Consider the following 1,108,921-nt stretch of genomic DNA (forward strand, 5'->3'; position numbering starts at 1 on the left):
AAAATTCATTTCTATATACTTAGAAGGTGTTCAGTTAATATTTGGTCAATAGAGGACAGTATGGTACTAGCACAAAAACAGACACTAAAATCAATGGAACAGAATAGAGAACCCAGAAATGGACCCACAAACACATGGCCAACTAATCTTTGACGAAGCAGGAAAGAATATCCAATGGAATAAAGACAGTCTCTTCAGCAAATGGTGCTGGGAAAACTGGACAGCAACATGCAGAAAAATGAACCTGGACCACTTTCTTACACCAGACACAAAAATAAACTCAAAATGGATGAAAGACCTAAATGTAAGACAGGAAGCCATCAAAATCCTTGAGGAGAAAGCAGGCAAAAACCTGTTTGATCCTGACCACAGCAACTTCTTACTCAACACGTCTCTGAAGGCAAGGGAAACAAAAGCAAAAACGAACTACTGGGACCTCATCAAAATAAAAATCTTCTGCACAGTGAAGGAAACAATCAGCAAAACTAAAAGGCAACCAACAGAATGGGAGAAGATATTTGCAAATGACATATCAGGTAAAGGGTTAGTATCCAAAAATCTATAAAGAACTTATCAAACTCAACACCCAAAAAACAAATAATCCAGTGAAGATATGGGCAAAAGACATGAATAGACACTTCTCCAAAGAAGACATCCAGATGGCCAACTGACACATGAAAAAATGCTCCACATCACTCAGCATCAGGGAAATACAAATCAAAACCACAATGAGATACCACCTTACACCTGTCAGAATGGCTAAAATGGACAACTCAGGAAACAACAGATGTTGGCAAGAATGTGGAGAAAGAGGATCTCTTTTGCACTGCTGGTGGGAATGAAAACTGGTGCAGCCACTCTGGAAAACAGTATGGAGGTTCCTCCAAAAGTTAAAAATAGAAGTACCCTACAACCCAGCAATTGCACTACTAGGTATTTATCCAAGGGATACAGGTATGCTGTTTTGAAGGGACACATGCACCCAATGTTTATAGCAGCACTATCAATAATAGTCAAAATATGGAAAGAGCCCAAATGTCCATCAACGGATGATGAATGGATAAAGAAGATATGGTATATATGCAATGGAGTATTACTCAGCAATCAAAAAGAACGAAATCTTGCCATTTGCAACTACATGGATGGAACTAGAGGGTATTATGCTAAGCAAAATTAGGCAGTCAGATAACAAATATCACATGACTTCACTCATATGAGGACTTTAAGATACAAAACAGATTAACATAAAGAAAGCAAAAATAATATAAAAACAGGGAGGGGGTCAAAACATAAGAGACTCTTAAATATGGAGAACAGAGGGTTACTGGAGGGGGGATTGGAGGGGGGATGGGCTAAATGGTAAGGGGCATTAAGGAATCTACTCCTGAAACCATTGTTGCACTATATGCTAACTAACTTGGATGTAAATTTAAAAAAAGGGGGCGCCTGGGTGGCTCAGTCGGTTAAGCGTCCGACTTCAGCTCAGGTCACGATCTCACGGTCCGTGAGTTCGAGCCCCGCGTCGGGCTCTGTGCTGACAGCTCAGAGCCTGGAGCCTGTTTCGGATTCTGTGTCTCCCTCTCTCTCTGACCCTCCCCCATTCATGCTCTGTCTCTCTCTGTCTCAAAACTAAATAAATGTTTTAAAAAAATTAAAAAAAATAATAAATTAAATAAAGTGGTAAAAAAAAAGTTTTGGTCAATAGACTGAAGTGCTTGATAAGTGCTTTGAATTCTTTGGAAGAGCTAAAAGAACCCATCCTGTCAAATGAAAAGATTACATCTTGAGTTCTTTCCCCCTAATGTGTACTAGGCATAAAGACACTACAAATAACTAGTAGAACCAGGAATGTCTCTAAAACACATTCCAATTTCATGAGCAACTTTTCATCTCCATCACCACCTTTGTTGAGTTCATCACCATCTATCTGAGAGACTTATTGCATTAGACTCCTGTGCCATCTCCGTGTTGCCTCTCTTGCTCCTTTCCAACCCATTCTTCTCATAATAGGAAAAAGACTCTTCTTAAAATACAAATCTAATCATGTCATTCCTCTGCTTGAAATGCTTCAGTGACTTCATATTTTCCTTAGAGTAAAATCCAACCTACTACCCTGGTCTACAAAACTCAGTGTGACCTGACCTCAACTGATCTCTTCAATCTCATTTTTCAAGTCATTCTCCCCTTGCTGGCTGTGCTCTGAGTGTCCAGTCTTCTTTCAGTTCCTCGGGTACATCAAGATCTTTCTCTCCTCGGGACCTTTGCACATGCTATTTATTACCTCTGTCAGGAGGACTGCAACCCCTACAACATTGCTTCTCCTTACAGGTCTCAGCTTGAATGTCACCATCTTTTTTTGACCTGATTCTTCCTGAATACCCTAAGATCATTTTCCTCTGCTCTTTTCTATTTTAGCCTTATGTTTATTTCCTTCAAAGAACGTTTACAACTCACAACTGTTTTATATTTCTCCTTACAGTTTTTGGGGTCTGTCTTCCTCTTTATATTATAAACTGCATGAGTATTTAGGAACTGTGTTGGGTTTCCCCCCTTCTCTATTGTATCTTCAACATCTTCCACAGTGCGTGGCATATAGTAACTGCTCGAAATGTATTTGTTGATTTTTATAAACAAATGAGAAATAAGATAAAATAGAAATTAAGATGCTAATTTTCCAGTAGTTTCACGTGGTTCCAGTACTTTCTAGTTGTTCTATGATGGATTAGAAGGAAAACTTCCATGGTTGATACTATGTCATTTTAAGCAAATCATTTCATCTTTCTGCTCTTTAGTCTTCCCATACATAAATAAAATATAATCATACCCTATATGTTTATGGAAACATCAAGGCAATTTGGGAGTGATGGTGAGTGACCATACTACTAATTACGCATGTAAATTATGTATGTATGTGTGTGTCTAAGAAAATTAGAAGTGTTATCACCTGAATTTCTTTTCCCTGAAAACCTGGACATTTGTCTATACAAACTAATAGAAGTTTATCTGGCAATAGGTATGATTACATTAGAAAAGATCTTTTAGTAAATCCCCATGAATCAATTTGTATTTCTTCTTCAATGAGGGTGGGCGTGGAAAAGGGGCTTGCAAAATATGAAGGAGCTGGGAGGAAGTGTTTTCAAATTGTGACTGTAGAATTCTGTTTTTAACTCTGGACGATTAAGATGTACAGTACTGTTAGAAGTTTCCAAAGCTAATCTTCATAGGCCTGGGATCACAGTTTCTGGAACTTCTTTTTCTAATAGTTTGATTTTTTTATACTTTTATACTTTCTTTTATATTTTTTTACTTTATTAGTATCTTACAAACTTTATTATATTTATGACACTTTGCAACGCATTTTCACATTCATAATCATGGGAGAAATTATCACTATTTTAGAGGTATGGAAACAGAGATTAAGTAATTTGCCCCCCGGCCACTTACTTGGCGGAAGGCATTGGGTGGGAGATGGAGGTAAGGTGGGGAGGTGGACAGGTGCTCTCAAAGCCTTTGGACTTCTTATGCCCTACGCCATTTCTCTCAGAAGTGCTAGGTCTGCTAAACTGACATTTCCTGGTGGCCCTAATAGAGATCTGCAAGTAAGTAATGGAGGTGAGTTTATAAATGGTACCACTCAAAAAAAATCTATAATTGGGCAAGCATCTGGAGTATTGATCTTAGTGATCTTGCCAATATTCATATATAAAACCTCTTTTCTTTGGTTTATGACTTATTCCGTTTTTGGAACACTTGATACGCTTTTTAAAATCATGACTACACAGTTCTGAAAGATCGGTCTATTAACTATTTTGCCACCTAAGTTCAAAACGATCTTGATGTCCTAGTGCCCTCTACTGAAATAGCCATAGTATAACAACTAATTTCTTCTAAGATACAGTATTAAAAGTTCTAAGGATACCAAAACGCCTCTAATTTGGTAGTGACTCTTCAACAAATTCCTAATTTCTAAGTATATTATATTATATTATATTATATTTATTATATTATTATACAAAGAAATTATACTGCCAGTACCTAGCTCAGTGAAACTCAGAGGTTACAATAGTGTTTGGTGAATTAATTTATGTGTACTTTGGTTTATTCTAGCAGCTTTCATATGACCATCTACTGTGGGATTTTTCTACAAAGTAATACCATTCTTTTGCAGTTTCAATAGGTCCTCATAATTTTCTCTTCTGTTCCTATAGCATTGCCTTGAGACTTGGCAGCCAGAGTGATAGCTAATCTTTTCCCCTCGCACCCCAAAGATTGCCATTTTTGGTTTTGCCAAAAATACAGTAGAAGTTTACAAGAACGTGGGCTCTTGAGTAAGACAGATCTGAGTTTAAATCCAGACTGCCACTTCCTCAAGCAAGTTTCTCACCCTTTTAAAGGTCTTCCCATATGTAGAATGGGGAAACAGTCAGACCCAACTCTGAGGATGATTGTGAGGATGCAAATCATATGATGCAAATAAAGGGCTTGGTACAATGCTTGTCACTTGGCAACTGCTCAGTTATTTTTAGCTTTTATTATTTATTATTTTTGTTTTTAGCTTAGGCAGGTTTGGTCTTGAATACTGAATTCACTGGCAGAGTGAATGCATGGGGAAGACCCTCTGATTGTTGCTATACTTGACAGCCTTTGCAGAATGTATCTGTTCAATAAAAATCTATCTACAGCAAGAAAATTTCTGAAGACCCCTGCCTTCTAGAATTCTTTTTCGTATCTCATGTTCTAAAAATTTTCAGCCAAAAAGACTTGTCGTAGATTCCTATCCTTTGGGGCTTGTTTATACATATCAATCATTTTTATTAGCTCTTCCTCATTCTTTGTGAATTATCTTCATTTAATAACATGTGAGGGACCTGGAACACAGAGAGGAGGAAACTTGGAAATCATGGAACTGGAAGAAGATAGAAGCAAAGTTTTATTTCTTTCACCATACTAATGTAAAGGAGTTGGTTATATTTTAATTTTGTTTTATTTTAATGAAGGAAAAATCTTAAGTTTGTTGAGATTTTTAATTTAAATTTTTATCACATTCATGCATGTACATTGTTTAAAAGGCCAAATAGTATTATAAGGTTTATAACGAAAAATGCAGGGGCATCTGGGTGGTTCAATCGGTTAAGCATCTGGCTCTTGATTTCCGCTCAGGTCATGATCTCACCATTCATGAGTTCAGTCCCCACATCAGGCTCTGTATTGACAGCACGGAGCTTGCTTGGGATTCTCTGTCTCTCTGTCTCTGTCTCTGTCTCTCTCTCTGCCCCTTCTTGCACAAATGCACACACCCACACTTTCTCTCTCAAAGTAAATAAATAAACTTTAAAAAAAAGAAAAAGAAGAATGCAATCCTTGGTCCCATCTCTCCCCCCAAATGGCCCCCTCCCTCCATCTCCTAGCAGTCACTGCTTTCAAGCCTTGCAGCTGGCTGCTCTGGGATTAAGCTCATATTTCTAAGTAACATGCCTGTAGAGCATTTCTTAATATTTCCACCCCCACATTCATAGGCACATATACACTTCTACTTCCCTTCTCTCCATCCCCCCTCATCTAGTCATGTTGTTAGATGAATACTTAGTATTTGTTATTATGACTTTTATATACACACTACTCACAGTTCAACTAAGTATGAGGACTCTTCTTTTTCTTTCTTTCTTTTTTTTTTTTTTTAATTTATTTATTTTGAGAGAGACAGAGAGAGCACAAGCCGGGGAGGAACAGAGAGAGGGCGAGAGGGAAAGAGAGAGAGAGAGAATCTCAAGCAGGCTCCACACTGTTGGTGCAGAGCCTGATGGGGGGCTCGAACTCACGAAGCCTGAGATCATGACCTGAGCCGAAATCAAGAGTTGGACGCTTAACTGACTGAGCCACCCAGGCGCCCCTTATTTTTCCTTTTTGGTGCTAGTTTTTATTTTCCCTCAGTTAATAGTTGCCTGGTGCCTTCACTTAGTTTGCTACATGATTATGACAAGTTTTCCTCCCAACTCTTGGGAAGAATTTAAATATCCTCTCAGAGCATTATATGTATCAGGAAAGCCACTGGTTTCTTTAAATCTTAAGATAATCATCCTGTAATTCTCCAAGGTCTTGTTCCAATCTGGGTTCTGCCTTATAGTAGTCATCCAAGGTGACTGTTTGCTCCATCTAGTTGAGAAATCTCTTTGCCTGGGTGCTTTACTGGACTCTGTTTCCTGGGTCCTCTATCTCCCTCTGTCCTGGATATAGTTCTGTTGCCCCTTTTTCCTCCTTAACTCCTGTACTCTTTTCTCCACTCTGCTGTGTGCCTTCCCTGAGATGCTGACATGATTCTTTTTGGCCTTTGATTGGGTTTGGTCAGTGGGAGACACAACATTAAGTCTGAGGGAGGGAAGAAAGTGAAGACGAGGTATTTATTCTCCTGACTCCTGCCCTATGTTTAGAGCCACAGCTCTTGACAGGTGGCCCTCTTCATAGGCATTGTCTCGAGATTCCAGTAACCCCACTCTCATTTTGCCCCTTTAGGACTAACGGTGTTAATAGGCTCAGAGTGCTGCACTACCCCTTATTGCTTTCCCAAAACCCTGTCCACACCCTCTAAAATGGTCCCTTTATTAAACTCTCTTCAGTTTGAGTGTGCCATTTAGTTCATCCTTTCTTTTTGGTGACACATCCTCTAGCATCTTCTTGAGAAAGGGTGCATCAGAAGTGATTTTTTTTTAATTTTTTTTTAACGTTTATTTATTTTTGAGACAGAGAGAGACAGAGCATGAACAGGGGAGGGGCAGAGAGGGAGGGAGACACAGAACCTGGAACAGGCTCCAGGCTCTGAGCTGTCAGCACAGACCCCAACGTGGGGCTCGAACTCACGGACCGTGAGATCGTGACCTGAGCTGAAGTCGGACGCTCAACCGACCAAGCCACCCAGGTGCCCCCAGAAGTGATTTTTTTTTAATACCTCATCTAAAAATGTCTTAATTTTACCCTTACACATGACTGATTATTTGGTGGGGATTGAATTCTAGGTTATAAATCATATTCTCTCATATTGTTGCTTTTGCTTTATGTTTTCTTTGATTATTGCTGTTGAAAAGTCTGAAAATTTTCACCCTTTGCATGTGAGTCTTTCTTTCTTTCTTTCTTTCTTTCTTTCTTTCTTTCTTTCTTCTTTCTTTCTTTCTTTCTTTTTTCCTTTTATTTTAGGGAGAGAGAGTGCAAGCAGGGGACAGGGGCAGCAGGAGAAAGAGAGAGAGAAAGAGAGAGAGAGAGAGAGAGAGAGAGAGAGAGAGAGAGAGAATCTAAAGCAGGCTCCATGCTCAACTCAGAGCCTGATGTAGGGCTCAATCTCATGACCATGAGATAATGACCTGAGCCAAAATCTAGAGTTGGATACTCAACCAACTGAGCCACCCAGGTGCCCCATTATTATTTTCTTTCTAAGAACTCTCACAATCTTTTTTTTTTAAGATTTTTTTTTTAACGTTTATTTATTTTTTGATACAGAGAGAGACAGAGCATGAATGGGGGAGGGTCAGAGAGAGAGGGAGACACAGAGTCCGGAGCAGGCTCCAGGCTCTGAGCTGTCAGCACAGAGCCCGACGCGGGGCTGGAACTCATGGAGTGCGAGATCATGACCGAAGTCGGATGCTCAACCGACTGAGCCACCCAGGCGCCCCAGAACTCTCACAATCTTTTAAAAAAATTTTTTTTTATTTTTTAAAGTTTATTTATTTATTTTTTTGGGGGGAGGGGCAGAGAGAGAGGAGATAGAGAGTCCCAAGCAGGCTCTGAGCTGTCAGCACAGAGCCTGAAGAGGGAATAAAAATATTTTTAAGTCACTATATTCAGAACAGAGCCCCCCCCAAATTGTAACAATGGGGTGCCTGGGTGGCTCAGTCACTTGAGTGTCCAACTTTGGCTCAGGTCATGATCTCAATGGTTCGTGGGTACGAGTCCCACATCGGGCTCTGTGCTGACAGCTCAGAGCCTGGAGCCTGCTTCAGATTCTGTGTCTCCCTCTCTCTCTGCCCCTATCTGACTCATGTTCTGTCTCTCTCTGTCTTTCAAAAATGAATAAACGTTAACAAAAATTAAAAATAAAAAAATAAATAAAACAATCTTCTGTATATATGCGCAGATTAAAAAAACAAAAAGACTGTAAAAGAACAGAGAGTCAGCTGTGAGACAATATTAAACAGTCTAGGATATCTGTAATTGGAATACCTGAAGGAGATTTCACTTCAAATATAAATAAGCAGCTGAGAATCATCAGACACTTGAGAAAAGTTTTTAACATGGAAGAGACCAATAGAAATAATCCAAAGGAACTTGGAGAAAACTGAGACAAATAGGTAACAGAAAAAAAAATCCTACTAAAAAATGTAATTTAACATAAGTGTATAGGAAATGACTGAAGAAGTAATACACGAAATTTCCTATAGCTGAAAGACAAGTTTTAGGACTGAATGAAACTCATTTTGTACTCAGCACAACAAATTTTAAAAACCCACATCAAGGCACATCATTGTTGAATTTCAGACCTGAGATTAGGAAAAGATTATGAGAGAGGCACCGGGGTGGCTCTGTCAGTTGAGCGTCCAGCTCTTGATTCAGCTCAGGTCATGTCCCTGGGTAGTGGGACCGAGCCCCACATTTGGCTCTGTGCTGTCAGCCAAAAGCCTGCTTGGGATTCTGTCTCCACTCTCTCTGTCCCTCTCCCCCTTCTCAAAATAAAGAAACTTAAAAAAATATTTGTATCCTTTTAAAGCTTGCTTTTAATTTTGTTAAGTGAGACCAGAGTAATCTTTAATACAGAGCTAATTTTTATCCCACTGCTGGGGCAATGCCCCATGAATTATAATTTTTCCCCTTTGTGAAGATGGCGGAACAGCATGGAAGTTTTTTGTGTGTCTCGCGTCCATGAAATACAGCCAGACCAACATTAAACCATCCTGCACACCTAGGAAACTGATTGGAGGATTAACACAACAATCTGCACAACCTGAACCACAGAACTCAGCAGGTACGTGGCACGGAGAGGTGAATTTGGGGAGCGAGAAGCCGCGGAAGCTAGGGAACTGCTTTTGAAGGTGGAGAGAGGACAGAGACTGGGGAGGGAGGGAGAATACGGGAAAAGCACCCCTCCCCAAAAGCAGCTGGAGAGAAAGTGGAAAACTGGAAACAGCTGCAGGGACTAAATTAAGAAGGGAGAAAGGAGAAAGGAAAGGATTTAAATTCCATTAAGACTGTAAACAAGGGGAGCGCAAAGGCTGCAACTCCACAGCTCCTTACCTGGCGGTGCTCTGGTGGGAAGGGCGAATCCCCAGGAACAGAGTGGGGTCCGGGAGGTTCTTGGGCCACACGGGGAAAAGAGGTTCCACTGCTGGAAGGACATTTGGTAGAGACTGTTGAAGCCACCTGGTCCCAGCAGACCCCGGAAGGCAGCCACATTCGCTGGTGCTGGGGCAAGGTCATTAAGGGTGAAGCCTGGTGCCAGATGTGTGTTGTGATTTTCCATAATCCCTAAAACGCTGCTGCTCACTGTCTTGCAAACTTTCTCGGGGTGGGGGGGTGGGGGTGGGGCTGGCACGTGGCTGCAGTCTCAGGGCACCGGCAGCAGCAGGGTCCAGCAAGCGTTCCTGGGTGCAGCCGGCATTCGGGGTTGCTCGGTGAGACCCTCCCACAGAGGGGCAGAACAGGTCAAAGCCGCAGTCCTTCAGAAGTAAGGGGCTGGGGAAAACAGCCGCACCTGAGAAAAAACTCGGGAGAGAGGTACTGCCTGGGGCCTGGCCACAGACAGTGAAAAAGCAGGGAGTGGGCGAGAGCTGAAATCAGAGGATGGGTGCATGATTGCTGATCCGGGAGAACAGAGTTCCGATACTAGAGACTGGGTAGCTGGGTGACACCATTTTCACCGCTCCCGCGCATGTGCATACGCACCTACGAGCGCCACAATGCTCCACCCCAGTAGGCTAGCAGCGCCATCTAGTGGAGAATGGAGCCATTACACTGACCCCACCCAACTGGGCCAACCTTGCTCTTCAAGAACCCATGTCTCACCGCTGGCTTAGTTTATGGACTATAAAGCACTTCATAGTCTGACTTGTAGGGGAAAACAAAGTAATTTCAGTCCTATTTCAATCTGTTAGCAGGCCCATCTATTCAATTTTCTTTCTTTTTTTTTCTTTTTCCCTTCTTTTCTTTTTCTTGAATACAGGAAGAGAAAAACATTTTTATTTTCAATTTCTATTAAAATATTTTTATTTAATTTTCTTACTATATTTTTTACTTTTGTTTAAATGTTTTCAAATTCTATTTTACTTCCATCATTTTATTTTAGTCTACTTCAGTGTATTCACTTTTCAAATTTTCAAATGATTTCCTTTTTTTTTTTCTTCTTTCTCTTTTTTGTTTCTTTTCTTTTTCTTGCTATATACTTTCCTCTTATGACCACCTCTGCTGTGTCCCAGAGGTTTTGGGTTGTGGTGCTATCATTTTCATGGACTTCCATATACTTTTTAATTTCCTCTTTAACTGCTTGGTTAGCCCATTCATTCTTTAGTAGGATGTTAGGTGGGAGGGTAAATCAGGTCTCTTTGCTCCATCTTGGCTGAAAATGGAAGTCCTTTTAAGTCTTAAAAAAAAATAACACATTCACACACACACGTGTGTGTGTGTGTGTGTGTGTGTGTGTGTGTATTTAATAGGATCTGAATAATATTGTGCATACCATTTTGTGCCCTGCCTTTTTCAGTAATTGTGTATAGTGATCATCTTTGAATATTTTAAACTATTTTAGAAGTATAAATTCAAAATTCAAAATGTAAAATCCTTAAAACTCTTAATACTGCATGTATTAATACATCACATTTTAGTGAAATGTTTATAAATGTATACTTTTAAATGATGGCATAAATGCCACTTTGAAGATCTACAATTTTTGTCAAGCAAAGCTTTGAGTAATTGCCCATGTATTTTATTCTCAGGAATCTTGTAATTATTGATTACTACCACAAATGTCTTGTGTTAAAAAGAATTAACACTTCCTCTCTGCAGCTTAATATGGTGATTGTATCTATCTGGTCTCCAATGGTTAAATGCTGCCATTTGAGCTCCTCCATTCACCTCCCCTGCTATCTTACTATTCTATGGAAATCAAAAATTCCCAAGTTCATGGCAACATTTCCTACAATCAACATCGCCTGCCAATGCAACAATACAGGGTTTTTCAAGGATAATGAAGATCCTATCACCAAGGCATTTATTGACTGATTAAATCTTTCATATTTAATAATTTACTAATGCTTTGGTGAAAGGAATGCTACCTAGGTGCCCAGGAGGTTAGTGTGTGACTGAGAATCTCTGCCTTAATATATCCATTTCCCTAAACCTTAGGTTTAATTTTTATGATATACCAATTCAGTCTTGCATTTCAGTTTCACTTACTATGGGCTGCCATTGAAGCCAGGCCCACTACCAACCAAGCAAAACGTTAGAGTCGCACCCAGGGACTGAACAAACATATTAAATCTCCAATCCTATATTAATCCTATATAGCACCTGTATTAATGACTTTGGCCAGACCCAACCTTATTGTTTTTCCTTTGGATGACCTCTAGAATATACTCTATGCTTCACAGATTTTTGACAAAACAAGTTGTCCTTTAACTGTTAGCTTTACTGTGTATTTCCTCACCTTCAATAGATACTGCAATTTTTCTTCTGAGCTATATGGGAAATTAGTTATTGTCGTGGCTGAAGCTTTGGTAGGATACTTGATGTGGATCTTGAGGAGGTAGGTGTGTTCAAATTTTGGGCATTGTCCACATATAAATTATATTTAAGCCATAAGATTGGATGTGGCCACTTACCAAAAAAGTGAGTACAGGTAGGGAAGAAAAGAGGTGCAAGGGCTAAACCCAACTTTTAGAGATCTGGTTGAGGAAGATGAACCAGCAAAGAAGGAATGACCAAGAGGTAAGGGGAAACCTGATTCCTACATGCAAGCGAAGAGTGTGTTTCAAGGAGAAAAGAGAGATCAATGAACTGAGAATTAACCATTGGCTTTGGCCACATAAAGTTTATTGCTGATCTTGACAGGCAGTTTGAATTAAATGATGGCAGAATACTGTGATTGGAGTAAGTTTAAGAAAAGACGTGGAAAGAACTTGTAAACAGAATGTAGGCAATGCTTCTGAAGAGCTTTGTTATAACAAGAGGAGAAGAATGAAGTGGGAGCCAAAGGAAGATTCTCTCTGTCACTCAGGATAGGATGTTTCACAGCATGTTTCTGTGCTCATGTGAATGATCCAGTTGAGATGGAAGAATTGATGTGCAAGAGGGTGAGGGGACAATTACTAATGTCCTTGATGAAGTATGATGAGCTACAATGTCATCCAGCGCTCAAATGGAGGGGTTGCCTTTAGGAGCCCAGACAGTTCATTTTTAGGAACAGGAAGAAAGACAGTCTCTGGGCACAGATGTAGGGTGGGCAGATATGGTAATGTTAGGAACTTGTAGAAATTCTCTTCTGAGTGTTTTCATTTTCTCAGCAAATTAGAAATGTCAATTTGAAAAGAATTACTTTTGAAAATTTCACTAAAATTTTATGGAGATTTTACACAACTTATTTTTCAAATTAATTTTATTGAGGCATAATTTACATACAGTAAGATGTACAGATCATATGTTTGTAACTTGATCAGTTAAGACAAATGTACATTTCCATGTAAAAAACACTCCAGTCAAGACAAACACAAGATGATTCTATCAACGCAGCAAGTTCACTCCAGCCACTTTCTGTTTAAGCCCCTCATCCCTCTCCCCTACTCCCCTTGCTGTCCAGAAATCCCAGGCAATGATTGTTCTGATTTTTATCACTATAGATTAGTTTTACATATTCTTTTTTTTTTTTTTAATTTTTTTAACATTTATTTTTGAGACAGCGAGAGACAGAGCACAAGCTGGGGGGTGGGCAGAGAGAGAGGGAGACACAGAATCTGAAGAAGGCTCCAGGCTCTGAGCCATCAGCACAGAGCCCAACGTGGCACTCAAACTCAAGAGTTGTGAGATCATGATCTGAGCCGAAGTTGGACACCCAACAAACTGAGCCACCCAGGCACCCCAGTTTTACATATTCTTAATCTTCGTATGGATGGAATAACAAAGTATGTAGTGTTTTGTGTCTGGCTTCATTTGAAATAATCCATTTCATTATGTATATCAGCAGTTCATTATTTGTTAATGCTGCATCGTATTCCATATAGGAACACACCACTATGAGTGCATTCATTCTCCTCGGGATGAATATTTGGGTTGTTTCAAGTTTGGGGCTATTATGAATAAAGCTACAATAAACATTCTTGTGCTAATCTTTTTGACAACTGTTTTTCAACTCCAAAATGTGAACATTGGGACAGAACTTTTCCCTTAGCTACAGGTTCATGCATCCTGTTCCCTACATGAAACACCACTTGAATGATTCCTAGATTCCTTAAACTTAAAATGTCCCAAACTGAACTTTCCCCCAAAACTAATCCTCCAGTATCTCCACTCTCAGAAACAGAATCACCCAGTAACCCCTGCTAGAAACTAGTAATCACTCTTAACTCTCCTCTCCCTCACCTGCAGTGTCCAATCATTCTGGTGATTCTTTCTCCTAAATATCTGTCAAACCCCTTCATTTATCTACACTACAGTCCAATCCTTTATCTACACAGAAAAAAAAAAAATGTCTGACCCTCAAAGCTGATCATCTTTTTCCTGTTAAACTCTTCCATAATATCCCTTGACTTACCTTTAGGATAAAAACCAAACCCCTTAGCAAAGCTTATAGTCATGATCTAGCCCCTGACCACCTCTGTAGCCTGATCTCTAATCTCCAGCCACAGTGAACATGTTTGTATTCTGTAAAATGTCCCTTATTGCTTCTTATAAGAGCTCTTCACTTTGTCTAAAACATTCCCTCCCCTCTTTTTGTTTGCCTGGCTAATTCCCAGCAACCTTTTAGGTTTCAGCTAAAATTTCACTTCCCTTGGTCTGTCATCTCTGATCCCTAAAATTAAGGCCAATTCCCCTTACTTCCATGCCTTATAGCACACACTTGATTATAGTTACTTGTTGAGTTTCTTTATTTCCCCGTAGGTCCAAGACAAGTCTTGTTGTTCACTGCTGCATTCCCAATGCTTAGCAAATAAATAGCAAGTCAATAAATATCTGTGAATTGAATGAATGAATAAATAATGTTTAATGGGCTTTAATGTCCATTGCCCATATTTTACAGCACAACTTCCTCATCTGGAACTTTTATTTTGATTTCATTATTAGTTGAATATATACTCAAGATTTCTTTAAGGGAGAGAATATGAACGTTGTTCTATTCTGAAGCCTCTCATGTTTTTCTCTTGCCATCACTCCTAAACACGTTGCTTCACACTTGGTTCACACTTAAACAATAGCTTGGATTTCAAATTTTATCCCTCCAAACACTGTTACAAACTCTGTTATGGTGGAAGCTCTAAATGAAGACTACCTGATGTTTGGTCATTTATAAATGATCTGTCTTAGTCTGTCTGAATGCTTATAAAATTATTTTCATCTCATTCCCGTCTCCCACCAGATATGTCTAGAAGTGGTAGCTTTCCCCATTTATTTTGTAATGTTTCTATTTTATTTTACTAATATTTATTATTTTTTTAATGTTTATTTATTTTCGAGAGAGAGACAGAGTGCCAGTGGGGAAGGGGGGCACAGAGAGAGGGAGACACAGAATCTGAAGCAGGCTCCAGGTTCTGAGCTGTCAGCACAGAGCCTGACCTGGGGCTCGGGCTCACGAACTATGAGATCATGACCTGAGCCCAAGTTGGATGCTTAACCAACTGAGCCACCCAGGTGCCACTGTTTTTCTCTATTTTAAAATCTTCTTTTAGGTCCAAACATTTTTTTATCAGTTTGTCTTTGATTTACTATTACTTTGTCCAAATTCTTTTGGGTTACTCCTCAGACATACTTGTAATACTCAGTTTGGGTTTTTTTTTTTTAAAACTTTTAATGTTTTATTTATTTTTGAGAGAGAGAGAGAGACAGAGTGTGAGCAGGGGAGGGGCAGAGAGAGAGGGAGAGGCAGAATCCGAAGCAGGATCCAGGCTCTGAGCTGCCAGCACAGAGCCTGAAGCGGAGCTCGAACCCATGAACCGTGAGATCATGACCTGAGCCGAAGTCGGACACTTAACCGACTGAGCCACCCAGGCACCCCTCTCAGTTTGGGTTTTATCTCATCTTCTCTTCTTTTGTTCCTTCTGATTCTCTTTTGTACAGGCCATAACTTCTCGCTTTCTTATTTAGGATGTCAAACAGATTTCTAAATGAAAATCACTTTCAGAGGTAGGTAAATCTTCTGGATTATGTTACTTCTCCCTTATCTATATTATTTTACATATCTTTCTTGGGCAAGAAGAGGGTTTGGGTGCCCAATGTGGATCAGGATTGGGGGCAGGTTGTGTGCCTGTAGGCAGAACTGGCCAACAGTTGTGGGGAGGGAGCAAAGGGGAGCCCTGTCTACGAGCCTTGTTAGGGAGCCTTGAGAAACAATAATCTGAAACATGAAATCTGTGGGGGAAAATGAACTCAAGAACTGGATCTTTTTCAAGTATTTTCAGGCAAGACTGACCTTAGCTAGTAGGTTCTGGAGACAGAGCCAGGGATGTTAACGGGAAGAAATTAAACACACAAGCATGTGATAGCTTTTCATAGTGCTAGATTTGGAGGGAATTAAGACCTTAGGTTAGTTTGGGTAGTTTTCCCACTTTATATTCCCACCTATATCCAACATATCTGTCATACACCCAGGCAGGAAATATGGATTTCCTTTCGTTCTACTCTTAGATCTCTAACTAGAGGCCAGATGAATACACCCATGTCCACAGTAATTCCCGGTGATTTTTGTCTTCCATGGCCTTGCTATACTGTGATAGGACATTGTGGCCTTGCTATACTGTGATAGGACATTGTGGTCCAAATGTCACTACCTGAGATACAGGAACTAGCTGGTTCTCTGACAAACCAAACCAATGGAATTCCTGATCTATCATCAGCCCTGCGAGCATGTGACCAACACTCTGCCTATAGATTTTGTTAGGCAAAAATTTGTATAGGGACAAATCTGCCAGGACAGATGAACTAGCACCTGCTCTCCATCCCCATCCCATCCTTCCCTACAAACTTTTGGAAGTTGCAGTCTCCAGATGCATGCAGGAAGATGATAGCCTCCAACATTACCATAACCAAAAAGATATGGCTCCACAGAAGGACCAGCTGCTCAGTCAATCTGCAGCTCTGCATGGACCCTGACTTTCTGAGTCAGCAAGCTGACAGCAGGGGAAGGATGCTCAGACTCCCTGTCTTCTTTCAGGTGGGTAGATCTGCTCTGTGTAATGATGCAGAGCATGAATGGGCCACCGATTGTTTTTCTGAATCCAACTTCATCAGCCTTATAAGATGGAGTCTTCCTCCTGGCAGCAAGAGGCTTGTCATTTTTTTGTGATCTGCATTGGTATGACTTTTATAATTTCTCTTTGTCTTTTTATGTGTTTCAGGCAGCAGTCGGGAGAGGCTGAATCAGGGGCTGCTAGCCAAGTACCATTTAAAGCTAGAAATGCTTCATTGATTTTTATCGATACCGCATCAGCCTGTTCTCCACTCCTCCAGCCTCCAACTGCAGGATTTCCCAAGGCACAGGTTTTGGTTGGCTGCTCATTCTTCAGTCTAGATTAATGTACTCTTACACCTTCACATCCGGTACCTGATGAGTCTCAAACTGCTGTCTCCAGTCCTGTTTTCTCATCTGAATTGTGATCCTGCTTAAAAGACATTTCTACCTGTCTACTCCACAAAGTTATTGTGTCCTTGATGGATGTACTTTTACCTTATTTATTCAAATTGCTAAACTAATAGAGCCCCAAGTCATCAGGACAGGAAATAAAACACTTTGTGCACGGGCCATTTGGTTAATCTGTGGGAGGCATAACCCCATTTTCATTCCTTTGTTTCTTGGAGAGGAGAAAGTGTACCATATATTTGCCAAGGGTATAGAGCATTTACTTCATCAGGCAGGACCACACCCCTGCTTCCCATCTCAATATAGCATGATCCCCTAGCTGGCAGTGTAACTGAGTTTTCAATAGCCATGTCACTGTTCTTTAGGGTTTGCACCAACTGCTTCTGGGTGGGAGGGTGCAAGACAAGATCTGTAAATTGAATGAGTGTCAAACTGTTGACTCACAGAATTCATTAGCCTAAAATAATGTTGTATGGAAAATTCATATCATGTAGGATATTTTCAGTTGCAAGAAACAGAATACCCACTGACTTATAGTTCTTGAAATTTTTCCCACGAGGATATCTCTTTTGCACTGTCCTTCAGCATTCGCCTAAATGGAGTTGAATGTCACAGAAGTTCATTTAGAGTGAGAGCTACCATACTGTGCAGAGCTTTCTATAAATTTGGTTGGATTTTTTTTTTCTCCTGAGGCAAGTGATCTTAAGGAAGTATCCATGAGGTCACAGAAGTAGGATGTGGGAGGTCTGATAGCGAAGTCAGAAAAAAGGCATGTGGAGTGTAAGCCACTGCATGTATAACTTCTTTGTGACTTTGGCACCTGTTTGGGTGTAGTCTTGTTTACATTGTTTCCACTTGATGATGGTGTGCTGATGCTTGGCTTTATGTCTGGCTAGATGATACTAAGTTCATGATGAAAACCAGGTATCTCCGGGGCATGCATTGAGTGTCTCTCAGGGATCAATAGTAAGCCACAGGCTGTTACCAAATAAATATACATATGTATTATATATATGTAAATTTTTACTGTATTTTATATAATATATTATGTAATTTTATTTTATCTTTTGAGAGAGACACAGACAGAGACAGAGGGAGAGAGGGAGAGAGAATTCCAAGCAGGCTCCACACCCAGCATGGAGCTCGAATTGGGGCTCAGTCCCACGACTGTGAGGTCATGACCTGAGCCAAAACCAACAGTTGGATGCTTAAACAACTGAGCCACTCAGGTGCCAGTATATTACATAATTTTACATAAGGGGTCGTAGCTTTGTTTTGCATCAAAGTCCTGTTGTGGTTCTTCTAACATACTTTATTCTTTCAACAACATTATAATCTAGCACACTTTGGGCACAACTGGCTCAGAGCTACTTGCACTTCAGCCTGGATAAGTTGGGATTTTCTCTCTAGAATGAAGATCAGGTTGCCACTTGCTCTAGCACTAAGAAAGAGACACAAGACAGTTGACCCTTGAACAACACGAGTTTGAACTGCCTTGGTCCACTTATAAATGGATTGTTTTCAGTTAGTATAGTCCAGTATTGTTAATGTATTTTCTCTTCCTTTTAATTTTCTTCAAAAAATTTTTTTGAATTTTTTTTAAACATTTATTCGTTTTTTGAAAGAGAGAGAGACAGAGTGCAAATGGGGGAGGGGCAGAGAGAGAGGGTGACACAGAATTGGAAGCAGGCTCCAGGCTCTGAGCCGTCAGCCCAGAGCCCAATGCAGGGCTTGAACTCATGAACCATGAGATCGTGACCTAAGTTATAGTCAGATGCCCAACCGAATGAGCCACCCATGCACCCCTAAAAAATTTTTTTTAACATTTATTTATTTTTGAGAGACAGAGCGCTAGCGAGGTTGGGACAGAGAGAGAAGGAGACGCAGAATCTGAAGCAGGCTCCAGGCTCTGACCTGTCAGCACAGAGCCCAATGTGGGGCTTGAATCCACGAACCGCGAGACCATGATCTGAGCCGAAGTCGGACGCTTAACTGGCTGAGCCACCCAGGAGCCCTTCTTCCTTATAATTTTCTTAATTTTTTCTCTTCTCTAGCTTACTTTATTATAAGACTACCATATATAATACAAAATATGTGTCAATAGACTGTTTATGTTATTGGTAAGGCTTCCAGTCAACAGTAGGGTAATAATTAAGTTTGGGGGGAGTCAAAAGTCATACAAAGATTTTTGACTCTGTGGGGGCTTGGCACCCCTAGGTCCCCTGTTGTTCAAGAAACAACTGTCCTTGGTGAACCCCCTTGGATTTGGGAAGTAATGTGTATCACATGGATATGCTGCTCTGACCTATTTTCAGGTTAACACAAAAGTTTCTCAGCTTTAAGAGGGACCCAGAAAAAGAAGTTTCTCTAGCTGAACAGTTAAGGTTACTGGCAATGTTGAAAGTGTTAAAAACCAGTGTGAAAGGCTCCATACTGTATAATGTGAGCAACATGACACTGTAGAAAAGGCAAAACTATTGACACAGTAAAAAACTCAGTGGGTGCCAGTGATTTGGGGAGAGGGAAAGAGGATTGAATAGGTAGAGCAAAGGGGATTTTTATGGTGGTGAAACTATTCTGTATTATACTGCAATGTTGGATACATGATAATGTTGGATACATGCAGTTTTCAAAACCCAAAACATTGTTTAACACAAAGAAGAAACCTTAAAGGAAACCATGGACTTTAGTAGTATATCAATATTGGTTTGTAAATTGTAACAATGTATCCTACTAATGCAAGATGTTAATAATAGGAGAAACTATGTGGGGGAAAATAAGGGCTATTTGGAACTCTCTGTACTTTTTGTACAATTTTTCTATAAACTTAAAACTGCTCTAAAAATAAGTATATTAATAAAAAAGCAGGTACAAATTTTTACTAAGAGCGCAGTCTAAATTAATATTGCGGAAGAAAAGATTTCATTGATTAGTAGTATGCTTTAGCCTACCCGTATTTTAATAGGCCTCCATTTTTGTACTCCATTTTTGGAGTAATATGCCATTTTTTTCCTTTTCATTGGGGCCTGCTGGAACAAGAGGAGAGCTATGTTAGTTTTTGATAGCTTCTCTATGATGGCTCTGGTTTTGATTAAATTCCTTTGATTCACTAGTCTCTCGGTAAAAAAATAAATTGGGGGTTCTCAGTAAAAGGAAACACATGCATCTAATTTTCCTCCCTTCAGAAATTCCACTAAAACTTAGTTAAAAAAAATTTAAGGCCATAAACTGACAAGCTAGTTAAACATGAGAATAAACAACATCAAAGACATTTCATAGGCTATGAAGCAGACAGGTTGGTGGTTACTCAGAGGAGTCCAGAGAAAGTCGGCTCTTAACCTACTAGGGGAAATAAACTGATTTCTATCGCAGAAATGCTTAAAATGCCAGGGGTTATCAGGACCAGGCACCTCTGGAAATGGAAATAAAAGTTGGAGAATGTTAAAAACAGAAGATTAGTTGAAAGCTAATGATGGAACAGATAGCTAAATCTTGTTTCTTACTCCACACTGCTGGTTATCTATTCCCAGCCCCAACCATAGACTAGAGACTCCTTCTTTGGGGAGGGTAAAACTGAGAGTGTCTGGTCTGAGGGTCATCAGTCATAGTGGAACGTGGGGTAACACACCAGACATGTGGGAATGAGAGTGTATCTGAATGCTGAGTTCTCTTACCTTGTCTGACGCCGACATTGGCAGTCAGATTGGAAGATCCTTCTCTGAGGATCAGACCAGCCCATGAAGAAAGCTAAAGGTATCAGTTTGGGGGTTCCTCAACAAACAGCCCAGCCCTAAAGCTCCGAGCTGACACATACTTAAAGGTTTCTATTTAAAAAGTTTTTAATTTAATTTTAAGTGTTTTATTGGTTTCAGGTGTACAATACAGTGATTCAACACTTCCATACATCACCATTGAGTGGTGTCATGACATGTGCATTCCTTAATCCCCATCACCTACTTCACCCATCCCTGCACCCACCTTCCCTCCAGTAACCACCAGTTTCTTCTTCATAGTTAAGAGTCTATTTTTTTAAATTTAATTTTTAATGTTTATTTATTTTTGAGAGAGGGAGAGAGAGAGAGAGAGCATGAGAGGGGGAGGGGCAGAGAGAGAAGTGGGGGGAGACACAGAATCTAAAGCAGGCTCCAGGCTCTGAGCTGTCAGCACAGAGCCCGATGTGGGGCTCAAACCCACGAACCATGAGATCATGACCTGAGCCGAAGTCTGACACTTACCCGACTGAGCCACCCAGGTGCCCTGTTAACAGTTGATTTCTTGTTTTGCCTTTCTCTCTCCCCGTTTTTCCCCCTTTCTTTCTTAAATTCCACACATGAGTCAAGTCATATGGTATTTGTCTTTCTCTGACTGACTTATGTCACTTAGCATGATACTCTCTAGTTCCACCCAGATACTTAAAGCTTTCAATTAGTTTTTAGTGTCATACTCTTAAATATGAGCAAACAATTAACAGAAAGTTGAGGAAAACTTATAAAGAAAGATACAATCCCAAATAAATAAATACAAAGAAGAATGTTTGAGGAAATAGCAATGAGGCAAGGAGAGAAAAAACTTAAATACAAGATATTACATTCATGAAACAAGATGCTACGTAAAAACAATATTCAGATTGCAAAAATTATTATTTGGAATTAAAGTTATGGTAGCATAAATGACAATCTCGACAGAAGAGTTGGAAGATCCAGTTGAGGAATCATCCAGAGGGTAGAGCAAAAACACCAAGGGCTAGGAAATAAGAGAAGAAAAAAATCCAGAGAACAAGGTCAAGAGGTCCAATATCTGAATAATAGGAGTTTCAGACAGAGAGAAATAAGAAAACAATTGGGGAGGCATTAAGAAGATAATTTACAAAAATTTCCCGGAACTGAACCTCATGAGTTTTTAGATTGAAAGATCTCACTCAGTGTATATGCGCCACCAGGGATGAAAAAAGACCCACACCCAGACACATTACTATGAAATTTAAGAACACAAGAGATGAAGAGAAGAGACTACAAACTTCCAAAAAGGAAAAAAGAGGTCTCATACAAAGGATCAAGAATCAGAACGTCTTTTGAGTCCTCAGTAGTAATACCGGAAAGCAGAAAGCAATGGTGAAATTGTCTCAAAATTCCCAGGGAAAATTACTTCTATATTCTATATCTCTGTATATTTATGTATTAGTTCTATATCCAGTATGCATGTAGAGGGAAAGAAGACATTTTCAGACATGCAAGATCTCAAAAAATTTACTTCCCAGGTGTCCTTTCTCATGAACTTACTGAAGGTTGGGTTCCATCAAAACAAAAGACCTACCCTAGGAGAAAAGAGAAAGGAACCTCCAAGATGTTTGCAAAGGGAGATCCTAGGACAACAGCTATGCCACAAGTCAAAGTTGGAGTAGGTCAGAGGCCCTGGGATGGAAATATTTAGCAAGATAAAACTGATAGAATATTTATCAACCAGAAGAGAGACTGACTGAATTAGTGGTTAGAAAATTAAGCAAACATACACATGAAAATTATTAACTCCAGGGAAAGCAAAACATTTGCAGGAAAAAAAAATGACGATAGTTGACTCTGTTCTGAAATCATCATTGAAATGCCTTAAAAGCATAAAGTTGAACAAAAATCAAAATGGCTGCACTAATGCTTCGAGAAGCATTATTTTAAACTAAGTAACCTTTTCCTTCTCTTCTGCAAACCTTGCCTTCTCCCTTCTTAGCCTTTTGTTTTAGGAACCCAGTCCTACCCTGAAGACACGACTAAGGAGGCTGGCAGTACACAATTCCTATCAAGACCAGCTAGATCCTGTATTTCCCTATAAAGCCCCCTCCCCACTTCCTCCAGTGGGCTTGCAGTTTTGAAGGCTTTAGCCTGCTTCAACCTCCTTTGCCTGGCAAAGCAATAAAGCTACTTTTCCTCTTCATCCCAAACTCTGTCTTTGCATTATATTTTGGTTCCAAAGCATGGAGGTCAGTTTTTATCAACATATATATACATCTAATAATATAAACACCATCTATTTATCTAATCACTATACTATGATGATGAGGAATGGGACACTGACTGTATATGTATGTGTTTAATTGTGGTGGGGTGAGGAAAACCAATAGAGAATGCCTACTAAAAGAACGTGGTGTAGCAATAGAAGCGTGGTATTTAGAGTATAGAGGTGCGTGGGAGGAACGTCATCTAGAGTTGAAAGTAATTGTCTTTGATATGAGAGGAATGATGGGTAGGACTGAGGACTCTTCTTTGTTTTAATATATCTTGTTAAATTTGTTCACTTTAAAAAAAAATGAAGATAAGGGGTGCCTGGTGGCTCAAGTCATGATCTCGTGGTTCCTAAGTTCGAACCCCACATCTGCCAGCAGAGAGCCTGCTTCGGATCATCTGTCCCCCCTCTCTGTCTGCCCCTCCCCTGCTCATGCTTTCTCTCTCAACAATAAATAAATCATTAAAAACTTTAAAAAATGAAGACAAGGGTTCATTGGTAATCACAATATTTAAAAGACATTATTTAGGACACTGCAATAATTATTATTTTTCTACCATGTCTTGTACACGGTGAGTACTCTCAGTTGTTTTCTCAATTGAACCCTTTAAAATGTGTCAGCAGTTGTAGCAAGTCATTACTGGCCTGTAAGATCCTTGAGATCAAGGATAATTTCTTCTACATCTTTATAGTTTCTTTGGGGCATAGTGTGGCATCATTTGCATTTTACTTGTATTAATGTGTAGGAGTTTTCATGGTTAAGTCCCACGAAGACCCGAGTCAAATTCCTTTATATTCTTAGTTAACATATTAAGTGATACTGAGTTGAACATTTAACTTCACAAATAAGTCCTGCCTCTCAGTGAAGAAGTCAGCCGACAAAATTGTTTTGAGTGGGCAAGACAGATCACATAGTTCTTTATTAACTATATTACATTCCCTAGGAAAAGAATCTGAGAGATTTTCCCAAGGTCGCCCAGAGAAGCAGGCAGCACCTCCTCTTCTAAATCAGATCATTCGCCAAATTTTTGTGATAAATACATTTAGAGTAGGTGTGAGGAAAAAGTCATAAGGGTTTATCCCACTTGAGATTAACAGGCAGTGTAATTGGTCTTTGACCAGAGTGCTGATGGATAAAAGACAAAAACTGGTGTACAGATTCAGCTTTCACTTTGTTGAAAGGGTATTAAAAATAGAAAGGAATTCTATTTAGGTTTAGACATGAAGGTTGAGATATAATAAGAACTTTTGTAAAGGAGTGGGCTTGAGCTCTTTTTTTCTTACTAAAGAGTCCAAATTATGAAGCTGCCAGAATAATCATCCTGCCTGCTTGCTTGTATTTCTGGTGCCCTGATTAATCACACGGCTGTCCTAAATCAGCAGTTTTTAATCTATAAATTCACAGCTCCAGAGAGTTCACGTGAGATTATCCAGACACTATTTAAAGGACCAGAGAGCAAGGAAACAAAGGAGGCTCTTCGTAGGGGGTGTGCAAGTACTTTCCTAATCCCATGGCACTTGGTAATTTTACAAAGTAGATATGGCATCTTTGTCAAGCAAACCTCTTCTAACAGATTCTTCTCTCCATTTGTTCCCTCTCATTATAAACAAAATTTATGTTTTATACCTCCAATACGGGGCAGTTATTTAAGTTGAACAATTCTACTATCTTCTCTTTGCTGCAGTAATAGCTGCCTCCTGTATGGAATCTTATCTTGGACATCTTAGATTTTAAAAAAACAAAAAACAAAATACAAAAAACCTCAGAAGAGCATCCCAGGACTTCAGGGAATACAAATACAATTCAGAAAACTTTTGAGAGATTGGAGTCTAGGAAACAGCAAGTGAAAGGAAACTGCATTAATAATTACTATTTAAAAATCTGCCACAGAGAAGTAACCACAAACTTAAAAGGGCTTGTCTATTAGCTTCTATAATTTTGGATTGATTTTCAGAGATATATTTTCTAGGTAAAATCAAAGGAAGCACTCTGCATTTTTGGCATTAATTCAATACTAATACTTTGCATTCACTGTTCCATACTTTCGAAAATGCTGTTCCATCTGTATTTTGAAGTAGATAATGCAGGCATTATTATCATTTATACATTGAGGAAACTGAGACGTGAGAACTTAAGTGACATGGCCAAGACCTCACAACTACAACATGAAAAGCAGGACCAGAATTCTTGTTCTATTGTTTTATTCGTTACCATCTGTCAGTAAATGTTGAATCTTTGATTAATTACAGGTGTTCCCACTTTATAGTTTGGTATATAAAGACAAAACCAAAAAATTTAAGGGGTTTGTGCAAGGTCATTCTGTAAGAGAAATGAATAGCTAAGAAAAATACATGAGCGCTGACTTGAAATCCTTTGCTCAAATCACTTGACCACAACAAATGTAAGAGTGAAAGCTAAATAGCTATGTAGAACACACTGTCCATTACTGTTCTTAAGGTTTGTCCTAGATAAAAGGTTTCCATTAAAGTCCATCTCTTCTTGGCAAACACTGTAGCCTTTGGGTAACTATTTGTCTCCTCTAGATGTATTAGAAATGATAGAGAAGCAACAATTTTTTTCCCCTGGGTAAATAATGGAAACAAACCAATCCTTTGTGATGCACAAAAGTCAGAAAGATTAAATTGTTTACAACTCAAATACAGAATTATGTTCATCATATAGATTAAGGTTTATAACAGGCATTGTGTGGCCAAATAATTAAGATAATATTACAGTAACATTCTGTTAATCTGACTTTTAAAACTCAATTTTAAGTCAAAGAAACCACTATACACCAGATGAATGATTGCTTTTGCGTTCTTAGATTTTTTTTTTTTCAACGTTTTTTATTTATTTTTGGGACAGAGAGAGACAGAGCATGAACGGGGGAGGGGCAGAGAGAGAGGGAGACACAGAGTCGGAAACAGGCTCCAGGCTCCGAGCCATCAGCCCAGAGCCTGACGCGGGGCTCGAACTCACGGACCGCGAGATCGTGACCTGGCTGAAGTCGGACGCTTAACCGACTGCGCCATCCAGGCGCCCCGCGTTCTTAGATTTTTTAAAAAAATGGATACTGTAGTGGAAATTGGTCATTATTTGGGCCACCCGACCTGCTTCCCTATATTTAGAGAATTCTTCACCTTGTAAATCTTGGTGACATGCAAAGATTTCTCCCATAATGGAAATAGAAGATCTGAGATACTTTCTTTGCCTCTCTTGCTGCTAAGGTGCAAACATGTATTTAATCACACATCTACGCTCGACCTTTGATTCCAAGTTAAAGATACAAGTTGTTTCTTTCTCTCTTTCTCCTTGTCACTGTCTTTCCTAGTGTCAGTACAGTTACTATAAAGCAACAGTTTCTAACAGCCAAAGTGCATCAAGTACTCCATGTCTGTGGCACCAGCTCTAGGGTGACCACCTTGTCACAATTTGCCTAGCACTTTTTCAGTTTTTGCTTGGACAGCTCTGAATCCCTGAAAACCTTTCAGTCCCAGGAAAACCACAACGGGAAGTTCATCTTTGCTGTTTAGCTTGAAGCCTGGTTGTCTAGCCCTTCCAGCAATTCTGTGAGCCACCCAATATCCTTTCTTTTACAAAAAAATTATGGAGGTGTAGCCCTATATTATTTTAATTAACGATTGTTCGTTCTGCTTAAATCAGTGATAGTTGGTCTCTGTTACTGCTGCGGTGAACCTTCACTGAAACAGACACCTTTGTGTGGAGGCAGTTTGGAAACCAACGTTTCACCATGACCCGATGGTTAATTCAGCTGCTTGGGTTACTACAAACCCTATGTGATGTTAGTGAAGTCTTTTAATGTTTTAAAAGTGTAGCAAAAGCATCGATAATGATTATTCTTACCATATTGTTAAATCCTGAGATATTTCTCATGGTTGAGACTGTTGTGAATCATTTTCCCCTGGTGGTGAGATAAACAAACATTGACAGAATGTACAATCACTTAGAAGTAAAGCTGATGGCAGGAAGTCTTTGAATTTCCCCATCCCATCCCATCCCATACCCCACCTTCCCCCAAATTTATGAACGCTTGTTTCTCCAAGAAAAAAAATTTTTAAGTCAAAAAAATAGAAGGAAGTGGTGACTTAAACATTTTTTTTCAACGTTTTTTTTAAATTTATTTTTGGGACAGAGAGAGACAGAGCATGAATGGGGGAGGGGCAGAGAGAGAGGGAGACACAGAATCGGAAACAGGCTCCAGGCTCCGAGCCGTCAGCCCAGAGCCTGACGCGGGGCTCGAACTCACAGACCGCGAGATCGTGACCTGGCTGAAGTCGGACGCTTAACCGACTGCGCCACCCAGGCACCCCAAGGAAGTGGTGACTTAAAAAAAGCCACTCAACTATTCATCTTTGGAGCATATGTAAAGTTCTTCGTCATTTCTCCTGATAGTTAGACCATCCCTCTCTCATTCGGTTTCTCCTTCATGACATCCTCACACTCCTGTGCTTGGATTGTTTTGTCCTTTGGAGATAAAACCTTCAGTGAGGATACTCACTGTTCCTCAAATGATTCTTAAAATGTTATTACAGGGGTGTCTGGGTGACTCAGTTGGTTAAGCGTCCGACTTCGGCTCAGGTCATGATCTCATGGTTCATGAGTTCAAGCTCCATGTGGGGCTTTCTGCTGTCAGCATGGAGCCCAGTTTGGATCCACTGTCCTTTTCCCTCTCTGCCTCTCCCCTGCTTATGCATGCTCTCTCTCTCAAAAACAGACATTTAAGAAAATGTTATTGCATAAATAGTACCTCTCTATTAAAGAAAAATAGAAAGCAGAAGAAGATGACTAGAAATAAGCATCCATGATTCTGCCACTGCCATTTTGGTATTCTTTTTATGTAATTTTTAAAATTTGGGGTCAAGGGTGCCTGAGTGGCTCAGCTGGTTGAGTGTCTGACCCTTGATTTCAGCTCAGGTCATGATCTTACTGTTGGTGGGATAGAGCCCCACATTAGGCTCTGTGTTGACAACACGGAGCCTGCTTGGGATTCTCTCTCCCTCTCTCTCTGCCCCTTCCCCCACTTTTGCACACGTGCACATGAGTACTCTCTCTTTCTCTCTCAAAATAAATAAATAAACATTAAAACAATTGGGGGCCAAACTGTTTACACTATTTCAAAGCCTGCTTTATTATCAGTACTGTGAATTTTTTTCCGTGTATATGTACACCGATATTTTAAATGATTGAATACTTTACGATGTATGGAAGTATCATAACATGTCATCAATGAACTCTTGGACACTTTTAGTTTTTATCAACAAGACTATTAAAAATTATATAATCTTGGGGTGCCTGGGTGGCTCAGTTGGTTAAGCATCCAAATCTTGATTTCGGCTCAGGTCATGATCTCATGTTTTGTTGAGTTCAAACCCCGTGTGGGGCTCCACACTGTCAGAGGTTTTTTTTAAAATAAACTTTAAAAACACAACACTATTCTTTAAAAAAAGTTATATAATCTGGGGCGCCTGGGTGGCTCAATAGGTTAAGTGTCCAGCTCTTGATCTCAGCTCAGGTCTTGATCTCAGGGTTCAAGCCCTATGTTGGGCTGCACAATGAGTGCGAAACCCACTTTAAAAAATAAAATTAAATAATCTATCCCTGAAGGTTTATTTTCCCAAAATAAATATTGGAATTTTTACATCAGAATTTTTGTGCTCAATTTTGAGAACAAAATTTTTGAGAATTTTTGAGAATTTTTGAGAATTTTCTTATATTTCGCCAAAGTACTTGCCAGAAAATTTACCTTATTATGCTCCCATTATTCATCTCTGGGATGTCTACCCTCAATAGCACTGATATTATTGTTCTTTTTAACCTTTGTAGTTTGATAAACGGATATCTCGTTTTACTGGTTAGTAGGGAGGCTAAACATTTTAATATATTTTTTGGCCTTGTATTCCCTCTTTTTTGAATTATTTGCTCCTATCAAGTGCCCATTTTCTTCAAGGTGGATGTTTGAGATTAACCACTTAGTTCTGAAATGCAAAAAAGTATGCTCAAGTTCTGAAAATTATCAACCCCTCCAAAAAATTGTCATTGTCTGCTTTGCCATCACTACCTAGTTATTTAATTTTTACAAATTTCTTCCTCCCTGAAATAGGTTTCTGGTTGATTTTCACTCTTATTCCCTTCTCAAGAAGTCCTCAGATTTTCAAAATTTATTTTCTCTTATCCCATGAAGTGCCATATTAATATTATGCTAAGTATATTAAATTTTAATTTCACTTATTTATTTTGAGAAAGAGAGAGAGTGAGAGAGGGGTTTAAAAATGTTGTCTCACTTGAAAATAAAAGTACATCTTGAGTCTTATATTTGAGGAGTATATTAAATAAGCTTGAGGAACATATTAAACTATTGAATAAAACAGTTGCAATGCTGGTATTTGTCTCAAGGTGGGAGTTCAGAGGAAGTGGAGTCAGTATCTCTATAGCAGTATTTGCTGCCTGTTTCCCAACTATTTTGCTGCTTTTTGCTGGCCCTCATGTATCTTATTACCTTAAAATCCATCATTACCCAGTTCTAAAGCCCACCTGCTGGACATTGGTGGAGGCTGTTAGTATCAATCACACCAGAGAGAGAAGAGTGGGCAGGAAACTCATCAGGGGATCTTGGTTGGCCTCTATATCTTAGCTCTATTTTTAACTCTCTGCAATCAACGTTGATGACATTAGACATTTGCTTAATCTCAGTGCCTTCGGTCACTCTTTCTTTGGCTCATTCCTCTCACACCTTAGACCCTTTTCCCAAGCTACACCCTATGCTTAGAGTGACCATATGCTCTCTTTTTCTCGAGTCCCAATTTCAAATATTCTGTCCTATTGCCAAATCAGATGTCAGACCATATGCTTCATATTTTCTTTGGGGAAATATATTCACTTACCTGTGCTTCAGTTCCCTAAATTCTGCTCATCAAGATTTCTATTAGTTTTGCAAAACAGTTTATGAAAAATGTCATTAATCCAAAATACAACTCAGATATTCTCTCTTACGGGAAGCATTCCTGCATAGCCTGCCTTCCTTCAGTGCGGCTCATAAGTGCTCCCAGAGCTCTCTATGCCTCCTTCCGCAGGGCACAACCCAAGCCTTAGATTTCCCTCACCCACGCATTAGAATCGCCATCCTTGGCATATCTGGAAAAAGTGAAAGCTGAGGAGGGTTGCTCTACATCTATTATGGATTCACCCACCTGCACTTTGCTGCTCAGGAAGGTATTCTCTGTCCAGTTAGAGAATACCCTTCATTTTTCTACTGCTAATGGTTTGGATCATACACTCTAGTCCACATTCTCTTTCTTCTGCCTGGTAGCCTATTGATCTGAGTATTCCCCAGCAGTACATGTCCCCATCTTGGTTGTTTCAGTCTAGAATAATACCATGGGTGAGGGGTGGGCTTTCCCCTCTAAATCTAGTTGTACAGTCTAGAATCCAGAAAGAGATTCAGTATTCTAAGGATCTAGGAGACAATTATCAGATCATGCACATATACACACATTGATTTCTCAAGGACAAACGTCAATTTTCAGAGCAGTACCAATAAAGAGGAAAAGAACCCTTGTCCTAATTTTTTTTTATATAACACAGCCCTGGTACACAATGGAGATAGGAATTTGCATTATAATGCAGAATAGCATTAATTTTTGTATTCATCTTTCCTTTCTCTTCTGCTTTTAAACAGGGAGCTCCAGGCTAACAAGAAATAAGAAAATGGACCAACTGCTGAGTCTAATTTCCTCCTAATGGATGAGAATATGTTATAAGCTGTGGCCCATGTCTTCAGAAAAACATACAGCTAGCCAATGCATGAAGAATTTTACATAGTTTCAGGGCGCCCATGGATCTGTCTAAAAGATTTCTGCATCTCAGGATAAGAATTCCTGTCATATTTATATGTGTGTTAGGCACTGGAGAAGCAGATATTAATCAAAGAATCATATAGACAAATGTAAATTACCACTGTAATTTTAGGTGCATAACAGGTTGGTTGTCCTAGGCAGAGAGGTCCCAGAAGGCTTTCCTGGCAAAGTGATGATTGCGGTAAAGTCAAACAGAAGGGTAGAGAGAGTCCAGATAGAGGAAATTGCCTGAAAAAAAGTTCTGTGGCCAGGAGGCATAGGCATATTTAGGGAATGGAAAGGCTAGTGTGGCTGATGGACAGAGAATGAGGGAGAGGAAAGCTTCAGAAAGAGGCCAGTTATGAAGGGCCTCATAGACCAGTTAGGGAACTTAGTCTTTATTCTAGGAGCATTGGGAACTGTTCGTGGTAGAAGGGTGATACCTGGTTTTGGTTATGAATCAAAACTCTGGCTATTATGCGGGAATGAATTAGAGGGAAGCAGGAGTGGATGGGGAGAGATCAGTTTGGACACTATGACTCTAGTCCAAGGGAAGATGGTAATCTCAAGTACAGAGCTGACTGTGGAGGGAAAGAGAAATGGCTGGGTTCAAGGACTAGCCAGAAGTGAAATGATAGAACTGAGAGATGAGTTGGAAAACAGGAGAACAGGTGAGAGAGAGGGAAATGTTAAGAAGAGCATCCGGGTTTTGGGTTCCATGATAGATTAAATGGTGGTTCGGGGTGCCTGGGTGGCTCAGTTGCTTGAGCGACCGACTTCGGCTCAGGTCATGATCTTACGGTTTGTGAGTTCGAGCCCTGTGTCGGGCTCTATGCTGACAGCTCAGAGCCTGGAGCCTGCTTCGGATTCTGTGTCTCCCTCTCTCTCTGCCCCTCTCCCGGTCATGCTCTGTCTCTCTCTGTCTCAGAAATAAATAAACATTAAAAAAAAATGGTGGTGCCATTCAGAGAGATCATACAATGCTAATAGAGGACCAAATTTTGGTGAGGGAAGATACTGGGTTCATTTTGCACCAGTTGGAACTGAGAAGTCATTAATCTTTTCACTTGAAGCATGTATTAGTCTGCTTAGGTTGCCATAGCAAAATACCACAGACAGGGTGGCCTAAACAACAGACATTTTCTCACAGTTCTGGAAGCTGGGAGTCCAATATCAAAGTGCTAGGAGGGCTAGTCTCTGGTGAGACCTCTTTTTCTGGCTTGCAGTGGTCATCTTCTCACTGTATCTTCACATGGCCTTTCTTCCTGTGCAGAGAGAGAGAGAGAGAGAGAGGAAATGCTGGTGTCTCTTCCTCTTCTTCTTTTTTTTAAAGTAGGTTTCATGTCTAGCATGGAGCTCAATGCCGAGCTTGTACTCATGACCTTGAGGTCAAGACTTCAACTGAGATCAAGAGTCGGACGCTTAACCAACTGATCCACCAAGGTGCCCCTCTTCCTCTTCTTATTAGGACATCAATTCTATTGGATTAAGGCCCCACATTTACGATCTCATTTAATCCTAGTTACCTCCTTAAAGGCCCTATCTCCAATATAGTCACATTGAAGGTTAGAATTTCAACATAAACATTGGGGTGGGGTGGGGCACAATTCAGTCCATAACAAAGCATACTTAGCTACATTGTAGATAAAATCACAGACTTTCAAGTAAAACAAAACTGAGTTTAAAAATCTGACTCCTATAGCCCAAAAAGACCATCACTAGGTGCATGGATAAATAAATTGTGATATACCCATACAATGGATTATTACTGGGCAATAATTTTTATATATATATATATATATATATATATATATATATATATATATATATAATATTGATACACACAACATAGATGAACCTCAAAATAAGTATACCAAATGAAAGAAGCCAGACAAAAAAAGGATGTGTGATTTATTTAAATACAATTCTAGAAAATGCAAACTAGTCTATAGTGACTGAAAGCAAATCAGTGGTTGCCTGGGTCAGAGAGAGACAGCAGGGAGTGACTACAAAGGAGCATGAGAAAACTTGGACAATGGACAAGTTCATTATTTTGATTGTGGCAGTAGTTTCACAGGTATATACATACAAGAGGTGTCAAATTATATAAATGCAATATGTACAATTAATTCCACATCATTTAAATCTTTTATTTTATTTTTATTTTTTTAAATTTACATCCAAATTAGTTAGCATATAGTGCAACAATGATTTCAGGAGTAGATTCCTTAATGCCCCTTACCCATTTAGCCCATCTCCCCTCCCACAACCCCTCTAGTAAACCTCAGTTTGTTCTCCATATTTATGAGTCTCTTCTGTTTTGTCTCCCTCCCTGTTTTTATTTTTGTTTCCCTTCCCTTATGTTCATCTGTTTTTTCTTTTAAAGTCTTCATATGAGTGAAGTCATATGATTTTTGTCTTTCTCTGACTAATTTCACTTAACATCATACCTTCCAGTTCCATCCATGTAGTTGCAAATGGCAAGATTTCATTCTTTTTTTTTTTTTTTTTAATGTTTATTTATTTTTGACAGAGAGAGAGAGACAGAGTATGAGCCGGGGAGGGGCAGAGAGAGAGGGAGACACAGAATCAAAAGCAGGCTCCAGGCTCTGAGCTGTCAGCACAGAGCCCGACATGGGGCTCGAACTTAAAGACTGGGAGATCATGACCTGAGCCAAAGTCAGACGCTCAACCAACTGAGCCACCCAGGTGCCCCAAGATTTCACTATTTTTGATTGCCAAGTAATACTCCATTGTATATATATACCACATTTTCTTTATCCATTCATCCATCGGTGGACATTTGGGCTCTTTCCATACTTTGGCTATTGTTGATAGTGCTGCTATAAACATTGGGTGCATGTGTCCCTTCAAAATAGCATACCTGTATCCCTTGGATAAATACCTAGTAGTGCAATTCCTGGGTCATAGGGTAGTTCTATCTTTAATTTTTTGAGGAACCTCCATACTGTTTTCCAGAGTGGCTGCACCAGCTTGCCTTCCCACCAACAATGCAAAAGAGATCCTCTTTCTCCACATCCTCGCCAACATCTGTTGTTCCTTGAGTTGTTAATGTTAGCCATTCTGACAGGTGTGAGGTGGTATCTCATTGTGGTTTTGATTTATTTCCCTGATGATGAGTGATGTGGAGCATTTTTTCATGTGTGAGTTGGCCATCTGGATGTCTTCTTTGGAGAAGTGTCTATTCATGTCTTTTGCCCATTTCTTCACTGGATTATTTGTTTTGTGGGTGTTGAGTTTGATAAGTTCTTTATAGATTTTGGATACTAACCCTTTATCTGATTTGTCATTTGCAAATGTCTTCTCCCATTCCGTTGGTTGCCTTTTAGTTTTGCTGATTGTTCCCTTCACCGTGCAGAAGCTTTTTATTTTGATGAGGTCCTAGTAGTTAATTTTTGCTTTTGTTTCCCTTGACTCTGGAGACGTGTTGAGTAAGAAGTTGCTGTAGCCAAGATCAAAGAGGTTTTTGCCTGCTTTCTCCTTGAGGATTTTGATGTTTCCTGTCTTACGTTTAGGTTTTTCATCCATTTTGAGTTTATTTTTGTGTGTGGTGTAAGAAAGTGGTCCAGGTTCATTCTTCTGCGTGTCGCTGCCCAGTTTTCCCAGCACCACTTGCTGAAGAGACTGTCTTTATTCCATTGGATATTCTTTCCTGCTTTGTCAAAGATTAGGTGGCCATACGTTTGTCCATTTCTGGGGTCTCTATTCTGTTCCACTGATCTGAGTGTCTGTTCTTGTGCCAGTACCATACTGTCTTGATGATTACAGCTTTGTAGTATAGCTTGAAGTCTGGGATTGTGATGCCTCCTGCTTTGGTTTTCTTTTTCAAGATCGCTTTGGCTATTTTGTGTCTTTTCTGGTTCCATACAAATTTTAGGATTATTTGTTCTATCTCTGTGAAGAATGCTGGTGTTACTTTGTATAGGGATTGTATTGAATATATAGATTGCTTTGGGTAGTATCGACATTTTAACAGTATTTGTTCTTTCTATCCAGGAGCATGGAATCTTTTTCCACTTTTTTGTGTCTTCTTCAATTTCATTCATAAGCTTTCTATAGTTTTCAGTGTATAAATTTTTCACCTCTTTGGTTAGATTTATTCTTATGTATTTTATGGTTTTTTGTGCAACTGTAAATGGGATCGATTCCTTGATTTCTCTTTCTGTCGCTTCATTGTTGGTGGACAGGAATGCAACCGATTTCTTTGCATTGATTTTATATCCTGCAACTTTGCTGAATTCATGAATCAATTCTAGCAGTTTTTTGGTGGAATCTTTTGAGTTTTCCATATAGAGTATCATGTCATCTGTGAAGGGTGAAAGTTTGACCTCCTTCTAGCCAACTTGGATGCCTTTTATTTCTTTGTGTTGTCTGATTGCAGAGGCTAAGACTTCTACTACTATGTTGAATAACAGTGGCTAGAGTGGACATCCCTGTCTTGTTCCTGACCTTAGGGGGAAGCTCTCAGTTTTTCCCCATTGAGGATGATATTAGCATTGAGTTGTTCATATATGGCTTTTATGATCTCAAGGTATGCTCCTTCTATCCCTACTTTCTTGAGGGTTTTTATCAAGAAAGGATGCTGTATTTTGTCAAATGCTTTCTCTGCATCTATTGAGAGGATCATATGGTTCTTGTCCTTTCTTTTATTGATGTAGTGAATCACATGTTTTGCAGATATTGAACCAGCTCTGCATCCCAGGTAGAAATCCCACTTGGTCGTGGGGAATAATTTTTTTAATGTATTGTTGGATCCGGTTGGCTAATATCTTGTTGAGGATTTTTTGCATCCATGTTCATCAGGGAAATTGGTCTATAGTTCTCCTTTTTAGTGAGGTCTCTGTCTGGTTTTGGAATCAAGGTAATGCTGGCTTCATAGAAAGTGTTTGGAAGTTTTCCTTCCATTTCTATTTTTTGGAACAGTTTCAAGAGAATAGGTGTTTGGTAGAATTCCCCTGGAAAGCCATCTGGCTCTGGACTCTTGTTTATTGGGAGATTTTGATTACTAATTCGATTTCCTTACTGGTTATGGGTCTGTTTAAATTTTCTATTTCTTCCTGTTTCAGTTTTGATAGTGTATATGTTTGGTAGAATTCCCCTGGAAAACCATCTGGCTCTGGACTCTTGTTTTTTGGGAGATTTTTGATTACTAATTCGATTTCCTTACTGGTTATGTGTCTGTTCAAATTTTCTACTTCTTCCTGTTTCAGTTTTGGTAGCGTATATGTTTCTAGGAATTTGTCCATTTCTTCCAGGTTACCCATTTTATTGGCATATAATTGCTCATAATATTCTCTTATTATTGTTTTTATTTCTGCTGTGTTGGTTGTGATCTCTCCTTTTTCATTCTTGATTTTATTTATTTGGCTCCTTTCCTTTTTCTTTTTGATCAAGCTGGCTAGTGGTTTATCGATTTTGTTGATCCTTTCAAAGAACCAGCTTCTGGTTTCATTGATCTGTTCTACTGTGTTTTTTTTTTTTTTTTGGTTTCAATAGCATTAATTTCTGCTCTAATCTTTATTATTTCCTGTCTTCTGCTGGTTTTGGGTTTTATTTGCTGTTCTTTTTCCAGCTCCTTAAGGCATAAAGTTAGGTTGTGTATCTGAGATCTTCCTTCTTTAGGAAGGCCTGGATTACTATATATTTTCCTCTTATGACCACCTTTGCTGCATCCCAGAGGTTTTGGGTTGTGGTGTTATCATTTTCACTGACTTCAATATGCTTTTTAATTTTGTCTTTAACTGCTTGGTTAGCCCATTCATTCTTTAGTAGGATGTTCTTCAGTCTCCAAGTATTTGTTACCTTTCCAAATTTTTTCTTGTGGTTGATTTCGAGTTTCATAGCATTGTGGTCTGAAAATATGCACGGTATGATCTCGATCTTTTTGTACTTACTTAGGGCTGATTTGTGTCCCAGTATATGGTCTATTCTGGAGAACGTTCCATGTGCACTGGAGAAGAATGTATATTCTGCTGCTTTAGGATGAAATGTTCTGAATATATCTGTTAAGTCCATCTGGTCCAGTGTGTCATTCAAAGCCATTGTTTCCTTGTTGATTTTTTGATTAGATGATCTGTCCATTGCCGTGAGTGGGGTGTTGAAGTCTCCTACTATTATGGTATTACTATTGATGAGTTTCTTTATGTTTGTGATTAATTGATTTATATATTTGGGTTCTCCCACATTTGGTGCATAAGTGTTTACAATTGTTAGGTCTTCTTGGTGGATAGACCCCTTATGATATAATGCCCCCTGCATCTCTTGATAAAGTCTTTATTTTAAAGTCTAGATTGTCTGATATAAGTATGGCTACTCTGGCTTTCGTTTTTTGACCATTAGCATGATAGATGGTTCTCCATCCCCTTATTTTTAATCTGAAGGTGTCTTTAGGTCTAAAGTGGGTCTCTTGTAAAAAGCATATAGATGAATCTTGTTTTCTTATCCATTCTGTTACCCTATGTCTTTTGATTGGAGCATTGAGTCCATTGACATTTAGAGTGAGTACTGAAAGATACGAATTTATTGCCATTATGATGCTTGTAGAAATGGAGTTTCTGGTGGTGTTCTCTGGTCCTTTCTAATCTTTGTTGCTTTTGGTATTTCCTTCTATCTATCTATCTATCTATCTATCTATCTATCTATCTATCTATCTTCATCTTTCCTCCCCTCAGAAAGTCCCCCTTAAAATTTCTTGCAGGGCTGGTTTAGTGGTCACAAACTCCTTTAATTTTTGTTTGGCTGGGAAACTTTTGATCTCTCCTTCTATTTTGAATGACAGTCTTGGTGGATAAAGAATTCTTGGCTGCATATTTTTCTGATTCAGCACATTGAATATATCCTGCCACTCCTTTCTGGCCTGCCAAGTTTCTATGGATAGGTCTGCTGCAAACCTGATCTGTCTTCCCTTGTAGGTTATGGACTTTTTTTCCCTTGCTGCTTTCATGATTCTCTCCTTGCCTGAGTATTTTTGAATTTGAGTATGAGATGCCTTGTTGATGGTTGGTTTTTGTTGAATCTACTGGGGGTCCTCTGTGCTTCCTGGATTTTGATGTCTGTGTCTTTCCCCAGGTAAGGAAAGTTTTCTGCTATGATTTGTTCACATAACCCTTCTACCCCTATTTCTTTCTCTTCCTCTTCTGGGACCCCTATGATTCTGATGTTGTTCCTTTTTAGTGAGTCACTGATTTCTTTAATTCTTAAATCGTGCTCTTTTGCCTTAATCTCTCTCTTTTTTTCTGCTTCATTATTCTCTATAAGTTTGTCCTCTATATCACTGATTCTCTGTTCTGCTTCATCCATCCTTGGCGCTGCTGCATCCATCCATGATTGCAGCTCAATTGTAGCATTTTTAATATCATTCTGGCTATTTTTTACTTCTTTTATCTCTGCACAAAGGAATTCTAATCTATTTTCCACTCCAGCTAGCATTCTTATTATCGTGATTCTAAATTCTGGTTCAGACATCTTGCTTGTATCTGTGTTGGTTAAATCCCTGCCTGTTGTTCCTTCGTGCTCTTTCTTTTGGGGTGAATTCCTTCGTTTTGTCATCTTGAAGGGAGAAAAGGGATTAATGAAGTAGAAAATTTGAAATTAAAAAAATTAAAATTAAAAAATATTAAAATTAAAAATTAAAAACACACCCACACACAAAAATCGAATAGATGATGCTAGATCCTAGGTGTGTTTTGGTTTGGGTGTTGAAAGTGGTTTGACAGATTAGAGGAAAAAAAAGGGGGGGGAAGAAAAAAAAGGAAATCGTTTGAGAATTTGAAAAAATGAATACACTGAAGTAGACTAAAATGAGATGATGGGGGTAAAATAGAATTTGAAAAAATATACAGAAAAGTAATGAATATAGTAGAAAAAAATTAAAGAAAATATTTTTAATAAAAAAATAAGTATGAAGTTTTTATTTTTATATATTTAAGAATAAAGAAAAGAAATGAAAAAAATAAAAGAGGTAAAAAAAGAAAAGATAAAAGAAATCATTTGAAAATTTGAAAAAGTGAGTACACTGTAGTAGATTAAAATAAAATGATGGAAGTAAAATAGAATTTGAAAAAATTTACATAAAAACAAAAAATATAGTAAAAAATTAAATAAAAATATTTTTAATATAAATTGAAAGTAAAAATGAAGTGTTTATCTTTCTGCACTCAAGAAAAAGAAAAGAAGAAAAAAGAAAAAAAAGAAAGAAAGAAAAAAAGGAAATTGTTTGAAAATTTGAAAAGGTGAATACACTGAAGTAGACTAAAATAAAATGATGGAAGTAAAATAGAATTTGAAAAAATTTACATAAAAAATATAGTAAAAAATTAAATAAAAATATTTTTAATATAAATTGAAAGGAAAAATGAAGTATTTATCTTTCTGCATTCAAGAAAAAGAAAAGAAGAAAAAAAGAGAAAAAAAAGAAAGAAAAAAAGGAAATTGTTTGAAAATTTGAAAAGGTGAATACACTGAAGTAGAATAAAATAAAATGATGGAAGTAAAAGAGAATTTGAAAAAATTTACACAAAAGTAAAAAATATAGTAATAAAAATTAAAGAAAAATATTTTTAAAAAATTGAAAATAAAAATGAATTTTTTTATCTTTCTGTATTCAAGAAAAAGAAGTGTAAAAGAGAAAAAGAAAAAAAAAGAAAAAAGAAAATTGAATAGATGAACCTGCTAACAGACTGAAGTAGGACTGAAATTGCTTCATTTTCCCCCTAGAAGTCAGTCTATGTAGTGCTTTATGGTCCATAAACTAAGCTAGCGGTGAGACTTGTGTTCTTGAAGAGTGAAGTTGGCCCAGTTGGGTGGGGCTCAGTGTAACAGCTCTGCTCTCCACTAGATGGCGCTGCTAGCCTACTGGGGTGGAGCATTGTGGCGCTCGTAGGTGTGTATGCACATGTGCGGGAGTGGTGAAAATGGCGTCACCCAGCTACCCAGTCTCTAATATTGGAACTCTGTTCTCCCAGATCAGGAATCATGCACCCATCCTCTGATTTCAGCTCTCGCCCACTCCCTGCTTTTTCACTGTCTGTGGCCAGGTCCCAGCAGTACCTCTCTCTGGAGTTTTGTCTCAGGTGCGCCTGTTTTCCCCAGCCCCTTACTTCTGAAGGACTGCGGCTTTGACCTGTTCTGCCCCTCTGTGGGAGGGTCTCACCGAGCAACCCCGAATGCTGGCTGTACCCAGGAACGCTTGCTGGACCCTGCTGCTGCCGGTGCCCCGAGACTGCGGCCAGGTGCCAGCCTGCCCCAGAAAAAGTTTGCGAGACAGTGAGCAGCAGCATTTTAGGGATTATGGAAAATCACAACACACATCTGGCACCAGGCTTCACCCTTAATGACCTTGCCCCAGCACCAGCGAATGTGGCCGCCTTCCAGGGTCTGCTGGGACCAGGTGGCTTCAACAGTCTCTACCAAATGTCCTTCCAGCAGTGGAACCTCTTTTCCCTGTGTGGCCCGAGAACCTCCTGGACCCCACTCTGTTCCTGGGGATTCACCCTTCCCACCAGAGCACCGCCAGGTACAGAGCTGCGGAGTTGCAGCTTTTGCACTCCCCTTGTTTACAGTCTTAATGGGATTTAAACTGTCTCCTTTCTCCTTTCTCCCTTTTAGTTTAGTCCCTGCAGCTGTTTCCAGTTTTCCACTTTCTCTCCAGCTGCTTTTGGGGAGGGGTGCTTTTCCCGTATTCTCCCTCCCTCCCCAGTCTCTGTCCTCTCTCCACCTTCAAAAGCAGTTCCCTAGCTTCCGCGGCTTCTCGCTCCCCAAATTCACCTCTCCGTGCCACATACTTGCTGAGTTCTGTGGTTCAGGTTGTGCAGATTGTTGTGTTAATCCTCCAATCAGTTTCCTAGGTGTGCAGGATGGTTTAATGTTGGTCTGGCTGTATTTCATGGACGCGAGACACACAAAAAACTTCCATGCTGTTCTGCCATTGCGGCTCCTCTGCCACATCATTTAAATCTTAATAAAACTGTTAAATTTGGGGAGAAAGAGTCAAAGGAGACTGTTTTCATGCCCTCACAAAGGCTTAAAAGTCTCTTCACCCATAAGTGAGGAACACGTGGCTTTCAATTCAGGTGACTGTGTCTGGCCTGGCCTCTGCTGATGCTCTGGATCTCTCTGGAGGAGCTTTTTTGGGGCCAGCTGAGCTTCTCCACTGTGACCCTCAGTGGGACTGCTGTTGGCCCCACCTTCCTGGTCCCTCAGTTGCTATTCTGAAGCCATAGTTGAGAAAGGATGGTTTACGTTTCTTGGCCCCCAGCAGGTGAGAAATAACATGTACCAATTGATTGCATTGAATGGAGTCTGTATACTTTCAGACTGAAGGTTTTCTTGGGGCACCTGGGTGGCTCAGTTGGTTGAGTGTCCAACTCTTGAGCTCGGCTCAGGTCATGATCCCACAGTTTGTGAGTCTGAGCGCCACATCGGGCTCTGCGCTGATGGCATGGAAACTGCCTGGGATTCTGTCTCTCCCTTTCTCTGCTCCTCCCCAGTTTGTGCTCTCTCTCTCTTTCAAAATGAATAGACTTTTTTTTTAAAGAAAATTTTTCTTTTCATTTGTTTGATAAGTATTTACTGAGCACCAGCTAAATGCAAGATGTTGTGGACATATTTCTGAGCAATTTCCCCACACCTTGAATATGGGCCTTGTGACTTACTTTGGCCAACACAATGTGGTAGGAATGACATTGTGTGACAGCTCTTAGCCCAGACGTTGCATGTTTTCACTTTTACTCTTACAACCCTGACTCCATGAGGCTAAGCTTAGGCTGGTCTGCTGGACGATGAGAGACATGTGGGTTGTTCACCCCCCATTTCCCCAGCTGACTATTGACTGAAAACATATGAATGAGTCCAACTGGACCAAAGGAGCTTCTCATGTAAGCGCAACCCCAACTGTTGACCCATAAAACAATGAGTTAAATAAATAGCTGTTTTAAGTCACACAAACATGCACATACATACACACACCTGGTTCCTTCACTTACTGCTAGTGCCTAAGTGACTTGGTCAAATTATTTAAACTGCCTGTGCCTCAGTTTCCTCATTAAAAAAAAGATTCTAAAAATACCTGGCACATGCGTCTGTTAGTACTAAATGAGGTAGTATGTATAAAGTGATTTACACAGTGCTGGACACCTAGTTATGTATTCAGAATATAGTAGCAATGGTTATTTTTCAAGTCAGGACCCATATCTTATTCATCTTTGTTCCCCAACAATTAGCACACGGTCTTTCTTTTTCATAAAAGGCCCTCAATAAATGCGACTATTTTGAAACGTAGCAAACTCAATGAATGGTCTGATTATGATCTCCTTGAAGATAGTGCCATATATTCATCTAGAAACCATCATCTCTATTGTTGTCACTTTAAAAGTCAACAAGTCTTTGTAACCTTCATTTTCTTGAAACTTGGGACCGGTATTGGAATACTTACTGTTTATCTTCTTGACCCTATCAGCAGCATTCAATACCAGCTGTTAATTCCTTTCTTCTTGAAACACTGCCTTGCTCTGGCTCCCTGTACACCACACTTAACCTGATTTCCCTTCTATTTCACAAACCACTTGTCTGAGTTTCCTTTGAGAGTTCATCCTCTTCTCCTCAGCCTCCAATTGTTGAACTGCTCCGGGGCTTTAGGCTTGTTCCTTTTCTTTTGTCTCCCTTCCCTGCCTTGGTGATCTCATTCTCATGTTTTTGTTGTTGTTTTGTTTTTTTTAAGTTTATTTATTAATTTATTTTTAGTAATTTCTACACCCACTGTGGGGCTTGAACTCATGAACCCAAGATCAAGAATTGCATGCTCTTCCAACTGAGCCAGCCAGGTGCCCCTCATTCTCATAGTTGTAAATATCATCCCTATATACTGGCAATCCCAAATTTCCATCTCTGGCTCAGACTTCTCACCCGATTGAACTCTAATCTCATAAATATAACTTCATATATATATATACGTATATATATATACACATACATATGTGTGTGTATATATATATATATATATATATATACGTGTATATATATATACACATACATATGTATATATATATATGGTTATATATTTGGTTATTTAATAAGCATCTAAAATGATGCATCCAAAACTTAATTCCTGATTCCTCAAACCTCATTCCTTTGACCTCAAACCTAGTCCTGAAATTTTCCCTATCTTAGTACATAACAACTCCATCTTTCTAATTCCCTGTACTGGTAAAAGAACCTAAAATTCAAGGTGCAATCCTCTTGGAATATTTCCCAACGTTCTGCTTCAGATGACACACAGCAGCCAGGGGTGAAGGGTGGGAGATGAGTCATGTCAGTACAACAATTCTCGGGAGTTGTCCATCTCAGCTTGAAGCCATTTGTGATTTCTTGCCTCTGCAGCAAAACTATCCTGCCCACGTTGCTTTTCCTTCTCGTCATTCTAGTGATAGGACAGATAGTCTGATGAATTGATTAGTTTTAAAGTGATATTTTTTTTCAACAAGGTTTGTGTCCCTAAAAATCTCCCTGCCTATCAGCAGGTTCCTCTGCTTCTATCTTATAACAAGCTACTTATTCCAAGATAATATATGTATTTAATGGAAACCTTCAGCGTCTTTAATTCAAAAGAGTAAACATTAGCCACCATAGCATGACCAGTGGAATATATTGTGGGGCAAGATCATCTTTTGGTACCCATCAAAATGATCATACTTGGCCATCTACTTACACTTCTCATGAACAAATTCCCCCATCCCTAGAGGCTAATTCTGGCTCAGAAGTATTATTTTAACATTTTTTAAAAGTCTTCTTTTCTTCAGATGAGTTTCCTATGCAAGGAGCTCAATTCTCTTTCCAGAAGTGTATTTCTGAATGAAATGTAGTCTCTTTCCTTTTTCATAAACTTTATCCAGAGTCTGAAGGAGTTAATTTGCATGGGATGGCTCATATTGCATAAAATTTCAAAATTACTTTCACATCCACTTACTTAATTCCATTACTGTCTTAATTCTAATACTATTCTATCCTAATTCTATTACTACTATTACTATTGTACAGTTACCTCTGCTGCCTTTCATCCCTGCAATGAACTGGTACCACACCCTTACAAACTGATTATTTGTAGAGCTTCCTACCAGATTCTCTGACTCCATATTCTTTGCTCAAGTTCAGCATGTATTCCACTATTAAAAAACAACCCTGATTTATCAAATCTGGACTACTTGTTCTTTCTTTAATCCTTTTGCCCTTTGGTTTTGTATAGGGCTTTACAATTTCCAGGGTGTTTTCATATTTATTTTATTTATTAAATTGCTTAATTCTTGTAAAGCATGATTAATCCTCCTTTAACAGATGAGGCAGCAGCATGTACGGGGAGGAACTATTAGCTAAGAAAATCACATAGTTAATAGTTTTAGATTTGTGATTCAAACCCAGATCTTTGTATTTCCACTTGAGTATTTTTGAAACAGAGATGCCTCTATCCCTCTGCCTAGCCTCCTTCTTAACAAACTGCACATTATCCTTGGCCCCTTATGTAAAATAGGTCTAGTTTCCATGTTAGTACCATATAACCTCATACTCCCGAACAGTAGCTGGGTGGATATTGATCCAAATGGTGCTATTCAAATTATCCATTCCAGGAAATTGGAAATGAATCACAGAGACTTGGATATGTTGTTCGGAACTAGTGCTAGGGTTTTTTTTTTTTTTTTAATTCTACATGCATATCTTGGCATTTACTTCTTGGGGCCCCAAACTGATGAGAGAGAGAGAGAGAGAGAGAGAGAGAGAGAGAGAGAGAGAGAAGTAGAGGACAATGAAATTTCTATAAATAGAAATGAAGGAAAGCTTAATCTTGGCTCTTAACTTTCCAGGTTCTGTGTACACACATTTGTGGGGCCCAGATAAACTTCCTGCTCATTCTTAAATCTGTGAGAAATTCTTTTTAAATAGATCCTACTTTATTTAAACTCTACCGAGTATATTTTTGGTCTTTCCATCAAATGTTATTCTTTCAACACATTTTTTCCTCTTTACTGGACACAGTTGTGCTTATGCCGCTCCTTATGCCTAGAATGCTTTCTTGTTCTATTCTCTCCCTTTCAAAATTCTGCCTTGCTTCAAGTCCCCTTCAAACACCATGTCTTCCTTAATGCCTTCTTTGTTCTGAACAATCACTCTGTATAACTATAGCATTTGATTGGTATCAACAATATAACACTCATCACAAACTGCTTTATAGAATTCTTTGTGTGCGTGTCTCATCTGGCCTGGTGTCGAGAAAACTTCTTGAGGGTAGAAAGCATAGCATATTAATTTTTATATCCCCCCCCAATCCCGCAACACAAGACAGTTGTTCAGTTAATAGTGAGGGAGTGAATGAACATACATACAGAGACCTTGACTCACCCAGTTCTGAAAGGGACTGAGGCCTGAGGCACATCTGGATATCAGAAATGGAGCCATGTGTCATATACATGTAACTATTCTCCCATAGTACCAATGGGTTTCCTTATTGGCTTAGTTACGCTATCTTTGGAATGAGATAATAAAACTACCGAGCTAATAGCTATTTGAACTCTTGGCGCTTCAGGACAGAACAGAGGTGAAGTGGACCAAAACATTTAAGTTAATTGCCTCCTGGATCCAAAGGGAAAAGTTTGGCTCAGTATTTCTTAAACTGCGTTCAGTTCTGAGATAAGGACCAATAGCCATTTATTATAGAGCCATAGTTGTATAGTGACAATATTGATGATGACAATGATATCGATTTCTGAATTTATTATTTGTAATTCCTGTACACATGAACGATATTGTCTCCAAATGTGATTGGCACTTATAGTTAAGAGGATAATATTTTAGGGGCGCCTTGGTGGCTCAGTCAGTTAGGCGTCCAACTTCAGCTCAGGTCACGATCTCACGGTCTGTGAGTTCAGGTCCCACCTTGGACTCTGTGCTGACAGCTTGAGCCTGGAGCCTGCTTCAGATTCTGTGTGTCTCCCTCTCTCTCTGCCTCTTCCCCACTCTCTGTCTCTCTCTCCTTCAAAAATAAACAAAAAAGATAATATTTTATTTATATTTTTATGTTATGTATATATACACACACATTACTATGGTGAAATTACTTTATAATTATTTTTTTTTTATTAAAATGCATTTTAAACATTATGTGGATACTATTTTATAAACTCTTTCATGAGATGATTTGTACTGTGAGCAGTCATAGCTCATGCCCTCAACACCCTCACCCTTCTCACCATTAGTACTTGCTTGGCAAAACTCCTGGTGTAATACAACTTCCCACCTACTCAATCTTTTTTTTTTTTTTTTTTTGCAGTTTATTTATTTTGAGAGAGAGAGAAAGAGAGAACCAGTGGGGGATGGGCAGAGGGAGCCAGGGACAGAGGATTGGAAGCGGGCTCTGTGTTGACTGACAGCAGAGAGCCTGATGCGGATCATGACCCTGAGATCATGATCTGAGCTGAAGTTGGATGCTTCACCAACTGAGCCACCCAGGGTCCCCTCCCACCTAGTCAATTGAATCACCTAGAGAGAAAAAAATATCATGCTGACTGGACTCACTTTAAAATTGTGACCTCAAGTTTCAAGTGGGTTCTCAATGTTGTCCAGCCATTCTATTTCCCTAGTCATTTGACTCTCCCACTCTTCCCGATAATGCCATTCCCCTCCAGTCTCTTCCTCTCTTTTCCATCTTAACTGATGACTTTGCTTTTTATTTCACTGAGGTAAAATAGGCAGTCAGAAGAGAACTTTCATAACTTCTCACCACTAATTATAACCACTCCCTGTATCTTACCTTTCCTTCTGTTAGGAAGGCTGAACTATTTCTGTTGCCATCTGAATCCAACCCCTTTTTCTGTGCTCTGAGACCTATTCCCTTTTGCCCATTCAAGAACTTCACTTCTAGAGGCACCTAGGTGGCTTAGTTGGGTAAGTGTCAGACTCTGGATTTTGGTTCAAGGCATGGTCTCATGGTTTGTGAAACTGAGCCCTGAGGGCTCTGCTCTGACAGTTTGGAGCTTGCTTGGGATTCTCTCTTCCTCTCTCTCATCCTCTCCTGGGCTTGCACACGCTCTCTCTCAAAATAAATAAACATTAAAAAAAACACTTCACTTCTAAAATTATCCTCTTCCTTGTATCAATTTTCCTCTTTCTGTGGGATCATTAATACTAACACAGACATATTATTTAATATCTCTAATTTAATAAAAGGAACCCTCTCTTGATCTCTCATCCCTCTTTAGCCACTGCCTCATTTCTTTAATCTTCTTTACAGGATTACACTCAAAAGAAAATTTTGTAAATGTGCTGTTCCCATGTAATCATCTTTCATTCTGTCTTGAATTCACTGCAATAAGGCTTTTTGCCCTCCTCATTCCACTGCTAATACTCTCATCAAGTCTACCATTGCCCTTCATATCATTAAATTCAGTGCTGAGTTGTCAGTCTTCAAAGGCTTCCAAGAAACTTCCCTCTTCTGGTTTTCCCCTATCTCTTTGGCTCCTTCTTCACAGTCTACTTTGTTGGTTCCTCTTCATTTCTTTGACAAATAAGTGCCAAAGTTGGGGTTCCCCAAGGCTCAGTTCTCCTTTATTTGTCCTTATTCCCTAAGAGATCCAAGCCAGTTTCATGGCTTTGCAAACCCACATATATGACTTTCTCTTTTCCTTTCCTTTCATTCAGTTCCTTTCCCTTCCCTGTAATCTTGAAGAGTAGCAAGGTCATGAAAATCAAGGTAAGACTAAGAAATTGTTCCAGCATGAAAAAGACTAAAGAAATGATTCCGAACTGAATCCTTTTGATATAAAGGTCATTAGGATTAGATGGTGGTAATACGGTCACCTTAATTTCTGGATTTCAATGGTTTTATTGTGGTTATGTAGGAAAACACCCTTATTTTTAGGAAGAACACACTAAAGTATTTGGGAGTGATGGGGTATTGGGGCAGCATTTTCACTGGGTCAGTATTAAGTCAACATTGACTCAAATGACTAAGGAAAGAAATTGTGCTGTACTTGCAAGTTTTCTGTAAGTTTGAGATTGTTTGTTTTAAAGAAAACCTTACGTTGACGAGAGTCTCAAATGTCTGTCTCTTGATTGTACCCAAGATCATATAGCTAATTTTAAGGTTGAAATCTTCACCTAGGTGGCTAATTGTTGTCAGACTTAAAATGTACAACTGAACTTTAGATTATGTACAGCCTTTCAATCCCATTTGTCCCTTCCTCAGTGTTCTCACCATTTATCTAGTTGCTTGAATCAAACTCTTAAAACCAGTCCTAACTGCTTTTTAACTCTCAGGGCATCAGCAAATCCTGTTAGTTCTATCTCCAAAATATATCCAGAATCTAGTCGCCTCTTCCCACCTCTCCCAATACCTCTCTATTTCAAGCTACTGGCAACTTTATCTGGTCTTCTAAACTACTTTTCCTTTTTTTCTTTTTTAAAGTTTATTTAAAGAGAGAGAGGGAGAGAGAGAATCCCGGGCAGGCTCCATGCTCAATGTGGAACCTGATGCAGGACTCAATCTCACTACCCTAAGATAATGCCCTGAGCAGAAATGTTTTTAGCCTACTGAGCCACCCCAGTGCCCCCAGATTGATATTTTTAAAGCATGAACTGATCTTGTCACTCCTCTACTCAAAATGGCTTTCCACCAACATAGAAAGAAATCTAAGTTGTACATACTAAAAGTGGGTCATGGTCTACAAAGGTCTTCTATCATCTTGGCCACTAGCTTACCCCTCCCACTCCCCCAATCTCATCTCCTATCACTTTCCTTTTAATCACTGGCTCCAGTCATGCTGGCTTCTCTTCTGTTCTTAGAGCACACCAAGGACTCTGCCACCTCAGGCCATTTGTATCAACTGACCCTAACATTATAGATTTTCTAACACTTCCTCACAAAGGCCTTTCTTGACTGCCTTATCTAAAATGGCACTTCCTGTTCCTTTACAATGTTTTACTTAAAACTTTTTTATTTTTGGGGCGCCTGGGTGGCTCAGTCGGTTGAGTGTCTGACTTTGGCTCAGGTCATGATCTCACTGTTGGTGAGTTCAAGCCTTGCATCGGGCTCTGTGCTGACAGCTCAGAGCCTGCAGCCTGCTTTGGATTCTGTGTCTCCCTCTCTCTCTGCTCCTCCCCTGCTTGCTCTCTCTCTCTCTCAAAAAATAAAAAATAAAAAAAATTTATATTTTTAAATTTTTTTAAATTTTTAAAGTTTTTATTTTGATCTAAATTGCTTAACATACAATGTTATATTAGTTTCAAGTGTACAATATAGTGACTTAACACAATTTTATTTTTCTTAATTTCATTTATCAGCACATTATATTATACTACCATTATATTATACTATTTTTTTTTTAAACTGGGCGTGTGTTCTACAAGTACCTACAAGTTATCCTGGACTTCTGTCTCATGTTTATTGTTATATCTAAGCACCTAGAGTAGTGCCTTCTACTTAAGAAGTACTCAATAAATATTTGTTTAATGAATGAATGGACATATTTACTATTAAAGTGACCAAATGAAAATGATATAGACATCTTTGACCAATGGGGTGCCTGGCTGGCTCAGTCCCTTAAGCCTTGGGCTCTTGATTTTAGCTCAGGTCATGATTCCTTGGTCATGAGATTGAGTCCCACATTGGGCTGTGCACTAACAGCGTGGAGCCTGCTTGGAATTCTCTCTCTCTCTCTCTCTCTCTCTCTCTCTCTCTCTCTCAAAAATAACTAAATAAACATTAAAAAAAAAGAAAAGAAAGCTTTGGCCGAGAGGGAAGTAGAAGGTTTTGAAGTAATATCCCTCTAAAGGCAGAGTTTTGGGAGTAAGGAAATGTCATATATTATTCTGATTAGGAAAAAAGGTAATCAAGGAATCATGCCAGGGACACAAATCTACTATGTGCCTACATATTCCCTTTTCTTCTTTCTGTTTATCCATCCAGAAGGAGAGTTTTTGGGGGTGCCTGGGTGGCTCAGTCGGTTAAGTGTCCAACTTCAGCTCAGGTCATGATCTCACAGTTTATGAGTTTGAGCCCTGCATCAGGCTCTGTGCTGACAGCTCAGAGCCTGGAGACTGCTTTGGATTCTGTGTCTCCCTCTCTCTCTGCCCCTCCCCCGTTCACACTCTGTCTCTTGCTCCTTCAAAAATAAATAAACATTTAAAAAAAAAAAGGAAGGAAAATTTTTGGATAAGAGAAAGTTAAAATATGTAGAAATGTAATTCAGTACCAAGCTGTGTAATATAGTCAGTCATTGGAATTATCCTACAAACTGAAGTAGGTACACATATATCTCGGAGGGCTTTTGATTTTTAAAGATGTGTTTGACTTTTTGAAACAGTGTTTTAGTGTTTTTTATGTTTATTTATTTTTGAGAGAGAGAGAGAGAGAGAGACAGAGACAGACAGAACACAAGCAGGGTAGGGCCACAGAGGGAAGGAGACACAGAATCCAAAGCAGGTTCCAGGCTCTGAGCTGTCAGCACAGAGCCTGGTATGGGGCTTAAACCCATGAGTGGTGTCATCATGACCTGAGCAGAAGTCAGGCTCTCAACGACTGAGCCACCCAGGCGCCCCAAGATGTGTTTGGCTTTAAAGAGAGCAGCCAAATATGTATTCCAAAGGATTTTTTTTAACTCTGAGATGAAGAATTCAGGGTTTGTTAAAGGAAGGTTTCTTAGGTCTGAAAGTATTCGTGGTGGAGTGGGGAAGAGGATGTAGGCATTCAAATAAACTATCGATAAAAGTTACTCAGAAAAATACCAACTTTTACTTTGCATATATATAAGTGACTACTTTGTGATTATTTTTTAAAATCATTTTTTATTCCTGTTATTCTAATAAAGATTTTATTTTTTAAAGCATAATTTATTGGACAACTGCTGGTTCTCTCAGTTAAACATGTCCCGGAAAAGACTGGCTATTTGTATCCTGAAGCTGTAAGAAAGGTAACAGGAAGTTGCATAGAAAATTTGAAAGAAGCATTCCAATACGACAGGTGGGATTTTTCACAGTGAAGTACCAGACCACCTAACAGAAAATTTCAAAACAAATTTCCACTGGTTAGATGGCTCTTAAAAACCACAAGAGTCACGCAGTGGAAAGTGAGATTGCATTTGTTAAGTGATATTCTTCAGAGAAAGCAATGTTGTACATCCTATACCCCTCTCACTAAAGTAGAGAAGAGGAGAATGCCTTCTCTTTTACCTCTGGCCTAGTGAGTGAGGATTCTTATAGGATTATTCAGAGAACTATGGTGGGAAGGATGGGGACTAAAGGACTGATACCTGACTCCCCACCCTAGGAAAATCTAGGGGGTCGGAAAGTGATGGCTTGGCAGGTTCTTTGTTATTGGAGAGGATATGCCCAATTGCATTGGGACCAGTGAGCTCTCTCAGTATTTCTCAGGACAAATGATGCATAAAGCTTCTCACAGACTAGATGTGGGCCACACAGGAGAGAAAGAGCCAGTCCAGAGATCTTTTTTTTAAATTAAAGTTTGTTTATTTATTTATTTTGAGAGACAGAGCATGATCAGGAGAAGGGCAGAGAGAAAGGGAGAGAAAGAATCCCAAGCAGACTCCGCACTGTCAGTGCAGAGCCTGATTCGGGGCGTGAACTCACGATCCGTGAGATCATGAGCTGAGCTGAAATCAAGAGTCAGATGCTTAACCGACTGAACCACCCAGGCGTCCCCAGAGATCTTTTTTGACTCTTACCCAAGAGAATTGCCTGATATGTCAATTGGGCTATAACAGAATGAACAGTATGTTGTGGATATCCAAAAAAACCTGCGACTAAGGAAGGAGCAGCCCCAAGAGTAATAGAATATGTGCCCAGATGTTGTTGCAGGAGTTAGAGCTTGACTGATCAAGCATAAGTCTCTGAGGAACTCACAGAGGTTCCCACAAGACAAAGAATCAGTTTTAAACATCTGCCAATCCCAGCAAGTACAAAGTCATCTCACTGTAGTTCTAGCCAAATAAGACCTTTCTGCTCTCTTTTCCCTGTTCCCTCTCTGCACAATAACTCAGGGATTCCATCACAGTAACTACTGCATAGGGAAGAAAGTAAATAGGAAAAGGAGAAAGGGCTGACCACATTCCTTTTCTCTAAGACTTTCCTTTATAAATGTCAAACTGAGGCTCAATTTTGTGATTTAAAGTGATTATAAGTTAAGGGAGCAGAAAAGTCATGAGACTTGCTGCAATTTTCACCTTGGTGGCAGGGGGGAAGACTTCCCCCCTGAATTTATTTCAAGAGAACAGTTATGTTTTGACTAGATCTCACAAGTCACATTAGCCCAAGGTAACACATACACAGATTTTCCACTGTACAGTTAGTGGAAATATTTCAGAACATGCAGGAACAAGTCTTAGGAGGAAGTACACATCACAAGCCCAAATTTATAAAATAAAAATTTCATAATTTTGGTATTAGTTTTGTTCACCAATTACTACAGTAGAATCCTGAAATAAAGGAATGTAGAAAAAAGCTCTATGGAAGAAATAAATGTAAAATTTGAATGAAAATAATTCAGTTTTCCTAAAGTAGGGAAAAAAAATGCAGTGTACTTTCAGTGAAATTACCAAACCAAAATGTATTCAAAATACACCTTTTAGGGGTGCCTGGCTGGCTCAGTTGGTAGCGCATGAAGACTGCTGACCTTGGGGTTATAAGTTCAAGCCTCATATTGGGTGTAGAGATTACTTAAAAAACAAGTATAAAGTATACCTTTTAGCCATGGTTATTAAGAAAATAATTGTTGGGGCACCTGGCTGGCTCAGCTGGTTGAGCATCTGACTTTGGCTCAGGTCATGATCTCATGGCTTGTGGGTTCAAGTCCTGCTTCGGGCTCTGTGCTGATGCTCGGAGCCTGGAGCCTGCTTTGGATTCTGTGTCTCCCTTGCTCTCTGCCCCTCTCCCGCTCACACTCCATCTCCCTCTGTCAAAAATAAATAAACATTTAAAAAAATAAAAAAAGAAAAGAGAACAATTGCTAAAATTCTCATCCAAGCTCTCTGTATCTGCCATCCTTTTAGATATGATAGATCCAAATAAACAACATCAATTTTAAAGGAATTACATTATTATGAAACTACTTTGACTCTCTATTCTAAAATCAAGGGAATCAATTAAGGAGTATGAATGTAAAATAAGGTTTAAGGGTAAGTACACTAGTTAGATCCAACTGCAGTGAATAAGACCAAAAATAACAAATAATAATGCATTATATAGGTTTTCATTCTCTATAAGTTTTGGAAGTTGGCATTTCAGAGGGTTGGACCTTCTACAAAGTCATAAGGGACCTAAATCCTTTTAGTTCATCACCCCTCCATTCCTATGGTATGCTCTTGTATTCTGGTTCAAGATGGTTGCTAGATTTAACCATCGTATCTATGTTCCAGGTAGCAGGAGGGAGGAAAGAAGAGCCCATTCCTCATCTTTGAAGAAAATGTCTCAGCTCTCTTTGTCAGACAGAATACGTGGCTGCAAGCGAAGTCAGGAATTGTAGTCTTTTAACTATGCACATTCTAGTCTTGAATAAATTTGGGGTTTTGTTACTAAGGTGGAACGAGAAAATGGATGTTACAGCAAGCATTCAGGAATCACCAGCATAGAGACTCAAAATATATTTCTTCTAAGAAAAGTGCTAGGTCAAACCTTGGTTACTAACAAGTAGAATTACTGATAAAGATCCTTACATGTACTATACGTATGACTTCCTTTAAATGCTTGCTTTCCCTATGAAGAATGAAAAACCCAAGAAAACCTACAACTAAAGAAAAACTACAATTAGTAGGAAACTCAGTAACTTGTTATATTATTTAAGCTCTCTGTTTTACTGAGAAGAGAAACATCTCAATAATTTCTGAAACAAATTTCGGAATATGTTCAATCATGCTATTACTCATACAATAAACACTGAATGTCTAGGGACCAGGGGAAGAAAAAGACATGATTTTAGTCTTCAAAGATCTAAAATCTAGTGGAGATAGTCATGAAAAGATTTAAATGTATGGAAGTGTTATATGTGCTGTAAGAAAGTATGTACCAGCTGTTGTGGGAGCACAGAAAAGAAAGATATTAATTCCATAAAAGAGATAGAAGGTTATGTATCCAAAGTAAGGCAGAAAGTGATGTGAAATTAAATGAAAAATTATTATGCAATTTATAATATACCAAAAAGCATAGAAAATAACATAATTTACATCCATTTATAAGCCATCCTGAACTCAGATATTAGGAATATAATCACAGGACATACTTTTTGTTACAAATAATCCCCAAACCTGGATTTTGGTATAAAGTTTGAACTTACTAGCATTGATGTATAGAGGTAAAAACATTATAAACCAATGATCTTCCACAAGGGGTTGTGATTGTAATCAAATCAAAGAGTTAAAGAGTAGTAAGAATGTTTCTGAAATTCGAGAAATGCTAGAGAAAGTGGTAGGGATCTTTCAATACATTCTAAAGCAATAGTGTTTATCATTTAATAATTCTCCATTAGTTTTAGGTTAGGTAGACTCTAATAGAACTTAGACATAATTTTTTTTTTCTTTCAAATTTGAAGCTTATTTTGTATGTAGCAATGGGAAAAGGGACTAAAAACTGTCTTGGGGGGAGGGGTGGGAGGTGGTAGAGAGGGTGTGGGTTTCTCTTGACTCAGAAGAGGAAAGTGGTAATTTTCCTCCCTTTACCATGAAAGTATTTGTAATTTTTGAAGTTGCTTTTCTGAAAAACATATGTATTTAAGGAATATTTCTGATATGGCCAAAGTCTAAATTCTAGGCCTGTGGCAAGTACTTCAAGGGAACTTGGGGTCACTGCCAGAGCTATGTTTGTGTGCCTCTTGTAGGGAATGCATCAGGGAACAAGAAGTCTGCTAAAATGGCTGACACAACATCAATACAGAGGCAGGCTCCCTCTTTGACTATGTAGTTTCTTTCCGTTATTAAAACATAGAGTTCCTTTTCAATTTTCTTCACATTGTTAAAAAAGAAGTTACTTTTTAACCATTTTTCTACATTGTTAAGAAAAAGTAATCCAATCTAGAATGCTAGATAATAACCTAAAAATTTGAGGAAAATATATATTGCCAATTTCAATATTTTAAAAGCTGGGGGTTGCCTGGGTGGCTCAGTTGGTTGCCGACTTTGGCTCAGGTCATGATCATGGTTCATGAGTTCGAGCCCCACGTCAGGCTCTGTGCTAACAGCTCAGAGCTTGGAGCTTGCTTTGGATTCTGTCTCCCTCTCTCTCTGCCCCTCCCCCACTCACACTCTGTCTCTCTCTCTCTCAAAAATAAATAACCATTAAAAAAAAATTTTAAAGCAAGACAGGAAATTCCCAGGTTCTAGAAAAAGGAAAACAGAAAACCAGAGCATTAGGGGGAGCTGAAGCCAAGTACATGCTGAAGCCCAATTGGAATAGGGAACATGCTATGAGACTGGAAGACTAAAAGACAATGACTGCTGATACATGCAGCAACGTGGATGAATCTCAGAATAAGTATGCCAGGTGAAAGAAGCAACACAAAACAGAATGCATATTGTACAATTCCATTTATAGAAAAGTCTAAAAAATGCAAACTTATCTATAGTGACAGCAGATCAGTGGTTACATGAGGATGGGAGAGAGAGTGGGAGAGAGAAATTACAAAGAGGCCCAAGGAAAGTGTTTTGGGTAATGGATATGTTCACTATTTTGACTGTGGTGATGATTTCATAGGTGCATACGTATCTCAAAACTTGTCAAATTGAATACTCTAAATATGTGTAGAAATACGTGTAGACACATTCAAAAGAATGAAACTGGACCACTTTTTCACACCATACACAAAAATAAACTCAGCATGGATTAAAGACGTAACTGTGAGACTTGAAACCATAAAAATCCTAGAAGAGAGCACAGGCATTAATGTCTCTGACATCAGTCACAGCAATACTTTTCTAGATATGTCTCTTGAGGCAAGGGAAATAAAAGCAAAAATAAACTATTGGGACTACATCAGAATAAAAAGTCTCTGCGCAGTGAAGGAAATGATGAACAAACCAAAGGGCAACCTACTGAATGGGAGAAGATATTTGCAAATAACATATCCAATAAAGGGTTAGTATCCAAAATATATAAAGAACTTATACAACTCAAGACACCAAAATCAAGTAATCCAATTTAACAATGGGGAGAAGACATGAGCAGACATTTCTCCAAAGAAGACACACAGATGGCCAAGAGCACATGAAAGGATGCTCAACGACACTCATCATCAGGGAAATGCAAATCAAAACTACAGTGAGATATCACCTCACAACTGTTAGAATGGCCAAAATTAACAACACAGGAAACAACAGTTATTGGTGAGGATGCAGAGAAAGGGAAGCCCTCTTACACTGTTGGTGGGAATGCAAATTAGTGCAGCCACTGGGGAAAAAAGTATGGAGGTTCTTCCAAACATTTAATGTAGAATTACCCTATGATCCAAGAATTGCACTACTGGGTATTTATTGCCAAAATACAAAAACACTAATTCAAAGGGATACATGTACCCCTATGTTTATAATGGCATTATTTACAATAGCCAAATTATGGGGGCAGCCCAATAGATGAATGAAAAAAGAAGGTGTGGTATACAAATACATTGAAATATTACTCAGCCATAAAAAATAAAATGCTCTTATTTGCAATGACATGGATAGAGCCAGAGAGTATAATGCTAAGCTAAATAAGTCAGTCAGAGAAAGACAAATACCACATGATTTCACTCAGATGCGGAATTTAAGAAACAAAACAAATGAACAAAGGAAAAAAAGAGAGGCAAACCAAGAGACAGACTCTTAACTATAGAGAACAAACTGATGGTTACCATAGGGAAGGTGTGAAGGGGGATGGGTTAAATACGTGATGGGGATTAAGGAGTGCACTTGTGATCAGCAATGGTGATGTATGGAATTGTTAAATCACTATATTGTGTACCTGAAACTAATATAACACTGTATGTAAACTATATTGGAAGGAAATAAATAAATACATACATACATACATAAATAAATTGCAGTCTATCACATGTCATTTATATGTGTCATTTATGTCACATGAAGCTGTTAAAAACAAAATCAAGCAAGTTCAAGACATCCTTCTTTCTGTTTTTGTTTATGTAATTTATTTGTTGAAGGAATTTGGTGGTTGGCCCTGTAGAGTTTCCCACATTCTGGATTTTCTTGATTGCAAAAAAAAAAAAAAATTCTTATCTTTTAGAACTATGTAATGAAGAATTTATGGGTGAAATCCACATGAGGAGTGGGGAAGAGGAGATTGGGCATATATTGATCATTTTCCAAGCTGAGTAGCACCTGAAGACTGATACTGTTCTCTCTACTTTTTATGTGCTTAAACATTTTTGTAATAAAGAGTTAAAATAAAAGAAGTCCTGGGTCCCCTAAATCTCTTAGAGGTTGAACATAGAGGTCTACATTTTCTAACAATAAACTCCCAGAGTGATTTTGTTATATGTTAAAGAGAATCACTGGCCTAGATCAAAGTAGAGGACTCTGATGGTGAGATGGATGTTGGATACTTGCCACAGAGTATGGGAAAAACAGTTTCTGGTATGTGTACTTTCTATTTCTTATCAAATTACAAAAATTGACATTTATTCTTTTTCAGAGAGATTTATGGCTCTGCCTACTTCCTCCACTGCTGAGAAAATTTTCTGATCCCTACATATATACTGATTTTGTTCTTTTTAAAAATGTTTATTTCTGAGAGAGTGAGCAAGCAGGGGAAAGGCAGAGAGAGAGAGAGAGAGAGAGAGAGAGAGAGAGAATCCTAGGCAGTTGCTGTGCCACGAGCACAGAGCCTGATGCGGAGCTCAAACCCATGACACATACTCATGACTTGAGCCAAAATCAAAAGTCGAACACTTAACCGACTGAGCTACCCAGGTGCCCCTAATTTTGTTCCTATTTAATTTTAAAAGTGTGATTTTAATATAGGTTTGCTTTATCATTTGGGCTTAGTATGATTTGCCTGAATTACTCTGAGTTTCAGCCCTACATAAAACTGAAACATAAAAGTTTGTTTTCTGTATCTATAGTCTCCTCTATGACACCTTTGATCTCTCAGATTCTTAGTGTCTCTTTTTTAATCTTCCCACTAGTAAAAAACCACTCAAAAACCATATGATAAACTCATTTATACAAGATTACTGATTAGAGTCATGAAGTCCTCTTCTCAGGGAAAGTAGATTTAAAGAGGGCACAGGATTTAAGTTGTTAAAAAGAAAGTATAGTGATGAATTCTCGGGCATCAAGTAACCTAGTCAGAGAGTTTTGGGGGGTGGTTACCTTCAAGACCCTTTACACTTTTACCAAGCAGGTTGTTACCTATTGATCCATTGAAAATGTATCCTTAGAAGAACTGGATAATGCCTTTTTTTTGTAACTTGCATGGAAAACTTAACTTTGGTTGCAAGCAATAAAATGCCAGGTTTGAAAATTTTTTAATGTTTATTTATTTTGAGAGAGAGAGAGAGCGTGTGAGAAGTGGAAGGGCAGAGAGAGAGGAGAGAGAGAATCCTAAGCAGGCTCTGAGCTATTCATAGGGAGCCCTGATGCCTGGCTTGATTTCATGAACCATGAGATCATGACCTGAGCCAAAATCAATAGTCAGATGCTTAACTGAGCCACCCAGGTGCCCCAGATTTGAACTTTTTAAACAGTCCAGAAAGTTTATTGGCCCAGGAAACTTAGTAAATCTGGAAAGGGGTAGGCTTCAAGCTGGGTTTGAGTTTTTCTATTATATGTCAGCTTTATCCTCAGGCTGGCTTCCCTCATGGTAGCAAAGTGGCCACAGTAATTATAGGACTTAGATTCATCTATCACACTACCCAGAGTAGGAAACAGGGCACTTTCCTTCTCCCAATAAACATGAGATCTGGCCTTCCTTATGATTGGACCACTTTAGATCTGCATTAGTGTCTATCCTTGACAGAGTTAGGTGGAGACCAGATTAGGCTAGTTATGGAATCAATTAGGGCCCACACCTGGAGCTGGAGCCGGAGCTTTTCCCATTCAAATCATTAGCTGCCTCACAATTGCAGAGGGGTAGAAATGCATGCTGGGGAGTCAACCAACAATGCCCAATATAAAAGATATACATTTCCCGCCATTAAATACCATGATTTAAATTCTTCCAGGGGTGCCTGGGTGGCTCAGTCAGTTGAGCGTCTGACTTTGGCTCAGGTCATGATCTCAAGGCTCCTGAGTTGGAGCCCTACGTTGAGCTCTATTGACAGCTCAGAGCCTGGAGCCTGCTTCAGATTCTGTATCTCCCTCTCTCTCTCAGAAATAAACATTAAAAAATTAAAAATAAATAAATTCTTCCATTTTGTTCAATATGTAACTTATTTCTTGTTTTTGATATTATAAAATTTTATAATTTTTAAAAGTTTTTTCTTAATGTTTATTTATTTTTGAGAGAGCACAAGTGAAGTTGGGGCAGAGAGAGGGAGATACAGAATCTGAAGCAGGCTCCAGGCTCTGAGCTGTCAGCTCAGCCCGACATGGGGCTTGAACCCGCGAACCATGAGATCATGACCTGAGCCAAAGTCAGGCACTTAACCAACTGAGCCACCCAGGCACCCCTAAATTTTATAATTTTTTAAAAAGTTTATTTATTTATTTATTTATTTTGAGAGAGAACATGAGTGAGGGAGGAGCAGAGAGACAAAGAGAATCCCAAGCAGGCTCTGTGCTGTCATGCAGGGCTCTAACTCACGAACCTTGAGATCGTGACCTGAGCTGAAATCAAGAGTCAGATGCTTGACTGAGCCACCCAGGTGCCCAATATTATCAAATTGGGAATTGCAGGCCCACCTGAAAGAAACAGGGTAAAATAATGTACACTAGGGAATACAGAGACTTTGAGGAGAGAACACATGTCCTGTAGCCAGCCGATTGTCACTATGTAGGTCCGCTGCTTCCAAATCTTTGTTTTTTTAAATTTTTTTTCAACGTTTTTTATTTATTTTTGGGACAGAGAGAGACAGAGCATGAACGGGGGAGGGGCAGAGAGAGAGGGAGACACAGAATCGGAAACAGGCTCCAGGCTCCGAGCCATCAGCCCAGAGCCTGATGCGGGGCTCGAACTCACGGACCGCGAGATCATGACCTGGCTGAAGTTGGACGCTTAACCGACTGCGCCACCCAGGCGCCCCAAATCTTTGTTTTTTTAAAAGAGAATGCCTGTGAAATCTTCTGGCTTTTAACATTAACTTTGGCTAGTTTAAGTACTGTGTAGGCCAAAAAACAAAACAAAACAAAACCCAACATGTTTGTGCATTAGATCTGGACCTAGGCTACTAGTTTCTGTCATATTATGAGCCATGCTCATAATACCCTCCTCCAAAGTGAGAGCTTTAGCCCTTTCAAGGACTAGGGCTGCTAGCATTTGCTAATGGCAAAGGAAGCCATAGCGGGGAGAGAAGTGAACAGCACACAGTATATGAAGGATGCTGTTATTAATTCTTTGGCATGTACTTAAAATTGTTTTCTTGGTGGTGAGGATGAGTTTACACCGAATCACCCTCACTGTCTCTTATTTAGGTTCTGTTGTGACTTGTCTCTTATCTAGGTTCTCTTATGGCATCTCTTATCTAAGTTCCATTGTGAAGAACAGTTCAGTTTTGCACAATGACCCCTGGTGATCAGAGGTGTAACATGTGGCCATAGGTCAGAGTTTGCCCTTTTTGTCAAAAAGCTTCTGTCCAGTGAGAGGCTGTCAGAAGGTAGAAACTATGTCTTTCGTCTGTTGACTTCCTCATGGTCCCCAGTGTAAATTTACGTGTACTTTATTTAGTAGAGGTTTGGTACTTATCAGGTTATTTACTAATAGGTACTTGTTTATTAATAGATACAGATGATTTGAGTTGTTCTAAACCTAATTTTATTAAATATCAAACTTCCAGCATTTACTGAGTCAGGGCCAGAGCTAGGTAGACTCTTGGAATACAGAGGTTAAAGGACCTTCTGGGAAGGAGCCCAGAAGGTAGCGGAAACAGAGAATAGTTGCAATACTCTTGATATGTCCTAGTATCTCTAGACATTTAAATCAGGAAAAGTTAAAAAAAAAAAAAAAAGAGAGAGAGGGACCTTTGGACAAATGTCATACGTCTCAGAGCAGTTTTCGGATCTAATTGGGGAAATGAGAGCAGGGGAATTGAAGGGGGACGGGGGGAGTATTTTAAACAATTCATTCTAGAGCTCAAATCATTGGACATACACTGAAGGCTTGCTGCACCAAAGGGCACTTATTCATACAATTGCATTTATGGAGTACTTCCTGTGAGTCAGGCACTCTGGTAGGCATTGTGTAAGATAGAAAAATGAATGAAGCAGGTCCTCAAGGATTCTCTAGAGGGATAAAATATTGCACAGATTTACCTAGATAAGGTTGAATATATGCGGTGCCACAAACCGATAGAAACAAAGTGCTATGGAAATTAGGAAAGTTTACAGTTCATTTCTGGCTGCAGGATCTAGGAAGGAGGATACCTACACTTGAAGGCTCAGTACACAATACTTGTAGAAGAGAAAGAGTTGGTTTCTTTTCTCTCTACTATGTCTATCTACTCCCAAGAATAAAATGAGGGCCAGTTTTCTACATATAAGTACACAGCAGGTATTTTCCCTCTTCTATCTCCCGAGTCCCACACGACGAACCAGGAAGGGAGTGCTTCGCAAGCACACAAGACACCTTGAGAAAGGCACAGAAGAGAAACTGGCGAGAAAAAGTTATTGTTTAAGGTGACTTCCCTGAGGATTACTGTGCATTAAGAGTGAAGACACGTAAACCAGGTTCCTGAGCAGGAACACAATCGCCCCAAACTTAGAATTATCTAAGAACTGGCTAAGCACTGGGCAGGGCCGTCACCTACCCTGACCGGGGCCCGGGGACGCCCCTCAACGCGCTCGAACCGGCTGGCCCCAAGGGCGCGGTTACCTCCCCGGAGGGTTCTAACGCCAGGCGAGGGCCTCCCGCCCTTTTCCGGGTCCCTATTCTTACTGCCCAGGTTCTATCAGGTCTTCGCTCCCCCGCCCCCAGCCCAACCTCCGCCAGGCAGGGACGTGTACGCGCGTGCGCGCCGCCCCCGAGGGCAGAGAAGGCGCCTCCGCCCTCAGGAGCGCGCACGCCGCGCCGAGGGGCCCTGACGCGCGCGCTCCCGTCCCGCCTCCTCCTCGGCCCGCCCCCTCCCTCGCCTCTTCCTGCCGGGCGGTCCCCCTCTCCCCCCCTCTTCGCTCCCTCCGCCTTGCTCCCTCCGCCCTCCCAGGGCTCTGGCGGCCGCGGAGTGAACGGGACGGGCCCGGCCGCAGAGCGCGGAGCGGCGGGTGGGACGTGGGCGCCTGGCAGAGTTGTTCCGGCCCTGCCCGCGGAGACGTGAGGAGGTGAGGCGAGGGCGGCCTCCTAGGGGCGGGTTGGCGGCCGGGCGGCAAGGAGCCGCGGGCCGGGCCGGGGGTGTTGGCGCCGGGGCTGAGCCGTGGGAGGGTCGGTGTGGGGGCCGGGCCGAGCACGGGATGCGAGAGGACTGCGTGGAGGAGGGCACCGGGGCTCCGGGACTGTCGGTCGCTTCCTGGACGCCACAGCTCTGCCTGCTGGTCGCTTCTCCCGGCCCGGGAGGAGTCGGGGCGCCCCTCACCTGGGGGCGGGGTGGGGACTTGGGCGCTCGCCCCCAGCTGTGCCCTCCTGACAGTGCCGCCGCCTCCGTCGCTGCGCCTTGCCTGCCGCCTGGCTCGAGGTCCCTGCAGCCCCGCGTCCGGGGGGCGTGTGGTTGGGGTATTTGCTTACCCACACAGGCTTCTGTTCGTGACCGCTTTCGCCCTCGCGCTCCCCCTGCCTCCGCCCGGCACTTTGCTCCGCTCTTGCTGTTGATGCTTGTGGTTTTGCAGTCTGGGAGGGGCTGCGTCCTGGGCAGATCTCTACCTGCAAGGAATGCCCCGCTTCAGAGTTGACCTCCTGGCCGCGAAAGTCCTCCGTCCAGGTGTGGGTGCTTAGTGTCCTGATAACTGAGTCAAAGTTTCTGAGACTGGTCTAGTACTTTGCACGGGTCGCCAACGGTGCAGGGCTGGGCAGTGCGTCAGCATGTGGAAAGGGGCTACCAGCCAGCAGAAGGTGGCCGAGTGCTAGAGGACTGGACTGACAGGGTTTGTTTCTGACCCTGGGGCAGTGCGTCCAGGTGCTTGTGTATTCTTCTTGTAGCTCTCACGATTATCTTAGAAAATGTACCAAAACGTAGGTGGTCACTTGCAGAGTTGAGGGTTTCCTGCAAGTGAGGAGAAGAGCCAACCTCATTATGCTAATTAGTGGTAAGGAGAACTTTTGCTTGCTGGAGAGATTTCAGCGGTGACTGGAAACTGATTTCAAGGCCTGCATTTTAGTACTGGAAGGTTTAGGGATTTTTAATACACTTAAATTTTTTTGTACTTGGTGGGAGGTAGGTGGTTGCTTGTTACAGTTCTGAAAACACCATTTCAAGAAAACATTCTGACTTTTCTTATAGCAGTGTTTACATATGGCTTCTGTACTGTAGAATAGCCAATACTATGATGTCAGAAAATACAAAAATGAAGTTTGCTTGTGGTCAAATTGGAAGTGGATTTTGTCCATGGAAAATATTGGTCCACCAGCTGCTAGCACTGGAAAACTGACCTATGATTCATTATCTCAAGAAAGAGCCCCATGTGAAACACAATGAAATTGCAAAGGAGCAAGACCAGATGAATTTCATCCGTTTGTATTTAAATGCTCACCTGTTTGGTGAGTTAGTTGAGACTGTGAGTTAGACTGGTGTGTATATTAATTCAAAATGTGCTCTGATATTATGTATTAATAAGTCATCTTGGGAGAAGTGGATGTAGTTGGGCAATGCTGATATGAGAACATGTTATGTAGCCTACATTATATTCTAGAAAGCTGGAAACAAGGTAGTAGATCCCAGTACTATTGGGACATGTGGTGAATAAACCACCCAGCATAAAAAGGTGTGACAATACATGTGTGAAGTTGTTGTTGTTGTTTTTTGGCTTGAGTTATTTGGTAGGAACTTTAATATACAGTATTATGGTTCTGCTATTCTGAGAGTTTTTGTTCCTTTTGTTACTGTTTCATGATTTAGATAGTTTTCTTTTCACTCTAGTAATTATTATACTATTTTTTGAATGAAACAATTTTATAAGGCATATGAAAAAAGTTTTCATGTTTATCAGCTTACCAGCGTAAAATTTGTGACTTGTAAAAAGTTGTAATTAAAAAATTTTTCTTTGCTTTAACCCAGATTTCAACTCAATTCTATATTTATTTTAACTCAGATGATACAGAATTAAAGCCGAAAGTCCTTTTATCCATTCTTAAGGGAATAGTTAAAGAAGGAATTCTGTTGTGCCAAGCAAAAATATTATGAGTGGGAGACAGCCAAGCTTCAAGAGATTAACTTTGAAGACAGTAGTAGCTAACTAGCAAAAATTTCTTGCGTTGAGGGTATAGAACTGGATCTGTGTTCCATCCTACCATTGTCTTGAAGAGGTGTGGGGATGATTATGGCTAGAAAGAGGGTGTTTAGAGAATAAAGTAGAAACTGTAGTCTGTGGGATTCCCAGGCACAGAGCGTTTTTTGTTTTGTTTTTGTTTTTGCTATGTCTCACAAGTTTTAATGAGTTAGTGCACATATATAGCTCTTGCCTTGTAGGAATAGGTCGGCCACCGGGTCTGAGTCTGACCAGCAGAAAAAGCTGTTCCAGCCTCTGGTACTGCAAAAGTAGCTCAGGAACTTCTTATGAAGATAGTCTTATGAGCATTTGCCATGACTAACAAAGGAGGCAGAGAAAGTACTGACTTGAGCCTGAGTTATGGTAAAACATACTCACATTTTGGAGGAGAGATTTAATACTGTGAACATGGAAGAAGGCCTTTCTTGACTTGTGCCTTTTCAGAGTGGTGAATAATTTTCACTTTGCTCAGTATTTGAGATTGGGTATAAATACATGAACGTCAGTGAACCCCTAATAAGGAAGAGTTCATGGAATTTAGCAGAACTTGTATCTCAACATTCAACTTTTCATATTTCATTTACTTTCCATATTCACTCATTCAACAGGTAGGATGCCATAATTGTTTGAGGATAGCACGTTTGTGCTCATGCTGACTCCTTTTTGTCACATTTTGGTACTTTTTGGTGTAATTTTTGGGGATTTTCCATGGAAGCATCTAGGCATATAGTTGATGTGGAGTTAGATTTGGGCTACGATTATTTGAAATTCTGAGCCTTCTTGTTTTCTAAATAGCTTTAAAAATAGAAAACACAATTCTTTATAAACACTCATGAAAAATCTGGTTACAGACTGTGTTGTCTAGAACAGCCAAGAATATATTCAAGAAACTTCCCCTCTCCTTACCTAGTTTAGTAAGCTTAAATAAGATATAAAGTTTTTTTTTTTTCAATAAAAGCCTAATTTTCCCAGAGTATCAAGTCTAACAACTGTTGGATGTTCTGTTTTTTTTTTTTTTTCCCCTCCTTGCCTGTTCTAAATTCAATAAGTACATGTCTTTAGTCCATGGCAAAAACTTAATTCTAGTAGGGAATTCTCAGAAATGGGAGGTCTTGTTTGGGGTGCAAGCTTGTGCTGGAGAATTTGGCTGGAAAACATCAGATATAGAAATTAACTTTTTTATAGCACTGTTTTTTTCTGTACCTAGGGTTTTTTTCTGTACCTAGTGGAGTGGGGGCATGGGCACAAATGTCACAATTACTTGGATTTTTTTTTTCATATTATGTATTTTCTCTTCCTCTCCTCCTCTCTCCCCTAACTCTTTGCTAAATGAACCACCGTTACTAGTAGGAGTGTGTTTCGTCCCTAAGGTGTGTGGGGCTGAACAAAGGCTGAGAACCTTGGCCCTTTGCTGATACTTCCTAAGCCAAATTTCCACTCCCTGTAAGTTGCCTTCTGTTGATATCAATAGGGATCTCTGTAACTCTCATTTCTGAGGAGAAATACATTTTGGTGGTAAAGAGATTATGTATATAACCAAACTCAGAGTAAGATTTATTGCATTGTGGAGGACACATGGAAGACACTAGGAGGTTGTTCAGCTGCACATTTATGAAACTGTTTTGACTGGGACTTACAATAAGAAACACGTTTTATACCTTAACTCAACACTCCCCCACCCACCCCATGTGCCTGTGTACAAAGTTGAAAATTTGGCAAAACTATATTTATCTTTTCAGGACCTTGCTGGAACTGGCTCATTGTACTGGCTTGTAGAAGCAGTGTGCCTTTGTCTTCCTCCCTTGCTCCATGTTCAGTGACATGAGCTTGAAATTGGCCGTGGTGTGAGAGCATGTAGAAGTATATAGTTCAGGGCCTTTTTCTCCGCTTCGTATAGCCAGTTGTTAAACATTTTCTGCGCACTACTGCCTACAACACACTTTGATATTTTCTATTACACTTCATTTATTTAAAAAAATGCTGGGTTTGGACTCCCAAATTGATTTTATAGCCAGCTAATGATAGATAACAGTCTATATTTAAAAACTGGTTTGGTCCACCCTCTCCTCTTTGCAGGTGAACATACCAAAATGTTGAAGTTCAAGGTCAGATGGCTAGTTACTAGTAAAGCTGGGTCTCCAGAATCCTAGTAATCTGGCCTTGTTTCTAGTGGACTTCTCTACTAACCCAAGCCATTTATGTAGCTCAGTTGAAGTGCTTACTATGTGCAAGACGTTGGTTAAGCAGTTGGAATAGAGTTTGAATAAGGCATGGACTTTGACCCTAAGGCCTTTATGTTTATGTAGGGATTAGATATGGAAACAAAGCTACTATAAGGCAGAAAGTAATGTGTGGTAAAGAAATAAAGATAAGGCACTCTAAGAATTTAGAGACAGGAGGGGGAGATTACTTTTGGTTGTAAGGTTAAGGGAAGAGGTGACATTTTAACCATGCTTTGAAGAATAGGTAGGATTTGGACATGTGGAAATAGGACAAATAGTATGTAAAGAAAGGCCTTTCTATACCAGGGGCCAAGGGTGATCAAAGATCAAGAGGGAAAGGACTAAGCAAGAAAGAGCATCAGATGGTAAAGAGCCTTGAATGCCAGTTTTCCTTTCTGCTTTTCAGTTTATCTTTTTCCTTTTTGACTCTGGAGTCATCTAGTAGTACTTCTTAGCCTTAGGCTTTATATATATGCCTTGCTCCTGATTAGAATATGACCCAGAGAACACTTGAGTATTCTTACAGTAAAAGCTGAAGGGAAAAATTATTAGTGTTAAGGAAGCAACCTTGTGTTTTCCAATCCTAAAACTATTGGAAAGTAAGGGAAAATATTTTCTTTGTGAGGAGTTACTATTATTTTTTGTTTTGCCAGATAGCATCAAATTGGCTGTAGTAGAGGAGGGAGCAGTTTTGAAAGTATTTTCAAAGTGCCTTTAAAATGTGATTTCAGAATGGATGGATCTTAGTTTTCGGAGGCAGATCTGGTTTAGGGAGAAAGGTAGTCTTTACAGATCCATGACTGGGCTGACTAGCTTTCAGAATTTAGGGCATCAAGGCAAAGTATTTTATATGACATCCAGATGTGAGGGATTGATAGATTTTTATTTTTATTTATTTATTTTTTTACTCAGAGAATTTCAGCATTTATGCTTTTTGACAGGCTGTATGACTGAGGATGTTTTGAAGTCCTGGATGGACCTTGCCTTGTTCCACAGGTGAATTAGATGGCTAGAAATGAACATAAGTGACAGTAAGGTATGTCTGTTAATCAGATTGACTGGTGATAGCTCTCAAGCTTTTCTGTCTTCAGATGATTTCACACTTTACTGCTTCTAAGTAAGATGATGCACAATTTGAAGAAGCTTTAGTTCTTTTTGACCTCCCAGTTCTGTAAAGGTAAAAGCCCTTTTAGAGTGTTGCCCAGGTAACAACAAATACACAGACTGGTAGAAGCATGTGGAAAATTTTGGTAATCTTGGTGATGAAGTTGCTACAGTAAATAACTGCTTAGTTGGTAGAAGCTGGGCTACTTCTGGATGGTTGACGAAGAATTTTTAGGATGAGCTTTTGTTCCAAAATAAATATGAATTGTGTCTTTGCCATTCTGTTTTCCTCATTTATTTAAGCTTCTGATACGTAAAGTTTGTCCTGTCATTTCAGAAGGTTTCAGCAGTTTCATATGAACTGCTTCACAGGATAGCACACCCCAAATAGCGTGATAAGAGTTCAGATGCAGCATGCCTCAGATACCTCACACCAGTTGAATGGAGTAGCTAATCGTGTCAGCACAGGGTTTTTTTTTTTTTTTTTTTTAATTAATTTTTTTTGAGATGTGTTAGGCTTCACAAATAGAGTTTATATGATATTGATGTCTTTAAGCTGTGTGTTTTCTACAGATATTCACATATGCAAAAATGTGTATTATGTATGTATACAGACATGCACACCACCCACTAATTGTTGGTATTTGTAGTGAGAGTATGGTCTACCTGGCAAATGCCTAAGAACAAGTGGTCATACTCTTTGAAGGCTATCATGTGAAACAGTGACAAATATGACTGTAATGCAAACCCAAAGGGACTTTTTGCATGCCAAATTTCCAGGAAAGGAGCACATTTAAAAAGGCAAGTGTAGGACACATTCATGTATCAGTGAAGGATTTCTCAACTTTTCCTCTACCCCACATATACACCCATATTCTGTCCTATTTTTTAGTAGTAAGCAAAATCGCAAGACTTCAAAATCAGACTTCTACCACAGGGGATGCAAAGAACAAACACTATTTTTAGAAAAACTACAGACCTGTGGTTTTCACTTTTGCAGATTTAAGAGATATATAATACTAGTTTTTGATAAACCATACAGAATATTTATTCTGTGCTTCAAGATGTATTCATTTTGAGGTCCTATGCTAACAGCATTGAACAAATGCAAATCGCTAGTGGTTAATCAGGAATTTCCTTGAGTAGTTTCTCTGTGTAGTAAATTTATCTTGGTATGACATTTTAAATAGATATATTTTAATTTAGTGAAAAGTCAACCACTGAAGGGAACCTATATATATACTGGCAGACAATATGGTTTCTTAGGTTTTTGTTTTTTTCCTTAGGGTGTTTTATAGTAATTTTGTTACTTTGGCTTCTGAGGCCATCAGACCTCATTCATTTATTATTTCCACCAAGCTCTTCCCTCATGAACTGTATTCTTTCATGTTATTTAAAAAAAAAATTTTTTTTAAACGTTTATTTATTTTTGAGACAGAGAGAGACAGAGCATGAACAGGGGAGGGGCAGAGAGGGAGGGAGACACAGAATCTGAAACAGGCTCCGGGCTCTGAGCTGTCAGCACAGAGCCTGACGCGGGGCTCGAACTCACAGACTGTGAGATCATGACCTGAGCCGAAGTCGGACGCTTAACCGACTGAGCCACCCAGGCGCCCCTTAAAAAATTTTTAAGTTTATTTACTTATTTATTTTGAGAGAGAGAGGGCAGGTGGGAGTTGCAGACACAGACGGGAAGAGAGAATCCCAAGCAGGCTCTGCACTGTCAGCTCAGTGGGGCTTGAATTCATGAGCTGTGAGATCATGATCTGAGCCAAAGTTGGGACACTTAACCGACTGAGTTACCCAGGCACCCCCCTGTATTATTTCATTTTAAATCTTTGTCTGATATGTGCCCTACTGTTAAGGAGTGTATGTTTGGACTAATGTTTTGATTTGCCTTTGTCCTAGTCTTTGTGTAAAGATAAATTACTGCCTATCAAGTTGGTACTGAATTTTTTTTTTTTTTAATCTTTATTTATTTTTGGGAGAGAGAGATAGAGTGTGAGCACGGGGGGAACAAAGAGGGAGGGAGACACAGAATCCAAAGCAGGCTCCAGGGTCTGAGCTGTCAGAACAGAACCCGATGTGGGGCTCGAACTCGTGAACTGTGAGATCATGACCTGAGCCAAAGTTGGACGCTTAACCGACTGAGCCACCCAGGTGCCCCAAGTTGGTACTGAATTGCAATTCAGTTAATGTCTCGTTTCCTCTATCCATTTTTTCCCTCAGTATTCTAGAATATTATTATTCTTCTTCAAATCCTAGGACTGTCTGTTTACCTATACTAGCAAACCATAACATTTTTATGCATGAGTTATGTTACTTAATTTTTCGTGAATGAGTCTAGGCCTCAAGTTTTTTTTTCTTTTTAATTCTGAAATGCATTTTATATTGTCTACATTGTGAGTAGTTTTGATGGATGAAACAGGTTTCTACAGTTGGTTTCACAAACAGTAAAATAGCAATCTCTACCATTTGAAGATACCAGATACAGTTTTTAAAAGGTAATTTAACAATAGGTTAGAGAAACCAGTTTGTTTAGCAATTAATGTGATACTTGCCATTTTGCATAAAAATTTCATTGTTTGCATGCTAATCATAGTGAAACTTTATTACACAGAGGAGAATTTACTTTTTTTAAAAATTTTTTTTAACGTTTTATTTATTTTTGAGACAGAGAGAGACAGAGCATGAATGGGGGAGGGGCAGAGAGAGAGGGAGACACAGAATCCGAAGCAGGCTCCAGGCTCTGAGCCATCAGCCCAGAGCCTGACGCGGGGCTCGAACTCATGGACCGCGAGATTGTGACCTGAGCTGAAGTCGGACGCTTAACCAACTGAGCCATCCAGGCGGCCCGAGAATTTACTTTTTAAAATAGAGGGCTTTAGTGATTTTTGTGTTTTGGAGAATTTCATTTGGAAGAGGATAATAATAGATTTTAAAAATTTTGGTTGGGCTGGGGTATGAATATGGGCAAAAATAATCATTAAACTGCAAATAGCTAAAATCATTTTTTGATTTTATGGAAGACAAGGTATGTAGAACACATGACCTTAATTCTTGATCTACTGCTATTGTGAAATTCAGAGAGAAAAAGTTATTTACCAAAAAAGTGATTTGAGTAATAATGAACTAACATTGAGGGTTTAATGGATTACTTATATAAGATACTGTGCATTCTCTAGTTAATCTTGACAGTAACAGTGTGGGGTAGGAGTTAGTATAATATTATTCCCAGTTTGTGGATGAGGAAATGGTGAAGGTCAGTAACTTGCTTAAAATCATCCTTCTCACAAGTGGATGATTGCTCCTAAATCTGCCTCATTGTGACGCTCAACTAGTATCGATGATTCTTTAAATGGGGGTGATGATACTTATCTTGCCTATTTCATAGGGTGGTTATGAGAATAAAAATAAGGTTTACAAAAGAACACCTGTAAATATGCCTGGTGTTTTCATCTTACTGGATAATTAGTAAAAAATGCTTGCTTATTTTGAGAGAGAGGGGTGCAGAGAGAGCAGTGAGAGAATCCCAAGCAGGCTCTGCACTGTCAGCGTAGAGCCTGATGTGGGGCTCGAACTCATGAGCGCATGAGGTAATGACTTGAGCTGAAATGAAGAGTCAGATGCTTAACTGACCTAGCCACCCAGGTGCCCCATTTACTTTTGAGGAGCCAAAGAAATCTTGGAAATAGATAAACACTTAAATTACTTTCTGATTACTAAAATGAGTTGAACCATAAAATAAGTTGAACACATGAATATTTGAAAGGCTGTTTGCACAGAAGACCTATTTTGTGTGGGTCCACAGGATCAGTGAATGAAAGATGAAGGAAAAAATATAGGGGTTTATTGAATAACAAGTGGATTAGATGATCTTTAGCAAATTGAATTTTTTCTGCAATGAGGAGGAGTGTATTAAATAACATGAGGTAACTTCTAAGACCCTTCCAACATTAAGAATATATGAGTCCTGTAATGGGTGACTTTTATTCTTTATTCTTCTAACAACTTGAAGTAGCTAGATACAGCCAAGATAACTTTTAGCTTGGATAATCAACAGTCACCATTCTTTAATGTCAATTTTTTGCACTTAGGTTGAGCAGAAGTATGTAGTTGCCTGGGAAAAATGTAGTTATGTATTTTTGTCTTTTTCCCTCTAAGATAAAAAGGTATTTTTCATGGTGAGGTGGTAAAAGAGTTTAATAGTATATTGTCACATGCTTGTATTTAATACTTTTCATATTACTTTCCCTTAAATTTAGATTTCCCGAATGTGTATTTGGGAGAAGAAAGGTAATGTCATCATAGGTATGAAAGGTCATTTTTATTATATGGAATGTTATGGCTTTATGGCCATAAATTCAGTTTCATTCTCTGACATTGTTTTATTCAACAGCATTTATAAGGCAGAGTATGAGTTCTGTGCATAAAAAGCACAGGTAAGAGACTGTTAAGCTGACAGTCATATTGGAGAAACATCAAAACAGTGGAGTTTAACGAGGACGGGGCAGCATAGGATGTGTCTTACAGGAAAGCTTCAGAGTGTTATGTACCCTGGCCTAGGATTTCAGGTAAGGCTGCCTGAAATATCTGAGTTGAGCTTGAAAGAAGGCATGACTTATTTTATTTATTCATTCATTCATTCATTTTTTTAAATGAGAGAGATCTTTTATTTTTTTAAAGTTTATTTATTTAAAGAAAGAGCATGTGCGGTGGAGGGGCAGAGAGAGAGGGAGAGAGAGAATCCCAAGCAGGCTCTTTTCTGTCAGTGTGGAGCCTGATGCAGGGCTTGAACTCACAAATTGTGAGATCATGACCTGAGCCAAAACCAAGAGTCAGTTGCTTAACTGACTGAGCCATCCAGGCGCACTGAGAGAGACATTTTAGATAGAGGTATGAAGATTTGAAATCGTAACTCTTTACCTATGTAGACCCTGTGTAGGCAGCTCCTCATTTCTCTGAATTTTGCAAAAACCCCAGAGTAGATGTCATTTTTATAATTAATTCTTTATAAATCTTTTTATTTATCACTGATAACTTATTTTTTATGTTAAATATGCTTGTTTCTAAGGTAGCAGATTAGAAGGAGGAATAATTTAGAAGAGGTGAGATGTTGTCATAAGCATACATACTGATAACAGGACAGTGAGATTGCTGACATGATAGCAGTGCAGAATAGAAAAACTATATACAAAAAAAACGAATCTAAAAACTGTAGATAGTTGCGCTCTCTTTCTCTCTCTTAAAAATAAACATTAAAAAAATTAAACAAAAATAAAGGGGTGCCTGAGTGGCTCAGTCAGTTAAGTGTTCGACTTCGGCTCAGGTCATGATCTCACTGCTCGTGAGTTCAAGCCCCGCATTGGGCTGTGTGCTGACAGCTCAGAGCCTGGAGCTTGCTTCAGATTCTGTGTCTCCCTCTCTTTCTGCCCGTCCCCTGCTTGTGCTCTTTCTCTCTTTCTCTCTTTCAAAAATAAACAAACATTAAAAAAAAATTTTAAAAACTATAGATAGTATAAGGAAAACAGCCTTGCACAACCTAATTAGCTTTAAGGTATCCATTGTATTTCTAATAGTATAGAGTAATAATCAAAATTTGTCAGGTTCTCACTTACCAAGAGATGGTTAACTATATGGTCTGTATAGTACATTTATGAAGGCATTAAGGTATTTATCATAGGAAGGTGTTTTATATGGAATATAGTTGAGTGTTGAACAATGTGGTTTTGAGTTGCACAGGTCTACTTATAGCAGATTTTTTACTGTAAGTGTAAATGCTGTAAATGTATTTTCTCTTACGATTTTCCTTCTTTTTTATTTTTAATATTTTATTTTTGAGAGAGAAAGAGTGTAAGTCGGGGAGGGGCAGAGAGAGGAAAGACAGAGGATCCGAAGCTCTGTGCTCTGTGCTAAGTAGTGAGCCTGATGTGGAGCTTGAACTCAGGAACCCTGAGATCATGACCTGAGCTGAAGTTGGACTGAGCCACCCAGGCGCGCCCTCCCCACCTCCGCCTTATGATTTTTTTAATAACATTTTCTTTTCTCTAGCTTACTTTATTGTAAAAATACAGTATATAATACATATGACATGTCAAATATGTGTTGATTACATTATCAGTAAGGCTTCTAGTCAACAATAGGCTATTTGTTTTTCATTTTAAACAACTTTTATTTAAAGTTGTCAATTGTTGGGGCACCTGGGTGGCTCAGTCGGTTAAGCGTCCGACTTCGGCTCAGGTCATGATCTTGCAGTTCGTGGGTTCAAGCCCTGCGTCAGGCTCTGTGCTGACAGCTCAGAGCCTGGAGCCTGCTTCGGATTCTGTGTCTCTCTCTCTCTGACCCTCCCCCATTCATGCTCTGTCTCTCTCTGTCTCAAAAATAAATAAACACTTAAAGAAAAATTAAAAAAAAAATAAAGTTGTCAATTGTTTTTTCCTTCTTTTTTTATTTTTAACAATAGGCTATTAAAGTTTTGGTGGGAGTCAAAAGTCATATGTGAATTTTTGACTGCAAGGGGGTCAGTGCCCTTAACCCTTCCCTTGTTCAAAGGTCAACTGTACTGTGAAAACCAGAGGGTTGGGGCACCTGGGTGGCTCAGTAGGTTAAGTGTTGGACTTGGGCTCAGGTCATGATCTCACACTTTGTGAGTTCAAGCCCTGCATTGGGCTCTGTGCAGATAGTGTGGAGCCTGCTTCGGATTTTGTGTCTCCCTCTCTCTCTGCCCCTCCCTTGCTTGCTCTCTCTCTCTCTCTCACTCAAAATAAATAAACATTAAAAAAAATTTAAAAAAAGGAAACCAGAGGGTAAACTCTTCAGTTATCAAATTGCTGATCCAGAATGATTGATTTCCAAAGGGCTTTGAATAACCGTGGAGTTTTCTTCTTATATATGACACACAGAGACCTGCAGAGTTTACAAAATACTAGACAAAGTTCAGCAAAGTATTTGCCATGTAACATTGGTTAGAAATTATTTGCTTATAAGGTATCAGAGTTAGGCTTCTTGACCATTTGAGTACCAGGTGTTTTTAAAGAGTGTGGGTTAGATCTCTTTTCTCTTCTGGATGGCTTGTAGTTGTGGTCTTAGCATAGATACCATGATCTGGAAAGCCTTCACTGAAACCGTAGACTATTATACGTGTTTTCAGAGCATTCTGTTTTCTTCCCTGTTGTGATACTAACACATTGTATTGTAACTTACCTGTTTCTGCATTAGACTATGGTATAGGCTTAAAGAAAACATTTTTTTAAACGTTTATTTATTTTTGAGAGAAAGAGACAGGGCATGAGCAGGAGAGGGGCAGAGAGACAGAAACACAGAATCCCAAGCAGGCTCCAGACTCTGAGCTGTCAGCATAGAGCCCCACACTGGTCTCGAATCCACGAACTGTGAGATCATGACCTGAGCTGAAGTTGGATGCTTAACCACCCCTCAGTAACACTTTTTAAGTGAATTTGTAAACTATGTTAAAACTGAACTGGGTCTGTCATTAACCTTATTAAATGAAAATCTCTCCAAATGAATAATAACTAGTTTATAAAAATACAGCCTTTGAGCTAGATGGCAGTAAATTATTTAGTTTCCAAATTGGATTACCAACCAGAAAAACTTTAGCCCTTGTCAAGATTGTAATTGTTATGATGTCTGTGTGTTTAAAGTAGATGGAAAAGATTGTAGAGTTTCTTTTCCTGGACTTGCTGCTTTCTGACCTTGTTCATTTGTGTTGGTGGTTATGCCTCATATCGCCATCATCTTACTTTATGATGGGATTGTTATTGATCTCTTGGGGAATAAAGGATCCTGAATCTGACAGACTTACTAGCTGGATAAATAACCTTACTTCTGGGTTTATGTATCTGTAAAATGAAAGTAATAATAGCTCATGATTCTATGAAATTTAAGAAATAAAATAGGTGTATAGAGAGTGTATAGAGCGCCTGGTGTATAGAAAGTGCTCTATACATGATAGGTATTATTGGCTCTGTTACCGAGCCAGAATCCTCAGTATGCCTTACTTTTAGTAACTTTAATTGACAACAGCAAACCAAAAAATAGGGGGAGTGAGGTGCACCTGGATGGCTCAGTTGGTAGAGCATGCAACTCTTGATCTCAGGGTTGTGAGTTTGAACCCCATGTTGGGCATAGAGATCATTTAAAAAATGAATGAAGATTAAAAAATAGGGGGAGGGATACTTGGATGATCTGGGGAATGAGAGAAGAAATTTTATCCCAGTGATCTTGACCTCACACAGAAAACATGGATGGGGAGGGCCTGTGGCTTTATGTGAAGGCTTAGGGTAGAACCAGATTGATCAGATGTGGCATAACATTTATATTCTGGCTTAAAATCTCATAAAGCAGATGAGTGGCTTTTTGTTTGTTTTTATTTATTAAAAATGCTTATGATACTAAACTACTTACTTTATTAGGTAATTATTTTTCATTGAGCTGAGCCCAGTTTATTGAAGGCTTATGGATTGTTGAATTGTTCCTTTGTGATATTATGTTAAGATAATCCAAGAATGATATATTTTTTTCCCCATCTTTTTCTCTTTTAATGCCATAAGCTGTTGAGATCTATACTGCTGCTACTGCCCTGGTTGGGGGGCGGGGGGGAGACGGGGGGCGGGGCTGCCATTTCCTTATATCTCTTCTGTTTGCAGGGCCCTGTGGTGGTGTGGTGGTGTGGTGGTGCTGTGGGGAAATGTATAGAAGCACGAGGCGTAAACCATGTCTTTTAGGAACTTGACTGTAGTGGGGAAAGTAATATATACATGTATTAAAAATAACTGATTTTTAAAAAGATCAGAATTATTGGCTGAAACAACCATCTTATTCTCTGACCCCAATATCCCTAGCATCATTTAAGATCTATAGTTTTGCTGGAAAAAAGTCCTAAGGTGTTATATATGCTGGTGTCAAAAAGTAATAGGAAAGTTGAAAATGGAAGTTTCTGATTAATGTTAATTTTTAAATCTTGTTTCAAAATCTTCATTAGAATTATCTTGTCCTAATTCTTTCACTAATATCTTCTAAGGATTTAAAAAATTACCAATAAATCTTAAAATGTGCTTACTTTGTCACCTTCAAATGTGATCATTGAAATGTTGGTTAATTACTCTAAGTAGATGAAGTGAAATCATCATTAAGATATTTTCCTGTGGGGCGCCTGGGTGGCGCAGTCGGTTAAGTGTCCGACTTCAGCCAGGTCACGATCTCGCGGTCCGTGAGTTCGAGCCCCACGTCAGGCTCTGGGCTGATGGCTCAGAGCCTGGAGCCTGTTTCCGATTCTGTGTCTCCCTCTCTCTCTGCCCCTCCCCCGTTCATGCTCTGTCTCTCTCTGTCCCAAAAATAAATAAAAAACGTTGAAAAAAAAATTAAAAAAAAAAAGATATTTTCCTGTGATAATATTTTATCTCGAATGTGTATCACTTGAAAAACAAGTTTGTGCCATATTTATTATTGAATCTTTTTGTAATATCCTTTTTACTTAAATGGTCCATGTTGTGATAAAAAAAAAAAGAAAAGCATTGCCAGGGTGGCTGGCTGGCTCAGTTGGTGGTGCGTGTGATTCTTGATCTCAGGGTTGTGAGTGTGAGCACCACATTGGGTGTGGGGATTAATTAAAAATAAAATCTTAAAGAAACAAAATGGAAAACATTGGTGCCTCCCCCATCTTTACTCCTTGGTGTACCTCAAGAAATGCTTGGATATAAGAGAATCTCTGATCAGAATATTCTCTCCTTCTCTTTTTCTGTTCCTGTTTTCTTGTCATTCAGATCTCTGCTTTTAATTTTCTCCAAGCCTTTTCCAAACCACCCAATCTGAAGTGGTCCCTTGATCTAGGCATGCTCTGCCACGTTGTCCTCAAAATACTTATCCCTGTCATAGAAATGTCCTTCCTTCTTTCCTACCTTCCTTCCTTCCCACCCCTTCGTAGCATGCAAGCTTTTTGAGAGCAAGGACTTAACTTTTTCCTACTTTTGGTATCTCTCGAGCTTCGAATAAAGCACTCAATAAAATTTGGTGATTGCAGAATGAAGCAGATATTCTTGCCCTTAACTAACTTTCAGACTTTCTTGAAAGTTGTTTGACTTCATTTTGCCTTGGTTTCTTCCTTTGCAAAATGGGTGGCGGGTGGGGGAGGAAAGATAAATTAGGTTATCTCAAAAATCCCTGACATTTAAAGTCCTCCTCTTAGCTTTTGAGCTTTGAGTTCTGTTTTAATGGTATAGATGAATTTGTGCTGAGTTACTTAATTACTTTCTTACCCTGTCTTCTATTGAAACCAGTCGTGCATATTTATATTTACAGGATTACTGATAGTATTGGAAAATCAACTCTGATTGCAGAATCAAGTTCCTTCGTGTATCTGGATTATTAAAGAGATTAGATCTGCACCATGATTTCTGTTTTTATAATCAAATTAAATAAGATAAGATTCTTTGGCATATCCAAGTATTGGGTTGAACTGATCTTTTCGGTATTTAAATCGGGAAATTTGAGTCAATTCAGCTTCTTAATTATTTTTAATCATGAAAGTTATTTACATGAAACTTGAGATAATATATGTATATACAATGAGAGTATATAACAAATGTTTGTACTAATTTCTGGAAGATGAGGATTGAAGAAATAAACTAATTTTTTGTTTGGTCCATGTGACTAGAATTTTAGACAGTTGACCCTTTCATTCTTCACTTGGGAAAGCTTTATTATTGTAAAGAACAAAAACATTTTTTGAAATGGGTAAAGGAAATGAGCAGTTGATAGCAGAGGAAATATAAGCAACTGGTGGAAGAATGTTAGATCTTATCAGTAACCAAAGAAAGGCTTATTAAAACAAAATGAAAGGCTATTTTATACCTATTTCAATTTTTTAAAGAACAGTAAAGGCTGTATGGAAGGCTGGTTAGATTTTAGTAAAGTGGGCATATTCAAATATTGCTAGTGAGTTGTAATTTAGCAGTATGTATCTAGAATTGTTAGAGTGCTCATAACCTTTTACTAAACCTTTGATTTAGTAATTTCACTTCTGAGAATATTCTAAAGAAATAACTACAGAAAAAGAGGAAAGAGATAAAAAACAGGTGTTTGTAGGAGCACTTGGGTGGCTCAGTCAGTTAAGTATCCAACTTCAGCTCAGGTCATGATCTCAGGTCAGGTGTTCGTTGGTTCAAGCCCCACATTGGGCTCTGTGCTGACAGCTCGGAGCCTGGAGTGTGCTTTGGATTCTGTCTGTCTGTCTGTCTCTCTCTCTCTCTCTCTCTCTCTGTCTCTGTCTCTCTCTCTCTGCCCCTTCCCCACTTGCATTCTCTCTCTCTCTCTCTCTCTCTCAAAAATAAACAAACAAACAAACAAAAAAAAAAGCAAAAAAAAAAAAAAAAACCACCCCAGGTGTTTGCAGAACATTCAGAGCAGCATTATTTATAGTAACAGCATACTGGAAGCAACTTAAAGTCTTCTATTGTAGGAAATTTATCATCCATCTATTCTGAGAACCATTATATAGCATGAAAATAATTACACTGACTGTTAACATAAGGAAATGCCTGTCTTTTAAGGAAGGGCGAGTATAAAATTTAATTAAGAAAAAGAGAATGCACTAAAATGCTAATTGTGTTAGTGTGATTGGATTATGGGATTTTTTTTCCGTAAATGTAAGTAAACTTTATAATGAAAAAAGTATAAATAAGTCAGAGTTTGTCAGCTGTGATAATTTTGTTAGTATAACTAGGGTTGCCAGATTTAGCAAATAAAAATACATGTGATATTTGGGACATATTTATACTAAAAGTTAATGTTTATCTGAAATTCAAATTTTAATTGAGTGTCCTGTGTTTTATCTGACAACCCTAAGTGTAACATATTTTGGTGATAGTTGAATGTTATAAAGAAGTGTTGGGACCCTATGCTTCCCAAGTAATTATAACTATTGTTTTTAATTCATGTAACTTTTGTTTTCTAAACTAGCTGGGAGAATTACTCCTATGGGCTAGTTTTATTTCAGGACCAGCTTTTGAGTGATGCTTGAAGGAAATATGCTTCAGTATGTGGAAAAAGTGATTTAAAAATCTTGTTTAACAAAGACAGGTGATATTGGATGTTGTCTGTTTACCGTAGGTAGAATGAATTTGGAGAGAAGTAAGGTTGGAGATAGGGCCATTTAGAAAATGATTACAGTAATCCAGGTAAGTGATCTAGTGTGGAAGTAGTGAAGTTGGAGAGGAATAAGCAGGTTTAAGTTTTTGTGAAGTAAGATCAATAAGACTTTGAGATATATTAAATTTAGGGGTTAGAGAAGGAATCATTGGTTTTTGGGCCCCTATCAGGAGAGATTAAAGGAGGAACAGAGTTTTGGGGAAAGAAAATATGAGCTCAAGTTTTGATGTCTATGCAGTAAATATTATAGATATCTATAGGCAGTATGACATATGGTTATAAAACTTGAGAGAGATGTTTGAGTTTGAAATGTGCTAATTGAGACTAAGTAGAATAGAAGAGACCCAGAATAGAATTTTGAGGAACTCCTTTTTAGAGATGGAAGAGAAATTTGGTAAAAAAAAAAAAAAAAAAAAAGATTGTTTCTAAAAACTTACATATTTTTATATGTAATTTATATATTTATATAATTAAATATTTATTAAATTAAATATTTAATTTATAATTTTATAATTTATTAGACAGATTAGACAGATTAGACAGGACCACGTCTCTTTTGTTTACCTCCCTGTATATAGTACTTGGCACATACTAGGCACTCAACAAATAGTTGTTGAGTGTATAATTAAAGTTTTGTGTATCTTTGTATTCCTTTTGTTCCTCATTTTAACGTCTTTTAGTTGGGAATCATTCTATTGTATGATCAGTTTTTCTCCATAAGTCAGTTTCATACAGATAAGTTTTTAACTTTTCATTATAGAAAGTTTCAAATTTATAAGAAAGAGTAGTTTACTTAATATTCATGTAATCATCTACATTGAACAGTTTTTATTTGCCATCTTCATCTCTTTTTTTTTGGTAGGTCACTGCAAATTACAGAAGTTGATTTATTTTATACCTAAATATTTAAATGCATCTTTAAAAAAATTAACATTTTCTGGGGCACCGGGAGGGCTCAGTCTGTTAAGCGTCCGACTTCAGCTCAGGTCAAGATCTCACGGTTTGTGGGTTTGACCCCCGCTTTGGGCTCTGTGCTGACAGGTAGGAGCCTGGAGCCTGCTTCAGATTCTGTCCCTGTCTCTCTGCTCCTCCCCCACTCATACTCTGTCTCTCTCTCAAATAAACATTAAAAAAAACCCATTTTCTTACATAACTATAATCACATTCTCACATTCTCACACCTAACTAACAATTCCTTAGATCGTAAAAAGCCAAGCCCGTATCAACATTTTGCTACCTGTACCTGAAATGTCTGTATTAGTTTACTAGGGCTGCTATGACAAAAAACCAACAGACTGGCAGCTTAAACAGCAGAAAATTTTTTTCACAGATCTGGAAACTGTAAGTCCAAGATCAAGGTGTTGGCAGATTTTATTTCATCTGAGGACTCTCTCCTTCCTTGGCTTATTGATGACTACCTTCTCTCTGTGTCCTCACATGTTCTTTCCTTTGTGTGTACATCCCTGGTGTCTCTGTGTCTTCCTAGAAGGACACTAGTCAAAATGGATTAGGGCCCACCCTAATCGCCTCATTTTAACTTAATCGCCTCTTTAAAGGTCCTACCTCCAAATATAGTCACATTCTGAGGTATTGGTGGTTAGGGCTTCAAGATATGAGAGAGACAGATGCGGGGCTTGAACCCACCAACTGTGAGATCATGACCTGAGCTGAAGTCGGACACTTAACCAACTGAGCCACCCAGGTGCTCCTAAAAATATGTATTTTTAAGTGTATTTATTTTTGAGAGAGCAAGAGAGACAGAAACAGGGGAGGAGCAGAGACAGAAGAAGAGAGAGAATCCCAAGCAAGCTCCATGCTGTCAGCGCAGAGCCCCCAATGAGGGGCTCGAACTCAGGAACCGTGAGGTCATGACCTGAGGTGAAATCGAGAGTCAGTTGCTTAGCTGACTGAACCACCCAGTCACCCCTGAAAGTTTGTTTAAATTAAAGCATTTTGGGCACCAGTATTTATAGTTGTTGGTGTGTAGATCATAATACATTATATTTGGAGGCACATGTCTGATTGTCCTCGTCTTAGTGATGCTGAGATTGATCACTGGGTAAAGTGGTGATAATCTCTAATTGTTCTGTTATAAAGCTCATTTTTTACCGTATAACCAACAAATTATTTGTGGTGTAATATTTTGACTCTAAATTTTATAGGTTTTTTTCCTTTTTTCTTTTTTTTTTTTTTTTTTAAGTAGGCTCCATGCCCAACATGGGCTTGAATGCATGACCCTGAGGTCAAGAGTCTCAAGTTCACTGACAGAGCACTGGTGTTGTTATGAATAGTGAATATTTGTCTTTTTTTTTTTTTTCTTTTCAGCATTTGAACTCCTTCCTTGTGTTTGGGATATTCTCCCAATTTATGAGTCAGAGCTTTCACTAAAAGCTAAAAATGCTGGATGCTTTATTCCCAGCCCCCCCCCCCCCTTTAAAGTTTATTTATTTTGAGAGGGAGGGAGGGGCAGAGAGAGAGAGGGGAGAGTGAGAATCCCAGGCAGGTTTTGCACTGTGCAGAGCCCAATGTGGGGCTTAAACTCATGAACCATGAGTTCATTGTCAGATGCTTAACCCACTGAGCCATCCACGTGTGTCCGCCCCCCCCACCCCCCCGCCTTTTCATCTAGGGCATGGATACATACCTAGGTTCCATCAGTCAGATACATGTATATCTAAAATTGGAGGACCTCTTAGGGCTCATAGACTTCATTGAAATGTGATTTTAGTGAGAGGAGGGATTTGTTAATGCTCCCCTTTGTCCTGTGTTTGATGCCAGGGTCTGGGGAGTGTGGAGAAATCTGGAGATGCCTTAATCATTTAAGTCTAACTTCAGAGTCTACTGGTTAGGGACTATTCAGGAGGTAAATACTCCACTTGAGATGGAGAAAATTGTATGCACCTTGCTTTGAGAATGACAGAAGTAAAGTACTTTGGAGGATAATTTTAAATTTTATTTCTTTTAGGTTTTACTTAAAATGACGTTTTTGTTTTATTTCAAGGAATGTAAAATTATACCTTCAAATAATTATTTCTCAAAGTTTTCTGCCTTTATTTTAAAATCCTGGGTAGCACATTGTAATACATTTAAAGTAAAAGTGAAATTCTACTTTCCCCCTATATTGTTTAATAAACACACACATTAAAAAAAAAAAAAAGAGGGGCGCCTGGGTGGCTTGGTCGGTTAAGCTTCCGACTTCGGCTCAGGTCATGATCTCACGGTCTGTGAGATCGAGCCCCGTGTCCGGCTCTGTGCTGACAGCTCGGAGCCTGGAGCCTGTTTCAGATTCTGTGTCTCCCTCTCTCTCTGCCCCTCCCGTGTTCATGCTCTGTCTCTCTCTGTCTCAAAAAATAAATAAATGTTAAAAAAAAAAAATTAAAAAAAAAAAAAGAAATGAACTTATAATAGACATAGTATATTTTGAATACCTTACTGTGACAATTCTGTGCCAGCTTAATACCGTGGAACTTGTTGAACTATTTTCTTTTAAATTTTTTTTTTAACGTTTATTTATTTTTGAGACAGAGACAGAGCATGAGCAGGGGAGGGGCAGAGAGAGAGGGAGACACAGAATCTGAAACGGGCTCCAGGCTCTGAGCTGTCAGCACAGAGCCCGACTCTGGGCTCGAACTCACAGACCACAAGATCATGACCTGAGCTGAAGTCGGACGCTTAACCGACTGAGCCACCCAGGCGCCCCCCAGAACTATTTTCTTATTAGATATTTAGATTGCCTGCCCCTTCACCCTCCCCCCCCCCCAGGCCCCCGGGGCCAGTTGAAAACAATGCTAATATGTGTGCCTTTGTATTTTCACATATTATTGGGTATTTATTTGTGACAGATTTTTGTGGATGGATCACTGGATTGTTATGTACATTTTCTTTAAAATTTGGCTTAAAATTAAAAAATTCTGATAGAGTTAAATGTTGGCTTCTAGCCTTTTTTGGACATTAATGTTCGGACTCATTTGGTAGAGATGAAAGGTGTTCCATTGAACAGTGGAATAAATATTGTAGGTTGAAACTTCCAAGGACATTCTCAGCATACTTGAGTTTCAGGTAGAAGATGAAGACACAAAAATTGTTAATCTCACAAAATAAGAGCTAATCCTCACTTTTTCATTTTGATGAAAAATTAAGTAGAAATAATATTTGAAAGATTTGGTGATGTTTTGGTAAGTAGTTATATGATTTTAAAAGCTTTCCAGTGAGAAATGTAATTATAGTCCATGTTTTGATTTAAAAAATAATGTAAGTGATAAAAATTTAAACAGTTCAGAATGTCTGTATCTTCTGCATAGACCTGTGTTCTCATTTCATTCCAACCTGTAGAAGAGCTAGTCAGCTCAGTTATTCAGAAGTTAATTTTCCAGTTTGTCATTTTCCATGTACTTTTTACTTTTATTCTCTATTTTTTTATTTGACCATTTTACTGTTCTAGTATGGACATAGAAAGGGAAAGGGAGGAGAGTGTGATCATGTCTGGTAGGTGATGGGTTAGTTAAAAAAAAGTTGATTAAACTAGGGAATCATGAAAAACCTAACGTATACACCTTAAACATGTTAACTTGAAATCTATGTGTACCTTACCAAGATTTTAAATTTATTTTTATTTTATTTTTTAAAGTTCATTTAGTTAGAGAGAGGGAGGGGGAGAGAGAGAGGGAGACAGAGAATCCCAAACAGGCTCTGAGCCTGATGTGAGGTTCGAACTCACAAACCCGTGAGATCATGACCTGAGCCAAAATCAAGAGTCAGACACTTAACCAAGTGAGGCACCCAGGTGCCTCTTTTTATTTTAGAGAGAGAGTGAGCGGGTGAGGGGCAGAGGGGGAGAGAGGGACTCTTATGCAAGCTCCATGCTCCGTGTGGAGCCTGACAAGGACTCAATCACAGGACCTTGGGATCATGACCTGAGCTGAAATCAAGAGTTGGACACTCAGGTGACTGAACCACCCAGACACTCCCCCCCACTTTTTTTAAAAAATTATTTTCCTTTCCAAGCTTTTGATGTAGGACCAAGGACTTCTGACATTCTAAATCTTGGTTTTTCTTACACACACCTCATCTATAATGCTTTATTTTAGTTTTTTTGGTGCACTTAGAATAAATCTTTAAGTTTTAACATGTGGGAGCGCCTGGTTGGCTCAGTCTGTTAAGCATCTGACTCTGTTTTCAGTTCCGGTAATGATCTCACAGTTCGTGGGATTGAGCCCTTGCGTGGGACTTTGCTAACAGTGTGGAGCCTGCTTGGGATTCTCTGTCTCCCCCCCCCCCCCCCCGCCCCCCTTCTGTCGTTCCCCTGCTTGTGCACGCACGCTTTCTCTCTCTGTAAATAAATAAATAAACTTAAAAAAAAATCTTTAACATGTGCTACAAAACTACATGTCTCCTTGCCAGTTTCTAAGAAATGTATTCTTTTTCTGGTTTTCTGTGATCAAGTTGTATTGACTTTTCAATATCTGAAACTTAGGGCCTTTCCACATACTGTTCCCATAACCTGGAATGATCTTGTCTCCACATCTTTGGATGGAGAATCTTCTTTCAAATGCCCAGATTCAGAGACGCATCTTTAAGTAGTCCAAAGTAGGATACCCCACCCCCTGCTAATACAACCTTGTTTGTTTTGTTTCATTCTACTTGCCATATTTGAGAAGTACATATTTGTGTGTTTGCTTATTTTCTGCCTTCTTCACAAAATTGAAGGCTGCATGAAGACAAAGTCCATTATCTGTTAGGTTTACCATGCCTGTGCTTAGAGCAGTGTCTGGCATGAAAGCTAAAATATTTGTGGACCTAATTAATCAAATGTTTATTAATTGCATACAATGTGTTAGACACTGTGGGAGCATTAATAATATGTATATATAAACATATAAAAAATACAACATTTTTAAGTGGAAATGTGTACATCAAAGTATGTATCTATTCAGTAAAATATAGGACATTTAAATTTTTTAGATGATAATACTAGAACATTCAAATTTTACACTAAAATAAATAGAATACTTTTTAGAATGTAGGCAGAAATGTTGCTTTTAAAAATAGTTATCCATTTTTGATTGACACTACCTTGAGAATTCTGATCAGATGGAAAGCTTTGCAAAGATATGAAGATTATAGTCACTATTTTTTAATAATTATAGCTTCCCCCCGCCCCCCAAAGTAATTAAGGTTTTCCTTTTGACTCTGCATAAAGTAGAGACACTTGCCCTCTGGAGAACCAAATAGGTTTAAAGTGTAGAATTAGAAGTAGAACATAGGTAATTAAAGCTAAACTAATATACTGTAATTGAGATTTGTTATGTCTTGAGATCTCTTGCCCTTAATGAGATGTGCTGAGATAAACAGAATGGCAGCATCATCTGTAAAGGTTTTCCATTTTAATCACAGTTTTGTTTTTGCATCACCAGAAATTCTCTGATCTGAAAGGACATACTTTATGTAAAGAACTGTGTGTGGTTAGTGTTTTGCTTTTCCTTTATATTAAATCTGAAGGTGGTTTCCTGATTATGGGTAACTGAATTAGTTTTTCAAATCCCATTATAGTTGTAAAGTGGATTTGGGTTTGGTATTTGTATGGGTTGTCTGATGCAATTAAAATATTAAAAAAATTCTTTTTGTTGTGATCTTGCTAGAAAGAAATTATTATTCTTTGAAATGTTTAAGTTTAACCCATTCATTCATTTATTTAACAAGTGTGATATTGTCAGATGGGATGCTGTGTTCCTGACACTTTCCTAGGAGCTGGAAATACAAAGTTGAATAAAGGGTACTTGCTGTCCGAGAGGAACTAGTTGTAATTGATGAGATAGACACGTAAGTAATTATGTGGTATGATAAATGCTAGAGTAGGAATATAAATTAATGTAAAATTTTGTAGAAGCACTATTGAGGCAGTGGTTGACTCTTTTTGGGGGGGTTGGAGAAAGTTTCTAGGTTTGTTAATCCAGACAAATCCAGTTGTTAGGATTTTACCCCCCCTCCCACATTTGTGTAAAATAGGGCTTTTTAAACTATCTGCAAAGAACTCCAAAGGCAAAGAGAGTAAGACTGCCCCTTGGAAGTTCAGGATATACCTGGGGTAGCTTGAAAATTTCTTAAATTATCTGTTTTATCTTAAGAATTCATATGAAAATTGCATTTATTTGCATACTGATTCTATAAATATAGAAATGTTTTAATTACTAGCAGGAAAAAAAACACTACTGGCCTATTAATTTTGGAATACTGGAGTGAATGAAGAGTGCTAACGCTGTGTGCCAGTTTTAGCATTCACCTTCATTTTTGTAGTATGTTCCCAGCATGTCTCAGTTTACGCCTTGGGATGCAAGTGTACTGGTTTGAGAAAAAGCAGATTGGTCAGTCAGAATGTGGAACATCACATTCTTCCTCCTTTGCCTCCCACATTCTTGCTGTGTTCTTTCTCCTTGGTTTTATTTTACGACTGCTTGGTATGCCATGATCAGCTTGCTTACTGCCCTACTAGTTTTTATCAGCCAGTGAACAGAGAACAATACTAGAAGATTCTTGGGGCATAACCAAGGAACTTTCTGGAATAACAGAAAACTTGAGTTAGGAGCACTCAGTACATGAGGAAACCATCAGATTTGGCTCAGCAAAGTAAGTAAAGGTCTAGGAGGGCTCCTATATTAATAAAGGGAAGATGGGCCAGACTGATAAGGCTTGGGGTTAGAATTTGGGGCTAAGTGCACTGGTAGAGTCCAATTTTTGCAACAAAAAAGCTGCTGGTGGTAATTTTTTCAAAGTGGCCAGACCAAATGGTCTGAAAATTTCATAGATTGAAGTAAGTGCATGTTAAAAAATAGATTATCTCTGAAACCATATAGTTAAACATAAAAAAGTTATGTTACTGACTTACTTTGTAAATGCTAATAGCCTTCCCTGTGGTTCACCTGATGTTGTTAGTATGTTTCATTAATGATAGCTGCTTGATCTCAAACCCCTCTATTTCTCTAACTCTATTGCACATGTCAGTAGGAGATTTAAGAGGGTCTAATTGAGTCACTTCTGCATCTCTCCAGGTTCTTAACTAATTGGGAACGGAAACATAGGCTCCGAATGTGTGACAAAATGAAGTATTGGGCTTTATTATTGGTAAAGGGAGGTTGGAAAAGTGGTGAGGATTCCAGTATTGTACTCTTCCTAGCAAGAAGTGAAAGCCCCACATAGAAGTAGGAGAACAGAAGAATCTATTTTCTTTTCAGTGCAATGAGTCATGACACCTGCCATAGCCACAGTCCCTTCAGATGGAAACTTTAGTCAGGGAACTAGGCAAACATGTTTTACACCATTTAACCGGGTCTCCCCACCTCCTAACCCACCCCACCCGCCCATGCCTACGAGGCTTGAGATGGGCATCTGGCCTATGAGCAGTCATTGTAGGAGACAGATCATTGCAAAGTGGTATTGGTTTGGTTGCTTCAAATCTGGACTCTGTATTTTAACTAGGTGTATTAACTAGAACAAATTATTTAATCTTTTGAATGTAGTCCTTCATTTGTAAGGTGGGAATGCAATTAGTTCAGTGATTGTTGTGAATATAAACAAAAAGGTAACTAAAATGTCCAGCACTGTTTCATTCATAGTAAGCATTTAATAAATAATACTATACAGTGATAACTATTATTTGTGAATTATAGTAATCTCAACAAACTAGACTTAGTTTATTTAAATCTTTAAAAATTACAACTGCCACATAAAACACATAGTATGTGATACTTGTTACATTCCTAAATTGTATTGTTAATAGAAAATGGGTATCCCTTCAGATTCATATTATTTCTTTGACTTACTCATTTCCTGAAAGCAAGAGGCTATCTTTGTATGCTGATGTATCCTATATCGCAGACTTGGCCATATGAATGTTATCCATATAGGATTTCATTTTCATGTCAGAATAAAATCTCAATAATGTTCTCTATATTTTTGGGGAGGGGTTGCATATGGATCAACTGTGCATTAGTTAATATTTTTTGAGGGTCGTAAGTGTCATTTGAAATAGCTTTAGTTTATTACTATTTTGAAAAAGAGGTGTTATTTATATAAGTGTGTATAGCAAAACCCAGAAAAGTCATTGACTTGCCTTAAAATTTATGTGAATGTTTTGCACATAATTATTAGTACATATTTCTTGAGTGGTCTCTTGCTGTACATTCTTTTAATTGGATGAGTTAAGGGAGATCCTAAGACATTAAGATTTAAATATGTGTAACATGATAGATAAATAGTCCCTTTATCTATAGAATGAAGTAAGGTTAAAACATAAGTTTAGTTGTATATAGCCTGTTTGATGCTAGAAATTGTAACAAGAGCTAGGATTCCTGGTACTAAATTGTATTGTTCTTTGGGGACAGAATTCTGGAACTCTTCTTGAACCAGTTACTATTTTTTTTTTTTTTAATTTTTTTTTTTTTTTTCAACGTTTATTTTATTTTTGGGACAGAGAGAGACAGAGCATGAACGGGGGAGGGACAGAGAGAGAGGGAGACACAGAATCGGAAACAGGCTCCAGGCTCTGAGCCATCAGCCCAGAGCCTGACGCGGGGCTCGAACTCACGGACCGTGAGATCGTGACCTGGCTGAAGTCGGACGCTTAACCGACTGCGCCACCCAGGCGCCCCAGAACCAGTTACTATTTACTGATTTGGTTTTAAAAATGTGCTTGAAATGCTTTAAAACACGGTTTTGCTGAGTTTTCTAAGTTGTTTGCATTAGGCCTGTCTCTTCTTCCCTCCCTCGTTTTTCTCTTTCCCCTCTCTTTATCTGTCACTAGTTAAGACATTTTATTTAAAAAAAAAATTATTTTGCAGAAGTTAGCTCTGCCTTATGAAGTATGCTAATCTAAAATTTGAACTTTGAAGGGTAGAAAATACCTCATAGTGGAACTGAGTTGAAAGGACAGTAGTTCCTGTAGGGGATTTTGATCCATAACTGGTTAGAAACCAGAAAGTGAGGAGATACGAACTAGAAGTTAGTATTTAGACTGCTGGAAAATGCCTTTAACTGTAGTTAAGTGGAGATATTTTCATAGAACCCAGACTTGGTCCATTATGATGCTCTTGGATGTCCTCATTGTCCTGACAGCCTCACTTTCTGACCGCTCCTTTTCTTATTTTTAGGGCACATAGGAATCTTCTACAATGTGTATAAGTACATCTTTTTGTGACCTGGGATTTGGGATACTGTTGTACTCTTGTGAAGCAAGAAGGATATTGAGAATTCCACGCCCCTCCCCCCCCCCCCCAAGTACAATGTATAGTTACTGGGTAGCTATATCTAAAACAGATTAGAATATACTTCAGATTGTAGTACTTGAGTTTTATTTCAGGATATGTCAAATATGAATTTCATTTCTGTGTTTCTCCCAAGTGTTTATTTTCATCATTTTTTTTTTGATAGGACACGTTGAAATATGTTCTTTACTCACAGAAGTTTGACATATTTTGACAAAACTATGACAAATTGTAAAAGGCTTCATCTTTTCTTTTTTAAACTTTTTTTTGTTTTTAATGTTTATTCGTTTTTGAGAGAGAGAGACAGACAGCGCGAGCCAGGAAGGGGCAGAGAGAGAGGGAGACACAGAGTCTGAAGCAAGCTCCAAGCTTTGAGTTGTCAGCACAGAGCCTGAAGTTGGGTGTGAACCCATGAACTGGGAGATCATGACCTGAGCCAAAGTCGGACACTTAACTGATTGGGCCACCCAGGTGCCCCTCATTTTTAAACTTTTATCTCCTACTAATGGCTTGTCATAACATCAGGTGTAATTGGAGTGTGCGGGGACTATATGAAAGGCCAATAATATTTAGCATATTAGGTACAAATGACTTAAATGACATACATAAATAAAGAAGTCAGAATTGAAGGTAGAGATTGGCTCTGACAGGAGGGAGGAAAATTATTTGCTAATATTTGAAAAAAAGTGAAGTTCAGATGTGGAGTTAATTACTCTGGCTTCTGTGCTGATTTTCTTGGAAATAATTTTCCATTTGTAAGACTTGATTTAAAGATGGTAATTTTGATGTAAAATATTTGAGTTTTTATCCGAATTCCTTTGTTCAGAAGCAGGAGAGAATTTCTGCCTCATTTTTGCCCTTAGGAAGAAAATACAACAAATAACATTTAGCTGTGTGTTAAGATAAGCTGGAAAGTTGAAGTGGAAAAAGAAAACTCTTTGACTTCTTACTTTGTGCTTGGGTTTTGTTTATAACTGGTAAATTCCCAAGTGTAAACTTTGGGAATCAAGAAGGGATTGCTTGTATAAAGTAGCGTTACTATGTTTATGGCTATTTATTTAATATCTGGGCCTATTCATACCCATTTAGAGCAGTTAGTTTTTTATTTTGTATTTATAACTAATGCTCTGTTTTTTATGGTAGAAATACTTATTTTACTGTCATCTCAGCTGTAACTTAAGTAGATTAAAATAAAATACCTTTGGTTAAGCAATATAGTCATGTGAAAATGTCTTGGGAAAACCAGAATTTATCTTCCTGTGTTGGAAGATAAGTCTCATGTTGGGGCATCTCTACCAGTTTTTTTAGCTTATTAATTGATAGGATTAGACTGAACATGTTGGCATACTTCTTATATTTGAAGTTTAGTTTTAACTCTGGCTTTAAAATGTAACAGTAGTTAGACTTGTGAGCCAGTGAAGTCACTTTACTCACTTCTATGTTAATCTCAGTTAACAAGTTAATTAACATATATAAAGCTCTTGGCAGAGCAAATGACAAAAAGCAAAATAGTAAATGCTAGTAATAACTACCAGCTTCTGACTATGTTTACTAAAGGGAAAGCAGAGTTAATCATGCAAGATTAGCACATGATGATTAAGGAAGATCATACGATTGGTAAAATTGTGGCAGTATAAATTTCTATTTTTGAGCTATTATGGACTCCATTTGTCTTCTGGGTCTAGGCTTTTTTTAATGTTTACTTATTTGGGGGGTGGGGGAGGGAGAGAGAGAGCAAGCACAGTTGGGAGAGGGGCAGGGCAGAGAAAGGGAGAATCCCAAGCAGGCCCCTGAGGGGCTCAAACTTAGGAACCATGAGAGCAAGTCTGAGCTGAAATCAGGAGTTGGATGTCTAACTGATTGAGCCACGCAGGTGGCCCAAGTTGCTGAATTTTTAAAAATGTCGAGTTTTGTTTCCTTGTTCTTAGAGGGATTATATGAGAAAGAAAAGTATGTAGCACAGTGTCTGCTTCATGACAAGCTTAATGAGTGGTTGTAAGTGTGTGTGGTGAAGTATATGGCCTCTCTGGTCAGGCTGCCATGTTAGTTTTGGGACCTTGGATAATTCATTTAGTATTTGTTGTTTCTTCATTTATAAAAATGGATTAATATTAGATCGCCATCTATTGTGAGGGCAATTGAGATGGAAAGTAAAGTGCATAGTACAAAAGCACTCAGTTAATGGTAGGTATTACTACTATATGCATTTTCTTTTAAGAGGCATTATTCCATAGTGGAAAAAGCAGGATTTTTGGAGTCTTGTTGAGTTGCTTCTGAGTTTTGTCTCAGCTATATACTAACACTGTGACCTTGGGCAAATTACTTAACTATTCTTTTCCTGTTTTCATGTCTCTAAAATGAGGATAATAGCTACCTTGTAGAGTTTTTAGAAGTATTATAAATACATAGATACTCAGTAAATGGTAATTATTTTTGGCACGATACCTGTAATTCAGGTCAATAGTATTTTCTTGGCAATGTGAGCCAGCTAGCTAGATTTTTTTCCATGACACTGATGGCTGTCTGAATTGAGGACTTAGTCTACAGTCAAGTCAATTATGCTCTTTCTATGAAAATAAAACTTTATAATAACAGCTTAACATTTACTTAATAATATTTCCTTTTATTTAATCTATTTTTAAAATGTTTTTTTATTTATTTATTGAGTGAGAGAGAGAGAGGAAAGAGGGAGACAGAGGATCCTCAACAGGTTCTGTGCTGACAGCAGAGAGCCCGATGTGGAGCTCCAACTCACGAGCTGTGAGATCATGACCTGAGCTGGAGTCAGACCCTTAACCGACTGAGCCACCCAGGAATCCCCTATAATATTTTCATGTGAAATGCAAATTAATTTATATTAGGGTATACTTTTTTCTATTGTCTTATTGATTTTTGTAGAACAAAGGCAAATGCAGTGTCTATTTGGGTTTGAGACAAGGAGATGCTATTCTCACTTCCCCTGGATGCTTCCTATCCTCTGTATCCTGGAAGAGAGAAATCCTCACATGGGATTGTTTCTAGGATGTAAAGGCTTTGTAGAGAAGTGACAGTCATCTGCCTATTTGGGGTAGACAGCTTAGAACTTGTCTTGCCTAGAAAACAGAGAACTCCTGATCAAAAGTGTTAGGTGAATGTTGTTACATTCTTTATTGTATGACGAAAGCTGTCAGTGGGACCAGGCAACTCAGTTTCCAGCCCAGGTCTGCAAAGGCATAAGCAGTTTTCCCATGGGAGGATCCAGCTGTTAGAATTTACTGAACACCAGTGACCACTCTGAAAAGAACAGATAATCAGCCACTCTGAACTGAAACTACAACGGGCTTTCACAAATTTGCGGATGTAGAGACTGTTTATGGAGGATGTTACCAAGGGGTCTGCATGTCCATTCAGATACTCAAATCCCATGGCTTATTAGGGTGACAGTGTATATACCTGGATCCCCCCGCACCCCCCTCCCACTTTTTGTTTTGAGAAAAGAAATCTTGGAACATACAGAAACTACAGCTTAATAATAGATTCTTGGTAAACACAAAACTTGTGATGAATAAGTCATTTTATATATAATTTTCCTTTTTGGAAGGTTTTGCATGTAAATGTCAGTTACATGGATTTTTTTTTTTTTCTGAGATCTAATTCACATACCATAAAATTCTCCATTTTAAAGTATACAGTTGGATGGTTTTTAGTATGTTCACAAGATTGTATACCACTAATTCCAGGTAGAGTATACATTTTTAAGAAAGGCATATCTTTTACCACATTTAGATGAACTTATCTCTGATTTTCTTTTCTGCTTTAAGAAACCCTATTTTGTCAGGGGCCCCTGGGTGGCTCAGTTGGTTAAGCATCTGACTTTCGGCTCAGGTCATGACCTCATGGTTAATGGGTTCAAGGCTCTGTGCTGACAGCTTGGAGCCTGGAGCCTGCTTCGGATTCTGTGTCTCCTTCTCTCTCTACCCCTCCCACGCTCATGCTCTGTCTCTGTCTCTCAAAAGTAACTAAATGTAAAAAGAGAAAAAAAGAAACCCTATTTTTGTCTTTGGGCTTATCTCTGCCTTTTATTAAGTCATTTGGAGTGTTGGCTGTAGTCTCGGTTTAGAGTGCTTGGTGGAGCCAATGGGTTTTCACAGTAGTCACTGGTTGGTACTCAGTAAACTCCAACACCTGGATTTTCTCTTTTTTTTAATTTAATAAAAAAAGTTTTTTTTTAGTTTAGAGAGAGAACACGAGCAGGGGAGAGGGGCAAAGGGAGACAGAGAGAGAGAGAGAGAGAGAGAGAGAGAATATGAATCTTAAGCAGGCTCCACACTCAGCTCAGAGCCTGACTTGGGGCTTAATCTCCTGACCTGAGGTGAAAATCCAGAGACACTCAACTGACTGAGCTGCCCAGGCACCCTTATCTCTCTCTTTTTTAGAAGTTTATTTCTTTATTTAAGTAGTTTCTACCCCCAGTGTGGGGCTCAGATTTCACAACCCTGAGATCAATAGTGACCTGCTTTTCCGACTGAGCCAGCCAGGCACCCCAGCTTGAGGGAGAACTTTCACCAGTTTCAAGAAGTCCTCAAACACCTATCTCTGCACTAATTTCATTTTTATTCTATTTCAGAATAAGAGAAGATAGAAAATAATATCATTTTGGATGACTTTGCCATAAGGCTGAATGATGGTTATTCTTTGACAGTGGAGCGTTTGTTTGATAACTTAATTATTCACTTCTTCCTCTTGCATGAATAATTAAGTTTTACCATAAAAGTTATTTTTTTAGACCAGATAAAGATGTTTTTCCTTAGCAACTCATGATACTGTCATGCATGCATTTTTATAAATTGTTATAGTTCTCTTAAATAATTCCCTTCATTTTTAGAGAAGCTTTATTTACCATTCCATCTGAACATTTTTTCTTAATATTTTTATTATTTTTGAGACAGAGAGAGACAGGGCATGAGCAGGGGAGGGGCAGAGAGAGAGGGAGACACAGAATCCCAAGCAGGCTCCAGGCTCTGAGCTGTCAGCACAAAGCCTGATGCGGGGCTCGAACTCACGAACCGTGAGATTATGACCTTGGCCGAAGTCGGACACTTACCCAACTGAGCCACCCAGGCGCCACCCATCTGAACATTTTCAATGAGATTTGTACAGGGCATTATAATTTTCCAACACATTTACTTTCCTTGGGCAATGAAAATATATTTGTTTTTACATCTGAGAGAGATCAACAATAGTTACAGAATTTAGCTTTGTCTATTTTGTCTACCCTATTATGTCTCAAAATTAAAAAAAATTTAAAAAAATGTTTTTTTTTGAGAGAGGGGGAGTGAGTGACTGGGGGAGGGGCAGAGAGAGAGGGAGACACAGAATCCAAAGCAGGTTCCAGGCTCTGAGCTGTCAGCACAGAGCCTAATGTGGGGCTGGAACCCACGAACCTGAGGTCATGACCTGAACCGAAGTCGGAACCTTAACTGAATGTGCCATCCAGGCACACCTACCCTATTATATGTCTTAATAGCAGGTTCTCTGAAAAACAATTTAGGTGTTATATTCCAGTTTACTGTTATTTTTGACTTAAACTAAAATGTAATTCTCATTAACTGCAAAGCATATCTCCTCAAGTTCTTTAACTTTAATGAAGTCAAAACTTTTTTCCTTTCCTTTCCTTTCCTTTCCTTCCTTTCCTTTCCTTTCCTTTCCTTTCCTTTCCTTTCCTTTCCTTTCCTTTCCTTTCTTTCCTTTCCTTTCCTTTCCTTTCCTTTCCTTCCTTTCCTTTCCTTTCCTTGTTTCAAGAAGAATTCTTTACCCTTTCTCTGACACCTGCAATCTCTTACAGACCTTCTATCTCTATGCCATATTGTCCAGAGGGAGGACAGCTTCTCTCTCCTCTCTACTACATTCTCTTTGTGGGTTTAATCTGATGAGACAGTTTAGTTCTTAAATTCTTTCTGTACTGTTCAAAGGAAAATGCCATGTTAATTGGCTTAAAGCTCCTTTTGGAACAAAGTGTTACAGTAAAAGGTATTAAGTTAATTGGCTTAGATTCAATTAGAGGCCTGCCCCTTCTCTTCCTCCTGCATCCTTATCCCCACCACCAGATGCTCTGGGGCTGCTGTACAACTGAGGGAGAGAGAGAATGGAAACTAGAAAATACATAATATGGATGTTGGTCATTTGTATTTTTATGTTCTTTAGTTCATTTCTATTGGAGTACTCATCTTTTTTTTTTCTTTCCGTAACAACTTGTTATAATACCATTTGTCATGTTCCAAACTTTTGCCTTTATTTATCTTATTAAAATTTTTTTTTAATGTTTATTTATTTTTGAGAGAGGGGAGCAGACAGAGGGAGACAGAGGTTCTGAAACAGGCTCCACACTGACAGCAGAGAGCCCAATGAAAGGCTCGAACTCAAAAATTGTGAGATCATGACTTGAGTGAGTCATCACTGAGCCACCTAGGCAACCCAACCCAAACTCTAGCCTTTAAATGTTGCTCTTATTATATAATATGCAGAAGTCTTAAAATTTTATCAAGTTACATTTATCAGTCTTTTTATTCATGATTTCTTCCTTTGCGTTATGCTTATTTCTTTCCTACCCTGATAACAGAAATCGTTGTAGTTTTTTTCTTAGTCATTTAACAAAAAATCAAAATCCTTTTGATGTTTGTTTTGAGTTTGGTTTCTGGTAGGTGCCACTTTGAATTTTTTCCCTAATAGCCATTTGTCCCACCACCTTCTTATTGAATAATCCCTCCTTTCAGTAATGTTTTGAATGAACCTGTCCTTTCACAAATGCTTTGTAATTTGACACTTTTATTGGATACCAAAATCTCATGCTGGGAAGCTCTTGAATTCTCTATTCTGTTTCTTTGATTTGCCTGCAATTTCTTTTATCACTCTTAAGTAATTTCAGTTAATCTTTCTATCTGGTGATTATGCCTTCTTTCCCTTTCCCCCATATTTTCTTGATTGTTTTCCCCCATGTTTTCTTCCAGATGTTGACACTACTTTATACATATTTACTGAGTACGTGATATATGTCAAATTTTTTTTTTTCACATGTGTTAGCATGTTCAGTCCTCATAACAAGCCAATGATGTTGGTGTTATGTCACAATTTTACAGATGAAGAAATTGAGATACAGATGGGTTTAATACTTAGTTTAAGAGCACATTAAAGCTGAGGAACTAGTAATCAAGCGCTGGTAGTCTGACTATAGAGCTCACGTCCTTAACCACTATCCCAAAGGTTAGATCATTGTGTGAATTTTCAAGTAACTTTTTTTTTTTTTTTAAAGTAATCTCTATACCCAACATGGGGCTGAAATCAAGAGTTGCATGCTCTACTGACTGAGCCAAGCAGACACTCCCACAAGAACTGCCTTTTAAAGTTTTGATGGAATTAGATTGAACCTGTAAATCATCTGGCATCTTTACAATATATAGTTATATAATAGTCTGTTTTCTGAATTCTGCTATCCTGGAAAATTATATGTATCTGTGTTTATTGGAGATTTTAAGTACTTAGGTAGAATTAACTAGTATTTTTTGTACGTACTCTCTGTATAAGAAGTTTATTCTTACTGGCTTTCTGAATGGGTTCCTCTCACCCTCTTTTTGGTGTAATGAGATACTATTGGCCTAAAAGAAAGCTATTGAATTTGTGTATTTTGTATCTGGTAGGCTTGCTTAAAAATAAAAACACATGGGCGCCTTGATGGCTCAGTCGGTTAAGCGGCTGACTTTGGCTCAGGTCATGATCTCACGGTTGGTGAGTTCAATCCCTGAGTCGGGCTGTGTGCTGACAGCTTGAAGCCTGGACTCTGCTTCAAATTCTGTCTCCCTCTGTCTCTGCCCCTCTCCTGTTCACCCTCTGTCTCTCTTTTTCAAAGTAAACATTAATATGAATAAATAAAAACAATACTGATCATCTATTTTCATAGAGAATATATTTCAGAAAATGTTTAAAAAAATAAATCTCTAATAATCTGATAGATTTACGTGTGTGTGTAGGGGGGGTGGATGTATTCTATTTATAGGTAGCTAAGAAAATGTGAAAACTCTAGATAATAGTTAGATACTGCTTTTAGGTTGGTTGAGATTCTTTCCAGGGATCCACGGTCCCTGGGGAGGGAGGCCCAGTTACTTTCTTACTGTACTGTTGGCCAGGAAACTTTTGCATGGGATTACACCCCTGTCCATGGTAGCGGTGAAGATAGGCATTTTACTTGATGGGCATTGCTGCAGAGGAGATCTGGCCTTTTTCCTCAGGGGCTGATGATGTTATCACAGAAGAGCAGGAAATAATTTTTGTCCTGTGGATGTAAATTGCTGCCTTTGGCATGAGAAAGGCAGAGAGTGTCATTATATAAAGTACAAAACTATCAAATGTGTGAAAGAGAAACATTTGTAATAATAACAACCAGCACTGTTTTGTGTACTTCATGTGCTCTAAGAACGGTTATTTTTCTGAAATCTTTTATTAGTTGGAATAGATTTTCAGTTGATGCTTTCAGATTGTGTAGTTTATATAATAATATTACTATAAAGGTATGCTGGAACAAAACCAGAAATATTTTGACATGTAGTATTCTCATTTTTACATTTTAAACAGTCTATGATTGTAGCTTTGAAGTCCCTATTGTCCTGAGTATTTAGTGCTTTTTAATTTCATTCAGTACATATTTATACAGTGTTTACCATGCGTTAGACATTCTTTTAGGTGTTGGGGAAGCATCAGTGCACCAGACAGATCATCTGTTTTAGTCAGGGTTGGGGAATGTTTGTCAATAAATGAGCAATTAGGATCCCCTCTACTTGACATAAACTCTTACTGATACTCAGTTTTACTGTATTTTTGTCAGAGAAGTATCCTAAACAATCTCTACTCTAAAAATTTGAGTGTGTGTGTGTATGTGGTGTGTGAGAAAATGAACCTTTATGTTTGGCCAGAATGATAGAGTGTTTATGTACATATCTATTAATGAACCATACCAATTAAACTTCATGTCTGTATCCTCATTTCTTAGAAGGCACTTGATTTGTTAACAGCTAATTGTCTTCTGCTTGAATTGTCTGTCAGTTTTTCATTGTATTTTGAACAGTTTTTGCTCTATGGATTTGATATTACACTATTTGGTGTATATAGGCTTTTGACTAGGAGATTTTTCAGTGTGACTTGTACTGCTTATCAATATAAAAATACCTCATTTGTCCTATTTAATGCTTTTAGGCCAAATTATACTCTGATATTGAATCTGCCTATCTCAGTATCTTTTTTATTTTAATTTACCTGATATGATTTGTCCTTTTCCCCCCAACTTTCCATGTACTTTTAAGTATGTCTCTTTGAAGTATATGTTAGCTTGAATCACATGAAATTACCATTTCTATAGGTCAAAAAAAGTCATGTATTTGTGATTTCATATGGTCCAACCATGGTTAGCCATCAGCTTTTTTTAAATTTATTTTAGTACTCATCATATTTTGACCCCATTTAAGAATCTTTTTAAAAAAAATTTAAAAAAAATTTAATTTTAGAGAGTGCAATCAGGGGAGAGGGGCAGAGGGAGAAAGAGAATGAGAGTGTTAAGTGGGCTTCATGCCCAGCATGGAGCCTGATGTGGGGCTCCATCCCATGACCATGGATGGATGGGATCATGACCTGAGCTGAAATCAAGAGTTGGACATTCAACTGACTGAGCCACCTAGGTGCCCCAAGAATCGTATTTTATTGACTTATCAACGTTTATTCATATTTAAAAAAATTTTTTTTAACGTTTATTCACTTTTGAGAGACAGAGCATGAGCGGGGAAGGGGCAGAGAGAAGGAAACACTGAATCTGAAACAGGCTCCAGGCTCTGAGCTGTCAGCACAGAGCCCGACGCGGGGCTTGAACTCACGACTATGAGGTCATGACCTGAGCTGAAGTCAGACGCTCAACTGACTGAGCCACCCAGGTGCCCCCGTTTATTCATCTTTTGAGAGACAGAGACAGAGCATGAGTGGGGCGGGGGGAGGGCAGAGAGAGAGAGGGAGACACAGAATCCGAAGCAGGCTCCGGGCTCCGAGCTGTCAGTGCAGAGCCCAATGCAGGGCTTGAACCCGTGAACCGTGAGATCATGACCTGAGCTGAAGTCAGCCTCTCAACCAGCTGAGCCACCCAGTTGCCCCAAATCTCTTACTTTTTTTAATTCTTTAAATTTTTAAAAATGTTTTTATTTATTTTTGAGAGAGAGAGAGTGTGTGTGTGAGTTAGTGAGTGGGTTAGAGGCAGAGAGAGAAGGGGACAGAGGAACTGAAGTGGGCCTGATGCGGGGCTCAAACTCATAAACTGTGAGATCGTGACCTGAGCCATAGTTGGCCACTTAACCAACTGAGCCACCCAGGCACCTTTCAGGAATCTTTTAACAGATAGATAATATAGATACCAACAATAAGTAGCATTCATTAAGTTCTTAAATGTATTGTTTGTTCTAAGCACATTACTTATGCTAGCTCGTTTTATATTTACAACAGTTCTGGGGGGGGGGTAACATGATCCTCCCTATTTTATAGCTTAAAAAAAATTAAGACATGGGGAGATTAAGTAATTTGCTCAAAGTCATAAAACTTGTCAGGGTAGAGGTTGTGATTCAAAACCAGTTATTCTCAGCTGTCAACGCTGACCACCTTGGCTTTGGCACCTATTAAGTTGAACTCTGAATGAGCATTCAGTTGGTAGTAACCATTTTGTTCTCCCAGGTGTGATGGTGATGGTGGTGAATAAATCTGCATGAACAGGCTTCAGTTAATTATAAATGCCTGGTTCTTTCAGTAGGATTATACACCTCAGGGACTGATTCTAGGAAATTGACCTGTTGGTTCTGTGCTGTTCCGGGGGAAAAGTGCTGAGATTGTTATCACTTACCTAGCAGCTGGAGGGAGGCATGCACTAGATAGTCTTTTGAATAGTCAGGAAAGGCTAGAAAGTTATAAAAACAATAAGCAATGTGAAGAGATAGCAGATTAGAGGTTGCTGGGGATAAGGAGGAATGGGGAGCGACTGCAAGTGGGTAAAGAGTTTCTTTTTGGAGTGATAAAAATGTTTTGAAATTAGACTGTGGTGATAGTTGTACAACCTTGTGAATGTACTAAAACCCACTGAATTGTTTTTATTAAAAATTTTTTTTAATGTTTATTTTTGAGAGAGAGTGCACGTGTGCGCACACACATACACACGAGTTGGGGGGGGTGGAGAGAGAGGGGGACAGAGGATCCCAAGCAGGCTCTGCACTGACAGCAGTGAGCCCGATGTGGGATTCAAACTCAGGAACCATGAGATCGTGAATGGAACCAAAGTCTGATACTTAATTGACTGAACCACCCAGGTGCCCCTCACTGAATTGTTTTTAGAAAGAAGAAAAAAGAGCAATGTGAGCTTTTTGGCAAATGCTGCAGCCCTTTGGGTGGGGACTGAAGGCCAGGGGAGCTTGCCCCTCTTATGGGGAGGATGTATCTGACTTACTACTTTATTTTTAAAAATAAGCTTTATGTTTTAGAGCAGTTTTAGGCTCACAGCAAAAGTGAGCGGAAGACAGATTTTTGTATATACCCTCTGCCTTCACACATGCGTAACCTCCATTATCAACATTTCTCATAGGATGATGGTACATTTGTTTAGAATGGACGAATCTGCATTGTTACCGCTCAAAGTCCATAGTTTACATTAGGGTTCACTTTTCCTATGAATTTGGACAAATATATAATGACATATATCAACTATTTTAGTGTCATACAGAGTGTTCTCATTGCCCTAAAAATCCTCTTTTTTGTTCTTTGCTTCCTCAGCTCTTGTCAACCATTGATCTTTTTACTATCTACATAATTTTGTCTTTTCTAGAATGTTATATAGTTGGACTCCTACAGTGTGCAGCTTTTTCACACTGGCTTATTTCACTTAGTAATGTACATTTAAGTTTCCTACATGTCTTTTCATGACTTGATAGTTTATTTCTTTTTAGCTCTGAATAATGTTTCATTGTCTAGATGTACTACAGTTTATCCATTTGCCTACTGAAGGGCTGTAGGACAGAAGGACTTTGTTGCTTCCAGGGTTTGGTAATTATCAGTAAGGCTGCTCTAAATATCCATGTGTGGGTTTTTGTGTGGACATTATCATATTTTCAACTCCTTTTGGTAAATACCAAGGAGTGCTGGATTGTATGGTCAGAGTATGTTTCATTTTGTAAGAAACTGCCAAACTGTTCTCCACAGCGGATGTCCACTTTTCATTCCCTCCAGTAATGAACGGGAATTCCTGTCACTCCGTATTCTTACCAGCATCTGGTCTTGTTACTATTCAGGATTTCAGCCCTTGTAATAGGTATGTAGTGGGATTTCATTGTTTTAATTTGCATTTTCCTGATGACATATGGAGCTTCATCTTATTTCATAGGCTTCGTTTTCATACGATTATTTGCCATGTTTGTATCTTTGATGAGGTAGGTGTCTGTTAAGATCTTTGTCCATTTTAAAAATCAGGTTATTTTCTTACTGAGTTTTGAGAATTGTTTATTTTGGATAAGTTTCCTTTGTCAGATATCACTATTGCAAATATTTTCTCTTAGTTTGTGGCTTGTCTTTTCACTCTCTTGACAGTATCTTTGCAGAGTGGAAAATTTTAATTTTAATGAAGTCCATCTTATCAGTTTCTTTAATGGCTCATGCCTTTAGTGTTGTATCTTAAAGTCATCACCAGTCCAAAAGTCATCTAGATTTGCTTCTGTGTTATCTTTTATAAGTTTTATAGTTTTGATTTTACATTTAGGTCTGTGATCTATTTTGAGTAATTTTTAAAAAATGTTTATTTTTGAGAGAGAGAGAGAGAGAATGAGAGAGAGAATGAGAGGGGGAGGGGCAAACAGAGAGGGAGACACAGAACCTGAAGCAGGCTCCAGGCTCTCAGCTGTCAGCACAGAGCCCCACTCGGGGCTCAAACTCAGGAGCTGTGAGATCATGACCTGAGCTGAAGTTGGATGCTCAACTGACTAAGCCGCCCAGGTGCTCTAATTTTGAGTAAGGGAATTACTCAATTTTTGGGAAAGGAGTAAGGTCTGTGTCTGTATTCCTTATATTCTGGCATGTCCAGTGTTTCTGTACCAATTGTTAAAAAGGTTGTCTTTTCTCCATTGTATTGCTTTTGCTCCTTTGTCAAAGATTGTCCGACTATATATGTATGAGTCTATTTCTGTGCTCTGTATTTTGTTCTGTTCATCTATTTATCTGTTCTTTTGCCAATAACACACTATCTTGATTACTTTCTCTTTATAGTAAGTCAGGTAGTGTCAGTCCCCAGATTTTGTTCTTCAGTATTGTATCAATTGTTCTGGGTCTTTTGCCTCTTTCTGTAAGCTTTAGAATTAGTTTTCGACGTCCATAGGGCATCTTTCTGGGATTTGGATTGGGATTGCATTGAATCTATAGATCAAGTTGGGAGGAACTGACAGCAATATTGAGTCTTCCTATACACAAACATGGAATATCTTTCCGTTTCTTTAGTTCTTCTTTGATATCTTACATCACAGTTTCCTAGCTTTTCCTCATATACGTCTTGTATATAATTTTTTAGATTTATACCCAAATATATAATTTTTGGAGTCCTATTGTAAATGGTATTGTGTTTTTAATTTCACTTGTTCATTGCTGGCATATAGGAAAGTGATTGATTTTTATGTTAACCCCGTAGCCTGCCACTTTGCTGTAATTGCTTGTTCTAGTAATTTTTTGGTCAGTTCTTTCAGATTTTCTACATAAACAATTATGTCATCTATGAACATATTCTTTATCAAGTTGAGGAAGTTCCCTTAATTCCTAGTGTACTAAGAGTTTTTATTATGAGAGTGTTAGATTTTGTGAAATGCTTTTCTCCATCTACTGGTATAATCATGTGATTTGTCTTTTGTAGCCAGTTGATGTGATTTTTGATTGTTGGATCAGTTTTGCATACCAGTTTTTGCAACTGTCACCCAGAAAACATCTCCAGATTGCCTGGTCTGGTGGCTAGCAGGGCTTATCCTTGTGGTCCCACAAGACTGTCTATATTTATGTACTTGAAAACCTGCTGCCTGAGGGTCTGGCTTCTAATCAACCTGAATCTAGGTGCTGACTAATATTCCCTCCTGCTCCCCATTTTGGGACACAGACAGGTCTCAGCATATCCTCAACAACTGGGAGCTATTAAAAATAAAATAGGCTGAGGTACCTGGGTGGCTCAGTTGGTTAAGTGTCTGACTCTTGGTTTCGGCGTAGGTCATGATCTCAGGGTTTGTGAGTTCCAGCTCCCCGTTGGGCTTGGTGCTGACAGCACGGAGTCTGGGATTCTTTTTCTCCCACTCTCTGCCCCTCCCCTGCTTGTGTGTACCCTCTCTTTCCCTAAATAAATAAATAAATAAATAAATAAAGTGCATGCCCTCTCTCACCCCAAACAAACAAACTAAAAGAAAAATAGGCTGCTTGGACAATCACAAAGGTTCAAGAGACAACCAGTATGATTGAATGATAAGGTTCATCTCTTACATGAGACCACTCTTTCAAGAGTGGGAGATGTGGCAGTTTTATCTAAAACAGGAATAAACATAGAAAGTCAAAATGAGGAAAAAGAAGAGTAGGTTCCAAATGAATAAGATAAAACCTCAGAAAAATGGCTTAATGAAACGGAGATAAATAATTTACATGATAAAGAGTTCAAAGTAATAATCATAAAGATGCTTACTGAACTTAGGAGAAGAATGGTGAACACAGTAAGAACTTAAAGAGTTAGAAAATATAAAGAAGTACCAAATAGAAGTCACAGAACTGAAGAATACTAGGAGAAGAATGGTGAACACAGTAAGAACTTAAAGAGTTAGAAAATATAAAGAAGTACCAAATAGAAGTCACAGAACTGAAGAATACAATAACTGGTCTGCAAAATATAATGGAGGAGTTCAACAGCAGGCTAGATGAAGCAGGAGAAAGGATCAGTGAACTCAAAGATAGGGTAGTGGAACTCATTCAATCAGAGCAGGAAAATGAAAAGAGAATGAAAAAAAGTGAAGCTAGCTTAAGGGACCTATGGGACAACATCAGGTGGTCTAACATTCATATTATAGGGGTCCCAGAAGGAGAAGAGAGAGAAATGGGCAGACTTATTTGAAGAAATGGTGGCTGAAAACTTTCCTAACCTAGAGAAGGCAATGGGCAATTAGATCAGGAAGTCTAGAAAGTTCCAAAAAAGATGAACCTAGAGAGACCCACACCAAGACACATTATATAATAAAATGTCAAAAGTTAAAGAGAGAATCTTAAAAGCAACAACAGGAAAACAACTTGTTACATGCCAAGGAACTCCTATAAGATTATCATATTTTTTTAGCAAAAACTTTGCAGGCTTGAAGGGAGAGGCATGATATATTCAAAGTGCTGAAGGAAAGAAACTTCCACCTGGCAAAGTTATTCAGAATTGAAGGATATGAGATAAAGAGTTTTCCAGACAAAAGTAAAGGAGTTCATCATCACTAAATCAGCCTTACAAGAAATGTTAAAGGAACTTCTTTAAGCTGAAGACGAAGTTCCCAAGGTTGTAACAAGAAAACATATAAAAGTATAAATCTCACTGGTAAACATAACTATATAGTAAGGTAGTTGACTAATCACTGACAAAGTTAGTTTGAAGGTTAAAAGACAAAAGTAGTAAAAATAACTATAACTACAATAATTAGTTAAGGGCTATACAAGATAAGATGTAAAAGGTGCCACCAAAAACATAAAAGGCAGAGTACAGGAGGATAAAATATAGAGCTTTAGAATGCATTCAAATTTAAATTGTTATCAACTTAAAATAGATTGTTACAGGTTGTTATATATAAGCCTCATGGTAACCACAAAGCAAAAATATATAGTGGATACACAGAAGATAATGAGAAGGAAATCTAAGCATACCACTAAAAAAAACCCTCATCAAATCACAAAGGGAAAGAGCAAGAGAAGAGAGGAATTACAAAGCCTTCAGAAAACAATAAAATGACAGTAAGTATGGATCTATCAGTAATTACTTTAAATGTAAATGGACTAATTTTCCAATCAAAAAGCATAGGGTGCTGAATGGATTAAAAAAAAAAAGATCTATTTATATGCTGCCTACCAAAGACTCACTTCAGATGTGAGGACACAAACACACTGAAAGTGAAGGGATTGAAAAAAATGTTCCATGCAAATGGAAACCTCTCAGACTTGCCCACACTGAGCCTCAATTACAGTTTAAGTTTTCCTACCTCAGCACTGATTCCCGTGGAAGTTTCTGCTCCAGTGGGTAATGATTCTCTATATTTACCTGACAGTCTGTTCAGTTTTGGGGGCAACAGTTTGTCTTGTCACTTCACCTATCTTTTGGAGCTAAGAACAGTTGTTGATTTTTTAATTTGTATAGCTTTTTACTGGTTATTAGCATGAAGTGGCTGTTTCTGAGCTTCTTAATATGTAGAACTGGAAACCAGAAATCCAGCTTTATTTTTGTGTTCTTACATTTTAGGAAATTTGTGTTTTTTTGCCTCTGTTTGTTAATTGTTTTCGGTCACGATTAGTATAGTGCAGAATCCTTTCACTTTCATGTGACAGGCTTTTGGTTTTCCTTTCACATCCATCTGGCTTTATGTTCTTAAAATTTTATGTGTTTTTGCTGTTGCCTTATTTCTGCTATCTCTTTTTGTGTGAGTAGATTATGGTTCTTAATTCTTTATCCAAGTAATAGAGAAGATGATACACGGTTTCTTTTTATTCTACTACTGGTTACATATGTGTTCTGTGAAAACATTTGCAACAAACTGTTTCTTTAATTTTCAATATGGAGATTCAAGATATAGTTGATTTTCTTTATTTGTGGTAGTTATGTTCTTACACAGCTACTACAAACACTGAATTAGCAAATACTAAAGTAGTTCCTAGGGGACATGTACAATTAGGTTCCTGTGAGCTTCTAGTCACAACGTTTTTATCAACCGATGAACACATTACCTTGTTTTATGTATACTTCTGTTTAAAGTGATTTCTGGGGCGCCTGGGTGGCACAGTCGGTTAAGCGTCCGGCTTCAGCCAGGTCACGATCTCGCGGTCCGTGAGTTCGAGCCCCGCGTCAGGCTCTGGGCTGATGGCTCGGAGCCTGGAGCCTGTTTCCAATTCTGTGTCTCCCTCTCTCTCTGCCCCTCCCCCGTTCATGCTCTGTCTCTCTCTGTCCCAAAAATAAATAAAAAACGTTGAAAAAAAAATAAAGTGATTTCCTTTAATATATGTTTAATATGTAGATTTAACTCATGGCTGAAGGAAGCTTATCTAATGCAGTTTTTTCATATGTCACATCATCATGTTCTGTGCTTAGGAACACCAGACAGCCTTTCAGCACTATAGTTGGGGACATTTGAAATAGTAAAATGTAAAAACATGACAATAAATAGACTGTGAAAAGGACACTTGTTTAGAGTTTGAGAGCTGAAACAAGAAGGAAGAGCATTGCCTTGTTCACCTTCAGCTGGAAGCATGTGTATTGGGCGACTCAAATTTTTTTGCCACATTGTGCATGTCTGCAAATAACTTCTAAAATGCTGTAAATATTGATTTTGGGATTACAGGTAAGTTTTAGTAAGTGAATTTACAAATACAAAATCTGTGAATAGTAAGGATCAACCATATCTGTTAACTCTGAAGGTAAAAAATCTTATGTATGTAAATGTATATCTATTTTTGTCTTTCTTGTTAGGGTTTTGTTGATAACTCTGTTATTTTGACCCAAAGTGTTATTTTTCAGTGTGTAAAATCAGTTTTTTCAGGAATTTTTTACATTTAATGTCTTATGACTCATCAACAGTAGTTGTTTAGTCTTAGTACTGTGTAATCGATTTTATTCACACTTTGTTCTTTGTAGACTAGCTTCCATGTCTTTTTAAATTTTGTTTCTTGTTAGGCCTGAAATATATAGTTTGGGTAATTATCTTCATGAAGAGTTTATCATATGAGTGTTCTCTTTTCTGAATTTTTGTCCAGTTGAGAAGCAGTTGGTCTTGTATGTGTATAGGTATGGGGTTCTTGGGTTTTGATCTTTCTGTTTCACTCTGCAAATTTAAGGATTGCTTCATTATAATTTGTGTTGTACTTTCCCAGAGGAAAGGGTTAAGTCTGAGATTAATAGAAGTCTGTTCTCCCTGGTCCTCATTCTCCTCCCCTCTTCTTTTCGTAGATAATTCTTTATCACTCCTTGTTTTTCTGTAGGATTTCTAAAAAACATTTTTACTAGGCTGTATCTAGGTTTTAGCATGTTTTAATTATTTTTTCCTCGTGTACTCAAAATCTTTAGATGTCCCATTTCAGGTTTTCCTTCAATTAGAAACATTAGAAACATTTCATATATATATACATATACATACGTACATACACACACACATATGAAACAGAACATGCTTTATTTAGCAAAAACTGGTGAGTGCGTATGTGGGAAGGCATGGCAGTAGTGTGCAGGGGCTGAAGGTGAGAGGGTCAGGGTGCATAGCATGGCTGAGATGTGACTCAGGGTAGAGGAGCTAGAGGTCAGAAGACTGAGTTGGGCATTCTCTGGTAACTTATCACCTGGTCTTCTAAAGGCTATCTGAGGCTCAAAGCCCCTGGGGTTTCTAGAGGCCTGACCAGTAAGGAGGGACTTCAGGGATGGTCTGAACAGCAGGCAGCCTTCACAGTGGTCCACAGCTCCAGGTTGGCCTCCAAGATGGGGATGTCCAGGGTGGAGAAAGATCCAGAACCTGAAGCATCACATCCTTGGCTCCATCATTCAAAGGTGAGAAATACCAGCAGCAGAGCCCAGGAGAGTGTCTGAATTTCTTGGTTAGGTTATCAGATTAGAAGTATACTCCCTCCCCCCACAAAAGTGTGCGCACACGCGTGCGCACACACACAGATAAAAACAACCACAAGCTGTCTGGATCACTATCTTGATGGCTCCAGCTCAGGGGATTAGGCTGTATTGTCAAGGGAGTCCCCACTACCCTACTGGAATTAGACATAATTCTTAATGGGATATTTGGAGGGACCCCAAGAGGTGACATGTGTGGCAGACACCAAGTATCAGGCCATATAATGGTATCCACTGTCCCCCTCCCGCCCCCCCTTCCCCCCCAGAAGGGCAGGTGTGGCACAGTAGCCCCTCGCTCAGCAACAAGAGGCGAAGAGTTGCTCTACCTAGAAGGAGGAGGCCCCCACCTCCGGCTTTTGGGCCTTGAGCACCCATGGGCTGTTGAAGTCCTGGATGATGGTGTGGGCTGTCTAGCAGATGGGGATCAGGGTCAGGACTTCTGAGATGACAAAGATGATCCTAGAGAAAAGCATCAGACAGGCCTTGGACTCCTTGTCTTCCATGCAGGTGGTACCCTTGGCTCTAGTGAGGTGGACCAACGGACCAAGGAGAGCCAACAGGAGGGTGATGACGCAAAGGGCTCAGACAGTCTGCAGGTCCTGGGGCAGCATTAGCAGTGGGTTGTACGCTTTGTACTGCATCTGGCCTGTGCTCTGCACCATGCAGGACATCCACGGCCCCTCCCATGCCACCTGGGCCACCATGGTGATGTTACTGATGAAGGCAGTCACCATCCACAAGGGACAGGGCACAGAATGCAGGAGCATTCATCCAGCCAAGCAGGGTTAGGATGATCTGCAGGATCTGCAGACCACCGGAAGCCACAGCAAGTTTAAAGTTGAGAGGAGCTGCAAAGGAGCCCACAGGGATTTGTAGGAGCCGCCGATATTATATATTTTACAGAGACATTATATGGTGGTTAAGACTATAAACTGAGGAGCCAGATTGCTTGGTTTCCAATTCCTGCCATGATACTAGTGTCTTTGGGCAAGGTTCTTAACATTTTGTGCCCTAGTTTACACATCTGTAAAATGGAGATAATAACAGACTTACTTTAAGGTAGAATTAAAAGAGTTTATGTAAAGTGCTAAGAATAGTAACTGGTATAGTTAGGAATTGTTTTTATTATAGGCTTTATTGCTATTCTCTCTTCAGCTTCCTCCCCCCGCCCCGGAATTGTTATTTTTTTAAATTTATGATTGCCTGTTTGGGATCTGATCTCCATATTTCTCTTACCTCAGTGTTTGTATTTCTTAATTTTTTTGTCGAATCTAGGATAAATGTTTGATTTTTTTGGTCTTGTTTCTTTACTAATTTGTTCTGGTGGAATATCTAATCCAGACCTGGTGTGGTTTTGCCTTTGTTAATCATTTTATTTTGTCTCTGTCCAATTTCTCCTAATCTTCCTTCTTCATAACTTCCTGCTCTAGTTTCACATATATAATTTTGTTTTGAGCGTCAGTTAGAAATTTTATAAACATGTTTTCCTGTATCTTATAGTAAATATATTTCTGAAGAAATTTGGTTTATTTAGTCAAATGTCCATAATTTGAATTGTAGTATCTTTTTGGATGTGAGGTTTTTTTCTTCTTCATTTTTATAGTGGAAAATCTCTGTTAGCCCAATATGGGTCATAACATAAGATAGAATTTGAGATGTATTATAAGAGATGGATCAAACTAAATCTTTAAATAGGTTGAAGGTAAGTGATACTGCTAAGACTCCTGTAATAACTGAGCCAGGGTTCACAGTATCATAAAAACAATAAATGATAGTCACTAATATGTATTCAACTTTTTTTTTTTTAAAGTGCCAGGAAGTATGCTCAGTGCTTTTACATGCATAATATCATTTAATTTTACCCCAATAGCTCTTAGGTGGATTATTGTTTTTGCTGTTTTACACTTGATGAAGTTGAAGGTTAGAGAGATTTACTTAAGGTCATACAATTTGTAAATGGTGGAGGCAGGATTAAACTCAGTTGTGTGTATGCCGACTCTATTGGTTGAGGGCTTAACAGGCTTTAAGGCCTTAATTATCAATATTTATTAGGGCTTGAACTCTTATAAGTAGGTTTAGTCCCAAACTCAGACACTGCCCCATCTCACCCATGGTGGATGGTGGGAGCTGTGTTTAGATTCTTCTTGGTGAAAGAATTCCTCAATGATCCACTTAATATACTTTGAAAAACCATGGAATTTGTTCACTTCTTAATTTGGGTTATTCATAAATAACTCCTCTGATGCACACAGGTAATCCTTCTCATTGCTGTACTACTTTATTACTTGTTTCTTAAGCAGAACACAGTACTGCTGATGTCTTGCTTTTAAAAAATCTGTTGTGGTCTATATAGATATTCTTGGAGTTCTGGGCATATGGTTGGCACCTTTTCCTGGAGAGCAGAGAACCCCAGTTTGTATGAATGTATTTTCTGTTTTTTTTTTTTTTTTTAACAATTTTAAGATGGTTTTATTAATTTAAATTTTGAGAGAGACATGGTACGATTGGGAGAGGGGCAGAGAGAGAGGAAGACACAGAATCTGAAGCAGGCTCCAGGCTCTGAGCTGTCAGCACAGAGCCCGAAGTGGGAATCCAACCCACAAGCTGTGAGATCATGATCTGAGCTAAAGATGGACATTTAACTGACTGAGCCACCCCAGGCTCCCCTATATGAATGTATTTTCATTGTTTGCCATATTCCCTGTCACTTAATAATTGTTAGTTGAATGAGTACTGTATAAATTAAATTAGATAAGGAGATTCCAATAGTGTAAGTCCTTCAGGATGGGCATATTTAATGCGGTTGAATATGCATATCACAATCAGCTAGGAACTTTTTTCACAATACAGATTTTTTTTTTTTTTTAAGTTTATTTACTTAGAACAAGCTCGGGAGGGGCAGAGAGAGAGAGAGAAAGAGAAAGAGAGAATCCCAAGCAGGCTCTACCCTGCCAGCACGGAGCCCAATGCGGGGTTCAAACTCACAATCTGTGAGGTCATGACCTGAGCTGAAATCTAGAATTGGATGTTTGACTGAGCAGGCACTGCTTCACAATGCAGATTCCTATTATGACTAGTCCTTTTTCCTTTTCCTATCCATGATATTTGGGATTCAGGAAAAGAATGGTTCTAAGGGGTCGAGTACATTTGGAGACTGTAAAATGATTGAATGTTTGTTTGTTGTTGTTGTTTTTTTAACGTAGGCTCCATATCCAGCACAGAGCCCAACGTAGGGTTTGAACTCATGACTCTGATAACAGACCTGAACTGATGCTTAACTGAACCACCCAGGCGCTCCATTTGAATATTTCTTTTCTTCTTCTTGTTTTAAAGTTCATTTGAGATGGAGAAAACATGAGTGGGGTCAGGGTGGAGAGAGGGAGAGAGAATTCCAAGCAGGATCTGTGCTGACACAGCTCAGAGCCTGACATGGGGCTCGAACTCATGAACATGATCTGAGCTGAAATTAAGAGTCAAATGCTTAACCAGCTGAGCCATCCAGGTGCCTCTGAATAGTTCATGATGAATAATTGCTGCTTTTTTTTTTTTTTTTAATATTTAGGTGTTCGTGCTGTAATGATTAAAATGTGTATACGGTTTAGACCTTGTTTATAATAACTTTTAAGGGTTTCATGAAGTAATAACACATTATTGTCTAGTTCATTATGGAGTTATTTACTGTATTAAACCAGTCCTATAATGACTTTGCAGATTGTGATATTACTTTTGTCTTTTAGAACAGGAGAGACATAAGTAATCCCTAGGTTGAAGGACTTGACTTAACGAGAGCAAATTTACGATAGGTGAATTTTTAACTCTTTGAAATGTGGTATAGTATTTTGGTTAATTAAGATGATTGTTTAGGTTACATGAAAACAAATCTTTATAAAATGAAAGTATTTGCAGTAATTAAAAAGGAATGAGATTATTTTGATCAGCAACAGGGTGCATTGTACTGTACTAGGAATTAATGGCATAAAAATATTTCTGGTACCTATTTCAGTTTGTTTTTATTAAGAATTTGAGATTTTGTGGCAAATAAGAGTAGAGGCAAGAGAAAAATCAAACTAAAATAGGTACTCGAGATGTTTTTATATAAGCTCTTATGTAGGTGGTAGCTAAAAATCTGGTATTCCTAGAATGTGAAACACATATATCACATCTTACTCTTTGGCACATTAGCAGGATAAGCTGGCATAAATAACAGCTTCTTTTCCTGATGGGAAAATTTTATGCCTTTTTGTACTTTTAGTCCATTAGATTTTTATCTCTACTTGAATGTGAATTTAAAGAAACCCAAACATTTATCTGTACACAAGCTAGATGGGTGGCTCTAAAAAAATTGTTTTAATTGTATAACCCCATAGGCTAATATCATTGGACTAGAGCAGACTTAATTAGTTGGGGAGATTGTTGAAACTGGTTCTAGAGGTGATAGAAATTATGTTTTGAAGGATTCAAGTTTTGTATATCTAGTTTATACTACCTTAGCATTTCTAAGATTTGAGTTTTCTGTGCCTTAAAAATTTTTTTATTTACTTGACCTTTTCTGGGATTGAGATAGTGTTTGTTTCCTGCTGTATTTGTTTTCTAGTCAAATTGGTTCTTTATATTTTTATTACTATTCCTTCTAATTATGTTTCAGTGTTATTTGGTACATAAAATTTCAGCCACATTTTCTTGTCCCTTTTGATTATATTTTGCATTTATATGAATGACCTTTGTAGAATAAAGTATGGTGCCTTTTATCTTGTTGAAAGATGAAAAGCCTTTTGAGGTGGTCCCCTTTCTGTTCCAGTCATTCAAATCTGAGATCACTGTGCTATCACATTGCAGGCCATTTTTCCTTGACACTGAAGGAGGGCCTCACTTTGGTCATTTTCTTTTGTTTTAATTTGCTGTTGTCATTATGGAAGTTTCTAGGAACTATTCTTTAATTTTGACATGTACTTTATTTTTTTCATCATATATTTGGGTGTCACGTGCTAGATGCTAAAGGAAATATAGGCTTTGTTTTTGTGGGTTTTTTTTAAACTTACTTTCCATACTGTTATTTATTTTTTTCTTCTATTTTGGCACATTTTAAGCATATAAAATACAAATTTCAAGCATAAAAAATTAGGGCGAATGATATAATATATAATCCTGTAACCTCTTATCAACTTTAGCAGTTATCAAATGATGACCAATCTAGTTTCCTCTGGGCCCACCCAGATTTTATGAAGCAAATCTCAGACATCATGTTATTTAATTTGTAAATATTCACTATGCGTTTCCAGAAGACAAGGATTCTTTCATAACAATACCACCATTTTCATACTCTCAGAAATATTAACAGTCATTTTTTAATATCATTGATTTGTCACTGTTCTCATTTTCCTTGCATAAATGGGAAATTTGGTGTGGAGGTCTCTAACATTTTAGTTTACTGTCTTATTTATTTTTTATTTTTTAAATATATATTTTTAATGTTTATTTTTGAGAGAGAGATAGAGAGAGAGAGACACACACACAGCGAGAGCGAGAGTGAGCCTCTGAAGCAGGCTCCAGGCTCTGAACTGTCAGCATAGAGCCTGTCCTGGGGCTTGAACTCAGGGACTGTGAGATGATGACCTGAGCTGAAGTTGGAGGCCTAACTGAAGTTGGATGCCTACCTGATTGAGCCACCCAGGTGCCCCTACTGTTTTTTTTTAAAAGTTACCTCAGGGGTACTTGGGTGCCTCACTTGGTTAAGCATCTGACTCTTGATTTTGGCTCACGTCAAGCTCTCTTGGTTGGTGAGATGGAGCCTCATCCACATCTGGCTCTGAACTGACAGTGTGGAGCCTGCTTGGAATTCTCTCTCTGTTCTTCCCCAACTCGTGTGCATTTGTGTGCGCTCTCTCTTCCAAAATAAATAATCCTTTTTTTTTTTTCTTTTTAAGGTTAATTTATTTTTGAGAGAGGGAGTGTGAGCGGGGGCGGGACAGAGGATACAAAATGGACTCCGTGTTGACAGCAGTGAGCCTGATGGGAAGCTCGAACTCACGAACTCTGAGATTGTGACCTGAGCTGAAGTCGGGTGCTTAACCGACCGAGCCACCCACATACCCTTAAAATAAATAAATAAACTTAAAAAAAGTTACCTCATTATATCTTAAACCTGTGGAAATTCTATATAATGACAAGTGTATGCTGGTTATTTACCCAGCGAAAGAAACTGTCAATGCTGTTATCATCCTTTAGAGCTAAAGTTCTGATGAGGCTGTGGGGTATTAGATGGCTCTTTGGGTTTTAGGAACTTTGAATTTACTCACCTTGGGTAATCTAATTCATTTATTCTGCAAATATTTTACTGTCTGCTATATGCCAGACATTCTTCTAGGTGAATAAAACAAATATCCTTGCCTTTGAAGATGCTACATCCTAGTTGGAGAAACAGACAGTAAACAGTAAATATAATACAAAAGTAAATCAGATTGTATGTTAGAAAATAAGTGTTCTGGGAAAGAAAGAGTAAGCAGATCAGGATAAATGGGGGTTGGAAATTGGTGGTGGGGAAGCAGTATGAGATAAGACAATCAGGGCAGGTCTTTCAAGAGGATGAAATTTGAGTAAAGATGTGAACAGGGAAGTAAACATGTTAGATATCTGGTTGAAGAGTGTTCTGTTTTGCAACAGCCAGAGCAAGCATGTCAAGTGGTTTAAGAGAAAGCAAGGAGCTTGTTTTAGATGGAATTGAGACTACAGGGGGGAGAATTGTAGGAGATAAGTCACAAAGATAAGGTAAGATGGGGTGGGGGAAGTGGTGAGGAGGGGTGACTTTATAGTGCAGACATTGAAGGTCACTTGGCTTTTATTATGAATAAGATGGGGGAGCCATTGGAGAGTTGTTTTGATCAGGGGACTGGAAAGAACTAAATTAGAAGGATCATTCTGGTTGCTTTTGAAAATTGACCATAGGGGAGCAAGTAAAGAAGCAGAGAGAGTAGTTTTGAAGGCTTTTAGAATAATATAGGTAAGAGATGATAGTAGGTGGGGCTGGGGCTTGGTGGTAGCAGTGGTAGTGGTGAGAAATGGATGATTTCTGGATGTAATTTGGAGGTAGAACCAAAGTAATTTTCAGATGTTGTAGATGTAAGGTGAGGGAGTGGAGAGAGAGAGAGTTAGTTTGGGGAAGGAGAAAAAGAGAACAAGAGGAGTAGCATGACTGATAATTTTGTCCAGAGTAACTAGAAGGGTGGAGTTGCCATCAACTGAGATGAGAAAATCTGCAGGAGGGTGGTGTGGAGTGAGGATAGGTGGGTTAGGGGCAAGGTTGGAAGTATGGTTTCTGAGTATGTTGAATTTGAAATGTCTCTTAGATATCCATTTGGAGGAGACTACTATGTAACTATGCTTGCCAAATAATGTGTTGAACATCAGCAACAACAGTGAATGCTTGTTAAAAAATTAACTGGAAGAATCTAGTTAATGGAGTGGCATTAGAACCTGGGCTCTAATATTCCTATCTCTGCCCTCAGTGTGCAGCAAGTGTACTGTGGCTTGTGATCCAAGATTCAAAGGCATGACAACTACCAAGATGGACATCAACATGCACATTCAACAACATGAGAAACTGTCAGATACTGGATTTCTGAGGACTTATTTTTTTTTATCACACCTTGCCTATTTAAAACCTCAGAACACATTTAAAAACATCTGCTAGTAGGTGGGATAGTCAATAGAAATGGTTATGGAGTCATTGAATAACTTGTTCTTCTAATTATATAAAGTATCTTCGGGTTTTGTTTGCCTCGTGAGAGTGCAAATTTGTAAAGTAGAAAAATCTAGTACTAGAACACTTTTTACTTTGAATTATTTTTCCAATGAACAGGGACTTAGTTTATAGTTTATAGTTTCAATTTAGCAAGGACCCGCTTCCCTTTTGCTTTTGTAGATGCATGACGTTATATAATAGAAACTCTTACGAAATGTTAGGTACATGTCAAAATATTTCCTAAATATTAAACTTCTTCAGATTATTCTGTGCCTTTGTGTTTGTTTTATTTGTGCAACACAATTTGGAAGTCCTTTTTTTAGGATTTCAAACTTTTTTTCATACTACTTAACTTTCCTCATAAGCACCCCATTGAATCATTTTACTGAAAAGATTAGAAAGTAGTCTGAAGTATAGTACCTATTCTTTGTTATAAATTTACCAAATCAAGGAAAAAAATGCCTCTTCCTGAAACCTAGTTAACTTGAGGGATTTTCAAGAACTCTAATTCTTTTATGTGGCTCACTAATTCTTGCAGAACTAGACAGAGATAAATGCGTAAAACATACAAACGTTCACACTGTATGCCAAGAAGCATTTGGGTTTTATGTATTTAAATTTCTTCTGAGGGTTAAAAGGTGTTAAGTCAGGCATATCTCAGAAACATTCAGTGTTATACTAAACCCAGAGGGCTCTGTGCTTCAAAGACAGAGATCAGATCTTTGTCTGTAGACTTAATAGGAAAAGAAAAACAATTAAAAAATATCACTTGACTTCTTTTCTTTAGTTGTGTTGGTGCAATGACTGAGGTGTCCTTCACTGCTGATCTTGTGTGGATCAAATCTCTTAGTCTTTCTCTTAACTGTAGGAACCAGGTCTGGTTGCCAAGTTCACGAAGTTTTGGTTGCTACCTTGATTCTCTCTGCTATACCCAACAAATTGGTAATTAGCATTTCCTCTGTTAGTGCCAGTTATTGTGGCGAAACACAGTAAACATGAATTCGCTTCTTTTTCCTCTTAATTCTGCTTGGTGTTATATTTTGGTATACTTTGATAGACTGTGTTATGTGAGAGCAGAAGAGACAATTGATTGGAATCAAATGTTTGTAATAGTGTAATAATTACCAGTCTTTGGGAAGGTAATATGCTAGTAAATAGATTTCTCAGTTGAGGATTTCTACGTTTTGTTTCAGGCTCTGTAACTTGTTAGATTATTTAATTTCTCTGTGCTGTAGCTTTTTAAAGAAATATTTGTTCTTCAAATATTCAGAAGATAAATGATGTGTAGAAGCTAGAGCTTAGAGATCTTGGAGATTAACTAGTCCAATACCTTATTTTCAGATAAAGAAAACAAGTGTGTTCATAGAAGTGAGATGCCTTTTCTCATGGATACATTGGGCCAGAAAGAACTGTGATATGTGCTTTATGCAGTATCATACAAGATACCAAGTGTTAGATGGTGACCCACATATCACAAAACTTCGGTTTTATTATATCAAGGGGGGATATAAGTATACAGTGGATACTTTAGTGATGAACTCTTCTGTCTTGTGATGATTTTTTTTCCCCCCTTGACCATATGCCTGTATCTGCTGGGCACAAAACTGATTAGTCTTAAGCCAAGTTTATGGGACTCTGAATTGTACAGACCTTGGTTTTCCAGGAAGTAAGTGACTATATAATTTTATCAACCTTACTCTTGAATAGATGGTATATATAATAATGGCAGAAAAGCCAAGAGAAAAATATAAAGTCAAATGCCATTAAAATTTTTGAGTATATTTTCAAAATATTTTTCATTTAGGGGCACCTGGGTGGCTCAGTCGGTTAAGCATCTGACTCTTGGTTTCAGCTCAGGTCATGATCTCATGGTTCGTGAGTTTGAGCCCTGTGCCGGGCTCTGCACTGACTGTGCAGAGCCTTCTTGGGATTCTTAACTTTTCCCTCTCTCTCTACCCCTCCCCCACTCATATTTGTGTTCTCTCTCTCTCTCTCTCTCTTTCTCAAAAATAAATAAATAAACTTAAAAAAAAATTGGGTGCCCGATGGCTCAGTTGGTTAAGCATCTGACTTCAGGGCAGGTCAAGATCTCATGGGCTGTGAGTTCAAGTCCCATGTTGGGCTCTGTGCTGACAGCTCAACACCTGGATCCTGCTTCAGATTCCATGTCTCCCTCTATCTGCCCCTCCTCTGCTCTCTCTGTCTCTTAAAATAAATAAACTTAAAAAAACATTTTTTAAGGGGGTACCTGGGTGGCTCAGTTGGTTGGGCATCCGACTTTGGCTCAGGTCATGATCCAGTGGTTTGTGGGTTCAGACCCCACATTGGGCTCTGTGCTGAGGGCTCAGAGCCTTGAGCCTGCTTCGGATTCTGTCTCCTTCTCTCTCTGTCCTTCCCTGGCTTGCACTCTTCCAACTAAGCCAGCCAGACACCCCTTTAAGTGAAGGCATTTAAAAACAGGTCAATGAATTAGTCAACCATTGCTGTGGCAATGCTACATAACAATGCTGAAATGTTTGCTGGCTTACAAAACAAATATTTAGGTTTTTAACTCATGGTTCTGTGGGTCTGGAGGGAGACTCTACCTCTTTCTGTGTATTGGATTCGGGTCTTTTTCACAAGTTGCATTTTGAGTCTTTTGGCTTCTTGGTCCACTATCATCATCAACATCTTCTTCCTTTTTTTTTTTTTATTAAAAAAATTTTTTTTTAAAGTTTGTTTATTTTGAGAGAGAGAGAGCACAGTCAGGGGAGGGCAGAGACAGAGGAAGAGAGAGAATCCCAAGCAGGCTGTGTGCCGCCAGCACAGAGCCCGATGTGGGGCTCGAGCCCACGAAACTGTGAGATCATGACCTGAGTCAAAATCAGGAGTCAGATGCCCAATTGACTGAGCCACCCAGGTGCCCCTCTATTGCCTTTTAAACCATCCTTTGTAAGTACCACTTGTATTCTTCTTTTCCTCTGGTAATTATTTCAAGTAAGTCATTTCTCCCCTTTTTTTCTTTCATCAGATCAAGTATACTGTTTATCTGGGGAATTGTCAACTTTTTATATACTATCTTCTTCATTCACCTAGATTTTTGTCCTTATATTTACTATATGAAACTTATTAAAATATATCTTTTATGTCTTTTTGCTTGCATATAATTATATTAGGACTTATTAGGTTTCATGTGACAGAAACTCAACTTAAACTAACTTATGGGGCACCTGGGTGGCTCAGTTGGTGAAGTTTCTGACTTCGGCTCAGGTCATGATCTCACAGTTTGTGAGTTCAAGCCCCGTGTCGGGCTCTGTGCTGACATCTCGGAGCCTGGAGCCTGCTTTGGATTCTGTGTCTCCTTCTCTCTCTGCCCTTCTTTGACTTATGCTCTGTCTCTCTCAAAAATAAATAAACAAAAAAAATTTAACTTATGCAGGGGTGCCTGGGTGGCTCAGTTGGTTAAGTGTCCGACTTCAGCTCAGGTCTAGATCTCTTGGTTTGTGAGTTTGAGCCCTGTGTCAGGCTCTGTGCTGACCGCTCAGAGCCTGGAGCCTGCTTCAGATTCTGTGTCTTCCCCTCTCTCTGCCACTCCCCGATTCACACTCTGTCTCTCAAAAATGAATAAATATTAAAAAAAAAAATTATTAAACTAACTGATGGAAAAAGAATTTATTGAAAGGGATATTTCATAGAATTAAAGGAATAGTGGATTTACCAAGACTGAGGTTTGGAACAGATAGAGCTATACCTCAGGATTGTCTCAAACAAAATGGTAGGGACTCGACTAAGACTCTCCTGCTTGTCTGTCTTTAGGATATACTTATCTCTTTCATTGCATATTGACCTTCTTCATATGGGGGAAAACATGGCTACTAACAATTCTTAGTTTATCTAAAAAATTTCTTCTCTAAGACAGACAACTGTCATGATGAAGTCTTTGGTCACCAGTCCAAAAATCTTAGGAATTGGGTTAATTGGTCTAAGTAGTTTGGATTCAGTGCCCATCTTTGGAACTGTTTGGCCATGGTGTTGAGGTTTCTATAAAAAACATGAGATTTGAACAGAGGGAAGGCTTATTTTCAGAAAAAAAGGTCTTGAGATTATTGCTGGACAAAAAAAAAAAAAAAAAGGTATCCACTAAAGTAATGTGAATTACTAAGGCCCTTTTGTGCCCCTTTGTGCAGGAGTATACTTGCATACATCTATTCATGTTGGTGTGGCTCTTGCCTGAGAACTGGAATAATGGATGGACTGTTTAGTAAATAGGAACTATGGTAGTTTTTTTTTTTTTTCCCTCAAGACTGGATGGTTTTTTTTTAAAGCACAGAATAATTATAGTTGGTAAATGTTGTTCCAGATTATTCATGTCTGTTTTCTTATTGTAAATTAAGACTATTTCGTGTTTTCAGTGTTGTAACAGGCCTACTATAGTCATTTGAATTCTCATGCCTAATAGAACTTGCATCTTATCTTGTCCAATTTTGACTCACACTCATATATTCAGGGTTCTATTTTAGTTCAAGAGCTACTTGAAAATGAATAGGTGCAAACACATAATCTAAAAGCAAGAAGCTGGCTAACCACATTTGGCACAAAAAGAAATTGGACCATGTGCACCACGATTTTATACTTTTGAATGTGTTCAGTTATTTTGGGAAGAAGATAGCTTCCAGTTAGACTCTGCTAAATGTTGCTACACTGTTTCTAGTGTATATGTGAAAATTGTAGTTTTAGGCATCCAAGTGAGGTGTTAATTTAAAATATATTGCTCATTTCACAAAAATGATGTGGACTTAAAGTGAGAATTGAAAGCCATTTCACTGGGTAGAATTGGTAGAATTGCTATCGGTGTGGGGATAAGCGTGTGTTTAAGTGATTCAGTCAATCAAAAATATTTATTGAACTCCTTTGAGAAGGGAAAAAGGGGATGAATAGAAAAAACATACATCAGATTTTCTGTAGGACTGATAAGTTTCCTGTCCCTTATTCTCTTGTACCTTTAAAATGCCTAAAGAATAACAATGGTATGCCAACACTGTAGTTCCCAGTATTTTTTTTTTTTTTTTTTTAATATCTGAAGAGACATAACATTTTTTTTGGTCAGATTTTACAGTCTAACTTTTGGATTATAATAGGGTAGCCTTTTAACCAAATGCCTTTAAAAGTCGTTTTGCTTTTGTGCACTGTTCTGTTTTACATGCTGAGTTGAAATGGATGTATTAGTCTTGAGTTCATAGAACAGTGAGCTCCATATTATTTAAAAGACCCCTGCAAGTTTTCCAGCTGCTCTTTATTTTGACTGGAAGAAATAATAGTAGATTGCCATAAAGAGAAAGTAACATTAGCATATTAGCATATTGCTTCATAGTAGTAGATTTAATAAATTATGTTTTGAATTGACTCGTGAAATGGAATTCTTCAGCACATCACATGGAATGAGAATCTTAAGATTAAGTGACTTTAGAATTCATTCAGTCCAACTTCCTATCTGATGCGGGAGTCCATTCTGCTACATCCAAGATAATTGACTTGTTTATTAAGCAGATATTTTTTGAGCCCATGTTATCTGTACTGGCACTGTGCTGGGGATGTGTTGGTGAGTAAAATGAAGATAGACATGGTCCCTGCATGTCCCCTAACAACTTGTAGTTGAGTGCTCAGTTGATCATTCAGTCTTAGCAGGTAGGGAAAAATTGACATGTTGACAATATTGAGCTTCTAATCCATGAACATTGAGTATCTCTTAATTTATTTAGATCTTTTAAATTTCTTTCATCAGTGTTTTATAGATTTATTACTTATAGATCTTATATGTATCTTGTTAAGTTTATACCTAAGTATTTCATCTTTTTGTGATATGGTAAATGGTACTGCTTTTTTAAAACTTCAGTTCCAATTGTTCATTGTATGTAGGGAAGAAATCGACATTTGTTTACCTGGTATCCTGTGACCTTCCTGTACTTATTTGTTGTAGGAAGTTGTTTTTGTTCTTGTAGATTCTTTGGGATTTTCTACATAGATAATTATGTAATCTGTGAATAGAGACTGTTTCATTCTTCCTTTATGATCTCTATACTTTTGTTTCTTATGGTGTTGAATCAGAGTGGTGAGAGAGGGCATCCTTGTGTTGTTCCAAGTCTTAAGGGGAAAGTGCCCAGTTTCATAATTAAGTATGTTAGCTGTAGGTTTTTTGTAGATACTCTTAGTCAAGTTGAGGAAGTTTCATCAATCGCTAGGTTGCTGAGAGTTTTTATTTTGATCATGAATGAGTGTTGGATTTTGTCAAATGCATTTTGTGTGTAACTGACATGATCATGTTTTTTCTTTAGCTTATTTTGATATGTTTTATTATGTTGATTAATTTTTGAATGTTGTCAGTCTTACCTTGGGTGTAATTCTTTTTACATATTGTTGAATATAATTTTATAATATTTTGTGGGGCAGAGAGGGTGACACAGAATCCGAAGCAGGCTTCAGGCTCTGAGTTGTCAGCACAGAGCCTGATGCCAGGCTTGAACTCAAGAACTGTGAGGTTATGACCTGAGCTGAAGTTGGACACTTAACCCACTGAGCCATCCAGGTACTCCTGAAATATTTTAAAGTGTTGGCTTTGCATTCTCAGATTTTTGTATTTGTGTGCAAGTGTGCAAATTTAGTAAACATCTGCATTGAGGTTCAAAGAAATGGAAATGTTCAACCAAATAAAGTAGCATTGGGCAAACTTCTAAAAGTATTCTTAAGGCCCTTGGAGGCAGGGTTTTATGCTTGTAATGAGAGCTGACTTAATTCTGAGGAACATGAGAAATTCTGGGCTGTTTTGAAGAGATCACAAAATTACTTTTGGTAAACTAATAGTTTTCTTGTTAGCCTGGCAGAATATCTAACATTTTCTTGGGCTAAAGAAAACCTCTTAAAAATGGACATCTTATTTGAATTGTATAGCCATTAGTATTCATTAACATGCTGATTTATTTATTTATTAAAAATTTTTTTTAAATGTTTTATTTTTGAGAGAGAGGGAGAGAGAGAGCGCGAGCATTAGTGGGGGAGGGGCAGAGAGAGAAGGAGACACAGAATCCAAAGCAGGCTCCAGGTTCTGATCTGTCAGCACAGAGCCTGACACGGGGTTTGAACTTGCAGACTGTGAGATCATGATCAGAGCCAAAGTCAGCTGCTTAGCTCACTGAGCCACCCAGGCGCCCTTAGCATGCTGATTTAGAGTTAATGGCCAGGGTAGATATTTATCATTTACACAAGAAGAAATTTTTTCTTTCTTTCTTTTTTTTTTTTTTTTTTGAGAGAGCGCACGTGTGCGTGTTAGTAGGGTAAAGGGGCAGAGGTAGAGAATCTCAAGCAGGCTCCATGCTCACCATGGAGCCCAGCACGGGGCCAGACCCCACCACCCTGGGATCATGACCTAAGCTGACTGAAATCGAGAGTCGGACACTCAACTGAGTGAGCCACCCAGATGCCCCAAAGAAGAATGTCTTGGGAGAAGATATAACTTTTGATGGAGAGAGGAGAGGTGTGGAGAAGGTTCATTGTTATGTAGTGACAGATACCAACCCTCAGTCTCTAGGAATAGGTGAGGAAACTTCAAGAGACAGTATAATGTAGTGGTTCAGAGCATGTTCTTTGAAGTCTGAATACCTGGTTTGAATCTTGGCTCTGCATTTGTTTTTTGTGAGAACTTTAGCCTGATTGGTGCTTTTAACAACAAATTGTTCGACGCATTTATTGAATATCTACTATGTACTAGCTGCTACACTAGGCATATGATATTCTCAGGTAAATGAAAGAGTTGGAATTTGGGTTTATTTAGATAGCCTTAGCATCAGGGGGGTGGCCTCAGGCTTCCCCGCCTTCTTTTCTATATCTCATCTTATCCTGCTCTCACCCATGCTCACTGTGATCTAGCTATTATGGCCTCCTTTCTCATAAGCCTTTTCTCATATCTGGGCTTTTTGTATTTGTTGTTTCTTCTACTTGAAGTTCTTTTCCCCTAGGTCTTGCCATGGCTTACTCATTCTTATTAAGCCCAAACGTCAACTGGGTCCATATTGCCTCCTGTCTTCTCATTACCTTTCATAGTATATATTCCAGTACGTGATCTTGATTTATTTTTTTCTATGTTATTTCTTTCTTCCATAAGAATGTTAGCTGTAGGAAGACTGGAACTAAATTGGTCTTATCATTTAGTCTCCAGGTCCCATGATTGTTTCTAGTGCATCGTAGAGACTCATTAAATATTTGTTGAATGGATGAATGAAAGCTGATACCTTAGGAGTCAGCCATATGAAAGGAGGCAAGAGCTAAGACCCTATAGTGTAAAAGAACTTTCGGTAATTAAAGAGCTGTAATGGTAAAGTGACAGAAGGAAAGGTGTGTTGGGCTTTGTAAGTCCTGGCATAATTTGGATTTTATTTGAATTTTAGTGAAAAGATTAAAAAAATTTTTTTTTAAGTTTATTCATTTTGTGAGAGGGTTAGAGACAGCGTGAGTGGGGGAGGGGCAGAGAGAGAGGGAGGGAGAGAATCCCAAGCAGGCTCTGCGCTGCCAGTGCAGAGCCCAATGTGAGGCTGGAACCCATGAGACCGAGAGATCATGACCTGAGTGGAAACCAGGCTTAACTGACTGGGCCACTTAGGCGCCTCAGTGAAAACATTTTAGAGTAGAGTTCTAATGTAATCTAATTTATTTTCTGAAAGATTTCTTTGGCATCTCTGTGAAGAATAGATTAGGGGAAGAGAGGACTGGAAGTAGGACTTGGGTTAGGAGACTTTTTTAGTAGATGAGAACATTGCCTGGATTAGGTTGATAAAAATGTCCATGAAGAAATGGGATAGATGTGGGATTTATTTTGGAAGTGGGGCTAACATGACATGCTTATGGGAGGAATGAAGAAGTAGAGATGAATTAAGAATGATATCCAAATTACTTATTTGAGCAACTTGGTAGAAAGTGGTGTTATTAACTGAAATGGGAAATCTGAATGAGAAATTTGGAGGAGAAGTTAGGAATTACATTTGGGTCACATTTAAGTTATTGATAAGAATTCCACATGGAAATATAAAGTAGAAAGTTGGGGGGCGCTTGGGTGGGTCAGTCGGTTAAGCATCTGACTTTGGCTCAGGTCATGATCTCACAGTTTGTGAGTTCAAGCCCCACGTCCGGCTCTGTGCTGACAGCTCAGAGCCTGGAGCCTGCTTCGGATTCTGTTTCTCTCTCTCTCTCTGCCCCTTCCTTGCTTATTCTCTCTCTCTCTCTCTCAAAAAAAAAAAAAAAAAAAAAAAAAAAAAAAAGTTGGATTCCAAATGAAGAATTTAGAGGACATTTGGGTTGGTAGAGAAATTTGGGAGACTATTAGGTATAGATGGTATTTAAATACATGGCAATGAGAGATACTGCTTGGAGAGATGTGTGTGGCAAGGAGTCACAAGTTCAGAACTTGAACTTGGGGAATTTCCAGCATTTAGATGTTGAGGAGTGGCAGCTTGGGCTTGAAGAAGGATTGGCCACAGAAAGAATATCTGGAATGTGTAGCGTCTTGGTAATCAAAGATTCTTGGGGCAGCCTGGAAGGGCAAAGACGTGGCCTCTAACACATACTGTTTTCAGAAACATTTACTTGCAAAATGAAAAATCTTTAGAGGACAGAAAAATGTGCTTGAAGGATTTAACATTTAAAAGGAAGGATATTCACATGTCCAACAGAATGAAATGATGGCTAGCTAATTACACTATCCTAGGATAGTTACTCTTTATTTTAAAGTTACTGGGAATTTTGAGTTTCGATGAAGATGGAAGTAATTATTAAAGTGTAACTTGAAGCTGAGAGTAAATCTTTTTTTTTTTCCTCTTTTTTTTGCCAAGAATAATGGTGTTAGTGTCACCTAAAGGCAAAATGAGATATTGCAGCCATATTTATGTGGGGCAGAGAACAGAGTAACTTAATTGGAACGAGAAAAAGAACAATTCTGGGCAATTTTAAGGCATGCATCAGCAGACTTAGAGAGTCCTGTGTTCTTTAGCCCCAGTTTACTTGTTCTACCCCTCTATCACATTACCCCTTTGGTCACTGAGCAGATTAATATACCGTTCTCTTTTGTCTTTTTTTTTTTTTTTTTTTTTCTTTCCAACGTTTTTTATTTATTTTTGGGACAGAGAGAGACAGAGCATGAACGGGGGAGGGGCAGAGAGAGAGGGAGACACAGAATCGGAAACAGGCTCCAGGCTCCGAGCCATCAGCCCAGAGCCTGACGTGGGGCTGGAACTCACGGACCGCGAGATCGTGACCTGGCTGAAGTCGGACGCTTAACCGACTGCGCCACCCAGGCGCCCCTCTTTTGTCTTTTACATTTCAGCTCAGATATTTCCCTGAGTTCTTTCCTACCACCTTACTTAAAGTTGTCCCTATGCTTTTTGTAGCTAGTCATTGTTACAATAACATATTTTATCTTCTTCATAGCCTTTAGAGTGATTTGGAATTACATTTGCTTACTTGCTTGATTTCTTACTAGATGTAAGCTCCAGGAGAGCAGGCAACTTGTCTGCCTTAGTCACTCCTATAACCCTAATGCTGAGTACTGTGTTACGTAGCACACAGGTTCAGTTAAATTAGCAGTGTGAATATTTGAACTTCTGGAAGTGATAGACATTGTTGAGTTTCTGTGGTGTACAGATCTATCCAGAAAGCAGAATTACACTGTATTTACACTGTTTGTCATATGAATGCAATGTGAAAGCCTTGGCCTTTTCCCCACCCACTTGTGCTGATAAGTGGTAGTGTGTCTGGAAAAGAAAAGATACATGGCTTAGTGTATTGAATTCTTTTTTTTTTTAATTTTTCTTTATTTTTGGGAGAGCGCAAGTAGGGGAGGGGCAGAGAGAGGAGGACCAAGGATCTGAAGTGGGCTCTGCACTGGCAGGCTGATAGCAGCAAGCCGAGCCCATACAGGCTTGATACCACAATTGCGAAATCATGAGCCTGAGCTGAAGTCAGATGTTCAACTGACTGAGCCACCCAGGTGCCCCTGGGTGTTGAATTCTTATTAATTAGTCAACTTACGTGACACAAAGATATTTTAAGGTACAATACTTTTAGGAGATACGTTTTTGTAAACATTTGGATTTAATTATAAAGTAATTTCAGTGACTTTGTGTATGAATTTGGTTTCTAGTATCATGCTTAATTATTTCCTCTATTAAAAAAGAACAAAAATAGTATTTCTAGGAGAAATGAATCAAGCAGTGGTAAATCTGTTTAGTTGAGATATGGGCGGGTTTGTGTTGTTTTTCAGGGCACAATATGGTTCTTTTAGTCTGGGAATTCAGGGTGAAGGGAGTACATTTGCATTATGTGGCCCAGTCCAAGAAGGTAGCCTCCCTAGTTTTGAGATAATTATCTAGCCAACAGAATTCTTTTTCATGTGAACCATTTTTAAAGGCTGAGTATTGATCATGTTCTTATTCATGCTGTTTGTTTTGTTTTGTTTTTTTGTTTTTAAATCTCTGTAGTTTTGACCAGGTGGATGTGGGAAGAGAAGTTTGTAGAATTGAAATGGAGGTCAGAGCTTCATTACAGAAGGTTAGTGGGTCATCAGATTCTGTGGCTACACTGAACAGTGAAGAATTTGTTTTGGTTTCTCAGCATGCAGATGATACGTCTACAAAAGATGATGAAAAACCTGAACTGAAGGTATTTCTTTCTTTCTTGCTTTTGTTTATTTACAGATGATACTATTTTAAATTATTATTTTTTTAATGAGGTGAGACTGATCTTGAGAGATGTGTAAAATACGAAGGTTTTTCTCAAATACTGACCTTGAATAACATCAGTCTTTGATTTATGCAGAAGCTAATTATTTGGTTTGTGTATTTTTAAAGTTTTTTGCTTTTGGTTTTTTATTTTTTAATTCGTAATTTTAGGAAGAAGGAATAGAAAGGAAAATAGAAAGAAAAGGATAATTGGGGAATTTGCCTTAAATTTATATAAGATTTAACCATTATCTGGATATTTTTGTCTCTCTTGCTGCTGGATTTTTAAAGTTAATTACATAAATAGTTATGTTTTATTTGTACTTAAGAAACAACTGTATGGTTTTTATGTTTTAAATCAGCTGGTAGCATTCTAGTATATGATTGAATAGGTGGCTTGTCTGAATTAAAAAAAAAATTAATGTTTATTTTTGAGAGAGAGTGAGAGTGGGGGAGGGGACAGAGAGAGGGGGAGACAGGATCTGAAGCTTGGGGCTGACAGGAGGGAGCCCGATGAGGGGTTTGAGATCATGACCCGAGCTGAAGTTGGATGCTTAACTGACTGAGCTACCCAAGTGCCCCTTGCCTGAATATTTTTAAAGTATATGTCTTACATTTTTAGCAATTGAGTTTTTATTTGACTGTGATCCGTTTTCAAATTTTTGTTGTCTTTCCTAACTCAAAGAAAAAGAATCAAACAAACCCAGGTATATGTGCATGAGAATTGCATAAACACCCTCTAGAAACAGGAGTAGAGAAATTAGTCTGATATGCTACATATTGTTTGACTTTTATTTAGTATTAACTATGGCATCAAAAGTATATATGAATCTAATAAAATTTTATAGAAATTATAGTATTAAATACCCATTTTACATTATGCTGAGTATATATAGTTTTATAAGTGTTTTAGAATAGTGGTTTTATTTAAATTTAAGTAATATGTATTTAAATAAATGGCTTTAAATGTATTTAAATATTTGCATTGAAAAATAAATATCTGCATTTTACTTAGTGTGTTTAATTTAAGACCTTTATTAGGCTTTTGATCTCACCTGCTTTTAAGAGAAGGATGAGTCAACTTAAATGTAAAAAAAATTACCAAGCAAGCAAAATTCGTAAAGAAATCACAAATACGTTTATGCTATGATAACAAGAAATATGGCCTTTTGAATAACAGTCACAGTAGACAGTGTCCACTTAAACTTACCTGTTTTTCCCTTTAAAACACATAAATTTAAGATTACCTGGTTTTTAGAATGTGTTCTTTTTTTTTTTTTTTTTTTTTAAATTTTTTTTTTTCAACGTGTTTTATTTATTTTTGGGACAGAGAGAGACAGAGCATGAACGGGGGAGGGGCAGAGAGAGAGGGAGACAGAATCGGAAACAGGCTCCAGGCTCTGAGCCATCAGCCCAGAGCCTGACGCGGGGCTCGAACTCACTGACCGCGAGATCGTGACCTGGCTGAAGTCGGACGCTTAACCGACTGCGCCACCCAGGCGCCCCTAGAATGTGTTCTTAAGGAAAAGAAGAAAAAGAAAGAAAAATCTCTGTAAATTAGATCTTAGATCAGATACAGTTAGGTACAAGTGTATAAATTCTTGGTAATCAGTAACTTAGATTTAAATTTAAAATTTCAATTGTTTTAATTTCTTCTAGAAACAAAATATTAGAAATAGAAATAAAAGATTAGAAACCTTGAAAAGTCCAGAACCATAATATGATTGAAACAGAATCATCTTGCTTTGTCTATAGATTGTTTCTAATGGTGATGAACAGTTGGAAAAAGCCATGGAAGAGATTCTGAGAGATTCTGAGAAAGGGCAAAGCAGTCCTCTTGCTGATTGTCAGAGTTCCAGTGAGAGTTCAGACCATTCATTTGGAGATGTTTCAGCCAGCCAAACAAATAAGCCATCTCTTCAGTTAATTTTGGATCCATCGAATACAGGTACTGCATTGAACTTTTAGACATCATAAAAGAAATGAGATAAAGTGATCCTGAAAATTTTAAGATGAAAATTAAAAAAAATCCTATTAGCTTTGTTTTCTAAGATCAGGGCCACCAAGTTTTTGGTTCTGCTTAAGAGTTCCCACTTTGGTTCTTAATGGTTTTTTTTGTTTCTCTACCTGTAAAATCAATGTCAATGTTATTTGAGAACAGGCACTATGTCTGAGTCTTCATTTTACTCCTAGTACTTGGCACATAGTAGGCACTCAGTAAATACTTGGGTATCAGGAAATAGTGTAATGGGCACAGTGTTTCATATAATGTGCCTTTTTACTCAGTTTGGTTATTTAAAATTATCATTTGTGAAAATTCTAAGTAAAATAGCATATCAATTACATCAGTGTATTTGATAAGTGTATTGGGGTGCATGTGCTTCTTTGAATCAGCATTTTGTATCCTTTGGATAAATACCTAGTAGTGCAATTAAGCAATAGCCAAATTATGGAAGCACCCCAAATGCCCATTGACTGATGAATGGATAAAGAAGATGTGGTATATATACATAATGGAATACTATTAGGTGATGTAAAAGAATGAAATCTTGCCATTTGCAACAACATGGATGGAACTAGAGTATACTATGGTAAGTGAAATAAGTCAGAAAGATAAATATCATATGATTTTACTCATGGAATTTGAGAGACACAATAGGTGAACATAGGGAAAGGGAAGGAAAAATAAGATAAAAACAGAGACAGAGGCAAACATAAGAGACTCTTAAATACAGAGAACAAAATGAGGGTTGCTGTAAAGGAAGTGAGTACGGGGAGGGGCATGAAGGAGGGCACTTTTTGGGATGAGCACTGGGTGTCATGTGTAAGAGATGAATCACAGAGTTCTACCCCTGGAGCCAAGACTGTACTGTATGTTAACTAACTTGAATTTAAATAAAAAAAATACACCGTGATAAAAATATAAATGCATCCATGATTGGGTAGGATTTGTAGTAGAAATATCAGCTTATAATGCAAAATGGTTTTGGATACAAGAAAAGCCGAACAAAAACCAAAGCCACTTTCTATAGCTGGTTTAAATACTAGAGGCTCTAATTGTGTTTTTTTTGTAAACTTCTCAGCTTTTATCATCTCTTTTGTCACCTTTCTCTCCAACTGGCTTCCTTTATGGTCATAAAGTAGTTAGCAGAGGGGCACCTGGGTGGCTCAGTCGGCTAAGCGTCCAACTTCAGCTCAGGTCACAATCTCGCAGTTCGTGGGTTCGAGCCCCGCGTCGGGCTCTGGGCTGACGGCTCAGAGCCTGGAGCCTGCTTCCGATTCTGTGTCTCCCTCTCTCTCTGCCCCTCCCCCGTTCATGCTCTGTCTCTCTCTGTCTCAAAAATAAATAAACATTAAAAAAAAATTAAAAAAAAAAAAAGTAGTTAGCAGAAATTGGTAAGTAAGGCCAGGCAATTTGTTGATGGCTGGTGGCAGAGACAAAGGCTCTCTTCTTTACCTATTGAACAAAAGTTTGTGAGTTTCACTCAGTTGAACCATTTTATAGTAGTTAGGGAATCACATGAACTAGTAGGCCTTGGTTACATTCAAATCCCTCAATAAGTCACACTGACAGTCAAGATGAGATTATCTTGATTGGCTTAGAACCAGTGATCCATTTCTGAATGTTGGTGTGGTGTAAGTATAGATACAGGCCAGAGTGGTACACAGTGTGGCTATGATGGCCCTAAATTACATTGTACACAAAATTTATTCCTAGTGAATCAAATATTGAAATGTGAAAAATAAACCTATAAGAAGAAAATATTGGAGACTATTTTGTGATTGGGTAGGAAAAGCCATGTCATAAAATATAGTTTTATTTTAATACACAAAAACCTAAATCTTCTGAAAGAGAATGGTACCATAATAAATGGTTTTTTTTTTTTTTTTTTGCTTTGACCTGCAGTAACTAAATTGTTAGATAACACATTTTAACACTAAAAAAGAAAGATACTCATATATCATAATCATGGGGTTTCCTCCAAATGGACCATTAATGTTAGGCACCCCAAATTGCAAGTTTTTGTGTTTTTTTTTTTTTTTTTTAACCTGTCCCACTGATACATCCTCAACCATTTTATATAATACATACAGCTTAATGACAGGGTAGGAGAAGATATTTATAATGTGTCGGGGGTCTTTAATAAAACCCTCTGATTTGGTGACTCACTATGAATACTTCTAGGTCTCAACATATAGTCATACAGCTAGAAGTAAGAACAAGAGAATTTAAGGTAAACATTTATGTATTTTAATTAAAAATGTAGGATTGGAAATAAACCTTAAAAAGCATTAATTTTTATTCTTGATGAAGGGAACATGAAAGATGATACTACTTATTATGCTTTGCTTTGCTTTACCTTTTGAATTTCTTAAATCTCTCTACCCCTTCCAAAAAACCTAAAGCATACTGATATCACATTTATATAATTATTTTTTGGTTAATATATTAATCAAAAGGAAGGAATATCTGCTAATGTAGCTGTGATGGGTTGTTGGAATTTTAATTATTCTTTACAGTGGCTTATGATTCTTAGTTCTGAGTATATTTGATAGGGACCATGTATCGTGTGCTCTTTTTGTGTTCTCAACACCCCTTACACTAAATACATTTTTAGAAAGATCTCAGTGGATAAGAAGAAATTTCCTTTGCTTTACAAGTAAGTTTTTAGTATTCTTTTCTAGTTACATATTTTTAGTTTTTATTTTCAATAAAGAAACATGTTATGCTCTGAATGTTCTTCTCCTCAGAATCCATGTTGAAATTCTAACCCTCAAGGCGATGATATTAGGAGGTAGGGAAGTGATTAGGGTCATGACAGTGGAACCCTCATGATTGGGCTTAGTGCCCTTATGAAAGAGACCCCAGAAAGCTAGCTTGTCCCTTCCGCCTCTGAGGACACAGTGAAAAGATGCTGTCTGTGACCCAGAAAGTGGGCTCCCACCAGATGCCAAGTCTGCCAGTACCTTGATCCTGGTCCTCCTGGCATCTAGAACTGTGAGAAGTAAATGTCTACTGTTTATAAACCACCCAGTCTGTGGTAGTTTGTTATAGCAGCCTGAACAGGCTAAGATGAGACATTTCAGCTGCCTTTTCCTAGCTGCAGTCAACACAGTTTTTGCTTACAGAATTACTGTGGTTGGTTTAAAATGACATATAACTTCAGTGGCAAGGAACTGTATCTAGAAAGTATCTAGATTTAAATGGCCTAGAGGGAATATTAAAGGTATGTTGTTTTTCAGTTATAAAACCAGATAGATGAAAGCTTTTGTTTCAATATCATGATAACTTGTTGGTTTTTGTCATGTGATGATCTTATATACTGGCTGCTTGGATGCAAACCTAATAGGAAATCTTTGCTAGTTAAAATTTTTTTTAATGTTTTATTTTTGAGAGAGGGAGAGAGAGAGCGTGAGCATGAGTGGGGGAGGGGCAGAGAGAGAGGGAGACAAAGAATCTGAAGCAGGCTCCAGGTTCTGAGCTCTCAGCACAGAGCCTGATGTGGGGCTCGAACCCATGAACAGTGTGATCATGATCTGTGCGAAGTTGGCTGCTTAAACCAACTGACCACCCAGGTGCCCCAACAGGTCTAGGTTTTAATGATATACCACTTCTTGTATACTGTGAAGATCTTCCATTTCTTTTCTTGCAGACTTTATGCTTTTGTTGTCATTCATTTTGCTTGCACATGTTATAAATTCTACAAAATGCTAATTTTTACACCCCCCCCCCCCTTTTTTTTTTTTTAACACAAGGGAGGCTTACTGAATACATCTCAAGGGAGCAGCAGGCAGGACAGTGAAGGGAGAGTATCTAATTTTTACTTTGAATAATCTGTTATATTTTAAAGAAGTTAAAAAGCAAAGAAGTCTTGCCCTCATGTTTTTAACTTCTGAGGCTCTTCAGTTTTCCTCTAGTATCATTATTCTTTATCCCAAGGAACTTCTTTAATATTTTTTTCTTCTGTAATTTAGAATCTGCTGTTATAGCCACCCAGGGAATATTTCATTTCAGATCTTGCATTTTTTAGCTTTAGAATTCCTTTTGGTCTTTTGTCTTTCATTTTTCTATTTTGTTAGGTGTTTTTCTTTACATCCTGTATCATATTTATAATAGTTATTTAAAGACCTTGTCTGCTTATTTTGCCTTTTTTATTGGATCAATTTCTGTACTGTTTTTCTCTACTTGGGGTTTACACAGTTATATGAATCTGAATTATACAGATTAGTACAATATTTTTTTCAGAAAGCTTTCTGTCCCTTTTTTTGTTTTTTGTTTTTTGTTTTTTTTTGGTATGACTCCCACTATACGTAAGTTAGACCATATGAACTACTTTATCTGTCATGTTCATCAGTTACTGGAATATGATTTAATCATAGGATCTTGCAAATAATTGTTTCATGAGTGCTTGCTAAACTAACAAAAAATTCACAGAATAATAAGTCTAGTAAACATATTAGCATCCAGCTTTAACATGTGTTTGTGTTTTTTTATTTATCCCTTTTGAAATACAGCACATTGAACTGATTCAAAAGGGGGAAAAACATGTTTCAGTGATTGAAGAACATGGTAGATGAAATAAATCATTTTGAATGGCTTTAGTTTCTCAATAGAAGAAAAGTAGGCAATGAGGTTGCATGTTTCAGTATATTTGGGAGCTGGAGTGGGGAGGTTGGGAATGGCTTTTGTGAATTATTTATTAAAGTCCTATAGGTGGAATTCTGGTAATGAGGATTTGAGCATGGTGCAAAGATCTAGTTTGGGTGAGACAGGCATGCTTAATTTTGTGTAAAATGGATATGGGTAACGGGAAAAAGTAGAGACTAGCTGAATATGGGTTTTAGGTGTGGATGGAAAGAGTGGCAGTTTAATAGTTTAAGAGGTTTAAGTTTAAGAGGGAGTTTAATAGTGTCTGATACATGCAGATACTCTGACCACAGTTGGGCCTTTGCTGCAAGCTGTGCTTAGAATTGAAGAGAACGACTTTATTTTATTTACTTTTTTAAGAAACTCATCAATGGGGAGGGGAGAATTGAGGGAAGCAATCATAGGATCATTATTTTGATGAAGCAGTTTCCATTGGAATACTTGCATAGTTCATAGAAGCCAGCAAGCTAGGAAGGGTTAAACATGGGGCTTGCTTTGTTATTGGTATGAGATGTGTCCTCTTAATATTGCTTACCTTTGCTTTGGAAGTTAGGCTTCTTAATAAATTGGGTGCCATGCAGGACCATTACAGCCAAGACAAACTTATAACTGATTTTAGCTTTATTTAATCCTCATTAGTTTTAGGCTACTTCACACTGCCTTTAGTGTAGTTTTTTTTTTTCTTTCTTGTTCTATATCATTTGAAATCTGCTTTTGATTTTTTAAAATAAAAATTTTAAATTTCTTTCTTTTTCTCTAAAAAAAGTTGTAGCTAAGTAAGTTAATACTTTGAGAGACTTGAAAGTACAAAAATTCCATAACTCTGATTTCAGATGTAGGATAAACATCAAAAGAAGTGAAAACACAGACCTAAATTTTGTTTGCAGTTTTTCATTTGTTTGTGGGCAGTAGGTGAAATTATACTGTGAAGTTTTTCATTAACCTTTTGAGTGTGTGTGTGTGTGTGTGTGTGTGTGTGTTTTCTTCAGAAATTTCTACACCCAGACCATCTTCTCTAAGTGGATTACCTGAAGAAGATAGTGTTTTATTTAACAAACTGACCTACTTGGGATGTATGAAGGTTTCTTCCCCACGTAATGAAGTGGAGGCTTTACGGGCAATGGCAACTATGAAATCTTCGAGTCAGCACCCCTTTCCTGTTACTCTTTATGTGCCAAATGTTCCAGAAGGTTCTGTGAGGTAAGCTCTAGTCTTTTTTAAATTCCCCTAGACATGCATGAAATTTTTTGTGTGGTAGTGATGATGTTAACGTCATAAATCAGGCCTAGGCCTTACTGTGAATTTACTTTTACTCTGTAGACATGAAAAGTAAATATGTTTAGGATTACACCATGTTGCTTGTTTACAAGAGGCTTTTACAAAATTATGCTTAGAGTATTATGAATGGAAATAGAACTTTAAAAATACCTATAATTTGTGTTTCTTTATTCGGAAGGAATGTAAAAACCTGCCTTCGTCTTGTCATGTAACTGTGGTTCAAAAACCACAGAGTTTTTGTGAAGCCGCATTTCTTATACTTTTTACATCAGACTAGGAAGAAGCAAAATGGCTTTTTCTCTTATGCTTAAGTAGGAATAAGGATTAAATATAAATCAGATAATGTTGTTCTACACTCAGTGGCCTCCAGTCACACTTGTGATTATATTCAAAATCCTTACCATGTCTGGCCATTGATAAACTATTGCTTTGACCTGGTTTTTTACCTCTCTCATCTCTCCTTACCTCCTTTCTCTTTTGCTTTCTCACTGTGTTGACTCATTACATTCTGGTCATGGTAGCTTCTTTGTTCTTTCTCAAACACTGTCATGATTCCTACCTCAGGACTTTTGCATATTCTCTTTCCTTTGCCTAAACAATCTTTTCTTGGTTTCCCAAGTGGCTTTTTTTTTTTTAAACTTCTTTACAGTTTCATCTCAAACATCTTATCAAAAGAAGCCGTCTTTGCCGTCTTTGATTGGATTATGTAACTATTCGTCTTTTCCCCCTTATTGGGCCTTTTTTTTTTTTTTTTTTTTTTTCTCTCCTTCATAGCACTTTCTCCGACTTGGTATTGTACATACATTTGTTTCTTGATTTATCATCTGACTTCCTCACTGGAATATAAGGTCCATACAAGGAGATTACTTGTATTTTTCTCTGCTTTAACTTTGGTGTCTCGAGCAGTATCTGGTTCATAGCAGGTTTTCAGGAAATGTTTGCTGAATAAACAAATAAAATGAAAGTCTTAGGAATTAGGTTGAATGTATCATGAACCTGTAATATTCTCAGAAATCCAATTTAATCTTTTTTCAAACTCTTCCTGAAATGCCTCATTCTTTTAAGGTTTAGAATGTGAAAAAGTGAAGGGGCGCCTGGGTGGTTCAGTTGGTTGAGTGTCCGACTTCGGCTCAGGTCATGATCTCACGGTCCGTGAGTTCGAGCCCCACGTCAGGCTCTGTGCTGTCAGTTCAGAGCCTGGAGCTTGCTTCGGATTCTGTGTCTCCCTCTCTCTCCCCCTCCCCCACTCACACTCTGTCAATCTCTGCCTGTCAAAAATGAATAAATGTTAAAAAAAAAAAAAAAAAGAAATACGCAAATGGTTGCATTTAACAACAAAAACAAATTTTTAGAAGTCAGTATTATAATTTGGACATTAGCTTTAAGACATACACTATGCAGAACTAACAGAAAATTGAATCATTAAGGAAATGAAAAGGAAAAGAGGGGTGCCTGGGGGCTCAGTTGATCAAGCATCCAACTCTTGGTTTCAGCTCAGGTCAGGATCGCGCGGGTTCGTGAGTTTGAGTCCTGCACTGGGCTCTGCACTGACAGTGCAGAGCCTGCTTGGGATTCTCTCCCTCTCTCTCTGCCTCTCCCCCACTCATGCTCTCTCTCTATCCAAAAATGAATAAACGTTAAACAAAAAAAATTAAATGCATAGGGGCACTTGTACCCCAATGTTTATAGCAGCACTCTCAACAATAGCCAAATTATGGAAAGAGCCTAAATGTCCATCAACTGACAAATGGATAAAGAAATTGTGGTTTATATACACAATGGAATACTATGTAGCAATGAGAAAGAATGAAATGTGGCCTTTTGTAGCAACGTGGATGGAACTGGAGAATGTTATGCTAAGTGAAATAAGTCATACAGAGAAAGACAGATACCGTATGTTTTCACTCTTATGTGGATCCTGAGAAACTTAACAGAAGACCATGGGGGAGGGGAAGGAAAAAAAAAAAGGGAGAGAGCCAAACCATAACAGACTCTTAAAAACTGAGAATAAACTGAGGGTTGATGGGGGTGGAAGGGAGCAGGGGGGATGGGTGATGGGCATTGAGGAGGGCACCTGTTGGGATGAGCACTGGGTGTTGTATGGAAACCAGTTTGACAGTAAATTTCATATTAAAATAAATAAATAAATAAATAAAATAAAAAATAAAAAATAAAAATTATTTCTTTAATTTCTGTTGTTTTAATTAAATGATCCCTTTAAACTGGGACATGTTCACAGAAGAAAACAGATCAAAGAGAAATAAAATTCAGGTAGAACAAAAAAAAATTAAAATAATAAAAAAAGAATGAAAAAGTGTTAGCTTAGTTCTAAGTACTAAAATAATAGCAATATAAATTTATAATGTTTGGTAAAAATGCTTTGAATTTTTCAGGAAAGGGTTTTGTAGATATATTATTTGTATGATATATCTTAGAAAATGGCAGACTGCCTTTTAAAGTTATATTTTCATTTTTCAAAGTGCCAAACACACCTTGACAAAAGACTTAGTGTTTTGACTTGCCTCTGTCTTCCTATTGGGTACCCTTTGGTTTCACAATTGGGGAGATTTTGATGTGGTCTTGAGATTTTAGATCAATCTAGGGCTAAGGGTTTATATAGGGAAAGTCAGAGAATTATTTTCTTCTAAATCCCACAAACTGCTTTTACTTTCTTAAATTCTTTTATTAAGTTCAACTTTGTAACCACTCTGACCTTTTATGCTTTGGGGTAAGAGGGGTCCTGGTCTAGCAATGACGTAGGTGTTGGATAAACTTACTGTTGTAAATAGAAACTTTGTAGGTCTGGTCTGTGCTATTGTGTAGTAGCATTCTTTTTGACATAGAAACCATTTGGGGATGGCTAGAAAAGGCTAGCATTTGGGGATGAGTGACGGATTTGATCAGGCAGTATATATTGGCTTTGGGAGTAAATGAGTTGGATCACAGAAAATATAGAAATGAGGTAATTGTCAAAAGAAGGTGAGGAATTTGTGTATGTGCGTGTATATACATAGTTACATATAGCAAAATATGGTATTTGTATTATAACCAGGTTATTTTTATGATTTTAAGATGATTATGTTTATGTTATTAGTATAGTAAAACTGCTTGCCTTTGCTTTGTTCTTTGCTAGTTAATATGTTATCTTATTTTTCGTCACTGTTCTGTAGAATTATAGACCAATCCAGCAATGTGGAGATAGCTTCTTTTCCAATCTACAAGGTGTTATTCTGTGCACGTGGACATGATGGGACAACAGAGAGCAATTGTGTTGCATTTACAGAGAGTTCCCATGGTTCAGAAGAATTTCAGATACATGTTTTCTCCTGTGAAATTAAAGAGGCAGTAAGTATAATATATTGTAGCAATTTGCTATCAAGATGAATTAGGGTAATATTTTTGAACCCTACTCTCACTGTCCTATAAGTTAGTATGTATCACCATATGCTCTATTATGTAAATTTGGAGTAGATTTCTAAAGAGAACATTAGTATTTGTAATGGCATAGGGGCGCCTGGGTGGCTCTGTTGGTTGAGCGTCCGACTCTTGATTTGGGCTCAGGTCATGATCTCATGGTTCATCAGTTCGAGCCCCACATCAGGCTCCACGCTGACAGTGTGGAGCCTGCTTGGGACTCTCTCTCTCTCAACCCCTCTCTGCTCCTTCCCTGCTCTCTCTCTATCTTAAAATAAGTAAACATTAAAAAAAAAAAATGTAATGGCTGAGAACTCAATACGGAAAGCTTAACCTGATAACTGTGCATTAAAGTGGTGTTTAATAACTGGCCTAATTAAAAATACAAATCTTGCATACAGCAGGAATATCAACCTGTAGTTCTTTGAAGATACTAGTTAACTTTCCTTTAGTAATTATTAACTGGTGGTTTATTCTGAGACTGGAGAAGTAGTTCAGAATCAAATGGTTGTCAAATACATGGAGAAATTGCCTTCTTTTCTGTATTTGTTGGATTCTCCCCAAATTAAAAATAGGTTGCACTTAAAAAAATTCCAGTATAGTTAACATACAGTGTTATATAAGTTTCAGGTGTAATTAGGTTGTACTTTTAGAACTTTACTGCTTACAACCATTTTAAAGGCATTGATAAATGGGTTTGGATGGGCAAATCTCAGCTGTGTTTGTTTTTGGAAATAAAAATTGTCAGCAGGAAATGCTAAAAGCAGCTACTCTATTTTCTGTTTGCCATGAAACATAAATAAACCATTGTATTAATGGGACTTCTGAGAGTTTATTTCTGACCACAACATGGCAGAGGTGTATTTCTGTGTGTTTGATACTAATCATGAGGAATATCTCAGTTCTCTTTTTAAATACATTTTATTTACACTAAAATGAACATGCATAGACACACATAATTTAGATTGTAGCCATACAAGTTCTGTGCCAGAACCCATGGCCTGTATAAGAAATTCCAAGTTTGTTTTTTAAAAAGTATTTCTGAATCTGTTTCATGCCCACATTTCTGTATTTATGTGTATACTGACTGCTTGGTCAAAGGTGTGATGGAGTGAGTGAGTACAGGTGTGTCTGGCACTTAGGAGGCAGGGAACATAAATATGTTGACAGAATATGAATGTGTTTGTGAAGGAAGGGGCCTATTTCTAACCTTACAACTCCACTAAAGGAGTGGTGGGGAAGCAGTGGGCAGAGTCCTGGCATTTCATCCTGGCGGCATTTAACACACCTGTGTGATTTCTGGGTGATTGGCACTCAACAGCGAGGAAATGAACTTGGAGAACCTGTTGCTTGGAGAGGTGGAAACACTGCTGCAGAAGGGAATTGAAAGGGACCTGGCTTGCAAACATTTTTCATAATTGTGACGGTATGAAACTCTCTTTTTGGATTGTGGCATCTTGTTTATGGGTGGGGGAACAGTGTGTCATTTTTGAGAGCTTTAACAGTGGATAAGCAGCGGACAAAGCTGCGGGGAATTCTCAACCCGACCATTTTGGATATGGTATTAAATAGTATGAATTGAGAGGGTATTTGGTACATTGCAGGTTGTGGGAAAGTGATGTCCACGTATTATTTAATTTTTTTTAAGAGTACATTTTTGCAAGTGTTCCATTATGAGACATTGGTGGTAAAATTCATTCTCTGAAGGAGAAATACATGACAGTTGTCATTAAACTTTATTATGAGAACTATTGCTAAATGAAAACTAACCCAGAATAAATGTGGAGGTTATGCAAGGAACTGTGCTAATAAGCCTTTTCTTGATACTCTAAAATCTCCATGATATAGATAGTATTTTATTTTGACTAGTGGTCTTGTGCTCCTCTTTGCCTGGAACAGTTCTAGTTTATGTCTGTTGTCCAGGTATGTTATTAATAGCACTCCATCTTATTCTCAGAAGACTTCTGGTTTGATTAATGAATTGTAGGGTTACCACTTATTTATCCAAGGCTAAGAGAACAGACAACAGAGCTGGGTTTTAAATGGAAGTCTCTGACCCTGAAACACCCATATTATTTTCAGTGACAACTTTCCTGTTGCTTAAATATTGTAAAAAGCAAGTGTGGATTTTTCTTTTCCTTATGCTTTATAAAGGTATCTGTTGCTCATATAGCTCACATTCCAGCCACCTTTGAGTTTTACCCATGCCTTTTACAGAAGATGTCCAACATCTTCCTCTTTCCCTTCAAAAATAATTACCTATTTTAATGAATCTCAGGTCTTTAGTTGCATTTACTCATCTGGTTATCTGGTTCCCAGGTTTCGTGTTCTGTGGTGAAGGCACAACTTCAGCCCTTACTTTTTGGGACCTTGTTAATGGGCACAAACAGTTGGCAAAGATAGTTCAGGAACAAGTCACAGATATTCTTATTGGCTAAATATGTGCCGTGCAGCAGTGTCACTAACTTGCTTGTTTTCCGTGGTTTGCAGAATCCTGGATGAGATCTGAAGTGGTTTGTCAGTTAAAGGCAAGAAGACGGCATCTTCTCAAGCAGGAGTAGTGACATGGCTGCCACTACCAACTGTCCCTGTGATGCTCTTATTTCGCTATAAAATCCCATAAGCAGCAGGCACCAATAGTGTTAGGGGGAATCCAGTGAAGGTCACAGCTCTGTTGGACCTGTGACATAAGGATTAGGTGTTCCCACAGGAGGGGTAGGTTACATTTGACTCGATGACCCTGGATATTGGTCTGTACCACTCTGCTGGAGTGCATCTTGATAACCTGTGGCAAAAGAGTTGGGGAATCTGACCAGAGATATATTGATGCCACTGATTTTGTGTAGGGAAAATGATGTGCTATGTTTCTGCTTAAGAATTACAGACAAAACAAAATATCTGAAAACATAGTGGAAAAAAGCCAGGGAGGCACATATCCTTGTTGCATCTTTATGGATACATTGTATAAAACTTTTAAAATATATTTTTAAAAGGCTTAGTTGACTCTCTTTAAGAATTTATTATGTCATTCTCGGGGCGCCTGGGTGGCGCAGTCGGTTAAGCGTCCGACTTCAGCCAGGTCACGATCTCGCGGTCCGTGAGTTCGAGCCCCGCGTTGGGCTCTGGGCTGATGGCTCGGAGCCTGGAGCCTGTTTCCGATTCTGTGTCTCCCTCTCTCTCTGCCCTTCCCCCGTTCATGCTCTGTCTCTCTCTGTCCCAAAAATAAATAAAACGTTGAAAAAGTTGTAATTTAAAAAAAAAAAAAAAAAAGAATTTATTATGTCATTCTCACAATTTTTCTCAAAGCAGATTTGATGTTTGTATGTTTTTTTGTTTTTTTTTTTTAATTTTTTTTTTTCAACGTTTTTTATTGATTTTTGGGACAGAGAGAGACAGAGCATGAACGGGGGAGGGGCAGAGAGAGAGGGAGACACAGAATTGGAAACAGGCTCCAGGCTCTGAGCCATCAGCCCAGAGCCCAACGCGGGGCTCGAACTCACGGACCGCGAGATCGTGACCTGGCTGAAGTCGGACGCTTAACCGACTGCGCCACCCAGGCGCCCCGATGTTTGTATGTTTTAAAATGCTTAACACTGTTACTAGCAATTCTCAGTGTTACATTTTAGAAGCATGGTTATTATCTGGCATTAAAGGCATTTAGAGGTATTTCATGGTAAATACGAAGGGTATGATTGGGAAAATCTTCATTCTTTTTTTTTTTTTTTTCCTAAGCTTTCTCAGGATTTTATTTTTTTAATTTTATTTTTAAAAGTTTATTTTTGAGTGGGGGAGGGTCACAGAGAGAGGGGAGAGAGAGAATCACAAGCAGGCTCCTAACTGCTAGCACAGAGCCTGATGTGGGGCTGGAACTCACAAAACTGTGAGACCATGACCTGAGCTGAAACCACCAGTTGGATGCTCAACCAGCTGAGCCACCCAGGCACCCCAGGATCTTCATTCATAATGCATTTAAAAAAAATATTTGCTTATTTAAGTAATCTCTACACCCAGTGTGGGGCTTGAACTCATGACCCTGAGACCGAGAGTTGCACGCTCTCCTGACTGAGCCAGCCAGGTGCCCCTGCACTGTTTTTTGTTGTTGGGGGTGGGGGTGGGGGCGTGGTTGCTCAAATGCCACTCTATTAAGGAAACCTTATTCCATGTATGGGAAATTATTTCTAAACATGTATTTATTGAGATGGCATTTTAGCAAAATGCCTTAATTTGGAAATTAATCTTGAAATTGTTACTAGTGTTTTCCATTAATAAATTTCTATACTTTTTAAAAAGTTTCTTGTTTGATATGCTTCTTATTTTAGCTCCTTTCAGTGAGTAATATATTTGAATAATTTCTTTTTAAAAATTTAACACGTTTCTCTCAGGGTGTCTTATAGAATGATTTTTCTTACATCTATTTCTTGGGTGAACATTTTCTTAACATATGGTATTTTTAACAGAGTCCACTCTCTTTCCCCAATGTTAATGAAAAGGCTTTATCTTGGAAAAAGTGGCTGTGTCATTTAAGTAAATACCTTTTTGTTTAATAGCAATTTTTTTGGAGTATTCACATGTAATACATATTTGAGAATTTGGAAAATACTGAAATAAAGAAGAAAATAGAAGTTACTCAAAATTCCACCAGAGTTAAGATTTTGCTATATCTCCTTTCCACATCCACATGTGCTCTCCTCCCACCTCTTCATAATCAGCAACCACAGCAGACCCTTTTGTGTTTAATTAGTACTTTCTATGGGTATAGCCTTCTGGGAAAAAATTAAACTGTATTATTTGTCAATAAGCCTTTGCCTCCTGCAAAGAATACACCTATTCTAGATTATTTGTGTGTATGTTAAATAGTGTGACATGTATAGAAATGTTTGCCATGGTGTATGTTTTTAGTATTGTTATTTTGTTTATTTTTGAGAGAGAGCATGAGCAAGGGAGGGGCAGAGAGAGAGAGGGAGACACAGAATCTGAAGCAGGCTGACAGCTCAGAGCCTGACATGGGGCTCGAACCCACAAACTATTAGATCATTACCTGAACCGAAGTTGGATGCTTAACCAACTGAGCCACCCAAGTGCCCCTTTAATATTCTTTTCATGATGTTATTGGTTACTCAATTTGTCTCAATAACTGTAGATCTTGATAACCATTGTTCCTGAAGATACTGTACCTCAGCAGTCCTTGGATCACCATTCCAGCTTATTCACAGACTCTAGAATTCACAAATGATTTTAACCTTGTTGTTGGAAGTAGCAACTTGTAAGACACGGACAAGATGTAATGTGGTTTGATCGCTGTCAGTGTACTGCTATGTCCTTCTCCAAAAAGAGAAGAGTGTAGTCTTATTTTTTCCTCCCATAATTCTCTACTACGTTGGCTCAGTCCCATATATTTAATAACCTTTTTTTTAAGTTTATTTATTTATTTTGAGAGAGAGAGTATGGGAGAGAGAGAGAGAGAGAGAATGAGAATGAGAATCCCAAGCAGGCTCTGCAATCAGTGTGGAGCTTGATGCGGGGTTCAGACTCATGAACCATGAGATCATGACCTGAGCAGAGATCAAGAGTCAGATGCTTAACTGACTGAACCACCCAGGCACCTCTTAATAACCTTTTTAAAGAGAAATTCCTGAACCTTGCCATCTACTTGAGAATTTGCCAAGTTTCCTTGACATTTTTGGTGCGGCCAAAGATTAAGACATGAAATAGAAGAAGATATGAGAGAGGAGAAAAAAGAATAAATATGGTTGGGATTTGACTCAACTGATGTATCAATAATTATCTATAGGCATTCCCCTATATTTACATATAATGCTTTCTTAAAAATGTGCTGAAGTTGAATGTGTAAAAAGTAAACAATAGACTTCACATTTTATTTGAGGTTAGGATGTGGGGAGTACTCAACTAAAAGTAGTTTAGAGTTTCTGTTTACAGTTTGCCTTGAGACATATTCTTCAGTGACTTATTTCTAAGGGTGTTGTTTGATTCTGTTTTCTTCTTTAACACTTAAGTTATTGAGCTAAATCAAGTAAGTATCCACTTGAGGCTAAATATTTCTGCTTTTGGCTTACCGAATGATTCTCACCCACCCTAAGCACATTCAGCTTACACGTGCTGGACTGTAAGCACCATGTTCAGTGCCGTATTCTCCAGCACCTAGAATAATATAAAGTCTACAGAGGGCACCCCCAAAATATTTATTGAACGAATGTGTGAATTCATCATCTTAATTGTATAAAATTTGAGGCCTACAGTTCTTATTTATATCAGTCCTTTGTTTTGTTGTTTTTACTCATTTACGTAAAATTATAATGGGATAACATATTAAGATATTTAAATATTTTTGTTAAGTACTGTGGTACAAACGTGATACTACTGCTGGATGTGAACTTTAAAAGTGTGGAAGTCAGTTAATTTAAGAAACTTAATTTGGCAATGGAAAGGCAGTTTAGGATGTAATTATTGGTTCATAGGTCTAAGTGTGGCAGTTGCAAGTTTGAGAACCACTTATTTTTGAGTGTGATAGACTATGAGAAAAGGTAGAATACATGGATACAACAAAAATAGAAAAATGAGGAAAGACCCCATACTTCTAAGAAATGCTATTGGTGGAAGTGCTCTCATTTCAAGCAAATAACAAAATATTAAGAGTTTTAAGCTAACATAATTCAGTGAATAATTTGAATTCCCTTTATCTAAAGGGAAGGATTTGTTCATGTTTGGAGAAGTCTCTTGTATCTCTCAGTGTGAGGTTATGACCTTTGTTAAACTCTTCATCGTGGTTTCATTGTTCAACCTCTGGTGGCCTGAGAGATTTGGAAGTTCTTTTGTGCTTCAAGTTTACAATTTTGAGATGGTGTGATGCTACTTTTGGAACCAAGGAAGAGAATAGCTTCTGAAAGTGTGGGATTTAGAGGACTTCTCCACTTTAGGGAAAGAGTATAAGCCATTGACATATATTTTTTATAGTATTCACCAGGGTGGCTTAATGCTAATAAATCATTTCAACTGGGAATCCTGCAATGCATTTATAACACAGCATCACTGTGATAACACTCGAAACTCTCTTAATCATGTTACCATGTTTGCTTATTGCTAAAACCAGTATTTATTTCATTTTTAAAATATTTTTTTTAATGTTTATTTTTGAGAGAGAGGGCAGGAGTGGGGGAAGGAGCAGAGAGAGAATGAGACACAGAATCTGAAGCAGACCAGGCTCTGAGCTGTCAGCCCAGAGCCCGATGCAGAGCTCAAACTCATGAACCATGAGATCATGACCTGAGTCAAAGTTGGACGTTTAACTGACTGAGCCACCCAGGAACGCCAGTATTTACTTCATTTTGTGCTTCAGTGTCTAACCCACTGAAGCCAAGGGAAGTGAGAAGAGAAATTGCACTTAGAGAACTTAGACTAAAACCTTGTTTGTGTGTGTTAATTGGGAATATTTAGATGCCAGCACCATTCTTAGGATTACCTTAGGGTTCACTTGTTGCAATATAGTATATTTTGAGGCCTAGAAACATCTATAAATAAATAGAGCTCCTTTTGTGAACTTCAGTTAATTAAACATCTTTATTACCAGGTTTAAATGCTAAAGTTGAAGAAACAAACTATATTTGTAAATTAAATATTATATATTACGTATAATATATAAACACATAAATACAAGCTTATATAAATATAAGCAAACTATATAAAATGTTTTGTATTATGTATAATACATATAAACATATTTGCATGTATGTGTATATATATATATGCTTAGACTATATCTGCTAAAGTAAATTGTGACCATGGAAAGGAATAGATTCAAAAATTAGGAGAGAGGGGTATCAGAATGCAGTTAAAGCTTTTGCCTAATGGTATCTCCATTTTTATTCTTTTAGGTAAGCAGAATTTTATATAGTTTCTGTACAGCATTCAAACGTTCTTCCAGACAAGTGTCTGATGTTAAAGACTCAGTTATTCCTACCCCTGACAGTGATGTGTTTACCTTCAGTGTCTCCTTGGAGGTAAAAGAAGATGATGGAAAAGGAAACTTTAGGTGAGGTTATTTGGGAAGAATAAAAGTTGGTATTGTGCCTGAAATATAGTATTGGCTAACATAAAGCTTCCAGAGGCTATACAATGTTGATATAAAGTTTTAAAATGATAAAAAAAAAATATTTGGCAGGTAAATGAATGTTTCATTATTCTCATGCTTTCAGATACTTTATGTAAAATATTTTCTCCGTATTTGTGAATAATGATATTATAGAAAATTGTAAAATAATAAAAAGAATAAAAAGCTATACTTTTGTCAACCACAATCACTTTTAATACTTGATTTATTCCCTTTGTTTATTTCTAAGGGGTATTTTTATACAGTTGTATATACACAGGTTTTTTTTCTTTTAACTTTATTATGTAAGAATTTTTCCATTAAAATGTTCTTAATTAAAATCATTTTTAATAGTACCAATAATATATTGGGTGGTTTGATCATCATTTAACCATTTTCTTCTGTTGTATATTTAGAATGTTTTTCTCCTGTTCACAAATAGACAGGTGATAGGATATAGTTATGCTCTTTAACAGCCACTTATGTGCCTTTAATTCTTTAAAAAAAATTTTTTTTTTAACATTTATTTATTTTTGAGACAGAGAGAGACAGAGCATGAACAGGGGAGGGGCAGAGAGAGAGGGAGACACAGAATCTGAAACAGGCTCCAGGCTTTGAGCTGTCAGCACAGAGCCCGACGCGGGGCTTGAACTCACGGACCATGAGATCATGACCTGAGCTGAAGTCGGACGCTTGACCGGCCCAGGCGCCCCTATGTGCCTTTAATTCTAATAAGAATTGTTAGGTAGTTTTTTTGTCCTTTTTTTTTTTTTTATAGATATAGAAATTGAGTCTTAGATAAATTGCTCAAGGTATTTTTTCTTTTCAGATAAGATTATGTTTCTATATCTGTCTCCCCCCCCCCCCCTGTGTATGTGTGTGTGTGTGTGTGTTTGTATTTAAGTTCAAGTTAGTTAACATACATTGTAGTATTGGTTTCAGGAGTAGAATTCAGTGATTCATCTCTTACATACAACACCCAGTGCTCATCCCAACAAATGCCCTCCTTAATGCCAATCACCCATTTAGCCCATCCACCCCCCCCCCCCCCCAGCAACCCTCAGTTTGTTCTCTATAGTTAGAGAGTCTCTTTTGGTTTGTATCTGTTTGTATCTTATTTTTCCTTCCCATCACCCATCTAGCCCATCCCTCACCCAACTCCCTCCATCAACCCTCAGTCTGTTCTCTATCCTTAAGGCTCTTATAGTTTGCTTCCCTCTCTCTCTTTTTGCCCTTCCCATATGTTCATCTGTTTTGTTTCTTAAATTCCACATATGAGTGAAATCGTGATATTTAAGATAATCTATATTTTAGACACTTAGATTGTCTTAATGAATTAATTCTTAAGAATAGTCAGTCTGGTATAGATGCTGGAGAGGATGTGGAGAAATGGGAGCCCTCTTGCACTGTCGGTGGGAATGCACACTGGTGCAGCCACTCTGGAAAACCGTGTGGAGGTTCCTCAAAAAATTAAAAATAGAACTACCCTACGACCTAGCAGTGGTACTGCTAGGAGTTTACCCAAGGGATACAGGAGTGCTGATGCATAGGGGCACATGTTTATAGCAGCACTTTGAACAATAGCCAAATTATGGGAAGAGCCTAAATGTCCATCAACTGACGAATGGATAAAGAAGATGTGGTTTATATATACAATGGAATACTACTTGTCAATGAGAAAGAATGGAATCTGGCCATTTGCAGCAACGTGGATGGAACTGGAGGGTATTATGCTAAGTGAAATAAGTTAGGCAGAGAAAGACAGACATCATATGTTTTCACTCATATGTGGATCCTGAGAAACTTAACAGAAGACCATGGGGGAGGAGAAGGGGAAAAAAAGAAAGTTATAGAGAGGGAGGGAGGCAAACCATAAGAGACTCTTAAATACTGAGAACAAATTGAGGGTTGGTGGGGGGTGGGGGAGAGGGGAAAGTGGGTGATGGGCATTGAGGAAGGCACCTGTTGGGATGAGCACTGGGTATTGTATGGAAACTAATATATCTATATCTATCTATCTGTATATATATATATATATATATATATATATATATATATATATATATAGAATAGTCAGTATGGCTGAGGGTAGAATTTAAGTTGCTCCTGATCCATAACTCTTTTTCCATCTCTTATTTATATTTACTTGAGTTTGTATGTTACAGTTATCAAATTATAGATGTTTTAAAGTAAGCTCTTCTCACTTTGTTTTGCCTTGGGTTTCAGTGTGTTAAAGGCTCTTACAACCACACAACCGGCTAAACCAGAATAGTGAGTCTTAAAAAATAATTAAATAAGCTATATTCCTAAATTTGTTAAATTTAGAAACTAAAATTGAAATGATGCCATTTAAAGAATCTTGGATTTTAACCTTTGTTAAGTAAAATATAAGGCTCTTATAAATCCAATTTAGAAATTAATTAGTGACTTTGTTTTGCTGACTATAACATTGGTAGTTAGCTACTCAGGCAAGATGAGTTTAGCACACCTTAAGAATAAGGGTGCTGGAATTCTAAACTTGCAGTAGATTATTTTATTGTGGTGTTGTACTGATACTTCTGTTCTTTTTGCATATTTCAGTCCTGTGCCTAAGGATAGAGAGAAATTTTATTTCAAGTTAAAACAAGGAATAGAGAAGAAGGTGGTAATTACAGTGCAGCAACTTTCTAACAAAGAATTAGCTATTGAAAGGTAAGCAGCTTGCTCCTAAATGCTACCAAAAACTTGTATTGACATTGCTGTTGTGTTTCAAGAGACATACTGTTGAATCTCTCAGCTTTATTACTTGCTGTGTCTTTTCACCATTCTTCAGTTTCTCCGTGTAAAAATGAGAATGAGAGTCATAATGCTTTACCCACTTAAATAAGTTAAATGTAACTGGTTTATTGAAAGTCTCAGTTGATGGGAGTGCCTGGGTGGCTTAGTTGGTTAAGCTTCCGACTTTGGCTCAGGTCATGATCTCATGGTTTATGGATTTGAGCCCTGCATCGGGCTCTCTGCTGTCAGCTGAGAGCCTGCTTCAGATCCTCTGTCTCCCTCTCTCTCTGCTCTTTCCCCTTTCTCATTCTCTCTCTCTCAAAATAAATAAACATTTAAAAGATGGTTAAAATGGTAAATTAAAAAAAAAATCGCAGTTGATGGGGGAAATAAACATGATTCCCCCTCCCCCCCCTCCCCCATGCCAGTAATAACTACTTCAGCTCTGTTTGGTCATATCCCTTTTTCCTGCTGTCCCTTATTTACATGTAGGACAAATACCTTAAATTCTCAATCATGTCTGATAATTAAAAAGTACATTTAGTTACTGGACTTTCAGGGGCTTAAGAAAAATAGATACATATCTTTTAAATATATAAGTATACACACAGACACACACATATACACACACAAATGTGTGTGTGTGCATTTATATATTTTATGTATATATTTGAACATGTAAAAACAAAACAAAATCTTGTAGGACAAAAGGTCCTATAAACAAAGAATAACAAATGATAGTTGTAGAAAAAGTATTTGTACTGTAGATGACAGATGAAGGCTAATGTCTATAATATACATAAATTTCTTAACAATTTGTAAAAAAAAAAACCAATAAAGAGCAAGAATGAACAAATCACAGGAAAGCTATTCACATGGCTAACAAACATATGTATGTAAAGATGTCCCAATTCACGAATAGAGAGGGAAATGTAATTAAGGTAGCAGTAAGATACCACATTGGCAAAAAGAACACGTCAGGCTGGTGGGAATATGGGGGAAGGGGTAAAGTGTGTATATATCCCCTTTTTGAGAAACAACCTGGCAACATCTATAAAAGTAAACAAAACAAAACCCAAATCTATACTTGCATGCATCAGTCTCCATTCTAGGGAATCTATTCCATTAAAAATAAAAGTACCACTGTCGAAGGACATATTTCTGAGGGTGTTTATTACAGCCCTTTTTATGGTGATAAAAAGCCAGAAACAAAAATAAATGCCTATTCACTTGGTTTCTAGAAGTGGGAGCAATTGGTGACAGTCATAAGAGAAAGAAAAGCCTCTTCATCAAGATTGCTGTAGACTCTGACTCCTCCCTCCCCATCTGTAGACTAGGATGAAGGCGGGAGCCAGTTGAGGTGCTGGCTGATGGGATCATGGTCACCGCTGTCCCTCTCAAGTGTGGGAGAAGGTGTCTGGCCCCCAATTATCTGCAGCTTTCTTTAGAATGTCAGGAATTTAGCTGTGCTTTGTTCCCATCCTTGGGTTTAACTGCTGGCATCCAGATAACAGGAAAAGTTCTGCTGTATAATTCTCTCTTATAGTTGTCATCTTTTTTCCTTTCTTAGTGGTAATAAAAAAATAATTGTGAGTCATAAAAGTTCATGAAACATAGCTAAAGATTAAAGGTATTATTGACTTTGAATATTTTAGTCCTAAAAGAATGATGATGAGAATGTGTTGTTGTTAACAGTAGCTCTAGCAATGTTTGAATCTTTTTATTTGCAAGTATGCAATTTCAAACTTATAGAAGAGTAAAAAAAAATGGTACAGAGAACATCTGTGTACTCTGCTTAGAATCATCTCTTGGTTACATTTTACCCCATTTGCTCTGCACCCACTTTCTCAATCTCTCAATCTCTCTCCTCTCTGTCTCTCAATCTTTCCCTGCCTACCTACCTACCTACCTACCTACCTACCTACCTACCTACAGACAGACCCACATTATTGTTTTTCTGAACAATTTTATTCCTATATAATTCCTTAGGAAATGAGTATTTCCTAAAAATAAGGATATGGATATCTATTATATAAGCACATTATTTGTAGCAACTTCTATAAATTTAGCATTCCTAGAATACTTTTTTAAATTTAGCATTCATACAATACTTATTTATATATTTTAGAGAGGGGGGAGGGGGAGGGAGAGAACACAAGTAGGGGAGGGCCAGACAGAGAGGGAGAGCGAGAAATCCAGAGCAGGCTCCACACTGACAGCGTGGAGCCCTATGTGGGGCTTGAACTCACTGTGAAATCATGACCCGAGCTAAAACCGAGAGTCAGATGCTTAACTGACTGAGCCATCCAGGTGCCCCATATACAATGCTTTGTCTTTAACCTACCGTTTGTCTCCAGTTTTGTCACTTATCTCAGCATCCTTTTTTCCTCCAGCTCAGGATTTACACTAGGGTCAGATATTGCATTTAGTTGCCATATGTCTTTGGCTTTCATTAATGTGGTAATATTTCCACAGCCTTTCTGTGTTGCTTATGACATGGAATTTTTGAAGAATACATCCATTTTCCCACTTTTTAATGTAACATTACTAATTTGGGGTTTGTCTAATATTACCTTGTGATTAGATCCAGATTACTTCTTGCTCCATAGGTGATATTGTCTCCTTCATAGTGGATTGCCTGATAACTGTCTGTCCCTTCCTGGTGATGTTAATTTTGGTTGCGAAAATGTGATTGTGAAAATATCTGATTTCTCCACTGTAATTCCCCTTTTTCTCCCCCCTTGCAACAAATAAGCAGTCTGTAGGGAGATGAATGAAAATATCCTGCTTCTCATAAACATTTTCTTAAGTTAACATTCATTCAAATTCTTGTCTGATCTTATCTTTACTGTGAGGAATGCAAAATTAGAACTTTCAATCTCCTGCGCCTTCTTGGTAGTTTAGCAGTCAGCCCTAGGCATTCTAATGTAAGCCAAAGATCTCCCTTCTCTTCCACTTATTTATCTGTTTATTTTTGGTATAGACTCTTGAATTTCTCTCCTCCCCCCCTGCAGTGCTTTATAATTCACTACAGAACTTAATTATCTTGGTGATCATTGTCCAGAATTTGCCACTGGGAGTCCCTTCACACCCTATGTCTTTACCTTTCCGGCGTAACAAAAGGCAGCTTTCCATTTAATAAGTTTGTACTAACACAGGCAAAGAAGTATTAGGTGTTGAGTAATTTAACCCTTAATAATCATTATTAAAAATCTTGGAGTTTTATGGTGAAATGGTATGTTCTGTCTCTGCTATAGAGGCCTGTGCCCTGCTGTGTGTTAGGCAGTCCTTCCTTTTCCCAATGAGAAACTCTCAAGTTTGGTCAACTTGAGTATAGAAACATTGATGATTATAGGTAAAATAGTTGAATGCCTGGGGCGCCTGGGTGGCGCAGTCGGTTAAGCGTCCGACTTCAGCCAGGTCACGATCTCGCGGTCCGTGAGTTCGAGCCCCGCGTCAGGCTCTGGGCCGATGGCTCGGAGCCCGGAGCCTGTTTCCGATTCTGTGTCTCCCTCTCTCTCTACCCCTCCCCCGTTCATGCTCTGTCTCTCTCTGTCCCAAAAATAAATAAAAAATGTTGAAAAAAAAAAAAAAATTAAAAAAAAAAAAATAGTTGAATGCCTGCTTATACTGTTTTCTTCATTAACTTAATTAAACATTTACACATGCTTTCTAAATATATTATGCAAAATAATAACTTAGAAATGGGGCACTTTGCCCACTCTCTTATTCGTAAGACAATTTCATTTAGACTGAATAATCTTCAACATCGATTTCTTCATCATCATGCTTTCTGAGTAATTTTAAGGGATTTTTACAGAGCACATTATCTCAACTTCTGCTTAAGTTGTTTGAGATAAGCCCTTTTTTTGATCAGTATATATTGCTCTTATTAGATATTTGGGGTGCTTGGGTGCATCAGTCGGTTAAGCATCTGACTCTTGATTTCAGCTCAGGTCATGGTCTCACAGTTTGTGGGATCAAGCCCTGTGTCAAGCTCCATTCTGGCAGTGTGGAACCTGTTTGCGATTCTTTCTCCCTCTTTCTGTGTTCCTCCCCCACTTGAGCTCTCTCTCAAAATGAATAAACATTAAAAAAAAAAAAAAAAAAAAAAAGAAAGAAATTTTACCTAAGCCACAAGTGCCCGTTTGTATAGAATTAGGAATTAAAAACAAAACGAAAGAACTCATTCCATATATAACCACTTACTATATTGGTTTTATTTTAATATAGTTAATCTTGATGGTATTATCTAACAACTCTGGGTTCATATATCTGGCATTAATTACTAAACCCATGTTATGTTTCTTTACTTCTTTCTTTCTTTCTTTCTTTTCTTTTTTTTTTTTTTTTTTTAGCACGTTTTGTCAGATGACCTCTATAAATACCCAAACTAAAATTGACTGAGATTGCTTTAGGCTAATGGTTCTCCAAACAATACTTTGTTCAGCATAACACACAGAATTTCCTGTGATATTGGAAATTTTGTTAGTACTTGGATTTGTATTTTTTGGAAAAAGAAACTTGCCTTTTATTAGATTATATGTAGCATTTCATGTGTTTAAATTATAAAATGTAAATGGTGGAATTTAAGGTAATCCACCAGGTGGCAGTCTTGTCAAGAGGATTAACATCTCTGAATCTTAAACATGGTCTTAAACAAAGTTTGTCATATAAAGACATTGATGTGAAAAAAATCAGATTACATCATTTTGGCTTATCTTCTGAAAGAGAAAATGATGTATTGTTTTTAAAAACAACTTTTCATTGTGTAAAATTTCCAACATATGTGAAAGTACAAAGAGTAATATATTGAACCTCAGTGTACCCATCACCTACCCCAAATGCTAATTTTCAAGATTTGGGCTTTTTTTTTTTTTTTTAATATTTTTATTCTGAAAGAGTCCATTTATCTGTGTATTCAAGGGTTCAAGCCTTCTTCCTTTGTAGATATTAAACAAATTATACTGAGATTATCTTTTCTTGACTTCTTTGAAGGCAAATACTATGTCCTCTATTTCAGAATCTCCAACATCTAGCACATTGCTAGCAACACAGAACTTTGTAGTTAGCTACTTAATCCTTACTTAGCACTTGCTGTGCTGGGCATGGTTCTCGGTGTCATTTATGAGGTGTAGCTACTATTATCTTCACTGTACATTTGAGGAAACTGAGGCACAGAACGGTTCAATAACCTGCCCAGGTAATACAATTAATATTTGAATTAAGTCTGTCTGATATCAGAATAAAGAACTTGTTGAAAAAAATGAATAAAAGGTATGTAAAAATTTTATACAGTATTGACCAAACTCATTGTTACATTGAGGGACACTGCACCTGATAGAATCCTACCTTGTTTAGAGAAGATGTGAAAACTGCTTTCATATCTTGAAAATTTCTAATATTCTTTTGCTTTTTTTCCATGACCCATGTTACATTTTACATATTGAGCTTTATTTAGGAACTGTACATAAGAGAGAAAATAATAACAGACAACAATTATTGAGCACTTACTACGAGATGGCCATGGTACAATTATCATAATGACGTATGAGGAAGGTTTTATAATTATTACCACATTTTTGCAGACGATGAAACAGGTTTCAGGAGGTTAAGTAACCTTGGTCACTTGGCCAGAAACTGGTAGAACCAGGGTTTAAACCAAAGCCAGTTGGTTCCTGAGTGTGTACTCTAAAAGACTAAAGGCTGTGCCCAACTAAATCTTGATTGTACACTAAGCTGAAAATTAAACCAGTTAGGAAATAAATGAGCTGGTATTCTTTATTGCATTTCTAGCAGAATTGGAAAATGAGAATAGAGATGTGGGGGTGTCCACGTGATTACTCAGTGACTTCAAACTCAGGGGCACCATGTCCTGGGAGAAAAGCTGATTGATTTGTAGAAGAGAAAACCAACAATAACAACTGAAGGGAGGAAGCAAGATGATTGCCCTCTGAGATGTGTGAGAGGAGCAAGACTGAAACCCAATTATTGCAAGCCCCCAGTTGTAAATGTTAAAGTGTGCAGATTTGACCAGGCCGTGCTCTTCTGGTGTTTCCAGAGCGGAAATGGCAATCATCTCTATGCCCGACCAGCTGAAATTTCTGTGATTTTTGGTATTACCACAAGTAGAAATACTGCAAAAAAAATTTCTTGCAAAGTACTGAGTTGATACGGATTTTTAAAGCTTTATCTCGTGTTTAAGATACACTGTTACTAGCACTATTACATAGCACCCACCTCGATGCTTTGAATAGGTGGTTGGTTACGTGTCATACTCGAGAAGTGAGGGGGAAGTGTTTCAGTTTTTGTTGTGTTAATTTTCTGACTGGTTGATTTTTGCCAAGTATTCTTATTTTGTAATAAAATTCAGGGCAGTAATACAATATACGCTTACAAAATGGATCTCCATAAAATTCCCTAACAAGAAGTGGAATTCTAATGATGTTAATTTCAGGCCTTGTGGAAGGTTAGTTGGGAAGAGATTTTTTTTTTTTAAATTTTTTTTTTTCAACGTTTTTTATTTATTTTTGGGACAGAGAGAGACAGAGCATGAACGGGGGAGGGGCAGAAAGAGAGGGAGACACAGAATCGGAAACAGGCTCCAGGCTCCGAGCCGTCAGCCCAGAGCCTGACGCGGGGCTCGAACTCACGGACCGTGAGATCGTGACCTGGCTGAAGTCGGACGCTTAACCGACTGCGCCACCCAGGCGCCCCGGGAAGAGATTTTTGGCTTCAGGGTTTATATCTTTCGAATCACCCTGTTCCCAGGGATCTGCCCTGATGCTTTGCTGTGTGAATCAAAATGAAATATGGCTATAGCAAGTAAAGGATGATTATTAGGTTTGTTATGAACATATAACTCTGTTTGTACTGAGTAACGTAGATCACACTGCTAGAAAGAAAGGATTTGCATGAGTCACTTTGATCCTAATATTGGAGAATACATCCGTTACACATACATTAAAAAATACATAACACATCATTAACAGAAGGTAGTTTGATCATTTGTGGAGTAATTCAGAGATTGCTTGTTTCGGTAGTATATCCTTCTTCACTTCTTAACTTGTGCTTGCTGGCTTGCAGCAAAAACCATATAATGAGACATTGAAGTGTTAAGTACCATACGGCATAGTGTGAGTGATTGAGAGGTACCTTTCCTTGTGTTATTTTCTTGAGGAAAAGATTTCCAAGTTAAGGAGTATTAAAAAAACTAAACAAGACAAAACAAAACCAACCACCTGGGGCTCTTTTCTTCTTTCAGCACAATTTTCTAATAAGATTTGATAATCACTAATGTAGGGGAATGGTAGAACTTCCAACTGTTTATTACATTTGGGCTGATCTAATTTCACATTTGATCATTCTGATGGTCTTTTGCTGGGTTTACCTAGCACTTATTTTTACCTTCATTCTAGCAAGTTACAATTTTATTTAGAAAGAAGCTCAAGTCACTGACTTTAGGTTGCATAGATGTTAGTTTGATTTCCATCTTTTATTCTTTTATAGAAATTAGTGTGCCTATGAAACCTGTCAACAAAATCAAGATATTTTAAGATTTTAAGAGGTTTTAAGATTTCATTTTTTAAGTGATCTCTACTCCCAGTGTGGGGCTTGAACTTATAACCCTGAGATAAGAATTGTACACTCCACTGACTGAGCCAGTCAGACACCCTAAGACCTTTAGATGTTGTAATAATTTTTCTTGGAGGACATCATTCTCCTCCATCCTGAAATGAGAGAAAATTAGTGGGGTGACCCAAAGTCTGCATAATATTTTAAAGAGATGTTCTATGAACATTTGTTCTCTTTTGGGTTTTCTTTTAAGGCAGTCGAAAGATAACTTTCTTTTTCCTTAGGAAAATAAGGTATTATACAAAAAACCTTTCAGTGTTCTCTGATATTTATTTCAAGTGACAATCGGTAAAGAACTATTGGCATTGCCAGTAGAACATTGGAAGCTTCTGTCTCGCAGTCTTTGGACTGGAACTTGTAATTAGGACAGAATTTTTAATATCTTCCATTGCTGGCATGCGGTAGAGGGAAGTGTCACTATAGAAGTATGTATATAATGCTATTACTTTTTCAGCATTGTATTTTAAGAGTTTTTTTTTAAATATTAGCAGTGAAAACATATTCCATAGCATGTTTTTATAAGTTGAACTGTTCTAGATGTCTTGGAATTCATCTTTAAATGAATTTTAAAATTAGAGATAATTACAGACTCACAGGAAGTTACAGTTATAGTACAGAGAGGCTCCATATACACTTCCTCCAGTTTCCCCCAATGGTAACATCATACATAATTATAGTGCAGTATACAAATTAGAAAATTTACATTGGTACAATCTATAGATCTCTATCGGAGGGAGCATTTTTTGAATCCTTTTGTAAATCATACTGTTCTTTTATAACATAATAATTTCTTAATTACTTTTCTAGTGGTGAGAGATTTTTAATTAGTTTTCTTTAACTTAAGGTGAGCATTCAAGGTAGTTATGGACAGAGGGGCTCCCAGGTCCTGCTGAGGAGAGTTCCAGGTTGCTCAAATGTGTGTGTTTTTTTTTTTTGATTGAAATATATTTGACGTTATGTAAATTTAGGGTGTATAATATGTTGGTTTGATGTATTTATATTGTAATATTATTGCCTTTGTAGTAATAGCACCTCTGTCACCTCACGTAATTGTTATTTCTTTTTCATAAGATCTAGTCTCTTAGCAAGTTTGATTATAATACAATATTATTGTCTATACTCATGTATTGTACATTAGATCTCTAGGACTTATTTACTACTAGTTGCAAGTTTGTGTCCTTAAACAACATCTCTCCTATTCCCCCACTTCCCAGCCCTGGTAACCACCTTTTAACTCTCTGTTTTCGTGAGTGTGGTTCTTTTAGATTCCACATGTAAGTGATATCCTGCAATATTTCTCTGTCTGACTTATGTTAGTTAACACAGTTTGCTCCAGTTCCCTGTTGTTGAAAATGGCAGGATTTCTTTTTTTCTTATGGCTGAATAATATTCCATTGTATCTATATATACCACATCTTCTTTATCCATTCATCCATTGATGAGCTTTTAGGTTTTTTCCATATTTTGGCTATTGTGAATAATGTTGCAGTAAACTTGGGAGCGCATGTATCTCTTTTATATCCTATTTTCATTTTTTTATCCTGTTTTCATTTCCATTGGGTATATACTCAGAAATAGGATTGCTAGATCATATGGTAGATCTATTTGTAATTTTTTGAGGAGCATCCATATTTTTCCATAGTGGTTAAACCAAGTTACATTCTCAGCTTACATTAGAAAATGCTTTTTTAAAAAAATGTATTGATGTAAGAATTTTTAGGTGCTAACATGAGTATTAAGTAATCAGGAGAAGTGAGTATTTTAACTATATCCTATGCCAGTTACCAATTTATTGCCTCTTGGTTCCAGATCTACCCTCTTACCTTATCTACTTATGTATTTCTTCTTTGCGCAAGCACAATATTAAATTGAGCCAGTAGAGGGTGCTAGAGAGACACTGCCAAAGAAGGGTCTTCTCTTTTATGGTTCTGGTGCGATGTGGTGGTTGTTTCTTGCTCTAGCTGTAGGTTCTGGGATATCCAGTGGTGCTGTGCTCCAGCTGTGCAGCCAGTGCATGCACTTCCTCCTCGAGCTCATAGTCCTAGTCCTGGTTCAGCAAGATCTTCCTATGGACCTCCAGACACAGACAGTGTGGACTTCGGGCCCTACACCATTCTGCCAGTGAGCTGGCTCCAGGAGTTCTGATTTCCTTTATTTTTACTTGCCTACCTGCACCCAGTGGGCTGTTTCCTGCTTGCTTGTGGTCCAGCTTTACCTGGGCAGTCTAGCAAACTTTGCCATCTACTGTGCTACAGTCCTACCTTTTGTAGTAAGCTGTTAGAATACCAGCTTTAGGGAGAGGATCCTCCTTCCAGGTTTGCTCTTTCTTGGTGTTCTCTCCCTCAGCCTTAGGGTATTCTTTAGAATTCTCTTTATAGTTACTCTCCTATTATAGTTAATAATTCCTTATAGTAAACTTTCCCTGTTCAAATTACTGTATTTTCTTTCCTAATTGGATTTCAGTTGACTAATTGAATTAGTACCTAATAAAATCAACCAGTCCCATAAAGTTTCAAATACATTTCTGGGGACTGGGAAGAAAGTGGTTATTTTAGATATTTTTTTTTTGGTGTCATAATAGTAATAATGACAAGAATTAAAAACTAATGATTTCTACCCTATGTCCATTTCCACCCCGAGTGTTTAATGCACAGTTTTTTTCATACAAAAGAAGTCCTATAAAGTAAATTATCCTTTGGGTTAAATTTCTTAGTGTGTGGGGAGGAAGCATGTTATTTTGCAGGGTGTCTTGGTATTCTTCCTAAAGCCTTATTCAGTTTGACTCCTCTGTATGATGTTTTTTGGTGGGGAGGGGCAAGGAGAGGTGTTAAGTATCTATAGATATAATTATTTTACATTACTAGTAAGCATTATTTAAGTACTAATATTTTGTCCTTTATAATGGCAGTTCATTTTTTTTTTTAAGATCTTTGGTTCATTTGAAGAGGGAGGAAGAACTACATAAAATGTTATTTTTGTATAGGAGAACATTAGGCAAGTAACAAAAGTTAAATAAGTTACATGTGAAATTTTGTACTTGTGCTTTATTGATTTGGTCTTTTCTAACTGTTTTAATAAGTTTACTCACTTTTTTTATTCTCACATTTTCTTTCTTTCTTTGAATTTCTTTGAAGTTCTTTGAATTTCTTTCTTTCCTTTCTTTTCTTTTTCTTTCTTTTCTTTTCTTTTCTCTCTTTCTCTTTTTTTCTCTTTCTCTCTTTCTTTTCCTTCCTCCCTCCCTCCCTCCCTCCCTCCCTCCCTCCCTCCCTCCCTCCCTCCCTCCCTCCCTCCCTCCCTCCCTTCCTTCCTTCCTTCCTTCCTTCCTTCCTTCCTTCCTTCCTTCCTTCCTTCCTTCCTTCCTTCCCAAGCAGGCAGGGTAGGGGCATAGGGAGAGCAAGAGAGGGAATCTTAAGCAGGCTGCATGCCCATTGCAGGGCTTGATATGTGAGGCTCTGCCTTACAACTATGAGATCATGACCTGAGCCAAAATCAAGAGTCAGACACTTAACCAACTGAGCCACCCAGGCGCCCCACCTCATGTTCTTTTTCTAATTGTTACATGTTTTCTTTAAGGTTTATTATATATTTTGGCAAATTATTTCATTATTCCACTATACTGTGGAAGATTGTTATTCTTTTCATAACTGATCAAAACTTTATATGGCTTGATTCAAGGTTTTTATTTATTTTTTAAAGTTTATTTATTTTGAGAGAGAGAGAGAGAGTTCAATAAGGGGGGGGGGGGCGCAGAGAAAGAGGGAGAGAGAGACTCCCAAGCAGGCTCCATGCTGTCAGTGCAGAGCCCAGTGTAGGGCCTGATCTCACCAACCGTGAGATCATGACCCGAGCTGAAATCAAGAGTCAGGCACTTAACTGACTGAGTCACTCAGGCACCCCTAGACAGAGAGAGAGAGAGAGAGAGAGAGAGAGAGAGAGAGAGAGAGAGAGAGAGACAGACCGCGAGCAGGGGAGAGGGGCAGAGGGAGAGACTCTTAAGCAGGCTCCACGCTCAGCACGGAGCCTGATGTAGGGGCTTGATCCCATGACCCTGGGATCATGACCTGAGCCAAAATCAAGAGTTGAATGCTCAACTGAGACACCGAGGTGCTCAAGTCTTTTAAATGGAATTGAACTCCTGAGGAATTTATATTATTTTACACACAGATGGCATTGTTTTATATTAAAGTTCTCTTAAAATGTAAATATCAAGATAGGGCTGTATAGAAGAGAGTTAACAAAGTAGGGCCAAAACTGCTATTCCTAAAGGTCTGCTTGTAGGGTTTGTTCTTCTTCTTCTTTATTTTAGTGTTTGTTTATTTTTGAGAGAGAGAGAGAGAGAGAGAAAAGAACGTGAGCTGGGAGAGGGGGTGGGAGACACAGAATCTGAAGCAGGCTCCAGGCTCTAGGCTCTGAGCTCTCAGTACAGAGCCTAGTGTGGGACTCAAACTTGTGAACTGCAAGATCATGACCTGAGCCGAAGTTGGACTCTCAACCTACTGAGCCACCCAGGCGCCCTGTAGGGTTGGTTCTGGAATGGCATCTGGAAACTTGGATTTCGGAGAGGTTTCCACCATTCCCAGAACTGTGCCTAAACTGTACAGCGTGATTTATGCTGAACACTTGCTCTCCTTCTGGAATCTGGAATTTTGTTATGTCCTAGGCAGAGGATGCTTGTATGACCAGCCCTCAGTAAAAACCTTAGATACTGAGTCTCTCACTTGCCCTGGTAAACAACTTTTCACACATGTCTCATCTCATTGCTGGAGGAATTAAATGCATCCTCTGTGACTCCACAGGACGAGGACTCTGAACTTCACCCCTTGCGCCTTTTCCCTGTGCTGATTTTGCTTTGTATCTGTTCATTCTTTTAAAAAAAAAAAATTTAACGTTTATTTATTTTTGAGACAGAGAGAGACAGAGCATGAACAGGGGAGGGACAGAGAGAGAGGGAGACACAGAATCTGAAACAGGCTCGAGGCTCTGAGCGGTCAGCACAGAGCCCGACGCGGGGCTCGAACTCACGGACCGCGAGATTATGACCTGAGCCGAAGTCGGACGCTTTAACCGACTGAGCCACCCAGGCGCCCCTGTATCTGTTCATTCTAATAAATCATAGCCATAAATGCAACTATGTGCTGAGTCCTGTGAGTCCTTCTAGCAAATCTTCGAACCTAGAGTGGTCTTGGGGACTCCAACACAAGAGCATTTTGCTATAAGTAGGTTTTCATGCAGGGACCACATCTAAGATTATTATTTCCTTTCTTGGGGATGTATGTATGTGTAGCTTTTATTGATTGTAGAAAATAAGCTTTTGCCTAATTGAAAGTCTCTTTATTGAAGATATAGGACAGCTTTTTCAGACCTTGTCTTTTAGGGAGCAGTAGCATTTGTGAAATGAGGTTATGAGCTAATGCATAGTATATATATTTTTGGGTTTACAATTTCGCAAATTTGTTAACTGAGAGTGTCTTTGGATACGCAGCAGTAGTTACCTTTCCTCGATGTACTTCAAGTAAAAACTCCTCCACACTCATATAGTCTGTTCGCATTCCTATCCCCCATCAATAATAGGAAAGCGATGCCCAGAATTCCATGTTCCTCTGGTAGTACTGCCCCTTCCTTAACTCGTGCACCCTGGTTGTCCCAAACTGGAGTAAAGAAGGGTATTCCAGAGCTCTGCATGCTCTTGCCACGGTCCTTCTTCCTACCCTCAACCTTTAGCCTCACTGAATTTTGTTTCTGTTTTGGCTGTTTCAGGCCTTGTAAGACATCCAAGACTCTTGGGTTTTCCATCAATACTCAAATCCTGATCCCCACATGACTCTGTATATTCTGTCTTCTGACTCCTGTTGTCCATGTTTACCCAGCTTTTGGGACATTCCATTTTACACTCTGGAACTCATAGTCATCGTAAGCATAGTTTCTTTAATCTTCAACCTGATTCTGAATGTTGCCTTCACTTTATATAAACTGGGCTTGCCCTGAGTCTACTGCTTCTCAAGTGATGGCTGTTTTCTCTCCTCCCCTGCCCTTGTACCTTGGCCTGGAGATGTGTGAGTATCCTTTGAATGTCCTTGCTTCTTCCAGACTGTTTTCCTCTTCCCTCCTTAGAAACTCACAGCTTCAAATTTGATGCTCTCAGACTTTCCCATCTGCTAGCCTCTATTGTTGCAGTTATCTACACATCCTTGGGATTCCCATCATTCTTTGAAGATTTTAGCTCCTGGCTCACTGTCATTCTCCAATCATTAGGCTTTTCCTAAGTTATAGCAGTTTCACTATCTATATAGATGGTTTTTCTAATAACCCAGCTTCTTAGTTTTTTTGATCTCATTCTCTCCAAAGACCTTTCTTCCTCCCTACTTCGGCCACCTGCTTCAAGGGTCATAGTCTGGAATTTGTCATTACCATTGACTGTACTCCCTTCATAATCTTAGTATCAAGTATCCTACTGTCTGATCAGTACTTCTTATCTGTCTAATTCATTCTCATTTTCTCAATTCCATTAATTATTTGATCTCACTGAGACTAATAATCTATGGTCCTGTCATGTTTTACTGTCCCTCACCCACTCACTTCATGATTTTACTTTTTTACATGTCTCCATCCCAACTTAGATTCCATTATCTACCTTTATAAATTATTCCTTTATATACTCCCACAACTCCCTTGCTCTCTTTTCCGTCTTTCTATTCCTCTGGCATATTCCCATCTCTGGTTAATTCTAGCTTTCTCCTTTGCACCAACACTTGTTATAACTGAATGCAGCTGGGAAAATAAACATATAACCATGCTGATTGGCTTTACTTCAAATTCATGACCACAACCTCAGGTGTACTTTTGTGTTGTTAGCATCCCTATTTCATTTTACTACACAACCTATTTCATGTCTCTCCTAGGCTATTTCACATCTTCTGTTTAAAAGTGCATCATGTCTTCTACATGTTTACTCTAAGCCAATTATCTCTTCTTATTTAAGATAATAGAAACAATAGTAGAACTTTAGGTATTCCTATCACCTTGTCTGCCAATTTATCTCATCTGTACCATATATTCTGCCTTTTCTCTTATTATTTTGGATGAAATGGGCATGCTCTTATGGCAAGCTTTCTTCTTGTTTAGATTTTATTCTATGTCTCCTTCTTGATGACATAATTTTAGCGGTCTTTCCTCTACTGCACTTGCTTCTTAGTTACCTCATCCAATCGCTTTAAATATATGACTTCAAATATAGTCTACAAATGAATGACTTCTACATTTTTAATCTCAAACCTGAGGTCTCTTCTGAATTCCAAATTTATATAAATATAGGTCCACAACTTTAGGATCTTCATTTGGCATTTGTTTGTTTGTTTATAGCAGCTTTATTCGTAATTGCCAAAAGTTGGAAGCACCCAAGATGACTTTTAGTATGTGAATGAATAAACAAAGTACATGGAGGCAGTGGAATATTCAGCACTAAAAACAGGTGGCCTATCAAGCCGTGAAAAGAAGGGACCTTCAATGCATATTGCTATGAAAGAAGTCCATCTGAAAAGGCTACTGTGATGCCAAATGTATGACATTCTAGAAAAGGCAAACCTATGGAGACAGTAAAAAGATCGGTAGTCAGGATTTGGAAGGAAGGGAGTATTGAGTAGATGCAACATGAAAATTTAAGAGCAGTGAAACTATTTTGAAACTATCATGGTGGATATAGGCGGTCATTATATACTTGTCAAAGCCCAGAGACTGTACGACACAAAAAGTGCACCCTGTCATGAACTATGGCCTTTGGGTGATCAGGATAAGCCAATGTAGGTTCAACAAATGTACCACACTGGTGCAGGATGTTGATAGTAGAGGAAGGGGTTGGGGCAGTATTTCAGAACCCTGTACTTTCCGCTCAATTTTTCTGAAAGCCTAAAACTACTTAAAAAAAAAATCTAGTAATTAAAACAAAACTAAATTATATTCTGTATAACTAAATATTTAAAGTAGCCATAGCAGTCACTTCTTGGCAAACCTGAAGTACAGAGTCCGGACATTTATATCTGTACTCAAGGCATCAGGCAACACTGAGAATGGCTAGGACACAGCACAGCAGTCGCTGGGGTGGAAGTCTACGTATCTGTGGGCTCTCCACCACTTACTCTTTATTAAGCTATGGCCATCTGAAGGGAATGGTGTTGGTGTGTTCAAACCAGGTCACTTCTCCCTCCCCCCTGCAATGAATTGTTTCATCATTTTCTTATTTCTTTTAGCACATTCAGGGCATAACATGTTACCTTCTGGGCCTAGGGATGGGAAAGTGCAGGCGGGTAACGGGAAGAGGGAGGTCATCCTTTTGGGAGCGTCAGGCCCGGGCCCGACCTGCATGGAGCTGCAGGCAAAGCCAACATTCTGTGTCTGACAAGAAGGTTCTGCCATGGACCACACACCACTAGACACCAGAGGCTTGTAGCACAAAGATCTCAACAGAAGCAGGAATGGATTATGAATTCACAGCCTTAGATCGTTTGGCTCTTTGCAGTGGTTCTTGACTGTGCTGCCAACATGCCTTCCTGTGCTGAAGTTATCACTTCAACTGTATTAATTTCTTCCTCTTTCTCACTTTTCTTACAACTTTTCCAAATCCTTCATCTCTTGGCCACCATCTTGCATTTCCTCAGGCATGACTGCAGTTTGGCCTTTGGTGATGTTTAGGAATATTCTCGTTTCTTTCAGAGTAAGCATGTTTCTGGATCCTCACATAAACCTGTATTTTCCGGCCATCGGTACTCAAATTGTTGGCACCAGTTTTGCAGATTGTTCCAAGCCACTTTATTAACTGAAGGCAAATTGGTTGGCAAGGGAAGGATTGGTGTATTACAACAACCATTTTGGGGGAAAATCTTGAATTGTTCATTCATTTGAGGATGATGAACTTTGTCTCCGGTGTCTTCAGGCTGACTTATGAAGTTGAAAAAACACTTAGTTCCATTTGATGTTCTTCATCAGGCTCCTTATTAACTGGAACCAATGTGAGAACCACATTTTCTTCCTCTAATGTTGCCTCAGAGAAATTCTTGTTGTTTTCATAATTTGACTGCGACTTTTCTAGGAACGTTCAGAGGAAGGCAAAGCCAGTAATGTTAGGATATCTTCTGCTCACTCCTTTTCACCTCTTCATTTGGCATTTTAAGGTTATTTGTTCAAAACTCAAACTCTTGATTCCCAACCCTGTTCCAAACCTGTTCCTCCCATAGTCTCCTGTCTTACCAATTTGTAACTTGATCCTTCCATTTACTCAGGGTGAAAAACTTGGAGTCAGATCTTTCTTCCTGTACACCTAATTCCTCAGTAAATCATATCAGTTCTACTGCCAACTATATAAAGAAAGATAAAACTCCAGATGGAAGAGATAAAACAAAAATGTATCAACAGACATGGAAGAAAATGTAGATGAAATAAAGAGTAGAAGAAAAAAAGGAAGTGAAATTATAGCTGGGAAAAAAAAAGAAGCAGGGAGTCCAGATGGAATCACTATTATTCTTTATATATATAATATGTATATTATATATATAAAATATATTTTATGCTTATATATATTATGCATTTTATATTATATATATTTAAATGTTTATATATACATATTTAAGTGTGTGTGTGTGTGAGAGAGAGAGAGAAAGAGAGAGAGGGAAAGAGAGGACTTGAGGTGGGCTCTGTGCTGACAGAAGAGAACCCAGTTCAGGGCTTGAACTCATGAACTGTGAGACCATGACCTGAGCCAAATTCGCTTAACCACTTAACCAACTGAGACACCCAGGTGTCCCTGGAATTACTTATTATTCTTATTCAGTAAAATTTGCTGAAGTTGTGTATGTTTTACATTTTCTCATATAATTGATTTTATAATTTTTTGCTGATCTTTGTCTCTACCTACATTTGATTTACCTTTGTGTAGGAGAAAACAAGCCCTTGTTAACCAGTAGTAGCTAGGGGGAAAATTTTTATTTTTTGCCATGCTTTGTGAGGTTTTCGAATTGTGTTTACAGGTATATTCAGGTACATTCAATTATAAAAATACTTGCAGTTTTGCTTTTATTTTTATTCCTATATCTGGTATATGCAAAAGCCTAAATAAGGTATCATTATCCAGATTTCTTGTATTATTCCTACTGAATAGTAAAGCAAAATAATTGATTTACTAAATGTTTTTAGCAGTGATTAGGCCAAATGTTAGATTTTGAAATTTATTGGTTTGTTTTAATAATTTTTTAATTTTATATTTTCTATCTGACTATGGCTAAGTTCTCTTTTTATATTTGAAAGGTGTTAGTAAAAGTATTGATATTTGAAAATGGTTCTGCATTTCAAATTTCAATCCATTATAATGTGGGAGTTACTGCCCCTGGATGGTATGTTTGGAGGTTGTTGTATGTTCTTGAAGTTTACTGGTTGATAATTTAAAAAAGAGAAGAAAAAGACCTAAAAATATTACCTCTTCTTTAATAGCCTCCTTGTAGATTAAATTCTCTGTACTGATAGCGAATCTAAAGCAATCCTAAGCATCTATTTTAAATTATTTTTTTCCTAGTAATTAGTCTTAGTGTTCCAGGTAATCTTAGGGGGAAAGTAAAAACTTCCCACCTGAAGATTGGAAAGAAAAGAACAGCCAGTGTTTTAAACCTGTTTTGCTTACAAGTATAAAACTTAATGGAGAGACTTCTTCCTGTGACTGGTGGCATTGAAGCTAGTAAAGTTCTTAAGATCACAACTGTGGAGTCTTTGATCTGGATTTGGATCCTGGCTCTACAGTGACCTTGGCCAAGTTATTTAACTTGTCTGTGCTTCAGTTTCTAATGTGTAAGTTGTGAATAATACCTAAGAATTTGGAGAGGAAAAAATTGGGTAATACCTGTGAAGTATTTGGAATAGTCCCTGACTCAGAATAAATGCTTAATAAATGCTTTTTGTTATTACTGTTGGTGGTATTATCACTAGTACCACAATCATGATCGTTACTGAGACTGTTTTGAGTGATAAGTGGAAATCAGAGTAGCCTGCAGAATCGGAGTAGACTGCTACATGAGAAGGCAAAGCCATGGCTAGATTTTTTAGAACTTATGTGTATAGACAAGGAGGCATTATTTTATAGTTATGATAATGCACAAATTTATGTTACTTTGGTTTAGTTAAATAACACCAGTCCTGTAGCCACGTGGTTCAAATTTTTGTTACCATGGTATATTAATTTTGAGTAATTGTAGAAAGTGAAAACTTTGCTGTTAACTCTTCAGTGCACTGTCACTACATAAGTACAGGATCAGTGACCAGTCACATCACTTCATTCACATTCTGTTGATAGTGGTCACAGCGTGTCTGTTGCTTAGTTAACTCTCAGACCACAGAGTGTGTTGCTGTGTTGCTCCTTACCGCTCAGTGGGAAACCTCCCGAACATTTCACAAAAATGGATAATTGAAAGAGTTGGCCAACAAAGATCAAAGTGCAGGAAAGAAATGGAAAGTGGTAATGGGGAAAGTGAAATTTCATGCAATCTTAGAAGATTTGGAAATGGTGACAGCAGAACGAGAACAGGACGAGACCTAAGCCCCATGTGAAGCTGTGGTATGAGCCGTTCTGAAAAAGTCTGATGGACTCTGATGGACTCCATCATCTTTAAGTTCAGTAGTAATAGAAAGGTGCTCATGGTTGAAATGAAGCATTTACTTCTACTTTGGATGAAGACTGCAACAAAAACTAAAATTCTAGTTAGTTTTGCTAGCGTTTAAGCCAACATTTTGAAGTTAGTTGCCACATTGAATGGGAATGATAATTACAGGACTGGAGACAATGCAGTTTCTTAGCTAAGTTTTGGAAGAAGTATGGTAGAAGCATGCTGTTAAAAACATTCATGCATCATGACAGGAAGCAGCAGTGAATAGTATGCATGTGGCATGGCAGAACCTTTAGTGCCCTGTGGAAATAACTCTGCGGGATTTGAACGGGACGTAGATGGAATTAGAAAGGAATAGGACCACGGGAATGTTGACATTGCCGCTATTCAGTGGAATCTAGATAGGCAGGCAGAGGATTAATCTAGCAGCATAAATAAAGTGGTTGCGATGAAAAGGATGAATGTCGCAGAGGAGGTGATGCCAGCAAAAGCTTCACATTAAAGGAGCCCTCAGAGACCTTTCATAACATTAAAAGTGCAAAGGAGAAAATATTGGAAGCTGATTCAGACTTAGAAAGGAACGTGAGTTCCTCAAAGAAAAGACGCTTACCCCATGTTGTGAATTGTATGAGAGGAAAGCAAGCACTGTTCAAGCTAGTCTTAATAATTGTTTCCAAAGAAGCAGAACACCTTAACTGTCAACGTTTCTAAGCGCTTTAAGTTACAAGGGGCTAAATAAGTTTCACTTTTTTTCCTCCATTTCTTTATATACTTAAAACTGACAGTAAAGAGTTTTTTAAAGTTTTGACAAAACAACAAAAAAGTTGTTTGCAAAACAATCATAATTTTTCCCATTGCTTATAACATCGCTTTGTACAGTTTTGGCTTGTGTGGTTATTTTAATGGTTCCCCATACTGTGCGCAGTGAGGAATACCTGTGTATCTATCTCTACTTGATCCCTTTAGTCAGGGAAAAGCAATCCCAACATTTCTCACCTGGAAGACTTTTCCAACTATCTTTTTTTTTTTTTTTTTTTTTTTTAACTTCTTTAGTGTGAGACTGGGATTCCAGTTTTTTCAGAATTTAGCTTGTAGTGTGTTTGTATATTCTGAAAAGAAATCTAATTGACTTACAGCTTTTTTTTGTATTTCTGTTTGCCTCCTTCTGACATACTGTCACTTTTCATTTTAACAACGAAAGTTCAGTTAAGAGACAGTGTTCCTTGACTGGTATTGGTAGATGTTTGCCTCCTTTCCTTTTCCTTTCTTCCCTTCTTAATTTTTATCGGTAGTCTTCTAGCAGCATAAATGGAGGTAAATAGAATCCTAATCATTTGATGGACTAAAAGCAAAAGTAAAAAAATCCAGTTTCCTGTTGCAGGACATTAACATACCATCTTTGTTTTTCTCACTTTTTTCCATTTCTGAAGTCTAAAGCAGTGCTAGATGTGCTGAGTTTAGGTGATTATATGGATGCTAACTTGCTGTTAAAAGCTCTGTTTTGAGTAAAAACTCATAGGTATTATGGAAGGCTAAACTTTCTCTGTTTTTTTTTAAGTTTTTTTTTTTTTTTTTTTTTTTTTTTTTTTGAGAGAGACAGACAGACAGCATGAGTGGGGGAGGAACAGAGAGAGAGGGAGACCCAGAATCTGAAGCAGGCTCCAGGGTTTGAATTGTCAGCACAGAGCCTGATGGGGAGCTCAAACTCACAATCCACAAGATTATGACCTGAACCAAAGTTGATGCTTAACTGATTGAGCTACCCAGGCACCCCAGACTTTCTCTTCTTAATAGTGGCAATTGTAATAATAATTTATAATTGGCAACTGCTTTATAGGTTACAGTGTATTTTCACCATGAGGTTTTTCATCTTTACATTAACAGTGAGCCTGTAAGCAGATAACATTTGTATTTCAGAAATGTTGAAAGTGAGATGTTGCAGTGTATAACTTGTCCTGGGTCACATAAGGAATTTATAATCTTTTCTGATAGGCTAGGGAGACGACAGAGTTCAATGTATAGAAGACCAGCAGTTTTGGATCATGGATATGGACTTGCATCCCAGTCCTTTAACGTAATAGCTTTGTTCTGGCAAATCACTTCTACCTTCCTGAAAACAAGCTTTGTCATTTTTCATATGCAGATTGTCTTGAAATGTAAAATGCAGTAATATGGTAATGTCTGACTTAAGGTTGGCTTGGGCTCAGTTGGTTAAGCGTCTGTCTCTTGGTTTTGGCTCAGTCATGATCTCACAGTTTTGTGAATTCGAGCCCTGTCTTGGGCTCTGTGCTGGCAGCACGGAGCCTGCTTGGGATTCTTTTTCCCCTCTCTTTTTACCCCTTCCCTACTTGCGCTGTTGCTGTCTCTGTGTCTGTCTCTCTAAAAATAAATAAACTTAAGAAAAAGTTAAGTATCTGTTACAATTAATGTAATAATATAATATCTCATTCTAAGGAGGTTGATTGCAAGTTTTGGTCAGGTCAGCCTATTTACTATATTATAAATAATGTTGGATATGCCTCATCTGTGCTTTATACAGCAGTCCTAGAACTTACCATATCAGGTTGTAATTCCCTGTTTACTTGTATTTTCCTCCTCCAGTAGACTGTGAACTGCTTGAGAAAACAGGTGTGATGGCAATTTTCTACATTATTTATAGAGTTAACAAGGAAAGGTTGAATGCTTTGACTTCCCCAATGAAACACTTAATATCTGCATTAGGTGTTTGTGGTACTAATAATATCTATCTAATTACTGACACATTATTCCTAATAGACCTTGCTTGTCTCTGTAGGAAGCCTGATGTACTTTAATGAAATATAATTTTGGAAATGACTAATACAGCTTGATGGAGAAAAATTGTGCAGTCTTCGTGTTGGAAGAACTTACTTAGAGTTCATATATTATACCTCTCCCATTTTCTAGAAGAGGAAGCAGAGGCTCAAGGGAGTTAGGTGCTTTCTCTAAGGTCACACTCCTGGTTGGTGGCAGGATTTTTTGTTTATAACCCAGGAAAAGAGCAGCACATCAAAGATCATCAAAATAAAGTGAGAGCTGTTGCCATTTAAGGAAAACCTAAACTTCCAAGGCTCTTTTTGCAGTAGAATTTAACATAAGAATATTAAGAAAATATAAAATTGTACCAATTTTACCATTCACCTGCAAGTGCCTGGCAAAAAAAAAAAAGATGATGAAAAACTAAGTTTTCAAAAGAACAAAAAGGGATGCATACCAGATTGTTAACATTGGCTCTTAAGGGGGCTGACGTTAGAGAAAGGATAAATTATATTTTCTTTATATATTTTGGTATCCATTAATTTTTTACAATAAGTATATGATAGTTTTTAATTCAAAAACCCTATAATATACAAATCTGTTCTTAAAAAAGCCATGAGAGATGCAAGCCAAAGCAAAGCATATGGTATTGTGAGAGAAGTCTTCTGACCTCATTGACCTGACTTCTTAGTTGAGGGGACCAAATTTTATATTTGAAAAAAAATTCACTCTTTTATTCTTGCTTAGCAAGTATTTAAGCAATAGTATAAGAAATAGTACAGTAAATTACATAATTAACATTTAATTTGTACAGTGTATATTATAGGAATTAATAGGGAGATTTTTCGTTGTATAGTAATTGTATTAAAATTATGAATATTGAAGTATTTTTTAGTAGATTCCATTTTGTTCAGTGGTACACTAATATGTTTGAACTTTATCTTTGTCATGTACTTGATTGATTTTGGATGCCAAAAGAGAACCATGAGCATGGTATACTCAAGTACTCACAGGAAGTATATATTGTTTTACCACTTACTAGACTCATAATTGGGATAAGACTTGTTCATGGAAGAAAAAGCTGTGCTATTAGAAAGGTAAACTTTCAGAAAATAAAAAGGATCAGATAAAGTATTGATGTGTCAGCTGCCAGTATTTTGAAATGAAAAAAATCTTAACATATTTATTTACATTCTCTATCTCTGTATGAAATGTTCCATAGCATATTTAAAAATTTTGGAGAGCTGCAATACAAACACTCTAGTAAGTGTGGCTATGTGTTGTTGGCAGAGGGATACTGAAGACAGATCACATTGCCTCTAGATTTATAAGACCTATTTAATAGGGAAAAGAATTTGAGTAAATTGTCAAATTTCTCTAGACTCTACTTTTCTTACCTAAAAGCAGAAATAATAATAGTCTAACAAAAATAAAAACGTTAGATTTAGCTAAATTTTAGAGCTTATGAAAATCCTTCACAAATAAAGTGGTAGTATTGATGGGATTCCTAAAGCTTCTCTAGCATCAGGAAACACAGAACAAAGTAAATAGTTAATCGTATATAGTATGTTGGATAATATCTTCACTAATATACTAATACATTTAGTAATGAGCTTCATATAACTTTTTTTTCAAACTTAAGGTATAATAAATATTAACAGGCTACTCAGTGAAAGTGACTGTTGAAGGCCAGGGTAATTGTTTCTGTTAATCTGGCTTGATACAAAGAGAGAGCACAGTGTTATTTTTTTTTTTTAATCTCCTTTTTCATTTAATTGGGTTGGTTGATTTTGATCTGTATGTTTAAAATAACTCCAAGGCAAATAAAGTCTCATTTCTACCTAGAAATTAATTCATATCTCACTACTATGTTTTGTTTCAGTCAGTAATTTGTGGCCATTTTATCACAGTTTCTGATCATTGGTAATATTTTACATGTAGAAATAAAGATCTGGGAATTTAGATAACTTATTTCTATGTGATTTTATTATGTACCTCAATGAATTCTTTTTTTTGTGGTGTTTCTTTAAAAAAACCTAAAGCTACTTGTAAATACAGAGCTCAGATTGTGTAGTTATTATAAAAAGGCTTTTTGCTCACTGGGCTTCTATATATTCTTGATACCTTATTTGTCCTTTTTTTTCCCCCCCAATATTTTCAGATGTTTTGGAATGTTATTAAGCCCAGGTCGAAACGTGAAGAACAGTGACATGCATTTACTGGATATGGTAATGATAATCTTAAGCACATTAACCAAGTATAGATGATAGTTATTTTATATTTTAGAAGTATTTTCTATTTAAAGATTTTGTCATATTGTCAAAATTGTTTCTAACTTTCAGCTGTGTGGTAGTACTAATTAGATTTGGAAACCCAAACTTAAAATTACTTATGAGGGAGAGATTTAGGAAAATTTCCACCAAAAAATCATATGCTAAATTAAAGCAAATAAAAGGATAGTGTTATGACAATGTCCATCTATTCATCTATTTAGGTTTTTAGGAAGATAATCTTTTCTTTGAGCCAAAAATAACAAGTACATGATTATAACAGGCATGCTTAGAGTGAATATGGTGCCTTTCATTTATTTTAATGCACTATTATTATTTGAGGACTGTGATGAATGCTTTTGTTTTCTTTAAAGCACTTCCATTTTTGAATTTATACTCCTTGGTAACCTGTCCTTAGCAAAGTATATTTACTGTAGTTGTATTTGTTTAAGGAATGTTCTTGAAGGTTAATATATATTTGAAAGTTGATGTTTGATGTGAAAATAGTATACTATCTTTTAAACAAAAATATTGTACTTAATGAAAACATTTACTTTGTGATTTAGAAATGTAGGAAATAGAGTATTAGGTATAAAGTAGTTAAGTATAAAGTGACTTGACTGAGATTTTTTATACTTACCGATAGATAACAAGCACTACGTGTTTTCATCTTTTCAGCTGAGTTTTATAGATGTCAATTAAATATCATCAATTCTGTAAGCTTTTTAGAGTTATTCCCTGGTAATGTCACATTGATTTTCTAGTGGCCCTACAATGGTTCGTTGAACCTTTTTTTGAATACATAATTGTGTGGCAAGCATTGTGTGGAGTTCTGGGCTTATAGCTATGGTAAAACATAGCTCTTACCATGTGTGGGTTCATAGATTTGTGATGGAAGCAGATTCTTAAGTGTGTAACTACAGCAGTAGGTTAAGTGCTCTTCTAGATTGGTACAGTGAGCCACAGAAATACAGAGGAAGCATTGCACAGATAGGTAAGGTAAGAACAAACCAGTTCCACTGAATGTGAAAACAAGTCAGCTTTCTTCCATCGCTCTTTACAACCTACCACTATACAAGTGGTTTTACCTAAGGCAAGTCATAGCATTTTGGAGTCCTGAAAATTCCATAAGGAGGTAGTTTAGGAACATGCAATACAAGTTCCTAGGTCTTAGTTAGTCATGGTCTTTTGGAGTTTAAAAGATTAAGGTGAATCACTGGCAGAGAAACCTAAATGCAGATTATAGAATTACAGACTGGCATTGAACTTCCTGGTCTTGAGTGTCTTTGGCAGAGCAGTCCTCCACTTTGAAGAGTCCATGTTGAAATCAAAGGGTTCGTCAGCATTGAAGCTTCTGTACAACAAATAGTTGATAAAATTGGGAGGGTTTGTGTTTGCAGTTATCAGTAGTTGTGATTTATTACTGATCTTTGTGCTATCTTACTACATGGTTATTGAGCTTTGACTAGACTACATCTCATAAAATGGAACTTATTACCTTATAATGGAAACTATGGGACAGTTCTGATTATTACGAAGTCAATTCTTTGTAATCACCAGAAGTCCTATCCCTTATAAGTTAGCCTAATTAGCCTTGGTTCTTCCCTCTAGAGCAAGATGTTATGTTCTTCTATGACTCGTTTAATTATGTGAACACTTTGAAAACAAATTTCACTTTCTTGCACTTTTTTTTCTGACAGACTTTGAAAAATCCTACAATTGTATTTAGTTTCACAATTTGTGAGACTTTTCTTTTTATCTTGAACAATTTTTAAGAATGCTAACTTTTCTTCCCTGTGAGTATTTTCTAATAAGCAAGATGAATTGAGACATTTTGTAAGTTTATAAATTTAGTTTAATATAAGATCTACATGAAAGAGAAAGTCATATTTATAGGTGAAAATATATTTTAGTCAAATGTCCATATTACTTACACATATATAAACAAAATCATGTATAAATAAAATTTGTTTTTTTGGGGATACAAATAACAGAGACTCCATTGTCTTCCAGTAGTGAGAATATTTTTGGTGAATATCCTTGTACTGTAGGAATAAGGAAATGAGAATTTTTGATCCACAGCCATTGATACAGTTGGTGAGGAAAATTTTTCCTTTACCCTTCAAGGTTCTTTTGGCTAGTCTAAGAATTAAACTGACATGAGACAGATTAACAAGAGAGAATTAAATTTAATTCCATATGTGTTGGGGCTTCATAAGAATATGGTGCCTACAGGTAGTCAGGCAATGAGGTTTATATGCCATTCTGAGCTAAGGAGAAAGGGTAGAAGTTGGGGACCTCAAAGGGAAAGGAGACAGTCCATAGGAAGATGAAAAAAAAGTAAATGTTTGGCAAACAAATGTTTGCTAGACCACTCAGAAACCATGGGACATAGGAATTTTAACAGACTTTGCTAAGTTCCTCCCTATTTCACCTGCTTTATTTTATACTGTAGTTATCTATGGTCACTATAAGGGGGAGGTCAGAGGTTCTTTCCCAGTCTTTTGTTTTTTAAAATAATCAGACTAAAAATAGCCTACATGCCAAAGAGATACATTTTGAGGTGCCAAATTTTACTCCCCTTTAGTACCTAGGAAAAGCATAACTGCAAAGTACCAAGAAGAGCTGAAAACTCAGTAGAGCCTGGGTTCTTGGAACTGGAATGTAATTTAAAAGTCCTAGAAATGCCTCGGAAAGCTTGTGGAGCTTTACAATTAACCATTTATTGACACTGGGCCAGTAGCTGGACTCATAGTTACAAATACATTTATATTTTAATCCAGTATGCTTATAATCTTTGTGTAGAAAAGCAGAAATAAAATTTTCATGAAACCGTTCTTACCCCTTCCTTAGGTGTATGAGGAACTCTATTTTTCTTCTACTTGATTAAAATGTCTGGTCATAATCCACTAAATTGATTTGATGATCCACAAATGAGTCACAAATTGCTGTTTGGAAAACATTAGCCTCTCAGCTCCCGAGGGTCAGGATCATTTTGTTTTCCTTGTTGGATACTTAATAGGCATAGACCATGGCTTATAGTAGGCTCATATTTGCTTAACAAATGGATAGATTAACACAAACTTACATTTTTTACTTTTTCTGTGTGTTATTTCTTTCCAGTACCGTGTGTCTGCTTTACCCTACTGTTTGCCTACTTGACCTCATAGCTTCAGCTTGCTCATGACTTGACAGTTCATTTGTGGCTTACTGTGTTCTCCGGCCTCTGTGTTATGCCCTTTCTGCTATGTTCCCATTGTAAACTGCCACATTCTGTCTGTATTTCCTAGTTTATTTTCCTAAGAGGAGGGCACCTAGGGTTCCTGCCTTTTCTAGTTTGGGTAGAGACTTAGGTTGTCCGGATGTCCCTTACCTGCTGTCCCTGATTTTGTCAGCTCTGCTTGTGGTGGAGACAGAAGAGTTAGGAAGAACTCTTCAGCAAAGACAGTTGAAGAAGCATCTTTTTTTTTTTTTTAATTAAAATATTTTTGAAAATGTTTGTCTTTTTTTTTTTTTTTTTTGAGAGAGGGAGAGTGAGAGAGAGAAAGCCAGGGAGGGGCATAGAGAGAGGGACAGAGAAATCCCAACCAGGCTCAGCACTGTCAGCGCAGAGCCTGATGGTGGGGCCTGAACTCTTGAACCATGAGATCATGACCTGAGCCAAAACCAAGAGTCAGACGCTTAACTGACTGAGCCACCCAGGTGCTCCAAGAAGCATCTTTATCAGAGGCTGGGAGCAAGCCAGTCTGTGTGATAGAAAGGTCTAGTTGAATAACAAAAATGCAGTACTTGATGAGGAGAAACTGTTATTGAGGGCTTTTGATGTAAGACAGTATTATTGTGGTGGTGTATTATGAGAACTACAAAGACATAAAAATACAGATGTTTGAGTTAGGCTATTTTGGTTATAAGAAACAGAGATCCACTTAGAACACCTTGAAGATAGAAGAGGTTATTGATCTTCATGAAATTGTACCTAAACACTGCAAAGTGGTTTTTGCTATTTGGACTTTTCCTGTCTGCCTCATGTCCCCCCATGGGCTTGCTCTTTCTTTGAGTCTCTTTTTTTTGCTTGAGCTCCTTCTCTTTTTTTCACTGCTGCCCTTGATCCCGGAGATCTGGTGCTCTGCCCCCCTGTCTTTCTATACCTCCTTCCCTCCCCTCCCCCTTTCTGTTTCCTTCTTTCTGTCTCCTCTTTCTCCTTCTCTTCCCCTTTCCCTCCTTGCCTTCATCTCTCCCTCCCTGCACCTTCTCTGCCCCTTTTCTTTCTGCTCCTCACTCTTCCTCCTTCCTTCCCTGTCTCCCAATATCTGCCTTTGTATTTTGACTGCATGATCATTTTTAATGGTTTTTTGTTTTTCTCCGTTTCTCTCCTACCACTTAACGGTTTCCTAATACTCTACTCTTCTTTATGTGTTCTTTCCTACTTTTTAATTTCTGTTATCACTTCATTTTTTATGTGGCCTGTCAGTGCCTTGCTTCTTATTAAAACCTTTCAGCTCCACTGCTGACTGCCTACTTTTCTTGGTGTTTATTAATTGAAAGAAATAATTTGATTGGGCTCACTCATCTTTTTGGAGTCAAGCATGGCACAAGCTCTTGTTCAGAAATGGATTGGGTTTTTTTGGGGGTCATATGCCCATTCTTGTTTTGAATGGGGACCTAATGAGAAGGTAGAGAGGATAGGCACAGGGAGGGAGAGAGGAAGGGGTGGGGAGACAGAGAGAGAATGAATATGAATATATGAAAGTGTTGAAGGTGCTGAGTGAATTTCCTTAACGTGGCCTTGAGTGTACTTCATCTCCGGAATGCAGGGTCCCTGCACTCAAGCTGTACAGTTCGATTAGTGAAATACCACCAATACATTAGGAAAATAAACACAATAATTACCAAATGACAAATAATTTTATAGGGATTCAGAGAAGCTTCTGTGTTGGGGTAAAATTGGAAAAACAGTATTTATCTTTGTTTTAGTCTGATACTTCTAGCACTCTATTCATAATATGAGGAAATGGGCACAGGAAATTTAAAGTTCTGTAGATAATACACTTTTGCATATGCACATACTTGTATGCTGTGTGCCGTTCTCCCGTGGGCACACCTCTAACCTCCCCTCCCCTGCACACGTACATACATGCACGTAACTGTATATGATCCTGCTTTCACGATAGGAGTTGCCGGCTTCTTCAGTGAGGGTCAGGAGTGGGCTTAGTAGGAGCCTGAAAGAGTGGAGGAGATGAAGAAGGGGAGAAGGAGTGAAGGGAAGGAGGGAGCAAGTATAAGAGTGAATGGGAGATAATCAACTTGGGTGTTGATTACCTCTATTAGCCTCCTAACATTGGTTACTGATCGTAAGCCAGTATACAAGTATCCAACATAGATAATAGAAAAGTATGAACTTTCAGAAGTGTTAATTGTGATAAAGTAAATTAATATTTTAAGAATATACTATAAATTAGAACACTGGAAGAAAAATACCGCTTTTCTGTTGACTTACTATTAATTCAATTAAATATCTTCAGTGAGATGTACACTATAGTTTTAACAGAAACTGTGGACAACCTTGTATGTAGGTATATGAAATTATGACCAGAAGTCTAAGATAAATATAACTTCACTCCAATATTATGTTTTTGTGAGTCAGTATATGAAGGTACAGCTCCTTCTATCCAAGAGGTACGTGTCTGTAAATAGAAACTCTGAAGAAAGCCTTAGAATTTAATAAGGAAAGAAATGCTTTTGTAGGGTGGTGAATAATACAGAAAAAAATCCATTTGTAAATCCAAATTTTATTAAATTTGATTGCTTAAAGTAAGATATGTTTATAATTTAAAATGGTGATTTTCCTGATGCATGTATTCTCAGTAATTTCTGTCTGAATTTTTATAGGAATCCATGGGAAAGAGCTATGATGGAAGAGCTTATGTTATTACCGGCATTTGGAACCCCAATGTGCCAATATTTCTGGCACTTAATGAAGAAACCCCAAAAGGTAACTTTTCTCAAATTATTCATTATTATTTGCTTTAAATTTTATATTATGGTCAATGTTGTTTTGCTGTGTTTTTAAAAATTCTGGAGCTTATTTAAAATGAAGTTATTTAGATTTCAAAGTCTTTATTTTTTATTTTTAAATGTTTATTTATTTATTTTGAGAGACAGCATGAGCAAGGGAGGGACAGAGAAAGAGTGAGAAACAATCCCAAGCAGGCTCTTTGTTGTCAGTGCAGAGCCTGATGTGGGGCTCAATCCCACAAGTGGTGAGATTGTGACCTGAGCTGAAATCAAGAGTTGGATGCTTAACCAACTGAACCAACCAGGAGCCCCATAAATTTTGCAGGTTTTTAAAAATACTTTATGCATTATGGGGAAAACCTCCACTTTCAAAAGAATCTTCCTCAAAGATATGTGAATTAGTTTTATTAGATTATGTAGAAAATATTTGGGGTTTGTGCTTTATATGTTACTATAGTGTTATTTTATTTTGAAGCAGAGTATGGAAGAAATAGGGAAACAAAATTCTGGAATTTTGCATATCTTTGGTAACTGTTCTCTGTTTTCCTTATAGATTACTTATATTTTTTATTTTTAAATTATTTTTCCAGTCTTTTGACCTTTGGGATCTTAGTAATGTGTATTCAGGATTTCATTTGTGGTAAACGCTTTTTTCTGCGTTGTTTACCTTTTCATTTTGTTAGACATGTCTAGTGTTAAACGATAAGTTTATGAGTGGTAAATAGTACATCTGTCATTCTTCCCATTGTGTTTATTTTTATTCCTGCTTTATCCAGATATCTGTTAATTGTCTGTGTTTTTTACCCCTCTGCCATCTGTTCTTAAACTAAAATTTAAATTTTTACCTCATGAGTTACAACTAATGTTATAAGTTACACTAAATGCTTTACTGTGATTTAACCAATAATTTGTATTGAGAAAATAACGGATCCATTGGCTTGATCTTTTGTCTTATATTCGTTTCTTTATATCCACAGTAGATTTTTGGTTAAAACAGGAACATTAATGAATACTAATATAGAAATATATTAATGAAGAGCATTACATGGTAATTATTCTCAAATTTCTTTAGCAAGAATATTTACCAGTTGCATAAATTGCATGCATTTGATCACACATGAAGCTGTCTATTTCAAAATGAGGGCTAAAAAGATAGAAAAATAATAATGATTATAGAGCCTTTCATGTATTAGGAATAAATAATTTTTACACCCACAGTTTGTAAATTCTGCCTACAGGCTTGTAAAGACCAGCCTGTAAACTTCTGTCTTATAATCATTCAGAAAGTAAACATGAAAATGAGAAAAATAAGCCAGTTGATAATTTTGAAGAATAAAATATAAGAACTTCAAATAGTGAGTTATAACAGCAATTTTTATCTGTTTTTAATGTAACACATAGTTCAGTTTGATTTTGTTCTTTAATAAATCTTTGGTCTTCTATCAGAAGATAATATATTTTAAAGTTTATTTGTTCTATTAAAATAAACTTAATACTATATTACAATAATATTCTTATCCAAAAGATAATGTATTTTAAATTTAAAATTATTTCATATGCCATAAAAAACACTGACTTGATTTCTAAAATTTCCAAATGATGTCCCTGAGATTATAACTTACTCAAAGGATTCATGAATAAAACTTTGACTTCTTACAGAAGAAGTTGAAACTCTGGAGATGAAATGTCTTAGATCTTTTCACTGTACCACCAAGCTGTGTTTTGTATTCTGTTTTGTGTTATTGTCTCTTACACTTTGATAGTACTCTCCTTGGACTTTAAGGTCTGCTAAGTCAAGTACAGTGTCTAGTGAATCCTCATTTCTCTTGAATTTGCAGGTAGAATGCTTGCATTTAGTAAGAATGTAATGAATTTTTTGTTGAATTTGACATTAATAGAAGTGTAGTTGACATGCATAAATGTTGTATAATGTTTTTTAAAAACACTATTGAAGGTTTCTTCTAATGGGCTTAGTTATTTGAGCTTCGAGAACTAAAAATGCTGGACAAAATAAAATTTAAAAATATTTAAGAAGTAGCAAAGAAATGACAATATGGAATAGCCAAACCCAGACTGAAAAACCCAATAAGAGGAGCCTGGCTGGCTTAGCTGGTAGAGTGCATAACTTTTAACCTCAGGATTGTGAGTTCAAGCCCCCACACTGGGCATGGGGCCTACTTAAAAAAAAGAAAAGGAAAAAAAGAAAACCAATGAATCTCAAGTAGGGTAAATAAAACAAAATAAAATCCGTATTTCAGCCTATTGTGAAACTAAAGGAAACCATTAGACACTAGCCTACAAGATTCTAGATCTAAATTAAAAAAGGCTATGGTGGTTCAGTTGGTTAAGAGTCCCACTCTTGATTTCTGCTCAGTCAAGATTTCATGATTTGTGAGATTGAGCCCCAGTTTGTGAGATCGAGCCAGGCATTGGACTCTGCACTTCCTCTCTCCCTCTCTCTTTGCTCCTCTTCTGTTCATTCTCTCTCAAAATAAAGAAACACACTTAAAAAAAACATTAAAAAACTTAAAAAAAATAGAAGTCTGTGGCCAAGTAAGCATTTTAATTTTTTTTTGAGGTTTTATTTATGTACTTGAGAGAGACAGAGAGAGACAGCACAAGTTGGGGAGGGGCAGAGAGAGAGAGAGAATGAGAGAAAGAATCCCAAGCAAGCTCTGAGCTACCAGTGCAGAGCCTGATGTAGGGTTTGAACTCATGAAACTGTGAGATCATGGACTGAGCTGAAACCTGGAGTTGGATGCTGAACTGACCGAGCCACCCAGGTGCCTCGGCCAAGTAAACATTTTAAATAACAACTGAAATTGTGACTGATAGCACTATATTATTGCCTAAAATTACTTGCCAAGTCTCTGATATAGATATATAACTGTACAGAAGAACCTTAATCAGTGTTTTTCCTGAACATACAGTGAGAGGACAATGAGGGTACTGACAGACCTTAAAGCATATACAACATTGCATAAGCATTTTCCTGTACAAATTTAGCATCGTGAAGGTTGAACATCTCTTTTGATTTGACAGTCCTCATGCATCTCATCAAAGTGAATAGTTTCTTGTATCTCTTTTTATAAGATGAAAGGGCAAATTCTTGTGATTTTCCAGAGTTTTTTGGGGAAATTTGAAAGATAGTTTTTGTGTAAAAGAAAATTACATCTTATCTGAAAATTTTATTTTTTATATTAAAGACCTGATTTGTGGAAGGAAAAAGTAAGGTTGTCAGAGATTTTGACCATTGGTTTAGATAGGATCATGAGTATTGACAAGCATACTTGGAAAACGTGTTTGTTTACCCATTTAATCAAAGAGATAGTACAACATTTAAAATTAAACATAGATGGTAACATGATTGGAAAGGACCTTAGTTTTTTCATACGTGGGGAACCTTTGTTTTCTTAAATAGTCAAGGAATGATAAAGACATCATAATGTATGTACGGAAAATTTCTACTGCAGATAAGCGGGTGTACATGACTGTGGCAGTGGATATGGTAGTCACAGAGGTGGTGGAGCCTGTCCGCTTTCTCCTGGAGACTGTCGTACGGGTGTACCCTGCAAATGAGCGATTTTGGTATTTCAGCAGAAAGACTTTCACAGAGACGTTCTTCATGAGGTTGAAACAGGTAGGACCTTTTGTTCTTTTCGTATAATACCCTGTATTTTTTTCTAGTATTTTAACACCAAGATAATTTTGTACGTAGTGATAAAAAGCAATAAAATTATTAGTATAATCAAGTGATGTTTATTGTCAACCAATAGAATATTTGAAAAAGCTACATCTAGGTAATGTAAGTTAAAAGAAAAAGGGGATAGTATAATAATTATGTACTTTATTCACTGGAAACCTGTAATGTGTACATGTGAAGTATCCACATACTTAACTGAAATACTGATTTTATATATAAAACAACATCCTTTTATAGATAGTTTTTTAAAACCAAAAAACCAGAACACAGAAATAGCATATCTTTATAAAGTTATAATGAAACATTTCCAAGTAATGCCTATTATTGTCATTATTATTTCTACCAATATATATATGAATATATATGAATCCGTAAGATTATAAAATTACTTTAATACTAAAATTAGCAAAAGTGGGGTTTCTTTGACATCCCTATATTAGGCAGTGTTAGGTAACATACGTAATTTTTGTTTTGTAGTGAAGGACGGAGGTATCAATGAAAAATAGTTTGAATTCTAAGGGTCTGTTTTGTGAAATGAGGGTAAAATCCTCTATTTAAATAATGGAAATCCTTTATTTATTATTTAGTACTACCACTTCCCAAATTTAATAATGTTTTTGCTGCTTCATAGATGGTACTACGTGAAATGTAATGTGGTAAAAACAAGTGTCAGCATAGCGAACAAATAAAGAAGCCACTTACCTATATATATGTATGTGTGTGTGTGTATATATATATATACACACACACACATACATATATACATAGCTCAGCTAGGTACTTTGAAATGATTGTGTTTTCTTTGTTTTTCATAAAATTACTAGAACAATGGTCTGACACAACTTTTATTACTATTTAGACCATTTCCTGTCTTTGTAGCATATTCTAGTGAAGATTATATGAACAGTATTCAAAATATTAGTCTCCTGAGTATCTTTTCATATTTTATTATGATATATTTTCCTCCCTCTCTCCCTTCTTATGTTTGATTTTTTTGGTAGCTTAATTGTTCTCTCAAGAATTCACTTGTTATTTTGAGCCAGAGGATTTTTCAGAGTTGTGTAAGAGTAAATAAAGGAGCTTTGTAGAAAGTGGTCATTGTTCTTCCAGTGACAGTTAATAAATTATATGAATTCTTCCTTTCTGAGACCTGATTAAAAGTTAGCTTTTTCTTGGGGCACCTGGGTGGCTTACTCGGTTAAGCGTCCGACTCTTGACTTCAGCTCAGGTCATGATATCATGGTTCGTGAGTTCCAGCCCCGTGTCAGGCTCTTTGCTGACAGTGTGGAGACTGTTTGGGATTCTTTCTCTCTCTGCCTCTCTCCTGCTCATGCTCACTCTCTCTCTCTCTCTCTTTCTTTCAAAATAAATAAATTAACTTGAAAAAAAAGTTAGCTTTTTCCCATATATGTGTGTTGATGTATATACATATATGGCATGATAAATGAGAGTACTGTGATTTATATATTTACATAAATGTTAAGGATATATATTAGAGTAAATTTTTATTATTAAATGTTATTTTCATATTTTAAAAATTACTGATGAGTGATTGAGTAGCAAGTAATTAAGCATTAAAAATACTGCATAAGGTTATTTCATGTGAATTAAGATTAAATTAGATTTACTTATAATCAGCTCTACTAAATGTGAGACTGATTTATTTTTTTAAATTTTTTTTTTTTCAACATTTTTTATTTATTTTTGGGACAGAGAGAGACAGAGCATGAACAGGGGAGGGGCAGAGAGAGAGGGAGACACAGAATCGGAAACAGGCTCCAGGCTCCGAGCCATCAGCCCAGAGCCTGACGCGGGGCTCGAACTCACGGACCGCGAGATCGTGACCTGGCTGAAGTCGGACGCTTAACCGACTGCGCCACCCAGGCGCCCCAAGACTGATTTATTTTTTATGTTTATTTTTTATTCATATATTGTGAACAATTTTATGCCAAAATAGTAGAAAATGTAGATTAAATGGACAAAATCCTCAAAAACACAATTTACCAAAATGATGGACATAGGACTAAATAGAAAATCTGACTTGTTGTATCTATAAAATATGTTGAATATGCAATCAGAATTTTTCCCGCAAAGTGAACTCAGTGTGAAAACTTTCACTGGTGAATGCCTCCAAAGCCTGTGCACTTGGGAAATGTACACACATACGGACATGCGTATACATGAACATGGGAACACACACACATGCACGTATACATACACAGGCTACACCAAACTACACAGGCCTTCCCCTGAGAATAGACAAAGAAGGAGTACACCGCCCCCAAAGAACCCACCCCCCACCAAGACATTTTCAAGTTTTTATTAAATTCCAGTGAGTTAACATACAGTGTAATTATTAGCTTCAGGTGTACAATGTAGCGATTCAATACTCCATATTACACCTGGTGCTCATCACAAGTGTGCTGTGAAACTGGTTTAAATGAATATCAAATATGATGAAGATGATTCGTAACTTTAGTGGCATAATCCATGTTCAAGGAAAAGCTTGGGAAGCTATGGAGACTGAAGGCATACCTGCCCTGGGCAGGAATAAGGAAAATGAAAAAAATTGAAATCTAGGGAAGTTCAGTGAAGTACTAAAATTTATGTAGATAATTATTGCAAAGGCTGAGACTATAACTCCTTATTGTAAGTCACAGTATGTTGCTCTAAGGCCAGGCTACTTTCTTTCTTTCAGTATTTCAGAGACTGAGTCGGTTTGTGGCCATTGATAGTAATGTTGAGATGTTGGTCTAGACTAAACAGCATTGGTAGAAAGAAGGAATTAGGTGAGCATTGAATGCAGTTCATGGTTACCTTGGAAACTCTGGGTCCAGGCCATTCCTAATATTAAGGATTCAGAGGAGAATGGGTTAGTTTTAGTTTGAGTGATTTGGATTTCGGCACTTGGAATCCTTCTGGGATTACTGGATTTACTGAATAAACCCAGAACTGGTCCTCTACTCAAACAGGATTAGAACAGATTTCTGGGGGATAATAATATATTGGTTGGGATTCCCTATCCCCGAATTCTTTTTTTTCTTGTTAGTTTTCCTGCTCTCAAATATAGCAGGAGTTTATTTGTATGCTGAGGAATGTAGGAAAATATGACTTACACTAATTAGTGTCCATTTGGGGCCAAATGGCATTTTCATTTCATTCATTTTCCACTCACAGGGAGTGAAAAGAGCATGTAAGAAGGGGACTGAATCAAGAGGGTCTGGGAAAGTTTCTCAGAGAGAGCCTTATGACCTGAGTCCTGACAGAGGAGTAGAATTTAATTACAGTATGTGCAAATGCCTAGAGGGCTGGAAAGACTAGGGAGCACAGAAGAGGGGAAGACAGTAGGTGATGAGAGGAAGCTAGGTCCCTGATCATGTGGGAATTTGTAGTCCATGGTAAGGGTTTTTTCTACATCAGCTTTATTGAAGTATAATTAGCACACAGTACAATGCACCCATTTTATGAGTTTGGGCAAATTTATACACTTGAATAGCCACCATTAAAATTAACATAGGCAATGTTTCTGTTACTCTTAAAAATTCCATTTTTCTATCCCAGCCATTCCTCCCCGGGCTCAGCAGTAATCTGTTTCTGTCATTATAGATTAGAGTTGTTTTTTCTAGCATTTCATACAACTGAAATTGCACACTATGAACTCTTTTGTGTAAGGCTTCTTTCATATAACAGTGTTTTTGAGAGTTATCCATGTTGTGTGTATCAGTAATTCATTCCTTTTTATTATGAAATGATAGACTTTTGTAAGAATATACCCCAGTTTGTTTATCCATTTATCTGTTTGGAATTTTAGTTGTTTCTAGTTTTTGGCTAGTATGGTTAAAGCTGCTGTATGCATGTCTTTGTGTGGACATAGGTTTTCATTTATCTTGGATAGATACGTAGAAGTGGAATAGCTGTGTCATACGGTGAGTGTATGCTTCATAAAAAACAGCCAAACTGTTTTCTAAAGTGCTTGTTCGCTTTATTTTCCCTCTGTCGATGTACATGTGTCCCAGTTTCTCTTCATCCTTGTCAACGCTTAGTATTGTCAGCCTTTTAAATTTTAGCTTCTTTTTTTTTTTTCTTTTTTCAACGTTTTTTTTTAAATTTTTATTTATTTTTGGGACAGAGAGAGACAGAGCATGAACGGGGGAGGGGCAGAGAGAGAGGGAGACACAGAATCGGAAACAGGCTCCAGGCTCCGAGCCATCAGCCCAGAGCCCGACGCGGGGCTCGAACTCACGGACCGCGAGATCGTGACCTGGCTGAAGTCGGACGCTTAACCGACTACGCCACCCAGGCCCCCCTTAAATTTTAGCTTCTTATGGATGTGTAGATATAACTGATTGCAGTGTTAATTTGCATTTCACATAGTGATTTTGAGCTTCTTATGCTTATAGATCATTTATGTATCTTCATTGTAAATGCTCAAATTTTTTGCCCACTATTTGTCTTCCTGCATTGCAAGAGTTCTTTATGTATTCTGAATATGTCTTTTGTCACATACACTTATTCCAAATATTTCCCCCTAACAATGGCTTGCATTTTTATTTTCTTAACAGTGCCTGTTGAAGAGCTGAATTTTTAATTTTGGTGGCTATATTTATCAAAAATTTTTTCTTGAATTTTTATTTGTACTATTTGACCATTGATTCCTGGACTCTGTATTCTATGCCATCGATGTTTAGGTCTGTTTTTGTACCAATAAATACCACACAGTCTTGAGCACTACGGCGTTTTAGTAAATTTTAAAGTCTGGTGTTGTAAGATTTCTGACGTTTTTCAAAGTTGTTTTGTCTTTTCAGGTATTTTGCATTTTCATCTGAATTTTAGCATTAGTCTGTCAGTTTGTTGAAAAATGCCCTGATTTAAAAAAAATTTTTTTTAAAATCTTTATTTATGTTTGAGAGAGAAACAGAGCACGAGTGGGGGATGAACAGAGAGAGGGAGACACAGAATCCAAAGCAGGCTTCAGACTCCAGCCTGTCAGCACAGAGACCAATGCGGGGCTCGAACTCACAAACCACGAGATCATGACTTGAGCCAAAGTTGGATGCTTAACCGACTGAGCCACCCAGGCACCCCTGCCCTGATTTTGATTGAGATTGCCTTATATCTGTATATCACTTTGGAAAGACTTACTATCTTAACAATATTAGGTCTTCCCCATATCTGAAAAGCTAACATCACCCTCAATGGGGAAAAACTGAGAGCCTTTCCCCTAAGGTCAGGAACAAGGTAAGAATGCCCACTCTCATCACTTGTATTCAGCATAGTACTGGAAGCCCTACCCGTAGAAGTCAGACAACAAAAAGAAATGAAAGGCTTCCAAATTGGTAGGGAAGAAGTAAAATTTTCGCTATTTGCAGATGGCATGATACTGTACATAAAAAACACGAAAGATTCAACCAAAAACTGGTAAGACCAAAACATTAATTCAGTAAAGTCACAGGATACAAAATCAGTGTATACAAATCTGTTGTATTTCCATATGCCAGCAATGAAGCAGCAGAAAGAGAAATTGAGAAAACAGTCTAATTTACAATTGTACCAAAAATAATAAGATACTTAGGAATAAACCTAACCAAAGAGGTGGAATACCTGTATTCTGCAAACTCTAAGACATTCAAGAAAGAAATTGAAGATGACACAGGAAATGGAAAGACATTCCATGCTCATGGATTGGAAGAATATTGTTCACTTGTCTATACTACCCAAAACAGTCTGCAAATTTAATGCAACCCCGATCACAATACCACCAGCATTTTTCATAGAACTGGAACAAATAATCCTAAAATTTGTATGGAAACACAAAAGACCCCAGATAGCCAAAGCAACCTTGAAAAAGAAAAGCAAAGCTGGAGACATCACAATCCCAGACTTGAAAATATGTTACAAAGCTGTAATGATCAAAACAGTATGGAACTGACACAAAAATCAACCAATAGATCAATGGAACAGAATAGAAAACCCAGAAATAAACCCACAATTACATGATCAGTTAATCTTTGACAAAGCAGAATATCCAATGAGAAAAAGACAGTCTCTTTAACAAATGGTGTTGGGAAAACTGGACAGCTACCTGCAAGAGAATGAAACTGGACCACTTGCTTGCACCATACAAAAAAATAAATTCAAAATGAATTAAAGACCTAATTTTTCCACAGCACCTTTTTTATGGATAGGTCCCAAGGCACGGGAAACAAAAGCAAAAATAAACCACTGGGACTTCGTCAAAATAAAAAGCTTCTGCACAGCAAAGGAAATAGTCAGTGAAACTAAAAGGCCACCAATGGAATGGAAGAAGATATTTGCAAATGATGTATCTGATAAAAGGTTACTATCCAAAATATATAACGAACTGATACAATTCTACACCCAAAAAACACATAATCCAAATAAAAAATGGGCAGAAGACATGAACAGACATTTCTCCAAAGAAGACATACAGATGATCATCATACCCATAAAAGATGCTCATCATCACTTATTATCAGTGAAATGCAAATACACATTACAATGAGCTCTCACTTCCCACCTGTCAGAATGGCTAAGATCAACAACATAAGAAATAGGTGTTGACAAGGATGTGGAGAAAAAGGAACCCTTTTGCGCTATTGGTGGGAGTGCAAACTGGTGCAGCCACTGTGGAAAACGGTATGGAGGTTCCTCAAAAAATTAGAAATAGAACTATCCTATGACCCAGCAATTGTACTACTAGGAATTTATCCAAAGGATACAAAAATGCTGATTTGAAGGGGCACATGCACCCCGGTGTTTATAGTAGCATTATTTGCAATACCAAGATACGGAAGCAGCCCAAGTGTCCATCAGTTAATGAATGGATAAAGAAGAGGTCACCTCAAAGGAATATTATTCAGCCATAAAAAAGAATGAAATCTTGCCACATGGATGAAGCTAGAGAGTATAAAATGCTAAGTGAAATAAGTCAGTCAGAGAAAGACAGATACCATTATAATTTCACTCATATGTGGGAATTTAAGAAACAAATGAGCAAAGAGAAAGAAGATAAACCAGGAAACAGACTCTTAACTCTAGAGAACAAACTGATGATTACCAGAGGGGACATGTGTGGGGGTATAGGTGAAATAGGTGTTAGGGATTAAGGAGTGTAGTTGTCATGATGAGCTCAAGCTGATTGAAAATAAAAACTTAAAAGAAACTGATATCAAGCCTTCCAATCAATATACATGGCAAATCACGTAGAATATAGCTTTTCTTTAATTTCTCTGAGCAATGTTGTCAGTTATAGTAGATGGGTTTTACTCATATTTTGTTCCATTTACCTCCAGATATTTAATATTTTTATGTGATTAAAAGATGTATTTTGGGTTTTTTTGTATATTTTTTAATTAAAAAAATTTTTTTAATGTTTGTTTATATTTGAGAGAGGAGACAGAGCACGAGCAAGGGAGGGGCAGAGAGAGGGAGACACAGAATCTGAAGCAGGTTCCAGACTCTGAGCTGTCAGCACAGAGCCTGACGCGGGGCTCGAACTCATAAACCGTGAGATCATGACCTGAGCCGATGTCGGCGCTTAACTGATAGAGCCACCCAGGTGCCCCATGGTTTTTTAATTTTTATTTTTAATTTAATTTAATTTAATTTTTTATTTTATTTTATTTATTTTATTTTATCTTATCTTATTTTATTTTATTTATTTATTTTTTTCAATATATGAAGTTTATTGTCAAATTGGTTTCCATACAACACCCAGTGCTGATCCCAAAAGGTGCCCTCCTCAATACCCATCACCTCCCCAATACCCATCACCTCCCCTCCCTCCCTGATGAGGAGCGATGTTGAGCATCTTTTCATGTGCCTGTTGGCCATCTGGATGTCTTCTTTAGAGAAGTGTCTATTCATGTTTTCTGCCCATTTCTTCACTGGGTTGTTTTTCGGGTGTGGAGTTTGGTGAGCTCTTTATAGATTTTGGATACTAGCCCTTTGTCCGATATGTCATTTGCAAATATCTTTTCCCATTCTGTTGGTTTCCTTTTAGTTTTGTTGATTGTTTCCTTTGCTGTGCAGAAGCTTTTTATCTTCATAAGGTCCCAGTAGTTCATTTTTGCTTTTAATTCCCTTGCCTTTGGGGATGTGTCAAGTAAGAGATTGCTACGGCTGAGGTCAGAGAGGTCTTTTCCTGCTTTCTCCTCTAGGGTTTTGATGGTTTCCTGTCTCACATTCAGGTCCTTTATCCATTTTGAGTTTATTTTTGTGAATGGTGTGCGAAAGTGGTCTAGTTTCATTCTTCTGCATGTTGCTGTCCAGTTCTCCCAGCACCATTTGTTAAAGAGACTGTCTTTTTTCCATTGGATATTCTTTCCTGCTTTGTCAAAGATTAGTTGGCCATATGTTTGTGGGTCTAGTTCTGGGGTTTCTATTCGATTCCATCGGTCTATGTGTCTGTTTTTGTGCCAATACCGTGCTGTCTTGATGATTACAGCTTTGTAGTAGAGGCTAAAGTCTGGGATTGTGATGCCTCCCGCTTTGGTCTTCTTCTTCAAAATTACTTTGGCTATTCGGGGCCTTTTGTGGTTCCATATGAATTTTAGGATTGCTTGTTCTAGCTTCGAGAAGAATGCTGGTGCAATTTTGATTGGGATTGCATTGAATGTGTAGATAGCTTTGGGTAGTATTGACATTTTGGCAATATTTATTCTTCCAATCCATGAGCACGGAATGTTTTTCCATTTCTTTATATCTTCTTCAATTTCCTTCATAAGCTTTCTGTAGTTTTCAGCATACAGATCTTTTACATCTTTGGTTAGATTTATTCCTAGGTATTTTATGCTTCTTGGTGCAATTGTGAATGGGATCCGTTTCTTTATTTGTCTTTCTGTTGCTTCATTATTAGTGTATAAGAATGCAACTGATTTCTGTACATTGATTTTGTATCCTGCAATTTTGCTAAATTCATGTATCAGTTCTGGCAGACTTCTGGTGGAATCTATCGGATTTTCCATGTATAATATCATGTCATCTGCAAAAAGCGAAAGTTTAACTTCATCTTTGCCAATTTTGATGCCTTTGATTTCCTTTTGCTGTCTGATTGCTGATGCTAGCACTTCCAACACTATATTAAACAACAGCGGGGAGAGTGAACATCCCTGTCGTGTTCCTGATCTCAGGGAAAAAGCTCTCAGTTTTTCCCCATTGAGGATGATGTTAGCTGTGGGCTTTTCATAAATGGCTTTTATGATCTTTAAGTATGTTCCTTCTATGCCGACTTTCTCGAGGGTTTTTATTAAGAAAGGATGCTGAATTTTGTCAAAGGCCTTTTCTGCATCGATGGACAGGATCATATGGTTCTTCTCTTTTCTTTTATTAATGTGATGTGTCACATTGATTGATTTGCGAATGTTGAACCAGCCTTGCATCCCAGGAATGAATCCTTGATCATGGTGAATAATTCTTTTTATATGCTGTTGAATTTGATTTGCTAGTATCTTACTGAGAATTTTTGCATCCATATTCATCAGGGATATTGGCCTGTAGTTCTCTTCTTTTTACTGGGTCTCTGTCTGGTTTAGGAATCAAAGTAATGCTGGCTTCATAGAATGAATCTGGAAGTTTTCCTTCCCTTTCTATTTTTTGGAATAGCTTGAGAAGGATAGGTATTATCTCTGCTTTAAACGTCTGGTAGAACTCCCCTGGGAAGCCATCTGGTCCTGGACTCTTATTTGTTGGCAGATTTTTGATGACTGATTCAATTTCTTCACTGGTTATGGGTCTGTTCAATCTTTCTATTTCCTCCTGATTGAGTTTTGGAAGTGTGTGGGTGTTTAGGAATCTGTCCATTTCTTCCAGGTTGTCCAGTTTGTTGGCATATAATTTTTCATAGTATTCCCTGATAATTGCTTGTATCTCTGAGGGATTGGTTGTAATAATTCCATTTTCACTCATGATTTTATCTATTTGGGTCATCTCCCTTTTCTTTTTGAGAAGCTTGGCTAAAGGTTTGTCAATTTTGTTTATTTTTCCAAAAAACCAACTCTTGGTTTCGTTGATCTGCTCTACAGTTTTTTTAGATTCTATATTGTTTATTTCTGCTCTGATCTTTATTGTTTCTCTTCTTCTGCTGGGTTTGGGGTGTCTTTGCTGTTCTGCTTCTATTTCCTTTAGATGTGCTGTTAGATTTTGTACTTGGGATTTTTCTTGTTTCTTGAGATAGGCCTGGATTGCAATGTATTTTCCTCTCAGGACTGCCTTCACTGCATCCCAAAGCATTTGGATTGTTGTATTTTCATTTTCATTTGTTTCCATATATTTTTTAACTTCTTCTCTAACTGCCTGGTTGACCCACTCATTCTTCAATAGGGTGTTCTTTAACCTCCATGCTTTTGGAGGTTTTCCAGACTTTTTCCTGTGGTTGATTTCAGGCTTCATAGCATTGTGGTCTGAAAGTATGCATGGTATGATCTCAATTCTTCTATACTTATGAAGGGCTGTTTTGTGACCCAGTACATGATCTATCTTGGAGAATGTTCCATGTGCACTTGAGAAGAAAGTATATTCTGTTGCTTTGGGATGCAGAGTTCTAAATATATCTGTCAAGTCCATCTGATCCAATGTATCATTCAGGGCCCTTGTTTCTTTATTGACTGTGTGTCTAGATGATCTATCCATTTCTGTAAGTGGGGTGTTAAAGTCCCCTGCAATTACCACATTCTTATCTATAAGGTTGCTTATGTTTACGAGTAATTGTTTTACATATTTGGGGGCTCCGGTATTCGGTGCATAGACATTTATAATTGTTAGCTCTTCCTGATGGATAGACCCTGTAATTATTATATAATGCCCTTCTTCATCTCTTGTTACAGCCTTTAATTTAAAGTCTAGTTTGTCTGATATAAGTATGGCTACTCCAGCTTTCTTTTGGCTTCCAGTAGCATGATAAATAGTTCTCCATCCCCTCACTCTCAATCTAAAGGTATCCTCAGATCTAAAATGAGTCTCTTGTAGACAGCAAATAGATGGGTCTTGTTTTTTTATTCATTCTGATACCCTGTGTCTCTTGGTTTGCGCATTTAATCCATTTGCATTCAGTGTTATTATAGAAAGATATGGTTTTAGAATCATTGTGATGTCCGTAGGTTTCATGCTTGTAGCGATGTTTCTGGTACTTTGTCTCACAGGATCCCCCTTAGGATCTCTTGTAGGGCTCGTTTAGTGGTGATTAATTCCTTCAGTTTTTGTTTGTTTGGGAAGACCTTTCTCTCTCCTTCTATTCTAAATGACAGATTTTCTGGATAAAGGATTCTCGGCTGCATGTTTTTTCTGTTCATCACTTGGAAGATCTCCTGCCATTCCTTTCTGGCCTGCCAAGTTTCAGTAGAGAGATCAGTCACGAGTCTTATAGGTCTCCCTTTATATGTTACAGCATGTTTATCTCTAGCTGCTTTCAGAATTTTCTCTTTATCCTTGTATTTTGCCAGTTTCACTATGATATGTCGTGCAGAAGATCGATTCAATTTCCATCTGAAGGGAGTTCTCTGTGCCTCTTGGATTTCAGTGCCTTTTTCCTTCCCCAGATCCGGGAAGTTCTCAGCTATTATTTCTTCAAGTACACCTTCAGCACCTTTCCCTCTCTCTTCCTCCTCTGGAATACCAATTATGCGTATATTATTTCTCTTTAGTGCATCACTTAGTTCTCTAATTTTCCCCTCATACTCCTGGATTTTTTTATCTCTCTTTTTCTTAGCTTCCTCTTTTTCCATAATTTTATCTTCTAGTTCACCTATTCTCTCCTCTGCCTCTTCAATCTGAGCCGTAGTTGTCTCCATTTTATTTTGCAGTTCATTGATAGCATTTTTTAGCTCCTCCTGGCTGTTCCTTAGTCCCTTAATCTCTGTAGCAAGAGATTCTCTGCTGTCCTCTATACTGTTTTGGAGCCCAGCGATTAATTTTATGACTATTATTCTAAATTCACTTTCTTTTATATTGTTTAAATCATTTTTGATCAGTTCGTTAGCTGTTGTTATTTCCTGGACGTTTTTCTGAGGGGAATTCTTCTGTTTCGTCATTTTGGATAGTCCCTGGAGTGGTGCGGGACTGAGGGGCACTTCCCCTGAGCTGTCTTGAATAAAGTGTGTTGGTGGGCGGGGCCACAGTCAGACCTGATGTCTGCCCCCAGCCCACCGCTGGGGCCACAGTCAGACTGGTGTGTGCCTTCTCTTCCCCTCTCCTAGGGGCGGGAATCACTGTGGGGTGGCGTGGCCTGTCTGGGCTACTTGCACACTGCCAGGCTTGTGGTGCTGGGTATCTGGAGTATTAGCTGGGGTGGATCGGCAAGGTGCACAGGGGCGGGAGGGGCAGGCTCAGCTCGCTTTTCCTTCGGAGATCCGCTTCGGGAGGGGCCCTGTGGCAACGGGAGGGAGTCAGACCCACAGGGGGGATGGATCCGCTGAAGCACAGCTTTGGGTGTTTGTGCGGTGCAAGCAAGTTCCCTGGCAGGAACCGGTTCCCTTTGGGATTTTGGCTGGGGGATGGGCGAGGGAGTTGGCACTGGTGAGCGCCTTTGTTCCACCCCCAAGCTGAGCTCTGTCGTCCGGGGCTCAACAACTCTCCCTCCCATTGTCCTCCAGCCCTCCCATTCTCCGAGCAGAGCTGTTAGCTTATAACCTTCCAGACGTTAAGTCCCGCTCGCTGTCAGAACACACTCCGTATGGCCCCTCTGCTTTTGCCAGCCAGAGTCGGGGGCTCTGCTTGGCCGCAGGCCGCCAGTCCGTGGAGTGCGCACTGCCTCTCCGCCCTTCCTACCCTCTTCCGTGGGCCTCTCGTCTGCGCTTGGCTCCGGAGACTCTGTTCTGCTAGTCTTCTGGTGGTTTTCTGGGTTATTTAGGCAGGTGTAGGTGGAATCTAAGTGATCAGCAGGACGCGCAGTGAGCCCAGCGTCCTCCTACGCCGCCATCTTCCCAGCAACCTGCTTTTTAATTTTTAAATTTAAATCCAAGTTAGTTACCATACAGTGTAATAATGATTTCAGGAATAGAATTTAGTGATTCATCACTCACATGTGGCACCCAGTGCTCATCCCAACAAGTGTCCTCCTTAATACCCCTTGCCCATTTAGCCCATCTCCCCACCCAAGACCATGCCAGCAACTGTCAGTTTACTTAAGAGTCTCTTACGGTTTGTCTCCCTCTCAGTTTTTATTTTATTTATGCTTCCCTTCCCTTATGTTCATCTGTTTTGTATCTTAAATTCCACATTTGAGTGAAATCTTATGATACTTGTTTTTGTCTGGCTTGTTTCACTTAGCATAATACACTCTAGTTCCATCCATGTTGTTGCAAATGGAAAGATTTCATTCTTTTTGATCGCTGAGTAATACTCCATTGTATACATATACCACATCTTCTTTATCCATTTTTCAGTTGGTGGACATTTGGGCTCTTTCCATACTTTGGCTATTGTCGATAGTGCTGCTGTAAACATTGGGGTGCATGTGCCCCATCAAATCAGCACTCCTGTATCCTTTGGATAAATACCTAGTAGTACAATTGCTGGGTCATAGGGTAGTTCTATTTCTAATTTCTTGAGGAACCTCCATACTCTTTTTCAGAGTGGCTATACCAGTTTGCATTCCCACCAGCAGTGCAAAAGGGTTCCTCTTTCTCTGCATCTTCGCCAACTTCTGTTGAGTTGTAAATTTTAGCCATTTAGACAGGTGTGAGGTTGTATATCATTGTGGTTTTGATTGTATTTCTCTAATGATGAGTGACTTTGAGCATCTTTTCATGTGTCTGTTAGCTAGCCATCTGGTTGTCTTCTTTGGAGAAGTGTCTATTCATGTCTTTTGCCCATTTCTTAACTGGATTATTTGTTTTTTGGGTGTTGGATTTGGTAAGTTCTTTATAAATTTTGGATACTAGCCCTTTATCTCATATGTCATTTGCAAATATTTTCTCCCATTTTGTCGGTTGCCTTATAGTTTTGCTGACTGTTTCCTTTGCTGTGCAGAAGCTATTTATCTTGATGAGGTCCCAGTAGTTTCCCTTGCCTCCAGAGACATGTCAAGTAAGAAGTTGCTACAGCCTAGGTCAAAGAGTTTGTTGCCTGTTTTCTCCTCTAGGATTTTTTTTTTTTTAATTTTTTTTTTTCAACATTTTTTTATTAATTTTAGGGACAGAGAGAGACAGAGCATGAACGGGGAAGGGGCAGAGAGAGAGGGAGACACAGAATCGGAAACAGGCTCCAGGCTCCGAGCCATCAGCCCAGAGCCTGACGCGGGGCTCGAACTCACGGACCGCGAGATCGTGACCTGGCTGAAGTCGGACGCTTAACCGACTGCGCCACCCAGGCGCCCCTCTCCTCTAGGATTTTGATGGCTTTCTGTCTTATGTTTAGGTCTTTCACCCGTTTTGAGTTTATTTTTGTGTCTGGGTGTAAGAAAGTGGTCCAGGTTCATTCTTATGTGTGTCGTTGTCCAGTTTTCTGAACACCATTTGCTGAAGAGACTGGTTTTTTTTTTTTTCATTGAATATTCTTTCCTGCTTTGTCAAAGATTAGTTGGCCATACATTTGTGGGTCCATTTCTGGCCTCTCTGTTCTGTTCCATTGATCTATGTGTCTGTTTTTTTGTGCTAGTACCCCATTGACTTGATGATTACAGCTTTGAAATACAGCTTAAAGCCTGGAATTGTGATGCCTCCAGCATATGGTTTTCTTTTTCAGGATTACTTTGGATATTCAGCATCTTTTCTGGTTCCATACAAATTTAAAGATTGTTTGTTCTAGCTCTGTGAAGAATACTGGTGTTATTTTGATAGGGGTTGAATGCACCATTGAATCTGCATTCAATCTGCGTTGAGTATGTAGATTTCTTTGGGTAGTATTGACATTTTATCAATATTTATTTTTCCAATCCATGACCATGGAGTGTTTTTCCTTTTTTTTCTTTTTTTGACTTCTTCAGTTTCTTTCATAAGCTTTCTGCAGTTTTCAGTGTATAGATTTTTCACCTCTTTGGTTAGATTTATTCCTAGGTATTTTATGGTTCTTGATGCAGTTGTAAATGGAATCATTTTCTTGATTTCTCTTTCTGTTTCTTCATTATTGATGCATAGGAATGCAACCGATTTATGTGCATTGATTTTATATCCTGTGACTTTACTGAATTTATGGATTAGTTTTTTGGTGGAATCTTTGTGTTTTCCATATAGAGTATCATGTCATCTGTGAAGAGTGAAATTTGACTTCGTTCTTGCTGATTTGGATGACTTTTAATTCATTTTGTTGTCTGATTGCTGAGGCTAGGACTTCCAACACTGTGCTGAATAACCGTGGGGAGAGTGGACATCTAGTCATGTTTCTGACATTAGGGATATAGGTCTCAGTTTTTCCCCATTGAGGATGATATTAGTAGTGAGTCTTTTATATATGGCCTTTATGATCTTGAGGTATGATCATTTTATCCTTACTTTCTTGAGGCTTGTTATCAAGAAAGGATGCTTTATTTTGTCAAATGCTTTTTTCTGCATCTATTGTGAGGATCATGTGGTTCTTATCCTTTCTTTTATTTTTTATTTTATTTTATTTTATTTTTTTTTTAAATTTTTTTTTCAACGGTTTTTATTTATTTTTGGGACAGAGAGAGACAGAGCATGAACGGGGAAGGGGCAGAGAGAGAGGGAGACACAGAATCGGAAACAGGCTCCAGGCTCCGAGCCATCAGCCCAGAGCCTGACGCGGGGCTCGAACTCACTGACCGCGAGATCGTGACCTGGCTGAAGTCGGACGCTTAACCGACTGCGCCACCCAGGCGCCCCTATCCTTTCTTTTATTAATGTGATGTATCACATTGATTGATTTGTGAGCCAGCCCTGCATCCTAGGAATAAACCCCGCTTGATTGTGGTGAATAATTCTTTTAACATATTGCTGGATCTGGTTTGTTGGTATCTTGCTGAGAATTTTTGCATCCATGTTCATCAGGGAAATTGGTCTGTAGTAGTTCTCCTTTTTAGTGGGGTCTTTGTCTGGTTTTGGAGTCAAGATAATATCCTCATAGAGTTTGGAAGTTTTCCTTTCATTTCTATTTTTTGGAAAAGCTTCAAAAGAATAGGGGTTAACTCTTCTTTAAATGTTTGGTAGAATTCCCCTGGAAAGCCATCTGGCCCTGGACTCTTGTTTGTTGGGAGGTTTTTTCCCCCCCTAACGTTTATTCATTTATTATTTCTGAGAGGGACAGAGAGAGAGAGAGAGAGAGGAAAGAGAAGAGAAAGAGAATGAAGAGAGAGGGGAGGGGAGGGGAGGGGAGACTCTGTCAGCATAGAGCTCAACACGGGATTCAAACTCACGAACTGTGAGATCATGACCTGAGCCAAAGTTGGACGCTTAACTGAGTGAGTCACCCAGGTATCCCATTGGGAGATATTGGATTACTGATTCAATTTTTTACTGGTTATGGGTCTGTAAAAATTTTCTATTTCTTCCTGTTTCAGTTTTGGTAGTCTATATGTTTCTAGGAATTTGTCCATTTCTTCCAGATTGCCCAATTTGTTGTTGGCATATAAGTGCTCATAATAGTCTCTTATTATTTGCATTGGTGTTGGTTATGATCTCTCCTCTTTCATTCATGTTTATATTTGGGTCCTTTCCTTCTTCTTTTTAAGCAATCTGGCTAGGGGTTTATCATTTCTGTTAATTTTTTCAAAGAACCTGTCCTGGTTTCACTTATCTGTTATACTGTTTTTTGAGTTCAGTATCATTGATTTCTGCTTTAATATTTATTATTTCCCTTCTATTGATTTTGGGCTTTCTTTGCTGTTCTTTTTCCAGCTCTTTTAGGTGTAAGGTTAGTTTGTGTATTTGAGACCTTTCTTCCTTCTTTAGGAAGGCCTGGATTGCTATATACTTTCCTCTTACAACCGCCTTTACTGCATTCCAGAGGTTTTGGGCTATGGTGGTATCATTTTCATTGGCTTCCATATACTTTTTAGTTTCTATTTTAATTTCTTGGTTAACCATTCATTCCTTAGTAGGGTGTTCTTTAATCTCCAAGTATTCATGGTCTTAACCAATTTTTTTCTGTGATTGATTTCGAGTTTCATAGCATTGTGGTCTGAAAATATGCAGTGTATGATCTCAGTCTTTTTGTACTTGTTCAGGGCTGATTTGTGTCCCAGCATGTGATCTGTTCTGGAGAATGTTCCATGTGCACTGAAGAAGAATGTGTATTCTGCTTTAGGATGAAATGTTCTGAATATATCTGTTAAGTCTATCCAGCCCAGTGTGTCATTTAAAGCCATTGTTTCCTTGTTGAGTTTCTGCTTATATGATCTGTCCATTGTTGTAAGTGGGATGTTGAAGTCCCCTACTATTATGATATTATCAATGAGTTTTTTTTATGTTTGTGATTAATTGATTTATATATTTGGGTTCTTCTACTTTGGGGCATAAATATTTACAATTGTTAGATCATCTTGGTGGATAGACTGCTTAATTATGACATGATGTCCTTCTTCATCTCTTGTTACATTCTTTATTTTAAAATCTAGTTTGTCTCATATGAGTATGGCTACTCCAGCTTTCTTTTGATGACCATTAGCATGATAGATGGTTCACCATCCCTTTACTTTCAATCTTCAGGTATCTTTAGCTCTAAAATGGGACTCTTGTAAGCAGCATATAGATGGGTCTTGTTTTTCTTATCCATTTCGATGCCCTGTGTTTTTTGATTGGAGTGTTTAGCCCATGGACATTTAGAGTGAGTACTGAAAGATAAGAATTTAGTGCCATTTAGTGCCTGTAGAGTTGGAATTTCTGGTGATATTCTCTGGTCCTTTCTAGTCTTTGTTGCTTTTGGCCTTTTTTGTTTTGTTTCATCTTTCTCCACTCAAAGAGTCCCCCTTAGGGTTGCCTGGGTGGCTCAGTTGGTTGAGCGTCTGACTTCGGCTCAGGTCATGATCTTGCATGTGGAGTTTGAGCCCCGCATCAGGCTCTGTGCTGACAGCTTAGAGCCTGGAGCTTGCTTTGGGTTCTGTGCCTCCCTCTCTCTCTGCCTCTCCTCCGCTCACACTCTTTTTCTCTCTCTCTCAAAAATAAACATTAAAAAAAAAGAAGTCCCCCTTAAAATTTCTTGCAGGGCTGGTTTAATGGTCACGAACTTCTTTAGTTTTTGTTTGGGAAACTCTTTATTTCTCCCTCCATTTTGAATGACAGCCTTTCTGGATAAAGAATTCTTGGCTGCATATTTTTCTGATTTAGCACATTGAAAATATCCTGCCACTCCTTTCTGGCCTGCCAAGTTTCTATGGATAGGTCTGCTGACAACCTGATCTTTCTTCCCTTACAGATTAAGGGCTTTTTTTTCCCTTGTTGCTTTTGTAATTCTTTACTTGTCTGTGTATTTTGTGAATTTGACTATGATATGTCTTGGTTATGGCTGGTTTTTATTGAATCTAATGGGAGTTCTCTGTGCTTCTTGGATTTTGACGTCTGCGTCCTTCCCAGATTAGGAGAGTCTCATGATATAATTTGGTCACATAAAACCTTCTGACCGTTTTTTTTCTCTGTCTTCTGGGATTCATATGATTCAGATGTTAGTTCTTAATAAGTCACTGAGTTCTCTAAGTCTTGTATCGTGCCCTTTTTCCTTTGTTTCCCTCGTTTTTTTCTGCTTCACTATTCATAATTTTGTCTTCTATATCACTGATTCACTGCTTTGTCTGTTCTTTCCATCGTGGCTTTCATTTGAGATTGCATCTTGGTTATAGCATTTTTAATTTTGTTCTGACTAGATTTTACTTCTTTTATCTCCACAGGAAGGGATTCTGTGCTTTTTCTCAGTCCCAGCTAGTATTTTTATTATTGTGGCTCTAAATTCTAGTTCAGACATCTTCCTTACATCTGTGTTCATTAAGCCCCTGGCTGTCACTTCTTCCTGTTCTTTCTTTTGGGGTGAATTCCTTTGTTTTGTTATTTTGGAGGAAGAAGAAAATTAATAAAATAAAAAATAAAAATTAAAAAATTAAAAACAAAACAAAAAATCAAACAAAGGATACTAAATCCTAGATGTGTTTTGGTCTGCTTGTTGAAAGAAGCTTGATGGTGTACCTGCCAAATTTTGTGTCTCAAGTTATGCAGATTGTTGTGTTAATCCTGAGGTCAATTTTTCCCAGCTGTTTCAAATGGTTTGGTGCTGATCTAGCTGTTTCAGGGATAAGACAAGCTCAGGGTCTCCGTGCTGCTCTACCATCTTAACTCCTTGCAAAAGATGTATTTTGTAAAATCTAAAGTTTTGATTGTTCATTGCTAGAATATTAACATTTGCTTTTTGTATATTGAACTTATTCCCTACAAACTTGCTAAGTTTATTAGTTTTATAAATCCCTGAATGTTTTTCATATATACAATAATGCCATCAGTGTATAAAGATAGTTTGTACCTTTTTTTTTCCAATTTGAATGCTTTAGTTTCTTTTTCTTGCCATGAATATGTTGAATTTTATTAAACACTTTTTATGCATATACATATTCAAGTTGTTCCTTCCTCCTCCCCGTTATGTTGAATGACACTGATTTTTCAAATGTTAAACTAACTTTGCATTCTTTAGGATAAGCCCCACTTATCCTAATACCATGATGGTATTATTTTTATATAGTAAGATAATACTCTTTTTATATATAAGCTAGATTTGAATTAGTAATGCTTTGTTAAAGATTTTTATGTCTATTTTTCATGAGGAATATTGGTCTCTAGTTTTAGTGTAATGTCTTTGTCAGATTTTAGTATTAGTGTAATGTTTTCATCAAATGAATTCAAATTTTTTTCTTTTATTTGCTTGAAGAATTCAAGATTATACTATTTCTTCCTTGAATGTTAGATAGAGTTCACCAGTGAAACCATATGGATTTACTTAATGGGAATTCTGTTAGTTTATGAATTTAATTTCTTTATTAGATACTGTGTTTTCTGTTTATGATTATTTTTTATTTCTTCTTGAGTCATTATTGATTGGTGTCTTTCAAGAAATTTTCAGTTTAATCAAAGATACTTAATTTATTGGTTAAAATACTGTCTTATTTTCTTTTTAATGTCTTTAGGATTTGTAGGATCAGCTTTTATTTCTGATATTAGTAATTTTTGTATTTTCTCTCTTTTTCTATTTTTTTTTTCATATTAGCCTAGCTGGAGGTTTATTAATTTTATTGACCTTTTTTCTTCTAAAGGATTAGATTTTGATTCATTGATTTCCCTGTTGTTTTCTGTTGATTCCTTTTGTTTTCTTTGTTATTGCCTTTTTTTCCCCTCTTACTTTGGATTTAAATTGTTTTTCTTTTTTAGTTTCTTCATGTGAAGATTAGATCATTGATTTAAAAAATTTTTTTCCTGAGGTGCCTGGGTAGCTCAGTCAGTTAAGTATCCAGCTCTTGGTTTTGGCTCAGTCTTGATCTCATAGTTTGTGACTGTGAGCACTGGGTCAGGCTCTGTACTGACAGCACAGAGCCTGCTTGAGATTCTCTCATCTTTCCCTGTCTCTTTTCTCCTCCACCTCTTGCTCTCTGGCTCTCTCTCTCTCAAAAAAAAAAAAAAAAAGTTTTTTTCCTGATGCCTTTTCACTTTTTAAAGTTATAACTTCCCCTCTAACTGCTGCTTCAGCTGTTCCCATAAGACTTGATTCTTTGTGTATTCATTTGACTTGAAATATTTTTCAACATCCTGTATTATTTCTTTTGTGATGTATGGGTTGGTTTAGAAGTGCATTATTTTTCAAATTTTTGTGATTTTTCCAGTTATCTTTCTGTTACTGATTTCTAATTTGTGTCATTTTGATCAGAGAACATAGCCTGTGTGATTTGAATCCTTTTAAATTGTTAAGACTAACTTTTTGACTTGTTTTGGTAAATGTTCCAAGACTACTTGTGAAGAATGTGTATTCTGCATTTGTTAAGTGCAGTATTCTATAAACGTCAAGTGCTATGATAGTGGTTTTCTGAGATCGCTACTCAGTTCTCCATTTGTTCAATTATATCTCTCCATGTTGGGAGTAACAACTTCTATATATTAGTATAAGCAGTAGTGGCGATAACAGTTATTCTAAGCATTTTATAAGGGTTAACGTATGTAATCTCAGTACAACCATTAAAGATATAGGTGCCATTATTGTCCTCATTTTTCAGATAAGCATTCAGGCACAGGAAGGTTATTAGTTGCCAGATCAGGAATTAAACCTGAGACGTTTGGTCCTAAAACTCATCCTTGTGAAATGTTAATGACAAAGGGAAAATATTATAGTCATAACACTAAAATTGGGATTTTTTTTTCCTGAAAACTTGTCTGTATGAGTGCTGATCATTTTTGTTATATTTCATTTCAACTCATCATCTTTACTTGCATCATCTTTGTTGACATCACTAACTACATTAAATATTATACGTGAAGAGTTTAGAAAGAACATCTGAGAACTCCTAACATTTGAGAAATTGTTAGTGAACTTTACCCCTCTAAGAGAACAGGCTCGGGACACCTGATTGGCTCAGTCGATTAAGCGTCCTACTCTTGATGTCGGTTCAGGTTGTGATCTTGCAGTAGTGAGATCAAGCCCCATGTCAGGCTTGGCACTGAGTATGGAACCTGCTTGAGATTCCCTCCCTGCCTCCCACCCTCTCTCTCTCTCTCTCTTTCTCTTTCTCTTTCTCTCTCTCTCTCTCTCTCTCTCTCTCTCTCTCCCCCCCCCCCCATACCCAACTTGCATACTCTCTCTCAAATAGTTTTAAAGAAAGAAAATAGGCTCGTAGCTGCTGAAATGCAATGATATATGATGCTGATCTGGGAGGAGTCCTCTGCTTATTTGGAATTATTTGGAGATGCCCAAAAGGTTCCTGCTCCAAAAGCCTTTCTAATACTAATGAGAATCTGGTATTTTACTATTAGATGCTGATTCCACTGCTTTAAAGCTTTGCTACCTGTTAAAATGCCAGTATCCCCAGGAAATAGACCTTAATAACTTTTACCAGTCATATTGTGTTCATTATTGATGAGTTTAATAAGAATCTTTCCTTAGGCTAGATTTTATTAGAGGACAAGATTAAGACATCCAAGAGGGCATTCCTGCTTGATGTGAAGTATTAGTAAATTGAGGAGAGAGGGCCAAAAGGCCTGTCTGGCTTATTTTATAGTTTTTCTGAGATGCCAGTACTCACTTTAGAAATGATTTTCAGGGGCGCCTGGGTGGCTCAGTTGGTTAAGCAGCCGACTTCGGCTCAGGTCATGATCTCGTGGTCCGTGAGTTCTAGCCCTGCGTCGGGCTCTGTGCTGACAGCTCAGAGCCTGGACCCTGCTTCAGATTCTGTGTCTCCGTCTCTCTGACCCTCCCCTGTTCATGCTCTGTCTCTCCCTGTCTCAAAAATAAACGTTAAAAAAAAAAAAAAAAGAAATGATTTTCAGTGGTTAGTTTATTAAACATTTATTTAGTGTTACAATGTGATAGGCATTATGGTAGGTGTTGGGGATACATGAATGGATAATATATGTTCCCTGTTTTTAAGGAGCAAGAATGTAGTGGTAAAAATATTATACCACAAGGTCATACATGCAACAGTAGAAGTATATGCAAAGTGCAGAAGTTGTGCTCAGTAATCACACTTACTACATTGGATTGAACTCAGTCTTCCTGGGGTTGTATCTCACCTTACCATTTTCTAGACGTTTAACCTTAGGCAAGATACTCTTTATGTCTGAAATGTGGAGTTTTATTATACCACCTCACAGAGTTGTTAAAAGAAAACTCTGTTTCCTTTACTCTGATTCACACCACTTCGCTTTTAACACCGGAAGGATGGGTGTTTTCCCACATCAATCAGTTGTCCAACTCTATGGACACCAACTGGGTGTCCTGCAATTCAGTTATGACATTACCTGGAGTTGACACAGACCTCGCAGGTTAAGGTCTTCAGTCCCATAAGACTGAGTCCCTCTACCCCAAGCTTTAGATACCAGTTGTAAGTCCACTTTGATACATTTGCTTTTTTTTTTTAATTTTATTTTTTAATTTACATCCAAATTAGTTAGCATATAGTACAACAATGATTTCCGGAGTAGATTCCCTAATGCCACGTACCCATTTAGCCCATCCCCCCCCCCCACAGTCCCTCCAGTAACCTTCTGTTAGTTTAAGAGTCTCTTATGTTTTGTCCCCCTCCCTCTTTTTATATTATTTTTGCTTCCCTTCCCTTACGTTCATCTCTTCTGTGTCTTAAAGTCCTCATATGAGTGAAGTCATATATGTTTGTCTTTCTCTGACTAATTTCTCTTAGCATAATACCCTGTAGTTCCATCCACGTAGTTGCAAATAGCAAGATTTCATTCTTTTTTATTGCCGAGTAATACTCCATTGTGTATATATACCACATCTTCTTTATCCATTCATCCATTGATGGATATTTGGGCTCTTTTTGTACTTTGGCTATTGTTGATAGTGCTGCTATAAACATTGGGGTGCGTGTGACACATTTGCTTTTAACCTCAGATTTAATAATTTGCTAGAATGGCTGACAACTCAAGAAAGCAGTTTACTTACATTATTAGTTTATTATAAAAGGATGTAACACAGGAACAGTCAGGTGGAAGAGATGGATAGGGCAAGGTGTGGGGGAAGGGTTGTGGATTGTGGAATTTCCATGTCCTCTCCAGGCTTGTCACCCTCCCCACTCCCATGTGTTCACCAATCCAGAAGCTTTCTGAATCCCTTTATTTAGGGTTTTTTATGGAAGCATCATTATGTAGGCATGATTGATTAAATCATTGACCATTAGTGATTAACTCGCTGCCCAGCCCCTTTCTCCTCCTTGGAGGTTGGGGAGAGGGTCTGAAAGTTATGACCCTCTAATCACACTGTTGACTCCCCTGGCATGCAAGCCCTTTCCTCCCCCTAGTCTTCAGGGGCTTTCCAAAAGTCACCTCATTGACATGAACTCCACTGTGGCTGAAAGGGACATGCTAGCAACAACAAAATATGCTCCTTTTACCTTTATTTCTCTGGAGCTAATACAGAAACTGTATTTCTAACAAGACCCAAAATCATAATAAAAGATATTTCTTCCACCTTTATAGCTGTGGAGCATATTCAGGAGCCAGGATGAAGACCGAAAAACATATGTATCTTACTATTTATCACAATATCACACTTGTTTTGATGAATAAATAAGAGTTCATGTAAGGTCCTTAGAACAGTGCTTGTCACCTGGTAATTCAATAAATATTACTATTATTATTAATGCCAATTGACTATTGTTTTTTTTTTTTCTATCTAGTCTGTATTCTCTTTGGGCAGAGTCCTTTGTGTCTTCAGCCTAAAATGAATGAATGAATGACCCGTAAAAAAAGGTCAGACTTCTGAAGTAAGAGAAGGCAGAGAAAGAGATTTCATTTGGAGAAAATAGTTGAATAAATTCATAAAATTCTGATGCAAGATAATATGCTTAGTATCTTTAGAAAAATTAGATATTGCTGAAGCATCAGTGGACATGGTGGTAATTACTCTGAATAGGTATGTCATTACCATGTTTAGAAATTTAGAGACTTTGCTCAGGTTGGAAAGATTTTAAAAGCTGTGAATGACACTAGATTTATAACTGAGGAAGGTCACTCTGACAGCAGTGAAAAGAATGTTGATACTGGAGGCAGAAAATATATGAAGTGAGTAGACTGTTATGGCCCGGATAAGAAATAATGATTGCCTAAAGATAGGCAGTGGCAGTGGGGATAGTAGAACAGAAAATTAGAGGGGCATTAACGAAGTAAAAACAGTAAGATTTGGTGTTTGATTTGATGTGAGGTTGATGGAAAACGAGGATGCTAGGATTACTTCCAAGTCACTGGGTGATTGTTGATCTTCTTGACTGAGATAGAGTTCCAGGGAGAAAAGTTATGAGACTTGTGAGGAAAGCCAGTGGAGTTTCAGATATGCTGATTTTTTTTTTTTTAAATTTTTTTTTTTCAACGTTTATTTATTTTTGGGACAGAGAGAGACAGAGCATGAACGGGGGAGGGACAGAGAGAGAGGGAGACACAGAATCTGAAACAGGCTCCAGGCTCTGAGCCATCAGCCCAGAGCCTGACGCAGGGCTCGAACTCACGGACCGTGAGATCGTGACCTGGCTGAAGTCGGACGCTTAACCGACTGCGCCACCCAGGCGCCCCTCAGATATGCTGATTTTGATGTTCCTGTGGGGCTCCCAGGTTTGTAGGCAGTTGGATATTTGTATCCTAACCTTAGGAAGTAAAGATTTTAAAAGTGGTTAATACTTGGGAACTGTAAATAGGAGTAGATGAAATAACAGAGAACCCAAGTGTTGAATGAGGAGTGGAGGCCTTGGGAAATAGAGGCACAGTTGAAAGATTGGTAGGAGAGGATTGAGCTAAATAAATCTAGACGGATAAGCACAGATCTAGGGATGAACTCACAAGAGCATGAGACCAGGAAAGACAAGGAAGGAAATATTTTCTGGGAGGAGAGAATGACTGCAGCATCAGTTAGCACAGGGAGGTTAACTAGGAAGTTGATTCCTAAATAAGAGACATGATCTTAGACTGTAGCCTTGGACAGTTTCAGAGGAGTAGTGGGGCAGAAGTCAGACTGCAATTGATTGAGGGTTGACTGGGAGACAAAAGAGATGCTGGGTATAGATCCCAAGTATTAGAATACATTTTACTTTATCTTATACGGTTGACCCTTGAACAATGTGGGGTTAGAGGTGCTGACCCATTATGCAATGAAATTCCATGTATAACTTTTGGCTCCCTCAAAACTTAACTATCAATAGCCTACTGTTGACCAGAAGCCAGTCGGTTAACACGTATTTTGTGTTATATGTATTATACACTGTATTTTTACAATAAAGTATGCTAGAGAAAAGAAAACAAAGTCAACAATATATAAAATTAGACTTTTAAGAAAATTAAATCTCTATTTTTTCTGGGTTTGGAAGCTAAACCCTTAGTGATACTGGTGAATAAGCACCACATCAAAGTATGGGGTCAAGTGTTGAACACCTTTTATTGGCAACATTTAGAAGGATGACATAGTAGATAATTTAAACATCGAAATGGCATAGTTAAGCAATTGGAATTAAACAGTTTGGAAGCTAACCCCTTAGTGATACTTGGTGCATGAATACCACATCGAAGTATGGAGTTGAGTGTTGAACACCTTTTAGTGCCAACATTTAGAAGAATGACATAGTAGATAATTTAAAAGCAGAAATAGTAACTGGCAACTAGTAGATAAAGAAGTTTTGGAAATCTAATGTACATCATAGTGATTGTAGTCAACAATACTGTATTACAAACTTTAAAGTTGCTCAGAAACTAGATCTTTTCTTCTCACCACAAAAATGAAATAATTATGTGACATGATAGAGGTGTTTGCTAATGCTACGATGGTAATCATACTGCAGTAATAAATGCAGTACCTTATCAATATATTTACCTTATACAACATTAAATGCCAATTGTATCTCATTTAAAAGAAATTATGTATCACCTGATGTTTTTCTTTTTCTTCTTCTTCTTCTTCTTCTTCTTCTTCTTCTTTTTCTTTTTCTTTTTCTTTCTTTTTCTTTTTCTTTTTTTAATATATGGAAAGACTTCCAAAACAGTAGAAAGCAAAATTAGAAAAGATTCTATGTGGTTATCATGTTAATTCAAAATGATTTTTTAAATGACAGTTTTAAAGTACCCCAAAATAGAATTTATATTGGTGATACTCATAACTTGTTAAAAAACAAATATCAGAGGGGCGCCTGGGTGGCGCAGTCGGTTAAGCGTCCGACTTCAGCCAGGTCACGATCTCGCGGTCCGTGAGTTCGAGCCCCGCGTCAGGCTCTGGGCTGATGGCTCGGAGCCTGGAGCCTGTTTCCGATTCTGTGTCTCCCTCTCTCTCTGCCCCTCCCCCGTTCATGCTCTGTCTCTCTCTGTCCCAAAAATAAATAAAAAATGTTGAAAAAAAAAAAATTAAAAAAAAAAAAAAAACAAATATCAGAGGAAATTTGAAGATCTAATTGACTTTATTACAATCCACACATTTAATGCTATCCCTCTCAAAATACCAGCTGCATTTTTCACAGAAGTAGAATAATCAATCCTAAAATTTGTCTGGAACCACAAAAAAACCCAAATAGCCAAAGCAACCTTGAAAAAGAAAAGCAAAGTTGGAGGCATCACAATTCCAGACTTCATGTTACATTACAAAGCTGTAGTGATCAAAACAGTATGGTACTGGCACAAAATAGACGTACAGGTCAATGGAACAGAATAGAAAACCTAAAAGTAAACCCACAATTCTATAGTCAACTCATCTATGATAAAGCAGGAAAGAATACCCAAATGGAAAAAAGACAGTCTCTAAAACAAGTGGTGTTGGGAAAACTGGACAGCTACATGCACGAGAATGAAATTGGACTACTTTCTTACACCAAACACAAAAATAGATTAATGGATTGAAGACCTAAATGTGGGACCAGAAACTATAAAAGTCCTAGAGGATAACACAGGCAGTAACCTCTTTGACATTGGCTGTAGCAAGTTCTTACCAGATATGTCTCCTAAGGCAAGGGAAACAAAAGCAAAAATAAATGGGAATTCATCAAGATAAAGCAATCAAGAAAACTAAAAGACAACCTATGGAATGGCAGAAGATATTTGCAAATGACATACCTGATAAAGGATTAGTATCTAAAATCTATAAAGAACTTACCAACTCAAAACCCAAAAAATCCAATTAAGAAATGGGCAGAAAACATGAATAGACATTTTACCAAAGAAGACACACAGATGGCCAACAGGCACATGAAAAGATGCTCATCATCACTCATCACTGGGGAAATACAAATCAGAACCACAGTGACCTGTCACCTCACACCTGTCGGAATGGCTAAAATGAACTCAGGAAACAACAGGTGTTGTTAAGGATGTGGACAAAGGGGAACCCTCTTAAACATGCAAACCGGTGCAGCCGTTGTGGAAAACAGTATGGAAGTTCCTCAAAAAGTTAAGAATAGAACTATCTTAAGACCCAGCAATTGCACTACTAGACATTTACCCAAAGAATACAAAAATACTGATTGGAAGGCATACCTTCACCCCAGTGTTTATAGCAGCATTATCAACAGTAGCTAAATTATGGAAAGACCCCAAATGTCCATTGACTGAAGAATGGATAAAGAAGATGTGGTGTGTGTATATATACATATATATACACATATATACGTACATATATATACACATATATATGTATATATACACACACATGTGTATATATGTGTATATATGTGTATGTATATGTGTATATATATGTACACACACACACACAATGGAATATTACTCAGCCTTAAAAAAGAGTGAAATCTTGCCATTTGTAAGGACATGGATGGAGCTAGAGAGTATTATGCAAAGTGAAATAAGTCAGAGAAAGACAAATACCGTATGAGTAAACTCATATGTGGAATTTAAGAAACCAAACAGATGAACATGGGGGGAAAAAAGAGGCAAACTAGAAAACAGACTCTTAACTACAGAGAACAAACTGAGGGTTACTAGAGGGGAGGTGAGGTGAGCAGGGGGATGGGTTAAATAGGGAATGGGCATTAAGGGCACTGGTTGTGATGAGCACTGGGTGTTGTAAGTGATGAATCACTAAATTCTGCACCTGAAACTAGTATTACACTGTATGTTAATGAGAATAAATGAAAAATTCAAAAAGAAAACAAAATAATTGGCTTTATTAAATGATTCATGAATTGGGCAGCACCCCATGTAGCAAGGATAGGGGTTACAAGTGCACTGGTACAAAATGGAATGTTTTTATAGGAAGGAGGGTGGGGCAAGAAAGTTATCAGCAAAAGAAAAGGATTGTTGCAGGTGAGGTCACTTTCTCTTGGGGGACCAGCAGGGAGTCTTACCATGAAGATCACCTCATCTTCCTTTGGTGGATGGAGGGCCCATTTGGCTGACTCACTGGTGCCCATCAGAAAATTCCTGGCTGACTGGTTTAGACTACTTCTCCTGGGGCAGGTTGAAACTGCAAATAGATTAGGTATTTAGCCCCAGTTTACTGATTGGGTGCCTTAACCCAAGTGATGCCATTTATTTTATTTTATGTTAGGGAGAGAGCACTAGCAGGGGAGAGTGGCAAAGGGGGAGAAGGACAGAATCCCAAGCAGGCTCCACACTCACCACAGAGCCCAGCATGTGTCAGGCTCAATTCCATGACCCTGGGATCATGACCAGAGTCCAAATCAAGAGTCAGATGCTCAACCCACTGAGCCACTTAGGTGCCCCTCTTTTTAACATAGCTTTAGAGTGATATCAGCTGTTGCTACTAAATTACTTGAGAAATAATTTGATGAACTATTATTTTTTCCCTTCCCTCTTAATGAAAATAAAGCTACACATCCAGTAATCCACAAGGTATTTAGTGGCAGGATTATTTTGATAAGAAACTGACTGGAATATAACCTTTCTAGTAATGTTTTGCTTTGCTTTGTGTTTTATAGTTTTATATTCTGCTGGTGGTATGTATTTAACCTAAAGAACACCTAAAGTGTGTTTCCTCATGAGAATAAATCAAAAGAAGTAAAACTAAATAAAGCAGTTTTGCCTCTGGTTACTGAAATGAGAATAGTTGGTTTATTATAGGCCCTCATTGAAAACTTGAGGAATTATTAGTTGAATAAAAAGAATTGATTCTGGGGGCGCCTGGGTGGCGCAGTCGGTTAAGCGTCCGACTTCAGCCAGGTCACGATCTCGCGGTCCGTGAGTTCGAGCCCCGCGTCAGGCTCTGGGCTGATGGCTCGGAGCCTGGAGCCTGTTTCCGATTCTGTGTCTCCCTCTCTCTCTGCCCCTCCCCCGTTCATGCTCTGTCTCTCTCTGTCCCAAAAATAAATAAAAAACGTTGAAAAAAAAATTAAAAAAAAAAAAAAGAATTGATTCTGAAAAATTAGCATTTAAAACTTTTAAGCCAGAAAGCAGAGAGCCCTTAATTACATAAACTCTTTTGCAATGTATTTAAAAAGTAATGGGCCATTTTTTAAGCAAAGCAGGAAGGCAAGCCCAGTGAGTGGAGATTCTTAAGTATTAGTGTTCCTCTCTCTTGTCTGTCTTTTGTGGTATTTAAGAAAGCATTACCAATTGGCCTGTGAGTGAAGAATAACTCTTATCTAAAGATATGTGTTCTTTCAGTATGCTGAACATTTAACAGAAGGCTTATATCACCACCTAGAGGGTAATGTGACAGAGCTGCTTGGATATGATGGGGAAGTAGCAACATAATTGATATTTAATAGTACAATTTTGCTTATTTCATAGACATACTTTTTTTTTTTAAATTTTTTTTTTCCAACGTTTTTTATTTATTTTTGGGACAGAGAGAGACAGAGCATGAACGGGGGAGGGGCAGAGAGAGAGGGAGACACAGAATCGGAAACAGGCTCCAGGCTCCGAGACATCAGCCCAGAGCCTGACGCGGGGCTCGAACTCACGGACCGCGAGATCATGACCTGGCTGAAGTCGGACGCTTAACCGACTGCGCCACCCAGGCGCCCCTAGACATACTTTCTTTAGGTCCAGATAATATTCTTTCATTTAAGACTATGGTATTCTTCTTCTTCTTCTTCTTCTTTTTTTTTTTTTTTTTAGAACTGTTATTCTTAAAATACCACTTGTTCATCATTTGGAAATAAAATGATTTCCTGTGAACAGAGGTAACTGCTTTTGTTCACAATAATGCTGTGGAACATTCTTAGCTGTGTTGCTCCTCATAAGAATGTTTTCTACTCTGTGCCAGTGCCAAAATGTAGTAAAAATTGGTAACAGCAAAGTTATTCTACGTGTAAAAATGGGAAAGCATATGGAGATGAGCTTGGAGATGGAACATTTACTTCAGTGAACTTAGTGATCTTTTATTTCATAATTAGGCATCTATGAGGAGAGAGTTTCAGGAAAAAATAGGAGCAGATTTGGCTGATTAGATGAAGTTATTGTAAAACAGAGTTCAGTTCTCCAGAGGTCAGTTGAGTCAGCAAGTGAAAACATGTTGGGGGTGGTTCTTGAATTCTTGCTTATTTTGGAGATGTGTGTGATAAACTAGAAAGAACAATTTGAGGCAATGATAGATAAAAAAAGTGTTACAAAGAAAGAAATGCTTATATAATACTTATCTTAAAAATAATCTTAAGAAATGTTATTTATATTAGATTAGTTTAGGAAATCCAGAACATTTTGAGGCCAGCACAGCATATTTTAATGCAGATTAACATTTCTTGAGATACAAAGCGTATGTTCTAGAATAAGGTTTAAATAATTTAATAATTTATATTAGCATATCTTATTACCATGATGAACAGATTTTCTGAAAAAAATGTGTTGCTTGTTTTGGAGTTTTAAAACTCTAATAATAAAAAATTAAGTTGTATTTAGTTATTGGAGCATCTGGCCTGAAAGCACATATTGAATTTTATTTTTGATTGAAAAGTAATCACTACTGTGTAGATATGTACTGTGTATCATATATTGTGAATTTAATACATGAAAAAAGTATTTTGGATTTGTATATGAAATAAGTATGTCAGATGAGGCTTCTTCTCAATAGATAATTTAAAAAGTCCTATTAGGAGTCCCTTGCTCTTGATAAACCTTGGTTTCCTTATTATAAAATAAAAATGTAGGTTAATTCTGCATTACTTCTTCTGTATTACCGAAGTTTTTTCCATCTCTAAAATTCTGTGACATTTGAGTTAGTGAACTGCATAAAAGGTTTTACTACAAATAATTCCATAGTCAAGTTAATTCAAGGTTAATTTATAATATCTGTGGTAGTGGTCACAATGAAGATGAGGTATTTAAAATATAATTCTTCCTCCTAAAGGATCTCTATGTCACTTTCTATTAACAATAAAGTGTGTAAAAATCACCATTTTACAAGAAGGGTATGATAAATACTGAATGAAAATAATGTACAGATTGCTGTAGGGTTTAGGAGAGGGAAGGACCACAGCAGTATAATGATACAAAGTGGGGCTTAGAAGAAGTCCCTTTGAGGAAATAGGTGAGTCATTTTTTATGAGCACAGCAGAAATTGAGAGCAGAATATATTTTAGCTTATGAAATGTTTGTTAAAAAAATTCAAGCCAGTACATTTGAAGATCTAATTGGCTTTATTAAATGATTCATGAGTCAGGCAGCATCCCGTCTAGCAAGTAGAGGGGAACTTCACTGAGGTAAATAAGAAATTTTTTTAAAATTTATTTTATTTTTATTGGAAAAAATGTTTGAGAAAGGTTTTTAAAAGCAGAGGGCATAAAAAAAGAAGAAAGGTATTTATTAGCAATGAATGTGTTTAGGCAAGGTTGGGTTAGTTTCTATCTTTTTTGTTTTTAAGTATTTATTTTTGAGAGAGAGAGAGAGAGGGAGGGAGGGAGGGAGCATGCACATGCACATGACCAGGGGAGGAACAGAGAGAGAGGGAGACACAGAATCGGAAGCAGGCTCCAGGCTCAGCTGTTGGCACAGAGCCTGATGTGGGACTCAAATTCACAAACTGTGAGATCATGACCTGAACTGAAGTTAGATGCTTTACTGACTGAGCCACCCAGGAGCCCCTATATCTTTTTGAGTTTTAGAATGACAACTTGTTACAAGTCCTTGCCTTGTAAGCCAACTAAATAGAGCTATTTTACAAATTAATTCTTATCAGAGCTAGAAACATGTATAGAACGTACATATAGACACACATGAACGTGCAGATAAATTCAGACCTTATTGGTTTGTTTTAAAATTACTGCCATGAAGTAAGTGTTACTGAAGGATCTATTATGGCCACTAAGTCAGGAAAGGAATGGGTAAGCCCTCAGCCAACTGCATTGTCCACCCCACAAACTGATGAGCTCTGGTGCACTGTCTCAGCCAACTTTCCTGAAGAATCCCATGGGGGCTGGATAGATTCAAAAGGATAGCACCTGGCTGGATTTGCTAACTGTATTGCCGAATAAACTGGAATAAACTGGTCACGAGAGAAGCCAGTAACTCAAGAGGTAAGGGTTTGGAAGAGAAAGGGAGAGATTTATTGTGAGTGCTAGCAGGTGGGGATGTGGAAGGCTCAAGCCTTAACAACCAACCTCTCCATTGGCAAAATGGACACTAGAGTTTCCTAGAAAGAGGTTCAGGAGGGTACATGCAAAAGAATGGGCAGAGTGTGTGATCATGGGTGGGGGTCAGTATGTGTTCAGCTCAAGATTGTGGGCAGGGAAATGAGACTGGAGTGTGATCTAGGCATTGGGTTGCTATTAAGGCTTTTCTGTTCTGGAGGTTGGAATGTTCTAGTCATTGCAAAATGTTTTTGTCAGTGCCTCCAGAAAGTGTGATAAGAAATAAATACAGTGGATTTTAGTTAGATCATGAGTTGAGTCTTCTTGTCTATTTCTGGCTTAAACTCTTCAGGTCTATAGTAGGGCAAGAGGGCTCCCTGAAGTAAGTATAAACCATAGTTACAATATTTGGATCTGAGTTTTTTCTGGTAGATGGAATAAGTTAAGATTATAGGTATAGATGGCTAAAGCTTTCTGTTAATATTTGTGGAGAAGATTCTTAAGATTTGTGTTTGTCCTTGGCAAGTCAGCTTTTAAATGGCTTTTCCTTTTGGTTTTTACTTGATAAGAATTACCTCCCTGCAATTTGCATTTTGAAGAGATTGGCTAGATAAAGGGTTCTCGGTGAAGACTGTTAGAACACTGAACGTTTACATTTTAAATGCACAGGGAAAAAATGTAACCATTTTTTAGGAGGACTTTCATTTCCTTAAGACCAGAAATTTTACAATATTTATAAGTCTTTTGAGATAAATAGGGAAGGTTTTGGGATTGGTGAAAAGGATTGGTGGTCTTTGAATTGCTTCTGGAACCACACCTCTGTTCTGTGAAGACTAGTTTTATAAAGAAAGGACAGCTGTTTCTAATTTCTTACAGAATTTGGTTGCTGCCTATATAATATCACAGGAATGACAAACCCATCCACCTATGAGAAGGCCTTTTTTCCCCTTGGGTACATTTAGCATAGGGAAGAAGGCCTAAAAAATTTCTATTTAGGCCCCAGATATCAGCTTTCCAATTTGGCCAAATTTCTAATTATATTTAATAAGCCTTTTACAAACATCTTGTAACAGATGTAACAAACATCTGTTTTCTCTGGAACAAACAGTAACGATTTCTGGAAGTATCAGACCACCTCATGGACCCAAGGGACATGCTCTAAGAGGCTGTTAAAGGTACTATTTTTATAGGAACGAGAGCCACTCCCCAAGATAGCCAAGGAAAAAACTGACCACCTGCATGTCCTGGGCAGGGAAAAATTCCAAGCCATGTTAATGGGATGTAGAGTGAGACGGTCAGGAAGGAAATAGTTATCCCTAAGAATGAGATTATTAATAAAAAAGGATGGGATAACGTGAATTTTTACTTTCCTCTCTTGACTGGGCCCAGTAGGGAATCTCTTAAACAAAAAACAACAAACTCTTGAGGATTCTCCCTTGGTTTAAGAAATTGTTTTTATTGTGAAGCTCCATCTTTGACCAAGAAATGGAAGATATCTGAGGAGGATCACCTGTAACCTCAGGTGATTTTATTTTATTGAAAAACAATTTTTTAACGTTGATTCATTTTTGAGAGACAGAGTGCGAATGGGGGAGCAGAGAGAGAGATTGGGAGACAGAATCTGAAGCAGGCTCCAGGCTCCAGGCGGTCAGCACAGAGCCTGATGCCGGGCTCAAACCCATGAACCGCGAGATCATGACCTGAGCTGAAGTTGGCTGCTTAACTGACTGAGCCGCCCAGGCGCCCCCAGGTGATTTTATTTTAAAAGGTAACTGTCTCTTTAGTTCAGACAGAAAATTAGTAGACACTGAGTACTCAGGTAAAAAAGGCCAGAACAGTTTTGTCTTAGGTACCTCTTGTGTTTTAAATTTTTTATTAGCCTTTTGTAATCTTTAATGAGACAAATTTGGAATCTTGAAGCCTATTGGAAGCTGCTTCATACCAATTAACATAGGTGTCCCATTCTATTTGGCAACTCTTATTTTCAACTGTACTTTCTAAAATGAGAAATCGTGTCTAATTGGAGTATTCTCCATGATGGGCACTGTAAATTCTAGGTTGTTTTTAATGAAAATGTTTTCATCTTGCTAGATATCTGCAACTTCTGGGGCTGTAGTTCTAAGGCATAAAATAAGCAGGTATGCTTGACTCTTTAGAGTTTCTCAGAGCCAAACTAAAACTAAAAGTTGTGTGCTGTGGGGTTGGGGATTTGTTGCACAGAAGTTTTCTGGAGGTTGTTACATGACCTAGTGTTAATCCAATCGATCTGTGATCAACTGATCTTACCACAGGAGTCTTCTTAAAGTGGTGAGTACTCTAATAACCTTTAAATGCTTGACCTGTACCCACCGATTTTTGTGGCCTTTTGCCTCCAATATCGCACTAGCAATAACCTTTATTTACACAAAACGACAAACAAACATGTACCTTAATATGGTAGCTGTACTGTGTCTTGGCCACAGGAAGGCCCTGTGCACACCACTGACAATTCCTGTGGAGCCCTGCTGCCGTTTTCTCCCCAGGGAATTGTGGTCTGAAAGGCTGGGGTCTTGGTTCTGGGCACATCCTTCTGCCAGCTTATTCGGGCCCTGGGCAAAATTGGCATCTCTACTGGGCTCTAGGCAGAACTGCCAGCTCAGTTGGGCTTTGGCCATAACTGTCTGCTGGCTCAAGCTGACCTCCTAAAGGAAAGCCAATCAGATTAGGAGCTTGAGTGCAGACAAAAAGGCAGAGCTCAGACTAGAGTTTGCTTACCCATAGGCCTCGAAAATGATGAGAATGACAGTGAACTCAACAGTGATTGCAGGTACCATACCCGTGTTTCTCATTATCCCTGAAAGCTGTCGGAATTTTACTTCAGATCCTACCACTGCCACCAAATCTGTTAAATAGTAAAATTCAACCAAGCAAATATGAAGATCTCAAATATAAACAATTCATGAATTGGGCAGCACCCAATCTAGCGAGTTGAGTGCTCCAAAGAGTTGTATGAAATGGAAGATTTTTATAGAAGGAGGGTGGGGCAAGAAAGTCATTAGCAAAGGAAAAGGATTGGTCCAGATGAGGCTGCTTTCTAGGGGAAAAGCAAGGTTTTTTTTTTTGTTTTTTTGTTTTTTTTTATATCATGCAGGTTACCTTAACTTTCTTTGTGGGGTAGAGAGGACCCAGGTGGCTCACTCACTGGTATGGATTGAAAAATTTCTGATTAACCAGTCAAGGCTACATTTCTGGAGAAGTTTGAAACTGCAGGTATTTATGTATTAAGTACTGGTTTGGGAACTTGGTCTAAATGACACCATTTTGGGCCTCTGGTTTTTGTTTTAACAGTTTAAAAACCCAAAAGGAAAATTTTCTTTTGAAGATGCATGTTGATTTAAACCTATTTAAATCAAAGTATAATAAATTAGTATAACCAAGAGTAAGTTTGTGAGGTAATGTATAGTAACTAACTTACTGTGGAAATTATTTCACAATATATCATATGTAGTATATCAAATCATTATGCTGTACACCTTAAACTTATACAATGTTGTATGTCAATTATAGCTCAGTAAAACTGGAAAAAAGTAAGCATAACTGAAAAAGAAGAATAACTGTTCTAATTGCAGAAGGATGAAAATTAACAAGGTTTGGAGTACTTTGAGTGGTTGTGGGAAAATAAAAATCTGTAGAAGGCAAATGGTTTACTACCTTAACACTTTTGTTTAGAACTGACTTTCTTTACCTTCAGTTGTATAGAATCAAATAGAAGCTGCTTGCAAGTTGCAAATATGTTTTTTCCACATTATTATATATATCTGTAGCTTAGTGAGCTTATCTGATTGTTATATGATTTTTTAAACATAGACATTTTTGTTAAAACAAGAGTTCTTATAGGCAGTGCTTCACAATTTAGCTTTTCAGCAGAATCAGTTGTGGCTCTACAAAAACCCCCATTCCCAGACCCTATCCTAAAGATTCTGAATACAGATATGAGCATATCGTCCTTTGCATTTGATGATAGTGTACCATTAAGCACAATTAGAGTTTATTTGCATAACTGTGATGAATCTTTGTAACGTGTGTTAGTCAACCACATTTATTGAGCAGCTACCATGTATTTACATGTTTCAAAGTGCTGTAATTAATTCTAACTTGAGCCAGATAATTTATTTTATAAATACAGACAGATTGATTTTTAGTTATCTAAAAATATGTGAATATTGGAAATAAATGTATTTTTTATTAAAAAAATCTCATTTTTAATGTTTAGGTCTACATGAGATTATAGTAGTAGCGAAAATTATGCTTATATAGGAAACTAAGTGCAGATGAAATATTTTACCACTGTTGTAACACTTATCCACAACAACAAAGTTGAGTAGTTGTGATTGAGACCATATGGCTTGCAAAGCTTAAAATATTTCCTATCTAGCTTTTTATAGAAAAAGCTTGTCAACTCCTGACATGGACTTACATTGTTTGTAAATAAGAACAGTTTTACTTCTTCTTTTCCAATCTGTGTGCCTATTCTTTCTTTTTCTTGCTTTATTGCACTAGCTAGGACTTCCATGTGATGTTGAATGGGAATGTTGACAGTGTATGTCCTTGTCGTGTTCTCAATCTCAGAAGGAAAGCATTCAGTCTTTTACCATTAAGTGTGATGTTGGTTGTAGGTTTATCATAGATATTGTTTATCAGGTTGAGAAAATTCCCTTGTATTCTTGGTTTACTTAAAGTCTTTAACATGAATGAATGAATGCTGAATTTTCTCAAATGCCTTTATCAGTTTATCATTTGGTCTTTCTTCTTTAGTCTGAAAACAGGGTGGATTATGTTGATTTCTGTCAATGTTGAACTATTGTGGCATTTCCCAGATAAACCCCCACTGGTTGTGTGGGTATATGACATATATCCATATGTATAAACTAGGTTGCCGGATTTATTTGCTAATATTTGACTGAGGATTTTTTTTTGTCTATTTTTATGAGGGATATTGGTCTTTTTTTTCTTTTCTTCTTGTAATACCTTCTTTAGTTTTGGTATCAGAGAAATGGCCGTGTACAGTGAGTTGGGAATCCCTTTTTTATATTTCCTTAAAGAATTTTTTTTATAGCATTGGTATTATATCTTTGTTAAAATTTTTTAAATGTTTATTCATTTTTTGAGAGACAGAGACAGAGAGTGAATGGGGGAGGGGCAGAGAGAGAGGGTGACACAGAATTTGAAGCAGGCTCCAGGCTCTGAACTGACAGCACAGAGCCTCAAGTGGGGCTCAAACTCAGGGGCTGTGAGATCATGACCTGAACTGAAGTTGGATGCGCAACTGACTAAGCCACCCAGGTGCTCTAATTTTGACTCAATTTTGGGGAAAGGAGTAAGGTCTGTGTCTGTATTCCTTATATTCTGGCATGTCCAGTGTTTCTGTACCAATTGTTAAAAAGGCTGTCTTTTCTCCATTGTATTGCTTTTGCTCCTTTGTTAAAGATTGTCCGACTATATATGTATGGGTCTATTTCTGTGCTCTCTATTTTGTTCTGTTGATCTATTTATCTGTTCTTTTGCCAGTAACACACTATCTTGATTACTTTCTCTTTTTTTTTTTTATGAAATTTATTGTCAAATTCGTTTCCATACAACACCCGGTGCTCATCCCAACAGGTGCCCTCCTCAATGCCCATCACCCACCCTCCCCTCCCTCCCACCCTCCATCAACCCTCAGTTTATTCTCAGTTTTTAAGAGTCTCTTATGCTTTGGCTCTCTCCCTCTCTAACCTCTTTTTTTTTTTCTTCCCCTTCCTCATGGACTTCTGTTAAGTTTCTCAGGATCCACATAAGAGTGAAAACATATGGTATCTGTCTTTCTCTGTATGACTTATTTCACTTAGCCTAACACTCTCCCGCTCCATCCACGTTGCTATAAAAGGCCATATTTCATTCTTTCTAATTGCCAGGTAGTATTCCATTGTGTATATAAACCACAATTTCTTTATCCATTCGTCAGTTGATGAACATTTAGGCTCTTTCCATAATTTGGCTATTGTTGAAAGTGCTGCTATAAACATTGGGGTCCAAGTGCCCCTATGCATCAGCATTCCTGTATCCCTTGGGTAAATTCCTAGCAGTGCTATTGATGGGTCATAGGGTAGATCTATTTTTAATTTTTTGAGGAAACTCCACACTGTTTTCCAGAGCGGCTGCATTCCCAAGAGGGTTTGCATTCCCAAGTTTGCATTCCCAAGAGGGTTCCCATTTCTCCACATCCTCTCCAGCATCTGTAGTCTCCTGATTTGTTCATTTTGGCCACTCTGACTGGCGTGAGGTGATATCTGAGTGTGGTTTTGATTTGTATTTCCCTGATGAGGAGCGATGTTGAACATCTTTTCATGTGCCTGTTGGCCATCTGGATGTCTTCTTTAGAGAAGTGTCTATTCATGTTTTCTGCCCATTTCTTCACTGGGTTGTTTTTCGGGTGTGGAGTTTGGTGAGCTCTTTATAGATTTTGGATACTAGCCCTTTGTCCGATATGTCATTTGCAAATATCTTTTCCCATTCTGTTGGTTTCCTTTTAGTTTTGTTGATTGTTTCCTTTGCTGTGCAGAAGCTTTTTATCTTCATAAGGTCCCAGTAGTTCATTTTTGCTTTTAATTCCCTTGCCTTTGGGGATGTGTCAAGTAAGAGATTGCTACGGCTGAGGTCAGAGAGGTCTTTTCCTGCTTTCTCCTCTAGGGTTTTGATGGTTTCCTGTCTCACATTCAGGTCCTTTATCCATTTTGAGTTTATTTTTGTGAATGGTGTGCGAAAGTGGTCTAGTTTCATTCTTCTGCATGTTGCTGTCCAGTTCTCCCAGCACCATTTGTTAAAGAGACTGTCTTTTTTCCATTGGATATTCTTTCCTGCTTTGTCAAAGATTAGTTGGCCATATGTTTGTGGGTCTAGTTCTGGGGTTTCTATTCGATTCCATCGGTCTATGTGTCTGTTTTTGTGCCAATACCGTGCTGTCTTGATGATTACAGCTTTGTAGTAGAGGCTAAAGTCTGGGATTGTGATGCCTCCCGCTTTGGTCTTCTTCTTCAAAATTACTTTGGCTATTCGGGGCCTTTTGTGGTTCCATATGAATTTTAGGATTGCTTGTTCTAGCTTCGAGAAGAATGCTGGTGCAATTTTGATTGGGATTGCATTGAATGTGTAGACAGCTTTGGGTAGTATTGACATTTTGACAATATTTATTCTTCTAATCCATGAGCACGGAATGTTTTCCCATTTCTTTATATCTTCTTCAATTTCCTTCATAAGCTTTCTGTAGTTTTCAGCATACAGATGTTTTATATCTTTGGTTAGGTTTATTCCTAGGTATTTTATGCTTCTTGGTGCAATTGTGAATGGGATCAGTTTCTTTATTTGTCTTTCTGTTGCTTCATTATTAGTGTATAAGAATGCAACTGATTTCTGTACATTGATTTTGTATCCTGCGACTTTGCTGAATTCCTGTATCAGTTCTAGCAGACTTTTGGTGGAGTCTGTTGGGTTTTCCATGTATAATATCATGTCATCTGCAAAAAGTGAAAGCTTAACTTCATCATTGCCACTTTTGATGCCTTTGATTTCCTTTTGCTGTCTGATTGCTGATGCTAGCACTTCCAACACTATGTTAAACAACAGCAGTGAGAGTGGACATCCCTGTCACGTTCCTGATCTGAGGGGAAGAGCTCTCAGTTTTTCCCCAATGAAGTTGATATTAGCTATGGGCTTTTTATGTATGGCTTTTATGATGTTTAAGTATGTTCCTTCTATGCCGACTTTCTGGAGGGTTTTTATTAAGAAAGGATGCTGAATTTTGTCAAAGGCCTTTTCTGCATCGATGGACAGGATCATATGGTTCTTCTCTTTTCTTTTATTAATGTGATGTGTCACATTGATTGATTTGCGAATGTTGAACCAGCCCTGCATCCCAGGAATGAATCCCACTTGATCATGGTGAATAATTCTTTTTATATGCTGTTGAATTCGATTTGCTGGTATCTTATTGAGAATTTTTGCATCCATATTCATCAGGGATATTGGCCTGTAGTTCTCTTTTTTTACTGGGTCTCTGTCTGGTTTAGGAATCAAAGTAATGCTGGCTTCATAGAATGAATCTGGAAGTTTTCCTTCCCTTTCTATTTTTTGGAACAGCTTGAGAAGGATAGGTATTATCTCTGCTTTAAATGTCTGGTAGAATTCCCCTGGGAATTCCCTCACTTTCTCCATCCCCTCACTTTCAATCTGAAGGTGTCCTCAGGTCTAAAATGAGTCTCTTGTAGACAGCAAATAGATGGGTCTTGTTTTTTTTATCCATTCTGATACCCTATGTCTGTTCGTTGGCACATTTAGTCCATTTACATTCAATGTTATTATAGAAAGATACGGGTTTAAAGTCATTGTGATGTCTGTAGGTTTCATGCTTGTAGTGATGTCTCTGGTACTTTGTCTCTTAGGATCCCCCTTAGGATCTCTTGTAGGACTGGTTTAGTGGTGATTAAATCCTTCAGTTTTTGTTTTTTTTGGAAGACCTTTATCTCTCCTTCTGTTCTAAATGACAGACTTGCTGGATAAAGGATTCTCGGCTGCATGGTTTTTCTGTTCATCATACTGAAGATTTCCTGCCATTCCTTTCTGGTCTGCCAAGTTTCAGTAGATAGATCCATCACTTGTCTTATCGGTCTCCCTTTTTATGGTAGAGTACGTTTATCCCTAGCTGCTTTCATTATTTTCTCTTTATCCTGTATTTTGCCAGTTTCACTATGATATGTCGTGCAGAAGATCAATTCAAGCTACATCTGAAGGGAGTTCTCTGTGCCTCTTGGATTTCAATGCCTTTTTCCTTCCCCAGATCAGGGAAGTTCTCAGCTATGATCTCTTCAAGTACACCTTCAGCACCTCTCTCTTCCTCCTCTGGAATCTCAATTATGCGTATATTATTGTGTTTTATCGCATCACTTAGTTCTCTAATTCTCCCCTCATACTCGTGGATTTTTTTATCTCTCTTTTTCTCAGCTTCCTTTTTTTCCATAATTTTATCTTCTAATTCACCTATTCTCTCCTCTGCCTCTTGAATCCGGACTGTGGTTGCTTCCATTTTATTTTGCAGCTCATGTATAGCATTTTTTTTTTTTAGCTCCTCCTGTTTCTTAGTCCCTTGATCTCTGTAGCAATAGATTCTCTGCTGTCCTCTATACTTTTTTGAAGCCCAGCGATTAATTTTATGACTATTATTTTAAATTCATTTTCTGTTATATTGTTTAAATCGTTTTCGACCCAGAATATATTGTTTAGTCGTTCGTTAGCTCTCGCTACTTTCTGGAGTTTCTTTTGAGGAAAATTCTTCCATTTTGTCATTTTGGATAGTCCCTGGAGTGGCGCGGAGCTGCAGGGCTCTTCTTCTGTGCTGTCTGGAGTAACTTGTGTTGGTGGGCAGGGCCACAGTCAGACCTGATGTCTGCCCACAGCCCACCTCTGGGGCCACAGTCAGACTGGTGTGTACCTTATCTTCCCCTCTCCCAGGGGCAGGACTCACTGTGGAGTGGTGTGGCCCCTGTCTGGGCTACTTGCACACTGCCAGGCTTGTGGTGTTGCTTCTATGGGATCTGGCGTATTAGCCTGGGTGGATCTGCAAGGTGCACAGGGGCGGGAGGGACAGGCTCAGCTCGCTTTGCCAGTGGCCTGCTTCGGGAGAGGTCCTGAGGCACCGGGAGGGAGGCAGACCTGTTGGAGGGATGGATCCACAGAAGCACAGCGTTGGGTGTTTGTGGTGCAAGCAAGATCCCTGACGGGAACTGGTTCCCTTTCGGATTTTGGCTGGGGGATGGGTGAGGGAGATGGCGCTTTCCAGTGCCTTTGTTCCCCACCAATCTGAGCTCTGTCCTCCAGGGCTCAACAACTCTCCCTTCCATTGTCCTCTAGCCCTCCCGCTCTCCAAGCAGAGCTGTTGACTTATAACATTCCAGATGTTAAGTCCTACTGGCTGTGAGAACTCACACAGTCCAGCCCCTCTGCTTTTGCAAGGCAGACTCAGGGGCTCTGCCTTGCTGGGTGGGCTGGCTGCCCCTCCACTGCCCCAGCTCCCTCCCACCAGTCCATGTAGCGCACACCGCCTCTCCGCCCTTCCTACCCTCTTCCCTGGGCCTCTTGCTATGCTTGGCTCCCGAGAGTCCGTTCTGCTAGTCTTCTGGCAGCTTTCTGGGTTATTTAGGCAGATGTGGGTGGAATCTAAGTGATCAGCAGGACACAGTGAGCCCAGCATCCTGCTAGGCCGCCGTCATCTTCCTAACTTCGATTACTTTCTCTTTATAGTAAGTCAGGTAATGTCAGTCCCCAGATTTTGTTCTTCAGTATTGTATCGATTATTCTGGGTCTTTTGCCTCTTTCTGTAAACTTTAGAATTAGTTTTCGACGTCCACAGGGCATCTTTCTGGGATTTGGATTGGGCTTGCATTGAATCTGTAGATCAAGTTGGGAGGAACTGAGAGCAACATTGAGTCTTCCTATACACAAACATGGACTATCTCTCCATTTCTTTAGTTCTTCTTTGATATCTTACATCACAGTTTCCTAGCTTTTCCTCATATACATCTTGTATATAAATGTATATATATATAAATGTGTATATATACATATATAAATGTGTATATATATAAATGCATAAATATATATAAATGTATATATAAAAATGTATATATATAAATGTGTATAAATGTAAATTCTGCCTTTGTTATATGTAGTGGTCTGTAAATGTTAGATCCTGTTGTTGCTGTTCAATTCTATAACCTTGATGTATTTTTGTCTACTTTTTTTATTGTGAGAGGAATGTGAAGTCTCTAATTGTAAATGTGGGTTTGTCCATCTCCTTTCATTTCCATCAATTCTTTTTTTTTTTTAAGATTTTATTTATTCGAGTAATCTCCACAAACAGTGTGGGGCTCGAATTTATAATCCCAATATCAAGAGTTGCACACTCTTCCAACTGAGAGTTGGAGTGCCCCCATCCCATCTTTATATATTTGAGACCCAGTTGTTAGGTGAATTTACTTATAAGATGCTTTGGTGTTCTTGTTAAATTGATTCTTTTAACATTGGTCAATCACCTTCTTTATTCCTAGTGACTTTTTTCTTGTGTGGTAGTCTATCTTATATTGATATGGTCTCTTCTGTTTTCTTCTTAGTGTTTTCATGGTATATCTTCTTCCCCCATTTTAACTTACGTACATTACATTTAAAGTTTTTCTTTTTTTTTTTTAGATAGAATGCAATTGTGTCAATTGTCAATCTGACAGTCTTTGTCTTTTAATTGGTATGTTTAGGCCATTTATGTTTAATATAGTTATAGATATATTTGAATTTAGGTCTACCATTTTATTATTTTCTGTTTTTCATTTCTTTCTCTTTTCACCATTTATAAGGTAAAAACTATCTACTTCCCTGAATTACTTGATAGATGTAACTGATACCCCTTTATCTCAGTGTGAGCCAGTCAGTCCTAGAAATCTAGTATTACTTACCTATCTGCCCTAGAGTCTGTGGTATTTTAGGATTTCTTTTGTTAAATAGAAAATTTCTCCCAATATGGTTATTAGGTTTCATTGGTTAAAATAATACTGGAAGAATAATGCATTTAGAATATCATGCGGAGAACAACACACTTGAAAAAATTGTACTTCAGTCTTGGTGTAGATCAAACATGACATGCTCTTCCTAATTTCAGGTCTTTTTGATGAACCATTGAATTACTATCTTTCAGTCTTTCCTTCAAATTTCTAATATTGAAACACATGTTTGTATCTTTCTCAGTATGAGGGAAAAGGCCATACCAATGCTGGAGATGCAATATATGAGGTAGTAAGTCTGCAGCGACAGTCTGAGAAGGAGGAACCGGTAACTCCCACTAGTGGAGGGGGTCCCATGTCACCACAGGAGGATGAAGCAGAAGAGGGTAAGAAGTGAAACTTATTCAGTTGTCTTTCTATATATAGCTGCTTTATTTATAACCCTCACAGGTGTGTGTGTGTGTGTGTGTGTGTGTGTGTGTGTGTGTGAGAGAGAGAGAGAGAGAGAGAGAGAGAGAGAGAGAGAGAGAAGGGGGGATGGAGAGAAAGAATGCTAATTTTTCCTAGTTTTTGCTACTCTTAGGCTAGATTCTGCGATGCAGAAGAGATTTTGATTCTTCAGTTTCTCGGTTGCATAGTCCCTGGCTCCACTTACGTAACTATTTAAATTGACAGCCTCACTTTGCTATTTTGCTTCCTATTTCGTTTCAAATATTTAAAAAAAATTTTTTTTAATGTTTATTTTTGAGAGATACAGAGACAGAATGCGAGTGGGTTAGGGGCAGAGAGAGGGGGAGACACAGAATCGGAAGCAGGCTCCAGGCTCTGAGTTGTCAGCACAGAGCCCGACGCGGGGCTTGAACTCACGAGCTGTGAGATCATGACCTGAGCCGAAGTCGGACGCTCAACTGACTGAACCACCCAGGCGCCCCTCATTTCAAATATTTTTAAAGTGTTTAATGAGAAGTTTCAACTTCTCTCAAGTGTTTTTAGAATTTTAGTGATATGTCATGTCCTATACTCATTTGATATTATTTAATTCTGACTTGTTTTTTGTTGTTGCCTTATCATTTTACCACTCACTTATTTGAAATAGCATGATATCTGCTCTGTTTACTATATGGATGCTGCTGAGAGATGCTGACCAACCCCATAAGAGTCACACTTCATTTGGCTCTGTGCTCAGTCCTCTTTTTATAGAAATTAGAACTAAATGGCAGATCTTTACTTTAAACCCTTAAATTATCTGCTTACAAGCCACCTGGGTGGCTTAGTGAGTTAAGCATCTGACCCTTGATTTCTGCTCAGGTCATGATCTCATGGTTCGCAAGATCGAGCCCTGTGTTGGGCTCTGTGTTGACAGCACAGAGCCTGCTTGAGATTCTCTATCACTCTCTGCTCCTCCTCTGCTTGTGTGCACGCGAGTGTGTGTGCATACTCTGTATCTCTCTCTGTCAAAATACATAAATGGACATTTAAAAAATTATTTGCTTACAGGGTAGGATTTGTTAAAAATAATTTCTGAATTGATATCACCTTTGCAAAAAGCATCTTAGAATTTCTTAGTCTTTCTATGAAACTACTACTTGCCATACAAATACTAGTTATTTTTGGTTAATATGTATTGAGTGTTTATTACATGTAAACATTATTCTAAGTGTTTAATAAAACTTTATGAAGGTATAATTTGCATGCAATAGAATGTACCCAGTTTATTTATTTTTTTTAAAGATTTTATTTTTAATCTCTACACCCAACATGGGACTTGAATTTGCAACCTCAAGATCAAGTCACTTGCCCTACTGACCAAGCTAGCCAGGTGCCCCCAATATACCCATTTTAATTGTATAGTTCATTGAATTTTGGCAGATGGGTACATCTGTATAACCATCACCAGAACCATAATATAAAATATTTCTATTACCCCCAGATTTCCTTCACACTCCTTCACAAGTCATCCTTTCTCCTCACCTGTGGTTTCTGGCAACCACCAATCTGTTTTCTGTCCTCCTGTTTTGCCTTTTCTACATCTTCATGTAAAAGGAATCTTAATGTAGTCTATGGTATTTAGCCTCTTTCACATAGCAAATCTTTTGAGATTTATCTGTTGTATCAGTACTTGGTTCCTTTTTGTTGCTGACTAGTAATTTATTGTAAACATATGCCACAATTTCTTTATCACATCACCAGTTAATGAGCCTTTGGGTTGTTTGTAGCTATTGGCTGTTAGGAATAAAGTTGCTATGGATGTTTGAGTACAAGTCTTTGCTGAGTATATGCTTTCATTTTTCTTGGGTGAATAGCTAGGAGTAGACTTTTGGTAGGAGAAGTCTTATGGTAAGGGTGTATTTAACTTTATAAGAAACCACTAGGCTGTTTTTCAAAGTAGCTGTATCATCCATCCTTAGCAGCATGTGAGTTAGTTGTTCCATATCCTTATCTACATTTGGCATTGTCAATATTTAAAATTTTAGCTGTTCTAGTGGGAGTATAGTGGTATCTTGTGATATTAATTTGAATTTTCCCAACTGACTCATCATGTTGTTCATTTTTTCATATGATATTTGCCATTTGTATATCTTCTTGGTCCAACAGTCTGTTCAGATCTGGTGCCCGTTTTTAAATTGGGTTGTTTGTTTTCTGATTGATTTTTAAGATTTCATTTCTCTATCTCTGTTTATATAGATAAAAGTCCTTCATTAGATAGGTTTTACAAATATTTTGTCCCATTCTGTAGTTTGCCTTTTCATTTTGTGAATAGTGTCTTTTGGAGAGCAAGAGTTTGTTTTATGAAGTTTAACTTGTCAGTTTTTTTCCTTAATGATTTGTCTGTGATCCATTTAAATTTTTATGCTGGAGGTAGTTTAGAGTTCTTTTTTTGGGGGGGGGTTAAAAAACAAAACCACTTATTATCTCTTATGGTTTCTGAAGGTCAGGAATTAGGGAGTGGCTTGTGTGGGCAGTTCTGGCTAAGAGTTTCTTATGAAGAGGTAAGTGTTGTCTGGGGCTGTAATCATCTGAAGACTTAACAGGGTGGGGCAGAAAGGGGCTAATTCATACAATTACCAAAATGATGCTGGTGGTTGGCAAGCAACTTTGCTTCCTCTCCACATAGGCCTCCCCACAAGGGCTGCTTGGGTGTCCTTTCGGGATAATGGCTCCCCAGACAGCAGTCCAGGAGACCAAAGTGGAAACTGCAGTGCCTTTTATATCCTAGCATTGAAGTCATGCAACATCACTTTCATAGTATTCTCTTGATCACAGAGTTCAGCCCTTACTTCCATTGTGTGACTCCACTATATTCTAGACAAGACTCCCAGGAACATTGTTGTGGTCATCTCCTTCCCAGCCAACACAAAGAGGTAAAGACCAGAGATCATTTGCAGGAGAATTTTGGGCCAGACATAGAAACACATTCTTTTCTGGTAAACAAAAACCACAGGACTGTTTGGGAATGTAATTGAGTTATGTTGCTCAAGAAGAAGAATAAACAGTTGTGACAAGCATCTACCAGAAAGTAATTTGAACTTAAGATTTCAGGTAATGTCTTATAAAAATGCCATTCCCTTTAGAAATAAAAAATATATGGAACTAGAATTGGGAGAGAACAAAAATAATAGAATGACGGTTGCTACTCCATAGGAATACATTATATAATTTAAATAAAAATCCCTTCTATCCACTAATTTAAAAGAAGGACAACTAACATGGATTAAATATCTGCTTTGTAGCACATAACGTATTAGATATTTAATAGATCTAGTTTCATATTTTCTCATATTAGACCTAGAAATAAAGTAAGTATCATCTTTATATAGCATATGAGGAAATTGACTAAAAAAATTGAGGTAAATAATTTGGGGTCAAAGAACTAAAAATAATATACAGAATCCGAACTTATGGTAGTGTCACTCTAAAGTCAATGAATTTTCATGACATACAAAATCAAGGTATTCTTCTTTAAACCACTGAATTGATATAACTCTCATTTGCTTACAAGGTAGTATTTCTCATATTACAGACAAGATATTTTAGCTCTTACGTATTTTAGATCATATTCTACATCTGTCTAATGTCATACACCTTGGCTAGAAGAACATAATGAAACATAATATGAAAATAAAATGTGAGACTCTATCTTCCAAATAGCATTGTTTTATGTGAAAGCATTTTTGAAGAGTGCTTTCAGCATACAGATAGTGCATTAAAAAAGAACTTTAGATATAGAATATTTCAGTTATGTCAGCCAGAAGCCAAACATACCTCTTTAAGGGATGGGTTGTAGAAAAACTGATCGGAAGCCAAAATATTCTCTTCAACAGAAATCTTTGAGACACACAAGCACTCCTTTAGTTTATTTTCCATGCCTTTTTTATTAAAAACATTTTTTAATGTTTATTTATTTTTGAGAGAGTGCTAGTGGGGGAGGGGGAGAGAGAGGGAGACCCAGAATCTGAAGCAGTCTCCAGGCTCTGAGCTGTCAGCACAGAGCCCGACGTGGGGCTCAAATTCGTGAACTGCGAGATCATGACCTGCCTGAGCTGAAGTCGAACACTCAACTGACTAAGCCACCCAGGTGCCCCTATTTTCCATGTGTTTTGTCTGACATATTACTCGATGCTATTCAGGACTTGGAAAGGTATTTTTTGGTTTAGTAGTAATTACCTTAGGTGTGATTTAGAGATTTGAAAGTTGTGCAGATGCACTTTAACAAAAGAGGTGTTTACTTATGGAAAGCAACATAACTAGAAAACAGATACATTTAGAAGTAAATGACAAACCAAATGATCCCAGTTTTAGCTTGTTATGAATCATCAGAATATTCAGAAACATCCACTGCCAGGATCTTAAAATCATGTAGGTAAGCATTGGAAAGGCTATCATTTTCTTTTTAATTCTTTTTAATGTTTATTTTTTTTGAGAGAGAGAGACAGAGAGACAGAGAGACAGTGTGAGCAGGGGAGGGGCAGAGAGAGAGGGAGACAGAATCTGAGGCAGGCTCCATGCTGCCAGCACAGAGCCCAACGCGGGTTCAATATTGTAATGATTGAACAATTCTGTGCATTTCCATTGCACACAACGATAAGTGTAGTCACCATCTGTCACCAAATAACATTATTACCATCTTATTGACTACATTCCCTATGTTGTACTTTTCATCTTCATGACTTACTTATTTAGTAACTGGACTTTGTACCTCTTACCTGTTTTACCCATCCTCCCACCTTCCTCCCCTCTGGCAACCACCAGTTTGTTCTCTGTATTTAAGTCTCGTGGTTTTTTTGTTTTGTTTTGTTTTTGTCTCTTTTTTTCCTTTGTTCATATATTTTGTTTCTTAAATTCTACATGACTGAAATCATATGGTATTTGTCTTTCTCTGACTTCCTTCACTTAGCATTGTACCCTCTAGGTCCATTCATGTAGTTGCAAATCATCAAGGCAATGCAAATCAAAACCACAGTGAATTATCCCCTCATACCTGTCAGATTGGCTAAAATGAAAACCACAAGAAATAACAAGTGTTGTCAAAGATGTGGAGAAAAAGGAATCCTTGTGCACTATTGGTGGGAATGCAAACTGGTGCAGCCACTGTGGAAAACAGTATGGAGGTTCTTCAGAAAATTAAAAATAGAATTACCATATGATTCAGTAATTCCATTACTGGGTATTTGCCTAGAGAAAACAAAAGCACTAATTTGAAAAGATATATGCACCTCTATGTCTATTATAGCATTATTTACAAAAGCCAAGGTGTAGAAACAGCCCAGATGTCCACTGATAAATGAATGGATAACAAAGAGGTATAAGGGTAGTATGTATATACAATGCAATATCAGTCATAAAAATGAATGAGACCAAGCTTCTTTTTTTGAGAGAGTGTGTATGCACACACGTGAGTAGGGGAGAGGGGCAGAGGGAGAGAGAATCTTAAGCAGGTTCCATGTTCAGTTCAGAGCCGGACTTCGGACTCTATTCCATGACCCTGGGATCATGATCTGAGATGAAATGAAGAGTCAGATTGTCAACCTACTGAACCCCCACAGGCACCCCACTCTTCATTTTTGATGTAGCCATTTTGACACAGTTCTTTTGACACGGTGGTGTCCAAATGGCTACTTCAAAAATATAAGGAATGAGAGGCAAAAGAGATACATTTGAGAAATTCTGGAGGTAAAATCAAGAAGTTTATAAATTAATTGGATGTCATGAGCAGCAGAAGAGAAAGGAGGAAAAAGAATCAAAGGTTACATCTAGGTTTCTAGGTTAGGTGGCTGGATGATCTTGGTACCAACAAATGAGACAAGGGGAAGAAGAGTGGGTTTCGGAATGAGGGTAAGATTTAAACATTGATGAGTTTGAGCTTACTGTGGAACATTAAAGTTGGACTGTTTTTCAGGTACTAGAAATAGTTTTTAATTGTGAGAGAAGTTTAATAGTTAGAGATAAAGGTTTGAGAGACCTCAGCATGAAGCAATGAGAATGGCTGAAATTTCCTTGGGAAACGTGGGAGATGCAAGTTGAAAGTAGAGTTTAGGTGATCACTGACATGTAAGGGTGTATGCAGGAAAAGAAAGCCCAGCTAAAGGATTTGCAGAAAAGGATCAGAACAATGTGAGGAGAACTAAGATAGTGTAGTAACAGACAGTGAAGGCAGGAGTGATGTGCAGCATTGCCACGTGTAACAGGGAGGTTCAGCATGATAAGACCAAAAATTGTTCATTGGGTTTGGTGAATTTTAGAGGTCACTGAACCTCTGTGAGGGTGATTTTACTGAAGTTGGGCAGGAGAGTCTTGTTTTAGTGGATTGAGGAAGGGGAGACTGGTGTTCTAACCTTTCAAGAAAGTTGATCAGAAGAAGAGGAAAGAGATTGGATTAAAAACATTGGGTTATATTAGGCCAAGAAAGGGGTAAGAAATTTGAGCTCATCTGTAGCTGGAAAGAGAGAGCTAAATTAGAGAGGAGTTACCACTGAATTTGTAACAGTACAGCTTCCTGACAGGCTTCTGTCTGCAAATGCTGTTTACTCTGCTTACAGGCTCAGTCCACCTGAGTAAGCGCTTCAACAAAGGCATGTTAACAGTAAAAAGAAAACAGTAATTTTAGCGTACTGGCAGTTTCTGCACTTAGAGATGTTTCAAAATATTTTCTATGACATTTTTTTTAGTAGGTTGCTCAGGCAAATTACAGTTAAAATGTATTTAATGCAGAATGGCTGAGTAAGGAGCTTGGCCAATCCATTTATCAAAAAGCAATGATAAAAGTCAGTAAAATTGTCAAAACCCAGCCAGTTTAGGACTTAAGAAAGTGACAAATTATACAAAATGAGAAGTATTCATTCAAGAAAAACTACTGAACTCAGGGAAGAACAGTCTGTGGTAGCTTAGTCCCTGCAGCTGCTCCCATTCTGCTCATTCCCACCACTGGCTTATTATTGTGGCAGTTCTACAAGGGTGGGGCAAGTGTGAGAGCTAGGAGCTTGCAGAAACCGATCCATAGAGGGGAGGGGTGGGGCGACGGGCTAAATGGTTGAAGGGGAGTGGGAGATACAGGCTTCCAGTTATGGGATAGATAAGTCACAGGGATGAAAGTTACAGCATGAGAAGTACAGTCGGTGATACTGTAATAGTGTTGTATGGTGACAGATGGTAGCTACACTTATGGTGAGCATAGCATTTAACATTGTGTGTCAACTATACTTCAATAAAAGACAGAAAGAAAATTAGTAGTTTTGCTTTAGTTGCTGAAAGGGTTTTATGTGATTTGGAGCAAATATAGAAACCTTGTATTGCTGGAATGTTGTTGGAAACAGTCGTGATTTTTGTGGCAAAAGGATGGCCAATGTTGTAAATAGCATGAGGTTGTAATTCTGGCTGGAGAAAGCCACAGATTGACCAGAATTTTTTTTTTAATTTTTTAACGTTTTATTTATTTTTTGAGAGAGAGGGAGTGAGAGCGACAGCATGAGCATGAGTGGGGTAGGGTCAGAGAGAGAGGAAGACAGAATCCGAAGCATTCTCCAGGCTCTGAACTGTTAGCACAGAGCCCAATGTGGGGCTCGAACCCACGAGCAGCGAGATCATGACCTGAGCCAAAGTCAGTCCACTCAACCAACTGAGCCACCCAGGCACTCCAGATTGGCCAGAATTTAACAGGATTTAAGGGATAAGTGGGCTTTCCTAAGACTGTACATATCACTGGTGGTCTGGAAGACCCTGTGTGTGTGCAAGGCTGAGCACTCTGGAGGGACCAGAGAGGGCCCTAACTAGTCACATATCTGTTCTGGACCCGAGGTCTTACATGTACCTGATTGAGTTGTGTTTCCAGAATTCTGTCTCCTAAATGGTTTTGCCTTTCTTTTCTATTCAATGGAGACAGGCTATACTTCAAGTGGACTAGGTAGCTGAAGACTGTTTCTCCCCAAATCAAGCTGTTGGTTTTCCCCTGTCAGCAGGTGGCATTTCCTAGGCTCCAAATCTCAGAATCCCAAGCCTACCTTTATCTGACTTTGTCATTCCTTGTACTGGAGTATTGTCTTAGCTCCTAACTGGTTTCCCCCTTCCACCTTTGTCCCTACCAGCCTAGTCTGTGTTCTCCACACCAGCCATACACGTTCTTTTGAAATTTAGCAGATTACTTTACTTCTCCTTAAAATCCCCCACTGGCTTCTCATTTCACTTAGCCAAAAGTTCTTTTTACTATGGTTGACAGGGCTGAATGCAGTCTTGCTCTGATTTTCACTTTAAAAAAAATTTTTTTTTTAAATTTTACATTTCTGACCTCATTCTCTGCCACCCCCTCCCTTCCACATGCCACACTTGTCCTTTTGCTGTTCTTCAGACATAACAGGTGCACACTTGCCTTGGGCTGTGGTGCTTGCGGTCCCAGCTGCTGGCTGGGACTCTCTGTCTTAGATTGCCGCATGGTTCCCTCCCTACCCTCATTCGAATTTTTCCTCAGATGCCACCTTCTCATTGAGATCTTGTCTGCTCAGTAAATAGGATGAACACTAATAAATGAATGAACAAATAATTTTAAAAAATATATTTATTCGATATAATGTTTTTCCTTTTATAATGCTTGAAAATGATTCAGTGGTAAGAAAGACTAGAAAAACAGGCAACATTTCTGGATTGCATTTGAAAATATGCAAAAGTACATAAAAATTTCAGTTTCGTATTCTTATGTATATGGTCTGAAGAATAGGTCATCAGATTTCTGTTTTCCTCTAAAATTCATTTCTGTTCTTAACAATTTTTTGCTATTTGAGATGTCACCTCATCTTTTGAAAATCTATTAGCCATCACCTATATTTAAAAAGTTACAAAAATCACAGAGTAGGAAGTAATAGTTTCTTTTATAGATCAGGCATTTCATACATTTTCAATATACTTTATTATTAGTTCTGTAATTGACATTTCTGTCAACGCAAACATCAAAAGTTAGAGCTGGAGGTGGCATAGAAATGTTTTCCTGCTCGGGGGGAATAGGAGTATTCTTTTATTTAATTATTTCCAACAATTTGCCTGTCAAAGCAAAAGTGGAAGTTCAAGTCACTCTAAATTGTCTTACCTTAGCCTGTAATTTAACTAAAAAGGGATGCAGATTCAAAAGGACTAAAATTGCTCTTAATTTCCTGGGAAAGATCTAAAGTAAAATGAATTAAGGTATCTTGGCATATTTTTCAAATGCTGTTCAAAAAATGAAGTGTGTTAAAGGGGATTAATTTGAATGCAAAGGAATCTTAGCAGAAAGTTAAGTCCATCAGTGCAACATCATAGGGGTTGTTTTCAGATTACCTTGTCACCTTTCCATACTCCTACATATTCTGAATTGCTCCTGCTTTTGAAACTTGGTACTGCTTCATCTGTATTTCAAACTGGCTTTCTGTTTATTGACCTGAAGCTTGTATTTAGTTACTTGTAACCTGGATAGTATGTTACATGAAGGCACTGGATGGCAAATACAATATGATTTCCTTTAAGACACATGCCCAGGTAATTGTAAAAGACCAGACTCACAGTAATATTACGTAAGCCTCACTCCTGGTTGTGCTTTTTATGTTCAGTATAGTCTGCAGTTTTTGAATTTTGGATTGGTTCAAATGCTATCTAAAAAAAATTTCCTCATGATTTAAATGATTGTTAGTGGCCTATTACTACTCCTAATCATAAATACAGAGCAAAATAGTCTCAAACTCCATTATTTTCTTCTAATTTCTTAACTCATAGTCTGATTAGAGAAAAGGCGATTACAAACAGCTGTTACCATAGAAACCAGTTTGCATATACAAAAATGAAAATTTTGTATATTTAAATGAAGATAGGCAATTAGGAAAGAAATTAGTTTAGGAGAATGTGATGATCATATAGTACTTATGTGTGGCAAGAACCAGCTAAAGAAGTGCTTCTCAAACTTTAAATGTGTATGTATGTTACCTGGAGATCTTGTGAAAATGAAGTCTTCTTAGGTCTGGGGTGGGGCCTGATCTGCATTTCTAAACAGATGTCCTGTCAGACACCACTGCTTTTGGTTGCACCACACTTTGAGTAGCCAGGATTTAAATTGCCTGCTTATATTAATTCATTTAATCCTCATATCACCCTTATAAGGCCCATACTATTACTATATCCATCTTGCAGATGAGCAAAATATGTTCCGATAAAACATTCTTGGCATACTAGATACTATTTCTTTCATCATTGTATGTGTTGTATGTGTGAGAGAGAGAGAGAAGCAGAGGGATGGAGGGAGGAAAGGACTTTATAATATCATTTCATCTTCGGCATTTTAAATGATCTATGCCAACAAAATGATTAAAAATATATTTGATAAGGGAAGGTATTTAAGAGAAAGTGGAGGGAAAGGGTGTATTCGTTTTCTATTGCTCCATAACAAGTTAGCAAAAAATTTAGTCACTTTAAACAACACACATTTATTATCCCACATTTTCCATGCATCAAGAGTCTGTGCATGGCTTGGCTGGCTTCTCTCTTCAGCGTCTCATGAACCCAAAGTTTCAGTCAGGACTTCAGCCTCATCTGAGGCTTGGGGTTCTCTTCAAAGCTCATGTGATTCTTGGCCGAATTCATTTTCTTGTAGCAGTAGAACTCATGGTGACTACTTCTTCAAGGCCAACAGGAGAATCTCTGGACTCTTAAGGGAAAGCTTGAGCCTTCTTTTAGGCATTTACCTGATTAAGCCAGGCCCAGCTGGGATCATCTTGCTTTGATTATTTCAAAGTCAAACTGGTTGGGAACCTTATATCTGCAAAATCCCTTCACCTTTGCCTTATAACACACCTAGTCATAGCTATCATATTTATAAGTTTTACCTGCACTCAAGGCTAGGGATTATACAGGATGTGTACCGCAGGAGGCAAGACTGTTGGGGGCTGTCTTAGAGCTGCCGATCACAGAGAACTATGTAACAAAAATAAAGGAAACTTTTCATTTTCTTTCTTTCTTCTTTTTATTATTTTTAAATTTTATTTCTTTATTTTTTAAAATTTACATCCAAATTAGTTAGCATATAGTGCAACAATGATTTTAGGAGTAGATTCCTTAGTGCCCCTTACCCATTTAGCCCATCTCCCCTCCCACAACCCCTCCAGCAACCCTCAGTTTGTTCTCCATATTTATGAGTCTCTTCTGTTTTGTCTCCCTCCCTGTTTTTATATTATTTTTGTTTCTCTTCCCTTATGTTCATCTGTTTTGTCTCTTAAAGTCCTCATATGAGTGAAGTCCTATGATTTTTGTCTTTCTCTGACTGACTAATTTCACTTAGCGTAATACCCTCCAGTTCCATCCACGTAGTTGCAAATGGCAAGATTTTGTTGATTGCCGAGTAATACTCTATTGTTTATATATATACCACATCTTCTTTATCCATTCATCCATCGATGGACATTTGGGCTCTTTCCATACTTTGGCTATTGTTGATATTGCTGTTATAAACATGGGGGTGCATGTGTCCCTTCGAAACAGCACACCTGTATCCCGTGGATAAATGCCTAGTAGTGCCATTGCTGGGTCGTAGGGTAGTTCTGTTTTTAGGTTTTTGGGGAACCTCCGTACTGTTTTCCAGAGTGGCTGCACCAGCTTGCATTCCCAAGGAAACTTATCATTTTGAAGCACCTGTTAGGTAAAGCCACTTTTACGTACATGTTATCTTGCCACCATGACTATGCAAGATAAGTACTATTAATTCATTTTACATGTTTATATTTTCATTTCTCCTATTGGACTGGGTATTAGGATATAAAATATACAGTATTAGCTAAACAAAAAATTATCTAAACAGCTCTTTAAAACAGTACATGATGAATTGCCAAATGAGTTGTAAGAGCATTGATTGGTGTAGGTTTCCAGTGTCTTTTTCAAGTTATTTCTATTACTCGTATAGCCCTCATCATCTCTGCCTGTTCAGCTATCAGCTTAAATGACATTTTCTTTATGATACTTCTTATCCCCAGTCAGAAGCGATCTGTTTTTCCATGAATATAGAATTCTATAATTTTGCTTATTTATCTTTTGATGACATTTATGATATTCTATGTTAAATTACAGTCACATGTGCCTTCTTTTCCCTACTTGACCGTAAATTCCTTCTGACAAGCTTGGATCTTTATTCATTCTGGATCTGTCCTCTGCCTATCAGAATTTCAACACAGCGGGTCACCAGTAAATGGTAGCTTTCATTCACTTTCAAGTGATTAAGTCAGGGGAAATGTGAGTGAGTTAGTAGGATTTGGAAGAGTAGAAAGTAGGAAGCCATAGCATTCTGACATTTGTGAAAACCATAAGTATGGATGCACGCAGAATCCGCAGTGTATCTGTGAGACATGAGTGAGAGGTTAGAGAGACAGGTCGAGACCAGGCCTTGGAGGCCCTCATTGAAAACATTGACACAGCATTGACTTTCACTGTATGAAGCCATGAAGAATCATTGAGGGATTTTGAGCTAGGGCAGGAATGAGTCAGGATTTGAGTTAGGAAGATTAAGTGGGCAGTAAGCTATGCAAAGTGCAGTTAGGAACAGTGGAGAAGAACCTGTGATTATATGTCTAATTTGAGGAGATAAAGCCTGAACCAGGGTGCTGATCCTGGAAATAGAAACTGACTGATTTCAGGGAAATAATTGACAGGAAAAGGTGATGAGTCAGACTTGTCTTTAATTGCCATCTTCAGAGGCTCAGTGCTGGGTTAGCTTGCCCTGGAAACAAGCATCTTTGTATATTAATTTTGTTCATTTATTTTGGGAATATTTTGTGTATCTACGTATTTTTAGCACTGCAATTTGTTCCTTAAAGGAACTTAGACTTCCTTTAAGGTTAATGTTTTATATGGGAATAAGCATTTAAAATCACTGCAGAAATTAAGTAACACTGTGAAACATCACAGTGTGTATTGCATTTGACCCAAATATAATCAAGTTCCAAATGTGTGGCTTAGATCCCAGGTCCTGTGAGATCGATTAAGATTGTCATTTGGGCTCTTGATGTTTCCCCCTGCAGATAACCATTGGTGTCTCAAACACCTGCAGTCTAACCATTGGATGCTTGAGTAGGATTCAGCCCCATATCAACTGAACTTCAGTGTTTAGTATTGATTTCCTCTCCTGTGATTTGTATTTCATTTAAAAGCCTAAAATACAAAATCATGGTGCTTAATTCATGATTATAGTCTGTTGAGTCTAATCTTATTCCACCTCAGTTGTACAGTAACCTTTATATGTTAAAATACAGCACCTCTAAAGAATGAAAATCTAGCATTCAGTAGAAAGTAAACTACCTTCTCAAATTTCTGGGTTGTATGTCTTCTACCAAAAAAAAAAAATTCTCATGCCGTTTTAGAGAGTAATTAATCTTTCAGTTTGAAAAAGAATACATTTTAATAATTTCTTGCAGCAGTATTTTTGTGCCTGTCAAGTTTATTGTCCTGTCCTTAACTGGAATCTAGTATTTTTTTTTAAGTGATAAGATTCTTAAATTTGGTAGATTGAAATCTGATGTTATGATAATGATTTCTATTATATTTAAATTGTATAATATATAGCCTAGTCTTTTATGTGTCCTTTTATAAGTCCTTTTATAAGTCCTCACTTTTCATAAAATTGATTGTTTTTTTTAAATGTATTGGGCATTTAAAAAAATCATCTTTAATATTTTGAAGCAAATAGAAATGAACGGTTGCTCTGCAGGGGTCCTGGGTCTGGTGAGCTATGGCCTACTAGCCAGAGCTGCCCTACAGTCGAGTTTTGTTGTAATGGGTTCTGAGCTAAGAATAGATTTTATACTTTTAAAGTATTGTAATAACCACAACCCCACCCCTATGCCCCCCCCCCCAAAATAAAGAAGTGGAAAGAGAAGAATAGAGCTGAAAATATTTACCATTTGGATCTTTACAGAAAAGTTGGTTAACTCTGATAGTCACAGCGTATTTGTAAATAGCTTTAAGTATGTTTTATATAATTCCTAAAATTCTGTGGAGTGTACTGTTATTTCCGTGCTTTCTCTGTGTATGGAGCATGGGGTCACTGTTTTAGCTAAAGTTACTTCTTGTTAGTTGCGTTTGTCACATAATAAATGCCAAAGGGCAATGTATTAGTGCTCCAAAGAAAACTCTTCTTATACACCTTTACCACATGTAGTAAAACTGAAGTAAAGTTTTAGCGTATTTCTAGTGAGAAGTATATAAAAAAATGAAATTAAAGATTTTTTTTTTTGCATTTTGAAATGACCTTAAGTGGGGCAACTCATATTTCATGCATGGAATTTGCTGTTAACAGAGAATATATTTGAAAGGAAATATGAGAAATAGCAAGAAAAAAAAAGTGCTCTACCGTTACTGTTTCATCATATAGGTGTGATGGAAAGCCCACGCGTTCCTCATGTGGTTATCTCAGTGTGCCTAAACGCTTTGTTGGTATTGAAGTATATTTGCACTCCTTGGTTCTATTGGCAAATCCCAAGTGTGTACTTACTTCAAACTATCATAAATGGATAATCTGATAGAAAAAGTACCTCTTAATGTTATAAAAATATTTCTTATATTGTTATTTAAGTACTTTCAGGGAAGATTGATCTTCAGCATTAATATAGTGCATAATTTGGTTAGAAAATCTGTCTTTTTTTTTTTTAAGTTTATTTATTTTGAGAGAGAGAGTGTGTGTGAGTGAGCTGGGGAGGTGCAGAAAGAGAAGGAGAGAGGAAATCCCAAGCCAGCTCCATGCTGTCAGCAGTGAGCTTGACGTGGGGCTTGATCTCACAGTCCAGGAGGTCATGACTTGAGTAAAATCAAGAGTTGGATGCCCACCGACTAAGCCACCCAGCTGTCCTGAAAATCAGTCTTAAAGACAATTTTACTCAAAAGATTTTTTAGAAGTATATTGTATGAACTTTAAGTTTTAACTTTATAGTAAGGATAAGATTGTGAATATCGTAAGTGTGAGTTGTGATTTTTTTTTAATTTTTTGTTTTTTTTAAATTGAACATTCATTTTTGAGAGACAGCGGCAAGCAGGGGAGGGGCCAAAGAGAGGGAGACACAGAATCTGAAGCAGGCTCCAGGCTCTGAGCTGTCAGCACAGAGCCTGACATGGGGCTCGAACTCGTGAACCATGAGATTATGACCTGAGCCGAAGTCAGATGCTTAACCGACTGAGCCACCCAGGCGCCCCGAGTTGTGAATTTTTGTACTGTATGCTTTTAGAAGAGAGTTTAAGTGTTTATTTTAAAATGCTCCTATCTGGTTATTAAACTTTTATAGGTTTGGTTTCTCTTGGGGCTTTTTGGGTTTTTTGTTTGTTTGTTTTCATGCTGGGGTAAATTTTGGTTCTTTTAGTACTTTGTAGGTATATTAACTGAATGAAGCATTATTATTATACAGTATCAAGAATTAAGTGATCATGTCTCCCCTTCTTTTTTTTTCTAATTAAAAAGGCCATTTCAGAAGTTAGAAAATTAGTTTGAATTAACTCACACTCTCATGGGAAGTTATCCCTAGTTCGTTCTTAATTTAGTGCTATTTTCATGTTACTCCAAAATGCAGGCTGCTGTCCTCTGTCATTTTAATGCTGGTGCAGTAAAGGCTTCGCATTTCCCAGTGCCTAAATTCTCTCGAGTGCCAGTTAATGTGATGCTTCTTTGCCTGGCTTAATGTCTGCAAACTTCTTGAAAGTTGGAGATTAATATTAATATATAATTTATCTTAGAGACATTGTTGAAATGCTGCCTTTGCAATTTTCCTGTGAACGCTTTCTATAAATATTATATAATAGGATGAAGATTAGAGAGGAAAGAATATTAGAAGATAAGAGGGAGGTTGAACTCAGTAAAATTTGGTTATGCAAATTATTGGGCATGGCACACACCAGACTAGAGCTACACCAAGTTTGGATGAAAACTTGAGCACTTATGTTTCTTGCTATTCAGAGTTTCCATTACATACAAAGGTGTTTTTATTTGAAATCCCTAAAATTTAACTGAGATAGGCTTTTGCCGTTCTTCACCTTTGAAACTCCTTTTTCTTAATTTAATTCATACAATAATTGGGAATTTAGGGAAAATCTTTGGTATTTAAAGTTTTAGGTTAATACAGGATTTCATGATATTTCTTTTTTTTAATTTAATTTTTTTATTAAAAAAATTTTTTTAACGTTTATTCATTTTTGAGAGACAGAGATAGAGCGTTGAGTGGGGGAGGAGCAGAGAGAGAGGGAGACACAGAATTCGAAGCAGGCCCCAGGCTCTGAGCTGTCAGCACAGAGCCCGATGCCGGGCTCCAACTCACTGACCACAAGGTCATGACCTGAGCTGAAGTCACGCTCAACCAACTAAGCCACCCAGGCGCCCCTTGATATTTCTTTTTTAAGCAACATAATTACTGCATGACCTGAGTGAGGATTTTAGGTTTTGTTTTAATGAAATATATTTCAAGGGTTCAAGGATCTCACACATGTACATGTAAAGCAATTGTATTCTAAATAAAGTTGTACACTGGTACTTTTCTGGGGATGGGAAGCCTTAATTTAATCCTATAAATGTCTTTGTTGATAGTAGGGCTGATCTTTAAATGATAGATAAATGAACTTTGTACTTGAAGGGTCACTAAAATTAGCTAAATGCCATAGAGTATTTATAGAAATTTAACTTGCAATTATTTTTGCAAATATTTTTGCAAATATTTTTACATGCAATTCTATTTTCCTAAGTGGTTCAAATAAAGCCTGTGTTTGAACAGTTTGTCTAGATCCAGCATGTTAAGAGAGAGATAAGAATATTCACAATGGCTGCAACTTAATATGATATCAATAACATTTTTAATGGTAGCCTAATAAAGAGACGAGAGTGGTTAGAAACAGTCTAGTGTTCTCAAAATAATTGTTATTGTTGACAAATGATGATTTAAATGTAAAAGAAAGACCCCAAGTAGATTTTCTCTGAGATAAAGTTCTTTCTAGCAAATGTTGTTGATGTTTGTCATTTTAATTGTACTGACGACATGAATCATGTAAAATGGTTTTGACTGTTTTTGAAAATCATTTACTTAAATCTTTAAGACACTTAAATAAGTTAACAGAACTACTGAAAAATTGTCTGTGTAAAGCCAGTCACTGTTTTATGACTTGGGAAGATAAAGCAACTTTGTATTACTTAGAAAACAAACAGAAGGGGTGCCTGGGTGGTGCGGTCAGTTAAGTGTCCTGCTCTTGTCATGATCTCACAGTTCGGTTTGTAAGTTCAAACCCCGCATCGGGCTCTGTGCTGATGGTACTGAACCTGCTTGGGATTTTCTTTCCCTCTGCCCCTTGCCCCACTGGTGTGTGTGCTCATGCACTCTCTTTCTCTCTCAAAATAAATAAATAAACTTAAAAAAAATTTTTTTTAAAGAAACCCCAAAAATACATGGAGCTTTCTTTCTCTTTTTTATTGTTAAAAAATTAGAATAGATGTGAAATGGACTCTGACTGCCCACCAATTCTAATTCTCAGAAGGAATCTTTTAATGGTTCAGCTTTTTCTGAAAGGAATATTGTGTATATATCCTGTTTGGCAACTTGCTTTTCTTGTTAAACAGTCTATTTATGTACACTACGTTAAACTATTTCCCACTCATTTTAATTGCATAATATTCTGTGGCATGGATGTAGCCTAACTTACTTTTCCAGTTCTCTTTTTGAAGGTTCTACAATTTCTATTTTTCTTTTTCGCTATTTCAAATATTTTGAAGAATAGTCTTCCTTGTGTGTATATATATATATATGTATATATACTTATATATATATTTATATATTTATATAAATATATTTATTTTTTATTATTTTTTTTTTTTAATTTTTTTTTCAACGTTTTTTATTTATTTTTGGGACAGAGAGAGACATAGCATGAACGGGGGAGGGGCAGAGAGAGAGGGAGACACAGAATCGGAAACAGGCTCCAGGCTCTGAGCCATCAGCCCAGAGCCTGACGCGGGGCTCGAACTCACGGACCGCGAGATCGTGACCTGGCTGAAGTCGGATGCTTAACCGACTGCGCCACCCAGGCGCCCCTATAAATATATTTATATATACTTATATATATACATATATATATACATGTGTATATATATGTATATATATGTATATATATACTGTGAAGCAAAAATACAGATTAGTAGAAATTGCTGTGGTTTGCACAACCTGGCTTTCAATAGGTACTATTAAGTTGCTCTCTAGAAAGACTGCAGATATGTATTCCTTGCAGTAGTGTATCTGAGCTCCCCCTTCTTCATATTTTCACCCCAGGTATGTATAATCAGTCTTACAATGTTTACTATTCTCATTGGTGGTAAGTAGCATCTCATTCTCTTTACATTTCCCTGATTACAAGTAAGGCTGAGCATATTTTGTATATGTTTATTAGGTTTTAATTAATAAAAATTAATTAAGTTTAATTAAGTTTTAATTTCGTAAGCACCTCCATGACAGTTAAACTTCACATAAATTGCTTTTCCTGTCAGAGATTTAATATTTCACAATACTTACAGTCAAATTCTAAAAATCTCATTTGGTTTATATATTTGCCAGCATAGTAGTCTCAGGAGAAGTTGGGAAGAAAGCATGATTTTTGTAGCATGGGGGAAGAGTCATGAAACACTGTTCACTTAGACTCAGTCTTTGGGATTTTTATCTGTTGAGTGGTGTATATTGTCTTGAGATCCCAGCATACCATGGTTATACAAATCAAAAGTACTAGGAAATCCAGAATTAATCCTTCCTATTTGAGGGGAGGGGATTTTCTCTTCCCCTCGGATTCTTCCCTCCCTCTCAGAAGTTTACTGGGTACCTGCTCTTTCAGCATTGTGGTCACTTAGGACGGCTTCATTTTTGATCAGCATCTGCTTCACTTGGTGTGGTGGTAGTAAATCGAATCAAAATATATTTGTGTTAGATGAAAACATCTTAATCATGCTTCAGCTGGCTGAAGAAATGTAAATGTTCTGGAGGATGGTCGCTAGTGAAATCTAGAGACCATACAGTAGTGGTCAGTAGTGTTAAGGTATAGAAGGTGCCTAAAAACATATAGCACTTGAGACTTATTTTTGTGATAGTCCCTGGAGACTGCTTCCAGGATGTAATAATAGCAATAATAGGACTTAACCTTTATTAGACATTTATACATGCCTGAGAGTATTATCAGCATGTTTGGATGTTCTCCATATTGTGAAGTCAGCCCTTTCTGGCATCTGGCTTTTATTGCCATAAGTAGTAGTAGGTGGTCTATAGTTGTGCAAAGCCTGCTTCAGAGCCCTTGTGTCTTAGGAGGGTTTGTGTAGCCACTATACCCACTTTTGCTGCCAATTTAATGATTAGGATTCAGACTCAAATACTGTAGTGACCACCTGGGTGTGATCATTCACACACCCTGACGATATTGATACAGCTGCATGTTTTCAGCGAATCTTTGAATTAGAAGAGATCCTAGAGTCATCCACTGCCTCCCCTCTCCTAAAGTAGAATTCCCTTAATGCTTGGCAGGTAAACTGGTCTCTGTGGGAACAGGTTGAGTCACAGATTCGCAAGACAGTTAATTCCACTTTCTAGTTAACAATAATGGGAATTATGTATGAAGAAACTATGTGAATTATATTTAATTATAATACCAGACTTATAAGGTAGTTTTTTTCACATTTATTTATTTTTGAGAGACAGAGCAAGACAGAGCATGAGTGGGCGAGGGCCGGGGGTGGGAGTAGGCACAGAATACGAATCAAGCACCAGGCTCTGAGCTGTCAGCACAGAGCTCGACACGGAGCTCGAACTCATGGATCGTGAGATCATGACCTGAGCCGAAGTCAGACACTTAACCCACTAAGCCACCCAGGCACCCTATAAGGTAGTTTTTTTAATCAAAAATTTTATTATAGAAAAGTTGAAGATAGAGAGGTAAAGCAGTTTGCCCAGGGTCACACAGTGTGTGAATATTTTTCTTGCTAATATATTTTCTTTCTTTTTCACGCTTAGACCTTGCTTAAATTTCCCTTTTCCTCCACAGGCACTGCCCCATTATAAGTGAAGGCAGAGTATGACACAATCACATTGTTTATCAGCCTTGTGCTGGGGTTTGGGATGAAGCCAGAAAGCTGATGACAACTGTGACTCCCAGTATGTGTCTCTGGGCAGGGCTTGGGGACATAGGTGTCTGAGAAGACTTGAGGAGAAACCTGCTAGTTGGTGGGTTCTCTTTATTCAATCTGTTACAGTCAGGAAAATTTTGATAACCTCAAATAATTAAAATATTTAAATTTTGGAGACTGGCAACAAGTTAGGCATTATATGTTTTGCTCAGAAGATGTACTCAATAAATGTTACTTGAATTTATTTATACTGAACTATCTCATTCATAGTTCTGGAGACTGAGCCCCTGAGATAAAGTGACAGTGTCAGGACCAGAATCTAGGCTCCTGATTACTTTAAAATTGTATTCTGTGAACAATTAACTCCTTTAACTGAACCAAGACTGAGAGCTCATTAACTATTTGCAGAAAGATTGTAGAAGTAATTCATATACCATTCCTGTAGCAGTAGTCAGTATCAGGAAGAAGAGGGCTTAATTTTTCACTTGGAGAAATGATGGCTCTTGTCACACTAGGGGGATGTGGTGTTCCAATGATTTGAATATGGCATTGGGAGTTGAATGACTCAGATCTCTTATAACTACAGGAAGAAGGCTGAGCTTTCTGAAAAATTAGTGCTAAAAATATCACACTGGCTTTAATTTTGGGGCTGGAGTAAATATTTGTAAAATGTATGTCAGCAGAAGGGCTACACAGTATCCTACTGTCACTATTTTCATGATACTGTAAGTAGAGACAGGCAAATTAGTTAATAAAAATTCTAAGTGGTACTCATTTGAGCATACTAAAATATTTTGAGGGTTTTTTTTTAAATACAGAAAGTTTGTTATAAAAAACCCAGAAATTGGCTTTAGATAATTAGAGATTTAATTTATCCTTTCTCTTTGTATCAAAACCACAGACAAATTTTGCAGCAGAGAAATAAGGGTTTTAGATCTTACAAGTCTCTTCAGAATTACTTGGTTTTTGTATTTACCTTCCTTTCCACAACTGTCATGACTCTCTAGTGCTGGTTTTCTTTTGCTTCTACCATTCTGTGGCTTTGCTTGTCCACTTACCCTCCCTTTCCAGATCCTTTTTTTCCATCCTTCTTACATTCAATTATATTTAAAGCCTGTTATAGACAAAGCGCTGTACTAAATGCTTAGAACCAGGACCTGTCTTCAAGGAGCTTGCAGTCTAGAGGTAGAAAGAGATATGTGTATGATAAATCAAGATAGAGGAGTTAAGATGACGGGTTAATAGGAGGACCCTAGGCTTGTCTCAGCTCTCCAACACAGCTAGATAAATATAAAATCATTCTGAATACCCAAGAAATTGACCTGAGGACTAACAGAACAAACTGCACAACTAAAGGGAGGGAAGAGGCCACATTGTGTAAGGTAGGATGTGTGGAGATGAGATTTGGGGGAGAAATGGATTGCAGGTGTTGCAGAGGGGAGGGAACCTTGGTCACAGATAGAGGTGAGAGAGAGAGAGGGAGAGAGGAGGGCACAGGGAATGCACAGGAAAATACTTCTCCAAAGCGATTGACTGGAAAAACAAGAGGTGCTGAGTTTTGTGAGTTTTTACATCCAGGGGGGCTCAAAGACTGGAGTTTTAGAGGTCCGTGGTGTGGCTGGTGTGGAGCCCTGAGGACACTGCTCTGTGGAAGAAAGAGGGCAAAGAGCCTAGGGGCAGATGGCACAATCTGAGATCTGGGACAATCTGGGACACTCTGGGAGAGACAGTTCCCCTTTCTGGAGTGCATCTGGGAGAGGTGGCATTGCCTCTTCGGGGACAAAAGAGCCCTTGAGCCCCAGTAACCGCCCCCCTCCCCCAGCCCCTCAGCATAGGTGCAGAGACACCTGCTGAGGGTGGCTAACCTGGACACTGGCTCTTTGCTACTCTTTACTCCAAACTCCATGCCCCTGTGTTTTGGTGTGACTGCTCTTCTGGGACAAATCTTCATTAGTCCCAGCATAGTGAGACCCTCTGCTGGAGGACCAGTGCAGGTCCATGCCATGCTGGGTCCTTAAAGATTGGAGTTTTTAAGCCAGCTGGCTGCTTGGGATAAAACATGGGTGTACTGCACTGTTGGACAGGCAGGTGAACTAGACACAGGGTGAAGACAGGGATCTGAGGGATGCTGGGACACAGGAAGGGAGATTGCTCTTCTGGGAGGGCTTCTCGGACAGCAGGGGCACAAACTCCCCTCTCAGGGGATGAGGAAGGGGGCTGGCACCATTCTCCCCCCCGCCAGCCCCCACCCCTCAACATAAAATAACTTGAGTAAGCAGCACAGTGCCAACACTGGCAACTTAAGTCACTTATACCAAGCCCTGCCCCCTTGTGCTCTGCATGTGCTGCTTTTCTTGGGCAAGTGCAGTGGGCCTCTTCCTGAGAAGACCAGCACAGACCCCTGCACCATGTCTACTGTAGACCATGTCTACTGACCATAGGGTTCTTCAAAGCTTCAGCTCTAGTGGAAATAGCATCAGGTCATTTTTAACATAGCACACCTGGTTAAAACTCAGCACACTCTGGCCAAAGTCCAAACACTTCCTACTAGAGACAAGGAGAAACTACAGAGGACTGACGTGAGGGAAGGAACAGCCAAAACACAGCAGCAGAATGCACACCACATATACCAGGCATATCTCCTGAAGTGGTAGGCCCTGGAAAGTATATGACCTTTTCTTTATAAAGCCATTTCTCTCAGGAGCAGGAAACATAATGGAAAGGTCTTGTCCAGGAATCTAATCAAAACAGATATAAGTAATATGCCTCATCCAGAATGTAAAACCTCAATCATAAGGATACTAGCTGGGCTTGAGAAAAGCATAGAGGACACCAGGGGAGTCCCTTATCTCATAGATAAAAGACCTAAAAAGTAGGTGAAAATGAAAAAATGCAATAACAGATTTGAAACTAACTGGATGTAATGACCACAAGGAAGGAAGAAGCAGAGCAATGAATAAATGATATAGAAGATAAAGTTATTAAAAATAATGAAGCTGAAAAGAAGAGGTAAAGACAATTTTTGGATCACAACTATAGACTTAGGGAACTCATTGACTCCATAAACTGTAATACCATTTGGATCATAGGAGTCCCAGAAGAAGAAGAAGAGAGGGAAAAAGGGACAGAAGGTTTATTTGAGAAAATTATAGCTGAAAGCTTCCCCTAATCTGGGGAAGTAAACAGACATTGAAATCCAGGGGGCACAGAGAACTCGCATCAAAATCAACAAAATCAAGCCAACATAAAGACATATCATAGTTAAATTTGCAAAATATAAAGAAAAAAATCCTAAGAGCAGCAAGAGAAAAAGGGGTCCCTAACTTATAAGGAAAGACAAAGTTAGCAGATTTCCACAGAAACTTGGCAGGCCAGAAGGGAATGGCATGATATATTCAGTGTGCTGAATGGGAAAAATATGCAGCCCCAACCAGAGTGACCTGATTGAACAGGATGCTGAGATGCTTTATAGATTGATCCATGCCCACTATATCTTCACCAATCATGGTGTTGCCCAGATGTTGGAAGAATACCAGCAAGGAGACTTCGGCTACTGTTTCCGTGTGTACTGTGAGAACCAGCCAATGCTTCCCATCAGCCTTTCGGATATTCCAGATGAGGCCATGGTGAAGCTCTACTGCCCCAAGTGCATGGACGTGTACACACCCAAGTTATCAAGGCACCATCACATGGACAGTGCCTACTTCAGCACCGATTTCCCTCACATGTGCTTCATGGTGCACCCCAAGTACTGGACAAAGTGGCCTGCCAACCAGTTTGTGCCCAGGCTCTAACAGTTTCAGGATCCATCCAGTGGCCTACCAGCTGCAGCTCCAAGCTGCCAGCAACTTCAAGAGCCCAGTCAAGATTATTTGCTGATTCCTCACCCCACCTGTCCTTTTAACATTTCCATTCCTTTGCTGCCACCCTTTCAGGAACTCTCTATGGCTTTTAGTTTAATTTAAGAGGATCATTATTGTGGTGGGAATATGAAGTAAAGTAGAAGAAAAGGCAAAAACCCACAAAACAAAAAACAAACCAAAAAACAATACTAAGCTAAGAACACTGTACCAGCAAAGCTGTCATTCAGAATAAAAGGAGAGATAGTTTCCTAGATAGACTAAAAATAAAGGAGTTGGTGACCACTAAACCAGCCCTGCAAGAAATATTGAAGGGGACTCTTTGGGAAAGAAAGACCAAAAGCAACAAAGACTAGAAAGGAACAGAGAAAATCTTCAGTAACTGACAAAACAAGCAATAAAATGGTACTAAATTCATATATATAAATTACTCTGAATGTAAATGGACTAAATGCTCCAATCAAAAGACATAAGGTGTCAGAATGGATAAAAAAACCAAGACCCACCATCCAAATGCTACCTACAAGAGACTCATTTTAGACCTAAAGACACCTGCAGATTGAAAGTGATGGGATAGAGAACGATTTGTCATGTTAATGGACATCAAAAGAAAGCAGGAATAGCCATACTTATATCAGACAATGTAGATTTTAATGTTTATTTAGTTTTGAGAGACAGAGAGAGAGAGAGAGAGAGAGAGAGAGAGAGGACAAGCAAGGGAGAGGCAGAGAGGGAGACACAGAATTGGAAGCAGGCTCCAGGCTCTGAGCTGTCAGCACAGAGCCCAACGTGGGGCTCGAATCACAAACTGTAAGTCGAAGTCAGATGTTTGAGCCACTCAGGCGCCCCAGATAATGTAGATTTTAAACCAAAGACTGTAACAAATAAAGAAGGGCCCTTTATCATAATAAAGGGGTCTATCCAACAAGACGATCTAACAGTTGTAAATATTTATGCCCCAAAGCGTATAGATCAATTAATAACAAACATGAAAGAACCCATTGATAATAATACAATAATAGTAGGGGACTTCAAAACATCCCACTTACATCAATGGACAGATCATCCAAGCAGAAAATCAACAAGGAAACAATGGCTTTGAATGACAGATTGGACCAGATAGACTTAACAGATATATTCAGAACATTTCATCCTAAATCAACAGAATGCACATTCTTTTTGTGTGTACATTTGAAAAGACGTTCTCCGGAATAGATCACATACTGGGTCACAAATCAGGCCTCAACAAGTACAAAATGATTGAGATCATACATGTGTATTTTCTGACCACAATGCTATGGAACTTGAAGCCAACCACAAGAAAAAATTTGGAAAGACCACAATTACAAGGAGGTTAAAGAACATTCTACTAAAGAATTAATGCGTCAACCAGGAAATGAAAGCAGAAATTTACAAAATACGTGGAAACAAATGATAATGAAAACACTATGGTCCAAAACCTTTGGGATGCAGTAAAAGTGGTGATAAGAGGCAATACGCAGCCATCCAGGCCTACGTCAAGAAGCAAGAAAAATCTCAGGTATACAACTTAACCTTACACCTAAAGGACGTAGAAAAAGGACAACAAATGAAACCTAAAGCCAGCAGAAGAAGGGAAATAATAAAGATCAGAGCAGAAATAAAGGATACAGAAACAAACAAACAAGCAAAAAACCTCCAGTAGAACAGATCAATGAGGGGCACTAGGGTGGCTCAGTTGGTTAAGTGTCTGACTTGATTTTGGCTCAGGTCATGATCTCACTGTTGTGAGATTGAGGTCTGTGTTGGGTTCTGTGTGGAGCCTGCTTTAGATTCTCTCTCTCTCTTTCCCTCCCCCCCGCTTCTTCCATCCCTCTCCCCAGCCTCAAAAACTATCTCTCTATCTCTCTCTCTATCTATATAATAGAACAGATCAATGAAACCAGAAGATGGTTCTTTGAAGGAATTAATGAAATTGATAAACCCTTAGCCAGACTTATAAAAAATAAAAGATAAAGGACTCAAAATCACTAATGAGAGAGGAGAGATCATAACCAACACCACAGATGTAAAAATAATTATAAGAGAATATTATGAAAAATTATATGCCAACAAAATGGGTAATCTGGAAGAAATGGATAAATTCCTAGAAACATAAACTATCAAAACTGGAACAGGAATAAAGAAAACTTGAACAGACTGATAACCAGCAAAGAAATTGAATCAATAATAAAAAAAATCTCCCAACAACAAAAGTCCAGGGCCAGATGGCTTCCCATGGGAATTCTACCAAACATTAAAAGAAGAGTTCATGCCGATTCTTCTCAAACTGTTCCCGAAAAATAGAAATGGAAGGAAAATTTCCAAACTCCTTCTGTGAGGCCAGCATTACCTTGATTCTAAAACCAGATAAAGACCTCACTAATAAAGAAAATTACAGGCCAATGTCCCTGATGAACCTGGATGCAGAAATTCTGAACAAGATAGTAGCAAGTTGAATCCAACAGTACATTGGAAGAATCCTTCACCATGATTAAGTGGGATTTATTCTTGGGCTGCAGGGGTGGTTCAATATTTGCAAATCAATCAACGTGATAAACCACATTAATAAAGGATAAGAATCATATGATCCTCTCAATAGATACAGAAAAAACATGAGAAAGTACAGCATCCATTCTTAATAAAAACCCTCCACAAAGGAGGGATAGAGGGGACATACCTCAAGATATAAAGGCCAAATACGAAAGACCTATAGCTAATATTCTTCAGTGGGGAAAAACTGAGAGCTTTTCTTTTCTTTTTTTTTCTTTTTTTTCTCTTTTAGTTTTTTTTTAATCTTTATTTTTGAGAGAGAGAGAGACAGAGTGCGAGTGGGGGAGGAACAGAGAGAGGGAGACACAGAATCCGAAGCAGGCTTCAGGCTCCGAGCTGTCAGCACAGAGCCTGATGCGGGGCTCGAGGTCACAAACCATGAGATCATGACCTGAGCTGAAGTCGGACACTTAACTGACTGAGCCACCCAGGCACCCCTTCTTTTTTTTTTTTAATGTTTTATTTATTTTTGAGACAGAGACCGAGCATGAGTGGGGGAGGGGCAGAGAGAAAGAGAGACACAGAATCCAAAGCAGGCCCCAGGTTTCGAGCTGTTGACACAGAGCCTGATGTGGGGCTCGAACCCATGAACTGTGAGATCATGACCTGAACTGAAGCTGGACACTTAACCAACTCAGCCACCCAGGTGCTCCAAGAGCTTTTCTTCTATGGTCAGTAACAAGAAAGGGGTATCTACTCTCACCGTTGTTATTTAATGTAATACTAGACGTCCTTGCCTCAGCAATCAGACAACAAGAAGAAATAAAAGGCATCCAAATCAGCAAGGAAGGAGTCAAACTTTCACTATTCACAGACTACATGATACTCTACGTAGAAAACCCAAAGGACTCCACCAAAAAATTGTGCTAGAACTCATACACGAATTCAGTCAAGTCTCAGGATATAAAAACAATGTACAGAAATCTTTTGTATTTCTGTACACCAATAATGAAGCACCAGAAAGAGAAATCAAGGAATTAATCCCATTTTCAGTTGCACTAAAAACCATAAGATACCTAGGAATCAACCTAACGAAAGTGGTAAAAGATGCGTATTTTGAAAACTATAGGACACTTCTGAAAGAAATTGAAGAGGACCCAAAGAAATGGAAAAGCATTCCATGCTCATGGATTAGAAGAACAAATGTTAAAATGTCTATACTGTGCAAAAGCAGTCTACACATTTAATACACTTCCTATCAAAATACCACCAGCATTTTTCACAGAACTAGAACAAATAATCCTAAAATTTGTATGGAACCACAAAAGACCCCAAATAGCCAAAGCAATCTAGAAAAGGAAAGCAAAGCTGGAGGCATCACAGTTCTGGACTTTAAGCTGTATTACAAGGCTGTAGTCATGAAGACAGTATGGTACTGGCACAAAAACAGACATATAGATCAATGGACCAGAATAGATACCCAGAAATGGACCTACAGCTATATGGTCAACTAGTCTTCAACAAAACAAGAAAGAATATCCAATGGAAAACTGGACAGCAACATGCAAAAGAATGAAAGTGGACCACTTTCCTACACTATACACAAGAATAAATTAAAGATGCATGAAAGAGTTAAATGTAAGACAGGAAACCAAAAAATCTTAGAGGAGAACATAGGCAGGAACCTATTTAATTTCAGCCATGGCATTTTCTTGCTACATACGTCTCTGGAGGAACAGGAAACAAAAGCAAAAATAAACTGTTAGGATTCCATCAAGATAAAAATCTGCACAGTGAAGTAAACAATAGTTAAAAGGCAGCCTTTGGAATGGGAGAGATATTTGCAAATGACATATCTGATAAAGGATTAGTATCCAAAATTTATAAAGAACTTACCAAACTCAACACCTAAAATACAAATAATCCAGTTAGGAAATGGGCAGAACATATAAATAGACATTTTTCCAAAGAAGATATCCAGATGGCCAACAGACCTATGAAAAGATGCTCAGCATCACTCATTTTTAGGGAAGTACAAATCAAAACTACATTGAGATATCACCTCACACCTGTCAGAATGGCTAAAATTAACACAGGAAACATGTTGGTGAGGATGTGGAGAAAGGGGAACCCTCTTACACTGTTGATGGGAATGCAAACTGGTATAGCCACTGTGGAAAACAGTATGGAGGTTCCTTGAAAGTTAAAAATAGAATTACCCTATAATCCAGCAATTGCCCTAGTAGGTGTTTACCCAAAGGATACAAAAATGCTGATTTGAAGGAGCACATGCATCCCAATGTTTATAGTGGCATTATCAACAATAGTCATAGTATGGAAAGAGCCAAAACGTTCATTGGCTGATAAAGATGTCATTGATATATACAATGGAATATTACTCAGCCATCAAAAAGAATGAAATCTTGACATTTTCAATGACATGGATGGAGCCAGAGTGTATTATGCTAAGTGAAATAAGTCAGAGAAAGGCAAATACCATATGATTTCACTCATATGGGGAACTGAAAGCAGATGAACATAGGGGAAAAAAGGGAGAGGCAAACCATAAAACAGACTCTTAACTATCAAGAGCAAACTGAGGGTTGTTGGGGGATGGGTTAAATGGGTAATAAGTCATTCCAAAGGGAATTTGTACTGAGCACTGAGTTTACATGTAAGTGAAACGCTAAATTGTACTCCTGAAACTAATTACATATATGTTAACTAACTGCTAAATGAATGAATGAATGAATGCAAGATGTTAGAGGTACAGACACTCAGAGAGAGAGAAGTTGAATTGCAATAGATAAAATTAGGATACCTCTTGAAAGCTATGCACTTATGGTCATTCCCAAAGCGAGGTTTTTGTTGAATACTTAAAATGGTCATGTTATCAAGTTAAGGGATTAAAGCTCTCTAAGAAACCTTGAGTTTCATTCTCACTACTTTTCTTGAAAAGAGGATGATACTTTGCATAAGAATAATACACCTGAAGGATAGAATGATGCAACAGATTCCCATTCCTTTCACTATGACCAGCAACCAGATTTTAGGGCAGAGGAACAGAGCGTGGATTGTAGTTTGACTTGATGGAGTATCTGACTTTCACATAGGTCACATTTTATATGCTGTCCTTTATCACGTTTTTGAAATTTATTATGAGTTGTAAATATACTCATAAAAAGATTAATGTATCAGATCCTATGTGATGTTTTCAACTGAAATAATATAAGCGAACAGTAATTCTCAATACACGGGAGTACCTTATCACTCCAGGAGTGTGTGTCCTCAGTTGAGAATTTACTGTGTGCATTGAGAAATGTCATTTATGGAATGGGCTACATATGTAAATGATAAATAGGTAGAGTTGAGAACCATTGACTATAGAAGTCACTTATGCTGAGATTTAGTGGCCCTCAGTCCAAGTCGGTATACATGGAAGGCTCTTTGACTTTTTAATGCAATTTCATTTTGCCACCCGTTCAGCTAAGAAGTGTGCAGAGCAAATGGATCTTTTTCACAGTGCAGACTACAGGTACATTTGGCACTTACCAATGATCTCAGTTTTGAAGAGTCTGCACTATAGACTGTGAAAAATGTAGACAGTTGGTATTCAGGATATTCCCTCTAAAGAAAAAAAATAATGATTTATTCTTTTAGATTTTTCAAGTGTGATTCCCATATCCATTAAGATCATTAGAAGGACATCTGTAAATCAAGCTTGTTATTTGGTATGTTTTATTAAAATTGTAAAGGTTTAATTAACTTCTAATGGGTGCCCACTACTTTGCTAAGTGCTGTGGACACGAAAATAAATAAGACATGACTCTTATCTTGAGGAGCTTTTAGTCTAGTTGAAGAAAAAGACCCATAAATAGATAATTTTAGTAATATATTGTAAATGCAGTAATAAGAAATGATCAGGATATAATGTGAGCTGACTAAAAGAAAGTTTGGCCTGAAAATTCAGGGAAGACTTCTTGGAAATTGTGCCTAGGAGTTCAGTCTTGATTAATGTATATTATTTAGCTAGAAATATTTGGATGCCTGGTAAGGGAGACCTTCCAGGCAGAGGGAAAACAGCATTATGTGTGCAGTAAGTTATATTCACTCATAAAGGTGGGAAATGATACATTATGAGATTAGAATACAGAGGGTGACTGATGGATTGAGGGCCTTGTAGGCCATTCTGACTTTGTATTTTTATGCTTTAATCAAGGGTTGGTATAAGAGATATTTCTACAGGTGTGGTAAAAATGTCTTCATGGACATGACTTATTATGTTATTCAGGGTATTTTGTATAAAGATTTAAGAGATTGCTCACACATCTTGGGAAAAGATAGCTTTCTTTTTTTTTTTTTTTCAAAAAATTTTTTTTTAACATTTATTTATTTTTGAGACAGAGAGAGACAGAGCATGAACGGGGGAGGGGCAGAGAGAGAGAGGGAGACACAGAATTGGAAGCAGGTTCCAGGCTCTGAGCCATCAGCCCAGAGCCTGACGCGGGGCTCGAACTCACAGACCGTGAGATCGTGACCTGAGCTGAAGTCGGACGCTTAACTGACTGAGGCACCCAGGCGCCCCAAGGAAAAGATATCTTTGTAAGTGAAATTATTTTTTAAACTTTTATCAGTAAGAATTGTGCATGTAACCCTTCATTTTTTTTCATTCTTGTCTTTGGAGAAGGTTAAAGCTTAGTGTTTCATTTACCTGTTGTATGTTGTTTTTGCTTTGATGTTCTGATCTAAGGCATCTTCTCAGTCCCACAATGATCCTTGACTTTTCTTTTCTCTGTTGCCATGTATCTATATACATTTGGTTTTTTCTGCTAGAACATGAATACCTCAAAATCAGGGAGCGTGTCTCTTTCATATTTTTAAGCTTGTCCTTGTAGTGAATGCTTAGTAAATGTTTGAATGAATCAGTAATTGATTAATTGATGTTTGGTTCATTTTACTTGTGCCTATCGTTAACTTCTGTCTCAAATAATTGTTTCTGGTAAATGGATAGGGTAGATATAAATAAATAAGATATAAATGTACTAGTGGTATGGGCTTCATATATCTAATTTCTTAAATCATCAGTTTCTCAATACATGAGGAGGACATTGTATAATAATAGCTACTGTTTATTGAGGGTATACTATATGCTAGGTACTTAAAGCTTTCCTTCAGATTGGCTTTTTTTTGTGCCATTGCATATGTTGTTCCTTGTTGGGAAGATATTTTCATCAGAACTTCTGCTTGCTGCCTTTTTCTCATCATTTAGATCTCAGCTCAAGGCTTAAGTGTTATCTCTTCAGATAGTCTTCCTTGACAACTTCTAGCTAACGTAGGCCCTTTCTTTCTTAGTTTTTTTTTTTTTTTTCCTGGAAGTCTTCCCTTTTACACTGAGGCAGTGTTAGTCTTTCTACCATCTTTTTCTAATGGTACTTTGAACACACCGTTCTAGTAATTCTAAAAATACCTTATTATAAATATGGGCTTTTAAATTCATTTCTCTCACCTTTCAGAGTGTGAGTTCCTAAGGGGCAGATGGTGTTTTATTCTCTTTTGAGTTCCCATTGCTTTAGTATGTGGCAAGTGTTAAATAAATATTTGTGTAGTGAATGGAAATATCTTTGAAATGTTAGATTCAGTGAAGAATAACATATTTTTGGTTTTAAAATATGTTAATGGGTGTTAGAATAAGTGATATAAGGGTGAATAAATGTTCAGAACAGACTTAACATAGCAGGCTTCAGACCCCTACCCTTAGAAAAGCCTGTTTTCAAGGTCAGCCCTTGGCTCTTACTGGAAAACAGATTTCGAGAAGGTTCCCACCATTCTCTAACTGAGAAGAGTGGCTCACTGTGCCTGCACTGTGTGTACTAACAATATTGTTTCATGCTGAACATGTAGCTTTCCTTCTGGACTGTGGAATTTTGGTTCATGCTAGGCAGAAGGTCCTTATGTGATCAGCCCCGACAAAAACCTCTTTCATGAGCTTTCCTGGTAAACAACATTTCATATGTGTTGTCACAACTCATTGCTGGAGGAGTGAAATGTGTCCTCTGTGACTCCATGGGGAGAAGATTCTGGGAATTTTGCACCTGGTTTCCTCCAGACTTCACCCAGTGTCCAGTGTGCCTTCTCCCTTTGCCAGTTTTGCTTTGTACCCACAGCAATAAGTCATAAGTGTAAATACAACTCTATGCTGAGTCCTGTGAGTCCTCCCAGTGAATCATTGAACCCGGGGGTGATCTGGAAGACCTCTGATTTAATAAGATAGATAAATCTTTTGTACTTCTAATTTTTGGAGAAATGATAGATAATAAGCAAGAAAACATCAAGAACTAATAATGCCATTTAGATATTTAAAATTGGCTGATTGGTGTAGTTAGCTACTTTAGATTATATGTTCAGGTAAAAATTTCTCTGAGGATGTGGCATTTAAACTGAGATCTGAGTAATAAGAAGAAACCAGCCATTGGGAGATGGGGAAAGAGCATTTCTGAAGAGGAAACAGTGCAGAGGAAAGTGAAAGTTCTATTGAAGAATAGAAAGGAAGGCAGATGACTGAAGGGAAAGGGGAAGCCAGAAAGTGGTACGATACAGACATGGTCAGGTAGCCAAGGGATATTTTGTAAGTTCCTGTAAGCCACAGTGAGTTGGTTGTTTTTTTTTTTTTTTTTTTTTTTTTTTTTTTTTTTAAGACTTTGAAGTGTTTTAAGCTGGGCAGAAGAGACAAAGATTTGATTCATGATTTCAGAACACTTCAGCAGCTGTATCTGCGGAGAGAGAAGTTCTGTGGAGTAGAGATGGAAACAGGGAGACCATTGGGAGACTCTTACAGTAATCTGGGCCAAAATGTTGGGGGTTTGGATGAGGGTTGTAATGTGGAGAGGGAGAAAAGTAGAGAGATTTGAGATACATTTTGGAGGTGGAATGGACAGGGGTGGGTAATTAAATGTAGGCATTGAGGGAAAAAGAATAACTTGTAGATTTCAGTTTTTAACTGCGTAGATAGTGCTGTCATTTATGAAAATGGGAAAGGGGAGGGAACCAGGAAAATACAGGTAGGTGAAGAAAATTAAGGGTTTTGTTTTGAAAGTTTCTCAGATATTCAATTGGAGATGTCATATAGGCAGTTGATACATAGGTTCTGAAGCTAGTGCATTTCTTTTAATCATCAAGCATGTATTGAGTGCTTACCAGTTGCCAAGTACTTTGATAGGGTGAGGAATGCCGTGATGACTAGGACACAAGTCCCTTTGTTAAGCAAGTAAGTTAGATCAGAAAGGAAGGCAGGCAAGTATTCAGGCCATTACAGAGACATGTGTTATCATAGGGCCATGTAGAGAGTCTCTTTTGGCGATTTCTGCCTATTTCTCCCATTGTGTTTTGTACTTGGTAACCTCTTCATCAGTTACTAGCTTTCCCTTAGGAGGAGAATATAAAAAAAAAATCCAAATGCAGAGATGAACCTGATTTCGCTGTTACTTCCTTGACTACCTGATTTCATGTGGCTGCTTTGACTAGTCTTGTGGGCGTTTCCCACTCCTTTCTCGTTTACTTTTGAGTATTTTGCCTTTCAGAGTTACACTTATGGCTGAAGGGGTCATCTGCCCAGTTAGAGGGCTCGTGAGTGCATTGTGTACCACAGAGTGTGTGTTGGGGAGCTCCCTTTCCACCTTTCAATTAAATTTGAGCTATTCTAATGGGTTTTTTCTTCTCTTGCTTCCCTTTGTTTCTAATTTTCTCCAACCCTTGCTTAGTTTTCTCCCTCTGATTGGCTGCCTTTTAAAAAGTCATTCGTTGAATAATAAGTTTTAAAATAATCCTTCAGTGTAACTGTTTACATATGTTCTTTCTTATAATCTGCCAGACACTAATTTCTTTCTTCATCACCCCTCAGTTTATTTTGAAAAGTCATTGATAATGCATTCAAATAGACACTGCCCGACTTTTTATTATAAGACCATACTAGTCTCTCCAAACACATCAAATTGTACATGTTAAATATGCACAGCTTTTCATACGTCAATCATACTTCAGTTAAAAACAAAGGAAATGAGCAGAGAATTAAAATGCATTTCCAAAGCCCTGAAAATACAAAATGTAAATAAATACCTAAGTAAATTCTAAGTCATTAATATCCCAGAAAAATGTAAAACATAAATACACACACAAAAGGATAAACTAGCCTCATGATCAAGAAAACTGTTTAATGTTAAGAGCCTTAACCTTTTTTTACCTCAAATGTAAGCTAGCTTTTTTCTGTTCTGATTATCTGTACAAATTTGTGGATCTAGAAAAACAATGAAAAAAAAGAGGAAGGTGTATTGACTGCCCTGGTTCTCTTGAGTATGGTTGACAGATTTCACTGATGAGTGATACATTTTTATTAATCACATATGCTTAGCAACTACAGGGTTTATTAATTAGAAACCTGTAATTAGAGTCAGAATGACAGTGATGATGGTTTAGTTGGAAAGAAATCATGAAATTTGTGGTCTCTTCCACCTTGAATCTTCTATGATAAATCACCTTGCTTTTGACAGTAGGAAATGTTATCACATTTCAGAAATTAAGGATGATCTTTTGTTTTATTCCAATAATTTACATTTGGTTATCAGCTTCCATACAGAACAAGTATTTTCTGACTCTGTCATGTGAGAAATGAGAGATTATATTATATTCAAGGTCATAAAAATGTGGCTATAGTTTTTGGCTGCCCAAAATGACATTGTTTATTACTAAGTAATCAAAATAAATCACTTTTACACTATTCCAGGTTGACAGGTGTCATTATATAGACCTGTATTCCTACAGGCTTTGCCAGATTACTAAGATTTTTTATTCCCCTCCCTAATTGTTTAGAAGAGAGTTTACAGGAACCTTTGGTTCCCTGTATCATTTACAGCAAACAGTACTTATTAAAAAAGAAAATTAAGGGGAAAATCTTTGAAAACCTGCAATAGTCATATTTTATTTATGGTTATCAGTTTTTTTTTTAAACGTTTGTTTATTTTTGAAAGAGAGAGACAGAGTCCAAGCCAGGGAGGGGCAGAGAGAGAGGGAGACACAGACTCTAAAGCAGGCTCCAGGCTCCAGGCTCTGAGCTGTCAGCACAGAGCCTGACATGGGGCTCAAACCCACGAACCACAAGATCATGACCTAGGTGCTTAACTGACTGAGCCACCCAGGTGCGCCTATCAGTTTTTTATTTTATGAGTAATCCTTCAGATGATCTTGTCATCTTTAGATGAAAAGAAAAATGAGATTTTGTGCTAATTTCCCCCTAGTTTTGTCATTTATTTTTAACTCCATTGAAAAAAAAGCTTTTTTGTGTGTGCACCCACATGTGTATATATGTATATATGTGTATATACATATACACACACGTATGTACACATACACACATATATATGTGTATATACATATACACACATATATACATAAATACACATATAAATAAATATATATATATTTTTCCTTTTATGATGTCTGCTGATAGCAGTTCTGAAATTTTCCTTTTATGATTAGGATGAAAAACAATTTTTTTTCAAAGCAGGGAGTGGCCAAAGTTGAGAGAGCCCATAAATTATTTTGATTGAAGTATCATACATATTTATTTTGTTTGTTCTAAAAATTTACATTTATTGTATCTTATTTTGGTCTTGCACAGTTAGTTCTGCTGTCTGAATGTTAGAAATGAGTGGATAATAAGAAATAAGGCTGGAATGCTTTTTTAGTTACTTTGAAGTGCTGGGCCAGAAACTGACGACTCCATAATAAAAATAATAGAAAATGTTACCTCACATTTGAGCACTACCGTGTGATGGGCACCACGTTTAGTATCACACATGCATTTTCATTTAATTTTACACTACTAGGTAATTAATATTGTTACTTTCATTTCACTGACGTTTACAGAAAGTAGTAGTCCTGTGGTGCAGGAGTCTGATGACATCTGGTATACTCTGTGTGGTCCTGCTTTCTGAAGGAGGAGAGTGACTGTGGGGAAACAAATTGAGAAGGAGAATGTTCATGGAAAGGATTGAAGTTGGGCATATTAGAGGAGTCTCTAGCCAAAGTTTGCTACCTAAGTTTAGCAAAGTCTCTCAGAGACCTCTTCTAAAGTGAACTTTATAGACGAAGTTGAAGCTGTTAGCTACGGATTCCCTCAACTTTCTATCTTAACGTCTTTAAGCTTTTCCAAAGCCCCACATTCAGTCAGAATACAGGATGTACTTCTGGTCAGTCACTACCTTTAATCCAAACCTGGGCAATTTCATGTCTTTTTAGGGAATTGGCCTGATTCCTCATCTTTCTCTTTCCAGTGTTTTCTTTCTCAATTACCTTACATGTATGAACATGTTCTAAAAATAAAGCAGTAACAAAGAAATACTTCCATTTTTTCCGCAGTTGAGTAAAGGCTACTAAATAAAGACAAGATACACTCCCAGCCCTGACAGAGCTTGGATTCTGAGAAAGGGACAAAGATGTGTAAAACATGAAAGTTATAGGTATTAAATGCATCATAATGAAAACAGACATGCTTTCTTGGAAGTCTTACAGATATTATTGTAGGAGTCTCTGTAGGAGCCAAAAAGGAAGAACTGGCCAATTTTCTGGGGAATGGGGCTTGATGAAGGAAGTATAATGCTTGAAATGACTGTGTTGTTCTTTTTAGCAATATTATACTCTCTTACCTTCCCAAAGCTCATGAGCTTGGATAAAGAAAAATCGACATTTACTGTCACAATTTCCCACTCATTCATTCTTCAAAATTTGCACTCCGGCTTTTATCCCAGTATTGTACATCATAGGAGGTTAATTGGTTGAATGAAAACAGCTTTTAATAGCTAACATGCCTGTCTTTTGCCAGACACTGTAATATATATGTGTTTCGCATAGTAATTTGCTTAATTGCTATTCCCATTTCGCAAACAGGTAGCTGAAGCACAGAGAGGTTAAATAACTTAACCAGCATCACAGCTACTAAGTAGTGGAACTGGGTTTCACATCCAGGCATTTTGGCTCCAGAATCCAGTATGAATGACTGAATGGACCTGGTTGCCTCTACTCATGTCTGCACATAGATGCCCATGTACCGAAGGTCACTAATTTTCAAGACATACATTTTTTGTGCCTGTAATGGATTTTCTTTTCTCGCATCTTCTCCTCTCCAATTACCAGTTTGGGAAACTTCTAACACTCTTTGGCCAAATACATCTAGGTACTGGGAATATAGAAATAAAAGTTAGTTCCCACTGCCAAGAAACTTAAAGTCTAATAGGAGAAGATGGAGAGGAAAATAGAGATTGTAATATGGTGTGATAATTGCCATGATAGAATATGCCCAGTGGAGTAGCATTCAGCCCATCCAGAAAAGGGTAATCCTAACCTGAATTTTGATGGAAAAGAAAGATTCAAGAAGATAGGAATCCCAGCCTTCTATCATTTTTCCTTTCTTTTTCCTCTCTGTAGAATGGGATACAGTTGCTTTTTCAGAACTGTCAGAGTTATCCTTTTAACATATCCACATTGTTCTGTTGTTCCTTTTCTTCTTTGTCATGTGCTACTTGCTAACTTCCTCACTGTTTCTACTGCACTTTGGTCTCCAGTGTCTTTGTCATTCATATTTTTTTTTCTTAGTTCATTGCTTTCATTCTACCTAGACACTCTGTCATGTCTAATATAGTAGGAACTTTGTATTTCTTTAGCTTCCTTTCTTCCTCTCTAGCAGGAAAGCCATTAAGTATTTAAAACACCTATGGTAAGTAGTTTCTGCAGTAAAGAAGATAGATCTGGCTCACTTTTGAGGTCACCGGGATATCAATTTCATCCTTATTCTTCCTGAATGTCAAGGGGATTACACCCCTGAAGCCTCTCCATTATCTCTTGTTCCAAGTTCAGTGTTTCTTGGTCATGTTGCTTTAAATATGCCTGCATTTTCCATTCTCGGCTCTGGCTTCCAGCATTTACTAGATAGATGTTGGTACTTGGCATAGGCTGGTATCTGCTAAATGCAAAGCATAGTCTCCCTTGAAAACGTGGTAAGAAAAACTATAAGGAGAAGTGGTATTTGACTCTGGATTCAAACTGAGGTTAAATTCTGGAGTTACCTAGTAGCTGGGCGACTTTGAGCAAGTTACTTAACCTCTCTGCCTCAATTTTCTTATTTTGAAAGTGGGAAAATTAGTAGTGACTACCATATTAGGTTATTTAGGGGATGCTATGAGTTAATGCTTATAAAACTAAAGAATAGTGCCTGGAATATAGATAGAGCAGACATTCAATAAAGGCCTAGGATTTCTGTTTTCTTTCGATAAGTCCTATTTTTTATCCAAGTATTTGGGCCCTGTGTTGCTGTGGTTTCTGCCTTAATTGTTCATCAGGGATTTAGTTTAACTTCAGTGTGCCCATTTTTTTCTCTTCTCTTTTGTGGTTCTCCTCTGCTACTCTAGGAGTTTACAGTTCTAATTTCCTTTTTGTGGTGGAAAACAGCTTGAGAGATTGTCAGGGAGAAAATACCTTGTTATCGGTGATGATTTTATGGCTTGTTAGTAGGGGTTTATAACAATGAAATAGGTTTTTGTTTTCTGTAGCAACAGGGATTATTTAAAAGGTAAAAGTCCTTTCCCCATGCTCATTATAGTTACATGTACTTATTTTAAAAGATAAGAGTATTCCAGAAGTATGAAACTTAAAAGTCAGGGGTGCCTGGGTGGCTCAGTCAGTTAAGCATCTGACTCTTGGCTTTGGCTCAGGCCATGACCTCATGGTTTGTGAGTTTGAGCCCCGCATCGGGCTCATTGGTGACAGTGGGGAGTCCGCTTGGAATTCTCTTTGTCTGCCCCTATCCCCCCTCATGCTCGCGTTCTCTAAGTAAGTAAATAAACTTAAAAGAAAAAAAAAGAAAAGTGAAAGATGCATTCCCTAAATATTTATTGAATGCCTAGTATGTGATAAGATACTGGTAGGTGCCAAAACACAATTGCTCTTAATAGTTTGGTAGAGGTGCCTGGGTGCTCGGTTGAGTGTCTAACTCTTGATTTCGGCTGAGATCATGATCCAGGGTTGTGGGATTGAGCCCGGTGTTGGGCTCTGTGCTGAGTATGGAGCCTGTTAAAGATTCTCTCTCTTTCTCCTCCTCTGTCCCTTTCCCTCACTAGCACACACTCTCTCTAAAAAAAAAAAAAAAAAAAAAAAAAATTTGGTGTATAATCTTAACAGATGTTGAAAAAAATTTTTTTAATGTTTATTTTTGAGAGGTAGAGATCGAGTACAGGGGGAGGAGGGACAGAGAGAGAGGGAGGCATAGAATCCCAAGCAGGCTCTCCAGGCTCTGAGATGTCAGCACAGAGCCTGACCACAGAGCTTGAACCCACGAACTGTGAGATCATGACCTGAGCTGAAATCAGATGCTTATCTGACTGAGCCATCCAGGTGCCCCATCTTACGGCTATTATTAAAGGTCTTTGTAATCGTATAAGTAATACTACTTACAGAAATAAAACCATACTTAAAAATTACTACTTTGTTTCTTGCTTTTCATCACAAAGTAATATATTTTAGATGGTTTTCATATTAGCATAAAAGATTTAGTCAATTCTTTTAAACTATTGGATAGCATTTTTTGAAAGGATGTACCATAATTTAACAAACTTCTATTAAATAATACGTGATAGTTTTCAATTATTATTACAAGCAGTGATACAATGAAATCTTTTACATATATCTCTCTGGCATAAGTGTTCCTGGAAGAATAAATTTTTAGAAGTGTAGTTGCTAAATCAAATGGTATATTAATTTAGAATCTTAATACATTTTAAAAGATGACTCTTATTTAAACATCAGCTTTCTTGCTTGTTCCCCCATATTTTTATCAACAGTAGGCATTATTCCTTATTTTATCTGTTTTTTTTTCTGTTTCATTGTTTTAATTTGAATAAAAAAATAATTGAGATAGGGATTTCTTCAGTGTCTTTATTGGCCAGTTATATTTTATACAGCTGTACTATGTTTATGTCCTTGGACCAATTTTCTGTTGGATATTTTAGTTTATTGAGTATCAAGACCATTTGTCATATGTTCAAAAAATGTTTTTTAATGTTTATTTATTTTTGAGAGACAGAGAGGGAGACAGGGAGGGAAGGAGAGAGGGAGAGAAAGAGTGTGCATTCAAGCAGGGGAGGGGTAGAGGGAGAGGGGAACAGAGGATCTAAAGCAGGCTCCAGGGTCTGGGCTGACAGCAGAGAGTCTGATGTGGGGCTCAAACCATAAGCCATGAGATCATGACCTGAGCTGAAGTCAGATGCTTAACTGACTGAGCCACCCAGGTGCCCTGGAAATTTTTTTTTAATGTACTCTATACCTTACTTCATATAAGGTTTTAATATATAGGTAGTCAGATTTCTTAATCTTTCTTATGGCATCTCAATTTTGTTTTATTCCTTTACCAACAAGAATAAGAAGAATCTGAGATTTTCTGTGTCAGTAGTAATGATTAGAGTCCTATTTTCTTTTTCCCTTTCATTATGTTCTTAGATTTTAGTCTCCAATTTAGCATGTACAACTTCATCAAATACTTTGGAACCTTGTTGTATTATTATTTACTGTGGAGCAAAATAGAGTATAAGGTGGGACCATCCTGGACCCTGCTTAATTGAAATCCAATTTATATTATAAGTACTCATATTATACTTGGTACCAATTTGTAGGAAGAGTGATCAGCAGTCCCTATTTGCCTGAGATAAGTTTCACCTTTTTTCCAGTGTAACTTTTTAAAAAAATTTTCTTTTAATGTTTATTTAGTTTTGAGAGAGAGAGGGGAGAGAGCACGAGTGTAGGGGAGAGAGTGAGGGGTGGGGGAGACACAGTGTGAAGCAGGCTCCAGGCTCTGAGCTATCAGCACAGAGCCCCATATGGGGCTCAAACTCACGAATCGTGAGATCATGACCTGGGCCGAAGTTGGATGCTCAACTGACTGAGTCACCCAGGTGCCCCTCCAGTGTAACTTTTAATAGTGACCCTCTTTACTACCTCAGTTTAGATGAAAAAGTGTAAGGATTATAAGGGATAGTTGTTTACCTGGGATAGTTCTTTAGGACATTTTAATATTAAGGCTTCATTTGTTGCTGTTTACATTATTCCTGCAATACTTCATTTGTTTTAGCTTTTTAAAAACCTCTCATTTCTATTATTTTCATGAACTTGTTGGAAAGTTCACAGAATTGCTTATGTGAGGTATTTACCTTCTTGACCATTCCAATATCCAGACTAATGTTCACATTTTGAATAAAGTGTTCTAAAGAAGTTGAAGTATTTGTCTACGTGTGTGCATATGTTTTGGTTATATTTTACTAAACATGTGATAAAATCTTTTTGTGTAAGTATGACCAAATCTTTTAACTAGGCCAAATATACCTACCTTTATTTTGTTGTTTTTTGGTGTTAATTATATCCACTGATATGAATTAGCTTATACTTGCTTGGATCATTGGCTTTGTGGTATGCTGAGTAATACTGTTCTGAACACAGATCCCTGTGGGACTCACTTAATGCCAACTTCTCTTGTACTGTTAACAACATTGATAAAACACTGGTCCTTGCAAAGAGCCAGACAGATTTTTATTTAGCTTATTTTATCATTCAGATAATACGTTTCCAGATTTTTCGTATATAGCTCTGTGTCAAAGTCCTTATTCTAATGAGATAAATTGTGCCCATTACATTTCCTTTCTCTGCCAGCTCTGTTACCGCTTAAAAGATTTATAGAGCTTACAGTTACTCATTTCATCACTGACTGTAGGCTGTAACTCAACCCATCTTACTCTTTCTAAAGCTATTACTTTACATATTGGGATATTTTATAAAATTGCCATTTTAAAAGGCCAAACATTTTAGTATTTCCTTTAGTCGGAAGTATTTGTACTTATGAGGGAGCCTGGGTGGCTCAGTCAATTGAGCATCTGACTCTTGATTTCAGCTCAGGTGGTGATCTCAGGGTTGTGGGATCAGGCCCCGTGTGGGATTCTGTCTCTCTCGCCCCCTCTGCCCCCGTCCCCTGCTCACGGTCTCTCTTTGTCTCTCTCTCTCAAAAACAAAAAATTTGTACTTATGAATATACCCTTAAAACCTTAAAGTTTTAAATATTTCTAGTTGTGTGTTTGTTATCATAATATATATATATTTCTCAGTGTTATATATTGATAGTTCTCAGTATTACGTATCAATATATATACCTGTATCTTCATTTCAGTGTTTGTGTCAATAATAAAAGATTAATATTTGAGAATATTAGTCTCGTGAGTAGTGAGTGTATCACATAGGAATTTCTGATTGTGTTACCATTAACTTTAAAATTTTACTCTCTTGGGGCGCCTGGGTGGCTCAGTTGGTTAAGTGTCTGACTTCGGCTCAGGTCATGGTCTCATGGTTTGTGAGTTCAAGCTCCACACCAGGCTCTGTGCTGACAGCTCAGAGCCTGGAGCCTGCTTGGGATTCTGTGTCTGCCTCTCTCTTTGCCCCTACCCCACTCATGTTCTGTCTCTGTCTCTGTCTCTCTCTCTCTCTCTCTCTCTCTCTCTCAAAAATAAACAAACATTAAAAAATTTATACAATTTTACCCTCTTTGGATAAAGTTATTTATATATAGGTATTTTCAATTTCATACTATGTAAACTGAATAGGAATTTTTATAAAACATTTAATGCTTTGGGATTATATCTAGGCACTAAAGATATATTAATGAAGTTTTTACTGTTTTTTTTCCAGTGGGCATAATAATATAAGCAAAAGTATTGTTTGTTTTATTAGACACACAGTCATATTCCTTGATTAACAATATATAAATATCAAAAATATAATACAATGTTGGTCATTTTTGTTTTTGTGTTTCTTCTGCAGAGAGTGATAATGAACTCTCAAGTGGAACCGGTGATGTGTCTAAGGATTGTCCTGAGAAGATCCTTTATTCTTGGGGAGAACTGCTAGGAAGATGGTAAAAAATTTATTTTTCTTATTGAAAATTTTACATTTACCTAGTTGATGTTCATTTGTCTTATTAAAATCTATATGTTTATCTTAATATTAGTATATTAATGTAGTTTAAAAACATGAAAGTTAAAATGTAATTCATAGATACTCTTTATGTTTGCCTGAGTCTTCCACCCAATATGGTCTTATTTAACTTACTTTTGGAAGATATATTTGTCTTATTATTTCATTCAGGCAGAACATTGCTCAGAGTAATCAGCTGTTTGCTTTATTGCTAAAACATGTAAATATCTATTGTTAAAGGGTTATATTTCCTTTCTCTCCTAAGTCTATTACCATGAAAAGAGGTTATAGTGCTTAGAGTTACTCATTTCACCACTGATTATAAACTGTTAACCAAGCCTGTTTTATTCTTTCTGACTAAAACTGTTACTTTATGTTTTGGAGCATTTTATCTGGAACTACAAAAAAGGGTACTTTGTTTATATTTATTACACATACTCTGTTTATTAAGTTTTTTAAAGAGGAAATCATGACTATCAGTTGTTAGTAAAATTAAATAATTTTGCCCACAAAAAGATTCTGCCATACCAGTATATAGAAACCACGATTTATTATTGAGTATGCGTATCAAATCACATACACGCAGGTAGTCCAGGAGAAACTACTAGGTCTGGGAAAAATTTCACACATTTTATACAGTAAAGCAGAAGAAGAAATAATTAAAACTTTATATTTTTTAAAAAAATGTATATTTATTTTTGAGAGAGAGAAAGAACGAGAATGTGCGGTGGAGGGGCAGAGAGAGAGAGAGGGACAGAGGATCCAAAGTGGGCTCTGTGCTGATAGCAGAGAGTCCTATGTGGGGCTCAAACTTGAACTATGAGATCATGACCTGATCTGAAGTCAGATGCTTAATCAACTGAGCCACCCATGTGTCCCTAAAACTTTATACCTTTTGATAAAGATAATCTTTATCAAATCTCCTATACACTTCCTAAGGGATTACTGATTTAATTTAAGAGATACATATTTATAGCTCTGATGGTCAGAAAGCTTATGACTTCTCAGTATGAAATCTGGAGAGTAGGTTTATCAACTTCCTGAACAAAATGTTGAACCTATTATGTTTTTAAGGAGATACCCTAAGTGTTAGGAGGGCTAGCTGTCTCCCCTTAATCGAACAAAGAAAATTCATCTTACTTATCTTGTACATACAAACTATAAATTGAACACATCTCAGAGGGTTTATTTAACTCCTTAAGTAATGGAGCCAGTTAGATATTACAACCAATCAGGATGAGAATTCAGTTTAGAGATTTATATTCTCTTCCTGATAATTCACTTGCATTGCCATGAGCAGGAATTATTTTCATAGCTATGGACAAAAAACTTATGCATGTCTAGTTTTCCACACATTATCTTCTGTTGAGAGTTGTAAATTTGCCTTATCAAAGACGAATAGAAGCACACACCTCTATCATATCAGGTAATTCCCAGAAGCTGCAGCATTCCATACATTAGCCCATTTCAAAACTTTTCACAATTTTTCCCTATATTGTATCCAGAGGTTAATAGATTAACGTAATAAGCATTGTCCATGTTTCTAAATTTATGTTTTTACTGATTTCACTTAGTATTATTCATGGCAGTTGTTAAAGGTGATAAGGAAGACTTTATTCAGGAGGGGGAGCTATCGTGACAGGTATAGGGGTTCCTGAAATGAGGTCTTGCAGTAGGGGAGAGACTGGGCTCAACTCCAAATACTGCAAGGAAAAGCGCAAATTTACAGCCAGGGAGAGGGTGGAGGTTAGCAAATGGAAAATTACTGAGAGAAAACATCAGGGGTAAAGAGATTCGTGGCTAACTTGACTTAACAAATTCTTGCTAAAGGTGGATCAGGATGATCAGACATTACTTGAATATGGTGGAGGATGAGGAACTCAATTAGAAATCAAGAGTAATCAGGTACTGATGATGGCAGATTCTGGCTAAACTGACTTAGTAGGATTCTTGCTAAAATTGGACAATGCAGAGATGAGCATGGAAGCTTGAAAAGTCAGACCTATTTGAGAAGAGAGTTCAGGTGAGCCTAAACAAGTTTGGTCAAAAAGAGAGTCTTTGGGAGCACCTGACTGGCCCAGTTAGTAGAACATGCTAGCCTTGATCTCAGGGTTGTGAATTTGAGCCTCATGTTGAGCGTAGAGATTCCTTAAAAGTAGTAAAAGCTTTGAGAGGGAGAGGGAGAATATCTTTGTCATTAGTTAATAGAATTTCATAGGGGAGTTAGGTGTTGGGAGTGGGGAAGGGGTGCTGATCAGAGCAAGAAGGTTGTTTGAGTCCAGTCTGGAAAAGAGAAGCCGTGCCAACCTTTTCAAACAGAAGGGTATTAATGCAAGTAATTGGTTTCTAGTGTGTTAGAATGCTGAAAGAAAGAAGACATTGAAGTAACCCCAGTAGTAGGAAGCAGCTGTATCCTCTAGGGCCAGAGAAATAAAATGGAAGTTTTGTGACCAGAATCTAGGGACTTAGTGGAGGTCTCCTGAGGAGCTGGTGCAGGGACCTCTGAGGAAGGCTGTGCAACTGGTTGCTTAGGCTTTTGAGGATACTCAGAGTAGCTAGGGTTTAGAAGAAACCGTGAGGGGAGGGGTCATTTGGTTAGTTCTTTGCTTCTGAAGAGATACCCAGACCCCTGAGCTGGTTGGGGGAAAAACACTTTGTGATTGGTGCTAGTATTTCCTAGAGGGCCCGGCAGGTATTAGTAATTCTCGGGAGTTGTGGTATAGCTACTCCTGGCGGTGCAGTCTTTCTTTTCTTCTACCGTTCGATTGCGTTCCGCTGTTACTTATTGGCAGAACCTACCTTGGACACTGAGTTTTACAAGGTTGTAGGATACAAGGTAAATAATGCAAAAATCAATCTTGTTTGTATATACTAGCATTGAAAATTGGAAAGGAAATTTAAAAACCTACAAAAGCACTAGAAAAAAAATCAAACATTTAGGTAGAAATTGAATAAACTGTTACTAGATCTATACTTTGAAAAACTAGAGAACAGTAATGAAAGACCTCAATAAATGGAAAAATATACCATGTTCATAGAATTAAAGTCTCAATATTAAGATTTCCATTCTTCCCATACTAATCATTGGGATCAGTGTAATTTCAGTCAAAATCCTAGTGGAATTTTTTGGGTAGCAATTGAAAAGCTGATTCTAAAATTTGTATAGAAAAGCAAAGTAACTAGAAGAGCCAAAGCAATTTTAAAAATGAAGAACAAACTTGGGAGACTTATACTACCTGATGTCAGGGATTACCTGATTTCAGGGATTACCATCAAGCTACAGTAATCAAGACATTACTGATTAAAGGATAGACATATAGATCAAAGTTGCAGAATAGAGAGTTCGGAAATAGAGCCACACAATCTAAAAAGATATTTCTCCAAAAAGACATACAAATGTCCAGTCAGCACATGAAAAGATGCTTAACATCATTAGCTATCAGGGAAATGCAAATCAAAACCACAGTGAGATACCATTTTACATCTACTGGGATAATAAAAAAAGACAATAACTAGTGTTGTTGAGGGTGTGGAGAAATTGAAACCCTAAAAACACTGCTGATAGCAATGTAAAATGATGCAGCCATTTTGGAAAACATTCTTGGCATTCCTCAAAAGGTTAAATACAGAGGTATGATATGGCCTAACAATCCCACTTGTAGTTATATACCCAATAAAAATGAAAGCATATGTCTACGTAAACATTTGTACATAAACATTTATGGTATCATTGTTCATAATAACTAAAAAGTGAAACCAGTTCTCATGTCTACCAAGTGATGAATGGATAAATAAATGTGGTATATACATACAGTGGGATATATTCAGCAATAAAAATAAAGTACTGGTACATCTGCAACATACATGACCCTTAAAAACATTATGTTGTGTGAGGAAAACAAATTAGAAAAAACCAATTGTACGATTTTATTTATATGAAGTATCCAGAATAGGCAAATTCGTAGAGATAGCAAATAGATTAGTGGTTGTGTAGAGCTGGAGTGGGGATTTAGGGAAGTAGGGAGTGATTGCTAAGAAGTACGGGGTTTCTTTTTAGGGTAATGAAAATGTTCTAAAATTAATTTTGGTAATGGCCACACAACTGTGAATATATTAAAACCACTGGATTAAGTACTTCAAATTATATCTCGATCTAGCTGTATACACAAAAGAAATATGCACAAATATGGTCTATTGATTTTAAACAGAGGTGTAGTTGAGATTTGATGGAGAAAGGATAGTCTTTTCAGCAAATAATGCTTAGTAATTGGATATCTATTTGCAGTAAAAAAGTAAAAAAGAACAGTAAAAAAGAACCTTGAAGCATACCTTGCCCCATATAGAAAATTAAATCAAAATGGGTCATAGGCCTAAATGTAAGCTAAAATTATAAAAGCTATAGAAGAAAACATAGGAAATCTTTGTGACCTTTGGTTAGGCAGAGATTTCTTACATATGACACCAAGGAATGATCTATGAAAGAAAAAAACTAATAAATTTGACTTCATCAAAACTAGAAACTTTTGTTTTTCAAAAGACATTGAAAAGAATGAAAAGTTACACACTGGGAGAAAATATGTGCAAAACTCGTATCGATAAAAGACTTATATCCAGAATAAAAAAAAAATTCTCAAAACTTAATACTAAAAAAAGCCCATTTAAAAATAAGCACTGGGTGTTGTATGGAAACCAATTTGACAATAAATTTCATATATTAAATAAATAAATAAATAAATAAATAAATAAATAAATAATAAGCAAAAGATCTGAACAGACAATTCACCAAAGAAGATATTTTGGGGGCGCTTGAGTGGCTCAGTTGGTTTAAAGTGTTTGACTCTAGGGGCGCCTGGGTGGCGCAGTCGGTTAAGCGTCCGACTTCAGCCAGGTCACGATCTCGCGGTCCGTGAGTTCGAGCCCCGCGTCGGGCTCTGGGCTGATGGCTCAGAGCCTGGAGCCTGTTTCCGATTCTGTGTCTCCCTCTCTCTCTGCCCCTCCCCCGTTCATGCTCTGTCTCTCTCTGTCCCAAAAATAAATAAAAAACGTTGAAAAAAAAAATTTTTTTTTAAAGTGTTTGACTCTTGATTCCAGATCAGCAGGTCATGATCTCATGGTTCGTGAGTTCAAGCCCCGTGTTGGGATTCTTTCTCTCTCCCTCTCTCTCTGCTTCTCCCCTGCTCTCTCTTTTCTCTCTCTCAAAATAAGTAAATAGACTTAAAAAAAGATATTTTGGATTACAAATAAGCCTATGAAAAGATGCTAAACAACTTTAGTCATTATGGAAATACCAATTAAATCCACAATGAGATATTACTATATTACTATACGCATACTCAAGTGGCTAAAATAAAAAACAACAACAACAACAACAACAATAAAACACTGATAATACCAAGAGCTGGCAAGGGTACAAAGCAACCTGTTTTGCTGGAGGAAATGCAAAATGATGCAGTTGTTTTGGAAAGTTTGACAATTTTTTTTGTAAAGTTCAACACATACTTCTTAAATTACCCAGCAATTCCAATTCCACTCCTGTGTATTTACCCAAGTGAAATGAAAACCTGTATACAAATGTTTACAACATCTTTGTTCATAGTTGTCCCAGACTATAAACAATCCAAATGCTCTCCAACCTGGATCAACTAACTGGTACAATGGAATCAACTAACTGGTCAGTGGAATACTCCTGAGCAATTAAAAGAGTGAGCTACAGATACATGCAACAGCACGATAGATCTCAAATGCATTATATTAAGTGAAATATGTCAGATTCGAAAGGCTTAATACCATATCATTTCATTTATATAAGATTCTAGAGAAGCCAAAAACTTTCATGATAGAAAATGTGTCAGTAAGATAAAGACAGAGAGGGAGGCAAACCATAAGAGACTCTTAAATATAGAGAACAAACTGAGGGTTGCTGGAGGGGAGGTGGGTAGGAGATGGTCTAAATGGGTGATGGGTATTAAGGAGGGCACGTGTTGGGATGAGCACTGGGTGTTATATGTAAGTGATGAATCACTGGGTTCTACTCGGAAACCAGTACTACACTGTATGTTAACTAACTTGAATTTAAATAAATAAAGAAAATGTATCAGTAGCTGCCAAGAATTGATCATGTTGGGTGGCGTTGACTACAAGGGAGCATAGGAGAGTTTTTTAATGGTTATAGTGATGACCACACAGCTATATGAATTTGTCAAAACTCACAGAACTGCGGTGTATTTTATGCTGCATAAATTGTGCCTTAAATGGGAGAAAAAAAATCACAAAAAAATCAAAAACCCTGAGTATTAGTCTGGAGCATTTTAGTTGTTGAAGTACAAAATACTACTACTGCTACATCAGAAAAACAAAAGAAGGAAAAAAGACCTAAATGCTTTTTCATGTTGTATAGTACACAGAACACATCAGAACAAATAATAAATATTAATGAAGGAAGGAAATGGGGAAAAAAGGGAGAAAGACGGGAATGAAATTTATGGCTTATGTGTAGAGTAGCTCTTTGAGGTGCATGCTTTTCATAGGTCAGTGCCTTCATAATCCCTTGTATCACGTTCCTCTCTCTTTGATTTGTGGTGTTCATTGTCGGAATCACTGTCTTGAACTCATTTTTCTGTTGTAACCCTTCAAAGTTAGGTCAAATGCACATGATCTCCTTAATGTTACTGTTGTCTTACAGGTCCTTATCATCATCCCTAGAATATAGTAGGTGCTCAACGAATATTTATTGAATGAATTTTATAAATGAAAGATTCCTGACTTACAGATTTCTGTCCCTTCAAGTCTGTAAAAATTTTATGTGCTTATATTTTGGTACTTGGTTATTTCTTACATGTAATTTTTAAATAAATGTAAATTGATATATTTCCTGTTACATTATAAGTAGATTCATTTTTCTTAGGACAGTTACTTGACCACTTTATGTCTTGATAATGTCATGGTATGATGAAGTGTTTTGACTTAAACATTTTAAAAGCATCTTTCTGGCTTTGAAGGGAAAAATAAATTATAAGAATGCAAAGACAGAAGCAGGCAGAATAGTTGGAAGACTACTGTAAATAATCCAGAAGAGAGATGATGATGCCTTATGCCAAGTTGATGGCAAAAGGGGATATGTGGTGGGGTGTGGCTACAAAATAATAGCTGAATTAAGTCTGCTTACCATGTGCCAGGTGTTATAATGGTAACCCTCAGAGGTAGAGACTATTATTATCTTTATTTTAGAGATGACAAACTAAGGTTGCAGCTACGTTAGGAAGCTAGTATAAAAATACGCTGCAGATAATGCCAGTGAGTGGGTAACTTGCTCAAGATCCCCCAGCCAGTAAGTAATTTGCCTGTGATCATGCAGTGAGTACATGACCTAGTCAGTATTTGAATCTAGACAGTCTGGCTCCAGAGCGAGAACTTTTTAAACCAAGTGGACAGGTGCCATTTCTATGATGTGGGTAGGGTACTAGGTTAGTTTTTATAGGAACATGTAGAAGTTTTAATGAGAAAGAGAATAAATTAGGAAAATTGATGCCCTTGCCAGCCTTCTAGTATGAGTTTTGTTTTTGTTTTTTAAAAATTTGTGTATTTTTGAGAGAGAGCACAACTGGGGAAGGGGCAGAGGCGGGGCGGACAGAAGATCTGAAGCAGGCTCTGCACTGAGAGCAGCAAGCCCAATGTGGAACTTGAACTCATGAGCCATGAGCTCATGACCTGAGCCAAAGTCAGATGCTCAACCGACTGAGCCACCCAGGTGCCCTGCTAGTATGAGTTTAAAGAGAGACCATGAGAATGGCAGGAACCAAATTATTTTGATGACTAAATAGCAAATTGAGATCTTCGCTATATTTATAAAGTGAAAGATTGATAACTTGGTTGGAAAATACATTTATGAAGCATCTTTCTGGGCTCCAGGAGATACATAAATAAAGAAACAGCTCATACCTTTGAGGTTCATCATCAAGAATGATAGGAATGTATACTCAGAACAGACCATTTCAGCAAATTAACTGAGACCCTGAGATTGCTTCATGTTTCTTGACCATTTTGTTGTTGTTGTTGTTTTTCTATAAAATGACAAGTCACTTAATGATTTCGTCCAACTGAAAAAAAATCATCTAGTCTCTCTTAGGAACTGTACTAGACACTGCTGATTTAAAGATGAATAAGAGATCATTCCTAGTCCCAAGGAATTTGCCATCTTGTAGAGGCATGCATAAGTATGCCTCTACATCCATCCAACTTGTGCCCACCATCCAACTTCAGTAGTTACTGACATAGTAAAGGTAATTCTCAACAAGTATTTTAAGGCTAAAATTGCTATGGTGTTTTTTATTATTTAGGAAGAAACTGTTAGCAGAGGAACTGGTTGGGAGGTAATTTCATGGGTTGATGAGATCTTACCAAACTCATGGGCCTTATAGGGAGAGGAGGTTCCAAATGGATAAAGACTTCTGAGGTAGAATTGACAAGAGTTTCTCAGCCATAATCCAGTGTAATTTTTTTTTAGAAATAAAATATAATTTGTCTAAGTTATATTTTTGTATTGGACCTCAGGAAATTGAAAGAATCTGAGGAAACTATTTTTTTTAGAGAAAATCTTTTTTTTTTTTTTTTTGGTAATTGTTCCAGGAGTAGAATTTAGTGCATCATCAGTTACCTATGATAGCCAGTGCTCATCCCAAAAAGTGTCCTCCTTAATGCTCCTTACCCATTTAGCCCATCCCCCACCCAGCACTCCTCCAGCAACCCTCAGTTTATTCTCTGTATTTAAGAGTCTCTTATGGTTTGCCTCCCTCTCTGTTTTTATCTTATTTTTCCTTCCCTTTCCTCATGTTTCTCTGTTTTGTATCTTAAATTCCTCATATGAGTGAAGTCATGTGATATTTGTCTTTCTCTGACTTGTTTTGCTTAGCATAATACCCTCTAGTTCCATCCACATTATTGTAGATAGCAAGATTTCATTCTTTTTGATTGCTGAGTAATACTCCATTGTGTGTATATACCACATCTTCTTCATTCATTCATTTGAGCTTTTTCCATACTTTGGCTATTGTTGATAGTGCTGCTATAAATTTTTAATTTTTTGAGGAACCTTCATACTGTTTTCCAGAGTGCCTGCACTAGTTTGCATTCCTACCAGCAGTGCAAAAGGGCTCTCTTTTCTCTGCATCCTTGCCAATAACTGTTGTTTCCTGAGTTAATTTTAGCCATTCTGACAGGTGTGAGGAGGTATCTCATTGTAGTTTTGATTTGTATTTCCCCGATGATGAGTGATGTTGGGCATCTTTTCATGAGTCTGTTAGCCATATGATAACTAATTTTTGGACCTTTGCAAAATGAGCTGTGTCTTCTACAGTTCAAGTATTTTAATTCTTTTAGCTTCTAATTGAGTTGTCATGACAGTTCATATGAATCATGTAAAATTTGCCTAAATGAGAGAAGTTTATATTTATTACATAAGGATTGATAAAAATCTTTAATTGCTCTTGGAATATCTTTTTTATTTTATTTAAAATTTTTTTATTGTTTATTCATTTTTAAGAGAGAGAAAGACAGAGTGTGAGTAGGGGAGGGGCAGAGAGAGAGGGAGACACAGAATCCAAAGTAGGCTCCAGGCTCTAAGCTGTCAGCACACAGCCTGTTGCAGGGCTCGAACCCACAAACCATGAGACCATGACCTGAGCCAAAGTCGGAGGCCCAACCGGTGAGCCACTCACGCACCCTTAAATATCTTTTTTAAACATTAGTGTTCTTTAAGAAGACTTTCAGTAAGTCTTCGGAGTACTAGTTAGGTGCTTACATGAAGTTATTTTTGTGATTTATTTAGGTAAAGCACCTGTTGTGTAAAACACGACAGCTTTGCTTTGGGGATGTTTTTTTTAAGTGAGGAGACAGCCTGTATTCGTAATAACCTTATAAGTAATATATAGTTGAAAACTATATTTTGAACTTATGATACAACAGCTAGATCACTGTATTGAAATGCAGTGAAGCTTTTATGGATAAAATCAAAATTCAGTTAAATTTAATGTACCACTAGAGAGATGTAAAGGGAAAATATTTCATAGTAATTCAGAATTATCGGAAAGAAAGATAGTATGGAAAAGAAAGCTAAAAACACGTGTAAAAAGTTCAGTTGTGGAGGTCTGTTATATGAGATTGTAGTTAAGATGTCTTGAAGAAATAACTGCACAAAAATAGTGAGTGAGCTGGAATTGAGCGAGAGGGCGTGGGGAAGAGGGAGAGGAAGAGAGGAGACATTTGTGATGGGAGGATTGGAAAATCTAAACTGGAAAGCGGTAACAAGGTTTGTGTTACGTGTTGAATATATTCAGAATAGTAATGCTGATGACTTGAGTGTTAAATTATTTTGGGAATTTAAGGAATTGGGCAGAATTATTTCTGGATGACTGCTTCTAGTTCTGAAATTGTGTGGAAGCTGCTGAGTTTTGTAAAGACTAGAAAAACATAGTGCTGACCCTGAACACTTAGGTATAGAGGTCAAATTTTGTAGCAGGAAGATTTCTTCACCAAAAAAACTGAGTGAGTGAGGTAAAAATCAGGTATTGGTTTATTAAATAAAACCATCTTCAAGCTATTCATTTTCTTTTATTAGAATATCAGAAAATTGATACAGTATTTAGTAGGCACTTTGTGTTCTTCATGGCCGTACTTCTCAAAGTGGGTAAGTGTTGTCTTAATTAGTGGTCTCAGCCTAACAAAGCATTGACAGACTGCTCGGAAAACAGTATAAACTCAGAGGAAACCTGAACTATTAGAATCACTAAGCGTGAACAATCATAGCTTTCTTCCTTTTCACATTAACATAACGTTCCTTTTTTTCAACTGAAGAAAAGTCCTGGCAAAAACAAACAAAACAAAACCAAAAACCAAAGCAAAATATGTGCTCTTGATCTTCAGAATAAGCTTTAATCTGTCTTTTTTTTTCCTGAAGCTTTTTAAAATGTAGCTTGTTTAAGCAAAACCTAGGTTTACAGATTTAAATCTTCTCACTGTTGGGGAAAGGAGAAATCCCTATCTTGCAGTTTCAGTTCTAGCTAGTCCTTTTCCTGAGAGAACTTTTAAAACGGGTGAGGCTGCTGCCCTCACGTTCTCGTATCTTCTAGCCACCTACTTCCACCGCCCCTCTGTCAAAATTGCCCTAATTCCGACAGTGACCACTCAATGTCATTCAATGGCTTGTCTTCTCATCTGTTGATTTCTTTGTGGTTTTTGTTAGAAATTAAAGCCTTCCCTTCAAAATTCTCTCCGGACAGTTTTAAAAATAGAAGAAGTTCTTATATGCCCAGATAGTTTCAAGAAAAATGCCTCTTTCAAAGGTAACTAGGTGAACACATGGCAGCTCTGTGATCTTATTAAAATCGGTGAGAACGTTTGCTTTTAAAAAAGAATTTTTTTCTTAGCATTAGTAGTTGATCATATTAATTTAATTCTATAATTCTCTCATTTGTCTAAAATGTATTGAATGCCTTCTTATGTGCCAGGCACTATTCCAGGTGCTGGGGTACAAAAATAAAGAAGACAGAGATTCTTGCGGAATCTCTTGTGGAGTTTATTTTTATGTATTAAAAACTACCTGATTACTGTATGTTTAGTATATATCTGCTTTATCTGTGACTTTTTGAATAATTAGATACCTCTTGTATGCAGTGCCATGGTTCAGCACAAGCAATAGCTAGTTGCCTATTTCTAAGTCTCTTGATAGCTGTGGTTAGTGTTTTATTAAAGTAATGTCCACATGTAGTTATTAATCAGGTAGTTTTATCAGAAACACCAAAAGCAATGATTATTTCTATAAATTGCTATTTCATATGGGTCCTCCCTGGTCATAGATGTATACTAGTAGCATTTGGCTTAATGTCCCTTAGTGCCCCTTAAGTACTAGGGTGCTGTATGCAATCTAATTGCTGTATCATTACCAGGATAATCAGTAAATTAAAGCTATTAATCATGCAGTGTTATGAGGGACCTAGTTCCTTTCAAATGTCAGTCTATAAAGATAAAGGGAGCCTAGCCTACGTTTTTAAGAGAGGAGAAAAGATTCTTTTCCCATAATGTCTGGTCGGACAGAAGGCTGAGGGTCAGCTAGAAGTTGAATGTTGATTGAGTTGAATCATATTATGGTTAAGAGTTCATTAGGGATATGCGTATGCATGTGTATATATGCATGTTTAGGAAAAGATATCCCAAATATAAAATCTTACATAAATCATTACACAAAATAATCTGAACCAACATAGTATTTAATCAACCTTTTTGTCAGCAGTACTGAAAACATAGTATAGTAGGACAAGCGAATATTAGGAGGCTGTTGCAATTCTAGAATGAATAGAATTGGTGACGGTGGACACAGGGAGAAGTGCATGGAATTTGGACTTACTGATGGATTACTAATGGATTATATGGCGGGGAGTAATGTAAACAGTAATTCCTGCTTTCTTATTTGGATAGGTTGTGGTGACAGTCACTGAGATGGGATACCCTGGAAAACAAGTTTTAGGAAGAAAATATGGGCTCAGATTTGGACATGGTGATTTTGAGGAACTTTGAGCCTCTGGAGCTCAGAACATATGGGCATGGGTGCAAACACTCAGAGATGAGAGAGTGATGAAAAGTGTACCACTGAGAAAAGTGTGGAGAGCCCTTGGAACAGTTGGGAAGTTAATAGAGGAGAGGGAACAGCAGTGGGGTCTTTGGGGGGTAAGAGAGAGGGCTTTGTCATTGAAGCCAAAGGAAGCAAAGTGGTCCACAGTGAAAGGATTGGAACTTAGTGGCATGGAGAGAGGTTGTATATTACTTCCGTGAAAACTGAGGAAAGATACAGAAGCCATGTTGAGCTCAGTTGAGGAATGAGTGGGAGAGGAGGAAATAGAAGTAATGAGTATACAACAACTCTTTTGAGAAATTTGTTGTTGCAAAGTAGGAGACTGTATGATAGCCAGAGGGTTATGTGGCATTGAAGAAAGGTTTCTTTTACATGGGAGGTATATATTAGAGTTTATTTATTTTTTCTTATTAAATTATTAATTAATTAATAGATACAGAGTGCATGAACAGATGGGGAGCAGAGAGAGGAGAGAGAGAGAGAGAATATCTCATCAGGCTCCACACTCAGCATAGGGTCTGATGTGGGGCTCTATCTCGTGACTATGAGATCATGACCTGAGCTAAAATCAAGAGTCAGATGCTTAACTGACTGAGCTACCTAGGTGCCCTGTATTGGAGTTTTAATAGCTGTAGGTACACAGTAATGACTTATTGATCTCTATAGAACATGTAACATATGATATATTTAATTACTTTGAATTCTCCTTATATATTATGGGACTTAAAATTCAGATATTTGCGTTTAATTTCAGAGGAAGTGAGCTTAGACCATTGTACACTGTTGTTTTTAGTTAACTCAGTTTTTTTACCCAAAGAGTACAGAAACTTGCTACCCTCAAACTACCAATGTTTTTCCAGTTCAAAAATATAACCAGGGGTGCCTAAGTGGCTCAGTTGGTTGAGCATCTGCCTCTTGATTTTGGCTCAGGTCATGATCCCAGGGTAGCGCTCCATGCTGAGAGGGGAACCTGCTTAAGATTCTCTCTCTCCTGCGCCTCTCCTCTGCTCCTCTGTGCATGCTCACTTGCTCTCTCTCGCTCTCTCCCTCTCTCTAAAATTAAAAAAAAAAACCATATATATATATATATATATATATATACACACACACACACACACACACACACACACACACATACATACATACTTAGAACCAAATAAATTGTGAGGAAGATCATTTTATGACTTATCCTGGCTCTTTTTTTTTTAATTTCTTTTTTAACATTTATTTATTATTGAGAGACAGACACAGAGCGTGAGCAGGGGAGGAGCAGAGAGAGAGGGAGACGCAGAATCCGAAGCAGGCTCTAGGCTCCAAGCTGTCAGCACAGAGTCTGACGTGGGGCTCGAACTCATAAACTGTAAGATCATGACCTGAGCTGAAGTCTGATGCGTAGCCGACTGAGCCACCCAGGTGCCCCTATCCTGGCTCTTTTGTGGCATAATATTCTTTTGCTGATCTTAAACTTGGTTGGATAGTGAAGAAGAGGCAGCTGGAAGGAAGTTACAGGTGTCAGTTTATTCAGGTGTAAGTCTTCTCAAGAATAATATGCTCAAGGCATTTTGTGGAGCATATTTAGTTTGTTGCTTTTCAAAGTTAACCAAACTTACATTTTAATTTAAGTCCATGAGAGAAATTTAAAGAATTGAAATGACTTTTTTTGGTGTATGATTATAAAAGAATTCATGATCAGTGCGAATATTTCAAATAGCATAGGAAAATAAACAGAAGTAATTTTCCTCTTAATTCTATTGCACACATATTTTGGAGTATATTCTTCTATATTCTTTTCCTATGAAGGTTGAAATCAGATTTCTAAGTAGTATGTGTTAGAGAAAGAGAGGGAGCAAGGGAGGCAGGGAGGGAGAGAGAGAATAAATACGTATTTAAAATACTGTATAAAATTTTGAGAGATGGAGAGAGAGAATGTGTATTTAAGATTATACCACATATACTGTTTTGAAACTTGCTTTTTTCACTCTGGTCTCTAATGTGCAGTAAATAGCATGTTAAATCATATAAGCTCTACCTCCTTTAATTTTGTTTTGCTTCAAGCCAATCAGAATTGGAAGCTTAGGTTCTCTAACTGAACAATATAAAAGTTTGCTTTGAAGAAGCTGAAACAAAGCAGAATAGATGCAAATTTGATGGTTTATTAAAAATATTAATGGGATGAGTTTGCTTGAGCTTTTGAGTCATGGCAGCTACTACAGTTTTTTCCAAAATGGCCAGATTATGACCATATGGGGAAAAAATGGGACATATTTCAGAGGAAGGGCCTCCAAAACTGAGGTCTGGGCTGGAGGTGGAAGAGTGTGTATAAGCTAGAGAAGCTGGTGACGTAGATGGTGGGCCAGTTTTAGAAAATGGAGATATTGATACTATGACTTTTAAGGCTTAACCCTTGAAACTAGAGCCTGAATGTTAGACCAAACCAGTGTACGTCATCAAGGTTTGGAATCCAGATGGTTACACCAGGGTCCACTCTAAGAGATCAAAACTGAGCAACAAATACAAGTAAAGATAAAATCTGAGCAAAGAGGCATAAAACATAGCTCCAGGTTCAAGCTAGGCACCAGGAGAAAGTTAAGGAACGGAATTTATATTCATAAGACTGGGAAGTGCAATTCAGTTTCTTGTTCATTTGGGCGGATCATTATAGTAACACACTTTGTCATCATTGACTTCGTGACGAAAAATATTTGCCTTTGCTTCATTTCTAAACACCCTTGGAAATGGGTGTGACTGACGAGTATATGCTGCTCCCCCCAGCAAGGTGGAGCTGTGTAGGTTGTGTGGGTTTTGTAGGAAAGGACCAGGTTTTCATGTAGGGAGTACTTTGGGTCAGGATGTAGGGGTATCCACAAGACATGATAGGCCTGCGATCCACTTTTGGCATCCCATTTCCCCATCCCCTGTCCTACCCACGCTGTTAGCCAACTTGCCCTACATTCATGTCAGGAGATTCACATGGTTCTTTTTATGCCTTGAAATGTGTCCCAGAAATATATAAGTAACACATTTATTATTTTGAATAAGTTCATAGGATGATTTTAGAAAGTAAATGAAAGGAAGTAAAAACTTTTCTTGATGGTAGAATAACATGGTTCACCAATAAAGAAGGCAGATCGGGAAAAAATGTCTGGGACATCACTGAGCTGACATTACTGTTATGATTTAACGCCCTCCCCAATTTTTCTCTTGACCCAGGCTTCCATTTTTATATAAATTCATTAGTATACTTTCTGTAACAATAGCAGTTCAGCAATAAACACAGTATGAATGGTTTGTTCTCTTTTCTTAGGCACAATAACCTTGGTGCCCGACCAAAGGGGCTGTCCACTCTGGTGAAGAGCGGTGTCCCTGAAGCATTGAGGGCAGAGGTATGGCAGTTACTATCAGGCTGCCATGACAACCAGACAATGCTGGATAGATACCGACTTCTTATCACAAAGGTAGGAAGCTTTTTTCATATTCTTCTCACTGGACAACATATTAAATAAATATTGTTTTCATAGGTACAGTAAGTCATAAATGTTTTGAACTTCTTTAAAAACTATCAGTGTTGTGCAGCAAATAGTTCTGCCTTTTGTTCTGAGCATTTGTTGGATAGTGGATAGTGGATAGTGGCTTTCACTTTTTTGTTGAAATGGAATATATTTATATTTCAAGTGTTTTCAATTAACCTTTCTTATTATACGAGATTTATATAGTTATATTTGTACACAGTATGCTTGTACTCGAGTATAATTTTGAAATCAAATTAACTTAAAATGAAATTAAAAGGCCTCCTGTGCTTATGTAATCTTATACTTAAATGATGTAGATAGTTGCCCAGATCCCTGTTCTGTCAGGAGTCCCTGGTTCCAATGTAAATTCCTGTGCTTATGTCCAAAAAACTGATGGTAGAGCATGTACAAAGGTAAGCTTCAGTCCTAGAATCTCTTCATAGGTCTCACCTCCTAATTTCTTACTCTACTCTAAATCATAGATTTAAAAATCTCTATTCATAAATGAGATGTTTTTGCTAACCAAGTCTTCGTTCCTCAGGATTTATCAACTTTTCAGATTCTTTAGCCCCTCTAATTCTTTCTTCCCTTACTTCCGTTTGGGCCTCCCTCCCTTTTGCAGATATTTTCTGAGTGCCTAGTGTATTCAGTCACTGCTAAATTCAGATTATAAAAAAAAAACCTTTATCATTTTTTATAATTAGTGTGTTCTGCAGTGGAATGTGCGAGATGATCCATTGGTGTGTGTGTGTTGGGGGGGATGTCTAAAGTTCCATTTGTATTTTTTTAAGTTGCAACACAAAGGATATTCAGCTATACTAATATTTTCTGTGCCATAGTACTGAGACTTGACTAAGTCCAGTGGCCATTTGTCCCATATGAGTCAGGAGTGACCTGATGGAAGAAGGGGCTTGTGCACCTTGGGAAGGAATAACAGTGGTACTCACACTCATACATGCACTTTCATGATATTAGAGTTCTCTTGCAATTTGCGCGTGCTCAAATATGTGGATTTAAAGATTGTCTAGTTTTAACTTAGCCCCCACAGGGTATATGTGTGGTTTAAAGAGATTGCTATCACAGAATGTTACATATCAAGATACTAAAAAAAACAGAACAAAACAAAAACCCCACTAATCTGTCCCTTCAAGTAAGAATTAATGTGATAATGGATGACAAAGCAACTACCTCTGTAAATAAGTTCATGTTATAGAGAAGGACTTTTGAAACATTTGGCGATTTAAACATCACTGTGTGATATTGTCGCACTGAAAGCTGTGTGCGTTATTATAAAACTCTTAACATCTTCTTCCTGGAATCAGAAATTCCAAGTGTGTTTAAGACTTGTACAAACAGTTGCAGAAAATTTGGGACTGACTGTTAATACAAAAATATAACACCTTCTGATTTACTGATAAGAAAACTCATTTGAGAAAATGAGTGATTTCCTAACCAAATTTCAACAATATGATTGTTGGGTGGGACTGAAAAAAAAATGGTGCCCTCTGTTTGGGTCTCTGGATCTCTAGAAGTCTTTCTCAGATATGATAACGATTAAAACTGTGACTCAAGAAAACTGATTTTGAAGCAGGTTTTCAAATTATTGTTTCATAAACTGCTAAACAAGTATGTTAACGAATAATTCCTATTGTATGATTCTGTTACATGAAATGTGCAGAATAGGCGAATGCAGAGAGGCCGGAAGTAGACTAATGATTGCTATGGGATGGGGGTTAGAAGAATTGGGAGTGCTAACAGGTATGAGGTTGCTTTTGGGGGTGATAGAAATGTTCCGGAATTTGATAGTGGTGATGGTTGTACAACATTGTGAATTGTATACTTTAAAAAGGTGAATTTTATGTTATGTGAAGTATATCTCAGTAGAAAAATTACACAAAATAAAACATTTAAAAAATGACCCATGTTTAATATTGAATAATATTTTTGTGAAACATAACTTTTTCATTGTCTTTACCTTATTTTATATCCTATCTACATTTCTTTTTTTTTTTTTTTTTTTTTTTCAACATTTTTTTTTTTATTTATTTTTGGGACAGAGAGAGACAGAGCATGAACGGGGGAGGGGCAGAGAGAGAGGGAGACACAGAATCAGAAACAGGCTCCAGGCTCCGAGCCATCAGCCCAGAGCCTGACGCGGGGCTCGAACTCACAGACCGCGAGATCGTGACCTGGCTGAAGTCGGACGCCTAACCGACTGCGCCACCCAGGCGCCCCCTATCTACATTTCTATGTAGATCTATATTAGCACAAGTGCTACTGTGTGCATAATAAAAATGAGCAAAATAAGTACACATGTATTGGAAGTTTATGCCCAGAAAAGTTTTTATTAATGGAGGTGTCTGAGGAAAAATACCCAGAGACCATATCTCTGGGTGTCAGATCACTTTTTTATCTAAAAACAAACTATATACTTTTAATAGCTGCTTATAGAGTAGCCGCTACTGCCATATCCCTTTCTCTACTAAGAAGCTTTTAAAATTCATGTCTTTTAGGATTTCAGACTTTGGGAGCAAAATAAATAATAAGTCTCCCGTGATATTATTTATGAACTCCCAACAATTCAGTGTCTGTCATACATATGATAAAAGCTTTACCATATATGACGCACCATGGTAATTTTGAATATACAATTTGCAGGAAGAAGTTTAAGATCAAGAGGCAGAATGACAAAAAAAAAATGTTTTCATTGAATAAAGTATTCTCAGACTCTTTTTTACTCTGGAACCTGGCAGTGATTTACTTTCTGCTTCTGGCAGTAGCAGACAGATACCCAGGCTTTGCCGGTTGTGGGACTTGGCACCTGCCTCTAGGTGTTCCATTCTGAATCACCTGCCTTCGTTCTATAGTTCCTGTTTCCTGCAGTTTCTTAACTTGAGAAGCAACAGCAGCCCCCTGATTCTCTGGACCGTAGTGGTGCTGGCCAACCTAAAAGTTAGCAGTAGTGTCCCCAGTGTTCTGGTCTTCCAGCTTTTCCAGTACTTAAGTACCTAAGTTCTTACATTAAATCTCTCTTTCCCTGAATAAACTCGAATATACTTGGCATATGCTTGTCACCTTGTTGTCATGCCTCTAAGGGTATGGCAAAATGTTATACTTACAATTGCAGGATTTTTTTTTTTTTTTTAAAGCAAAATGATGCAAACCAGAACCAGCTGAGGGACGAGATACATAGGGCAGAATCTGGTACTGAGAGGGTTCCGAATATGAAGCTTGCATCGTCGTCAGGGACACATTATCCTTCCCACATCACTGCTTGCTAGTATGTACTTGGAAGATCACTAACCCAGGAAGCTTACCAAGCTTTGGACTCCAGAGTTTTTATGGGGTTTCGTTACATTGGCATGATTGATTGAATCATCACCCACCTAGCTGAACTCAGTCTTTAGCTCTCTCTTCTCCCCTTCCCTGAAGTTGGGCTGATATCACCTGACTTAACACCTCTAACCACGTGTTTGGTTTTTCTGGCTTGGTTAGCCCCCAGTGCTGAGTCCTCTTTTTAACCTAAACCATCTAGGGGCCTACCATAAGTTGCTTCCTTAGCATAAACTATCAGATTGTTGGAGGGGCCCACCGTGAATTAAAAAAAGACACTCCTATCATTTGGGAAATTCTGGGGGTTTAGAGGTTATCTTCCATGATCCTGTACTGAGGCTGGACCTCTCTTTGGCTAATCTGATCAAGTCTTTTGCCCTTTTAAAGAGCTTTCCCTTAAACCTAAATAGCAGTTTTCACTTAATCTTTTTGGCCAAAGTACTGTTACATGGCTACAATCTCCCTAGAAAGCTGGGAATTTTTTTTTTTTTTAAGGTGGTCACAATGCTCTTCTCCTCCACCTCCCAAAATATGGGCTTAATAAGGAAGAAAAGAGAAAATAGATATTGGATAGACACTTAACCTTTCTCTGCTGCAGATAGCTGTTAATAGAGGCAATAGTTGAGGTATGTTGTGGAATAATTTATTATAAAAATTAAGCTTAGTAATTTATTTTAGGATGGCAAATGTTTAAAAATTACCACTAGAGATTGACTAACTGTATAATTTAAGGTAATATAGTACATATTTCCACATTCAGTTTATACATTTATGACTACATAAATTTTTTTTTAATCTTTTAAAATTTACATCCAAATTAGTTAGCATATAGTGCAACAATGATTTCAGGAGTAGATTCCTTAATGCCCCTTACCCATTTAGCCCATCCCCCCTCTCACAACCCCTCCAGCAACCCTCAGTTTGTTCTCCATATTAATGAGTCTCTTCCGTTTTGTCCCTCTCCCTGTTTTTATATTATTTTTGTTTCTCTTCCCTTATGTTCATCTGTTTTGTCTCTTAAAGTCCCCATATGAGTGAAGTCATATGATTTTTGTCCTTCTCTGACTAACTAATTTCACTTAGCGTAATACCCTCCAGTTCCATCCACGTAGTTGCAAATGGCAAGATTTCATTCTTTTTGATTTCCGGGTAATACTCCATTGTGTGTGTGTGTGTGTGTGTGTGTGTGTGTGTGTGTGTATATATATATATATATATATATATATGTACACCACATTTTCTTTATCCATTCATCCATCAACGGACATTTGGGCTCTTTCCATACTTTGGCTATTGTTGATAGTGCTGCTGTAAACATGGGGGTGCATGTGTCCCTTCGAAACAGCACACCTGCATTCCGTGGATAAATGCCTAGCAGTGCCATTGCTGGGTCGTGGCGTAGTTCTAGTTTCAGTTTTTTGAGGAACCGCCATACTGTTTTCCAGGGTGGCTGCAGCAGTTTGCATTCCCACCAGCAGTGCCAAAGAGATCCTCTTTCTCCGCATCCTCGCCAACATCTATCGTTGCCTGAGTTGTTAATGTTGGCCATTCTGACAGGTGTCAGGTGGTATCTCACTGTGGTTTTGATTTGTATTTCCCTGATGATGAGTGATGTGGAGCATTTGCTCATGTGTCAGTTGGCCATCTGGATGTCTTCCTTGGAGAAGTGTCTATTCAACTACATAAAATTTAAAAAAAAAATTTTTTTTTCAACGTTTTTTATTTATTTTTGGGACAGAGGGAGACAGAGCATGAACGGGGGAGGGGCAGAGAGAGAGGGAGACACAGAATCGGAAACAGGCTCCAGGCTCTGAGCCATCAGCCCAGAGCCTGACCTGGGGCTCGAACTCACGGACCGCGAGATCGTGACCTGGCTGAAGTCGGACGCTTAACCGACTGCGCCACCCAGGCGCCCCTCAACTACATAAAATTTTTAATGTTAATTCTATTGTTGACAGTGCAATTTATCAAAAACAACATTTTAATATAAACAGTATAGAAATGTGTGGCTCCAATAATGTTCCTTTATTCAAGCTCTCAAGTTATAACATTTCTGTGGGAGGAAATACATTGGTATTTTCAGTTCCCTTGTCTTCCTTGCTTCTAGCCAAAGATAATAAAAGATGAATGTCAATATCTTAAAAAACAATTTTGTCCTTTTTGTATGTTTACAGGTAGACATTAGGCATCAAGTGCTTATAGCCAAGAGTATATGTATGTACTTTGGTGGTGAATACATGTAAGCTTACCAGCCACTCAGTAGAAAGAAATGAATACCCAGAGGATTTTCAGTAAGAAATGTCTCCAGTATTTGCTATTTGTTGGTCATGGTTCAGCAGTTGGTAGTGTCTTCTTTTGGTCCAGTTAATTCTTCCTGTCTTATCAAGGAAATGGCAATACTTCAAGGTTAGTTAATGAAATGGTTCAGCTTGAACAAATAGTTGTTTTATAAAAACCCTACCAAAGACCTAATATTATGTAGGGAAGGAATGATAGAACCAGTAAAAAAATTTTATTTTAAGTAGTCTCCACATCCGACATGGGGCTCGAGCTCACAACCCTGAGGTCAAGAGTTCCATGCTACACCGATGAGCCAGCCAGGTGCTCCAGTAATAGAAAAGTTCTGAAACACCTAACTTCAACCAACCCTTTTAGGATGGGTCTTTGCACAGTCTGTCCTAAAGTGAACTGAGGCTTCAGCCATTGCTGCTGCATGATTTCTGCCAGGGGCTGAGGGCATCGCCACTGTTGACAGATCAGTGACAGGCTCGTACCACATATTTCTGAAGTCTTAAGTTCTTTATTGCTTATAGTTAATATTTCATGTGATTCCTATGAAATTAGCATTCTTCATAATTTTGAGGTGAGAAGGATTGTGACCCTATAGGATCAAACAGAATTTAGAACTTGTGAACTGAGGATTAAATCTTAATACCTAGTTTGAGGAGCCACTGAGTAGTGATTACAGTTTCACATATTAGCAACCTTTTGACATGAGGAGGTTATGTGTGTTTTAGGGCAACTTGAATTTATGTTGTTTTACAGAACTGTATTTGTGATTTCAGTAATTACATGACACGTGTGGTATAGTTTATCCATCAAGTGTGCTGATTATCATTTGCATAACATAGCAAATGTTGGATTACAGTTCTGTGCTCTTTTGTAGAAGTGATCTGATTTGTAACATTCATACTTTACACTTTATTAAAATCAAAACAAGTTTTTAATTTGATAAGCTTTCAGAAATAACATCATCATAAGCCATTTTCCTACCATTTGAGTTCTTGTTTTTTCCAAAGGAATATTTTCTTTAAGAAGTATCTCTCTGTGTGTATGTGTACATGCGTGTGCACACACACACACACACACACACACACACACACACTTTCTTTTTACAGGATTTAAGTTCTAGTGCTAGATTCAGCTAAATTTGAGTCTCACCCCTCCCATGTATTAATTTATGATCTTGAAAAGTTATCCCAACTTTCTAAGCCTCAGTTTAATCATTTATAAGGCAGAGATAGTAGTACTGACTCGAATTAAATAAGATGATGAAGTGAAAATAGTAAGTATTTGAGATTAGCTTCTACTATTTTTACCAATATGATAATACATCATGAACTTGATAACAGTTATAATGGATATTGGTGTCAGTCTATACTTCTACTTTAATATGTATGTTAGACTGCTTCCAGTCACATAATTTTCACAAGAGCGCACAATGTGAATAACAGCTGATGGAATTGAGAAGGAACCTTTTTAGAAATGTAAAGTGTCAGACATTTTTTTTCTGTTTTTTTTTTTTTTAGCCCCCTGGTTGGTGAATATCATGGAATATTTGAATCCTAAAACTTGACCTTGTAGTGGTTATAGAATTTATTATTCTAGTGATTATGCATAAAGTATATCATAAAGTCAGATGATGTTCTCTAAAAACCACTCCTGATGACTGTCAAGGCTACAAGGCAGATAGTAGTCTCATTCACTTATTAATTCATTTACTGCAAGTCAGGTATTACTTTCATCAACTTATTAATCCCTTCATTCGGCAAGTCTTTATCGAGCATCTTTCATGGGCCAGGCTTCCTATGGTTTCTAGGGCTACGTAGGTGAAAAGAGTTCATACCCTTGATGAGTGCAGCCTAGGGAAAGCCAAGCCTGTGCACGGATAGATTGCATTTACATTATGATACATATTATAATAGGTATCTTAATCAAGTGTGTGGAATACAGACGAGGTAGTTGCAGCTCTGTTTGGGTGAGCTGGGAAGACTTCACAAGGAAGATGATGTCTGAGGTGGGAATTCAGTGCCTGAGCAGGATAGGAGAAGGGAATGCAGTATAGGACTGGCTTATGTAATGATTCAGCCTCCAGTTAGTGACTGAGCTTGGATTGTACAGGGAGCCCTTGCAAGTGGAATCAGCATGCTCCTTTCTTTCCTCACTCCTACCCCAGTTGGCCATCTACGTCCACTATTCATGGGTCAATGCTCGTCCTCTTGTTAAATGAGAAGAATGTAATACAAGTTTGTTCTTGTTAGAATACATATGTGAAGTAAAAAACTTCAGAAAATATGTCATTTGAAAATGATATCACAAGGGAATATTAAATTGGCTTCCTAGGGTTGAAGTAGTAGAATTTTAATAAGTGATATTATAGAGTCTATTCAAGAAATATTTGAGTATTTACTGTGTGCCAGGTGCTGTGCTAGGAGGGTATTGCATGTTAATTTTTAGAATCCATGAACTAAAAAAATACTATCTATTGGCTAAATATAAAACAGTATGAACTTGCAAAGAAGAGCATGTGCTTAAACCTCTATCAGAGAGCCAAAAGGGCAGTAGTTGCAAATATTACTTTGGTACTTGCTGCCAAAACTCTCTTTTGGAATATAAATAAAAACAGCTGTGAGACTGACCTGTTTTAAGATTCTGCAAGTTCTCTGCTTTCTTGAGTATTATTGTATGGACAGGTAAGGCTTCACTCTGTTTATTCGTGTCAGGTTGTTGGTGCTGCTCAGAGTGAAGCCTGTCTTCTGTCTGTTCTCCAGTGTATTGTAGCAGATGGCTTTTAATAAAACATGTAGGTAAAGAAAATGTTTTACTTTATTTTAGTGGAACATTCTATAATTATAATTACTGGACATTCTCAAGAGAAAGTATTTAAATTGGTATTTTTCTTGTGATTGAATAACATTTAATTTTTTTTTTCAACGTTTTTTATTTATTTTTGGGACAGAGAGAGACAGAGCATGAACGGGGGAGGGGCAGAGAGAGAGGGAGACACAGAATCGGAAGCAGGCTCCAGGCTCCGAGCCATCAGCCCAGAGCCTGACGCGGGGCTCGAACTCACGGACCGCGAGATCGTGACCTGGCTGAAGTCGGACGCTTAACCGACTGCGCCACCCAGGCGCCCCGATTGAATAACGTTTAGAGAATATTTAATTGAAAAGTCAAATTATGCTATCATTTATGTATTTTTTTATTTGACAAGATTTCACAACTAAATTAAATGCTTTACATCATTTACCCAGGTAGTTGTTTGCTTTTTGTTTACATGGTTTATTTTTTTAAAAATTCAGTACTGTTAGATAACAACTCTAGATTTCATCGAGAGGCAGGGCACCACTTAATTACACGGCTGCTCTGTTCTCTGTCATCACCTTGTCTAGTTTTAGGAAATGAGCTTTTTGATAGAATGGGGTTATTCCAGATGGGTCTGTACCATTGATATGTGTAAAAGCCACAGACTCTCATACTGAATGGTACATTACTGATCTAGCTCTAAAATTTACAAACATTTCTCCAGAAAATTCTTAATTCTTTAAAATGTACTAACCCAACCAAAATAAGGTGGGCAAGCAGAATAAAGAATATTCACTGTGTTGTAATGTAAATGCCTTGAACACATAGACACCAGCAGTCTTTATTAGAGGAAATCAAGAATTATTGAAAGAGGTTCTTTAAGAAAATGTGTTTTCTCTTTTCTTGTGTAGTAAGGGTGATGGTTTCTCACTACATAATTATACCTTGCTTATTACTGGTTTTTCACAGCATAATTTTTACCAAATTTTCTTTCGTCTCTGAGGTCTTTCATTTTCTTTGACATATATATTGAAATTGGCATGTATCAAAACTATAATTATATGTGAATCTGAGCACTGACATGTTTCTGTAAAAATTTTAAAATTATTCTTTCATGTACTTAAGTGCCAGTGTTCTATTTCTAGTAACAGATAGTGTTCTTGTTTATCCTTTAAACGCAGTAAATAGTTTTCAGGTAAATTAAGGAACAGGTGATTTCATGTCATAGAGTTAGAGAAGTACATTGTTTTGAGGGAAGTCTTTTGAATTATTATTAAGCGTGCATCATTTAGTGGCATAAAAGCTGTATTTATAGCTTTAGAATTAAGGATAAGAGGAAAAAAGTGATATTTTTCCTAAATCATGCAAATTTTCAAGTTAGAGTATGACTCTTGGATCCCAATTTCATAACAACATTTTTTGCACAATAACTTTATTAACGTTATTTGCACTCACTTTATATTTTATTGGGAAATGTAATATGATGAGTTTTCCTCCAGAGCTTTTGCATTGATTTACTTTTCCATTCAAATTTGTTTGGTTCTGTTTACCATTAATTAGTGCCAAGGTTTAAAAAAAAAAAAAGGGGGTGAGACAACAGGTATGAGCCAAGTACCAAAAATCCAACCCCAGACCCTATATTACACATTTCTTGTCATAGTTTGGTAACAGTTAACAGTTCCATTTTGTTTGATAATTTCATGAATCTTTCTCAGTTATCTTCTCTTTATCTTTTTGTGTCTCTTTATATTTGTCTCTCCATCATATCTTCCATTCTCTATTACCTGCCTCTTGTTAACTGTCCATAATGTAGCCGTGAAAGTGGTTTTCATTATTTGTTGTTTTATATTTGCTGGGTTTCATTTTCCCTGTGAATTTCTCAGATTAGGCTGCATGTTAGTTGCATGGCTTTCAGTTGATTTTTAAGACTGATAAGAGACTGTGTCATCATAGATAAACTGTCATTTTGTTTCTCCAAACAAAATGTACTTTGTATCCTCAGAGCCTGGCACTAGCCTTTAACATAAATATTTGTTGAATGACTACATGAAGTAAACCCTTTGGTCAGTGCCCCATGATTAGACAAAAAGGAGGGATTAATTGGTTATGGCATTATAATCGAAGAATATATTAGAAGTTATGAATGTTATTTTTTTAATAGAACACTTCAGCTTGTAGACCAGAGTGGATTAATTGAAGTCTCACTTTTGCCATCACATTTTAAAAAATGTTTTATTTATTTTGGAGAGAGAGAGAGAACAAACAAGCAGGGGAGGGGCAGAGAGGGAGGGGTTGGGGAAAAAGAATCCAAAGTGGTCTCTGTGCTGACAGCAGAGAACCCAATATGGGACTTGAACTCAGGAACCATGAGATAATGACCTAAGCCGAAGTCAGACACTTAACCAACTGACCTACCCAGGCACCCCTTTTCATCACATTTAATGAGTAGCTCTCAGGGACCAGATGAAAGACTAATCATTGAAAAGTTTTCTTCTTAATTTATTCAAATTGTTCATTATAAGATAAATAATTATTTCTTTTGAGCTTATGGAATAGATATATAATTGTTAATATGCACAGAGACCCCAAAATATTAAATACAGTGCATCTCCTATTGCAAACTCATATCCTAGTTTCTACTTCTTTTCTCATCAATAGAAAAAAAAATAAAGAAATGGAAGAGCCAAAGGACCATTGAGTAAACTTAGGATTATTGTAGGCCTTAGAAAAATTCAGTTCCTTTGTAAAATTTCTTGAGATTCCTCAAGAAGATACTAGATGAATACTATGTTGGGGATATTATTGACAGTGCAAAAATTTTTCAGACTTTAAAGCTTTATTCCATAAACTGGCTTTTTTTTTTTTTTTAATTTTTTTTTTCAACGTTTTTTATTTATTTCTGGGACAGAGAGAGACAGAGCATGAACGGGGGAGGGGCAGAGAGAGAGGGAGACACAGAATCGGAAACAGGCTCCAGGCTCCGAGCCATCGGCCCAGAGCCTGACGCGGGGCTCGAACTCACGGACCGCGAGATCGTGACCTGGCTGAAGTCAGATGCTCAACCGACTGCGCCACCCAGGCGCCCCAATCCATAAACTGGCTTTTGATTTAATTAATATATTCATTCCATAGACTGTTTCAAAATAAATATTGTAATTAACTCAATACGCTGCAATTTAAAAAGAATAGTTGTACCAGAACAATTTATTATGATTCTCATTTGATTGTTTTTTTTCTCTATTAAATCTTTACTTTTTCTAGAATTCACAATTTTATCAGTAATGCTTCTATTAAGAATACAATAGGCTTTCCTTTTATACATACAAACTTTTTTATTCCTAATGAATGATGCATAGACTGGGTAAAAATTGCTGAAAACTTTTTTATTGCTAGGTTGGAAATTTATGGGTATGCATAGTTGAGGACTTCACTTGTTAACTACTGCCAGAATAATTGAATCACTTCTACCCTTTAAGAGCTGATCTTTGACATGTTTATTAAAATTACTTAATCTTTTAATAGATGACTGATTTTCTGAAGACAGCATTATGCAGCCTTTACCTCGATACCTGCAAAAATTATGTGAAAAGGAGCAATTCCATTTAACTCTTTAAAACTTTAGTTCTTGGGGCGCCTGGGTGGCGCAGTCGGTTGAGCGTCCGACTTCAGCCAGGTCACGATCTCGCGGTCCGTGAGTTCGAGCCCCGCGTCGGGCTCTGTGCTGACGGCCCGGAGCCCGGAGCCTGTTTCCGATTCTGTGTCTCCCTCTCTCTCTGCCCCTCCCCCGTTCATGCTCTGTCTCTCTCTGTCCCAAAAATAAATAAAAAACGTTGAAAAAAAAAATTAAAAAAAAAAAACTTTAGTTCTTGTTTGAAAAGTATGATGGCAATTTTTAATTAAAAACTTATCTTTAAAAAAAAGAAAGCTTATCTTAATTTTTCTACCCATCTGTCTATTTGATACTTAGATACTCTAGGTAAGGTTCCATCTCTTCATACAGATTATGTAATCACAGTCTCTGTAGCTTTCTTTACTTCATAGGGACTTCAGATCTTTGCTTTGAGGAGTTTCAAAGGTCACACCTGTGCAGTGATGATTTAGGTGTATTTACAAAATTTCTTTCTCATTTAGTCCTATGGAGCTGATCATGCAGTCAAAAGGGAAATTGATCTTTATTGCATACTATTTAAAATGAAGATTCTTCTGAGTAAAAAACTATAGAAGAATTTAAGGATTGAAGGGATTCCCTAGAGGAATTATGTAGAAGGAGTTAATCTCTTTTTCCCCCTGGGGTTGGTGATGTATCTATAGGTATTGACCTACAGTTTTTCCAACTTATTTTTATTATGAACAGATCCTTCCCTATTAGAAAATAGATTGAGTTTGATCCTTGGGAAAAAAATGATACTTAATAGTACCGTGAGGAGAGTCATTGTTTGTCCCAGTGGCACAGTGTAGTCTTGCATTAAGTGCTCTGGGACTAATTAATCAGGAAACGACTATAATTAAAAAGGAAACTGCTCATCAGCTGCCTGCTCAGGCTATTTTACAGAAAGAAATTGGAGACTTAGCTATTTGCTATCCAGCTTCTAGCAACTTTCTTTAACTGTTTATGTCCTAGCTGAAAGGAGCGATTTAAAGATTTCTAGTGGACTTTATCTTGTAGTGGTAAGCTTTGATGCTTAATGGACTTCTTTTTAGATGTAATTTACATGATAGCAATAATTTTGGGAGTTAAAATATTTTGGTTGATCTGCAAGGTTTTTAAACTTGTAATCTTACCATTTAAAAAAAAATTAATGTTTCTTTATTTTTGAGGTGGGGGAGGGGCAGAGAGAGAGAGGGAGACAGAGAATCCAAAGCAGGCTTTGCACTATCAATGCAAAATCTGACATGGGGCTAGAACTCAGGAACTGTGCCCAGGTCGGACGCTCAACTGACTGAACCACCCAGGTGCCCCTTAATCTTACCATATTTTAAAAATTCTGGAACAAACCGTGCTACTTAGAAACAATCTTAGTAGATACCATTTGGGTATGTATCTAGATATATATAAATATAAAGAAACATATATATATGTCATGTGAGATCACAATCAGTGTAAATATCTGACAACTATTAGTGGATTTATTTAACTCATATTGGCATTTGTGTCAGCTTAACCATTTGGTTTAACTGAAGTCTTTTTAGAGAATTACTACATAAGAGAGACTATTTTAATTTCACAAGAGTGTGCATTATATATGTATTCTGTGTCTTGTTTCCCAGGCTTTTTTGTGTTTGTATGATGATACTATATCCAGGATATAAGATTTTTCATAATTTACCAAATAGTGATTATGAACTACTGGTAAGAACTTTTATCATTGTTCTTAATGTTGCTCTTGTTAACTTACTTCCTGTCTTTTGATATTTGTTTTAATACATATTCAGAGGTTTATTAGTTTCTAAAATGGGCAAGTAGTTGGACGCATTAGGAAGATAAGAATTAGAAAGTTACCCTCAGTAAGAATTGGAATTGTAACTTACTCTTTTTTGTATCCTTTGCACCCTTCCACCCCTACCTGCTGGCACACAGTAGATTCTGATTTTTATATTCTGATTCTTTATTTTTATGCAGATGATTTGAATTGTCCTTTGGGGATCATTTTATTCTTTGCTGTTATTTCAAATAAGGTATAGCTCAAGATTCTAAATCTTGTACAAATGATTGCTGACACAACACTGTCTGGCATGCTTCGCTCTGGCAACATAAGTCTTGTGATTGTGGGAGTAATTGCTTTTTAAAGGTAGATGTATTTCTGTTGAATTGTCATTTGTTTAAAAAAAAAAAAAAAGGAAGACGAAGAAGAAGAAGAAAAAGTTGTTAACCCAGAAATGCTACTAATGCTAAGAAGAGTATTAAAACAGGAGCCATAACTTTCATTCAGGTTTTAGATTTCTGGGCTTCCTTTTGATTAAAGTTTTCCTTTGAACTTTGGGTATGTGGATTTGCATCAATGCTTTGCATAACTCAGTTACTCAGATGTTCATCTTATTTGAAGTATTGTCATGTGCTTATTTAATACATTAAATTTGAGAATTGATTTAGAAACATTAGTTTATCTTTTTGATTTACCTGTGGATTAGAGTGATTATAGTTAATAATAGTATTACAGTTAATGCAGAATAGTATTAATAGTAGTTAATACAGTTAATGCAGAATAGTAATAATAGTATTAACAGTTAATGCGGACATCTAAAAGTTTAAATAAATACTCAGCCCAAGGTCAAAAGGAAGAGGTATGTCAGAACCGGAAATAGAAACTAGAGTTACCTGTAATTTATCTATGATTTTTAACTCTCTTTTTAGTGTTTTCCATCGAACTTCCTTGGAGCATAAAGTTACAGAGAATATTTCTTCTTTATATTGTGGTAAAACTGCAGGTTTATCAAAGTTTTCATGAATAAATAGTACCTCCAGAGACTGAAAACTAAGAGGCAAATTGCTGGCTTTCCAGAGGTAGCCTTTCCAGTGCTGAGGTACGTTAGCACATCCATAGGACTTGTGTTTTGTCTGGGTTGCTCACCAGTGTCAGTACCGACTCTCCTTGGTACACATGTGACAGTGGATAAAAGCTGTGTATCACTCCAAAATGATGTTGAACTGATCCAGAATAGACGCTTGAATCATTTACTTTTCATAGGTAACAGATGATATTTAGATTAGTAAGGTAGTTGATATTATTTCCACTGAAACTGTGTTTTCTGGGGGCGTGGAGGTAAACTTTTTTTTTTTTTTGAGGGAAACTTTTAATTACTGCTTTATCACCAGGTCAAGTCATGCAGTTACAAAGTAGTTAGAAATTTCTCAAAGACTGTTGTTGGTTTTGTTTTGTTTTGTTTTTTAAAGCTCATTCTTACAAAAATAATATCCAGTACTTCATTGGGACACTACTGTTCAAAAGGCCCTGGCCAAGTAAGCCCCAAACAAAACACTCAACCCAAGGTTGTTTTCAGCCCACTGTTAATGAAGTTATACATAGAGTACAAGGCCTCTAAAAGAGGACACAAAGGCGAGTTGGGGCTATTGGCAAGGCTCAGAGCTGCCAACTGGACTCCAACATGGGAGCCTAAGTGGCTTTTTTCTGGGGCATTTTACTTGAATTATTGCTCAGACAACACAGTAGGTGTTTAAAAGAGAAGAATAATTAACATGATAAGGAGGTTATTCTCTTTGGACTGTATGTCATAATTATGGTTAATAAATTCAGACAGTCTTAACAAAAATAGCCTCCATCATTTGTAGGTATGAAGATAACTTAATTTTCCATCAGGCTTTTAATTTTTGCTCGACAATAATACATGATTGATGAGCTATAAATGAGACTGTTTTCTGTTACAAAAATACAAGCTTTTTTTCATTTATTATACTTACAGGCATTCATTCCACTGATACTGGTAATGGAACACTATGTAGAATGATTTTGTTACCATACGAGAGGAAAGATTCTCTAAATTCTATCTAGTTTGTACCAAATTCAGTGGTGTCTTAAGTCATTGACAGTTTTTAAATATAGGGGTCCTCTGGTGGCATATTAATACTTTGAGAGAATGGTTACAAATTAAATAATGACTTTGTTTTTTTATTCTAGAGATAGAGATATTCTCTAAGCATGCATATAGCAGTGGAACATCCTTGAAACACAAGAGAAACCTATGTTTATATTGGTAGTTTTAAGGGTTCTCCAAGGATTCCAGTCTTGCTTCAGGAGCACCCCAAACAGTCTTTAAAGGAGGGCTTAGTCCAGTAAAAAACATTGGGGCAAACCTAAATGCCAGCATTATGTCACTTTGATTCTATTAGAGTATAAACTTAGAATACAGTCTAAAGTGCCAATTCCATACCTTCCTGCAAGTCTTGATTTAATCACCAAGCAGAGTCAATACTTGATAGTTTGTTCTTGGTTTGTTTACATTCAGTTTAAATTTCACTGTTGACTTTTTGAGGTCAGAAACATTTTCTAGGACAGACCTCTGAATTTAATGTGTCTTCAGAACACCTGTGAATCTTGTTAAAATGCAGATTCTGATTCAGTGGGTCTGGGTTGGGCTTGCAATTCTCATTTCTAATAACCCATCTGTTAATGCCAATACTTCTACTGGTCTATGGCATACAATTTAAGTAGCAAAGGTCTAGGTCTTAGGCCTTAAGCTCTAAAGTGTTTTTGAAATACTTTTTTTTCAAATGTTTATTTTTTTGAGAGACAGAGATAGAGTGTGAGTCGGGGGGGGGGGGAGGCAGAGAGACAGACAGACAGACAGACTCAGGATCCCAAGCAGGCTCCAGGCTGTAAGCTGTCAACACAACGCCTGATGTGGGGCTTGAACTCATGAGCCATGAGATCATGACCTGAGCCAAAGTCGGACACTTAACCGACTGAGGCCACCCAGGCACCCCTCTGAAATACTTTTTAAATTATTATTGCCTGACTGAATGCCTATAATTATTTCTGGATTATTTTAGTTGAGAAAGAAACAGCTTGACAATGAATTTCATGTTAAAAAAAAAAGAAAGAAATAGCTAAAAAGTCACAATGTAATTTAATATTTACTATAAAATAGTTTTTAAAATTTTCTATAATTATGGGTAAACCTTTACTATAATAGATCATAATTGAATACTATCATTGTTATAGACAGATAATATAGTTTAAAAACTAAAATATAGTTTCTTATCAAAGGAATACTATATAAATATAAAATGAGAATCATGACATTGGATTAAACCTAGTTGCCTTGTAAGGTTTAAGTTCTTTTTTCTTAATTTATGCTTTATGTAACATCTGAATCATCTGATACTTGGCTTTTACTTGATGGAAAAGAAGGAAGGAAAGTCAGAGAATCAAAGAAGTAGACAATTCTTGTGAACGATTTTTCTCTCTTGGGTTTTGGCTACTTTCATTTTTGATTCAGGCGGCTTCCTTAATTCTCAAAATGTATGGAGTCTTTTAGGTTTTCCATTTGAGCCTGAAGAATAAGAATTAAATTTTACTTCCATTAATCTTCATTCCCATTCTACTTGACCCACCACATTTAAAACCTTAATATGTTTTACTTCCCAGGAAGATAAGTCCTATTCACCATTCCTTCTGTCGGGTTATATTGAGAGAAGAGTTCTTTAGTGAAAGCAAACCACATTAATTTAAAATATTCTATCACGGAGATAGTAGCTTAACACAGTGTAAGGTTACTGGAGGGCTATGTTTTTTTCTTTTTTGGAAATGGGTAAAGATGCAACCAGAAAGATACTGTGACAAGTAGTCCTCTAGGAAACCTGGCCAGTGCTTTTGCTGTAGAACTGAAATGACATATACTAAGTACCTTAACTGAAATAGCCACTTTATTTGTATTACTTTTTAGAAATCACTCCCAGGAAGAAAATTAGTTTAGATATTATTCATGACATATTTGAACACTGACATAAACATGATTAAGTGAATCTTGAGCATACTGTGTATTAATCCAGATTGTTGATTTGGAGAGCATTAGGTTGAATGTTACTAATTTAATTTGTGACAGTGCTTTTTATTTTATTATGACTTTTTTGTGAGAGTGCTTTTTATATGGCACTCATCATTCAAGACATGTTTAGTATCACTCTAAATGCTCAAGAGGATTTATAAACTGGCTTTTAATTTTTATTTATTTTTTCTTTTTTTAAGTCTTTATTTTGAGAGAGAGAGAGAGAGAGAGAAGAGGGAGGGGTAGAGGGAGAGGAGAGAGAGTGGGCTCATCACAAGTAGACTCCGTGCTGTCATTGCAGAGCCTGATGCAGGACTTGATCTCATGAACCATGAGTCATGACCTGAGCCAAAATCAAGAGTTGTACATTTAACCAATTGAGCCACCCAGGTACCCCTAATTTTTATTTCTAATATGTCTTTCATCTCTCCCTTTTATGCTACTTAGTTGTGTTTGATTTTCTGATATGGATTCAGGTTTTGTTGGGCCTGAAACATATGTAATTTTGGGATGGGAGAGGTCTTTAAGGAAAAGAATGTTTTTTGTTTGTCTGTTTTGAAGATTTTGCAAAAGAATATAATGATGTGAACATACTACTAGGGACTTTTCCAGGACGGAATGAATTTTAAGCTAGGCTTTATCTTCTCCCAGTATCACAAACTGAGAAAATAAAATGCTTTGTACTTTTTTTCCTGTTGAAGTCTAGTCTAGTTAGTTTTATGTTGCAGCTGGGATTCAAATATGGACATTCTCCATCTTCTTTGCCATTACTACAGTCCAAGACATATTTTTCTAATGCAACAGCAGTAGCTTTCCAAATGGTCTTTCCACTTCCATATTTTTACCTCCTACCCCCTTTGCTCCAGCCTGTTCTCCATATTGCAACCGGAGGCTCTTTTTAAAAACTTTCCAGTGATACATTTAGGAAAATGTAGATATTTATCACATTTGTGTGTGTGTGTGTGTGTGTGTGTGTGCGCGCGCGCACGTGTGCATGCACGCGCGCGCATGTGCTCTTCATTTATTCCTAAAGATTCAAGTTTCTCTCTGATATCATTTCTCTTGAGCCTGAAATAATTTCTCTAGCATTCCATATGGTGCAGGTCTGTTGGTAACATAATTTTCCTTTATCTGAAAATGTCTTTCTTTTGCATTTATTGTCAAAGAATGTTTTCCCTGTTTGTAGACTATAGGGTTGATAGTTTTCCTTTAAACATTTTGAAGATACTGTTGCAGTGCCTTTGGCTTCTCTTATTCCTGGTGAAAGCACATAGTCACTCCAGAGTCTGTTTCATGGGCTTGTGACCTGTGCAGTTGCATAGAGTTCCACACTTACAAAGGCTGTGTGCTTGGTTACATTTTCTGCTGTTGTTGTCTTGAAACTCTTAATAGTTTTCGGGCCCCCTGTTTTCAATTTGCATGGAGTCTCACAATCGTATAGCTGGACCTGCATCATTTGAATCATTGCTCTCCTATATGTAATATGTTGTTTTTCTCTGGCTGCTTTCAAGATTTTCATTTTCACTTTGGTTTTCAATAGTTTGATAATGATATGCCTAAGCTTGGTTTTCTTCATGTTGTTAGTCCTGTCTGGGGCCACAGATCTTCTTAAATCTGTAAGTTTATATCTTTCACCAACTTTGGAAAGATTTGGGTCATTATTTCATCAAATATCTCATACTCCCCAATTCTCTTCTCTACTACTAGGATTTCATTTGTTGATATTGTTCCCTCAGATCTCTGGGGCTCTCTGTTTTTTATTTTTTGGGTCAGAATAATTTTTAGGTAGAATAATTTTTGTTGACCTATCTTCAAGTTCACTTAGCTTTTCTTTATTCACCTCTAAGTCCATCCAGTGAATTTTTTTAAAGGTGTGTGTGTGTGTGTGCATGCGCACATGCGAGAAAGAGAGAGAGAGCGCCCAGGTTGCCTCCACACTGTCATCGTGGAGCCTGATGTGGAGCTCAATCTCATGAACAGGAGATCATGACCTAAGCTGAGATCAAGAGTTGGATGCTCACCTGAGTGAGCCACCCAGGTGCCCCTAATTCCATCCAATTAATTGTTACGTTTGTATTCTAAAGTGTTCATTTGGCTCTTTTTTATATTTTCATTTTCTCTCCTGAAATTTATTCTACTTTTACTCATTGCAAGTATAGTTTTCTTTACGTCACTGAGCATAGTTTTTTCATAGCTGCTTCATAGCCCTTGTCTGATAATTTCAACATTTGGGTCATTTTAAGGTTGGCTTTTGTTGACTGTTTTTTCCTTTACAAATGGGTTACAGTTTCCTGGTACTTGTTTGTTAGATAATTTTGGAATTGTGTCCTGGAAATTGTGGGTATTATGAGAGTATTGACTTTTTGTTTAGCAAGTGTTTAACTTGATTTTATTCAAATTTTAAGCTCTGTCTTGCCTGTGGTGGTTAACAGCCCAGTTCTCTGCTCAGTCCATTTATCTTGAGCCTGCCAGCTTGTAGTCTTCCACATGTATGCTTGGTTTGGGAGTTACCCAGAAACTTGGGAGATGTTATACACAGAATTTAGGATTCTTATTTTCTGGCCCTTTCTTTTCCATTATTTCCTTACTCTGTGGCAACTGTGATTACTCTGGGCTTTGACCCTGGCTTCTCAGTCAGGAAGGATAGTATACCTTCTATTGGAACTTCAGCCGTCTTGCATCACATTGTGACTTTGGCCTGCCCTCAGGTCATAGCTGCAAAAAAGGCATACTTAATGTCAGATATTCCCATTTTTCAAGTTTGGATTATCTCTCCAAAGTATTCCTGCTTTTTTTCTCTCTCCAGAGCCCTCAGTGAATTGTTTCACTTTTTTATATTTAGTCTAGAGCTTATAGTTGGTCTGTTAGGGCTTAAGCTGTCATACTAAAAGCACAGCTTTTTGCATGTATCAAGCTTTTAGTACTTTTGAGGGGAAGCAAGAATGGTTTATCTGAGGCTTATTGGCATACTCTTCTGAGAAAGTAGAAATCTGATAATGCTTTTGGTGATATAAAATAGCTAATCTTTATGAGTATTTATTATTGAATGTATGAACTCATTTAATTATTGCTACTTGTTTATATTATTTTATAATTACTTAAGTGTTATTATTGAAGCATAACGATTTTATATAACTTGCCCAAAATGGTAGTAATCAATAGAGTTGTCTGGTTTAAGAGCATATTCTTTGGATTGATTTTTGTAAAAAAAAAAAAAAAAAAAAAAAAAGAATTTTTTCTGTGGTTTCTTCCACATCTGTGGTTTCTTCCAGTTTGGAGACTGATTGTAAACGTAACAAGCAAGAATATTTTCTCTGCCCTTTGGGGGAGAATTGTCTTGTGTCTAGGTTCCCTGTGCCTGATTAATAAGGATTATCAAGATTTAAGTAATTTCTTTTAATGTTTGAACAACTTACAAATGTTTTAAGAGTAGAAAACAGAATTTATAATCATTTATATTTCATAGCTGACTTAGTCCTTTTGGTCTTTTATAACAAGATACCGTAAAGTGGGTTGCTTACAAACAACAGAAATTTATTTCTTACAGTTCTGGAGGCTGGGAAGTCCAGATCATGATACAGTAGATTCAATGTCTGGTGAAGGCCTACTTCCTTGTGTATAGAGGGTGCCTTCTGGCTTTGTCCTCATATGGTGGAAGAGGCAAGGCAGCTTTCTCGAATCACACTTATAAGGGCACTAATCACTTCCCAGACACTCCACTTCCTAACACCATCATCTTGAGTGCTAGAATTTCAACATATGGTAGGACACAAATAATCAGTTTATAGAAATACCCCTTCTTAGTTTTTTTCTATATTTTTTCTATATTTTTAGTTCTTAGTTTTTTCTATATTTTTTTCTATATTTTCTATATTTTCTATTTTCTATATTTTCTATATTCTTAGTTTTTTCTATTTTTTTTCTAATTTTGTCCTTATGAAAGCCTTTACAACACCAAAGCCAGTGATAATCCCTTTTCCTTTATTGATATGGAAATAGAAGCCCAAGAGAAGTTACATGAAATAGTTTTATATCGTTCAGGTATCCATTTTTTCTTTGAAGTTTTATTGGTAAAAATAGTGACATTGTTAGCATACTTTATAATTTTTCCCCCCAAATTTCTCATAAATATTGCCTTATTTAATGTTCCAATTAACCATCTGGGATAAGCAAGACAACTGGTGTATTACTCTTTTTTTTCCGATGAGAAATCCAAAGGTACAAGAATTTATATGAGATACATAAGTGTAATTATAACATATGAAGCTGTAACCTGCATCACTAAAACTAATTCTGTGTCCATTGTTCTGTATTAAACTATCTTATTTGGCTTCCAGGTAACTCTGACAATATAGAATATAAACTCATCTCACCAACATTTTCCCATGGTATCTTGAGACTGTGACATTATAGGAAGCACTTAACACTTCATTGAATCAACAAATAATGAACAAAAATAAACCTTTTGACAATATCTCCACATGTCTTTTGGACTTTTTTCTTCTTTATTCTCTTCTGAAAATTGTACTGTGAGTAAAACTGCTTTTTCTCTGTCTCAAAATGAACTGCATAGTATTTTCCAAAGTGGCATGTACCTATACTTTGATTTATGAATCAATACAAAAATTTAAAAGACTTCTGGGCCAAAAGGCTTACTTAAATATGCTTTGGGATGCAAATGCATTATAAATATTTACATTGGATAATTTTCCTGTATAATCCTTTTGGAGGTCTTTTGAAGGTTTCTTTTTTTTGTTTGCTTCTTTCCTTCTACGTTCCTTTCTTCCCTCCCTCCCTCCTTCTCTGTCCCTCCTTCCTTCCTCTTCTTTCCATCCTTCCTCTAGTATAGAGTACTGTTCTGTACAAGTCTTACCCTATCTTCTGCCAAGCCTTCAAATCTAATTTTGGAACAACTTCTCTAGGTAATTGAAGTACAGAAGGTATGAGTGTTCACTTTACTTGTGATTTATATATGACATCTGTTTGAAACTAAACTTTCTCTCTTTTCAGAACCGGAAAAAAATGTATTTATTTTGGGATATGTAGGCCAAAGGCAAATGATCTGAGAAGTAAGCACCCTTGTTCCTAAAGGAGAGTCACTTCAGTTTATATAAAAAAAGATATATTTGACCAAAACCAAAGGACCTCAGAAAGAAAGCATAGTATACAGTAGGCTGTCAAGAAAAAATTTACTGAACAATGAGTGAAGGAAATGTGTGTCTATGTTTTTATGCTTTACCTTCATGCCCTTAGGATTAGTAGAGACAATGGCTTGTAGTTTAGCTTCTGCTACTTTTCCATTCTCCACCTGGCATTTAAAATTAGTAAAATGCAGGGGCGCCTGGGTGGGTCAGTCCGTTAAGCGTCTGACTTCGGCTCAGGTCATGATCTCACAGATCGTGTGTTCAAGCCCCGCAGTGGGCTCTGTGCTGATGGCTCAGATCCTGCACCTTGCTTAGGATTCTGTCTCCCTCCCTTGCTCGCGCTGTCTCTTTCTCTCAAAAATAAATAGACATTTTTTTAAGAGTCTCTTATGCTTTGGCTCTCTCTCCCACTCTAACCTCTTTTTTTTTTTTTTCTTTTTTTCTTCCTTCCCTTCCTCCATGGTTTTCTGTTAAGTTTCTCAGGATCCACATAAGAGTGAAAACATATGGGACAAACTGAGGGTTGATGGGGGGTGGGAGGGAGGAGAAGGGTAGGTGATGGGCGTTGAAGAGGGTATCTTTTGGGATGAGCACTGGGTGTTGTATGGAAACTAATTTGACAATAAATTTCATATAATAAAAAAATAAATAAACATTAACAAATAAAATCAGTAAAATGAAGATTATCCTTCATTCCTTGCCTTGAGTCCATGACACTTCTGTATTTCTTTCATTATTAAATGCTTTTTAATAATTTTAAAAACACACATGTTCATTTCTAGAAACATTTTATCATGTGCATCTCAGACTTTAATGTATGGCATCTCAGCCATATTTTAAGTACATATATAATAACCGTATTTTAAGTCAAAATTGGGTAGCAGTTGTTTTGCTTCCTGTACAGGAAACAGAAAGGTGCTGGAAAAAACTGCCAGGTATTTTAAACTACGTTCAATGCAATAATCTCCTTGAAATCATACTTTCTGAAGTGTCTTTTTGTTACTATGAAATAAAAACATGAATAAATTCTGGCTTTTAATGCATTTCATTGATGTGTAGAGAGCATCATTTACAGCACACCTTTATGTTCCAGTTGTGCTCATCATTAACACTTGATTGGCTTTATTGTTAACAGAATATACCATTGGAACGCAAGTTTTTGTGGAGTTAAAGTAAGCCAATAGGATTATCATTTAACATTTAGAAAATGATGGTTAAACCGTCCTCGTTGGTCAGTGCAAGCAAATAGTAGAGAGCTTTCTGCTTCTTGTTGGCTGCTGTTTTGGTTGGTAAGGAGCACTGTTAACACTGAATATTATTTGAGATATGTACGTCATCATCCACAGCATTGGCGATCTTTTTGTCGTGCTGAGTTTCTTCATTAGAATTTGTTACGGCATTTGATGTAAATAGAATTTGACCTTTAAAACCAACAAATATTGTAGCAAAAATTAAAATTTTTTTTTAATGTTTGTTTATTTTGAGGGAGAGCATGAGTGGGGGGGAGAGGGAGAGAGGGAGAGGGAGAGGGAGAGGGAGAGGGAGAGGGAGAGGGAGAGAGAGAGAGAGAGAGAGAGAGAATTCCAAGGAGTCTCCACACTGCCAGAGCAGAGCCTGACATGGGGCTCAAATGCACAAACTATGAGATCATGACCTGAGTTGAAGCTTAACTGACTGAGTCACCCAGGCACTCCTGTAGTATGTTATTTTTTATCAGTAGTTTTCTTTTATGTCTACAGTTTTTGTGTCCCAACTCACATTAATAATATTATTAATAGGCACCCTTGTGAATGTAAAAATTTCAGGATTCTTAAGGACTTTTAAAAAGCATCAAGTGTCATAATTTCATGCCTCATTTGGTAAGCATTGCATTTTATAATTGAAAGAGGTTAGGCCTTTGGGACTGGAAGAATTCAAGTGACGTTCTCTCATCCAATGAATAGTGGACTAGAACTTTATTCTCTTGTTTCCAGTAGCATTTGGCTGAGACATGAAGAGTATTTCCAATAATTTTATTCAGAATCCCCTACCAACGTGGATTCTTATGAAAATTCCCCAAAATATAGGAACAAATTAGACATATTTTTTATTCTAATAGATTAAAAAACTGAATAATCAAAACAAAACAAAAACACCTCAGTCTGATTGTTCTGTTTGTCTTTTAGTAATGATGGGGTTTAGACCAGTGTTTTCCACAAATACAGTACATCCTCATTCAATAATTGACATTTTTCTCTTGATTCATGTTGGTTAAACCCATTAATGCAAAGTTAAAATTTACAAATATAATGACATTCCAGTAATGTTGGATAAAGATTCTTTTTGCAATTTTCCAGAACTTTTCTAATACCCATTTTGTGTACAGACAAAAACCTTAATTGTAATAGTGCCATGCACCTATTTTATTAGGAAGCTCAGAAAAGTATAATTAAGTTTCATCTACTTTAAGGGAAGAAACTGTATGGGTGAAATAACATTTATTATCAAAATTATCATTGGTCGACTGGCAGAATTTTACTGTATGTTACAATTAGCCATCATCATTTTCAATGAAGTTCTGTATGAAACACTTCCTATTTAATACCTTTGCTCTTGAACAACACCAGTAATTTGTTTTCCCTTGGGGCATACAGCTGTCTCCAGCCTACTCAGAGCCATGTCAGGGCATAAAATCATCTTGACAGAAAGCTTTAAATTATAAATAGTCCCATAATGACATTCAGCTTGGGCGGTACATTTATAAAAGAAGTTATTAAAGAAAATGTCATTCCAACCCATTACTATAACTGGAATCCTTCACATTTCTGCAGTCATCTTTTGATGCTCAGATAATATTTGCATACGCAAGCATTTTAAACAGGGCTGTCGAATTTACAAGCATAAAGACATACTAAGGATATTGGATAAATGGCTTCCTAAAATGTTCTGAAACTTTTCTATCACAAATACATCTTCATATATGCCTTCTCCCTGTGAAGACTCTGGAGGGACTGGAGTATTAAGACTCCAAGATCTTGATGTTATTCAAAAGCCGTAGCACTGGAAATACTTCCTATATGATAAAAGAAAAGAATCAGAGGTTGATTTATCTCATTGTTACCTTATAAGCAACTTCAGAATGTTGGATATTGAATAGAATTCTGTGAGCACTTTTTTCCTAGAGTAAATGCTGATTATAAATTATTTGGTGTTAGTGTTCTGAGTTTTAAATACCCAATTAATTCTAGCATCTTACTGGCACATTTAAATTCTGTGAGAATCTACTTTTAACCCAAGGTGTATTTTTTCTGTGAACAACAGTATACTTTCCTAGAAAAGCTTACCTTTTATTTATTTATTTATTTTTAATTTTTAACGTTTATTTTTGAGAGAGAGCGAGAGCATGCACCAGTATGAGAGACCGAGGGGCAGAGAGAGGAGGAGACACAGAATCTGAAGCAGGCTCCAGGCTCTGAGCTATCAGCAGAGAGCCCGATGTGAGGCTCGAACTCATAGAGTGCAAGATCATGACCTGAGCCAAAGTCAGAGACTTAACTGACTGAGCCACCCAGGCGCCCCAAAGCTTACCTTTTAAATGCCTGTAGTTCTCTACATCATCTATTTTATACTGTTGTGTACCAGGTTACTGAAGCACCTGAAAGCGGGGCTAAGAGACTGAATTGAAAAAGCAGTGGATGGTGACATTTGTAAATAAAAGTCCATGTTGCTGAGCTTACTTACCACGCTTTAGTCTGTGTTATGACTGAATTATTTAACCATAGATTATTGCTGGCATTGGAGAGAGATGCCAATGTTAGATTAACAGGAACATTTAATCTCTGTGGATGTGTGTATATATATGTGTGTGTATAGGCGTTTGTACGCATTCATTTAAAGCCCTATCCCCCTACTCAACATTGTAAACAGTGTTGCATGGTGTTGCCTAGTGGGCCCCCAAAATCCGCCAAACTGCTGATTCCCACTTCAGTCTTCTAATTCAAGTTTTTAATCACATTTTCTTCTTTGATTCCAAATCCTTTTCAATAGAGACATTTTCTTACCAGGCTTCTGCCAGTTTAGCAACATTTATTCCTCTTTTAGGCATGTCTTGAAAACAGCATAATAGGTTTATTCTTTCCGTTCTCAATTTCTGTCTCTTAAAAGTGATTTCTGTCAAAGGCTCAGTGTTCTGAGTTGTTCCCTATGCTACCTAATGACTTTAGCCACTTAGCTTTGAAACTGCCGGGTGAAAAATAAAGTTGTACTGGCAGATGTAGGTCAATTCGTTTGATTTCTCATTTTCTTCATTCCCCCATAACATGACCCAGGGATGATGAGAAAGTATAATATTTTTAGCTTTCTTTTGAAAAGCTTTATATTCTGAGTGAATTTAAGCCACACTGATTTCTGTTATTTTAGGAGAATCCAGCTGTTTATTTTAGATTAGTCTCTAGCTTTATGAAATAACCTTTTGTGTTGATGTTTAGCAGGAGAGGAACACATATCAGTCAATTTGATTTATTTGGCATATATTATTAGCCTCTGTCATGTGTCAGCCACTGTGCTTACCACTGAGGATAGCTGTAATGAAAGATATTTTCAGAGGAGCTCATAACCTAGTAAAGAAGATATACTCAGACCTTTGTTCGTTGGCGAATTAAATTGCTAAGTAAATTATTTTAGGCCCCTGCAACAGACTTTTAATGATCTTGTGGTTAATACATTTCTGGACTTAGGGTTGGAAGGTTTTCATTTCATTTATTTCTGTTGACTTTTCCTCTTCCATCGTAGTTCTAATGTGATCTGGAGCAAGTCACGCAATATGTTTATAATGTCAGTAATATCTGTTTATAAAGCATTTTGAGATCTTTGGGGAGAAAGTGCTGGGTCAATAGAAATGTTATCCTTTCAGGGGCGCCTGGGTGGCGCAGTCGGTTAAGCGTCCGACTTCAGCCAGGTCACGATCTCACGGTCCGTGAGTTCGAGCCCCGCGTCAGGCTCTGGGCTGATGGCTCAGAGCCTGGAACCTGTTTCCGATTCTGTGTCTCCCTCTCTCTCTGTCCCTCCCCCGTTCATGCTCTGTCTCTCTCTGTCCCGAAAATAAATAAACGTTGAAAAAAAAAAAAAAAAAAAAAAAAGAAATGTTATCCTTTCAGCAAACATGCACTGGATATCAGTGATGGAAGCATTGTGTATTGGGCTCCATGAGCAACTCAGAGATAAATGAGACGATTGTCTTGGTCTAGGAGCTGACAGTGCAACGTATAGAGTGGTAATGGGGTGTGGAGGAAATTTGTGGAGGAGGGGGTGATACGACGTTTCTTTAGTGCTTTCATGTAAAAGCAAATGCATGTTTAAATGAGCATTTTATGGTAATTATATTCTCTCATATAAATCTTTTTCCATCTGTTCGTATGATTTGTAATTAGATATTTTCCATAAGCTTAGTGGGCATTCTAGACTCAAAAATTGTTCATTTCTTATTAACCTAGTTAAATTGTTTTCTTTACCTTTACTTCTTTTTGACTAGTATTGCTGGAGTACTTCACCATTATTACTAAAAGACATCTTTTGGGGTGCCTTGGTGGCTCAGTCGGTTAAGTGTCCAGCTCTTGATTTTGGCTTGAGTCATGATCTCATGGTTGTGAGATTGAGCCCCATGTTGGCTCTGTGCTGGGCATGGGGCCTGTTTGGAATTCTTTCTCTTCTTCTGACCCTCCCCCATATTTGTGCTTGTGTGTGCACATGAGCACTCTCTCTCAGGGGGAAAAAAAAAGACATCTTTTGAATATCAACTATATGTGTCAGGGTTTTCAACTTTGAATAATATGCCACGCCATTTCATGGTGAAGAGAAGTTCTTAACAATCCCCTACCACCAGTGTTGACTATAAATATATTTTAATGTTACCTAAATATATGGTGATATAAAATTAAATATAAACTCTGTATACTTTTTGTTCTCATGATCATAATATAATGGAAGCAATAAAAATATACATTTATGTATTAATACCAAAATAGTATGGTATTAATTTAATGCTATGGGTTAGGTTATTTTCCTGAGAGTAAATTGCTGTTCACAGTATGAATGTGATCCTGATAGCTATGATATAGTGTTTTTGTTTTGTTTTGTTTTGTTTTTGTTTTGTTTTGAGCTTGGCATAATTATGTGGCCATGTGCTTTCAGATGACTTCGTTTTCTCAGCATACTTTCCAACCCACTTGGAGAACTTATTTGTATGGTGTGATGTTGGGTCATGTGACCTTCACTTGGTGCATTATTTACGTATTAAGCCTCTTTATGTGCTATTTTCTTAGCTTGCAACAAATTAAGAACTGGTTGACTCCAACACAATGGTTAATGCTTCAATAAATGTTGGCACCAATATTGCATAATAATACTTTGTTATGAGATAGCAGTCAGATTATCAGAATCTACTTTTTTGTTTTTGAGAGAGAGGGAGAGAACACGCATGCATCCATGAGTGGGGGAGGGGCAGAGAGAGAGGGAGACAGAAGATCTGAAGCAGGCTCTGTGCTGACAGCAGAGAGCCAGATGTGGGGCTTGAACTCATAAACCATGAGGTCAGGACCTGAGCCGAAGTCAGATGCTCAACTGACTGAGCCACCTAGGCAGCTCCAGAATCTAGTTCTAGCAAAGTTTTTAGATTTTTATAGAAATAAAATTGAAAATTTAAAAATATTAAGAGTATTCATGGACCACTAAGGATATTTTCTCAAAGGTTCCTTGGACTCCAGTTTGAGAAATATTACACAATGTAGAGTATATACAGACACACAGACACTGTATATATGTGGCATAAACAAGTAGAAATTCAACAACTGTTATAAAATTAATCGTGCAGGCACTACATGGGTATAAATTACTACAGTGCTAAATATAATGATCAAATTAACTACTGAATGATTTTATTTTGGAGGTATAGTCTAAGAACTTAATACAACTATGTGAAATTAAATTCCTTTTCTGTTTTTGAGTGCTTGTATTCCTTTTTCAATAAAAAAAATTAGGAAAAACAAGATTTTGCACAAATTAAGAATAAAGCAAGGCATTGTAGATAATTTATCTAAAGGACAATACCAGTTATTCATTTTAAGAAAAGGCAATGTAACTGTAATGGGCTCAGGATCAAAATAGTAGTGGTTATCACTAGTCATCTTCTTTACTAGGTAAGGCAGGCACAGAAGAGATTGTGGTTTTGTAAGCATCCTGTTTCTGCAGAGGTAGCAAACTCTGCAGTGTATGTAACAGGAGGCTTTCCATATCAACAATACTACAGGTCTCCCTTTCTATGTCTAAGGGAAATAAGGCCCATTTTCCCACAGAGCCCAGTCTGAGCTTCTCAAGCTGTCTTTACTAGCTCATAGGATAAACCACAGCCAGTTTAAAAATAAGCCAGTTGTTTAAAAAAAAAAAAAGCCAGTTGTTTTTAGTGGGGAAATATATTGAAAAAGAGATGGATGAAGAGTACAAAGAAGGCAGAGGAGGTGTGGAGAAACATACATAGGGGTCTGTTCCCAGTCCGTTCTCTTCGGTGTATAAAGACTGGAGAAATGTGCTATGTTAGCACTATTTGTTACTACATTTGTTACCTGAATCTTAGTCATTAGTTATTACAAAGGAGCAAGGAAAACTGCGGAAGTAAGCACCTAACCTTGATTTTATAATGCAAAGCATGTAAATCTAAAATTTTAATTTCTTTATCTGGCTGTTTCTGGGAAAACAATCAATTTATGTTACTTCCTGGTTTAAATCCTTCAAAGACTTTGCCATTGCTTATAGGACATTCATGAATTTTCTCCTGATAATCTTATTATATCCTTTCATTGCACTTTACATCCCAGTGATGTTGACCTATTTTAGTTCGTTCTCTACTAGACTGTGACTTCTATGAGAAAAACTTCCCCAAACTTCACACAATATGTAGCATGCAGTAGCCCTTCAGTAAAATTGTAATTTAATTGAACTCTAATTGGATGAATTCTGGGCAAAGCACTTTGGCAGTGAGTAGATCTTTTTGACCTTCAGTGTATTCTAGAGCAGGAGAGTGAAGATCAGAGATAAGAAGTATGTTAAAAGACCAGAAAATCCAGATTTTGCATGAACTCTGAATAGTTGAGTTCAGTCAACATGCATTTATTGAGTAACCAACATTTCCTGCTACTGATGGAGTTTGATAACTTGTATAATTATCAGAGCCACATTATTGAATATGTATAGAATGGTGAGGGATATGAGGAATATTAAAAAATATTTAAAGTGTTAGGCTGAAGTTTTTGTTTTTTTTTGTTTTTTAATTTGGACTTTAGAGACAACTTGTAAAGATAAGAGCATGAGTATTTCAAGTTTTCTTTTGAAAACTGAGTCATAGATGTTGCATTTCAAGCCAAGTAAAGGTTTGATTATTTTACACTTCATGGCTTTTTAAAATTCTAGTTGCTATAACAACTTTGATATTTCTTTATTATTTTTAGCACTTCAGTTGCCATAACAATAAGATATCTTTAAAAAATAGCAATTTTCTTTTATAAGGGAAAAATCTCTTTCAATTAAAAATGATTTTGAATCCACATTTCTTTCCTATAATGTGAACCTGTTATTTAAAATGTAACTGTACTATTTTGTTTTCTTATAATTTTGACAGACTTTTGCAGGAGATGTTTTAAGGTTCAACTTTCCCCTCCGTGTTTTTATTACTGTGCAAAAATTAAAGGGAGGTGGCTATGTTGAACCTTTCCTGTGACATACTATTAATATTTGATGGGATTGCATTGATATGAAAATCTTATTTTAATTTCCAGATTTGTTTCATAAAGAGAAGAACATGGAAGATGTAAGAAAGCTGGGAATTTCCTTTTCTCTTGTGTTATTTTTAAGTGTATTTATCATGTCTGTTGCTATACTAAAACAGCTACCACTTTACTTATTTAGAAATAACTGACAGCTCAGGCCTGAGCTATGGCATTTTATTCATAGAATAGTACTTCTGCTTACTCTTTGAGAAAAAATTCTCATAAGCTTTATTTCTGATAGTTAAACCTTTAGAAAATTAAGGGTAGCAAATTAGAAGAGGAAAGAGGAGTATGCTATATTTGCTATGCAAATAGATTCGGAAAATGTGGAAGCTCCATTCTTTTCTAGGTGTCTGGTTACTTGTAGAAATCAAACAAGTCTGTCTGTCTGCTTCTCTGTAAACATAAAACCTATGTATCTATATCTGTGTATATACATGTATGCGGAATCTAGTAGCTACAAAGGTGTGATGGTGATGATAAGGCAATTTTAAGACTATTCTCATCAATGTTAAGAATGATGATCCCAGCCTACCAGGCAAAATTTAATTATGTTCAGAATTCTGAGTTTAAGAAGGCAGAGGAGATGTATATGAGGCATCTTATAAAGATTTAAATGTAAAATTTGATGGAGTGAAACAAAATTCTAAAAATTTAAAAAGAGAAAGACCCGCATTATCTGGAAATTGCAGCATCCACGTAATTGAGGTTTTTATGGACTAAACTTTGGTGATTTTTACATTATGGTGTTGTAATCATATAAATTTCCTAAGATGCATGGTCATGTTCAGATAATGCATTTATATTAAAAATGTACTTTTTAAAGGGAATTGTTGAGGGAGATGGCAATTCAGTAGAAAGTGGAAGTGTTATTAATTTCCTATTCTCAGGTTATTTGTGGGTATAGTTTCTTAAGGAGAAATGATTAAACAGAAAGTCTGTTGATAGTGAAGAATATGCTTACCTTTACTATCTGAGCTTTGAATGAGCTGCTGTGTGCTTTTTTATGGTTTATCTTTAAATTTCTAGTTTTCATAACCAACTTTAAGGGGTAGGTGTTAGCTCCATTTTACAGATGGAAGCTGAGACACGTGGGAAGAATGACATACCCACGGCGTCATAGTTAATGAGTGCTGCAGCCAGCTTGCCACCCCACGTCTGGCGCATTCTAAAGCCTATACTGTCTTCTTTAAGTCATAATCTTTCCTAGTCTTCAAGTATGATAAATGTTTACTAAAGATAATAGCCCAAGCTAAGGAAAATGAAAAGAAAGATCATACTGTGCATGGTTTTACTTGCTTACTTACTTATTTTTACTCTGCATACTATTTTTGACTGATTAATTTGGTTTTAATTACATCTTTTATTTGAGGGTTCCCCCTACTAAGAATTAAACATACATGTAGAGGCGCCTGAGTGGCTCAGTCAATTAAGTGTCCTACTTCAGCTCAGGTCATGATCTCGCGGTTTGTGGGTTTGAGCCCCGTGTCCAGCTCTGAGCTGACAGCTTGGAGCCTGGAACCTGCTTCCGGTTCTGTGTCTCCCTTTCTCTCTGCCCCTCCCCCACTTGTGTGTGCATGTTCTCTCTCTCTCTGTCTCAAAAAAAATAAACATTAAGAAAAAATAAGTGTACATATATATTAGTATTTTCTTTCTTCCTTTTCCTTTGTGACTGGTTACAGATAATGAAATTTCTCAAAGTTTTTGCTTTCTTGGCCAGTTGTCTTAGATCCCGCCTAGCTGGGGCAGTCCCAGAGTGTTGTATAACTGGCATTTAATACGAAGCCTTTTCTCACTCAGTGTCTCACTTGCATCTGGGCTGTTGTGTCTGTGAGTACAAACACTGAACCATGAGTCAGGTATCCTGATTGAGAGAGTGTGAAAGTAGGCACAGGATAGATTTACTTATTCTATCTGTTCTTTTAGACATTTCGGTAGCTCTCTTTCTTGCTTTGGAGGATTCTGGTATTTTTCACTCAAGTAGTTTAGGGATCTAATTTGGTGGTTTTACATTTAAGAAATGGAATGCTTGAAACATGTAAGTGCAATCATAGCTTTATCCTTCTTTTTGGCCATAAGTTACATGTATGTGAAATAACAGATCTTAAATGTCACATTTTGATGAGTTTTGATATGTATAAATGCATGTTACCCATGGCTATCGAGATACACCATGTTTCCAATCATCTCTAAAAGTTTCCTTATACTTCTTGTTGGTCAACACACATCCACATCCACACCTGATTTCTTTCATCAAAAATTAGTTCCAAGTATTCAGAACTTCACTGTATGGACATATTACAGTTTGTTTATTGGTTTCTATGTTGATGGATATATGGGTTGTTTTCAGTTTTGGGCTATTAAAATTAAAGTTGTGGGGCACCTGGGTGGCTCAGTCGGTTAAGCGTCTGACTCCAGCTCAGATCATGATCTCGCTGTTCACAGTCTGAGCCCCATGTTGGGCTCTGTGCTGACAGCCCAGAGCCTGGAGCCTGCTTCGGATTCTGTCTCCCTCTCTCTCTGTCCCTATCCTGCTCATGCTCTGTCTCTCAAAAATATATAAACATTAAAAAAAGTTAAAAAAAAGACATTCATTATAAAAATAGAACTGCCCTAGGACCCAGCAATCGCATTACTGAGTATTTATCTAAAGTATACAAAAACACTAATTTGAAGAGATATGTGCACCTCTATATATGTAGCAGCATTATTTACAGTAGCCAAATTATGGAAGCAGCCCAAGTGGCCATCAAGTGATTAATGGATAAAGAAGAGGTGGTGTGTGTACACACACACACACACACACACACACACACACACACAGGAATACTATTCATCCATAAAAAATAATGAAGTCTTGCTATTTGCAGTGTCATGTATGGAGCTTAGAGAGTATAATGCTAAGCAAAATAACTCAGTTGGAGAAAGACACATACCATATTTCACCCATATGTGGAATTTAAGAAACAAAACAAGCAAAGGGACAAGAGAGAGAGAGAGAAGTGCCAAGAAACAGACTTTTTTTAAATATGAAATTTATTGTCAAATTGGTTTCCATACAACACCCAGTGCTCATCCCAACAGGTGTCCTCCTCAATACCCATCACCCACCCTCCCCTCCCTCTCACCCCCCATCAACCCTCAGTTTGTTCTCAGTTTTTAAGAGTCTCTTATGCTTTGGCTCTCTCCCACTCTAACCTCTTTTTTTTTTCTTCCCCTCCCCCATGGACTTCTGTTAAGTTTCTCCGGATCCACATAAGAGTGAAACCATATGGTATCTGTCTTTCTCTGTATGGCTTATTTCACTTAGCATCACACTCTCCAGTTCCATCCATGTTGCTACAAAGGGCCATATTTCATTCTTTCTCATTGCCACGTAGTACTCCATTGTGTATATAAACCACAATTTCTTTATCCATTCATCAGTTGATGGACATTTAGACTTTTAACTATAGGGAACAAATTGGTGGGTGATAGGGGAAATAGGTGATGGGGATTAAGGAGTGCACTTGCTGTGATGATCACTGGGGGCTGTATGGAAGTATTGAATCACTATGTTGTACACCTGAGACTAATATAACACTGTAAAAAAAAAAGTAAAAAGTTGGGCCATTTTACACTAATACTTAAAATTTATAAGAGTTTGACTTATGCATTCTTACCGATATTTAGTATTTGCAGTGTTTTTTTATTTATTTATTTATTTATTTATTTATTTTTGGGACAGAGAGAGACAGAGCATGAACGGGGGAGGGGCAGAGAGAGAGGGAGACACAGAATTGGAAACAGGCTCCAGGCTCCGAGCTGTCAGCACAGAGCCCGACGCGGGGCTCGAACTCACGGACCGCGAGATCGTGACCTGGCTGAAGTCGGACGCTTAACCGACTGCGCCACCCAGGCGCCCCGTATTTGCAGTGTTTTAATTTTAGTCATTCTGGTGAGTATGTAGTGATATCTCACTGTGATTTTACTTTGCCTTTTCTTGATGACTATTGATGCTGAATACTGATGGCCATTTCTTCCTTTGTGAAGTACCTATGACGGCATTTCCCCATTTTTAATTGGGTTATTTGTATTTTTACTAACAAAGTGTAGGAGTCCTCTTATATATTTTGGATACAGACTTTTTGTTAGATATATGTTTTGCTAGTGTTTTCTACTAGTCTTTTGACTTACTGATTTTTTTAATGCTATCTTTTGAAAAGCAGAATTTTGTTTTTAGTATAATTCATTACATTTTACCTTTATAGTTATTTTCTGCATTTTAAGAAACCTTTGTCTACTTAAATGTCATGAAGATATTCTCCTTCTAGGATGTTTCCTTCTAGAAACTATATATTTATAGTTTTAATATTTATGTTTAGATCTGATTATCTCAAATATATTTTTGTGCGTGGTATGAGGAAGGAGTCTAAGTTCATTTTTCTCATTATCCAAATTTTTCTAGTAACATTTACTGAAAAGATATTCTTTTCCTCTTGACTTGTTTTAAAGTCTGTTAAGATTCAGTTGGTAAGTGTGAGTTTATTTTTGGACTGTATTCTTTTTAGTGATTTATTTGTTTATCCTTGTGCCAGTCTTCCAACTTTTAAAAGATCCTTTCACAAGATTGTTTTAGCTACCCTACGTCCTTTTTTATTTACATAAAAATTGTAGAATCACTTAGAATCAACAAATAGCAATATATCCATAGATTAATTTGAGAAAAGCTAACATTCTTATTAATAGTGTTGAGTCTTCTAATCCATAAAGGTAGTATATCTCTCCATTTACTTATGACCTTTTAATTTGGTAGTTTTCAGGGTAGAGGTCTTACACATCTTTTGTTTTAAATTTATCCATATTTTCTGTTTTTGGGGGCTGTTGTAAATGGTTTGTTGTTTTAAAATTTCATTTACTGTAGTTTGTTGCAAGTATCCAGAAATTCAATGATTTTTGTATATTGCCCTTGTATTTGGACAAGATTTACTCATTAGTTCTAATAGTCTTTGGGGTAGATTTTTGAAGTGTTTCTTATGTGTGTAGTTATGTCTTCTTGTATGGCTTAGCTATTTTTTTTTTTTCTTGCCTGTTACTGACAGGGACCTCCAGTATAAAGTGAATGGAAGTGGTGAGAGCAGACATCTTTGCCTTTTTTTCTATCTTAAGAAGAAAGCTTTTACTCCTTCACCATTAAATATCACTCTAGCTATAGGATTTATCAGATTGAGGAAGTTTTCTTCTGTAATGCACTCACTTAATAGCTGTGAAATATTTGTGATTGTTAATAACTTGTCTCCTAATGAAATAAAGCTAATAATATAAACTCTCTTTCTATCCTTGAGAGATCACTAAATCAGTGGATTGTAACATATGCTACTGTTTTTTTTTTTTTTTTTTTTTTTTTTTTACATTTAGACCAAATTGCTTTGATAGAACATTTAACACATATTGGTACTGCATTTTGCAGCATTTGCTAGATAGGATTTTTCAAAGCACTAGTTAAATATTCATATTGAATTGGGTTTAGGGAGAAGTATAGATAAATAATATTGCCCTTAATTTGAATTTATTAGGCTAATTCTTCTTCTGAAATTTGGTTATATGTTTTATAGCTTTCTTGTGAAGCTTGTATGTCATTCAAGGGGGATTATAAGGAACTTTGTGTATTCTGAGGTTCACAGAAACTGGTTATTAGTGTTTCTTGTCTTGCAGACTTTTTGAGCTATTTTTATGTTCTTTACATTAAAGCTTATTAAACACGTACTTGTTTAGCTCCAATTTTATGCCCAAAAGTGTAAAGTAGGTACTTAAGATATAATGCGAACAAAACAGGTATTGCTCCCTTCATGGGGCTTGCAGTCTAGTCAGAAAGACAAAATTGAATGAAATAGATCATTATAAATTATGATAGGTATAGAATCTGGTCTAATCTGGGAATTCAAGGAAGGTGTCTGTGAGGAAGTGGTATTTGAATTAAATCTGAAGGTTATTTCTGTGTTAACTAAAAGAAGTGTGATGGCATATAGTAAGCAGCAGGTGCAAATGTCCTGAGGCAGTAGACAACATAGCAAATATATGTAGTACAGGGGGATGGTTAGAATAGGAGGCGGTAGAACCAGGTTAGCTAATCCTAAACAACATAGAAGTAAGATTGAATTGGTATGTGGAGAACAGATTTTATAGGACTTACTGGGACTTTATCCTAAGGGCAGTGTGAAACCACTGAAGTATTTTAAAAGGGGAGTGATATCATCTGGCTTGCATTTTTTAAAGAATATTCTGTCTGTGCATAATGGATTAAAGAGAGGCCACAGGCAGCTCATGAGGACTGCACTGGAAGCCACTACATGCACTCCCACACAAGACGATGCGAGCTTGCTTAGGGTAGTGACAGCCAAGATAGGGAAGAGTTAATGGATGGGAGGAGTACTTGAAGAAACAGATAAATTCTGAATGCATACACCTTTTTTGTACCTTTAAAATTGTTAAAAAAAAAAAAACAACAAAACCCTTTTCTGTACATGTTTACTTTTTACAATATTGTTTGTATAGTTCTCCTTGATAATCATCACCTTCTTTTTATCTTACTTACCATTGATGCTGATGTCTCTCTCTTACTCTGCTATTTAGGTCCTATTGAGTAGTTGCCTGAAATGCTTAGATGTTTAATAATGAACTATTGATTCATATAAAAGAATATATAAAACAATTTAAGGTATAAGTAAAAAAAAGCAAATACCTGTGATGTGTCACCTCATAAAGCTATAGTTTAGCTGTTAGAAGTAATTCTGAAGTATTCCAACTAATAATTCCTCTTAGATATTTCCCAACTAGCATTCATCAGTTAAAAGGAGAGAGAGGTGGTTGACAATGATTGCAGTAAGAATGGCAATAATAAAACACCTAATGACCCTTAACATAAAGAGAGTTATGCCTAATTAAAGACAAAGAATGATTTATGTAATGAGCTATGTAAATATATGACATTAATGCTTTTTTGTTATTAAAGATTCACATTATAAATTAGTTCCTATTATAATCAGATTAGAAAAAAGGATAGAAAGGGAGAAAAATGAGGGACCAGTAGAACAAGTCAGTGTCTAAAAAGAAGAAAATTATCTTGTTAGAACTGCTAAAGCTTTTTTTGGAAGTTGGTAGAAGGAAAGAAGAAAGTGGATCAAAGGCTCTGCTTGAACTCTCTTGTATTATCATTTATTTGCCTTTGGAAGTGTGTACAATTACGGATTATTTAGAATATTCGTAGACTCAAATCCCTGTCAGCGATTAGTTTTGGGAAATAAATGTATCAAATGAAAGCGATCTAGAATTTGAATTTCCCTATGAGATTATTTTGCCATTTCTCTAATTTTGGAAATATTACATTCAAAACTGTTTTAAAAATATGTAAAGCCTATCCTTGGAAAAGGTTTATTTAGATTTTGGTAATATATAGATAACTTTAATAATTGATAGTGTTTTATTTTCTGATGGTTTTATAGTAAAGCTGAGTATTAAACTCCTTTTATTTTTTTTTAAATTTTTTTTAATGTTTGTTTATTTTTGAGACAGAGAGAGACAGAGCATGAACAGGGGAGGGTCAGAGAGAGAGGGAGACACAGAATCTGAAACAGGCTCGAGGCTCTGAGCTGTCAGCACAGAGCCCGACGCGGGGCTCGAACTCACAGACCGTGAGATCATGACCTGAGCCGAAGTCAGACGCTCAACCGACCAAGCCACCCAGGCGCCCCTTAAACTCCTTTTAATATGGAGTATGGGACCTGTCTACATTCATGAATATTTATCAAATGTAATTTTTATTTTGAATATTTATTATTATTGTAAATGAGACTATTAGTTAAATCCATTCCTGTTTGATTTTAATGCTTTTATGTATCCCTAAAGGTCAAACTACTTCCCTTGTAAAATAGGACTTTCTAGCCTTTTGTATTGTATATTTAAATATTTTCTTTCAAACCTCCACATGGTACTCATTCTATGATTGTTATTCTAACTTGTTTTATGAATTATTCTGGTAATGAGAAATGCGCTTCCATTCTTTCTGTATTTCACCTAAACCCCTGGAGATTTTTGACAATAATATGGTCTTCATTCCTATAAGGCAGTTCAACATGGAGGAAAGTATAGGGTTTTCTGTTCTTTAGAAATCATTTTTGGAATCCAAAATAGTTATTCTTAGACATTACCTTACTGGCAGCCATCAGTGGAAAGGAAAGGAAAGGGAAGGAGAGAGGGGTTCATCAATATGGTGTTAGGAATGACACTTTTGACCTGTTTCAATGCTAGTTTCATGACTGTCGGAAGCAAGTTATGCTTACCTTCTGTAGTACCTGTCTTCTTCCTTTGGAAAGTGATAATGATGGATACCTACTCCATAAAGACTTAAGGTTTTTATAGAGAGGAAATATATAAAGCACTTAGCATAATGCTTGGCACACAGAATGTGCTCAACAGATGTTAGTTTATCTTCCATTTTCAGCTTAATTTTCCTTATCTAAGTCTGAAATAATTTGTAAATTAGTTCTAAGTCACTTTAAAGAAGAGTGCTGATCCCATAAGAAATATGCTTAAAATAGAAAAGGTTTGCCTATAGTAAGTCAAAGTAAATAGAAATGTTTTTAACCTCCCTCAAATAAAGTAGCTTAATTTGCTTGCTTCTCACTTGGGTGTGAGTAGCTCAGTCACAGTATGACAGTTCTTTGACTCTTGAGTGTTTTTCATATTAGGATAATAAGTGGAGTAAACAATCATTCTACTTATTTCTAATGCCTACTTTTCAGAGTTCACATTTGACCTTAAATATTTCCCCAAATAGATGTTAGCATAGAGGTGTTAGTTCCAATGCTCTGTTTATACACTTAAATACATCGGATTCATCAATTTAGTGTGGGTGTGGCAGGGATTGGAGAGATTATTAAATGACTTAACTTCTGTTAATCAAAACATACCTATATTTTAGGGAGTAAAAATAGTAGCTATATCACTTGAGTTCACGAAGTCTTAGCTGATTTTTAATAATTAATACGTTTTTTTCTGCCAGTGAGCATTAGATTACTGCTGACTTTTTAGTGTCATAGTACCTTGTGGTAGTTTCTCTACAGGGTTTAAAGGTGTATCCCAGTGTTTTTTTGTTTTTTTTTTGTTTGTTTGTTTTTTGTTTTTGTTTTGTTTGTTTCTTACTGTCTGGTCCATAGGAATTAATCTTTATAAATGCTATAAGGAGACTATCTCTAGAGATTCATACATGCCATTAATATGTTATAAGGATCGGTCAGTTCCATTGTCTTCTTTTGTCAATCTTGATCAGAGCTTGCCGAGTAAGTCTATAAGCCTGCATGTGCCTGGCAACTGTTACCTAGTGACAGTTTCAGCTGCAGTAGCCATTGGCTGTGCTGTTGATTGGGGCAGGAGGACCGAGTCACCTTTCTGATGGTGGTGAGTTCTTCTGCATCAGCTCAGGATGAGGAGGAGAGGAGCAGGGCTCCGGCTCAGGTGGAGGCAGTGATACTGAGAGATTGTGAAGAATATAGCGACAGCATCCTGGTAACTGCATCACAGTAAATCGGACTTCTGAATCAAGCAGCCCAGCCTAGCAGCTGATAAGAGTGAATGTAGGTGAGAAGCATTGCCTTATTCCCGTAAGAAGAGAACTATTTTGTGATAAGTGAAACTAGGAATGTGCAAGGAGGAATATTCTGTGGCTGTTATAAAAGAAGGACTTCCCTGAATGACTTGGTGGTGCACGAGAAAATAACTTTCAGAAGAATGCTTTCTGTTAAGCTGCTGCTTTGTTCCTGAAGGAAACGTTTTTATCTCTAATGCATGTTACTTCTTCAAGAGGTATGACAACAAAGACTGACAAGAAACTCTCTGAAATACCTGTACTTTTAAAAAGATTTTTGATAAATGTTAACCTGATAACAGAATGACCTTGGAAGCCTCTTGGATGGATTCTATCCTGCAAGCCTTTCAGTATTTCAAACTCTAGGATTTAAACTCATCTTGATGCTTTAGAGGTATTTTAAAATAAGACCATCTTATAACCTACCTAATGACCCCTGTACTAATCGAGCACTTGTTCAAAATAGAAAACAGAAATAGAAGAGGCATTTTCATAACATATGGCTGCTGTATAACTGCAAGTATAGCAAACAAGGTAATTTTCCACTTTCAGAAGATTTAGTCGAAGTAATGATTTAATGTGTTAATCCTCTGATGAAAGTAGAATAGAAACAGACTATGAAGCCTACTAGAAATACCTAAGTAAGAAATAATGGCAGCGTTTCTAGTCAAATAAGCTCAGAGTGCATAGGAAAGTTTCTATTGTTTAAATTTCATATATGCGTGAGATATAGGTGTGGTTGCAAAGGTGAGAAATAACTTTGAGCTGTGAATCTATTATTCCGTTATAAGGAAGGTAGCATATCAGATAATGAAAGTTATTTTCAATTATTGATGCTGAAATTAATAACATTTATTTTCCCTTTGAAAAGGAGAACATACAAATTACATGTAGAACCGGTAATTGTAATGGACTAAAACTGTTTTCATCCGAATGCTTAAAAAATTGCATGCAGAATTAAAACTTTACAGTTTATCATATCTTGTCACGTGTTAACCCATTGCACATTATCTTCACTACTGGAAATATGCTTTTGTTTACTCATGAGAGTTATAGGGCAGTCTGGAGTCTGTTACCCCTATTCTGCTCCTTTGTGCCCAAGTAGACCCGAGTCTTTTAGAATTAACCTTGTGTGTATGTGTGTGTGGGGATTTAGCTTTTTTGAGAAATGAGAAATAGATCATAAAGTTCATCCACCAGCATCGAACCCTGAACTGAGCCCAAAGGCACTCTTTGCCGCAATGAACTTTTTCTTAGATTTGCAACTAGATCTTAGATCTTAATTATTTAAAACCGTAAAATATGAATCCACTTCTCATGACAGATGAAGTAGGAAGCCTGAGACAATTTAAGACTTTTTTCCCCTCATTATTTCTAGTTGATCCCTAAGAAACTACCTTTCTGATGAGCCCAAACAGCTCACAAACTCTTTTCTTCCCTTGGCAATTGATTTTTTTTTCTTTTTACAGATTTAATTTTTCATGGTGAAAGGTAATAAAATATCCATTTTCTCTAGAAGTGCCTTGTGTCTTCAAAAAGTTGTTGGAGAGAGCATCAGAGGAAGCTAATCAGTGACCTTTTTTCACCTCCTTTCTAGCTTACTTCCCTTTCTCCCCCTCCCAAAGTTGAGATGTGTCACTGCTGCACTGAGACTGATGAAGAGGCTTGAGTACTCTCTGGGATGCTCGGCTGTGACAGAAGCACTGCCACTGTCTACCGAAGCTGATCCCGAGACACTCATGTGTAGAGTTTAACACATGCTGGACAGGGCACCTGCTTGCTGGAGCCAAGGCTACATGTTCTCTTAATTCCAAGCCATGAATGAATCCAGGTGGACTGAATGGAGCATCCTGAACATGAGCAGTGGCATTGTGAATGTGTCTGAACGTCACTCCTGCCCACTTGGATTTGGCTACTACAGTGCGGTGGATGTGTGCATCTTTGAGACCGTTGTTATTGTCTTGCTGACATTTCTAATCATTGCTGGGAATTTAACGGTCATCTTTGTCTTTCACTGTGCTCCACTCTTACACCATTACACTACCAGCTATTTTATTCAGACAATGGCATATGCTGATCTTTTCGTTGGAGTTAGCTGCTTGGTTCCTACTCTCTCACTTCTTCACTACTCCACAGGTATCCATGAGTCATTGACTTGCCAGGTTTTTGGATATATCATCTCGGTTCTAAAAAGCGTTTCTATGGCATGTCTTGCTTGCATAAGCGTGGATCGCTATCTTGCAATAACCAAGCCTCTTTCCTACAATCAACTGGTCACTCCTTGTCGCCTGAGAATTTGCATTATTTTAATCTGGATCTACTCTTGCCTCATTTTCTTGCCTTCCTTTTTTGGCTGGGGGAAACCTGGGTACCATGGTGACATTTTTGAATGGTGTGCCACCTCTTGGCTCACCAGTGCCTATTTTACTGGCTTTATTGTTTGTTTACTTTATGCTCCTGCTGCCTTTGTGGTCTGCTTCACTTACTTCCACATTTTCAAAATTTGCCGTCAGCACACCAAAGAGATAAATGACCGGAGGGCCCGATTTCCTAGCCATGAGGTGGATGCCTCTGGAGAGACCGGACACAGCCCCGACCGTCGCTACGCCATGGTTTTGTTTCGGATAACCAGTGTGTTTTACATGCTGTGGCTCCCTTATATAATTTACTTCCTTCTGGAAAGCTCCCGGGTCTTAGACAATCCAACACTGTCCTTCCTAACAACCTGGCTTGCTATAAGTAATAGTTTTTGTAACTGTGTAATATACAGCCTTTCCAACAGTGTTTTCCGGCTAGGCCTCCGAAGACTGTCCAAGACGATGTGCACATCTTGTCTGTGTGTGAAGGATCAGGAAGCACGAGACCCCAAACCTAGGAAACGGGCTAATTCCTGCTCCATTTGAAGAGAACTATACAGTAAATCCAGTGTAATCTGACAGGGGTTTTGGATTGTGTTCTTGATTCTTCTATAATATCTAAATAATTCTTCTGGAAGTTTGCCACTAGAGAAATATTTACTTGAATAGTTGACTATGAGATGAAGGGACTAAAGATTTCTTTTTTTTTTCCTTCTCTTTTTCCACAGTGGTGGGGGAGGGGGAGCTAGAGAAAAGAATGTATAGAGGGTAATCTCATGAGATAACTTTAGTATGTGAGTATAAATGTACAGTAATAGCAAAATTAAGCACTGAAGATGAAAAAATTATTGAAAAAAGTATCTCAGAGCTTCCACAGGACATGAGCAAAGCCCCTCGGCATCTCTGTCCTCTCTGACTGAGCTCTCTCCTCTGTCTTTGCCTCTCATTCTGTCTGTCTGTCTCACTTTCTTTGTGTTTGTGGAAATGACTTACATAAATTGCCCTTTAAATGCTACATATAATATATGTGGCAAAGTGCAATTTTTTGCCTCAAAGTATACTCTTAAATGTACTAATCTGCAACCCATAAGTTGTCTCTCTATGAAGGATGCATAGTAAGCATTGTATTTTATTACCTGCCACATAACCCTTTTGCTTGTGTTTTTATAATGTCCGCAGTGCAAATTGTTTGCTATAAACAAAAAGAAACAGTACTTTTGTTTCTTCTGGGTAAAATTATGTGTACCCACCCCCACCCCCTTTCTAACAGCCTGCTATTTTTTTCCTCCATTGTTCTTGATCTGCATCCTTTGGTACCTTAACCCAAAAGTGTCTTAGCTAATGAAAGAATCTACTATACAAAGCAATCATAATCTTAAATAATCTATTCCTTCCAACAAAGGTTCTTTGAGATGTTGTGTTAAATATTTTTAATAGCTTTTGTATACATTTTTATCTGGTTCCTTTCCAATTAGCTCATGTGCCCAAAGTAGTGTCTTTTTTTGCTATAATAAAGCTTTGTTTTTCTTTAAGGAAATCCACAAATAATTCTAATGGAGATTTCAGAGTATTCACCCAGAAGTAAGGTATTGCTCTTCAAGCCACACAGCGTGTCCTCCCCGCAATCCAGTAGAAAATATTAACCTTTTTGTGTTAGGTCTACGAAGCTTAGTGTTGCGTCCACCAATCATTTGTGTGATATGCATTTGCATATACTATATTTTTTACAACAAAGAAAATGTAAATTATATTATGTGATCTGTGCCTAATGTTTTCTTAGCACAATACATAGATCAATGTTGCTTAACTCATCAACATTGGAAAAAATATACAAAAACTTTAAAGAGAAAAATACTTTTGTGCAGTTGTTATTAGATATTTATATTAGATCAAGCTGCATTCTTAGTACTGCTGAGAATACGATATACTTAATTATCAAATACAGGTAAGAGCTGTCAGTATTTCCTTTTGTAATCTGTTTTCATACGCAGAGATTAAATTAACTTATTTTTTAGTGTGCTACGTGGAATTGTATAATAAATTGCCAGGGGTTTAGATGTAGCAAAATGGCATTTGGGGGAATCAGTAGTGAAGCAGGTGTGAGTGGTACAACATCTAAATCTTACTTTTTTACTATAAGTTTCCTGCCTGACAGATATTTTAAAGTTTATATCAGACTACTGAGTATTTTTCTTCTCAGCATTTGATTTATTTGTTTTATGAAATGCATTTAATGAAATGTGCCTATGACTTCAAATTGGAAGCCTAGTGTGTTTGCACACGAGTGGTTTGACTTCAGAGGTCCGTTAGTAGAAATGTCATCATTTTATTGAGGTTGTTTTGAACCCGTGTATATTTTTAAACATGTAAGAAAGGTTTAAAATAAAGAATAAAATAGTATTCTACGTATCAAAATCAGACTTTGTTTCAGTTTCATAAAAACACTCAGAATCAAAATTTAATTGTTTCACATTTCTGTGGTTTGGGTTGTTTATATTATTTCTTTCCCTGTGTTTGCCAGTGGCATTTTGGATATTCAAAATGAACCTTTTAAGTTCAGACCAGTTAAAGGAAAAACAGATTTCAAGAAAGCATAATACTACTAACTTTTCAGCTGTCACAAATAGAATGTTCAACATTATATGTATTATTTGGGAATCAGATTTTGATTCCTTTAGTTTGGTGTGTAAATAAATATAGCTCGAAAGGACTCAGTAGATATTCTGTAGAGAAAACTTGAGGCTGCATTTATTGCATTTTCCTCTTCTGGCTTTTCCTCATGATAATTAGTAACAACAATTATGTGTCAAGTTTTAAACACTATGTTAAGTTTTTTTTTTAATTTTTAAAAAATGTTTGTTTATTTTGAGAGAGAGACAGACAGAGCATGAGCAGGGGAGAGGCAGAGAGAGAGAGAGAGAGAGAAACACAGAATCCAAAGCAGGCTCCAGGCTCTGAGCTGTCAACGCAGAGCCCAACATGGGGCTTGAACTCACAAACCTTGAGATCATGACCAGAGCTGAAGTCAGACACTCAACTGACTGAGCCACCCAGGCACCCCAACACTGTGTTAAGTTTTATATATATTTTAACTTTTAATCCTCACTACACCCCTTTCAGAGGGTTTCATAGATACTGTTCTTATTCTCATCCTAGAGACAGGAAACTAAAGAAGGGTGATGGACGCAAGGTCACTCATTTCCTCCCCACAGGTTCATTCATATTTAGCTGGGTTAGAGCCAAAGCCTACATACTTAACCACTCTGCTTTACTGCTTTTCTGGGTTTTTGTTTTGTTTTGTTTTTTGTTTTCTTTCCTCAAAAGCCTTCACACCTTTGTACCTCTGTCTGTACCTTTTCCTTACAAATTTCTCTGAGTTTTATTCTTTTTCTTCACCTAAACATTTTGCCGTAGTCCCTTCCATACCTTGTGATATCTTTTTCCTTGATCTTACAAATATATTTTATTAAAACAGCAATCTCATAAGCCCAAACTTGCTAGTTTAGTCTGTAATCAAACTGAAACCTTGGGGCATAGCATTTCCTTGGCATTGCCTTTATTCATTTTTGTTAAGTTTTTGTTGAATAGTTTCTTCAGATCTCTGTGAATTTCCTGTTGAAGAAAATATTTTCAGGCAGGTGAGTGGAGAAGGTTTACCACATTCTGAACATGTTCTATGTACCAAGAGCCATGCAGAGCACATAGGCTACATTAGCTTGTTTAGTCCTCAAATCTAGCCCAACAGGAAGGTACAAGTCCCTGGGTTTTACTGAGGAGAAAACTGAGGACTTGGAACATTCAGTGTCTTACCTAGGGATAAACAGCCTCTGAAGGCCAGGAGTTCAGTCAAGGTTTCATATCCTGGAAAAGCAAGGGGAGCCTATAAGGCAAGTTCTAGGTTTAGATTTTTCATTTATTATAATGTTTCATGTGCAACTCTCAGGCAAGCCTTGTAACTTCCTTTTGACATATTTTAATGTGTGTTTATATAATAAGATGATACTTATTTTGAAACTACTCTGTCTTTTTAAAATTAATATGTTTGAAGAATGGAAAGCATAACCATTATTCTCATCATTGTATTGTATTCTGTGGTAATTATTCAATTTGGTTATAAGTGACAGCGAAACAATAATGCCAGAGTCTGTTACTAAGTGTTCGATTGTCTCTGGAGCCGTTTCTGAAGTTACGTAGTATTGGAAGTCTTTATAACCTACTAGGGTATGAAATCTGGACTGAAATCCTGGCCTTCAGAGGCTGTTTATCCCTAGTAGCACTGAATGTTCCAAGTCCTCAGTTTTCTCCTCAGTAAAACCCAGGGACTTGTACCTTCCTGTTGGGCTAGATTTGAGGACTAAACAAGCTATTGTAGCCTTTGTGCTCTGCATGGCTCTTGGCACATAGAACACATGCAGAATGTGGTAGCTCCTGTTTCATTATCTTTGTGGCTGCCATATTCATTGCTACCATAATTTCAAGATCACTAATTACAATCTAAGAAGATTACATTTTACAACAGAATTAATCCATTGAGTATAAGAGTTTCCTAAAACGGCATTTTTTTCATATCTGTTTAAACTCAGATTTTGGCTTAAACTCAGATGTTTTTAAATATAGAAAACTTCCATAATTTTTGAAAGCTCCTTTTCCAGGAATGATTATTCATGAAGACATCATTTGACATTAAGTATAACCAGCAAGCAGTTGTTGGGATGATTCTGAGATTAATTTACCTCCTTACATTATTTATTGCATTAAATACGCTTAAACATTTTTCTTTTTGTCAGGTTGGCAATAGTAAGAAAGGATTGTTCAGGAATGTTTTGCCATTTGTCTTTACATTTTAATTTTCTTCACTTACTAAAATGGAATTTAGGGTGTTTTGTTATATACAGGTTACCTGGAAGAAACAAAGATTAGCCAACAGGTTTCATTCTACATATGGCACTAATTTATGAGTTCAGAAATAAATGCAGTTGTTACCTTGAAGGACTGTCCTCTGTCTCTCTCCACTCTGGAAGCTAATCATTTGATATGGAAAAGATACAAGCATGTGATAAATAAAGGAGATTAAGGTGTGGGGAATTTGCTAATATAACATGTTCAGGTAGAGCCATCACAATGCACAGAAGCTTAGGTTACTGAGCTGATGTGATACTCTGATGTGTACGTTCCAACAAGCGCTCTTCTCCCCGAACAAAACTTTATTTTTGGATTAAGAAGAATATGTAGAAAGTGGCATACTCTCCAACCAAATGTATGTATAGACATAGAAGAAAATGAAGTGACTAGAAAAGAAAAAGAAAACAACCAGATTCCCTTTTGAGTGTTTCTCGTAAATGAGTTTTATCCAGTGCTCGTTTTGCTCTGCAATTTAAAATATTCATAACTTTGTTTAATAGTATAAATGGTTGTGTTTTAGAATATTAATAGTGATGGCATTGGGTCTTCTTTATTAATGTTCTGTTTAATTTGTTTTTAGAAATGAGCATTTACTTCCTTTGTACTCAGAAAAACAAAATTGTTTTATTAAAAAGGATGCTGAAAAAAGCAAGAATGCTGAGGGTGCCTAGGTGGCTCATTGGGTTGTGTTTGACTCTTGATTTCAGCTCAGGTCGTGATCTCACAGTTTATGAGATCAAGTCCCACGTTGGGCTGTGCACTGACAGTGCAGATTCTGTCTGGGATTCTCTCCCCCCCCCTCCCCCTTTCTCTGTCTCTGTCAATAAATAAATGAACTCAAAAAAAAGAGAGAATGATGACTAAGCAATATTTTGACATTTCACAAAACAGTGCTTGTTGATTCTACAAGTAACATTATCCAGTCATGTCCCAGTACTGTCTTCTTTTAAAGGTAGTTCTATAGATTTCTGGGTTTTTTTAAAGTTTTTATTTTAATTCTAGCTAGTTAACATATAGTATTATATGAGTTTCAGGTGTACAATATAGTGATTCAACAATTCTATATGTCACCCAGTGTTTATCACCGGCAAACTCCTTAATCCCTGTCACCTATTTAACTCAACCCTCTCCCCACTCCCTCTGTAACCATCAGTTTGTTCTCTAATTAAGAGTCTGGTTCTTGATTTGTCTCTCCCTGCCTCTCATTTCCCCCCCTTTGCTTGTTTTGTCTCTTAAATTCCACATATGAGTGAGATCATATGGTATTTGTCTTTTTCTGACTTACTTTGCTTAACATTATACTCTCTAGCTCCATCCGTGTCATTGCAAATGACAAGATCACATTCTTTTTTATGGTTGAATAATATTCCATTGTGTGTATATATCACATCTTCTTTATCCATTTGTCAATCGATGGATACTTGGACTGCTTCCATATCTTGGCTATTGTAAGTAATGCAGCTATAAACATAGAGGTGCATGTATCCCTTTGAATTAGTGTTTTTGTATCCTTTGGGTAAATAGGATAGTTCTATTTTTAACTTTTTGAGGAACTTCCATACTGATGTCCACAGTGGCTGCACCAGTTTACATTCCCACCAACAGTATGAGTGTTACTTTTTTTCCGCATCCTCACCAACACCTTTTGTTTCTTATGTTGTTGATTTTAGCCATTCTGACAGGTGTGGAGTGGTATCACTATAGTTTTGATTTGCATTTTCCTGATGGTAAATGACGAAAACATCTTCTCATGTGTCTGTTGTTCATCTGGATGTCTTTGGAGAAATATCTGGTCATGTCATCTGCCCATTTTTAATTGGATTATTTGTTTACTGGGTATTTTATCAGTTCTTTATATATTTTGGATACCCACCCTTTATCAGATATGTCATTTGCAAATATCTTCTTCCATTCCAGGTTGTCTTTTAGTTTTTTTGATTGTTACCTTGCTGTGTAGAAATTTTTGTTTTGATGTAGTATAAATACTTTATTTTTGCTTTTATTTCCATTGCCTCAGGGACCTATTTAGAAAAAGTTGCTATGGCCAATGTCAGAGAAATTACTACCTGTGTTCTTTTGTAGGATTTTTATGGTTTCAGGTCTCACTTGTAGGCCTCTCATCCATTTTGAATTTATTTTTGTGTATGGCATAATGAAGTCCAGTTTCATTCTTTTTCATGTTGCTGTCCAGTTTTCCCAACACGATTTGTTGAAGAGACTGTCTTTTTCCCATTGGATATTCTTTCCTGGTTTGTCAAAGATTAATTGACCACATAATTGTGGGTTCATTTCTAGGTTTTCTATTCTGTTCTGTTGATTTATGTGTCTATTTTTGTGCCCATACCATACTGTTTTGTTTACCACAGCTTTGTATGAAGTCTGGAATTATGATGCCTCCAGCTTTGCTTTTCTTTCTCAAGATTGCTTTGGCTATTCAGGATCTTTTGTGTTTCCATACAAAATTTAGAATTTTTTTCTCGTTCTGTGAAAAATGCTGTTGGTATTTTGATAGGGACCGCATTAAATGTATATATTGCTTTGGGTGGTATAGACATTTGAACAATATTTGTGCTTCCAATCCATGAGCATGGAATATGTCTTTCTACTTCTTTGTAGATAGTCTATATAGTTTTTGATTCCTATAATATTTATTTCAGGAAAAATTTCAGAGAAATTGCAACATTAGATATTCTTGACTTATTTTTGCTTCAACACAATCAGTTTGAAGTGTTATTTGCTGCATCTGAAAGGGATCTCAGTGACTATAGGGTTTTTAATGCACCAGTGATGACACCTTTTAACATTTTTCAGATCTTTAAATAATCGGAAGAATGATCCTATATTAGGGAAATAGGGTCCAACTGATGTGTTAACTACATCTCACAGATACACAAGAGTCTACTTTTCCAATTCCCCATCTTCAAAGATCATATATATAGCTTAAATTTCTTTTTTTATTTCTAGTATACTTAACATGCAGTGTTATATTAGTTCCAGGTGTACAATGTGTGATTCAGTAATTCTATACATTACTTGGTGTTCAGTATAATTTTTTAATGGTAATTTCTATTCTGTTTTTATTTATGATTCCCCATGAAGGGAATCAGAGTAATATAAAAAATCAGAGTAATATATTCATTAGGAGTCTGTTATGTCTGATATATTAACATGAAAGGCGTATGTGATATCAGCACTTTCACTATAGTGAATGGGACCAGATGAATCTTTGAGATTTTTCATTTCTAAAATTTCTCGATGATAAATATCAAGAAACATAGAGCATAGTGGTAGAATTTATTGAGTGGAAATATTTTCTAGAATTCTAAAACTTATCAAAATGCTACTTTATGCAAGAGAAATCACATGCATATTTGGTTTTAGAAATTAGACTGCAATTAATTTATTTTGTTTTCTATTTAGGCAAGTGTAAGTAAGGTTGTTGCCAGTTAAAAGTGCCCAAACATACTTTCTTTATAAATTTAAAGTGGTGGTATTAATTGGGTTGGGAGGCCCATAAACAAACACAAAATTATATAGTCTGTTCTTTAGGATTCAAAATGTATCTTTGAATGCAGTGTAGACCAATGCAATGAATGCAAGAGATAACCCCTTGTCTGAGGTTACACTGGCACAAATAGTTGTTAAATGTATAGACTGTAAAATACAGCTTTAAAACATTTACTCTACTAACGTTCCTAAGAGAGTTTCAGGTTTAAAATAGTTATTATCAGATCATACATTTTAGACTAATAGCCTCTTCACAGTTATTGTGTTTACTTTCTCAGGAATTTTATAGTTAAAAATGCTAAATTGGTAAAATTGATATTGCAAATGATGTATTTGGAGAAGATTAAAAGAATTTCTGAAAAAGCAGGTAAAAAATCCTGAAAATCTTTGTTTAATGTTTTAATATGTTTAAATATAATTTAAGTTAAATTATGTTTGGACTTTTGTTATATTTATTATTTTGGCAAGGAAAGGAAGATTCAGGTTTTGATTTTAAGAATTGTTGGAAGTTACCAATTTTAAAATAGAACATGGTTTCTTGTTTGTAAGAAAATAAACTCTGTATAAAGTATACCTAGGTTTTTTTGAAATGTTCTTGCCGTTAGATATTTAAAATATGATTTGTATTGAAATTAAAAATTACAGTGATGTAGATGTTCAATTCTTTCTCTGTTCAAATAGATTTTGAGGAAAACGTAACATCCCAAGGATTAGTTTTCTCTCCTTGCTTCTGTTGTTCAAAGTCAGTTGTTTTTAAATGTGTTACATCACCAAGATCTTAAAACTTTACTGGATTTCTAGGTATATTTATTTGGAAATAGATCTGGAAAAGTGCATTTTGAAGACTCATATTTACAATGTCATGTTATTAAACGTGTCTTGTGATGGCTTCTGTTATTTAAGTCATCAATTTCATATATCAGCCCTCTTTGTAAATGTGATTTAACACTTACAATTAAACAGACTTAAAATTTATTAGAAGACTAGATTTGGATTTACTTTTATAGATTCTGAATCCAGGACATCTGGTAGTATCATAGGGACAGACAGCGTGCGTGTGTATGAGGGGGGTGTCTTAATGCTTTTACCACATTACAAACTTAGGGGGGAAATGCTGGCATTCTCAATTTGCAGTCCTTGTAGGGTGTTTAATTACTTTTCTAATCGTTAAAGGTACACATCTTTTTTTAGAAAACATATTAGGATTTGAAGTAATGTTCTTGAGCACAGTTACCAATATATCCCAGTTTGGAATGTTACTATGGCATATATTCAAATGATTCAGTGTACCATGAGGAAAATGGAGACAAGCATGTACCTCTGTTATGAGGGTTAAGAAATTATTAGAGATCACTGCAAGTTAAAATTTGAAAAAGGTTAAAATGCTTTTTGAACATGCATAATGCCCTTGACATTCTAAAAGCTTTTGTGAGTAAGCACTATCTCATTTCACATACAGAAATCTGAGATAAGATTTTTAAGTGACCCTAGTATCATATAGCTAGACAGAGCTAGTCCCGAGCATATGTCTTGTGTAGCAATAGTTTTGCCCATGATAAGGCTCTTGAATAAGTATTTATGGATGGCTGGTGGTAGAATGACCTTACCCTTCTTCCTTGAGTAGAAAATGAAGGCCTACTTAGTTGATACAGGAAAGATTCCATGTGAAATTTTAACTTTTAACCTATTAAGTAGGAAAGATCACCTTAAAATTAACTGGATGTTACAAGGGAGCTTTTGAGATCATGGAAAATTTTAATAAGATGTATTTAGTACTACTCATTGTTTTGATATTAAAACAATTTCTAGTCCATAGAGGATAATGAAAATTTACCTCTCCTTTTAAAAACACAGTACGGGTACCTGGGTGGTTCAGTTGGTTAAGTGTCCAGCTCTTGGTTTCAGCTCAGGTCATGATCTCATAGTTCTTGAGCTCCATGCTGGCTGTGTGGAGCCTGCTTGGGATTCACTCTCTTTGCCCCTCTCCTGCTTCTGTTCGTTAGTTCTCTCTCTCTCTCTCTCTCTCTCTCTCTTTCAATAAATAAAACCCCAAAACACAATAGTTGTCTGCTAAATATATTAGAAGATATATAGACTGAATTGGATAGTTTTAGCTGTATATTTAAAAATATAATGATGGGGGCACCTGGGTGGCTTAGTTGGTTAAGCATCCAACTTTGGCTCAGGTCATGATCTCTTGGTTCATGGGTTTGAGCCTGACAAGGCTCTGAGCAGTCATCACAAAGCCCAGAGCCTGCTTTGAATTCTGTGTCTCCCTCTCTCTCTCTTCCCCTCCTCCTCCTCCTCCTCTTGTACTCTGTTTCAAAAATAAATAAACATTAAAAAAAATTAAAAAATAGAAAAATATAATGATGAGGAACTATCACACTGTCTTCATATAACTACTTTTGAAAAGTAAACATGTCACAACCATGTTCTGAATGTTCTTTGTGATGGATTTGCAGTATTTTTGAAGTCATCATAGGATGGGTTTTTCTGAAGCATTATAACGGAAAAGGTTTTGACATTTCTTGCTACAGTGCTTTATATATGTTTTATGTTTAATATATGAAATAATATTCAGGGAATAAAATAAGTCTGAATCAGTGATGTTTTAAATGAAACCCTTCTAATGTATAATTCAGTTTTATTTTAGTGAAATAATATGGTTACAGAAAAATTAAAGGAACTCGATTTAGACTAACACAGGATTGTCTTGTAAATGTCCTTAAATGAATCCTTTCCTTGGTTCCCAGTATAGGCAGCAATTGAAATAAATTCAACTAAGTTATTTGGAAAGTTTATTTTCTTACAAATTTAAAATTTCTGTGATTGTTTATAACTACTTAATTTATGGTACTAACTAAAAGGGCTTGCAAGATGAGTCATTGCAAAATCTAAATTATTGAAATCTTAATTTGCATTCCATATCAACAAATTAGGACAATAAATATTTATTGATTGTGGGTATAAGTCGGGTATAAATTGTGGTTTGTAATACTCCTGGTCGCTTTTAAATCCAAAGTATAACTTATTGACTAGTGGGAAGCAAGCAAGGGGGCAGATCATCTGATTTCCAGGATTTGAGGGAGAGATTGCAGAAAAGTCTTAGGAACAATGCAATAGATTGAGGAATTAGAGAGACTGATGCATTTAAAAAGATGAATTGACCTAAATATCTGGCCGCATGTTTAGATTCTGCAGTTACAGAGCATACCTTGGGATATTTGAGAAGTTGTCAAAGAGAAAGGAAGGGGAATGTTCGATATTCAATACAATACAAAACCATGTGAGGAAATTTCGGGACGCAGTATATTACAAAGAGAATGTTCTTTTATATGCATTAAATCTGATTAGAATAAAGTAACTAGTTTAGGTGTAAAGTATAAGCTTTGAGGTTAGGACAGAAATGTTAACAGGGGTGGATATAGCTTGAGGGAATATATATGGGACACATTCTGTAAACTCCAGCATCATCCTAGATCACTGCTTCTTAGATTCGTTTTCTTTACTATTTGTCACCTGATTATAGGTGAATCTCTATGATTAGAATTTCTATCTTTATGACAGGTGGGTTTTAGCTTATCTGCCTATCAACCAAGCTAGGCATATGATGTGGACCTTATATATAATTATAATCAATTAAATTATAATTAATTTTTGATCAATATAATTATTGTTCTTTATTTGGTTGTTACTCTGTTGCTAGGGACTATACTAAATTCTGTGCAAGATGATGAGACTTATAAGTAAAACATATTTTTAGTTCTCCAAGAACATATAGACTATTAGGGGTCATATGGACAACATATAGATACTTATAATATAAGGCAGGGATTGACAAATTAAAGCCCACTGCCTACTATTGTTAATAAAGTTTTATTGAAACTTAGCTGTGCCCATTCATTTATGTGTTGCCTGTGACTGCTTTCATACCACAATGGCAGGGTTAAGTTATTGTGACAGAGACCTTCTATCTTACAGAAGTTAAAATACTTACTGTCTGGCCCTTCCAGAAAAAAATCTCCTGACCTCTGATATAAGACATTATAAATGCTTTTTATATGGTACATACAGTAATAAAATGTTGTGCTTTTATAATTGCAAAGGATCTCATGAGTGATAATTTCAATCTGATTCATCCAGGCATCAGGAGAATTTCTGGCGTGTGGGTAAAACTCTAGACACTGATTCCTTCCCTATGATTCCAGTGGTTTGTCAACTGAATACCTCACTCTAAATGAAATAGTCCTACACTTTCTAAGTAAATTATTCTTACCTTTTATGGCTAACATATTTATATTTTGTCCTATTTGGCTATGGTCCTTTGTGTATCTATGCTTAATTTTTGAAGAACTGTCAACTGTTTTACAGTGTTGAGTCCTATTTTTAGATCTCTAGCTTAACCTGTACCCTGATCATTAAAATCACTCAGTGCTGGGCACTGCTATTATAAACATTGAGCTTTCTGTCTGTCAGTGGATATAGAGAGTAAGAGCTGTTACAGAAACATGACAACTATTTCAAGAACAATAACATAAAAATCCCTGTCCCTCTGGAATTAGATTTTAAAATACAATAAGATAATTAAAAGAAAGGATTGGCAATGAAAAAAAACCCACTTATTTCCTAGTCTTTTTATTAAACTATTAATGTAGCAGTCAGTAATACTTAATATTGGACAAAAGTTTCAGACGTCAAAAACATTTGTTAAACTTTCCTTCAATAAATGATACTCTTATAATCCAAAAGAATTGATTTTACTTATAAATAAGTGGCCTCTTTTGTAGTACTTTAATAAGCAGTAAAGCAGAAAACTAAAGGACAGAAGATCTCGCTGTATAGGAGGCAAAATTGTGTGTAACTCTAAAATGTATATGACTTAGAGAATTTATAATTCTGCATTGACGTACAACATATTAGCAATGCTTGGAAATTTGTAAATTAGAATGTAAGTGGGTATAGTTGCACTCATGGCTGAGATTTATTACAGCAAAAGGAATTTTATGGTGTCTGACATTGTCAACTAATGGTGTTTTAAATTAATCTGAGTGTTTGAGTTTTTCTCAAGTTTAGTCAAATGGGCGAGAAAATGAATGAATGATCTTGACATTTATATCAAAGATACACTTTGGTTCATTAGAATAAAAGCAAATACTTACGTATGCTTTTGAGGCATTAGGTACTGTTCCAAGTCACTGAGGTAGGAGAGCCATTATTTGAACCCATGTAGTCTAGCTGAACACCTTTATAATTTATTTGTCTTATATTTCCTGTAAAAAATGAATAGGAATATTAGTCACACAAAAGAATGAAATCTTTCATTGGCAACAACATGGGTGAATCTAGAGGGTGTCTAGAGGGTGTCTGACTTTTTTCTAAGTGAAAAAAGTCAGAGAAATACAAATACCATATCATTTCACTCATGTGGAAGTTAAGGAAAAAACAAAAAACAAATAAGCAAAGAAAAAAAAAAAAGAGACAAAGCAAGAAACAAACTCTTACCACTAGAGAACAAACTGATGGTTATCAGAGGGCAGATGGGTGAAATAGGTGATGGGGATTAAAGACTACATTTATCGTGATGAACACTGAGTAGTTTATACAGTTGTTGAATCACTATGTTGTACACCTGAAACTAATATAATACTGTGTATTAACTATAGTGGAATTAAAATTGAAAACTTAATAAAAAATGCAAAAAAAAACCCAAATTAAGAAAGAAAAAAGGAGACAAAAACCAGATTTTTAAATATAGAGAGGAAACTGGTGGTTACCAGAAAGGAGGTGGGTGGGGGGATGGGTGAAAGGTGAAGGATGAAGGGGATTAAGGGCACACTTAGCATGTGATGAGCACTGAGTTATGGTTAGAATTGTTGAATCACTATATGGTACACTCAAAACTAACATAGCATTGTTAATTTATAGTGGAATTAAAAATAAATTTTTAAAACACATAGAATAATTTCACATAAAGCTGAATGTTTTAAAAAGCCCAGCAAATTGTCAGGTTTACATTAGTTTGATTTTAAATTTTTTTTTTTTTTTCAACATTTTTTATTTATTTTTGGGACAGAGAGAGACAGAGCATGAACGGGGGAGGGGCAGAGAGAGAGGGAGACACAGAATCGGAAACAGGCTCCAGGCTCCGAGCCATCAGCCCAGAGCCTGACGCGGGGCTCGAACTCACGGACCGCGAGATCGTGACCTGGCTGAAGTCGGACGCTTAACCGACTGCGCCACCCAGGCGCCCCTACATTAGTTTGATTTTAAATGAAAGTTCTCCAGAGGATCATTGGATCTTCCTGTTTTTTTCAGAACAATGGACTGCAGAGTCTTAAGACCTCAAGAATTTCTTATAGAGATCATTTGAGTGTTAGGATATTGTCTCTACTTCTTGATATATTCAGTAACTTGCCTTTCCATAATAAGCATCTCTAATTATCAGACACCTCTATAAAAGGATGAGCTAATAGCTAATCACTGTAAACTCTTAAGTTCTGCCTCTTAATTCTCATCGCTTCTACATCACTAATTTCTCCTTTTCATTCTCAATCAAGATTCATTTTAGTTATTTTTAATTTTAATTTTTTTAAGTTTATTTACTTCGAGTAAGCTGGGGAGAGGCAGAGAGAGAGAGAGAGGGAGAGAGAGAATCCCAAGCAGGCCCCACACTGCCAGCACAGAGCCCGTTGCAGGGTTCGATATCATGAACCATGAGATCCTGATCTGAGCTGATATCTAGGGTGCGACACTTAACTGACTGAGCCACCAGACACCCCTGTTTTTAATATTTTAAAGAAATATTACTCCTTGGGGTGCCTGGGTGGAAATATTACTCTTTGGAGTACCTGGGTGGCTCAATTGGTTAAGCATCCGACTTCGGCTTTGCGGTTCATGGGTTCGAGCCCCAGGTTGGGCTCTGTGCTGACAGCTCAGAGCCTGGAGCCTGCAGCCTATTTCGGATTCTGTGTCTCCTTGTCTCTCTGCCCCTCCCCCACTTGCACTCTGTCTCTCTCAAAAAATAAATAAACATTAAAAAAAAGTATTACTCCTTAAGGAAATACAGGGAATATATAAAAGGACAAAAAAGAATAAATCACCCATAAGCCCATTACCCACATAGAATTAGATAGAATAACTCTTCATTTCTTTCCCTTCCATTTTCCCCACTGTGCATTAGGACCTTTTCTATGTAAAGGATTTTTAAATGTAGTTATTTATTTATATCTTGAGCATTTTTCCACGTTATTGCATATTCCTTACGAACATCTTTATAAGTGAAACTTTGTATTTAGTATTATTTTCTTACAGTTTTTAAGAAAGCGAAATACTGAGCCAAACCGTGTGAAGGTGTTTTAAGATTATTTGCATATATTGCCAGTTGCTTTTCAAAGGGAACGAGCCAGTTTATCTTCACACCAATAACTATCAAACCAGGTTGTTTCGCTCCCAACTTGCCAGGAGCAGTTCTACATTAACAAGTAAATTAAGGTAATTAATTTTTCACTTTATTGCCTCCTAGCCCCGATTAGAGGTTGCTTTGTTAATGTGGTGTTTTATGGTATTTTTCTTCCCCACTTTAAGAAAAAAGAAGGTAACTAGGACGGATCTGTTCAGCTGCATTTAAACCAAAGTGCCCAAAGTTTTTAATTTTAAAAATCTTTTAGCTCAGATCTTCTCTTTTTTTTATTTTATATTTATTTATTTTTGAGAGACAGAGTGAGACAAAGTGAGAGTGGGGGAGGGGCAGAGAGAGAGGGAGACGCAGGATTGGAAGCAGACTCAAGGCTCTGAGCTGTCAGCACAGAGCCCAACGCGGGGCTCGAACTCACAGACCGTGAGATCATGACCTGAGCCGAAGTTGGATGCTCAACTGACTGAGCCACCCAGGCGCCCCACATCTTCTCATTTTTAATAGCTTATCATTTACTTTGTGCTCCTGCTTTGTTAAGACCGTGTATTATTTTTAAAAACACTGAATTCTGTCAGTGCTGTTCTCCCATTGTTGGTGCTGTCCTCAGCATTTCCTGTTTGTGTGCTCTGTGTGCCACACGACCATTTATATACTGGAGTTTGAGAAAGATTTAGGACATGTTTTAAATTGTACTCTTCAGCCTCTGTTACAGAAATAATATCCTTGCTGGACTCTCAAAGTAGGAGAGGATCTTTTTATAAGTGGAGACTTTCAAACCCTGCATCCTTGGAATGTATGTGGACATCAAGACCAGCTGTTGAGGGCTGAGAACCCCAGGCCTAGTTTTGATACTAAGGCTTTCCCTATCCTACAAAACCATGGGTATAATTCCCACTGTGGTGACTGGAGCTCTGGTAGACAATTGAGTGGTTTTACTACTTTGTAGAAGTCATACCTGGTATGAATGTCTAAGGAGCAGGGGACGCTTATAAGTCTGCACCTTTTCTCCTCGTTGTGGTTTTTTTGTTTGTTCGTTTTGATTTTTTGTTTTTCTGTGTGTGTGTGTGTGTGTGTGTGTGTGTGTGTGTGTGTGTGTTTGTTTGTTTTTTGTTTTTCTTTTTTTGTTTTTTTTTTTAGAGCAAGACAGAAAGCATGTGCATACATGTGCATGTGGGGAAGAGGGAGAGGGAGAGAGAATCTCATGCAGGCTCCACACCCAGCACGAAGCCTAATGTGGGACCCAATCTCTTGACCTGGGGATCATGAACTGAGCCAAAATTGAGAGTCGGATGCTTAACTGACTGAGCCACCTAGGTACCCTCTCATTGTGTCTTTTACATCTATTTCCTCAGAGTGTCTTATATATAGTGGCTATTTAATCATTTGTTGAGCTGAGTATAAAATGCTAATTGGTAAGTCATACATTTGTTGGGTGAAATTGTCCAGATTAACTGTATTTTGGGGTCTTTTCCCTTACCCCTTTCCCTGCCCAACTCAGTTGTGTATAGGTATCTACTCTAATTAAATTCTTCCTTCTAAAATCCACATTCAGTGGACTCGTAGGCTTTGAATACATATTTTAACAGAGGGCAAATGCGTTTTGGGGTAGCTTTGGATTTGGGATAATTTTTATTTTATTCAGCTGAAATGAATGTCTTTCTGACTTTTTCCCACCATGATTACCTAGAAAGAATTTAAAATTTCTATTTTGCCCAAGAACCTTGTGTATCCATTAATAGAGCCGTTGTTTCTTAGAAAAGCCTTATCTTACTCTTGATCCATTACTCCTAAAATATGGTTTTAAAGCTCATCACTAGTTTTTCCCTGCATGTGCTCTAATATATCCTTCTTTAAATGGTGCTCAGAGCTGAATAATGTTCTGTATGTGATATGACCATTAACAAAAGAGAATGGAGTTGTCATTCTTCTATTCAGCATAGAAGTAAATTAGGTACCTTTGGTAGTTATATTTTATCACTTAACATATTGAGCTTATTTTCAATAAAGCCTAAGTTTTTTTTGCACCTGCTTAATTATTTGTTCCTTCTTCCTACATGTACAATAGTTTGTGGGTTTTGAAAACACAATTTTATCTTTATCTCCTTTAAATTTCATCTTGTTAGAGTTCGCTCAGTTGTTCCAGCCTTTTTAAAACTTCATTGTATCTTTCAGTGTATTTAAACTTTTACCATCTGCAAATGCAATGAATATTTTTATGTGTAAATCCAGATAACTACTTTTGAAGAATCAAACGATCTCAAACCATATTGGTTATGGGTCCCCCAAACCACCCCAGGTTTGGTGATTTGTTGAAGGGACTCATAAGATTTAGCATATGGTTGTACTCATGGCAAAGATTTATTATACCAAAAGAAAACAAAGCAAAACTAGTGAAGGGAATCAGACAGAAGCATTTAAAAGTCCTCTCCCAGTGAAGTCACACAGCACACACTTCATTCCTCCAATGAGTTGTGACATGTGCAAAGTATTGTGGGCCATTGAAGCTCATTAGTGACTCAGCCCTCTAGGGTTTTACTGGAGGCTGGTCATGTAGGTACCCTCTGCCTTGCACCAACCAAAATTTCCAACTTCTGGAAGGAAGGCAGATATTTAGCATAAACCATATTGTTTGTGTAACAGTCCAGACATGATAATTTAGGGAAAGTTTTATATCGTGGTGAGAAACTGTTTATCAGCCACATTCCCGGAAGCCATCCAAGAGCCAACCTTGCAAGGAGGCTGTTCCAAAGATAGTCTCAGCCCAGCTATATTAACTCTTTTCTATACGTTATGTTATATTGAAATTTACTAGAATATGTGTAGTGTTAGGTTTTTAAGGTATTGGCGAGATACAGTATAAACCAGGGAGAGTTATTCAGTTCTTTCCATGCTCATAGAAATAGCTTTGAACATAGGCCTTTTTGATGAGATTAGACTTATTTTTATAGCAGTAGACCTATCATTTGAAAATACTTTACCACTTATGTTGATTTCTTCTAAACAACAGTTTCAGTTATATAATTTTGATAAGAGTATTTAACATTTGCCTCTCCTTTTCCTCCAGATTACTAATTGCAAACTATTTACTAATTTTAAGGTTCCAGGATTCCAAATGGCTAAATTACAAAGATGCTCTAGAACTTGTACAGCCTAGTTTTCTGCTAATTTTTGTATTTATTTTAACATTCTTTATGATTGTATAAGGTTGAGAAGAGAATAACAACAACAAATCACAATTTGGGAAAAAACCCTAAATCTTCATAATTCAAATATCATGAATTATGATATCCTGTTTAAGTTGATTCAGAAAGATACTGCTTATTTTAGAACACCAGGGCATTTATGGAAATTCAGAAACCTTTTTTCACTGTTGGATAAGAACTTGATTTGATGTAATACAAATAGATCTTTTGGACTTGTCTGAAGAAAATGTTTTCTTCTAAGCTTATGCTGTATATTGAGTTATACATATTTATTTAAGTTTATTATATTTATTTATTTTGAGAGAGAGACAGTGAGAAAGCAAGCGAGCATGTGAGCAGGGGAGGGACAGAGGGAGAGAGAGAGAATCCTAAGCAGGCTCCATGCTGTCAGTTCAGAGCCCGACATGGGGCTCAAAATCACGAACTTTAGATCATACCCTGAGCAAAAATCAAGAGTTGGACACTCAACAGACTGAGCCACCCACGTGCTCTGAATGATACATTTTTATAAGACCAAGAAAAAAGTGTATAAGTCCTTCTGCTTATCCATTTAACAAATGAAATATAATTTAATGTTTGATTATTTAATTTCACTTACTATAAGAAAATTTACTCTTTGTGTTCTGAAACTACATTGAAAATATAGAAAGATTTTAATAAATGTATTTTAACATTAGGGATATATTTTGCAGGAGATTTTTAAGAATGCCTTTTGGTGGAGAGTTTAAAGATAAGATAAAATGAAAGATAATGACCTTTGGAGTTTTTATTTAAGTGCAGTTCTGCCCAAGGACAAATGAATGATTGGATGACATTTAAAAATGATCTTACAGAGATACAATTTTGTGATGCTCTCCCCGTCCCTAATTTATTGTACTCTTTGAATATTCCTACAGAAAACTCATCCATTCTCAAGGATTCAACTACCATCCTTTTAGTAATTATTCTGAAATGAAGCTCTCTAAATCTGGCTTGTACCTGTTCTTCAGTCAGATGTATCTGCCTTCTTCTTATTCTGGATTTCTCATAAAAATTGAAACCTGAAGAGTTACAAAGGGATTTCATTATTGCCAACTTAAACTGACCATCTTTTCTGTTTTGTTTTGCTTTCTTATTAATTTCACTGGTACCGGTATCTTCCTAGATTTCCAGTTTGTTGCTCTGTGTATTTAATAAATGCTCATTGAAAAAAGACTTTCAGGACTTTTTCTTCTCCTTCACTCCTCATGTGATTTGTAATCCAGTTTGTACTGATTCTTTTTTTACTGTCTTTTAAGATACATTTTTTCTTTTTCTTTTTTCTTTTTTTAAATTTACATCCAGGTTAGTTAGCATATAGTGCAACAATGATCTCAGGAGTAGATTCCTCAATGCTCCTTACCCATTTAGCCCATACCCCCTCCCACAACATCCCCCCTCTGTTTGTTCTCCGTATTTAAGAATCTCTTATGTTTTGTCTCCCCCCCCCCCCCCGTTTTCATGTTATTTTTGTTTCTCTTCCCTTATGTTCATCTGTTTTGTATCTTAAACTCCTCATATGAATGAAGTCATATGATATTTGTCTTTCTCTAATTTTGCTTAGCCCAGTACCCTCCAGTTCCATCCACATAGTTGCAAATGGCAAGATTTCATTCTTTTTGATTGCCGAGTAATACTCCATTGTATGTATATACCACATCTTCTTTATCCATTCATCCATTGATGGACATCTGGGCTGTTTCCATACTCTGGCTATTGTCGATAGTGCTGTTATTAATGTTGGGGTTAGCGTGCCCCTTTGAAACAGCACACGTGTCTCCCTTGGATAAATACCTAATAGTGCAATTGCTGAGTGCAACTATTTTTAGTTTTTTGAGGAACCTCCATACTGTTTTCCAGAGTTGCTGCAACCAGCTTGCATTCCCACCAGCAGTGCCAAAGAGACCCTCTTTCTCCGCATCCTCGCCAACATCTGTTGTGCCTGACTTGTTACTGTTAACCATTCTGACAGGTGTGAGGTGGTATCTCATTGTGATTTTGATTTCTGTTTCCCTGATGATGAGTGATGTTGAGCATTTTTTCACATGTTGGTTGGCCATCTGGATGTCTTCTTTGGAGAAGTGTCTATTCATGCCTTTGCCCATTTCTTCACTGGATTATTTGTTTTGTGGGTGTTGAGTTTGATAAGTTCTCTATAGATTTGGATACTAACCCTTTATCTGATATGTCATTTGCAAATATCTTCTCCCATTCCGTCAGTTGCCTTATAGTTTTGCTGATTGTTTCCTTTGCTGTGCAGAAGCTTTTTATTTTGATGAGGTCCCAGTAGTTCATTTTTGCTTTTGTTTCCCTTGACTCCGGAGACGTGTTGAGTAAGAAGTTGCTGCAGCCGAGGTCAAAGAGGTTTTTGCTTGCTTTCTCCTCTAGGATTTTGATGGCTTCCTGTCTTACATTTAGGTCTTTCATCCATTTTGAGTTTATTTTTGTGTCTGGTGTGAGAAATGGTCCAGGTTCATTTTACTGCATGTCGTTGCCCAGTTTTCCCAGCACCACTTGCTGAAGAGACTGTCTTTATTCCATTGGATATTCTTTCCTGCTTTGTCAAAGATTAGGTGGCCATATGTTTGTGGGTCCATATCTGGGGTCTCTATTCTGTTCCATTGATCTGAGTGTCTGTTCTTGTGCCAGTATCATACTGTCTTGATGATTACAGCTTTGTAGTACAGCTTGAAGTCTGGGATTGTGATGCCTCCTGCTTTGGTTTTCTTTTTCAAGATTGCTTTGGCTGTTTGAGGGCTTTTCTAGTTCCATACAAATTTTAGGATTGTTTGTTCTAGCTCTGTGAAGAATGCTAGTGTTATTTTGATAGTCATTTTATTGAATATGTAGATTGCTTTGGGTAGTATTGACATTTTAACAATATTTGTTCTTCCTATCCAGGAGCTTGTAATCTTTTTCCATTTTTTTGTGTCTTCTTCAATTTCTTTCATAAGCTTTCTATAGTTTTCAGTGTATAGATTTTTCATCTCTTTGGTTAGATTTATTCCTAGGTATTTTATGGTTTTTGGTGCAATTGTAAATGGAATTGATTCCCTGATATCTCTTTCTGTTGCTTTATTGTTGGTATATAGGAATGCAACCGATTTCTTTGCATTTATTTTATATCCTGCAGCTTTGCTGAATTCATGAATCAATTCTAGCAGTTTTGGTGGAATCTTTTGGGTTTTCCATATAAAGTATCATGTCATCTGTGAAGAGTGAAAGTTTGACCTCTTCCTGGCCAATTTGGATGCCTTTTATTTCTTTGTGTTGTCTGATTGCAGAAGCTAAGACTTCTAATACTATGTTGAACAACAGTGGCAAGAGTGGACATCCCTGTCTTGTTCCTGATCTTAGCAGGAAAGCTCTCAGTTTTTCCCCATTGAGGATGATATTAGCATTGGGTTGTTCATCTATGGCTTTTATGATCTCGAGGTATGCTCCTTCTATCCCTACTTTCTTGAGGGTTTTTATCAAGAAAGGATGCTGTATTTTGTCAAATGCTTTCTCTGCATCTATTGAGAGGATGCATCTTTTATTGATGTGGTGAATCACGTTAATTGTTTTGCAGATATTGAACCAGGCCTGCGTCCCATGTATAAATCCCGCTTCATCGTGGTGAATAATTTTTAATGTATTGTTGGATGTGGTTGGCTAATATCTTGTTGAGGATTTTTGCATCCATGTTCAGCATTGAAATTGGTCTATAGTTCTCCTTTTTAGTGGGGTCTCTATCTGGTTTTGGAATCAAGGTAATGCTGACTTCATAGAAAGGGTTTGGAAGTTTTCCTTCCATTTCTATTTTTTGGAACAGCTTCAAGAAAATAGGTGTTAACTCATCCTTAAATGTTTTCCCCTGGAAAGCCATCTGGCCCTGGACTCTTGTTTTTTGGGAGATTTTTGATTACTAATTCGATTTGTTTACTGGTTTGGGTCTGTTCAAATTTTCTATTTCTTCCTGTTTCAGTTTTGGTAGTGTATATGTTTCTAGGAATTTGTTCATTTCTTCCAGATTGCCCACTTTATTGGCGTATAATTGCTCATAATATTCTCTTATTATTGTTTGTATTTCTGCTGTGTTAGTTGTGACCTCTCCTCTTTCATTCTTGATTTTAGTTATTTGGGTCATTTCCTTTTTCTTTTTAGTCAAACTGGCTGGTAGTTTACAATTTTCTTCATTCTTTCAAAGAACCAGCTTCTGGTTTCATTGATCTGTTCTGTGTTTTTTTTTGTTTTTTGTTTTTTGTTTTCCTGTTTTTGGTTTCAATAGCATTAATTTCTGCTCTGATCTTTATTATTTCTTGTCTTCTGCTGGTTTGGGGTTTTATTTTCTGTTCTTTTTCAGGCTCTTAAAGGTATAAGGTTAGGTTGTGTATCTGAGACCTTTCTTCCTTCCTTCCTTAGGCCTGAATGCTATATACTTTCCTCTTATTACTGCCTTTGTTGCATCCCAGAGGTTTTGGGCTGTGGTGTTATCATTTTAATTAGCTTCCATGTACTTTTTAATTTCCTCTTTAACTTCTTGGTCAGCCTATTCATTCTTTAGAAGGATGTTCTTTAGTCTCCAAGTATTTGTTACCTTTCCACATTTTTCTTGTGGTTGATTTTGAGGTTCATAGTGTTGTGGTCTGAAGATATTCATGGTATGATCTTGATTTTTTTGTACTTGTTGAGGGCTGATTTGTATCCCGGTGTGTGGTCTATTCTGGAGGATGTTCTGTGTGCACTGCAGAAGAATGTATATTCTGCCTTAGGATGAAATGTTCTGAATATATCTGTTAAGTCCATCTGATCCAATGTGTCATTCAAAGCCATTGTTTCCTTGTTGATTTTCTGATTAGATGATCTATTACTGTACATGGGGTGTTGAAGTCCCCTACTATTATGGTATTATTATCAATGAGTTTCTTTATGTTTGTGATTAATTGATTTATATATTTGGGTGCTTTCACATTTGAAGCATAAATGTTTATAATTATTAGGTCTTGGTGGATAGACCCCTTGATCATGATACAATGCCCTTCTTCATCTCTTGTTACAGTCTTTATTTTGAAGTCTAGATTGTTTGGTATTAGTATGGCTACTCTGGCTTTCTTTTGCTAATTGTTAGGATGATAGATGGTCTCCATCCCCTTACTTTCAATCTGAAGGTGTCTTTAGGTCTAAAGTGGGTCTCTTGTAAACAGCATATAGATGAATCTTATTTTCTTATCCATTCTGTTACCCTGTGTCTTTTGATTGGAGCATTTAGTCCATTGACATTGAGTGAGTACTGAAAGATATGATTTTATTGCCATTATTTTGCTTGTACAGTTGAAGTTTCTGGTTGTGTTCTCTACTCCTTTCTAATCTTTGTTGCTTTAGGTATTTATTTATTTGTTTTTTTTTTTTTTTTTTTTTTATCTTTTCTCCCCTCAGAAAGTCCCCCTTAAAATTTCTTGCAGGGCTGGTTTAGTGGTCACAAACTCCTTTAATTTTTGTTTGGCTGGGAAACTTTTGATCTCTCCTTCTATTTTAAATGACAGCCTTTCTGGATAAAGAATTCTTGGCTGCATATTTTTCCAATTCAGTACATTGAATATATCCTGCCACTCCTTTCTGGCCTGCCAAGTTTCTGTGGATAGGTCTGCTGCAAACCTGATCTGTCTTCCCTTGTAGGTTAAGGAATTTTTTTTTCCTTGCTGTTTTCATGATTCTTTCCTTGCCTGAGTATTTTGTGAATTTGACTATGATATGCCTTGTTGATGGTTGGCTTTTGTTGAATATAATTGGAGTCCTCTGTGCTTCCTGGATTTTTATGTCTGTGTCTTTCCCCAGGTTAGGAAAGTTTTCCACTGTGATTTGCTCACATAACTCTTCTACCCCTTTTTCTCTCTCTTCATCTTCTGAGACCACTATGATTCTGATGTTGTTACTGTTTAATGAGTCACTGATTTCTCTAATTCCTTTTTTTTTAATTTCTCTAATTATTAAATCATGCTCTTTTGCCTTAGTCTTTTTCTTTTTTTTCTGCTTCATTATTCTCCATAATTTTGTCCTCTGTATTGTGGTTCTCTGCTCTGCCTAATCTATCCTTGCCGCCATGGCATCTCTTCAAGATTGCAGCTCAGTTGTATCATTTTTTTATGTCATCCTGACTTGCTTTAACTTCTTTTATCTCTGCAGAAAAGGGTTCTAATGTATTTTTGACTCCAGGTAGTATTCTTATTACCATGATTCTAAATTCTGGTTCAGACATCTTGCTTATATCTTTGTTGGTTAAGTCCTCTGACTGTCGTTTCTTCCTGTTTTGGCGGGGGGGGGGGGGGGGGGTGAATTCCTTCGTTTTGTCATTTTGAAGGGAGAAAAGGAATTAATGAAGTAAAAAAAATTTAAAAATTAAAAACAACACACACAATCAAATAAATGATGCTAGATCCTAGGTGTGTTTTGCTCTGGGTGTTGAAAGAGGCTTGATAGATTAGAGAAAAAAAGGGAAAGGAAAAAAAGAAATTGTTTGAAAATTTTAAAAAGTGAATACACTGAAATAGAATAAAATGAAATGATGGAAGTAAAATAGAATTTGAAAAAATTTACACAAAAGTAAAAAATCTAGTAGAAAAAAAATTAAAAATATTAAAAAAAATTTTTTTTTAACGTTTATTTATTTTTGAGACAGAGAGAGAGCATGAGCGGGGGAGGGGCAAAGAGAGAGGAAGACACAGAATCTGAAGCAGGCTCCAGGCTCTGAGCCATCAACCCAGAGCCCGAGCGGGGCTCAAACTCATGGACCACAAGATCATGACCTGAGTTTAAGTCGGACGCTTAACCGACTGAGTCACCCAGGTGCCCCTAAAGAAAAATATTTTTAATAAAAATTGAAAATAAAAATAAATTTTTTCTTTCTGTATTCAAGAAAAAGAAAAATGAAAAAGAAAAAAAAAAGAAAGTTGAATAGATGGACCAACAAACAGACTGAAATATTATCAAAGTTATTTTGTTTTCCCCTAGAAGTCAAACTTTGGAGCGCTTTATAGTCTGTGAACTAAGCAGGTGAAGAGACTTTGGTGTTCTTTAAGCGCAAGGTTGGCCCAGTTGCGCAGGGCTTAGTGTAATGCCTCCGTTCTCCACTAGATGGCGCTGCTTAGCTTACTGGGGTGGATTGTTGTGGTATTTGTAGGTGTGTATGTGCATGCGCAGGATGGGTGGAAATGGCGACACCCAGCTACCCATTCTCTAGTATTGGAACTTTGTTCTCCCCGATCTGCAATCACGCACCTATCCTTTGTCTCCAGCTTCTGTTCATTCCCCGCTTTCATGCTGTCTGTGACCAAGCTGTCAGGTTGCCAGGTGGCACCTCCCTCCTGAATTTTGTCTCAGATGTGTCTGTGTTTCCAAACCCCTCACTTCTGAGGGACTGTGGCTTTGACCTGCTCACACCTTATGGAGGAGGGTGTCATCGAGCATTGGCTGGGTGCTGGCTGCACCCAGGAACGTTCATAGGGCTGTGCTGCTGCCAATGCCCAGAGACCGCAGCTGGGTCCCAGCCCACCCCAGAAAAAGTTCATGTGATCCTCTAGCAGCATTTCAGGGATTATGGTAAATCACAACACCCATATGGTACCAGGCTTCACCCTTAACATCCTTGTTCCAGCACCAGTGAATGTGGTTGTTCTAGGATCTCCTGGGACTTTGCCTGCACAGACTCTATCAAATGTCCTCCCAGCAGGGGTACCGCGTCTCTCTGTCTGGCCTGGGGACCCCTCCGACCTTGCTCTCCACTCTTTGGGATTCGCCCTTCCCACCAGAGCACCACCACATATCAAGCCACAGAGTTTCAGACTCTGTACTCCAGAGTACAAAGACCTTTAGAGAGTCTTAATGGAATTTAAACCCTCTCCTTCCTTTCTCCGTTTTTTGTTCAGTCCCTGCAGCTGTTTCCACTTTTCTACTTTCTCTCCAGCTGATTTGGGTGGGGTGGGGTGAGGTGGTGATTTTCCTGTACTCTCCTTGTGCCCCTCCCCCCCCCATCTCCATCTTCTCTCTGCAAGCAAAAACAGCTCCCTGCCTTCCGTGGTTTCTCTCTCCCCCAGTTCACCTCTCTGTGCTGCATGCCTGCTTAGTTCTATGGTTCAGGTTGTGCAGATTGTTGTGTTAATCATCAAGTAAGTTTTCTAGCTGTGCAGGATGGTTTAGTGTTGATCTGACTGTATTTCACGGACAAGAGATGAAAAAAAACTTCCACATGTTCTGCCCTCTTGGTCCCTCCAAGATACATTTTCTAAGTAACCACTTTCATCTCTTCCTTTTCTTTCAATCATGTATAGTTTTATTATATTCTTAATGTACTTTGAGTTATAGGAACTTTAAGTTAACTGATAATTTATGGACTCAGACTCTGAGAGTCCTTTCATAACTAGTAAGGTTGCCTCTTCAGTTTTTCCCCTTTGACTTAGAAGATGCTTCCTAATTGTGAATCCAACTCTTCTTTCTTTCTTTTTTATTGTTTGTTTATTTAATTTTTTTTTGGAGGGGGAGAAAGAGTGCGCACACATGTGAGCTGGGGAGAGACAGAGAGAGAGAATCCCAAGCAGCCGCTGCACTGCCAGTGCAGAGCCCAAAGCAGGGCTCAATCCCATGAACCTCGAGATCATAACCTTCACAGAGATCAAGAGTCAGACGATTAACCAACTAGGCCAACCAGGCACCCCCAATCAACTCTTCTTTCTTGAAATGTCCACCATTTTGATTCTTTGTCATCTGTTTAGAGAAAAACAGCAATAAATCCTTTCCCTTTGTGACATGACTCTTCTGGTATATAAAAATTGCTTTTGTATCTTCCTTCTCTTCCCAAATAAAGCATCTTTATTTCTCCACGCTTTGCTCATTGAGTTTATTTAGCAGATATTTATTGAGCACCTCTTGGGCAGAAGTCACTGTTTGAAATACTTGGAGTTTGGTGGTAAACATCAGTGATTAACTCTCCTTTTTTATAGGGCTTATGTCCAAATAGAAGTAAGCAAAAAGCATTTCAAATGAAGACCCTGACAAGTAAAAACTAGTTTTGGATTTTGATAAATGCCGTGAAGAAAATTAAACAGGATTATAGGATAGAGAGGGTGGGGATGCGACAAGGCTACTTCTCCATTTACTTTGGTTTCCAAACGTCACATCATCATGGTTGCTCCTCTACAACAAGATGCATGGGCTTTGGCACTTTTCAAATCCCTTTAACGGTGGACTTCTGACCTGTTCATGTTTTCTAAGTACATAGGAAGGTAGAGGCTTCCTAATTATAGGTGAGATGGGGCTATTCAGACTATGGTATCAGTAAGCCCACTGTTAAAAAGGAAGGTACAAAAATTTACACCTTTAGGGTAGTTGTTGGACTTAGACATAGTATTCTGACTTAGTGTGTTCTTTCATGGTACAGTGAGACTAGTAGTGGCCATATCTAGACAATGTGTTTCCATTAGTGCAGTCTCAGATATGCTTAACTGTTTGACCAGCAGTGTTACCCAAGCCTTGTAGTGAACTTTTTCAAGTCTGTTGTGTCTGAACTGTTTTTCAACCAGATCTTTTCTCTTTTGAACCTGAAAAATCAATTTCTTGAACCTTATAGCAGGGTTTTACTGTCATCCCTATAAAATTTAATCTCACTATCCCTTCCTTCTAGTTTTATGTGATCTTTTTGAATCTCGTTTTTTGAAAAGCTTACTCTTTCTGTTGCCTTCCAAGTCAGCAATAATGATATAAACAGAAGAGTACCAAGAACAGAACCTAGCAAAATGGTCCTTCAGATGGATTTTGCTTTATTTGATTAGCACGTTTTGAGTATGACTATATATCTACCTGTAGCTCTACCTAATATCTGGTTCCCATTTAATCTAGTGATAATATCTAGTTTTGTTTTCTCTTCTCTTATTTTCAATTATTTCTTGAGATGTTTCCTTAAGAAAATGAAGCATAGTTCAGCATATATTCCAGAGTCAAACTGATTTGGATTTTAATTTTTTCTTCTGTCTCTTGTTATCTGTGTAATACTGGATATGTTACCTAACCTCTTTGACTCTTGGTTTCCTAATAATTGTATCTGTTTCATGGAGCTATATGGGATAGTGGATATAAATCACCTGTCATAGTGCCTGGCATAGAGAAGATCCCAGTAAATATTAGCAACACGGCTGGAGTCATTGTTGTCAGCCCTGAAGAAATTAAGTATCCTATCTCTGGCTTTTCTGATCTAAAACCCTTTAAGTGCATGTGCACTTAAACAAATATATACATAGCTAGATCTTTACCATATCTTCTTCGGGACACGCACAGTGAAGCATGTTTGTTGTAAGTCTTATAAGCCACTTGCCTAGAGTTTTACTACATAAAGCATCAAACTTACCATTTCTGAAATTCATATTTTCTTAGAAATCTTAAACTTTGTCTTCTGTCTAGTCATTTATTCTCTTTTTGATGGTCCACAGTTTCTCAAGAATTAGATATTAATAATGATCTTTTAATAGCCCCCTTGGTTTATCATTGTCTAAGCCTAATAAAAAATGAGACCTGGGCATGGGATGCTGCAAGTATGGCCTGGGTCATTCACTTAGCCAGGGCTCTTAGGTCTCTGGTAGCACAGAGAATGAAATTGTCTGGAATGAAGAGAAAGAACTTAACACAGGTGCTGTATAGTAAGTACCATGAAAATGTCTTCATATTTATCTCTTTTTAGCAACTTCATTTCACAGCTGAGATAATTGAGCGCCAGATTCAAATACTGGGGTGCCTGGGTGGCTCAGTCGGTTAGGATCCAACTCTTGATCTCAGCTCAGGTCTCAATCTTAGGGTTGTGAGTTCAAACCCCATGTTGGGCTCCACACCGGGCATGAAGCCTACTTTAAAAAAAACTCAAATATCCATGTCATCTCACATGAATTAAGTGATGGTATGTGTAGAATTTGAATCTAGTTTTGTCTGATACCAAAACCATGTCCTTTCCACTCCATTGTATGCTACTTCTCCATTCCCCTACTATTTGGCGGATAATGTTATACTGACATATATATCAAACTGATTCTTTTCTTTCACTGGGCATCTATCCCTGGGAAACTAATGAAGGATTGCTTTAGAAGAGATTTTCAAAGTCAGAGAATTGATAAGGATCATGATGAAAATTGGCACATTTCCCCTTGATAGGAAAATGTGACCATTTCAGCAGTATTATAAAACCATGGAATCTTAGGGTTTGAAGAGACCTTTTTGGTCCTGAGTTCTGGTTTAACAGTCATATATGTGGGATACATTGTAAGATTATTTTAATATTGCTGTATCTGAAATACTTTGCGATTTAAGATCAGTTTTTGCCTTTCTTTATTATACTTCTCCGTAATACATTGTTGTTTTAAAAGTTTCTTTGTGTTTCTCTAATAGTTAAACAAACCTGATATATGTGAATAAGGATAAGTGAATAGAACTTTCAGAATCCTTTTTCTGTGTGTGAGAGATACTATGAAAGGTATCTCTCTAATTATCATGGAGGGATACTAATGACTTACGCTAAAATTCTGGAAGAGAGTTTTACATGAAAAAAAGTGCAGGTAGGCTGATTTTATGTTAAATAATTCTCTGTGTGTGAGGTTTATCAAAGCTCCTAATAATAGTTCATGTTTCTTTCAGCCATATTTACAGAAAAATTACTTTAGGATATTAAAGTGCAAATAGAAATCATCTTTAGTGTCTAATATTCTTATTTCATAATTTTCCAGCTTTATTGAGGTGTAGTTGACAAAATTGCATATATTAAAAGTGTGCTTTTTTTTAAAGATAAGAATTCACCCTATTCTTGTTTAGTGATGGATTCATTTTCAACACTGATTTTGTAATCTTGCAGTGTTACAGCATAAAATATGGTGATTATCTAATTCTAGTTTACACAAATTTTATTGAAGTAAAATTTTTAAAGTTCCATATTATGGAGTAGACAGATATTTTTGTATAAATATCATGAATTTCAAGTAGTGGTTAGTTCTTTAGGCTAATATTGGACATTATTACCCTAAAGAATCTAAAGACAAAATTTAAGAAGAGAAAAAAGAATAGACATTGACGTATATATGGTAAAACCATTTCAATAGAACCGTAAGTTTCATGGGGGCAGAGACTTTGGTTCACCACTGTATTCCTGTCTTCCGAAGTAGTATGCCATACCTGGTAGGTGTTCAATTGAGTATTTGTAGTAAACACTGACTATCTTGACTTTACAGATTAACGAAGTGTTTTACTCAAAAGCTACAAACAGAGCATACTTACTTGGGGTCACTGTACCAAACAAATGCTTGTGTGTGTTTATGTTTATTTCTTTTTATCTGAAATAAGAAAAATACAGCTGTGACTATGCAACAGCTTTCCATAAATTGCTGAATGTCAGGTAAATGGTGCTCTGATTTATTGTCCTAGATAATAGGCTCAAATCTTTGTGTGTTATATAATTGTATAGGGAAGTGTTGGTGATGAAGGATAGTGTTTTGGTTACCAAGTATGAGAAAGTTTCATATTGTTGCCTGTACCTTTCTAGCAAAGATATCTTTACTACTTTCTAGTAAATCAGATCTTTTCTCTGCAGTGAATTAATTTTTCTAAGTCACTAATCCAGCATTTCTAAGAAGTATAGTCTGGACAGTTTACATCATACTCACTGGCAGTACTTATTAGAATTGAGGAGTCCCAGAAACTATCTTAGACTCACTAAATAAGAATAACTGGGATGTCAGTCTCTGGAACTCAAGTTTTTGACAAGCTCTACATGTAATTTCTCTCTGCACTCAGAGGATTGAGAATCATTGCATTAAATTTTGCCAGAAGTGTCTCTGCCTTGGGGAGAGGCAGGATCTTGGAGGCTCTGGAGAAGGAATCTCTCACTAGAAGTTCTCTGCTCCACTTACATCCCAAATGAACCAGTTTTAAGACACTGATTGTGTCAGTGTGAGTCACAGCCAAACATTAACCATACTGTTAGATTAAAACTCTGTTATATGATCAAGTTCTGTCTATAGACATGGCCCACCTTCATTTTCTCACCAGTTGCACTGGACTACTGCCACCTTTGGCAGGTATTTACCTAAATGTCCTGGCTCAGCGTCACCCCATCTCACAGAGTTGGTACCATTTCCTGTTTTGATCCCCCTTCTTCTCACCTCTATATTATCAAATATAAAAGGATTCTGAATTTCACAGCTTAAGAGAGGCACTCTTTTGGGGGTGCCTGGGTGGCTCAGTCGGTTGAGCATCAGACTCTTGATTTCAGCGCCAGTTGTGGTCTCACAGTCTTGGGATCGAGCCCCTCATCGGGCTGTGGAGTCTGCTTAAGATTCTCTCTCTCCCTCTCCCCCACTTGTGCATATGTGTGAATGCTCTTTCTTTCTCTCAAAAAAACCAAAAAAAAACCCAAAAAAGGCACTCTTTCTAATGCATCAAAGTTAAGTTAAAAACGTAAATTTACATGTGTACAGTCTGTTTAACCTTATTTGTATCAGCAATGTAAATGGTAATGCTGCCTTTTATATACAAAGATGGTGATACTGAATTGATTTTCCAGAAGTAATAATGAATTTTTAGTTTTATATCCATGTTGTAATGCCTGGCCCTCCTTGGATTCAGGGGCATTCCAAAATGCAGCATTTAGAGGACAGAACGCACTAATTAACATACATAGATTAAATCCATGACTTCATTGGCATTGTGCTCTTGCCAAGTTAGTCTCAAAAGTTGGATTTTGGCTGTACATTTGTCTCATTTCCTAGTTAAGAGGGCTGACTATGTATTAAGCTTTTTTGTATCCCCTAAACTAATTAGTATAGTGGCTTAAACTTAGCAGATATTTAGAAAAAAAAAAAAACCCTGATGTATTGATACTGATTCAATATAAGGGCATTTCAGCCACTTTGCATGGATTTCTTTGGGAAGGATCTACTAGGATTTTAAATTTCTATTCTTGTTTTATGTAGTTGTTTTTGTGTTTAAATTCAGTCATATTTAGCACTTCCCTATCTTCTTGCTGAAGCTTGTTTTTAATCAAATGTGATTATTGCATTAAGGATATATTAGTTTTCTTAGAGAATTAATATTCTTTCTAGTTGCATTAAAAATTTTATTGTAAGCTTATGATATGACTTGGACTGGAGACAAAGGGTAATATTAAGACAACATTCACTGTCTCTAGTGGGGAAGGAAGGTACAAATATTCAGCTTGCTTTCAAATACCCACTATACCTATTAGGGAGTAATTTATTTAAGAAGGTGATAATTTCTTTATTAGAAATGTTGATAAATTAGACAAAATCTTAGAAAAGTGAGTATTTATTAGAATTTAATACTGGGCTATTGTATTTTTTAAAGGACTTAAACATATCTGAATCCGAAGTAGGTGCTCACAGGGACTCTCGGGTAGCTCAGTTGTTTAAGCGTCTGATTCTTGATTTCAGCTTAGGTCATGATCTTGCAGTTTGTGAGTTAGAGCTCCTTGTTAGGCTCTATGCTCACTGCATGGATCCTGCTTGGGATTCTCTCTCACCTTCTCTCTGCCCCTCCTCTACTCATGCTCTCTCTCTCTCAAAATAAATAGATAAAAATTTTTTTAAAAATTAAAAAAAAGAACTAGGTGCTGACATAAATAGCTCTGATTTATTGACCTCTAAAGCAAATCCCATTCAGGTGTTAGATATTGTGGTTACCAGGTTAAAGTACCTGTTCTGTACATCATAGGTGTTGGAGAATCCTCCTTGGTGGACTCTGAGCCATGGAGATTCATAATGATTACAGTCTCCTAGGAAACTTAATCTGGCTGCAGATTGCAGAATTTATTTCAGGAGACAGAGACCAGATAAGACTATTTTGGACTGAGTGTTTGTGGCCCACCACCTACCCCCACTCCCCCCAAGTCATATGTTGGATTTCTAACACTCAGTGTGACTAAATTTAGAGATAATCTTGTGAGGCAGTAATAAAGGTTAAATGAGGTCATAAGGGTGGTACCCTAATATGGTAGGGCTGATAACCCTTATAAGAAGAGGAAGAGATACCAGAGTGTTTCTCTCTCTCTCTCTCATGTGAGGACTCAGCAAGATGGCAGCCATCTGCAAGCCAGGAAGAGAGCTCTCAGCAGGAACTGAATTGGCCAGCCGCTTGATCTTGGACTTCCCAGCCTCCAGAACCATGAGAAATAAATTGTTTTTTTGTTTAACCCACCAGTCTATAGTAATTTGTTATGGCAATCAGAGCAGACTGAGAGTCCATTGACATAATCTGAGCTTGAGGTGGTAAGGGGAGTGGTAACCAGGAAGAAATCAGAGAGATGGGTATGGTAGAAATGGAAAGAAAGTGACAATATTAAAAAAAAAAAAAAAAGGCCTAGAGGATCTACTTAGTGGCTGACAATATATAGGGGGCAAAGGATGAAGTAGAGATTTTTGATAGGTCTTAAAATGGAATATTTATCAACTTTTCTCAAAGTGGGGAAAAGTGTTTTAGGAGTAATTGTGTTGAGTTCCCAAGACCATTGCAATTTTGGTGATTTGCTTAAAAGACTCACAGGACTCAACATATAGTCCTAATCATGGCTGTGATTTATTATAGTAAAAGGGACACAAGGCACAATTAGCAAAGGGAAAAAGGCACGAGGGCAAAGTCTGGAGGAATCCAGGCACCAGCTTCCAAGAGTCCTCTCCCAGTTGAGTTGTGCAAGACAGGCTTTATTCCTCCAGCATCAAGTTGTGAAAACATACGTAAAATGTCGTCTACTGGAGAAGCTGTCCTGAGCTTTGAAGTCCAGGGTTTTTATCAAGAGTTAGTCTTGTAGATACCCTTTGGTTAGCATGTACCAAAATTGAAGACTCTAAGAAGAGGGGTAGGTGTTCAACATAAACTGCATTGTTTGTGCACAGAGTTTAGGCACAGTAAACTACACTTACCAGTTAGGGCATAGTGGGTACCCTCCCAAAATTGAAGTTCCCAAATGCCAGCAAATGGCCAGCCTTGTAAGCAGGCCTTTCTAAGGATAGCAGTCTCTGGCCTATGTTAACTCTTTAATGCACAGGAGTATTTTAAACTAGAAAGAGAAAATGACAAATATGTAACTCTTTCTTTTTAACATTTTTTTTAAGTTTACTTTTTTATTGTGGAAGCAGGGACAGAGAGTGAGAGGGAGAGAGAGAGAATCCCAAGCAGGCTCTGCACTGTCATTACGGAGCTCGACACAGGGCTCAGTCTCATGAACAATGATATCGTGACCTGAGCTGCAGTCAAAAGTAGGGCACTTAACCGACTGAGCACCCAGGCGCCCCTGTCACTCTCTGTTTATTAGCAAAGTTTATTCATCACAAATTTAAATTCTACTTATTATCTTCAGTTGGGAACACACAAGGATACTTTTGAAAAGTGTTAGGAAGAGAAAACAAAAAAAAATTTTTCATGCTTATTTATTGTTGAGAGAGAAAGAGACAGAGACAGACAGAGTATGAGTGGTGGTGGTTGGGGGTGGGAGAGGGTGGAGAAGGAGGGGAGACAGAATCTGAAGCAGGCTCCAGGCTCTGAGCTGTCAGCACAGAGCCCGACGCGGGGCTCGAACTCACAAACCGCGAGACCATGGCCTGAGCTGAAGTCGAAGTCTGATGCTTAACTGACTGAGCCACCCTGGTGCCCCCCAGAATACGGTGAAAAGTTGCCACAACTTTAAGGTCAAACCATGGACCAGCATTTTAGATTATAGTCTCTTGTATAGCAAGAATAACTTTACGACACCTTTAGTAATAAATACCTAGACAACTCAAAGAGGCATGGCCACTTCATAATAAATATTGAGTTGAAGAACTGTTCCACATTATATTACTAAATGTCTATGATCTTTATATTTCCATTAGATTTTTTCTTATCAGTTTGCAAAGAGTTTATTGTATAGTCGGACAATTAGCCCTTTTTCATGTAAGATATATTATTACCTTCCTTGCTTACCCCTGGCCAGAATGTTATTAAGACAAAGCGTTTAAAATTTTTATTCAGGGGCGCCTGGGTGGCGCAGTCGGTTAAGCGTCCGACTTCAGCCAGGTCACGATCTCGCGGTCTGTGAGTTCGAGCCCCGCGTCAGGCTCTGGGCTGATGGCTCGGAGCCTGGAGCCTGTTTCCAATTCTGTGTGTCTCCCTCTCTCTCTGCCCCTTCCCCGTTCATGCTCTGTCTCTCTCTGTCCCAAAAATAAAATAAAAAACGTTGAAAAAAAAAAAATTAAAAAAAAAAAAATATTTAAAAAAAAAAAAAAAAAAAAAAAAAAATAAAATTTTTATTCAGTCTCTACAAGGATTCTGTATCTTACCATGAGATTGAGTTTTTGCTTGGTTGCTAAAAAATAGGCATGACTAAAATGTGAACATGTTGAAAATCAAATGGGCTGTGTTAATTTAATATCCAAGGGAGCTATTTGAGCAGTTCAGCATTTGTGAAAATCTACACTCTATTTAAATGGACTTTTAACTTTCTTCATATGAAATGAGCCATGAGGTAGCCCATTAGGTGATTTTGAAAAATTCAGCATCGAGAACAATGTTATCCAGGACCATTTCCAGAATAATATTTAGTTGAACTGAAAATGCAGATTGATATTTTTTGCCTTCTGTGACATTAATTTGTCTTAAATGTTTGTCCTGTGTCTTGTGTTAAGTTGTTGATGTTAAACTGAAAACCCAGAAAGATCCATCCCAGGTGAGTGATGAAAATTTTGTAAGTCTAATTAGGAAGTATGACAGGGAAAGAAAAAATGTGATAGTTGCATTGAAGAGCATTTGGCCTGATTTCTGATTTTTTATTAAGTCCAGGAGAGTACCCTTCATGTTGTTTGTTTCACTCTATGAAAACTTTTCAATAATTTTTTGTGATTTTCAAAATAGTGCTGAGAACTGAACTCCCTGCAATAGAAAGGATAATATTAGAAAATTTACTGCCTCCAAAAAATCGAGGACAGTAAACAAAGTTGGTCAATCATGTCTCCTTGTTGTATTTTCCAATTACACAATTCCCTCTATTATCTACCAGTCTCCAAATTGTGTTTCCTAACCATAACAGGGGTAAAATCATAGTATAGAGGTATTCAAATGGTATTTTTCTGATTGTTTCCTATCAGCGTTCTCCCCCTTGCTTGTATACTCAAGAACTAGTTGGTACTATCTACCTTTCTTTAACTCCTGCCTTGGCTGTCATGCTTTTGCAGCCACAGCACTTTGGTGGTGTTCACCTCTGCCTCCATAGGTTGCTGCTCTTTGATGTTTGTGCTGAGAACACTTCTCTTGACAACACAGGGCCTCTGTGAACTGGCTAGTGTGCAGAATTCCTCCTATGGCAGGTGTGTGTTGCTTTCTCTGGAGTTCTGCAGAAGCATGCTGCATTCTGTAGTATCTTAGTAAAAATCTAGCTCTTCCCACCCCCAAAAATGGATTTGTTAGAATGTACTACATAGATCTCAAATTTCTCCTGTCTTCTATTCCAAGTCCAAGAGATTTAAGCGACATCTTGTTCTCTTGTTTTGGTGTGGCATCTGCTTTCCAGAGCTGTGAGGCAATTCCCAGTTAGAACTAGGAGGTAGAAACAGCATAAGCTCAAGGGCATCCAGAGGACAAGATGCCATGTCAGTGTTTTCCCTTCCTCTAGCGTTTGTGGCCTTCTTTTTCCTTGGGATGATCTCTTACTTCAGAGATGCCTTAGCAGTTAATAGAGTTTCCTGGCAGCCTAGACATGCCTTGATGTAAGCAGAATTTGGCATATATAATTACACGATGATAGAATTTTTAAATTTTCAAACATTCTTTTAAAACCACCAATCCTCCTTTACACACACACACACACACACACACACACACACACACACACACACACACACCACGTACTGGCTGAGGTGCTCTAACTGAAGCAGGCTACAGAGTCCTGCAGTCATTCATCCCCTCCCTCCCCAGGCTCCTGCATAGAATGTGACAGGTTTTCGGAGATGACTGATCTCTTAACTCACTTGTTTTATAGAAGAGAAAAAGAACGCCCATAGAATCCAAATCCATCATTTCTCAAAGGGTCTTACCAAACTTTTTCTAGACATTCTTGCTCATTTTCTTCTTTCTGAAGCATGATGGAATTAACTGTTAATATGGCATTTTGTGTACACAGATCATGTAATGCTTATCTTTTTGTTTTATACCTAAATGTTTGTGCTGTCCCTTTGTAGTCTGTAACCTCAGAGTCCATTTTTTAAAATTAATTTTTGATCTTCAGTGCCTATGGTAATCTTATCATATGTTAGTATGATAGTTAATTATCATACTTGGTAGTTAATACATGTTATGTTAAAATGAATATATTTATTTAATACTTTTCTTGGAAGTTGCGTATTAGTTGGTTGTCCTGTTAGTTTATGTGAGCTAGTTCTATTTCTTCAAGTAGATGGCTGCTCTTTTAAAACCTTCTTTATCTACCCCTTACCATAAATCCCAGCATAATAGAAGCACATTGATTAACCAAAGAGAATCCCATAGAAAATGTTAAGATAAGGTTGTTTTTACTCCTTTCTTAGTACCTCTTAAAATCCTCCTGACATGACAGGTAACATTAAGAGTGCTTCTTATTTCATGAGGCTGGTGGATAGAGAGGCTGAAATAACATGAATTTGTATTTGGGGTCTACTGTTTGTTAGCTTTTGACCATGTTACTTAACCTCTCTAACCACTAGTTGCATCATCTTTAAGACAGGAAAATAATGTCTATCATATTGTGATAAGTGAAGGAAATTACACATGAAGTGTTTAGGAGTACAACATGTGTAATAATTGATAACGCGATGAACCTGCTAGTCCACTGGTGTTTCAACTTTAATGTGGGTACAAATCACCTGGGGATCTTGTTAAATTGTAGGTTCAGATTTATTAGGTTTGAGATGATGCCAGAGATTCTTCATTTCTGATAAACTCTTAGGTGATCCTGATGCTCTGATCTAGAGACCACACTTGACCTAGCAAGGTGCTACATTATTCAGGATTCCCCCTGTGCATTTTTTTCTTTTTCCATATGTTGAATGATTGATTGGATTGTCTTTCACAATGACTGTATATCTTGTTAGACATTGTGATTGTGTCTTTAAGGTAGTTAACAATAGTATCTTGGGACTTATACTTGCTTTGAACACCTCTTCTTGTTAAAATGCCAAGGGCATGATATATTTTATTGAAAGCTTGCACTGCTGAGTATCAAACATTTGAGGGCAAACAGCTAAGGTACAAATGATGATCCTGTCTACTTTTGGAGGTTTTGAATTCAAAAGGATACCAAGCAAGGCCTTCTGGCACATTAAGACAGATAAAGTTTTTAGCCATTTTCTACCTGCTCTGTATGAATTATCTACAGGTCAAGAAATTATAAGTGTAAACCTAAATATCCCATGTAAAATGAATTTTGTAAATCTTCCTAAATTGAAACAGAAAGAGCACTAGGTTGGGAGATAAGAATTCTGGTTTTGACTCCAGCAAAGATTAGCAGGGTGATCTTGGAAAGCCCAGCGTTAATTCTAATTTTTTCATGCATTTGTGTTAGTTTATACAATGAACTTTTAAACAAAGCTCCGTTTCCTATGTAAGAATAGATCTCACCTATAACAATAGTCTAATCCTCAGTATTCTGAGTTTACGTTTCAAACTTTTAAGTACTCAATTAGTTGATTATGCCTATGTTATATTTTAATTATATTCATCTTGTTAATAAGACTTTAATGATACATTTTGGGTCAATTTACTGACTCATTGAATATTTCAGATATTTCATCAAAATTTGAATATGTTTTTATAAAAATGCAAATTAAAGCAAATGTAAAAATTCTTTGAACTATAATTATTTTCAAGCTACTTTCTTGTCATGTGTGCAAAATTACCTACTAATATAAAAGACAGAAACACAAGAGATTTATGAATTCCTTAATATTGTAAAATACTCTTGAGTCCTTACGTTCAACTCTTGGCAAATACTGTGTTAATTTGTGAGTTACCTTTAGAAGCACAAATTAAAACATGAAGCAAGAAGATGGACCTTGGCCCTATTGGGAAAGGATACTCGGCTAAGCAGGGATTTATTGTGTTCATGCTATGAGAGAGGAAGGATTTGACAAGTTAATTAATTTGTCTTTTCTCTCACCTAAGTGCTTTCATTGCTCAAATCCTCCCCAAGCTCCAAAGCAGTATCTCTCTCTGTCTTCATCAGCAGCCCACAAACCTTCAGGGGATTCTGACACTTATTTTGAGGGAGAGGGGTGAGAGATGTGGAGAAGCATTTCCCTGGGCTTGTAGAGTGTTGCCTGTGAGAGAAGGTGTTTAGGGTCATATATCACAATGTGTCAGTCTAAGCAATAGATCCAAGTGGCAGAAGGCATTGTTCTTTGATAGATTTAACTCAGGATATTAGTGATAGGTAGGGTTCTCTGAGAAACACAGTCTGCAGCAGTGTCCCCTCTTCCTGGATCTGAGGGTGGCACTGCTGGAGTACCATAGTCACAGGAGTAGAACTGGGTGTACTGAGACATCAAAACTATGCATAAGGGATGCCTGGGTGGCTTAGTCAGTTAAGTGTCCAACTCTTGATTTCGGCTCATGTCACGATCCCAGCATCACGGAATCAAGCCCCACATTGAGCTCTGCACTGAGCGTGGGGAGCCTGCTTACGATTCCCTCTCTCTCTGGGGGCCCCTGGGTGGCTCAGTCGGTTGGGTGTCCAACTTCGGCTCAGGTCATGATCTTGCAGTTCGTGAGTTCAAGCCCCACTTTGGGCTCTGTGCTGACAGCTCAGAGCCTGGAGCCTGCTTCAGATTCTGTGTCTCCTTCTCTCTCTGCCCCTCACCTGCTCACGCTCTGTCTCTGTCTCTCTCTCAAAAATAAATTTAAAATAATTTTAAAAATTTAAAAGATTCTCTCTGTCCCTCTGTGCCTCTCTTCTCCTTGTGCTCTCTCTCTCTAAAAATAAATAAAATGAAAAAGAATTTAAAAGAATATGCATATGATCTCTTCCATATTATTATAAATAAAGTATTATTTTGGGTACCAGGTAAAGTACAGAAGTTCTTACTGGGTAGGCTTTTTTCACAAACCTCTGCAACTGATCTCTATGTTTGAATAGCATCCAGACTATTGAAGTACAGCATTGCAAGCTAAAATTATGCTGTTTATAAGCAAATAACCTTCACTCTTCTTTTTTTTTTTAAGTTTATTTATTTATTTTGAGAGAAAGAGTGTGAGACAGCGCGTGCAAGCAGGGGAGGGGCAGAGAGAGAGGGAGAGAGAGAATTCCTAGCAGTCTCCGCATTGTTAGTACAGAGCTGGATGTGGGGTTTGAACCCACCAACCGGGAGATCATGACCTCAGCTGAAATCAAGATCGACTTAATCAGTTGAGCCACCCAGGTGCCCTGCTCCACTGTTCTTCTAAGCATCCTGGGGTTATTTTCTTGGTTCTGGCCATTGTCCTGATGTTTACATATAGTATAATCATCATTAGGATATTTAGGACTTCTGAGCAATGAAGCAAGCATCATATTTTTTACCTCATTTATAGAATAGAAAGTAGGGTAAATTTTGAGTTTAGTGTTGATGCAAGGTCAAAAATAAGTGATAGCTATTTCACATGATTTTCTGGTATTTGCCTTCTGTAGCATTGTTTTCAAACTCTGTTCTTAAGCTACTGAATTGGGAAGAGGTACTGAACATGTGGGAACATTTTTTTCCTCTGCCAATATTTTCATAAGCTTTGATGTATATTTCATATTTAAAGCTGTGATGTAATAATCAGTTAATATTGTATACAACAGGAATCCTGACATAATGCATGATAATAACAAAATTAGATTTATTCAAGAGGATAGTGACATTTCTTTGACTGTACATAAAACTTATCGTATCCACAATAAGATTTCCAGTAAGCGCTGGGAGATCAGTTAGTCCTTAAATATGTGCTTAGAGATAAGGTGTCCAAAGCGATTTTTAATACGTATTTATATCAAACCTACATAGTATATTTTATAAATAAGCTGAATAGGTAGATAGTATTCCCATAGTTGAGTGGTAATACTGTTATTAACCAGCAAAAAATTTGTAACTAATTTAACATACTCTTGTGATTAAGAAAATAGTCATTTCTATGTAAAGTATTACTTACAAGACAGAATAATATTTTACCAAGAAGCATAATATTTAGATGTAATTCACATGTTACCTCCTGTTTTGCCTATCTAGTTTTCAGGTGTATCCTTTGGTACTGTAGTCCTGTCTCTGATATGTTCCCCACTTTCTTAAAAAAATGACAACAAAAAGATTCAAGGAGGACTGTCTCTTAACATTTTGTTTATTTTTTCTAGCAAGTCTTTTTTTATTAAATAAGAAACTGTATCCCAACCTCAAGTGGTTTCATACATAAGAAAACAACTTCTAGAGTGTACTAAAATAAATGAATAAGGTCTTGGTTATTCTTTATATCTTAAGTGCCTCTTAAAAAAATTTTTTTAATGTTTATTTGTTCTTGAGAGAGAGACAGAGACAGAGTGTGAGTGGGGGAGGGTCAGAGAGAGAGGGAGACACAGAATCTGAAGCAGGCTCCAGGCTCTGAGCTGCCAGCACAGAGCCTGACGCGGGGCTCGAACTCACAAACTGTGAAGTCATGATGTGAGCTGAAGTCGACACTTAACCAACTGAGCCACCCAGGTGCCCCTTAAGTATATCTTAAATTGGAGGCCAAAGCAACTTGCAAAACCATTGCTATTTACGAAACCTCTCTTTTCCAGTTTTTGTCTGTTCTCAGTTGTATTTTGAATAACTTTTGTCTTCCATGATTAATACAATGCTTGGTAGAGTAGAATGGGATATGGTATTATCATGAAAGTATTAAAATTCACCAAAAGATATTCAGAATCTTTCCTCTGCATTTCAACAGGACCTTGGCTGTGTCTATTTTACTATAGAGTATATTTCAGGTGTTTACCACAATATCCTTAATATACTTTGCTGTTTACTCATATAAGGTGCCCCATGACACCTGCATCCAAGAATAAATAACTACTCTAGACCAGTACGGCTCAAGCTTTAATGTAAATATGACTCACCTGGGGATCTTTTTAAACTGCACATTTCGATTCAGCAGAGCTGGGTTGGGCCTGAGATTCTTCATTTCTCACAAGCTCCCAGGATGCCACTGCTCCTATACTTGAAAGTATGGGTTATATCTGTATGTCTAAAGCCTCTTAATGCATATACCAAGTGTTCTAGGAACAGCTTGTTCTTAGGCAGTGATTCTCAAACTTTAGCATGCCCCAGAAACATGTTTGCTAAAAATACAAAGTCTGTTTTGGTGGGGCTTTGGAGTCTAGGAATCGACACTTTTCAGAACTCCTCAGATTTTGATGCAGGTGGACTAAGACCACACTTTGAGAAATAGTACTTTAAAGTTTGGAATTGCTGTGGAAATTCACAGCCCTTTCTGGAATGGCAGCTTTTTAAAAGCCAAAGTTACAATGAAAAAACCCATCTGAAAGGTGATTGCTTTGGATGCCAGTGTAGTATTGGTTAATGAGGAAGCAGTTGTACAACTTTATATGTTTCTCTGTTGTGTCTCATCACCTCAGTCAGAAGACACATAATATTTTACAATATATCAGTGGTGAAGGCCATAGTTAATTCATACCCTAATCAGTCCTGAAGGGGTCTTAACTGGATAATTGGTTGGAAGTAATAGGTGAGTAGGTACATTAAGGGTGGTGAATGGATGTTGATATTGATTCTTTTCATGGATATTCTTACCAGGATATTTACTCTCTCTGGGTTATACCTACTTCTCTGATATTACCTGCTGTTATATTCACCTAGTGTCATAAAACTAGCTGGTTCTCAACATAAAATATAGAGTTGGTTCTCAAGTTAAAACAAAAATTAGGAATTCCAATAACCTAATGAATTGTTTGTCGTTTTAGTTTGACAGCAGTTAAATTCCCAAAGCCTGTCATTCAAGGTGAAATTTTGAAAATGACATCTTTTCACAACTTTAAAAGTGATTTCTCATCTACTCATGTCTCTTTCTCTTTTAAGGATGTGGGTGGTATTTATATATTACCTAATTGAGTCTGTACAAACTATTTTTTTAAAAAGGGGTTGTACAGAGGTTGCAGTCATTAGATCATCTTACCAGAAACCATGAGTGCCATTAGAATACTCTGTTCAGCAAACAGTGTGATGTTAACCAAAGTGATTTAAAAGCTTTAGCTAGGATTAATCTATCATATGCTTAAATTTATTATCTCATTTATTCACTAATTTGCATATGATCTTACAACTCAGAATTTTTTTAAGCAAATAGAAGTGTACCCAAAAATGAATTATAGGATGAATTGCATTAAAGCAGATTGTAACCAAGGCCAGCCCTGGACAGAAATGGGGGATTAGTGAGCTGTGATCGCATTACTCCTTTTCTGCTTCTCTGCTCTCAAGAGCAAATTCCTTTGTGCTGCCTCTTGATGGTTCTGTTCCAGTTCCACAGTACCCCTCTGAGGTTTCCCTTGCCCTTGAGAATTTCAAGGTCTAGAGCAGAGTTTTGAAAACCATCATGACCTAACTGCTTTGTGAGAAGGATATTTATCACACAAAATACTTTAAGATCACAAAGATTAATTCTGCCTGAAGGGAAAGGGGAGAAGCTGGACAAATATGTGTAGGGGCAATTAACATATAATGTAATCCTCTCTGGGATGAGGGTATAAACTAAGTGACCTCTTTGAGATGCCTTTCTGTTGTGAATTTTCTAGTTTATTAATAACCTAAGAGCTGTGCTTTACAATCTATAATATTCATACCTCTTAACACAAAGGTGGTTAGCTTTGGGGAGGAAAAGTGTCTACTGGCTTTTAAAACCAAAACATTTTTATTGCATGCTAGGAAAAAATTTTGTTGAAATTTAGGTAAGAATTTTGCTCTCAGTTAAGAGAACATATGAATGAAAAAGAAAGGTATAAAGTATTTAAATTTTGTTACCGTGTGTGTGTGTGTGTGTGTGTGTGTGTGTGTGTGTGTGTGTGTTTATCCGTTTATTTTAAGAGAGAGAGCATGAGCAGGGCAGGGGCGGATTGAGAGGAAGAGAGAGAATCCCAAGCAGGCTCCGTACCACTAACATGGAGCCCAGTGTGGGGCTCAAACTCACAAACTGAGATCATGATCTGAGCCGAAGTCAGATGCTTAACTAACTGAGCCACCCAGGCGCCCAGTTTTTATTTTCTTATGTTGTGGGTGGTGACCATTATGACTATAGGATTTTATCTGGAGTTCTAATTTTGCTTGAAAGCCTGTGTGATTTTGCTTGTAGAATTTCCTAGGAAATTTCAAATTTGAATCTGGTAAGAATGAAGACAGACAGTATTTTCAATGGATATAGCCCAGTAGTCTATTTATAAAATGAAGTTAGGCGAATTTTGCCTCACCATCCCCCCCCCCAAATTAAAATTTTAAAACAGATTATTAATTGATATTCTCAGCAACTTTATCATCAAGCTGTTTATCCTCAGGTATTGATTTGAGAGTTGCAACCTCTGTCTTTTGTATTCTTACTCTTTATCTGTTTAGTTTCATTGACTTCTTCCTTTGGCATATGGGGTACTACCAAACCATTCATCTTACTGTCTTCTCAAATTTCTTTTCAAAAACTATTTTGCTTTTTTAAACTACAGATTTATTTAAAAAAAATCTTTTACATTTGCCACCAGCCCACTCTGTAAGAGCTGCAATCTGGCTCCTGCCACCAGCACTTGACTGAGTGCTTATTTGAAGATCTCCAGCGATACATCAATTAAAACCCCAGTGGCCCTTTTCTCTGTCTTTGTGTTTCTTCATCTCTGCCACAGTTGAATTTTTGACCACTTTCTCCTTGAAATTCTCAGTTCCCGCTGTTTCCCGTTGAGTGTTCTCTACTCCACCCACTGGGACTTGTTAAATATGTTGTCTTTCTTCTTCTTCTTGTTCTTTTTTTTAATCTTCCTTCCATTTAGTTACACTAAGCCCCCACCTGAAATATCACCCCATACTTCTCTCTTCCTGTCACAGATCCTGCTGTGCTGTAAGGCCTTCATATGCTATCTTCCTTTTGAACTAAAAATATTCTTTCTCATTTCTGTATTATTTTCTCATTTCTCATCTCGTTCCTGCTTGAAATACTTTCAAGATGGGTTTTTTCCCTTGGCGGTATGATTTTGTACACATTTCTTTGCCACCCTTGCGATATAAATTACAGGAGAGAGGCCACCATTGCAGCTTCCTCAGTGTCATCTATAGTTTATAACCTTAAATACTTGTTTAGTGTACTGTGGTAAGCAGAATAATGACTTTCCAAATATCTCCATGTCCTGATCCCCAGAACCTCCGAGTATGTTAGGTTACATGACAAAGGGGAATTAAGGTAGCAGATGGAATTAAGGTTACTAATCAGTTAACCTTAACATACAGAGATTATGCTGGATGATGCTGCTGGGCTCAGTGTCATCCCCCAAATTCTTGAAAATGTATGAGGGGAGGCAGAAGAGAGAGTAAGGGTGATGCAGTGTGAGAAGGGCTCAACTAGAGCTTGCTTGAAGATGGAGGAGGGGAGATAGAAGCAAGGAATGTGGCCAGAGTTTAAAGCTGGAAGAACTCAACATTCTCCCCTTGGAGCCCCCCAGAAGGAACACAGCCCTGCTGACACTTTGATTTTAGCCCAGCGACACCCGGGTCAGATTTCTGACCTACTGAACTGTTAGGTGCACATATTCTGAAAATTCACAGGCAATGGGATTAGAAAAATAGGAAAATAGATAAACTGGTTGTTTCAAGACTTCATTCCTTCACAGGGAATTTATTCAGTTTCACAATATTTTTTTTTTTACCTGGTTGTTCTAAAGATGAATTCTGTATAATGAAGTCATCCCAGTAAGAAAAATGCCCACATAGGATGTATTGCTTTCCTTTTATTTTGGCTTTATAATTTGAAAAAAAGATTAAGACATCTCCCATGTTGAACAGGGCTGCTAAATAATGGGACCTGTCAAGTGACAAAACTAAAACAATTCAGTTACAAGTTGATATCCTTTATTCAAAGGAAAATAGTCCATGAAATGGAGGAGTACCATGTCCCATGAGCAGTGGAACACTATTCTGGAGGGATTTCGGTGTGGTAAGAGTGAGTTTTATAGCATTAGAAGAGGCAACTCAGAAACAGGCCATGATTGGGTAGGAGCTAGGAGGTCAGGAATTTCCGTAGCAGGCAGATGGATCCTATTTTCTTAGGCCCAGTCAGCTAGCTGAACCTGAGTTGGAAGACTATGATCGGCATATGTTGGGTTTTCTTGACAGTGAAGTGTTTTCCGTAAGTGCAGGTTGACTGACTTTTTGATTTATGACATGGACCAGGCCACAGCGGCAGCCTCTATTTTGTGAGTCCCTATAGATGAGCTAACTTTTATCAGAGCATGCTAAATAGTAATTGAATGAATGAACAAATAGAGTTGTTGAGTGAAGGGAGTATGTTATTCATTCCCCCCAAAATTTAAATACTTTTAGTGTCATAATTGTACTATATTCTTCCCTCCTCTCTTAGAAATAATGCTTCCTTTACTTGGAGCCTTCCTCCTCTTTCCCTTTTGAATAAGTTCTAATGGTCTTTAAAGTCTTGGTTTAAATGTTAAGTCTTTGGGGGAGGGTTTCTTAAATTCCTTCAACACTCACTACCCCGTCTCCCCCTTTTCCATACTAGTTAGGTGTACCTACTTTGTGTTCCCATAGCACTTTCTATTTCCATCTTAGCCTTAATACACCACAGTCTTATTACCCATTTAATTGTCTTTCTCTCTAGACTATATGCTCCATGAGGTCAAGGACTCTGTTTTTTCTGCTCACCATTGCATTCCTGGAGCCTGGTGTAATGTGTATTTAATAAATGTTTATTGAATGACATTCATGAGATATAATAGCTATCTCAAATGTGTAAAAAATAACACATTTCATCTTAGCAGATATAAAATATTGTTTTCAGATTCTTTATTTGCTTATCTGTTGATGTTCATCATCCTACCCAGTATTAGACTTAATAGTTTTATAAGCAGAATGCAATCTCTAGTAGCAAAATCTACTTTTATTTTTTTATTTTTATTTTTATTTTTTAAATTTTTTTTCAATGTTTTTTATTTATTTTTGGGACAGAGAGAGACAGAGCATGAACGGGGGAGGGGCAGAGAGAGAGGGAGACACAGAATCGGAAACAGGCTCCAGGCTCCGAGCCATCAGCCCAGAGCCTGACGCGGGGCTCGAACTCACAGACCGCGAGATCGTGACCTGGCTGAAGTCGGACGCTTAACCGACTGCGCCACCCAGGCGCCCCTCTACTTTTATTTTTAAGTGAACTATTGAAGTTTATTCAGACTTCAAACTTGACAGTTAATCTCAAGATTTAATCTGTTTCGCCTTTCATATTTGAATTTAAATATTTCTTGGTAGCTGCCATTTTACACATAGATATTATTTTTCAAGAGATAATTTTACTCTCCTGTGACTTTTCTACATTGGAGTCTAGTATTTTTGAGAGCATATATTTAGAACATTGATTGTGTGTAATTTTTTTTTTTTTAGAGAGAAAATGGCATTGATCTGTTTCTTGCTTTTTGAAAATAATACTCTGTTGGAGGCTTGGAAGGGTTTTTGTAGAATTAAGCAGGCTTATGTCGGTTGATGGTCTCCTGCCGATGAAGCCACAACCACCTTCAGCCAGGCTGCCTTTATGTTGATGTACTGCTTTTCCCTTGGGCCAATAGATGCTGTTTCTTGTAAGATAAGAACATGGTTGGGAAGGAAATTTGTTCTGTTTTGCTGCTATTTAAAGCACTGTGGCACCGGTTGGTAGACCTTGATACACTGTTCATTTCATCTGCAGTTGAATTATTATTGTTGTTATGTTTTTTTATCAGGGAAAAAAGTTCCTCTGAGAACATTTCTACCAAGTAGTTATAATTTACAAGAGGTTTCATGGTTTTCCATGTGAGGTGAAATGATTCCCTGGAGATTTGGGTCTCTTTAATTCAGTTTCAGAATCTTAACCACTAGCTTGTTTTGCCTCCAGTTTGCTTGATTAAAGTTAATAAAGCCAATTTATTTCTTTGTTTTTCATTGTTATTGTGGAATTTTAAGTTGACCAGTAGAAAGAATTCCTAACAGCCCAAATCTTTTGTCTTTGAGAATATTGTTCTAAGCTACTTTTTCTCCCTCTCTCTGCCTTTTACATGTTTGCTCTCACTCTGCCTTCACTTTGGCTTTCATTTACCCTGAGACTGAGGGCTGCAGGAGATAACTTTTCATAGCCAAGAAAAAGGGGAGAGGGTTTTGGTGTATACACAAATCCAGATGGGGGAGACTTGTGAGTCAGGTGTGATACATCTTTGCCAGGTCCTGCCTACTGAGGGATGCTTCACTTCTGCAAGAACATCTTTGGTGAGGAACTAGCTTAGCTTTTAGCATTTATCACCCTATTACATCCCTCAGCCTCCTGTTAGAAGAGATGAATTGCCCCAGGAAACTGCTAACTTCCTTGACATATATGGGACCCTCCACCATGGTTTGTAAGGCTTCTAGTGAGTGTTTGCTTCAGTCTGTGGATTCTTTCTACCCTGTGTTTGATGGAAACTAATCTCCTTCTGAAACATATACCATGAAATCTCATTGTTCCAGTTGACCTTCTTCCAGTCTCATAAATTCATGGAATGGAAGTGTATCAGAGTGAAACTTTGCCTCGTTTCTATGGTGATGTGAGGAATCTTTTGGGGATATTAAAACAATATATTTTTGTTCAAGCATTTCTTTGTTCCTATTGTTTCAGGGCTTCCCCATCTACCCATGGAATCATTGGCATGAATTATTTCAGGATGAGAGTAGATACAGTCTGAAATAAAGGAGTCATTTGCTCAGCTCTGGGTTTTTTTAAGTAAATTATTTTTTTTAATTTTTTAAATGTTTTTTATTTATTTTGAGATGGGGGAAGGAGCAGGGAGAGAGGGAGAGAGAGCTCACGAACTGTGAGATCATGACCTGAGCCAAAATTGGGAGTCGCACGCTTAACCTGGACCACCTGGGCACCCCAAAGTAAATTATTTTCTTAATGTGAAATACATGTGCGGTAATAAAATCCAAAAGGTACAAAAGCATACAATTTTATATAAATCTTTTCTTTCTCCTTTCCCCTCAACATGTCATTACCCTTTGTCACTGTCATTCAGTTCTGTATACACAAATGATACGTCTTTTACACTCTTGTACACGTTGCTTTTTTCACATATCTTTGCTATAGTTCCATATCAGTACCTATCAAAGTACCTCATTTTTGGTGTCAGTTTTAGTAGCCGTATCTGACTGGTGAGTGGTTCAGTTCCTAATCTTGGGCTTTAACAAATAATGCTACAGTGAATAACCCTGACCGTACATCATTTTGTACTCATACAAATTTATCAATATGAGAAATTCTTAAAAGTAGAATTGCTGGGTCAGGGTCTAATATGTTTAAGTCTGAGTTTTAAATTTTGGGGGGTTTGTTTTGTTTTGGTCTCCAAAATAATACTCATGACAGTCTGGATTTGCTGAAAGAAAGAAGGATGTTCCAAAGTCTAGAAACTGCTCAGGACGTGTTGAGAGCAAAATTTGAAAATCTCTACATAATTTCACTATCCGCAATGGTGTATGTATATATGTATTTGTACGCACACACACGTTTGTAGGCAATTTCTGGTACCAGAAGAAGAAATACTTTCCAGTGCTGAGAAGAGCCATAGATCTGTGTCTTCACTTTCCTACATAACCTTTTCAGAGGCTGAAAATTAAAAGTAGGAGACAGGGATTATTGATGATCATGATGATAATGATAAAAACAATGAGTTAGCTTCAGGAGAAAATTTGAGAACGCCAGGATTATCTGAGAAAGCTCTCTAGGGGCAGAGAAATTCTAAAAGCACTGGTACACTAGCCAAAACAGAGCATGAGTACCCGGACCTCAAAACCAGAGGCTATAGAAGATTCAAGGTTAGCCAAAAAGACTGGCAAAGCCTCAGTAGACATGAACATAAGACACATAGTGACTAGGCGGAATGACAAATGTCCAAGGAAAAGCGAGTCAGCCTGGCCTGTCGCAAGTGAATCAGCACTCCTCTCCCCTCAACCATGACCATGAGACAATTCAGCTTCCTCCATGTAACTCTTTGCCATCCTAAGAAAGAAGGTGGGGTGGAGAGATTCCTTAAAAAAGTTGAATTTTTAACTGGATGACTGTTTGCCTGAGGAGAGGTTAAGTTATATTTAGTTGTAAATTTGTAACAATTCTCAACCCTATTCCATCCATCCCTGTTAGAGCAAATGGATGCTTAAAAGCAAAATTACTTAAATTGTAGAAAAGACCTGGTATTTTATATTTTTGTACATCTGAGTCATAGTACATACGTTTCATCGCTCCTCTTTGATGTGTACACACGATACTCACACACAGTGCAGAAGAGTATCTCTCTGGTTACTTCTGCCATGTGTAAAGCATATCCAAAGATGAACGATGGATTGCAACAAACATAAGTTTCTATATGGCCTCTAGTGGTTTTGGTGGAATTCTGTTTGAGTATAAGTATAGTAACTTCTGATTACCTGTAGCTATCTTTACCAACCTATTCCGTCATATACTCACCATATCACAATTACCTATATATAGTCTCTTTTTATCAGATATGATAATACTGAATATTAATGATTGCTATTTGTGTTCCCAGCACTGCGCCCATACCTAATGTCTTGTGAGGATCACTTCATTTATGTGAGAGGGGTGGCACGGAGAAGTTAAGGAACTTCGTGTGCATTTTTAAGCTTTAGCTCACATTCTTAACACAGAAGCTATATTGCATGCCACCACCTTGCACTTTCGCTTTCAGCCCTTCCTTCATAATTGCGTGGTTTTGTGTAAATTCTTTGTTTTCCCATTCTCGCTTTCCCTCATCCTCTTGTCCCTTTGGTTTTCTGTCTTTCTGTGTTGTAGGAGTTCTGTTTCCCTCCTTGTGTCACCTGAAGTCTTTCTGGTACGCTCATTTCCGTTCCTCATGCTTCTCCTCCCCTCCCACTCTTTGCCCTTTTGTCATTGGCAGCTTCTTGCAGATTCCCTTGCTCTTTTTCTCTCTTTCTCAGTCCAACAAAGACTGCTTAGAAAGAGCAGCAGCCTTGTCATTTGAACAAAAGATTCCAAGAACCCTGTGTAGGTTGGCTATTGATTTGCCTAACTGAAAAACTGATTAGCCACTTCATCTGTAGTTGAGCATCTCTATTAATGTCAGGGAATCACATGTTACAGTATTAGGAGCTCTGACAGTGACCACCTTCACATTAATTTTACTTGCTGATTTCTATCTCAGAGGTATACAGTGATTATCGCAGTATCTCCCAGAAGGGAAAATAAAAGCATCTTACCTTACAGGCTTGATTTATTTTAAGATCCTGTTACTTTCATAGGTATTACTTTCATCACATTTGGAAAACCAGTTTTATATTTTTATTCCACATTTTATAACTTCTAAATCATGCTTAGGAAAAATGTTGTAATTAAGCCCTTTAATTTTTTTTTTTTAGCTTTAAGCTAATTGATTTCTATTTCTTCTTTAGTATTGAAATATGGAAAAACAGCTAAGGAAGAGTGAAGTTACATGTAAATTGACATGTAAACCTATTAAAGAAATATGTGCATGCTTCTATAAATATTAACTATGTATGATTATGTATGTAATATGCATACGTTGGTTAGGTATGTCAATCGATAAAGAACTTGTAGAAATCAAATTCTCCTGAAGATGAAATGGTAAAATTTACATAAAGAGTTTAAGACAGTGCCAGGCACATGTTGAGAATAAGTGGATGGCAGCCACTGCTAACAGTGGAGGTGGCCGCAGCTCAGTGTTAATGTTTAATGTCAGGAAATCAAACCTGAAACATGATCATTTACAACCTTCTTAGCTTTCTTCTTATGTCTTTAATATATCTTCCTAGGACTCTTCTTTAAGTTCATATGTTATAAAATTATAAATTGTAGACCCTTATAACTTTTGGACTATTAAGAGTCACAGTCATATAAGTATAAAATTTTGGAGCTGTAAGGGAGTTTTGGGTTCATTTAACCCCAACCTCTCATTTCACAAGGGAGAAAGTGATACCCAGAGAGGTTAAGTGATTTACCCAGAGTAAATTGCTTGTGGCAGTTTTCCTGACGAGTGGAACAGTGTCCATTTTACTGTTCCATTCTGCTGCTTCTGTACCATTCAATTCAAATATGAATGGGGCTGTGCTAATATGGTTGACTCACTTGAGTCCTTATTCTGTACCAGTTACCATGCTAAATTCCCAGATACAAAGATGAGGAATACAGAGTACCTACAACATTCATAGTGAAAGGAACTGAGTGGCAGTCATAGGAGTGTGGTATTACAAAAGTGGGGTATATAATAAGCATGGTTAAAAAGGAAGGACAGGAGCTCATGGTTATGAAGTGCCTGTGTGACTGGCAACTCGCATACACTGTCATTTAATGGTTGACATAACCCTCTGATGTAGGTGTTACTACCCACAGTTTTATTTCTTGGCAAAGCTCGGTGCCTGATTTAGGAGAGGAGGCACAATAGCCCTGAGTTCCAGTGAAAAAACTCAGTGCTTGCCAGGACTTGGAGCTTACAGAAAAGATTTGGTAGATATTGGTTGGTGAATGGAAACGATGAATCATTGAGACTTCACTTTTTTTTTTTTTTTTTTACCTTCGGCTCAAATTAAACACCAAGTTGCTTTTTTTGTAATTTGTTTTCTATAAATCTATTGCCTTAATTGAGTGGAAGGCACTAAAAATTGTCTGATTTCTTGGAAGACCAACCTTAGTGATCTGAACTGAGGAATGAACATTTCCTGTTGTAAATGTACCTCTCTTAGTTTTCTTAGTGTTTCTGAGTCAAAATCTAGAGCAGGGGCCAAACCTTGGGAAAGACACAAAATCTTCCACATCCTTTGAGACTCTGCGTTTTCTAAACTACTCATTTATTTTTGCCACTTGGTTTTCCCTCCCTATACCTTTATAATGTATACATTTTTGGAGAGGAGCTATGTACTAACAATTAGGATAGTTTAAAAAATGTTTCTATTGCAGAAGAATTTCCTTTTGTAGGTGTTTCTAGAACACTTGTTTGCTCTGGCTTCCAAAAAAGGTTTTCAGCGGAGAAAAAATATACCCCTTTAAAAAATATTTTGTACAGTATGTGTGCCTTCTTTTTAAGGGAAAATACCATTCTGGGATTCTTAGGAAATCTGAATTTATTCCTAAGTTTCAATTTTTAAACATAATGGAGCTGGTCCAGAAGATATTCAAGGTTGTTTTTATATCTAAAACTCTGCTATTTTATTGGAACTGTTGATGATCTTTGTAAACTAAGAAATACAAAAATACTGTGCAGAAGTTATAAAAATTATAAATAGAAAGTTATATTAATAAAAATGAGCATCACAATTGCTGCTCTTCATAATTATCAAAATGTATGGAAAAATAAATTTCCTGACATAGTGAACTTTTTATAAGTAATGGGTACACAGAAAGTTCATGTAGTTAGTATAAGCAGCTAGAACACCAAGCAGAAAATTATCAGCCAAACTTATCCATATAGTCAGGCGATTGAAGGATTCCCCTCTGGGAAAACTGACCATTCCAAAAGAAGACTCCCAAAGAACTGGCCAGCTCACTGCTTTGTGTGAACAACATGTATATATTGCATAGCCACCCAGTAAGCTTTATTGAAGGGTATGCACGTTATTTAGAAATATGTATGTAAATACAGGAAGAAATAGTGAAAGGGATTGAAAATAATTTTTTCAGGACTACAAGTGGGGAGGGATGGGACAGAATCCTGCTTTTCATTTAAGCTTAATAGTACTATTTAAAAATTATGTACATTTGTTACTTTTAATTTTAAAAAAGTCTTTAAACAAACGAGCATAGGGAAAAAGAAAAAGAGCGGGGGGCACACCCAGAAACAGACTCTTAACTATAGAGAGAGAACAACTGATGGTTGGGGGGGGTGGGGCAGGGGGGCGGGGGGTGGGATGGGTGAAATAGGTGATGGGGATTAAAGAGGGCACCTGCTGTGATGAACACAGGTGTTATATGGAAGTGTTGAATCACTAAATTGTACACCTGAAACTAATTTTAAAAATCTCTATCAGAATTATGTTTTTTGAGAGGCACCTGGGTGGCTTAGTCGGTTAGGCATCCAGCTTCGGCTCAGGTCACAATCTCACAATTTGTGAGTTTGAGCCCCATGTTGGGCTCTGTGCTGGCTGCTCAGAGCCTGGAGCCTGCTTCGGATTCTGTGTCTCCCTCTCTCTCTGCCCCTCCCCTACTCGTGCTCTCTCTCTCGAAAATAAACATGAAAAAAATATGGTTTTTGACATGGCATTGACATATTAGGTGCTTCCATGTATCACTGAAGATATACAGAATTTGGCAAATATATAAACAAAAGGCATGAGAGATACCACAGAAAGTATATAGATGTTAAAATGTACAAGCACATTCTAACACTCCATTCTGTTAATTTTTGTTACCTGTTTTTAGGGAACAACTATGGTAAATAATTGATGTTCACAGATAATATCCATCTCTTTAATGTTATCAGTAGTTGGAAAACTTTCACATGGCAACTTTTTACTATAGCTGCAGTCAAGAAGTCAAAGAAAGAAAGAAAGAAAGAACGAAAGAGAAAAAAAAAAAAAACCAAAAACCACAACAAACTGATTTACTGTCATGGCACACTCTGGTGGTGGTGATCATGTAAAAAGACCAGATGGGGAAAAATAAAGTAAATGAGAGTTGCAGTGGCCTTGATAATCTATAGGCTAGTGAATGGGTTCAGAGTGAATCAGGTGAGGGCCCTGGGGGTCAATAAACCCTATAACTCGACTGGCAGATAATAAAATGTCACTGAATTCTTAATTTATTGTTAAGTATCTTTAATGTACTGTATTTAATATTCACCAAATGGAACCATCTTTCACACACGGTTATAAGTTTTTTTAAAGTCAGAAACCACACTTTATTCAGTTTTTGTATCCTCTACAGCATAGTCATGTTAGTAAAGGGATGCTTTATCATGAATAGATTTTCACTACCTATGAATTAGCATGTTGTAGCTGTGTTTCAAAAACGTCATAGATTTGTAAGGGCACAAACACTTGTATGAGTTTTATGATATCTTGAATAAAGCATTTCTTTTTCCTCATTTCACATATGTATGGTTTGTGTTAGTGATAATAAAGACTTGGATGTTTTTCACTTTGTTGGAAGGGGAGCCCGTATCTTCCCTACATTATTCCAGCAGCATATTGCCGTAAAACAAGGCTCAAGATCCCTTATCTATTATTCCCCCGCCTAAATTCCATGATCATGACAGAGTACATTTTTTTTTTAATGTGGTTTTCTACAGTGGGCTTTCATTACGCCTTAACATGTATTTAGTAAATCTGTTATGTACTTTTGTTTCACAGTCCTTTGCCTGTTCTCTGAACCAATACAATTATGCAGTTTACTTTGCTGTTGAATCTTGGGGTTATTTTCCTCTTAATATAGTTTTTCATCATTTCTGCAATGTTCTCTTTGGAAGAATCGTGATTGCTTTGTAGCTAAATGGTACCATAGCCAGGGAAAAAGTGGTTAAGACCTGCTGACATATGATGAATTGGCATGTCATTTGCAATTGTGTATTCTACCCAGTTCTCTATTTGAGGGAGATGTTTTCTCCCAGGAGTGCTAGAGAAATTGTTATAGCATCATTCCTCAGAAAAGTTATTCATAGAAATGTAGCTGAGAGACACATCTAGTCTGAGGCTATCTCAAGGAAATGATTGTCCTTTCTGAACAAATTTCACATATCTTGATTGGAAAACTTATTTTCTTCCCATCCTGGAAATAATGATATTAAACGTATTATGTGACTCTAAAGAAGAGTGACTCTGATATACAAACAATGCTTGTTTTATTCTATATAACTTGCAAGTCTTGTTGTGTTCATTTTGTTAGGAATGAAAAAAACCCCACATTTGCGTTTAATTAAATTGGAGTGACATAGTATTATGCCATCTTTTAAAAACTACTGGCAAATTTTAAAATGTTCAAAGTACTATATAAATAGGGATGAGCAGAGTCTATTCAGGGCAAGGTAATTAGAGCATATTTGGCTAGAAGATCTCCGAGTAAAAATAGCTAGTCTCAGATAGTGTTGGAGAAAGGTAATTAAGGCTTAAAGGATAATGATGAAAACCTTTTGCTCACATACCTTTTCTTTATTTTAGGTTTAATGCCTTACATTAAAAATAATGAACCCTAGCCTAGAAATCTCTGTGTAATCAAAACTAGCCCAGTATGGTACTCCTCAGTAAGATAAATTATAATACTCTATTCTATATCTCTGATGAAGAAGAGAAATGCATGTGGCCTAGTAACATAACAACTTATATGTTAAAAACATTTATTTTGCCTCTCTTTTGTCATATTTCAACTTCATGTATATTTATATATGTGATCCCCTGCCCCCCCCCCTTCTTCCCTATGTAATGTACAAGAATGTGTTACAATTATCTAAGTTGAGATTGCTGGATCTTTTATGCTCTTCTAAACTCTCTGATAATCACTTATCACCCTTTTTCCTCAATCCTTAAATATAGGCATTCTTCAATGAGCTATCTTCAGTCCTTTTTCCCGCCCTAATCCATTCCTTTGAAGGTTTTTATATTTCTACTATTACACTCTATGCAATGATTCCCAAACATATGTTTCTGGTCTTCAAGTCTCTTGGACTGCATTTTCAAGAGTTATCTGGATATCTGTACTTGAAATATAGTGACATCTATATGTCTTCAAAGTCCAGAGTCATTCTGTATTGTCTCTAACCCTCTAACCTCCACTACACGTAGCCTTCACTATTTAAATTCATGGTAGTACCCATCACTTTTGACAATTTTTTAAAATTTGCTTATCCATTGAAAGGCATGTGTATTCTACTTCTGTAACAGCCATCATCAAATCTGTCTCCTCGGTTCTGTTCTTCATGCCCATTGCTAAGGTTCAGGCCCACACATCTCACCAGAAAAGTAGCAGTTGCTGCTACTCGTTTTTATTTCCTTCCCTCATCCATTCTACCCACCGCTCATAAATCTGCTTCCTTAAGCCCTGGTCTAATCATGCCATTACCCTGTTTAGAAGCTTTCACTGGCTCTTTACTGCATCTTAACCTAAGGCCACAGTTTTCAGCCTCACTTGCAAGACCTGTCTCAGTCAAGTTCTTTAACCTCCTTTTACACATACGCCATACTTTTAATCAAATGGAATATTTTTTTCCCTGAAATATATTATACTCTTTTCCATTCATGTGTCTTTTCATATTAATAGGTCATCTTCGTGAGGGCAATGATTTTTCTTTTTTCTTTTCTGTTTTGTGTATAGTTCTATCCTTAGCTCCTAAGATAATGTCCGGCACGTAGCAGGTATTCAATAAATATTTGTTGAGTGAAAGGGCAAGTAAATGAATAAAAGGAGGAGTTGGAAGATCTCTTTCATGGGGATATACTGTTCTTTCCTCACTTGGGTTCTGAGACCTGTACCATCTCAGTAAATTCCCTTTGCCTAGGCTAACTTAAGTGGATGCAGTATCTTCTTCTTCTTTTTTAATTTTTAAAAAAATTTTTAATGTTTATTTTTGAGAGAGAGTGACACACACAGAGTGTGAGCAGGGGAGGGGCAGAGAGAGAGGGAGACACAGAATCGGAAGCAGGCTGCAGGCTCTGAGATGTCAGCACAGAGCCTGACGTGGGGCTCGAACTCATGAAGTCAGTCGCTTAACTGACTGAGCCACCCAGGAGCCCTGCATGCAGTATCTTCTAATATGATCCTTGACCAAGACAGCACAAAAAAGTTGGGAAGATGCTATTTAAAAATTTGGATATAGGAACTTCGTTTCAAGAAACTGAAGGCTTCTGGTGGCTCCTCTCACTTTTGCTTTCACAGAATATAAATAAACAAAACCTCACCTCTGAGGTCAAGTATCCCACAATCCAAATATGTGGTGAGTGGGGAAACATCCTGATTTCAGTGAAACTACTCTAAGTTGATACAGGTTCTCTCCATGAGTCTACATACAGTGTCATGTTTGGGTTATATGTGAATAAAGAATTCATGCATTAGTTCTTTATAACTCATGTGTTAGTTATAAAACGTAGTATAGCTACATAGACTATACTGTTAAGATAGTAATTAGTTGATTTTCAAGGTACACTAAATTGGTTGATCGTCAAGCCACAATAAAAGTATTCCTGTGTATTAGTATCCACGTATTTCATACGAATGCAACTTTAGGCAAGGAGGAAGAGCATAATCTTGATGAAAATGTCATGTCAAAACTTTGAAGTTTTATCCAAGTGTCCACTGATAGATAAAGAAGATGTGAGATACACACACACACACACACACACACACACACACACACACACACACACAATGCAATATTATTCAGCCGTAAAAAAGAATGAAATCTTGCCATTTGCAACAACATGAATGGATCTAGCAAGTATAATGCTAAGCAAAATAAGTCAGAGAAAGACAAATACCATATGATTGTACTCATATGTGGAAGAAGCAAAACAATGAATAAAGGAAAACAAAAAGACAAACCAAAAAGCCAGACTCTTAACTGCAGAGAACAGAGGGTGACCAGAGGGGAAGTGGGTCAAATAAGGTGAAGAGGATTAAGAGTACACTCTCCTCTCCTCTCCTCTCCTCTCCTCTCCTCTCCTCTCCTCTCCTCTCCTCTCCTCTCCTCTCCTCTCCTCTCCTCTCCTTTCTTTCTTTTTTTCTTTTTTTTTTTTTTTTGAGAGAAAGTGAGTGAGTGTATAAGCTGGGGAGGGGCAGAGGTAGAGAGGGAGAGAAAATCTTAAGCAGGTTCCATGCTCAGCACAGACCCCGATGACTGTAAAATCGTGACCTGAGCTGAAATCAAGAGCCCGGCCCTTAACTGAGACACCCAGGTGCCCCCAGAGTATGCTTACCTTGATGAGCACTGAGTGATGTATGGAATTGTTGAATCACTATATTGTACCTGGAACTAATATAACACTGTATGTTAACTGCACTGGAACTTAAAAAAAAAAAAGAGGGGCGCCTGGGTGGCGCAGTCGGTTAAGCGTCCGACTTCAGCCAGGTCACGATCTCGCGGTCCGTGAGTTCGAGTCCCGCGTCAGGCTCTGGGCCGATGGCTCGGAGCCTGGAGCCTGTTTCCGATTCTGTGTCTCCCTCTCTCTCTGCCCCTCCCCCGTTCATGCTCTGTCTCTCTCTGTCCCAAAAATAAATAAAAAAACGTTGAAAAAAAAAAAATTTAAAAAAAAAAAAAAAAGAAACTTTGGAGTTTTAACTAGTAGATAGGAGTTAGGGGATTTCATATTCCTAACCTAATAAAGTATTTCTTGTTTAAATAAATGCTTAGAACACCACTAGAGGCCAATCAAATGGCTTCAGTTAAATGGAAGAAAGTGATAAAAAAGGACAGCTTAGATTTTAAGGATAAAGTCATGAAATAAATGCATTTGTAATGAATAGAAGGCTACAGATTAAAGAGGATGAAATCTCTTTCTTTACTAACAAAATACTTAGGCAGAGATGAAGATTTTCAGTGATGAATAGGTGCTAGTAAGTAGGCAATTTTCTTTGCTTATAAAAGAATCTAAGAGGTTCACATGTAATGTTAAATGTGTACAATTAAGTAAGCCTACTCTTAAAAGCACAAATTGAGAGCACTCTTACTAAAATAAATTAAGTCATAATTTCCACTGAAGAGAAATTAAAATTTCATGCCTTTTTCTTTCCCCCATGACTCCTGGAGTAATTTTGGGTATAAAAGCATGCTTCTTTCACTTGATTAAATTTTCTGACTCTTCATCAAGTCCTCTGGTTAATTTCTCTCCTGGTGTACTTTTCAGTAGCATGTGGCTTCTTTACACAACCGATCATTTTGTAAAGAATTTTAGGTGATTTTTAATGAACAATAAGCCAATCTTAATTCTAATTAGTAAGAACAAAGGGTTTCTGCATATATTATTCACAGCCTAAGTGCACTCATGAGAAGATAAGACTTACCATTTGCAACATAGCATTTCTGGCCTGATATTCTGTCCATGATAATAGCGAATCGCTAGCATTATTCTTAGGAGCAGCGGTAACGGCAGTTTTATCAACTTTACTGCTTCTACTCTAGTTACTGGCTTCCAGAAAACTTGCTATATATTTCTTACACTTTGCATAATTTCTGAAATACATGGTAGGAGGTATTTTAGCCCATTTCATTCTGAAATGAAGTCATATGGAGAATAAATGTACACATAAAAAGTCCATGTTTAAGACTGTACTAGGGGCACCTAGGTGGCTCAGTCGGTACGTATCTGACTCTTGATTTTGGCTCACATCATAATAGTGAGATATTATGGGATATTGAGCCCCATGTCAGGCTCCGTGCTGATAGCATGCTCTCTCTTTCTCAAAATAAGCAAATAAACTTAAAAAAAAAAAAAAAAGACTGTACTAGAATTTACGTGTTAGGATCTAACACATCTCCTTATTAGAAGCACAGGGGACAACTAAAATTCATCATCTTGTCTAAAGCCACGTTTTAAAACTATGCATAAACGCCATATTTTCAGAGCACAATGATCAGAGTGTAAGCCTTCAATCTGTCTCTATTCCTGTTTAAATTTGCATGTGGGTAGCAGGCCAAGAATTCAAGATGAGGTAGTAAGATAAACTGAAATTTTGGTTATATGGGTCTGTGTAGCTCACCCGGTGAATTGGGGGCCACTGTGATGGTAGTGCTAAATGTATTCTTCAGGAGCTCAAAATGCTGAAGACATTGCTTTAGGCTAGTTCTGCTCAGAGAAGAGCATGTACACATATAAAATGTACATGTACATAAAATGCAATATTCAGGATAGTTACATTTTAAATACAGAGATACATGTACGAGTTTTCTAGCTCTTGCTAACGTTCTTCCTCTGTAGTGCCATAAAGCAGTGGAATTAAACCTGATAACTACATTTGTTGGAATGAGCTCTGTCATAACACCATCATGCTAAAGGGGCATGTAAATGTATCAAAGAAGACTTCATCACAGTGTTAATATTAATGCCAAACTGTGTTTTCATTCCAATTTTAATCATTCATATAAGGCCTAAATAGTTAGCACCCATTAAGTACTTTCAAAGCAATGATTCTATAGTCTCCCTCAATAATACTTTTAAATATACTAAGTATTACCTGCTTTTACCTGGTTTGAAATATAATGTCTGAAATTCAGTGGAATAGTCGCTAACCAAAGAAATCAACTTTGAGCCTAGGAGCTGTTGTCAGTTGCCACTTTTCTAAGAAATCATTATGGTATAGACTAAAACATATTATTGGCATCATGTTTTGACTAATGTAAACATTTTTTAAATTTTCACCAATTCGTAGCTTGTCTGTTTTGACGTGAGATTTCCCCTGATGGTGTCCTGAAATTATCTAAAATTATTAATTCTATTTGTTTAGATAAAATCTGAAATTAATGTATAGCACAAATAACTTTTATAATAAAGACAATGTATCTTAAGCACTCTTCACATGAAAAACTGTAAAACTCACAAAATGAATTATACACATTTTTATGAGTTTGTGGATTATGCTGCTATTCATTTAAAGATGAAGCCTCAGCTATCTGAGCAGGAACCTGTAGCCAAATCCAAGATGAATAAATCAAGAAATAGCCATATTTAGGTCTGGTGCTAATGATTATTAGAAGGGGGAAGGGGGAGTTGCTTCCGGGAAGAGGAAACATGTGTAAATAGAGGAGTCATAGGCTCTTTTGTGCTATTTATTTTTTAAATCATGAAGCATCTGCTATATCGTAAGCCAAAAAAGGTAAGACATTATCTTTTGTTGGTGGAGTTCCTTTGCCAACTTTAAAAGCCTAGGGTTGTAGGTTGGGGTAGAAGCCAGACTGTAAAGGGACAAGAAATGGGAAGGCAGTGGAACAGCAGCCACAGCTCATTCTCCCCAGAAGCTAGATCTCAAAAGAGTTACATAGAAGTTAAAGAGCATGGGAGAGAGATGAAGGCAGTGTGCTGTAAGTTGTAACTTACACAGTTTGCTGATTTTTATCATGCATTAAATATACTCACTTGCTGAAGCATCGCACATCCAGTTGTTGTTTGAGTAGATACATAACGGACCAAACTGTGTGAAAGAAGAGGAAGGCAGAACGTTCAGCCCTGGGAGCCTCAGAGTTTCCTTTTTTTTTTTTTTTTTTCCTCAGAGAACTTTTACTTTTCCTGGTCTTTTTTTTTTTTTTTTTTTTTTTATTCCTGGTCATATGCATGATATGAAAATCAAGAGAGTGAGTTTTCTTTTTTGTTTTCAAAAGGCAATCCATTCTTTTTAATCACAGTGTTTTATTTTTTTCTGACAGATTTTTTACTGGATCCAAATTTGTAGCATAGGCCCTGAGGATGTAATTTATGTGTTCATTGTAGCGGTTCTCAAACAGTTTAATCTCAGGACTGCTTTATGCTTTTAATGATTGTTGAGGACCCAAAAAGTTTTGTTTATGTAAGTTTTATCTATTCATATTTACCATGTTAGAAATCAAAAACTGAGATTTTTAAATGTTTTATCAATTACTTTAAAATAACATCAGTGACCCCATTATATGTTACCATAGCATTTTTAACAAAAAGTAACTATTTTCCAACATAAAAATAATTTTGTGAGAAGAGTGGTAGTGTTTTACATTTTTGGAAATCCCCTTAATATCTGGCTCAGTATAAGACAGAACCTTAAATCTGCTGTACATTTCACTTTCTTACCTTATTACATGCAATGTGGCCTCTGGAAAATTCCACTGTGTACTTGAAAGACCAATCAAAAGAGGTAAATAACATTTAAGTATTAGCAAGAAAATAGTTTTACCTTGAGGACCCTCTGAAAGGTTTTAGAGTTCCCTCCCCCAATCCCTCCCCCCTGCCCTTGCCCAGATTAAGTTTTGTTGCTATTTGTCTTTTCCTATCTTCGGGCACCATCTGGTTAGTACATGCATGTGCACCAATCTGTGGTCCCCCAGTGCTAAGATTCCCTGATTGCTATGCTCTACTCAGTTATTGATACCACTGGGACTTCTTCCTAACCTGTGTCCTTTCTTCTTCATCCTTGTAAAGAGAGGTTCAATTTCAGCAACATTCTCTATTCTTAAACCCGTGCCCAGATAAAAAAATTGGAGACATTAAATCACTGGCTAGGTGACAAGAGAAACCTCAGTCATTGCCCTCCAGCTCTGAGCTACCATTGGCTGTTTTCCAAGCTTTTTCAAATGCATACTCTGTCAGTAGAATGTATTTGCACACAGCTCCAGTTTTTGTACATTTATTCACTTAGGAGTTACATACACAGCCTACTGCACTCATGTATTTATGTATTTATGAGCTACATACATATGCTCTTGCACTCATTTTATAACATGTACAAAATAAACATGAAAAATAAACATGAAAAGTTTGACTGTTTTCCTTCTACATGCAAGTAAATTATGGTACATACCTCCTAGTTGCCTTTCTGTTATGTTGCAGACCCAGTCAGTTGTGGCTTACACCACAAAAGAAAGGGGTGAGGAGGGGGTATCTTGAGAAGAACTCTTAAGATCAAGGGAGGTTATTTTGTTTGTTTGCTCAACTGGGGAAGAACCTATGTCGGGAATCAAAGTGTGAAAGATTGTTCACATGTCAGAATAAATGGTAGAAGAGGATGAATGATGAGTTCATGTCCAGGATTTACACTGAAAAGCAGGAGGAACAGTTTCTCCATATTTAGTAAATAGAGCAAGTAATGATGAAGTATGAAGTGAAGAAGAGGGAACTTGAGAGAATTTCAGGTTTGCAGTAAAGGTGAGGTCATCTGCTAAGACTGAGTGTAGGTAAGATGGAGTTTGGAGTTAAAAGATTTTAAATGACCATTTTTAAGAAATATGAACTTGCTTAGGAGAACACAAGACCACATGGATTGTTCAACCATTGTAAAGGCTCTGTTGAACTTAGATATGTACTGTTTTTAGACATGAGAAGCATGGTTTGGTGACTTCCTTAGCAGTGCTTAGCATCTTGCAAATGGGAGTGAAGAAACTAAGACAAGAAAGAAAGAAAATAGACTAGAAGATATCCAAAGTCGGAAACGAGTAAGTTCTGTATAGCAGAAATTCAAGAGGAGAAGACATTGATGATAGATTTGAAATGGTTGCAAATGGGGCTGGTAGAGAGGCAAGTGACACCTAAAGGGTTTTGAGGAATTAATGAGAGATTAAGGTGAATGTTTACTGGATTGAGGAATCTTATAGAGAAAAGACTTGAGAGTTACAGTGTTCAGAGTCTGGGATATGAAGCTCCATCTAGTTCATAGTTATTAGGATGGTAGTAATGGTAGATGGTTGGAGTGGGTGGAAATGAAGATCACTGAAGTTCAGGAAATGCTAGTGGTCAATTTGTCTATTAAGATCACCTTTACAGAAAGGGAATAGGGCAGAGACTCAGCATTAAACAGTTAAAGTTCATAGAGGAGGGTTATGAGGGTGGGGACAGCTTGATAGAAGTACATGGCTAGGCTTAAAGAATGAGAAGCTAGTAGAACATTGGTCTAGCAAAGAGGAACTGAGGAGTGGGGGTGGCACACGAAATCATTTGTATTGGAGAAATTGAGAAAGAAAGCCAGGTTTTAGTTAAGGTGGGAAGACAAAGGAACAATCAATGAAAACTTGAAGGAATTAGGAGAGTAACTCATTATTCCTGAGAGTCCAGTGAAAGGGACCATCAGAATGTTATAGCGGACTGGGAAGGAGTAGAGTAGGCACGGATAATGAAATCCATTTGGCTGAAATGTGCCAAGGATAAGAAATATAAGTAACAAAGAGGAAGGAAATGAGCAAAAACTTTCCTAGTGATCCTTGGTGAATTTGATTAAGTAGAACTTTTGTTGTTAAAGACACTTGCAAAATTAACCAATCCCAGGTTTCTAGATGCATCTTGAGTTTGCTGGAGACAGCCTCTGCAAATCTGCCTTCATCAATTCTGAGGTTCTCACTGTGGAGATTAGCTGATGTAGAACTCCAGAGAGTGTTTGCAGATACTGCCTTTCTGAGAATCAGCCCACCAGTATACATTAAATTTTGCAGTATAATAGAAAGGACTAGTTGTGTGAAGGCTTAGACCCGGGAGCTGAATCTGGTTCACCCCTTCAATCAATTTATGCTCTACCCAGAGCATCTGAACTTCTCATTACACCTTTATCTATGTGGTTCTAGATATACCATGTTCCTTCAGGATTTTACTCATTGGCCCCCTCTTCCCCTTCAGATGACTTCATTCTTTTCCTGTTAGGTCTGAGTTCATATCTACTCTAATAAAGTAATCTTGCTTACGAAATATGTTATTCTTTAATATTCACACATGCCATCCCCTGGCTTTTGATATATTTCCTAACATTCCTGTTTGGTTTTTTTTTTTAATATTTCTTCCCTGTCTCAACCACTGCTTAAAATTCCTTATTCAAGAATTGTTTTTTGCCTACTCCCCTGCAGATATTCTTTTCAGGGCTGATACTCTGCAGAAGGAAGCCTGGCTAGAAGGCAGCTTGCTACTCAACTCCCTAAGTGTGTACCTTTGCTTGGGTTGTACCACCCGGCAGCCTGCAGGAAGAGTGCATTTTTCTACTGTGCACAAAGAAACTTTATGAACTAGCAGGGCCATGACTAGTCATTCCAATAAAAACTTTCAGCACTCTTCCATATTATTTACTGAATAATAATGAGACAAAAAATTACTAATCAATAATGAGTACTTGCAAACCACAAAATACCTAGGAATAAATCAAAGAGGTGAAAAATCTATACACTGAAAACTATAGAAAGCTTATGCAAGAAATTGAAGGAGACACAAAAAAAATGGAAAAAGATTCCTAGCTCCTGGATAGGAAGAACAAATAGTGTTAAAATGTTGATACTACCCAAAGCAACCTACCTATTCAATGCAATCCCTATCAAAATAACACCAGCAGTCTTCACAGAGCTAGAACAAACAATCCTAAAATTTGTATGGAACTAGAAAAGACCCCAAATAGCCAGTGTGATCTTGAAAAAGAAATCCAAAGCAGGAGGCATCACAATCCCAGACTTCAAGCTATACTACAAAACTGTAATCATCAAGATGCTATGTTACTGGCACAAGAACAGATACTCAGATCAATGGAACAGAATAGAGAACCCAGAAATGGACCCACAAACATATGGCCAACTAATCTTGGACAAAGCAGGAAAGAATATCCAATGGAATAAAGACAGTCTCTTCAGCAAGTGGTGCCGGGGAAACTGGACAGCGACATGCAGAAGAATGAACCTGGACCATTTCTCACACCAGACACAAAAATAAACTCAAAATGGATGAAAGACCTCAATGTAAGACAGGAAGCCATCAAAATCCTTGAGGAGAAAGCAGGCAAAAACCTCTTTGATCTTGGCCACAGCAACTTCTTACTCAACATGTCTCTGGAGTCAAGGGAAACAAAAGCAAAAATGAACTACTAGGACCTCATCAAAATAAAAAGCTTCTGCACAGTGAAGGAAACAATCAGCAAAACTAAAAGGCAACTGACAGAATGGGAGAAGGTATTTGCAAACAACACATCAGATAAAGGGTTGGTATCCAAAATCCATAAAGACCTTATCAGTCTCAACACCCAAAAAAACAAATAATCCAGTGAAGAAGTGGGGAAAAGACATGAATAGACACTTCTCCAAAGAAGACATCCAGATGGCCAACCGACACATGAAAAACTGCTCCACATCACTCATCATCAGGGAAATACAAATCAAAACGACAATGGGATACCACCTTACACCTGTCAGAATGGCTAACATTAACAACTCAGGCAACAACAAATAATGGCGAGGATGCGGAGGAAGAGGATCTCTTTTGCATTGCTGGTGGGAATGCAAGTTGGTGCAGCCACTCTGGAAAACAGTATGGAGGTTCCTCAAAAAACTAAAAATAGAACTACCCTACACCCCTGCAATTGCACTACTAGGTATTTATCCAAGGGGTACAGGTGTGCTGTTTTGAAGGGACACATGAACCCCCATGTTTATAGCAGCACTATCAACAACAGCCAAAGTATGGAAAGAGCCCAAATGTCCATCAATGGATGAATGGATAAAGAAGATGTGGTATGTATATACAATGGAGTATTACTCAGCAATCAAAAAGAATTAAATCTTGCCATTTGCAACTATGTGGATGGAACTGGAGGGTATTATGCTAAGTGAAATTAGTCAGAGAAAGACAAAAATCATATGACTTCACTCATATGTGGACTTCCAGAGACAAAACAGATGAACATAAGGGAAGGGAAACAAAAATAATATGAAAACAGGGAGGGGGACAAAACAGAAGAGACTCATAAATATGGAGAACAAACTGAGGGTTACTGGCGGGGTTGTGGGAGGGGGGATGGGCTAAATGGGTAAGGGGCACTAAGGAATCTACTCCTGAAGTCATTGTTGTACTATATGCTAACTAATTTAGATGTAAATTAAAAAAAATAAAAAATAAAACAAGTTAAAAAAAATTAAAAAAAATGAGTACTTGCTAGTTAGTCGAGTGTTGTCGCTCAACAAAGATTATTTTATTTATATCTCAAAATAATCCTATGAACTAGGTCCCATAATTACAGATAATTTAGGAGAATGGAAAACACTAAGACCAAGTCAGCTACCTCTGAAATATCCACTACCTTTGCAATGTAAAATTATCTACTCCTTTAATAAGATTAGACAAACTGTTGAAATCAGTAAGAAGGTACTTGAGCTCTTCCAGCTTTGAAATGTGTGTGTGTGTGTGTGTGTGTGTGTGTGTGTGTGTGCGTGTGACTTATTCAGCAGAAAGCTCTCCCATAGAGCTTACCCCCAGTTGTCAAAGAAGTTCTTTTTCCTGCTCATCTGTATTTGAGGTAATATGATTGATAGTTCTGAGAGATCTTAAATGTTACACTGTAGCTGGAAGACTGCTTTGTTTCATTTGCAAATTTGCCAGTTTCTAACATGGTATTTAATAAACACATCTATTTTTACTTTCTGTGTTTTGAGTATTGTGGCAGCCATACTTATATATTGATTGCAAGTTCCTTAAGAACAGTGATGATATTTTTTAACACTGCAGTAACTCACGATGATTAAATATTTTTTATTGAGGTGCTCTGTGAATAATGAAGATTTAATACATATTGGCTGGTAAATATTACTCAGGCAAATTTTACTATAAATAGAATTAATCTTATTACTCATAATAGTGTGATAGGAATACTCGGGAAGTTATTTTTATTTAAGAAAAAGCAGCTCATATTCCACCTTGAGTTTGGATTCTAATATGACTTTTGTCATTGAGATCAGTTGGAGATATTTCTTGGGCACCGGCTAAATCTTTGTAAAATCAGATCTTGATTATTGTAAATAATGCTGCAGATGAACAAAGAAGTATATTTTTTAAATTAGTGCTTTTATTTTCTTTGGGTAAATACCAGAAGTGGAATTGCTGGTTCATATTATAGTTCTGTCTTTAATTTTTTGAGGAATCTTCACAATATTTTGCATAGTTGCTGCATCAATTCACATTCCCATGAATAGTACATAAATATTCCCTTTTCTCTACATCATACAAAATTTGTTATTTCTTGTTTGTTTGGTTTTTTTATCATAATCATTCTGGCACATATAAGGTGATATCTCACCATGGTTTTGATTTGCATTTCCCTAATGATTAGTGATGTTGACCTTTTTTTCATGTGTTGTTGGCCATTTGTATGTATTCTTTGGAAAAATGTCTATTCAGATTCTCTACCCATTTTTAATTAAGTTATTTAGGTTTAATTTATTATTATTTGCTGTTGAGTTGTATGAGTTCTTTATGTATTTGGGATATTAACCCTTTTATTGGATATATGATTTGGAAATATTTTCTCCCATTCTATAGGTTGCCTAAGTTTATGTTTTTGGTGTCACATTTTACATAGTGTTGTTTTATATACGCCTTAAATAATTATTGTAGCTGCAGTTTTTCTTCTACCTTTGTTTTTTAACCTTCATATTGGCTTTTTAGGTGATTAATCATCTACCTTTACTATATATTTACCTTTACCACTAAGATTTGTACTTTCATATTTTTTAGATATTTATTTTAAATCCAGTTAGTTAACATACAGTGTTATAACAGTTTCAGATATACAATAGAGTGATTCAAGAATTACATAAATCATCTAGTACTTATCACCACAAGTGTCCTCCTTAATCTCCATTACCTATTTCATCCATGCCCCAACCCACCTCCCATCTGTAACCATCAGTTTTTTTTTCTCTATAATTAAGAGGCTGTTTCTTGGTTTGTCTCCATCTTCTTTTTCCCCTTTGCTCATTTGTTTCTTAAATTCCATATGTGACTGAAATCATGTATTTGTCTTCCTCTGACTGACTTATTTCGATTAGCATTACACTCTCTGGGTCCATCCATGTCATTGCAAATGGCAAGACTTCATTCTTTTTTTTTTTTTTTAATTTTTTTTTTAATGTTCATTTATTTTTGAGAGAGTGAGAAAGACAGTGCAAGCAGGGGAGGGGCAGAGAGAGAGAGAGAGAGAGAGAGGGAGACACAGAACCCGAAGCAGGATCCAGGCTCTGAGCTGTCAGCACAGAGCTCGACACAGGGCTCGAACTCACGAACCATGAGATCGTGATCTGAGCCACAGTCAGACACTCAACCGACTGAGCCACCTAGGTGCCCCAAGACTTCATTCCTTTTTATGACTGAATGATATTCCATTATACATATATGCCACATCTTTTTTTAGCCATTCATCAGTTGATGGATACTTAAGCTGCTTTCCTATCTTGGTTATTGTAAATAATGCTGCTATAAACATAGGGGTGCATTTTTACCTTTGAATTAGTGTTTTTGTATTTTTTGAGTAAATGCCCATTATAGTGCTATTACTAGCATAGAGTAGTTCTATTTTTAATTTTTTGAGGAACCTCCATACTGTCTTCAGTGGGTGCACCTGTTTGCATTCCCACCAACAGTGCACAGGTTACTTGGATATTTTTTCCTGATTTATTGAAGATTAATTGACCATATAATGGTGCGTTCATTTCTGGGTTTTCTATTGTGTTCTCTTGATCTGTGTGTTATTTTTGTGACAGTGCCATACTGTTTTGATTACTACAGCTTTGTAATATAACTTGAAATCCAGAATTGATAATCAGTATGTGGAATGTTGCATGTTGAATTTTGAGACTTGCAGTCTTCTCCATCAGCCCACAGGATGTTAGTAATCAGGAATTTTTGTTGAGGCATTTTGTTGAGACTGATAAAGTTGCTGATAGTCACATGGGGGTTCCCTTGTACATAACAAGTTGTTTTTATCTTGCTCCTTTTAAGATTCTTTCTTTACTTCTAACTTTTGACATTTTAATTATAATTTGTTTTGGTGTGGATCTATTTGAGTTCATCTCTTTTGGATTCTGTGGCATTCTTGGATTTGGATACTCCAGGTTAGGGAAGTTTTCAGCCATTATTTCTTCTAATAAGTTTTTTGCCCTTTGTCTCTTTCTTCTCCTTCTGGAATCCCTATAATATGAATGTTATTCCACTTGATGTTTTCCCTTAGGTCCCTTAAGCTATCTTCACTTTTTAAAAATTCCTTTTGTTTTTGCCTCTCTGTTTGGGTGAGTTTCATTGCCCTGTCCAGTAAATCACTGATCCGTTCTTCTGTTTTATCTAGTCTGCTGTTGAACCCCACTAGTGTATTTTTTCGGTTAAATTGTTGTAGTCTACAGCTCTGTGACTTCTGTTTGGTACTTTCTTATATTTTCTGTGTGTTTGTTGAGATTCTCACTGTGTTCATCCATTCTTCTCCTGAGTTCAGTGAGCATCTTTATGACCATTACTTTGAATTCTTTATCAGGTAGATTACTTACCTTTCTATTATTAAGGTCTTTCTTCTAAGGTTTTATTTTATTCTTTCATTTGGAATATAGTCCTTTGTTTCTCATTTTGCTTGACTCTTATTTCTTTCAAGGTATTAGTTGAAACAGCTCCTCTCCCAGTGATGAAAGATAGGACTTGTATGGGAGATAGGCCTTATCATTCAACCTTGCCTTACCTCTTATCTCTCAAACCTTTATGACTATTTAAGCAGCCCGATTTATTATTGGCAGGTCTCTGTTGTTGAGCATGTTCCAAGACCTGTCAGTGTTTTAAAGGGACAGATCTTAGTCAGTATTGAGATTCGGGCTGACTGAAGACCAGACCCTCAGGCAGCAGCTTTTAAAGTATGAAAATATATACAGGACAGTGGGACCACAAATGTAAATCTTCCTGGCTTCCAAACCAGGCGATCTGGAGGTGTCTCATGATGACAGTTACAAAAACTGGGCTTCATACAAATGTATAAACTCCTTTCTGGAAGGTATCCGTGAGCTGAATCATTTGAGAGTGCAGAGATGGCACTCCCACCGTCTGTTCCTTGAGAGCACCTCCGGAGTCTCTAGATGTGTGCCTGCAGCCTGCCCCTCAGGCCCATGCTCTTAAGACAAATAGGCAGGCCTTTTTCGAAGACTGGGGATATGTTTCAGTCTGCAGCCTGTGTGGTGTCCTGGCTGTGGTAGCCTGCCAAGAACTGTCTTTCTGATTGTTACAGTCCCATTACAGAGCCAAGGAAGCCCCCAGGCCACCAGAGCCAGGTGATCAAGGAACATCCCCTGTGTGGGCCACATGTGCCAACTTTAGCGAGACAGCGGAAGCGTGCAGGGTTGGCGCAAGCCTGCCGGCTTTACTGAGGCACCAGGAGAGCGTGAGCCAGGGCACAGCTGCCAGCTTTACTAAGACAGTGGAGGGCAGAGGGGTGGGGTGTGCCTGGTGGCTTTTGCAGGATAGCAGGAGAGTGCAGGGACTGCTTGTGTCCACGAGCACTAGCGAGGTAGAAGGGAAGCACAAGAGTGGTGCCTCCATCTCTGGAGAGAGTTCCAGCAGGCCCCTGCTCCTCTGGCAGAACCTTTAAGATTAGCAAATGCATCTCCTTCACATGAAATCTAGTTGCTTTTCAAACTGATGCTTTTGTCCTGGGCTTTTGTAAATGAGTCCGTGTGAGCCCTTTAAGGGTGGCATCTCATTTCCCCGAATCCCTTTGCATGTCCTGGACAAGAGCGCCATTGGTTTTCAAAGCCAGCTGTCTGGGTCTCATCTTTCCAGTGCACTTCCCAAGGGCTGGGGGGCCTGATTTGGGGCAGGAGCTTCTCAATCCTCAGGGAGAAGCTCCGGATTCGTGAGACCTCTACCAGTTGCGGTTCATCACACCAGGGATGGGGTTTGTGATGAGCCTGCATCTCTCTCTGCCTCTCTTACTCATCTTCATGTGGCCCTTTTATCATTTGTTGTGAAGGAGCTATTCAGCTAGTTTCTTGGTCTTTGTCGGAAGGAATTGTTCCATATGTAGCTCTACATTTGTTGTGTCAGTGGGATGAGGGAAGTTTAAAATCTTCCTATGCTGCTATCTTGGACTGCCTCTCCAGGTAAACATTTTCAGGGTGTCAGGGGGGTTCATTCGTTTGTTTTTGTCTTGAAAGTCTTCGGATCAGATATTGAAATCATTAGGCCAGTGGTTTTCACTTCTAATTGTATATGACAACCCCTAGGGGAAGTTAAAAACATAGAAACAAAACACCTGAAAAAAAGAACCCCAAACAAACACCAGGAAACAATGCCAAGACCCTGTCACCTGAGATTCTTATTTAACTGGTCTGGGACGAGGCCCAGGCAAGAGTATTTTTAAATAAGTCTCCAGGTGTTTCTGATGGGTGGCCAGGTTGAGAGCCACAGCATTGTCCTAGCTGTATACTCTGCTCTCAGCTCACGCTCGGCACTGAATGTACATCTAGTAATGCCATGTCGTACAGCTCTAGGGGACCCCACTGATACCATATTCTGTATGAATGGCATTTACTCCAAGAGTGCGTGGTGCCCCCTGAAGTTAGCTGTTGCTTATGTAAATGAACTAATGCCTTCAGTCATTACTGATACAGGAATAACAAGGATACTAGTACAAGGAATATACACCATGGCAGTTGTCCTGTATACGTTTCAATTCCAGCGTAAAAACGACCGCCTTGCTTGACAGGCATTCTTTAAAATAGGTCACATTTGTGTCATAGCAAGGATGAGAAAAAATGTTTATCTTACAATACCTGAGGATTCAGAATATCCTGATAGAAATTATGGGAGCTGTGGAAGAAATGAAAATTTGTCTGAGGTTTCAGAACTGCAAGAATTGGAAAGGGTCAGGTACAGCAAAAGGGCTTTTTCATCATTAAAGAGCTTATCTCTCTAAAACAGAACAGGAGGACCTCTGATTATAGAAAGAAATGCCTCATTAAATATCATTAGAATAAAAACCACATGGTACAACTGTGTAGCCTCTTGCTAACGTGACAAACATATATTGCCAACGGTGCTTAGGTTCTTTACGTTTTAATTAATCTTCAGTGATGTAAAATCACTGGGCCCTAACAGTTTGGTTTCAAACCTGTTTATGAGGCTAAGATGAAATGTGGCGTTAGGTTCTCTCAACACCATTGTGTGTGCTTTATTGTGGTGAATATCAAAACAGCAGTTAATTATAGTAGTACCATTTCTGTTCTTCACCTCATTATCTCTGTCTTGCACTATTATTTTCTGTTGCTACTGGCTATACAGCATCAGGCCTGGCACCAGTGAAGTGTGAACACAATGCCAGCACTGCATTCAGCACAAGAATAGAAAGGCAGATGGCAGATTTTACTATTTATAGTTGGAGCCAATTTGCCTGAGGTGAGCCCTGCTGAAATGGTTCTTATCAGGAATGTTTTCATTTATTAAAGGGATAAGGAAATGAAAGCCAAATAAAATACCTCAGTTCCCAGGATCCCCTCAGGACTCTGAGAGCAAAACTCTCACTATAGATTGGAAGGCAATTCCAAGTATTGATTATACATTTATGAACTAGAGAATTATACATTTTTCTCCCTATTCTCAAAATTAAGACTTCAGGTTGGCAGCATTCTTTGTGGCAACACTTGAGGAATTTATTGTTCAGTGAAATTGTGCTGCCATAGTAACTTGATACAGAGTGAATTTTAATTAATAGGGGTAAAATAGGTCTATGATAGGAACTAATTATTTAACACCATGAAATTTATGACTTCAACCATGAATAGTTTTTACTTTTCACTAATCATTTCTTGACTGCCATAGGAAAAAAACCACAAAATAACTTTCACATTTGATTTGTTACATTGTTTTTTTAAAGATGGATTGTTCAAAACTTTGATAAATATTTTATATTATCAGTTAGCATCTTGAAAGAATTTTGTATTCAAAATTAAATTAGCATGTGAATCATCTAGACTTCCTTATACTCTTTAGGCATCTGATTTGAAAAGTGTTTTATTGTCAAGAACATAACGAGTTGATAACTAAAACAGCCTGTTGAAACACTTAGAACCTGGGTGATCCAGATAATCTGAAATATAACAGGGAACTAATGAGAGTGGCAAATAAAATTCATATTCCACAGAAAATAAAGCATTTGTATTATACACTGAAAAAAACCCGTTCGATTCAGTCATGGTCATAAAAGAAAAATATTTCGATTGGATGTGTTGGAATTTAGCAGATTTAGTTAGATTCTAAATTATGCCAGAACATCTGTCCACTTTATTTTATTTGGCTGTAAGAAATTTACTTGCTTTAAAAAAAAATCCAAATGCTGGAATTCACGTTTATTTATACTTGTTATAAAGTTGAACTGAAAATTACTCACTGAAGCCTTCTGACATTCTGACATGCATTAATGCTTTCTGTTCCTGCACTTATATTAAATATTTACACACAAATGAAAATGGAAAAACTACCAATACCTGATTTGGGTTCCCTCTTTTTCCACTTGCAGTCACATACTTAGACGCCTTTGGCCCCATAGGAAAAAATATCTAATTTCAGAACAACCAATAACAGGAAGGAGAAAAAAATGTTTTTGTTTTTAATAAAATGTTCTTCACATGTATGACATGCTGGCTGGATGTCTTCTGCATGATTGTTACAGGTTGGCCTGCATTGTAGGTCTGGTTAGTATCTTCAGAAAGGCCACCTAGGAGCACCTGGGTGGCTCCGTCAGTTGAGCATCCGACTTCAGCTCAGGCCATGATGTCAGGGTTTATGAGATTGAGCCCTGCATGGGGCTCCCTGCTGTCAGGGCAGAGCCTGCTTCGGATCTTCTGTCCCCCCTCCCTCTCTCTGCACCTTCCCTGCTCATCTTCTCTTTCTCAAAAATAAGTAAACATAAGAAAGAAAAGAAAAAGGGAAATGAAAGGAAAGGAAACTTAAAAAAAAAAAAAGCCAACAGGGTAGATTTTGTTTGCCTCATGCAAAGGCACAGATAGCTGTGCTCTGGAAGTACAGATCTATTTTGTTTTTGTTTTTATTTGAGAGAGAGAGAGAGAGAGAGAGAAAGAGAAAACACGCACGCACGTAAGCAGGGAAGAGGGGCAGAGGAAGAAAGAGTGAGAACCTTATGCAGGCTCCAAGCTCAGTGAGGAGTCTGACCTGGGGCTGCATCCCACGACCCTGGGATCATGACCTGAGGCGAAATCAAGAGTCAGAAGCTCAACTGACTGAGCCTCCCAGGCGCCTCATTATACAGAACTATTTTGAAGTCCTGTGCAGTGTCTTGTACCAGACATTGGGAAAGAAAGTTTGTGAATCAGACGTTCAGTGGAACGTCTGATAATGTGTAATTTCACCGAGTGCCTCTGTACCAGGCCTGTTAACAGTAAGGTTTCTTTGCCTCTCCAGTAGGGGGCGGACTCGCGTGAGTAGCGTCCTACTCGCGTGAGTAGCCAGTTGCCTCCTTGGTGCTTTCCCACCAGTCAGCTTGCAGGCAGCCAGCTCTGCACCAGGGAAGTGTAGGGAATCCTTCCTTTGGGCTGGAGCTCGGTGAGCTAGCAACAGTGCCGACGTAGAGAAAGCCAATGGCTGCCAGCATGTACATTTTAAATACTGGTAAAATAAGTATCTGTCATGAACTTACCGATTTTATTTAGATGAAATTACCAGTTGATTTAAAATTTTCACTTTTTTATGGCTTGTACTCCGAAAGATTGAAGAAGCTTACAGAAAGCTAGATTTGGAAAGGGACAGCTACTGTCTAAATTTAATTTTTTGCTCTGAATTTTCTGTTCACTTTTGAAAAACAGCAAAAAGGAAAAAGGACTCTTAGACATGGCAGATTAAACACACGTTGGTTAGCTCATGTCCTTCCCAAAACTTCTCTAAACGGAAAATAAAACGATTTTAAAATAAATAAATTCACCAGGGCAAAGAAAATGGGAGAGGAGATAAGTTGTAAAATTTGGAAGATGGAAAGCAGATGCAGGAGTTAGACTAACTTAGCAGACCTGAGAAAACTCACTTATAAGTTGGCAGTGGGGAAACTGCTGAGGAAACTCTGATTTACATACCAGGATCTCATAATTCTCAGGAATTGGAAACACTGGGTCCCTCTGGAAGTTGTAGTTAAAATGGGGTTCAAAACAGGACTAAACTCTGTTTAAGAAACACTTGTTTTCCAAGTTCCCATTTTGTGCACCATATAGCTGGCCTATAGTGCCTGTCTTATGTGGCAGAAGACTGAAAGGTGTATTTTCTGTAGAGGGTAAAATGAGGATATCAGAGCTGAGGACACCACAAAACAGTAAAAGGCAGAAGGGAGATGGATACTCTGTTGAAATCAGGTACAGTAAAAAATGTTTGCATGTTGAATGTTGAGACTTGCAGTCTTCCCCATCAGCCCACAGGATGTTAGTAATCAGCCTTTTTGTTGGGGTGAGAGATTGGAAGAATTTTCTTTTGGGAATGTAAGAAGTCCAAGAAAGAAAGATTCCTTGGGGTTCCCCAAGGAAATGGCTTAGTTGGATCATCCTTTAGTGAGCACCACTATATTCTTCTGACCTGCCACTCAGTTTAGAGTTCCCTACTCTTTTTTTTTCAGCTTTATTGATATTATAATTGGCATATATATAACATTGTGTAAGTTTAAGGTGTATAATGTGATGATTTGATACACAGCTATATTGTGATATGATTACCAGTAAGGTTAGTTAACACCTCCATCTTGTTACTTGTGTGTGTGTGTATGTGTGTGTGGTGGGGAGGTGTGTGAGAACGTTTAAGATTTACTCTCTTAGCAACTTTCAAGTATATAATACAGTATTGTTAACTATGGTCACCAAGTTATACATTGGGTTCCATACAAATTTTAGGATAGTTTTTTCTATTTCTATGGAAAATGCTTTTGGAATTTTGATAGGCTTTGCAATAGATGGCTTTGGGTTGTGTGGACATTTTAACAACAGTATTTCTTCCAATCCATGAACATGAGATATTTTTCCATTAATTTGTGTCTTCAGTTTTTTTCATCAGTCTCTTGTAGTTTTCAGTGTACTTTCACCTCCTTGGTTAAATTTATTTCTACATATTGTTCTTAATGCAGTTGTAAATGGGATTGTTTTATTTCTTTTTTAGATAGTTTATTGTTAGGGTATAATTAATGCAACTGATTTCGTGTGTTGATTTTTGTCATCCTGCGACTCTTCTGAATTTATTTATTAATTCTAACAGGTTTTGTTGAATTCTTTAAGATTTTCTCTATATAAGATCAGGTTATCTGAGAAGATGGCCACTTTTCTTTCTAAGTTGGAGACTTTTTATGTCTTTTTCTTGCTTAATTGCTCTGATGAGGACTTGCGGTATTACATTGACTGGGAGTTCTGAGACTGGACACCCTTGTCTTGTTTCTGATCGTAGAGGAAAAGATTTCAGCCTTTCATTATTGATATGATTTTAGTTGTGGGCTTGTCATTTATGGCTTTTAGTATGTTGAGGTTAGTTCCTTCTGTATACAACTTGTTGAGAGCTTTTAATCATGAAAAGATGTTGAATTTTGTCAAATGCTTTTACTGCGCCTATTGAGAGATCATATGATTTTTATCTTTCATTCCATGAACGTGGTTTATCACATTGATTGATTTGCAAACGTTGAACGATAATCCTTGCATCTTAGGAATAAATTTCTCACGGTCATGGTGTATGATCCTGTTAGTGTGTTGTTGAATCTGTTTTCAAGTATCTTGTTGACAATTTTTACACCTATATTCATCCAATATATTGGCCTGTAGTTTTCTTGTAGTGTCTTTGTCTGGATTCATATCAGGATAATTCTGGACCCTTTAATATGAGTTTCGGAGTATCTTCTCTTCAATTTTTTTGGAAGTATTTGAGGAAGATTGGTATTAATTCTTTAAACGTTTTCCTAGACTTCATGAGTTAGTCTCCTTACTCCTTATTGGTCTCTTCAGATACGCTTTCTTCGTGATTCAACCTTGGTAGATTGTAGTAACTAGGAATTTATTCATGTCTTCTAGGTTATCTGTTCTGTTGGCATTTAATTATTCTACTAGTCTCTTATGATCCTTTGTATTTCTGTGGTATCAGTTATAGTGTTTGCTCCTTCGTTTATGATTTTGTTTGAGAACTCTTGTTTTCTAAGTCTAGCTAAAAATTTGTCAATTTTATCTTTTCAAAGAACCAACTTTTAGTTTTCTTAATTTTTTCTATTGTTTCTCTAGTCTCTGTTTCATTTATTTCTACTCTGGTCTTCAGTTTCTGCTAACTTCAGTTTATTTTGTTCTTCTTTTTGTAGCTCCTTAACGAGTAAAGTTAGGTTGCTTGAGAACTTTTTTTTTTCTTTTTTGAAAATTTCTTTCCTTTTTTTTTTTTTTAAGTTTATTTATTTTGAGAGAGAGAGAGAGAGAGAGCATGAACAGGGAAGGGGCAGAGAGAGAGGGGGAGACCGAATCCCAAGCAGGCCTGTGCTGTCAGCACAGAGCCAGATATGGGGCTCGATCCCACAAACTGGGGATCATAACCTGTGCCGAAAACAAGTGTCAGACACTCAACCGACTGAGCCACTCAGGCACCCGAGATCTTTTTCTACATTAATTATAGGCATTTATTATGATACATTTCCCTCTTAGATCTTTTGTTGCCTCTCCTAAGTTTTTGAATATTGTGCTCCATTTTCATTTGTTTCAAGATATTTTTTGATTTCCCCTTTGATTTTTCTTTGACCCATTGATTGTTCAAGAGTGTGTTAATTTCCACATATTTCTTTCTGTTACTGATTTCTACTTTCATATTGTCATCATTGGGAAAGATAATTTGGTATGATTTCAGTCGTGTTAAATTTGTTAAGACTTGTTTTGTGACCTAACATGTGACCATCCTGGGGAATGTTTCACATGCATTTGCAAAGGATGGATTGCTGCCATTGAGGTTCTATAAATGTCTGTTAGGTCCATTTGGTCTAACATATAGTTCAATTCCAATGTTTCCTTGCTGATTTTGTCTTGAATGATCTATTGTTGCAGCTGGGGTATTGAAGTTCTCTACTATGTATTCCTGTCTGTTTATTCTTTCATATTGGTTAGTGTTTGCTTAATATATTTAGATGTTCTCGCGTTGGGCATATGTATTTGGAATTGTATCCTCTTGATGAATTAGCCCTTCTATCATTATATAATTCTTTGTCTCTTTTCATACTTTTTCATTTAAAATCTGTTTTTTTTTCTCCCTAATATATACAGCTACCTCTCATCTCTTTGGGTTTTGCATGGAATATCTTTTTCCATCTCTTCACTTTGAGCCTATGTGTATCCTTAAAGTTGAAGTGAGCCTTTTGTAGGCAGAATATAGCTGAGTCTTATTTTTTCTTTTTTTAAAAAAAATTTTTTTTAATGTTTATTTATTTTTGAGAGATAGAGTGTGAGCAGGGGAGATGCAGAGAGAGAAGGAGACACAGAATCTGAAGCAGTCTCCAGGCTCTGAGCTGTCAGCACAGAGCCTGACACGGGGCTCAAACTCATGGACCATGAGACCATGACCTGAGCTGAAGTTGGACACTGAACCAACTGAGTCACCCAGGTGCCCCTTATTTTTTTCTTAATAATTGAGCCACTCCATGACTTCCGATTGGAGAATTTAATCCATTTAAGGATTTACTTATTACCATTGTAATTAATTGTTTTCTGGCCATTTTGTAGTTCATTTGTTCTTTTCTTCCTCCCTTGTTGTCTTCCTTAGTGACTTGATGATTTTCTTTAGTGGTATGCTTTGATTCCCTTCTCTATATCTCTTGTGTATCTACTGTAGATTTTTTGCTTTGTGGGTTACCATGGGGCTTATGTAAAACACGTTGTAACAGTCCTTTTTAAGCTGATTACAACTAACTCCAGTCCCATGCAAAAGCTCCTAACCCTTAACTGGCCCCCCCCCCCAACATTTTCTGTTTTCCGATCTCACAATTTACATATTTTTATATTGTGTATCCGTTAACAAATTATTATACTTACTTTTATTACTTTTGTCTATTAACCTTTTTACTAGAGTTGTTAACACACCACATATTATAGTACTAGAGTATTCTGAATTTGACTATATACTTACCTTTACCTTTACTTTTAAAAAGTATTTTATATTTTCATGTATTTTTATATTACTAATTAGTGATCTTTCATTTCAGATTGAAAAACTTCTTTCAGCATTTCTTGTAAAGCAGGTCTGGTGATGATGAACTCCTTCAGTATTTGTTTATTTGGGAAAGGCTTTATCTTGCCTTCATTTCTGAAGAACAAGTTTACAAGTAAAGTATCCTTAGTTGTAATTTTTTTTTTCTCTCAGCACGTTGAATATTCAGTCTCCCCTGGCCTGCAAAGTATCTGCAGAGAAATCTTTTTATACCCTTATAGGTTCACTTGTATGTGAGGAATTGTTTATCTTCTGATTTTAGACAGTGTATGACAATGTATCTTGGAGAAGATCATTTAGAGTTGAAATTTTTCAGGGAGTTATGAGCTTCAGAAACTTGGATGTCAATATCTCTCCCTACATTTGGGGAGTTCTCAGCCATTATTTCTTTACATAAGCTCTCTGTCCATTTTTCCCTCCCTTCTCCTGCTGGGTTTCCAGTAATACATAGATTGTTTCTTTTAATGGAATCCTGTAGTTCATGTAGGCTTTCTTCATTTGTTTCGTTCTTTTTTTATTTGTTCTCCTGTGACTAGATAGTTTAAAATGACCTGTGTTCTATTTCACAGATTCTTTCTTCTGCTTCCTCCAGTCTGCTGCTGCTGCTCTTTGCTGCGTTTTTCATTTCCTTCATTATACTCTTCAGCTCCAGAATTTGGGTTATCTGTTACAGCTTTTTTGTCATTATTGTTCATGTAGTTTTCCTGATTTTGTTGAATTCTTTTTCTGTGTTTTCTTGTAGCCCATGGAGCTTCCTTAAAAATTTTTTTAAAGGAAAATTTACCCATTTATTGGGAAAATTGCAGATCACCCTTTCTCTGGGGTTGGTTGGTGGAAAATTACTTTATTCTTTTCGTGGTGTTGTATCTCATTGTGTTTTTTTGTTGTTTTTTCATATTCCTTGAAGTGTGGCATTGCTGTCTTCACATTTGTAGATGGAGTTACTTCCTTCAGTCTTTACTGACTGCTTCGAGAGAGAAATATCATCCATCAGCCATGATAGGGATTCTGAGGCTTTCTTAGAGTTTTTTCTATGGATATGCCTGTTCCACACTTCTTGTCTCCTCTTATGGGGGACTTCTTAAGCTTGTATGACTTGTATGACTTCTCTTGATCTTGTACAACCTTACTTCCCCTAGAGTGGTGCTGAATTCTCAAGGTTGTGTGGTTTCTCCCAGTCCCATAGTGTTGGACTTTTCTTTGCGTGTTTACTAGTAGTCTGCAAAGGCTTGCTCTTGCTCTATTGGGGTGTGCATAGAGAGCTGACCATGAGGTGGAGGTGTGTGTGGGTGAGGTACACAGAGCATTGGGGTCCCCATTGGGAGGCCTGTTGGAGGATTTGCAGGTGAGGCATTCCCCGGGGCTCATGGACAGGCTTACTGATAGAGTGTGCCATGTGGTTAGTAGGATTCACATCCCTTTAATGCCCTTCAAAAGCCTCAGCTGCCATTTGCCTAACTGTTGCCTCACTCGCCTGTCATGCAGCACACCTTAGTATTCTAGATGGGGCAAGATATAAGTGGGTCTTTTTGGCAGTGCCCTGCAAAGCTGGGGAAGTCAGTCCCTACTCTTAAACATGAGCAAATAGCCAAATATCATTAGGCATTAGAAGGAAACGTTTGACATAAAACAAAACAAAACAACCAAACAAACAAACAGATAAAGCCACTTAGCACAAAGAATGTGCAGGGAGAAGAAAGGAACATAAAAAATAAAATTAACATCTTCAGAGGAAAGAGATGATGAAATAGAAAATATTCATACACATGTGTTCCTATAAGTGGTAACAGGGAATTAAAATTAGCTAGTGGAATTTTAAAAAAAAACAGCAATATATATATATATGTACATATACATATACATATATATATATATATATATATATATATTTATTTATTTATTTTTAATGCTTATTTTTGAGAGAGAGAGAGAGAGAGAGTGTGTGTGTCAACAGGGGAGGAGCAGAGAGAGAGGGAGACACAGAATCCAAAGTAGGCTGTAAGCTCAGCTGTCAGCACAGAGTCTGAAGTGGGGCTAGAACCCATGAACCGTAAAATCATGACCTGAGTGAAAGTTAGATGCTTAACTGACTGAGCCATACAGAGACCCCAAAAAACAGCAAAATTTTAAAACATAATTGAATAAAGGGTTATAAAGTGAAGGTGAGGAAATCTTACAGCAAATAGACACAAATACAGAGGTAGAAAGTAGACTAGATAATTTAAAGTTAGATCACAGCATTAAAAAGAACAAATTTGGCATACACAACAACATGCGTGAGTCTGAAGACACAGTTATTTAGTGAAAGAAACCAGTCACAAAGAAGTATACAGTGTATGTTCCCATTTATAGGATTTCAAGGACAATCAAAACTGTGGTTAGGGATAGTGACTACCTGTCAGGGGTGGGTATAATACAGGATGGTATATTGATATAAGAGTGGTTCTCTATGTATAAATACATGTAAACACTCTTTGATGTATGTATTTAACTTTTATGTACCTTACTGTGTAAGTTATTAACTCTGTAAAAATAGAGAAAAAAATATTAGACAATCCCAGTGACCCAACACTTGGGTAGTAGTAACTCTATGAGACAGAAATAAAGGACAGGGAAGAAAAGAAATAATTCAGGGACATTGTCTGGTATTGAGGACATGAGTTTCCAGAATGAAAGGGCACACCAGGTATCCAGCATATTGGGTAAAAATAGACAGGTGCCAACACATATTATTGGGTTTTCATACAGTCCTAAAAACAAATGTTCCTAAAAGCTTCCAAAGAGGAAAAAATAGGTTGGTTCTTAATAGCAGAACTGGAAGCTAGAAGACAATGGAACAACACCTTCAAATATGTGAGGGATAATTAATTCCAACCTAGAATTCTATACCCAAGAAAATTACCAAAATATGAATAGATTAAACACATTTTTAGATGTGCTAGGTCTTAATCTGTCCTTTTTCAGAAAGCTACTGTGAAATGCTCACCATGAAAATAAGAGAAAAAACAAGAAGAAAGACAGACCTATAACAAATAGAAGATCTACCATGAGAAGGAGATACAGAAAACCCTCATGATGAGGGAAAGGAGAATTTGAGCTTGATAACCAGTGGGAGGACCAGTGAGCAGCCAGTTCAGGTCTGAATCTGAAAGGATCTGAGGAGACTTTTTTTTTTCAAGAAGATGGAGTTGATGAAATATTGAGAGTATTTGAATCTATTGAGAGAAGATTTACAAAATTAGAGGAAAGTTATGGGTATGTAGAAAACTGAGACAATTATGAACTCTGAGTTGGGAGAAAGAATATGGAAAAGGGAAAAGAAAAATGATAATACTATATTACATGGTTCAGATACAAATAGCTTATGTAATTTCATAACTCTAGTACTAAAAATGTCCCCAGATAGTGTACTACATACAATGTAATACTATGAAGCAGTCACAAATATACCTTCCAACATGGACACCAAAAACATAATGTGGGGAAAAGCAAGTTAAGGAATACAGGCCACTTGATGCCATTTATATCGAGTGTTTTATGAGATGTTTCTAAAAATTCAAAACATAAAAATTTATATTTCGGGGTGCCTGAGTGGCTCAGTCGGTTAAGGGTCCGATTGCAGCTCAGGTCATGATTTCACAGTTTGTGGGTTCGAGCCCTGCATCAGGCTCTGGGCTGAAAGCCTGCTTTGGATTCTGTGTCCCCCTCTTTCTCTGCCCCTCCCCCACCTGTGCTCCGTCTTTCTCTGTCTCTCAAAAATAAATGTTAAAAAAAAGTACATTTCCAGGGCGCCTGGGTGGCTCAGTCGGTTAGGTGGCCGACTTCGGCTCAGGTCATGATCTTGCTGTCCGTGAGTTCTAGCCCCGCGTTGGGCTCTGTGCTGACAGCTCAGAGCCTGGAGCCTGCTTCATATTCTGTGCCTCCCTCTCTCTGACCCTCCCCTGTTCATGCTCTGTCTCTCCCTGTCTCAAAAATAAATAAACGTTAAAAAAATTTTTTTTAAAGAAAAAAAAGTACATTTCCATATCAGAGTCTAAAAAGTAAATGTCACAAATATCATGGAATCCCTCCGTGTACTTCTCTCTGTTATCCCTCGGTCTTTGCCTGAAGTTACCCATTATGTAGAACTTCACATTTTTTCTTCCTATGTATGTCTTTATAATATATATATATCTCCATTCTATATATCCTCAAACAATTATTTATCAAGTTGAATATTTTTAAACTTTGTGTAATGGGTGGTATACTGTATGTAACTTCTAGCAGTTTGCTTTATTTATTTATTTATATTTTTGGCTCAACACTAATAAACTATTGTGAAATATTTAGGGATGCCAGGATGGCTCAGCCGGTTAAGCATCTGACTTGATTTTGGTTCAGGTCATGATTTCATGGTTCATGAGATCAGACTCCTGTCAGGCTCTGTGCTGACAGTGTGGAGCCTGCTTGGGATTCTCTCTCCCCCTCTCTGTTCCTCCCCTTCTTGTGTGTGCACGCGTTCTCTCTCTCTCTCTCTCTCTCTCTCTCTCTCTCTCTCTCTTCATATAATGGCTACAGCAGTTATAATAAACTAGAACTGATACATAGACAAATGTCAAAGATACTATGAGGAACCTCTTTTTTTTTTTTTTTTTTGAGTGTGAGTGTGCACGCACATGAGTGAGCAAGGGATGGGCAGAGGGGAGTGAGGGAGAGAATCTTAAGCAGGCTCCACATCCAGATAGGAGGAGCCCCACGTGGGTTCGATCTCACAACCATGAGATCATGACCTGAGCCGAAATCAAGAGTCAGAAGCTTAAACGATTGAGCCACCCAGGTGCTCTGAGCCTCCTTTATTTTTTTTTTTCAATTTTTTAAAACTTTTTTTAATGTTTATTTATTTTTGAGAGAGAGTACATGCACATGAGTGGGGGAGGGGCAGAGAGAGAGGGAGACACAGAATCCAAAGCTGGCTCCAGGCTGTGAGCTGTCTGCACAGAGCCCGACGTGGGGCTCAAACTCATGAGCCATGAGCTCAGGACCTGAGCCAAAGTTGGATGCTTAACTGACTGAGTCACCCAGGTGCCACCTTCCCCCTTTTTTTGTGGGGAGATGAAATGTGGCTTCTAGTGACAGTTTTGCTGCTGGGCAGTATTTGTAGGGTAAAGGTGCTTTTTCTGTCAGAAATTGATTGGGAGATTTTTTAAAAATGTTTATTTATTTATTTTGAGAGACAGAATGTGAGCAGGGGAGGGGCAGAGAGAGAGAGAGAGAGAGAGAGAGAGAGAGAGAAAATCCCAAACTGTGCTGACAGTATAGAGCCCTATGTGGGGCTCACTCTCCCCAACCGTGAGATCATGACCTGAGCTGAAATCAAGAGTCCGATGCTTAACTGACTGAGCCACTCAGGTGCCCTGCCCCCCCCCCCCAAGCATCCTTTTTTGATGAGTTTTCGTTATTCTAACTTGTTGCATTACATTTCATATAAATGTTCGGTTTCTAAAATTTTTTATTGTGAGTTAAACATAATGAACTCCATTAACTCCTAGACATAGTTCACAAATGCCCTTTTTAAAGACACCATGTTTTATACTCAGTGGCTTATTACCAAGGAGTTTCCAAAAAATTAATATAATTGAATTCACTGGGGTCATGTTCACATGATGATAAAAAGCTGAAAGGTGGTATAGTTTATATCCCTGTTGTTGTTGTTGTTGTTGTTGTGTGTGTGTGTGTGTGTGTGTTTAAGGAAAAAAATGTTTGAATGCCACAGTTTAATTTGATACCATAAGTGTTATGGACTGCCTGTTTGTGTTCTTCCCTGCCTCAAATTCGTGGGTTGAAACCCTAATCCCCAATAGGATGGTATTCTTAGGTGAGGTCTGTGGGAGGTAATTTAGGTCATGAGGATGCAGCCCCCGTGATGAGATCCGTGTCCTTTACAAGGAGAGGGAGAAAGCTAGCCTCTGTCTCTCATCCGTGCAGGGATGCAATAAGAAGGTGGCCATCTGTAAGCCAGGAAGAAAGCTTTCACCAGAACCTGACCGTACTGGTACCTAAAGTCTTGGACTCCAGCTTCTAGAACTATAACAAATAAATGTTTGTTGTTTAAGCCAACCAGCCTATGGTGGTTTGTTATAGTAGCCGAAGCTAAGACAGTAAGGTTAAGTCTTGCCCAGTGTTTTCTGTCTGTTGCATTTAAGACAGTTTGCGTGCATCTTTTATGTACAAGCAGTTTTGTTTTTTGAAATTTTATCAGTCAAAATACAACTAAATTATATTTAAGTTAAATAATTTATCTTGTTTTTTTACAAGGAATAAAAATAAGGATCTTAAGGATTAAAGGAAGCCTTTTAGAAGGATGACAGATAAAGGGAGCAGAAATAAACATGAGATTATTTCTTTTAGAAATTTCTAAGTTGTAGATTTGGTTGGTCATTTCTCTCCTACGTGCTCTTAGGAGGTGCCCCAGATATTACCTGGAATCATTTTTTTAGGGGGAAATGGGGAGAGGGTTTCTCTGAAACAGTGCTCTCAAAGTTTGGTGTTGATTAGAATCACCTGGAGAGCTTGTTCAAGCACAGATTGCTGGGCCACATCTCCAAAATTCTTTATTAATCCAATTGGGGTAGAGCTTGAGATTTTGTATTTTTTATTAAGTTCCCAAGTGATGCTTCTCAGAAGCTCCGCTGAGCTGCTGAGAGAGTGCCCTGAGCTGCCAAGTGTTGGAGTACCAATTAAAGCATTAAGCCCAAAGTGAAAGAATTAAGCCTTTAATCACTTATTGGTGTGGTGTAAGCAAGAGTATAAAAATGGTGGGAACGCTGACTCTTTTCCATTTCCATTTCCCCCATCGAAGGGCACACTGGTTGAGGGTCAAGTGGATAAACACAGATGTCCTCTCACTGTTGAGGGGGCTCTGAACAAAAAGCTCCCGATGGGGTCTGGGGAGGGTGAGGCAGCAGGAGTAGGAGTGGAAAGTACTGAGTGGGGGGGGGGAGGGGAATATATTCATGCTCCTGTCTTCCCCCCCACACTCCCAACCCCACCAATGCCAGCGATCTAGGAATGAAGGCACCAGGGCTAGCAATATAAATTGCAGGGACGGGGAGGGAGCACGATTAGCCAGGGGGCCCTAGCCCTTGGCTGCGACTCCTTTTAGACTGCAGTGCATTGGCTATGCACCAAGTCTGGTGTGATACAGCTCTCCCCGCAAGGTTTGCCTGGTAAAGCCTTTGCAATTGCCTTGATCAGGCCTGAGAAATCACACACAGGTTTTTCACCGGGAGCTGGACTCCGCAATGCTGATGTTGTTGGCTAGAGAAGCACACTTTGAGAACCACGGATCTAGAGTCTAAAGATGGCGGTGCTCTTTCATCTGCCACTCCAGCTCGTGCCTGCTTACGATCTTTATCCCACTGAATTGTCACGTTTTCAAAATAATTCTCATGCGTCGTTGTAAGACAGCTTTCAACCATCTGTTAACTAGTAAATATTAGCCTTGTCACTAAGTAATAATATAAAATGTTTGTAGTATGATTAGATGCTAAACCTTACTGTATTTGAAATTATATGTAAACTCTCCCAGTTGAAAACTAATGTGGTTTGGCTACCAGTTTGTAAAACTGTAGTCCTCTGCCTTAAGTATAGCTCTTTGTATTGTAACAAATAGCATAGTGGTTACAATGTTAAGGCTTTGAGTGAAGCCAGATTTCCCCACTTTCTGGCGTGGTTTTGCCTCTTTGTAGCTCTGTGAGTTGAAATGCTACTTAACCTCACCAAGTTTCAGTTTCTTCATCTATAAAATGAGAATAACAATAGCAGCTATCTCACAGGGTTGTTGTGAGGATTATTACCTGTAAAGTGTAAAGAACAGTGTGTAGCTTCATGGTGGACATACAGCCAACATGAACAGCTGTTATTAAAATTGCTATAATGTTATTCTCCCTAAGGACCTTTATGTCACATTACTTCCTAAAAATAATGAGTCATTTGCTATAAACAGATACTTTTCTTTTCTGATATATATATATTTTTCACAGCTACTAGCTCTTTGTACTGTGCTTTACTGTGAACTGTGGATAATACTTAGCCTTTTGCAGTATTATTCATTACTAGGACACAAAATTGAATTTTGTAACTATAAGGTAAATAATAAAATCTAAGTACATTAGCTCTTTAGCTTTGAAGGTGAGTGGTGGTTTTTCAATTGCGAATTGTTTCAAGGTATGTATGTCATGTTATGTCTTTTATTCTCTTTTCTCGGTCTACTAGGACAAAATAATTTTTGAAATGATTTTCATAATTATTTTCTTCTTCCAATGTTGGTGTATTGCATTATAAAGCACGTATATAAAGGATTTGTGTCCTCGGCAGTTATTTTTATTTTTACTAGAAATATGATTATATTTGATTGATTTCAGAAGTTCTGTTTTGTGGTATCCTTACCCAAGTAACTCTTTGCTTATCTCTTTTGAATATGGTTAAATTTTTTGCTTTGTCATTATGGGGCCCATATTAGATGAACCTCCTACCATGACCGGGGTTCTTAATATTCTGGGGAGATGAGAATAGATGAATTTAGGGTAAGGAAGTTCTCTTGCAATAAAGCTTCGAGGACTCTTTATGAGATTCTTTAAGTATTTAGATCCAAAAGTGAAGGCAATGACCAGAGTATCTTGAAATCGGAAGTATAGTGATATGGAATGCAATTATTGTCAAGAAAACTTCAAGGGACAAAAAAAAAGAAAGAAAGATATTATGTATATCAAGAAGAAAGTAAATAGTGGTAACTACAATTAAGCTATAAAAGGAAAGCAGGAAGAAGTAATAAAACAATGAGATCTCATAGAGAAATTAAAAAAAGCAATTTAGTGCCTAAACATTAAGTAAAATTAAACATCAAGGGAACATAAGCCTATTGATATGCAAGAAGATTAAGGTTGGTTTAAAAGTGAAACCCTGAGGTTCTTTTTCTGACTTAAAAAAAAAAAACAACTCAGTTGCCAAGAAAGAAAAAGTGATAAAATCTTGAATATCATTAGATACTCAATTTTCTTGAGAAAATTGAAACTTTTATTGTTAGGTATAGATTATTGGGGATTTCAATTTTTTTTTTTTTCAACGTTTTTTATTTATTTTTGGGACAGAGAGAGACAGAGCATGAACGGGGGAGGGGCAGAGAGAGAGGGAGACACAGAATCGGAAACAGGCTCCAGGCTCCGAGCCATCGGCCCAGAGCCTGACGCGGGGCTCGAACTCACGGACCGCGAGATCGTGACCTGGCTGAAGTCGGACGCTTAACCGACTGCGCCACCCAGGCGCCCCAGATTATTGGGGATTTCAAACAGGTTGACAGTCTACAACCTGCAGGCCAAATCTGGTTTGCTGCCTGCTTTTGTGTGGAATGAGAGCTGAGAATGTTTCTTACACTTTAAATGGTGGGGAAAAGTCAAAAGGGGAATAATATTTTGTGAGATGAGAAAAATACACGAACTTCAGATTTCATTGCCCATAAATAAATTTTTCATGTTGCACAGCCAAGCTCCTTCATTTGCTATTATTTACGGCTGCTGTGCACTACAAAGACAGAGTACAGAGTTGCAGCAGACACGATATGGCCCACACAGATTAAAATATTTATTACCTGGCCCATTACAGAAAAGCTTTGCAGACCCCTGCTCTTGCCCATCTGCATTCTTTGCGGCTTCTGAATACCCCCCTGTGTCTTCCTGCTCTCATGCCCTTGCTCACACTGCTGTTTCATTGTCCTCCTGACTGTCTCCATATGTCAGAATACTATCGACGTTTTAAGACCCAATTCAGATGCCTCACCTCCACAAGAATATAATTTCTTCCACTGTTTGATCCCCAAAGAACTTGGTTTGTAGTTTTCTTTGAATACTTTTAATATTCAGCTGTCCATTGTGGATACTTGTGAACCTATGTTATATTTGCATTTTTATTCCTCATAAAAAACGAGCAGAGTCAGAGGAGAGGTGGGTGATGGAACTAACATTTACCAAATACTTACCAGGATCTTTACATGTGTTTTCCTTCCTCTTATGTTACCTAATGGGCACTTAAATATTTTTTTTAACAAATTAATAAAATGTATCTGATTTAGCCTGTCAGTCACTAACATCTTTTCTTTTTTTTTGAAGCACAGTTGACATACTATATTATTTTCAGGCATTCAGTATAGTGACTCGAGAGTTCTGTATATCACTCAGTGCTCACCATGATCAGTGTAATCCCCATCTGTCACCATATAACATTATCACAAGATTTTTGACTATATTTCCTATGCTGCCTTGGCTGTATTTTTCGTCCCCATGACTTACTTATTTAAAACTGGAAGCTTGTTTTTCTGACTCCCCTTTTCCTGTTTTGCCCAACCTTCTACACCCTTCTGCTCTGGCAGCCCTCAGTTGTTCTATATATGAGTCTGTGTTTTTTGTTTGTTTGTTTGTTTGTTTGTTTGTTTTTTAGATTCCATATATAAGTGAAATCATACAGTACTTGTCTTTCTCTGTTTGACTTATGTCACTTAGCATAATACCCTCTAGGTCTATTCATGTTGCTTCAAATGGCAAGGTCTCATTCATTTTTATTGTTGAATGATATTCCATTGTGTGTATACACACACACACACACACACACACACACACACACACACACACACATCTTCATCCATTCATCCGTCGATAGACACTTAGGTTCCTTCCATATGTTGGCCACTGCAAATAAACATAGGGGTCCATATGTCTTTTCCAATTGGTGTTTTGCTTTTTCTGGGTAAATACCCAGTAGTAGAATTACCGGATCATATGGTATTTTTACTTATAATTTTTTGAGAAACTTCCATACTGTTTTCCACCGTGGTTGTATCAACTTATATTCCCACCAACAGCGCACAAAGGTTCCCTTTTCTCCACATCCTCACCAACACCTATTATTTCTTGTCTTTTTTGATCCTAACCATTCTGACTGACGCAAGGTGATTAAATCATTGTGGTTTTGATTTGCATTTCCCTGACAATTAGTGATTTTGAGTATTGTTTCATGTGCCTATTGGCCATGTATTTTTTTTGGAAAAATGTCTATTCAGGTCTTCTATTTTTAAATCACAGTATTGTTTTGTTTTGTTTTTGTTTTGTTTTGTTTTTTTGCTTTTGAGTTGTATGAGTTCTTTATTTTTGATATTAATCTCTTACTGGATATGTCATTTGCAAATGTCTTCTCCCATTCAGTAAGTTGCCTTTTTGTTTTTTTGGTGATTACTAACATCTTTTAAAAATCTAGTCAGTGCCAGCCTTTCATTAATTTATTAGCTGATCAAGATGTAAATACTCCATAAATAATTTATTTTTAGCTCCAGAATTTACTTTCGGGATTTCATTATCAATATAAATTTTCTTTTCTTTAGGAAATATATTTTCAAAAAATAGAACTACATAATTTTCTTTTTTTTTTTTTTTTTTTTTTACCATACTTAACTTTCCTGCAACTCTTTCTCCCCTGAAATAAGAGAGTTCCTTGCTGTTTTCAGACTCCTACAAAGCAGCAAGTTAAGCAAAGTAGTTCGAATTTTAATTGTTACCCAGAGCAGGTCTAATAGTGAAGTGGATTGTATACCTACGTGCACTTTGAGCTTTGTGTAGTTTTCAGTGAGTGCCGGGGGGGAGGGGGTGTCAAAGGGTTGGTTATAGAATTTTGTTACTTATCATTAGTTGAGCGACTAACTTGTCAACAAAATACTTGGATAGTGCCATGAGTGTGGTTGCTTGAAAGTAACATTTACCTAACCTATTGTACTTGTTGTAGTAGATTGTTATAATAAACAATTCAATAAAATTTAACTAAATTAATAAACTAGAAATAAATCCTAGTGCAACAATTATAATACTTATGTTTTGCTGATTTAGAAAGATAAAGGTAACCTAACTTAATTTTTAGAAATGCAATTATTAAATCAGTAAGCTAAGAGAAATTTTGCTCAGAAAAGGATGATTTTGGATACTGCCTTTAGCACGATTCTAAATTTGTAATTGTGGTAGTTTAATTGATATGACTTCTCTTGTTTAGTGTTTTATGAATACTTTTGTTTTTCTATATATGTGATCTCAAATCTATATATGAATAATATATATATGATCTATAATATACATATGACATATGTATATATGAATAATTGGAGACTCTGTATTTTTTTGCTTTGTTTTTTTAAACTTGTCCCCCCCAAATTATAATTCTGTGCCTTTCTGGCTTCATACTTGTTGTAGATCGTTTTTATAAACCATCATTCCACACCCCACTCCCCACCAGGCATATCCTTTATTTGAAACCAGTTTCCCTAACTTTGGTGTGGGGGGGGGGGGGATGTATGTTCTATTTCCTGAAATATATGCAAAATTATGTTTTAAGTGTTTCTGTATATGGTATCAAAATAAGCGAGAATGAATTGGTTACAGAATATTTCAAAACAAATTTTTCTGATTTTGTGGAGTCATTTGGGGATGAAAGGAAGTATTAACCATTAGTATGTGTAAGTAGGAAATAGAAACGATTATTATCCTATGAATCTCAGCAAAATGAAATCTTTAAAAAATGAAATTAAAGCAGTTAAAGCCAAAAATTGATACACATGAAATAAGTATCTCCATAACTTCACAGTACCTATCAGAATTATATTTGACATTTTTGATCAGAATACAACAGGAGCGTGTAATGTTCTTAGGAAAAAGATATATGCATAAAGATAGTCTGGAGAGTAAAAGTCAAAATGTTTACCTTTGATATTAATGTGGAAACACACAAAGCACTGGTTATGGGTGCTGGTGTTCTCATTAGATATTTGGTCCTAAAGTTGGACTCAGACATTTCTAAGGAGGGTTTACTAGCTTTTCCTTTCCTTTCCTTTCCTTTCCTTTCCTTTCCTTTCCTTTCCTTTCCTTTCTTTTTTTTTTTTTTTACACTTGTAACTAAGTAGAGCTTTATATTTGTTGTAATGAAGTTTCAAATATATGTAAATTTGTTTTTTCTTTATAGAGCTTATATTTTCACATGAATTTAAACATTGCTTGATTTTGGTGTGTAGAATTTAGTTTTATTAATGATTAAATTATTTAAAAGTTAAAATAAATAGACATAAATGTACACAGAGAAGTAGATATTCATTCTGCCTATAGAATTCAATTGTATTCAGTTTTTTTAGTTCTTCCTGGATGTGTGTGTGTGTGTGAAAGAACATGAAATTTAAATGTTTCAAAATGTCTTGGTTATGTCTCTTGCTTCTAGGATATTATAACCTTCATGTGTTTCAGTAGATTGAGTTTTTGTGTTAAAATGCAGTCATGATTCTAGGTGTTGAAGTTATGTGAAATGATACTGAGATACTCCTTCTCTCCTTTGGGACTTTGGAACTTTAAAGTACAACTTTCCTTGTGTGAATGAGTGGTGTTCACTCCAAAGACCCCTACTGGTGTAGTCAGCACTATCCTAGTTTACCAGTCCTTGAACTTTCTAAGTTAATATGTGTGTTTCTTCACATGGGATGTGATGTTAACTGCCTCTTCTCCAATGCACATCTGTCAGAACTAAAATCAAGCGGAGTTTCTGTGACAGCCCCACTTATATTTGAGTTTCTAGGTTTTTCAGGATTGTACCATCATTTTTAAAGGAAATCTCTTCTCCGTGTCTCAAGATTTTAGGGTAGTCCAGGAGTCCAGAATTTTGCACCTCTAGGCATGCTCCATGCATTATAGGAACTCAGCAGCGATTGCTTGTGGCATAAATAGGAGCTCATAAGAGCCAACATGCGAAGATTCCCAGGTACTGGTGACTAAGATTTGCCAAAGGAAGTTTGTCTTTGGCTTGAATAGTTACTATCAGAGGATCCTAAAGGATGCAGTTGGTGCCTGTTAGTCGTATTTTCATAGTTTAGGGGAAATAATTAGTATTATAAAATATGCATTATAAAATATTGTGATTATAAAAATGCTCTGACAACAGGCTTTTATCTTTCAGAATTGTTTGTCCGGGTTTCATTGAATTAGAAAACTTCAGTTTTTCCATGTGCTTTCAACAAACATTGAGCATTCTTAAAAATTAGATTGTGCATGATTTTGCAAGAATCAAAAAGGTTTTGTCCTTGAAAAATGCATATTTTCTTCAACTTAACTTTTGTTACAGAATGGTGTCTGCAGAGAGTAGACACTTGGTGAATATTTGTGAAATATGTATGATAGCCTTATGTTAATGGCATTCCTAAATGCTAACATATGTGTCTGGGTTTTGTGTAGGAAATCCTGTCCTTATTTCACTTCAGGTTTTTATCGTAACATTTTTTTCCTCTTTGCAAATGTCCTGTAGTCATTATTTTAATTATTGATGAGGTCTGCACTTGTGAATTTATTCAAATGAATTATTCCAGTGCCAGGATGAAAAAAAAAGCATCCTGGAAATTTAAGATATGACCCTTTCTCAGTGTTTATATCACTTTCCTTGAAGGGGCAGTGTGAGAATAGAAAGCTCCAAAGCAAAAACCTTTCTGCAGCTCTTTGTGGTGTGTGTGTGTGTGTGTGTGTGTGTGTGTGTGTGTGTGTGTGTGTAAAAGATTGAAGAGGGGAGAGAAAGAGAGGGAGGGAAAATGGAAGACTGAGAGAATGAATGTGTGCCTTCTATGAAATTGTCACATTTCCGGATAGCTGAGAACAGTACATTAGGTAAAAAGAATAATTTTTAGTTTAGGTAGTTTTATAGTTTTTCCTTTTAAAAATTGGTTTTGATCAAAACAACCAGTAATAAGGTTAACAAATGGCAACTTTTAGATCAAGCTGATAGTTTTTCCCCTCTACTCAATGACTTAAGCAATTTTAGCTTTTGGAAATGGGTGTGTATTTTGTTAAATAAAAATATTTTATAGGGGGTGCATGGATGGCTCTTGATATCAGGTCATGAGTTTGAGCTCCATGTTAGGTGTGGAGATTATTAAAAAATAAAAATAAAAATATTTTATAGTCACTTTAAGGAATTTTTTTCACATTTTGCAAGAAATATTGTTAATTCTTTCAAGTACAAGGTAGAGTATCTGAATTGCTGCCTTGACATGGTTTTACTCTAGACCTTTTAAATCATTTTTTTTTCTTTTTTAGGGAAAAGCATCAATTTAGGTATTGTATGTTTATTTTATACTTTAAAATGTTGTGGTAACATAGTATAAAATAGATCTAAAAGGAGATTTTAAATTATAGAACATACGTAAATATTGAAATTTTATCTTGCTTCTGAAGTTGGTTCTTTGACTTCAAAGGCTAAGCATCTCAATTATTGATTTCTTTGAATAGTGAATTGCCTTTCCTGTTGCCCTTACCAAATCATGAAGATAACTTGAGAAATGTCTTTTCAGCTGAGCTTTTGTATTTTGCCAGTTTTTCTATGACTTAGATGAGGTTTCAATTAAAAATAGACTATAAACTTATATGTGGGAGGCAGTTGAATGAGTTGCTATGACAGTTCATATTATAAGGTTGAGCCAAGTACAAAGTAGCTTAATAAGACTTGAGAAACATGAAGCTATATCAGTCCTAATTATTACTCTTTTTAAACCTGGGGTGGGTGTAAAGGGACATGTCTTCCTCTCAGAGGACAAAAGGTTAACTGGGGGATTCAGTGACGGCTGTAGCCCTGAACTCACTGCCACTAAGAACCCATATTCCTGAGGAACACCCCTCTTTCCCACTTGTGAATATGGGTTGAAGATTTTGGAGAAACAGAGTCATGTCTGTATGGCTATTTCCCTATCCTCTACAGCCAGTCCTCAGCAGAGGTGCTTAATAAATGCTACATACCATTATCCATCCTTGGACTTTTAGATTCTGAAAGGAAATTTAGATTTTTAAATGGAATTTTCTAAATCAAATTCTGCCATTTTCTACACTTTGCATTTCTCGGTGGATTGTTGGAGTATTGCAGTGTATCTGTGTGCATACAAAGAAATTTTATTATGCTAGTATGAATGTGCCGCTGGACATTAAGCTTAGATATTAGGAAAGCAAACGGCATTTTCACTGACTTCTATTTTAAGAAAATATTTCCATTTACAGAACACTAGCACCTAAAAATGAGAAAAATAAAAGAGAAGAAAGATGGCAGCTCTATTTTTATGATAAGATGGCTAGTAAAATTCATTTGGATAATGAAAATTCAGATATTGGAGAAAACGTATGTAACAAGTTTGCTTTCACATTTCTAGAAGAAACTGTGGGTAGATGAAATGGAAAGATGTCATTCTCCTGTTGATAAAGTATTGGTTGTTCAGAATGAAAACAATCAACACCAGAATTGGAGAGCCACAGATTTCACGTAGGAGACAGAAAATCTCTATTTATTTTTCCTAAATTCCAAGAAAAACTCCTGCTTCTTCATGGAGGAGGAGGGCTATCATTCGAACTAATCATGTGTATGTTGTATATGCTATGCTCTCTGTATAACCTGTCTTAAAATTTCAACTTAAGAAAGCATTACGACCATTTTCCCATGCCACTAAATATTTTTCCATAATATAATGCTTAATGACTGCATAATATTTAATTGTAAGGCTTTTATTATGTATATTTAACCATTTTCCTATTGTTGAGTTTTTCCTGATAGAATTTTCAGTATTTTTCCATAAAATACAAAGAATCTATTTTACTTTTTAAAGTACTATATGCTGACTTTTATATAATGACACGCAGAGAAAATATTTTTGTTTTTTTCCTCTCATTTTAAGTACTACATGCTGGTGAAGAAATAGTTTTAACAGCTCACATTAAGTAGACAGTTATTTAACTTACAGAAACAGCTTTCTTGGGGCACTTGGGTGGCTCAGTCGGTTGAGCGTCCAACTTCGGCTCAGGTCATGATCTTGCGGTTCGTGAGTTGGAGCCCCGCGTCGGGCTCTGTGCTGACAGCTCAGTGTCTGGAGCCTGCTTTGGATTCTGTGTCCCCCTCTATCTCCGCCCACCCCTACTTACGCTGTGTCTCTCTCTGTCTTTCAAAAATGAATAAACATTTAAAAAAATGAAAAAAAAACTTATAGAAACAGCTTTCTTGATAAGGCTAGTAGGACTGAAGGCAACACTCAAATTTGGTCTTGATTTATTTTTACTAGTTTACTTGTAACTGGTTATTTGCTCAGGCATCAGAATCAATAATATCACCAAGAGCATATTTCTTTGCTTACTCTCTTTTTTACACTCCAGGCTTTGTGAGGCAGGGCCTGGGCTCTTTTCTATGTGTCACATGCAGCAAAGTACCTTTTTTTTTTTTTTTTTTAATGATTCAAGAAAGAAAATAAGTAGGGAAGGAACAGAATAAGGAAGGTTATTTCTTGTAGACTTCTCATTCTCAAAACCTATAATAAAATTTAGTTATAAGAGTTCCATTTTTCCCAAACCTTATTTGTATTTTAATGAAAGCTCATTAAAACATTCCTGTGTTTTAAATATTTATGACCCTTATTGAGACATATTTTGAAGGTATATTTTTATTTTTTTTGTTAAGGATTTTATTGAAAATAAAGCTGTCTTATATACTATTATAATCCCAGGGAGGAATTTTGAATATTATGATCTTACCTGGAGATACTGATATCCTAGGTTTACGGGTGGTATACCATTACCCCAGTGGGAGATGTTACTTTAAAACCAACACCTCTAGACTAGATATTTTAAATACAAACATATAAATTTATATTCACATTCAAGTAGAACATTGTTAGCTCCTTAGTTCACCAAGTTTAGAGCGAGCCTCATTAACAGTAGCAGAGGTTGCCTTTGGTGTCCCTCCACCACATTACACAGGATAACTGTTCAGCCTCTATGAATGTGCTGCTGCTTTGTACACAGCATTGGTGGATGCACATTACCTAACTCAGCAGTGGTTACAAAGTTGGTTGTAGATACCAGATGGACGGACCAGTGGCTCAACATTTGCTTGAGATATGTGTGGACAGTTGGGGGACAGGTGGAGGTGTCTCCTAGTCAGACCACAGCACACTTCCACTTGGCTGAGGGTACACTCTCAATTGTAGGCCTGATTAAATCCTTGACAGAGGGGCCGGATCCTTAAGTCAAATGGGTAGACTAGTTCCTTCCCTCTGTGAAAAGGAAATATGAATAAGTATGATGCCATTTCATTGATTGCTTCTATAATTATTTAGTCAAGGGAAATTCACTGAATACTTACTAGGTGCCAGAGGTTGTGCAAAGTACTAGGACTACAACTATAACCCAAGACAGTCCCTGAGATGGTATGAGTTACAGTGAGGAGCGCACAAATAGGAAAACAGGCAATTGTGGTACAATATGGTAAGTGTTCAACCAGGAGTATGCAGTGTTCTGGGGAAGTTTGTAGGGTGGACACCTCACTGAGTCTGGGCAGAAGGGTAAGGAAGGAATGACCACCATTACTTACCCTAACCCCTATTCCACTCATCCCCTCCTTTCCCATTGTAGCTGTACTTGCCGTATTTTAGATCCTTCCCATTTATATTATTAAAATCTTATACAGTGTTTCTCATACATTTTCATTTTAGAACTCTTGGTGGTCAGCGAAAGAAAGTTATTGGGTGGAGAGGAGGAGTGTAGTGCTGCTTTAGAGCACAGCTCTAACGATCTGCCACCTTGTGAGTTTTACAAATTATCTGATACGTTTGTGATTGGTGTGGCAAGTGTGGTTCTGATGTATATGTAAAGATCTTGAAAGGAGCACAGAAAGTTATGATTGTTTCAGTTCCACAAATCTTCTAATAAAATTGAATTTTTATTTTTTTATTTATTTTTTCAATATATGAAATTTATTGTCAAATTGGTTTCCATACAACACCCAGTGCTCATCCCAAAAGGTGCCCTCCTCAATACCCATCACCCACCCTCCCCTCCCTCCCACCCCCCATCAACCCTCAGTTTGTTCTCAGTTTTTAAGAGTCTCTTATGCTTTGGCTCCCTCCCACTCTAACCTCTTTTTTTTTTTTTTTCCTTCCCCTCCCCCATGGGTTTCTGTTAAGTTTCTCAGGATCCACATAAGAGTGAAACCATATGGTATCTGTCTTTCTCTGTATGGCTTATTTCACTTAGCATCACACTCTCCAGTTCCATCCACATTGCTACAAAGGGCCATATTTCGTTCTTTCTCATTGTCATGTAGTACTCCATTGTGTATATAAACCACAATTTCTTTATCCATTCATCAGTTGATGGACATTTAGGTTCTTTCCATAATTTGGCTATTGTTGAGAGTGCTGCTATAAACATTGGGGTACAAGTGCCCCTATGCATCAGCATTCCTGTATCCCTTGGGTAAATTCCTAGCAGTGCTATTGCTGGGTCATAAGGTAGGTCTATTTTTAATTTTCTTAGGAACCTCCACACTGTTTTCCAGAGTGGCTGCACCAGTTTGCATTCCCACCAACAGTGCAAGAGGGTTCCCGTTTCTCCACATCCTCTCCAGCATCTATAGTCTCCTGATTTCTTCATTTTGGCCACTCTGACTGGCGTGAGGTGATATCTGAGTGTGGTTTTGATTTGTATTTCCCTGATAAGGAGCAACGTTGAGCATCTTTTCATGTGCCTGTTGGCCATCTGGATGTCTTCTTTAGAGAAGTGTCTATTCATGTTTTCTGCCCATTTCTTCACTGGGTTATTTGTTTTTCGGGTGTGGAGTTTGGTGAGCTCTTTATAGATTTTGGATACTAGCCCTTTGTCCAGTATGTCATTTGCAAATATCTTTTCCCATTCCGTTGGTTGGCTTTTAGTTTTGTTGGTTGTTTCCTTTGCTGTGCAGAAGCTTTTTATCTTCATAAGGTCCCAGTAGTTCTTTTTTACTTTTAATTCCCTTGCCTTTGGGGATGTGTCGAGTAAGAGATTGCTACAGCTGAGAGGTCTTTTCCTGCTTTCTCCTCTAGGGTTTTGATGGTTTCCTGTCTCACATTCAGGTCCTTTATCCATTTTGAATTTATTTTTGTGAATGGTGTGAGAAAGTGGTCTAGTTTCAACCTTCTGCATGTTGCTGTCCAGTTCTCCCAGCACCATTTGTTAAAGAGACTGTCTTTTTTCCATTGGATGTTCTTTCCTGCTTTGTCAAAGATGAGTTGGCCATGCGTTTGTAGGTCTAGTTCTGGGGTTTCTATTCTATTCCATTGGTCTATGTGTCTGTTTTTGTGCCAATACCATGCTGTCTTGATGATGACAGCTTTGTAGTAGAGGCTAAAGTCTGGGATTGTGATGCCTCCTGCTTTGGTCTTCTTCTTCAAAATTACTTTGGCTATTCAGGGCCTTTTGTGTTTCCATATGAATTTTAGAATTGCTTGTTCTAGTTTCGAGAAGAATGCTGGCGCAATTTTGATTGGGATTGCATTGAATGTGTAGATAGCTTTGGGTAGGATTGACATTTTGACAATATTTATTCTTCCAATCCATGAGCAGGGAATGTCTTGCCATTTCTTTATATCTTCTTCAATTACCTTCATAAGCTTTCTATAGTTTTCAGCATACAGATCTTTTACATCTTTGGTTAGATTTATTCCTAGGTATTTTATGCTTCTTGGTGCAATTGTGAATGGGATCCGTTTCTTTATTTGTCTTTCTGTTGCTTCATTGTTAGTGTATAAGAATGCAACTGATTTCTGTACATTGATTTTGTATCCTGCGACTTTGCTGAATTCATGTATCAGTTCTAGCAGACTTTTGGTGGAGTCTATCAGATTTTCCATGTATAATATCATGTCATCTGCAAAAAGCGAAAGCTTGACTTCATCTTTGCCAATTTTGATGCCTTTGATTTCCTTTTGTTGTCTGATTGCTGATGCTAGAACTTCCAACACTATGTTAAACAACAGCGGTGATAGTGGGCATCCCTGTCGTGTTCCTGATCTCAGGGAAAAAGCTCTCAGTTTTTCCCCATTGAGGATGATGTTAGCTGTGGGCTTTTCATAAATGGCTTTTATGATCTTTAAGTATGTTCCTTCTATCCTGACTTTCTCAAGGGTTTTTATTAAGAAAGGGTGCTGGATTTTGTCAAAGGCCTTTTCTGCATCGATTGACAGGATCATATGGTTCTTCTCTTTAAGGAAGATCTTCCATAAGTATTCAGTGGTTTCACATACCCTAAACACACTATTATTCAACAAGTATGCACCCAGTTAGTTATCCTCTTTTCTGTTCAATATCTGAAAATGTTGCCACAGCAAACTCCTTGACATTCCCATTCTGTTAAGTAATTTCCTTGTCTTCCTTAGTTTAGAAGAAAACTCCAAACTACTTAGCCTGCTTGAAAAGGCCCTCTACGATCTACCTCGAGCCTGCCTTTCCGTCCGTTCGTCTGTGTCAGACGGCCTGCTGCACGTATGCTGTGGTGCAGCCATCTCAGAACTATTTTGGGGGAAAACCATTCCTTTGCTGAGCTGGTACTGCTGTCTGGAATGTGCATTTCTCCACATTTATACTGTTCCAAGCTTCAGGTTAAATACCAACTCCTTTTGAAGCTTTCTCCTGTTTTTCATCCTGAGTGTAACTTTTCCTCTTTTGGTTACTTTGTAAGTTTCTTATAGTTTTTATTAGTATTTACCTCATCCCCTCCACCCTTTGATTCCTCATACACCTTTTCTGTTTCTGCTAGAGGATAAAGTACTAAAGAGTGATTTTTAAAACCATTTTCCCGAACCCAACAGTCTGCCACGCATCCTATATGGTATATGCTCCCTAAATGTCTATCGAATTGAACTAAAGTTTGAAGTATAACCTTAGACATACCACTAATCTAAGGACTTGTGTGTTCTATTCCCAGTGCTGCCATTTACTCTTTGAATTGCTGCCTGACATTTAATTTTTCCATGACTTAGGGGTTTTTTTTTTATCCACGAAGTGGGTGTAATGATATTTCACTTTGCGTTATAAAATTGTTATTTATCGAAAAGCTACTTTGAACTCCTGGGACGAAGATGGTCAAATTTATAGACAAAAAATAGGATGTGCCTCTGTAGTATGAAAGTTTGAACACAATTTAGAAATAATTTTGTTTAAACATCAAATAATCTAGAACTACAATACATATATGTGTGTGTGTGTGTGTGTGTGTGTGTGCGTGTAGTCTTTTCATGTTTACAAGCTCATTTTGTAATGTGATCCCATTACCAGACCATGGTAAATCTGCTCAATTTTTAGGAGGCTGACATTGTTACAGAAAAAGCATTGCTTTAATGTAGTGGTTGAGAGTCTGAGCTCTAGAGTTAAGCTTTCTGTGATGTAGGGCAAGTTATCTAACCTTTTAATGCATTGGTTCCCTCATTAATCAGAATAATAACTATTCCTACACAGTATATTTTCAAGATAAGTTAATACTGACACATAGTAAATACATGTTAGTTACAATGTTTTCATGGAAAAATCATATGTAATAGGGATTTGTTGAAGATTAAGCATAATGGTTAAGAGCTTAGTGTCAGATAAATTCTTGCTCTATGCTGCAGAAATTTTGTAGGAGTTACCTATTGTTTCCAGGTCTCCATTAGGTTTTTTGAGAATTGAATGATGTAATATAGGTAAAATTTTTACCTTGGTGCATGGTAATTTTAATGTATATTAAATATATATACTTATGTCTATGATGTTCTGCCTGTGTCTTCTTCACTCAGACTGCTTCAGTTCTGTGTAGTGTTTATTTTAGCATAGAAGTAGAAATTTTTAAGTAGAAGGGAGTTCTGTCCTAAATAGAAAAAAGCATAAAGACGAATAGATCAAAGTGTGAATTTAAAGAAAATAAGGCTTTTCCAGACCTTTTCTGAAAACTCTTTTGAACTGTCAGATTGGGTATTCCACTGGCTCTCCTTAGTGTTAGAAAAAGGTCCTTGAGCTACTCTGCAGTTGTGTCTGGAGGCAACCACAGTGAAATAAAAAGCTGGGAAAATTCTGCATCTTCTATTTCATGGGCTCCAAAGTGACGAGTATACTGTAACCCACTGGATAAGGGAACATACTAGGCCCTATATTTGCATTTCTTTTATCTAAAAGTACTTAATTATATATGTTGGCAGTGGTACATATAGATAACCTACTAATTATAAATATATTGAGATAGGGACTCAGATTTACACACACACACACACACACACACACACACACACACTACACTGCACTGCTTTGGAGAATGGCTGTATGAAGCAGAAGTTGTAATATAAACAAAATTTAGATATTTTCTGTGATTCTATTTTGGATATTACTCAGATCTCTAAATTTATCAGGTCTTTCCTTTCCTGTAATGTGCCCCGTGTAATAAGAGGAAACTTTGCTCTTAGTCTTTTTCCATGGGAGGCTCTCTTGAAGCCTTTTGCTCGTGGTGAAGTAGGGGAGTTAGAACCATTAGAAGCGTTTTACAGTAATTGAGGAAAATGATTATAGAGCTGACTTGTTGGGTTGTTTTTCTTAAATTGCATTATTGGGATTAAGATAAACTAGCTAAATTAAAACATATCTAGTAGGCTTTTATTATGTTTTCTTTTAAAAATGGAGTTTTAACATAATGATCTAAAATTAGATTTTGGGACACCTGGGTGGCTCAGTCAGTTGAGTGTCCAACTTCCACTCAGGTCATGATCTCACGGTTAGTGGGCTCGAGCCCCACTTCTGGCTCTGTGCTGACATCTCAGAGCCTGCAACCCGCTTCTGATTCTGTGTCTCCTTCTCTCTCTGCCCTCCCCGACTCATGCTCTGTCTCTGTCTCTCTCAAAAATAAATATACACTAAAAAAATAATAATAAAATTAGATTTGGATTCAAATCCTCCTCCTGGATCATGCTAGCAGTGATGTTTCTTTGTAAAAAGTGACAGTTGTGTCTCCTAGATTTATTGTGGTAAGTCTCTGTACAGGGTCTGGCACATAGCAAGCAAGCTGTCCGTGAATGTTAGCATTTATTATCGTTATGGTGGAGGAGGTGACAGAAAGAGAAAGCATTTCTTATAGAGCTTGACCTACTTTATAGTGACTTACTATCAAAGAATGTAAACTAAGAGTCAACCTAAGCTCTATTAAGGATGGGAATTTCTCTTCCAAATTTTGGATATACAGTCACAGATAGTATTGGTATTTAAACTGAACCTTTGTGTATCGGTTTATTACCTACTATATTATATTTGGAAAAGATAATATTTTGCCTTTCAGCAAGATTAAATTTAGTTTCACGTAGAGACAGACTGTTTATCTGGTCAAAGGTGATCTTAAAATGCAGTTTAGGTTCTTTGAAAGTCTCTGTGGCATTCTGTCAGCAACTATAATTTGACATGAGATGAGATGTTTAATTGCTCACATTTTTCTGTTCTAGTTCCTTTTGTGAACCTAAATTGTGCAAGTATGTCCTAAAACACCGACTTGTTAGGAGGTTTAATGCCTGTTAAATTCATCAGTGCTGCCTGGCTGCTTGACGTAAGCGCTGCTCTACGTGCATAGGTTAGTTTAGAGCTGACTTCACGGGTCGTTTCCCAGATTGATGTCACACGTGTTCCCGTTAGAGACTGTATAGATAATTTCTCAGGGCGAAGGTGCTTAAAGCATGATCCACAGAGTGAAGCCAAATACTCTGAGATTTCGAAACTCTGCTGTGTCATGTTGGTTAAATTGTTTGCCTTCCTAATATGTTTGTAAAATGATAGTTTTTCTTGTTCAAGTGCTGAATAATTCTTAAAAGTCCTGTTTGCCAGGATTTTTTAAACCATGCCATAGAAATAATGAAGAAGCTCTTGGGGCACCTGGGTGGCTCAGTCGGTTATGCATCCGACTGCGGCTCAGGGCATGATCTCACAGCTTGAGCCCCGCATAGGGCTCTCTGCTGTCAGCACAGAGCCCACTTCGGATCCCCTGTCTCCCTCTCTCTCTGCCCCCCAAATGTACCCTAAAAATAAACATTAAAATAAAAAGAATGAAGAAACGCTGAACTTGTTTCTGTATGGTATTGTCATACTGTGTGCTTAGTATTAGAGATAAATAAATAATAATCACCGGGCTTTCTCATGCCAGTTTACAAATGGAAGTATTCTCTAAGTTTTTCAGAAGAGTAAAACCTCTGCTCTTCATCTCTTTCTGCGACGTGCCTTGTTCATCCCCACATAAATCTGCAGAGGGCTTCTCTGGGCTGCCTGCCTTCCAATATCTCAGTACTTAGGTGGATTCCCCTCATTTTGCTTAACTAATTCATCTTGGGAAGAAAACTTAACTACTACTGACGCCTCAGATGCTGACATTTTTTATCATTTTTCTGATTTTTAAGTTTAACACTCAGTAGCTACTTGCTGTTATTTTAGCTGCACATGTTTAAGTAACACTAAAAGTATACCTGAGTCTCCAGTTGGTATTCTACAAGCTTAGTTAGAGGTGCCAAAAAGGTTTAAAAAATAATTTAAAACTACAACATTGACCTAGATTAAAAAAGGAAAATCTCACAAGTATAAAAATTTACACCATGAATATTTAAAAATTCACTGACTGATTCCTCAAATAGTATGGGCAGATGTTATATAGCATATGTTAAGCCATTTTGTCAATACACCTGAACCCCTGTCCTTGAGTCCCCTGTGAACAGTGAAGTGAGGCAATGAAAACCAGCTTGCCCTCATATCCATCTGCTGGGTTATACCGACTCTACAATGGTGGTAAAGCCAAAGGTTACTCTGCTGGCGGTTTTTGCTAACATCTCTTGTTTGCACCTTACTCTTCTTAAACATAAGAATTTCCCCATATACTAAGAGGAGGCCTTGTTTCCACAGAGTGGCACGTTATTTTGACTATTTTCTTCATAATGAAAATCATGGAAAGTAAAATTCCTAATTTTCTTGGTGTTCGGAGGAGAGGGAAAGTGGTGGCTTTAGATACTTGAAAGAGTAATAATGCAAGAGAAGAGGAGACTGGATTTTAAATGTCGTAGTGCAATCCTGCATAGGTATCCACACCTAGAAGGCTGGGGAAGGGAAAAGCCACTTAGAATTCCCACAGACTTGGTCACCATTCTAAGCTAAAGTTTAGAATTATGCAGAGATGAATGGAAAGCCTCAGACTTTTAGTAATAGCTCTTCGGATCACAAGAAATGGAAAAAGCTAGAGAAGTAAGACTATTGAAAAGCCAAGTCAACTTGTTCCTGAATCCCTAAAACTAAGAATAATTCCAGAAGCTTAGGTCTTATCCTATAAATAGCTTAGAGGAATTAGCTTTGCCATTAAATAGGAGTTGAGCACTACACCAGTCTGAAACCCTTGAGACTCAAATAGCCAGAGGACAAACTCTGTTTTAGTTGAAAACACCTTCTTCTGTCCTCCTTACCCTTAGTTTAAAGAGGTGCCCTTATAATAATTGAGGGATCTTGTTCTTAATATTTTTACTAGATTCATGTTATATTTAAACTAATCTCCCTCCTGTGGTCATTACCCCACTGAGCCACTCCCTATCCCTCACCTAACATTAGTCAACTCATGTCTTTCTCCTGTTTCTAAACTGTCCATGAGTCTTATTATAACATTCCTTTACAGTTAGAAGAGCCAGACCTCCTGTATTTAATGATTTTGTTGTGTGTCCTATATTGCCTTTATTAAGATGCCCTAAATATCATGTATTAAACATTTTTCAACAAGGTATACAAATTTGGCAGTTAGAGCTATTTTTCTACCACAGTAATTGGCACTTAAATCATTTGAATGAAAACACTAGCTGAAAATCAGACCTCCAGAAATCAAGATCAATGTAGTCCTTTATGGTCTATCCTGCAGGTTATTCTGAAGGGAACTGAGAATTAAAAGTACTTAAGTTTTGTGTTAAGAAAGAAAAAGGCTTTTCTTTGCCTGAAGTCCCAAGTCATGAATAGGTAACCATTATTAATTAGAAATAATTCTGGATCAGTACACATGCTGTGAAAATCAGCCAGTCAATGACAGCCTCACTCCAGTGGCCATGCCTTTGAAAATCAGCCAGTCAATAACAGCCTCACTCCAGTAACTACATTTTTGAAAGTTAGCAAATCAGTGACAGCCCCAGGCTTGTGAAAGTCAGCCAATCAGTCAGTGACTCCTGCTATATGTTCCGTATACCTGCTCAACATTTATTAATGAATATTCAGTGGACAAAAGAACAAAGTAACTTGGATGTGACCACCATAGAAATTATGTTAAATGTAAGTGGACCCAGGACTCCTTTCTCAGCAGCTGATGGACCTACTAGACAGAAAATTAGGAGTATAAAAGATCTGAACGATGCAGTCAGCCAGTAGAGTCTAACTGGCACATACATATAGAACACGTAACCCAACAATACCAGAATAGTAGTGAAACATTGACCAAGATAGACCATATCCTAGACCATAAGGCAAACCTCAACAAATGTAAAAGAACTGAAATCATATAGAACATATTCTGTGACAACAGTAGATTCAAGTAGAAATCACTAACAGAAGTACAACAGGGATCTATGGATCAAAGAGGAAGTCTCAAAGGAAATTTTAGAAAATACTCTATAGCTGAATGAAAATGAAAATAAAACCTATCAAAAGAAGTTAGAGGTAGCTAAACCATTCCTGATAGAAATTTGTAGCACTAAATGCTTTACATTAGAAATGAGTAAAGGTCTCAAATTGATAATCTAACTTACTCCCTCAAGAAACCTAGGTTCCTACCTCAAGAAACAGAAAAGAGAGAAAATAAGCTCAAAGCAAATAGAAAGAAGGAAATAATAAAGCTAAAAACAGATGTCAGGACATTAAAAATAAGAAAACAATAGAGGAGAGCGATGCCAGCAAATGGCAGACTAGGAGATCCCAAGATCAACAATAGCCAAAGTATGGAAAGAGCCCAAATGTCCATCAACGGATGAATAGATAAATAAGATGTGATATATGTATGTATGTGTGTGTGTATTTATATAAATCTCCACACACACACATACACACACAATGGAGTATTACTCAGCAATCAAAAAGAATGAAATCTTGCCATCTGCAACTACATGGAACTGGAGGGTGTTACACTAAGCGATAGAGAAAGACAAATATCATATGACTTCACTCATATGAGGAATTTAAGATACAAAACAGATGAACATAAGGGGAGCAAAAATAATATAAAAACAAGGACAGGGACAAAACATAAGAGACTCTTAAATACAGAAAACAGGGTTGCTGGAGGGGTTGTGGGTGGGGGATGGGCTAAATGGGTAAGGGGCATTAGGGAAGACACCTGTTTGGATGAGCACTGGTATTTTACATAGGGGATGAATCACTGGAATGTACTCCTGAAATCATTATTGCACTATATGTTAACTAACTTGGATGTAAATAAATAAGTAAATTTTTAAAAATCCAAAAAAGATAACAAGGGAATACTATAAAGCATACATGGATAATTTAGAAGAAATGAATCAATTCCTTGAAAAATACAAAGTGTTGGAACTCACCCATGATGAAATAAATAATCTTAATAGCCCATTAGCTATTGAAGAAATTGAAGTTGTAATTTAAAAGTTCTTGTAAAAGAAATCGCCAGTTCCAGATGTTTCACTGGAGAATTCTACCAAACACGTGAATAAGAATTAACATTATTTTTTTGTACATGGTCACTTCCAGAAGATTAGATGGAACACTTCTGGACTCATTTCATTAAAAAAATTTTTTTTTTTTTTTTGTCCTGGGAAATCTTCTTTTTTTAAAAAAAAAAAAAAAAGTAATTTATTGTCAAATTAGCTTGCATACAACACCCAGTGCTCATCCCAACAAGTGCCCTCCTCAGTGCCCATCACCCATTTTCCCCCATCCACCCTCGGTTTGTTCTTTATTTAAGAGTCTCTTATGGTTTGCCTCCCTCCCTCTCTGTAACTATAAAAAATTTTTTTAATGCTTATTTATTTTTGAGAGAGAGACAGAACACAAGTGGGGAGGGCCAGAGAGAGAGGGAGACACAGAATCCAAAGCAGACTGAGCTGTCAGCACAGAGCCTGACACAGGGCTTGAACTCATGAACCACGTCATGACCAGAGCCAAAGTCCCATGCTTAACTGACTGAGCCACCCAGGTGCCTTGCCTTCCTGACTCATTTTATGAAGCTAATATTACCCTGATAGCAAAAACAGATAAAGATAGTAAAGAAAAAGAAAACTGTAGACCATTATTTCTCACTTACTTACATGCAGATATCATCAGTAGGAATCACAGAACCACAAATAATTACAGTTAATATTTCTCCTCTTAGAGATTAATAATCAAAGCCTGTCACTTTACTGAAAATGTTAATTTAGTGCTCTTTTAGTTACTCCTAGTATAGCCTCAATGTGAATTGATTTGTAGTCAAAATCAGCAGGGTTTTGTAATTTCACTTTTTTCTCTTCATTTGGATCACCATTGGTTTTCAAGTATAATAATGACTTTTGCAAATTAGACCAAATCATTGGTATTATTTTTAAAATTGAGACATCTCTTTAAAAAAAAGAGGTTAGAGAGGGAGAGAACCAAAGCATAAGAGACTCTTAAAAACTGAGAACAAACTGAGGGTTGATGGGGAGTGGGAGGGGGGGGTGGGTGGGAGATGGGTATTGAGGAGGGCACCTTTTGGGATGAGCACTAGGTGTTGTATGGAAACCAATTTGACAATAAATTTCATATTTAAAAAAATTGTGACATCTCTTATTTGCCTTTTCTGAAAAAGTCTGTGTACCGTTTTCTTACTTCCCTTTTTATTTCAGGGTATTGAACCTCCTTAATATAAAGTTCTCCTCCCTTTTGGGGCACCTTGGTGGCTCAGTCGGTTAAGCGTCCGACTTCGGCTCAGGTCATGATCTCACACACAGTCTGTGGGTTCGAGCCCTGTGTTAGGCTCTGTGCTGAGCTCAGAACCTGGAGCCTGCTTCTGATTCTGTGTCTCCCTCTCTGTGCCCCTGCCCCACTCTTGCTCTGTCTCTCTGGCTCAAAAATAAATAAACATTAAAAAAATAAAGTTCTCTTCCCTTTTAAAGGAAGCATTTAAAAGTTTTCCTTGCAGTATGTTCATGATAAGGTTAAAATTTCCTGTTTCTGACCTGGACTATAAAACTAAAATCATTTAAAGTTATGGTAATCTGCTGTATCCCCTTGGCATTTACAAGCAAGCTCCTTGAAATTTTGTGATGACAGATTTTTGAAAAGCAGTACTTTTACTTCAAAGTAAAATATGGCATAATATGTATCATAGGATGAAGTGTTTGGTTTGATTTACACACTGTAATTCCCTTCTTTAAAAAGACATCTTGTTTGAAATCATTTACATTCCTAGAAGTTTAAAATGAAAATTTTCCCTCTAAATAAAGTGAAGATTCTCTGGATATATGTTCATGGCAGGGGGTGGGGGGTAATATATCTTACCACAGATCTTATCTTTTTTAAAGGAAGAAGATAAAAGTCCTCTTTAAATTTAGTTGATGACAACTCTTTGCCTTTTGGTGCTTAATAGTTCTTGAGGTGATAATAAATAGTGACAGTTGCATAACCTTTTGCGAGTTGTTGTATTTTTGCTTACGCTTGGAGTTTCTAAGGCCAGCATGCAGGGAATTGTTTATAGCTTCTTAATTAGGTTTCCAGCAGTTAGAATAAGCAAGAGAGTGCTTGGCTTATGGCATTGCAGTAAGTCCTGATAGGCTTCCCTTGGTCATGGTTAAAGAAAAGAGAATAGCAAGCATTCTCTTCTAGTTATACTTCCTCCATAAACGAGAACTCGATTTATAGTTAAGCATTGTAAAGTAATAATATACCCATTAAATACATGAAATGTGTATTTAGAACCTTTTAAAAAAGATTAGAAGTATGCTAAGGTACAAATTACCATTTTTACTCAATTTTAACTGTTTCCCATCCCTGCTTAACCCACCCTAGAGTAATGGCAACATTCTTTAAGCTTTAAAACACTCTATGTTTATAATAAGATAGGATAGCCTTCAATAGCTTTATGACAAAAGCTGTTGCAGTAATTTCCCATAATCATGTAAATACCAAGAATTTATTGAACACCTATAATGTATGTAAAACGTGGTGAGCATGTGAAGGGATTGATGCCACAGACATTTGTGGAGCATCTATTATGTGCCAAAAAGAAAAATGGAAGATAGGTTCCCTTTCCTTAAAATTAGTGTGATTAGTGAAACTATAGGTAGATGTAGTATTTACGTAGGAAAACAAAAATAATCTATGCCAGCAAATTATCAGTTGACTCTCAGGTGGTGGGGGGAACGTTCTAAGGAAGGAAATTTTTTTACTTTTGGTCTGCAGTGACTAGCATCAAAAGTGATGGACTCCATGTGGGTTAAGATGATTTTTATAAGGGGAGGGCTTGGAGACTGCATCATAGTAGAGGAGCAGGAGCAGAATTACATGAAGGTAAGAATTCAAAGGGGCACATGCAATCCAGTGTTTATAGCAGCACTATCCACAATAGCCAAAGTATGGAAAGAGCCCAAATGTCTACCGACGGATGAATGGATAAAGATGTGGTGTGGTGAGGCATAAAGAATATGTACACACACACGCACACACACACAATGGAGAATTACCCGCAATCAAAAAGAATGAAATCTTTCCATTTGCAACTACGTGGATGGAACTAGAGGGTATTATGCTAAGCAAAATTAAAGAAAGACAAATGTCATATGACTTTGCCAATATGAGGACTTGAAGAGACAAGACAGATGAACATAAGGGAAGGGAAGCAAAAATAATATAAAAACAGGGGAAGGGGACAAAACGTAAGAGACTCTTAAATATGGAGAACAAACAGAGGGTTGCTAGAGGGTTGGGAGAGGAGGGATGGGTTAAATGGGTAAGGGGCACTAAGGAATCTACTCCTGAAATCATTGTTGCACCATGTGCAACAACTTGGATGCGAATTAAAAAAATTAACTTGGATGTGAATTAAAAAAAAAAAAAAAGGAATATGATAGGTACTCAAGGAATGTGTTTCCTGAGGCTGAGATAAAACATCATAGCCTTTACAGAAAGCACCAAGGTGGCTGACATGCAGCTCCACAGCAGACCTTTTTGTATGAAAAAGGAGGTCGCAACACAACTAACTGTGCAAGATGAACATGGATTTTTAGACCTGTCAGGGCCTCGGAGAGTGGCAGAAATGAACTCTCTTGCCTTTCTATCACTTAAAAATTTCTTTGTTCAGGGGCGCCTGGGTGGCTCAGTCGGTTAAGCGTCTGACTTCAGCTCAGGTCACGATCTCGCGGTCCATGAGTTCGAGCCCCGCGTCGGGCTCTGTGCTGACGGCTCGGAGCCTGGAGCCTGCTTCCGAGTCTGTATCTCCCTCTCTCTCTGCCCCTCTCTCTCTGCCTCTCTCCCGTTCATGCTCTGTCTCTCTCTGTCTCAAAAATAAATAAACGTTAAAAATTTCTTTGTTCAATGTTTGGCAAAAACTCTGAGAAGAGAGGAGAATGGTTTTCCTTATCCCTTTTCCCTTTACGTGATGATGAGGAAGTACTGCAAAAGACGTCAGTATAACTCTTTGAATTGAGAGGAGTTAAAATGCAAGGACCACGCTAGAGTGCAGAAACAGAGTGCGTGCTGCCTGCTCTGTGACCCGAAGTTGTGTGGTCTCTTTGCTTTCCCTGGTCTCATCATCTTAACCAGTCAGAAGACAGCCAGTCTCCTTGGCAAAGCAATCCTCCTTTTCCAATATGTATCCTGAAGGATATGACACCTAGCCCTTAAGAATGGTGCCTTACTTCTTTAGAGATTTAGAGACTTGTCTCAGCCTAAAGGAACTCTTTACCTGCTATATAGCTTAACCACCAGGAAAATTAAACTTGCCATTGAATCAAATATATATAGCTTAATAGGATTGCTTCTTTACCTCATTTAACCTTGTCTCACTTTCAAGGTTTGCTAAGTTTCCCGAAGATAAAAGATTCTGCCTATGACATTTGTCATTTTGTTGACCTCCACAGTTGATTTGGCTGATCTTTCTAAACAAAGGAGGTGTAATTATTGGTAAAAGTTAGAACTATCTGGACTCTACTCCAAATAAGCTCTCAAATTATATTTGGAGATGCTACTCTAAGTTTGTTTGTTTGTTTGTTTGTTTGTTTGTTTGTTTGTTTGTTTTAAAGCATTCTGTCTCTTAAACCAGTGTGCTGCTGCTTGCCCATAATTTCCTAAATGTTACCTTATGTTTGTCACTCTTGGTATCAGAAAGTTACTGGCACATTGCATTGGGAGGTAGACTCCTGTAGATATTGTTTGAGGGTATAGTGAAACTGGATGAGAAAAAAAATAAAGGAAAGGTAAGTCTATGGACTTATAACTCAGGCAGGTGTTTTCTTTTGGTTCTGTTTCTCATCTATCATGAGTCTCCAACTCTAGACAAATGTAGGTGTTTTTCCCTCAGAGAAAATGATAGAATGAGTCTGAAGACAGCAGCCTAGCTCTCTGTTGACACAGAAAAAAGGAATAAATTCATCCATAAATGGATCACCTTGTCATCCTTTTCCAACTGTGTTTCTGTTAATTACTTATTTATTGAAATTTAAAAATCATGTGTTTTTATCATGTTTTATACTCCAAAAGTTTTATTTTATTATTTTTTCTTAAATTATTTTAAGTGTGTTTTTGAAAGAAGTACTGTACTTTGTATTGTTCATTATTATCATGAACACACAAGTCTTAGAACTTTAATCCATTTCAAAGTAGATAAAAATTCAACTTCAGTATGTTTCATCTGGACCTTAAAAAAAAAGATACTGACCCCAAATACATACATACACACACACACACTGTCTCTCTCTCTCTCATATATAAAACATATACTTCTTTTAAAAATTGCCAGAAATTATAAATTAAGATTATTTAATACTGACTGTGAGAGATAGAGACTTCACATCTTTGATGATGCAAGACAGAGTATCTCTAAATAAACTGCTTCTGTGCTGGAGACCAAAGTGTCCTGGACTGATAACACATCAAGAATATACTCAAAACATTTTCTGAATTAAAATATTACTTATTAGTTTAGACGTCTCTAATTTAAAGATGGTAGAGACCAGTTTTTTTGTACTCTTGAGCAAAATTGAAGACAAAAATCAGAGAATTGGATGGAAGAGATTATTTCATTTGAGCCATTTCATTTGGCTCTGATGAAATCATTTGATGAGAATTCGAGTTGCTAGGGCCACAGGCAGGACCTGGGGACCCTAATGGGCTCTTGATTCTGTCAGATGGCCCTGGTACCATGAGAATGGAACTGCCTCGTATTTCTGAAAGGATTCCTGTTTATGGAAGCTATATTTTAGGACTGGCAGTTGTAGTCCCCTTTTGGGTTTCAGTGGAAGGAGTACTCTGGGTTTTGGGGGGATTTTTGTCTTCTCTGTTCGCAGATTCTGAAGACTGAAATTAAAGTGCATCACCTCCCCCAGATATGTGCCTTAATGTAGTATCCATGGTAGTTCCAGGTCTTCACTTCTGTTTTCAGTCATAATCGAGATCTGTACCCTGCCCTACAAGTTAAGAAAAGAGTTTAAGAACCGTGAGTAGAAAAGAATATAGGGACTGATAGGTGACTCTGTAAATGAGTAAGTAGACAATATGTTATGTGTTAATTGTGATGATTCTCTCCTGGGATATTTTTTTTTCCTAGGATATTTTTGAAAACTGATTTAATATTTTTAAATTTCCTTTCTACCTCCCAGGATTGAGTCTTTTTTTTTTAATTTTTTTTTAATGTTTATTTATTTTTGAGACAGAGAGAGACAGAGCATGAATGGGGGAGGGGCAGGGAGAGAAGGAGACACAGAATCGGAAGCAGGCTCCAGGCTCTGAGCCATCAGCCCAGAGCCCGACGCGGGGCTCGAACTCACGAACCGTGAGATCGTGACCTGAGGTGAAGTCGGACGTTCAACCGACTGAGCCACCCAGGCGCCCCCCAGGATTGAGTCTTAAAGCAGCTCAACAAGATGTAAAATCTGGAATTCAATGTTTTTTTGATTTATATTCTGACAAAAAATTCTAAAAGTATCTTTTCAAGTTCAGCTATTATAAACTTGTCTTAACTCCTTTTAAATATGGGGGGTGGGGGTGGGCACAGGTTTTAAAACATTGAGACCTAGGTGTGAATTTTAGCTCTGATACCTAATTGGCTTTGTGAACAGCTGTACATTGTTTAACTCCTCTGAATATTAGTTTTCTTCTGTAGAAAATGAGATAAATGCACCTACTTTTTCTTCTTTATAAGGTTGTATCAGGACCAAATTGGAAAGCTCTTTTAAGAAGGATAGGTAAAAAAAGACATCTACATAAATTGGCATCCTTAAAACCAAGGCTCTTCAGCCTCAGCACTGCTGCCATGGGGCAGGCTCATTCCTTCTTATAGGGCTCGTCCTGTGCATGGCAGGACACTTAGCAGCATCTCGGACCTCTACCTTCCAGATGCCAGTAACACATCCCTCGTTGTGACAACCCAGAATGTCTCCAGACGTTTCCCTCGAGAGGGCAGAATCGCCCCTGGTGGAGAACTGCTTTAAACCAAACAAATTATTTAGAGCAACTTCTAGCAATGCAGTTAGTCTAATTTCACCATATTAGAGCTCTTGTTTATGTGTCCATTGTTTTTGTTTAGAGCGGGAGTGAGCAAACGAATACCCTCTGGTGAAAATTTGACCTGCTACTTGTTTTGTAATATAGTTTGAAATTTATCATTTACGTATTGTCTATGGCTGCTTTTGTGCTACAAAGACAGAGATGAGTACTTCTCACAGAGACGTTTGGGCCACGAGCCTAAAATGTTGATTACTGTCTGGCCTTTCACCAAAAAAGTTTGTCCACCCATGATTTTAGAGTATTTTATCATATATTGAACCCTGAGTACTGAGACTTAAAATTGTTTGGTTTTTATGTGAAGGTTTTGGTGAAAAAAATATTTGAGTTTGTGTAGTGTATAAATTAGGCATAAAATTAAATTTAACAGTTATTGCATATATCTGTGTTGGCTGCTCTGTGGACATACAATATAGCACCCCAGCTAGGATCAGAACTTTAAACCACTCTGGTTCAAATCCTGGCTCTGCTCTTCTGAGATCTAAGAAAAGGCAGAGATGAAAACGATTTGCTTTTCATAGACAAACATACGCAAAATTAAAAAAATGCAGAGCTCCATGTATAAAAATCTGCTTATTCATAGTATTTTATATTGGTTTCACGTATATAATCTTATTTGATCCACACAGTTGGCAAGATTAGGTAGGTAGTTATCCTCATTCCCATTTTTCAGATGAGGAAACTGAGGCTTATAGAGGTTGTGCTTCATCAACTTTAGATCTCATGACCAGCAAGTTGAATCCCAGGATATGGAGGATCCAAGCCTTCTAAACCCTGATCTGTCACTCTTGCTGCTGTCCTATGCTCTTTCCTTGCCAACAGCAGCAAACATTTACTGGCTGTTTGGGATGAGTCAGCTACTCTGCCAGGTGCCAGATTGGTGGCTTTTTATTGTATAAAGTACTCAGGTAAAACTTTGTGGAGGGTGTTATGATAGCATAGAGGAGGATATGTTTCCCATCTTAGGGAGTTGAGGAAGGCTTTAGTATCTGAAAAGTGAGCTCCTGAAGCACTTCCAAGAAAGACTTACGAAGGAATGGCCCTTAGTTCTAAAAAGTGGTTGTAGGATTGCCATAATGTCTGGTACTTTATTGGTCCTGCCGAAGAGCTTTAGCATAATAACAACTTTTCAGTAGGAGCAATATTGGTCTCTGTCTCTGGAATTCTTTAGGAATTAACATGACCATCTTTCTGGGATTCATCCACTGGGGAGGAGGGTGGACAGACCAGAGTAAGCTCATGGGACCTTACCAAAACCACAATTCTGGGACTCCCCTTAGTTGCTTCAGATCTTTTCTCTGGTGAGAAGTCTTCTTCCTCCTCCTCCTCCTCCTCCTCTTCCTCCTCCTCCTCCTCCTCCTCCTCCTCCTCCTCCTCCTCTTCTTCTTCTTCTTCTTCTTCTTCTTCTTTTTAAGATTTAATTTTTAAATGATCTCTATGCCCAACGTGGGGCTCAAACTCACAACCCAGAGATCAAGAGCTGCACGCTCCACCGACTGAGCCAGCAAGGTGCTCCCCTGGTGAGAAGTGTTCTGAAAGTTGTTTACAAATGCTGGTCCAGGAATCCTTCTCCACACTCTTCCTCACAGTCTTTCTTTTCGTGGTTCTGTTTTCCTTTGGTTGCACTGGTGGGCCTCTCTCCTTCCCAGCAGGAACTTCTGCTGGCCAAAGACTCTGGTTGGACTTCAGGTACCTCAGATGCCTTGGACCCTTTTTGCTGGGTTAGACATATCAACTTCAGAGAAGTAAAATATATAAAATTATGGGGTGGGGGGATTACCTCTTATTTAATGTGTTTAGAACTTTCTGGCTCTTACAGAAAGTAAAATTGTTTTAAAAGTAGCAGGCCTGAAATAAGGTAGAGCAGCCTTGAACACCTGTTAGGGATTAACTGCCTTCTCCTTCCCACAAAACAATACATTTTTCTCCAAAGGCTATTTTATAAGGTCACATTATTTGTCCTCCTGAGCACTGTGGTCATCTTCCCACAGAATGTCAACATTTGCCATAACTTTGGTTTAATGATTCTCTTTGAGAGGACAGAGAGTGTGTGCTAAAGGGCGCATAGGCAGTGTGCTTGGAAGAGAGAGGGTGGATTAGTGGTTTCCTAGATCAATGGGGGAATTATTAGAAGGACAAGGGTTTGGTGGGTAGCATGAAGTGTCTGAGGCCATATTCAGGCAACTGGAACGTGAAAGAGGTGTGGTTGGAATCAGTTATTTTCTAATCAGCAGATATCTTCCACTGTTGAGACATAGGTAATGAAGTATGGTTTTCCCCAATATCTTCCCATTTGCACTCTCCTTAGTGATTGTATCCAACTGTGTGTGGACATTCTACATCGCCTACTTCCAAGAGAGAAATTTTGCTTCCTAAGATTTTAATTAACACTAATCTGTTTGCAGGATTTTCTGTCCACTTGGTTTCCAGCTAATCACTTTCACTTTTTTTCTTCCTCTTTTGACCCCTGTAGCTTCTCTTGGGTTCCACTTTCCTTCTGTTACCATCTGAATTTCTTTGTGTATGTTAATATTAGGCTGATTGTCCTAAGATTTATAAGGTATTCATTGTCTGGACTTGACACAGTTCAGGATTTTCCTAGTACTTCTGAAGTTTAATGTCTAATACCAAACAAAGCCATGCTGCAATACAGCTTAAGCACCAGTCACAAGCCAAAGAAATTCTACCTAAGCCTCATTTTCCCATGTTCCAGTTACATTATATTGGGAACATGGGGACAGATTGTTTGGCAAGGCAAGGAAGGTGCTACAGTTGGGGGCTGGGGAAGGTAGGGATGATGTTTCAGGAAACTGATCAGATCCATTCACCTCATGACATAGTGGTAAAGGCTTGGCTGCTTTTGAGTGGGATTCTTTTCCTTATATATCGAAGATGGAACTCTTTTTGGTTGTTTAATAAAAATGTAAAACTAGAAGTTGTTATTCAGACAGGTAAGTTAATACTTAAGGTATATATATATGTTAAATCTTATGGCATAGCATTATATTAATTCCTCATTCCTGCCTGTTTAGGACTCTTAAGTCACTTTAGAATCATTCCAAGAAATACGAAGATATCTTAGTGATATTTCAGTTATTAAGTATTCAGTTAGTGAATACTTGAGTTTTTATTGCATCTTTTCTCTTTGGTGTCAAGTTTTTAGTACTTCCATTGTTGTTTATGGTTTGTACCTCCAATAGAAGCCAAGCAGAGAACAAGAAGAGAAATTGAATTTTGCTGCTTGTCAGTAACCAGAGAGGGGTTGAGCATGACTAGCGAGAAATGGGGAAGAGTCTGGCTGGTGAACAGGTTAAGTCTCACCTAAAAAAGGTTTTGGAATCTCTTCGTCAGAAAGGGTTAGGGTCTCTTTCTTAAAGGACAAGTGCCACCTTTGTTCATTTCTCAATCATGGCTACTGCTGATGGGTAGTAATTGGTTACCTCTTCTGAATTAGGGTCTTTAAATATTCCCTATTTAATTTGGAGGACGTATTGAATGTTGTAGGGAAGGGTAGGTGGAGGAGGAGAGCTGCAGGTGGTAATCAACATTCATCCTACTCTGCTTTAATCTCTTGTAGTATGAGTACCAGGTTAATGTTTTGTGGGGATCTTCAAGATTGCATGGTCTAGTAACTTACCAAATGATGGGTAGGGAACCTTTGATTTCAGTGTCAGATTTACAGAGTAATCCAGACAGTATCATGTCTCCTCACTGTACCTTACATTTTCCATTTACAAAATGAAAATTATAGCATTGTCCTTAAATCCTGGTGAAATAATTGCAAAGATTGCTTATGTATTTGCGCCTTTTTGAGGCTTTGGATATTAAACAAAATTTCATTGAGCATCTTATGTGTTTGCATGTGTTGAAAACATTTTTCCTAAAGGTAGTGTTGATCATGTTGGGAAAGCAAGATGTGGTTATGGATTGATTGCTTTGGTGTTTCATGGAAATGGTGGTTTTTAATTTGCTGTCTACCAGTCATGTAGGAAATTTCCTACCATCTCTTGGTCCCAGAAAGTGTTCATCAACCTTCAATAAAGTCTATGAAGTGTAACTGTAATATAATGTACCTGATTTTTTTTTGTGGTAAAGTATATTTATAATTTTAACCACTCATAAGTATACAATGCAGTGTCATTAAACGCATTCACAATGTTGTGTAACCCTCACTACGATCTGTACCGAAAACTTTTTCATCATCCCCAACAAAAACTCTGAACTTGTGAAACCATATTCTCCCTTTCCCACTCCCCTTAACCCCTGATAACCTCTATTCTGTTTTCTGTCTCTATGAATGTGTTTATTCTAGGTACCTCATATAAGTAGAGTTGTGCAATATTTGTCATTCTGTGTCTGGCTTATTTCACCAAGCATAATGTTTTCAAGGTCCATTCATGTTGTAGCATATATCAAAATGTCATTACTTTTTATGGCTGGATATCATTGCATTGTAGGAGTATGTCATATTTTTGTTTATTTATCTGGTGCCTTGTATTTTAATATATGAAAGGGTTATGTTATATAGGGTATATGTGATTTAATATCTAAGGGATACAGGAAGAATATATTTTGTCAAGAGGAGATAAAGAGTACCTGGGTTGGAACCCTGACTCCAACATTTACTACCTATGCGAGCTCAGGCAAGTTGCTTAGTCTCTCTAGGTCTCATTTACCTCACTATAAAATGCGATAATTATGGTCTAACTCACAGGGTTGTTGTGAGGATTAAGTGAGAAGGTATATGTATGGTTCTTAGAACCATGTAGTGTTATAACAGTCTAATATAAGTGCTGTTTTGCTGTTTGTCACCATTATTATTAACATCATGTAATTTCTATAATTTGATTATTATTACCTTACTATACTTACTATAATACTATTACTATTATCTCATTACTTACGTTAATTACTATAGTGTAATAAGAATTACATTATTGTTGATGAACATCCCATAGAAGAGATCAGAAATGAAGCCCTTAATGAAACTCAGCAGGATGTGATTAGAAGAAGAACCCTAGGTGTTTACAGAGAACGCAGATGGCATGTGTGTGCGGAAGACAGGTACCACACAGTGGTTAAATGAATAGCTTTGGAACCCGACAGACCTCTGTTCAAATCACAGCCCTGAGATATACTTCCTGTGACTTTGGGTATAACCTTTCTAAGCTTTAGTCACAATTTATAATATGGGGATAATAATGGTGATAACCTCACAGGATTATGGGGATTAAAAGAGAGAGTCTATGTGAAGTACTGAGCACGTTACCTGGCAAAGAAAAAAACTTTCAAAAAGTGATAACCTCTGTAAATTTAGTACTTTTGATCTAAATCATTTTTGTCATTATTAGTATGATCTCACTGGAATAAAAGAGAATAAGTAAGAATAAGATACTGTTGGGAAATATTGAAGAAGTAACAAACGGGGAGTTTTAGAGGTTATGGCTTAGCTTTTGGAGGAGTTTGCACTTGAATTTAGGTATTGGACTGCCACTGAAGTTTTCTCTGGGAGAAAGAATGTGTGTGTGTGTTCTCAAGGGCATTAGAAAGGGAGGGGGGGCTTGCCAAAAGCAATGACTTGAGAAGACCAGTCTGTTTATACTGTGCACATAACTTGGGGATTGGAGAGAAAAATAGATGAGCCAGAGGAAATAGAACAGTTTATCTAATTTTTAATAATTGAAAGGAAATCAGTAAGTGAAAGAAAATATCTGAAGAAAACTATTTCCCTTGTTGGGTATTTATCATGTGTCAGATACTATGCTAACCCTTCTGTGTAGATTGTTATCATTCCATGTACCCGGTACCTTTATGAGGGGAGACTCTATTACTGTTTCCTTTTCGCGTATGAGAAGTCAGTGGCATAAAGTGGTTAAGACCACACAGTGGTGTGGAGAACCCTGGTACACCACTATCTTTTCTCACCTCTTTCTCATGGTAAGAGCAGTTCCATCTGGGCAGGAGGCCCACACTTCCTCACCTCCTTTGCAGTTAAGTGTGATTCATGACAAAAGAAAAAAAATAGTGCTGTGGGTAATTTTGGGGAACTATCAGAGAGAGTTGGCTCATCCTCTCTGCCCCTTTTTCTTTCCTTCTCGATTCCTCCTTCCTCCTGTCGGAGGTGAAGCTCATCTTAGACCGTGAGCACCAGGGCTGCACCCTAGGAATGGTAGAACAGAAGGCTGGAAGGAACCGGGTCCCTGTGAACTCTGGGGGTGCAGAGCCTGTGCACCAGCCCTGCACCGCCAGTCTGGGGACATTCACATAAGAGAGAGAAATAATACTTCTATCTGGGGTTTCCTGTTCTTTCCTCAGCCAATCTGAAGCCTCACTCCCAAAGATCAGGGAGGGAAGACCTGGGAATTGGGCCCAGGCGCTCTGGCTGTTGTAACCACTGCACATGCTGCCTCACCATTCTCTTTGCCTTGGTGGCCCTCATGTGGTCACCGGTTTTTGGAAGGAACTGTTAAAAACGAACTCTGGTGTTGCAGCTCAGAAAGCCAAATTTATTGAGGTTTGGTGTATGTCCAGAAATGGGTTCAAGAATCCAGTGGTGTTTTCTCTCAGCCAAGTAGAGAAACTTGAAAGCTTTGCTACTTTTACCTCCTCCTAGACACGATTTCTTGTATTTGTTTCTTTTGCATAAATGTTCCTAATCCTGAGAAAGCCATCCTGCCACTAAAGCAAAGAAGTTGAAGAGTAGTTTGTTTGAATTATCAATCAAGAGCAGTAACTAACTAATGGCTTTTGGAAAAATGATACTCATCTTTAAGCTAAGGACCTATGTAGCAGTTACTAAGAAAAAAGCAAAATCTGGAAAACCATTGATAGAAGGTAAATGTGCTTTTAGATGCTGAAGAACTGTAATTCTATGATTTTTATTTTGAGCAACAACTAAATGATATCGGAATTATATCAGTTAATCAGTTGCTGACAGCCTGAAATACTGAATTTATAAGAGGTTACCAATGGTATATATGTTCAGAGAAATCCTCATCCTGAAACACTTTCTGCAGCAAACAGTTCAGTCATCATCATTTCTTATGGAGATATCATAGTGGTGAAGGTTGGATATATTTGGGCTGGTTTTCAGATAAACTGGGTTTTATTTTGCCTGTACTCTGAACAGATTGAATGATCTGTATCTTAGTGACCAATTGGTAAAGATGTTGTATTTAATAATCAGTGGCAACATGATGCTTTCTCCTAGAGGATCACAAGATATGATCTTGTGTCATACCAAGTCATATTCTATACCAGAGCTCTTCAGACAAGAGCTCCTCATACAGTCTCCATTTGAATTGTGCTACTTCAACACAGAGTCTCGAAAGGACAAAAAAAAAAAAAAAAATTCGGAAATGATGTGAAATATCTCACATTCCCTAAGAATTCTATAATTTCAGTGTTGGGAACAAAATGAACTATAAACTGTATTTACATTGTTTCAACATGGCTCCATTTTTGCTGCAAACAAAAATACTTATCCTTCTTTTCATGATTAGTCTTTATTTAATTTTTTAAAGTTATCTCGAATCTCCAGGAACAGCTTAAGAAATTGTGATGTACTCTGGGCAAGGTTTTTGCTCTGCTTTCCTGATCTAATGGGGCTGTGACAGCTTACAATTAAGCATTTTAAGAAACATTCCTGCTAAATCAAAGTAAGATTTAAGGTATTCATATGTACCTTTGAGGTACTATAGTGTAATGGACAGAACATGGGCTACAAAGTAAGAAATCACCCAATCCTAATGCCATGTTGGGACTTGACCTTTGCAAAATGGGAAACACAACAGCTCTACACATCTTGTTGAGAAGATTACATGAGATAACACGTGAAAAGGTCCTTACAAATCTTAAGGAACTATATAAATGTTAGATGTTATTACACTTGGCCTGTTTTTATGTAACATCTTAATTTTTTTTTTCTTTAAAGCCTCTAACTACTATGTTTTATATGCATTGAAGTCAAAACATATGGTTTTTAAAGGCCTGTTTCTCAGCCAACATTAGTGGCTCGAGAGAACGGATGCACTTGGTTGAGACTTGCTGTACCACTTCGGCAGCAAAGTTTAAGGCAGAAAAGTAAGCTGAAGATCTCATACTTTTGAGTTGAAAAACAGTCATTTTTCACTTTTAGAAATCTTCATACAGAATGAAGGCAGGTTGGAACCAGGAGAGATTTCGGTGACCAATTAAGCCAGTGCCTTCATTTTGTGGTTAAGCGAACTGAGAACCAGAGATTAAATTGACTTTCTGAAAGCCCCATAACAAGCAATAACAAAAAAGGCAGAACCACTTGAATCTCCAGCTGGTGTCCATTTCACTTTGCCATTATTTAAAAAAAATCTTTGATTTTAGTATATGCAAAACTTTGAAGGTCATTTTCCAATGTCAAGGGCCATTTGAAATTAAATCTGGCTTCAAAAGATGTTACCATTTAAAGATGTTGATAGCTTTTTGTTTTGATCATTGTGATGTGGTTATAGAAGAGGATGTCCTTGCTCTTATGATAAAAAAAAAACAAAAAACAATAATTACTGAATACCAGGTTTATGCTAAGTACTTTTTAAGGCACTGGGATCTTTTCTTTTAGAAAACTTACCCTCAAGAGATTTGATCTATTATCTCACTGTGTTATGGTAGACTTTTGTCTCACAATGTTTTTCTTATTCCTGCTTCTGAAATGTAATTAGAAGTCATAAGAATTGGCCACTCTTGGTCTCAAACTTGCCCTACCTTCTTTTACCATAGCAAGCTGTTGAATGAATAAAAATAAATAAGTAGAAAGCTGAGAGGAATAAGTGCTTAACAATTTAGAAAAAGGTAAAATCAAACTTAGTAAAGACCTCATTAATTTAAACTCCTATAAGGATTGTGAACAATGCCTGAAATGCAATTTACTTTTGCTGCTGGAATTCTTTCTTCATTGCCTATGCAAACTAATAATGTGAGCAGTATTAGAAAGGGAATGCTTTAAATGGTTAAAAGAACAAAATGTTTCTGAGCAGGCTTCAGTCTTCAGAATACTGATTAACATACATATAAGAGGCATGCTAATTGCAGACAGCCTTATCTGGTCATTACAGCAGGTCCCCCTAAGACCTTTCTGTTATTTGCTAGAACTTGAAAGTAATACATTTGCTTTCTTTATCATTATTCTGCAATTAAGAACTGCACAAATTTAAATCATTTTCTCATGGCATTGCCCTGATTAAGTGACTTCTAAGCAAATAACTCTGCATTCCCTGATACATACTGCAAAATAGACACTAATGTTTAAAAAACAAAAATGGTGCCTCCGTTTGTTAGAAAACAGCATTCTTTCTAGTTTTCCACATTACTGTTTTGACAATAAAGTTTAAAATCTCTTTTCCATTTTTTTTCTTATTGATCCATGTCTGAAGGTTCATATTGATCTTGTTCTTAACTTAATGGAAATAACAACCTTCTCAGATCTCAGGACTAATCTTTTTATTCTTTGATGGAGTGAAGAATAAAGAAATTTGTTTTCCCTATTGATGTGAAGATTGAAGCCTTAAACATAAAGGAGACATCAGCAGTTTAATTTTTCAGAGAATATAGCTCCTCTTTAAATTGTATCAGTTTTGCTTTTGTGCATGTAGAACAATTGCTTATTAAAATGGTGTGTTGTTTCTGTTACCTGGAAGGCATTATAGACCATCATTATTATAGATATTGATGTGGCATTTTTTTGTTAGCTATTGAAATATTCTTCTTAGGTATCATTACCAAACAACTGATTGGTTGTTGGTGCTGTTTCATTTTTCGTCATGTTTTATTTTTCCTGGTATTAAAATAGCACAAACAGAAATGAAAATAGCCTAAGGTCCAGACTTCACTGCTCATCCATAAGAAACTAAAATTTTTTATTAGGTGGAAGAAAGGGGTGGGATGGATTCTCTCATGTCTTTTCTACCTCTTTCTTTTTAGAGTTTTTATCCAGATGGGATAACATTTTGCCTGGATATAATATTTGGTCTTGGCTTATTTTTTTCTCCTCTCCCTGTCTTTCTTTAGAACTCAGAGAAATGTCACTTTGATTCTTGTTGTGCCCAGGAACTAATTTCCAACTCTTTAACCATCTCTAGTTAACACAGTGGAGAAGAGATAAAGACCTACAAGTTGCAGAGCACTGATTGTCTCCCCTCCATCACTGCACCCACCCCAGCCCTTCAGAGGCAGCATCAATCTCCTCATTTTATCCAAGGGAGGTATTTTGGTTCTTATGCAGCTGTGTCTGTGATGTTTGATACTAGCTACTCTTTCTTGACTCTCTCTCCTCCTTTGATGTCCATATCACCATTCTCTTTTAGTTTCTGTTTTCTTTCAGTCATTTGTGCAGCCAGTATTTATGATGCTAGGTCCTGGGGATTTAAGTGGTGAACAGACACGTTCCCTGCCCTCATAGAGGTTCTGACCTAACTAAGTAAAGTTTCATGCCTTCATGACTTTATTCATGCAAGTCCTTCTACCCAGACTATCTCCTCTCTCTCTCTCTCTCTCTCTCTCTCTCTCTCTCTCTCTCTCTCTCTCTCTCTGTCACACATGCACGCGTGTGCCCTTTACACTCTTATGCTTTTGAATATTTAAGACATAGCTCAGATATTAGATGAATTAAAGCACAAATTCTTCCTTTTATTACAAGGCCTGGGGTTCTAATCTTGCTTTACCATTTTCTTGCCCTGTGACCAAGTTGTAATTTCACTCTTCTGGGGTTTTGGTTTCCTCATCTTTAATGTGTTACAGTAATGATCTGTGTACCTCATCAGATTGCCGTGTTAGATGAGGTAGTAATCTATATCAAGTGCCGGATAAACTGGAAAATTGTATAACAAGGTGAAGTGGTTTTATTTCCTTCAGTTTGCTCCCTTCTCCCTTGCTCTCTTATTGGCTCTTTTTCCTCTTCTCTTTTCTTTTCAAAGGCACCTGCAATCAGTGTTTTTGTCCTAAAAATAGTATATCCTCCTGCAGTCACTGGAGGGAATATAGCCAGTAATCTAATCAGAAAATATATAGTTTCCTAGTGGCTATAAACTGAACTATTTTGAAGTCGTTCTAAAACCAACCATTACAACCTGAGTTTAATCTGTTTAACATATAAAGAAAGCTGTTTCATAAGACCCTGAAACAGATTTATGCTAAATAGTCTTATAAAATGAAAATGCTGTAGCATCAAATATTAATATTTTGCTAGCAGCAGGCAGCCCAAATGTTAATGGCTGGAATGCATTTGAAGGCCTACTTAACTGTGAATTTTATTAGGACCATTTCTCAGAGCTGGAGTTATAAATGGGCTTATAAATGAGAAATTAGCCTACCCTCTAGGGAGAAGCAGGTTCTTTGAAATCTTAATTAACCAATCGCATTGGGCTTCTCTTCTTTCAATTGCCAACACTTGGTTAAATGTTGAAGAAAACAATATCTAGTTAGAAACAGCTTAAATAATGGGAACACCATTCTTTTATGTGTTGAAATAAATATAATTGTAAAATGAAAAATAAGAGCAAGAAAAACACAGCTTATACTTGCCTTTTTGAATATTTCCTTTTGTCCATTGTACTTTTTAAAAAATTTGCACTGTAAAACTAGGATTTAAAAAAATCATAAGTATAAGAAACATAGGATTTTCATCTCTATAATTATCATTACTTGTAGGTATGACTTTTGAAGGACTGTGTTTTCTACACAGAAGGTCACAAATTGAGGCAATTTGTGTAAAGAAGTTAATTTTCTTTTTGCAGTGAATAAGCAATGAGTTTATTATACTCATTTTTGTCAGAGTGCCTTAATAATATGAAGTTTATGAAATAATTTGCATTTTATTTACCAGGGTCTTTGTATTTGTGACATTGTCTGAACCTTGATGAAGTGTTGGACTTTATGTATGCCCTTGCGTGTAATTACCAACATTTTATTTTTTCTATGGCATTTCCTAATTAATTTATATTCTAAAACCCCAAGTGATGAACCTCTGGAAGTCATCAGGCATTATATACTTATTTCATTCACTCAGTCAAAATCACCTTTCAAGCAAAAAGATAAAATATATCTAAACAGGAAACTCGGTGATATTTATTTCCTGTGTTTCCTTATTAGGGGTTAAAACTGCCAGTGTTGTATAACATTTTCCATTAGAGATTTCAAATCAGCATAAGACTGTAAGTATGGAAAGTTATAGATTTTTCAGGAAAAAAAAGTACTTCTTGGCTTTCTGCGAATATATTTCTTTATTCTTCTGCCTTCCCGTAACTTTAATTCCACAAATTCCATGTGGAGTTTCCTCGGGATAAAGGCAGCACTTGCATACTATCCTTAGATAACTATTTATTCCTTATTGAAATTCACTCACTCTTTGTTTTACATCTGTGTTTCTGAATTCTTCCTGTCAAATACGTCCAACTTTGAGAATTATTTGTTCTGTCTGTCTTGATTCTTAAGGGTTGATTCCTAGTTCATCTAACTATGGACACTTGATCTGCAGTTTTAAGAGAACACTTCTTATCCCCTTTGCTGTTAGTTCTGCATTCTTCAAGTTTTGTTGAGATGTAATTGACATGTAACATCATAGGAGATGAGGGTACACAATGTGATAACTTGGTTTATGTATATATTGTGAAACGGTCACTATGGTAAATTAACATCCATCTCCTCGCATGCTCACAAATTTTTTTCTTGTGATGAGAACTTTTAATATCTATTCTTTTAGCAACTTTCAAATGTATAATACAGTATTGTTAACTATAGTCACCATGGTGTACATTGGATTTCCAGAACTTACTACTCTTATAACTACAAGTTTGTATCTTTTGGTCACTTTTACCCATTTCCCCCACCTGCACCCCCACTCCCCGCCTCTGGCAACCACTGATCTGTTTCTATGAGTTTGGGTTTTTTAGATTCCACATATAAGCGAGATCATACAGCATTCGTGTTTCTCTCTTTCACTTATTTCATTTAGCATAATGCCCTCAGCGTTCATCCATGTTGTCACAAATGGCAGGATTTCCTTCTTTTTATGGCTGACTAATATTCCATTGTGTGTGTGTGTGTGTGTGTGTGTATATATATACATATACATATATATGTATATATATATATATATGTATATGTATATATGTATATGTATATATATATGTATATGTGTATATATATATATATGTATATGTATATATATATGCCACAGTTTTCTAATCCATTTATCTACTGATGGCCACGTAGGTTGTTTCTGTGTCTCAGCTATTCTAAATAATACTGCAGTGAACACAGGGGTGCAGATATCTCTTCAGATAATGATTTTTTTTCTTCAGACATATACCCAGAAGTGGCAATTTTAATTTTAACAGAACATAAATAAATTGGTGCACAGTAAAGTGATGTCTAGGGGCTCCTGGGTGGCTCAGTTGGTTAAGCGTCCAACTTTTGATTGCAGTTCAGGTCATGATTTCATGGTCATGAGATAGAGCCCTGTGTTGGATTCTCCCTCCCTCCCTCCCTCCCTCCCTTCCTTCCTTTCTTCCTCCCTCCCTCCCTCCCTTCCTTCCTTCTTTCCTTCTTCCTTCCTTCCTTCCTTCCTTCCTTCCTTCCTTCCTTCCTTCCTTCCTTCCTTCCTTCCTTCCTTCCTTCTCTAGAGCTCCATGCTCAGCACGGAGCCTGCTTGGGATTCTCTCTCTCCCTCTCTCTCTCCCTCTCTCTCTCTCTCTCTCTCTCTCTCTCTCTCTACCCCTCTCCTGCTTATGTGTGCACAGGTGCACTCTCTCAAAATAAATAAATAAACATTAAAAAAATAAAGTGATGTCTAGAAAAGATAATTGATGTGGTTAAATGAACATATATGGGTGAAGATTTAGTAACCCTTCTAACTGAATGCCTTTTTTCCAGAGACACATTATATTTTCTGAGATACATTCTTCTGGTGTTCTGTTAATGCTTTCTTTTAATGGGTACTTCAACTGATGTGATCTTCTTAAAAACTTATAAGGGGAACTTACAAAACTAAGATGGTTCTGTGATCAATCCGTTTATGTTCTCTTAGATTTATTATTACTTGGAAATTGTCTTACTTGTGCTATATAATTTTCATACATACACGTATGAGGTTTTCCAAAATTTACTACTGAATGAAAAAGTACAGATATAACATAGCCATTTATTTGAGTATAATTTCTAGAAATAAAATATCAAGTCCTCATTTTCAAACATTTGCCAAGTCCTCTTTCAAATTTAGCAAGCATTATGCCTTCTGTGTGCCAAGTACATTTGCATAGGTGTCACACTTAATGTTTAAAACAGTCTTGTGAGCTGGAGGAATATGTTTTGGCTAGAAGGCATAGCATGTATGTGCAAAGAAATGTGATTCTAATGTCGTGTGACACAGTGGATAGAGTCAGAGAACTTTTAATACTAACCTGTGGGAAGCCAGTTTGGAGAGCAGATGACAGGGTGATGATGGGGCAGGACAGATCCTGGCAAAGAAATACAAAGAAGTTTGGACTTTTATTTTTTTGGGCTTGTCATCTTTGGATGGGTTTTAGTGCATTCTTGAATCTTTTGCAATTACACACAAATGTGTATGTGTGTGTGTGTTAGCATACGTTTGCATGTGGACATTCACATACATACTTGCTGGGGAAAGGGTCTGCAGTTTTCATCAGATTCTCTAATCCCACAAAGTTAAGAATCACTGCAGTAAATATGACAAAGCCATTTAGAAATTAATAACATGATGACGGGATGAGAATTGTTGCTTGTTTGCATTTAAGAAAAATCATTTTGGCAGCAAGACCGAAGGATGGTGGAAGAATTAAAAGGCTATTATCGGACCCTATCTCACCATATGCAAAAATTAACTCAAAATGGGTCAATGAGATAAATGTAAGTGCTTAAACTGTAAAACTCTTGGAAGACAACATAGGGGTAAATCTTAATGATCCTGGATTTAACAATGGTTTCTTAGACATAAAACTAAAAGCACACAGAACAAAAGAAAAAAAATCCATAAATTTAACTTCATCAAAATTTAAAACTTTTATGCATCAAAAGATTCCATCTGGAAAGTGAAACTACAACCCAGAATGGGAGAAAATATTTGCAAATCATGGATCTGATAAAGGTCCAGAATATATAAAGAACTCTTACAGCTCAATCATAAAAAGACAAAAAAATCAACTGTAAAAAGAGCAAAGGATTTGAATAGATATTTCCCCCAAAGAAGATATACCAGTGGCCAACTGGCACATGAAAAGATACCCAACATCATTAGCTATCAGAGAAATACAAATCAAAACCACAGCGAAATACCATTTCATACCCACTAGGAGAGCTATACTCAAAAAGTTAAGTATCCATAACTGTGTGGAGAAGTTTCAGCCCTCATCCACTGCTGGGGGATGTACATATGCTGCAGCTGCTCTGGAAAACTGTACAGCAGTTCCTCGAAAGGTTAGAGAATCACCATATGACTTAGCAGTTCCACTCCTAAGTATATACCCGAAAGAACTGGGAATATGTTCACACAAAAACTTGTACACAGATGTTCGTAGCAGCATTATTCACAGTAGTCAAAAAGTAGAAACAACCTAGATGCCTATAAAGTGATGAATGGGTAAATAAAATGGGGTGTATCCAGACAGTAGAATATTATTCAGGAGTAAAACGAATTGAGGGGCTGGCATTGCTTCAACACGGACAGACCTTGAAAATAGTAGACCAAGTGAAAGAAACCTGTCACAAAAGACCACATATTGTGTAAGTTCATGTGAAATGTCTAGAATAGGCAAATTTATGGAGACGTAAAGTTGCTTGGGCTGGTGGAGGGAGGAGAGGACTATTGGATATGAGGTTTATTTTGAGTTATGAAAATGTTCTAAACTTAGACTGTGGTGATGATTGCACAAATGTACAAATATCCTTAAAAACGTTGAATTACATATTTCAAATGCTCATATTTTTGGTAAGTCAATTATCTCTCAATAAAAATATTTTTTTTAAATAAAAGTTTTAGGGGAACCTGGCCACCTTAGTAGAGTGTATTACTTTTGATCTTGGGATTGTGAGTTTGAGCCCCATGTTTGGTGTAAGGGTTACTTAAAATCTTTTTTAAAATAACAATAAAGTGAAATAAAAGTTTATAATATTCTAGGGAGAGGAAGCTCAGATACTGAAATAAGGTAGGGGCAATAGAAATGGGGAAATGATGATGGGTTTGAGGGTCAGTAATAAAAAAAAAACTGGGCTTTGTAATTGATTTTAACAACAATAGTTAGGAGGTTGTACACGTGGGAATTCCCAGATTTCTGGCTGTGGGGTCTAGATAGAGACAGGAACATGAGAGGAAAAGAATACTTCAGGGGCGCCTGGGTGGCTCAGTTGGTTAAGCGGCCGACTTCGGCTCAGGTCATGATCTCGCGGTCCATGAGTTCGAGCCCCACGTCAGGCTCTGTGCTGACAGCTCAGAGCCTGGAGCCTGTTTCACATTCTGTGTGTGTGTGTCTCTCTCTCTCTGACCCTCCCCCGTTCATGCTCTGTCTCTCTCTGTCTCAAAAATAAATAAACGTTAAAAAAAAATAAAAAAGAATACTTCAGGAAAAAGATCTTTTTTTTTTAGCACATGGAATTTGAGGTGGCTGTAGGACAACTGGGTAGAGATACTCAGTAGGCAATTTAAAATGTAGGTCTGGAGGCTACAGACATTATGGAGAATTATTAGTGAAAGCCTTAAAGTTGAAGCCTTGTATGTACAAAACCACACAAAGACAGTGTTGGTTAAGAAGGAAAGAGGGCCAAGAACATGTAGGAGTTTTACAGAAGAAGAATTGCTGGCAAAGGAGACTGAGAAGCTGCAAAGAGGTGAGAGGAAAATCAGGCAAGAGGTATTATGGAGCCCTTGGGGGAAAAGGTTAAAGAAAACAGGAATGGGTTACAAAATAAAAATAAGTCTTCAGGATGTCATGTACAGCATGGTGACTGTAGTTAATGATACTGTATTGTGTATTTGAAAGTGGCTAAGAGAGTAGATCTTAAAAGTTCTCATCACCAGAAAAAAAAAAGGAGGAGGAGGAGGAGGAGGAGGAGGAGGAGGAGGAGGAGGAGGAGGAGAAGGAGGAGAAATGGTTAGCTTTCTCAAATACTGTCCACTTCACACAATATGAGCAAAAGTATCTTTTGTGTTTGTCAATTCAGAGGTTAGTGTAACCCAAATAAGCAGTTACAGAGAAGTGTTCAGGGTAGAATCCATAAGAGTTTTAAAGGAATGTTTCTTAAAAAATAGGTTTGAGTTAGTTTTATAACAGAGATACTTGTTTTCCCTCATTTTTTTCTGCTGATGCTGGAACTTCTTTCTTCGTACCAAGCATTTCCAATCCATGGTGCTTTATTTTTTTAAAAATCTTATATAGTTTAATTTAGTTTTTTTCCCTTTTCTTGTATTTATTGAGGTATAATTAACATATAGTTAATTATTAATTAGTTTCAACATAGTGATTTGATACTTGTATACACGTACCATGGTATATACTGATATATACTTGTACCACGATAAGTCTAGTTACCATCTGTCACTTTACAAAGTTAATACAATATTATTTACTGTATTCCCCATGCTGTACATTATATCTTTATGACTTACTTACAACTGGATGTTTGTACTTCTTAAACGCTTTCACCCATTTTGCTCCTCCCAACACCCCCTTCCCTCTGGCAGCCATTAATCTGTCCTCTGTATCTATAAGTCTGTGTTTTGTTTGGCTTGTTTGTTTTGCTTTTTAGATTACACATGTAAGTAAAATCTTGTAGTATTTGTCTTTCTCTGTCTCATTTAACTTAGCATAATCTGAAGATTCATCCATAGTATCGCAAATGGTAAGATTTCATTCTTTATTATGGCCAAGTAGTATTCCGTTATGTGTACATGTCACATCTTCTCTATCCATTCATCTATTGATAGGCACTTCCATATCTTGGCTTTTGTCTATAATGTCGCAAAAAAAAACATAGGGGTGTGCATGTATGTTTTCACATTTGTGTTTTCATTTTCTTTGGATAGATACCCAGTAGTGTAGAATTGCTATATTATATGGTAGCTCTATTTTTAATTTTTTGAGGAACCTCCCTTGGTTTCCATAGTGGCTGCACCAATTTCCATTCTCACCAACAATGCATGAAGGTTCCTTGTTTTTCTATATCCTGGCCACTACTTCTTATTTCTTGTTGTTGTTTTTTTTTTTTTATATTAGCCATTATGACTGTGTAAGGTAATATCTCATTGTGGTTTTGATTTACATTTCCTTAATGCTGTGGTGCATCTTTTCATGTACCTGTTCGCCATGTGTATGTCATCTTCGGAAAAATACCTATTTAGATCTCCTGCTCATTTCCTAATTGGAGTGCCTTATTTTGTTGTTTTTATTGAGGTTTATGAGTTCTTTATATTTTGGGTATTAACCCCTTATCAGATCTATTTGCAAATATTTTCTTTCATTTAGAAGGTTGGATTTTTGTTTTGTTGATGATTTCGTTCACTGCGCAGAAACTGTTTAGTTTGATACAGTCCCATTTGTTTATTTTTTGCTTTTGTTTCCCTTAACTTGGAAGTCAGATTCAAACAAACATTGCTAAGACCTATGTCAAGGAGCTTACTGCTTATGTTTTCTTCTAGTAGTTTTATAATTTCTTACATTCAAATTGTTACTCCATTTTAATTTTTGTATATGATATGAGACGGTGGTGTAGTTTCATTTTTTTTACAACTAGCTGTCCACTTTTCCTAACACCATTTATTGAAGATACTGTCCTTTCCCCATTGTATATTCTTGGCTCCTTTTTTTTTAAATTGTCCGTATGTATATGTGTGGGTTTATTCCTGGGCTGTCTATTCAGTTCTGTTGATCTCTGTGCCTGTTTTTATGCCAATATCATACTGTTTTGATTACTATAGCTTTGTAGTATAGTTTGAAATCAAGCAGTATGATGCCTCCAGCTTTGTTCTTTCTCAAGATTATTTTGGCTATTTGGGGTCTTTTCTTTTCCATACACATTTTAGAATTATTTGTTGTAGTTCTGTGAAAAAGACCACTGGAATTTTGATAGGGATTGCACTGAATCTGTAGATTACTTTGAGTAGTGTGGACATTTTAACAATATTAGTTTCTTCTAATCTTTGAGCATGGTATATCTTCCCATTTATTTAGGTTATCTTCAGTTTCTTCCATCAGTATCTTACAGGTTTCAGTATACAAGTCTTTCACTTTCTTGGTTAAATTTATTCATAAGTATTTTATTCTTTGCTGTAGTTGTAAATGAGATTGTCTTCTTGCTTTCTCTTTCTGATGATTTGTTATTAGTGTATAGAAATGCACAGATTTTCATATATTAATTTTGTATCCTGTAACTTCACTAAATTCATTTAGGAGTTCTAACAGGTCTTTCTATAGAATCTTTAGGGCTTTCTATATATAGTATCATGTTATCTGCAAATAGTGCTAGTTTATTTCCTGTTTGGATGCCTTTTATTTCCTTTTCTTGCCTAATTGCTGTAGCTAGGATTCCCAATACTATGTTGAATAAAAATGGGAATAGTGAAAATAGAGAGAGGCAAACCATCAGACTCTTAACTGTAGAGAACAAACTAAGGGTTGATGGAGGGTATGGGGCAGGGGATGGGCTAAATGGGTGATGGGTGTTGAGGAAGGCACTTTTTGGGATGAGCACTGGGTGTTATATGTAATGATGAATCACTAAATTCTACTTCTGAAACCAATATTACACTATATGTTAACTAACTAGAATTTAAATAAAAACTTGAAACAAAAAAAAATAAAGGAAAATGGGCATCCTTTTCTTGTTCCTGATCTTAGAGGTAAAACTTTTAGGTTTTTAACATTGAGTGTGACATTAGCTGTGGGTATGTCATATATGGCCTTTATTATGTTGAGGTATGTTCCCTCTATGCACACTTTGTTGATAATTTTTGTCATAAATGGATATTGAATTTTTTCAAATGCTTTTTCTGTATTTGTTGAGATGATTGTATGATTTCTGTCTTTCATTTTGTTAATGTGGTTTATCACTTAGATCAGTTTTCAGATTTGAACCATCCTTGCATCCATGGAATAAATTTTACTTGATCATGGTGTATCATCCCATTGGTGTATTGTAGAATTTGGTTTGCTATTATGCTGTTGAGGGATTTTGCATCTATGTCCACCAGGATTATTGGCCTGTAATTTTTTTTATCTGGTTTTGGTTATCAGGGTATTAATGGCCTCATAAAATGAGTGTGGGAGCTTTCCCTCCTCTTTAGTTTTTTGGAATAATTTGAGAAGGATAAGTATTATATCGTCTTTGCATGTTTGGTGGAATTTAGCAGTGAAGCCATCTTGTCTTAGACTTTTGTTTGTTGGAACGTTTTTGATTACTGAGTCAATCTCCCTACTAGTAATTGGTCTATTCAGATTTTCTGTTTCTTCATGATTCAGTCTTGGAGGATTAGAAGTTTCTAATAGTATATCCATTTCTTTTAGATTGTACTTTTTTGGTATATAATTATTTCTTAGTGGTCTCTTCGATCCTTTGTATTTCCGTGGTATCAGTTGTAACTTTTATTTCTGATTTTATTTATTTGACTTGCCCCCCCTTTTTTTTCTTGGTGAGTCTAGTTTGTCAACTTTGTTTATCTTGTTAAAGAATCAGCTCCTACTTTCATTGATCTTTTCTATTGTCTTTTTAACCTCTATTTCATTTATTTCTGCTCTAATCTTTATTACTCCTTTTTTTCTCTACCATCTTTTGGCTGATTTTATTCATTTTCTAGTTCCTTTAGGTGAAAAGTTAAATTGCTTGAGATTTCTCTTCATTTTTGTGGTAGGTTTGTATTGCTATGAACTTTCTTTTTAGAAAAGATTCACAGATTTTGGTATGTTGTGTTTTTGTTTTTATTTGTCTCTATTTTTTTTTCAAGTCACTCTGATTTATTTTATGACCAGGTAGTTATTAAAAGACATGTTACTTAATGTCCACATATTTATAGTTTTTCCAGTTTTCCTCTTGCAGTTGATTTCTAATTTCATATTCTTGTGGATAGAAAAGATATTTGATATGATTTAAAAATCTTGATTTTCTTTTTTTTTAATATTAATTTCTTTTTTATTAAAATATTTATTTTGGGTAAGACAGGGAGTATATGCATGGTGTGACTGGGGGGAAGGAGAGAAAGAGAGAGGGAGGGAGAGAATCCCAAGCAGGCTTCACATTCAGTGCAGACTCTGACATGGGGCTCGATCTCATAATTGTGAGATCGTGACCTGAACCAAAATCAAGAGTCAGATGCTTAACCAACTGAGCCATCCTAGGTGCTCCTAAAATTTTGAATTTCTTGAGACTTATTTTGTATTCTAACATGTGATCTATCCTGGACAATGTTTCATGTGCACTTGAGAAAGTGTGTATTCTGCTGCTTTTGGATGGAATGTTCTGTATATATCTATTAAGTTTATCTGGTGCATTGTGGTATTTAAGGCTAGTGTTTCCTTATTAATTTCTGTCTGGATGATCTATCCATTGATAAAAGTATGGTATTAAAATCCCCTACTGTTATCGTCTTGCTGCCAGTTTCTCCATTTAGGTCTGTTAATATTTGTTTTATCTATTTTGGTGCTTCTGTGTTGGTTACATATATATTTACAAAGGTTACATCTTTTTGCTGGGTTGACTCCTTTATCATTATACAGTGTCCCTCTTTGTCTTTTATTACATTCTTTGTTTTAAAGTTTCTTTTGTCTGATATAAGTATAGCTACCCAAGCTTTCTTTCGTTTCCATTTGCGTGGAATATCTTTTTATATCCTTTGACTTTCAGTCTCTGTATGCCTTTACTTCTGAAATGAGTCTCTTGTAGGCAACATAATATGTCCTGTGTTTTATCCATTTATCTATTCTGTGTCTTTTGATTGGAGAATTTAGTCCTTTTTCATTTAAGGTAATTATTGTTAGATATGTACTTATTGCCATCTTTTAAATTGTTTTCTGGCTGTTTTTGTAGTTCCTCTCTGTTCCTTTCTTTTCCTCTTTCTCTTCCCCATGGGTTGATGACTTTCTTTAGTGTTATGTTTAGATTCCTTTCTCATTATTATGTATTTACTATAAGTTATTGATTTGTGGTTACTGTGAGGTTTACGTATATCATCCTATGTATGTAACTGTCCATTTTAAGTTGATAGCAACTTAAATTTGAACACATCCCAAAATTTTACACTTTTACTCTCCCTCCACATTCATTGTTTTTTTTTTTGTTTGTTTTTTTTTTTTTTTCAACGTTTTTTATTTATTTTTGGGACAGAGAGAGACAGAGCATGAACGGGGGAGGGGCAGAGAGAGAGGGAGACACAGAATCGGAAACAGGCTCCAGGCTCTGAGCCATCAGCCCAGAGCCCGACGCGGGGCTCGAACTCCCGGACCGCGAGATCGTGACCTGGCTGAAGTCGGACGCTTAACCGACTGCGCCACCCAGGCGCCCCCACATTCATTGTTTTTGATGTCACTTTGCATCTTTTATGTATCCCTCAACTAATTATTGTAATTTTAATTTTACTGCTTTTGTCTTTTCACCTTCTTAGTAGCTTTATAAGTGGTTAATCCATGCCTTTACTCTATGTTTACCTTTTTCAGTGAGATTTTGACTTCCATATATTTTCTTGCTATTGCTAGTGCAATTGCTTTTCAGCTTAAAGTTTCCATGATATTTCTTGTAAGGCTGGTTTAGTAGTGAGTAACTCCTTTTGCTTTTGCTTGTCTGGAATAATCTTTGTCTGTCCTTTACATCTGAATGATAATCTTGCTGGGTAGAATATTCTTAGTTAGAAGTTCTTTTCCTTTCAGCACTTTAAATATGTCAATGCTTCTCCCTTCTGACCTGCAAAGGTTCTGCTGAGAAATCTGCTAATAGTCTTATGGGGGTTCTCTTGCATATACCAGTTTGTTTTTCCCTTGCTACTTTTATGATTTCTCTGGTTAACTTTTGGCATTTTAATTATGATGTGTCTTGGTATGGGTCACTTTGGGTTCATCTTTTTGGAACTCTCTGGGATTCCTGGACTGGACTTAGATGTCTGTTTTCTTCCATGGCTTAGGGAATTTTCAGCTGTTGTTTTCTCAAGTAAGTTTTCTGTCTCTTTCTGTCTCTTCACTTTCTGCAACCCCTTTAATGTAAATGTTATTTGATGTTGTTCCAGTGGTCCCTCGAGCTCTCTTTACTCTTTAACATTCTTCCTGTTTGTTGCTCTGTCTCGGTGAGTTCTGTTGCTTTATCTTTTTGGTTTGCAGATTGGTTCTTCTGCTTCATCTAGTCTACTATTGAACCCCTCTAGTATATTTTTCAGCATAATTACTATGTTTTTCAGCTCTGTGACTGTTGTTTGGTACTTCCTTATGTTTTCTCTTTCTTGAAGTTCTCACTGTGTTCGTCTGTTCTTTCCCTGAGTTTGGTGAGTAACTTTGTGACCATTACTTTGAATTCTTTATCCGGTAGATTACTTCTCTCTTTTTTGGCAGTTTTATCTTATCCTTTCATTTGAAACATATTTCTCTGTTTCCTCATTTTGCTTGCACTTCTGTGGTTTCTATGTATTAGGAAAAACAGATACCTCTCTGTCTTGAAGGAGTGGTCTCGTGTAGATGATGATCCTTTTCATTTAGCTGTGCTCTAGCTTTTATCGCAGTCTCTTAAATTTTTGTGATTGTCTAAACCAACTGGTTTATTTTAGATATGCCCCCCTTGTTCAGGATGTGCCAAGACCTATCAGTGATCCAAGGTGGGGGCATCTCATTTAGCACATAGTTTCAGGCCAGTCCCTCAGGCTGCAGCTTTAACAGTATGCAAGTGTAGGGGCACCTGGCCGGCTCAGTTGGTGGAGTATGCAACTCTTGATCTTGAGGCTGAGTTTGAGCCCCACATCAGGTGTCAAGATTACTTAAAAATAAAATCTTAAAAAAAAGTGCAAGTTTATACAGTCCTTTGGGCCACAATCATAATTCTGCTAGTCTCCAGACCAAGAGATTTGGAGTGTTCCCTGGGCAACAGCTGCCAAACTAGGGGCTCTGGATGATTATGTAAGCTCCCTTTTGAGAAAACTCATCCAGCTGTAAGGAGGTCAGTGGGTGCACAGGATGGTGCCTCACTGCTTACATTTCTTGGTAGCACCTCCTTAGCCTCTCCATATGGATATGGAAACCTGAAGCCTGTCCCTCAGGCTGCAGCCCCAGGCTAAGTAAATAGTCCTTTTTTTTTTTTACAGGAAGCCTAGGGCTGTGTTTCTGTCTGCTGTTAGTGCAGTGCCCTGAGGGTGGCGGCCTGCCAATAATTGTCTCTGATTGTTACAGTCCCAAGGAGCTCTGGAATGCCAGTCCTCTTGGCCACTAGGGCCTGGCGATCAAGAGATGTCCCTTGTGTACCTGCTAGCTTTAGCAAGGCAGTTGGATCCTGTAGAGGGCAGGACATGATTGACTGCTTCAGAAAGACAGCAGGAAAATGTCTTGACTGCTCACACCTCCAGACTTCAGCAGTGCAGTATGGGTGTCTTGTCTGTGTGCACGTGCTGGCTTTTGACTGGGAGAACGCCGTGCTCACTGGCACTGGCCAGTGCTCGCCCGGGGTCAGGGAAGTGTAGAACTGCCCATTTTAGCAGACTTTCACTGGGGAGGGAAGTCTGTGACCGATCACACTCTCCTACCCCAGCTGGGGAGCTGGGGAGCACTGCCACTGCCCATGCTCTCTGGCCTCAGGAAGCGTGGAGACCACTCACCTCAGCCTTTGTTGGGGGGACGGGGGGTTGTGTCCAGGCTCACCCACCTATTCCAGCAGAGTGTGTGTAGAATGCAATAATGGTAGCTGCCAGCATCTTTGTCACTGAGGAATATCTCAACTGTCCAACCCCTCCTTCCAGTGACGTGACCCCAGATCAAGAAATGAATCTCCCTTACATATAGTCTAGGCATTTTTCAAACTTTTTTTTTTTTTTTTTCTGGGTCTTGAGACGAGTAAGACAGCATATGAGCCCTCCAAGAGAGGAATCTCAGGGCTTTTTTTTATAACACTTTGGAGCCTTTTCTTTCATAAGACATTGGTCCTGTTGGCTTTGCAAATCACACGTTCTAAGGCTCATCTTTGTGGTACAGATCCCAGGGGCAGGAGTGCTGATGTGGGGCACCAACCCCTTACTCTTCTGGGAGAAGTGACTGTGCAGTGAGATCTTCTCTCTTGTGCGTCACCATACAGGGCGTGGGGGAACATTGGGAGGGCCAAGGGGGGAGGGGCGGTGGGGGTTTAGTGAGATTGTGTCCTGCATCTCCTACCCATCTTGAGGTGGCCCTTTTATCCTTTGTTGTGGAGATCAGATCATCTAGTTTTCAGATCCTTTTCAGAGGGAAGTGATCCATATGTAGTTATGGATTTGGTGTGTCTGTGGGAGGAGGTGAGTTCAGGATCTTCCTACACCGCCATCTTGGACTTCCTCCTAGTTTTTCTTTTCATAACCAAAAATAGCAATGCAAACTATAGCATCTGTGTTATACACATTAGGATTCAAATTATGTAAATCCCTAATTCCACACACAGAAAGGATTTATATCAGATTCTATTTATAAAGTCAGGAAAATTCCTTTCACCAGAGCCTTAATTCTTATATTTTTCAAGTGCTTTTAAAAAGAAAGAGCCATTTAAAAAAAATGCCCACAACTTACTGTATGAAGATTTTGTATCATCTGGTGAGTCAGTTACACTTTTTCCTATAGTCCTTTGAGGGTAGTTGGACTTCACACAGCCATATTGATAAAAGTTAGGATCATTATATCCTCATCCCATATACATATTTTAGAGCCTATCTTTGACAACTCTATCTCACTGTTGCCCTAAAAATTCTTTCCCAAACGAGTCAGATGCTCTCTTCTTTCCTGCTCATCTGCATCTCCTAGGAAGTGAGAAGTTTTAGAGTTTCTTAAAATTCTAGTGTATTCTAATGTAGTAGTGTTCAAACTTTTTTTTTGACCCTCCCCATACACGTATGTATGTCAGAAGCAATAATTTTCAGAAATGATTCAGTGAGATGCACTATAGTATTTACCATTACTTTTTTCCCCTTTTAATCCTGCTTATGACCCACTACACTGACTATTAGATCATGATCATGATTCAGTAATAGAGATTTAAAGTTTCCATGGCTTATGGAGAAGCTCCAAGGCTGGCCATACATTTGCTACCCTCCAATCTGTTCACCATGACTTTGTCTTAGAAGTGTTATGTATGATCTGGATATCTGGTAACATCAGAAGGCTGCGGGAGTTGTCCTACTTCTGGGTGCTAGAATTATTGCCCTCGTTCTGTAGAGAAAAAGCAAAACAATACCAGGCTTAATAATATCCACCATGAGTTGAGTGCTTACTATGTGTCAGGCACTGTGATTGACAACATGATCAGGTCAGTGCTCTCTTGATACAGGATGAATTAAGATTGCTTCCGTAATTGTTGGCAGTTCCAGGAGCAAAAGTTATCTCTGTGATGTGCACAGTCTGCTATGGAGTTCTTTGAAGCCAAAGTTTATAGAAGATGTTTGGGACCATGCCCCTTTTCTGGTTTTTACTGGTGTTTCTCTATTACTCCTGAGTAGTAAGATAAGCTCTTATTAGTTATATCCCATATGGAAACATGGCTTGCAAACGCCATTATGGGTAATAGGCTTAGCCACTTCATAAGAAACCTTGGCGTCCCAGAGGACTGATGGGAGAAGCAAAAGCAGCAGTTATTCTCTGTAACGCTTAGTCACAAGGACTAGCAACTTACACACTTGCAAGCACATTTTGAGAACTTCATTCCATCCTTCCCTTCTTTTACTTTCCCTCCCAAGAGACATTTTTCCTGTCCCCGTACGGAAGAAAAGTTTGTGACAAAGGGATCCAAAGTGTGGAGTTAGGTTTTTGAGTTCGCATCTAGGCCTGCATTGTCCAGTATGGAAGATATTAGCCACAGGTACTATCAAACACTTGAAATATGGCAAATCAGAATTGAAAAAATTACATATGGGATTTCAAAGACTTAGAGTATGGATTGTTGTCAATTTTTTAACACTGCATGTTGACGTAATATTTCAGATTCATTGGTTTTAATAAAATGCTAAAATTGTTAAAAATTTCTCCTATTTTTTTATTTTCTTTTTTAAACATTTTTATTTTTGAGGGAGAGAGAGCATGTGCATGTGTGTAAGTGGAGGAGGGGCAGAGAGAGAGAGAAAGAGAGAATCCCAATCAGTCTCCACTCAGTGCAGAGCCCTACTCAAACTCATGAACCCTGAGATCATGACCTGAGCTGAAATCAGAGTCAGATGCTTAACGGACTGAGCCACCCAGGTGCCCCCCCCCCTTTTTTTTTTCTTTTTTTTTTTTTTTTACTTTCTTAATGTGGCTACATGAAAATTTTAAATTACATATGGGCTTGCATTATATTTCTTTTAGAAGGAGTTAATTCTAGACCAGTGCTTCAGCTACCTCACCCAACCTAGCTTTGAAATATGGTCCTTAGCTAACCTCAGGACACCCCTCCCCCATTCAAAGAAAGCTAAATTTTTTCAGCCTTGTCTTCTGATCCTTACACCTGGTTGAAGGAGTGTTTGGTGATTTACTGGACAGATGGGGCACCTAGAGAAAATCAAGTTTGTCCACTTGGAGGTGAAGACAGACCTATTTGATGGGATGAGAACACCAAGCCCAGAGGCAGTGGATTTGCTGTCAGTATTCTGTGAAGCAAGTTTAGGGAGGTACAGCAAAGTTCAGATTTTCCCCATTTTGAAAACCTCAGTAATTTTTTTAAAGAATTTTTGTTTTTTTTCTTAAAATTTTTAATGTTTATTATATATTTTTAAGAGAGGGAGGGAGAGAAAGAGAGATTGAGAGTATGAGCAGAGGAAGGCAGAGAGAGAGAGAGAGAGGGAGACACAGAATCCAAAGCAGGCTCCAGGCTATGAGCTGTCAGCACAGAGCCCAACACGGGCCTCAAACTCACAAACCATGAGATCATGACCTGAGCCGAAGTTGGACGCTTAACCAATTGAGCCACCCAGGCGCCCATCGGTGATTTTGTTTTTGATTATCAAATTCTTCCAAGATATTGAGCTCCTTGATTTTATATGCTCCTTTTGCCTAGTCACAGTCTGTTTGGTTTACTCTCTGAGGCCACCAAAACCTTAGTGAGTCCAGCCCTAAGGAGTGGGATGATAGGTTGTCAATCCCTGAACTTTGGGAGCTAAGGTTCCACTGTGGTTCCTCGGTTGCAGCCAAAAAGACAAAAGTATCTGAAGAAAATTGTATTAAAGGAAGTGAACTACCATGTGTGTTTGTATGTGTGTCTATGTTTGTGTAGTAAAAAAGTTTCTGTTTTAAAAAAGACTCTATTTTAAATAATATAATGTGAGGGGCCCCTGGGTGGCTCAGTTGGTTAAGCATCCAACTTTGGCTGAGGTTGTGATCTCAGGGTTCATGAGTTCCAACCCCACATCCAGCTCTGTGCTGACGGTACAGAGCCTGCTTGAGATTCTGTCTCTCCCTCTTTCTCTGCCCCTCCCCCCCACTCTCTCTCCAAATAAATAAATAAACTTTAAAACTTTAAAAATAAAATAAAGAATACGAGAATAAGAAAAGTCACATTTTTCGATTGATTTACAGTGTATTCAAAGAAAGACTATAGTTTGTTCACAAGTGCACCATTATAATCAGACACTTGTAGTGCCTGCTAGCTTAACAAAATCTCAGTAAAAATGTTAAAACCCTTCAGAAAAAATAAGAGTATTTAAATGGATGCTAATGTTTATTTACTTAAAATATTAAATGAAAAAGATTTGTTTAAAACATTCAACCCGTTAAATCTCTATTATTCCTGAATTTGTGTTACATATAAAGGTTGCTTGTCCCTCCGCATACCCACCAAGTCTTCCACATTGTGCCCAGATACTGTTTCCTATTAATATTTGCAATGTAAATACCAGAACAATAAATTCTCCCTTGATAAAGCTTATTAGCACAGCACCAAAATCTCGGGAATAGGTTTATGCCATTATGTTAATTTTGAAGCCACTTTTTTGTCTGACCAGAAAAGTCTTTCAAATGTTAATTGATTGATCTTTATTTGGCATTTGAGCAGAGTAGAGTTGTTGACTAAGTAAATATTCTCAGCATCTTTGTCTTCTATTCTGGGGGAAGAAGCTTTATCTTTTCCCTGCCTTCATGTCTTCAGGGACCTCAGACCAGTCTTCTATATCTTAATTTGATCTTATTTTCCAGGTCATCAATTCAGTTTTACTGAGCCTCACAGGCTTGGTATTCTCACTAATAATGGTGTCTGTCCATTGTTATCTAGATGTCCTCGTTTTCCTCTCAGTCTTTCATAGTTTAGAATAGATCTTTCTGAATCTATTCATAGTGGTATCTGTGGCATTTAACTAATATTTGCTCATTTTTATTAAGTAAATTTAATATAGCTTGCTTGAGAAGTCAGATGTGACTAGTTTATATCAAATAAGGTATTTTTCAGACCAAGTATTTAAAAGCAAATTAAGGGGGCGCCTGGGTGGCGCAGTCGGTTAAGCGTCCGACTTCAGCCAGGTCACGATCTCGCGGTCCGTGAGTTCGAGCCCTGCGTCAGGCTCTGGGCTGATGGCTCGGAGCCTGGAGCCTGTTTCCGATTCTGTGTCTCCCTCTCTCTCTGCCCCTCCCCCGTTCATGCTCTGTCTCTCTCTGTCCCAAAAATAAATAAAAAACATTAAAAAAAAAAAAAAATTTAAAAGCAAATTAAGTAAGAAAATGATATATAAAGGGTACTCAGGAATTTATTTTCCCAGTACTGTGATATTAGTACTCTGCTACCAGATTTAGCAAATAAAAATACAGGATTCTCACTTAAATGTGAATTAAAAACTAATTTTTTTAAATATAGGTATGTCCCATGCAATATTAAAGCCCATGCAGTTTACTTGGGCATCCTAGATTTTGTCTGGGAGCCCTAAAGCCAGGGAAAACACAGTAGTTTTTAACTCTTGTGGAATTATAAAATCACAAGACAACTAAAGCTTACGGTATAGCTGAGCACATTGAATTGAGTACATTATAGGGCACTGATTCTTGTAGTATTTGCCCTGCTTAAATCCTTCAGTAAAATGCAAACAAAAAACAAAGAAGTTAAGAATTCTTTTACTCTTGAAATATTGTTGACCACCACCCTCCACCCCCAACCCCACCCAGATCTTCTCCCCCCGCCCCCGACCACCCCCAACTTTGCTGACATTTCCTTGATTGTCCCTAAGGACAGTGGTACCATGATGGTACAGTACCTGCTCTCACGGTTAGAGCCCGGGCACTCAGTCGGCCTCACTCACCCTATCCTGTCTCCATTTCTTCCTGAAGAAGAAATTTCCTTTCAGGAGTGGCAGATGCTCCCTTAGTGGCAAGGGTAGTCCTCCTGACTAATAGGCTCAGAATGCTGCATCTTTGTTGTTTAGAGAGTCAAAAATCAGTCACTAATCCCTTCCTCTCCCTGTGGCTCTCAATTTGCTACATTTGTGGCAGGTTCTCTGGTTTGTGCTATCCTCCTCATGTTACAGGACTGCACACTCACCACTGTGATCTTGAACATATCACAACCATAGCCAGCAAGAAATACTAACTTGGAAGAGTGCTGTCTTCAGTGGCTACTTAGATCATTGCAGCCCTGCACTTCATAAGGCATTTTATTTTAGCCTTTGCTACGTTGAAGGTAGATTGAAGCAAAATGTGTGCTTTCTGTTTATCCTAAAATCTGTGTAAAGGCTCCTTTGATTTTTCTTTCATATGTATCAGGAAGTTAGCATTGTGAACTAAAATGTGCTGACTTGAGGTTAGAGAGGGAGAGAGCCGAAGCATAAGAGACTCTTAAAAACTGAGAACAAACTGAGGGTTGATGGGGGGGTGGGAGGGGGGGAGGGTGGGTGACGGGTATTGAGGAGGGCACCTTTTGGGATGAGTACTGGGTGTTGTTTGCAAACCAATTTGACAATAAATTTCACATAATGGAAAAAAATTAAAAATTAAAAGAAGTTAAAAAAATTTTTTAAAAAGTTAAAAAAAATAAAATGTGCTGACTTGCCTCCAAGTTACCTTTAAGTAATCCCTGGAAGAGCAGGGTTTTGAGCAATGAGACCATCTATGTTTTGTGGGTAAAAATGTTAACTGTGGCATTGGCTGTGGCAATAGCCCCATCAGATAACTTTCTGTCTTATTATGGTTTTTATAAACTCTCTCCCCAAGGAGCCAGCCCAGAGTGCCTAAGAAAGGAAGATTTGCCCCAACCTAGTTTCCATTTGTGGCTCAGTATGGGACCTGACCCACCTTCCACTTAAGTAGCAACATGAGCTCGTTTTTTATTCTCTTTCTGCCTTGGTTTTCCATTTTGTCCTTTCATAAAATCATTTATTCAACGAGTAGCTGTTCAGCCCCTACTATATATGGGGTACTAAATGTGTTGCTGTGTGGCCCCATCTCTAGTGGCCAGGAGCTGAGAGGAGGTAAAATATATCTTACCTCCAAGGCAATATGTAATATTGGTAATATATGTTTTATATAAGTTTATACAGCTTGGAATTATAAGACTGTAAGAGAAGATAGAATTATTTTTACTTGGGAGCATTAGGAAAGCACCACCCAAGAAGTCTGACAGGAGCCTTTAAATGGACAGGACTTCAACAGGAGAAAATATTAAAATAGGGCCATACAAAGCAGAGGAACTTGCACAAAAGCATTAAAGCTTGGAAGAACAGTGCAATTTTGTGGGATGGGATATGATTCAAATGCAGTGGAATAAGAATTTTTGCTTTTTCCCCAGATAGTGGGTAGGACCATACCATAGATGGATTTGAATGCTCCACAGGAGCAAAGCAGTGCTTTAGGTAGGTTAACCTAAAAGTACCATAAAGGGTGAAGTAGAGAAAAGCTTCTATTTAATTTAGAGACCATTGAAATAGTCTAAGCATAAAGTGATAAGATCCTGAACTGTGGTGGTGGTGGTGGTGGTGGTGCCAGAAAAGGACACATATCCTAACTGATTAAACAATGCTTGGTTTGTCTAAAGAATAATATTAATTGTTTTCATATTGTGACTGGCGGTCGATTACGTCTAATTACTCTGCAACAAAGGAACCGTCATGTGTATGTAACTTGGCATCAACCACTTAAAGCTTTGGAAAAATGAGACAGCTTTGTAGAACGAGGTCTAAATAAAGAAGCAGTTCCAGACAAATGCCTGGAAAGGAACCTTTCAGCCCCCCATAGCCACTGAATCAAGTGAAAGTACCGTATACGAATAGCAACTTAATAAATGAGAAATGAGTGGGGTTACTTTTGCGGTTTCTTAATGTTTACCCAGTTACGTTTTCTTTTTCCTTTTTAGAAATTTAGACTTAAAAATCCTCTCCTAGTAACTTAGATCTATTAGCAAGAAAATTGCAGAAAAATCTGTGGCCCTTGTGGTATTTAAGTCAGAAGTAAATACGTGTATCAATTAAAGGGGAGGGGCTAATATGTCAACAGGGAAAGACCACAACCATAAACTGTTGGTATGCCTGTATTTTTCTCATGTGAGTATTATAGAACCTAAATAGATAGCAGTTCAAAAGATAGAAACAAAAATCCTCATTTCATGATTATCTTCTAATCTTATGAAGTAGAATTGAAGGCATTACTCTTTCTTAATTTATAACTTCTAAAAGGCCCTAACGTAAAAGAGGGGAACTGTATCTTCCTTTGATTTACTTTAATATGGTATTAAGAACCTGGTAAAGAATCAAAGCCTATTAAATACTATAATCCTGAGATGCGATGAATCGGAAAGAATTTCCTGTTTCTTGCCCAACCTTGATCTCAGTCTACTACTTCAAGCTCTTTTACTGAGGAAGAGTTAACATGTAAGCTGTGAGGGACACATGAGATTTCTAAAACATCGTATTTAATGTACTTTGCTTCTAGTCGGATTTGGAACACATTAATTATATGATTGATCTCTTGTCACTTTTAAAGTAAAACGGCTGATTTTAAAATAATGAATCACTTGAAGGTATCTTCGTCTTTTATTGGTCTTCATATAAAATGAGGTAAAACTCAGAAAACTCAAAAGCTTTTTGTTATGACGATTTTTGCAATTGCAGTAGTGGTAGAATTTCTAAGTTCTTTTTTTAAGATGGAGATCCATTTGTGGGTTTGTTTGGGGGGTTTTTGTAGTAATATTTGTAACTATTTCCGTGTGTCATCTTTGATAGTGATGTCCTTACTAGGGAGTAAGGACATTCCGGTATGCATTTTGCTGTGAAGTTTTGGCTTGTAAGCCTATGAGTCCTTGTTATCATCTTTGATTTGGGAGCAGATTATTTCCCTTTGCTACTGCATTTGATTAAATGAGGTTACAAGAGAATTCAGAACTCAAAGCAAAAAGTTATAAAACTTGAGTCTCTTCATCATAGAGAATATACTCTTACCATGCCTGCTTCCCTTGTTCTGATTTATTTAGCACCCATTTACTAAGCACCTAGAGTCTCAGGTACCAGGGAAACAAAGATAAATAACAACTGATCATGGTCTACCTAGAGGTGGTAATTACATGGGCATATTCAGACATGGGTACCAGTTAATTAATATTGCTGAATGGAAGACCAAAGGACCAATTGATTAAGGGAGGAAAAGGAAAAAAGACAGCTTTCAGAATACCTTTTTGGATGTCAGCTCAGACATGGAATTTCATTCCATTGAGCCTGAAAATATAAAAGGGCACCTGATTATATGGGAAATTTTGATTTGAGTTTTTGAGTTAAGTTTTAGATGTGGAACAAATATCTATTAGACCAGTAGTTCCTAAATAACAATTTGTAGACTTTTGCTTGTAGCTGTGTAGGAATTTGTTAAAAATACGGCTTGCCTGAAGTACTGTAGAGATTTTGGTAAATCAGATCTAGGTGAGATCTGGGGATATGGGTTCCAAAATAGATTCTCAGATGATTCTGATAATCAGTAAGGTTTGGCATCTGCTGTAGTAAAGAGCAAGGAGAGAGTAGACAGCTGGTAGTTGAAGTCTCAGGAACAGATAGGATTCCCAGGAAGAACATGGACGGTGAGCAGAGAACATGGCTAAGGATGCACTAGCAGATAAGGAGTACGCAAGCGAAAAATCAGCCAAGAGACTAAAAAGGAATATACTATGTTGAGGAGCTGGAATATATATTTACCTAGATCTCCTTAGTCTTTGAATAGTAATGCTCATTTCTGAATCAATGTAAAGGGGGGAAAAAGTGTAGAATAAAAATCTCTAGGTTTCTACCCATGATTTGGCTTTATTCCAGAAAGGATTAATCAAGCTTCAAGTGTGCCTTCCTGCAAAAAAATTTTTTTCTACTTCCATAATACCTGTTGGAGAAACAGAAATTGACCCTCTTGAATAGGGAAAATTGAACAAAGTAGATTATTGGAAAAGAAAGCTATAATATTAATCAGAATTTGTAAAACAAAAAAAAATGCCTTATTATACACTTACTAGATGGAATTAGAATATTTAATTTATTGAAATAACCTTTATAATTGAGAACTAGAACTGCCATAATGTTTCAGAAACAAATCTTTCTGTTCTTAGCTCTTCCCGTTTCTTTTGTTACTGTGTGGTGATCAGTGCATCTTCGACTCATAGTGAGTAAAAACTTGTGTTAATGGAAATGAGCTGTTATAAAAAGGAAAAAAAAATGGCAGTTATATAACCTGGCTTGACGTAAAAATTAATCGCCTTTTTCAAAATCCATATCCCAGCATGAGGAACTTTATTGGTCTTAAATGATTTTTAAAATACACACATTGTTGGCATTTACTTAGAGATACAGTTATTGTTCGTTTACCCTCACTCCCCTTTTAGGCTTTAAGTAGGTGACCCTTCATGTAAGTGAATTATAGGCCACTTCAGTAGTTGTCTGTTCTGCTTTTCATGTAGTGGTCTGTGGTCTTCACTTCACTAATCACATAGAGAGTTTTGGGAAGCTCAGTGAACAAGTGGTCAAATGGTTGGTAGTGGTCCAATATGTTTAAACTTTAGGGTTCTACATTAAAGGAGAGTTTTTAAAAAGTCAACTGAATTAACACAGTATTAAGGGACTGTTTTATTGTGAATAATACTTTGTCATAGAGGAAAAGGTAGGCAATGATAAATATATTTGACTAAACAAAATTTACTGGTGAGAATACCACAGTGAGATCTTCAAAATTATTGATGGCCAACCTGTTATACTATAACCAGTTAAAAACTTAAAGAGGAGGGTAGTGCACACAAGAGTGCCATCACTTCTGACACTAGTTGTGAGTTCAGGGTGTTACCAGAATCACCCTCAGGTTCAACAATTCACTAGAAACACTCAAGGAACTCAGTGAAAGCTGTTAAAATCATGGTGCCAGTGTATTATAGCTAAAGGATACAGATTAAAGCCCGCCAAAGGAAGAAGCACATTGGGCAGAGTCCAGGAGAAATAGCAAACATGGAACTTTTTTTTGTCTTTTCCTCACAGAGTCATCGACAACATAGCTTTCCTGGCACCAGTGTGTAATGATACACATGGAGTATTGCCAGCTTCATTTAGGGGAGCTCACTTGAGTCTTATTGTGCAGAGTTTTTATAGGAGCTTATTCACGTACTGCCCACATGACTGACTTTTAGTTTTCAGTCTCTTTGTAGATAGAACTAATACTGTATGGCCCAAATCCCCATAATAAATCACATTGTTAGTCTGTTGGGTGACCAAAAGATATTGGCATGATATTCCAAGGGCCTAGAGATCACCTCCTAGTAACTCCAGCCCTCTTTTTGTATGAGGTTAATTTTTCACTACACACTAATTCTTTCAGGTAATAAAAGCAGATGAGATCACACTGAAACAAGAGTTCACAAAACTGACTACAAAGGCCATGAAGTGAAATAGTCAGATGAAATGGTCCTTGTTGTCCACAGGACCAAGTTAAAACATCATCATTCAAGATGACCTTTCCATATTCTAGATTCCACTCAACTTTCCTCTTTGTGAATTCCCTTCTATAGACAATTAGAGTCCTATTACTTGGGCATGCCAAGTGCCTTCCTGCTTTGGATCCTCTGCTCACACCACCCTTGTATTATTGTACAGTTGACTCTTGAACAAAATGGATTTCAACTGTGTGGGTCCATTTATACACTGATTTTATTTGATAAATGCAGTACAGTATTGTAAGTATATTTTTTCTAATCATTTTCTTAACATTGTCTTTCCTCTAGCTTAATTTATTTTTTTTTTAATGTTTATTTGTTTATTTTGAGAGAGAAGGGAGGGAGTGTGTATGGGGAGGGACTGAGAGAGGGGAGAGAGTCCCAAGTAGGCTCTGTGCTGTTAGCGTGGAGCCAACACGGGGCTCAATCCCACAACTGTGAGATCATGACTTGAACCCATCCTGTCATCTCCTGGGGAAGGCCCCTTTCACCACTTGAACCCTTCCCTAGTCACTTTCTTTACTGACTTCTCATAGATAACTTTGCCCATATCATTTAATTTGGCTGTTAGCAATATGTCTCCTTCCACTGATATTTGCACCTATATTTTATGTTTACAAGATCTTAATCTCTTGCAATTTAGGGATATTATGGACTATATCCTATTTTTTTTTTGATCCCGTCACCTAGTACAATGTCTTGTACATGGCAAGTGTTGGATGTTTGAATGGCAAACTTTCATACAGACATGTGCAACCAGGAGCATATTATTCAAGCATATGAATTAAGACATCTTGTAAAAATGATCTGAATTATACTTATAAATTTCTGAGGTTACCATGTTAATCCACAAAACTATTGGAATAATTTTTGGCAATTCATTGAAAGCATCTGCACACAAAGGTCAGCAAAATTCTAGAAAATGTCTAGAGAACTATTGACATTCTGCTCCCACCTCACAACTTTTGCACATGCTTTCCCCTTTGCCTGTAATGCTCTTTCTCTAAACAGTTGAACCCACCCTCAGAAAGTCAAAACCACCCTGCCTAAAATATCAGTCTTCTCCTCACTTGCTATTTACATTGTTTTATTTTTTTAGATAGTAATTTTAACTAACCAGTACTTGTTTTTTGTCTCTTTTTCCTGCTACTAGAATTTAAGTCCTCTAGGGGAAGGACATTGCCTTGGCAACAGTTGTTATCTTCTGCACCTAAAATAATGCCTAATTCTTAGTAGGTACTCAGAACTAGTACTTGTTGAATACATAAATGAATTTGCACTATGCAACAAATAGCTCAGTTTTTTTGTATCTTCAACTTTTATGTCATTCAATATAAGAAGATGTAATTTAGCTCAAAGAGTTTCAAAGAGAAGCATTTAAAGCAGTTGACAGAGTGGTAGAATATTTTCTAAAATTATTAAAAATTATTCAGCCTATAAACAATAACTAGGTATGCACATAGTCAAAATTAATAAAATTACAAAACTTAAAGGTTAGGTGCAAATAGACATTTTTATCAAATGCTAGTTATTAGAGGTGTTCTTTAGTTTTGTGGAAAAATAAAAGAATGTTATTTTTATACAATGGGAATAAATGTGGCGCTCTTAAATTTTTAAATTTAATTTTTTTTTTATCAAGGGGTTTGATAAAAATCATAATTTTTAAAAATAATGCAAAGTTAGAAATGCATCTTGCTTTGAAAAATAACACCATGGAGTTCAGTTATTGTGCTTCATTCCAGCAGAAGTTGCAGAGTTTATCGCTGCTCATTGGATGAGTTTGCGACTGTCAAGTGCCTCAGTTGAACCTTTATTTTGGGACAATGAGTGGTTAGCCACCCTGAAATGAGGACATATCCAAATATGGTCATAGATGCATTTGGTGGGTGTATTTGGAGTCTAAAAGTAACCCCAGGTATTTGTCATAGTCATCTCGGCTCTGACCTAAATTTCATAAGAACTCTGGGAAATCCAGGTTGTACCCATAGGCTACAATACTACTTAGTTTCCCAGTCCCAAAAGAATGCTTTGTTTTATTCAGATATTTCCTACTGCAGTCCTGGCACTTCCTTCAGGATCAAGGTATCTATCATGAATATTGGCTGGTCTTAAAGATATGCACCCTCCTCTCCCCTCTCCTTCCCCTTCCTTTAGTTCTCATTGTTGCTTTTCTCCCTGAAGAGATTTCTTTCTAGTTGAAGCCAGAATATGGCTTATATTTTTTACCTTTGTGTCAGGCTTTGATCCTGAGACATTTGGTAGCATGTGTGTTCAATGCCCGGGAAACGGTTGCTTATGATATGATTGAGTTAATATTTCTTTCTTTGCTTCCATAGTATTCCACTTATGCTAAGACTCCCCCTACCTGCATATTCAAGGACTGAAGACTGGCAGTGATCCATTCTTTTTGTGTTACTGTTTCTAGCCTACAATTTCAATAGCATGTTTAAAACCAGAGTGCACTCTCATATTTTCTCCTTTTATCTCTGCCTCTTTGGATTTTTGGCAAACATCAAGGCAAATAAGTCAGACCCACCACTGCAACCCCATCTGCTTTCGGGGACATGTAAGCCGACCAGTTTGTGATGTTTTACCATAGATCTAGCTCCAACATAGAACTGAAGGAGGATCCCTGTGAAGTAAGAATAGAAGACACGTTCTAAGGTCAAATATTTTTTAAGCTCTGAATCATTTATCTGCCAACTGTGAGTAGGTGTGGTCTACATTGGCATTTTTAGTAACACTAACAAATTGGCATGGTATTTATAAAGTTGAAGTAATTTTGTGGTCGATGAAAGGTGAAAATGCAGTTATACTTTGGATTTGACAATAGGGATTAATAAGAACAGATGCTTGTCGTAGTTGTAAAAATGTAGCAAATTAAGGCACAGTCAAGGTGTTCCTTTATCAAACACTACTTTTACACTTCATCTGGGGCTAAGGTCACATGTGAAAACAATCATCTGCAGCGAAATACCTTTCCAGTTGTTGACAGCCCAGAAATTGTTTTATAAAAAAATTATAGTCTATGGTCATCCAAACCTATCCTCCTAATACTTGTTGGCACTTGAATGCCGTATTCATTTTTTTTCTCACAATAAGCAAGTTAAGTGATGATTCTCTTGGAATAGGAATTGAAAGGATGGCACACATGTCAGGTATACCCATAGTACTAGAAGAGCAGCTAATATGAAACACTTGATGGAGACTGTAAATTGAATCCACTTAAAATGGTCCAAAGTTAATTGAGCTACTTATACATCCTAGAGATGATTTTAAATTGATCTTCCACAAGCCAGATTATACCCTCTGTTGGACCATGGATTTTATTTACCACGCTGGAGATGATATCTGTTTTGAAAATAAAAAGATAATTTAGCCTTCTGATGTAGCAGTTTGGAAATTAAAGAAAATCCTTTGTAGGTAAACGAAATAGAAATTTAGTTTCAGTGTGTTGGCAGTGTCAGGGCTGTGGGGTGGTGAGGAGGCAGGTAAAACTCAACTTCTAAGACTTTCCTCTGAACCTCTCTGTTACTCCCTGTTACTGGTCTGAGTCAGTTTCTGTGTGTGGTCCAACTTGACTGCGGCTTAGACAGGATAGATGATCTCAAGGACTCTGCCTGCCAGTTACGTGCTTGGCGTTAATGGTCCAGAAGAGACAGTGGCATTTGTCCTGTCCAGAACTGCGACGTAAGGCCTTCTCTGGTTCTCACAAGCTAAATTCTGAAGCAGTGGTGGAAATGGTAGCTACTCTGGCAAATTTAACTTCTACCACACCCTGTCCTTTCCATCCTCCTGAGTTGTGTACATCTTTATTGCATGGGCATATGCAAAGCTGCAGTCAGAATGTCTACCAGTTGATAAAACATTACTTTATGCAAATGATTGTTCGCTTTTGCCCTTATTCATGGATTGATAGAAACAAGGATAATTTAGGACACGCGAGATACATGCTAGGAAATTCAGAATGGGGAGTGTATATATTTAAATGTCATCGTGCTGAAAGCTCTATTCATAACGTTCATGATATCCAAAGAAAAACAATGGTTTATTATTTGAAGTGCACACACAAAAATGTATAAAATGTTATGTTCACCAAAGTATTTAAACAGTTAAATGTGATTCTAAAGGAAAAAGAGGAAGAAATAATTAACAGTTGCTATTTTGATTTGTTTCTTTAATGAGAGGAGAGAATAGGTGAACTAGAAGATAAAGTTATGGAGAAAGAGGAAGCTGAAAGAAAGAGAGATAAAAAAATCCAGGAGTATGAGGGGAAAATTAGAGAACTAAGTGATACACTAAAAAGAAATAATATACGCATAATTGATTTGTTTCTTTAATGAATACTGAGTTCATACCAGGCAGCATGCTAAGCACTTTGCGTGCATTGTTTTATTCTAAATGAGGTAAATTTAGTATTATTGTCCCATTTTATAGATGAGGAAACTGAAGTTTCGTGAGATTGAATAACTTGTTAGGGATCCTATACGTATTAAGTGGAGCAGCCAGGAATAGGACCAGTGAGTTTATCTGGCTCCAAGCCACTAGCCCACCAAACTGGACTGAAGACCAGAACGGGAGATGCGTCTACGGGGAAATAAATTGTGGGTCAGGCTGTGAACTTGCGGGTATTGGTGAAGTAGCTGCCCATGAAGGAGTGACTTCTTCCCTCTTCCCTTTCTGAAGATGACTGTCAGGATTTAAGGAGATTCTGCTTATGGGAGCCATCCAAGAAGACGACCTCATTATCAGTTTTGGTTGTGCTATAAAATGTTTTTAGCCATATTAAAAAAAAAGTTTTCGCATGAAACCTTTTAACTCTGGGTATTTCGATGGTGAAATATTTGGCCTCTTTTTTGTCCTTCTTATGAGATCTTATGAAAATTGACAACTATAATTGAAATAAATGTAAACAAAATTAATATTGAAGAGAAAAATCATTTTTATCTTCATTTTTACTGAGTGTTACTGAGCTTTGATTCAAGTCTTTGTTGAAGAAGTGAGTGAATTTGGGAGATTAGGTGTGGATTCTGGAAATGTGTGCTGTTTTTACTCTCTACAGTATGGGTAATTGGGAGGAGGTTAGCTTGAGCTTTGAAAAGATGATTATTTTCTCTAGTACATAATTTCATTTGTATTAGTCTCTTTATAAGACTCTAATGTACCTTCTGACCTTCAGTTATATGAAAGGGATCAGTGAATAATATAGCAAAATATTTTATTTAGTTTATTAAGTGAAGTTCCAGAAATTATTCCCTTAGCCACCTGAGAGCAGTATGTTGGAAGAAAGCTCTAGAAACGCACATTTGTAGAGAGCATTTGAAAGTAATCCTAGGAAGGGATGGTTCATTAAGGAAAAGTTGATGATTTTTACTTTCATTTAATTTTTGCCCATTTATTTTTAGAAACAAATAAGGAAGATTCAAGTGTGCGTAGAAAAAATTACTCCATATTATGCATAGTTACTTTCTAGAAAATTTTGATCAATTTCCCTTTCTCTGAATCAGACTGTTGGTACCATTTAAACACAGTATGATGCCAAATGAGTAGGCAGTTTCTAGGGAATATAGTCCAATTATTTCTCTCCCTTAACATCTTGAAAAGTGTAAAAGACTTATCCTGTGAACCACTCAGCACATGTTTGCCCCTGAAATAGTTCAGCAATGGCAGTAGTAACATTTTCATTGGTCATCTTTTCAAATAGCTTATAAGGGGAAGCTATTACTGTGTGGAAAGAAAACCTTTCTATTAGGGAAAGCCTGGGCAGTGAAAACTTTTCTTCTACCTGGTACCAGATCCCCCACTCAGGGGATCTCCTACTTAGACACTGCCGTAACCAGCCATATCTCTTTGTACGTTACCTTTATGTGTGCTCCCACCTCCCCTCAAAATTTTCTGTCATTAGAAACTGCATTTATGTTGATAAGTATAAACTTTCTAGGTGTCCTGACACTTAAGGTATGGTAATTTTTTTTAAGTTTCGTTTCTCTTCAGCTGTAGCCTTACATTCCAATAAGCCTTCAGAGTTTCCTCTGGACTGATTTGCAGTGTCTTCGGTGTTTGCTAGCAAATTTGGAACATTTCAGTTTGTGTCCTTTCTCTACATGGTATGAGATCTAATTACCACTCAGTGTGAAATAGCAGCCGAAATGAAAAAAGGCAGCAAGAGAAGGCACTGGCTTAACTCACAGTTAATCAGCTATTTCCTTTCTTACATACTTCTCAGCTACAGAGAGAAAAGGGAGATAGCACTCATTAAAGTAATTCATGTATTAAACGTTTTTTTTTCATTTCTTGATTTTAACTAAAATAGGGGATTTGTTCAAATCTTCATGCAAGCAAGACATTAAAGAACACTTAATTTGCACTGGTGGCCATTGGTGCTTCTTAAATTGTGCAAAGTATTTTCATCATCAGGGTTGCCGGAAGTAGTTCCATCCTATTTTCTTGACATTAAACAGAGAAAACAACATTTCCAAGAATCAGATTCAATCAAATGAATGATTAATCACTTTTTATAAGGCTTAGAATTTTATTCTAATTATTATTCTAATTAATCTTTAGTCATCTTAATATAGTAGTTTTGAGGGTTTTTGTTCTCTGGAGTGTGTGAGTTGGTAATTAACCTATCAGGGAAAAGATTGATACCTTTTTAAAACTATTATGGTCTGAGTTTTCACTTATCAGATGGTCAAAAATGTGAAAAGTTAGTAATATGTGGTATTGGGCAGGTATGGAAAAACATCTTCTCCACCAGTGTTTAGAGTATGTATTGTTGCAACACCTCTGGAAGGAAAGTATCTTCATCAGAAATGGACCTGTGTACACCCTTTGACCTATAGTTCCACCACTAGGAATCTATTGTTGAACATGTATGTATAAAAATGTTCTTAGTGATATTATTTGTAATATAAATAGAAAAATGCAAAAAATCATTAATAGAATATTAAACCATCATATATTTTTATCCAGATGTACCTCATTCTTTTTAATAGCTGCTCTGAAAGACACTGAAATGTGCTTGCATGTACTGATAAGGAATATTCTGTAAGTTACCCCATTACATGAAAGGAGCAGATAGTTTTCTTCTATTTGTGCTTCAAAAAGCAAAGGATGGAGATGTGTGTATACAGCTTCCCTCCCTCACCTCCCCTCACATGAGCATATGTTCACACATCTATAGATAGATGGATGAAAGGATACAAAAGAAACTGTTGGTAGCATTTATAGCTGGTGAATGGGACTATGGGTCTGGAATGGAAAGCAGGTATTTTCAGTGGGGGGAAGCAGACTCTTCTTGTGCTATTTGACTATTTTCTTTTTACCATATGTATATATTATTTTTCATTATTAAAAAGAAATTTTAAATTAATGACCAGGTCTATTTTTTTCTTTTTTAGGACTCAGCCCAGGAGAGTGTTATCACTAGAGATATTCATCGTACGTTTCCTGCACATGATTACTTTAAAGATACTGGAGGAGATGGCCAGGAATCACTTTACAAGATTTGCAAGGTAGGGCCCTCCACCTCATTTTTTTAAACTTATTTTACAGGGCTATATCTTAGGAACCCATCTTACAGATTTTTTTTCTGTCTTCATTTTTTATTTGTTCTGTGCCATGTTGATGCTGGACAGCCAGAGCCCCTTGCCAAAAGAGTTCATGGCTTTACATGAGAAAGAATTCAAGAGCAAGTTTAGAGAAAGGGATGAAGATTTATTAAGTCTAGAAGTAAGAAAGGAGCTACTTCACAAAGTAGCAGTCTCTCATCGGAGATGAGGAAAAGGATCCTCTTTGCCTCGAATGAAGGGTTTTAAGTGGTTTAAAAAATTTTTCTTTTTAAATGTTTACTTATTTTTGAGAGAGAGAGATACAGAGTATGAGCAGGGGAGGAGCAGAGAGAGAGGGAGACACAGAATCTGAAGCAGGCTCCACACTCTGAGCTGTTAGCATAGAGCACGGAATGCATGAACTGTGAGATCATGACCTGAGCCGAAGTCGGATGCTTAACCGACTGAGCCACCAGGTGCCCTGGGTTTTAAGTTTTAAAATTAGCTAACCTTTATAGGAAGGGGCTTAGTCTTTAACTTTGGCTTTATCATTTGCATGGGTGCTTAGTTTTTTCCATTGTCTTAGGATTGTGAAATTACCTACAGGTAGCAATTTTAAGAGTGTCTGGCCTTTCTGGCTTTTACTGCCAGAGGGAAGAGGGTCCTGTGGTTTTCTGAGTCAGATTTTGTGACCCTTTTTATGACCTGCTGGCTTTTAGGTTAAAGGTCAGCCTAAAACCAAAATGACTTTACTTAAGTCAGTTTGTCTCTTCAGTCTCCCTTCCTTCCTGCCTTAGTTTTCTCTGCTCAGTACTGAGTCCTGAAGGTGACTTTTTGGCTGCATGTCCCATGCCTGCTTGTCAGGGAGGGGGCACACTATGACCTCCTTTTGCTGCTAAGGAGAAAGGAACTAAAGGTCCTCTCAGGCTACTGTAGTAAAGGCTCAGAGGAGTCCCGATGACTGCCCTTATGACAATTTAATGTGGCAGTTGTCTCAATTTTTGGACAATACATAAGGGTAAGAAACAATGTGGTTTTTTAATACGATTGAGGTCTCTGATATTACTAGTATACCCTGACTTATGCCACATAATACATCTTTGTGCAGTTTTTATGTCCCATTTTGAAACCTTTTCCCTCATTATTAGTAAACCTGAAAGAAAACCTTTTCCTGAATTTTAGTAAATACGCTCTGCTTGGATAGAAAAGATTCTGTTTCTGTTAATGGAGAAAAGCTATCAGATTGGTAATTTTTCAAGGTTATATCAGAAATGCAAAATGACTTTTTAAATCATTGCATATAGTTAACTCATATTGTGAATGCTAATTGAGGCCAAAAGCTAAAAACTGCAAAGTCCATTAAACAAAGTTTTGCCCTTTATCCTCAAATTTAAGATGCCTTACAAAATGTGGTGGGTAAACTCCACATTGTCCTCCCTACCATCCCAATAAAGGTTATTGCTGAATGGCGGACTACAAGAAAATCTTGTAGTAATATGGAGAAAAGGCAAGTACAAGGGCTAATTTATAAGTTAGGTAATCAGTTCTTGAATAATTAAATTTATCCTTTTATTGAGTAGTAAAAATGGGCCAGTTGGACATTCAGAAGTATGTTCATATATCAGTGTCATTTTATATTTACTGATGTTTTTTAAATGTTATTTATAAAAGCCCTTGCCTGCTTGTGCTAGCAAGTAGGACTGATGGCCTAATTCTGCAAATGGCACAGCTTTCATTAAAATCCTTCTTGCATGTTTGTAGTTTAGCCCTCTGCCCTCTCCTATCTTCCCTTCCCTTCCCTTTCCCCTTCCCCTTCCCCTTCCCCTTCCCCTTCCCCTTCCCATCTCTTTACCTTCTCTTTCTCTTTTCTCCAATGTAGCCATTTGGATGATGATAAACACTGATCAGAAATCTTTTTTTATATGGTTATATCATCAGAGCTAGAAATGCATGAATAACTTAAACTCTGAGAGTATACTGACTTCTGGAAAATAATACATCATCTAGTTTTAAAAATGCCACAAACCATTGAACACCCCTACAGATGTATATTCATTATATGATTGTAAAAGGCAAAAGTAATTATTAAAAATTTTTCTACCAATTTTGAAATTCTGTCAGCTAATTAGCTTCTGGCTTATGTAAGGATGATAACAAAATTTATATAGTTTTTAAGTTTATGTAGAAGGGTCTGACCTATGATATACAGGAGAACATTTTCCTCCTAGCATTCAGCATATTTTCAGCCAAACTTTTCCCTCAATTTTTCACTGGTTGATACTAGATAATTTTTTCACATAACTAAAACAGATGGTTCTGTGTGCTTGCAGCCTCTGACTTAACAATTTTGCTCCATTGTAGTAAAAACAGTATTTCTTTCCCTCATTATATAATATTTACAGGAGAAATATCTGAACCACTACCAAACACAAAAATAAAAGTTAAATAGTTGGGATATTTAAGTAGTTGATATCTCTTGCTTGGATATGGCAGATAATAATCCAACCTTGAATTCATTAGAGAGTATTCATTAGTACATTCACCCAGCTTGTGTGGCCATGTTAGATCATCAGTGTATATTTTGCAACATGATTAGACAGTTTTAAAGCCCTTGCTGAGTTAAGAGTATTAGAATAGGGGTGCCTGGGTGGTTCAGTCACCCAAGTGTCCGACTTCGGCTCGGGTCACGATGTCGCAGTTGGTGAGTTGGAGCCCCGCATCGGTTTCTGTGCTGACAGCTCAGAGCCTGGAGCCTGTTTTTGGATTCTGTGTCTCCCTCTCTCTCTCTGCCCCTCCCCCACTCGCACTCTGCTTTCTCTCTCCCCAAACATAAAATAAACATTAAAAAAAACTTAAAAAAAAAGAGTATTAGAACACTGTAGCTCTAAGATACCTTATAAATGTTGAGCACTTTAAATTACATTTTGTAAAAATGTGGAAAACAAAAGAATCATATTAAAAGCATTTCAAAACTCAGCATAGTAAATAAAAGTTGCTAAAGCTTATAATGTTGTACTAAAATATATATTACCTAACATTTTACAGTGCCCTTTGATAATGGGAGAGAGCAGAGATTAATATTTCAGAATATGTTGGAGAAACCAAAATTTGCTGGGGTCCTAATTGACACAGTTCCTTCTTCTCTTGATCTGTTATGTAGTGATTCAGCGCTCATGCAGGGAAACCTCAGGTGGTGGTGATAACTCACAAATTGTGCATACATTTTCCTTTGCTTTTTCTATCCAATTTGAGCCATAGTCTTTCATTTTATGACCTTCATCCCATATCCCCCAAAGTAGCTATATGTAAAAAGGCCATTGAGTGTGGTCTGCCTGTTATATCATTTTTATTCCTAGAATCATATCCAACATCATACCTCACACTCTCAGCAATACACCTTTGAGTTTCTGTCCTGGATACCTTGCACAACCTGAATAAACATTAATAATACCTTGATTTAAAAAGGCTTCTTCTTTACCAATTTTTTTTTCTTCCTTAATCTTTTTCTTGTCTTACTGCACTGGCCAGAATCTCCATTAATAGTACTAAAATGAAGCAATTATAGTGGACATTCTTGTCATGCTCCTTATTGTAATGATTTACCATTAAGAGTGATGTATCTTATTTCACATCAGCAACACACTATAGATCTTTTTTTTTAATACGGTGTCTTTCATGTGTTATAATAATTTCACATTTACAAAGTACTTTCACATATATTACTTCATTTATTTCTGACAACTTCTTATCAGTGGAGCCTATACTAGAAATATAATGTGCTGTGCTCTTAAATTGAGACAGAAATTATTAAGAGAATTTCAATTATAATAAGTGTGGAAATCAATTCTGGTTTCAAGGATATAGAAGTCTGACTTTGTAGTTAAAAAGTTTTCTGTGGCTCTGGTGAAATGAGAAATGATCTGAACTGTCAGATTAGAGAGAAGACTGTTAAAAATTTGCTGTCATGTTTTAATGGCCCTGTCAATTTCAGTTTTTTGCCTCTTAATATCTTTTTCAAAGTAGGAGGAAATTGAAATGGTTCAGAGATCCCTCTGTTGTCATAAATTTATGTGTGGAAGTTAAACTGAAAGTATAATAGAATTCATAGGATTCTGAAAATGAAAAGTTTAGGGTTCTCCTAACTCCCTCCATCCCTACCCTCCTCCTTCCCTTTTCTTGTCTTTCCTATTAGTCAGGTCAATAACATATTTTAAAATAGTGTCCTTGAAAGGAGGGAAAAAATACTAGCACCCCAAGTATCTTTAGCACTTTTTTAATTTAAATATGTTATAAAGTCTATTTTGAGTTAGGAGACAGGTTGGCACAGTTTAAAGGACTGAACATCAGGAAATCTGGTTCTTGATTCTTAAGCAGACCTAAGACTCTGGGAAAATCACTTTTTGGATTTCCTCCTCATTAAGACTGTGGGGTTTGATATGATTATTCCAATTCTAATTTGAAGTGATTATAAGTGTTTAAGTTTTTCCTTAAAATATAACAGATGAGTGCAGAATTTAACAATTCCCATGTCAGGAGTTATATATATATATATCCAGCCATCTCTCAATACCAGTGTTAGAAGTAAGTGTGATTTAACTTTACAGACTTCACCGGCTTTCTATTATTGTGTTTGGGTGTGTGTTTCAAGCACACATGAAATGGAATAATTTAGTGATTTACTTTGAGATATACATCTCTTTAAAAACCTGAAACAAGTCAGTCATAGAAATCAGCTAAAATATTGTTCACAACAGTACAGATTGAAGAGACTCTTCGTGTGCAATTTAATTTGAGTGTTATTGCCTTTTCTAATTTTCTGATTTGAGTAACTGCTTTCTGAAAAAGAGGCTACTGCTGTGAGTTGAATGGGACGGGCTGAATATATTACAGAGAGATCAATACCTTTCCTCATCTGGGTTAATAATTTGATTGTATAATGGTTTGTGAAAGGACAAAAATAGACTTAACTTTAAAATAAGCTTGTTTTATCAAATATTGTTCTCAAAATGAGATTGGATTTAATATAAGAACTGAAACATTTCAGGTGTTATTTTGATACCAACAATGAGGGACCTGCTGCATGACTTTGAAGAATGCAAGTGATCACGACTTTTGTAAAATTAGATGTAATCATATGTTATTTATAATGTTTAGTAGAGTTAAGGGGGTATTAATGGTTATAAGGATGAATTATTTTTCACTGAGTTGGTAATATTTTCTTTATTTTTTTAAGTTTATTTATTTTGAAAGAGAAAAGGAGAGAGTATGGAGAAGGAGTAGAGAGTGAGAGAGAGAATCCCAAGCAGGCTCCACACTGACATGGGGCTTGATCCCACGACCCTGAGATCATGACCTCAGCCAAGACCAAGTCTGATGCTTAGCCAACTGAGCCACCCAGGTGCCCCAATAGTGTTTTCAATATAAGTTTCTATCTGACTACCTATAATAGAACTCTCTTCCTTGGGATGCCTGGTTTGAATGACAGCATTTACTGAACCCACTATAGGCCACTTTTCTTTACAAAGCCCAATTTGCCTAACAGCATGTGCCAGCTGTGGGACTCTTCCAGCCCACATCCTTGGAGTCTGATTGGCCCCAGAATAAGGTCTCATTGGTGTGGCAGATTGGTGTTCCTGGATCAAAATGCACCCACAAGGATTTCATGTAGAGCTCTGCCTTGGGGGAATCAGGCAGCCCTTAGAGAATCAAGTAGGCCTTTTCTATTCCCTGTGCATCTCCTCTCTTCCTTGAGTTTCTGGCATGCTTCTTTGAATCATAACAACCTTCTAAGGTAGATCCAAATAGGGTGCTGCTTAGGAACCTTTTGAGTCCCTAGGGTCAACTCTGCTTTGCCAGCACATCCTAATGAGCAATGAATTAAGTGGTTTCAGAAGACCTTGAGGATGGCAGAGTATTCTCATACGAATTAGTTTCCTTAAGGAAAAATTAATTCTTTCAGGTCATACAGGAAGTCTTGGAGAACCTTCCTAAAAATTAGATGATGAAAATAACATAAAAACAGAGAGGGAGGCGAACCATAAGAGACAAGCAAAATACAGAGAACAAACTAAGGGTTGCTGGAGGGGAGGTGGATGGGGGGATGGGCTAAATGGGTGATGGGTGCCAAGGAGGGTACTTGTTGGGATGAGAACTGGGTGTTATATGTAAGTGATGAATCACTAAATTCTCCTGAAACCATTATTATACTATATGTTAACTAACTTGGATTTAAATAAAATTTTAAAAATAAATAAATAAACAAACAAACAAAAGCTAGATAGATAGATAAATGAATAAATGGATGAGATAAGTAAATAAAAGCTTACAGTGTTGGGGTGCCTGGGTGGCTCAGTCAGTTAAGCGTCAGACTTCGGCTCAGGTCATGATCTCCCTGTTCCCGAGTTCGAGCCCTGTGTCAGGCTCTGTGCTGACAGCTCAGAGCCTGGAGCCTGTTTAAGATTCTGTGTCTCCCTCTCTCTCTCTGCTCCTCCCCCACTGTGCTCTGTCTCTGTCTCTCTCTCAAAAATAAATACATATTTAAAAAAATTTAAAAAAAGTGTCGGCATGAAAAGGTGCTCAACATCACTCATCATCAGGAAAATGCAAATCAAAACCACAAAGAGATAATCACCTCAGACTTATCAGAATAGCTAAAGTGAACAACGCAAGAAACAACAGGTGTTGGCGAGGATGTGGAGAAAGGGGAACGAACCCTCTTGCACTGTTGGTGGAAATCCAGACTGGTGCAGCTGCTCATGACTCATGTGTATGAGTCCTTTTTTTTTTTTTTTTTTTAATGTTTATTTATTTTTGAGAGAGAGAAAGAGCACGAGCAGGGGAGGGACAGAGAGAGGGAGACACAGAATCCAAAGCAGCTCCAGGCTCTGAGCTGTCAGCACAGAGCCCAATGCAGGGCTTGAACCCACAAGCCCTGAGATCATGAACTGAGCCGAAGTCGGGCGCTTCACCGACTGAGCCACCCAGGCGCCCTGTGTATGAGTCCCCTATATCTATATCTATATCTATATCTATCTATCTATCTATCTATCTATCTATATATATATATATATGACTACTGTCTTCTCTCCAACTTGCTTTTTTACTCTATTATCTCTTGATGAACAGATGCTATTAATTTTTAAGGCCCAATTTATTAATTTTTCTTTTATGGTCAGTATATTTGTGTCTTGTTTAAGAAATATTTGCCTAACTCAAAGTCATGAAAATATTTTGTGATGTAATTTAGAAATTTTATTATTTTGCTTTTTACACTAAAGATTATGATCTATGGTTGATTTTGATAAAATTTATTAATTTGTGATAAAATTTATCAGTTTTCTTAGTTTTTTAAAAGTGCAACCTTTGGCTTTGTTGATTTTATCTATTATATGTTTGCTTTCTATTTCACTGATATCTGCTTGTATTTTTATTCCATTTTAAGTTTAATTTGCTGTGTTTTCTAACTTAAAATACATGCCTAAATCAGTAATTTTTTTAGCTTCTCTTTTGTTCTAATAGGTACAGAAAAGGCTACACATTGCTCTTAGATACTGCTTTAGATGCATTTTTGTGAAGTTTGTTTTTCTGCATTAAAGCTCTAATTTTATAATCAACTTAATTAAGGTTTAATTTACATACAATAAGCTATATCTGTTTCATGCATATAGTTTGGTAAGTGTTGACAAATGTATACACCTATGTAGCCATAATCAAAATACACCACAATCAAGATACCAAACCTACATCAATCTACAAAGCTTCTGCACAATAAAGGAAACCATCAACAAAATGAAAAGGCAACCTACTGAATGGAAGAAAATATTTGGAAATTATGTATCCCATAAGGGGTTAATATCCAAAATATATAAAGTGTCAACACCAGGAAAACCAAATGATTCATTTAAAAGATGGACAGACGGGGCGCCTGGGTGGCGCAGTCGGTTAAGTGTCCGACTTCAGCCAGGTCACGATCTCGCGGTCCGTGAGTTCGAGCCCCGCGTCAGGCTCTGGGCTGATGGCTCGGAGCCTGGAGCCTGTTTCCGATTCTGTGTCTCCCTCTCTCTCTGCCCCTCCCCCGTTCATGCTCTGTCTCTCTCTGTCCCAAAAATAAATAAAAAATGTTAAAAAAAATAAAAATAAAAATAAAAAAAAATAAAAGATGGACAGAGGATTTGAATAGACTTTTTTTCAAACAAGAAATACAGATGGCCAACAGGTACATGAAAAGATGCTCATCATCACTAATGCAAATCAAAGCCACAATGAGATATCACCTCATATCCATTAAAATGACTAGTATCAACAAGAAAGAAAGAACAACTATTGGTAAGAATGTGGAGAAAGGGAACCCTTGTGTGTGGTTAGTGGGAATGTAAATTGGTGTAGCCACTATGGGAAACAGTACAGCAGTTCCTCAAAAATTTAAAAATAGAGCTACCTTATCCAGCAATTCCATTTCTAGACATTTATTTGAAGATAACAAACAAAACTAACTGAAAAAGATATATGCATTCTTTTGTTTATTTGCAGCATTATTTATAATAGCTAAGATATGAAAACAACCTTAGTGTCCATATATGGATGAGTGGATAAAGAAAATGTGGTATATATATACAATGGAATATTATCAGACCATCAAAAACAATGAAATCTTGCCATTTGCAACAAGGTGGATGGCCCTTGAGGGCATCATGCTAAGTGAAATAAGTTAGAGAAAGACAAATACCATATGATCTCACTTAAATATGGAATCTAAAAATAAATGAAAAATAAAACAAGCTCATAGATACAGAGAACATATTGATGGTTGTCAAAGGTAGGAGATGGGCTAAATGTGTGAAGGAAGTCAAAAGGTACAAAGTTCCAGTTATAAATAAATCGTGGGGGTATAGTATATGTAGTATACAGTAATGTGACTATAATTAATAATACTGTATTGCATATTTGAAAGTTATTAAGAAAATAGATCTTAAAAGTTCTCATCACAAGAAAAAATTGTAATTGTAGTAAAATAGACTTATTGTGGTGATCATTTTGTAGTATATACAGATATCAAATCATTATGGTGTATACCTGATAGTAATATAACATATTATTATATTTTGTATGTTATATGTTAATTATACTTCAATAAAAATAAACAAAATGCTTCCACTTCCAAAAAAAGAAATGACAGTTGTTCTAAAGGGGAATTACTGGCAGGCAAGTAAAAAAGATTAGAAAATGCTTTTCATGTACTTTTGATTTGGTTTTTTGATACCTCAATACAAGAGAACCAAAAGATCCTTGGATTTCTTTATCATTTTATCATGATGTACATCAAATAGATTATCTTTCCATTTAAGTCCTATCTGTTGAAAAAGGATATCAACTGTATTGGCCCCCAAATTCCTCATGCCCCTTCATAGTAAATCCTATCTATGCCTGACCTCAGGTAACCATTTATCTTCTTTCTGCCATTATAGTTTCCATTTTTCTATAATTTTATAAATAGATCATACAGTATATACTTCTGGCTTCTTTCATGCAGTATAATGCCTCTGAGATTGATCCATGTGGTTGAGTGTTTTGGTAGTCCATTCTTTTGTATTCCTGGGTAGTATTCTATTACAACTCCACCAATTTTGATGTCATATTTTATTACTATTATATATATGGTGATATCCTTGACCCATTGTATTTGGTGACTTTTAGGTTACTTTTTGTTATTGATCTATCTTAATTTTACTATGGTCAAAGAACATGCTCTGCGTGTTTTAACACTTCTGAAATTTTTTGAGACTTGCTTTCTGATTCTAAATATGTAATCATGCTTTTCCAATCTTTTTATAACTTCTTTCTTCTCCTGTTTTGTCAGTTACTGATAAAACTGTGCTAACATTCCCAACTATGAATCTGAGCTTGTCTGTTATTCCTTTAATTTTGTCGAGTTATGCTTTATGTATTTTTATGTTATTATTTATGTTATTAAGTGCATACAAATTTAGTGTTAATGGGTCTTCATATTGAATAACCTTATCATCATTATAAAATGTCTTAATTATTGCTAGTATGTACTTTGATAGAAGTCTGACCAAATTAGCTTCATTTTGCATTGTATAACTTTCAATATCCTCTTACTTTCAGTTGAGTTCTTATATTTAAGAAGTCTCTCCTTTAAGCATCTTATAATTGAACTTTGTTATTTTCACTAGCTCTCCAATTATTTTTTAATTGGGGTATTGAGTATATTTACATTTAATGAACTTATGTATTTAATTTTAAACTTACTATATCACTGTTTTCTATTATGTTTCATCTGTCTGTTTTTTCTCTTTTTTTCCCTCATTTTCTACTTTAAACTCTGTAACTATTACATAGTTTGCATACTTTTAATGGTTACCCTAGGGATCACAACAGGCATTCTTGATGTATTAGAATACACCTAGGTGAGTACTTGGATCACTTCTGTATAATGCAAGAACCTTACATCTCTTTAACTTCATATATTTTTGGTTCATTGTCCTATTATTATCATGTATTTAATCCTGTACATGCATTAATACCCACCTATGCCCACACACAGGGTATTATTTTTTTGTATTTTAAACTATCCATATTCATTTAGACTTACCTGTTTATCCATTCTTATGCTCTTCATTTCCTCCTTCATTGCCTGCTTCCATCTGGGATTGTTTTCCTTCTTCAAGGTTTTTTTTTTTCCTTTTAATTTTCATTCTTTTTTTTTTAAGCACAATAATGATTTCAGGAATAGAATTTAGTGATTCATCACTTACATATAACACCCAGTGCTCATCCCAGCAAGTGCCCTCCTTAATGCCCATTGCCCATTTAGCCCATCGCCCCACCCAGCACCCTGCCAGCAACCCTCAGTTTGTTCTCTGTATTTAATAGTCTCTTATGGTTTATCTCCCCCTCTTATTTTTGCTTCCCTTCCCCATGTTCATCTGTTTTGTTTCTTAAATTCCACATATGAGTGAAATCATATGATATTTATCTTTCTCTGAGTTATTTCACTTAGCATAACACACTCTGGTTCTATCCACGTTATTGCAAATGGCAAGATTTCATTCTTTTTGAGCACTGAGTAATATTCCATTGTGTGCGTATGTATGTATGTATGTGTAGACACATATACACATAGCACATCTTCTTTATACATTTATCAGTTGATGGGCATTTGGGCTCTTTCCATACTTTAGCTATTGTTGATAGTACTGCTATAAACATTGGAGTACATGTGCCCCTTCAAAACAGCACACTTGCATCCTTTGGATAAATACCTCATAGTGCAATTGCTGGGTTGTAGGGTAGTTCTATTTTTAATTTTTTGAGGAACCTCCATACTGTTTTCCAGAGTGGCTGCACCAGTTTGCATTCCCACCAGCAGTGGAAAAGAGATCCTCTTTCTCTGCATCCTTGCCAACATCTGTTGTTGCCTGAGGTGTTAAGTTGAGCCATTCTGGCAGATGTGAGGTAGTGTATCATTGTAGTTTTGATTTGTATTTCCCTGATAATGAGTGATGTGGAGCATCTTTTGATGTGTCTCTTAGCCACCTGGATGTCTTCTTTGGAAAAGTGTTTACTCATGTCTTTTGCCCATTTGTTCAATGGATTGTTTGTGTTTTGGGTGTTGAGTTTCAGAAGTTCTTTATAGATTTTGGATACTAACCCTTTGTCTGATATGTCATTTGCAGATATCTTCTCCCATTCCTTCAGTTGCCTTTTAGTTTTGTTGATTGTTTCCTTTGCTGTGCAGAAGCTGTTTATTTTGATGAGGTCCTCATTAGTTCATTTTTGCTTTTGTTTCCCTTCCCTCCAGAGACATGTTGAGTAAGAAGTTGCTGCAGCCAAGATCAAAGAGGTTTCTTTCTCCTCGAGGATTTTGATGGCTTCCTGTCTTACGTTTAGGTCTTTCATCCATTTTGAATTTATTTTTGTGTGTGGTGTAAGAACGTGGTCCAGGTTCATTCTTCTGCATGTCGCTGTCCAGTTTCCCCAGCACCACTTGCTGAAGACACTGTCTTTATTCCATTGGATATTCTTTCCTGCTTTGTCCAAGATTAGTTGGCCATATGTTTGTGGGTCCATTTCTGGGTTCTCTATTCTGTTCCATTGATCTGAATGTCTGCTCTTATGCCAGTACCATAGTGTCTTGATGATTAGAATTTTGTAATACAGATTGAAGTCCAGGATTGTGATGCCTCCAGCTTTGGTTTTCTTTTCCAAGATTGTTTTGGCTATTCAGGGTCTTTTCTGGTTCCATACACATTTTAGAATTGTTTGTTCTAGCTCTGTGAAAATGCTGGTGTCATTTTGATAGGGATTACACTGAATATGTAGATTGCTTTGGATAGTATTGACATTTTAACCATATTTGTTCTTCCAATCCATGAGCATGGATTGAGGAAGTTTTTAATATTTCTTTAGTAAAAATCTGCTAATGAAACTTACTGCATTTCTTTTATTTGTGTGAGGGTCTTATCATTTTGTCTTTATTTTGGAAAGATTGTCATTTGATATGGAGTTCTAGGTTGAGATGGGGTTTTGCCTACCATTTTAAAGGTGTTATTCTATTGTCTGTAGGCCTTCATTATTTCTGTTGAAAGATGGCTGTGAATCTTATGTTTGTTTTCTTTTTTAATATAATACATCTTTCCTCTCTGCTCTAAAATTTTTTGGTTTATCTTTGGTTTTTCAACAATTTTTTGTTTTTTGTTTTTTTAATAATGTGCCCTAGTTGTGATTTTCTTTATATTTGTACTGCTTGGAGTTCGTTATTGAATATGTGGCTTGACTTCATTATTGAATATGTGGCTTGACTTTAGTCTGTCACTTTTAGGAAATGCTCAGCCAGTATCTCTCTAAATTCTATTTGGCCTTGCTTCTTTATTCTGGACTTCCAAATATTCATATTTTACTATGTCACTTATGTCTTCATTTTATGTTTCCATCTGTCCTTTGTGTCTTCATCTGGATATTTCTTACTAATCCTCTCTCTACTCTATTGCAGTCTTAATTTTGGTTGTTTTATTTTTCAGTTCTGGAATTTTTATTTGATTCTTTTTAAAAATAGATTCCATTCTCCTTTGTGAGTCTTTTTCCTATTTTCTTGTACAGATTAATCATAGGTATTTTTTTTAAATGTTTGTTTATTTTTGAGAGAGATTGAGACAGAGCATGAGTAGGGGAAGGGCAGAGAGAGAGGGAGACATAGAATCTGAAACAGGCTCCCGGCTCTGAGCTGTCAGCACAGAGTCTGACATGGGGCTCAAACTCAGCAATGGTGAGATCATGACCTAGGCCGAAGTCAGACGCTTAACCGACTGAGCCACCCACGTACCCCAAATCATAGGTATTTTAAAGTCCAAGTCTGATAAAGTCTAATATCTGATCACCTGTTCATATATTAGTATTATCTCTTGATTTTTATTTTCTCATATTTTCTTTCATGCTTGGTTTTTTTTAATAGAAATCTGGATTTTGTATGTGAAAAATTATATAAGGCTTTGAATGATTTTACTCCAAAGAAGATTTAGTATTTTTCTGGTAGGAAGATAGAGTATAATGGATCCATTTGACCCAGTGTGTACTATCTTTTGCTTCATGGGTGAGACCTTCCAGCATTTCAGCTAAAAGCCTGAGGTATTTATTAGAAATCTTCCTCTTTGGTGGGCTCCACATCTTACTTTCTGTGTCCTTGACACTATGAGACCACTGAAATCTCTGCTTAGTTGTTTTTAATATTGTTGCAGACCACTTTTTCCAAAAATTTCCCCTTCTATGAAATATTATTTTGCTCCTGTGAGGAGATATGAGAGATCACATTTTCGTAATGTTCCCCTTACACTTTTCGTTAGCTAAGTGTTCGTTAATAGTTTCAGATTTTCTGTGGGAGAGGGGAAATAGTCACTGATCCTCTTGTTTACAGTGGAACAAAGATGGTACTAGATTTGCATACTGATAAATCTTAATCTCTGAGGGTAAGAGTTTCATTTAGTTTCCCTGCCCTTAAATCACTCATTTTCCATTTTTTATTTTAGGCAAATTGTCTACTTCTTCTTCATTGCCAAGGACAGTTATGTTTATAGCCATTTAGAACAGCAAATGCATGCTCATACATATACATACACATATAAAAGAAATCTTAGCAACTTAAAGTTGGAAAGCTTCACAGTGTGTGTTTGTGTGTATATAGGGGTTAACTTCATGCTTAGCTTTTGCTTATAGTATTTCAAAAACATTTTTTATTAGTATTAAATCATACATGAGGGACTGTTTTTGGGTGGGGTCTTTTTTTTGTTCCTGTTATTATACATATTAATAGGACAGACTTTTTATGGGTCAGAGCTCAACTGGGAAGATAGGATGTTATTTTAAATATGGATTTTTCTTCTGAAACTGTAACAATAAAAGGTTAGGTTTGTGAAGCTGGAGTCCTGGAAGGAGAATGAATGATTTGTAATGCTCTTGAAAGTGTCTGAAAAATTTTTAAAAATTTCTTTATGTGCTTGGTCCCATAAGAGCTTTTCTGAAATAGCTTTGTAGTTTCTGTGAAACCCGTAGTCTTTCAACTGAAAGGCTAATTGAAGCCATCACACCATTACTAGAATAAGGAAGAGAAAGAGTAGGATTATGAGGATGATAAAAATGTGTAAAATTAGAATACAGGGATTGGTGTGTATCCTAAGGGTTTGATTATAGTCATTCTCTTTCAAAAACAACATTATTCTTTGAGAAAAGAAAAGTAAGATTACTTTTTTAAAATTTTTTTTTTTTCAACGTTTTTTTTTTTTTTTTTTTATTTATTTTGGGGACAGAGAGAGACAGAGCATGAACGGGGGAGAGGCAGAGAGAGAGGGAGACACAGAATCGGAAACAGGCTCCAGGCTCCGAGCCATCAGCCCAGAGCCTGACGCGGGGCTCGAACTCACGGACCGCGAGATCGTGACCTGGCTGAAGTCGGATGCTTAACCGACTGCGCCACCCAGGCGCCCCAAGATTACTTTTTTAAATAGAAAAGAAAAAACTAACCTGCAAAGACGTAACACAAGGAGCCTTCAAATAAAATGCTACTCATGGTTTCCTGAATTTATGATTTTTCTCAAAATAGAGATCTCTATACTAAATTCAAATGCCTTAAATATCCCAAACAATAAAGTCACATTTATTCCTGAGTGGATTAGTTACAAGATTATGGGGACTTATTTCCTGTTTACTAATTGTTATCCAGTTGGCAATATCTTTACAACTTTGAAGCCTCCTCCTTAACCAGACCTTTTCCTGCATCTTTTAAAGACCAAGGAAGGGTGTGAATCTGAATTGCTTTCCACCTCCTTCCCATCTGTCCAAATCTTACTAGCCCACTTCCCTTGTGAAGCTTGTTCTACCCACTTCTACCCACAGTGATTTATAGATTAAAAATACTCTAGAAAGTTTAGATGATTATTATGGATTATGTTTGAACATTGATTAATTTCATTTAAGTGTTTTCTTCAGCGTGTTCAGTCTTTGAGGGAAGAGGTTCTCTCTGACATTTTCTTTTTCTTTGTTTTAGAGAGCAGAGTGCAGTACTGGCTACATGATGTAATATAATTAACTCTGTGCTGTTGACTTGATGAAACTGTGTTATTCCAGGTCCTTTCAGAAGCTTGTCACCAAAACAGGATTAAATGTGTAAGCAGTGTATTAGGGGAGATGCCTGTAAGAGAAAATGGAGACGCTGGGAGAGCCATTGGACTACAATGTTAGTCTGACCCCAAGGGAAGAAGATAGGAAGTAAGATTAGGTAGAAGTGTCTTGGAGTGTAGTGCATTTATAAGGAATGTTTGGCAAGGCCAATGGGAGTCCTTGGCTAAGTTGTGTGTGGGGTCCCACTTCTCCCAGAAGCTGGCCTGCCTTAATGTCTTGTTGTGTTCAGTCGTTGGCTGGGAGTATACCCTGGGAAGTGTGGCCTTAGTGCAAATGTTAGGATGGATTTCAGGACATACCAGTTGGCAACTTGGACCAATTATGTTTTCTGCTGTTGGAGATTAGACAGGTTCATTTTCATGGTCACCAAACAGATATTTTAAATGAGAATGTAATGTATATAAACACTACAAGAGCTCTCTCTACAGTTTCTTCTTCTATAAAATAATTTTGTTTATAATAATTACTCAACATAAGCTCTTTAAAGAGCAAGGATGTTGTTTTTATTTTATAGAGTTCCTTTTTGCTGTCCTTCATGTACCATTTTTTTTTTTTAAATCAAAAGTCCAAAGATATAAACTAAACACTCTGGGTAATTTCCCATAATCATACGGTAGTTTACTTATAATACGGGCATTAAATGTTTTTTTAAGTATATGATAGTCTAGCTATTTTACATTTCCTTTTTTTAAATGAGTATATCAGTTCACTTTTAAATTGTTGCCAAGGGCTTTATTTTTTTTTTTCAAGTGTTATATAAAAGGAAACTTACATCTAGGAATTTTGCCAGCTATGTTAGATAAGAAAATTGCTTTATGAGTGAATATTTGTGAGTACATCTAGTTTTCTATGTTTATATTTGCCAGAGTTTAGATTATTTCATATCAGGGAGTCTATTTTTGGAGCTTATGTTAATACTCTTCTTTTTGCCAGCATATAGGATAAACTTAATAACCTTTTTTAAGCCCCAATTTTTTATTATTAGAATCAACAGACAAAATTATTCTGAATTTATTTATATATGTATGTATACATCCATATTTCCATATATTTTTTAAAGAATGTCAAACTTACAGGAAAGTTGCAAGTACATAATTTTGTTTTCCTATAGTGTTTGAGAGTGGTTTGCCAACATGATGCTGCATCACCCCCAAATACTTCAGGATGTTTTCAAAGAAGCAAGAATATTCTCTTGTAATGAAACATCCAAATCAAAAAGGAACATCGATGTACTGCTACAACCCAAGCCTTAGACTTCATTCAGGTTTCACTAGCTGTCCACATAATGTCCTTTACAGAAAAAAGGACCTAGGTCAGAATCATACCTTTCTATTAGTTGACATCTTCTTGATATCTGGAATAGTTTCTCACTCCTTCCTTTGTTTGGTACTTGTGAAGATTATAGCCCAGTCATTTTTTGAAATGTCCCTCAATTTGGGTTTGTCTGATGTTTCCGCATGGTTGGACTCAAGTTATACATTTTTGGCAAGAGTAACACAAAAGAAACATCTCTTATCTCCTCCTCTCAGGTAGCACACAGCTGCAGGTTTTCCCATAATTGATGATGGTCACTTTGAAAAAATTTTTTTAATGTTTATTTCTGAGACAGAGACAGAGCACGAGTGGGGGAGGGGCAGAGAGAGAGAGGGAGTCACAGAATCAGAAGCAGGCTCCAGGCTCTAAGCTGTCAGCACAGAGCCCGATGTGGGGCTCGAACTCACAAACCGTGAGATCATGACCTGAGCTGATGATGGTCACTTTGATCACATAAATAAGGTGTTGTTGACCAGACTTCTCCACTGTGAAGTTTCTCTTTTACCTTTTGCAATTAAGAAGTATTTTGGGGTGGAGTAATAATTATATAAACATACCTTCTTCATCAGACTTTGCATTTATTTATTTGTGTGTGTGTGTATATACAGGATGTATATATACACACACATACACACACATATTATCATAGTCAGACTCATCAATTCTCATTTTATTCAGTGTATTACTAACTCTCTTACTATAATTATTTGTTTTGGTGCTCAGATTGTTCCCAACTGGACGGTGGGAGACCTTCAAGCTGGCGTTTTGGCATATCCTATCATTCTCTGAGCACTGCCTTTCTTTCTGGCCCAAAAAGATGCTCCAGGCTTCCTTTGCCCCAGAACTAGACCATTTCTCTAAGGATCCCTTCTTTCTTTAGTTAAAAATCGTAGAAAACCAAGATTTCTACACTAGGTGTATTCACTGATATTAGGATGAGTTACTCACAAGTCATCTCACCGGACAGAGCTAAGAAATATATATGTGCGTGTGAATATATGTATAGACACATATATGCATGTCTGTATACAAACAGTTTTTTCAGTATTTTTAATGAAATAATTCACATACCATAAAATGCATCCCTTGAAATAAGTGTACATTTTAGTGGTTTTTAGTATATCATGAAGTTATGCAACCATCATCACTATTACGTTCTAGAACATTCCACCACTCTAAAAGGAAACCTATATCCATTAGAAGTCACTCTCCAGCATCCCTACTCTCAGCCTCTGGCAATCAATAATCCACTTTCTCTTTCTGTGGATTCGCTAGGTTTTGTTGTTTTTGTTGTAGTAGTTTGGTGACTTTTGTGAACTAATTATATAAAGTCTATTCTTTGTCATGTGTGGCCACTGAAGTCTCTGCTTGGTGGTTAGCTAATGATTAGAAAGAGGTTTGCTTATACTTCCTAGAACCCGTAACTTTCCCACTCTTTGCCAAGGGGCTCTGTGGATGTGCTTAGGCATACTTTTATTATTCAGCTAACCGGGTGACAATTCTATTTTACCTTCACTTCCTGCTTGTGCAGAGCCTCAATCAATGTCAGCCAGAAATGAGAACCTAAAGCCTTCTCATGCCTTTTCTGAGCTTACCCAAAGCTTTGGGCACCTGTACAGTTTTACACATGGACGTGGACCTCTATATTCTCAGAAATAAGTCTGAGTTTTTCAAAGACCTTATGGACATCTCATTCTATAGCTTTTTCCTTTTAAACCTTTTGGTTAAGTCTGTTGTCTGCTTCAACTTTTATCTACCACCTGAAGGCAGTCATAAAATTAAACAATCACTTGTAATTGTTTTTGACAAATGCCCTGGGGAAAGGGCTTTTCACACTGGGTGAGCCTTGCAAGTGGTCTTTGGGGAACCACCACACAGGTCTAACAATGCTCATTCTCTGCAAATGATTCTTTGCAGGATTTGTAGCCATCCCCTTTTGCTCCTGATGGTCTCCAGGATGCTTGTTTTCACTGCAAAAGCAAGGTGTTAGTTTTCAAGGTCATCAGGGGGCTGCAGAGGTAGAGCTAAGGGAAGTTAAAAAATGCCACAAAGTTCACTGTCCTTACTGAGATTCGGTCGTTTTTCTGTAATAAATGTTCCTCAGGTTGCTGCAAATCTTAGGTCAATTTCCAGAGCACTAGAAAAGCTGATTGTAACGATTTTTGCTATCTTTCCTGCTGTTATGGAGGAGCACATTTGTAGAGATCCTTACTCTGCCTTTTTTGCTGATGTCACTGCCCATATTTGTTTTTATACCTTTTTACATATGTTGAAAATTAGGGATTCACAGGAATACTTTCAATTTCAATTAAATATCAGCAAATGAATTCTGTTCTTTTTCCTATATTTGTTAACTCCCTTCTCTAATGAAAAAACCTAGTTCTCATTATTTTTCATGTATTTATCCATTTGATCAATATCCCTGTATGTAACCAGCTTCCCATTGCTGTGGCCTCTCCTGTCTTGCACAGATGGCCTCTTTACAGTGGTCAGGCTCTAACATCCCATGTGTGTCACTCCATTGATTCCTTATTCTTGGCCATCCGCTTCCCCACATGAATGGCCTCATCATCCTGGTTAGAGTATAATGTCGGACCACCCCTCTGTGTCACGTTTATCTTGCTTTGCCTCATGGCTTCGGGAAGGAAATGGGAAGTTTGACTACTTTTTAATAAAACAAGAATCCATAAGCATTGTAATGGTGAGTGAGACCTCATCCAGACAGCAGCATACTCATCCTGATGATGGCTCAAAGGGGATATGTGGAAGAAGGACGTTGTAGTCCTCCTTGACATCAGCCTGTCATTGCTACTATTATTCACCTCATGCTGTGCCCAGGCGCTGTTTAATCCTCAGGCAAGTTTATACAGTGGTTTTTATTTTTACCTTTGTGTTACAGATGAAGATAATCTGCTCCCCTTTATCACAGAAGGCCTCAAAAGATTTGTCTATACCTGCTCTAACCAGTTTCTCTCCTCCAACTATTTGCTAAACCCACTTCAGTCAGGATTTCACCTGTATTACTTTATTGAAGATGATCTTGTCAGAAGACAAACATATTCCAAATCATAAAACATCGTCATCTTAGTTAATAGTAACCCCATTCTTCCCATTGCTCAGGCTAGAAACCTTGCATCGTTTTTGACTCTCCTTTCTTTCTCTTACACTTAAGTTGAGAAAGTGTTAGCTACCACTAGAAGCAGAGGTCCCAGGATGTCAACCCACTGCATAGTTTGCAAGTGTTGAGGTTACTAAGAAAGACACAGCTCACACAGCCACTGGATGGAGCAATACTTTCCCCTCATAGAAAAAAGAGCAAGGTCAACTTCAGTAGTGAGTGTCAGTCCTCCAAGATGCCTATCACAGGGAGATGGTCTGCATGCACCTCTTCTGTGCTGCAGAAGAAAGAGCCCATTCCCTCCCCCTAGAGACTGTGGATAACTGTGGGGTTGACCAGGTGCCATATGACATACACACTTATAAAGAAGTATGCATCAAGCCTGGAATCGGGAAAGATGACCAAACAAGGTGATAAGCCCAGCACAGGGAGTAAGGGCTCCTTACCTCCATGTGAGAAAATATCCCAGGCTGCAGCATACTCTTTTGCAACCGTGCAGAGGTCAACAGGTTGTGCAGGACTGTCTTTCACAACACATCTCATCCATTAGGAAATCTTACTGGCTCGATCCTCACAATACATCCAGAAACTGCATCTCATTACTTCCACTGTAGCCACCCTGGTCTAAAACTACAGCTGTCCACCTGGTTTTTCTGTTTCATTCATTTTTAAAGCTTAAGTCCTTACTGAGGTTTACAAGGTTGTAAACTTCACGTATGACTGTTCTCTGCATCATGAACTCTGTCCTAGTCACACACATGCCAGGCTTGCTCCCCGATCAGAGCCCTTGCACCGACTGTTCCCTCTGCTCAGAACACTTCTCCCAGAGATCTGTCTGCATGGCTTGCTCTTCTGCCTGTCTTGACTTCTTGCTCCAGTGTTACTTGCCCAGCACTGTCTGCCCTAACCCCCCTCTTACACTTGCAGTGTCCTCCGAGTCCAGCATTCCTTAGCCCCTTCCCCTGTGTTACGTTTTGCCACTGCACTTACCTTCACACTTACTTACACTGTTGTCTTTTTCCAATAAAAAAACAAGCTTTGTGAGAGCAGGTGTTTTGTCCGTTTTGTTCACTGCTTAGGCCAGTCTTTCAAAAAAACTCTCCACAAATATTTATTGCCTCAAAGTGTTTGAAACTTAGGGAAGTTAACTAATTATTGTAAGAGGCAGGGGTGGAATTTGAAGTGTTTGGCATTCAGATCCACTATTAGAAAACTTGTAAGTAAATTTTTTGACGAACAATGATTTTAGAACACTTTACCATAAAAAGCTACTGTCCTGGGTCCTATAGTTAGGGGCCAGTTTTATAGTTTGGAAGCAAATCTGAGAGCCTCATAACCATATTGCTTTTATAGGAAAACACATGCCGAATTTCAAAGAAAATACTGGTAAATGAACTGTTGATTACTATGGACTGTCTGTACTGAATTCTAAAGGAATAGGAAGATATGTCATTCATAATGACTCTAAAGGCTTGGAGGAAAAGGAATACGATGAGGAATGTTTGGTACTGAAAATTTTTATAAAAATATTGATTTAGTCCCAAATTTTAAAACTTCAAATTGTGGTGTGAGAATACATCTACATTACCTTTTCATTTACTTGGTATTTCTAATGTTTATGGCCCTTCTTAAAACTAATTATTCATTATTCTAATCACTAAAAATTTTGGTTTTGTTCATGAAAAACATTTTATATTGATTTGCTTTTTGTGGGCTAATTCAGAAATAAATGATGTCAACTTAATTCTGGATATCAGTGTGTGTGCATTCCCAAAGATGTATTTATATATTTCTAAGATATATAGATAAATACAATTAGATACAGATGTTATCTAAGAGGGTACACACACACACACACACACACACACACACACACAGTAGATCTCCATTATTCATAGATTCCATATTTGCAAATTTGCCTATTCACCAAGATTTATTTGTAACCCCCAAATCCGTACCCTCGCTATTTTTGTGATCATTGATTGATGTACCTCTCCACTGTGTTGAAAAATTTGAGACCTGATGTATACATTCCAAAGTTCACATGAAACCAGGTAATTGTCTGTCTTCTTGTTTCAACTCTCATTCTATAAATAACAGTTCTTTTTTGAAGTTTAGTACCTCATTTTTGTGCTTTTTGTGATTCTGGTGTTGGTGATTGTGCTGTTTAAAATGGCCACCAAGCGTAGTGAAGTGCTGTCTAGCAATGCCAAGCACAATACACAAGAAGGCCATGACGTACCATATGGAAAATATGTGTGTTCGTTAAGCTTTGTTGAGTGGTAGTGATATTGCCCATGATTTCAATATGAACTAATGAACAATAAGTATCAAATAAAGTGTCTTTAAATAGAAATACACATAGACATAAAACAAGGTTATGGTGGATTGATTGACCAGGGGCTCCCAGAAGCCTAATCCTCTGTTTCCCCCTTTGGGGCATCGATTCAGTATCTGCTAATTCAGTGTTCACAGCAACTTTATAGAGCAAACAGCTGCAAGGAATGAGAATCTACTGTGCATAGGTATAATTTTCTCCAAGAAGAGTAGTTTCCAGTGGTTATCTACCTCACTATTTTATTTTATTTATTTTTTTTACCTCACTATTTTAATCACTTATGTTAAACTCCAGCGGAGCCTTGGTATGTGTTTTTCATATATCTGTTTTCTAGAGATGTCACCCAATTTGAAATCTTATCACAAATCATCGACTGGAAAATTACTAATAAGTAGTAAGCTTTTAAAAATTTTAGTTAGATGTTTAAAATTATGAAATATACATTCAAATGAGAAAACATGATTTGTATTTCTGAGTTTTAAAAGTCAATAATAGAAGTAACATCCTTATGCCAACAGCTTAGGAAATACAGTATTACCAATATCTTTGGATACTTCCAGGTGTCTTCTCAGAGTCAATCTTCCTCCACCCCACCAGAGTCAGCCACTCTCCTAAACTTGGTGATTATCATTCTTCTACCTTCTTTAAATAAACCCACATCTCTGATTAGTTTATGACTATGTACTGAATACAACACAGAAAGAAAAATATATGTTTTATCATTAAGTTCTGCGGTTGCTCACCCGAACTCTGCCACATTTGTCAACAATCACTAAGATCCAGAGTCTACATAGTAAGAGTAGCTAAGACCTCGAGATCCGAAGCCAGGCTGCCTGAGTTTGAATTCTAGCCTGCTGCTTACTAACTGGGTGACCCTGGGCAAGTAACTTAGCTTTTTGTGCCTCTGTTCCTTCTTCTATAAAATGGATGTATTGGCGCGCCTGGGTGGCTCAGTCGGTTAAGTGTCTGACTTCAGCTCAGGTCATGATCTTGTGGTGTGTGAGTTCGAGCCCCACATCGGGCTCTGTGCTGACAGCTCAGAGCCTGGAGCCTGCTTTGGATTCTGTGTCTTCCTTTCTCTCTGACCCTCCCCCACTTGTGCTCTCTCTCTCTCTCTCTCTTTCTCTCTCTCTCAAAAATAAATTAAAAATGTGGAAAAAAAAATTTTTTAATGGATATATTAATAGTACTTAATTCAGAGGGTTTTTGTTAAGGATTAAATACAGTTATATAAACACCTAGAACAATGGGCTGCAATTATCAATAAATGTTAGTGGCTATTTTACGGTCAGAGAAATTAATGCTAAAGGATTCTTTGCAAAGCCATGTGTGTTAAGTGCTGTATTAAATAATCTTTTCTTTAAAGGTTACCCTAATTTCTTTTAGACAGCTAGGTGTCTTACGGTTCTTGTCACTCTGACATCTTTTCATTTAGCTTTTCGTGGCACTATTTAAACATAGTTTTTCCTTGGTATCTCTTTTTGTCTCTTAGATTGTATGAGAACAGATCTCTTTTTAGTCTATAAATAAACTTATTTCCACATATTTTACACTTGGTTGTTTCCATGACATACTCATTGAAGGGCTCTTGGTGCCAAGAACAGTCCAAAGGCTGGTTTGTTTGTTTTGATTTCATTTTGGCAGAAGCCCATTGCAGGTAGTAGATGGAACTGTTTGTCTATCAGTAGCCAGTTCATCAGCAAATATATCAGTTCCTTTAGCACTGCCAAGAGCTAAATAGGGATATGTTTCAGAAGTTTGATCCTCTCTTGTATGCCCACATCACAGCCTCTCTGGCTTCTTAGAGTACATGTTCTGATTTCCTTTTCATTTTTTCCTGTGAATCTGAGCTTCCTTCCTCTTTACCTATAAGTGTGTTTGTGTGATGAAATAGACAATAGATACCTGTATGTTATCCCTTCCTGGGACAAAAGAGAACTGTCATTCTGTGTTTCCTGCATCAACCTAGTAAAGGTTTGTGTGTGAGAGGGTATTTTGGGAGGAAGAAGATTGTAGGTTAATCTTTAGATACAATTTAGCTGTAAGACTAAAATTTTCCCTAATGTTTTTAAGGTAATTCAAGATCAGTACTGGTTATTTTGTGTATGTTTGGGTTGGTAAAGAAAGTCCCACTACCCTGTGGGAAATTATTTTCAAAGTTAGCATCCCACACTTTAAAAAAAAATCAAGTGTTTTCTATATTTATTTGATAAAGAAGAACTTACATTTATAGATAAATGTTAGCACCAACTAGATTATGCCTTACAAATATCATTTGTTATGTCTAAGTTCTAGCCTGTAGTGAGCATGTTAATAAATATATTACATAGAGAAATTAAAAGTTCTCCTTCCCTAAACCCAGAAGTCATAGATTGAAAAAGATTAAACAAGAATCAAGATTTGTCAAAATGTCATCATGAATTGTCATTTCTCGGGGCGCCTGGGTGGCTCAGTCGGTTAAGCGTCCGACTTCAGCTCAGGTCACGATCTTCCGGTCCGCGAGTTCGAGCCCTGCGTCGGGCTCTGGGCTGATGGCTCAGAGCCTGGAGCCTGCTTCCGATTCTGTGTCTCCCTCTCTCTCTGCCCCTCCCCCATTCATGCTGTGTCTCTCTCTGTCTCAAAAATAAATAAACGTTAAAAAAAATTTTTTTTTAAATAAAAAAAGAATTGTCATTTCTCTTGAGACTGTGGAGTCTTATCCCCCAACCCTTTTGACCCCTAAGGCAAATCAGAAGATAGGCCCTTCCATCGTTTATGGACCCAAATGCATAAATGTCTAAGAAGAATAACTCTGCACAGAGTGAGTCTAAATGATTGTCTTAGTCTCTTCAGGCTGCTGTAACGAAAATAGCATTCACTGGGTAGCTTGAACAACAATTTGTTTCTCGTAATTCTTGAGGCTGGGAAATTCAAGATCAAGGTGCTGGTAGATTCAGTGGGTGGTATGGGCTTGCTTCCTGGTTCGTAGATGGCCGTCCTCTTGCTGTGTCCTCATATGACAGAAGAGACAAGGGAACACTCTGGGATCTTTTTTATAAGGACGCTAATCCCATTCACGAGAGCTCTACCCTCCTGACCTTATCACCCCTGGATGGCCCCATGTCCCAATACCATCACATTTTGGATTAGGTTTCAACATATGAATTTGGGGGGTGGGGGGGGGATATAATATAGGTATTAAGCATACAGGCTCTGTATTTAAACAGATTTGGGTTGAAATCCTGGGTCTAGCTTTGTGTCTCTGCCCAAGTTGTTTACTTTCTCTAAACCTGCTTCTCTTATCTCATATGCTTTGTGTGAATTGATTGAGAACACAGAAAAGCATTTAGCGCAGTATCTGGCCCATAATAGAGGCTCTCTCGTGCCTTTGTACATGCCTTTCCCCTGCAGCATGCCTAAGGAATCTCTGTATTCTTCCTTCAAGCTTGTGAGGCCAAGTCTCCAGCAGTTCTGGTCCCATCCCTTTTTTTTCTTTTGTAAGATTAAAACAACATCACCTTGTGTTAGGTCTTTCTTGCCTTTAACTCTGCTTCTTACACGATGATTTGGCTGCTCACCCTTTCCCTCTGAGCTCCCACCTCTCTGGCAGCGCTTCTCTCACTGTGCCTGGTTTCACTGCACACACCGAATCAATCCTTCCACGAGACTCTGAGCTGAGGTGCGTGGACCATGTCTTTTCATCATTGCATCCACCTCACAAAGCACAGTATTTAATTACATAATAGATGCTCAGTAAATACTGGCTTGCTGAATGAATATTGAAAGTACTCTTGGGAACCCCGCCAGAAAAGTGGGCTATAGTTCAGAGCAGAGAGCAGAGACAGGGTGCAGCCACAGATTGTTTTCCCCCAAAACTGTTATGACAATGTTCAAATATATTTTTAAAAATTAGAACTGTACAGGAAACATCCACCAACTCACCACCTGGGTTCTACAGTTAATATTTTGTTACATTTTCTTGATCACTTATCTGTCGATCCATCTACCTGCTATTCAATTGATCAATCCCTTTTAATATTTTCAGGCATTTGAAAGTAAATTGCCTTTATATGTCTTTATACCTTATGCCTAATAGTGCAGCAGGTATATTATTAGCTAGAGCTCAATATTTGCTAACAGTTTTCCTCTGCAGGTACAACTTCTTATCAGTGAAGTGTACAAATACTAGGAGTGCCGTTTCATTAATTTTGACAAATGCAAACTTGTGTCCAAGACATTGAAGCTTCGTCATGTGTTCGCAGTTCATCCCTGACCCTTCCCCCAGAAGCAATCTTTGTTTTGATTTTTTTAACCCTGTATCACTTTGACTTGTACAACTTTATGTTAGTGGAACCTTGGAGGAGAATCATTTTCATGTGAGATGTAGTTCACACAGCATCATAGTTCTAAGATTCTTCCGTGCTACAGGTATAAGTAAGTGACTTGTCACTTTTTTTTCTTGCTGAGGGAGGAGTGTTTCATTGTATGAATATACCATGTTTATGCGCTTCCCTGCTACGGGATACCTGAGGCTGCTTACAGTTTGGGGCTATAATAAATAAACCTGTTAGGAATATATCTCAACTCTCTATCAGTCTTTGTTGTATACATTTGCATTCATTTCTCTTGGGTAAATACGTAGATACGGAATTGCTGAGTCATAGGGTAGGTGTATATTTAGTTTTCTAGAAAACTGTCAATTTTACAAAGTAGTTTTACTATTTTACACTCCTACCAACAGTGTTTGAGAATCCAAGGATACTGACATTTAGTGTATTGGTCTTTTTATTTTAGTTTCTGGTGGCTACATAGTAATATCTCACAGTGGTTCTCATTTCATTTTAATTTATTGTCTAATGATGTTGAACACTTGGCCATGGTCTTACTGGCCATTCATAGATAACCCTTTGTGAAATGTCTCTTCAGATGTTTTGTTTTTAAAATTGAGTTGTTCGACATTGAGATGTAGAAGACCTTTATGTACGTTTTGCAAGACTTTTTCCAGATATGTTTGCAAATATCTTCCCAGTCTGTGGTTTACCTATTTATTTTTTTAACAATGTCTTTTCATCATTAGAGGTTTTTAAAAATTTGATAATATATCAGTTTATTCTTTTATAGTTAGCACTTCTGTGTCCTGGTTAAAAAAACCTTTGCCTTTACCAAATTACAAAGATATTCTATGTTTTCATTGAGTAGCTTTATAGTTTGAGTTTTATGTTTAGAACTGTGATAAGTCTGAAATTAATTCTTGTGTGTGAAGTAAGGTAGGGATCCAAGTTCATTATTTTCCTCATATAGATATCCAACTGTTTGAGCATATTTATTGAAACAATTTTCATATACTTGCAAGTTGATACATATAAACAATTTTATTTTCCTCATTGTATTATCTTGGTAACTTTGCTGGAATCAAATAATTTTATAAGCGTGCCTGTACTTCTAGGCTTTTTGTTGTTTACTGATTATTTGTCTACCCTTCTGTCAGTTTTATACTATCTTGAATATTGTAGTTTTACAGTGAGTATAGTAAGGGCTTCTCTCCTGTTACTCTTTGTTCCAGAATTTCCACCCCCACTTTATAGCTTTTTCTCCAATCTGTTCTCTGGGTCTTCTAGCCAATAAGACTACTGTTTTTATCCAAGTTTTAGCCATCCGATGCAGTAGCCCTGGTGCCTGATCTTTAGCAAAAGCCATAAAGAATGGGAATATTACCCAGTGTCGTTCCCTTCTTCCAAGTTTATTCTCCCCGCTAAGTTTCTGACTGCTTTTGTTTAGCTCTTCAGTGTCTTCAGGTAGCTGTTTTATATAATTGTCCAGACACAGTTTAAATTTGTTGCCAGAGGGAAGATTGGTCCAGTAGGAGCTGCTACTCCATTACAGAAGTGGTGTAGAGACGGTTTTTAAAAGTCGGACGGAGCAAGCATCTGGCCAGAGATGCACTTAAAGTGAGGAATGGGGAGAGATTTGGTGCAAAGGGAGGCAAGTTTCGAATAAAGGGAGAGGATTCAGTTCACCTCAGTTAGAGAAGGCTTATACTAAAGCCAAAACAGTGCTTGGAAGGACTCCAAGGATAAGAACTTGCTAGAATGCTGTTTTTTAAACTGTGAATCATAAAATCAATTTAGCAAGTGGTGTCTGAAAAGTCATTTTTGCTTCTAACCTAACTAAGAACCATAAAACAAGTAGAAAGTAAGATCATTGCATTACTGATGTGCACTTTTAGCCTCAGCTGTCTAGTTAAAGAATAGTCTGTGGAGTCACTGAATTCATACCTTCTCTGTCTGATGTATCATGGACCTTTATTTTCTGTTAGAGTTCTCTTGTAACACAAATGAGCATATAAACAGCACACTTCTCAGTAAACATTAACTATCCCTCAGTAAATAGATCAAACATTTGTTAAAATGATGTCAGGGTCGGTGAAGCATGGGCGGCTTTTGGAGATCCACAGTTTTAAAGAATCCTCAACTGACATCTTTCATGGGGAAGGGGAAGCCTTGAAAATATATTTGCCATTCTGTAACATGCTGTCTCATCAACAAAGCCCAGAGTTCCTTGTTCCTTGTTCATGAAAAAGGAAGTGACAGAGCACCATCAGCAATGCTCCAAATTGGGATAGAATTAGAACCTTTTCCCTCTTTCTTCCTTTTTTGTTCCTTTTTCTTTTCTCTCTGTCTGTAATCCTTCTTCCAGTCCCTAATACACACACCCATGAGCTCTGGATAAAAGTACAAATTAAGCAATCAGAACTATAACTGTATAAATCAAAGAAAATTAAATAAGTAAAAGGATGCTAATGCATCTTTCAATTCTTAAAATTAGGCAGAGCTCTGGAAATTGGTGATAATGAAGAAAAAGCTCCTTTCAGATTCATTAGGTAATGTTTCCATGATCCAATTTTTCTCTCATTAGAAGAGAGTGTGATAATATCATCATTAGCAGAAGAAGGTTAAGAGAGAACAATAGTACTTCAAAAGACATCATTAGGAGGGTGAAAAAGGCAGGGCACAGACTAGGGGAAAATATTGGTAACACATGTGTCTGGCAGTGACTCGTAAACAGAATGTATCAAGAATTCCCATGAATCAACAGTAATAAGACAAACAACCTAATGAAACAAGTGAGCAAGAGCTTGAAGAGAGTGTCACAAAAGAATATATATCAGTTGCCTAAAAGCATGTGATGGTACACCCTACATCTTTAGTCATCGGGGAAATGCGAATTAAAACCATAGGAATTAATAAAGAGAAAGAGACTGGCAGTATCAAGTATTGGCAAGGACGTGAAGCATTAAATATTCATAGTTTGCTGGTGTGGGTGTGAAAACTGAGTGACAACCACTTGGGCTGCCAAAGTGTCTACTTTGGCAACTTGTTATAAACAAGTTAAACAGACACTTGTCATTTCAACCTTGAACTTCCACCCCTAGGTATTTACCTAAAGAGAATGAAAATCTATATCCATGAAAAACCCTTGTGTATAGATAGCAGCTTTATTCTTACTAACCAAAAACAAAGAAGCCCAGATGTTCATCAGTGAGAGAGCGGATAAACAGATTGTGGTATGTTTACACAGTAGAATAGTACTCATCAATGAAGAGGAATGGCCTGCTAATGTACACAACCACATGGAAGAATCTCAGAAACATTATACTGAGTAAAAGAAGCCAGACACGAAAGAGTTTATATTAAATGATTACATTTGCATGAGAGTGTTTAAAAAAATCAAAGCTAATAATATGTTGTGAGAAAACCAGATCAGGGGTTGCCTAGGGGAGGTGGTTTGACTGCAAAGAGGCATGAGGGATGTTATGGAATGATGGAAATATTCTTTAATAATGGGGTTACATAAGTGACCCAGTTCAAGGAATTGTGTGACTAATGTATGCTTTTCACTGAATACAAACTCTATTTCAAGAAAGTTGTTTTCTTTTGTTTTTTTAATTAAAAAATGTTTCAGATCCGGTACTTTAACTACTTTGGCATATGGGAGCTACTACACTTCCCCTCCTCCCAGTGGTGACTCTTCCTAGTAATCTTTGATAACCACTGCCCTGGACAGAGACAGTTTTTAGACTTACAGAATCATAATGCATTGTATTAAATGCATTAAATAGAAATCCCCTCACTAAAATGAAGCACAACACATAGATGGGATACATGGGATGGGATACATATCCAGGATTCAGACAGCACCATCAGTATATTTGTTTTTGCATTAGAACTCCACAACTACTCTAGAACCTACCCATCCTCTTCTACCCTTTGCTCCTGCCTTCCATGGTCTCATTTGCCTGACTATAAACCGTAATGGATCTTTGAAAAGTAGGTGTTCTGAATATCTCTTTATTCCAAATTCTGAAGATGAACCTGGAGATAATGGGGCATTTAGAATTGCTTTAGAAACTATATAGCATCTTTGAGGATCCCACTGTGCTAATGATTCACACATTTAAGTTGCAATTGTGGTGCACAGCCTAGGGACAAGTTCAAGTAGTAGCCTGATGTTAACGTACATTAAAATCTGTGAATATTTACAGTATTTCTTTCTCTGCGTCTTTTCTCTAGGCCTACTCTGTCTACGATGAAGACATTGGGTACTGTCAGGGACAGTCCTTTCTTGCTGCTGTATTGCTGCTGCATGTAAGTAATTTTCCATGTGATAAATGGCATGGTGCTTCCAAGTTTATTTTATTTTCTACTTGGTTTTCTTCTTCCTTCCCATTTTCCATTTATCTGATGGAGATTACACATGGCATATCTTTTTTAAAATGTACCTTTGGTGATGAAGTAAGAGATCTGATGTCAAGTACAGGGCGGTTTCTCAATTGAATTAATATTGCTAGCAAGAAGGGAATAAATTGCTTATTTGGAGTTATTTTTAAAGAGAACCCTCTAGAAATAAAGAAGTCCGTGTAACTGCTCAAATATGAGCAGGACTAGGACCATTATGAAGGAATATGGCAAGGAAGTCTTCTCTTTTCTGCAGTTTATTTTTGTATACTCTCTTTCCTTTCAGTCACCTTCATTTAACAGAACATTTATTGATCATCGGTCTGTCAGTGCTGGGCTAGGAAGTGCAATTACAAATATGAATAATTTATTATTTGTGTTCTGGAAGGCCTCATAGTTCAGGGTGGGACACCAGTACTATAGGCACATACTTATTCTTTTTATTCTTTTTATGTGTCTTTATGGATTTTTCTGACAGTCACTAAAGACCTTATAGTATGCTAAGTAAAAGCAATACACAGAGTAAGAGCACAGAAAGGAGAATTACCCAACCCAGCTCTGCCAGAACTTTCAGGAAAGACTTTCTGGAGGAGATGGTAACCTTGCCAAGACATAAATAATTTAGGTTGGGAAAGGTGGGGGGGGGGGGGAGTAGAGATAGCTAAACACGAACATGAACAAATGCATGGAAACACATAAGGGCACAGCATATAAAGGGAACAATATGAAATTACAGTTTTTGTTCAGTTACTGTCGGAAAATTTATGCTAGGAAGAGGTATGAGGTAAAAATGGTTAGATGGGCAGGGACCAGGGGTGCCTGGGTGGCTCAGTCGGTTAAGTGTCTGACTTCAGCTCAGGTCATGATCTCACAGTTTGTGAATTTGAGCCCTGCGTTGGGCTCTGTGCTGACAGCTCAGAGCCTGGAGCCTGCTTTGGATTCTGTGTCTCTGTCTGTCTGCCCTCCTTCCTTTCTCTCTCTCTCTCTCTCTCCCTATCTCTCTCTCTCTCTCTCTCAAATAAATAAACATTAAAAAAATTTTTTTTAAATAAAAAGATGGGCAGGGACCAAATTATAAAGACTCTAATCATGTCAAGAAATGTGGGCTTTATTCTAAAGCTAAGGAGGTGCCATTGATCAGTTTGAAACAAGGGAAAGATAGTGAGATGTTCATTTCAGATAAATTCTTCTTATACCTTGTAGAGGGTAATTGAAGGGAGCAAGCAGGAGCAGAGAGACCAGTTAGGAAATATCAGTCTAAATGAGAGATGTTGAGAGCCAGAGAAAAAGAAGCAGAATAAGAAGCATGCAGGAGGCAAATTGGTTAAGTTTTATGGAAGGATTAACAAAGGAAGAGTCAAAAGTAATATGTCTAATTTTCTAGCTTTGGTGACTGAATTACTTGGATTTTTAGCTGAGAAAGAAAATAACATCCATTGAGATTGAATGGAGAAAAATGATTAGGAGTTGATGATGAATTTTGTTTTGAATTCTTTGGGTTTGGGATATTTTGGGGACATCTGAGTGAAGCTGTCCGCCAACCAGTTGGATGCTGGAGACTGATGCTGGGGGGAAAATCACTGCTGAAATCATGAGAGTAGATGAGATCATCTAAGAAAAATAGAGTAAAACAGTATAGAGCCCAAGAACTGAATTCCAGATATTGAAAGGATTGATGAGGAGGAGGAATTCTTGGCGGATTTCTGATTTTCAGGAAGGAAGAAGCAGTGCCGTCACATGTGGCAAAGAGGTCCAGCAAGTTTAAAACACAAACAAGCATTTCTTTTACGTTTGCATTCTGGACACAGAGAGCGATTATAGTAGATTCGTGGTCCTGATTCTGATAACTTGATTCTAATGATGACAATGATGTATTGTAATAAATCACTTTATTTATTTAACTTTGAGTTTGATATCTTCCTCCATTGCATTATCATCTGTTTGTGGCCTTCTTGATCTTTTCCTTGTTATCCTCTTTCTTTGATTTCTCCATGGCCCATCTTCTTGGTATTCTCTGTGATAATCAAGCACTTCATGGCCACAAACTCCCAGGGCCCTTGTTCTGCTACAAAACCTACCTAGTGTCTAAAATAGCTCTCTAACACAAGAGGCTGTTGTAGGCAGTGACATTGAGGTCTTTACCAAGGTTCAGAATCCCGTTTCTTCTAAATGTTTTTTTTTTTTTTTTAACGTTTGTTTATCTATTTTGTGAGAGAGCAAGAGAGCGTGAGAGAGAGCCAGCAGGGGAGGGGCAGAGAGAGAGGGAGAGAGAGAATCCCAAGCAAGCTCTGTGCTATCAGCACAGAGCCCAGTGCAGGGCCCAATCCCATGACCATGAGATCATGACCTGAGCCAAAATCAAAAGTCAGACGCCCAACTGACTGAGCCACCTAGGTGCCCCAGAATCCCTTTTCTTCTAAAAGGAGCCTTTATAATCACTCTGATGAGAAGCTAAAGCTGAAGCCATGGGTGGTGAAACTTTGTCTTCTACAAAGTAATCTTTGCGTATATCATAGTTTAGCATTTTAGACCTGTAGTCCTATTAAACACGTTACAGTATATTGATTAAACTTCACTGAGAAGAACATCTTTCTGAGAAATCTGTTCTCACATTTAACAGAGGGTTAATTAAATATAAGTTCATATTTATTTGGAAATACCTTACCATGAGAAAAAGAGATAGTGACCCAAATAACTAGAAAGCTCAAAACCTAGAATTTTTTTCCTACATTATCTACCCTCATCTTAGAAGGGTCACGTGGCAAGCTTGCATTCTAAACATACTCACAAAGTTGCTTTCAAGCTGTATCACAAGATGGCTAGAAATTCAGTCTAGTTTCTCACACTTTGTATAATAACAATTATGCAGTTGTTGCCATTGCTTATAAAAATAACTGGAAATACAGAAATACCTACAGAATCTTTGAAGAAATGGTCACTGGTATGCAGCATAGTGTTAATGAGAAACATATTATTGTAGTTTTTAATTGAGAGTGTATGCAATAATTCTTTTAATCAGCATATTCCATTAAATGACCAACTCATCCATTAACCAACTCGAATAAGAGAAATCACCTGTAATTTTTTTCTTTTTCATATTTTTGCCTCTGTGGCGTAAGCAGGTAGAAGAATAAAGGCTAGCTTAAACAATTCATCAAATACGCTATCTCAGGTTCCAGGGAGATATGTTATTTGCTACTAACTAATTTTTTATCAGTTACATAAGCATTTGCTTCTTTTTGCTGCCAGACATCCTTTGGCAGCTCCATATTAATCATTGTCAGAATCTGCTTCTTTTCGGATACTGTCTTTTCCTCCCCCATGGTCATTTATATTTCACAGTCACTGCCTAAGAGGAAGGGAAGATCAAAAATGAAAATATGTTCAAAAACAAAAGGTTAGAATTTTTTTTTAAATTTTTTTCAATGTTTTTTATTTATTTTTTTTAATTTTTTTTTCAACGTTTTTTATTTATTTAGAATTTTTAAGGTTTTCCATTGTCTAAGTAATTTTAGGAAATAATTAATTTCTCTTTCTTGATACTTAGAAATTTCCAGATGCTTTGATAATAGCTTTGCAACTTGTAGTATTTTAAGCCAAAGAATTGTCTGTCACAGTAGATGCTAGTATATCTATTGATAGAATTACAAGGAATTTATCATTTACAGTTGGAGAAGAATATTATGGCACAGATTGCTTGTAACCATTATAGTGTTCATGTGCCTTTGATGTTAAATATGCAATAATAATCAGTGATATCATCATTATAGTATTAGTCATTGCTTATTTGGAAATATGATAAATGATATTCTTGTATATATTTCATTCTAAATATCATATAAACTATTTTAAATAATTTTTAACCCAATATGTTTTACTACCATACTTCTTGTCAAGAAGTTTAAAATTTTTTTTTCATTGAACATACATTTTTTTTTAGACCTTCAGAAAATCATGTTCCTTTTTAAGGTTAAATTAGCGTATATATACTATTATTGGCAAGCATGGAGGCTTTCCAACTACAGAAAGGATTATTTTTGGATAATCCAGAATGTTTAAAACTATTGAATTAAAAAAAAAACAAAACAAAAACTATGACTGGGCACAATTCCTTCAGAAACCAAAGGTTTTGTCTGACAAAGATATGCATACCCAGCAATTCCACTCCTAAATATATATTTTAGTCAAACTTATGCACATGTACACCAAAATTGTGTGTTAGAATTGTCCTCAGATCAGTGTTTATAACAAACACCTCAAATGTCCGCTGTTAGAGTGTCTAATACTAGAATTGTAATTAGACATTAAAATGGAAAAATTGTGATATATTTAATAGAACACTATATAACAGTGAAATGAATGTTTTACACTACCTAAATTAATGTGAATGAGTCATACAAACATAAGGTTTAGTAAGAAAGAAGAGTATACTTGGTATCATTTGTTATGTTTCCCTTTAGTGGAAAGGTCATAGCAGACAAAACTGAAGTCTATTTTTAGGATGCTATGTAGGTGGAAAATATAAATAACACCAATGAAGTGATTACTGATAAAGTCAGAATAGTGATTTCTTATTTATTTATTTATTCATTCATTCATTCATTCATTCATTCATTCATTCATTCACTTTTGAGAGAGAAAGAGAGCACTTGCGAGCCCAGGGAGGGGCAGATAGAAAGGGAGAGAGAGAATCTCAGTCAGGCGCCATGCTGTCAGACTTTGTGATCTCAAACCGTGAGATCATGACCTGAGCCCAAACTGAGTCAATGCTTAACTGACTGAGCCAGCCACCCAGGTAACCCAGGATAGTGATTTCTTGACAAATGAGGAGTCATTATTGGGAAGTGACATACCAGGATCTTCAAGAGTACTGACAGTACTCTATCTTAACCTGGGTGGTGGTTACATTTGTCTTTATAATTATTTGGTTTCACTTTATGATCAAATTATTTATTAAAGCATGCATTTAACTTTTATGCATTTTTGTGGGTTATATTTAAAAATGAAATAAGGTTTAAAAATTACAAGTTACAAATCCTTTAATGCAACTCCCCAAAAAGATAGGTTAAAGATAAGATTTAACCAGTGGACTTAAGAAACGAGAAGCAGAGCTACTTCTTAGTTTTATTAAAATATTTCCGCAGAACCCAAGATGGAAGATACTGACTTCCTAGTGTCTTTATATGTATATGTAAGTAAAAGTACATGTGCCATTATATTATTCAGCATTCTGCTACATGTGACGTAACCTTGACTTAGAGTAGCTGAAATTTTTAATGAGCTGTATTTTTTAATAAGTCCTGTACTCCTAAATCATTTTTTTCCCTTAAGATCCAAGAAATTTTTCTGTTCCAAGTTAATTCTTGCTTCACTTCTTTTGAGCCATTTCACAACATCTCCATGTGCGTAAATACACTCAAGACATCTTACCTTTAAAAAACAGTCTCTTGATCTTCCCATTAACTACTGTCTTTGGTTTCTCTGCCCTTTCAAAGCTGAGCTCTTTCATGGATAATGAAAGGCACAACTATACATTTGAATTGTGGTTTAATACCTTTCAAGTTTCCTAAACTCTCTGAGCTTCAGCTTCTTCATTTATAAAATGAAAGTAATATTATCATTCTTCTAGGATTTTTATGAATATTGAATACTTTATATTATTAATGAAAAGGGTCTTATTTTGTATCTGGCACAAAAAAAAGCATGCAACCATGGAATTAAATCCAGGCTTTACTTAATAGATGTGTAGTTATTGGAAAATCACTTAACTTCTCTGAACTTCACTAGTTAATATTTAACATGTAAAAATAATACACACCTTACAGAATTTTTATGAGGATCAGATGGAGTCATGAACGAATGCCTCTAATAATACTATTTGTTGCTATTTTTTTCTAAAATTGGTAATTATTTACTCTGCCTTTTCTTTTGGACCCTTGTCCCACTAGCTTAAATCGATTGCACACAGCAAACTAGTATGTTGTACAATATGTTTTATGGCTTATAAATAGACATTTAATTTAAATATATTTTAGCATGTATTTGATTTAAAAGGAAAATGAATAGCTAGAAGTTTTCGTTTTATTTGCTTTCCAATTTGTAAACAGAAAATGAACACTCACGAGCTCATGATTTTCAGAGTTGTCACTAGCATCTTTCTTTGTTGAAGAAAACTAAGAATTAGTGGAATTTTCATTGCCTTCACGGAAAAACATAGATTTATTACAAAAATATATGAAACACCATCATGGATAACAGAAAATTTAGTTTTATCCTAAATAAGGGGATTATTTTATATTAACATATAATTTTACTTTGAAACATATGTTGATGTATCTTACATCAGGTGAGCCTTGAAAACTTTTGAAGTACTTAGACCTGCTTTGTTTTATGGTTCATTGCAGAAAGAAGCAACGAAGCTTAGAGACTGTCTCCATTCAGTGTTAGTACAGATGGCAGATACTTGTCAACATTTGTTACCAAACAATGATTACATCATGATTGATTCTCAGATTACACATGTGAGTCAGGTCCTTAGTTTTGTATTTCATAGAGCCATGGATGATATTTTGATATCTTAAATTATAAGATGTTAATACTTATTTCCTCCTTTCCCCAATAAAACAGCACTGATTTTACGACAGAGATCCTGTATGTATATAGCAAAGATGGGTATTCAATATTAGAGATCCCCATGCTCCAGATTCTTAATATTTTTAAAAAAACGTATATTGGTTGGCAGTTCTGCCTGATTTGGATCCCTAGTCAATGGGCCAGACTGGCCATGGAATGTGTTCTGCTTTGCTCAGACAGGGAAGGAAATTCATAGCCCCACCCAGTTGCTGAGCTTAGCCTCCAGTCCTGACCAGAGAATCCAAGCTACTGCAGATTCCATGTTATAGCCCTGCTCAGACAGAGACCCAAGTCAGAAGCCATGCCCAACTCTTGATCATAGCCTCTGGCCCTGCATAACAGTGACCCTGGGCAGACTTAAAACGTAGTCTACAGAACCACCAAGCCAGAGTGCCCAGCCTACAGTCTTGCCCAGGCTACACTCCTACCCAATTGCTGAATACAGCCTGCAGCCTCACCTAGTTAGGAAACCTGGACAGTAATTTCACCTGAGCACAGAACACAGTCTCTAGCGTCACTCATCTGTGGGATAATAGCTGGAAACCCCTCTTGACCAGAGAGCCCAGGCAGTTACTCTATCCAACAGCAGAGCACAGTCAGTGGCTTGCCTGGTTGTGAAGCCAAGCCTATGGTCCTGCACAACTTTGAGATACGCCCCATGGCCCCACCTGAACACAAAGGCCAGCCAGCATCACCATCTGGTCAGGCAGGACAACCTGAGACCCCACTTGACCAGGGGCTATTTCAGAGGTCAACCCATAACTCTGCCTAACTGGGGAGTCCAACCAGTGGCACCACCCTGCCAGGGAACGTGGCCTCTAACCGTGTTCATCTAAAAGTGATTGCAGAACCAAGCTAGTGGCCTCACCTGACCATGGAGCATTGCCAGCAGCCCCACCCAATCTGTGAGTCCACCCACGGGTCTTGAATGTTTAGCACAGCCAGCAGGCTCACCCAACTGTGTAGCCTAGCCAGTACCATCCCCCCCAGATCTCAGAGCATGAGCAGTGGCCTCACTCAACTGGTCTCTGATAGCACGCCCTGCTTTCCCACAGATGCTACTAACTAACCCATTAGTACTTAAGCTGAGCTAACTGGTGAAGGTCTTTTCATGCCAAAGCAAACCTGTCATGTGTGGAAGAGGAGACCACTTAATCAAGTGTGCAGATAAGAACATAAGGAATCATAGATCATGAAGAATCAGGTAAACATGACACTACCAAAGGAAACTAATAAAGCTCAAGTAACTATAAAGAAATGGAGGTCTATGAAATGTCTAATAAAGCATTCAGAATAATCCTTTCAAAGTTCAGTGAGCTACAAGAACACACAGATAACTAAATGAAGTTAGGAAAACAAAATGAAGTCAAGAAAGAAATAGAAACCATCACAATACAGATTCTAGAGCTGAAGACTACAATGATTGAACTGAAGACTTTAATAGACAACCACAACAGACTCAACCAAATGTAAGAAGGAATCCGTGAACTAGAATATAAGTCATTTGAACTGTCACGTCAGAGGAGCAAAAAGAAAAAAATGAAAAAAAGTGAAGAAAGCCTACAGAACTTATGGGACACCATCACATGAAGTAATATATGCATTATGGGAATCCCAGAAGGAAGTGAAACAGGGAAAAAAAGTCCATTTAAAGCAACAATGGCTATACACCTCCCAAACTTGGGGATAGAAAAGGACTTCCAGATTTATGATGCCCAGGAGACCCCTAATGGTTATAATCTGAACAGGGTTACACCAAAACACATTATAATTAAGTTGTCAAAAATCAAAGAGAATTTTGAGGACAAGAAGAAGAAAGCTACTCACCACATATAAGTGAACTCTCCATATAACTAGTATCTCAGCAGAAACACTGTAGGCCAGAAAAGAGTGGGACGATACATTCAAAGATGTATTGAGAGAAAAAGTATATCATACCTGGCAAAGCTAACCTTCAGAAATGAAGGAGAGATAAAGATTTCTCCAAACAGCCAAAAGCCGAGGGAGTTCATCATCACTGGACCTCTCTTAAAATAAACTCTGAAGGGCATTTATCAAGCTGAAATAAAAGGGATGCTCATTAACATTGTGAAAGCATATGAATGTGTAAAATTCACTGGTAATGGTAAATACGTAGTCAAAGTCAGTTTGTATAATATATAGTGGTAGTACATAATTTACTTACAACTCTTGTGTAAAGTTAAAAAAATAAATATATTAAAAATAACCATAACCACAATAATTTTTTTCTATACAATATAAAAAAGATGTATATTCTAACATCAATAACCTAAAGTGTGAGGTGGGGGGGAGAAGTAATAGTATCCCATTTCTGTATACTATCAAAGTTGAGTTTTCCTAAGCCTGAAATAGGATGTTATAACTATAGGCTATTTTATGTAAGTTTCATGGTAACCACAAAGCAAAATTGACAGTAGATTCACCAAAGAGAAAAGAAGAGAAAGCATACTGTCACAGGAAGCCATTAAATCATAAAGGAAGACAGCAAAAGAGAAAGCAAGAAACAACCCACAAAAAAAGTCAGAACACAGTTAACACAATGTCAATAGTGAGCTGTTATGACTTTAAACATAAATGGATAAATTCTCCAATCAAAAGATATAGAATAGCTGATTGGAAAAAGAAAACAAGACCCAATAATATGTCGTCTATAAGAGACTCACTTTAGTCTTAAGGACACATACAGACTGAGAGTAAAAGGAGAAAAAAATGTATTTCAAGCAAATTGTAACCCAAAGAAAGCAGAGGTAGCTATACTTACATTGGACAAAATAGACTTGAAGCTAAAAAAGGTCAAAAGAGACAAAGTCACCATATAATGATAAAAATGCCGTCAAGAAGATATAACAATTAAAAACATGTATTCACCCACATTGGCACACCTAATATATAAAGCAGATACAAACAGAACTAAAAGGAGAAATAAATAACAACTGTAATATTTGGGGACTTTAAAACCTCACTGTCAACAATGGATCATCTAGGCAGAAAACCAATAAGGAAACAGCAGATTTGAACAGCACTATAGACTAAATGGACTAAACAGACATATACAAAACATTCCACCCAACACCAGCAGGATACACATTCTTCTCAAGCACTCATGGAACATTTTCTAGGATAGATCATATGTTAGGTCACGGAAAAGAATCTCAAGAAATTTATGAATATAGGACCTGTATAAGGTAGCTTTTACCATCACAGTGGTATTAAACTAGAAATCAGTAACAGGAGAAGAGTTGGAAAATTCGTGAATATGCAGAAACTAAACCACACGCTCCTGAACATACAGTGATTCAAAGAAGAAATCATCAGGGAAGTTAAAAACTACCTTGAGAGAGGGGCACCTGGGTGGCTCAGTCGGTTAAGTGTCTGACTTCCACTCAGGTCATGATCTCACAGTTCGTGAGTTCAAGCCCCACATCGACCTCAGAGCCTGGAGCTTGCTTCAAATTCTCTCCCCGCCCCTCTTTCTGCCCTCTCCTGCTCATGCTCTGTCTTCTCAAAAATAAGTAAAACATTAAAAAAAGATCTTCAGAGAAATGAAAAGGGCAACACTAAATACCAAAACTTACAGGATGCAGTAAAAGCAGCTTTAGAGGGAAGTTTATAGTGATAGAGGCATACATCAAGGAAATAGTCATATCTCAAATAACCTAACTTTATACCTCAAGGAGCTAGAATAAGAACAAGCTAAGCCCCAAATTAGTAGAAGGAAGAAAATAATACAGACTGCAACAGAAACAAATGAAATCGAGAATAGAAAAGCAATAGAAAATATTAACAAAACTAATAGTTGGTACTTTGAAAATGTAAACAAAATTGACAGATATTTAGCTAGACTAACCAAATAAAAAAGAAAGAAGACTCATATAAATGAAATTATAAGTGAAAGAAAAGACATTACAACCGATACCAGAGAAATACATAGTATTATGAGATTACTATGAGTAAGTATGCTCCCACAAATTTGACAACCTAGAAAAAAATGGATAAATTCCTAAAAACAGCCAATGAAGACTGAAGAGATAGAAAATCTGAATACACCAATAATGAGTAAGAGGAGATTGAATCAGTCATCAAAAATCCTCCAACAAATAAAAGTCCAGGACCAGATGGTTTCACTGGTAGAGTCTACCAACACTTTAAAAGAACCATTAATACCAGTCCTTCTCAAACTCTTCCAAAAAGTTGAGAAGGGAAAAGTCCCAAATTCGTTTTACAAGGCAAGCATTACCCTGACACCAAAACCATATTAAGGACACTACAAAAAAAGAAAACTGTAAGACAGTATACTCTTGATGAATATACATGCAGAAATTCTCAACAAAATACTAGCAAACTGAATTGAACATCACATTAGAAGGATCATACACCACGAGCAAGTGGGATTCATCCCTGAAATGCAAGGATGGTTCATATGCAAATCATAAATGTGATATATCACATTAGTAGAATGAAAGATAAAAATTGTATGATCATCTCAATAGATGGAGAAAAAGAATTTGACAAAACTCAACATCCATTCATGATAAAAATTCTCAACAAATTGGGTATAGAATGTACCTCAACATAATTAATGCCATATATGACAAACCAGTAACATCATACTCAATGGTGAAAGGTTGAAAGTTTTCCCTTTAGATATACAGATGACCAAGAGCTACAATAAAAGGTGCTCAACATCACCAATCCTCAGGGAAATGCAAATCAAAACCACAATGAAATATCACCTTGTATATACACATATATATGTGTGTGTATATATATATGTATATATACACCTTATATATGTACATATACACCTTATATATATACATATATACGCGTATATATACACATATATATGTGTGTGTATATACGTGTATATACACGTGTATATATGTGTATATATACACGTATATATGTGTGTATATATACGTGTGTATATATGTGTGTATATGTATGTGTGTATACATATATACGTGTGTATATATACGTGTATATATACGTATATATGTGTGTATATATATACATTTATGTGTGTGTATATACGTATATATACGTGTATATATACATATATATGTGTGTATATATATACATGTATATAGGACAATGGCTATTATCAAAAAGACAAAAAGTAACAAGTATTGGCAAAGATGTAGAGAAAAGGGAACCTTTATGTACTATTGGTGGGAATGTAAATTGGTGCAGCTGCTATGAAGATAGTATAGAGATTCTTCAAAAAATTAAAATATAACTACCGTATGACCTAACAGTTCAAGTTCTGGGTATTTATCCAAAGGATATAAAAACACTGAAGCCAAAAGATATATGCACCCCTATGGTCATTGTAGCATTACTTACAATAATAGCCAAGGTATTGAAGCAGGCTAAGTGGCCATGGATGGATGAGTGGATAAAGAAAATGTGTCTCATATATGTATGTGCATTATGCTAAATAAAATAAACAGAGAAACACAAATATTATATGATCTCACTTACATGTAGAATCTTACCAAAAAAAGTTCATAAATAGAGAAAACAAATAGTTGCCAAAAGTGGGGGGTTAGGGGTACGTGAAATGGGTGAAGGGGAGGTGGTCAAAAGGTACAAACTTCCAGTTATTAAATAAGTAAGTCATAGGGATGTAATGTACAGCGTAGTGACTATAGTTAATAATACTGCTTTGCACATTTGAAAAATGCTAAGAGATTAAATCTTTTCTTTTAAATAAAATTTTTTAATGTTTATTTATTTTTGAGAGAGAGAGAGCATGAGCAGGGGAGAGGCAGAGAGAGAGGGAGACATAGAATCCGAAGCAGGCTCCAAGCTCTAGGCTCTGAGCTGTCAGCACAGAGCCTGACGCGGGGCTCAAATGCACTAACTGTGAGATCACAACCTGAGTCGAAGTTGGGAGGCTTAACCAACTGACCAGCCCAGGCATCTGTATAATGCTGGGATTAAATCTTAAAAGTTCTCATTGCAAGAAAAATCATTGAACATCTATGGTGATAGATGTTAACTAGACTTGTGATCATTTCAATTATGTACAGATATTGAACTATTATGTTACATATTATGTTACATACCTGAAACTAATATAATGTTATGTGTCAGTTATATCCCCACTGAAACAAAAATAAAGCTTTTTCTTGACTATGAATAAGACAAGGGAGACCACTCTCACCACTCATATTCCACATAGTAGTGGATATGCTAGCCAGAGCAGTCAGGCAAGAACAAGAAATCATAGATATCCAAATCAGAAAGGAAAAAAATGAAAGTCTTTCTTTGAAGATGACATGATCTTATGTATAGAAAACCCTAAAGACTTCACCAAAAAAACTGTTAGAACTAATCAGCAAATTCATTACAGTTGCAGGATATGAAATCAACATACAAACTTCAGTTATGTTTCTATATACTTAACAATGAACTATCTGGAAAAGAAATAAAATAATCCTATTTACAGTAGTATCAAAAAGTTAAATATTTAGTAATAAATTTAAGGAGGTGAATTACTGTACACTGAAAACTATAAAACATAGATGAAAGAAATTGAAGAAGACATAAATGGAAACATACTCCTTCTCATGGATCAGAAGAATTGGTAATAACCAAAGTCATCTACAGATTCAATGCAATCCCTATTAAAATCACAATGACAAGGGTGCCTGAGTGGCTCTGTAGGCTGAGCATCTGGCTCTTGATTTTGGATCAGGTCATGATCCCAGGGTTGTGGGATCGAGCCCCAGGTCAGGCTCCATGCTGAGCATGGAACCTGTGTAAGATTCTTTCTCTCTCCCTTTCTCCCCCCCCCCCCCCGCCCTTTGCGCCTTTCCCCCACTTGTGCTCTCTAAAATTAGTTTTTTTTAATTTTAAAAACTTAAAAATCCCAGTGACAGTTTTTCATAATTAGAAAAAACAATCTAAAATGTTGTGTGGAAACACAGAAGACCCTGAATGCCAAAACAGTCCTGAGAAAGAAGAGCAAAGGTGGAGGCATCACACTTTTCTGATTTTAAACTCTCTTACTAAACTATAGTAATCAAATGATACTGACATATCAGTATCTCCTACAAAACTATAGTAATCAGTATGATACTGACATAAAAATTGTTCTGTAGACCAATGAAACAGAATTGAGAGCCCAGAAATAAAGCTATGCATATATAGCCAACTAATAATTTGACAAAGAAGCTAGGCATATTTAATGGGGAAAGGGTAGTTTCTTTAGTAAATGGTGTTAGGAAAACTGGACACCATATGCAAAAGAATGAAACTGCACCCCTGTCTTACATCTTATAAAAATTAAAATGGATTAAGTATTTAAATGTAAGACCTGAAACCTGAAACCACCTAGAGGTAAACATAGATAAAAATCTTTTTGACTTTGGTCTTGACAGTGATTCTTTGGATAGGACATCAAAAGCACAGACAACAAAAGCAAAGATTAACAAGTGGGACTACATCTTCATGGCAAAAGAAACATCCGCAAAATGAAAGGGCAGCCTACACAATGGGAAAAAATATTTGCAAACCACATATCTGATAAGGGTTAATATCCAAAACATATGAAGAACTATAACTCGGGGAGGGGAGGGGGCAGATCACCCAATGAAAAAATGGGCAGATGACCTGAATAGACATTTTTTCCAAAGAAGATACTCAGAATCTAACAGGTATATGAAAAGGTGCTCAACAACACCAATCATCATGGAGATAAAAAACACAATGAGATATTGTCTCACACCTGTTAAAATAACTATTATCAAAAAGACCAGAGGTAACAAATATTGGCAAGGATGTGGATAAAAGGGAACCCTTGTACACTTTGGTGGGAATGTAAACTGGTGAAGCTACTATGGAAAACAGTATGGACGTTCTTCGGAATATTAAAAATAGAACTACTCTATGATCCAGCAATTCCACTTCTGAATATATATCCAGAAAGAATGAAATTACCATCTTAAAGTGATATTAGCACCCCCATGTTCATAGCAGCACTATTTACAGTAGGCAAGACATGGAAACAACCTAGATGTCCATCAGCAGGTGAATGGGTAAAGATAATGTGGCATATACATATAATGGAATACTATTCACCCATAAAAAAGGAAATCCTGACATTTGTGACAGCATGGGTAGACCTAAAGGGCATTATGCTAAGAAAGTAAGTGTGTATCAGTTATATATAGACTCTAAACAAGCTGAAGTCATTAAAGAGAGTAGATTGGTAGTTGCCACGGGGTGGGGGGAGAATGGGTGAGTGTGGTGAAATGGTACAAACTTTAAGTTATGAAATTAATAAGTTCTGGTTAACAGTTTGATGACTATAGTTGAAAATACCGTATTGTATATTTGAAAGTTGCTAAGAGAGATCTTAAAAGTTACTTACTACACAAAAAAATTGTAACTATGTGAAGTGACAGATCTTTTAACTAATCTATGATGGTCATCATTTTGAGAAATATATATATATGTTATATTTTTAACATATCTATATATAATCATCACTTTGAACACTTGAAAATTACAGTGTTCAATGTCAATTGCATCTCAATAAAGCTGGAGAAAATGGAATGATTAAGCTTACAATGAGATAAAGTTTTAAAATCCAGAAGTAGTAAATACTGAAAATCACTTACTCATTGTTTTGCTGCATTGTACTGTTATCTGACCTCTGAGTCTGTTTGTAAATGTTTTAATCTGGATGATGGAAATACTATCAAATGCTGCCCTGCTACACAGCACTTCTCAACTCCAGTCCATTTACTTTGTGCTGTTTGATGAGTTCTGGATAATGGCCAAATACTCCTAATGCTTTAGCAAGACCCCTATTACCCAACTTGTTAATAGAATTATTAGTATTATGTTTATTTGCATTGACAGTGCTAATAAATTATTTAATTTTAGAAGTAAAATCTTGTGCCATTGTTGGAATCATTCGTGGCCATCAGTAAGTGATTATTGTTTAGAATTTCCAAACTGTGGGGGTGCCTCACTGGCTCAGTTGGAAGAGCATGTGACTCTTGATCGCGGGGTTGTGAGTTCGAGCTCCACATGGGGTGTAGATTTTACTTAGATAAAACTTTAAAAAGAAAGAATTTCCAAACTATATTTTCCTATCAGACTTCTCACATTTCACAATACCACCAGTCTAGGATCAGATTTTACTCCCTGATACTGACACTTTTCTAAGGTATATCTTCCTCAAACATGTATTATCTTATCCTTCAAAAACAAAATATCATTACAAGCCTTTGCAGTTTAAATGTCAGTCAGTATTTGTTGTCTGTTTTATATATTTTTAGATCTTTATTTTCATTTTTAAAATCTTTGACATTTTTTTGCTAAGTTTTATTTGCTTGCCCTGGTTGCTACTACTAATGCAAAGAGAAATATCCAGGGAAGCTTAATTAGACATGCTGAATAGATTGCATTTAGTGTTTAAACTAGAAAGAGAAGGTTGCATTTTCACTTTCCAAAGGATTATACGTGTTTCACATTACTTTCTCACTCATTTTGTTTCACAGCCTTTTTGACTTCATAAGGGTTCATTTTTAGTCAGTTTTATGATGAGACGATATCTGAGATCCTGTAAGAACCTATTATGCCTGACCTTCATCTTCGCTGATCTTCAGTATTGACTCTACCCCTGCTGGGCTGGTATTTTATAGGGTTCGTCTACCATTTTTGTGTGGCATGTGAACCTACTGGAAATCGAAAACTTGATTTTTGTTGCCTGAAGCTAGACATGGAAGACAAGAGCTCTAAGACTCCCCACTCCCCCAAATGGAGATTTTCTTTTTTTTAATTTTTTTTTTTAACGTTTATTTATTTCTGAGCCAGAGAGAGACAGAGCATGAACGGGGGAGGGTCAGAGAGAGGGAGACACAGAATCTGAAACAGGCTCCAGGCTCTGAGCTGTCAGCACAGAGCCCGACGCGGGGCTCGAACTCACGGACCGCGAGATCATGACCTGAGCCGAAGTTGTTCGCTCAACCAACTGAGCCACCCAGGCGCCCCAGATTTTCTTTTTTTAAAATAAAGGTTATGGACTGGAATTGGGCCACTTTATTTTGGGGGATCAAACTCCAACATATAAAGGCTTTTGTCTTTTTAAGAACGCGTATTAAATATATTGTTTGTGTGTGAGAGAGAAATGGATGGGGAGTGGGGAGGAAAGAGCCGAGAAGAGTGAGATAGAGATGAGGGAGATAGACAGAGGGAGGGAGAATTTAAGCTCCATACCTAAAAGCAAAGTAAAGATTTATGTTCATTTGTCATTTTCCTGACTAATTTTTCCTGGTCGAGCTCATACCCACCCCTTGCTTGTGCTCTAGCTGTAGCGATGTTGTTTATCCCAGGATTGGTGTGTCCATATCCAAGTCAAAGAGATTGCCTATTTAGTTGTCCTTTGGGAAGATGCTATACCATTACTTCTGTGTGCGCAGGGCCTAGCACACTGCATACGTCTCTCATGTTCAGTGACTGGCTGTGTGAATCCCACACGGCATTTAAACCTTTCATTTACTTTAATGGCTTTACCCATCTAAGGAAATAAAGGCTTGTTCCCTTTATAGGATACCAGCTATTTAACTAAACATCATTCACTTAGAGGGAGATTATAAGTGAATTCGTTTCTCTAGGGCTGGCTACCATCACCTTACATGAGCACTTTTGTATGGCCATTTTAGGAAAGATCCAAGAGAAAGATGGAGAGGCTAAGACCTTGGTGGTAAGAGGGGTACACCATGCATGTGCAAGTCAGTGTCACTTGAGGCTTCAATGACAGAATTGTTAAAAGAGGGAAGAATACAGTGCACTTGCATCTAAATGAGTGTAAGCTGAAAAATGTTTGCTGACTTGAACACCTGGGGTCAAAGCCCCAAACAACTCAGAAAAAAAAGAAATAATTAGAAGTGCCTGGCTTAGTTGGTTAGGCTCAGGTCATGATCTCACGGTGGCTGAGATCAAGCCCTACATTGGGCTCTGAGCTGACAGTGTGGAGCCTGCTTGTGATTCTTTCTCTCCCTCCCTCTCTGCCCCTTCCCTGCATGTGAGCGCGCGCTCTCTCTCTCTCTCAAAATGAATAAATAAGCTTAAAAAAAACCGAAATAAGTAAATATTTATAGAATTGAAATAACAACAACTAAGTGTACTTACTTAACTTTAGGTTTTATTTAACTATTTACATATTTTATGGTTTGTAAGTAGAAAATAGAAGTGGCCAATTGGTGTAGGAATTTAAATAAACAGTTACATTTCTAAGTGGGTAAATAGAATTCTACTTGATTCAATTATTCAGGCAGGCAGTTAATTTAACAAGGTGTCAAATATCATAATCAGCCAAGGTCAGATTTTCAAAGAAGTGACATTGCAAGTAAATGTTTACATAAACAGTTACATTTTAGGACAGTGAGTTAAAGATAAAATCTTTTTCTGTTGGCTTGATGTAATTTCTAGAATATTGGATATGTTTCTTTCTAAATCCCTTCAGTTTATTGATACCATGATGTAGAGATTTGTTTCTTGGGTTTAAGATTTCATTTTCTGTTCAGATAAAAATACCTCTAGGAAGGGTATATTAGAGTTTGTCATTTAACTCTTAATGTTGGAAGTCCATAACATTCTTTCCTAAAAACTATTTATATAGAAAGAAAATAGCAGTATCAAGAAGACTGGGAAGGCAGCCTCTCCCTGTCTATCAAAATTAAAATTGCACTTACCCTTTGACCCAGCAGTCCCTCTTTTGGGAATATGTTTGGGGGGGGCTGTGGAAGCAAGATGCATAGTAATGTTTAGAGAATGTTATCTTCTATGTAGATAAGGGAAGAAATAAAATAAGTGTGATTCTTTTATTTGCATAAAGAAATACTAGCAGGATACATGAGAAATTATTGAACATAGTTATAAGGTTATGCCAAAGAGATGGGGGGGCGGGTACAGGAGTTATTATACTTGGAGATAGAGAGGAATAAGACTTTTACCTTTACATACTTTTGCATCATTTTGATTTTTGAATCATGTGAGTGTATTACCTATTTTTTTAAAAGTTTATTTATTATTTTGAGAGAGAGAGCATGAGCAGGGGAAGGGCAGAGAGAAAGAATCCCAAGCAGGCTCCACACTGCCAGCACGGAGCCCGATGCGGGGCTTGAACTCAGGAACCGTGAGTAGAGGCCTTTAGCCATTGATGCAGCGGACTGCTAACATGAAGGGACTTTTCTGACATTCTGGCCACATGCCACTCAGTCAGGTTCTCTATGTATCTGTTTTCCTATAGATGCCAGAGGAACAAGCATTCTGTGTTTTGGTGAAAATCATGTATGACTATGGTTTGCGAGATCTCTACAAAAACAACTTTGAAGATCTTCACTGTAAATTCTATCAGTTGGAGAGACTAATGCAGGTAAGTGAAAATTAGGCTTTTGTCACTCAGCGGTTGTTTGAAGTACAGAAAAAGTAATAAAATTGATGAACAATAATGATTCATGGAGGTTTAATGGACTTCTACAGAAAATGTAGACATATTTGGTTTCTGACCACTATCTACATTGGTGTTAATATTTATTTCACCATTTGATCATTTTTAAAATAGTCTTCTATTTTAAATATTCAACTTTAATATAGTGAGTTAAGTCAGTGAAGAGATTCCCAAGTATTATTTGTAAAGAAATGAAGATGTTAACAGAATAAAGATTGAAATATGTAAGAGCTTTCTCCACTTAATTAGCACCAGTACCATACATATTTAGGTCCACATGTACAGAACTCTTTGAAGGGACAGAAAGGTATTGAAAGAGAATAAAAAACTTAAACATTTTAATGTAGAGATGTATTAAAAATTTTTTCTCATATAATGTCCTGATCTCAAACAGTGTTGTTACTGTTTCACAATATGTCTGTGTAAATTTGTATTTAAGAGGAACACATTATTTAATCTGTGTCAGATATGACATTATAAAAAAATTGTGAGCAAAAGCAAAGTTAATGACTAGTGCTGGTAAAAGGAATTACTGAGTAGGTTTGAAATTCCACCTGATGTTGGAAATCTTATATCTGTTTTTTAATGTTTATTTACTAAACGTTAACATTAAACATTGAGAGAGATAGAGAATGAGAAAGAGGGAGACAGAGGATCTGAAGCAGACCCTGTGCTGACAGCAGTGAGCCCACAGTGGGGCTGGAACTCATGAACTGTGAGATCATGACCTGAGCCAAAGTTTGATGCTCAAGTCACTAAGCCACCCAGGTGCCCCTGTGCAGTGTGTTTATATGGCTTTCTCTATATGGGGTATTGGGAATCCAAGAAAAATGTGAAGGAAATACATGAATGGATTGAGTCCGTGTTGGATAAAAGTAACGTAATCAAGGAGGAAGGTTAGGGGGATGCAGCAGCAGAGATACTGGTAGGAGCTCATTGGCATGACCTGTCAGGAGATCCGTAGGTGTCTAAAGAGGGAGGTGAGGTCAGTAGGAGACCGAAAAACTAAAACAGGGAAGAGAGAGACTTAGCAGTGGAGTTAAGGACAACTTTACTAGAAAAGAATGTGGGAGGGTAGAAAACCTTAAACATTAGGAAGAAATGAAATGGGGGAAAGATGTCAAATGAACTGTAAGCACAATGGCGTACAGGCATTGAGGAGAAAAAAGACTGTGTAGAAGAATCTGGTAACTATGGACAGTAAAAGCAATAGACTCTTTTTTAGAGATTTAATCCTTCCAAGTAAATATTTGGGACTTTTCACTTCTTTACCTTTTCTTTACAGGAGTTTATGTTTTTTTTCTAAGGTCCGTATTCTTAAAAGCTTTAAGAGTCAAAAAAGTATAACTGATAAAAGAAGAGCATGTTTGTGGTACTGTGAAGAAAACCAGACACATTTTTCTGTTAGCGTCTTTCAGTGGTGACCATTTGGACACCCCAATTTAAAGTACCTAATGGGTACATCTGGGTGCTTTTCAAAAAGCATCTGATGTAAGAAGTTAGGCTTTTCTTTTTGTTTTTGTGATCTGTTTATGAAAACAAAATGAACGTGGGCTTTTACGTATCTTTGCTTTTGTCTTTCAGTTAGAAGAATAGCTAGACTGATACTCTGTACTTTACCTTTCATGCTTTTGACAAGCATTTACTTGAGTAAATTGGAAAAAAAAGGGATCAGGGTGACATAAAGGCATTTTTAGGAGACATCCAATTTCATACATTATACACTTGCACAGTTTCTATAATTTGCCATTTTTAATGTCAAAGACCTATTGTTTTAAAGTTTGGTTATGTTTTGGGCTTTTCTCAATACTGCAAAAATTTACTGGAGTAATACCATAGATCCCAGATGATGTTGATATTAAGTGGTCTCCAAAGAGAAGATAAATTTCTGTCTTAGGTAGTTAGGCGTTGAACCCTGAATGGGGTGTTGGACTTGACTCTGGAGGGATGACATTGATTAGACTACAGGTGTTCTGTCAGAGCAAGCATGTCCCAAGAAACAAGAACAGTCAAGTGAGCAACAGGTGATATTTGTTATTTGTTCATAACAAGTCTGCCTTTATTTTCCTTGATTATCCTGTCCCCAGTGCTCATCTCCTATCATTGCTTCCGTGTAATTACATAAAATTCAGCAGATGCCACGAAAAATTGAGAGTGGTCATAGAAAGCTTGTCCTAAATTATAGTAGTGGTAGGAAATAAAGCTTCTCAGTCTTCCTTCCCCTCAATTTTCCACTTTGACTTTTTAGGAGCAGTTACCAGACCTGCATACCCATTTTTGTGATCTGCACCTGGAAGCACATATGTACGCGTCCCAGTGGTTTCTCACTCTTTTCACTGCCAAGTTCCCTCTCTGCATGGTCTTCCACATCATTGACTTACTGCTTTGTGAGGTACAGTAACTCCATCTCTCATACCTAAACCAAAGTAGAAAATAGTTTCTAAAGTGGTTACAATTTTTTTTTTACTTTAAGCCATAAATACCATAGAGTTCTATTTGAATTTTTAATAAAGACTATTTTAGTTGTAATTTTATTACTTGTGAGAAATGAAAATGTTTAAGCATATATAATTTCTTCAAAGTAAGATGAGGTAATTAAATGTATACAATTAAAATTCATAATAAGCCTTTATTTGTGTAATAATATATTACTAATATAAAGAACGCTTAAAGTTAAATAAATTTAAAATTAAGTGTTTCTAATAGTAATGTAGTTATACTCCAAGAGTGAATATAAATGAAAATTGTACAGTAATTTTAATTTAATTTTAATTTTCTATTCTATTCTATTCTATTCTAAATGCCAGTATAGTATAGTTAACATACAGTGTTATGTTAGTTTCAGGTATACAATATAGTGATTCAGCACTCCAAACAGCACCCAGTGCTTGGGGCACCTGGGTGGCTCCATTGGTTAAGCGTAGGACTTTGGCTCACAGTTTGTGAGTTCAAGCCTTGTATTGGGCTCTGTGCTGACAGCTCAGAGCCTGGAGCCTGTTTCAGATTCTGTGTCTCCCTCTCTCTCTACCCCTCCCCCACTTGCTCCATGTCTGTCTCTGTCTCTGTCTCTCTCTCTCTCTCTCTCTCTCAAAAATAAACATTAAAAAAAGACACCCAGTGCTCATCACAAGTGCACTCCTTAATCCCCATAAACTATTTTACCCATGTCCCTATCGACCTCCCCTTTGGTAACCCTCAGTTTGTCCTCTAATTATATAGTAATTTAATCCTCAATTCATAAGATATTTCTATTGTATATGATGTTTGACACTCCTACCAGGTAACAGTGAAGTGATACTCTAAAGTTTCTACATCATATAATTTTGTTTTCAGGCAGGATATTTCAAAAATTAGCTTGCAAAATATTTTAGGTATCTGTATTTATATATTTTATTGTTTTTATTTCCTTTGGTGGCAAAATTTATTTACTCCTTTTTTTTGAAGCAGGGAGGGGCAAAGAGAAGGGGTGAGAGAGACTCAAGCAGGCCCCTCACCCAGTGTAGAGCCCAGTGCAGGGCTTGATACCACGATCGTGTCTGGAGCCGAAGTCAAGAGTCAGATGCTTAACTGACTGAGCCACCCAGGCACCCCATACTTACTTTACTCTTAAAGAAGTAAGCAACATTACACACACATACATCATATACTGCCAGTCAACATGTTGGACAGTCTTAGCAGTGATAGGAAAGCTGCTGTAGGAGAATAATTTTTTATTATTGGGAATATATATGTACATAAATTATACTGTCTTAAATTAGAAAGCTGGAGTAATCATGGGGCCCCTGGGTGGCTCCGTCAGTTAAGCGCCGACTTCGGCTCAGGTTTGTGAGTTCGAGCCCTGCATTGGGCTCTGTGCTGACAGCTCAGAGCCTGGAGCCTGCTTCCGATTCTGTGTCTCCCTCTCTCTCTGCCCCTCCCCCGCTCGTGCTCTGTCTCTCTCTGGCTCTCAAAAATAAATAAACATTAAAAAAAATTTTTTTTTTAAAGAAAGCTAATCAAAAGTATAAACCTAATATAATCTGGACAGTTTTGTATTTCTATGTTACTTTTTATACAGTTTCCTCATTCTTAAAAGTCTAACCATTTTAATCACCCTGGGGACTAGAAATTTCATTTCACAAGTAAGATTAAAGAAGATAAAGTACATCAGCTGCACAAAGTAAAACTGTTAGTTCTAGCCTATCACAGCAGTAACCGTTTCATATGCAAGCCACGTTGGGTTCCGCTCTTGGAGGTTCTAGGTAACAGTTGCACAGTACGTGAAAGTTGCAGAGCATTTTGTAAGGGTGTAAGAGTTGTAAACATTTGTAACATATTTTGACAAAGAAAATTTGAGTGACTTGCTGAAGGTCACAGAATAAGGTCTCCAATTCTGAATACGTAACAGCTAGAGAACCTGACCGATAGCATAGTAACTCTCTGATTTTTTTTTTTACTGATAAATTCATTTCTAAACTGCCTATATAAATATAACCTAAAGGAAGAATGCAGAATTAGAAGCTAAAACTTTATTCAAAGTCAAAATGGTGTGATCACAGTATACACAAATTTAGGCATTTGTACTAAAAATTCTACTTGGCCTGATTATCCAAATTGGTGTGGTGAACAGTTCTGACTCTAATTTAGTGCAATACTCTTCGAAAGTAAAAGCCAAATTTATATCTTTGAGTTCTGTGAACTTAAAGTAATACTAAAATTTAGTTTTCATGAGTCCTATTAAATAGGTCCTATTTATTTTAATCACTCTGGGGACTAGAAATTTCATACTAAGCTGAGGTTAGTATTTCATGATATTTATTAAAAAATGGGAAAGTGAGGGTATGACCTTTTAACAGTTTTATCTTTATATATAGTAGGAGCTTGCAAAAGTTAATACCATTGCTTCATTTTTTTGCTGAAAGAGATTATCTAATTTCATGCTATATTAGTTCTATACTGTTCATTATAGTAATGAGAATGAAATTAATATGCTTAATCATACCAGTTAAACTGGATTTGTCGGTCACTTTTGGCAGAATAGTAACACTATCCTTTAGCTCACTAGACTGATGACCTTCTAAAATTGTCTCTATCTCAGTGGTTCCATACCTGACATTGGAGTATCATCCATGGGTCTTCTGGAACCCAGATTCATAATTTCTCGGGAAATTTCTATCTTGAAGATACTGGAATTTCTAATGTCAGTTGCTAAGAAAATTAGCAACATATATGGTAGAGAAATGAAAAGTCGATTTATAAGCCTTCTTATCATTTGCCAACTGTGATTTCTAGTTACAGTGCTTGAAATATCTTAATGCTTATTAAAATTAATAAGTATTATATATATTACTTTACCTCCACTTAAACCTATATTCTGTAGCTGCTTAAGGAAATTGCATAGCTTTCTAAAACATAGAATAGTTTGTAATCACAGGATCATGGTAACCAGGGAAATAAATAATGACATCCCTTAATAGTTCAAAATTTTGTTGGGAACAGTATCAGGATATTCATTTCTTTCCACTAACTCATCTTTGTCAGCGGATTATTTTGCAAAGGAAATTTTTAGGTAAACTTTGATTTCCTGCCTGTCTGTGTTTTTTCTCTTTGCCCCTTTCCTCCTTGTAGTTAATAAACTGTTTATATCAAAGCTCTTCTTTCATATGAGGTAGAGTTTTCTAAAAGAAGAAATGATATAACACAGTCTTAAATAGAATCATCTATAGGTATTGTTTTTGTCCTATTCTCTATTTTTTAGGAAAATGATTTAAATCTTCCTGGGCTATGAATTAATGTTTAGTTACAAATGGAATGCTGAGAAATTCTCAGATGGAAAAGTTGATTTTTCAAAATTCATCATTCTGACCAAAAAAACCCAGAAGTGTTAATCTTCAGGATTATTTTGCTCAGAGATCCTATTGCAGAGTGAGAAAGACATCAAGCTTGTGACTTTTAGAAAGCTTATCATCGTCTCGTGTTTTCCTGTGCTAAATGCTTTTAAGGATTTTTTCATTCATCTGGAGGTCAAAAATATGAAGCTAATGTAGTAGAATAAAATTTAGGAAGAGTGTTAGTAGACTTTGTGCAGTCTGAATTAAAAACTTCTAGTTGTTAATAGTGTATTTAAAGTATTTATATAAAGCTGAATATATGGTGACTCAGGTTAATCCCCTTATTTAGTGAAGATGATGGCATCAGGATTTTAAGCTAGAGTTTGAAAAAAACATTTTATTACATTGAGATGAATGGAACTTTCTATAAATTATCATTTAGCCTATCAATGAAATGAAATTATTGTTTTTAAAAAGAACAAAACCGGGGCACCTGGGTGGCTCAGTCAGTTAAGTGTCCGACTTCGGCTCAGGTCATGATCTCACGGTCCGTGAGTTCAAGCCCCGCGTTGGGCTCTGTGCTGACAGCTCATAGCCTGGAGCCTGCTTCGGATTCTGTGTCTCCCTCTCTCTCTGACCCTCCCCTGTTCATGCTCTGTCTTTCTGTCTCAAAAATAAATAAACATTAAAAAAAAAATTTAAAAAAAGAACAAAACCTTTTATGGTTTATTGTCTGCCTCTATCTGAGGAGATAAGAAAAAGGCTAAAAGTATTAACAATTATAGTGTAAATATTGTACTGTTAACCCACCGAGAATAGAATAGTGCTTAAAAAAAAATGTTTATTTATTTATTTTTGAGAGAGAGAGCACAAGCTGGAGAGGGGCAGAGAGAGAGGGACAGACAGGCAGACAGAATCCAAAGCAGGCTCCAGACTCTGAGCTGTCAGCACAGAGTCCTATGTGGGGCTCAAACCCACCAACTGTGAGAACATGACCTGAGCCAAGCAAGGTCAGATGCTCAACTGACTAAGCCACCCAGGTGCCCCAGAATAGTGCTTTTTTAAAAGAACTTTTTGTTGAAGTATAAAAGATTAAAAGAAAATTTGCAAAAATTAGTGAAAACGTGATGATTTTTCATAAAGTGAACGTAACTTGTGTAACAAGCACCCAGATCAAAAAGAAGCAGAATATCGTCTGAATTTCAGAAGCCCTCCTCTCTCTCATTGCCCCTGCCTTCACTACCTCTCTGAAGAGTCAGTTACCACTGTCCTGACTTCTAACACCATACATTAGTTTTGATTTTGTTTTGAACTTCATTTAAATGGAATACTACAATATGAACTCTTTTGATGGAGGTGTTTCATTCATCACTATGTTTGTGAGATTCATCCATATAGTTGCATCTAGACAGGGTTCATTTGTTCCAATCCATTCTTCCATTGTATTGTTGATGGGCATTTAGGTTGTTTCCACATCAGGGTTCTTGTAAATAGTGTTGCTGTGAACATTCTTCAGCTTTTTTTTTTTTTTTTGATGTTTATTTATTTTTGAGAGACGGAGGGAGCGCGCCCACGCAGGCGCACATGAGTGGGGGAGGGGCAGAGAGACAGAGGGGACAGAGGATCCGAAGAGGGCTCTGCGCTGACAGCAGGAAGCCCAATGCAGGGCTTGAACTCTTGAACTGTGAGATCCTGACCTGAACTGAAGTCAGGTGCTCAACCGACTGAGCCACCCAGGCACTCCCCACTTGTCTTTTGGCAAACACCCGAAGACACTTCTTTGGGTACCTATGTAGGAGTGGGATTGCTGGCGTGTATATATGAGGGCTTAGTGGATGCCACTGAGCAGCTCTCCAGAGTATTTGGAACATTACCTTTTGAGTTGTTTTTATTCCGTGAAAGTCTTCCTTGTGATCAAAGGCAGGTGTTTGTTTTGTTTTGTTTTGTTCTGTTTTTTTAAGAGGGCAGATCCTAGATCAGATTAGAGTTCATGAATATGGAACAAAATAAAACTCATTTGGTTGGAAACTCACTTGATTTCTGAAGTTGCATACAGATGGGAACTAAGAGCTGGATCTAAGAGCTCAGTCACTTTTTTTTTTAATGTTTTATTTATTTTTGAGAGAGAGAGAGAGCAAGCGAGCACGCACAAGCTGGGTAGGGGCATCGAGAGAGAAACAGAGGATTTGAAACAGGCTCCATGCCGACAGCAGTGAGTCTGATGTGGGGCTTGAACTCACAGACTGTGAGGTCATGACCTGAACTGAAGTTGGATGCTTAACTGACGCAGCCACCCAGGTGCCCCGAGTTGAATCACTTTTGTGCTTACATGTAAGAGAAGTTAAGCCAGTGGGAAAAATCCAGCGATGTATTCAGTTATAGAAGAAGCAACATAGAGACAGTTTGACATTGGAGTTTAGATATTTGGCTTTTTAGTTAATCCTTCCTGTATCATTTTGTTTATGTTATTTTACCTATATACGTCTCAGTTTTTTTTCTCTGTTAAATGATGCTAACAAAACCATCTCCCAGGTTTATTTTAGAGATTGAAATGAGAGTATGAATATAAAGTGCCGGCTATACAGTAAATATCCAGTTAATAATATTACTCTCCATTCTGCTCTGTCCACCTGTATAGCTCTTTTATTACTTCTCAGTTTCTTCAGTTAACAAAATGACTTCAGAGATTCTTAGGAGAACAGGTTAACTGTTGGTTCTCTCTTACCTTTCTAACCACCTTTGTTTCCCTCTAGTTGAGATGCTTTTTTTTTTTTTTTTTTTTTTTTTTGCTAAGGCCAAAATTTTATCTATTTACCTTCAAGGAAGTTTAATTCTGTTTCATCTTGACTAGTGATTGAAGTAGTCCTCCTAAAGTATGTTTTTCTTCTACCTTTCAGAGATATAAGAACATAAGTATTTCTTTTTAATCTTGACAAAATAACTGACAGCTGATGTTTGAAGTTGACTCTTCCCATATAGTTCAATTTTTGGAGTATCAAATATATTCAGCTTTATATAGTAACTTGATATTTCATGAAATGTAATGAAATAATTGACCCTTCAAATTAGAATATATTTCCTGCCTCTCCTTTCTTCTTTGGGTGATGAAAAAAAATGAAGTACGATACTACCATATCTAATTAAATACCACCAAGTAGATGCCTCCTTTCAAAACCGTTTTCTGAACCTCTTATCTAAAGAGTAGATTCATTCTATAATATTCTTATTCTTTGCCCCCATTTTTCTTCCTCAAACAGTAATAAGTGAATTTTTTATTGAGATATAATTGGCATATAATATTGTAGAAGTCTGAGGTATATGATGTGTATTTGATATGATGTGTATCAAAGGTATTTGATACCTTTATATATTGCAATATGATTACTACACTAACATTAGGTGATACCTTTTTCAAATGATATGTTGGATTTAAAATGCATTAGAGGGGGGCGCCTGGGTGGCGCAGTCGGTTAAGCGTCCGACTTCAGCCAGGTCACGATCTCGCGGTCCGTGAGTTCGAGCCCCGCGTCAGGCTCTGGGCTGATGGCTCAGAGCCTGGAGCCTGTTTCCGCTTCTGTGCCTCCCTCTCTCTCTGCCCCTCCCCCGTTCATGCTCTGTCTCTCTCTGTCCCAAAAATAAATAAAAAACGTTGAAAAAAAAATTTTAAAAAAAAATAAATTAAAAAAAAAAATGCATTAGAGGGGCGCCTGGGTGGCTCAGTCGGTTGAGCATCCAGCTTCAGCTCAGGTCATGATCTCACAGTTCGTGGGTTCGAGCCCCGCATCAGGCTCTGTGCTGACCACTTGCTCAGAGCCTGGAGCCTGCTTCAGATTCTGTGTCTCCTTCTCTCTCTGCCCTCCCCCACTCACACTTTGTCTCACTCTGTTTCTCAAAAATAAGTAAATGTAAAAAAAAAATTTTAATGCATTAGAATGAGCAAAGGAACATAAACATAAATTTTCTAAAAACTTTAAGAGTAGAAAAAAAAATGCTTTGACCAACCAATAAATAGTGTAAAGGTTATTTTAAAGTTTTATTTATCAATAGAAATCTTCAGGACTAGAGGGAAACAAACTCTGAAGTCTTGTTTTTGGATCCTAACTTATTTCTCACCTACAAGGATTTTTATGGTTCTCACGTCAGTTGTCTTATAGCTCTTTCTTGTGTTCGTGCTAATTTTGATATTACAGAAAGAATAGAAACCTCAGGTTAAATGGCAGAACCATTGTGTGTGATTCCTGTGGCTTCAAAGAAATATTCACTCATTCATTCATTTAGTCAACAAACATTTTTTGAACTCCTTCTAAATGCTTGGCACCATTCAGGTTTGGGGATACAACAGTAAAGAAAAGCAGACAAAACTCTTGGCCTTCATTAAGTTTTTATCCTTGTGTAAGGTACAGACAGTAAACAAATGACTAAGTAGAATATATACTCTAGGGGCATCTGGGTGGCTCAATCAGTTAAGTGTCTGACTCTTGATTGTGGCTCAGGTCATGATCTCACCGTTCATGAGTTTGAGCCCTGAGTCAGGCTCCACACGAACAGCACAGCGCCTGCTTGGGAATCTCTCTTTCTCCCTCTCCCTCTGCCCCTCCCCTACTCTCTCTCTCTCTGTCTCTCTGTCTCTCTGTCTCTCAAAATAAGAAATAAACTTTTTAAAAATCTTAAAAAAAAAGAATAGTTTATTAGAGGTGTTAAGTGCTATGGGAAAAAAATGAAGGAAGAGAAATATAGTCGATCTCAATAGTAGAGAATTTAGGTTTTACTGGACTGAGATGGGAAACAACTGGAGAGGTGAGGTATAGCACTGGCACGCTCTGGTATATATTTTATCCTCATCACTCAGGTTGCCCTATTGAAAAAAGATTGTGGGAGAGTTCGAAGGGGAAAATGGGGGACCAGTTATGAGGCAATTGCAGTAATTTGGGTTGCTTGGACCAAGTTAGTGGTAGTGGACGTGGGGAGAAGTGGTTGAATTCTGGACAGATTTTAAAAGTATAGCGGACAGGATGATGTACCGATGGATCATCTGGGGTAAGTTCATTGATTTATATTTTCATTTAATGTGGTGGTGAGAGAGAATGGTGGCCTGTACAGCTTCTATACTTCAGGGAGCATCTTTGAGACAGATGATGTTGAGGAGTGACTGGGCCATGTTATTGTTGCATGCTTTATTCTGGAAGTGCTCAGGTTACAATTTGTCTGCAGTGTTTGTTCTAGAAGCAGGTTCTGGTACCCTTGGGATCATTTAAGGTAAGTGTTTAAGAAATGTAGAGGGTGGAATAATTACGAAAGATGATCAGTGGAGGAATAAGCATGTCAAACCTCGTACGTACTTTAAAATAAAGGTACATGTTTACTGGTAAAAATAGGAGTGGTATTTTGCTCCACTAGAATCAGACCCACATGACTTTGAGGACTCACAAATATACCCCCAACCTGTCTCATAACGAACCCACAGTATCTAATTATGTGTTTAGTCCTCATAATCAGAACATATTTCACTGACTTAAAGGTATAGGGTAACAGGGTTTTTTTTTTTTTCCCAATAAAAATCTTTCAGTTTATCCTGAATTGGAATAATTAAAGTTATTTTGTAGTCTTTTTGTTGCAGAAAGCTCATAGTGATTAAACTGTGTAGCACGGATTAAATAAAATAACTAAGCATATTCTGTTACTTTTATGAGTAAATACAATGTTTTTAAAAAAACATTAAGACATACCATATACTCTTCTGTATCCATCTCCCTGGTTAAGAAACAAAACAATACGAACAAGATTAGTTTTGTTTATTATCACCTCTCCCAGGAAATAGCCCCTCTCCTCTGCCTTCCTCAGAGGAACCATTATACAGAATTCAGTGTTTATCATTCCCATTCGTGTCTGTATTTTTACTGCATATGTGTGTATCTCTGAGCAATTTATAATTGAACATATTTGGAAAATATTGTACTCACTGGTTTTGAAGTCCTCTTCTGAAATAGGTCTAGGAAACTGTCCTCTGTCTCCAAACCGGTATCATGTACTATTCAGTTACCTCCTAACTATTCTTTCCACTCGACTCCCTTTGATCCCACTATTCTCCATAGCATCCAGAGAGATTTTCATAAGACACATATCAGGTCATGTCTTCCCTTGGCTGAAAAGCCTTCAGTGATTTCCCACTAAGTAAAACTCACATTGTATCACTTGGTCTGTAATCTTGCCCTTCCTTCCTCCCCAGTGGTATCCTTGAGTCAGTCTTCCTCTTACTATACTTCAACACTGGCCTTCTTTTAGTTTTTGGAACACTTAAGATCTTTTCAGGTAGAAAATGTGTGCATATTCTTTATTTCCCTTCTGCCTAGAATGTACCCCCCACTCTTTACCTGGCTAATTCCTTCAGCCCTGAGGGTAAATGTTACTTCCTCTAAGAAGCTTTTCCTGGTCAGCCATTCTTAAATAGTCCAAACATTTGATAGCACCCTGTAGGTAGTGGTTATTTATTTACTGTGTATTACTTTTCAAAGGCCTGCATCTCCCACTAGCTTCTAAATTTCTGAAAAGAGAAGCCATGTCTCTCTTGTGCACTACTGTATACCTTGTAGTCAACTTGTAGACATACAAGGAATATCTATTGAAGGAAAATAGGAGTGAAGAATTAAAGGAAACATTTATTTGTATCATCTTTATTTAAATGTTTTTGTGAAATCCTATAGGCTGAAAAAATGGCTTTGCTCTTGAGTTTTAGAGGAAAAGATAAGTTAATCTATTTAGAAATTCTGTTTTAGTTATAATATTTTAAGAAACAGAAACCCTGACACAGTAGCTCAAGTACAGTGGAGGATTATTATAACCATAAAGGGACTCTAGGAGAAGATAAACAAGCAGACCTCAGGAACGACAGGTGCCGCAGAAACCCCAGGCACGCGTCTCTCTTACTCTTTATTGCTGTGAATTGTTCCTCCTTTCCCAACCTGCTTCTTTGTGTCTTTGTTTTGCTTAGGGTCTGCAGTATCTCAGAAGGTTTTGCCATGGTTACTCAACTCTAGTATTGAGAGCTCTTGGCAATCTCCTTATATTTGTCAGGTAAAATTCTTGAGGGATAACCTAACTGGTCCTCTTCATATTTTAAAATAAGCCTGCATAGTCCTAGGTCGCAGATATGTGTCACCCCAGGTAGTTGTCCGTGTCTTATCCAATATGCCATGGAAAGCAGTAGTCTTGAGTGAGTCACATGACCTATAGCCCACTCAACAGGAGCTGTACTTGGAGGCAGATTTTCTGAGAAGGGTCGCTGGTGGATCTAGCACAACAAAACGTTTCTGGTGTGCGTATACCCCATGGACTAAAATTCTTAGTTTTGACTTCTTTGAAAGTTGGCATTTTATAAATACAATATTTACTTTAAAAAGTTCTAATGCATCTCAAAAATATATTATCCAGCCGTAGATATTTATTTAATTAGAATGGGGAGTCGCACAGTTTTAATATAGGGTATAATCTTAAAAATTGTGGTCTTCAGGGTGGAAGGGGTAGCAGTATTCCAAATCATTTTCATGATATAGTTTTTGCAGGTAAGGTTTTGAGTAAAGACACTGTCTAATTTCGATCTATATTATTTTAATGATTATTTGCAAAACTACATATAGTATTTGAATGCTTTCCATTGTCTGGAAATTGGATTGTGAAAGCATCTTCCAACATAATTGTCTAAATACCTCCATTGCAGTCATTAGTAATAGTACTCTGATCTATAAATTATTTATATTGTACAATATAGAGGTCTATCATATGGTATCAGCTGGAAGTAAGCCCTTGTTTTGGAGAGCAGTTGATTTCCTTCACTGTCCAGTTTTATGAATACCCAATGTTTACTGATAAGCTCTTCACTTTTTAAGTCTCAGAGGTTTGAGGACAAGACACTGGCCGACTTTTCTGCAGAGTATCTCTGGGTCTTACACTGTGCTAGAAGCTTTACACACCTTGTCCCACGTTTCCTTACCTTCTTGCAAATAGACTGTTGCCCTCCACCTTCTTCATTTAGTTGGCCAAATTAGAAATAATTATATTTTTAGTTTTTGTTTAATCCACATGGGCAGATAGATAGTCTTATTGTTCTTGTCCATCTCTATAGCAAATAGACCAGTGGTCTTTGCCTCTCTTGTAAGGACCCTGCATTATCTACTCTCATTCAAAGGTTGGATTATTTTATCGATTCGCAACATCACTTGGGATGTCTGAGTCCAAGACTCTGTTTGATTTCATACCTCAAATGTTCTTTCTATGGGCTAGCAGAACTTCACCATGAAATACTTCTTCTGATGCTCCTGCTATTTTTCTCTGTCTCCCCTTTTCAAGTACTTTTACCATCAGCATCCTTGTTGGGCATTTTTAACTAAACAGTGGTTTGACCTTTACCTTATTTACCCAGGGCTTCTTCATTATATGTAGAGAAACAATATCCAGCCATCAGTAGTAGAATTGCTGACTGCATTAGTTTAAAAGAAGCATAATAGGACTTTCTGCTCTTTTGCTTTTAGGATTATCTTACCAGGGTTTTCAGAAGCTATTATTTTTTTATAGGTCCACTTGACATTTTGCTTCTTGCCCATGTCCAAGTAATATAGCCCATTTTGGTCTTTTTTGGTTAGGAGTATTGCCAGAAAATTTTCTGTACTCGAACAATTTCCTGCATGTTCCACTGGCTCATTGACCTACTGGATTGCAGTTTAGGCCGTGTCACAGTCTGGTCGCTGTTTCTTACCGAAGGCATTTAGTGGTCATGGTCTAATTGTTCCCTAACCTGCCAAATGAAATAGGTACATCTACTTGTACTAGTTGTCTTGTTTATGTGAATTGTCAGGGAAGGGTCCATTTTGTCCATAGGATCCTTAATACAGAGAAAAATTAGTACATTCTTAGTATTCAGAATCTCTGTTTCCCTATAAATCTATTTAAAAGATCATTTATTAATATTAACATAGGGCTCTTATAAAAGGATCAAAGACAGATATCCAACAGTACTGATAAAACCTCTAATTTAAATGCTCTTTTTTTGTTAAATAGAATCAAAGCACATTTAATCTAAATTAATAAGCTTTTAGCTTGAGAAGTAAACAGCTTAAAATAAGTGACTATGGGTTGAAGCTAATAGTGCTGAGCATATTCAGATACTATGAGTCAGCCTTGAAATACACAACATTATCAGGGTCTGAAAAACAGGTCATCTTTGGAAGACAGATATTACTTTGCCTATTCACCTGTCTAGAAGTATCCGGTTCTTGTCCTGCGTCTCATTTTTTTCAAAAATCGGTATAGTTGCTTTCTGTTTATGTCCGGTAGTACACCACATGGAAATTTTACAAATAATTGCTTGTTCTGTGAGAATGTCTTTCCAAACCTCAGAAGAGCATGATGATACAGTGCAACACTGAAAGCAAAAAGGAAGTCTCGCTGTTAGCCGATCACTTATACCAGTGAGTCTTGAAGGATGTATAGTAAGTCTTTTCTCCAAGCTCAAGGTGCCTGTTAACAGAATTCATCTTGGGCGGGGAGTCAGGTGAGGTGGGTTTCCTCTTTGTGCTTTTAACTGGCCCACTGGATACTCCAGGGTTTCCAGCCACCCCTCTCCTGGTGCCTCAGGGAACTTCTCTGTGAATCTTCCTCTTTCTTTAGTTATACCCCTAGACTCTTTGCTGTTTACCTCTGCTTTTACTGCTTTGCCCTATGGGCTTTTTTCCTCATCTTGGTATTTTGGTCTGGGTTTCAGTTACTGAGTTTTACCTGATTGTACCGGGAAAATGTTTCTAATCCAACCAGGCTGAAAAAGACTGTGAACAGGGTGCCTGGGTGGCTCCGTCGGTTAAGTGTCCGACTTTGGCTCAGGTCATGATCTCGCAGTCCATGAGTTGGAGCCCCACGTCGGGCCTTGTGCTGACAGCTCGGAGCCTGGAGCCTGCTTCAGATTCTGTGTCTCCCTCACTCTCTGCCCCGCTCATACTCTCTGTCTCTCTCACTCTCAAAAATGAATAAATGTTAAAAAAATTTAATAAAAAAAGAAAGACTGTGGAAACAAAGCCTTTTGTTTTGGCCCTCAGGATCTACCATTTACAAGATGATCAGACATTTCCTCTGATTACTTGTTGGCATAACTTGGTCCTTAAAAATCTTTAAGGACAAGCCATTGGACAAGCATAAGCCATTTTTCTTCTTAAATTTGTATTATAAAAGACCCCCTTCTATTATCTTAGGTCAGTATTTGCTCAGTCCTAAAAGGAAAAGGAAAGATGTGCTCTTCCCCAGGAAGAGGATGAGAGAGAAACAAAAATGTTGTCCTGGCTCATCTGATGGCCTGATTGGATTCTGCCCAGCTCTCGACATTTAATAAGCCCATCTACTTTTAGGACCATTGGCATTATTTGTCATCATATACTATACTAGTGACAGCAAAACGTTCTCTAGCTGTATTAGGCTGAGTATGAGGATGGTAGAGACCCAAAGAAGCCTGCACGAATCCCTCTTTGGGAGCTAGGGAAGGAGAGGAAAAGAAGGTCAGCGTGAACGTGCGGCCCAGCTTGTGTGGTAGCTTGGAGTACCGGTGTTTCCTCAGGTGGAGGGCCAACTTTTCTAAAGCATAGTAGGTTTTTTGAGGCTCTCTTTATCCCAGCCTTTTTTTTTTTTCATGTTTATTTATTTTGAGAGAGAGAGAGAGAGAGAGAGAGAGAGCACGTGTGCATGAGCAGGGGAGGGGCAGAGAGAGGGAGAGAGAATCCAAGCAGGCTGGGCATTGTTGCGCAGCCCTACACGGGGCTGGATCCCAGGAACTGTGAGATCATGACCTGACCAAAAGTCAGACACTTAACCAACCGAGCCACCCAGGTGCTGCATTTCCCAGCCTTTAAAATGACTTTTTAAAATTGTGCCAGCCAACATTTTTTTAAATCTGTGTGTTTTCCTCTAAGAAATATGAGCCAATTTTTTATTCTCATTGGTAATTAAAGATAAATTTGATCTTATCTGGAAGTTACTAATAAATCTGAATTACATTTTATTCACCATATTAATAATCTTCAACTTTGGAATTTTTGCTACACTTGATAACAAGTAATATTTTGAGCCTAGTGGAATTTCACCCCATTTGACACCCATTTGACATTTTGTAAGTCATAGAACTACTGCTAGTCAGTAAATATCTGTTAAGTCTTCCTAAGTTCAAGAAAATTTAATCTAGCATTTGAATAAACTCCTTGAAAAAATTGGGCATTGGTTACAACAAAATCAAAGACACCAGAACTTTTCCTATTTGCCCTAATGGAACTATATTAAGGATTTGTTTAGATAGGATATGGCCAACCCGAATGCACAAAAATGAGTGAAATAGGCTGGGTATAACATAATCCAGAGTAGCAGGCACTGATATGAATTGGAGAGTACATGATTCATATAAAGGAACTCAAATCACCATTTATAAAAATACTATATGGCCAAACAGAATGCATCATCAGGCTAAATTTGACTACGTGTTGCAGTTGTGACCTCTGATTTAGATAACAAGATGAAATTTTATTTTTTCTGTGGGCAAATGTAGAGGTGGTAGGCAAGATTCTAAATCATGGTAAATAAATTAGTGTATTTTTATTTTAGAAGCCCATATTGCAAAAGATGTATTTATAGTGATTATAGAAATAAGACATTTGATAGAAGAAGTGTAGTTGTGCTTGAAAGCATAAGCCAGTGTTTCTCAAAATGTAGTTCATATACAGCTTTTAATAATTTTTTTTTTGGGGGGGGGGGCGGGTGAAGTTTCAAAACTTATTACAGGCATGCCTCAGAGATATTGTGGGTTCAGTCCCAGACCACTGCAATTAAGCAAATATCACAATAAAGTAAATTAAATGAATTTTTGGTTTTCCAGTGCATAGAAAAGTTATACTTACACAATACTGTAGTCTATTAAGTGTGCCACAGCATAATGCCTTTTTAAAAGTTCTTATTTTAATTTAAAATTCTTGGGGCGCCTGGGTGGCTCAGTAGGTTGGGCGGCCGACTTCGGCTCAGGTCATGATCTCACGGTCCGTGAGTTCGAGCCCCACGTCGGGCTCTGTGCTGACAGCTCAGAGCCTGGAGCCTGTTTCAGATTCTGTGTCTCCCTCTCTCTGACCCTCCCCCGTTCATGCTCTGTCTCTCTCTGTCTCAAAAATAAATAAACGTTAAAAAAAATTTTTTTTTTAATTTAAAATTCTTTATTGCTAAAAATGCTAACCATTATTTAAGCTTTCAGGAAGTCATAATCACTAATCACAGATCACTGTAACAAATAGAATAATAAGTTAAATATTTGAAATATTGTGATAATTACTAAAATGTGACACAGAGACAAAGTGATCAAATGTTTGTGGAAAAATGGTACCAATGGACTTGCTTGCTCCACACAGGTTTAGCACAAACCCTCAAACTGTAAAAAGCACAAAATCTGCAAAATACAATGAAATGAAGCACAGTACAATGAGGTATGCCTGCAAAAAACTGTGGAAATCAAAACTGTGTGTGGTAGTGGCATAAATATTAATGTATAGCTTAATGGATTAGAATTTAACATTCAGAAATATACACTTGTGAACAGTTGACTTTTGACAAAGATGCCAAGACAATTCAGTAAGGAAAGAATATTCTCAACAAAGTTGTTGGAATAACTAGATATTAAAATATAAAATTAATGAAGTTGTATCCCTACCTCATACCATATATAAGAACTCAAAATAGATTATAGGCCTAACTGTAAGAGCTAGAATTATAAAACCCTTAGTAGAAAACCTAAGTGTAAATTTTCATGACCTTAGATTAGACAGTGGTTCCTTACATATGACAATTAAAGCATAAGCAACAAAAGCATAAATAGATAAGTTGGATTTCATAAAAACGAGAAACTTGTATTTCAAAGGACACTATCAAGAAAGTGAAAGAAACCTACAGAATGAGAAAAAGTATTTGCAAATCACATAACTGTTAAGGGTTTTGTATCTAGGATGTATAAGGAATTCTTACAACTCAGCGATAAAAAGGCTTGCAATAAAAAATTGCAATACAATGGAAAAGCCATAAAAATTGATAATACAAGTCAAAAGTGAGCAAAGGATCTTAATAGACATTTTTCAAAAAAAGAAGGTACACAGATGGCCAGTAAGCACATGAAAAGATGTTTAACATCATGAGCCACTATTAGGGAAATGCAATTAAAACCGCAGTGAGATACCACTTCACACTTACTAGGATAGATCTAATGCAAAAGATGGACAAAAAATAGTGTTGTTGAGGATGTTTAGAAATTGGAACCCTCACATTGCTAGTGACAGTTTAACTGGTATGGTCACTTAGAAAAATAGTTAGGAAGTTCCTCAAAAATTTAAAAATAGAGTTGCCATATGACCCCACAATTCAACTCCTATGTGTATATCCAAGAGAAATAAAATCATAGGTTTACCAAAACAAAAACAAAAGATCCTTATATGTGAATGGTCATACCAGAATTTTTCATAATACCTAAAAATTGGAAACAGCTGAAATGTCTAACAACTGAAGAGTGAATAAACAAAACGTGGTATACCAATATAATGGAACGTTATTTAGCCATGAAAAAGAATGGTGTTCTGATACATGTTACATGATGGATGAACCTTGAAGACGTTATGCTAAGTGAAAGAAGCCAGACAAAAAGGCCTTATATTTTATGACTTCATCTATATGAAATTTACAGGCAAATCCATGGAGACAGAAAGTACATTAGTAGTTACAGGATCTGGTTGGAGGAGGGATGGGAGAGTGTGCTAATGAGTACAAGATTACTTTTTGGGGTGATTAAATATTCTGGAATTAGATAATGGGGATGGTTGTACAATCTTGTGACTCTACTAAAAACCACTGAATTTTGTACACTTTTAAAAGGTGAATTTTATGGTATTTGAATTATATTATATCTCAGTTTTTAAAATAACTTGGTGAAGGAGAGAGTGGAAGATGGTGGCAGAGTAGGAAGACCCTAGGCTCACTTCATCCCACAAATACAACCGGGTAACTATTATATCATCCCAAATACCCCCAAAATTGATCTGGATACTGGCAGAACAAACTCTACAACTAAGAGAGAGAAGAGACCACATTGAAGACAGTAGGAAGTGCAGAAATGAGGTTTGGCAGAGAAATGGATCTTGGCTGCTACGGTGGGGAGGGAGCCCCAGTTACTGAGAAGGTCAGGCGAGAGACAGACTAGTACACAGGGAAGTGCACAGGGAAGATGATTCCCCACAGCAGTTGGCTCAGAGAGCAAGAGGTCCCAAATCTCATGAGTTCTTGCAACCAGTGGGGCTTAGAGCCTAGAGGTTTCAAGGTCATTATGCTTGGATCTGGGAGAGCTTGGAGGACATTGGGGCTGCTCTTGGAGAGAGGCAGACAAACAGCCCATGCACATATAGCTTGGAAACGGCAATCTGAAGAGTACTTGGGGAACACAGTGAAGAGGTCAGTTGCTCATTTTGGAGTGTGTCCCAGAGAGGCAGTGTTCATGGAGAGACCCCTCTGGGAACAAAGGAACTGTCTGGTGTGGTTTTCCTCCCCATCAGCATAAGCACAAGGCGACCTGCAGGAACCAGCACAGTGTGGACACGGGCTACCTAACTTGCTTGCACCAAGCCCTGACACCGTCCCCCTCGTTCCTGAAGCCTGCTCTTCTTAGTCACACTTGCCTCACTGCCAGTGTGGTGGCCCCCACCTCCAGAAGACTGGCCCAATCCCATTTCTAATTGCACCAAAACCCATAAGGTACCTAGGAATAACTTAACCGAAGAAGTGAACGACCTGTACTCTGAAAACTATAAAACACTGGTGAAAGAAATTGAAGGTGACACAAAGAAATGGAAACACATTCCATGCTCATGGATTGAAAGAACAAATATTGTTCAAATATCTATACTACCCAAAGCAATCTACACAGTTAATGCAATCCCTATCCAAATACTACTAGCATATTTCATAGACCTAGAACAAACAATCCTAAAATTTGTATGGAACCACAGAAGACTCCAAATAGCCAAAGCAATCTTGAAAAAAGAAAAGCAAGGCTGGAGGCATCACAATTCCAGGCTTCAAGTTATATTACAAAGCAGTCTTAAAACAGTATGGTACTGGCACAAAAATAGACACATATATCAATGGACCAGAGTAGGAAACCCAGAAATAAGCCCATTATTAGTTATACGGTCAGTTAATCTTCAACAAAGCAGGAAAGTATCCAGTGGGAAAATATAGTCTCATCAACAAGTGTTGAGAAAACTGGACAGCAGCATGCAAAAGAATGAAACTGGGCCACTTTTTCCCACCATACACAAAAATAAATTCAAAATGGATGAAAGAGCTAAATGTGAGACCCAAAACCATAAAAATTTTAGAAGAGAACACAGCAGTAACTTCTCTGACATCAGCCATAGCAACATTTTTCTGGGTATGTCTCCTGAGGCAAAGGAAATGAAAGCAAAAATAAACTATTGGGACTACATCAAAATAAAAACCTTCTGCACATTGAAGGAATCAATCAACAAAACCAAAAGACAACCTATGGAATGGGAGAAGATATTTGCAAATGACATATCTGATAAGGGTTGATTATCCAAAATATATAAAGATGTGATGCAGCTCAAGACCCAAAAATCATATAATCCAATTTAAAAATGGGCAGACGACACAGATATTTCTCCAAAGAAGACATCCAGATGGCTCAACAGACACATGAAAAGATGTTCATTATCACTTATCATCAGGGAAATGCTAATGAAACCACAATGAGATATTACCTCACACCTGTCACAATGGCTAAAATCAAAAACAAACAAATGTTCATGAGGATATGGAGAAAAAGGAACCCTCTTGCACCATTTGGTGGGAATGCAAACTGGAGCAAACTGGTGCAAACTGGTACTCAAAAAGTTAAAAATAGAACTACTTATGATCTAGCAATCACTACTGAGTATTTACCCAAAGAATACAAAAATGTTTATAGCAACGTTATTTATAGTAGCAAAGATATGGAAGCAATCCAAGCGTCCACTGATTAATGAATGGATAAAGGTGTGGTATGTATGTGTGTGTGTGTATATGTATATACCTATATACACACACACACACACACATATATATGTGTATATATATGTGTGTGTGTGTGTGTGTATACACACACACACACACACACACACACACACACACACTAGAATATTACTCAGCCATAAAAACAAATGACATCTTGCCATTTGCAACAACATGGATAGAGTATAATGCTAAGTGAAATAAGGCAGTCAAAGAAAGACAAATACCATATGATTTCAGTCATATGTGGAATTTAAGAAACAAATGAGCAAAGGGAAAAAGAAATAAGCCAAAAAAAAAAAAAAAGAAAGAAAGAAAAAAGAAAAGAAATCACCACCACCACCAAAAAAACCCAGACTCTTAACTCTAGAGAATAAACGATGGCTATGGGGGGGGGGGGGGTAGGGGATGGGTAAGATAGGTGATTGGGATTATGGAGTACACTTGTGATAAGCACTGGGTAATTAAAATTAAAACTTTAAAAAATTTTTTAAAGAAAACAAAAAATGTTGGCCATTCTACTTGAATAAAGAAAGGGGGGCACCTGGGTGGCTTAGTTGGTTAAGTGTCTGACTTTGGCTCAAGTCATGATCTTGTGGTTCATGAGTTCGAGCCCCATGTCAGGCTCTGTGCTGATAGCCTGCTTCACATTCTGTGTCTCCCTCTCTCTGCCCTTCCCCTGCTCACTCTCTGTTTCGCTCTGTCTCTCTCTCAAAAATAAATAAACATTTAAAAAAAAGAAAAGAACTTGGAGTGATTGAGAAGTGCTTGTTAAACATGCCAATTCTCTAGCCCCTTCTTATTCTCCAGATTCTTTGAAGATAGGACTCTAGAAATCTGTATGTTCAACAGATGTTCCCAAGTTTTTAAATTCTTTACATTTTAAGAAATGCTGATGTAACAGTTTTGTGCACGTATATATTAAAATGTGTCTGGGCTAAAGACCGTATGCTTCTTGTCAGTTTTAATCAGCAGCAGCAATAGCTAAGAGTTATTGGGGCAAGTACTTTCTGTTCCATATGGGGTTAGCAAATTCTATAGGTCTAGTCCTTACTCAGGAGCTTTGAGAAGAGTGAGATGGAAAGGCATGAGACAGTGCACCTTTTCAATTCTTAGAATTCATTACTTCGGCAAATTCCAGGAAGTAAAATAATGGTCCAAGGTAATGAATTCAGAGAAACAGAAATTTTAAGGGAAATATCCAGCAATGTTTCTGTGGTTGCTGCATTTTTAGTGTTGATTCTGGGGGCAAAAAACCTTGGTCTGTTGATTTCTTCAAGGCTATTTTGAGCAGATGTTACTGTTGGCCTATCAACAAAGCCAAGTTGACAGAGAGCAGATGAGTGTTGTAACAGCTAAACTTCCGTGGCATGAGTATCTGGATCGGATTTGTTTCACAGCAGTGCTGCAGCAGGACCAAGTATGATTAAACACGGGCAGATATTTGGTTTCATGAAGATTTAGGCAAAGAACAAGAGGGACCTTTTTAGAGTTAGCAGTTACCAAGTAGGGGGAATGGAGATGAATCTGCATTGTTCCAATTCAGGCTATCTGGGGGCTCACCAAATTTTTATGTTTACTAAGGCAAAAATGATACGTGTTTCATAGTATTCTATATGTTTATATGTTAAGCTTAAAATCTATTTTTTTCCTTTTAAAATATATTTATTAAAAAAAATTTTCACATTTATTTATTTTGAGAAAGAGCGAACACGCGCACGTAAGTGGGGAAGAGGCAGAGAGACAGAGGGTGAGAGAGAGAATCCCAAGCAGGCTCTGCACTGTCTGCACAGAGCCCTATGTGGGGCTCAGTCCTGTGAACTGTGTGATCATGACCTGAGCCGAAATCAAGAGTTGGTCACTCAGCCAACTGAGCCACCCAGGTGTCCCCAAATGTATTTATTTTTAGAAAGAGTCAACAATAGTGCAGATGGTACTAGAATATAACAAAAATGCTGCTGATACCTCGTGGACAGTTTGGGAAGCAGACAGCCACCTCAGTCAGAGTCTACATGCCTCCCCCCCGCCCCATCAGCTCTACTCCCCTTTACTTCATCCCTTACCTAGCGCCCTACACTGCTGTTTCTTTGCTCCCCAGAGGCCCCAGTTCCTCCTGGCCCCAATTCTAGCTTGTTTTCTACACCTCCAATTGTATTCATTTTGACCAGATCTTGGAGCTACCTTTTCTAAAGGAACCTACGTTGGGGTGTTAATGGGGTTAGTGGTTATGTTATGTTATGCGGTGTCACCTGTTCATTTTTTAAAAATTTAAATACAACGTTAAACAAAAAAAAGGGGGCGCCTGGGTGGCTCGGTCAGTTAAGCGTCCGACTTCGGCTCAGGTCATGATCTCACGGTCCATGAGTTCGAGCCCCGCGTCGAGCTCTGTGCTGACAGCTCAGAGCCTGGAGCCTGTTTCAGATTCTGTGTCTCCCTCTCTCTGTGACCCTCCCCCATTCATGCTCTGTCTCTCTCTGTCTCAAAAATAAATAAACGTTAAAAAATTTTAAATATAGTTGACACACAGTGTTACATTAGTTTCAGGAGTATAGCCATGATTCACCGTCTTTGTATGTTATGCTATGCTCGCCACAAGTGTAGCTGCCATCCGTACCTACAATGCTCTTACAGTATCATTGACCACATTCCTTATGCTTTTGATCCCCTTGACTTACTCGTTTTATAACTGGAAGGCTGTATCTCCCACTCCCCTTCACCCATTGTGCCCATCCCCCCACCTCTCTCCCCTCTGTCAACCATCACTTTGTTCTCTGTATTTAGAGGTCTGATTCTGCTTTTTGTGTGTTTATTCATTTGTTTTGATTTGATTGAGATCATGTGGCATTTGTCTTTGGCTGACTTATTTCACTTAGCCTAATACCCCCTAGGTCCATCCATGTTGTCACAAAGGCATGATCTCTTCCTTTTTGAGCGCGTAATATCCGTGTGTGTGTGTGTGTGTGTGTGTGTGTGTGTGTGTGTGTGTGTGTGTCTATTTCCTCATCCATTTGTCAGTGGATACTTAGTTTGCTTCCATATCTGTGCTATTGTAAATAATGCTGCAGTAAACATAGGAGTGCATAGATCTTTTTAAATTAGTGTCTAAAAATCTCTTTTAAAAATCTAAAACTTCAGGGCACCTGGCTGGCTCAGGAAGTGGAATGCAAGACTCCTGATATGGAGGTTGTAAATTCAAGCCCCACGTTGGGTGTAAAGATTACTTAAAAATAAAATCTTTTTTAAAAATCTAAAACTTCTTTTCTCAAAGTATCAAAGCTTTTTTTTTTTTTTTTAAATTTTTTTTTTCAACATTTTTTTTTTTATTTATTTTTGGGACAGAGAGAGACAGAGCATGAACGGGGGAGGGGCAGAGAGAGAGGGAGACACAGAATCAGAAACAGGCTCCAGGCTCCGAGCCATCAGCCCAGAGCCTGACGCGGGGCTCGAACTCACGGACCGCGAGATCGTGACCTGGCTGAAGTCGGACGCTTAACCGACTGCGCCACCCAGGCGCCCCTCAAAGCTTTTTATTTCTATTTTTTTTAACATTTATTTATTTTTAAGACAGAGAGACACAGTGTGAACGGGGGAGGGGCAGAGAGAGAGAGGGAGACACAGAATCCGAAGCAGGCTCCAGGCTCTGAGCTGTCAGCATAGAACCCGACACCGGGCTCAAACTCACAAGCCGTGGGATTATGACCTGAGCCGAAATCGGACGCTTAACCGACTGAGCCACCCAAGTGCCCCTTACCAAAGCTTTTTAAAACTCAGATTCACATATACCTTTTTTTTTTTTTTTAATTTTTTTTTAAACGTTTTTATTTATTCTTGAGACAGAGAGAGACAGAGCATGAACGGGGGAGGGTCACAGAGAGAGGGAGACACAGAATCTGAAACAGGCTCCAGGCTCTGAGCTGTCAGCACAGAGCCCGACGCGGGGCTCAAACTCACGGACTGTGAGATCATGACCTGAGCCAAAGTCAGACACTCAACCGACCGAGCCACCCATGCGCCCCACATATACCCTTTTTTAAAAAGAGAAGTATGCCTTGATACTCAATAAATTCTTTCTGGTTGATGTCAGCCACTGGGGCTAAGTCTATTTCCTTCTTTGACAACAAAAACAGATGATCAAGTTTAAAACATTCACATAAGGATAGAATTTGAAAACCATTATAATGGTTTTCTTCTAGGTAAGTCCCATTGCTATAGGACAAAATTTGTTTATTTGTGATGTGGGAACATGAATGTGACTAGCTTTTTGTTATGTCATGCCGGTCCTGTTGAATCACTAACTCCTAGGAGTCCTTTTTGTCTCAACCTGAAGGAGAAGGGGATTCTTTTACCATCGTATTTCTTCCAAAATATGAACTTCAGATGTTTGTTTATGCTCACTGTGTACAGACTGACCCAGGCTGAGCCCTAAGCTAACATGTATTGTGTTTTATTTTAGGCCAGTTGCAATACTTGATGGTAGAGACAAAGAGCTAACATTTTTCTGCAAGGACACAGGTTGGGGTGATCAGATACAAATAGATACAAAGACTCTTGTGTTATGTTGATCCATGGGAATTTGCCATTCTTGTAAGTCAAAAGTTATTGAATACTGGCAATTTCCTATGGTTGAACCTAATATTATACTCAGAACAGTGATATATATGAGAGATCAGCTCGTAAGAACTGGTGGAAGGCCCACTGTCCAATCCCAGCATTGCTGGGCTGTGGTTGTCACTATTTATTTGGTAAATGAATGAAGTCCTCTGTGATGTCTTTTTGACACATTCATTGGGTGTCTCCTATGTATTTGACAGTCTCCCAAACTTGAACCTTCTATAAAGTTACATATCATATATTAAAATGTCATTTTTGAACTTTGCATTTTGTTCCGCAGTAGAGCCAGAACTGTTTTAATAGATTTTTTTCAAGTGTTCAAGAATTATTTACCCGCCACATTTGTTTGTCCCCGGAATTGTAGCATATTTGCTCTGGCTCTTCCGTCTTCTGACACATAGCTCTCTGTACCTTGGCTTTGGCATACCGCAGTTTGGAGAACACAGTTACGTAATGGGAAGCTGCTGAAAGTTTAAATCAGGGTAATGGCACGATAAAATAGATGTCTTAGAAAGGCAATTCTGGAAGAGCCAAAATAGTTGTATAATATCAATTGACATATATTCAGTGAGACACGTTAAGAACAGCTGCTGATGTTCTGGGTTGCGGCTTCTATGTCTGTCCTCGAGCACATGGGCCTTTATCTTTTGCAGTGAGTATACATTTAAAAGTATGTGGTATAATGCCAGATTGTCTAACAGTTCTACATTTTTGTGGAATTATGGGGGAAGGAACACATTGTACAATGGATGCAAAATTTTTAGATTAGGTTTTCTTTCATAGCCTTTTCTTTGAAGTGGTTTCTTATACTTCGCAAAGAAAGAATTTATAGAATGTGTTAGCTACTGTGTTGCATTGTCAGCAGGATAACTCCATGTTTAAAGGTTGGGTTATTAAAGGTTTGTGTGGGAATCTGAAAGGTCTCCTGAGTAATCTATTTTCAGAGTCATTGAAAAGTAGTGAAAAGTGGATGACTGTTTAATTCCAGATATGAATGTGAGGCAGACTAGTACTTATAGTCATTAGAAGGATTCTAGGAAAGCCAAAAAAGGAGCAGAATATGCTTCCAAGTTGTTCTGAAGTAAGGTTTTGTCTTTTGTCTCTAGAAAAATAATAACTAATAGCTCATCTATTCAACATCTAGGGAGTGAGAGAGACTCACTGAAGGGAATGTCTTTTTCATTCATCCAGTCATTCATTTATTTAACAATTATTGTCCTGACCCTGACCCAGACCTAACAGATACCTTGGTTAATAGATAGACATTGTCTTTGCATCCATGGAGATATCAGGCTGATGGGCAGATAACAAATAAATACAAAAACATGATTTTACATTATAATAACTACTATGAAGGGAAAGTTCAAGCTGCTTCAAGATTTTGTAATAAGTAAACCTATTTTAGATTAAGGTTTCAAGAATGGTCTCTCTGAGTAAGTGACATTTAGAGCTGAGATCTGAGAGATGAGTAGGAGAATTCCCATTTAAGAGAGGGGGGAGGTAGTGAATGTGTAAGGCTTTTGGGTGGGAGGAACTAAAAGAAAGCCAGAACTTCTAGAACACAGAGAACAGTTGGCCAAGAGGTAGGTGGACCCAAATAATACCAGAGCCTGGCAGCCATGTTGAAGAGGACATGGAATTTCTTTCCAAGTGATGCGAGAAGCCACTGATGGTCTTTCAGCATGGAATTGCATGGTGTGATTTAAATGTTTGAGAGATGATTATAGCTGTTGTAAATGCATTGCAGGGGAATAAGGAAATCAGGGAGATGAAGTAAGGATCCTGCCCACAGAGGAGTTGATGGTGTTAGTTGAAAGTGTCAGAGGGGGATAAAGGGTGGTAAATGGATTCATATCTCAGAAAAGAGGCCATGGTTGTTGTTAAGCACTGGAGGGGGCTCTTCGAAGGATTTTGACAGCCCAGTGAGAAAAGATGACGTAGAATAGGGTGGAATTGGAAAAGAGTGCCTACCTAGGGCCAAAAGCATTTTGTTAAGTAGATTTTCTTTTTTTTTTTTCTTTATTTATTGTTTGGACCTAAAAGGAACTGGTGCAATTGAAAGTCAAAGCTAACTGTAAGTTAAACTATTAAGAAGTATTGTTGCTGTATTTTACCCAGAAAAAAATACCCGACTGGGACAGTGGAAAACATTGTCCTCTTCCCAGAGCACTACGTACATAGTTTGAAGGTTGAGAAAGCGGAATGTATTGCAGGAAAACTTGTGAAGAACTATTGTATTTTTAATTCTTCTTCTGAAAACATGATCTCTTGTTTTCTCCCCACAAGCTTTCTGTTTGGAAAAAGAGATTTAGTGGAATTTAGACTTACACATTGGAAGCATCCATAACGTGTAACCTTTTATATCACTTTACATTTTATTTCTGTCCTTTAACCTTTTGTTTTCCTTCTGTAACTTTTATGGAAATCGTGTCTATGGACTCTTCTCTCTCTGTAAAAAGATACTCCAGGTACTTTGTGTTTCCAAGAATGAAATTGCTTCAGAAGTAATGTCTGCTTGCTGGCTGGCTTGCTGTGTCAGAGAAATGAAGGGCTCACCTCTGTTCGAACGGTGTTTTCATTCAGCTTGCCTCCTCGGTTTGAATGTGCTTGGGGACAGTGCCTGGGAGTGTTTGGAGTCAAAAAAACAAAACAAAAACAAAAACAAAAAAACAGAAAACAAAAACAAAGAATTGTGACGCGATTTGGTGGCAAAACATCTGATTCTGGTTTGGCTGCAGTCAACAGTACCACACATTATCATTGCTGATTGAAATCAGTTTTGAAGATATAATAATTATTTTATGGTCCTCAATTGTATATTGACTTGTTTAATATTGGTAGAGGTTACTACCTCAACGAATACACGTTCTTTATAAATGTATTTGTGTCAGACTTCTAAATGAAGACAGCTGTTTTTTTATTTCCTCACAGTTTTTGGTCAGCAAAGCTGGAACAAAAGTGGCTTCTTCATCTGCAGTGAATTTTCAAAATGAAGTCTTAAATTATCTGTCACTGTTATAAAGCTAATTAGAAAATTTGAGTTACTTTCAAAAAGGTATCAATTTTGACAGCTTGATCTTTACAATGTTTTTTGTCATATTCTTTCACTAATGCATGGTGCCATCTGCTGTTTGTGGGAAGCAGATTACATTTTGAGTCACTAGGCAGAATGGATATGTAACGTCTAAAAGAAAAATGCAAAAATAGACGGAATAGAAAAATGCAGAAGTGTGGCCTGTTAGAAGTGGTCTGTTGCTTATTTGCTTATTTTTTGTGTAAAATCATTTTTAAAATCTGGTTATTCATTTGCATGAATTTTTTTTGCACAAAATTTTTACTCACTATATTCTGTCTTAATTTTGGCTTTTTGCTCATATATTTTACCTTTTTCTTCTTAGAGTAGCTCAGTTCTCAGCCCAGGGTGAGTAATCAGTAAACATTTGTTGGTTGGTTGGTTGGTTGGTTGGTTGGTTGGTTGGTTGGTTGAGTCTTGCTTGGTTTTTGTGACTACACTGGGCATCTTTTCTGAAATCCCTCTCCTGGTCATATGTGTAGAAGCAGAATAAGCTTTGGAGTAAGAAAGACCTGGTTTTCCAGCCAGGCAGTGGCTTACAGGCTGTGCACCCTCAGAATCATTTCACTTCTTAGCACCTCTGTTTCCTCCTCTATAAGAAGAAGATAATAGTGTCCATCTCTTAGGTTGTTGTGAGGATTAAAGGAGATAATACCTGTCATATGCCTGGCACAGTCCTTTCATTAAAATGTTATTATGTTCAGGTTCAAGTGAGTTTCCTTTTTACCTTACTTCAAAGACACCCTTGCCAGGCATCTGATTTTATTATTGTACAATCAACTCTTGGAACCGCAAGGCACCTCAGCAAGTGGGTCTCTGATTTTAATATGTATTTGAATCCCTTGGTGATCCTAGTTAAGTGCCAAGTCAGATTGCAGTTCATGGTTCTGGGATAGGGAACCCGAGAGTCTGCACATCTAACTCTTAGGTGATGCGGATGCAGCTTCCACGGAGCACGCTTGATCTAGCAAGGCTTTAGACAACAACGATTAAAACACACACACACACACACACACACACACACACACACACACACACACACACACAGCTAGTGAAGATTCTGGTTTGCCTTTTCACATAGTTAACTTCAGGTACCAATCATCAGAACTGCATTCTCTTTAGAGGAGAAAAGGAATATAGGGTCTCTCACCAGAAGACATTGCAGACTAATTTCTTACTTTTTATTGATGTCAGCAGTAACATTGTTGAGAGAATTCTATTCAGAAGCCAATCATTTATTGCCCAAGCTCTGTAACCTCCACACACTGTGACTTTCAGATACTTAACTGGAACCAATTCCAAATTCACCTGCAACTTTTATTTCTATCTGTAATTTGTTACCCATTTATTTCCCTTTGTATTGTCTTTTAAATTTTTACAGCATTAAAAAATGAAAAACTAAACAAATTAGTTCCAATAACTCAGTGTAAATTTTAGAGCAATTACTTCACTCAAGTAGGACGTTTTTGGTGAGTTCTGTAAGCAGTGCTCTTCTCGTCATGTTTGGATTTCCCCCGTATACTGGTTGATTGTATTTAAGCCCGAATACTCCCATTTCTGGTGCATCTGTGTGGGTTCACCTGGATGTGGGGGCTATCCACATACCCTCTGAGAAGGAATGCCTTTGATTTTACCCCGGCATAGACTTTTTCACACCTGAGGGGTCATCTGGCCCAGTCATACCATTTCAGAGTCCTAAAGGAAATTAAAACAGGTATCAAATAAATTTGGCTTGGGGACATACGAATTTGATTACAAAAATTCGTATGAAAAATTCGAGAAAAATTTGATGGACAGAACCTCTTTTCTAAATTCAGTCTTAAGTGGAAGAGCAACACTGCCCTTCCTGCCTGCCTTCCCTGTGGTAGCCATGAGGACATCCTACTGTTACCTAGTGGGCATGAAAGGGGCACCTGAGTGGCTCAGTTGATTAAGTGCCGAGTTAGGCTTAGGTCATGATCTTGTGGTTCATGGGTTCAAGCCCCGCCTCAGGCTCCACACTGATGGTGAGGAGTCTGCTTATGATTCTCTCTCTCTTTCTCTCTCTGTGTGTGTGTGTGTGTGTGTGTGTGTGTGTGTGTGTGTGTGTGTCTTCCCTGTGCTCACACTTTCTCTCTCAAGGTAGTAAATAAACTTAAAAAAAACAGCCATGAGGGCCACTAGGAATTACATAGACAGGTTTCTCTGTCATTCTGTCTTCAGACACTTAGATATTCCTCTAAAATGAATGTTTGTCCCATTGTGTAAGGTGTCTAGAGAAGAAATTTCTACTTTGGTAAGTAGAAATATTTTTTAGGATTTTTAATTCTCCTGCTTTTCTCAACATTTGTGAAAAATAGATTACAATGCTTTTTGACACATTTGTTTTCCAGTGGATAATCCAGAAAACAAAGCAAAACAAAACAAAAACCTCTATACCTAGATCTCCAACCTGAGAAGTTTCTTTTCCAAACCATTCCTGGCCATCCATTTTTACTTATAGTCATAAGCTCACCCTCATTTAAGTTTGCAAGATGCCTAGAAACTCCTCCAGTCTTAAAAAGGCTAGGTTCTACATGCATATTCCATAAACAGGCCTTAGTTTCTAGACTCTACCGTGGTAATGTCTGTGTCTTCCTCATTACAAACCTTCTGGTGAACTAGAACTTAAAGGCAGCCATGTCTCTGTGAATCTATCCAGTCTATTATTAATTTGAAACTGAAAATCAAGTGTTTCCACTATATTTAAATCATAAAAAAGTCATGGATTCTTACACTTGGGAAGCGCCCTACAGGTAGTTCAAGCCAATAGCCCTTATTTAAAAGAAGACAACATAGGGGCGCCTGGGTGGCTCAGTCGGTTGAGCGCCGACTTCGCTCAGGTCACGATCTCGCGGTCCGTGAGTTCGAGCCCCGCATCGGGCCCCTGTGCTGACAGCTCAGAGCCCGGAGCCTGTTTCAGATTCTGTGTCTCCCTCTCTCTGACCCTCCCCCATTCATACTCTGTCTCTCTCTGTCTCAAAAATAAATAAACGTTAAAAAAATTAAAAAAAAATTAAAAAAAAATAAAAGAAGACAACATGTATAAATAAGGCAGGAAAGGTTGTTAGGCCCATGGCTGATGTAAAGCCCAAAGCAGGAGTAGGCAGTTTAGGATGAAGGCTTAAATTTAGTACTCTTGGGTAAAGGTAATTCTTCAGCAGACTAGTAGTTTTATTTTGTATTAGAAGACTTATGAAGGCCTTCAAAAGAACTCACAGGTGAACAGCAAAAGAACTTACAATTAGTAAAAAATGAGGGTAGATTAAAGGAATTAAGACTTTAGTCTTGGAAAGGGTACCTTCAAAAGTATCTTCGATGACATGGAAAAATTGTAACCAGGTGTTCCCCATTTCCTTTGAAGACAGAACAAAAGGAAGTCAATTTATACTATAGCAAAAGGAACAGCAGTTAGACATAAGGCAGATCCACACAGTGAAGCCAGTAAACATTGGAACAGGAGGGATTGTTGGCTTCCTGGTTGTCTTCCTCAAATTCTCTGGTTATTATCAGTGTCTGTCTCCTGTGGTTGGGATTTGACATCTCCAGGCCTGAGTGGATGCTCCCGCAGAGATCCTGTGCAGCTCAGTGATCTCCACAGCCTTTCTGATGTGACCGTGCAAACTTCTTACATTGTCAGTGCAACTAAATTCTGTTTTACTGAAGTAACTTTAAAACTCTGACTAGTGATGAAAGAACAAATGCCAAAGGCTAAATGAGTCAGCTTCTATCATTTTCTAGAAGCAAAAACTATAAACACCTCTCCTATCAGTTTTTAAGGTTTATTAATCTTTTGATCTTTTTCTTCTAAAGTACTGGCTATTTCTATTTTCCAATGACCTAAGTTTTTCCTCTGAAGACTGAGTCTTTGATATGATCAAGTGGATTGGGAGAAAGAGACTTATTTTTCAAGAAGTTAACAGAAGAAATAGATAGGTTAACTTTTATCGAAATACGTAGCAAATTTCTTGAGATCTTGAATTACTGAAATTCCTTAGAAAAGTTCTTGGAAGCTCAGTTTTGAGGACTTTATTTTAGTAATATGTCCAGACTGTTACTGCTTGTCTGTGCGCCAGGCATTGTTCTGAGTACTTTGCATATAGTAACTCATGTAACCCTCACAACAGCCTTGTGAGGTAGGTACTGTTGATGAGGAAATTGGGGTGGAGACAGTTTAAATAATTTCTCTGAGTCATACAGTTAATAGGAGATGAAAGGTCAGTTCAGACTTAGGAAAGCTGGCTGGAGTCCGTCTCATAACGCACCTGCCCCCAACGCGCACTCCACTGCCTACTGTGTATTTTTGCTGCCCAAGTATCTCTAGAACTAATGATAACATGGACCGAGATGTGGACGGTTGCAAGGGTCAAAGAAAGCCAGCAAGTGGTGGAGCACCAGCCTCCTTCGCCAACTGCCATTCTCTCCTCGCTCACATACACTTTCTGTCTCAGCCCTCCCAGGTCCCATGTCATTCCTGCATGCACCATGCTTCTTCACTGCCGGCTGCCTTCACAGGTGCCAGGCTATGGGTGTGCCTGGCTTTCCTCCCAGCACTTGAACGTGACCTTTTGTGTTTATTCTTCAAAATCTTATTCAAGCATCTAATATTTCTATTTTGGGGCTCCCCTTGGGCCATGTACATTCCTCTTTTGTTGCATTTTCATTCATTGGACAACTATTTTTTAGTGCTATTACGTGGCAAAACACTGTTGTAGATGGTGGGGAAATTAGTCCATACGAGTTTCTGACCTAATGAAGCTATTTAAAAGGAAAAAACAACAATAACAACAACAGTAATGAACAGAGAAATGATTTGATCTAATGTCTCTTTTAAAGGGATCACACTTTGGGGCACCTGAGTGGCTCAGTCAGTTAAGCATCCAACTTTGGCTCAGGTCATGATCTCATGGTTCATGGGTTCGAGCCCTGTGTCAGGCTCAGAGCCTAGAGCTTGCTTCAGATTCTGGGTCTCCCTCTCTCTCTGCCCCTTCTCCACTTGCACTCTGTCTCTATCTCTCAAAAATAAATAAACATTAAAAATATTTTTTAAGGGATCACACTGGACGCTGTGTGGAGAACAGACTTGGGGGACCAAGAGGTAGGAGTAGGAAAACCAGGAGGTCAGCAGGTGATGGTGGCTTGGGATAGGGTAGAAGATAAAAATAGCGGAGTTTTGGATATATTTTGCCAGTATATCCTACAAGATTTCTGCTGGTGGATTGATTGTGGATTGTGAGAGAGAGGGGACCTCTAAGGCTTTTTGCTTGAGCAAGTAGAAGAAAGAAGTTGCCATATTAATTAAGATGGCAAAGACTGGAGAAAGAGCAGTTCTTGGGGAAAATAAAGAGTTCAGATTCAGACATGTCTGAGATTCTTATGTGGACATCTGGTCTTGAGGTAGTGGGATATATGAGTCTGGAGTTCAGATGAGATAGTGAGACTAAAGATGTTAAATTTGGGAATGATCAGCGTATGTATTTAAAGCCAGTACAATAGAGAAGGATGAAAGACTGAAGGTTGTAGCACCCACCTCTAGACAAAATGTGGAGAATCCTGCAGAGGAGACTTTGAAGTAGTGGCCAGTCAGGTAGGAGAATCTTCTCATGTGTTCAGAGCATGTAGTGTTCAAGGGCAGGACTGTAGTTTATCTTTGTATCTCCTAGTACAGGTGTTGGCCTTCAGTAGTGAATTTTAGTGTACTGAAAGAAGCAGTAGCTTGTAGCTGGGGCACCAAGCATGCCCATCAGGGTCTCAGGAGGTGATAGTAGTCAGAATGCAAGGTGGGTCCACTAGAGTTTCCAAGCCCCAGTCAAAGGGATAAAGTTTGGAAGCAGGATCCATTTCTAAGGAAGGGACTGGCAACAGTGAAACAAGGTGTCTGTCTTTAAAAAGCCTAGAGAATTGAGCAGGTTTTCAGGCCAGCAATTTAGACATAAGAATTCAGAACCAGAATGCAAATAGGAGACAAAAACTTGGTCCTAGGAGAAAGTCAAATGTCATTTATTATAAATGAGGCACAAGATGAGATGAACTAAAATCAAAGCTATCTTGATGCTCAGACTCTTGAATATTGGATTGTAGAACTCCTTCTTTGCAACTGAGGACACAGGCCAAGACCTCTGTTTACACCATAGGTCAGCCAGAGATAGAAGCCAATCATGGTTGACATCTGTTCATGCTGTTCAGTTACATAGAATTATTTGTAGTACAAAGCATCTTTGCTTATTTTGTATGCTTTTAAATTCTTGTACCTTTCCTACTAATTCTTCAGATGACTTTGGATCATATGTTTGTTTAGCGTTTTTAAAAAAGTAGGAAGAAATAAAGTTCATTTAGTTTGGAAAAGTAATATCTTATTCTATAATTATAACCATTTTCATTCCATTTATAAATATAAAGCATGGATTGGCCTACCTTGGATATAAAGTTTCCCAATTTCCAACCACCTTGATAATAGGATCAACTCAACTAAATTAATAAAAAACTATTAAGTGCTTATTACATGCCCAACTCCAGATTGGCTGTGAGATTGTCAAAAGCAGTAAAACATGGTCCCTGGCCTGAAAGGGTTTCCCATATTGTGGGGAAAATAAATATGCATAAGCAACTTAAGTACCATGAAGTGAATGTAGCAATAATCTTAACAGAAGACTTATAGACAGGTAATGGTTGGAACATAGATGGACGTTAGTAAATCTCCTTTGAGGGGCATGAGAGTCCGGAGACCCTTAATCACAGAGAGTTTCAGATGGTGATTACCTTGAGCTGAACTTCTTTCCTCATCAATTGGCCATCTGAAAGAAGGAAATGAGGTCCCTGATGCAAGGAGCATGGGAAATTAAGTCCCAATTAGAGAGATAAGAAGCCTCCAGGAAATAATCAGAAAGACATTTTACTGGTGACTTTCACCCTAGCAACTACGATGGAATGAGTTTCAGGGGCAGAAACAGACTAGCAGCAGGTAAAATGGTGACTCTGGAATAAGAAAATAAAATACAAACTTACCTGTTGTAAAAGGCTCTTCTCAGTGTGATCTATACCAATATTTCTAACTTTTTCTTCTTTGGCTCCTCTTAACTCTTAAAAACAAAACATGAAAGCCAGTGGTTCCTAAAGCCAGCTTATTATCAATTTGTGAAGTAGGGTGGAGGGCACTAAAATATATAATAGATATTCATGCCCATCCTGGACTTGCAGAATCAGAATCTTCCAGAGTAAGACCCAGGCAGCGGGCTCTTAATAAGCCCTGCCTCATTATTCTTAACTGGTGCTCCCTGTTTTGTTATTGAGGGATCTTACTTCCAGGGGCTGAGACATTTACCTAAGCCAGTCAGTCAGTAGCAGAAATAGAACTACAGTACAGATATTTTAACTCCTGCTCTGAAACTTTTTGGTTTATATTTATTAATGAATGTCTACAGTGAATTTCCAAATTGTTTAAGAGTCGGCTTAATTTACTATTTTAAATGGGAATGAATTTCACAGGGCTTCTACAGTTTCTCCTTATAATTACAGAATTTTTGCAGCAACTACTGTATTCCTGTTGCTAAAGTGCCCTTTGCTAATTATAATTAGGTCTGTTTGTTATAACTCTCACTTTTAACTTGGGTGTTTTGTTTTGTTTTGTTTTGTCATTTAGTAGATCTCAGACCAGATTACCTGAACTAATTCTTCCATCTTTTCTTAAGTGAGGACATCTCCTCACTATGAAGGTAGAATTGTGATCTCCAGTGTAATTTCTTGATGTGCAGCCAGGATTTCTTGGAAGAGAACTTCCAGTAATGAGTGATTTAATTATCTGCCTCCTTCAGGTGGATACCTTTTTCTTGGTCAGCTCCTAATAAAGGAACAAGCTCTCCTGTCTGCTTTACAGCTTAACATAATTTTGAGCGAGCCGAATTATATTCTACCGCAGTCAAATGACTAAACATACTTCATGTACCTGAAGTCCTGGATATTTTGTTCCAGGATAGCTAATTGCTAAGAAGAAAATGGTTTGCTACATAAATAACAGTACTGTATTGAAAAAATACTGGAAATTCATTTACTTTTTACTTTCTAAAAAAAAGTGGGTAATTATTATGACTCCCTGGTCAGAGTTGTAGATTTTATATATCCTTGGTGTATGAAAGGAGAGGTGGAAACAGGAAAAGTATATTCTAAATTATTGTGGTTGCTATGCAAAAATATGCCTGTATAGATGTAGCAGGATTCTCGCACCGAGAAGAGTCATGACACCAGGCTCTTCTTTCCAGGAAGCAACTTAATTCATGCCAACATGGGCTCAGTTGGGTTCATACCCAAAAAACTGAGCCCTGAACACCACATGGTGTAGTCTTTTATACATTTTCTACTTCTTTGTCTCCCCAAAACGGGTGATGTATAGACACACAGTCTGATTGGGTGGTCTCATGTTACAGGGTCTTGAGAGATGTCACATACGCACATAACCAGGTTGCCTTCCCTTATCTTGAGGTTTTTTTTCTCACCACATTCCTTAGGGAGGGCACTCCACCGCATAAATACATCCTAAAGCTATAGAAAATAGGACCTTTTCAACTTACAACTGTTTTTAGCATTCACGGAAGATCGTTCATCAGAATATTTTGTTACACTTAAAAAATGTGCCATTTATGTTTTATTTTGTAAACATTTTTAACTTAAGGATTAAATTTTCAGTTTTTTTCTTAAATGTTTATTTTTGAGAGGGAGAAACAGAACGTGAGTGGGGAGGGGTAGAGAGAGAGGGAGACACAGAATTTGAAGCAGGCTCCAGGCTCTGAGCTGTCAGCACAGAGCCTGATGCAGGGCTCCAGCCCATGAGCCGTGAGATCATGACCTGAGCCAAAGTCAGACGCTTAACTAACTGAACCACCCAGGCACCCCAAAGGATTAAATTTTCAGATTGCAGTTAAAAATTATTACTATTTTCAAAAGCACATATATTGTTGTCTCTTCTAGTCAGGAATGTGATTTCTGGTCAAGCAAGTAATACGTTTATATGTTAAAACTTAGGGACACATTTGTAAATATGATACATGAGCAGATATTAATTTTCAATGGAATTATTTAAGGAAATAACATCGATAGCTTGTTTCCCTGAAATCTCTTCTATGACCAGTTTCATAAAATTGATCTGCTAACTTGAAATTCTGTTGCTTAGCTTTCATTATATGCTGTTTATTTCTCACCATTGTCAGGTCATATATCAATCAATTTATCACTGATAAATTGATCAATTTATCACTTTCAAGTTTTGCCATTCGCATTCTTAAGCTTAACTCATATCGCTGTATTTCCTGTAGATTTTTAAATAGCCAATTTATAGTTCCCCTTTAAAATAGAATACCAATTGTATACAAATCCGTACACATATACATACAGACATAAATTCCAGAAGACATTGGTGAAATTTGGTAGAAATAACCTATTTTCAATAACTTTCCAAGTGAACTCTCTATTTTTTTTTTCTGCTGACAAATGTTCTGATGGAGGTATAGAAACTAGCCTGTAGTGCTTCTCAACTTTTGGGCTTTTATCCATCATTTTACCTAATTGCATCATATATATTCATTTCTAAACGTTTTCTTTTTAATGTTTATTTTTTGAGAGAGAGAGAGAGACAGATGGACAGAGTGAGATGGGGGAGGGGCAGAGAGAGAGGGAGACATAGAATCCGAAGCAGGCTCCAGGCTCTGAGCTGTCAGCACAGAGCCCGACATGGGGCTTGAACTCACAAATTGTGAGATCATGACCTGAGCTGAAGTCGGACACTTAACTGAGTCACCCAGGCGCCCCCATAGGTATTCATTTTTAAATTCATAAAATATCATATGATATTTCATGTACTTGGTAAGATGTTAATGGTAATTCACATAAAATATGTATTTATTTACTACTGTGGGGGAAATCTCAACTATCTTTGCTTGGTGGGTTATTACCTATATGGATATAACTTGAAAGGGATATTCATTAGAGAATTGAATGTGTTCTACTTTTTTTAAAATAACATGATCAGGAGTAATAACTTTCAGAGAGATTTTTTTAACAACTTCATTTGACCACAATTTCTAAAAAAAATATCTACTGAGCACACTATCAGTCTTATTTCTTAAATATATATTAGTCACTTTTACGATTATTTTCAGCTAGATCCTATACCTTTTAATTAATTGATGCTACAACACAATTCACAGTATTTTTAGTGACATTTAGTTTTGATGTTTGACTTTAAAAACTTTGCACAGGTAACAGAAACTAGTTTAATTTTTTTTATTTTTATTTTTTTTACTTTCTATAATTTATTTATTTTTTATAATTTACATCCAAGTAGTTAGCACGTGGTGCAACAATGATTTCAGGAGTAGATTCCTTAAGCCCCACACCCCTCCCATATCCCCTCCAGCAACCCTCTGTTTGTTCTCTATGTTTAAGAGTCTCTTCTGTTTTGTCCTCCTCCGTTTTTATATTATTTTTGTTTTTCTTCCCTTGTGTTCATCTGTTTTGTATCTTAAAAGTCCTCATATGAGTGAAGTCACAAGATTTTTGTCTTTCTCTGACTAATTTAGCTTAGCATAATACCCTCCAGTTACATCCACGTAGTTGCAAATGGCAAGATTTCATTCTTTTTGATTGCCAAGTAATACTCCATTATATATACACACAATATCTTCTTTATCCATTCATCCATCAATGGACATTTGGGCTCTTTCCATACTTTGGCTATTGTTGATAGTGCTGCTATAAACATGGGGGTGCATGTGTCCCTTCGAAACAACATACCTTTATCCCTTGGATAAATACCTAGTAGTGCAATTGCTGGGTTGTAGGTAGTTCTATTTTAGTTTTTCGAGAAACCTCCATACTGTTTTCCAGAGTGGCTGCACCAGTTTGCATTCCCCCCAACAATGCAAAAGAGATCCTCTTTCTCTGCATCCTCACCAATATCTGTTGTTGCTTGAGTTGTTAATGTTAACTCTTCTGACAGGTGTGAGGTGATATCTCATTGTGGTTTTGGTTTGTATTTCCCTGATGATGAGTGATGTGGAGCATTTTTTCATGTGTCAGTTGGCCATCTGGATGTCTTCTTTGGAGAAGTGTCTATTCATGTCTTTTCCCCATTTCTTCACTGGATTATTTATTTTTTGGGTGTTGAGTTTAATAAGGTCTTTATAGATTTTGGATACTAACCCTTTATCTGATGTGTCGTTTGCAAATACCTTCTCCCATTCTGTTGGTTGCCTTTTAGTTTTGCTGATTGTTTCCTTCACTGTGCAGAAGCTCTTTATTTTGATGAGGTCCCAGTAGTTCATTTTTGCTTTTGTTTCCCTTGCCTTCAGAGACGTGTTGAGTAAGAAGTTGCTGCAGTCAGGATCAAAGAGGTTTTTGCCTGCTTTCTCCTCGAGGATTTTGATGGTTTCATGTCTTACATTTAGGTCTTTCATCCATTTTGAGTTTATTTTTGTGTGGGGTGTAAGAACGTGGTCCAGGTTCATTTTTCTGCATGTCGCTGTCCAGTTTTCCCAACACCACTTGCTGAAGAGACTGTCTTTATTCCATTGGATATTCTTTCCTGCTTTGTCAAAGATTAGGTGGCCATATGTTTGTGGGTCCATATCTGGGGTCTCTATTCTGTTCCATTGATCTGAGTATCTGTTCTTGTGCCGGTACCATACTGTCTTGATGATTACAGCTTTGTAGGATAGCTTAAAGTCCGGGATTATGATGCCTCCTGCTTTGGTTTTCTTTTTCAAGATTGCTTTGGCTATTCGGGGTCTTTTCTGGCTCCATGCAAATTTTAGGATTATTTATTCTAACTCTGTGAAGAATACTGGTGTTATTTTGATAGATACTGCATTGAATATGTAGATTGCTTTGGATAGTATTGACATTTTAACAATATTTGTTCTTCCTATCCAGGAGCATGGAATATTTTCCCATTTTTTTGTGTCTTCTTCAATTTCTTTCAAGCTTTCTGTAGTTTTCAGTGTATAGATTTTTCACCTTTTTGTTTTTTCCTAGGTATTTATTCCTAGTTATTTTATGGTTTTTTGGTGCAATTGTAAATCGGATCAATTCCTTGATTTCTCTTTCTGTTGCTTCATTATTGGTGTATAGGAATGCAGCTGATTTCTGTGCATTGATTTTATATCCTGGAACTTTGCTGAATTCATGGATCAGTTCTAGCAGTTTCTGGTGGAATCTTTTGGGTTTTCCATATAGAGTATCATGTCATCTGAGAAAAGTGAAAGTTTGACCTCCTCTTGGCCGATTTGGATGCCTTTTATTTCCTTGTGTTGTCTGATTGCTGAGGCTAAGACTTCCAATACTACATTGAATAACAGCGGCGAGAGTGGACATCCCTGTCTTGTTTCTGACCTTAAGGGGAAGGTTCTTAGTTTTTCCCCATTGAGGATGATACTAGCGTTGGGTCTTTCCTATATGGCTTTTATGATCTTGAGGTTTGATGCTTCTATCCCTACTTTCTTGAGGGTTTTTATCAAGAAAGGATGCTGTATTTTGTCAAATGCTTTCTCTGCATCTATTGAGAGCATCATGTGGTTCTTGTCCTTTCTTTTATTGATGTGATGAATCACATTGATTGTTTTTATGGATATTAAACCAGCCCTGCATCCCATGTATAAATCCCACTTGGTCGTGGTGAATAATTTTTTTAATGTATTGTTGGATCTGGTTGGCTAGTATCTTGTTGAGGATTTTTGCATCCATGTTCAGCATGGAAACTGTTCTATAGTTCTTTTTTTTTAGTGGGGTCTTTGTCTGGTTTTGGAATCAAGGTAATGCTGGCTTTATAGAAAGAATTTGGAAGTTTTCCTTCCATTTCTATTTTTTGGAACAGCTTCAAGAAAATAGGTGTTAACTTTTCTTTAAATGTTTGGTAGAATTCTCCTGGAAAGCCATCTGGCCCTGGACTCTTGTTTTTTGGGAGATTTTTGATTACTAATTCGATTTCTTTACTGGTTATGAGTCTGTTAAAATTTTCTCTTTCTTCCTGTTTCAGTTTTGGTAGTATATATGTTTCTAGGAATTTGTCCATTTCTTCCAGATTGCCCATTTTATTGGTATATAATTGCTCATAATATTCTCTTATTGTTTGTATTTCTGCTGTGTTGGTTGTGATCTCTCCTCTTTCATTCTTGATTTTATTTATTTGGGTCTTTTCCTTTTCTTTTTGATCACACTTTTTTTAGAATCAATTTTGTTAATTCTTTCAAAGAACCAGCTTCTGCTTTCATTGATCTGTTCTGGTTTTTTGGTTTTTCTAGCATTGATTTTGGCTCTAATCTTTATTATTTCTTGTCTTCTGCTGGTTTGGGGTGTTATTTACTGTTCTTTTTCCAGCTCTTTAAGGTATAAGGTTAGGTTGTGTATCTGTGACCTTTCTTCCTTCTTTAGGAAGGCCTGGATTGCTATATGCTTCCCTTTGCTGCGTCCCAGAGGTTTTAGGCTGTGGTGTTAACGTTTTCATTGGCTTCTATGTACTTTTTAATTTCCTCTTTAACTTCATGGTTAGCCCACTCATTCTTTAGTAGGATGGTCTTTAGTTTCCAAGTATTTGTTATCTTTCCACATTTTTTCTTGTGGTTGATTTAGAGTTTCATGGTGTTGTGGTCTGAAAATACTTACGGTATGATCTTGATCTTTTTGTACTTGTTGAGGGCAGCCTCTACCAAATGTCCTCCCAGCAGGGGAACCACCTCTCCCCATGTGGCTCGGACCTCGCTCTCCCTTCCTGGAGATTTGCTCTTCCCACCAGAGCACAGACAGGTATCTAGTTGCAGAGTTTCAGACTCTGTGCTCCCCCTGTTTATAGAGTCCTAATGGAATTTAAACCCTCTCCTTTTTCCTTTCTCCTTTTTTTGTTCAGTCTCTTGCATATCTTCCTTTTCTCTCCAGGTGCTTTGGGGGAGGGGGTGCTTTCCCATACTCCCCCCATCTCTGTCCTCTCCCCACAAGCAAAACCACCTCCCTGCCCTCTGCAGTTTTCTCCCCCAGTTCACCTCTCTGTGCCAAGTACCTGCTGAGTTCTCTGGTTCAGTTTGTGAAGATTGTTGTGTTAATCCTCGAATCGGTTTTCTAGGCGTGCAGGATGGTTTAGTGTTGATCTGGCTGTATTTCAGGGACAAGAGACACACAGAAAACTTCCCTGCTGTTCTGCCATCTTGGCCCCTCCCTCAGAAACATTTTAAATAGTATGAAGTAGCTAGAGGTGGACTTTAAATTAAAGAATTTTAAGATGTGCTTGTTAGAAGTATTATACAGTGATTCTCACACCCGGCTGTATATTACAATCACCTGGCCCCACCCAGACCAATTAAAGTAGACTTTGAGGTATTATTAAAGCTTCCTAGGTGATTCTAACGTGCAGTTGGCTTGAAAACTTTAGGTACTGCTCACTTCTCAGTTTGGATTCATATCAGACTCCTGGGAAATTCTTAAAAATACAAGTGGACAGGCTATACCCCCAAGAAATTCATATTTCTTTGATCCAAGGTTGAACTGCCTCAGTGTCTTATAAAAGCCCCCCAGGAGGGGTGCCTGGATGGCACTGGGTCAGTTGAGCCTTTGACTTCAGCTCAGGTCATGACCTCACAGTTCATGAGTTCAAGCCCCACATGGGACTTGCTGATGTCAGCCTGTCAGCACAGAGCCCTTTTTGAATCCTGTCTCCCTCTCTCTGCCCCTTCCCCACTTGCGCTTTCTCAAAAATAAACATTTAAAACAACAACAAAAAAAAAAGCACCCCAGGAGGTCAACCACTCAGCTGATGGTAAAAGAACTGGATTAGAATCAGGAAGCTTGTCATTCCAGTCCTAATTCTGTGAATTTAAAAATACCACCTCGCACATTTGAGGTGTTTTGTAAAATGGAGGTAGTAACATCAACTTCTGTACCTGACAGATATTGTTACAATTGAATTGCACAGGAAGTTCTCTGCAACAAAGTGCTATAAAGGTTGTAGTTAAGATTTTACCAAGTAATGGCTGCTGTGAAATGGTGCGGTTAGTTTGGTGCTAAATCCTATGTAGTTCTTAGCAGAAAGAGGCCACACCTATCTCTGAGACAGAGTGAAACTTGGGCTCCTTGGCTGTCTCCAGCATCTGTCATCCTAATTCTTAAAGCTGGCAGTACTTTTTTTTTATTCAGACCAGTCTGCTGGGGGCTCTAAGTGGCAGGGGGCAGGAGGTGGAGAAAAGATAGAGATGCCCCATCTGGTGATTAAATAAAAAATTGTGAGTTTCTATAATTAGTAAATCCTTCAAAGAGACGTGGCCGGCAACAGTGGAGCTGTTTACCTGATTTAATTTTTAAACTCTTTATCGGTACTTGCCTCCTATATTACTTCCGCCCCTGTCGTCTCTAGCGTTTAAGCTTCGCTAACATTTACCCATGTACTGAGTGAGGACAGAAGAAAGAAAGAGGGTCACCAAAGATGAATATACTCATTAACGGCTCCCCAGCATGACAGACACCTCAGGACTTCATCCTTGGATGGGGTAGGAGTCGTCTATCCAGAGTGTGTTAGTCTGCTTGCAGCCTTTCACCAGACTCCTCACCAAGCAAACTACATATGGTATCTTGAGTCTTTTAAATTCTCTCAACTGTATATTTGACTGCAAGTTCTTGAGTTGTGTTTGGGTTCCCCACCCCGCCCTCGTTCTGCTTTGGGAGTACTTAAAATTTCAGCTTCTGCTTGTTTCCGAAGACAGTGATAAACGTGTGATTGGTTTTCCTTTCCTGAGAACATCACCCGGATGCATTATACCCTTGTTTTCAGATTTGGAAAGAGGTAGTGAAGCTTCTGGGATAGTAGAAGATGAAAGAAAGCATGTCTGAATTTTAATGTTATTATTCAGAAGCTCGCTTTTCATGTTTAAGAAGGAACTGAATGTAATCTGTTTTTCTTTCCAAATAACCTGCAAATGAGGCCCACCAGCCAAAAGGAGTATGCTATTAATATCAATAAATTGTAGAAAGAAGCTATTTTGAGGAATATTTCATGATTCTTGATTCTCATGAAAACTCTATTTCCTTGATTCCAACAATCCTATTCATTACATCTATTGATTCAGCTAATACTGAGAACCTACTCTGTTGCAGGTAGTGTCCTGAGTGATGGAAATACATCAGTAAAGATACAGGCAGGGTTCTGCCCTCATGTAACTTACAAGGAGAGAGAGACAGATAAATGAGTAGTTACACAGCAATGGATGGAGAGTCCAGGATGCTTTTAAAGAGCCCTAATAAGGGGTACCTAACCCAGCCATGGAATGCCAAGAAAACCTCCTTGGAGGAATTAGCATCTAATATCGGACCTAGAGAGAGAGGAGTAGCTAAGTAAAAGAAGGATGTTCCAGGTAGAGAAGACATCATACAGAAGGTCCAGAGGTTCAGGGCGTGGTCTAATATGGGGGAGTTCCTTGAGAAGAACCTAGTTTTCATTTCCCCACAGCTATGAGATCACCAAAAAGGGTGGAGTTTGTGGGCAGTGGGTGCCACCAATGAAATCCCGGCATTCAGCAGAGAGAAAAGTGCTGTAGTGTCTGTACATGGAAAGGTGTCAGATCATTTAGCAGATGGTACATGATGTGGTAGCAACCAGCTGAAAGCATTATCAAAGAGGACCTTACAACTTACCTGTGGGTCTAAGTCTTCTGGCTGGGATTCCCTGGATTAGTATTGCAGAGGAAAAACATTCAGCCCATCTGCTGTGTGTTTCTTCCTTGTGTGGCTCCTCTACTGTCATACTGCTCCCCCACTCATGGAACACCTCACTGCTGACACTTCTGGGCACCAAATGTGTAAAGGCTTTTCCTGCAACACCAGCTGGGTGACCTACAACATAACTCAGTTCTAACACTATCTACCTTGAGATCCCACAGGTTAAGGGCTCAGTACCCCAAGCCTGCTACCTCTGTACTTAAGATGTCAAACACAAGTAGGTCCCCAGATTACCCACAACTTATGTTCATTTTGGCTACAAATCAGAAGTTCCCATAACCCCCTCCTTAGTTTCAGTCAACTTGCTAGAGCAGCTTATAGAACTCAGGGGAACATTTACTTACCAGTAATGTAGACGGTTGACCAGTTCCTTAAGAGACACATAAAGGCGTGTCATATGCTCAGTCCATGGATGTACATGCTGCCGACCTGGAAGCCCTGAACTCCGTACCATCGGGACTTTTATGGAGGCGTACATTTTAATGTAGGCGTGATTAATTATGATGAATCAATTGATAACTCCATTTTCAGCCCTTCTCCCTTCTCAAGAAAATGGGAGTTAGTAGGGGAGAAATTCCAAGCTTCCACGCATGGTTTTTCTTTCTGGTGACAGGCTCTCATCAAGGAGCTACCTTAAGAGCCCACCCAGGGTCACCTCATTAGAACAAAAGACACTCCTACCACCTAGGAAATTATAAGGGTTTCAAGAGCCCTGTGTCAGGAATTGGGGTCAGAGACTTAATATTAGGACAAGAGATGCTTTTAGTGTTCTTATTACTTAGGAAAATACAAGGGTTTCAGGAATATCTGTGCCCATAACTGGAACAGAAACCAATATGTTTTCTGTTACATCACAAGCATATATTTAATGTTGCACAAGTTGATATATTAACATATACCTTCTAATGATAAATTGATACAGTCTCACACATTTCTTAACTAATGGTCTTTTGGAGCCAGTTTAGTCTGAACATTAAATATTAAAATATCTTCATTGTTAATTCAGCTAACCTTTAAAACAATCTTATTCTGACTTTAATAGCTTCAGATTTAAGGAAAATGTATAGTATGCCATGGTCATTTCTAACACTGTCTCTGGATATAGACTACCTGTTTTTGAATCTCAGCTTCAACCATTTGTGATCTTGGGCGAGTTGGTGAACCATTAGCAATGTGCCTCAGTTTCTACATTCTCATGATTTAATTAAATGATATTTTTAGTGTTCTAAAAACAATTATTGGCATATGTTAATTGATCGTAAATGTTAGTAGCTAATATCATCATCATCATCATCATCATCATTGTTGTTGTGTTTTAGTTCATCAGTTGGAATTAGGTCAAGCTGCAAAGAAGACTTCACACTGCTCTTAACCCAAGTTATTCCTGCACGTTTTAATTGCCTGTTGCATTTTTCTGCAGTGTGTGATTGTGGGGAGTCCCAGCAAAGTAACTTGACACATTGTACCAAATAGTACTCTGTTCCCTAACCTTTGCAAGTGACTTGTCTCCCCAAATCTATTGATTTTTTTTAATATATTTCTTTTAAATTTTCAGAACACCTCCATGCCATATTGAATACATAGTTGGTGTTCTATACATATTTGTTGAATTTAGGCTAATGTGTTTTGGGGTTTTTAGAGATCATTTTTATTTTTTTAAAAAAGAGGGTGGATTGGATCAATGGAAACTCTAGCAGGAGGTTGGAGGGAGAGAAGGATCGAGATCAGCTGGTAGTTAGAGATTGGTGGGAGTCTTTGTCTTCTTTGTTTTTATGAAGGGCATCAAAAATATCCCCACAGCCTGGGATGGGTTGACTGATAATTGTAGCTGGAAGAGTGAATAATCCAGGGCTTATCATGACTTAATGGGATTGAAAACAGAAGGGTGATTGCTAATGTTCATTACCAATAGGGCATCATAAAATGCTTTCCAGGTCACACCTCTCCTTTATTAGCCAGGGTTAATGTGTTGCTTATTTATATTTCTATCGCCAGTCCTAGTTTAGGAGTCCATTGATGGAGAAATGACCTATCCATCACTGTAAACATGCAAGTGATTATATATACTAAGCAGTCTTCAGAACGCCTGGCACACAGATTTGGTAAATATTTGTCAAAACCTCTCATTTGACCTATTTCTCTTATTTTACCTCCTTTGTTACTAAAAGGTTTATTTAATTCAGATTTCACAAACTACTAAGAGTTTTTCCCAGAGTCACTCATAATTAAGAAGTGACTTTATTCAGTAGTTCATTTATAAAAACAAATGCAAGTCGAGCAAAGATTAAAAAAAAAAAAAACACCCACAACCAGACAGATGCATTCATATGTTAAATCTATTTCTTATCCTCCACATTCTTGAACTGTTTCTACTCATGAGAAAAGTAACAAATGAATCTATAGTAAAAATGGAAAACATTAAGGAAACTGGGGGAAAGGGAAGGCTGGAATCATGCAAGTTTTTTTGTAGTTTATACTATATTAGTAAACAGGTAGCAGGCCTAAGGGAGGACTTGGCCGTGAGGGCTTTCAAACATTAGAACTTAGATGAATTTATATGCAAGGCTGTTGTGAAGGTCCCGGACATCTTTTTTAAGCTGCTGCTTTGTTTTCGGTGCTGCAATCCTGACCTCTAGTGGGCATCCAGAAACAAAACCCTAAACCTAGAATACAACCTGATTTTACTGGGTACGCCATCAAACTCCATTATTTTAGTCATCCTAAAAGATGGAATTTTTTTTTTAATTTTTTTTTTAACGTTTATTTTTGAGACAGAGAGAGACAGAGCATGAACGGGGGAGGGTCAGAGAGAGGGAGACACAGAATCTGAAACAGGCTCCAGGCTCTGAGCTGTCAGCACAGAGCCCGACGCGGGGCTCGAACTCACGGACCGCGAGATCATGACCTGAGCCGAAGTCGGCCACTCAACCGACTGAGCCACCCAGGCGCCCCAAGATGGAATTTTTAAAATGCTTACTCTATGAGAATGAAAATAAGGTAAAATACTTTTTGGGTTAATGTGTTACACTATTCTTGCTATTAGACCTCTGTGTTAAGAGCAGCCAGTGTTTCTTTTTGTTTGCATGGGAATTATCTCACGCTTTTTGTGTGTGTGTGGAAAAATGCATTTTGTAGATCACAAAAGTAAGAAATTTATCTCCCCCAAAGAGAAGCTCAGAGGGATTATGTTCTGGTTGCCTGATGTACATTAGAAGCTGCACCAAACCTGAGTGGCTTTAAAACAATGATTTTGAAGCGGGACATGTTGATATTATATGTAGCCTCCTGATATGATATGGACTGACACAACATTGATTCTGTGTTGTTTGTGCCAAGAATACATAATCTAAATCTCATCATAAGGAAACATCAGACAAATTGAGGGACATTCTACCAAATAGAGTCCTGTACTCCTCGAAAGTATCAAGTTCATCAAAGACAAAGACTTTGATCTGCCATCTGTCTTAGATGAAAGCAGACTGAGGAGACATGACAGCATAATGTAAGACATGGTCCAGGATTGGATCCTGGACCAGAAAAGGACATCAGTGGGACATCAGACAAAATTTGAATACTGCTTTCATGGTTTTGATAGTTGTACTGTGGTTATGTGAGACATTGACATTTGATGAAGCCAAGTTAAAGGTATGCTGAGATTCTTGGCACTATTTGTGGACATTTTTTCTAAATCTGAAATTATTTCAAAATTAAAGGCTTTTAAAAATTAAAACAACCATTCATTTTATTCACAATTTCATAAGTCAGGAATTTCAGAAAGATTCAGCTGTGTGGTTTACCTCTGACCCACATGGCAGCCACTGGGGCACCTGAGGCTGCAGGATTCACTGTCAGGACGACTTGTTGATCCACGTGTGTGGCACCTGGGTGATTCTTGGCCTCTGTTTCTTTTCTTTTTTATGATGTTTTTATTTAAAACAAAAATTCTTTTAATGTTTATTTATTTTTGAGAGCGAGAGAGCATGAGCAGGGGAGGGGCAGAGAGAGAGGGAGACATAGAATCCGAAGCAGGCTCCAGGCTCTGAGCCATCAGCACAGAGCCTGATGCGGGGCTTGAACTCGGGAAGGGAGAGATCACAATAACTGAGCCACCCAGGCGCCCCAAGATTTTTTTTATTTTTAAGTAATCTCTACACTCAATATGGGGCTGAAACCCACAATCCCGAGCTCAAGAGCCATACACTCTTCTGACTGAGCCAGGCAGGCACTCCCTTGGCCTCTGTCTCTTATGGATGGCATTTTGTCCTGCAGACCCTTTACTTTTTGTTTAGCTTCTTAGAGCATAGGGTCTAAATATAACTGGTGGTGGCTGACCTTCATGTGGTGGGAGTGGGGGGGAGCACTCCAGGAGATGGGAAGTGGAAGCTTTTACCCTTAAGGCTTGGGCCCAGAATATAGGCATAACTTCACTTCTAACATATTCTGTTGGGCAAAGCAGTAGTATACTCTGCCCAGATTTAAGAGGAGAGGTCAAAGACCTTACTTCTGGATGGGAGAAGTGTCAAAGAATTAAGAACGTCCTTAATTCATTACAGACACTAACCAAAGTCCCACTGAATTTGCAGTAGATGGATGGAATTAGTGAGAAAGCTGTGGAATTTTTTTTTTTTTTTTGTCTGACAAACATAATCAGTATTGAATTAGTGAAAAAGCTATGGATTTTTTTTTTAAAATCTGACAGACATAAGTTCTAGTCCTGGCTTTGCCATTTACTAACAGAGTGATGTCTCTGGGCCTCAGTTTGCTCATCTCTAAAATGGTGGCAGTGATACATATGCCATGGAGTTACTCAGAGAATTAAGTGAAAAAAAGATAAAATACCAGCCATGACAGGCAATCAATGTGCAAACCTAATAATGTATGCTGGCATTTACTGAATACTTAGCAAGTGTTCAATTCCTGTGATGTGCTTTTTCTGTGCTGTTTCATTGAGTCGTCACCACTTCCTGGGACGGTATGTCCCGTGTTGGGTCGGAAGGGCAGCTCGCATTTTCTCTAGCATTGGCCGTGTTTGTCTGTGGGCCGCTCCCTTTACCTTGGCTACTTCTGGTTTGATCGGTTCTCCCTGCCTTGTGGTTAGGATGTCCATTCCCACATACTATTTATTTCCCTTTTATTTTGATCCCTGAGGAGCCGGGTGCTGAAGCACACTCGGCACTGTTTGGCACTAACTACCTTTTCAGCATTTGCTCTCAGCGCTGTCAGCGTAGCTTTTGACAGCTTCTCGCACAGTCTGTCAGCTCCCTCTGAGCTCACGATTGCCTGCTCATCAGAGCCAAACGTTCGTGTCTTTGTTTCAGTGAGCGCTGTGCTATCAGCCTTCCTTCACACGGGATTGTGGGTGCTCGATTGTTGGCCTACCCGGGAACGCCGCGATCCGCACTTCGGAAAAACTATTTAATTTGGGGCAGTTACTTGTAGGTGTTCTTTAAAGGGAACATTTTGCCGAGCCGTGACTCAATTTTGAAACCGTAGCTTTCCAGTCAGTAAAGGAGACACTTCTTCACGCACACGAGGCTGATAACAGTGTGTTGTCACTGGAGGAAGGTGGTGACCCTTTCTCGCCACAGCATGCTGAGTTTATATTGCCCTATATCCTGCAAGCAGTCAGCTGCTTTTTGTGAGTGTTTTCGACATGGTGTAAATTACAAGATTTGGTTTTGGTAGAAGTCACCTATTTGTTATCTTTCTACCCTCTGCTTTCAAAATTTACATTAAATGGAAGGAATCGGGGGCACCTGGGTGGCTCAGTCGGTTAAGTGTCCAACTTCAGCTCAGGTCATGGTCTCACGGTTCGTGGGTTCGAGCCCCACATCAGGCTCTGCGCTGAAAGTTCAGAGCCTGGAACCTGCTTCGGATTCTGTGTCTCCCTCTCTTTCTCTCTCTCTCTCTCTCTCTCTCAAAAATAAATAAACATTAAGAAAAAAATTTTTAAAGGGAAGGAATCACTAATTCTTTAGGAGTTAGAAGGCACATTGAAAACGCCCAACTAAAGGATATATTCACCCATTCACTTATTTATTGGGCCATCTTCTCTAACTTGGTGGTTAAGAGAACGACTTCTAGAATTACACTGCTTAGTTTAAAATCCGTGTGACCTTGGGAAACTTACTTTGATTTCTCTAAATCTTCATTTGGATGGAATTAAAATGGAATTGAGGGTTGTGGGATGAAATAAGGCCATGTTTTCATTGAGATTAATTCAGCTCTTGACACATAGATAATATGTGGATGTTGGCCCTTATTTATTATATTGAACTTGGAGTTAGGCCTTGTACCATAAATGAGAGGTAGCCACAACAACACATTTATTCGTTATTTTTACTCTTCATTGTTCTCCAAATGTTTTACTGTTTGAGCCCTATTAGGACCACTTATTTACCCCTCAGTACCTAAAAAATTGCTACAGATCACATATTCCTGAAAAGGAGAGGCATCTTGAAAATATAGGACATCTTTCTCTTTTTAAAGTGTATTTCAAAAAATAGATTTCAGCTCAATTAGTCAAAGATTGAATCATGTAAGAGTGGGTGGACAGTTAAGTAACAACAGGGGATTTCGTTCGTGGTAGCTTGGTAGAGTGAAGGGTTGTTTCCTTATAATTCACTTTATTGTTGGCTCCAAGTCTGAGGACCAAAGCTTGCCCTGACATTGTCATCTCAAAGCCAACCTGTATGTGGTGCTGTAATTTTAAACCGACCAAATGCTGTATCCTGTTTGCACAGTGTGACCACACTCTTCTACTTTAGTTTAAGGCTTGTGAAGTGTTTACTTCTGTCTGTTTTATGGATGTTTTATGGATGGCAGATGCAGGAATACCTTAAGCTGGTTTAGAGAGTTTCCCTATATAAATTGTTTCTGGTAACTGAAAGGGACCGCTTTAGTTTCCCAAACTAAACATTACTTACTTTTCATTTAAACACATGCTATGCTTCCTTCTTAAGTACAATATTTTGAACATGGAAGCATTCATTAATACTATCGGATTATCATCATGAACTAAGGTAAACTGTAGGATTATTGGTTCCACTAAATGGGCCCAGACAACTATACATTTGAATATTTTTTTTTAAAAACGTATCTTGTATTTCTGTCAGATCTAATATTTTAATTCTGACACCTGTCTCTATAGGCTATTTGTCTCTAATCCCATCTACCATGCACTTTGTCCTTTAGCTTGCTACTTCTGATACCCATAAACTCTACAGTCGTATCACCAAACAAATTCAAAGTGCATATGAAATAAAAATTTTTATGGTGTTAGAGCTGTTTTGGCTCTCTAGAGGTCTTTAACTTTTTTAAAAAAAATGTCTAAGTTCTTGGTGTTTTTCACAGCTCAGTTATTATCCAGTAGTTTGACTTTGAGATAATAAATTGCTCTACTTGGGTCCCTTGGGAAAAGAATAAATCTCAGCAATTTTAGGATATCTAGTATAGTTTAGTCCTCTGGTCCTCAAATAAGCACGTATTATATATGTCATGCCAGCACAGAGTGGTAAAAATGCCCTTAAACTAGACATTAAGAGGCGGGGATGATGGTGGGCTTCTACTAAATCCATATATAAGCTTAGGCTAGTCAAGTTCACGTTCTGAAAAGTGAGAATCATAATACAGGTTGTTATGAGAATCTGTGAGATTTCACTATTTCTGCGAAAGCAAGGGGGTTGAGAATATAGCAAAGTCGGTTGAATGTGGAGTCTCCAAAGTGTACCCTGAAGGGATTTGGGAGGGAGAGGAGGGGTGCGAGACCAACTTAGGGGGAAAAAACCAGAGCATTATAAGGATTAGAGAACTGGAGACAAGAGGGGCTTACATTTTAAGCAGTGACTAGGAGAACAAGATCCAGAGACATAGTGGACTTAGTCCTACGGCAGGCTGATAAGCACTGGGGTTGTGAGAATTCACCACTGGCGAGCAGCTGTGATGTGGGTGGAGGGGAAAGAGCAAGGCAGCAGGCTTGGCCTGTGCGTTTTGGCAACAGCGCACAGCAGTTAATGGGTGAGGGCCCAGATTTACGTATATACAATGGAATACTGCTTGGCAATGAGAAGGAATGAAATCCTGCCATTTGCAGCAATGTGGATGGAACTGGAGGGTGTTATGTTAAGTGAAGTAAGTCAGGCAGAGAGAGATACCATATGTTTTCACTCACATGTGGATCTTGAGAAACTTAACAGAAGACCATGGGGTAGCGAAGGGGGAAAAAAGTTACAAACAGAGAGGGAAGGAGACAAACCATAAGAGACTCTTAAATACAGAGAACAAACTGAGGGTTGATGGGGGTGGGGGAGAGTGGAAAATGGGTGATGGGCATGGAGGAGGGCACTTGGGATAAGCACTGGGTGTTGTATGTAAGCCAATTTGACAATAAATTATATTAAAAAAATTTTTAAGAGATTAAAAAACAAATTTCGATTAGGAAAGCAAATTTTGCTTCATTGTAACCCAGGTGTTTTGATCTACAATAGTCTTCTTTTTTCTAATTGATAAATTGTGATCAAGTCCAGAATCATTGCTTGGTGTGATAATGAACTGTGATGATTTGCTTTTGTCTTCTGGCCTGGTTATACTTCCTGCTGCTTTTAGTTCTTAAAGAATTAACAGAGTAAACCCCAGACCTCGAACCAAATGTTTCGTATTAATCATTCACCCCTTATACCATTAAATCATATTTTGGGTAGTTCACTATGAAAGTTAAGCAAATTATAATAGGGATTCACTCTAAGTATCTAGTTTTAATCCTCACTTCTGATTTTGGAGATAGGAAAAGGATGGTTTATTAGAAGTTCTTTGTGTAGGGGTACCGGGGTGGCTCAGTAGGATGAATTGTCAGACTCTTGGTTCTGGCCCAGGCCATGATCTCATCATTCGTGCGGTCAAGCCCCATGACAGGCTCTGTGCTGACAGTGCAGAGCCTGCTTGGGATTCTGTCTCTCCCTCTCTCTCTGTGCATCTCTCTCTCTCTCTCACTCTCTCTCTCTCAAATGAATAAATAAACTTAAAAAAAAAAGTTCTTTGCATAATACATCTGGTATAGTAGTTCTTTGTGTAACACATCTGGTACAGTGCCATATCTAAAAGGCAGATAGACTGTATTTGTGACCAACATGAAGGCACAAAGACAGACCCTGGGCTCATGGGAGATGTCAACTCATACCTGAAAGATCTTTCTTCTCCTGTATGGTGACTTCCATGGGAGGAAATGGCATATTTCATGGCAACTTTGTTTCTGATTGTCATCTTGAGCATTTAAGATGTCCTGTATTTTTGAATTTAACATCTCAACATCACTTCAGAGCCCCTGGGCTGAACTCAGAGCTCAGAATTCAGCTCCAGTAAGACTTCTTAATGAGATGTTTAACTTGTTTATTCCTAAAGACATGTTGCTTTGGGTTTCAGGGGGAAAAAAAGGAAAAGGAAGCCTAGCGGATAGCCCCTACGTACACCTCTAGTTGCACGAATACTACTTGAAAGCAAACAAGAACTAAAGCAATAAGAACAGTGGTGGAAATCCAGTGCGATGCTTACAGCTCCTCCCATACAACCCGTCCCAGTTATCAGCAACATTGTTTTCTTTTGTCTGCTGCTGGCCTTTTACCTCACCAAGATGTATATACTGGGACTTAGGAATTCCATGGAATAAGTTTAGACTTCTGCATCACTGCCATCTTGATCAAAGAACTTGACTTTCACAAGCCTTAGACCCATGCAGATAATCCAGAAATTGAAGGAAAAATAATGTATTGAAAAATTTATTGAAGGATTTAAGGAAAATAATTTACTGTAAAAATAACAATTTTATGTGAATGTTAATTAAATGGCACCAAAAATATGCAGTAAACCTCTCAGAGAAGGAAAACACCTTTCAAAAAAAAAATCTCATTGTTTAATTATTATTGTATGTGAAGATAAAAGCAATTAGGGGTTTTATTAGAGATGTATGGAAGTCTTGGGGAAACTTAATAAAACAGTGGTAGATGTGGCAGTATTGATTTGGACTCTCTTTTTCTATTTCAGGGTTTGAATATTATCTTTCATGTAGCCTTGGCTCTCCTAAAGGTAAGTCTGTTTTTATCTTTAAATTGGGCATAATTCAAATGTATAGCCTTTGACTCATTCTAGATTCTTGAACACAACAGAAGACTTTTGGGAGGAACTCTGATTCTCTCCTTTGTTGTTTATTTAGAGTTTGTTTCTTATAATCTATTTAATTTTACTATCCTAGCACTCCTTCCAGCAACATATAAAGTTGTTTTCATTCATACGAGTTGGATGATGTAAGAGAAAAATTTAAAACCTGTTTTCTGTCAAAATGATGCCAGCCTTTTTCTTAAAATATTTCTTACCATGATAACATCCCTGGAGGTACCTAAACATAGAATTGAGTTATTAGCAAGCTTTTATAATATACTGACTAAAAAAGAAACTGCTACATTTCAATTTGCACTTCTTTCTCTGAGAGCTAGAAACTTATAAGCACTTTAGAATTCAATTATAATTACCTTGTTGGATTTTATATCAACATATCCGTGCAGCTTTAACAGTGTGGTAATAGCAAGACATTTGCTGCAGAGTTGCTGAAAGTAATCCAGTCAGTCAGTTTTTGTCCTTCAGTCAGAGATGACATTCTGTTACTGAAGGTGAAAATTGCCTTATTTATTTAAAAAAAAAAAAAAAATGCAGACTCACCCTTTCCCCATAAAACACAGTTGTTAAAATTCCAGACCCTGGACTTGGACAGATTTGGATCTAATTTCAGCTCTGGTGTACGACCTTGGGCAAAATGCTGTAAGTGCTCAGACCCTGAGTTTTGAGATAATAATAGACACTAATTTATGGGATTATTGTAAGAATTAAATATGATGATATATAAAAATCCTTAATATAGTGTCTAGAACATTTTATTGCCTAATAAATGTTAGCTGTCATTATTGTGATTACAGTTATATTCACAGGGTAACTCAGAATTTGTTTCTAGCTTCCCCATCATTCTTCCAAATTTTCCAAAAGATAATGACTTGAAGTCTTCAGAGAGCCACTGGATATTTTATTTCCGTACTTAAATACCTTGACCCAAAACAAAGACGTGACATAATATGGGTCTTGTGTACATCAAGAAGTGGGGTACTATCCTCACCTCCTATTCTGTTAAACATCTGTTTTTTGCGAAGTTCATAAATTGTACTTTAAATTGTTCATTCAATAATTTTGAGTTTAGATATGAACAATTCTTATACTAAAGTTATTTTGGAAGTTAGGAAAATATTTAAAATTTCTTCAATAAAGTAACAAAAACGGGGCACCTGCGTGGCTCAGTCAGGTAAGTGTCTGACTTCAGCTTGGGTCGTGATCTCACAGTTCATGGGTTCAAGCCCCTCGTTGGGCTGTCTGCTGTCCTCACCAAGCCCACTTTGGATCCTCTGTCTCCCTCTCTTTCTAACCCTCCGCTTGCTCGCTTACTCTCTCTCTCAAAAATAAATATACATTAAAAAATGTTTTTAATAAAATAACAAAAATATATTTGCATGTGTCTTTTAATGAAGTCATGGATCTCTACCTCCAATTTTTTTTATTTGTTTTTTGTCATTAGGACAAATCGAAACCAAAAACTTCCTAAGAACTTTTGGTATAGGGCTGGGATAAGACTTTTAGAATGCCCAAGCAGTGAAAGTTTTATGTAATTCAGACAACAAACAATACTTAGCCGTAAAGCAAGTGTAAGGGAGTCCAACAAAGTTGTGATTTGTCCTATCTTGTCTAATTTGTTTTTAAGCCTCAGGTATTATATCTTTCCCAAAATGCCTTTCTTCATTATCTTGCTGACTTTTCTTTACTGGTGCTCTTAGCACACACTCTGTCTTTTGGGGGTAACCCAGGATTTCCTCCAATAAGTATATTTGACCTATACTCTGTGTCAGCAGGGTATCTGCCTGGTCAGTTATCTTCCTGATTAGCAGGTTCTTTTGGTTTGATTGCATTATTTTCATTTATTTTTGTCCATGTTAACCTGATGTCACCTGTGCAGGGGACATTCTCTGGCCACAGGGCAGAAAGGTTTTTGTATCTTCTGTAACAATACGTGGATGTTCATCTAGTGTCATCTTGGAGAACTTGCCTAGTTAGAGAAGGTAAAAAGGAGAGCTTTCCCACTAGTGGCCCATATTTACATCCCTTCCTTGTATGAATCTTGGAGCTGTCTTAGAGACAGTATATATAGGCTGAATTGAAGTGTACCGAATTGATCTGATTGCCGGGACCAGATCTTTTTCCACCTGGAAAAAGAATATCCCAAACATATATGACAGTGACTAACTTTTAGCTTCTAATCTAAGAAGCCATATAAAATAATGTATATTTGTTTATATTAAATAAAACAAACTTAGGGACAGTTCAAAGTGCTTATGAACCCAACATAAGTTATCCATTAGCACATTAAATATCCAGGTGTTATTTGTAAGAGAATTGTGAATTGTGTTAACCAGAGAAAACTATATAATTCTCTCCCACAGCTGATAATTGAGGGAGCCAAGACCCCAGGTTGCCTAAAGTCTTTTGGCTTAGTAATGGCAAAGCTGAATTTATAATATTTTTAAGCAGCATAATTATAGGTGAAGGTCTCTGTTGCTCAGTATGGTTTAAAGACACCTACTTTCTGAATGGGAGCTGCTTTCTTTTGGGTTAGAAATAGTCTTCATAGAAAGGCTTCGAGCTAAAAGAATGATTCACTATAGTACATAGCATCATCAGATCATTTAGGATATTGGCAGTGTACGTTAGGTAGGTTAGATACATTCCCCCAAATTTAATTCGTTTATTATATGAAACGTTCAATAATCACAGCATATAGTACATTATAATAGATTAGACGTGATCAATCAGAATTAATCTTAGCCAGTTCATGTTGGCTGAGAATTTTTTATCAGAATAGGTTCTTTGCATTCAGAAAGTGGTTCATTTGATGTCTTATGTGTGCATATAAACATAGAGACAAAGAAAATCCATTCATGATTCCATCCCTAGAGGTAACCATAATAAAAGTTCAGTGTAAGATCTTCTTTCCATGCTTTCGTCTATGAATATGTAAGCATGCATTACCTATCTACATACATATATATGTATATGTACATACAGATCTTTTAACATGGGTTTGAGGATTACAGTTAAGATGACGGGATCTGAGAGGTAAATTCAGAACAATGTAAAAGGATGAACATCTGTTTTCTTTCAAAAATTGCTGATGAACAAGACTCTTTTTCATTTAATAATATATGATGACTATCTTCTTTGTCACTACAGACATGTAGTGGTTAAAAGCATGGATGCTGGAGCCAGACTACTTGAGTTCAGATCCCGTCTCCCACAATTTATCTAGCAATCTTAGATAAATTACAGTTTCCCTGTCCTTAAAATGGAGATAGTAGTAACATCTTTCTCATAGGATTGTTAGAGTTTAGTGAGTTAGTATATGATTGGTGCCTGGAAACTTGTGAGTATGACCCTGCACCCAGGTACTGTTATTGTGCATAGAGCTGCCTTAGGTTTTTTGATAACTGATTAGTGTCTTATTGTGTATACCATGATTTTACTTAATCGATTTTATATTTAATTTTTATGGATGTTTAAGTTGTTTCTAGACTTTTCCTGTTAGACACACATCCCTAAATTTCCATCTTTGAATACTTATTTAGTATGCAGTATCTTTTGGATAAACTTTGAGGAATGTAGTTACTGGGTCAGACTGTTACATGTGCTAGATCACATTTGAATTTTTGATGCATACTGCAAAATTGCTTTCTACTAGCAATATGAGAGTACATTTTCTCCGTATTCTAAGTATGTGCTTTAATGGACAGCAAAAGCAAGTTGTAAAAGCAGATGAAAAAGTAATCATTATACCAATTTGTTTCACTGTAAATAAACAAACAAAGCTCTTCAGGCAGTTTTGAAGAGTCCAATGTTCTTTCATTTGGGAACATCTATTTATTCTTTTATTTTTTGGGGGAAGCCAGTTGCTGCCGGCTAAATTTTAGAAGAATGCGCCTGGCTTAGATGAGCTTTTTATATTATGTAAAAGTTCTGAAACATATCTGATGTTTTTGGCTTTTCAACCACTATGGTCTTTTTTCCTTACCATTCTATTGAAGCTTTTTTTATGAAGTAACTAACAAAATCAGTGGACCTGTTTCCATTTTTATCTTCCTTGAATCTTCAACAGTTATCAAAACCTCATAAAGACATAACACTTCCCTTTTTCTGAAACGCTCTCCCTTGGCTTCTGTCTTTTTTTTTTTTTTTTTTTTTTTTTTTTTTTTTTTTTATCTCCCTCTCGCCTTCCTCTCATTTTACTTCTGCTCAGTCCTTTCTCCCCTCTAGTCATTAACTTGGAGTTCCACAGGGTTCCGGCCTCTAAGAACACACTTGGTGCTTCTTCCTTGCTGATCTTGTTCATTCCCCTGGTTTCATCTATAAATGTTCACTCTCATCTTTATATTTAGCCCAGATCCAAATATTTGGCTTGCACTTACCATTTCTGTTTGGATGTTTCAGAGGCACATCAAATCTAAAAGCCAAAACTGAACTGATATGCCCTCCCAGACCTGTGCCTCCTCCAGTAACCTTCACCTAAGTGAAGGTACTACCCAGCTGCTCAAAGCAGAAACCTGAAGTTATCCTTAATGCTCTTCTTTTCTTAATCCCCAACATCTACTGAGTCATCAACTCCTGTTGATTCTGCTTCTTAAGGATTTTTAGAATCTTCCCACTTTGGTAGTTAGGCTGCCACACCCTTTAACTTGGACTGTTGTAGTGACCTCTTTCACTAAGAAATAATGAACATGTAGGGCACCCGGGTGGCTTAGTTGGTTAAGCGTCCGACTCTTGATTTCGGCTCAGGTCGTGATCTCATGGTGGTGAGATGGAGCTCCGCATCAGGCTCTGTGCTAAGTGTGGAGAGCCTGCTTGGGATAATCTCCCTCTCTTTCTTCCCCTCCCCCGCTCGCTTGTGCATGTGCAAAAAATAGTGGCTTTGAATGACACACTGGACCCAATGGACTTAACAGATAGATTCATAACATTCCATCCTAAAAAAGTAGAATACATTGTTTTCAGGTGCACATGGAACATTCACCAGAAGAGATCACATATTAGGTCACAAAATAGGCCTCAACAAATACAAAAAGATTGAGGCCATACTGTGCATCTTTTCTTTTTATATTTCCATAACCTCATTACATGAGCGGCTGTTTTTCTCTCAACCATAGCCTCAATGAGACTGGAGACACACTGCACAATCAAGGGAGCTAAGCAGGGTAAAATCAAGCACCCTCCCAAAATTAGGAGGATAATTCCTATGAGGGTTTTGAATCCCCCCAAGAGTTGAAAACCATCCTCCAAATAACTCCCCGGGGTTTTCACCTTTCCAAGTCTGGACTGGACATGAATAACCTTTCTCATTTGATCTGTGATCTCCTCTATGACTTTTCCCTCATCATCTATCTGTAGGCAGCAGTTGCTCAGGTTAAATTTTCCACAAACACCTCCCTCAGAAGCAAGCAGGTAATCGAAGGCCAAGCGATTTTCATAAATGGCATTGCGTATTTTGCTTTGTTGCTTGACTATTAAGAGCTCTGTCAGTTTCATTGGTTATAATTTCTACAACTGCTTGCAGTCTGACTATGTGGTTTAGCATGTAAATGGGAGTGCGGTAGCCCCAGGACCCACCCTCTGCCCAGTGGCAGGGCCATAATAATGGATTATATGCTCAGGAGGCCATTTATTATCTTTCCATTTGCCAATTTTCAAGGCACGCCACTTTTTTTGAGCCTCTCTATCTCCGTATATTTGAACTCCCAGATGTTCTCCCCTTGCAAGTGGGAGTAGAAATAAAGATGGATGGATAGTCCCCAGCACTCATGACCCTGACCAGCCTAAGGAAAGTACTGTATAGGCTGTTCTCCCACATACCCAGTATAATCTACCTGGGGCCTGCCATTTGATGGCTGCATCAGTGTTGTCCCAGTCCTCTTGGAGATGAGAGAAGTTAAACAAGGGGCGAGGGTCTGGTTCAAGGTGACCCAGGGACCCCCACCCTTGGGTTTCCCAGGTGGTTGAATTATAAAACCTTTGGCCTAGGCATGTTAAGTTTCCAACAGGATGGTGAAATTTTTTCCCCATCGGGCAAGACAGTTCTTCCCAATGATTGAGGTTTTGAGGAGCCAAACCCCGGTAGTAGAACTGGGATATTTTGTTCCATTATAAGGCTTGAGGGGATCTAATTCCTTGGCCTCCCATGGCCATTGTTCCCCCATGCTGGTCCCCCCACATACATAGCATGAAGAGATCTTTAGGGTCTGGGCTGTAGTCTCTGCCAGGGCTAGAAACAAGTTCCTTGCTGGGACTGAAATGGGAGGGGACTACTTCTTATTCCCTTACAGAAGGAGTGGAAGACTTGATGGGATGTGGTCGTATGGGTGGTAGTGACCGTCTTGAAATATAGCACAGTCCTTGGGTCTGCCTCGCCCATAGATTCGGATGTCAGTTCGGGTGCCCCATTGCCATTTGTAGTCTTCTGGGTTAATGATGGTGAAATTAACAGGGTAACAGGCTTTTGATTGACAACCTGATGTAGCAGCCCCCTTCAAAGGAGTGCTGTTGTGACTTTTTTTTTCCCCAAGTAGCCTATGAAACACAGCTCCAACTGGAGCATAAAAACTCAGGTATATAGGCACATAAACCGTTCTCCTCACACGTGTATGTATTATTGAGTCAGTATTTTCATTCCCAGTCTAAGCCTCCGCATGGTATATCAAGAGTCCTTGGGCTCTCCATGACAAGTGCCCGCTTTTTTCGTATGACAGAGGCTTTGGGGCCAATAGCTATAACTGCACATACATCAAACAGTATTGACACCGGACACTTGGGGTTAGTGATTTGTATCCAGCTGATCAAGACTCCCCCCACCTCCCGAGAAGGTCAGACTTCTAACTAATCTTCATTTGGGGAGTATTGTGGGTTAAAGCAAGTGTATTGACTTCCCCGGTGGCAGATGGAATAGGTGGACTCATTGTGTATGCATGTCCCCACGGTCCTTCCCTGCCATGAGAAATGGGTATGGTACAGTAAGGTCCAGGTGACTCCTTGGCCTGACCTGGTTATGCGAATACATGGGTCACATAAGTGGGTGAAAGTGGGTGCTAACAGAAACCTCTCGCCACATTTCCAGCTGACTGGGGCAACCTCTGCCAATCCAATAGCAAAAAGTAGGGGGAAAAGTTGCAATAATAGTGAGAAACAAGGGGTGACAGTGCATCACAGTAAGAAGGCAGATATAGGAAATAAGGACAGTTTATTTATTTCACTGGACTGGCGATTCCTCAAGATTCTGTCGTGTGTAGATTGGTCAGCTTCTGGAGTGACTAATGCAGGGCAGCGATCCCCTGCCGGAGTCTCTGGCGTTGCAGATTGCTTCTTCGTATGGTCACCGTACACTGCGTGGATGGATCAGGAATGCACTCCCAGTCCCAGGATGCCGGCTTCACTCTGCTGTGGTGAATCCAGGGACCCACCTCAGCTACTTTTACTGCAGTAGGGGTGAACAAAATGACAGTGAACAGGCCCCTCCAAAGAGGTTTGAGTGGTTGAACATTCCACTCCTTTACCCATACAGCATCTCCTGGCTCAAAGGAGTGAGCATCTGTGGTCAGACTCACAGGCCGTTGCTCTTAACCCATAGGTGTAGGGCAGTTAGAGTAGAGCCCAGAGCTCTGTTGCCTTAGGGTTAAATTGCCTATCTCATTTAAACCCCCCATACCTCCTTAATAATTGGTGAAGGGCACCCATAAAGGATTTCATAAGGGGAAACCCTTGTTTGCTTATTGGGGCTGCACCTAATTCTAAACAAGGCTATTGAAAACACCTGGTCCCAGTGCAGATGGGTTTCTTGGCACAGTTTACTTAATTGTAGCTTCAAGGTTCTGTTCATTTGTCCCGCCTTCCCGGAGCTCTGGGGTCAGTATGTCGAGTATAGCTTCCAGGTGATCTTTAGCCTTGTTGCCACCAGCTGCACCACCTCAGCCTTGAACGCTGGCCCGTTGTCTGAACCCATAGTGATGGGGATCCCAGATTGTGGGATGATTTCCTTTAGAAGAAGTCAGGCCACTTCATGTGCCTTTTCTGTGCAAGTAGGGAAGGCTTCCACCCAGCCTGAGAAAGTATACACAAAGACTAACAGATATTTACAACCCCAAGCCCAGGGTAGCTCAGTGAAGTCCACCATCACATTTTCACATGGGGCTCCCCCGACACTCTGCACCTCAGGAGCAGCCTTGCGTCCCTGACATGGGTATTCCGGGTGTGGGTTTCACACTGCTCACATACCACCGGCTATGCTGGAGAGCCGAGGGATGTAGAAATATCGGCCTAACATTGTTTCAGGGGCCAATAGCAGTCTCCCGATGGAACTGCTTGACAAAGGCTGGAGCCAGGGCCTCAGGAATTGTCACTCAGCTGTCTTCAGATTTCCACCATCCACCTGGGAGGTAGTTTCCATTTTCAGTCTTAAACCAAGTACTTTCATGGTGTGAGTAATTAGGGTCCCATTCTGTCAGTGGGTTAGGGAACAGTGTGGTGGTTAAGGCCGCTGATTTTGTTACTCCTTTGGAAGCTGCTAGCTTTGCCTCTTGGTCTGCCTTTCGGTTTCCCCATGCAGCCATGGTGTCTCCCCTTTGATGTCCCCAGCAATACATGACTGCCACACTTTTAGGGGCCCACACAGCATCTCAGAGTTCAAGGATTTCCTCACCGTATTTTGTGTCCTTTTCTCCAGAGTTTATTAGACCCTCCCCTTTGTATAAGGTCCCACGTACGTGGAGGGTGGTGAAGTCATATGTAGAGGCTGTGTATATATTAACACGTATCCCTGCCACCAGTTGGAGGGCTCGGGTTAGAGCAATTAGCTCTGCCTTTTGTGCCAAAGTCCCCTTCGGCAGGGGCTCTGCTTTAATGACAGAGTTCAGGATCACCATGGAATAACCTGCAAGATGCTCTCCCCTTTTTACAGAACTGCTACCATCAGTGAAATATTCAGTGTCGGGGTCTCTGAGGGGCTGATCCCTCAAGTCTGGTCGGCTGGCGAGCACCTCTTCCATGACTTCAATACAGTCATGGTCTGGCTGGCCTGGCCCAACAGCCAATAGAGTTGCAGGGTTCAGGGTCGGCATTACTTCCAGGCGGATGCGTGGGTTCTCCCATAGCATTCCCTGATATCTGACCATCCTGGCGTTGGTTAGCCAGGACTGTCCCTTGTATTCCATTAATGTCAATACTGAATGTGGCACTCGGACTCTCAATTCCTGTCCCATAGTTAACTTGTCAGCCTCAGACACTACGAGGGCCGTGGCAGCCTTGGGCCACAGAGTCAAGTTTCTTGGAGAGATATGCCACCGTGCGATGCCATGACCCCAATATCTGAGTTAGGTCAGGCCCAGGGAGTCCAATGTACTCATGGACATGCAGAGAGAAAGGCTTGGTCATGTCTGGGAGCCCTAAACCAGGCACATTAGTAAGGGCTTGCTTTAGTTCCTCGAAGGCCTTCTGCTGTACTGATTCCCACATCAGGGGTTCCCTCTCTCCCCCCTTTTGTAGTGTCATAGAGGGGTTTTGCCAGGACTGAAAAGTTAGGTATCCGGATCCTACAGAAACCTACAGCCCCAAGAAACTCTCGAACCTGGCGTCAGGTTTTGGGGCCGGCAAACAGCCTGCTTCCTCTCTGGGCTGGGTTGCGCTACCCCGATACAGGTGGAAGCCAAGATATTTCACCTTTTCCTGACAGATCTGGGCCTTTTTTCTTAAGACCTTGTAACCAGTTTTCCATAGGAGGGTAAGGAGCTGCTGAGTCCCTTCCATGCAGCCCTCCTGGGACCTCCCAGCTGGCACCACGTCATCCCTGTGCTGAATCAGGACACGGTCGTACTGATCCACCGCGAAGGCTTTTAAGTCACTGTCAAAAATGGTTGGGGGGGTGGGTTTGAACCCCTGAGGCCACCTGGTCCAAGTTAATTGGCCCTTGTCACCATTTTCAGGATCCTCCCATTGGAAGGCAAAGGTCAATTGGCCCCGGGGCGGCGGGGGGGGGGGGCCAGGCGGATGCAGAAAAAGGCATCCTTAAGGTCCAAACAGGTGAAAAAGGTGGCTTCAGCAGGAATGAGCCCCAAAAGTGTATAGTGGTTCAGGACCACTGGGTGTACGGTGACAGTTACCTAGTTTATTGCTTGCAGGCCCTGAACCAGCCGGTAGTTGTCTGTGCCTGGTTTTTGGACAGGCAAGAGGGGCGTGTTCCAAGGTGACTGGCAAGGCCAGAGGATCCCACACTTTAAAAGTCTCTCCAGCTGTTTCTGGATCCCGACCTGTGCTTCGTAAGGGATGAAATATTGTCTCTGGCGGCTGGGTTCTGCCCTGGGCTTTAATTCTACAACCGCAGGGGGTATGTTTCAGGCCAGTCCTGGTGGACCGTCTTCAGCCCACACCCCTAGGACCTTAATGGGAAGCTCAGACACTGGCTGTGGTTTTTCCTTGAGATTATAGAGGCGCCACTCCTCCCCTTGGGGAATCGTGAGAGTCATAATCTTTGCTTCTGGTTTCCATGGGGTCAGAGCAGCCTGTCCCCGAGAGCTGAAAGTTATCTGGGCCTGCAGCTTTCCCAATAGGTCATGGCCCATTAGAGCCACAGGGCAGTCAGGGAAGTACGGGAATTCATGGATGACTTCATGGCCACCTAAATTGTATCGCCGAGGCAATAAGAAGGGACAATGTGTCTGACTGCCTGTGGCCCCCATGATGGTGCTTGTGTCTGTGAGAGGGGGCCCACGGCTCAGGTCACTACTGAGTGTTCTGCTCTAGTATCTACTATAAAGTCAGTGGGTCAGCCCCCCACATTCATTCGGACCGTGGGCTCCTGAGGGCTGAACCAAATAGACCCCGGTCTGTCCTAGTCCTCTTCGTAGTTCTCCATGGTGGCTAGCCCCACAAAATTGTTTTTGGGGGCCCCATGAGACTGTGGGGCCAGTTGGTAACCTGCCCTGGACCACATGGCCTCTTTTTTTCTGCTTGGAACCTTGCTGAGAATTGTCTGGCCTCTGGGGACATTGACTTTTCCAGTGGCCCTCCTGACGGCAGAAAGCACACTGATTCCCTCCTATTTTTGGCCTAGGGCGAGACCCTCCTCCCTGCCGCTCCCCTTTCTGGCCTTGGCCCTTTTCCTGCAGGGCCCTCTTCTGGGGGTGTTTCGACTGCTCCGGCAAGGAGCAGCTAACAAATCTGCCTATTTTTGCATCCTTTGGCGTTCTTCCTTCCGTGCCGCCTGATCACGGTCAACAAACACCTGGGTTGATACTTCTAGCAACTGACTGGTATTCACGCCAGTGAAATCTAGTTTTTGCAGCCTTGTGCTGAGTGTCTCCCTGGGCCTGACCTACCAAAGCTGCATTAATCATCTGCTGGTTGGCGGGTGCTTCCGGATCAAAGGGAATGTAGAGACGAAATGCCTCACACAATCTCTCATAAAATTGGCTTAGGCTTTTCTTGGGTCCTTGGAGCACTTCTGATGTTTTACTCATATTTTATGGCCTTCTTCCTCCCCTTTCTTTATGCCATTTAGAAGGGCTTCTTGATATCATTCAGTCCTTGCAAACCCTCCACCTATACTTGAGTCATTTGGGTCCCATTTGGGGTCCTCCCCAGGGAAGTGAGCCCGAGCATAGGTCTGAGGGTCTAGTGTCCCAGCCGGGGGGCATTTTCCTCTAAGCATTTTAAGGCTGCCTGAGTAACTCGACAATGCTCCTCTGTATTGAAGAGGATCAGAAGAAGTTGGCAGCAGTCCGTCCAGGTAGGTTTGTGGGTAATGGACTGCATTAGGTCAACCACAGCCTGGGGCTTCTCCGTGTAGGAGGTGGTATGGTGCTTCCAATTCAGGAGGTCCATAGTGGTAAAGGGTTGGCACATAAAAACACGTTGGCCTCCTTGGATCTGGCCTTCCTGATCATAATAGATGGGTCCCCTGGTTACCCTCAGTGACATCTGTAGGGCTCTCCAGTGTGGCTGCAGAGAGGGGCTGCCTCTTCTGGCCTGATCCTTTAGTTGTCATTCAGGAGGCATATGTGGGGTCAGACTGGTGGTCCGGGGGAGTCAGTCACATTTCGGGAGGCCGATCCTGGGGTGTCCGTCACATTCGGGGAGGCCGGTGGTGCTAGGGATGGTGAGGCCTTGGGGCTGGGGGCAGACTCTGATGAGATTTCTGCAGTTAGGGCTGCTGGGGGCACAGGTGGCAGTGCGGGGTACAGTGGGTCATATGGTGGTGGGGTTTCTTCAGGTTTTCCCGACAGTATGGGCTTTTTAATTTCTGGCTGGTATTTGGAGGAAGCCGTCATAACTTACGGCTCTCTTCAATGTAGACTTTTAACCAAGGAGGCCAGGATAGGACCAGGTCTTGCCAACAGTCAATATAAGGAAATTGGTCAAGGTGGCCTGGGTCCCCTGCAATGACCCTGAACACTTGGCCAACTAGTTCCTTATCAAGTGAGCCCTCAGAGGGCCAGCCCACCCCAAATGATGGCCAATTTCACAGAATGTCTGGAGCTTTTCAGGAGTTAATTTCACACCATAATTTCCTGAATATCCCTTTTTTGAAATTTCTCAACATACACTCTAGGGTAGTCGGTTTACTCTGCTTTCCACCCATTTCCTCCCCCTAACAGAGGACTTTCACGCACATGAGGGGGGAAACAAAGGAAGGAGGAGGGACTAGTTTGGAGAGGACATACACTCACTTTGCCCGTTTCCCGCCACTCACCTCTTGGAGATATTTCAGGCGCCTCTTAGCTTTGGCGGGTTCAGTTTCAATCCCTGACCCAGGTCAGACTCCCAAGAAAGTTTGACACCACCTTAAGCCATATGAGGTCACCACGGAACCGGGGATGGGGACTCAACACTTGCTTTGGCCCTTGGTCAGGTCGGAACCTTCCTGTTGCCCATCTCATTCACACGACTCCAGCCCAACGCCCTACATTCAGCGCCTTAGAGTTGCAGCTTCATTCCTTGTCCCTTGTGAAATTACTAGGGCAATTCTGGGAGGTGATCAGGTTCCCCTTCTGCCTCTTAGGGGCAGGTCTGCCAAAATGAACCTCAGTTCTTACCAGTCTGATGGGTGGCACTCCTTACGCTGGTTCCTGGGCCTCAAGGGTTCCATTAACACACATGGGGCCCTTGCCCCCAGCTCACTGGGACAGACTAATCTCCTATGGATCAAGCAGTTCACTGGCACCAGGCGAGGTTGCTTTTCCTGGTGCTCTGAGGCTCGTACCTTGGTGGCAAAGGAGGTGGAAACGCACCATCTCCGAATCTCAGAAGAGTCCCCAAGCAATGTAGCAGGATTCTTGCACAGAGAGTTGTAACACCAAGGCTTTTAATTTCCAGGAAGCAACTTTTATTCCTGCCGGCACTGCTCAGTTGGGTTCATACCCAAACAACTGAGCACCCAACGTCACATGGCATAGTTGTTTTTTTTTTTAATACATTTTCTATTTCTTTGTCTCCCATATATGGTAACACACATAAACATGCAGTCTGATCAAGTCATCTCCGTTTACAAGGTCATGAGGGATGTTGTCATGTAGGCGTATATATAGCCAGGTTACCTTGAAGTTTTCGCTCCCTTTTTTTCCCTCTCTCCTTAGGGAGGGGACCCTACCACACAGCCCCTTCTCTTTATTTGGTCATAGAGTTTATTTATTCTCCCAGTCTTTGGATCACTCTCCAGTTTATCAGTTTGAATGTGAGTGATACCCAGTTGAAAATGTGGGATGGGATGAGTTCAGGATCCTCCTACTCCTCCATCTTCTCAACCGCCCAAAATTTCTTCATCTAAGGTTTTTATCATTGCAACTCTTACATTCGGGTCTTTGGTCCATTTTGAATTTGTTTCTGTATATGCAGCAAGATACAGTATTACGGTCATCCTCCCCCACCAAATAATTCATGTGGTGAAATCTTAACCCCCAGTGCCTGAGACGATGACTGTATTTGGAGATAGAGTCTTTAAAGAGGTAATGAAGTTAGAATGAGGTGATTAGGGTGGACCCTAATCCAGTAGGACTAGTGTCCCTGTAGGGAGAGGAGGTTAGGACACAGTTGTACACAGAGGGACAACCATGTGAACACTCAGGGAGAAGACAGCCATCTATGAGTCAAGGAGAGAGGCCTCAGAAGACACCAACTATGCTGACACATTGGACTTCTAGCCTCCAGAATTGTGGGAAATTTTGCTACTTAAGCCACTCAGTCTATGGTTCTTTGTCACAACACTCCTGATTACGTTTGTTGAAAAGACTGTTCTCTTCCCATTGAATTGAATGATCTTGGCATCTTGTCAAAAATCAGTTGACTATCGACAGATGGTTTTATTTCTTGACTCTATTCCATTGATTTTTGTCTGTCCTCATGCCAGTACCACACTGTCTTGAGTACTATAATTTTATAGTTAAGTTTTGAGATCAGGAAGTCGGAGTCCTCCAACTTTGTTTTTTTTTTTTTTTCAAGATTGTTTGGCTGTTGTGGTCCCCTTGCATGTCTTACATAAATTTTAGAATCCATTTGTTCATGAACAAAGGATATTTCATGAACACAGGATATTTTTCCATTTATTTAGGTTTTCTTTAATTTCCTTTTTTTAGGTTTATTCATTTTTGAGAAACAGAGAGACAGAGAGCAAGCAGGGGTGGGGCAGAGAAAGAGAGGGAGACACAGAATCTGAAGCAGGCTCCAGGCTCTGAGCTGTCAGCACAGAGCTCGACGCGGGGCTCAAACCCACAAACCATGAGATCATCACCAGAGCCAAAGTCCAACACTTAACTGAGCCACCCAGGTGCCCCTTTAATTTCTTGAAACAATGTTTTGTAGTTTTCAGTGTACAAAAGTCTTGTGCTTCTTTTTGTTAAATATATTTCTAAGTATTCTGTTTGATGCAATGTAAATGGAATTGTTTTCTTAATTTCATTTTAGATTCTTCATTACTATTATCTAAAATTATGGTGATTTTTCTATATTTATCTTGTATCCTGAAACCTTGCTGAAGTCAGTTTTAGCTTTGATATGTGTGTGTGTGTGTGTGTGTGTGTGTGAGCTGTATATATATATATATATATATATATATATAAAACATATATATATGTAAAACATATATATGATATATATATATGTAAAACATATATATGATATATATATGATGTATATACATATATATCATATATATATGATATATATACATATATATATATGATATATGATATATATACATATATATATATATATGTATATATATGTATATATATGATGTCATCTATAAGTACTTCTTTTCCAATCTGGGTGCCTTTTCCTTTTTCTTGCCCGTTGCCCTGGATAGACCTTCCAGCACATTGTTGAATAAAAAATGGCAAAAGCAAAATCCTTGTCTTGTTCTTGATCTCATTTACTTTCCTTCAGAAAAGTTTTGTTCCGGGGCGCCTGGGTGGTGCAGTCGGTTAAGCGTCTGACTTCAGCCAGGTCACGATCTCGCGGTCCGTGAGTTTGAGCCCCGCGTCAGGCTCTGGGCTGATGGCTCGGAGCCTGGAGCCTGTTTCCGATTCTGTGTCTCCCTCTCTCTCTGCCCCTCCCCCGTTCATGCTCTGTCTCTCTCTGTCCCAAAAATAAATAAAAAACGTTGAAAAAAAAAATTAAAAAAAAAAAAGTTTTGTTCCTTAGAGCCCCATTTCTGGATTACCACTACCACTGCTGTCACCACCACCTTTTGCTACCACGTGTGGTAATAATTTGGCCATATTAGAATGATGAGTGAATTACTTCCTAAAGGTCAGGATGACAATTGCCACGTATCAGGAGTAGTGAAGCCTTTCCCCTTATTTTGGGGAAACGTCCATTGTACTCATGCGTGTAATGTTTCTGTCATCACTGTGATTCAGAATAGATTTACAGGAAACTCCAGAGGTTTTTTTTTTTCCCTTTGGCAGCTTTATTGAAATATAACTGACTTTTTTGGTAGGCTTTAGTATTTCTAAAAGAATCTTTGTGTGTGTCTGAGCTTATGTTATCTACTTGCTTGATGTTGAAATTTTTATCTCAGAGATTATTGATCTATCCCTGCCTACTCCATTTTTTTCTTCAGTGTTCAGCTTTTAGAAAGAAAAAAATTCACATTACATGAGAAATAAGAAATACATTGATATTGTAGTATTTACTTTTTTCTTTTTTTCCTCTTCAGCTTGTGTGATTCTGATTCATATTTCAAATAGAATCTAAAGGCTTAACTTTACTATCTCTTTCCTTAACTAAACATCTTCATATCAATAGCCTATTACTACAGGCCTGGATTTTTTTTTTTTTTTTTTTTTTATCACTGCATCTTCCTTCCAGAAATCTGTCTGGAATTCTACAGGAGAAATAGCGTTTTGTGTTCCTTATTTTAACCCCCATCAGACCTTTCCATCTCACCCTGCTGTCAGTGGGCTGAAAGCTCTCTCAGAAGCCACGCTCTGTATGCCCCATCCTGCTTCCTGTTTCCTTGTTCAGCGCCCCCTTCTGTGGCTAAAATAACCTCCCATCATTTCTTTTTAGGCTTTCTTCTTTTTTCACATTTAATAACGCTATCATTTTGTAATTTTCGCATGTTATCCATCAACTCATCTACTATCCTCTATTCTAAACTCTCTAAGGACCCATGAAATGCACTGTATACTAATAACATTGTGCATTTATGTGCTCATTCAGCAAATGACTTTTGAGCACCGGTTATGAGCCAGCCACTGTGCTTAACGATTAGGATACACAGTCGATATTTAGTTCCTTTCCTTAAGTTGTTTAAAGTGTCTGACAGTCCTCTAATGTATATGAGCAAATAAAGTATCTTCCTCTCACTTCCCTCCTCCTCCCTCAAAAAAAAAATATGCCTGCCAATCTACAAAGAGACTGTCCCAATTTATTTTACTTGTGTCACAATACCATAAGTCCTTACAGCAATAGAATTCAAAGTGATTCTTAATCATTAGTGTACCAATAATCCTCTAAATTCTAGGATTCCTGGGATTCCTGAATGTCTCCTCACACCCATCCCCCATCCCCAAGAGCTGACTAGGCAGTTGCAGAACCAAAAGGGTAGGGATACTCATGTGTTGCTTAGAGCAGGGATTCTCAGCCTTAACTGTACATCATTTCACTTGTATATTAGAATCAGCTTTAAAATTTTTCTGATTCTGAGTTTTACCTCAGACCAGTTTTATTTGAACATCTAGGTGGGACTCAAGCATCAGTATTAAAACAAAACAAAGCAACCAGGTGATCCCAAAGTGCAGCTAAGCATCTACCACATTGTGATCAAACATCCAAAAGTAAATTATCCAATGGAAGGGACCAACAAGAAGGGGAAGAAGAGAAAGTGCAAGGAGAACAGGCATTCATAGTCACAATTAGAAAATGAATAGTCCTCATGTTTATTGTTAACAGTTCCTATTTTGTCTGTGTTGTCTCTATGCTCCTCCTTCCCAGTGCCCCCTCATTTTTAGGATTGTAGAGGTGCTCAATAGGGCCTGCAAGGTAAGGATTAGGGTAGGTTCCTGAGAAGTCAAGTATAGGGGGCTCCTTGGAAAGGGAGGTAAAAGAGCCGCCTGAGTTGGAGTGTGGATTGTGATTTAGCTAATTCATAGGGGATTACCAAGGGTTCCTCAAATCATAAAACTTAATTTATAAGGCATAACTCATCCAGTATTAGTATCTTTAAATCAGCAGAAGAATGGAGACAAAAGGCATAACTAAAAAAAAAAAAAAAACGGAAGAATTCCCAAAGTGAGGCTTGTTTATTTGAGAGAGTAAACATCAGTTGTTATTAGCACCATGCTGATTAAATATTCCTTTGACCTTTCAAAGTACAATTTCCCCTTCCCTTTCTGCTGGTATTGGGAAGTAGGAACAATTTATGTTCCAGTGGCTCTCTCCCATCCTGGGTTAAAGACCAAGAAGTGAAGAGGAACATATCTTGATAATGGAAACTGGATTTCAGTTCTCCCGAGTCTTTGATTCACCAACGTGGGTTAGAAGTTCTTGTTTCTATGTTTGAAGATGGTGACATAGGGAAGGGCTGAAATTGGAATTTTTGTTTCTGTAACTTCCATCCTGGTTATGAAATCAGAAGTCTAAAGACCTGGTTAAAAAACAGAAATGAAGCAACCTGTAAACCTTCTTTTGGACCTGTAATGATTTTCGCAGATGGAAGTAGTTTTGTAATTCCCGTGAAGGAACGACTGTTGTCCTGTAGGTGGCAGTAAAACACTACTCCTATGGAAGAGTAGAAGAGGACCGTCCAGCACTCAGTTCTTGCCAGTTCCAATTAATCCTGTTTTCTCCCTCAGACATAACTTGTTGTTTGAGTGTTTAGTTTCTTCTTAACTCTTCTCCAGTGTGTATCTGGCTTGATAATAGTGTAGTTTTAAGGTGCCATCTAGTAAATGCTAAAACAACCCATGCAATTCAGGGTGCAAGATACTCAAGGAATTTTAAAGTTCCAGAAATAATGTGTTATATGGATTAGGGATCTACATCAGAAAAAAACAAGGTATATCGTCATGGTATTATGCATGTATTATATAACATCTTAAATTTGTTGAAGTGATTTCTGATTGACTTCTCACGAAACAATCCACAAGGCCAGGACAGGAGGACAGTTGACAGAACGTGTCATGTCCACATTGTCAGTAATTCGTGTGAACTTAATGTACCCTAAGAAATATGAGGTCACTTGACAGAGATAAGAGCAATATCATCCAGTGTCTCCCTTGTCCTATTTCTGTGAGAAAATTGGGTAATTTTAGCACAAACTCACTGAAGCTTTTCTCTCTTTCTCTCAAGCTTTTCTGAGACATGTTCTGTCTTCATTTCAAGGTTAATGTTCCACCTTGGTCCTTGAGCCCAGCTTTCCTGCCTCCCTTTGGAGAAGCCCGTGGTGGTTGGTTAGTCCTCTTGTCCAGCAGTCAGTGAGTGCCTGTAGTTGGCAGGTCGTAGCCCAGGTTTGGCATCTGGCAGAGGGGACAGTCTGGATCCTCTGGTTTTTGGGAGTCTAATGGAGGAAGTTACGATTCCGTGTGATTGTTCCGGGGCTGTTTTGGAGCTTCAGCACCCAGAGGCTGGGTGCCAAATCCACTCTGGGAGAACCAGGAAAGATTTACAAAGGTGGCAGCTAAACTTAGGGGAGGACATTACAGGCAGAGTGAACAGCATGTGGAAGAGGCGCGAGGAGGAATGGCCGAGGTAGGGCCTTTGCTAGGCTGCGTCAGAGGGGGTGCGTGGAAAGGGGGGGTGCATGGAAAGAGTCTCTGGAGGGGCTTTAACCACATTTCTGCCACCAGTTTACTGTGGGATTTTCATCAAATCATCTAACCTTCTAACCCTTAATTTCTTCATGTATGAAATAAAGGGACAGGAAAATATGGTTTCTAAGGCTCTAAATTTTTGTTTTCTTGGCTGTCAGTCTATGTTGTGTGTATGTATGTATTTATGTGTGTATATGTATGTATGTACACACACCCTATGTGCCAAATACAGCCATCTCGGTCCTTTATGAATACAGAAGAATCATCTTATAATTAGCTTAATTGTGTAAATGCTTGACTGAAATTTATCTTTGTGTCTCTTACAAGGAAGAGTTTGCAGAGCAATATAATACAATTAGGAGGAAAAGAATATTCAGTCTGTTATAGTTCTAAATGAATACCAGCAAATGGTTTACAGTCCTACTTAAAAGCCCCTTTAGCATGATCTTTGAATCTGAACAACTCATTTGTTCTAAATTAGTGACAAATTAGTGTGTGTGTGTGTGTGTGTTTGTGAGAGAGAGAGAGAGAGAGAGAGAGTGAGAAGATGTGTGGATAGTGCACACATCTCTGTGCTACCATTATTCTTACTGGGTGTTTCCCGAGTAATATGTTGGATTTATATTTTAAAAATCTGACAACTATCACCAATAACTATGTAATTGTGTAGCATTTACCATTTGTGATAAACTCTCAAATGCATTTAAAAAATAATAAATAAAATTAGTGACCCACACCTATCATTTGTGGTGTACCTAAAATGTCTCTGGTGCTATGCTAAGTACTTCTAAACTAACTTTTGTGACCTTTAATTCCCCCCCTTTTTTTTAATTAGAGTAAAATATACATAACATAAAAGTTATCATTTTAGGGGTGCCTGGGTGGCTCAGGCAGTTAAGTGTCAACTCTTCATTTCTGTTCAGGTCATGATCTCACAGTTCATGAGTTCCAGCTCCACGCTAGGCTCTGTGCTGACAGTGCGGAGCCTGCTTGGGGTTCTCTCTCTCTTCCCACCACCTCTCCTGCTCACTCTTTCTCAAAATAAACAAACTTTTAAAAAAGCTATTAATTTTAGCTGTTTCTTTTTTTTTTTTTTTTTTTTTTTTTTTTTTTTTTTTTTTTTTTTAATTTTTGGGACAGAGAGAGACAGAGCATGAACGGGGGAGGGGCAGAGAGAGAGGGAGACACAGAATCGGAAACAGGCTCCGGGCTCCGAGCCATCAGCCCAGAGCCTGACGCGGGGCTCGAACTCACGGACCGCGAGATCGTGACCTGGCTGAAGTCGGACGCTTAACCGACTGCGCCACCCAGGCGCCCCTAATTTTAGCTGTTTCTAAGCACATAGGTCAGTGACATCCAGTGTTGTACAGATATGACTACCAACCATCTCCAGAGTTTTTTCAACTTCCCCGCATTGTAACTTTGAGCCCATTAAACAAGTATGCACCATGTCCCCTAGCCCCAATTCTTAGCGGCCGCCATTCTACTTTCTGTCTCTATGAATTTGACTGCTTTAGTTTAGGTACCTCCTGTAAGTAGAATCGTACATTATTTGCCCTTTTGTAACTGGCTCATTTCACTTAGCATAAGGTATGCACTTTAACTTTAAAGATCATAAAGAGAAACTGGGGCACTTGGAGATAAACTGAATGCAACAAAGATGTCCTGACAAACAAAACTCTTTACATAACACAGGCAGGATTTGGTGATTATAACACAAAGTTTGAATGTCCTCAAAAGGTCTTAAATTCTCCTGACGTGGATTAGCCTTTTTTTCCTGTGCCTTACAAAAAAGGACAATGTGTGGATTACATGCTTCACTTTAATACAATCAAGTCACTAGTGACTTTATCCAAATATCTGAAAAGAAAATTGCCTCATCAAGAGGGGAAAGGTCTCTTGCATCTTTGAACATCAGTCAGTAAACATAATATTTTGTACCTACTCTGCTCTAGGCATTAGCCACGACCCAGTGATTTCTATCCTTGAGCATTCAAAACCTGACAGTTTATAGACAGTTCCCTAATTTATGAACTGGTTGGTGTCATTTAATATCCCCATTTTACAGATGAGGAAACAAAGGTTTTGAGAAGGTAAATAACTTGGCTAAAGTCATTTAGATGAATGACATAGATTCAGAACTGGGCCTGTCTTACTATAATAAGAACTAATGTTCTTAACCACTAAACTATGGCAGAGGGGTGTGTGTGTGTGTAAACCCTCTAAGTACCCTGTGAAGAAGAGATCATTATTCCTACTTGATACTCAGTCCCAGTAGCTCTTCTTCAAAATCCATGCTTTTTTACATTGTATAGTTGGAATCCCTCAAGTTGTAGTGAATTCAGCTTCCGTTTCAAAAATCCATGTTGACATTCTATGAATGAAAAGAAAGGTTTTTATCTAAGTTGTTTGAAGATTGTGTAGGGGAAGAAAATATTTACTCAGTCTTCTTAGGGTCTTTGGCTAGATCTGAGAATTAAACTGACAAAGACAAATTAACTGAAAAAGCATACAAATTCATTTTTCCCCAATGTTTATTTATTTTTGAGATAGAGATAGTGTGAGTGGGGAAGGGACAGAGAGAGAGAGGGAGACAGAGAATCCAAAACAGGCTCTGTCCTGTCAGTGCAGAGCTTGACCTGCCGCTTAAACCCAAGAACCATGAGATCATGACCTGAACCCAAGTCAGATGCTCAACTGTCTGAGCCACCCAGGTGTCCCCAGCATACAAATTCATTTAATATGTTTAAATGACAAGAGAGCTTTTATAAGGAAACGAAGACCCTAAGAACTGGTTAAACTTGAGTGTTTTTATGCAAGGTTTGAGAAGAATGAACAGTTGTAAAGAAACATGTAGGACCAAGGGAGTAGGAGCTAAAAGTAATAAACTGGGGAAGGGGTGCCTGGATGGTGCAGTTGGTTAAGTGTCTGACTCTCGATCTCTGCCCAGGTCATGATCTCACAGTTTGTGAGTTCAAGCCCCACATCAGGCTCTGCACTGATAGTGCAGAGCCTACTTGGGATTCTGTCTCTCCTTCTCTCTGCCCCTCCCCCAATTGTGCACACACTTGTGCTCGCATGCTCTCTCTCTCTCTTTCTCAAAATAAATAAATAAACTAAAAATTTTTTTAAATAAAAAATTTAAAATAAATAAGCAAATGTAATAAACTGGGGGAAATTTCACAAAGCCTGCTTCTTTGGGTTATTCTCCATATCCTTCTGTCTTGGAGGTAGGGATGTTCCTTTCTTCCAGGTTTAGGGAGGGCACTTCTCACTGAGGGTCTTATGACCTGGTTCAGGGGAAAAGGGCAGAGGAGGATCAGAGAAACCTTCCTTCTTCTGCTGTTTTCTCAAACTTTTTTAGCTTAAAACATTCAATATGCCAAGGTGCCATATTTGGCGATAGTGTGTTCCAAGCCCCGTCAACTGTATGCTCAAAGATAGTTGTCCCACTTTTCAAATGTCACTGGTTGAACAGGACAAGGCAGAGTCAGAGCAATTAGGAGCCATTGTTACCTCAATGAATAACTGAATTTAGGCTATTGAAAACAAACTCACTGTCAAGAATGATCATGAAATTAAAATATTCTCTTCTCTTGACTGGCTAGAATAATATTTGATTTCTGAGTTATGCCTATCTATTTCTTCTTTCATAGCCTTTATGATGTAGGAAGTCCTCCCTGAATATTATTTAAGGCCCTATTCAAACTCCTCTTCATTCTGACCAATCACTGTGTCTGAGCTGATCATAGGGAGATATTATCAGGAGACTTTTATCAGAGGATGTCCCTGCCCAATAAGTTTTTATGACCCTTTTTATCTGCAAGAGTTGCTAGTATTGCTTTTCAGCATGAAATAGACTAATTTTGTTCATTAAAGTGCTGACAGTGTTGATGACTCACTGTAGGAATCGATTGATATTATCACAATAATATAACCAGTCGGAGGAAATTCAACTGAAGCATATAAAAATTTGATAGTTGGTTTATGCAGGTTGAGAAAAGGTTGAAATATGCTCCTTTTACTGGAAATACAATAACCAAAACCCTCATAGACTTGGTCTTTTTTTTTTTCCTTTGTTGTTTTCCTTTGACTAAGGAAATTTGATTTGGGCAAAGCCAAATGAATTTAGAGCAAAATATTTTATTTGTGACATTTGTAACCTTAATTAATTAGGGTATAAAACTATAGAAAGCTTATGAAAGAAATTGAAGAAGGCACAAAAAATGGAAAAACATTCCATGTTCCTGGATAGAAAGAACAAATATTGTTAAAATGTCAATACTACCCAAAGCAATCTACATATTCAATGCAATCCCTATCAAAATAACACCAGCATTCTTCACAGAGCTAGAACAAATAATCCTAAAATTTGTATGGAACCAGAAAAGACCCCGAATAGCCAAATAATCTTGAAGAAGAAAACCAAAGCAAGAGGCATCACAATCCCGGACTTCAAGCTATACTACAAAGCTGTAATCATCAAGACAGTATGGTACTGGCACAAGAACAGACACTCAGATCAATGGAACAAAATAGAGAGCTCAGAAATGGACCCACAAACATATGGCCACATAATCTCTGACAAAGCAGGAAAGAATATCCAATGGAATAAAGACAGTCTCTTCAGCAAGTGGTGCTGGGAAAACTGGACAGCGACATGCAGAAAAATGAACCTGGACCACTTTCTTACACCACACACAAAAATAAACTCAAAATGGATGAAAGACCTAAATGTACGACAGGAAGCCATCAAAATCCTCAAGGAGAAAGCAGGCAAAAACCTCTTTGATCCTGACCGCAGCAACTTCTTACTCAACACGTCTCCAGAGTCAAGGGAAACAAAAGCAAAAATGAACTACTGGGACCTCATCAAAATAAAAACCTTCTGCACAGTGAAGGAAACAATCAGCAAAACTAAAAGGCAACCGACAGATAGGGAAAAGATACTTGCAAATAACATATCAGATAAAGGGTTAGTATCCAAAATCTACAAAGAACTTATCAAACTGAACACCCACAAAACAAATAATCCAGTGAAGAAATGGGCAAAAGACATGAATAGATTACTTCTTCAAAGAAGACATCCAGATGGCCAACCGACACATGAAAAAATGCTCAACATCAGTCACCATCAGGGAAATAAAAAACAAAACCACAATGAGATATCAGCTCACACCTGCCAGAATGGCTAACATTAACAATTCAGGCAACAACAGATGTTGGCAAGGATGCAGAGAAAGAGGATCTCTTTTTGCATTGCTGTTGGGAATGCAAACTGGTGCAGCCACTCTGGAAAACAGTATGGAGGTTCCTCAAAAAACTAAAAATAGAACTACCCTATGACTCAGCAATTGCACTACTAGGTATTTATCCAAGGGATACAGGTATGCTGTTTTGAAGGGACACATGCACCCCAAAGTTTATAGCAGCACTATCAATAATAGCCAAAGTATGGAAAGAACCCAAATGTCCATCGATGGATGAATGGATAAAGAAGATGTGGTGTATATATACAATGGGGTATTACTCGGTGATCACAAAGAATGAAATCTTGCCATTTGCAGCTATGTGGATGGAACTGGAGGGTATTATGCTAAGTGAAATTAGTCAGAGAAAGACAAAAATCATATGACTTCACTCATATGAGGACTTTCAGAGACAAAACAGATGAACGTAAGGGAAGGGAAACAAAAATAATAAAAAAAACAGGGAGGGGGACAAAACAGAAGAGACTCATAAATATGGAGAACAAACTGAGGGTTACTGGCGGGGTTGTGGGAGGGGGGATGGGCTAAATGGGTAAGGGGCACTAAGGAATCTACTCCTGAAAACATGGTTGTACTATATGCTAACTAACTTGGATGTAAATTTAAAAAAATAAAAAATAAAACAAGTTAAAAAAAATTCGGGTATAGGCCAGTGCTCGCTTCGGCAGCACATATACTAAAATTAGGGGATAGGCTAAGCTGCTATTTAAAAAGAGATACAGCACATGGAAGAGAAACCATAAAAAAATCCAGTGCTCTAAATGAGGTGGTTTATTTCTTTGATACATACCATTCCAGAAAGAGCAGTACTGGCCCAAAAAGGCAGGCAGCTCATGAGATCTCAGCTCTATGAGATCACTTGGAGTTAGTTCCATACATTTTTGCTCTACCAGTTCCGAGGATGTCGTCCTCATGTATGTCTTTACAAGTAAGTCAGTGCCTCATCCAAGTTCCAATTCAGAGAAAGAGGGAAGTTTTAAGCAAAAGTGGAAGCCAAGCAATTTTCTTCTAAGGAAATAGTAAAGAAGTTGAGGATGTTACTTTTGCTAACATTCCGTTGACAAATGTCTTGTCCACGGCCACACTTAGCTTCCAGCCAACTAGGAAATGCCATCTAGCTCAGCAGCCATGTGACCTAGTAAAATTCTAATGCCTCTAAAGAAATGGAGAAAATTTTTAGAGAATAATTAGCAATCTGTCACTGTTTGCCCCTCTGGCCATTGACCATATCTGTGGTCACCTTTATTCTCACACATAAACACTGTCTCCCTCCCAAGGGAGACATTCACAAAGCCCTTTCAATGATTTCATCTGCTCAAAGCCAAGGGATTCTGAATGAAGCATGGTTCCTTGAAGTGCAGTGACAAAGTACGGGCTCATCTCCCATCCGGTGCACAAAAGTGGTAGGAAAAAGTGTAACTGCAATAAAAGTTCTCATGTGGAAAGGAAGGAATGGGAAACAACATAATCATCCATCTGTCAGAATTTACTGCTCTAGCAGTAGAGGAATATTCTCGCTTAGCCTGTTTGGCTGCCCCTTGCTCTCATCTCTCAGAGCTACTTCATGATTTGTTGTCCTCTGTGGAGACATCTGAAGTTAGAATAAGAGAGCATACCCTCCTTGGGAACTGTACAGTTTTCAAAGCTTGCTTCTTATTTGTGGAGATTTGGAAGCCCGAGAGTTGTCTTAGTGATCAAACAAATACAGGCGCTTCTTTTTTTTAAGCCACCCTTTTGATCTCTTCAGGGAATTAATTAATTTTTTGTGGGATTTGGTCTTTGCTTTCAGATTGTTGGGAGTAAACAGACCCAAAGATTTTTTTTCTGATCATAGTTCTTAAGTCATGTTGTGGTATTTGTCTGTTTGCTTTTCGTGACCCATTCACTCCTTCCTTCTTCCTGAGGCCAGCTACAACTATGAGCTTGGGTGCACAAGCAACACCCTTGATTTGGTCTTTGACTCTTGGCTGGCTCTGTATTTGGCTAAGTCTTAGTGAGAGATATTTATGAACAAATAAAGAGCTTATTTATCCTTCTGTTTGGGGGAGTTTAGATTTTCCAACCCTGAGGCCTCAAATCAAGGTACTTGATCAGTTTAAGTGATAGACCACTTAACAACCACTTTGTCCAGAGTGATCGGTATCACAGACACACACAGACTACCTTTCAGTTACTACAGTTTTACTGTTACTATGACACAAAAACGTTCACCAATTTGCCAGTCTGCAGTACCTCTTTTCTTGCCTTATCTTTCACTCAACTTTAAAGCCAAGAAAATTACTTTAAGTTTTTTTTTTTTTTTTTTTTTTTTTTTTTTTTTTAAATTTTTTTTTCCAACGTTTTTTATTTATTTTTGGGACAGAGAGAGACAGAGCATGAACGGGGGAGGGGCAGAGAGAGAGGGAGACACAGAATCGGAAACAGGCTCCAGGCTCCGAGCCATCAGCCCAGAGCCTGACGCGGGGCTCGAACTCACGGACCGTGAGATCGTGACCTGGCTGAAGTCGGACGCTTAACCGACTGCGCCACCCAGGCGCCCCTAAGTTTTAATTTTGCTAGCACCTTACTTCTGGGTACCAATTTGTGTATTAGGCTCAACTACCATACCAACCTGAAATACAGTGCCTGAAAGAAGAAAGAAGTTTTTGTTTTCGTTTTTATGTGACAGACTGTGGAGAGAGGCTTGTGGTCCAGGTCTGTATGCAGCTCAGCACCATGAGATCATGCAGGGACCCAAGTTCCTTTTTTCCTGTTGTTCTACATGAGGGTTTCTCAAAGTCAGTACTATTGACATATTGGGGCCAGCTACTGGTTTGTTGTGGATGGTTGCCTTATGCATTATAGGATGCTTAGCAGTATTTCTGACCTCTACTTGCTGGATGCCAATAATGTTTCACTAGTTAAGACAAACAAAAATGTCTCCAGACATTATTACCAGATGTCCCCTGGAGGCAGTATCACTCCTGGTTGTGAAACCATTGCCTTATAGTCTTTAGGATCACCATCATATATGTAGTTGTGAGAAGTAAGGAAATGATTCATTTTCAGAAATACCAAATAAAAGCTGTGCTCTCTAGTTAACAATAGGTTTACAGCCTATTGGAAATATGTACGAACACCCCCCTACAGTGGAGTCCCAAAGCCATAGACACTTCACGTCCTGGTACTTCTTCCTCTCTCCATTTTGTAGGCTTCTTTTCATGGGCTTTGCAGTGAGCATGCGCCAAAGAACAAAGGAGGGACTGAAAGTCTCTGCATCACCTCAGGAAACGTACATTTGTTTCAGTCAGACTCCTTTCTGCCTTACATGGGCGTGGGCGACCTCTGGGTAAGGTAGCACTCGTCCAATGAGGAACCAGGGGCGAGGACTTGCACTCTAGGAAATAAGTTGTCTGCTATGACTGCCCCCAGTGTGCCTGCCCATCAGACCCCCGCTCTTGCAAAAGCGTATTAAAGCCTCGCTTCATTGTGCTGTGAGTCTCTGTGTCCCTCCTTTGATTGGGTCAGTGGGCTTATTTCTCACAGTGGTCAAAACAGATTTTGATTCACAGTGAAGAGGAAAACCAACCAGTCAAACTGACTTAGATGCTATATCAGCAATGACATTAATGTAGTAATTATAACTTTATTCCATATGTTAAAAAAATTAAGATATGGAAGATATAAAAAAGACCCAAAATGAAGTTCAAGAGATAAAATTATAATGTTTGATAGAACTAAGAAAAATATCAAATGGAGGGGTTGGCTGGGAACGTGGCGGAGTAGGAGGACCCTAAGCTCACCTTACCCCATGGATACAACTAGATAACACGTCAGCGTAAATAACGCAGAAAATGACCCACAGACCGGCTAAATAAACTCCACAACTAAAGGTAGAGAAGAGACCATGCTGAAGAAGGTAGGAGGGGTGAAGACAGTTGGGGAGCAAACGGAACATGGCTGTTCACAGTAGAGAGGGAGCCGGTGGTGCGAAAAACAGAATTTCACAACAAGGAGCCCGTGAATGAGGACGACAAATCCCCATAACATTTGTCTTTGAAAGCAGAAGGGGCCTAATTTCATGAGTTTTTAAAACCAGTGGGACTTAAAGCCTGGAATTTTAAAAACCAGCATGCTCAGCTCTGGGAGAGCCCTGAGGGCATCAGGAAGGAAATCCCCACCCTTAAAAGACAGCAAGAGGGGCGCCTGGGTGGCTTGGTCGGTTAAGCGTCCGACTTCGGCTCAGGTCATGATCTCACGGTCCGTGAGTTTGAGCCCCGCGTCGGGCTCTGTGCTGACAGCTCAGAGCCTGGAGCCTGCTTCCGATTCTGTGTCTCCCTCTCTCTCTGACCCTCCCCCATTCATGCTCTGTCTCTCTCTGTCTCAAAAATAAATAAATGTCAAAAAAAAAATTTTTTTTTTTAATTTTAAAAAATTAAAAAAAAAAAAAAAGACAGCAAGACTGGGGTGCCTGGATGGCTTGGTCGGTTAAGCTTAAGCATCTGACTTTGGCTCAGGTCAGGACCTCACGGTTCGTGGGTTCAAGCCCCACGTCAGACTTTGTGCTGACAGCTCAGAACCTAGAGCCTGCTTCAGATTCTGTGTCTCTGTCTCTCTCTGCCCCTCCCCTGCTCATTCATTCTCATATTCTCTCTCGCTCTCTCTCAAAAATAAATAAACATTAAAAACAAAAAAGATAGCAAGACAAACAGCCCATGCAGATACAGCATAGCACCAGCAGTTTGTAAAACACAGTGACAGACAGGAGAAAGAGTGATTTCCTCATCTCAGAGTGTGGCCTGGAGAGACAGGGATCATGGGGAGATTCCTCCAGGAGCAAAGGAGCTGGCAGGTGCCGCTTCCCTCTGCTGCCCCCCCCCCATAAACAATGCCACCCATGGGAACCAGTGAGTCACCAACACTTGTTAACTAACTTGCTTGCACCAAGCCTGCCTCTCTGCCCCCTGCTTCAGCAATCTGCCCTTCCAAGTCATGCTTGCCTCGGTCCTGGCACTGCAGGCCCCCTCCTGCAAAAGATTGGTACAAACCCTGCCACCACCACATCTCCTGACCCTCACATTTTGCAGGACCTCAGTTCTGGTGGTGGAGGGGGGGCAGGTCGCATTTCACAAGCAAATCACCATGCACCTTGTTAAAAGGTGCCCCACCCCTGCTGGGGACCAAACACTGCCCACAATGGGCAAAGAGAGCCTCTGCATACAATTAGACTGAAGGAAAAAGAGGTTAGGACTCAACAGCTGAACACATGCAACACGCGTAGGAGACCTTCCCTGAAGGACCGGGCCCTGGGGGACAGGGGACACTGCACTAGAGGGCACTACAGGACCTCTTATTCATAAGGTGATTATCGTTAAGAGTGAGGGAAGTAGCTGACTTTCCCAACACACAGAATCAAACACAGAGTTAGACAAGATGAGACAGAGAAATATGTCCTCAATGAAAGAACAGGGCCAAACCATAGCAAGAGACCTAAGCAAAATGGATAAAGAAACATGCCTGATAGAAAATTTAAAGTAATGATTCTAGGGGCACTTGGCTAGCTCAGTCAGAAGAACATGTGACTCTTGATCTTGGGGTTTTGAGTTGAGCCCCATGTTGGGTGTAAAGATTACTAAAAAATAAAAAAATGAACTTTATAAAGTAATGATCATAAAGATACTCACTGGACTTGAGAAAAGAGAAGAGGACATCAGTTAGACCCTTAACACACAGATAAAAAAAAAAAACAGATCAAGAACACAACAAATGAAATTTAAAATACACTTGATGGAATAAATAGCAGTCTGAATGAAGCAGGGGAACAAATTAACAACCTGGAAGACAAAGTAATGGAAAGTAACCAACCTGAGCAAAGGAAAGAGAAGCAAATTATGCAAATTGAGGTTAGTCTCACAGAGGTCAGAGACACCATCAAGTGTAATAACACTGGAATTCTAGGAATCTCAGAAGAAGAGGAGAGAGAAAAGGGGACAGAAAATTTATTTGAAGAAATAATAGCTGAAAACTTCCCTAATCTGGGGAAGGAAACAGATATCCAAATCCAGGAGGCACAGAGATTGCCCCCCCAGAATTCAACCCACGGAGATCCGTTACAAGACACGTGGTCCTTAAAATGGCAAAAACTAGTGATAATTTTTTTGTTGTTGTTAAGCAGCAAAAGAAGACAGTTACAATGCAAGGTAAACCCATAAGGCTATCAGTGGATTTTCAGCAGAATCTTTGCAGGCCAGAAAGGAGTGGCATGATAAATTCAAAGTGCTTGAATGGGAAAAACCTGCATCCAAGAATACTCTATCCAGCAAGGCTGTCCTTCAGAATAGAAAGGGAGCTAGAGTTTCCCAAACAAGCAAAAACCAAAGAAGTTCATGACCACTAAACCAGCCCTACAGGACATATTAAAGGGACCCTTTGTGGGGCACCTAGGTAGCTCAGTTGGTTAAGCATCTGACTCTTGATTTCAGCTCAGGTCATGATCTCACAGTTCATGAGATCAAGCCCCACATCAGGCTCTGCACTGACAGCATGGAGCCTGCTTAGAATTCTCTCTCTCCCTCTGTCCCTGCCCCTCCTCTGCTCATGTGCACTCTCTCAATCTCTCAAAATAAATAAACTTAAAAAAAATAAAAATAAAGGGGACTCTTTGAGTGGAAAGTAAAGACCATAAGTGAAAGTATGAAAAGCAAAAATCCCCAAAGCAATGAAAATAAATATTTCTAAAATATTAGTCAAGGGATTAATAAAAAGATATAAAATTTGAACACTGTAACCAAAAATATAGTGGGGAAAGGAGTAAAAAATGGGCTCAAACTTAAGCAACCATCAACTTACTCTAGACTACTATATGCAGAAGATGTTATTTATAAAAGTAATGGTAAACCATGAGTCAAAAAACAGTAATAGTTATGCAAAGAATAAAGAAAAAGGAATCCAAGTATATCACTAAGGGAAGCCAACAAGCCATGAAACAGAGCAAGAGAAGAAAGGATCAGAGAGAAAATCTATAGGAATAACCATAAAACAAGTAACAAAATGGAAATAAATACATATTTATGAATAATTACTTTGAATGTAAATGGATTAAGCACTCCAATCAAGACATAGGGTGACAGAGTGGGTAAGAAAACAAGACCCATGTATATGCTGTCTGCAAGAGACTCAATTTAGACCAAAAGACACCTGCAGATTTAAAGTGAGGGGTTGGAAAACATTTATCATGCAATGGATGTCAAGAGAAAGCCGACATAGCAACACTTCAGACAAACTATGCTTCGACATAGCAACATACGTCGGACAAACTATGTTTTAAAACAAAGACTATAACGAGAGACAAGGACACTATAATAATAAAGGTAATAATCCAATAAAAAGATATAATGTAAATATTTATGCACCCAACATGAAGCACCCAAATATATAAAACAATAACAAACATAAAGGAAATGATTGATAATAACATAATAATAATAGGGGTCTTTAACACCACGCTTATGTAGATGGACAGATCATCCAAAGAGAAAATCAATAAGGAAATAGTGGCTTTGAATGACATGCTGGACAGATGTATTTAACAGACATATTCAGAACATTCCATCCTGGAACAGCAGAGTAGATACTCTTTTAAATATTCACATGGAATATTCTCCAAAGAGATCACACATTAGGCTACAAAACAAGTCTTGACGAATTAAAAAAAAAAAAAATGGAAGTTATACCATGCGTCTTTTCTGACCACAATGCTATCCTAGGAATCAACCACAAGAAAAATCTGGGAAGAGCACAAACATGTGGAAGTTAAATAACATGCTACTAAAGAATGAATGGGTCAACAAGAAATCACAAAAGAAATTAAAAGTATATAGAAACAAATGAAAATGAAAACACAGTGGTCCAAAACCTTTGGGATTCAGCAAACAGTTCTAAAAGGAAAATTGATAGCAATACAAGCCTAACTGAAGAAGCAGGAAAAATCTCAAACAACCTAACCTTACACCTAAAGGAGCTAGGAAAAGAACAACAAATAAAACCCAAGCCCAGCAAAATGAGAAGAAACTAATAAAGATTAGAGCAGAAATAAATGATATACAAACGACCAACCAAAAAACAATAAAACATATTGATGAAACCAGGAGCTGATTCTTTGAAAAGATCAACAAAATTGATAAGTCTCTAGCCAGACTCATCCAAAAAAAAAAAAAAAAAGAAAGAAAGAAAAGAAAAGAAAAAAAAACCCAGAGAGGACATAAACAAACAAAATCACGAATGAAAGAGGAGAAATAACAACCAACACCACAGAATTACAGACAATTGTAACAATACTATGAAAACCTATATGCCAACAAACTGGATAACTTAGAAGAAATGGATAAATTCCTAGAAACCTATAACCTACCAAAACTAGAGCAGGAAGAAATAGAAAATTTGAACAGACCAGTTACCAGCAGTGAAATTGAATCAATAATGATAAAACTTCCAAAAAACAAAAGTTCAGGACCAAACAGCTTCACAGGCAAATTCTACCAAATGTTTAAAGAAGAGATAATACCTATTCTTCTTAAACTATTCCAAAAAATACAAGAGGAAGGAAAACTCCCAAATACAGTCTGTGAGGCCAGTATCATCCTTATACCAAAACCAGATTAAGGCACCATACGGGAGTCTGGCTGACTCAGTTGGAAAATCATGCAACTCTTGATTATGAGTTCAAGCCCCACACTGGATGTAGAGATTACTAAAAAAAAAATAAGCTTAAAAAAAAAAGACACCACCAAAAAAAAGAGAACTATGGGCCAATATCTCTTATGAATATAGATGCAAAAATTCTCAGCAAAATATTAGCAAACCAAATCTAGCAATACATTGAAAAAAATACACCATGATCAAGTGGAATTTATTCCCAGGATGCGTGGGCGGTTCAGTGGGCACAAAGCAATCAACATGATACATCCCGTCAGTAAGAGAAAAGATAAAAACCATATGATCATATGCAATACATGTAGAAAAAGGATTCAACAAAGTATAACATCCATTCATGTTAAAAATCCTCTGCAAATAGGATTTTTGGTCTAGAGGAAACATACCTCAACATAATAAAGGTCTTCTATGAAAAACCCACAGCCAATGGGGTTCATCATAATGATGAAACTGAAAGTTTTCCCCCTAAGGTCAGGAATAAGACAAGTATGTCCACTCTCACCACTTTTATTTGACATGGTTCTGGAGCCTTCACCAGGGCAATTAGATATCATGAAATAAAAGGCATCCAGATCATTAAGGAAGAAGTAAAACTCTCACTATTTGCAGGTGGCATGATACACTATATAGAAACCCAAAAGGGTCCCCTGGGTGGCTTAGTCAGTTAAGCATCTGACTTTTGGTTTCAGCTCAGGTCATGATCTCACACTTTGTGGTATTGAGCCCTGCCTGAGGCTCCACACTGACAGCATGGAGCCTGCTTGGGATTCTCTCTTTTCCTTCTCTCTCTGCCCTTCCCCCGTGAGCTAGCTAGCTAGCTCTCTCTATCTGTCTCAAAAATAAATCAACTTTAAAAAAAAAAAGAAAAAAAGAAAGAAAACCTGAAAGACTCCACCAAAAAGACATTTAGATGGACAACAGACACATGAAAAGATGCTCATCAGCACTTATCATCAGGGAAATGCAAATAAAAACTACAATGAGACAGGGGTGCCTGACTGGCTCAGTCAGAAGAGAGTGCAACTGTTGATCTCAGGGTTGTGAGTTTGAGCCCCATGTTGGGTGTAGAGATTATTTAAAGAAAAAAATTTTTAAGTAAAAACTACAATGAGATATAACCTTACACCGTCAGAATGGCTAAAATCAACAATAAAAAACAAGTGTCAGCACGGATGTGGAGAAAAAGAAACCCTCTTGCACTGTTGGTGGGAATGCAAACTGGTGCAGCCATTCTGGAAAACAGTATGGAGCTTCCTCAAAAAGTTAAAAATAGAACTACCCTATAATCCAGTAATCATATTACTGGGTGTTTACCCAAAGAATCCAAAAACACTAATTAAAAGAGATATATGGCCCTATGTTTATTGCAGCACTATTTACAATAGCCAAGATATGGAGGCAGCCCAAGTATCCATCAATTGAGGAACGGATAAAGAAGAAGTGGTATATATACATAATGGAATATTACTCAGCCATAAAATCTTGCCATTTGCAACAATGTGGATGGAGTTAGAGACTATAATGCTAAGTAAAATAAGTCAGAGAAAAACAAATACTGTGATTTCACTCATTTGTGGAATTTAAGAAAGAAAAACAAGCAAGGGAAGAGAGAGAGAGACAAACCAAAAACACTCTTAACTCTAGAGAACAAACTGATGGTTACCAGGGGGGAGGTGGGTGGGGGGGGGATAGATGAAATACAGGATGGGAATTAGAGTACACTTACCATGATGAAAAATAAGAAAAAAAGAAAAGTACAATGGATTTAAAAAATGAAAGATATTGAATGGGATTAGTGGCAGATGAGACATTGCAGATGAAACCATTAGTGAACTTGCAGACATTGCAACCAAAACCATTCAAAATTAAACACAAAGAAAAAAGATTTTAAAAAGAGAAAAGAGTAACAAGTTTTATGGTATTTCAAAAGGCCTCCTGGATATGTTATTGGGGTCTTTGAAGAAGAGGCAGGAGGGAAAGGCAATAAAAACACTTAAATAATAGCTGATGTTTTCCCAAATTTGATGAAAACTATAAACCCACAGATCCCAGCAGTTGTGTGAATTCCAAGCAAAAGACATAAAGACAACTTTATGGCAATGAATTTAACAACTTAGATGAAGTGGACAAATCTCTTGAAAACCACAAACTACCAAAGCTCACTCAAGAAGAAAGAGATCATCTGAATAGCCCTATAGCTGTTAAAACAGTACTCTTTTCACAATACATTTTATTTTGCAACTTGAAATTTTTCTTAACTAGTAGAAATGGAATGGGTCATAACTTTTAATGGTTGAGTGAGTGGTATGCCTTGTATATTAAGACATAGAAGCTGCTGAGGAAAACAACATAAGATTGATATAAGATCACATATTTTCACAGTTTACCCCCTACCTAGTCATAATTCTCTAGTTAATCAAGAAAAAAAGTACTCTGTGATATGGTACCATTCCGTTTTCCACAGTTATGTGCTCTTCAGGTCCCTTGCTTCTGTACCCATCCCTTTGGTATGTTCCTCTTCCTCCTCAGGTCTTACCAGTAGATAAGTCTTTGGGCCTTCTGCATTTTTGCATTGCATAAATTCACTGTCCAAAGAAAATAATTCCTAAATTTTTTCCTAGCAAGTTCCAATTTTATATCTCCAGCCATCTTATATAAAATCTTCAGTGGCCTTTGGTATTTCTTTTTTACTATCATTATTGATGCGTGGATAAGGCAGCTTATGTACAGTACAACTTCATGGGGTATCATTTACAGAAGGACTGATTGATGTATCTGTGCCTCATGTACTTGATGATGACACTATATTCATTTTTTCATCCTCCCGTCAAAGTCTTGGAGCTAAACTCTAGCACTATATCCTGAAAGCATCTTTATTTTATATATCATGCTCCCTTTTCTCTGTTTATACCGTCTGCCTAGCCCCTGTGTTCTGGCTTAAACCCTACCCCCTCTCAAGGATGGTTCCTGACTCCTGCCTGAAATGAACATCTGTTGCAATTGCAAAATATATCATTCACTTTGTCACTAACATGCTGTGTTTCATTTTATTTTCATACGTGTAGGTCCTGCATTCTCTGATTGGACTTCATTTCTTAAAGACAGTCTAAGGCTTTCTTTTTATCCACCAGAGTGGCAAGTGCATTTCTGCATGTTCAGCAAACATCCCTAATTCCAGGATTGATGCACAGAGTAGCAAAGGGCCAAAGGATTAACCTCATTCTTTTTCTAGTTGTTGTATTTAAGTAGATTGCACTTCATCTAAAGCAGTATTTAAACTAGTTTTGATTTTTCCCTAATGATCTATGCTTTGTTTTCATGTTTTATGTTGGAGATACACATACTAATCCCTGATTCTTTAGATTCATATTTGTTAATTGTTTATATAGTAAATACAGGTCTGTTCACATTATGCATACCAAAAACTTCTTTTGAGTATAAAGTCCCATGTTCCCAAATTTAAATTTTTTTCTATTTAAATAATCATGCACTGAAAGAAATTTCCCTCAGTTAAAATTACCATTGTTAAATATGGCTTAAGACACTGTTTCCATTCCTTTTCTCCTATATTTAATAGAGCTTTACTAACTCCTAAAGATTGGAAATGGAGTTCAGATACCCTAGTCTTTTCCTGAAAACTGTCCATTCTGTATTCACGTGGATGATTCTAACTTCATCACATATCTGTAATCTAGCTACACTGGAAGTAGATTCAAGAGGAACCATGCACACCTTGGGCTTGTCTGTTCTCTGTCTGGGAATAGCCTTTCAGCCTTTCTAAATCTACATATTTTTCAAGGCTAGCTCACATCTGACCTCCGCTCATCACACACCTTCCTGTGTGTTTATGTTACAATCCTAAATAGAGATAACTCTCGGGAATTACTGTTGCATCATACCTTACATGCAAAAGTTAGTGCTTTTAAGTACCTGCCTTGTTTTTACTTAAATGCTGTTTAAAGAATATAAGGGAGACTGCCTGGGTGGCTCAGTCAGTTGAGCATCCGACCTCAGCTCAAGTCATGATCTCGCGGTTGGTGAGTTTGAGCCCTGCATTGGGCTCGTTGCTGTCAGCGTGGAGCCCACATCAGATCCCCTGTCCCCATCTGACTTTCTGCCCCTCCCTCGCTTGCACTCTCTCAAAAATAATAAATAAACATTTTTAAAAAAGAATTTAAGGGAAGCTCTTTGAAACTAATTTGTTCATTTGTTACTGTCCTCTGGGTCAGCTCTGAATCTCTGCCTGGGAGGCACTTTCATCATAGGAGAGATTAGACTTTTTGTGGGTGGAGCCTATTAGAGTGGGGGTGTGAGGGGACACCATTGCTAGTTCTTCTTAAGTTCTTCACTGAATGACTTCAGTGAACTCATTAAACGTTTAAGTTTATTCCTGATATGTGAGATATTCAGATAGAATTACAATACGCATTCAAATCTGTTAATCCTCAGTTTGAAATTAGTGCCGTCATTCTCTGTTCATAAATTGAGAGATGAGTGAACATCTTTGCCTCTTTGGTAATTTTTCTCTCTTATTTGAGTAATTATAGGCTTGACTACTTTCACTCTATTTTTCTTTCTCTTTAATTCTCTTCATCAATTTATTATATGTACCTTACCTTGGATTTCTTTTCTTTCTTTGCCATCACCTGTCTGAGATCTCTCCCTGTTGTGGCAGGAAGTGGGAGAGGCTGATCCCAGCAGGTGTGGCATCATCTACCCAAGATGGTGGTACACTGTAAAGATTGAGAGTTGAGCACATGAACTGAAGGAGGTAACGGAGACAAGCATGGGCCATCAAGTGAAGCTGGCCTGGGATGAGTTTTAAGAACCTGAGTACAAAGCCAAGAATAAACAGAACTGCCAGGAAAGCAAATGAAAATAAGTGTAAAAAAGGGGCAGCCTGGAGATGGCAGGGGGCAGTTGGGGACAGTGAGGGAGTAGGGAGTAGAGTAGGTGCTGAACTGCTACTAGGCTCTTACATGTTCTGCAAGCCTTGTGTAGTTAAGCCAGCTCCGTTTTAAATGATCAGCCTTGGAAAGGAAGCCACCAATCTATTCTTAATTATTAAATTATCAATGCCTCCTCCTTACTTACAAAATAATGGAAGGTGGTGTGTTTTCATATGGGACCCATTTTGTTCTTAGTGACATTAAAATAGGCTCTTGGGAAGTTTTTTTTTTTTTTAGTTTTTTTATGTTTATTTATTTTTGAGAGAGAGAGAAAGTGCAAGTGGGAAAGGGGCAGAGAGAGGGGGAGACACAGAATCTGAAGCAGGCTCCAGACTCTGAGCTGTCAGCACAGAGCCTGATGCGGGCTCGAACTCATAACTGCGAGATCACAACCTGAGCCGAAGTTGGACACCCAACCAACTGAGCCACCTAGGCACGCCAGCTCTTGGAAAGCTTTTATATTCTTTTTTGTGTAGAATATACTGCAGTATTTCAAAATGCAATGTTAAAAGATAAGTGATTTTAAAACAGAGAATTAAGTCTTATTTTTCATTTAATGTCAGTTTTCATTCAGCTACCACTTTAAAATTTTTTTTTCAACGTTTTTTTATTTTTATTTTTGGGACAGAGAGAGACAGAGCATGAACGGGGGAGGGGCAGAGAGAGAGGGAGACACAGAATCGGAAACAGGCTCCAGGCTCCGAGCCATCAGCCCAGAGCCTGACGCGGGGCTCGAACTCACGGACCGCGAGATCGTGACCTGGCTGAAGTCGGACGCTTAACCGACCAAGCCACCCAGGCGCCCCCAGCTACCACTTTAATAAAATAAGCAATTTCAGTAAATAAATAAATATAGTGATATATAGTGAACAAGTTATATACATACATATGTATGTATGTATGTATGTATGTATGTATCAGTAATTGTCATGACTTGGTAGTTATCCTAGGTTTAGGCAATTTTAGGGGAAATAGAAGAAATCAAAGATGTTCCTGTTGAACACACCTATAGTTGATGCATTCTTTATGTTTATTTATATATTATTTTTGAGAGAAAGAGAAAGAACACAAGAGGGGGAGGCAGAGAGAGGGAGACACAGAATCCAAAGCAGGTTCCAGTCTCTGAGCTGTCAGCACAGAGCCTGTTGTGGGGCTTGAACTTACCATGAGATCTTGACCTGAGCCAAAGTCAGACGCTCAACCGATTGAGCCACCCAGATACCCTGTGTGTGTGGTTTTTTTTTTTTTTTTTTTTTTTTTGCTAATGTTTATTATTTTGAGAGAGAAAGAGAGAGAGAGAGAGGAAGCGTGAGCACAGGTTGGGGGAGGGGCAGAGAGAGAGGGGAGACTGAATCCCACGTAGGCTTCTCCCTGGTAGTTCAGTCTCACAGAGCACAAGATAAGGACCTGAACCGAAATCTAGAGTCAGATGCTTAACGGACTGAGCCACCCAGGCGCCCCCTAGCAAGCTGATGTATTCTTGTTGGAAAATAATGTGTTGTCATTTCAGAGCAAAGACAACAAAACTGACATTAGTATTTAAAGAGCTAAAGGAGTAATGCCTCTTTATTTTTAATGTTGATTTATTGTTGTGAGAGAGACAGAATGTGAGTGGGGGAGGGGCAGAGAGAGAGGAAGACCCAGAATCTGAAGCAGGCTCCAGGCTCTGAGCTGTCAGCACAGAGCCTGATGTGGGGCTCAAACTCACGAACTGCAAGATCATGACCTGAGCCGAAGTCAGGCATTTAATCAACTGAGCCACCCAGGTGCCCCAAGAGTAGTGCCTCTTTTAGGAACAGGACCGTTTGAGTCCTACAGGAGCTTTGGAGCATCTTTATTCAAGTGTTGACCATACAGTCTATACTACTTCTCCACTATTATGTGCAGACTGTAAGCCTTATAGTGGTAACACCTGCTATTAGGCCCCATGGTCTAACATACAGTGAAATACTGTGTATTAAATGACTTTCAGTTCTTGAAGCTTGGCTACATTTATCAGCTTTCATTCATAGCAAAGAAAGAACGGGGCGCCTGGGTGCTTCAGTGACCAACTCTTGATTTCGGCTCAGGTTGTGATCTCCGTTCATGGGTTCAACCCCCCACATAGGGCTACGCGCTGACAGCGGGGAGCCTGCTTGGGATTCTTCTCTCTTTCCCTTTCTCTCTGCCTCCTCCCCTACTCTTGCATGGGCACACTGTCTCTCAAAATAAATAAACTTAGAAAAATTTTTAAAAACCATATGTAAATATAAACCAAATGGGAATTGAAACTTAATTCTTTGGTTAATTTATCTAGCCTGCCTAATTTCATTTCAAACATCTTACCCATTTACTGATAGCTTATACGGGAGACATTATGGAAGTGTTTTCCATCTGTGACAGTGATTTCCATGTCATTTTCTTGAATGTGATTTCAGTCCTCTATTAGTAAATTCTGAGTATCTGCCCTCTTGGGCAAGTAAACTTGCCAATCAGACATTTTCTCAAAGGTGTATCTTATGTTAACGTGAATTGGGGTGCATGCTGGCATTTTTTAGAAACCTTTGTTTGAGAACCTGAGTGATGTGATTTTGCAGTATTGATTACTTATAGCCAAGTAAGTTATTACTCCTGTCAGCACACGATACTTTGTTTCCATGTGAAATGGAAAATAGTTTTTAATTTAACAATCCCCTCCCTAACGTATTTTACCCACTTAAGTCCAAACTAAAACAATGACTTCTGGGCCTCCATTTGTGTCGATCCTGTGAAGTGTTTAGGTCTGTCCATTGACCCACCTCCAGCTAACTAGCCTGTCAGATGATGAGAGCCTCCACACTCCCCAAATCAAATGTATGTGTTTGTTTCTGAAGGAGCTACCAAGTGATAGCACATTGCTAAATAATTTGCTTTTTTATTTAGTTTCTTATGGCCTTTACACTTTTACTGTGGATTAGCATCTTCCCTCTCTTCTTCTAGAGTCCATAAATACTGCACTTTTTAAATTTTGGCCTTTCTTCTTACTCATTTAGACAGTAAATAAAAGAGATACACACTCACCATCCCCTAGCATAATACATGTCTGTTTAAAAAGTAAGCTCATATTTAAATTCTGTTTATAACTCACTTCTTCCTTTGCACATCAGTTACTCATGTAGTCAGTATTTATTTAAATAATCCATGACCGCAGTGACCAGAAGCTGTTGTGTGGTGGAAATGCCAAGATGAGTGTGTTGCAGTTGAGGCAGGGGCTTCACAGACAAGTAGGGAAGATAGACAGGTCTATAAATAATGGCCACAGAACAGCTGTTACTTCATGGTCATGAACAAATAGGACAGGATGCAAAGGTGGAGGAGGGAGGTAACAAAAGGGATGATTTGAAAGGGAAAGTGACGTTTGAGTCATGGAAGATTAGCAAGGGAAGACAAGGAATGATGTTTTAGGCGATGAGAACAGCATGTGTGAGGACCAGAAGTACCACAAAATATAGCATGTTGGGAAGAGGCTCCATGAGAACGTTGAGCTTAAGGTGTCAAGGTGACAGTCGTCATTGGAAAGGCAGGAGAGGTCTAGATTGTCTGAAGGGTATCTTACAGTTAGGGTTGTGTGTCCTTTGAACCTGTGGAACCTTCAAATGGTTACATAGTTAGATCTGCTGTTTGAGGAAGACAGTTTTGGAGACAGTGAGAGGTAAAGGGGAATGTGAAGAGACGGGAATAGATATGGAGAGTAGTTTGGAGACTCTTAGGAGAGTCTGGGGAGAGAGATCATGAAGGCTTCTTTTAACCAGGGCTGTCACAGCAAGGGTGGAAAGGGCAGGGGACACTGAGCAACATTCCCCCAGGTGCTGTCAGGGAGACGTGGGGACAGTTGGATGTGCTCGAGGATAAATGCTGTCATTGCTATTCTCTTTTTTTCCTCTCTCTCTTTCTTGCCTTCTGAAAAACTTTCCAGTTATACCCTCTCTTTAATTTTAAGGAAGGGAGCTGCTTAGAAGATGTTTATTGTAGAGAAGGCAGCTTATTAGACCTTACATATTCTCACTTACTGCTCATTGAGTGATAACCAGGGTGTCTCTGGACAATTGAGTAGTAGTATTACCAGGTCAATTTCTGATTAGTTCAACCTAAAGCCTTATGGTTTGAACTACATTAATAATAAGAGTCTCAGAAATCGTGAGCAAACCAGTTGATCTTTTAGCCAAACCTAGTGCCTCAAAATCAGCAACTTTGAGGGAGTATTCATATGTCAGGGGGCATTTCACTCCCTCTGTGGTGATTTGGTGAAGAATATTACATCTGGCAATTTCCTACCAATGAGTCATAGAAAAGAGGACATGATAAGCCACATGTACTTGGAAAGTTACACAAATATAACGAAGAGCTATTTTCCCTTTATGATGCTTCTCAGATTTAAGCATCGCTCTGTGTCCATGGCAACCACACCGGTCCAGGGTTTCCTCTTCCCACATTCCGCTCACTGCAAGAGCTTTATGACTTGTCTGCCTTCAGTCTCTTCCTCTCTTAAAATCCTTTGCCCTCTGCTACGAGATTCATCTTTCTAAAGGTGTGTCTTCATTGTATTATTCATCTGTCTGCTGTCTAGTATAAGCCCGTCCTCTGGCTTTCCATTTTCATCATAATCTGGCCTCAGGTAGACCTATTGGGCACCTTATTACCTGTGCTGTGGACCCCCCTAATGTCCCGATCATGGGTCTTGTTTCTGCTCTGAGTCTATAGTACCACTGACGATAGAGACCACATTATACACTAGTTTCTTATTCCACTGGCACCAGATAAACTCTGGGCTCATGGTGTGTATATAGAGAAATGAATATTTCCTCTCTTACCTTTTACCCCTGGGCTCATTTATCCCTCTGTATTCCCACTTGGTCTTGGGGCTGTTTCTGGTTATTTTGTGTTGTTAATTTCCTTCTCCTTCCTAAAGTAGTTGACAGTCATTAGCATATGTTATCCAAAGTTTACAGGACGCTTTGAAAACCAATATTATGCTATCCTTGTTTTTAAATATAGAAACCTCTCTCTTCTTTACCAAAAACCACAATGACTCAGCTACTTGCATGTCTAAAATGGTTTCTGCAGTTTTTAGGTGGCAAGACCTTATGGGGGCTATAGATTAACCATAGTTTTTTTGGAAGTATAACGTTTGGTATTAATCATGGCACGACTGCCATGAGCCAGGTAGGCCATTTATACAAAAATGTGTATAGCCATCGGTTCAGGGGGAAAAAAACAACTGACACTCGTGAAAGATATATACTACAATGCTTTTAAATTTTTTAATACCACTATGATATTTTTATTCAGTGTCTTTTTTTATGAAATTGAGATAAAATAACTGCCTTGTCATAAGAGCGTATAATAACCGAGAGGAACAAAGACTATAAGCTAAGCTTCCTTACCATCTGCTCCACGGAAGTAACGAAATTCATTCCTCAGCAAACCCACAAGTTGCTGTGTTACAGCCTTGTGGGGTCTCTCAGGGAGAGCCGGAACAATAAATATTGAATCTATAAATGTCAAGGGGTCACTTTGCTAAAGAAAAGAGAGATTCAGAAGGCTCTGTAAAATAATAATATTTTAAGTAAAAATGAATGGATGAATGAAAAAAAGAAGCTGAAGCCAGAATCTTATTTTACATTTATGTTTTTTTCTAATAACTTGTCAGTAAAGATTTTTTTAAAGCTCTCCCACCTCTCCCCTGTGAGCCTTCCCCTGACATTTTCTAGTGGGAGAATGAGATAATACATGGAAAAGAAGTAAACAGTTTTGGGGATGCCTGGGTAGCTCAGTTGGTTAAGCATCCAACTCTTGAGTTCAGCATAGGTCATGATCTCAGGGTCGTGAGATTGAGCCCCATGTCAGGCTCCGCGCAATGCATGGAGCCTGCTTGAGATTCTATCTCCCCGTCTCCCTCTGCCCCTCCCTTGCTGCTGCTGTGCTCTCTCTCTCTCTCTCTCAAAAAAAAAAAAGTAGGGGTGCCTGGATGGTTCAGTCAGATAAATCTCCAACTTCAGCTCACGTCATGACCTTGCAGTTTGTGAGTTCAAGTTCTGTGCTGACAGCTCAGAGCCTGGAGCCTGCTTCAGATTCTGTGTCTCCCTCTCGCTCTTCCCCTCCCCCATGAGTGCTCTGTCTCTCTCTCAAAAATAAATAAACATTAGGGGAAAAAAAGAAGTAAACAGTTTCAAGTAGCAATGAATGTGATGAAAGAAATAATACAAGAGAATCCAATGTGTTCCTGCTCTCCATTAGGTAAGATGGTAAGAGAGGGCCTCTGTGAGCAAAATAACACTTGAGTTGAATAATGTAGTGGACCCAGTCATATGAAGATCAGAGCCAACAGCAAGTGCAAAGGCCCTGGGGCAGTAGAAGTTTTGTATGTTCAAAACAGAAAGGGGGCCAGTGTGAGTGAAGCATAGCGAGCAGATGAGCAAGAAGTAGAGAGGAAGGAGATGTGGTTAGAGAGCTATACAAGGGCCAGAGCAGTAGAGTCATACAAACAGTAGCAAAGTATTGGCAGTTGGGTTTAAGGGGAAGCCAGTATACGTTCTAAGCATGGAGAAATTTTACTGATTTATGGTTTTAAGACGTTTGGATTGAGGAGATCTGGTGTGTAGAATGCGACTTGAAAAGAAGCGAGAATAGAAGCATGGAGACTGGGAAGACGTTATTTCAGAAAATCCAAGCAGGATAGGATGGTAGCTTGGACTAAGGTGATAACGGCGAAAATGGAAAGAGAGGACAAATTCAGATAATTTTGTAGATAGAGCTGACAGGACTTACAGATAAATTGGATTTGGAAGGCTGATGGAGAGTGGGAAATCAAAGGTGTTACAGAAATCAGGCGGACTGATTTTGCAACACAGGAACAAATCATTTCTTTTAGCATGGTCTCATTACAACATATCATAGGAATGGGGTAAAACTGTGCATAGAAGTGGATGGCACAATGTCTGGCCCACAACAGGCACTCGTGAGGTTTTTTTTAAATGGTGTTTCTTTTTTTTTTATTATTATTTATTTATTTATTTATTTTTGGGACAGAGAGAGACAGAGCACGAACGGGGGAGGGGCAGAGAGAGAGGGAGACACAGAATCGGAAACAGGCCCCAGGCTCCGAGCCATCAGCCCAGAGCCCGACGCGGGGCTCGAACCCACGGACCGTGAGATCGTGACCTGGCTGAAGTCGGACGCTTAACCGACTGCGCCACCCAGGCGCCCCTGTGAGGTTTTTATTCTTACCTCCACCTCTGCACATTTTTACTACGAATTTGTATTCTCGCATTACTAATTATTTAGATCACCAAATTTCAAGCACATGACTAGAAAGTCCATCGGTAAGATTCAATCATTCATCAACTCGGTAATTGATGAGCTGTCTGTAGACATAGTCACTCCACTGGGCGTGGGGAACATGTTGGTGAGTGAAGCAAATATACAACCTTTCCTTAAGGAGCTTATTGTCTGCTGGGCTCAATTATTTCCCCAATAATATTATACAACTAGTTATTAAACCACACCTGGCATAAGTGAGAAGAATATCATGACATACTATAAGAACGTCTCTTTATGGCTTCCTAGTTTCCCTGGTTTATACCTCATTCGTTCCCATATTTCACCAGTGATTTCCAAACCCATCTCTTGGCTCCAGATTCATATTTCCCATGGCCTGTGGAAATCTCCAACAGATGGTCACTTACTTCTTGCTAACTCCATTCATCCTCCACCCTTTCCTGGCTCCAGTGCCCCAGTGCTTTCCTATCAGTTATTATCTTCACTATCATCCCAGTTTTCCATGCTAGAAATGTCACAGTCATTAATAATGTTAGCAATTTCATAAGATTGCTGTTTTTTAATGTTTATTTAATTTTGAGAGAGAGACAGAGACAGAGAAAAAGCAGGGGAGGGACAGGGAGAGAGGGAGACACAGAATCTAAAGCAGGCTCTAGGCGCTGAGCTGTCAGCACACAGCCCAACGCAGGGCTCGAACTCACAAGTGGCGAGATCATGACCTTAGCCAAAGTCAGACACTTAACCAACTGAGCCACCCAGGTGCCCCATTAGATTACTGTTTTAAACCTCATTTCCTCAATGAAAAGTGAGACTCAAGGAGGTGAACTTTTCCTGAAGTCACACAGTTACTGGACATCAAATGTTGGTTTTAAATTCAGGTCTGTCTGACATCTCAGTTTTTGACCTTTCAATAACATTTTGAAGGATTGTTAACATTTTTAAAGGGAAAAAAAATGATGGAGGAAAAACATTCCAGAAGGGAAGAACATTTTAAAAGGCTCAGAAATATTAAAGCACCAATATCTCTAATCAGAGAAATGCTTATCTATCATTCTCTTACACAGTAGTCATATTTTATCCATTTTGAAGGCTGAGCCATTCCAACGAACAATTATGGGGTAGCCATTATGCATCAAGTAACTGCTTCTGCTGGTTTTCAGCACAAGGATGGTACCTGATGCCTGTCTCTAAGTGCCTTAGCAGAGGAGAGGGACCTAACCATTGATTTCAAGGCAACTCACTAAAGTATAAGCCTGCAGATGGCTGTGAGAGAGACAGCAGAGGTGGAAACGTCAGGGGGCAAACGGGGCCATGCGCCCCAACTCCGAGAATGAAGGGTGGTTCCTGCAGGAGGTAATCTCGGAGTTGCATTCTGTCAGATTAAGAAAAGGTAAGTGAATTAGAGGGGAAGCACAGTTCTAGAAGAAGAGAAAGCCAGAACAGAGACCTGGAGACACAGAGTTGCCGGGGGTATGCAGGGAAATTCAAGTGTCTTGAGTATTGCTGATGGTGGAGATCCCAGCCTGTCATACCAAGGGCTGATCTCAAATCAGAAGAAATGGGAGTGGAGAAGAGGGGATAGTTGTAAGAGATGGTGAGGAGGTTGAATCAACTAGACTTGAATGATGGTTTAGAGGTGGGGTGGGGGGGTATAAAGGAGGACTCTGGGATGACACCCGGGTGCCTACTGTATAAATTGGGCAGGTAGCAAACACCCTCAGCTGGGATAGGAAATGTAAGACAAGGAGCTGCACTGGAGAAGAAGGAATGACGTTGAACACTACGATTAAGTCACATGTGAGGCTGCATATATCCAGTAAGGAGAGAGACAGGTGGGAGCTCTGGAGAGAGGGCTGATCCTGTAGCTGTATTGTTCAGAATTAGCAGGGAGGGTATGGGTAAGATCACCAGGGTACAGATGCTGCTCTTTGAGCATAAGTTTTTACTGTTTTTTTCTGTCATTTCTTTTAGAACCCCGGACACATTAGTCCCTCAGTATACTCACAGTGACATGACTGTAAATCCTGGTGTTTCCACTGGACTAATTTGATTAGCCTCTGGGATCAAGCCTGTTTAACTCTACTTTCTTCACTGTTTCAAATAACTCAAGTTCTATTTTAAACATTTATAGATCAGGGTGTAGTTATCCACAAAGTATTGTTGCGTTGACTTACCACTTACTAGCAGCGTGATCCTGAGCAAGTCGCTGAACTGTTCTAAGCTCAGGTGCCTCCTACGTGAAATGGTCATAATTGGTTGTTAGGATTAAATGCAGCAATGCATGCTCTAAGGGCTTAGCATAGTTCACAGCCTTTACAGGTATTGTATAAATATAAATAATAACTGTTATTATCTGTACTTTTGGTTATTTAAATATCCACAAGAGTTTGTGATGTACAAGTTACTTTGTTTGGCCCTGCTTGGGACAAATACCAGTATGGCACAGGTAAAGGAGCCCACCATGCAGGAAGGACCTCTGTATACCTGTTCACTTGTTGCTATCATCATGTGACAGCCTGTGGCAATACTGAGTATATACAGGGACTGAACTCTCAAGGGAGGTGAAGAGGGAGCAGATCACCTCTAGTGAACGCAGAGGAAAATTCACCTCCATTCGCACCATTTTGCTACCCCTGAAATTGTACTGAAACCATTGGAAGCCATGAGGCAGGGGCCAGGGCCAGGCTGTATAACCTATCACCATCGTTATTTTAGAGCATGGACTTGTCTTCAAAAAACTTGTATGTCCCCATCTTGGCATACTCATTTCATGGAAACAAATTCACTCGCTAATGCATGGGCTGACCCATATAACTACTCCACTGAAAATATTATTTTCCATAGTGACAGCTATTAAACTACACTTAGCGTTGTATGTAACATGAAGATGCCAGAAATAGCAAATTTAATAGAGCATGGGAAGAAGGCAGAGGCAATGCACAACTTACCAAGATGAATATAGCACCTCATTATTTTTAACAATCATGACAACGCACACATACTAGCACACACATAAAAATAAAAAGTAAAATGCTGATCCAGCGGAGGAAATCAAGGCACAGTCTAGATTCTATATATCATTATTTTAATCTGATCAATTTAACATAAACCCAGCCCTTGCTAACACTTATTTATGCCTCTGCTTACCTGGAAAATAAATAGGAGCCTTATACAAACTGTCCAGGGAAGGGGATGAATGAACTGAGAGCCAGCATTCCATTTTCAAGCCTACATCACTAACATGGCTTCAAGAAAGCTGCTCTTGAGACACTGTGGCTGATCTGCCAAGGATCCAGCCTCTCTGTTTGATTGAAGAAGAGAGTGCTTCTCGGTTAAAAATTGAGAAGGCAGATGTGCTTTATTATGATAAGTGTGTGTTCAGAAGTGATTATCCTCAAGACAGGCTTTTGGATGCCCCTCTCAACTCAAATCCAAGATTCTTAGATTCTTTCATGCCAGATAGCAGGCAGGATATCAATTCCAGATGAAATAAAATAGTGAAGCACAGTTTTCCTCATAAGATAGTTGTGTTTTTGTTGTTGTTGTTAAGTGGGCTACATTAATTGAAAGACAACAAAAAGGCAAGGTTCCCTACCATGCAACTGGGCTCTGGGACCTTGGCTTACTGGCTCTGCCTCAAGCAAGTTTTATGATTAAACAGGTCACTTACGGAACATAAGTCTTATCCTTACTAGGATAAACATGTTAGACTTCGATGCTTTCTGGGGTCTAACAACAGCACATTATTTTGTGATTCTGTTATCATGTCTAGAGTATCCTTATCAGTGTGGGTAGTGAAGTACTGAAGGACGTTGTCCAAGAAAATCCCATCCAAGAGGTAGGATTGTGAACACTTTAGAAAGATCCAGAAACCAGCTTATAGCAGGGATGGTTAACCATCTTGGAGAAAAGGAAATTAAGACAGTCTTCAAATAATTAATGTCACATAAGAAAAGTAGACTTCTTCTGTGTTATTGTAGAATATATAACCCAGTGACTAGAAATTTCACATTTCTGGCTTACCACAAGTAGTCCTTTCTAAACAAATGTCCAGTAATAAAATAGGTAGCAGGCTTTTGAGATGATTGTCAATAAAGGTAAGGAAGTAGAGGCAAAATGACCAACCCTCAACGTCTATAGTCATAGAAGTTCTTGCATTAATAAGGACATTATGTTAAAATCTGAGGACAAGGATATGTAGTAAGGTCATAATGATGCTACCATGATTACTCAGCATGTTATTAAATTGTTGGCGGGAGAAAGTTCTCTCTTCTATGAAACAACAACCACAACAACAAAAACTCCTTGTTTTTATCGATGGTTATAAGATGGTTATGCCTTAAGTCTTACAAGAGGTTAGACCATTCTTAAACACTAGGTAAGTCTATAATGTTATATAGGAATCCTTTTTTCCCCTTTGAATTCCTATAAAACTGTTACCCGAACTACCCACCATGGTGTCAGTTAATTTTGTACTCCAGTTCTTCAGTGTTTGCTCTCCAGCTACAAAATAATGAGACTCCTTTCCCTGTGATATAACTTATATGCTCAGTCTCCTTACATTTCATTTTAGCTTTTTCTTCAAGTAGCGTGCATAATGCATAAAGTTAGAGGCAGCATCTGGTGTATCTTTCTACCTCCAGGAGCACGTAGGAGAGCACGAGCAGAATCGAGACTCAAACGGCAGAGTGTGCATTGTGCAGGATTTTACATGTTCACCAGGATACCAATACTACTTACTCCGTTACCTTTATTTGACCTATTTGTTGGATCTTAGGGACCTGCCAAATTATTGAGGCTTTATCCTTTAAAAACTTGTCTGTTTTTAAAAGAAATAAAGAAATAACTAGAGAGTTCGCTTTTGCCTTTTTATCTTTCCAAGTTGAGAAGAGCATGGGTCCTCTCCTACTAATTACTAATGTGTCGAACTGAAGAGGCAACAGTTCTAATTCTGTTTCTAATGTTAATACATTCAGAGACCTTTTTGTCTTTCTAAACCCTAAGCCAGGTGAACACAATACATTTTACCCCTCTACATGACTTTCTGGAAAGATGAAGAGGATTACTAGTTATCTAGCACCCACCCTGTGCTAGGCACCACGAGAGATTCCTTTCTACACATTAACTTAGTTTTTGGAGCAACTTGGCTAGGTACAGGACATGGACATTTTACAGAGACTCAAAGAGTATGAAGTAATTTACCCATGTCATTCGACGAGTAAATGTGACTAAAAGATAATGGAATAAGCAATGTCCTGTTTTACTCTCAGAGATACGTTTAATTATCATTACGCTTGGATTATAGGTCCAGGCCAGTCTCACTAGTAGGAGCCCACTTTGTCTGAATCCATTGTGGATAACAAAGATGTGACTAGATCGTAACACAGTGTTGTTCCTCCTTTCATGGTGTCCACATTGTGCTCTATCTCCATGTTTGAATGCCTCTCTGATTTTAAGCTCTTGCAAATTGGAAAGTATTTCCTTTTTCACCTTTGTAACCCCTAAAGTAACTACTTAGCATGTTTCTTTGCACTCAGTGTTCTTAATTACATTAAGTAATAAATTAAGTCAAATATGGTCTTCATTTTACAGTGGGAGTCTATTTATGTCCTGCACATGTCCAGCAATCATGACACAGTAGAGTAGTTCAGGAAGAGCATTCCAGCACAAGGCTTTAATTAGGACCACCATCCACCTGATCCCAGCACTCCAGACAGTGGGTTTCTCTTCTTTAGACGTTGGCTTTGGGACCATTGCCTGGTCCTGTCTGCTTTTCTCTCACTGTCTCATTGCATGATTCATCCAGGTTTCCCATATTATCTTCAATTTGCTGTTGATCTTCCTGTACATATTAAAAAAAAAAAATCTTTGTGATGGTTGAAAAAATCTGAGAAGTCATGTATTATTAACTGGTTAATTTACAAGAGGGTTTTTTTTTTCTATCACTCGTTTCATCTTTGGACTACTTTATAACTGAAACATTTATTTCTCAGAAGTGTGCTGTTCTGAGCCTCATCAGCAATAAATAAATTACTTGGGGAGTTGGGGAGGGAGAAGAGAAAATGCTCACTGAGATGAGTCACTCTTGTAGGACTTCAAAAATGCCTGGAATCCATTCTTCCATTTCACCAAGTTATGTTCTAGAAGAGTTATTTCACCTGATATTGATCAATGGCTTATTCTCAAAGGACAACCTGAAAACAGGACCATGGTTGAAAAATTACGGAAATTTTGAAAGCAAAGGTGATGGCTTTGACAGGGAGGGGATGGAGGGAGCACTGTTTATATAGGGTGCTTTATTCTCCATAGAGTGATACATGGGAAGATGGCTTGGGCTTGGGCTGATGTCCCCATGTATACAGAACTGAATAAGTGGGTCTCTGAGATGTCTGGTTCCCCTTGATGTCAAAAGGAAGATGAGAGGCCGAGGAGGGACGTTACAACCTGGGATGTGTTCATTCCTATGCACGTTCTGGCCTGGCCTGGCGTGCAGAGAGATGAGACAGCTCTCAGTGTGGTCATTTCTAGGTAGGTGACGCCTTCTGGGCCCGGAGGGCCTTCTGTACCACATCTTCCCACTGGGAATTTGATATCGTCAGCCTTTGTCCTTCTCACCAGTTTAGCATGTTCTGGGCGCATGGAAACAGAGCTGTGGTTGCTCTGTGCTGTTGCTCTCTTTCCGTCTTCATCCTGACTCTTAACTGAGAGTCTGGCCTGTGAAGCCCTAGGACCTGGATCCAGTTCTGCGTGTCAGCAGCTCTGCCTCCGTCCCCCATCGTGCCGGCTCTGCCTCCTCTGTTCAGCATCTTGGTTCGGAGGCTGGTAGGAATAGCCAGCTGGGCCTGCTCCCACTTCTCCCTGTTCTTCCTGAGGCTCCTCTGTGCTTTAATCCCCACGCCTTCTGCAGGGCTCTGGTGTGGCCCCCGTTCCTCAGACTCATCAGGGAAGGTGTGCTCTGGACCCACGCGGTCTCCCCAGAAGACCCCTGCTGCTCTCCTGGCAGGGGCCACTCAGAGCCCAGGGCTGCACCAGCACCTTCACTTCCTCAAGGATGATGTATTTTTGAGGGGGAGGATCATGGAGAGGTTAGGAAAACTGAAATACAGGGTGACTTGTTTATAATTCCTCTTACATAACGTTTCTCAAATGTGCCCAAGTGTTTGCTTTGGTTTGCTCATTAAAATATCATACTTTAGTTATTACATTTAATATTAGCGCATGGAGTTTTAACTTCTTTTGTGAGCATCAGAGCCAGACCATAGTTCTGAAATCTTTGGATTAATTTTGACTTCTTGCCAGAATCCATTTGGGCAAGAAATTCCTTGTTTCTGGTTTATATGAGAAAAAATAAATGCTTCTGCCAGTGTTCTTTGAACCCACGTCAGTTGCATGGAAGCGTTTCCCCTATCTTAAAAAAAAAAAAAAAATCAACCCAAAAAAAGTCCTATAAGCAAAGGAGTCACTGAATTGTCCCTTCCTTTGCAAGTAAAAATGTGCCCTTGTTCTTAAACAGGAAGCTTCCATGGCAGTGCTTTTCACACTTCCATAGCAGTGGTACAAGTCTTTTCAAACAGAACCTCATGCAGAACTCCAGTATGTAAACAAGATAAAAATGGAACTGTTCCCTGCAGAGGTGTGTGTGTGTGTGTGTGTGTGTGTGTGTGTGTGTGTGTGTGTGTGTAGGGGTAGGCTGTGAAAGGCCCAGAACCCCTGCCCTCATCCTTACAGCCTCCCCCTTCCAACTGAACCTATCCCACCCTGGGTAGCCGATCAGACATTTATCCAAAACCTTAGGGATCTGAAATTTATTTATTTATATGTCATATTCTAATGGTTTTGATCACTTTCCATTAAAATCTTTAGTTTTTTAAGAAAGCATTTTCAGGGGCGCCTGGGTGGCTCAGTCGGTTAAATGTTCAACTTCAGCTCAGGTCATGATCTCACAGCTTGTGGGTTCGAGTCCCGTGTCAGGCTCTGTACTGATAGCTCAGAGCCTGAAGCCTGCTTCAGATTCTGTCTCCCTCTCTCTCTGCCCCTCCCCCATTCATGTTCTGTCTCTGTCTCTGTCTCTCTCTCTCTCTCTCTCTCAAATATAAATAAACATTTAAAAAAATTTTTAAAACAAAGCATTTTCAGAAGAAATAAAAAGCTTGACAACAATATATAAGTATCTTATTTAAGATATTTTGTTCATTAATACTCAAGATGTTTAACAAAAAAATGTTTTGTTTTTATTGAGTTTTAAAAAAAGGAACTCAACAATATTCTTTAAAGGAGGCAATATTTCCCTTTAAGCCGAATTTGGTAATGAATCTATGTCTTTAACCGAGATCCTAGAGATATGCTGGTAAATATGATTCTATTTTGTTACTTGCAGATATCTGTAACTGTTATTTGTCAGAACAGGAAACTAAGACTCAGAAGGAACCACCTGGGCTCTCTTAGCCCTGTTACCCTGTATCATGCTATAACTTCAGTGGAGAAACTGCTCTGAGATTCAGGAGAGCAGCTACAGAACTACAGCACCAGGATTCTCAATATACATGAGTTCATTGTTAGCTCAAGTTTAGAAACTGCTCCTAAAGGTGATCTTGTCTTTTTGCCTTCATTTGACTGTGACTATTATTCACATCAAGGGAATTAAAATCACACCTACTAAGATTGTAAAATTTAAAACTATGGACAATTCTCAGTTGTTATTAGTAGGGAAGGATTAATTTGACCAGAGAGTAGCAAAATAACATTTTGAGCTATTACCTGAATGTTTATCAAGGTCTGTGGCTTAAAAAAGTTATTACTGCTTGAGAATCTCAACTTTAGTGATTCCTTAGATGTATACTCTCATTATTATGTTGGAGGTCTTTATGTAGTATCATACTGAATGTTTATAAAAATCTTACTTTTAATTGTGGCTTCCCCTGAATGCTGAAATACCTCACATTGTAGCCTTGCAAAAAGTCGGTATTATTGCGTAAACACTGCAACTTGAGGGTGTGTCGTTTCTGGGAAGCCCAGTCTTTGCTCTCGTGCATACTCTAGCATTTTGCCCCAGACCCCTCTTCTGTGGGGATTTCAGTCCTCTAACAAGGGCTGGAAAATCCCACTTTAAATACGCAGCATAAAATCCGACTTGTATGTGTTACCGTATTAGAAAGCAAGAGTGAATAAAGGTGAGCCTTGTGGCTGACAGGCGGTCTGGTTTCTCTGTGAGCTTCACATGCTAAGAGAAGCTGGTTCATCTGCCTTTGGCTTTAGGATTCAACAGCAGAAGCTGTCAGACTAACACTGATTGAAGGTGGACTGGGAGGGGGAAGCACATCTGTCCAACGGCTCGCCATTGGCTTCTTATTACAGCATTCTCCCCCGAGACGCACTCTGCATGCTCATTCACCTACCTCCTCCTCTCCCCTCCCCTCCCCTCCCCTCCCTACCCCTTCATTACTGATTCACAGCGAGAGGCGGCAGCGGCGGCGGCGGCAGCGGAGGCAGTGGCGGCAGCAGCGCTGCTTGTCACGAATCGGGGATTGCAATGAGCTCATCCTTTTCTCCTTGCAGCTTCACAACTGCCCTGGCTTCCCGGCCACTGCTGCTGCTGTCTGCTCAGACACACAGACACGCGCGCGCGCACTCACACGCACACACACACGGCACACGCACACACACGCTAGACCCTTCCGAGCAGCCTGTACATTTTAACACATGTATCTGAACTCTGCTGCATCGCTCTTGGCCATTTTCTTGCATTCGATTGCTTCTGCCGGTTTTTATTTAGATCCGTGTTTGATTTCGTTTTCCAGTCTACTTTGGGGCTCTGGCACAGTGGATAATTTAGCCAAAATGTTCTTCCTGTGGAGACATTAGCTGACAATTCCCACCAGAGACTGGCTGGTGCTCCTGGGGAGACCTAAGCCTGCCTCCCCTCCCACTGCAGTTCTCAAAATTGTGGATAAGAGATCCAGCTTTCTCATTCTGGATACCTACTTACTGCTCATGGAAGAAGGGGTGCCCTGCCCAGCCCCAGCTGCTAAGCTCACACCTCCTGTCAAAAAGTCCCAGGACATGCACGACGAGAGGAGCAAGCTGGTGAATGAGTATGCATGTCGAGTGCTGGAACTTCTGGGGATGGGGCATCGTCTGTTTGTGCCTCGGCTTCTGGCGGTGAGACTGTTTTTCATTGAACTTCATTTATAGGGAATCTGCCACCCTCTGGGAGAATTCCTGTATCCCTAAAAGAGGCTTGCAGTCTCCTGTTTTTCTTCTCCTCTTACGCACTCTACCAAGAAGGAAGTGCTGAGTGGCCACTGTCGTGGGGCTCTAGCTGAGCCTGGTCCATGCCACTCCTTAATTGGCTAGAGGGGATATGGCTCTTTTCTAAGAGCCCAGGGCCACATTAGTGGCATTATCTCTGTGGCAGGGGAAAAAAAAAAAATGTTTTCTGGCTGCCTAGACTCCGCAATAAAGCAGAATACCCAAGTGCTTGATTTAGGCATTCTGTTATTTACGTCTCCAAAGGGTTAAATTTCACAACAGACATTATTGCTACTTATCTAGACTACTGTGGTTTGCATTCTAACCTCACCATTTGATTGCCAGTTTGATTTTTATTTTTATTTTATTTATCTATTTATTTACCTATCTATCTGTTTATTATTTATTTATTTATTTATTTATTTATTTATTGGGTACAGAATTTTACCCCCTAAAAATCCTGGGGTAGAAAATTGAAAATTTCTCTCCTGGAATGTTTGAACTGTGTATCTATGAAGCAGCTTAAAGCTATTGGGTCTGTGCTATGAATCTGGGAAGTCTGGCTTGCCTGTTTTTTTGATTTCCTGAACAAGAGAAAAATCACTCACCCTTCCTCACTTCCTACCAAGGGTTAAAATTAAATACCCACAATCGCTGGTGCAGGGTTTCTTTTTAGTGGTTTGAGAACTATACCTAGCAACTGTTCTATAATATAATTGGTCTACAGTAGTCCTATACCATTATTTGGTAATTGAACAAGAATCATTAAGCTTTGTCTATTTTATACAATGGACTTTAACACCATTCCAGACTGTTCTTTCATTATGGTTCTGTCATATGTGATTCTTTTCAAAAGTACAATGTTCACACTTTCCTCTCACATACTCCTCTTCAGTCTAGTTCATCTCTGTTTATATTATCGTTGCAATTACCAATTCAGTGTTCATGTATGTATTTGCATGCAAATATTTTCTCTCTTGTATAATCATAACAGCATTTTAGGTAGCTGTGCACGTGAGGGATTTTTCACCCCGAAGAAAGTCTGTTAGTCATTGCAAGATGAAGTTAGAAGCAGTGACCAGCATACAATTTGGGGGGGTTGGTATTTTTGAGAAATCGTTTCCTTGCCATTCAAGAGAGAAATAGAAAGAACCCAATACATATGTTTTCACGCCCAAGTGAGGTCATCAGTGCTTACTTAAATTTTGTTTCCCTGAATCACGTTTTTCTTAATAGAAGAGGAAACTGAAGATTTATGATTCCATTGGAAAGGAATTTTTTAAGTGAAATAAAAAGCATTTTATTCAAGAGCTTTGATGCCATTAAGTGCTAAAATGTATTTCAACAAGTACATCCCTTTGAAGAGTCCGTTTTGGTCTAATATATTTTCAGATTCTTAAAGACTCCCTAACTTTGTGATTCCAGGGCTCCACTGTTAACTTTCCAGTAATCTTGTACTGCCTTTCTTTGGCACCTTATACTTTGAGTGCTTTGAAGGAAAACATAAATTTATAACTAAGACTGTCTCTCATACTTAAATCTGCATTAGGGTTCAATTTAAACTGCCTGTAGTTTAAAACAAGTTATCGGCAATTAAATCCACAAAGAATGGGTTCACAAGCTTCAGATGTCGCGGAAGTCACGTGTATCTGTGTGTTGCGACCATACAGAGTCAGCTTGGTTGCCCCATTAGGTATCCAAGGTGGTAGTACATCCCTCGGGTTGTTTTGGGCTCTCACATGCCAAAACATAGGTAATGGTGCCATTGACATTACATGTGAAAAGTATTTGCTGAGTTGTCCAGAGGGTCATTTGGCAATCTCTGACTCTGTCGTACAATATTGTACGTAAAAGATTGTACATAATGATAGAACTGGGGTACTTTCCAGTTTGGGAAAATCATATGCCCTTTAATTAGCAATATGGCTGTGAATTGGGATCAGTTCTCCAATGAGTTACTGCTTAAAGTTTAGTGTGTACCAGGAGGAAGTACAGTTGTTCAGCCTGTGTTATTGGACTGGCTAATGATGTGGGATCGATGGCTAATCTGCACAGGGTGGTCCTCTAAGAGGAATCCTGCCACGTGCAATCCTTTCCATTACGACTCAAGAGGGCAGGCACTGAAGTTTCAGTTTTTAGCTATGTTTCAGACATGAAGGTTTGGAGGTTAAACACATGCAAATATGTTATTTTACTTTAAAGATCCCAGTAGTTTTTTTTTTTCCTGTAAGTTAATTTTTGTGATGAACTGATCAAATTAATGAAGATTTACCAAGACAATGCTGTGGATTTAGACTTAGAGCCTATTCATTGTCCCCTGATTCACAGAGGGACCACCAAATTGCCTGAACACCAGACACATTTGAAAAAAATTTTTTTTCAAGTTTTATTTAAGTTACATTTGAAATTTTGGCTTCTTGCCCTTCAAAGATACGCCTAGTAAAGAACAACTTAATAATAATTTACCTTTAATAAATAATACCTTTAATAAAGCAGGTACAAGTGCTTCATTTTTGATATTACCACAAGGCATAAATTCTGTGCACAGACTCACCAAACACACGTTTCTTTGGTGAAATTAAAATACCAAAGCAAAAGATACAGGTATCCTAGATACCAGCTAAGTAATGTTTCCCTCTTCTAAGGCCTGTGCTTCCAAATGATTCTCAGACTTCCAAAAATATGTCTCCACTGAATAGAAATCCTGTTAGACACTATAACTAAAGGAAGAAAAAGCCATTTGTGGTGAAAATAATGAAGGTGAGAAAGAGAACCATTCCTAGATTTTTTTTAAATAACCCCCTAAAAAAATCAAACCTAGAAGGGCTGCTTCTCAGAGGCCCTTGAAGAAAGATTTATCATCCACGAATCGTGAGAGGTTTGGAATAGAAGCATCAGGAGCTAACACCCAAATGTTAGAACTGTTCCTTTCCACCCACCCTGCCTCCTTAAAAAAAAAAAAAAAATCACTTTGACATGTGATACTCTTGCGCTGAATTTTTCAGTGGGAAAAACACACTCAAAATGGTATCAGCAGTGACACATAGCTAGGGTCCATACTCTGTAAGTGTGTGAAATTTGAAGAAAAGGGAAAAGTTTTCTTCTACTCATGTTCAGAATTTCCCTTTCTTCTCTTTTGATTTCATTTGCTGTTACATGTTGTGGAAAGTTATGATCACATCATTATAAATTAATATCAGTCTTGGCTATGGTTTCAGTACTGATACCCTGGGCACTGTACATAGTGAATCCAAAGGAGCATTGATGCTGAGATGAAAAACAGAAGCAAGTATGTCTCCCATTTTTACTTTTTTTTTTTAACTGCTGCAAGGATTGCTCGTTCAAGAGAGATTACAACTCTTAAAATTTAAAGACCCCAGTATAAAAGTTGCCATGCATACTTCTGATGCCCTTCAAAGTGTAAAAATCAATTTTTATGTCAAAATAAGTATGAAATGTACTCTCTAATTTGCATTTTATCAATCATGACTGGTTAATACTGGGTATGCTTAAAGTAGAGCTTTTACGAATTTATGGAACAAATCTATGCTGGTGTCTATTATGTGCCTGGGAACTTGCTTACTTCATTTTACTGGGGGAAGTAGGAAGGATACCTAAATTAACAACCTGCTTAAAAAATCCTACTTCCTTTTTCCCTCTGGATATTTCTCTTTACCTACTTGAAAGGAAATAGAAGTAGGACTTGAAATGTTTTCAGTTGTCCAGGTAATCTTTATATATAATTCTATTCAAATGAAGAATGAAATAATAGTCTTTTGGAGGTATAATTGATAAACATGTTTTGTATCATCACTTAAGAGAATTTGACAGAAAGTTTGGGGAGCAAAAGATGAGTATCAAGAGAACCACTAGTTTTCAAAAGTTATTTATTCTTATTTAAAAGCTGGTAAGGTTCTCTGTGGTTTTTTTAAGTTTATTTATTTATTTTTGAGAGAGAGAGAGAGAGAGAGAGAGAGAGAGAGCGAGCAGGGGAAGGGCAAAGGGAGGGAGAGAATCCTAAGCAGGCTCTGCGCCATCATCGCATAGGATTGCTATGAACCACGAGATCACAACCTGAGCCAACATCAAGAGTCAGACACTTAACCAACTGAGCCACCCAGGTGTCCCGAGTACTCGATCTTGCAAGTGAAGAAAACACGTCTTTGCTTCTTAAAATTTCCCTAACTCTTGTCTGCGTTACCTTCTGGCTAACATTACTTAACAAATAATGTCAGGAAAGTAATTGCATTTTCATTATGCTACTCTTCCCTCACTACCTTTCTGAAGGCAATATAGAAAAACTCTAAGAATTTCCCAGCTGAAGATCAGCCTTTCCTTTAAATCAGTTCTTCTAGCCTGACAGAATTCTGTGTAGTGAGCACAGAGGAGTAATGGTATCCAGAAGCTGGCCCTACCTACCTACTTTTGAGTACTTGGTTTGGTTCTTAAAATGTTAGTCTGCCTTTTCGGGGTGCATTTTTAAAGCTTGGGTCTTCTCACAAGATCATATGTTAAGCTTCTCTTCATTGTAAGGGTGGACAGCATTCATACAATTGTAAACATAACCATTAATTAAGCTTATATCTCTGTAGCCAGTTTGTCAATAATTTGCATGTGTGAAGTCATGTTTTAGTTTTATGGAAAGCACCACTACTTCTAGTTTGGACTAATACTGTTACAGCAATACTTGACCTTTGTGTAGCATATATATTCAACATACGTACAATATGATTAAAATTTTGTTAGATATATGTGTCACACATATGTGATGTATGTGTGTGGGGGGGTGGTAAAAAAAAAAGATTATAAGCAATGTAACAAAATGGTTTTTTTAATGTTTTACCACCATTACCACTACTGGGTTTTTTTAATGTGTGTGTGTGTGTGTGTGTGTGTGAGAGAGAGAGAGAGAGAGAGAGAAAGAGAGAGAGAGCGAGAGAGAGCGAGAGCTAGCACGTGTGAGCAGGGGAGGGGCAGAGAGAGAGGAAGAGAGAGAATCCCAAGCAGGCTCCTGACTGGAGCCCAAGGCAGGGCTCAAACACATGAACTATGAGATCATGACCTGACCTGAGCCAAAATCAAGAGTCAGATGCTTAACTGACTGAGCCACCTAGGCGCCCCTGTAACCAAATGCTAATTATGTTTATCTCTGGGTAGTGAGATGTGTTAGGCTTTTAAAAATTTTTTTTTTGGGGCGCCTGGGTGGCGCAGTCGGTTAAGCGTCCGACTTCAGCCAGGTCACGATCTCGCGGTCCGTGAGTTCGAGCCCCGCGTCAGGCTCTGGGCTGATGGCTCGGAGCCTGGAGCCTGTTTCCAATTCTGTGTCTCCCTCTCTCTCTGCCCCTCCCCCGTTCATGCTCTGTCTCTCTCTGTCCCAAAAATAAATAAAAAACGTTGAAAAAAAAAAAAATTTTAAAAATTTTTTTTTTTTGGGGGGGAAGTGAATATGTAATCAATAAAAAACGTATAACCCCTACTATACAGGTAGATATACACACTACACACACATGTGTAAACAATCCAAGAGTTTTTAAAAGCATTTAGAAAACAAAACAACTCTGATAAATTCTCAGTGAGGCATCCACATTTTTTGCAGAGCAAGAGGTATCTATTCCTCAACTGTAGAGGGAAAAATCTCTCAGATACAGCCTTCAGAAATTGGAAAGTTACCCTTGTAAATTTACAACCTGAGTACAGCATAAGAAGGTATTTGGAGGTGACACAATGATTATGGAAATCTCTTAAAGACAGAAATTTAGAGGAAAAAGCCCATCGGAATCAAAGTAGGATTGCAGATTGTTTCCTGGGGCAATGGCACACGTTGTTAATATCCTTTTTGCTTACTGGCATGATTTTTACCCCATGGGGCTGTCTTATGCCATATTTTTTAAAAAATCACAATGAAATTAGCTTTATTTCAGTCCATGACAAGAATATAAGTTCTTATAACTTCCAGACTGCCTGCTTTCTGGAATTAAAAATGTCAGTGAGAGGAGGGTACTGTTTTTAGCCACTAAAATATCAGTAGCTGAACATACCTGAGCAACACAGAGGCAGCCTTCCAAACTCTCATATCTTATATTTGTTTTGGGTTCACAAAATGCACTCATATGACCTAACTCATTTCCTTCTCAAATACTTGAGGTTAAAGATGCTCCCTTTTTGAAGTAGGACAGGAGAGACAGAGGCCGCACCGTGAGTTAGTCAGAGTTGGCGTCAGAATTTATTTCATCCTTTGCAGCCTTGTTTGTACCTTTAATTGCCAACTACCTTCTAGAGGCTGGGATTAAGGGACTGAATAATACGCAGTTTCCACACATGTGTCTGCTTGAGTCTTTCTGCTCCGTGATTGTGAGAGCTCCTTTCCAATGGGGCTTAACTGAGGTGGCCAAGCCATGGGATCCACAGCATCCCTGACACCAGCAGTGTCTTGGAAAGGACAATCATAGGGCCCTCGAATTCTGGTTTCCTGAGACTCAGCCCCACCCAGATGGGGATCTTCTGGCTACACGCCCCTCCTCCCCCCCTCCCCCGCCCCAGAGTATAGCCTCCTTCCAACAGCATCTCTTTCTACATGGCCACCCCCTGTCTGACCAGAGGTCACATGTCACAGGCTGTATGATTCTTCATCTTGAGGCCTCATCTTTCTGCTTTCACATGAACTCCAAGACTGGACTTGAAATTAGGCCTGGGGCAGCATGAGAAAATTAGGTAATCATGCTCCTGCCTGCAGACAAGGAACCACACCACCACTGGGGGCATCTGTTGCCAGGGAACTAGAGGTTAGTTGCACTGAAAATCAAGCGATGCCCTCAGAAGCTTTGGGGTTCTGAGGAAAGCTGCTAATCTTGTTTCCCTACAAACTCTAGAAGCAGCCTGTCTTGAATTTTCCTGATGATCACCAGAGAGCTGATCATCAGACCCAGTATTACAGATGAAAAAGGAAGACTAAGGATATAGTGTGTCCAGTTTATCTGGTAGCTGGATGCTTTTCCCAATAATTGAGCAATTGATATCTTAGCCAGAGAAGGCCTCTTTTAGGCTGAAGTTCCCGATAACTGTCTTTTCCAAATAAGTTAAGGTGAGTTGATAACACTCTATCATGATAAACATTCTCTCTACCACTTACTGCCATCGTGTCTGAGTGTCCGTGAGGGAGGAAATAAATCTGAGAGGTACTGAGGCTTGTTTTTTCCACTGCCACTGTTAGCCTAGCTCTACTTTCTGACTACTAGTTTGGATGTAAAGCTGAAGCAACCTAGTACCCTTGTGAAAATGCCTGGTGGATGAATTAATATTTTCCTTTACTTCATATGATTCTGTTTAAAAGGGAGGGGAGATGAAAGCAGAAATTCATTCAGTAAATTTTAATTGAGAACCTTCTATATTCCAGTTAATAGTTTTATCACTGTGGACACAGCAAAGAACAAGACAGACAAGGCCCCTTTCCTTAGGCGGAAAGAGATATAAAACAGAAAAATTAGTTGGTGGAAAATTACTTGATGGGCTGGGGGTGTGGGGGGGAGAATTTAAGTGCTTAGAAGATGCCTCACTCTGATCTTCCACTTGAGCTAAAATCTAAATCACAGAAAGTTGCTCTCCTTATGAAGATCTGGGGAAAGATGATTCCAGGCAGAGGGAACAGTAAGGGTGGTTGCGTTCAGCAATGAACTTGATGTGTACAAAAAAACGAAACAAGGCCAGTGTGCCTGGAGCTTGAGAACAGGAGGGGGACGTGGTTCCAGATGAGGTTGGAGGGGAAGCAGGGGCTCCAGATTATGAAAGGTCTTGCAGGCAGTGGTAATGATACTGGATTTTATTCTGAGCACAGTAGAACCGCTGGAGGGCTTTATACAGAAGAACCACATGATGTTAAAGGGTATCGTCTGGCTATGATAGGGAAAGTGGGCTATGGGGAGCCAAAGTGGAAATGGGGAGACCACTCAGGGAGTTACTGCAATGGCTCACTGAAGAGATGACAATGGCTTGGACCAGGGTGGTGAAGACAACTTGGGCCCTGTCGTCAGCAGGAATTTCTCCAACTTCCTTATACTCTTTCGGTACAGCTGTTAAGGTTGATCAGGTCTACATTTGAATCGAGATAAAGTGATATTTTGAATTAGCGCCTAGTTCTATGATTTCTAAACATCTCGGTTGCGTTTTTTTGTTTTGTTGTTTTTCATTTTATTACTGACGTTTTTGACAATTAATTTCTGGCTCTTGAAACACCTTATTTCTCTTTGACTTACTTCTGTGTACCTAGTCTGCTTTAATCCATAATTTGTATCATGGTGTTTGCCAAAGATTGCTGACAGTTTTTTAATAAAATACTTATTGCTTTTTTTCATTTTTAAAACAGCATTTTTAATGTTTATTTATTTCTGAGAGACACAGAGCATGAGCAGAAGAGGGGCAGAAAGAGAGGGAGACACAGGATCTGAAGCAGGCTCCAGGCTCTGAGCTGTCAGCACAGAGTCCAATGTGGGGCTTGAACCCACAAACCACAGGATCATGATCTAAGCCAAAGTCAGGGGGCGCCTGGGTGGCTCAGTCGGTTGAGCGCCGACTTCGGCTCAGGTCATGATCTCGCGGTCCGTGAGTTCAAGCCCCGCATCAGGCCCCTGTGCTGACAGCTCAGAGCCTGGAGCCTGTTTCAATTCTGTGTCTCCCTCTCTCTGACCCTCCCCCATTCATGCTCTGTCTCTCTCTGTCTCAAAAATAAATAAACGTTAAAAAAAAAAAATTTTTTAAGCCAAAGTCAGATGCTTACACTGACTGAGCCATCCAGGTGCCCCTCATTTTTTTTTAAAGTAGGCTCCACACCCAACATGAAACTTAAACCCACAACCCCAAGATCAAGGGTCACAGGCTCTACTGACTGAGCCAGCCTGGCACCCTTTATTGTCTTTCTTATTACAAAATCTTTACTGCAGCAAATACAGCAATATATAAGGGGGGGGGGGGGGACCATGATCCCACTATCCAGAGAAACCTTTTATTTCCTTTTAGTCTTTTTTCCATGCATGCATATATTCATTTCTAAGTGGTTATTTCTTAAAGAAGTAAATTTTGCAAACAGCAGTTTTCATACAAAGTTCAGTCATTAAGTGATTTGTTTTATTTATTTTTTCATGGCATTTTTTAAGGTGGGGGATCAATTTCTTATTTTCTTGAACTGTTGTTGTCATTAGTTGAAAAGTCCTCCCATTAGGTGTTCCTTATGTAATTCTAATATACTTTACCTTCTCTATATCTTCAGCCAGGTTTCTTTTTTTTTTTTTTTGTCTTTTTTTGAAAAAAAAATTTAAGTTTATTTATTTATTTTGAGAGAGAGGGAGACAGAATCCCAAGCAAGCTCTGCACTGTCAGCACAGAGCCTGACACTGGGCTTGAGCTCACAAACCATGAGATCACGCCTGAGTCAGTCACTTAACTGACTGAGTAACCCGCCACCCGGGCACCCCAAGCCAGGTTTCTAATAATACCCTTAAAATATCCAGCAAACTAAAGTCATAGATCAGAGTTACACATTTTTTGCTTTTCTTGCACTTTTGCTTCTCAGAGCTATAACTTGGTTAGCTTTGCTGGGATCCATCATTCTAATCTCTAGGTTATATAAATTAAATATGCTAGCCTGTTAATTCTTATATTGTGTCTAGGATTCATGGTGACTTATTTCAGCAAATAGTAAAGGGGCTAGAAATATGTTCCTAAAAACTTATGGAACTAAGTTAGATCTTAGCTACAAATGTGCATTCAGGAAAACAGAAATTCATTTTTCAATGTATTTGTCCTGAGTGCAGGCTAAAATGTAATGATAATTCTCGGAATTATTTTGCAGACCTCAAAGGAAGATCTTCTGCAGGCTGATTTTGAAGGTGCTTTAAAGTTTTTCAGAGTTCAGCTTCCAAAAAGATACAGGGCTGAGGAAAATGCCAGAAGATTGATGGAGCAGGCTTGCAATATTAAGGTAAGATACATGAATTTATATATAATAAAGATACAACTTGAATGAAGAAAGAATTATTTAAAACGCTTTCTCTGTACATTGCTGGACTTTGGCTATGTTAGGGTGATAGTATGTATGAACTAGTCTCAGACTTTTTTGTGAGGCTGATATGTATAAAATAACTTCTAGTAGGACTTGGAGTGAAAGTTAGTAGGTTCAGATTGTAACAATAGGAAGACAAACGTTTATCTTATAGGTAGGGCTCTAGAATGGGCCACTGTGATAGTGGTTTCCATGGCAGCAGACTTAGCATTTAGCTTTTGGCCATCTGTTTTAGGATTATTTACAACAAAGCAAGAAAAGCCTGCTTAGACAGTGCTTTCTTTTCTCTAAGGGACTTGGAAAGCTTTGGATGTTGATCTGTCCACTTCCATCCCACATCTGCAAAATGGCTGTCGATACATTGCTCCTTATCATATGCCTAATAAAACTAAGTGAGATTTATAAAATAATTTGATATGGAAATTTCTATCCAGAAAATTGTGGGATCAGATTAGAGAACACATTTTTTTTAAAAAATTGGAACCAATTTACAAGTGTTAATTCTTGTACCTCTGGAAAATACTCGGGAATCTTCTTAACCTAACCTAAATACATAAATAGAAATTTCCCTTTTGAACAAAGAGACAGAGATCCTATGTCTTACGGACCTTATGTTCTCACAGAAGGAAACAGACAATAAATGGCTAACATAATAAGTAAAGAATGTATTTAATGTGTTAGAAGGTGATAAATAGCTATGAAAAAAGGAAACATACGGTGAAATAAACAAGACCAGATTGAGGAGGAGAAGGAAAGTTACAGTTGTTATTAGGTAGTCAGAGTGGGTAGACCTCTTTAAGAGAGTGAAAGAAGGGTTAGCCATGGAGATGTCTAGGGGAAGAGCATTCCAGCAAGTTCAAAGGTCCTGCCGCTGGCTCATGCCTGGTGGGTTGGAAGAACAGCAAGAAGGCCAGTGTAGCTGGAGCGAAGTGAATGAAAATGAGAGCTATAGGAGAGGAAGTTCGAGAGTTTACAAGGAGCAAGCGAATGTAGGAGTTAGGCTTTACTTTGGGTGAAGCGGCTAGCCCTTCCAGAGTTTTGAGTGGAAAAGTGATATGATCTGTCTGAGGTTTCAGAGGGTCACAATGCTTACTTAGTGTGTTGAGAACAGACTACCACAAGGTAAGGGTGAACGTAGGGAGATCCGACAGGGGTTTCTGCAGTAATCTTGTTGAGAAGTAATGATAGTGTTTGCCCACTGAGAACCTCCATTGGGGATGGAGATGGAGTGGAGATGGAGGTGACTGGAACCTGAGTATATTTTGAAAGAGAACCAAGAGGATTTCATGACACATTACACATGGTTATGAGAGGAAATAGGGAGTCAAGATGACTCCACAGATTTTGGATTAGGCGATAAGTAGATAGAATTGCTGTGGAGTTATTAAACTTACTACTTCCAATGTACTTTGACATAGACTTCATCTAAGCACCATACCTACTTGAACACTTTTTTTGGTGTGACACTGTTTTTTTTTTATTTTAACTTATTTTAAAGTATCTAAATGTTAAAAAGTCCAATTCAATGTTGAAAGTAAATAACTGGGAATAACTGGGAAGAAAAACTATATTGTCTTTCAAGTGAATTCTATATTCAAAAAAAAAAAATCATTTTCCAAAGATATCAAGAAAAATAGGTCTCTGAATCTTCATCCTGGAATGCAGACTTTTAAAGCCTTCAGGACTGTTTGTTTTATTTGGCTGGGCCAAATGACTAAGCATGAGCCACATTTGTCTGTGGACTTTGAAGGCACATTGCAGTGGCCATTGTGACTTTGATTGAATTTTGTGGGACGTTGGTTTGAAAGACAGACTTCAGCCCCTGATTGTTCCAGAGCTGTCAGAGAAAAGTACTGTAACTGGAACAGTGCTGTAGGAATCTGTTAAAATAAAACATTCATTTCTAAGAGTGAAAAATTAGAGAGTTAGGAGAACTAGTAAGGTAGAAAGCTAAATGTCTTCAAAGGAAATTTGGTAGCATTGGATAATCATTGGTAATGAAAAACCCAGGAAAACAATTCAAAATTATGAGATACATAGGGAAGGATTTTTTTTTTCCAATATAATTTATGAAGCTACTTAGGGGTTGTAGGCAACTAACAATTGTCAGGCTGGAAACATGGGATCCGAAAGACACAGAAACTTAAAATGTTAGAAAGTAAGTTCAAAATATGATCAGAGTGGACCATTTCTGGAATGAATATGTCCAATCAGAGTGACTTGCGTGAAGATGAACAGGTAGACATGAATTGTTATTTCAAGTAAGAATAGCGTTACTTGATTCTGTTTTTTGTTTTTACGTTTTGTTTGGGGGTTTGTTTTTTGTTTTTGCGTTATCTAAGGAAAGTAACTTTTTCTTGGGTATTTAAAATAGTACTCACAGGACACTAGTTTTTATCATGGTATAATTCACATAACATTGTGTTTGTTTCACTTGCAAAATTTGTTTCTTGGGGTGAGGACTTTCAAGATCCACTCCCTTAGGTACTTTTAAACATGCAGTATGGTACCAACTATGGTCACTATGCTGTATGGTACATCCTCATGGCTCATTTATTTTATAATGAATAATGTCATCATTTTATAATGAAATTTGTACGTTTTGACCCCCTTTACCTACTTTGCCCCCTCCTACACTCCCTGCCTCAGGCATCAATCTGTTCTCTTATATCCATGAGCTTGGTATTTTTGTTTTATTTTTGTTTCATTTTGTTTTGTTTTAGATTCCACAAATAAGTGAGATCATACCATATTTATCTTTTTCTGCCTGATTTATTTCACTTAACATAATGCCCTCAAGTGCCATATTGTGCCCAATGGCAAGATTTCATTCTTTATTGTGGCTGAATAATATTCCATTGTGTACGTGTACCACATTTTCTTTAGCCCTTCATCCATCAGTGGCCATTTAGGTGGTTTCCATTACTGGCTATTGTAGATAATGCTGCAGTGAACATAGGGGTGCATGTTATGTTTCTAAATTAGTGTTTTCGTTTTATTCAGATAAACAACCAGGAGTGAAATTGCTGGATTGTCTAGTAGTTTTAATTTTTAATTTTAATTTAATTATTTGAAGAACCTTCATCTTCCATTGTGGTTGCACCAGTTTACATTGCCACCAACAGTTGCACAAGAGTTCCCTTTTCTCCATATCCTTGCCAACACTTATTTCTTATCTTTTTGATAAGAGCCACTCTAACAGGTGTGAAGTGATATCTCATTGTGATTTTGATTTGCATTTCCCTGATGATTAGTGGCGTTGAACACCTTTTCATGTACCTGTTGGTCATTTGCATGTCATCTTTGGAAAAAGGTCAATTCAGATCCTCTGCCCATTTTTTAATTGGATTGTTTGGGGTTTTTTGCTATTGAGTTATATGAGTTCTTTATATATTTTAGACATTAACCCTTTATAAGACATATGATTTGCAAGTATTTTCTCTCATTCAATATATTGCCTTTTCCTTTTGTTGATGATTTTCCTTTGCTGTGCAGAAGTTTTTTAGTGTGATGTAGTCCTACTTGTTTATTTTTCCTTTTTTTTTGTCTTTGTTTTTTTTTTTTTTTAATTTTTTTTTTTTTTTAATTTTTTTTTTCCAACGTTTTTTATTTATTTTTGGGACAGAGAGAGACAGAGCATGACCGGGGGAGGGGCAGAGAGAGAGGGAGACACAGAATCGGAAACAGGCTCCAGGCTCCGAGCCATCAGCCCAGAGCCTGACGCGGGGCTTGAACTCACGGACCGCGAGATCGTGACCTGGCTGAAGTCGGACACTTAACCGACTGCGCCACCCAGGCGCCCCTGTCTTTGTTTTTTTATGTCAAATCCAAAAACAATCACCACCAAGACCAATGTCAAGGAGCTTACCGCCTATGTTTTCTTCTAGGAGTTTTATGGTTTCATATCTTATGTTCAAGTCTTTCATCCATTTTGAGTTAATTTTTGTGTATGGTGTAAGATAGTGGTCCAGTTTCATTCTTTTGTACATGGCCTTCCAGTTTTCCCATCCTCCTTTATTGAAGAAATTGTCCTTTCCCCCCAGGATATACAGTCCTGGCTCCTTTGTTGTAAATTAATTGACCATATATGCATGGATTTATTTCTGACTTTTCTATTCTGTTGCACTGATCTACATGTCTGTTTTTTAATGCTACTACCATACTGATTCGATTAATTTGGCTTTGCAATATAGTTTGAAGTCAGAGAGTGATGCCTCCAGCTTTGTTCTTCCCTCTCAAGATTGCTTTGGGTATTGGATCTTTCCTGGTTCCAGAGAAATTTTAAAATTGTTATGTTTCTGTGAAATATGCCACTGGAATTTTGATAGAGATGACATTGAATCTATAGATTGCTTGGAGTATATGGACATTTTAACAATATTAATTCTTCTAATCTATGAGCATGGAGTGTCTTTCTACTTATTTGTGTCTTCAGTTTCTTTCATTAATGTCTTTTAGTTTTCAGTGTACAGATCTTCCCTTGGTTAAATTTATTCCTAGGTATTTTTTGATGCAATTATAAATGGGATTGTTTTCTAATTTCTCTTTCTGATAGTTTCTTATTCATGTATAGACATACATGTAGAATACACGCAGAAATACATTGATTTTTGTATCACAGGACATCTTTTTAATTTATAACACGGTTATGAGGCAGATGTGAGGTGAAACTCAGAGAAGGAAGACGTAAGTAGTACAATATCCAAGCACCCTGCCGGAACTAGAGCATAGGTTTCCAACCTAAAGTTTTAAAATTGTGTTTAAACTGAGACCTACATTTTAAAATAGCTTTTATATTAAAACCCTGACCACCCAGACACATCCGAATAAAAACTTACCCTTGTAATTTGTCACGCACTCTGATGTTTCCTCTTTCTACTGCTGTTTTGTATTTTGTGTCATTTAAACTCCCCTCCCCCCAAGAAAAGTCTTCAAACTGAAAAGGTAGTCATAACCCACTAACTCGATCTCACAACAGCTTGCAATATTGAAAACACCCTGAGGCCTGTCATACTGTTCTCACCACCTCCCCCTTCCCCATCCTGATATGCTGCAACTTGTAAGAGGTGTTAACAGTGAATAATGGAAGTAGGGGTGTGGTGAGAATGTGAGTCATCATGCCATCATTATAGCAGGATATGCTAGCAACTGGAAATTTTAGGAACCAGCGGATTGAGAGATCAAGGCTACGTGTTAGACAAAGGTGACGGCAGGTAGGGAAGAGGCAAAAAAGTTGCACTCACCATTTCTTAGGTATAGCCTTGAGATTAAAGATAGAATGTTGGCCAAAAATAATGAAAATTGTTTTAATTTTAATTATTTTCAAAGTTAGGATCCGTGTATGGTTGTATCTTCTTTGAATGGACATGTTCTCATTTAATTAATTACCCAATAAAATGAATCACTTTCCTCTAACTTTTAAAGAACTAGGTGATCAGTGATTTCAGTGAACGGACTGGTTTTAAAAATAGGTGGGAGAGTTGCAGGTGAAAAATAACTTACTAGCCCTGTATGTGGTTTATTTCTGTGAGTGTACCAACAAGATGTATTAACAAACCCCACTGGATTAGATAAATAACTTTATTCTTTGAAAAGCTGTGTAATAGTAAATATCAAAAATGTTTTTGTGTTTATTTTTTCTGATTTAAGTAACATGTTTTAAAATTTTCAAATATCTCCCTGCTCCTATGGTTTTAGACAGTTTAATAAAATCAGGAAATATGCTGACCCATCAGACTTGATTTGAAAAGTCATATTGAATATACACTTCCTCGAGTTTTGTTGAATATTGTTATTCAAATGTTACCTTGTAGTTACAAATTCTGCTATTACAGACCTTCTTATTCTGTTGCGGGGGTGCGCCTGGGTGACTCCGTTAAGCATTCAACTCTTGATTTCAGCTAAGGTCTTGATTTCAGGATTGTGAGTTCAAGCCCCGTGATAGGCTCCACAATAGGCATGGAGTCTACTTTAACAACAACAAAAATCTGTTGGTGGATCTTCATAAAATAAAATTTTAAAATAGAAATTAGCCTATTTCATTATTTGAACAAAATTAAAACTTCAAAATGTGACATTGAACTCAAACAAGGTAATTAAGAAAGTTCATTTACTGAGTGCACAGTGAGATCGTGACTTGAGTGCCTGTCGTGTGTCGGGAGTTAAGATGAGACTTTAAGGATTAGCAGGGGTGAAAGAGTATCTGAGGCAGGGGGAAGGATGTTCCAAACAAAGACTATGCAGAGGCCCAGAGGTAGGAAAATATGGCACTGTCCAAGCCCTCATCATAGTTGATGACCAGAGAATAGGAAATGGAAGACAAGGTATCCAGGAGCCAGATGGCTGGTGCAAAGCCATGTGAGCCATGGTACGCAATTTGGATTTTTCCTGGGGGCAATGGGAAGCGTTGTGAGGGGTTAAATAGGAGGTGGAAATGATCAGCTGTTTTAGAAAGGTCTTTCTGGCTGCTGTGTGGCGATGAACTGAAAGGGGTAAGATTAGATATTAGTGACAGACCAATTTGGTGAGAAGTGACCAGAGTATCTGCTATGGGCTGGAGAGAGATGGACAGATTCCAGAGATATTCAGGAGGTGGAATCAACAGAACTTAGTGATTAAATGTGAGCATTACAACCGGGAAAGAGAGCTGCGACGGCACCCAGAACTCTTAGGCAACTTGGTAGTAATCACACTGCAAAGGGAACAAACAAAAAGCAACAAGTTACAAGGCTGGAACACAGTGAGTGAAGTGTTGGACACGTTAGGTTTGCAATGTGTATCCACAGACTCATATCCAAATATATAGAGATACCAAGTAAGTGGATGCTAGAGATCTGAGCTAACAGTAGGCATTTGCATGTCATCGGCATTGAAACCACGGGAGTGGGTGAATTCTCACAGAGGAGCAGAGAGGAGTGTTGAGGATAGATACATTAACGTGTAAAAAATGGGCTGAGAAGTAGAAGCTGGTGAGACTGAGACAGCAGGAGTAAACCCAGTAGAGAAGTGAAGTGTGAATGCTAAGGGAAGATGTATTTGTTTTCAAGAAGGAAGAAGTTGAATAAATGTCAGCAGTGCTTAGAGGTCATATAAGGTACTGAGGAGTGGAAAGCAGACATTGTGCAATAATGATAAAGAGGTCCTTAATAGCCTTAGTGAGAGCAGTTTCAGTGGAGTGATGAAGTATAAACTCCAATGATTCAAGAAATAAGTGGAAGGGGAGGAAATGGAGAATGGAAGATAACACAATTCTTCTAAGAAGCTTAGTGTGGAAAGAAGATGGGAGATGGAAGAGACGGCCAGCAGGCCAGGGCATAAGTACGAGAGAGATGAGAAGATAAGAGGTTGAGATGGGTTTGGGGGGGATGGGAAAATGAGTGTTTAAATGCTAAAAAGCCTCAACGAATCAGTTTCTTCATTGAGCACCTGCTGTATACCAGGCACTGTGCTAGATCCAGGGAATATCAGGTAGAACAAAAGCAGATATGCTCCCTGAAATCATGGGGTTTACACTATTGTGTGGAAATATTACATAGTCACCTTAGTAAATGTGTAATTACAGAGTGAGATAAATGCTAAGATGGGATGTAATAAGGCTATATGAGGAGAAGGAACAAAGGAGCCTGACTGACTCAACCAACAATTTAGGGAAAGCTTTCTTGAACTGAGATTCTAAGGCATTCCCGACTGAAGGAACAATATGTACAAACACTGTGAGGTAGGAAGGAGTAAGGTATGGTTAAGAAACTGGGAGAAGGCCAATGTGACTATAGCTCAGAGAATCCTGAGGGTTGATATGTAGGGACCAGACCACTCCATCTTTAAATAAGAAGGAAAGGCCCACAGAAAGAGAAATGTTGAAAATTCAGTAAAGAAAGGGGAAAATATCAACAGAGACAGGATTATGAGGAGGTAAGGGCTTAGATTAAAAAAGAATGGACCTTTTTTCCATTCAAGGGAATGAGGAGGAATCGATGGACATAAAGGGAATGTGCAGTTTGATGAGAAAATTGAGAGTATTTCATTTGAAGGTTTGTGTTATTTCAGTTAAGCAGATTCTAGAATGAAGGGAATACACAGAGTAAGAGGTGTTAGAGAACATAGAGAAGTTTTTAGAACAGACATTGCAGAGATTGGAAGAACTAAGTGGGAAAACACAAGATTATTGGACTATGGTTGGAGATCATGAATTCATAGTGGCAAAAATCTGCAGTGTTTTGTGAGTTTCTCTGGAAACACTCGGCAGCCCAGATGTATTCATGAAGAAATGAGTTATTTTGACCCAGAGTTGAGGTTTGCCAGAATGAGGCAAAAGAAGGACAGTGGGGCCAGGGCAATGGTGCACTAAGAGACCAGATCTTGGGGGGAGGAGAGGGATGAGGAAAAGGGGAATCCCTGATTTGTAGCCAATTTCCATGGTGTAAATATTCCCACCATGGCCAATTTCAAGGTACCAGTGACTTAAGAACTGGCTCACACAATGTCAAGTGCTAACAGTTGCTTCTCAGGAACCGGTAGTTGATGACTCTAGCGCACCACAGGTTCAGAGATGAGGGTAGTAGCCAGAGAGTGGTTGACATGATGGAAAATGGAGACTAACAAATAGAAAAGAAAGTGAAGACCAATGAGGACTGCAAGAAACGCGGGTGAGGGAGAGCTGCAAAGAATTGTTGAAATCCATGACTAAGGAGATTGGTAGAGGAGGACGTTAAATGACTTGGTGGTGGTTACCCAAGAAGAAAGCAACTTCCCTCCCAAAACTCTTATATTTGAAAGACAGTTGGGCGACACTGGAAGACAGTACTGACTTGTACTTAAATTTTCCAGCTGTTAGCTCAGGTTGATTAGTGGCAGCAGAACCACGCCAATTGCTATTTTGCCATCTATGGCCATCTCCTCTGACTTGCTTCTCTCCTTCCTAGCAACAGTGCTACTCTGTCTCCCATCTTCCTGTGATCATAGACATTCGAGATGCACTGGGGAGAAATGTGCAGAGCAACAGGAGCAGGGGAGGTGAGGGGGGCCCTCCCATCTTCACCACAACACCAAAATTGTCTTCCGGCCCTATGCGGGAGAGGTAGCCACCAATGACAAGATGTTACCATGGTAACTACTTGCCTCCGAAAATTCTAAGCTCTGCTCCAGCTCAGTTACCTCTCTACTGAGATGGACAATTATCTACCCTCCCACAGTGCATTGGTATAATTTGATCTTGCCTCTCACAAATCATGTTTTTAATGGAATATGGCAAATTTGTTAATCTAGAAATTTAACATTTTTCCCTGTTTAAGACCTCCATATTTGTAACCATGAATTTTAATTTAACTGTTTGAAAAAAAAAAAAAAAAACTTTCACACTAGAACAAAAGTGTTAACATTTGTATTGAAAGCAATTTACTTCTAATTTCTTCATAGTATTTGCTGTTTATTTCTGGATGTTATTGCTGTGTGTAAACAAGAATATAATCTCCCAAACAAATGCTTTCTTTGAATTAGCAATGAGGCCACACAGAAGCTTCTGTCAACTTCATGGATCTAAAATGTGTGCCCTTATGTGCACTGTGGAAAGGGTTCATTTTTAATGGAACCACATCTGGTGTTCCTTTCCTATAAAGACCTCTACATTGACAACCACAGTTGGGAATATGTGGTTTAAAGGATCATAATCTTCTGCTGGGGAAGTATTATGTTGTAGGATACAGAAAGGTGATAAATAACAGATTGATAACAAAGTAGTTTCTATATCAAAACATTTACCTCTTTTTTCCTTCGAGGCTTCTGTTAACATTCATAGTCCTCAGTGTGCCTCATATTTGGGGCATTGTTTTGTTTTTCCCCCAAAACAGGGGTTAATGCAGGTTGATCTTGTTTCTCCCAATCGTGTACTGTGGGAACGGGCAGGAAACGTGTAAATGTGGGCATACTCTGAAACACTTGATGACAGGTGGAGAAAATAGGCCACAGCTCCAGATGCCCAGGCGTCAGGCACCCTCCACATTTAGAAAACTCAGCTTTTCTGGCTGTTCCTAATCAGCTAGAATGCATTTGTCCCTTATTTACTTCCGCCATTTTATTCTACCACTACCCCTATACCTGCCAGTCATTTTCTTTCAGTTTATTAAGGAGAAAGCCATATAGATATTTTTAAATTCACTTGATGGGTAAACCTGGGTATTGTATCTTGAGCTAATCTATATAAATCATTAGGTTGTCCTACACCAAAGAAAAATAAGATAAACGGATATAAAAATTGATTTTTATATGGGCGTCTCTCTATTTAGTAAGAGAAACAATAAATCATAGGATTAAAGCACTACACCCTTTTATGCATTCCAAACGGTATGATGTCCTCAGGCAGAGCTTCCCACATAGAATTAACAACAAAAATGAACCCTCAAAACTGCTATTTCGACTAGCAGTTTCTCTCCCTTCAAGCTTTAAGTATCTTTTTCTCCCCAGCAACTAATTCACTCTCAGCTAATGGTTATGCTCTTAAGTGGGAGTTTTCATATTTCATATACCTTTCTTCAGTGTTTTGCCCAACACTGTCTATCTGTTACAATTTGTGTTTATCTGTGTTGGAGAATAAAGTTAGAACCCGTCTTCACTCTTTGGAAACAGTGGTAACAAATAATTTTCCCACAACTACTTACACTGAGATCCACCTTTCTTTGATTATTTTTTTTTCTTTACTATTTGAATTCATATTAAGATTATGTTTAAAGTGTGCTCCACAGTTTGTGTTTGGAGATCTATTTTAGACAAGAAAATGTATATAGTGTTCCTCTGTGTGTTTGTTGCTCCTCACTAGAAATAATTTAATTTTGATTCTTTTAGGTAGCAATTAAAATAGACGTAAATGTTGAGAGTATTTAAGATAGGTTGCATTAAGAAGTCTGGGCCATTGGATCGTGGGGGGGGTTAGTATTCCAAACCTTCCAACCACAGCTGTTTCAGCTGCAGGTGCCTCTACTCTGGGGAGAATCAGGTAAAATTACATTTTATTTACTTGGTTATTATATTCTTGTTTCGCCAACTCATGGACCCATTTAGCATTTCACTGGCAAATAACTGAGTCTCATTAATGCTCTCGAGAACTTACTTATTTTACTGTTATGCCTTTTTCTCTCCTTCTCCCTACCCCCCAGCAAAAAATTCTTTTAAAGCAGCGGAAGTAATACGTAAATGAAAATAGCAACCAAAAAAAGATAGTGAAAATGTTTAAGTGTTATTCACATGTCTCCAACAGTTGTCAACCTTTCTGAAGCTCCACTTAAAGGCAAACAAACTGCTGAGGGGAAAATTATATTCCTTGTTATAGCTGATAGTTGTGATTGAATGGGAAATACTTTCTCATTGTCAATTCCCCTGGCCTGGGGACTTTTTATTGGTACCCAGTAGAGAGTGATTTCTTTCCTCTGGAGTGTCTAACCTCTTCCCTGCCTGCACCACTTCCTACCCAGATGACTGCAGTATGCAGTTGACATGGTCTCTTTCAGATACCCATTATTTATTATTATGATGCTGCTGCTGTTATCATTATGTGAGGGAATCTTGGAGCACAAATCACATGAAGAGGTGGTAAAACTTCGTGTTAAGTGGTTTAGGTTAGAAGCTTCAGCACCCAAGCTGGCACAGGGTCAGCGCATTTATCAGTGTGTTCTCTGCAGCGTTTCATTCTCTTTTCCACGCACAGCGTTATCCTCCAGTATCCCTTACCCCCAAGATCACAGTGCTTCCCACTAGCCCTCGCTCCATGTTGAAGTTTCTTGCTAGGTTGATTCCTCAATAGGCAGTACTTTTTTTCTGGGTCTCATGTCTGCCCCCAGTTTCATGTCTGTAGTAATCTGCTAGGGCAGCCGTAATAAAATACCACAGACTGTGTGGCTTAAACAGCAGAAATCTGCTTTCTCACTGTTCTGGAGGCTGGAAGTCCAAGATCAAGGTGTTGGCAGGTTTGGTTTCTTCGGAGGCCTGTCTCCTTGTCTTACAGGTGGCTTCCCCCTCACTGTGTTCTCACATGGTCATCCCTCTGTATTGTCTGTGTCCTATTCTCTTCTCGTAAGGACCCCAGTCCTGGGGGTTAGAGCTCCAACAGGTGCATTTGGGAAGCATACAGTTCAGTCCATAATAAGGTCTTTTTCATCATCAACAAAGTGTCAGCTTCTCTCCACTTTCTCTGAAAATGCTGTCTTCTGAACATGGATCTTATTTGGCAACCCTTAACTGATCTCCAGCATCTGGTAATAAGATGTGACAGTTTCTGATGTTTGTCAGCACACCACAGTTCTCCCATGTTATCATGAAATCTCAGATTATCGAAAAGATTTTCTTTTTCTTCACAGTTTCACCCTCCACTTCCATCAGCCCACATGGTTGGCAAGGCGTTTCCTCTGGCATGCGTGTTAGCTTGTTAAAAGTTCTAATTTACCTTATATAAGGTTCTGGTATAGTCTCACTGCATTAACTTCCTTATCGTCCCGCCTTTGTATTATATCATATCTTATATAAACCACAACCTCCTTGTTTCTGTTCCTTTCCTAAAAGAGAGGCAGTGAGTTGTGCAAGTAAGTTATGTCTTAACAGGATGTCCAGCGATAGAAGAAGGTCTCTCTTCTATTATAATAAAATGGATTATTTTAGGCAACAGCAGATTGTGAATACAACATACAACATAGGAACTTAGTTTATTTTCTGAAATCATTTACATAAAATTTTTTCTTCTAAGACATTTCACCAAATTTTAAGATGGCCGTTGTTTAAGAGGTCAGATGGCATGCATTGCCTTGCCGGGGGAAGATCCTGAAGAAAATTGTCTGGCATAGCAGGAGCTTATTAGACCCTTCAGAATCCATAGTCTCAAGCCCCTGACTTCGGCTGTCTGGACTGTAACAGCCACCTGAGAATAACTGGTCTCTCCGGCTTGAGTTCCTGGCTTCTCCAGTTTCCTGTATTCACCACCACTGGAGTTGTCTGCCTGGAAAATCAACCTCCTCTTGTCACTCCTCACCTCCCAGTACCCTGCTGGCTCCCTGTCACCTGCAGGATACGCACCCCCCTTCCCCCCCACCCCACCCCCCCCACCCCCGCCTCAGCTTGGCAGACAGCCCCTTCTTTCACACCAATATGCCATGCCCCTTCCGGGCTTTGGCACATCTTGTCCCTTCCGCCTGGAGTACTTTCCCTCTGTGGAGTGCCTGGAAAAGGCAGAGGCTTTGGAGGCAGACAAGTCTAGTGTTGAATTCTGACTCCACTTCTTACTGACTGAGTGACCCTGAGAAATTTACTTAATCTCCTTGAGTAGTTTTCTCATCATGAAATGAGGCTAATACCTACGGCACAAGGATGTTGTAAGAATGATTAAAGCTAAGCATATGCGCGACTGACCGCTAAATTATTTATCATTTCCAGTTGCAGTTATGGGATTAAGCAAACCCCTATTTACCCTTTAAGACCCAGATCAGACATCACCTCCTCTGGGAGCCTAGGCTGTTATTTAACTCTGGTAATTCCTGCACTAGAGCAACAAATGTGGTGAAAAATGTGGTTTTTCTGAAGCCATGTTGTTGGAGTTCAAATCTTGGCTTCTTTATGTATTACCTCTATGATCTCTGGTAAGTTACTTATACTCCCTGTACCTCAGTTATCTGCTCTGTAAAATAAGGATAATATTATCTACGAAATAGGATTACTGTGAAGATTAAGTGGGATAATATATACACTTGACCCTTGAACAACACAGACTTGGAATGTGTGGATCTACTTAAATGTGGATTTTTTTTTTTTGACAAATACAGGACTGTAAATGTATTTTCTCTTCCTTATGATTTTCTTAGTAACTCTTTTACTCCAGCTTACTATATTATAAAAATATAGTATATAATACATGACATAAAAATATGTGTTAATCAACTGTTGATGTTATTGGTAAGGCTTCCCGTCATCAGCAGACTACTAGTAGTTAAGTTTGGGGAGAGTCAAAAGTTACACGTGGCTTTTTTACTATGTGGGGGATCAGTGCCCCTAACCACCCCCCACATTGTCCAAGGGTCAACTGTGTAAGAAATTTAGCACAATGCTGTGCATGGTTAGTATACAAAAAATATTAGCCATTATTACTATATTTATTTTCTTTTTCTAAAGTGTATTTATTTTGAGAGAGAGAGTGTGTGTGTGTTTATGTGTGTATACACATGAGCAGGGGAGGGGCGGCGGGGGGTGGGGGGAGATGGAGAGAATCCCAAGCAGGCTCCACGCTCAGCACGGGGGCCCAACTCAGGGTTTGATCCCGTGACCCTGAAACCATGGCCTGAGCCAAAATCAGTAGTCAGGCCCCCAACCAACAGAGCCATCCAGGCATCTCATTACTGTATTTACTTTGAATCATTTTCTCTTATTGTGAGTTCTTCAAGGCTTTGACTCCACCTTCCTCTTCTCTAGATGCCTTATGTCTCATCCAGTGTCTCACAGAGTAGCTGGATCAAAGAAGTCATTCATTAAATATTTATTTAGTTAACAAATCCTGTCCATTTAAGATGAAGAAGATTGGGCTTTAAATCCTCTTTGAAAAGACTTCTGGAAATAAACAGAAAAAAAACATTACATTGAATAATATTCCAGGGTTTTTGTTTTGTTCTGTTTTTTTTTTTAATTTTTTTTTAATGTTTATTTATTTTTGAGACAGAGAGACAGAGCATGAACGGGGGAGGGTCAGAGAGAGAGGGAGACACAGAATCTGAAACAGGCTCCAGGCTCTGAGCAGTCAGCACAGAGCCCGACGCGGGGCTCGAACCCACGGACAGTGAGATCATGACCTGAGCCGAAGTCGGACGCTTAACCGACTGAGCCACCCAGGCACCCCTGTTCTGTTTTTGCAGAGAGAGAGCGAGAGCAAGGGAGGAGCAGAGGGAGAGGGAGAGAAAAAGAACCCTAAGCAGTCTCCATACCCAGTGTGGAGCCTGGACGCAGGGCTGGATCTCACAACCCTGAGATCATGACCAGAGCCGAAGTTAAGAGTCAGATGCTTAAGTGACTCAGCCACCCAGACACCCCTTCCAGGTTTCTTTCTACAGGAAAGTGAAATAGCTGAGTTTTTTTTTAATCTGAACTTTGCTTTCAGAAAGGTGTCTATCATATTGTATGTATTGCAGGGGTCATGAAATATGACTCTGTGAGTTTTCCACCTTTATAGACCTTTAAGACTTGGATGGAGGGTCAGCTTTCTTCCTTGATGCTCTGGTAACCAGGTGCCCTTGTATATCTTCAGCTATTAGATTTTTCAGATAATTATTCAATGATTTTTAGACTACTAAAAGTCTTTTCAAGTTTCATCTAGTTTCATTTGCATTAACTTCTTAGTTGTCTATAGTAAAAATAACTGTGTTGAAAGAACTGAGGCTAAGATGTATATGCCACAGCCTTTTTAAACAGGGAGAAACATCAAATTAGAGTTTATGATCAAGACTGCTAATACAGATCTCAAAAGACAAACTAGTCTCTTCCTTATTTATGTATGAAATTCTAGTCATATTTTATATTTTCTTCATATATTTCATAATTATCAATTACTTTATTCATAAACTAAATTCAAGGAATGTTAATAGCGTATCTGCATATTTATGCTTGTGCACTGTGTCATTTGTCTATTGCTGCGTGACAAACAGTCCCAAAATTTACTGGTCTGTATCAACAGTATTTCTCATGATTCTGAGAGTTGGCTGGGTGGTTCTTCTGCTTCTGTCTCTGGATTCATTCATGTGATAGATGGTATTCAGGTGGGACAGCTCTGGATAGGATCTCTCTTTCCACCTGGTTTCTTACCGTGAGCTTCTTCACGGTATTATGGTCCCAGGTTTCCAAAAAGTAAGACCAGTGCACAAGTACACATCAAACCTCTGCATGTGTCACGGTTATCAGGGCGCATTGACCAAATCAGATCACATGGAGAGTCAGTGTTAAAAAGGACTACACATGGGAAATGGATACCAGGAGACCTGATTGAATGGGAGCCATTCCCGTAACAGTCTACCACACATATACTTGGTAACTTTATGTTCAAGTATATTTGTGTTTATAAATTAACTTAGTTTCTGAGAATGTGGGGTGGAAAGGATACTTCCTTGCCATTTTAATAATATATACTTACATTTATTAATAATTTTTATTTATAATACCCTTTCATACAATTTTTATTATGAACTGATATTGCATTTTCAATTAATATTTTTTTATTAGCTGATGCTGCATTTTCAATTAAAAAATATTTTCACAATGAAACTGAGTGAGTAAAGCCAGCATTAATTTAGGTTCCCTGATAGCAGAAGCAGTAGTTGCTTATGAACTGTTAATAAAATTTGAGTAGAGATACTCTGATTACAAAGAAAATCCATCTTGTGATATTGATTTTATCATTCAGCAGAGAATGGGTTTCCAGAGTTCAGAGGAAGCTTAAAAATTTTTAAGTGATCTACACTGTAGCATACTCAGTGGTGAAAGGCTGAAAGTATTTCCTCTAAAATCAGAAACAAGACAAGGATGCCCATTCTTGCCACTTTTACTCAATGTAGTCTTAGCCAGAGGGGCGCCTGGGTGGCTTAGTTGGTTAACTGTCCAGTTTTGGCTTAGGTCATGATCTTGCTGTTGGTGAGTTCGAATCTCTCTGCTGTCAGTGCAAAGCCCACTTCAGATCCTCTGTCACTGTCTTACTCTCTACTCCTCCCCCACTCACGTGTGCACACACACGGGGGCGCTCTATCTCCCTCCCTCCCTCCCTCCCTCCCTCCCCCCCCCCAAAATAAACAAAAAAAGAAGTCTTAGCCAGAGCCATTAGACAAGAAAAAGAAATAAAAGGCATCCTAACTGGAAAGGAAGAAGTAAAACTGTCACTATTTCTAGGTGACATGACATTATATAGAGAAAAACTTAAAATACTACATCAAAACTGTTAAAACTTTTTGTTTAAATTAAATAAATTTTGTTTAAAATTATTAATTTAATTATTAATTTAAACAAAAAATTATTAATTTAAACAAAAAATTATTTTGTTTAGGGGCGCCTGGGTGGCGCAGTCGGTTAAGCGTCCGACTTCAGCCAGGTCACGATCTCGCGGTCCGTGAGTTCGAGCCCCGCGTCGGGCTCTGGGCTGATGGCTCGGAGCCTGGAGCCTGTTTCCGATTCTGTGTCTCCCTCTCTCTCTGCCCCTCCCCCGTTCATGCTCTGTCTCTCTCTGTCCCAAAAATAAATAAAAAACGTTGAAAAAAAAAAAATTTAAAAAAAAAAAAAATTATTTTGTTTAAAATAAATAAATTTACTTAAGTTGCAGAATACAAAATCAATAAGCAAAAATCTGTTGTGCTTCTATACATTAATAATTAACTATCAGAAAGAGAAATTAAGAAAACAATCCCACTTGCAGTTTCATCAAAAAGAGTAAAATACCCTGGAATGAATTTAACCAAGGAGGTAAAAGACCTGTATATTGAAAACTATAAGAAGGGACAGTCTCTCCAGTAGATGGTGATGAGAAAACTGGAGAGCCACATTCCAAAGCATGAAACTCCCCCACTGTCTTACACTATACACAAAAATTAACTAAAAATAGATTAAAGGCTTGAACATAAGACCTGAAACCTTGGGGCGCCTGGGTGGCTCAGTCGGTTAAGCGCCCAACTTCAGCTTAGGTCATGATCTTGCAGTTTGTGAGTTTGAGCCCTGCGTCGGGCTCTGTGCTGACAGCTCAGAGCCTGGAGCCTGCTTCAGATTCTGTGTCTCCCTCTCTCTCTGCCCCTCCCCTGCTCATGCTCTGTCTCTCTCTGTTTCTCAATAATAAATAAACATTTAAAAAATTAAAAAAAAAAAAAAGACCTGAAACCTTAAAACTCCTAGAAGAAGACATAAGCAGTTATCTCCCTGGACCCAGTTAATCTGTGTTTGTTTTAATTCATCTCAGGGTTCAGCTGGAGTCATTTTATCCCAACAGATAGAACTTTAGACTCTCAATATATGGGTGATGCAGTTAAGCTCATTTTAATGTAAAATTTTCACGGAGGGCCATGGATAGATAGTCTCAGAAGGACTAAAAAGAACTAGTTTTATACCTAGAAAAAAGGGTAATAAAACTTTGTTGTAAAATAATCAGACCTGTCATCAGTGTAGTATCACAAGATCCAAACTCTAATGACTTGACTTTAGATGGATCCAGGATCTGGGGCATGGGGAATGAATGCAAAAGAAGAGACTGTGTAATATGTTCTCAGTATTTAGAGAAAAATGCAGTTGAAAAAGAGAAGGAAGACCAAAAACATGGGAAAGATCCAGTATTTTGTTTTTTGAAAAACAGGATCCATGAGTAGAGTATTTCATTTGTCAGGAAAACTGCTGCCTTAGACACAATCTGCCTTTAATGCCCAGAGATACGTGCCGCTGTCAGAAGGAGCAGAACTTAATCTTGCCTGTTTGGCTGATGTTTGCAGGTATTTTTGATGAATTGAGGCCGAAGTCAGGTCTAAAACATCCTCCCCACCAGAGAGCTGGTGATGGATCAAGTGAACTAAGTGCACACACATGTTGCAGAAAGCCACGGCAGGCCCATCCCGGCTCTCTCCGCAGCCCCTCCTCTCCTAACCGCCGTGTCAGTGACATGTGTGTGTGTGGGCAGTGGGCGCCCACGCAGCCAGCTCCTTGCTGCCTCCCTCATGGATGTCTCTGTGTGCTCCTGCCTCTTGCTGGTGCATCTGCAACCCAAGTGCCTTTCCGCAGCTTGCTGTTCCTACATATTTCTCCCTTCTGATACTGTGTAACTTGCCATTTTTCTTTGAAGGCACCGCCGGTTACGCCGGTTAATACTAAATTTGTAACAATAGTAGCCACCACAATTATATCTTGCTTCTGTAGATGCTTGGCATGTTTACCATTTAATCATTATTTTAACGTCACGAAATACCCTTATTGACCTGAGTGGACAGATCAGAAAACAGGCACAAAATGTTTAAGTCCCTGACAGGGACCACTTGGCTCATAAGGGGCTGAGCCCAAACCCAAATCCAGGCAGCCTGGTTCCAGAGTCTGTGCTTTACTACCTTGCTTACACCCACTATTTTTTGTTTTGAACTTGTCCTATACTACATAGTTCTTGAAGGCAGTCAGTATTTATAAGTTGTTTAATATTGCCAGTATTTATCAGTCACAAGATTTAAGACACTTTGACTCAGTGTGATTACATTAAATTGCATCTATTCATTCCTTTGCTTAATAAGCATCTAGAGTTTCTTGTGCACCTACTGCGTCTTAGTACCCCACTAGGCATTCTATTCAGTAATAATCACATCAGACAAGATTCCTATCCTGGCACTTACAGGATAATGGAAGGGACGGATAACACAAAAATAATATGTAATCGAAATTGTTATTAAGGTTACAAAGGGAAAGAGAAGTTTGTTTCAAGAGAGAAATGAAACTAATTTAGACTGGGGAAGACTTTTCAGAGTGACATTTTGAGTTGAAGCTCTAAAAGATTATTAGGACCTAGCCAGCTGAAGAGGATTGGTAAAGTATGCCATACGAGATCTTTCGTTTCTGGCAAAATGATGGGCCAGCTGTCAGTATAACCCCTTCTGGTACAGAACATCTGAAACTTCTGGATACGGTAATTAAAATACATTTTTAAATGTGTGGCTGAGTTAGTGGGAAAGTAAAAGAAAAAAAATGGGAGCCAGAAACTATGTGAAAACCTGATGAATCCTGAGATAGCAGCAAATTCTAAACCTGTATTTTGTTCTTTAGGCATTTGCCAATCCCTGGTGGCCTAGATCTTGGGTTTTAATAGGCCTCATGCAGAGGGCAAAGACCAAGGCTTCTCTGTCAATAAGTGAACTAGGGGGAAAAACCCATCCCCTCCATACACCTCTTCTTCCCAGAGTAAAACAGGTGGGATAATTGCAGATCTTAGCTTTGGTGCTTGAGTTAGTGGGAGTCATATGCATCAATACATTCTTTTATATGAAAATATTTTTGGGGGCGCCTGGTGGCTCAGTTGGTTAAGCGTCCGACTCCTGCTCAGGTCATGATCTTACGGTTCGTGAGTTTGAGCCCCGCATTGGGCTCTGTGCTGACACAGAACTGCTGACACAGTTCAGAGCCTGGAGCCTGCTTCAGATTCTGTGTCCCCCTCTCTCTTTGCCCCTCCCCTGCTCATGCTCTGTCTCTCTCTCTCTCTCAAAAAAAAAATAAACATTAAAATGAATTTTAAGAAAAGAAAATATATTTCATGGTAAAAGGAAAATATATGTCATGGCTTAAAACAATTACTTTTTTCTGGGCAGAGGAAATACTATGTAATAAGGCCCTTACACAGAAAAGCTTTTGCCCTTTTCAAGGAACTGAGAGGCTGGTACAGATTGAGCAAAATAAGTGCTAGCAAATGAGGTTGGAGATGAAGCCAGGGACGAGGTTCATGCAGGGCAAGCCTTTGGTTGGGATTTCGGATTTTAACCTGAGTAGTACCATGCAAATCTTTTGAAGGATTGTCAGAAGATTATCTGACTTATTGAGAAAGGAGCAGGTTGAGAAAATGTGAAAGTAGGGAGCTACTCTAAAGGTAGAGGTGGAGAGGGGCGCCTGGGTGGCTCAGTCGGTTAAGCGTCCGACTTCGGCTCAGGTCACGATCTCACGGTCCATGAGTTCGAGCCCCGCGTCGGGCTCTGGGCTGATGGCTCAAAGCCTGGAGCCTGTTTCTGATTCTGTGTCTCCCTCTCTCTCTGCCCGTCCCCCGTTCATGCTCCGTCTCTCTTTGTCTCAAAAATAAATAAACGTTAAAAAAAAAAATTTTTAAAGGTAGAGGTGGAGATAAAATTACAGCAGTAATCCAGGTGAAAAGTGGATTGGCTTGGATTAGGGGAAACTGGAAGAAAGTAATGAATCCAAGATATACTTTGAAAGTAAAACCTACTGATAAATTGGATGGGGATTTGGGAGTAAGATATATAGGATTATTCCCTAGGATCTGGCTTGAATAATTGTTTGTCCAGAGGTCTTTTTCTAAGATGAAAAAGTCAGGAGGAGATACAGAAGGGAAGATCACAAATTTGGTTTTAGAAATGTAGGGTTTTGAGGGGCGCCTGGGTGGCGCAGTCGGTTAAGCGTCCGACTTCAGCCAGGTCACGATCTCATGGTCCCTGAGTTCGAGCCCTGAGTCAGGCTCTGGGCTGATGGCTCGGAGCCTGGAGCCCGTTTCCGATTCTGTGTCTCCCTCTCTCTCTGCCCCTCCCCCGTTCATGCTCTGTCTCTCTCTGTCCCAAAAATAAATTAAAAACGTTGAAAAAAAAAAAAAGAAATGTAGGGTTTTGGAATTATTAAGTTTGACAAGTAAGAAATCCAAATAGAGACAGTACTACTATTTGATATAATGTAAATGAAGAGATTTTAAAATGTTTATTTATTTATAAATATATTTATGTAAAATAAGTAAATAAATAAAATTTTTATAAAGTTTATTTATTTGAAAGAGAGAGCATGCGAGCAAGTGGGGGAGGGGCAGAAAGTGCGGAACCTGACATGGGGCTTGAACCCACAAACCACAAGATCATGAACTGAGCCGAAGTTGGATGCAAACTGACTGAGCCACCCAGGCACCCCAATAAAAAATATTTTTATGTTGCTGAACTCACATTTTAATAAACCAGTGTAATGACAATTTACCTTTTATAACCAATTCATTTTGTAGTAAGCTTCATTGGCAGGCAAACTTGTTATGTAGTAGAATTTCATTGTATTTATTACACTTATTTTTTACACATAATAAATACCCCAGTTAAATTCACATCCTAAGATGCAAAAGCTGGGTATATTTGCAGATGAAATATAATCTGGGAAAGACAATGTGGCAGTGATTGGCTACTTGTTCACCAAAGCTATTTTCCTTTTCCTAAGCTAAGACAGCTTAGACTACATTTCCTCGCCTCCTCTGCAGTTAGATGTAGCTATATGACTGTGTCTGGGCAAAGGAAGGAGAGTAAAAGTGATAGGCATTCCTTCCTTTGGTCTATCTGCTTAAAAGAAATCCCCCAAAGAGTCTTCATGCTCTCTCTCTACCCCTTGTGCCAGCTGGATATTGGCACCGGAAGGGACCGTGGAAACTACATGTTAAAGGTGATAAAGTCTCCATCAGGAAGAGTTCCTAAATGATTACATAGTTCAGAGGCCCCAACACCACCCTCCTGCTACCTACGCTTTGCATGATCAAAAAATGAATTTCTGGGGGTGCCTGGGTGGCTCAGTTGGTTAAGCATCTGACTTGTTTTTGGCTCAGGTCATGATCTCAGGTGCTCTGTGCTGACCGTGTGGAACCTGCTTGGGATTCTCTCCCTCCTTCTCTCTCTCCCTGTCTCCAGCTCACACACACTCTCTCTCCAAATAAACAAATAAACTTAAAAAAAAAAAAAAGGATTGTATTTCAAATCCTCAGGATTCTGTGATTTAACTATTTCAGCAGCTCACATCACATTAAAAGATGTTAATTTTCCTTCAAGGTAATACCAAGGACCTAGTATCATTCCCATTCATTTCTTATTTTTCTTCCATGTATGTTTGCTGCCATAAGTGACCAGGCAATTTGAGTAGATCACAATATTAGGAGGTTTGTAAAGGGGTGAGGAGATTGAAGATGCTTGAGGTAGGAGAAAGGATTTGAAGGATATAATTGCTTCCTCTTCTCCACATAAGGTAACCATCACTCCCCCTCTGCCTGGCCCAGTCCTTCATTTCAAAGATTCACACTCCTGCAAGCTGCTTTTTTCCCACCTGCTGATGGCATCCCCGTTGCAAAGCAGAGTTGGTGAAAACCTTGATCAGCATTCCCTTCTTGCCTAACTTAACGTTCACATATCATCAAACGTACATGCTGAGATGCAAAATAACCATAACATTAAAACTGAGAAATAGGTCTTCTTTTTTATGGGTATGATAATAGATGTCAGAGGATCTCTCATGGTGAACACTTTTGGGAGACATGCAAAATGTGTCAGAAGATGTGCCCATCTCTGACAGGACATGTTGAAATCAGACCATACCCTTTGGGGGGCGCCTGGGTGGCTCAGTCGGTTGAGTGTCCAACTTTGGCTCAGGTCATGATCTCACAGCTCGTGAGTTCAAGCCCTGCATCGGGCTCTGTGCTGACAGCTCAGAGCCTGGAGCCTGCTTCGGATTCTGTGTCTCCCTCTCTCTCTCTCTGCCCCTAACCCACTCGCATTCTGTCTGTCTCTCTCAAAAATAAATAAACATTAAAAAAAAAAAAAAAAAGGAACATACCCCTTGGAATCTTTGGCCAATAGATTCACCAATGAGAGCTACTCCTACATTGTTTTCTTATTGCTTATTTCTCAGTCTATTTGCCTTGCTAGACTTTCATGATTCCTTCTCTTGAGGAAAGGTAGAAAGTAAATTCACTTCCCTATGCTGAATGTCCAGTGTAGTTTCTGGCACATCAGTGTTCTCAGTGCCTGGTAACTTCTTGATTGAGAACCAGATGACTGCTGGAAGAAGCATGGTATGTGTCTGACTGACATGAACAATGCTCCTTGTATGCATTTTCTGCATTATTTCTTTTTATCTACATCAGCAGTCTGCCTTTAAGGTATAGGTCACTATCTGGCAATTGTAGGTATTTTTTAATGAAAAGCCTCATTATGATAATGTTTGTGGTATAAGGAATTTATCTAAATTTATATCCCTCTGATGAATATATCTTCAGTTGAGTACTCTCAACAAAACTATTAGATTATTCTTACGATGGGTAGAGTTTATAATTTTGCAAGGATTAGGCAAATAGCACACACACAGGAACAGATTGGGCACATGCCCCTTCCCCGCCCCCCCCCCCACAAGAGCTTTAAAGCAGTACATTCTGCTCTATGGATGATTGCCTCCTCTGTAATTCAGTGGCATATGGCTAGGCTTGGGCAAGCAGGTGTCTGTACCTAATCTGGCATGTATTGTCTCAGTTCAGGTGCTCAGCCAGGCTGATGTTTACAGCTGCGCTGTGGTTGAAATTCTAGAGCCATAGCAGTTTACTCTGAATCCAATGTACCTCTAGTCTAAAATGTGGCATTGTTGGCTTCTGGAATTATTTTCTAGTCTATAAGATGATAGTAAAACTTATTCTCACAGGGACTGTGATAAGCAAAGTGAAGTTCAGTTCTAAATTGTCATAAATGAAGTTAAAAAAGCTTTTTGTCTGTGTGGTGTTAGATGGCAGAAATGTTATTATAAGTAAGCCCCAATTTCTTCTAGACACACTATTGCCTAGCTGTAGTGAATTGATGATTCCTTCATAGAAGTAGGTATATCAATCCTTTGACCCCCTTGGAAAACTAGCAGTACATTCTATTGGATAAAACTCTTTCCACGGAATTTCTAGCTGGCTAGATTAAATTTGCCTTTGGTGGTATAGCATATGGACTTGTATCTTGATAGTGATTCCATTTAAATATATAGGAAAAGCTTGAAATGTGATAAATTATCTATCTATTTTACACAACTAATCCTTCTTGGAAATCACAGAAAACCTGGGATAAAATGCATGATGTTGGTAATCAGAACTGAGGAAAGCTTAACCACTGTAATAGTCAGGCCAAATCTAGGAATATCTGTATATCCACAGTCCTTTTTTTCCTTAGGGATCCTACCTATATCCTATCTGCCTGAGGATATCAACTCAAGACAGAACTCTAGGTGGCCTTGACCTAAATTGCTTGACCTTACCATCTGCATTTGACCTAAAGCAGTCAGGCTTTTTTGGAATCTGACCCATTAAATGACCTGGTACAAGTACTTTATATCCAACTCATGATGGTGACATAATGGACTGATCAGATCCTCTCTTTTAGGAAATTTTAAATTCAAGGTAGAGAGAATTATTTGATAGGGACAGAAGTCAAATACTTAGCCAGAAAAAAAGGTAGACAGGGGCGCCTGGGTGGCGCAGTCGGTTAAGCGTCCGACTTCAGCCAGGTCACGATCTCGCGGTCCGTGAGTTCGAGCCCCGCGTCAGGCTCTGGGCTGATGGCTCGGAGCCTGGAGCCTGTTTCAGATTCTGTGTCTCCCTCTCTCTCTGCCCCTCCCCCGTTCATGCTCTGTCTCTCTCTGTCCCAAAAATAAATAAAAAACGTTGAAAAAAAAATTAAAAAAAAAAAAAAAAGGTAGACAAAGATGAGTCAGTAGAAGCTGTGAGTAAGCAAGAGTGATAAATAAGTAAAAGCTAAGTCATGAAATTTTCAAAAAGTGTGTGCGTAGGCCTACAGATATTTTACTTCATATCTGCAGGGGAAGAGGATGATCAACAGATTACCACTGCGAGAGGCATAAGGAACTAACCAAATTTCTGCACATCTGTCTAATCCTGGGCAACTTGAAATCACAACTTGAAATCCTCAGTCTGTGTTCCTATACTTTGCATGAAGCCCAGTGAAGCTGCTTTCCATGAATTACCATGAGGCCCAGCCACACGGCATACCTTGTTCCTTATTTTCATGTGGAGCCTATGATAATGCCCCCTCTGACCCTCCTCCCTCACACACACAACCTCACAGTTACTGGAGATAACTTGAGTCAGTCTCTGTTCTTTGTAGCCAAAGGATCCTAATTTACACACCTGCTCTGTGAGTTCATCTCTTATTATGTTGGCTGTGCAACCAAGGCAAGGGCTGATGCACGATAGCAATTTCATGCCCACGTTGAAAGTGTACAGACTTTGAATAGGAAAGGCAGTTCACCTCTAATTGTTTAAGAAAGTTGACGGGGTACAGGGAGGGCCCAGAGAAAGATGGGTAACACTGATGCCATGACATTTGAGGACACTACATGGAAATGTGCATTTAGTGGGGAAAAAAAAGCGTAGGAACAATATTTTTTTTTTTGCTCCCTGCTAAATTATGAGTTCCTGAGGCATTCTTCTCGATGTGCCTCACCAATGCCTGGGAAGGGGCTTTGCACACAGCAGGTGGAGCACTAAATTGGTCACATGATGTGGCCCAGCCATTGGTTTGTTTAGTATCGGCTTTGAATTGGCTGGTAAAAATATACTTGTAGGCAGACTAAACTGTTAACTGAAGAGACAGACATGAATCAGAGACAAGAGTAGGATTTCCAGAAGCTTCTGGGAGAGGTAGATATAGACAGTGCAAAATAGTCTAGAAACTAGAGGAGCTAATTTCAAAGAGCCAGATAAGAAACTGCCTTCCTCATTCAGGGTACAAAGGACCAGAACATACTGTTATCGGGAACATCTGCAGCCCACAGTACAGCGTAGCCTTTGGCCAGAGAGCATGATGTAAGGAATGGGTAGTGGAGGAGAACTGGCAAAACACAAATTCTGGATTCTAGTTTTAAAATGACAGAGCATATATGGCATTATCTTCCTTGTCTCTCACAAAGCATACAACTGCACTAGGAAAACAAAAAGAAAAAACATGAGCCCCACCTTTAAAGAAACTAGACGTGCAGCCCCAAACCACAGTATGCAATGAGGAAGAGACAAAGCCAGTTGAAGAAAGATAACCACAGCTGCACATCCCACACAAACCAGTAATGCCCAGTTGAGACTAATGGGAGCCAGGGTGCGGGCTGGCAGCAAGAGCTTCCTTGGCCCTGATTAGGCAGAAAGAGGAAGCAGGGTAATGCGCTGAAGGGAGAATCACACGGAAAAGATTGAAAACACAGGCAAAAGCTTACCAGGAAAACACAAACACTAGAGTAAGATTGCATCTTTAACATCAGACATGATTGGATTTGGAGGAAAAAGCTTTAAATAAGGCAAAGAAGGATGATTCATAATAGCAGTATACTACCACCATCTATAAGGAAAACCAACAGGAAATACGAAATTTCCTACAGGAAATACTTACATGATTGTGGTAGGAAAATATTAATTCACTTCTCTTAGTCCAGGAGATCAGGTAGACAAGAGATAAGAAAAAGAAAACCCAAATAAAAATAATAAATAAAGCAAATATTTGGTATTTGCCACTTTGTGTTCTGAAAGGTAAGAATAGACCTTTTTAGATGCTGAATAAAACATTCACAAAAATAGCTCAGAAAGGAAATTGAATGAATTTCAAAAGGTGAAAGGAAGGCATACAGCATTCTCTAATCTTATTGCAATAAAACTAAAAGTTAAGGATGTTCTAATTTATCATTTGAACATTTAAAAATGTTTATTTAAATAACTCTTGGATCACAGAGGAAACCAAAGAGGTTATAGAAAATCTAGGGAAAAAAGCACAGTGAAAACACATCATTCTCAGAACCCATGGGACACAGTGAAAGCAGAATTCAGAAGCACCTCTCTTACTGAAGAAAGAAAGAAAATGAACATCTAACTCAAAAAGTTAGAAAAATGATCAACAAACCTTAAACAGCAGAAGGTAGGAATAAAGATAAAAGTTAATGGACTGGAAAAAGGAAAATTGATCAGACTAATAAATAAAAGAGACAGTTATTTAAAATAAATAGGTAAATCTTTAGCTAACCTAATAAAATTAGAAAGTGGGAGGGGAAGATAGCATAGATGAGAAATAAACATGGGGAAATGGTAGAAACAGAAAAGAATAAAAGAATCAAACTATTTTGCTCAATCCTGTACAAATTGGGAACCTGCAAGAAAGGATGATTTTTCAAGGAAAACAGAAATGATCAATACTCATCTCAGATAATTAGAAAATCTAAACTATCACAGAATAACTTCCACCCCAACCCCCAGCCCCCTCCAGAAAAGCCTGAGTGAGGCCCAGGTGATTTAATAGGTGGCTGCTATCAATTTCTCAGGAACAGATGAGGCCAATCTTCCCAAATATATGTGCTTTAATAAGTATGGAGATCTCTGAGAAGAGACAAAAATTCCCAAACAGTTGTTAGCCCTAGGGAATGGAGGTAGGACTAAGGGACAGTATTGGAAGCAAGTCTTAACTTTTTTCTACCTGTCTTTTGTGTCTTTCTATTCTATGCCATATGTGTATATTACTTACCCAAGTGCGAGGAATTTAGAATATATTTGTTTCACGTTTGGACAAGTTCACAAAACCATTTGGCTTTTGTTATTTTGTTCGGTTTACCTTGATTTTTTTGGTAGGTAAACATGTTTAAATGGCCTCCCTACAGATGTCCCACCCTAATCCTGAGAACCTGTGGATATGATGAGATCTGACTTCTGTGATTATGTTCCATATCACAGTTGACCTCAACATAAGGAGATTATCTTGGGTTATCTGAGTGAAGCTGACCTAACCGTGTGAGAGCTTCCTTTGGCGGATGGCAGAGGGCAGTCAAGGAGATAGGAAGTATTGGAAGGTGTGACTGTGCAGTTGTGGCTTGAAGATGGAGGAGATCAGGGGAAGGAATGCAGGTGGTTCTGAGGAGCTGAGGGCAGCCCCCCCACCCCCCCGGCCCCCAGGTGATAGCCGTAAAGGAAACACTACTTCATTAGGGACTTAGAGACAGGAGCCATGTTCCCTCCAGTGGGACACAGTGGGATGGTGCAGAGCAGCCTGAGAGCCAGCGGCAGGGGGCCTCGCACCTCGTCAGGGGCTGCATTGTCTCATTCAGTGCAATATACTCTGCTGTATTTTCATTGTTTTCTCCAGTTGTGCAGAAGTCCCATTTTATTATCTTAATGAAGAGAATAAATTTTTTATACCTGTCTTGTTTTTGTTTGTCCTTGTTCAAATTATAGTATTAAAAATCATTTTGGGGCGCGTCTAGGTGGTTCCGTTGAGCATCCGACTCTTGATTTCGGCTCAAGTCATGATCTCACGGTTCTGGGATGGAGCCCCAACAAGAAACCTGTTTGGGATTCTCTCCCTCTCTCCCTCTGCCACTGTCCCACTTACTCAAGCATGCTCTCTCTCTCTCTCTCTCTCTCTCTCACTCACTTTCTTTCTCTCTAAAAAAAAAAAAAAAGAAAAGAAAAAAACATTTTTTTTGATATTTTGGTTTTAAACACGTTTTCTGTTTTGAGTGAAGAAGTTGAATTGTTTTTCCTTTGGATATCTTAGCAAATTAACGCTTACCTTTCTAAAGCTTTTTGGATGTATCTGACTTAGATTTTAAATTTGTCATCAGACCAGTTTTTGATCATGATAGCACAGCTAAATGACACTGTAACTCTTTGACTACTTGAGTTTTTTAGAGTTTTGTTCCAATGCCAGTTTTATCCAAGACAAATATAGTTTCCCTTTAAGGTGGTCAGACACTAGAACTTGTCTTTTAGTTAATTATTTGAGTTTAGTGGTATGAGAATCGAATATGTAATTTTCAATTAATTATACCTTTGTACACTTTTACCTGGAAGTGTTAACTCTGAGAACTGCAGAAAAGAAGTATATCTGTTAGAGGGCGTAGGGGGATTCCAGAATGTGGTGAATTGCTTCTGTGGTCTCTGTCGCTTCAAATTCGGAATAGAAAAGAACAGAACAGTTGCAAGTAAGTCAGGGTCAGAAGCTGAAATGTATAAGCATCATCAGCAGGTACAGTATCATATATGAATCTCTGATACTGAGTTTTGATGCATTTTCTTTTTGGTTAAGTTACATTGTCCAATTCTCTTTTCCTGGACAATTCCCAGATCTTGTTAGAAGCCTGTTGAGGTCAGGAAATGCTTCTGCCCCATGTACAAAACACCACTGGGCAATGTGTTATAAAAAGATTTATCTATGATAGATGTGAAACCCACAAGGAAAAACTTTAACAACTGATTTTAATGACTGTACTGGGTGTGACTAGCAGACAGAACAAAGAGTTTCTATTTTGCTTTGATAATCACATTTCTTTAAAGAGTATATTGGTCATCTTTAGCAGAAATTTGTTATTTTCCTTTATGAAATGCAGTCAAAATTTTTTAATGAGATGTTTCCAAAATGAACAGAACTATATATTACTACTAATTCTGTTGTGGATTGAGACATTTACAACAGCAAAAATTATATTAGTACTCTGTGCCAGAATATATAAAATTTATTCCTGGTGTCTGAATTATGGAAAAGTAATAATGTGTATAATGTGAGAATGCTGTTTGAATGAAAGCAGACATTTTTCTCAAAGTCCAGTAATATTTTTATGTAATCAAAGACATATACAAAAGTGTGGATACTGATGTATCTTAATGGATTCTGATTTAAAAGAAATTTCCTCTGGTGGGCTCAGATTTCAGAATTATGTGTAACTCATGAGTGCCACACTCCTAGGTCTCAGCTCAAAGGCTAGCTTTGCTCCAAAGCCCAAACCTGACCGTGGTGGGTTATTTTCAAAGACAATTCTTGATGAACTTTGCAAAAGGGAGGGAGGAACGGTACAGATCGTGCTAAAGTCATGCTTGGCTTTTTCCTACATTTAGGGTTTTCCTCTGGCATATTTACCTTGTGAATAATGCTTCTCGTGGGCTAAATAAAGAAAGTTAGTCTGCCATCTGAACCCTCCACCTAATAACAGCTGTGTCAGAGGTGTGCTGATAATCAGCAACGACATGGTGGCCACAAAAGAGAAAGGAACTTGTGGGAACATAACTTTGAGGGTGTTGTGAATGTCTCATTTGGGCTGCCCCTGGCGAATCCAGCATCAGCACACTGTAGTTTGCTTTGAGTCATTTGGATCTCTGCAGCTTTGGGGTAGTATTGCAAATAGGTGGGGTAATGAGCTTATTTAATGGATTTCCTTCGCATAAATACAAAGTCTCAGTTTTATGATAACAATATCGACTTTATGGGGGTTTTTTGTTCACTGATTTGGTAGGAAAGCAAGTAATACACTTCCTGACCTAATGTAACATTTGTGTTCAGGCTGAAAAATGTCATAGATGGGTGCTCTTATTCATAAAACATTAGGGGTAGAGCATAGACCTTTCATTGTAAAAAGTGAGATGATTCCTTTAGAAACCATATAAATTACTGAAGGGAATTATGACCAAGAATATGTTTTGGGTGAATAGATGCCAACACCCCATCTCACTAGATGATTACTATTCTAAATATTTTTCCATTAGCTAGTTTCAGCTCAGGAAATAGATTAGACCCTTAATGGCCTAAGCAACCAGGAAATGAGCAATATATTTATAGATTCCACCAGTGAATTTGAAATCAAACTTCTTGCCTATTAAAAATTATGACTAGGGGCGCCTGAGTGGCTCAGTCAGTTAAGTGTCCAACTCTTGATTTCAGCTCAGGTCATGATTTCATGATTCCTGAGTTCCAGCTCCACATCAGGCTATAGGCTGTCAGTGGAATTCTTGGAATTCCTGCTTGGAATTCTCTCTCCCTCCCTCTCTCTCTGCCCCTCCCCAGCTTGCACTCATGCTCTCCCTCAAAAGTAATAAATAAACTTAAAAAATTCTGACTATAATATTCAATATAAATGTGTTTTTTAACGCTTTTAAAAATGTTTCTCCCTCCTCTCCCATACCAACCCTTTTGAAGATCTGATATTATCAATAAAGAGAATAAATTACCTAAAATCATATTTTGAGGAAAACCTGATTTTATATTAAGTATCAGGTATAAAATTACCATTGAGTCTAGGTTGTATATTTTGGTGATAGAGACTAATCCATTTCTGGTCTTGTTTTGGTAGTCTGTAGCAATTTAAAATCAGGGTGGCTATCATGGATCACGCTGATGGCCCTGTTCAGGCTTAGAGTTTTTCCAGTCTAAATGGTGCTGGAGGAAGCATATTCCCACCTTATTTAACCATAATGGCTTAGCTGTGCTGTGTAGAAGCCTGGGAATGGCCGTGTCTTATACACAGACCGAAAGTAAGGTAGGCTTTGGCTTCCATTAGTGCCCTTGCTTAAGAGGCTAGAGGGCTGATTCCCATCTTAACTTTGCCACTGAACAGCTCCATTTGGGGCCTTTGACATAAGCAGTTGAGTTAGAGAACCCCTGAAGGCCTGTGTAGCCCTTACATCACATGAGTCTAAATTCTGCCCGTGACTTCATAGAATCCTGAAGTAAGTATTTCATTCCCCTTCTGTGGGCCTTATTTTCTGCACCTGCTAAACAAAGCCTCTTGAGAAAGAGGACTTTAAAAGCAATGAAAAGAAAGACCCAAATCAAGGACATTTTAAAATGGACTGAGGTCAGGGGCGCGTGGGTGGCTTAGTCGGTTAAGCGTCCCAATTCTTGCTTTTGGCTCAGGTCATGATCTCATGGTTTGTGAGTTCGAGCCCCACATTGGGCTCTGCACTGGCAGCGCGGAGCCTGCTTGGGATTCTCTCCTTCCCTCTCTCTCTGCCCCTCCCCCACTCCTACTGTCTCTGTCTCTCTCAAAGTAGAAAAATAAACTTAAAAAAAGATAAAAAATAATAAAAATGGACTGAGGTCATTATTTGTGTTTGTATGGGGAATGGGTGATTAATACATTTACTTTCATTATGTGGAGAAATTTCTTTCATTTTCTTCTGGAGCCTACTGATAAAAATCTGGGTTTCTTGAGTTTTTCAGTCTGACGCTCCAATGTTTAGCACTCTGTTCAGTACATAGGAGACACTCAGTAACTATGTGTTTTCTTGGACTTCACTAAAATACCTCTTGAAAAAGTGAAGTTTTATCAACTGCCTTTTTGTATTTGAATTGTTTCTAAGCCTATTTTTTTTTATTATTTTTTTTAACGTTTATTTATTTTTGAGACAGAGAGAGACAGAGCATGAACAGGGGAGGAGCAGAGAGAGAGGGAGACACAGAATCCGAAACAGGCTCCAGGCTCTGAGCTATCAGCACAGAGCCCGATGCGGGGCTCGAACTCACGGACTGTGAGATCATGACTTGAGCCGAGGTCGGACGCTTAACCGACCAAGCCACCCAGGCGCCCCACTAAGCCTATTTTTAATGGTGGATGGATGTTCATGCAACAACCCTTTTTATTTGTTTATACTAAAAAACCCAGGATAAACACGTAAGAAAAACTTTTTCAAATACAAAAGTGTAAAACATACTCAACACGCCCTTCTTTGCCACCATTTGACAGGAAGTCAAGTTAATCAAGTGCTATAAACCATCAGTCTAGAAGCCAGGTGGTTCTGTCCACCCCTGCCCAGGGAAGTTCTGTCTGCCCACCATCACCTGCTCTTCTAGGACCCCACCAGCAACACAGGCTCCTTAGTAGGAAGCACTGACTTTGTTCAAAGCTGTAAAACTATAGTCATTACTTCTCTTGTTCCTGTTTTGCATGAATCCCAGGGACTGAGATCTGCAATTTGTGAAGCTTTAGTTTGTCGCACTAAGCCACACTCCTCTAAAGACATTACTTCTTTCCCAGTGGTTTTGCTTCTTCTTCCTTCTTAAGCTTTCTCCTTTTATCTTCCCCTCAGTTTTTAAAAATGAAATTTATTTTTACTTTTTAAGTTGCCTACCTCATCTGTAAATCAGGAACTAGATAATAATCTCTAAAGCCACTGCCCATACTTTATGAACCCTTGGGAGTATATGTTTATGAATAAATTGTCATCTTTATAATGTAATTTTATCAACAAATCATGAGTTGGAAATGTAAGTAGGGGGCAGCTTTTCTTCTGCCCTCTGAGGTTATATGCCTGGGGGCCTATGAATTAAAGTGACAAAAGGCAGGGACACCTGGGTGGCTCAGTCCGTTGAGCATCCAACTTCGGGTCCAGTCATGATCTCACACGGTTCATGAGTTCTAAACTGTCAGCACAGAGCCTGGAGCCTGCTTCGGATTCTGTGTCTCCCTCTCTCTCTCTCTGCCCTCTTCCACTAGCGTTCTGTCTCTCTCTCTCAAAAATAAATAAACATTAAAAAAATAAAATAAAAGTGACAAAAGGCAGATTAACAGGAAAAAAAGCATTTGTTTCTTTTGTGATATTAATATTTCTTTATGAATAGAGATTTCACAGTAAAGAAGTGAAAACCCAAAGAGACAACTGGACCTGGAGACTTATATACCATTTTAACAAAGGGTGACAAATTGTGGAGCAGTGATTAGACATAGGGAAAGGGGGTTTGGGCTTCAAGGGGGGCAACTTGTGAGAAGGTAACTAGGAAATGTAGGAGGGAAACTATTGCCAGATGAGGGTTGTGGAGGGGGCACCTTTACAAATGGAAATTTCCTTTACAAAAGGAAAATTTATATTCTGCTTTTAGGCATTTAGGGGGCAGAGAGTTCCTCTTGTGTCTGCTGTTTCTCAATTGCCTTCAGCTCAAAATAATCCTTATGCATATTTTGTGGGATATTTTGGGGTGGCATATTCCGGTCCCCTTTAGAAACATAAGAATCTGAGAACATTTTAGAACCCTCCTATGTCTGAAATTTTTATTTTTAATTTTTTTTAACGTTTATTTATTTTTGAGACAGAGAGAGACAGAGCATGAACGGGCGAGGGTCAGAGAGAGAGGGAGACACAGAATCTGAAACAGGCTCCAGGCTCTGAGTGGTCAGCACAGAGCCCGACGCGGGGCTCCAACTCACGGACCGAGAGATCATGACCTGAGCCGAAGTCGGACGCTTAACCGACTGAGCCACCCAGGCGCCCCCTATGTCTGAAATTTATGGATACTACTTTATAAAGCTGATTGATGAAGTTGAATAATATATATTTAAAACATATAAGTAATACTGATATATTAATACCTATAACAGTGAGACACCACAAGTAATTTGTCATTAACTGTGACTTTTCCAATTTTAAGAATATTTTATATCAAAACATCAAGTTGTCTACCTTAAATACATTACAATTTCTTTTCAATTATACTTCAATACAAAAAAAAAATATTTAAATGTTCTGGTTTTCTGGTTGTAATTTATTAGGCAAAAACCTCACAGAGCCCAAGTGAAAGAAAGTTCACAGATATTAATGAATGACCCATTTATTGATAATTTTCAGTAGGGTTTGAGACAGTATCATTAGGGACTGAAATTATAGAACTTATTTTAAAAAGTCTAATGGTTGGAGGTCAATTTGGGATTTAAAAATAACCCCTTTCCATAATTTTAATTTAGAAAGAGAGAAATGGTCAGGGTTCTCAATGCAGAATAGTTTTCTCCCACAGGGAACATTTATTTGGCAAGGTCTAGAAAATTGGGGTTGTCACAACCTTGGGGGGATGGGTACTACTAGTATCTAGTGTATAGAGGCCAGTGATAGTGCAAAACATCTTAAAATTCACAGGAAAACTTTTCACAAGAAAAAAATTTTTCGTGCCCAAATGTTAACAGTGCCAAGTTTGAGAAATTTTTCTGTGTGTGACTCAATAGAGAGTTCTACAGTTTGGAGTGCCTGCTCATGTTTAATTCTGGTAGGTGTTGAAACAAAACAGAGATCATTAAAACTCACGTCTTAGCCATGCATATCGTTAAACTGCTTGCTGACTCTTGGCATTTTTCTTGGCTTTTTACTCTTATCTGGACAATTAGATTTTTACAGAAGATTCTTCAGTTTGGTCTGAGGCAAACTACACAGAAACAAAAAGAGAAAGCACTCAAAAGATCCTACTAACTGGTATTAAGTGTCCCATCTGGGCAAGTTTAAAGATCAACCGAGTAATTTTTTAATAAGTTATAATTCTTACATTATATTATGTTTCAGGGTGGAGTCATGGACATTACAGTAGCCTCTACCAAACATGTAGTCCAATGCCGTTCTTTTAAAGTCAAGTAAGAAGCTGCCTTTCAAAGCTCACAAGGTATTTGGTTGTAGAACCAATACAAGGCATGATTACAACCCAAACACAAGGCACATCCCTCTCCATCACATTTGTAAATTCTTTTATCAGTTCATTTATTAAAGCGGGCCCTCACTAGCCTCTGCATCGAGCTTTGCTCAATGTAGACTAAGAAAATTCAGGGAGGAACTGATTTTGTGAACAAGGGGATTGGCAGTCACAATCCTACACCATTTGTACAACTTGCAACGTAATATTAAAAATGAGGAAGGGGAAAAGTGCAGGAGCAGGGAGAGAAATTTTCCCCTGAATCCACAGAATGGTAGAGCTGCGTTCCATTTCCTATCTTTTCTTTCCCCCACAACAGTTGACATCCTACAGTAATTTTCCGTTCAGTTATTTGCCCTTATCTTTTTTAAAAAAGTTTCCGTTATTATACCCAGTGGATTAAAGGGCATTCCTCTTTACTCACTGAGCTGATACAGTAGCATCTGTAAAAAGAGTTATTCCAAAATGTGCACCTTAAAGAACAAAATTTTCAGGGATCTAGTAGTTTAAGCAGTATCATGAAGCTGTATGTGTAGCTTTACTAATTTCATGTCACTATAAGATAAAATTAAAAAAAAATTACAAACAGGGCTATGACAACCCTGAAACTGGGGATTTGAGGAAAATACTGGTAGAGAAAGAGATCTATAGAGATCACTGTTAGTAGTAGTAATCAGAGCATACTGATCTGATTTATTTTGAGATATTCAAAACAACTAGGCTGTTGAGTGTAGGGGTAAGTAGGATGATCACCATTTAAATAAAATTAAAATGTTAATATACTAAAGTAACATCCCACTTGGTGCCAGTGGAAAACAAAAGGTTTAATCACTATTGCAAAGATCACTGACCCTCTGTTATAACCTGATTAGCAAGTTAATGCTTTTTCCTTTTTGCTTTTCTTTTTTTAATGTTTATTTATTTTTGAGAGAGAGAGAGAGAGAGAGAGAGAGCGCGCGTGCCTGCGAGAGCAGGGGAGACACAAGAATCCAAAGCAGGCTCCAGGCTCTGAGCTGTCAGCACAGAGCCCAACATGGGGCACGAACCCAGGAGCCAACCCAAGAACTGAGAGAACATGACCTGAGCCCAACTCAGACGCTTACCCAACTGAGCCACCCAGACGCCCCAAATTTCCTTTTTGCTTTTCAAATACTATTCCCTAATTTTGCATTTATCTTTTTCTGAAAACTTGTTAATTGCATATGCTTTAGCCCTACAGAAGAAAACGTTGCTTAGCAACCACCAAAATAACTAATAAGCCTGTATCTAGTAAGGGCGTAAAGGACTTATTTATTTTAAATTTATATACAGTATTTCTTTATTGACCATTGAAACCAAGATGTTGTTTCACTTTGAGTTTCTTCTGATTTCTGTGTCTATTTTGTTAATTTACATATGGGCTTTTTATAGCAAAAACAAAACAAAAAACAATATATTTAGTATAAATGTCTTTTTTCTCCCTTCAGCCTCTTAGTAATGTTTTATGTTCGTCATTTGCTTTCCAACATAATACCTTTATCAATGATATATGCTGGGTAAAGAAATGGTTTCTAATCATTGGATACAGAATTCTACAATATTCCTTTTCAATGCTAAGAAGCTATTTTCTTTTTAGAGGAAATACATTAAGGTTTTAGGAGAGGGAAATACTTGGAGATAAAATTGAAATGGTTGCTATTACCTATAATGGTTTTATTTTTTGGTTATTTGACTCAGAAGTATCTCAGAAGAGTCATGTGAGCCAAGAGCTTTGGGGTGGGAAGTGTTGCTGTCACATTGCAAGGTCCTATTGGACTCCTGTCACGTAGCTTTGTTGTATTAACCTGCCAGAGGTTTGAATCTGCCCACTATGACATGCAGAGATTTATTATTATCTAAATCTCAGACCTGTTTTCTTCCCTTTGCTTCTGTTCGAACTGCCCCAGGGTAAAGACAAAATACCAATAAATTTGTTTACTGCTTCCTTTATATTTTGTGGTGTTGTAAAGTTAAGAACCACTTTTTACAAACATATTAATAATGAAAAGAACACAGGCAATTTATATTAATGGTGCTAAGGCACTCTGCATTAAAGGGAAACAGTGCATGATTTCAAAGAGAACTTTTGTCTTGGAATGAAGCTCCTTTACAAAATGGCTGCTTTACAGTTTTTTCTCATGGAGGCTTTGAACAAATTTATAGTCATTTCCTTTCACAGGAAAGAACTTCTGGGATATCATCTTGCACAATGGTTAGTTACCCCATATGTATATATATCATATATATATATATATGTGTGTGTGTGTGTGTGTGTGTGTGTGTATATATGATATATATATATCATACGTATATATCTATCATATACGTATGATATATATATATCATACACGTGTATGATATATATATATCATATATATATATCATACACGTGTATGATATATATATATCATATACGTTATGATATATACGTATATATACGTATATATATATCATATACGTATATGATATATATCAGTAGGATTTTTTAATGGAATGCCTTCATTAAGATATTACCTTAACATAAAATAAAGTGGTTTTTTAAAAGCAATATTTAATTACTGATAGGTGAAGTAACCATAGTAGAACAATTACCTACAATTGGCTAATAGAGGACTCTGTAAGACCACATATACCATGTTCATATCTCATTTATATTGTCAACCCTTGTATAGAGAGAACGGGGGGCATAACTGGAGTTAGGTTTAAAAATCTATGTAAAGGTGTATACTTCGTAAGTTATCTGGTAAAAATACATGAATGCTAAATAACCCAGTAGTTTAGGACAAAAATAATCTTAGAAAAGAGATGCATATGGGTGAGAGAGAGTCAGATAATGGGAGAAAGAATAGAAAGAAGGGAAAGAAAAAATGTTACCGTTGAAATTTAAAGACTGGCTTAAAAGTAAAAAGAAATGCACAAGTTTTGTTGATAGTGAATAAAATAGTTAATGAAAACAGCCACTTACTAATGCTTCAATTCTGTGTTCTAAGTGCAGGTAATGGAAAAACTCATTTTATTCTTTTTTTTTTTTTTTTAATTTTTTTTTTTTTAACGTTTATTTATTTTTGAGACAGAGAGAGACAGAGCATGAACGGGGGAGGGGCAGAGAGAGAGGGAGACACAGAATGGGAAGCAGGCTCCAGGCTCTGAGCCATCAGCCCAGAGCCCAACGTGGGGCTCGAACTCACAGACCGCGAGATCGTGACCTGAGCTGAAGTCGGACGCTTAACCAACTGCGCCACCCAGGCGCCCCAAAACTCATTCTATTCTTTATGAAGTTTAATACCAGAACTTCTTGCTTAACGTTAATTTTTTATTTAGTCACCTTCATGGGACAGTTTTCCTATAATATTCCTTTATACAGCTCTCCCCTATTCGTTCGAAAAGAAAATAGAAAGTATGTATAAAACATTTAATTGTCAAATATAGAACTTTTCAAACACTGAAATTTTATTTTAGCTCTTAATTTTAACTTGTTCTACCCTAGTCATTTGACAGAGATGATCAGAAATAACATTTACCAGTTATTCACTAATGAGAATTTTTCCTTTGTTCCCTGTTTTTGTACTCTTTGGAGTACAGCTACTAGTAAGTAGTGAAATGCCAAAGAACTAGGTGGCCGTTAGGAGAAGCAAAAGGCATTATTATTTACATAAATTGAAATTCCCCACAAATCAGTATTTAATACAGATTAGTATTCAGTTTTACAACCCGATCATTTATGCAGATTTGCTAATACATATACATCCCCCAAGTCTCAGCTTGTTACAGTGATTATTGATTCACCATCATTTTAGTAATGATTAAGTGCTGGACATTTAGAATTACAAATCATAATCTCCTATTACATTGCATACTTAAAATTCTCCACAAATAAGTTGTCTCAAACAGACATTTTAATTTTTAATTTTTTTAATTTTTTTTATTTATTTTTTTCAATGTTTATTTATTATTGAGAGACAGACACAGAATGTGAGCAAGGGAGGGGCAGAGAGAGGGGGAGACACAGAATCTGAAGCAGGCTCCAGGCTCCGAGCTGTCAGCACAGAGCCCGATGCGGGGCTCAAACCCACGAACCGCGAGATCATGACGTGAGCCGAAGTCAGTGGCTAACCAACTGAGCCACCCAGGTGCCCTTAATTTTTTTTATTTTTAAAGATTTTATTTTCATGTAATCTCTATACCCAACATGGGGCTTGAACTCACAATCCTGAGATCAAGAGTCACATGATCCACCAACTGAGCCTGCCAGGCTCCCCTCAAACAGTCATTTTTAAATAAGGATGCGAGGTAGACGATATGTGTCCTTAGGCCTAAAGGTTGTCCTTAGAATTTGTAACTGAAAGTAAACCATTGGGCCCTGTGGGCACTGACATTCTCTCTTGTAACTGAAAGTAAACCATTGGGCCCTGTGGGCACTGACATTCTCTCTTAACTTCTCGTTGTCTTTGAAGAGTAATGCATGAGTATGTTAGCTATTTTTAGTTAAAAAATAAAAATCATGATATTGGAGAGGTATTCTTTATGATAAGACTTTATGACAGTTCTTACACCTGAAATGATGACTTTTTGGGAAAATGCTTTAGATTGAACATAAAAAATACATTCTTGGGGCTCCTGGCTGGCTCAGTCAGTAGAGCATGTGACTCTTGATCTCGGGGTTGTAAGTTCAAGCCCCACGTTGGGTACAGAGATTACTTAAAAGTAAAATCTTTATGAAAAAATAAATAAAAATAAAATTCTTGTTGAAATGAATGAAATTGCTACCACTACTACTAAGACCACTGTTAAAAAAGTATTAAGACCTTTTTATTACTTTTCTATTGGCCAATTAAGCAATTCACTGTTGCTCTCAAAGCAAACAAAATGCCAGTTTTTAACAACATGGAAGCTGCTGTTGACAGATCATTCAATCAAAGGGCTATTTTCTATTGTAGAAGATTGCTAATACATACATAACCCTTGTCAGTAGTTGCCGTTCAGTTTTCTTTTTCTTTACATTTGCAAATGCTTTATAAATAATACCGTTAGATGCAAAATGAACTTTTAGTTCCTATTTTCAATATACAACGATATAACATTAAAAGCAAAATACTAAGAGGGGTGCCTGGCTGGGTCAGTCAGTGGAACATGTGACTCTTGATCTCGAGGTCCTGAGTTCAAGCCCCACGTGGAGTGTAGATCTTGCTTAAAAATATATAAAAGCAAAATACTAAGAGAAGAGAGATACAAAGTCCAGCTTTGGAAATTTTAAAGCTTCTATTTCAGGATCTCCATGTTGAGTTTATTTTCTTCTTTCTTGAATTCATCTTATAATGAACCTGTTGGGGGCTTGGAGGGGGATACACAGATCCTTTATAATCACATATTTCAGTCTTAATAATAGGTCTGATTTGCTAGTGACCTTAAATTGTTTAAACCCAGAGGACAATGGTTTACTCTTCTATAAAATGGGGATAATAAAACCAGCTTCATAGTATTGTTGTAAAAAACTACAAGAGAGTATATAGTTAAAGGCCCATTCAAGCATAGTAGATATTAAATATGCGTTACTTCTCTCCTCCTTCCCCTTTTACCCCTATCCATACTCAGTTGATATCGTTGAGATGAAATGGATTAACAGTTTTTTTGGTCAAGTCTAAGCTTCCAGATAAGCTGTTACTCTAAACAATTATATAGGATATTTCTTTTGACTCTAAGATACCGACGAACCATGGAAAATCTTGTTATAATACAATCATAAAGAAGGATTGTGTATTTCCACGCTAGCCCCTAGTAACAGTATTTTGTTGATCAGGTTACAACAGATGAATATCAGTAGACAACAAATGCTCTCTTTGTTCCCTGTTCTTGTCACAATTGCTTAATTTAATAAGAGGTAATTGATTAAACTCTGTCTGCATTGTTGTCAGGAAACTGGAGAGGCAGCTAAACTGCAGGAGACTCCACACACACACACATTATCAACCTTTTGTGTCCTCTAACCTGTCTCAATTATTTCTGACAGAAGGACACATGTAAATTACCAAATTGCTCCCAAATAAAGCAACACGTAGAAAGATTTAATTGCTTAGGGAAAACTGGTAGAGGATTGGAGTTGTATGACAGCGTCTCTTTCTTTCTCTTGGATTTTAATTAATTGGATAAGGAAATAGGAAATGGAGACATTTGTGTTCTTGGATACTGAGGATACCCCCCCCCCAATTCTAAGAGTTACAATTCCATCTTCTCTTTGGTGTTTAGCAAATAATCTTGCCCCTCCAGACATCATTTTTAATATTGATAATAACAGCAATGAACATTAATCAAACGCTTTCTAGAGCCAGGCAGCTTACGAAGGGCTTTTACATGCATTATCTTATTATTCCTCATAATTATAGCACTATTATTATTTTCTCATTTTGTGGATGAGAAAACCAGGGGTGAGACAGCTTATGGAATTTGCTTATGGTCACAGAGCTAGTGTGTGGCAGAGTCCTATATTAATTACCCCAGGTTATTCTGAACTCTGAAGTCCTCATGTTAACTATTATAGGTCCTTCCCTTAATGACAAAAATGGAGGCTAGAAAGGCAGAAACTTTGTAGTCTTCAGTGACCGCCCTTGGCCTACACACCGTATTTTCCAAATTTGTTGACCTGATATTTGAAACCCGCTGCAGGCCAATTCAAATCTGCCTTTGAAGCCTTATCTCCTACCGTACCCAACCGATGTCTTCAGTTCGCCAGTGTGGCCAAGTTTATTTTATTTTCCCTGTAAAAAATGATTTCACTTCGCCTGTCCAGATTCAATCCATGTCTTCCATGCAGGCTTTCCTGAATGCAGAGAGACTTTATACTATTCCAATCCTAAAGTCACTTACAATTGCATCACTTGACAAACAGCGCATTGTCTTCTGGGGTGGGGAAGGAGGACATGTGAGTGTCTGAAAAGCACTAGTGTCTGGCACATGGCTGATACTCCGTTTATGTTTGCTCCTTCCCTTATTGTCCTTTAGTGATGAAGGGCCTGCACTTTGGAGCCAGGCACACTTGTTGTTGAATCTTATCAGCTCCATTTCTGATTGTGAGAATGGAGTCAAATCACTAAGCTTCTCCACACTTTAGTGGAGAAGCAGAGATAATTACAGTGCCTAGCTCATCGACTTGCTGTGAAGATTGAATGAGATTCTCTGTCTAGGACATGGTGAATGCTTACCAAATATGAGTTGCTATTATTATCATTAAAAGTTTTTAGGGTATTAGTCATTATTTATAACTAGATTCTATGATACTATATTAAAAGTTTAGTAAGTCCCCCCATGAACATTACAGGCATTTCGTAAATGCTCTTGGATTTTTTTGTTTATTTGTTTTAGAGAATGCATGCACATGCTTGCACTCACGTACACACACGAGTGGGGGAGGTGTGTGCAGATGGAGCAGGTGGAGCAGAGAGTGAGGGAGAGAGGATCTTAAGCAGGCTGCACACTCAGTGCGGAGCCTGATGTGGGGCTCGATCTCACGACCACGAGATCATGACCTGAGCTTTAATCAAGAGTCGGACACTCAGCTGACTGAGCTACTCAGGCGCCCCCACTTTTTTTTCTGTTGGTTTTTGAAAAAAATTGTGATATAATTCATGTAGCATCAAATTCGTCAAGGTTGTTTTGTTTTAGTTTTTAAATTCCATTTAACATACAGTGTAATATTAGTTTCTGATGTACAACATGGTGATTCGACCCTCCCATACGTCACCTGGTGCTCATCACCACAAGTGCGCTCCTGGATCCCCATCACGTATTTCACCCATCCCCCACCCACCTCCCCCCTGGGAGCCATCCGTTTGTTCTCTATAGTTCAGAGTCTTTTTCTTGGTTTGCCTCTCTCTCTCCTCCCTCCCCCACCCTTCTTTGCTTCATTGCAGATTAATCAAGTTTTAATTGTAGGATTTAAGCCAAGTCCACCACTGCAAGCTGTGTATATGATCTACTGCAGGGACCCGAGGGCCCCTTGGAAAGGGACTTATCCAGGCTGGACTCAACCAACCTGCAGGAAGAACCTGAGACAAATAAACATCTGAATGAAAACTAGTTCACATTTTATTGCTGTTCCCTAAAACTACACTCTGGTCTTCATTAAAAAAAAAAAAAAAAGAGAGAGAATCGAACACATTAGCCTTGTGGGATGATTTGATTTGGTTGTTAGTAAAACTTTTCAAAAATTTATGACTTTTTTTAATTTTAAAAGTTATTTGCTTTAAAAATAAGGTAAAATTTCTGTAGTTACAATTGAGTTGTGTATTCTCAAAACGAGGCAAGATGAAGCATTCCTCAAATTTTTAGATGTGTCTGTAACCATCCTCAACACTGGAAGCCCTTATTTTTGGTTAGGTAAGGCTTAAGTGAATGTGTTGTGTTAAAAAACAGAATTCAGGGGCGCCTGGGTGGCGCAGTCGGTTAAGCGTCCGACTTCAGCCAGGTCACGATCTCGCAGTCCGTGAGTTCGAGCCCCGCGTCGGGCTCTGGGCTGATGGCTCGGAGCCTGGAGCCTGTTTCCGATTCTGTGTCTCCCTCTCTCTCTGCCCCTCCCCCGTTCATGCTCTGTCTCTCTCTGTCCCAAAAATAAATTAAAAATGTTGAAAAAAAAAAAAATTAAAAAAAAAAAAACAGAATTCAACTGAGTAAATGTTAAAGATCTTATTGGCTTTTTCCAGTGATTTATGATCCGAACAGCATCCAATCTAGCAGATAGAAAGGAGCTCTGAGGAGTTTGTACCAAAGAAAAGACTTTCATAGGCAGAAGGGAGCAGGAACAAAGAAGTTCCACTAGGCAAAAAAGCAGATTGATTATTTCAAAGGGGTCTATCAGGCGGATTACCCAACTAGTGCTGATCTGGTGATTTCTGAGTGACTAGAGATTCCATTTCTGAGAGAGCCAAAACGGTAATGAAGTCTCTGTTGGGTGACATGAGGCTTCGCATAAGTGGCTCCATTTGGGGCCTGTTGTCTTGTTTTTAACAGTTGGCTGTGGATTTTAGAGTTACAAGTGAGGTAAAAAGCTGATTGTTGTGAACTCTACCTCACCCCCATATTCTTTGTAGTGAGATCTGAATGAGGAAGTAAGATACCCAGGATAGCCGTTAGGCAAGTATTTATGCCCCACTGTTGTTTTTTTTTTTTTTTTCCTTTAACTCTGGGGATTTTCTCTTTCTTTAGAATCTGTGTTTTCTGGGGTTTTGAATTTGCCTAGCAATTGCTATGAAAGATAGAAAAGATAATGAGCTGAACGGCTGGAATTTGACACAAGAATAATGGTTTTCTTTGTTTACCTTTGCATGATTTGTAAAGAGTGCTAAGCTTTTGCTTTTTTAATCTTTTACGTTTTGTTCTTTTTCCCTTTGTAAAAACTCCATATGTGTTACTGGACTCTTCTGAAATACAAAATATTCTGGAAAGCTTTCTACTACTCACACTCCTATGGCTTCTCATTCTCATTTTATCTCTTGTTCCCCCACTTAGAGGACTTGGGTTTTGTAATGTGCACTCTGAAGTGTGAAACCTACTTGGAAATTTGGTTTTCCGTGATTAAGAAGGTGCTTGTAGAGTTTTGTCTTTCTTATAGTTGTTTGTGTCAATGGCATGAACATTTTGTGAAGATCTCTTAAAATGGAGTCCTGCACACTTCAGGAATGGTTATGTCAAGATTCAGGAACATCTGTGAAGATGTTCAGGAGTGATTACACAGGCACCACTGGGGAGGGAGGAGACTCTCTACGGGGCTCCACCTGTGCACGTGGGAGGCACAGAAAACCCTTCTGCCCTCTAGACCATATTTCTGCTATGGGCTTTTCTCCTCCTCTCCATCCTACCCTGATTTTAGGGCCGTTGTGATGAGAATGTTCTACAAGTAGAACCCGACTCATGGGAAAAGGGTCTTTATAGCCACTCTTGTGAGATGAGATAATTTTTTAATGATGTGCTATCGGTTCTTAGTGTATTTGCCTTGGGCTTGAACATGACTGCCATTGTAAAGATACTTTGCCGCATTGGGGGAGAACACAAAAAAAAAAAAAAAAAGTTCGCATCTTATTCAGGCTTTTCTTGATTTTTGTTTTGGCTGTACCTAAATTTGACACATGAGAACAGATGTTCTCTGAAGGCCAGGAGTGGTTTATTAAACTCCTAGTCATTCAGTGTGATCCAGGTATGTGTTTGCTGAAAAGTAATAATCCTAGAAGAATGGCTGTAGAACAAAATCAGCTACCAGAGTAAAATCTTTCTATCTAAAATCTAAAATGGCACTTAAAAATCACTAAAGATATTTTATTCATTAACATTTTCTTATTTTAATGAGATCTGGAGAGGCTTTTGAAAATTACTTTGTAGCCAGTTTGGTCTGTAAACTGAAAGACTGTAAGGAATAACTAATAAAAAGTAAAACAGCTGTCATCGAATACTCTTCATAGGCAAAAGGCTTGATGTAGAAAATCCAAAGTAGGGTACAAAGTAGACTGCATTTGTTGGGACATATAATAGCAACCCCAGGGGGACTTCCTTAACATCTGGGCTTAATGTTACCTTTTGTTTTTTATTCTGATAGAGATGAAAAAGGTATTTCCACCTTCAAATCCCCGAATAAGCCTATTTAGTGGAGGGAAATTGGATACTTAGCTTTGGACTGTTTCTGAGCGCACAAACCTCTGATCTAGTCCATCCCTCTCAATTTACATGACCATGAGGAAATGGAAACCTAGGGAGGTTGAAGGACTTACCCTGGGACAGGCAGCTAGCTAGTTCCTGCTTGAACTGGCGACTATCTATTGGTTACCGCTAACGCCGCGTTTTCTGCCGCCGGCTGGGTATGCAACCCCGTCCTGGTAAATTGTAGCAGCGAATGGTGCTACACCCCTTGGTCTCAGGTAATCCCCCCCCCCCCCCCCCCCCCGCCCCACGCCTTTTCTCAGGGGAGCTGCGCGGTGCGAAGTAGAGGATTGCAGGAGCTCACGCGCAGACTACCCTGGGAGATCCGTGGGATCAATTCACGGGGTTGCCCTGGGGGGATGCGAGGGGGGGGGGGGTGGGGCAAGAGGCAAGAGAGTACGAAAGACGTCTTGCAAGGGAGTAAAGGACTGTAAACATGACTGTAACATGGTCCCTGAAATTTTGAGGCTGGAGTATCCCAAGAGAAAATGTCTTAGGAAGAGAAGCCAGTTCTAAGACAGGTTTTTAAATCATCAGTTTTCAAAAAGTATGCTTTGCGTTGGGACCACACATACACATTCAGTTGTGAGAGGAAAGAAACGTTGGTATTTTCCCTGCTTGGATTCCAAAAGTCAGGTATGGAGGACAGTTTTAAGGGTGAAAAAAAATGAAGGGTGCTAGTCTAACCTAGGGAACCCTTGCTCTAGAAAATGCACGCATTGTGGCTTTGATAGAGGACCTTTTAGATTTGGAAATGAAATGTTAATAATTCCAGTGACTGTGGGTAATTAGAACAGTCTTTTGAAGGTAATAAATTAGAAGCTTTAAAAAATACCTCTTTACCTGAGAATCTGTGTGGAATTCTAAAAGGACTGAATTATTTAAAGTCGTTAGCTTCTGTTTATGTAGTTTTAAAACTATCTTTACAGCCTTTGATTATGTTTCTGAAATTGTTTTTGTACTTTTACAGCCCTGATCCCTTAAATGTTTTATGAGTTTAATATACAGCACCTAACTATTTGGTATTGTTTTTCTGGTCCTTTTTTTTTTTTTTTTCCTCCAGTTAGGAGTGTTCTTAACCTAGAAGATTACCTATTGTTACACTGAATTGCTCTCCCGGGGTGCATAGGCACTGCTCGAAAGCGGTTATAATGCTCGTTTGGCCCTGGGCGGTTGCCAGCAGGGAGTAAGGCATGATGGGAAGTAGTTTCTTTACCTTCCACAACAGGTGTCTTTGTCAGTGCACCTTATCCAGGTATCAGTGTGGAAGCACTGAGTCACTGTAGCACAGAAAAATAGGAAAGCAAGAGGAATTCCTTTCACATCTAGAAAACGGTGCTGCAAGATAAATCTGAAACCTTCTGGTGCTAGTGAATGCACGAAGAGGTTCACAGTGACTTTTACAGCACTTCTGAAAAGATAAAAAGGAATTTAAAAGGTATGAACTGCCCGGATGCCTTATAAAACCTGGTCTCTTGATTATCATTTAATTTTTACCTGGTTAGTCAGCATTAAGGTAAATGTGCCGGGAAACTTTTTAACATAAACAGAGCTTGAAAGACAAAGCAGCATTGGAGGAAAAAAATGAAGTAAAAATGCTTTACCGGCTCCAACAAGGGTCAAGCACAGTTTGAAGCTGTTTTAATCTTGGAGATTTATTGAAAGTCTTGCGTTTTCTATTAAAATAAGCTTCTTAGACTTCTGTTTCCTAGCAATAAGGTGTTTTTCCCCTTCTGCGTGTGTGTGCGCGCGCGCGTGCAAGTGTGAGTGTATTTAATCTAGAATGCTATAGCAGTTGCAAAAGTCTCCTAATCATATTTAAATGGAACAAGATGCTATTTAAGTAATCATATTAATCTAGGTGAAGATACTTCAAGAAAATAAGGGAAAATAGACACCATGAATCTCATCCCACGTTTTGTGTGTCTTCTGAAAAGCAAACAATTCAACAACATAACAATGCTAAATTAGGACTAAAAATTCCAACCAGTAGCTCTGTTTGATTAGAGACAAACATTGCCAAATTGATTTTTAGCAAACAATATTTCTCCTGGTATTGCAATGTCATCATCTATAAATAGCAGAGTAGATAATAGCTTAATTAGACATTTTGGCAAAACAACTTTTGGAGGAGCTTTATCCCCCCCCCTTTTTATTTGCTTACTACTTTTTCCATGGAATCAGCCTACGCTGTACTTCCTGGTAATGTAGGGAACCTTGTAATGATGATTTGGGGCAGCTTTGGGATTTTTCATCAGGGCATATGGAGGTTCATATTTACGGTCTCCAACTGGAAAACACTTCTGGTAGCTAAGCCACCACCAGTTCACCACTATCTGCTAACAGGGTAATTAAAAAAAAACAACAACAGCCTCTAAGTTTAAAAATAAAACAGGAGAACTTTTATCTATGGGAGAAAAACAATACGTTTTTAGAAATGAGACCTTTGTGTTGCTTTGTGAATAACAACAGAAAACAAAGTTCCCCAAATCAGGAATTCTATTTAAAATATTTGCGTGTTTTTTAGTGGGAGAAGGGGAAATGATTTTCAACTGATACTGCAGTCCATTTCATTTTTATATTTAGGTGCTTCTTTTTTTTTTTTTTAACAGAAATAATCAGAGGGGGAAAAGACTCTCTTTTTTTCATACTTCAGGAGATAATTTTTAACTGCACCAAGAATTCTATGAATTCTGAAAAACTAAAGGTTGCCGTCTGTTTATTTTCTGTGAATGTGAAAAAAATAAGCCATAAGAAAATCCACTTCTCCTCCAAGAAGAAGACTCTTGATATAAATGATACTGAAGTAAGAAGATAAACTTTAAAAGTTTCTAATTACCAAGGACGTAGCATAAATCAGTTTGGGGGTCCTTTTGTTTTATTGTTTTTGCAATAGGATATTTCCAGTTAGAAAACTTTTCATTTCTCTTTTTGAAGTTTAAAGAAGATTTCCCAAAAGTGAACTTTCCAGCTGCTGTGTTAAGAACACAGAAGGTGTTTATAGCGTTTACTTCCTCCACAGATAAGAGGACCTCCCTTAGTTTTCTACAGGGGGTGAGCTGCCAAAGAAGCCTGTGATAGCAGCTGGGGTTTTTTTTCATATTTCTTTTTTTCCTCGTGGATTTTTGATACTCCACCCCTTAAGACTCAGGTGGGTGTGGGCATTGGCACTGAGCTGCAGTAGGATTTTTCCCTGGATAGTCTGGTCTGGAGCTGGGGTAGCAGCTGCCGCTGTGGAAAGGCCAGCTGGCAAGATGATGGAAGAGATCTCCATTATGGTAGCCTATGACGCCCATGTTTTCAGCCAGCTGCACGACGAAGACTTCCTCACTAGTCTCGTGGCCATCAGCAAGCCCAGATCGATGGTAGGTGGTCCCTTGCACGCGGCTCTGGAGCTGTTTTCCTCTTTTCTAACGTGTACTCCTGGAGCAACTCAGGCATCACTTCCTGGGAATTAGAATAGAAGTATTGCTGTTGGCTTTGAGTTCAGGCTACAGACAGGTCTACAGGTTTTTAATGATTTATTTACATCACCAAACACTATATGTTAGTAGTGCGTTGAAAGTGACTTAGGAGTCATACCTAACCTAACCTCACCTAACCTAAGTTAATGCTTTCATATATGGTGAGGGTGAGAAGAGTTTTATAGTACCAAATATCACCCCGCCTCATGCGTTTGCCTTGTATGCGTGTCTGTGATGACAGATGTAGGTGAAGGTCACCTGCATTTACACACATATGATTCAGTCTTTGAAGTAGAACAATTTTACGTGTGGGCTATAACATCAACACAAAGTTAAGTGATCTAAAAGCCAGATAACTTTCAAAATGTTTGCATTATTATGAAGAACTATTATGAAAATAGCTTCTGGTATAATTTTAGTTTGGATTTAATATTGGTAAATTTTTAAAACAATTCTCCAAGCGTCTTGGTGCACATGTCCTCGCATAATAGGAAAATGAAGTTCTTGCAAATGTTTGTTGTTTCTTCTATGTAGATGTCATATCATGGCTCTCGAGTTTAAGACAGTAGTGAAGCATACCTTTTATACTAACTTGCCTAATTCTTGCCATAGTAACCTCTTATTCATTATATTTGATAGTACTCATCACAGACAACAGGACGAAAGACTATATCGTAACCATTATCTTGTTAGTATGAAACCCTGATTCTCTATTTTAAGGCACAGGAACCTTAAACACACGATGGCAATGTTTTCAAACAATGAAATTGCAATGAAAACATAAAGGGGACTCTCAAAGGTAGATTTTAAAAGACTTAAGGGTTACATTAATTAGATGTAGTCTACTGCCATTGTTCAGATGCTGATTTGAACAAACTATAAAAAAAATCTATAATTGACCACCAATTAAATATTTAATGATATTAAGAGGATTATTCATTTTATGCGATAATGATAGTACAATTATGTTAAAAATGGTAACTTTGAGATACGTATTAAGATAATTATAGATGAAGTATCTGCAAAGATTCAAAAATATTTATGATTCAGTAGAGGGGTTGGTGATGTGGATGAAGTTATATGAACTTACAGAACTGTGTTGGTAACTGTTGAAACTGAGAGAGGAGTAATAAGGATTCATTATACTCTCTCCACTTTTGTAGAATTTTTTTTAAAGTCGGCCCCATGCCCCCCCGTGGGTCTTGAGCTCACAACTTTGAGATCAAGAAGTTGCATGCTGTACTGACTGAGCCAGCCAGGCGCCCCAGTAGATGTTTTATAGATGCAGTGGATGTTTTTATTTTTCCTTTTTTTAAATTTTATTTATTTAGGTGATCTCTACACCCAACATGGGTCTCAAACTCATGACCATGAGATGAAGAGTTGAACACTCTTCCTCCTGAGCCAGCCAGGGACCCTGGTAGATGCAGTTTAAAAGTCAGCTGGCCTGGGGTGCCTGGGTGGCTCAGCCAGTAAAGCGTGTCCAACTCTTGCTTTCATCTCAGGTCATGATCTCACAGCTCCGTGGGATTGAACCCTGCGTTGGACTCTGTGCTGTCAGCATGGAGCCTGCTTGGGATTCTCTCTCTCCCTCTCTCTCTCCTCCTTCCTCACTCAGGTGTGCTTGCTCTCTCTCTCTCTCTCTCTCTCTCTCTCAAATAAATAAACAAACTTAAAGTCAGCTGGACCAAAAAAATAGCAAAGCCAAACAAATTCTACATAATATACTTATATAAGTGTTCATTGATACAGAAACATCTAGCCTTTTGCATTCTTGTCTTCTGTTAAAAAAAATTTTTTTTACATTTATTCACTTTTGAGAGATAGAGTGTAAGCTGGGGGAGGGGCAGAGAGAGAAGGAGACACAGAATCCAAAGCAGGCTCCAGGCTCTCAGCTGTCAGCACAGAGCCTGACGCGGGGCTCAGACCCACCAACCATGAGATCACGACCTGAGCCGAAGTTGGACACTTAACTGACTGAGCCACCCAGGCATCCCTTAACTTCTATTTTATAATTATATATGTTATGTGGATATTTTTGCCAACCCTTGGTTAACCACAATATTTTATCAAGTCAGGAGAGTCTGTCAGTGGTTATGGATAAGCTCTTAACTTCATTTTAGCCATTAATTTCACAATATTTCACCATGAAGACTTATCCAAAGAATTCAGAATTCATTTCATTTCTTTTTGATCATCCTGTTAAGATCCTCTTAAGGTGTCTGTGCAGCCTTAAAAAAAAAGAATCAAAAACAGAGATGTAAAGTGGCACAATCTAGAGGACAAAGGAGGCTGAGGAGAGAGGCAGTGACTGAGTCCTAGGGAGCATCTTACACTCAGTGAGTGTAGGACATCGTGCTGTGTGTGTTGTGCATGTGGTCATATGCACATGTGCAGGAGACACAGAGAGAAAATGAGCTAATTAATATGTGCTCACTGGGAAACACTCTTCCATTTGTAGATCAGATGAATATTCAATATATTGATATAGGTTATGCCTTGATGCAACTTCAGCTCCCCCAACGCACATTTCTACTCCTAATCCTGGAGCATATTTGGTATGAAATTTGGTTACTAACGTAGAAAGCCTCAGAGGTATGATGAAGGCACAAAATACTGCTCTGTATTCAACTTTTAAATAATATTGATGTTGGGGTGTTGAACTTAATTATACAACTTTCTGGAGATATTTAGTTTTCTTTATCAGAATTGAAATTTTAAAAGAATTGACTGGTACCATCTTTTGAAAGTGATATTTGGTTTTGGTTCATGTGGAAAAGTCATATTAAAATTGTGCTAAGGTGAAATATTTACCACTTACTTTTGATTCTGTATTCCATTCTTTGCTTTGTCCAAGATGAACCGTTTAAATTGTATGAAAGGGATAAATACTCAGATTTTCTACAGTATAAAATAAATTACTTCTCAATCTGATTTATTACTGCACTATGAAGCAAATTACGTTCTTGCTACCATATAAAATCTTTTGGGTGTAGGTTGACTATTACAAAAGATATTTAGAAGCTTTCTTAGTACAGGATTAATTAAATGTTTTTCTGTAATTGGACTTTGTTTCATAATGGAAGGTAGCTTGATTCCTCAAATGGTTAAAAAAAAAAAAAAAGAAAGAAAGAAAAAAACCATTAAGCATGGTGGTTTTGGTGTGGACACTGAATCATTTCTTGTTTATAAGTAGCCCTGTGGCTTTCTGGCATTTTTGGTGGAGACTTGTGGTAAAAAATACAAGCTATTATGCATACAAGACTAAAAGAAAACTTGACTAAACAATACTTAACTGTTACTACATGTGATGTATTCAGTTTTTTTCCTATTTTATTTGTTTGCGGCTAGTTATGTACCACTAAATTGATTTCAGAAATGTTTCAAGCCACACTTAGAAAAACATGGTGATAGCCTATTGATCCTTTAAAAATGAACCATAATGCAGGGGTGCCTGGGTGGCTCAGTCAGCTAAGCATCCGACTTCGGCTCAGGTCATGATCTCATGGTTCGTGGGTTTGAGCCCCACATTGGGCTCTGTGCTGACAGCTCAGAGCCTGGAGCCTGCTTCCATTCCGATTCTGTGTCGCCCTGTCTTCCCCTCCCCTGCTCCCACTCTGTCTCTCGAAAATAAATGAATGTTAAAAAAAATTTTTTTAAATAAACAATAATGCAAGCAAATCACAAATCCCTTTATACAGCTCCCTTTAGACAATCACAGGTAAGAAAAAAGGATAAGGAAGCCAAGCATAACTCCTCTTGTCCCCCAGATTCCTTTCTTTCGTTTATATTCCATCTCTCTCCTCCTCCCTTTCTCCCTCTCATTCCCTCTCCTCTCTCTCTGCCTCCCCACCCCACCCCCCACAATAAGAAATGACCTGGGCCCCTGACTGGCTCACTTGGTAGAGCAGCTGACTCTTGACCTTGGTTGGGGTCATGAGTTCGAGCCCCATGTTGGGTGTAGACGTTACTTTAAAAAAAATTACCTAGGCCAGTGTTGTATTTACGAAGATAAACTAAACAAAAGCTTAGAGTCTCCACTAGAAAAACCTAAGAACTTTTAAATTACAGCAAAAATAAATTGGTGTGTAAGGTGAAAATCCAGGATAATCAAAATGGCTCCAGAAACATTTAGAAAGGTGCCTCATTGAACATAGTATTCCAGCCTTCCTTTAAATCTAAAAGATTATTTTTTCTTTAGTTGTTCATTGGCTGAAATTAACTGGCTTGCATTTTGAGACAAAGTTGTACCTTCCCCCCCTTCTCCCTCCAACATATATATCTTTAAATTCCAGAGTGGTGCTCACACCAGGAATAATAAACATATGAGGGAGGCAGTCTCTGAAGCTGTCCTCAGTCAGGGCCTTCTGTGCCAGAGAGGAATGGCCAGCATTCCTCTTTACTGCCTCCACCATTTCCAGTTATCTCTGTAGCTGCCTGGCGTAAATAAGGGGAAAAGAGCACACCTGTTACATTTATTATACATTCCAAAGGAAGATTTGAATATGTCTTTGAATTCAAAACATATGATTTAAACAGTGAACAAGCCTAATAACCAATGCATAGTTTCTGTCAAGCTTGACTTTCAGGTTAAGTGTTAATTTATGTTCTGAATTATTTTAACTTTTTAATCTATACAGGAATTACCAAAGGAATATTGCCTTCTGACGTATGTTAGGGCAGTATGTAGTGTTAACCAACATTTTTGGGTTATTGCAATGAGCTGGTATAAATAGAGTATCCCTTCCTCCAAAGACCTCACAGTCAAGTAAATGAGAGAAACAAAATAAATATTTATGGGAGTGACAACTTGGCTATTATAGGGTAGAACAATGTAGAGAATAACCACCACTGATTGACCAGTGTGGAAGAAGCCTTCAAAAGGGACTGGGGGCACTTAAGTCAGGCTTTGAAAGCTGACCAGGTGCTTGCCAACTGGTGGACGAGGGTAGGACCTTTCTGAGCAGGGGGAACGGCTTGTGCAAAGGCTCAAGGGTTAACTGCTTTGGGGGCTTTTTAAGTTACACAGTGTCCAATTGAAGTTTTAGATCTGCTACTTATTCATAAATTACCTAAATTCTCTAAACTTCAGTTTCTTCATCTGAAAAATGAGGGACATAGTAGTACCACTTCATTGGATTAGTGTAAGCATTAAATGAGCATTTGTACGTATTTAGCCCAGCGAATGCCCTTACTGATTGTCTCCCTTCTAACAAGGAAAGGGCTGTTCAAACTGGGGAAGTCTTGAAGGAAGGAGTGGGCTGAATAGATAAGGCGCCATAGCAATGTGGAATGAGGAGGTGGGTGGACAGGATAAGGTGGATTCTCTGGGTTACCCTGGTGAATTGTTTAATTAGGGAATCACTACCAGGATATCAGTCCTACAGGAATCTTGAAGCCTTCTGCCTTGAAGACGGTACAAAGGATCTTAGGTGTGAGCCTTAGGGTGGTGGGAAGGCAACGTAGAATCAACAGGAGGGCTTTATATGAGCCAAACCATCTGCTGAGTAGATGTATCCGGTATTGCACAATAGTCTGGTGGTAATGGACTGACAGGGGCCATGCTGCCTGTGGAAACAAATTTTAAAGGGCATTACAACAGTGCAGGTAAAAAGTTGACAAGTGTCTAGTCTTAGACAATGGCAGTGTGATAAAGAAATTAGTCCACACATGTTGGTTGGTTCTTGCAATAGATACATACAGTAATACTACTTAGGAAGAAGCAGCTGATCTATTTGAGAAGAGTAAATTATGGAGATAAGTTGAAAATTACTATAAGCTCCTCACCTTATAAAACTGGAATTTTTGTTGTTGTGTTGACTTGAATGGGCAAGTTTGATATCAAGAATGTAACGGAGAAAGGGCGGCCTGGCTTCACCATGTTCCACTTCTAGAAATTCGAGGTCACATGTCACCGTAAGAGGCTTGGTGTTCAGTGGTAGAACTGTCCATTAACACAAACCACTTACCCAGGCTAACACATGTCTGCGCTCTGTTACCACTAGATATATGTTCTTAACTGGCAGATACCAAAATAGCAGCACTGTGCCAGCAAAGGAAGGGAGCTCCTTCAGGGAGCTACGGTTTATCTGATCTATAAATGGGAGATGGGGGTAGGCATTCTGAAATCACTTTCTCCTTACTGAGTTGGCACACCAATTTAATCTGGCGTGCCAAATTAGAAAAAAAAAAAATTTCAGAGCAGTTCCATGTGCCAGAGATGGGTAAAACAATGAAATCAATATTGCTTCTAAATCTTCACTGCATATACATTTCAAATCTTGACTGGAGCAAAACATAAAGCCAATTAATTCCTCCATATTCTTAAAACAATGTTAGTATCTGAACGTTTTCTGTTCTCCATTGTTATTTAGCATGTGCACGTTTTGGCGGTATTTCATCAATTTCAGTTCAGTAGCAGGAGCCAAATTTTCCCTCATTTGGTTATCAGTTCTGATACTAGTTAAGGTTCTTACAGTTGCAAGTAGTAAAATCTAGAGCTGTCTTCAACAGGAAAGGGAACTTCTCATGCAGACACCAGAGTGTGTCCCTTTAAACACAAGCAACAGAGGTGCGGCCAGGCAGCTGAGCTGGCACCGGACCCCCGCTGGCAAGCACACTCCCTGTCTCTTGCCATCTAATTAACTTCTCTCTTGGCCTCTCCTTTATTTATCTCTCTCTCTATCCGCTTTCTGCTTCTTCATTCCCAAGAAATATGGCTGCCATTCAGCATCCAGATTTACAGTTCTGTCATATGCAGAGAGTTAAGTTGCTACCCCTAAATCACAAGTCCAGATTCCTCAGAGACAGTCTGCCTGAGTAGTGTTGGGTGAGGTGACACAAAATAGAGTAGAGCCTGTGGGTGCAGACTCGGGAGCCAAACTGACTGGGTCAAATCCCACCTCACCTCCAACTAGCTCACTGACTTTTGGCAGATTACGTGACCTCTCTGAGCTTCATTTTTCTCATCTGTTAAATTATAGGATTAAATCAGTTCATGCAAGTAAAGCACTTGAGAATAGCTATCACATAGTAAGAGGCATATGTACGTTAGTTGGTATTATTCCAAACTGATTTCTCTTAAAAAAAATTTTTTTTCAATGTTTATTTATTTGTCAGAGACAGAGACAGAGCACGAACAGGGGGAGAGCAGAGAGAGAGACATAGACTCCAAAGCAGGCTCCAGGCTCTGAGCTGTCAACACAGAGCCCGATGTGGGGCTTGAACCCACGAACCATGCCTGAGCCGAAGTCAGATGCTTAACTGACTGAGCCTCCCAGACACCCCCAAACAGATTTCTTTTTAAAAAATCTTGAAATAGGAGATTAACTTTTAGTAGACTTTATAACTAAATTCGTCATCCAAAAATTAGTGTTTATTTTTATTTTTGAGAGATTGCGCAAGCAGGGGAGGGGTTGAGGGAGAGGGGGACAGGAAATCCAAAGTGGGCTCAGTGCTGACAGGAGAGAGCCCAATGCGGGGCTTGAACTCCTGAACCATGAGATCATGACTATAGCTGAAATCAGACACTTAACCAACTGAACCACCCAGGCATCCCTATTTAGGTTGTTTGGGTAATAAATATGAAATTGAACCAGCTTCTGTAACAATAATTAGAACTTTTCTGCATTTAATCCTGTTTTAGATGTTGAAAAATAATCTTTCTATACTGGCCTGGGGGTGATGTTGATTTGTAAGTCAATTCAAAACAATTTTTTGGAAGATGTTATAGAAACAGTTATAGAAGTCTGTTACAGAAACAGATATAGGGGCGCCTGGGCGCGTCAGTCAGTTGAGCGTCCGACTTCGGCTCAGGTCATGATCTCACAGCTTGTGGGTCCGAGCCCTGCATCGGGCTCTGTGCTGACAGCTCGGAGCCTGGAGCCTGCTTCCGATTCTGTGTCTCCCTCTCACTCTGCCCCTCGCCTGCTCACACACACACTCACTCTCTCTCTCTCAAAAATAAATAATAAACATAAAAAAATTTTTTTAAAAGACATAAAACATAATACATTAAATTTTTTTCTGTCTTGTAAGTCCTAACTTGTCCACAGTGGTTGAAAAGTCTTACTCTAGGTTTTTTGTTTGTTTTTAGCATCCATGTTTGTATTCAATATAATAATCAATCAAAAATATTCATTGATCTGCTACTGTGTGCTATGCTATATTTTTAAGCCCTGCGAGCGAGGTGTGAACACAAAAGACATATCCGTTGTGAATCTTATACTATTTTGGGGAGAAGTCAGAAAGAAATATTAGCTAATGATATCACTTATCAGCTATGATCAGTATTATGCACAGACTTAAAATGAAGTGATACCGTCAAAAGGGATTCATTGGAGGCTTTATTTTTGGGGAGTCAATGAGGGCTTCAGTGGTGTCATTTGAGGTATGAATGGCATCCTTGGGAAAATTAGGAAAGAGTATCTCAGGCAGAGAAAAGCTCTGAAAAAAGGCCCAAATTGGTAGAGTTTGATATATTAGCTAAACAGGAAGGTCAGTGTGGGATCACAGTGTGGAAAGAGCACCAGGGGCCAGGGGCAGACAGTGGTAAGAAATGTGGTTGGGGAAGACGTTGGGAACCGCTATGATGTAGGACTTCTAAGTCAGAAGGAAGAGCTCAGGTTTTATTCCTTATTTGATGTCCTTGTGTTTTAAAAATCTAACAAATCAGATTTTACATCTTGTTTAACAGGAATTTAAAATGATGATTAAATTATTGGAGAAGCCAATATTATATCAAAAACTTACCACTGTGCTCAAACTCAATATGAAATTGTAGCATTCAGACTCAATGCCAGGACTACAAGCTGGCTTACAAACAGGATTTGCAACAAAACAAAGCAACACTAACACCAGAGCCCTGATTATTATACTGCCCACAATAGGATTCCTGGCAGGCTGAAATACTGAAGAAGCCCTCTTAACTGTGACACAGTCAGGGCTGTAGTCAGTTCATAGAAGAAGTTGGCTCAGGGGATGAAGCATAAAAAAATAGTACATACTAACCTAAACATTTATTTTAACTTAAAACATCAGTACATATTCATAATCCATTTTAGTACAGGAAACTTAATGCCCTTTCTTAGAATAGGAATTCTGAGATACATAATGCTAATTAGTTTTCTTTTTTTAGATTAAAAAAAATTTTTTTTAACATTTACTCATTTTTGAGAGACAGAGAAAGACAGAACATGAGTAGGGGAGGGGCAGAAGGAGACACAAAGCCCGACGCGGAACTCAAACTCACGAGCCGTGAGATCATGACCTGAGCCAAAATCAGATGCTTAACCAACTGAGCCACCCAGGTGCCCCTCTAGTTTGTTTTCTTTTCTTTTTTTTTTTTTAATTTTTTTTTAACGTTTATTTATTTTTGAGACAGAGAGAGACAGAGCATGAACGGGGGAGGGTCAGAGAGAGGGAGACACAGAATCCGAAACAGGCTTCAGGCTCCAAGCTGTCAGCACAGAGCCCGACGCGGGGCTTGAACTCACGGACCGTGAGATCATGACCTGAGCCAAAGTTGGCTGCTCAACCGACTGAGCCACCCAGGCGCCCCTCTAGTTTGTTTTCTTAAGAGAACAACAAATTAAAAAACTTATGAAGCAATCTAATGCAAACTTTGTAGAGGTTTTGTTTTTGTTTTGTTTTACAACTTTTTACATCTTTTTTTTTTTTTTAAGTTTATTTTGAGAGAGCATGTGTACGAGTGAGCAGGGGAGAGGCGGAGATTGAGGGAAAGAAAGCTCAAACAGGCTCCACACTGTCAGCACAGAGCCCCACGAGCAGCTCCATCTCATGAACCATGAGCCACCCGGGTGCCCTGCAATTAACTCTTTAAAAAAATTTTTTTAATGTTTATTCACTTTTGAGAGAGAGAGAGAGAGAAGGAACAAGCTGGGGAGGGGCAGAGAGAGAGAGGGAGACACAGAATCCGAAGCAGGTGCTAGGCTCTGAGCTGTCAGCACACAGCTTGACACAGGGCTCAAACCGACGAACCGTGAGATCATGATCTGAGCCACAGTCAGAAGCTTAACCAACTAAGCCACCCAGGCCCCCTAACTCTTTTTTAAACATAAACTCAGCTGTGGTCTACTCACCACAAGAGTTAAGCATGCCCAGTGTATACAATTTCTTTATGAAGGGAACAGAGAGCATTAGTTAATCAGGCAAAAATTTTCAAGAGCACACATCATGCACAACAAACACAACAAGCAGCTATGAATCTTGTTGCACATCCCAGTAAGCATTTCTATTTCCTTTGGGAGTCTTTAGATGGCTAGAGTGTAGCTGATCTTGGCCGAGCACAGCGGATATAGCCGAGTTTACTTAGTTTCTGGACCCAGGTTTGGTTAGATCTGTTCCATACCTCTCATTATTTTTGGAATCAATAGGCAATCTGGAGCATGTCCTTCTCTTGACAGAGTTTAGAAATTCCCAGAAGGGTCAGTGGAAACATCAGATGCCTCTTAAAGGCCTCAATTCAGAGCCAGCACACTGATTTATATCCATGTTCCATTGGCTGAAACAAATCAGGAGGTCACTTCCAACATGGTGGGGCAGAAAGTATATACCATCATGGAGGCTGGAGGATGGGGAAGTGACTATTTGCCAAACAGCCATCTACCACATATGTAATAACTGACCCTTCATGTGTTCATCATAGTTGGGTTAGCTATCTAAAATATATAAACACCGTGTTTCTCAATAACATACATCATTTATATTCACACAAACCATACATCTCCCAATTTGTCATCAGAAAATAACATTTACTCAGAAATACAATGAAACCTGAATGTAAATTAATACTTACCACTCTATTGCTTTTCCATTTTACTTGGAACTTTGAAGTGGCACTCTTCTTACCCATCTCTCTCAAAGGTAATTAAGAACTGAAATCTCTTCTCCAGTGACATGCTATGGTATGCCAACGTTGTTATTCCAACCTGAGCCATCTTTATAGCCCAAGGATTTTTAACAATTTTGGGGTCACAGACTCTTTTGGCAGTTTAAGTCCATGGATCCCTTATCAGAAAACTGTTTTTAAGGGCATAAAATAAAGTAAAATTACAAAGGAAACTAATTGTATTGAAATATAGTTATCAAAATAGAGAAAAATCACATTTAAAAAAAGTTGAGATATAATTGTCATATAACGTATTAGTTTCAGATGTACAACATAATGATATGATTTGACATCTGTATATATTGCAAAATGATCACAATAAGTCTAGGTAACATTCAGCACCAAACATATTACAATTTTTTTCCTTGTGATGAGAACTTTTTTTTTAAGATATTGCCATTTTTTAAAATTTAAATCCAAGTTAGTTAACATACAGTGTAATAATAATTTCAGGAATAGAATTTAGTGATTCATCACTTATGTGTAATACCGAGTGCTCATCCCAACAACTGCCATCCTTAACGCCCATCACCCATTTAGCCCATCCCCCTGCCACCCAACACCCCACCAGCAACTCTCAGTTTGTTCTCTGTATTTAAGAGTCTCTTATGGTTTGTCTCCCTCTCTGTTTTTATTTTATTTTTGCTTCCTTTCCCCTATGTTCATCTGTTTTGTTTCTTTAATTCTGCATGTGAATGAAATCATCTGATATGTGTCTTTTTCTGACTGATTTATTTTGCTTAACATAATACACTTTACTTCCATCCACATTGTTGCAAATGGTAAGATTTCATTCTTTTTGGTCACTGAGTAATATATATACTACATGAATTCACCAGTTGATGGACATTTGGGCTCTTTCCATACTTTGGCTATTGTCAATAGTGCTACTATAAATTGGGGTGCATGTGCCCCTTCGAAACAGCATACCTGTATCCCTTGGATAAATACCTAGTAGTGCAATTGCTGGGTTGCAGGATAGTTCTATTTTTAATTTTTTGTGGGACCTCCCTACTGTTTTCCAGAGTAGCTGTACCAGTTTGCATTCTCACCAACGGTGCAAAAGGTTTCCCCTTCCTCAGCATCCTCGCCAACATCTGTTGTTGCCCAAGTTGTTAATTTGAGCCATTCTGATTAGTGTAAGGTGGTATCTCCTTGTGGTTTTGATTTACATTTCCCTGGTGATGAGTGATGTGGAGCATCTTTTTTATGTGTATGTTAGCCATCTGGATGTCTTCTTTGGAAAAGTGGCTGTTCATGTCTTTTGCCCATTTGTTTAGTGGATTATTTGTTTTTTGGGTGTTGAATTTGCTAAGTTCTTTATAGATTTTGGATACTGACCCTTTATCTGATATATCATTTGCAAATATCTTCTCCCATTCTGTCTGTTAAGACATCGCTTTTTTTAAATTGAAGGTCGAAAGTTGGTCACGTTCAGAGATTAACAGGCCTCATGTAGATAGTTAAAACCATCCTTCTCTTTCTTAACCATCTCCTAATTTCAGGTAATGTCCACAAGTTCTTTAGAACCATTTGAAATTGTCCTTTGAGGAGGTCCACCATACCACTATATAACAAAGGCTTGACCGCACATACCACTGGATGGTATCTCACTGGATATCATCATCATCAAAGAGATGTACAAAATCATTTAAAAAGTCTGCATGAACTGCCTTCTCATTGGCTTCCAAGTTCATCAAGGAGCCTGGAGCTGCCCATACAGGGTCCTTACAGGGCCTGGCACGCCCTCAGGAAACATCTTGTCTATGCTGCTTCATCTACCCTGCGGTGCTTCAGGCATCCCTGGCCCTGTGATGAGAACTTTCAAGATCTACTCTCAGCAGCTTTCAAATACACAATAGAGTATTATTTTTTATTGACATGTAATTGACATACTACAACATTATATTAATTTCAAGTGTACAACATAGTGATTTAACATGTATACACATTGCAAAGTGATTACCACAATTAATCTAGCTACCATCAGTGCCCTATTTATTTTCTCACTGTAAGTTTGTACCTTTGAGCCCCCTTTGCCTATTTTACCCATTCCATTGCAATAGAGTTTTATGAGTTATACTCACCATACCACATATTTCATCCCCTAGACGTAACTTTATACGTGGAAGTTTGTACCTTTTGACTACCTATACACATTTTGCCCACCGTCAACTCCCCAAAATCCGATTTACGATAGAGTACTATGTGCTTCTTTATTGATACATTAAATAACAAGATAGGGTAGCAAGGAGAATAACTGCCATAACTCCAAAATAGTGATAAATGTAAATAATGTTTTGAGGTAGACGCAATAACTAATGTGAATGAAAATATCTGTAATATCTATAGCTGATAATTTCAGGTGTTTAGGAAAATAAAGATATGTTCTCTGTCAGAGCTCAAGGACGCTGAATTCTCACCACAATCCCCTAATACAGCGTTTAACCTGCATTACCTGAGACACACAGGTTTTAGTAACTTTCCTTTCCTTATGGCTGGCTATGAGAAATCTTGGCCATGGCTTGCATTCTGTCTTCTCCTTCTCGAAGGTAGAAGAATACATGTGAAACTTTTGTGATTATTTGATTAATCTCTCACTAACTCATAGCATCCATGAGAGCAGGGCTGTGTATGTTTCTGTTAACTACTGTGTCCCCAGCCCAGCCTGGTGCCTGGTGCATTGTTCTCTGTGTATGTATTGAATTGATAGCACTGGGGGGACATGAAGCACCGCATAGGTACAATCATTGGTCTACAGAGGGTGATGTTTGTGACAGTTGACTGTATTCATAAATATCTGTACACATAGGGAGAGTTATTTAAAAAAATTTTTTTGTCCTTAGACCTTTACACTAAATTCTGTTTTTTTTTTTTTTTTAATGTTTACTTACTTATTCTTGAGAGAGGGAGAGAGCACAAGCAGGGGAGAGGCGGAGAGAGAGGGTGACACAGAATCTGAAGCAGACTCCAGGGTCCACACTGTCAGCACAGAGCCTGATGTGGGGCTGGAACCCATGAACCCTGAGATCATGAGCTGAGCTGAAGTCAGATGCCTAACCAACCGAGCCACTTTTGTAGTAACTCCTGATAGAATTGGTTGTGGAATCAGGGTCGAGTCTAGTTAAAGACTTACATGTTAGTTCTTAATTGTTAAGAAATGCAGTGCTTGTTTCTGTTCTCAGTGGTTCGTGTAACATGCATATCTCCTGTGTGCATAACACTGTGCTAACCTCTGACACATCTTCAGAGCGATGCCAGTCTAGACAGCCAAGTAAACACTTGCCATGAACCAAGGATGAGAGTGCTGTTAGAGCTAAGATGCCTTCCTCTTCTTCGTGTATCTGTCACACCCTACACCCTCACTGAAATGAGATATCCTGTCCGCTTTTTGAGTTGTACAGTGAGGTTCATTTTCCTTCTCTACCACAGCACCTGACACATAGAAAGGTTCTAACGAGAGAATAAAGGAATGATCGGGAGAATGTGAGAAGTAGAGATGCTTTCGTAAAGATATGGTCACTTTTTTTTTTAAGTTTATTTATTTATTTTTAGAGACAGGGAGAGAGAGGGCAGAGAGAGAGAATCCGAAGCAGGCTCCACACCATCAATTCAGAGCCCAGCACAGGGCTCGAATTCATAACTGTGAGATCATGACTTGAACTGAAATCAAGAGTCAGGCCTTAACCGACTGAGCCACCCAGGCACCCCAACAAATTTTTTTTTGTTAGCGTTTTGGTTTTTAAGCTTTTACAATTTTACCTTTTGAATAAGTAGTACTTTCACGTGGTCTCAAAATTTCGACAAATATAAAATGGCTTCTAATGAAGTTTACTACACATTCCTGTTGTCCTGTGATGTCACTAATGTTTTAGAGATCTCCTTTCAGAAATATTTTATGCACATATAAGCAAATTTGTATATATTCTTCCCCTCTCTTTTTATAGAATTTTTGGTATCCCATTCTGTGCTCTTCTCATTTAACAGTGTTGTTAGAGATTTTTGTTGTTGTTTTTGTCAGTACATCAAGGACTCCTCGCTCAGTTGACAGCTGCATACTGCTTTACTATATGGATTTCCATATGTTTAACCAACTCCCAATATTTGGATATATATATAACGTTGTTTCCAATATTTTGCTGCTACAAACTGTGGCGAGTGAATAATCTTGTATACCATCATTTTACAAATGTGTGAATATATCTGTAGGTTAAATTCCTAGGAGTGAAATTGCTGGGTGGAAGGGTAGTGCATTTTTAATTTTGATAGTTAGAGCCTAATTGCTCTCTTTGAAGTATATATTGTTTTCCCCACCAACAATGTTTAAAACTGTGCCCATTTAGGGGCGCCTGGGTGGCTCAGTCGGTTGAGCGCCGACTTCGGCTCAGGTCACGATCTCGCGGTCTGTGAGTTCGAGCCCCGCATCAGGCCCCTGTGCTGACAGCTCAGAGCCCGGAGCCTGTTTCGGATTCTGTGTCTCCCTCTCTCTGACCCTCCCCCATTCATGCTCTGTCTCTCTCTGTCTCAAAAATAAATAAACGTTAAAAAAAATTTTTTTTAAACTGTGCCCATTTGAAATTGGAAATTTTGGGACACCTGGGTGGCTCAGTCGGTTGAGCATCCGACTTCAGCTAAGGTCATGATCTCGCAGCTCATGAGTTCGAGCCCTGCATCTGGCTCTGTGCTGACAGCTCAGAGCCTGGAGCCTGTTTCAGATTCTGTGTCTCCCTCTCTGTCTGTCCCAACCCACTCGCATTCTGTCTCTGTCTCTCTCAAAAATGAATAAACATTTAAAAAAAATTTTTTTTAATTGGAAATTTTGGGGTAGAATTCTAAAGAAAAAACAGCAATTTTTCAGGTGGTCAGGTGGAGAGGAAATATGTTCCATATAGAAGGAATAGTATTTTCAGAGGGATACAGGAGCAAGAGAGGTATCTGGGAATTTTACCTTTTTCCATCTAGCTAGAATATGGGAGGAAGGCCAGGAAGTGGTAAGATAGTGGGAGTTGGTCATGAATGGTTTTAGTGTAATGCTAAGGAACTGATACTTTTATTTTATTTTATTTTATTTCTTTTTAGTTAGGGGAGGGGGGGAGGAACAGAGAGAGAGAGAGAGAGAGACTGGGTGGGAGGGAGGGAGGCAGGGAGAGAGAGAATAGAGGATCCCAAGCAGTCTCTACCAACACAGAGCCAGACTTGGGACTCAATCCCACAAACCCTGGGGTCATACCTGAGCCAAAATCAAGATCAGATGCTCAACTGACTGAGCCAGTCAGGCACTGATATTTTTAATTCTATAGGGAAAGGTTTTGAGTAGGTACATAATGTAATGAAGTTGATTAATACATGTTACAGAAAGAATAGATGTTTCTAGCTATTTATTTAAAGTGAAGGTTACCAAATAGGTCTAGTCCCTAAAGATCTTTTTGCAACTTAAAGATTTTTTCCTCATTAATAACTAAAATAATACATTGACATACAAAATTTAGGAAATGCATATAAATAAAAACTAAAACAAATAAAATAGGGGGACATGGGGGGCTCAGTCGGTTAAACGTACAACTCTTGATTTTGGCCGAGGTCATGATCTCGTGGTTCGTGAGATCGAGCTCTGCAAATGCACAACCCCTTTGGAATTCTCTCTTTCTCTGCCCCACTCTCTCTCTCAAAAATAAATAAACAGAGGGACAGAGCATGAGTGGGAGATGGGGAGAGAGAGAAGGAGACACAGAATCCAAAGCAGACTCCAGGCTCAGAGCTGTCAGCACAGAGCCCATTGTGGGGCTCGAACCCATGAGCAGCGAGATCATGACCTTAAGCAAAGTCGGACACAACCGACTGAGCCACCCAGGTGCCCCCATCAAAATAAATAAACATTTAAAAAAATAAAGCAGAAATTACAACTTTATCACTTTGAGATTTTCCCTATCCAAATAATTCCTGTTGTTCTTAAAACAATAAAAGAAAATCAGTATATGTATTAGGTTAAGAAAATACAAAGTGGTTTCCAAAGACAGCTACTTGCTAAAAGATTCTTGTAATTTCTTTGAGGAAAAAAGAAAAACTGCTGCATATTCCTCCACAAATCACAGCATAATTTTCAGTGTAGGGTTATACAGTGATGGCCTTCTCTTAAATATCTGGGTGTCCTGTCTGTGCTGTCAGTTTGGAGCCCAATGCGGGACTTGATCTCATGGACTGTGAGATCGTGACCTGAACCGAAATCAAGAGTCGGTCGCTTAACTCACTGAGCCATCCAGGAGTCCCCATACGGGTGTCTTCTTAGAGACATAACCGCTGTGTTTTCTTTAAAGACCTTGCTACAAACCTTTTGGAGAGATACTGATTACCTGTGCTGCTTTTCTTCTTTGTGACACTTTACTGGCAGATACCTCTCTCATCAGGATCTTAATTATCAGCCATACAAAGTATGTAGAAGGATGGTAAGTTTCAGAAAGCTGGACTCTTCTGTTCATACTCAGAAGTCTTTGTGTGGAATGATCTTAACTGCCCAGTCTTCCACTTGCAGGGCCTGTTGGAACAGTTTGTAAGCAGATCCTTTTCAGGCTGTTCTTGGGTAAATAATCTCCAGGTTGCTAATGCTGTGTTTGAACACATTCATCCTGCTGCTTCACAGGTGCATTAAGGTACCTTGAAATCACTTTTTTCCTTCCTTAATTACATCCTAAGAATTTTAAAGGGGAGGGAAGGAAGATCCCAGGTGGATTTACTGATCTATCCGTTGAAGTATTCCGAGGTGATAGATTGTAACAGTTTTGATGATTTGAGATTCAGTGTATCCAAGGTAATATTAAAACCTTACAGTACTTGATAAATGCTGGAGTCAGCCTAATATCTCTTAATAGTTAAAATATGACCCTTGGTTAGAAGCCCAAAAGCCCTGCAATGCCTGCCAACCTAACAATCACATTAATTTGATTCCTTCATGTAAAATGATCGTTTTTATTGCTCCTGCCTGAAAGGTGCAAATTGCTTTCACTCTTGGGTGTAGGCTGCTCAGCTTCCCTCTTATTAAAGAGACAGGAAATATATCTTCCATCTAAAGTATTAATGTCACTTGTAAATTTGTAGTCTAATTTGTCATTGACTTGAACTCCTGGAAGAAGATTTGAAAAGCCAAGGTGTAACTTAGCACTCCAGATTGTAACACCAGCATTAAGTGTTTTCAGTGACCAGCCTTCCCAGTGTTGGAAGGGCACAGAGTGCAGAGAGGAGGGTAAGAGAGAGGCCTGGAATGGATGGGAATGTATTTCGTCTAACTCAGAGGGGTATGACTGAGTTGGCTGGACTCACAGGTTCATTTTTCTTCTGAGAAGGACTTTGACCTATCACGTCAGGAAGTGGGCACCGTATATAATCATCAGTGGAAGTGGAGCTTTGGAACTTAGTGCACTGCATTTGGTACAAGAGGGTATTGAGACTGGACCCAGGGGAGAAAAGAGGTCATTTGTTAACAGACACTAGCTAAGAGATGAAGGCTTTTTCTCACCCCTTATCAGGTCAGAACATGATAGAAATTCTACCAAAATGGGTTAAATATGTAAACAAAGTAATTGAGTAAGAGTTCTTTCTGTTGACTGGAATCATAGAAACTATTCTGTGTATTCTCAGCAGATTTGAGAATAAAGAAGTGAAAATACTTCAAGGCTGTAAAAATAAAACTGAAGTGATACCAGCATTCCCAATAAAGAGATACTTGTCACCTCCCTTAAATAATAAAGGAAAAACAAAACACTGTAAAACAAAAGTACTGATTCCATTCAGAGTGAAGTGAAGCCATTCAGCCCACTCAGTGTCCTAACCTATATAGTCAGTGGTGGTTTATATATTGAACATATTTGAACATTATGTAAAGTCCACGATGAATTCATACTGAAAATTTTCACTCACCTGTGACCTGTTGAGGCCAAACCCACAGGACTCCACTGGCTTCTAGTTTCAGGGCCTGGGCCCCGCTGTGCCAAGATCATATGATGATGCCTGGACTGTGTGAGGACAGCATTGCTGGCATTATGATGACCCACCTCACTCGAAATGTCTGTGTGGCCCATCTGCTTGTGTAGATTATCAGTCTTCCACTGCTTTTAGAGAATTTCCCATATAACAGTAAAGTGTACTTGCCTTTGGTGTGTTTGGTACCCCTGCAAAGGGAAGGAATTAATTTCCTCTCTTGATTCCGCACTGGCTCCGGTATTGGGAGATTTGGAGTAGGCAGAGGACATCCATCTACTCACAAATGGAGACCAGAGAATTGACGTAAGGCACATCAAGGGCAGGGCCACAAGTCCTGCAGTGTTAGAAGCCGGGCTTCCTTGTGATGGTACTAAAATAGACACAGAACGGAAAGAATGACACATCATTATATATACATTTAATTCCTTTAACATGTTATGTGATTTTTAACTCATTTAATCTCCCCAAGAGCTCTATGAGCTAAGTACAGGTTTTGAGGCTGAACCTCAAGATGGTCAAATGGAAGCACAGACTAACAACCAGCTCAAGGACACCCCGTGGCCAAGTGGCAAGGTCAGAATCTGAACAGTGACTTCCTGGCTCTGAGTTAATGCTCTCAGTCACTATTCAAAACTCATGGTGAAAACAGAACAAAACGAAAACCAAAACAAAAAAAAAAAACCCTCGTGGCATTGTTTTATACCCACTCATTAGTTACTACACCCAATATTCCTTTGATTATCAGAGTCCTGAAATTTTTTTTTGCTTATTTATTTTAAGAGAGAGAAAGAACATGAGTGGGGAGAAGGGCAGAGAGAGAGAGAGAGGGAGAATCCCAAGCAGGCTCCACGGGGTCAGCATGGGGTCCCACACGGGGCTCAGTCCCAGGAACCATGAAATCGTGACCCAGGCCAAAATCAAGAGTCAGATGCCTAACCAACTGAGCCATGTAGACACCCCCAGAATCCTGACGTTTTCTGTACTTCAGCAGTTTCTGAGGAAGGTGATAAGTTAAACATTAAACCTATAATTAGAGCCTTCTTAATTTTTGAAGCATGGATCCTGACAGTGATCAGCCCTGTTTTCAGATTCTATTCACTTTCTTTCAGGGATTTGAATAGTAAGGTGAGCATGCTTGTCTAAATGCCAAAAGTTCCGTGTTTGACTTTGTGCTCTACACACAGAAAGAGAGCCTTGTTCTGTAGCACGCATACTGACAGTGAATAAACCTGTTACCAGTTCTGTCTTTTTTGAAGTTCCCTGACTTGTGGAGGAGACACACGGTAACAAGAGTTATTGTTCCAGTGAGGCACTGCTGCCATCTGACTTGAATCTCACTTTGCAGCCTATTAATTCAAGTAAGTCTGTGAGCAAAGCTAAGAGTACCTATTGGTTTCATGGAAAAGAAACACACTTTGATAGTGCAGAAAATGGTAGTTTAGAAGAAGATGAGACACAGACACAAAGGCAGCTAATATTAAAAATGTTCTTTGGACAGTTTCTTTTTTTTTTTATTAAAAAAAAATTTTTTTAACGTTTATTTATTTTTGGGACAGAGAGAGACAGAGCATGAACTGGGGAGGGGCAGAGAGAGAGGGAGACACAGAATCGGAAGCAGGCTCCAGGCTCTGAGCCATCAGCCCAGAGCCCGATGCGGGGCTCGAACTCACAGACCGCGAGATTGTGACCTGAGCTGAAGTCGGACGCTTAACCGACTGAGCCACCCAGGCGCCCCATCTTTGGACAGTTTCTTAAAAGAAGAACACTTAATTATATAAAGGCAATATATATATTTTTGTAGCATTTTTTTTTAAATCAAATTTGCAGATAGCTAACATGGATGGCTAATTGGTTGGCAGAATGAGGATCCAGAAAGATCTGGCTAGAGCAGCATGTCCATGAAACACAATAGGGCTAAGGGTAATATAGGAGATTTGAGTCCAGAAGAATTCTGTATAGTGTGTGGCATTTTAATAGATGGTTTTTTAACAATTGTAAGCTAATTTAAGCCTTTGCAAAATTGAATGTTTATTCTATACTTTGTGCCCAGTAATGTGTTAGTTCTCAGACTACAGAAGAGACTGAGATAAATGTGGTCCCTACCTTCACAGGGTTTACAGTCTAGCAGACAAGATAGGTATTAAACACATAATCACCAAAAAAAGGTTATGAGTTTTATGAAGAGAGGGAGTCCCAAGTCCTATGGGGACATATAGGGAGACCTAATCTATGTTAGGGGTCCTAGGTTCTATGGGAACAAATACAGGGACCTAATCCAAATTAGGGATTGGGGAAGAGCTGAAAGATAGATAGGATCCAGTCAGCCAAAGAGAATGAGGGTAAGGGAGAGGGTGTTCCAGGAAGGGGATGAAGAATCTTCTAAGTCTTAGAGGTGAGCAAAAGAAGAATTTAAATAAACACCGCATAGAGTGGGGGTGAGGGGAGCAGGGAAGAGTTTGCAGTTAGCCCCGGGGAAGATAGTAGAAACCAGACCATGAATAGTCTTTAATAGTCAAGTGAAGGAGATTGTGGACTCTATACAAAGGGTAACACAAAGCTGTTTAAAAGGTTTTAAGTGGGGAAGACATTACTTTTACGGAACTGTCAAAAACACTGGCTTGTGGTTTAAGCTTGGTGGTTTCTTTGACCTTTCTAGTTCTAAATTTTTCATCATTGGAGTAAGAAATTTGGATCAGCCCTTTCAGATCAAAGATCCCTAATGTGAGTTTAAGAATCCTAGAAAGAAGTATTTCTCATCTATTCTGCTCTGATTCTATTCTTTTTTTTTCTTTTCAGACTTGGAATGTAGATTTTGTCAAGAAGCATATTTTAGTCAGTGTTTTAGAGAAAGTACTCTAATGGGACCTATGACACAGTTTTTTTAAAGTCATTTTGTCATCATAAAGTAACTGTAGATTTACAATGGAAAAAATTTTAAATGTAGAATGTGAGCAAGAAGGACATCATAATCTTGGATGCCTTGATACTAAAGCACCTGGAATATAGCTGAGTGGAGGGTTCAGTCTGGTAAAACTGACCCCAAGGGAAATTGTGCCTGTTGGGGAAGGGGAATTCTGGAGATACAGGAATAGTCTTCAGTTTCCTGAAAAGGACTGTGTGTGGAAGTTGGAACAAAAGGCACAAATGTGGTTAATGAGTAGAGGCTGCTAGAGATAGGCATTTCACCTCAGTATTGGGGAACACAAAACTAACAAGTAGAGCTGTTCATCAGAACATTGGTGAATTTCTCTCAATGCCTGGAGGCGTTCCAGTATATTGCTACATACGTTTAAGCCATATGAGGTCACTTAAGGGTATTACTGGGGAAACCCAAGCATCAGATAGAAAGTTAATTTATATGAACTTTGACTCCATAATTAAGAGTTTTATTTTGGAATCTTAATTCACTTCATGTTTTGATGAACACATAATTGATCTGAAGGATAATTTAATACCTGTCTGAAAAAGAAAAGCAATTTAAGCTGCTAGGTATCTTGACTTGACATATCCATCATTCTCCTAGTTACCTGTCGTGTTGCGGGGGTGTGAGAACACTTTGAGATCTACTCTCCTAGCGAATTTTAAGTGTACATTATTATAACTAGAGCCACCATGCTGTACATTAATTAGCTCTCTAGAACTTAATCATCACATAATGGGCATTTTGTACCCTTTGACCAATTTCCATCTTCCCATTGCCCCCAGCCCCTGGTAACCTTTCTCCTCTCCGTAAAATTAACCATTTTAAAGTGAATAATTCAGTGATATTTAGTACATTCACAATGTTGTGCAGCCATCACCTCTGTCTAGTTCCAGAACATTCCCCAAACCCCTGATCCATTAAACTGTTTCTCCTCACCCCCCTTTTCCTTCCTAACTGCTGGCAACCACTGAATCTGCCTTCTGTCTCTGTGGATTGATTTATTCTGGAGATTTCATATAAATGGAATAATATAATATGTGACCTTTTGTATTTTGCTTCTTTCACTTACCATAATATTTCTAAAGTTTGTAGCACATATCAGTATTTCATTCCTTGTTCTGGCTAAATAATATTCAACTGTATGCATATTCCACGGTTTGTTTATAAAGCATTCATGTCTGTTGGGCCTTTGGGCTGTTTCCACCTTTTGTCCATTGAGAATAGTGCTGCTTTACATGTACAAGTGCCCATTTTCCTTTTTTTTTTTTTTTTGACTATACATATCATAATTCTATGTTTAACTTTTTGAGGAGCCACCAAACTGTTTTCTACAACAGTTGAACCATTTCATATCACCACCCACAATGTATGAGGTTCCAATGTCTCCATATCCTTGCCAACACGTCTTTTTTTTTTTTTTTAATTTAGCCATCCTCATGGGTGTGAAGTGGTACCTCATTGTGCTTTTTAAGGTATTATTTATCATGATAAAATATATATAACATAGAATTGGCCTTTTAACAATTTCAATTGTATGATTCTGTAGCATTAATTACGTTCACCACTTGATTTCCAAAACTATTAACACCTTTTTTAAAAAAAATTTTTTTTTTAATGTTTATGTTTGAGAGAGAGAGAAAGAATGTGAGCAGGGGAGGGGCAGAGAGAGGGAGGGAGACACAGATTCCTAAACAGGCTCCAGGCTCTAAGCTGTCAGCCCAGAGCCTGACACGGGGCTCGAATGCACGGACCATGAGATCATGAGCTGAAGTTGGACACTCAACTGACCGAGTCACCCAGGCACCCCAGCTATTACCACCTTTTATCTCCAAAACTTTTTTTACCCCCATTTCCTCCCTGCCCCCCCCCCACAGGAACTCTGTACTTAATTATTAAACAGTTCTTTCCTATTTCCCTCAATTCTCCTAATCCCTCATAATCTCTCATCTATTTTCTGTCTCTGTATTTGCCTGTTCTAGTCATTTCATATAAGTGGAATCATACAATATTTGTCCTTTTGTGTCTGGCTTACTTCACTTAGTGTAAAGTTTTCAGGAAACATCCACGTTGTGTCCATGTTGTAGCACGTGTCAGGACTTCATCCCTTTCTGTGGCTGCACACTTTCCATTTTGTGTATACGCCACATTCTATTGATGCATTCATCTGTTGTTGGAACGTTGGATTGTCTTTTGACTACTGTGAATAATGCCGCAGTGAACATGGGTGTACAAGTATCGGAGTCCTTGTTTTCAGTTCTTTTTGGTGTATACCTGCAAGTGGAGTGCTTGCTCATACTGTCCTTCTGTATTGAATTTACTGAGTAACTTATCAGCTACTGTGGAAAACTGCTGTGCTGTTTTTACAGCTGGACCATTTTATGTTTCCCACCAGCAATGTTGTGAAAGTTCTCATTTTGTCTGCTACCAAACTAGCAATTATTTTCTGTGGTTTTTATTTTTTCTTTCTTTCTAGCCATCCTAGTAGATCTGGAGTGGTATATCCTTGCATTTCATTAATGGCTAATAATGTTGAACATTTTTCATGTGCTGGTCAGCCATTTGTATATCTTTTTTAGAGAAATAGCTACTCAAGCCCTTGGCCCATTTTTCAACTGGGTTGTTTGTCTTGTATTGGGTTGTAAGAGTTCTTTGCATATTTTGGATATCAAACCCTATCAGATACATGATACGCAAATATTTTCTCTCATTCTGTAGATCATCTTTTGACTTTCTTGATAAGTCTTTTGCACATAAGGTTTTGATTTTGATAAAAGTCCAGCTTATTTTTTGTTGTTGTTGCTTGTCTCAAAGATCTTTTTACTTAATAAAGCACCATAAAATTCCTAAAAACATCTTTTTAAGAAAACAAACGGTTGTGTCATTTAATAGTGAATACAAACTGTTCAGTTGAATACATGCAGAATAATACAGTAGCTAAATTGAAGGCAAATTTGTATGATTTTGTTATCTTTTCTAAGCTCTGTCTTTTCTGTGAAGAAGGGTCCCATTTACCTATAAAGGATATTTTGAGATTTTTAATTAATGCTTATAAAATCTGAGAATATGCCTATAAGATTGGCAGTAAATTTTGTGAGCATACTATCTGCTTAGTAATGACATCATCTGTCTTACTAGATTTCAAGATGTTGAAAATAGTCTATTCAAATACTCCTATTATATAATTCTGTTATATAATCGGATCATCATTTATTGTTATAAAAATCAAAGCCCCCTTGCTATCTCTGTGGTTCTTGTAATCATATATAGAGACACGTAACTGAGCAGTAAGAGATCCTTACTGCTTCCAGATGTCAGGCTGTGCTTGCCTTGATGGTGAAAACTGGACATCTAGATGACTCTGGAGACAGTGGTTTTTAAACTACTCCTAGGACCAGGCCATGTTTTATTCCAGATATTCTAGTTTTCTCCTTAGAGCTTCTGTGATTTGCTGGCGAGGCTTGGAGTAACACAAAAAGCCATGCTTAGTTCAAAAACTTCCTCCTATTGCTGTTTCTGGCATTGCTATCCACAGTGGCACCTACCCTTGGCAGTTCTGGTTTTGCTTTGTAGGTCAAATGAGTCAGTAGATAAGATTTGATTTTCGCCTAAGCATTTGTACTTTACAAACTCATTGTTTGATAAAATAAGAAACATAAAAAATTGGTGAGTGGCACTGTCTGTGGCTGGCAGGTGTTAATGAGATACTAGCCATATGTTCCATATCCACATGAGACAGATGATTGTATCCTGCTCTGTAGATTTTACTCCTTTTCTCTGCCAATAGCCTCTCAAATGTATCTCACAAAAGGCCCCAGGCAGGAGAATGTGGACAGATCAGCTCGCATCCATTGTCATGGAAAAGTAACTCAAAGGTATGCCCAAAGGATAAGATACTTGTCTCATCCATCTTTGAGCTGGAACTGTGCATTTATAAATGGCAGGGGTGTACCATGCCTTACTACAAGACATCCCGAAAAAGCCAGCACACGGTCTTTGATCGTAAAAAGTTTCAGCATCCTCAGAAAAGAGCACACCCACACCTAGAAATGCCTAATGACTGAAAAGCAAGTTACAAACAAGTGCAGATGAGAGGATACAAGCTGAATCTGTTTGGGACACTGCCAACTGTGTCTAATTATTTCCATTATTTCTTATGGAAAATGCATACCAACCTGAGAGATGAGGCATACTAGCTAGCTGAAATCACCTGTGAATTCTGGGGTCTCTACCGATTTTTCAGAGAAAGATTCATTTAACAATAAAATTTATTTCAGGTGTCTATAGTCTGTATGTTTGGATTTTTTTAACCTAGAAAGTAGTGGAAATCCTTTTTCTCACTGTCATTTCCATTGTCATCTGGTACACCCAGTAAGCAGCACAATCGCTCAACTTAATTCTTGCCCAGCCACTGCGTGAAAGCTTACGTCTCTACGGTCTATGACCCAGACTGCGCTCTTGTCTCTGAGTAGAGGTGCCCGTTCGTAGTGCACTCTCCACACTTACTTACAAGAGCCATGTGATAAAGCATAGATAGAACTATCCGGATTTTGACTGTTTTCCCCAGAAGTTTTGACTTGCACCTCATTGCCACGTGAGTAAGTTAGCAGTGCTGAACCTGGTGTTTCTACAGACAGAAGGTTTGTCCTGTGGACAGTCAGCACAGGCCGTTTCTCTTGTCTTGCCTGCAGAGCAGCATACCTGTTTTTGTGATATAATCTTCCCGATAAAGTAGATATGTTTACCAAACCCTTATTTGGTGGAAATTTTACGAGGCTTACCTCTGGAAATTTTACACTGGAAGAAAGGGCACTGCCTTCTGACTTTCAGCAGTCTCTTGGTTGATTACCTGTCACGGTTCTGTTTTCAGTCAGGTGGCAGGTAAGTAAATACCCACCTTCTTTACATGAATGAGCTGTCCACAAAAGGTTTTTTTGTGCTGTTTAGCTATCTTAAAGTTTCATTGGAGAACTATAGGAAAAAGAAAAAGGACGAATTTGGCTTAGCATTTTTTTAATGCCAGCGGTTGTGTGAAATGAAAAATACTGGCAATTCATTGTTTCAGAAAATAAATCTTGACACCTAAGGATAAGTCACAAGCTTCAGTAACTTTCTGGAACATTCTTTCGATGCAAACACTTGAGATATATACCAGTGTCCAGGATAGATTTCCCAGTATATTGTCTACAACAGATCTTAAATATTGCAAACTAACAGAAGTTGTTGCATAATTTTTTCTGTAATTAGATAAGAACATTCTTACTGCTGGTCTGCAAACAGTTCATAAAGATAGCTGCTGCTTAAGATAGTTCACAGTTAACAAATGTTGAGTGGTGAACTCCATTCTTCATTTTCTATAATGTAATCGTATCACCCTAAAATCCAGTGGTTTTCTCATATACAGGCCAGGGATGAAAGGTCCAAGGCCAGTAGGACAGCCCTGCCATCCTGACAAGCTGCTTCCATCTGTGGATCCAAGGAATTGTTAGAGCTCTTGCCATCTCCCTGCCAATAGGAGAAAGAAAGGGGAGGATACGCCCCCTCTCTTCTAAGGGCACTGGTACAAACTGGCATACATCACCTTTGCTTGTATCCGGACTTAGTCATATGCCCCCACCAAGCCACAGAAAAGACCGGGGAAGATCCTTAGATGGGTATCCATGCACCCAGTTGAAATTCAGGAAGAAGTCTTTATAGGGTTGTGCATCCATGACCACATCCAGTTTTAGAGCATTTCTGTTATCCCAAGAAATTCCCTCCTCTGTAGTCCACCTCCATCCTACCCTCAGACCCAGTCACCTGTAATCCCCTTTTTGTTTGTATACATTTGCATTCTCTGGAAGTTTCGTATGCATGAAGTCATCTAATGTATAGTCTTTTGTACTTGGCTTCTTTCACTTAGCGTGAGGATTTTGAGGTTCATCTCTGCCATTGCACATATCAGTTGTTAGTTCCTTTTTGTTGCACAGTAGTATTCCACTGTATGGATAGCCCGCATTTTGTTTATCTCTTCACTAGTTGGTGGATTTTTTTACGTGTTTCTGGTGTTTAGCTACTGTGAATAATATTCCTATGAACATTTCCATACAAGTTTTTGTGTGAACATGTGTTTTCATTTTCCTTGGGTGGATGCCTAGGGATGGAATTGCTGAGTCGTATAGTAAGCTTATGTTTAATTTCTTGAGAAGCTGCCAGACTTTTCCAGAGTGACAGTTTTTACATTCCCACCAGCAGTATACAAGGATTCCAATTTGTCCATCTCCTCAACAACCCTGGATGATGTTAGTCTTTTTCATTATAACCATTCTAGTGGGGATATAGTAACATCTCATTTGAAGGGCTTTGCTTGTTTGTTAGTTTTTTGTTTTTTTTACATTTTCCTAATGATATTAAACATCTTTTCAGGTACTTATTAGCCAAGCCATTTATATATCTTCTTTGGTAAAATGTCTGTTCAAAGCTTTTGCCCATTTTTAATTAGATTGAAGACAAATATGTCTTCTTGTTGAGTCATGATAGTTCTTTATATGTTCTGGGTGTAAGGCCTTTATCAGATGAATGGTTTATAAATGCATTCTCCCAATCTGCATCTTTCCTTTTTATGTTCTTAATGATGTCTTGTCTTTTCTTTTTTATTTTTCCTGGTTGTTTCTTTAATTGAATGCAGACCTATTCATAGAACTAATAGATGTCTTTGGAGAGCAGAAGTTTTTCACTTGCCGATTTTTTTTTTCTTTCATGGATTATGCTTTTTGTGTCCTAAGAAGTCTTTGCCTAATCCAAGTCACTGCGATTTTCTTCTAGATTTTCTTCTAAATATTTTTTAGTTTTAGCTCTTACATTTAGGTCTGTGATTCATTTTTTTTTGGGGGGGGGGAGTATCGTGAAATAGGATTCTACATACATTTTTTGCATAGCAATTTCCAATTACCCCAGCACCATTTGTTGAAAATACTATTGAACATACTTGGTATCTTGTCAAAAAAAATAGTTGACCAAAATAAGGGTTTATTTCTGGACTCTCAATTCTGTATCGTTGATCTGTATAACTATCCTCACCTGGCCAGATTTTTAAGACTTTCACAGTGGGGTGCCTGGGTGGTTCAGTCAGTGAAGCATCCGACTCTTGGTTTTGGCTCAGGTCATGATCTTAGGGTTCGTGAATTCAAGCCCCCATCAGGCTCTGTTCTGCCAGTAAAGAGCCTGCTTGGGATTCTCTCCCTCTCTCTCCACTGCTCCCCTGCTCATGTTCTCTCTCTCTGTCTTTCAAAATAAACAAATTTTAAAAAAAGACTTTCACAGTAATATATCTGAACTTACCTTCTTGCTTTGTCATCTAATCAAGTCAATGATGGGACCCAAAATGACCTCATAACACTTAAACATCACTGAAAATTGTGATACAGGAGCTAAACAGGCCAGATGTAAGTCCAGAAGGCAAAAAGGCCAAAACTGAAAAGGGAATTATAGTCACAAAAATGTAGTATTTGTTTTGTTTTTTGTTTTTTGTTTTTACTGTTTATTTTTGAGAGAGGGAGTCAGAGCATGAGGGGGAGAAAGACAGAGAAAGAGGGAGACACAGAATCCAAAGCAGGCTCCAGGCTCCGAGCTGTCAGCACAGAGCCCGATGTGGGGCTTGAATTCATGAGCCATAAGATCATGACCTGAGCCGAAGTTGGACGCTCAACCGACCGAGCCACCCAGGTGCCCCAGTATTTGTTTTATTAAAGTACATGTTAACTCATAAAATAGGTCCTTGTGCTTGCTTTCTGGGAAGGCGGTCCTGAGCAGGTGAATCATATGGCACTCAAACGTATGTTATATGCAGACAGCACCCACCTCTTCCCCTCTTCCCTACACCCCCCCCCCCAAACCTTTGCCTCTTCTTGGATTGCTATGCTTCTTTCCCCTTACTTTGCTGCATTTCTATAGGGAAGTTGGTTTTACTTGAATGATTCATGTTTAGGGGGAAAAATGAACATACCCTTAAAATTTGTTTCAACTCCTCCTGCAAGGAAAAAAAAAATAAATGAAGAAGGCAGATGTAAACAATAGCAGCCAAAAAGTACAGGTTAACAAAGAGATCTAAACAGGAACGATCTTGATTTTCCTCTTCAGTATCAGTCTGAGTGTACGCAGTCCAAATTGGCTGTGATGGCTATGTTGAAATCTGGAAACCAGACTCAGGAGTCCTATCTTGTCACTGGCCATCTTTAGGGATGTTGCCCTCATGTTCATGGTCACATACGATAACCACCACATTTTCTAGGGCTATAATCTAGTTGGAGGGAAGGATGAAAATTGGAAAGGGAGAGCATACCTCTTCCTTTGAAGGAACTTTCACTTATCAATTTTATTGAGTCTGTTGGCCCAAACTTGTTATTGGCCATACCTAGATACACAGAAGGCTAGGAAGTGTAATTTGAAGGCTATGCACCTGGCTTAAAAATGTATTACTAAAAAACAAGGGGAGAGCACATGTTAGAGGCAATTAGCAGGTGATACCTCCAATTATATTTATATTAAGTATAGTTATATACATGTCAGAAGGTGAACATTGGGCAGCTACATTTGAGGCACTGTTGAGGGGTTGTGAAGGTTGCCCTCAGTGAGATTTCCAGAAATTAACTATTGGTGGTGGGAGAAGCAATCATGTTTTATGTCTTAACAAATTTGTTCCAGGGGCACCTGGGTGGCTTCTTAAGCGACTGACTCTTGGTTTCAGCTCAGGTTATGATCTCATGGTTGGTAGGATGGAGCCCTGTGTCGAGCTGTGTACTGACAGTTTGGAACCTGCTTGGGAGTCTCTCTCCCTGCCCCTCCCCTGCTCACTCACATATGCTCTCTCTCTCTCAAAATAAAGAAAGAAAGAAACTTAAAAAAAATTTGCCCCAAACTAAAATGCTGTTTCTGTTTTTCAAACACAACCAACCACTGAAGATCTAAGTTGCACCATTTACAGTTTTTTGAGCTGTCTTGTTGGTAATTCTTTACTTTAAAAAAAAAAAAAACACAACATTCATTTATCTACCTCATGTATTTTTTATTTTTGTAGCCATTGTCTCCATTTTCCTATTTTATGACTGATCAAGTCTTCATTTTTTTTTAAGTTTATTAATTTTTATTTTGAGAGAAAGTGAGCAAATGAAGGAAGGGCAGAGAGAGAGAGAGAGAGAGAAAATCCCAAGCAGGCTCCACCCTGTCAGTGCAGAGCCCAACTCAGGGCTTGAACCCACAATCTGTGAGATCATGACCTGAGCCAAGACCGAGAGTCAGTCACTTAACTGACTGAGCCACCCAGGGGCCCCAACCACTGAAGTCTTCTGATGCCCTGTCTTAAACCTGAGTTGATGTATGATGGGAGCAGTTGTATGTTTAAGATATTTTTATGATTCTTTAATTTAAACTCCCCATTTTTGGTCATGTAATATGAAGCAAATGAGGAAACATTTCTCTAATGGCTTAACAAGGAAGGAAAAAAACCCTTAATTTCTGAGTGGGGAAATATTATTTGTGGAAAAGTAGTTTGTGGGGAAAAAAACCGTAATCAAAAGTTTGTGTTATTGCACCTGACTTTAGGATCCCCCCAATTTTTTTTGGCCACGTTGTGCCTTTCCTCCTGGAATTGTAAGTGGAACCCATACTTGTACCTGTTTATACTGTGACGTAGATATTGTTACAGAGAACACACCAGAGCCTTTCTCACTGGTAAGCAAACAATGCCTTGTGAATCTCTGAGCTATGGAGAAACCCCGTAGCTTTACCTGCAGATGCTGCCTGTCTCGTTGTAGAATAAATTTTGGCTGGTTGTTTTTATTTCCCCCACAAAACAAAAACAAAAAACAGACAAACAAAAGACGATTATTGAGTACCTGTCATGTGCCAGGGATAGTAGGATAAATTGTCTATATTCAGAAGTATAATTATGTAGAATGTCCTGAAATGTTGAAGTTTGAACAATAGCAAGAGACGGTAAGAGGCTTTTACAATATAGAACTGTATTATGAAGTAATTGTGTTTGTGAAAGAGCCCAGGACTGGAAGTGAAGAGGCTTAAGTGTGTGTCCCAGATCTGTCACTCGTCAGGTAACTGTGGACTGGCCTCAATTTCTTCATCTTTAAAATTAGGGGATTCATTATATGCTTTCTATGGTCTTCTTTGTGTCTGTGCTTCTCTAGCTGTTGATATCTATGATGTATATGTTATATATGGACTATATTGTGTGTTATGTTATTTTTAGTCTTTATGACTCAACAAGTCTATAGTTTCGTTTGTTTTGTTTTGAATGTTTATTTATTTTTGAGAGAGAGCACAAGCAGGGGAGGGACAGAGAGAGAAAGGGAAACAGAATCTGAAGCAGGCTTCAGGCTCTGAGCTGTCAACACAGAGCCCGATACGGGGCTTGAACCCACAAACCATGAGATCATGACCTGAGCCGAAGTTCGACGCTCAACTGACTGAGCCACCCAAGCGCCCCTATGTTTCTATAGTTTTGATTTTCTATAATCTATAGTTCTAGCATATCTATTGCAAACCACTCTAAAACATAGTATCTTAAAACAATGACCATTATGCTCACAGATTCTGTGTGTCTAGAATTCAGACAATACCTAGTAGGCATGGCTTTATCTCTGCATCATAGCATTCTGGGGCCTTATCTGGAAAGACTCAAACAGCTGGAGGAGACTTGAAAGACTAAGGGCCAGAATTATACGAAGGTTCTTCACTCTCAGTCAGGTGCCTAGAATGGAATGTCTCAAAATAGGGCTCAGCTGGGATTGTTGAATAAAAAACCTGCTTTGGATTTTCAATTTAGGTTTCCTCACAGCATGGTGACCTGAGTGTCTTGCATGGCCACTCAGGACTCTGGGAGCTAGTGTTTTCTAAGAGCAAGGTTTTATCTTATGAGATGATTGAAAAATTTTAGTAGAATAAAAAATTTAAGGGGCTGCTGGGTGGCTCAGTTGGTTAAGTGTCCGACTCTGGATTTCAGCTCAGGTCATGATCTCGTGGTTCATGAGTTCAAGCCCCTCATTGGGCTCTGCACTGGCAGTGTGGAGCTTGCTTGGGATTCATTCTCTCTCCCTCTTTCTGCCCCTCCCCAGCTTGCTCTCACTCCCTCCCTCTCCCTCTCTCTCTAAGTAAATAAATAAACTTAAAAAAATGTTTTAATAAAAAAGAATAAAAAAATTATTTTTAATACCAAATACATGAAACATGTTAAATGTAAAGTAAGTGGGGTTATTTTACTTGAGGCTACCAGGACATTAAAACTATCATTTGTTGAGTGTATTCTGTATGGTAGGTGTTGTTCCACAAGTACTTTCGGGGATTATCTCATTTATTCTTTACAACAACGTTAAGCAGAAACCAGGGCTTAGTCAGCTTAAGCAGCTTGTCCGGGTCATAATGCTGATAAGCCACTGAACCTCTGACTCAAAACAGATCCAACTCCAGTATTTGTGGCTTTAGCTACTATTGTGGGCTGAATTGTGCCCTCCCTCCCTAATTCACATGTTGAAGTCCTAATCCCTACTACCTCACAATACGGCTATATTTGGAGACAGGGTCTTTGGGTAATTAAGCTTATATGAAGTCATTGGAATGGATCCTAATCCAATATGATGGGTGTTCTTGAAAGAAGAGATTAGGACACAGACAGGGGGGAAGACACAGGGAGAAGATGGCCATCCACATATAGACCCAGGAGGGAGGCCTCCAAAGAAACAACCGTGCTAACACCTTGATCTTGGTCTTCCAGCCTCCACAACTGTGAGAAATACATTTCTATTGTTTAAGCACCCCAACCCCCGTCATCCATGGTACTTTATTATGGCGGCCCTTTGCAAAGACTAGTATTACCACTAATGATATTATAGTAATGTGTGTTTTTGTTGTTTTTTAATTTATCACTCTGTCCTTTTTTAAACTGAGATATTATTGGCATATAACTGTTCATTTTAGGTGTAGTACCACATACTGATTTGATCTGTGTGTATATTGTGAAATGGTCACCACCATATCACATCCATCCACATGGACTACACATACTTACAGATTTTGTTCTTGTGGTGATGTGTTTGTATCAGCCTGCTTTCAGGCTGTCTTTCAGATTGTCCTGTCCCTTACAGAGATATTGTCAACAAAACCCATAATAAAATATTTCTTCTCTAGTTATATTTTCATCAATTTTTATATGAATCTCAAGCTCCTTCTTATCACAATCACTTGTGATACCATAAAGATGTACAGTGGCACCTGGGTGACTCGGTTAAGTGTCCTACTTTAGCTCAGGTCATGATCTCACAGTTCGTGGGTTTAAGCCCCACGTTGGGCTCTATGCTGATAGCTCAGAGCCTGGAGCCTGCTTCAGATTCTGTTCTCCCTCTCTCTGCCCCTCCCCCCCCCCCCCCTCTCTCTTTCTCAGAAATAAACATTAAAAAAATTTTTTTGTAAATATGTACAGTTCTTCAAGGTAAAAATACATTCTCTTAGGCATACTCTTACCTATAAGATAAAATTAGCATTCTTCCCTTTTTTGCAATGCAAACATCAGTATCCCCTAAGGGCATTATTTTCTGCAAAGGTCAAGGTTTAATTAAGATTATTTCAGAGAAATCCAGAAATCAACATGAAAGTCTCTGGTCTTAACAGCTAGTTATCAGCTGCTAAGAACTGTTCAAATATTAGAACTGGAAATTAGACTTCATCAAAACAGCATTTATCACATGATTCATACTCCGTCATGTCTAAATTTTTTGTCTTGTTTTATATACATCAGTCTTTCCTCCGTAGTGAGCTTCCTAAAGATACATCCTTTTGAATCATCCGATTGGTAAAATGTAAAGCAATGCTTTTGCAGGTGGGCACTAAATGCCTATTAAACTGGATGCAGATTTAGACATCGTGTTACATTTTCCCCCTAAGCCCCACAATTGGAACGCTATTGAGATCAATATGGGAAAGACATTTATTTTCAGTACTTGCATGTTGTTTTATTGCATTTACTCTGCCTTTCACTTTCGTTTTGTTTATTTATTTTTGAGAGACAGAAAGTGCAAGTGAGGGTGGGGCAGAGAGAGGGGGAGAGAGGGAGAATCCCAGGCAGGCCCCACACTGGCAGCAGAGAGCCGACGTGGGGCTCAAACCCATGAACTGTGAGATCATGACCTGAGCCAAAGTTGGACGCTTAACTGACGGAGCCACCCAGGGCCCCCTGCCTTTCAGTTTTTAAACCTATCTTTTCCTGACATGCTCTTCAGATAGCAGCACTCTCTCCCAGCACTGCCTTTTTTTTTTTTACCAGGGAGTTTAGAAATATAACCTACTCATGGGTTAGGAGAGAAATATTTCTAAATAAGGACCAGGAGGTTAATCATTTTGTCATTTTGACCATTCGGTCTCCTCCAGCTGAAAAAGTAAATGACATTATTCCTAGAACCAGAATGCATGCATGAGTCACGTTTCTAGTATACTAAAACCTTTCGTTTTCTGGTAAAGAAATCTGTTGTAGTGGTTAGAAGTATGGACTCTCTCCGGGTTCAAATCCTTTCTGTGCCACTTACTAGCTGTGTGGCAAATCGGCTGAGCCTTGCTGTACCTCAGTTTCCTGTTCTGTGAAATGTGGACAATAAGAGACAATGTGTGTGGAGTTACGAGAACAAAATAAGGTAAAACATGTTATTTGCTTCAACAGCACATGGCACATGGGAAAGACACAGCAAATGCTAGCCCTTATTATCATTACCTCTGTCTTTGGCTATTTGGATATTGGAAACACCTGAAATCACCTTTAAGGTGGATGTGTTTGTGTACTATGTAAGTCACTGAATGTTTATCAGATAACAGTTAAAAATGTATGAAGTGTGTGGAGCGTTTATAGAACAGGTGACTGTTTTTTCAAAGACAGTAACAGGTTTGAAAGACTTGGTTTATTATAAGAATATGGTACCTCTAAACGGTTTTCACAGCTAAATACTACACAGTGTTTTTTTCGTGTTTATTTATTTTTGAGAGAGAGACAGAGAGAGAGAGTGGGGGTAGGGCAGAGAGAGAGGGAGACTCAGAATCCGAAGCAGGCTCCAGGCTCTGAGCTGTTAGCACAGACCCCGATGCAGGGCTCGAACTCATGAACCATGAGATCATGACCTGAGCTGAAGTCGGACGCTTAACCAACTCAGCCACCCAGGCGCCCCTAAATTCTGCACAATTTTAAGGTTCTAGAACCTTCCCAGTGAACAAGAGCTAAAAGCCTTACCCTTGGTGCCATGTCTGGATAAATGACATGTAGTCAGGTTACATAATACTTTAATCATTTGAGTGCATTCTATCTAAACAAAGACTCAGAAGTCTGCTGTGTGGTTGTATACTTTGTTACCTTTAAGGTTGAATCAGAAAAGTATTTAGTCAAAACTGATATTACCAAGTGGTTTCACTGGGAGTTGCAAATGTGACTGAGCTATCATACCTGGGTCAGAGGCACCTAAGGCTTCTAAGGGGTTCACTTTCAAACTATGGGACAGTCCGGTGAGTTTCATAAGAAAGGTACAAAATACTATGGGAATCTGGCAAAGAGGAAAGAGCATTTTTCTCATCGCAGAATCAGGAAGTAGGGATTTATGGAGTGAAAATAGCATTGATGGAGAACTCTAATGGATGATTTTGGTTCCAGCTTCCCAGAAAATTGAGGGTAATCGGATCCTGCTTCAGTACATTTTTCTACTCCTAACATACCTTATTTTCTCCAGGTTCAGAGAATGACTTGTTCCCCTGCTACTCAACTTAATTCCTTCAACCTTGCACCCAGTCTGGTCTCTGCTTCTCTTCCCCAGAGCCTTGCACCAAGGGGTAATCTCTGGCAAAACAGTTTCAACGTCTCTTCTGGTGACTCATGTCTTTATCAAATTAAGAATAACTGGTCAGAAAGTTCTTGGGCCCCCTCATGCTGATATCTGCTCTCTCTGTCTCCCCTTCCCTTAAAGACAAACTCTACCAATGAAGAGTTTATATTTGTCTCAGCTTTTTCTGCACACTTAAAACAAAATTCTTTTTCTGGGGTGCCTGGGTGGCTTAGTCACTTAAGCATCCAACTCTTGATTTTGGCTCAGGTCATGATCTCACAGTTCATGGGCTCAAGCCCCACATCGGACTCTGTGCAGACAGCACAGAGCCTGCTTGTGATTCTGTCTCCGTCTCCTTCTACCCCTTTCCCACTTGCTCTCTATCTCTGTGAGCACAGGTTTGCTCATAAATAATGAGCTCATAAATATGCTCATAAATAAATGAACATTTTTTTTAATTATGAGAAAAATTCTTTTTCTTTATGAACTGTTTCAAAAACAGAATTATGGAATAAACACCCAAGTATTTGTGCCCAAATTAATAAATATTAATGTTTTGCCATATTTATTTGAGATCATTTTTTTAAGAATTGAAACAATGCCAGTAGAGTTAAAAATTCATTTACCTTCACTCACTTTATACTCTCTTTCTCCAGAGTTTTCTATGGCCCTCCCCAATTGGCACATATTGATACCATTAACTTTTTAATACTTTTAGTACATTCTAATAAGAGCTAATAGTTCTGTGACACTTACTATGTATCAGGGACTGTGCTAAGCACTTGGCATAACACTGTATTAGTTGGGGTTCTCCAGAGAGACATAAAACCAATCAGACATATAGAGAAAGAAGAGAGAGGTTTTTTGTTTTAAAGGAATTGCTCACATGATTGTTGAGGCTGGTAAGTCTGAAGTCTATAGGGCAGGCTGGCAGGCTGAAAATTGAGACCAGAGTTAATGTTGCAGTCTTGAGTCTTGCAGGATTTAAGCTAAAACTCATGCAGGACTTCTACATTGCAGTCTTTAGAATTCTTTCTCTTTTGAGAAACCTAAGTCTTTATTCTTTTTTTTTTTTAATTTTGCAATGGTTGTTTATTTTTGAGAGAGAGAGAGAGAGAGAGAGAGAGAGACACTGAGTGGGAGAGGAACAGAGAGAGAAGGAGACAGAATCTGAAGCAGGCTCCAGGCTCTGAGCTGTCAGCACAGAGCCCCATGTGGGGCTCAAACCCACCAACCGCGAGATCATGACCTGAGTTGAAGTTGATTGCTTAACTGACTGAGCCACCCACCCACCCCAAGTCTTTACTCTTAAGGCCTTCAACTGACTGGCTCATTTTCATAATGGATTGACTTTTTTCTCCTAGTTTATATAGGTATTTATATATTAATCCTTTACTGGTTATATTTGTTACACATATTTTTCAGTTTTTTCTTATCTATATGAACTTAGGGCTTTTTTTTTTTTAATGTTTATTATTTATTTTTGAGAGACAGAGACAGAGCACAAGCAGGGGAGGTACAGAGAGAGAGGGAGACACAGAATCCAAAGCAGACTCCAGGCTCTGGGCTGTCAGCACAGAGCCCCGATGCAGGGCTCGAACTCACAAACTGTGAGATCATGTCCTGAGCCGAAGTTGGACGCTTAACCGACCGAGCCACCCAGGCGCCCTTCTATGAATTTTGTTTATGGTGTCTCTGTTTGCCAGAATTTCTAATTTTAATGAGTTATTATCAATCTTCATTCACTCATTAATTCAATAAATATTTATTAAGTACTCTACTAGGCACTGTTATACTATGGGAATATGGTAGTAAATAGAAGAGGCAAAAGTCCTTGCTCTCGTACAACTTACGTTTACTTGAAGACAGGCAGTAAATGCACTAAGCCAAACTATAGAGTATGTTACAAGATGGTATGGAAGAAACAGAACAAGGGCAGGACAATCAGTACTAGGAGGGGCACAGTGTTACGTGGGTGGTGAGGGTAGGTTCCACCGAATAGGTACATTTGAGCAAAGACTTGACTGGGGCAAGGGAGTGACCCCCGCGCCTCTACAGAAGGGAGAGTGTTGCAGGGACAGGAGGCAGCCAGTGGAAGGGCCGAGGCAGGAGCAGGACGGGTACACTGGAGAACAGCCTACACTGAAGTTCAGTGAGCTGGGGGTGAGAAGCTTGATGAGCTCGAGGAAACCAGAGAGAAAACCGCTGGGGAAGAGAGAGCCAGATGGAGCAGAGCCTTGCAGGCCTTGGCATTTGGTTTCTATTTTTGTTTTGTGATTTGTGCCTTTGGGCTCTTATTTTAGATTTCGTCCTTACCCAGAAGTCATAGATGATGAAGACGAAGATGGTGGTTAATATCTATTAAGTGTTTACTGTGTGCCAAGCACTTTGTAAAACTGACTTTTGTAGATTTTCGTGGAGATGACATTTTTTAAAATATTTATTCATTTATTTTTGAGAGTGGGAGATATCTGTGCACGCGGGGGAGGGGCAGAGAGAGAGAGAGAGAGAGAGAGAGAGAGAGAGAGAGAGAATCCCAAGCAGGCTCTGTGCAGCCAGTGCAGAGCCTGACCTGAACCCACGAACCATGAGATCATGACCCGTGCCAAAATCCAGAGGCAGACGCTTAACCGACCCAGCCTCCAATACGCCCCGTGACAATGTTCTGTATATAAAATTTTCGGAATATTTATTTTTCTCACTTAGCTGTTCAGTTTCTGTGCAAATTATTTCTTTTATAGTGTGGGGGAACCTAATTCTTTTCCTCTTTTTGCTGGCCAGTTGTCTGACCTCCCTTTCCTTCTCGATTTGTAATAACACCATCTTAGTTTTATACCAAGTCCCATGTACCTGGGCCTGTTTCTGGGCCCTTTCATTCTGTTCTGTTGGTCTATGTGTGTGTCCTTGAGCTGGTACGACACAATTTCAATTAGCAGAACTTACTCTAAATCTTGGATATTTAGGAGAACAAATGCCTCTTCTTTTATATTTGTTTAAAATTTGTTTGACTTTTCCTGGTCCTTTGCTCTTCAAGTATGAATTTTTTGGATGAACTTATCGAGGCTTATGTGAACAAATCCTTTGGGATATTGAGCAGAATTGTGTTGAATTTATAAATGAATCTTGGAAGAATTGATGTATCAATGCTATTGGGAGTCCTTTCACCTTCATTTAGGTCCTCTTTTATGTTCGTTAACAAAACTAAAATCTTTTTCTCACAGAGGCTTTTTGTTAGGTTTATTTCCAGAGACCTTATAGTTTTTGTCTCAAGAAGAAACAGAGTTTGGTTTTATTTACATTTTTTATTTGGTTGCTGCTAGTGTATAGACCTCTATGGATTTTATAAGCTGACCTTGGGTTTTAACAAACTCGTTAAAGTCTCCAAGTCATTTCATTCCATTATCCATAGGTTATTTTAGATGTCTCTAATTAAATTATTAATCATCCGTAAATGACAATTTTTTTGCCTTCGTCTCTAATTTCTAAACTCTATATTTATTATTTTCTCTTATCTATTTCATCAGTCTGAATGTCAACGATAGCTATTCCCAGAGCCATAATAACAAGCATCCTTGTCCTGTCTCTGGCTTTAAAGGGCCTGTTGATCAGGATTCACCATTAAATGTTACGTTTGCTCCAGGTCTTACATCGATAGCTTTTGGTGGGTTTAAAACACTCTTTTCCATTACTAATGTGCTAAGTTTTAAAAATAAATTGGTGGGTGCTTAATGCTATCAGTTGCTTTTGTGCATCTGTTTACATGATTTTATGATTTATCTTCTTTAATATGTGAATGTCAGGAATATTTTTTCTTATTTAATAATATTTTAAATAATTAATAAAATGACACAGCTCAAAATCCAAACTGTAAAACTGACCTTATCCTCCAAGCCTACTCTTTGTTCTCACTTCCCGTTTTTAAAGAATGATACCATCCAGGCAAGAAACTCAGGAGCTGGTCTACGCATTGCTCACATCTATCTACTCAGTGACCAAGCCCTGTCCATTTTCTGCTTCTTAACATTTGTCCCTCACGTCTCTCTCTCTCTATATATATATGTATATATATATATTGGTGGCTCAGTTGGTTGAGCATCCAGCTTTAGCTTAGGTCATGATCTCGCAGCTTATGAGTTTGGGCCCAGCTTCAGGCTCTATGCTGACAGCTCAGAGCCTGGAGCCTGCTTTGGATTCTGTCTCCCTCTCTTTCTCTCCCCGTCCCCCACTCATGCTCTGTCTGTCAAACATAAATAAACATTAAAAAATTTTTTTTAATTGAAATACAATGTAATGCATTTATAATGGGTTGTTTATAGCATGGACATGAGGAAATAGGACCAACTTACTGTATATAAGTCTTGTGTCTGACTTTTACTAAAAGATTTCCCCATGGTATACCTGAGTGTGGGTGAAAATTGGTTATGTTAATATGTGAGGTTGACGGTAGCTATTAAGTATCTGATTATAGTAGTAGGTGGTTGGAGCAGCCAGGATAGAGTTAGGTTTCTAAACCAGTGTTTTATGTAGAAAGGACTTAAATCCAAACCTGAATTTATTGTGGTGGCACTGCCATAATGATACCCAAAGGTGTTAATGATAGATGCATTAAAAACCCCTTTTTATTATGGAAATAATCAAACACAAAAGTAGAGAGGAGTACCACGAATATCCATGAACTCCTCACCCAGCCTCAGTAACCATCAGTCTCTTGCTTTTCTTGTTTCATTTCTCCTCCAACTTTTCTTGCTCAAGTGTTGAATAAGAATTGGAGACCTCTCATTTCACTCATAAGTAGTTAGGTGTATATCTTAACCAATAGGGTCTTTAAAATTATAACCATAATATTGATATCATACCTACTAAAATTAACAATAATCTAATGGTACATTTTTTGAAATTCAAATGAATATGAAACAACAAAAGTCCAACTAAAGGAATTTATCAGGTTCCAGCCTACCACATGGGGAATAGTTTGGTTTTTTAACCCCCAAGTTCAGTGGGGTTTTTTTGTTTTTATTTTAACTAGAAACATTTAAAAATCATCCCACCATTTTTTTAACGTTTATTTATTTTTGAGACAGAGAGAGACAGAGCATGAACAGGGGAGGGGCAGAGAGAGAGGGAGACACAGAATCTGAAACAGGCTCCAGGCTCTGAGCAGTCAGCACAGAGCCCGACGTGGGGCTCGAACTCATGGACCGCGAGATCATGACCTGAGCCGAAGTCGGCCGCTTAACCGACCGAGCCACCCAGGCGCCCCCCCACCATTTTTTTAAATAATTAAAACAATGGCAAAATAACTGGGGCACCTGGGTGGTTCAGTCAGTTAAGCGTCCGTCTCTTGATTTCAGCTCAGGTCACAATCTCACAGTTTGTGGGTTCAAGCCCTGCTTCGGGCTCTAAGCTGGTGGTGTGGAGCCTGCTTGGGATTCTCTCTCTCTCTCTCTCTCTCTCTCTCTCTCTCTCTTTCTCTCTCTCTGCCCTCCCTTGCTCGCACTCTGTCTCAGAAATAAATAAACTTAAAAAAGATAATGACAAAATAAGTAATGTGGCTGTTCTTAATGCCTACCTTAGTTTATTCTCAGGGTACTTCACAGTAAACTGGGCTAAGCTCTGAGTGGTTGGAGTGAATGTATATGTCCAGTGAAACTCAGTATTTTCTTATGTAGGATGAACATTTCCCATTTCTTTGAAAAAGGAAAACTGGTAAGATGTCTTTTGCATTATATTTTACAAACGAAATTCAGAATCCCTAGTGCTAATGTTAAGTTTGTTATTCCAATATGCTGGTGCTAAGCCTAACTTTTAATTCTTAGGATAAGGGAAGTCATTTCTTATGGCTTCTAACAGATAATACTTTTTTCACTGATCCTCTTACAGGGATTTTCTTTGTGAGGCTTTTCAAAGTTACTAGGAGCCAGTGCTTTGAGCCAAGTCAAAGCTTGCTTCTGCCCTGGCAAGATTTAAATGTTTTATAAAAAAGAGATTAGGGAAGACAGCTATTGCCATGCATTTTACTCAGCTATACTGAACCACTAATTGTCTCCGCCAATTGGAGTACCTCTGAGGGGCGGAGGAAGGCAGGGAGTTTTTGTGTCTGTATACTGTATAGCTCTTTATGCTCTTTGCAGTACTTTAGATGTACATCCATCCGGTCTACTAACCATCCGGTCTACTAGGCATTATAAGAAATAAAAAGATGGCTCCTATTTACACCAGAAGGCTTCATTAGTATTTAACATTAAAGACCCATTTCAGTCTATTGTTTCTTATTACTTCCTGGCCAAGGCTACAGTCATGTGGCAGAAATATCATGTGAAGGACTACAATGGTAGCCCCTTTTGTTGAAGACATGGTCTGCCTCCCATCTTGTGTCCAGGTGTAGATTTTTAAGACTTAACTTCTTACTACTAATATAAGATTTAGAGTATAAAACAACTCTCCTTACACTCATCATGTTTTTTTTTTTAAGTGCATGGTTCTTTTCCTACCCAGTGACGTTCTGAGCCATCAATGCTCAAATTCTGTTAAGTGCACTCTGAACGATAGATAGGCTGGTAGATAGTAAACAGGGTGGAATTGGCAGACTATAGAAAGGACCCAGAGAAATCATCTGGTACTTCTCCTTTCTCCATGTAGGATTATATCAAACCCCCCCCCCCCCAAAAAGTCCATCCTTTTCTGCAAAATTTCAAAGAGGAATATTTGTTCACTTATTTAAAATTTTTTTTTTCAACGTTTTTTATTTATTTTTGGGACAGAGAGAGACAGAGCATGAACGGGGGAGGGGCAGAGAGAGAGGGAGACACAGAATCGGAAACAGGCTCCAGGCTCCGAGCCATCAGCCCAGAGCCTGACGCGGGGCTCGAACTCACGGACCGCGAGATCGTGACCTGGCTGAAGTCGGACGCTTAACCGACTGCGCCACCCAGGCGCCCCTGTTCACTTATTTAAAAGGATTTTTTAAAAGATGAACTCTGAGCCAGCCTCTGTATTCAACTCTCTCTTTTTAGCCACCACCTTCAGTCTGGAATAGTTTCTCAGTCTTACTTTGGCTTTTATAAGCTTGTTACTTTCAAAGATTGCAAGCTAGTTATTTAGTAGAATGTCTCTCAATTTGAGTTTGTCTGATGGTTCCTCATGAGTAGATTCGGGATATACATGTTTGACCAGAATATATCCTAGAGATGATGCTATATTTTTCCTGTTGTATCCATTCTATTAGATGGAGCATGAGTTTGATTTGTTTCATTAGTGGTGATGCCCAATTTGATATTTTGAATAAAGGTGGTTGCTGCCAGGGTCTTCATGCAAAGTTGCTCTATTCCTCTTTGCAACTAGTAAGAATTTTCTGGAGAGGTACTTTGAAATTATGTAAATATGCCATGCCTAATCAGTTTCCATTTATTTCATTTTTACCTATATGGACTCAAGCTTCCCTATTATATTCAATATTGTATTTTGTTACAATCACTATTTTAATGCTGAAATTACCGCTTTTTTGGTCTTTGGGAACTCCTTCAATATGGTTTCTCTGTCCTTCGGACGTGTTCCCATTATTCTTTGGGCACAAGTTGCTTTTGAAACAGCAAGATATTCCAGGCTCTTTTTGTACTTTCTTGTTTCTAGCCTTGGAACCAGGTATTTCTCCAAGCAGCCCTGGTTCCTTTTAATAGAAGATGCTATTTAGAAACCATGATCTTTGGAGTAGATGTGCTCACCAGGGAGGTGTCATTACCTCTAGGCCCACTCAGCAGGCAGAGCTAAGGAACACATGCACATACACACATACACACTTGCAACTGTATTACTAACTATGTACCTGAAAACTCTTGACCCTGTGTCATTACCTCCACTGCCAATCTAGTACTACAGTGTTCATTCTGGTTTTCTCTTTCCATTATTGTAACTCCCTTCTCTGACTTTGAGGAGTCTGAATCCTTAACTTATTTGCTCAATCCCCTTGTATGTACAAGTCTGCCATTTCTGCTGTTCTCCCCTCCCCCGCCTGTGCCTTATGTGAATGTCTTCCTCACCCTGCTCAGGCTCTAATTGTCAAATTGTACCCTGCTCCTGGATGTTTTCCACTAGGGCTCTAACACACCCATGCCAGGCTTTCTTTCCATGTAAATACCCTCCTCACCCTTTTGAGCTCTAATGTTCCACACAGGACCACCCCCTTGGTTGGTTACCACCCTCACTTTGCTTGGTTACCACGTTGCTTGGGCCCAGTTTACCCATTGTAGGCCACCCTACACTGTATTTTCATGGGTTTACAGGAAAGGAAATTGGATGACTGACAAGTACTCAAGAGTTTGCCTAATGAAATGGAAAATAGAGCAGAAGTTCTCCAAATGTGTTTCCTAGACCCAGAGTATCAGCATCCCTTGGGAACTTCTTAGTAATGCAAATTTTTAGGCCTCATCTCAGCCCTACAAGAAAAAGCTCTGGGAATAGCACCCAACAATGTATGCTTTAAGCCCCCAAGAGATTCTGGTGCACAGTAGTGTTTGAGACCCATTCCACTCTACATCCTGGCTGTCTCTTGCATAATGAAGGTTCCCTCATTGTCAAATGTGCCTGGGGACCATTTTTAGGGTTTTGGAGCCATCTCAGCATTTTTGGCCTTTCATCGGGGTCAGACTGGAATATTTAGTTCAGTTTACCAACTTTGGAAAGCCCAGTCCTCCAGGGAAAATTATGAACTTGTAGAAGAATTAAACTCTGTCGTTTTGATTTAGAGACCTTTTTATTAAGGCCTAACAGAAATAGTTGAAGCAGGGATCAGAAATGGTAATAGCAATATCAAAGCAACAGAGCAACACCTCTGTTTTTGTTTATTTTAAGCTCACTTACATATGCTGTAAGAATGTAGATTAATGAGCTAGTGGTCTCTTATACTGGGTATGTTTTCTGCAGTTATCAAAAATATGTTAGGCATCCCTGTACACTGGTGGTGGGAATGTAAATTAGTGCAGCCACTATGGAAGAAAGTATGGAGGTTTCTCAAAAACTTAAAAATACAACTACCATATAGTTTAGCAGTCCCACTTCTGGGTATACATTCAGAGGAAATGAAAATGGGATCTCAAGGAAAAGATCTGCACTCCCATGGTTATTGTAGTCTTATTCACAATAGCTGAGATAGGAAAGTAAGTGTCCATCAATGGATGAAGAAAAAAGATGCACTGTATATAATGGAATAATATTTAGCCATGAGAAAGGAGATCCTGCCATTTGCATATACATGAATGACCTTGGGGGCATTATGCTAAGTGAAATAAGTCAGAGAAAAGCCTATAATATATTATCTCACTTACATGTGGCATCTAAGAAAGCCAAATTCATAGAAACAGAAGGGAAGGGTTACCAAGGACGCGAGGGTGGGGGAAATGGAGAGATGGAAGTCAAAGTATTCAAACATCTAGTTGTAATATGATTAAGTTCTGGAAATCCAGTGTACAACGTGGCGACTGTAGTTAAGAGTGTTGTATTATGCACGTGAAAGTTACTAAGAAAGTTCTTAAATCATTCTCACCACAAAAGAAATGGTAATTATGTGAGATGATGGAGGTATTAGCCAATGCAGCAGTGGTTAATCACACTACAATATACACATAATCCCAAATCAACATGTACAGCTTCAACTTACACAGTGTTATGTGTCATCTGTCTCTCAGTAAGGCTGGTGGGGGTGGGGAATAAAGTCTGTGACATGTCCTAGAATGTTGAAAATATGTGCTTCACATATTTTGACTTCTCTTGACATGGAGGTTTACATTTCAAGTGAATAAGGTTGTGGAGTAAAACAATTTGACAAGAAAATCTTTTTTTCTTGAAAGGCATGAAAATATCAGCAGAAAAGACTGTATTTATACTAGAGAACAAAGCATAGTCAGTTTAGTGTTGTGACCTTCATTCACCTCAATGGAATTAGCCAAGAACTCTGTTCTCTGTTTAGATTCCTGGGCCAGATGTATTCTGGGCCCTTTAGCTTTTCGATCAGCAAAAAAGGATAGTTTTGACACAGTACCTGAATTAAAAATATTTTTAATTCAAGTTAAAAGTTCCCTTGAATTAAAACTGATTTCCCTTCTTAAAAGGTGATTGATATTTCTGGTTTTCACTTTCTTTGTTGTCAAAAAAGGCGTTTTTACCGTTTTTCACAAAATCTTTGTACATGTTTCTGGGCTCTCCGTTTTGAGTGCATGTGAATAACAGTTTTGAAAATACCTAGTTATGATACCTTTGACTTTTTTTGGACTAGAAACAACAGGTATATAAATGTCTACCCACTCAAATTTACAAAGTCTAGAAGATGAATGAAGTCACTTAATATGGATTTTGACTTAATTTTGTCTAGTCCTTACATATTTGTATTTGTAAATAATGGTCTATAGTAGTGAGGGGTGGGGGAGGAGAGTTAACCATGTATTTTTTTATAGATTAATTGTAAAATAGCAATACTTCATTTACAAAACCAGATATCTGACAGAGACTCTGTCTTCTTCATAAATGTTGGTATTACCAGTACCTGGTACGAGGTGATAAGTGGATTCTCAATACATGCTTCTTGCTAAATGGAGTTAGACTTATGTGAATCACCAGTGAAAACTGGATATCCTAACTTGGAGCCTCTGTAGTTCATTCTCATAATCTCGTTTTGGAAATATCACCTTGGAGACTGTGGTAAGAACAAGAGACCCATTTAGGCCCCAAAGGTCTTTGCTAATAGTCCGCCTTATCTTGTTGGCTAATGCTCCCGACACCATTCTGTTGAATTGTATTAGATTATGTTCAGATTTTGAATTTGCCTGGGGCATGTGTAAGTAGAAGCCAGGTTGCAGTGAACAATTTGGAATAACAACGTCTCCAAAAAGAATGAGAAAGTACCTCAGAGAGAGAATTAAGTTATGGATATGTAAATCAAAAAATTTTTTTTCTTTTTTAACCTTTGCATTTGCTTAAAAGGATGGCATTCATTTCAGTTATTAATGAGGATATTTCCCTGTAAGCTAAAAGCCTATAACACAGATTTCCAACTATAAAGCCCTGTTAAATGTGTATTCTAAAGACCTTGTATGTAGAGGGGAAATGGGTCATCTCAGGCAGGTTCCAGCCTGTCCTTTTAATGACAGTAGCTAAAGAAACATGGGTACATGTCTCCATGTGAACTCAGCCAAGGAGATTGGAATAGCAATACTCTGTGTGAAGGGAATTTTGTACGAATGCTGTAATGTTTTTACAAATGCTATAATGTAAAGTTTGTAGAATTTTTTACAAAAGTCTACATCTCTCAGCAAGTGCCTTGGGTTCGGTGTGTTCCAACTCTAGGTGTAGCTAATAATCTTCACATGGTTTCTTGTAATGAAATACCATTAAGTAGTTGTGTTGTTTTTTTTTTTTTTAAGTTTAATTAAATTCCTCCTTCTCTCCTTCCTCTCTCCTCCCTCAGTTGAATTCCTTCCTCTGTGACTTTTTCCACATCCACCACTTGGAGGACGTTTGTGACATCACAGTGACTTGATGAGGCCCACTCTTCTTTTCACTGCATTTCCTGCCATAGCCATTTGTTTTATTTTAAAAAAAAATTTTGTTTAATGTTTATTTATTTTTGAGACAGAGAGAGACAGAGCATGAACGGGGGAGGGGCAGAGAGAGAGGGAGACACAGAATCGGAAGCAGGCTCCAGGCTCTGAGCCATCAGCCCAGAGCCCGACGCGGGGCTCGAAGTCACGGACCGCGAGATCGTGACCTGAGCTAAAGTCAGACGCTCAACCGACTGAGCCACCTAGGCGCCCCCATAGCCATTTGTTTTAAAATGATACATATTGGGGCACCTGGGTGGCTCAGTCTGTAGAGCATGCGACTCTTGATCTCGAGGTTGTGGGTTCGAGCCCCACGTTTGGCATAGAGATTACTTCAAAAAAAATGATACATGCTACTGGACTTGTGAAAGTTAGCAGAATGTTAAATCCAGAGACCCCTTTGAGTGTTTGTTCCTCCTCATCTAGTTATACAGTTTCCCCCTTGTAAATTATTACAGTGGGGAATTTATTAAGGAAAACATCGTTTAAAAATTTTACCAGCTGCTGTATACTGTCATTTGTGGCCCTCGGCTGACATTCCAACAGCTGCAGTCTATGCGCCTGCTTTTACTTTCAGCTGCTGGAGGCCTTTCTATTCCTGTTCCCATGGAAATGAGGAGGGCCGGACGGTGGAAGGAAGTGAGGGTTGAAATGCATATTTCCCCATACCTTATTTTTCTTGCCTCCTCACAGTTGCCATGGAAATGGGAACATAAATGCCACTCTACTCCAAGCTTTGGAGAGCAGTCATTCATGTGTAAACAGCAATAGAGGGACCCTAAACAGGCATATAAAAAAGCTAATCTTAAGGTCTTTCCTTTTACCTGTGTGTGGCCAAGACGAATTTCATCTTATTCTCATTTGATCTACTCTAAGGGTTAAAAATGATTCAATTAATTTTTAGAGAGTTAGTTTGATATTAGAGAATTGTTTTATGATTGTGAGATGTATATCTAATCTCCATGTGTTAAGCATTCACTATGCATGATGTTTTTTACTTTTTTCTTATCCTTCTCCTACTCCCCCACCCCCCAATTAAAGAAATGAATTTCAATTTAGGGAAGAGCATCCAGTCGCCTTGCATAAGAAGTCTCCCAAATAGTCTCATTCTTATGCACCATTTCAGAAATTGCCCCACAGAGCAGAGGTAATTATTGGCTCTGTCAAACATATCAAGGAAAACTGCCATTTTTAATTGGTTATCACAGTCTTCTCATTTAGGTAACAAAAATATCTTATGTTAAGTGGATTTCTGTGTGTCTCCACTCATCAGCCCTGTGTCATCACATACCTCCTGTAATACCCATACTCAAAGAAAATATATGGGCATAGTCTTCATCTGTCTTTTTTATTCTGATATTTTAACTAATTAACAAAATCCATTCGAACCACGAGACATTAAGAATATGCTTAACTGAACAAATCGGCTTTAGGCGTCTTTTAAGTATTCAGCTCTGGGTTAGGTTGAAGAAGGAGATATGAAGTTTAAATAAAGAAGGGTTTTGTTTGTTTTGTTTTGTTTTGCCTTAAGGTATCCTATTCAGGAAAATTCCTACCCCAGGAAACGCTCCTTACCGCCATATGTGATTATTAAATGAGTGGTATAGACACATTCTAAAGAAGCTTAAGGAGGGGAGGGATCATTGGGCTTAACTGAAATGACTGTAAAGACTTGCTTTAAAGACTTCTCTTCCCCTGGTTCTCACGGACCTTCTTGTGCGTTTCCTACTGTCACCTTCACAAAGGACTTTTGTCCTGAACGGTTTTCAGAACTATGTAAGTATTCTTTCAATTGCCACCTTTCTCCTTTTCTTCATCCTCCCTTCTAATTTAGCTTAGATATGCCATTTCCAGATGAACAGTCTTAACCAACACAGTTGAGATCCTTCTGTCCCCTTGTTTTAGCACCCCTTGGTGACTTCTTCCCATTATTGGGACAAGACTTTTCCAGAGAGTTCTAACGTCAGATACTCTGTTTTTGAAGCCCTAGAAGCTACCAAAACAACCAAAACGTTTTTAGTATTTTAGGTTCTTCCGTCTTCCACATTGCTTCTCACATCCAGAATGGACACAAACATCTGTGAAGACCATGTGGCGGATTTTTTTTTTTTTTCCGAAAATATGGTCACTAAACCAGCAACTACCAAAATAGGTTCATGCTTTCCTCAACTGGCGGTGACCTAGATCTCCTGATGATCTGGCTTCAGTGCCTTCTCTCCAGCCTGCTCTGCAGATGCCAGACACAAGGGCCTCTCCTACCCCCGCGGGCACAACTGCCTATTGGCACAGTTGGGAGGCCCATGCTTTTTAGCATCATGCCTCTGCTTACAGCAGTTTCCTTCCGCATCCTTTATGGGACTTGGAAAGAAATAAGCAATAATGAGCTGGGTTGTTTTCTTCACCTTGCTCCTCTCTGTACCTCTTACAGTCCTACCTGCTGTTTCTTCTACTTTCTGCAATTTACATGAAAATACTCCAGCCAACAGTGTGATAAGATGTGTGTTAGTTTTAGTCTGCACTTTGGACTCTTAGTATTTGAAGCACCCTGATACGGGAATACAGTCTAGGGTTAGTTGGTTGGCATTGGAAGAAGCCTAATCAGGAGATAACCACTGTAAATTTATCCCACTTATATTTAAATCTACACTAGAGGGTTTTCTAATTAGCATAAAGGATGTCAAATAATTTTTAATTGGATTGGCTAGAAATAATGTATAGGCCCCTCTAGCCTTGCATGGATTTTGCATGTAAGATTCTGGCGAGCCAGGCGCTCTGACATCTGCAGAACGGCAGCTGACTCGGAACAGCCTCTGGGCTTGTTTTCCCAAGAAGGATGCTTCCTGCTGGATAAAAGGGAGTGGGGAGGAAACCGGTGGTCTTGTTTGTGTCTAATCCTTAGAGACTACAGATACCCAAAAAGAAAAAAAGTGGAAGGAAGGAAGGAGGGAGGAAGGAAAAGAAGGATCCTGACACTTGAGAATGGTCACTAGCAAAAGCTCTCCCCAGAACAGTGCTTATAGGCCAGGCCAGCTCCCCCCTAAAGTCTGTCCTAAGTTTCCTGGAGAGTTTGTGAAAACATTCTCCTCTACGAGCCTTCTATTTCCATTACGGCATTAATCAAATTTTAAAGTTTATTGTGAATTTCTTTTCTTTTCTTTTCTTTTCTTTCATTCATTTTTTTTTTTTTTTTTTTAAAGATTTTAAGTAATCCTTATACCCAACCTGGGGCTCCAGCTCACAAGACCAAGAGTTGCTCTACCCACTGAGCCAGCCAGGCTCCTCTGTCATGAATTTCTTTTTAAGTTTTTGTGTTTTTACTTACTTACTTACTTGTTTATTTATATTTTAATAGAGAGACTGAGAGCAAGAGTAGGGGAGGGGCTGAGAGAGAGAGAGAGAGAGAGAGAGAGAGAGAGAGAATCCAAAGCAGGCTTCACACTGTGAGCAGGGAGCCCAGAGCCTGACACAGGTCTGAATCTCAGGATTGAGATCATAATCAAGAGTTGGATGCCTAACCAACTGAAACACGCAGCCTCCCCAGTTGTGAATTTCTTAATGAAAGGGTTGTGCCCTAGGTATCTTTGTATCCCAGAGAGCATTTGACCTAGTGTCTTGCACAAAGTAGGTGTTTGTTGAATTAATGAGCATATACACGCACTTCTCACTTCTATAAGGAACAGACCCAGCATTGGGTCGTGGGGAAACTGGGGGTTCCCAGAGTCTATTAATTAGGTGTTCACAGTTCTCAGGGAGTCAGTAGTAACTGTCCACAACCATCTCTGCTCTGCTTGATGATCAGTACAAAGATGTGTGGGACTGTCATCAACAGCAAAGGAAAGTAGCACTGTGTCACCTCCCTTCAGAAATTCAGAACTAAATGTATTTATCATTTCTGTTCCTGCCAGTTCTGACTCTCGATGTAACGGTGGAAAAATCTTTAGGAAAATTCTTTTTCTTGTGTATCTCTTAGGCAGTGTTGAGGCAGCATATATGGCTAGCCGAGTAGATAAAAAGGGTAAAGTGACGGCAGAAGACCAAGGAGAAAAAAATACAAGGGGCTTAAGTACAGTACATAGATTGTTAAAGCAAAGCAGAATGAAACAATGTTACTTAAATGGTAGTATGGTCTAGTAGTTCAGAGCAAGGGGTTTGGACCTTGGCTGCCGGGATTGGAATGAATCCCCACCTTGCTAGCTGTGTGACCTTGGGCAAGTAAGTTGTTTAATCTCTCTGGGTCTGTGTTTTCTTCTCTTTAAAGTGAGGATAATAATAGCACCTATCCCATGCATGTGGGGCTAAAATAAATTAATACATCTAAAGCATATAGCGTTTGGTGCCTCTCTTATAGGAAGCGCTGGGTGTGTGTGCTATTTCTATAGTGACATGGCCAAATCACCGCTCTGAAGGCAGAAGAAGAAGGCTAATTTCAGTCTGTTTACCTCATGTGAATAATCTTCCTGCTTTGAAACTTACCACATTCTACCCTAAATTACAGAATTATTTGTAAGCTCCTTAAAAGCAAAGGCTGTCTTCTTTGTCTTCCTCTTAGCACCCAGAAGAGTGCTTACATAACAGCCTGGCTTATACAATAGCTCTTTAATAATAACTATTTGGGGAACTGTAAAGGAGACAGAGTAGGTTGATCTATGAGGTTGGTCCCTGGAGGCCCTGTTCCTCAGGTTGGTGCCTGTGTACCTCTCACACTTTTTCAGCCTCAGCTGGCCTTTTCTGTCCCGACTGTGCTTCACCTGACCTTTGGTCCCTCAAACCAGCCCTCTTTCCCAGAGCCAGCTTCATGGGCACGAAGCCTGCGCAGTCGCACAGGCCCCCACACTTGGTTGAATGCTCTATCATCTTGGGGTGGCTGGGTGGCTCAGTTGGTTAAGTGTCTGAATCGTGATTTCGGCTCAGGTCATGATCTTGCAATTTGTGGGATTGAGCCCCGCAAGGGGTGCCACGCGGACAACGCAGAGCCTGCTTGAGATTCTCTCTGTCCCTCTCTCTGCCCCTTCCCTCTCTCTCTCTCTCTCTCTCTCTCTCTCTCTCTGTCTCTCTCTCTGTCTCAAAATAAAAAAACAAACATAAAAAAGAGAGAGAGAATTCTCTACCATCTTGAAATTAGCACTTTTTACATAAGGAATCTCAGGTTTTGTTTGTACTGATCCTGCAAACTATGTGGCCATTCACGCTCCTTCCCATCCTGTGCTCCTTGTTCCCTCTGCTGGGAGCACTTTTTCTCCCCACTCTTCTCTGGCTAACTTACTCCTCAGGTTAATTGTCATTCCTCAGAGACACAAGCAAAATTAGAGCCACGTGCGTTATTATCTGTCCACCTTGACTTCTCCCTCACGGTGCCCACCTCACTTTGTAAGTGCAGTATCGACTTAAATCGTGTGATTACGTCTTTAAAGGCTCTCTCCCCACCAGACTGAGCTCCTTGAGGGGACAGACTGTGCATTTGTTCCTGGATGGCTGCGCCAGCTACACAGTAGGGAGTCAAGAAGTATTTGTTGAATGAGTGAATGAGTGGATGAATGGGTGATTTTTAAAAATGCAAACTAGATAATAAGTTTTCCTTCCCATCTTAAAAAGGGATGTATAAAAATGGCAGTGCAATCGTGCACGTTGATACTCTGCTGATGCCAATTAACCAATTTCCTTACTGCCTTTAAAGGTACATGAATACAGAGAAGGCTCCCCTTTCTCGCTCTTTTCCACTCTTTGTCCTTCTCAGCCTGGTATATTAAGGTTGAATCTTTCTAAAGACAGAAGTACTCTGATTGTCTTAGCATATTAGTCTTGAATGAAATGTCTTCTAGCATAAATGTCCCTGGTCTTCCACCCATTAAGAGTACTTTTAGCAAGAGATACGTATTTACTTTTGTTCCATTTGCCAATGACAACCTGACATAAAAGTACTGTTTCAGATTCCTTAGCATTCAGCGGTGCCAGGGTCAGTGTTATTATAATGAACGTAGCATTTGATGGTAATAAAGAACAGTGTCCTGCTTGGCTCCCCCACCATTCCTTCTCCTCTGTATCATTGTCTAATTTTAAATAAGCTTAATTAGCTCTCTTTGAATGAATACCTGTATCGGCTTTCTGCGGCCCAGTTTTGGGACTACATCTGGTTAATCTACTCCCTGGACTCAGACCAACACCATTCAACATGTAACCAGATTTAGCACATTACCTTCCATCTTACAGTCTTAAGTTTTAGCACTTGATGGTCATTCTGTTATTTTCCAAACTCTGTAATAAAAATTTTAAGTGATCGATCTCCAGCCAAAACCTTACTCAGAAGTAGAATTTTACTTGAGACATTACAGAGGATGTTGAGCACTTTCCCCCAAAATAAAACAAATACCACCATCCATTATGGTACACCAACTTAGCATATGCGTGCTTCTTAATTTTCACAAAGAGAAAAATAGAATTTTTATAACTCAATCTAAAGTTGAGGATATAGTGAGATAAGAATTCTTATTACTTAAAAGAAAAACGGGCAAAAGTGTCTCTTTTTTTCTCTCTCCTTCAAGTGCAAGGAATCTGAGAAAAATAGATTTAAAATCCAGCAGAAGGAGTGCTAGTTGCTAGTGAACCAGCTGCAGCTGTGGCGTGTGGGTGAAGAAAGGAACCTGGCATTTTTTTGTACAAATCAGGATGTGAAGCAGTGGGAACAGAAAGAAAGAAATACAAGAAATAATACACAGAGAAGAAAGGCATTCTCAATGAAGCTATAGGCTCCCCAAAATGTTCCATCTAAGTGTTGACTGATTCCAATACCTTAAGGTAATTTGCTTTATGCTGTAAATCTCCTGGGTGGTTTATGCCTCAGTACTTTTTTTCAGACAGCTGAGAGAGGAGAAAAATATATGATTTCAATCTGCCCCCTCTTGAGACTTTATGAAATTCTACGCAGACTTCTCCCAGAGTTAAATTCCTGTTTCAACCACCCCGGGGTCCATTTGACCTTCTCTTTTTTCTGGCTTGTCCAGAAAATTCAGGTTGAAGATGTTTATACTTTTCTGAGCTCCCCTACTTGATGCTAGGTAATATGGCAGATGTCTTAGGTTCATTATCTCCTAGTCAGGTGTTTATATAAAATAGTATCTCCACCATCCTGCAGCTGATTAGCTTGGTCCATTGCAGCAGGCTACTGATGAGGCTTAGCAAAGGCCCTGGATTTGAGAGCTGCGTGTGCTGGATACATGACGGGCAGTGTAGATGACAGGCATGTGACAAGTAAGGCTTGACGTTGGTGTCAAAAGACCTGTTGGGTCACTTGTTATTATGGTCCCTCTTCATATTACTTAGTCTTCCTCATTGTGTAGAATGGGTACAGTTAACCCATTTTGGGGCTTTGTGAGGCTTAGGGAACACAAACTATGTCAAGTGCTCTGGCCAGGGCCAAGGCATGCATTATTGTGCTCAGTAAAAGGAGATGGTTATAGTAGTGTGATTTGTGTTACCCCCTTTTTAAAACATAAATGATGGAAGCTCTGAATAAGAGGTTTAAATGATTTGCTTCTAAAATTACATAGTATTCAACAGAGAGGGATTTCAAATGTAAGCCTGTTCAACCCTAAACCACCTTACATATAATTCTGTTGCTTACATATTTATTCTTGAAGTGCGTGGTTTTTCTCTTTTTGTTTATTTATTTTTTAATTTTTTAAAAATGTTCATTTATGTTTGAGAGACAGAGTATGAGCAAGGGAAGGGCAGAGAGAGAGGGAGACAGAATCCAAAGCAGGCTCCAGGCAAGCTCAGAGACTGACACAGGGCTCAAACTCACAAACCATGAGATCATGACCTGAGCCGAAGTCAGACGCTTAACCGACTGAGCCACCCAGGAGCCCCTGGTTCTTCCCTTTTCAAAACTTGACTTTGTCCTTGTAGCCAAACTGTTTATGTAATAGATTCTTGAAATATTTTAGAACATTAAAAATAGTCCTTCCTAATCTTACAAATTTATTCTGTCCTAAAGTTTATTTATAAATTGGTTGTTTGAAACACAGAATGGATATTTCTTTAGAAGTTGGTGGTCATATTCTCAGGCCAGTTCATTAAAAGCCTCTGTCGCTTGTCCCCCATTCCCTTAGCACTTGATATTTTAATCCAGTGGTTTTCATTTTTTTTTTAATATTTTTTTTTATTAACGTTTATTTATTTTTGAGACAGAGAGAGACAGAGCATGAACGGGGGAGGGTCAGAGAGAGGGAGACACAGAATCTGAAACAGGCTCCAGGCTCTGAGCTGTCAGCACAGAGCCCGACGCGGGGCTCGAACCCACGGACAGTGAGATCGTGACCTGAGCCGAAGTCGGACGCTTAGCTGACTGAGCCACCCAGGCGCCCCAATCCAGTGGTTTTCAAATGGATAACACAGTATGGCAGAATTGCCTGAGCTTTATAAAATAGGAGGTGCTTAACCATACCTTAGACCTTTCAATTAGAATCTTGGGGTGAGTATGCTGAATCCATCCCAGCAGAAGCAATGGCATCCTAAAAATCTGAGATAGGACAGAATATGTGCAGAAGGAAGTAAAAGAAGTCCAGTGTGGCTGGAACAGAGACTGGTGACCCCTAAATTCTTTTGATTATGCAACCCTGTTGGTAAAAGTAATTTAAGCACATACTTCCAATATATGTCTCTTCACTTTTTAAATAAATTAATGTGTACTTTAATAAAATAGGCACAAAAGTAGACATTTTTAAAAGATGAGGTTAAAAAATAAAAATTAAAAAAATAAGGTTAGAAAACAGAACTAGAAGTTTGAATAATTGCCTTTTGCATCTACTTAGATACTTCCATGTGCTCCCTGGGATGGGAGCCCCACTTTTGCAAAATACAGGCATAGGCAGTGAGGGGGAAAAGCAGATAGAGACCAGATCCTATATGATCAGCAGAGCTATGTCAAGTATTCCTCTCTTTATCCTAAATGCAACAGGAAGCATTTGAAAAATTTAGGTAGAGGAATGACAACAGATTTGCATTCTGAAAAAAAAAGGTTGGCTGTCCTATGGAATAGGTTTGGAGCAGAGCAAGGACAAATCCAGGGAGACCACTTGGGAGGTTATTGCAGTGATGAGAGGAGGTTATGGGTTAAACTAGGGCAGTGTCATTGAGGTTCAGGAGAAGAAGACAAACTAGGAGACATTTGGAGGCATGTTCTGTAGAATCTAGTGAGTGATTTCATGATCCTCAGTGGGAGAGGGGTCACTGCTGGGTTTCTGGCTCAAGCGTCTGGATGGAAGATGAACAGTGGGAGAACTGGTTGGGGGTAGAGAGTGGGTGATGAAATCCAGTTTAAATGTCTCTTATGTGAAATATCCAAAAGATGATGGGAAGTTAGCAGTTGGATATGTAGGTTGAGCTCAGTAGAAGTCCTGGGCTGGAAACTACAAAAGAAGAGCTGTCAACGTATGATAGTAAATAAATTACCTCCGGATATTATCTATTGATAGGAAGGCTCGAGCTTTTTATGGACCGAGGAGTTCCATAAAAATAGTATGCAAGATTAGATTCATAGGACTAGAGACAAGGAATTAGAAATGAACAGACAAGGGGTACCTGGGTGGCTGTCAGTTAGTTGTCTGACTCTTGCTTTTGGGTCAGGTCATGGTCTCACAGTTTGTGAGATAGAACCCCAAGTCTGGCTCTGCACTGGTGGCTTGGAGCCTGCTTGGAATTCTCTCTCTACCCCTCTCTCTCTGCCCCTCTTCCACTCATGCTTGTGTACTCTTTGTCTCTTTCTTTCTCTCTCTCTCTCAAAATAAATAAACTTAAAAAAGAAAAAGAACAGACAAGCATTTTGTATAAAATGCCACGGTTTCTGGGAATGCAAGCTGGTGCAGCCACTCTGGAAAACAGTATAGAGATTCCTCAAAAAACTAAAAATAGAACTACCCTACGACCCAGCAATGGCACTACTAGGCATTTATCCATGGGATACAGGTGTGCTGTTTTGAAGGGACACATGCACCCCAAAGTTTATAGCAGCACTGTCAATAATAGCCAAAGCATGGAAAGAGCCCAAATGTCCATCGATGGATGAATGGATAAAGAAGATGTGGTATATATACAATGGAGTATTCCTCGGCAACCAAAGAGAATGAAATCTTGCCATTTGCAACTACGTGGATGGAACTGGAGGGTATTATGCTAAGTGAAATTAGAGAAAGACAAAAATCCTATGACTTCACTCATGAGGACTTTCAGAGACAAAACAGATGAACATAAGGGAAGGGAAACAAAAATAATATAAAAACAGGGAGGGGGACAAAACAGAAGAGACTCATAAATATGGAGAACAAACAGAGGGTTGCTGGAGGGGTTGTGAGAGGGGGGATGGGCTAAATGGGTAAGGGGCATTAAGGAATCTACTCCTGAAATCATTGTTACACTATATGCTAACTAATTTGGGTGTAAACAGAAAAAAAATCTGAAAAATAAAATGTTACGGTTTCTTAAAGTTACTATAACATTGGGAACAGGCAGCTTGTATGAGAATGTAGTAAAGAAAGTAGAAATGGATATTTCAAAAGCTTTCATGATACTTTGATGAGCATGCTACATTCAGGAGTGAGCCATGAATGTTGGATAGTGACTCACATCATACAATTATTCATTAATGAGTCCAGGAACCTGTCACAGGTGTGTGCACCATTAGACTTGAGTGATTGGAAAGCTGAACACGCCAGACGAGATGACAGCAGTGCGGCACTCAGGAAAAGAATGCCACGTAGTTTGATGTCTGTAAGCCTTGGGAGCTCTGTCAGTTACAAGAGAAAAGTACTTTCCTTGTCTCCACTGCCTTAAACCATTGTATTCCTTCCTAGAATACAGATTGCCAGAGGCGGGGGATGAAATGGGTAAAAGGGGTCACAAAGTACGAACTTCCAGTTATAAAATAAAGAAGTTCTAGGGATGTAATGTACAGCATGGTGACTATAGTTAATAATACTCTAATGCTCATCTGAAAGCTGCTAAGAGGGTAGATCTTACAAGTTCTCATCACATAAAAGTAATTCTTGTAACTATGTATGGAGACGGATGTTAATTAGACTTGCTGTGATCCTTTTGCAATATATACAGATCTTGAATCCTCATATCGTACATGTGAAACTAATATGTTATCTGTTAACTGTACCTAAATAAACGAATAATACAATTGGGGCGCCTGGGTGGCTCAGTCGGTTGAGCGTCCGACTTCGGCCCAGGTCGTGATCTCACGGTTTGTGAGTTCGAGCCCCGCACGGGCTTGCTGCAGTCAGCACAGAGCCTGCTGAGGATCTTCTGTCCCCCTCTCTTTCTGCCCCTTCCCTCATTGTGATCTGTCTCTCAAAAATAAATAAATCTTTAAAAAACAAAGAATACAATTAGTAATCATTTATAGGCTCATATGTTCTCTGAAGGTTACCCCCACCAATCCTGTGGGGTAAAAATGTCATTGACTATGTTTCCTCTTCATCCTAGTGCTTAAAAGCTCAACAAGACTCAAAGTAGCTTCATTTGCTGAACACTGTGAAGAGGATTAAGTGAAGCCTCACAGGACATGGCCCTCCTCTCTTGACTCCTTCCCATCTATTTCTTCCCAGGAATTTAGGCCACTGCAAACTGACTGCTAGAATTCTGATCGCCGCTGATCCACTTTCTCTCCAGATTTTGACGGGTCCTTGCAGAACTAACTCTGAATTAGAAATTCTCAGCCCCCTGTACCCCAGGTCACCAAGAAATATGCTACCATAGTTATCTATTTGTTTCTCTCTCTAATGATTAATGTATTAAATGGGATCATTTATATTCATTCTAAGAAATTATCTGAAGTGAGCAAGAGTAATACATAATTTCTAGTACCTTTGTCTTATTGATTTTTAGGCACTCAGACTCCTGACCAGCCAGGAAAATATTAAAGAGATCCTAGCAGCCTTTTTATTTAAATAGTGGCTTACTGTGCCAGTATTTGCATCCATTAATAAATATTTTTGTGTCTTTCATCTTTGAAATAGAGAAGCAGATTCATCAAGCTTTGAATAATACATCTGACAAGTGACTAGCCCATTGTTAAAATTTAGCACAGGGGAAATGCTACTTTTTAATTGGTCAGGAAAGCTTACATAAACCAGTCATAATGAAAATCCTCCTCACTGGAGTGTGCCTTCCCCTCCCCCCAAAAGAATTTCTTCTTGATCACCCTTGTATCTTTTATGAACATATGTACTTATATGCCTTTTATTGCACTTGCAAAACTATATGGTAATTAGACACTTACCTGGCACTACATCAAGACTTTCAGCTTTTTTTTTTTAATGTTTATTTATTTTTGAGAGAGAGAGCACGAGCTGGGGAGGGGCAGAGAGAGAGAGAGGGAGACACAGAATCTGAAGCAGGCTCCAGGCTCTGAGCTGTCAGCACAGAGCCCGATGGGGGGCTCGAACCCACGAACTGTGAGATCATGACCCAGAGTCGGATGCTTAACCGAGTGAGCCACCCAGGTGCACCAAGACTGTCAGCTTCTTTTTTTTAAATTTTTTTTTCAACGTTTTTTATTTATTTTTGGGACAGAGAGAGACAGAGCATGAACGGGGGAGGGGCAGAGAGAGAGGGAGACACAGAATCGGAAACAGGCTCCAGGCTCCGAGCCATCAGCCCAGAGCCCGACGCGGGGCTCGAACTCACGGACCGCGAGATCGTGACCTGGCTGAAGTCGGACGCTTAACCAACTGCGCCACCCAGGCGCCCCGACTGTCAGCTTCTTGAGGAGCTTTCCCTTCATTGGTCCCAGGCAGTAGAGCAAAGTGGTTGAAGAGGGCAGAAACTGGAGGTAGATGGTGGCCTGGATCCCCGCTCTGACTCTCCGTTTACCAGCTGTTTGATCTTGGGAAAGTTACCTCTCTTCAATTCCCTTATTTGTAAAGTCTAAATAATACCTCACAGAGTTGTTGAGAGGCTTAAATATATAATTTTCTAAATTATAGCTTTAAAAACGTTAGGGAATTCTTTGACATGCAGACACTCCATGTTTCTCTGAATGCCAGTTACTGCCGATCAAAAACAGCGCGGAAGGATGCGGATGTCAGAATGTACGAATGCAGCGCTGACTACCTTGAATGCCAGCCCAGGCCTCCCCTTGGCTTTCCCAAAGCACAGTCAGAGCCCTTCAGCACAAAACCCACTTTTTCTCAAGTGTCTACCCTTTGTGCCTCCCATTACCCACTGTCCTCCCCTCCCTGTTCGGAAAGCTGTATTGGACATCCTAATTGTAACAATGACTGGAGGGCACTACCAGCATTTGATAGGTGACATCATAAATGGGCCAAGGACACTCAGGGCTCACAAACGGGAAGTGGAATCTAATACAACCCAAAATCTTTCCACCCAAAATGACAATAGTACTCCTACCTCGAGAAACCCTAGTAGCTCCTAGATTCTTTTCTCTACTTAAATTGGGAATCAACTTTTCACAAAACTGATGCACAATTACATAAGATCAGCCTGTGCCAGAAACCATGCCATGTACCTTGCAGAATGTAGACCAGGTTGAAAATTCTCCACACATACAATCTGCTGTGTTGTGTCTCTTTCCTCTTTTCTGTGTGTGAGTTTCCCTTAGGTTAATGTGATGGGTGTGCTTCCAGTTTGTTACTTAAGAGTTCTAGTGGGGCGCCTGGGTGGCTCAATCAGTTGAGTGGCCAACTCCGCCTCAGGTCATGATCTCACAGTTCGTGGGTTCGAGCCCCGCGTCGGGCTCTGTGCTGACAGCTCAGAGCCTGGAGCCTGCTTCCGATTCTGTGTCTCCCTGTCTCTCTGACCCTCCCCCGTTCATGCTCTGTCTCACTCTGTCTCAAAAATAAATAAAACATTGAAAAGAAAAGTTCTATTATTCCATTATTTACAATTCAGACTTTAAGATCTGTGTTGTTTTAGGACTCCTAAACTCCTTAATGTATAAAGAGCACATTTGATAATTAGGAGATCCAACAAGATCATGTGTGTAAGAGAAGAAGTATGTTTTATTAAAAATAACTAATGTTGGGGCACCTGGGTGGCTCAATCGGTTGAGTGCCTGTCTTTGGCTCAGGTCATGATCTAATGGTTTGTGGGTTTGAGCCCCGCGTCAGGCTGTGCTGATTGTGTGGAGCCTGCTTGGGAGTCTCTATCTCCCTCTCTTTCTGCCCCTCCCAGCTTGCTCACTCTTTTTCTCTCTCTCTCAGAAATAAACATTAAAAAAAATTGGGGTGCCTGGGTGGCTCAGTTGGTTAAGTGACTCTCTTGATTTCAACTCAGGTCATGATCTCCTGGTTTGTGGGATTGAGCCCTGCATTGGGCTCCACACTGGGCATGGGGCCTGCTTAAGATTCTCTCCCTTTCTCTCTGCCCTTCTACCACTCATGCTATTTTTCTCTCAAAATAAATAAGCTTTTAAAATATTATTAAAATTTTTCAAAAAAATAACTAATGCACGTGAAATTTAAGTATTAATAAGGAGTACTCAAAATAATGTAATAAAAGTAAAAATAAGGCAATAGCCCAGCTAAGTGTGATTAGTGAGATAAAGATTATTAAGGCAAGTTCATCTAAAACTAGTTGATATATGGGTCACCTGGGTGGCTCAGTCAGTTAAGTGTCAAATTCTTGGTTTCGGCTCAGGTCATGATCTCATGGTTCATGAGTTTGAGCCCTGCATCAGGCTCAGTGCTGACGGTGCAGAGCCTGCTTGGGAATCTCTCTCTTTCCCTCTCTCTCTCTGTCCCGCTCCCACTCACATACACACACTCTCTCTCTCTCTTTCTCAAAATAAATAAACTTTAAAAAAATTAATTGACATACAACAAAAAATTATAAATCTATATATATATGCACATATTTTAATTCTATTAGAGTCATACATAAAAATAAGAAATATATGCTTTAGGGGGTGCCTGGGTGGCACAGTCGGCTAAGTGTCTGACTCTTGATTTCAGCTCAGGTCATGATTTCATTGTTTGTGAGATTGAGCCCCAAGTCGGGCTGATGGTGCAGAGCCTGCCTGGGATCCTCTCTCTCCCTCTCTGTCTGCCCCTCCCCTACTCACACTCTTTCTCTGTCAAAATGAATAAATAAGCACTTAAAAAATATATATGCTTTAGATGAAAAGAAGAGGGAGAGCATGGGAAAAGAAAGTTGAACATATTCTTTAGTCTTCCTCTCCTACATCTCTAACTGAGGCCAGCATGATGAACATTGAAAGAATAAAGCAAATTAGTAACTATTGTATTTTCTTCTTCCTGGTTATTGAAGGTCACCATGGAGCACTCCCCCACCATTCCCTTACCACCCCCTTTCCCTTAAGTTCATAAAGCTCTTTTCTGTGTATTTCCCGATAACAGCTGAATAGAACCCATTTTCATCAGTAAATGGCAGGTGACTGCATTGGTGACCAGGACAGGAGTTAATAAAGCCTCTCCAGTGATTTAGTGTGATCGTCAGGGGAAGAGATGAAAAAGGCCCCTTGATTTAGTGCATGTCCTTCAAACTGCTGTTCATGAAATCATTTTAGAAGGTTTGAACAGGCATTTAAACAACGGAATATGATAAAATGTAATAGGAAATATCAGCAGGCATTGTACAGATCCTTAGCAAAATCTGAGATTTAAGAAATACCACAACTAGTTGCCATCAGTGGTGAGCAGGAGAAGGCAGGAAAGGACTGAATGAGTCTACACACTGGTCTGGGGTGGAGTTGTTTTTATCTTTTGCTTACTGCTATTCTGATACTTGTAACACAGGAGCTAACAGTATATGGTTTATTTTATGTTGACATAATTTGCAAATGGTTATAAAATGAAGGGGGCAGGGAAGTTTTTATCTTGCTTTCAGCGAAAGTGTAAATAAAAACTTTCAACTGAGTTTTGTTTATAAACACGTGGTAGCTCAGTCGATAGTGGTTATGACTTATAATATGTTGTATTGGTCTCCTACTGTCACCTAATTTAGAGACTTTAAAGAGCACAAACTTATGATTTTACAGTTCTGTAGGTTAGAAGTCTGACAGGGTCTCACTAGGCTAAGATCAAGGTGTCAAAGGCGCTGCAGTCCTTTCTGAAGGCTGTCTTTGCCTTTTCTAGCTTCCAGAGGCTTCCAGAGGCCCCCATTCCTTCACTCAGGGACCTCTTCCTCCATCTTCAAAGCCAGCAATATTGAATTTCTTTGGCTTTTCTGCAATAGTCACATCTCCTCTGATTGAAGTCTGGAAAAGTTCTCCTCATTTAATGACTTTGTACGATTCCATTCAGTCCATCCAGAAAGTCCAAGATAATTTCCCCAAGCCAAGATCCTTGACCTCAATTACATCTACAAAATCCATTTTGCCATGTTAAGGTAGCATATTCCTAGGTTCTGGGGATCAGGGTACAGACTTCTTTGGGAGGCCATTTTTTTTTTTTTTTTTTTTTGTCTGTCATAGTTGTCTATATTGACTCTTGCTTCCAAAATATTTTTCTTGTAAAATAAATTTATGTAAGGAAATTAGTTGATTTAAGGAAAACATAGTAGAAAATGTGCTTGGACATGGCAAAAATAATGAAAATGGCATTCAAATGACTAAAGTTTGGGAAATACACTTCCCCTGACAGCCCAATACCAGAAGAGACTATAGGCCAGAGAGACGGGAGACCCGCCCAGATCCCAGTTGCTCTGCCACAACCAGCTGGGTCTGTCCAGCCTTCTCAGCCACATGGCTTCACTTTCTTCATCCTGAAGGTGGGGATTATACCAGCCAGACGGTCTCCAAAGGTCCTTCCACATCCAAATTCCTAATTCTATGTAAATGGTTATGTTATAAATTTAAATGTCAGGGTTAAATATATCATGAAATATATCTAAATGTCATGTACTATTCATAAGATTAAAACAAGGGTTCTGTTTTAAATGCTTGCTTCCCCAAATTTAGTTGTTAAGTCCAAAATGTCAGGCCTTGGCTGATTATTTCAATGATCGCTGTCATACTTGTGAGAGATTGTCTTGCCAGGGTTTTTCTATTCAAAGGTTGTTTGTTTTTAATAAACACCATTTTGAACTGGTGAATACTTTTATCATTGCTCTTATCAAACAATTGTGGATTTTTGGAGGACATTTCCTGAACTTAGCCAAATAGAGGGAGGGAGTATTAGGTAGAAGATGAACAGTTGGTGAAAGAAGTCTCCCAAATTAGGTAGACATTTCAAAGGATTGGTGATTCGGAGTGCCTGGGTGGCTTAGTCAGTTAAGTGTCTGACTTCGGCCCAGGTCATGATCTCACGGTTTGTGGGTTCGAGCCCCACATCGGGCTGTGTGCTGACAGTGCAGAGCCTGCTTGGGATTCTCTCTCTTTCTCCCTCTGTCTCTCTCTCCCTCACTCTCTCTCTCTCAAAATAAATAAATAAACTCAAAAACTTAAAAGGATTGATGATTCTTCAAGTGCACACTTATGTTAAAAACATTTAACAAGGGGAGAGATACCTCTACTATTCTTGAGATAATAAGTTGTTTCACTTCTGGTAATTCTTGATGACTTTCTGTTCTTTTAATTAAAACTACATATTAAGGAGGTATTTATTCCTTTCTCTGCTAAGAAAACCTTCAAGCTCAATATTATATTCCCTAAAATAAAATCAATTTTGTCCTGAAATGCAGTTTGAAAAAACTGTGACAGGCTGTGTTCTTTGATTATCTCGTAAATAACAGTTTCATATCAGCTCACCTTCCTCCTGCCCCCTCTCCTCTTTCATTTTGTGCCAATCACAGGTGGATGCTCAGTATCACCCCGCAGCACAAGATAAATAAGCTTGGAAGGTTTCCTAGCAACATATTGTTCTGGGAACCTGCTCTGTTTCCCTGAACTCGATGAAGCCAAATATCTTAGAATCTCAGCCAGATGGGCAAGGATGAGATTATTGAGGGTGTTTAATGCATTTTTTAAAAAATTTCACATTGAAATGAACCTTTTAACATAAGTAGCAAGATTGACTTTTAAAGGGATACTTTTTTACGTGAAAAAAAATTCTGTAGCACTTGGAATTTGAGAAATATGGTTTTAGAAGAAATGCTCTTTGAAGCACGCTTACAATGTGTCATCCAGTCATTGGTGACTGGATCCATCGTAGAACCGGCTGGGAAATACTTCCACATAGGACTGCTGTTCAGTTGCAGAAATCCTGACTTACTTCCCATATTGAAGGTAAATGGCCGCGGGAGGAAGCACCCTCCTTACAGAACTCCCTTCTCCCCTTGAGCCTGCTCCCAGGAATGCCCAAAACACCTGTCCCTGCTTGAAGCTCTGAGACCTTCTTCTTCCCTTTTGCCTCGACTCCAGGGCTACCGGTGCTGGAGATTTGCCAGTTCATTTTAAGAGGCTGGTTTTGGGTTTTGGAGTGTATGATTAATAACACACAGGGGAAAGAAACCTAGAGGAAATGGAGGCTCCCTATTAAAGTCAAGAAAAAAATCATGTTGCTGCTGTTTTGTTGGCACACGACCATGTATGTTTTCCTGGTTTGTCTGATGCGCTTGAGGCCACACGGCCAGCAGGTGGTGCTTCCCTCTCTTTTGCACTCTGGTTGGTCGGGTGGACTGTTGAAGGTATCTGGAGATGGAGTAAGACAAAATCAGTTTCTCCTGACACTTGCCAGCAGTGGTTTTGTGATTCAGTGACACCCTGAAAAATGTCCTTACTTCTTGCCCGACTGGGGAGATATTCCCCCATCAGCCAGATGAATATTGTCATCATGTGGTTGTTGAATTATGATAATCCACTGTCTCAAATTTGGACTGAGTTTGTGCACCTTCCCAGGTGTGGTAAGAAGCAGGTAATTCCAGTATTTCAGAGTGCTCCTGGATGGAACAGAAGAATTAGAGTAAGATGGGGCAGGACACATGGCGTCTCTGCTTTGTATTTAACACATTCTCTGGCCAGATTCTCACACACTAATTACATGTTTTTTAAATACCATATTTTGAACTTGACGAGAAACACTCTATTGAGAGAGCCTCATCTGGGCCAATGTCTTAAATGGATATCATGACACAGTGACTTAAGTAGATGTCATGACAGTTACTGAGGAGCATCAACGCACATCCCTGCCTTCAAGTTCCTAAGAATCTAGAAAAATAACACATTTGTTATCTTTAAAAAAAATTAGGCAAACCTTTTCTTCCTCTCAAGTAACTTACTTGAAGACCTAAACATTGAATAAAGATTTTGATGTTGAAAGGAATTCTATCATTTTGATTGTTCAAGGAAAGCCTAAAAGTAGACTTAATCTGTTATATGGAATATAAGAGGTTATAATACGTTAATTTTATTGAATACTTTAAAAAAAGATTAAAAAAAATATCCAGGAACTGGGGCACCTGGGTAGCTCAGTCAGTTAAGCATCTGACTTCGGCCCAGGTCATGATCTCATGGTTCGCGAATTTAAGCCCCCATCGGGCTCTGTGCTGACAGTGCAGAGCCTGGAGCCCGCTTCAGATTCTGTGTCTCCCTCTCTCTCTGTCCCTGTCCTGCCCCTACTCACACTCTGTCTCGGTCTCTCTCAAAAATAAATAAACATTAAAAATAATAATAATAATAATAATAATAAATATCCAGGAACCACACAATATTTTAGATACTTTGCCTGTGTTACAGCATTTAATTCTCCTGACAGACATTTTGAAGGAGAAATGTATTTGCCTGGCATATTACAGATGAAGAAATTCAGGCTAAGAGAGGTTAAGTACCTGTTTGCCAAGAGGTTTCATAGTTAATAATAAAAAAAAAAAGGTAGGCATTCAGACTTTGATCCATCTAGTGCCAAATTCTATGACCTTTATACTATGTTAAGTTTATTTGTTTATTTTTAGAATTTGAAGATTCTGTAAGATCTAGTCTTTTTCCAGTAAACAGACTACTGTCTTTTAAAGATGACACAATTGTAGCAAGAAATAGATGAGTCGTTTAGATGATTTTCTATTATCTCATTACAGCACAATGATTCTGTTATTTCTTGGGAGTTTTCAGTGACAAACTTTAGAATCTTCTTTCTCGCTGGATGGTATATTGACTATTTAAATATGTTTTTGTTGCTCAGTTTTTTTATTTTTATAAAATAACTTTCATTTTTAACCTGGTAGAAGGCTATGAATGAATGTTACTTAAAAGTCTTTAGAGTTAATAGCACTGTTAAATACATTTACAAGAAAAGTTGTGACGTTAACAATATTGCAGAACAGAAATGGACGGACTGTAGCCCATGTTTGTAAATAAAGTGTTGTTGGAACACAGCCACTCTGATTTGTTTATGTGTCACTTGTGGCAGCTTTTTGTGCAGTAACAACAGAGTAGGGGAGCCGTGACCTAGACTATGTGGCCCACCAAGCCTAAAATACACTATCTGGACCTTTACAGAAAAAGGTTGCAGATTCTTGCTCTAGAGTCTAGACTTCTTCCCCCTCTCCTTTGAGTTGGGTGTGCTCCATTAGAATGCCAGAGACTTAAGTGGGAAACACATCAGAAAATGTTTTCCTAAAGAATCGCCTTGTCTAACGTGCTTTTTCTCTAATCCCTGCAGGTACCGACCAAGAAACTGAAGAAATATGAGAAAGAATATCAGACAATGCGAGAGAGTCAGCTGCAACAAGAAGACCCAATGGATAGATACAAGGTATGGGCGGCAGGGGTCACCCGTCAGAGCAAAGTGCCTTCTGCACCCTAAGGTCGCAGTAAGTGTGGCAAGTTCAGTGTCCTCTGCTCCCTTTTGATTGACTTAGATGCTCTCTGACCATGATAAATGTCCAGGTATGTTTTCATTTCAGGAAACTCTTGAGTAGCCAACCATAATATTTCTTTTCTTTCAGTTTGTATATTTGTAGGAAACTCCACCTGTTGCATTTATACTGGGAGTCTTCATAAGAAGCTGAGAGAAAGAGAGGGGAAAAAGAAAGAAAGTGGCTATCGAGTACTTTCAAAAATGAGAAAAAAAGGAAAATGGCAAAGTACTGTTTTAGCTGTGCGTGGTCACATCCACAAAGACTGTTAGAAGGTGAACTGTTCCAAGACTGGCACCAGAATGTTTCAGACTTTCCTCTGTCTGTGGCAAATGTTAAAAATACAAACTCATTTGGAAGGAAAAATAAAACCCACAAAGGTTAATGGAGCACAGTATTGGTGTTTGTTGCAGCATTTATTTCTACAAATTTATGAGAAACAAATGACATTTCACTGCAGTATGCAGTTTCAGAATCAGAGTGATTTCAATTTAATATCTTAGTTAACTGTAGTATTTTATTTTCCACGGGGCCATTCACAGAGATCCATCTCTTCAGTGGTAATTAGCAGCACTGTTCCCATGATGCAGTGTTGGGGAAACACTGATTTTGAACTTATTTTTTCCAACTGTAATATTATTGTCCCTTGAACATGTTTTTAATTCCTCAGATTCCCACAGGTGCATAATGGTTCCCTCCCTCTGCATGTCAGTGACATTAGGATTAGAGAATATTGCATTTTCACACAGAGCATCACCAATGCCAGAAGAGCCTACCAAATAATATACTGGGGTCGCATTGTCAGATCCCCCACAACAGGGTGACTTGTACCTCTGTGACTCCGGTTGCCTTTATGTGGTCCGAAACACATGGGCCGCTGTAGTCACAGAACGGCTTGTCCTCGCTGCTGAACTGAATAGCGCAGGGGTGGGGGGCTCGGAGTGGGGTGTGGCAGCAGCAGTATGTGGATTTTGTGGTCAGGCCTGAGTTCAAATCCTGGCTTTCAAAAAACAAAAACACCATCGTAGGATTTGGAATCCACATTAGGGGTTTCGATATCTACCCCATTGTTCAGCAGCTTGGGCTGTTAGTGAGCTTCTTCCTCCTCTGTAAAGCATGTAGCTTAGGCATTTCCTTGAATGACTTGTAAAGATGAGTCTTTCCTTGAAAGACTTGTAAAGATACTTTGTGTGTGAAGTACCTAGCACGTGGTTGGTGTTCGATAAATGGTTGTTATTAGCCTCACTAGGCCAACCCAGCTGTGACTAGAGTCATAGCCCCTTTGGGGGTCTGTTCCTCCAGTCCCCCACTTCCCTATTTCACATTTCTCCCAAGTAGTATTGCTGCCCCATAACCTGACGTCTCTCTCCTTGTTTCTCGGACTGGCTACAGGAGTGATCATAAGATTCCCCCGTACTGCTGTGGCAGATAACTGTTAACACTTCAGGTGCTCACAGAATACAGTTTGCAGCTAATTCCCACCACCACCACCTCCCAATAAAACCAGTTTTCACGTAGCTCATGTGTAGCATGCTGCTTTAAAAAGGCTTGAAGCAGTAATTATAAAATATTCTTAAGGATCCAAAACGAAGCCCTCCTACTGCTTGTATCATTCTAATTTTCTTAGTTGCCATCAAATAAAATCTGGGAAGAATGCTTTAAAATAGAAGAGAGGAAAACGAAAGACTCAAGTTATATATTTAAAATCCGTCTGGGGCTGAACTTGGTATTGCTTCCTTAATCCTTTTTGTGTCAGAGTAGATCTATACAAATGGCACAAGGCTTGTTATGTTTTAAAAAGTACTTATCACACACTAAGACCATTAGTGTGGGCCAGTTTTACTGAGGGACCAAAGTGAAATTAAACTTTTTGTTTTTGCTTTGAAAACAGATACTACTTTTAACTTTGAGTGTTATGGCCTGTTCTTCGTACACATAGCAGATACCCTCTATAGCTATTTATTTTGTATTATTGTAATAGCTTGTCAGTACATCTAACTAATATTTCTATACCCCTTTAATAATAGCTAAACATTTATATTGGCGATTATACTTGATAAAGTTATAGTCCTCAAATTATAATCACATTTTCAAGGTGACACTTGACAACATAGTTTCCAACCATTAACAGATTTGTTCTTTCAGATAGGCAGTTAAGAAGCTAGTGAAAATTACCTGAAAGTAGGAAAGTGTTCTAGGAAATACCACTTAGCATCTTCTGACTTTAGTCCAGTCAAGAATAAGATCTGTGTCCCCGGCATGAGCACTTTATAATTCATAGATCTTGGGCTGGGAACCTAGTGTTGTGTAAATTCTTAAGAATAATTTAGAAGCATCATTATGGGCATCCAGCCAGAAGTCCTACCTGCCAGCTCACTAACAACCCCTCCTCACCCGTGAAGATCCATATTGCTTAAAATGCCACACCTACCCCCTAGCTTACTCTATGGCAAGGGAGTTAGGAAAGTTGTGTCACTTTCTTTTTTAAGGGCCCATAACTGTCATACATACAATAAAATATTCTGAGAGATTTTTCAGTTTGATGCTGTTTCTCTCGGCAAACAAAAAGGGCTCTTGCGTGGAAGCCAGAGATAGGATTAAAGACTCAACAATGAGGAGGTCACATTCTGGCTGTGTCCAAATATCTGTTTTGTGTCTATTTTTATGGCATATGCAGATATCTACATTTTCATGTTATGTCACCAAACACACCTGAATCTAACACTGAAATCTCAACCACAAAGAAAGAGATGAATTGTGTTGGTGTAAGTTTAAATTTTAGAACCCCTAAACACAAAAATCTTCTGGAATTAGGCGAGTGGTGATGGTCGTACAGCTTTCTGAATATACCAAAACCACTGAATTGTGCATTTTAAAAAGATGAATGTATATTATATGAATTACATCTCAAAAAGAAAAAATAATCCCCAAGTAAAATGTTTCAAGAAGATTGACATCCAGCCCGCCATCTTCTTTTCATAGATCCCAAGTGACACCAGAGGTGCCTATACAGAAGCCATACTTATGGGAGGGAGATCTTTCTGTCCAATTTGGAGCTAATTAATGACTATAAATCCTGTGTGTGCTCCTATTTATAGGGGAAAGTGGGTGGAATATTCATTTTTGTACATAAATATATATGCACCCATACATAAACCTATACAAATATCTGCACACGGTGGGCCACCTGGTGTTGGCTTCAGTTTGCGTTTGAAACTCAGCTGTATCATGACTTCCTATGGTCTCTGGTGTAGCTGCTCTGCTTATCTTCATGACTAGATTCCAAGACACAAAAAAGAAACTTTATTGCGAGAAGAATATAGAACATTTATTCTAAACGTCTTTTATTGTCCTTCTTAAGTTTGACCTGGACAAATTTGTGCAGTGGTATTTATCTACTCTGAGACGTTGCTTTGTAAATTAATTTATTTCAAATGAAGTGAAATTCAGACTGAAGGTTTGTCCGTAGAAATACGTCATCTACATTTTCATTTTCATGCAAGCCCCCAGAAAACAAACGAATATGTGTAGCTGTTTTAGTATATTTTAAAATTTAGTAGCCAAGCCCCTAATAAGTAATTACCAACTCCAGGAATTATAATACTATTTTCAGTTTTAAGGAGATGACTTGTTTCTGTTGAGGGAAAGTTAGTTTTCTAACAATGTAATCTACTGACAGCACCTTTTAGAGAACTGCAGCCTTCATCTACTTCTGGAAGATGGGATGCTTTTCTTGTTTAATTAAAGAACTACCTGCACAAATGTGGGTTAAGCCTTAAAAAGCACAGCTAATTAATTGAATTCAGCGAGTCTCCCAAAGCATAATGAAGATTATGTTATCACCTATTTGAGATGAGCAACTCCTAGAAGGAATCAGGAATGCTCAAACTCTCTTGAGTTGGGACACAGAGTATTATCTGTCATTTCTAATTGAAGTATCTTAGCCATGTTTAGTATAATTAAATTTAGAATGTTTCATTTCTTTCATGAGGTTAGAAATAGTAATTCTCTTACCAAAGTTTAACTCAAACAGGAAGAAAATAATTCCTCCAAGTGTACAAAAAGTTTGTCTTGCATGTACTAATTTTTGTAGATCAGTCGTCCCTACGTGTAATTTTGTTTTAATTTTTTTTTAACGTTTATTTATTATTGAGAGACAGAGAGAGACAGAGCATGAGCATGGGAGGGGCAGAGAGAGAGGGAGACACAGAATCCTAAGCAGGCTACAGGCTCTGAGCTGTCAGCACAGACCCCGACGCGGGGCTCAAACTCAAAACCCGCGAGATCACCACCTGACCCGAAGTCAGACGCTTTACTGACTGAGCCACCCAGGCATCCCATCCCTGCATGTAATTTAAAATTAAACTAAACTATTTAATTATACTTGGAAGAAACAGTACAAAAATATGAAGTGAAGCTTACTTGTACTTGCATTATTTGCCATCCTTCCATAGCTAATGAAATAACAGACAAGTTACCACTTTTGTTTTTAACTTGTCAAGTGAAGTTTAAATTTTGCTAGACTTCTAACCTGGGGGGGCGGGGGGGATGGCTCTCCTTTCTCTTACTGTGTTGGGCATTTCCTTACAGTCAAGCGAATCCATCTTTGAAAAATGTTTTTCTATCAATGAAAATAAACATATTTTGTTAGTTTTCCTCATTACCGAGACTGTCATTGGCTTTTGGAAATATTTATGTTTATGAAATAATGTGCTTTTAATGAGTAGTAATAGTCAAGAGCATGGTTTCCATCTGCCTGTGATAACTTCCTGATAAACTTCAGAAGGCTGCCACTCATTTTGAGCATGGATAATCCAGTGAACTCATTGTTGTAAGACGGAAATTGCCAGCCTAAGCCCTGTTGAGGATTCTTGAGCAAACTGGCTAAGAAGGAACAGGTGGTTTCTGATGATGCCTGTTCGCTGATTGAGTTATACCTACTACTTGAGGGAAGCAAAAATGTTATGCATATTAAGAATCTCTAAGTAGGCTTATTGATGACCTCCAGAATGAATTCTCCAAAAAATGTATTCCATTTTTAGTAAGTTTTGCTTCCTGTTAAAGTAGTAGTACCTGAGAAAAATTGCGTCACACTGACACGTTTTGACATTATCGGTAAGCCGTTTTCTTTTTTAGAATTTGATTTGTATGCTAGAGCAGGGATCTGCAAACTACGGCCCGTGGGACACATCGGCCCACGGCCTGTTTTTGTAAATAAAATTTTATTGGAACACAGCCACACCCCTTGTTTATTAATCATCGTCTAGGACTGCTTTTGCACAACAGTGGCAGAGTTTGAGTAGTCTCAACAAAGACCATGTGGCCTGCAAATCCTACAGTGCTTAGTGTCTGGCCATTTACATGAAAAGTTTGTTGACCCCTGTGCTAGAGTATAATCTAAGACTGGTTTTTTAAATGCTGGAAAAACTGCAGTCTGGTTAGCCAACTGCCAGTTAGTTATTACTGACGAGATTTTGTTTTTAGTTTGACATTTAAATTTTAAAAAATTTCTACCGGAATGATAAAATAAGATATGTTGGGTAAAGGAAGAGTGTAAAATGATTTCAGATATCCAGATTTTTCTCTCTCAAATCTTCATTTGCAGACAGCGTAGACATTGAAACATTTATCTGTAGGCATTTGTCTTTGGATGTCAAAAAGCTGTTTGCTGAGGTGGGATGCTGATAATTATCAACTCTGGAAAGAATTACCCAAAGGAAAATACGTGAGAGTGGAGTGCGTTGTTGCAAATAAAACTGTGCTGGATCTTTTAGGAAAACATTTCCTCCTGACCCTTAAATGTCTCTAAAAACATGTGCCAAGAATTCATTCTAGCAGCAGACGACACACCCAAAATGCTGAGCTTGAGTCCACGGAGCTGCCTCTTTCCCCGTCACTTTTTCCTATAAGGCTTAGTTTATTTTCTTCTGAATGCCGGTTCACATTTCCCTGGTTTCTCACGGAATAAATGACGTTCCCCATCCCTCGTCCCGCCTCACCCACCGCCCAGCCCCCAAGACGCAGAAGACCACTAGAAACGTTCCCCTCCCTGGCCATTTCATTCTGTTGCCTGAAGATGAACTGTTCGGCAAGGCTTCTGACCTTGTCACAGGAGGAAGTTCCTCCCACCCAGCTTTGGTAACACGGCCTAAACAACTCACACCGGAGCGGCTGATAGTTCCACAGGCAGCGTTTCCATCGGCACCGAACTGCAGATGGCAGCGTGGACAGGGAGGGGCTTCGTCTTCCTGAGTTGAGACTTGCCCACTGGCTGCCTCGAGTGTGCTTTCTTCCAGCGAATGTTTGCAGTCAGAGAGAGAGCTTGGAGTAAATGACACTCTCAGGACAAACAAAATAGCAAAACGGCCTCGACAGGGGTCTGCTGTTGTGACTGCCCTTTGGTAAATGTATCAGTAGGTGTGCAATTTCATTGGATATTCTGTTTTGTTTTGTTTTTCAATTGTCTTTGTACCTATGATTGAGAACGGTAGTTGGTCTATGACTGTTGAGGAGGTAAGTTTTTTTGTTTCTTTTTTTTTTTTTTTTTTTTTTTTTTAATCTGTGTGTGTGTCTGTGATACCGGCGTCTGTCTGTCTGAAAAATGCAGTATCCTCCTCCCAGAAGTTACTGAGCAAACTTGCCCGGCTGTTCGGCTCCCATGCCAGGCGGGGGAGGGCACCGAGGAGGACAGCGTCGTCCGCCTTCTGTTCAGGTGATGTCCGGGTGTGCAGGACGGAGGACGTTTCCAGCGGTGCGGTGTGAGGGTTTCGGGTTCTGTAGGTGGCGTCTCCCGCAGGCTTCTCGGAGCGGAGAGGGGAGCCGTCTGCCTGCGGGGCCGACCGGCTGGGCACCGCTGGGCACAGCTGCCGGCGCGAACCAGGCTCCCGGCTGACCCCCCGGGCGCTGGCGGGCGGGCCGCCCTCGGGGACATCGCAGGATGAACCTGGCCCGTCCAGACGGAACTTTCTGCTCCGTCGGGGCAGCAAAGCGAGCCGTTTGGCGCCTCAGTCAGTTGCGGGGAACACAAGCTTTGGCCCCTCGGGAAGGGCTGCCACAGACAGCCGAGCAAGAAAGCCGGCTGGACCCCTCGGTGAGCGCGGGGCGGCCCCGCGCAGGGACCCTCCACCTCGCCGGGGAGCGGTGCCTCTGCGGTGCAGGGAGGACTTTGGAGGACGATGCTGCATTTTCGGCCCCACGGCTTGCTTTCCCACGTGTCTGCGCGCAGCGCGGGCGTCACCTTCCCACTGTGCTGCTTGCTGTGTGCCACACGCCCAACTGAAGCTTCTGCTAAAGCCGAGCCAGCAGGTGCGCCCCTGAGGCGGCTGTGCTTCCTAGGGACCCTTAGACGCTCACAGCTCCCCCCAGGTCTGTCCCCTGGCCACCGCCTCCACCCCCGTGACGCGTGCCACAGGCGCAGTAAGGGGAACTTTCCGGTCAGCACTCCTGCGGAGCTCCTGGCTCTTCTCAGATAACATCAGGCGTCAGGCCTTTATCTCCAAGCAGCGGTGAAGTACCACCTGCTGCATCTTGAAAATGCTTGGAACAGAGTGCTCTTCCCTGTGCGATTTCCTCTGCAGGTTATTTGCACTCCCCCGGAAGCGGAAGCATATGTCGCTGTGACCTGAAAAACTGGTAGCTGCCACGTGGTCACTGGTGGTAAATGACTGTAACCTAAGTGAGAATTGAGCAGACTCTGCAGTTTGGAATCCCGCAAGTAGGATTTCAGTGGGAACTGGATGCCTAATTCAGGAACCGGTATCAGAGTAGCATCCCCGTGGTCTCTCGGAGGGACTGGTCAAGAAAGAGAAAAATCGCTCCTGGGCCCCAGCGGTCTGCTTTGTGAACTATGTTGTGAAGAAAAGGGGCTCGGTATTGCTGCTTGTTCCCCGTGAGGAGGACACGGATTGGAAAAGTTTCCAAAACCCCCCTCCCCCGCTTTTTTTATATATAATTCTCAGCTTTCTACAAATACGCAAGTTGGTTCCACGAAAAGGAGGGATATTTAGACAAATCAGGGTAAAAGACTAAGTCTCTGGCCTCTGCTAGAATTTGGATTGCTTCAGCAACGATCGAAAGATTGAGCTGTAGATGCCCATATTAGTGTCTCCTTTTATTACACTTCTGTGGAGGTTAGAACTTCTATAGATTGAGGGGACCGCCAGAATTTGATGAGTGCAATGTGCCCTACAAATACGTACACTGTCTTTGCAGGGATATCTTGGGAAGGCGTTCCTGGCAAGGCCATGCATTGGGGAGGTTACGTTGTATCTTGGTCAAAAAACGAAGATCCAGTGTGGTTTCCGGTAGAATATGAGCTTCTAACAGGAGTGGACTTTTAAAAAGTTCTCATTTGGGCATTTTATTCTTTTCAACGGAATTGAAATTCCGAATGATTTTTAATTTTTTTAAACAACATTTTAAACACCTGTGTTGTGTATTCATTGTAGAAAACTTAGAAACGTTTGTAAAGTACAAAGGCAACCATAAAAATAAATCTACCTGCAATTAATAGTGTTATTTATGTTGTTAGGAAAATGAGATTTTCTACTTTGTCTTTTTTACTTCTGTAAGGTGGCTTAAGCATTTCTTTCATCATTAGATATTTTCCCCTTAATTTTAACACTGCATGGAATTCTATTATGAATTTATTTAAAAGTATTTAAGAGATTTTGAACTGTTTTTATCTTCTTCCATAGATTTCTTTTCCAGAAATGTTTTGGTGGGGCGCCTGGGTGGCTCAGTCAGTTGAGCGTCCGACTCTTGCTTTTGGCTCAGGTCGTGATCTCAAGGTTCTTGAGTTTAAGCCTTGAGTTGGGCTCTGCGCTGACAGCTTGGAGCCTGTGTGGGATTCTCTCTCTCCCCCGCTCTCTGCCCCTCCCCCGCTCGTACTCTATCTGTCCCTCTCAAAATAAATAAACAAACATTAGAAAAATGTTTTGTCATTCCCCAGCTATCCCACTCTTCCTTTTCCAAAAGAGAAGACAGAAATAGACCCTGTGGGCTAGTTCTAGTCAACACGCAGGTTCGTCCTTTGACCTCCCTGCTGGCCCTGCTGGTGGGGGGGACCCTCTACCTCCATGAAAGTCTTGGGCTCTGCCCTCACCACCGGTTTCTTAGCCCTTCTTTAAAAAACAAAAAGAAAAACAGCAACTAGGCTCTCTTTTTCCCATGTAACCAATCCTGGCTTGTTCTTTGGAAGATAAGAGCCATCCGCCCCACACGCTGTGCTGTGACACGCTATCTTCCGGGGCATAGATGAGTCTTCTGGCTGTGTGGCACTGCTTTGTCTGAGTTTCTGCCGCCCTTGCAGAAAACACCATTAGGAGTATAAATCTGAAAAACAGGAAGGTCTCATTGCATTGAAGTCTTTCCTGTCAGCTCTCTGAATCTCCTGTAACTGCTAACAGTAGCAAAAACAAAAACAAAAAATCACTTTTGATACTTTGGAGTGGAAGACAGTAAATTGCCCTTCTGAAAATCGACGTGAACGTACAGAATGTAACTTGGACCTTTCATCATATAACTTTTTTTCAGATTTTTCCTGGGGAGTTCAAGAGGAAAACAAAAAAAAAAAAAAAAACAGCCCAGTGATTTCTTTTACCCAAAACCTCTTAATCTGAAGTTTTAAAAAACACTCGAACAAATATTTAGAGACACTGTCGTAAGGACTGTTGCTCTTTACAAATAGAAAAACTGGTGTTCAGGAAGCTATTTTTACCCCAAGAATGGAAATGTCCGTTGATAGCAAAGTCACCAACCCCTATCCTGATTCTGGAGTTAGTGCTCTTAATTAAATATATTCCATGAATTTGAACTCTGATACTAGACAGACGACTTGAAGAAATGTCTAGAGGTTCCCCCCATTTCACCCCTTCTATGTTGTGCCGTTTCCCTTGAGGTCAAGGGTGGGATTATTGTGCACGTCTCAAACAGAGAAGGGCCCGTGTCTGTGCTCTAGGTCTAGGTGAAAATGTCACAGGACTGGGGATATGTGGGGAGATTTTGCCTTTTGTGGCACGTGTTTTATAATGAAGCCTTTTCTAAGGGTGCCTGTACGGGACAGTTGCAAGTCTCACCGGGTAGAGAACCGCATCTGCACTGCTAGCTTGACTCACTGTCGTTTCCCAGACAGCAGCCCTGCGTCCCTGTGCCACTCGTGCCTTCTCCTTTCTTCACCTTCAGAGGTTCACTTTGTTGTCATTGGCTTGTGTTTCCTCCCCAGCCCCCTTGGCCTCTGCTAGTACGTCCAGGTGCTAATGCCCACCTCTGGCTGTCGCTCTTTTCCTGCAGAGGGAGAACCGGAGACTACAGGAGGCCAGCATGAGGCTGGAACAGGAGAACGATGACCTCGCCCATGAACTGGTCACCAGCAAAATTGCTCTGCGAAACGACTTGGATCAGGTAAACTTGGTTGACCTCCCACCGTGACGACCTCCTCAAGGGCGAGGACTGAGTGGCGCCCACCACAGTCCCCCCGGGGCTTACGCTGTGCTTGATACCGACTTGGCTGCCTGTTGGATGGAGGGACGGGCAATGGGGCGGGAGGGGGCAACTTGTGCTGATGGGAGAGGGCGGGAGACGCGGAGCCTTTGAGAACAGAGGGTTTGGGCTATTTCCAAACAGCATGTGCGACATAGTTTTTTTATAACTCTCAACTTCTCTGGTGTCTCTTCTCTTCATTGGTACTTTTCCTAAGCCGAGGGCTGCCACCATAATTACCCGGAGATATCAGTCACCAAGAGTATACGTATGCCCTTCAAACATTGGAGGGCACTTCTTTTTGTGGAACAAAAAGAATTCTCAGCTACAATAAATGTGAAGATTTTATATGAAGTGTGTACATTAAGATGTATGTCTTGTTGGATTGGGAGGCGTTCTAGTGGCTACTAAGGGCCAAGGCCGCCTGGGTGTGAATCCTGGCATTACTGTTTACTAACCCCATGACCCTGGGCAGTTTGGACCCTGCCTGTGGGTTTTGAATAAGGCAAAGTACTTGAGCAGTGTGCGTTCCAAAAATGTTAGCTGTTGCTAGAAGACCTTAAATCGTTCAGCTTCCCTGGTTCTTTCCACCAGTACCGACAGCTTTAGGACTTCCTGTTTTCCATTGCTAGTGTTTTCTTTTTTTTTTTATTTTTTAAATTTAAAAAAAAAAATTTTTTTTTTTTAACGTTTATTTATTTTTGACACAGAGAGAGACAAAGCATGAACGGGGGAGGGGCAGAGAGAGAGGGAGACACAGAATCGGAAGCAGGCTCCAGGCTCTGGGCCATCAGCCCAGAGCCCGACGCGGGGCTCAAACCCACGGACCGCAAGATCGTGACCTGAGCCTAAGTCGGACGCTCAACCGACTGAGCCACCCAGGCGCCCCGAAATTTTTTTTTTTTTTAAGTTTATTTATTTTTGAGACAGAGAGAGACACAGCATGAACGGGGGAGGGTCAGAGAGAGAGGGAAACACAGAATCGGAAGCAGGCTCCAGGCTCTGAGCCATCAGCCCAGAGCCCAACGTGGGGCTCGAACTCACGGACCGCGAGATCGTGACCTGAGCCGAAGTCGGACGCTCAACCGACTGAGCCACCCAGGCGCCCCAGCATTGCTAGTGTTTTCAACGATAGTTGGCAAGATGGAAGGAGTCTTGTGCAGATTTAAAATTATCCCTCTTTTCTGACTTAAAAAGTGATTACTCCCAACAAATGGTGCCAGGGTCAGAAAAACTGAGCCTTACACTGTTGAACCTGTAAAAAAAAAACAGAGGCGTTACTTGTGTTCTAACTGCTCATTGACAACATTTAAAATACACACCTAAAACGGGGCGCCTGGGTGGCGCAGTCGGTTAAGCGTCCGATTTCAGCCAGGTCACGATCTCGCGGTCCGTGAGTTCGAGCCCCGCGTCAGGCTCTGGGCTGATGGCTCGGAGCCTGGAGCCTGTTTCCAATTCTGTGTCTCCCTCTCTCTCTGCCCCTCCCCCGTTCATGCTCTGTCTCTCTCTGTCCCAAAAATAAATAAAAAACGTTGAAAAAAAAATTTAAAAAAAATAAAATAAAATACACACCTAATGATATGAATATGATTAAATGTTTGAGATGGAAGGAGTTTGTTAAATGTTTACAAATGGTCCCTGCCTCAACTCCTTGTTCCCATACTAATTTTGCGTTTCCAAAGTTTCAGCCACAGGAAGATGGGCAATAAGACGACTATTAAGGAAAATCGTGCTAAAGGGGGAGAAGGGGAAGCTGAAGGAATCCACACTAGACAGAGTTTAAAAATAAAACAGAAACTCTGCTTGGGGACACAGGATGTAGAAGGTGGAAAAGCAGCCTGGTTAAGGGGTGGGGGCAGGGTGGCCCCTTTCACCGCAGAACTGCTCAGCCAGGCTGTTGGGAAGTTATTAGAGATGGTGTGAAAAATGTGTGAGTAGGAGAGCCAGAACCAAAGAAGACAGAGGGCCTCCGTTCCATCAGGGCTATAACCAGCCTGACCTTGGCCGGTACATTTTTGTATTAATGAGACTCTATGGTGGTGAGTCAGTACTGTGATGAAATTCTTGTTTCATATTAGCTCTCCTAACAGCCTGACTCACATTTGATTCTGTCATTTTGAGTCTTGTATCCATTAATAGTTTTCTTACGACGGATAGCTAAATGAAAAAGCGCTGTAAGTAGTTGGGCTCTGCGGGGATGTGGTGAGATTCACTAGAGAGAGCTGTACATTGAAAGTTGTGCGGGAAGTGTATTTGATATTCTCTATCAAGCCCTTAAACGGATTAAGAAGTAATGAAATGAAATATCCACTGAGTGTCTACTATGCACCGAGGACTCTGTTTAGGACTTTCATAGCATTAGCTTATTTGATCTCACTAATGACTTGGCTCCATCAAGCAGGGATTATTTTAATCTTACATTTAAAAATGAGGAAAATGACATATACACTCTGACTTGGAAAAACATGCTAACAAAACAGAGACCTGATCAGAAATATGTGTGCAAGATTGTTAACTACTGTGTCACTTGGAAGAATAAAAAGTGGAAATAATGCCTATGTCCAATAGAAGGGGAGAACGAAAGTATATCTGTAAAATGTCTTTTTGGAATTGTTCTTCAAAACAGGGAAGATGATGTTATAATAATATTTTTGTAAAACCATATATTTATCTGTATATAATGCTTGCATCTAAATAGCAAGGGATATGGCTGGCATAGGGTAGTCATGTTAGGAAAGAAAGCTGAAATATACTTCAAAAGGAAAAACGCCTACAAGAAAATACATCAAAATATTAGTACTAGATATCTCTGGGTGATAAGAGTAAATCTAATTTGGGGTGCCTGGATGGCTCTGTCGGTTAGGTGTCCAACTTCAGCTCATGTCATGATCTCACACTTTGTGAGTTCAGGCCCCACATCTGGCTCTCTGCTGTCAGTACAGAGCCCACTTCAGATCCCCTGTCCCCCCACCTCTCTCTCTCTCTCTCTCTCTCTCTCTCTCTCTCTCTCTCTCTCTCTCTCTCTCTCTCTCTCCCCCTCTCCCACTTGGGCTCACATTCTCAAAAATAAACATTAAAAAAAAAAGTAAATTTGGGGCACCTGAGTGGCTCAGTCCGTTAAGCATCTGACTTCGGCTCAGGTCATGACTTCGCGGTTTGTGAGTCTGAGCCCCGCCTCGGGCTCTGTGTTGACAGCTCGGAGCCTGGAGCCTGTTTCGGATTCTATGTCTCCTTCTCTCTCTGCCTCTCCCCCACTTGTGCTCTGTCTCTCTCTATCAAAAATAAATAAATGTAGGGGCGCCTGGGTGGCTCAGTCGGTTGAGTGGCCGACTTCGGCTCAGGTCACGATCTCGCGGTCCGTGAGTTCGAGCCCCATGTCAGGCTCTGTGCTGACAGCTCAGAGCCTGGAGCCTGTTTCAGATTCTGTGTCTCCCTCTCTCTGACCCTCCCCTGTTCATGCTCTGTCTCTCCCTGTCTCAAAAATAAATAAAACATTAAGAAAAAAAATTCAAAAATAAATAAATGTAATAAAAAAATTTTTTAAGAGTCAATTTAATTTTTACATTCATCTTTATACATTTTTTTCAGTTATTTTATCTTTTATAAGACCTTAAATACTTAACCACCCTTGGTTAAGTAATAATATGCATTATACCATTTAAAAAACTTTTTTTTCATGTTTACTTATTTATTTTGAGAGAGAGCTCGATCAGGGGAGGGGCAGAGAGAGGGGAAGACACAGGATCTGAAGCTGGTTCCAGGCCCTGAGCTGTCAGCACAGAGCCAGATGCGAGGTCGAACTCACAACCTGAGATCATGACCTGAGCTGAAGTTGGAGGCTTAACCGACTGAGCCACCCAGGTGCTCCTATACCTTTTTAATAATCAGAAAAATATATATTACTTAAAAAATATTGCACCACCAAGAAAATCCATTTTGTGGATCAGTCTGGAAAGACTGCTACATGGACACTCCTGAAATAATTGACTATTGAGCACCTGGGTAGATAGCTCATGTAGATACTCGATTCTAGTCCCTGAAGAAAAGATTCCTTGGTTCCTTCATTTTTGCCTCTTTCTCTTATTTCCTCCCTTTTTAAAAGAGTAAGACCTGGCCCCTGCCTGTTGAAACTTATTACCTAAGTGAAAGAATTTAAAAACTGCTATTTCATGCATATTTCCTCCTAACATCTGATTTTGCCATTTCTGCCTGAGTGGGGTTTATTTGCCTGTCAAAAAGCTGTCTGTGCAGTTTAGGTGTCCTGCCCCCCACCCCCCACCCCCAGCCAGGAAGGGCACCAGCCGCACAGAGAAAGCCCAAGCCCCGCCCCCCCTTCACCTGCTTCACCCCATACTTTTCCATTCTCACTTTTATCCAAATCCAATCTCTTCATTAAAATAGCAAAACTTGGGCAGACATTAAACAAACACGAAAGCAGATTGTATTCAAGACAATATGTAAAGCAAACAAGCACTAATTCGGTAATTAGGTGTTCTTTAAAATAAATTATTCCTGGGGCTCCAGGGTGCCTCAGTCTGTTGAGTGTCCGACTTCGGCTCAGATCATGATCTCAAGGCTCGTGAGTTCTAGCCCCGCGTCGGGCTCTGTGCTGACAGCTCAGAGCCTGGAACCTGCTTCATATCCTGGGTCTCCCTCTCTCTCCCTGCCCTTCTCCTGCTCATGCTGTCTCTGTCTATTTCTCAAAAATAAGTAAACATTAAAAAAAAATTTTTTTTAATAAATAAGTAAATAAATCATTCCTTACCCGTGTCATTTTAGTGCCGGCTTTGGGCACCCTGGACACCTGGGCTCTTCATTTTCTCTCTGACACAGCTTTCTGTTTTAACAACTTGCCCTCCATCAGGCGCTTGAAATATGGACTCCTCAGCGATTAACGGTGTAGAAAGATACAACATCTCCATTTCAGTTTCAGTCGCTGCCTGCCTTCAAGCCCTTCCTGTCATTTCTTGTTCCCAGAGAACAAACAGAAGAGACATACCCAGTAGAAGACCATGCCTAGTCCTTCTAAACAGAGCAAGTTCTGTGTTAGACCAGAAGATCCATGTAATGAGTGGCAAAGTCTTTTGTTTTGTTTTAAATTGGACAACTGGCTTGGCTAGTTCTTTGAGAGATCAGGTCTGGAAGATCCTCATCCCTGATGTGAGAGCTGAACCTTCTGGTCAGGTTATTGGTGGACTTGTGATTAAATCACAAGTCCTCTCTTATGTAGGTCGTAGAAGCCTTAGGTAGCAAGTAGAAGTCTCCACATCAATAAGGCGTTATAAGATGTGGGCAAGTGATTAGAAGACTTAATAGTGACAATAATCTTAACAAATTATGGTGAAGGTTTTACAGTTTGAGTTCAAAGATAGAATTTGAGTATCTGTTTAGTATTACGTTCCTTGAGATTCATTTAACATTCAGGATGACTTCTGCTCAAGTATAGAAGTAGGCCATACAAAGACCCAGAAGACTGCTTGTGGAAGGAGAACCAAGTTTTTTCAGATATGGTCCTTTCCTGATGAGCAGCAGAATCTCTCTGACTTTACTATTTAACATAGAGGAGAGACTCTGGATGAAGCTTCCTGGAGAATTCTGGCACTCCTCTCACATGGGACCCGCAGCAATTTCTGCAGATGTTGGAAATGTTCCTTTAGTGTTCCAAAACTATAAAATTAAATGTCTAGGTATGGTATACAGTTTAAGAACCTTAAATGTCCAGATAGCATTAACTATTCGGAAATTTACAAAAGGCTAAAAATTGGGGGTGAATCTCTTTAAGAAACCAAACTTAGAATAACATTCACTTTAGAGTGTCATGATGTATATTCTCTTCACAAAGTGGAAATTGCTGGGGCTACTGGAAGAGGATCCTTCTTTAGTAGGAGGGCTCTTGCTCAGAAATTCTGGGGTAGAACTTGAGCCAGTGGGTTGAAGTTATAGGGAGCTAGATCTTGGTTAGATTTTTAAGAACATGAAAATGGCCTGTATGGCTGTTCTTCATTCGCTGCTCTGCGACCCTCCATCAGAGACTTGGGGGAGGCGCTCCCTGCTTTGACTACAGTCATCTGGCTGGCTGCTCTAGAATTCGCTGTTTTGAATTTCTATAATCTACATGAGATCTCTTATAATTTATGAAGACTTAACTTGCAGCATGTATTTTGCCCACCTCTAATTTTAGGATGTTCTTTCGCTGTGTAGATTTCCTCTATAAAATCCAATGTTATCAGAACAAGTTTTAAAGTCTTTAAAAGGGATTTTTTCACCTCAGCTACCCAATAGATGCAAATTATCTGAACACCGAACTGTAACCGTTAGAATATGGGGACATCAGGAACTGGAAGACAGAACAGAGAAGCTGGAATGCCAGGACCCAGCAGACGGTGCTGGCCTGGCCATCTGGACGTGTGGGCGATACGGTGAAACACAGACACAAGGCCACCTGGCCAGTTTTCACAATTACTTGGATAATGTTTTGCTGTTGTCAGCCAGGGATGGCTCCTTCAGATAGCTGCCTCTCCTCTGCATCTGCGGTTTCCTCTACTGAACTCATCCTGTGGCCCTCCGCCACCTCCACTCCACACAGTAGCTTCAGCAGTGACTTCAGTGCCACATCCGTTCACTCACCAAATACTTCCGGAGCCCCTCCCCTACCTGGGGCTGGCCTTGGTGCTGAGGAAATAGCCAGGAGCGAAAGAGACGCGGTTCCTGCCTTCCAGGGCTGAAAGTCTGGTGGGCAGTACAAATAAATCATACGTGCATCTTGTCATTACAGATTGTGCTAAGTGCGATCAAGGGAAATGGAGAGATTTGAGCAGAGGAACTGATTTAGATGGGGGGTGAGAAGCTGATTGAGATGAGGATGAGTGGGGCAGGGCTCAGGCCTCGCTTTACTGCAGATGTGAACTTGGAGCTGAGACCTCAAGGGTGAGGGGAGGGTCCAGAGTATGCAGTAGGCACATGTCAACTAAGTTCAATGCACGCACAGTGCTTTCCTGGTTAACTGGACTCTGTATCCAAGTTGAAACCAGAGTATTGTCTCGGAGCTTTTCTTGGCCATTCTAGAAACATGGTCTTTTCCGTTTGCATTCCTGGTCCATACATCGTTTTTCCTCATGGCTATCTCTGTCATGGGTTTTTGGTCTTAATTTCTCCTTGCTGTACTCACTGTCCTGTGGGAGTAGCCTCGTGAACCATTTTACCTCCGCCGGTCTTTGAATTTTCTCACCTAACTGTTGTCCATGGATCAGCCCCGTCTCCTCTCTGAGCTCACCCCCAAACCCCTTGCACTAACAGCCAGAAGCTTCCATAGGAGGTTCCATCCAGTCCATCTACATAGTCTCAGAGCGGGTGCTGTTGTGACATCTGGAAACGTGCAAGAAGCATTTAGAACGTGCCTGCACTTTGGTGCCATCCAACTCAGAATTCAGATCATGGCTCTGATATTAGATGTCTGCCCCAGTCAGGTTATTTGCTCCCTCCAGACTTCCCTGTCATTATCTGTAAGATAATTCTTGCTGTGAGGATCAGAGATGGCGTGTGCCAAGCGCCTGCTGTATCGTTGGCATTCAGTGAGAGCAGCCACCCCCGGGTGAGCTAGGAGGGGAGAAATGGCTTTTGGGAGTGACGCAACAGTCGTAACTAGAGATTAGGTTCGGAGGAAGTATCCACACGCTTCCTTCACCTTCTTTACCATTGTGATGTGCTCTGATTTGCAGGCAGAAGACAAGGCGGATGTGTTGAATAAGGAGCTCCTCCTGACCAAACAGAGGCTGGTGGAGGCTGAAGAGGAGAAGAGGAAGCAAGAGGAAGAGACTGCGCAGGTAAAAGGCAGAGGTGGGCTGTTTCTTTACCCAGGAGGATCGGCCCGTGGAGCTGATGAATACAATAAGCAGGAAGTAAAATGACACTGACTCTACATCAAGGGCCACCTTGAAGCAGTACATGTGAGTAGCGTGGGTCTCGACATTTCTTTTGAAGGGCGCTAGAAGACGAGGCCGCGTTTCTACCCTCCAACAGCTCTTAGGAATCTGCCTTGACTCAGATGTCTAGCGAGAGTGTTAAGCTTCCTCTAAGTTTAGTAACTTGGAATTGCGATCCAAGAGCCTTGACGAATCCGCAAAGTTTGTGTCGTGTCTCCAAGGTAATTGACTTCAGCAGTATTTTAGGAGGATTATGAAGCGGAAAGCCCACAGAGATCTCTGCTGCAAGCTGTCTCAGTCAGTCACGCCCGATTTTCCTGATTCATGCCTTAGAAGAACGTTCCTGGCAGAGCTCTCAACCCTTACTCCCGGGGGGAATGGAAAAAGCAGCTCTTTGGGAACAAGCCTTGTTGTTAGCACCCTCCAGTCATCGTACGAGTTGTGAGGCTGTTCAGCTGCAAGATGCCACCGTGGCAAAGGCGTTCCACATAAGTGACAGGAGGGGCCTCTCCACCCAAAGAGTTGAGGCTTCAGGCTTCCCTAAGAAAGAGCAGGCCCGCTTCACCAATGTCCTCCGTCTGTCAGTCCCAGCCAGGCGGGATTAACTCACTTATTTTAATGAGTTTCATTCTAAGACATCAATAACACTAAATATAAAACAGAACACAAAGCGTTTCAAAGACCTGCATCCAAGCAGAAGAAATCCACTTAAGTTTCTGATGAATGGATGCATCCTTTAGCACCTTCCAGGGTTTATAAAAAGTGTTTCATGATTTTTTTTTTTTTTTAATGATGAAATGACTCTTGGCATTTAGTGTGGACCAAGATTTTTTTCCCACTCAAAAATTTTCAGGAGCTGATCATTCAGTTTGAACTAGGCGTTTTGATGGGTTTTGTGTTTTTCTTTACCTCCTGCCTTTTGGGGGCCCAATTCAGTACTTTGGGTAAAGAATGAAGCTATTGGCAAATTAATTATTCTTTTAAGTTTATTTATTTATTTTGAGAGAGAGAGCAGGAGGGGCAGAGAGAGAGAGAATCCTAAGCAGGCTCCACATTGTCAGTGCAGAGCCCGAAGTGGGGCTTGAACTCATAAACTATGCGATTGTGACCTGAGCCGAGATTAGAAGTTGGATACTTAACTGACTGAGCCATCCAGGCTCCCCTGCAAATTAATTAGTTTAATCCATACTTCTTCGCTCTCCTTGATGTGTGTGTGTGTGTGTGTGTGTGTGTGTGTGTGTGTGTGCGCGCGCATATATCCTGTGTTAATCATTATAGTGCCTTTGCGAGATAGCGATTATGCTCTTCGTATGTCAGATAAGGAAACCATAGTTTCGAGAATTAAGTGACACTTGTTCAAAGCCCCTCAGCTTTCTAAGTCTGTCCTGAAGTCAGTGGGGCCTTACTGTAGGAGGGCAGGAGGGTGTGACTTACATCCTTAAATTATGTAAGACAGAGAACAGAGACGAATACAAACAACTAAGTTTGAATCAATATAACCCAGAAATTGCTTTTAGAATTTAAGAACATAGCAAACATGAAATCTGGAAAGCATCCGACAATAAGGAGTCCAGTTATAAATCACAATCATGTGAGAATTAGCAAATACGGAGCACACCCCATTCATAACTGGGAGGCTGCCAAACAGAATTTATCCATTTATTCTGTTATGTGCTTAAAGATTAACCAGAGTGTTCTGTGTTTGGTTGTTTGGCCAACACCTGGGAAGAACTGAACGCTTCCTTTTTATCTGGTGGCATGTGTGCTTTTTCACCACCTCCCTTCCCCGACCCTAGAATCCCGGAGCTGCTGGGCTACAAAAATAAGTGTGGTTTTCAGCTTAGCACCCAGAATTGAGCATTTCTGCGACTGTAATAAGTACCCGCATTGTGTGTCAAGCTAGCTCCTTCTGCAGTCACTGTTCAGTCCCTGAACCTCCTGACCTCAAGAGCTCTTACCCTCCTCCAGGTTTCTCTGACTCCAGCCTCAAAAACTTCCTGTTGCCACCTTCAGAGAGACAACAGTAGTGATAGGAGGGGGCTGGGAATGGAAAGGCCCAAAATGCTGCTTCAGTAATTTCTTTTTTTTTTTAATTTTTTTTTTAATGTTCATTTTTGAGAGAGAGACAGAGTGCTAGTGGGGAAGGGCTAGAGAGGGGGGGGGGGGAGACACAGAATCCAAAGCAGGTTCCACCTCTGAGCTGTCAGCACAGACCCCGACGTGGAGCTCGAACTCACAAACCGTGAGCTCATGACCTGAGCTGAAGTCGCTCGCTCAACTGACTAAGCCACCCAGGTGCCCTTCAGTAATTTCTTACCTAGCAGTAAGATTATGCGCAACGTTGCCCTGATGTTTTGTTTTAGACTCTTCATAAGAATAAAGATAGCCTCAGAAGGGACACTTATTTAATAATATATTTATAAAGTAAGTGATAAGCAGCTCTATGATGGGCTCATAGGGCTCATATGTCTTATACATTACAGGAAAGAAATATTTCTGCATCTCTGGACATGATTAGGCTTTTCAAATGCTCGATAAATAGCTTCAGAGAGGAAAATTTATCTAGTTGTAGTTGTTAACGTTGGCATTGACCAAACCGGGCCGACTTAAGTATAGGTGTTTGTGGAAATTGATGAGGACTTTGAGTCTTGATGTTTTGCATCCTCCCTCTCTCTAGCTGAAAGAAGTCTTTCGGAAACAGCTGGAGAAGGCAGAATATGAAATAAAGAAGACCACTGCGATCATCGCTGAGTATAAGCAGGTAGTGTGCTACTGTGGCTCATGTTGCTATAAAAGTGATTATTCTTATTGTTTCTCTTTGGGTAAAAAAACATTTTTTTGTTTTTAGAGTTTCCAGAATAGTGACTGCGTACATTCATTACACTGGGTGGCTTACTTTCTCCGCTGAAATAGACAGTGAGCGGACATGCTTGCTGATAACATGATACTGAACAGAACAATCTGTTGGCTGTTTACGATGTTTGGTAGATTCAGAGGAACAGGAAACTGGATTATTACCATTGGGATCCTGTCTCTGCCCTACTCAGAAGATGATTTCAAATAGACCTCCCCAGTAACATTTGCCTCTTTGCAGAGGACTAAGGTTTAGCGATTCCTCATCCCACATGGCTCTGTGGCCTTACCCAACCATGGCCAATGCTAGCAGGAGACATTCTGTTGGGAACCTTTGATCTCTTAGTGGAGGGTTTGCTCTCCTTGAGGATGCATCTGGCCCTGACCCCATCGCCAGAATGCTTCCAGAAAGCCCTCTTTCCAGCTTGCGTAGTATCATCTCGTGCCTGCTGCTCATGCCTAGCACACGGCAAGGACTCCACATTGCCAAGAAAGCCTCGAGTAGACTGCTGAAGTTCCAGAGTTCCAGAATCAAGGCACCGTATTGTGCCACCTCCTCAGTTAAGAATTTCTCTGGGGTCTCTTGCCTCATATGGGAGTTTGAAGTCTGATTCTTACTCTTTTTTATTAACATGTGTTTTTCTGCTTAGAAATGAAATTTCTGTTCCTCATGGAAAATTGAGAAAGGGTAGAAACGCACAAAGAAACCCTCCCCCCTTAACCTTGCCAATTAGAAATAATCACTGTAATATACTGAATATGCATTGCTGCTATGTAAATAAAAATGTGAGTTATGTCATCCATGCTGATATTTGCAACCAGTGCACTTCATATATTATGAACGTCTTTTCAGAAGGGTTCTTCTCCTTTGTGGAAGATTGCTTAGAAATAAGGCTTCAGAGCTGTCTTACTCTCTTTTATGATAATCAATATATGTTTATTTAATGTCTGCTATCTGAGAGGCTTGATTCTTTGGGGGAATAAAAGAGGAGTTAATTCAATTTCTCCCCTTTAGACGCTGCTCTTGTAACAGGGAGATAACACCTGTGCACAAATAAGAGAAAAGGGAACTTACTGACCATGGGAAATAAAACCCTTCCTGGAGGAGGGTTGATTTGAGCGGTGCTTCGAAGGCGAGGCAAGATTTGGGTGTGCGGAGGCAGAGGAGGAAAGAAATGGGGAACAGAGAACACCCGCAAAGCCACGGAGATAGGTTAGCGAACAGAAATAGTTTTGTTTTGTCAAGAGTTTCAAGTACAGAAAAGAAGTAAAGGTGAGTTGGGTCCCAGTTCAAGGACGGTTCTTCAGTTAGACTGAGGAGCTTGGATTTTATTCTGTTTATAGTAGGAATGTTTGAGCAAGAAAGTGGCATGATGGGGGAAATACTGGTGGCACTAATCTGTCCCAGTGAGAAATGTGAAACCAATGGGGAGTCCCACAAGCAAAGATACGGACCAGTAAGAGGCTAACAGCAGAGGCCAGGTGAGAAAATACAGGGCCCTGAACTAAAATAAGTAGTAATGAAAATGGAGAAGAGGAATGTAGTCATTTCTTGCGAGACCAGGGAAAACACTGATCCCTAGATTTTCCGATTGGATAACTAGGAGAAGGGATGGGTAGACATTAGCCAATACGAGGAACATTAAAGACCATGCGCTATGGAACTTGCCATCACTGCAAATGGGTTTTTTCCATCCCCACATTAGGCCATGGGTGGCCGCCATATGTAGCACTCTTCAAAATAGTAATCTTTGGGACTGTTCTCGAATATTATCTGGCAGGCACTACCAGTCATGTAAAGGCAACGGACCCATCTGTCTGAAGATAATTAGGACATGAAACATAATCCAAAAGCATTCTATAGTTGGAATTGGCTATTATTGTCCTTATTATGGAATCTTCAGGGTTATTTGAAAGGGTTTCTGGTTTGCCAAAATTACTGAGGAGACTGCTTCTTTTTCACATCAGCCGATACAGCCCTAGTCATCATTTACAGGCTGAGAGCTGGAGAAATCAGAAACTGAACGCAACAAGCAGGCCCTGCTCTCTAGAGCCATTTTTTGAGTAGACTGGGATTTTTAAAAAAATATCTGTTTTGATAATAGAAGCAGATCTTTTACGTTTTTAGTTCAAGTTGCACTTTAAAATTTGACATCCCCTAACGTTTTTTACTCTATTTTTTCAAAAATAAAAGATTCATATGTTACTCAAGGAATTTGAACTTCTAGTATTTTTTTTTAAGCAAATGGCTTGTTTGTTTGTTTGTCTGGTTGGTTTTAGCTTTGAAAGCACTGATTTCTACCTGTTCCTAGTACTTCTTGTTAGCACCTTCTTTCAGAATCAGTAATGATCAGATTTTCTTTAATGAGCACTTACTATAGGCCAGGTGCTATACTGAATCCTTTACGTACATTTTTTCCCCATTGATTATCACAGCACGGCACTTAGTATTGAGGAGAGAACTGAAGCTTAGGTTCGTGAGTTTGCCCAAGGAAATTACTAGAGCTGGACCTCAGGCTTTTTATTTCACTCCATGTTGCCAAACCACGAGATCAGAATTTTAGTCTTTATTAATTTCTGGTCATTTTAACTGTTTTATCCCCTCTGCCACGTTTTAGGGAAACTCTGGTAATTGAAAACAGAGACTCTCTGTGTGACTGTAGACACGAGCAGTTTCTGGTCCAGCATTCTTTTCATCAGATTTCCAGAATGGTACCTTGCACAGAACTGACACTCAGCAAAGATGCCATAGGTTGATTCCAAAATAGGACAGGAATGCACTGGAACTAATCACAGATTTGGCTAGTGACAGAAATCAAAATACCCCACGTGTTTTTCCTCTAATTAAGACTAAGATAGGCTTTACACACAGAACACTGTCAGGCTTTCTGATGCGCATTGCATTTGTGGGGCTGTTCTTTTGCTCAATCTCTTTAGCATCATCCGAGAAGCGAGAGTAATTCATATGAGTTGATAAACAGTCATGTGCCCGTGCTGTGCAAGAGTCGGTCTACTTTCCAGTAAAGAAACTCTTTTCTTTTCTTCAGATCTGCTCCCAGTTAAGTACCAGACTGGAGAAACAACAAACAGCCAGCAAGGAGGAGCTGGAAGTGGTAAAGGTGAGGAAGAATGAAACAGATCTCTGGTATTTCTTCCAAATTCACACAGTCTTTAGTCAGTCCCGGGTAGGACGATCCCAGCCTGTGAGGATGCCCCACGGGCAGGACAGTTTGTGAGACATCACACCCACCCTGCCCCTCTCGTTGTTTCAAAGGATTTAGGAATTGTGGGAAGCAGCATCTGTCCCCGACTGGGGCGCGATCCTCTTCCCAGCCAGCAGAAAGGTTGCATCCCCATAAATCTTAGGGCTTGTCAGAGGCAGGTGGTAAGGACTTTAGCCTTGTCCCAAGAGGCCCCTGAGCATTCTGGGACAGTAGACACCTGGGAGGCCTCTGCAGCCTGCATCCCACCTGTGCCTGAATCGATGTGGCTTCGGGGTGCAACCCAGGAGGATCATCCCATTGCTCTCCACCAGTTTTTTAGAGGGTTGTTTTTAAAGAAAACCAATGGCATTTCTTTATATACTGCCCCCTGGTGGTAAAACTCCTTTTGTTGATTATGTGAAAATAGCAATCGCTTATTCCATAGAAACCACAGTAAACCACGTGAATTGGTCTTCTTAAGAGGCAGTGTGGACACACCCAGCTCTTGTGATCTGTGTTACAGAAACCCGACAGAGTTCTCTTTGAATATATTCGGGTTTCATGCTAGTAAATAAATGCATTCATTTAACAACTTGGACAAGTTATTTACCTCTCGAAGCTTTATTTTGTATCCTGTAAAATAGACATAACATTACCTGCCTCATCAGGTTATTTTGCAGATTAAATAAGATAACATATACAAAGTGCTTAGCTTAGTAGTTGGCATACAATAGATACATATTTTTATAAGTTTATAACCTGAAAACCTGAGACATGAGAACTGAAATATGAACCTTGTTCTGACTTTGTATTCCAAACGTGTTTTTTTCTTAAACATTCTGAGATTATTAGTGACTATAAAGCTGGTCATCTCCCCGCCCAAACCCTAGAATTCGGGGCTCATACCTTTGCTCTCTGGTCCACCTTTACCCCTCTTCGTACTTAGCCTTTATCATTCTTTTTACACTGACCAACACTCAGTTGATGAAGTGCCTTGGCATAAAAGGTTCACCATCCTGAACTAAAATCTTTGTGGAAATAGAAATGAAATGGATTTACGTGGATACTCGAGGTTTTATTGAGCATCCAACTATGTGCACAGCTATTAGACTTCTATTGTTTTATGGAAATTATGTATAACAGGAAGCTTAGAATTTTCCTGCAGGAGCAAGTTATACATATGCCCATGAAACCTTTAGGAAATAGTTCAAAAGCATGTAAGTCAGCGTTGAGTTGGATGACAATCCGGGTTGTAGAGAAAGCAAAATCATAAGAACTACAGACCAGAGATGACTTTATGGAGGAGGTTGGACTGAAGCAGGATGGGTAGAATTCTGTTAGAAGGATTTTAAAAAGACATTCTGGGGGCACCTGGGTGGCTCAGTCGGTTAAGCATCCAACTTTGGCTCAGGTCATGATCTCATGGTTCACAGGTTCAAGCCCTGTATCGGGCTCTGTGCTGACAGATCAGAGCCTGGAGCCTGCTTTGGATTCTGTGTCTCCCTGTCTCTCTGCCCCTTCCCTGCTTGTATTGCCTCTCTCTCTCTCTCTCTCTCTCTCTCTCTCTGTCTCTCTCTCTGTCTCTCTCTTTCTCACACACACACACACACAAATATATAAACATTAAAAATAAAAAAAAAATTTTTTTAATGACATTCTGGAAAAAACTGTTATTGAAGACCCAGAAATTGAAATGAGCATTTTGGTATTTCATCAAGGAGACTGTGTGATTAGCATATGTACGAAGGAATAGAGGGAAATACTGGATAAGGAGGTAGGGTTATCTAATGAGAAGCCATGATATTCGGGAAGAGGAATTTGAACTTGTTTTAGCTGAATAAAGAATAACTAACACCTATTAAACACTTACTGTGTGTACTGTTCCAAGGATTTCCCCATTTAATCCTCACAGCTTCTGAGAAGGTAGATACTATTATATCTTCTTTTTAATGATTTACCATGTCTTGTTTTTAGTGATGATTACTAAAATAGGTAATTCATGATCTCAAGGTCACTTAGCCCGTAAACAGTAATGCCAGGATTTGAACCCAGGGAGTGGGACTCTCCACACCCTTAGTCATTTCCATACTACATCCTGTTTCATCAGAGCTACTTCCTTTTCATTTCGTTTGGCGCGATGCTGCAGCTTTTGATTTTTCCATCCTCCCATGACACCGTTCCCCCTTCAGATAATCCTCTACTCTGTGATCAGAATGAGCATTCCCCAGTGTATATTTGACTCTCTCTGCACCAGTTTAGACTTAGATTGGCCACATATAGGAAACCAAATCAACATTGGCTTAAACATAGATGATGTTGATTCTCTCATGTAAAAATAAGTCTAGGGCCAGAAATATCCGTGGTTTCATCAACAGTCCAAGCTCATCAGTTATTAGTGACCCACATCCACAGCATTAGTGACCTTCCATCCTCACGGTGACCTAAAAGTCAAACCTGTCAACTGGAGTTTCTTCCATCACACCCACATTCCATGGTAGAATGTTAGGCAGGAAGGAGATGCGACGGGACGGTACGAGGGCCCAGCTCCAGCAGGGTGAGCTCTAAGTAGCTTCCTTAAGCTCCCTACCACACTTCCTTCCGCTCACATATCAGAACTTAATTTCATGGGCACACCTTGCCTCAGGGGAGTCTGGGAAATGGCACCTTGTAACTGGGCAAACTGCCAGCCCAAATAAAATCAGGAGTTCTGTTATCAAGGAAGAAGGGGAGCGCTGCATCAGGCTCACCGCTGGCAGCGCGGGAGACGGATCTGGTGGGAACCTGCAGTCTCTACCACAGCTTTGTACTCAGCATGTTCGCCTGCCTGCAGCGTCATGAGGCTCATTGGTCTCTCTCCAACAGATAGCACAGGATAGAGTGAGTGAATGCATTTTCTGTAGGATAAAAGCAGGATTCGATAGCATTACATTTAAGGACCATTACATCATGGCCGTGGAGAACCCTTCTCACTTCCTGCCTCTCCCTTTTGCACCATTTACTCCCGCTCGAGCCATCTCAGGCTCCCTGCGGTCCTGTGAAGGGCCGGTGTCTCTGCACACAGTGTTCTCCCTGCTGAAATGTCCTCCTCCCTCAGTTCAGCCTAATAACACTGCTTACCCAGCTTGGTAAACTTTTCATCATTTAAGATCAAAAGCCACCACTTTAACATTTTATTTGGTCAACAATAAATATATATAACAAATACTTGCTGTGTGCCTATTTAGTGCCAGTAGCGGGCTGATTATCCTCAAAAGGTTCTTGAGAGTTACAAATATCTTTTAAGTGACTAATGAATATTAATCAGGTAGGAATCTGAAGAGTGCTTTAAGGATGGGAGAAGAAAGAAATCAGTGGGGGCTGAGAAGGTGACTTTTAGGGATTCAGGCCTGGGATGGGGAGAGCTTGGACATGTCAGAGAAATCATTTAATGACCAGCTGAATATGGATTGAAGGAGGAGGCAATGAGAAGATAACCCCAAAGTGTTCAGGCCTAAATGTAGAAATAGGCACAATGACACAGAAGTGTGGGGAGAGTTGCTCTGTGTGTGTGTGTGTGTGTGTGTGTGTGTGTGTGTGTGTGAAGAGAGGAGTATGGTTTCTGTTGTGGACAGATTATAATGATAGTACATTAAAATAGAAATATTCCATATATTTTAAGACAACAATAGCACTGTTGTCTTGAAGAGAGTGCTGTGTGCTTGACTGGCAATCTCGGCATGTGGCAGAGTTACCTTCATTACCTGGAACAGTAATGGTCATCTTTGCTTAAAGCTGAACAAAAGGACCTAAGCTTTATTTGTGGCAAGGATAGATTTAGGTTAGTCATCATGGCCTTTCTCAGTCTGCTGTGGGCTAGGTACTTAAACTCTGAGTTTCTTCACGGGTACGATGGGGGTTTTAATAGTACTTGATGACCTCGCTGTAGGATTAAACGAGACAGTGCTCGTAGAGCGTATGGCATGGCGCTCGAGGAAGAGGAGTGGAAGCCCAACATTCCTAGAACAGATTTCAGAGAGATGCTATAATATTTTCCATTCCCAGGGTCTCCCTAGAGATACTTTATGGAAAAAAAGGAGCACCTATCTTTCAAAGTTGGGTTTTGTGCTGACTAAAACCATTTTGGTGGCAGCACAAGACAAGTAATTACCTCCAGAAACAGACTTGCATCTGATGACCACAAGCAGAGTCTCAATAAAACCCGTGTCCTGTTGTTTCAGGAAGCGCGTTATGCTATGAAATGGTTTGAGGTTGGTTATCCCTTTCGGATGTTTCAGGGTAAGATGATGACGTGTAAACACTGCAGTGACATTTTCAGCAAAGAGGGCACTTTGAAACTAGCGGCCATCAGCAGAGAGGACCAGGGGATCGAGCCGGACGACGAGAAGGACTCCCTGAAGAAGCAGCTGAGGGAGTTGGAGCTGGAATTGGCGCAGACCAAGCTGCAGCTGGTGGAGGCTAAGTGCAAAATCCAGGTTGGTGATCTGGTAAAGGATCAACAGGAGCAAACAGTTAGGGCGCCAGGACACCTTCTCACGCTTTGGAACGTGCGTGTCTGGCTCAGAGTCTGAGACGCTTCCATAGGTGATTACGTTGTTTGCCTACCGAGGTGTCCCGCGTAGTCGCATGTTACGTCATCGTGTTTAAGCAGTGACATAAACGCATAGTTTTAAATGAAAACGTAATAATTAAAATGAGATCTTGGGGGAACTTAGGCATATGCTTTTTCCGGTTTTTTGTGTTTTTTGCCAAGGTCCTTTCTCATCGAACTTAGCCACTTTGGTAGCTGATCCTGAAAATGAAAGGCCAGACTTTCTCCGTTATCCCTCCCTGAACAGTTGAACAGTGGCTGATACCCCTGCTTCTTGGAGGGGCTTTTTATCCTTCGTCTTTACCTGGTTTTACCAGATCCCTTTTCCCATAATCTCTTTCCATGTTGGAAGATAACATAATTAGAAAAATCATCCTGGATTCTGATGGACTGTTCCCCATTCCCTTTTCCCCAAGATCCTTACCCATTGCCATAACCTGTTTTTGTGCTGGACCCTGTATGTCCTCAGGGGCAAAGGCCATGTGTTTGGAACTAGAACTCATTCATGCTTACACTCTCAGTGAAAATTCAGATTCAGTCCATGCACACGTCTATGTTTAGTTGTGGTTTCGAACCCGAGCCTAAATTCGGACCGAGATTGCCCGGGGTGGGGGGTGGGGGGGGTGGATAAAATGAGGTTTCATTTCACTGTTCAGAGAAAGCAGTTTCTGATTTTCAGCGGTAACTCTTTTAACTCTAAAGTGCATTAAGAAGCCAATTTAATCTCTCCTGGGTTTTGTGGGAGGAAAGCTATGGCTCATACAGACTTGGGGATTCCAAAAAGCAGTATACTCTTAATTTGGGGGGCAGAGGGAAACATTTATACAATGCAATGATTTTCTTTTTTTAATTAGGAACTTGAACATCAGAGAGGAGCCCTTATGAATGAAATCCAAGCTGCAAAAAACTCTTGGTTTAGCAAAACCCTGAACTCTATCAAAACGGCCACGGGCACCCAGCCGCTGCAGCCACCACAGGCCACCCAGCCACCCAAGGAGAGCACATAGTTCCAGCCTCGCCCGAGCACAAGAGCACAATGATCAAAGTGACAGAAACCCAGGAGGACTCTCCCCAGTGTCCCTTTGAAGGAAAGTAAAGGAGGCCAGAAAGCAAGCCAGAATCTTTCAGTAGCTCTCTTTCTTGTTTGATACTTTTCAAAGGGATGTTACTTAAACTGCCCTGACTTATGTTGAATACCTGTTTTCGAGCTTCTTCATGGGAGGCCACGTTCAGTTCCATCATAGTGATTACACATTATTTTATATGCCTGATGTTTAGTTGGAAATAAGTAATTCAGAACTAAATGCCTTTTATTTAGAACTAATTATTCATAATTACTTTTATCTTCCATAAAAATGGAGATGTCTTTTATTCCAAGGTTGAAGTGATAAGATGATATTTGTCACAGCAAATAAAAAAAAGAAGAAGAAAGAAAGAAAGAAAAAAAGATTGAAACCGAAAGCTCTTAACTTTTCAGGACTTATTCACAGAAAGCACACTGTGGGGCCATTCGTGACGACCATCAGGTTTCTTCCCGAAAGTGATTCCCTGGATAATGATAATCCTGTCCAAAGAGTAAACCTGGGATTGAGCAGTCCCCAAAAGGAATTAGTTTATTTTCATTTTCTGTTGGGTATATCTGGAAATGAAGTGGCAAGAATCATAGAATAAGATAGACTATTGACAATACACGCTAGATGAAAGGCACTGGGATTTTGATAAACCCAGGAGAAGATAAACCATTTGGCCCTAGTATTCTAACGGGTCCTTTTGAGAAACTCTGCGTGGGGATTGCATATTCCTAAGTATGAACACTTGCAGCAAACGTGAAGTCAGGAGGGTCTAGTGCGAGCGGCAGCATTAGGGAACCTTTACCAGACAAGCCTAGAGAGGCCCAGGTTCAGGCACTGTGCTTAAAATGAAATGGAGAACCAGGGACAGAGTATTTCATTTGATACTGACATATATTTGCTAAGGAAACACTAATATACTGTAGCTTTTTAAAGTTATGAAATGGGAAATACAGGCCAGCTTCACATCATCTTAGTTTACTGTTGGGCAACTTTTCCTGATTTCTGTATCTCCCCACAAATGTGCCCTTGGTACCCGAGAGGAAGAGATGCGAATGCATTGGTAACATTTTTGATTGAATACAAAACCTTTATAGAAATACTTATCTCCTGGAAAGGGAAAGCTAGTGTTTAAAAGTTGGTGGAAATAGTTTTTTCAATGATATTTAACATGTCTGTGTGGATCGTCCTTGCAGGAAATCCTTTGGTAAGGACAAAACCAATTTTCCCATCTTCTAAGCTAGTTTGGAGGCCTTCGGTCCTTTGCACCACCCAAACTGCTGCCAGCATGTACAATAACATTTAGTGATATTCATCCTTGGCTTCATTGTTGAACACGTTCTTAGCAAGGACCTTAAACTCTGTAGTGCCACAGGGATTCTCGTCTGTGCCACATGTTGCAATTAAAAGTAACACATTCTTGGAAGTAAAAATTAAGGAAGAGCCATCTCGACTCCGGGAGCACGTGCTACAAGTTGCTCGTGGTAGATCCTTTCCTCCAAAATGATCATTAAACTCTAAAAAGTTAAGTCCCCTTCACTTGTGTTTATATCATCTACAACCCATTAAACCGATATGGATGTTACCCTTTGTTACACTCATCAAATAATACTTTTTTTACAGAATTATTTGTTTGGTCCTGACATCTTTCATTATAATATTCATTTCCTTGTACCAAAAAGAAAATAATCCAGCATTCTTGAGTGTGTGTTGACTAATATTCCCTACTCGGTGATTTAGAAAAGGTAATCTTTTTGTTGTTGTTGTTTAAATATAATGGCTAGAAAAATTGCATCTTGGTACTTGTTTCTGTAAATCATTCAGTATAATTTTTTAGCTTTGCTGGTACTTTATGCTTTTATTCCAGGAAGCCTTGTACAAGTTGCCTTATGAAATGGCCAGCTAAATTAAAGATGTTCTTTTGTGTTTTGTGACTCTCATAGTTTTACTGTAAGAGCTCTTTTTAACCTCCAAAAATCAGCACATTCCACAGAATGCCTAAATTGCAGTATTTTCCTTACATCGCAGTTGAGGGACAAATAGAACGGCTGTGGGTTCAGTCCTTACCTGTACACCTGGCTCAGTTCCAGAGCCCCTAACATCTTTTTTCTTTAAACAAAATCACCAGGTACCTGCATTCCAAATGTGTAATGTCTTTTGCATTTTCTCCTAACTCTTTCAAAAGATTTTAATGGCCATCTATAGATTTTTTTCTTCTTCTCCATTTCTGTATCATACTTAGGTACGTGTATTGGTACCATAAGTCTGAACTGTTCCTTTGTGCAATGCCTTTGGGTCAGTAGCAATACTAAAGATAGAAAATTCAAAATTTGGTATAGGATGTGATTATTCATTCAATATGTTCTCATAGCACTCTCCCAAACCACATATCCTTCCCCACATACAGTTTGCAAACTTGTGCATCCCGGTATTAAGTAACTGCTAGTTTTAATTTCACTTATTTTGAAACATATTTGAAAATTGCCACTCTTCTCTTGAATTTCTTTTAGATATCAACTAACCCAAATATCTAGGAAATTTCCAAATATTCTAGAGTGTTTTTTGTCTTTTCCTAGGATATGTTGTAGGAAACATTCCTCCAAAAAATCCAACATTTGCAGAATTCTAAAGAGTGATGATTTCTTCTTTCATTAAATTCTGCAGAATAAATTAAGGGAATGAATTTCAATTTCATAGTTCAGTTCATTAGCTTTTGTATCTCGAGACTCTTGTTTAACACATTCTTTCAAGCTGAAAGAAACCAGGCTGAATTTTGCGGTGCACATGTTTGCTAGCTTCCCACATCCCAAGCTATGGCACAATTTGGTTATATTTAGTTACATATAATTTAATGCAAAGATATTCTCAGTTACCTAATGTCCTGTTTATGAGTGCTTATCAGAAACACTAATAGGAATGTCATATGGGCCTATGACCTCTCTTTCCATATATAACCTCTCTCTCTTTCCCTCTCCCAGCTAGTAAGTTAGTAATTTCTCCACTGGTCGTCTTAAATTTCCATAGTAAAGTACAAAAGCAATCTTTGCACTGATGTTGGGATATTTAATAATAATAGTTATCTTGTTTCATATTTTTTCCAAAATTTTCATTCCTTTATACTATGTATTAATATTTATTTTTCTCAAACACCTCCTCCATTTCCTTAAAATATTTAACAGTTAATAGCTATGGCTTTATTTCCCAGAGGAAGTGAGAAAAACAAGAGAATACACAGTTTAGGGCGTGAGATGAGAAATCCTTAAAGGAGTTGATTTGTTATTGAGGATGAAGATCATGTATCTAACTAATGTAAGGGATCTTGTTTTCTGTAGCTGAAATCAGCCTAATTATCCTGCCAGAGTGGTTGTCTGATTTCAGGACCTCTTTAAGGGAAAAATTTAAAAATAAATTAAAAAAATTAAATACCTGGTTTGTTTTCTCTCTCTGGGAAAGAACACTTTTAATTACTCAGCAAGAGGATTCTATTGTACAACTTCCTCGTTAAAACGAACCACAAAGTCTAAAATAGCTCTGCTTTTCTTGCTTCAGTTACAAGTAAATGAGACAATGGACCAACTCTGTTGTTTAACTTGAACACCGTTAGATTTGCGTGTGCGCGTGAGTGGTAGGGTTCCACAGGGAGCATCCCTGCCTTTTTTGTACAGCCAGGTACCGTGCCACTGAATACAGCCGAGGCCAACCAAAAGTCTAGTGGCCCGTGTCTCCTACTACCAGATACAGAACTGTCTTTCCCTCTGGTTGCCATGCTGACGTCACGCTGAGCTGGAACTGTTCTAGAACACCTTTCCTTTCGCAAAGTGACGTCCGTGTAATACAGGCAAAGCCCTTAATCTTAGGAATTCCCCTCTCTCCCGAAAGTTAACCAAAATGAACACCTCCATGTGGGCTGTACCTCCACAGCTGATGACCGTGAGATGTGAGGAGAAAAGTAGATGTTTACAAGTAGCTTAGGGACTACAGTGGGCTGTCAGGTGTTCCCTTCCCGGCTTCCATCTAAAAGACTGCACGGCCAGTGTCTCTCCGAATGAATTTGTTACATGTTATAAAGACATCATCAACATGTGTCCATTCTCTCCACCTCCGTCCTTGGTCTGTCATTAGTAGTATTCTGAAAACTTTAAGAATAAAGCATCGTTGAATAAAAACCAAACATTTTAAAGTTATTTTCCTTTTTCATTGGCAATGAATTAAAACATGTAAAATCTTTTCCATTAAAATGTAACGTTTAATAACTATATTATATGTGGAATAAAGTATGAGGAAACTCAATTATAAGTGTATAAATGCATCAGGACTCTGGTGTCATGCAAGCACAAGAATAAAGCTGGAGATGGTCCCAGAATCCAAGATGACCCAATAGCCTTTTGCATCACTTTCTCCATTTTTGATGTTTTGCATAACGTCTGGATCCTCAGTTCAAATGAAGGAAGAACTTTCTCAATGAGCATCACTTCCTTTCTTTCAACTCCTACCTTTCCCTTGCTGAGGAGGTAGCAGAAATTCTGTACCATTTATTTTTATGAGTTCTGTGATTTTGCCCATGACTTCTCTGATGAAAACAGGTTCTAGAAGAAAGGAGTTGATTGTAGTGCTGACTACAAAAGAAACATGGATGAGCAGCCTCTGTGAACACTGACCAATTTGATGTTTCCATAATTCCATGTATTATGTATAGTACATGCTATCTGTAAATGTAATGCTTGTTAAGAAAAGTGCAATTTATTGTATATTGTCCCAAGAAATGTTTACTTTTTTAACAGTTATGAACTTGGATTAGTATCTTGTTTTCATGTGTGAATGAAGCCTTGTGAAATAAACAAATTCAACCAAAAGGTGACAAGGTGACTATTTCTGTGAGTCGGTGATGTTTTCAGTGGTTTGTGTTGCCCCTTTGGCCCCATTAAGTAGTAATAAATGTTCTGAAGTCCATATATGTCTTTTTGACGTTTCTAGTTGACTTTATTCTGAATCCCCTGAACCCACTGTTTACATAACACTTCTTACCTGACACTAGACTCCAGTCAACTTAGGAAGAAAAACTATGCCAGGAGTTTGCTCCAGGCTCTACCCTGCAAATTGGTACCGTGCACGGCGGCACGGCCAAGTGCCCTATTCTTTCTGTAGCGATTCCTTGGTTGCAAGTAGCAGACGCTCTCACAGCTAGTTTAATCATAATAAGGCAATTAATTAAAAGGACTAGATATGGTCATCTCATAAAGGCCAAACAGCTGGGCCTAAAGAGACACTGGGACAAGGACTGGAATGCCATCAGGAACGTAGGCAACTGTTTCATAATCTGCGTGTCTTCCCAGGTCATGGTTATCTGCTGCTGCTTCTCTCTCGAAAAACAAGCTTTTCCTGCTTCCAGGAGCACAACTCCCAAGTTCACAAGTTTTCTCTTCAGGTGACCTGCTGGTCTACCATCTCCGTGTCCCCATTGCAGAGTCTCACAACATTGGATTGGCTCATCCTGGATGAGGTAGCTGCTGAGAGTCTTTCAAAGTACAGCACGGTGGGTGGTCCTGTAAGTGAAGAACTCCAGAGGAGTTCTGGAAGTGGGCGCAGAGTGCAGAGATTCCCCATGTGCATTTTGTTCCGGGAGTCCATGGAACCTACGTGAAATCCAAGAAATTAGTTGGCTCCTCTTAGAATTCAGCACATGTTAATAAATATTAATCAGAGATGGTGGAATCAAACGGTTGGTGGTCCAAATCCAGACCAGACACCTCTTCTGTTTGGCCCATGTCATATTTTTTAATTTTTTCTCAGTTATCTCTACACCCAACGTGGGACTCAAACTCACAACCCCGAGATCAAGAGTCACACGCTCTTCCAACTGAGCCAGGCAGGTGCCCCTGGCCAATGTGGCATTTTAAACAAGAAATTTTGCAAAAAAAAAAAAAAGTAAAACAACAAAATTATTCAGAAAATAAATACCGAGGTTTGCAGTTATGGGTCAAGGGTTCTTGATATGAACAGTAAATGGGATTCACTGTTCACTACTGATTAAAGGTCCTATACTTGGTGAAGCTACATGTTAAACTGTAGATTTATGTCCGGAGGGATGCAAGTCCCTACTTGCTTTTCAGTGGAATGGATAACTCCAAAGATTATATGTAGTTTACTACCCTGTAAGACATTAGCCAGTTTGTATCTAACTTTATGGGTTTTTTAAGTTTTGTTTTTGTTTGTTTTGTTTTTTTTCAGAGAACACAAGCAGGGGAGGGCCAGAAAGAGAGGGAGACACAGAATCAAAAGCAGGCTCCAGGCTCTGAGCTGTCAGCACAGCCCAATGTGGGGCTCGAACCCACAAACTGTGAGATCATGACCTGAGCTGAAGTTGGACATTTAATCCACTGAGCCACCCAGGTGCCCCTCTAACTTTACTGACACTAACATTCCATTATTAAGTTGCCTCTAAGTATCCATTATGCAAATGCACTGTGATACACGTTTAACAACTTACTGGGTTCCTTCATTAACGGAGTTGAATAAAATAGTTGTCACACGCTCCTTTTATATTTGCATGGGATTCTTGATTTCACCTTTTTGAATTTTCACCTATAACAAAGCTTTTGATTACCGTCAAAGGGAGACAGAACAAAATCTTTTAAAAGTTTACTTGCAGGGCACCTGGGTGGCTCTAAGCGTCCAGCCTCAGCTCAGGTCATGATCTCAAGGTTAGTTCAAGCCTGGCATTAGGGCTTTGAGCTGACAGTGCAGAGCCTACTTGGAATTCTCTGTCTCTGCCCCCTTCCTTGTTCTCAAAATGAACTTAAAAAAAAAAAAAAAGTTTACTTGAATGGAAAAGTTCAGGCTTTAGCATGGACTCACAACATAAAAAGCACAGTATTTAATAAAAATAAAAATAAAACAAAATGCAGATTACCAGGTCCATTGCATTAATTCAAGCAAGTTTACTGCCTGTCTACTGTGCCAGTCTTTGTTTTTGTTTTTTGGTGCCAGTCTCTGCTAGAAATGAAGTGGACGAAAAGATACTGCCTCTGTGAAGCTTAAACCCTAGCAAAGAATTTTTCTCAACCTCAGAGAAAACTATTGACATTTTGGGCCGAAGCGTTCTTTTTTTGGTGGGGGGAGGGGCTGTCCTCTGCATTGTAGGATATTTAGTAGCATCCCTGGCCTCTACGCACTAGATACTAGTAATACTTCCCCAGTTGTGACAACCAAAAAAGACATTCCCGAATGTATCGGAGGGAAGAAGTAAGCAAAATGCCCACAATCCCCCTCCCAAGAATGTTGTAGTAGGAAAAGACTAATATATGGCAGGTGGTAATAATTACCAAGAAGAAAAACAGGGTAAGAGGGTGGAGAGAAATAGGGCGATGAGGTTGGTAAAATGGTTTTTTGATATGTAAACTTGGCTAGCCTACACTCCCAGTGATTCAAACACTAAGTGTTGATATGTAAAGTATTTTGCATAGTAATTTAATCAGTTTTGAGTAAGGGAGATTATCTGGGATAATCTGGGTGGGCCTAATTGAATCAGGGGGAAGGTCTTAACGCAGGGCTGAGATTTACTTGAGAGAAGAATGGAGTTCTTCCCGCCCCGATTTGTGTGGATGAAAGTTTCAACCCGTTTTCATGGGGCCTAGACTGCCCACAATCCCTTCCTGCTTGTCCAGCCTACAGACTTGGGACTTGCTTAGCCAGTTCCCACAATGCAGAAGTTAATTCCTTGTAATAAGTATCTGTCTCCTACTGATTCTGCTTCTCTGAAATCTAGTATCATCAAGAAGAGGATCCCTGAGGTTACTTTTGAGAGACCTGAGTAAATGAAGAAATGATCTATGTGATGGTCTGGAGGAAAAGCATTCCAGAGAGCAAAGCACAAGAATACAGACTTTGAGGTGAGAGCAAACTCTGTGGATTTAAAATATCTTTAATGTTTATTTTTGAGAGAGAGAGCGTGAGCAGGGGAGGAGCAGAGAGAAAGAGGGAGACGCAGCAAACTCTGTGGATTTAAACCAGGGAGATCGGGGAGCGGTGAAGAGAAGAGTTCTGGAAGATAAGACATGATATGCTACTTAGGTGAGATAAGATCATGCCACACACACTAGGTCATGGCAAAGAGTTTGCATTTATTCTCAGCCTAACAGCAAGCTATTGGAGGCTGTTAAGCAAAGGAATATAATAACATGAAAACATTACTCTGGCTGCTGTGGAAAACTACAAAGGCACAGTGAGGAGAGAAAACAGTTACGATGCTAAAACTCCGGATAAAGTAACTACGGCCTGGTCTTCAGTGGTAGCAGTGGAGATTGTCGGCAGTGTTTTGATTATCAACATACTTTGTAGGTAGGGCCAGTAAGTCTTGCTACAGCACAGAGGGTAGGACTTGAGGTTGAAGACTCGAGTAGAAATGCCACGGCCGGAGCAATGAAGAGTCTGAGGTGAGCATTCGCAGAGCTGGAGAATAACTGGAGACACTGAGGGGGTGTGAGGAGGCTCCGGAGGCTTTTGTGTTTTTTGAAGAGTTGAATTTGATGTACTTCTCAGACATCTAAGCACAAGCAGAGTCCAGAGGAGAGGTGTTGCGGATTTGGGAGTCAGGGGATAATAGATGGCATCGAAAATCTTGTAACTTTAGGATATCTGGGGGTGGGGAGAGTTGCCCTAGGTGCATCAAGCAAACTGGGAAATCACTGCATTAGGCCAAGCTTTCATGGAGGGCAATGGGCTATTTGTTCCTAATTTAAGTATACATAATTCCAGGCTTTGGGCCGGACACTTTTTTAAGAAAACAGGAATTAACATACAATAAAACGCACAGATCTTTTGAGTTCATTCTATCAATTTTGACAATTGTGTGTATCAGCATAACATTTCATCTTTTCGGGAAAATTCCCTCCTGGGCCTACTTATAAATGTAACTCTCAGCTAAGTATAACACACACAAGAAAACTACACTTAAGTTTACAGCTCCATGAAATTTCCACAAAGTGAACACACCTCTGACCAACATCCAAATCAAGAAACCGAACTGTAACTGAAACTAAAAGCCTCCTCGTGGCTGTTTTCGGTCATTGTCCCCCATCCAAATAAAGACTGTCCTGATTTTTAACACCACAGCCGATTAGTTTTACTGGTTTTAGACCTCATTTAAATAAAACCAAACGACATGAACTCTTGTATGTCTGGCTTCTTTCCCTTAACGTCAGGTTTGTGAGATTCACGCGTGTTGTGAGTAGCTGCAGTTCGTGTATTTTTGCGCTGTACTCCCGAATCTTCTCTACGACAATGATCAGCCTGCACTTTTCTAGTAGCTTTTTGGCTTCTCAGACTTGCTGATTCTAATGGCTACCTTGGGCGATATATAAAGCTGTGAGGGTTATCTGACTTCCCAGAGGTTACTGTTCCCAACCGTGTTGCAACGATTTAAGGCTGCCAAAGGCTAAAATAATCTGAAAAGAGGAACATGATGTAATCCCAGGAAATCCCAGCCTACATTTTCTCTGGTCCACAGGCTGTTAAATCGAATCCCAACCCTGAGGTAGAACTAGAGGGTTGCAGAATGGTCGGTGAAGGTGGCGAAGGTACCAGAAAAGTGCTTCGTCAACGTAAAAAAGCGGAGCCACAATTGTCGCATCAGCCTCTTTAACTCTCGGGCCGCTCGAGTGGGCCCCGTCACGTGGCCAGCGCGACCCCACCTCCCAAGGCGCTCGGTGATGACGCCACCATACCGTAGATGCTAAATCGTGGTGACGTATTCAGAACGCCAGAACCCACTGAAAACCGAACTATTCCTTCAGGATCCTCTACGTTAACCGTCTTCATCCTTCCCCTTTTTAACATAAAAAACCTGCCCCTTCTCCCCCTGTTTTTGTCCTTTTTTCGAAGAGGCTCACAAATTAGCTTTAGATAAGATGGCTGCCTACCGAACCCAGTGCCCTAGAGGTGACGGAGTCAGCCGACTCTCTAATCAACTTCCGACTTGGAGCCGGAAAACCCATACGTTATTTCCGGGGTTGAGTGAAGGTAGGCCGAGACAGCGGTTCTGAACTGCGACTGCGCAGCCGGGACTCGCGACATCAAAGTATAATACGTACAGTTTCCCGGGCTGGGAGGAAGAGGCGTTACTTTTCCCGAGCTCTTGGTGGATTCGCGAGAGTTGAGCGTTACTAGGAGGCTCGGGGGGCGGGGCGGGGCGGGGCTAGGCGGGGCGGGGCGGGGCTGAGCGAGGTGAGCGGCGCGCGCGCGCGCGCAGGGGGGGCGAGGGGGTGCGAGGGGGTGCGGCGACGGCGGGCTCGCGAAGGTTCCAGAGTCGCCGCGTGCGGGAGGCGGGCTGGGTGTCGCGCCGGGTCCAGTGTGCGCACGGGCTGCGAGCGCTGCTCCTCGTGCGGGTGGGGCCTGCGTCCGGGTGAGCGGGTTCGGTGGTGTTTCGTGTTCTCTGCTCTGCGCGGCTGCAGCTCGGGCCTTGCCTGACCCAGCCTGACCATGGCTTCAGCTTTGGAAGAGGTAAGGGTCTGGCCTCATCGTCCTCACTCGGTCGTGCGGGGTTTTCACCGCTGTCTCCCGGCACTCGCCCCCCACCCCCTTCACGCCCTGTTTCCCGTGATAAGGTGCTCGGTGGTCGCCTCTCCGGTCCCCGAGCTTCGCCTCGGCCGCCCTCCCGCCCACCTGCAGCGGCCCCTGCCGGCTTCCGGCCTCCGCTGCCCGGGGAAAGTTACCGATCGACACCCGCCGCTCAGCCCCGGCCCGAGCCGGTGGCTGGGGGCGCGGGGCTGTGTCGCGGTCCCCGGCTGCAGGTAGTGCCCGCGGTGGACCTGGGTGAGCTGGTCACCTTCACGTTTTCCTCCGGCTCCGTCTGCTCCTTCTATACTAGCCCGAGGACGTGAAGCTTCCTTAAATTAGTGCTGATTGCAGAAACCGAGGGTCATTTCACCGTAGAAGTGGTTGGAAGGTGAGAAGCCTTTGCTCCCGGCACTTGGATTCTCGTCCTGTTTTCTCTCCGCATATGAGTAGCTGTGTTACTTTGGGCAAATAACTGTGCTGTTCGGTGCCACATTTTAGTATCCAAAATGTTTCAGACCGTGCTTGGCAAAATTTAGTTGTGACTGGCGGGGGTTGGGGGGCGGATAGCCTTTTTCTCTCGAAAGCTCTATAAACTCTGAACGGGGGCGGGTTAACTTTTTTGAAGACTTAGTTTGCACAGTTGCAAAATGGGAATCATAATACTTACATTGCGCTTTTCTTGGCCTAAGTAGGATGTCACTGCATGTTACTGTTATTTACAGAAAAGTGTTGAGTATTAACGAGATTTATTTTCTGGAAATCTTTTCCTCAATACGAACAAGTCTGAAAAATCCCAGACTTGACTTGGAAGTCTAAGAATCTGCTTTAAATGAAGAAAAAGAGTGTGTGTGTGTGTGTGTGTGTGTGTGTGTGTGCGCGCGCGTGGTCTGAATACCTTGCCCCAGGTTTATGGTATGTGTTAGGCCTTGGGTTTCCTTCCATGTGTCCTGAGGAAACCATCTCTACGGTGACTTTACAGTCACACACATGGATAACTCAGTATTAATCCTTTTCAAAATAAGGAATTTTTCTCAGTTGAGGTACTTAAAAATACACACTTAGGGGCACTTCTGGGATAGTTTTTGTTTGATATAAAATTCACTGTTTTAACTATTTTAAAGTATTGGCTATTTAAAAAAAAATTTTTTTTAATGTTTATCTTAAGGCAAGCAGAGGAGGGGCAGAGAGAGGAGGGACAGAGGACCGGAAGTGGGCTCTGCTTAGAGCAGAGAGCCTGATGCTGAGCATAAACTTAGGAACTGGGAGATCACATCCTGAGCATCCCGAAGTGGGATGCTTAACTGACTGAGACACCCACCGCTGGTCTAATGGTTTTTAGGATAAATATTCAGTGTCACACAACTGTCACTGCTCTATAATTCCACATTTTCATCACTCCCCCCAAAAACCTATTAAGTGTCTGTTAAGCAGTCACTTCCTACTTCCCCTCCCTCCAGCAGCCACTAATTACACTGTCACTATGGATTTGCCCGCTCTGGACATTTCTTATAAGTAGAGTCTTACAGTATGTGGCCTTTTACTTTTGGCTTTTTTCACTGATCATAATCTCTAGTTCATCCGAAGTGTGGCATGTGCTCCTTTTGATGGCCAAATAATATTCCATTATGTGGATATACCACATTTGTTTATCAGTTGACAGACATTTGGATGATTTTCGGCCATTCTGAACTGTGCCGCAGTGAATACTGTGTACGACTTTTTATGAGGACGTGTATTTTCCATTCTGTGAGGTATACACCTAAAAGTGGAATTGCAGGAGCACGTGAACTCTTTTCAAAGTGGCTGCACCGCTTGACCTTCACACAAGCGGTGTATGAAGGTTCCAATTTCTGTCCACCCTTTTAAGGCTTGTTGTTTTCAGGGGTTTTTGTTGTTGACGTCAGCCTTCCTAGTGGGTGTGAAATGGCATCCTATTGTGATTTTGATGTGCATTTTCTTAATGACTAAGGATGTTGAACATCTTTTATCATGTGGTTGGTGGCTGTGTTCAAGTCCTTTTGTTTTGAGGCACTTTGGTTTTAATGCTCCCTGGTGAAGAATTTGGAAATACTTAAAGCTTGAATGTGTTTAAGGGTGGGGATAAAAGGGGTATGGGATTTTGCATAAAGAAAACAAATGAATGCCTCCTAAATTACTTCTTAAAGCTTGTGGGTAGGAAAAGTACCAAAGGGATCAACTTTACTGGTTTCAGGTTTGCAAGTAGAAGAACTGAGGAATTACCTAAAACAGGCCTTCTGTGAGTTGCTTCAGACTTAGTGGATACCTTCCTTTTGTAGTAGGTCAGCGCCAAAATTGGCTGTAATGAGGCCTGAGAATTCCTTGCTTAATTCTCAAGAGTTCTTTCCTAAGTGTTCTAGAAACAATTCCTGTACAGTCAAGAAATAAAACATTTTGTTTAGACTTGATATATTTTCTTTGTTTTTGTTGTTAACTGAATCCTTACTTGGGAACAAATATACTAATTTTACATTTCAAAAATTTTGTCATATTGGTATTAGAATCAATGTGAATTTTTTAGACCACCATGATAAATTATTGCTTTGAATTAAAGCATCTTGCTTCTGTGCTCAATAGATGAAATTGCAGGGTTTGTTGTCTTAGTAATAGGACTTTTGGGGGTGGGAAGAGTAGATAAGGACAGGAGACTGGCCACAGTTGGACTCTTTGTATACCATCTTAGTAGTTACAGAGAAGTAAAAGGAGGGGCATCTGAGTTAAATGAGATAATGTAAGACCGGGAAAGCATTTGAATTTGTTACTACATTTTGTAAGACTTAAGAAACAAGACTTTAAATATGATATTTATAGATATATAGATATGATATCTATATCTATCTATCTATCTATAGATATATATAGATACACACACCCACACACACAATGGAGTATTACTTGGCAATCAGAATGAAATCTTGCCATTTGCAACTATGTGGATGGAATTGGATGGTAGTATAATAAGTGAAATTAAAGACCAATATCATGACTTCACTCATATGAGGACTTTAAGATACAAAACAGGTGAACATAAGGGACAAAACATAAGAGACTCTTAAATACAGAGAAACAGAGGGTTGCTGGAGGGGTTGTGAGAGGGGGGATGGGCTAAAAGGGTAAGGGGCATTAAGGAATCTACTCCTGAAATCATTGTTGTACCATATGCTAACTAACTTGGATGTAATTAAAAATAAATAATAATACAAATAAACAAGACCATAACACTCTACTTTGGACATTATACTAAGTTATAAAGCATTTGAAGATTTTTATATTGAGGGGTTTTTTTTTGTTTATTTTTGAGAGACCTTGCATGCCCCTGTGCTTGGGGAAGGGGCAGAGAGAGAGGGAGACAGAATACCAACCAGGCTCAGCGCTAACAGTTCGATGCAGGGGCTTGAACTCATGAACCTCAAGATCATGAGCTAACTGGAAATCAAGAGTCAGACACTCAACCCACTGATCCACCCAGGCACTCCTATACTAAGGTGTTTTTTTTTTGTTTTGTTTTGTTTTTTAAATAAGAACTCAGCTAGAGTCAAGTTGTTATTAATCAAGCCAGAATGTAAAATTATTTTAAGAAAAACCCTTGTTTGTAAGGATATTATGCATTTGCAGTACATCAGAGGATAATTGGGGAAAAGGTTTTAAGCTGATTAATTATCTTTCACTCTTCATAAAATGTTGACCCATTCTGCAGAAAGTAGAAATAGACACTGGCAGGCAGTGTATTCACATGAGGAGAGAAGAACAAACAGGTGGGTTTTTTAGTGCACCAGGAGTATGTCACACTTTGGATTGTTCACCTAAGTTTGTCTCCTGTGCGGTGCAGCCAAGACCCAGACTTTGGACTGCAGCATTACCCCTGAGATTCAGAATGACACTTTCTCCCCCGCCCCCCCCTTTTTTAAATAAATTTTTCTTTAATGTTTACTTTTGAAAGAGAGAGTGTGAGCGTGGGAGGGGCAGAGAGAGAGAGGGAGACAATCTGAAGTGGGCTCCAGGCTCTGAGGTGTCAGCACAGAGCCCAACGCGGGGCTCGAACTCACAAGCTGAGAGATCATGACCAGATCTGAGTTGGACGCTTAACCGAATGAGCCACCCAGGCGCCCCAAGACATTTTCTTAAAAGCAAAAATAGGTCTTTATTTTTTTATTTCTTGTCTTAAAAATGCAAACTTATTGATGTGTAACATTTGGGGTAGGAGTCTGAGGAACAATCACAGAAAGTAGACTACTTCAGTAAAGTTACCATAGCATTTTACCCTGTTCATCATGTATTTGCTCATCTTTTGAAAGATTTTGAAAATTCCTAATATCTGATGACTAGGAAGAGATGTTAAAAGGAAATCCATGAATTAGCTTCTTTTTTTAAAAGATTTATTCATCCAGCTTTATGAATCACAGAAATATCTTGTAAGTAAAATGTTCTAAAACAAAGGCAGATAACATCTACCAAAGTGAAAAATTTAGGCTTAATTAACTCTTGCTACATTAATATTAAATTTTCCTTAAAAAAACCAGGAAGCTTTAGTTATTTACAGATCTATAGGCTGGAGAAAAGAATCCCAGGTTGTAACCAACCCTAGAAAATTCAAATGAGCCTCTTAATACTTAGCTCTTCGGTAAATTGAAATGACCAGTGGGCATAATATCCAGCTATTACCTTTTCTATCATAGCTAACTTACCTTCTGTTTTAACACAGCTACAGAAAGATCTAGAAGAGGTGAAGGTGCTCCTGGAAAAGGCCACTAGAAAAAGAGTACGTGATGCCCTTACGACTGAAAAATCCAAGATCGAGACTGAAATCAAGAACAAGGTGCAGCAGAAATCACAGAGAAAAGCAGAACTTGTTGACAGTGAAAAGCCAGCTGCTGTGGTTGCTCCCATTACAACGGGATACACCGTGAAAATCAGTAATTACGGTATGACTCACTACCCTACATCCAGCTCTTTCTGCCTTCCAGTAACTTATTCCTGAGTAGTGATCCACTAACAAACTCAATTTTTAAAACAATCTCAGTGTTTGCTTTTGGTGGTTTGAAAGAGAAGACCCATCGATGAAGAAAGTTCTAACAAGAGAGCAAAATGATTTAGTACAATGAGTAGCAACAAAAATGAACCTATTCTGAAATATGTTCAGCATATGAGGAACACAGATTGTTTTGCTTTAATCATGTTTTGCATTATATTTTGCCAAACAACCACCAGTATTATCTGAGGAAGGGAATCTAGTTATATTCGAGAAACATCTTTGAGCGCCTAATATGTGCCACTATTGTACTTGGGCTCGTGGCAACAACAGTGACCAAGACCCGATCCTCGCTCATGGTATGGTTAGAACACAGACCTACAACTAACACTGGGTCGTGTACTAATGCTGTTTTCCCTCAGTAGGTTGTTTGGAACAATGCAATTTCGGTGTGAGGAGCTTTCATGAGGGGAGGGATGGTCATTTTTCTTTGTGCTCACAACATCTAGCATGTAGCAGTCACTTCCCGTTTGCTTAAATGAATAGAGATTTGGGAAGTTCTGTGGGAGTACAGCTGATGTAATCTGAAGGAGGTAAGGAATGGAGAATTACAAGAGACACTTGAGTTTGGAGGGCAAGTTTGGCAAGTGTGAGGAAAGGAAGGGGATCGAATGAGCAGAGGACACGCCTGGGGAGGTGAAAGGCAGTGTTTTCTGTATTGTCCTAATGAAAAGCAGTGTGTCCTGCTTAAGAGACGAACTGTGGTACAATAAGGAGATAGTGCTGTGTACTTACTCGACAATAGGAAACTGGTCTGAGCTTGTAGGATTATGGCATGCACCCAGGAACCTAGCTTTGCGTTTAGGGATGGACTGAATGCATGGGAAGAAACTGGACGAGGTTCTGCAGAACTCTCTCTAGGACATCTTTTTTGATGACCGGTACATTTCTGTTGTATAGGACTAAGCAAGGGACAGTCTGGGATATATGTATTTTATCTATATATACGATAAATACATATATGTTTTTAGAATATACTTTCTACATGAAGTTAATATGTATTTTGTGTTGGCCATTCATCTAGGTTAGAGAATATGAATAGTTTGATAACATATGCCTCAGTGGCATTTAGATCTTGATTAGTGAAATTGTATTTGGATGAATTGGACTCTGAATTCTACTTTGTCAGGGAAGGGAATTAAGGAAACTATGATTGACTTTTAACTGCTTAGAGAAGTAGAAAGGATTATGAAATTAGATGGTGCTGATGTTTAGCCATCCAGTTTAGTAGAGAATTATTGATATTTAGGTATAGGAGAAAAATTCCACAAAAAGAAAATGAGCTGGGTGTTTTGTTTTGTTGGGGGGGGGGGCTTAATCTTTTGAGTGTAGTTGACCCATAGTGATTCAGTATCTCTGTGTTATGCTGTATGTAGCTGCCATCTGGCACCATCTGGCACTATTACAGTGTCATCTGCTATATTCCCCCTGCCGTATTTTTTATTCCCCCCGACTTAATTCATTCCATAACTGGAAGCCTCTGTCTCCCACTCCCCTTCACCACTGTACTGTGCCTGTGGTGGTTCCCAGCAGCCATTGGTGTGTTCTCTGTATTTATGGGTCTGTTTCTGCTTTTGTTTGGTGTTTTAGATTCCACATATAAATGAAATCATAGAGTATTTGTTTTTCTTTCTCTGACTTCATTTAGCATAATACTCTTCCAGTCCTTCCATATTGTTGCAGATGGCAAGATCTTTCTTATGGCTGAGTAATATTCCACATGTGTATCCTATATACCACATCTTTATCCATTCATCTTTTGATGGACACTTAAGTTGCTTCCCTATCTTGGCTAGTATAAATAATGCTGCAGTAAACATAGGGTGCACATTTTTTCAGGTTAGTGTTTTCGTTTTCCACAAGTAAATACCCAGTAGTGGAATTACTGAATCATATGGTATTTCTATGTTTAATTTCCTGAGCAACCTCCATACTGTTTTCCACACTGGCTGTACCAGTTTGCATTCCCACCCAGCAGTGCACAGGGTTTTCTTTTTCTCCATATCCTCACCCACGCTTGTTATTTCTTGTTTTTGTTTTTAATTCTAGCCATTTTGACAGGTGTAAGGTGATAATCTCATTGTAGCTTTGATTTGGTATTTCCCTGATGATTATTGAGCATCTTTTTATGTGTTGGTCATCTGTAGGTCTTTGGGAGAATGTCTATTCAGGTCCTCTGCCCATTTTTTTTCCATTGGATTGGTGGGGGGGCGGGGGTTGGTATTGAGTTGTATATAAGTTCTTCCTATATTTTGAATATCTAACCCCTTACTTGCAAGTATTGAATTTGCAAACTCAATAGGTTGCCTTTTCATTTTGTTGATGATCCTTTTACGTGCAGAAGCTTTTTATTTTAATATAGTCTTAATAGTTTATTTTTTTTAATGTTTATTTTTGAAGGAGAGAGATAGAGTGTGAGTAGGGGAGGGGCAGAGAGATAGAGGGAGACACAGAATCTGAGGCAGACTCCAGGCTCTGAGCCATCAGCACAGAACCTGATGCAGGACTTGAACCCATGAACTGTGAGATCATGACCGGACCTGAAGTCGGATGCTCAACTGACTGAGCCACCCAGGCGCCCCTAGTCTTAATAGTTTATTTTTGCTTTTGTTTCCCTTGCCGCAGGAGCCACATCTAGAAAAACGCTGCTATGGCCAGTATCAGAGACGTTATTGCCTATGTTCTCTTCTAGGAGTTCATGGTTTCATGTCTCACATTTTGGCCTTTGATCCATTTTGAGTTTATTTGTGTGTGTGTGGTGTTAGAAAAATGAGCGACTCTTAAAAGAATGTATTTAATGCTCATATTCCTTATTCTAAGGTATATTAAAAAAAAAAAACAACACATGGGCTTTGTGTTCAGTAAACCTGGATTTGAATCTCAGTTCTACCACTAGCTTTGCCTAACTTTGGGTAGATTGCTTAACTGTTATGAAGTTCAATTTCTCCATCTAGAAAATTCTTCTATTTTAATTTTCCCCCATGTTTCTATTACTAGAATTTAGTTTTCTCCAGTTTAAGGAGCCATTTGCATTTGCTGTTCTAGAGATACTGAGACTTTACTCATGTCCCTTTTTTTTGTTACTAGGATGGGATCAGTCAGATAAGTTTGTGAAAATCTACATTACCTTAACTGGAGTTCATCAAATCCCCACTGAGAATGTGCAGGTGCATTTCACAGAGAGGTGAGTTTTCACAATGGGGAAGGTAGTGATCATTAAGTCCGAGATTGCTTTATTACCAGTTCTTTTCTCTTGCAGTTTCTAAAACTGCTTAAATTTAGAATTGTCCTTTATACGTGTTTCGAAGAGGTTACTCTCACCAGGGGTGGCCAAATGCACATCCTGAAATAAAACTCATGTCTTTTTTCCACAAGAGCTGTAGAGCACAAAGCTTTATGTATTCACTGTTGTGTTGTAGGTCATTTGATCTCTTGGTAAAGAATCTAAATGGAAAGAGTTACTCCATGATTGTGAATAATCTCTTGAAACCCATCTCTGTGGAAGGCAGTTCAAAAAAAGTAAGTTTGCTCTTTTGTCATAATATTGTAAAACCTCATTAAATTGAACCTGGTTGATTTAGAATTGAGATGAGCTAGAATTAATTTATCCTCCATAACAGGGATCAGCAAACTACAGCCTGATCCCTTTATCAGAACATGCCTGTGCTCACTTAGGTGTTGTCTGGGGCTGCATTTGTGCTATAACGAAACAAGGAGCTGCACCAGACCCTGAAATACTAACTGGCCATTTGTCAACTCCTGTTCTGTGGGAATAGATTCTTGGGTGCCTGGGCGGCTCAGTTAAGCATCTGACTTCGGCTCATGATCTTTGTTCTTGAGCTCGAACCCCACTTCAGGTGAGCCCTGTTTCTCTGCCCCCTCACTCATTTGCGCCCTCTCAAAAAAAAAAAAAAAAAAAAAAAAAAAAGGAATAATGCCATTAAAATCAGGAGAGGGAATAAACTATTAAAATTGGTTTAGAGTGAGAACTGACTTTTAATGCCAGTTTTTCCATTTACTAGTTGTGACTTTTTGGCAGCACACTTTATCCTTCTATGCCTCAGTTTCCTCATTTGTATGATGGCAGTGATTTGTTTTACACAGTTGAAATTATATACTAAAGTGAAATTATGTAAAGTGCTTAAATAATGGTAGTTATTATTAGCATGATATGTAAAATTTTGAAACATAAAGGACTTCAGCACTCAGCCTAACTGGAGTTAGTAAAAGCTGTAAAACAGTCTTTTAAACTATTATGCATACTTCTCACTAATTCAGATAATCTCTTTCCTACTTAATTTAAATAGGGTTTAATGCATCTGGTACATAGATGTGCCATTCTGCCATCTGTGTTTGCACAGTTATGTAGCAGGTTAAAAGGTAGTATTAGAATGTAATTTATGAATTATCTTGTGTCTCACTGCTTCCTTCTTCATCCATTAATCCCATAATTGAATGCTCAAATAATCCTAGGAATTATATGGATCATTGTTGAAAGAGTATATTCTCTTGCTTTCTGCCTATCTCTGACCCCTCTAAGATAACTCTTTCAATCACCAAAATCTCACCACTCTCTCTTTATCAGACACACTAAAATCATCCCATTTTACAGCCTTTCTCCTTGCGGTGCCCTTTCTTCCAGATCTTGGGCCACTGCTCAGATTTCAGCTCACAGAGGCCTTTCTTAATGAAGTTCCCCCTTGAAGCCCACTGACACCTTAGCTTGGTTTTTGTCTTTATATTTGAAGGTATTCCAATTTTACTTGTCTATGGTCTTTCTCTTCCATGAGTGTTTGGACTCTGGCCTATTTGTAAAAGTATTACACGTAAAACAGGTCTTACACGTAATAGTAACTTGATGAGTAAATGTTTTCCAAATATCCATGCTCTCTCCATGTGTTGTAAGTTGTACTTGTTTTCCTGCTTTTCTTCCAGGTTAAGACGGATACAGTTCTTATCTTATGTAGAAAGAAAGCAGAAAACACGAGGTGGGACTACCTGACTCAGGTTGAAAAAGAATGCAAAGAAAAAGAGTGAGTTTACTTTCATTTCTTTAAGAATTCTAATGTATTCTTTGCTGGGATTGTAGATTTTTAACACTTTGCTATGGTGGAGAAGAGCTGTAGTCTGCGATTTGACCATTTACCTCTTAATGTCCACTGAGTAACCCAATTATCCTCTATCTTTGAACTGTCAGAACCTACCAAAAGAGGGCACATGTCCAGCAAGCTGCTTTATACCCAGGGCTTTAGTTTTGATTGGCTATTTTGTACTGGTTCTTAACGCTAAGCCAGTGGTATTCCTATATGGATACCAGGTCCTTTCTCAGAGATTACTTTTCATTAGTCTAAGAATTCCACAGAAGTTTCTTACACGTAATTTAGTTTCACAGTCACTGGGGTAGAGTGAAAAAGTATTTTTATCCATTAACGACCATTCCAAAAAGTGTTCATTTAAAGATACTTCCATCCTAGGTCACATTCCTCTCACTCCTTCCCCGGTAGCCTGCGTGCACTTGGTTGGTTAGGGTTAGAAGCTATCTGAATTGATTTTAAATCGAGAACGAATTACCTGAGTACAGGACTATGTCTTTGTCTTACTGTTTCTTCAGAGCCAGTTATGTGATCTGGCACTTAATAAGTGAAGAAGATAATTTGCCCTGCTTGGACATTGGTTGAACTGGAGGCATTCATTATGTTAAGGACATAGCAGTAAATGGGATCATTTATATATATATTTGTATGTCCATTATTTTTCTTTTTAATAGAAAGCCCTCCTATGACACTGAAACAGATCCTAGTGAGGGGCTGATGAATGTTCTAAAGAAAATTTATGAAGATGGAGATGATGATATGAAGCGAACCATTAATAAAGCCTGGGTGGAATCAAGAGAGAAGCAAGCCAAAGGAGACACAGAATTTTGAGACTTGAAAGTCATTTTGGGGACTGTGATGTGGAAATACTGATCTTTCCAATGAGGAAATGTTGGTGAGCTGCACAGATAAATTTGACAGATAACTACTTACATAGCCTTCTTCTAAGTAAAGGCAATGAATTCTCCCATTTCTACTGGAGGATTTATTTAAATATGCTTATTAAACACTTCCTCCAAAGATGGTTTCCTTAGTAATCTGGGCATTTCGTTCAAAAAAGGATAATGTATTCTTGTGTGGAATGTTAAAAAGCAAGTCTTGCCTAATGATAATGCCACATCGTGTGTATTTTTGTTCAGCTAAGAGGTAGAAAACAAAAGTTCTCGTTTGCCTATAAGTTTCTGACATCACCTCCCACCAATGTAAGAATAAGTAAAAATAAAACCTGGATTTTTGCATAAAATGCAAATTTGTACCTGTGTACTTCAAGGTTGTAGAGTTTTTCTGTGAACAGCTTAATATGTATACACAACACATTACCATGCCCTAATAATCTAATCACAAATGTTTTTCTCTAAATATATTTAAGCTAAACCTAAATGATAAACATCTTTGTATAGTATTAGTGTTGCCATGTTGTAAGATGGCTTACAAAAGCAGTAACTATAAAGCAAAAATAAATGAAAACCCATCAATTGCTATGTTCACTCAAGCTGATTAGGATTTTGTTCAATGGAATAGTTCAATCTATCCAGGAGTGTGTCACAAAAGGCTTCAAAAAGGGAGGATTTGTTTTAGAATTACTCCCCCCTAGAAATAAGGAGTAAGAGCAAGATGCCCGTGACGTGTTTCCCAGTGCAGTTAGAGAAGAGAAAGCATACACATAGAGGAAAAAAATCCAAGAGGATTAACCAAAAGTATGATTAATAATCAGAATCTGGTAAAAGTGGTAGGGTAAATTTGGTAGGGTTTAAAATGTATTTCAGGGAAATGTCATTAAAGGAAAATTCCTTAAAGAAATTTTTGCCAGCTAATAGAGGAAACAACGATGGAATTTAGAAAATCACTATTGTAACATTAATGAAATGCAGACTAGGGTAAAAATCACCAATGAAATGTTAAAATCCTTAGGGGACAATGAATGCAGGGAGCAGGCTGCCCCCACCTGAACCATTGATCCATTAGCACTGAAAGCCGGACAAGATATGTGCCTTCTTTTTTGTTAATGGTGAATTTTTATTTCAGAAATAATACATTGTGGGGTTTTTTATTTTGAGAGAGTGCGTGAGTGGGATGGGACAGAGTGGGAGGGAGGAAGAGAATTCCCAAGCAGGCTCTGTGGGGCTCGATTCCACAAATCGTGAGAGCTGAAACCAAGAGTCACATGCTCAACTGACTGAGCCACCCAGGCGCTCCAGATATTATGCCTTCTGATGTGACAGGAACTAGAACCCAGCACATTTGTGAAAATTCATCCCTTAAAAACTGAGCCTGAATCTTGCCAAGCCTCTGAATGTAACTGAGTTTTTAGGGACAGAGGACAAATCTAAAGGACACATGAAGCACACAGCCAGATATTGGTCACTGTACAGGACAAATGAGTGACATGAGGAAAACAGGAATGAGAGGCACAGCAACCAAATGAAATCTACAGATCATGCTCAGACCCAGGTTCAAACAAATGAAAAGAGGGTGTCCTATTCATGATCTACCAGAAATCCACAAATCTGATGTCCTAGTTACACTCTGATTAACACCACTTACTGGTTGGAATATTAGCTAGAGCATTCTAGTTGGTAAGTTGTAATAAAAACTTGGCAAATATGAATCCAAGGTTTGTGCTAATTCCCTCTCAAGGCTTCACCTCCACCAAAATTCCAGACTCCGCTATCCAGCTGCACAGCAGACTTGGAAAACACAGGCATCTCAAACAGCACAACTGAAACCTAAACTCACATACCTGGTTTCTTCCAAACCAATTCTTCTCTTCCTCTATTTTCTGTCTTGGTGTTGCCGTCTCCCATCGCTTCTAGTCACCCTTACCAGGAACCTAGAGGCCCCTGTATCTAGTAAATATCAGTCTCTAAGTCTTGTCCAATTTTCTTTCCTAAATAAGACTTAAAATCTGTTCCTCTTGTCTTCTTTGCTAATGCCTGAACTCCCTTTGTCCAGGCCCTGGTTTTCCAGAACAATTACAACATTCTCCTGCCTTGGTTATCTTTTGCACGGAGCCTTTTCTCTCATGGCCTAGATCTACCACACGGTTGTCCCTTATCTGTAGAGCAAACTGATGAAGCCATTCCTCTGCTTAAAACTCCAATAGCCAATATTTAAGTCTTACCTTCACATAATGTGACCTGTTCCATGACAGCCTTTGTCTTGGGTTTCTTAATCCTCATACAATGAAATGGCTGCTTCCACTCTTCCTATGCAAACATCTTGTGCCTTGCCTCTTGATTTAAGTTCAAATATCAGCTCCAGGAACACTCTCCCAATGGTACGCAGGGGCTTCCATACTACACCGTGGACAGTTTTATCACTGGGCTGGTCACTGTTGAGCTACTGAACAAAACAACCTTTTGCTATCTTTACTCATTTCTGTTACAGATAAACAAGAATACAGAAAATATATACTATTCCAACAAAACTTTTCCTCTTTGGATAGATTTTCAGGGGCTTAGAGACATTTTGTTCTGAAGGCCACTGAAGATGGAACAAGGAAATATTTAGTGCCTTTTGTTCAGCCATCACACAAAGAAGCCGAGCATTAGATCATCAAGAACATCGTCTCTACCTTCCGACATACTATTTCTCTAACAATGAGAAATGGTAAAGTGCTCTGCGCATGTCAGGGAAACTCAACCCAAGATTACAAGTTGTCACAGATGAGCTACTTGTCCATGAGTTGCAATAACTGTTAGATAAAACTACTTTATAAAATAATGTACTTAAAAAATACAGGAACTTTTAGGATGTTATTAAAAGATTAAATGTGAAGGAAAAGGCAGGTATACAGAGAATATATTCACAATATTTTTTATTACTGTACTCCTTGTACTATGCAGGGAGGCAGTATGTTTAATTTTTAAGTCCAAGAAAAGAGAGAACTCACAGATGGCCAGAGTTCACTGACAGAATGAAACATCCAAATTTCTTCATTTAAAATTAAGAAGTAATTTAACAGGCAGTATCAGGTAGACTAGACGACTCCTACATTGGACCTCTATAAAACCAGGGTTTTGTCTATTAGAAAAGTCTCTTCTTGCCAGACCTGGTTTCCCTGCTCAGTGGGTCCGGAGCTGATCACCACATTGCCCGCTGGATCCCCGACAGTTGCCCGTGGTCTGCTAAGTGACGGAAGACAATACGACTAAGCCTCCAGCGCCGCTTTACACCACGTGGACGGGATGTCATAACGCACCGATTTCGGATTCTAACAGGACAGCTATCCCGGGGAAGGGCAGCGATTTCTCCATCAGCCACTTCCTAAGGGAAGTCACAACATTATTACACATATCACAGGCATGTATTTATTCTATATGCGTAAGTCAATGCTTGGAGTAGGGGAACAAAGGGCTAGATTCACTGATACAGCCAGTTTGTCCGAAGAACCTTGGACACACTAGTGAACCCTAACCTTTGGCTAGAAACAGACCAGAAAAATGACAGAAATGTTTGGCATGCTCCCAATACAATTTTTAAAATTTTATAGAAATTTAACATAGGTACACAAAAATCTACAAACCGGAAGTGTAACAGCTCAGTAACTTTTAACAGAACATCTGAGTAATAAGGAACTAGAGTACAAAAAAACTCCAAAAAACCCATGATGGGTACCCCAGGCCCTGGCTGTGCCTCCTTTCAGACACTGAGCACAGACACTGTCAGCTAACAGCTCACCTGATTACTAACACCACAGATGAGTTTTTCTTACTCAGAATTTTATATAAATCTAGCCATATAATAGGCATTCTTTTTTATTCATTTCTCTTTGGCTTCTTCCATTCAATAAGTGAGATTCATCCATACTGTTTGATTTTCATTGTGTGGCCATACATAATTTCTTTTCATCATACTGGAATTCACTTATCCATTCTATAGTTGATGGACATCTGGGTGGTTTCCAGTTTTGAGCTATCATGAATAGGGCAGCTGTATAAATTTTTCTTTCTCCGAATCTTATTTTTATTTCTATTGAAGTACAGTTGACACACGATGTCAGCTACAGGTGTATAACATGGTGATTCGACAAGTCTACACATTGTGCTGTGCCCACCACATGCGTGGCTACCAATTGTCACCATGCCACACTAAGGCAATGCCACTGACTATATTCCTCATGCTGTACCTTCCATCCCCATGACTTATTCACCCTATAACAGGAAGCCTGTGCCTCCCACTCCCTCTTCTTCCTTGTGCCCATCTCTCCCCTCAGTTTGTTTTCTGTATTTATGGGTCTTGTGTTATTTAGATCCCATGTATAAATGCAAGCATATGTAACATTTTTCTTTCACTTAGCATATAATACTTTCTAAGTTCGTCCATGTTGTTGAAAATGACAAGATCTCATTGCTTTTTATGGCTAAGTAATATTTCACTGTGTATATATATGTATACACACACACATCTTTATCCAGTTTTCTGTCGATGGGCACTTAGGTTGCTTCTGTATCTTGGCTACTGTAAATAATGCTGCAGTAAACACAGAGGTGCATGTATCTTTCTGAATTAGTGTTTTCGTTTTCCACGGGTAAACACCTAGTAGCGGAATTACTGAATCATATAGTTTTTTGTTTTCTTTTTATTTTTTAATATTTGTTTTTGAGAGAGAGTGCGTGTGAGAGCAGGGGGGCAGCAGGGAAAGAAGGAAAGAGAAAGAACCCAAGTAGGCTCTGTGCTGACTGCATAGAGCCCAGTCCTGGGCTCAATCTCACAAAATGTGAGATCACGACCCAAGCTAAAATCAAGAGTCAGACACTTAACTGACTGAGCCACCCAGGCGCCCTGAATGAATCATACAGTATTTCTAATTTGAGCAACCTCCACACTGTCTTCCACAGTGGCTGCACCAAATTTATATTCCCACCAACAGTGCCTGAAGATTCCCTTTAACCCACATCCTTGCCAACACTTATCTTTTTAATTCTAACCATTCTGACAAGTGTCAAGTGACATCTCATTGTAGCTTTGACTGGCATTTCCTTATCATGAGTGACGTGGAACATCTTTTCATGTGTCTGTTGGCCATCTGTCTTCTTCGGAAAAATGTCTATTCATAGGTCCTTTTTTTTTTTTTTTTTCTCTTTTTAATTGAATTATTTTTTGCTTTTTTGGGGTGTTGAGTTGTAGGAGTTCTTTATTTATCTAGGGTACTAACCTATTATCATTTGCAAATATCTTCTATTCATTAGGTTGTCTTTTCATTTTGTTGATATGCAAAAACTTTTATTGTGGTGTAGTCCCAATAATTTATTTATACTTTTGTTTCCCTTGCCTAAGAAGACATATCTAGAAAAATGTTGCTATAGCTGATATCAAAGAAATTACTGCCTATATTTTCTTCCAGGAGTTTTATTTCAGGCCTCACATTTAGGTCTTTAACCCATTTTGAGTTTATTTTTGGGTACGGTTAAGTAAGTGGTCCAGTTTTCCAAAAGCATTTACTGAAGAGACAGTCTTTTCCCCACTGTACATGCTTGCTTCCTTTGTTGTAGATTAACTGAGTTTATTTCCTTTCCAGTGATCTATGTCTACTTCTGTGCCAGCAGAACACTGTTTTGATTATTATTGCTTTGCTGTTTATCTTGAAATCTGGGATTGGGATACCTCCAGCTTTGTTCTTTCTCAACATTACTTTGGCTACTGAGCTCGTAAGTGGTTCCATAAAAATTTTATTATTATTTGTTCTAGTTCTGTGAGAAGTGCTGGTGGTGTTTTGATAGGGATTGCACTGAATCTGTAGATTGCTTTGGGTAGTATGGACATTTAAACAATATTAATCCTTCCAATCCATGAGCATGGAATATGTTTCCATTTGTTTGTATCGTCTTTAATTTCTTTCATCAACGTTTTACAGTTTTTAGAGTACAGATCTTTCGACTTCTTGGTTTATTCCTATTTAATGTTTTGGGTGCAACTGTAAATGGGACTGTTTCTTTCTTTTTTTTTTTTTTTTTTAACGTTTTTATTCATTTTTGAGAGACAGAGACAGGGTGTGAGCAGGGGAGGGGCAGAGAGAGAGGGAGACACAGAATCTGAAGCAGGCTCCGGCTCTGAGCTGTCAGCATAGAGACCGACGTGGGCTTGGACTCACAAACTACAAGATCATGACCTGAGCCAAAGTGGGCTGCTTAACTGGCTCCCAGGCGCCCTGGGACTGTTTTCTTAATGCCTCTTTCTGCTACTCTGTCATTAGTGTATAGAAATGCAACTAATTTCTGTGCATTAATTTTGTATCCTGAAACTTTACTGAATTCATTTATTACCTCTAATAAGTTTTTTGGTGAAGTCTTTAGGGTTTTCTATATATAATATCTTGTCACCTCCAAATAGTGACAGTTTAACCTCTTTCTTATCAATTTGGATGCTATCTAAACCTAACTTTTGTCTGATTGCTGTGGCTAGGACTCCCGGTACCATGTAGAATAAAAGTGGCAAGAGTAGACATTCTTGTCTTGTTTCGGTTCTTAAAGGAAAAGCCCTCAGTTTTTCACCACTATATACATTCTTGTTTAAGTCATTTGGAAAATATGTGAATGTATTTATTTCTGTTGTCTCCCCATGTTTTTTTCGCAGCTTTACTGAGATGTAATTGACATATAACATTGTGTTAACACATTTAATACATGTATACCTTGCAAAATAATTACTACGATAAGGCCTAATGAACACCTCCATCACCCCAAATAATTACCTTTTTTGGGGGGTTATGAGAACATATAACATTACTCTCTTAGCAAGTTTCAAGCATGTAACGCAGTATTGTTAACTATAATCACCATTTTATATGTTAGATTCTCAGCACTTACTCAGTTTATAAACAGAAGTTTGTACACTTTGCCCAATATCTTCCCATTTCCCCTACCTCCCAGCCACTGGTAACCACCATTATAATCTATTCCTATGAGTTCAACTTATATCACATTATATATGTAAGTGAGATCAAACATTTGTCTTCCTCTGATTTAATGTAATGTTCCCAAGGTACGTTCAAGTTACTGCAAAAGGAAAATCCTACTACATTGGGTGTGTGCACGCGCACCACATTTTCTTTGAATAAATATCTCCTTCATTTGCTGACACGTAGGGTGCTTCCATGACTTGGCAACTGTGAATAATGCTGCAATATATGTGGGGGTGCAGATATCTTCTCGAATTCGTATTTTCATTTTCTTCACTCAGAAGTAGAACTGCTAGATCATATGGTTCTAATTTTAACTTTTTGAGGAAACTCCAGTTTCAATAATTAGTGCACCCTTTCTCAGACCTTTTGCCGTGCAGAAGCTGCTTACTTCTATGCAGTCCCACTCATTTATTTTTGCTTTTGTTGCTTATGCTTTTGAGGTCATATCTAAAAAATCACTGCCAACACCAATGTCAAGGAGCTCTTCCCTTATGTTTTCTTCTAGAAGTTTTACGGTTTCAGGTTTAAGTTTTCACCCATTTCGAGTTAATTATTGGGAGTAGTATAGGACAGAGGTCCAGTGTCATTCTTTGGCACATGAACATCCAGCTTCCCCAACACCATTTGTTAGAGAAACTACTCCTCCCCTACTGAGTTTTGGTTCGCTTGTTGGGAATCAACTGGATTGGGTTCTGGGCTCTTGCTTCGTTTCCACTGCTCTATGTGTTATGGAGTATCATACTATTTTGAGTACTATAGCTTTGTAATGAAGTTTTTTCTTTAAAGATTTTTTTAAAGTAATCTCTATACCAAATGTGGAGCTTGAACGCAGAAGCCCAAGATCAAGAGTCGCATGCTCTAATGACTGAGCCAGCCAGGCGCTCCTGTAATAGCATTTTAAAAATTAGAAACTGTGTAGGGGCACCTGGGTGGCTCAGTCCGTGAAGTGTCCAACTTTGCCTCAGGTCATGATCCCCTGGTTCATGAGTTTGAGCCCCACATTGGGCTCTGTGCTGACAGCATGCAGCCTGCTCTGGATCTGTCTCCTCTCTGCCCCTCCCCCAACTCACACATGCACTCTCTTTTGAAAAAAAAAAAAAAAAAGTTAAAAAAAAAGTCAGGAGGTGTGTAGGTCCTTTTACTACAAAAAAAAAAAAGAAAGCATGTGGCCTCCAGTTTCGTACTTCTCTCAGATTTGCTCTGGCTATTCAGGGGTCTTCTGTGATTCCATATGAATTTTAGAATTTTTTTTTTTTTTTAATTTCTGTGACAAAGGCCATTGGAATTTTTATAGGGATTGCAAAGAGTCTATAGATGGCTTTGTATAGTATGGACATTTTAATATTAATTCTTTTGATCCCTGAACACAGAATTATCTTTTCATTTAGGTCTTCTTCAATTTCCTTCATCAATGTCTTATAGTTTTCAGTGTACAGATCTGTTCCCTCTTTAAATTTATTCCTAAATATTCTATTGATTTTGATGCGATTGTACATCAGCTTATATTATTTCCTATTCAGATTTCTGATTTGAATACCTTTGAAAATTTTTTCTTGCCTGACTGCTCTGGCTATGACTTCCAGTACTATGTTGAATAAAAGAACCAAGAGTGGGCATCTTTTTCCTGTTCTTGATCTTAGAGGAAAAGCTTTCAGCTGTTCACCACTGAATATGATGTCAGCTATGGGCTTATTCTTTTGTTGCATGTTTCTTCTACATGCAGCTCTTTGTTGAGAGCTTTTATCATGAAATAATGTTGAATTCTGCCAAATGATTTTTCTGCATCTGTTGAGACAACCATATGATTTTTTTTTTTTTTTAAGAGAGCGAGCGAGAACAAGTTCAAGTAGGGGAGGGCAGAGGGAGAGAGAATCCTAAGCAGGCTCCACACCCAGTGCAGAACCCAACACGGGACTCAATCCCATGACCCTGAGATCATGACCTGAGCCAAAATCAAGAGTCAGATGTTCAGTTGAGACACCCAGGTGCCCCGACCATGAGTTTTATATTTTATTCTATTAAGGTGGTATATCATATTTATTGACTTGCATATGTTGAATCATCTTTGCATGCCAGGGACAAATCCCATTTGGTCATAGTGGATGATATTAATATGTTATTGAATATGATTTGCTAGTATTTTGTTGAGAATTTTTGCATCTATATTCTTCAGGGAAATTGGCCTGTAGTTTCTTTTTCTTATAGTGTCTTTATCTGGCTTTGTAATAGTATTATGCTGATCTGATAACATAAATTTGCAAGTGTTCCCTTGTCTTTAATATTTTGGAAGAGTTTGAGAAGTATATTAATTTATCTTTAAATATTTGATGGAATTCACTCATAAAGCCATTTATGGGCTTTTCTTTGTTGAAAGGTTTTTGATCACTAATTCAATAGCCTTATTCATTATTTGTCAGTTCAGATTTTCTATTTCTCCTCCACTTAGTCTCATTAGGTTGTATATTTCTAGGAATTTACCCATTTTGTCTAGGTTCTCCAGTTTGCTGGCATTTAATGAATGGTTCATATCAGTTTCTTATGATACTTTGTATTCCTGTGATCTCAGATGTAATGTTTCCTTTTTCATTGCGATTTTGAGTTCTTGCTCTTTTTTACTTAGTTTAGCTAAAGATTTGTCAATTTTGTTTATCTTTTCAAAATATCAGCTCTTAGTTTCATTGATCTTTAGTGTTCTTCTGGTCTCTCATTTATTTCTGCTTTGATCTTTATTATTTCCTTTTTTTTTTTTTTTTTTTTTTTTTTAAAGTAAGCTCTACGCCCAGAGTGGGGCTTGAGCTCACAACCCTGAGATCAAGAGTCACATGTTCTACCAACTGAGCCAACCAGGTACCCCTGTGAGTTCCTTTCTTTTGCTAAGTTGGGCTTAAAGTTTACTCTTCTTTTTCTAGTTCCTTAAGGTATAAAGTTTGGTTATTCCCCATATGATTTATGAATCTTTAAAATCTGAAACCTCTGGGATGCAGAGCAAGTTAAGAGGGAATGTGGTCTGAGGCTGGAGAATGAGGATAACAGAGCCCTGACATCTGTGGTAAAGATTCTGGCAGCTGGAGTAAGAAAGATGAAAGATCAGGTGAGATTTCCATTTTTATTTATTTTTAAGTTTTTAAATTTATTTTGAGAGAGTAAGACAGGGAGGAGCAGAGACAGAGAATCCCAAGCAGACTCCGCACAGAGATCGATCTCACAAACCATGAGATAGTGACCTGAGCCAAGAGCCCAACATGGGGCTCAGTCTCACAAACTGTGAGATCATGACCTGAGCCAAGACCGACAGTTGGACACTTAACCGACTGAGCCACCCAGGCACCCTGAGTTATACATTTTTAAGATCAATTGCAGTGTAAAGAATGAATCTAGAAGGGCAAAAGTGGTCAAGATGGAGGAAAAAGATTACTGCAAAAGTTTGCATTAAGGATTTCTTAGAAGTTTATTCTTATATATGTGCGTATTAGTGTGATTGTATTCATTTAAACCTGACAAGTATGATTGATCCTGTGCTAGACTGTAAGAAAGCACAGTAATTATTCTAACATACCAAAAGTGCATAAATTAAATAAGAAAATGCATATAAAATCCACTAAATTGTCAAACTATTAAGCATTAAGAATATTTCCTAGGTACTTTATTCTTTTTGGTGTAATTGTAAGTGGGATTGTTTTAATTTCTTTTTTCTACTTCATTATTAGTGTATAAAAATGCAATAGATTTCTGTGTATTAATTTTTTTATCATGCACCTTTATTAAAATCATTGATCAGTAAAATCATTGAACAGTTTTTTGGTGGAGTAATTTGGGTTTTCTATATATAGTATCGGGTGTCATCTGCAAATGGTGACAGTTTTACTACTTCTTTACCAATTTCGATGGTTTAAGTTCTTTTTCTTGTGTGATTGTTGCAGTTGAATTCTAGTAGTATGTTGAATAAAAGTAGTGAGAGTGGACATCCTGGTCTTGTTCTGAAACTTAGTGGAAAAACTTTCAATTTTTCACCACTGAGTATGATGTTAATTGGGGGTTTTTCATATATGGCCTTTATTAATTTGAGGTATGTTCACTTTGCTGAGAGTTTTATTGTGAATGGCTAGTGTATTATGTCAAATGCATCTACTGAGATGATCATATGGTTTTTATCCTTTCTCTTGTTAGTGTATCTGATTTGATTTGCCAAAAGTGACCCACTCTTGCATCCCTGAAATAAATCTTTGTGAATGATCTTTTAATATATTTGCTGAAATTGCTTTGCTATTTTTTTTTTTTTTTTAAAGGATGTTTTCCACCTGTGTTCATCAGAGATTTTGTAGTGTCTCTGTCTGGTTTGGTACCAGGGTAACTGTGGCCATGTAGAATGAATTTGGGAGTTTTCCTTCCTCTTTTATTTACTGGAATAGTTTAAGAATAAACATCAAGTCTATTTTATTTATTTTTTATTTTAGAGAGAGAGAGAGAGAGAGCGAGCACGAGCAGGGGAGAGGGGCAGAGGGGGAGGAAGAGGGGGGAGAGAGAATCTTAAGCAGGCTCCACACTCAGCACAGAGCCTGATGCTGGGCTTAAATCCCACAACCCTGGGATCGTGACCCATGCCAAAATCAAGAGTTGGATGCTCAACCGACTGAGTCACCCAGGCACCCCTTAACTCTTTTATACATGTTTGGTAGAGGTTATCTGTGAAGACATTTGGTTCTGGAACTTTGTTTGTTGGGAGTTTGATTACCAATTCAGTTTCGTTACTAGTAACAGGTCTGTTCAAATGTTCTTTTATTTATATTTTTAAAAAAATTTTTTAAGTTTATTTATTTTGAAAGAGACAGGGACAGCACGAACAGGGGAGGGACAGAGCCAGATACAGGGCTCAAACTCACAAAACTGTGAGATTATGACCTGAGCTGAAACCAAGAGCCAGATGCTCAACTGACTGAGCCACCCAGACACCCCTATTTACTTTGTTAAAAATTTATTTTGAGAGAGAACACATGCATACATGTGAGCTAGTGGGGTAAGGGAAGAAGAAAAGGAAGAGGGGGGGAGAGAGAGAGAGAGAGAATGAACCCAGGCAGGCTCTGTACTGTCAGCACATAGCCTGATGCAGGGCTCGAACTCATGAACCATGAAATCATGATCTGAGCCAAAGTCACGCACTTAAATGAGCCACCTGGGCACTCCTGTTGAAATTTTCTACATCTTCCTGATTCAGTTTTCGGAAAATGTATGTTTCTAGGAATTCATCCATTTGTTCTAGATTGCCCAATTTGTTGACATATAATTTTTCAAATGTTCTCTCTAATCCTTTGTATTTCTGTGATGTCAATTACTATTTCCTCTCCATTTTTGATTACATTCCTTATTTTTTCTTGATAGGTCTGGTTAAATGTCAATTTTATCTTTGCAAAGAATTAGCTCTATCATTGACCTTTTCTACTGTTATTTTTTTTCCTGTCTGTATTTCATTTATTTCTTCTGATCTTTATTATTTCCTTCCATCTACTAGCTGAGATTTGATCTTTTTCTAGTTTAAGTGTTAGGTTAGGTTGTTTGAGATTTTTCTTATTTCTTGAGGTAGGCCTGTAGGACTTTAAACCTCCCCCTTAGAAATGCTTTTGCCATGTCCTAAAGATTTTGGACTACAGTGTTTTTATTTTCATTTGTCTCCATGTATTTTTTTTACTTTCTCCTTGATTTCCTCCTGACTCACTTGTTGCTTAGTGTCATGTTGTTTAGCCTCCAGGTGTTTGTGTTTTTTCCAGATTTTTCTCTTGTAATTGATTTCTAGTCTCATACTGTTATGGTCAGAAAACATGTTTGATAGGATTTCAATCCTCTTACATTTACTGAGACTTGCTTTATGAACTTACATGTGATCTATCCTGGAGAATGTTCCATGTGTACTTGAAAAGAATGTGTATTCTGTTTTCAGATGGAATGTTCTATATATATCTGTTAGGTCTGTCTAATGTGATAATCAAAGCCTCAGTTTCTTATTGGTTTTCTGTCTGGCTGATCTATCCACTGAAATAAGTGAGGTGTGAAAGCTCCCTACTATTATTGTTTTACTGTCGATTTCTCCCTTTATATCTATTAATATTTGCTTTATGTACTTAGGTGCTCCTATGTTGGGTACATAAATATTTATAATTGTTATATCCTCTTGTAGGATTGATCCCTTTATCATTATGTAATGCCTTTTTTTTTTTTTTTGGTCTCTTGCTACAGTCTTTGTTTTAAAGTCTTTTTTTTTTTTTTTTTTTTTTTTAATTTTGGACATATGAGCAAGTTTAATTACCTGCTATACAATCCAGATGGAAATATGTGATACTTGGAAATAATGTTCATAAACTTAGGAGACATGCAGGCATTTTTAGACCACTAAACCCAAAGGTATTAAAACAGACTTCAAGGAATGTCCAAATTAGTTTTTAAAACATGATCTAAATTTTTTTCATATTTCTTTAAATGTCCAGTTTTCTTTGGAAAATTTATCCACAATCCTAAATTTTCATTTTATTTATTTTTTAAAGTTTATTTATTTTGAGAGAGAGAAAGCACACGATCAGTTGGAGGGGCAGAGAGAGAGCAGAGAGAGAATCCTAAGTAGGCTCCACGCTGTAAGCACGGACCCCGACACGGGGCTTAATCTCCCAAACCGTGAACACAACCTGAGCTGAACTCAAGAGTCAGATACTTAACCAACTGAGCCACCAACATGCCCCCTAAATTTTCATTTTAGAGCCTACTTTGTATTTATATAACAGAGTGCCCTAAACTGATGTTCATCGAGATACCTTTCTTTAAGCCCTAATGGTTTCTATCTTCCTTTTAAAATGGGTTAGGTATCTCTTAAATTGTTATTCTCAAAAATATTCTGGAGAAAAAATTATTAAACACTGACAAATTCTTCATTTCTGTTACAGGGTAGCAACTGATCATCTAACCCACAGGGGTCTATCAGCTTTGTAAGGCTGGGTTTCTTGTTCTCCTCAGACGTAGCTGACTGCAACTCATAAAGCCACAGCTGGCTCCAGCTTCTCCACTTCTGTATTAACGGTCACTGAGACACGTCAGTCTTTGATCTGTACATTTTGACCAGTTTTGGCCTCCAGAGAAGGTCTTCTTTCTTCTCAATTGGCTTCACCAATTTTGCTTTTTTCTTCACACTTAATACTTATTTGAGAAGATCCTCATCTACAACAACTCTTTGCAGATCACTGCGTGACTATCAATTTAGATTCACATGCACTGATGTTGTTTTGTTTTGTTTTTAAGGATTTTATTTTTTTTAAAGTAATCCCTATACCCAACGTGGGGCTCAAACTCACAAGCCCAAGATCAAGAGTCATATGCTCTACCAACTGAGACAGCCAGGCGCCCCTGAACTGATATTCTTGAAGGTATTTTTCAAATATGCGCGTTCTTCAAATTTATTGTCTATGTATTTAAATTTTTTTTTTGAAATTCAAACAGTTTTCTTCTGTTGAAGATGTTGGTTTCTCTGAAGAAGTCTGATCATTTTCTTCATTCTCTACTTTAAGATGTTTTACCAAACTGTAACAGGAATCAAATGAAGATCTAGTTTTCCTTAATCATTCTCTAAGTGTTACACTCATAGGTTGTCTACCTGAACTACTTGTATGTGGAGATGGTGGGCTGGCACAATCCTGTGGAGTGCTGGGGGTGGGCTCTCCATCTTGACAATGAAGTCTTGGTTCACCTCTCCCTCTGCCATCCCCACAGTGCAGAAAATGCACCTAAAGCGTTGCTACCCTGGCTTTTTTTGTTTTGCGCTCCTATTTGCACGGAATGTGTTTCTGCGTCCCATCACCTTCAGTTTGTATACATCTTTAGGTCTTGACGTGAGTCTCTTGTAGGCAGTGTACAGATGGGTCTTTTTTTTTAATCCACTCCGTCATCCTGTATCTTTGAATTGGAGCATTTAGTCCACTCACATTTAAAGTAATTACTGATATATATGCAGTTATTAGCAGTTTGGCGTGTCCTTATTGTTTTTGTAGTTTTTGTCTATTTTTTGTCCTTCTTTTTTTCTTTTCGCTTGGGGTTTGAGGTCTTTCTTTAGTGTTATGCTTGGATTTTTGTCTCTTTATTTTTTGTGTATTTACTATAACTTCTTCATTTGTGGTTACCACAGGGTTATATATAACATCTTAAGTGTTTAACAATCTGTATTATGTTGCTGTACCTTAAATTCAAACATACACTAAAAGCACTAAATTAGCCCCATCCATGTTTTATGTATATGATGTTATATTTTACATCTTATTTTGTTTATCCTTAGACTAATTTTTGTAGATAAAACTGATTTTTACTACTTTAGCATTTTAATTCCCATACTGGCTTCGTAAGTGATTAACGTACTACTTCTAGTATGATTGCCAATTTAACCAAGGAGGTGAAAAACCTATCCTCTGAAAACTGGAAGATACTGACGATGACACAAACAAATGGAAAGATATCCCATAGTCATGGAATAGAAGAATTAATATTGTTTAAATGTCCATACTACCCAAAGCAATCTATAGATTCAATGCAATCCCTATCAAAATACCAACAATATTTTTCATAGGACTAAAACAAGTAATACAAAAGTTTGCTTAGAACCACACAAGACCCTGAATAGCCAAAGGAAACCGGAGAAACAACAAGGCTGGAGGTATCACAAACCCAGATTTCAAGATATACTACAAAGCTGTAACAATCAAACAGCATGGTATCGGCACAAAAACAGACACGCTAGGTCAATGGGATAGGACTAGAGAGCCCAGAAATAAATCCACGCTCATATGGTTAATTCATCTATAACAAGGAGGTAAGGATGTACACAATGAGGAAAAGACAGTCTTTTCAATAAATGTGATTGGGAAAACTGAAGTGCTACCTGCCAAAGAATGAAACTGGACCACATTCTTACACTCCACACAAAAATAAACTTGATATGGATTAAAGACCTAAACGTGAGAAACTGCAACCACGTAACTCCTAGAAAACATAGATAGTAATCTCTTGGACATTGGCTTTAGCAATATTTTTCTAGTTATATCTCCTCAGGCAAGAGAAACAAAAACACAATAAACTATTGGGACTACACCAAAATAAAAACCTTCTGCACATTAAAGGAAACCATCAACGAAACAAAAAGGCAGCCTACTGAATGAGAGAAGACATCTCCAAATACATCTGATAAGGGGTTAATATCCAGAAACATATAAACAACTTATACAGCTCAATACCAAAAAAGCAAATAATTCAGTTAAAAAATAGGCAGAAGGCTTGAATAGACATTTTTTTCAAAGAAGACATAGATGGCCAACAGACAAAAAGATGCTCAACATCACTAACCATCAAAATCAAAACCACAATGAGACATTACCTTACAACTTTCAGAATGGGTAGAATTAAATAGTGGCATGGATATAGAGAAAAGGGAAATCTCCTGCAGTGGGAATGTAAATTGGTGCAGACACCGTGGGAAACAGTATGAAGTCACCTCAAAAAATAAAAAATAGAAAACAGTACAACCTAGTAATCCACTACTGGGTATCTGTCCAAAGAAACAAAAACACTAATTTGAAACAATATATGTACCCATACGATTATAGCATTATTTACAATAGTCAAGATATGTAAGCAACCCAAATGTCCAATGATAGATGAATGGATAGAGAAGATGTGTATGTATACACAATGGGATATTACTCAGCCTTAAAAAGCAATGAGATCCTGCCATTCGTAACAATACAGATAGACTTACAGGTCATTATACTAAGTGAAATAAGTAAAACAGAAAGACAAATGCCATAGGATTTCACTTATATGCGAAATCTAAAAAACAAAACAATTGAACAAACTACTAAAATAGAAATTCACCCACAAAAATGAAAACCGGTGATTGTCAGAGGGCAGATGTGTGGGTATACGGGCAAAAGGGGTGAAGGAAAATAGAAAGTGCAGGCTTCCAGTTATGGAATGAGTAAGTCACAGGGAGGAAAGATACAGCATAAGGAATATAGTCAATGTATCATAAATAGCGTTATATGGTGGCAGATGGTAACTACACTAGTGGTGAGGATAGCAATGCATAGAGTTGTCAAATCACTAGGTTGTACACCTGAAACTAACAGAACAGTGTGCATGAGCTATACTTCAATTAAAGAACAAAAAAAGGAAAGTACAGCATGGGGAATACAGTCAATAATATTGCAATAATGTTGCATGGTGATTACACTTATGGCTGAGCATTATGTACAGAATTTTTGATTCAATGTGTTAGTTACCTGAAACTAATAACATTAAATGTTACTTTAATGTTATTTAAATGTTATTTTAAAATTAAAGGTATATACTTCCAGTTATAAAATAAGTACATCACAGAGATAGGGAATATAGTCAAAATATTGTGTAACATTGCATGGTGACAATGACTACACTTATTATTATCATTGTACACAGAGTAATATACAGAATTAGCAAATCAAATATATATGTTGCACAGCTGAAAAAAAATTATTTCCTAATCTCCAAGAGCTTGTGCATGTGTTGCCATTATGAAATATTTAGTGAATTCTATACACTGACAATTAAGTCAATGAATGGTAGATAGTATGTGCTATAAAGTAGACTGGAGGGGAGACCAGGCTGGAAGTCAAGTTTCGTGGAGGCTGTCCTAGAAGAGCTATGAATTATGTATGTATGTACGTCCTATTATGTATATACACTTATATACCTCTCCTTGTTCCCAAAAAAGATTTAAGTCAGTTTACAAATGAGGAAATTGGGGCACAGGGACAATGAGACAATAGTGTGCACTGTGAAAAGCCTGTAAGTCTGTTAGAGACAGACCTCTGGGACAGAAGTTTGATCTGTATGCTACTTGGTAGGCAACACAGAGCCAGGATCAGTTCCTACAACTCACGGAGTCCTTGAACAGCTATTGCTGGTTCTCATACCAGAGTCATTCCTTAGGGGGGAACGGGGGTCTTCATAAATAACATCCTCCACAACATCTTAAGTTTTTCTCAGAGGCCTTCTCTTACGACTCCCTAAATGTAAGCAAGTAGCTTAATGCCGTATGGTAAAAGCCATAACCGAATGGTTCAGGACACTCAGTTTTCTGCTGATCTGGCTAATCTGGACAAGATTAAAAAGAATTAATGGTAATGAGTGGCCTGTATATTATTCAGCCAGCTTCTATAAGTATTTTTTTATTTTCCTCTGAGCTTTTGATAGTCTGAGTAGCCTTGAGTTTGAGTTCAGGTTCTCAACAAGACTCATGAATGCAGGTATGCTGTGTCACCAGCTAGGTGCAGGACCCATATGCTTCAGGAGGCCAAACACGGTTGGCATCCTCTTATTCAAGCTAAGGAGTATGAGAAGAAAGTAAACCAGATGGAAAACCACCTCAGCACACAGAGGTGGGCGAAGGAGTTCAGAGAGGCAGGCACCCATTGCCCTGGGTGAGGAACAGCTTAGGCCACATATGAGGCACATGGCCTCAATCGTCAGCACAGCCTCCCAATGCCTGGAGAGTGTTGAAAGAGTGGCAAGAAGTGGGGGAGAGTCCTTAGGTCAAAATAACTGTCCAATTTCTGTGTGATTACCATTCACCAGTACTTTCTAAAGATCATCTAATAAACAGTTAAAAGGCTAGTTAGGAATGAAAAGTTCTCTTTAATCTGAAATTCACCAGAATAACTTCAAGGGTATTAATTTAGGTTGACCGGGAGAATTTGATCATATCCTCCAGAAATTATATTGTTACTAAGTTACAACAGTATCAACGGTGCTTTTTGAGAATGATCTTGTGGCACATTGGGACGCATCTTAATTAGCTCACCTGAAGATCTTTTGGCAAAATGGTATTCTTCCTGAGGGAATTGATTCGAAGCCTCTCATCTGCATACTCGTAGGCAATTTTTCGTCTCTTCACATCACGCAGCATTTTCCAGTCTACATAATAACCTCGAACTTGACCTGAAGCTGAGGAAGGAACCATCTAAAATACAAGGAACAAGGTGAAGGACAGTGAGACCCAGGCTCTGCCAGTGTCTCTCATTCTGTGATCCCTTTTACTATTTATGACCTAATAGCTTTTTTCTAACAATTTTGGATCATTTTAATAACTTAAATAGACTTAATTCAAAATAAATAACTTTTACAAATGTACATTAAGCCAAAATGGTGGTAATTAATAATGCCAATAAGGTGTATTGGCAAGTGAAACATTTTCTTAGATTTTTATTATAATTGTTTGACCTTTACTTAGGCTAACAGTGGTTCAAAAACCAAAAAAATGTAAAAAGAAAAAACAGGGTGGACTCTCTCCTACCTCATCCCTTACCTGACCAATGATGACCCCTCCACTTCCAAAGGTATCCTTCCAGAGATCTTTGCCTATACAAATACATATACACCCCCCATCCCATGTTTCATGCCCTTACTCTTTTTTCTCATTTAACAATGTATCTTGGAGATCTTTCATATCCATAAGTTAAAAAGCTTCTCCTTTTCTTTAGGTTGTATATTCCACTGCATGGATGTGACATGCATGTGTCGAGAGTCAGACGCTCAACCCACTGAGCGACCCAGGCACCTCTAATTTTTGTTCTTTTATCTTGTCAAAGGAGTCCCTAAAACTAGCCATTCTACTAATAAGGCAATTGAGAGCTCTTTATAATTTTTTTCCCCAAATGTAGCCAATTTAAAGGCTTCATTGTCTGGCCATTAACAAGTCAGGTCTTATTAATTTTAATATCGACTCCTATCAGTAAGCCTTTTTATGGCTTAACCAAAGATACTCTCACACGCACACTCTCTCTAAACTTTAAAAAAAAAAGAACAAAAATTAGGCTTAAGACAAATAAATGTCCACATCCAATGAAAATACTCCCCCCCCCCCCTTTTTAAAGTTTATTTTGGAGCTTTCTGAGCAGGGGAAGAGGAGAGAGAGAGAGAGAGAGAGAGAGAGAGAGAGAGAGAGGGGAAGAGGGGGGTCGGGGAGGGGGAGGATCCTAAGCAAGCTCTGCACTATCAGCACAGAACCTGATTCAGGGCTCAAACCCACGAAACTGTGAGATCATGACCTGAGCCGAAACCAAGAGTCAGATGCTTAACCAACTGAGCCACCTGGGCATCCCAAAATTTCCCCTTCTTAAAATCCAGCCCTGTTTTAACTTCCTCTTCCCTACAAGATTCAGAGAGAGTACTCCAGCCTAATCTCTAGGTTCAAAGTATATCAACTATTCTTGTAAACGCCGAAAGCAGAAAGTGATTTTAGCGGAAGCCTGAGAAACAAACCGTAGGGCCTGGTTTACTATGATCAATCCCAGCCAGCCTCAGGCATTTTCATGCACGACCTTTGCAGGTGTATCCTAGACACCGCCCACTGCCCACCAGAGAATTCCTGTCCGTGGAACAGCAGCACACGTTTTAAAGTATAAAGCTAATACTTTATACTAACAGAAGGATTATAGATGCCAAGGTTGAACCGTATAACCAGAAAGAAGGCTTCTGTTAAAATGCTTTATTTTATACAGACTTTACAAAGACAACCATCTTTTCATTCTCATTTTCATTAAAAATCTCCCTGATATAAATAAGTAAATCTATTTAAAAACGTGAGCCAGTTCCTTGATATTCAGGCCGTAACCCAGTTCTCTGGAGAAAAGCGGTCTTTGTCTTACAAATCTCTCCAAAACCAGAAAGTCAAAACCCACCTATCTTTAACAATCCTAAAACCTCGCCTATTCTCAAAATGTGCATATTATAAAAGACCAGGATATTGAAACAAAATTGTCCTGTCCTTAAGAAAAAAGGTAAATTTTAAATTGCAATTATCCTGAAGCTCTCATAAAAATTTTTTTTTACATTCTTTCTCTGTCCCTTGAAATGATTAAATCTTACCACATCTCTGAAATGGAAGCGCAGCCCACAATCACCTGAGACTAAAGGAAAAAAAAAAAGTGGGAAAAAGGCCCTTCTATTTTTTTGTTTTTTTAAGTAGGCTTCACAAGCTCTACTGACTGAGCCAGCCAGGCGCCCCTTTTAAAATACAAACTGCTGAAAGAGTTCTCAAGCCCAGACTCCAGCACCTTTGATAACACACAGATATGCTCCAAATCTCCACCTTGAAGAAAACTTGGATACTTTTTCTGTAAATTTTCTACCCACCCTCTTCTCTAGGACCTAAGAGCCATTCTTTAAAATGCAAAACTTTAGGGGGAAGTTTTCATCCCCCTCCCCCAAAACAAATAAATAAATACAAGGAGGTATTTGGAAATATCAGTAAAAACAAAAGCTATAAATTTTTGTTTATATCTCATCTATGTATTTGTGTCCATATATGTTGTAAATATGAGATATTTTCTCTAACTCCAAATGATACTGCTAAAGGAGCAGTAAAGGAGCTCTATTTAGTTGGTTTGAAGGCAAATGCTTGGAAAATTTGGGCATTCTAAAACTCTCAGAAAGCTAGAATTTAACCCAAATGTTTTTCAAGTTCATGTGATCTGAAAACAGATGTGATATGAAAACTAGTTTAGGGGTGTCTGGGTGGCTCAGTCAGTTAAGCATCTGACTTCTGCTCAGGTCACGATCTCATGATTCTTGAGTTCAAGCCCTGCATCAGACTCTTGAGTTCAAGCCCCACATCTGTGCTGACAGCTCAGAGCCTGGACCCTGCTTCAGATTCTGTGTCTCCCTCTCTCTTTGCTCCTCCTCAAAAATAAACAAACATTAAAAAAAAGTTTAAAAACAGGCAAATCTTTAGAGTTATCACCATTAAATATAAAACTTTTATTCTACCTATCGCTTACAACATCGGCCACCAAAAAATAATAGCTTAGGGATAATGGCAGACTTTGTCTAATGTTTAATCAAGTTTTGGTAGGTAATTTAAACATAATTGCTTAACAAATAAAAAGTTTTAGGTAACCTTTTAAAATAGTGTCCAAATCTTTTTAGTAACTTGAAACCTTAAAGTTTTGCTAAGTTAAATGATGAGTTAAGATAAATTCATTAAATATCTAGATCCTTTCCAAATAGGACAAAATACTAAAACATTAATTACTAAACATAGGTTTATCTTTTGATTACAGAGAAACTAAAAGATATTTAGGTGTGTTAATGCTACATTAAAATATTTAGGGGCACCTGGGTGGCTCAGTCGGTTAAGTGTCCGACTTCAGCTCAGGTCATGATCTCCGGCTCATTTGTGAGTTTGAGCCCCGAATCAGACCCTGTGCTGTCAGCACAGAGCCTGCTTCGATCTCTCTGTCGCCTCTCTCTCTACCCCTCCCCGCCCACTCTCCCTCTCTCAAATATTTTTAAAAATTTCAAAAAGACATACATGTTTCTAGAAATTATAAAATGTATTCATAAATTTGCAAATTTAAGGAATGCTGATTACCAGACCATTCACAATTGCTTACTTCTTTTCACTAGAAATTAGTTTCTAAGTTAGAAATTCAAATTAATATATGTAATTAAAACTACTAAAAATAAGGGAAACATCTCCATATGCCAAGGAAGTAGGATATGTTTTCACTAAAAAAAAGTATGAGAATTAGAGATGAATTTTTGTTAAGGGGAAAACAAATTAAAAACACATGATAAAACAGAAATGTAGGGGGAAAAAGTTATAGGTTTGTTGAAAAGAAGTCTTTGAAAAGGAATATTAATGTGTGATCAAGCTGGTTAAGATTAAAATGAAATTATTTTATAAAATGAGTTTTAAGGGACACCTGGGTGGCTCAGTCTGTTAAGTGACTCTTGATTTTGGCTCAGGTCATGATCTCAGGGTTCCTGAGTTCGAGCCCCACCTAGGGCTGGGGTCAGTGGGGCTCTGCTCAGGATTCTCTCTCCCCGTCTCTGACCCTCCCCCGCTCAAGTGCCCGTGTACACCCTCTCTCTCAAATAAATAAACTTTAAAAATAAACAAATGAAGTCTTTGACCTGGAATATTCTGAAAGATTTGTTAATTAATATATAAATGGGGGGGAGGAGCTGGGGGAAAATATGTAAAAATAAGTAAAATATGGGAAGCATTGTCAAATAAGTTATACTACGTCTTTACGTTGTATTTGTAAGAGTGTGGCACATGTAGATAAAGTGGCGTTTTGGAAACATTCTTAGAGAAAAACAGTTCTTGAGCCCCACTGGAAAAGACCTTACCTAGTACTCCTGACCACTGATGCTACAGCAAAACTAAAACATATTAAGTGTTGGGTACACAACACACAGCTTAAAAAAAAAAAAAAAAAAAGAAAGAAAAGCTCCACCTGACCCTTGGTCCATACAGATGCTGCAGACCTCTAAATCAAATTGACAAGAAAGAGAAGTGGCTGGTATTGAGGTAGACTGCTTCAGTCCAAGATGACAGATCGACTTCATACTAAAAATCCATAATCCATTCTCCTTTTCCTTTACTCTGGCACTGGCCTGGAAAGATTAATGTCCCCAGCTGTATCTCCCAGGCTGTTGCTAAGAGGGCACAACCTCTTTAACTTCAGGCTTAGCTAAAATCTAACTGGGCTCTTAACTTTTCACAAGCAAATAAGACATCTCATCAGTCGATTCCCCTGAATTTACACTGCTGAGTTAAAAAGGGCCTATTCATGACTCAGAATTCATTCCTTTTGACAGGTCCCTATTTCTCTGGTTAGAGATATACATAAATGAGGCTGTGATCAAGAACTGCTCCTTAATTCTTAGAATCATTGCAAAATCTGTTGCTAAAGCAATAGCAGCCCAATAAAGATCCTTAGATTCTCGAGTCAAAGCTGTCCTTAATAATAAAATAGCTCTTGATTATCTTTTATCTGAGCAAGATGTCTGTGCTTATGGCCACCACCTGCTATGCTTAGATGAACACTTCTGGGGAAGCTGAAACTCAATTACATAAGATCACAGAACAAGTCACTTGGCTTAAAAAGGTAGCTCTTTGCATGGGGTCTTTCTTTGAATTAGTTAATTTTGACTGGTTTGGGTCTTGGGAACCATAGCTCTATAGTACACTCCATATATTGAAATTACCTTGCTTCTAGTAATAATAACTTCTGTGGTGCGTTGTATTCTCTTAAAAGCTTTAAATGCATGTTCACAGCTGTTAACCACCAAGCAAATGATTTCCCTAAGACCTGAAACATCTGGGGGCGCCTGGCTGGCTCAGTTGGTGGAGTGTGCGACTCTTGACCTTGGGGTGGTGAGTTTCAGCCCATGTTGGGTATAGAGATTACCTTAAAAAAATTTTTTAAAGGACTTGAAACATCTAAGGAACAAAGAAAATGACATTTAAAAAATTGTGAACCTGAAGCCATGACTTGTGAATATCCCAGAGATTAAGCCATAACCATATGGACAGGCCACACAAGGGAATAACAAAAACTGCGAGAACTTGAGGTTGGTAACTGAGAGTGGCGTTAATGCCTTTAATTTTGATCACATTTCTGTTAAGCTGAGAATCAGATCAAAAGGGGGTAACTGTAAAATAGAAAACCACAGACCCAAAATGGCATCACTTAGCCCTAGTCTCTAATCTAATTGTTTCAACCTCCCCCAGAAAAGCAGTCTTAACTAGTCAGTCAAGAATTTTCTGATGGGTCCCAATGAGTGCCACATGGGCCCTCCATCCCCACCCCAAAGGAAGATGACATTATCTGCACAAGGCCCAGTGCTCTTTCCCCCTAAGGGAAGGTGATCTTACCTTTTCTTTTGCCGATAACTTTCTTGCCCCACCATCCTTCCTATAAAAAATCTTCATTTTGTACAAGTCCTAAGAGCTTCCCTCTCTTGTTAGATGGGATGGTGCCTGATTCAAGATTACTTAATAAAGTCAATTAGACCTTCAAATTTACTCACCTACAGTTTGCTTAACATAGTGCAGGCATAGATTGTACAAGCCACTACAAACTCAAGACTGTCCCAAACCAGAGTAAATGCTATATGTTAATTAAATTTCAGCTACAGAAAGTAATGATGGCTTCCAATAAAAGCTGTTTATAGAAGAAATATATGTACAGAATAATAAAGAATATAAAAGTGAAAATGAGACTACTGGAAAGCAAACATATTTTCAATCTATTAATAAAAGATAAACTGAATGCCTTCAGTGCTGAAATTCTCATGGAGAAAGACAACAATTCTCCAATCACCTTTGGAAATAAACACAAATGGAATTTCAATATTGATTTCACATAACTGAGTCAAACGAATACCATGGTCACTGGGGTTGGAAACAAGTGTCCTGGAAAAGGGACCTTCAGTAAGGCTTTGAAGAGACAGAATTTTTATACAGCTGGGGCGTGGGGGGAAGGGAGAAAAGGTGAAGTTTGTCCAAACCAAAATAGAAAATGAATAAGATATATTCATACGACAAGCGGAGATCATTTTGGCTGAAAGAAACAATTTATGTTGAGGGGCATCACAAAGTTTGCTTTTACCTACGAAACTGAAAGTTAAGGAGACTTAGAACTCAAAATTAAACATTCTCCTTCAATTCTTTTCCAAACTATTTCTAATCAACTTCCTCTCTACCATCTCCTAACAGGTTTCTATTTATTTTAAAACCTCTCATTTAAAAAAAAATTTTTTTAATGTTTATTTTTGAGATAATGCAAGAGACAGAGGGGAAGACAGAGGGAGACACAGAATCTGAAGGGGGCTCCAGGCTCTGAGCTGTCAGCACAGAGCCCGACGTGGGGCTTGAACTCACGAACCCTGAGATCATGACCTGAGCTGAAGTCAGACACTTAACCGAGCCACTCAGATGCCCCTAAAACATCTCTCATTTTAAAACATGTCTCGTTTCTCATTGTATAATTTTTTTCTGACTAGAAATACACTCTTAAAACATTTATTGGTTGGTTACATTATTTCTTCTGTGAATGTTTTATGTCCTTTGCCTACATTTCTATTATATTGTCAATATTTTCTTTTTGGTTTCTAACAATGCTGTATATATGAAGACTGCAATCTATTCTGTTCTATACACTTTCCTGTCCCCTTCTCACCCCTTGTCACCTCCCAAAATGCCTCCACTGGGCCCTCTTCAATTCATGCTGTATGGTCATCAATATCTTCTAAATCCTCAACTTCTCTTACCATCTTCAGATTTTTGCTCTAGCTGAATCTTGAATCCCTCCTGATAGCCTCCCCTATAGTTTTTTTTTTTTTTTTTTTCCCCTCTCCCACGACTGGGTGTAGAGGTGTGCGGGAAGTGTACTGCTCACTCTTCAGGGCAGCTCCCAAACCTTCCTTCTTGAGAGGAAGCTGTGACTTTAATGCTTTTGGGTTATACCTCCCACCACCCCTCACTCCTGCACTCAACTACCACTTTCATTTTTAAATGAATCTAGATCCTGGCTGTTACTCTCTCCAATAGTATTATTTTTAAAGTAGGCTCCAATGCGGGGCTTGAATTCATGACCCTGAGATCATGACCTGAGCTGAAATCAAGAATAAAATGCTCAGGGGCACCTGCGTGGCTCAGTTGGTTGAGCATCCAGCTTCCACTCCGGTCATGATCTCCCAGATGGTGAGTTCGAGCCCTGAATCAGGCTCTCTCTCCTGTCAGCACAGAGCCGGCTTCGGATCCTCTGTCCCCCCCCCCCCCCCCCCCACCTCTCTACTCCTCCCCTGCTCCTCTTTCTCTTAAAAATAAATAAACATTTAAAAAAAAAACAAAAAAAAACCAGATGCTCTCTGATATTCTTGTCCTAATTCCTGGTGAGCCAATATACATGAAATTATCCCCTGATCTCTGTTCCTCGAACCCCTCTCCTCCAGTGACTTTTGTACTAACTTCCTTGCCCTGAGTCTTTTATCACCATTAAGTGCAAGCCTTCTATCATCTCAGTTTTGTGTATCTCATTCTCTATTGCTTATTCCTAGCTTGTTCCTTCAAACACCCCAAAAACAATTCCTGTGAGGTTTTTAATTCATTGATCCTCCACCTTTTCTTTTTTATTAAAACATTTTTTTTTAACATTTATTTATTTTTGAGACAGAGAAAGACAGAGCATGAACGGGGGAGGGCCAGAGAGGGAGACACAGAATCTGACACGGGGCTGGAACTCACAGAGTGCGAGATCATGACCTGAGCGGAAGTCAGACGCTTAACCGACTGAGCCACCCAGGCGCCCGGAGCCTACCACCTTTTCACTGTCAGGGCTTGATTTCCTTTCTCTTCTTACCCAGCCCGAATTCCATAGCGTGTAAATACAATGTTGTCTTTCACACATCCTCAACTCTCTGGCCCCTCTCTAACATCACTATACTTGCTCCCAATTCTTGTTACTAGTTTTCCTGTGTACTCCTATTTCATGCCATTTCTTCTTTCCTTAAATCCCTAACACCTGCTCCCACATCCTCACATGCCACTGATGACTTCTCTTTAATTACAGAATTAGAAGCAATCAGAAATTTCCATAAATATCTGTTACATCTACCCACTTAGCAGAATCTGTAATCATATGCTGTATATTCCCTCCTGTTATTAAAGATCCATTCTAAGATAGTAGCCGCTAACCACATATTCTACCGAACTTGAATTTCTACTACTTGAAATGCAGTAACTAGTGCAACTGGAGAACGTTAATTCCTAATTTAATTCATTAAAAATTTAACCTGAAGCAGCTGTAAATATCAAACAACTTTATTGTTTTGGTAGGGCTACATTTTCCATGTTAATAGTGGAAAATTTGGCATCCAAACAGATGTGCCGGAAGTAAAATTCAAACTGGATTTTGAAGATCTGGTATGAAAAAGAATGCAAATATCTCATAAGTCATTTTCATAGATTACATATTGAAGTAATATTCTGGATACGCTGGCTTCAAATATGTTATTAAAATCTTCATGTTTCTCTTTGCCTTAACATACCTACTAGAATGTTTTAAGTTACACATGTAGTTGGCATTATATTTCTATTGGACAATGCTACCGCAGGTGATGAACTGTCCATGTTCCTTAGACCAAATAATGGAACAGGGACCCATCACCTTCTACCTACACAAGGGCACAGCTCCAGCAATTCTTCCGTCTCTTAATTTTTCCCAGGCTACAGGATCTTCCGCTTTAACACAAAAACCTTCAGTTAACTTCTGTCACGTGAAAAAACAGACACAAAACACTCTTAACCCACCTGTCCTTCCAGTTACTGACCCATTTTTCGGCTCCCCTTTGCGGCAAAACATCTGCAAAGGTTCGTCGATACTCGTGGTCTCCCAATTTCTTTCTTCATTCTCTCTTGAACGCTTTGGCCCCTACCACGCCATTAAAACTGCTATGATGGAGGCCCCAACCTCCACACTGCTAAAACCAATAGCCAATTATCTCCCCCTTTTAATTGGTCTGGCAACTCTGAGCAGAGGGCTGACCACTCTGCTCCCAGAAATTCTGTCACCTGCCTCTGGGCCACGACACTCTCCAAGCTTTCCCTCTCCCTCGCTGAACGCCCAAGTCTTTGCTCGACTCTCCTTGCTTAACGTTGGGAATCCCTCGGGCCTCAATCCACGGACTCCTACTCTTCGCCACCTGCACTAACTTCTTACAAATCGGCGGCAACCAGCAGCTTTCAATGCCTGTCAGTTATAGGCTTACGAACACCAAATCTGCAATTCGGACCTCCCCTGAGACGGGTCCACACTGGGCACTACAGTTGGTAGAGGAGTAGGGGACCCGTGGGTTTGGGGATTCAGTGGGAAGGAGGAGGCATGGGGCTAAGGGCGCAGGCCTGACCTGCCGGACCGTCCGCAGCAGAGAACCCAGCATGGAAGCCGCCATGTTATTCGCCGCAAACGCCGAGACGCCGCAATTTTATTGACTACCGAATACGGCGCGGACGCGAGGGGCGGGGCCCGGGGCGGGGGGCGTGTCTTTAGGCTACCTCTGGAGGGTTTATTGGCTTCGCGTTCTCGCGGTATTTCAAGGAACGTGGGGCAAATTAGAAACCCGGGAGGGAGCGCAGATTTGATAGTGATGGTGTAGTTCAGCGCTACGGGCTCGTGGCAGCCTTTCCTTCAACTTTATATACTGTTGAGCTACCTTCGTTCCTACCCACCTACTTTCCTTCCGCTCCCCACACCCTCCAGCACATCGTCGTCAGTTTCTCTTCTGAATCTTTCCCTGTCTCGCTCAATCTGCTTCTCCTCCTCCTATATCCTCCATCCAGTTTAAGGTGCTATTTGCCATAAACCTGGAATTATTGCCAACTTCTCTGTCGTCCTTCCTGTAGATTTTGCAAATCTTTTCCGTCCACTATAATGGCGATAATTATATTAATGATGGCAATGATAAAAATTGTTTCCATTTACACGTCTAGGATCTTTATATATATTAAAACACTTGGGGTTTTTAGAGGGGAGGGAGGAGAATTGCCCTTTAGAAACTGCTGTTTTCTGGGGTGCCTGGCTGGCTCAGTTGGAAGAGCAAGCGACTCTTGATATGGGGGTTATGAGTTGGAGCCCCCACATTTGGTGTAGAGATTACTTAAAAGTTTTCAGTCTATATTACAGGTCCTCTTTAGAGCAGATATCCTTGGTCTGGAGTGAGCAATCTGAGGGGACCCTTTCCCTTGTTTGGATGTAAGGAGAGTACCACCTACCCACGATTCTGCTAGAAGAGTATCAGGGAGTGTATATCAGCATGGCAAAGACCTGTATCTTCGATGCGCTGATGGGTTAAGTGAGGATGCCCATATGCCATTTACATCTGGGAAGGAAGCTGAATGCAGACTCCTTTCTTTAAAGGTTCGAGTTTATTGGAACATCTCTAATGGACTGGGGAGGTCAGCTGGCAGCAGAGAACAACATGGGCTGCTGTCAAGGTAGAATCAGAAAATTCCAGGACCAGTGGCAAGTAGGCATCTATTCCTAATGTTAGCCCATGGGATGCCTTTCTCTCCCCACAACTGAGGGTCATCTGTAATCAGTTCATGAAATGGGTGAGCCAGCTTTGTGTACTGTGGCCTTTTGCTTCCTTTCTGTAAAAATAGTTCTAATAGCATTTTTATTTATTTATTTTTTTTGGAGAGAGAGCAAGGGAGGGGCATCAGGAGAGAGAAAATCCCAAGCAAGCCCCATATCCAGCGTGGAGCCTGTTGTGGGGCTCAGTCTCACAAGCCATGAGACGATACCTGAGCCAAAATCAAGATGCTCAACTGACTGAGCCACCCAGGCGCCCCTTAAAGCATCTTTTTTAAAAAAATTTATTTTATTTATTTTATTATTATTTTTTATTTTAGAGAGAATGCGTCCAAGCAGGGTAGAGGTGCAGAGGGAGAGAGAGAGAATCTCAAGCAGCTCCACTCTCAGCGTGGAGCCTGATTCAGGGCTCAATCCCATGACCTTGGGGTCATCACCTGAGCTGTAATCAAGAGTCAGATGGTCAACTGACTGTGCCACCCAGGCACCCGTGAAAGCATCTTGAAACACCATCAGTAACTTTTTAAAAAGTTGTGGTAAAATACATATAATATAAAACTTCACATCTTAATTATTTTTAAGTGTATAGTTCAGTGATATTAAGTACATTCACATTGTTGTACAACCACCTCCACCATCCATCTCCAGAACTTTTTAATCCTCCCAAACTGAAGCTGTACCCAGTAAACAATAACGCTCGATTTCCCCCACCCCCATCCCCTGGCAACCACTATTCTGCTTTCTGCCTATTCAATGGACCTCATATAAGTGGAAGCATGCAGTTGTCCTTTTGTGACTGGCTTCTTTCACTGAATGTCTTCAAGTTTTATCCATGTTGTAGTGTCTGTACATCATTACTTTTTATGGCTGATTAATACTCCGATATGTGGATAGATCACATTTTGTGTCTCTATTCATCTGTCGGTGGACATTTGCTTTGCTTCCATGTGTTGGATATTGTGAATAATGCTAGTGGGAACATGTATGTATGGATATCTTAAACAGCATTAGTATCTCCTTAGGCTGTTCTTCACTTTAAGAAGAGAGTAAAGTAATTCAGAGGCTAGTAACATAGGCAGCTCTCAGATACTAAGAGAAAATTCTAGGGTCTTCTTTAATTAATAGTGTTGGTTTTGTAAAATAGCCTAAGATTTTTCTCCACTGCACCCTCCTCCATTTGTGTGTGGGGAAGCTTGGCAAGGCCTAAAGAAGGCTCACTTTACCTGAGTTTTCCTAAGAAGTCTGTGACTCTCCCTGGCCATTTGACAGAGGTGGGGAAAGCTCTTGGCCTTACTGTCCTGGAATTCCAGGATTGGGAGAACGATCACCATTCATTCATTTATTTATTCAACAAATACATATTAAGTGCCTGTTATGTGTATGTGTGTGTGAGGTGGGGTGAGAGAAGGGAATCCCTGCCCTTCTGATGCTTATATTCAACTGGAGATTCCAGATTTACATATAGATGGAGATAGTCCCCATTGTCAGTTATACTGCCTTTGGTTTTTCCAGACAGTCTTTCCTTTGGAGACTAGAAGGTACTTTTTGGATGGACAGATTAAAAATTTAATTGGTAACGTTTTGAGATTTGACTGAGATTTGACTCAGTCACCATGTTGGTTCTGGGCCTAATGAAACAACAAGAATCATTGTATGGATGATGAAATTGAGGCACAGAGAGGTTCTGGAACTTGCCAAGCTCACAGAGCAAGGCCTCAGACCAAGGCCCAGTCTCTAAATCCTCACTCCACTCTGTCCTCTGGAGGAGCAATGGCTCAAGGAAAAAGTCCTGATTGCTGTCACGGAATCCGTGCTTACAAAATCCTTACTTATGTCAATTGGTTAATGCACAGATTTCATGCCATTTCAGTCAAAACTTCCAATGGGGGAGGGAGGGGACTTCCAATGGATTTTTCTCTTAAAAAAATAATTCTAAAATATATGTAAGAGAATAACTCCTATGGGAATGAGGTAGAAAGCTATGCAATTTTTGAAAAGGAAAAATAATGAATAGCCTTGCTCTACCAGATATTGAAGTGACATACATTATAAAGTCACAGTGATTGAATTAGTTGGAACTGGTGCCAAAATCAACAGACAGGTAAAGGAACTTAAAGCAGGTGGCCCGAAAGAGCCCCCAATGTAACTGCAATTTAGTTCTTTATTAAAGAAAGCGTAACAGTCATTGAACAAATGGTAGAACAACTGGTTAAAGATTTAGGGAAAACGTTCTTTTGTTTCTTTTTTTAAGGATTTTATTTTATTTTTTTAAGTGATCTCTACACCCAGTGTGGGTCTCAAATTCACAACCCTGAGATCAAGAGTCATATGCTCTATAGGGGCGCCCGGGGTGGCTCAGTCGGTCGAGCGTTCGACTTCGGCTCAGGTCATGATCTCGCTGCTTGTGAGTTTGGGCCCCACGTCGGGCTCTGTGCTGACGGCTCAGAGCCTGGAGCCTGCTTCAGATTCTGTGTCCCTCTCTCGCTCTGCTCCTCCCCCACTCACGCTCTCTCTCTCTCTCTATCAGGAATAAAAAAAAAAAAAAAAAAAAAAAGAGTCATATGCTCTACCAACTGAGCCAGCCAGGTGCTCCAGGAAAAAATTTTTAATTACACCTTTGCCTCTTACCATAGATACATTAAAGAGTTAAATGCTAACAAAGCTTAAAAAAAAAAACAGAAGAAAATATAGATGAATATCTTTTTAAACTTAAGCTCAGTAGACAATCCTCAGAATATCTAATAACACGACAGATATTCAACCTCACTAGTTTCCAAGAGAAAGCAAATTAAAACAATGACAATTTAATCTAGCAAATTACCAAAGGTTAAAAGGAAGTTCAGGGTTATTGTGGGTGTGGGGAAATGGGTAATTTCCTATCCTAGTGGTAGCAATATAAATTGGCATAACTTGTCTACAAAACAGTTTGGCAAGAGTGTTTTCAAGATTTTTATCTATTGACCTAGGTATACCACTTTAAGGAAACTATTCCAAGGAAATACTGAGAAACTCTAAAGTTTATTTATAAGGAGATGTGCCATGGGATTATTTAGAATAAAAACAAATAACTTAAAAGTCTAACAGTAGAGGGAGAGTTAAATGAATTAAGAAATAACATGTTGTAATTCTAGTTTATAAAATCTGATGGGTTCCAAATTTTGAAAAATGCGTGGTTAAAGAGAGAGGTATAGTTATAGGATAGATAGAAATAAAAATATTAAGAAGGAAATAACTGAAATATTAAGTAATAGGTGAGTGACCAGATTACTGATTATATTTATGTTTTTAGAATTTTTGCAGCTTCCCTATAATTTATGTTTTGCTTTAAGACTTCCAAAAATGTTCACATTGATTTAAAAATATTAATCAGTCCTTCTCTTTTTTTTTTTTTAATTCTTTTTTTTTACGTTTATTTTGAGACAGAGAGAGACAGAGCATGAACGGGGGAGGGCAGACAGAGAGGGAGACATAGAACCGGAAGCAGGCTCCAGACTCTGAGCCATCAGCCCAGAGCCCGACGCGGGGCTCGAACTCATGGTCTGTGAGATCGTGACCTGAGCTGAAGTCGGACGCTTAACCGACTGAGCCACCCAGGCGCCCCAGTCCTTCTCTTTTTAAGTCTCCATTGTCTCACCCAAGATATCTGGAACATGTGTTTCTCCAAGGCCATGATGAAGGGGTCATGCTCTGGTCCCAGTCAATCTTCTCTACTAATCCTTGGGGACACGTGGGGTCAGAGCCCTGGACAAAGCAGGAGGAAATGAAGAAATCAGGGATGCTTGCTTCATTCACATTTAATACGAAGCCATTCGCTGTCCCCTTGGGCTTCGTTTCTCTGTCTCCTCTGTGTCTACCATCAAATAAGTTGTTCCTTTAGTGTCTAGTCTATAGGTAGTAAGGGAACTATCATTTCCTTAGGCTCCCTGTTTTGGGGGAGGAACAATTATTCCTCTTCACTATTTTGTAAGTGGTAAATACCAGGGCTCCTTGGTTGCAGCCCCTGGCATCACAGAGTAAGAATATTAACTTGGCATGCGTCTATCCCTACAGACCCTGTAGGCCAGCAGTCCAGCCTGACTCAGGAAACCTGACTCAGCAGCCTCCCAGGGCCTGAATACCCTCCCTGCTTCACCCCTGCAGTGCTTCACAACCCTGGTGTTCTCCAGGAGGGACCTCAAGGGCCAGGCCGCCCACGTATGGAAAGTTGGATACGGTTTGACTTATGCAGGGACAGCTATGAGAGGGGGAAAAAGAAGAGGAAAGTAGGAGTGAAGGAAAAGATGGTGTGAAAGGAGAAAGGCACAGGGATACACACACACACACACACACACACACACAGGCATTTTCAGCCCAGGCTCTAAAATGGTTTGTACCGGTGGTCTGCCTTCATTAAACACCACCAGCTGAATAGTAACCCTACTGGTGTACCAGCTTGGCTCTGGAGTGTGGGTGGCCTTAGCACTTACTTGTGGAAGCAGCTGCCTGGGAGTCTCCTCCTGGAACTATATGCTGTGCACGGACTGAACACAAGGTGGCAGTAATACCACATCCGAGCTCCCATGCCCGCGTCACCCTGTTCGCCCACACCACAAGGGGCCTGATGCAAGCTAGAAACGTGCGCACGCACACCCACACGCTCACACCCACATAGACACACCTATCCTCTAAATAAAATGATGACATAATATCCTCAGGTGGGACCTGTGTGTTCGATTGAGTTTGCCTCTTTAGTAGGAATTACCGGCAAGACAGGCTACATGATTTGTAAGACCCCATGCAAAATGACAACGTAGGGCTCCTTTTTCAAAAAGCAGGAGAAAAAGCTATGAAAGGTAGTAAAATATACAACTGAGCTCTAGTGCAGTGAGACAGTCCCTCAAGCTGACCTCAAGCACCTCTTGCTTATTGCTCTGTGGCTTCTGTGAGGTCCACATGTGACACCTAAGGAACCAGGGGCCTGCTTAACACACATACAGGGCTACCAACTGCAGGGCCGTGGACACCCGCGGGGACACCCTGAACCAATGGGGGACAGAAGTCTATGGAGAACACGTCTCCTGTGACTCCTTGAAGGCTCAGAGATATGGAACTCCAGTCATGAATGCAGTGACACATCCTGGCATTGCCTTTTCCTCTTTGCTCGTTCCACTGCCCTGATCCCTCACTCCTGCTCCCCAGGCTGGCTGCCCACAGCTATTACTTGCAAATAAGCCCCTGTCTTGGATTCTGTTTTGGGGGGTGTTGGGCAAGAAGCAGGGGAATTCAGGCTAAGACAGAAATATCCCATCCTAACAGATCAGCCAAACCTTGTTGATTCTACTTCTGATTGTCTTTTAAATCGTCTCCATTCCTACTGGCCCCTGTAGGCCAGACCCTCTTCATCTCTTGCCTGAATCACCATCAGCTGGATTCCGAATTGCTCTTTTTCCATACTCCCCTTTTTTCAACTTGACCTGACTTTCCTCACAAAAGCATCCCCCCTTTTCTGCTGCCAGAGTGAACTTTCTAAACTCTACAAATACTCATTTTTGGTAGTTCTCCATTGCCTGCAGAATAAAGCCCAAACCCCTTATCTCAATCTGTGATCATACTAGCCTTCTACAGCACGGATTCCCGTTCCTGCTAAGCACCTCTAACCACCTTAGATTCCCCAACTTACAAGGTTCCCCTCGGAGGCTGTTCCTCGTGAAGCCTTTATTTCGGGTAACCTCTCCATCGGGTTCAGTTTAGTGTATCAAATGCATAATTGAACCCCAGGCACATAGTCATTTGAGTCACTCATGGGGGCGAGGAGTAGGCGATGAGGTGGTTGGACCCGCTCATTCTTCCAGGCCTGGCTCCCTGGCTCATAGCTGCATTGCTGTATTTTTTTTAAAAATTTAAAAATTTTTATTTATTTTTGAGAGAGAGAGAGTGCTAGCAGGGGAGGGGCAGAGAGAGAGGGAGACACAGAATCTGAAACAGGCTCTAGGCTCTGAGCTGTCAGCACAGAGCCCAACGCGGGACTTAAACTCACAAACCATGAGATCATGACCTGAGCTGAAGTCAGTTGCTTAACCGACTGAACCACCTAAGTGCCCCTTATTATTATTATTATTATTATTATTATTATTATTATTTTAGAGAGAGTGTGTGTGTGACCAGGTGAGACAAGCAGAGGGGGAGAGAGAGAGAGAGAGAGAGAGAGTATCTTAAGCAGACTCCACATCCCATAATACAGGGATCATGACCTGAGCTGAAATCAAGAGTCAGACGCTTAACCGACTGAGCCACCCTGCATTACTGTTTTTTAATTCTGCTGTGATTCAGAGACGCCAAGTAAATTGGTGCTTGACACAGAAATGGCTGAGGATAATAGTATTTATAAGAATCTGAACACAAAGACATGAGGCACAGATCTGCAGGTAATTCTTAACTCTTCTATCCAGTTCCCAGGGTTCATGATCTCAGACATGGCTGTGGTTTGGTCATCAGCCAGAACCCCTGAACTCAGGAAACTTCTAGAAGCCTCTGCCCAACTATCATTTTCATCTTTTAGAAAGTAACAAATCGTGGGGGTAGAAAAACATTTTGAGTAGGACCCCTAGCATGACGCCTGCCCAGATGAATCATCACGTGCCCGATGAATCATCACTCCGCCCTGGGAAGAGCATAAGCTCCATCAGCATGAGATACAAAGTATGCACAGGCATGTTTCTGAGAGTGCAGGTGCAGCTCTATGCCTGCACATGACATGCCACCTCTGAACATCCACCTGCAGCCCTAATAAAAGGAGCCTGCCCACCCCTGTTCGGCAAGACGCAGCTTTGGAAGTAATTCCCCGTGTTCTCCTTATTTGCTGCAAATAAAGACTACTCTGTGAGGCGGCTCCACCTGCTGTAGTCTGTCTATAATTCACCAAGGAACGGACCCACATTGGTTCCGCAACAGTATCTGTGCAGAAGCCCAGCTATCAACTCCACTCTCCGTCCTACTTTCCTACGCCCTCTCCTCCAAGGCCACTTCCCAGTTCAGGGGCCTGGTTTACTTTACCTCGCTGTATTCATTACCTGTGGCTGCTGTAACAAGTTGCCACCAACTGGGTGACTTAAAACAACAGAAATGTATTCTTTCGGGGCTCTGGAGGCCAGCAGTCCAAAATCAAGGTATTGGCAAGGTCACACTCCCTCCAGGGGCTCTAGGGGAGGATCTGCCCTTGCCTCTTCCAGCTTCTGGTGGCTCCTAGCATTCCTCAGCTTCTTGTGATATCACACTGCAGTCCCTGCCTTCGTCTTCCCCGTGTGTCTCTTTGTGTTCAGACTCTTACAAGCACACCCTCATTTGCATTTAGGCCATTCTAAGCCAGTATGATGTCATCTCAATCCTTACCTTAATTATATCTGCAAACGCCCTACCTTCAAATAAAGTCACACTCTGAGGTTGTAGGAGGCCATGAATTTGGGGGGAGCTCTATTCAACCCACTACACTCGTCTACTTTAACTGTATCGAGAACTCAGTGCCAGCACTTCTGCTTTTTTGTTTATTCATTTTTGAGAGAGAGAGAAAGAGAGAGCGCATGTGCACGCATGGGGGGCAGGCAGAGAGAAAGAGACAGAAGATCTGGAGCGGGCTCTGCACTGACAACACAGAGCCCAATGCGGGGCTCGAACTCATGAACCGTGAGATCACGCCCTGAGTGGAAGTCAAACACTTAACCGACTAAGCCATCCAGGTGCCCCAGCACCTCTGTTTCTTTACCTCCTTTTTCCTCTTCTCACCTCCAAGTTCCTCTTTTCCTATTTGACTCCATTAGGATGACTCATAATTCGTGTGCTCAGGACTCGGCCATCCTCTTTCTAAACAAATATACAAAGGTTAAGTATGTATTTCTTACAGTTCTCATAGGGGAAGTCAGAGTCAGGGAGGGCGGGACTTATACATTCATGCACACATTCTTCAATATCGTACTTGTTTGACATGTTCCCCATGCTGTCAATATATGTAATTATATATTATTATATACTGTAGATATTATACATGTATATTATAATATACATATTATTTGTATTAATTTCCCCAACTCATTTGAAAGTTCCTTAGGGCAATGTGTTGTTTTCAACTTAATACCCAAGTTCTTTGCGGAGTGTCTGCTGTATAAATATTTATTGGATTGTGATCATTCAGAATTTACCTTTGTGTCCTAACCAGACACTGCTGATCTGCCCGGGAAGGGACTAGATTGGCACAAAATTCTCTCTTCATCACTCATGGACTTTTCTTTCAAATTCAGCCTCCATAGATACAAGCTGCTGGGCTAGTATTTGAGGAAAAAGGTCCCCTCTGTCTCTCCCTTCCCAGGCACGACAAAGACCACACCCACAATGCAGACGGGAATAATCTAAGCATCTTGTCTTTCCCGGAGGAAAGGAGCCAGAGTTGCCTCAAGAGGATCCTGAGGGAGCAAAGGGCTTCCTGGGCCTCTCTGAAACACAGGTGTGAAGCATGTGTCACGCACTCCTGGAAAGAAAGTAAAGTCCATGAGGACGGAGATGAGGCTTGGCCTCTGTACTCCTAGGATCCAGTATGCTGCCCTGCACAGAGCCAGGCCCAGCAAACCCCTGATGATAGTGACGATACTTACTCATCTGCTGAAACCCAAGCAGATGTGGTCATTCTGCTCTCCCCTGGAATGCCTGGGAGAGCTTGCCTGCTCCCTGAAGAGACAAGGACCCCCAGAGCTACCTGGCCTTCCAGCGTTCCAGGCCTTCTGCCTCGGCAGGGTTCCAGGAGAGCCACGGTACTCTCTGCACGGGACTTCTGTGCCCAAGGCCATGGTCCCCTTGGTCGTCAAGCTGATTCAGTTGCTGGCTCCTGCCTCCGCAGCTGTGTGGTTGCCTCCCTCTCCTCTAACCAGAGGGAAGACCACACTTATTCTGAGGGTTTGGATCTGACTCTGTGCTATCCCAGGCCCCCTCCTCCAGCTGCTTGTGGCCCAGGCTGAAAACAAAATGTTTCGTGTGGTTTCGGGGCTGAGGTCACACCCGTTTTCTTTTGCAATGTCCCTAACAGATTTTCATTTGGGGGAATACACGGTTGAGAGGAAAAGAGCTTCTTCTTTCTTTGACATCATTTCTCCTTTTTCTTTTTTCTTTCCCCTCTTCCTAGTTTTTCTAAATTCCGAACGCTGGTGAAAAGGCAAAATGTTAGCATTTAATGGAAGTGCATTGCTTTTAGTAGCTATGGGGACAGAAATATCAAAGAGCTAGAAGTTAATGGGATTCAAGGGTAGGCAACCTCTGCAAAGCCACAGGGTGAGTCCTAATGATGCCAGCACAAGGCAGAGGTGGGCTTTTCTGGAGAAGACACATGGTCAGGTGATCCTGCAGGCTGCCCAGCAGCCCTGGAGCAGCAAAAAATGTGTACCCTGTCCTTTTGTCCAAAGTCCATGCTGGAGCTTGGGAAGGAGCAAGAGCAGAGCGTTCACTTTACACTCACTTTACATTCTCTGTCTGCCCGAGACCCTTCTCCATGGCTTTCTCCCAGAAATCCAAGGATCCTTAAGTTCTACCCCATCGCTCCCTCCCTGCCCCCGCACCCCGCCAGGCTAACTTATGTTAAAGAAAAATATTCCTGGATGCACCTTGTCTCCTGCTGAGTTTATTAGTTGTCAGCCAAAGCAGGGGAATCCGAATTTTGTCCTGACTTATTGCGGAAAAGGAAATTAAAATTGTTTCTAGATCTTTTTCATCCCGTTCTTTGCTGTCACAGACAGCTAATACACTCTTTTATGTTATTCACTAATTGCTTTCATGTCTCATATCCAAGGGCAGGACTCAACACTTTCTCAGATTTCTCACAATGTACAGCACACAGTAGGCATTCAGTCCTCAGTAAACATCTTTTCATCAAGTAATTAAGTTACTGGATTGAGTTTGATTTGCTGAACATCTGCTTTCAGAGATCCATTTGTTTTTGTTTTTGTTTTTGTTTTTTCCCTTGGATGTGATTCCCAGTGAACAGCGCCCTGGACTTCTCTGCTCAAGGAAAAGGAAAGGGAACAGAAGTGCAATGGTAACTACCTAAATCACTACACCACCGTAGAATGCAAGCTGTAGGGTTGGTAGTGTCCTGTACAGCCCTGGGAAATGTTGTGTGTATTCCCTGAAAGATACATGAAGAATACGGACTACTATTACTTCATTTACTTCTTTCACAGAACCACAGGGCAATACTTCATTAATATTGGTTAATATTGGTTCCCTTCTACTACAGGGAATGCCAGTCCGTCTTTCCCTCTAGAAATATAAACTCCAATGATGATGCTGATAATTAGTCTATTTTGTTCAATTTTACATCCTCATCTCATAGAGCGGTGTCTGTCCCATGGTATACATTCAATAAGTATATATTTTTTTAAGTCAGCAGAGATTACTTGAAATGTTTATTTATTTATTCTTGAGAGAGAGCAGGGGAGGGGCAGAGAGAGAGGAAGAGAGAGAATCCCAAGCATGCCCGCACTGTCAGTGCAGAGCCAGATGCGGGACTTGAATCCACAAACCGTGAGATCAGGAGCTGAGCCAAAATCAAGAGTCAGACGCGTAACCGAGTGTCTGAGCCACCCAGGTGCCCCAACATTCACTAAGTATTTAAAGGGAGTTCAGGTTATCTTCTGTATAACCTTACAGATTATGGTAATCAGCGAAGTAGAGATTAGACTTGTCCTCTCATACATTTGAAGTCTGTCCCTGAGCTTTGATGTCAGGCCAAGTGTCTCCCAGTCTGATTTGATCTGGGATTCTGTAAAAAAAAAAAACAAAAAAAAAACCTCAGGCTCTTGCTTTCAATAACCACGAATGGTCTGCTTCTGGAAGACGAGGAACATTTGCAGTAGTGAGGGGAATGGCAACCCAGTAGGAAAAGATGATGTAATGAAGGCGAGAGAACAGGCCCACACAGGCGGGCGTTTCAATGCAGACTACATGCATCTATGGGGGATGTCCATAGCGACCACCCAGGTCTTTAACAGGAGTCTTTCTCCCTCTTGTTTCATTTAATCATCCTTCACCCTTCTATGGTAATAGGTCGGGTTCTGATGAATGTTGATTTTAATACTGGGGAAGAATTAGAGAGGACTGGCCCAAACTGGCCCTCTGTGATGGTATTATTTGGAATAATAAATCTTGAGAATCACTGTTTCCTTTGAGAAGACCCCGACTTCTCAGATACAGACGGGAGCCTCTCAATCTTGTGGTGCGCTCATGAGGCCCAAAGATCATTTGCTCCATTTTTCAGATGGCGAGACCACAGCATGGGCATTGACCTGAGGCCAAGCATGCCAGACCTGCCGTGGAGGTTTTTCTCATCCTGGCCTTGTATTGCCAGAGAGCAATGGGACCTTGACCTGTTGCTACTCTCCGATGGAGAAAATGATGTGCTCCATGGTTCCAACACTGTCGTGTTTTTTCTGGCTTATGTATCTTACCACCGCAATGAAGGCCCAGACAGAAGTGATCATCTACAAAGCTCTTTGAATTTAGGATCTGTTCCTACAGGGGAATGGGGCATTAGGGGAAAATGAACTGGTGGGGATTACGTAACTAAAAAATTTTGAAATAATTAGTGGTTTCTGGCCTGTACACTGGGGGGTAACCCCAAGATGCTTTTGCCCTCAGTTTTCGGTCCCAAGGGTGAGACTCAGCAGGAGCTGAAGACGGTGTTGGCCTCACCATGTACTGGCTCTGGGAGCTTGAGCGAGTTACATCGCTCGAACTTCTCACCTGTAATAGTATCCATTTCATTGGGTTATTATGAGGATCAAATGATTTAGATTTGGAAACATTAAGAATGTTCCATAATTAGAGCCCTTAAAATAGCACTTGACACACAGTATGTGTTCAATAAATGCTCTCTGATGATTAAGATGATGGTGATTTTCTTTCTAACCAGAGGCCACAGGTACCCTTGGCTCCAAAACTGGCTCATGTCATGAAATGACAATTTCTATATCTGACTGGCATCTGGTATATTGGACCTTACCCCAAAATGAAAGTCTACTGGGCATTTCCAGCAAAGGAAAAAAAAAAAAAAAGAGTAAGATTTAGGAAGAAAGCAGAGGAATGGTTAGAGAAATGCAGACAGAAAAGTAATTAATTTTTGTACTCACTCAATAATCTTTATTGTGTATCTGCCATATTCAAAATACCATACAGGACTGTGGGGGGAATATTAGTACATGCATCTGTACATGTGTGTGCACATACACACATGGGACTGTTTCTGCTCTCAAAGCATCTATTCCCCTCTTCTCCAGGAGGTTTCCCTGGGACCCCAGGCAGGGGTAGGGCTGTTCCTCTGCACCCTGTACCTCTGGCACTCATCATGTTAGCAGACTTTTAAAAAAAATTTTTTTTAATGTTTATTTATTTTTGAGAGAGAGACAGTGTGAGTGAGGAGGGGCAGAAAGAGAGGGAGACACAGAATCAGAAGCAGGCTCCAGGCTCTGAGTTACCAGCATAGAGCCCAACTCAGGGCTTGAACTCACGAACCATGAGATCATGACCTGAGCTGAAGTCAGACACTTAACCGACTGAGCCACCCAGGTGCCCCATGTTAGTGGACTTCTAATAGCCTGCTTGCCTAGAAAACTATGTGCTTCATGAGTGCAGGAGGCTTGTCTTTTTTAGCATTTGTAGCACTGAGCAGGGTGCTTGGTGCTCAGTATGCTTGTTGGACAGGACAGGGCTGGATGGAATGAGCAGAGGTGGCCTCTTTGGTGTCTTCCTCCCCACCCCCTTGCTTTGATGCCATACCTTAGCCTCAGCCCTCACCTTTAAGTCCAATTGTCATCCTTGATCTCTTCTTAATCCCTCCTCACCTGTGACTTTACCTCAGGCTTTTTGCCTCCTTGAACCCCCCTGGACACATTGGGTCTTACCAGTGAGCCAAGAGAAATAAGGGGTCTGTCTTCTCCAACAAGGTGCATCTTGAGGCAAGTTAGAGGGATCAGCCGTAAGCTCCTTGTGCTTCACGGCATCAGCTTCTCGAGCTCTGGCTTTTGCATCCCTCAGAGGTGACATCTCTTTTCCAAGGACTCCTCTGCTCATTCACCCACCTTTCACCAGAAGAGGAGCCTGGCATGGAGGGAAACTGGGGTCTGGGGGTAGAGATGGCCAAAGCTTAGATCAAAGAACCTCACATCCAACTGGGTTTACCTGACTCTTTCCTTCCATATTCTCCCCAGCCAGGCTCCCGAGCACAGAGTTCTCAGGGCCAGCCCATTCCCCCGAGGGCACCACCCTTGTCCAACTCATCTCCAGTCTCTGCAGCTTCTGGATTCTGTCAGTGGCTGGAAACTGAGGGCTTTCTGAAAGTAACCGCAAAATGTGTCTCTGCAAAGTGTTTATGCCGAGTGAAGTCTCATGCAGACATCCATAAACACGCTGCTAGCTACCAACCATCCCTGGTACTTTTTTTTTTTTTTTTTGAGATTTTTATTTTTATTTTTTTAAAAGTAATCTCTATACCCAACATGGGGCTCAAACCCACAACCCAGAGATCAAGAGTTGCATGCTCTACTGACTGAGCCGGTCAGGTGCCCCATCCCTGGTACCCTTGTCATCAGTCTGAATGGCTGTTCATCTGAAAGGCTCACCCTCTTGTGACACGCATGCCCCCTGACACACGCCACCCACCAAGGGATCTGTTGAGGTGCCTTTCTGGACATTCAGGTTCACAGACTCACCGTGCACCCCAATGACTTCTGCAAAGACACAGTTCATCTCCCTCTCCCTCTGTGATCGTGTTTAGCCATGTTTAGCCATTTGCAATGATTCTGGAAGCTTAGCTTTAAACCTCTCTTCAAACCACAGTGGTGGAAGGTAAGGCTGCCAGGGTTTAAAAGTCATAATGCCTGTCTTTCCCCTTTTGCCTCAGGCCATTTTCTTCTTCTGGAACACTGTAATGGAAAGGAGGACAGACATTTTCCTGCAATTGTCTGGTAACTCCTTCTGGAACATAAACTAACACATGGCCCTTGTGGCTCCAAAGCTCTGCCACTGAGGCTCATCAGAGAGGCTATTGGATGAGCTGCACTTGGTTTTGGAGTTGGCTAAACTGGGAGGATTCCTGGGGAATGTTTTTTTGTCCTTTGTTATTGCTGAGGGACTATGAGAGCAAAGCGCAAGTAATGACAGCATTTGAAATTCTAGGTTTTACTCTCCAGCTTCTTCAAGTCAGTAGTGACTTGGGCTAGACGACATATTTTTTGATGAGAAATATATTCTCCCCCCCCCCATTTTTATTTAAATTCTAGTCGGTTAACATATAGTGTAATATTGGTTTCAGTAGAATTTAGTGACTCATCACTTACATACAACCTGTGTCCAGGCTCTCATACTTCCCTCCTTATTAATCTGCTAGTCTTCAATCTTACATCCTTTAAAACTGTGGCTGATTCATTGCAGCAGGATTTATGGAGTGGCCAATGTGCTTGGGCATCAGCTGTGAACAGACAGACATGATACCTGCTTTGTGGGGCTTACATTCTGGTGCGAAAGACAGACATCCAATGAGTATGACCAGTAGTAGGAGAACCCCAGGGGCTGAGGGTATAGAATGTGGAGCTCAGGCAAGTCTTTTCGGGGAAGGAAAGTTTCAACTGAAAACAGAGGAAGGAATGGAACAGGAGGCAATTAAGTGAAAGGGAAGAAGGTGAGGGGAAAGGAAAGGTATCCTGGTCACAAAAAAACCAGGCACCCCTATCTCCTTCCTTCCTTTTTCTCTTTCTTTCTCTTTCTTTCTTTTTCTTTTTTCTTCCTTCCTTCCTTTTTTTAAATGTTTATTTATTTTTGAGAGAGAGACAGAGACAGAGAGTGAGCAGGGGAGGGGCAGAGAGAGAGGAAGACACAGAATCTGAAGCAGGCTCCGGGCTCTGAGCTGTCAGCACAAAGCCAGAAGCGGGGCTCGAACCCACAAACCAGGAGTTCATGACCTGAGCCGAAGTCAGACATTTAACCGACTGAGCCACCCAGGCGCTCCCCCCACCAAATTCTTTCTTAAAACTTTTTTTTTTTTCTGATAAAAAGCAATATACATTCACTGCAGGATATTTGGAAAATACTGAAAGATTTAGAAAAGAAAATAGCCTTTATTCAGTCTCACCATCCAGGGACAAGCACTGTTTACCCTGAGGCACCTGCCCTTTTCAATCGGTCTATGCTCACATGCATTTCCAAAGTGATCTCCTTGCACTAAAACTCTCATCATATCATTCCCTTTCTGAAAAACAATTGGTGGGTACTCACAGCTCAGGAGCCCAAGAGCCTAGCTCAGGACTTAGCAATAAATGTTCGCTGCATGGATGACCAAATGCATGAGCGAGTGAGTAAGTGTGGGTGCACTCACCTCCTTGTGCTCTTCCTTTCCCCGTTATCTGTGTGACAAAGTCTTGTCTTAGGGTATGACTCTAGCCAAAGACTCCTTTAAAGGCTCCAACTCTCATGGCAATGCTTGTCTCCAAGCACAGATTGTGTTGCTTCTCAGATCCTTCGCAAAGGTTAAGGATGCCTTTGAATGTTGTTTTTCTAAATTTACACTTAGAAGCTTTTCATGCTGAACTGTCTGCTGAGAACTCAACGCCATCCCATCCCTGCTATATTCCACCCGTACCCCAGGGGTTGAAAGCCTGAGAACGACACTTCCCAGCGTTCTTCGCTGGCAGCATTCCCAGCTAGATTCCGCCTAAGAAAGGCATTTGCCTGAAATATGGCACGAGGAAGAGAGAGGCAGAAGTGTTTTCATCGCTTCCCTGCCTGTGGAGGCACACGCGGCTGCGTAGGCCTCTGCAAATGTCTGACCTTGGTGCTTGACGCAGCTGGGATCAGCAGGAGCGGTTTACGGAAGCTCTGAAGCTCCTGATTTTCTAAAAGGCAAACCTGAGAGCCGGCCTTTGCGCCTCTGTCCCGCCCCGTCTCCTTCCGCTTCAGTGCTTCTGTTTTCCTGACCAAAAGCCTCGCTGAGCTCCCTTGTCAGCCAGGCTGGCGGCCTCTGACTCTGCACCTTCGACCTGCACAGTGCCTTGCCTGGTTTAATTCCATAATATGTGTTTGCTGCCGCTAAGAATAACAGTGACACCGGATACTTCATCACTGTGCGCGAAACATCTTACTTAGTAGCTAGAGCTGTGTTTGTCTAGTGACTTCTCCTTTCTTCTCATTCCTCGAGGACGTGTGCACTTGTGCAAATATAACAGAAGAGTCTTACAAGATAAGGTAAAGGTAGGGACCCAGGTCACTGAGGCCAGCACTGATTTTGAAGCACAGGGACCACTTGGAGCACCCGGCAACGTTCACTAACTATCTGTTGTGCGTCCAGAGCCTGCATTAAACCTGACTAGGGTTGGGTACCAGGGAAAATTACCTGGTACCATGTCTATTTGTTGACCGCTTAGTGTGGCCCAGGCATGGTGCTGGGTATTGGGATTTTATGTTGAACAGGAGGGGAAGCCCTCTGCCCCACCACAGACAACAGCCTAGCCATCTCATTGCTCGATGGGCATTACTGAGAAGAAAGGAGGCCACTCATTCGCTGTTCCCATCCTACTCCCTAAGACCCCAGCATGAATGTCTACAAGTTCACCAGGCCCACTGACCCCCAGGATAGCACCGGACTTTTTAGCAGATGAGGCTATAAACCAGGGGTTCCCCCAGCATGCCGGCATATCTACGGTCAGGCTCAGCTTGGTCATTTCAAGATTGCTTGCTTCTTGTTCAGCATTCCATTCCTTGTGGAAAGCTGGCCTGGAAACCAGTGGCATCTGACCCTAAATGCTGGAAAAAAGGCAAGGCGGGCGGTAGTGTGATTGTCGACAGGCCGGGTTGGATAAACTTGTACAAATGAAGTAGAGACGTATTGTGTGTGCCAGGCCGCCGGTTGGAACATATGGGGGATAGAGTAACATTTAAGCAGCGTATTTTGAGATTTTAAGGAAAAATTAAAGCGATGTAAAAACCCAGTAAGTAGCCGAAAGGCAGTGCAAAGGTGGCCATCCCATGGGCTTCATTAGTATTTATCGAGTGTTTACTGTGTTACCGTGTGCCAGGCGCTATTCCCAATGAGTTACGTGAATGAGTCACTTAATCCCACACATGAGTAGGTGCTACCAGAATCCTTATTTGACAGGTCAGACAACGGAGGCCAGAGAGGAGAAGCACCTCGCCCAAGGCCATATAGGTAACGCATAACTGGGGTGTGAACCGAAGTGGTTTGATGAAAATAAGGGGACATATCAAGTCCTCATCCTTTGAAATTTCTCCTGCTTCCATCTGAGTTAGTCTGATCTGAACACTCAGACAGTAAGTGCCAGAAGTGCTATTTTTAAGAGGGAGCTGGATAGGAGGCCCATGGATGTTTTCCATTACTGCTGGGATCTGAGGAGATGTTAACACTCTAGCCTCAACAGTCACGTTTCTTCCTCTGGGCTAGACTTTTGTCCCGACACGTGAATGTGCCATCTGATCACCGATCACCCTCAGCATCTCAGGGTAAATCGCCACATTATTTCACTTTATTTTCAAGACACGGGGCTCAGAATAGATAGCCAGGTGGCAAACCCTTCAGAAACATGGACATCTCTGAAACTGTAGAAGCATCCCCTTGAAGATTCTGATGTACTGCATGTAAGCATTTCAACATATAAGTTTGAAGGGTACACTATTCGCACCCATAACATTCCCTAAATTAATGTATAAATAAATGGAGGACTCCCCCAATCAAACCCCAGGAAGGCTTTTCATGGAATTTAATAATCTGAATCCAAGTTTATATGAAAGAGCCACGGTCAAATATAAACTAAACATTGTTGAGAAGAATGAGATGGTAGGGTATGGCTGTTTGCATATTAAAACTTAGTATAAAATTATAATAATTAAGGCAGAGCATATTAGTATAGAAATGAGCAAAGAGATGTGGGAATAGAATAGAGAATCCAGAAGCAAAACTATACATATGTGAAAACTTGGTAAATGAGTGATGACACGGCATATTAGAAAGGTCAACACGGCTTATTCAATAACTGGTGCTAAAAACCTAGATATCTATATAGAAATAGAAAATAAAATTGGATGCTTTGTTTATGCTATGGACAAAAATAAGTATCGGGTATATTATAAAACTAAATGTGTTAAATAACACTTTATTTTTTTTAATATTTAAACTTTTTTTCATGTTTATTTTCTTTATTTTGAGAGACAGAGAGAGAGAGAGATGGAGAGAGAGAGAGATTGAGCACCAGCGGGGGAGGGGCAGAGAGAGAGAGAGGGAGAGAGAAAATTCCAGGCAGCCTCCATGCTGTCAGTGCAGAGCCTGATGCAGGGCTCAATCTCATGAATTATGAGATCATGCCCTGAGCCACAATCAAGAGTCAGACACTTAACTGACCCAGCCACCCAGGTGCCCCTAAAGCAACACTTTAAAACCTTTATACAAACATATACGTGACTATGTTTTGGGCCTCAGGATTTGGCCTCAGGATAGAAAAATATTTCTTAAGTCATAAAAGAAATAAATCATAAAGGGAAAGACTGATAAATTTGACCAAATTAAAGTTTAAAAGTTCTGCATATAAAAATAAAAGGTAGAAGGTTGGTAGAGAAACACAAGAAGAAAATACCAGTAGTGCAATAATACAAAGACTTAGGAACAAAGACACATAAAGGACTATAAATAGACAAGAAAAACAAAGAAGAAACAAACAAAAGAGAGAAGTAGACAAACAGTCCAGGACAGTTCCCAGAAAGAAACAAAATAAGGTATGAAAAAGCACTCATTACCTTTTACTCACCTCATTAGTAATTCCAAAACTAAAAATTAGAACCAAGAGATACCATTTCACAGCTCTCAGACTGCCCATAAAATAAAGATATAAAAATAATTCTTTCAATTTCGAGAGTAAGAGACTATGTGGAATTGCAGAAGTCACATACTTCCCGGTAGCATGGACATAGGCCGTAACTGCTCTGGAGAGTAATTTGACCATTACTAGTAAAGTCGGAGACTTTTGGTGTGCTTTAGGACCTAGAAACTTTCTCGTATGCACAGAAAAAATCTGTTAAGACTATTAAGTATGACATTGTTTATAATAGAAGAAATTGGCATCACACTAACATAATCATTAACAGCAAAATGGGGAGACTTCCTAGGCCAAAGAACAGATCCCAGTAATTCCCATCAACCGGTGGGTGTTGGTACCTTTGTGAAATTCTCTCCCCTTGAGTGCAGGGACACTCAAAATTGATGGATAAATCTGATACATTGTATAACCTCATTTGAGAGGACTAGAATGAGAGATTCTGCTGGCCTTACAGAAGGGAGCTCCTATGATGGAAGCTGCCTGGAGAGCCTGTGGGGGCGGGGAGCGGGGGAGAGGGGAGCGGGGGAGAGGGCCGCGGGGCAAGCGGTGAGTGTCCTCTAGGAACTAGGGCCCTCAGCTGTACAAACTCAGGGAAATGAGTTATGCCAACAACCTGAATAAGCTTGGAAGCAGATGCTTCTCCGGTCAGGGCTACACAGGAGAATGCATTCTGCCCAATACTTAGATGGGAGCCTGTCGGACTCTGAGCAGAGCACCCAGTTAATTCCCACCTAGACCTTGATCCACAGAAATTATGAGATAATAAATGTGTGTTATTTCAAACCACTGCAGCAACAGAAAACTAATACAAACATTAATAAAAACAAAATATTGATAGAAATAAAGCAAGCTGCAGCAAGAGACATGCAATAGATATAGCATTTACATAAAGCTTAAAAGATTTTGTACCAATTCTACATACTGTTCAGGCTTATATGTAGACATATGTAGTCAAATGATGAAGACATGCACCGGGATGATAGTCCCAATTTCCGGAAACTGTTTCTCTCTGGAAGGAAGGGGAATAGCATCAGAGAGGCATATGCAAGGACTTTAGTAGTGTTCATGATGTTTTATTTCCTAAGCAGGGTAGAGATTCAAGAGTGTTTATGATACTCTTCTCTGTGCCTTTTGGTATATCTAAAATAGTCCATAATTTTTCCCAGACTTGCAATTGACAAGAGGGAGGGGGAGAAAGAAGAGCCTGTAAAGCCTGGCTGGTTATGGGCTGTGGGCTACAGGCTATGGGATAATAGAGGTGGAAGGAGACGGGAGCCCACATGGCCAGAGGGATGGCAGTCTGCAGAAGTACCTTGTAGGAGCCCTGCCCCACAGTCACTCAGGGAGCCGCCCATAGATTCATGTCCAGATACCACAGATAGCCTCAGCCCGACGACCTCAGCAGTTCTACAGTAAGACCTTGTCATTACCGTGGCTTTACCCTTGCATGCAATGGAAGAGTTACCACACACCAGCCTTGCTGTAACCCTACACTCTGAAAAAAACAACAATTAAAAAAAAAACCCACTAAAACCCCAAATCTTTGCAGTTAGCTTCTTAGGAAGATTCAAAGTTGTGCATTTTTCTTCCTTCCCCCTCTCCTTCCTTCCTTCCTTCCTTCCTTCCTTCCTTCCTTCCTTCCTAAACAACAATTAAAAAAAAAACCCACTAAAACCCCAAATCTTTGCAGTTAGCTTCTTAGGAAGATTCAAAGTTGTGCATTTTTCTTCCTTCCCCCTCTCCTTCCTTCCTTCCTTCCTTCCTTCCTTCCTTCCTTCCTTCCTTCCTAAAAAACAAAAAACCAAAAGCCTGAACAGTCTGGAAATTTGAGATGGGAGGCTGTGACTCAGTTTGTAAAAAAAAAAAAAAAAAAAAAGATTGTATTTTCCTGGCATGTTTTAGCAGTCAGTCATCTTCAGTGAAGGACAGTGGGGTCTTTCTTCTCTTTGATTTACAGCCATGAAGTGTGGCAGATGTCATGATACCTTGGTTGTATAAGAATGACCAAGAGAGGAATCTCCAGTGGTGTGCTAGTACCATTGAAGAGCTGGCTCTCCAGAGAGAAAAAGCTCTTTCCTCATTTCCACGGCATAACTGCCCTCACAATGGCTGATTTTTAAGCTACGCATGTGACATCGCTGAGTGCGGGGCTGGGAAGAGCTAGGGAGAGATGCACGTAATTGGCTCTCCCAAACCCATCCATGCTGGCTTCCACATACAACTGAAATTCCCCTCCTATCGAGGTGGTGAGCAGCTCTGGCTGGAGTTCTCCATCATAGGAAGGGTGACTAGTGTCAGGGAGGAGACTCCTACATCTATGGCCTCTCCTGGCTCCGTCTCAATCCAAAGATGTTGAGATTACATCATTCCACTTAGAATGTAAAAGCACTTCCTCCAGATCCAAACATTTTTGGAGGATAAGAATATATGAAACACATCAATACTAAAACTCTATTCCTTTTATAGAAAAGCAATAGAGATGAGTTGTTCTCTCTGAAGAAGCCAGGGACTTAGTGTTGGTGATGGAGTTCAACTTACATACCATACCTTTTCCATCATCATCAGCCTTGAGGGCAGGTCTCCTTGCAGATGTGAAGGAAACGTCATCTGGGGCTAAGTTTGGAAAAATCTCCTTGGAGAATTTCAAATCTCTGGGTTACCATGCTGAGTCTTACAGTCCCCTTAACATTTTTCAGTCTGAAAGGCATTTTCTGTGGAAAGTTAGGAGGCCTCTATTGTTTAGGATAATCTGAGTACAAGTAACAAAGCACTCTAACTGTCTTGGGTAATGAGAAGTCCCAAGGTAGGAAAGCAACGAGGTTAGTTAGTTTAGGGGTTCAAGAATGTCATTAAGGACCCAGAAGCTTCCCATATTTCTGCACTGTCATCCTTTATCCTGTTTAGCTTCCCTCATGGTTATAATATGGCTGTCAAATTCCAGGCAGGCATGGCAACAGTCACTGGAAAGAAAAGGACCAACTCTTCTGATAAAAGAAAACTTTTCCGGAATCCGCATTTGACAAAGGTCATATATCCTTTCCTAAATCAAACCATGTCAAAGAGACTGGAATTACCATGATTAGTTTAGAATAAATCAGGATTCAACCATGAGTCACATAGGGGAGAGGTAAACATCCAGACAGAATTGTGGTCTTGGTTAATAGGCAACTGTCGTCACCCCAAGGATTCTTACACCATTCTGACTATTGATTTGTACAGGTTAGTTTGGTTGTTTTGGATGATCAGAGAGATCCACTTGAAGCAGACCAATCAATTTGATCCATTCTGCTATCTTTAGTAAATTGATTAACCTCAAGAATAACTTATCAAAAAGTACTTGTTAAGGACCTAGCAGTAGGAACTGACACTTAAAGGTCACAACTATTAGGCACTGGGCCTACTGATGTGTAGACATGGACTTTTGGACTTAGAGCTGCTAATCAGCTGAGAGAATGAGTAAAAATTTCTTCCAGCTGAGCATAGATTAAAAAAAAAAACCTGACTATGAATTTCAACAAGGGTGCCAAGACTACTCAATGAGGATAAGAGTCTTTCTAATAAGTGGTGCTAGGAAAACTGGATATCCTCATGCAAAAGAGTGGAGTTGGACCCTTACCCCACACCATATACCAAGACAAACTCAAAATGGATCATTGATCTAAATGTAAGTGCTAAAACTATAAAAGACTTAGAAAGAACCTTGTAAATCTTGTGACTTGGATTAGTCAATGGTTTCTTACATATTACACCTCAAGCACAAGCAACAAAAGAAAAAACATAAATTGGATTCATCGAAATTAAAAATTTTGTGTTTCAAAGGATGCTTTCTAGAAACTTAAAAGACAATCTGAAGAATGGGAAAAATATTTGTAAATCCTGTGTTTATTAAGAGTTTAGTATCCAGAATATATAAAGAACGCTTACAACTCAACCATGAAAATGCAAATAATCCAATTAAAAAGAGCAAAGCATTTGAATAGACATTTCTCCAAAGAAGACATACAAATGGACAATTAGCACACGAAAAGATGGTCAACATCATTAATCATTAATGAAGTACACATCAAAACCTCAAGGTTATTACTTCACCCCTACTAGCATGATTGTGACAAAAAAAGTCAGGAAATAACTGGTGCTGGAGAAGACATAGAGAAATTGGAGCACTTCTACATCGCCGATGGGAAAATAGTGTAGCCACTCCTCAAAAAGTAAAATATGAAGTTACCACATGGTCCAGCAATCAATTCTACTCCTAGGTAAATACCAAGAAAAAGGAGAACATATATGCACAGAAAAAAGTTGTCCACAAGTGCTCATAGCAGCATTTATAATAGACAAAAGGGGGAAACATCCAGGTATCCAACAACGGATGAATGGATAAACAAAATTGTGGTATACCTGTGTGATAAAATATTTGGCCATGGAAAGGAATGAAATACTGATACATGCTACCACATGGAGGAACCTCAAAAACACTACATTAAGTGAAGGAAGCCAGTCATTAAAGGTCATGTATTGTATGATTCCATACGATGAATATTAATTATATGAAATACCCAGAACAGGCAAATTCATATAGACAGCAAGTAGATCAGTGGTTTTCACAGGCTGCAGGCGGGGGGAATCGGATGTGACTATTAACAGGCACGGGGTTTGTTCTTAGATTGAAAAAAACGTTCTCAAAGTAAATAATAGTGATGGCTGTACAACCTTGTGAATATATTAAGAACCACTGAATTGTAGACTTTAAAAGGATGAGTTCTATGTTACGTGAATTATGTTGCAATAAAAATATTTATATGACTATCTCATATAAATATCTCAAGGGGGGAAATAGGACAAAAAAAATCAATGGGCTAATAAATGTTTAGTTTGCAAAATTTATAAAACCCTTTTATGATTCTGAAATGTACGCATCCCATTTTACCACCTCCTGCCTCCTTGGTCCAGATGACTTATTGTGCAAATCAGCGGTTCTCGACCCTGGTTGCACATTTTAGAATCATCATGGGAGCTTTCAGAAAATACGAGGCCTTGGCCCGACACCATGGCCAATTAAATCAGAGTCTCTGGTGCCCCTCCCCCACCAATCCTGGCCTCTTATTTTATTAAATGCTCCCAGGTGATTTCCGTGTGCTGTCAAGCCTCAGAAATTAAATAGTAGATCAAGATCTGGGCAGCACCGGGTCATATTAGAAGGTGATTCTTGAGCTAAGTATTCCCCCCCCCCCCTTTAGTCAGGTTTATTGAGATATAATTTGTATACATTAAAATTTACCCCTCTGAAGTATACAGTTCACTGAATTTTGACAAATGCATAAGGCCCTATGACAGCCACCACAATCCAGATATAGAACGTTTCTGTTATTCCCGCAATGCCTTTGTGTCCCTTTGTAATGAATCCCTTCCCCCGTGTATTAGATGCATAGACTAGAATACTATACAACATTAAAAATTATGTCCTTGAAAGAACATGTAAGAAAATGGAGGGAAAAAATCCTCTCTATAAAGTTAAGAGCAAAGAGCAGGGAAAAAATCTCTATGTAGTATGATCCTAATCGCTTCATCTTTTTTTATACATGTGCGCAGATACATACATCTCCCCATATACGTATTCGTTTGTAGAAAAAAATCAATAGTTATCTCCGGTTGTGGGAATTACGGGAAATGTTAATTTCCTTCTTTGTATTTTTCTGCATGTTGCAGTTAGTCTACAATAATAAGTAACTTTTAAAATGGAAATATTACTGATTACCTACAAAACAGTGATTTATGGACAAGTGATGTATGAAGAACGTCCTAAAGACTGAACTGCTGCCCCTACAAGGTTCCAGGTCCCTAGCAGCAAATCCAGCCTTCTGATCCCACACACACTTCAGGTCATTGGCTCATAGCAACTGTTATTGCCCAAAGAGATTAATAAGAAGATATTGACTTCTACGGAGATGGATCTCAAAAAATATTGACCCAAGAAAAGAAAATATTGATGGAAGAAGAATCAAGGTCTTTCAATGCCTTGAAGGAAGTAATAATTTTTGCTTCGCTGAAAGCCTTTTGCTAATGCTGTATTCTGTTGCCTATTTTTGCAGGCACTTGCACATTTGAAGTCAAATATGGCAAATCCTTACAAGCACTAACAGAGAATCTACCACAGAACCTACCATACGGGGAGACGACCCTATGGGCACAGAACGTATAGTTTATAGCAGAATGAGTGAGCGAATTGAGACAAGATGGTGACAGTGGAGGGCTGCTTAGGTTTGGTTTCAGTTTCTTTAGATTCAGCAGAATCCTAATTAAAAATACGAAGACATATCTTCCAAACAGCTCAGACAGACCCAAACCAGCTGAAGCCAGCTCCAGATCTCCAAACTAGACACGACTGATTCAGGCTCCCTCAGAGACAGCACATGGGGTTTTGGGTAATTTCGTGGGACAAATCGAATTGGAGATGACCGCAGTTGGAATGCTTTTTCCTACATTTTTCTCGAATAGAAGAAGATGATATAATAACATGTTGACTGAATCATTATTCGAACCAGTAGCTTTGTTTTTTTCCAGGTTGTTCTGGAATGAGTTACAGTATTTGGGCAAAATAATGAGTTGAAATTAGTTTCAAGTTAAATTATTCCCCTTGTTTGGGAATAGTTCTGTGTCATTTTTCCATTGTTGCATAGCGAGCCTCTCCAAAATATGGTGACTTAAAACAATTAGTTATTTGCTCAAAATTCTGTGGGTTGGTAGTTTGGGCTTGACTGGACTGGGGTGTCTCACATAACATTGGCTGGACTCATTCATGTGTCTGGGGCCTCAGCTAGGACGGCCAGGCCTCTTTCTTCTTGCACTCCTTTATCCTCCAGAAGCCACTTGTATTCCAAGAGGGTGATAGCAGAAACTGTAAGCCCACTTGAGGACCAAGCTCAGAACCATAATGTCACTTAGCCACATTCTACTGGGTAAAGGAAATCTCAAAGGTAGGCCAGGTTCAAGTAGGGGGGAAACAGACTCAGCCTCTCCTGGGGAGGAGCTGCAAAGAATCTGTGGCTATTTTAAGTCTACCACAAACTCCCAACCTCAAGGCAACACAGTGGAGCTAACAGAACCGAAAGCTTTGGAAACTGATTTCGCAGTCTCCAAGCCATGGCCTGTGCTGGCTGTGACTGTTTCCTCGTAGGAGTTCCCTACATATACCTCTTGCTGTGTTCTCAGCTGAATGTCAATAAATCACTTGGCTACTAAGACATTAACTGAGCAGTGTTGAATTCCTTAGATGCTTTTTGCTGTAAGAAATAAAGACCTGACTCAAGAAAGTTCTGAAGGAGTAAAATGTGAGGGGTTGTTAATCCAGCAGCTTAGGACAATAGCCAAAACTCCAGATTCCTTCCATCTTTCTGTCCTGCCATCCTTGATAGGTTTGATCTTTGGCTAGTATCCCTTGTGTTTGGTTGCAAGGTGTTTGACACAATATCAGCCCTTATATAAAAATGTGACAATATCTGCCTCTTCCTTGGATCACTTATTTAACTTTTGAGTGAAGGAAACTTTCTCTGAAGCCCTGCCAGCAGCCTCTCCCTACATCTCACTGACCCTGAACATATTGCCTGATCTTGTCTAGATCAGTCAGTGGCAGTGGGATTACCTGGGTTGGCTTAGATCAGTCAGAACCCAACTTATGGGGCAGGGAAGGAATGGGCCCAGACTCTGCTGAAGTCCAAGATCAGGAGGAGGTGAGTGGATATCTAAATAAAATTGGTCTCTCTTGGGAAAGAGGAAGGATGAGGCTGTTGGGAGCCGGACATAATAGTACCTGCCAACATGGTCTAGACCTGATATGTTTGGGGTATTTGCTTTGTTCTTGGGTGTTTTGAGGAAAAAGTCTGTCATGATGGGATTTCAGGTAATGTACTATGTACTTTGCTTTACCATAGGTGGTAAGAGGAAAAAGGAAAACAAAGTACTCATTCTCCAGAAGTTCATATTGAACTTAAGGAGACTTTGTGTGGACGCATGGAAAGCCAACCAGCACTACTGGTCTCAAAATGAGGGATCTGGGGAAGTATCCTGTAACTCAGGTGCTGGATAGTTAAGTATAATCAACTCCAACCTCCAACCTCTGACCTGTGGGAAGTCCAAAGCACTGCTGTTCCCATCACCAGTTTCTCTGAATTCTGTGCTGGGCAGGGTGCAGGGGCTCATGGCCAACAGACATGTCTGGTTCTGGATTCTTGCTTCCTCTGAACTCTGTTGCATGGTGTCTTAATCCTCTGGCTGTTTCCTTCTCTTTGTGTGGTGCTGACCCAGATGTGTGACCCACACATCTTTGGTTTTTCCTTTGTTTTTTCTTCTTGCCTTTAAAGCCAGTCAAAAAAATGCACCTATGGGTGTGGAAGACTCAATCTTAAGTTGACTCTTGGGGGGGCCATAATGGGAGTTTATATAAAGCAAAGCAAACTCTTTAATGTATATATTAATATATATAATAATAAATATTTACTATCTTTTTTGAATGTTTATTTTTTTTTTTGAGAGAGAGAGAGACAGACAGACAGAGTGGAAGCAGGACAGGGGCAGAGAGAGAGGGAGACACAGAATCCGAAGCAGGCTCCAGGCTCTGAGCTGTCAGCACAGAGCCCGACGCGGGGCTCGAACTCACAAACCGTGAGATCATGACCTGAGCCGAAGTTGGATGCTCAACCGACTTAGCCACCCAGGTGTCCCCTTTAATATATATTTTTTAAGTTTATTTCTTTATCTTGGTGGATGAGGGGCAGAGAGAAAGAGAGAGAGAATCCCAAACAGCTCTGCACTGCCAGCACAGAGATCGATGCGGGGCTTGAACTCACAAACCGTGAGATCACGACCTGAGCTGAAATCAAGAATTGGATGCTTAATGGATTGAGCCATGCTGGTGCCCTGCAAACTCTTTAATAGTGAATGGACATTCTCATTCTTAAAAGTAATTCATATTCTAAAGATTATCTCACTGGCCTCAGTCCTCTGTAGGCCTCAGCCTCAGCCCTCCTGCCTCACCACCTCCGTAATCTTTTCTGTTTTCTCCTTGCTGATTCCTATCCATTCCAGGCAGAGCAGTTTGGCCTTTATTGGTTGGTTTCTTAGTTTCCTTGCAAGTCTGCCTTTAGGATCCCAAGTGTTTTCCTACATGAAGAGAGTTACCTCTGGGGCTGGCTGTTAAAAAAGTAAGGATTTCACCTTGGTTCAGGTGATTGTAGTAGGAAAATCAGAGAAGACCCCATGGGGTGCAGATGTGCTTGACCTCAAAAAGAAGGGGCACGGATGAGAGGAGCGTCATGTGGACCAGGACCGGGGAAGGCTGTGGTCAAAGCTGACCATTTGTTGGGGCAGGAGAAGTGCAAGATGAGCCTGACCATTTTGCAATCCAGAAAGTAAGGAAATGCTCTAAGAGTGGCAGGGCATGTTAAAAGGGTGCAGAAACCAGCCAAAGGGGCTCCCTCTGGCCAAATCTGGGAACATTTGCAGAACGAAATAAATAATGAGAGTAAAGGAAATATAACTCATAGAATAAAATATAAGAATACATGAACCAGTTTGAATGTAGATAAATAAATAATAAAGTGGGAGGAGGGAAAGGAAAATCTCTACTTTATAGTAGAATCCCATCTGTCAACACATAAGGAGTAATGGAATCAGAAAAATCACCACGTGGGGGCGCCTGGGTGGCTCAGTTGATTGTTCAACTCTTGACGTCAGCTCAGGTCATGACCTCGTGGTTCCTGGGATCGAGCCTAGCGTCTCACTCAGAGCTGTAGGTGTGGAGCCTGCTTGGGGTTCTCTCTCTCCCTCTCTCTTTGCCTCTCCACCGCTCACTCACACTACCTCTTTCTCAAAATAAATAAATAAACTTAAAAAAAGAAAAATCACCCTTTGATGGCCACCATCTTAATAACTATTTGAATAATGGGTGCTAAACTAGCTGGTGAAAGTAGAACACCAAGCAGGACAGTTACATGCTCTCAAAACAGTTTCTCACAAGACACCTATCAGTTACAAAGGGGGCACCTATTTACCGTGGGGAAACCTGGCAGACCCCAACTTAACCAAATGATCCAAGGTCACATCACCAACACTGGGCCAGTTGCATATCAAGTGCCTCCTGATAAGATGCACTGAGGACACACCACTTCTATGGTATTCCTGCCCAAAATGCATAACCTAAATCTAGTCATGAAGAAGCATCAGACAAACCCAAACTGGAATGTTCTACAAAATAACTGACCTTCATTTTTCAAAAATATCAGGGTCATGAAAGACAAAGACTGAAGAGGTGCTGCAGGTTTAAAGAGACTCCAGGGGCACCTGAGTGGCTCAGTTGGTTAAGCGTCCAACTTTGGCTCAGCTCATGATCTCACGGTTCGTGGGTTCAAGCCCCACATCAGGCTCTGTGCTGACAACATGGAGCCTACTTGGGATTCTCTCTCTCCCTCTCTCTGCCCCTCCCCATTCATGCTCTCTCTCTCTCTTTCTCTCTCAAATATAAGTGAATACACATGAAAAAATAAAATAAAGTAAAGAGACTCGAAAGACAGGACAATTAGATGCAATGAGTTATCCTGAATTGGATCCTGGATCAGGAAAACAGTTTTTATTTTACTACAAAAGTCATTAGAGAGACAACTGATGGAATTTGAATATAGTCCATGAATTAGATAATAGTATTGTGCCAATGTGAATTTCCTTATTTTGATCATTGTGTAGAGGTTATATAAGAATATGTTCCAGTTTGGGGGAAATATTACACAGGGAAGTCATTTAGAGGTAAAGGGGTAAAGAGGTAAATCATGTCTTCGACTCTCAAATGTTTTAGAAAAAAAAAAACATAGGAAGAATGAACGATAAAGCCAACATAGCAAAATGTCAACATTTGGAAAATGTGGGTGAAGATTGATTGTGGATTCTTTGTAATATTTTTTTGCAAATTTTTGGCAAGCCTGAAACAATTACAGAGTGAAAATGGTTTGTTTTTGTTTTTGAGGAATGGGCATGCACTTCCTCTGCCCTAATTTCTTTACTCTTCCCTCTGGCTGGGAGATAGTGCTGGGAGGGAAGTGGCCATGTGCTATGGACAGTGGTGCTGCCCTATTCGTCCCAGGCAGCCTTCTGCTGTTATGTGAGGGGGAAATCATCTTCCATCTTGTTGAGCTATTTGCATTGGGTGTGAGGGCTCTTTGTTATAGCTACGTGTCCTGCACCTAACTCATACAGGCTGGAGGAGGGAAAGCCTGGAGGAAGGTGGCCTCTTAGGAGCTCGTTGCATTGGTTTTGTGATTCTTATTTAGGGCATGAAAGATGGGATAACGGAGTGAGTTGGAGAAGATCACCCATTTGAGGAGAATTAGCAAAAGGAAATTAAGAACTGGAGAGCAATGTGAAGGGACAGCAGGGCCCTAGGAGACTCTAGGGGAGACTTTCCTATTTAAGAAGCAGAGAAAAAATATCCAGGGAGAAGAGAAATGTTTGGGGGCAATGGGATTTTCTGGTGACCCTTAACTCTCACCACAGTGAATACACTGCTTCTGTGTATAGCTGGCCTCAATTCCAGGGCCAGATAGCAGGACTCTTGGTGGTTTTGATAAAGAAGGGAAGAGAACTATGAACCTATCTAGATTGAGTTGGGGATTATCAAAGACTACTTGGTAGCCTTTAAGAATCCCCAGGGCGCCTGGGTGGCTCAGTCGGTTAAGCGGCCGACTTCGGCCCAGGTCACGATCTTGTAGTACGTGAGTTCGAGCCCCGCGTCAGGCTCTGTGCTGACAGCTCAGAGCCTGGAGCCTGTTTCAGATTCTGTGTCTCCCTCTCTCTGACCCTCCCCCATTCATGCTCTGTCTCTCTCTGTCTCAAAAATAAATAAACATTAAAAAAATTAAAAAAAAAAGAATCCTTAAAATGATAATAATTACAACAATAGTAACAGCTAACGTTTACTGAGTCCTCATTGTGTCCCCAGGACTTAATCAAAATTCTTTTTTTTTAATTAAAAAAATTTTTATTGTTATTTTTAACTTCTTTGATTACATAATTATTACATAATTATTAATTATGTAAAAATTATTACATAATTATTTGCTTCACAGTGTGAATGCTTGAAATATGTATATATTAATATATACAATTATTTTTTTTTAAATCTATACTTTGTTATAGCTAAATAGCGAAATCTCATTGGTTCTGATTTGGAGTGAGAACACAAGTATTAGTCTGTATGTGCTGGAACCAGATGGTATTTTCCCATTGTGAATATACTGCTGTGTATGGGAGAATAATTCTGGAGTTCAGTAGCGTCTTCTCTTTTGAGCTCAAATTAATCTTGTTTCTTCATTTCCAACTGTGTGGATATGTTTATTTCATTGAATGACCATCACATGAAACTCTCATTCCAATTTCAGTGACAAACCCTACTAATCACAATAGGATTTATCTGTTGCTTGAAAATGATTAACTTCCTGTTTTGGGGTTTGTTTCCTTGGGTGGTCCCTGGCTGTGGCAGACACTAGAGCCTTCTTTGATGCTTCCTCATAGAACAGGCAGATTTCATGGTATGAACAACACAGGACGGGAGATGAAGGAGAATGTAGGGGTTCATATTACTTTCATTATCATCACTTAAAACTTTATATGCAATTTGGCTGTTTTTCATTTAGATCCAAAATTATTTGAAAGGTTTTCATTTTCATTTCCAGGTGGGAGGATTAAAAAAAAATATTTTCTCCCTACTTCTAGTAGTATTATGTTGGTTGAGAGAAAATGACCCATACTATTTGTAAATTTTGAGATGAATTTAGGTTTTCTTGGTCCTATAAGATTTATTTCATTTTTATGAAAGATCCATAGGTGCTTAAAAAGAAGATATATTCTCTGTTTTAAGATACGGCATTTCACAGACTTTTGCATAACTCTGCCCTGGACTACAGTGTTAAAAGATAAACTGAGGCATATTAAAAATTTTAATAATTTATTTTAGCAAAAATTAATTTGAATTGGGCAGGCGTGAACCAGAAATGGTTAGAAGGGCACCTCTGAGAGGAGCTAGTGGAACTACTTACAGTGAGAAGGTATGGAAGCAAAGAAAGGAAATGATTGACTCTAGCTTAAAGCCTACTGGCCGTTTTGCAATTGGTTGTCCTTAGGTTTCCATTTCCAAACCTGGAGGCATTTGTAGGTTTAGATCTTGGTTTGCTTATGAAGGCCACCATGGCATTAGAGTCACCTCCCTCTAATGGCCTCCTCGTTTAATTAATTGAGCATTGGAGACGTGGGTTTGTTCTTGTCATCCTCTCACCACCTTCAGTACAAAAGTTACTTGTTTGATAGTTTCATTAAAGGTGGAGTTGTAGTCTCTGTTTTTCACTGTTCTGTTTTAGGGCAGAAATGGTTAGTATTTGTTTTTTTAGTGTTTATTTATTTTTGAGAGAGACAGAGAGAGAGTGGAGGAGGGGCAGAGGGGGGTGGTACAAAGGATCTGAAGGCTCAGACTCACGAACAGTGAGATCATTACCCAGCCCAAGTGGTTCGCTCAACTGATAGAGTCACCAGGCGCCCAGGAGCGGTTAGTTTTATAGAGGAGAGTTGAGTAGAAAAACCTTTTCACTATTATCTTTGATTGGAAATGCCCCTAATAAATACTTTAAAGTACAGTTTGAAAATAATAACGATAATGAAGCCCAAGTTAAATATCTAGAGCTCAAGAATTCATTTGCTTTAAGTGACAGCAGAGAGCCTGTGTTGTACTCATGTTCAACAGCAAAAATCCTTTAAAATACTTCCTAGGACTCCTCCAATTCTCTCTCTATACTGAAATTTTATTGTACTGAAGATTTTCCGATTCTTGGAATCTTCTTAGGGGATTGTTAGAATAAAACCTGATACCTTTTATTTTTATTTTTTTATTTATTCATCTTTTAAATATAATTTGTTGTCAAATTGGGTTACATACAACACCCAGTGCTCATCCCAACAAATGCCTTCCTCCATCCCATCACCCACTTTCCCCTCTCCCGCACCCCTTCCATCCACCCTCAGTTTGTTCTCTGTATTTAAGAGTCTCTTGTGGTTTGCCTCCCTCTCTGTTTGAAACTATTTTTTCCCCTTCACTTCCCCCAGAGTCTTCTGTTAAGTTTCTCAAGTTCCACATATGAGTGAAAACATATGATATCTGCCTTTCTCTGACTGACTTATTTCACTTACTGTAATACCCTCCGGTTCCATCCACGTTGCTGCAAATGGCCAGATTTTATTCTTTCTCATTGCCAAGTAGTATTCCACTGTATATATAAGCCACATCTTCTTTATCTATTCATCAGTTGATAGACATTTAGGCTGTCTTCATAATTTGGTTATTGTTGAAAGTGCTGCTATAAACATTGGGGTGCATGTGCCCCTATGAATCAGCACTCCTGTATCCCTTGGGTAAATTCCTAGCAGTGCTAGGTTATAGGGTAGTTCTATTTTTAATTTTTTTGAGGCACCTCCACACTGTTTTCTTGAGTGACTGCACCAGTTTGCATTCCCACCAACAGTGCAAGAGGGTTCCTGTTTTTCCACACCCTCGCCAGCATGTATAGTTTCCTGAGTTGTTCATTTCAGACACTCTGACCGGTGTGAGGTGTTATCTTAGCGTAACTTTGATTTGTATTTACCGGATGATGAGTGATGTTGAGCATCTTTTCATGTGTCTGTTGGCCATCTGGATGTCTTCTTTGGAAAAGTGTCTATTCATGTCTTCTGCCTGTTTCTTCACTGGATTGTTTTTCAGGTATGGATATTGCTAACTTCTTTATAGATTTTGGATACTAACCCTTTATCAGATATGTCATTTGCAAATATCTTTTCCCATTCTGTCAATTGCCTTTTAGTTTTGTTGTTTCTTATGCCGTGCAGAAGCTTTTTATCTTGATGAGGTCCCAATAGTTCACTTTTGCTTTTAATTCCCTTGCCTTTGGACATGTGTTGAGCAAGAAATTGCTGCAACTGAGGTCAAAGAGGTTGTTGCCTGCTTTCTCCTCTAGGGTTTTGATGGTTTCCTGTCTCACATTTAGGTCTTTCATCCATTTTGAGTTTATGTTCGTGTGTGGTGTAAGAAGGTAGTCTAGTTTCATTCTTCTGCATGTTGCTGTCCATTTCTCCCAGCACCATTTGCTAAAGAGACTGTCTTTTTTCCATTGGATACTCTTTCCTGCTTTGTCAAAGATTAGTTGGCTGTCCATTTGTGGGTCCAGTTCTGGGTTCTCTATTCCATTGGTCTATGTGTCTGTTTTTGTGCCAATACCATACTGTCTTGACGATTACAGCTTTGTAGTAGAGGCTAAAGTCTGGGATTGTCATGCCTCCCACTTTGGTTTTCTTTTTCAACATTACTTTGGGTATTTGGGGTCTTCTGTGGTTCCATACAAATTTTAGGATTGTTTGTTCTAGCTTTGAGAAGAATGCTGGTGCAATTTTGATTGGGACTGCATTAAATGTGTAGATTGCTTTGGGTAGTATTGACATTTTAACAATATTTAACAATATTAACAATATTTGTTAAATATTCCATGAGCATGGAATGTTTTTCCATTTCTTTGTGTCTTCTTCAATTTCCTTCATAAGTTTTCTATAGTTTTCAGCATACAGATCTTTTACATCTTTGGTTAGGTTTATTCCTAGGTATTTTATGGTTGTTGGTGGAATTGTAAATGGGATCGATTTCTTGATTTCTCTTTCTGTTGCTTCATTATTGGTGTATAGAAATGCAACTGATATCTGTACATTGATTTTGTACCCTGTGACTTTGCTGAATTCATGTATCAGTTCTGGCAGACTTTTGGTGGAGTCTTTGGGTTTTCCCTGTAGAGTATCATGTTGTCTGTAAAAAGTGAAAGTTTGACTTCTTCTTTGCCAGTTTTGATGAATTTATTTCATTTTGTTTTCTGATTGCTGATGCTAGGACTTCCAACACTATGTTAAACAACACTGGTGAGAGTGGACATCCCTGTTGTGTTCCTGATCTTAGGGGGAAAACTCTCAGTTTTTTCCCAGTGAGGATGATATTAGCTGTGGGCTTTTCATATATGGCTTTTATGATGTTCGTTCTATCCCAACTTTCTTGAGGGTTTTTATTAAGAAAAGATGTTGTAAGGGGCACCTGGGTGGCTCAGTCGGTTAAGCGTCCAACTTCGGCTCACGTCTGATCTCACTGTTCGTGAGTTCAAGCCCCACATCCGGCTCTGTGATGACAGCTCAGAGCCTGGAGTCCGCTTCAGATTCTGTGTCTCCCTCTCTCTGTGACCCTTTCCAGCTCACACTCTGTCTCTCTGTCTCTCTTTCAAAAATAAACATTAAAAAAAATTGAAGAAAGGATGTTGTATTTTGTCAAATGCTTTTTCTGCATCTATTAACAGATCATATGGTTCTTATCCTTTCTTTTATTAATGTGATGTATCACACTGATTGATTTGCAAATATTGAACCAGCCCTGCAGCTCAGGAATGAATCCCACTTAATCATGGTGAATAATTCTTTTTATATGCTGTTGAATTCAATTTGCTAGTATCTTGTTGAGATTTTTTTTGTGTCCATGTTCATCAGGGATATTGGCCTGTACTCCTTTTTTGTGGGGTCTCTATCTGGTTTGGGAATCAAGGTAATGCTGGCTTCATAGAATGAATCCGGAAGTTTTCCTTCCATTTTTATTTTTTGGAACAGCTTGAGAAGGATACATATTAACTCTGCTTTAAATGTCTGGTAGATTTCCCCTGGGAAGCCATCTGGCCCAGGACTCTTATTTGTTGGGAGATTTTTGATAATTGATTCAATTTCTTCACTAGTTATGGGTCTGTTCAAATTTTCTATTTCTTCCCATTTGAGTTTTGGTAGTGTGTGGGTGTCTAGGAATTTGTCTATTTCTTCCAGGTTGTCCAGTTTGTTGGCATATAATTTTTCATAGTATTCTCTGATAATTACTTGTAATTCTGAGGGATTGGTTGTAATAAATCCATTTTCACTCGTGATTTTATCTATTTGGGTCCTCTCTCTTTTCTTTTTGAGAAGTCTGGCTAGGGGTTTATCAATTTTGTTTATTTTTTCAAAAAACCAACTCTTAGTTTCATTGACCTGTTTTTTTTTTTTTGATTCTATATTGTTTATTTCTGCTCTGATCTTTATTATTTATCTTCTTCTTCCGGATTTGGGTTTTCTTTGTTGTTCTGCTTCTAGTTCTTTTAGGGGTACTGTTAGATTTCGTATTTGGGATTTTTCTTGTTTCTTGAGATAGGCCTGGATTGCAATGTATTTTCCTCTCAGGACTGCCTTTGCTGCATCCCAAAGGGTTTGGATTGTTGTGTTTTCATTTTCATTTGTTTCCATATATTTTAAAATTTCTTCTTTAGTTGACTGGTTGACCCATTCATTCTTTAGTACAGTGTTCTTTAACCTCCATGGATTTGGAGGTTTTCCAAACTTTTTCCTGTGGTTGATTTCAAGTTTCATAGCATTGTGATCTGAAAGTGTGTGTGGTATGATTTCAATTCTTTTATATTTACTGAGGGCTGTTTTGTGGCCCAGTATGTGATTTATCTTGGAGAATGTTCCATGTGCACTCGAGAAGAATGTATATTTATGCTGCTTCAGGATGAAAAGCTCTAAATATATGTCAAGTCCATCTGGTCCAGTGTACCATTCAGGGCCATTGTTTATTGATTTTCTGTCTAGATGATCTGTCCATTGTTGTAAGTGGAGTATTAAAGTCCTCTGCAATTACCACATTCTTACCAGTAAGATTGCTTATGTTTGTAATTGTTTTATATATTTGGGTGCTTCCGAATTCAGTGCATAGAAATTTATAATTGTTAGCTCTTCTTGATGGATAGACCCTGTAATTATGGTGTAATGTCCTTCTTCATCTCTTGTTACAGCCTTTAGTTTAAAATCTAGTTTGTCTGATATAAGTATGGCTACTCCAGCTTTCTTTTGACTTCCAGTAACATGGTAGATTGTTCTCTATCCCTTTACTTTCAATATGAAGGTGTCCTCAGGTCTAAAATGAGTCTCTTGTAGACAGCAAATAGATGGGTCTTGTTTTTTTTATCCATTCTGATACCCTATGTCTTTTTATTGGTGCATTTAGTCCATTTACATTCAGTGTTATTATTGAAAGATATGGGTTTAGCCTCATTGTGTTATCTGTAGGTTTCATGCTTGTAGTGATGTCTCTGGTCCTTTTTGGTCCTTGCAACATTTCACTCACAGAGTCCCCCTTAGGATCTCTTGTAGGGCTGGTTTAGTGGTGGTGAAGTCCTTCAGTAGTTGTTTGTTTGGGAAAACCTTTATCTCTCCTTCTATTCTGAATGACAGGCTTGCTGGATAAAGGATTCTTGGCTGCATATTTTTCCTGTTCATCACATTGAAAATTTCCTGCCACTCCTTTCTGGCCTGCCAAGTTTCAGTAGATAGGTTGCTACTATCCATATGTATCTACCCTTGTATGTTAAGGCCTGTTTTTCCCAACTGCTTTCAGAATTCTCTCTTTATCTTTGTATTTTTCCAGTTTCACTATGGTATGTTGTGCAGAAGATCGATTAAGTTACGTCTGAAGGGAGTTCTCTGTGCCTCCTGGATTTCAATGTCTGCTTCCTTCTCCAGATTGGGGAGGTTCTCAGCTATGATTTGTTCACATATACCTTAAGCCCCTTTCTCTCTCTTCTTCTTCTGGAACTCCTACGATATGGATATTATTCCGTTTCATTGATTCACTTAGTTCTCTAATTCTCCCCTCGTGATCCAGAATTTTTTTTATATCTCTTTTTCTCAGCTTCCTCTTTTTCCATAATTTTCTCTTCTCTTTCACTTATCCCTCTACCTCTTCAGTCCTCACTGTGACTGCTTCTAGTTTATTTTTCACCCAATTTATAGAATTTTTAATTCATCATTATTTTTTAGTTCCTTGATCTCTGCAGCAATAGATTCTGCTGTCTTCTATGCTTTTTTCAAGCCCAGCAATTAATCTTATGATGATTATTCTAAATTATTTTTCAGTTATATTGTTTATATCTGTTTTGATCAATTCTTTAGCTGTCATTTCTTCCTGGAATTTCTTTTGAGGAGAATTCTTCTGTTTCATCATTTTGCCTAGTTTTCTGTCCCTTATGTGTTTTAAAAGCTTGTTATGTGCCCTGAACCTGCAAGCACTACTGTATTAAAGAGGGGCCATTCACTGTCCAGGGCCTGGCCCTTCAGGAGGTGTTTTTTGGGGAGTGTTATTTGCTCTCTCTTGTGACTTTGGTTAATTTATCTCCCTACTCCTAGTGATGTTTTGGACCCTCCACCAGGTGTGCTTTGATTTGTTTGTTGAAGTAGCCCTGGAAAGGAAAACAAACAACCAAAAAACAAACAGAAAACAAAAACATGCAAACACACAGACAAATAAAACAAAAACAAAAAACCAGAACACCAGCTACAAGTAAACAACAGAGTGGAAACATTGCTGATGGAAGAGGCCTATCCCATACAAAGAAAGAAATGACAGGGGCAGGGGAAAAAGAAAAAATAAAAATCGACCAGGCAGAGAAACTATACGACTTAATCCAGAGACAGAGAAGGGAAAATAAAGAAGGAGGAGGGGAAAAAGAAAAGAAGATAAAGTTGTCCAGACAGAGAAACTATATGGCTTAATTAATCCAGAGATAGAGAAGGTAAGGAAAATAAAGAAGGAGGTGTAGAACAGGTATCAGGAGTATGGATTAAATATGTCTGCTTAAACAAACCAACAACCAGAGTAACTAGACTAGAGGAGGGAAGAGATAAGAAGGAGAAAAGGAAGAATATATCTACATAATTAGAACTGTCCGAGAATTAAATCAGGCAATGCAGCAGTGCAGGTCTGGAGGAAGGGCTGTCTGGTTGTCTATCCTGTTCTAGTAGATACGCAGTTACCAGGTGTGCAGGGGTGTGGTTTGGTGCAGGCAGGTCCCACCTCCACCGTGCGCCCTGTTGACTGTTCCCTGAAGCCTCACCTCGGTGGTGATGGGGAGAAAAATGGCGACACCCCAGTCTCTCCACCACAGACTGGTGTCCCAAGCTACTCTGTTCGAGCTGTGCTCACTGTGCCACGGTGCAAACGAGGCACTTTGTCTTGCTCCCCTGACTCTGGTGCCTGGTGCTGGGCTGGGATTCAAATTCTCCCTCCGCACACCGGTACTGGGGGAGTGACTCCCTGTGCCATCCGATATGTGGTCCCTGGCTGGCAGGTGCAGGCAGGCTTTGTCCTGTCCCACAGCACTCCAGGGAGGGGATCGCTCTCTCCCACTCTGGACTGCGCCCCTGACCTAGCCACTGAGCCCGGGGCTGGCTCCCCTCCTCCCCAGGTGTACAATCCGGGCAGCCGGCCCCAGTCTGGAGAAAGCCCGGCAGTTGGATATTGGATCTTTCTCTGTTCCAGTTCATGGTTTTTCTCTTATCCAGATACAGTCCTATGCTTCCCCAGCCTCTTTCTCTTCCCTTTGACTCTCCGCAGAAAGGGATCCCTCCCCTCCATTTGTTTTCTCTCCTCCAGTTCACAATCACACACCTATGGCCCACCAGGTTGTCCAGGTGGGTCCCTGGAAGTGACTCTCTTTGCTTCCTGGACTCTTGGGGTTCAAAGTCCTTTGGTTTCAACACCGCTTTGTTTGAGAGATGAGGGAACTTCGGATCCCCCCACTTCTCTGCCATGTAGGCCCCTCCCCGAATTTCTTTACATGTACGAGCTCCTTTAATCCTTACCGTAACCACATTATTCTTCTAGAGATGAGTAACCTGAGGCACGGCGAGGTTAGGTCAAAGGTCACTTGCAAGTAGCAGACACAAACTTCAGATACAGCGATCTGGCTCTGGATGCACCTTCATGCTTCTGGGGCAACTCCTCCACCCCCCATCTCTTCAGTCCTTCTTCCCTTCCAACAACATTCAATGCCTACATTGCTAAGTTGAAGCATATGGACTCCTTCCAGTGCATTATAGTTCTGCACTCTGGAACCTACTTCAGGCAGGGCAGAGGTGGGGTGGAGGGCAGAAGGAACACTGAGTGTCAGCAGTGACCCATTGGAATAATTCTGTTTCATGGAAAGAATTAAGGTCTGTCCGTCCGATGGCAAAAAAGGAAGGGCAGCACCAAAGGGCGCCCACGGTGCTTTCCTGGTGATGGGGCTCTCCTGTGACTTGTGTATAGGAGGCTCTGGGAAGGGGTGGGACAGGGGGGCATTGGAGTAGAATGCCCTAGATCTGCTATTCTTGCTCTCGGTGTCCTCAGAGCCCTGCCACTCAGAGCTGCAAACTGATGGCGGGAGGAGGCTAGAGGTTGGCAGAGGGATTTGTCCCTGAGGGTCTCTGCTCATTTCTTCCTATGCCAAGGGTCTTCTCCTATTTTAAAAAATGGTAGGCAATTAAGTCCCATGTTGCTTGAAACAGAAAAAAAAGAGAGACTTTAGAAAATCTCTTGCAAATCCAAAGAGCCAGCTCCTGGCCAGGAGACATGCAAACTCTTTTAATAACCTTTTTCTGGATCTACTTAAATGGAAACAGTCACCAGTATTTTTAGCTGCTGTGTAACGGATGTAAAAAAGAAGGGGGAAATGTGTATGTTTTTTCTTCCCTAGTTAGAATAAGAAGGAATTGCTCATTATCTCTTAACCGAGTCACTGCCGGGAAGACAGGGAAACACCCAGGAGTCCCCATTGGCTCCTCCTCTGGCCTGGATGGGATTTAAATCCAGGGAGGGAAGCTGAGGAGGGGAGAGAAGGAGGGACAGAGAAGCACCAAGCTCTGCAGCCCAAGGGGCCCAGTCCCTGGGGGAAGTGTTGGAAGTGGTGCCCAGCAGCCTCTGAGGTAAGAGGTCCTGAGGGCTTTACCTGTGAGCGGGAGGGTGATGGCCAGCTGGGCATGAGCTCCTGAGCTGAAAATCCTAGGCAATGTCATTGCCTAAACCTAATTAGGAAATATTTGCCAGGACCCAAGTAACGTGTCCTTAGTCAGCAGTATACTGGATACCCGACGGGGACTGAGTACAATCACCTTCCTACCTGGCCACTTGCAGTCTGTGTTGTAGGGGAATTTCTGCCTGGAGTAACAAATTTTTACATACGATATTTCCTTTAAGTTTTTCGTGGCCTCCTCATCTCTTGTTTCTTTGCGGGCTTTTTTTTTTTCTTTATTACAATGTCAAAGCCTTCATTGTTTGGTAAGTTTTCTTACATCTCACTTTTTAATAAAATCCTGAAACAAAGCTTTCATTTTCGATGTGATCAGGAAACTGTCCTAACATTCCCCTTTTTTTGAAATTTGGATATGCCAAGTAAGATGATGTTTGCAAATGCACTTAAGAGCTTTGAAGTTTTTCAAACATTTAATTTTATAGGTTTTATTCCTTATTTGTATTTATTTCTTATTTTATAGGTTTTATTTCTTATTTATAACTTTCCCCCAAATTCCCATGCCATGACCCTTGAAATGCCTTGAGAACACCCATATTAAAGCATTTCAAGAAACTATGTGCTGGACTAGTTCTCGGGGTCTTTTTATTTATGTACCTATTTATTTTTGTGGTCAGGAGAGACGTGAGGAAATGGAGAAGGAATGAGTGAGAACAGTCACCTAAAAACACAAAACTGGAGTTGCTGACATGAGCATTTAAAAAAGAACAAATCCTAACATAAAAATAACAAACTAGGTTAGCCACAGTGCCTAATGCCCATAGGCTCCTCCAGGAGCCAGAGTACCACTGAGGTAGCAGGTGACATGTGCTTAGCCACAGCCATAGACAGGTGGCTGCCGAAGCACAGGATCTGCATGGGAAGAATTGGTGTTTTTTGGCATTTAGATGTTTGTTGGAGACTCAGAGTCAAGGTGATAATGCTGGGAGACAATCTCCGGAAGAAATAGAAAGTATTAACATCAGTTACCATTTTTTTTCCTAGGGGTACTCCCCTGCTCTCCCAAACCAGACATTCTTTCATGCAACTTTGAATCCTGCTATGTCCCCAAATTTGTGGCTGCAGCTGACTGCTAAAGGAGGGAAAATTACACAGGATGACTTCAGATCGTCTTGTGGCTTCTGGTTTCTATTCCAGCACCATTCTGTGGTTTGAAATATAGGGTAGACTGAGGTCTGCTCCTGAGAAGGGGCCTGTAGAAATCATGCCCAGATCCAGTGGAAACTCTTGTCCATCCACCACTCATTCCAGAGCCTTGGCTCCTATAGGATCTGGATACAGATATGAGATCATGGTTTAGGTTCTGTAGCAGCATCTAGGGCCACCAGTCAGCAAGCTGGTGATGCTAAGATCTCAAGCCTGATCCCCAAATAGGCTTTGCAGGGTCTCACCACAGTAGACTTGCTGTTAACGTCAACCAGCCACTGTCTGAATAAGTGCTGTTGGTCTCAAGGAGAGACCCAGAGCGTGCGGATGGAACTCACCCTCTTTGGAAGAAGGCTGGAACTTTAAAATTATTTCAATCTGTGGAAAACCACACGTTAAACCAAAGATAGGAAAAACAATATTTTCATCATACGCCTCTCTTCATTATCATTCAGCTGAAACAGAGTTTGTCATGTGAAGCCCCCTACACCTGTGTGTCTAACGTGATGCTTAGGCATTCTGGAGACTGGGTGTATGGTTGGATGTGGGGGAGGCAGGTCTCCGAATTTATGCCCTTGTGCCCATTTTATCTTCTTACTATGCACGAGCCTGTGCATTCCAGTGAAAGTAAAAGGAAGGGCTTTATATGAGGAAGGAATTCATTCCCATGGTGTCAACGGACATCTTTGCCTTTGCCTGATGCTCAGAAAAAGCTTTAGAAGAGCTTAGCACAGAGCCTGGCACATCATAAGAGCTTAGAAAGTGGTAACTGCCATTGTCACCAGCCATTTGAGCTCCCGTAAGGTAGACTAATATTCGGTTGATGGAATAAAACAACCACAGCAGCTTGTGACCACCTGTGAAAAGGTGATTGAATGTTGAAGCTGAATCAGAGACACCGTGTGTCAGCTTTTCTAGCTTGTGGTGTATGGGAAGATTTGGTGGAAAGAGGTCTTCAGGAAAAGAGGTCTTGTGTGGCAGTGAGAGTCATCTACAAGGACTTCTTGGGCACTCGCTGGTTGTGGTCCACTGACCCGGAGGAGTGGGCGCACCTAATGATGCCTGAAATGCCACCATATTAAGCCTTATCCCATGAAACCAATTTTTCATTCTCACCCACACTTGGTGTCTTCTATCCTGTATAGAATACCTCTGCAGAGGGTTCAGGGTCACAGGGCCTCGAAATAAGTGTTCACATGTATTTGGTTTGTCTGTAGTATGACCTAGCCGAAAGAGTACTGTCTTGTGCATCTCACATGCTCACATTACTAAAAGAGAAAAAGATCCAGAGGTGAAATCGGTAGGCTGAGGACGAGTTGAGCCAGGTACCCAAGAACTTGCTCTCCTGGACTGAGTACTGGGTCAGAAGACCTTGGGGCCACCCAAGGTCCAGGTTGTAGATCACTGGCAGAATATGCCCAAGAGAGTTTGGGGAAGGAGCAACAAATGCCAGGTGACATTTGTGACATCAGTGTATCCCTAGCCACCATCTCTTTCACTTTCCTTCATGGTTCAATGATGTCCACCCTGTCATTTGGGGACAGAATATCTTTTTAAGTGACTCTACTGGAAATGGATGATATGATTTTTCTAAAACCCAAAGCAGTGCTCTCATTTGCTTGTGGTTAATTGTAAAAGCAGAATGAGGTAATAAGGGAACCAAAGAAAGCCCTGAATTTAAGTAGAAAGATCTGTAATGGTGGCTAGAAATTGGCTGCCACTGTCTTCGTTGTAAGTCGTATATTTTATTTCCGACCAGGATGTGTGTGCTTCTTTGGAGAAAATGAGGTAACATGGAGACCATCAGCCTTAGGATAGGAGAGGACCATCTGGGACTAGGGTCCATCCTTCTCCTCTGGCCAAGCCTTGGTTGACATCTGCCCCTACAGACAGAAGTCTTGGTCTGCTTTGTGTTTCTTGGGAAGGAAGTTCTCCAGAATTTCATGAGAAGTGATCATGATTTAACCTCCTTGTGGGGGGGAAAACGAATTGTTCTTCTAGGAGATCATCCTTGGCACTGCTCAGAGGGAGTGCAGGCATAGGATTTAGTTACTGGGCAGTTCATTTTGAAATGAGCACCTGGTAAGCCCTGAGTCTCGTCTCGTCTCTTCTCTTCTCTTTTTTTCTTTCTTTCTTTCTTTCTTTCTTTCTTTCTTTCTTTCTTTCTTTCTTTCTTTCTTTCTTTCTCTTTCTTTTTTCTTTCTTCTTTTCTTTTCTTTCTTTCTTTTTTTCTTTCTTCTTTTCTTTTCTTTCTCTTTCTTTCTTTCTCTTTCTTTCTCTTTCCCTTTCTTTCTTTCTTTCTTTCTTTCTTTCTTTCTTTCTTTCTTTCTTTCTAGCATAAGAAACCCTCTCTTAAATATGATAGGCAAGAGGACATTGGTTTATTTTTCACATTTGGTATTCTTCTCACTGGATTTTTTTGAGGGGCAGGCAGTACATATAGCAGAAAGATGAAGAACATGGGGAGAGTGGACAGACCTGGTGTTTGATCTCAGCTCTGCTGCTTATTAGCTCTGTGCCCTTGGGCAAGCTAGTTAACCTCTCTGAACATGTGTTACAAAGAATGGTATCAACTGACTCCCAGGATTTTGAGGACTAAGTGAGAATAATATTCATAAAGTACTTGGCAGTCACCACCGTCTAATAAACCCATACACAAAAAACCTAGGGGTGGATTACTACTTGATACACAAAATATTACCTTCGTCAGGATTGTGCTGAAAATACAGAGGGAATCAACACATTCATGGTCACTACCATGCCTGAGATTTACAAGGATATCCGGCTGAGGAACTCACATATAGATTTTGGAGCTTTCTGTGTTTGGTTGGAAATTGAAGTCACAAGGGTGGATGTGGCCATCAAGAGAGAATGAATAGAGCACAGATGTAGAGCCCTGTGACATCAGTGTGTCTTTCAGGGCAGAACCAGGACTGTCCATCCAGCTGATGGTAGCAGCACACTCCTTAAAGAGCCTTTCTCGAAAAAGCAATGCCAGGCAGCATTTGTCTTGAGTCTTAATATGTCTCTGCCTGCCACTTCCCCACACCCCTCCCACCCCTTCTGCAGCCAGAATTAAAGACGAGATTGGAGTCAATGAGACTGATTCTTGTGGACACCTGGTTTCCCGTGGTTTCCTGCAGGCACATTCCACGCATGTAAACCCCCTTTATCTCAGACATTCCTACAGCATTTACCAAATGATTCCTCAACAGAAAAATCATCCCCATTCGGAAACTTATCCTGCATTTTCCTTGGTGACATTTGCTGCCCTGTCCGCCCCCTCCCCACACTGACGGAGCTCTGTCTGTGGTTGGCTGTGCATGCTAGCAGCCTTGGTGAGGTCATCCCTTCCTTCTGTTCTTACACAAGGCAAGTCTCTCCTGCCACGTGCTGGAAGGAAAGACAGCAGGCTTCTCCTCTCGCTCATTACACTTGACAGAAGTGCTAGGTCGCAGATCCCTCCCTCCCATCTTCTTTCCAACAATCACCCTGCCCAGGGAAATCTGAGCTCAACTGGGGGAATCCAAGAGGCTGCAATTAGCGAGGACATCTTGTTACAAGCGACAGGCGGCAGAAGGACGGGAGACACGGAGGGCTCATACGAGGGCTTCTGGGGTTTCTCATATTCCAGGCTTCCCAAAACAAACACAGTGAGACTGGGCTTTGCACAGCCTTGCTGCGGTTTATGGCAAGAGTCTGTAGCTGTTTTGCATTCGTGCAGAACTTCTTCAAAAACCCATCTGCGCTCCATTTGCGTCTCAGAAAATAGTGAGCCATGGGGTGGGGGAGGGGTTTGGATGGCAGGAGTGGGCAGAGAAGTCTCAGTCTGCTTTTCTAGCTCCACTGTTGCCTGGGAAGGGGATCTGGGACAGCGAAAACTCCATTCAAAGAAGTTGCTTTGAGATCAATGTGTGTGGTTATTGGGGGTGACAGAGGTGCTCAGGGCTTAAGCTCAGTTAGTGGACACTGTGTAGACCGGTTTGAATCTGCAGCCTTGCACTTCTGCTGCATAATCAAGGGCACATTGCTTGATGTCCCTGAGCCTCGGTCCCCATTTCGGGGAGTGAACACACAGCTATGCGTGTAACTGTGCTACCATTGGGTTGAATTTTTGAAGATAGCAATTGGGGAACATCTTTTTTGAGTTTTTGCTTATTTATTGAGAGAGAGAGAGAGAGAGAGAGAGAGTGAGCGAGCATGAGCAGGGGAGGAGCAGAGAGAGAGGGAGAGACAGAAAGAATCCCAGCAGGCTCTGTGTTGCCAGTGCAGAGCCCAATGTGGGGCTCGAACTCACAAACTGAGAGATCTCGACCTGAACCGAAACCAAGAATCTGATGCTTAACTGAGCCACCCAGGCACCCCTTGAAATATTATTTTTATCCAATACCTGCCTTCCGACTTGCTCTCCTGGCCCTCCTCACCCCCCCACCCCATCCTCTGATAAAAATCTCAAGCAGATTCCAGAGCTTTTCTGGTTACTTTTGGTATTGGAAGAAAACCCTTTTGTGAAGGGCAGGTCCGTCCAATATGAGAGCTTCGATCTCCTATCCAGGCCACATGTTTTCTTTTCACCCAGCTTGGGCCTGAGTCCACAGACACACCAGGGGGCAGGTGGTGAGCCTGGTGGCTTCCTTCCTCCACTGCCTCCCCCAACTTGCTGGGCTGTTCTGGCTTCTCCAGGTCACCAGCAGGGAGGGGAGTCAGAGAGAAGGGAAAAGGGATTTTTACCTAGAGCCATCGTAGCTCCTTCCCATGCCCTTGTGGCAGCTGCTCCCTGTGCTGGCTCCATCAGCTCCCTCTTGTGCGACTCTGTCCTGGGTTTTTTAGACAATCTTCATTCTACCTCCTGGGAACCTCCTCCTGTGGTTTGTCCGCTGGGGAAGCATACTCCTGCTGAGCCAGGGGGCTGCCCCTCAGCTCTGACCCCATAGTAAGTTGCATAGATTTACACAGGACTATGACCTACGGCAGGACTTAACATAGTCTTGTCTCCCCAAAGTCTGGGGTGCAGGTCTCTCCCACCGTAGCCTCCCTCCAATCTCTGCTATGCAGGCTGTTCTAGGCAACCCCCCACCTCTGAATTCCTCTGGGCAAGGGGCAGGCGCTGGTCTTTTTGCCCTCTACCTCCTATTCAGACCAACCTGCCTGCAGAAGAGCTCCAATAGAATGTCTCTCTTTAAAATGTGTGGGCACTGGGGTGTCTGGGTGGCTCAGCTGGTAAAGCATCTGACTTCTGCTAAGATCATGATCTCACGGTTTGTGAGTTTGAGCCCCGCGCCGGGCTCTGTGCTGACAGCTCAGAGCCTGGAGCCTGCTTCGGATTCTGTGTCTCCTGCTCTCTCTGCCCCTCACCCGTGCACACCCTCTCTCTCTCTCAAAAATAAACATAAAAAATTAAAAAAAAATGTGTGGGCACTTACCACCCACTGTCCAAATCCCACGCCAACAAGAAATGTCCCACTGACCATTATGTCTGCAGGGTGTTGAGTCCAGTTCCTGGGACATAGTAAGTGCTCAGAAAAGGTGAGCTACGATGATTATGATTAGCAATAATGCATGCTTTGGATTATAGGAAAAGCCAAGAAGGAGTGAGGGGGGCTAAGGGGTGATATGAAGAAGAACTCTCCTTTGGGGCTGCTCTGTTTAGTTCAGAGTGGTAGCACGTCCCTTGGGCCCAACACACAGGGTGTCAGGCCAAAGGAGGGAATTGCATAGGGAAGGTACATCCTGAGCTCACGTGTTATTAGCATCAGAATGTTGTATTGACGTAGAGCAAGTGCAGGCTTGCAATCAGATGGACCTCGTGTTGAATCCCGACTGGGCCACTTACTAGTTGGACACCCCCCGGTAAGTGACTTTGCCTTTCACATCTGGCTCCTCACCCAGGGTAGGCAGACTGGCCCTGACCTTATTTAGCAGCTGTGGAGTTTAATTAGGATTAATGCACCTGGCCAATGCCTGGCACAAAGCAGCAACTTGACAAATAACATATAGTATTCTTGTAATGTTTTTATTGTCACTTCTAATAATAATGCTGCCAGGGACCTTCATCCTCCACTTCTTCATACTAAATAAATGAGGACTCTTAGAAAAGATGACTCATACAAAGTATGAGAATTTGGCTCAACGAGGCTTTCTTCCTTTTCTGACCAACAGAGTTACCTGCCCAGGTCAACTCTTTTGATGGTTGACTCTGACTACTGATAGGGAAAAGAGGCAGGATCAGATGAGGGCCTGTGGGGGACTTCCGGAGGCTCGCGACGTTCTAGGTCTTAAGCTGGGTGGTGGTTCCCTGGCTGTTGCCTTTGTAACAATTCACTAAAAATGACACCATTTTTGTTGCATGCTCTTTTCAGGATAGATATCACCCTTCACGATAGAAAAGATGAGAAAGAAAAGGAAGTCATACTCAGTAGTTGATTAAAACCCAAACCTCATTTACTGAGCACTTACCGTGTGCTTGGCATGGCGCGAAGTGCTCTCCACATACGATGCGGGAAGCAGGTGTTATCATTCCCACTTTACCAGAGGATGATGGTTAACAGGAGGATAAGGAGCCTTCGCGAGGCTACACACCTAGGACCTGATTTGTTTTTCCAGCACATTGTCACTGCCTCTTATAATGGGGAGGGGGAGCCTGGGCTTGACTGGGACATCACCTCCAGGAAAGGACAAGGCTTCCTGACTTCAGTCTCGATACAAACGCTTACGAGTCATGAGTTGGTCACAGAAGCCCATCGGCCAGAGGCAGCCCTGCAGCTCGGTTTCTAGCAAAGGTTTTGTGACAGCCCAGCTGAGAGGTGTTCTGGTGAGTGAGTGCCCCTGAGCGAATGTGAAGCACTGGCTAGGTCTCCTGTGTCTGTCCAGCCTCGGTCTGATAGTGGTCAAGAACGTGCCATCCTGGATAGGAGCTAGAGACAGGGGTCCTTCTGCACACTCATGGAGGAAGGCTCACACCTCCTGGGGGCCAAACTAGAGGCGAAACCTAATTGCCTGCTCCTGCCAGGGTGGCCTGGCCTGACTGACAAACCAGGCCACTGAGCATGGATTTGAGGGTGACTGAACCCCTTGGCTTGGGTGGCTCTTTGCTCTTGCCTTGGGAGGGCTCCGGGAGGGACCAGCCTTGGGTCCTGTCCTTAAGAGGCTGACAGCCTCATGGGGAGACAAACTGCATACAAGAGTAACTGTAACACAAGGTAGACCGTGAAGAGACTCACAGAGGAGCCAATACATTTCTCTGAATGCTCAGCAGGAGAGCTAGTAGTTTCCAGCTGGAGTGAGATGGGGGGGGGGGGGCATGAGAGAAGGCTTCATGGAAGAATTATTTGTATTAGAAGCTCTCATCTTTTGCTGGCTCGCAGGCAGAGGTGGTGAGCAGGACCCTGGCCTGGGGTCCGAGGACAGGCTCTGCCCTTCCTGGCTGTGGCACCTGGGACAACTTGCTCAGTCCCTTGAACCTTGGTTTCCTCACGTGTGCAAAGCAGCGTGACAAAGTGGGGATGAGCATGGTCTCTGGATTCAAATTCGGCCATCTTGGCTGTTTGCCTGTGGGCAAGTCACTTTAGGGAGCTGAGTCTCAGTTTCTGTATCTGCAAAATGGGGTAGTAATAGTATATTCTGCGAAGCATTGTTGTCAGGCTCGAATAAGGTAATCAACGCAGAACATTTAGGACAGCGCCTGGCACACAGCATGCTCTCTAGGTGCGGCTGTTCTGTAGGTGGTGTTAATGGGGAGGGAATTACTCGGTGTGTGGTTTAGATCAGGGATGGGGAGATCAAAGCCTGGTCGCAATTGTTTTCCTTGTCACTATCCGTCAGGTGAGTATTGAGTTAGAGGTGAAGAGGAGAGTCTCCCAGGGAGTGAACGGTGTAAGCAAAGACAGGAAGCAGGAGAAAGAACACAAAATTTAGTTTGGATCCTCAGGAGATATAGGATGTAGTTCTGCTGGGTTCTCAGCTTCCTGTGGACTCTTCGAATCTACTATGAAGGGCAATTTCCACCAGCAAATCTTCATGGCTTTCGTTTGCATCTTTTCTGGATACAGGTCTCCGAGAGGATCTGCTTCCTGTCTCCCCAAGGATGGGTCTCCGGGGGATGTTCTGCTTCCCCCTGGGGCTCCTCTTTGGCTCTGTGCTTTTGGTGGCCTCAGCCCCGGCCACCCTCGAGCCTCAGGGCTGCAGGGACAAGGAGCCACAGGTTACTGTCAGCCACACCTACAAGATTGATGTGCCCAAGTCTGCTCTGGTCCAGGTCGAGACTGACCCCCAGCCCCTTAGTGACGATGGGGCCTCACTCCTGGCCTCAGGGGAGGCCGAGGAACAGAACATCATCTTCAGGCACAACATCCGCCTGCAGACGCCACAGAAGGACTGTGAGCTGGCAGGCAGCGTCCAAGCCCTCCTGGCCCGAGTGAAGAAGCTGGAGGAAGAGATGGCGGAGGTGAAGGAGCGGTGTGATGTTCAGCGCTGCTGCCGAGGAGTTGCCGGTGAGCTTTTACCATCTGGTATTCATTCAACAAACAACTAACGGGCGCCTTCCACATGCCAGGTGTCCTGTGGGAGTCTGGTGTGCTCCCACCTCCCTCTGGGTTTTCTAAGGGTGGAGTGGGCGTCTCATCTTCGACACTAGCTCCAGGAAGCATCTGCGAGCCTCAGTAGAGAGGGACCAGCAACTCTTTGTAGAAAAAATCTTTAACGTTTATTCATTTCTGAGAGACAGAGTGTGAGTGGGGGAGGGGCAGAGAGAGAGGGAGACCCAGCATCCGAAGCAGGCTCCAGGCTCCGAGCTGCCAGCACAGAGCCCGACGAGGGGCTTGAACCCACGAACTGTGAGATTATGACCCGAGCCAAAGTCGCTCCCTTAACCAACTGAGCTACCCAGGTGCTGAGGGACCGGCAACCCTGAAAGGGAGTCTGGACTCCTGAGTTTACACTTCTGGGTGCTGTTTGACCTGTGGATCCAATCTCTACTGGAAGGGGAAGCAGTGGGAAAGACAGGAAGGACAGTCAGCCTTGGAGCTAGACAGGACTGGGTACAGATGGGTTTCGCTGCTTTTTAGTTGTGTGACTCTGGGTCAGTTCCTGAAGTTTTCTAAACTGCCCAGTTAGGAAAACTCTATCCACTAGTCTAGTTCTGAGGACTCTAGATGCCGTACATAAGTTCCCTGGCCCATAGCTGATAATTACGAAAGCTGATCCGAGTATCCAGTGGTATGTTGGCGTACCTGTTCATGCTGGAGGAAGTGCTACCGTTGAGAGCACCTCCTGTGTACCAGACACAGAAGTAGGCACCAGGGACACTGCCGTGAATGAAACAGCACGGGATTGCCGCCGAGGAGCTTGCACGTCCAAAGTTTCTAGGAAGAAGAGAGGGTGTTCTGAGAAGCAGGAGCCGGGCTGTTGAAGGGCCAGGGCCTCCAACTGCCTCTTGCTGCCTGGGGTCAGAGAGGGGAGCCTGGGTGATCCCTTCTCCTGCCCCTCACCCCCCTAGTGAGACGCGGCCGGTTTGTAGCTTCTGGAGGCCCCCTTTGCCAGGATTCAGTTTGGGCTCATCTCCCAAGGACCCGGCCTTGCTAGGTCCAGCAACCTCCAGCCAAGACAAGATGAGCTTCTGCGCTGGTGCGAGGACGCCCAAGCTGGGGACGTGAACGCGCCCCGATTCTTAAACGTTCTAAGTAATTACTGCCGTTTAGAGCAGAGGGAACCCGAATTCACCTGAGCACTTGGATGAGAAGGGGAGGGGAAGGGGACTTCCCGTGGCTTTGGGGCATAAAAGGAGGGCACAGTTGGTGAATGTCACAGGTCAGAGTCCGGCCGGTCGGGGGGGGGGAGAGGGGGCGGAAAGGGCGGACCCCAGTCTTCTGCAGGGGCCCTGCCCTCCTTCAAAGACAGTGCCCAGGGCCCACCAGCCCGCTCTCACCGGAGCTCCAGGGAAGGGAGAGGCCCGCTCGCCGGCCCGCACCCCCTCCAGCCTACCTTCCTCTCGCCTGCAGGTGCCAACGGCCACTGCAGCGGCCACGGGACCTTCTCCCCCGAGACCTGCGGCTGCCGCTGCGAGCAGGGCTGGGAGGGCGCCGCATGCGAGCGGCCCGCCTGCCCCGGGGCGTGCAGCGGCCACGGGCGCTGCGTGGACGGCCGCTGCGAGTGCGACGCGCCCTACGTGGGCATCGACTGCGCCTACCCCGCCTGCCCCGAGAACTGCAGCGGCCATGGCGTGTGCGTGCGCGGCGCGTGCCGGTGCCACGAGGACTTCACGTCCGAGGACTGCAGCGAGCGCCGCTGCCCCGGCGACTGCAGCGGCCACGGCTTCTGCGACACGGGCGAGTGTTACTGCGAGGAGGGCTTCAGCGGACCGGACTGTGCCCAGGGTGAGAGCGCCGACGCCCGACTCTCTCCTTTCCCTGCTGGGGGCCGGCACCCTCAGACCCTGTTACACTTGGTGCTCATGGGCGGGGGGGTGGGGGGGGTGGGGGGGGGTGGGGACTCGACATCCAGCCCACGCACGCCAGAGCCCCCAGAGAGCTTATTAAACACAGATTGCTGGCTCGGCCTGCGTGTCTGATTCTGCGGGCCTGGGGTGGGGCCCTGGGGTGGGCATTCATTAATAAGTTCTAGGTTGCGGGACCACTGATCTTATGTGATCTAATGGTGCTGTGTGTGTGTGTGTGTGTGTGTGTGTGTGTGTGTCTGTCTGTGTGTGTCTGCCGATGACCGGATCAGGGTGAACTCCCCCTCATGTAACTTCCGGCGGGTGTGTGGGGAGGGGTGTCCAGAGGGGTGCTCAGCACGGCTTCTTTGTGCTCTCATGCCTGCCACCACGGTGTTCAGTGTATAGTAGGTGCTCAGTGAATACACACTGGCTATGCATTCCCCCTCCCCTCGCTTGCTTCACCCTCTGCACACCTGTTCCTGTTCTGCATACAGTGGTGGCCCCCCAGGGCCTGCAGCTGCTCAAGAGCACGGAGGATTCCCTGCTGGTGAGCTGGGAGCCGGCCAGCGAGGTGGACCACTACCTCCTCAGCTACTACCCCCTGGGAGAGGAGCTCTCTGGGAAGCAGATCCAAGTGCCGAAGGAGCAGCACAGCTATGAGATCCTTGGTTTGCTGCCTGGCACCAAGTACATGGTTACCCTGCGCAACGTGAAGAAGGAGGTTTCCAGCCGCCCACAGCATCTGCTTGCCACCACGGGTGAGGAAGCGGCCAGGTTTCCCAGGAAAGGCCTCATTTTAAATGCTTTCTTCCATCGTCCCTGCAAATACCCTTCAACTACTCAGAACATTGCCCTGATTTGGGGTTGAAAAGCGTAGCTGCTGCAATCCTAGTTTCTGGAGAAAAATCTCAGTTCTTGCTCCCCTCTCTCTGCTCCTCCAAGTCAGTGATAGAGCCTGCTGGGTTGGGGCTCAAGGGCACTTCTCTGCCCCCCTGAGAATAGTAAGGTCTGATTGCCCTGCACCACACACAAGCAGCCAAGGAGCACATCTGCACACCCAAGCCCTCGTTGAGCCTTTGAAGCCATTCAGCAAGTTCAAGCTGGGATGGGTGAAGATTTGCTGAAGCCCCCTGCATCAGATTTATCTTAGCAGGAAAGAGAGAGAACAAACAGTGTAATTGAAGACAGCTAGCGAAGAGGCTTGGGTAGGATTTGGCTGGCGAAACACTATAGGCCTGGCATCAGTGAGGATCGCCTCATTCTGAAGGGTCAGGGATGGAGGTTGGTACTGGAACCCAAAAAGAGCTGTGGGAGAGGGCTGCCTGAGGAGGTGCTTTGGGTAGAGATGCAGGCAGTCCACCTGGAGGGAAGGAGAAGGAAGGGAGGGAGGGAAGGGGAGGAGAACAGTTGCCTGAACTCTCTATCCTGCCCTCTGATCTCCTGGTGACTCACTGGCTGAACTTAACTAGAATCCAGAGGGCAAGAGAATCTGACTAACACAATTCATAGAGGTCATAATCTGGGAGACAGGAGGATAGAGGATGGATCTGGAGGGACAGAGGTTCCAGCACACCACCTAATGTTACCACAGTGTTTGGAAGGACAGACATCACTGCTTACTATTTAGAATTTCTTGTTTTCTTGTGAAAGTTCTTAGATCTTCAAGGACTTGGAGAAACCTATTATTTGAGTGAGTCTGATCCATATATGCACTCATTATGTTTTACTGAACATCTACTATGTACCAGGCATAGTGTTTTGGATGCTAATAAAAATCATCTGCCTCCACCCTTTGCTAAACTCCTGGGGAAAGATCCAGGAAGACCTGGATGGATGGGGTTTGGGGCGCATGTCTCTGCAGAAACATTTCAGTTGCCTATCCTGTTTGGCGGTGGAGATAGGGATGACTCTGTGTTGGAAAAGGCCATGAAGGACCTGTCCTCCTGGGTGCACAATTTGCAATTGCTTTTGTCATCCCCCCTCCAGCCATAGACCCCTTGGAACACTTCTGGAGTTGAGCACGTTGGGTTTATTGACTGTTGGGGGTGGGACAGCTCACTGCAGGGGCTGTGAGCATCTCTGTAAGAGCTTTAGAAAGGACTGGGATACAATTGGGACTTGTATTTAGGTGATTTGGGGGAAGTCAAAGCCAGCAGGGGTTTGTTTTGGCTTGCATGCTGTCGGGAAGGGGAGTTAATTCTATGGTAACTTAGTGAACTTTATCTAGAAAGAACAGACTAGAGGGAGGCTAAAACCATCATCAATAAAGATGGGGCGCCTGGGTGGCGCCGTCGGTTAAGCGTCCGACTTCAGCCAGGTCACGATCTCGCGGTCCGTGAGTTCGAGCCCCGCGTCGGGCTCTGGGCTGATGGCTCGGAGCCTGGAGCCTGTTTCCGATTCTGTGTCTCCCTCTCTCTCTGCCCCTCCCCCTCTGTCTCTCTCTGTCCAAAAATAAATAAAAAACGTTGAAAAAAAAAATTTAAAAAAAAAAAAAAAGAAAGGGTAGTCACTCATATCAGGAGAGAGAATATTTAGTCGTTTTTGTGGTTTGGACCATTGTTCACATTTTTGTCTGTGTTCAGACACGATCACAGAATGGTCCTGTTTTGTCTTGATCTGTCATGGCCACACAGTGGCTTGTCTGATGTTGATGTTCTGTGCAACCATTTATGTTCAATGGGAGCACACCCAAGCCAACCCAGTGAGAACCAGGCCAGCCCCCCACTGTTGGGCTGCTTTTCTCTTTCTCCCGTTTTTGTCTGTGGCTGCCTCCGCCTTCAGACAGGCCAGTGCCCCAAGCTTCCCAATGAAGAGGAGAGACATCTGTTCTCAAAGTCTTAGTAACCCCTCTTGGCTTCTGTTCTAGGGACTTGTAAAATCTTGTAACTGCGAAGCTTGTCTTTCTGTCTAATCTGATTCATGTTAAACCCATTCTTATTTGCTCCTCAGGGGAGCCTCAGTCCGAGAGATACTTATCCCCAAAATAATCTTGAATATTTTCATTAAGTCTCCGCTTTTTCATTTGTGAGCTGAGTAGGACCCTTCTGTGATTCTTGAGTCACTTCCATTACTCACGTCTTGACCTGTTCCCTCAAGGAATTCCCACCTTCGAAGGAAGAGCCTGGAGGCTGGCGGGTAGAAGCCAGTAGGTGGGAAGAAATTCTTCAGAGAAAAGGTTCTGTGAGCTTCTTTGTTCATAACAGTGAAACAGGAACATTCAGAGCTGAGGGACCTTGAGAACACCATGTTCACCCCCTTCCTGATGCACAGATTCTCTGTCCCATGTCCTCGACAAGTGGTCAGTAGGCCTAGGTGGGAGCACCACCAAGGTGGTGAAGGTGGGCATGTGACCGAGGAGAAGGGCAAGGCTGGGGAGTCTAGGGGCTTGTCTTCCCTGTTCCAGACTTCAGGTCAGACCACATCTACCTGGGATACGGCCTTTGGAATGCAAAGTGCTCCCAGAGAATGGGTCCCCTCCCCAGCCACCACTCAAAAATTCTTCCCTTGGAGCCACACCAGGAATCCATTCTTTTGTATTCATCATTATAATTCCATTTTTTTCTTAGGGGAGGGGGGAAACATTGAGCCATTAATACTTTCTGTGAACAAATGGGCCCAATAACTCTCCTTTGCAAGCTGGACAGGTTGGGCAGCTGAGGGCGCCAGGTCTAAACTGTGGTAGAAAGTGCAAGAAGGATCCTCAGAAGGACCAAGTTAAAGTTCACCAAACTACTATATAGTTTGGCTTAGCGTTAGTCCCCATAGGAGAATCTGAGAGGTGAGGAAGGAGCTATAATTTGGGAGACAGAGGACGAGAAAATTTTAAAATTTCAAACGCGTTTCCCACACTTTACATGGGAGGGCCTGAGTGCCTCATGCTGGGGTGCAGTCTTTGAGGGACCCTTCTGTAATTCTTGAGTCACTTCTGCTAAAGGGTGTGTTTCATTCAGAGCAGTCTGCCCCCAGGGCCTGGTGGTTTGGATGACTGGTTGGATCCGGGATCTGGAGGTTCTGGAGGTTTGGATGGCTGGTTGGAGAGGTGTGGCCCAGGACTTGGCCCACAGCAGCTTGGGCAGGGGGGCAGCCTGGCATCTGATGGGAAGGGATGGGAGACAGGAGGCTTTCCCAGAAGATAGTCTTCCCTCCATGGATAATGTGAGGACCAATAGTTTATTTGCTACTTTGGTAGTCTTGAGACACCTGTTAAGGACTGTGTCCTGGGCTGAAGCACTTTCTCAACGTGTCAAGAAAGGGCACTGACCTGGTAGCCAATGGCCTGTTACAGACCTGCTGGACCTCTGCTCTTCACTGCTTTCTCCTGCCTTCCTTGACCCCTGCCCTAGATCCGGCTGTGCTTGGCACCGCGTGGGTGACAGAGGAGACTGAGAGCTCCCTGGATGTGGAGTGGGAGAACCCCCCGACCGAGGTGGACTACTACAAGCTTCAGTATGGCCCTCTGACAGGGCAGGAGGTGGCTGAGGTCACCGTGCCCAGGAGCGGTGACCCCAAGAGCCGATATGACATCACTGGTAAGAGCCAACCCTGGGCATGTGAGATGTTCGCCATGGATGCCAAGGTGGGGACAGTGTGCACAGAGGGTCCTGGGGCCCTAGGAATCACTTGAACTCTGACCCTGGAAACTACGAGATGTGAGCCCATTCTGTAGGCCTGCAGACTGTGCTCCAGCATCCCAGAGCTGACTGGAATCTCAGAGCACCTGGTCAACAGATCATAGGCCCAATGTGCTCTTGAAAACTGCCTGTGTCTCAGGGTGGATATAGTGGCACAGATGTTCCTTTTGGAAGAGCTCTGTGTGTGTGTGTGTGTGTGTGTGTGTGTGTGTGTGTGTGAGAGAGAGAGAGAGAGAGAGAGAGAGAGAGAGAGAGATAGAATGAGAGAGAGAGACTGGGTTGTTTGGCATGTTGCATGGGGAGTCATACTGGGAGGCCTGGGTGGGGATGTCCTCCCAACTGACCAAGTGAATCTGCTGAGTGCTGAAAATCTGATGGTTGCTAAGGAAATGGGACCTGCAGGGCTGGATCATGTTTTGTGGCTCCTGAAGCTTATAGAATTCTCAGGGCTCTCTTTAGGGAAAATAATACACAATCATGAATACCCGTGTGAATACCCTTGGAAGTGGCCTATGCAGGGGAGGGGGCCCTGAGGCTTCTTAGCGCTGTGGTTCAGTTCTCCTCCGGGGCCTCCTTCTGCTGTCCGCTCTGTGAGTTGCATCTTGAAAGGACATCTTTGAGGTTCCCAGCATTTGTAGAGCGGAGAACAGTGGGTGTGTATCACACGTGCCACTATTTGTCTGCACTTTGCCCCAGTCTGGATATCGGTGCCGGTGCCGTGAACAACAGTCATTCAGATTTGCTGCTACAGAGAAATAACAAGCAACAACAACAGCAAAAGGCAGAGCAAAGAAGAAAATAATGGAATACAATGAGGCTAATTAGAAAAGAAACTTTTGAGGGAAAAGGATTGCTGGGGGCAGAAAAACACTCGGGCTGTAAATAAAACTGGGAGATCTGTGCTTGGTGGCCCAAGGAAGGAGCTCCATCAGGCCCTCATCCGCTCTGGCCCCCTGCTCCCCCATAAGCCTTTCGACGACGCCTCGTACCCTACTGGTCCTGCCGCCCTTTCTCTGCCTTAGATTAGCCTTCAGGTGAGGAGCATAGCCCCTCAGCTCCCTCACAAGAGAGACCCTGGGGGAGAGCAGGGCTGGGGGCGAGGTTCTGGAGCCGGAACTCATCGCTCACTGGCTGCTTGTTTGCAGGTCTACAGCCCGGAACAGAGTATAGGATCACTGTCATCCCCATGAAAGGAGAACTGGAGGGCAAGCCGATTCTCCTGAATGGCCGCACAGGTAGGAGCTATTTGGAGGCACTGTGAACATTTCTCAGGTTTTCTTCCTGATGTTTTTCTTGGCTGACTCCTCCCTGGATAAAAACCCTGGGATGTAGAGAGAGTCTCTTTGTGTACTGACATCTATTTTGTGGGGCAGGGGAAGGGAAGTAAACACTTCTATTTGAAATGTTTCTTACTGTTGAAAATCTCCCCCAGGATCTTGGAGTCCAGGGGAAAGGCCATTTCTGACGCCTTTCTGCTTATTTCATTAGCTTTAATCACTGGGTTATTTTATTCATTATCTTGGACTTAGACACACGACTCCGTATTACTGAAGAAAGTTGTTCTAAAATTTTTTTCTTGTCATTCCTGTGTTTTTTCCTGATGATCACACTCACGCACTCTGCTTTAAAATGTCGAAAGAAGGGCGCCTGGGTGGCTCAGTCGGTTAAGCGTCCGACTTCGGCTCAGGTCATGACCTCGCAGTTTGTGGGTTCAAGCCCTTCATCGGGCTCCGAGCCTGGATCCTGCTTCGGATTCTGTGTCTCCCTCTCTCTCTGTCCCTCCCCTGCTCTCTCTCTCTCTCTCAAAAATAAGCATTAAAAAATATTTTTAAAAATGTCAAAAGATGTTAAAGGCCCTCACATGGGAGTAGTGGTATATTTAGCATCTGTGGATCGAGATAACGGATAATGACAAACGTTATAAATCAGTAACAGACACTAAGTTTGTGATTTATTAATCATAAAAGAATTTGCAATCCTTGTAGTCATACATGCAAGATAGTCCACATAATTTTCAGTTTTTAGCTGATGCTTGAGTCCATATGAAATGGTGCGTTTCCTGCAAAGCTATGGTTCGAAGCCAGCCCACGTTGGGAACCGGTGAGCTGGAGTCTAATGCCACTTGGGGAAGGCTGATCCTTGAAGCTGGCCAAGAAGGGATTTTTGGATTCTGAGACTTCCCTGAAAAGTGTTTTAGTTGTTTTCAGTGCAGTCCTGGCAGGAGCTGGTCGGGCTGGTGAGATGGTGCAAGAATTGAGTTCGCTATTTCGGTTGCCTAACAGATTGCATATCAGTAGTGTGAAAGTTCTAGCCGGCCAGTTGTGAAGGAGAAGATAGAACCTAATTTATGAACTACACAGTACAGACTGTGGAGCTGGCCCGAATGGTGGACTCGTGGAAAACTTGTAGGGGCTGGGAAATGGCAAGGAGGTCCTTGTTTCCAGGGGCTTTCTCATCAGCTCTGAATTACTTGAGAGCCCACGATGCATCAGGCATTATACTAACAATTACTTCTGGAAAATTGTCTCATTTAGTTCTCCCTGTGGCCATGTGGTAGGTCCTATTATTGTTTCTAAGTCACATATGAAAAACCACAAGAACTGAGAAGCTAAGTGTAGGATCGCCCAGCCAAGAAATGACAGAGCTGGGATTTGAACCCAGGATGGGTTCCTCTTGGGTGGACACAAAACTAAAGGGCATCCCACTTTCACCTTTTCACCCATTGTTTCTGGTTAATCCTTATACTTTTTACCTCCTAACTAGAAAACTTTCTGTGACTCCTCATTGCCTTAGGATAATGCAGAAACCCTTCTATCTTGGCCTCAAGGGACCCAACCAAACTGGGTTGTTGTTCTTACCACTTCTGAACGGGAAGCCTTCTTGCTGCTGGACTGTTCTTGGGGTTTCTTAACACAGAAAGCTTATCTCTACATCATGATGGGTTTGTTCATGTAGTTACCCCAGCCTAGGAAGCCCTCCACGGTTATCTCTAGCTATCCATTAATTCAGTGGGGAATTCAATTAATACAAGCCATCAGTTGATTCAACAAACACGAATTGCAGAGTAGAGCTGGGCACTAGAGACGTGGTCCCTTTAGATACTTCCACAGCTGGAAAGTCCTGGTCCTTGCCCTTCAGGGACTCATAGCAATAAGATCACTCATCCTTCCAGACCCAGCTCCAACCTTAGCCCCTCCACTGAGGCCTTGTAGGACCACATTAAATAGCAGCCATTTTTGCCTCTGAGTTTTTGGAGCATTTAATCACACATGGCCTTGAATTGATGGTTAACCTTTCAAGTATATTATCCCAACTAGAATGTGAACACTCAAGAAGTGTTTTTATTGTCAATTATATTCTAAACGCAGGATGGGATATTTTATTGGATAGCAAATAAATGTGTGTCATGTGCCCCATGAACATAAAAAAAAAAAAAAGAGGCAATAATGTCTGAGGTCAGGAAACACTCTCAAACCTGGCTAGACTGTTCATTAATTTAAGGGGAAAAAAATGTTTTGCATTTCATGAGCTAGAAGAAGACCCTGGAATGTAAGAACAGCATAGCCGTGCGCAGGGAGGAAATGATACAGTTCAGGTATTTTCCATTTAACAAGTCACTCGGTGGAACTAATCCACGAAAGGGAAGGGGTCAATTGAAAATCCTCACCCTGTTAAGACACTCGGAGTGCACTGAAGCGTCTCCCACAAAGGCCAGGCTTCAGAAGCAGGTCAACATCAGAGTAGCAGACACCAGCCAGGCCAGCATCTTCAGCGGCGAGTGTCCCTGACTTCTCTGCCGGACCCTCCACAGCCACCTCACGTCACATGACAAGACGAGCAGGCCACTAACTGGGAGGCGATGCTGTCCCTTTGTCCTCAGTTTCTCCATCTGTCAAATGAAAGGTTAGACTAAATAAGTTTAAAGTCCCTCTTTTTCACATCATTATGAGTCTTAATAACTTCTCCGATGCATGCGTTTTGGAATGGTGGGTACGGAACAAAGGACTGCTTGCTTTGTTGTAATTTCACAAGCTGCCACGCGCAGTGGAACATACAGCCTGGCATATTTACGTGTTAACAGTTTTCTTCGAACTTTTCCCTTTGATGATGCTATGAAATAACAATTTTGCTTCACTGAGGATCTTGTTCACTTTTTGCTGCTTTCCAAACACACTGCTCTGTTTGAAATGGCCCAGCCCTAAAACTTGCCTTCTTAAATTCCTTCATGTTTCAAGATGAACTCCTGCCAACATTCAGAGCTCCTGCCTCACACAGCCACCCATGCACACCCGGTGGCTGAAAAATAATGATTTTTGTCATTTGAGTACCCACTGTTATTCTAGGTGCTGCAGGGCTTGATAAACATTACCTTTAGTCCTTATAATAGCATTGTAAACATTATTATTCCCATTTTACAGGCGAGAAAATGGAAGACTACAGAATTTAGGAGAGTCAGGGTGAACCAGTGAATGGCATTTGAACTTAGGTTTGCTTGAGGTCAAATCACCACCTTTCCAGAAGCAAAGCTAGAGGAGAGCAGGAAAAGGAATTCATCTGTGGCACATTCTCTACAAGTAATGCTTGTGGAATAATTTTATTGCCACAGTGAAGGCAGTAGGGGAGGCTTGAGAAAACAAGATCCTGGGACGCATGGCCACGGTAGTCGGGAGGAAAGCCTCACCTTCCAGGAACTCACTATCAAACTAGGGGCATAGGCCCTTTCCCCCATCTTTGCCCCCAAGCTCATATGCCCATAGATTTTAGATTCTGGCAGTGCCATTTTCCACTATGCCAAAGGGATGATTCAGAAGTAGCCATTGTGAATGGAAAAAGCTGTTCCTAATGCCTGTGGCCATGGGCTGGGCAGGGACACATGAGGTTGGTGTTCCAGCACAGACTGAGGACAGCCATGTCCTACCCAAACCGGTGGTGAATCTCATTATAAAGTGGAATAAACTTTCCTGCTGTGCCTAGAGCTCTTAATTAGCTGCTTCTGTATACTTAGTTTTGTAGATTAGATCTTCTGGAGTGGGGCTCCTCTTTATTCTAACACATGCAACTTAAAAGTCTGTCTACCAAGTCTCGTCTTAAATCTCTCTGACCTTGCACGACCCTGAGAAAGGTCCCATCAGGGCTGCTAGCATCCAGTAGGTGGGCAGGGAGTTGGGGGCTGGGTGGGAGAGCCAGTCTCCTCACTGAGGCTCCCACCATGACTCATCTATGACTCAGCCAGCGTCTGCAGCTGCTGGAGGACTTTGTTCCATGAAAAAACTGCTTATGATCCTCACATCCCTTCTTGGCAGAGAGGGAGGCTTTGGTACTGCTAAGCTGGAGCAGGAGTGTGGCCTCCCATCGGGGTCCCAACACCAGGGCTGTCCTCCTGCTTCTGTGTCATGGCATCTGGTTCCCATCCTTAGATTTATCATATAGAGGAGCAGCCCCATGAAGCCCCTCCTTCTGACTCAGGGTGTTGTTAGGGGATCGAGAGAAAGGGCAGAGTCCTGAGTTCGAGGCTGGCCAGTCTTCTTAGCTGGCTTCATGACCTTGGAGAAGTCACATCTCCTCTCTGGGCTACATCTCTGACTCTGGCACGGGAGGATTCTGCTTTTCTTTCCCACCTTCGTACTCTTCACAGTCAAGATGCGTTTCCTGGCTCTTCTCCACTCCTTGAGTGCCCCGGGACTGTTGAGGGAACCAGATGCACCAGGCTGGTTACACTCACATGGGCATGGTGGCTCTTGAGAGGGCTACGCACAAGGCAGCCCTGACCCCCCAAAGCATAGGCCTGTGTCCTGGGTCCTGCATCTCTGGGGCCAAGCACTGGTCTGGGGCAGGGAGGGGTGGTGGGAGGCACTGCTGGGACCTTGAGTTGTGCAGATGTGGGTCACTTTGGAGAGGATGAGGACCAGGGACTTTAAGAGGCAGGACTGTCAGGGTGTCCTAGCTCTTTTCCTCCATCCTCACTTTCCATTCTAAATGTCCCCATTCCTGAGTCAGTGCTAATGCCCGTTGCCGTGGGCTGGAGCAGGGACATGTGAGGTTGGTGTTTGAGCAGAGACTGAGCACGCCATGCCCTACCCCAAGTGGAATAAACTTTCCTGCTGAGCCTAGAGCTCTTAATTAGCTTCTTCTGTATACTCAGTTTTGTAGATTAGATCTTCTGGAGTGGGGCTCCCCATTTTTATTTTTATTTTTATTTTTTATTAAACTTTTTATGTTTATTTTTGAGAGAGAGAGCACAAGCAGGGGAGGGGCAGAGGGAGGGAGACACAGAATCCCAAGCAGGCTCCAGGCTCTGTGCTGTCAGCACAGAGCCCGACTTGGGGCTCGAACTCACAAACTGTGAGATCATGACCTGAGCTGAAGTCGGATGCCTAACTGACTAAGCCACCCAGGCAACCCCAAAGTGGGGCTCCCCGTTATTCTAACACATGCAAGTGAAAGGTCGACCTACCAAGATTTTCCCAGATGGAGGGGTCACCTTCGGAGGCTGTTTTCATTCCTTCCCTGTCATGTGCAGAATCATGCTTTGCACAGAAAAGGGGGACCAGGGTGGGGACCGAGTTCTCTCTCTTGTGCTCACTTTCCCTTGAGCATCCTCTTAGAACCTGCTCAAGTCTGCAGAGGCCCGGGACAAGACCCTGTCACTGTCTGCTCCTGACTTCACCGCCCTCTGCCGTGACGTCTGCCCAGCCAGTCTCCCAAGAGGAACCGTAGGAGACTGTTTCCAGCTGTCACTGCAAGCTCCAGTCCCCTGCTGTGTATGGATTCAGATGGCAGGAACCTTTCAGATCACACTTGATGCTATTTATTTATTGTGATTATTTCCATGAGAAAAGGCTGATGATAGTGCTGCTGAGACACAGTGGTATCAGGCAGGGTCTTCGGCAGATAGGAATGGTTCACAGCTGGGCTCTCCCACTTAAAGTGTCCAGGTGCAGATTCCTGGTCCCATTCTCCCCGCCCTCTCCTGAAAACCCTGCCCTCCCTCAGATCTGTCCATCTCTGTAAATGGTCACCCCATTCTACAAATCGCTCGGGTCTCAAATCAACATGGATGGATGGAAGGGTGGATTTGTATCCCACATTAGCCCCATCGGCAGATTCTGACAGGTTTACATTTGAAATCTCCCGAGTGCAGCCTTTCTCGTGACTTCATCCCTGCCACACTGGTTCACATTCCTGTCTTCTCTCGCACTGTTGGGACAGCCTCCCAGGTGACCTCTACTCTTGACCTACTATAGCCTGTACTCTCTCTGGCAGCCAGAGGGACCCTTTGATAATTTAGGTCAGATCATGCCATTCTTCTGTGCAAAACCCCCAGGGGCTTCTTACCTCATTCAGTGCAAAAGCCACAGTCATTATAGTGGCCTTGGACGCCATCCATGGTCCACTCGCCCCTTACCTCCCTGGACTCACCTCCAGCCACTCAGCTCCTCACTGACTCTGTCCTGTTGCTTTTCCCTGGCTATGTGGAGCAGGGCCTTTGGACTTGCTCCTTCTGTGTGGAATGAGGTGCCCAGACAGTACGTGCCTGCTGCCTCATTTCGTTTAGGTCTTTGTTCAAATGTTACCTTCCCAGTGAGATGGCTCTTTCCTGACCTCCCTGTCTAAACTCACAAACCGCTTTTGCTCGGCATCTTCTAACCCTATATCTTGCCTCATTGGGCTTCCTAATACTATCACATCTTGTTTATCGTCTGTCTCCTTGAGGAAAATGTAAGTTCCATAGCAGAGAGTCTTTATTCTGTTCATTGCTTAGACAGTTGGCCCTTAACATGGATTTGAACTGCACCAGTCCACTTATGTGCAGCTTTTTTTCAATAAATATACTGGAAAAGTTTTTTTGAGATTCGTGACACTTTGGAAAAACTCAGACAAAGTTTAGAAATATAGCCTAGAAATCCTGAAAAAATTAAGGGAAAGTAGGTATCATTGGAAGAATACAGTATATGATACAACATACAAAATATGTGTTACTTGAATGTTCGTGTTATCAGTAAGGCTTCTGGTCAACAGCAGGCTATTAAGTTTTTCGTGAGTCAAAAGTTACACGTGGATTTTTGACTGAGCAGAAGAGAATTGAGGTGCCTGATTCCTGCATTGTTCAGGGGTCAACGGTATTCGTATCCTAGGGCCGCTGTAGCAAAATACCAAAGACCGGGTGGTTTAAAACAATAGAAATTTATTGTCTCCCTGCTGTGGAGGCTATGAAGTCTGAGATCAAGGTGCCTGCAGGGCTCCGCTCTCTCTTGGAAAGCTGTAGGGGAGAGTCCTTCCTCACCCCTCTAGCTTCAGTTGTTTGTTGGCAATCCTTGTCAATCTGTGACTTATAGATGCGGCGTCTAGGCACATGGTGGGCTTCTTCATATCATCTTCCCTGTGTGTGTGTGTGTGTGTGTGTGTGTCCAAACTCCCCCTTTCATAAGGACACCAGTCATACTGGATTAGGCTCACTCTAATGACCTCATTTTGACCTGATTATCTCTAGAAAGACGCTATTTCCAAGTAAGGTCACGTGCTGAGGTACGGAGGGTTAGCACGTTGACTAAGCTTTTGGTGGGGGAGGGGCACACTTAAAAAATTTTTTTTTAATGTTTATTTATTTTTGAGAGACAGAGTGTGAGCAGGGGAGGGGCGGAGAGACAGGGGACACAGAATCTGAAGCAGGCTCCAGGCAGGCTCACTTTAATTTATAACTGAGTTAAACCGGGGCGCCTGGGTGGCTCAGTCAGTTAAGCATCCGACTTTGGCTCAGGTCATGATCTCAAGGTTTGTGGGTTCGAGCCCCTTGTCTGGCTCTGTGCTGACAGCTCCGTGTCTCTGTCTCTCTCTGGCCCTCCCCTGCATCGTGCTCTGTCTCTCTCAAAAAATAAATAAACATTACAAAAAATTAAAAAAATAGAAAATGAATAACTGAGTTAAACTGAATTCCCAGCTCCAGCTAGGCACTCAGGGAACGTTTGTAGAATGTGTGACTATCATTTACTAGCTGAGTGACCTTGGCTAAGTTATCTAACCTCTCTGAGCCTGGTATGTATAGTTAGTGCTCTAAAAATGGTAACCATTATTAATGTTCGAAATTAGTACATGGGGAATCTGATACAACCTTGAGTTGTTAGTATGAGGTTTGATAGGGTAATGTGTGAAAAGCATCTTACATTTAGTATACACTCAATTGATGACAGTTGGTTTATTAAATATGCACTGTCTCTGGTGACAGAACATATTTCATTTCCTTGCACACAAAGAAGACACTGCCATTGTGCTCAAGAAAGGTGATCCTAGTTGATGTGAAAAAAATGCAGCTTTGTAGAGTCGGAACTTCTCTGCTGGAGGACCCTTGGCCAAGAGAACCAGGGCAGGATGGGGAGGAAGGAAAGCTGCTTAAATTTCTGAGAGGAGGAACCTATTTCGTGTGTCTTTACCCAAAAGGGTATAGATCCGCAGGTGGAGAGGGTTCTTGGCACCAAATGTCAGCTTTGTTCTGTGCAGCGCCCTTATCAGTGACCTTGAACGGATGCTGCACTCAGATGCTTACCTATTAGGTTTGTAAATGATAAGCTAGAAAGGAAAATCAGCATGTTGAGTGAAAGACTAAATTATAAATGAAGTCCATAAGGTGAAATATAACAAGAATAAACATTGGAGATGTATTTTATATGCATCTTAAATGGGGAAGATGTGGCTCAATGTGGGATTCTCAGCCTTGGCTGTGCATCAGAATTACCTGCGGAGTCTTGCTTATTTGTTTTTTCAGCAGAGATGTCAGCGCATATCTGAGACTTGAAATGAGCTCTTTGCAGGTGATACTGAGGAGGTGCCCAATGTTGACAACCCCTGGGTCAGCAGGGACACGTGTTGAAAAGCGTAGGGATTTTCTGAGGCTGTGGGCTGAAGATATGTTACTGAGGGAACAGTGTCTAGGACATGGAGGGGCATGTTGTTCTCGGTTCGTCCTTCTAGAACATCAACCTTGCATAGGCAGGGATTTCTGATTGTTTTATTCATTGGTGACTCCTGAGTGCCATTATATTCCCTGGCATGAAACGGATGGTCAGTGAATTGTTGAATGAATGGACTGAGTTTTGGGGATTTTTCTTTGATCAAGGGAAAGAAAGCATGTCCAGATGTAAGTGCCAGGTCTAGAAACTGTAATTTGAAAGTATAATATGATATTATATGGTATGGCATGATATGATATAATGGTACAAAAGTTAATAACCTACAAATACAGACATTGGAGAGGTGAAGCTGTTTTGACTTGAGGAGAGTTAGGAAGGAGAATGGTTACTATTCTTGAACACCTGCTTGAGGGTCTCCCAGAAGAAGCATTAGGTGTATTCCATATGCCTCTTGAAGGAGTTCCATTTCGTGTGACTACATTTGCAGGAGTCTTGTCTAACGTGCTCATTGGTCTCAAAATGGAAGGGATTGTTTTGTCCATCAGGGAGCCCTTTCTCAGCCTGCAGTTCAAGTAGAGGCCAGCTGTCTACCTGTCACAGATGATGGAGAGACCCTCTTGCATTGTATGGACCACGGAACTCGGTCACCTGGATGAACTAGATCTTGAAGCACCTGTGATTTTGGCCAGCCAAACGTCTTCTCTAATTTTTCTTTCTCGTATATTTTTATGAAGAAATCGATAGCCCAACCAATGTGGTCACTGACCGAGTGACAGAAGACACAGCGGTAGTCTCCTGGACCCCAGTCCGGGCTGTCGTAGACAAGTACGTGGTGCGCTACACCTCTGCTGATGGGGACACCAGGGACATGGCGGTGCCCAGGGAGCAGAGCAGCACCGTCCTGATGGGCCTGAAGCCGGGAGAGGCGTACAGAGTCTACGTGTGGGCCGAGAGGGGCAGCCAGGAGAGCAAGAAGGCCGACACCAAGGCCCTCACAGGTAACAGAGGAACGGGAGCCTAAACAGATTTCCTTACAGCAGGGAGGAGGCTGATTTTTTTTTTTTTTTAATTTTTTTTTTCAACGTTTTTTTAAATTTATTTTTGAGACAGAGAGAGACAGAGCACGAACGGGGGAGGGCCAGAGAGAGAGGGAGACACAGAATCTGAAACAGGCTCCAGGCTCTGAGCTGTCAGCACAGAGCCCGACGCGGGGCTCGAACTCACGGACCGCGAGATCGTGACCTGGCCAAAGTCGGACGCTCAACCGACTGCGCCACCCAGGCGCCCCAAGGAGGCTGATTTTTGAACCAGGAGTCCGATGCCCGCCTAGCATCAGCTCTTTTGCTTGCAGGGGTGGGGAAGGGGGTTGCAAGAGCAATTTCAAATTTCACAATTATGATTTCTCCCCTTTTAACTTCAAACAAAAGAGACCAGCCTTTTTACGTTACACAGAAGGTCATACTTATTTGGGTTAGAATTCCATATGCAACTCTCTCAGAGAAGAGTAACACTTCCTAATTTTCATTTTTTTGGACGTTGAAACTCAAAACATTTGGCTGACAGTGAATTTGAATGCTTATCTAAGTTTGCAGTGGCTGTACAGGCACTTTGCTTATAATCTGGAACTCTCTTTCAGACCATGGAAATGGTTTGCATCCTGAGTCAACAGTCACCGAATGTACCAATTCTGCCTTTAAGCTTTCAGAAACCATACGGGTCCCTATATTTCACCCAGCTGTGAAATATAGCCCGCCTTCGGCCCAGCTTGGGTTTGCAGATGTCCTGAGGCTGTAGGGGAGCGTATCCCACACCTGCTTTGTGTTTAAACCCTCCGCTGGTACTGTCCCCGAGTCCAGAGCAGTCTAATCCTGGAGGCTGCTTGAGGTTGCAGACACTTGACAGGAATCCTAGAAAAGGATTTACTTATTCACTGGGCTCCGTTCTGGACAGTCACTTAGTACAGAGGTGCCCAGAGAAGCCATTAATTAGTTAGGAATGTGGATTCAGAAGCTCGACTGTCCAAGTTTTAATCCCAGCTCTGCCATTTAGTAGCTGAGGGACTTTGGGCAAGTCAGCTGACCTCTGTTCCTCACATTCTTGTCTGTAAAATGGGGCATATGAGTATTTACATCAAAGAGTTGTTGTGAGGGTTGCATGAGTGAATTCATGTAAGTGCCCGACATATAGCAAGGGCTACGTGAGCGGTAGTAGTGATTATTTCTTAGAACGTGTCTTAGTCTGCTCCGGCTGCTATAACAGAATATCATAGACTGGGGGGCTTAAACAAAAGAGGCTTCTTTCTCACAATCTTGGAGCCTGGAAAGCTCCATGATCTGGGCACTGGCTGATTCAGTTCCTGGTGAGAACCCTCTTCTTGGCTAATAAATGGCTACCTTCTTCCTACACCTTTATAGGGCAGAGAGAAGAAACTCAGGTCTCTTCTTGTGAGGCACTGATGCCACCATAGGGAACCCACCCCCACAACCTCACCTAAACCTAATTACCTCCAAATACCAGCAAATTGGTGGTTAGGGCTTCAACCTGGGAGTTGGAGGGGAGCACAAATATTCAGTCCATAGCAAATGCTAATCAGCAAACAGCCCTTGAAGTTTTTGGTTATTTTTTCATTTATTTATTTGTTGGTTTGTTTGTTTAAAGTTTGAGAGAGACAGAGACAGCGTGAGTGAAGGAGGGGCAGAGAGAGGGAGAGAGAGAATCCCAAGCAGGCTCTGTGCTGGCAGCGGTGGGGGCTGGGGGGGGGGGGCTGGACCTATGAATTGTGGGATCATGAACTGAGCTGAAACCAAGAATTGTATGCTGAATGGACTGAGCCACCCAGGTGCCCCTAGCCCTTGAAGTGTTTAATGGCATGTAGCCTCCTGGGTCCAGGTGGGCCTTATCTCCTCCAGGGGAAGGAGAAGTTGGCAGTAAGGAGGGTGAGATCTAGATTTGTTTAAACTAGCAGACTTTCTGTGAGGGGCCAGATAGTCCATGTTTTCAGCTTTGGGGACCATGCCGGCTCTGATACAACTATTCAGCTCCGCCATTGAAATGTGAAAACAGCCATGGAAAGTATGTAAATGAACTGGTATGACTGTGTTCAATGAAACTTTATAAAAATAGGCAGTGGGTCAGATTTGGCCCATGCGTTGTAAATTGCCAACTCCTGGTTTATATTACACAAGGCTTTCTGTTTTCTGGGATTTTGAGTGTTGTGAAAGGGAGGCCTGTGGGTCAGTCTTTTTAAGATGGTGGAAGTTGGAATAGAGAAGAATCTTCCCTGCTCTCAGGTGGCGGTGGTGTGAGTTAGCACCTCAGCTGCTGGGGGGGGTGGGCACTGGAGTGTGTTAGCAGTGGGAGCAGCATAAGGTGTAATGTGTAAGGATAGGATGGGCTGGTTGTGTCTTTTTTTTTTTTTTTTTAATTTTTTTTTTCAACGTTTTTTATTTTTATTTTTGGGACAGAGAGAGACAGAGCATGAACGGGGGAGGGGCAGAGAGAGAGGGAGACACAGAATCGGAAACAGGCTCCAGGCTCTGAGCCATCAGCCCAGAGCCTGACGCGGGGCTCGAACTCACGGACCGGACCGCGAGATCGTGACCTGGCTGAAGTCGGACGCTCAACCGACTGCGCCACCCAGGTGCCCCGGTTGTGTCTTATTTTTAATATGCAAGTCTCTTAACAATCTTAAGTGGTGTTGGTGGTGGTGGACAGAGGGGAGTCATGAAGGATGGGGCTGCAGCATCAAAGCCAGCTCAGAATCCCAGAACGAAACTCCCCCTTGTATGTCTGTGCTCCTCAAGGCAAGTTGTCTCCTTGGCTGTGTGCTCTGTCCAGCTGGCCTGGCCATGCGTGTCGAGCAATGGGGCACGGGCTTGAGATGCACTTGCTGTTACGGAAAGCTCAGCCATTTTGAGGAAGTGGTTTTTGAAACAGGATCATAAAGGCATTGCTAATCATGTACCCAACTACTTGGATTTCTGACTCAGAGGTTCGCATTTCAAGGAGAAAGGGGGAATTTCGTGCCTCGAATGACACTTGTAATAACAAAGAGCTTATATTCAAGCATTTTTCCATGTGAATATCTCATCTGTGATTTGTCATAACCTGTGAGGTAGGTACTGGTATTTCCTTCTTTGTGGAGATGAGGAGACGGAGACTTAAATTTGGAGTCTGTCCAAAGTCAGCAACTAAGAAACGGTGCCCAGATTCCAACCCAGTTTAACTGTATTGAAACCCAAACAGATTCCTACCCAAGTAGGATTATTTTTTTTTTTTATCAGCCCAGACCTCAAAGACCATCAGTTGAAGTCTTCTGGTGCTCTGGCTGTAGGCATAATGTTTTATATGGAAAGAACTAACAGCTCCTACTTTCAGGATATTTTTATTCCCAAATGAAATATTAGAGCCACTGCAGAGATTTACTGAAGTATAATTGCTTTCAGGTACAGGGAATCAGAACTCAAAGAGTGTATTATATAAACCCAGGGTAATGGAGAAATTTGTATATGAAGACCAATTTTTTTAAAATCCAGAGTCTACTTGTGGGTAAAGTTTATAGAGCTGAGACTGTTTTGGCTTTGTCTGAAAACCCTACGTCTCCTTACATGCTATTAGCTCATTCTTGGAATTTCAGACCACTTGCTTAATTAAACCCTTAAGTTATCCCAATCACTGGCACATAACAGATTCTGAAATTTGTTGAAATCATCATTTTGTCTGTGTATGTGCTGGCCTCTCTGGAACCAGAGAGTTGGTAAATGTTACATTTCTTTCATCTCTCTTAAAGACATTGACAGCCCCCAAAACCTGGTGACCGACCGGGTGACAGAGAACACGGCCACCGTCTCCTGGGACCCGGTGCAGGCCGTCATCGACAGGTACATGGTGCGCTACACGTCCGCCGATGGAGACACCGGGGAGGTGCCGGTGGGGAAGGAGCAGAGCGGCACTGTGCTGACGGGCCTGAGGCCGGGCGTGGAGTACACGGTCCAGGTGTGGGCCCGGAAGGGGACCCGAGAGGGCAAGAAGGCCGACACCACGGCCCCGACAGGTAACGGAGCGTGCATCATCCCTGTGTCACTGCTAAACTCATGTCTGTTTCAGTTGGTTTTCCTTCTGTGACCTTGGCAGAAAGGGAGGTTTTACAGAGTGCAATGGTGCGCTTATAGAGTGCATTGTATGCCTTACTTCTATTTGATGGCTTCTCGTAGAATGCACAGCTCATCTTGCGGCCTTCAAACTTTGGTCTTTAAAGATTGATGTGATTGCTTGTGGTCCTTTGTTCTCTGCCTGTGCATCTTCCGTGTTGTGAACACATGAAGTGCCTCACCTGATACGGACTAAATGGGATGAAAGCACAAGTGCCTTCCATGCGGGGGGAGCTGGACTGTGATCCCAAACCAACTTTGTTTTCCCTCTTCACCTGTTTAAACCCTTTCTTGGAGCTTGTTCTTTATTTCTGCCCTTCAGATGAATGTTTTAGGCGGAGATAATAATAATGCTCTATTAGCTAAAAATAAGCATCTAGTCATTTTTAGTCCTCAACACATATCATTTTAGTAATTAAAATGTCTATATCAATACTTCATTTAAAGTTAAGTCTTCTCCTCTCCACTGGCGTGGGCCATTTGCGGGCTAACTATCTGCCATGGGAAGGGGGGGGTCTGCTCGACTGCTCTTGTATTTCCCTTCTTATACTTCAGACACCCTCTTTCTAGCATGCTAACTGTAGTTTCTGGCCCATTTATGTTTGGTACAGCTTGGAGAGAGGCCAGGGGTCAGGAGAAGGAGAGGTAAGGGGTCCTGCTTTACTATAACCTTCACAGCTGCCCTGAGCCTGTCATGGGGCCTGACCAGTGTTAAAGCTAATGTTTCCCTCGTGGAGCACTTCTGTGCGTTCTTCAGGGACCCTCTTACACTCTGAGCTGTCATCATAGTGATCCTGTGACAGATGCATCTCTCCTGCTGGTCCCTTCCTCTGCCTACACATGTGGGGTGCACTCCAGTGCCTTTCTGGTGGCATCACCTCACCCCTCTGGCTGAGTGTCTTGGACAGCTTCTAAAATAATCCCAGGTGGGCTCTTCTTTCCTTGGTCCATGTCTGGTCTATAGGGCATATGCAGGCATCCTTTATCCATTCAACTAGATACATGGTTCTTTTGCAGTGCTCTCTATCAGAGCAAACAGCCATTTTCTCACCCCTTAGGTATTTTAGATACATGTCAGACACCAGCCTACGGTGTTCCCCAAGCATTGGGCAGAGTTTCTCAGTCTTGACACTAGTGAAATATTTGGCTGGAGAAATCTTTGTTGCAGGGGTAGGTCTCAGGCACTGTATGCTGTTTAACAGCATCCCTGGCCTCTACGCATTAGACTCCAGTAGCCTCTGCATCCCACACCGAATTGTGACAACCAAGTAGGTCTCCAGATATTGCCAATCATTCCTGATTGAGAACACTTGCTCATTTGAGGTTTGGGTCTCACCCATGAAACTCAGTGTAACTCTGCCCAAAGAAATCCACTCTTGAAGTCCCATCCCTTTGGCCTCTCCAACCTCTTTCATTGTCTGGAGATGGTTTGGCCAGCCAAGGGCCACGAGACTGTTCGTCCTACTTTAACTGTGGGCTTTCAGATTAGAATGTAGATACCAGTTTTCTTGGAGTCACAGCCCAAACCAAGATAAGAGGAGTCCTGCTTGAACATACCATTGCACATATGAGACACGACCTAGAAGCAAAGACTTTAGGGAAACGACTTTTGCAATAAACTATTTGGAACAAAGACATGTTGTTATTTTCTTGGTGACTGCATTTTTGAATACCTTCTCTGTGTATAGTTTGGAGGAGCATAATCTTCTTCACTCATGAAATATCAGCAAGATGATATCAATAATAGCTTATGGTCATTGGGCATCTACTCTGTGCCAAGAGTTGTCACAAAGGGCGTATTGCTAACTCATTTAATACAGCTAGTTTCCAGGGTATACACTAATATCTTGTCCTGTTTTTTTTTTTATTCTGTAGACACTGTAATACTTCAGTATTTTCAAGGCCCCTTTTTACATGGTATTTTTTGTCTTGGTTTTCAGAGCCATCCAGTGAAATATTTACAATAACTATTAACAGTCCTATTTTATCCATGCATAGAGGTGAGGTGAGCCGTCCAAGGTCATGAAACAAGTTAGTAATTTATGAAATTAGATGTATGCGTGGAACATTAGTGCTCAAAAGAACATTAAAGTCTATCCGACCTGAACCCCAGATTTGCAGGTGATGAGGCTGAGGCCCAGCCAGAGACCGTTGAGATGTGCAGGACCACAGCTTTTCTGACTTGGATCTAGTGCTTATCCTGCTGTCGTGTGCTGCCTCCTCGAGGATCCAAGAGGCCAGCTGTGGAGAGAAAGTCTATGTCCCTGAAACAATTGAAAACTGACATAGGACATGGGAAAACCACAAGACCAGGAAACTGCCTCCCTTCAAGCAACACGGTCTCCCTCTTCGGTGCTTGTTAATGGTGCGCTTTAACTTTCCTTTCAGACATTGACAGCCCAACAAACCTGGTGACCGACCGGGTGACGGAGAACACGGCCACCGTCTCCTGGGACCCGGTGCAGGCCGTCATCGACAGGTACATGGTGCGCTACACGTCCACCGATGGAGACACCGGGGAGGTGCCGGTGGGGAAGGAGCAGAGCAGCACCGTGCTGACGGGCCTGAGGCCGGGCGTGGAGTACACGGTCCAGGTGTGGGCCCAGAAGGGGGCCCGGGAGAGCAAGAAAGCCAACACCACGGCCCCAACAGGTAATAAGGAAAAGATCAATCAGAATTGAATTTTGAGCATGTGGATTTGAGTGTGCATGATACCCAAGAGGCGGCCTGAGATGAGAGACTTTGCAGAGAAAGTCACAGAGACCAAAAAGGACAGTGAGTCCTAGTAGTGACCTCAGTGAGGTGGTAATTGGTAGCTCTCTCTGCCTGGTCGTGGTGAGCTGCTCACGAAACCACTCAGTCCACAGGAAGGGAGAAATAAAGCTATGCGGTGGCCATGTTTTCAGTGGACTCAGCAAAGATGTTTATAGGCTCTGATCGTTGCAATGCTTGTGATAATACTTTTAGAATGATTGCCCGTGAAGCAGCCCATGATAAAATGATAAACTAGGTACCCTGAACGTCATGGCAGATGTTTAATGATTGTTGTGATGTGACATAATGTTGTTAAGAAGATGTCGTTCCTCATATATTTTAGGGAGCTAAAAGCCAAAAGAGTATGTTAAGCTTACAATGTGTAGTCTTTTGAAATTGGGAACTGGGGTTCCTTTCTCCCTTGACTCCCAGCAGATTCTGGATGGGAATACCATTGCCTTGTGCTAAGAGAGTTCTAGAAGATGAAATGAGAGTGGTGGGTGGTGGGTATCTCTTCCATGGCTTCAAAGCTTAGGCTTTCCAAATATCTTTTTTAAAGACATTGACAGCCCCCAAAACCTGGTGACCGACCGGGTGACGGAGAACACGGCCACCGTCTCCTGGGACCCGGTGCAGGCCGTCATCGACAGGTACATGGTGCGCTACACGTCCGCCGATGGAGACACCGGGGAGGTGCCGGTGGGGAAGGAGCAGAGCGGCACCGTGCTGACGGGCCTGAGGCCGGGCGTGGAGTACACGGTCCAGGTGTGGGCCCAGAAGGGGGCCCGGGAGAGCAAGAAGGCGGACACCATGGCCCCGACAGGTAATGGAGCCTTGTTCTTTGAGAATGTAAGACCTAAACCTATGGCTAATCAAGTTTTGTTTTCCTGCTTTGACACTGGTGGACTAGATGATTTATGGAAGAGCAGGATATTGTCCCTTTGTAGGAGATTGCACACACCATCCCTCACCTTCCTTTTACACATTACCTCCAAATAAGGAGCTCATATTGGCCTCATACTTTGGTCTTATAAAGATAGATGGTGATCGGTCCCATCTACCCACTGTTCCTCTGATTTGTACTCAATCGTTGAAATGTTTTGTCTTAAGAGGGAAAAGATATAAAGAAACCATATATGTTAGGATCTGCGAGCCTAGTACTTTAGGGAAGTGTTTTTTCACTCTGATCTTTTTGAAGCAAGGAAGGGTTATTGTTTTCTTAGGGGATAAATCCTCTCTGAAGCACTGTGTGCTCCGTTCTCAGGATCCTAAAGTTATACTTACATCCTGTAACAGTTCATAATTTTTAAAGCTCATTCATCTCTGTGTCCTCATTTTTTAAGAACAGACTTATTGAGATATGATTTACTTTCTATACAATGTACTCTTTTAAAGGATAAGGTCAGTGGTTTTTAGTGTATTTACAGAGTCCTACAACCATCACTATTATCTAATCAGAATATTGTCATCACTCCAGAAAGAAACCCCATGTCCGTTAATAGTGCCTCCTGCCCCCACTCCCCCTAGCCCTAGGACACTGTTAGTTTCTGTCTCTATAGAGACAGAAGGTCCTTATTCTGGACATTTCATATAAATGGATTCACACAGCATGTGGTCTTTCGTGACTCGCTTTATTAACTACACATAATATTTTCAAATTTCATCCATGTTGGAGCATGTATGGGTACTTTATTTTCTTGCAAAGTAATATTCCATTGTATGGATGTAACACATTGTTTATCCATTTGTCACTTGATAAGCATTTGTGCTTTTTCCACTTTTTGGCTATCGTGAATAGGGTTATTATGAGCGTTTATGTACAACTTTTTGTGTGGACATATGCTTTCAATTCATTTGGGTATATACCTAGGAGTGGAATTGCTGGGTCATATGATAACTCTCTGTTTCACTTTTTGAGGAATGGCCAAGTTATTCCCAGAATGGTGGCAGTATTTTATATACCCACCAGCAATGAATGAGGGTTATATTCTTCAATTGCTTCTCCTCAGAGGCATTTGGTGAGATGGGTAGAGCAGGAATCAATATCCCCGTTTTATAGTTAAGAAACCTCAAATACAAAGAAGTGAATGCTTTTTACAAGTCACAAAGTCAGCTGATGATTCATGGAGTCAGATTTGTGGCATATTCATTGCATATTATGGTACCTTCGTATCTATTTAGTAAGGCCCATATTTTACAAAGAAGGAACTGAGGTTCAGCTGGGGACAGCAGTGCTAGCTGTCCAGGGCCATGGCTGGCTGATGGCAGAGCTGGGCCTACATCCCCAGTCTGTTGGCTCTGCTCAGGGCTTTTCCTGTCCCTCTGCTCTGCATCTCTGGGCTGAAACTGCAAACGAGCTCTTCTGACTCTGGATACTCCTGCTCATTCCATTATCCTGTGCTGCCTTCTTAAGGATCCAAGAGTCTAGCTGTGGAGAGAAGTTCGGTCTTTGTGAAACACCTGAAAACTGACAGGACATGGGAAAACCACAAGACCAGGAAACTGCCTCCCTTCAAGCAACACGGTCTCCCTCTTCGGTGCTTGTTAATGGTGCGCTTTAACTTTCCTTTCAGACATTGACAGCCCAACAAACCTGGTGACCGACCGGGTGACGGAGAACACGGCCACCGTCTCCTGGGACCCGGTGCAGGCCGTCATCGACAGGTACATGGTGCGCTACACGTCCACCGATGGAGACACCGGGGAGGTGCCGGTGGGGAAGGAGCAGAGCAGCACCGTGCTGACGGGCCTGAGGCCGGGCGTGGAGTACACGGTCCAGGTGTGGGCCCAGAAGGGGGCCCGGGAGAGCAAGAAAGCCAACACCACGGCCCCAACAGGTAATAAGGAAAAGATCAATCAGAATTGAATTTTGAGCATGTGGATTTGAGTGTGCATGATACCCAAGAGGCGGCCTGAGATGAGAGACTTTGCAGAGAAAGTCACAGAGACCAAAAAGGACAGTGAGTCCTAGTAGTGACCTCAGTGAGGTGGTAATTGGTAGCTCTCTCTGCCTGGTCGTGGTGAGCTGCTCACGAAACCACTCAGTCCACAGGAAGGGAGAAATAAAGCTATGCGGTGGCCATGTTTTCAGTGGACTCAGCAAAGATGTTTATAGGCTCTGATCGTTGCAATGCTTGTGATAATACTTTTAGAATGATTGCCCGTGAAGCAGCCCATGATAAAATGATAAACTAGGTACCCTGAACGTCATGGCAGATGTTTAATGATTGTTGTGATGTGACATAATGTTGTTAAGAAGATGTCGTTCCTCATATATTTTAGGGAGCTAAAAGCCAAAAGAGTATGTTAAGCTTACAATGTGTAGTCTTTTGAAATTGGGAACTGGGGTTCCTTTCTCCCTTGACTCCCAGCAGATTCTGGATGGGAATACCATTGCCTTGTGCTAAGAGAGTTCTAGAAGATGAAATGAGAGTGGTGGGTGGTGGGTATCTCTTCCATGGCTTCAAAGCTTAGGCTTTCCAAATATCTTTTTTAAAGACATTGACAGCCCCCAAAACCTGGTGACCGACCGGGTGACGGAGAACACGGCCACCGTCTCCTGGGACCCGGTGCAGGCCGTCATCGACAGGTACATGGTGCGCTACACGTCCGCCGATGGAGACACCGGGGAGGTGCCGGTGGGGAAGGAGCAGAGCGGCACCGTGCTGACGGGCCTGAGGCCGGGCGTGGAGTACACGGTCCAGGTGTGGGCCCAGAAGGGGGCCCGGGAGAGCAAGAAGGCGGACACCATGGCCCCGACAGGTAATGGAGCCTTGTTCTTTGAGAATGTAAGGCCTAAGCCTGTGGCTGGTCAAGAGTTGTTTTCCTGTTTGACCCTGGAAGAATCAATGACTTATAGAAGAGCAGAATAGTGTCCTTTCATAAGAGACTGCACACACTGCCTCTCACATCCCTTTAACTGGTTTCCTTACAAGTCAGTCCCCTGTGGCAGTTTCCAAAGTGCAGTTTTGCTGTGATTGGATGGTCGTGTCCAGCTGCTCCTGCTCTGAGTGCGTGGATATTTCACTGTGGACACCATTAAGGGTCTGTCCTTGTGTTTTGAGTGGGAGGAGAAAATGAAAATCAAATGTTGTTAATATTATTAAATAATATGTTGATAACTCAACTTTATAAAATAGACTACCAGAGCAAGTTGATCTATGTGGTGTGCTTTAGCATGAATGAATCATGATAATCCGGTTTTGAGGATAAGGATAACTTATATGTTCTATTTTTTTTTTTTTTAATTTTTTTTTTCAACATTTTTTATTTATTTTTGGGACAGAGAGAGACAGAGCATGAACGGGGAAGGGGAAGAGAGAGAGGGAGACACAGAATCGGAAACAGGCTCCAGGCTCCGAGCCGTCAGCCCAGAGCCTGACGCGGGGCTCGAACTCACGGACCGCGAGATCGTGACCTGGCTGAAGTCGGACGCTTAACCGACTGCGCCACCCAGGCGCCCCTTATATGTTCTATTTTAATTTTATTGGGAAAGAGATGTTTGGCCGTATTTCTGTAGTGAGTTAACCAGCCAATCAGTGTTACAAGTGCATCTATGATGTGTAAAGCATATTAAAACTGGTCTTCATTTGGCTGATCCACTCAGCAATGTGTGTTGAGCATTTACCATGTGCTGTGTTCTCTACGAGGCTGTGGCAACCCAGAGGAGATATGGTCGCTGCCCTCTTCCTCTAGGAGCCGACATTTGCATCTAGTTATTAGAATCATCTTGGATGAGATCAGAAGTCTCCATTGACATGATGCTAGAAACAAAATGATTACTGCTTGTGAGCATGGACGGTGTCTTCAACTGAACCCTGAACGCCACATAACACCATGCCTTGCACATAGTGGGAGTTTGATATACGCTTCCCAAATCAATAATGAGATTTGTTTTGTTACACTCTTGGTAAAGGTAATAGTGTAGATTTGCAGATTTTGGTTTACTGTGCTTTCTGCCTGAGGAGCCCAACTCTGTCTGGGGAGAGAAGACATACGTTAGTGAAGCAGTTAGAGCGTAGGTGACGGAAAGACCACATAACATGAAAGGGCCTCACTCCAAGCAAAACGATGTGAGTTTCTGCACTCTGTGGCCTATAACTAGTGCACGTTGATGAGTACTTTTCCTTTTAGACATTGACAGCCCCCAAAACCTGGTGACCGACCGGGTGACGGAGAACACGGCCACCGTCTCCTGGGACCCGGTGCAGGCCGTCATCGACAGGTACATGGTGCGCTACACGTCCGCCGATGGAGACACCGGGGAGGTGCCGGTGGGGAAGGAGCAGAGCAGCACCGTGCTGACGGGCCTGAGGCCGGGCGTGGAGTACACGGTCCAGGTGTGGGCCCAGAAGGGGGCCCGGGAGAGCAAGAAGGTGGACACCATGGCCCCCACAGGTAACAGGAGGGAGGAGAACAGAAACTGGGGTCATCACTAGGGGTTGATGCTGCTGCTGAATTATGCCACTGCTGCCTTTTGGGTCTGTGACTCAGGGACTGTTTTAGGCAGGCTTGTTGGAAAAAAACCTCATTCCCGTACCAAAAAAAAAAAAAAAAAAAATCAAAGCATAGTTATGGGGTACATACTGAACAGTCCTGTGAAAGTCTTAAAACTCTTTCCCCAGGCTTGTGTTTTAACAGCTCTGCTTCTCAGTGATAAAAAATTATAGAACGGTAAAAGCAATATAAAATTCCGCAAAAGCACTGGATTAGAGAACTGTTTTGTGGCAAAGCTGTTTTCTGTGGGTTTGCCTTAATAGATGGTGCGTAGTTTAGAGGAATAAGTGTTTCCTTGGAGGTTGGGGCTCTGTGTTCATTTCGGCCTACGGCTAAGTTTTGGTGAGCATTTTCCAAGGGCCAGGCCTGTGATCCAGTGGCACCAAAACAAATATGATTCCTGCTGTCTTGCAGTCCAGTGGGAAAGACAGACAATCAACAAGGAAACCAACTTGTAACTATAATTATGATAAGTTCTATGAAGGAGATGTACCTGGTGCAGGTATAAAGAATAGCAGGGTAGGGGTGTTTCTTAGACGGGATGGAACGAATCCTGGTTAAGATACATATAGACAGAAACATCCAAATCACATATCCTTACACAAGAAAGAAGCTTACTCTTCTCTTGTGGAGTGGGCAGAGTAGAAGTGGCCCAGGGCTGATGAGGTAGACCCACGGCACAGGAGACCCCGGCTCCTTCGGTATTGTGTTCCGTCATCCCTAGGGGGTTGCCTTCGTCTATGTGGTCATCTGTCCTCTTTCCAGAAGTGGAAAGGGACCTGGGAAAGGGAAGGACACGACTGGAACACTGCATGCGTCCTTTAGTTCTTCTCGTGTTCCACTGGCCAGACCCAAGACATGGTGCCAGACCTCACTACAGGAAAGGCTGGGAAACGGAGTCTTCAGCTGGGTGATCACGTGCCCACCTTACCCTTCTGTTAGACCGTCCTCTCCAATTCAGTAGCCCCTGGCTGCCTGTGGCAGCTTAAATTTTAATTAAAAGCAACTAAATTATTTTCAAAGTTGGACTCACCACATTTCAGATGGTCCAGAGCCACGTTTCTAATGGCCACTGTATTGGACAGGGCAGAATACTTCCATCATTACAGAGAGATCCACTGGACAGTATGCTTACGGAAGAAGGGGAGGATGGGTATTGGAGAAAACTAGCCGTTTCTGGCCGAGGGAAGAGTGCACCTGACGGCCCTAAGCTGCAGCAGCTGAGATGGACACGGGACCGCAAGGGGGCTGGTGTTGCTGGAGCGCAGAGGGCGAGAGAGGAGGTGACGTGGGGCGGGTGGGAAGGAGGCAGGGTCACTCACACAGGACCCCACGTGCCTGAAGGAAGGTTACATTTATTAGAAGAAGAGCAACGCGATGTCATATTTGTTTAAAACAGTTTATTCAGGCCACAGTGAAGAGAATAAACAGAGGACGTGACAAGGGTAGCGTTAGGAGGGTTAATGAAGACTCTAGTGTAAAATCCGGGCAAGGGGTGGTGATGGCCATTGGGAGAGAGGAGAGGGGGTATCTGAGCACATATTTTGGAGTTGTAAATGGCAGTATTTGTTGATGGATGAGGTGTGGGGCAGGAAGAAAACGAATCAGGTAAGACCGGGGTTTCTGGCTTGAGCAACATGGAAGGTTGGGGCATCATTTTCGGAGAAGGGAGGCTCAGAGATAAATAGGCTCGGTGTTGGGAGGGGGATGTTAAGACTTTCAGACATTTAAGCTGGAGAAACTTGTGTGATTCCTTGGCTAATTGATTTATTCATCGATCCTACAAATATTGGTCGAGCGTCCAACATAGGCTAGGTGCTGTGCTGGGTATATGGTTGCGGATGCAAGCCAGGGGCTCGTGTATCAGGGAGCCGAGAGCATTGGTTGGCATTCAGAGCCACGGACGTGGATGGGTTCGCTTAGGGAGAGGTGTAGAGAGGAAGACGGGGGCCTTGGTGCCCCACATTTCCAGGTTGCCGACAAAGGAGATGGAGAAGGGGTCGGGCAGTTAGGAGAAAACCAGAGGAGGGTGTAGTCACGCCAGTCAAGAGCCGAGAGCATTTTAAGACAGAGGGAGTGGATCAGCTCTGCCAAACGCCTCTGGGGGTGGCGAGCGTCCATCGGATCTGGCAGTGCAGAGTCGGTGGTGACCTATACTAGTGGGGTCGGTGACGTGGTGTCAAAAATTGCCAAACTTCACTGCTCGAGGAGTGGATGTGAGGGGCGGACTGATAGTGGAGGCATGCAGACCGCTCTCTCGAGAAGCCCGTGGGCTGAGGCGTGCAGAGGGGCGGGAGAGTGGGAGAGGCTGATGGTGCTAGAGAGAGGGCAGATGAAAAGGAGCAGAGTCCTTTAGAAGGCGGGAGGCTTCAAAGTTCAGAGCAGAGAGGGGTTTGTCTGCGTTTTAACACAGGGAAATGGCAGGATCTTGGGCAAGCTTTTTCATTCCTCTGGACCTCCATTCTCTTCCCCTTTTGGAAGAGACAAGAAGGTGGGAAGATCTGACTTCTCAGCTCTGAGACTCTGTAAAACAAAACCACCACATAATGTGGAGATAACAAGAAGAGGTTGTTCGAACAGCAGTTTGGGTGGCTTGTCTTGTTGTTCAGGAGACTTTTATTGTTATTTTTGTGGAAGCTAGAGAGAAAATTTCCATATTAATGTCCAGTGGTTTGTTTCCCTGGAAAATGGAAACCAGGGGCCTTTCACTCCTGGTTGTGATGGAATTGGATCATTATTAGAAGTAACTTGAATGGAGAGCTCCTAGAGACAGGGTCGGGAGGTAGGATGGTCTCCCTTGGCTCTAAAATGCAGCCTTTCCTTTTTCAAAAGACATTGACAGCCCCCAAAACCTGGTGACCGACCAGGTGACGGAGAACACGGCCACTGTCTCCTGGGACCCGGTGCAGGCCGTCATCGACAGGTACATGGTGCGCTACACGTCCGCTGATGGAGACACCGGGGAGGTGCCGGTGGGGAAGGAGCAGAGCGGCACCGTGCTGACGGGCCTGAGGCCCGGCGTGGAGTACACGGTCCAGGTGTGGGCCCAGAAGGGGGCCCGGGAGAGCAAGAAGGCAGACACCACGGCCCTGACAGGTACTGTAAAGGCCTGGGACCGGGGACCCTGCACACCCATCAGAGCAGTCATCGTCTGTACCTAGGGGTGCAGAGGGGAGTAGGGAAGGCCGTTGTTTCACCTAAGGACATGCCTCGGAGTGGTTCCTTCTTTACCTTACGTGGATAAGAGGGCTCTGATTGAGAAGAGTGTAGAGGACGGGTGCCTGGGTGGCCCAGTGGGTTAAGTGTCCGACTCATGGTTTAGGCTCAGGTCATGATCTCGTGGTTCAGGAGTTCAAGCCACGTTGGGCTCTGTGCTGGGAGCGCGGAGCCTGTTTGGGATTCTCTCCCTCTCTCTGCGCCTTCCTTCCACTGCTGTGCACTCTCTCTCTCTCTCTTTCAAAATAAATGAACTTCAAAAAAAAAAAAAAAAAAAAAAGAAGAGTGTAAAGGAGGCAGTGTGAAAGTGGAAGTGTGTGGCTTTTCCGGGTGGCTGTGCAGGGCCTCCGTCAGCTTGTCCTCCACCCTGCCCAGCTCCCAGGCTCTCCACCTGGATGTTAGAACCTGGCGGGCCTTGGGTCCAATTTGGAGAAGAGGGAGGCAACGTAGCACTTCTGTGTCCATGTCCCGGATTGGGGGCAGTGGTGGAGTGTATTTCTCCCTCGCTGTCCCTTTCCAGTTAGTGATCAGAGGGGCCTGGGCTGTTGTGTTTTGCGTGTGTGGTGGGGCCTCACAGGGACCGAGAGACTCCCTGTGCCCACCCTGACGTCCTCAGGTCTCTCTGGACATCTGGGCAAGGGCTGGCCATCCCCTTTGTGGCGGGGGACACCATGTGTGGCCACTGGAGTTAGAGGTGCCTTGAATTTCTTTATTAGTTACAATTAGCAGGATTTTTTAATTAAAAGAGTAAAGTATACTTACAGTAAAAAAAAAAAAAAATTCAAACTATTCAAAGGAACACGTAGAAAGAAAAACTCTTGTACAGCCCAGACTCCTTAATAGTCAATGCTGTTCCCCAGAGGCAGCCAGTCCCTCCCTCCTTCCTTCTTTCCTTTTCCCTCCCTCCCTCTCTCCTCTCTCTGTCGCCCTCGTTCCTTTCTCCCTGTTCCTTCATTATCTTCTCTTTGCTTCACTGTTCCCATTTAAAAAAAATTAATGTTTATTTTTGAGAGAGAGATAGACAAAGCATGAGTGGAAGAGGGGCAGAGAGAGAGAGGGAGAGGGAGAGAGAATCTGAAGCAGGCTCCAGGCTCTCAGCTGTCAGCACAGAGCCCAACACGGGGCTCGAACTCACGAGCCATGAGATCATGACCCGAGCTGAAGTTGGACACCTAACCCACTGAGCCGCCCAAGTGCCTCTCACTCTTCCCATTTTTAAAGACAATACCCTTATTGTGCCTTAGTGCCTTAGTGGCTCAGGGGGTTGAGTGTCCAACTCTTGATTTTGGCTCAGGTCATGATCCCAGGGTTGTGGGATCGAGAGCCCTGCTCCAGGCTCTGAGCTGACAGCACAGAGCCTGCTTTGGATTCTCTCTCTCCCTCTGCCCCTCCTGTGCTTGCATGCTCTCTCTCTCTTTCTCTCTCTTAAATAATAATTAAAAAAGACAACAATATTACCATCTTTGTACTTCACAGAAATGTGGAAGTAATTAAGACATCTCAAGTCCATAACCGGGGGATTGGTGGGCAGTCAAAGAAGTAGCAGAGGCCAGCTTAAGATATTTAAATAGTTAAGGTTTTGCTTTGATGTTTGGAAGCAGGAAATTTCGTTCTGTAGTGTGATGGAAAGAATAAAATCCATGCCAGATGTTACACTTAGAAAGTCAAACCGAGCTGATATTACAGAAACTCAAAATTTGTCAAAACATCCTAATTCAAAACAACAGCTGCCTGATTTCTATTAAAACATTGCAATTCCATTCTCGGCCGAAATGCTACTGAGGAGAAAATAGCCTGGAGACATCTTTTTTGGGAACTTCTAAATTAAAATCACCCTCTATGATGATTTTTCAAAATGGAAATTTTTCATTCAATATCTTATTTGGTTTAAAAAAACGAGCCATCTGACCAATTAATATGGTTTTGACTAGAATTCTTGCTGAGTTTTGGTTTCCCGGTCTCCAGAGTGTGTACTCCTCCCCCTCCCCTCCCTCCCCATCGCACGTTCAGAGCCACAAGGAAGGCTCTGCTTTTTCTCTGCCTCTTCTTCCCTCTCTCTCTTTCTCTCCTTTGCACAAGACCACCACCATCACGCCTTCCCCACGCTTTCTGTACAGGGTGTGCATCTAAGGCCATATGTTTAGTTAGGTAGGAAATAGAACTTTAAATCTCTACGCCAACTTAATGTTTGTCGCAAGCCCCCATTCTGCTGGTGGGTCGGTATCTCTGATTTAGGGGGCATGCTCCTTCTCCAGGGCTGTGTGTAAAGTCTTGGGTGGTTTCCCAGTGCCAGCTCTGTGGTCATCTTTCCAGGTAGGTGGTTGCCGGGACATGTGGTTTCTGTGCACAGGTTCCTCTCGGATCCGCACTCCAGGTCACTTCGGGAGCCCTGCCGTCACTGGGAATCTGCCTGCTGATCTGGATGATCTGGATTGTTCATACCCACCACTCTTGGAGAATCTGTGGGGAACCTGGGAGCATAGATGCACTGTCTCGGCCCTACCCACTCCCCTCTTCCTTAGTCCCCTTGTCCTCAGCAGGTGTGGAATGTGCTTTTATTAAAATTTTTTTTTAAACACTTATTCCTTTTTGAGAGACACGGCGTGAGCAGGGGAAGGGCAGAGAGAGAGGGAGATACAGAGTCCGAAGCAGGTTCCAGGCTCCCAGCTGTCAGCACAGAGCCCAACGCGGGGCTCAAACTCACGGATCGCAAGATCGTGACCTGAGCTGAAGTCAGATGCTCAACCAACTGTGCCACCCAGGTGCCCCTGGAGTGTGCTTTTAGAAACCAAGGTCATAAGGGGCTGGTGGCAAGGAAGAGCAGAGACCATGCCTGCTGCTGGGGAGGAACTGCCTGGGAACTGCCTGCTGCCATGGGAAGGATAAGTTGGTAGAAAATATGTTAACACATCAAAAATGATCTTGCCTCGGTTGCAGAAATACCGACTAATAATAATTACCTGACTTTCTGTATACAGACATCGACCCTCCCAAAAACCTTCGTCCATCTGCCGTTACACAGTCCGGGGGGGTGTTGACCTGGATGCCCCCCTCTGCTCAGATCGATGGCTACATTCTGACCTACCAACTCCCAGATGGCACCGTTAAGGTACTGGATACTTCTTGCTTTTTCTCTTGGTACCCATGCCCAGCCTCCAAATGAAGTAACTGACCCGGGCCCACTGGCTTGATTGCTGGTATCATGGCCACTGGCTAAGAAATGAGTTGAGCCTCACTGATCATCTGCTGTGTTAGCGAAGCTGTTGCACACAGTTAGTTGTCTGCCGACATCGTACGTGTGGCCTCGTTTTAGAGGACTAATTTTGTGTCTTCTCCTCGCTATCCATTGAGTATTTGCGGGCTGCACATCCGCCCCATGTTATTTTGTTCTGTTGTCTTTCTCAGGAAACGTTCGCTCCAAGGACAATTTGTCTGTTGTATCTATCATTGTATCTAACGTGCTTACAACCTGGCACGCAAGACGTGCTCACTAAATATTTATTGAATGGATTGATTAAACCTTATTTCAGGAGTTATCCCTCCCACCTGGAATCTGAAGGCCAGCAAGTTTTTGTAGCTTGTTCCAATGGAAAATTCTTCCTCTTTCTTGTTGGCAAGAGAGAAGGGACGAAGAGGGAAAGGAAGGGTACTTTGATTTATTCATTATCTTAATGGTTGCTTATGACAGTGCTTCAAGGAAAGTTGGCCCTATGTCTGTAGAGGAAATAAGATAGGTTCAGAAGGACGTTTCCTGAAAGGCCAGCAATGGCCCTGCTGCACAGTTATCAGCAGTCACTTTTATCGCCCTTATTAGCTCCTCAGCCCAGCACCGCTGGCCTTGGTGGCTGTAGTTGGTGTTCCAGCATGTACCTGGAGGCAGAGGGTCCCAGGAGACCTGGTGGGTGCTCCTCCAGGGCGGTCTGTGGTGCCAGTTCTGTGCTAGCACTCCAGCAGGGCTGAATCTCCATGGTGCCGCCCCCCAGCGAAGCTGCTGGGACCCATCCGTATTCTGGGCGCCACTAAGCCCTGAAAGAAACCAAACACTGTGCTCTCAGAGAGCTCCTGTCATTAGCACCGGGGAAAGCTGTTGACAGCTAGGGTGCTGGGGGTGACACACTGAGTGACTGTCTACTGTCTCCTTTGTTTGGTAGGAGGTACAGCTTGGAAGAGGGAACGAGAGACTTGAGTTGCAAGGCCTTGAGCAGGGCATCGCCTACCCAGTCTCCTTGGTTGCCTTTAAGGGTGATCGCCGGAGCAGGAGTGTATCTACCACCCTTTCCACAGGTAATGTTCTCTGAACGAGAATGTGTTAGAGGACAAGCATCGGACAGCCAAGAAACCTGTCCAAGGAGGAGCGAGTGGACAGAGTGATGGATTTCTCTGGAAACGGGGCAATAGGGTTATGGGTTCAAACAAAATTGATCTCATGGTAGAAAGACTGAAGAGGGAAGCAGAACAGAATGTTATTTTGAGGGCATCAGGGTAGGAAGTGATGTAAACCTGACCTTATTTCTACTACATTTGAAGGGTTTGATGAGAGCAGGGTGAATGAGAAAAATAAGATATTTGCGAAGGGTTGGAAGAAGCAAAGTAGTAGGAGGTTATGAAATAATTTCTGAACAAAATAAATTATCTGGAAATAAGGGACCAGCCCCCCTACTTCTTCCTTGCCCTTCGCCTAACGATGCTATCTTTCTGCTTGACTCCCAGTTGGTGCCCGTTTTCCACATCCTTCCGACTGCAGTCAAGTTCAGCAGAACAGCAATGTCGCCAGTGGTCTATATACCATCTACCTGCATGGTGATGCCAGCCGGCCCCTGCAGGTGTACTGTGATATGGACACGGATGGAGGTGGCTGGATTGTGAGTCTTTATCCACGGGACGGAGGGGCTGGGTGGCTTGTTTTTGTTCTCCGATTCCCCCGCCCCGGGCTGTAAGGATAGAGCCTGAAGGGGGCGCCTGGGTGGCTCAGTCAGTGAAGCCTCCAACTGTTTTTTTTTTTTTTTTTAATTATTTTATTTATTTTTGAGACAGAGAGAGACAGAGCATGAATGGGGGAGGGTCAGAGAGAGGGAGACACAGAATCCGAAACAGGCTCCGGGCTCTGAGCTGTCAGCACAGGGGCCCGATGCGGGGCTTGAACTCACGGACCGCGAGATCGTGACCTGAGCCGAAGTCGGCGTTCAACCGACTGAGCCACCCAGGCGCCCCTCAACTGTTTTTTTTTTTGTAATTTTTCCTAAATGTTTATTTATTTTTGAGAGAGAGAGAGAGAGAGAGAGAGAGTGAGAACGAGCTGGGGAGGGGCAGAGAGAGAGGGAGAGACAATTCGAAGCAGGTTCCAGGCTCTGAACTGTCAGCACAGAACCCGATGTGGGGCTCAAACTCAGGAACTGTGAGATCATGGCCTGAACGGAAGTTGGACGCTTAATTGACTGAGCCACTCAGGTGCCCCTAGCCTCTGACTCTTGATTTCGGCTCAAGTCATGATCTCACGGTTGGTAAGTTCGAGGCTCACATCAGGCTCCACGCTGACAGAGTGGGCTGTGCTTGGGATTCTCTCTCTCTCTCTCTCTCTGTCTCTGTCTCTGTCTGTCTGTCTGTCTCTCTCCCTCTCTCTCCCTCTCCTTGGCCCTCCCCTCTCACTTTCTCTCTCAAAATACATTAATTAATTAAAAAAAAAAAAAAGAATAGAGCCTGAAGTACTTCATGGCCAGGATAGAGCAGGCTGAGTTAAACTAAGGTTAACGATTGTGGGGGCTCGTGGGTTTATCAGCATCTAATAATGCCCTCTATGTTTGTATAATCCTACATTTTACTCTCTTCAAAGCCCTCTCATAAACGAGAGTCTCACACAAAATCTTTCAAGTAAGTGATAGCAGTTATTATTTCTAGTTTATAGATAGGTAAATTGAGGCCACAAGGAGAAGTATCTTGGCCCTTCATAAGAATTAATGACAAAAGTTGGGGCCAGATTTCAGGACTCCAGCCTTCCAGATCATTGGCCTTCCCTGTGGGTCCTCTAAGGCCATCAGCCATGGAAATGCATGACCTCCCTGGGCCTTGGGCCTCTGGATTGAAGCCCTTCGTCCAGGCTCTGCATCCTGCTATGCAGGTCAGAAGTGAGGCCTTGGGGACTTTGCTTTGAAGGCTAAAGCCTGAAAGAGGGCAACTTGGCAACGTGCTGATGGTCCTTCTGTGTGGAGGTTTATTCCCTCCGGCCGTTGTCTGCTCACACCACATGGCACCTACTTTGATTGCATCAGCCTGATCCAATTATATGATGAGCTGTCTCTGAGGGTTTCGATCTGATCCTTCCTTCTCTCCCCACCCCTTTCTCCCGGTGCCTGAACAGCTAGAGGCTCTCACCACTCCAGACCAGCATGCGGCCTTAACCTGCTGTGCATCCGGAGCTCACTCTGGGAAGAAAGCATGATCTCCTAGTGCTCAGACTATATTCATTTACACGTTCGCTCAGGGGCCTGGGAGACCAAAGACACTTGAGCAGCCACGGGTAAAATGATACCATCCGCTAAGCAGCAGTGAAGAAAACTTATTATCCGCACAGCTGCATCTGATGGCTGAAAGGCAGGAACTGGATTGGATGGGAGAAATTCCTGATTGATTTGTAAAAATAACCGAACACCTTGTAGCACGGGAGGGTTTTCTACCTGAGCAGAGCCATAGAGCTGTCCCTGCTGCTTTTCATCAGCACGGTTGTAAGCGTCGGGTCTCTTCAGGCTTGAAGCCACTATCCTGTGTCTGTGTCCATAACTGACCATTGGCAGAATGTTTGTGTTGTGTAGTGTGGCCTTTTTGAAAGCCAGCCTCCCATCGGGAAGGAGACATTTGTCTAGGGCAACCTCTAGAAAACCTGCCAGTGTGTCCACCTGGGAATCCCCAAGATTTTTTCCAAAATTACTTATTGTGTGCCTATTGTGTGTCAAGCACTGTTTTATATACTCAAGAACCAGTAGTGAATCCCTGCTCTCAAGGAGCTTGCCTTCTGGGGCCTGCTCACGCCAAGGACCCTTACCAGGAAACTGAGGTCAATTCCAGAAGTAATAAAATCCCTCTATGTTCTAACCAATACCGGTCCTTCACCCCCTCCCAAGTCTTGTGTTCTGACCCAGACTCCTGAAGATAATACACGAATTGAGATTCTGTAGGGCCCTCTTCAAAGCGATCACAGTCCAGAAAACATGCGGAGTCCTGAGCACTTCTGCACCAAATCTTTTACTGGCGTTGTCCCTGATTTGGGGTTCAAGGATCTTTTGTCACTGAGAGATGACCTCAGTATGTGGCTCTTTTAAATTGAGCTCCTAAAATCCTTTTAAGGAAATTTTCCTCCATGGAGCAGCAGGAACTCCTTATGTTTAAGAGGCCTGAAGAACTCTACCCCGTGGTAGCTGATACCACAGGAGGCAGGCCAGGATGAAGACAATCCAGGAGCACTTAGGTGCCTCAGGTATTTCCATCTTTGTTCTCCATCTTGCAAGTCTTAAGGACTACATGAGAAGCTATTTCCATAGGCAATTAAATGAGATTTTCATTTTTTTCTCCCAATTGAGTCAGGACGTTGAGTAAGTTCTAGAGTGCAGTGACAGTTCTGTCTTGAGACGTATTGCCCGCCTTGAGACTTCTTTGCTGAGTGGCTCTTGTTATCCCAGACAGTCCATTATCAGGTGTTTTCACCTCATAGAATGGGAATGGACTAGATTCTCTGGGAGTCCAGTCAGGCTGCCTGAACAAGATGTGCAAATGCTCATGGTGGGTCAGTTCATTTGGAATCTGACACAATAAAATGCAAACTAACATTTATTGAGATATAATAATAACTTGTATCAGTATGTGCCAGTCTCTGGCCTTCACACTTTCATGATTTATCATGATTAATGATCTTGCTACAGCCTCAGTTTAAGAGAATGACAAATGGGCTATTAACATCTTGATCTAATAGTTTAGAAAAGTGAGGCTTGTCAAGGTTCACTAAGTTGCCCAAGGACACAGCTAGTAAGGGCAGAGCTGGGTCTAAATGGCGATGGAGAGAGCATCAGAACCATTTTTTTGGAGTTTTCCTCACTAAGCTGAAACATTATTAAATATATATGTATATATATTTACATTAGTAACATTATTTACATTATTAACATTATTAAACATATATGTATATACACATATATATATATATCAGTGGGAAAAACCCCTATCATGCTTAGTACTCTATTCATTGATTGGAGAATGCCTTTGTAATGCATCTCTCCTAGGAAGACAGAATCAAATTTGAGCCTGATCTTGTACCATAACTAATTATGTTAGTGGGAATGTAATTTGACCCAGTGTACAAGGAACCAAACATTGGTAACACTTCTGCCCTGGGATTCCACTGTCCATGGTATAGGAAGGATCCCCGGGAAGGTATTGGAACAGGCACCATGCTAGGAAATGATCAGTTAGCTCCTGAGAATCTTAAGAAATGATTTTTGGAAAATAGACTCAGTAAAAGCTGGTATTTTCAAACGTTCTTATAAAAGATGAGATCAGTGTTTTATCCTTGCATCAGCCATTACATAATAAGCTGATTATTATTTAATCTGGCTAATTGTTTTTCTGAACTTTCACATCCGTAAAATGGCATCATATATACTCGCCCTGTATCCAGCCCTTAACAAAATGCTCAGTAAATGGTAGTTACACAAGTGGGTCAGTAAGTAAAGAAATGAAGGAAGCCAAGAGAGGAGTGACAGTCTCTAAAATAAGGACAAAAGGGGACAGGAACAACAGTGTTAATGCAGTATGTAATTATGGGCCCGATCGTTCCCTAAGTCCTGCTCAGCACCTGGGTATCGTTGTAGAATGTTTTTACACTTGCCATCTCATTGAGTTCTCCTAGCACCTGTGAGATAAACACTTCCTTCCCACTTCTAACCCTGTTTGTCACCAAGCTGACCGACCGAGGCTCAGTGGTAGAGATGACTGACTCACCAGCCCCTGGCCAGGCAGTGGCCATGGTCTGCCTCAGAGCCCAGGGCTCTCCTGCCATTTGATGCCCTAGTTCAGGGCTTCCTGGGCCAGCAGAGGTGGGTTGGTGCTTCAGAAGGAGTTAAATGTGAGCTCCCATGAGGAGATTTCAGCACTGTTGCGGGATCCCTGTTCTGTTCTCCCTCCCTCCCTCCCAGAAAAAATGTAAAGAACACAGAAATATTAGGAGGTGTACCTTACCAAATTCAAAATAATTGTGTTTCACATCAAGGCACCCACTGTGAAGCATGGTGGAAAGGAGGGAGATGGGGTTTTGTGTTGGGGCTTCTGTATTCGAATGACTACAGAGGAAAGTAGGTGGAGACAAAGATGCCATTCCAGCCTTCCAGAATTCCAGAATCATTTCTGAGGTTAGCTAGGATGGCGGTTAGCATGGCTGTCTTTCAAGGTCACGAGGAATGACATCAATTAGTATCACTTCTCGTAGCATATACAGGTGTGTTTAGCTTGTAGCTCCTTTTCAGGTTTACCTCATATAAACGAGTCCAGTTTACTCTGACAGGAACTGCCTTCCTTCCCCAAAGAGAGGAGTTTTTGAAGAGAAAGCAGCACATATTTTCATGAAATAGTACCCAAGTCTGTCTCCATTTTCTCACTTCCCACTCACTCTTCAGCCCACTCCATTTTGGCTTCTGCCCTTGTCTGTCTCCAGTGCAGTCTTTGCTAGAGTCACTCACGACTTCTGTCTCACTAAATTCTATGGACGTGTTCCTTAGGCCACGTGTCCCTTAACTGCTTACCTGCCGTTGACACTATCGGCCACACTTTTCTCTCTGTGGTCTTTGTGGTTCCATGCTTTCCTCATTGTCCTTCATGAACGTTCTCCTTAATGAACACACCCTTCTGCACCTGGCTGCTGCGTATTGGTGGTCCCCGAGTCTTGATTCTAGGCCCTTTTCTCTTTTTAGGTACCCGCTTTCTTCCCAGGTGATCTCATCCTCTCCAGTGGCTCCACTTTACGATCTGTGTCCCCGTGGCTTTCTGTATTCATTAGGATAGAGCAGGCCTTGCTGCGGTAAACACCACCACCAGATGCCAATGATTTGAGACATAAAAAGTTTCTTCCCATGTGTGCAATCTTCTGGGGGTTTGGCAGTCACTTCTAAGTGGTGACTCAGGGATTCAGGCTGATTCCAGCTCATGGCTCTGCTCTGTGGTCATGTGGCCTTCACCAAGGCCCCGTGACACACGGCAATGGAAGAGGGAGCATGGAGAGCCCTCCTGGCCTCCTGCACTCCCACTTACGGTCCTTTGGCTAGAATGAGTCACATGGCTCCAGCTTAACTGCAAGGGAGCCTGGAGAAGGAAGCTTCCCTGTGTTTCTGGGGAGAGGGGAGAGGAAAGTGAAATGGGTCTTGGTGGGCACTTAGCATCATCTGAGACACATGCTTACCTTTGTAAGTCTGGCCTAGATCTCTCTTCAGAACCCTAGTCCTTCACTCATCTGCCACTATGGCCTCCCCATTCGCCAGGGCACCTTGGGGGTGACCCTCACTTACCTTGTCCCAAGTGAGCTCGTGATGCACCCGCAGAACCTGTCTTCTCTCAGAGCCCCCATCTCCGCCAATAGCTGAGTGAACAGCCACCCAGTGCTGCAAGCCCAAACCACAAGAATCACTCCTGACTTCTCTTTCAGCTCCCCTTTCAATCTGTCACCACATCCATCAGTGTGACCTTCTCTCTGCTTCTGTCTGACCTCGGGGCAGCCCCAGTCCAAGCTGCTGCCCTCCTTCGCTCAGTGACACCTGTCCAAGTGCGTCAGAGTGAAAGGTCCATCTCCCTTTGCAGGTCTTCCAAAGGCGCAACACTGGACAGCTGGATTTCTTCAAGCGCTGGCGGACCTACGTGGAAGGCTTTGGGGACCCCATGAAGGAGTTCTGGCTTGGTATGAACTCTGAGATTCCGGAAGGGCTGTGCTGTGGAAGGGACATCTCCCTTCAAAAGCTGCTTGGGTGGCTTGTGAAGGCTCCCCACATTCAGGAAGATGTCTCAGTGACAGGGACAGGATACCCTGAGGAACCTACCCACCAAGGTGTTGGTGGGGACATGTTGCTAGGAAGGTTCTCATGTGCTGGGAGTGTGAGAGTGTGGCTGTCACAGGTGGTCTTTATGCTGTATCTGAGCTCCACAGGATCTGCCTGGAGCCTGCACATCTTAGAAACCATAGTAGAAAAATAGTTGACCGATTGGGATTCTGGGCTATTATTGGGAGGTCATACCAGTAGTCCCTGAAATTCTAGTAATGCCCATCATTATGGGGATTGTTTTTTCCCTTTCCCTTCTGCTCTTTTCTGGAGCAGATGCTCATAGAGAGTGAACTAGCCAAAAACACCCACTGGGAAATGGAGAATGAAAAAATCATAATCTGGAGACCCAGTGTCAGGTAGAGTAGATGATGATGTGGTTCTCTTCGTGCAAAATTCCTCCAGAGACCTTACGGTGGCATCTGATGCCCTCTTCTGCTTGGTGAGATAAGGGGATGATAAGTAGAAGTGCATCTACTTTAGAGAGAAGGAGTGAGGGGGCAGGTTCACCACGTGATTACCCTCCACCGCTCTTTCTCACAGGACGTGGTTTCCACACTCATTAATATGGCTCTGCCAGAGAGATAATAGGATGAGAAAATGGGTCCCCCAAAAGAGATAGCGTGAGGAAGTGCCCATTAGCAGAGGTGGTGAAGGCTAAGGTGACTTTTGGTGCCGAACATCTCAGCTGCTGGTAGGCGGGCACTTGCACACGAAGGTTGATTGGTTATTGGGATTGCCTGCTTTATTTTTAGGACTCGACCAGCTGCACAACCTCACCACTGGCACTGCCACCCGGTATGAGGTGAGAGTGGACCTACAGACAGCCAACGAGTCCGCCTATGCCGTGTATGATTTCTTCCAGGTGGCCTCCAGCAAGGAGCGGTACAAGCTCTCAGTCGGGAAATACAGAGGCACGGCCGGTAAGCAAACACATCTCCCCCCTGCCAGGGTCTCGGGCTTGAGCCCGTGGGTCTGAGGATCGGTTTGCCACCGGCCATGGATCTGGGGGATGCGATACTGCTCTGTGAAGGTGACTTGTCCTCATTGATCATTGATGATCGAGGCCCCTCAGGCATGATGACCCTACAGGGGGTGAGCAGTAAACAGGTATGTAAAAGCAATCCTTGACCATCTGAAAGTTGGAAATTTTGTACATTACACATTGATCCCCCCACCAGTAAAAACCCTCCTCTTATGCTCCCCTGGTTCAGGCTGCTGTGCATCGGCCAATGAACCCGCATCCTGAGTGATCCATGGTGGCTGCCCACCTTGCACTGGGCTTCAGCGGTATGGCTGCTGTCCTTGCACAGAAGAATGTGTGTGTGTGTGTGTGTGTGTGTGTGTGTGTGTGTGTGTGTGTGTGTTATTTGAATATTTTGCAGCACTTTACCATAAGTAAAGAGAAAAATGACAGGGCAGATTCAAACAAGAAGAAGGAAGGTCTCATTAACCTCATAGAACTGTGACAACCCAGAAATTAGCAGTTCAGCCGAAAGCAGGGAATCTCTAACCTTGATTATCTGCTCATTGGATGCAAGCCAGTCGATGGTGTGGTCGGTTGTGAAGGAAGAGAACAGCATAAGCAACATGACTGAAATACTGGGATTTTACCGTTGAGTTTTCTATTTAAGAGGGGAAGATGGTGGTTATTTTAATATATTTTAAACTTACATTTATAGTTTTTTAAAATTCCCTAACAAGTCGTTTGATTTTGCACGTTTTTGACTTTGGTGTGACTCTGTAGGAATGTGTTACCAGCCGGATCCACTGACTGTATAGGACCTGGTTGCTCCCCTTAGACGGTCATGTAAATAGATAAGTAATAATATAAAGTAACTTTTGCAAAGTGTCACCTAGTGGTGAGGAGAATAAGGAGCTACAGGATGGGACAAGGTGGGTACACTGAGGCTGTTGAAGGGAGCTTTCCCCAGGGCAGGAGGCAGGAGCTGGGTCTGAGAGGGTGGGACTTAGATGGAAAACAAAGAAGGGCTCCCCAGTCCGGGGGAGTCCATGGTGAGCAAGGACCGAGCAGAAGCAAGGGTACTGGAGTGTGCCCTTGAAGCCTGAGGCCACTCAGGAACCCCCTAACGGTGGAGGACTGTGAATAGATGCCTCTGGAGTGTGATCCGAAGTGGCCAGTAGCTAATGCAAAGTTACTTTTAGGTCTTATAATTTAATTGTTTTTTTTTAATCACAAGAATTTTGCATTTGCTAAAATGTGATGTTGCTAGCAAGATCTTTCAGTGCGATGTTATGGATGTCTCATGGTGTAGAGGATAGTCCCTGAGACCCAGGGAGTTTGCACAGGGGCCGGTGAAGGGGTGGGTCTGCTGACATGGGGACGTGGGAGGAGACAAAGAGGGAGGGGTAGGCACCTACTAGCGCATGAAGAGTTTGGGTGACAGACACGACAGAATTGTTCAAGCGTGCCGAGGGGGAGTGTGCAAAGATAAGTGCAGTGTTTCAGGGAAAATTCTTGAAGAAAAAATGGACCATTGCTGGAAGAGCTGTCACTTCTCTCTGGGGGTCTGGGGTCTCCATAGGTGAAACAGGCTGGGCAACCCTTTTCTACTTGCTATACAGTTTCTGGATGTTGGGTACGCTGCACTTCATCTGCTCACAGTATAGTACGAAACGTGAAAGCCAGGCATAGGAACGAGGCAGTTAAAATAGTTGGGAAACACAGATGGACCTTCCTGGGGTTGTGACGATAAAACCGAATCGGGGTGGGGGGGGGGGATGGAGAGATGCTGTTTTGACCACTCAGCACTCTGCCTACCTTTTCCCCAGTTCTGGATGAAATCAGACCACATTGCTGATGGCTCATTCCTGGATCTCCAACCATTAGGTGTGAGGGGTGCACACATCACAGGCTCCCTGAGACCCCTCGGGCCCCTCCTGCCCTGCTCAGTCCACATGGAGGATAGCTGGTCTTCCTTCTTCTTGCCGTTCACTACTGGCCGTGGAGATCAAGTTGGTCTGCCTTTCTCGGGCTAAAGATTCCCAGCCTCCGGAGACTCCATTCATGGGATCTTCCTTGGACAAGATGCAGAGTTCCTACATCTCTCCCGGAATCCCAGTGCCCCTAGCTCCCAACTGGGGACATCACTCAGGCCTGTCCACGAGGGCTGCCCATTCTCCTCTCTTCTACCGCACTCATAGACCTTTTCCGACGCCTGCCCTAAAATCACCGGGAAATGAACTGATGCTAATGGGGAAAGGAGTGAAAAGGAGTCAATATATTCGTGAATTAACGTGATCTTCCTCCCAGGGACTCTATTTGCATTTTAAGTGTGATTAGGGGATAATTGCCATTCTGAGGTTGTTCAGGCCCACAGTGCTGGTCAGGGAAGATGCCTTTTCTAATAGGAGGCCTCGGGAGACTTTCAGATCACACCACATTTTGGCAGCACTCTGGTCTCCCCATACGTGCCGTTCCTACTTGGACACTCTGAAATTGAGTGGTGGGCTTAGTGGAGTTTTAGCTTTCCTTGTATAGGCTGATTTGTCCCCAGGAGAGTTTTGAAATTTAGGAAGCTTCTGACCACTCACATCCTAAATGATGAGGTGCTGTTTAGAGGATGTAGCACTCATATAGAAGGTGAAGGGTTTGATGTCTCTGTGCACGTGCTGGCTGTCCCCATTGGAGCTCTGATTAGGATTGGGCATGTGGGACCCTGGGGGAAACGGGTCAGTCAGGACCACGCTGACTCACACTGTGCAGGTGGGCCCCTGGCTTCTGCTTCCCTGAAGTCCTGTCAGAGAGCCCGTTATTCCCCCGTGAAGGAGAGCCCAGCAAGGAAGTGCCAGGTGAATATAGTTTCCGATTCTGCATCTTGGAGCAGGGCAGGGAGGACATCTAATGAGCTCTGCCTATAAGACGCTGTTCGTCTCTGGAGAGGTGATGGTGAAAACACAGACATTTGGAGTGGCGCAGAGCAACTTCTATGGGCCGACCCATCATTTACAGCTGGGTTCAATCCCATCGACACGAGACTAGGGGATGTCCAACCTGGGATGGGTTCACGCCCCGGGGGCACTTGGAAGCGTGGCTAAGGAATGCCACCAGCATTCAGTGGGCCCGGGACAGGGATGCTGACTGTCCACGGTGAGGAATTGTTCTACACAAATGTCAGTGCCTTTCTTGCTTTGAAACAGAGTCTTTAACACTGGCACTTAGAATTTTTTTAACTGTTTATTTTTGAGAGAAAGAGAGAGTGTGTATGGACGAGGGGCAGAGAGAGAAGGAGACACAGAATCCGAAGCAGGCTCCAGGCTCTGAGCTGTCAGCACAGAGCCCAATGCAGGGCTCGAACCCATGAACCATGAGATGGTGACCTGAGCCAATGTCACTTAACTGACTGAGCCATCCAGGCGCCCCTTAAATACTGGTACTTAAAGGGGAAACAAGTGTTGGGTTTGTGGACACAAGGGAAAGCTAGAAATGGCACACATCTACTTCCACGGGCCCGTTCCTGTTCCCAGGGTTCAAGGTCCAGACAGTCTTGTGTGACTTACAAGGGATGTGATGTCGATGGCTTCTTGGGGTCTGAGGTGGCTCAGCTGCCTGGGTCATCCTTCCCGACTCAGGAGGTGCAGGAGGAGAGCTGATCTTGGAGTGATGTTTTGACAAGATGGGTGATAACCAGCTCAGCGGCCCCACCCAGGGCTCTTATGGGGTCGCCACCAACCCCACACGCACCTCCTGAGGGGAGCCAGCCGCCCACCCAAAGCCATTATACTAGAAGTTAAGGCTGCTTATTTCTCATCCAATGTTTTCTCCTCAAACTCTGATAGAAGAGAGAGGGTCTGACGACCACTGGCTTTTCTACTTTATCTTACTTAGGGAGATAAGCTTAATAGATCCGAACACCGTGTTGGCTGGGGCCTGACGACCAGAGCAAAGCAATTTCTTGATTCATGACTATCCTCGCTGTCTATGCTCTGAACATCAGCATGGCTTCATTTTCTGGAAGGGAGCAAATCCATCATGGAATAAACTGCCACACTTAGTCCGAAACCTGCTTCGCTTTCCTTGATCCCAGTGCCTAAGGTTCGATAACTGTGAACAAATCATTAAGAAACAGCCTCCGCACAGATTCTTAGGAAACAGCTCTGGGAACTTTAGACGCGCGTTCGGTAAGCTGAGCTCATTAAAAGAGTGTCACCAAGGGAGCCATCCCGTGTTATTTTAAGCTGTAGTTAACTGTCTGCAAGAGAGCTGAAGGGGAGAGAGATGTGTACGAATCCAGCGACTACACGCCTTTCCTCAGTTGGAGGAAACTCTTGGGGGCAGGGGCCCTTCAGCTGTCTTAGCAGGAATGGCCTGTGTCCCCTGCTCTCGCTCCCCTGCTTTCGCTGGGGAAGCCATCAAGGAGCCATTGTTCGAGCTGCAAAGTCAGACGGACAATCTGGGACAATCTGGGACCTTCCCTTTTCATAATGTGTTGTTAACTCTTTACATACATCTGCCCCCTTCCTCCCCCAACTAAGTTCTTGAGGGCAGGGACCTCCTCCATCTGTTTTCCCAGAGCCGAGCGTGGTGCTGGGCCCGGCAGGTGTTCTCATGGTTCCTGAATAAATGAAGGAAGTTGCAGACTGGCGTTCTGAAGGGCTGGTTGTCCTCAGAAGAGCTTGTTAAAATGCAGACTGCAGGCGGGTACTACCTCGGAGTTTCTGGTTCTGTGGATCCGGGGTGGGGGTGGAGCTGAGAATGTGCCTTTCTAACAAATTCCCAGGTGCTGCTGATGCTGCTGGTCCAGGGGCCACACCGGGAGAACCAGAGACGGCCTGCTCTGGTTCACGTAATTAATTAAAGGTCTCTATTGAAATAAGGCAGCCGCAGGCAAGTTGGTGTGTCAGGGAGGACCCTGGACTGGGAATCTGAGGACTGAGGTTTGAGTCCCGGCCCTACTATCTGGGGACAGTGGGACCTTGACAAGTCCCCAGAGTCTAACCTCTGTGAGTCTGTCTCCTCACGGGACCGCCGGCCACCTGGCCCACCTTGTAGGCTGTCATGGGGACAGAGGGGGAGGATACAGATGTGAAGGTGGTTGGTAGCTCAGGGGTCAGATGAAAACCTAAGTGTTGTTATGATAAGAACACAACTTAGGATTGATTCAGGCCCTTGTCACCTTTTATGAGCTGAATTAGGAAGTAAACTGATACAAAGATGATACGTACCTTGGGGGAAATGGTAGAAATACAAGTCAGATGATTCAAGAGGATTTCCAGACAGGATGTAATGAAGCACTGAACTGTATATATGTGCCAGGAGGGCCTGGGAAACTCGGGAGTGTGTGCTGGGAGGGGGTGTGGGAGGATTATTAAGGAGACCGACCCTTCCTCAGGAGTGGGGTCCAGCTGGGCTTTGAGGGGCGTTTAGGAGTTGGACTGGGGAGGGCAGAGGCATGGAGGGCAGACCTGTCTGCTGCACAAGCCGTGTGTGCCTGTGGGGACAGCGGGCCAAGAGATGGTGCGAAGGGTACAAGCCAAATTACAGGCTGCAAAGCAAAGCAAGGAGGAGTGGCTCCTTCCCTGTGGTGGGTGGTGGGAAGGACATTGACCTGAGAGCATGAAAGTGGACACTTATGCTTCAGGAAGGCCGGGAGGGTTGTCGTGTTGATGCAGGCCTGAGGAGAGGAGAGCAGGCCGTGTGGCAGCCCCGGGAGTGAGGCCATCTGTGAGTGATCCTCAGGAAGAAGGGCTCCGTAGAGGGGTACATGGGATTGGCAAATGTGGCTCGGAGTTTGAGGCTGGGGTGGCTAAGAGGATGGCTGAGTGAGGGCAGGGAATACGGGAGAGGGGTGGTCAGGTGCTGGGAGGAGAGCCGACGAGTTTGGTTTCAGATGTTTGGTTATTTTACGTGACTGTGTAGCCTCTGAGTGAAAATGCTGGAAGGGAGCAAGCTGTTGGAAGCTATTGGAGAAACAGGCCTGAAGTTTGGGTGACAGGCCAGGAAGGAGAATCTCTTCATCTGTATCATGTCCTCACCTTGGCCGTTTTCAGAGACGAGTAATTTACCTGTGACATAAATGGCCAGATCTTTGGCGTTTTCATGCCCAGAGGTGGTCCTGCTGAGCCCAGAGTTCCATCACCATCTCAGCGGCCGAACTTCAACGTTCACCCCCATCTCTCCTCTCCCGCAGGGGATGCTCTTACTTACCACAACGGATGGAAGTTTACAACTTTTGACAGAGACAACGATATTGCCCTCAGCAACTGTGCCCTGACACATCATGGTGGCTGGTGGTATAAGAACTGCCACTTGGCCAACCCCAACGGCAGATACGGGGAGACCAAACACAGTGAGGTAGGCGACAGGTGCACTTTTTTTGTTCCAAGCTCTGCCCAAAGCTTTGCGTTCCCAAAGTGACACTCTCCATGCTGGTTTGGCTACCTCTCTCCTTCTGATGCTCCCAGTCGGGGCAGTGGGGCTTGTTCTCCAGGCTCTATGGCCTGGAGGTCAAGGCCTCCCCTGCCCACCCGCTGCAGCCCTTCCCCACTCTGCATTCCCACCAGAGCTGCAAACTTAGTGTAGGTGGGTGGGAGCTCAGGCTGCCCACTGCTGGACAGAGACAGGTGACATGGATTAGGCACCATCTGTTTCCGGGCCACCCATGGACACTGTCTTCGTAACAAAATACCATGGGCTGGGTGGCTGGAACGAGACACATTTGTTTCTCAGTTCTGGAGGGTAGGAAGTCCACGATCAAGTTGCCTGCTAGCAGATTCGGTTCCTGGTGAAAGCTCTCTTTCTGTCTTGCGGATGGTGGCCTTTTCATTGTGTCCTCCTATGGTGGAGGAGAGAGAGAGAGAGAGAGAGAGAGAGAGAGAGAGAGAGAGCTCTCATCTCTCTTCCTTTTCTTACAAGGGCACTAATCCCATCATGGGGGACCCACCCTCATGATCTCATCAACCCTGATTACCTCCCCAAGGTCCCACCTCCACAGACTACCACTTTGGGGGTTAGGACTTCAACATATGCCTTGGGAGCAGGTGGGGACTAACATTCTATTCATAACTTCAGAATTCTTTCTAGTTGTTCTCCCAGTGAAACCACAACTATTTGCTTCAAGTCCTTTGATCACCAGGAAAACAAGTTTTTTCTGTCTTTGATCTGACCCACTTTTGGGTCCACTTCATCCAGAGCCACTCAGAGGCTACCCAGAGTGTTGTGCTAAACTTCTCTCTCCGTTTCAGGAGGTGCACCCAGACTGAGTTCTTGATGGCTCCTCTCCCCTTCCTTGCTCTGAAACTTTCCTTCTAGTGATTTCTCAAACCTCCATGACCCGTGGACATCATCTCGACTCCTTGCCAGGCATCTCCTGACTGCTCCCACACATCTTCTTGAAAATGGCGTCTTGTTGCCATGAGCTCCTCCCCACCTTGGGTTTCTAACTTCCCACCCTGGGTCTATTCTAGCCTTCAGGAAGCCACCGCTCCCCAGAACTTACCTTATAACCGTTGTCACTGTAAATATTAGCTCATCTCAAGTCCAGGTACAGTTTGATTACTTTGGCCCTGACCAGACGGGGGGGGGGGGGGGGGGGCTTCCAATCCTTGTGTGATTTTTCAAAGGGAAGAAGAAATGTTCCCCCAGGGAGGCCAAGGAGGGTGGGTCCATGAATCATGGTGGCAGCATGTGGGCTGACTCAGAAAGCCTGTGATCAGAGATCAAATATTTGAAATGAGCAGCCAGCATGCCCTAAACCATCCCCATATTTGCTAATAAAAGACATTCATCTGGTTAATGTGCTTTTCACAGTCTGCAAGGCATTTAGCTTCTTGTTTATTATTTACCTCACAAATTAAAATACATAAAATTGGTCACTTGGGCTCTTTATTGGCCAGGTTGCAAGGTTATTAAGTGAATTAAATATTATTACGCTCACCAGTCAAAAGACATAAAATGAAATTTAGTTTTCAGCAGGCTATTCGTTACCCCAGAGCTAGTATCTAAACAGTTTAAATTGAAAATGATTTTACACGATTGGCCAATTAATATGTTTATTTTTGCCTTTAATTTTTTGGAAAGGAAAAGAGTGAGGCAAAGATATTGTGCCTGTTGCTGGCCAGGTTGACCCTGTGTTAGCTTTGCTGCCTCGGGCTCCCCGGCCCCCTGGGCTCACACCCTATCCTCACACCCTATCCTTCCAACCACCAGGTGGAGGTGGTGGGGGGCTTCTGAGTCATCAGCCTAACTTCAGCAGAGGGCACATGTTTCTATTTTTTTATTAGTTTTTAATTTTTTATATTAAATATAATTTGTCAAGTCAGTTTCCATACAACAACACCCAGTGCTCATCCCAACAGGGAGGGCACATGTTTCTAGATTCAGCTGTACTTCCCTTATCATAACTACCCCAGTAACCACCTGTCTTCCCTAAGCAGAGAGGGTGTGGTCCTCCCCTCCCCTCCCCTCCCTGCAAAGAAGCGTTCCTTTGTACCTTGTACCTTAACCCATCCCACCCTCCTCCCTAGTGCCTTTTCTTGATGTTGGCTTTTTTTTTTCTTTCTTTCTTTCTTTCTTTCTTTCTTTCTTTCTTTCTTTCTTTCTTTCTTTCTTTCTTTCTTTCTTTCTTTCTTTCTTTCTTTCTTTCTTTCTTTCTTCTTTCTGTAGGGGGTGAACTGGGAGCCATGGAAAGGACATGAATTCTCCATTCCTTATGTGGAGTTGAAAATCCGCCCTCATGGCTACAGTGGAGAGCACGTCCTGGAGAGAAAGAAGCGGACACTAGGAGAAAATTCGAGAATGTTCTGATGGCCTATTTGAACAGTCATCACACGAGACAAGACCAGCCCAGGGTTGGGGCTATGTAGGCTTGGGGCAAGGTGGGTAGTGGTGACTGGTTAATGGAAATTTGAGGGATACTCCTGGCCTCTGGTTTCTGAGATGGCTGGGTAACCTCCAGGACAAAGTGTGTGACCAAACTTCAGACCACACAGGTCTCTGTCACCTGCATTTCTGCCCATCTGTATTGGGGACCTGCAAATCAACACAATAGTATATATGAGAAAGAACACCGGACTGCAAGTTCGTCAGTCTGTCTTCAGTAGCAAATATATGGGATTGGGGAGTAGGGGGAAGGGAAAAGAATCATCTAGCACTTCACCAGTTGGTGTGTGTGTGTGTGTGTGTGTGTGTGTGTGTGTGTGTGTGTGTATGTGTATACAATCTTTTCTCTAGAAAGCCATACCAAGGAGGGGTTCTATTTGATGACCAAGGGACTTAACGTAGTCTGATGCTTGTTACCTCCCATGACCACTGGGATTTGAGGAAAAAGGTATAAATCTTCACCTGTTTAAAAAATGCTAGATCAGGAGAAAGAATAAAGGGACCAAGACTGATTCACATCGAGCTAAGTTGTGACCAGTATCCAGCAGTCTGGGAACCAAGCTTCCGTGTTACCCCCCTTTTCAAGTTCCCCCTTCCCACATATTTACATAATCACTTTCAGAGATCTGCATATGTTGTGAATAAATTCTCACTCGTTTCAGCTTTAAATAACTGGACTCTTTTGGTGATTGGTCCCTCCCAAAGACTCTTCAGTGACTCTCTTTCATGCCCTCAAGTCCTCAGCCCTGCCCCTTTCCCTGGGCCCCCACACTGTTGGGCCTGTGGGTGTTCTGAAGGTGCCCAGCAGAAGCTTCTTGTTTGCTCAGGCACTTGGCAGGTCGGGTCCTTTGGGTTTACTTTCCTACCCCTTTGGAAAGTTTCTCTGTAGTGAAGTCAGTGATCATTATTAAAAGTAACTTACATTCTGATTCAAGAAAAAAAACAACAACACCTGGTTTTTAAAAAATTTGCCTTGTGTTATTTAACTCACATCAGTGCGCTTGAATTCTAAATTCAACCCAAGTGTATGTGAAGGTACAACTTGTGCATCACACGGAATGCCGTCGGCCTGCCGTTTCATACTTGCGAGACGGCGAATCGTGGTATTTGGAACCCGGAGAGATGAGATGAGTGGGAGCGGAGGCATGTGCCCTAAAAGCTTCAGTGCCGCCCCAGGCCCGGGGAGTTGTTCACTGCCTCAGGCTGTCCAGGCTTTAACCTCCGGCCGAAGGCCAAGCTGTACTCCCCAAACGGGTTATGTCCCCCTTGTAGGCTTTCAGCACCGCCCGCGCCCCCCCATACGCACCGTGCCGCAGTGCTGCTAGATCTGGTGAGGGCGGTCTAAACAGGAATTCGGTGAGAGTGTGTGTCTGCCTGCTTCTCGCCAGGGTGTGTGCTGTGCCCTGGGGGGGAGGGGGACACAGGTGAGACACAGAGGTGAGCAAGCCAGACGGTGTGTGGACTGTCATTCATTCGTTCACTCTCATTGATTCCACAAAAGCTGACGGAGCCCTGTTGGGAGCCAGCTTCTGCTGTAAGTAACTGGTGCCGCGGAAGCAAAGAAACTGCACTAGTCCCGCCCTCACCTTGGCGGTTCAGGAGCCTGGCGCTCAACCCAGTGGGCGCAGTGGACCGAACCTCGGGGTGACTCTGAGCTGGGGCTGGTGCGTGGTGGGCAAAATTTCCCCACGTGGGTTGGTGAATGCTTGGTAAATGCGCTGGGTAGAGCGCAGGTTGCTGAGCCTCATCCTTAGGTCTTGTGACTCAGTAGGTCTGGGCTGGGGCTGCTGCCAGATTGACCACTCTTGGAGTAAGCTCTGGCGTAGGGGTCGCCTGCTGCTGGTCTCTCTGCTCTGGACCTGTGATGCCCCCCACACACCTCTGTGTCCCCTGACCGCAGCATTTCTCCACGACCGGCCAAGATGAGGACTTACCAGGACCTGGAAACTGCCGTGGGGGCCGTGCCGCCCAGAGGACTGGCAGGGGAAACCTCAGCTGACCCTTAAGGGTTCTCCATGGGGCAGAGAAGAAGTTGGGATGAGCTCATTTTTAAAGGCTGTTCATCTGACCAAGGAGAACGTTCTAGCCCTAAATGTCTGTGCCTGGCCTCACTGGAATGAGACCAGCTCTGGCAGCCCCCGCCCCTGGGAATGGGTTCCTGCACAAACCTGCTCTGCAGAGGCCGTTTTCCTCAGAGTCAGATTATGAGCCATCAGGGTTTTGAAGCTTAAGGGGCAATCCCTGCCCTTTAGGACAAACCAGAGAAGACAAAGTCTGTCACCGCAGGGCCAGGCTGCAAACCAGGCAGGAGGGCAGAAGCAAGGACGGAAGTACCAAGCACGTGCTAAAGCTCCCAAGCCGTCTTCTGTCCCACACAAACTGCTAGCTAAGCGGTCATGGACAGAGCACAGGCCCTGCCCTCCAGCAGCCCGTGGCGTGGTGCTGACGGTTGGACAGCCGTGGGGACAAACCAGGGCAGCCGGTAGCACGTCGGGGAGAGTGAGTCAACGGGTATGGACTGTCACTGTGGAGCAAGTGTCAAGGGCGTGACATCAGCATTAGGTCAGGTAGGAAGAAAGACGTCTGAGTGTGTCAGGGAGGGAAGAGAGGCCCGAGGGGGGCAGGGCACCTCGGGAAAAGGGAACTTGGTGGCAAGGACGGGAATGGGTGGGGTGTGACATGGGTGAGGGAGGGAGAGGAGTGATTGATGGGGAGGCTAGAGAGATGGCAGGGACACTTGGCCCTGTGAGTGCTGGTTCTCAGCTTGGTGCCCACTTAACCTCCAGGGACTCTGCCTCAGTGGGTCTCAGCTGAGCCCTGTGCCTGGAGCCTTTCAAAGCTAACATGCAACCAGTCCTGACAACCTCTGCTAGGATGAACGAGTTGGACAGCAGAGGTCGCTCAGCGGTGTTTGAATCTTGCAGTCACACTGACAGTTAAGCTTGCATTTTGAAAATATCTGTCTGGAGACAGGATAGAGAATTGTGGGGAGCTGTTGAGGGAAGCTCCTAGGAGAGGGTGGAGAATCACAGACAGGTTAGGGCTATTGCAGTAGAAAACAGGTAATGGTTCTCTTGGTCTGTGGCAGAAATGGTGGGACGGGGGAGAGGGCACAGATTAAAGAGATATTTAGGAGGAAGAATCAGCAGGAACTGAGGGGGCTGGGTGGTAAAGGCAAGGGAAGAATCCTGTCATGGCTGAGTTTAGAGCTGGTTTTTTCTCTGGGAACAGGGTCCCAGAGTTTGTTTGTCACAAGGCATCACAAGCTCTGCCTTTGAACTTAGAACTCTCAGGGATTCAAGGATCAGTAAAGCCAGAAAATGCTGAATGAGCCAGGGAGAAGGACTAAGAATGACTCAAGGGATTCTGAGTGAGGGGATGTCAGGAAGAACAAGGACCAGGTGTGGTGCATGAAAAGAGAATTCGTGGACGAGGAGACAAACAGCAGAGCAGGAGGCAAAACAAGTATAAATAACGGAAAGCTCTAGGCAAAACACAATCATTTGCTGGAAGAAGTCCTCTGCTAAAAAAAAATTTCCAAATCATTCCCTTAAGCCTTCCACCAGGGCAGTGAAAAGGATCAGGAAGGAGTTTCTGTCAATAAAGAGTGCAGATCAATCTGGTCAGGGCCCGCAGCCCTCTGCAGCAGACATGCCTTACCCAGTCAGGCCAGCAGATGGCAGTGTTGTCCCATTGGGAGCATCTCCCTTCAAGGCCATTTTCCAATCCTCTCTGAAGGGGTGTTCTGAGGTTCTTCCTTTTCTTCCTTCCTGGGTAACATGGCCTGGAGAATCAGCTTATGGGGTACGGCTCAGCATCCAGCCCGTGCTTGGTGGTTGTGCAGGTAGTGTTGCTGTTGGCCTAATGCACAAAACAGGTAACTGGGAAACACCTTGAAGAGATTACCTACTGAAACCTAGATTCTGTCCCCTGACCTGGTCTACCTGGCCGGTTGCTGAGACAAGAAGATGGATCCATTGGCACGATGAAAGGTGAAGGGGGCACCCCTGGAAGAGATTTAGGCAGTTCCTAGTGTGTAATTAAATCCACTTCCCAAAGTCCTTCTGTTAGTCGGTTGTTTCTGTGGGGGAAATGTGGAATGGGTTGAATTCCACTTGCCACGTTATATAAAGAAGTTAGTTCCCAGGTTAGCCCATAAATGCCTGTTTATTCCATAATGCAGACCAATTTCAGGGCATGTATGATGACGGAAATAGAAAACACTGGTATTGCAGTGTTGTTATTTAAACAAGGGAAGGAAACAAAATGGAGTGGAAATGGTTATTTGTGTAAGTGAAGAAAATCAGGTTTGTTTTTTTTTTTTAATTTTTTTTTTCAACATTTTTTATTTATTTTTTTGGGACAGAGAGAGACAGAGCATGAACGGGGGAGGGGCAGAGAGAGAGGGAGACACAGAATCGGAAACAGGCTCCAGGCTCCGAGCCATCAGCCCAGAGCCTGACGCTGGGCTCGAACTCGCGGACCGCGAGATCGTGACCTGGCTGAAGTCGGACGCTTAACCGACTGCGCCACCCAGGCGCCCCAAGAAAATCAGGTTTAATTAGACAAGGCTAAGGAGGCAGGTGAGGCTTGCTGTGGAGCACCTGAAGGAGACATCTGGGTGATCTACAGCCTTGTGGGCATAGCTCTTGGTTGTGTTCAAAAGGTTTCTGACTCAAAGTAGGTATTGCAAGTTAACAAGTCTTTGAGGAACCCAAATCCGATTAGGATGGATCATGATGGCTGGTGTGTGAAGGACCACTAGGACGGGATTCTGAAGACTTTGGTTTCCATCTCGGGTCTGGGTGAGTTACTTACCTTCTGTGGGGCTCATATTCTTCGTTTATAAAATGGAAATGACATCAGTCCCCGAGGTACTCCCTGCAAGAATCAAATGAGAAAGCACTCTTACATAATATATAACACTCTGGAATGGTAAGAGGGCTTGGATCTCTAGTCTTGATAACTTCAATCAAAACGTTTGGATTTTCTTTCTTCTCTCTCTCCCTCCCTCTCCCCCTCCCTCTTTTTTCCCCCTGATAGAGGTGTATCCCTAGCCAGCTCTAAGGTGTATGTGCTATGGATAGCCACCAGTGGGATTATTACAGCTAACAACGGACAAAGGAGAAAAGGCAGAGTGGGAAAGAAAAGCTTAATGAAGGTAAAGGGGGATCCATCTATGTTTTGGAAAGGGTTTCCTTGGGGATGATATGAATTGAGATGTACATGAACCCTCCATGGCAGCATTTCCAAAATGATATTCCTCAGAATCCTTGCTCCTCCAGATCTCCTAAAAGAAGAGGTTTAGTGGTCAAATAAACTTGGGAAAACTCTGAGGTAAGTGGAGTTATACTAGTTTCTTTACTAAAGTACCCGTTAGAACCCTTAATGTGATACGTGATTACAGATCTCAAGGAGGCAGAGAGGGGAAGCCATGGGCTACTGTAGTTTGCAATCTTGTTTGAATGTAGGATTTTCTTGTGTTCTGAGTAGCTAATATTTCTCAAGGTGTGGTTCAGGGACCGCTGGCAATTACATAGAGTGCTTGTTAGAAGAGCGGGTTGTCTGGACTCACCCTCGACTTAACAAATCTGTCAGAAGGGCAGAGGGACTGGGAATCTGCACTTGTAAGAAACCCCCCAGTGATCTCTTTTCCTTTCCCTTTTCCCCCAGTCAACGCATTATTGAGCATATAGGATGCACTAGTTATTGGAGATAGGGTGGTGAGTGACGTAGTCACTCTTCAGGCCTCACAAAGGCTTATTCTAATGAGGGGATGGCAGGGAAGTGTGGGAAGACGGGAACACCCACAGTGCAACATAGTCTGATCTTACTGTGATCCAGAAGACTTGTGTGGTTAGGGAAGCTTTCTTGGAGGCAGTGATGTAACACATGGAACATTTCACCCCAAATTTGTTTGTAATGACAATTAAGACTTAGAGTTATGAAAATCCCTCATCTGTCAAATGGGCATGACGATTTTGACCCTGACGTATTTGTCAGCATCACATAAAACCCAGTGAGTCCTGAGCCCATTTAGTTGGAAGCCCAGTAAGGAAACACTCCCAGGAAGGTGGGAAGATGTGGATTCAAAGTCTTTCTTGATCTGGCCACCAGGGGGCGCTGTCACGCAGGGTGGCTTGGTGTGGAGAAGAGGCTGAGGCAGGGGTGAGTACCTACCCCATCCATCACAAATGCAAATTGGGAGTTTTGGTAATACTGTAGACCGTGCAGTGTATGGTGAAATTATGGACCACATCACACAAGGAGGAATAGAAAATGCACAGTATTGGGGCACCTGGGTGGCTCAGTTAAGTATCTGACTTCGGCTCGGGTCGTGATCTCATGGCCTGTGGGTTTGAGCCCCACATCATGCTCTGTGCTGACAGCTCGGAGCCAGGAGCCTGCTTGGGATTCTGTGTCTCCCTCTCTCTCTCTGTCCCTCCCCCACTTGTGCTCTGTCTCTCTCACTCTCAAAAATAAATAAACATTAAAAAAATTTTTTTAATAAAAAAATAGAAAATGCACAGTATTTTCAGTCCCTATCTCATTTGATCTGTCTGTATCATTTGACTCTATTGACTCTTCTTGAAAGTTTCTTCTCCTTTGGCTTCAAGGACACAACACTCTCATTATCTTCCTTCTACCCTTAATTACAACAACTAACATTTACTGAGCATGTACTATAAGCCAGGCCCGATGCTGAATGCTTTTTATGCTTTATCTCATTACTGCTGTGTCCCTGTGAGACCAGGATGGTCATTAACTATACCATACTGGTAAGTCTTTATGGAGATTAAGTCATTGGCCTGAATTCTCTAACCAGTGGGTACTGGAGTTAGCATCGGAATCGGGAAGCCCTTAGCCCTGAGTCCTGACCTGTCACACTCATGGTGGCCTTCACCAGGCTGTCCTCTGCATCACTGCTGCAGGCTGCATCCTCTGGGTGGAGGCAATACAAACGGGGTCCTCCTGTCCTTATTTCTTCCCTTGTAAGTCTCTAGATGGCTCCTGGGTGATCCCCCACGGGCTGTCCGGATGCTAGCTTTGCAGCCCCTCTGGGACAAGTCTGTGTTGCTGGCACCTAGTGTGCTTGGCAAATGGTAAAGAGTCAAAAATATTAATGGAATAAGTAGCCTCAAAGAGGGAGTTAGATACATGCATGCAGGGCCATTCCCGAAGGAACGATCACAGGTATTTGAAAACATCCTTTTGAACCCATGACAGGGACAGACAGCCGTGTTGAAGGGACTCTCCCCCCCCCCCCAGTTCTGTAATCCTGTGACTTCGAATTTGGGAAAGATACTAAAATCAAAGGGCAAGGAGCCAGCACAGAGTGTTGTGGTGAGTTGAGAATGCGCATAGCACTCTCCGGGTCCACAGGCACACCGCCACGGGCAGGGCTGAGCCTGAGAAGGTGCAGCTGGTGGCTTTGGCTCTGGCACCCACCCCCCAACCAAGGTGGGCAGCGGCTGCCCCTGCCTTTGGTTGCTGGACAATGGTCCCTGGTCGACACTGGAAAGTTTTGGAAGTCCTGGAAAGAACAGAGACCTGCATGAAGAGTCTCTTCTTGGGCTGTCATGGAGTGTGTGGCAATGGGGAAGGGAGCCCAGGAACCAACTAAAACTACAGAAATGTCAGCCTACCTTGGGGGAAACAAGACGAAGGGGGAGCGTGTGCCATAGGCCTGTCTTCCTAAGCCCTAGCTGAAATGGAGTCAACACGGTGTTTTAGCAGCCTGTTTGACCACTTCCCCCATGAGCCTCTAGATCTGTGCTCTGCAGGATGGTAGCTGCTAGCCACGTGTAGCTACTGAGCACTTGAACTATGGCTGGTGTGACTCAGCTACTGCACCTTTAATTTTATTGAATTTTAATTAATTTAAATAGCTACATGTGGCTAATGGTACCATGTTAGATAGAGACATTTCCATCTTATCTACTCTGTCGGACAGCCCTGTTCTACAGGGCTTCTGCTGAACGGCCAGCTGAGCATCAAGGGAGGACTCTGGAGCATCTGAATCATTCCATTTCACAACCAATGCAAAGCCGTTGTCCACTTGAAAAGAAGATATGCATTTTATACATACATACTATACAGACATACGTGTGTGTGTGTGTGTGTGTGTGTGTGTGTGTGTGTGTGTGTCTTCCTATCTGGCTATCCATCTATGTATCTAATAATGTAAATACATATCTATGTATCCATGTATGTATCTAACAACGCGTGTATATACACGTATGTGTGTGTGTGTGTGTGTGTGTGTGTGTGTGTGTGTAGGTATCTACGTATTTAACAATGAATGTACCTAACTATGTATGTATCTATCCCCCCAGCAGCTACTATAGAGACTTCTGATCTCTCCCCTTCCCAATACTAGATTTAACTTAGAGGTCTATTTCTACTTAGTTTTTGCTATTTTCCCTTTTCCTTTAAGAAGACATTGACTGACCTCATCGAAGGGAACACTCTCTAAGAGTTGCCAAGGAGCGTCAGTGTTTTTCCTGCAGCCAGCACCTCCGAGGGTGTCTAGTCTCTGAGGTGTCCTCTCTGGAGGCAGTGATGTGAGAGCCTGGTCCTGGTCCTTTGACCTATGACTCTGTCAGGGGGAAGACAGTGTCCAGGGACAGCTGGGCCTTTTGTGTCCTAGCGGGAGTCCATGCCTCTGTCATTTCTGAGTGATGTCTGGGAGAGGGAAATATTTACTGTCAAGAAAGTAACTGATGCCAGAAGGTAAGGAGGCCAGGCGCTGCTGTCTTCCAAATATTTTATTTAAATAAATTTTTCTTTTGCATGTGTTTGAATTTTCTAGAAAAAAAGTTCTGACAAACACTATACCGCTTGGACCATTTATACTCTTCTTGAGAAGGTGACTGCCCTTTCTCTACATTCCCCACTCCCCGCCCCCCCCCCCCCCCCAAGAAATAAAAAAGCCACCAGAATACATTGAGCAGCGGGGAGGAGGCCTTCTCTGATGACGGTGGATGAGTTTGGCTGGAGTTGTTCAGATCTCGGCCCGGGGACTCCTCCCCAAGCCTGTGCTGGTTGGGGAGAAGGAGTAAAAGTGAAGAGGAATAAGGGGTGGACCGGGTTGGGGGTGCTGGGAGGAGCAGGAATGAGATGAGAAGGAAACATGGGAGAGGAAGATAAGGATGATGGGAGGAACAGGGAGTGACTCCAGTGACTTCAATGGGGCTCCTTTCATGGACCCACTTACTCAACAGAAGTTTGGGGGCCTATGGCACCCTGGATGGTGTTGGGGGGACCCCGGTGAAGGCTATCAGGGAGGCGGCGGGGGTGGGGAAAACATAAGCCTCGTTCAGCATCTGGGTCTCCTAAGTCCTGGGCTATGGAAACAAGTGAGAAGAGAGCTTCTGGGTGTTTCGCGCCTGGAGGTAGTTCAAATCCATTTGATTAGGGGACAGTGGGGTGCTGCACCTGGAGACAGAGGCCTCTTCCCGGCAATGACAACTGACTGACTGCCGTCTTAATTCAAGCTAGCAGCCAGTTGCCATGGCAACCATGTTACTTGTGTGGTCCCGGATCCGAGCGATACTTTCTCCTAGATCACATCTGACACCCAGCTTCAGCTGTCAGCTCCGTGTCTCCCCAAGGTCATCCGTTTTAGGGGGGCAGGAAGGGCGTGGGGAGGCATGTGCATTTGGTGTGGGGCGATGAGCAATCGTCCTGTGATGGGAAGGGGACAGCCAGCTGCTCCATGATGAGCCGTCCGTGTACAAGGGGACAGCCAGCCAGAGAGTGCTTCTTTCTCTGCTAGAAGGGGCTTATGACTAGGGGGTCTGAGCAGCCAGGGCATTTGGGGCCACCGGTGTGAGAAGGTGGATGCGACTGGTTTTAAAACACGGGAAGGCCTGAATTCTGCCTCACAGGGTCGCCGGTTAGAAGACGGATGCAGCAGTCGCAGTGAGACGCCTGCCCCCACAGGCCCGGAGAATACCTGGAGGGCAGGTGAGTACCAGGCAGCCCAAGAGAGCAAACGGAGGACATTTTGCCATGAACACAATCCTGCAGAATTTAGCTTCTTGCTACTATAGATATCATAGTTTAGCTACATTGTTAATTAAATTGCAATTTTACTGCCTCCTAGAACAGCTTCTGTGGGAAAATATTTCAAGAGAGCTACCCAGCAGATTTGCAAGTGACCTTTCAGACCACAACCCGCTTCCAATTTGGGAATTATACATCTTTGTCATACAGTCACAATACAATCAAAATACCAACCATCTCCTCACATATGTGGATTAACTCGGCCCCCCAACCTCAGCCTGGTGGGGAGACACTCGCCTCAACTCAGTCGTGGATCTCGGGGCGCACAGGCCAATCTGACTGTCGGTTCTGCGCATGCCTGTGAGGCACTCAATACCCAACTTCCATCCGTTGGAGCAATTAGTGGGCTCAGAACAGAAGGTCACTCGGGGGGATTGGCGAGGTATTACACGTTGGCCCTCAACATCATCACGTATCCAACAGCATCCACAGACAGTTCTGAGTACCTACTGTGTGCAAGGCACTTGCCTGAGCTTCAAGATAAATATTAATAAACCTCTATATAGCTTCGCTCTACTTTCATTTAAACTCTGTAACTTCTGTATCCCATCTGCAACATGCCACACATCCATTACAACCTTATGAAATTGTTTCCAGTGTGCCTTCCGCGAGACTGTACCGGATATTGCCTCAATTTCTTCCCTGCTGAGAAGCTTTGGTTACATAGGAAATCCCTAGGTCAGGTGTCTGTCAGATGTAGCATCTCCTTCCCGTCTGTAAAACATTGCACAGGCTCACAACTGCAGTTCACGGAAGTGAATGGAGTATCCTTGGTTTCCAGAACATTCTAGAAGTCACCACCAAGAGCTGTTAGTTTGTGCTTGGAGAAGGGCACCTTGCTGAGTGGTTCTGGGGGTAGCGTCTCAAAAAGAGGTCTTAGACAGCATTCGATACTGATCCATGGTGATGGGGACCTTGTCATGAGTTGCAAGATACAGCTTTCAATGGATTTTGATCCACCTCACTTGAAACTTTTTCTCCCATGTGAGAAACACAGGAACTTGGCGTGTCTGTATCGATGCACAACCTGATACAGTTGTATATTGCTGGAGTGCCCAAATACGAGGATTTCCAGTAAAAGGTTGTGTGGAGATAGGAATAGGAAATCACATATCTCTAGCCTGAGTGGTGTAAGGAGTAGACAGTGGTACCTTATCTGGGTATGTAATTGTGCACATGTGCCCGAACCCGGCCAGGCCTTCCTATGAGAAATTTTTGGGAGAGAAGATGATGTACTTGTACAAAGTAGGTCGTCAATGACCATTTGATGAACAGAATATATTTGCCCAGGTACCTGAATTCACACGCATGTGTATATGTGTGTGTGTGTGGGCACTATTGTGTGCCCACTATTGTGGGCATGTGTGTGCATTTGGGAGACGTGTCAAGATGTATGGACAAACGTTCCTTGTACTTTTGCGGATGGAGCTTGCGGGATGCAGGTGGAAAGGATGCCTGAGTCTGTGGTAAAGAGCATTGTTATCGGACACATAGCTGCCAAGACAGTGCCCAAGAACTGTCCATATTCTTTCTGGGGTGTCCTCCACGGGGACGCTCAGCCTGAGGTTCGTCCCTTGGTTAGTTCCTCTGTGGACACGAGTGCATCACTTTGGGCCTTGCTGCTCTCTAGCCCGTGTGTAGTTGGAAGGTGGCTTAGTCCCCGAGGAAGGACGCCTCTGCTCCCTGCCTAACTAGACAGGCAGTGATGGCCTCTTTTCCATCTGGAGAAGCTTGGGCTGAGCAGAGATCCAGAGGTCTTCCTCGGCCTTCCTCTTCTTCTTTTTCTTCTTCCCTTTGTTTCGCTCCGGCTGTGGGCCACTCTTGCCTGGCTGGCTCCAGCAGCAGTGGCAACAGATGAAGATGAATGTCATGACCACTAGTAGTGGCAGCCCCAGCAGGATGCCCAGGCAGATGGTGTTAAAGAGGCCCTGTTGGTGTTTGGTCAAGATGGTGTCCCAAATGATGCTGAAGAAAGAGCTGATCTTCTCCATGGCGCCGGGCTAGGCTGGGGCCACAGGAAACTCGTAGCTCACTAGAAAGTCCTGGGCTCAAGCTGAGACAGCCTTGTCCACTTGCAATTTATTCCTCTTCGAGCCCTGGGCTTGGGCATGCACCTGTTACCAGCTGAAGAGAGCAAAACAGACAATTCAAGAGAAACGCAATGGTAACGGTCTACAATTTTTAACAACGACGTATTTTTGAGGCTTAGGAAAAGGGACGGAATTGAAGATTTCCAGAGTTCGCTGAAATTGTATTGAAACCCAGTAAACAAAATAAATGCACACATTTAAGTAAGTACTCACTATTCTTGTACACGCTCTATTGGGGATAAGAATTGATAGTGTATCAGACCTGGCTCATCGCGGGTGCTCAGCATTTGGTGGATACGTGAATCAACGTGCGGATTCAGCGTTCTGGGTAGGGGTTGGCACCTCTGTAGGAGCGGTTCTCCATCTTTTCTCCCTGTAGCTCATCTGATGGGCGTTGAACCCATACTCCTCACAGGACAGCTGTGTCTCACTTTCTGTGAACACACATGCCATTTTCCACACATACTGAAGCTTAAGCACAGGACGGAATATCTGAGTCTTGCCGCCTGTCACAGGGGCCTGGACCTTCCCCAGGCTATGAGGTCAGCAGTCCTTGTCCTGCCTCAGCCCTGACTTCTTTACTGTCCCTTCACGCTCTCTTCCCAGCTCCGTCTCCTCCCTCTTCACATCCCGCTCCTGTGCCCAAAGAGGACTCACCGAGCTTTGCGGTGGGGGACCATGTGCTGGTTCCCTCTGTTTCTCTCCTCGTCTCCCTCATCGCTCTCATCTCTGCTTCCTGTCCCCCAGCTGAATATTCCCAAGACTCCTGCCCTGCCTGTGCCTGTTCTTGGCATTGGAAAAGGAGTCCCGCAGGCTGCTCAGCAATGGTGTTTAGAAACTGGGATGGGGGTCCATACTTCCACCCTCAGCTCAACTATAGCTGGGACTGTTCTGGTTGCTTATACAGAGTGGCCCTTCTTCCACCGGTACCCTCTCCACCTTTCCACATGTATCTTAGGCCTCAGCTCTCAAGTGTAAGGTCTTACAGGCTCCTTTATTTCTGGAATCTACAGGTTCCTGTGTGTAAACAAGACTTGGAGGGTAACATGGTTCAAGGCAATTCAAGAGGCCTTCTGGTACAAGACATTGTCTGGGACCCAAAGATCAAAGACCCGTTGATTTTCAGCTGGAGAACTTAGAGATCATCGCAACCAATGCTCTCACTGAAAGATTAAGACTCTGAGGCCCAGAGCGGGGAAGGGACATGCCTAAGGCCACACAGAGGTGCCACAAACACCCAGAGTTGGGGATAATGGGTCAGTTTCTCTTCCAAGGCTGCTGGGCAATCAGAAAAACCAGGATGATGTTACTTTATATTTGTGTTTTACTTGATACTTTTCTAACCACTTTCACATGAGTTATGTTTTTAAAGAGAGAACGGGATGTTTATGGAGAAAACCGCTGGGGACCCGGGTTCACAATCTTTATGAAGTCCAGGTTTCATTCTGTCACTGGGACATAAATGTGTGGCCCCTCCTGGGGAGTGTGTTATACTCAGGGGTTGTCCACAGAAGTCTAATTCCTTGGATAGCACTCTGTAAGTTCCGCACGTACCTGTGTGGTCACTCAAACTCCACCCGAACTCAGTCCTAGCCTGCTGGCATTTGGGCTCATGCCCTGAGGACGTTATCTACACACTTTATGCAGTTGTATAAACGGGTGCCTACTGCTGTACCGCTTGGTCCTTGAAAGTGAAGTAATGCTATATAATGGCCCTGATATGCCGGTCACCATCCTGGGCACTCTACACCTATTGACCCATTTTGTTTCATTACAACCTTAGGAAGTAGGTACAGGTATTTTCCTCATCTTTACAGCTGGAGAGACAGAGGCAGAGGTCACACAGTGAGTGAGTGAGTGGCAGAGCTGACCTGACTGATTCTGGGGCGTTTGACTCCAGATCCCCACGTTGCAAGCCCTTCATAGGTGTCGCTCTGAGCCTCCTATTCCTTTGTGCAGAATTAACCCGTTTTGGCAAGTGGCCCAGGATTTATAGAATCTTACAATACTTGGCTATTCCCCAGATTGACTTAAAAACGTTTATCCCAATCTGTTGTGGAAGAAGACTGCACAGTGATTTATTTCCCACTGTTAGATACTTCACAAATGCATGAAGATACATACAATAAAAATCCAGTCCTGCTCAAGGGGAGGTTTATAGAAAGCATATGACTGCCTGAACATAAACTCAACTCGCAACAAAGAGAAACATTCTGAGAAGTCACACCCCTTTGCCAGAGGCTCCGTGTGAGCCCCTCAGAAGCCCTGGAACATCACGTGCCGTGGATATGCTCACACGCCATCAAGCCCACAGGCTCTTTGTCGAGAAAAAGCACCCTTGGGTATCTTCCCCGCCCCCTGCCATCAAAGCCAATCCACTGACTTGCTCCTTCTCACACACTTGGGTCTCTGGATTTCCCTTCTTACTTTGTGGTCACCTTTGCTTTTACTTCAGCCCTTGTTTGGCCCCATATATATATTTTTTTTTTTTGCCTATCTGGAGGGATTTCCATGCTCTCTTGAGGGAAGACTTTGGGGGCTTTTCACTAATTTGATCCACACATATATTTTCCTGGGACCAAATGCTCCTCATACCGTATTTCTAGGACTCACATTAGATACCACCACCACATTTGTTGACAAACTACTCTGTGTCAGATGTCATGCTGGTCCCTGCAGGGAGCGTAAATGCATTAGGAGCCCACTTTTGGGTTCATCTAGGGAAAGAGAGGAAGGGCTTTGAGCCCTTGGAGAATATTAGGGCAGTTTTCATGAAGGTAGAGCCACCTGAGGAGGACCTTGAAAGATGAGCAGGACCTTGACAGGGAAACATGGGTAAAAGGATGTTCAAAGATTCTAGGCAGAGAAACTTCTAGAATATGGCAGGAGAACAGGCTGTCTTCTGGTGAGCCTGGGGTTCAGGGTGGGAGAGGGGAGGACTGTAGATTGTGGCCAAGGTAGAGAGGGCCTCCATAGGGTGTGTATTTATTTGGGGTCTTTATTTTTATTTAAAAAAATTTTTTTTTAAATTTACATCCAGATTAGTTAGCATATAGTGCAACAATGATTTTAGGAGTAGATTCCTTAGTGCCCTTTACCCATTTAGCCCATACCCCCCTCCCACAACCCCTTCAGTAACCCTCTGTTTGTTCTCCATATTTAAGAGTCTATTATGTTTTGTCCCCCTCCCTGTTTTTATATCATTTTTGCTTCCCTTCCCTTATGTTCATCTGTTGTGTCTTAAAGTCCTCATAGGAGTGAAGTCACATGATATTTGTCTTTCTCTGACTAATTTCTCTTAGCATAATACCTTCTAGTTCCATCTGCATAGTTGCAAATGGCAAAATTTCATTCTTTTTGATTGCCGAGGAATACTCCATTGTATATATACACCACATCTTCTTTATTCATTCATCCATCAATGGACATTTGGGCTCTTTCCATACTTTGGCTATTGTTGATAGTGCTGCTATAAACATTGGGGTGCACGTGTCCCTTCAAAACAGCACACCTGTATCCCTTGGGTAAATGCCTAGTAGTGCAATTGCTGGGTAGTAGGGTAGTTCTATTTTTAATTTTTTGAGGAAACTCCAAACTGTTTTCCAGGATGGCTGCACCAGCTTGCATTCCCACCAGCAATGCAAAAGAGATCCTCTTTCTTCGCATCCTTGCCAACATCTGTTGTTTCCTGAGTTGTTAATTTTAACCATTCTGACAGGGGTGAGGTGGTATCTCATTGTGGTTTTGATTTTTATTTCCCTGATGATGAGTGATGTGGAGCATTTTTTCATGTGTCAGTTGGCCATCTGGATGTCTTCTTTGGAGAAGTGTCTATTCATGTCTTTTGCCATTACTTCACTGGATTATTTGTTTTTTGGGTGTTGAGTTTGATAAGGTCTTTATAGATTTTGGATACTAACCCTTTATCTGATATGTCGTTTGCAAATAGCTTCTCCCATTCTGTTGGTTGCCTTTTAGTTTTGCTGATTGTTCCCTTCACTGTGCAGGGACCTTTTGATGAGGTCCCAGTAGTTCATTTTTGCTTTTGTTTCCTTTGCCTCTGGAGACACGTTGAGTAAGTAGTTGCTGCGGCCAAGATCAAGGAGGTTTTGCCTGCTTTCTCCTCGAGGATTTTGATGGCTTCCTGTCTTACATTTAGGTCTTTCATCCACTTTGAGTTTATTTTTGTGTATGATGTAAGAAAGTGGTCAAGGTTAGTTTTTCTGCATGTCGCTGTCCAGTTTTCCCACAACACCTGCTGAAGAGATTGTCTTTATTCCTTTGGATATTCTTTCCTACTTTGTGAAAGATTAGTTGGCCATACATCTGTGGGTCCATTTCTGGGTTCTCTATTCTGTTTCAGTGATCTGAGTGTCTGTTTTGTGACAGTACCATACTGTCTTGATGATTACTGCTTTGTAGCGTAGCTTGAAGTCTGGGATTGTGATGCCTCCTGCTTTGGTTTTCTTTTTCAAGATCGCTTTGGTTATTCGAGGTCTTTTCTGGTTCCATACAAATTTTAGGATTATTTGTTCTAGCTCTGTGAAGAATGCTGGTGTTGTTCTGATAGGGATTACACTGAATATGTAGATTGCTTTGGGTAGTATTGACATTTTAACAATATTTGTTCTTCCTATCCAGGAGCATAGAATCTTTTTCCATTTTTTGTGTGTCTTCTTCAATTTCTTTCATTAGCTTTCTATAGTTTTCAGTGTATATATTTTTCACCTCTTTGGTTACATTGATTCCTAGGTATTTTATGGTTTTTGGTGCAATTGTAAATGGGATCGATTCCTTGATTTCTCTTTCTGTTGCTTCATTGTTGGTGTATAGGAATGCAACTGATTTCTATGTATTGATTTTATATCCTGCGACTTTGCTGAATTAATGAATCTGTTCTAGCAGTTTTTTGGTGGAATATTTTAGGTTTTTATATAGAGTATCATGTCATCTGTGAAGAGTGAACGTTTGACCTCCTCCTAGCTGATTTGGATGCCTTTTATTTCTTTGTGTTGTCTGATTGCAGAGGCTAAGACTTCCAATATTATATTGAATGACAGTGGTGAGAGTGGACTTCCCTGTCTTGTTCCTGACCTTAGGGGGAAAGCTCTGTTTTTCTCCATTGAGGATGATATTAGCATTGGGTCTTTCATATATGGCTTTTATGATCTTGAGGTATGATCTTTCTGTCCCTACTTTCTTGAAGGTTTTTATCAAGAAAGGATGCTGTATTTTGTCAAATGCTTTCTATGCATCTATCAAGAGATCATATGGTTCTTGTCCTTTCTTTTATTGATGTGATGAATCACATTGATTATTTTGCAGATATTGAACCAGCCCTGCATCCCAGGTATAAATCCCACTTGATCGTGGTGAATAATTTTTTTAATGTATTGTTGGATCCAGTTCACAAGTAATATCTTGTTGAGGATTTTTGCATCCGTGTTCATCAGGGAAATTGATCTGTAGTTCTCCTTTTTCGTGGGGTCTCTGTCTGGTTTTGGAATCAAGGTAATAGTGGCTTCATAGAAAGGGTTTGGAAGTTTTCCTTCCATTTCTATTTTTTGGAACAGCTTCAAGAGAATAGGTGTTAACTCTTCCTTAAATGTTTGGAAGAATTCCCCTGGAAAGCCAACTGGCCCTGGACTCTTGTTTTTTGGGAGATTTTTGATTACTAATTCAATTTCTTTACTGGTTATGGGTCTGTTCAAATTTTCTATTTTTTCCTGTTTCAGTTTTGGTAGTATATATGTTTCTAGGAATTTGTCCATTTCTTCCAGATTGCCCATTTTATTGGTATATAATTGCTCATAATATTCTCTTATTATTGTTTTTATTTCTGCTGTGTTGGTTGTGATCTCTCCTCTTTCACTCTTGATTTTATTTATTTGTGTCCTTTCCTTTTTCTTTTTGATCAAACTGGCTAGTGGTTTATCAATTTTGTTAATTCTTTCAAAGAACCAGCTTCTGGTTTCATTGATGTGTTCTACTGGTTTTTGTTTGTTTGTTTGTTTGTTTTTTGGTTTTGATAGCATTAATTTCTGCTCTAATCTTTGTTATTTCCTGTCTTCTGCTGGTTTTTGGTTATATTTGCTGTTCTTTTTTCAGCTCTTTAAGGCGTAAGGTTGGGTTGTATATCTGAGATCTTTCTTCCTTCTTTAGGAAGGCCTGGATTGCTATATACCTTCCTCTTATGACTGCCTTTGCTGCATCCCAGAGGTTTTGGGTTGTGGTGTTATCATTTTCATTGGCTTCCATAAACTTTTTAATTTCCTCTTTAACTCCTTGGTTAGCCTATTCATTCTTTACTGGGATGTTCTTTAGTCTCTAAGTATTTGTTACCTTTCCAAATTTTTTCTTGTGGTGATTTTGAGTTTCATAGCGTTGTGGTCTGAAAATATACACGGTATGATCTCAATCTTTTTGTACTTTCTGAGGGTTGATTTGTGTCCCGGTATGTGGTCTTTTCTGGAGAATGTTCCATGTGCACTGGAGAAGAATGTATATTCCGCTGCTTTAGGATGAAATGTTCTGAAGATATCTGTTAAGTCCATCTGGTCCAGTGTGTCATTCAAAGCCATTCTTTCCTTGTTGATCTTTTGATTAGATGATCTGTCCATTGCTGTGAGTGGGGTGTTGAAGTCCCCTACTATTATGGTATTACTGTCAACGAGTTTCTTTATGTTTGTGATTAATTGATTTGTATATTTGGGTGCTTTCACATTTGGCACATAAATGTTTATCATTGTCATGTATTCTTGGTGGACAGACCCCTTAAGTATGATATAGTGCCCTTCTTCATTTCTTGATACAGTCTTTACTTTAAAGTCTAGATGGTCTGATATAAGTATGGCTACTCTGGCTTTCTTTTGTTGACCATTAGCATGATAGATGGTTCTCCATCCCCTTACTTTCAATCTGAAGGTGTCTTTAGGTCTAAAGTGGGTCTTTTGTAAACAGCATATAGATGGATCTTATTTTCTTATCCTTTCTGTTACCCTATGCCTTTTGATTGGGCATTTAGTCCATTGACGTTTAGAGTGAGTACTGAAAGATATGAATTTATTGCCATTATGTTGTTTGTAGAGTTGGAGTTTTGGGTGGTGTTCTCTGGTCCTTTCTAATCTTTGTTGCTTTTGTCATTATATTTATTTATTTATTTAATCTTTTCTCCCTTCAGAGAGTCCCCTTAAAATTTGTTGTAGGGCTGGTTTAGTGGTCACAGACTTGACTCCTTTAACTTTTGTTTGGCTGGGAAACTTTTAATCTCTCCTTCTATTTTGAATGACAGCCTTGCTGGATAAAGAAGTCTTGGCTGCATATTTTTCTGATTCAGCACATTGAATAAATATATCCTGCCACTCCTTTCTGGCTTGCCAAGTTTCTGTGGATAGGTCTGCTGCAAACCTGATCTGTCTTCTCTTGTAGGTTAAGGGCTTTTTTCCCCTTGCTGCTTTCATGATTCTTTCCTTGCCTGAGTATTTTGTGAATTTGACTCTGATATGCCTTGTTGATGGTCAGTTTTTGTTGAATCTAATGGGAGTCCTCTGTGCTCCTTGGATTTTGATGTGTTTGTCTTTCCCCAGGTTAGGAAAGTTTTCTGTTATGATTTGCTCACATAACCCTTCTACCCCTATTTCTCTCTCTTCATCTTCTGGGACCCCTATGATTCTGATGTTGTTCCTTTTTAGTGAGTCACTTATTTCTCTAATTCTTTAATTTTTTTTTAACATTTATTTATTTTTGAGACAGAGAGAGACAGAGCATGAACGGGGGAGGGTCAGAGAGAGAGGGAGACACAGAATCTGAAACAGGCTCCAGGCTCTGAGCGGTCAGCACAGAGCCCAACGCGGGCTTGAACTCACGGACCGCGAGATCATGACCTGAGCTGAAGTCGGACGCTTAACCGACTGAGACACCCAGGTGCCCCTCATTTCTCTAATTCTTAAATCGTGCTCTTTTGCCTTAATCTCCCCTTTTTTTCTGTTTCATTATTCTCCATAAGTTTGTCCTCTATATTGCTGATTCTCTTCTGCATCATCCATCCTTGCCACCGTGGCATCTATTCGAGATTGCAGCTCAGTTATAGCCTTTTTTGTTTCATCCTGACTAGTTTTTACTTCTTTTATCTCCACAGAAAGGGATTCTAATCTATTTTCGACTCCAGCTAGTATTCTTATTATCGTGATTCTAAATTCTGGTTCAGACATCTTGCTTGTATCTGTGTTGGTTAAGTCCCTGACTGTCGTTTCTTCCTGCTCTTTCTTTTGTGGTGAATTCCTTCACTTCGTCATTTTGAAGGGAGAAAAGGAATTAATGAGGTAAAAAAATTAAAATAAAAAATATTAAAACAAAAAAGGAAAAAAAACTCAAACGCAAAAAAAAATCGAATAAATGATGCTAGATCCCCTGTTTCCGATTCTGTGTCTCCCTCTCTCTGCCCCTCCCCCGTTCATGCTCTCTCTGTCCCAAAAATAAAAAAAAAAAAAAAACGTTGAAAAAAAAAAAATTTTAAAGGGGCGCCTGGGTGGCGCAGTCGGTTAAGCGTCCGACTTCAGCCAGGTCACGATCTCGCGGTCCGGTCCGTGAGTTCGAGCCCCGCGTCAGGCTCTGGGCTGATGGCTTGGAGCCTGGAGCCTGTTTCCGATTCTGTGTCTCCCTCTCTCTGCCCCTCCCCCGTTCATGCTCTCTCTGTCCCAAAAATAAAAAAAAAAAAAAAAAAAACGTTGAAAAAAAAAAATGATGCTAGATCCTAGGTGTGTTTTGCTCTCAGTGTTGAAAGTGGCTTGATAGATTAGAAAAAAAAGGGGAAAGAAAAGAAAAAAAAGGAAATCGTTAGAAAATTTGAAAAAATGAATACACTGAAGTAGACTAAAATGAAATGATAGAAGTAAAATGGAAATGAAAAATTTACACAAGAGTAAACAATAAGTAGAAAAAAATTAAAGAAAAATATTTTTAATAAAAATTGAAAATAAAAATGAATTTTTTCTTTTTCTGTATTAAAGAAAAAGAAGAAATGAAAAAGAGAAAAAAGAAAAAGAAAGAAAACTGAATAGATGGACCAGCGAACAGACTGAAATAAGACTCAAATTACTTCGTTTTCCCCTAGAAGTCAAACTATGAAGCGCCTCTAGTCCGTAAAATAAGTAGGTGGAGAGCCGTGTTCCTGAAGAGCGAGGTTGGCCCAGTTGGGCGGGGCTTAGGGTAACGGCTCCATTCTCCACTAGATGGCGCTGCTTAGCTTCCTGGGGTGGGTTGTTGTGGCCCTTGTAGGTGCGTATGCGCATGCGCGGGAATGGTAACAATGGAGTAACCCAGCTACCCGGTCTCGTGTCGGAATCCTGCTCTCCCCGATCGGCAATCGCGCACCCGTCCTTTGTCTTCGGCTTCTGTCTGCTCCCTGCTTTTACACTGTCCGTGACCAAACAGCACCTCCCTCCTGGGTTTTGTCTCAGATGCGGCTGTTTTTCCCAACCCGTTATTTCTGAGGGACTGTGACTTTGATCCATTCTGCCCGTCTGCGGGAGGGTCTCACTGAGCCACGTCTGGGTGCTGGCCGCACCCGGGAACGTTCACGGGACCATGCTGCTGCCGACGCCCAGAGACTGAGGCCGGGTGCCAGCCCACCCCAGAGAAAGTTCGCGAGATAGTGTAGCAGCAGCGTTTTGGGGATTATGGAAAATCACAACACGCGTCTGGCACCAGGCTTCACCCTTAATGACATTGTTCCAGCACCAGTGAATGTGGTTGTTCTCCCGGGTCCACTGGCGCCTTGCCTTTGGGGACCCACACAGCCTCTACCAGGTGTCCTCCCAGCAGGGGAACCGCCTCTCCCCGTGTGGCCCGAAGACCCCCGGACTCCACTCTGCTCCTGGGGATTCGCCCTTCCCACCCGAGCACCGCCAGGTATGGAGCTGTGGCATTTCAGCCTCTGCGCTCCCTCTGTTTACAGTCTTAATGGAATTTAAACCCTCTCCTCTCTCCTTTCTCCTTTTTGCCTTTTTAGTTCAGTCCCTGTGGCTGTTACCACTTTTCCACTTTCTCTCCAGCTGCTTTTGGGGGGGGGGTGCTTTGCCTGTATCCCCCCGCCCCCGTCTCCATCCTCTCTCCGCACACAACAGTGGCCCCCTGCCCTCCGCAGCTTCTGTCTCCCCCAGTTCACCTTTCTGCACCACATACCTGCTGAGTTCTGTGGTTCAGGTTGTGCAGATTGTTGTGTTAATCCTCAGCTCCGTTTTCTAGGTGTGCAGGACGGTTTAGTGTTGGTCTGGCTGTATTTCATGGACGTGAGACACAAAAAAACTTCCATGCTGTTCTGCCATCTTGGCTCCTCCTCCTTTTTAAAAAAGTTGTTAAATGTTTATTTCTGAGAGAGAGAAAGAGCACAAGCGGGGGAGGAGCAGAGACAGAAAGAGGGAGATACAAAATCCAGAGCAGGCTCCAGACTCTGTGCTGTCAGCACAGAGCCTGATGTGGGGCTCAAACTCATGAACCATGAGATCATGACCTGAGAAGTCAGAAGCTTAACCGACTGAGCCACCCAGGCACCCTTGGTGTCTTTATAATAGTAGGATGCCCTTCAAGAAAAGATAAGGGCCTGAGAAGCGCTGGAAAATGTTTTAAGAGAGCTCTTCATCCATTTAACAAACACTTATTGAGCACCTAATACATGCCCCACACTGTGTTAGGTATTAGGATTCAGTGAGGAAAGCTAAAGACATGGTTTCTGGTAACATGGGGCCTCGTATATTCCAAGGAAGTTGTTATTATTGAGGGATCATGTCATAAAGGACAAATAAGCAAATTTCAACTTAGGTTGCTTAGTTGGCTGAAATAGAAGCATGCATTTGAATTATGTTTATCTCAATGTCTCAGGCCCTCCTACCCCTCCCAACCTTTGTCTCAAGCTCGTCCATCCTATGACACCTAAAATAGCCTTTGAATAAATAGATTTCTTTTCCAGGGAAAGCTAATTCGATAATTCACTTTTGGATTCCTGAAGGTACTTATTTGAGTCTACTCTCCATATAGCCAAAAAGAGTATTCATTAACATTTGGGAGCCAAGTCTGGGGAAAATTCAATTAAAAAGGTATTCTTTATATTTTTTAATCTAAGAATTCTCTTCTAGGCCCCCCAGGTTACTTGCTGAGCTCTGCTAATCTATACTGTTTCATTAGTATTTATGAGCCTCTCATTGTTAGCATTTCCAGGAAACAATCAAATATCTCCTTGGTGGTATGAATTAAAAGTTTGAGCTTCCACAGAATGTTTTGTAAAAGGAGCCAGACTTCGGGCCTTAGAAATGCTCTCTGGGAGGCACCATTATTTTGTTGGATCTCAAGTATTGCTGACACTGTTTGAAAGATAATTCATCTATTCTTATAAAACCAACAACAGGCATTAACCAAACACGATTGTTTGATGATTGTTGTTATGAGGGTTGGTGAGAGGAAAAAGAAGGGGGGAAAGTTACTTTCAGTTTCCTTAAAACCAAAAATTATTCATCTTTATATTCTCCATAGTATCTCACTGGAGAGAGAGTCATTCATTCATTCTTTCTCCCAAGAAGCTTCGATCTGTCCATGTTGATGGCTAACAACGATCCCAGAGCCAGGAGACCTGGGTTTGAGCCCTGGGTCAATGTGTGTAACCTTGGTGAGTTACCGAACCTTAGCTACAAAATGAAGCTAATGAGCTTCCCTCGTAATGATGTGGTGAGGATTAAAAGAGCTCAATATATTTAATGCATTTTGTAAACTGTAAAATACTATAGAACATAATCTATGAAATAGTGAGTTATCTCCAGATAGCAATGGATTAATTCTAGCCTTGAGCTTTCCTTTTCCCTCCCTTACCTCCATACCCAATCATCATCATCAAAGAACCATAGGCCCCCACCCCATCCAGATGAAGAGAACTTCACAGGTAACCTTGCTGCTTATGGCGGTCAGCAGGTCTGCGGCTGTAATTCTAGACTCTGGCATCCGTCAAGAAGGATGGAGAAGGGTTCTTTGAGGGAATCTGTTGGTGTCTAGAGGATTATTGATCTCATAAAGTAAGGCCTGGGGAAAATACCTAGCCCTTGGTGGGCCCAACCCCTCTCCCTGGCTTTGGAATCCCTGGAAGTGTACAGGGATGGGTCTTTCCACAGAGAGATCTGATCCATCCCTGAGAGCCAAGAGCCTGGTTTTCCTTCTGGAGCTCCCCAGCAGGGGGCAGAGCATGCTACTTTGTATTTAGTCTCTCTTTGTTCCTGATTGTTAGATGACATAATACATGTAAAGCTGTAGAATAGTGTCTGTGGGGTAGTAGATGCTTTCTAGAAATGTTAATGATAAAGATCATGATAGTACCCAGTTAAAATCCCTAAGAGCAACTCCACAGTGACCTCCAAATGGTCCAATTTTTTTGCCTCCTTTAAGGGGTAGGGTGAGGTGGGAGGTTCAGGTTTCTCTCAGAACCTTAAAAGATTCCTCTGCTCAGCTGCTGACTCCAGAGTGTGCATGGGGTGGGGAGGGGGGCGTCTTATAATTGAAAGTTGGCAGCAAAGACCTCTCCTTGGCCTTTCCTCAAATGCTTCCATTGACTTTTCTACCTCATGCTGTGGATATCACTGTGTTGCTTTAACTCTTCACCCAAGGATGGACTGCTAGCCAGGCTGGCTGCTTAAGAGTCACCTAGGGCATTAGTTAAGTGCAGATTCCTGAGCCCTGCTCCTGGAGACACTGATGCAGTAGATCTAGGGTGAGCCCTGGAGTTTATGCTTGTAACAAATAGCCCGACGGTTTCTGGACAATTGTCAGGTTTAAAAGCTGTTGTATAAGCAAGTTCTTGCATCAGCATAGGAGCCTTGTGTTGAATGAAGGAATGGGTCATGGGTGAGAGGAGGTGGAGATGAGGTTTATGTTTGTGCACAGCAGCACGGTGGCCTGCTGTGGGGGGGCCTCTTTAGGCATTACCTCTTGCTCTCGTGTATTCAGAGCATCTGGGCCAAGACTGCTTTCCCAGAGGTCACAATTCAATGCGGTAAACATTCATTGAACACCCACTATGTCACTAGCCCTGAGCGCTTTCCAGTTGAGCAAAGAGGAGAGAGAAAAATAGCAGAAGTATAATGTGATGAGTCCTGTGGTCAAGTTCTGTGTAAAGGGACATGAAGACAGCCCAGGGAAAGGAGTAAACAATTTGGTCTAGAGAGGGTTACAGGAAAGAAATGAAAAGGAAATTATAATCAGGGCAGGTGTCTGCTCAGTGATTCCTTCAATGACTATGTATGGAACACCTGTTTCATGCTGAGAACTGTGTTGGGTCCTGGGTGACCGGGAACAAGCGGACTGGGTCCCTGTTCGGGTGCTCAAAGTCTAGTGTGGGAAGCAAACACTCATCAGAAAACCCCACATACAGGTGTGAAAATAGCATACGGGAAGTGTGACAGAGGAGAAGCCCATGATGCTTTCAAGGAGGTGGGGCAGGCTCTGGGTGGGGAGGATTCAACCACGATCTGAGCAAAAACATGGTCAATTACAAGAGCAACACATGGTCAGGGTGTCTATAAAGTCTTGAAACATAGAGTAAACTCATTTAAAGCATCTTCAAGTAATATGCTTGATAGGTTTTTCTTCAACCCTCAGCTACCTTTGCAGGTGAAGTGTCTCTAAATTGGAAGCCATGAGTTCAGTTGCTAATGAGTTATAAAGTGTCCCCCAAAAGTCTAGAAGTATGTGTATTTCTAGGGAAATATGTGTTTTGTGCCTTTTCTCAGTCAAACAGTTGGAGCCACTGCTTCTTCTGAAAAGGACGTGAAATGACAGTGTGGCTGAAGTCAGCAGCAGTGAGTGGGGGTGACAGTGGGGTGACATGAGGCCCACGAGGCAGGTGGCCCCCACATTCACAGGGCTTGTAAGCCGTGTTAGTGGCTGGTGTATGCTGCAAGAGCCATGGGGGGTAAGCAAACGAGGGGACATAATCCATATGTGTTCTGCAAAGAAGAGTATTGCTGAGGTGAGAGGGGACAGGCTGGCAGGGACAAGAGTGGGAGGCAAGATTACAGTTGTTCAGGGAAAATGGCAGCAGGGATGAGGGCGAGGGTGGTGGCGGAGGGAGGGACAGGTGGGCTGACTGGGGTGTTCTCCTGTGGACGGTGGGAGAACTCTTGGGCAGAGGGGCATGAGGCAGTGTCCCAGGCCGTGCTCTGCTTTTCCACGCCCACCCCTAGTCCCTGGTCAGGTCTCCGAGTCTGCCGCGTTTTATTTTTTTCAATATGGGAACCTCATCCGTCTCTGCCTGACTCCCTGCCATTTCTCCTGGAGGTTTAGAACATCTTATTAAGTCCCAGCCTCTCCAACCCTGCCTGCCCAAACCTTGCCCCTGCAGTTCTTGCAAAAGCCCTATGGTTACAATAATGTCACACACTTCAGAAACCAAGGTGTGCTGGCAGCGAGGGCACTGAGTAGAACCTCAGTCAGTAGTTATTAACTCTGCTGCTCTGGATACAGATTTTCTTGACGGTTCTCCCCTTGCTCACCTGGCATGCTCAGATGCCTTCTAACAGATTTAAGTACTGTTTTGTACAAAAATGGTCAGATCACAGCAATAATCTGCTAGTGGAGAATTGTGCTTATAACTTAAACGTGGTTCCAGGCATGATGAAACAGATATCTGTATTTTCCCCAGTGTAATTAATGGCTTCAAGTACCTAGTTCAGATGCAAAGTTGGAGGCTCTTTTCTTCCCCCAACATATACATTTATGGTATGTAACTAGATATTAAGTATTAGAAGAAAATAGATAGTATTTTTCCTCAGAATCAATGTTATAATTATGGGTGCAATTTTGAACAAGGGCACACATAGGTCATCAATATAAAAATGATTAAGGCACTATGATTATTAGAAATGATAAAATGATGCTTTGTCATATAGACATTCTGAACTGGAAGAATCCAGATATGGGTCATTTGGTTGGGTATCCTCACTTTATTTGTAAGGCATGTGGGACCAAAAGGGGCTGTGATTTGCTGGAGGTCACACAGCTGACAACTGGTGGAATCAGGGCCCGATCAATGTCTTCTGACTCCCAGCATTACCTCCTGCCAAGGTCTCCCTTACAAAAGTCTTCATGAATAAGCATTAAGGCAGCTCTTGGCAACATGCCCACCATATCCTCGTCCTGGGCTGAGGCTAGACTACCCTTCTCAGCCCCCTTAAATAGTTGTGGGACCAGGTGACTGAGTTGTGGCTGAGGGAACGTGGGCCTGGCTCCTGAAACCTGTCCCAACATCCTCCACGTTCACTCTGCTTGTTCACTGGCTGGCTAGGTGCAAAGGACCCAGCAGAGGACTCCAAGGCCGCTGGGATGGTACAGGAGAAGGTGTTTCGGAATGACCACGAGCAGAACACCCCTACTGACCACACTGAACAGTAGAGTAAGTGAGAAATAACCTTTGTTGGGTAAAGCCATTGATTTTGAAGATTATTGGCTAAACCTGTTAGCCTATCCTGACTAATACGAGCAACAAAAAGGTAGCGTTGGGGTAATGATTATAACAAATATGCAATGAGGTCAACAATTCTCCTGGAGAGTTTGCAGCTTTGACCAGAAAGGAGTTTAGCCAAGCACTTCAGAGTGCTAGTTCTGGGACCAGATACCCTGTGTTCAGATCCTGGCTCTGCTACCCACTGACTGTGCCACACTGGGAAGGTTACTTTCTGGGCCTCAGTGTTCTCATCTGTCAAATGGAGTTCACAATAGTAGGTTGTTGTGAAATCTAAGTGAATCAGTAGAGGTAGATAGAGCCTCTCAGAACTGAGCCTGGTGATAAATGTGAGTCCTTATTTTTCGACCCCAAACCAAAGGCTGGCCAAAAGAAACATCTCTCAGCTCCTCAGCTAATAATGATTTTGTCTGCCTTTTTAGAATTGGGAACGGTTCTGAAGTTATGACTTTGACTATATAGGTCTCCTTTAAGAGGCATTTCTCTCCCCCTCTTTTCTCTAGTTTTCCTGTAGTAAAGAGATTTTTTTTAATGTTTATTTATTTTTGAGAAAGAGAGACAGAGCACAAGTGGGGAGGGGGGGTAGAGAGAGAGGGAGACACAGAATCTGAAGCAGGCTCCAGGCTCCAGCCCCAAAGCAGGGGTCAAACTCACAAACCACGAGATCATAACCTAAGCCAAAGTTGGACACTTAACTGACTGAGCCACCCAGGTGCCCTAAGATATTCTAACTTATTCCACTCATCCTTCTTTTTCAAAGCAACCATTTCAGAATTAAAATATGCACAGGCATCACTCAGAAGCAGCATCATAAGGATGTGGATACAGTCTATTCACTTTCTCTCCATGGATCCCACCTCATGGGGCAGAGTGGGATACGAGCCTCCTTCCTCACCCCCACACCAAACCATCCTTCATCTCTTCCCTCCCTCTTTCTTTCCTTCTGCCAGTGTATTTAATGAGCTCCTAGCATATTCTAGTCCTAGGCACCATGTTCCTAGGCACTGTGGGTACAGTCATGAATAACTCAGATGTGGTCAAGCTATTTACTTTCCATGAGGAGAAGGGCAAAGTATGTTGTTAGTACTTTAAGGAAATAATTGGCCTGGCCTGTGTGGAGGTGACTTTGAATGGAGATCTGAAGAATGGCAAGGATCCAGTTGTGTGCAGAGCTTAGGAAAGGGCCTTCTGAGGGGCAGGACAGCAGGGTTAAGGCTCTGAAGGGGGAAGAGCTCGGCTGATCCCAGTAGAGGAGGAGGCCGGTGCCCGGGGGCCTGTGAGCACCCAAGGTGAGGTGTGGATTAAGCTGGGCAGCCCTGGCAGTGAGTACAGAGGACAAAAGGTGGAGAAGAAAAGAAAGGGACCTGAAAAGTTCAGACGCCCTTTTCTTTGTCCCCATTGTTGTCACATTTGTCCAGTTTCTCCTTCCTCCAATTCATCTTTCCAAAGTCTGGAAGTGGTCACGTCCCCCTGCTTAGCCCCTCTTTGACTCTTCATCGCTTGCAGGATAATCATAACTCCTTCGCCTCCTATCATCCCAGGCTCATCTCCTACCACCGCCCTTATTACTACATTTTCCAGAATTCTCCCCAACATTCCTGCTCCCTCCCATTGTTATGCTTCGGCACATGCTGTTCTGTCTGCCTGGAATGTCTTCTCACCTTCTTCTCTCTGTCCATTCACAGGAGAGCTCCTTGTCCCTCAAGCCTCCTCTGTGGGGGAGGGCCTTCTGGAACTATCAGCTCTCTACTCCCAAGCTTCCCCACAGCAATTTCTTTCTCTTCTGAGTTCTCACAGGGCCAATATCCTCCCATAGTTCTTATCTTACTATATTATAATTATTTGGGGTTTTTTTTGAGAAAATTATAAGAATACAGAAAAGTACAAAAAGTCATATGTAATAATATTTTATATGCATATATTAATATATATGGTACTTGTTGTCTCTTTTCTCTCACATTCACTGCAAGCTCCTGTATGGCAGGGATTCATACTCATCTGTGTAATCTGACACCATCATTCAATGTCTATCACACAATAGGTGCTAATAAATGTTTGGTGAATGAATGATGTCTTTCAATGCTCAGGCTAAGCAGGAGACTGACCGTATCCGTGGTTCTCCCAGGTAAGGGTGGAATTGTGTCGCCTTCCTCACGTTTTTACGTCGAAGTCCTTACCCCGAGTATCTCAGAATGTGACCTTAATTGGACACAGCATTGTTGCAGATGTAATTAGTGAAGATGAGCTCAGGCTGGAGTGAAGTGGGCCCAGAATCTAATGTGACTGGTGTCCTCCATAAAAAGGGGAAGTTTGGGGGCGCCTGGGTGGCGCAGTCGGTTAAGCGTCCGACTTCAGCCAGGTCACGATCTCGCGGTCCGTGAGTTCGAGCCCCGCGTCAGGCTCTGGGCTGATGGCTCGGAGCCTGGAGCCTGTTTCCGATTCTGTGTCTCCCTCTCTCTCTGCCCCTCCCCCGTTCATGCTCTGTCTCTCTCTGTCCCAAAAATAAATAAAAAATGTAAAAAAAAAAAAAAAAAAAAAAGGGGAAGTTTGGACATTGAGACAGACATGCACAGAGGAAAGACACCGGGAAGAGAGAGAGAGAAGATGGCCATTTACAAGCCAAGGAAAGAGGCCTGCAACCCATCCTTCCTTTGTGGCCTTCAGAAGAATCTGACCTTGCCAACCTCTTGATTTCAGACTTCTTGCCTCCAGAACAACATGAGACAGATACATTTCTCCTGCGTAGGTCACCCAGCTTGTGCGTTGCTATGGCAGCCCCAGGAGGTTAAGAGGTCCCTTTTGCTTCACCCCCCACTTCTTCATCAGCTGGTCCTATGAGCTCTGTCTCCAAAATATGTGCCCAATCCAGTCACTTCTCCCCATTCCAAGACGAGGTCAACATCATCTCTCACCTGGATTATGTGACAGCTGCCCAACCAGTGTCTGGTTCTCTGCTTCTGTCTCTACAGGCTGCTCTTTTCACACAGGCCAGATGATATCACCCCCCAGCCTCACACCTCCACTCCCCACCTGGCTTCCCAAGGCCTGCAGAGTAAAGTCTAAACCCTTAACATATCCCACAAATGCCTCCTTCATCTGGCCCTGCCTCCTCTAATCTCATCTTGTACCCCCTTCTCACTCACAGGTCCTGGATGCACCTTACTTTAGGACTGTCCACTCCCCTCATGAACTTCTTTGCCCCTTTGGTACATTTGTTCTCAGATCTTGGTGTGATTGACCACTTCATAACACTCAGGGCTTACCTCAAATGCATTTCCAGTCAAGTGTAACCTCAGCAGGAGGCTTTTTTTAACTAAGAAGCCCAACCCCTAATCAACCTCTACCACGCCATCCTGTCTTACTGCCTTTGTAGTGTTTCCCACTCCTAAATTTCTCTTTCGATATATGATGCTCTGGTCACTTTATTTACACATTTATTGACTGCCTTCCTGCATTAGAAATGAGCCTAATAAGAATGGGGCCCTTGCCTGTCTTATTTTGTTTGGATGCTCAGAGACTGGCATGTAGTTGAAAGAATGAATGAAGTCATGCCGGCTAACCCAAGTGTCCCAAAGGAAAAGAGATTTTGAAAAAAATGTTAATCACTCAGCCCTGGTCATTAGGGAGAGAGACAAGGAGCAATGAAGAGCATAGAAACATGACCATCAGTCACATCTGTGGCCAGACTTTGATGGCAATTACCCACCATTTAGCCCACAATCCAGCCACATTCTCCAGCCAACTAACTCATTTAAGGAGGAAATAATGATCAAGAAAATTTCATATCACTGAAAGCAGTTGGGAATGTGTGTGGGGGGGTGTGCTTTATCAGCTCCTATATTATCACCTACTTTCCTTTTGCTTAGTTACAAAGAGCTCATTGTAGCTGGGACTTTCTGATAACAAGGGATCCTTTCCTAATTACTATATGCTCTATTTCAGGTTCAGCAGAAAAGACAATTAAAAAGCTCCATTTCACTCCAGGTTCAAATGAGTCAATCTTTCAATCAATCAAGTATTAATTAAGCGATGCCAGGAAATACAGGGGAGATAGAAATTCTCTCTCTACTCAAAGATGATACCAAGGAAATAATTAGAAAATAATTTAAGAACAATGAAAAGAGTTTAAAAGGTTTTCATTTGGGCTTTCTCTGGCTTTCTGTTAGGGAATGCCTGGAATCTTTAGCCCCTTTATTCTCGTTTGCTCTTTCTCTTCCCTCTTTCCTTCTTTTTCTCTCTTCTCATGGCTAATTACACTGTCTCCAAAGGGTCCATGCTGTAGACCCCTAATTAGTCTTTTTCAGTCACCCCTTAGGATTAGATACCAGCAGTCCTGTCTCTCTGATTCTCTGAAAATTCCAACTGTGCTAAATGGATTGAATATCATATCTCCAGCCTGTTAGCAAGTCAACAAATTCCTACATATTCATGTCCTTGAGATCACAAGGGAATTTTCTGATTTTTCTTCCCCTAAACTAGAAAACATACAGAGAAGGATTTTGCCCTCTTCTGTGAGGATTCCACTGGTGTGGAGTCTGGGCGGCATTCACTTAAGTTCTTTGATCTTGGTGTTTTCTTCTATAAACAGAGATGTTAGCACATTTCTCAGAGGGTTAGACATTTTTATCCACTGTGCTACATCATCTTACCTTCCATACCTAGCACAGTGCCTGGTAGACAGTGGGCTGGCAATAAGTATTTGTGGAATGGATGAGTGAAAGAATGAATGAGTGAATGAGTGAATGAATGAATTGTTGGGAGCAATAAGATATCATGTGTGCAAAGCATGTAGCCCTAAGTACACTTCACACAGCAGGCACCTTAAATTGCCTTGAGAACCATGCAGCTCTGTGTTTATGATACTATTCATATTGTGTGAAATGTGAAAAACATCTCTGTGTTAAAGACTTATTTTGGAGGTGCCTGGGTGGCTCGCTCAGTCAGTTAAGTGTCTGACTTCGGCTTAGGTCATGATCTTGTGGCTGGTGGGTTCAAGCCCCGAGTCAGGCCCTGTGCCGACAGACCGGAGCCTGGAGCCTGCTTTGGATTCTGTGTCTCCCTCTCTCTCTAACCGCCCCCCCCCCCCCCCGCCACTTGCGTTCTCTCTCTTTCTTTCTCTCTTAAAAAAAAAAAAAAAGACTTATTTTGTTCTAACCAGAGGTTGGTCAATTTTTCCCTGAATGGATTTAAAAAGCGAGTTAGCTTTAGATTTAGTTAGATTTAGATTCCTGAAGAATCGGGGCAGACACATTCACCGTCTTCCTGCTTTCTTGAGAATTTGATTTCCATTCATTTCCAGCTGCATCTCCTGCTTTCAGCCTTTCTGACCTCCTGGATCTAGTTTCTTAGGGGTGCCTTGTTTTGTCCATCACTATCAACTTTCACCTGCTCATTCAGCTAGAATGCTCACTTGTTTTTCTTTAACTGGCCTCTTTTGACATAGATACTTTAGGAGGCCAAAGCCGCAAAAAGAGGTTGGCAAAATGTCTTATCACCTTTCACAGAAACAGGGGGTGATCTGTTGTATCAAAAAGTCACCGTCTTTTATATTCGAAGTGCCGCGACTCTGGAGGTGGGTCTTTTCATCCTCAGGACACAGATGAAAAAACTGAGTCTATCAGGGATTAAGTAATTTGCCCAAGGCTACAGAGCTCCTAAAGTCAGAAGAGGTTGGACTCTGGTCCTATCTGAGTGTGAGAGGATCCTGCACATGACCACAAGGCTGTACGGCTGCCATCCTCAGGTGACGCCTTCCACCTCTGGACATTCTCTTCTCAGCCGAGGGGGTGTTTACCGAATCAGTCATCCATCAAATGTTTGAAAGCCTGCCATGTGTGTCACACCCTATGGGTACACTCTTGACTGATTAAGGTGTCTTCTGGGTCTTCAAGGAGCTCACATTTTTTTTTTTTTTTTTAATGAATGTTTCCTTTTTTTTTTTTTTCCAATATATGAAATTTATTGTCAAATTGGTTTCCATACAACACCCAGTGCTCATCCCAAAAGGTGCCCTCCTCAATACCCATCACCCACCCTCCCCTCCCTCCCACCCCCCTTCAACCCTCAGTTTGTTCTCAGTTTTTAACAGTCTCTTATGCTTTGGCTCTCTCCTACTCTAACCTCTTTTTTTTTTTTTTTTTTTCCTTCCCCTCCCCCATGGGTTTCTGTTAAGTTTCTCAGGATCCACATAAGAGTGAAACGATATGGTATCTGTCTTTCTCTGTATGGCTTATTTCACTTAGCATCACACTCTCCAGTTCCATCCACGTTGCTACAAAAGGCCATATTTCATTCTTTCTCATTGCCACGTAGTATTCCATTGTGTATATAAACCACAATTTCTTTATCCATTCATCAGTTGATGGACATTTAGGCTCTTTCCACAATTTGGCTATCGTTGAGAGTGCTGCTATAAACATTGGGGTACAAGTGCCCCTATGCATCAGTACTCCTGTATCCCTTGGGTAAATTCCTAGCAGTGCTATTGCTGGGTCATAGGGTAGGTCTATTTTTAATTTTCTGAGGAACCTCCACACTGCTTTCCAGAGTGGCTGCACCAAGGGAGCTCACATTTTAATAGGACCCAAAATGTAAGAAAAGGAATACAATGCGATATCACATACGACAGCGGGTACCCCAAAGGCATAAAACTCCTTTGAGTGCTCGCTGGCAGTCCAAGAGCTATAACCAACCCATAGGCACTTTCATTATGATTTTATTTTTTCCCCTCCTCTAACTTCATGTACAATTACCAATTTTTAGCTAGTCCCCAGATTTGGCCACCAACCTATCCTCCTGCGTAGCCACAACCTGCTGGGGCTTTAGAAGGGCCTGTGTGTCCTCCTTAACCCCCATCCCACAGCCTTCCCCACCCTGCCAGCCTCACCCAGTCCCATCACTGCATTTAAAGCCTGCGGGTCCCAGACTACAAACTGCATCCGGAGTAGGGACTAGATTCCCTAGTCTTGCACGGTAGTCTACGTAGGGGAGAGTGAGGCAGGGGGCTTGAAAAGGAGAGGTGAGGACAAAAGGCAAAAGGAAAGCTGCCCTTTCCAGCTGAAACCACCATTTGGATCCACTGACCTTGGTCTTTGGCTAATCAGACAAATAATAAGGATGAGGGCTGTCTGCAAGAGGAGTTAATGCGTCTCAAAATGTTCCACGCACAATACAAAAGGCCGGCAGAGGGGTGCAGTGGAGAGAACATCAAGCTGGGAGCCAGAGGACCCAGTTTTAGTCCCGATTCAGTTGTCTTCCAACCCTCTGACCTTGAGTGAACCAGTCAGGCTTTCTGAGCCCTCTCCTCATCTGAGAAATGAGGCCAGGAGCTGTCCCAGATATCTCTCAAGATTGTCGTGGAGAATAGCCAGGCATGTGAAAGAACACTGAGAAGGGAGGCTTGCAATCGAAATGCAAGGATCAGACTGGAGAGCTGAATTAAAGCTCAAGTGAGAACCCCTGAGCTTCCCTTCCGGAGGCAGCCCTCCACCCTCCCAACCCTGGCCCCATCCTTCCTGAATCAGTCATTAGGAGCTGTGTTTCCAGTTTGGAGAATTTACGGGCATACACACTGACAACACCCGCATTCATGTTTGCTGCCTGAATATATCTGATCTGACCACATCCTGGTATTAGTGCTAATAAAACCTGTAGCCATAGTTACTGTGAAATACCTGGCTTACTCAGCTCCCATTTTCACTTGCCAAAACTATTTGGTACACGATTTTGGAGCCAATCTTTGTGGGTGTGGTAAAGCACATAGGTACAGTTTTATTTTTGGAAAGTGTGAGCTTGGGGTCTGAGGTCATCTTCAAGTTCGGGGCCATTGAGGAGGGCGGTGCCTTCTCTGTCCTCCAGATGAAGGGAGCACTTTGTGGCTGACCCCGGCAACAGGCACTCAAGTCCTCAAACGTCACATCCTCTCCGAGGGAGAGGGTGTTTCTTGAAAAAGCAGGAAGACAATCCAGCACTTGTGTGAATCGGGGTCTCCCACACAGGTGGCAATCAAAAAATAGGCCCGAAAGCTGCGTAATTCTCTTTAATATTAGAGAACTTAGTGTTCTCACACCTCGCAGCCATACCTGCATGACGGACTGATTCGGTTTTCTCGGTGGTGGGGCAAGAGAAGTTTATAGGCTAAAATAGTTGAAAACTAATGGGGTGGCAAAAATACACAGGGATGCAACTCAAAAGCAGTACGGATATGATTTTATTTTCCTTTCCATTTTCTCCTTTCATAGGATGCTGACAGAAGTTCAGGGCAATTAAAAGTCAAAAGCTACCTTACCATAATATTAAGGCTTAAAACATAAAGGCCGAGTCATAGAGGGAGTGAGCAGAAATAGTCTCATTCCAATCATAACTCACCCCTGCGGAATGCACACTGTGGAATATTTCAGACTCGCCAGGCTTTGGGCCCCAGGCTCCTGCCCGCAGGGCGGGGTATACAGAGGCACTAACACTCCTGGAGGGCCGACCTTCACTTCCTGTCTGCAGGGGCTTAAATCTGCATCCCCAACGTCACGGGGATCATTGTTTTTTTTGTTTGTTTGTTTTTTGTTTTTTGGTTTTTTTTGTACAGTTTTGCTAAATAATTCTTGGTGAATGCAGAGGATGTATGAGTTTGCTCATATATTTATGGAGCACACACTCAGGCAAGTGGCACCCTCTTCTTTTGATCCAGATGACATTTTCCAAGTCTCATCAAATGCGGCTTGGGTGCCTCTGTGCAAATAGATTGTTACTCCTAAACTCCTGTTACAGAGAAATTCTGGAACCGACGATGGCTTCACCCCACACCTAATCCTCTCAATTTGCCTGCCCTCGTCCCCAAATGTCTTTCTCTCCGTCCCTGAAATGCCCTCCGTAAGGGAGGCTACAGGTGCTACAAATATGTCATTTGGGAGCGTGGATTTAAGACACTGGCTTAAGCTGCGATTGTTGGCCAGGGGTGGGGGATGCCAGTAGATACTACGGCAAGCGCATGCGCACAGACACACCCTTCCCTTGGCTCCACCTCCACCCTCCTCCCCTTGGCTCCACCTCCACCCTCCTCCCCATCCACCACCTCTGCTCCATCCTTGCCTGGAGACCTCAGAGCTTTACGGAAGACAGCGGGTCTCCGGCAGCGGAGGACTGGTGGGAGAGACCCTGGACCTCAGACCTTGTCTCTGAGCTCTCCACCTGTGTCCTCAGGGCGGGGCAGCTTGCAGACTCCACACCAGCTTTTAGGCCTCATCTCCCATAAGCAGCCCAGAATACATTAAAAAAAAAAAAAAAAAAAATCAGACCAACTCTCAGAGTGTCAGGGTCTTGAAGAAATAGGCCATTGCGTGGAAACACTTTGATAGAGCAAAACGACCTGAATGTTTGGCCATGCCTCTGCTGGTGAGAAAGGAGGAGAGGGCTCCCCGGGATAGGAGCCGGCTCAGAGCAGCCAGAGAGGGGGGCAGGGGTCCTTGTAGAGGAGGCAGTTCTGCTCCTCAGTGGAGAGCCTGTGGGGCTCCAGTTCTGGCTTTGACTTTTAGGTGGTTTTATTTATTTATGCTCCTGTAGGTTTGCATATGAGCTGAATTCTTGGGAGGAAGACAGACTGAGAGTGTAGGGGAAGCTCCTAGATTGTGGTATGAGAAGTCAACTCACATTCTCACTTGTGACTTCGTGTGCATCCTTGAGAAGGTCATTCAGTTGTTTTGGGCCTCAGTTTCTTCATCTCTAAAATGGGGGCAAAATCTGGACAAATACTCAAGAAAGTGATAATATGTGTTCCCTCTGTGGAAGGGCACTGGGGGCAGAGCTGGGAGACTGGCTATTGTCTCGTTCCTTTGGTACTATTCTGAAGGCTTGGTCACATGCACATACTTTCTGAAGGAAACGAGTAACTAGCAGTGGACGGCCGCCTTGCAGGGTCCTGAGGTCAAAGCAGACAATGCATGTGAACATGACCCTAGGCTCTTAGGAACTGTACAAATATTTAGAGTCACAATTACTATCATTCCAGGCAGATGTAGGGACATGGCAAAAAATGTCACACCTCAATTCTTCCAGGTAGCGAGTGGCTTGAAATTCTTAATTTGCTCCCATGCTGGGAAGTTTTCCTGCCCCCAACCCAGAGTGGATGGATGGATGGATACCACCCCCACACCCCTTCTCCCCCAGGGGGGAGAGGGCTCTTTCACCTGGCTGTGCAGTGGTGCTGGGAGACCTGGATCCCCTGTGTGCCCAAATGACCCCTGCTTTTCAAGGGCTAGCCGAGCATGTCCACCCTGCCGAGCGAGTTCTGACAAGCACATTCCATCCTTTGCCAGGAGGCAGTGGGGCCTGGCTGCCTGGTGGGAGCTGCGGGAGTGGTACCTGCCTCTATGACTGCCCTGTGACTGACCCCTGGCTGGGAGTGGGGGTGGGGAGGTTTATACAGAATGAGTGCCAGTCTCCCTTAGGCTGTTTACTGGGTCACCATAATAAAAGCCATGCTGCAGGCTATCGTTCTTTGTATATGAAGAAGCTAATAGAACTAACAACAACGATTTCCATCAATAAAACCTGCCATTTGAATTACTTTTCCTGAAGTAGCACATGGGTTTCATTTCAAGAAACACTAGTTAAGGAACTACTATGTGGTCAACTTGGTGCTGAGGGGGAGCCCAGAAGTGTAAGAAGGTTCCTGTCCTGGGAGAGTTCATGGAACATGGAATGCTGTTAGGTCCTGCCAGACAACAGTGCGGGTCCCTGCCTCTCCCCGGCCAGACCACAGGTTCCTCCCTTCTAAGATGGGAAGGTAATAATCACACTGACATCATCACCCTCAGCCTTGCTGTGGAAGTCAGACAATATACAGGAGAGTTCTTTATAAACTGAAAATGCCCTTCCAAGTATAATTTTCAAAAATAATCATGGCAGTTAGAGGCTAAGGTAAATATCAGAAAATGCCAAAGTGCACACACGATCAGGAAGGAGAGGAATCAATGTTGCCTTGGGACTTAAGTGGGAGGCTGCACGGCAGAGTCTGAGGTTGGATGGTTGGGTGGGAAAAGGGGAGCTGAGGTGAGCTGGATAGGATGGGGAGCCAGGGTACAGGTCAGAGGCTAGCACATGCAGAGTTTGGGCCTGGGGTAGCAGTGAAGAAACCTCCCGAGGAAGAGTGAGGACCGAGGTAATATAGGCAGGGCTGGTGAGATTACACAGGGCTTGGAAGGCTGAACATTGGTTTGGTGTAACAGGTGCCAGCGAGGCCCTGAAAGCTGGCGAACAGAAGAGACATAGCAGCGTCACTGTTTCAGAGGCCACATACTCTTAACCTGATCCCTCTTGTAATTCCAAGTGTGCCTTGGCCTGAGCTGGCGTTTATACAGCAGCAAGCTCCCACCCCTGGGCTCGGGGCACTCTGCCCTAACTAGTCAGGCTCAGGAATCACAAACCTTACAACTAAAAACACAAATTTTATTAATAGCGCTCTTGCCTCCTTACACAAAATCTGATTATGAACTGAAATGAAGTATCATCAACCCAGTTGGAAAGAAACTACTATTTATCTCGTGATCCTTTGGGAAGGATGCAGGCAGAGGCTAAAAATCCTGATGCAATCACTTCTCCAGTCTTAACAGATGCCCAGATGGGCTTGCGTTTACTTATGATTGGGGGATGTCTGATTGAAGACCTTGCCCTCATAACACATGTTAATGTTTTAAGGTCTTCTGCAAACATTTCTTTACTCAGTCTACCATAATGTGAGGAAGGGAGAAGTTTCTCACCCTATTTCACAGATGAATGACCTAAGGAGAAGAAATTTGTTCAAAATTTGTTTAAAATTGCAAAGCTCGCGAGCTGCCTAGGTGGCTCAGTTGGTTAAGCATTCGATTCTTGGTCTCAGCTCAGACCATGATCTCACAGTTTTGTAAGTTTGAGCCTCACGTCAGGCTCTGTGCTGAGCCTGCTTGGGATTCTGTCTCTTCTCCATCCAGCTCATACTCTCTCTCTCTTAAATAAATAAACTTAAAAAATAAAATTGCAAAGCTGGTTAGTGGCCAAGGGCAGAGAGGGTTCTAGTCATCTGATTCCCCAGTGCAATGTTGTCTTCACTACATTAACTTCTACAAAGCAACAAGAGAGGAGCTAATAATGGCAATTCGTCACTTCTGCAGTTCACTCTCTCAGACTCCCTGAGATTTGTGGTCCCTCTCTTGCTCTGGGGCCTCTACAGGTTTCTCTGTCTGGAACCCCCCAGCTCTCCCCTAATCCCAGTCCAAACGCTAACACCGAATCTCCTGACTTCTGTTCATTTACATCTCAGAGAAATATGGGTCCCCTTGGGAAACCTTCCATGACCTCATTGATGTAAGAGCCCCTGCCCAGTACCCCTCACTGTCCTTACACTGCTACCATAGCCCATACCTGGTTGAGGCTAATTGTTTATTTAATCACCTTTCTTCCTTTCTAGACAGAATCTATTCCCATCCAGCATCCCCAGCATCTGGGACATGTTTGCTTTGGGAAAATACTTGCTGAATTAATAAATGGACATTTTTATAGATGAGGAATCAGGCCCACCAAAGTTAAACACCCAAGGGCTCACAGATGATCAAGAATGATGTGGTAATTCTTCTTCCCCTAAATATCCAGTGCTTGTTCCAGACTGCCATGCTGATTTCTGGGTTCACACACAGCACTGTGGTCAGATGGAAGAAGATGCTCTGAAGAAAATCCATCAACGGGATTTTCAATATTCTGGGTCTGGAGAACTCTTTCAACCTGAGCTCAGAGTGTACTTCCATGCCAGATACTCCTGGGCATTCCAGAGTATCGGCACACTCTGCTGGCCTCTTTTGGTGACTGGCTATTTCTGAACCTCCAGTTGGGCTGTAAGTGCCAAGAAACAGCGATGATAGCAGTGACAGCTTTCTTTCAAAGATCGCTGGCCTCAAATGGAGATTGCACTTGTTCTCACAGGGCACCATATTGAATGTTATGACCTGCCACCATGCTCTGGAAAAGCCTTGATTAGATGTCTTTCTGACACATCTTGGTGTTCATGAATTGATACCATTTTGTTTGGTAATTTCTGGTTGCTGAGCCGACTGAGTAGAGTATGCGTGTGTGTAGCACTCACTACATACATCACTGTTATTACTGCAAAGGTCTCTCCCTGTTTCTTCCTAGAGGGAGGAACTCCCTTGGCTCGCTTTTTTCTTCCTTCCCTGAGCCTGGGTTGTTGCCACAATTGAGGCTGAGGGGGCCAAGAGCTGCCATCTCTAGTATCTGCAGTGGAGCAGCAGATGATCCAACTCAGTGCAAGTATGTTGAGTAACCACTGGGTGCCTGAAGCCCTTCTCTCTGTTCTAAGGCTTTCCCAGATAATGCTGCCTAGTAAGAAACAGAAACCTGCCAACTACCTGGGTAAGGAACTCCAAACTGAACTAAAGATGTAGACTGTGAACTCAAGGAATTTATTTTTGTTGGGGAAATGGAGGAACATGAAAGAAGAATGACGAAGCATGACTAGTTAAGTGTCCAAAGGGAAATGCAAACACATGGTTATGGAAGCAGCCAGGAGGAAGCTGTTAATTCCAGTGAGAGATCTAGGCAAGGCTTCACAGAAGGGGTGATCAGGGTGGGCACCTACAGGGAGAACAGGATGATTAAAATGTAGGGAGAATGGGAGTAAAGGGATTCCAGCTGCTCTTGAAAGAATCTAATCAAGGTGGCCCAGATATGGAGCCTCCAACCCCCCCCCCCCATTACCACGGCAACATGCCAACAACTCATTCCAGCCCTCCCTCCCTTAGAGCTCTTCCGGGCCAGCCACTCCAAGCTCCAGTGGGTGCCCTGCCAGCGAGCTGCCTGGCCCAAGGTGAGGGTTCCTCGGGGTTGCGGCCTGAGGAGGAGGGCTGCCTACTGGGAAACTTACTCTCTCCATCCCACACCTCCTCACCTATTATGGCTTGAATGCCCAAGGGCAACGCTGGGGGTGGCCGATGATGTGCTGGGCCCAAGGACCTCCAAGGGTTGTTTTCCAAGTTCAACCACGAAGGCAGATTGTTGTGTAAGAAAACTTGATGTGGCTTGTGGGTTTCGGCCTCCTTCCCTCTCCACTCCAGACTCTCTACTCCAGACACAATTTATTCCTTTCCATATTCTTTAATTTGGTACTACTACTGATTTCAAATCTGGAGTCACAAGGTAACCAAAGCCAGTTCCAGCTGGCCCAAGTTCAAAGGGATCTCTCTATCTCTCTCTCCCTACACACACACACACACACACACACACACACACACACACACACACTTAGTAGTTAGCCTACCCCTGTAGCAATTCTGCTAATGTTTAATTTTTTTAAATGTTTATTTTTGAGAGAGAGAGACAGACAGAGTATGAGTGGGGAAGGGGCAGAGAGAGAGACACACACAGAATCCGAAGCAGGTTCCAGGCTCTGAGCTATCAGCACAGAGCCTGATGCGGGGCTCGAACCCACGGACTGTGAGATCATGACCTGAGCCAGAGCCAGACACTTAACCGACTGAGCCACCCAGGCAACCCAATACTGCTAAACATTTATAGAAGAAGGTTTGTGGAAACCAAGTGGGATTTTTGCCCAAGCAGGCCAAACCCAAGCCACAGGCCACAAACTGGAAGCCCGTGAGGTAGATGTGACCAGAGACCAGTGACTGGATTTCTAGTTTCACATCACATCCTCCCCCCACCCCCATGCCACCTGCGTTACTCTTTTGGGTAGACCCATCTGGAGGGAAGTCTGCCCCTCCTCCATTCACTAGCTGTCTGACCTCAGAAAGTCCTCAGCAGTAAAAACAGGGTAAGAGTAGAATTGGGCTCATAGGTCCACTGTGGAAATAGGATGAGTTAAATAATCTGTATAGCGTGTAAAACAGTGCCTGGCACAAAGTAAATGTTCAATAAGTGTTAGCTTTGTCCACCAGGCCCTGGAGGTATTTGAGCTTGTGATCCCCACAATGATTCAATGGTGGGGGGTTCAAGGGTGCGGAGGGACACGCAGGCCACGGTGTAGCATCGAAAAGCACCTCTTGCTATTTCTGGCAGAGCCAGTGAGAAACACTCTGGCCTGTTAAACTGCAAAGACTGACCTGTGTGTAGCCCCTGCGAGAGAGGGGTGACAGAAAGGAGGCTCTGGTGGCCTGGGGGCTTTTCTGGAATCCTGGTTTATATAGAGATCTATATCTCTATGTCTTCCCCCCGCTGCTGCCTCACCTGCCTGACAACCAGTGGAGATGATCGTGTACCCTGTACAGATGCTGTGCTACGTCTGCTTTCCCACGTGACTGTATTTGAGCTCTTTATCTGAGAGCTTTTCCTCTAGGAGTCCCCACTGCTTAGTGTTAGCACATAGTAGGTGCTCAGCGTTTGTCGAATGGTTAACAAACTGACTGGTTATGATTTTGGAGGATGGAAAAGAACCAGAATTAAGAACGCCTGTGTGAAGGCTAAGGTGTTATCTCCTCTGGGCCCAGGCGCCCACACTCATCACTGGCACTGGAGCCCTGGTATCCCTATGAGCTTTGCACAGGCCTCTGCAGGGCCAGGCCATCCAGGGGCATAGCAGGTGGGGCTACAGCAGGTTGAGGGGTCCAGGACCGGGATCTGTGCGGAACAGGAAGGTCTTGCAGTGGGTGGAGCCCAAAGCAGTGGTTTCCAGCTTAGGCAAGTGGGTCAGAGCCTGGACAGCCAACCGGCCAGGGATGGAGGAGGTGGCAGAATATTGAGAATGGTGTGGTCTGGGTGATGGGTGAAGAGCTGGTGGCCCTCAAGAGCAGAGATCCCAGGACAGACTCTAATCCCAGGGAAGAGGCTGTTTCTCCCATGTCTGCATGAGAGGGGCAGGATTTGCTCGCAGGTGCTCACAGGTTCCTAGATGGAAGGTAGATCTGGACTTGCTGTTTTTTGGTTTTTTTTTTTTTAAATTCCCTGTGGCCTCTAGTGTATATAGTGTCATGCACACACAGAGTTTTTGAGAAATGTGTACGGAAATGCAGCTAGATGCACACTGGGACTGTTTCTGCCTTCTAAATCGAGGCCTCCAAGCCTCCTAAGAGTTTTTTACAATTTTCCTTTTGCAAAGAGGAGCTGAAGGTGCCTGACCAAAGGCAACTGAAGGTGGCCAAATCTCACTGACGATCTCCAAGACAGAGGAGTGAGAATTACCAACTGGGGGCGGGGGGAGGGGCAAGTCTAGATCTCTCCCCATGAAGCTGCTGTTTCTTGTACCTGCTGGCTGAGACCCAGCATGGCCATACGCTAGGAGTCTCTGAAGCAACAATACAATCTCAAGATGAATGGACAAATTTTGATTTTAGAAAGTGGCTTACCAGGTTCATTTAATTTCTTCTTTAGAATCCCATGCAACCCTAGGGCCTCCTCACCTGGGCATGCCAAGATCTCCTCATAATGCCCTTTGCATGACTTCACGCCCCTCCTCCCACCCTTCCCATCTTCTCATGTACATGGTGCCCACGCAGATATCACAGAGAACCACACAAGCCATTGTAGGCCTTTTCTCACCTTCTTTCCCTGATGCCCGGGCCATATCTGAATTGAGAAAGCCTATGAGTTGAAATGCAGGCCCTTTTTGGAGTCGTGTTAACAGGGTGACAGGGGCTGGATGTTCCAGCTGCAGAAGCACATGTTTATTAATCTGTGTTTGATGAGCAGCTACCATGTGCCAGCGACCGCGCAGTGGGAATTTAATGACCAAGTGGTGGTGCCCAAGGGTGATGGCGGAGGGTCAGACCTTACCAAGGGTCACAAAAGTTTATACATAAAATAACACACTTCGATCTTATCTCTTCTGGGAAGTCTGTCACCTGAAGCTGGGCTAAGTGGTTTCCCTCTGGGTCCTGTGGGTCCCTGTTGTGACACCTCTCATAGCATTTCCTACACTGCGTCGTAATTGCCTCTTTATCTATCCGTCTGCCAAAATAGACTGTGAGCTCCCGATTCATTATTGGTGACAGCTGCAGTGTTTCTTTGTAGACTAGGCTAATGGATGACCCTCTGGAGCCAAGGGAAGAGCACTTAGCTTTCAATAGAGACCTCAGTTTCCTCATCTGTAAAACAAGGAGAGTAAGTGCACTGTCCTGAACACTAAATGAGAGGAAGTAGATGAAGCATTTAATGCAATGCCCGGCACGATGCAGACTGTGCTCCATAAATGTTGCTGTTGTTATGTTACTTCCTACTCAGTCACACCAAGGAGAGTTTATCGTTTGTCCAAACAGTTTCTTTCTCAAGCAGACAAATAACCTCATCTCTAGGACAACAAGGAGCAGAGTTTGATATCCTTCATTAAAGCATAAGATCAAAGGTAACAAATAAAAGACTAGGGATAGGACAGTATGCTTACTTAATATGCATATTATCATCAAGAAAGGATGTTGATCAAAATGTGGGAAAAGGAAAAACAAAATGATAAACATAAAATAACCATATGATTCAGCAATTATACTCCTAGGTGTGTACCCCAAACAACTGAAAACAGGCACTCAAACAAATCCTCGTACACGCACGTTCACAACACCAAAAGATAGAAACAACCCAAATGTCTACCAACAGACGAATAGAGGGGCACCTGGGTGGCTCAGTCAGTTAAGCGACCAACTCCTGATTTTGACTAACGTCATGATCTCCCAGTTTGTGGGTTCGAGCTCTGATTCAGGCTGTGTTGACAGTGTGGAGTCTGTTTGGGATTTGCTCTCTTTCTCTCTCTCTCTCTGCCCCTCTCCCCCACTCTCTCTCTCTAAAGTGAAAATAAATAAATAAATAAATAAATAAATATTGAAAAATAAAATAAAATGGTTAATTGTATGTCATGTGAATTTCACCTTCATAAAAACTTGGGGGGGAGGTAAAGCAAAATTTCTTGAAAGCTCATAGATGGTAAATGGAAAACAATGATATAGTTCCTATTATTAATTGTTTAAGATGTATAAAATGGCATTGATTCTTTTTTTAGTGTGTATTTATTCATTCATTACAATACCAAATGTTGAATGATCACATATTTCAATGGTGGAGATTCCTTATTGAAGGAATACTGTTGTTTTTTTTTTTTAAGTTTATTTATTCATTTTGAGAGAGGGAGAGAGAGACCATGTGTGAGTGGTGGGGGGGGGGGGGGAAGAGAGAGAGAGAGAGAGAGAGAGAGAGAGAGAGAGAGAATCCGAAGCCGGCTCTAGGCTGTCAGCCCCAACGTGGGGCTCAAACCCACAAACCATGAGATCATGACCTGAGCTGAAATCAAGAGTCAGATGCTTTACCAACTGAGCCATCCAGGCGACCCAGGAATAATGTTTTTAAACCACTGAAGACTTATTCCTGGAAAATGTTAATCAGGAACATCAGACCTCCTTCCCCATGTGGCACATGCTCTGTGACTGAGTCCCTGTCCCTTGTCCCAGACAGGGTGGAGGGAAGACTCAGTGCCTCTGTCTGGAAATGAGATATTCCTTCCATGGCCAGCTGTGAAAATCTGTGCCATTTGTCCACTGGAAACACAGTAAAAATCATCTTTTCCTCAGAGGGGTCAATAATATCCTTATGAAAACCTATGAAGAGCACGGTAGTTGGAAATCAGCAAAAAGGCACTCAGCACATCATTGTCTTTTTTCTGAATGAGGGAAGGCTCTGGGCCAAGTATCCCACAGAGCAGGAACTGAGTTTCTAATTCAGAAACCAGGAGAGCACCGGGCAGGTCATGTCTGGACAGTGCGGGGTGCAAACGTATTCCCCTCTCCCAGAGGAGGTTTCATTTTGGGACAGTGTGGGTCACACATGTGATGAGCCTGGAGGTTTTACTCTAGACCACCGCTGTGCTGTACTGGCAATTGCTACTCAGTAGATGGTGGGCCTTGGGCGGGAGGGAAAGTTTCAGGTCAGGAGTAGAAGGCAGAGAGAGAAGGGAGGGTGCAAGCCTCAGTCATTTACAAGAAAGGGGCTCCATGGATGGGGGAAGTCTGCAGGGCTGGCCTTAAGAGCGATGTGTTCTCTTTCAGCTTTGCTACTTTTTGTCACATCGTGCTGAATAAACAATTGCGATGTGCTCATAAAACAACCTGCAGGGTGTGGGGGCGGGGGGGGGTGGGTGGGGGGGAGGGAGGGGGAGTATAGCATGACAGTCAAATTGCATGCCTCAAATTCTTAGCACCACTGTTGAACAAATGGCTACTGAGAGCCTAGCATGCACACTAGAAATCTGAAGGAACCGACAAAGGTTGGATGAACGTGTTTTCTCCCAGTTCCGAATCATCGGGAAGGTTACTTTGTCCTATATGGTTCCTGGGTGATGTTAGGCCACTGGACACGAGTGGCCCGATGGAGCCTCCAGGCTATGGCCAGGGCTTTTACAGCAGAAGAGCTTCTGAGAGCCCACACTTTGTCCCACTGGTGGAGCTGCAGAAGATTCTAAGATTAGAAACCAGGGCCAGAAGGGCAGACTCAGGTCCTCACTCAGGTTGGAGAGGGAAAAACAGGTTCCTGGCTTGCACTGAAGCATTCTCTTCTCTTTCCACGGGGGCCATGGCCGCATGCCACATAGGCTAAGACGTGTCCACTGTGCACCATTCTGTTTCCATAACACAGCGGCTAAGACAACTTTGCGTCCTCCATTGCTTCTTTCACTGACCTTAACCCCAGTTAAGGGGTTAACTTACTTAACCAGCTTCCGCACCACCTCTAAACTTGTGTACCTTCTCAGGATAACCTGAAGACTAAAAATACTATAACATGCAACTACCCTTCTTGCCGTTATATTTTTTCCCTGTCTTCTGCCACTTTTCTTTTGTGACTCGCTTGGGAAACTAAAGAAGTTGCTGATGCACTTTCCTGAAGCCTATCCAGCTTGAAATCAGGAGTGTATCTGAGGAGAATAAAAGTCAACTGAAAGGCATCCTAACGGGAAGAAACTGTAGATGGTTAAGAGCAAAGGCAAGTTCATAAAGGTTTACAATCACAATCTTCAATTTTGACCAAGAACGACAGTGATGATTAGGATTTCTTTCATCTCTTAGCAACAAACTCCATGGAGCAGCTTGCTTACAATCGTGGGAGCAAGTCTTTTGCCAGGGGCTGGGATTTGGTTTGGACACTGCTGTGGCCCCTTGGGAGTTGCCCCGAGAAAGAAATCTTGTGTTTGCGTGAGGTTCATTTTGGAACCAGGCTACGTTGAGGCCCACTCATGTCCCCAGGCGGTGCTCTGCTCGGATGGCGCAGGCCCATGTGGGGGGAAAAGTCAGAAACCTGAGCTGGTCTGTGGCCCTGGGGACTGCCCTTCAAAGAATTGGCTGTTGATTTTCCTCTTGCCGCATAAAGAGGGAAAAAGTCTATCTGCCTCTGTTTTCTCTCTCTTACAGTGCCTGTGATGAGTCTCATGAGCTTTTGTTACTCACCCCGGAGCCTTTCTCATGGAACAGGAAAGAGTAAATCAATATTGGATGTTTAGTGCTGACCTGTCCGATGGTCTTGAAACCATCCTCATGACAAGTTTAATGACACACAAAAGGGGTTTCAGTTAATTTTGACACCCAGTGCGGTCTCCCTTTTTTGAGAGGTGTTTGGGAATTTTTGAGAAAACGTTAAGGATTGAAGTTGAGCAAACAGAAGTGTTGGGTATGGTACAGAGATGCCTTAAAAGAGGAGACCCGCCCCCATCTCTGGAAGATCTGCTCCTGGTGGCTGGAGCCTGCTGGAGGCTGCTTGGGGAGGGCTTAGCCTTCCAGCCTCTTCATTCTGCATCTCTGCCAGTGTTTGCGTGCCTGAGTGTGAGGTCCAGAAGGTCCAGGTGACAGAAACCCTAGAGAGTGTCTGCTGTTCCTGAACAGAGAGAGACAGCTTGGGTTCTGGTCGCTCCCTTAATCAGCTGTTGAGCTGGGGACACACTTCACCTCCCTGAACATCAGTTCGCTCACTTGTGAAGTAAGGGGCGGGGCTGGCTTATTTCAAAGTGTTTTTCCATTTGAAGTTTTTGAGCCTGTGGTTATTTTTTTCTTTTGCTCATCAACAGCCATCCCTTCTCAGAAGTCTGTTTAGTTGAAAGTTTGGGTGTCGGCTTTACTGTATTGGGACTACGTTAGGGTTCCTTAGTCGGGACAGAAGAAAACCACAGATACACCCAAGCCATGAACCGATGCTCAGATTCAGGGTCAGTGCTGGTTTAACCAGCACCTTGGTGAGGATTGGAAAGAAAGCTTCCTTTCTGAGTGGGCCCAGTGCAAGCGGGGCAGGTCCGTGGCCCGGTAAGTAGAATACTGGCTGCTTTCAGCCATGAGCTCCCAGGAATCCTTGTGCTGTGCACGACCTGCATAAACATTCACTTCTTTGGGCTCTGGCCACTGTAGGTAAGGAGTAAAAGGAGAAGTAGCCAGAGTAGATGCATGCCATTCATATGACGGAAGGAGGCTTTTATAATTGCTGCCTTAACATATTTCATACAGTTAAAAAGCTGCAAGTCTGGGCCGAAGATCCTCCCCAGATCTTACACCTACACAGTCCAGGGTAAGTTGGTAGTTTCAAGAGGGAAGATTAGTAATAATAATAAAACAACTTACATTTTTATAGAACCTTGCAATTTATGGAGCACAATAAATGTAACTTTCTTTTTCAATTTGATTCTGATTTCTGATTCAATTTGCCCTGGTGAGTAATAATTATTCCCATTTCAAATATAAGGGAAATGAAACTGGGAAATTCAAAGACTTGTCCAAGGTGAGCTAATAAGTGGTCAAGACAAGAATTGAATCCATGTCTGTCTACTTCCAAGTTCAAGGTTTTTTTTTCCCTTCCACACTGGGTCACATAATTTCCTGATCTGAGCCATGGCAGTCAGACCTCAAGTACTGTTCAATAAGGGTTTAAAATTTTCTCTGGCAAAGTCATCCTTCTTGTTTTAATGATGGTAGGACTCTCCCACACAGGTGTATTACTAAACTTGGGGTATGAGTTCTGGAGAGGTCTTGGCAGATCTCACAGTTGAACTAAAGTGTTCATTTTTCATATGATGAAGTGATTCCTAGGGATTCACTTGTTTGGTTAAATGCATCTGTGTGCCACTAATGCAGGGTCATCTCCAACATTTTAGAATTTTAGATATCACCTGCAAGGCATCCTGGGAAGGCCCTAGAAGTCTAGAGAGTCACCAGCAAGTCACCATGTGGTATAAAAATAGTATCTCCAGGCCAGTGAGTACTGGCCAAATCCAAGATTCTTCAGTGTCAACATGGTTTCACGGATAGCGTTATTACAGGCTCCTTTAGCCACCCTTCAACACTGCTTTTATGCAAGTCAGGGATAGTTTTGTTTTTTTTTTATGCTTATTTATTTATTTTGAGAGAGCGTGTGAGTGGGGGAGGGGCAGGGACAGAGGGAGGGAGAGAGAATCTTAAGCAGCCTCCACGCTGTCAGCACAGAGCCTGATGTGGGGCTTGAAGCACCAAGCTGGAAGATCATGACCTGAGCTGAAACCAAGAGTTGGACACTTAATCTCCTGAGCCACCCAGGCACCCTGCTGCCTCCATCTCTCCCTGAGCCCCAGACCTGAATAGCTACTGCCTACCAGAAATCTCCTGGGCACCTCCTGGGCATCTCTTGGGTACATCCGTCCTAAATGTGTGTGAAGTGTTAATTGCCACAATCCATTTCTCAAGTCCACTGCTCCCTTAGTTCCTATGGTTTCCATTCTGGACATCACAGTGCACCCCCGCACCCCCTCACCCCCAGCTCCACACCTTATAATCATCCTCTTTTCCGCTCACTCCTCCTCTACCCTGTTCACTTGGTCAGGATGTACTTTGACTCTAACTTTGTAAACATCACTAGCATCCATTCCCTTCCTTTAGTTCCCGCTGCCATGATCTTAGTCGAGGTCCTCCTTATCTCTGCCTCCCATCTCTCCAAGCTAGCTTGCATCTGGCCTTTAGTTCTCTTTCCAAACACAAATCTGACCACACCCTTTCTCTGCTTAAATACCAAAACCACGACTTCCTTAGTAGTGTAAGTCCCATTACTCACAGTTCCCCCAACATGCCCTTGACTTTGAATATACTCTTCCCTCTGCCTGAAATACCCTTTCCCTAATCACTCCTAATCATTTCCAACACCTTGCTCATCCATCACTTCTGCAGTGTTGACTTCCAGATAATTCCTAGGGGAGTTTATCACTCTCTCCTTTGGGTTATTTCGGTGTTCTGTAGCTACTGTTACTATAATGTGTATTATTCTGAACCATATTTGTTTCTGTGTCTCGTGGCATTTACTAGATTGTGGGTCCTCAAAAGCAGAAACTATCTCATTATCTTTGGATTCCAAGGTCCTGGAACACTGCCTATCACACAGTAGGTACAGAAACTGCTGCAGGAATGGGTGGGGAGGGGAATGGATGTTCATCCTTCTTTGATGAGGTCAGTAACTTAGCTTGCTGGGTGCCCATTATTCCCTTGAGTTAAGTATTCAGAGAAACGGGCAGAAATCATTCTGACTTTATTCTATAGGCTAGATACTGACAAAGCATGGAGGCTGGAGAAACATCTGTTCTGTCATGCATTCCTCTCCTCTATTGTATCTTGGGTGGGAATGGGGAGCCAGAATTTCAGAAGAAATGAAGGACTTGATCAGATTTTCCTGCACAGCTGGCCAGCACTGGGCAAAGGGAAGGCACATCAAACTAGGAGGTCGATGGTAAGATCCTTGCTGAACTCTTTGGGTGGAAGTTGACAAACCATTTGTAAAAGGGTTAGGAACGAGACGCATCAGTGGTACTTTTCAGACCTGTTCCTTAGAACTCAAGGCTCTCCCCATTACCAACTGGACTTCGGAATGAGGGCTCCTTCAAATTAGCTTCAGATTCTTCCAAACTTTAGCTGAGTGAATGAACTGCACCAGCTTTGAAGGAAGGTGCTGCTGACATGCTCAAGTGCATTTACCGGCACCACCTCCTGTCCCCCCTTCCCCTTCCTTATTGAACAGAATCCGAGAAGCAGTCCTGCAAGGTAGCTAGAATGCGGGCCGCCAGCATTCTTTGTGAAATTAGGGCAATTCTTGCCTGCTTCAGTTTCCCTTTCGGTTAGGCAGGACTGCTGTTCCCACCAGCAAAACATCTATAGTTTATTTAACTCAATCACTACACAATGTATTCCTGCGAAGCTCTTGGAAATACTAGGGAAACAGGTCTTTTTGTGTCCTTTACCTTCATGGGTGGTCTGGGGGGATGGGGTGCTGGGAGTAGGACCATTTAGAGACTCAAAGAAATTAGGAAGCAATCTGTGTCACAGTAAATCCCCTGGAGGCTTGGAGACTAGCAGCCAGGTTCCCACTCCACACCTGGCTCCACGCCATATTTTCGTTTTGGCCAGTTTCTTAGCCCCGTTGAAAATTTGGCTTCACTTAGCATAATTTAGAAACATCTAAGCGTGAGTGCGTTTTAGTGGGTTTCAGGCCTTGACTTTTTTTTCAAGTAGCAAATAGAATGTCCCCGGTCCCAAAGCTCCTACCGGCAGCTTTGTCAACTGGAGTAAGAGAACTCCACCCCAACCGCCACCCCCAACCCATGTGGACTCAGCCCAGAAGCAGATGTCAAGCTGCTGAGAATCCTCCCAAGAAGGGAAACAAACTAGAACTGAAGTTGTGAAGGGCCAAGAGGCTATTTAGAAACGATCCTGGAATCTCCCTGATCTCTGGGGCTGGTCTCCTCCTTGCAAAGAACGAAAGTGAGCGGGAAGTTCCCTTCCAAACAGAGGGCAACTTAAAACACACACACACACACACACACACACACACACACACACACACAGTCTGACACACACAGTCTGACACACATACACAGTCTGGAGACTTACCTCGCAGTCCACCGGAGGGCTTCCTACAGGCGCGGTGGCGCAGGGGTCTGGCGCGGCCCGTCTGACAGCAGGGGTCCCGGCGGAGGTCAAGGTCCCTGTGCGGAAGCCCGCCCCCCTGCGGAGCCAGGTGCGGCGCTGAAGGGTAGGTGGGGGCCGGGCGCCGCGCGTACCTGCCCTCACCGCGAGGAAAGCCCTCTGTGCGTTCTTTGCCCTCCCGAGGCTGGAGCCTCACATTTCTGAGGTTTCGCTCCAACTCCGTCCTGCCCCTGATGTCAGAGACACAACTTCCTGAATCAGACGCGCCCTCTCTCCCGCCGCCTGGGCTCGGCCCCAGCTCCCCGCCCGCCCGGGGCCCACAGACCGCTGGTGCCCTTGGACTCGGCGCCCCCGCCCCGACGCGCCCTCCCCCCGCGGCCCCCGCCCCGCCACTACGTGTGGGTGCCCCACCGGTTCCGGAACACGCCTCCTACGGGACGCGCCGCTCTCCTCCAGAGCCGGTCCCCAGTCCATTTCTCAGACGCACCAGGTTCCCGGGGACTTGAGAGGATTCAGGGATTCAGGGGGGGTGGGGAACTTGGGCTGCTGTGAAGACAGCCCAGTGTTGCCTAAGGGAGCGGCCTTCTTGGAAGGGGGGGTGGAAGGCATCTGGGAGGGAGGCCCTGGGACAGACTGGGTGAAGGCTCCCATGCCTTATCTGGACAAACAAAGCGACCGGCTGCCCTAATCAATCGCTGCGTGCTTGGTGGGAGAGGGTGTACGCAGTCTTTGGGCCGCTCGCTGAAGACGTTGAGGAAGACTGCACCATCACGAGTTGTCAGAGCAGAGATGGAGGGGGAAACTGCCTGCAGAAAATTCTCAGAGATTCCTCCCTCTCATCCTCAGTTGCCCTCCATCCAGTTTTTACTCTGACGTCCATGGGTCCGGTTTCGAGTACCTGGAACGCTAGAAAATGAAAGGGCCTATGCCAATGTTGGGTGAGGGACTCGAGACTCGAAGCTTCTGGTGACCCGTGGCAGGGAGCTTGTTCAGTGTCTCCAAGGTTACTGGGGGGTAGGCAGGGGACAGGGGTAATGCCAGGACCTGGCCCTGGAGGGGCCCTCTCTGAGTCATCTGGGTGAGTTTTTCCATGACATGTGCCTCAGGTGCTGCCCTCTTGACTGTATTTGCAGGTGCTCAGGGACCAGGTGCCAGGTGCTGAGCTGGGTTTTGCCCTCTACCTACTGTGCTTGAGGGCTGGTATTCATGTGGGCATTAAAATGACTGTTTTGCAGTTAACTATCTCCACTGAGGAACAAGAGATCCATTTGTGTGAGTACGGAGAAACCAAATGGCTCTCAGTTGAAAGGCCAAAGAGAAAACCCTGCCCTTTAGTCAGAAATGCCAAGAATGATTAAGGAAAGAGGGGGGAAATGTTTTCTTCCAATGGAAGGAGATTAGATGAGACTCTTTTCCCAGAAATCCAGGTGGAGTGAACTCAGTGTAGATCGGAACAGGAAAGGAGAAGACAGGTTCCAGAAGCAAGTGGGCTTAACAAGCAATTGGGTAGCATCAGCAGAAATGGGAAGATTGGGCTTGCAAGGTTGCTTGCAAGTGTCCAGACTCAGGGGCTTCCCTCAGTTGATGTGTTCCCCATGCTGTCAGAAGCTCCATCTGGAATCATACTTTGAGCCTGCAGATGTCTAAGTATGTAGAATTGATCCCTCCAACACTCCTGGAGCTTACAGCCAGGGTATAGAGTCCAAGGGTATTGAGGAAGACAGGAAGGGGTGGGGGGTGGGGCTGGTAGTGAGGCCTTGAATGCTGGCCAAAGGATTGGAGAATGGATATTTCCTTCCACCTGCAGGAAGGACACAGACACTGTGCCGGGAGGTTTGCACATATCATGGAATCTTTCACAACGCATTTAGGAGATGTAGTATTCTCCTCGTTTTACGGGGAAACAGGTTCAGAGAAGTTAAGTAACTTCCTCTGCATCACATAACTAATAGATACTGGAGCCCAGATTTGAGTTCCAGTGTTTCCAAACTCCCAGTCTGTCCTCTTACTCTACCATCCAGTAAAGGAGGAACTCGCCTTCTGGGAAGGAAATTCATGCTTGCACAAAGGTAATGTTCAGGCCAGGAATGAGGCCTTTGGAGGGAAGGCTACAGAAAAAGCTTTTCTGGATATCTAGAGCAATGTTACAGATTGGCTGTGGCCTGAGTGATGATTATTTAGGGTTGCCTTTAAGAAAAAACAGGAAGAAACTAAACAAGAAAAATGGAGGCAACTGACTTGAGGTGAGGGCTTCACAGACATGGTTGCCAATGGGAGAAAGAAAATCAGGTGTCTGTCCATTATGTGGTATCTCTGTGATATTTCAGTTAAACAAGGAAAGCCAACAGCTTCTGTGGCAGAGAAACCAGTGACTCATAGGTGAGCAAGATGGCGGACTGACTCACATTTGGTTGCCAAGGCTGCCCGGTCTGTTGAGGGACTGACTCTACTTGGAAGATGCAATCATGGCAGAAGAAAAGGAGTGGGCATCTGGCCAAATGTTCTCAGTCTGGGTGGATGATGTATCCCTTACTAAAAAGCAGGTTAGAGCACCCACATTCTATTTTATTCTCTTGGCAGTTAAATCCTAATTCTAATGAACTCATAAACGGCCCCAGGCAGCCACAATGCTGTTACCTCTTGCTTAATCCTCATTATTTCTTACGTTTTCCATAAAGATTTTTGAAGGTGGTCAAGGGGTTAGTGGGCTCTAAATGGAGTGAAACAGAACATTAACATCTAATTAAAAAAAAAAAAAAAAAGAAGCCAAAATAAGCAGATTATGTGAAGTGAGACTGAAAATTTGAGTGATCGCCCCCTACTAAGTTTAGCACATCAGTATGTTGGGGACAAAAGACTTCCCTGTCTGTGCTGTGAAAATCACTGGGGCATTTAGTATATAGCCATAGCCTGCTGTGAACATGAGGACTGACTACACTTGCTTTTCTTTCTTGGCAATGCTGTTTTAGACAGGTTGACTTGCACTATTGGCCAGCATCAATCCACTTTGAGCTGCCTGCGGACACTTTCCCATTGGTTTGCAAATGCCCTGAGTCTAGAAGACGTGTCGAATATAATACGTTTGTATATTTGGGCTACCCCCAGTGGGCATGTTCTTCAGGTATGGAAAATATTAAATTAAGAATCTTATGTTGCTCTCCCCTCCAACTGTGGTGTATTCTTGCCTGTGACACTTGGCCGAGGATCTAGAATCACAAACGGGGCTATAGAAAGTTACTGAATGCCGGCCTGGATGCTCTGAGGGACCGACTAGAAATCAGAAGGTCTGTTGACAAGGCACAGGCTGTCAGGAGGGAATGATCTGCCTATAAATGGCGTGGGTAAGATGAGCGCAGACTTGTTCATCAGATCCTGAAATGTAATAGCATCTTGGAATCACGAGAGAGGCAAGTTCAAGACAAGTCAGTGGAAATACTACACCACGCAGCAGGTAATGAATTTATGGACTGGATTATCTCCCAGAGGGGGCACAAGCTGGCAACATAGATGGATTCCAAAAAGGCTTGGACAGACGTGTGAATGGCAGAGCTGTAAAGGAGAACTTGAGGAAGCTAAGATCTGCTCCATGTGGTTGGGATTTCAGGGTGGCCCTTACACTGTGCATATGCGGGGTCTTTGTGGACAACTGTCTTGGCCTTGATAGAGCTTGGACTTGAGCCAGTTGGCAATGCAAATGTTACCTGCCCAATTGTACAGTCTCTGTGGCCTTTACCTCATGAAGGCAGCAAAACCTTGTTCTTTTAACCTCAGCCAAGTATTTTCTGCAGATACTGTCTATTATTTTTAGTCTCGTGCGTGTTCAGCTTAATTATAGCCATTCTAAGAAAGTATTTCCTCTGCTCCCCTTACAGCCCTTTTAAAAGGCACTGCTTTTTCATTTTGGCTTGGGACTTCTAAACAGATTTAGAGAGCCTGTTTTCATACCAGTTATTATATTTACCTCTTGTGATTAGATTTCTGTTCAGACTTTCCCTTCTAAACTGTTGAATTCTGACATAAGTTAGTCTAATTATGAAAGCTCCTCTAAAAAGAGCAGTGACAATATACTTTTCTCGGGAACTCTTTTCAATGCAACACCCAAAATGTCTTCAGTGCTGCATCTGGGTTGCCAGGAAAAATGTTACTTTTACGGCTGTAGCTGCAAATCTTGGCACTGGGGAAAGTTTAGGAAATTCTTGGATGTCTCCCTTGATAATCCACATGTCTCCCCTTGCATATGTGTCCCAACACTGCATGCACTTTGTGCTTTCTTCAGTGCTCCTGTAGATTCTAGAGCTACAGCACCTTGCCCAACCCCTTCCATTACTAGGGCTGATGTGGCTGGGGACAGGTGCTGGCTTGGAAAGCGCTTTGTTTATACCTCTGGGGCATGAAGGGGTTCTGTTTTCGTTTTCTGTTTCTGGTGCACAGCCCCTCAGAATGTGTCTTGAAAGCTATTTTTATAGCACTGTCTCTGGCTGTTGCAAACTGGCCAGCACTACCGTTCAGTGCTCTTTCTGGGGATTCAGCATTGGCTTTGTTCAAATGTAAGCAGCAGGCCTCTGGATTCCATTTTCCTGGTAGGGGTCTCAGGGCCAGAGCAGAGCCCCACAGAGTTCTCATTCTGCCTCTCTTTGTGGTTCCCCTTGTCCTCCGCTCTTCTCTTGGGGACAGGTTTATGTATCGATTTACTGAGTGAGCCCATTATGTGGGTTTCATATAGATTTACATGCACTAGATAAAACATTTCTTGCCATTGTGTCAGCAAGACGTCTGGGAAACCCCAGCCTGCCCTGCCCAGCACATTCATTCTGGCAGAAGTTTTTGTGAAGGCTGAAATTGTTTATTCCTCTTGCCTGGAGGGCCCATAAAGTAACTGTGCCTTTGAAGTTTGCTTCCTTAAGTAGCTCAGTGACTCAGAATGTCAACTTTGCCACCAACAAACTTCCTCTCCCTAGGCTGACTTTTCCATAACAGGTAAAAGGAAGGGCTGACAGAAATATATAATAATGTGATAGTCTTCATTTACCAAGTTGCAGAAATACACTCATCCTTTCTATTTTAACTACCATTGACTTACTTCTTTCTTTGTGCTAAGTAGGATATGCACATTGCCTTCAAATTTTGCACAGCACTATGAGATACTATAATACCAATCTAATAGATGAAATCCAAATTTGGGATTTGGAAAGTTAAAAAATTTTTTCAAAGATCAGGTAGATGGTAAGTAGAGATTCCAGTAAACAGAAACACATTTATTGAGTACATACATGTTCCCAATACCTTGAGAAACATGAGATACACAAAAATGGATCAGTCCCTAGTGTGGTGGAGCTTAACCTAGAGTCAGACCTCAGCCCAGAACTTTCTGGATTCAGAGCTCCACTGCCCCCCACTTTAATCAACTGGCCAGGTTGGGGAAACAGCTTCTGCATCTGTGGGACAAAAACAAATGAACTGATTCTGGGATGATAGCAACAATAATAATACCTTTTTCTTATATGCACTTTTCAGTTTATAAAGACATTTCACATGTATTATTTAATTTCACCCAATTACTATTAGGAGGGCAGGGTGGATGGGAAGCTAAGGCTTGAAGAAGCCAACTATGGTTGCCCACCATAGTGCATAATTGGACAAGAACCAAGGTGTTCTGGCTCCTCGGTCAGTGGTGTCTACGTTGTTGTATGTGGGATGAGTGATACATTCCAGGAACATTTCTTGGTGGAGTATAACCTACTGGTCATCTGAAAGTATCTAGAAGCAAAGCCTAACATGATGAACTCAAGCAGAATCTGGATATCTGCCCTGGAGGGAATTCCTGCCCTTGAAAAAGCATGGGCTACGGAGTGCTTCTCAAACTTTTCCACCAGGGTGTCCCTAAAGGGTAGGAAATTGTTGCTTTAGGAGGACATTAGTTAATATCTTGTGGCTTCATATACACTTGACACACTTTTCCTATACCTCCAGGGATGTGGTCCCACCACCCCACAGTTTGAGAAGGACAGGAAGAGGTGACTTATTAAGCTGTGTTCTAACCAACTGAGCTAATAAACACAACTTAGTAGCATTTCAGCCATCCATCCAGCCATAGGCAATTGTTTATGGAGAATGTATTGTGCTAGGTAGGCACTATGAAATGGTCCTTAAGGAATTTACAATCTACTGTAAAACTGACCCATGAAATGATTAGCAGATCTTAGAAAATTGCTTACAATGAAGTGCTAAGTTTTAACATTTGGATTTAAGGGAAGTAAGGGCTGGAGCATTCATGGAAACCTTTGTGTGATAGGGATGGGTTGGCCAGAATTTAGGAGATGCAGAAGAATCTGAAGACAGCAAAAGAGACTGAAAGGTTTCTCGGTTGAACCCAACATGGACAAAGGTTTAGAGAAGGAATAAATGGTAGGACTTTTCTGTAAATAACATTATTTATTTGATGATCCTTTCTCAACCTCTCTTTCTCTCTAGTGCAGAAGTGTAGGGAAAGACTCAAAGTATGAAGGAGAAAAACAAAATATCATCTGTAAACCTGGTGACCAAAGATAACCAATGTTACGTTTCGATATGGGTTCTTCTAGTCTTTTAGCAGAAGATCAGAATTTGTATGTTGGTAGTTGGGGTTAGTGCAGATTTGGAACAATGGACAAATCACTCACAAGTTAAGCTGGTGGCCTTTTGTAGGACTTATTGCAGCGTAGAGAGACTGAGAGAAGGGAATCAGAAACTCCAGCCTGGTAGGAGGCCATTATATACTTTAGCTTCTGCCTTAGTAGCTAACTAACTAGCTAACTAGTTGCCTTGATCAGTGCACAGCTCTCTATCACTGGAACAAAATTCAGGTAGAAGCTGGGTGACCACCTGGCAGAAGTGCTGAGAAGGGGTTTCTATCTCTGGAGATGTAGTCCATATGATCTCTTCCAACCCCAAGTTCTAGGGCTCAAGTTTTTTTTTTTTTTTGTTTTTAAATTTTTTTAATCTTTATTTATTTTGAGAGAGAGACAGAATGTGAGTAGGGGAGGAGCCGAGAAAGAGAGAGACACAGAATCTGAAGCAGGCTCCAGGCCCTGAGCTGTCAGCATAGAACCCGATGTGGGGCTTGACCTCACGAACCATGAGATCATGACCTGAGCCGAAGTCGGCTGCTTAACCGACTGAGCCACCCAGGCGCCCCTACACTGTTAACTGTGGAAATCCATGTTCAAATAGACTGTGATACTCTTTCTTATGATTGGACAATTGCTTTGCTCAGTAATGTTGTTGGGTAACAAGGTAAATATTATTGGGAGGTAGAAATCAACTATCTTTGTGGTTCTTGTATATTTTAGCCTTGCTATATGTCTTGCCATATTATTTGAGAGCTACCTTTAGATGAGTGGCCTTTGAAGAGAGCTCCTTACCCCTACCCAATCTCTATTTGCCTGAGTCCTAGCTCAGCCACTGTCTCCTCTGAAAACATCTTGACTCTCCAAGACTGAGGAAGAAGTGGGTCTTTTGTATTCTCTTTTTTTTTTTTTAATTTTTTTTTTTTTAACATTTATTTATTTTTGAGACAGAGAGAGACACAGCATGAACGGGGGAGGGGCAGAGAGAGAGGGAGACACAGAATTGGAAGCAGGCTCCAGGCTCTGAGCCATCAGCCCAGAGCCCGACGCGGGGCTCGAACTCATGGACCGCGAGATCGTGACCTGAGCTGAAGTCAGACGCTCAACCGACTGAGCCACCCAGGCGCCCCAAAGCGTCTTTTGTATTTTTGAGGGACTCTGTGCTGACCCACGTAGAGCCTGCCCACAGTAATGAAATTACCTGTTTATTTGTTCCCCATTGCCAGTGAAGGAAGCTCCTCAGATGTAAGGCCACATCTGGGAGGCTGTGGAGGGGCTCCCCAGTCATGGAAGAGCATGGCACCCTTCCTTGCGAATTTCCCTCTTTGTGAGCGCCTGAAGTGTTGGCTTCTTTCCTTCCTCAGGACTGCAATTCTATCTCCTCACAAAGGGCTGAACATATAGCTGGGACTGTGCATGAAAAGGGACACAAGAGGGGAAAAAGAACATAAATAAAGGCGACATGGGGTCAAGGTATGGCCTGGCTAAAGAGATTAGCACAGGCAAAGAGACTTTCTTCTGAAATCAGATCAAGTGTACCCTTTTCCTAAAGCCTCTGTGACATTTATTCTAAGAAAAGGACCTTTCTACTCCTCCTCTGTGGCAGCCTTGAAACTAACTTCCTTCTTACAACATCCATTCCTGTTCCAGGGAAACAGAAAGGAGGAACTACAGCTACTATCATTCTCCACCTTCCCCATTAGGCTTGTCCTCTGTCAAGTTCCCCATGCTGCCAGCTGTCAGAGAGAGCTGGGCAGGAGAAAACACTGCAGGCTCATCGAGAATTCTGGGCACAGTGGTTAAGCTTGGACCGTGCTGGAGCGGTGCTCCTATGAGATTTACACAGGTTCCAATGAGAACCTGAGTTAAGACGAAAAGGTCTCTACTTAGAATTGAGCTTACACTCCTCTGATGGAGTCACTAGGCAACAGTTTTCTGTGGCTCTAAAAACCCATGTGGGTAAAGGATTATTTATTTCTATATATGGCCAGAAAAGAGCCCAGTCACAGGCTGGCTTCCTGGTTGACCCTCTTCAGTTTTTCCAGACCTGCAGACTCCAGAGACTTCCAGGCTGGACATTGGTTTCTGTGTCCTGTGTGTAATTGGGCTCAGCAATGGAAAATTTGGCTCCCAGTGCGACTGCCCCCAGTTGTCCCCATCCCCCACCCCTCCACCCTTGCCTCTTCTCCCTCAGAATGCTGCAGCTAAAATGCAAATAATGAAGCTCTCACAGCTGCAGCCCTGCTAAAAATAGAAAGTTTGTTTATTTTTATGTTCGTGAAGCCCTTTTCCTGCTGTTGCTGTTGTTATGAGCATAACTCCCAGGCAGGAATGGGAAGGACTCTGTGTGCTGGTCACCAGCCAAATGAATTCTGTCCTGCGTTGGGGGCTCAAATTAAAGCCTATTCGGGGGCCAGAGGATTCGGAATCTGTCTTCTGTTTTGAGCTTCTCTCTTAGCTGACACCTGCTCTCCAGTATTTGGAGTGTGGGTATCTCGGTTTTTAGATGATCTGCATGAATGTACTTCCCTTTCAGAGACAGCCTCCCCTTTTGTTATGATCTACTCATGGGAGTGGTGTGGGCAGAGGAGAGGACACTGAGCTAAGAGGCAAGAGACCTGGGTGACCTTGGGCAAGTCACAACCTCTCTGACCCTCAGTTTTCTCATCTATAAAGTGGGGGTAACAGAAAAGTTCAAGATATCTGCAAATGATTTGTTTTCTACTTTTGTTAAACAAACCCAGGCTTCTCAAGGGTGTCCAAGAGGTAGATATTCCCTTTGCCCCAAAGGGCTTTTGAGTGCCCCCTCTCAAAAGGAGTGAAGGGGGAACAAGAGAGCAGTACGTGCAGAGGTATGTTTGGATATTTCTTTTGAGATCTGAACAAAACAAACTCCTGCTGAAATACAGGTGATCTAGGCTAGAATAGAGAATCCTGGGTTAGGATTTGGCAGATGGAGGAAAGGGCTCTTCAACATTCTGTTAGCCTGCTGTGGGTTTTGGAGTAATGACTACCCTGCTGTGCTCTTATCTCCCTTCTGGTGGTGTGGAGCCTTTACTGATAGTCATCTCCCAGTGGGAAGGGATGTCTACTTGCTCAACCAGGATCACTTGGTTTATACCACACACGTGGAGCTTGTCACATGGTTTGTAGACAGTGTCCTGGGGTGTCATCATTGACACTTTCTCCTCAAAGATCCTAACAGCTGAGGGCACGGCTGTGCCCGGTGCATTTTTGACTCATCTGGAGCCACTGTGACTACTGTTATTTGCTTGTGTTTTTTTTGGTGGGGAATCCTGGCATACTCAGGGCTGGTCTGAGGGCGTGCGTCACACTGGGCCTTATATTCTACAGGCTTCTCTGTTGTAAGCTTCTCTGTTGAAATAATAACTTTGGCTGAATGAAGTGAAAAAAGAATTTATTTAAATAAAATTTTAATTAAGTTTTAAAGTTAAGTTAAAATTAAATTAAATTTTATTTAAAATTTAGGGGCTCTGCCTGGGGCACCTGGGTGGCTCTGTCAGTTAGTTAAGTGCCTGACTTCGCTCAGGTCATGATCTCACGGTTCGTGGGTTCGAGGCCTGCGTCGGGCTCTGTGCTGACGGCTTAGCTGGCTTCAGATTCTGTGTCTCTCTCTCTCTCTCTGCCCCTCACCCTCTCACGCTCTGTATCTTTCTGTCTCAAAAATAAATAAACATTAAAAAAATTAAAAAAAATAAAATTTAGGGGCTCTGTGAATTGGATGAGTCACTTTTTTGGGTTAATCTTTCACTGAATTCAGCATTTCCTTAAGTTTTGAACCAGGTATATGTGAATTTATTACTGTTAGAAATCATAGATGTATATATCCAAAAAAACTTTTTTTAACATTCTATTTTATTTTTTGAGAGACAGAGTACAAGCAGGGGAGGGGCAGAGAGAGGGGGAGACGCAGAATCCGAGGCAGGCTCCAGGCTCTGAGCTGTAAGCACAGAGCTCGACGAAGGGCTCAAATCCATAAATGCAAGGTTATGACCTGAGCCGAAGTTGGATGCTCAACTGACTGAGCCACCCAGGTACCTCCCCCTTGCCCCCAAAATCATAGATATTTTTAAGTCAGTTTCAGTTATTACAGACATTTCAAAGTGTTGTTTATGCTCATTACTACTTCTGGGTAAGGGTGGTTTATGAGACCCTACCACTAGATTTATTTAATGTACTAAGAAAAAAAGCACACATATTATGCTATCATATATTTGCTTTAAAAAAAATTTCTAACTATTTTTCAGTATTCTTGGTTATTATATTTTGTGCATTTAGAAACATTCTTCATGTGCTTCATAGGCTTTGCCAGCACACCAAAGGGCAGTGTGGCACACAAAAGGTTAAGAAGTCCCTGACCTGAAGCTTGTTCACTAGCTCACAGCAGGATTGGCTTTACTTGCAGGGCCCTACACGAAACGAAAATATGAGGCCTTTTAGTCAAAATTTTGAGAATTGGAAGATGGACAGCAGAGCATTAAACCAAGCACAGTCCATGCTGAGCCTGGGCCCCTGTGCGACTACACAGGTTGCTGACCTGTGAACTGGGCCCTGGTCCTAGAATTTCCAGGAAGGTCAATGGGTTAGACTCAGGGGCTGTTCAGCCAGGGGAACTATCCAAATTGTGCTGGAGAACTGGTCTGCTCCTGCTGAGCACAGATAGTTGTCCCCATGCCACACCAACAGTAAATGCTGGAAACTGCCCATGGGTCTGTCGTAAACTGGATGGAGCTGTCTGCATTGCCAGAAGGGATTCTGTGTGAGTTCTGCTTTTTCATATGATTTGTTTCCAATTTAAGTCTGGACTGGATGTATATTACTGGTGGAGCCTAGTTCATGGTCATCCCTCCGGTTGCTGGGAGGTTAGTAAGCAAATATCTATCATTGCTCACCTCCATAGACCAGCTCTGCCTCACAGGGAGAAGGACTCCCCCAAAATAGAAGGGATTCAGATGCTAAGTGGCCAAAAAGCATGAGAATGTCCTTGAGAATGCCCACATTATCAAGGGTAACCTGACTGCTGGGTACTAAAGGAAGATCATGGGCTGGTAAGAACATGTGGCCACTTCTAGGTATATGAGGCTATCTGGGAGAGAATACATACTGAAACATTTTAAATTTCTGAGACATTCGAATGGTTGCTAGGTTAATAAGGCAGAGTATTTGGAATAGAGATTATTTAAGAAATGTACAACCTATGGGGGTAGAACATAAAAGCTTGGGACTGTCACCAATCTTCTCTATCTGCAAGACCAGACAAGACTGCCTTCCTGCAATGCCAGGAAGAATGGAGGGGCTCTACACTGTCACACAAAGCAAGGTCTAGTAAATTTAAGAGTTTCTTGGAGATAAGAGACAGCCAACATGGATATACTTAAAGTTGAGTCAAGACAAGGGGAGTGAAGGTTGCTCTAGAAATGAGCCTCTCTGTGATGTAGCATGATAACATTCTGTGGGGCAGGGGCTGGGCCCCCAAGCCTCAGCTTGTGGATCCTTGTTTCCCTTCTCACTCTTACCAAAAGCAACTCACTAAGTAAGTGATAGGATGTTCTGTTTCCCTATCCCCACTGAGTGATGGGTGGGTTGTTCTTTAGAAAGTAGTGCAAGGACAGAGCTACTCCCAGAGGGCCCGACAGGAGCCTAGCAGAGGACAAGATGCTCTCTAGAAGGGTGATGGAGGGAGAGACTATAGCTTGATGTCCAGGTGCTAAGCCATCCGGCAGGTCCTCCAGAGGCCAGCGACGTAGGGAGCCCTACTTGCCAACATGGAGGAGCCCTCCTTCCACCCAGAGGGACCACCTGTAACAATTTCCCTGAGGGATGACAGGCACTGCCTGTGGGGATGTCCTGAGAAGGAGTAAAGGGAAATAAATGCCCCCTCCCCAACTCCTGACCCACGTCAAGCGCTCTACATCCATTTTGTCCTTTTTTCCCAACATGTTACCTAGAGGGGAAAGGACTTAGTCAACCATCTTTGGTTGATTTCTAGTAAAAAGCTGGAGATTTTTGTCTTTTAAATATACTTTTTACTGGGGAGAGAGAATAATAATCTCTAATCTTCCCACTCATCAAACAAAAGATCCTCAGCAAAGAAATCTTGACTTACTATTATTATTATTATTATTATTTTGCTACTTCAAAAATAAAGTTTTGAATAAACTCTGGAATAATTTTAGATTTACAGAAACATTGAAAAGATAAATACCTTTCACTCAGTTTTCCCCTAATGTTAATATCTGATGTAATTATGGTGCATTTGTCAAAACTAAGAAATTAGCATTGATCTTACACTATTAACTGATCTAAGGAAACTTTGGGCCGTTTTTTAAAATTAAAAAAAATTATTTATTGTTCAGAGAGAGAGAGAGAGAGAACGAGTACGGGAGGGGGAGAGAAAGACACAGAATCAGAAACAGGCTCCAGGCTCCAGGCTCCAAGCTGTCAGCACAGAGCCCGACGGTGGGCGCGAATTCATAGTCTGCAAGATCATGACCTGAGCCGAAGTTGGACGCTTAACTGACTGAGCCACCCAGACATACCTGATCTAAAGAATCTTTGAGGGGCGCCTGGGTGGCGCAGTCGGTTAAGCGTCCGACTTCAGCCAGGTCACGATCTCGCGGTCCGTGAGTTCGAGCCCCGCGTCAGGCTCTGGGCTGATGGCTCGGAGCCTGGAGCCTGTTTCCGATTCTGTGTCTCCCTCTCTCTCTGCCCCTCCCCCGTTCATGCTCTGTCTCTCTCTGTCCCAAAAAAAAAAAAAAAAAAAAAAAAAAAAAGAATCTTTGGATTTTACCAGTTTATTCTCCGATGTCCATTTTTGTTTGTTTGCTTTAGGATCCAATTTAGGATACCATGTTGTTTTGGGGAAACTTGAATTTGAAGAGGAATTTTAGAGTGCCCATGGAGGGTTTGACCCAGGATAGAAATGGTTTTATTTGTATTTTCCCTCATTTTTCTTACCCATGTGCTATGAACATTAAGTGTTATCTTTGTAAGTTTTTAAAAAGTTTTTTAAAAAACTGATTATTTATTTTTGAGAGAGAGAGAATGTGAGCGAGGGAGGTGCAGAGAGAGAGAGGAAGATACAGAATTGGAAGCAGGCTCCAGGCTCCGAGCTGTCGGCACAGAGGCCGACGTGGGGCTCGAACTCACGAACTGTGAGATCATGACCTGAGCCGAGGTCGGACACTTAATCGACTGAGCCACCCAGGCACCCTGAACGTTAAGTGTTCTTTAAAGTTTTGTGACTTCAGTGAACCCATAGGTGCTTCCCTGGGATGTTAATGCCAGACAAGCTGAAGCAGTGTGAGGATTTTGGAATGAAGATGCTGTTAGGATGTAAAATATTGTGGTCTTTGGAAATTTGGCATATTCAAGCCTGTTTCTTTCCCCAGGTTCTAAGTACTGAAACACAGTTGCTTTCCACATGGACTTCTACCTCATATTGTCCAGTCCCCTGACGTTGTACAAGTTTGGGCTCAGAGTCTTGCTTTGTGCTGAGGGGAAAAGAGACTGAGACTGAACGTAGGTGGGGTATTGTGGGAACTGAATTGTGCAACTGGCTTCCCCGGGTTAGGCTATCCATTGTTCATAGCACCAGGCTTGTGCTGGCAGCCATTTCAAGTCATGGAGCGTTTTATGATATTTGGGCTTCTGCTTATTGATTAGGCATCCTTGCTAATGTAGTGTTTTCTTCTGAAATGGAACTAAAAATGACATTATAGTTAGGTATTCTTCAGTCTATGACAGATCCCTATTTGTAGTCTACTGGTCTGGGCTTGTGGTGCTTTTGGAAATCTGTAAAGTTTCAGGAGGGGGCGGAGTCCCTGACATGGTTACATGGAACTGAAATCCCACAGAATATTGTGGGTATTAGAGCTATTTATGAGGTTTCATGGGATAGATTTGGCATAATCGTAAGTGCTCAACTGATAATTTAGCCCCCCACTCCCAATTCTTATCCACCATAATATAAAAAAATTTTTTTAAGTTTATTTATTTATTTTGAGAGAGAGAGAGAAACAGAGCACATGAGAGAGGAAGGGGCAGAAAGAGAGACTCCCAAGGAGGCTCCGTGCTGTCACTAGAGAGTCTGATGTGGCGCTTGAACTTACGAACTGTGAGATCATGACCTGAGCTGAAGTCAAGAGCTCGATGCTTAACCAACTGAGCCACCCAGGCACCCCTATCCACCATAATATAAAAATGTGGGTATATTACACAACCATAACTATAACTCTATCTATCTGCCCTTATAGCCCACCTAACTCTTAGAGCTTATTTTTCAAATAGTGATAATTGCTAATATTTGTTGAGCATTTACTATATTGGGAAGTCTGCCGTACCTTTTACATGTTTTCATTTTGTGTAATAATCCACAACTCTATGCAGTAAGTGCCATTATTTTGTCCATGTTTTGGATGAGGAAAATTAATTTAAGAAACTTAATTTCATCCAAAGTCACATGGCTAGGAAGTAGTGAAGCCAGGGCTTGACTCAGAGCTGTCTAAGTCTGAATCCAGTATTTTCTTAGCCACCTTGCTGCACTGAGCCAGGAGATATGGATAGTTGGTAAATAAATACACATACGCTTTCCCAGTCAATGACTCCATTATCCCCCCTTTAAGCAAAGATTACTCAGGTTCCAGAAATCATTAATCCACATAATTTATTGAATTTTTCCTGCATGCAGAGCTCTATGCTTGGTGCCAAAAGGAATGGAGAGATAAAAGAAAATTAACAAAGTACTGGGGTGGAGAAAGCCCAGGAGAATGGAATTCTCAACCCAGTGCTATCACTGATTGGTTTGGTCATATCATTCAACCTCTTTGGGCATCAGATAATTTCTCTGGAAAGTGAACAGGTGGGATTAGATAAACTCAAAGATCCCCACCAGTTCTTTGATTTTGTCCCTCCATATTTGTGCCAGACATGGCATAGGATAATGCCAGATGTCATCCCAGCTCTCAAGAATCATGGAACAAAACCTTCAAACACATGACATGATTGGAGAACAGCAGGGTGGTGAATTGTCTACATAGGCTGTAAGCAATTGCTGGACATGTACTTACTTGAATCTCTTATGTACTCAGCAGTTTTAGGAATAAAAGACATATGTCATAATCTCTGCCCTTAATAAGGGTACCAATTAGTTGGAAAAACAGCACATAAGCACTTGGAACAATGACTAATACAAGACATTAAATAATTCAGCGCTAATCTGTGTTGTGCAGTCATTGTGCGAGGATGGTAAAATGATAGCAATGAATATTTACTGAATTTGTAGGCATGTGCAAGATTTAAGGGATGGCAAAAAAGAAAACCCAATCATGAAGATAATAATATATTAATGCAATAATTTTTTAAATGAAAAAATGCAAGAAATTCATAATAAACTGTCAAGATTTTAAATGAAGAGAAGTTCAGTAGTGTTGACTTTTCCTTCTGTCTCAAGCTCAAGTATGGCTCAGCAAAACACTGCATACTAGCTACTACATCTTATTGCTTTATATTCATTGTCTTAATAATCCTCACAATGACCCTTATTATTAGGTTCCATTATTAGCATCATTTGATGGATACGGAAGCTGAGGCTTGGATAGCTCAAGTCTCAGAGGTATTAAGGGGCAGAGACAGAACTTGAACCTGGATCTCTGGCTTTATGATTCATGCTTTTAAACACTGCCTTATACACCTTTACAAATATAGCTCTCTGCTCCAATGGAAGGCTGTACCCCAGTGGTGCTGAGCTGGGGGCAGGCTCTGCCTGCGGTGACTCTGTGGTCCTCCTGGAGGGATGCTCAGTGCACCTGTTACCTCCTGGCTGGAACCCTTGGGGGCCCGTTCTCTCCCTACCCAGTGAATTCTACGAGATTGGGAACCACTGCCAAGGGGGGTGGGAGCCTCACCTAATGCCAAACTTCCAGGGTATGCTGCACACTCATTTCATCCATAAGTGGGAAATCCAAGGCGAAGTTCATCCAAATTGTGCTTTCTGTCTGACCTCACACACAAAAAAGCTCTGTAGTATTTACCAGTATGTCACAGCAAAGGAAACCGCGCTGAACGCAGAACCTGTCTTAGAAACATTTGTCATCTTAGGCCTCATCTGTGGCACCGAGCTCTGTTTCCGGGCAGGAAATGAAACCACAGTGCACGAGGTGAATCTTGAGTTTCAAGTTACCAGTTTGGGAGCAGCCGTCATTATCTTGCAGCTTTACATCTAGCACATATTTGCCCCAGGTGGGGGGCAAAGACTCTGACCAGATGTGCCCATGGGGGCATTTCAACTGAACTGTGCTTTTTGGGCCACGAATCCCCCCATGTGCCTTCCTTCGGGGGCTGGGGGTAGATTTCTGCTGCCTGAGACAATTGGTTGTTAGTACAGATAGAGGCTTAGGATAATTAGATGTGGGGAAAACAGAAAGTCAGAATTACAAACTGTCAGAACGGGAACGGATTTGGAGGTTTTCTGGTCTCGGTCTTCATTTTACAGGACAGGAATTAGAAGCCCAGAGAAATTATGTGACCTTAGGAAAGGTCACATAACCATTTTTCTGGCAGGCATGAGACATGAAATTAGGTAGATGACATTTTGAAGTGGCAATTTTAATGTAACCATAGGGCCATTTCGATGATGCCTAAAATGCACTATTTTCAATAGGACAACGAATATTTCCATTTTATTCTTTGACCTCATGTTATCCCCTTATCTCAGGTTCAGTGGGAAAACATCCTGAGATCATTTCATGATTCCTGCACTGGAGGCCCATGTGCAACACTATTGGCCGTTTCTGTTGCACAGAAATTTAGGGCATCACGGGTCTGGCCATAAATTGGCATATCTTCTGTTTTTATTTTGTTTTATTTTTTCATTTTATTGTTTTTATTTTTTTATCATGATGAAAGTTTTTCTACTTTCATACTGTGGAATAAAGAACCAATGGCTTAGGTTTCATAATGTACATCGTTGACACATTTGCTACTCATAGTCCTATCATATTTCTGATAATTCCGAAATATTTATTTCTCCAGGATGTTGGGTTATTTTGTTGGATCACTGAGATGCCCACACTGGGAAGTTGTGTCCCTTTATCCTTCAGTCTCCTTCCTTCCCAGGACCTTAATGATTGTGGGTGGCTGGTCTAGTAAAAATTCAAGAACCTATGAGGAGCAAGGCATCAATTAATAAGGGCCATTACTAAAGACCTAAAACCAAGAACAAGTACAGATATTCAATTTAAAAATATTAGGTGGACCTGATGATTTCATGGAATAGGGAATGTATTGTCTCTACATGAACAAAATTGGAATAATTATTTACTGCTAATTTCACAAAGATAGTAAGATATCTTATACATGTAAAATATTATTTATACATACATTATGTATGACTTGTTAGTGTCCCAGTTCTTGTGCAACTACCCTCAGTTTCCTGGTTTCACCCCTTGATTTGGACCTTGAACTTTTGTCCAAGGGATTCCCCTGCCTGGACTGCCTTTACCTTCTGTTGGCATGGCAAACATCTTTTCCTTTAGGGTCCAGCTCAGTTGTTATTACCTCTGAGAAATATTTCCTTAATACTTCAGGTCAAATGGACCACTCTTTTCTTAGTGCCATTATATGTCCTTGGATATACTTCAGGTATAGCCAGTCACTCTTTACTTGAAATTATTTATTTATATGTCTACCTCTCTTCTTGAGGACAGGAATCATGATCCATCTGTCTTGATGTTGCTGAACCCAGCAGGGTACCTGGCCCATAATAAAGCTCAATAAATATTTGTTAGGTAAACTATGTCTTCTGGGTGATGACCTTCTAGAAAGTTCTTTTTAAATTAAAAAAAAATGTTGTATTTATTTTTCAGTGAGAGAGAGACAGAGGACGAGCAGGGGAGGGACAGAGACAGAGGGAGACACAGAATCTGAAGCAGGCTCCAGGCTCTGAGCAGTCAGCACAGAGCCCAACACAGGGCTCAAACTCGTGAACCACGAGATCATGACCTGAGCCGAAGTTGGACGCTTAACCGACTGAGCCACCCAGGTGCCCCATGTTCTAGAAAGTTCTAGAAGGTGCTTCAGTCACAGGTATGTAGGACAACTGGTTGTCCTGCTCCTTGGGTCATGTGGAAAGATATGGCAACAGATGGCAACAGATGTCATGAGTACATATGCCCCTTCATACCTGGAACACTTTTGCTTCCAATTTTGCCAATAAGATGCCAGCTTTTGGGTACTGTGTCTCTAGTTGTTCATATAAACTTATGGCTGTAAAAGAAAACCTGATTTTTTTTCAAATGATTTCCAGTTTCCTTTACTATTGCTTTTAAAAAATACAATACTTATTGAAGTATAGTCATTATCCTGTGCTGATCCAAATTACCTTTTTATGCTGTTACCTCTTTCCATCTCTGTGATTTTATGCTCTGACAATACATTTGTCAGTCAATAAGTATTTATTGAGAGCCCTGCAGGGTATCCAACATTTTTAACACACATCATACTTTCCTTAAGTATTCTCTTGGCGTTATAACTTTGACATCTAATACAGTCTAAATGAGAAAAATATTTCACTTGAAGGTGTTTTGAAGTTCATAATCTTGAGATTGGTGCTTCTGATGGGGAAAGAGACAGTCATAATTTATTGGCCTACTATGTGCCAGGAATTATGCTCCACAGTTTACATACATTATCTTATTTGATCCTCACACCTGTCCCATGTGTAGGTGGTCTAATACCGCATTTTACAGCTAAGGAGATAGACTCAGAAAGAGGAGCCTGCTGTAATTGGCAGGGGGTCAGTCCAGAGCTTGAATTCAAGCCCGAGGCTAATGCCCACACCTTTCCCTATGCATTATTTTCTTATTTCATTAAACTACCCTAAAGGTGAATGTTTGGAATGATTACAGCTGAAAACAGATTATAAATTCCTCAGGTCTGGGACTGCACATAAATCTGAAGTGTGCCTTTTGATGATTTTGACATGTCTTTGTGTTTCTTCTTTCCCTATACATGAAAAATGGGACTCAAACTTGGTATTCGTCCATAAGCAGTTAGAAATGATGTGATAGTTTCTCACCCTCCCTCCTTCCTTCAGTTCCAGAGAACAATTCACAGGACCTAACCCCAGACTCACAAGCAGCATGGTGATGCTCATGATTCCAACCACATATTCATTCTTTTTTGTTTGGGCTCTTTATACGATTTTCATGTATCTTTCTGGTCTTCTCCCCCCCCCGTAAAACATCCTGGAGCAAAGTGAAAAACAAAACCCAAAAAACCCTACATTGTGTAATTTACATGGTATTTCAAGGTCATTCATTCACTTGTTCATTCAATTGAACAGTTTGTTTACCAATCAATTTTGAGCTCTTTGATATGTCTAAAGTGTGTCTGAAAAATCCCCATCCTTGAGTGACTCAGGTGAACACCCACACAGCTGACAAGTATATTGATTCCATATTAGTCCTATGAACAAAGTCTAAAGGACTTCAGAAGAATAAGAAATGAATTTTATTGGGGGAAGGATGAGAAAAAGGGAGAACAAGGAAATCAATAGAATGAAGGAGTCATGTGAACTGGGTATTCAGCCATTTGTTCCATAAACATGTATTTGATCATCTCCTGTGTGTCAGGCACTATTTGAGGCACCGAAAATGCAAAGGTGGGTATCCTCAAGGTGCTCACAGACTAGAAGAGAGAAAAAGACATGTAAGCAACTGAGAGTTAGAAACCAAGACAGGGGGCGCCTGGGTGGCTCAGTCGGTTGAGCGGCCGACTTCGGCTCAGGTCATGATCTCGCGGTCCGTGAGTTCAAGCCCCGCGTTGGGCTCTGTGCTGACAGCTCAGAGCCTGGAGCCTATTTCAGATTCTGTGTGTCTCTCTCTCTGATCCTCCCCCGTTCATGCTCTGTCTCTCTCTGTCTCAAAAATAAATAAACATTAAAAAAAAAATTAAAAAAAAAAAGAAACCAAGACAGAAGTACAAATTATAGTGTGACTGCAGAGAGAGGGCAAATTCTCTCTGGTCTGGACTCTTAAGGGAGGAGCAGGCAAGAATTCCTAGAGGAGGTAAATTTAGATGAATCTTGAAGGATATAAAGTATTGAGCTTTGAAAGCTATAAAAGTGTTTGGCGGGGGCAGAGTGAGCAAAAAAACATGGAACAGGAGCACCTGGGTGGCTTAGTTGGTTGAGCGTCTTAGTTGGGTGACTTTGGCTCAGGTCATGATCTTGTGGTTCACAAGTTCAAGCCCTGCGTCTGGCTCTCTGCTGTCAGCACAGTGCTCTCTTTGGACCCTCTTTCCCCCTCTCTCTCTGCACCGTCCCCACTCATGCTCTCTCTCTCTCTCAAAAATAAATAAACATTTAAAAACTCCCACAAAACAGCAAGGAACATTCAGGAACTTCAAGCAGGCAAGATTTAGAGAGGGGTAGGTGGGCTGGTGGGCAGCAGAGGAAGATGAGTCCAGGTTGATGGGCAAGGGCTGATGGAACAAAAATGGCCTTGAATGCCAAGCCAAGGATCTTACCTGATAGGCCTTGGGAAGCCATGGAAAGATTTTATTTTATTTATTTATTTATTTATTTATTTATTTATTTATTTATTTATAGCACAAGTGGGGGAGAAGCAGAGAGAGGAGGACAGAGGATCAGAAGTGGGCTCTGCACTGACAGCAATGAGCCTGATGTGGGGCTCAAACTCACGAACCGTGAGATCGTGACCTGAGCTGAAGTCAGATGCTCAACTGACTGAGCCACTCAGGTGTCCCAAATGAAAAGATTTTTAGGTGAGGGATGATATCATCAAAATGACATATGTGTGTATTTTCATATAAGTTATCAATGTAAGAAAAATGTGAGAAAGTGAAAATTTAATATTATTTTTCATGTGTGTTACTGGAAAAGCTTTTTAAAAAGCATTTACAGTTATATAATAAATTTAAAAGAAAACCAAATTGCAATTAATGAATGTAATTTTTTAATTAAATTTTTTATTTTGAGGTAATTGTAGATTCACATGCAATTATAAGAAATAATATATATATATATATATATATGTATTTTATATATATATATAAAAGAAATAATATAGAGAGATCTCAAATACCCTTATCAGTTTCCTCCTATGGTACTACCATGTAAGACTATGGTACAATTTCACAACCAGGATATTAACACTGATACAGTTAAAATAAAGAACATTTCCATCACCACAAGAATCCCTCGTGTTGACTTTTAATAACCATACACTTCTTCCCGACTCACTCCTTAATCCCTGAACATTTATCATTTCTTTCCTTTTTTGGATGGTGCTTTGGATGTCAAGTCTAAGAATTCTTTGCCTACCACCACATCCAATTAAAAAATGGGCAGGGCATCTGAACAGATATTTTTCCAAGGAAGACATATAGATGCCCAACAGACACATGAAAAGATGCTAAACAACGTTAACCTTCAGGGAAATGCAAATCAAAACCACAATGAGATATCACCTCACACCAGCCACAATGGCTAATATCGAAAAGACAAGGAAAAACACGTATTGGTGAGGATGTGGAGAAAAAGGAACTCTGGTGCACTGTTGGTAGGAAAGCAAATTGGTGCAACCACTGTGGAAAGCAGTATGGAAATTCCTCAAAACATTAAAAATAGAAATACCATATCATCCAGTAATTCCACCGCTGGGTATTTACCCAAAAAATACGAAAACACTAATTTAAACAGATATACGAACCCCGATGTTTATGGCAGCATTATTTACAATAGACAAGATAAGGAAGCAGCCCAAGTGTCCATGGATAGATGAATGGATAAAGAAGATGTGGTATAGATATGCAGTGGGATGTTACCCAGCCATACAAAGGACAAATCTTACCATTTGCAACAACATAGATGGACCTAGGGGGTGTGATGCTAAGTGAAGTGAGTCAGAGAGAAAAACAAATCAATCACCTACATTTAATATGGTTGTTTACAGGGTTGAGGTCTTTTATTTTCTCATTCTTCTTTCTGATTTTCCATTCTTCTGTTTTCTTTGCCTGCCTTCCTGCAGGTTATGTGAACATAGTTTAGAATTCCATTTTGATTTTATTTGTTGACACTTTCTGTTTTTACCTATTTTTATTCATTTTGTGCTTGTTCGTAACTGCTCACTGCAGCACTGTATCGTGGCTGTGCCTTGAAGTCTTTGTCAGGTAGCTCTACCAGCTCTTTCATCTGAGTATTGGCTCTGCTATTTGTTTTTTTCATTCAGTTTGCGGTCTTCCTGGTTGTTGAAATGATAAATGGTTTTCAATGAGAACTTGAAATTTTTCCTGTTATGTTCTGAGACTTTATATTTTATTTCAATCTTCTGTTTTTGCTGGCTTTTTGGGGAGGTATCACATCGTTACTATAAGGTCTAGGTAGAAGTCTAGGTTCCCCACCTGTTGTTTGTTGACCCCTGACCCCCGAGGGGGCTGCTCTTTGTTACTGCCAGGTGGAGGTGGGAGTTCCAGCCCCCCACGTGGTCTCTGCTGACACTCCAGTAAGGGTGGCTTGGTTATTGCTGGGTGATGGTGAAAGGTTTATTCTCCACTAGGCCTCCTTCCAGAGGGGAAGGAGAGGGGCTCCTTGTTTCTGTTTTGGGGGTGGAAGTCTAGGCTCTCAGCATGGACTCTACTGACACCATGGGGCGGGGGGAGTTCATTACTGGCCACTGAGGATGACAGTCCAGGCACCATACTTGACTTTCTCTGACGCCACCTGGTGTGTTGGGGGCACTTCAGGATGATCTCATTGCGGGGATGTCTAGGCTCCCACTGGGACTTTGCTGGCATGCATGGGGCCGTGGATAATTTTCGTGGCGTTTGGCTGGGGTAGACTGGGTATAGCCCAAAAAGCTTCCAGTCTGCCAGGCTGCCCCTTTCTTACTCCTTTGGTGAGAGAGACGTGGCTTTTGCTGGGGGTTGTTTTGTCTGCCTGTTGGTGCTTCTGAGCTGCTGGGTTGTTCAGCACCAAGTCGAATATATGAGGCAAAAAGAAAATCCAGGGCACTGACCGCTCTGTCATCTCTTGGGTTCTGAAGTCTCTAGCCAGTCAGCCTTCTCTCTGCCTTTCAGAGTCTTCTTATCTTTACTTTATATATGATGTTTGGGGTTTTAGCTGTGCATAAAGGAAGGAATAGATATGTCAACGTGTGTCTCCCCTAGGCTCCCTAAAGAACTATCAAATGGAAACGTCTTCAATAAAGTTGAATTTTAGTTGGAATTTTTGAAATGCAATTAAATATTTTAAAGTATTTTTAGGGGCGCCTTGGTGGCTCAGTCGGTTAAGCGTCCGACTTCGGCTCAGGTCATGATCTCATGGTCCGTGAGTTCGAGCCCCGCGTCGGGCTCTCTGCTGACAGCTCAGAGCCTGGAGCCTGGTTCAGATTCTGTGTCTCCCTCTCTCTGACCCTCCCCCACTCATGCTCTCTCTCTGTCTCAAAAATAAATAAACATTAAAAAAATTTTTTTAAGTATTTTTACAAGAATAAAACGATTTAGGGTTTTAACATTCAACATTCTTTTAGTTACCAGTAAAAATATTGGTTTCCTGCTTCACTCCTATACACAAGTTTAAGGGTAGTATGATTTGTTTAAGATTACAGAATGTTCCTCAGCTGCTCCCTGCATCTGTTGCAAATACTGTGATCATTCCTGAACACTTCTGGAGCCTTAAATTAGAATACAAAGAGAAGGAAGATAAGAGACACCTGGCACTTACTAGGAGATGATCACTCAGTATGCAAGAAGTATTGCGTTTACAACCAAGAGGAAGGATCTGACAGGTTAATTTGTCTCTTCTTTTATACTTAAATGCCTCTGTTCCTCAAATTCCCCCCATGGCTCAGTGTCTTCAGGAAGAAACCCACAAACCTTCATGGCATTCAGATGCGGCTGCCTTTTTTTTTTTTTTTTTTTTTTTTTTTGGAGGAGAGGGGCAAGAGATGTGAAGCAGTTCCTAGGGGCTGAAGGGTGCTAGAAATACGAGTGGATGTTTGGGATTCTGGGTGGCTCTATGCCTGTCCTCTGAGCACTAGATCCCAAGTGCCAGAGGTGTTCAAGTGATCTACCTAAGTGGTGTGTGTGTGTGTGTGTGTGTCGCGCGCGCGTCGCGCGCGCACGCGCGCTGTGATGTGTGGGAGCCCCCTTAATACAAAGCTCCAGGCCAAGGCCCTCTTGCCTGGAACCTAAGGACAGTACTGTCTTCTACTGGGCAAGTTTGGCTCAGCCTTTTAAGCTCTATGCCACACTCAGGGCCTCCTCTCTCATCTGTTTCCTCATAATCTAGTGTAAGACTATTAACAATGTAAATGAGGCAAAACTAAACATTTCCACATTCAATTGAGAATTAATATGAGGTAAACACAGATCAGGAGATGGTGAGCATTCTCTCTCTGTAATTTATGGCACCGTTTTAATGGCACCGCACTACTGTGCCTCTGTACGGAGACACTGTGTGGGCAGAAAGGGATATTTCTCTTTCTGAATTATGGGGGAAAGAGCTGATTTTTTTTATGGTCAATTTCATTTTTTTCTAACTAGAGTCAAATGCTTGATATGATAATTAAAAATACATCAAGTCATCCAGAACAGTAGCAGTTGTGTGTTTGGTTAGATGGCAGGATAATTGCCAACCCTTATCTTCAATTTTCAGACTTAAATCTCTTTCCCATTTAGTTTTAATTGGCTCTAGGCTTCCATCCATCCTTAACTTTGGGTTCATTTGTTGCAATTGTTTTATCTGAGCGAAGTTGCTCTGCAATGAATACAATAAATCTATGTATCTGATTCATCTTTGTTTTTATGGTTAATATTTAAGATTATAAAGTCAGACGCTTCAAAATGTGAAATATAGAAGTAAACGTCTCCGCTTCAGAATTACTTTGTAGATGTCTGCGAAAAGGCATTAGCTGTTAGGCATAGGCTTATTGAATCACATTTTAAAAAACTCTCCGTGAAAACACCCCAAGAATTTGTATTTTTTCATTCTCCTTGCTCTTAGCTCCTGTTGATTGTTTCAACAACTCTCATAGCAGCGATTTTTGAAAATGTATGTCTTTTTGCAATGAGTCTTTATCTTGCCCAAACTGCCAATGAAATAGTGGCCTGGTCTGAGGCAACTTTAGCACCTCAGCCTGCACTGTTGGAACAGAACTCGGTCCTCTTCACTGGCTGAGAGTGGTTAAAGCCTTTTGGGGGAAATACAAAAGTTATAAACCCTATCTGCAGAAAAATGCACACAGTTGCATATGGTTTTAGGGGCTTCAAGGACATTCTCAGGGGTCTCCTAGGACTCAGGCTAAGCCCTTTGGTTTATGCCACTTAGTAGCATAGGTGTCCGCAGCAGTTATAATGAGGTAATGGCAAGACATTACTTCCACCTCTCACGAGAGCCAGTGTGGTGGTGCTGCTGCCGGGGGCAGTGGAGATCCAAGGTAGTAGAGTCCATTTATTTAGCCATGAATGGAACTGTGGGCTCAAGCCTTAACGGACAGTAGGAAGAGAATGCTACAAATTAGGAAGTGCGTTTATAAAGGGAAATAGAAGACGTCTCCTTTGCTCACTAATGAATTAGAATTAAAGTTATAATTTCTTTGGCGAAACCAAGAAAAAAGGATCACCATTTAAAGCAAGTATCTTCAGATACTGGCGTTTCTAAAGGAGCCAACAGGTTTTGGGTCCACGGCACCCCCAAATGCGCTGGGATGTGTAAGGCTGGGGAGGAAGCCCCCCTGCTCTGAGCAAGAAGTAGGAAGAATTTCTGGAGGAGAGAGGGCGAGAGAGAGAAGCCTTGGTGCTGCACACAAAAGCATGTGAGACATCCCTAGAGAATGTTCAAGAAATGGGGCATCTAGTATCAGATGGTAGGTTGCCTGCTGAGTGGTGAGAAAATGTAACCCATCCCTCATGACCTACAAACCATCAGTAACAATTCTGTTAATGCGCAATGCTTGTAAAAAATAATTGCTTTTAGGCAAGAGGACAGGGTTAGACAGAGAAGGCATGGAATTATGGAGAGCAGAGAACAAGAATTCAGTGGTGGCAGGAAATTGGAGCTAGAGGTGAGAGGAGAATATAGATTCCCTGGCAATTTGCAGAAATCTCCAGGCAGGCATCTGTACCCCCTTGGGGTATAAAAAGAGGGTTTGAGCCAGGCAGATGTATATTTTAAGGAGCACAGTGACCTTGCTGACCTCTGAGTAAAGGTCATTTGTCTAAAGTGTTTCCCTTTCTAGAGCACCTTTCTACTCATTGGCATTGTTTGTTCTGTTTGATTCTGGGGAGGGAGGGGTAGAGAGTCGGGGTGTGGGACACGGGCATTTGCAGGGCTGACAGGTGAGACTGACAAGTGCCCAAGGACAGACAGAGCCACTGAGGGGTGCAAGAGCTCTTTTAGTAAACGTAGTTGGGGGGAGGGGCTGGTTACTGGAACCCTGAGAGTCAAAGCAAGATTTTGGTGGGCCCTGATGATTTGAGAAGCATTTGCAAAGCTTCAGTACAACATTCCCAGTTCAGCCAGATCTGGTTCCCTGGTGGACGGCTGGAGGCCCAGAGGCGTCACTCTACTCTTTCCTAGGAGAAGGTCCCCTATGAACATGCTGACCTGGGCTGACCCCTGTCTATTGTGCTAAGGTAGGCAGTAGGGGCGGGTAGGGCAGGCTGTCGCCACTCCTTTCTTGTCTCCATTGTCGGCTGGCTGACACAGTTAGGCTCAGGGAAACATTTGGTGTGCCGACTCTTACTGCCTCAAATGAAAATAAAATGAGTATACCTACCTCCCTTGCTTATTAGTGTGCCTCATGCATGTCTTGTCTCTGTGCAGCAGTTCCTTCCTGAGGGAATCTTTAGTGCTCACTGAATGGACTCTGCAGGAAGGAGGGACGGTCAAGGAGGGAGGAGCAGGGAGAGAGGAGGAGGAGGAGCCAGGGGGTAGAAGGGAAAGGGGAGGGAGGGGGGAGAAAAGGAGGTAGAAAGGAAAAGAAGAGAGGGGAGGAGGGAGGGGGCGGAGGAGGAAGGTAGGGTAGAAGGGAAGGAGGAATGGAGGAGGGGGGTAGAGGCGAGGGGGAGGGAGGGGGAGAAAAGGAGGTAGAAGGGAAGAAAGGAGAGGGGAGGAGGGAGGGGGTGGAAGGAGGAAGGTGGGGTAGAAGGGAAGGGGGAATGGAGGAGGTGGGTAGAGGGGGGAAGGAGGGGAGAGAAAAGGAGGTAGAAGGAAAGAAGAGAGGGGGAAAAGGGAGGGGGAGGAAAGGGGTAGAGAGGAAGGGGGAGGAGGAGGCAGGAGGAAGGAGAGCAGGCTGCAATGATACAGGGACATAAAAGGTGGAGTCAGGATGGAGGGCCTGGAGATAACGTTGACTGGCTGACTTGCTTCATTATCACACTGACCTGCATTCCTAACCCTTTTCTCCAAGAATTTTATGTAATATGGTCTCTGGAAACATGTGACGTGTCCCTTTGGGGTAGATAAGGACACAGTTTGGGGTGGTGATTGACACTGTATCAGGGGTGCTTGCAGGGCTGGAGGGGGCAAGGAAGTGTGGGACAGGGGGAACAGGGGTCGTGTTGATGACTCAGCACTGACCCGCAGGCAGGGGCTCATAAAGAGTGCTCGTCACATGCAGTGATTCACTCAGCAAGTATTTGCTGGGGGCGGGTAATCTGCCAGGTACTCAGAGATGAAAATGCACGGCCCCTGCTGTAATGGAGCTGGTAGAGGTTTCTGCTCAGTGGGGGCTTCCAAGTTCTCACAGTGGCTTATAAAACGCCTCACGACTTGGCTTGTGTCACATCTTAACCTCGTCCCCTCCTACTTTACCCTGTGCTCCCTCTGACAGCCCAGCCACACTGTCCTCTTCACTGTTCTTGAAACATTCCAGGCACACTCCCATCTCAGGACCTTTGCGCTGGCTGTTCCCTCTGCCAAGAATGTTCTTCTCCCTCACCTCAAACAGTTTGTACGCAAACATCACCCAGTTCTCACCACCTTATTAAAAGTGCCATGGCCCTTCTTCCTAATGTTCCTGACCTCCCTTGCCTTGTTCCACATTTTCTTTCTAAAACACTTGTCTTCCCACCATACTGTATACTTGACTTGCTTGCCATGTTTTTATTACTTATTATTTATTTTCACTTGCAAGAATATCTGTCCATGAAGGCAGGAATCACTGATGCGCCTCGAACACCTAGAACACAGCCTGCTGAATGAATTACTGGATTACAGCAGATGTCACCCTGTCCATCTGCCTTTCCATGCCACGCCTTTCAGGACATATGTGGGCTGAGCTTGTCGCCAGCCTCTTTGCTGGCTCAGCATTGAGCTTTGCCCTCAGCATTGTATCTGGCCCTTTGGATACTTGTCAGGCCCTCCTAGCAAACTTGGCCCCAGGGGGACCCTCCTTCCAGTGGTGTCTGTAGGAAGAGCCATGTAGCCTAGTAGGAGAGGGGACATTCTGCTCATTGTTTTCAGGAGTCTAATGATTGCAGCTTTGAGGTCACTTAGCCAAGGCTGTTAGTTCTTGAGAGAAGGGTTTGCTTTTGGGTCAGAGTTCTAATTCTAGTCTTCCAAATATGATCTAAATTCCATCTACCTGTCTAGTTCTACTTGTCTTTCAAGACGCTTTCCGGCCACCAGCGGTCGTTATTATCCAGCTGTCATGGTGGGAGCCCCTAACTTGTGTGTCTCAAGAATCCTGTTCCCCCAAGGGTTTCTGAAAGTCACCGAAGAGTGCTCTCATGTCCTGTAAGTCACCTCGGCTTCGTGCAGCTCCTCTTGACTCTGACTTGCTCTGCTGCCCATCTCACTTCTCTAGAGCTCCCTGTGCTCTGGTCCTCAAAACAAGAACACGGCCTAGACCATAGGGCTATAGGGATTAGATGAATTTCCCCAAGGGCCTGATGCTACCACAAGAAAATTATAACCCATAAAAGAGAAGCTTATACTCCATACCAAACACCGGTGCCTCCAGAATCCGCTGGCTGTGCTTCTTCATGGTGGGAGTGTCCCTAATTGGCCACCTCCCTCCTTAGACCCAACCTGCTCCCTTCTCTCCTCTGCAAAGGCTTTTCCCCCTCAGGGTCCCTCTTTCCTTGGACTCAAGCCCCAAACCATGACTCTGATGTCAACTGAACAGCCCCACTTGCCTTTTGTCTGTTACTCCTAAAAGTCAAGTTTGTATCCAACATGGGGTTTTGGGGACACGGGTATCTCCCCTGCTTAGCATGCTCTTCCTGTAGATGTCTATGGGCCCAGCTCCTTCTTGTCATTTAGGTCTTCGCTCAGGCGATACCTCCGTGGAGAAGCTGCCCCAAGCCCTCGGTCTAAGTGAACTCGTACTCTCTCTGCTACTGCCTTGGTATCCTTTCTTCTCAGGCCTCATCATTGTTGGAAAGGATCTTTGTTTATCACTGGTTTTCAGCTGGTTTATTATCCCCCCAGTCCATGCCTCTTCCTATGCCCTTATCATGAAATAGAATGTAACCTCCCCGAAAACTGGAATCTCATCTGCTCTGTTCACCTTTTTAGCTCCAGGACCTAGAAGATTATCGCCCAGAACCTGACAGGTGTCCAGTAAATATTTGTTGAATGAATGGATGGCCAGACCCCATCCATTGGGCCTCATTTTCCATATTTTCTGATGTTTCAAGAAAACCAGAAATTCGTATTTTAAGAGTCATCCCCTAATGTGGCAACAGTTTAAAAAATTAAAAGTCCTGGGGTAGTCATATCATGTCTGGGGGATTATGTGTCCTGCCAGCTTCCAGCCTGAGGTCATGTCCTGAAGCTCGTGCAGATATCATGTGGGTTTCTTGGGGGCTAGGACCTTGGAGGGAAAGAGGTGAGAGGACGAGAGGCAGAGATCCCTTTCTCTGGGAGGGCAGCGGTAGTCAGGGAGCCCCTCAAAGAGTGGGAACCCTGCTCCACTCCTTGACAGTGTCTCTGGGGAGCTGGCCAGTGTTTGGAGGGCGTGGTGCACCCAGCAGAGCAAGACCCCAAGCCCCAGGAGGAAGAGCTTTCAGTCTCCCTCTTTCAGTCACAGCAAGGTCAGATTAAAAGGGGGTCTTCTAGAGGGCACAGTGCAGGAACCAGTGTGGGCTGGAGGGTCCTCTCAAACATTGAGGCATAGAAGCATCCTGGGGCCTTTGGGACAATTCTAGGGATGGGGTGGTGGTGGTGGTGGTGGCTGCAGTGATGAGGTTTGAGCTATGTGACATTTCTCATGGTTGTATCCGTGTTTGTGGACTAATATTCTTCTCCTCATTACTTGACTTTTTGTCTTTGTCAAAGTGGGGGAGACAGCTGGGGGGGTGTTGGGGAAAGTATAACACCAGATCTCATGCCAGCACATGCCCCTCATCCTGGGGTTCCCTGGGACTCTCTTGGGTGCCTTCTCATCACCCTCTGACAGCAACCTCCCAGATGTGTCTCTTGGCTTCGGCCCCTGCACCCCCACCCAGTGTGAGGGTCTAGCCGACTCCCAAGCTGCGCTTCCTAGGAATCTGCAGTCACATTTGCCACATATATTCTGGCAGCGGGGGCGAGGGTAAGGCATCAGAGGTCTCTTATGGTCTGGATGAGGGACAATCAGTGCCAAGTTTACAGCATCCTCGACTGTGTCCTCAACACCTCCAGCTTGGGAAGGGAAATTCCGAGGCTCTGCCAGCTCAGTCCTTTTTTGGAAGAGAGCAAAACCCTTCCTGACTCTTCATGCCCTAAACTCCCTTCTCCGCCCCCAGCCTTCCTCCCTCATACCCTCCCTAGAGAATGAGCTGCAGAGAAGGAAGCGAGCTGGCTCAAGCTGGAAGACAGGATAAGACTTTTGTGCAGGGAATTTCCCGCCAAGGGGAGCCCACAGCTAGAGGTGGCGTAGCAGCGTTTCTTTCTGGCTCGGTCTAAAGGGGCAGGTGCACCAGCCGCCTCACACGGTCTCTGTCCCCTACCCCACAGACATCGCAGCCACCTGGATGGAGTCAAGGCTGCAGGGTTTCCTGTGGCCACAGTAATGCTTTATGCTGGAATGTTTCCTTCACCAAGGTGAGTGCACATAGCACAAGATAAAGCTCTCAGGTCTCTCTGAGGACCGGCAAAATATAAAAGACATGATCTGCTTGGGTGATGGAGGAAAAACATTCCCAGGCTGATTCATGCCTGTGTCTTCCTTTACAACTCACTCGGTCCTCGCACACCAGCCACTTGTCTCGGACAAGTAAAGGAGAGAGAAGAGCCCAGAGGTCAGGTATGGGAGTGGGTCAGCCAGGAAGTGAGATTTGGAGGGGCTTCTTTATTGAGGGTGCCACTGTAACTGCTTTAGGGAGACTTGAGGCCTGGTTGGGTCAATCACTACTTACAGGGTAGGGTGCATCGTATCCACCATGGGAATTCAGACATGTCTGGGCATCTCTGGAAAATTGGTCCAGTGATCCAGCCAGGGACTGGAAGTGGGAGCCAAGCACCACAATTTTGACCTGGGAGCAGGGTTTTATGCTTCTGAAAGGAGGGAGTGATGATAGGGGCCCAGCATCTCTCTTGCAAATCTGTCCCAGCCCTGGCCCACCTGCCTTAGGGAGTCAGGGAATTAGCCAGAAAAGCAAACGAAAAGAGTTCCTGTGAACTACATAAGACATTGGGCAGGAACATTTCTGCTTCAGGAGTCGTGAGAAACTTTGTAACACCTTGCGGGGAGGGGAAGCATTCTCTTCCATGTCTGGCAGTCGGTTAAGGAATGTCTGGTAGCACATGGAGGATGTCAAGGGAAGTGCTTTGCAGGAGCCCCATGGTAGCTGATCCAAATGTTGGTAACACCCAGGCAAGAGACAGTTGGCAGAACTTACCTGGGTGAGCATCTGGGGTCCTACCTCAACAGGATTGCAACAGCCACAATAATCAATTTCACCTTGTGCTCACATGCCAGGATAGACTGCAGAAAATTTCGCATACGTGTTCTTATTTGCTCCTTAGAACTCCCACAAGCAGAAGCACGTATAGTAATCCTCCCCAGTACTAGGAGAGGTGGAACTGGCAACCTCAAGGCTGTTCAGCTCTGTCGCTCCAGGGTCCTTAGACGTCCGAAGACCCACCGTGGGCTTATTCTCTAGGTAGATACACTTTAGAAGCTGTGAAGTCAAGATAGGCACATTGGATGAGGGCCTCTGTTCTGATTAGGGTTCTGAACAGGAAACAAAAGAGTAGAGAGGAAAGAAAATAGTACCTTTATCACTGACAGAGCCTAAGTTGGACAGTGCACCTTATAGTGAAAAAAAGAAACTGAACACACAGAATTGGGCAGACTTGCCTAACCTGTTACAGACACAGCTGGACACTTTTCCAGATAAGACTAAGAGTGGAAAAAGGCAGGGTGGGGGGACTAGAAGATGAGGAAGGGGCTGGGCAACTCTGTCTGGCTTCTTTATTTAACTCACCAACCAGGTGAGTGAGGGGTGCAGAGGGTCAGGAGCAACACACTGATGGGTGGTCCTCCATGTGGAAGAAACATCAAGGGGTTGGGAAAAAATCTTCCTCTATGAATAACTGTACTGGATTAACATGCAGTATCCACTGGGGCCAGGCCCTCTGCACTAGTCAGACTGGCCTACTTTTCTTGCCTGTTGGGGGTTCATTGGTATATGAGTCAGGATTCTTTAGGGAAGCAACAGAATCAGTAGTGTGTGTGTGTGTGTGTGTGTGTGTGTGTGTGTGTGTGTGTGTATGTTTAGAGAGATATCAATGTAAGTAAATTCACTGAACAATTAAATTGTAAGGATTTATATCAGGATATTAAGTCTTGGACCAATTAGCACTTCATAACCATCTAGGACCTGAGGACCATTGCCTGAGCCACGATGTTTCTTAAATATTTCTTTTTCTTTGTATCGCAAATAGAAAAGAATGACTCACTTCTTCATTTGTTGAGTAGCAAACAGGTATCTGCTATATGCTAGGTGCTGTACTGTGAGGGATACAAAGGGGAGTGACATGTGATATTTGTTTTCTGGAAGCTCAAGGTTAAGTGGAGGATAGCAAAGCATAATATGATGAGTATGATTAAGAAGATATAAGCCAAGTGCTGTTGTGGTCCGAGGTAGGATTAATTCTGACTTGAGGTCTGGAGAAAGGCTCTATGGAAAAGGAGACATTGAAATTGCACCTTGAAGAATGACTAGAATTCTGATGAGCAGAGGTGAAGGAAAGGGATCTTCCTGTTTTGTACTGGAGGACTGTTGATAAATCTGGTCTTGTTAGCGTGTTCTGGGTGTGTGTGTGGGCACGGGGGAGGTGGGGCGGGTGGGAGATGGCTGTAGGGGTTTGCTGGGGCTGCAGGCGGGAAGAAAGAGCGAAACAGAGAGCTCAATCTGGGAAGATAGGTTGTATTAGGAGAGGCACTGAATGCTGTTCCAGGGAGCTGAGACTCCCTACAGGAAGGAGTGGGGGCCTGTTGCCTGTTTTTCATGAAGAGAGGGGGAAAACACGGATTTCTGAAAGATCTTTCTGGTAGCACATGAAGAATGGCTTGAAAGGCTGTCGGAGGCTGGTGTGGAGTCTCGGTGAGAGCGGAACTATTGTGGAAGTAGTGGGAATGGATGCGAGGGGCTCGTGTGAGAGAAGCTTGAAGGCAGGACTTGGTACCAGCTAGAAGAGGCAGTTTTGGTTGGCGTGGGAGGAAGTCAGTCATGAGATTACCTATTCATCTCTAGTCCATCGCTAGAAAAGCCTTCATCGCTGGAGGCTTTTCTGTTTCCTGTCTCCCTCTGGTCAGGATATTCGTTGAGGGCAGAGTTGGGATGATCATCTTTGTGTCTTCCTCAGCCCTCAGCTCAGAGCTCTGGCCGTGTGAAGGCAGTAGTTAAATGTCTGTGACAATGAAGTCATCCTAGGAGGACAGGCTGCCGCGTGCAAATCACGCGAGAGAAGGTCTAACTGTTGCTCTGTGGGGATGATAGCTGGTCCCTGAAGTGCAACTCTATGTGAAGTACACGTGCGGGACCGAAGAACCAGTGTGGGAAATCCCTGCCTGACATACCGGAGTGGTCACCTCATGGGGGAGCACCGAACCTGTTGAGGGAGCCTTGACCAGTGACAGGAGGTGGGGGCAGGTCCTGCCACACGTCCTGTCCTGTCCTGGGTGGCGGAAGCTCACTGCCTTCAGGTCAGAAGACAGGCTGGCCAGTATTCCTGCTGAGGGGATGGATGGTGGGTTCTGCCTGCTCACTGGCCTAATACTCACCACCTATGGCCATCCATAGGGGCCACATAGGAACCCAGATGTCATCACTGGTTATAGGTTCCTGGGGTTACCCCCACGGGCATTTGTCTGCCAGGATGAGGGGTAGAGACTAAATATTCTCTTCTTTCTGTTTGATTTTCTTTTTTTGGGGGGGGGGATAGAAAGTAATATATGCTCATTGTAGAAAATTCGAAAATAAATACAAGTAAAAAGCTAAATGAAAGCACCCATTGTCCTGTTGATAAAGATAGCGGGTGCCAAATTTTTGTGATCATAGCTCAGTATGCTCTACCCATACGTGTAACGTATACATAGACATGCCTTTCCACATACATGGTATATCGTACACCATACCATGTGTTATGTCCATTACCAAATCCATGGTGCTTTTTATTTCCTCCGTTAATCACTAGGGTCCTCATCTATTCTTATTTGCGAGAAGTACAAGATCACGTCTTGAGGCCCTTCCCTCTTTCTTGTCCGTGAAGTCCAGGGGTTCACTCAGTCCAAAGGGCTCCAGAGATGCTTTCAAGGTAGGAGGTGGTAAGGCAGGGTCTGATCTGTCCTGTGCCGCTTGTTTGTCTCACCGCCACATGACACTGCTGTTGAAAACTATCTGCCAGGGCGCCTGGGTGGCGCAGTCGGTTAAGCATCCGACTTCAGCCAGGTCACGATCTCGCGGTCCGTGAGTTCGAGCCCCGCATCGGGCTCTGGGCTGATGGCTCGGAGCCTGGAGCCTGTTTCCGATTCTGTGTCTCCCTCTCTCTCTGCCCCTCCCCCGTTCATGCTCTGTCTCTCTCTGTCCCAAAAATAAATTAAAAAACGTTGGAAAAAAAAAAAAAAAAAAAAAAAAAGAAAACTATCTGCCAATGCCGTGACGTCTCCACGGTTCTAGGCTGTTATCACTACTGTCGAGGAACTCCATGCTTGAGCTCCAAAGTCACGGCGGTCTAAGTTCACATTCTCCGTTCAAGTGTCATTCCTAAGAGCTAGCATGGCTCTGGAGGCTGTGCTGTGAGGCTCCTTCTGCCTCAGTCACATACTCTCCCAGAGTTGGTCCAGCCCTGTAAACCTCTGGCTCCCGCAAGAGCCTGAGTCCCCAGCATGCTGTCCCTCGGCCTTAGTTGTCTTTGGGGACTTGGAGTCTTCTTCTGCCAAAGAAACAAGATCAGGGCTACTACTGTTTCCCTCATTTAAAAATTTTTTTTTTTCAACATTTTTTATTTATTTTTGGGACAGAGAGAGACAGAGCATGAACGGGGGAGGGGCAGAGAGAAAGGGAGACACAGAATCGGAAACAGGCTCCAGGCTCCGAGCCATCAGCCCAGAGCCTGACGCGGGGCTCGAACTCACGGACCGCGAGATCGTGACCTGGCTGAAGTCGGACGCTTAACCGACTGCGCCACCCAGGCGCCCCTGTTTCCCTCATTTTAAATCTTGTGGGGGGAAAGGTGTGGGAGTCTAGGTTATTTCCCAGAAGACACTGGGCTTCTTATGCAAATTGGTCCTCCTCTTTCTCAGAAACTAGTTCTGCATATGAAGGAATGTTGGTCAGGCTACAAAAAGTTTAATTACATTGTTCTCCAAGGAGCATGTCCTTGGAGATCTTTTCCAAGATGGCAGATGGGACAAATTCACTGGGTAGCTGTATGACTGATTGGATAATTACCCGATCTGTCTACCTAGGCAGAGAAGCAAGAGTCATCTCCGGTGCGTGGTTATATGGAGCTTCCCTTTGGGATAAAATAAAATCCACTCATCTCCTTACCCTAGAGCTATACTGGTGATTTGGGTGTCTCTGCACTCGGGGGGCAGGCACGGAATGCCAAACATCGCCTCCCAGGGCATTGATGAAGTACCCAGCCAGCTCTTTCAGCCATCAGTTTAAAAAATGGAAATGCTTCCAAATCTCAGGGCTGAGGAGCTCGATCTGAATAATAATTGTGTATGTATAATTGAGGTCCTCTCCCTTCGAAACACAGTCTTGTCACTTCTTACCACTGAGGTGCAGGGCACTATCATTGCCCTTCCAGACAATCACAGTAAACTTCCAACCGGTCCTCTGCTTCTGCACTTTTCCCTGCAGTCTATTTGTCATGCAGCAGGCCAGCATACACTGCTCAGAGCCCTCCAATGCCTTCCCAAAGCATTCTAGAATAAAGTCCACACTCCCCTCTGCGCTGTGAAGACCTCCACCATGTGACCTGTGCCCCTCTCCAGTCTGCTTCCCCTCCTCACTCCAGCCACACTGCCCACTTGCTCTGTCTTGCGTAGCCCAGGCCTGTCTCTTCCTCGGGGCTTTTAGACACGCTTTTCCCTCCTCCTGGAATATTCTTCCTCTATCTCTCCACACAGTTCCCTCTCTTAATTTATTCAAGTCCTTGCCCAAAAGACTCTTCTTCAGAGAGGACCTTAAAAATAGACACTGCTCCCTGACACACCCTACCTCCCCACCATCATGCTCTACCCCCGGCTCACGCTTTGTTTTTCTTCGTAATTCTGACCATTACCACCCCCCACCATCACCCCCATTTTATGTTTTATTGAATTATTTCCTTATTTGGTGCCTGTCTTCCTGGCATTAGCGTTGAACTTCCTTGAGAGCAGGGATAAGTCTACCCTTTTTTTGTGGTAGAATCCACTGGGCCTAGAACAGTTGCCCGACACACAGCAGATGCTTCATGAACGTGTCTTGCATGAACGAATGTATGAGGCCATTTCTCAAATTTATGGAAATAGGACATATGTAGTGAAATGACTTTCTTTGAACTGAAGTCAGTAGTCTCTCCACTACAGGGTATTTCTTGGCTATTTTCTGAAGTTCTTAGCGATCTCCATGTAGAGGACATGAAGCATAGGTACACAGACATACACACATACATCGTAGCAGTGAAATGGATAGACAGAAACATAATTAGATTTTTTCCCCTGAAATTCAAAACCATGGTTTGGGGCAGTTTTCAGCCAGAATCTGCTCTACCTTTGGATATTTCTTCTAGTACTACAAAGGGCTGTAGGCCTCTAACCTTTTAGGTTTAAAAATGGGAATGACAAAGGGGCGCCTGGGTGGCTCAGTCAGTTAAGCGGCTGACTTCAGCTCAGGTCATGATCTCACGGTCTGTGAGTTCAAGCCTGGCATCAGGCTCTGTGCTGACAGCTCAGAGCCTGGAGTCTACTTCGGATTCTGTGTCTCCCTCTCTCTCTCTCTCTGCCCCTTCTCTGCTTGTGCTCTGTCTCTCTCTCAAAAATAAACAAACATTAAAAAATTGTTTTTAAATGGAAATAGTAAGGAATTTAGTACGGGTTTGGCCAGATAGTTCTGTTCCATTTGATATTGGCTAGGGTCATCTACTCGTCTGGATTCAGCTGGTACCTAAAGGGACTAGAAGGTCCAAGATGTCTTTGTTCACATGTCTGGTTCCTTGATGCTCCTCTGTGGGGCTTTTCTCTCTCTCCACATGGTAAACGGGGCTTCCTTATAGCATGGTGGTCCCAAGCTAGTTGAACTTTTGCATGAGAGCTGGTTTCCAAGAAAGGGCAGCTGTCCAAATACTGAGTTGTAATCTTGACTCAATTACTTATTAGCTTGTGACACTGGGAAAATATTTTTAATTCTTTAAACCAAACTTCCTTATTTGTGAGATGGGATAAAAAGACATGTCTTAGAATGTGGTTGTGAGGGTTTAAAGTGATATACGTGTAATTGGAAGATAGAATCCCAGAACATCCGAACCCATACATTTACAAGGATGGAGGAGAATAAATCTCCCTTTCCTTTCCACTTACAAGAGCTACTTATGGGAGTGCGATCACTGAGCAGAGGTATGATATGGGACATGTGCAAGAAAATTTGCCAGTTTCAAAGCTTCTGATGACTCTGTGTTATTTGGGGTGGAGCCCAGAGTAGAAACTCACATGAAAGTGGCCTTTGTGGTTGCTGAAGGCAAAGTGCAGGGAAATGACATGAGACCAACAGGACCTAGAAAATGCCCTGCGTTGCAAAGTAACAGAAAATGTCTGTTTTTTGGCCTGGAACTCATAGGACAGAGAGGCTGAGGTAAAGTTCAGAATGGAAGGTTGAGATCCCAGGAACATGGCAGCCGTAAGACAGGATCAAGATGGGGTTAGCAGGGATGCCATCTGGCCTGATAGGTAATATTCAGCTTTGGTCTATTTCCTTTTCTTTAATTGCCTCCATCAGCCCTAAACCTTCAGGGGAAGCTTAATGTTGGTGCTATGTGGAGGCCTAAGGGGGAGAAACTCTGGGCTACTTCTCTTTGGAAAGGGAGAAGGGACAGCATCTCAAAAGAGTGGTGAAAGGGATGAGTTGACATTAGGAGTTTGAAGAACATTTGCACCTACCTTGGAAATCCTGGAAAGGATACTAGACTTCTCTAATTTAGTATGTTAGGTAGGGGCTCTGATTATTTCACTGGGGGAGGCTGACTCCAGGAGGTGGGTAGAGTTGGTAATATTCTGGTGATTTATATAATGAAAATTGACCCACAGCTGACTTACCTTAAGTGGAGACCTCTCCTACTCAGAGTTTAAGTGACATGCTAAGGGAAATAAAGCGACTGAAATTCAGATTTAGATTTGTCTGAGTTTAAAGTCTTCACTTTTTACACCGTTCCATATTTCTTTCAAGTACTACATACTTGCTCCTCAATCGTTTTAGAATAACAGAGCTAAAGAAAAGACCTGGCGGCAGCTTGCAGCCAAGTTAAATGATGACTCACCCGAGGTCATCCAAGGCAAGGCAGGGACATTCTTAGAGCTGACTGAGGATTGCCCAAATACACTTTCTCTTGATTATTTTGAGGTCAAGACTCCAAGGATTAGCAGACTCTAAAGTCCTTCTCTGTTCCAGCTATTTTAAAATCTTGTTTATATGCTAATCGTACTCCACCCTCAGCTGGCCTTCTATCATCTGTCAAGTAAATAGTGACCGTAATGAGAAAAGAAACCAGAAATGCAAATGAAGAAAGACAAAGAGTGTGAGTTAGAGGGAGCCCGCTTAGCAGAAACATATATTTCCTGCTCAGAGCCACATTGTCTCATATCTAAACTCACAACTTTATTTTTTATTTGCTCTGGCATAAGAAGGTTTCCTTGCATTAGTAATGATGTTGTTAATGTTTTATAGAGTATAGAAGTCTTGGCCACGTTGAAAACCTCTCTTAATAGATGGAGGGATCTTAGACTTACTGAAATGTATACTGGGTTTGATTCAGGCTGCCATCTATTCCTATCAGGGAACGGAGAATTCTTTGGAGGTCTTGATGACATCTTCCCCCCCTTCTTTTGTTGGCAAACACTCTTCTACATCCCCAAAGAGGTTTCAGAAGACCCCTCGACCTTCTTTTTAAAACTGAGGTCAGAATCTCCTTAAAGTCTCAATTTCCCCTGCAGTTTCCACCAATAGAGACTGGTTATTCTTCTATATCCCATGCAGTATCCTTCCTGGAAAAAAGGTTGCTGTTCTCCTGATCTCACATCCACCTGCAGACAATCCTCATCAACCTTCAGGTAGAAGCTCTTTTCCCTTTCAGGTCATACCACCCACTTATACTATGTTCTTTGCCGTCAGGTCACTGACATCTGCCTGTTTCCTGATTGGCTTTATTCCTTGTCTGATGATTTCAGGGTGGTTGTCGGTCATTATTCCCATTTAGTTCAGACACAATCTCAGCATATTGCAGCACTTGTTAGACATCTAGTCCAACACCCAGTGTCCAAACTCCTGGACATTGTTAACTCCAATGCTCTTCATTTCTCTCCTCTTCAACCAACCTTGCTTGGGCTATGCAGTAGTATCCTTTTCTCTGGTCACAATGTCCTGTTCTCACACTGTATCTCCCATTAAACTTTGACTTCATATGCACATCCTGTTTCTTGATCACATCATTTTCTCACTGTTTATCTGAAACTTTATGACTCCCCTTTTTTCTATACAACCAAGATCCCATGGGTTATACTAAGATCTGAACTGCTCTTTCACAAGCATCTTTCCTTCCTTTCCACCCTTCATCCTTCTATCTTGTCACCCATAAACTCCCAACCTAGAACCAATGGTACTCTTACTCTCTAACTTCTTTGCTCTTGTGTCTGAGTAAGGGGATATACTGGAAAAATAGTCATATGTTGGTTGGCGTGTTGAAAAGTTCATGGGCTCTCATCTCAGCTTGTCCCTTCGCACTACTTCTTAATCTTTTGTCTTGAGTCAACTTTTTTTCTCATTTCCTTCAGTGATTTTCAAATCCTATCTATTCCTTCAAATTTCATACACAACCTCTGTTCCCTCACTTTCAGCAGACAGTCAAGAAAATCAAAGAGATTAAGCACAACTTCTATCCCTGGATATTAACTTATCTGCGTTTATTTCTGGTGTGGCAGACACTTTTGGTTGCCTACCCAACAGCCATGCTTACCCATTCTTTCTTGATAACAGAACCTTGATTCAGTTTAGGTATGTGATGGCCATGTTCTTCAGGGAGGCTGGGCTCTTGCCTAGCCCAAGTGGATGAACCATAATTATTCTAACCCAATTTTGATTATTTCATTTCCTTTTTCAGTTTGGGTGTATCCATGTGAAAAATTCTGCCCATTGAATGGAAGTCTGTTGAGGGGCTTCTGGGAAAGTTTTTCTCCCTCTCAAAATGGAACAGTTATTGTCTCCTGGCTTTTGAATATTGCTCCATATGTAGTCTGGAGATACAGAAGTAATCTTCTGACCATGATGGGAGTTAGGTGGTGTGTCGAGGGCACCAATACAGAAACTGGGAAACAACTTGGGTCTTTGATGACATAGTTAAGCCGCTGAATTAGCCAACCCTTCTTGTAACCATCTCACTCCTTGACTTCTTAATATGTAAAATAATAATGTTTTCTTACTGTTTAAACTTCTTTTGATTGCATCTTCTGTTGCTTGCAGCCAAAAGCATTCCAGATGTTATACTAACACTTCCAGTCCTGCAAAGTTCTCTTCTTATTTCAAGGTCAATCTCTCTACCTGTGCTCTAGATCCTGTTGCTTACTGCCTTTTCTGGAACTTTGTCACATCATTTATCACCCTCCATTCTGTATCTTCTACTTCTCCCCTTCTAAGTCTAGACACTTGCCTAAGTTGCTCCCAATGTTAAAATCTTTCCTTGGGTCCACTTCTTCCCCTAGCTCTCAACAAATCTCTTTTTCTTCTCATGCAAACTCTTTATTTCTTTTTTTTTTTTAATTTTAGGGAGAGAGAGAGAGAGAGAGAGAGAGTTAGCATGAGCAAGCAGGGAAGGGGTGCAGAGGAGAGAGAGAGAGAGAGAGAGAGAGAGGATTTTAAGCAGACTCCATGCTCAGTGAGGAGCCTGATGCAGGACTTGATCCCACGACCTAAGCTGCTCATGACCTGAGCTGAAATAAAGAGTCGGATGCTTAACAGACTGAGCCACTCAGGCATCCCATGTAAACTCTTTAGAGTGGGCTGTACTTTCTGTTTCTACTTCTTAATTTTCCATTTCTTTTCATGTCACTCAACTTGGCTTCTGGCTCCATCATTTCCATTCAGATGGCCTAGTTGAATTTACCAATGATTTCTTAGCCGCCATAGCCAATGGGATGTTTAAGATCTCACATTTTGCTGTACTTCTGTGCACTTGATGCAGGTTATTGAATCTCTTTACTATTTTGGCTTTCATATAGTCTCACTTTCCTGGTTCTTTTTTATGACTCTTCTAGATCTCTTGTGGATGGACAATCTTTCTTTACCAAAGGAATTTGGTGTTCCTTAAGGTTACACCATTAGTTCAGCTTTCTTCTCATTCTACATATTCTCTCTGGGTTCAATTTTATGATTCAAATCATCAGCTTGCTGCTGTTAACTCCCAAATTTTGTCCCCCTGACTGACCTTCAGATCCTTCTGTTGATGTCTTGGAAATCTACACGTGGATGCCGCTCAGCCCCCTCAAACCTGACATGGCTATGCTGAATCCGAACTTCTCCCTCCTATATTCTCTGTCTAGTGGGATTAGTAAATTAGAAAATGATGGGATTTACTGATCAATTAAGTAAGACACTTGAGGGCCATCCTTAACATCTCCCTTTTTTTCCTTCTCATTCAATCCACTACCAAGTGTGGTTGGTTTTGCCTCCCACATGGCTCTCAGTCTTATTCCTGCCTCTCCATCCCCACAGCTTTTCCCCCAGTTCAGGCCCCTATCACCTCTTTTGTAACCACAAGAGATTGCCCTCCCTACTTCCGCTGCATACCTCCTCCACTTCATCCTCTGCATAGCCGGTAGAGAATTGTATTTTCATTAAAAAGTTTGGCTATGATATGCTCTTGATTGAATTCTGTTTATAGCTCCCCAGTTTCTATTTACAGGGTGAAGTGCACATTCCTTAACATGGCATACAAGGTTCTTCGTGAGTGACCCCTGCTGCCCTGCTGGCTTCTCTAGGTTGTCTCCCAACATCCACCTCACAATTTATTCTCCAGCAACAGAATGTGTCTTTTGTTCTATATGCATGCCTTGTTATTTCTCAAAACACACACACACACACACACACACACACACACACACACCTTTGCCTAGCTAACTCTCTAAGTTGGATGCCATTTCTTAATTCTACTACCAGACGCTGTCATATCTACCCCTATAGTTTATAGTTTACATTCCATTGTAATTTTCTGTCTTACAGCTGTCAAGAGCAGTCTTGCTAATATCTGGGCTGCCAGGGACCAGCCTATCGTAAGGATTCCTGGCACATAGTAGAGGTTCGTTAATATTTCTTGAGTGAATAAATGGATGAATAAACATATCCTCTAGGGAGCTCAGTCTCCTGAATCTGTCTGCGTAGATTCCCTCTGTAGCTTCGACTCAGGACTTGAGGAGTGAACTAACAACTGTGCCTATTGATACCTCTGAGACCACCTTGTCACTCTTCCCATATTTCACATCATATTGTAATTCTCAAATTGTTTTGCCACTCCTCTGGTGTTGGAATAATAGGAGGATTTCTCCACGGATATACATGTAGGAAATAGTAAAACAAACTTATGATTCTGGGCTTATGTGCATAAAATTAACATTTATGTAAATAAGCTTCAGGCTTGTGTGTGTGTGTGTGTGTGTGTACATTCAGGCTACCCTAGAGGATGTTTTTTGCTGATTTTTTCCCCCTATACCTCTTTATTCTCCCACTCAGTTGCTGGATGAAGAGAGTTCCCTCATTAAGAAAGGAAATTCTTGGAGCTGGAGGAGGCTGAGAGACACTGCAAACTTTGCCTTTTCCTGGATTTTACAGAGCACTCCATTAGGGTGGGAATATTTTCCAGTTTAAAAATGTTTCTTTATCTCGGACTCCTACTCTCCCCTTACCATCCTCTTCCTCAGAGGCCCTACTACCTACCTGGTACCACCTCTACCCTCCTGAATATATGTGAAAAATTCAGAGCAAGTTTAGTCCTGGGAAAACTGTGGACTACGTGAATTTACATGTATTGTCTTGTGTCCTCTCCATCCCTGAACACAGAAGGAGAAAGAGGACCCTTCCATCAGCATATTAGTGGCAGAATTTCAGGTCAGAGAGAGGAAACTGTATGAGGTAGGCAGCCCTTTTGTTGATTAATGTCTTCAGACCACATTACAGAAGCAATTGCCTACTTGACCTGTTAATCAAGATGGGGAAACATTTGTCTTTGAACAATACGTTTTAAGATTCTTTCGACTTCCTGCATATTTCTTAGCTTCTTCCAATCACAAAGATTTCCCAAAGCAAACTGGGGGGCCTGGGGGCAGGAGTGGTTGTGATAACATTAGAGGTTTTTCTTTGTTACCCAGAAACTTCTAAATGCAGGCTTTTCCTGAGGTTAAGACATAATTCTAAACTGGGAAATACAGTGTGTGAGGACAAGGACAGCAGGGACACTTGCTAATAAGTGGCAGACTCTATTCTTCCTCTTGTCATTTGCTGCAGAAACATGAATCATGACCACATCTTTCCAGATCAGGGAGGGCCTCAGAGTCACCTATAGATGCTCCCGTGCATGCTGACATGTGCCTCGTCAGATGGCCTGAGCGTGACTATGAGCTGTCCAACTGTTCTTTCCCTACTTTGGGGGCACTGAAATGGAAAAATCCCAAGAAACTACTGCAGTGAAGTCTAGGGCTCCTAGGACCCAGTTTCCTTAGCTGCTTGGTAGGAGATAAAAGGAGTTGGAGAATGCTAATGGAAGTGTCATGAATGGAGGCAATGGGTAGATAAACAGCTTTACAGAAACATAGGATTGTATATTTCCAGTTGGGAGCCATGGGGGGAGGGTGGGAAGACTGAGGAGCATACTTCCCCTTCTCCATCCTTCCTTCTTTGCCCCAATTTTCTCAAGAAGGAACAGAAATCTCAAAGGTGCAAATGTGGCAGTATGTTTTGTCTAAGAAAACATTACTTGGCTTTTGATTCTAGGTAGTTATGATCCTTCATTAGGATAATCTTGTAAAAATGTTCAAAATATAGATGAGCCATAGAGTATGACCCACCAAATCCTTCATTAGGAGAGTTATAGGTTTTTAATTAATTATCAAATTCCCTGATTCATTTGATAAAGCAATCATAATTTTATTTTATTTTTTAAAAATATTTATATTGAGAGGAAGAGAGAGAGAGAGAAGGAGGGAGAGAGAAAAACCCAAGCAGGCTCCATGCTCAGTGCAGAGCCCGACACGGGGCTCAGTCTCACCAACTGTGAGATCATGACCCAGACCGAAATCAAGAGTCAAACGCTCAACTGACTGAGCCACTAGATGCCCCAGCAATCATAATTTTAATCTCATAATCTTCACTAAGAACTAAAATAGAAAGAAAATTTTAGAATATTTATATTTGAGATATAGGTACATGATCTTTAAATAAAATATTAGTAGATAGACTAGTTGCCAATCCAATTGATGGAGTCTTGAAAAGGGAATGGGGAAAGAAGAGGTGAGTAGAAAAACATTAAACAGAAGCTCTACTCATATCATTATTTTGGACCAAAGCAGGCCCTGGTGAATTAATTAAATGAAGAAATGACAGCTAAGAGAGCTGCAGGAAACTCTGAAGCTATGTTATCAAAAAGATAGTAGTGGGTAAGAGAAGGAAATTTGAAGGCCAAATCCTGGCATACCTTTATATCAGTGCCTACTGTTCTATATGGAATGAAAGCTGGATAAATTAGCTAAACATAAATGAATCTATGGTCTTTAAGAGGTAGTGTGGTGCAGTTTTAGTAGTCAGGATACCTGATATCTATTCCAGTTCAGCTACTAATTTGCTATGAGACCTTAAAGAAGTCACTTGACTTCTCTGTGAACTGTGGAGGTTGATTTAGATCAGCATTTCTCAAACTTGAGTCTGCATATGAACCACCTGAAGATTTCGTTAGAATGTGGATTCTGGTTCCTCAGATCTGGGGCAAGCCTGAGGTGCTGCATTGCTAATAAGTGTTCAGGGTAAGCCAATGTTTCTGTTCTGCAGATCACACTTCAAATAGTAAGGATCTAGATGATCGCTGTGTCTCTTCAAAGGAACATGGTTTTATTATATACTCTTAACGGGCAATCAGCTAAAAACTTTCTAAATTATAGGAACAAAGGTAAAGCAATGGTCAGAACTACTATAGTAAATAAGACATAAGTAGAGCTGATCTAGCAATGAAGTTTGACTCAGTGACTTAGTGAGTAAGAGGAGAAGACCCTAGTTAACATCAGGTAACAAATCTCAGTCCAAGAGATGTGATCAGAGAACGAGAAGAGCAATGGAGAGATACCTAGGAATCTTGTGAGAGGTAAAAGTGCTTGATGAAGCATCCTTCACAATGCAAAGGAAGAGAGAGAGTCAGAGGACTGTTAGCCTTCCCTCAGTTCCCTGTGATTCTCTCTGGCTTCATTTGGAGAACATATTGTCACCATGATCTCTGACCCTGTGTCCCTCATCACACAGCCTTCTCTAAAGTACAAAGATAAACAGTGGGTTTAAATGTGTACATTACAGTGAATTCAGAAAAGCTGCTCAGGTGCAGACCGACAGACATCCTAGTCCTTGATTTAGGGTGAGGAGCCAAGGGTGGAGGATCCACAACACACACTCGAGGTTTGTCTGAGAACAGGGAAGAAGATGGGAAGGGTGGAAAGGACCCAGCATCACGGGCACTCAGTGTGCCTCCAAAATCAGAAATCTTCCTCAGTGCATTTATTAGTTGGAAAATGGCTTTTGTTTAATGGCAATAGTGAGTTAGTAAGCCATTTATAGTAAGAAAAATCCTGTGAGGTAGATAGAGGCAGGCACTGGTATCCAATGTAAAATAAGAAGTTAAGATTAAACAGGTTAAAACCACCCAGCTAGTTAGTGTCAGATTAGAACTCAGGTCTCCTCACTTTTAGTCAGTGGGGCTCCCTTTACAGTGTGTGTATCCAGCAGTATATGTATTTAACCATATTGGACTTTGAATTTTCTCTCCTATTCCATTAACCTTACATATCAATTATGGTTATAGAGTTACCAGATGCTTTGTTTCATCATTTGATAGCAAGATGTTTTAGAAAATAAATAGCCTGCCACATTGGTGGGAGTGACAGCCATTGCTGGTTGCCAATCCCAGAACATTTCCCTTTTCTTCTTTGTTGACAAATTTTGTTTATCTTCGTCTAAGAGTCCACGTTCTTCAGCAGGGAGTGTGCTCTTTCCCAGACTTAGGACACTGAATCTTGATTGGTCTAATCTAATCAAGGTGGTACTGCATGCCAAGTGATCGGCAAGTTGAGATGAAGGTGTGTGATAAAATTATGGCCAATAGGATGTGAGGGGAAGTTGCTTCTGCTTTTAAAAAGAGATATGTTACCCTTTTCTGTCTGTGGACTTTGTCTACATAGGAGACGTACACAACTGTGGCAGGATTTTGAAATCATGAGAGGTAGGCATTTGACACAATGAGGGGAGAAGAGAAGAAAAATGAAAAGAACCAGGGTTCTTGATTATGTTACTGAGCCACGGAATCAACCAAACCCAGGACTACTTTTCCTTTGAAATTTTAGCTCTACTTTCTTTTATCTGCAGTCAAAAGCATCCTGAGTGCCTGGGTGGCTCAGTCTGTTAAGCGTCTGACTCTTGATCTCGGCTCAGGTCATGATCTCATGGTTTGTGGGATCAAGCCCCATGTTGGGCTCTGCACTGATGGCTCAGAGCCTGTTGCAATTCTCTCTCTCCCTCTCTCTCTCTTTGCCCCTTCCTGGCTTTCTCTCTCTCTCTCTCTCTCTCTCTCTCTCAAAATAAACAAATAAACTCAACAAAAACATTGCAATGTTTATAGAGAGACTAAGAGTAGCTCTGTCAAAACTGGCATTAAATTACCAGGATTGAGATCTCAGCTATATCATCAACTAGGTTTGTCACTTTCTCTACAAGAGCCATTTACTCCTTGCAAAAATGGAGATAATAAAAGAACTACTTCACAAGGTATTAACAAGCTCTCATATAAACTGTGAAAACACCTGAAAATTTCTGTTACTATCATGAGTGTTATCCTTATTAATATTATGTGATATATAACAACAATAGCATCATAGTAAGGCTCCATCATAAACAATCTGCAATGAGAATGCTTTCAAGTCTTTTGGTGTTTCTAGGAAAATCTCTGCATCCTGAGACATTTGTACCTTCCCTTTCTTCCAAAGACACTTGAGAAAAAGCCAGGCTGGTTACAGTTTGGGTTGAGGGAGTTCGTTACTGAAACATGAGAGCAACATCTCCTGGCAAGCAGCAGGGGGCTCATCAGACTGCTTTTGGGGAAAACGTTCCATGAGAGTGTTGCCAACAATTTCGAAGCATACGTGGGGCACAACACCCACCAAGTAATTCCTCCCTCCCGCCCCCACTTTCCTTTGCATTGATAAGTGGAGAGCGCCACAGAGTTCAAGTGAAAGGTCATGATCTGATGTATGGAAGAGAAATTTATGAGAATACTAGTTTCGCAAGGAGAGGTTCATAAAGGGCTTTCTTCCATTCCATTGTTTTCATCCTCTTGTTGGTCCCCAGCAAGACCACTTTTTAAGCAGCTTCTGAACACTGTGAGAGTTTCATGGTTTACAGCTCTTGCCATTTTATTCCCCCCCTTGTTGCAAGACAGAGAGCCATAGAAGTTCTGTTCATTGTGTGTGCTCGTGTTAGAGGCAGCCTCTTATTTCTGACTGAAAATAAGAATGTTGTGATTCTGATGAGTCTGTCACCTGGGAGGATGTTTGTTGTCTAGGCTCTGGAGAGGAGAGGCACTGGGGTTGGACTGTGTAATGAGAAGGAGGAAACTATGAAATGGTTACTTGGCCTAGTTCCAGTCCAGAGCCTGCTATTTTTTATGGAAGGTCAAGAAATGTGGAGCCAGGCCTACGGACATCTGCCTGGAGAGATATTTCTAAATTGGTCTTTCTCCTCTGGAGCTTCAGTTTCAAATTTAATTAGCTGGCTAATGATGGTAAATTATCATAATTAATTGATGAGTGCTAAAGTGCTTTGACTACAAAGCACTAAACATAATTTCTAGGGCAGTTCATTTCTGGCCTAACTTTGAGAACTATTCTAGGAGAGAGACTTTTGTAACAATAACAATAACAATAACAACAATAATAATCATTTTTAATGGTTTGGACTGAATGAAGCCTTCCTTTGGTTTGGAACACTGCCTTAGGGGAGCATGAGGAAGACGGTCTTGTGAGAGATCTGTGAGTGTGTCTTTGTAGCCCAGTGGATAAGAAAAAAAAGTGAACGAGCAGTTATTATCAGGGAAGATAAGTAACTGTGGTAGGCAGATGTCCAGAAAGCTATGGAATTATAGGAGGGGGTCTGGGGAACATGTCCTTTGGAGGTGAAAGGATGAGCAGGCATTCTTCAGATAGATGTGGGGGAAGGGGAGTAAGAAAGACATTCTAGGGGAAAGAGTCACATAAAGATATGTGTGTGGGGGGGGGGAGGGAGAGAGAGAGAAAGAGAGAGAGAAGAATTGAGAGAGAGAGAGAGAGAGAGAGAGAGAGAATAGTACATTTGAAGAACCATAAGTAGAGTATGTCTGGAGTGTAGCAAGTGATATAATTAAAAGGCCAAGGGGCTTTTATTTAAAGATAAATTGAACACATGCATTATATCTCTCCCTGCCAAAATTCTGTTAAAGGGATGATAATGGGATTTTTTCTAAATATATAAACTATAAGAACAAACAGAACAGGAGAAACACAACAGTAACACAATTTTAAAAGCTAGGCGATATATGGAAGAATGCAATTGATTTAGCAGACTGGAGAAAGTAGCATTTTAATCTTAAGTAAGCAGTGAGGAAAACTAAATAGGAAGATGATTTAAACCATAGATTCCCCAACCACCACCCCAATCTTAGGAATCAGAGTTAGTGGGCACTTTGGAAGTAGAGGTAAAGGAGGATCTAAAACCAGGAGAATTGTTTCAAATTATTTTAAAGAAAGAGTTGGACCCCCAAATAATTTCCCCCTCTGTATAAGAGGATTATTTCCCACCTCCACTTTTACAGAAAAGTAGAGGGTTATTCTCCTGAGGGATCAAATAGATACCATATAGGGTTGAGTATGGGGATATCATATTAAAAATATGATGAGTTAGTGAAAGTTTACATAGTGAGATATATGAACTCCAGTCTTCAATCTCCTGTTAGGTTCTCAAAATCTTCACAACTATATCTTTATCTTCCAGGAAAGAGGTGGAAAGAGCCTTCTCTGGAAATATGACTTAGTGAAAATAATGATTTAGAGCTACTGACATCAGGGCTTTCACAGGGAGCCCGGTGAGATATCAGTAATGAAGACCACAAGTCCATATATAGGCACTTCTTTCAAGGAAGTAAAATTTGTAGGAAGTCCAATACACAGGATGTTTACACAGTTTGAGGAGAGTTTGAAACTGAATTACAGATAAGTACACAGAAAAAATTAAGGCATCCAAAAAATTAAGAAATCCAAGCAAGTAAACAAACAAATGAAAGACAACTATTAACTCCTGAGAAAACAGAAAGTTTGCCATAAAGGAAAAGTCATTATAAAATATTACATGGCTCAGCTAAGAAATGTATTTACAAAATTATAATAATATAAACACAGAATATTTATAGTACTTATATTCTAAATTATAAATAGGATGGAGGGATGGAAAATGTGTGTTGGGAACAGGTGTGTGAGAGAGAACACTCTCCTCATTTACCAAAGTAGAAAATCAATAGGTTAGTCTAAACATAGAAAACCCAGGAATTAGTAATATAATGATGGTTTTTATCAAGATAGAAAACACAGGAGGAGAGGAACTATGAGGTACGGTAATAGGTTTATCATTGAAGTGTGGCTTTTGAGGTACTGATGAAACAGCCCAGCGGACAGATCTCTTAGGCAGTTGACTCTATGGGACCAGTGCCAACCAGCCTCAGTAAGGGTTCTTGGTAAGCATTAAGCCCTACAGGAAACGATTCAAGTGATGATTTTCTCAACTGTCCCCCGGGATGGTTGATAGCTACTCTCATTCTGGAGACATGGGAGATAAGTTTATTAATTGGATATAGGGGATATACAGGGCACTAGGGCTCAATGCTCTTGTGGAAGCTAAAGAGAAGGGCTGGGTCAGTAGAGTGGGGAATGAAGATTTAGTCATGTAAGAGGATTAGATGAAACTGGAAGAGGCCCAAGGATAACCACTAGGTTAGAGATGGGCAGGGTAAGAGGATACTGCAAGGAGTCTAAGGAGCAACTAGAATGGTAACAAAAGTCCCAGGAGAATCCAGAATCTTCTTTGCAAAGAAGAGATTTGAAGGGACAGGTGCATTGTAGGTGCTAAATCTGCATAAAGATTTTTGAAATAAAGACAATAAGAAGACTGTTGGTTTTACCTACAAGGAAGTTGTCAGCCACTTTAGAGCAGTTGTACTGGAATAGAGATTTTCAGAAGCCAGACTGCAATGTACTTGGGGCTCAGGAATTGGTCAGCTGAAACTAGTTATTTCTTGATTCCCACCTCTCTAACCCGAGCTGAAACTTCATTCATGTTCCAAGTCACATCTCCTGGGAGGGAGCTGTGTTTTCACCCAGGAGACCGCTTAGACACACAACATTGAGTTTTTACGATGACCTCGTGAGAACATTTCTAGAGATTCATGGGCCCTGGCCAATCCTATTACTGCATTCTTTAGATTAGTTATTTTTATGTTTTTTAAATGTGAAACCTTACGCAGGATGAACTGCTGAAACTGACCAGGGAAGAGTGTGTTGAATTATCTTGTCCTTCAAGTAATTTCTTAGCATGAGCCAAGAACTTTTCACCTAGAAAAGTAGAAGACTTCCTGTAATATGAATGGGTCATGCTGACTCGTCACTGGGACTTTTGATGGTACAGCATTGCTGCTCCAAATATTTATCATTCTTTCTTTCAAATATTTACCACTATCCTAAGAGTTGTAGAGATAAAAGCAGGGAGCAGACATGGAGTGCGTTTTCAAGGAACTTACAGTAGAATCAAAGGGATGGTTGGTGTGTCCAAATAGCACCAGTAGAAGGTAAAAATGGGCAAGGAAGTTTATTTTTAAGGAGGGTCTTCCATCCAAATCAGCTATACATGAGGGGACTAAAAGGAAATGGGGTGTTCTAGGAAGTGTGTGATTGTTCTCTCTTAACATTGCCCCTCATCTGACCTGATGACCTCAGTCTTTTTTTCCAGAGCTCCATGGGTTGTGAACTTTCAACCTATAGGACTACTTCCAGATAGAATAGTTGGGGCACATATGTAAGGAGAGGATGGAGAGGAGGTTCCACCTGACTTATGTTTGGAGCTTATGAAAATGTGCACTCCCATAAAGGGATTATGAATTGGGGACATGACAAAAATGATACTTCTGACCTGCTGAGTACTCAAAGAAGTGTCTTTTTTATTTTTTATGTTTTTTAAGTTTTATTAAAAAATTTTAACATATAGTATAAACCATAAACATATAGTGTCATAGTAGTTTCAGGAGTAGGATTTAGTGAGTCATCACTTACGTACAACACCCAGTGCTCATCCCAACAAGTGCCCTCCTTAATGCCCATCACCCATTTAGCCCAACCCCACCCAACATCCTTCCAGCAACCCTCAGTTTGTTCTCTGTATTTAAGAGTGTCTTATGGTTTGCCTCCCTCTCTGTTTTTATCTTATTTTTCCTTCCTTTCCCCATGTTCATCTGTTGTGTTTCTTAAATTCCACATGTGAGTGAAATCCTATGGTATTTGTCTTTCTCTGACTGACTTATTTCACTTAGCATAACACACTCTGGTTCCATCCATGTTGTTGCAAATGGCAAGATTTCATTCTTTTTGAGCACTGAGTAATATTCCGTTATATATACATATACATATGTATGTGTATATATATGTAGGTATGTATGTATATGTACATAGGTATGTATATGTATATACATACATATACATACATACCTATGTATATATATACATAAACACACACACACACACACACACACACACACCCCGCATATTCTTTATCCATTTGTCAGCCGATGGACATTTGGGCTCTGTTGTTGATAGTGCTGCTATAAATATTGGGCTGCATGTGCCCCTTTGAATCAGCATTTTTGTATCTTTTGGATAAATAACGAATAGTGCAATTGCTGGGTCATAAGGTAATTCTATTTTAAATTTTCTGAGGAATCTCCATACTGTTTTCCATAGTGGCTGCACCAGTTTGCATTCCTACCAGCAGTGCAGAAGTCTTCCCCTTTCTCCTCATCCTAGCCAATATCTGTTATTTCCTGAGTAGTTATTTTTACTATTCTGACAGGTGTGAGGTGGTATTTCATTGTGGTTTTGATTTGTGTTTCCCTGATGATGAGTGACGTTGAGCCTCTTTTCATGTGTCTGTTAGCCATATGGATGTCTTCTTTGGAAAATTGTCGGTTCATGTCTTTTGTCCATTTATTTACTGGATTATTTGTTTTTTGGGTGTTCAGTTTGATAAATTCTTTATAGGTTTTGGATACTAACCCTTTATCCGATATGTCAATTACCAGTATCTTCTCCCATTCCATTGGATGCCTTTTAAGGAGTGTCTTAAAATTTAAACAAGGAGCTTCAACCTTTATACCTGGAATAACACACCAGATGTTATTGTGGCATAGTTAGGTCTGTGCCTATGAAATCAGATAAGATTTAAAGTAATACCCAAATACCAATGCTCAGAGCTCATCCACCCTTGATAAGCAGAAAGTCCTCTTGCTTCCATGAGTTTCTTTCCCTAAATATGGGCCCACCTTCACAGGTTTTGTTTGTGCATCTCAAGTGTTCCCCTGGTCTCTTGGGGTTACCCTAGGTAGAGTGTATGTGGGGGTCAGCAGTTTCTCAGTTGTAATCAGAGCCTTTGCTAGCAGCTCTGACATCCCTGTGCTTGGTTGGCCACAGATGTCTGCCAACTGGGGAGGCTGCATATATATTCAAATGGCCTGTTGGCCTCTGGAACTCTTCTCACTCTGGATCAGTTGGGAAATGTCTTTCTCTTCTGACCAGCACTTTCAGAGGTGTTTTGCACAGCAGAGCTAGTGGACCTCAGTGACACAGTCTATCTTGGCTCCACAGGTCTCTTTCCTAGAATGGATGGCTCCTCTAGGAGGGTTTTGATGGAGTGATGTCAGGTTCCAAATCACACCTCTTTGGAAACTTTCTTCTTCAAATTCCAGGCCCATTCTACCACCAGATTTAATCATGGTTTGGTTGTGCTATTGGGCTCCAGGCATACCAGGGCTATCATTGGCAGCTACTTTAAGGTCTTTCAATATTTTCTGGAAGTTAAGAAGTTCCCTGAACATGCTCACAGAATCCCAAGAACTTCATGGGGAGGGTGTTCTCCAACTTTATAACACTGACCCAATCAGCTGTGTGGGTGGGTAAGGGAAAGGGTAGGATGAGGGTATATTTTTATTCCAGTGTTGTGGGAAATCAATAGAATTTCATTTAAAAATGTAAGTGTGTATAACGAAGCCCTGAAGGGCTCCTTGGGGTAAGGGGTGGTGGACATACAAAAAAAAAAAAAAAACATAGATTTTGGTCAAAACTTTCAAACCCAAATAATTGCCAATAGTGGCAGCTCCATAGGTCTGAGTGAACTTGACTTACTAAATAACAAGCTATTACAGCTTGCTGGACAGTCTCAGGTATTTGTTGATTAGCTTCTGAAACTTTTCGTATTTATGTTAAAAATTTGTACCAGATAATGGAGATGGAATGTGTATAGGGGAGCAAAGTATAATTACATATGAAGTAAGGAAATTGGAGAGAATAAAAAATACTTGGGGGAAGAAGGCATTTGTCATTGTTTTTGATTGACTACTCAACTCCTCCAATCCCCATTTATTTTGAAACATTCTCCATCTGGGCAAAGAGCAGAGTCCTCTTCTTTCTGTAAAAACTAGATACCATTTCAGCTTTTCTTACAGCAAACCCTAATCATATGACTAATGATTCATGAGTCAGATTTACCCAGGGTGCACTTTGAATTGGAAGCTAGCAGTCTGAAAGAGCTGGGTCTCTGTAGATACCATCTTAGGGGGTCTAATGGCCCCAGGGGGAGCTAGATCCAATTTCCAGAGTTTATGGTGGTTACTGTTCTAGCAGAGGGGCCAGACTCCAGTATCAATGTTGTCAGAGGGATGAGCAGTTGTGTCTGTGTACAGTAGGAGCAACAACTACATCTTCATAGAATCCATTCTGAGAGAATCTTGGATGTTTTTCTTGGATGGATGCATTTAAACCCAATTTAGATCCTCCTGAAGCCTCTATGAGCAAACCCAATAGCCTTTAATAACTCCCTTTCTGTCTCAGTCACCCAACTTACAATGAAGAGCCTTGACACCAAAATAAATAAACATAAGCAGAGGCGTCTGGGTGGCTCAGTCGGTTAAGTGGTCGACTTTGGCTCAGGTCATGATCTCGCGGTCCGTGAGTTCGAGCCCCACGTCGGGCTCTGTGCTGACAGCTCAGAGCCTGGAGCCTGTTTCATATTCTGTGTCTCCCTCTCTCTGACCCTCCCCTGTTCATGCTCTGTCTCTCCCTGTCTCTAAAATAAATAAAACATTAAAAAAATAAACATAAACAAAATGATCAATTTAGATGGCGAAAAATTTAAAAATGAGGAAAAAGGTACCCATAAATCCTATCACTTTAACACAAAAATAATAACTTATGATTTCCTCATGAAACTTTCTCAAAGTGTTTCCATTGACAGTAGAGGTCATGTGGATGGAAAAAAATCCCGTCATCAAATGATTTTGGAAATTTGGAAAATGCCTGATAATATCGCACAATTTTCTTTCTTAAACAATTTTTTTTGTTTTAAAGTTTATTCATTTATTTTGAAAGAGAGCGCATGAACAGGGGAGGAGCAGAGAGAAAGGGAGAGAGAGAATCCCAAGCAGGTTTTGCTAACAGTGTGGAGCCCCACATAAGACTCGATTCCATGAACCATGAGATCATAACCTGAGCGGAGATCAGGAGTCGGACGCTTAACCGCTTAACTGACTGAGCCACCTGGGCTCCCCTATTACAGTTTTTTTGTATTTCAATACTTACTATCTCAAAATCTGTAGTCTAATGGCCCCAGGGGGAGCTAGATCCAATTTCCAGAGTTCATGGTAGTTACTGTTCTAGCAGAGGGGCCAGACTCCAGTATCAGTGTTGTCAGAGGGATGAGCAGTTCACTGCTCTGAGAAGATTCAAGAAAGAGATAAACAATTGCGTTTTTCCCTCCTAAGAACATTTCCAAGGATTTTGAAGGGCACATGCTGTAAAATGCTGCCTTTTGCTCTTCTTGCACATGCCAGTGATCTGTAGAATGGTATTCATAGGGCACCTGCAGTGTTGGGTCCTGCTTTATTCTTCTATGTTGTATCATGGGGGCTTTGAAGGCAAGACTTTGCACAGAAGAAGCTTCTCTCCTTTTGTCTTCGGGATCCCTACGTGTGAACCTGAGATCATCAAGCAGGCAAGAAGGTGAGAACCCCGGCCTTGAGCTAGCAGACCACGTCTTGGTATTTCGTCTCTGCTGTGTATATTCTGGCAGAAGCAAGCTGTCAAGATTTGAAATCAGGCCCAAGACCTTCTAATCCTGAAATAAACAGCATTAGTTTGGGCATTTCCAACTCTCTAAAGAGCATATCCAACTTCCCATCCACTCCCCAAGCTTAAGGCTGAGACTTTGCACAGTGATTTGACGTAGACTGTAAAGGAAGAAAGAAAACTGCATTGTCCTTAAAGGAAGAAACTCAGGTGGAACAGACCTATGCAGCAGAGTTGGTTATGCAAATGGACACAGAGTAGTCTTTTTGCTCCTGTTTATGCCCAGTGTGAAAAGGGCTGAGATTTTAAGAGACTTAAAACAGAAGACAGAAAAATAATAGATCATCTGTGGGGCAGTGGCTAACACAGGGGAAAACAAAACCACTTTTCACTGTATTATTTTTTTTCACCTGCTGAGGTGGCCCCAGGAAATATTACACTCACTGACAGCTATATTCCAACTGTGCTACATAACTCTGCTGGTTAGAACATGGTATTGAGAAAGGCATAGACATGAATCTCCATTCAAATTTATATTCAATGAGGACAAGGACTTGTTGGTTGTTTCACTGCTGTAACCCCAGGATGTAGGTAGTTGTGCTATAAATATTTGTAGAATTAATAAGATCTGTCTCCTTAGAGAAGAACTAGTTTTGCTGGACTTCACTGACAGACGGTGAACCTCTAATCCCTACCAGCCTGAAACTTCTAGCTTGGTATAAATGTGTATGTAAAGACAATTACCATTGTATTTCTCTAAGTTCCTTGAAAAATTAGCAAGCCACAGATCTCTGCATTGTCTCTGTCTGAATTATGTCCTTGCTGCAAACTTGCATGTTCAGAAAATGCATAGCTCTGTTTCTAGTAAGGCACCTGAAAAAATCTTCCTGCTAATAAAAATGAAAAATGCTGGCTAATGTATATTTTAAAAATCTTCTTAAAAGCATTGGAGAACTGGTAAAATATAGCAGTAAGGATTTATCAGCCCAACATCTAAGGGAAAGCAAGGCCCAAGAGAAGTAGGCAAAATTTTTACCCTGAGGGCTATTGCTGAACCTGATGAACTTGAGCTTCAATTTTTATAGTTTTTTAAGACAAATTCCTGTGTGTGTGTGTGTGTGTGTGTGTGTGTGTGTGTGCGCGCGCGCAAGTGAGAAGGGGGGAGAAGAGAAAGAGAAAGAGAAAGAAAGAAACGACAGAAGGAAGGAAGGAAGGAAGGAAGAAAGCAAGCAAGGAAGCAAGCAAAGTTCAGGGACATGCTGTGTTAATGTGAGCCAGAACCAAACCCAACTGCACTTCCACACACAGGAAATTTCAAGGCAAGTTGCTTAAGCACCAGGCAAAACATGATTAAAAAACAAAATCCCCCTGGGGTTTCCTGGGTGGCTCAGTCTGTTAAGCTTCGGACTTCCACTCAGGTCATGATCTCACAGTTTGTGAGTCTGAGCCCCGGCCAGCACAAAGTCTACTTTGGAACCTCTGTCCCCCTGTCTCCCTGCACTCCCCCCGCCCCACTCTTGAGTGCTCTGTCTCTCTCTCAAAAATAAACATTAAAGGGGCGCCTGGGTGGCGCAGTCGGTTAAGCGTCCGACTTCAGCCAGGTCACGATCTCGCGGTCCGTGAGTTCGAGCCCCGCGTCAGGCTCTGGGCTGATGGCTCGGAGCCTGGAGCCTGTTTCCGATTCTGTGTCTCCCTCTCTCTCTGCCCCTCCCCCGTTCATGCTCTGTCTCTCTCTGTCCCAAAAATAAATTAAAAATGTTGAAAAAAAAAAAAAAAAAAATAAACATTAAAACAAACAAACTAACAAACAAAAAACAAAACCACTCCCTGATAATTAAAATCTGAAGCTGACCTATGTGTGGACATGTAAGTCAAATTCGTGTGAACCGGATGGTCCAAAAATCTTCAGATTTTAAAGTATTCCCAGAATGTCAATGCTCCTGCCATCTGGAAAAAGCAAGCACCAGGAACCCACTCTCCGAAAGAATATACTTCCATCCAAAGCCTCAAAGAAAAGGAAAAGGGAAAGGAGCAGCTAACTATGAACAATTACTAAATATATAGACAGAAGAAATCGATCTGCACAGGTTTCTGGTATTGCAATGATCAACCTCATAATCCAAAGTAAATATGATTACCATGGTTAAAGAAATAAAAGACAAGCAAAATGTCTGTAGGGGATGCAAAACTACAATGAAGGTCTAAATAGGTGTTAAAAAATAAACTGAGTTACATTAAATTTTTTGAGTTTATTTGAGCAAAATTCAATTTGAATCCAGCAGCACCAATACAGAAGTGGTTAGGAGTGCTCTGCTGAGAGAAGCCAGCGCAGGTCTTACATAGAAAAGTGCAGAAGCAAAGTAAGGACATTATTGATTGGCTACAGCTTCAAGCCTAGTTGGCTGTTTGTAATTGGCTATCCTTGGCATTTGGATGTTGTGACCTTGAGGCTTTGACAGGCTTAGATTTTGGTTTGCTAGCATAGGTCACCATGATGTTAGAGCCACCTCAGTCTAATGGTCTCCTTTTTAAATTAATTTAACACAGATTTGAGAAAAACCAAATATAATTTATTGAAATGAAAATGATGATAATAATAAAATTTAAAAACCCAATGGATGAGTTTAACATCAAATGCGACAGAGGTGAAGAGAAAATGAATGAACTTGAAGATAGGTCAAATAAATTATGCAAAATGTAGCATAGAGACACACACCCAAAATGAAAATATGAAAGAGATATCAAGAGCTATGGAGAACAGAATGCAAAGATCTAACAAAAAATTTCTTTGGAGTTTAGGAGAGATGAGAATGGGATAGGGAAAATATTCAGAGAGATAATAGCTGATAATTCTTTATGACTGTTACAGACTAAAAATCCCTGCAAATCCCAGGGAGAATAAGTAAAAATGCATGTCTGGCACATTGCAGTGAAACTGTAGGCCATCAACAACAAAGAAAAATCTTAAAGGCAACCAGAGTGGGGAAAAAGACAAATTACCTGTGAAAGAGCAACAGTCAGACAGGAAGCTGATTGAACAACAACAATGGAAACCTGAAATCAAATATTCAATGGGCTAAGAAAAAATTAACTGTTAAACCTACAATTCTGCGCCCCCCAAAAAGGTATATTTTAAGAATAAGAACAAAACAAACACCTTTTCAGAAAACCAAAACGAAGAGAATTTGCTGCTAAAGGAAAATGTAAAGGATGAGCTGCAAGTACAAAGACAGCAATCCCAGATGGAAGGCTTACAATCAAGGAAGAATGAAGAGTGAAAAAGTGTTAAATACAGGAGTAAATCCAAATACTCATTTACTACATAAAATGAGATCAATAACATCATGTGTGTGTGAGTTTTCTAAAACAATATAAAAATGAACTACTTAATTAAAGTAGTAAGTCTGGAGGATGGTAAATGGCATTAAGGTGTTATAAAGTCCTTGTACTACCTAGACAAAGAGTAAAGGTATTATTTAAACATAGACTTTGATGTATTAGTATGCATGTCATAATTTCTATGATAGTCATGGAGAGAATAGAATATAATGTACAATTTCCAAACTGGTGGAAGAGAAAGATGGGACGATGAAGAATCCTAAGGAAAAAAAAAAAAAAACGAAAATGAGAAAAGAGAGAAAGAGAAATATGTGGAACAAAAATAGAAAGCACTAGAGAAAGTGAAGGAATATATACAGAAATGTATCAGTAATTACATTAGAAGTAAAAAGGATAAGTAAAAATACACAAAGAGCATGTAAAACTCAACAATAAGAAAATACACAAACCATTAAAAATGTGCAAAAGCTAAACAGACACCTCACCAAGGAAGATAGAGGTGGGAAATAAATATGTGAAACTACACTCAACACTATTTGTCTTTAGGGAATTGCAAATTAAAAAAAGAACACATATACTCTGGTTTCTCTTCAGATCGTATAAATCTTTCGCCTTTTAAAAAAAGAACACAATGAGATACCACTACACACCCATGAAAATGGCCAGAATAAAAAAAAATTGACATTATCAAATACAGGCTAAGGTTCAGAAGAACAGGGACTCATTCATTGCTTGTGGGAATGCAAAATGGGACATCTACTTTGGAAGACAGTTTCGTGACTTCTTACAAAACTCAACATAGTCTTACTACACACAGCAATCACATTCCTATGTATTCACCCAGTTGCTCTGCAAACTTATGTCCATACAAAACCTGCACATTAATGTTTCTATGAGATTTATTCATAATTATCCCAAACTAGAAGCAACAAAGAAGTTCTTCAATAATGAATGGATAAACATATGGCACATCCATGCAATAGATTATTCAATCATAAAAAGAAATAAGCTATCAGACAAGGAAAAGACTTGGAACAACCCTAAATGCATATTGCTACCTGAAAGAAACCAATCTTAGGAAACTACATTCTGTAGGATTGCAATGGTATGACATTCTGGAAAAAGCAAAATGATAGAGGCTGTAAAAGATTAGCGGTTGCCAGGAGATTGGGTGGAAGGAGTAAGGGCCAAATAGGCAAAGCACAGGGGAGTTTTAGGGCCATGGAAGTGTCCTGTATGATTCTGTAACAGTAGATACATGACCTTCTGTGTTTGTCAAAACTGATACAATTTCAAAACATAAACACCAAACCTCACTGCATGCAAATTAGAAAAATCCATGTGGGAGTCTGAGAGATCCCAGAGAAGAATCCAAAGTATGGCAGCGGAATCTAACTGTATCACACATGTATTTTAAAAGACCTCACTAGGGGGAAAAGATGCTGAGCTAAGCAGCTTTGGGAATGAATAGCATCTGTGAGGCCAAATGCAGAAGCAGTTTAGCACCAGCACTGTACTCTAGTTGATAAAGTTGCTTCCCATGGGGTTACAGGCTAGCATTGTGACACTGCATATATGGGTATATTGGAATTGAACAACTAAGTAAATGATGACAGGTGGTAGCAGCTTGGTATCTCACTGTTGGAGTAGAAATTTCAAATAAGTATGGGGAGGACTCTGGAATCATCCACATGGTAATGGATCAGAGTTGGAGACCTAATATAGATACTAATGATTACGTACAGTTAACACTCATTAACATGGACACATACATTTCTTTCCTTTGTCAGCTGAGAGGGCCTAAAAGAAATGACACTGTGGTAGTGATGAGCACACCTAGTGACCAGACCTTAGATTGTAATTCCAATAGCCCATAAAAAGAACTTGGAGAAATGGCTGATTCTAGGATTGGGGCAGGAAATAGGCCAGATGAGCCGAGAGCACCTTATAGTGCCAGGTGTAAGAAAGCACTCAAAAACCAAACTACAAGCACCTCATAATGGTGCATGTAAATCAAAGGGCACAGGAGCCAACTGAAAGGGGTTGGCTTTCTTAAATACAAATCGCTCAACAATTTGAGCAACAAAATAAGGCAGAGTTGGTGTATGACCCAAACTATAAAACAAATATTCATGAGTCTGCACTGACAAATAAATGACAGAATAGATAAATAAATGGGAGAGAAGAAACATTTCTCTCATGCAGAAAAGATTTCAAATATTTTATGTAGATACTCTTAAGGAGGTGACACAAAACTCCATTCTTTAAGTGTGGCCAGCACAGAGTGACTTCCTTTCAGAAGATACGGTATAAATGGAATACTACTTGGCAATGCGAAAGAATGAAATCCTGCCATTTGTAGCAACATGGATGGAACTGGAGGGTATTACACTAAGTGAAATAAGTCAGTCAGAGAAAGACAGATATCAAATGTTTTCACTCATATGTGGAACTTGAGAAACTTAACAGAAGACCATAGGGAAAGGGAAGGGGAAAAAGTAGTTACAGAGAGGGAGGGAGGCAAACCATGAGAGATTCTTAAATACAGAGAACAAACTGAGGGTTGGTGGGGGGGGGGGTGGGAATGGGTGATGGGCATTGAGGAGGGCACTTGTTGGGATGAGCACTGGGTGTTGTATGTAAGTGATGAATCATGGGAATCTATCTGCAAAACCAGGAGCACACTGTATGTTAGCCAACTTGACAATTATATTAAAAAAAAAGATACGGTATAGATAGTGCTATCGATCGGGGGGAAAAGAGTAACTTTACACTGCTGTGGATGGGGGGAAAAGAGTAACTTTGTAGTGGAGAAACCTGATAAACATTATCAGGTTATTAGTCAAGTGATCAAGGTTGAAATTAACAGTGATGAGACATGCTGATAATATGTACCCTTGATCTGATGTAATAAAAATGGCAATTAACCTCTGTGATATTCCTCCCCTAAACAAACCACCCAAGTGTAATCATGAGAAGAACATCAGAAAAATCCCATTCTACAAAATGCTAGACCAGTGTTTCTCAACACTGTCAAGGTCATCAAAAACAAGGAAAGCCTGAGCAACCATCACAACCAAGAGAATACAAAGGAGAAATGACAGCAAAATGTAATGTGGTATCCTGGAGGGGATCCTGGAACAGAAGAAAGATGTTAGGTACAAACTAAGGAAATCTGGCTTTAGTTAATAATAATGCCATTAATTATATTATTAAGATTTGTTCACTAATTATAAAATATGTATCATAGTAATGTAAAATATTAATAATAGGGGCAGTGAGTGTATACACCCTTTGTATTATCTTTGCAACTTTTCTGTAAATCTAAAACTGTTTTAAGAAATAAAGTCTATTTAATTTAAAAAAGGAATATGTACTATAGAATAAAGAGAAAAAAGATGGTCTGATTGGATGAAATAGAGTATCCAACTATATGTTATTTATAAAAGAAACATCTAAAATGTTAGGATATAGAAAGGATGAAAGGAAGAAAAGAGTGAAAAAAGATATATGGAGCAAAATCTAACCAAATAGAAGCTGGTGCTGTTATTTTAAGAACAGAAAATATATAGATTTTTCAGCCAAAATCCTTACTAGTGATAAAGAGGATCACTTCATAAAAACAAAAGTTCAGTTCATCAAAAAAGATATACAAGTTTACAACATCAGGAAATTAAACATCAGAAAATTAAATTTGTTCTAGCATTACTAGATAAATGAAGGAAAATTATGCAATAATCCCAGAAAAAAGTTATCTAATTATTATAAACATTAACTACCTGGTAGCAGAAAGGAATTACTTAATTTAATAAAGGATATTTGCAAAAACAAAAACCAAAAATGAACAAAACAAGACCAAAAAAACCCCCAGAAAACAAAAAAGAAACAGGAAATGGACTAAAGAAACCATCATTTATAAGAGTGAAACATTAAAAATCTTCTTTTTGAGGGGTGCCTGGATGGCTCAGGTGGTTAAACGTCTGACTTTGGCTCAGGTCATGGTCTTGTGGTTTGTGAGTTTGAGCCCCTGACTGGCTGTGTTGACAGGTCAGAGCCTGGAGCCTGCTTCGGATTCTGTGTCTCCCTCTCTCTCTGCCCCTCCCCTGCTTGATAAATAAATGTTTTGAAAAAGTTTAGTCTTCTTTTCGAGATAAACATGAGAGAAGAGTGCCAATATTATTTCTTTCAACATTGCTCTAGTTAAACCAGTGAAACATTTTAGCCAGTGAAATAAAGCAGGAAAAAGAAAAGGAAGTAAAGAGATTTGGGTCAAAAGAAACGACATTTCATTATTTAAAAATGATATGATTTTGTATGTGGAAAATGCTATAGAATTCAAGGAAAAATTGTTGGAATTAATGAGTTTAGTAAAATTTCTAGGTAGAGCATTAATATGCAAAAGTCAGTTATTTTTTTAAAATTACAGCAGCAGACAGAAAACGTAATTTTTGCAAGGTTATGTGCTATTGAAAGATACTCCTCCATGAGTCATTCTGCTACCTGTCTTGCTAGGTATGCTACAAATGCTGGGTCCTGACAGCTCCTTACATGGGTCTTATCTTCAGGTTATTTTTCTACCAAGAAATCTTGAAGCAGGAAGTAATGTCTTCCTCTGGAACAAAGAGGAAGCTTGCTTATTGCTTGCAATTAAATAATGGGTTTCTCAAGCACAGTGATCCTTAGCTGTAAAGCAAACCCACTGTGTGGATAGAATCCATCTGGGCTCCTCCAGGGGACTTGGACCAAGGAAGATAAATGTATATATTTCTTGCTGTGGATAATAAGAATTTTAATCTCTACAAGAGTCTTGTGTCTTCTACTGGCATTAATGAAATAAGAATAAGCTAGCTTATTGACTTGGAGGTAGGGTAAAATAAAATCGCAGACCCAAAAAGTTCCTGGCAGTAAATCTAATAAAACATGTAAAACCTCTTAGGAGAAAATCATAAACCTTTATTGAGAGACATTAAAGAAGAAATAAATTGAGAGATATTCTGTGTTCATTGACTGGAGGATCCAGTGTTGTGAAGAGGGCCATTCTTCCAAATGATGTATAATCGATGTAGTTATAATAAATATTCCAAAGAAAACCCTTTTTTCTGGGGTGGAAATTGACAAATTGATTCTAAAATTTTTATTTTATTTTATTTTTTAACTTTATTTTTTTGAGAGAGCGAGCGAGCAAGGGGACAGGAAGAGAGAGGGAGAGAGAGAATCTCAAGCAGACTCTGCACTGTCAGCACAGAGCCCAACATGGGGCTTGATCCCATGACCCTGGGATCATGACCTGAGCCAAAACCAAGAGTCGGACACATAACTGACTGAGCCACCCAGGAACACTATCATATTTTATTTTAAAAAAATTGTTTTAAGTTTATTTATTTTGAGAGAGAGGGGAGAGAGAGAGCTCATGCACATAAGCCAGGAAGGGACAGAGAGAGAGAGAGAGAGTGAGAGAGAGAGAGAATCCTAAGTAGAGTCTGTGCTGTCAGCACAGAGCCCGACTTGAGGCTTGATCTCAGGAACTGTGAGATCATGACCTGAGCTGAAATCGAGAGTCTGATGCTTAACCGACTGAGCCATCCAGGAGCCCCAAACTGATTTTAGAATTTGTTTGGAAGTTCAAGGAGTCAAGAATAGCCAAACCTTCTTGAAGAAAAAGAGCAAAGTGAGAGGTTTTGCCCTAGAGATATCAAGAGTTATTTTAATTGAGGTGATGTGGTATTGGGGCTGGAACTGACAAAAAGACCTATATTGGAAACATAGATGGACAGGTCAGTGGGCAAGGATAGGCTTTTAAATAAATAGTACTAGGAAAATTTATTGTTTATAGGGAAACAAATAAAAATATATTTCTGCCTCACATCATGTATTGTGTTGAACCATATAGAATTGTCATTTTGTAGGTTGCAAACAGGCAAATATAGGTGATTTCATAGAATTCTACCTTATAAAAAATTCTGAATGCAAAAGATAAAATCACAGATAACACAGGAGAATATATTCATATTTCCAGATCAGAAAACAAGACCGAAAACATTAATCATCAAGGGAGAGTTTGATAAATTTGATTATATCGAAACGGGAATCTCTCCATCAGAGACACCATCAGGTGGAGAAACAAACAACAGAGTGCAACAAGATATTTTAAATGCATATAACAGACAAATGCTTCCTATCTAGAATATATAAATGTACAAATATATAAAAATATATATGTAAATATAGAAAAAATATATAAAATATATAAAAATAACGGCAAATGAATAGAAAAAAATGTTCAATGAATTATGTAGATCTTCCAAATTTGACATATTTTATTGTACAAAATTAAAAAAAAATCACATTTTTAAACATTACCACCAGTCTCATCCAGAAAATTCTTAAGTATTGTGAAGCTGCCAAGCTTAGCATGATAGACACAAGTTTTTAAAAATTCTAATTTTCTTTAGAGAGCTCAAATTTTATAACTAGTTACAAATAAGTCAATTGTGTGTCCCGGAATGACAGGCTCACTTGGCTTGTTTTTGAGGAAATTTCTGCCAAATACCCACGTCAAAAAAACCATAGTTTGTCAGTTGCTCTTTCAAGTAAAAATGGTGCTCTATGCAAAAAGCAGCTAGTTCAGCTGGCCACTCAAACAATGGCCTACGTTCTTTTTTAAGAAACCATTACTGTACTTGTGTGCTGCAGAAGTATGTTAAATGTTCTCCCCATTTGGTCACGAAGAATTAAAAAGACCTGCACTGGGGGCCAAAATATAATAAAATTAATAGTTTTTACTTTTTCATCAAGGACACTTTTTTTTTTACTATGAATAAAACAATATGGTTATAGGAATGGTTTATTACCATTGTCTTGATTTGTGATAAGGCGCCCGCACTCTTGCCACCATTAATGCAAACATCAATTCACTGAAAAAAGGAAACATTATCTTAGTATTCTTCTAAAAATAGTTTGGATTTTGTGGGTCCCCCTGAAAACGTATGTTAAGTGTAACATATATATCAGAATTTGAAGATAAATATAAAAGAAGAATCTAATATCGTTTAAATTTCTTTTATATTGATTACATGTTGGAAAGAAGTATTTTGGATATATCGGGCTAAATAAGCTATATTATTAAATCCATTTCACTTGTTTTAATGTGACCACAAGAAAGTTTCAAATTATAGGCATGGCTCTCATCCTCCAACCAGTGGCCGGCACTGCTTGCTAAATGGCCTCTCGTTATTGAGCGAATCTCATTTCCCTGTACTCCCTGGGGTCCATCCACACCGGCCTTGCGGGCGCACCTGGAGCTTGTCCCCACTTTCTTCATGGGATTCTACCCGTGGGATGAATAGATGGGATTCTACCCATGGGATGATTCTACTTCATGGGATGTTATTCCAGTGTGGCTTTGTCACTGGGGCCTTCCCCAGCCGGATTTGTCTACTTTTAATTGAAAATCCCTGTCTGAACGTGGGTTCTCCCAAAAGCAGGCAATGAGACAGTGAGTGCAAGTGGTTCTTTTAGGAGATGCTGGCAGGAAGCCCAGCGAGGTAGCAGGGAACTCGAGAGGGAGGGATGAAAGCCCACAGAGGTGTGCTAATAAGCAGCCCCCTGCTGTGGCCACCAGGAGACCCCCCTGAGAAACCATGTGGAACCCATACCTCCGAACTATCCTGCTCAGGAGCAAGGAAGTTGGGGTAGGTCCATCACCTCCTATCCTTGATGATTTAAGGGTTGCTTCTGGGGGCATCCATTCCTTAACATCTTTGCAGAAAACCGTTGGAGCTTGAGGTGAAATGTTGTCAACGTGAACCGGAACAGTCACAAAAGGCACAGGTGACCTCAGGGTTCGGCCCGAGCAGAGAGCTGTTGGCCTCTACGCTACCCTCAACATTCCCTACCTCCTGTCATGGACTGAACAGTGTCCCCCGGAATTCATGTGTTGAAGCCCTAACCCGCAGTGTGACCGTATTTAGAGATAGGGCTTTTAAAGAGGTAACTAAAGGTTAAATGACCCTGATCGAACAGGGTTTTACTGTTCTTTTAAGAAGAGACACCAGGGCGTTCTTTTTCTCTCCCCTCTCCTGCCCTGTTCACAACAGAGAAAAGGCCGTGTGAGAGCTTAGTGAGAAAGTGACAGTCTGCTAGCCAGGAAGAGAAGCCTCATCAGAAATGGAATTTTCCACCACCTTGACCTTGAACTTCTAGCTTCCAGAAAAATAAATTTCTGTTGTTTAAGCCACCCAGTGTGTGGTATTCTGTTATGGCAGCCCAAGCAGCCTAATACATCCCCCTTTATTTATTTATCTTCACAGGCTTATCACCATCTCACATACTGTATATTATACAAATTTATCATGTTTTATCGAGTGCTCAATACATATTTGTAGAATGAATGAATGACTCCATGTCTGTAGCTTCAACCTCTATCAGTATTGTTATTGATATTGTATGTTCAGGACCAGCTAAAGGATTTTCTGACTTCATGCAAAATAAAAATGTGGGGCCTCTTATTCAAAAATTTAAAGGTGCCAGGGCACCTGGGTGGCTCAGTCAGTTGAGCATCTGACTTTAGCTCAGGTCATGATCTCGGGGTTCATGAGTTCGAGCCCTGCATCAGGCTCTGTGCTAACAGCTCAGAGCCTGGAGCCTTCTTCGGATTCTGTGTCTCCCTCTCTCTCTGCCCCTCCCCTGCTCATGCTGTCTGAAAATTTTTTCTCTCTGAAAAATAAACATTAGAAAAGAAATTTTAAGGGACGCCTAGGTGGCTCAGTTGGTTGAGCGTCTGACTTCAGCTCAGGTCAAGATCTCTCTGGTTGTGAGTTCCAGCCCCATGTTGGGTTCTGTGCTGACAGCTTGGAGCCTGGAGCCTGCTTTGGATTCTGTGTCTCCCTTTCTCTCTGCACCTCCCCTGCTCACACTCTGTCTCTGTCTCTCTCTCTCAAAAATATATAAACATTAAAAATTTTTTTTTTAAAAAAGAAAAAAATTTCAAGGTGGTGATAGCAGAGCATTAAAACAAGCAGGGGGTTCTTCTAAGCGTGGGATCCCATGTGATTGTATAGGTCACATGCCCAAGAAGCCAGCCTTGTATGTGATCCTCAAAGAACTCTGCCTCAGGCTCTCCTTTGGACTTTAGTCTTGTCCACGCAGCTGCTCTCTTGCTTGAATATCTCAGAGAGTCTCTAGCTCATGTTCAAAATGGAGTTCCTGCCCTGGGCTCTCACCTGGTGACTTGTCCCTTCCTTGGTGGCCACTCCCCAACCATTCACTGCCATCCAGAATCCTATATACCATTCTGTGACCTCACTATTCCTCATCCACATGTTCAGCTGCTGTCAGTTTATTCCTAAACATCTCTTGAATATATATTATCTTTCTGATTTTACTGAAATAATCCAAGTCCAAGTTATTCTATTTCTCATCAGAACCACTCCTGAATTTCCCCCCAGATCTTTTGCATCACCTCTCCCTTTACATGATAGTCACAGCCAACTCTTTTTTTAAAACGTTTATTTATTTTTGAGAGAGAGAGAGAGAGGGAGTACGAGTGGGGGAGGGCAGAGAGAGGGAGACAGAGGATCCAAAGTGGGCTCTGCACTGACAGCAGAGAGCCCGATGCGGGGCCCGAACTCATGAACTCTTGAGATCATGACCTGGGCTGAACTCAGACGCTTAACTGACTGTGCCACCCAGATGCCCCAGCTAACTCTTTTACATGCATATATGGTCACCTCACCCTCCTGGTTAGAGTCCTACCAAGGCTTCCCACCACGCTTACAAAAGATCAGGATTTGCATATGGCTTGCAAAAACCCTGTCTGATTAGGTCCTGTCCTCTTTCCCAGCTTCATCCTTGTTACCCACTCACCACCCAACTGTGCTCCAGTTGCCTTGGCTTTCCACTAGTTCCCCGCACAGCGCAGAATGGTAGGGGATGTTCAATGACTGTATGAACAAGGGAACGAATGAGTGAATGAATGTTCTGGGTCAAGGACACTTGGGTGACTCAGGAGGGAAGCTGCATTGGAAGACATGGCCTTCCTGTCTGCCTGGCAGGGCTCTTTGGCAGTGGGATCTCTGCGAGAGGAGGTGCTCTCCTGCTTTCAGGGTGAATGTTAAGCCTCGATGGGGAAAATTACAGCAGAGAGGCTCCAGTGCCCCAACACATCTGTCACAGTTCATACGACACCACCAGAGCTATGAAAACTACCGGCCCAATGAACTGCCAATTTGTCTGTGTCCCCAGGAGTCAAGGACTAAGTTTGAATGTGGTAATTTCTGTTCCTCTTCTTTTTATAGGTCAGGGCCTGGGACAGATGAGTGGCGTGGAAGGTGGCCATGAGTCAGGGCTGGACGTGACAAGCTCTTGCTTCAATCCCAGGCCATTGGAAGGGGTTTGGGGGAGAGGTGAGGTCCCCCAGCTCCTAGCTCACCCTCCCTGGGGTGGGGTGGGGACGGGGGCAAGGGTGGTCTTCTCTGGGAGCCCATGCTTCTGTTGGTAGGAAATTTCGGGTCCATTCTTTGGGGCAGAAACAGACACTCTTTGCTATGTGGGGCTTCTGCGTGAATTTGAGGACAAGGCAGGACTGAGACATGTGAGCATCCAGAATAATTGTCTTTTCAAATTAACATTCTTTTTTTTTTTAAAGTTTATTTATTTATTTTTGAGAAAGCATGCAAGTGGGGAAGGGGCAGAAAGACAGAGAGAGAGGGAGAGAGAGAATCCTAAGCAGACTACCCACTGTCAGTGTGGAGCCTGATGCAGGCTTGACCTCATGAACCATGAAATCATGACTTGAGCCAACATCAAGAGTTGGATGCTTAGCTGACTGAGCCACCCAGGTGCCCCTCAAATGAACATTCTTTAATCATTTGTTTCATGTTTATGTAGAAGTGGGACTAAGTGTGTGGGTCCCTGTAGGGGGATTGTGGGTGTGGTGATGGCCATGCTTAACTTCTCTCTCCCTTGAGCAGTTCACCTCCAGCCCGAGACACCTCACTCAATGAAACTGAAGTCCACAGCTCCCTAGAAACCAGACAGAAGCCCCCTCCCTAGAAATCATCACTCATGCCCTCGAAGCATGGCCTCCAGGGCTTATGTCTGAAGCCAGCAGGCCTCAACCACAAGTGTGATGTCCTTGGGGGGGTTTTGATAAATACAGAGTCTCAGCGAGGAGTCTTCACCCTATACATCTGAAAGAGTGCTATTCAGCATCTCTGAGGTGGTTGTTGAGTGCTGCTAGGGTCTCTTTGGTCCTCATTCTATGTCCAGGGAAGGTGGGGGAATGGCCTGGAACCAGATTGTTCTTAGAGTACAGCTCTGGAGCCTAGTGGGCTGGCAGACTGGTCCTCTTCACCTCTCTCCTCTAGAAGAGTCAGTCACCCATGGGGCCAGCCACAGTATGGCTGCCTTTTTTTCACTCCTGTGTTCTCTGTTCCTTGTTCTGTGGCTTCTTATCTGCCCCCTCCCCCACCCTGACCCCCACCTCCTCTCAGGTAGCCATCCGTTAACTCTTGATGCTCTAACTTTGCCCAGGGCATTTTTTATTTTTACTATTTTAAATGTTTTTTGTTTGTTTATTTTTGAGATAAAGAGAGAGACAGAGAGACAGAGTATGAGTGGGGGAGAGGCAGAGAGAGAGAGAGAGAGAGAGAGAGAGAGAGACAGAATCCAAAGCAGGCTCCAGGCTCTGAGCTGTCAGCACAGAGCCCAACACGGGGCTTGAACTCATGAATCACAAGATCATGACCTGAGCCGAAGTCAGACACTTAACGAAGTGAGCCACCCAGGTGCCCTGCCTTGCATTGTTTAAAGGCAATAAGTTGCTTTAAGGAATCAGGTTAGTGACACATTAAGTCATAATACTGCTAGGAAGGTATCTGAGATTAAAGGATGATTGTCAGCATCCTTTATCTGTCACCAAATTAGCACCTTCCTGTAGTGACAACACCCATCTCAAAGCATTTTCTGCACATTCAAGTTTGCTTCTCACAGTAGTCTGTGAAGTAGGAAAGACAGTTATTCTTGTTCCCATTTTAAAGATAAGGACACTGAGCTACAGAGAGGCATGCAGGCTTCCCCTCAAGCACATTACCCGTAAATGGCAGAAATGGCCACATAAGCCTTTGACCTAACTTCCAGCATTCTCTCCTCTGTTCCTCAGAAAGTCTCGAAGTATGCTATTTTAGGGATCTATCCCAAATTTCAACATAATTAAAGCAGTTAATTGAGTCTCTTTCATAGACATAAGATAGGACTGGTTCAGTTCAGTTTCCATCAGTTCTACATTGGGTCTATGGAAAGCACTGAGCTAACTATTGAGAATGGGCTGGAAAACCCAGTCTCTGCCCTCAAGTAGCTCACAGATGAGAGGAATACACCCCTCACTGAGGCTCTCACCATGGTTTCCCAATCCCCTCCTGCCCTCAGGAAAGAAAATAAGCTTTTTACTCTGTCCAACTGGAGGGCTTGGCTTCTCAAAGTGGCTTGGTCTTGGAAGAGAAATAAATGGTTCTGGAAATTTGATAACAGGTTTCATCCCCTAATGGAAGAGGCACCTTTTGATCTGCGTCAGTCGCTCTTTTTTTTTTTTTTTTTTTTTTTTTTAAATTTTTTTTTTTAACGTTTATTTATTTTTGAGACAGAGAGACAGAGCATGAATGGGGGAGGGTCAGAGAGAGAGGGAGACACAGAATCGGAAGCAGGCTCCAGGCTCCGAGCCATCAGCCCAGAGCCCGACGCGGGGCTCGAACTCACGGACCGCGAGATCGTGACCTGGCTGAAGTCGGATGCTTAACCGACTGCGCCACCCAGGCGCCCCGCGTCAGTCGCTCTTGATCTGGAAGAAGAACCTGTAGTGAAAAAGATCATGAACCAGAGCAAGACATCTCTTTTGGCACCAAAATTTGAGCCCCCAATTTTATTTCCTTGCTGTGAGTTCTATGGCCCCACACACCCCTGCAGGAAGGGACTTCATCGGATTCTCAGGACTGAACCAGAGACCTCCCATCTGACCAGGAGAAGCAAATGTGAGGGTGACTGTGGCCAGTCACACTTGCACGTTGACTCTTTCCTGCTCCCAGATGACCTTCATAGCTAATAGAACTTTATGGAGATACACCACGATGACGACATTTTCTGAGCACAAAGTTAAGCCAAGTGGTCCCACAGGCATGGCTGGGACAAAAGGAAAGAAAAATCAAACTTGCGAGTCTTTTGAAAATGCTAGAAGTAAAAATGGCATCCCTCCTTGCATCCCCCTTCTTGGGTCCTGGAAGTGCTTGTTTGGGATGGTGAGCTGGGTAAAGCTGTTCAGTGGTGGGTGTCCTCTGCCCCATGCTGGCAAGGCAGTAGGTTTCTTTCATGGACAGCTATCTATTTTCTTCTTTTGCCCCAAAGTTTTCTGGGTGGGTTTTGTGTGTGTGTGTGTGTGTGTGTGTGTGTGTGTGTGTGTGTGTGTGTGAAGTTAACCCTTTGCCTCCCCTAACATCGCGCAGCACTCTCTTAGGTATGTGACTTTGATATCCACTGTCTCCTGTGGGCACAGGCAATGATACTGGCTTTCCTTGTTCAGTTGATCAGAATCTTGAACCTAGGCAGAATTTTGGGACATCTTCCTTTCCTCCTGTCGTTGGTGACTAACATACCCTTGATCTCATTTTTTTTTTTTCCTAAAGAAATCTCAGGCCATATAAGACTGTGAGGTATTTAGAGATCTTAAACAATCAACACCATTTATTATTGTCCATCAGGTGAAGCAACAGAGCCAAAAGGTCTAATTTACAAGTGACCCTTGATTTGAAACGTAATTGATTCCTGGACAGCCATGACAAATTGAACCAGAGTCAACCTCTCATCTCCTGGAAGCACTGTCTTATAAATTCTCCTCCCTACCTTGGAATCTAATCTCGTACCACCAAAATACCAAGAGTGATTCCAACAAAATAAGTACAAATAAGACACAGACACATGCTTTCCAAACATTTAGAAACTCTTATGAAAGGAAATTCAATAGAAAAGCTACAGCAGTGTTCCATTTGGGGGGCTCTTTTGTCTTTTGGATTGAAATGAGCTGGGTTCTTAAAATGTTGCTTCAACAATCTCTGGATTGAAGTCATCTCATTTTTGTGATAAATCTCCCTACTCACTGTCTTCTCAACTGAGGGAGATTTTGTCCCCCACCCCAGGGCAAAACTGCATTCGGCAGTATCCAGAGATATTTTGGTTGTAGGACGGTGGTGGTCCTCTGGATTGTGGTGGGGAGGAGTCAGGGATGCTGCTAAGGACTCTGCAATGCACGGGACAGTTTCCCACAACAAGGAACCATCTGACCAAAATGCCAATAGCCCTGCTGTATTAAAACCCTGCCTTGTGGCAAGCATGGATGTTTCAAATGGAGTTAAAATTCAGGTCGTTTCTTTGGAAGAGAAATGTTGAAGACTAAATTTACACGAATACCTCTCAAGGTCTTTAAATGGCACAAGATGGGGGTTGGGGGGGGTCGAAGAGGAGGACAGATGGTTCCACCTTGATTTCTTCAGTGATTCCTCACTCTCCGGTGTCAATAAGTCAGCCAAGTTGTCTTTCATAACAACCCAGGTTGTCATTGTTTCCGTGTAGCTTTGGTTGTAAATATAAGTTTTGGTTATTCCTCTGTGGGTTTTATTTATGGGGAAAAAAAGTCATAAAAAGTGAGTGTGGGTCACAAATCACACCAGGTACTGCCTGGGCACAGACGTAATTTATACATTTTTTCATCGTTCTCACTGTTTTTCTTGGATCTTTAAATTTCCTGTACAGCTAGCATATCAAATTTTCATAATTGTTGCTGCATTTCTTGTTATTTACACTTATTTCCCAGAAACCTCCAAAGGGCTTATTGTTTGTCATGAAGAGTAGACCCAAAGCTTTCACGCAAGCTATGAATGAGTGTTTGGCCGTGATCTCTGATCATAGCATTTCTCATTTAAGGCATTAAAGGGCATCAACATCTTAAAGTATCAGAGCCTTTTGGAATGCCCTCCCTCCCCTCTGCTCTCCCAACCATGGAAGATTCTATAGTAATCAGTCCTTTGAGAATGTTCTGTGAGCTTTTTGGATTCAAAAAGCTTCTCTTTGAATCCAAAGCTCCTTAATTGCCACTTTTCTTAGTATTTGAAGTGTTTGAAATAGGCCTAGGTTTAAAAAAGACTATTGTCAATATTGAAATGACAACCCTCCTCCTAATTAACTGAATTCTTTTACTGTACGTCTCGTCTCCGTTCCTCACGAACACGGAAACATAAATTTGGAAAATTTTCTCGAACCTATTTTAAAATGTTTGACGCGAAGGGCTTCATCCACCTACGTGTGGACTATCTGGGCTGGGGAGTAGGGAGTGTGGTGCAAGTAGGTGGAAACGGAATGAAGCAAAAAGAGACTCTGTCTCTTCAAGGAAGGACCAGGCTTTCGTCCCTGTCCACCCAGAGCCAGTGCTGGGCCTGGTCCGTGGTAGGTGTTCAATGAACTCATGTGGGGAGATGAGAGAAGAGGAACAAGAGATGTTGTTATGTGAGGATTTACGAGCCTAATACATGTCCTTTTTATGATTCTTTGAGAGGCTGGGCAGTGAAGTGTAGTGTGCATATCACATGAGAGGAGAGATACAGGTCCCAGGAGCCCTTATTTCTTAATGATGTCTTACTGCTGACAGGCAAAGAGGTGGCTGCTGAGGCACGTGTCCCCAGGGCCACTCGGGTCATCACGGGAGAGAAGACGCTACTGTGTTTACGTTGGGTTCTTGGTAATTGCGCTGATTACTAATGCTGCTAACATTTCTCTTGCTTAATAATCCACTTTTAATTTTCCCTGTGGCAGTCCTTAGTTCCCACAACACAGCAATAATTAAATCTGTGTTCAGATCATTGTAAATGCACCCAGAGGTCTTAAGCAATGGGTGAATCATACTCATTTAAGTGAAAACGTAATGTTAGCATTCAGCTGCCTCAGGAATAAATACTAATGACTGAAATTCCTTTATGTTCCACCGTATATGTCTAGTTCCCGTTGCCCATTTAACATGCAGGAACGAGATTCAGGTGATGGGTTTTATCTGCACAGTACAATGGTCAGTCCTCAGGTATGGGTTTCCGGGGCGGCTTGTTTAAAACGGGACCAGGAAATGTGACTGTTTTTAAAATGGCCTCTCTTGCTGCTATCACAGAAATCTGTATTTTAGGAAATGATGGAGGAAGAGGAAATGAGCCGCAGGGAATGGGCTGCAAAAGTGTCCGTCCCGCTGCTGGGGTAGGGCAGGAGCTTCAGTGGGAGACCGCCGTGTAGCTGGAGGCTGGGATTTTGTCCCTGTCTCTTACGTGGCCCAGGGTTGGGAAGAGGCTTGCTGGAGCCTAGAAAATACCAGAAGAAATGCCCTCTGACTCTTATTCATGCTATTGTTCCCTCCTCACCTTTCCCCCCTGGGTAATTCCTCTTGTCATAAGACACAGCCAGGTGGACTGTCCCCCGGGTAGTCTCCTGGAATGCCCCTCCACCTCGAGTGGGGGAGAGGGCTTGTCTGGGTTCAGGGCCCCAACTACTCTCTGTTATTGTCTCTACACTTCTGCTTTGTGTTCTTGTGGAACTGAGCCCGATGGAAGTTTCCCTCATACCCCTGCTCTTCCAGGCTATCACCTGGCTGGGTGTTACCTATATGACCTGGAGGTGAGAGTTGATCTCACAATGTGCACCGCGCTCATTTTCAAGGGAGGGAAAGGGGGAATGTTTTTCAGGTGACCAAGCCTGAGAGGCAGGTGGTCACAGGAGCTGGAGACTCAGCTACTGAGGGCAGACAGGCTGCGCAAGTTAAGACGATTAAATATTCTCCGCCAGTGCCCATAGATGGCACTAGAGCTTTGGAGATGCGGCTACTACCACTGGGCGCTCCAGGGTTGAGTGAACCGGACAGCAAGTCAGTCTTTGCGGCTGATCGAGGGCTCCAAACCATAGCCTGGACCAGTCTGGGTGACGCTGGGGCATCCGGCAAAAGTGGCCACTCGTCAGGGACCTTTTCTGTGGGTGAAAGCAACCGGTGAGAGGAAGAATTCAGACTGGGTGGAGGCAGAGGAGAAAGAGAGAGAGACAGTGGCAGAGGGAGGAAGGGTAGGTGGTGGGAAGAGGAGGGTAGAGAAGGCGAGGCTACAGTGAGACAATAGGATCAAGGAAGGCAAGGGACACAGGTGGAGTAGCAGGACCTTCAGTGATGACAGCCGCCAACACAACAGGGTGATGCAGAGAAGACATTTTGGTAGCAGTGGTGGGTAAACGCTGAGGGGAGGAGGCCCAGAGCCAAGAAGGCAGGCCGGTCATTAAGAGAGGCATGCCTCCATAATTCCCCACAGGACTTGGAAGATGCACACCACTCCTTCAGGATCTTTTATTGACGTATAGAAAATGTGTTTAAAAAAGGAACTATACAGAGGCTAAAAGCAATCAGGACTAAAAATACTAGTTAACAATGGTTAACAAGTGGAGATTCCAGTCTTTGAGCTACAGTGCCAGGAAAGGATGGGGCAAGTTGGTATCTCTTCTCCCTTCCTCTGTTTTTATTTTTATTTCAGTTCATTAAAGTGTACATCGCCTGAGGAGTAGGTACTCCCTTTTGCTTCTTGGTTTTTTTTTTCTTTCTTTCTTCCCATCTTTCTTTGAAGTAAATGCTTTTCCCGAGCACAGCGTAGCTACAAAGTTGGTAAATTGGTCGTTGTTATTTTTACCTGAAAAGGCTGTTAAAGGTTAAAACGACAAACTCAAATTCGAGGGCATCGGAGGACTTGGTGTTTATGGTTTCTCAGGACAACGATCTAGAGACCACCAGGGTGGGTTTCAGGTTCCCCGGGCCCAAGATAACAGCTCCCTCAAAGTCACAGTGACTTGCTCAGGGTACCCAGGGGTTCCTATGGGCCTGGGGCATAACCGAGGGAAGAATGACCGGATGGCTGTGTCTGTGTGAAGGATAGGAAGGAGGGGTCAGTGGTATTAATAGTAACTCATCCAGATTCTGAGCCTTGAGTCTGTGGGACCAGGGTGTGAGTCTAGAGGGCATGGGCAGGGAAAGGGGGTAGGTAGGTGGGCACTTACTTGGCTGCCATTTTTGTAGAAACCATGGCGTCTGCTGCATCTAACACGTAAATATCTGCTGGCCCTGCAGCCTCCACGTGGAAGAGGACCATAAAATTCAGAGTTCTGTCTTGGGGAAATCTATTCCTTTATACATAAGTGGCGTTCAATTAAGAGGAAGGCATTCATTTCTGGAGTTTGGGCCTGGCAGCCAAAAATACTATTTACCAAGTACTAATTTCCTTCTAAATTCCCTAATGTGGCAAAGAGAGCTGAGTTTGTACCTAACTGTCCTCTGAGACCACCCCGCACACTAGAGAGATGAGGGAAGAGGGGAATAAGTAACATTAGTCTCCTGCCTTCTTTGAGCCTCATTCCCCAAAGCTTTCACTGACCCTCACCACAACCCTGGGACACTTTGATCGTACCCATGAAAGTCTGGGAGGAAAGAGCCCAAATCAGTCTGCAGCCTGCTGATTTGAACCTAAAGATTCATGGGATTTCTGCATTTGATACTGTCTGTATTGGTTTCAATATATGAATCATGTAACTCCTTTCCTCTAAAAGTCTGGAGTGAAACTGGTGCCCGAGGGAACATGTGCCGTATTTATTCTCCCCAGTCTTGCCAATCTTGTCCTCCCAGTTTGAGGAGAATGACTCTGGAATTTCCTACTCTTCTAATGTTGGGTGGGAAAGAGGCCACTATATTCCCAAAGGAGTGGTGTTGGGGGAAATAGTGCTTGTGTCCTGGTCTTTTCTGTCTGCTACCGACTTGCTGTAAATCTTTTTCTTACTTCCCAATTAAAAACAAAAAAAAAAAAAAAAAAAAGAGGAAAAAAAAGAAAAGGAAAAAGCTGTTAGGATGCTTCTTACTTCTGACGGTAAGGTTAAAGGTCCCCTGGAGGATGTGGCAAAAACAACTCAAGAATTCCCTTTTCTTAAAAGACAGAGGGAAGTGGCATCATAAGCCCCTTTTGTACAAACATTAACAAATCCAAGATGGCAGCCGTGATGCTAAACAAGTAGAAGGGGTGGCAGCCTTCTGAAGTAGCAAAAACAAGGGCTTTGGAATTAGGGAGATTCTGATGATAGCTCTCTTTAGTGACTCTGTGACTTTGGGCATGGTACCAAACCTTTCTGTGCCTCCATTCCCTCATCTGTAGAATGGTTAAACTTGAGTCAGGGTTGTGGTGAGGGTTTCATGAAGTGACATATGTAAAGTTCCTAGCGCAGTATCTGGAAAGTAGTAGGAGTGCAGTAATGCCATGTCTCTTGGTCTTCACTTGGGGAGAGAAATATTAAAAGGCCTCTGCCAGATAGGATCTCAGCTCTGTTACTGATTAGCTGTGTGACCTTGGGCAGGTTGCCTAACCTTTCAGGGCCTCTGTTTCCGGAAGTATGAAATGAGACGGCCAGGGTAGGTGGCCTCCAGTCCTCTCTAGCTCTGAAGGTATGTTCCCAACGTTTGCCTTTTAAAGGCGGTGTTGAGCACATTAGCATCCGGTGTTACAGAGCAACACAGGGTGTCCCTGAGGGTGCTAAACCAGGAATAGGAAGAAAACAATAGTTCCCATCTGTGCTTTGCCTCCTGGCCATACATCCGGACCCAAATCCTCTCTGTGGCTTAGGTGTTCCCAGCCTCTGGGATGCTTCCTCTACCTCCCATGAGCCCCCCCCCCCCCCCCCCCCCCGTGCCAATGAACCAATGCCAATACCTGTAAGAACCGATCGGTGAGACTGAAAAGGGTTACATGTTTCTGAGCTGGAAATTTAGCCTCAGCCCAGCCTCACGGTCGAAAATGAGGAGCTGTTTTGTCAAGTCTACAGAGGGGGCAGAGCTTGTCTGAGGAACAAGAGCTGTGTTATTTGGATACTCGGCAACAGCCTTATTAAGCTTGGGAGGGAGGGAGGGAGGATTTCCGGTTTGGAGAAAAGGCAACGCTGTCCAAAGACTGTGAGGTTTGCCAAGGACATTTGGACAATGAAATACTGCAGGTGCAATGAAGTCATGCTTCAGGCAAGGGGTGACCTTGAAACGTGAATCAGAAATGCTAGAGATGACAAATCAGGCCGGTGGGTGCCATGAAGGAGGTCCAGGCAGAACTGGTTGAGCAAGCAAAGAGAGCCCTTCTCTTCTCATTTTCTGCGGCAGTACGCCTCTGGTGCCTTAGTTTCTCCTCAGGTGAAAGGGGTGAACTGACAGGCGCTCTGGTGGGAGGTGAGACCAGAAGTCAAGGATGCAGGTCCCTGTAGCAGGGTCCCTCACACTTGCTCTCTGTCCTTCGACTGTGGGCCATCCCTAGAGGCTTGCTTTTAGTTTCCAATCATCCATATGCTTGTATTGTATTGTATTGTATTGTATTGTATTGTATTATGTTCTATGTGTTTTCTTCTTCCCAGCCGTTTCCCAAGGCTTGAGGAACACAGAATGGACACAAGCAAATCTAATGTGGCTACAATTAGGGTGAACCAGAGCCCTTCTTTCAAACCGGACCTGAATGTACACAACACACCCACTCCCAGAGCACTAGAGCTTTTTCCCTACTTGCTTTTGGAAGTTTCATCTGGTCTGTGAATTCTCATTTGGCCTGGTGGCACCTCAATGCTGGACTACGGTTGAGGGAGACTCGGTCACATTTGTGTTGGGGTGGGGTTATGGAAGAGACAAAGGTCTGGGGCAACATTTAGTCAAAGATGTTCAGGAATGTGGCCAAAGGACCCGGAGGTATAGCCAGACAGAAGCTACAGGCAGAACCCGGAAGCCAGCCCTGTGTGTCGCCTTCCCTGAGTGCAGAACCTCTCTGTCATTGTCACCTGGAGAAAGACGGGCCACCCAGGGAGGTTTGGGTGGAGCTGAGTTGGCCACTTCCTGGCATCTGGAGCTTTGTGGAAGAGGCAGACTCCCGAACTTCACCACTCCCGCCCCAGGCCTCTGAGGTCCCACGGCCTTGGCCGGTTTGAAGCAAATGAACAAATTATTCCATCTTCTGTGGGATTATTGAAACTAAACTGGGGTTTGAATCTTTCCTTTTCCAAGTTTTAGGACCAGTGAGATGCAAATAGAGTGCCCCCCTTTGGAGGGAAAGAAATGGAAGTGAGGAATTAGACTGACTAGGAGTCTGATGACAGAAAGCAAGCATGTACCCCGAATAAGTGGTTCTTCCTGAGCCGAAATTTCGGGGGAGGTTAAAAAAAAAAGAAGAAGAAGAAGAAGAAGAAAATTGTTTTCATGGCCCAGGAATACGTGCAAGTCTGGGTCACGGGCTAGTCTACTTCAGCCTCCTCAGCTTGGCGCATCTGCGGCTGCCAGGTTCCACTTTTTCTCCAGAGGAAGACAAAGAGGAACTCATAAACCCTTTCTCAACTGAGGCTTTTAAATGAGCTCTTTGAAAAAGATTCCATAATGACCTAGTGTCCCATAATCTACAGCTCTGTTCCGAGATGGGATTTTCAAAGTACAAACGGGATGAGGGTTGTTTGGTTTGGCACGGAGCTCACTGGCAACCTTGGGTTTTTAGGTTTGTCTGTGAAATAACAGTTTTCAGTGTGCAGAGAGCTGGTTGGTTTCCAGGGAAGAGGGTGGGAGGTGTCTTACCAGTTCACAAGCAGCTGAGTGGGGGCGCGGTGGGTTTAACTATTTGTGGAAGTTTGCTCTGCACTTCCTTGCTGCCATTTTTGTTCTTTTACAATTCAACCTCCTGTGCAAATCAGTTTTCAGGTTTTCCTGAATCTTGGTTTGGTGTGAGTTCTTCTGGAAACCCCAAAGAGCTTGCTGTCCTCAACTCCCACCATGTTTCATAGTTATAGATGGTGGCTGGGGGTGGTGATCGCCACCTCGTGGCCACACCTAGCAAGTCGCTCTCCTCCACTTAAATCCAGTCTAAAGGCAGGAGTTTTCCACAGATTTGTTCCCCCACCTTCGCCCTCCCCCCACTCTTATACCCACCTCCTTTACTCTCCAAAGAACTCTGGAGAATGTGAGTTACTCTGTAGGGAACTGTCTTTATCTGATGGGGAAATGCAAAAAGGAAAAACTGTCTGGATCTTGGATCTAGTCATTGGTACGTTTTATCCGTTTGTAAGTGCCTGTAATTAGGATTGGGATTAAATCCTTATCCTGCAGTTAAATAGCCTCTGGGCAGGGTCCAATTCTATTCCTTGAGGGTCCCTCGAGGGAAACTGGTATGCTTAGGTCAGTGCCTTGTGAGTATTGCTTACTGGACCCACCTTTGGGAAGAACACAAATGTGGAGGAACGAGATAAGCAGGAATCAGTGAGTAAAGTTAAGAAGCTTTCAGTTTAGTTGATCATGGGTCTTGGGGAGAGAATAGGGCACAGTGTCTCTTGAAAATGGTGAAAGCTTGTGAGAAAATCACTCAATTTAATAAAAGGAATCTATACATCTTTTATAGGAGGTTGGGCGAGTTAATCTTTGAAGTCCCTTTCTTGCTTTAAGAGTTTTTGAAAAGAATTCAGGCATTGCTGCTGATACTATTTATAAAAATGTTCCATAGGGTAAAATGGTTATAATGAAAGGCAGCTTTTGGTTTCCACTGATACTTCTTGGCTTTCACCTGAATTGACCACACAAGGACTCATAAGCTCTTTGTTTCAGTTTCCTGGACGAGGTAGGCTGTACGGGCACCACCCAGGCCCCTGGGCTCTGCTTTTATGCACAAAATGAGTTCAGCCTCTTACTTGGCATTGCCTCTTCTGAAAAATTTTTTCTTGTGTGTGTGTTTTATTTATGACTTCTAAACCAACCTTTCTTCCTTCCTTCCTTCCTTCCTTCCTTCCTTCCTTCCTTCCTTCCTTCCTCCCTCCCTCCCTCCCTCTTTCTCCCCTTCCTTCCTTCCTTCTCCCTCCATCCCTCCCTCTTTCTCCCCTTCCTTCCTCCCTCCTTCCCTTCCTTCCTTCCTTCCTTCCTTCCTTCCTTCCTTCCTTCCTTCCTTCCTTCTCCCTCCCTCCTTATTTCCTTCCTTCCTTCCTTCCTTCCTTCCTTCCTTCCTTCCTTCCATTCAATAAAGCAGGGCTTCTGGTGAATTTTCATTACTTAATTGTGCTTTCTCATCAATGCCCAATTATACTTAGATTTTCAGGTCAGAAACTAGCATTACTGACTATCAAGACTGAAAAGGAAGTTAGTAGCCATTCTAGTCTAAGCTTTGATTCAACAGGAGAGGAAACAGAGGCCCAGAGAGAGAAAACAGCCTCCCTGATGTCACAGGGCCAACAAGATGGCCGGGGTGGACCTCTGCCTCAGCTCCCAGCTTCCTTTTGGCATGCTCCATACTATGGCCAGGTGTCCCACTCTCTAGCTGGATCTCCTTTAACTTATGGGTTTCTTGAAAGGATTGTTTCTCCTTCCTCCTCCTCCTCCTCCTAGTTCTTTTTGAAGCCCCCGCTGAACTGAGAAATGGCGTCGTGACTTCCATTTCTCAACACCGGGTTTGTCAGTCGGGTCTGTCAGTCACGTCCACGCAGAGCAGCACATGAGGCCTTGGAGGGCTGCTAAAGGAGAGCCTGTCGCTGGTGGCAGCTGACTTCATCCTTAAGACACCAGGAGTGTGATCAGCAGCCCGAGGGGCTGTCCTTCCCTGGTGATCAGGGCTTGGTTACAGTGTAGTTGTTTCCATTAGCAAGATGCTAACTTTCAGGCTCTTCCAGCCACGGGCTGGGAAAGGAACAAGATGCCCTAGTTTGGCTGAACGCAGGCACTACAGGAAACAGAGCTGGGGCCTTGAGGAAAAGGAGAGGAAAGGGGGAAGACAGCGAGGGCACTGGGTGTGGATTTTGGCGGATGCTACAGGGATGGCTGCAGCTGACATTTGATGTGGAGAAGTCGAGGGGTCATGGTTTCTAGAGCCTCCAGCTCTCTTGGGCTTAAAAATCAAATCATGGTAGTGAAGAGAAGCACATCTCATAACGTGGGAGGTGGG

General features: G+C 39.9%; 6 protein-coding genes, 5 long non-coding RNA genes and 4 pseudogenes across 29 annotated transcripts; 7 read left to right on the forward strand and 8 right to left on the reverse strand.

Moving 5' to 3' along the window:
- The first annotated feature begins 15,319 nt into the window (after positions 1-15,319).
- LOC131495403 (uncharacterized) lies at positions 15,320-31,587 on the forward strand. The gene is made up of 3 exons (XR_009253927.1): positions 15,320-15,366; positions 16,578-16,790; positions 30,515-31,587. It is a non-coding gene; the product is annotated as an uncharacterized LOC131495403 (long non-coding RNA).
- A 13,767-nt stretch (positions 31,588-45,354) lies between these two features.
- LOC131496054 (uncharacterized) lies at positions 45,355-62,974 on the reverse strand. The gene is made up of 2 exons (XR_009254286.1): positions 62,541-62,974; positions 45,355-45,704 (listed from the first exon to the last, which is right to left on the reverse strand). It is a non-coding gene; the product is annotated as an uncharacterized LOC131496054 (long non-coding RNA).
- RABGAP1L (RAB GTPase activating protein 1 like) lies at positions 61,941-820,850 on the forward strand. Of its 13 annotated transcripts, XM_058701182.1 has the most exons (27): positions 61,943-62,136; positions 128,121-128,169; positions 128,254-128,301; positions 130,116-130,308; positions 135,999-136,209; positions 139,458-139,632; positions 147,591-147,748; positions 150,386-150,496; positions 174,773-174,839; positions 180,771-180,873; positions 184,370-184,536; positions 229,514-229,655; positions 273,154-273,247; positions 289,233-289,383; positions 494,276-494,389; positions 525,435-525,509; positions 544,525-544,650; positions 546,974-547,117; positions 601,132-601,173; positions 666,812-666,940; positions 785,687-785,779; positions 796,173-796,283; positions 804,080-804,184; positions 806,961-807,044; positions 810,184-810,255; positions 814,614-814,811; positions 815,782-820,850. In XM_058701182.1, exons 2-27 carry the CDS (start codon positions 128,164-128,166, stop codon positions 815,932-815,934), a joined length of 3,072 nt encoding a protein of 1,023 aa, XP_058557165.1. In that variant the 5' UTR covers positions 61,943-62,136; positions 128,121-128,163; the 3' UTR covers positions 815,935-820,850. The 13 variants fall into 13 exon arrangements, with proteins under 13 accessions (XP_058557168.1, XP_058557165.1, XP_058557164.1 ...); XM_058701181.1 differs by having other exon boundaries at positions 128,121-128,301; XM_058701183.1 differs by lacking the exon at positions 128,254-128,301 and having other exon boundaries at positions 128,121-128,190.
- LOC131495537 (claudin-6-like) lies at positions 109,028-119,283 on the reverse strand (annotated as a pseudogene).
- On the forward strand, positions 247,906-256,483 carry LOC131496050 (casein kinase II subunit beta-like; annotated as a pseudogene).
- On the forward strand, positions 328,905-345,794 carry GPR52 (G protein-coupled receptor 52). 2 transcript variants are annotated; one of them, XM_058701194.1, is made up of 2 exons: positions 328,905-331,454; positions 332,518-345,794. In XM_058701194.1, exon 2 carries the CDS (start codon positions 332,738-332,740, stop codon positions 333,821-333,823), a length of 1,086 nt encoding a protein of 361 aa, XP_058557177.1. In that variant the 5' UTR covers positions 328,905-331,454; positions 332,518-332,737; the 3' UTR covers positions 333,824-345,794. The 2 variants fall into 2 exon arrangements, with proteins under 2 accessions (XP_058557177.1, XP_058557178.1); XM_058701195.1 differs by having other exon boundaries at positions 328,905-331,314.
- LOC131496433 (male-enhanced antigen 1-like) lies at positions 649,715-655,754 on the reverse strand (annotated as a pseudogene).
- On the forward strand, positions 688,383-695,934 carry LOC131496053 (uncharacterized). Its single transcript, XR_009254285.1, has 2 exons — positions 688,383-691,970; positions 692,212-695,934. It is a non-coding gene; the product is annotated as an uncharacterized LOC131496053 (long non-coding RNA).
- Positions 820,851-826,259: 5,409 nt separating the features above from the next.
- On the forward strand, positions 826,260-837,940 carry CACYBP (calcyclin binding protein). The gene is made up of 6 exons (XM_058701197.1): positions 826,260-826,494; positions 831,272-831,491; positions 834,686-834,782; positions 835,018-835,117; positions 836,534-836,631; positions 837,366-837,940. The coding sequence occupies exons 1-6, from the start codon at positions 826,474-826,476 to the stop codon at positions 837,520-837,522; spliced, it is 693 nt and encodes a 230-aa protein (XP_058557180.1). The 5' UTR covers positions 826,260-826,473; the 3' UTR covers positions 837,523-837,940.
- Positions 837,941-840,491: 2,551 nt separating this feature from the next.
- Positions 840,492-866,466, reverse strand: MRPS14 (mitochondrial ribosomal protein S14). Its single transcript, XM_058701198.1, has 3 exons — positions 866,354-866,466; positions 856,455-856,613; positions 840,492-840,957 (listed from the first exon to the last, which is right to left on the reverse strand). Exons 1-3 carry the CDS (start codon positions 866,396-866,398, stop codon positions 840,775-840,777), a joined length of 387 nt encoding a protein of 128 aa, XP_058557181.1. The 5' UTR covers positions 866,399-866,466; the 3' UTR covers positions 840,492-840,774.
- Positions 849,452-856,446, reverse strand: LOC131496052 (swi5-dependent recombination DNA repair protein 1 homolog; annotated as a pseudogene).
- Positions 866,467-908,199: 41,733 nt separating the features above from the next.
- Positions 908,200-974,163, forward strand: TNN (tenascin N). Of its 4 annotated transcripts, XM_058700394.1 has the most exons (21): positions 908,200-908,294; positions 917,593-918,033; positions 919,540-919,914; positions 920,471-920,734; positions 924,320-924,505; positions 925,753-925,842; positions 935,247-935,510; positions 939,302-939,565; positions 942,051-942,314; positions 942,976-943,239; positions 944,990-945,253; positions 945,915-946,178; positions 947,550-947,813; positions 950,745-951,008; positions 954,107-954,237; positions 955,280-955,412; positions 955,839-955,990; positions 961,959-962,055; positions 962,950-963,117; positions 969,346-969,509; positions 971,820-974,162. In XM_058700394.1, the coding sequence occupies exons 2-21, from the start codon at positions 917,628-917,630 to the stop codon at positions 971,958-971,960; spliced, it is 4,419 nt and encodes a 1,472-aa protein (XP_058556377.1). In that variant the 5' UTR covers positions 908,200-908,294; positions 917,593-917,627; the 3' UTR covers positions 971,961-974,162. The 4 variants fall into 4 exon arrangements, with proteins under 4 accessions (XP_058556377.1, XP_058556378.1, XP_058556380.1 ...); XM_058700395.1 differs by lacking the exon at positions 944,990-945,253 and having other exon boundaries at positions 971,820-974,163; XM_058700396.1 differs by lacking the exon at positions 950,745-951,008 and having other exon boundaries at positions 908,201-908,294; positions 971,820-974,161.
- On the reverse strand, positions 915,964-919,631 carry LOC131495450 (uncharacterized). Its single transcript, XR_009253951.1, has 2 exons — positions 919,523-919,631; positions 915,964-918,903 (listed from the first exon to the last, which is right to left on the reverse strand). It is a non-coding gene; the product is annotated as an uncharacterized LOC131495450 (long non-coding RNA).
- Positions 954,765-961,961, reverse strand: LOC131495449 (uncharacterized). Its single transcript, XR_009253950.1, has 2 exons — positions 961,670-961,961; positions 954,765-955,154 (listed from the first exon to the last, which is right to left on the reverse strand). It is a non-coding gene; the product is annotated as an uncharacterized LOC131495449 (long non-coding RNA).
- A 6,625-nt stretch (positions 974,164-980,788) lies between the features above and the next one.
- KIAA0040 (KIAA0040 ortholog) lies at positions 980,789-1,025,103 on the reverse strand. 3 transcript variants are annotated; one of them, XR_009254533.1, is made up of 4 exons: positions 1,024,985-1,025,103; positions 1,024,538-1,024,803; positions 994,376-994,532; positions 984,092-984,227 (listed from the first exon to the last, which is right to left on the reverse strand). XR_009254533.1 is itself a non-coding variant. In XM_058702168.1 (3 exons), the coding sequence occupies exon 3, from the start codon at positions 984,092-984,094 to the stop codon at positions 983,795-983,797; it is 300 nt and encodes a 99-aa protein (XP_058558151.1). In that variant the 5' UTR covers positions 984,095-984,227; positions 994,376-994,532; positions 1,024,538-1,024,928; the 3' UTR covers positions 980,789-983,794. The 3 variants fall into 3 exon arrangements, 2 of the variants coding, with proteins under 2 accessions (XP_058558151.1, XP_058558152.1); XM_058702168.1 differs by lacking the exon at positions 1,024,985-1,025,103 and having other exon boundaries at positions 980,789-984,227; positions 1,024,538-1,024,928; XM_058702169.1 differs by lacking the exons at positions 994,376-994,532; positions 1,024,985-1,025,103 and having other exon boundaries at positions 980,789-984,227; positions 1,024,538-1,024,929.
- Between the last annotated feature and the right edge of the window lie 83,818 nt (positions 1,025,104-1,108,921).

This window comes from Neofelis nebulosa, chromosome 15 (assembly GCF_028018385.1).
Source record: "Neofelis nebulosa isolate mNeoNeb1 chromosome 15, mNeoNeb1.pri, whole genome shotgun sequence".
Taxonomy (NCBI): Eukaryota; Metazoa; Chordata; class Mammalia; order Carnivora; family Felidae; genus Neofelis; species Neofelis nebulosa.

Bases quoted from the DNA above. Each gene is read 5' to 3' on its own strand.
- CACYBP (XM_058701197.1), top strand. From the start codon at position 826,474: ATGGCTTCAGCTTTGGAAGAG. The intron at 835,118-836,533 runs GTAAGTTTGCTC...CTTTTCTTCCAG, and splicing joins TGGAAGGCAGTTCAAAAAAA to GTTAAGACGGATACAGTTCT. The intron at 836,632-837,365 runs GTGAGTTTACTT...TCTTTTTAATAG, and splicing joins AAAGAATGCAAAGAAAAAGA to AAAGCCCTCCTATGACACTG.
- MRPS14 (XM_058701198.1), bottom strand. From the start codon at position 866,398: ATGGCGGCTTCCATGCTGGGTTCTCTGCTGCGGACGGTCCGGCAG. The intron at 856,614-866,353 runs GTCAGGCCTGCG...CTTGTATTTTAG, and splicing joins TGCTGCGGACGGTCCGGCAG to ATGGTTCCTTCCTCAGCTTC. The intron at 840,958-856,454 runs GTGAGCTAATTA...GACTTCCCTTAG, and splicing joins TTTTGCCAAAAGATCTTCAG to GAAGTGGCTGATGGAGAAAT.
- RABGAP1L (XM_058701181.1), top strand. From the start codon at position 128,164: ATGGAGGTCAGAGCTTCATTACAGAAGGTTAGTGGGTCATCAGATTCT. The intron at 136,210-139,457 runs GTAAGCTCTAGT...ACTGTTCTGTAG, and splicing joins GTTCCAGAAGGTTCTGTGAG to AATTATAGACCAATCCAGCA. The intron at 601,174-666,811 runs GTAAGTCTGTTT...ATTATTTTGCAG, and splicing joins TAGCCTTGGCTCTCCTAAAG to ACCTCAAAGGAAGATCTTCT.
- GPR52 (XM_058701194.1), top strand. From the start codon at position 332,738: ATGAATGAATCCAGGTGGACTGAATGGAGCATCCTGAACATGAGCAGT.
- TNN (XM_058700394.1), top strand. From the start codon at position 917,628: ATGGGTCTCCGGGGGATGTTCTGCTTCCCCCTGGGGCTCCTCTTTGGC. The intron at 918,034-919,539 runs GTGAGCTTTTAC...TCTCGCCTGCAG, and splicing joins CTGCTGCCGAGGAGTTGCCG to GTGCCAACGGCCACTGCAGC. The intron at 920,735-924,319 runs GTGAGGAAGCGG...CCCCTGCCCTAG, and splicing joins GCATCTGCTTGCCACCACGG to ATCCGGCTGTGCTTGGCACC.
- KIAA0040 (XM_058702169.1), bottom strand. From the start codon at position 984,094: ATGGAGAAGATCAGCTCTTTCTTCAGCATCATTTGGGACACCATCTTG.